The sequence below is a fragment of the Miniopterus natalensis genome, chromosome 12 (assembly GCF_054644295.1).
Source record: "Miniopterus natalensis isolate mMinNat1 chromosome 12, mMinNat1.hap1, whole genome shotgun sequence".
Taxonomy (NCBI): domain Eukaryota; kingdom Metazoa; phylum Chordata; class Mammalia; order Chiroptera; family Miniopteridae; genus Miniopterus; species Miniopterus natalensis.
This window is the reverse complement of record NC_142092.1, coordinates 23,640,461-24,793,893: the sequence shown is the minus strand read 5'-3', so window position 1 is coordinate 24,793,893 and position 1,153,433 is coordinate 23,640,461. Positions and strand designations below refer to the sequence as shown.

The following is a 1,153,433-nucleotide window of genomic DNA, read 5'->3' as shown; positions in this document are numbered from 1 at the left end:
TATCATTAGAGTATATGTGAACAAACCTTTTTTTAAAATATGTTTTAACATGTTTTTATTGGTTTCAGAGAGAGGAAGGGAGAGGGGAGAGAGACAGAAACATCAATGATAAGAGAGTTTCACTGATTGGCTGCCTCTGCACACCCCCTACTGGGGATCAAGTCAGCAACCTGGGCATGTGCCCTGACCAGGAATCGAACCGGGATCTCCTGGATCATAGGTCAATGCTCAACCACTGAGCCATGCCAGCCAAGTGAGCAAATCTTTTAAAGTAAAATAATCATTCTAATTCAAACCAGGGTCACAGGCATTATTGTGTGGTTATGATGATACAATGAACCAATGTATAATTTCAGATCCAACACTCTCCATTTACAATTAATACCTTTTCTTTCCTAGGTGAACAGCATCAACAAATTTTGCTCTCTTGGCCTCAGACTTTAGTGAATCTTTAGTTACTACCTATCATTCAAGAAGTCTTCAAGAGAAATTGTTTCCACTTTGGACGTTGGACATGTTGGAATACACTTGAAGGCTACAAAAAACCAAACAAAACCTCTCCCCCGTTTCCTTCCCCCCACCACCACCACCAAAGGACAAGTCCTATGAGGCCAACTGAGTAAAATGTAGGTCTCAGTTTAACAGTCTCTCTAAGTCTCTTATCTTTGATGTTTAAAATCTAGGTATGATTTGGACTTATTTAAATGCCATATTACAAATCTTTTGTTTGGAATCTTGTATGTATTTAAAGTGGTTGATGATGCATTATTGCACTACAGGTGATATTTTTCCAAATAATGCATTTGATACACCATATGGCAATAGGAATCCTGTAGAAGCCACAAAACATGCAGTGACTTCCTCTAAGTTAATTCATTTCCCTGCTTTATTTTTCTAGAAAATGCTCTTTCTTCTCCATCCTTGCTTTCCAAAGCCTTACCAGTTTACCACATAATCACATGGTTAATAACTTCAGATAGTAATTCATTTGATAATAATGTGGCAAATGCTTTAAAAAAGGGTTAGTTTATGTCAACTTTTGTACATGTTTCTACAGCATGTTCGCAAAATATAGTAGAGAACATTTAATGTCTTTGGTATCTATTACTTGATCATGACCAGGCCTTCCCTAAAGAATAAATATAGCCCTGGCCGGTGTGCCCTCGGTAGGAGCGTCATCCTGCTCCCGGGTTTGGTTCCCAGTCAGGTCACATGCCTAGAATGGGGGTTCGATCCCTGACCCTGGTCAGGTACATATAGGAGGCAACCAATAGATGTTTCCCTCTCTTTCTCTCCTTTTCCCTCTCTCTAAAAATCAGTGAAAATGTCCTTGGGTGAGATTTAAAATATATATAAATCTTAGGAGGCAGCATATATGAAATACTTGAGGAAACTGTGGTACACAGGTATTTTCTTTAGTCTATTTCAGCCATTCAGGGTCTCTTTTGTTTTCTGAAAGCTATGTTCAATGTTCCAAGAGAAGACATCCTTTTATGTGTCAATTTTTATTCTGGGGCACAGACATACTTGCATATAAAAACAAACCATCAAACCTAATTTTTTTTTAAAAGGAAAAAAAGCTCCTCGAATGGTACAGTAATAAAATTATGAAAGTCAGCATTTGTCACTGTCGTCATTTAATGTTCCCATTGTTTACTTGTTTTCATTTTTTATTTCCTGACATTACTTAAAAACTTTGTTATACAAAACCCTTAAAAGGCCTAAATAGGGAAAGGAGGATACAACCTCAACATACTTTACCCAGTTACCCACAGTTACTGCTAAGGAAGACTTTTTTTAGCCTGTTGTCCCGAATAATTCCTAAAGCTTTCATTTCTACATTAATTGCCATCTATCTATCTATCTATCTATCTATCTATCTATCTATCTATCTATCATCATCTATCTATCTATCTCTGGTTCACTCTTGCTCTCTCACTCTGCCTTCCTCTCTCTCTCTTTCATTACCAAAGGTACTTGGAAATAAGTTAAAATTCTCGGGGAATAGGAACCATTATTAAATTGACATGACCAAATATGTCCTAAATTTATACTTTCTATGCTCATATCTAAGTTCAGATCTAAGTTCAAAGCTCTAAACTAGCAGATGCAGCATCTTTACAGATTCTAAGGGCACAGCTATGAAATTTTTACATTTAGATGTATTTTTTTACTGTTTGAAAAAGTCGGATCTCATAAATCTGCTAGTTTCAAAAATCTGCAGCTTTTTGAATAGTGGTCCTTGTATTTCTGTTTAAACCAAATGGGACCAAACTTATTACTTCTGTTCTGAAAGGTCATTTTTCATCAAGATTGTATTAGAAAATAAATCATTCAAAGCCATCTTTTGGATGGTTCCTTGCATGAATGTCTTAAGAACACGTATTAAGAGTCTCTCTACAAAGCAAAGCTGATTTGTTAATGCAAAGTGGTCTGAAGCTGCCACCTTCTGGCACTTGGGTGATATTCCTCTAAATTCAGTATTCTGCTGAGGTAACACAACTTAATTAGAACAACCTGCATAGTACCTCCATCAATATTAGAGAAGTCTGTTAAGCACAACAAAGACAAAATGTCAACATCGTGTATTCATTAGTGAGTGGGTGTGAGTGTGGGTATGTGTGAGAGTGAAATATTAAAACACTATTAATAGAAACAGACTGCAGTGGTAGAGTTCTAGGCACCAAGGAATTACTACTAAAATCAGAAAAACTCTAGTACTTGAGACTGGGGCATTCATATAAGCCTTAGAAAACTGAACACTTATTTGGGATGAAGGTTCTGATTATAGTTTTTTCAGCGTTCTCTCACTTTGCCAGAATAAAGCATAACTTGGTACTTTATCAGTACCTGCTTTAAGAGTAGTTAAATCAATTCCTTCCTAAAGAAGACTTCAAACTTGGAAACTACTTAAAAATATAAAACAAAATATATTTCTACTTGCTAAATATTCAAATATGAAAATTCATATTGTTAAAAGATTTTAAGTGTTATTATTATTTTTCTATCAAAGAGAAAATGAAGTTCGTCTGATTATATAGATAACTTGTGACAAATGATACATTTTTCTCTTTGGAACCAACTCTTGAGATCATTCAGGGGCAAATCCTACAGCCTAAGTGAGGGGTCAGCTGGGAAAACTCACTGAGCTCCATGAATGACCACTTTCTTGTTTTTCCGAGAAGGCCATTTTCTTTTTGTAATAGTCAAAAGAATAAATTGAAAGTTTTACTATTTTTTTTCCACTTTCCTATTATTTCATATAATGCTCTCCTTCAAGTGAAGGGCATCAGGGTTAGATATTTAGAATGAATAAAATAGTTCCGAGAAAAGAAACTGGCAACTTCTTCGGTGGTGCTGAGTAATTAAACAGACCTACAGAGCTGCTGGAATTACAGAACACAAGCGAAGATTAATGAGGCCGGAAAATGTAGGGTCCCACGGTCTCCAGACCACGTGCGAGGTGTCTCACCTCAGCCCTCTCCACGTTGAACAGCTGCCCATTTTCAAGGCAAGCAAAACTGGATTGGTTCCTGCTTTGACTCAGAAACAGTTTAGTAAAATCTAGAACAAAAGAGTTAGTTTTTTAAAATAACTTTTTTGTTCCTGCACAATAGTAGTTGGCCTTGCCTTCTGTCCTAGATTACACGGTGCCCATGAGTTGGTATGTGTGCTCTGAAGCCCTTCCCTAGTTTCCTTCCTAATCTGGGTGATCGAGGACCAGTCCTTATTCGGAGCTCCATTTATTAGGGTACAACAGTCAAAACAGGAAAGATGGAATAGCTTCATTTCCCTTCCCTCATTGCTCTGTCCTGCCAGAGGCAGAGTGCTTCTGGTGGTAAGGGAGCTTTGAAAGTTTGTAATATCTTTGATGAAGGAGACAGAGACTGCAATAAAAAATCATTTTCTCAGATTGATTCCAGATCCCTGATTGTTGCTAGTGCCACACAGTTATCCCAAGTAGACATGGAAAAATAACGGTTTGTTCTTAAATTTAAATGGTTATAGGGACACACAACTGACTACACTGTGATACGGACTTCATGTATTTCATGTATCTTTTCTTATTAGAAATGGGGACCTAATACAGGTGCTTCTAAAATGTTCTTAGCATATATATACACATATACATATATGTATATATAAAGATTCTTTATATATATAAAGAGTACATATATATAAATTATTGTAGGTTCAAATTCAACGTAGAATTCTTGGATTACCTGTCTCCTCCCCATAAACAGTTATTAAAATCAAACCACTCAAAAGTTGAATTTTACAGAGATTTTTAGTGCTAGACCAACATGGTCCAATACATCCACATACAGAAGAAACCATGAATTCCAATTAATAGCAGACACCACTCTGTGAATCATACAGTACAAGCAGTAAGATACATGAAAGCTGACTGCTTCCTCAGATCATTTCATATGATTTTAGTGTGTGTTTAGCTCTCCTCTCAAGAGGACTTCACTTCTACCCCCTTGACATTTTCTATAAGCTCTAGGCCATTCCTTGGCCACATCTTCCCATCCCTCCCCCTCTCTTCCTTTTTCCCTTTCCTCCCCTTCCCCTCCCCTCTCCTTTCCTTCCCTTCTCCTCCCCTCTTCTTTCTCTCCTTCTTTCTCTCTCTCTCCTAGGTATCTAATGAAGATGAAATCAGCCAACAAGATTGCATATTTCATGAAACTTTTAACCCTCGCCTTGTCTGTTGATTTAGTGTAGATGACATACTGTGTACATTTAATGATATTCATTATAAGCACTGTTGATCATTACATTTCTAAAGGCTTATATAATGGCAAGAATATTGCTTTAGAAATAAAATGATTCCATTACCAAATGTGAGAGGATATATTTTTGAAAGTAAATGTCCTCCAAATAAGAAACCCTTTGAATAATTGTTGGCAAGAAACATTGAGAGACTCTTAGAGATTCTGGTACCATTCCTTCTCCTATAAGTATAACAATATTTCCTCTATTTTCAAGAAAGTCCTTTACATTATTTGAGTTTGTATAAATCTATAAAAATAAAAAGGCTGACAATTCTGTATGGTATTCTAAATCACTCTCTTTAGGGATATATTTGTTTCATTAGGAGAGCAAGAAAAATTGTACGTGTGTTTATAATTCTATTTCGTTTAGATAGTTCAAAAAATTTATTTGACTAGACACATGATAAATTTACATAAGATAGGTAATTAAAATAAAGGTAGTTTTAGTCCTTACAGTCTTTGTTTTATTTTCCAAATGCCATTTAGCATGCCATACATTCCTACACCTCACTTGTTAAACACGCTTCTTCAATTTACACATTTAGGATCTGAGTCTAAGAAGAGTTCACTTTCATACATGGTTTGATAACCCTCAGAGCTAGAAAAAGTTATGCAAACCCAAACAGAAAAAAGTCATCATTGGATGTTCTTACTTAAGATACTCATTTTTCAATTTCAGCCACAAACTGTTCAAAGAAATTTGCTCGAATTTGGCTAGTAAGTAGACACACTTCTTGATATCTTTTATATTTTTTGAGCTGGGTGAATTCAGCTGTGCTATATGACCACATACTGGCCGATGAAAGAAACAATGTCAATCCATAAAATAATGTTAAATTACTCTCATTTAATCAAAAGTATATTTCCTTAAATATCCCAAAGGAACATTTTTACCCCCTGATGGGAAATCAGACCCTCATAAACAACAAATTTTTATGGCCTATATTCTAAAAGTTTGAAAACTCAACCAATAAAGAAATTGTTTAAGTGTGATACCCGTTTGGACAAGTCCTGCGTCTTTAGAGAGCTTCAGTGATTTACTCCCCAGGACAAACACTTGCTCCCTTTATAGATTCTAAATCTTTATAACAAACACTGCGATTTATTTTAAATGCATGATGTCAGGTCCCTTTCAAATAGCCATTTTGGATTTTGCTAATTTAGAAGTCTAAACAAAGTATGCTTTTTTCTCCTTTACTGGTGGAAGTAGATGCCATAATCTCACACACCCTCTCCCCCACTACTAATCACAGGCACATCTTAAATCAAGGGCATTTTAGGTGAAATTTTAAAACAGCCTGAAATTGTTATTTGATAAGGAACTGGGGTATACAAGTTCCAGCTCAGACTGATCGGTACCCTCCTGCCATCCTGGAGCACAGTTTCATAAACAGGCTAGTGTGGCATTTAAATAATGAGCCTGTGCCTGTGATATTTTCTCTGGTGACAACACTATTGTGGGGGAGGGGTGGAGAACAGCTGGGAAAGGGGTTTCCTCCTTTACTTTGGGCTTTGCTTGTCTAAAAATGGTTTAAAATACAAGTTTAAAAATTGTATGTCCATTTGTGTTCATAGAATAGGTAAACTATGCATTCTCATTAGCTAGGTCACAAGAAAGCTCGTTTAAATAAAGAAAAATAAGAATTTAAATGTTAATGCATGGTTCTGAAATCCTAGCCCTGTTTAGTAATTTTGCTGTGTGCCTTTTTCCATCACAAATGGTGAAAAGGTCACATCTGATTGAAAAGCCCATCAGGGCAAATATGAGATTCAACAATACAATAACAAGAAGATAAAGATGTGTAATTCAGCTGACAGCCATGTTGGGTTATTTGATGCTTGTCAGCTCCTAGAAACCTTATCTTTATTTGGAAGCACCTGCTAAAAGATTCTTCAATGACTCCCTATCACAACACAAGCATGATTGTGCACTTAATGCCATTTCCTGCTGTCCCTGGAAAAAATAAAAACGATTTCAAATCAAGATATGAAATGATGTGAAAGGCATCTCGAAAGGCAATGGCCAAGTTTTAAAAGCTGTTTCATTACACTACTAAAATGATGAGAAAGTTTAAAGCACAATCTACAAAACAGACACAACAGACTTCTATAAAATAATTACATATTTCAAAAAAGGGCAAATAGAACTTCCTAGATTTTTTTTACATTGGTAGAAAAAAATGAAAATCTCGGCTGAATGAGTTCCACATGCTCAGCAGACCTGTTCTCCATCACCCAGAATGTGAATAACGATTGCACAATAAATCACTGCTTATTCCATCTTCCTCATGCAAGCATAAACAGGAGCACGACAAACAGCTAAGAAACTACTGCCAGACCATATCTCCAGGCCTCTTGAAAATTATTTTACATAGTACCCTATACATACCAAATCCCACAGGGAATAGGAATTGAAGAAATGAGGTAAGTGTCCAGATAACTTAGTTTCAAATCTTATAAAAATTCAGAAGGGTTAATAAATGAGGAGCTTGGTTCTCAGAAAAGCACTACCTATAGAGACATAGTCTGATCACGTTATATTTCCTGATGCCACTGTGTACCTCTCTTGTTGAGAGATTGCCAGGCTGTGGTCAGATATAACCTGAAAGAGCCTCTGATGATTTGCTAGGACTCACTGGCCCAAGCCTCAAGAACACCATGGATGGGAATGTTTCCTTATATCCAGGCCTTCAAAGATATATTCTTGGAACAATATATAAAGTTTAGGTTAAAAGTGACAGAGAATAGTTAGTAAGGCATGTTTGTTTGCTTGTTTTTGTTGTTTTGATATATACTCATTTGTCCATTGTCTTATAGTAACAAATGAATAGATTCTTATTCTGAAAATACTAAAAATTCTCAAAGAAAACCTGTTTTCATATATATATAATCATACTGTCCACTGTGGGACAGGATTGTGTAGATACTGAAATCCCAGTAAGCAACAACTACTTCCTGACCCTGGGAGTTCTTATTCTATTCGAGTAGGCACGATATTAAGTGCCATAATATGTGTAATAAAGGACAACAGGGGAGGGTTTTTTTTAACTATTTAGTTCAGCTTAGATTGTGGATGAGACGAGTAAGGACAGACCTTCTAGTTTAAGCGCCACTCAGAAGACTTTACTGAAGGGAGCAGGAAGGAGGGTGAGAGAAAGACAGGGTTCCAGAGGCTGTGAGCTGCTCATCATGCATCAAGCCCAGAGCACTGCACAGATGGGAAAGCTGAAAGCATTTCAGTGTGGCTAGAGCACAGAGACCGAGAGGGGAGCTGGCAGAAGATAAAACTGAAGAAGCAAGCGCAGACCTTGAACTGATGTTGTCAAGTTTGAATTCTATCTTGAGAACAGAGATGAGTCTTCTCAACAATGTTCAGTGAAGGGCATTATTATGTGCACTGTAAAAGAAAAATTTGAAATTCAAAGATAAAATATGATTCTTCCAGATAATTCAGTGTATCAGTCTTAGTTCTGGCTGAAAACAGATGATACACTCAAACAAGGCAACCGAGAAGAGTTGACTAAAGGTGCTATTTATGAAGGTGAATCCAGGGTGTAGAATCAGTAAGGTACAGGTCTAAGTAAGAACTGCTTACTACCTCTGGGCTTGAAGGACCATGAGGACAGAGTATTACCAGGATCAAGAGAGTAAAGAGTGTGGAGAGGGCCATCTGACATTCCATAAAGACAAGTCCCTTTCCCACTGTGACCAGCGGGAAGGGAGCAGGGCAAATTAAAACCCTGATCCACCTTGCATTGGCTGCACCCAACTGGAACCCAGAGAGTACAGGAGCCTTTCGGTGCAGTCACAGTACAGAAAGACAGAAAGAGGCTACAAAGAGACAAACACAACAAGGAGGAAATTAGTAGCAGAGCTCAACTTAAGCCCAGTCCTGTCTTCAATTCCAAAACCATTTGACTGTGTAAAAAAAAAAAAAAGATCATTAAATTATCAAGAACAAAAGTTGCCTTTACAGGCCACTATTTCTTTTCCATTTCTATATAAATAATAAACTCTATTGACAAAATATTCAATGAGTAGAATCATTATTTTTAAATACTTGAAACTCCTGGATAATAACTGAAACTTATGTGCCATAGAATTTGGGCAGTAGGGTGTGCCTTTATGTTCCCACAAAGGGTGCAGTGTTCTTGATATTGTAGTGATAATAGAAAAGAATAAATTTATATTTATTTTAAATGTGACTATTAAAATATCTTTAATTTCATGATAAAATTTCTAAAATAATCAGAATTCATGCCATTTCAAATTTATTTACTTTACTGATAAACTAATTTACCAATGTAAAGTGCCTTAAGGAATGAAGAAAATTTGTTTTATTTCTTTTTTCTTTAAGAACTAACTATGCTTTTCTATTTTCAATAAACTAGACAAGTTTAATTTCATCATATTGATTTTTAGATAAACTTAACTAAAGTAATAATTGCATATTTCATTTTCAAAAGACAATACTTAGCCCAATGCCATGTTCCGTAATGTACTGTAATAAAACTGAAAAAAACCTATGGATATTAATAAATTCTTTTAATAATAAAAATTATTCTTTGTGAAGCATACTCTGTAATAGCTTCTAGGAGGAATATCAAAATCCAGGTACAGAATAGAGCCCAGCAGTATTTTACTAGAGACCAGAGATGGCTATTTTATCTCTACTAAGGCATAACCTGGCTTGTTAACATGCTCAGTTCACCCAACTTCCCTAGGTCTCAGTCTCTTCCTTTGGAAACTGAGGTAGTTAAATGACCACTGAGATTCGCTCCAGTGATACCTGATAATTAAGACAGCCGTACTTGAGATGAGATATGCTACCCCAGCAACACAGATTCAAAGGGCCCTGGGTTTTGAATCCTCCACTTAAACGTTAACAAAACTTAAAACTTTAAGTATCAGTCTACTGGCATGTAAAACAGCAACAATGATAATCAATTCCTCACAGAACTGTTGGGAGAATTAAATTTTTTAAATGCATGTGAAGTGAATCTAAAAGACAGCTAGTATTTCTATACAAGAGAACTAATAGATATCACTGCCACTCCATGAATTTGAAAGACTGAAATAAGCATTCCCTACCCTATTTTTAAAGCTCCTTGATGATAACAGGTTTTTATCTCACTGAATGTTGCTCCCAGTACCTCAGGGACTACGACTGCTTAAGAAATTACATGTGTTTTATTGTTTCCCTATATTTGATCAGAGCCATCCTGTTCACCAGAGCAAGAATGAAAAGTGTAAACACAGAAATGCTACTGAGGATAAAATGGTGACTAACAGGAGCTGGATTCCTCTTTAATTCCCCAACCCCAACCTCATTCCAGTGATGTCTCCAAAATGTGATGAACATTTACAGATTGGAAAAGCTAGTGGAAACCTGCAGGAATCTTCCATGGAGACAAAATGTATGTGGGTCCCTTTCTGTTCTAGGGAGGAGCCCGCCCAGAGAGCACAAGAGGAAGCCAACACTGGGAAACTGCCCCGGGGAAGATATGTTTGGTTGTACTTTGTTCTTTCATACATTTTCCCTGGGAGGATCATCACCTGCCATAGAAAAGGCTGAAAACAAAGGCTGTAGACATTCTCGGTGGTGCATCAGGTGATACTAATTCCTGCTTGGTGATGGGTAAATAAGAGGTAAAGGGATTTCTGACAGCCCTCAAGAGCTCCCTCCACCAGCTCTACTCCAACCCAAACCCAGGTTCTCAGTAAGCTTCACAAATGGGCATGATCTGAGGACCAGGGTCTTTGAAGAGGAAGCACATGGAGAAAGACAATCTTAGATTATACCTGCAGAGACACCGCACTCTGAAGCTCGCCTCTTTCCCACTCTTAACTCTCCAGATTTCCCGCAATGCTAGGACCTAGGCTTTAGTCCTTTGGGATGAAATACTATGTAACTGACACCACAGAGAAATATGAGCTCTCAGGGAAAACGAACAAGACTTCTGACATCCATCGAGCACAAATATTACCAAAAAATATATATAAATTAAATTAATTTTGTTTATCATGGTGGCATATATCTGGTTTCTAGTTTTATTAGTCACAAATTTTTTCCCCAATTAAAAGAAATTTTCCTATTTGGCTGTGAATGGTTAGGAGAATTGAGTTGAGTCTTATTATCCCTAGCAATTCCTTAAAAATAGTCATGTTTCACATTATAAAGAGTATGCATCTTACTCTTTTAATTTAATTTCAAGAGATTTAGATTTCAAAATCAGAATTATTAAATATGTCTTAACAAGAATTCATGCTCCAAGATGATAAGAAAGAATCATTGAAAAAAGTGTTAAGCCACTTATCTGAATTAACTGGTTTTTCTTTGTCATTCCCACTGAGTTTGAAATTTTACAGCCTAGAAAGGAGGGTAGGTGTGAACTACTACCACCGGAGGCAAAACATACAGTAAGCTACCACTACCTTGAAAAATTGATATGACATTTTAAATTAAGAGCAGAGAAAATATTTTCCCTCAATCACATGTAATATTGATTTTAAATGATTTCATGTTTTCTTTTTAAAATTATCCATTTACCACTAGCTTTTTGTTTTTAAAGTGTATGGCCTTATCTGAAACAGTCCATAGATGATCGAGAAGATCTATTCTTAGGACTTTAAATCCCATGTGTTCTTATTAAAAATAAATAAATAAAACCTTTAATTTAGAAATACTTTTAAACTTTTAGGGAAATTTCAAGAACAGTATAAAGAGCACCCATATACTCTATCCCCAGTCACTCGGTGTTAACATTTGACTCCATTTACTTTATAATTTGCTCTCCTTCTGTCAAATCAAGGAGATAAGTCAAACAAGCATCTGGATGTTCACTCACAAGAGTATTGTTTTCTGTTGTATTCTCATTATACAATAAGGTATGAGAAACACATCTTTCAGCTTTGGGCTGGGCTAGACGCTCTGCTCCAATACCATTATAGGATCTATTCCATTTTTTTAAACTGATCTTAATAATCTCCTTTATAGCAGCTTTCCTCCAGTACAGGATGAGGCTTAAAATCTGGTATCATATCTATTCAGTTCCCTTAATCAGAATAGTTGCTCAGTTTTTCTTCATCTTACATCACTATGAAATTTTCTGCTGAATAATCTCTAACCACCTCCTATTTCAATAGAATGTTCCTCATTTTGTTTGCTGATGTTTCTTCATGATTAAATTTAGGTTATACCTTCCCCGCCGGAATACAATGTAAGTGATGTGTGTGTTCTTCTCAAATATCACATTCTATGGTACATTAAGTCAAACAGAAACAAACAGTGTGTTCCTACTTCTGAAATTAATTTTAATTACCTACTCAAGGTGCTGTCCTAGTCTCCAACTGTACAGTCTTTCCCTGGCCTCTAATAAGGATCTGCAGGGAGATTCTTTAAGATAAAACAAATATCCTGCTCTGCATCAAAATGTTCATCTCAGGTTAAGCATTTGACTATGATTCTTGCCTGACACAATCTTTACTGTGATGTTTACAAAAGGGATTTTCCACCTCCAGCACTTGCCCCTTATTTGATCATCATTATGAGGCATTTTCCTGTAAACAAGATCCCCATGTTCTCTTTTCCCACATTTATGTTTATTCTATTTATTAGTGATATGAATTCATGGGATTCCTAAATTATCCAATAGTTTATAATTCATTACTCTCCTTAGTTTGTGGATGCTCAAATTGTTCTTGATTCGGCAGGAAGGAGCCTCTTTAAGTTGACTCCTATATCTGTGTGACAGGTCTCATTGTTTTTATGGCTTTCTTATTTGTGAGCATAACAAGATGTTCCAGGTTTATCTCCTCTGCCTCAGTTCCGTGCTCAACATCTCCTCAAGGGTCTCTGATCCCTTTTATTAGAGTTTGGTATTGGAAACTGAGATCTGGGTGCTATGTGTGCTATTTAATACCCAGGTGTATGTTTCTAGGCCTTTTCAGTAGACAGAGTTAGGAGCATATGCATGTTTATAACGCCATACACACACCAACATACACAAATATATAACCACATACAAATATTTAGATACTTAAATCTGTAAACATATACCTAATACACACATAGACAATTTAGAAATCAAGAGTCCATTCCAATCCCTCAATTGCTATCCATTCTCACATATTTCATACTTCTCTCATTTCACATCTTTATCCCCTTCCTTCCTCAGTGAGAGCTTTGTCTCCCAACAATGGTAACACACTTACCTATTTGCTCAATCAGGACTGCTTCATACATACTACTACAAAAACAACCCACTTTTAAAAGGCTGCTATTTGTGTGCCACTCAAGACTATGGGTACATATTTGAATGTTGTGCTCACAAATTTCTCAGTCCCAGATATCCGCATCCTTTGTTACTCTCTGCTACTATTCATAATCACATACCTTAGACAAGGTTCTTCACTTCTCAGAGTTTTGGTCTCCTCATTTGTGAAGTAGGCATGAAGATAACTCTTACTTCATAGGGTTGGTGTGAGGAGTAAATGAGACAAAGAACTTAACACACTGCTCGATGCTGGAAGAACTCAGTAATTGATCTGTAGTCTGAAAAGGAAGGAAAGATGCTGTAGACTTGATTGTCTTAGTGGTAATAGTAACAGTAGTAATAACAGAATTAAAACTTTGATTTATAAAAAATTCAGTCTATTCTACAGATTATTATTGAAATATGTATACACTTAAGCCTGATTCTAAAGAATGAAAATTCATTCCAAATGTATCAAATTATACCTTTATTCAAAAAACACTGTGTCCACTATTTTCTAGGTGTTGGGTTTAAAAATAGAAATAAGACATGTTCCTTGACTTTAAGTATTTATAACAGAATATGAAGATGTAGATAGGTAAAATCATTGTGAACACAAGTTACTATAAAAGGCAGATGCTGCTAAAAGGGGGTGAGATTCAGGAGAAGGTATTAAAACTAGAAATAAAGTTTAATTACATATACAGCCCAGATTCTCTTTATAATACTTACAGTATCTACCCAAATATTGACATGGGAAATTTTAGGGTGATTTCTATAATAAAATAGTATTTTTCTCTAATTGTAGAATTCCACTGAAACTGTTTATAGTAATTGTTCTATATTAAAAATGAGGTTTCTGAGACAATTTCTATAATATTTAATTAAAATGCAACCCCAGAGTTGGCTATAACTTACAATTCAATTTATTTTATTTTATTTTATTATTTATTTTATTATTTTATTTTATTTATTTTATTATTTTATTTTATTTTCCTCTCTACCAAATTATAGAGAAGTATAAAAATATGAAAGTTTTGTTGCTTCATGATGTATATGCCTATTTCTAAACTCTAAAACGAAAGAAAGTGAGCACGTCAAAGCTGAAATATATACAGGGTGTCCCCCCAAAAACTGTAATACACTATGAATAATTATAAGGGCAGTGCTTATTAAAATACATTTCATTTTCAAAATGTAATAGAAATCAGCTGTTAAAGTGTGTATACATTTTTTTGGGACACCCTGTATTACTGTATTAGAAAAAAAAGAGAGAGGCATCTTTAGTATAGAACAAAAATGAAATTAAAAACAGAAGTACTACAAATAAACATACCTGTTCTAATAAAACAGGGGCTCAACTAAGAAACAAAATGTCACTTCCATCACCAAGGGGAAAAGATCTGCTGGAGGAGGGGAAAGTCTGCCCCTTATCCCTTACAAAGGTCTATATAGACTAGCGGGTGCCCAGAACAGTGCCAGACACTTAATAAATATTTGCCAAATAAGTGAATAATATCAAGCAAGAAACTCAATTTATGGGAATAAATGGTCAAATTGAAGACTGAAGAACAAAGGAGACAAGCTGGAAGACCAAGAGAAGAAATGTTTTTAGAAGGTATTGGGGTAGAAAACCAGAATGAAAAATAAAATTACTCAGTAACATTAAAAATCAACAAATCCAGAACGTCAGATAAAGTAGGAAGAGTGCAGCCCAGGGAGGCCTACTATCAATACACCAGTGAGTTACAAAATTTTTCTGAAACAGACAATCCATGCCTAAGAACACTTCCAGAAAAGAGAAGAGGGACAGCCGCCAAACTCATTTTATGATTCAACTACTTTTATGCCAAAACCAGATACAGTTTCAGAAAAGAAAATTACAAGCTCATTTCAGTTACACTCACAGTCATAAAGTCCAGAATAAATTATTAGTTAGCCAGACTCAACAGTGCATTAGAATAATAAAACATCACGATCAAGTAGGGTTTACTCTAGGAATGCAAAAATGTTCAAGGAAGGTCAAATTACAAGTCTAGAGGCAGAAAGACTATGGTTATCACTTTTCTCTGCCAGAAAAGTTAGTTTCCATCAGAAAAAGAAACCTTTGCTTCCACATGTCCAGAAGACTCCAGTCAGCACAATTAACCAGCAACCTCCCTAGGGTTGGAGAGGAGGCCTCCCTCATTACAGACCCCACACACCATGGTACATGAGCAACCGCCTGCGGACCACTACCTGCTACGCTGACACCCTGAACACAGGAGTGTATTCCTAGGTCTTGATCGCCGAGGGGAAAAGGTTTGCTATTTCAGAAAGCAGAGTCCTGGTCCCCACAAAGGGAACAAGATTAGCCATGAGCAACATGAAAGGCCTTTATAACATTACTGTTATTACCCCAAAGTTTTAGCATTATGCTAAAAAAACGAATGTCCCTAAATACCAGGTATTTGTGTTTCTCATGGTTTTTAAAGGTGTTCCAATGAGGCTTATATCTTTTAACTAGAATGTGTGTAACATTAAAAAAAGTATACATGAGAATAGCCCAGTTTTGAATATGGAACTAACCAAAATTTACTCATAAAAACTAACTAAGCAACTCGTCACAGGAAATGACTGTTGTCTGAATTCTGATTTTCCCTACAGATACCAAACAGCATGGACAAACAGTGCCAATAAGCATTTGTTAAAACTGACTTGAGGTGGAGGTAAAGTTGAATGCTGCCATGAGGACAGTGGCCACTTTATTAGGATATTTAAATGTATAAGTCCTCCTACTAACAACAGTGAAGTCAAAGTCTTCCACCCCAAGTGAATATTTGAAGATTTAAGGTCCATCTAATAGATGTTGTAGTGTAATTTTTTTATTCATATGGAAAAGTACCAGATCATTGAGAATGGAGCCTGTAATCATTTGTTTCTTTGCTTCCAGAATCAATCTTTCCATGGCCATTCATCTAATCTATAATGGGTTGGTAGGGAGCACTACATATAAACTGAAAGAAAGGCAAAGAAGGATCTTCACAGGCTGTTTACATTTAAAATTGAGGTAGGGGAAAGAAAGAAAAAAAGGCTGGGAGGTAGAAGCTGGCAGGGGAGGAGCAGGCTAGGAAATACAGGAGCAGGGGAGGAGCAGGCAGGCAGGGGAGGAGCAGGCAGAGCAGGAGCAGGCAGGGCAGGGGCAGGCAGGGGCAGGCAGAGGCAGGAGAGGGCAGGAGAGGGCAGGAGAGGGCAGGCAGGGGAGGAGCAGGCAGAGCAGGAGCAGGCAGGGCAGGGGCAGGCAGGGGCAGGCAGAGGCAGGAGAGGGCAGGAGAGGGCAGGAAGGGGAGGAGCAGGCAGGCAGGGGAGGAGCAGGCAGGGAGGGGGGAGGAGCAGGAACAAGCAGGGAGGGGAGGAGCAGGCAGGGAGGGGAGGAGTAGGCAGGAAGGGGAGGAGCAGGCAGGAAGGGAGGGGCCCATTTATAAATTATGCAGTATTTTAAGAAATGCTCTGTTTATCTATGATTTAAATTATCCAACAAGTCTTGAGGGACTGAAATATCTTGATCCACATTCCTTCTCTCATTGGTTGGCTCAGAGATTTCAGCAGCTCCGCAAATCCTAAGTACAAAGAAAACAACACATAGGCCCATTATAAGGAAACTGCTGCGAACCAAAGTCCTAAAGAAAAGTCTTGGCCCTGGCTGGGTAGCTCAGTTGATTTGAGCATCATCCCAATACACCAAGGCTGCAGGTTTGGTCTCTATTCAGGACACATTCAAGAAGCAACTAATGAATGTATAAATATGTAGAACAACATATCTATGTCTGTTTGTCTGTCTCTTTCTCCCATCCTCTCTTTCTCTAAAAAATAAAATCCAAAGAAAAGAAAAAACTTAATAGATAGCCATAGAAAATAAAGGGGGGTATGGTGGAGGGAGAACATAATACCTTGAAAATCTAATTTGAAAAAAAAGAACATGCACCCTGTGTTCATTGCAGCATTATTTACAACAGCCAAGACTTGGAAGCAGCCCAAGTGCTCATGAGTAGACAAGTGGATGAAACAGCTACGGTATATTTACGCAATGGAATACTACTGAGCCATAAAAAGGGAGAAAAGTTTACCCTTTGTGACAGCATGGATGGACCTGGAGAACATTAAGCTAAGTGAAATAAACCAGTCAAAGAAAAACAAGTACCATATGATTTCACTCATATGTGGAATTTAATAAACTAACAAGCAAAATAGAGACAGGCTTATAGACAGAGAGACAGCTCTGTGGGGAGAGGGGTTAAGGGGGGAGAGATTGAGCAAAAAGGAAAAATAAGAGAGAACTCATGGACACACACCACAGTGTGAGGACTGCAGGAGGCAGGGAGGTGGAGGTGAGAGAGGGTATGGAGGGATAAATGGTGATACAAAAAGATAAAGGAAAAATATTACTCCGTTAAGCTAATATATGAATGAAAGCAATATAATCACGAGTGTGAATGACAGAAATACAACTGAGGTTTTGGAAAAAAGTGGAACAATAAACATACAACTAATTTTCCATAGAAACTGTAGAAGCCAAAGCATAATGGAATTACACATGTAAAATGATGGAAGAAAATAACTGAAAACCTAGAATTTTGTATTATATGCAATGAAATACTATTCAAAAATGAAGTTTATAATAGGCATAGAAGTTAAATATAAGACAATAAAAGAAAAATATGTAGGAAGTTAAAAAGAAATTATTGTTTCTAGCATAGTATGAAAGTGGTAAAATAAAAAAGTCACAAAGGTATATAAGATTTGAACATTATTTGCCAACTTTACTTAATTGGCCTTTATTGGACATTCCACTGAAAAAAAGTACAAAATATAAATTCTTTTCAAGTGCATATGGAAATTAACTGAAATCAAACATATTCTGGGTCATAAGTCAGGCCCAAACAAATTATATAGGACTAAAATCAACAGAGTGTCTTATGACCACAAGAACAGTGGAAAATATTTGGATTTAGGTGAACTGGAGAAAATGAGAAACACAACTTTAAAAAGTGACAAAGAATAAATAGAAATCTGAATAATACTATATTTTTTCAAGAAAATTTAAAATGTTCCCACAAGAAAAGTCAAAGCTCCAGTTTGTTTCACCAGTGAATTTTAAATAGCATTTAATAAAAGATGTTAATTAATTAACATCCCAGAAACTCCTCCAGACAACAGGAAGAAAGAGGAAACTTTGCAGCCCATTTTATGATGCCAGTATATTAACACAAACTTCTGATATTAAAAGAAAATGACTGGTAAACATTATTTGAGAACACAGATGCAAAAAAAAAAATAGTAAAACAAAATATTAACAGAAGAAATCCAGTGATATATAAAAATAAGTATAATACATAATGAGCTTATCCCATAAATGCAAAGTTGGCTTAACATTACAAAAATAAATCAATACAATTCACCACATTAAGTGAATGAAGGTGAAAATTGTATGATAATCTTAAGAGATGCAAAAAGATTCAATCTCCATTTATGATCGTTAAAAAGTGTCAGCAAATTAGTAATAGAAGACAATACTCTTAATCTGATTTAGAATATCTCCTAAAAATCTACAGGTAACATTACAATCATCAGTGAAATGTTGAATGTCTCCTTCTGCATTCAAGAACAAGACAAAGATGCCTTGTACCACCACTTCTAGTCAAACATTGTGTTGGAGGACCTTATTTATGCAGTAAAGCTGGAAAAATAAATAAAAGGAAAGGAGATTAAAAGGAAGAACTAAAATTGACTTTATTGTTTGCAGAGAAAATTTGAAAAGAATTTACAAAAAACACTATTAGAATTAAGGGAATTTAGTAAGGTCATATATATAAAAATATATATATATATAACATATATATATAACATATATATATAAACATATATAAAAATAAATTGCATTTTTATATACTAGACAGAAAAAATATGAAAGAGAAATTTTTAAATACTATTTAAAATCCCATAATTAAATATAAAATATCAATAAATAAAAGTAATGAAAGATATATAAGGCCACTAAACTAATAGTCACATATATAGCTGAGAAAAATTAAAGACCGAATAAATGGAAAGTGTATAGCAAATGATAAATCCCCTCCATTGCTGGTATGAATCCAAATTTGTACAATCTCCTAGGGAAACAGTTTGGCAAGAACTACTCACACTGTATATGCACATAATCTATGACCAAGCAGTTCCACTTTGAAGTATAGTCCCAAGAGAAACGCATACTTTTGTGCATTAAATAATACACAGAATGTTCATTCATAGTAGTATATTTGTAATAGCCCCAAACTGAAAGCAGTATAAAGACCCATTAAAAGTTGAATAACAAATAAGTTGTGATATATGCATACAATTATTTATTACATAGAAATACCAAAGAATACAACATCTGCGTCATAAAGCAGCATGCATGAATCTCAAAGACATGCTGAGTGGATGAGTTTAGAACAGTCTTTGGAGAGGCACATTAACTGGAAGGAGGCATGTGGGACCTTCAGCATCTACTAGAAATGTTCTATATATGGCTTCAGGTAGCTATTACATAGGCGGAATACATATGAAAAAAATGTATCAAGATGTGCTCTTAAGATTTAGGCACTTTACTATATTTAAATTATATTTAAATTTTTTAAAAGCCAAGGGGATAGGGCAACAGAAAAGAACAATTCATCTTCTGAACCACAACTGTCTCTTACACAAACTGTCCTGACTTCATGGTCACTCAGTATTGCTAATATTAATGTACATGCATGTTTTCAATTAATTATTCACCAAAGCACCAGATCCTAAGATCCTTATTGTTCTTTCCTCAGTGTTTAACTCCTTGGCTCACATGTAATATACATACAACAATAAACATAGAAGCCGATTGTGAGGAATAAATGGTATGGCATTTATTATGATCATATAACCCAGCACAGTGCCAAGAAAGAACATGCTTTAAAAAATACTTACTAGTTTCCTTCCCTTCCTAGCAATATATACAAACTAATTTTATGCTTAATATGCAGAATTTACAGCAAACTGCTTCTTTCCTTCTACAGTTCTTTCTGAAATGCGTATTTCCTTTTAATAATATGGATTCCTTGTAAAGTATGATTCGTAGGGTATCACAGAATTGCTGTTAGTGGTCAAATAGCAAAGGTTTGAACAATGTTGAGTTTCCATTTAAAAGTGAATTGGTGATCTTCTAATTATTGCAATGCAATGATATCTGGGGTATAAACTTGATTTTTCACCTTGTTTTTAAATTAATTTGGTTAAACAACAATAGCTAAAATATATAATAGAAAATATTTCCAAACAGGAGTGATGAAAGTCTAATTTGATTAGATATTTCAATCATTTTAAATGAAACGTAAGAGACTAATAAATGTTCTGAAGTCATTACTAAAATTCTATCTGTTTCTATTATAATTACTTCTAGGTTATGTGGCATAAATAATGTTTTCTTTGCATAGATCTGAGGCAAAGGAAGGTTGCTTAAAAGAGATAGACAATTAGCATTCAAAGTAGCTGAAACTGAGGAATAGGAGAAGCCCTTGTATTTCCTAATCAGAAGTAAATGGCATGATTCCAATATGAGCCTTAAATTGTAATTCACAGGGACAGACACAAAATTACTAGCACTGATTTGTGATTAAACTGCTGTTCACATGAGCAACTCTATGAAGTGTATTTCTCGGGTGAGTAGCATCAGGAATATATTCATTTTATGATGAGAAATTATTTTCTCTGGAATGACCAGAGAGGTCAGCTAATCAAACATAAATTCATATGGCTGATAAAAGAGGTGAGGGGTTTGTAACTGTGCCATGAGATAAAGAGCTATTCCCAAGGATGTAGTCATCTAGAACATGATACTGTGTTATTGGGTCACTTTTTCATACTATACAATAATTGCTCTTTAAAAAGATTTTCAAAGTTGACTGGATTATCCACATAATTTTACTGACTCTATAGTTTACATTTAGCAAGTTGTCTGGTGCATGGGGGGGAGGGGGGGAGAGAGAGAAAGAGAGAGAGAGAGAGAATATCTTCCAAAGACACCTTATCTATGTCATATGAGAATGCAGAGGTGATTGATCCCTCTGTTTTGACACATCTCCACATACTTTTCTTTTACTGAGATTTTATACAGTACATATTTTATTTGTATTACAAATAAACCAAAGATAAATTTGGCCAAAAAATAATCTGGACAAGTTTACTGCTGCTGCCCAAAGAAAGAAAATAGTAGCATATTTCCATAAGATAACAGCTAATTTCTATTTTTTTTAAAGAAAAAAGTTTACACATTTATATATATCTAGGTGTTTTCTCACTTGCAATGGTCAGAACATTCTACCTGTAGTGGACTCTATGGAGAAAGTAAATACCTTAAAAGCATTTTCAAAAGGTATATAGCCTCTCTAGCCAGCTACAAAGGCGGATGGAGTGGGAACCTTCTCAGCAGATGGGATGGTGTAATGTGTCTGGGGCTGGGGATTTGCATGAATATGAATTACAAATAGCACAGATAACATGGTGCTCAAAAGCTGTTAGGAATCTTGAATGTCAAAGTCATTTAGCTGACATTTGGAGGGACATAATTACCTTAAGAACATGGAAATGGGTTGGTCTAAATTGCATGGGCAGAGAATCACAGAACAAACAATGGCATTGCTTTGGCAATAATTGTGACAAGTGGGCATGGCCAAGGAAGCCAAGAATGGCACACATTAATGCAGTGACATTTTTTCAATGTGTGCTGCCCTTTCAGAAATATGCATATGAGGCCTAAATAACCTCTGACCCATTATAAAATAACAAGAGACAAAAAAATAAAATCTACCATAAGCCCTATTACTGACAGTCTAAAGAAAAGAGTTCATTCACATTTCATACACACAGCTTTACATGTTTCAAAGATTTAAAATGCACTTAACATTACCAGACTTCAAAGTTTCATCCTTTGTAGTAGGTTTACTTACAAGTCACTAATGGTACCTAGAGTATTTGCATTGAAAAGACTGACATTTCCTGAGTGTAGAATATGATGCTGTTAACAAAAATAATTTCCTATGTTAACATAAATTATCAATCAAAAATTAAACATGAAGTTATAAAGAAAAAAAACTTTTTCCACCAGGTTCTCATTTATTCAGGTATATAAAAAATGATATTTGAAATGTTAGACACTGTGAGATCCTACGGAAGTATACCAGGCATGGTCTACACAATAATAGATAAATTCATGGATCCCTGGAGGAGGTAATTTACAACATGTGGTAGAGAAATACAAGACAGCATATTTTACTCCCTAATTTTTGTCATGGGTACTAGACCTTCAGTATAAACTACGATATGAAAGGAGACTGCAAGAAAGTAATGCTTCATTAATATTTCATCAGATAATTCACATGTAGTTTCTGAAATATTAAAATTCAACACTAGTGATGCAATGAACACTTTAATATCTATCCACTAAAAGGGAATTTGTGAAGCCTAATTAATATTTAATTTTCAAAAGTGAACGAGATACTTAATTTTTTTAACAGATCAATATTCGGAGCCCAGCACGTAGAATTCAATTTACACTTCTGTTTACCTCCATTCTTATGCCAGCCCAGGTGAACCCCAAACTCATTGATCGCCATTTTCCCCTAACTTCAATGGTGCTTGCTGTCTACCCCACAGCATTTAACACTTATTCACTCCTGTATTGTTTGCTAATCGTTCATATGCATCAGTATTTCCTCCTTACAGGAACTATATAGATTACTTATAAAATTATTAATATTATATTAAGGACGTAACCGTTACTAATAGTATTTGTTGATAGATTGGCAAAACACTAGTTGTGTGTGGTGATAAAAACAACAAACGTATATGATTTTACTTATAGGTGGAATCTAAAGAACAAAATAAACAAATAAACAAAATAGAAAAAGACTCATAGATACAGAAAACAGATTGATGGTTGCCAGAGGAGAGGAGGGTTGTGGGCTGGGTGAAAAGGTGAAGGGACCAAGGAGCACAGATTGGTAGTTACAAAACAGTCACAGGGATGTAAATACAGCATAGGGAATATAGCCTACCTAGGTACGGGGCCAGGTGGGGACCTGAAAAATTAGAGAGGACACTTCATAAAATAAATTATTGTCTAATCACTATGCAGTTCATCTGATACTAATACAGAATAGTATTGAATGTAAACTGTAATTGAAAAATAAAAAATAAAATTATAAAACAACAAACATGAATTGCCTATTGTATGCTAAGAATTGTGCGTTAAAACATAGAATAAGAAGACAAATACCATGCAGTCCCTCTAAGGGGAAGTCACAGGCTGTGGAAAAGTCAGAAAGTAGACAGAGGGATACACAGAAGTCCATGACTGACAGACAGATATGATAATTACTACAACAGAAAAACACTGTTATACCCAGCAATGGGGAAGAGTTGAGGAGTTTCTGCTAATGAAAGCAATAAAACCATTCTCCATAGAGAAGCCTATGCCTTAATCATAAACCATTTCAAGGTCAAATTTCAAGAATAATTCAAGATTAGGACAAATTCAATTGACATAACATTTGACAGAATGGTGGAAATAAAATCAATATTAGATTATCTTTAATTTAATCTGAGTTGAACAAGTACTGAAGCCATTATAAGATATGTTCAAGGTATCCTGGTCTAAAGAACTGATTCTGAAATACAGTCATCAGAATCAAAACCAGTTTATTCATTCACTGTATGAACACTAGAATAAAGAAGTGCAATAAAAGACACCCGTCATCACAGATTTGATCATTACTTAATGATAGAGTCCTTGAAATGTCGTAAGCATGTGCAGTTTAATACTTTTGATACATACTATAAACTCTCTTTAAAGAAGAATTTTGTAAATATACACATGCCCACGTGCTGTGTATGAATGTGGACAGCATTACTCACTAAAGGCTATAAAGGATGTTTTTTAAAGTCTTCACCAATTTGACAGTCAAAAACAACATTTGAAATTGTCTCAGCTGATTATAAAATTGCACAGGTTTTCGTAAATTAATTGATAATATGTATTTCAATTAGTAAACTGCCTGAGCAAAACATCTGCCTATTAGTCAATTGCTGGTACCTGTGGGATTTAGCCTGTAAGTTTTATAAATATTGTCCCGTTAACAAAATGGACTTTGTGCTGGAACCAAGCGCTTCTGTTCATTTCAATTATTTACCTCTTTTTATAGAGATTTATATTTTACATTATCAACTTCAATCCATTTAACCTATTTTTCTTATTGATATAATGTATAAGATAAATACCTAACTTGATTGTCTCTCCTATCCTTACCATCAGCATAGCAGAAGCACCAAAACTTATCTTTTTATTTCCAATAGGTATATCTATTTTTTTCAATTTCATGTCTCACTGAATTAGGAAGAAATTCTAAAACAATATTCATAATTGAAATCATCTTCATTTCAATAAAAATTGCTAAAATGTTTCCCTTTTAACTGCAATGTTAGCTAGCTAATAACTTACGTGTGCATTTTTAATGAAGTTAAGAAAATATTCGTATTAGGTCACCAAGATTTTATTTTTATCAGATTGTACTTATTTTAGAAAACGTATTTTAAGCATTTACTAAAATTGCCATTGTATTTCTTAGTTTTATATATTGATAGAATATAGTATTCATTTTCATAAAATTAAGTTCCCATTTGTATATAATAAATAAATTATTGATTCAAATTTATATATTTGAATAGCTACTGGAATTGATTTACTGGTATTTTATTATACAGTTTTGTATGTACATTCCTATGTGAGATTTATCTGTTGTTTTGTTTTTATGTGCTGTCTTTATGAGGTTTTGGGATTAAGGTTTTTAAAGCTTCATGCAATAAATTTGAAAAAATTTAACACTTTTCTATGTTCTAGTGCAATTTTAGAATGCTAATGGTTTTCTTTGGACTTAAATCACTGCCTGAACTTAAGTACATTTTGCCATTTATAGATGGAACATTTTATTAAAAGTAGGGAAATGTCTGAAAATATCTGGAGGATTAGTGAAAATCTATTTGTATGACAGATAGAAAACAACTGGGACTAGGATTATCCTAACTTTTCTTAAAAATTTCTAATGATCATAAAGATTCTCAGGGTGTCCAAATTTCTCATCAAATATTGAGGAATATATATGGACTCCAAAGAAACTTTCCATGCCTAGTAAACCAAGAAATGTCATTATTTAAAAATATGTAAAATATTATTATGTATGGCCCAGAGTTCAGTCTCAGGAAACCAACAACCATAATTACAATCATATATTTATATGAATTTTTTTGTTTGCACTGACTCAGGTTTCTCTTTAATGTAGACCCAGACAGCAAATAAGGCCCCACACAGATTTTATACCTGCCTTTCCATGCTAACATAATACTTGTTTTTTGTTCATGTGCTTTTTTTTTAAAATCACTATACTCAACAGTGTAACACTTTCAGTCTGGAGCTACATGGAATGGGTTTATTTTTCAGTTTAAAAATTAATACTTTTACCATATTCATTTTAAATAACTAATGTGATTTGTACATCTGATAGTAGTTCTTTGGTATTAATTATTCCCCAGAAGGTAATTTCTGTTCATGTATAATTAACAAACTAGTATGTACATGAGGTGTCGCTTGAGTATCTGGCAGCTTGTCTTTAAACAAATAATGTTTTCTAACTACTGCACTTATTTCAAGGTGCTATTTTCCTTTTTAATGCCTTTAAATCTCAGATAACTACATAGAATAGGCTCACACTGGGCGCCTAACTGTGGCATGACAAACTTAATTAAAAAAGAAGAGATATGGTGCTGTTGAACTTGTGGGAAAACATTTTCAAATTTTAAACTGGTGACTTTCAAGCTTGTGAGGGAAACACAATATTGCATTCTTTGTCTTGCAGACCATGGCTTATGCTTGTACTTATGCGTGCGTACACGACTGACGTCACTTGGCTCAAAGAACAATGCCAACTTATCAAGACATCCATGAGAACTGCATTTATGGAATTCATTTAGCTATTTCCTTTTGTATATATTCCCTTGAAATTTCCTTCTATTTTAAAAAAGTAGAATTATTTTAACTTTCTTACTTTGGAATTTCTCCAATTTGACTTGGTCAATATAATTAACTCTTTTGTGTCTTTTGAGTTTTACTTTCTTCATTTAAATAAGTTCCACTGGATTTGATGATTTCCAAGATCTGATGTCTGTGTAACAAGATCTAATTTGTAGTTAATAAAAGATATTGGCATTTTAAATCACATCGATGATCTAAAGTGAATTCAGGTTTTTTTGTTTACTTGCACTTATTCATAGCTAATTTATATAAATCCCCTATCTCTGAATATCTGCATATGGAAAATAATGATAGTAATAAACCCTAACTTACATGATTGTGGGGAAATTTAAAAAGATATGTCTATAAATGCTTTTATAGTAACCAGCATAGTGGGTGCTCAATAACTATTATTATGATGATGATGTTATTCTTCCTTCATCTTGATGGGGATGATTTTATTCAAGTACTAATATCAATGGAGGCATGATATCCTATAAAACATTTTTTTTAAAAAAAGAAGGTACAATCACCTGTATCATTTTAGTTAAATTTTATTCAACTGTCATAAAATTTCTCATGTGTGTAATTTTCAGATAGATTTAACAATTTCTTATTTTAATCTCTACATCTTTATTGTAAGATTGCTAGACCGTTATAGGCATAGTGTGGCCAATTTTGAATAAGTCATTTTGATGGTCTTATGATTTTTGTCTTACAAAAGCTAAAATAATGAGTGCTGAATTAATGTTAAGTGGCTTCTCAGTGGGCTGGATGATTATTCAATGAGTCATTACTAACAAAGCAGAGTCCACAGAGAAGAACAACTCAGTGTATAAGTTAAGCTGTTACAATTGTGCCAACTTTTTGAATAAAGAGATAGGAGGCATGAATCAAATTCACAAGTGACACAGAAGAGGGTGTAAAAATCAGAAAAATAATAGGTTAGAATTACAAGGGATCTTATTAGTCTATAAAAATTGGCAACACTGAGCAAGTGAAATATAACAAGGACAATCAAATACCAAAAGCAGAAATACAAAAAAAGAAATTTGAGGGAAATTATTTCTCTATCAGCTACATGTGAAAAGAATTAAGGTTTGGATTGACTACAACCTCAATGGATGAGTGAGGCTTCCTGGTACATAGATGATCGATAATTTGTGGAATGAAATAATGATCCCACATCACTAACCAACATTAATCACTTCATGTTCTATATTCCCATGTCTTTGGTTGCTTACCGTCATTTTAGAAATTACCATTGTGTACCTTCTTTAATGACTTAAGCTCTGTGAGAATAGGGGGCACATCTGATTTGTCTTGGTGTGCTGTTCCATTACCCAGTGCCAAGTCCACTGATAGTTATTAAATGGTAGCTTAAAGAGAATGGAAAACAGAGAAAGCTGTTCTATTACCTTCTTGCAACAAAGATATGCTTATTTGGCTAGAGACTTTGAGATGCTTAATCACTCAAAGGCTGGATTTCAATCTCAAATCACTGGGTTTCTTCCAGGATCATATAAGTTACACCAAAAAAAAATAAATAAATAAATAAAAGAATTGCAACTATTTCTGCCTGAAAGCATGTTCTTACCCTAAAAGTCATATGAAAAACCCAGAGGCATGTTACTGACAAATCACAAACATTGCTGTAGAAGTTTCTCGAATTATACATTTCAAATATTTTGTATTAGGAAACAAAGAAATAATAACATGACCTAATTCTGATGTCTTCTCACTTCTGGAAAGCCGGGTAATCCATTTGTCTGAGAATATTACAAATAGCTTCTTAAATCTGTGTTCCTCTCAGAGAAACAAAAAAAAGGTAACTTTACTTTCTCTTTTAAGGCTGTACATTTGGGGCGTATAGGAGGATTGTGTTAATTTTTTTAAACAATTTGACACAATGCAGCGTCCACAAGAATGAATGTGATGAATTGGTGAAAGGCCTGCACTGAGGTGATGCTGGCAGGCAAAGGGCCCCGTGGTTTGCCTACTGCTGTCATCACCTGCTGGCTTAGACCAAGCAGCAGCAGCTGGTTCTTTGCACTTCAGTTGAGGAGCAAAGAGTTTATCAGTTTTATTCATATCAAATTATCCACATTCTTTGAGAATAATCCAGAAGGATAATAAACAACGCCTTCTTCACCTTTCAATGTTAAAAATATTACATTGCTCTTTAGAATACAGAATATACTGTGATTATGGAATCATAGACACATTGTAGGCTTTGAAGACTAACTTAAGGTTGCCAGATATAGCAAATAAAATTATAAGATTTCCAGGTAAATTTGTGTATCAATAAACAAGTTTATTTTTGTTAGTAAAATTATGTTCCATTCAACATATTTACACTAAAAAAAAGTTATTTGTTGTTTATCTGAAATTCAAATTTATCTGGGAGTCCTTTATTTTATCTGGCAACCATACTCTAAATTCACATTCCAATTTTTCCACCAACCGCTTCTTGCTAGTGATTTAACCTCTCTGAGCCTGGAAAATTAAAATGAACATAGCTATCTTGCACGATTTTTGAGATAATCAAGTGAGACATTTTTGTGTTTCCTGATATGAATGCCAAGTCAGAAATAAGCATACCTTTTAGTCTAAAGGATATTAATAGTCAAGATAAGGTTAAGCATATGTTGTGCTAACAATGTCCAAATCTCAATCTCCTAACATAAGAAGTGTATTTCTCGTGTGTGCAGGATTCCATGTAGCCTCTCAGTAATCCAGACTGCCTAGATGTGGTAGCCCCGCCATTTCAGCATGGCTTCATAATTGTAGGGCACGAGTGACAAAGATATAAAACCTGTGCCAGCAGTTACACGCTGCAGTCTTGAAGTGATATACTTCACTTTTGCACACAGTTCATAAACAAAACTCATCACATAGGCCCACCTAGCTATAAAGGGGCAGCAACATATAATCCACATATGCCTGGAAGGAGAACGGAACCCGTGTAGGTGAACACTACAAGTCTTTACCACAATATTTACCATAATATTAGAAGCAGTGATAGAATCTAAAAGTTAGATAAGCACTCAGTGATCCAAACTTGTTCCTAATGTGAAAATCTCTTCCAGAATGTCATTAGTACTCCATTTCTTGAATGTTCCCAATGACATGGGACTCACGGCTCACTATTAAAGATTTCCTTCTTTGTTGAACTTATTAAACTAAAGTCTACTTCCTTACAATTCCTAAAATTTGCTCCATTCTGTGGCTGTCACTGACAATGTCTGTACTTTATATTAACAAAAAAAAAAAACAGGAAATAAAGTAAAAATTGAGATGGTATAATTGTGTTAAGAATGAGGAACAAACACTTGAATCAAGAATAGGTTACTTTTAAAAGCTAAGAACGCTCAGTGAAAATTACAGTATATAATCAGTCAATTAGAGTTTCCTTTTAATTTCTTAGAAGTTACTCTTCAGAAGGTGAGGATAGAGGTGCAGTGCAGGGGAGTTTATTGCCTTGCTTTTTGCTTTTTGTTCTGGTTGTTGTGTGTATGTACTACTTTTATTTTGAAAGAATAATTTTATATGGAAAATTTATAATTGCAAAAAAAGAAAGCTTAATTGTTTGGGCCTATTTTAGGCTAAACTTCTAAATCTATTAGCCAGGTAAAAGTATTTAGTGCACCACATATGGTAAAAAAAATAAATAAGTAACTAAACTGCAATGATGGCAGTGCCTAATGTTTTAAGGGCCCGACTTTTTTTTAATTCATGGATGAAAATAAAGATAGCAATACATATTTTTTTTTGCTTCCCATTTGATTTTTCCTACTGATTAGTATCTGGGCTTAATTTTCTTTCTCATCAGTTTCCTATTTTGTTTGTTTAAACCTTTCATGCATGTTGGAGGAAAATCATTGAGCACTTCAGAAAAAATAGAGAGCTCTATCTCTACTGGACCTACTTTTAATTCTTCATAAGAAAATAACCTACTGGTAGAGCTCATTTCAAATTATAAGAAAAGATTCAATAATGACACTGACTAAAAGGGGACTCGAATACACCTTGAACATTATACCAGGGTGAAACAAGAAGTTCAATAATAAAAGGTTATAGTCTGTAATTGTTAAGACACGATATTAACACAGCTCATAAATGAAACATGCCTTCTATCAACCAATTTATCAGTCCCTTAGACATCAGTTGACTGCTTATTATAATTCCCTCTCTGTTCCTTCCATCTCTATACCCTGCTTACAGTTGTCCCATTTATTTCAAATTGTATTATAACAGAACCACAGTCAGCTATAGTGTTGTGGAAATACTGCTCGAAATGGGACTAAGAAAACAATTGCTTATTTACTGATACACAGACTAGAGTAAATCATGTTAAGTTTATGAACCTCTGCAAGTAAGGAAATCTACCCTATAGAGTTAGTGTGAGGGTTAAATGAAAAATGCATTGCAAATTTATAACTTAAGTTATTGCCCCTAATATTGTAAGTACTCCCAGAGTAAGAGTTCGCTACACTTTTTGATGTCCACAGAGACAAAATGTTTCAGAATGAATGATTAAACCAGGCACATCTTTACTATCAACAGCCTAGACAAAAAGTTAAGTTATGGAACATGCAAAAAGCAAATATAAAAATTGAAGAATGGAAATTAATGAGCCCTTGAAAGATATAAAATATAAAATAAGCAGTGCTAAAGTTCATTCCTTAATAAAAGCAAAAGACTTTTTCCCTATAGAGTCTATGTAAGCACTATTCCTAGAATCATGCTTAAGAATTTCATAAATATCTCACACAAAGGTAAGAAGTCACTGTTGACGTCAACAAAGCCTTTTTCGGGAGATTTCAAGAGGCTGAGAGAAACAGATGTGAATAAATAGGCACGACCACATCTGTGATGAGCAGTGTTGCAGACACTATGAATGGCCTCACTTTCTCAGCGTGACCCATAGACAGCCTACACATCTTTATCTGCCACTTTTCTCTATGCACTCCTGCCCGAGGACTACCACTTCCTACCACTCCTTCACAGTGGACATTCCAGGAAAACAAGCGGGTGCAGAAATTCCTTTCCATTACTGCTAGCTCCTGTAACCCTCTGCTGTGACTTTAATGTGAAAGCGCCGGGTCGTAGAGCACTACCTGATAAAAGCCTTAGCTGATGACTCAAAGACACAACTTCTGCTAGTCACCACCTCAATTTACATTTAAGTGATGTTTCTCCACCACGCAGACCTCCCGAGGATCACAGTGGAGAGACTGAGCGCCTTCTCTGGCCTGCACGTGTGCTGGAGCACCCGCTGGAGGGGGCCGTCACTCTCCCGACACAGCCCTCCTCGGGCACCTGTCAGCAAGCCCTCCGCTCCCTTCCCCTGCTGCCCTCTCTCCTCCAGCACTGCAGTGCTGCCGACTTGTTCATCCCCTTGCTCCAGAACTTACGATGGCCAGTCCTCGTGGTGGATTATCAGAGAGAGAAGGGAGAAAGGAGAGGGTGAAGTCTGGTTCTGGTGAAGAAGTAGAGAAGGCAGGGGTCCCCTTCACTGTCTACCTTCTGAAAGGTTGTCTCCAAAATATGAAGATGTGCTTAATGTATTACCAAATGTTAGCTGTCTCCCCAAACTTCTTATGGATAAAAAAAAAAAAAAAAGAAGAAAAGAAAATGGAAAAAAAAATCTCTGTCTTTTTACCTAAATTGGATTTACATTGCCAAAGTCCCCTCAGGTCTATGGATTTCATAGTAAGGTGGGGTGTGTGTGTGTGTGTGTGAGTATGTGTAGAAAGGGAGAAAAGGGAGGGATGATAACCCTTCTAAACATATCAAAACTACTTGTAAGAATCTCTACTCAGTGACACAAAAGCACATGTCTAACATTCTTCCCCTTTGCTTTCACTGAATTTAAGCTTCTCCATGAGGTATAAACACATGACTGGCCTAACAGATGACTCTGAGTTGCCTTAATGCCTTTGGAATTCTAACCATTAATCTAAGCTTAGAACAACTAAGCATATAATTGAATAACATGTACTCCAAATGTACAATGAATATATTCAGTATCATTTGCCACAAATATCACTACAGATATTAATATGTATTAATAATTTTTCTAGAAAAAGGATGCTCCTGAAACTTTTTCTCCTCAACTTAACCTAAATTCCTGGTCTTTTATCATTAGATTTTTTTCTTGCTTCTTTCATAAATAAAAATCACAAGACTTCAAAGGAAAATACAGGGAGGGAGGATCAGTCCCTCTTCCTGAGATATAATCTTCATTCATATCAGTTATAAATATATGACACAAACTAATGGTGTTTACTAATAAGTCTTTGTATGCTGCTGTGTGTTTTTCTGAACAGCACAATTCTTAACTCTGTTAAGTACTCTTTCTGCGCATAGCTCCCTATGTCTTCAAAGCTATTTCTTTGGTTTAATAATGCTTTAACACTAAGATAATTTATGCAATTCAGCTGTATTATTCATTGAGCATTTGCTATTGTTAACTAGTAATAATTAATTATTCAGATGAGGAGCTGAGACTCAAGAAACAAAGGCAGTTGCTCACTGAGTCAAAGCTGGTGTATTTCGTGACTTAAAATACAGTCGTCTCTCCATTCCCCAGCCTTCTTCTTTTAGAATGTGAGCAGTACTTGCAAACCACAAACATTCTGGAACAAAGTAAGTTGGCTTCAAAACCTGAAATTTCTAATTATAAACTGCATGATTTTAAAAAGGTTTTAAACTCCATAAACCTCTGTTTTCTCATCTGAAAAATAGGAATAAAACTAATGTTTTAATAATATTTGGAAAGAATGATAGTTAATGTATGTATAGTATTTAGAGAAATAATAGATGCTCATTAATAGTAGCTAATGAAAATACTGGAGGTAGTTTACATCTATTCCCTTCCCTGAGAGTACTGATTACCATTAGACTGGGAATAAATTATAAATCAGGTGTCTACACCTAGCTAAATTTAAAAAATAGCTATGTGGCTCTCTAGAGATAGCTTAGGTCAGTTCTGAAAAAAAATGACAAAAGTTTTTCTTCTGATAAGTGAGACAAACAATAAGGAAGTGAAAAATGAATAAGTAATAAAAATTTCAGGCAGTGTTTAGTATTATGAAAAAGACTGAGTCTTAAAAAAGAAAGTAATGAACTGATGATATTAGGGATGGAGAGGTCTATTTTGGGTGGGGCAATTAGGCAAGGCCTCTCTGAAGAGGTAACATTGGAACAGAGACCTGAATGAAGTGACAGAATAAGTCATAAAACAGTAAATATAAGGGTACAGTAAATATAAGTAAGGCACAGAGGCTGTGATACGCTTGCTATTAAACCAAGGAGTAGCGGGGAGGACAGTGGGAGGATGGTAGGAGGCTGTCAGAGATGGGAGGGGCCGGGTTATGTAGGCTTCTATGAGCACTTGGATTTATTCTAGGTGTGTTCAGAAACAATTGGAGGGTCTTGCTGAGAGCAGTGATACCCAGGTATCAGTGATCAAAATCTCTCTCAGGCTGCTGAATGGAGAATAGCATCTTCTTTTGGGGATAAACCCCTGTGTGGTCAAGCAAGGGAAGTGAGGGGATGAACCAGGTTGTCACAGGCCAGGTGAGAGACAGCGATGCTCAAAGCTAGACTGTCAGACCAACTGATGAATGCAGTCTGTGTGAGACAAAGAGGAATATGTGGCTTTTGCAGGAGGGTGTATCTTTTCCCTAAGCAATGGGATAAACAGTAATTTCATTCACTGAGATGGAAAAGACTGAGGAACATGTTTTATAACTGACCAACTAGATATCAAAGTGGACTTAGTAATAGGAAGTAAGATACATAAGTCAGATCCTTAGGGAAAGACTGTTACTAGCGTTATTAATGGGATTCGCCAGCTCACAAAGAATTCCATGTGACTGAGTAAGATCATTCTTAGGAATGACATCCAACGTGGTCTTTCCACAGTCCCCTAGAGGGCACACAAATCCATTTGGGTCCAGAAAGAAAATATCAGACCATAATTTCATATTTATTCTTATACTTAGTTAATATGATGTGATTTGATATTGATTCATGCCCCATCAGTCATTTATGCATCACACTGTCCTGGGGTAGCTGTGGGAAACAAAGAGGTGTGATGGGCAAAGGCTCACTTTTCTTTTTGTTTATGTTCTGGTTTCATCATAATATGACGCATTGTAGTTTACTTATGTCTACACACATAAATGTATATAGATAGTTTACCTAATTTTGAAAACAGCTTTTTACTATAAACATTTAATTTGGGGATAATTTTAGATATACAGGAAAGTTACACAGATAATACAGTTTCCACACACTCTTCACCCACTTCCCAATGTTAACGTACATGATTTTAGTACCTTTGTCAAAACTAAGAAACCAACCTTAGTACATTGCTGCTAAAATTATTCAAGAGAGAAAAATGATGATCTACTTCGATCCAGCAAGAAATCAGACTAAAAAAAAAAAAAAAAATCAAAACAACCAAAAAGACTATGTAAATGTCATTTTATAAGAATTATTTTTTACAATTAATTTTACCCTGAGTAGATATGAAACTTTAAGATATTGGTTAATGATTCTATAAGGCCATTAAAATTATCAAGGCATTTTAAATAATTTAAAATTAGTGCCACTGGCTTGAGACTGCTTGAAGAAAATGTAGGCAAGAAGCCATTAGCAGTCATCTTCTAAACCACAGAAACAGCCGTGAGCCTGTGGTGCTTTGACACAGAGACGGACACCACCACAGTGCAGGTAAAGGGAGCTGGGGTATCCAACTGTCAACACCAGTAGGCACCAGGAGAGCCAAAGTCATGTGACTTGGTGTCATTGCATCTGATGCCTTTTCTACAACAATTATTCTCTCCAGAAATTGTAAGAATGGCAGCATCTTTTTTCAAGACGAAACACTCAAAAGCTACCATAAAGTACAGGCACGAGCCCTCACCTAACCTTGTAACACTGAGAAAGGGTAAGTATTCTGATTTTACCCTCCAAATACCTACCCGTCAGAATTACAGTCTCTGCGATGGAAACAAGAGCTCTCTAGTTTCTCTGACTTACAGTTTTCCAAATTAGTGCCTGTGGCCTTTCAAGCATCACAAGGCAATCAGTGGGGAGTGAATCATGTGCTAACCAAGCACTTAAAGGGCAGAAAAACTCACTGAAGTGAAAGAGGATTAGTAAGGGGTGGAGGAGAGCACCTGCCCCGCCCCCTTTGGGTGAGCAGATCTGTGATTAGTTATCAGGCAGAAACCCACAAGCAATTAACAGCTCTGACATCAGGGGACTAGCAAATATAAAACACTCAGCTCTAAGAGACGCTCAGCAGAGAATCCCCTCAGGAGTTTAAGGTACTGGAGAGAAGCTCCATGGGAAGTGGGTGGACTCCTGCCAAAACTCCATTAGGATGGGGGATTTTAAATAATGAAAATTAACTTGCTGGAAATCTGCTCCCAATTCTTATTTCAGCCCCATGGTTAAATGTAATTAATGGTGGTGACCTGCTAATGACTGCTTTTGATAAATGACATCCAGGATAACTATTTTTTATAAATAGAAATTTAAAGTGAAGAAAACTAAATGATTAAGATAGGGGGGTTAATTATGTAGGTATTATAAATGTCAAATTTGTAAAGGTAAATTACTATTTTTATTATTTGAATTGTCATTTTACAGATTTGGAAAGCATTTTGAAGGTGGGTTGGAAAGGGCTCATGCCATTTATAACAGTACAAAAAACCCCCAACCTTGCATAATTCCATTTTGCCTTCTCCTTTTCAGCTTGATTTTTATCTATGCGCCTCAGTCTCTACACAAAGGGCTGCAGAACCAGAGGCTTGCTTCAAGCAGAATGGAAGTTCATAAACTCCTCTCTTTAGGATACATCTTGCCCCTGCTTTTTATTCAGCAGGCTTGGGCTCAGTTTCCAAGAGTGTGTGCCACCACTGAGGCTTTGAGAAATGGTGTGTGCTGCCCAGACCTGTCCCCTGTGTCGGGGCCTGGGACTGACCCCTGCGGCTCCTCATCAGGGAGGGGCAGGTGTGAGGCAGTGACTGCAGACTCCCGACCCCACAGCCCCCAGTACCCGCATGATGGCCGGGATGATCGAGAGGCCTGGCCCACACGGTTCTTCAACAGGACGTGTCGCTGCAATGGCAACTTCTCAGGACACAACTGTGGGACTTGCCGTCCTGGATGGAGAGGAACTGCCTGTGACCAGAGGGTTCTCATAGGTAAGTGGGGATATGAATGGATAGATAGTCGTGCAAGAGACCCAAATCATTGGAGCTGGAAGAACACCTGGAAATCATATAGCTCAATCCTCTCTTCACTGTTGAGGGAAGAGGCTTACAGAGATTAAGAAACGTATTTAATTTAAAGGAATGAGCTTGAAGCTCAGATCATCTAATATTTCCTTCCAAAACATTTGTTGAACCACTGTATGCCTGGAACTGTGCTAGATGTTTATGACTATGCTTTCTATAACTCTTCAAGGTAGTGATGTTCATTATTGTAAGTGTGGTCCAGAAAGGACAAACCCACATAGCTGGTACTTGGGAAATCTGGAATTCATGCTGAGATCTGTCTAATTCTAGTACATGAGCCTCTTCTACTCCACTTGCTAACCAAGGAAGAAATTTTCCACTGTGATGATCAAATATAGCCATTTTAGATGATGAGCCCAGCCTGCAGCCTAAATAGCAATAAATAGCAAAGCATTAAATAGTAACAGCCAGCAAAACTTGATTGTTTTCTATGTGCAGGCCAATGGTTGAAGAGAATGTTTACTGAGTTTTTATTATGAGCCAGGCTCTGGTCTAGTTGCTTTTGATGTGCATTCCCTTTAAGTTTTACAACTCTGCAAAAAGATATTTTTACATACACTTTACAGATGCAAAACTGAGGCTTAGAGAAATATGTCATAGAATGAGTCTCTCGTGTTAGCCGCTATGCTACACCACATACCTTGTTTTTGCAAGATTTATGATATTAAAAACGTAGAAAATTTGAAGAAACATGACAATAGGGAGCAGAAATAAATTGAACACAATCATAAAGTCCACAAGTAAGATTACAGAAAGCTAATGGAAATCCTCTATTAAGTTGGAGAGGGAAGGAGAGGGGGACTGAGGGAGGGGAGGAGGGAAGGAACGAGGGAAAGAAGGAGGGGGTGAGGGGATGACGAGGCAGGGGAGGGAAGCAGGGATATTTTAAAGGTATAAAATTATTTAAGCAGATATGCAAATTATCATCACGGGTAAATGGAACATGGTGTGTCACAAGATTATTATGCTCATTCTCTACCCATCTCCACAAGGCAGAGGTTTTCATGTTTGAATTTTGTATCCCTAAAGTCAGGAGAAACATTCTGGACTTAAGTACAGAAGAAAAGAACTACTTTGTCCAGGCCCTGGATATGGCAAAGCGTACAACTCACCCTCTGTTTGTCATTGCCACCAGAAGATCAGAAGAAATACTGGGGCCAGATGGCAACACACCACAATTTGAGAACATTTCAATTTATAACTACTTTGTTTGGACACACTATTATTCAGTCAAAAAGACTTTCCTTGGCACAGGACAGGAAAGCTTTGGTGAAGTGGATTTCTCCCATGAAGGACCAGCTTTTCTCACCTGGCACAGGTATCACCTACTGCAGTTGGAGGAGGACATGCAGGTATGCAAGAAACATTTCAATTTACAGACCCTTTACCCACAAAGTGCCTTGTTTGTAAGTCGTCTAATTCGCTATGTTCCAAACATGGGAAAACAAAGCAATGCCTTAGACATTCTAAGTTTCTCCCTGTGCTAATTCTTTATTTATTTATTAATGAAGCTTGGTCTTTTGTGAAGTGAAAAGAAGGTAATTTCAATGCTGAGGAAGCCAGATGAGACATTTGTGGGTGCAAACTATGTTCTTTAGCTCTGTAATTAAAACAACTCTATAGTTTGCAATGAAAGAATCTCATTTGATATGTCTCTTCCCCAGTGTAAACCAATGCCCTGAACTGGTTTGGATGAAGCAAGAGTATATGAACTCATCAGTCTTCCAAGTTCCAAATATATAACTCAACATACCAGTGGACAATACTAATTGGTACAGGGTTTAAATGATGTAAACAGTTCCTTTCCACTTATATTGTCATATTTCCATTGAACACCATTTTTTTCCATGCCCCTTACTACTTTGAGGCTTACAGAAGACATCTATTAAAAACATCCCATCAGTTAGATACCATTTTTACTTAAGAGGCACGGGCATAAAGTGAAGCTCAACCCAAACACAGTCATTTCCTGCTTATTTTTAAGCAGATAAGCTCAAAACATTATCTGTTAACAAAGAAACTTTTGTGTTGTATCTTTTACTAATTGCTATTTCTTAAGAAAAGTATTGTAATTTTAAAATGAAATTTTAAAATTATTAAATCTTAATTAAATTATTAGATCTAGGACACCCACAAATTAAACCAGTTTTTCATGTGAAATAACAGCAAAGAATCCCTCCCCCCAAATTAAAATCTAAAAATTAACCGAAAAACATCTGAAGGCAGGAGAGGTGTTCATGTATCAATTTGTAGTATGTTTGTACCCAGCATTATTCTATTCCAAGAAAATAAATGGTTAAAAGAGAGAAAATGAATGCACTAAAGTACAGAATAAGATATTTGTATGAAAGTAGTCTATTCATATGCAGTTTGAGGATGATTAAATGAATTCACTTGGTACTCTGCACTTCATATGTTATAGCTCTGATTACAAGTAAGACACTTAGTAGATTATGTGTAGATAAATCTGTCATGTGTAATCGACTCCAGATCTTCATGCCTTCAAGTCATTTTCCCATGAGCACACCAAAATGAAAGGGCAGATTTTGCCTGTGTAAACTTCAACCTCTAGGACTACCTACATTTTTAAAACCCAATAGCACAAGGGATCCAACAAATTACAGTCTATATATAACGCACAGTTGAAATGCCACATGAATATGCTCTGGCTCCCAAATGTCAGTTGCTGAACCACGAACTGACTTTTAATAATCCCTCAGAAGCTGTCACTAATATTTGTGAACCAGAACAATGGCTTCTAAATGAGGACTGCAAATCCCTGGAGGTCAATAACTGGAGATGCCTTGGAAAGCTCTTGGCCTCTGTAACACCCCAAAGACAAGAGAATGCTTCCTAGAAAGGGTTTGGAGTGAAAAAGCAGTAATGTGCCAAATGCACGCAAGGTGGAATAAAACAATGGCAATTCTTGCACTTAAATCCGAGACTAAATATAACTCCCCAAAGACCAAAAGGAATGAGAAAAAACAAGTACCATAAATATATGTTTCAAGGAACCCAATAAAAATACTCATGTGATCTTAAGTCCAGCATTTTAAAACTTGTTGAGATCCGCTCTAAATGGAAACTAGGTCTCTGTTCTAAAGAGCAGTATGCACAAAGAAATATTCTGCTTCCCTTCAGCATTTCCTATAGGTATGAGTTTCAGGCAGGAGGTTGTCTTCATAATTTAGACTCTGAAGCAGAGGTCTCTAAGTAAAGCATCCTGAGTGCCCAGCAGATAAAGTAAGTGTGAAAGAGCCTATGTAGCCTGTGGCCAAAGCAGAATCTAAATGCCTCAAGTCATTCAAGTTAAACTAAACAACAGAAATAAAACAAAAGATACTGCTCCACGTAGCATGTTTCAAGGCTGAACCTGGCTCCAGACCAAGAGTTAGCAGTGCTTGAATTAGAGACAGGAAAATGGAAGGAGGTGGAAATGTGAAGGAGTAGAAGTTATTGATAATGTTTGGTATAATCAATAGAAATATAATTACCTGTCTAAAAAAGAAAAGGAAGACCTTTCCCCTGCCCCCTAATAAAAACTCATTTGCAGGAACTTCTGTATAATGAGTTGAGTTTAAATGCCTCTAGTGCCTAAAGTGACTCCTTGTAGTAAGTTAGAAGCTTTGTTAATAAGGTAGTTAAGTCCTCCAGCCCCTCAGACACCACTGACACACTTACTGGTTCTTAAGTAGCTGAAAAGAACTAACAGAAATGGACTGCCAGGGAGTAAACCAGGCAAAGAGGGAGTTTTAAACAAAAGCAGGAATGCTAACAGAGTTTCTGTGATCTAGGAGATGCTACAGAATCCCTCGTTCTCCCTTCCTTACTGGAATTTTGCGACTGGGAAGAATGTTTGTGATATCTGCACTGATGACTTGATGGGATCAAGAAGCAACTTTGATCCCAATCTTATAAGCCCGAACTCTGTCTTTTCCCAATGGCGAGTAGTCTGCGAATCCTTGGAAGATTATGACACCCTAGGAACCCTTTGTAACAGTAAGTTCCAAATGACCTCTGGGATTCAGAATTTCCTAGTAGAGAGAATAAATGTGCCGTCTGAAGGCCCTTCATTCTACTAAGGACTTCAGACTAAAATCTACCTTTATTACAGAGAATCAATGTATACATATTCATGAAACAACTAAGATATTCAAAGCCATCTATAAGGTGTGCCAAGGGAAACAGAGTGCCTGTATATTTTTACATTGCTTTTCTTGAGCAATGTGGTAAGTGGATGCTCACATTCTTATTTTGGAAAGGTCTTATTGTATAAATTAATCCTATCTGTACACTCAGCACTGCTTAGTGATCATGTATCTTGTGTTGGAATTTCACAGAAAATGTGTCCCTAGAAAATATGAAGTATGCAGAAAGATTTGGAAGTGCCCAAGGAATAAAGTAATAATAATATATTTATAATAATTATATTATTATGTTATTATGATGTTAATCCGGTCAGAGAGTTAAAAATCAAAAGATGATGTAGAGACTGCTTAGACAGGTGTGCTAGCACCCTTCTTCCAGGGGTCTAAATGCCACCTCTGCCATAGGTCGTTTCTGGTATATGTAGATCTGCCCCTGAGCTTCCTATGCTCTTCCCTGGATTATCTTATCTGTCCCTGTGCTAACACAACTTCTTAGCTATTCGAGTCTCCCTGTCCCATCTTGCTTTTCCTCTTTAGGCATGTCTGGCTATTTTGAAATTTTGTTCTTCCATGTAAAAACTAGAATTATGAGAATGTATTCTATTATTATATTCATAACATTTATTCTGCATATATTCTATAAAGCATCAATTATTAAATTATTTTCTAAATTTAAAGAGAGACTATTCTAAAACGGAACACAGGAATTAGATGGGTTTTCACCATTAGATTATTTAGCTGTGTTTGGGAATAAGAGAAGTGATATGTATGAAATTTTCTTCCATAAAAGTTTAACATTAGAATAAATGTTTGTTTGTTTGGCATGCTTAATAAGTGGTTGCACCTTGTGTTAGGGAAATGAAATTGAGGATTAAGAACTCTTTAGATGCCAAAACATTCATCTCTTTCTGACCAGGCTATTATATTCTGGCCTAGGAGCTTTCCAGACATTTTCTGATCACCCTGTTGACTGAATAACAAAATAGAGCACTACTTAAATGAGTAAATCAAATTATAGCATAGGGGGAGATTTTTTACCACAGTTTTTCTTGCCCTTTAATATAACACAACTCTAACACAGTTTCATGAAAAACTGAATTTTAAGATTGAAACAAATTTTAAGATTACCTGTCGCCTTAGTTCAAGATATAAATACTAAACATTTTATTTATTAGGCCAGTGGGGGGTGGGACACTAACATTTTATTAAACATGTTGTATCTGGTATGGTGTCAAATGCTTTAATATGATACTGCATCTTATTTATTCCTTGCAGTAATTCTTTTCTCCTTCTACTTTTTTTCTGAATGAAATTTCCATTCCTGTGGTTTCCCTCATCTCTTACAGGACACCCATACATGTACATCTTCACATCGAGTAGTCCTTAGACTTTCCACACCTGTTTTCATATGCTTGGTGCATAGTATCTCTGCAACATTCCATTAATGCCCCAAACTTGGCATGTAAATTAAAAGAGTGAATTACTGACCCCTAACATTCTTCCAGCCACTAAAGTACAGTCTTTGATTTATCAGATGAAAAACATGGTTCTTTCTTCACAATACTTCTCAAATCTATTTTCTTCTTCAGAACTCAGAAGTTTTCATTCATTCTTGCATGGAAATTCTACAAGACTCCAATCCATAGGATGTTAATCGTTGTGATGGAAAGGGGATGTAAAGTACAGTATAGGAAATATAGTCATTAATTTTGTAATTATGTATGGGGCCAGGTGGTACTAGACTTAATGGGACATCACCTAGTAAGTTATATAAATGTCTAACCACTTCGCTGTACACCTGAAAGTAGTGTAATATTGTCAACTCTAATTAATTTTTTAATTTTAAAATAAAAAATAGGTGCAATGGTAAAAGTTGTCCATGTACAAACAGATTTTAAAATCACTAGGTTAAAATTAAATTGGTTTAACTAGTTTCTTTATTATTAAAATTCTGCACTATGAAACTCCATGAGGGCAAATTCAGATATAATATTTTTGAAACCCATGTTGTTAATACTTTTTTCTTAGGATGTATCACTAGCTCTCTGAACAGTAAACTCCAAAATATCGGCTTGAATTGATGTTTAGCTAGGACAATCTGAACGTTTTAATGATAATGTATACCTAAAAAATGCACATGCACTTTCCAGTCTCACTATAGCATGTGTTTTATTTTTATATTATACAAAGTTAGTTATGCTAATTCACCAGGTACTAATCATTATGTTAATTATAAAGCATACAAATAGGATTTTATGAATGAGGTAAAGTGAAAATGAGTATATGTTGAAATATTATCTCTCTCACCCAGTGAATTATTCTGTGTGTCCCCTCTAAGGCACAAACACTCCTCTTTGGAGACCACTGAGACTAATGCAAAATGCTCCTAACCAAACTCCTCTCTTCCCACCTACCTAAGGCTTCTCCCCACTTCCTGAATTAAATATAACTTTCTCATCTTGCTTTTCAATTTCTTCACATTATGGTTCTGGTCTAGCTTCCCATACTTCCCATCATCCAATGCTTTCTTACATTGCCACATACCCCAGGCAAGCTATCCCCAAAAAGGCCCTCTTTTACAGCCAACATGATCTATCCCATATAGCAACAGGTACCAAAAATTATTTAGCAATTATTATATGCCAGGTACTGCATCAAAACGGGAGATATACTGGGGAGCAAGAACAGACAGTTCTTGCTCTAATGGAAGAAACATAGAAGAAAGCTTATCATCTCGTTATTATCTCTGCCTAAAAGATCTCCTATTTCACATATGGAAATTTTCAGTCCTTCAGGGCCCTTTCTGGATCCACCCAACTGGGAAAGACATCTCCCTCCCTCCCTTAAGAGGCATCTATAATATGATCCCTAGTATCACAGTTCTGTTCACCTGTTAGTCTTACTGCCCTTCAAAAACTTTATTTCTGACATAACTCACTGAAAAACGTGTTGACTGAAATTGAAGATTGTTTTTTCTTTAATTCTCTGATGGCTTGAAACAGAGAGCATTCAAGTACAAAACTCCATATATAAACAAAATACATATTTCAGTATGGAATTTAGGTTTATGAGATTTTGGCAAAATTCAACTTTCCATGGAATGTTCATTTTAATACCTTCTCATGAAACAAGCATATATTGATTTAACAAATATGAGGATCTCTCTCTGTTATTGTGATCAATTCTTCTTTCAGATGATTTTATGTATCACTTATTTACTCTTCTCAGAGAAGTTAACATAATAACTTAGATTTTTCTCACTTTAATGCCACTAAAAAGCATTTTTTTTTAATTTTCTCTTCTACCAAGAAGAACCTATTATTCGGTGTCCATGTTATATATAACATTTTAAAGAGCAATGATAAGATCTCTAAACATTCTATACATGTTTGCATGCCCTGTCTTCCCCCAGGCACTGAAGGCGGGCCAATTAGGAGGAATCCAGCAGGAAATGTGGCTAGACCAATGGTGCAACGTCTTCCTAAGCCACAGGATATCACTCAGTGCTTGGAAGTCGGTTTATTTGACACACCTCCTTTTTATTCCAATTCTACAAACAGTTTCCGAAACACAGTGGAAGGCAAGTAAACTAAATTGGTGCATTGACTTGTTCAGTTGCCACAGTAAACTGAGGTACTCAAACTCAGGTCTCTCTGAAAAATCTTTAAATGCCATATGGACCCAGTGAGTTTACCTGAACTGTGCTGCCTATTATGAGCAGTCACAATTCTCTGCTCAGAAAAGCATTTGTTTGCCCTGACCAGTATTCAAACCTACAGCCTTTGGTGTACAAGACAATGCTCCAACCAACTGAGCCACCTGGCCAGGGCCCATGAAACTCTCTCAATCATAAGAGAAGCTCTTGGAAATTATTCACCAATCTCCTAAATACTTTAAAAGTATTTAAACTCAAATTTCTGGTAGGTGACTGGCCAATATGTGAATAACTATATCAAATTCTAGTATAGGCAAATAATACTGAACACTTTCAAAGCTCATTAAATTTTTTTCTTAATTAAAAACTCTGAGCAATTCATTGACATTCAATAAAGCCCGGTTTGGGCACATGTTTATTTAGGTCTATGTTATCCTGTAACTCTCTTTAAGGTCTATAAGAATTCATTCTAGCATCTAGTGGTATTTAGTTTTGTTTTCCTTATTTAATTCAAAGTATTTTAAAGCTGAGCAAACTGAAGTCCAAATAAGTGAAATTAATTTCCCAACATATTCAGCTAGTTAGTAACAGCACAGATTCAAATCCAAATGTTCCTTTATGCAATAAATTTTGAAATCTCTAAATCATGCTAGATACACACAGGGTGGAGCAAAAGTAGGTTTACAGTTGTGAGTAGGTGAAACAGAGTTTATTTTTATATTATTCTTTATTGTATTATGTTCCATGTGAAAAACTATAGACCTACTTTTGCCAAACTCTGTATTTAAAGTTTTAAAAGAACAGAAAAACTTTTAACTTTATCATAAACTTGTAAATTGTCAAATTTTACTTTAAATATAGCATCGCACTTGTTAGACCCCCCCACACACACACAAATGGGAATTGATCTCTGTCCCCATAATTTAAGATATTTGATGTATAAATCTGATCATTATTTTCAATTCTCTTCCCTTTTATTATTAAAATTATATTCCATTCTGTTCTCTTTATGCTAATTTTAATAGCTATATACGAATCAGTAATTTTGAGATAATTTGATAAATAATCACTATATTTTGACTACACTTGTACATATAAACCAAGGTTATAAGTACCGATTTCTAAAACAATGTGCAGATTACATCTTATTGATGCCAAATTGAATACAAAATACACTGATTTCTTGACAGAATGCATAAAAAGACTAGCACCTAGCCACATGCCATATACAGTACAGGCAATCTTCAAACTTTTTAAAATAAGGCAATAATGGAACAGATGTATGAAAGTGAATAAATAAATGCATGTAATTACACAAGTAAGTCAATGTATCTGAAATTCTAATTTTGTTTTATAATATAGGGTGCCCCCCAAAAACATATATACACACTTTAAGAGCTGATAACTCAATTTTGAAAATGAACTGTATATTAACACTGAATTTATAATCATTCAAAGTGTGTATACATTTTTTTAAAATATGTCTTTATTGATTTCAGAGAGAGGGGGAGAGAGAGAGAGAGAAGGAGAGAGATAGAAACAGCAATGATGAGAGAGTCGTCATTGATCGGCCACCTCCTGCACACCCCCGACCCAGGATCGAGCCCGCCTGAAATCCAGGCCTGTGCCCGGACCAGGAATCAAACCACCATTTCCTGGATCCTAGGTCAACATTCAACTGCTGAGCCACGCCCAGCCGGGCAGTGTGTATACATTTTGGGCAGATGCCCTGTATATAACCTTTCGCTGCTCTCCTAACTCTGATCCTTCAAGCCAAGCAAACACACATATAACTCCATCCCACATCACAGGCACTCTATTTTTGTGTGTGATCTATTCTCATCTTCTCTCTAATATATATACATATACATGATACATATAATATAGGAATATATATGGGAAATAAATATATAATATGAACTATATATGTATATTATATAAAATATGGAACTATATATGTATATTGCATATAATATGGATATATAGGTGAAATATATATGATATGGAAATATGTATATGGAATAAAGATCATTATCAAAAGTTCTCTAAATGTTTTGACAGCAGACTTTTCAGATGTTTAAAACTAGTACAGAGGTGTTAAGAAAGCTCTGAGAAATTGTAACTTCTCCACAAAAATAACTTTCCCAAAATAAATATGCTGACAGTCATTCAAAGGGAAAATAGAGGAAACTAAAGTAACATCTGGCAATTTAAGTTCCAGGACAATCAGATTAGTCTCCCAATCATGTCAGCACTTTTTAGCAGAAGCTGGAGATTTCCACTCTCCTATAGAACAATGTTTGCCTTGTTGAAATAGAGCATTCTATACATTTCGACTAGTGTCCTTTGCAGGTCATTATTTTTAACCTGGGGGCTACATATAGAATGCCATGCTAGAAGCTTAAAGCTAACCTAGCTCTGGGTATAGCAAACCACGGTTGCTAACCATAGGTAGAGAGAAACAATGCTATTATACGGATATGGGATAAAGGTAAAAATTGTCCAGACAAGCTTAGGAAAAATTGTTCTTCAGTATAATCACTGCTGTTGACTGGACAAGTAAAATGTGTAGTGATTTTTACTGTTCTGGTTCTATTTTGCTATCTAGGTTACAGCGATCCCACAGGAAGGTATGACCCTGCTGTTCGAAGCCTTCACAATTTGGCTCATCTGTTCCTGAATGGAACAGGGGGACAAACCCATCTGTCTCCAAATGACCCTGTATTCATCCTCCTGCATACTTACACCGATGCCATCTTTGACGAATGGCTGAGGAGATACAATGCTGGTGAGACACTTTTACATGCTCTTTGCAGGCTCAGCAGAAAAAGATTGTTCGGATGGCATAGTTATCACTCCAGGCTAAGCACCTGACACACATAAGCTACATTTCAAAATACGGATGAAATAGCTGTGATATCTAGCCATTTGCAAATACTCCAACCACTTGGAAAATGCAGATAAGAAGTCTCTCTGAATTGTTATTTTAAGATGATATTTATTAGCATTCAATAGGACTAAGCAGGTAATCCCTTCTCATTTTTACTGGTTCCCAAAGTTTTCATCCTCATATCTTCCAATGAACGTTCTCATTGCTTTTTAATATAAATGGGAAGTCCTTACAGAGCTCTTCTTTGATACCTCAAAAGATAAAAAATATAATACTCATAATCTGCAGTTTCGATTTTATTACTGTATGAACTGCCACAAATGGAAATTTTGCTCAACTTGAAAAGTTAATGTTGGTTTTTATATCACACCATAGGAAAAAAATCTCTTATAAGTTCATTTTAATGTATTTTTTAAAATATCATTTGCTTCTACTCAGCTGAGAGGCTTGCATTGCTTTTCTTTTTAAAATTCTTCACATTACTTTTAAAAAACAAAGAATATTTTCCTCTTGTTAAAACATCATAAATTTTTATATTTTAAAAATGTTCTAAATTTTGGCTTCTGTGCCTTTATTTCATCATGCACATCACAAACAGACTATTTGAGATTAAATATTCATTTACCTATCCAATTTAGCCAGTCTCTTATTTTCCTGTGTGTGTGTGTGTATTTGTGTGTGTACACTAGAAGCCCTAATTCAACCTGATTAAGACCATTAATTGATGAGTTGGTCAAAATAGTTTGTTCCATCAGAAAATCATTTAATAAACAAATAACTTACATATACATATTTGTTCACTTGTCAATCTGCTATGAATTCACTGACTGGTATTCCACCTCATTTTTCATGTGTATTTACATACATACATATAACCATAAAGTATTATGTATTATTTATAAGTTATAGTGTTTGTTTCCTTAAAGCAAAACATGAAATTAACAACCCTTCAGATGCAGTCTCAGTGTAGTATTATTCTAGATTTTCACAATGCTCCCCTAACCATTTATGATCATATTGCCCACTCCTAATTCTCTAGCAATATTTCAGCCACTCATCTTTAACAATTTTTCAAAAGTATATATTTATTATAAAAACAACATCCCTCTCTTTTTCATTCATAATGATCACTTTACATATATTTAGCTAGATTACTTTTATTCTAATAATAACAAGTAAACCGGAATACATTTAGGAATGAACTAAACAAAGTTTGTTAAACATATACTTTGGGATCTAAACAGCAATGTACAAGCTGCAGCTATGCAGCAATACACAATGCCATGGAGGCCAGCCTCCAGGAGAAATGGAGAATCCTGAATGAACTGGCAAGTCTCTTACGTGGAGCCTTCTCTCAACTCTGAAAACATGCATTCCTTTGCCTTACATATCTTAATTAAAAACATAATATTTCACATACAATTCAATTTGTTAAAAGTTATCCAGATCTACCTAAGGGTCATTGATGAACCAAAAAAAAAAAATACCTCTGTTTCTTAGTTATTTTACTTTTTGCTCCCTCGGTTTGTACAAAGCTGCCATCACATGTGAAGGGAGAAGTATCATATATTAAAAATAGAGAACTGACTTGCAGCATATTTCCAATAAAATGTGGACATAACCTCAGAGGACAAGGCAATGTAAACACTCACAAATTGCACTGAAGCTAAACTCAAAAAAAAAAGTCATAGAACTACTATGTTAGAAAGAAAAGAAAAAAGATCGGAGGAATTTTTAAAACACCCATATAGCCGAAGTCTTTTTTGAAAATAAGTCTACGAGTGAAAAATGGAATTATTTTTCAAAATGTATCCAAAGGTTTTTACAGACATAGAATATGCTTCAGAAATCATAGAATTGGAGCATTAGGCTCAGAATAGAATAAGAATTACATTTTACAGGCGGAGGAAATTACAGTCATTCGCCTTGTAATGCATGTTACAGAATCCTCTGATTAGACAAAAGAGTTTGGATAGAGTATCTAAACTCTATTTAACATAATGTTAATTTATAAACACTGCATTACGTGTCCATGTACACATTTAATCCAGTTCCATTTCTGTTCAATTGAGAGTCATGTGAATTAAGTTTTAAATATAGTAGCCTGGAAGTTCAGTGCATTTTTCAGAAGAAGTTTGTTCACTTCCCAGATCAATCACTACTTTACTTATTAAACCCCAAGAGAAATGAAGTAATCACGTACACACACTTAATTTTTTTTTTTAATTTAAGCAGTTGTGATTTTATTTTTTTATTATATTATATATTTTTAATTTATCTTCATTGTTGAAAGTATTACAGATGACCCCCTTTCCCTCCCCCTTGATCCCCTCCACCTGGCATAAATTTTTTAACAAATATTTTATTCCCTATCTTGGCTATTGTGAATAGTGCTTCAGTGAGCATGGGGGTGCAGTGTCTCTCTGAGATACTGATTTCATTTCCTTTGGCTATACATCTAGAAGTGGAATTGCTGGGTCATATGGCAGCTCTATTTTTAATTTTTTGAGGAAACTCCATAGTGTTTTCCATAATGACTGTACCAGTTTACATTCCCATCAAGAGTGTACAATGCTTCCCTTTTCTCAGTACCCTCACCAACAATTATCTTTCATCTTTTTGATAATAGCCTTCCTAATAGTTTTGAGGTGATAACTCATTGTGGTTCTGATCAGCATTTTCTAATAATTAGTGGTGTTGAGCATCTTTTCATATGCCAGTTGGCAAATCATAAAGCATCATGATATACATGTTAAATATATAGAATTTTATTTGATAGTTATGCCTCAGTAAATTTATTTTTAAAATGTTGAGTGCCTACTATTTCCTAGCCAGTATTCTAGATATTGGAAACACAGTAGCATACAAAACACACAGAAATATTTTGTCCTGGAACTTTACTATGTTGGCAGAAATGACAATAAATATATGTAAAGAAATAAATAGCATGTTAGGTGATGTAAAGGCTTTGCAGACAAATAAAATCAGGAAAGAGGATAGGGAGTACTCTGTGAATATATGGAAAGCCCTCCCAAGACAAAGGAACAAAGGAACCCACTAAGGCTGAAGCAGTGTGAAGAGGGGAGAGAATGGAGGGAGGTAATAGGTCAGAGGGTAACACATTGCATTTAACACTAAGAGAGATGGGGAGCCATCCAAGGGTCTTGCATAGAAAGGTTTCATTATAATCCAATTGCTATTGTTTGTTATTTTTCCTATTATTCCTCCATTCATTTTAATGGATATAACTTCATCACATAGCTGATGCTAAACTGGGTTGAGGCGGATGAAGTCAGGATTTAGTAAAGGTGAAATGGGAAGTTTAAAAAACCAAGTTATTATCTTTAACATCTAACTTCAATAAATAATGAACAGTAATACACCAAAATGTGAGATCCTTGAGGACAGGAATTTTGTCTGTTTTTTTCAATGCCATAGCCCCATGACTAGATCAGGAGCTCAACAGATGTTAATAGATAAATACTTAATTAGCATTAATACATAGTAAATTTAAAGTGACAAAAACTATAAACACTACCTGCCATTTCTATAATCAAATGATCTTCAAACTAGATTCTAAAATATTCGCCTGTGCTTCATGGGAACAAACTGACTGGCCAGGTAATACACTTCTTACAAACGAAATCTAATACTTCATTAGCTCTTCTAAATATATTTCCACTATTGTAATGCCCAAGCCCACTTCCAACTCTGGTTTTGTAACGTTCCACTTGTTATTTAACTGTACCAACATATAAAACAACAACAACAAAGAACAATTTTTGCCACAAAGGTTATTTCAGTACTTTTATCCCTAATGACAAAAACTCACTAATGACTAATAATACAAATACCTGTGAGTTGTATTTAAATAGAATACCCCCCTTATCTACAGGGTATATGTTCCAAGACCCCCAGTAGATGCCTGAAACCATGGATAGTATTGCACCCTATAACTGCATGTACCGTATTTTTTTCCTATAGGTACATACCTATGATAAAGTTTAACTTATAAATTACACACAGTAAGATTCACAATAATCACTAAAAGTAATATAGAACAATTATAACAATATACTTTAATAAAAGTTATATGAATGCCTTGGGAGCATTTACTAAGTAAAATACGGTTTACCTGAACACAACTACTGCAATACCACAACGTGGATCTGACAACTGAGAGGCTGCTAAGTGACCAGTGACAGGTAGCATATACCAAGTGGACACGCTAGACAAAGAGAGGATTCACTTCGTGGGCAGGACAGAGCAGGAGGGTAAAAGATTTCATCATGCTACTCAGACCTGAGCACAATTGAAAACTTATAAATTTTTATTTCTGGAATTTTCCATTTAATATTTTAAACCACAGTTGACTGTGGGTAACTGAAACCATGGATGGCAAAACCATGGATCAGGAGAGACTGCTCTAGAAAGAAGAGAGGTAGCAGGAAGCAAACAGGATTCCAGAATCCTGACTCAATATTTTGAGTGTTTTTTGCTAACAGAGTAAAACCTGAGGAACAAGTTAATATTTATTTCTCTAAAAGTAAACAGGCAAATTGAAAAATACTAAAGAGAAATATTCACAGTCAAGAAAAAACCTCCATTAGAAATTATCTCTCAGATTTAAATTACAGATGATGCTACAGCAAACTAAAGGTCCATCTTTTCTTTAGCTTTGAAAAATAAGTTTAATGCATTTTATTCAAATTAGCTTGTTTATTTAAAAATAAAACAATTAATGATCATCAAAGATTTCAAAATACTAAAACATTCCTGCTTTTGAACCTTCTTTTTCTCTTGGATAATATGTTAGTGCTGTACTCAAAGCATTTGAAATCTTTCTTATGCAATTCCCTGTCCTGCTGTAGTAAAACTTATGTCTTTATTCAGTGTAGAATATGAAAGAATGTCTTTAGTGTGTTTAATGTTATCCTTGAATATTTCAGGATACCTTCAGAACATAACAATATATTAATATTAACAAGGTGTTTTGGCATATTTTAGATATATCCACATTTCCATTGGAAAACGCCCCTATTGGACATAATAGACAATATAATATGGTGCCATTCTGGCCTCCAGTTACCAATACAGAAATGTTTGTTACTGCTCCAGACAACCTGGGATATACTTATGAAGTTCAATGGCCAAGTGAGTATTGAAAACATATTTTCACTGTGGAAATTTCCAAAAGCACATTTGTTACCTTTAAAGTAAAGTAATCACAGTATTTCTGAGGCTTACCTTTTCCACTTGCACTTAGAAACTTTGATTCAGATTTTTATTTAGGGATAAAGAGAGTGAATTTAACATCTGTTGCCAGCCCACTCTGACCTGGTATTGAGCTGATTATACAGCACATTATCTCATTTAATCCTTACATCCCTCTGTGATAAGAATTATAATCCTGATTTTACAAATAAGGAAGACAAGGTTTAGGGAAGGTAGCTGTCAAAGATCACATTTTTATTAAGTAGAAAAACTTAGTTTCGAGGTTAGGTCCCTAATTTTTTTACAATATAATGTGCCTCTGTTTACCTATCCTAAAAAAAAATTAATTAAAAATGGCATGAGATACTCTGAGCTGTTTTTTTCTGAGATTTTGAAATTCAAAACTTTCTTGTCTAATTTTAAATTTCTTTCTCAAGAAAGGCAGTAGGGTATAGTGAGTGGAAGAACACAGGATTTAGATTCTGAAAGACCCGGGCTCCAAAACCAGTTCTACTACCTACTAACCAAATGACCTTGGGCAAGTGGATTAGACTCTGAGCCATCATTTCTTCACATTTAGAATGAAAATAATAACTATCCCAATAGAGTCTACTCATTATGACAAATTAGGAAGTACCGTCAAGATGACCAGCTCTATGATAGGCAATGTGGCCAATAAAAATTCAGTATGAGGTTTTCTGTAACGTGCCTAATTTTAGGGTATCCAATTTTTGATGGCAACTATTATAAGATTTATTTTTTGCTCTGGTTTTATTTTTCATATAGGTCGGAGTTTTCGTATTTCTGAGATTATTACCATAGCAGTGATTGCAGCTTTATTACTGGTTGCAGTCATTTTTGTGGGTGCTTCTTGTCTGATTCGAGCCAGAAACAATGTGGATGAAGCCAATCAGCCTCTCCTCACTGACCAGTATCGACACTATGCCGAAGAATATGAAAAACTCCCGAATCCGAATCAATCTGTGGTCTAACTATAAAAGGCATATTCTCTTATACGTATTACAAAACCCATGGTTGAAAAATAATAGATTAAGTTACTAACTGTATTTTCTTTCACTCTGTTATTTTAGATGTTACTTTCCAGAGCAGAGAAGAGTCAGCACCTTTTAAGTAGGCTCTATTTTCCAGCTTTATTTTAAATGGTAGGCTGCACCAACTCCATGGTATTTAAGCAGAAAGTGTCAAGATTTTTGGCATGTTTTAAAGGTCAACTATATGACAATGTAAATAAGCTGCTTTTGTTTTGTTTATGTGTAAAGAAAAATCATGATTGATAGAAAATCCTTGATTAAAATACACGAGTAGACATTTCTACAATGTTAAAATGTAAATACATTTCCATTCATTGACATTGACCAACAGATATAAAGAAAGTCACATTTATTAGTTAAAATAATTTATGTGGGCCCTGGCTGGTGTGGCTCAGTTAGTTGAGCATTGTCCCATGCACCAAAAGTTCGCCGGTTAGATTCCCAGTCGTGGCACATGCCCAGGTTGCGTGTTCAGTCACAGTCAAGATGCATGTGGGAGGCAAGCAAGCGATGTTTCTCTCTCACATCGATGTTTCTCTCTCTCTCACTCTTCCTTCCTCTCTCTCTAAAATCAATAAAAGCATAATTAAAAATAATAATTTGTATGGAATTATAAATGGGATCCCAATTAACTTCTTCAAACTGGTCTTCCTCTTCGGGCATTAGCATATATTATTTAGTCTAAGGTTCAAGGTCACAACAAAATCACAATCTTTGTCACACTTTAGAGAAAGAAAAGCTTCACTTTGTTTAAGAGATAACTGATACTGCCTGTCTGCCTCTGTGTTCTCCTACCTCTTAATGTGCTGAAAAAGAAACTACCCATCCATACATTTCACCGCTCAGTCCCTCTTCTATCATCTCAGAGAGCCACAGGAAGGCATACAAGTGAAGAACGTGCATCACAGTGCTCTTCCAATGGCATTCAGTTAACTGTGTCTGATTCAAATAGCATTCTCTTATCACTTATCAGACTTTTATGTCTTTTCAAATAAAATATTAAAATATTATTTCACTGGTCCTCTTTTTTATGCAATTCTGCAAGAACGTCATTCTTTTTCTTTCTATCTTCCATCATAAAATATTTTTTCTCTTTGACCTTCTGCTACTGAAACAATATTCCCAATGAAGAACTCTATAGGCTGGTCACAATGAACAAATATGTTAATTAAAATTGGTAAAATAATAATAATAATAGTAATACACTATAGAAAATGCCTACCCTGATATTCCCAATTCAATAAGCAAAGTAAGGTTAAAGTTACGTATACCTGATTGGTTACTCATTTTCCCTACAGTAAGCAATCAAAAGTTATGCATACAACATAGACAAAATATGTTAATAAAATAGGATGCATAAAGGAATAGCATATTTTTAACTTTCAAATAGCATTACTAAATTTATCTTCTTGGAATACATTTTGATTTACATACTCATAGTTTTTCAGATAAATTATTGTATAATGTTAAGATTTTTTTATATAAACATCAATGAAACTAAGTCCCCCATTTTATATTTTTGGAGTGATTTGTAGTAATTTGCTGATTACCCATTTCATAAACATTCATTAAGCACAGACTAGGTTTCAAATATAGTTCAAGGTCATGTTGATTTGGGGAAAGGAAAGTCATAAACATAAAATTGAGAAGGTCACATTTGACTTGGACCTCAATGAATGCCAATGGATTTACCAAATACAAGATTAGAGAAGGATATTCCAAGTAAGAGTTACAGCATCAGCAAAGTCACAGAAGTATAAAAGAGCATAGATCACTGAAAAATATAAACTAGGTCAGTGTGTTTAGAGCACAGTTTTCATGGAGGAGAGTAGAAAGATAAATTAGGAATAAAATGTGTGCCTTATATGCAATTCTAAGAAATTTAGAATTTATTTTATAGATAAGAGGGAATAAGGGCGAGTCACAATTAAAGTGTGTTTTATAAAGAAAATGGTGGTGGTGGTATCTGTAAATAATGTTGATTAATTGTTAGAGTAGAGGTTAAAAGACTACTTAATATTGAATGGCTCCTGAGAGGAGGACCTGTCTCAAACATAAACATTAATTCTAAGAAATCCTAACCAAAGAGAGAGCTACACCCATTATCTTATAAATACAGTTTTGATAATTTTTCCCTAAGTGTGCTGCTTTATTTTTCTTTCATTCAAGGCCTTCTTTCTGTTTATTTTACAGTTCTGTAAGATCTTGATCAGGTGCCCATTACTTTTTACCCATAATTTGCTAAATTATTCATTGCAAATAATACTCATGTGCAATCTTGGATATTTCCCACTGTTCTCAGCCCTCCAGTTCTCTTTTAAAACACTGTAAGTGAAGTTATTAAGTACTAATTGGAAAGCATATTCCGTACCACTTAAATCCATTCTTTCCTATTGCATAAGCACCCACTGCATGGCAATGCCTAAAACTGAGCTAAGCTTAATAATCTAAACAGTGAGTAAAAATGTCTGACTACACCGTCCTGTGCAATCAAGTATTAAAAGCTATTACTTTTGTGTCCCTCTGAAGTTATACTCTGTCCTCATTCCTAGAAGCAGATTTCAGAGATAGTGCTCATTTACAGTTCCATGTAATCTTTAACACTGAATGCAGGAAAAGAAGATCTGGGTTATCAAAATAGCTGTTCTAAGGTTTGGTTATGAGACATATGTTCTGAACTCCATGAGTATCCAATAATATCAAATATGTTGTCCTTTGCCATTTCTGAGTCCAATTTTTTATCAAGCAACCAAACAATGGAATATCAAATTGGATAGAGCAAACGAATATGAAATAGGAAAAAAACCCATACCCCAAAATTTAAAAAAAAATTTTAAGAGCCTGATATGAAAGAGATGAAGTTTAAAAGGAAAAAGGCAAAAACTGGCCCTTCCAAATTACAACTGCAAAATTAAAGGGTAGAGGAAAACAGGAATTAGCAGGATTCTTTACAAAATAACCAGGAGATTTCAGTAGATTTCAAGTTCAATATAAGCCAATAGTGCAATGAGACCAATAATGGGGGGAAATGCTATGCAGTTGATAAAGGGGGGATACACTATGCAAATGCTAATATATTGTGTTTCATTAATACAGAAACAGAAATCTGCAGTGTTCAAGTCACATGTGAAATATTCACTCAACTTTAAGGCCACCATTTAAGGGGAATGTTGATAAATTAGAATGTGCTCTTCATCTTTCAAGTGATACAATGATACCATTACTAGACCAAGAGAGAAACCTGGAAGTCACCTTTGACTTCTACCATCTCTTTCAATCCTCACTTCCAACTAATTTTTGTTAATATAGTCAATATCTATTGATGACCGTATCTTGAGCGCTGAACCCTATCATCTAACACAGTGGTTCTCAATTGGAGGACAATTTTACCCCAGGAGAATTTTGAAGGTGGAGCTGCTACTGGCATCTAGCAGGTACAGGCCAGGGATTCTACTAAAGATCTTACAATGCACTAAACAGTCCACCCCTACCCCGCATAAAAAATCATCCAACCCAAATGTCAATAAGGCTGAGGTTAAGAAGACCTGATACAATGCTACAAGGATAAACAAGTTTCACAGTGCTCCTGGCTTTACAGAGCTTCGGATCAAATGAAAATGAATGACAAAACCAATGCACTCTATTGGAGATTTATTATTTTCTCACAAGCCAGAAAGTTTGAAAAGGAAGTGTCCAAGGAAGGTGAGGCAGTGCACTGATGCCTTCAAGGACTCAGTCTCTTTCTACCTTGTCTCCACCACCACTAAAGTGTGTGGTTTTTACCCTTTTTATTCACACTGCCAGGGCTGTAAAAATGGCTGCTGCATCTCCAGATTTATATCTGTGCCACGCAGAAATTTTCCTTTTATTCAGAAATAAATATCCTCCCAAGAATTCTGCCTGTATCTCATTAGAAGTTTATCACATGGCAAAGGAATATAAAAAACTGAAGGGATTTTTCTTTTTGTTAGTTGGTTACTATCCTGAATAGAATAAAAATCCAATAGTAAGGAATAGAAGAGAATGAATTTGGGATTGTGGCAACTTGGAGATTGCCACAGCAAATAAACAAGCAATCAAGATACTTAATAATTATAGCAGTATGAAAGAAACACAGTGTGATCCCCTTAAATATGATGCAAAGTATCTAATTTAGATAGGTGACTAGAGAAGAGTAGCTGAAAAAGTGAAAATCAAGTTGAACCCTAGAGGATGAGTAAATTGCTGGAAAAGTTAACTAGAAAGGGTACGATAAAGCCAAGTCCTCACTGTCCAGAACTGAATGTTCAAGAATGCTACCTCTAATTTCTTAAGATAAGAAATAAAAGCTTAAATATACGATTTAGAAATACAGAGGCAAAATTAGAAGAATCAACTTTAAGAGCTGAAATTATTGTGCCTGGAAGTGTGATCTGTGTGTGGAGAGAACTGGGTCAGAGGACCTCTGTAGTTCATGAACCTTGGCTTTTTGAAAGGAAATTTTAAAGAAAAGGGTAACTCTTCTGAAAATCTCAGTAAAAGATGATTGATTTCAAAATTTAGGTCATCAAGCAGAAGTTTATTCTTCATTTTTTCTCCTGTAAAATAGGAATCTTTGGATGTTTAATCTTGGAAGAGGGAAAGAAAGGACAATAAATAAAATCTGTCATGGCTTTCAAACAAACTGTGAGCAAAATGCGCAAGACCAATACTTAATCAATTAGATTAAGTAAATTATACATGGAAATACATTCTTGCATTACTTTTATGTAGGCTTCAAAACACAGGCTTCTGACAGGTCCTAAAATGTATTTCTGCAATGTTCTTTCCTTCCAGTTTCAGATTTAGCCAGACTTGTATCAATATATCTGCTAAAAATTGAATAGAATATGACCACAAGATGGCAGCTTTGAACATATTTCAAATGTTGATTATGAACATCAAATGCTTCCTGAAATGAACAGTGAAGACATCTGTTATTCCTCATCTGGTTTAAAAGCGTTCATGTGATCTCTGAAAGCAGAGAAATGTACATTTTTTTTGGTCGAAAAAAACCTTGTGACATTAGTAATCTTCACATGTCTTAAATTCCCAACCAAATAATAATAACAAACAAAAAACATGTATCTCCTTATTGACTAGAACCCTCTTGCAGACATTATCCTCCTTCATCATGATCACTTATCATCAGGCCCTTCTGGGCCCCAAAATGAAGAATGAATGGCCTATCACCCACATGGTTTCACATACAATAGACGATGGTGCCAGAACCAAAGACACTGATAATTTGTGACATCGGTGAAAGGGTTAGCCAGCTATGGAAATCAGCTCCTTTCAGCCACTGAGACAACAAATAATGAAAGCCATAGTTAACTTTGTAAACGCACACCTAACACCTTCAAAGAAAAACTGGACTAACAGAAGGCTAAAAAAGTAACAATTCATATTTAATTTACTTTGAAATCCAATTTATAGAATAGTTGCAAGAATATAATGAACTCCCACATATAATGCACCTAAATTTACCAATTGTCAATATGGTGCACATTTGCTTTGTCATTCTATTTCCCACATACCTATGTACATATTAAGAGTTTTCTTTCACAAGATTGAAAGTAAGTAGCAGATGTCAGGTCCCTTTGTCCCTATTTCCCTGGGTCTCCTGAGGGGAATGGCATTCTCTTACATAACCACAATACAATTGTCAAATTCAAGAAATTTAACATGGATACAATATAATTTCCTAATATACAGCCATATTAAATTGTTCTAATTGTTCCAGTAGTCTTTTAGAGTAATTTTTTTAAATAACCAATTTGATACTTTTAAGAAGAAATAAAAATAGTATGAAAGAAAAATATCAAAATATAAGAAAAATTTATTTAACTCAAGTTGAGTTAAATATACCCAAAAAGTAGAAAGGGGGTGGGGGGGGTGGATATTGTCTATCAAATTTCCTTACCAAAAAAAAGTCAACCTCAGTTTATGATAGACAGCATTATAGGATCAACTTTGCAAACAGCCCTAGGCTTGCTTCATGTCTCCCCATTATTGGCAATGTCTCACTGAGAGAGTTGCATTACTGCTTAAACTTCAGTTTTCTTATCTGTGAAATAAAGGTAGTTCTTACAATGTAGGGAATTTTAGAACATTAAAAATAACAGTTTGTGGCAAGTATATTCCCCAATGCCTGGAATACAGTAAGTGGTTAATTAATTTTTCATTCCTAGAATCATATAAAAACTCTAACAACCTTCTTAAAAAATGGTATGGTAAAAAGGAATTTATGCTCCGAAGTTACATCTTATGGTTCATGATGCCATGTTGCACACTGGTTTCCAACTGAACGCTCTCATCCCACTGCCATCGAGGGGCATGTCACAGCTAATTATCTGTCATCGCGCCCTGTTGCCTGGGCAGCACCTCGCCTGCTGCTGCTGGGACCTCGGCGCTGTCTGCTGATGCATTTGCATTGCCTCCCGAGCGGCTCTGCTGTGTATGGATCACACAGAGTGACGCCCAGGGGCCAACTGGCAGGCCCATCTGAATCGTGGAACAGATCTAAGGCCCCTCCTCATTACTTAGTGAGTAATGTGAGGGATGTTCGCTGGTTCACACACCCTGGCAATGTAAACGGTCATCTGCTGCCTCATCTGCTTTTTCGCGTCTGGGGTGCAGGACCAGATCGGCTGAGGAACTTTGCTAGCACTTATGCAAATAGCTAAGGGAGCTCCTGGGTTTGGCAACATTTCCTTTCAGAAGCCTCATTTGTGGCTGCACCGTCTGCCTCTTTTGTGCTTTCACAGCTCTGTGAGGCAATCTCAAAATAGATCTCTCCCATAATCATGCTATATTTATGTCCCTTTACCATGGAAAGGCTAAAACTCTTCTCAATATGCTTAATAGGCCCTGTTCAGTGACTCTGATGTTTCGGTTTCAATTCTAAAGGAACATATATTTAAGATAGAATCAGACTTACATACCTAGTTTTCCAAATTAAGAGAAAATACACTGCCTAGCCAGTTTTGCTCAGTGGTTAGAGCGCCGGCCCACAGACTGAAGGGTCCCGAGTTTGATTCCGGCCAAGGGCATGTATCTTGGATGCAGGATCGATCACCGGTCCCAGATGGGGCATGTGTGGAAGGCAACCAATCGATGTCTCTCTCACATTGATGTTTCTTTCTCTCTCTCATTCTCTCCCTTCCACTCTCTCTGAAAAGCAATGGAAAAAATATCCTCTGGTAAGGATTTAAAAAAAAAGAAAGAGAAAATACATTTCCTTAATTAATTTCCCAATTTTTATTTAAGAAATTCTTAAAGCATGGGTAGACATAGAACAATGAGTCCTAAACTGTTAGGCACACATGTGTAATATTATAATTTTGTTCCATTACAAACTTTATTCTTCCAAATATACTGCATAATACATGCTTTAAAAAAATTTGATTCAAATGGATGAAATTTCTTAATGCTTTCTTCTCTTTTCTCTGTATTATGTTATACCATTTACTGTGAGATGCCTCTATAGAAACTAAATTCAAAGTTTGTTTAGAAATGAAGAAAAAAAAAGCATTATAAATAAGCCCCAACTATAGGAAATTTATCTACCCCAGACTGTGAAAACCACTGGAAATAAGTGATGCTTAAATGATTTCCTCTAGATGTCAGTATAGTCCCAGGACTTATAAACCTTAGCGTTAATGAAAGAAATAAGAGCACAGTAAATATGTTTACTGCTAGTCTATACTATTAATACATTTGAATAATTTTTCTCTTGAAAATTGAGCTAAATTTGCAACTGTGAATGTTCATCTGCAGATGACAGAATGGATTTTGTACTAGAAAGGATAGGAGGTGGCTATGATATATTTCTGCAAACACACATTATTTTCCATATCTCTGACATTGTAAAGGCTCTATCATTCATTGTTGGATATCATCATTTATGTTTTCCTTGATAGAGACATTAATATTTTAATTCTTTTTCTCTTATATAATTATTGTTATCCATTACAATCACTGGCCTCAATCCAACATGCCCATTGGTATGGAGTCTTGACTTCTATCTTTATCATCCACAGTGTAGATTTGCCTACTTAGACTAACATAGAATTTAAAAAGTAATAAAACAGCATACAAAGATTTGAATGAGTGTGTAAGTGGATATGTATCACAACATATACTCTATTAAAATACTAGCATCCCCATTCCTTCAGCAATAGAGAATTTTTCTCTTCTCTTCAAACTAAGTTTCCTAAGCAGTCTTGGTATCATCTAGATGCCTCTCGATAATCAGGCAGGAGAAGTAATAGTGACAATTCTACACCTGTAGATTTAGTGCATTTCAGAAATTCATTTACACCCTCTCCTCTTAATTTTTCTCCATACTTTATTTTGAAAAATGTCAAACCCTCAGAAAATTGAAAAAGCAAAACAATGAATACTTACATACACCCATTTATTTCATTAATCATGTTTTATCCCTCTAAGCAAAAACCCTGACACTTACTTTTAAGTAGAAAATACTTCTGAGGCATAGAAAATTGTTGTTAATCTAGAACTTCAGTAGTACTAAAAACCCTGACTTTTTTCATGAAATCTTTAGTCCAATTTTTACACTGTATGACATACAAAGAGTTCATGTGTATATGTATGATATGTATGTGTCTTTCTCACTACTGGTATGATTGTTAGTCCCCCAGAAAGGCTGGAGTTCTGGATCAGGAAGATAATCACACAGAGCACTCAGGAAAGAGTAAGATGGGAAGACCTTTGTAATCCCTGCCAGAGCTCACGCTATAGAGTCAGCACCACCTCTATTCCTCTGAGCACCCAGGGCACTTCGGGTCTTACTTCACTGACTTTTCCATCTGAAGGAGAAGTTATGGAGGGGGCTTGATAACCTGGGTTACCCATCTGATCCGTAAGGGTCTGGAAGACATCGCTGGAAAATTCAGAAATATGGTTCTAATGACCTCACAGACAACTCCTTCCATTTATGGCAAAATGTAAAGTGGTCCCTCTCTGATCAAAAGAGACAGAAACTTAAAAAAAATAAAATAAAATAAAACTAAACTTCATGATGGAAGTGATCCTGCCTACTAAGTAAATGAATATATTCTTATTCATTTATCACTTCGAATGGCTGAAAAATTATTGGCCTATCCTGAGCACCAAATTTCAGTCTACTGAATTTGCTACCATAGTCTATGGCCAACCCTACTGGTCTATGTCACTCTCATAGTAGAAGGTTAAAGTTCATTTATCAAATTTCTCCAGAAAAAAAAGAAAATAAATTGGAACGGTGCATACTTTTTGACGCTTTATTTTGCACTTTGTCAAATCATTAAAAATTTTTTTTTTCAATCTTTGCTTAAGTAAAGGTTTTTTCTTCTTCTTTAAGAACATTTTGGGAGATCTCTAGAGCAATTATTTTATAAATTTAAAATACTGGTTTAGTTTCCTACTTGCCACTGTAACAAACTACCACAAACTTGAGGGCTTAAAACAACACAAATTTATTCTCCTACAGCTCTGGAGGCAGATATCCAAAATCAGCTTCACTGGGCTGGAATCACAGTGTACGCAGACTATGCTTCCTCAGGAGGCTCTAGGGGAGATTCCTTTTCCTGGCCTTCTCGAGCTTCTGCAGAGCCTTGTCCCTCGCATTCTTTGTCTCACGGGCCCCTTCTCTATCTCCAGAGCCAGTGGGGTTGTGTGTCTCTGATTTTGCTCTGTCACATGGCCTTTTTCTCTTCTGTTCCTCAAATCTCACTATGCGTTCTTTTCAAGATACTTGCAATTGCATTCAGGACCCATCCAGATAACCTAGGATAATCTCTCCATCTCAAGATCCTTAACTTAAGCAGGACTGCAAAGTCCATGTTGTCATATAAGGTAACATTACCAAGTTCCAAAGATCAGGACCTGGATATCTCTAGGGGCCATTTTTCAGCCCATCACAAATACTTTCTTTGTGTGCCTATTTTGAGAAACGGGCTCAGTTATTACCAATAAGGAAAAATAAAGCCAGTTCCAAATTCTTCATTTTTCTTCATTAAACTGTCAGGAAAAGTTTATGTTTAGCCTCTCTTCTGGCAATGATAGAAGATACTAAATCAAGGCTGTAAAACTGACAGAGGAATTCTGCTACGTCTTCATAAATCTTCCATGAGATATCCTGCTCTCCAATTATCTTCCCTCCTCTCCACAAAGAACCCTTGTTTTCCCTGTTCAGACTCAAACTACTATGATAAACATTTTGGTGTAACCATTTAGCATACATTTTCAAATTCTTCCCCCTTAATCCTAGTTTTAGTTTTCCTTTTCTTTAAACGCTCATGTAATCACCATAGCTTTATGTGCCACGTCACAGCTTTCACAAGAAAGGTAAGTAGCCCAACAGCCCTTGTGAAAGTATCTTTCAAACATAGGAAAAGTCACAAGGGGGCACTCTTAGTCCATTGTTCTTTGTAGACTAAGGACTCCCCTTAGGTTTTCGCAACTATTCTAGTAGTTTTCATTACACTTCTCTATGCTGATAATCCCCAAGTCTCTCTGTTTAGCCTCATCCACTGCCATCAGCTTTGGTTTCACATATTTAACTGTGGGCTAGACAAATTCGTTTGACTTGCTCTCAAGAACTTCAACTTCTACATATCCAAAATGGAACTATTCATTTTTCCTACATAAAAATGCCTCCATCTCCTTTACGCTGGGCCTCCATCCGTGAGTCACTGAGGCAGGAACCTGGGAGCTAGTTGGATTCCCCCTTTCTCCTTCATCTGCCAATTGGCTTCCCCATCTTTACCATTAGTCCATCCCATCTCTATTCATTTGTCCTCCAAAATATTTTTCAATTATCTTCTCTTTTTTACTAACTACTGCCTAGCTACATTTTTCCAGAACTTAAGAAGGGCCTTCGGTATTTTAATTTGGGGAGACTTTTATATATTAACAAGTGGAAAAAAAGATAAGTCAGTTATAAACTATAAATTATATACTAAATACTTAGGTTGAATAATGCTTCAATATAAGTAAAACTGTACTATTCATGAGGAAATTATAAGACATAATTTCAGACTGTATTACAAGAAATACTAATGTAGGAGCACACGTTTAAAATTGTATGATACTGTATTCTTTCAAACTTGTCAATGTTCACCTGAGTCTGGATGCATGATCTCACTTGGAGAGAATATCAAAACTCTAGACGTGAGGCCCTTTGTGGATCAGTCCAATACCATGTGGCTTTCTGGTAAATGCCCTCAGCCTTCCCTCTTCCTCACTGAGAGAACCTCGAGCTCGAGGAGCCACACTCTCCTTCCCCTCTCTAATCTAGCCTCCTTTCTGCCAAGAGCCTGATCTACTAAATCCTAACCATGCCCCTGCCCCACTTAAAAGTTAGTAAAGCGCAGTCTCTTTAGCATGGCACCTGTGCCTTCTATGACCAGTCCGGGGTAGCTCTGCCAACTCCTCTTCTGTCTCTTCCTCTTCCCAAATTTTAAATTGTAGGACTACAAATTGCTTGCTTTTCTGAAAAAACAATGCTTTTCCTTACTCCTGTGCTATTGTTCATGTTACCTCTGGCCCACCATTTCTGCACCTGACTTCTCAGAGGTCTCCTCAGGCAGGAGTCGTCCACTCCCCATAGCCTCCCTGCGAAGTGCAGCTAACTGTACCCCTCCTCCAGGGCGCAAGCCTTCCTCTGCACAGCAACTGGCGGAAGGCGTATCCTTGGCCATTCCACATTGGCAGCCTCATGACGCTGCTGTTGAGAACAGAAACTATTTCTTACTTATTTTTGTAATAGAACCTGAAGATTATCTAGCACAGGGTTGAAGCAAAAAGATATTTATCAAATTGAACCAAACTGAGTCAACCTGAAGGAGCCGCTTGCACATCTAACTTCCACCAGGTGGCACTATTTTTTTGGTTTGTTTGTTTTGTTAAAAAGGCACCATAATAGATACCACACAAAAATGAGGCAGATGTGTAAGGACTGTGTTGGGTGTATTCAGATACACAAGTGCACGTGTATGTGCGGGTACAGAGTGGACCTCTTCTCACTGCTACCCATTTATACCAATTTAAAATATGGATGGTCAACTCTGGTATTTCCTTTTTGATCTTTACAAAAGCTGAGTAGGAAAAGAATATTAAATTACTGGGCACTTATTGTAGTCAATATTTCCAAAGAGAAGGGACCTGGTGTCTTTTTTCATTTATAGTATTATCACTTAAAAGTTTTCAGGAGTAGAGATGACAGTGAATTTCCCCTGTCGAGATCATCCAAGTCATTCTGACCTAGAGAGACAGGATGGAAAGCTGGTGACCTTATAAGCACAGAGCCCCTTGCTGGGTACGGATGTAACCCTCTGACATTCATGGTTTCAAGTACAATAACCAGTTAATAACGTTTATCTTTAAATTCTGATGGAAAGATTCAACATTTTGTAACCTATAATACATTTAAAGTACTAGGCACAGTGAAGAAACTGAGGAAGTAATAATGATTATTAGAGAACGATGGACCAGGAAACACAGATTTCATCTGGTCTTAAAGTGTGTTAAAAGATAAACTGAAGCATTTTAAAAATTTTACAAGTTTATTTAAGCCAAAATCAATTGGAATCAGGGAGCGCTAAACCAGATATGGTTAGGAGCACTATGCCAGCAGGAACCAGGGGAAAGACTTAAAGAAAGTGCGGAAGCAAAGAATGGAAATTAGTTGTTTGTTTGTGATTGGTGGTCCTTAGTGTTTTGATTTCGTAACCTTGAGGCATTTACAGGCTTAGATTTTAGTTTGTTTACACTACAGACTGCCAAAGCAGTAGAGTGACATCAAGCCTCCTTGTTTAATTAATTTAACAAGTGCAAAGAATTCAAAGTGCTTTTTTCCCCCAACAGACTGCCTGGGCTGGAATCTATTTCAACCACTTTTTTATGTGTGGTCAGTCACATAAGCCTCTTTTTTTCTCAGCTATAAATTGGGCCTTGTAGCAATCCCTGCCTCATTGACTGTTTGGAGGATTTGACTTTAAAATGAGCTATTAGTTTATTGGTAATAGTGGAGCAAGAGTGGTAGAAGTCTAGATGTGGCAAATTATTTGTCCAAATCTATACCCATTAGTCCCAAAACATGGTCCAAACCTCAAATTTTAGTTTAGAATGTTGATCCCACTAATGGCTCTGGGTTGAAAGGAATCGTATTTAGATCTTTCAATGGAGTTTAAAAATTGAACTTAATGTATATTTTGTGACTACTCTCATCTGTAAGGTGTTCCTTCCATTTAAGGAAGCAGATCTGCTTTTCTTGACCTGTATATTTACATGACCAATGCAACCTGAATTCTTATGATGCTGCTCCCTCCATTTGGGTAAAAAATATTTGATAACAATGTCATTGGAAGTAATAATATTTTATTTGGGAGCTCTGCCCCTCTTAAATAGAGACTAGGTACTTATTTCTTAAATATTGAGCAGCCACAGAAGAAACAGAAGAAACCTGGTGTCTTTCAAATAAAGCATAATTACCTAGAAAATTTTCCTTTTTTAATCTTACCTATTAGTCAGCAGTGTGTGCTTGGGGTTGGAACACAAAAGCATGGGGAAGTGAATAGCTGAGCAAAGAATTTCTCCCTCAGTAAGTAGTTAATTCCTAAAATTCCATAAATAAAGATTCATTCTTTGGCCTTAAAACCTTTGACCCCTGATAAACAAATAGAAGAGCAGGAGACTCTTGAAGTCTTATCAGTTATTTGCATCTAAATATGAGTGACCTTATCTCCCCTCTCCCCTAAAGCAGGTTTGAAGGGTAAAGGTGGACGGAGCACGAGGTCTCTAAAACGTGGAGGGGGAGGGAGAGGCTGCTTGGAGTACACTAATTCCATGGCTTTTCCATACCACCAACCATGTTGGGAAGTTCATATTTTTAAGATGTTTACTCACATTTTATAGGTAAGATGAAGCTCAGAGAGGCCATGTAACATCATGGGTTAGAGCTTGAAAATCAGTATCTCCAAATCATACATATCCAAAGTTCAGATTATGAGACCAAGAGGAGACTGGCTTTACCAATGCCCCAGTCCTGTGTTGGGGGCTCTGCCTTTCCTGTTTCCTTCTGCCACAGGCTGCCAGGTTACGGACGGTTAAAGAGAAAGGTACTCTCTAAATCAGGAACTCTTGATAAAATGGCAACCCTAACTCTACAGCTCTTGTCCATACTTCTACATCTTCCTTGTCAGTCCACACATGTTAATAAGTCCAACTTAGTTTTTAGAAACTGGAAGATTGTGTTTTAAACTCCAGACTACCTTCCAGAAGCTACGAGCACTCACAGAATATAGGATCCCTAGGAGTTCATTATTTCATGAACATTTCCCCACATTCAAGAATCATTCACTCACTATATAGCTTTTCCTCCCCACCACTCAAAGCAACTACAGTGATAAGAGAGGTGATGCTGCCTTTCTCCACAAAATTGAACACAGAAGTTAAAACTGACTGCTGTTAAGATTCTTTCACCATCACAGCTTGGCATGACTAAGAGTGTTTTGGAAAAGTGGTGGCTCTATCCTGAAGTTTTCAGCATTCCTATCACTGTCTTGTTTGACAGGTAGTAAAACACATTTCTGCCAGTAAAAGGACAAAAATGAATTAATCAAAATTTTTTGTAAGCAAGTCATGTTTGTTAGTGCAATGTGAGGCCAGATCTCATATAGCACCTTTAAAAACCAACTACTTCGTTGAAACGCAACAATGATGCGGGGCCTGTTCAGTAATTGTCATTCACGGGCAATTTTCTTATTTGCCCACAAATGTGGTTTTCTAATGTGCTTTCTGCAGCTGACTAATCGAAGCAATTATATTTTTAAAAAAAAACCACAAAAAAACAAAACCACAACCCTCTTTCAAGTAAAGAATTTATAGGATGTGTCAACAGTTTCATTTACTTGTTCACTGGTTCAAATTCATTCAATAAGTAATATATTACGAGCCTACTATGCATAAGGCACTATGAGTTTACAAATATGTGTAAAGCACGGGCCTTGGCCCAAGGAGACTTACACGATAAAAACAACCAACATATGAAGAACAACCATGCAAAGTAGTATGTAATAAGCAAGCACCAAAATATCCTTGCTGTGCTGAGTCCCACCAAGCTATGGTAGGAGTCAATGACATAACACACATGAAAGAAATGCTTCAGGAAACAGAAACACTTTCAAGGGCAGCTGCCATCTAACCTCAGCTAATTGTTATCATGCAAGCATAGGGGTTCAGAACCAGCCACCCCAACGTGTGCTTCAGTGGTATGTGTATTGTTTTGATCAAAAATCATCTGCGACCCTACAGGCTGAAGACAAAGGTCTGTTCCACTCTCTCCTTACCTCTCTAGAAGAATTTAAATTCGGGGTCTGCCCATGATAACAGTAACACTAGAAATAAACTAATCTTTACGGAACATGTGCTCTCTCTACAATTACCTCTTGAAGCCCCAAGGTTCCTTAACACATCCCTAGCTCAGAATGTCATATATATTTCCCTTTCCCTTTCTGTCTTAGAACCTTTCATTCATGTGGGGTCTCTGACTCCCTCATGTAAGTGAGGTTCCCATACACACGTACGTAATTAAATTTGGTCATTTTCTCTTGTTAATCTGTCTCATGTCTATTTGATTATTAGAGGAAGCAAAAGAACCTTGTAGTAGAAGAGAGTTTCTTCCTCCCCACAGTGGGTGCATGCCAACAAAGGTAAGAATTTTTGCCAAGTCAAACACCCAGAGACTTCTACCTACAAAGTTTGGGGAAAGCAAAGTGGCAAGAGTCTTTTTTCTTTTCTAAATTTAGTTTAGCAGGAGAAAATATTTGTGAAATTAGTTTCTTGGGCATTTAGTATGAATACACGTGAGTTTTGTTAATTCTGTTTTATTCTCTGCTCTCTCTGTCTGGTGTCTCTCCTTTTACCTAATTACATGTCCTAAGAGCTTCACCTTTATGACCAGTGAGAATATTTTCTCTGGTTTCCACCATCTGGAAGGTGTACGTAGCAGAGTGCATCTGGTGGCCAGTCACGTAGACTGGGGTTTCAAGCCTCGATTAAGTCATGAAAGGCTTATCGTTCCTCCTTTGTCCAGTCATGCAACACTCAGAAGAATTTGTCATAAGGAGCACTAGCCCATAATGAGCCTTTGTTATCTCAACATTCGTTGCTTGTTAATACTGGAAAAATCTCATTCCAGTAGTGCTTGCCTGGTATCACAAGTCAGCAGGTTTGTGGCTGGAGGCATCTCACAATTTTGTAGGAGATAGGAGCTATACCACCTTCACGTCTGTGTAACAAAGGTCTTTGCTTTCTCTATTTTCTTGCTGCCTGTTTAAGCCATAAGAGGCTTATAAGTTTGTGCCCCTATTAAGTTCCTACTCATCAAGGCCAGATGATATATCCCTTGAACTGGAAAAACTTATAAATTGAAAATAAAGAAAACAATTTTTTTTAGATATCTCTTACATTGTTATAATGGCTAGTCATTAGGATTCCCTTAACAAGATGGAAGGACAGAAATCAGAGTCCACTCAAACCAATTTCTATTTGCCTTCAGTCATTTGCAGATATTGTAAAAATGAGGCCATTGGAAATACAACTGTCCTGCACTTAAGATGAAAAAGTATTAAAAAAATAGTAAACTCTTACTAAAAAAAAACCCAAAAAAACTAAACTAGAAATTGTATGCCCTAAGGACTCAGCTGGTTGGAAGCTCTAAAATGTAGCCAGACAGAAACGTGGGCTAAACCCCCCTTACATATAGCGAGGGTCCCTTCAAACTGCTGCCAGCAAACAAGGAAATTATAAGCTAAAATCACAAGGTGATTATGAGAAATGGCCCAATTAGATTAGATCATTTAAAAACTTATAAAACAAATACTTTCAAATCAAATAAACAGAATGAGATAGCTATTTTTAAATAGTGATGAGGGTGAAACAAAGAAAAAAATAGAGAGGAGAGTTATAGGACTTGTCCCGGCAGGGTGAAAATCTTTAGATGGTTACTTTAAAAAATTGATACAAATAAAATGAACATTGATGCAGTCAAAACAGAGGTTTGAAAATAGCACTACCATGTTCCCCTGGCTTGACCCCTCAAGGGGACCCAAAGCCTTTTTACTCAAGAGTGGGATAGAAAAGAGAAATTTCCAGGACTCCCTGATATGAGAATTCATGAACTCTGGTATCAAAAACCATTTGTGAAGCCCTGGCTAAGGCTAAAATGAGATTAAAAGAATAGAAATATAAGGATTATGAAAATTGGAATTTTAAAATGAAGGTTAAGAGGTCTATGTCTGTGACTGTCTGTATGTTCCCGTGTGTTGTGTGGTATTTTCTACCTTTAGAAGACATTGTTAATTTATAAAAGAGTTCTATCAAATTGGCTTAAACAAACAAGTGCTTATATGGGAATTCCCAAAAATATAATAGAAACTAACCCAAGTGCTTTTGAGAATCACATGACCTGGGAAAATATTTGATACTAAAACTTGTTTGAGTTTGGTTTGGTTAAATAGGCATGTCTTTAGAGTCATCAGCATTAAGTATAATACTTTTATTCTAGCTAGGCTTATTAGCCAAATAAGTTCATGTTGTCTCTGTTGCAAAACTGTCAGCAAGAAAAATAACTCAGTATGATGAAATTCCAAGAGTAATGTAAACATAATGGGCAAGTAAATTAAATAAAGGTAAATAGGATAAAAAGTTTCTTTTTTAGGTAAACTCTTTAGCAATAATTATATCGTACATGTACTTGAAGATGGTTTCCGAAATCTCTTTGGTAACTTGAAACTTTAAAGTTCATTGACTGTTTAGATCATTTCCAAATAAGATAGAATAATGAAAGATTAATTACTGAACATAGGTTTATCTATTTTTTGCTTCTTATTATAGAGGAACTAAATATATTTGGGTCTATTAGTGAACATGTCTTGTGCCACATTGAAAAAAATATTGTGCTGTGAAGAAATATACATTTCTAGAAATTATGAAATGTGTTCATAAACTTGGCAATGTAAAGAATACTGGTGTAACAGACAGTTCACAATTGCTTACTTCTTAGTTGTAACTAGAAATTAAGGATTTTAAAGCATTCTACTACATATAATTGAAGCTATAAAAATTAACAGCAATAGGGAAAGAACTGTATATACAAGAAAATAGAATATGTTTTGGCTTAAGAAATAGGTATGAGACATAGAGATGTGTTTTCGTTAAGGGAAATTAAGTAATTTGGTCCTGATTATTTGTGAATGGGTAAGAGAACAAAAAACAAGCTAAAAGGGGCACTGAAAGCTGAAGAAAATTTATGAAAAATAAATCTTGAGAAAGGAAATTTTATGTGTGATCAAGCTGAATTCAAAGATTGAAATAAATTTAATCAAGTAGGTGAATTTAAGTATCAAAGGTAAGCTGATGCAAAATTAGAGTTTGGTTCTCCCTCTCTGCTAAAAGGACAAAGTTTTCTTGGACTATTGGTCTGCAACTGATAAGAATTGTTACTCGGCCAACTTGGCTCAGTAGCTGAGCATCAACCCATGAACCAGGAGGTGGCAGTTGGATTCCCAGTGAGGGCACATGCCCAGGTTGTGGGCTCAACCCCTAGTAGGGGGTGTGCAGGAGGCAGCCGATCAATGACTCATCATTAATGTTTCTCTCTCACTCTCCCTTTCCCTTACTCTCTCTTAAATCAATAAAACATATTTTTTAAAAAAAGAAAAAGAATTGTCTTAATCACATCCTTGATTACTAAGAAAGCTAAATCCCAACAGTAAGAACTAAGTTTTGCTAAGAACTATGTAAACTTCTGTATTGTTTAAATCATTTATTCTCACTTTGGTTAAATTGATAATTAGTGTTGGTTCATAATGACTTATGATCTTATTTAGTCAAATGTCTAAAGCTTTTGATATATTTTGACAAACTTCCCAAAATACAGATTACAAATAGGCTCTTGAACAAAGAGTCACGGTATTCCAGAAGGGTCCTTGGAATACCACAGAAGATTTGCTTTCTCTCCTTATGGAAAAAAAAAAATTAAGTTAATTAGGCTATGTGGTATGTTAAATTACATGGGAAGAATGTACAATTAGTGATAATAAATTTCTAGGGTATATTGTATGGGTAAATAATGGATATAAATCAAATAAATAGAGCTATGAGAAACCCAAGACAGCCATTTGGTTGTTCCAGCTCCCCAGCAAACTCCATCCTTTTGTTTTTTGCATTCGTTCATCTACTACAGTACATTTAAGCTGGACTTCACTCAACCTCCATTTAGAAAGGGTTTTCAAGACATTTGTGTTCTGGATGTGTTGGCGCTTCCCCTCCCACAAGGCTAACGACCTTACAATGACAAAAAAAAAAAAATGTGTTCCCCACCTGGGGTATAACTTCCACAACATCTAGTGATCAAACCACCCACTTCACTGAGCGAACCATACAAGTCTTGACAAAGATCCTTATAAACTTCTTGAAATGATCACTGTCCCTATCACCTTGAATCATCAGGCAAGATCCAGAGAACAGATAGAAAAACTGGATTCAAGCAGAACAAGTTTTGATTACACAGGACTGAATGTTCTGATGGAATGATTAAAAATTTTATGACTTTTTGTTTGAAACATTGTTTGTTCTTTTTTGTTTGCTTGCTTTCCTGATATAAGAAATTATTTTTCTTAGCTAGCTAGCACTTAGGATAATTTGGTGAATTATGCTTTTGTAAGCAGAAGTGAAAATGTTTATCTTTTTCTCCCTACTCGATCCCCTCAGAATTTGGAAATTTGAGTATTCTTGTTTTCATGACATTATTGTTATTTGCATAGTTGCAATAAAAATATGTTTTCCTTCTAACAGGACACAATTGGAAACTGGTTATTTATCAAGGTTTTGGCTGGAATGGCAGACTCACATGTGACCAGATAGCTTTATGGAATTAAGACTGATTTATGGAAGTCAATAAAACCCTTGGAAATATCCACCTCCGAACTTGCTTACAGGTTCCCCAGCAGTCTTACCAGTTAAATAAAGAAAGTCACTTCCTGGCAGGTGCAGGAACCTCAGGATATTTGGGGCGGGGGGGGCTCGTGCAGAGAGGAACTTACCCAAATGAGGAACTTACCCAAATCTGTAGGTATTGTAGGCAATTTCTGATATCAAGTCCTTGAAGAGGCCTTTTAAGTTCAATCTGAAGATTTCTAATGAAAAATTCCAGCAAAGCAAATTTAAAAGAGCGTATATGGTTAACTACTATTCTTGCTGAACTTATACAAAGAAACAGGCCAAGTTTATTGAAACCAGACTTGTTTTGCAAATAAATCAAGTCTTAATTTGGCTATCTTCAATAAAAATGAGGGTTATTTTGGAAAGAAAAATTGAGTTTCAATAGAACTATAATACACCTTTGTGGATATTAGATTCTAGTGCTGTCATTGTCCACTGAGCTTTGTTTTTTTTCTACTTGTAAACTGGACTGGATCCTGAATTCTTTTAGTTTCCTCCAACATCTGCCTATGACTCTAAAAGTAGTATTTCTAATTTTTCTCCCATCCTTTGACTTGGAATCAACTGCACTATTCCCAAGGCCATTCAAGGTAAAGGTGGACCACTTGATATAAACTTCAGAGAAATCACCACAACAGCTCATATATGGACAATCTCCAATCCCCATGCCTATTGCAGAAAAATCACAGGAGACTTGAGGTAGTGAACGCACAATACTATATACAGATGGTGTATTACAGAACTGTACACCTGAAACCTATATAATTTTATTAACTAATGTCACGCCATTAAACTCAATTTTAAAATAAACAAAAAGAAAGATCACCAGAGACATCAAGTTGCAGATTGCAGACCAGAGCAGTCTATCAGGCTGTCACTGCCTACACTCCATCTGAAGATGCTTCAAGACTGACATCTAGAAATCTTAACTGCTTGCCTTCAGAAAACTCAGAAACCAAGATTATAGTCTGCTCCAACCTTTTTCTTTTGTTTCCATAGTGATGATTAACTTTGGGAGCCCACCAGCATCACTGCCTCCTAAAATGAGACACAACTGTTTAACTGAGCTAACTTTTCTCAAAACTGATATAAAACAATCTATCAACTCAACTTCTGGAATGTGAAACTTCCAGACATGTTTCAGATGAGGTGTTCAGAAAAGCCATCCCAAGATGAACCTCAGTGGTATGTGGATAATTTTAAGCTAAAGGCCACATAGACCCTGGGGCTCAAGAGAAACTTTTGTTCCTCTTACCTATCCAGAGGAATTTTAATTAGGGGGCTTACCCATAATAGGAGATTATCAGAGATAACCTATCTATATGGCAGGAAAAAACTACTGATTACTGAGCTTGTACTCTCCCTGCAATTACCTCTGAAGCCCCAGGGTGCCTTGCCTCATCCTCAGCTCAGAATGTCACAGAGACCTCACTACTCACCCTTTCTGTATTGGGACCTCTCATGTATGTGGGGTATCTCACTCTCTCATGTATGTGAGCTTCCCATACATATGTATGTAATTAACTTTGGTTATTTTCTCTTGTTAATCTGTCTCCTGTCTATTTGATTATTAGACTAGCAGAAAGGACCCCGAGGATAGAGGAAAGTTTCTTCCTCCATACAAAGCCAAAAATTAATTACCATATATGTACTGCTTTTTAAGATCATTTAAACACAAAAATTATTATGAATACCATTCTAGGCCATTATATCTTCTTCTAGTATCAGCTTTAATTCCTATTTACTATTCCATTGTATTTGCAATTTTGATTTAACCAGTTCTATTTGGTGGATATTTAGGATGTTTGCAGTGTTTCCTTCTATAAAGTACAAATTTTGATGGATTCAACCAAAAGACAAGATCCAATATAAATTGCTGAAACAACATTAAGTGGATTATTAAGAATCATATAACTGATTGAAATTCAGAGGTGGGGCACACAGGTCAGCTATGGTTCAATCAGAGATAAGGCTCTATTCCTCTGAGATCCTTTAGGCCCGAATTTTTCAAAAGGTCTGCTTAGTCCTTTGGCTGGTGAAAAGATATTTTAGCAGCAGTTCTGGGCACCGCGCACAAACACAGAAACATCCAGAAGAACAGAAACTACCTCTTCCTCTTATCTTTCATATACCCATTTATGAATGATTTTCTGTGATGGCAGGAAAGCCATCAATAGGTTGGAATAGGCCAGTGTTTCTGAAATAATCACTGAAAACAAGAAAGTAGATTTACTCTAAGACCAAGGAGGCTCAAGTCCAGGAGTACAATAGGAAAATGTTAGCCCTGAAGAAATAGAGGTGAGATGGATAATTAAATGTAAATAAAAAGTTGTTGGGAAGGGAAAAATAGGTTAGATAAGCAACCAATGATGTTCACTACAATAAATAACAATACAACAAACACCACTGGAAAAGGAACAGTAGAAAGACCATGTATCTGCAATTATTTCCTTACTAATCATTCCAAGATGAATTATTAAAGCAAAGGAGATTTGTATAAATGTGGGATTTTTTAGATTTGTTTTGTTTTTTTTTTATGTAATGTAGTGTAAGCAGATGACACCTGATAAGACTAGAAACATAGGTGAGGATGAACATTGGGCATCTTTAAATGTCATAATGAGGAACCTGGCCTTCAGTAAGAATTTAAATATTTTAACTATTTTTTTATTTGACATGCTACTTTTTAAAGAGTTTTTGAAAGGGCTTAGGGTAAAATAATCAAAATAGTATTAATTAAATATAAACGTGGAAGAAGGAAATGACAAGCCACAGACTGAGAGAAAATATATTCAAAAGACACATCTGATAAAGGACTGTTATATATTATACAAAGAACTCTTAAAACAACAATAAGAAAACAAGCAACCCTATTTAAAAGTAAACAAAAAACTCTTAACAGACACTTCACAAAGAAGATACACAGATGGCAAGTAAGTATATGAAAACATGTCTACACCATTTGTGATTAGGAGATTGAAAATTAAAATAAGGAGATACCTATTACAATGGCCAAATTCAAAACACTGACAACACCAAATGCTGGCGAGGATGTGAACAACTGGAATTCACATTTATTGTTGATGGGAATGCAAAATGGCGCAGCCACTTTGGAAGACAGTCTGGCAGTTTCTTAAAAGACTAAACATACCCTTATCATACAATCCACACATCATGTTCCTTGGTATTTACCCAAATGAACCTGCACACAGATGTTTATAGCATCTTTATTCATAAATGAAAAATATGGAAGCAACGAAGATGTCCTTCAGTAGGTGAATATATAAATAAACTATGGCACATCCAGACGATGGAATATTATGCAGTTCTAAAAAGAAATGAGCTAGAAAGGCATAAAAAGACATGTAGGAAACTTAAATGCATATTACTAAGTGAAAAAAGCTAATCTAAAAAGGCTGTATACCCTTCGATTCCAACTATATGGCACGCTGGAAAAGAAAAAATATATGGAGACAGTAAAAAACGTAGTGGTTGCCAAGGATCTGCGGGTTGAGAGGAATGACTAGGCAGAGCATGGGGGAGTTTTAGAGCAGTGAAAATACTCCATGGTGGATACGTGTCATTATATGTTTGTCAAAACCCACAGACAGTACAATACTTAGAGTGAACCCTAATGTCAACTATTACTTTGGATGCCGAGGATGTGTCAATCTAGGTTCATCGGCTGTGACAATGTACCACTCTAGTGGGTTGATAATGATGTGTGCATGTGTGGAGTACATGGGAACTCTGTACTCTGTTCAATTTTGGTATGAATTTAAAACTGCTCCAAAAAATAGTGTGGACCTACAGGGTGAGGCAAAAGTAGGTTGACAGTTGTTCGTATGGAAAATACAATAATAAAAAAATGACACAAGAGTAAACTGTTTTGCGCACTCACAACTGTAAACCTCCTTTTGCCCCAGCCTGTAGAAACAGCTTTTGGCAAAAGGGAGTGGCACGTGCTTTAGAACATTAACCCAGCAGCATTATTGAGGAAGAACTGAAAATAAATGAAGCTAGTGAAAGAGACAGGTAGAAAGCTGTTCTAATTACCCAGACAAGAAGTCATACAATTTCAGAGTAGGATGGTACCAATAGACTATAGCAGGCGACACCGGGGAAGCCAAGAAACAATGAGATTTACCATCTGACTGCATGCTGACTGTTTGGGGCACGCTTCCACTGAATAGTCCTGGAATTTGAGGGAAAGTGCTTAATTTTCCATTATTTTTAGTTGGTGAAAATTCACTTGGCGCTAACCCAAGTCTAACTTTCCTTCCTCATCTCCTGTAACTTTTCATTTATATTTTTGGTTAAGCATACTGAATTATTTAGTGTATTCTAAACAATACCACTTTTTTCAGGCCTCTGTACCCTGCACCATCTGTTCCCCAAGACTGAACTACCTTGCCCTGGCAGAGCAAGGTAAAAATATCAGATGCTTGACTGTGTGACCTCAGGCAAGTTAATTCCCTTTCTGAGTACTGTATCACTTTTTTAACCCATAAAATTGAGGTAATAAATAAAAATATACACCTCACAGTACTTTTGAGGTAATTAATTAAGATACTATACCAAGCAGTGTGCCAGGAACACATTTGATGTACAGTATTTTTTTCTCCCTTTCCAGTGACCCTTAAACAACACATACACGTACACGCAGGTTGATGCCAGCACTCCCATTTACTCTCTCCCCAGCTCCTTTGAAAAACTCGCTCTCATGTGACAGACACCTACAATTTTATGTTCAGAAAATTACAAGCAGACTGAGGGAAGAATGATCTAACCACCATCAAGAGCACAGTGACTTTACATTTCCTTTCCCTTACTATGGTGAAAGCCAAATGGAAATTTTGTAGCCTCATGCTATCATAATGAAGCTCATTTTCCTAGACCTTTGGGTAAAAATTTTGCATGTGTTCACTACAGTTTTGCCATTAAAATAACATTGCTTTGCTAATCTATTCTGAGCATTTTTGAGCATCCTTTAAAAAAAAATGGACATGTCTGGTTAGTTTACAAATAGTGTGTATACATGAAAAGCTCAAGGTTATTGTGAAAATAAAAAGGCTGAAAACCTATTACTAGCTACATGTTTAGTCACAGCTTTACATTATGATGTTTTCATGAGGTCATTTTATTAGACAACAAGCAGCAAACCTATCTGGGTCGTGACAGGATAAGAGGTACTAAGGACACTTCCTTTCTCAAGATTTCCTAAGTAAAATTGCACTCAGGATGCAGGAAGTTTCAAAAATACTTTTGGGGGATTTCCTGAAGGTGGTTATTGAGAACTAATTTTAATTTGAAAAGCAGCAGCATTTGGCATAGGAAGACAGGAGCAACAGGAAATAATGCTATATGCCAAAGCACATGCACATTCAATAGCACTAAACATGGGCAATGGGACAAAGACCATTGTTCCACCTTCCCTATTCCATCTGCTCAAAAGGTAATTTGAAATACTTTATGTATGATTGCCTGAAGGCATCAAAGACAATGAAACAAGGATGGAAAATAGAAGATTATTCAAAATGTAACTGCTCCAATATGTTCCCAAACATGTACATTTAATCACCGCTTTTTAAAATATTTAATCATATCTTTCCCTGTGCCATTTCATTTATTGCTATTTAACTTTTTAATAAATAATGTTTCAGAAAAACTATAAGCACCATGGCGAATCATTTTTAATCCATCAATTTAAGAATGATCAGAAATTATGGATAGATGGTTTTGATGAAATATTAATGGAATACCTTTGAAAAACGTTAACTTTCCCTTCTGTATTTATTCTGCTATATTAAAATGAGATCATGCAAACTGCTTTATGTATGTGGGGGGGGGGATTAGGAAACTGGATATGTGGTGACCTCCCAGTAGGTGGTCTAATTCTGAGGTCCAACTTTGACTTGATGTAGGTACATCTGTAGCTCCAAGTTTAGAGACTAGCTCTGTGCAGCCCTAGAGTTTAGCATCACAGCAGCTGATCTGACCTCCCAGACTTCTCATTAAGGGAATGAAATTAGATGCCTCCTAAGGAGTGCCCATCAAGACATCATGCCACCTCCAAGGTTAAGACTGAGAATAGAAGGTTCCCCTATTAACACCCACTAGAGCTCCCCATCTCACATCTATTTTCCCATCTGAATAAATCATTCCTACCAGGTAACTGGCCCAAAAGTGACCTTAGCCCCCAACACTTCCATGTAAAGGCACTGTATTAGGGCTCAGGCACATTCTTACAATTACAGTTTAAATCAGCACACCAGTAGTGTCACTCATTCAGGTGGCAGAGTGCCTGGAAGTCATGGTTACTTTAGCAATACTCCACAGAACATTTATAGATGCTTAAGATAAATGAATACATTGTTTTATTCTAAATGACTTGTGTGGGTGGGGGCACAAAAAATAACTTCCTCCCACCTTCTAAATTCTTCTGGCTGGGTAATAATCAAATAACATGAACCAGAATAACAGAAGAAAATGCCCAAAATTTATTACGATGTATATGTGGGAGTGCCATAAGAATATGAGTCCCAAAGACACGTTGGGCAGTTGAGAATTAGATGCCATTATGGACAAAAGAGATGGGGGGGTATTCAGGGGGAGAGGGCTAGGATCTCAAAGGGAAAATAGGCGATTTACAGGTAAATGAGAAAGAACAAACAGAACAAATGTGGTAAATAAACTCTTGCTGGGCTGCCCAGAGACTATGGGACACAGAAGGAAATTCAACAAAGAGGCTCTGAAAGATTTCCCCTGGTTTTCCGAATTTAGTTTACATAATGATGCTAAAGTAATATTCGCTTCCTTTAAGGTTTTTCTATCTGAATTCCTTGAGACAGGTAAGGGGGGGGGGGGGGCAGCACTGAATGGTTTTTTCTGAGTCTTTTGTTTCTTAATAACCAATTGGAAATTAATACCCCAAAAAGTATATTTTTTAGTGCAAAAGTTGGTCCCCCTCAGTTGAAACCTCACACTGGACATGTGGTGGCAGACATGAAAGGTTTCCAAAAAAACTTATGGGAGAAAGATTAAAGTTAAGAGAAATCTATACATTAATTTACTATATTATTTCCCTAAGTATAAGGAAAGATCCCTATTGCAGAATTTTATTTTGTCATGAAACGCAAGTATCGCATCCGAACATAATTTGCAAATGACTATAACCCAATAATCATAGTGTAACACAAGCAGTAATATGGGCAGAAACTATGGCATCTGTAAGATTAACTGAGAATTACAAAAGTGAGAGTTGTCCTCTGTCCATCAGGATACTGACATAGGGATGTGAACTATCTTACAAAAAATTTGTTTTTCAGCCTCAAAGTCATACCAAAAATTCACTACCCAATAGAGTCTAGTTCTTCTGTTTAGCATTAGTAAAATAAGGCTCTATCATCCTATTTCTAGCCATTGCACAATGGTACTAATACAGAAAATGGGTCGTAATTTAGGATAACAGAAACTTCTAAGTCTGAAGACACAAGGCTTCTTCAGTGGAGTTCATTTCATGCCACAGAGTTTGACTGGGTTTTGAAGGAAACTTGTGGCCAGGGTAAATCAGTTTAATGATTCTGATCATGTATTTCTAGAACTGATACTGTTGTTATTGTTATTATTGGGGTGAAGTGCATTCCTCTCTATTAATGAGTCCATTTTTAAGTGAATCCAGCTTCTCTGTCTCTCAGAGATCTTTCAGAAATATTAACCATGTGATTAAGCATGATTAAGCAGCAACATCTGCGCTGATTTTCAGATCTCCTTAACGGGGTGTTTTTCAGCTCTTACCAATAGAGTAAGATCATTTCATATGAAGCCTCTGTCTTCAATAAGGCTCTTTAAAAAGAATGTTTAAAAGTACTCTTGAACTGTTTATTTCATTGAAAAAAGGGCTGTAGCTGTGCCTCATTTTCAGGTATGGGCTGAATGAGGAGTGAGACGGCGGGACTTTAGAGAGATTAGATGAGTGCTGTAAGGCAGATTCTTATGGTTTATCACAGAGTGTGGACTAAGGCTAAGCACAAGACAATTCAGCAAATAAATTGTAGAGAATTAGAGCCAGGATTCTCAATGTCAGAGACAGAAGTTACAAATCAGCAGAGGTCAGGTGTTAAAATGAACCTTGTGACACTGCTGGATTGCAGAGACATCAGTGTGACCTCATGTTTGTTCTACTGTGTGTGTTTATGGTAGAATCTGGACAGCTAACTCTATTTATGTACATACAGAGAGTAGATACAGAAATAAATATAGGTTACATGTGTACATTGGGTTAGTGGAAATACATATATTTCCTAGATGTTAACATAAGGAGTAGTTGGGTGTAGGATTTATAAGAACGCTCTATAACATTTTGCCTCTTCTCTATAAGTCTAAATTATTTAAAAATAAAAATGTAAAAGAGTAAATTATGTAAACTTACAATTACATACATTATACTGAAAATAAGAAATGAATAATAATGAACTACTAACAGATGCAAAAACATGGATGAATCTCCAAAAAGTTATGCTAAGCAAAAGAAGCTAGAGTACATACTGTGTGATTCTACTTATGTGAAGTTTGAGGACAGGCAAAAAGTAATGATGATAGAAGTCCTGTCAGCAAGTGGTCCTGGACAGGGAGAGAATGACTACAAAAGCATATGAAGGAACTTTCTGGGCAACTGGAAATATCCCTGATCTTAACTGGGGTGACAGTCACGTGGATGTTTACATTTGTAAAATCTCATCAAAATGCACTTTAAAAGGTGTATTTATTGTATTTAAGTTATAGCTCAATAAAATTCCTTTTAAAAGGGAAAAAAAGACTAAGCATAGGAGAAATGAAAGGTTTTAAGCAAAGGTGACATAATGCAGCTACATTGTGAGAAAAATCGCTTCTGCTATATGGGTAATGGATGGGAATGGGGGGAGAGAGAGAAAATGAAGAGACACCTGAAGAGACTCATGCAGAAGTCCAAATAAAAGAGGATAATGGTGTGGAATAAAGGTGAAGACAGCAAAGACAGAAAGAAATGGAAGAAGGTGAGAACATTTGGAATTAACAAGGCTGAATACTTGGGGAAAAGAAACTGGGCAACCGGAAATTACTCTGGCCTCTATTACTGGGTGGCTGATAATCTTTCTGAGATGTGGAAGATTGTGAATGAGGAAATTAGTGGAGTGGGGGAAAACACGTGAATTATACTAGACGGTTTTCTAAGAAACCGTTCACTATAACTTACTACGTGGGAAATAAGAGAATGAACAGGAAACACTAGGAGAATTTAACTGAGTGTAATATATATATATATTTTTTTCAGGTTAAAAGCATTCTAATAGATCTGTAAGATTTCTATTAACTTGGATATGTCAGTCTTTTAGTGAAAACCCTGTTCCCACAATTTTTTAGCAGAACCTTCAACCTTAACTGTCAATACTGGCAGTTATCTGATTCTTGTCCTTTCACTTATAGCCCATGTTCCAGCGGGGACTTGTGGTTGGTTACTGTTACCCTGAGCTCTGAAACAGTGTGCTGCAATAGGGAGTGGCAACAGACTGCTTATTAAGTAGTCATGACAATATCTACCCACCCTGTGACTTCACTTCTGCTTTAATGAAAGGAAGGGTAAGTGGGTGGATATTGTCTGCCAAAAAAAATGTAAGACTAAATTATTATTCTACACCTAGCATATGCTGGAAAAATGAGAGGTATTAACAATTTCCATATTATTATGATGAAAATGTTCAATATACAACAACATTGAAAAAAATTATAGTGAACACCTATATACCCACCACCTAGATTCTATCAGTAATAGTTTAGAAAAAGTGCTTTATATTGTATCTTCCCATTTATCCATCTTTCTATCCATCCATTCATTCATCTTAATTTTTGATGCATATCAAAGTAAATTGTGAACAGTACACTTCACACCATGAGTACTTCAGCATGCATATCATTAAAGTCAATATCTGTTTAGCTTTTTTTAATAAAAGATTATATATGTAATGCACAATTCTTAAGTGTACATTCACCAAATTTTGACAAATCTATACATCTGTGTAACCCAAACCCATCAAAATAAAGATTACCATCATCTCAGAAATATTGTCCATTCAGTCTTTACTTCCCATTCAATCTTTACTTCCACCTCATAACAAGCAACCACTGTTCTGATATTTTTGTTCATTCTAGGACTTAAAAGAATGAGTACTCTTTTGTGTCTGTTTTTTTTAAATTCAACATGTTTTTGAAATTCATCCATGTTTTGTGTATATTGGTATTTCATTCCTTTTCACTGATGAGTATTCCGGTGTATAGCTATACCATGGGTTGTTTATCCGCTCTCTTGTTGATGGATATCTGAACTATTCCAGTTTTTGCTATTATGAATAAACCTTCTATAAATTTTCTTAAAGAAGTATTGTTGTGGAAATACACTTTTCTTCTCTTGGGAAATACTTGAGATTAAAATGGCAGGGTCACAATGGAAGTACCTGTTTAGATTTATACGCAACTTCCAGAACTTTTCCGAAATTAGTTGAACCATTTTGCATTCCAACCAGTACAGCTCTGGTGGCTCCACAATCTTAAAACATTTGGTTTATCCATTTTTAAAACTCTAGATATTTCAGTGACTGTATAATGGTATTTTGTTGTAGTTTTAGTTGGAATTTAACCTGATGACTAATGATGCTGATCATTTTTTGTTGTGTTTATTACTGTTCCTGTTATTTCTTTTTATGAAGTATCTGTCCAAATATTTTGCCTATTTCTTAACTGGGTGGTTTGTGTGTTTTTATTACTGAGCTGTAAGATTCATTTATACATCTTTGAGTCAGTCCTTTGTCAGATATATGTCCTACAAATATTTTTCCTAGCCTATGACTATTTTCCTAATGGCGTCTGCTAATAATCAGAAGTTTTACATTTCAATTAAGTCTATTTTTTCCTTTTCATTTCTTTTATGGTTATTACCTTTTTTGATACAAGTAACCTTTGTTTACCACTGAATCAAAAAGATTCCTCCGTGTTTTCCTCCAAAAGCTCTCCAGTTTTAGCTATAGGATCACAGGTATGTAATTCATTTTTTATTTATTTTGGGTTATAGAGTAAGACAAAGATCAAGGTTCTTTCCTTTTAATATAAATATCCAGTTATTTGGTAACATTTGTTGAAAAGACTTTTCCTTTCCCAAGCAAGCAATTACCTTCCCATTATACATTGATTACTTTGAATTGTACTACTTTAAAACACTATTTTCTTGTAAATTTTATATGCTTTTTTTTTTTTTTTTAATGTAAAACAAGCACTTTTTATGTTGCGCCAATAATATAAAACCTGCCTCATCCTTTCCAGCAAAAGCCAGTCATAACAGACCAGCTGAGTCTGGCTCATGCTGTCATTTCCCTCTAAGAGACAAAGGCTTCTGTTACACAGAATAAGGCAACAAGTCTCCACAGTGTGATGATTCAGAGATCCAGGGTAATGCTGAGCTAGCCTTGATTCACATGGCACTTCCTTTAGTGCTGCTTACTAGCTGTGGTTTGTGGCTCATCTCCTACCACTCCCTGGCAGACACCCTGCCCTCACAATTCTGAAATACTTGTTCTCAGGAAAGTCTAGGCTTTTCTCACGTCCAGAGATCTACATGTGATATTCTCTTTGCCCATGATGCCCTCATCCTGATGTCTGAGGAACTCTATCCATATCAGCAGGAGCTCTTCTCGACCTCCTCATAGATGTAAAATAGTCCCTCCTAGATGCTCCCATGGTACATCGGTCATAAACGTATTACATCACTTACCCATATTCCTCTAATTACTCATGCTATATTTGCCTCCCTCCCCACACACAGCATTCTTAACATGAGCCTCAGGAAAGCATGAATCTAGTCTACCTATCTTTGCACCCCAGCAAGTTAAAACAACAAACACAAAAATAGATTTGTTAGACAAAATAATTTGAATTTTCTGATACAATTTAAATTTCAAATCTCTTTTATCTAACTCATAAGTATATTTATATTTACAAGATCTAACATCCTGATCATTCTGAAACTTTAACCATCTTCCTGTATCATGGAATGGAGGAAAACAGCTCTCATGAAAGAAAAGAAACAACATTTGTAATTTCATGCAGTATATATTCTGAAATTTTCTTATATATGGAGATTGAAATAATGATTGTAGCAAGACATTTGAGGTACAGCTTCTCAAAGAAGTATATTATGTGCAGCCTACTGTTTTTCAAATGAAGTTTCTACTTAGCATGCTACTGCAGATTCTGAAAAGAAAGCCTACTAATAAATAGATGAAGTCCCAACTCTGCTATTTACTAGCTGCGTGAAAGTATCAGTGAAGATGGGCTGGGCTTTGCTGCAGTAATAGTGATCTCGAAAATCACAGTGGTCTCACTCACATTGCAAGACTCCTCATAAATCAGCGGCAACCCTATTTCACATTGCCATCACTCTGGAGTCAGGGTAGGGGAGCAGTCTGTGTTTGGAATACTGCCAGTCACTGAGATGAAGGGCAAAGACCCATGGCAAACCATACCGACTCTTGCAGTTTCTTCCTGGGAATGGCATCCACGTTACTAATGGCCACTCCTGAGTTCATCACAGCAGCATGCATAACCTTCAACTAGGGAGGGAGTTTGGAATATGGTGTTTGGCAAAAGTTATTACTCTACCAAATAAATAATCTTGGGAAAGACATCTATTCTATCTGTATCACAGTTGCCTCACTTATAAAATGATAATAATGCAATGATAACAGTAACTACTTTATACTGTTACAGGGATTAATGAAGACGATGACACGAAACAGCACAATATCTGGTTTGTAATTATTGCTCAGTAAATGTAAATGTTTACTTAAATATTAAAAGAAGCTCAGTTTCTCTGTCAAACAAGTAATAAACTAGTAGAGCTACATAATATCTGGGGTTTTAGGTGGGTGGGTGGTTAGAATAGCTAGAGGTGACCGGGACAGCCCAACTGTGAACAAAGGCCTAGGATCTTGGTTCTTTTCTATGTGGAGTCCATTTGGCTGATACATGTAAAATGACTCCTTCGCTCACGTGTCTAATATCTGGGCTAGGATAGCTTTAACTTCTGAGTGCTGGTCAACATTGCTCTCTAGCCACACGTGGTGGACTCAAGGTACCCTTACAACTTACATGGCAGCTGGCTTCTCCCAGAACAAATATGACAAGAGTAAGTCTTGCAAGAAGTGCAAAAAGAAGATGTAAAGTTTTCTGACGTAGCCTCAGAGATCCAAAATATCACTGTAAAATTCAGCGTATTTTACTAGTCAAGCATATCACTAATACCAGCAATATTCTTATCTCTATATTAAAATAAGTTAGCTAAAAACTAGAGTAGGTACTGCTACGGAAAAAATATTATAATAGGTGTGCAGTGGTTCATTTATTTTGCATTTCCCTAATGGCTAGTAAGATTGAGCATCTTTTCATGTGCTTATTTGCCATCATATATCTTTTCTTTTAATATCTTTACTGACTTCAGAGAGAGGGCAGGAGAAGGAGAGAGAGAGATAGAAACATCAATGAGAGAGTCACTGATCAGCTGCCTAGCCCGCAACCTGGGCATGTGCCCTGACCAGGAATCGAACCCCGATCGCCTGGATCCTAGGTTGACGCTCAACCTCTGAGCCACGCCCGGCCGGGCTCATATATCTTCCTTAGTGAAGTGTCTGCTTATATTGTTGACCGATTTTTAACTTGTGTTGTTCGTTTTCTTATTAAGTTTGGGGAGGTTTTGAAGTATATATCCTAAATATAAGATTTTTGACAAATATATGATTTATAATTATTTCTCCCAGTCTGTACTTATCCTTTATCCTCTTCAAAGGACTTTTATAGAACAAAGGACTTAAAAAACTTTTTTTTAAGATGCAGTTTTCCAAGATTTTTTTTTTTCATTTTATGGATCATGCTTTTGATGTCATTGCAACAACAAGTTTAATTAACTCAAGGTCACAAAGATTTTTCTCCTATGTTTTCTTTTAAAAGTTTTTAAGTTATACATTTCAAAGACACATCTACAAGTTATTTTGAGTTAATTTTGTATGGTGTGAGGCAAAGATCATAGGGTTTTTTTTCTTTTTTGTTTTTTTTTTCTTTTGTAGATTGATTCCCAATTGTTCCAACACCATTTACTGAAAAGACTATCCTTTTTCCACTGAATTGCCTTTGCACCTTTGTAAAAAAAAAAAAAATTGACCATGTTAGGTAAATTTTTTGACTCTATTTTGTTAATCTATATGTCTACCCTTGTATCTTCATTTTTGATTAATATGACATTATCTTGATAGCTTTATAATACATTTTAAAATAAGATAGTTTGAATCCTCTTTATTCTTCTTTTACAAAATTGTTTTTGCTCAATCTAGTTCTTTTTGCCTTTTCATATAAATTTTAAATTCAGCTTGCCTTAATATGCAAAAAATCATGTTGATATTTTGATTTGCATTGCATTAAATCTATAAATCATTATGGTAAGAATTGGTATCTTAACTTTGTTGAGTATTTCAATCATGGTATCTGTATGTCTCTCCAGTTACTTAGGTGTTAATTTTTTTTCTTTTTTTAAAATCAGGGTTCTGTATATTTTGGCATACTAATCCTGTACATTTTATTGAATTTATACCTAGGTATTTCCCTATTTGGAGCTACTACAAAATATATTTTTAAATAAAATTGTTAATTATTCATTGATAGTATATAAAAATATGACGCGCATGTTGAACTTGTATAATGAGAACTTGTTAAACTAAATTATTAGCTCCAGGAGCTTTACTGTGGATTCTTTGGGATTTTCCATATAGACCATGTCATCTGAAAATGGATGACGTAGATGATATGTGTATGTATGTTTAATTTATTTATTTCTATAATGCACTTCTGATACAATGCTAAAAAGGCATAGAGAGAGTGTCCATCTGCCTTGTGTAAAATCTTAGGTATAAACAATTTAACCTTCCATCATTAAACATTATGTTAACTAAAGGTGTTTTTTTAAATATGTGTCCTTTATTAATTTAAGGAAGTTCCCTTCTTTTCCTTGTTTCCCCAGAGCTTTTTTTCATAAATACATGTTAAATTCTGTAAAATACTGTTTTTGCAAAAGAGTTATAAACATGTGGTTTATCTTTTTAGCCTATTAATCTGATGGATTACATTAACTACTTTTCAAGTGTTGAACTAGCCTTGCATTCCAGGGGAAAAGTCACTTGTTTATTATATATTACTTATTTTACATATGGCTAGATTTGAATTGCTAACAGTTTGGTTTTTGTGGCTATATTCATGAGGTAAATTGGTCTCCCATTTTCTTTTCTTGTATGGTCTTCTAGCATTAAAGTAATTTTGCCCTCATAAAATATGTTTGAATGTATTCTCTCTTACTTAAATTTCTTGGAAGATATTGTGTAAAATTGGTGCTATTCCTTCTTCAAAAGTTTTGTAGAATTCAACATTGAAACCATCTAAGACTGGAGATCCCTTTTATGGAAAACTTGAACTATAAACTCAATTTCTCTCATAGTCATAGGCCTATTCATGTTATCTACTTTTTCTTTGGTGGCTTTCAAAGAATTGATCTACTTCATCTACACTGCTGAATATATGTGCATAGAGTTGTTCTTGGTATTTCCTTATTAGCATTTTAATGTCTGTAATGATAAACCCTCTTTCACTTCTGACAATGATAATTTTCATCTTTTCTCTTTTTCACTTGTTCATTCTAGCTAGAGGTTTATCAATTTTATTGTTCTTTTCTAAGAAATGAGTTTTTTATTTCATTGACTTTTCCCTCTATTTTGTTGAGTTTTATATTTATTTCTGACCTTTATTATTTCATTTTTTCTGATTCTTTTTGATTAATACTGCTCTTGAATTTCTAATTTCTTAAGGTAGAAACTTAAATTGTTGATTTCAGACTTTCTTCTTTTCTAATGTAAGCATTTAATGATATAAACTTCCTTCAGAGCACTGATAAAGCATCATTCCATACATTTTCAGATACTGCATTTACAATTTAGTTCAAGTCAAAATATTTTCTAATTTCCCTGAGGCTGCATCTTTTATCTCATGATTATTTTTAAGAATTTTATTTGGGAATTTCCCAAATATCTTTCTGTTATTAATTTCTAGTTTAATTACATTATTGTCAGAGAATATATTTTGTATGAATTCAATTATTTTATATTTGTTAAGGTTTGTTTTATGATGCAGGATCTGCTCTATCTTGATAATTGATAAATATACCAAAAACATGGATATTCTACTGTTGTTACATGGAGTGTCCTATATACATCAAGTAGACCCAGCTGGTTGATGGTGTTATTTAGTTCTTTATACTTGCTAACTTACTGTTAACTTGTTTCTTCAAATACTAAGAGAGTACTGAAGTCTTCACAGCCATATTATGAATTTGTCTATTTCTTGTTTCAGTTCTATCAGTTTTTGCTTCATGTATTTTAAAGTTTTTTTAAGACCATAAACATTCAGTATCATTAGGCCTTCTTGGTGAACTGACCCTTTTGTCATTATATAATACCCCTCTTAATTCTTGGCAGTTTTCCGTGCTTTGAAGCCTATTTTGTCTAATTTGAATATCGCCCTTCTAGCTTTCTTTCATTTGGCTTTTGAATTGCATCTTTCTTCATCCTTTTACTTTTAACCTATATAACCTGTTAAAATCCAATGGAGAATGTTGATTTGTTGTGACTCTTTTTGCTATTGCTGTTTCAGTAGGATTGTTAGGTTCTCCACTTATTTTGACTCACATTCTGTGGATTGTGGTTCATATCAGTTCATTACCCAAAATCTTCACCCTGGCACTTACATCTTTTCTGTGTGCCCACCACCCAGTGGCCAGTCAGGGGCCTTGGGCTGTAGTCTACCCCATAGTTCAGTTCTCAAAGCATCTGATAAGCTATTTAGCATCAGTTCAACCCCTGCTCAGGGGGGAGCTCAAGAGCTCACATGCATTTTATGGGATCATTTTCTCAGGCTGTCTCCTCCATTCAATCTCTCTAGCACTCTTCAACTCTCAGACGTCCTCTTTTCCGGTCTTCCGCCTATAGGGTCAAGGCTTGAGTTTCCCTGCTCCACTACACACTTCTCATGACTGAGCTGGCCTCTGGAGTCTGGTTCTTTGAAGGACTACCAGAGTTACTGATAACTTCAGAGGCTATGAATCTGTTGAAAATTTAGGCTAATTTTTGTAAAAATGTTCAAAGATACCAATTTTTCTTTCTTTTCCTTCTTCTCTCTGGACGAGTGTTCTCTTAGAATCATCAACTTCATGTCACCAGTGAACCAAAAAGTATTAAGAACCTTCTACTACAGGCAACATAGTATAGAAGCAGGAGCACAGACAAAGAGACTTTATTTTCTGTAGTTCTGGAACTTCATCAACTTTCAGTCTTGTCTTTCCAAACTAGGATCAAACTATAGCCCATCCTTTCAAATTTACTTTTGCCAATTCTACCAAGTTCTTTGCTTATTTTAAAAATAATTTACTTCTATCACACAAGCAAAATATTAAACTAACCATTCTTGTTCTTCCATCAACTTCATTTCTGCTGAGGCTATTAGATAAAGTTACTCAGACTTTTATATCCATGCCTTACGGTCTCCCACTCAACTCCACCCTCACTGACACTTAGGTATTTATTAACTGTTACCCTAGTTAGCTCCCTTTTCTCATTATAAACATGTCCAACAGAACAGACTGACATTTCTCTCCTGGCCCAGAGACTATTATCTATTATCTATCTCCTGAGACTATTGTCTGAATATGTTTTAATACTGGTTTCTCAAATCAAGTTCATCAGAGGAAAAGTACCTGAACACCCAACTGGATAGCCTCTCACCTTTTCCCAAACAGTAAACTGTTATTCATTCTTTGTGCACCCTATAACTGAAGGATGCACTCTCTGAATACCAGAATTGGTCCTAAATCAAAGGGTGTGAGTGGGAGATTTGTCTTCAGTTACCTGCTGCACTCTGCCTCAACTTGCAGTTCCTTTTTCTGTCCTCTCAGCACTTAGCTCAAGCTATTTAACTGGCCAAAATCCCCAGGCTTGCCTGTTCTCTTGTATAAAAGGAGAAAGTGTTAGGATAAACGAAATCATATGGAATTGTTAAAGTCATACTCCTTCAGGGAATATTCACATTTTAAATAACTTTGTCAAAACAAGTTATTCCTTTATCTTAATTCTAGATTTTTCTAGCATGCTGATACTTGAAAAGAGGAGCTAGTATGAGGCACAGGCACCCTTAAAATTAAATTTTAAAAAAAGCACACCTTCTGGTAATGTAAAGGACTGAAAGTGAGAAGAATATTTGTCTTATTGGACTGCAGGGTGTGGGAGTGTCCTGCATTACTGTGTGAGAAAGACAATTTGTATATTTTGCTGTCCACAATAGTCTAAGCTTCAAAATACTTACAGTGTGGTGATTACGGGGGAGGGGAGTGGGGGTGTAAGAGGGCATAGAGGGGATAAATGGTGATGGAAAACAATAAAATATAAAATAAAAAATAAGAAAATGTGTGACATTTTTATTTAAAAATCCTTATAAAATTAGATGGATAAAGTAGCGAAAGAATCTATTACATTTCCTTAAAATGCATCTCTGATTTACCTAATCAAATAGCATGCATAAAAAATCTTCACAAGCTATGTGTAGTGATTATAAATATAATGATCTGCAAGTATTTGTAAAACACTTCCTGTTCTTCAGTCATATTAATAGTCTTAAGAGTATATAGAAAAGACCCATTTCACTCACAAAATAGCTATTATAACTGATTATGTGTGAGTGTTATATATTTTTATTTAAACTGTGGAAAATATATCACAAAGTGTTTGTGTAGAACAACAGTCTCATAGATGTTTCTGAGAAAAAGGGAACACATGGCTATATAAGTTTAAGAAAAGCTATAAATTATTTTCCCCTCTTGGAAATTTAAAATGTATTTCACCATATAAAAGGCTCTGAGTGGCTCTGCAGAAAAGAAATCTAACTTTTTTTGGTAATTTCTCCAAAGTGATTAGACGGCTAAACTCTTCATCTCACAGAACGCCCACTAACATTGTGATCCAATATACTGTTTGGCATATTTTGGGAAGCATTCAAGAAGACTCCTGTCAGTTGGGAGGGACGTATTCTGTACTTTTACAAACCCTCCAATTCATGAATACCATTGTAGCACACCATTACTATCATAAAATACACAAATGTTGACGCTTATTGAAACAAGCACTGAGCCCAGCCAGCGTGGCTCAGCGGTTGAGCATCAACCTATGATCCAGGAGATCATGGTTCGATTCCCGGTCAGGGCACATGCCCAGATTGCGGGCTCCATCCCAGGTGGGGGGCGTGCAAGAGGCAGCCGATCAGTGACAGCTCTCTCATCATTGATGTTTCTATTTCTCTCTTCCCCCTCTCCCTTCTTCTCTCTGAAATCAATAAAGATATATTAAAAAAATAATAAATATATATATATATTTTTTTTTAAAAAGAGGAAGACACAAGCACTGAAACAGTTTGTTGAATTGTTTTTTTCTGTTCCTGAGAGGAGTACATGGTAGATTCATTCATGATTTCAATTCTAACTCCTTTCCACAGAGTAGGTGTTAAATGGCATTTACCCCAAGCTTCTTTGGTTCAAAACACTAGTTTTTAAAACATCATTGTTTTTTCTTTATTTCTATCACAAGGATTAGCAGAGGGTAATTTTGGGGACAATTTCTATCTCTGACTTCCTCTCTCCCCCTCCCCCTTCAATATGCACACATACACATGTACAATTTTTGTGGGTTTGTTTTGTATTCTGTGGAGTAATAAAGCTTAGAGTAATGCACATAAAGAGAAAAAACATGTATATAACATGCAGCAAATATATATAATCAGCCTTATCCTTTAAACCATAAAGACCTACCCATAAAGCAGAAAGTTGGGAGAAATGTTGGTGTCATATTTGAGGTGGTTTTGGAGTAAAACAGAACTGTGTAGATTCTAGGTGACCTTGAGCTAATTACTTTATCTCTCTTGGATATGATGTCCGTGTTTGTTAAATGGGAACATAATAGTTATTTGAAGACTATTTGAGATAAAGTAGGTAAACTGGTGGCACCTAGAAAGTAATCACAAGGAAGTAGTAATTGTGTAGGGAACAGCCTCATGGCAGAAATGTTATTAAAATCTAATTCTTTAAAAATTACATGAGTGCCATCTATACAGAAATCAAGGCTAAGAGTATGTTTGATTTTATCAATGCCTTTTGCAAGCTAGTTCAGATTTATGCCACATTAAAGATTCAATAAACATCTACTGGGACACTCTTTTCCAGCCCTAAACAGAGAGAACAATATTCTTTGACCCAAATTCTGGAAGCTAATAACCTCCAGGCACAAGTCTTCTCTTCTGAGTAGAGGCAAACAGGATACTCAATTTATACACTTTTCCTTTATCTTATATTTCTTTGGGAATTACCCAATCATTTTCTATGCAAAGATACTTCTAGACCAGTGTTCTACCTATTCCTATTTAGGTCAGCACTCAGTAAGTATTTTGGTAAATAAATGAATCTTCGATAAAATTACCAATAGTATGAGGAGCAGGGACTTATAGCAATGACTAATATGAAAAGAAAAAAGAAATCATATCCATATGTCCATTTTTCTAAATACTTTTTTTTTTAATATCCTCTATTTGACCTCCCAAATGCTCTATATATGACCTGAAACAAAACGTGTGAATAAAACATAATGGTAGAACATCTTCAGGTTTAATCTTCCTTTGTTCAACTTCCTGTCCTACGGAGGTGAAATGGGACAGAACCTCTCTGATGCAATGTCTCACAAATGGCTGAAATACAGCACTTACTGCACTGTCATCTCTCTTTGTCTTACACACACACACACAGATGGGAACCTGTAGTACAGTAGATGGTGTTTTCCCTCACTGAAATCAAACAGAACAAACAATGGCTGCATTACTACGACAACAGAGTCAATGCCAGGCTCTCTGGGAAGCTCTGGCAGTTGACTTTTTAAAGTGTTTGCTCTGCTACCTTATATCATGTTAGCAGCTCTGTGGGCCTCAAAATGTGTGCCCTGGCCATTTAAATAAGTTTCCTCATTCTGTGTGCTTCTAAGCACACAGAAATAAGGCCACAGCCAATGAGTCAAGGTCAGGGCTGAGCCATTTCACAAACCTCACTCACAGAGAACCTAGGTGGTCTTCTCACTGTCCTATAAGCCAAGGAAAATCTGCAGTAGTGGGATGGCACTGGTCCTCTTTTAAATTAATTACTGCAGAATTCCTAATTTCAGAGGAAGACAATGTGGGTTTTATGTGCTATCATTTTTTTCCTGAAAGCTAAAAGATGCATTTAAAAGGCAAACAACAATCTTCTCTGACAGACATCGCCACAGAATCATAACGGGAAATGTAAAGATGTGAGTGTTTTGATCCCAGGTCATCTGGAAGAATCTTTAAACATTACTGAAAAATACTTGATAGATTATTTAATCCATTTATATAATAGTTTTTCCCAAGTATAAAGTCAAATTGTACAACTTGAGCGAGTTGTAAAAAGAGTAAGTTGATGGTGATAAACTTAAGTTTACAGTATTACTGCCTACATAATTTAATGCTTATACACAACCAACTGACAATCCTCTATTGACCAAGTCAGTTCTAGACGCTCTAGGAGGTAAAACACAGATGACAAATGAGTCATCCTGGAAGAGCCTCCCAGGAAGCTGGTGAGACAGATTCAGACACAGAAGAATCAGAATGCTCTATAGAGTACAGAATCAAATACTATGAAATATCTTGTCCCCACCTAGGCACTATCGTTAGTCACATTTTTCCCCAAAACCAGCTAAACCCTCATTTACTCTGTGAAGCCTTCCCTGAATTTTCTAGCTCATAGTTTCCTCCTTGACCCTTTATATTTTAAAATGTGTTACTATATAACCTGTTTTCCCAACTAGGTTGTAAGTCTGTTGGTCAGGAACTATGTAGGATTTTTCTTCCATCTTCAAATTCAGATGCTTTATTTTGCACAAAAGATATATCACTGATTTTATATCTGATTATCATAAAAATGATGGCAATTGTTAGTGAAATACAAATTCACAGAATGGGGCAACACTTATATGAGGTCGTTATGTTGCAGGAACACAGGTTACTTTGTGAATTCCTTAAGCACAAGCATTGTGTCTTTTTCATGTTTATTCCTTGTTTCTGTCCTAGCATGATGCGTGACACATAGTAGAAATGGCAATGTTTGACTAAGGAAGGAAAGTAGGAAGGGAAGAATTGAAAGGAGGGAGGAATGAGTAATGGGTAATGAAGAATGGACTCAAATATGAGAAAAAGTCGGGAATTCTAGACCAGAAGGACATTATCAGCAAAGGCAGATGGTTGAAATTGGCAGTGTGGGAGCGTGTGTGTCTGTGAAACTATGTGGAAGCTGTTCTCACTGAAACAAGAAATTTACTTTATGATGGCACAGCAACTATGTAGAATAGGTAAGATGTTTTTCATGCTGTGGAGCTCATACTGTGAAAATCAGAATAAATTATTTAGAATTGGGGCTAGAGACAAGGGAGCCATTACAGGTTCTTAAGAGGATGAAAAGGATTTTTTGGAAAACTACTTGGAAACAGCATTATACATGGTAGATGAGAAAGGAAACATTAGAGAAGGGAAGATCATTTAGATCCAATTGTGATAATGCAGTCATGAGGTAATGAGCCTGCTCACCAAATAGAAAATCTTTTTATTAAAAAAAATCAGTGGGGTTTAATAATTAACTAAATGTAAGAGTAAAAGAGACAGGGACAGTAAATATTCCCAAACTTCTAAATGTGTGAGAGAGATTGAGCTCACAAATTATGTTGCCATAAATTAAAATAAGAAAGTACAGAAAATAAGTGGTTTGAGGAAAATGACAAATTTAATTTTGGCCATGATTTTATATAGCCGAGGTAGTAGAAAGAACATATTGTTAAAGACAGAAAAAGCAAAGTCTCTAGTCCTCTGCAGAACATGAAGAAGGTACTTAATTAAATGTTGACTTTTTTATTGATATTAAATCACTTACTACATCTAGGTATTAACGTTCCCTAAAATATTAAAAGGACGCATAAATTCCTGCTAGAATTACCATACTGTGAGGATAAGATGGTGATTGTTAGAACTGTTGTTGTCAAAGAACGAGTGTCAAATATATTTTTTTTAATCCTTACCTGAGGATATCTGTTTTTCCATTACTTTTCAGAGCAAGTTGGGGGAGAGAGAGAGAGAGGGGGAGAGAGAGAGAGAGAGAGAGGGAAACATCCATGTGTGAGAGACACATCGACTGGCTGCCTCCTGCACATGCCCCGACCAGGGCCGGGGAACAAGCCTATAGCTGTGAAATCCTCACCTAAATTACAAATCAGGGGCAAAGGTATATATTTTTGCCTGATCCATATAAAAGTGGTCTTTCTGTTCTTTTTAGGCTCTTACAGAATGTTACTCTCCCATATTCACTTTCAAAGGAACGGAGGATAAAAAAACTAGAGAGAACACAGAACTTATTCTGGGGGGTCCTAGGATTGGCTGAGCTTTCTTCTGTCAACCCAGTACCACTATCTTCCTAACTACACAGTAAGAACAAGACATCCCGTAACCATTTAACCAATCTGTTCTACAAGCTCCAGCAAACACAAGAACAGGGATGCTGAACCGGCAGAAGAGGGGAAAGGTGATGGTGAGTGACAAGGATGAATGGCTTTCTAGATTATAGCAGATCTACAAGGAGCTAGAACCAAGCAGAAGGAAGGGAGCTGATTACAGGGAATTCTGCTTAAAAGGGGAGAAAGCACTCAATGATTAAGCGCACGGGCTCTGGAATCAGACAGAAGAGTGTTCATCTCGAGATAAAACACAGCTCCTGGCTGTGTGGCCACAGGAAAATTGCTGAACGTAGCTAAGCCACAAATTGTAACATGGGTACGATAAGAGAACCTACCTTCTGGAAAATAAGTACTCAATAAATGCTAGCTAACATTATTAAAAGGAAAGAGTGTGAAATCTACTTTAATTAGCATGAGGATACCACTAATTTCTAGCCTTTAAATATGAGAACAGGGGGGAAGAGAGAGAGAGAGAGAGAGAGAGAAAGAGAGAGAGAGAGAAGAAAAAGGAGGAGAGGGAGAGGAGGGGGAGGGGAGGAGAAAAGAGAAGAGACAAGAGGCAAGACAGCAGCAAGGATAGGTAATGGCAAAATGGGATAAAAATGACAGAATGAAGAGAAAAGTGGCAGAAAACGTTGAAAAGAACAGTAGTAAAAGGGAACAGGGAAAGGGTTCTTAAAATTAATACTTATAATTTGAAATTTTCATATATTATTCCTTTGTTATTTAAACAGAAGCAGAACAAAAGAAAATGTAATTCTGAATGAAACTGGAAACAAATGTTAATGGAGAACGGGTTGGAAAGATTAATTGGGGGGCAGGATAAGGGAGGAAAGAGCCCGGGCACTGGCCATACGAGAATTCATTAAAATAGTGAAATGTGACTTCATCTAATTCTTTCCTATGTCTTGTTTTTTCATATTTCTATAGCTATATAAAAATGCTTGTTTAAATAATGTACATTGCAAGCCTTCTTAGTCAAATACGGTTTGGCCTTTATACACTATTTTAAACGAAGTACACTTACATAATTAGGAATGGTATATAATACAAAGCAAAGATATTATATTACACCGTGAAACTTAAGTTCTATAAAACAGAGGCTACATTCCAGCACACTAGCAAATCTTTCTTTATAATCCCTATTCATACACAATTTGGAATGAGGTAATGCCAGGTTATATATCAACTAAACCATTCTTTCAATGAATCTCTGACCCAAATGCCTGAAGAATCTGTCTGAAGTTGATGGCATGTTGAAGAAATGAATACACTCTGTGGTCTGACTATTTATTATAGATTACTACAGTTCTCACACAGGATCCAAAAGTAATTCAATTTAAGTTACTCACATTATGCTTAGAAAATAAATAATAAATGATGACAGTTCATTGATTTAGAACTTAATGCAATTTTCTTGTGAGCTGGGAAATTCTTCATACAGACTGAGAGTTACGTGTTTAGTGACCAGAGACTTTTGCAGACTCATAATGTATAAGACATTTACATTCAGGGTTGGCCAGAGGGAAAACTGTGTAGTGCCTGAGCTATATTTAATGACTCATCACCTCTCAACTCTCTCTACCTCCCACATACCCAGTTATACCTACCCAGGGACTCATCCATCTCTTCCAACACAGGACTTCCAATCAAGTCCCTGCCCTCTAGTTCTGGCTTTCATTCTTTTCTTTAATATTATCTTGTATCTCAATCCCTCCTACCCAATTATGTGCTGCCCAACATGGCATAGCACAAACCTGAACATTCATGGACTGAATTCCTTTCTAGTTAATATATTTAAAATTAAAAGGTATTGTTAAAAAAAAAAAAAAAGCTCAATGGTAGTGCTGTGGGAAGATAATTTTGCTAGATCACTTATTAAAAACATAGAGAACTCATTATTTTATGTCACATATTGTGTGCTTTTAGCTATTTTATTCCATGTTGCATCAGGCAATAATCCTGCCCAGTTTCTAGAGTTATCCTTTGCTCCCTACTTAAGGGAGTTATTTCAAAGCCCGATACTGTGCCAGAGTAGGCAGCCTACTTCATTACGAGAGAGGCAGAACACAAATTTGCCATGAGGTAGTCAGAGAACAATAATATTACTGGCACTGTATAGTATTAGGGTTTTAATAGTTATATTAGCAAAGGCTATTTAGAAAACTAAGATATAAAGTTATTAGGTAAATGACATTAGTTATAAAAATAACCAGAATTCCCCTTCAAAAATATTCCACTTAATTTCTTTCTTTAGGGTTAAAAAAAACCACCTGTTATAAAAGGTATGCATAAACAGTTAAGAATAAAATGGAAAGCACTAAAAAGAAACTTTAAAGAAGAATGTTCTGAATTCTTTTTATAATTAAAGTTAATAAAAATAGAAAAGCACAAAGATTAAATTAAACCCTCCCATAATCTCACCACAAAGTGATAGCTTCTTCATTATTTGTAACTATGCTTATATTTGTAACTATGCTAAACTATATTTGATATGAATTTAGGTGACTATTATATACCTCCATGTATATGCATATGAATATGTATATACATACATATGTATATGTGTGTGTGTATATTTCAAGATGTTGCTGAGACCAGCATTTTTTTAGCTTTTTAAAAATTTAACAACATATTGGCAATATTTTCTAGGCTATTAAGTATTTTTCTATCACTTCCCTTTCATTGGTTGCAGAGCTGCCCAAGCTAGAGCTATACATAATTTATTTAACTAATTGCTTACGGCCAGACATTTATATAGCTGCTTTTGCTTGCTTGGTTTTTTCTTTGGTATTTCTATTGAACACATTTATAAATAAATCATCCTACATATTGCTGATTACCTTTTTAGAGATAAATTTCTAGAAAAGAAATTGCTGAGTCTAATGGTATGCTTAATTTTAAAATGTGATCATTGGTCCTCTAAAAATGTTAGCAGTTTATATGCACACCAACAATGTATTTATTCACCCCAGATATAGTCACAACTCAGGCATTTTTAAATTTTAGATAAGTGAGTAAGTAAATAAAGAAATAAATAAATGCTTTGCTTTCTGTTTTTCTTGCAAAGGAGTTGTAACAACCTACTTACAAGTAACCAAAATTTGTCTTTTCAGAATCCTACTATTCACCCTAAATCATCTCTAGCATAAAACCAAAGCTGAGAGAGAAAATGAGAATGAGAGGTGGTTCTGCTCCAAATTTCTATACAGCTGTCAAGTGAGATTGGTTGCTATTGTAGCAAGAGCGGCCATACCTGTCTCGTGAAACTGTCAGGTTTTTTACATGTCAGGAGAGCTTTTGCACTCTCTCTCCCGCATTTGCTCTCTTTCCCCTCACCCTTTTCTGTCTTCTTTTCCTCCCCTCCCTCTCTGTTTCTTCTGAGACCATATCTCACCTGATATTTACAATCACATCTTTCCAAATGACCCCTAAGAACCAGCACTGACTCACATACTCAGTCCAAATGTGAAGTGGTTCTGGTAGAGCATAATGAAGTTTAAATGACTTTAGCCACCTTCTAAAAACAAAAGTTGACGTGTTTGAACGACCAAAGTATAGCCTAAGCTTGTAAGCTGAAGGTTACTATGGAATTGAAGGTCAGCTACCACAAAATCAGCTACAGCACACAGGTTCGGTAAAGGAAGTGACACACACACACAAAAGAGGTTAAGCAACTGCACTCTCACTGCCTTTTATCTTTTGGAACCGCAGGGTGCCTCTGGCTTTTTCCCCCTGTGACTTTGCCATGCCCTTGGCATCTGCCACAGCAGACTGACAAGGGAATTTTCAAAAGGTCATAAACCTTTCTGCCCAGCCCTGATCATTGCACAACCTTTCATACAGCACCCTTTCATGACTGCTTTGCTCCCCCAACTCTTTCATTTCTTTTAGGGCCATCACCCTGTAAGCTGAAGACTTAAGACCCTCATCTATTCAGATGCGGGTCCACAAAGTGTGACATTCGGTCTCAAAATATCTCATTAGCCACGTGCTAGAGGAGAAAGTGGTGATTCACAGGAAATCAGAGGTGAAGCACAGAACAGCCAATATCTTAATGTCCTTTAATGATGCATTATAAATAAATCTTCAATGAATGCACTTATTTTTTAATCTATTTTAATTTTTATCTCTACCTCACTTAGAATATGAATTCCCCCCAAACATCAGAAGCAGTAACTTGATATTGGCTTCTTAAAAATATATGTTCAGCACTGGAACACTTTAACAGTTCTGAAGGAGAGCTAAAGCCCATCTGTAAGTAATGGAAACAACATGAGTTTGGGAGTAAAATATAACTTGGGGCAAATCCCAGCTTCCCCACTTGAAGTCAATGAACATTGGGCGAGTAGAGTAGTTTCACCTCCTGGGGCTTCAAATTAATCTTATGAGAGCAGGGCTAATATCACTTGTTTCTCTGGGTTGTTGTGAGAATTAAACAATACAAAACATGTGAAGAGTCTATCATAAAACAATGTTTGATCTATAAGAACTCCCCTTGTAGCCAGTACTTTTTCAGTTTCCTCACTTTATTTTCTCACTGTGATTTGTGCTTCTCTGATCTAAGTGTTTTTCTACTTCAAAAAATGTTCTTGCTGATTCATCAAATGAATATAATAACCAGTAACTATCTGCCTTAATATTTTGAAGACATAATTACAGTATTTATCTTTTATATAAGGTGCATATACTCAAAATATCTCATTATGGTCACAAAAGTATTCACATTGAGTCATACCTACCTCTCAAAGAAAATAACATTCATATTCTCTCTTACCCTCCTCTCTCTCTTCTCTTTTCTCCCACTCTCTCTCCCTCTCCCCCCTTTCCCCCCCCCCCCCATGCATGCAGCAAGGCTAGTTAATAGCTTAAGAAGGCTAACTTTCAACTGCAGAGTAATGCTCTTAACTCATAAGACTAAGATCTGAAATTCTAGTATGGGGAGTTCTCTATTTTTAAGTTCCAAATAATGTTAATTTTTTCATGAGTGTCTTTACATAGAATCTTTGTGATGTTTTTTTAAAATTAAAAAAAAAGCATACAAACTTTTATTCTTTATTCTCTTCTTTTCAAGACTACTGAAGGGCACATCCACTACATGTAACACTAAGGATAATGAGAATCGAGAAGCCTGAACTATAGAGAACTGAACCATTCATAAGACACTGCCAGAAACAGGTGCTGCTCATGAAGCCAGGACCTCCAAGTGGGAATTCTGTAGCACGTGACACATCTACACGTCAAGACCTTTGTGGAAAATCACAGGTTTCTCTAAGCCTCTTAGACACCATCCCCTCTGTGCGTGCTCACCACTGCTTCCCTCTGCCCTCACTGGGGTTCTAGTTCAACATGCTTAGCTTCCATGTTATATAAAATCAACACTTCAAATAAAACCTGTCAAGTCTTCTTCAAATCAAATTCCTAAGGATGTCTCTAAGCTAAGACATAGAAATAGAATAATTCTTTAGGTCTTTTAGGTTTATTTTCATGTTTACACTATTGGTTGTTAGACTCCCACCTCATATTCAATTTTAGAAATCATCAAGGTGTTTGGTAAGAGATATCAAAGGTGGCTGATATGAATTATGTCCATGACTATGCCACTGGATTGCAGGATAAGAATGTTTCTGTGATCAAAGTTTTTTAGCCTATAAAAAGCATACTTAAAAAAAAAAAAAGCTTACAGCTGTTATTATCTAACCATAGGTGATTATGAGTAAAGGGGCAAACTAGCCTGTCATTTTTCATACATGTTTCCTGATTAAGAAAAAGCCTGTTATCTATTTCTTCCCTGTGGCTTCAAGCCCTCAAGGCTACCTCCATAGCTTGAAATCAGCCACAGTGGAATAGTTACACCATGAAAATTTTCAAAAGCTACAAACCTGTTATTTATATATTTTCAGAGCAATATTTGTAAACATTATCAGCATGCCATTGAAATACAATCTATAAGTCTATTCTATAAGCCAAACTGGGAAGTCTACAGAGGAGCACACCCAGGTTAGCTTCACTGAAGAGATCTCTTTTCTGGGCCCTACTCTGCACATTTCAGTAGGAATTCAGAGCTCAGTTAAATAAGTAAAAGCAAATAAAGGACTCTATTACAAATAATGAAGGCAGAGAGATTTGACAGGGATTGTGAAGAGGGGATAAGACTGACTTATATGCTGGTGACCTACTTTTAGTATTGTCTACTAAATCTCCCAGGGAAGTGTTCAGCTCTGATTATAAATATTAATTAGATTACAATCAGAGTACTATTTAAAGGATCTGTGCTCCTTATGGAGAGACATTTCTGATAGATACATAGATACACAGATTATAGACAGATAGATGATACATGCAGTGATAGATATGACATACACATGCATAAGTTGCTCAAGTTGGTAATAAACCAGGTGATTTTATGCTATAAAACAGACCCAGCTACAAAATTATAGGTGAATGATATTACCCCATATATAGGCAGGATAAAATCTTTGCAGTTTTAGCAGATATATCATTCTACTATGTATGGATAGGATCAACATTCTTCAGTTTTGCTATGACATCTTCCTTGTTAAGCACATCATCAGCTAAACAAAAATATTTATAGAAACAACACCTCTACACATTTAAAACAAAGATGCAAAGGAGCTGATACCCATTAAATAGTTACTTCTTAAAATTCTTAAGAGTAATTTGAGGCTGTAAGCTGCTTGATATTATTCTGCACTGTGGGGAATGAAGTCTCAGGTTAGGGAGTCTGCCCTAGTCCTTTAACTTGGTGCCAGCAAGAGGTGGGAATGCTGAACACTTTCAATCAGTGCCTGAGAGAAGGTGAAAGGTCTTTTTTCTTTTAACCACAATGCCAGCAGAAGATTAGGAGTGGCCTTACTCACAAGGTCTTGCTGAGCCTACTTTTGCTGTAAGTCTCATACCAGAAAACATTCTAAGGGTGGAATGTGTAAAGCATACACCACGACACTGTTTTTTGGGGAATGGCACATTGTTTTAAAACCTATCATATTAGTCCAATAATGTTCCTATTAAATTAGCCACTAGGTTTGCCTTTTGTTTTTTGGTGTTTTTTTTTTGTTTGTTTTTAAGTGATAAATGAGAGGCTCCCTTTCCTTCTCTGTAAACACAAGTCAACTGGGGAAGAAACCCAATTTCTTAAAGTTCTCCATTGTTTAATGCCCATTCTTAGGTTCCTTAGTGTAAATAGAAAAAAAAAAGGCAAATCTAGTTCATACATAAGGCAGTGAGAAAAGAAAGCATATGTAAGGTAGTCTAGTTCTAAAAAAATATATCACAAACACAATATAACCACTTTCACAATTTTATTTTTCAATATATCAGCCTTGGAGAAACACCCTAAGTTTAGGTTGTTGCCTGCAGGTGCTATTAATGAAAGAAATAAGAAGTGGTTAGAGATGAACAAGAAAGATTGAAGCAAGAAGGGAGTGCTTCTAAGACTGAGGACTCAGTGAAATAGAAAATCACTGCTCTGGAGAGTTTTTCTTTATTTTTTTCTCAGTTCTCCCTATGTGCCTTCTCCATCTCATTGATAACCTCAATCACCCCTGTCCCAATTCCCCATCCTGGACCAAGTTCTTGCAACTAATTCCTCACATCAAGATGTGTAATTAATATACCAGGCTAACAGCGATGGGTTAAACATCTCACACTTTTTTTTTTCCTTAATCATAGAAGAATCTTAAAAGGAAGCAAAAAATATTCTCAAGACCCAAAGGTAAAAAGACTCTTATTTTTTAACATTTTGGATAAGGAATGTCCTGAGATCAGACCACATAAAGCAGTAATGACAGGGTTAACACAATCTATTAGAGGCCTAATAGTTCTGTAATTTGAGTATGTTTTGAAAATTAGCATATCAGCATTGAAAATGTCTCTATTTTAAACTAAAATGTCATAAAGCATTAACTTGAGAAATGTTTTAAGTCTTAACATTTGTTTATATTGCACTGGCACAAAGTATTACTTTCAATATAGGTCATATTTTTAATTTCAAAGGACTTTTGTCTGCAGACATTTAAAAGGCAAAAAAAAGCTTTCTATTTTCGAGTTATCGTCAGTATCAAATACTAATTTCACTGTCTGTGACTCACAGCAAAAGAAGTGTTCCTTTTCTATAGAGTATATTGATGATAATTTGACAGTAAACTTTTTTATTGACCAAGTTCAGGGAAGATATTGCATTTGTAAGCTACTCTTCTCAGCCAGCTCTATGCTGAACTTTGTAAGGGTTTTGTAATTAAAAACATAACCAAAAAAACAAAACAAAAAACTACTCTTCTTGACTGAGATGCAAGCCTTCCATAATTACATGTCACAGTGCAATTCTTACCCAATGAGCCTGTGGTTTTCCAAATTTAGTACAAAGCATGTAGTTTCATCAGTGAGTTGAGATTTAGTCTTGTTCTCCTTTGATTCCATAAATGGTTGTTCCAATTTTAAAATGGGCCACTTAATTTACAAGTATTTTCTTTATTTTGTTTAAGAGTGAGAAATAACATACAAATATTTGACATGTTGAGAAGAGAAATTCAGCAACTTTCTTCCTGACATGAAATATATCATTCAGAAGGCCCGTTTCCTATGCCTAGACTTGCTAGATGAGGTTATGCTAAAAACAAACTCTGAGATGTGTCTGCCTATGAATTTACAAGTGTTTACAAATCCCGAGTGATGTCTCTGGGAATGGAGGACCAAAGGACCACAAATACTTATTTGTCCCTGCAATAGAGGGGCCGTATTTCACAATATTCCAATGCAACCTCCAAATTAGAGTTCATTGTACTGAAAATAGCATCCTCCCTCCGAGCGGCCCACTGAAATGACCCGGCTCTGCAGTGCCCGCGTTCAGCCCCTCGCAGCGCTGCGGTGGGAAGGACCTGCAGAGCCTCGAGGCTGCGGGGATGCGGCACATTTTTGGTCCAGAAATTGAAAGAAAGCGGAAGTGACGTCACGGTTAAAACAAGCCGGTGGCTTGAGGGCCTGCAGTGAATCTGCCGCTGCAAATGGAAAGGCCCAACTTGCTTGCTGCTGGCTGTCGATGGTGGTCGTGAGGCCCCGCTCTCCCACCGGGTGGGCTTCGGGCCCGTCCCCAGAACCCACCCGATGCAGGTGAGCCAGAGCGTCCCCCGACGGTACCTGAGCTGAGACTCTTCGGGACTCCTCGGGACTCCTCGGGACTCCTCGGTACTCTTCGGGACTCCTCCGGACTCTTCGGGACTCTTCGGGACTCCTCGGGACTCTTCGGGACTCTTCGGGACACATAGGGCAGAGCTGGAGCCGAACAGATGTCCCTCCCCACAACAGTTTCACCTCTAGCGGGCTCCTGTCCTGGGATGGCGGGACACCTGTTGCCTTTTATTTAATATCCAAATTTCAAGAATAGGCTGGATACTACTCTTAAAAAAACAAGAAAAAATTATGAAAAAAATGTTTTAATTTTCGAAACGACAGTTGAAATCATGGCTACATCAGCAAATCTGGATCCTGGAGCCCAGCTGAGAGGGGGCAGCGCCCCAGCAGGTGCCCGTCTCAGCGGCCCGCCAGACATTAAACTAGAACATCAGCCAGGCTCGCATGCAGAAGCAGCGTCCGCGCACGGTGTTGCCATGGGGATGAGATTCACATCGCCTAACCGACTTGATGTGAATGCGTGCCCCGATTTGTGAGTCCTTAAATGAAGAGGATACTAAAAATATTCAAGATCAGGTTAACTCTGACCTAGCGGTGGCATCGTCCTATTTAAAGGATGAAAGTTATGATATAAATATCTGCATTTGTTTTGTGTTTATTTGGTATGGGGTTTTTTTCTTTACTTTTTGATCATGAGATTTTGAGTTTGGCAAGAAAGTTGGAAGTCATCTTTTATTAAGATTTTCTAGAGTCTCACAGAAACCCAAATGAAATGACTTCGTGTTACATAATGCCCACAAATACATGATGACTGTTTAAAAATTTCTTGCTTAACCTTTATTTAGAAATTCTCAAATAAAGTTCCTTCTTGTACTTTTTTAAATCATAGGAGAAAAATATTATTGGTGCTTTTTACAAATGAATTAGCTTAACATTTCCTATCCTATGAGTATTTCATTAACATTAGCTTCCCATGCTTTAACTGAGCGGAATCCGTCGTCATATTGTAGATTTACTTTTATAACAACCTATTGAATAAAAATACTAATTCCAGAATAAAATTGCTCAACATTAATATAATTTTTTTCTGGAACATTCACTATGGTAGTACAGACTTTTTATGGCAAAAAATAAGATCACTTGAGAAACAGTTGAAGATATACCTCATGTATTTCTTTTTTAATGTAAACATTGATATAGAATTTTGAGACGCTTTGTCATTCTTTAAAAAAGGAAAAAAGAAAATAGTATCCTCTACTTGAAGATTATTAGCACAAATTCAATGTTGAATCCATACACTTCATTACTTGGTAGAAGAATCTCAGATGGACAAGTTGAATGCTTTTAACAAGTTGAAAAACACAAATCATCAAAGACAACTTTTGACTAGTTGTGCTCAATATTTTTCCTCCATAATTAAAAGTATCTCAGCCACTTCCCCTTTTAAAATCCACCGCTGTCTTTAGTAATCATAAAAATTATTCTGGCTGTTTAATTCTTCACTTCTGCTTGTAGTGGCATATTGTTACATTTGGTAAGGCCACTGACTTTGGTTGTAAATCCTCACTAGTTACTTTTTATTCGTATAAAATTAATTAGGAAAGACTTCTAAAGCTAGGTTTTTGCCTTAGGAAGATGGGGAGTGGGGTGGGGAAGGACACTTCATTTAGAGTCGTTTTCTGCTTCTAATGCTTGTCGACTGTTGTAAGGTTGTCGATGCCAGGCGATTCCGCCAGGAAAACGGAAAATCTAATACTCCTATTCGAAACGCGCAGCTAAAACCGGGCGCTGAAAACTACTGCTGGCGGCAGGGCGGGGAAACCGACTGCTCTTCTTGCCTATGATATACGGTACAGGGGTTGGCCCTGGTTTGGTCCACCTGCCAGCGGAGTTTAAAGTTTCCGAGGCTTGCGAGAACACAATGACTTGGATCAAACAGCCTAAATAGCAAGAAGGGTATTTCTGCTGCATCGAGGAAGCCATTAAACTCCTGCGAACTATTTCCTTTTATGTGTCCCTGCACACGACTGCCCTCCCCTATCACTGACCAGAGATTACTTCTGAGGATACTTCGAAAGCTTGGCGATTTATGGCTGGAAAGTGAAACGACGCTGGAGTGTGGCCACATCATTATTTTGGGTTGCGCGGTACCAGATGGGCAGTCGGTGAATGGCGCAGGGATGTGACGGACAGTTTTATAATGTGATTTTCCCCCATAAAGCTAAAACAGGCTTCATTCCCCTCTATTTTCTTTCGGCCTATAGTACTTGTATTTCTCCCCTCTCTGCAATATCAATTAACTCAACTTTGCCGAGGAGCGGCCAAAAAGGAAGGCGATCAATTGGTCTCTATAACCTCGGTAAGTCAGAGGAGCTGCTGTGACGGGCGCTGCGGGACCCGCGGTGCCCTGAGCGGACTGCGGGCTGAGACCGCGCAGGCGGTTATGGAGTCATCCGCGGGGGCTAGAGACCTGGCGGCAGGCGGGGTCCCCTGATCTCAGGAGGGGTTCCCTGATCTCGCGACTGACTTGGAGGCCGCTGCTACCTCTCATCCGCAGCATTTTACTACCATTATCATCGTTCTTGAAAAGTCATGGAAGACGAGACACTGCCAGACCTCAGAGACATCGAGCTGAAGCTGGGGCGCAAAGTACCGGAGAGCCTAGTGCGCTCGCTCCGTGGGGAGGAGCCGGTTCCCCTGGAAAGGGACAGGGACCCCTGCGGGGGGAGCAGCGGCGGAGGCGGAGGCGGCAGCTGCAGTAGCCGAAGCAGCTTCCCTCCCTCGTTGTCATCCTCCTCTTCGTCTTCCCCAACCTCTGGCTCCCCAGGAAGACGCAGCCACTCCAGCACCCTGGAGAGGCTGGAAACCAAGCTTCACCTCCTCAGGCAAGAGATGGTGAGTGCGGTGCGCCAGCTGTGGGAATGGGGGCCGGGCCAAAAAATGCGAAGATCGGCGGATGGGGCCTGGGAGAAGGGTGGCCAGGCGCTGTAGGACTGAGTGCCGGGTGCGTGGGAAATGGACAGAGTAGGGCACGGGGTGCAGGTCTGGAGGCAGCCGTTGCAAGGCTTGTTTAACTCGGACTTTGCTCCGTTCACGGTTCGATAAGATAGCAGAGCCTACTCTGTTCTGTGTACTTTCTAATGGCGCGGACTCGGTATCCCGGGCTCTGAGCATTTAGAGGACAGCGGCAGCCTCCGGGGCACCAGTCCCCCCGAGGGTCTGCAGTTACTACACAGGCATCTGGGGCCTCTTATGAGCCGTTCACACTTTCAGTTCAAAAGGTGGCTCGGGCCATTGCACTTAGTACAAAAACGCTTCCCCGTTTGCCGAGAGGTGGCGCGGCGGGGTCCCTGCAGCCTGCCTGCCCTGCTCCCTCCTCACCCACCTCCACGGTCTCCACCCCTTTGGTGCAGCTGCTGTTCCAAGGCCACTGTTGAGCTGATTCTCCACAGCTGGTTCTGAAAACAATGGCCCACTCGTCCTTGATGTTCTTATATGTAGCTTGTTACACTGTTTTGATTCAAGACAGCAAGTGATCCCCAGGCCCAGGGATTTGCTAATGACCACTACCCCCCCCCCCCAATCTGCAGTTGTTTTCTGTGCTGTTTGCAAATGTTAGCCTTAGAATGGGAAAGTGGGACTAGTACAGTGTCAGAGAATACTCCTTATCCTGGGTGTGCTTAGATGTAGACACTAAATTCTACATCTCACTTGGCATAAACTCTCGTGAAGACAGTTCTCTGCGGGCCTCAGTTTATTTGTACAATGAATTGGTTAGAGGAAATGAGTTCTTCCCAAATCTTTTGACGAAAATGACGACAAATGAAAAGCATTTTCTACCAGGTCGAGGAGGGGGAAAGTTGAAACGGGGCTGAGAAGGGTGGTGAGAAGGATTTTCTACATAAATGATGCTGTTTGTTGGAGCTTTGCATTAGAAAGTAACCAGAGGTGTTTCCCTCCTCTCTTTCTGCAGTTGGAACACTCACTCCAAAGGGGGGAATAAATCCCACAGCATAAAATAAACTTCGCAAACATTAGGGCCAAAAGCCAGTCTTCAAGATATATCCCATACTCAGAATTGTCACCAAACTATCCAAACAAAGGCTCTAGGAATCACTCTAAAAACCTCTCTTAAGATCTTAAAGCTAATCTATAGTTTTTATGCCTCAAATATTCATTTTCTCCCTACTTGGAATGCCCAAATATTTAAAAAATATATAACTATAGCCCTGGCCAGGTAGCTCAGTTGGTTGGAACATTGTCCTGTACACCAAAAGGTTGCAAGTTCCAGTCCCGATCAGGGCATGTACCTGGTCAAGGCGTGTATGGGAGGCAACCCATCAATGCTTCCCCCTCTCTCTCTCTCTTCGTCTCCCTCAAAAATCAATAAAAACATATCCTTGGGTAAGGATTAAAATATATTTGTGTGTGTGTGCGCTCGCGCGCACACATGCGTATTTGTATATGTTCATATATCGTGTAATGCAAATGATTGTATACTGTATGTTTCACTATCCAGATACACAGGTCATACATATTAGTTATTCAGCAAATTAACTGGCTGCTGAAAATACAAAATGAAAAAGTCAAGGAGCCTCTCTATTTAGGGCTCTCAAATGTCTTGCACTCATTTGCCATTTATGATTTGTAGTATATCAAGCCAAGTGTGTTCTAGAACTCTGTAGAGTAATAAAACCAATCTGGTTATTCTCAGCTAAAGACACTACTGAGGAGGAAACTTTCCTCCTACTCTTCTAGGTTCTTTGGCTGGTCTAACAAGTAAATTGACATAAGACAGATCAACAGGAGAAAAACAAATTTAATTTCATACGTACGGTAGCCCTATTAAAATGTGAGACACAAGGTCAAGTTAGGCAGTTGAAGCTTATTTGCCTTCCTGAGAAAAGTAATGGGATAGGGGCCCTGGCTTCAAAGGGGAGAAAGGTAATTCACAAGACAAAGAAGAGCAGATGTTTGGAAATTAGATGTTTGCCTGCCTTATAAATAGATCATTCCGATAAAAGTTATCTCTGGTAATAGCTCTCTCTCTCCCTCTCTGAATCAGGCCCCCTATCTAAATTCTTTTGGGTAGTTAAGGGAGAGGTAAAAATTTCTCTTGAGCCTTTTGGGTCTTGATTGTCTCTGGCTCAAAATAATCCAAATTCCAGAGTGGCATATATAGGGGTCATGTATTCTGTCTCTCTTCAGCACTTTCTAGATATATCTATTTTTCTTAATGAAAATGTCATAGAGTTAATAAAAACCTATTTCCCAAAACCAGATCTTGCTATGTGTAATTATTATGGTATATTAATAAATACATTTTAAAAAGCAAATAGAAACAGTAACAGCAGAGGCACACTGCTAAATTGACTATTCATTATATTTTCTATGTGAAACATCAGTATCTATGCACTAAGGAGAATTCATGCCAGAACAAATGTTCTGTGTTCAACTTTGTACTCTAATAAAGGTCTCCACTTAGCAAATGATAACACTGGCTATGAGAGGTTAGAGAAAAGGGACTGAAAACTGGTATATTCCCTGGCCAGTGAGGGTTTTTACCCCATTTTACAATAAATCTGCGGGTACTGAAAACCCAGCTTCAATATAGTTGCAAAGCAACAGATTTGTTTTCATGTAGACTTGGCAGTTTTGTTACAAACACCGAACAAATGCAGTCCTTCCTTTCTCCCCCTGGCATCTCCATGCAGAGAAGTTCAGCTATGACCTCTTAATCATGATGCTTATGTCCTCATGTACCCTCCACCACGGGCACTGAGTTAACCTCCTTGTTACTGCTCATGACCCCATATTTCATGCTCATTAGTTTGCACTGTTCACAGATTTTTCTTCTGGATAGTCTAGGATGATCAGGCTTTGGTCTTGTCCTCAGAACTCCTTCCTAAGAAACATCTTAGCCATGCACCTGCCTTTCTAGAGACTTCCAGGAATGGCCTTCCTCCTTTTCCTATCAGAATGGATGTGTATACCATTGACACAATACAGCATAGACTTGCAGGGAAGTAGTCTCAGTGCTTAAGGTTCTTTACGTACACATGACTTTATCATCCTGTCTCTCATCTCCTTTTATGCTTTTATAAATAATTTCCTTAACTCTTATCGGTTAATGTTATAATCCATGCTCTTAGAGGTCTGTGAAATGCAACTGTAATGGAAGTTGAAAGAGATTGAAGAAGGGGAGAAACGGTTCCTGTGGTCAAATTTCTTAATGTTGAAACTCTCATAAATACCATAAGTAGCACCATACATAATAAAGGATGTAGGGAGGAAAACAGGAAAACTGGAAAAGAAAATTTTCAGGAATATATTTGGTATGACAGGCCAATTCAAGGTAACCATCAGGAGGTTTGGGGGTGGGAACAAATTTTCCCAATTTGTATTTTTATTTTGAATTTAGAGATAAGGAAACTTGATAATACAATAAGCAAATGAGGAGATACACATAGGAAATTTATAATGAAGTTGGAAATAGATTTCAGATCTCTTGTACAAAGTCTGCCCATTAATATCTGTTCACTACTTTTCAGTTCACAGAGTGTTTTAATATCTGTCATCATTTGAGCCTAAGGTTCATACTAGGAAAAAGGAATTATTTTCTTGCACATTTTACAAATGTGATCATTGTGGCTTAGAGAAGATTGAGAAAGCCGGCCAAGGTCACAGCTAATTAGCAGGCAGCATCACAACTTGAACTTTTATCATCTGAGTCCACGTACTATGCTTTTTTGCCCATTCTAGTCTGCATCCCAGTAATTTCCCTTCAAAGTAAAGTATGGCTTTTATAAATCTGTGATATCTCCTCACCCCTAAAGTACTAAGGGACCAACAAAAAGAATCACCCAGGGTGCATATCAGGGTTGTTTCAGATAGGGGCTCATTCAATACTTAACAAATATTTATTGAGTGCCTGCAATGTACCAGGCCTGCCTCAGGACCTTGGGAATACAGAACAAAATGCCTACTTTAAAATGCCCATCATCCAAGGTTCTGTCCTGTTGGAGGTTTTCATCCCACTGTCTGTTCAAAGACTCCTGTTGCAAAATCTTCTTAATAGCAGGACTTTAAGCATTACTTATCAAATAGTATTACTCTTAAGTTTTAGAATACCTCATACTCTCCAAAATATTTCCCCAATAACTATAATCTCTGCCAAAACCTGCATTTTACTTCTTAGTGATGAACTTTATATTGCACTCTTACAATATGTTCAAAGGATTTTAGCGCTACCTGAATATGTCCCTATAACATCTCTAGTTTGAGAGTGGAGATTATCTTTATCATCTTACTCTGGAAGAAATTTGAAATATGTGAGGTTATAAAAGCAATTACTAAAGAACTGGAACCTGGAATTAGAAAGAGTCTAATGCACCTCCCACATTTGCCTTCCTACATAATTACTATTTATAAAATTAAAGTATAGTTTGTAATGAAGTACACATTACCTGTTGATGCCATATTCTGGATTTTAGTCAATTATTTTTTATGTTGGGATGGTTAATGCAGCACCATTATAAAAAATAATTTGAAAATATTGTGTCCTGATTTCCATATTTTTGGCAATTATCAGCATAGTAGCTATGTAATAGTGAGGTATAAACAACCTCAAGCTGGGTACTTATCTTTTCCTACTATTGAAGCATTCAAATACCTCACCCAACTCATCAGCTCTTGCTTTAATTACATTTTCTAGGCAATACCCAGTACTAGACATAAATACACACACATACATGCAGACACATCAAGTGACACTGGAACATAAATCAAAATGTTATCGATACATTCTCTTACTGATCTTTTTCATGTGTTTACTTATTTTGTAATAAAAAGAAAAATTATGTTATATACCCTCAAAATAATTTTATTAAATGAACTCCATAGTTGCTTCAGACATACTTGAAAGTAGGCAACAAGATTTCTATCATTTGTTCTAAAATTTAGTTATTTTTAAGTTGGACAAAAACTTAGGGAAAACCCTTACATAATTGAGAAGCTATAAAGTAGAAGGCAACTTCTTTGCTGCATTCACAAGAAAGCTAAAAAGATAACATGGGAATATAATTTGGCCAAAGAAATATTTCAAACAAATACGTCAGCAGGTGCATGATGCCACAGTGGAGATTAGACATAAATGTTGAGACTGACAGATAAAGCTGAGATTTCTCACAGCAAATGTGCTCGTACAAGGCATTAAAAGTGCTAATAACTATGCAAATTAAAGGCTTAATTAATATTAGGGATAAAGACATAAAGGAGATGAGGAAATCTGATTCCTAACAGTAGTTTCTCCTGTCATTTTGTGCATAGAGTATCATTATGCTCCCTTACTCTAGTAAACAAATCTTGTTGAAACATGTTCCCTTACACAGTGGCTCAAAATTGACAGCAGTGCAGACAAAGATAGTAATGTTGCACAGGCAGAATGCAGAGGATTTATACTTAACTTGAAAACAGTGACATTTCCAAACACTGAGGAGCCCTGCCCTGTCCCTAGGAATATACGTTGAATGATTGGTACACACGTGAGAAACATATTCTGACAAAAAAGAATTACCTTCCTTTTTTTTTTTAAGTTACACAACTATACCACCCCGACCTTGGGAGACCACATTTTACACCAATTTTAAAACTGGTATGTTCACTTTGGTGATAGCATAAAAACACGTATTTTACCTTCCACTTCATAGTGGTGAGTCACGATTAAAAAACTTTTTCACATACTAAGACTTTAGTTTCTAAGATACTACCTTCTGAAACTGGAATTTTACGTCTAGAGTCTCTGGGGTCCCCGAGAATTTGTTACTTTTTTGTTTTTTTGAAGGACATTTGTTGTTGTTCTTTAAAGGTTGTTTATTTACTACTCAAACTGCGGGCATCTGGTTTGGTGGAACCTTCACAGGATTTGGAGTCAGACAAGCTAGGATTCCAGTCATGTCTAGAGTAAGTCAATATACAAACCAACAGGGCCCAGCAGGCTAAAGCCCAACACCCTATCCCAGCCAAGACTTTTAGCCCATCTTCCCTAGGGGGAGGCCAGCTCTCAGTGTCCCTCATTCTAGTCTTGGCTCTTTCGCTCACTATTATGTAGCAGTGAGCAAGTTATATAACCACTCAGACTCAGCTTTCTTGTTCACATACGGATAAAGGCAGCTCTATTAAAGTGCTGTAAGAATTCAGTGAAATAATCTAAGAAAGTCAGCTATTATATAGGCATTCAAAAACAGTGAGGATGGTAACAAATAGGTATTATGTCAATTACATGACTGCTCTGATGATCTTACACAAGTTGCCCTACATGGGCAATGTGGCTTTGTAACTAAAGAAAGCACAAGCACCTCTTCTACCAAACTGACTATCATAGCACCTACCATGTCATCAGATCTTCCATAGAGACAAGATTTCTATACAAAAGGTTATGTTTGTATAGCCTTTCCCTAGCTCCAGTACGAGTATAGTAGCATATACTAAAGAATCCAATTTTCAGTATCCTAGGTAGTCTGAGGAACTGGAGACTGGTATTCAGTTACTTATAATGACAGCTTTCGTTTATTTATTTATTTATTAATAGTGAATTTATTGGGGTGTCACTGGTTAATAAAATTATACAGGTTTCAGGTATACAATTCTATAGTACATCGTCTGTATATTGTATTTTGTTCACCACCCAAGTTAAGTCTACTTCCATCACCATATAATGAGACCTTTCTGTGTGCAAGGCGCTGTGTTAAACATTTGATATGTATTATCTCACTGACACCTTAACTAACCATAATTTTCACAACTATCTTATAGATAAAGTATTGAGGTTTATTGTTAATGCTCAAGATTAGCAAGATAGTAAGGAGATAAGCTAGGTTGAGGTCAGAATCTGAGCTTTTAACTCTGACTGTGGGATTACATGTCATGCTCATGTTGTTACTCATGTTACATTTCATGAGTACCTCAGTGCTCATGTTGACACCAGGATTAAATGTATATAATATCTGTTCTTCTAGAATTTCAAAATATTAAACCATTTAAACAGTATGCTTATTTACCATAAGCTCTCCCAGGAGGAATAAGAACTAATACGTCTCTGTCTTAGGAACACTCAAGATTTGGATGAACATATTCAAAAGTAACCTGGTTCTCAACAATCGTACCCTTTCTTTTTTTGCCACTATCACCAAGACTATAAAAACTTCTTTCCACTTCACAAGAGCTGTTAGTGATGAATTCCCCGCCCTGACCAGTTCAAGGCTCAGAGTTCAGTAGTAGAGGTAAACTGTGTTCGTGACTTAAAATTTTAAAGCTTACCTCTGGTAGCATTTTATTCCCCGAGAGCTTCTGTTCAGGATAAAGCTTGGATCTTAGATAATTCACTAGAAAGAACTAGAAACTGGGAATCCTAATGCCTGGCATGACTTCCCAGATACGTGCTGGAAACACATTGGTCCAGATTGTGCCCAGTGTAAACTGTGTTTATAGAATTCACAAGATAAAAAGGTTGTACTTCAAACATATAGGTCAAAAGTCTCAGAGTCTGAGACTTCAAAATAAAACCTAATAATTTATCTTTCTAAAAAATGGGCTAGATATTGTATTGGGTATTTACATATAGCTATTTTTATTTTGTCTATTTTTTACCAATTTTCTAAGAATGTTAAAAATGGCTATACCAACATGTACTTCTTTCACCAAAGCTAAACATACTTTATCTGTCATAGAAACAAACTGCTGCCACCATCCCACCCACTCTTTTTAAAAATATTTATCTTTATTGTTGAAAGTATTATAGATGTCCCCTTTATTTTCCTCCACTGACTCCCTCCACTCCACTCCCGCTACGCCCCCTCAGGCCTTCACCACACTACTATCTGTGTCCATGGATTATGCATACATGCATATGTTCATTTTATAGATAAGGAAACTGGCTTACAGGGGTTAAGTAACTTGACTAAAGTCACTGGAAGTGGTTTCTCAACCATTTATTCAAACAAGAACCACTGTGAGCCTGGCTATATGGTACATCCATATTACTCCCAAATTATACTATAAGTACCATGAAGTGTGCTCATTTATTATGAATGAACATTTTTCCAGTAATTTCATCATGAATCTACCAATGGATCTTTTGGTATTTCTTCAAAAACATTATTGTTTCCTTTCTTAAAATTAAAGATATGCTTTTTCATTTTAAAAAACTTCCAGAGATATAGACATACGATAAAAGAAAAACAAACAAAAGTCCCCCTTCACCTATCCCCAATACCATCTCTGCCCCATGTTACCCTGTATCTCAAAGGAAACCACTGCTGACAGTTTGGTGTGAATCCTCTCAGGTCTTTTTCTGTAAGTGTGTGTGTACACACACACATATTTACATAATTTTGGTGTTTTATATTTCATTTTCCTTACTTTACACAATACATTTTATGTTACCTGAAATTTACTGGATGATTACCATATGCCAATTAGTACTGTAAACAGTTTTCATGTAGTGTGTCATTTCATTCTCACCCCTCACCCACTTTTGAGGTTGGCACTGTGGGGTGTTAAGTAACATGAACAGATCCCTGATAGAGCTTAAGAAATGTTAATTTTTATCCTATTTTGTCACTTCTCTTAATAAACCTCAACAAGTTACTAATTAAAATAAAAAGTAATTACTTCACTTTTTATTACAGGGAATTATACAAATATTTAATAGCTTTTAGAAAGTAAATTCCATGTATGGATTGCTGACTTAGAACATTTCATTCTTCCACTGAAGAAATAATAACAAAGTCTTCAAATTAGGATGTACCTTCCTCAATTACATACCATTTTAACATAACCTTCTTGTTGAGTTTTCCCAGGTGATAACAACATTAATATACCCTCTAAAAGTTGGACCAAAAGGCTAACATGGCACAAGGTGACCCACGCCACATGGAGAAGGCAGAATGGCCACTCAAGAATTTAGTGTGTCTCAGTCCTCATGGCACACAAAAGATTTGTTCAGACTTTGGAATGCTCATTATGAAAAAACAGATTCTGTTCCAAGAGATCAGACATAATCAGAACTTTTGATTCTTCAGTTGAAGAAATAATTAACATCCTTCAAAGTGGCTCTTACAAAAAAGTGATATATAAAATTAGAACACTATGACTGACTAATAAGCCCTCTCTCTGAAGGCCCATGTCACAGAAAGCCAGAAGATGGGCAAAGCAAGAAATCAGGGCAAGAGTGAGTTAGGAATTGGATTGTATCCTGGCACCACTGAACCCAGCTCTTCACTTGGCAGTTTCAGGAAACCTGCCAATACAACTGTCTTGGTTGGGTCTGCCAGTATGTCCATTGCAGTTAAGCCTATATTCTAACTAGAACATCTTTTCCTTCAAAATGTTAATCCCATCAGTCAGGAGTCGGGCATACTGGACTGTCCTCAGAGGTGAGTTTTCGATCCTGACCTCTGATGTCTTAGGATTGATTTCAGATTTTCAGAGGATGATCATTCCCTCATTTCTAAGTTCTAGGAGGCACATCACATTCACATGCATGTCCCCCTCTACTATCAGCATCACATTGCTTTTTTTTTGCTTTTTTTTTAAATATATCTTTATTGATTTCAGAGAGGAAAAGAGAGGGAGAGAGAGAGATAGAAACATCAATGATAAGAGAGTCACTGATAGAGCCCACAACCTGGGAATGTGCCCTTACCTGACCGGGAATCGAACACCGACCTCCTGGATCCTAGGTCAACGCTCAACCGCTGAGCCACGCCCGGCCGGGCACATTGCTTTTCTTGAATAACTTTTAAGTTTTAAAAAAGATTTGATGGATATTATGGCTTCCTTTTATGTGAACTATACAAATGACTGGGATTATCTCTTTGTAATTAAAATTATGGAATTTTCTTTTTTCTCTGTATTTTAAGTTAGGATTTAAGTCTTCAACTTTCCATATATTTGATGAGCAGAATAAAATTGTTGCTATATTAATACCTACCTCAGTATACTCATAAAAAGGTTTTTAACACCACATCCCAAATGGTGAGATATATCTGTTACAGTCAGTGATTGCTAACTCAGGATATTATTCTAAGATTCCCTGAATTTTTTGCTTTTTTTTGCAAAAGACATTAAAATTTGTCTACATTGATTTGTTGGCTTTGATGCCAACGGGACAAAGCTTGAGACCAATATTGAGAAGAAAAGTCCCTTCTCATGGTGATACAGTATGACTTTTCAGGCTGCTCAATTCAGATACCTGTAGTTCCTAATTTAATTATAAATAGCTACCACTGACTTTTTATTGGTGTGAAAGTTAACTTTCTTTCCAAATTGTCTCTTAATTTCATAAAATCTTAAAATTATTATTAAAATGATGCATGCAGTTATTGAAACATGGAAACAGTATAAAAGGATCTAAAGTGGAAAATAAAAGTTCCCCACATCCTTCTACCCAATTTCCAATCTTAGAGACAACTACTAAGAATAATAATTTCTGTATCCTCCTAGAAATTTTCTGAACATATGAAAGCATACCTAGGTTTATTACATACCTTTAGCTATAATTAATTATATATATATTTGTGAATGAACAAGAATGCATAATTTTCAGATTGAGACTCTTAGGAGCTCATGTTGGAGCTAATTTTCTAGCTTAAGCAAACACTCTGGTATTGATTATACATATTGCTTCAAAGCACAACTTACAGTGCTGCCACACTGGATAGATGATTAGCAAAGTACAGCAGTCAGAAAGAATCACATTATCTGAATAAAAATATTGCAACTGATGAGACAAAAATACGGAGTCAATAATCTCCAGAAATAGAAAAGAGCATCATAGGGCCCTCTCCTCCAGGGATCACGCATGTGCCTTTCCCTTCCCCCTCTCCTCCCACAGGCATGCATCTCCTAAACCCCAACAGACTCCATGAGTCTTGCAACCAGGGCAGCAATGGGTAGTGGGAGCTCAGTCCCAGGGCACTCTCCCTCCAGGGAGCACACCCATGCCATTCCCTTCCCCCTCACCTTCCCCCACTGGCAGGTATCTCCTAACTTCTAAGGGACCCCATGAGTCTTGCAATCAGGGGAACAATGGGCAGTAGCAACGTGGTCCCAGGGCACTCTCCCTCCAGGGAGCACACTCATGCCATGCCGTTCCCTTCCCTCTCTCCTTCCCACACAAGAAGGTATCCCCTAAACCCCAAGGGACCCCATGAGACTTGCAACCAGGGGAGCAATGGGCAGCAGTAGCTCAGTCCCAGGGTGCTCTCCCTCCAGGGAGCATACCTATGCCATTCCCTTCCCCCTGTTCTTCCCCCACAGGCAGGTATCCTCTAAACCCCAAGGGACCCTATGAGACTTGCAACCAGGGGAGCAATGGGCAGTGGCAGCTCAGTCCCAGAGGACTCTCCCTCCAGGGAGCACACCCATGCCATTCCCTTCCCCTCTCCCTCCCCCACAGACAAGTATTCCCTAAATCCCAAAGGACATGAGACTTGCAAACGGGAGCAACAGGCTGTGGCAGCTCAGTCCAAGGGTGCTCTCCCTCTAGGGAGCACACCCATGCCATTCCCTTCTCGCTCTCCTTCCCACACAGGCAGGTATCCCCTAATCTCTAAAGGACCCCATGAGACTTGCAACCAGGGGAGCAATGAGCAGCAGTAGCTTAGTCCCAGGGCACTCCCCCTCCTGCGAGCACGCTCATGCCATTCCCTTCCCCTCTCCTCCCCCATAGGCAAGTATCCCCTAAACCCCAAGGGACATGAGACTTGCAACCAGGGGAGCAACAGGCTGTGGCAGCTCAGTCCCAGGGTGCTCTCCCTTAAGAGAACACACCCATACATTCCCTTCTCCCCTACCCCACAGACAAGTATCCCCTAAACCCCAAGGGACATGAGCCTTGCAACCAGGGGAGCAATAGGCTGTGGCAGCTCAGTCCCAGGGTGCTCTCCCTCCAGGGAGCATACCCATGCCATTCCCTCTCCCCTCTCCCTCGACCACTGACAAGTATCCCCCAAATCCCAAGGGACATGAGACTTGCAACCAGGGGAGCAATAGCTGTGGCAGCTCAGTCCCAGGGTGCTCTCCCTCCAAGGAGCACACCCACGCCATTCCCTTCCCCCTCTCCTTCCCACACAGGAAGGTATCCCCTAATCTCTAAAGGATCCCATGAGACTTGCAACCAGGGGAGCAATGGGCAGCAGAAGCTTAGTCCCAGGGCAGTCTCCCTCCTGGGAGCACACCCATACCATTCCCTTCCCCTCTCCCTCTCCCACAGGCAAATATCCCCTAAGTCCCAAGGGACATGAGACTACAACCCGAACCAGGGGAGCAATAGGCTGTGGCAGCTCAGTCCCAGGATGCTCTCCCTTCAGGGAGCACACCCATGCCATCCCTTCCCCTCTCCCTCCCCCACAGACAAGTATCCCCTAAATCCCATGGGACAGGAGACTTGCAACCAGGGAAGCAATAGGCTGTGGCAGCTCAGTCCCAGGGTGCTCTCCCTCCAGGGAGCACACCCATGCCATTCCCTTTCCCCTCTCCTTCCCACACAGGCAGGTATCCCCTTATTTCTAAAGGATCCCATGAGACTTGCAGCCAGGGGAGCAATGGGCAGCAGAAGCTTAGTCCCAGGGCAGTCTCCCTCCTGGGAGCACACTCATGCCATTCCCTTTCCCTTCTCCCTCCCCCACAGACAAGTATCCCCTAAATCCCAAGGGACATGAGACTTGCAACCAGGACCAGGGGAGCAATAGGCTGTGGCAGCTCAATCTAGGGTGCTCTCCCTCCAGGGAGCACACCCATGCCATCCCTTCCCCTCTCCATCCCCCACAGAAAAGTATCCCCTAAATCCCAAGGAACATGAGACTTGCAACCAGGGAAGCAATAGACTGTGGCAGCTCAGTCCCAGGGTGCTCTCCCTCCAGGGAGCACACCTATGCCATTCCCTTCCTCCTCTCCTTCCCACACAGGCAGGTATCCCCTAATTTCTAAAGAACCCCATGAGATTTGCAACCAGGGGAACTATGGGCAGCAGTAGCTTAGTCCCAGGGCACTCTTCCTTCTGGGAGCACACCCATGACATTCCCTTTCCCCTCCCCCACAGACAAGTATCCCCTAAACCCCAAGGGACATGAGACTTGCAACCAGGGGAGCAATAGGCTGTGGCAGCTCAGTCCCAGGGTGCTCTCCCTCCAGGGAGCATACCCATGCTATTCCCTTCCCCCTCTCCCTCCCCTACAGGCAATTATCTCCTAAACCCCAAGAGACTCCATGCATGAGACTTGCAATGGGGAACAATGGGTAGGGGCAGCTTGCCCTTGGCTAACCCCCTGAACCTGTCTCCAAGGCCCCCCTTCTCTGACTTCCCAGTGAGCCAAGGTAGGCCAGCTTAGGTTCTCCTGTTGCTTCTTCTATGCCCATCCTAGTTTCACTGTCCTAAGTATATTTTTCCTGTGGCCAGTAAATTCTTACTTGCTTTTCTAAAAAAAAAAAAAAAAGAAAAAGAAAAGAGCACCATGGAACCTTAAGGTAGAGAGAAACTATAGAGGCCACCTAGGCTGATTCCCCACTGGCCACCCAGGCAGCTGGTTATCCATTGTTTGCTTCACCTTCTTCAGTGATGGGTACTTCCCTGGCTCACAAAACAGAACATTCCATGTTCAGGCACCTCTATTCATTATATTTGCTAACAGGCAATTCCAGTTGTTCATCCAAAGGCAAACTCTACAATCATTCACTATGGGGGAAAAAATGCTCTAGCATGTGTGTCCAAAAGCCATGGATTTATTTATAACTTCAGATGGAAGCTCTTGGGTGTAAATAAAAGCTCAATGAGTTCCTCCTGGGTTTCTATGTAGATGTGTAAAATAGAAGACTTGCTTGCCTTTCAAAATAAGAAAAGAATGGCAATGCCATGTACTGCCAAGCGTGGAGAAAAATGATCACTCTCCTGCACTGCTGATAGAAGTGTGCATGTTCAAGGCACATTTAGAGGTAAACTTGACACTGTTTCAAAAAGGGAAAAAAATATTCTTTGACATAGCAATTCTGGTGCCAGGCATACTTAGGATAAATATAGAAATTTACTTACCCTAAGATAATAATGAATTTGTACAAAAAAAACTATATAGTCAGTGTAATTTTGGTATTATTCATGATTGAAAAATGAAAATAATCTAAATGACCAATAATGGTAGATAGGTTACTTATGTGCATATGAGATAAATTTGTTTAGCTATTAAAATTATGTTGTAAAGTTATTTATGGAAAAGAGAAAATAGTTTTGGATATAATATGCTTAGAACAAAAGGCTGGAAATAAAATATCCTATAATATTCACAGTGGTATCACTAGGTGGTGGGGTTACCGGTGATTTTGTTTGTTTGTTTTTCTGTGGAGCTCTTTTGTTTCATCTATTTCCTCTACACTGAGTATATTTTGTATTTTGATGAGAAAAAAGTATAGATGGAATTGAATAAAAAAATTAAAGACTGTGTGCTTTAGAATAAGGTAGAGCTAAATTCAAGAAATTACAGCCCTGCCTTTTACCAGCTAAGTGCCTCTAAGCACACAATGAGTTTAATGTATGTAAATAGCTGGGATTCTGCCTGCTAAATAGTAAGAGCTTATTAAGCATTAGTTTTTTTTGCCCTTCCCATTTGATTAATGGCTTAACTCTTTGATGCTTATAAGAAGAGATTAGAACCGTTCCTACTACTCATTTTTCTCTTTCTTCCTTTTATTCCATTTCACAAAAGAGGGGGGGCATGGCTACATGTAAAATAACTTCTTGCCCTGCACATACTGAGCTGCTAAATTTGGCATCGAGCATCCCTGCATAGAAGTAACGCCCGGAATGCTTAGTGCGCAAGGAAGAATAGGCCACTTCAACTTGGGAACGTCCTCTCTGTAGAATAAGGTGAATTTAAAGCCAACTGACCTTTCAGGATTTTAGTCACAGTGGCTGATGCTAAACATGGACAAGTTCACCACAGGAAGGTAATGGAGGTGACAACTAGTCTCAGAAATATTTACAGAGCATCCTACAGTCTCTGCATACTGCTTTTTACCAGAAATGAGAGAGGAGAAAATACCAGGACTCAGATAGATGGTCATACACATTTTTAGAGAGAAAATGAGTCACTGCTCAGAATGCAGAAAAGGATAAGAAATACGATTTCATGGGCGAGAACCTGAAGCCATTTTCTAGTGTTCTACCATTTTAAAAGGTGATGATAAAACTGTATTGCACAGAAATAACACATAAGGAACTACCAAGTATAACTTAATCACTGAGATCAGAGATTTTACTCCCACTATAAAACTTAATGATTTAATGATAGACTAAATGTTCATTGAAAAAAATCTTTCCATAGTAAGAGCACATTATTATTATATCTCCATTGAAAGTATTACAGATGTCCCCTTTTCCCCCCACTGACCCCTCCACCCAGCTCCCACCCCCTCCCCAGGCCTTCACCACACTATTATCTGTGTCCATGGGTTATGAATATATCAGAAACACATTATTATTTAAAATACATTTATAAGTTTCTGTGGCTAAATATTTCCACAGGGTAAAAGTCTGACAAAACTCTATGTACATGACTTCATTTGCCACTTTCCTATTGTGCCAAGTGTTAGGGTATATATTTCAGCTTGGTTAATAATATTACTCATTGTCTGTTTCTCCCTCACTGTAATCACCTTGAGGACAGAGGCTATGACTAATCAATGCTTATATTTCCATTATGTCCAGGCAATTACCTAGGGACTGAACACTGAATGTCTAAATTAAAGTACACCTCAGTTCTGCTTCTGATTTTTATGTCTGGAACACATTAGCAACATTTCCTTTTGGACTGGAACAGAGAATGCTAATCCCTCCTCTGCCTCCCACCAGCCAAACCCAGTGACCTGGAACTTAGGTTCTAGGTTGAAGAAAGACTAAAACATCTTTGGAGTATCTGTTACTGTGCAACTTTGCTAGGGAGGGAGGGAGGGAAGGCAGAAAAATTTTCTGCTTTTTTTGAAGGCATATGGCAGAATTTCTTCCTGGATGCAGAGCCTACTCTACCCTCAGATATTGTCCATCTCAAGAATCACTGTTCTAAGGAGTACTGGCAGGTCATAGAAATAGAGGAGTTTTTTCTTCTCTGATAAGTCACCAAGAATGTTCGCATTTTAGCTTTTGTCATCCTTTACTCCTACTCTCGAGTGAGGTTTTGATGTTTCAGAGTGAAAAGAACTTAAAAGAAAAAAAAAGACATTATTTATAGTATTGTATAGCATGCATACTGATATATATGGTGCAGTCTATGTGGCTTTGGCTGAATATAAATAATCATTGACTCCAGCAGCCTAATTTAGTACCTGAGTAGCATTAATCATCAGGGCATCAATTCTCTGGCTGTTCTTGGCACAGCCCTCAGTACAGACTTGGGGCTCAGGAGTACAGTGTGACTTGGGCACACTGCAGCATAGATGTTTGGGGCAGTTAAGCAAACTTCAGTGAGCATCACATTATCAATGTCCAGATGGGTAAGCTGGATGGACAGAATGCAAACAGTTCTGTTTCCTGAGTGTTCATTGTAAGATTCTAAACCAGCAACAGCACAGGCTCCCTTCTGGACTGTTTTGTCCCTATGTGAACTTTTTAAATGCTCATTTTCCCAGAGGCATTAGTTTTACCACTTTCCAAAAGCTACACTAATGGGTTTTTGCTGCTTTCCATCTTCCTCTTTCTAAGTTATACCCTCCACATCCACAGGAGAGGTTCCAAATATGTGGCAGGCATTTTTAAAAACCTTTTATTTTATAATAATGTTAGACTTTACATAAAATCTACAAAAATAGTAACAAAAATCACTATATACCCCTCATCCACATTCTCCCATCTGTTAACAATTTACATTGACCGTCTTATCCTCTCTCCTCCTCCCCCCTCTGTCTCTGTCTGTCTGTCTCTGTCTCTGTCTCTCTCTCTCTCATACACACACACACACGCACACACACACACACACACACACACATACATACATACATACACACACCATTAAACATTCTTCAAATTAAGAAGTTTCAAAGTGGCAAACTGGCAGGCTCTCCCTGGAGCATGCACACACCTTTCTCCCCTCCCCTCTCAGGCTTGCATCTTTTCTCTCCTAAACTCTGAAGCGTCCCCATGAGACTTGCAACCAGGGAGCAACAGGCAGCAGCAGCTCATCCCAGACTAACCCCTGAACCTGCCTCCAAGGCCCCATCTTCTCTGGCTTTTCAGTGAGTAACAGCAGCCCCACTTTGGCTCACTTCTTTCCTATAACATTTTTAGGGAGCCAAAGTAGATCACCTCCTAGGCTGTCCTGTTGTTTCTTCTACCCTAAGCCCTTCCTTTGTTTCACTGTCCCCAGCTTTAATAAACATACTCTCAAAATAAAAATAAAAAAGTGGCAGACATGATATTACTTTACCTCTAAATACTTCCATGCACATTTCTCATAAACAAGAACAGTTACGGGGCATGAATGTCCTTCGTCCCTCTTGCAGAACCACAGTCCTAATTAACGACCTGCATCTCTTTCCTGCTGAGTTCAGGCGTTTCCTAAAAATACCTTTGGAAGAGCACTACAAGTGGCCACCTCACATCAATCAGACCAGCACTCAGTCAGATTATATAACAGGGTCCACCTGAAGCATACTAGTGGTAATCAGAAAATGCCCTCAGTTTCTCACCTTCCTGTTGACTTAACACCAGAAATTCTGTTCTCACAAAATCATCTTTTCAGCCAGAGCTTATGATACATATGAAAACAGGAAATAGGAGCTGGAATATTTTGGACCATAGGTGGTATTCAGTCTATACATTTTGAATGCTGAATAGAGTAACAACACTATTGCCTTCTACTATTTAACCTGTATGGGAAGAAGGATTTGAAGAGTGAGTTTTGTTAAGTGAGAGAAAAGAGAGAAAAGGTCACACGAAAAGGAAATAATGTTTTACCATTTTTTTCTAAGAAAATATGTCTCCTGTGAGTCATTATTTTGCACTATACCATAGTTTACAAAGCATTTTCACATACGCTATCTTCTTTACTCAGACCTAGAGTTAATGATGTTATAAATGCTTAGACAATGAATATAACATGTGCTACATATGTTTCGATGCAATGTCTATAGCATATATTTGCTACAATATAGTATATGCCCAATAAATATGACTATTAATAATAGCCTTCTGACTAATACTATAGTTACTTGTCTAGAGAAGTAATGAATTAACCTATACTATCACTACTGCCATGTGCTGAACTCCTTTTAAGGATTACTTTTAATAGTAATATCCTTATGTTGAATTAACTCTTGAAAAACATCCACTTGGTTTTCCTTTAATCTGGCTATGTTCAGAGGTTGCCAGGAAACATGGCCCTGACAACTCTGATGAAATGAAACAGAACTTTTATATTCTATTTCTTAACTTTTAATTTATTCACTTTTTTAATTTGTTTTTGTGTTTGCTTTGTAAATCAACATTTGTTCCAATAATCCCTTATTTGGGAGTTATTAAAAATTAGTTTTGGAATGCCAGAATACGTATGTGAGAAGAAAGTCAGGATAACTAAGAGGTTTAAGGTCTTTTATATGTGGTTTTTTTCAGTGGGGGAAAAATGAACTAGAACATGACAAAGATTATTTTGGTAGATTTTGGACTCATGATGATGAACCCAGATTATGTATTATTTTAAAGGGACCAAATTTAAATAAGGACTTAAAAAATGGATCTTAAAATTCCCCCCACTCTTGCCAGTTCCTCTCCCTCCAACTGCCATCCTTCAGTAGCCTGAGAAATTATATAAATTACTACCATGTCTACAAATATGTGTCCTGCTTCAAGGTAATCTTGTACCATAGGGAAATGAAATCTGTATCCTCTACACCAGTTAACATAAAATAAAACTATTTTCTTAGATGTTAGCATTGGTATGATATATTTGGGCTATCACTTAAGTTGATTTTTATTAGTATACATATTTGTCCATGATCTTGATCTATACTTTGGAGTACACTTAAACTGATAAAAATTGTTTATGTGATAGTAAGCATTTTTTGGATGTATTCAGTGGCACTAATTTTTTTTTTACTATATCTTTATTGATTTCATAGAGAGGAAAGGAGAGGGATAGAGACATAGAAACATCAATGATGAGAGAGTCATTGATCGGCTGTCTCCTGCACACCCCCAACCGGGGATCAAGCCCAAAACCTGGGCATGTGCCCTGACCAGGAATCGAACCCAGATCGCCTGGATCCTGGGTCGACACTCAACTGCTGAGCCACGCCCGGCCAGGCCAGTGGCACTAGTTTTTAATTGCTCTCCTTCCCAACCATGTTACAATTTACATTTATAAGTGGTATTAAAAGACTGACTTCATAGAAGATGGAAAAGTTATTTAGTGAAGCGACTGACTACTTTCTCTCAAAGTAGAAATCTTATGTGGACTCATACATGATAAATTCAGGAAATTTGAGACGATCTTAATGGTTGTCATGCATTATATTGATATATACTATAATATAACTTTACTATCATTATTACATTATTATAGTGATGTATACTGTGACTTTAAAGGGCAGCTAAAAAGAGTGAAAAGTCGTCTTCAAACATTGCTTCTTTCAGTCATGATAGAAAGTAATCTTTTTAGTGAACCACAACTTTACTTGGCATCAGACATGGAAAATCAACATGCTTTGAAGCTCAGTGCCAGCACAAAATGGAACTGCTCTAACATTTTGATTTAATTAATACATCAAATGAGTTCTGATATGATCATTAGCAGTCAAAAAGTAAATAAATAACAAGGCTGAACTCATAAATGGATGCTACTTTCTGTGTTGGAGCCTTTTAAATAATCATAGCACAACCATCTTACCTTATTGGCACTGATAAGCAAGTGGGTTGAAATGATTATCATTAGACTCTGTAACACTGTTTTATTCAAAACTACTAACCATTAAGTCTCACAGGAGCACTATCAAATGCTCACATTGCTGAGTTGGAAATGGAGATAGGGAGTGATTTACAGTAGATAAAGACAAGGCCAGGATTTTCCACTTTCCAAATTGGTTGTTTTGTGTGTCATGGAGTGGCCAATATAAACAGAGGAAAAGAATTTGCGTTTACACTTTAATTCCAAAAGTCCAGACATCATTGCTGGGGATGCTCAACAATTTCATAACATTAAGTGTTGGGTTATTTTTGTGTGCTGTCAGTCTTAAAACAAATTGATTCTATCTGGATTTCCGCCAAAATTCTTTAAGGAGAAATGCACTTTTACTTTTTTTTTTTTTTTTTTTTAAGTATTATTGAGTTAATTTTGTGACAAGAGTATGAAATAACTTAAAAAATTATCCTTTACATGAAAATAGCCCAGTGCCTTTTTGTAAGCAGATTTTGGGTGCTACTCATACTCGCTAACTCTTCTGAGAACAAATAAAATAAGTATATACTATGTGATTCACACACTTGGAAATGAGTCCAACAAGAATCTATTTGCCATCTCTTGACTTTACACATGCAATTAATTTTGGCCCAGTCAAAAATATTGGTTGTTCTAATTAAACACTGATGATGCATATCCATAGGAAATATACATATTTCCAAATCTTCACTCCCCCTTGATGGGCCTCAAAGACAGATGGAAACTCTCAGTTGCACATCATTTAACTATGTAAATATCCACCTTGGGCATTGTTCCCCACCTCTGCTTCTAGAAATGTTACTGTAATAGTAATCGAGTGAATACAACTCCTATTTTTAAGCATGAACCATATCCCACTCCTGCATAGGCCCCAGAAGAAAAACAAGTATAATTGAAGACATGGATTTCAGGTTACTTGCAAACCAATGAGGTTATTACTAAAACAACACCAATATTTACCCCCATGATATTAAAAATTCTGGTCTAATTCCAAAGGCCCATGATCTATAACAAAATATAATTTTTATATAAAACAAGTTATATGTATCAAAACCATTTAAAACTTACCTAAGACCTGGTCGTTTACATCTTCATGTACAACTCCAGCCCCACCTCAGTTCCTCAGATGTGCCATGTATACTATTATTTCTTGACGTTTGTACAGGTTGCTCCTTTTGCTGGATACTTCCTTTCCCAGCCCTGCACCTCATACCTCACCTGGTTAACTCTAACTTTTTATCCTTCAAGTCATACCACTGATAACACTGTACTATATTTTGTTTTTATTTTTTACTTTTTATATCTCTAGACTATATGTTCTTTCATAGCTATAACCATGTACAATATATTTCATCCCTATAAATTTAGCAGAGTGTAAGAGGTCAGTATTGGAGGAATAAATAAAGCTATCTAGAAAGTGACCTTCAAAGAAGTGATTGGAGAGGTAGAGGTCAAATTAGCATGGGCAAATTTGGAGGTAGAATAAGTACTGATTACTTAGGAATCTGTAATGAGAATGACCGAGGTAGGTGAGGAGGTTATGTTGGAATTAATGTAAATAAGATAGGAAAGATAAAACAATCACAATTAATTGAGAATTCTGAGCTAAAATGCTTGAATATGGCTGGATAGGCAATAAGGACCAACTGTAGTTGTCAGTTTAGGGAAGCTAGTGTAATGAAAGCTGTGTTATATTTTTGCATACTTACTCTATTTTTTCTTAAAATTTTCTTCTTGATAACTAAGCAGTTCCATGTGTTTTTTATTATGGGATCCTTAAAATATGCTGTACTTTTGAAATACTCATAAACAAGAAAATGCACTGTTGATTACTAAGGAATGAAAGTATGCAATAAAATAAGAAAATGACAAAAATATTTTTGGAACAAGGAAAAAGAGGTTATACTTGTACAAGATATAAATATTTCCAAAATGTTTTTTTTTTGCTATCAGATATAATTCCATAATTACATAGATTTTATAATTATACAATATGCCCTCAATAAATTAATCTAAGTTGCCTGTATTAGTATGTTGATGCTTTCTAAACAACAAAAAAATTAATGTTATAATCATTCAACTGCCATTGAATGATCAGCTATTTATATAAATTTCCATGTTTACGATTATGTGATTTATCTTGTAATTGAGCTTTTTTTCTGGTTAAAACGTAATATACACTCCTGATTAATATTTTAGAAAAAACATAAGTATAAGTGGGAGACAAAAATAATGATTATATTACCCAAGGCCATCATTATATAATTTTTTCTTATTCTATACAATTATTTTTCTTCTATAATTTTTCCTTAACAGTGTTGAAATTATATACCATATATATTACTTTTTTTGTAGAGCCTACATTTTTGCCTGACATTGTATCATAAACCTTTTCCTTATGTGATTTTCCTAAACCTAAAAATCACATAAGTGCCTGAGTGATATTCTATCTTATATGAATTTCTCTAATATTGGATGTTTAACTTGTTTCTTATATTTGTGTTGTGATGATGCAACATTTTAGGTTCTTTCCTTAACAATTCCTAGGCTGAGGGAATAAATTCATTCTTTTTGCAACATGATTTTCTAATACAGGATTTTTTTTTTTTGGTCAGACTGAATATTCTACTAGGTTTTTTAAAGGGGTTCATGAATGCTGTGTTTTCTGAGCTCTTGCAGAGGGGAAAGGAAGCATATAAGTGATGAGATTCAGAGCCAGATAGATCTAGATCTGAATCCCAGCTCCATTGCTTCACAGTTGTATGACACTGGCAAATTACAGATCTGCTCTGGGTTGCAATTTAGGTATCTACAATTAGAGTTTTTATGAAGATCAGGTGAAAATATATACACAGAGTACTTGTCATAGTGCCTGGAACTTGTGCTTTATTAAAGGCTAGCTATTACTGTCTATGCTATTATTAATGCTGTTGGAATTCTTTGCTCTCACTATGGAAGTTAGCCTGAGTTAAACATTTCTATGTGGGATTACAAAAACAATAAGAAATTTAAACAGCAAATACCTCTACTATCACTTAAATGCATTGCTATCAGGACTCTTCCTATCAACCCAGGAGGCTTTACTTATAAGAACTATGCTTATTTCCTAGAATTCAATACACCACCTCCAGGTTTTCTTTACCCTACTTCCTGAGCAGTGAATTCTGATAATAGCAAAACCATCCTGGAAAGATGTTATTGCTATTATTCAAGACTGACAATGGCAATCACACTGATTGATTTATAAAAGCAGCACATACAGAGTTTTAGGAGAGACCAATGCCAAGTTTTAGGTCATTGCAGAAATCACATTTCTGAATCAGGAAACAAATAGTGGGAAAGAAAATTGGCTATTTTACTTCTTTTAGAGAAGCCTAAATACAATACTTTTTACAGTTTTTAAGCTGCATCCACGAAGATTTTAATTAGCAGGAAATAACCTCAAATTCTAGTGAAGGTTTGCGCTTTTACTGAGATAACTTTGTCTTTTTCTATATTATAATTTAGTATAAATTTTTGAGTTTAACTTCAGAAAATTCTTTAAGAATTCTGAGTAGGAATCATATATATTTTCTTTAATAGAGAGAGATTAAATCAACCTGAATAGTCTTTTTTAGATAATTCACACCCAAGGGAAAACATGATTTGGCATTATCTTTGCTAATTATATGGCAAGCAGTTTTATCCAATAAAACCCAGCTATTATTTAGTATGATATGTATGACTATAAATACTTTGTGTGTTTTTTATTATCTGAGTTTATGAACTATATTTATGGAATCAATTCCAAATAGATAATAGAGTATTCCTTAAAAATGAATAGTAATTTAGTTGCTAGTTCACTGGGCAAGCATCCCATCTTAGGGTATCTCTGCAATATTTTATGGGTATTGAGTCAAAGTTTTATCATAAGCATCATTCTTATTTTTAATTTATAATAAAAGGCATGTGTAATTATAACATAAATTTTTAAAGGCTTCATAGATGAAATTTTCAGTGTAATGTTAGGATAAGGCATCATCTGAGCAAAAAGAGTAAAACACTTGGTATTGTTGTGAAACTGGGTGTCTGGACATGTCCTGATGAATTCATCATGTACCATCTGCTCCAATAATTCTTGCCACCAGCAGCCATAGTTTGCCAGTGAGTACTGTAGATTCTTACCTATATTCCTACCTTGACTCTTTCTAGTATGGATTTTTCTACATGGTGTGACATGGAACATACTAGCAACCTACAAGTCCTATATTTTAGTAGGACACTTAAAAGATATAGGAAAATTAGGACCAAGTTAAGTCTGCATTGCCTTCATTGTTTTCTTCTCCATACTTTTCACCTTATGTGATAAGAACTGAGAAAAGTGAACCATCCTATTCCCACTAGTTCTTTTTAAATGTGGTGACCCATCTGTTGCCATATGCCAGGCATCTGCTTTTATCATCCTCACTTGTGATCTTCAAAGACAGAAGTGATAAATTAACATTGAATTTATGCTAATCATTACTGCAAGAGAACAGCTACTTGCAAACCATTTAATCTGGCAGCAGCGACTTTCAGATATAAGGAAATACAAGAGGATAAGAATAGAAATAACAATGTATTTTTATTCCCAGCTACCTTTTTGAATAGGTGTAGAACTTTCAGATAATTGTAATACCTCCATAGCTCCATTTCTTTAACTTTTTTATTTAATTTATTGGGGTGGCATCGGTTAATAAAATTATATAGGTTTCAGGTATACAATTCTATGATCCATCATCTGTATATTGCACTGTGTGTTCACCACCCCAAGTCAAGTCTCCTTCCCTCACCAGTTATCCTTCGTATTTTACCTCCCTCCATAACCCCTTTCCCTCTGGGAATACCCATGTTGTTGTCGGTGTCTAGGAGGTTTTCTTTCTTTGCTTACTCCTTCACCTTTGTCACCCAGCCCCCCACCCCCTCCCTCCCCTCTGACAACTGTCTGTTTTCTGAGCCTGTTTCTATTTTGTTAGTTAATTTTGTTCATTAAATTCCACATGAATGAAATCATGTCGTGCTTGTCTTTCTCTGACTGGCTTATTTCACTTTTTTTATGGCTGAGAAGTATTCCATTGTGTAAATGTACCACAGCTTTTTTATCTACTCATCTACCGATGGACACTTGGGCATAGCTCCATTTCTTTAACAGCAAAATATGAGGAGTGATCCTTGATTATAAAATGTGTTGACTTTACAGCAAAGTAAATGTAACATCATAGAGGGTAGGCAAAAGTAGGTTTACAGTTGTGACTGCAAAACAGTTTATTATTGTTTTATTATTTATTGTATTATTTTCCATACAAATGACTGTAAACCTACTCTTGCCCCTAGAGTTATTAATGAATACTTATGCAGGTCAGTGTTTGTTTAATCCAAGTTATGCAATTGTTTCTTTTTCAAAAGATGAATAATTTTTAACCAATCCTAAACTGTCATCAGAAAGTTCATAGAATATTAAAGGTTAATACCACACTGATCAGACTACAATGTAATATTTTTCAGTTAATTATATCAATGAATTGGAATCAGAACATCAAAGTGTCAGTCCTATTTCTACCACTAACTGGTAATAAAATTTTGGCAAGTCATTCCATCTTGAGTCTACATATGTCTCATAGACTGTGGTAGCCTGACAATTAACTATGGTGTCTTTTAGGACTAGAGGTCTGCTCCTGCTGTTTGCTCAGATTCCTTCAGCTTAAAATATTTAATATGCCAAGGTGCCATTGCACGGCTGGGGGAGGGGGGAGGTAGCCTGTCCTAAAGGCCATCATAGGTCTGTTTAAATTTTTTATTCTTTACGACTGTCTTGGTAGGTTTTATGATTCCATAAATGGTACCCACTTCATCTAGATTATCCAATTTGTTAGCATATAATTTGTTCACTGTAGTCTCTTACAATTCTTTTTATTTCTGTGACATAAGTTGTAATGTCTTCTCTTTCATTTCTGATTTGCATTATTTAAGTTTTCTCTCTTTTTCTTAGTCTAGTTTAGGGTTTGTCAAATTTTGTTGATATTTTCAAAAAAATCAACTGTTTCATTAACTTTTTTCAAGTCTCTATTATGTTTATTTCTATTGAAATACACATTTTTTAATTTCCTTCTTTGTGCTCACCTTTGATTTATTTTGTTTTCCTTTTCTATTTCCTTGAGGTATAAATTTAAGTTGTTGACTTGAGATCTTTTTTTTCTTTCCTAACGGAGGTGCTCATCACGATAAACTTCAGGAGGCAACTAGATTTTACTGAGCACTAGATTTTACTGAGCAACTAGATTTTACCGGGCAAGGCTTTATGCTACATTTATATATTATCTCATACAGTTCTCCCAAACATACTAATTGAATAATCCATTTTGCAGATTAGAAAATTGATGTAGAGAAAATATTAAATAACATTAAAATCCAAGAAGATAATTAGGGGAAGAATTGCATTTTATTCCTGGTCTTTAAATATCCAAACCCATATTTTTTCCTTGGGTACCAATCTGTCTGGGATACCATTTTCCTACACTATTTTTATTTTGAAGCTCAAAATAAAGAACATAACAAAGAAATGCCCAAACATACTGAGTCAAAAAGGAAAAAACAAAACAAAAATATATATATTGTTCCTTAGTTGGTTTTAGGGAAAGCACTTAGGTAAACTCTCTATATATGATTATATTAAATTATATTATGATATAAAATATAATGTTAAACTAGAGTGGCATAATCAATGTGTAAGAAAGAATCTGTTAAGACCATCTGACTGATATCTTTGTAATTTTCACAATGGAAAAGAAATAGTGTTTGGATGGTAGTCTTTCTTGACAAGCTCAAACAGAAAATGAAATTTTAATTTTGACTAGGCATAAAGTTAATTGTGATATCTAAGGTATAAAAGCAACTGAAAATATTTAGGGCTTTTGCATAATGATAATTACATGATTCTTATCCTTGGTGTAAAAATATTTTCCTAATGTAAACTGAGAATGTGATCTCCTAATTATTATAATAATCATACTGCAGTTCCACATAGCACCTTTCATTCAAGACCATCTGTAACTATAATTGTTAAAACTATAAATCATCATCACAAGCTATGGCTAATTGGATCTAGGTGCATCTCTCTGAAGTAGCATCAGGATATTATTTTAATGGTGGTTAAGTATATTAAAGATGGTGAAAGCTGTTCAGAAACTTGCTCATAGTGAAGTAAATTAGGAGTACCTAGAAGAATTTCTTAGGAATATATATATTGTCCCTTATCATGGAGCACCAGACCTTTTTTTCCCTCCCTAAAGGGGAACATGGGATTCTCCAATCATTCATCATTTTAAGAAATTTTTACTACACTATCTTCATTAAACTGCTATTAGAATAGAACTTAAAGAGGAAATCTTGCTTTAAGAACATTTTTAAATGAACTCAATTAAGACAAAGCATGTTTAGCAATTAGTTTAGGAACAACTAATGTTACATTTGAAAGGCAAGTAACAAACTTCTTTTATGTCCATTAAAAAAAAAACACCAAAAAAAAAAAAAAAAAAAAAAAAACAGGAAAAATGCACAGACTTCAGAGAAACTTAAGTATGTCTCCAAATTGGGAGAACAAGTCAGAACCCAAGAGGAAAAACATATTTGTCATGAGAATTTTAAGGACAATAAGACTGGGTTTACGGACAGGAAATGGGAGAGCAGAATAAGAATTTGGAGTCAAGACCTCTGCCTTTCTTGTCAGATACTTGAAAAGCACTTCACCCCATCTTTGCTTCTGATTGAAAAATGGAAAACAGTCTTGCTTCACATATACAAATGGACTCTATGAATTCTCAGCAGATTCACCCTCAGAGTGACTCTTTCACTTTGGATTCTGGAGAATGAAATAGTAACTTAGTCACAGTTTGGCAAAATTATTCCTGGAAGAAGAGTTAGCATCTGTTCCAGAAAGCGATAGACATGATAAGGATGGCCTAATGTCAATCTAAGCTGTAGTCCTTATCTAACTTCCCTCTACAAATTATTTTTTTTCTTTAATATCATTTGTTGTTGCAAGTAGTAAAATTTCGCCCAAACTAAAAAACAGGTCTGAGATACTAATGGAACCTCCTTATGCTCTTTTGAGGTCTGCTTAAAGTCAGTAACCCAGATCACAGCAGTGAGGTAGTACTCTGATCAAGGGCTTCTGTTTAAGACAGTGTCGTCTGCTCCATGGAATGCATTGTCACATCATTTCTGAGTAATCTTGCTCAACACTTCAGACACGATATACCTCCAAATTACCTTCCCACCACCTTCCAGATCCTCAGCCCCTCTGACTGGGTTGCCCCTTTCTGAGCATGAAATGAACTTTTACCTCTCTAGGCCTTTGCTTATTTTCCTCATTGCAGGCTCAAATTATTACATCTTTCTGAGCACAGGCCACCCATACCCACCTCTCTCGATCCAAATCCATTTTTTTATTATTTAACTGACATATGATCTTTTCCCAAAGAAAACTGACCCACACTTCTTCTCTGCTGCAATACCACATACATAGGTTCCTGTTTTTTCCCTCTCTTATCCATTTCTTCACTCAACATATGTTTACTGATTTGCCATGTACTAATAATCCTAGTTAGAAACTAAGGTTAATGGACAGGATGGACCCACTGCACTAGCAGAGTTCATGCTTACCACTTCTTTGTCATTTGTCTTTATAGTCAATTGTTACCTATGTGCCTGTTTCTCACATAGCTTCAAAAATTCTCTACCTTGAAAATTCCTTTGTTCATATGTAAACTCTTTCCACCAATGTAGTCATCTCTCAGAATCAAACTCTAAGATCATTTCAACTAGACTATTAGATACATAGATAAACCTTTTTTTTTTTTTTTTTTCAGATTGTACACTGATCATACACTGTTAATGTGCTATACCCAGGAATCAAGATATTTTAGGGCTGGGAGAAATTTTAAGAATGATCTCCAATATTCTCATCTAACAAACAGAAACAGAGGCATGGGAAGACTAAGTTGAGTAACTTGTTACAAGTCACAGGTTGTTAGTAATGGAACCAAGACTAGATAGACCCAAAATTTTATTTTCCTTGCTAGTCTCTCTAAACTGCATCATCAATTGGTAATTGGGTCACAGGCATCACTGGTATAAATAAATAACAAATCAGCCATCACCTCTGTTTTAAATTTCTTTGCATATTATTGCTGCTGTAAATGGGTCAATATAGGTATAAACATGAAAAATTACATCACATTCAAAGGAGAGCAAACCCTCACATATCCAGGTAAAATCAATTACGTTAATTAGAGTAAAATTCTAGGAGAATACCAAATTGGAAAAAATGAATGTAATAGTTTAGGCAATGTTATTTTAATGACTATAATTTTATTTAAAATAAATCAAACAATAATTTTTCAAATTGTATCATGCAAAGGGATAGTTTAAACACTTTAAGTTCTAAAAGACTAAAGATAGTAGCACATAAATTCAGACCTTGATAATCTGCAAGTGCCAGAAAATATCATTAAGCTATTTGTAGAAAATAAAATGTGAACAGCTCAGTAAGATTTTGAACAATGAATCATCACAATACTTGGTATGTGCTGAATCACAGATAATCAGAGAGATAAATCCATTGGAAATAACAAATCCATTCCTTCCACATAGCTCACCTTGGTTCACACTGAAAAGACAATTTATTCTTATTTGAAATATTTAAGGTATTAAATGTTCTCTTATGGAATGAGAACTTTCCCCCCCTAATAAATAGAAGAAGTGATTAAAGGTAAAAAGAAGTCAGACTTAGGGACAGATACTTAACAGACACTTTTGTTACCACATTTCTAAGTTCTTTACATCATCTGCGTTATCTATACCGTTCTGGGCCCAAATGCATTTGTGCCAAGTCTAACAGATTTCTGTCTGTGGCTCTGTTATTTGATTCTCTCAAACTAAATTTAAAAAGTCCAAAACATGATTCATACAAATAGCCAAGTGTATGCTAAAGATTTAATTCTTTAATGAGGTGAACCATCAGGATGGAAAAGGTGGATAAAGGATGAAAGAGAAAAGATGACAAAGAGTCCACTGGAAAGATAAAACTGAATTACATTCACCAGGAAGTGCGCTTTTTAAATTTGAATCCTGAAAGACTGGGACGCCACACCAACAGAGTGCCTAAATCCAGCTTGCCTGTTTTTGTAAAAACTTAGGCCCAATCATTACCAAGACTGCCATGGCTGCTGTCTAGCAGTCTTCATCTAAGGCACTTGCCCAGGAGCCTCTGAGTATAGTGTGGGGGTAAAAGACATCTTAAATTTTTTCAACTTTGAATTTAGGGTTTTATCTTGGGAAGGCAAAATGAAAAGGATGTATGTATTACTACAGTAGATTTAACTATTTGATTACAACACTCTCATATGTGTCTAGAAACAATGCATTGCTATAGTTTGGAGTAAGATTGCAACATAATTTTAACTAATCGCCCTCCCTTTTTTTCTGTCTTCTTTTTCTTTTTTTTCTTTTTTTTTAAGCCAGGACAAGCCAGATTCAGCACAAAGCACCAAACTTTCAGGTTAGATAAGGAATCTCTGCTATCTGAGCAGATAACACAAAATACTGACCTTTTGCTATCTCTCCTTAAGAGCAAACTAAATTCTTCTAAACCAATTTTTCATTCCAACAAAGGGCAAAGAAAAAAAAATAGTTCTAGCTTTGCATTAATATTTTTACTGACAAGCTCCTTTGAAAACTTATATCCCAATAAATCCATCTAAACTGAGCAAATTTTATCAACACTTTTATTCGTTTCATTATTTTCAGCATTATTCTTTGTAGATATAATTCAAGGCAAATAAAGGGCTTTTTTGTCTATTCAGTTTTCTATATCAAGTCAAGTTCTGTTCTTCACTATCTTCTTTCACGTTCTGAACAAATTTTGTTCTTATTTAATTAAGAACAAAAACACTCTCCTCTTTGATATATAAAACCGTATTTAAGTTATATCTTTGCCATGATTATTCCCAGTGTAGTCTCAACTACACAGATAAGCCATAATTTTTAATCAAACTTAGTAATCTTTCAGAGATAAACTGTAGAGTAATCACAGTCTGTATTATACAAGTATTTTAGCTGTCCAACAAAACTTACATACTACATTATAAGACCTCCACAGCCAAAACCGTATTTTTCACACCTCTATAGATGGCAAAATTAATATGGTCATTAAAGTGATCCAAAGATAGAGTCACTTTTTTACTATAAAATAAAAAGCAAAGGTATCGATAACAATTGGTGACCAGTGTTTCAATATTCTAGCCTACTTAGAATTTATACAGATATCGTAAATTTTTATTAACTTGGTATTAGTCTAAGTTCTAAATAAATAAATATCTTGCAAATTATGTTTATGCTGATACAGTACAGAAAATAATTACAGTAGAATTAAAAAGACTAAGAATTATAATTTAGTATAGAGAATACATAATTGCCCATTTTCTTAATTTTATATAATATATGGAAGGCCCATTAGCTTATCAGTAAACCAGTATAATAAATTTAAGAAGTTAATATTCATTAGTCTCTTTATTAGATAATAAATCCAAATCTTAAAAAATAAAATAAAATTATGTTTATTCCCCATATTGAAGAAATCAAGAAAGACATTTAGCTATTTATAACCTAAAATTACTAAACCAATTCATCTCTAAAGACTCATTTTGATTCTTCTACAAAAATGCTTCTGAGCTAGCATTGTCCATAAGGAAGTTTTTTTGTTGTTGTTTTTCCTTAAAAAGGTCAGTAATTCAGTATATTAGAGCTCAGTTTTATTTTCTTGAAATTCTAGGAATATTACATTTTTGCAAGCATTTATAGCCTCTATAATTAGAAAACTCTCCTTTTTCTTAAAGAGACTTTATAATTTAATTTATTAATGTACTCTAGAAGTAGAAAAATATTTCATTTTCTTATCATGAGCAGTAAAAGTTTTTTCTCAATTAAATGCTCAACCATCAACAGGGCTTGAAACTTTAATTCTACCTCCTCAGGGACAGGGCACTAGAAAACAGAACATACATTCTCAAAGAGTTATTCTCCTAAACTGTGGAAACAGAGTATTTTCTACATGGACTTGAGCATTCCCATAGACAAACAATATAAACCAACAACATATTTGTTGTTGGCCAAGAATCTGAAACAATAGCAACTAAACAAACCAGAACAAAAAAACGAATCAGAAGGAAAATGGGAGTCAGAAAAGGTAAAGTTCTATTACTATTGGTGATTCACCCCAAAAGCCTCTTTTTGGGCAACTCTGTTTTAACTAGATCTAGCAGGTGAGCAAAGTATACTTTTCAAAAAAATGAAAACATGACCCTCATACAAACATAGAGGGAGCTCATGTCCCAGATTCATTTAGCCCATTTAATGAGATAACCAGCAAGACAGCGTGGACGTGAGAAATGTCCAAACCTGTAAAGAATTTTTATTAAGAGTTTATCTCAGTGAAAAATGACTGACAACAACTGCTGTTAAGCAAGATCTCAAATGCTCCGGGGAATGACAGTTTTGAAATTAAGGAGGGAACATAAGGAAGAAAATTTTCTCCAAGCAAGGTGGGGATTAGATTACAGGATAGTTAACAAGATTATGTGCTCTCTTGAGGGTGCTATGCTTATTTCAAAAGTGTGGTTAAGGTACACGCTCGCTAAAAATGTACAGGGCTTGCTTAAGGCGGAAGATAAACCTTTTACTAAAGAAGTTATATGCCTGGGGCATGACTTACCCATCGGGACCTGCCCAGTTAGGAATTTATGATCAGATCACCCTGTGAGATTACTTTCCGGTAACGTTACAGTTCAAAAGAGAATTAGAGGAAAGGTGGATATATTTTCTCAAAAAAGACAAATGAAATCCTAAGTTAGAGACACAAAGTGTTTAGTGTCCATCAGGACAGTAAAACCCTAACTTTTGAGATTATATTTTAGCTAGACAGAAGTCATTTTGCATCTCTTCCAGACATACATCTATAAGCCAACTTAAAACTTCATAGGTATGGGCCAAATTAATGGTAAAAGGCAGGTAATCTCATAGATAATTAAAATAATGCTTTGCTGGGCCTCTAAGACCCTCTTAAGCATACCATTAAAGAGGCATTCACAATATTTACATATCTTTAAGCTCACTGATTCTCTCTTTGGTTGTGTCCAGTCTACTGATATATTCATTTACATTACAGTGTTTTTGATTTATAGCATTTCCATTTTACTCTTTGAATTTTCATCTTTGCTTTCTTTATATTCTGTTCTTGCATATTGTCCATTTTTTTTCACTAGATCCCTCAGCATATTAACCATAGTTGTCTTAAATTTCCAGTCTAATAATTACAAAATCTGTGCCATATCTGAGTCTGTCATTTCTCCTTCAGGATATTAAACCACCTTTTCTTAGGAAAATGAAAGGTTATCCCTTGGGAAATGAAGATGACGCCCTCAATGAAGGCCTTGACTTCCCATGAACATTTTTTGGTCTTCATCAATAAATACTTACCTATTTATTCTATGCTTTACTTTTTTCAAACTATAAAACAATGTGTCAGTAAATTAACCATTCTGTCAACAAAGTGGTCCATCATCCATTACCCAAAAATTATCCACAAGCAAAAACATCTGTAGGCCCTTGCTACCCAAAGTGTGGTCCATTTACCAAAAGCATTGGTGTATTCCTTATTCATGCTGCATAACAAACACTCTAATAAAACTTGGCAAGGTAAACAACTAACATGTTATCTCACAGCTTCTGTGAGTCAGAGTTTGGGCACAGATTAACTGAGTGCCTCTGACTCAGACCGTTTTAGCAAAAGTCTGCAGTCGCCTCAAGGCTGGATTCAGGGAGGATCTGCTTCCAAGCTCACTCAGTGCAGCCTGTAGCAGTTGGCAGGCCTAGTTCTCACTAGCTGTAGTCCAGAGATCTTAGTTCCTTATCATGTAAATCTCACAATAGAACAGTTCACAGCCTGGCAGATGGCTCTCATCAGAGCAAGTAATGTGCCCCAGACAGAAACCACCTTCTTTTTGTTACCTTTTCTCAAGAGTGACATCCCATCATCTCACCATACTGTTCCTTAGAAAAAAGTCAACAGGTCAGTTCACAACAAGGGCAGGGATCTGCACAGAGGTGTAGATACCAGGAGAAAGGGGGTTCTTGGGAGATACTTTAGAGGTTGCCTACCTCTATTGGCATCAGCTAGGAACTTGTTAGAAATGCAGGGTGACAGAACCAGTGAGGAGAATCTGAATTTGAACAAAATTCCACAGTGATATGTATGTGTATTAGAGGTTGAGAAGCACTGTTCTAGGGAGCAAGGCCCATGCACTTGATCCTGTTGCAGAGAATGCTTCCTCACCTAATTTTACTCAGTTAATATTTCTAAGAAGTGCAAAGATCAGTTTTCCTTGCAACTCAGTTCTCCCTTACTCAACAAAGGAAAAAACCATGGCTCAACTGATGTACTACTGGGCTGCAGACAGCCGATCAGAAATAGAATTAAGAGAGTGAGGAAGAAAAATGGGACATAAGGACTGACAAACAGATCTAATCTGAAAAGAAAGAAATTAATGAAAGGAAAAAAAATTACAGAAAGACAAGATTACTACGCATTTGGTGTGGAGAGATGGCCAGAACCACTTAAAAAAAGGACTAGGATCCTATTTCCTCAACAACACTTAAGTGCATTGCTGAATAACTGCATTAGGAATGCTCTGTTTATACCTGATTCTGCTTGGTTCTGTTTATCTAGAGGAGTGGCATATTTTAGAAATATGTCCATCAAAAATTATAATATCAAAGCACAAATGCTTACATGAGTTTCAGATCTAGATTATTCCTTTTCCAAGTACATTTCATATCTCAATAATGCTTAAAGAATAATCTATATTCAATATGTGAAATCTTTCCATAAAAAGCACTAATAACTTGATAAAAATATTTTACATTTTCCTCACATTCTAGTCAGTGGAAAAGATACAATTACATTGAGCTTTTAATCCTTTGTAGGCAAATAAATGCCCTAAGGGGGAAATGAAAGTCTCTAATCTACTTATCAAAAAGTGCACTGGATTAGGTAAACCTTTACTCTGCACCTTCAGTGATACACTAGAGTTAACTCCTCCTGGCGGTGTGAGCCGATTGTTAACTTCTCAGTTTTATGAACTAGTATTAAATCACAGTCACTTTTACAACTTTAAGTATATATTTATATAAACCTACAAATAAATAAGTTATATGAAAGAAAACTAAGGTAATAAATACTCAAAACTCATCACTTGGTAATTATTTTACTGTATTTTATTATTATTTTCTTGAGGTTATTTCAAACATTTATTGTTTCTATAGGGTGAAAATACTGTCTAATGCTGTAGTAAGAGAACCTCTTACCAACCCTATGTTTAGTGACATCACATTGGTAGCTTGAAATTGACCATAATGGGAGTATTTACAGCACAGAAATTAGAAAACACTATAAATCATTACTTGACTTTTATTTTATTGTCATAAAACAGTGATGGGGGAAATGTTAATACTGCAAAATACACTTAAAATGGGGTCGTGTCTTTAGCTATGATACTATCAACAACACACAGAAAAAGGGAAATATTCTTCACATATTCAAAAGCTATTATCTGATTTAGCAAAGTTGCCCACACCACTGACTAGTCAAATTTGGACATAACTAGTGCTAAGGCACATAAGTAGTGCTGCAGCTGAAACAGGTTTCAGTTCAACACATATAATTTGTGGTGAATAGTTTAACAGTAGATCACATATCATATTGAATGACAGAAAACTGAGAAAATAATGGATTAGGATCAATTCTATTTGTTGACTTGTGACTGAACTGCAACCATAGGTTCAGTTTAGCAAAAATGAACAAAAGCATTCTCTGAGGATCAGTGTGTTACATGAAATTCACAATAAAAGGCACTGTATATTTCAGTGTTATTTGTAAAGTGTGTACTATACATCTTTTATGTCAGTTCGGTCTCTATTGTATGTGTGTAGCTTCCCAGGGAGACAGTTGTTAAGCATTTACCAGCACAGACCCTGCACCCTCGTCTTCCTCCCAGTGTAAGCACAGCTACTACATATTAAGAGGAGTGCATTATATGTCCTAGTCTTCCATGTAAAAATACTATCTTAATTTTAAATCAGAAATATACACATGCAGAAATAACACATACTTTTATTATAAATTAGTGGAAACACTTGTCTGATCTCTGTGTATGAGCTTCTCTGGTACAAATGTGGGGAGCCTGTGTTCATGTTGCATCACTCCAAAGAATTTCAGCCCAGGTGATTCCACGTTGCACATACATATTGAAAGCACTTGGGAAAACAGTTTCACTATATTAGGATATGGAAAAGGAATTGACTTCACACGCATCTAAGTATCAGCTGTACCTAAAACCTGATGCAACAAAACTGAAAAGCTCTCTGTCTAACCAGCAGAAACAGTACTGATCTCATGAGTAGGCCTGGTGGCAGGAATTTATGTTTAAGATTCAGGGGAATCACATGTGCCCCTTTCAAATAAACCAGATGCAGCTTTCTAATTTATCAAAACAACATCAATTACTCAGCTGTGCTGATGGTAGTGTTTTTATGTATGTAATTTAGTCTTTGGGGAAATTACTCTTCTATAAGGTCTTGAGAAAAGAGTGAACTGTTTTAGTTATTGTTCAATTCTCCAAATAAACAACACAAATTGAGGAAGACAAAGCAGACTGATATAAAAATGGAATCCTCTGTTGCCCAATTAGAAACAAATTTTGTTGTAAATTTTGAACTGGCTGAGAAAGCAGAGGAAAACAGTGGTGGGGTAGCACTGACTTGTAGGTGGCTTCTATCCTAAAGCATTCCAATCCAAAGGCAGTGGGTGGAAATGTACAATATCTTCTGAGTCTGCACAGGACAATAATATCCTTATAGATCCTCTGAGAAAAGAGAAGAGTGCTTTATAAATACAGCTATTAATAAAACTGCCAGAAATTTTAAGGATGGGTAGGCAGAAAATTTCCTGTGATCATCAAGTTGAGAATGTGGTGAATTTAGAGAGAGAGCGAGTTTGGACACAAGGAGGTTATGCAAAGTGAACATGCAGATAAACTGGGATAAACTGCTGGAAAAACAATATTCCAAGCATATTTAAAACAGCTCTTTAATTTGTCAGACAGATGCTTTTGATTATTTTTTGTATATTTAGAAATAAATATGGCTAGAAAAGAGAGCTTCCACCAATTACAAATCTGAAAAAAATGTTGATTGCTTTCCTCTGATTTGAAACTAGAATTAGAGAATCATATTAAAAGACAAATCTAATATGTTTTCCTTTCCGCTTGTACATTGTTATGGACTTGCTTGCAAATTAGTCTTTCTCCCTTCTAATTCACATTACAGCTTGCTGGACATTTGGGATTTAGGTCATGGATATTGTGGATTTTACAGTAGGAATGTGTAACTAAGAGATGGCTTGCTTTTCTCTGATTAGTCCATTCTCATAAATAAAAGGATAAAAACAGTTGAAGGAAAGCTTTGAGAGAGATGAGAACATGGTGCTATTCAAGCCTGCAGTATGACAAGATAGAGTGAGTAATGTCCTTATTTGGAAGGTACAATTCTGCAGTTTAGGCATATTGAAGAGAATATGTATGTTTATCTTGGAGCAGAACACAATATGATTTTTATTAAAACCCAAATGGTAAGAGCTAAAATTACTATTACCACAGGTGATTAAAATTCACATAGAGCTCAAACTTCTGGCTTTAACCATGAGTTTTTACCAGCTAAACATTTTGCTGGAGATAATGAGCAGCAAAATTGATAAAACTTCTCTATAACTTGCAGAATTTCTCATAGCAGAAAATATTTAGTAATCAAATGGCCATGGGAATGACAAAGAATCAGAGCCAACGTCAGAATGGAGGGAAAAACTGAGATGATCTGATCTACAGAATCTTATCAAATAACATCTTAATACCAAAAGCAGAAAAATGTGGTAGCTGGGTTTCTCAGCCGAATTAAATCTTCATTATTGGGTACAAATTAACAGACTGTTTTACTATGTCCACTGAGTCCAGTGGTTCCCTGTAGCTCAAATAAAACCCTTGATTTTGTTTTCAGGTCCTATGTGCCAGGCCACATTGCCCAAAGGTCACATAGGTAGACAGGAGCAGTGGCAGGTCAGAACCCTGTACTAAGTTCCTCATATACCACCACAAAAGAAGATGACTTGTCAACTCCCTTAATAATTGAAAATTTGACCGCATTGTCTCTTTCTTGGATTCCACTGAGCCAATTCATAACCCTGTATTCTTTCAGTATTAAAATGATAGTCTGAAAGAAAACATAGATCTGGGAAAGTTTATTATTAAGAATATTTGCTCTTTCAAGAGCCCTTATTTCAAGTTCTACCATGGAACCATTTCACCACCTGTTTAAAAATGACATGAAATTTCAGCATTCATTCAGTCTAGAGTACAAGACCTATAAGGGCTAAAGTGGGAGAGAGTGAACGGGGAAAGAGGAAAGACACCCACTTCTCTTTGGATCAATTACTGCAAACCTTTTTTTTTTTTTTTTTTTGGTAAATGTCCTGTTTGTTTGTTTGTTCCCTTTGTTTAACACACTTCACCAAGTGTTTGCAGAACACTGTACTATGCTAGTACCAGTTATTACCTCCGAACAAACACAGTAATGTTTGGAGTGTGATTCACACCTTGAAGTCCACTTCCTTTCAGAGATACTAGTTTGTAATCTGTACATAAAGACAGGAATAATCTTGCATCAGTTTCTCAGTGTTGAAGCCTGTGAATGAACAGGGGTGGGACCGCATACTGGGAATGCTTCAATACTGAAATGCTCCTCCTAGAAGCTGCCTCTCTCTTTCCTCTTAAGTTACATATAACTGGCCCACAGCAAAGCCCAAGGCAGCTAGTCCAATATGAAGCAATCATTCAGCCCTTGAATGAATACTAATCGAGCACCTACTATGCACCAAGCACTCCTGTAGGTCTTGGGCACAGAGCTGTGAAGAGGACACATCGAGTCCTGTGCAGTCTGTGGTACTTTCATGCTAATGGGGGGAAACAGAAAATAAGTAAACAGGCAAGAAGCAGAATGATTTCAACTAGTGATAAATGTTGTGAAGAGAACAAAGAGCCAGAACTATGGTGTGGGGATTGGGTATCATGTGCCCCACTCCAAAGAGGGGACACAGACTCACACCATAAGGAGGGCCTCCCAACTCTTGCCATGCTCAGAGCAGAGTCGCGGGGCCTTGTAAGATCTGAAGTGAAAGAATTGCAGTTTCCTGCCAACAGGGCCAGTCTACTCTCCGAGCTCTCTCTTGTTAATCAACGGCCAGACTTCCTAAGGACTGACATGAATAATAGGAAAGGTGGGGCAGCGACTGGAGACAGGAATGACACTGTGATTTAGTTCTGTGGTGGATTGCTCATACTTTCAAGGTTCATCAGCATTGGCATAACCACACCTTAGCTCTAGGAGAAAGCAGTGAGTGTGAAACCAGCAGCCTGCAGCTCCAGGAGTCGGATGGGCAGCCGTGTGAACCGGCCAGCCCGGTGCTCCCACAGTGGCAAGCTGTTTACACTCTCACCCCGAGGACAGGGAGTTAGACACAGTACATCTGTAATCATTATCAGCCAGATCAACACGTTCTAACTGACCTGCTTTCGTCATTTTTTTCCCCCAACAGTGGTTCAATGGCCTGTGAATGTTTGCTTTCAGAAGAAAAGAATTTCTTTATTTAAATAAATCATGTCATGGTCAAAGGAAGCTTTTGTTACTTCACAGCCTACTCCCCTTTTATTCATATTGTGCAATGAAATTTTTAAAAATTGTATTTGGTGCAGCCACTGTGTGGCTCAGACAAATATTGCTGAAAAATGATCCTAAGCATGTTTTAACCCCTGAGTGACAAAGTTGCTGGGAATGTGTATTATTATTATCTTGAGAGCTGAACTTCTACAGATCCTAAATTTATGACTGTTTCTTAAAAAAAAAAATAAATGAATAACCAATGCTTAGCACACAGTGAAGAGATGAAAGAAATGAAAGACATGGCTTCTCTCTTAAATAGAACTTTAAATTTAGTTGAAGAAACAGCTAAAAGGCACAATAATAGGTAGCAATGGAAGACAGCACCAAGTTAAGTTATACTGTGAGATACAAACTAAACGGACTGCAGAGGAGGCTGGAATCAGCATGTAGTGCTTGACAGGCGAAGTAGGACTTTAAGAATGGAGAGGAATTAGAGAGGGAGGAAGTAAAGTATTTCAAGTGAGGGGGACAACAGGAACACACCCAGAGCTGAGCATGGGCCGGAACACGTCATGGGACAGGGTGGGAATGTGAACAAACGCAGCTGTGGTTCATCTGGGGAGCTCTCGGGAAATGGTCACATTTACATTGCACCACGCCTGCAGTGGACACAGTGAGTTTCGTGAGCTACAGATGCCTAACTGAAGAAGTCTGTAAGACTTTGGCTCATACTGATTTTCTAGGCTCCTCAGTGGACTTAGGCAAATTGTTGCCGATTTGTAAATATTTGTTGTCTTACAGTATCTTGATGGCTCATGGGGTATATGGGTGAGTCGCAACATAAAAACTACCAGAAAGCCTCCTTCCCCAACAGGTTACTGCAAGGTCACTGAGATGACACCACAAACAGAAGAGCATCTCAGGACCTACTAGGTTTACATCCTTCTTTTCGTGAGCACCTTACCAAGAAATGATTTTCCCTGTATACCTTCCAAAGAATTTGTTTTCAGTGATTTCTCAGAGAAGATCAGGAAATCACCAAGTCACTTTATTGAATATCCTAGCAAACTTAAGGGTTTTAAAATTGTACTTTGTGCTTTTTATATTTATACGTATACATTTTATCCTGGAACCTTACATCTTTGAAGTCCCTGGTAGATATCCCATCTCTCCTAATGTTTGTTCACATTCACTAAATCCAAAGTTTGCCTTCAGTTATGGATTAACTCCTAACCAGGAAATATTTTAACAAAAATGAATGCATATATTTCAAGACAATAGGATCCTTTCTCCCTTATGGCTTGAGTCACTTGTGACTGAGTGCCTTTGACAATTCTTGAAACCCACAAATTTGAATTAGCCATGGATCTTAAAGAGAATTAGCAAAGCCCAGCCTCTTGGGTTAGGCTCCAACTCAAAGAACAGGAATCCATTTCAAACTGTAAGGAATGTGACTAGGGCCTCTAGTGGCCACATGTGTCCCTGCCTCCCAGTCCAGGCACTGGAGTCTTTTTTTATAGGAGCCATATTTCTCCAAGAACAAAGGAAATTATCAGACTTCTTGCAGCCTCCCTTTCCCCACCTTCCCCAGAACCACCACACACTTGATGTTAGTGTTCCATTGAAGTGTAAGACCCACAAAGAAATTCTGCTTTGTGGCTTTGAGGACAGATATCTTCAAGGTAACTTAGAACTATCAGAAGAAATACACACCTAGAAGGCACTTAGGGGGAGTTTTAGAACCTTCTCGGAGTCTAATATCCCAATTTTGATTGGGGCTATCCCTGACATATCTGAAGCAAATAATCGGACCTACAGAAAATATCTGTATGCTTCATCTTATAAAGTAGGTCAGCCTACTATATCAGTACCCTTTTGGATTCAGGGAATATTATAGCAATTTGGGTCCTCTTAAAAATAAAAGCATTATTCAGTACTATATATGTGGATATAGTCATAAAGAAACCTTTTCTGTACTGTCAAATCTATTATTATAAAAAAAATAATAGCTGTGGTACAGAGTTGTTATAATGAAGGCTGAGCTTTTATAATGATGCCTGGCACATTATGACACACAAAAAAAACCCTGCTACAATGATGATATGATTCCTTGATTTTTACACATTCCTCCTCTCTCCACCTCTTAGCATCCACACACATATTCCCAAGTGAATTTGCGTATACTATTAATCTGGCCAGAGAGAGAATATGTTTTTTAGCTGAGAACCTAACATTCAATATGGCATTTCCAGACATCTTGGTCAGGGTCAGGGATGCAGTGGGAGTTTTATTTCCCCTTCTGGAGCCTGATGTGTCTGGGAGGAAATGAGTTCTTTGATTATGACTCCCACCACTGGCCAGCAGTTTCCAAAACCATCCTGAGATCCAGTGAATTCATTCTATGAATTTAAAATTAAGGACTGAAGAAGACAGAATCCAACTGGATTTTCGGTCTTTCAAGAATGTAGACTAACTGGAATGTCTTTCCTCTCTCCCTCTTCTCCATAGGTTAATCTCAGAGCCACAGACGCCAGGCTCATGCGCCAGTTGCTCGTTATCAATGAGAGCATTGAGTCCATCAAGTGGATGATTGAAGAGAAAGCCACCATTACTAGCCGAGGCAGCAGTCTCAGTGGCAGCCTGTGCAGTTTACTGGAGAGTCAGAGCACCTCCTTACATGGCAGCTACAATAGCCTACATGAAGGCAGCGATGGGCTGGATGGTATCTCCGTAGGGAGCTATCTGGACACTTTGGTAGATGATGTCCCAGGCCATCAGACCCCGTCAGACTTGGACCAGTTCAGTGACAGCTCCATAATAGGGGACTCCCAGGCACTGCACAAGCATCCCAAATTAGATTCTGAATACTACTGCTTTGGCTAATGACCCAGTTTTTTGCATGGGATTGGTGTGCAATTAACTTGTATTTATCTTTCTTCTCTGCTGCTATATTTTTGGTGTGATTTCTTTTTTACATGACACCCTTTAAAAAAGAAGCATATTTTGAAACTGCTTGATGGTATTTCTGTTGCTCCTAATACTTCTAATCTGGAATCATTTATCTTTCTCTCTTACATCTCTATTTTTATTTATTACAATGATTTTTTTTTCCCTCCCTTCTTTTATAGTGGCACAAATAAAGTAGGAGGGAAAGAATAAGCAATAATTATGTTTTTGCTTTTGTTTTCAGAGCAAGGGGTCAGGGATTACATTAAAAACTTTGCTAAATTTTACAATAAACCAAAGTCTGATAATAGCTCATTTTGTTGCTTGTATTCTTAAGTGATTCAAAGTTTCATTGTGTAGAAGCCACTGAGGTTTATTACTGTTTATACAGTATACTGATCAAAATGCTTGGGACAAAGTCAGGCATTATTTCTAGTCCACAACTTCCTAGTGTGAAAATCAACAATACTGTTAGTCATGTACTTTTATGGCCATCATTTAGAAGCCCCAACTATATGCAATCTGTTCAGTTCAACTTCGTGTTCATCCTGTAGATTAGCATTTCCTAATCAATGATTCTAACTGAAACTGTAGACTGTGCTGTATGACAATATTTGTTTCTCCCAAATTTCAAAGATAGTTGAGATCAGGTATGATGATGATTAGAGGTTAAGGGGTCTTAAATTTAATTGTATTTTGAGATTTTGTTGACATTTGCTCATATGCATTTTGCAATTCCGATAGGATATATAAAAACTTAGATAAGACATATGGATGGATAGATAGATATATTACATGCAAAGTGGAATCGCTACTCACTTATATGATACCATTTCATCCTGGGATGGATAAATAATCTCTTTCTTATCTGAAATTACATATGAAAATATAACTTACATGGTAAACATTTAGTTTTGATGTGATATTATTAATCCTCCACATTTCTTTTACCTTAATGATTCCTAGTGAGTGAATCTATTGAGATATCAAACTGTATTTTGTAATGATACATGTTTCTGAAAAATATTTTACAATACAAATCAAAAAGTCTTCCTATTTATAACTAAAAAATGTCCATATTCAATACATGGTTTCCCCAAAATTTCCTTTGTTATTATGTACCTATTACACACTTATCAAAAGTACTGTTTGTTTCTGGGACATATACTATTCAATTTTCAATTAAAATGTATAGGGTCTATATTTTACACTGGTCCTTTTTCACAAACTTCTTGACATAACGTTCCTTACAACAATTTAATAATGTAGGGGTTGTCTCTATGTTTGAGCAAAGAGGCACACAGAAGGGAGGCAACTGGGTCAAATCACCTAGTAAGTGTCAGAGCTGGGATTTGAACTTGGGTATGTCTTATTACTAACAGGAACACTCAGTAGACCTTTTGGTACTACTGAAGTTAAAGTATGAATAAGAAAGCAAATATAAGCCCATGATGAAAAGAAAAAAGTGGCCACCATTTTCCTTCCAGTAAGGGAGACCTGCATTTTCCAATACTGAGCTTCCAAACCCTTCCTTGAGATCACATGTCCAGCGTCAGTGTTATGCCTATAGGTGAATCAGGGAGTTGGCCATATGCCAATTGTTCCTCATATATTTCACTCTTTCTGCTTTCTTTTATATTCAACTTAATAAAGACTGGTTGGTTGCTGTTTTGTTTGGTTTTAATCACATATGACCTAGCCAAGAAAACATTCTTAGAACTAAGACTGATAAATTTCAAACAGAGGGTAATGAAATATGTAACCCTATGTCTGCACCATTGCAAGAACATCCCCAGTAAGAGGGAAGTGGGCAGAGAGCAAGAGTGTAGGAAGTATCAAGGGCAAATTCCAACACCTTCAAACTCAAGCATTTGCCTAGATCAGGCCAGGCACGTGCAAGATGATTTGTGTTCTCGGATCACAGTTTCAGATTGTAAATTCAATCTGGCAAATTTCTTTTACACCCTCCTTTTTCCAATCAGCTTCCCCTGCTATTTGTCTATCCCACACCCCCTATAAATTTCCCTTCTGTAGAAAGGAAATGAAAAAGCACAGGAGGATACTATGAGAGAAGTGTGTGGAATAGTTTTCATTTTACACATTATATTTTAAATAACCTTTAATGAACTTTGGCAGAGTAGTTAAGGAGAATTTTTCTTGGCTCTATGAGTTTCAATATTTTATGAGCATTACAGTTATGCCCGTTTTTCCAAAAGATACCAAATATAGAGTCTGTGGTTTAGATATATGGAGTCATATATAAGCCAACAATGTTTTGATAGTTGATTTTACTAAGAGGAAGAGAATATGCAGTTAAACAACACTAATTAATTACTAACATATTCACTGGTCTCAAGAGAACAAATGCATTTTCAACTAAAGAATCCCCATAACTAATGTCTGACCTGCAGCATCTGATGTTTGATCTCTGTCAGCACCATAAGGAAATGGGGTAAAAATGTTAAAGCAGAAAAGCTTTCAAACTATTCTGTGTGGACTGAGTTGTGTTCTCCCAGGAAAATGGAATTTTCCTCAGTTACATTAATCTATTTTTCTAGAAAAATGAGAGGGAGATAATTGAAGGTAAGGAATTCAGACAACTAAAGCTAGTACATTTTGAGTTTTGCAAAGAAATGAGCTCTAAATGACTAACTTAGAAGTCTTGACTAAACTTCAAAGGAGCTCCAATATTTATACTACCAGTCAGCCCCAAATTCCATAGCATAGTTTTAAGTATTTGTCAATGTTTAGAAATGCAGTAAGAATTCTTTGCTGTTTGGCGGATTATAAAGGTCCTTGGAGTTCCATGAATAACTTCGATCAGGCATTTGTATCCCCAGCTCCCATCAAAACACAATCACGTCCATGATGTCAAAATAGGTGATTATTTTGAGGTACTCAGCTTACTGACATCTCAGCAGCAGCAAACACATTTTGTCACTCTTATTTTAAAAAATGTATTGATTTTAGAAAGAGAGAGGAAATTGGAGGGAGGGAGGTAGAGAAGGGGGGAGGGAGGAAGGGAGAGAGAGAGACATCGATTTATTGTTCCACTTATTTATGCATGCACTGGTTGATTCTTGTATGTGCCCTGACCAAGGATCAAACCTGCAGCCATGGCATTATTGGGATGACGCTCTAACCAAATGAGCTGCTGGGTCAAGGGTGATCGCTCCTTTCTTAAAAGACTGACTTCATTTGGCCTCCTGGACCTCACTGTCTCTTGGGTCCCCTCATTCCCCACTGCCTGCTTGTTAGCATACTCTCTTGCTAGTTTCTCCTCAGATTCCTGACCTTCAAAAAGGAGTGGGTCTGCTCAATGCTGGCACCACTCCTATTCTTAAATGGCTCCCCAGGGATTTCATCCAGCTCTACAGCCTTCAGTGTCACCTCGGTGCTGAGATTCCTAAGTGTATCTCTAGCCCCAGCTTCTCCCTTGAACTCAAGTCTCCCATGTCCATCAGACCCTACAGTATCTTTACTTACTGTCTGATAAGCATCTCAATGTAAACATATCCAAAACTGAAATTTTGTTCATGTTCTGTAGTCTTCCCCAGTTCAGCAAACGGTGCCTCCACTCAAATGCTCAGCCCAAATCCTTGCAGTCATTTGTAACTGCTCTCTCTCACACCACAACCCATCCATCATGCAAATCAAATGAGCTCTACTTTAGGGGGAAAAAAACAACACAGAATAAGCTACAAATTCTCATATTACCACTGCTACCACTCTAACCCAAGTCAGCATTTCTCCCCAGCACCACTGCAACAGCCCTGTCTTGTCTCCTTGCTTCCACCTTTACCTTCCTGCAGGTAGTAATCAACACAGCAACCAGAATAATCTTTTAAAATACAAGTCAGATTTTTGCCAGCCTGTTTCAACCCCGTAATGTACTTCCATCTCCGAGTATAATCCAACTCTTTACCACAGACTACAAAATACTATACAACCTGTCACCTTTCTACCTAACCTCATCTTGTTCCACCCTCTCCCCTCATTGTGAACTTCATCTGCATTCTTACTATTCCTTAAAAGTCTCAAAACCCCTGCATGCCCCTACCTCATCACCATTTTTCTTTCTGAAATGCTCTCCCCAAATTTCTAAGTATTGATTCCCCAGTTCTTTTTGGTCTCCAATCAAATGGCACCTTGTTTGACAGGGTTTCTTACATAGCACACCTGGCATATTCTACACTTACCCTGGATGATTTTTCTTCATATCACCACCTAATACTATTTAGCATATGTACTCTGTAAGTCCCCATACCAGAATGCAAGGTCCATGAGAATAAGAACTTTGTTTTGTTCACTGCTGTATCTCTTAGAAGAGTGTCTGCCACATAGCAAATGCCAAATACATGTTATTTTTACTAAAACAATTACTAAGCATTTACTGAGTGCCTTCTAGGTAGCAGGCAATAACTGTGCTAGGTTCAGGTAATGCAAAAAGAAGGAAGGTATAAACTCTCCTTTTAAAAACCTCATTTATATAGTATCGTTCTCTGGTACAGAAAGTAATGCTCCACCTTCTCAAAGATGGCCATGTCCTAATTCCTGAAATCTGTGAATGCCTTACATGGCAAAAGGAACTTTGCAGATGTGATTAAGGATCTTGAGATGGGACGATTACCCTAGATTATCCAAGTGGGTCCAATGTATATATAAGATACCCTGTAAGAGAGAGAGGCAGCAGTGTGAATATGTTACACTTCCGGCTGTGACAGTAGAAGAGCCATGAGTCAAGAAACTTCTGGAAGCTGAAAAAGGCAAAGATAGATATCCCCTAGAGCCCTACTGACACCTGATTTTAGCTGAGTGAGACCCATTTTGGACTTCTGACCCCCAGAAATATAAGATAATGAATTAGTGTTGTTTTCAGCCACTAAGTTTGTAATAGTTTGTTAATGTTGCAATAGGAAACTAACGCAGATTTTGGGAACTGAAGTAGGATGCTGCTTTAACAGATGTCTAAATATGTAGAAGTGGCTTTGGAATTGAGTAAAGGGTAAATACTGAATGAATTTTGAGGAGCATGATAGAAAAAACCTAGATTGCTCTGAATAGACTATTAGCAGAAATATGGATTTGAATGCCTCTGCTAATTAAGAGCCAGAGGAAGTGAGAAGCACAGAAGAGAAAATCTATGCTGTCTTAGAGAATACTTAAATCATCACAAGATGATGACTGGTAGGAAGGGCAGTAAAAGCACTGCTGGTAAGGGCTCAGAAGCAAATGAAAAACATATTACTGGAAACTGGAAGAAAAAGAAGTCTTGTTACATAGTAGCAGGAAGTTTAGCAGAACTGTGTCCTACAGTTACATGAAAGGCATAACTTGTAATTGATGAACTTGGCTATTTTTCTGAGGAGATTCCCAAGCAAAGTGGTTAAAGATGTGGCTTGCTTTCTTCCTGCTTCTTATAGTCAAATGTAAGAGCAAAGATATAAGGAAGAGGGAAGAACTTAATCAAAAAAGAAGCAGGACTTGAAATGAAATGTTCTTGGCTATACAGATTTTTAAAAGACACTAAAATGAGGAACATCACTGTCAAGAAAAAATGTTCTGGATAGAAAGCCAAGAGTGTGCCTGGACAACCTTTTTCTAATGTCTCCAAAGGCTGAGAAGGGCCAAGTATTCAGTCACAGAGAAGTCGCTTTAAAGGTATTAGGCATGTGATTCAGGAACCCCCTCAACCATGTCAGCAAAACATGAGAATAAAGATATGACTGTCTAAGAAATGCCTGTGAAGGAGCTTCTTGTCTAATGGGGAGAATTCCTGTGACATACACAGGAGACTCATATGGGCCTTGAAAATTTTATACTAGTAGAAACATTGCCAGCTTGGACTGGAAGGGATTGAGAGGTCAAAATGAAAAGAGGCTATAGAACCTCCCCAAATCCCAAAGTTAGGAGACAGGCTAGTAAAACTACTCAGCTGCAAATACATACGACTCCTGATGAAAAATGGAACATGACTAAAAGGGCAGATCCTCAACCTCAGAGGCAAGAGTCATAAATCCAGAGGACAGAGCTGAAAACCACAGAGGATTATTCCCAGGTCTTAAAGCCTAATGTTGATGTCTCAATTGCATTTTAAAGTTGCTTGACTTATGACCCTTTTTTTTTCCCCCTTTCTCCCTTTTTGAATAGAAATATCTCTAACTGGTATCTGATGCCTGTCCCACCATTGTATTTTGGGAGCAGATAACTTGTTTCTTGAGTTTCATAGGTTTGCACATGCAGAGGGATTCTGCCTCGGAGTGTATTATACCCAGAGCCTGACCCATACTTGATTTAGATGAAGTGTAGGACTTTGAGATGATGAGCTTTAAATGAAATTTTAGATTAAATAAAGTTGATACTTAATACATTGAGTTGGGACATTTGGAAATCTTGGAATAGGGTGAATGTAATTTTCATATGAGATGGATATGCACTGTGGTGGTCCAGACAGTGAACTTTGATCTGCAAAGATTTCTCCATTCTAATCCTCAAAACCTGTGAATGTTACCTTGTATTACCTTACAAATACAATGCCTCTACCTATGTCTTTCTCTGCTTTATTCTATGTTTTTTTTTTTACTGCCAAAGAAGAAAATACATACCTGAACAAGGAGAGGTTCTGGGCTAAATTATAAGAGAGAGGCTATATTAAGATTTGGCCAACTGCCCACAATTTTCACAATGTTTTAAGATAACTGCTGTGGGATCAAACTCCTATCCCTTCTGACTTCATGAATAAACATGATGAATTCTGTAAATATTCCTGGGCTCCTAACAGCTAAAGTGACACCACTATCAGCCTCTGCTCTGGGAGGAAGCCCTGAAAGTGTATCTTCCTGAGAAGCACACACTTAGGAGGGTGACCTGAACCATTTCACACGGGCGGATCAGCTGTGTGCCCTGTGATCTTCCAGCACACTGGTTAAGTGAGCAAGTGGCCATTTTTTAAAACTGGGCATTTTAATTTCCATAAGATAATATTCATTTGCTTATTTCTTCAGTGATTCATAACTCAGAGTTACTGTACCTTGAAGTGTTTGTTATTTGGTGGCCGTTTGTTTGAGGAGCTGTTAAGTTTCAAGTACATTTTCTGTACTGTCAAAAAAGGATATTATAAAAGTACTTATAATTATTAGTTTCAATAAAATGAATTTGTAGCCAGTAACACTGCCTCCTCTTCTCTTTATTTTCAATGCCACCCGAACCACAGCCAAAAAAAAAATTGTTCTAAATATTTTTAGTTATTTATGTCAAAAAGAGATGTTTCTTGCCCACATGGACCTTATAATCTAAAGAAAAATAAAGAAAGCAGTTATGAAATAGTATGATAGATGCTAAATAAGCAGCATGGTCCAATGTGGAAAGAGGTATGGTTGAACTAATGCAAAAATCACTAAATTATATCCTTGGGAGTATATCAAAAGTATATCTTAAGGAGGTTTATCTTATGCATCACTTCATTAGTAAGAGAGACATAGTATAATACAATTATTTCTGCATAAATCTTATTTACCACCATTAAACTGTGTTTTAATCCTGAACAATTTTCCAAGAGAACTATTTAAGATAATTCCAATAAACTGATGGTTTAGAGTTTGTCAATAGATTTCTTGCTAACATAGTACTCACTTGTTACCTGTTCCAAAAAAAATGGGTTTACTGAACAGAATCAGTTTAAATTCACAAGTGAGCAAAAATATATTTCTTAGATTAATTCCAGACACTGAATACCAGAAACTGCATCACATGAAATACTGTTCTGCTGGAGGAGTCTGATGACCTCAGGTATGGTAGCAAACCCATGCTATCTCTATCCTTGGTTAATCTCTAAATAAATTACTCAAGTTTGTTCAAATAGTAATGGTCAGATCTAAGATTTTAACTTAAGCTTTACAGACTCCAAAACTTCTCACAGTTTGCAGATTATAGCACAAAAATATTATACTTAACTCAAAGCGTCGTTTCTTAGCTTGCGATGTCAAAAGAGTATTTGTCGGCAGGCAGTTATATTTATAGCCAGTATGCCTTTGGTATGGTCCAATATCATTTAAGTCTGGAAGATTTAAATCCAGTTTTGCAAAGCAGAAGAATTTCTCAGGCTAAGTACAGAAAAATATGATAGAGGTATGATAGAAGGAGAGAAAAGGAAGTAGACCCAATTGGATTTTCACAGGGTTCTAATGCCTTGCACAACAGTATATAGTTTCTATTTGGATTTTATTGACTGGTGCATCAATCCTTACACTATTTCTATGTAATCACAGTCATCATTGATTAAATGTTTAGTAGAACACTCCCAATAAACACACACTCTTTCAAATCTTCTCCCCTATCATTCTGGATCATTGTGTAGCATGCTTACTCTACGGTTTGGTCAAGCTAAGCCAGAGCCAGTGCTGGGATCCTATCACATCCACCTGTATTTAGAGTGCTGGATTCCAAACACTGCCCAAAGCTGGCATCTTTCAAGCTGTTAGCACCGTGCTCAGAACCTGTGTGTCTCTCGTGGGAGGAAGAATTGTCAGAGCCTGCATTATTTCATACTTAACTAATGAGGAATTGTGTGCCAGTAGGGAAATGCTGCCTTCTTCATGTTTTTAGGTTATTCTCAGAGTAACTTACTACAATTATTTTTACATCAGCCAAATCCACCTACAAATCAAATATAGTTTTAGCTATCAACTTCACATTTTTTCCTTCTCATGCAAAGGAATATATGTGAGAAGTCATAAAATCTCTTACTCCTTTATCACCGATGCCTTCCAGCTTCCTGTCCCTTTGTGTTCCTCTCAAAGCATTATCTTTGTGTTTTTTATTGAAAATTCTTTGCAAACAGATTAGTGATGCCTCTCAATCTGAAAATTTTATCAGTCATAAAAAGTGGGCTGGGGTAACTATTCTGTTAGACCCTCAAAGATTAGAGTTTTGTGGGGTTTTTTTTAATTCAGAGATTATATGTGTTAGGTCTTGAAGAACTGCAAGAGAACATAATCTATCACTTTGCATAAGAAAAATGAGGGATTTTGAGCAACTTGTATCATATGATAGTGCAGCCAAGTTGTCTTTTTAAATGTTTCAGAAAATTATCCCATCCATACATGCCCCAATAAACAAAAATAACAAACTCCATTTAAAATATAAAGAGTTTTGGAAAAGTAAGACATTTAAGGACTGATATTGGATAGTCATTAAGCTGCAATTAAGAGGTGGTAGAAAGTGTGTAAAAGGCACTGGTTTCAGATTGTTTCTCTTCTGCCAATTCCTGAGATGCATGAACAGAGAAGTGCCTTGGTTTTCTCATTTGTAAAATGGGCATAATGAAGCCTGTCTCATAGACTTGTTGGAGAATCAGTATTTAGAAAGTACTTGGAATACTACCTTATACATGGCAACACTTAATAAATTACGTTACTGACATTATAATAATTAAGTAAAGGAATCTGTTTATATCTAAGGAGGAAGAAAGTAAGACTGGCCCATCATAGGGAATATAATTTAGGTACATACACTGCTATATGACCAATCCAATAATCATTTCCAAACAACTTCTCTATAGATGCTGACAACCTCCTTTATAGAGGCTGCAGAAGTAAAACTGTTGCATTTGTAGCCACCCTTGTAGCTAGCCATGGCTAGGAGACAAAATTTTGGCGAATAAGCTGTATGCAGAAACCTGACAAGGGTTTCTGGAAAACCTTTTGTTGACTTTGAGTTGTTTATATAAACCACTCCTGAATTTGAGCTTCTGACATCCTATTTCCTATGGCAGTTGTAAAACTCTTGCAAGAAAAGGCATTAAAAGTGCAACTTGCATTTTTTTAGGACTGTTAATAGTGCCAGCAGTGAATTACACAAACTAAAAACAGTTGTTTTTCTTCTGTCCTCAGAGTCATCATTATACAGCTAATAAATCTGGGGATTTTTTTTTTAAGCAAAATAAGTTTTTGCCTTTATAGTACATGTTTTACAGTAATGGTCAAGTCTCTAAAATGATGAGAAGATGCTAAATTCAGATTGTTTTCTCAATCTTAGTTTCTGGAAACCAACCAAAGTGCACAGAAAATTCTTGTCATCCAGACTTTCTAAAACATTGTTAATCTGCCGTCTCAAATTTCACTTGGAGCTACATTTCAAAAATGGAAAAGAAATATTTATATATAATGTGTCACTTTCTTATTTCAGGTCCCTTACAGATATAAGACTTGCTTTGGTAGATTACAGAAAGAAAAACAAAGCCAATATAAGTAAGAGTGCAGTTAAAAATGTACCATATCTGACCTACTTTTCCTTCTAGGTTTGTCAAATCAATCAGTGAAAAGATAACAGGTAACAAAATGAATGGTAGTGATACCAGTTACAGTCACATATACCATTAATCAGAGAAATCATTTTAATTCAGTAGAAGTTCACCAAATGATTTACCAAAAATATATTGTGACTCTGCCTTCTTCAAAATTCTTACTACCCACAGAACTTTAGAACATTAAAATTCTTGTGGATTTTCATTGGCATGGTTCCAGGATTAAATATTTGCCAGAAAGTTCTATTAAATTGATGACTAGGGGCTCCCACTTGAGTTAATGAGAGGCACAATGCAAATAACTTCAAATTCTGAAAGACTGGCAGATCTATGAAATCTCAGCACTCCAAGATGACCAACTAATTAGAAATGTCAAAGAACTTGAGAAGTTAGACAAGTTGGGTCCATCGAATGCTGTTTTGGAAAAATAAAAATAATCACTGTAAAATAACAGTTCTTTTTCCACTTCAGGTTCTTATGTTTGATGAGTAACACATTTGAACTTACAGACTTTGAAGGCCTTAAGAATTCAATTTCAAGGCTTTTACTCAGGAATTGAGAACTGAAATACAAAAAAATTTATAGTTTTCACCACAAGACTGGATCTTAAGAGTTCTCCAGGGAAATCCGAATAACTAATTGCTGGGATCACTGTGATTTGGTAACTGGGAATTACTAGGTTTTGTTTTAAGTTAAACAATTCACTTTTAAATAAATACTGTGATCCATTCTTTCTTTTACTCATGCAAATACTTACACATTTTTGCAGAGGCTTCTGTTTCTAATTATGGAAGTCTACCCTATTTCATATTTCACATAAGATTAATTTTGAAGAAATAACTATAAAACATATTTTCTTATGTAAAATGTCCTTTTAGTCAGTTATTTTTCTAAAATGTCCTTTTAGTCATAGTTATAGTTCTACACTATAGCACACTCCCTTTAAGAGCCTTCTACTTCAGAGTAATTTCCTCCCTAAGCATTCAAAAGCTTCATTTGCCCAATATCAGCTCTGCAAAGTCAGAGCAGACTTCCTTCCCAATGGACAGAGCAAAAAGATTAGGAATGTCATATAGATTTAAGGGATAAACCAGATAATAAAATTCTTACTAAAGATTTTCTTAATAATAAAGGTCAACAGTAAACCCCATGATAAGTTACAAAGCTACAAATCATGCTAAACAACCAAGGTCCAAAGGGCAGGGAGATAATCAGAAAGAGACCACATTAGAAAGTAAATCAGAATACAAAGCTAAAACTGCAACCTTGACAAAGGAAACCAGGGGAAAGAGGTTTGGAATCAAACTGGGAAGAGGGGAAACAATCCACTATGCAAAACATTAGGCAGTTCTTTTTTTTTTAAACAAACACGTTATTAAATTTATTGGGGTGGCAATGGTTAATATATAGGCTTCAGGTGTGGGTTTCTATGTTACAAGATCTGCACATTGCTCTATGTGCCCACCACCCAAATTCGTATTTTCTCCCTTCACCATATATTAAGACCCCCTTCACCCCCACCCCCTTCCCTCTGTCAACCACCACACTGCTGTTTGTGTCCATGAGTTTCATTTTATACCCCACATATGAGTGAAATCATGTGGTTCTTAGCTTTTTCTGGCTGACTTATTTCACTTAGCATAGTATTTTCAAGATCCATCCATGTTGTAGCAAATGGCAGTATTTCCTTCTTTCTAATGGATGAGTAGTATTCCACTGTGTACATGTCCCACACCTTCTTTATCCAGTCCTCTATCGAGGGACACTTTGGTTGTTTCCATGACTTGGCCACTGTGAATAATGCTGCAGTGAAATAGGGCTGCGTATATCTTTGTGAATACGTGTTTTCAAGTTTCTCAGGTATATACCCATGAGAAGGATTGCTGGGTAGTGTGGTAGCTCTATTCTTAATTTTTTAAAGAATCACCAGACTGCTTTCCATAGTGGTTGTACTAGTCTACATTCCTACCAGCAATGAATGAGGGTGCCCTTTTCTCCACAACCTCTCCAACATTTGTTATTGCTTGTCTTGGAAGTAAAGGCAAAAATAAATGAGTGGGACTGTATCAAACTAAAAGGCTTCTGCACAGCAAAAGAAACTGACAAAAAACAAAGAGGCCAACCAAGTGGGAGATGATATTTACAAACAGTAGCTACAGTAGCTCCAACAAAGGTTTAATTTCCTAAATAAATACTCATAAAACTCAACACCAAATAAACAAACAACAAAATAAAAAAGTGGGCATAGGACCTGAACAGACACCTCTCCCAAGAAGACTTACGAACAGCCAATAGACATATGAAAAGATGGTCAACCTCACCAGCAATTAGGGAAATGCAAATCAAAACTACAATGAGATACCAGCTCACACCTGTTAGAGTGGCTGTTATCAACAAGATAGGCAGTTCTAAAGACCAGCAAAGGCATGGCTCATGAGCAGAGAAGTGAGAAATATGATCCAGGGAAAGGAAAGCACCCACTGTTTTCACCTTGAAGACTGATCTGCCTATTCTCTGAATATGCCTTGAAAATAAAATAGCCATGCCTTTGCTTTTTTTCCTCCATGAAGAATGCCTTTCTTTCTGCTCTCTATACATCCAAATCCATTCATCTTTGAAGATCTATCTTCTCCAGGTAGCAGTCAACTTTTCTGTTAACCTGTAGTAGTCACTGACCATACCACATGCTTTGGTACTTAAAAATTTGCAAATTTGCTATAGCCGTGGCCGGGTGGCTCTGTTGGTTGGGAGTGTCATCCCATACACCAAAAGGCTATGGGTTCAATTACCAGTCAGGTCACATACCTAGGGCAAAGGTTCGATCCCTGGTCAGGCAGGGTGTGTACAGGGGGGAACTAATCAATGTTTCTTTCTCACAGCGATGTTTCTCTCTCTCTCTTCCTACCATATAATAAACCTTTTAGGGCTTTAATAATGAAAACAATGTGTTGCTGGTAGAAAAACCAAGATTTCCTGGAATGGATGAAATTATAGATTAAAATTTAATATTTATAAAAGAAGTATCAGAAAACAATAGGAAAATTAGTTTATTTAATCAATGACACTGAAATAAATCATGTTAGGAATCTGAAGACAAAAATCTGTTTTAGACCAACAACTCACACTACAAAGCAAAATAAATCTCATGTGTATTAGTGTTACTTTAAAAATAACTACAAGAGAGCTAGAGAAGGAAACATTTAAACTTAAATATATTAGCATAAAAATCAGATATTAAAATAATGAAACACTTTATATGTAAAAGTTAGAACTGAAATTAGGAAAAAGATTAGTAAATTTGAGGAGAATAACTACATCAAATGGCCTAATAAAAGAACATAATTAGCCCAACCGGGCGTGGCTCAGCAGCTGAGCATCATCCTAGGATCCAGGAGATCACAGTTCGATTCCAGGTCAGGGCACATGCCCCACCTGCAGGCTTGATCCTCAGTCGGGGGTGTGCAAGAGACAGCCAATCAGTGACTCTCATCACTGATGTTTTTCTCTCTCTCTCCCTCTCCCTTCCTCTCTCTGAAGTCAATAAAAGATATATATTTTTTTAAAAAGAATATAATCAGAAAAAGTCATCAACATCCCAGTAAGTAAATGACATGAAAATTTCAAAAAGGGGTGCTCAATTAATAAAACATATGAGAAAGTAACCTTAGTGGTAATTAAATAGTGACCAAAAATAAGGTCAATTTTGTTTATTCTCCAAATCTTCAAAAATATATTGGTACACATAATTGCTTATGTCCAAGTAAATGTGTATTATTCTTTACAATTTGAAAGTAACTAAATTTAAAAGATTTGAGAACAAGAACTACAGAAAATAATCCCAAGGGAAGAGAAAGCCGTTAAGTACCAAGATGTTTACCAAGACATTAAACTAGTGACATAGAAATAACCTAAATATCTACCAGTAGGGACATGTTAATTAAATAGTACTACATGCACTGGAACTGATATTGTTAATACAACTATTAATAATTATTATTATCATCATGAAGTTTACAGTAAAATAAAAACATTTTTATTAAATATAAAGTTACAATTATTCATACTGTTTATTAAGAATGACTGCAACTTTGTCAAGAAATACGTGCCCATGAGAAATTTATTGTGTGCATTATTGTGGTGTTTTTCCTATTTGTATTATGAAGTACGTTAACACTGCAGTTACATTTTTAAAGATAACTTTCAAAGGCTTGCCAAATTACCCTTTTACTAGGTTGTACCAATTAATCAGTCCATTAAAGAGTCCATTTTCCAACACATTTACCTACTCTGGATATTACATCACATTTTAACTTTTTGGTTTAGTTTAAAAATTATTTTTCACTGTTATTTTTTCATTCTATTTCCTTAATATTTAGTGAAGTTGAACATCTGTTCATCCTAATGGGCCATTCATTTTTCTTCTATGACTACACTGTTTATCTTTTCCCATTTTTATTGATACTTTTCTTATGGTTAAGTAGATTATTGTCTATATTAAAGGTAAAAAAAGTAAAAAACAACAACAGGTGTATTATATTTTTTAAAAGGTTATTTTAAGTGTGAAGACTTAGATTTTATAGCACATGTTGAAACCTTGATTACTGGTCCACGTATCTCTACTGTTTTATAGTTTATAATTTATTATCATATACATTGTTTGATTTGATTTTTACAGATTAGATTTCATGAATTAAATTTTAGGTTGTTTATTATGGGAAACATCAAATTTACATTATTGTGTGAGGTTCCTATATTCTGGTGAGACGTTCTTTAGACTTATAGTCAGCTGTTCTAAGTTTCAATCTGAAGGTTCCTCTTGCAAGCTGTATCATCAGTCTGCAAAACTGTTTTCTCATGCATTAAGTTGAAACTTATCTTTGAATGCTGTATTAGGAGTAAATCAGACAGCATTATTTAACTGTTAGAAACATACTTCCTACTTTATTTATGACATGGTTCCGCAGTATTCCACAGAAAGCAGCGCTATAGGGAAGCTCTTTTATTGATTGATTTATTTTTACTGACTTTAGAGAGATATCACTGCTTCATCTTACAGATGAAGAAATTATCAGAGGGCAGGGAAAGTATCTCAATGTGTAACCAAGATCATAAAGCCAACAGACAACAGAGCTACTAATGGTATCAGCTCAATTTAGCACGGAAGACTTCTGTGTCCTTTACATTACATCATGCTGCCACCCAAGACATACGACTGTAACATCGCCTGCACCAGTATCTAGACATTGCCATCACTAACACAAATTCAGCATCTGCATACCAGGTTCATCACTGTCATCCAAAGCAGCACGTTGCCTTAAACCATCCATCCTGCTACAATGCTAGCTCTATGAGTAGCTGAGAAACTAAAATTATGTGTGATTCACCTTCCCACTAGTGGACTGCCACAGCCAGGCAGATAAAATTGACTCTTAGTTTAGGAATTAAAAAGAGATAGATGTTTAAATAACCACAGTATCTGCAGAGAAACGTATATTCTGTAATGTCAGTTTCTGAAAAGAGAAGCATCACCCCTTAATTTAATTGTTTTGTAAATTAGGAATTTGGAGTTATAGCCTTCCTTAAAGCTAGACATCTTTAGAGCCAACACGGATTCTCAATAATATTGTGGCTTAAATAAAGTTGGTTTTACTGCAGGCCTCATGTACCTTCAGCAGCACCGGCTGGTTTTTTATATTTAGTGATCTGGCATCCTAATTGCAGATTTTCCACAGCAGGGTTTCAAGGAAATCTGTTTTCCCAATCCTAGGGACTTATACACTAGACCTAAGATTATTTTTATTCATTAAAGAAAAATATATATACTGATTTTTTTGATATAATTTACAGTTTCAGATTTCTAAGGGTATACTCTCTTCCAGCTTCTGTATGATGTTAGGCTCTTTCCAATGCCTTTAAATAGCTGTATTTAATATTTTGACCAGATTTTATAATGATTATATGTGGAAGGATTTGTGCAACCACATCACTCCAACCCCATTACCAGAAGCTGTCTAGGCCAAAGTCTTACTATGAGATTCAAAGAGGGTTCATGTATTGGCATGGAAGGGAGTAAATTCATGAGTATTTTTAACTGATGCAAAACTGTGTGTGAATACATTATTGTGAGGAGAGAGACCACTACTTTCTTCAAATTCTCAGAGGTTTATGACAGAGAGAAAGGTTAAAAACCACTGCCTTACCAAAACTTAGATGTGCTTTTAAATTTCACTACAATTATGCTACAAAAGTGGCTTTCATCTTAGTTATTCCTTTATAGATTAATTCAAGTGGATTTAAAACTATAGGTAACTGACAAAGGAGGAGAAAAGCATATCTCTCCTTATTTCTGATGATCTGAAGGCCAGATGTTTATGTTTTTACTCATCTCTGTTCCCAGTAAGGGTTCCAGAGAAAAAACATAGAATTGTGGATTCTGCATCCCTGTGCTCCAGGAAATGGATGGGGTTTTGCATAAAAAGCTGTGAGAACCTCCTTTATATACATCATGACATAGTGGTAATAAAATCTAAGCTTTGCTTGCTGACTTCTGGCATTGAATGCATTATGCATAATCTGATTCATCAGAATGGAATGGAACATACTTAGTGTTTCCTTCAAAGATTATGTCTGAAGATTCACTTTAATCTCTCTAAACAACACTACGCCATTCCATTTTAAAACCTGATGGAACCAGCCCAGGTTTAGAACTAGCTACAAGGAGAGCTCAGATTGAATCCACATTATGAAGTTATTGGATTTTAAAGAGTTTGCTTAATTAAAAACAGGCAAACAAATGTGTTGGTTCTTTATTTTTAAACTATCTGGACCTATATTATGAATTGTGGGGTTAGAGCTGTAATTCTATTATACTGTGGTGAGTGACTTTTATTCACTCATTTATTTCACAATTTTCAACACCTACTCTAAAATGCCAGACACTCTTTAATACAGTGTAGTGTTTGAGCAATAGGAGAAAAGGCAGATGGTCAAACATACTGTGACAATTGTATCAGATGGACTATATATCAGCAAGCAAAGGGACTGGTAGGATGACATTAGCAAGGTATTTAAAAATATTGGGGATAACATCTAGGGGGAAGATGACCCCAGGAATGATTCTTACAAGATTACAGCAGTGACGAGGTATTTATCATCATGTGATTAGGAATGGGTGATAGGGTTTAGTGATATGGGAGGCATTCAATATGCTTAGGTGCCATACTGAGGTACAAGTGGTAGGAAATGAGGCTGAAGTGTTTGGGACAAGATTATGAAAAGCCTTATAGCCTAAAGGGAGTCCATGACCATTAAGAATTTGAGATATGGAAATAAAATAGTAAAACAACTTTAAAGTCTCATTGCCCATGTAATTTCACGATTGGCTTAGGTAATGAAGAGAAGAGGATCATGCAATTCTTAGCCAAAAACGCTACTACTAACAACTTATGGGCAATATTAAATACTTGAGTAACCAAAGCGCTAATCCATATTTAACATATGACTCTGGTGTGTTTTCTTACCCACCAAGTGGCTTTAAATGTACAGTGCTAGGCAAAAGTAGGTTTACAGTTTTAATACAAAGAAATAATACAATAATTAATAAATAATAATACAACAATAAACTCTGTTTTGCAGGACTCACACTGTAAACCTACTTCTGGCCACCCCTGTATGTAGTATCCTTACTTTCTTCCCCCACCCCCAATTCCTTTAATTCTTGTTCTCAGGTGAACTTTATTTTATGGAAGAGAACTGTTAAGAGCTAGAAAAGAATCTAGATGTTGCCTGGAGAAGGAGAGAAGAGAAAATTAAATCGTTCATAGTCTCTACCGGGATGATACTAGTGTCAAGAGAGTAACTCCTGCTTTTACAACCTAGAAACCGTATCTGCAGCTGTATGAGCCCTTTACCTTTCAGGAACTCCAGTAGGCCCCTATCAAAGTAGGCAAGCTGCATGCTTCCCAGGCAAGAGCTAGGCCAGTTGTCTGAGAAGTGAAGACCTCCAGATACAAGATTCAATGTCTCATTTGTCATAAAGAATCCCTTTCAAGAAGGCTAAAGCTAAAAATGTGGAGCTTGTGTTTTTGATATGAACTTATGAGTCTGAGAAGGTAGTATGCATAATATTATGGTCAAAATATACAAAAAGCACTGATTCCAATTTTTAAAAAGATACAGTCTAAACTCATATTACTATACAGTGCTGAGATACACATACACACACACACACTTTTGTCCCTTTGTTATAACAAAAAGACAGAGTTACAGACTGATACAGAAAGTAGGGCGTGTTTTAATTGGGAGGCACAAACAAAAGATAAATGGACTCTTCCCGTGTGAATCCTATAGAACACTTGGAGGCAAACTGGTGAACTCACCCAGTTTGCCTTATTAGGAGTAAACTTGGCACTTTGTTTTATAATCATTGTCTCACTGCTCCTTTCCACAAATATCACAATTGCATAGACTCATGATACCTGCAATTGTTTGATTTTTGGGAACAAGCAGTGCCATCCATCATCTTGTATTTCCACATATTTCTAACCACTGGTTTCAATCACTGAGGGAAGTAAATAAGCAGCACAGTCACCGCCAGCCTGAGAAGCCTGGTGTATGATACTGGAAACAGGCAAATGGATTGGAAAGAATGTAATCAGTTGGTAAAAAGGCCAAAGATGCTACCTTAATATTAATTTTAAAACATTTGTCCTCTTTATGTGTAAGTGTGTGTGTGTACACCAGTCTCTAGCAAAAATTTTGGCTTGGAAATATTAGTGAAATAAAAGATATTTAATTGTTTGAAGGACAGTTGCCATGCATATTCACTCGTATGTACTTCTTGCTCTCCCAGGTGATTAAATTATTAATGGCTACCCTTTATAATCAATCTAATGTTCTTACCTTCTATCAAGAAGCTGATTGTGATAAAATACTGAGTACAGACTGCCAAAATGATGGTCAGAGATAGAGAATTAGGTAGTCCCTAACAACCAAAAAAAGAAGCAAGGATTTATCTTTCCTGACTTATAAAAGAGAGAACACATGGATATATGGTTATAATGTAAAGATCATTCAATCCTAAAGTCAACCGGTATGTCAGGTTGCCCTTCCAAAAACAATTTTCTACTAAAAACAAGTGCCAATATACATGTATAAACGACCTTTGCAAGTCACCTGTCTCTTTTTAAGTCAAGAATCTTTAAATATTCATAGAATTTTCCGTGAGAATTCCAATAAATGAATGGTGTCTTAGAAATAACCTAGTTTGGGGAGAAAATATATTCCTAGAGGTATTAATTATAGTGTTACTTGTAATAGAAAGGAAGTTGAATAACCAAAAGCCCTAAAACAGAGTAACAATTAGGTACATTAACTACAATATAAGCTAGAATATTACATAACAATTGAAATTATTTTTAAGTATGAAACAAAATATAAGCTCATAAATTTAAATAAAAATTTATAGCTCAATAGTTAAAGAAATCACCCATATGTGCACCAGGATACCTACATCAGAACATTCCTAATAGCCCTAAACTGAGAAAAGCTCAAATGTCCATAAACAGTACAATGAAAAGAAACTGTGGAATATTTAGACAAGGTAATACTATGTAAAATGTAAGTGAACTGTAACTACAAGCAATAAAGTAGATGAAACTAATATAATGTGGACCAAAGGTACAAAATACATATAGTGAGATGCAATTATATAAAGCTAAACAACAATGTTACTTAGAGAGGTATGCATAGGCAGTAAAAGTCCAAATAAGTAGGTACAGTAAAGGAAGGACATAACTGTTACAAAGTCAAGACAGTGATTATCCCCAAAGAACAACAAAAAGGATACACTCAAGGAGTTAAATCACACACAGGGCTTCTAGGATGTTAACACGGTCCTGTTTCTTTAGCTGGGGGATGGTTATATAGATAATTCTTTTTATATTAACTGTTTTCTGTATTTTCATATCTGAAATGATATATTTCACAATAGTAAGTGTTTTTAAAATTAAGTCAGAATACTTAATTTTTTCCCAATTCTGGAGGATTCGCAGATAATAGAAATTGAACTAAGACTTGAAGAATAGATAAAATTAATAAAAGGTAGGATGGAAGGAATTTCCAAAGATATAAAATTGCATGCCCAAAAGGAAATATTTAGGATGACAGAAGAGACAATTTTGGTTGTGCTGATGTGTATATGAAAGAGAAAAAAGGGAAGTTAAGCTGAAACACTGCAGGCAAAAGGAGCCCCTGAACACTAAGCAAATTCATGACGGCACTAGGAGTAAGGTAATGGTATTCCACCTGACCTGGATAATAATGCTAATACAGACCTGGCTTATTCTTTTGCTTTCCCTATATCCCACCTGAAAAATCAGTATCATCCCAACACCTTGAACCATGGGATGTAGAACAGGCAGGGCTGGGACAGTGCTGGCAATTTCCTCCTCCCAGGTCTGACAATAGTTTAATATCACCACTTTCAAACACCATGGAGTTACAAATCCACCAATTCCTATGTATCCTGGTCTCCAAAATGAAAGTTCTGCTTTAGTTCCTGTGGACTGTTATTTCATTAGTTCCTATTCCAGAGAAAGCCCTGAAGTGACTGAGATTTCCAGGTTTTAACTACATAATTTAGATTCCCTTCCTCCATGGTCCTTTGCTAGTGGGGAGACCTTCACCACACTGGGGATTCAGTGCTCAATATACTTTGCCTTTTGTCAGTCGGTGCTCCTCTCTCTGACTGCCCTTGGTATGTAGGTCTGCTCTACAGTTAATTTGTGCCTAGTGCCGCCTCCTCAAAGAGCGTGGTTTTAAGAGGTGTAGACAAATTCAATGATTTGTTTGCATCTCCATTTCCAACTTTTTCAACAAGTAACAGCAGGGATAAAAATCAACTGCTACATATGTAAAGAATTAATGTTATCATATTTTTGCTATTTTTATGCTAAAAATGTTAAGTAATGGAAAAAACTGAATAAATATATGTTGCAGTTATCAAATGTTGAATAATTTTTTAAATGAAAAATAATTCTATTTTCATTTTTCAGGAAAATGCAATCATACTTGCCTAAACTTATTTTTGAAATATACCATTGCAGTTTAACTCATTGATAAGAAATGAGAAAACCTAAGAGTAATTTCTAATGGCCTATAATGTTCTAATCATTAGTTCTAATGACTCAGACAACATTTTCCTCTCCCATAAGAATAAAGAGCCTCCATAATCCACACCACCACTACAGGAAAAAAAGAAAAAGACATTTTTTAGTCTTGGGTGTTTATATTTTAGCTAAATAAATTATTTCTTGATTTTAAAAAGAATGAAGTGTTTTGTTTCCAAATATTCTGTTTACATAATATTTTCCCAAAAAAAATCATAAAAGAGGGTGGTACAAAGCAATTAAAATAGCTTTGATTATAAATTATCCCTCTAGAGACTGTGATTTGTAGTGATACAAATGTGAAATGTTCTTACAAATAATGATTGTAATAACATTGCATTACTGAATTTTCTTCTATGTAAATATTTGTTCTAACCCAACTTATCCTGAGTTACTCCCAATGAAGCTGCCATTGATGTGTGCTCCTTAGAAACTTCAGGATTTTGATATGTCTGTTCTCTAGTTCCTTGACTGCTGCATGAGCCAGGGTGCAATCCAAGAGATTTGTCAGCTGTAAATTATTGATTCATGGGCTGCATATTATTAAAGTACAATGTTTTCCCTCTGGTTGTTTTCTGTGCAAAATTATATATCAATTTCACTTTCTAAATGGGAATATAAAAGAATATCTACCTGTATCTGCTTATATATTTGTCAAGACTTTTTGACTGCTGGTAACTGGTAGTTATTCAAGCTAGCTCAAGCAGAGAAGAAGAAAAAAAAAGTTCAGGCAGCCCTCAGAGGACAGGAAAGACACCAGGACCTTAGTGGAATTCTCTCAACTTTCTTTATGTATCTCTCGGTGAAAACTGGCTTTCTCTGCTTCAGAGTGCACATGGGAGATTATGGATGACCTGTGCTCCTGAGTTTTTCAGTTGAAGTTCCAAACACTTGTAGAATGCAATGTACTATTTCTTGGTTTCTATTCTCAACTTGCAAGAGGGGAAAGAGGTTGCCTCAAGTCCACCATGTGTTAAATGCTGGTCATTCCAGGGAGTCAAAACAAATCTAGCTGCTGGAAAGCAACCCCTTTAGATAGGAGTGAAAAATGCTTTAAAAACCATCTACTGTAGGCTGTCTAGTCCAAAACTGGCCTTTTTTCCCCTTCAAATATAGATCTTCACTGTTAGTACTACCTTTGGCCTAAATTTGAATTCATGCCTAGAGCTTGAGAAGAGCCCTATGAGCCTAAACAGATGCATTTTGTAGTAATTATCCTTTAAGAGAAAACACAAAAGGCTTTCTGATCTACTCTGTGGTTCAGTTCCCCCAGGTAACAGACATCTACAATGAGGCTGCTGCTTCAATTCTCACACACAGGTTCACTAAGCAGGTAGACGATTTGAAGCAAATACTAGGAGTGTATGTTACAAGGAAGACACTGTGTGAGGATTAGGCAAAAACAATGTGCAATTCATTCCTCTTATTAATGCGCCATTTCCCTTTCAGGCAAATTATTTCACTAACGTATGATAGTGAAGGGCTTCCGTCAGGCCTTCTTGACAAGTTGGACATGTTGCTGGACAGGTGCCAAAATTTGAGAAAGAAACACAAGGCTCTTTCAGCAGAGCTTTCTCACAAAGCAACCTGGAGCGAGAACACACAGTTCCATCAGTACCAGATTATCTGATGTGAGACTTCAGAGATTTCCTTATGGGACCAAAAAGAGAAGAAGTTATTTGGTCAGTAAAGGAAAATTGAGACTTACAGAGAAGAAAGTCAGAGATGAACTTAATTAGTGGTAAGAGATACTGACAAGGCACATGCTACAGAAAATGGAAATTAAAAAGATTATCCCCTTACCCTTTTTCCCCCTGTTTTTTAATAAAACCAATATATGGCTCAGAGGCAGAAGATTCAGAAAGATGAAGTCATGTCATCAGTACAGCAAAGTACTTTTAATGAAAAAGCTTGGTTTTGTATGTGTTACTTAAAAATATTGGGGCATATTTAACAAAACTAACATTTTGATGGGATTAAAATTCTTATAGCATATGCGTAACAATAAATTTAAGAAAATTATCTTCTTTGCTATGATTCCAAAATTACAAAGTACTCTCTTTCTTGTAACACCATTTAGGAGATAGGAAATGAATGGCAATAGAGCAAAACTGAAACTCAGAAATATCTACAATGTTACCAGTGGTGGGGGGGAATCACCTTGCTATAAAACTTTAAAAAGTGAAAAAAGGAAAGAGGGAAGGAGGGAAGGGGGAGGGAAAAAAGAAGGGATGAATGGAAGGAGCAGAAGAAGGGACAGAGGGAGGGAAGAAGAGAGAGGGAAAGAGATAGGAAGGGAGGAAGGGAGGAAGGTAGGGAGGGGAGAAGAGCAAAGAAAGAAGTGAGAATCTTGCATTATTGCTTTGAGAAGTCCCATAACCAATGTCAGTTTGGCTCCTTCTCCCTTTACTCTGTTCATTTTACAAAATGTTATGGTTTTAATCACATCAGGGAAGGAAGTACAATACAAGTGTGTGATTTTCTAAATATACAGACTCTAGTAATTCCTATGAGACCCCTGTCAGGATTTTGTAATTGAGATCATGAGTACTCTGTGAAAAGTATCCACTAAAGAGAACTCATTTGTTACTTTGGTTATGATAACTAGTATTTACATTGTGCCAGGAAACATCAAGGTGCTAAACCATAAAATGAACAGTGTTTTAATATGAGCTTTGGCAGTCCTGCAAACTCGAATTGGGATACCTGATTCAGGTTACATTTTACCTATGTCTTTCATCCTAAAATTCTATCACTGTAACCACTGAGTATACAACACTGATTTTTCAGTTCATAATATTTTCAGCTTCACATCAAGGACAATGTTTAAATATTTTAATGTCCAGCATAAGGAAGCTAATTTCCCCCCACCCCAACAACTCCTCCACTCCACGACAACATAGAAGACCAACTCAGCTCCATCCTGGCATGGAGCATTAATTCCCAGTGAAATGATGGTAAAATGAGACATTTGGATGATAACATTTTATCTTCCTTCTATGAGGTTATTATTACTGCAGGGAGATCACACTGAATCCGATCTTCCCAAACTCTGAAAAACATTCTGCCACAAAACTGTATTACCTTCCTACCTGACCTGAATTTTTCAGAACAAGAATCCCTGTTATGGGCTATACTACTACTTCAGTTGCAAATAAACAGTTTTATTTTTCTCCTATGCAAATTATTATACAAATGGGAAATGTTGAGAAATGGTTTTTCAAAGACTACTGGTATTTGTAACAACTGGTTTCTGGATTAGGAGTTCTTGGTGATGGAGGGTCATGCCTCATTTATTTTTGTATCTCTAGCTTCTAAACAACACTTGATACACAGTTAGAGCTCAACAAATATTGAAAGAACAAATGGCCTCTAAATGAAGCATCATATGGAACAATGAGACCCTCCATTGCCCTCCTATTAGACAGTGACACCATTTAGGAAGATAAAATCCGGTGTAAACTGAGTTTGAATTTTTCTATTTTAGCCATTGGCCAAGATCAAGTAGAAAACAGCACATTTACAAGGGTACCAGATGCTAAAATCCCGAGAGTTAAGCCAGGGTTAAGTAATCAAACTAAACTTGATTACTGTGGCCTGTTTCAATAGAAGATAAATAACTTGTCTAACAATTGGGAAATGTTTCAATAGGTCAGGGTGTACCAATGAAACAATGAAATGAAAAATTATATAAGTCATAAAACGTTAATTCTAAAGAGTCTTTAATAGCACGATGTATCAAATTACTTCATGTCATACTTCAGACCTTATGCACCTATAAGCCTTGCTCTTTTCAATTCTAGATCTGCTACAGTGACCAGTTTTGCCTAAGTTCTGACTTACAGGAGCTCAAACTGACACAGTTTGTTTCACCTCAAACAGCCTCTTGCCTTCCTCCCCAAGGCCTCCCTGTTGACAGAGGCATGACTCACCACAAGACTTGCTCACGTCCACACACATGTGAGGGAGCTGATACCTTGCAGGGCAAAAGGCCTGGGAGAAAGAGTGGCTAGTAGATAAATCTGTCCCCCATGACTGACAATTCTATGATACAGTTCATAAGCCTGTTGGAGGATGTTTTGCATTGGTTATACCTGCTTCACCTCTCTTTTCCTTATGCCTGCTCTGGAATTGCATTCCCTAGTGTAGCAGTGGCATGTAAGCTTTTGTCTCAAGCTCTGTTTTCTGGAGAAACCAGGTAAGACATTTAAAATGGTCCTATAAAGAATACTTTCAGGTTGAGATTTTGTGCTGGAATATCCAGTTGTAGATGTAAGAAATCATTTTGGCTTCATAGGGTAGGAATAGCAGTGTACTTTTAAGGTTCCTCCCCAGAGATGTATTACTCCCCCGTTCCCTATGATAGTATAACCTGCAGGGTTCTTTCATCATTGTTGGCATGCGAGTGAACATCAAAACTGGTCTACTGATTTGATGATTGCCTGCTAATTTCACATGGTGAGCAGAAAGTGGCAAATATGCTAACGATCTAGTAAAATACACGCATGTCAGATGACTAGAAGTAAGACCACGAGGCCTCAGAGTCTGCCATTTTAGCAGGGTTCTTCTGGATCTAGTGGGCGGGGCCCTGTAAGGTTAAGTCTGCAATTGTACCTGCACCTTACCAAGAAGAAAGACACAAAGCACTTGGCACTCTTTGGCTTTGGAAGGAAGCATATATTATACCTGTGTTCAAATCCATGTATTTTGAGACTCAGAAGACTACCAGTTTCGAATGGCACTCAAAGTAAGAGAAATCTGTAGTAGACACAGGCTGTGGTGTGTGCTCCCTGGCAACCTGGACCATGAAACCAGCTATTCCAATGGTGCTTAAGGCTTCCACATGGATCAGAGTGCTATGTGGAGTTCCTGGCAAGCCCCAATAGGAGATACATAGTGCAAACTCCCAGAGTTATATAGGGAGCAAAACTACACCTTCAAGGACAAAACTACTCTCTGTGTGATAAACAGTTCCCAGGGTGCCTGGGCTGTTAAGAGACTTAATAATGGTGGTTTAGGAACTGGCAAAGTGATTTAGGATGACCCATTGTGAATGGAGTGTTTCCACATCTGAGTTATGATGCAGGATAGCAGAGCACCGTTTTATTATACAAATTATATTTTGGGGAGGAAGCCTCAGTAGTTCCCAGAAGAGCAGCAGGTTATCAGACTTCCATGTCAGTTACCTCTGTTACACTGACATCCTGACTTCAACGCACACCTATGGCCATATAGAGATTTTTTTTTTTAATAATCAACAGAGAAGAAATGAACTTGGGCCTGATTCACGGAGGGGTTGGTACAATATGAAAATGGATTGCTGCCATGGTAAAGCCCCACAGACAGAGGCCTTCAAAAGAGTGGGGAGTTGTGAGGTGTATTAGATTATCCGCTTTGTATAGAGGGAGCAGTGGTTTGAAGTCCAAACATATAAGGACTCCTGAGCAGTTTGGGGTGATTGGTAAAGGGCTAGGAAGGGGAAAAGACTAGGAAATTAGGTACAAAAAATATGGGGGAATCCTAGGAGATTCAGGGTAGTACAAGGGGTTTACTGTATCAGACACAAGAATTGCTTCAGATTCTCTCAGCCACACTGTCTCTTGCTGCAGCTGCCACGGTGGTGACGAAGTGTGTGTGTGTTCTCACCAACTCTACATAGATGCAGACTGACATATTCATGCCTGTACTGAGCCCCTCGCCTCCTGCCTGGACTGTTCCTCTTAACACCAAGCTTTCAGACTCAATCAGACCCCACTGAACCCCACTTTTATGTAAGCACACACCATGCAGAAGTTAAGGGGAATTCATATCCTGTGGGGAATTAGCTGGTAGGGAATGGAGCCAATGGACAGGGGTGCGCAAAAGTAGGCTTACAGTTGTTCATATGGAAAATAATACAAAAATTAATAAATAATAATACAAGAATAAACTCTATGTTTTTAAAAAAATATATCTTTATTGATTTCAGAGAGAGGAAAGGAGAGGGAGAGAGAGAGATAGAAACATCAGTGATGAGAGAGTCATTGATTGGCTGCCTCCTGCACACCCCCTACTAGGGATTAAGCCTGCAACCCGGGCATGCGCCCTGACCAGGACTCAAACCCCAATCGCCTGGATCCTAGGTCGACGCTCAACCACTGAGCCACACCCGGCCAGGCTAAACTCCATGTTTCACATACTCACAACCGTAAGCCTACCTTTGCCCACCTCTGTATAAATTTACTCCTTTCCTCCCTGGGATGAATGGCCCTTATACATAGTTTGTGAAGTTTCTCACATGATCAGTTTCTTGGACTCCAAGACCGAGTAATCAGTGCACTTAATACCAGTGCACTTGCCATCACATCTCTGTATCAGCTTTCCCTCTCCCTGCATTACTCCTTTCTCGCTCTCTACCCTGCTCCCTAAATGACACTCCAAAATAAAGCTCCCGGTTCTGATGTCTGGAAAACTAGCTTAAGACACATGGGAAAATCATAATGCTATAAAGTTATGTGACAAAAACAGGATTCAAGATTGTATATGAGAATGACTTTGTAAAATTGATGTCCTGAAAAAAATATTAAAAATAATAAACAGAATGTTAACAAGTGTTATTTCTGGGGAGCAAGATTAGAAATGGCTATTCATTTATTTTATATTTCATAGTTTCTAAATTTATTGCAATGAACATATGTTACCTTCAAAGCCTGAAAAGAAAATTTCTATGGGGAAAACTGTCAATAGGTTTCTGCAACAGAACACGGTCTAAGAACATAGTCACTGTGATGTCCCCAATTTCACGGAGACAAGCACGCAAGTCAAAACCAAGCAAACACAAAGTAAAAAGTCAGAAGCTATCACAGAGAAGCAGTCTGTTTCTGAAGAGCTGAAAGTGGCCATTTTATTTGGGGGGTGGAGCCTTTTTTGATATATTACCTCTTATAGAAAACCTACCACCAAAACCTAACGGAGGTATGGTGCCATGAATTTTTGCCCAGCTAAAAATTAGACAATATTTGGGAGTATAAGAGGGTGAAATCTGAAAAAATCCAGAATTCCTGGTCACTGAAGTCATGGAACACAGGAGAAGCAAATTTCATTAAGAAGCAATTATGCCATAAGTATAAATAAAAAATATTATATTAGCATTTGTCAAAGACATTCATTTAGGAAGTAAACCGTACTTAGTCAAGCTGATGAAGACTTGAGAATACAATTTAAGACTCCAAGGGACTAGTAGGTCGGGGAACTGGCTCTTGTTTGGCATGAAAAGAGGAGGGGTTTTCTCCTGGCTTAGAGGAGGAGTATGTGAAGGGATAGGTGGCAGAGACAAGATGAGCAGGCATGAGGGGAAAGATGGGTGAAGGCTGGGGGTACAATGTGACCCTTCCCTTTAAACCTGCAAGTCCTGCTCTGGGACCCTGGAATGCTGCATGGTAGTGGACTTCTTGCACAATAATGAAGAGGCGCTGAGTTTTGGAACCAGTCCAGTTTGTTGCAAAAAAGAGATGGCACTCAAAGAAGCAGGGGTGCAGAAGCAGAGAGAAAGGAGAGACGGTCGGAGACGGAGCAGGAGCTGCGGGAAGATGGGGGAGGATGGTGCTGGTGCAGGACTCACGACAGTGAGATATCAGGAAGCCAGTGTAAATCTGGGGTACGCAGGGGTCAGGATGCACCAGTCAGCTGGAGCTGAGGGCCAGAGAGTAATGTGAGGAAGCTGCGCTTCAGGAAGGATGGTGCTCCCTCGGTTACTTCATCATCATCCTGCTGCCAGTCACCTTCTGCCAGATTTATAAAGTAGAACCAGAAATGAGCCGTAGCCACCCTGGAAGGATTTCCTACACTTGCTTATTAAAAAAAATAAATAAGTGAGACCACTGTAAATGGGTTTAGGCAAGTCATTATAACTTGGAAGTACATTCAAATAATTCAATTTTAAAATCAAATAATAAGCACTTGGTAAAATTAGTGTCGATCAGTCCCACAGACACGGCGACAAAGCTTCATATTTCCTCTGTTACCTTTCAGGGAATGATCCCAATGTGCCTAATTCAGGAGATGGAAACACTCATGTGGGAAGAAAAGAGACGTGGTGGTGTTTGTCAGAGACAGAAGGAAATAGGGGACAGACAGAGGATACTAAGGAAAAGAAAGGGCGCGGTGACATTAGAGGGGGACAAGGCCAGCTTTCTGATGTGTGACTTGTGCCGCTGCTCAGGGCCCTATGCCCAGAAAGATTCCAAGTGGGGCTGATGCCCTGCTATCAGGGAATTGAAATTCTTACTTTTTTAAAAAAGGGGCCCCATTTTCACTTTGTTTTAGGCCCTACACTTACATAGCTGATCCTGAGGCAGAGAGGAAAAGGAAATGGGAAGACACATAAAAATGTTTTGTTCTGGTTAAGATGAAAGAAACTGGAAGAGAAATGGCCTTTACACAGTAGGTGCTTGGTGAGTTGGCACAATACTGAGCTGAGTGGGATGGGGAGAGACTGAGGAGTACAGGATATCTGATGCTATTTCTTTGGTATTAACAAAGTGTTCAATGAAGTGTTCGATGTGGCATGCTCTTAGTTTCTCTAGATCCATGGCATAGCAAAAAAGTAAAACCAATATGCAAGTGTGATATGGGGAATAAGTGTGAACACTAAAGCTGGACACGTACATGTGCCTGTGTGAGGGCTGGCGGGGGGGCGGATTCAGCGCTTCCTCTTTCAAAGGATGAGACCAGGGGCATCTGTAGGACATTGGAATCGTGACCTGGAAGGGTATGGGGGAGGGGGTGAAACAGATAGTGAATTTATACCATAAAATGATGATACATAAAAATGTCAAAAATCTAACCTGAAATGAATCTACCTCATGTGAATTTTCCTTAGAGGATTATACAATAGTATTTCGTTTTGTCTCAGGAACTGTTCTAGACTCTGGGAGTTTGTTGGTAAACAAGAAAAACCATGGTGCCAGTCCTGAGAGCTTAGAGCCTACTGAGCCTACTTGTTATACAAGCAACACCTTATGAAAACTGTAGTGCTTTAAAGGCTATATAATGAGTTATGAAAATTCATATACTGGAAACCTTATCTAGTATGCGGGGGGTGGGGGGTTGAGAGCCTTCCAAAACGAGTAGCACTTAGGTTGAGATTTGCATGAATTAGGGTTTAGCCAGGACTGAGGTGAAGAAATTAAGGGAGGATTTCAGGCCCATAGCTACTGCAGCACTGTGGAAAATTAGGTGAGGCCAAAGGCCCCAGAGCAGACAGTTTTGCTTTTCTTCTGTTCCCTGCTACATCCTACCCCCCTGGGACAGTGCCTGGAACATAGTAGATGCTCAATAAATTCTTACTGATGAAAGGATGATTGAATGATATATTCTAGGATACAACTAAAGTTTGAAAAGCCCTGAGCCAAAGGGATCATGAAAAATGCAAACCTTCGAAGAGGAAGCAGATTGTAGCCACGAAGTAGACATGAAAATAAATTCAAGAAGTAGGGAGAAGGACACCACTACTCAAGCTCCTAGATCTGAAACAGCTTGAATCACGCCTATTCAGAATCACAGTCCTCAGAGCCCAGCAGTTTTTCACAGGCCCTACATTAAGGAAGTCCACAGTTTAAAAGTTGTATCTCCTATGCATATGTAACGCAGCTCTAAGTAATGGAACACCCTTTATAGAAACCAGCTCAACCCTAGTAATTCCAGGTACCTTTGAGTAAACTGTATCATGCATTGCTTGCGAGTAGTTAAGACTTGGGTAGAAATGCTCTTTTATCTTCTTTCAGTCTAAGACAGGCTGACCACTAACCAAGACAGAGAGTTTTTATTACATAATCCTTAAGTCACTGCTGGATTGTTTGGCTTGGCCAGAAATTTAAGGCTTAACACAAGCTCACTGTGGTGAGTGATTCAAGACTTGCCCCCCTTTCTTTCCTGTGATTCCACTGTCTGCACTAAAGGACTGCCCCACCCACAGAGTCAATTTTCTGAAAGACTGACTTCTGTCCTCACAATAAAAACAAAATTGGAACTCTACTTAAATTATTGTTTGCTCTCTCAGACTATATAATCAACTCAATGGTAATTTCCTGTTTTAACCATCTAATCTTGCTACCTCTAGGTGAACATGGTATAATTTAGAATATTTTGTTAATAGGCATTCTTTGCCTTCACATGAAATAAACTGCAAATACCAGTAGGATCTATATAGAAATTACATCTGTTCTTATTTCTTTGATGAAGCCCAGTACACATAATATCAGGAGCTACTAAAGGCAAGAACTATGTCTTATCCATTTTTAAACTATTTAAAATCCATTTTTAAATTGCCTAATACACATACATTTCCTATTCACAGCCTATTTTCTCATTGAGCAATTATTAAAATTTATTTTTATGTACCATTTACTTGGTGCCAGACACTGAGCCAGGCACCGTATCACATGATCTCATTGATTGAGTCCATCTATATAGAGAGAGTTCTAAAAACAATAAAGGTACAAAGCAAGCACTCGATGAACACTGGCTATTAACTTCTCATTTAATCTGCATGTATCTAATAACACCTGACCTGGGAGGCATATTATCCCACAGCGTGAATGCGGACACAGTGCTCAGTCAGGTGAAGGGTGAGGCACCTTTGCCCCAAGTGACCCAGCCGGTATGTGTCTGAAGTCAGGGTTCTCTCCTCTCATGCAACCACCTTTCACCACACATGACTTCAGAATATGCTTAAAAGGACTTTTGTGGCTCATCAAGAAATATATGCACTGAAAATACAGTAACCTAAGCCCAGGTCAGAATCTGGGGAAGTGAAGTGAGCAGGATGAGGAACACAGGAGGCAGAGGCTGCTGTAAAACCACAGGGGCACCCAACCTGCTGTGGACGTGGCACAGCGAATAGCTGGAGGGATTAGGGCTCACTCCTCCAGCGCTGTTATGTACTGAGCGCTAGCTGTGTATATGGCACTGTGTTGACACTGGACCATCAGGCAAAGGTGGGAATGTCAGAAGCACTACTGCTCTTGCGAAGCAAAATAACTAATAGCAAAACAGACCCAAGACAAAGAAACAAAATAACTCCAAACTGGGATATATCCTATGAAGACAGCAAACAGGATGCTGAAACAGAAACTTGGTTATAACTTTAGAGGCTCAAGAAGCAGTCCTTGTAGTTTTCCAATTTGCATATTAACTTTTAAAATATAATGAATGCTATTCACAACCACGAAAGTACATCATGAGTAAGTAGAGAATGTCCAGTAAGTACAACGATATTTTTTAAAAATCCATTAATATAATCCATCATATTGAGGAGTTAAAAACAAAACACCATATGGTCTTACTAGATTCAGAAAAAATATTCATAAAATGTATCATGTATACATGAGGAAAACTTAGTTACATTTCAACATGGGGCATCTCGTAGCCTAACGGAAAGTACAGAAATAGCTAGAGCAGTGGTTCTCAAACTTTAGTTTGCATGAGAATCACCTGAAAGGTGTGTATGTGTGTATGTATGTGTATGTGTGTGTGTGTGTGTACACATACATACACATGCATACATATATTTCTATATACAGCAAAAACGAATCAAAAAATTAAATGTTTTATATAAAATTGCCTAAAAATTATAAATTACTTAGGAATATAGCTAATAACAGCTGTAGATTCTATATGTAGAAATATTCTTTAATTTACTAAAGCAGGCAAAAGAAAACATAGGAAAATTATGGAAAGATATACAATATTAATGATGCCATGCCATTAATCTATCAATTTACTTAATCTATAAATTTAAAGCAATACCAAACAACAACATCACAGAAGAGTTTTTTATAGGATGTAACAAGATAAACTTAAATTCATTTGGAAGATTATAGGAACCAGGAATGTAAGGAAATTTGGAGGGGTGGGAGGAAATATATAAATTAGAACTGCAGGTATAATCAGATACACTAATGATGAGAACAGAGCCGAGACATAAACACACAGATGGGAAAAGTCAAACTCCAAAATTAGAACATTGGTGGATGTTTTGAAAACCTACAAGTTAATACAATGTATAACTTAATAAAAATATTTCTATCACAACTAATGGGTTACCTACCAACTTCAGATCAGTACCACTTGGGAGATGGGAGGGTTAGCTCAGGGCATCCACCTGTATTCCCAACATAGTTAGCCTCATAAAGTTTGCTTTCATCAGCCAGCTCACATGAATGCATGTTACTACAGACTGTAGTGACTCAAATAATTCCTTTCTTCTTTACTGATGAGGGAGACTCGACACACTTTTAAAAGGATCCCATCTCTTTTTTCTAAAAGTTACTTTGGGAAAATTCAATGAAGCAAAACACTTCTATAATCACTAAAGTTGGCAAGTTGCCTTGATTAAAATTGTTACCATACTGGGATGAACTTTTGGAAGATGTGTTAATCAAACTGCAAGAAAATGTCATCCCCTTAAAGGAAATATTTGGTTTCAGCAGCCTGTAAATCTGTATCGGCTATTCTAAGTCACTGGTTCAAACTGAAATCCAGTACCTGGTTCATAATAATCAACTGCAGATAAATCAGTTTGAGTCCCAGTCATTTGGCTATCCTCTCTGAGACACTGTTAATATTACAACACTCAATGGCACCTGCTTAGCATGTTTGCCTTCATAGGCTATTTCCAGTTTCTCTGTAAGTTTGCCAAGTGTTTTCAAATGAGTCCCCTGGGAAAATGACCTATCAGTAATTTTTTCCTGCATTTTCTCAGGCTGATAGGAGAGCAGTTCTTTGATCATGCTAAGTGAAGGCTGCACTTCTTAAGTGTTCCAAGCACAGAGAAACCTTATGCTTGTGCAGCTAGGCAGAGTGTTGTGCCAGCGCTGGATAGTTTTATGTCTTCCATAAAGCATAAAAGCTGAAATCACAATCCACACATCGGAGCAAGAGAGACTATCTCAATGTTTAACGAAAATTATGCTAGGCTCTTTTCCAGTTTATTCCTGAGAATGCCAGCAGTTTGCTCTTTTCCGTTACCTTTCTCAACAAAATCCTCTTTCCCTTCCATCCAATTCCTCCTCCCATCCCCTACCTCAAACACACTGAAAGCAATCAGACTTCTTTCAGAGAAATGCTTTGTTTCCATTACCTGAGGTAAAAATCTAACAGTAATAAAGTCATCATTTTCAAGGAACTAAGAAAAAAACTTCTTTGTTTCTTGGAGTAGTGAGGAGAACACGTGTTGTTTAGAACTGTCACACCCTATGACGGCAGAAAACATTAGAGGAATGGATTTCACATCAGGAAACCTAGGGAGGAAAAATCTCTCCCTCTGGGATGGTGTTAAGTTTCTTTTTCCAAAGAGGGCAAAGCATCCACTAATTAAGATGAAAGCAAAACCAGGATGCCTGTGACAGCAGTGAAGCTCATTTAGTTTCTACTAGGCAGAGAAAGAAATCTGACAGATTAATTCTAATGGGGGGAGGGCGTCAGATTTCATTTTCGGATTGAATTTCCCTATATTTTGAGTACCTTTGCATTTAGAAATAAAGCAGTTTCAACACTCTGGTCAATCATGGGTTTTCCCACCTGTGAAATGTGGCTTTTGTTTTTAAACCTACCTTGGAGAATAAGTATAAAGATAGGCTGTTGAGAGAAACAGAGCTGGCAAAGGAGAGGAAAATCCAAACATTTGCAGGACTTTAGGAGGTCACTGAAATGTGATAACCAAGGTGAGAGGAGGAGGGGATCTGTTGGATTTGGGATGAGCAAGAGGACTCACAAAAGCATTTCATTTCTTTAAAAAATGTTAACACTATGCCAAAGAAAAGCCCCAACAAATCTTTGACAGCTCCCAAATAATAGATGGCAGCCCTCTGTAGTAATTTAAAAAGGGGGTGGGGGGGGGGCCTCTGGTTTGAGTTTGAAATTACCTCAAGTACAGGTTCTACCTCGTTCTTAAGTAACACCTTAGGAAAGTTACTTTTCTTTTTCTCCCAGCTTTACTGAGATAAAATTGACACCTAACATTGTGTAAGTTTAAGGTATACAATGTGTTGGTTTCAAATGTGTTAATCTTTAAGCTGGATTTTACCCTTTAGCCAATATCTCCTATTTCCTCCAGCCTCTGGTAACCACCACTATACTGTTTCTGAGTTTGTCTTTTTTAGATCCCACATATAAATGTAAGTGATATCATACAGTATTTGTCATTCTCTGTCTGAGTTAGGAAGTTACTTAATTTCTTTAAGTCTTGATTTTTCCCCCAAATGATAATACTGTAACATAATGTTTCCACACTGAAACATAATAATAGTATATCCCTCCTATGGTGCTTCTGAGACTTAAACAATATCTTGTATGCTCCTCAATAAATGTTACTTGTTACCACCTCATGAGAGTGCTTTTTATACAATAATGTTGTATACAGATGTAAGGTGTATTTGGCTTATTTTACTATCATTCATTATATATTTAAATAATAAATTTACAAATATCAAATCAAGTAAAAAGTTCAGTTACATTAATCACTTCTGGGTAGAAGTGGACAGACATTATTTTAACTGCTATAATTATTTAATGTGCAGATAAATGTTTGTTTAATTATTAGATCCTTGTGGAATACATTCTTGTGAATAATATCAAAAGAAAAGTATTCTATTCTGGCACAACTAACCTAAAAACTATAACAGAAATATTTGTATTGATTACTTTGTAAATAATATAAATAACTCCCAACTCAGATATTGGCCATTTCTACATGTTTCATTGTATATTTTATGATTTTTAAATTTTCAATGAGAATAACACTAGATCTTAATAACAGAATCTTTTTCTTTAAATTTCAGACAATAAGAAAGAGAATATTGGACATAATCCATCAAAAAATTAGATCTACAGAAGCCCTTTTTTCTTATAAAATATATCATACACACAGAAGCATATAAAAGAATGTATAATTTCAAGAATAAAAATAAAGCAATCAGCCTTAGATCCATCATCCAGGTTAAGTAATAGAACACTGTTAGTATCTTAGAAGCCTCCAGCACCCCCTTCCCAATGAAATTTCCTTCCTTCCCCACAGAAGTAATCATATTGTCATTACTATTTCTGTTCTTTCCTTCTATGTATGCATATTTAAACAATACATTGTTTAGCTTTACCTGTTTTAGAACTTTGTTAAAATGAAATCATATTGTATATATTCTGTATCTACTTCTTTCATTCAACATTATGTTGACAGAAAAGTTGTTCCACTTTGGTGTGTGTTGTAATTTGTTCATTTTCCTTATAGTACATTATTATAATACATTTATATACCATGATTTATTTATAGAAGATAAACATTTGGGTTGTTTCCATTTAGGATTATATCAGAATTGCTCTGAAAATGCTTTTGTAAGTTTTCAGGTAAAAGTAAGAATTTCTCTATGGTATAAATCAAAAATGGAATTCCAAGCTCATAAGAAATATACATCTTCAAATATGCTGGAAAATTCTGTTCCAAACTGGTTCTATCAACTGACCACTGCAAAGGATAAGAATTCTCCTCGCTCCGCATCCTCACCAATATTTGACAGTCCACCGTTTTCCTTCCCAGGCTCCACACAGCACTTAGAGGAATCTTTTCAGAACTTGAATCTGATTACATTCTTGCTTTCAATTCTTCAGTGCATCCCCTCATTGTCAGAATACTCAAATCCTTGGTCTAAACCACAGGCTGTGCCTTATCAGATCCTGGTTGTTAGATATTTAAATTTTGCTAGTTCCGTGGGTGAACAGCTGTATGCTATGGCAGTCTTAATTTGCATTTCCCTGAATGTCAATAGAATTGAGCACCTGCTCTTAGTTTATTGGCTATTAGTGCTTTCCCTTTTGCAAAGTACCTGACTCTATCTTTTGCCTGGTTTTCTCTTATCCCTTTATATGTGTTCTTTCTTATGTTTCAATAATTCACTCTGTCAATTATATGTGGTTGCAACAATCTCTCACTCTCTGACTTCTATTTTCAATTTCTTTATGGTATTTTTTGGTGAAGAGAAGTTCTTAATTTTAATATAATTGAACTTATCTGTCTTTCCTTTATAGTTTATAGACTCTGTTTTAAGAAATCCTAAGTATATAAAAATATGCCCCTATATTAACATCTACTAAAGGGGTGGGCAAAAGTAGGTTTATAGTTGTGAGTACACGAAACAGTTTATTCTTGTATTATTATTTATTAATTATTGTATTATTTATTATTATTATTAACCTACTTTGGCCCACCCCTGTATTTTTATAATTTGCTTTTCAAATTTATAATTGAAAGTGAACTAAAATTAATTTTTTTGATGTATTTTTTTTTTAATTGATTTTAGAGAGAGAGGAAAGGAGAAAGAGAAAAAAATGGATGGGAGAGAATCAACATAAATTGACTTCCTCCTGCATGCCCCCTACTGGAGATTGAGCCCCAACCCGGGCATGTGCTCTGACATCAAACCAGTGACCTCTTGGTGCATAAGTTGACACTCAACCACTGAGCAACACCGGCTGGGCATGGAATGAATTTTTTAGAAAGTGGTTATCCAATTTCTTTTTTTCCTATATGCATTAACCAATAGTTCCTGTTCCATTTATTGAAAAGTCCCAGTTTCTCCACTGATCTAAAATACCTCCTCAGTGAAACTCCAAATGTCTTTTAAGCATTTAATTTTTACTGGTCAATTTTTTGTTCATTTGACAATTTTTATATCTCTGCCCCATTACACACTGTACTAATTACTACACCTTTTAAATCTTCCTGTGTGGTAGGTCCAGTTCACCCAACTTGTTCTTCAAGAGTATTTTGGTGGTTTGGGCCCTTTGTAAATTTTTCATTCGTTTTTCCAGATTCCCATTAAAAGGATACAAATTTTAAACGCACTGGCTCTACAGAGCAATCACAGGAAAAATGAAACATTCACAAATTGAGTCATGTCATAAATATGATATATATCTGTTTCTCCTTTAAAAATGATTTCAGTAAAGTTTTGCAGGTCTTTCTATACAGAATTTGGACATATTTTGTTAGATTTATCTCTAGTGACCTGAAGTTTTTATACTAAGTTAAATGGTATATTTTTTAAATAATCATTTTTAACTGTTGCTACTATATTAGATATGCAACAGATTACTGTACATTGATTTTATATCTACACACTTGCTAAACTCTTATTTCTAATTTATTCTTTCGGTATATTATTATTTTAGATATTTTATGTGCCATCTGCATTTAAGGACAGTTTTGTTTCTTCTTTCATAATTTTCATATCTTTTATTTCCTTTCCTTGCCTTACAGAACTGGCTCAGACCTCTAGTACAATACTGAACATAAACAGTGATAAAAGGCATCTTTGTCTTTTTCAGAACCTAAAAGGAAGGGCTTTGGTTACTTACTATTACATGTCATGACTGTGTATGAATGAATGTTGAATTGTATAGGAAAGGCTTTGAGGGGCTTATATTAAGATGCTATTTTATATATATTTTACATTCAATCTGTTCATATTTATTCCCTAATTTTAAACAAGCTTTGTATTCTTAGGAAAACTACAACTTGGTCATGATGTATTATTACCTGTGCTTTACATTGCTGGGATTCAGCCTGTTAATATTTCATTTAAGCATTTTGCATTTATGTTAATTAATGAGTTTAACTTGAACTTTTCTTACTCATAAGCTCCTTGTTAGTTTTGGTATGCTAGCTTTAAAAAATGAATAAGGAAAAGAGAGTATTTTTGTCTTTTTCTATATTTTCAAATATTGAAATTTATTTCTTTAGCATTTAAAACAGTACTGTGGCAGTTGCAATGACATGTCATCCCCCAATCTCATTTCCTTTCCTGCATGACACACAGACTACATACATTTCCATCTCCTCAGAGTTCTGTGGGGCCATGGGACTAAGTTCTGGTCAATGGAATGTGGTCTACGTTATGAGAGTAAATGGGATACTGTATGCGTAAGTGCCCTGTCATAATGAGTATAGACAGTTTTCAAGAAAACGTTCCTCATTTTTCTAATGGTGAATAATAATGTAAACAAACAAATAATAGTTGTGTTGCTCAATATCTGTATGTAAAGGACCTAAAACAATAAAAGCAAAATTTAGCCCTGGCCAGTGTGGTTCAGTGGTTGGAGCATCAGCCTGGGCACCGAAGGATAGCAGGTTCGATTCTTGGTCAGGGGCACACACCTGGGTTGCAGGTTAGATCCCGACCCCAGTTGGAGCACATGCGGGAGGCAACCAATTGATGTGTCTCTCTCATATCAATTGTTCTCTCTCTCTCCCTCCCACCCTCTCCTTTCCACTCTATCTAAAAGCAATGGAAAAATACCCTCAAGTGAGGATTAACAAAAAAAAAAGGAAGAAAAAAGCCAAATTTATGTTTAACAAATGTAAATTATTACTATCATTTGATACAATAATGGTCTATTTATAACAATACTACTACAAGTTTCAGAAATTTAACTCTGAATCTACATCCCACATTAAAAATAAGTCCATAACTTCAGTTTCCAAAAAATGTATTATAAATATAATTATGAAAGATTAAGTCTTTGGGATTAAAAGTTACTCTACTGCTATCATACAAATATTCCAAATATTTTATTTTAAATTGGGTGAAATGGACAAAAATGTGTTTAGGGAGCATTCTTAGAACTTCAGAGCTTTTTGTTCCATTTTTTGTGAGGCATCAAAAAGAGCAACAGCAGGGATAGCTAGGTGGTCAGCCTTTGAACCCTTCTGCACAAGGTCCCTTTCTATGTTAACAGATACGAGATCTGGGAGCCTTCTAGATCTTTTACTGACTGGAGGGCTTCCCATTTCCTGGAGTGTCACCACCTCTGTTCCATTGGGAGCAATAACAGGTTGAATTTAGGCATGAAAAATAATACTCTCTCTACGAGGCCTGCTCTTCTGACAGGTGAAAATTATAGACAGCTGAATCCAGTCTAATTTGAACAGCAAAAGTAGACTTTGAAAAAAAGGTGTACAAATGAAGTAATATAGTGATTATTTTTATACAAATCCAGGTATTGTTAAAATAAGCTTTCTTTACTTCTTCCCACTGCCACTGCCCAGCTGGCAGTGTCTTTGGATTACAGGTAAAACAGAATCTGCACTAGACCACACAGTTTAAGGGCTAGGTATATGAACAGGTAGGACACGGGCAGGGCCTTTACGATTTGGTCAGCCAGACAGGTTTGGTGAAGGTGATAATTATTAACATGGTAGTTACAGGCATGGTAAATGGTCAAGGAAGCAGTATGGACACTAGTAACACTAGGATCTGTGGAAATAACTAGATTCCATTCCTACTACTTTTCATTATGAATTATTGTGAAATCATATTTCTTCACTTCTAAAATGGGGTCATTAGGAGGACTGAGTATCTTACTGGTTCACGGCAAGGAGCAAGGAGATAAACGGAAGCTTTGGAAACTAGGAAGGCCCAGACACATTAGGGGACAAAGAACAATTGTATGAGAGCTAAACCCACCTGGACAAAGATCCTGCCTAGCAGAAAACTGGCTTTGTAGAACAATTAGCTTATGAGGATTTTATGAATATAAAAATACGTATAACAGATCGTATATAGTATCAGGGAGAGAAAAGTAAATTGGATTAATTCTTTTGTGGCAGTCAGTTGTATAGTTCCAATATGTTCTAAGTTCTGGGGCTAAAATCAATGTTCTTTCCAATGTGACCTGTTCCAAATTGCCTCTGATATGATCACTCAGTAAAATGCTGATATTGATGTGCCTTGGTAATCTACTTACTGCTAAAAATAAAACTGCCTATTGTCTTCATCAATGATTAGAGTGAGACCTTTTGTCCAAAACAAAAAGCCACAAGCCCTTTACTTTAGAGGTAAGGTGAGTTTACCTCTTGGTTATAAAAAGACCTCTTTTTATATTAGAACAGGATTGAACAAGTTTTCATTAAAAATAAATAAATAAAGTATATGCCAAGTAATTGTGGGGAATCGGTGCATGGGTTGTATAAGGCCAGAGCAGAAGTTTCAAATCAAAGAGGAGCCTAAATACCACAGAAGAACTTAAAAATTTATAGTCATTGGAGGAAAATTTAAATATACAAAAATAAATATAAAACCATATGTAAAAATCACACTTTGACTACCCTCAGAGTTAGTTATTCATTAATGTTTTGACCTTTATCCTTCTAGACATTTATTTGGGGAGGAAGGTAAAAAAAGCCAGTTTTCTGCCAGGGACTTTCCTCTCAACAGTTTTAGCAGTGACTCCACATTATCTCCATTTTACAAAGCAGGCACTGAAACTCAGAGAAGTCAGTCACTTGTTTATAGACCAATAAAGAGCAAAGTAGGATTCAGATACAGACAAAATGATTTCAAAGTCCAAGGTTTTCTCTGAACCCAAAGACGCTGAAAAGAATGGTGCTCAGAATGACGTCAGTAAGATGGAAGAATAGGAAGCCAGACTCTCCTCCTCCCGTGCAGATAGCGATTTAGCAACAATGCATGGATCAATCTCTTTGTGAAAAATCAAGAAGCCAGTTAAAAGGCTCTTTCTATCCCAGGCAAGTGCAAAACAAGACACATTAAAGCCTGTAGGATAATTTGGGACACTTTCTCATATAATTCCCCCAGCTCCCTCAACCCCCAGCACAGTGTCATGTAATTGAGAGGGAACTCCCAGCTCCCAGCTTCTTCTTGGGGAAGGAAAGAGAAGACTGGATGATATTTCGAATATTCTGACTCTTCAGAATGGGCTGCCTGAGGGATTGGCTTCTGTCTCGCCTAACTCAGGGTACTAATGTAAACAGCATACTCCCTATGCCAGTGGGCTGCTAAGAACAGTAAGATCTGGGAGGCATGCTGCTGCTCCAAATAAGACAGGGACATTACTATAGACACAGGCAATACCATAGACAGAGGCTTTTCAGGACACTGCCCAGGGGCTGGTTTCTGTTTCACCAGTATTGATTGGCATGCTGATGGGACCTAGCATACTCTAGCTGCCTGGGGCCACTGAGAACAAAAAGAGCTGGGTAGTGTGCTGCTGCTCCAGAGGACCCTTGGTACAACAGACAGATACCAGACAGTGCAAAAGATTACAAGCTTGCGGGGGGGGGGGGGGGGGGGGGGGGGGGGGGGGGGGACAGGAAATTCTTCTAATTGGTAATCTACATGCCCGAATGCAGAAACATACCTCCACAGAAAAGGTTTGAAAGGGGCCCAGAATCAATAGCTGGGCTAATTAGTGAAGTTCTTTCTGTGTATGAAGCCAGTCATTGAAGACAACAGGTGGCTGGGTTTCCCCCCCCCCCCCCAAAATGTGGATACCAACACCAAATTACAAGGAACACAAAGTAACGGGAAAATTTCAACGAACATAAAGAAAATATTGCCTGGCCGGGCATGGTTCAGCGGTTCAGAGTCAACCTAGGATCCAGGCGATCAGGGTTCGATTCCCAGTGAGGGCACATGCTCCGGTTGCAGGCTCCATCCCCAGTCAGGGGCATGCAGGAGGCAGCCGATCAATGACTCTCTCATCATTGATGTTTCTATTTCTCTCTCCCTCTCCTTTCCTCTCTCTGAAATCAATAAAGATATATTTAATAAATAAGTAAATAAAAAAGATTTTTAAAAAAAAGAAAAAAAAAGAAATGCTAAGAAGAGTCCAAGTTGAAATAAAAAGACACTAAACAGCAACACAAAAGTATGTGGAAGTACAAAGTTTGCTGGTATAGGTAAATATATAGACAAAGTCAGAATACTATAGTACTCTAATTATGATGCTTCAATCACATTTAATTCACTTAAAGAGGTTAAAAGACAAAAATATAAAAAATCTTAACTATAAAAATATGTTAATGGACAACCAATGTATAAAAAGATGTAATTTGTAACTTCAATAACATAAAGTGAGTGGAAAAGTAAAAGTGTTGAGTTTTTATATGTAGTTGAAATGAAGTTGTTACTGCCTTAAAATAAATTATTATAACTACAAAATATTTTATGTAAGCCTCATGAGTATCACAAAAATACCTATAGAAGATACATTTAAAAAATGAGGAAGGACAAAGCATACCACTAGAAGAAAAAATCAGTGAAACTCACAGGAAGACAGGAAAAGAAAAAAAAGAGGAAGAAAAGAGCTATAAGACAGACAAAACAATTAACAAAATGGCAATAAGTCCTTCCCAGTTAATAATTACTTTAAATTTAAATGAATGAAACTCCCCGATCAAAACACACAGAGTGACTGAATAAATTTTTTTAAATCCCCTAAACCCAAGATACAACTATATGCTACCTAAAAAAAAAACTCACTTTAGCTTTAAGGACACATATAAAGTGAAAGTGAAAGGACAGAAAAAAATATTGAATGTGAACACTAAAAGGGGCATAGGTAGTCATTCACAGCTACATCAGACAAAACAGACTTTACGTCAAAAATTGTCACAAGGGACAAAGCAGAGCATTATGTAGTACTAAAAGGGCCAATTCATCAGGAGGATGTAACAATTATAAATATATATGCATCCCACATCAAATCACCTAAATATATGAAACAAATGTTGACAGAACTGAAGTGAGAAGTATAGAGCAAGCAACTCAATAATAGTAGATTTCAATACCCCACTTTAAATAATGGATAGAACATCCAGACAGAAGATCAATTAGAAAATAGCACAGATTAAATCAAACTAACAGACATACACAGAGCATTCAACCCAACATCAACAGAATACACAATCTACTCAAGGCACACAAAACATTCCCCAGGACAGATTACATGTCAGGTCACACAACAAATTGTACCAGATATAAGAAGACTGAAATCATACCACGTATCTTTCCTGATCACAATGGAATAAAACTAGAAATCAAAGCAGAAAAATAATACTAGAAAATTCACAAATATGTAGAAATTAAAAACATATTCTTGAGTAACCAATGGGTCAAAGAGGAAATCAAAACAAAAATTAGAAAGTGTCTTAAGAAAAATAAAAAATACATTATACCAAAACTTATAGGGTGCAGCCAAAGCAGTACTAAAAGGGAAGTTTATAGCATTGCACACCTATATTAATATCGAAAAAAGATCTCATTTCAACAACCTAACTTTACATCTCAAAGAACTAAAAGAGAAAATAAACTAAGCCCACAGTTAGCAGAATTAAGAAATAATAAAGATTACAACAGAAATAAAATAGGAAATGGAAAAACTAAATAACACTAAGAGTTTTCTTTTAATCAACAAACTTGACAGACCTTTTTTTAGTCTAAGAAAAAAAGAGACTCAAAATCAGAAATGAAAGAGTAGAAATTCCAACTGATACCTCAGAAATAAAAAGGATTATATAGACCACTATGAACAATTATACATCAACAAATTGGATAACCAAGAAAAAATAGATAACCTACTAGACATATACAGCCTACTAAGAGTGAACCATGAAGAAATAAAAATTAGTAAGGAGATTAAATCAGTAACCAGAAACATTTTAACAAAATCCCAATCCCACTTCATTGGTGAATTCTACCAAATATTTAAATAATTAACACTGATTGTTCTATTTCAAAAGTTGAAGAGGGAACACTTTCAAACTCATTATATGAGCCAGCATTACCCTGATACCAAAGCCGGGGAGTAGAGGGGACCTACAAGAAAACTACAGGCCAATATCTCTGAAAAATATAGATGCAAAATTTTCAACAAAATACTAGTAAGTTGAATCAAACAGCATATTAAAAGGATCAAACGCCATGACCAATTAGGATTTATGCCTGGGATACAAGGATGGTTCAACAAGAAAATCAATCAATATGATACACCACATTAACCAAACAAAGGATAAAAGTCATAGAAGCATCTCAATAGATGCAGAAAAAGCGTTTTACAAAACTTAACACCCTTCCCTGAAAAAATGAACAAAGAAAAAATACTAGACTGGTAGAGCCACTGTGGAAAACAGTATGGAGTTTCCTCAAAATTATAAAAATGGAACTGCCTTTTGACCCAGTGATCCCACATCTGGGAATATATCTAAGAATCTCAAAACACCAATCAGAAAGAATATATGCATCCCTATGTTTATAGCAGCATTATTTACAATAGCCAAGATCTGGAAACAGCCCAAGTGCCCATCAGCAGATGAGTCGATAAAAAAGCTATAGTACGTTTACACAATGGAATACTAACTTACACAGCTGTAAAAAAAGAAGGAACTTCTGCCATTGATGAACCTGGAGAGTATTATGCTAAGTGAAATAAGCCAGTCAGAAAAAGACAAATACCACATAATCTCACTGATATGTGGAATTTAATGAACAAAATAAACTGACAAAATGTAACTGGAAGCATGGATACATGGAACAGACTGGCTGGTGCCTGAGGGGAGAGGGGTGGGGGTGTGACTGGATAAAGAAGGTGAAGGGATTAGCTAAAGAACATATATGCATACCCCATAGACATGGACAATAGTTTGGTGAAGGCCAAGGGAGGGGGAGGGAAGGGGGTGAAGGTGGGCAAAGAGGCGAATAAGTGGGACATGAGCAATTATGTCAACATTAAAAAAATTTTAATTAAGAAAAAAACAAAAAATTAAAAAATAAAACACTCAAGCTAGAAATAGAAGGAAATTACCTCAACATAATAAAGGACATAAATGTAAAGCCCACAGCAAGTATCACACTCAATGGTAAAAAACTGAAAACCTTCCCTCTAAAATAAGGAACAAGGATGATCACTTTTGCCATTTTTATTCAAAATACTGGAAGTCCTAGTCAGAGAAAACAGGCAAGAAAAAGAAATAAAGGGCATGCAAACTAGAAAGGAAAAAGTAAAATTATCTCTAGATGCAGATGGTCCAATCTTCCATGTAGAAAATGATAAAGATTCACCACACAGGCACAGTGAAAACAAATAAATAAACTTAGTAAGGTTGCAGGATAAAAAAAATCAACATGCAAAAATCTGCTGTGTTTCTATATGTTAACAACAAACTAAAAAGCAAATTAAGAAAGCAATCTCCTTTACAAGCGCATCAAAAAGGATAAAAGTTTATTCCTAAATAAATTCAGCCAAAGAGGTGAAAGACTTATACACTGAAGACTATAAAAACACTGCTGAAAGAAATTAGAAAGGACACAAACAATGGGAAAAATATCTTATGTTCATGTATCAGAAGTCTTAATATTGTTAAAGTGTTCATACTACCCCAAAACAAACTACAGATCCAATGCAATCCCAAGCAAAAACCAAATGACATTTTTACAGAAACAGAAAAAACTCTTAAAATTCATATGGAACCACAAAGGATCCTGAATACATAACACAATCTTGAAAAAAAAGAACAAAGTTGGAAGCCTTACATTTTCAAGTTTCAAAGCATTACAAAGCTATACATCAGAATGGTAAGGTACAGGCTCAGAAACAGACACGCAGATCAATGAAACACAATAGAGAGCCCTGAAATAAAGCTACCCATATATCAGCTGGTCTTTGATAAGGGTGTCAGGAATACACAATGAAGAAAGCGTAGTGTCTTCAACAAATGGTACTGGAAAAACTGGATATCCAAAAGTAAAAGTGAAATTGGACCACTATCTTACACTATACACCAACACATTCAAAATGGATTAAAGACTTTAACATAACATCTGAAAGAGAAAGCTTCATGACATTGGTTTTGGCAATGATTTCTTATATACAACACCAAAAGCACAGGAAACAAAAGCAAAAATAGACAAATGGGACCACATCAAACTAAAATGTTTCTTTTTTATTGAATTTATTGGTGTGACATTAGTTAATAATATTATATAGGTTTCAAGTGTACAATTCTATAAGTCATCTGTATATTGTATTGTGTGTTCACCACCCAAAGTCAAGTCTCCTTCCCTCACCATTTATCGCCCTTTATCTTCTGCCTCCCCCCTCCCCCTCCTCTCTCTCAGGTAATCACCATACTGTAGGCTTTGCCTATGAGGTTTTTTTGTGGGTTTTTTGGGGTTTTTTTGCTTAATATTTCGCCTTTTTAACCCAGCTCCCCAACCTCCCTCCCCTCTGACAGCTGTCAGTCTTGTATCTGTATCTGTATTGATGAGTCTCTTTCTATTTTGTTAGTTTATTTTGCTCATTAGATTCCACATATAAGTAAAATTACATGGTATTTGTCTTTCTCTGACTGGCTTATTTCATTTAGCATAATACTCTCCAGGTTCATCCATGCTGTTGCAAAAGGTATGATTTCCTTCCTTAATTTACAGCAGAGTAGCATTCCATTGTGTAACTATACCACAGCTTTTTATCCACTCATCTACTAATGGGCACTTGGGCTGTTTCCAGATCTCAGCTATTGTAAATAATGCTCAGTGAACATAGGGGTGCATATATTCTTTCAAATTAGTGTTTCAAGTTTCTTCAGATATATTCCCAGAAGTGGAATCACTGGGTCATAAGGCAGGTCCATTTTTAATTTTTTGAGGTAACTGCATATTGTTTTCCATAGTGGCAGCACCAGTCTGCTTTCCCACCAACAGTGCATGAGGACTCCCTTTTCTCCACATCCTTGCCAACACTTGTTTGTTGATTTATTGGTGATAGCCATTTTGGCAGGTGTGAGGTGATACCTCATTGTGATTTTAAATTGTATCTCTCTCAAGAGATACATGGAGTATCTTTTCATGTCTATTGGCCATCTGTATGTCCTCTTTGGAGAAGTGTCTATTCAGGTCCTTTTCCATTTTTCAATTGGATTGTTTGTTTTTTTGGTGTTGAGTTGTATAAGTTCTTTATAAATTAAGCACTTATCAGATGTATCTTAGGAGAATACGTTCTCCCATTCAGTGGGTTGTCTTTCCATTTTGTTGATGGTTTCCTTTGCTGTGCAAGTCTTTTAATTTTGATGTTGTGCCATTTGTTTATTTTTTCTTTTGTTTCCCTTACCAGAGGAGATATATCAGCAAAAATATTGCTATGAGAAATGTCCTGGCAGTATGGCAATTATCAAAAAAATAAATAAAAATAACACACTTCTATGGACACAGGCATTAGTACGGGGAAGGCCTGGGGGATGGGGTGGACGCGGGGTAGAGGGGATCAATGGGGGGAAAAAGGGGACATCGGTAATACTGTCAACAATAATGATAAATTTTAAAAATAAACTATAATGCATTTTAAGCAAAATAAATAAATAAATATTAAACCATAAAAAATAACAACAACAACAACATGCTTCAGCAAGATGTAGAGAAATTGAAACTCATGTGCACTATTCATAGGAATATAAAATGATGCAGTACTATGGGAAAACAACACAGAGGTTCCTCAAAAAATTAAAAATAGAACAGTCATATGATCCAACAATCCTACCTATGGATATTTATCCAAAAGAGTTGAAATCAGGATCTCAAAGAGATATGCATTTCCATGTTCACTTCAGCACTATTCACAATAAGCAAGAGGTGGAAGCAATGTAAATGTCCACAGGCAGATAAATGGATAAAGAATTTATGGTAAACACATACAATAAATATTATTCAGACATACAAAAGAAAAAAACCCCGTCATGTGCCACAGCATAGATAAACCTTGCAGACACTACACTAAGTAAAATAGGCCATTCACAGGGAAAATACTGCATAGGTATCTAAAGTAGACAAACTCATCAAAGCAGAAGGCAGAGTTGTGGTTGTCAGGGACTTGAAGGAGTTAAAATGGGGAATTATTGTTCAAGGAATATAAAGTTTCAGTCATACAAGATGAAAATATGTTAGAGATCTACTGTACAATATTGTTCCTACAGTAAACAATCCTACAGTGTAGACCTAAATATTTTGGTAAGAGTATAAATTTCATGTTGTGTTTTTTATCAATATAATAATTTTAAAACCTTTTTAAAAAAGAATGACAGTGCTCTTCTCTTCACTCTGAATTCCTAAGACAATGTCTATTCCATTCCTCCTGGTGTCCTATTTCTGTTTTATTATACCTTCATTTTACAAATATTGATTGAGCATTCTGTGTGTATGTTATCTATATCTCTCATATTACCTAGGGCAGGGTTTTGAACATGGAAGACACTCAACAAATACTTGTTGCATAAATGCAATTCTATTAAAATTTTCCAAATGTTAAAGGCTAGCCAATATTTAGAATTCACTTGAAAGTTCACAGAACTTTAAAAGCTACAAGGTCACCAGGAATTCATAGCAGGTAACACCATTACTGAGAGAAATAACTGGGAAAGAGTTAATGGAAGATGTTGGTCTTCATTCATTAATTCATGCATCAGATATATTTAGGAACTACTGGACACGAGGATGAACGTAAGTTCACAATCTAATAAGTAGCCACACCATATAATAACACAAATAGATGTCAATGTAAGTAGTTTTCAGTACAGCAAGATTAGAGCAACTGGCAACTATCAATGCCTTATGGGGTCACTGAAGGCTTTACATATATATTGAGTTTTGAGGGTTTTTAAAAAATATTCACCTAAGGATATGTTTATTGATTTTAGAGAGAGAGGAAGGGAAAGAGGGAGGGAGGGAAGGAGTGAGGTAGGGGGGAACATCGATCGGTTGCCTCCCATATTCACCCCAACCAGGATGGAAACCACAGCCTAGGTATGTGATCTGACCGTAATGGAACCAGCAACCTTTTGGTATACGGAATGACACTCCAACAACTGAGCCACCCAGCCAGAGGTACATTGAATTTTAAAGAAACACTATACGCTGATAAGAGAAGGGCATTCTAGGCAGAAGGAGCAGTGGGTACAAAGGAGAGAAAACTTGAAAAAGCCTGGCTATTTAGGGAATTTGTAAAAAAGTTCAGAAGGTCTGAGGTATAAGACATCGTAAAGAGTAATAAAGAACATGTGGCAGATAGTCAAATTGTGAAAGACTTTAAGGTCCAAATTAAAGAATTTAGTGGAAACACACAGACTTATGTCAGAATTAGTCTCATCTTCTCTCCAATCTCAATTAAATGGGAGAATTAAAAACAACAAAAAAAGATGTTTCTAATAGTGTACCTGTTGTCAAGATGAATGCATGTGAAAACTGTACCCATTTGTTAAATAAGTTCTAGGCAATGTATTTCATCCCCTCAAGCAGAATTAATCTTGGCCACTTTTTGTGTAGTCATAGTACTTTTTACTATCTTACAATATTTGTCACATTTCAACTTATATTCTGTAAGTGAATTGTGCCATTTCCCCCAACTACATTTTTATCCCCTTGCTTATTTCTATATCTACCACAGAGGTTGGGTTAATTGAATGGCAACAAATGGGCTAAAGTATTATTTCTTTTTCATAAATTTTGCAATTGTGATCTTTATTGAATGAATGCAGTACCAGAAAAGGTCTGTCACAATATGGTTAATTTACATTAAACACACACACACACACACACGCACACACGCATGCACGCATATGCACACACACAAAAGAACACCGAGTTTGGTTACTGACACCAAACCCTTTGTTTTTCTTAGACTTGAGTCAGTAGAAATATGAAGCCTATTAAGACTGCCTGTATTTCCAGCTTTTCTGACCCTGTTTATTTATCCAACTATTGTGAACTTTAGCTCAGTTATTCTTTTGCAGCCTGTATATTTATATACCATTCACCTGCATAAAAGAGAAACTCCCTGTTCTAAAGAATCCGTTTACAGAAATTTTTGAGGCATGGAAAGAAAAGGATGGTCAACATACATATTTTGTGTTTCTGTACAGAATGACCAATTGGTTTGTTTCAAGGTAATCTCAGCTCTAACTGTTAATCCAGATAGGAAGTGTCTAATCTTTACAGACCTACTGAAGAAAGGGGTATGTTTTTCTTTGCTTATCACAAGTTCAATTTTAGGATAAACCTCAAAGAAGTATGTGCCAAGCCATCCAAAGGGCTCAGTGTAAAAAAGAAATTTCTGAAATTTTAAATGCTAAGAAAATGCCATAGTTATACAAACTGAACCACACATCAGGCTTTAAAAGGAATGTGGAAATCAGAAGTAGATGAGGGCAAAGACTTTTCACTTTGCTTCCTAGAATTTTCATTTCATTTTTTTGTAACTAATACATCACACATTTCTGATTAGAGATACTTATGTGAATTTACCCGGCCATAGTTAAAAGTCATTTTAGGATTTTTTTTTTTATCGTGAATTCAAAAGGTATAAATCCTACATAGCTAAAGATCTTTAATTTCATAATCAGATACTTATGCTAAACTCTTGATAATCATATCTAGCACTTTTATTCCATAATCTTATTATCTAGTATACAAATACATTAAATTAGTTAATGATGATCTAGGTTCCTAAGGGAATTAATATGATTTCTAAAAGTGTGCATAGCTAGAAATGCTTCTTAAGCTCTGGAAAAATTCAGTCAACAACTAAAACCAGTGTCATAGTTCTTAATGAATTTTGGAAGGAATCAACAGTTCCTTAAGTATGTGATTCAGGGAAGGGGCAGTACCATGGGAGAGAGGTTGTCTCCGATAAAGGGTTTCAGATTCCACTACTGCAAAGAATTTAGAAAGAGAGTCCTTCTTAATTCTCTGAGGCTTGTCCATTCTGATAAATTATATAAAAAGATCTAGGTGGATAGCTTTCAAAAAATGATATGTTTCTTTCTCTCCTCCTTTTGGTACCAGAAAACGCAATGTAATTTATTTTTTAATTGTGTGCATTCTTTTACATCAGAATAAAGGTAAAACTAAGTACCTTCTCTGCTTTCTGTGTTTTGTAAAAATATATATATATATTATTTCTGATCTCTTTTGAATCTTCCTATCAGTGCTGTCATTATAATTGGCAAAAATTATTCTCAGAAAGGAGAAAAGGATGCACTGTAAACCAAAGGACAGGAAATACACCAAATTACAATTCATTATTTTAAAATATTCTCTTTTCATCACCTTGGAAAAGATGCAATTTCTGTAATACTTTATTAGCTAAATGTTTGGAAAGATTTAAGGTTCCTTTCCCTTTCATTTTACTTTTTTCCTACTGTCAAAGAAGACTTAATTCTCTTCTAATGAATTTCTATTAAACAAGACAATGGAAACAAATTATGGGGACTGAGTCAGATGGAAAGTGAAACTAGGAGTTGAAACTCCCAGTGAATGGGGAGAATCAATGACTCCCAGTATAGCAGTTTGCAAAGCTAATGCGCATACAGACTACAGACGGGATGACAAGTTTGAAGAGGAAGACAGTGAGCTCCACAGTAGTGCTACCATGCATTAAAGCAAGTGGGGGGAAAACAAAAACAAGAGAGACAGAGGGAAGATGTAAGCATCTAAGGTAACCCATGGAACCCTACCACAAACACCTCCTCCAAATACTACACGGAAGACCCATTTCAAAGGTGAGGTTTCCAAATGCTGATCTGAAAAATGGACCTCAGTTCAGGGAAGCACATAACGCCTTATAACTTAGATCATCCCCTGGGGTTGAAAGGTAAAGTATACTGTAACATACCCCATAGCCAAAGGATAAACCGGCTTGGGTTACCAGGGCATTATTTGGCTGCCCTCATCAGAAACATAAACCGTCTCCACAAGTTTAAGATAAAACAGGAGAGGCCTGATCATTTGACTCAAACAAAACCATCTTAAGTGCAACTGCTATCTTCCCTCCTGGTGTGGCACAAGACTCCTTGTCAAGCCCAGCTGGAGACTGTATCTACAAAGATTACAGTTGAGTTTTTTGAATCTGCCCTTTTCTCTTCCACACACTCGCTAATATGATCATCTTGTTTTTTCATTGAACCAACAAGATAAAAGTTGCATAAAATCTGCAAACGGTAACTACACATGGAGAAATTCCTCCAGGAGCAGTACCACCCTGAGACAAGTCTTGAAAGGTAATAGCTTTGTGGGATTTGGCTGCCTGTTGATAATATTTCACATCAGTTTCCACAGCCAAAAAGAAACACATCAATCCAACGGATTTTTGCAGTTTTTTCCCCCATGTGTGAAAATACAAAGGAAAAAAGGGCATAATACAGTCTTCTAATAAAACTTTGGGGACCATTTTTACTGAGATGGCCATACATCTGTGAATATTAAAAATAAACCCTGGCACTTTTATTCCTTATTGTAATATTACCATCACTTATTTCCTTCCCTATAAATATTTTATACCCCACCCATTCTATGACCCAACCCAAAATAAATCTACACCAGGCAAACTGTGTGTGCTTATCTAAACAATGCAAGCAAGTATAAAAGATTAAGATAAGCTCCCACTAAAAACTGAGAATGTTAAAAAAACACACACAACTGAAGCTTTTTTTAGCAATATGTTTGCTTTAAATATTATTCTCCCAGAGACACTGTATAAAGTGTTCAATATTTCAAGAAAGAAGCATTCCCTTTTGTCAAGTTTAATAAGCACAGAAATATATCTTTTTCAGAAATATATGTGTAGATCAGCCACATTGAAAAGATTAAGTAAATTATTTTTAAGATTCAAAGAAAGTAGGTGATTTAGTTTTTGTTATAGTGATACCTGCTTCAAACTTTTCTGTTAATTAATCAATTAATTAATGTTGAGCATCTATTATATGCAGAATCATAAATGTAAATATATACTCACATGTACACACCATGTATATAAATGTATATAAGTGTAGATACATTATTTTAAATGTGAAAATGTAAAAAATGGGACCAAGGATTAAAAACAAATGTTCTAAAAACCCTGATTCACTTAAGACTTGATATTTAAGATTCACAGGATAAATACACACTTCAGAGGAAGATATCCTTTGTGCAGTGAAGCTGAGAGAGAAAGATGGATGATTCTACTAAAAGTGACTCAGATAATTAGATTGTGCATCCTCTGTGGTCTTTCCAAATATTTGGTTAACAAGAACTCCTCAAAACAAAACCAAGTACTACTGATTTGGCCTCTTTCTCTCGGTTTAGGCTAAGTCTGGTGCGACTTTGACTCTTTATTGAGGTGTAATTGACAATGAAAAATTGTATATATTAAAGGTGTACAACTTGATTTGAAATATGTATACACTGTGAAATATTCACTGCAATTAAGCCTTTTTTGTCTTTTGTGCTGTGTTTACAGTTTGGATTATTTTTACCATGTATATGCATTAGCTATAGTTTAAAATAAATACAGAACATTGTTAAATAGAAATGATTTTATCAAAGATAAAATAATAATAATAGATCAACTTTAATTAGTCTTATGAACTGAAGTGGAACACTGCTTATACTGAGTTGACTGACTCCATTTATGCAAATCCACACTCTGGTCCTTTAATTTGAAGTTTTTGCAAAGCCTCTTGCGGTATCACCAGCTGCAGGCAGGAAGGGGCTATTTGGAGTTCAATATGGAAATGAGACCAGAGCTGGAGTGGGAGCTTGCGGAGTTTTACACAATGTCAGTCCACCCTTTCCCTGTGGAATAGGAATTGTTGGCAAAGTAGACATCCTCTCACAGTCTGAACAGTCTCAGCTTTCTCTTTGGAAGCCATAAAAAAAGAAAAAGAACATTCTAACATGCAACCATGAGGAATGTGCATTAGAATCCTGTTTAGAGGGATCAAAATCTGTATCTTGAATCAGGATTACTGACTGCCTTCCATATGTCTGTCTGAACTAGTAGTTAGATGATCCTTTTCTTCATTTTTATACAGTGATATCTGAAAGCCTATGGCATTCACTGCACTATATTAAGTCGCCAGTGAAAAGCAAAGTTGAATGGAATGTTCCAAAGTTATCCAGTAAATTCATCCTAAGAAAATAAACAACCAGAAAAATTCAAGTAAAAAAAAATTCCATTACCATTCTTTTTATCTAATTATCAAGTTTATTTTGGCTACATTATCCTAACATCTATTGTATCAAGATCAGAATATACCAAAATAACTACTGAGTTATACTTTTACTATGAATAGTAAGATGTAATAGTCTGTACTGGCAAACATATTTTGGAATTTTTTTTTTTTTTATCCTCATCTGAGGATATTTTTTTCCCCATTGCTTTTCGAGAGAGAGGGAGGGAGGGAGAGAGGGAGAAACATCGATGTGAAAGAGACACAATGATTGGCTGCCTCCCTGCGTGCCTTGACCAGGACATGGGATCAAGCCTGCAACCAAGGCATGTGCCCTTGGGTGGAATCGAACCCAGGACCCTTCAGTCCATAAGCTGATGCTCTAACCACTGAGCAAACCCGGCTAGGGCTGGAGCTATTTTAATGAATGTCCTAACCTTACATCTCCCTGATTTGCAAACCAAACAATTACTTTAAAAGTTGTGCCAAATAAGGTAAGAAATAATGCTGAGGCAATCTGAGGTGTCACAAACCCTTCAAGGATTTGCTAAGGACTTTTTATCAGCATTTGCCTATTATAGCTATTTTTATCCCTCTAAAATGCTACCATTCATGCTTACCATTAAGCAAGTCTAAAAGGGAATTTTTAAAAAATTTTCCTGGGATGGTCTTATAATATTTGTATATTATCAATTGCAGACTATGACAAGATTTTGGCATTGACATCTATGTGGTATTGCTGAGTTTTCTATTCTGTGATCATAAATTCTACTGCATACAAAAGAAAATAAATTGTGCACTTTGCACTAGTTGCACTGGAAGCTCATTCTTTTCAATAATGTAGGGGTACTGACTGTAACTTTCTTCAGGAATGGGAATATTGTGATGAAAAAGGGATCTGATACCCTAAGCCCATCACTGAAAAATTTCTGGTTTACTCGGGAGTGCATCGCCCAGCAGTCAAGAGAAAAAGAGATTTTTTAGAAGCCCCCGTCTCTCTAGCTTGCTTGCTCTCTCTTCTCCAACAATATTTTTTTTCACCATCTTGCCTAATGCAATATAGCACTGGAAGATGATTCCAGGATCTAGGCTATACATACAAGGGAAAGTGGCACAAACTCTATTAAATTAAGAAATATTATATAGTAGTATGTTTTACATTATTCAGTTCTTTATCTTCTTTCTCATACTCACCCTCCACCCAGCCGAATGTATAATCCTCCTAAATGCAAGTCTATGCTCCACTGCTTAAAATCTTCCAATGGCAGCACATTGCCTCTGAGACCTGCACAAATGCACTGCAGGCCACACAAGCCCAACTATTATCTCGTTGCTACTTGTCTTCTCCATCCTTCACTTGATAATCTACAAATACCAGATTATTATAGTTCCTCAATGCACATTATTATGAATCATGCATGCTGCTGTCCATGTTTCCTCTGCCTGCAATCTTACAAACCTTGACCTTGCGGACCCAAAGTTAACACCTGGCTCACAGATATCTGCTCCAGAAAACTACTTTTCAACCCATGAACCCTCCATGAACTCCGCAGACTAAACAATGGGTCTTCTTGTTGATTCCACCAACCTCCACTGTCTTCTGTTACAGAATGTATCATAGTAGGTTTTCTCCCTCTTTCCTTCTTAGGAAACTGTAAACACCTCAAGGTCAAGGACAAACGTATTCACCAATATTTTATTCAACTCTATACTGCCACCCACCTTCCAGGATGGGAATGGGTGGAGAGAAAGAGAGAGAAAAGCAAAGACAAAGATAATAAAACTGTCTAGAGAGAGACCACGCTACCAGGGGAATTCTAGAGCCGAGCAACTTGCTTAAAAGAAAACAAACTCCGTTACAGGAGACTGCCTGATATGTCTGTGTTGCTTTTGATCTGAAAGAGTAAAATGAACACAAGACTCAGTTAATGTTCATGGGGTAGCTTCCTGGTGAATGATGAATATTATCTTTGCTTCTACAACATGCTGTTTCCTCCTCCAATCATTTTTCTCACATAAAATGCCTGTTCCAACTCTCTAGACTCATTTAGACCTAACTCTTTAACCTGGGCAAAGTCCTATTGTCTCCATGATACCTTCTCCAGTTACTCCAGGAAACATTATTTTTATCATCTCTGAAACTCTAGAACACTGACCCTTTACTCTCATTACTTATAAATATTTTAGGGCTTTCTTTCCTTCATGCTTATTTAATCTCAAAAAATATGTGATATACATTGATAATTTATTGTAGTTAAACCACTGATGCTCATATTTGGTACTGACAATAAATAAAATTAATGTTCAATTAAATATTTTTATTTTTTTATTTTTCTTTCAGTTAGCATATTAATAAATCTATGGAAAACAATTGTTTAGATTTGAATGTATTTTAGAATTCTTTTACCCATCTGTATGTTCTTATAAAAAACTGGAATTTCAAGTGTCTGAGGGTAGATAAAAGAGCTGTTTGTAGACCAGGGAAAGCTTGCTTCCCCTAAAGTAACTGAAAAATATCTTATGTTCGAATTTGCCAGAAGTTGTCTATGTGACCTTGGGAAAGTATATTTCCTCTTTCAATTTTAGATCCCTCCTTGTAAAATAATACACTGATGATAAGAGAAATCTTCCCAAATATAAATGTCGAATGTGTATAAACCCATAATTTCTTGATTTGACTGCTGTTAAAGAGTAGTTTTAAATCGTTGAATTATTAACCTACAGATTGTTGAACACATGTAGCAGATAGGAGTCTTAGTTCACAACTCAAATGCACAAGAAATATACATAAACGAACAATTTCTATTTTGCACCTCATTCTATCTGGATGGCAAAAACTCTCAATTTGTGGTCCCCCCCCCCCCAGCTTTCCCTGAGAGGTGCCTAAGTTTGGGGGTTTAGAGAGTGTCAAAGAAAGGGGAATACAGTAGGGATCAAGCGCTCAATGGCTGTCCACAGCAGTATTCACTGAGGTACCCAGTATTTGCTGCATCATTCTCCACAGGTTATGCCAAGGCACCCATCCCTCAGTCCTGTCTACAAGCCCCCCTGAAGCCCAGGACTTCTCTCCATGTGGCAGAATGGAAACCATTCTGCTGTACCTGTGATACTCTGGGTGTCAAACTCTACAAATACATCACACGCACTCCATACTTCATCAGGTTTTTTTACCTCTTCCCTGAAGCCCTCTCACTGCAGTTTTTCTACCCCCTTCCCTAGCACCCACACTTCTTTTTCTTGAGGACTCGTTTCCATAATCTCATCACTCCCCCTCCCCCACAGATATAGATATATAATTAAATATAAACAGATTCATGTAAAGTGCCTAGTTTTGTGTATGGTGCTCAATAAATGCTAAGCACTACTACTATTATTATTACTTTGAATAGGTAACGCAGTGACATTGTTCAAAAATCAAAGATATATATTAAGTAGCCAGTTAAAAGCAAAGTTGAATGGAACGTTCCAAAGTTATGATATGATATCCATAAAATGGGACTGTTAGGAATTAATTTTCATATATTCATATACATTTGTAAGGCTGTCATCAAAACACTGCATACCACTTTGTGAAATATTTATGGGGCACTTCCAAAGACAGTCTTTTACTTGCTTTTAAAATAATACTAAGCTATTTCTCATGCACCACTCTGACGGATGTGCGTAGCAGCCTTCAACATATAAGAAACTGAGGCTCAGCCCGGCCGGGCGTAGCTCAGCGGTTGAGCAGGATCCAGGGTTCGATTCCCAGTTAGGGCACATGTCCGGGTTGTGGGCTCGATCAATGACTCTCTCATCACTGATGTTTCTCTCTCTCCCTCTCCTTTCCTCTCTCTGAAATCAATAAAGATATATTAAAAAACAAACAAAAAAAAAACAAAACCCTGAGGCTCAGAGAGTAACACCTAGAAAGTAGAGGTGAGATTTAAATTTTAGCCCTTTGCCCCTAACACAACTACTATAATTTATATCTCTACCCAGTTAGCCTTTGCATGTACATATATTTCAGTATTTTTTGTTGTTATGATTTCTTCATGAACTGTTGAAAGTTAGAACTGCCATTATTCACAGGAATACTTTGAGTAGCCTAAGAAATAACTTATGGAGAATAGGACCGAATAGGGGAGTAATCACAGACTCTTGTGTGCCAGTGATAATCAAACATACATTTAATCTTTACCTTTAAAAACATTATTTAAAAAGCATTGATAGTTGAATAAAATCAAGAATACTAACCTCTAATAATAATGACTTACATTAAAAAAGACACATCCAGTACCTCTCTAGTCTCACAACAACTCTACTGGGGTATCTTTCTTTTTATTGCCTTTGTTGCTTATTTTCCTTTTAATCCATCTTTTGCAATGTCAGTATATCTTTCAAAAATGCAAAATTTATAATGGAATGCATCTCTTTTAGAAAGTTTAAATATTTCCTAAACATTGTAACTTTTATTATTTTAAATTTACTAACTCATTGACTCATATGTTATATAAGTATATATGTGTGTAAGGAATATATAATACTTATATTACACTACAGGGTGGGGCAAAAGGAGGTTTACAGTTGTGCGTACATGAAGTCCTTTATTCTTATATTATTTATTAATTATTGTATCATTTTCCATATGAACTGTAAATCTACTTTTGCCCCACCCTGTGTATATAATACAACCATCACAATTCTAAGGCATTCAATTTTTAACCAACATTTATAGCATAATCTTTTACTCCCTGTCTTTGTCTCACCTTACCTCAGTATCCAATTATACTAATTATTTACTGTCACCTGAATGTGATATCTGCTTTCCATGCCTTTGTTTACACTGACCCCTTCTCCACTGATGGCATCCTATCTCTCCTTTAAGGCTCAACTCAAATAACCACCTACTCAACTTTCAAGATTTAAATAAAATGTAAACATGGAAGTCTCCCAATCATAGCAATATGCTTGCATAGCATTGTGCATTTGTGGCATATGTCACATTTTATTATCTTATTTCTTCATGTGCCTACTGGATTTATCATTGAGCCCTAACACAGTCCTGGAATACAGTAAGTGGACACCAAAGGGTTATAAATCCCTAAATTATAGTAAAATGGCACACCAGGAACTATGACTTGTATTTAACAGGTGAAGCACATTACAAAAATGGAAGTGACTTGCTCAGGGCTACAGACTAACTCCTTCAGAGTATTTCACACCTATATGAGCACATGAGAAAGCTGGCTTCCTAGACGTTACTACCTTTCTCATGGCGTGTGATAGGAACTGCAGGATGACAACGCTGGGGAAAAACCTGAGTACTTGCGAAGAATACTAGGGCAAAGTTAGAGGGAATGAGTTATGAATACTTCAATTTTATGACCACAAATCTCAATCGTCTCTGAGAATTCCTTTTTCTATTTTCTTGGTCAAATGAGACAGCTATTTCACATCTCTTCTTAATCCCCCATCACTCTCATGCATCTCCTCACTCTCCAAAGATGACCCTTCTTACTTCAATAAAAAAGTAGAAGTAGCTGTATCACAGCCTTATTGCAAGTAAGATAGATGAACAAATAGATATATGACAAGGGTGATCTTATTTTGACATGTGAGGCTTCAGTAATTACAAGGGCTTAACATCTTGACTTGGCTAACAAGGGGTCAGTCTCACTTTCTGTCCTTACCTTCTATCCCTCCCAATGATGTTCTCAGGGAGAGAATGAGACCTCAGATATACTGCTGTCTTGGAACATCTCAACTAGTTTGCTGAATCGATGTTTATTAAAAAAAGAATAATGATAGGAAAGAGACGTGAAAGAAGGAATGAGACTTAGTGAGTAAAAGAAGATGGAACATATCATTTTTTTGTAATGGTAAGATAAAAGTCTTGGGACATATTTTATAACTAATTGGATCTTCTGTCGCCACGTGATGGAAAGAAGGCGCTCTTTATTTCCTAGGTTTCTTTTAGGTAAGGCATACTTAATCGTTAGATTTCCTTTCAGTGCCTGTAAGAAGTGATAAGGGCTTTGGAAGCTAAGGGGAGATTCTAGGTGACAGTTAAGCTCACTTAGATGTACACGTTATACAGTTTAGAACACACCTCATCAATTGTACTTGCTTATGTGACTGTCTACTCCCTCAAACTGAGTTTATGTGTATTCCCAATACCTAGTATATTGCTAAAATACAATAGATACTCAATAAATGCTTATAGAGTGAACATATACTTGTGTGATTTTGCTTGTTCTAGAAGTTGGATGAAACTTCAATTCAGAATGAAATGCAATGCACCACATTTTAAGAAAATTATCAATTTGAAATCATAATGTTACTGATATGATTTGCATAGTACCTCATAAGACAAATACAACTTGAGGCAGTGCTGAAAACCAAGTACTGATTTTTTTCTAATTCATTTTTTAATGTGGGATCTAATAAAGAATTAAGATTTCAGAATGAACTCCTATGTTACTGGCTTGACCTTTTCACGTTTTAAAAAAACCTCAGGAAAAACACACATTTTAATAACTACTTTCACCCTAGATGCCACTACTAAGTAGATTTAATTCTTATCTGTAAGATTTACTATATGGTTCATCAGAAATTTGTTCAGAAAAATGGATTATTATTTCTTCAGTGTGTTTCAACATTAATAGGTTTGTAGTCATGATCTGGAATATTTGTAGTGTAGGAAGAAGAAACAAATTGAGAGTTTCCTGTATAATTTTTTTCCTCTTTGATCCTGGTTCATTTATAACTTTTTGATGTAGTTTTAAGGTGACATTGCCAGATCTAAGCATTTTCACATAAAATGAGAATTTACTTTAATCAAGGTGAAAGCACAAGGAAATGACTTTCCCTTAAGTCATTGCTTTTTACTTCAGTGGGTGCATGTTTTCCACTTCCTGTGGGATTGGCAATACAGTGTATGATGTTTACCCTTAGCTTCTTACAGTTCAGAGAGCCCTATAAGGTTCTGCATGCAAATATACTTGGTTGGTTTATTATAAAGAGGACATACTCCAAAGGAAAAAGGCTTATTTATCATTTTCTATCTGATCTTGAGAGGATCAAACTAGCCCCTGCTATTTAGAGCAAGTTCAAATATTTAGCCTTGCCAAACACAGGGTTTCTAATATTTTAACTGAAAGTTTAATGTTGCCTAACTTTGTTTTGATATTGCTTAAGGATCCAGTCAACGGAAATCCATAATTCTTTTAGACTCAAGACATAAGGCTTAGGGAAAAAGACTTTTGCAATTATTTCTATCTTGCAGGAAATTCTAATTTTGCATCAACCTCCAATATGCAGGGCAATTCACTGTTTTATTAGGCATTGTTCTCTCACCCATTAGGACTGTGCTTACCTAGAGAACACAACAATGGCCAGTTTTATTGAGATCAAGTGATTATTGGCTGTGAGGACATTCCTGGGACTCTACTCTTACTCAGAGTTTGTTCACTGACCTGTGGATTCAGCTGGACTCTTTACCTAGATTCAATAGACTTCTGCATGTCAGTAGAGCTTTGGCTTTTTAGTAGAGAGAAGCCTGAGTATGAAGCAGAAAAAAATGCGGAAGTTGGCAATGGGACCACTGTTTCCATTCCCTTCGTTACAGCGAGATATTTTTGTGCTTTCCAACCATGTCAAACCCCTGATCTGGCAGAGACCTGCCACTCTAGATTGATTTTGCATCAGTTTATTTGGCACATCAACAGTCATTCATACGGGTTCTACTTTTCCCACTCTTCAGTATTACCCTTTAATTACTTACAGGAATCTGCCATGGCCTCGCCAGGCTTTGGCTCTGATTGTACTGTTTCATCACCTTTGTCTTCTTGGTCCTCTCTCTTCCAAACTCTCTCTGCTCTGTGGGCATCCCAGCTCCCTCCGTAAGCTCTCTATTTGCAGACGAAGAACTGCAGGTTATCCCAGAGTGTGCATGGGGGAGGGTATGAGGAAGCCAGAAGAGTTTTCGTGTTGAGTTGACAGAATCCAAAAGGTAAGGGAGGGAGGATTTTCCCCCAGTCATGACTCACTTTCTCCATGTGCAAATATTTCAGTTGCAGGTGGTATTTTCAGAATTAACAACCAAAGGCAGACCTCCACAAGCAGATTTCCTGAAGTTTACTGGTTTAGGAGTGCATGCTTGCCTAGTTAATTAGTTAGCTAGCTACATGCAAAACTAATATCTTGCCTACCAAAAGTTAGGGAGTAAACATATCTCAGAGGAAATAAGCACACAGTGATGTCAGGAAGACCTGGGCGATCCCAGGTTTGTCGGTAATAAATTTTTTTAATATGAGCAAGCTTAGTTTAGCTCTTTATCATTCTGGGTTTTATTTTTCTCTTCTTTAAAATGGGAAATAATTTTGGACTCTTAGATGTGAGAGAAACCTAGAAATGACATCTATGAACACACTGATAGGGTTTACTTCACTGGTCAGGTTACCAAGGTAGGCATCTCTTCGGCCTCTGTGACTCTATATGGATCCAGAAACTTGGTTGATGAAAACAACATTCCAGTTTAGAAGACCACTCTTTGAAGATTACAGTACTACTTTTAAAAGTTGCTATGAAGTACAATTAAGAAAATAGACAAAATATAATGCGGTGTCCCTCAAATAGTGGGCCCTTAGTTAATGTTACCCTTTCATGTCTATAATGTTAATAACTACAATCATGATAATAAGCTGTGATGCAAAAATAGAGGTCATAATCAAAATGTGATGAAGCTAATAGACTGGACACCTGGAAGCAGGACTGGTCAGACCATCATAGTCTGAAGTTTGGCCCTAGCATGTTGGTCACGACTAAGGGATGATTCACAACCACCAAACTCACAATAAACTTAACAGGTTACAATGAGAAATGTGGTTATTACACAGAATAATCCTAGTATTCACAATTTAATTCAGCAAAAGAAATCGGTATACTAGCGTTCATAGGGGAGTGGAAACAGGACCAATGTAGGAAGCTGGCTGAACTTAAAGGTGCAGGTGACCACACTTTATTAAGCTGATGAATCCACAGCCACTATAGGAATTAATTTACCATATGGACAGAACAAGATACTACATAGAGGAGCCAGAACTTTCTATCACCCAGACATTGTTGGTGACACACAACCTGTTGGTCTTACTATTTCTTCTCCCCTTTTCTATTTCCCAAGTTGGCTAGTTTCCTTCCATTGTCACTCATTCTTTCTTCCTTTGTATTATCCTTCCTTTCCTTTGGCTTTATGTGTTTTTCTTTCTTTAATCTTTCTTTTTTCCTCTCCACTTTTTAGGCAGGGTAAAATACATTTCAGCAGCTTACAACTTGTTTATGTTAATAAAGCCATTCTTTTTTAATCCTGTTCAATGATCTTCCTTGGCTAATCAGGATTCATATATTGATACTGTGAGGCATATTTACAGCTAATTGATCTCATTAAATAAATGTACAACGATTTTGTCTCATTTGTTTCTTACAGATAAGGTTAGCTTAATATTCTGGCAGTAACATGCTTTACTCCCACCATGTATATTAGGAAAGTACTCCTTAATAAGTCAATTAAACACATAATCATCTGAAGTGTACCATTCCCACAGAAATGAGTGACTGACATGTAATAATTTTCTATGGGAAAAGGCTTCAGTGCTGCACCTAAGATACTAGAAACCTAGGTCATCTGCACTTACAAATGCTCCTATGATCCCCAGCATTCATGGCCCAGCTAGCCAGTCATGGTGGCTCCCAGTTCTGAGGGTGACTAGATTCCACACTATAAAAAAGAACAGGACCAATCTGTAGGCTTCCAACCAGGAACTGGTCTACCTGCCTCCCTTTTCACTACACTTTATGACACCCAGTCAGAATTTTTTATTTTCCTTTCCCACTGTGGCCTAGTCTAGAGATTTCTATACAGAGTGCTTTAATGTCTTGTAAAGTAGTTTTATTTGAGTAACAATGGCATCTACCTCCACATGACTGTTGGGGCTGGGGGCAGGTTAAAACAGCATAATACATGGAAATTATTTGAGTGCCCGAAAAATATTCAGTACCCAATAATCCTCTCCCTTCCCTCATACACTAAACAATGAGCACCATGAAAGTAATATTACATTCCCAGCATTTAGTGCAGTGCCCAGAAGATGGGCAGTGGTCAAAAATAGTGGTTGAATGAATAAATGTATAATGAAAGGGAAAGAGGAATCCAAACACTCTTTTATGTGGCTCCCTCCTCCTTTTAAAAACTGAGCCCCAGTGCCTTTTGTCCTTTGCCACCACAGAGCCCCAAGGGAGGAGAGTGAGCACTGCCTGGGAAAACATACCCTAGCCCAACACTGTTAGCTCCAGCACAAAAGGAGTCGTTTTTCTCTTCTTTTTTAAAAATCTTAAATTCTTATAGAATTTTTTAATACAAAAACTATGCTTTCAACTACACCATAACCCCTTCTTATGGATTTCTTTGTTCATCTTTATTCATAAGCTCTGGCATCAAACCCTTATCCCAAGAGTTTAGAACATTTGTGACAGTGGCAGGCATTTAGAATCCAGGTCATTTGAAGCCTTCTATCACTGAATTGGGATCTTCTGGCAATTTTACCTGGATAGGTATATAGACTGTTAAAACTCATAAGAACGAATACTGTGTGTGTAAATTGGAACTCAATGAAAATTACACACAAAAAAAGTACATATGTTGTATTTAATCCTCAGAATCTTCCTATGGGAAAACCAGACATCATGTTTAAGAAATCTGCCACCTTATTCAGTGTACAGTGCTTACAATAACTTACATTTTTAAAAATGGTAATTTTATATTACATCCATTCTCCCTCTTACAGGACATGAGCATAGATACCTCCAGGTAATTACTGTGTTAGAAAAATTAGCAAACTATATAGGTCATGTATGCAGAATAGTGGTATCTAGACTGACCGAGGGAATAAGGTATTGAGTCAGAAAACTGTGATTTATTTTTAAGAACAGTGACCTAGCAGGCATTTGGAATCCAGGTTCTCTGAAGTCTCAAGCATCAACCATCTTAGTTTGTAAGGTATCAGTATTACCAGCATTTCTACCATTCAGCCCTCAACTGGATCCTCAGTCACAACTGTCTGAAATAGGGAAAGTAATAAAGCCAAAGCTAAATTAAAGACACCACTGTGGAGAGTCACAGCCCCTTATTTGAGGATGAAACAAAATATTAGAGAGCCACCGGGGGGTGATCCGGACTTCCGAACTTAGCAAGTGAAAATCTGAAAAGTCCAGTGACTGTTCTCTATCATCTGTCAACAAAAGCCACTTTCTTTTCTGTTTTTTCATGTCTTCAATTTTCAAAGATTAGTTTAAGATTACAGGAGGCAGTGAGTTTTAATTAAAAGTAGATTGAGGAAATTAGTGGACTGGAAAATGGAGCAGAGCACTGATGCTTAATAAAGTTGATTATTCCTAATATTTTCTTGTAGTTCTATGAATTTATACTGTTCTACGGCTAAGCCCTATTTTTATTATCTTGTATTTTTAATGTAGTATACGTATTTACAAATACATTCCATGGATCCCTCCTATAATTACAACTGTTTAAATGATCCTGTTAAAAGTCTCTATTAAACAAATTATTATATATATCTAATCCTTGATAGCACATTGGCACTAATAAGAGTTAAAAATACTGTAGAAGGTTTACTATCTAATTAAGAAAAGATCGTGCTTCAAGAAGGAAAGGCAATTACAAATTCAGATTATTTCACAGCAACAGTAGGAGAGGAAGCTGCTTAGGAAAGGAGGGTTGTTCTTATGAAAGAAAGAAAGAAAAGATTACATTGGTTATCCCAAAGGGGAGCTATTTTGTAAAGATGAGAAAAGAGCCTAAGTACATTAAGAGACAAGATCCAGGAAGTCACTTAATGATTAAACATGTAATGACATTATGAACATCATATTTAAATACTGAAGCTCTAAAAATAGATGCATATTTGAAGAACAGATAAGGTTATAACTGTTACTGAAAATTTAGTTAGACACATACAATTTATTATTTTTCTTCCTTTTTTTTTATCATGTATTTTCCCCTTATTTCCTGTACAAATTAACCAAATCACCAATTTTTTATTGAATGCTTATCCTAGGTAAGGCATTCTGGTAGGCTCTGTGATATCCTTGCCATCAAAGAGCTAAGAAATTCTGCAGGGTTGGGAAGTGGGAGAAAATAAAGACATTAAAAAACAAGTGGCTAGACAAGATATAGAAGTTTAAAACAGTAGGTGAAATGTCACAACGCAGCTCCTGCTTCACTCTCTGAGGAATCCTTCACATGCTGTTACCTAGGAATTCAGAGGTGCCAGTAATCACTTCAACCTTGGATCATGACCAAGGAATTCATTTAATTTTCAGTTTAATTTATTCGTATTAAAATATGTTATAGACATAGAAACATGCACATGTTAAGTATTCCTTTCTAAGAGTTTTCACAATTACATACATCCAGGAAACCCTGAGCAAAGCAAGACATCAAATATTTCCATCACCCCAGAAGGATCTCTCAGGGCCCTTTCTAGACAATCCCGTCTCTCCCATACTGTCCTCAGGGGCAGCATTTTCTGATTTCTATTACCGTAAGTTAGTTTTGCCTGTCTGAAGTTTATATAAATGGGATCACATAATATGACTTCTTTTAATTTTGGCTTCTCTGGATCAACAAAAAGTTTCTGAGATTCATCTATGTTGTATATATAGAAGGTGGGGTAAAAGTAGGTTGACAGTTGTTTGTGTGGAAAATAATACAATAATTAATAATAATACAAGAAAAAACTGTTTCACATACAACTGTCAACCTACCTTTACCACACCCTGTATTAGTACTTTATAATGCTAATGAGAATGAATAAGTTCTAGTAAGCTCCTTTCTACTGCTAAGTAGTTATGCTATTATTAGTTTTTTGGTTATCTGTCCAGTGAAATATTTAAAACAATATTAGTTTTGTACTATAACATAACAAATCGCCATAAACTATTATTTCTCAGTTCTTTAAGTCAGGCTTAAGCTCAGGTAGGCTCAACTGAGTTCTCAGTTCAGGGTCCTAAAGGCCTAAAGCCAAGGAGTTGACTTGCTGGGCTTTCATCTGGAGGCCCAGAGAAGAACCCACTCTCTTGGGTTACTGGAAGAATTTTCTGTGTGGCTGTGGGTCTGAGGTTCCCATTTCCTGGCTGGCAGTTAGCTGGGGTCCCCTTTTGGCTCCTAGACAACAACTGCATTCCTCATAATTTAACTCCCCCTCCCCATCTTTAAGCCAACAAAAGCACATCAAATCCTTCCTGTGTTTAGAATCTGATTTTCCCTCTGCCTTCCTCTTCTGACACCAACTGGAGAAAGTTCTCTGCTTTTAAAGTCTCACATAACAACCTCTCTTTCTTAAGGTCAACTCTGCCATATACACAATCATGGGAGTAATATCACAATCACATGTTCTGGGTATTCAGGGATGTGAATTCTTGGGGGTTCTTCCTAGGAATTCTGCCTACTACATTAACGGAAATTATAATTTCAGTTTATTTATTTAAATAATTGAAAAGTGGCTGGAGGAGTGAGTGGGAGTCAGGCCAAAGAGCAGCCATCCTGGTTTGGACAGGACTGAGAACTATAGACCAAAAAAACAACAACCAGGAAACAACTGATACATGATCATTTGTAAAATCCCAGGCAGAAGGATTCACAATTCTGTTGGAGGCTTTTGCAATGCTTAATTATAAAGTGATAAGAGCACAGCAAACTAAGTAAGCCAAGAGGAAGGACAATACCTGCAGTTAGAACAAATAAGTTTTACAGGAAATGAAATAAATGTAATCAGAGTACAATATCTGGCTAAGCAAGAAACTTCACTTATGTAATCACATTAGGCAGACATGGAGTATTGATTTAACCAAATTATGGTCTGTTTTTATTGGAAAAATGGAAGACAGAAAAAGGCATGCATGATATAAACTGCTAAAATTTCATCTGCCATAATGTAAGGTAAACAAAAACTGGTAAATAAAGAAATACGTGTAATTTTAAAATATGAACATAAATAACAGAATAAATTAAAAGAATTTGAGTAGGTGGTGAGGAGATAGGGTGGAGGGCTTTTCTTTTTCATTACAAAATTTGTAATTATTTGAATCTTAAAGCTACATAGATTTAAAAATACAAATTATAAAAAAAAATAGTATTTATACAAATATTTCATGTTTTTAACAATTAGCCAAATATATTTAACTTATCATCTAAACAAAGAGATGAGCTTTTGTACACTAAGATTTTTAAAGAATTTCATTAGTTTTAGCAACTTTATCTCATTTTAATTTTTTTGCTGTTTTAATGATTAAAATAAATTTAAGTCACCTCTACAGAATATCTTTTTTATGTCTCTCACTTCTCTGCAATCATGTCAGCTTGCAGGGGACTGGATATAGGAGGTGAGATTAAAAACTGCAGTGAAATTGTGGAGGAAGCAGGCTATAAAGAGGGCCAGTCAGGTAGAATTATTACCAAACCTTCAGAACAAAGAAAGAAGCCTTTTTAAGGCTCAGTATTTTAAGAGGACTGCTTTAGGAGTTACACACACTTTGAGCACTGAATTCTAGACTTTAGCCACCCCCTGGGCCAGGTTGTACATATAACAAGTACAGGGGTTCTGTAAGATGGGACTTCACGAAGGCAACACAAGGATGTGTCTGGAATGAACAAACGCCCACTCATTAAAAGAGAACCATACACACAGCTTACTTATACCTGTATATATGCAAAGAATGAGAATTGATTCGGTGTGAGATATATCAGGCTCAAGTTTCGCCTCACCAAGTAACCGATGACAGCCCTCAACACATTTCTGTTGAGAAAATAATTCTACTCCCGTCTGGATCCTCCTTGCTGTGTCCTAGGTTCTTCTCACACACATTCCAGGTCTGCACTGGTATGACTGCAACTTGCTCCAAAACCCTTCTGCTCATCCAAGTCACTGTCTCTGAAAACAACCTCTTTATGATACGGATCCCTGTTTCTCTAACCTCAGTGCTTCCTGCAACCTTTTCAAAGCTCTGCCTATTTTTTGGAATCATTTTCTTGGGGGACTGTGACATTTCTTATGCATCACCATTAAACATTTCCTAAGCAAAGTGATTAGGACATTACCATTTAATCTCTTCTTATAAGGGATCTTACTGGCAGCCTAAAGTTTCCTGATTATGTGAGGTCTCCAAAGAGGTAAAATGGTAATGTCCCAAGTCACTTTGCTTATAATTATATGCAGCTAGTTTATATTATACATTTAATTTAATAAACATATGCCCAGAAGCTATTTTATATCAGGCTCTGAAATGCTGGGTCTCTGACCTCAACAAGCACACTGCTGAGAGAACCACCACCGAGGAGTCAGGGTTTTTTGTGTTTTTTCATCCTCACTCAAGGAGGGTATTTTTTTTCCATTGCTTTTCTCAGAGAGAGGGGAAGGGAGAGAGAGAGAAACATGGGCGTGAGAGAGACACATCAACTGGTCACCTCCTGCACTCGGGGATCGATCCTGCAAATGAAGTCTGTGTCCTCAGCCAAAATCAAACCCAGAACCCTTCAGTCTGCGGGCCGACGCACTAACCATTGGGCCACACCGGCCAGGGCTCAAGGAGGCGCATTTAATATGGCTTCTCGTGCCCTGTGACACAGATGTGCCAGTGAGCTCGGGTGGCACCTTAGAGAAATACCGAACCCAGACGTAAGACAGTATGGGAGGTGGCTCTCTGAAGAGGTCAAACTGAAGGATCGTTTCAAACAATAGGTGTTCCTTGATCCACTTTATTTCTCTCTAGCTTCTGACCCCTCTCACAGAGCTTCCACTGAACTCCCAATTCACAAACTTCTCACCTGCCTTCCTGGCATGACATCTCATTAGAACCTAGATTCTCAGAGGATTTGCAAAGAGATTGTTCACTGTACAGAACACCCTCGTTCTCAGTATTGTGTGTAAAGATTCATGTCACTGAATTCAGCATTTGTTCGACATTCCAAACCATCACTTATAGCATACAAACAAACAAAAACCATGTCTTACTTACCCCTGTGGGCAATGCTACAGACTTGCTTTCTTATATTTGCTCTGCTGTTCTCAGGGGTAGGGAAGTGACACAACTGGAGCAGGAAACCTCATTTTCACTCCCTTTCTTTAGTCCCTATAAAAAAAGAATGGCCTCTTTAAAATTTTTATCGCAAAACCTCTAGGTCCACATTAGCAAATTGAATTTTTACAGTGCCTACATATTTTAGAGGTATGTGGAAACAGAAAATACGTACACTATAAACTATAAAATACCAGAAACTCCATTGGAGCAGTACATTGTGCGTGTGAATACTTGTTTTCCCAAGGCTGAATATTCTGCCAACTGGTGCCTGTCAAAAGAATTTGGCGTAGCTCACTGGAAGACAAAAGGCAGAACTAACTTATCTAGCTCCAATCCAGCACAAGAAATAGCAGGGAAACTTATGTATGAATCAAAAAGTAAGGCAGGAAAAAGTAGGCAGCTGACTGCGTTACCTATGTTTTGCTGTTAAATGTAATGATGCTGGAAAGTACTAAAAATTGTCCTAAAGAAACTTGGCCTCAAAAAACCTGGGCTGGCATAGGTTGAGGGGCGGTACATGGGGACATTGGGCCCGGCAGTACATGCAAGCTGTAAGGCCAGAGGGATGGCTTTGGGAATGAGGAGGGGGTAAGTATGGCCTCTTTGCTTCATTAGATTGCCCAGACATTGCACAGGCGGCTGGCACCAGATCTGAACTTCAGAGCAAGTCTTTGACCACCCATAGGAAACTGTTACAACAGCTGCAATGCAGAAATACCCAAGCCCCATGAACCCAAGTATGGTTGGAGCTGATGCATTGGACAGACACATAGATGCCTCTGGAAAGGGGCACAAGCCATAAACTTCTCAGCACAGAATGGGGCCTGCCTTCCATTGTGAGATCTCATTGGTACAGCAAGAAACAAACATGTACAACATTCTGTAGGTGACCCTGTAGAGAAAACAATTGGTATATATCAAAGGTCTTAAATTCTTAATGGCATGGACGCTAAGAGGAGCTCCTTTGGATATGCATATGTACCCACCAAGGTGACTTGGATGCAAAGGATCGTATCTTAGTGGTAATACTGAGGAACTAAGAGCAACGAGGGCAGCATTCCGGAGCAGGGTGAACAGGGCAACGGCAATTCTCCAGAAAGGAGAGAAAAAGGAAAAGAGCAGAAGTAAGGCGCAGATTTTTTGAAGAGTCTGAGGCTGCCTTTGACTGAGGGTAAAAGCAAACAGCCTCTCTGGGATGTTTACACAGTATAAAAGGAAAAGGTCCATGGCCAGGGAAAGAAGAGCCTGTGATAGATACCAGATGACTATATACGTACCGTACTTCATTTACAGAAAGTTCTAAAACAGGTGAAACTAAAATAAGGTGGTTTAGGCTACTCTAGAGCTATTCTACTATGGAATATAAATGGAAAAGTTAAGAACCTATAAGCAGGTGAACTGTAATAGCCTATGGCAAAGCAGGAGTACAAAAACCATAACAGAAAGAATAGTTATTTTGCAAATTTATCTAAGACAAATTGGTTATAGACGATTCAGGAGTATTTTGCTAGATATAGGTACCCTCCAGTAATGAGAATGTTCTGAGTCAGTGGCGCCAGACTCCAGGGGTGCTGGTGAGAATGATTTTCTGTTGGTTCTAAGGGGCAGATGAGATGGGAGGTTCCTACCATTGGTGCTTTGAAAGGACTCTGAATTCCTAGATAGGTCCCTTCCTCCACCACAGTGTTCTGGAAAACGCTTCTCTCACTGCCTCCCCCAGTTAGCCACTTTTAAAGGAATACTTCATCTGAACCTCTCTTGATATCATCTTGAATAATCTAATAGCATGTGTTTCTCCTTCATTGTGCTTATTAAAGCTGAAATTTTGCATTTGTGTGATTTTTAAAAAAAATTAATATCTTCCTCTCCCAAAAACTCTGATCTTCTGAGAGTAGGGAAATGCCTATTTTGGCTAGTTAGTATATTTCAGAATGCTCTCGCATTTATTATTTGTTGGAAAAATGTGAATAAATGAATAATGAAGTATGCCCGCCCGGGCATGGCTCAGCAGTTGACCGTCGACCTAGGATTAAGGCGATCAGGATTCGATTCCCAGTCAGGGCACATGCCCCGGTTGTGGGCTTGATCTATGACTCTCTCATCATTGATGTTTCTATCTCTCTCTCTCCCTCTCCTTTCCTCTCTCTGAAATCAATTAGGATATATTTAAATAAATAAATAAATAAATAAATAAAGAAAGAAAGAAAGAAAGAAAGAAAGAAAGAAAGAAAGAAAGAAAGAAAGAAAGAAAGAAAGAAAGAAAGAAAGAAAGAAAAGAGAAAATACATAAATGAATGAATAATAATGAATGAACAAATGAGTAAGTGAATGAATAAATGGTCTTTTCAGGTCATATGCACTTGAGGAGATTAAAACTCTGTATCTTCTGCCTGAAGTAAAGGATGAGGTCACCCTTGGTTTTGACGAGACATTAAAAGGCACACAAGTCACAACAAAGAACCTAGGCTCCTAGAGAACAGGTAGGATGCACCCAAGTTGATGCACCCAAGTTGATGATGGTGACTGACAGGGATGCCAATGCACAGCAACAACACCAAAGTGGTGTCTGTACCTAGGAGAGAAGATGCCTGACATTTATAGACATTTGTGTTGCTCAGGTGGAAGAGGTGTTTGCCTCAGTTGGTGAGTCCCCACAGTGCTGGATTCCAAGAATTATCCTAGTAGAGGCTCAGCCAAAGATACTGACATTGCTTCATCACTATAGTGAGCACAGTATGCACAGTTATACACTGTTTCATTTACTGAACTGCACTTCAGAGAACGAACTGCCAAATTAGAGTTAAGGGGAGTGAAACTGAATAGTACTGACTGAAGGAGCAAAGGTGGTAAGACCCTTTACTTCAAACAAAGTAACTGCAGCTTCGTCAGTTTTATATTTTGAAAATTGTATCATTTCCAACAGAATGTAAGCTCTGTGAGAGTAGAAATTTTTGTCTGTTTTGTTCAGTGCTGTTTTCCCCAACACATAAAGCAATGTCTGGTGCACTGAGGATACTCAATAAATTTTTATTGAACACATGGTCAAGGTTTTATTTAAGAAAAGATTTCACTGTTTCTTAATATAAAGTGTTGTTAATAAAATATTTTCCAGAGAACATAGCTTATCATTTTTTGAAGGATTGCTATACAGGTCAAATTATATTCATCATTCTGACCACCAGTTTTTAAGGAGCCATATATAGTCACTTATTCAGTGCAGCTGAAGACAGCAACAAAATCTATCTTCACAGTGTTTAGAATACCAATGTCATTTGCCTTTAAGTGTCATCTTTCTGAATTACTAAAGAAGGTCATCATCTCCTGTATGGTCTAAATTATTGCCTTTTGCTAGAAACAATTTTTAAATGTGAACTCTGACATTTCCTACTAATCTGTAGAGTTAAATAACTTGGTGGTTCATTTTTTTATATTTATTTGAATACCTGCATGAAAGAATCTCATTTGAATATAGTATGTTGCATGTGCTATCATTAATAGGGAGGGGATAAAGAAGGTATCTACAGAATAAAATATATATGGAACATTTGTTTCATTTAGTCTGCACTGCAATTGTATCACCTATACAGAATGTAGCTAGATCTACTACATATTCACATCAAAGCAAAATATAACTTCTAAGATTGGCTCAGTGGATTTTTTGGATACTTCTGTGTCAGAAGAGAAAGGTGGCAGAGGGGCTGCTCAATTTTTATTATACAGCTAGAGGTAATAATATTTGCCACTTAACAGAGTTAAAGTTACAGTGATTAGTGAGTTTCTTATTTCTAAATACTTATGTTCCATTTTTATTTTTCTCTTAATATAAAGTTTCTAACCATACAAAATATTAAATAGTGCATATTACACTATTTGCTGAAGAGTCTTTCAATGACAAATCTCCATTGCTAGGGTGTCTAAAAACCAAGATGTGTAACAGCCTTGGTGTGATAGTTAATAAGTGCAATCAAGCCAATAAATGGGTATACAAAATTCAGTTAAAAACCACCAGGAAATTTAAATTAATGAAATAGTTCTATATAAGTAAAAAAAAATTTAAAGGTCTGTAGGAGGATGGTAGCAAAAGTGGCATAATTTGCTGTTGTTTCTTTCATTTGTCTTCCCTAAATAAAAACAAAATGAGTATGATAGAAAAAAATTCTACAGTCAACACCTAAACAAATCTAGGTGACAAACCCAAAATACAAATAGAAGGGAACAAACCAGCAACAGGTATAAGATAGAGTATCAGTGACTATGCAAAAGGAAGCAAAGAGACGGCAAGGAACCTCTGAAAGGTCTCAGAGTCAAACTGTCAAAATGCCATCAGGTACTACTGGAATCTCCTGGGTCATTTTGAGCAAAGAAATAGTAACTGGGAGAGGATACTGAAGCTCCAATTTTCAGGCTGGAGCAAGGGGACTTTGAGAAATTCTGATGGTAGTCTGACTCTGGACCCCAAAACTTCCTAAAACTAATTAACTGGCATACCCTCCCAGGATAATGCCCCTTACTCTAAAGAACTGTTAGAAACAAAATTCAAGCTAAGTGCTACAGAGAGGATAATGCCAAAAAAGTAAAATTAAAATGAAACAAAACAAATAAAAGGGGCAGAGTATAGAGAAGGAAGATTTCAGAAAATATAAAGTCATATGTTTTATTACTTTGTGAAATAGGAACTCGAGCTGCTCTGTTGATTATGCAATATGAACTTTGGGCTACCCCAAATTGTAATATGCTATAGTTGTAAACTAAAAATTTGTTTTGAAGACTTGGTATGGAAAAAAAAAAAAGACTATAAAATATTTAATTAATAATTTTATATCAATTTGCACTGATATTATTATATTAATGTATTGATAATACATTGGTTTTAATACTCTTATTTATATTAAAACCATATTGGCCATGAGCTCATCATATTGAAGTGAGTGGTAGGTACACTGAGATTGGCTATACTCTTCTAATTTGAATGACGTTTGAAATTTTCCATAATCACAATGTAAAAAAACCAAGAACAAGAAACCAGTCTACTTCTATAGATTGAAAAGCACTAACAAGAAATAAAGGTGGCTCTCCAAGGTGCAAAATAAAGGGAAAAAATGTCAGAATAAAGGCTCCCTTTCTGTAATTTCAGTACTAATATGAGAATTGAAGGAGGCTTCACTAAAGCTGGTCAGTTTTTCCACTTATGAAATGTTCCAAATCTTTACGAACCATCTGGAGAACAAGGATTTGGCTAGATTTCCATTCCACAGTAATAATGAGACATTTATTGAGAAAGAATGTCAAAAGAAACAGCTTTTAATGTGGCTATATGCACACACCAGGAACTTAAAGCAATCTTCATCCCAATTTACAAAAAATAACATATAACATAATGTCAACAACAACATTCAATTATTCTGGTTATATAACACATTGTAAAACCAAACATCTAACTTTGGCAGCACCTTCGTTTTAAGATTATGTTATAATTTTGCCAACTATTTTCTTTTTAATGATGAGATAACCTAAAGAATATTACTAATATAAAGCACTTTTAATGTTCAGCGATTTTATATATATATATGTATATATATGAGGAAACAAAAATGAAACAATCTAGAAAACAGTATTTTTAAATGGTGCATTTTATAAAAGACTAAAAAACAGAGTGGATTTCAAAGTTTTTGCCTTTCCTCGTTTGGTCCCAGTCTTTCTGGATTTTCATGTTTTTCTACAAATGTATAAAGATCACTCCACATCATTTTTAACATAAATGCTGGTGGTGGTATAAACTTTGGAACAAATATTGCTCTGGCCTCTCTTTTTATTACACTCCACCTCCGGTCTGAAAATAAACTCTGGCCACTATATACTCAGGAATGGTACAAGAGAATGGGGGAGGAGAGGGTACAAAAGCTATACTTAGAGCCTATCTGGTCAGACAATGTGTTACGTCCCTCATGTATGTTATAGAAGTGAGTCTTGGTTGAACAACCTTGTGAGGTAAATATTTACATTTTACTGGCAAGGAAATTGTCAAATAATGTTCTCTTGGTCCTTCAACTGAACTTAACAAACCTTCTTCAAGTGCTTACTTTGTGGGCACTGCTGATGGTGCTGAGAATTCAGAGAATATGACATTGTACCCGCCTTGAATTCACTCACAGTTTACTAGGGATGGCAAACCAAAGAGAAACTGAGTAGGAAATAATATTGTGTGAAAAGTCTTGGGAAAGCACAGATGATTCCTATCCCTCTCATGTACCAGGAGGACTTCTGAGGTGAGATGTCCAGCTGGGCTACAGAGAGTGGGCTGAGGGTCTCTTGGTAGAGAAAGGGAAATGACTCAGTGTAAGCAAAGAACAATGTCTTCCCCAGGAAGGAAAAAAATGTGGATGGAAATAAACTACAATGGTCAGGGCTAAGACCCAAGAGAAAAAGTGGAAAGGAGAAAGGGATATAGAACACGAAAATATAGATGAGGGAATAAAGATTAAAGAAAGCTCAGAAAAGGAGCCCCTTATAGTCATCTCACCTGCATTTGGCAGGGCTTGATTTTTGAATCAAAGGGAAATTTAAAGATTTGTTTGCGCCAACCCCTGGCTTTCTTAAGTGTTCTTGATCACTAAATAATAAGCTCTCTTCATCATAAGCAATATCTCTCCATCCTTCCAAACATTATGGGCATAGCTAGGGTGTTACGTGCTCAGGAAAGATGAAAGAACTGCTTCCTTGGTGCTGAACTTCGCCATGGTGAACTCCCACCAAAGTGTTTCACAGCATCAGGGTGCATTTTCACAGCATAAGCTCCACATACAGCAGATGAAACTGCTGCCTATCTGCTGCCTATCTGCTAACAGTTCTTTCTTCCAACCCATTAGACGTAAGTGCGTCCTACAAAATGCTAGGGGAATCATGCGGTAGTGGAAAGAATGATTTCAATATTAGAGCAAGTGCAGTTGTCACTGCCAACTTGATTCCCTTAATAATAATAATAATGAGGAAAAAAGCAGTTGGCTGAGAGGCAGGTGAGAACACTTTAGGGAAGGCGGAGTCCCGCTGGAGCCTCCTGTGAGTCCAGCACAGAGAGCAGTTCTGCCAGGACCCACATGTGCAGCTCTGGCTCTCAGAAAGCCACACATGCTCTTAGTAAGAGCCAACGGAAAAAGAGCAAGGCAAGTTTGACAGCATGCACATTCCTGTTCGCTCTTAAAAACACACTGGGCTTCACAGGCTTAGTTTCATCATTTTGGAGTTAGAACCTGGGGTTGTCTGGGTCGTTGTGATTTTTAAGCAAACTCACTGAGAACTGATCAGAGATCATCAAGTGAAATGTATTTCTGCATAATGAGATATTAATGGAGAAGAATCGGAATGGTGAATATGCCAAGCTCTAAGGCATAATGTTGTTCTGTCAGTTTTTTTCAATTTGGTTATAAAGCATTCATCAACATTTTGGCATTAGGTAGAGCAGAGACTCAGTGAAAGTGACATTAGGGTAGTTTGGTTTCCTTCCTTTTCTCAGACAGAAGGTAGACTACCTAAAGCCCTGATCACACAGCACAGTGTTCCCGAGGCCTGGTCAGGCAATGGAGATGGGACTACTGCCTGCAAGTGTCAGAACAGTGCCATGGTGTGCATTCCCAGGCTTGTCATTTTCTCCAGGGTGTGCTGATCAGAGTCAGGAAAATAGTCTGCATTCCAGTTAAGGGTGGATGGCAGTGGTGGCTAAGGGGTATGGTGGTAACAAGCCAAAGAAAACAGAAAACCAGGACAGCTAAAAAAGATGAAGTTTTGAAGCTCACAATGGTGAACAGGATTTGGACACAGTTCTGAGATGGAAAACAAATGTCTGATTGTATGCAGTTTCTAAGGTTATGACCCTGGATGCACTGAGAGCTTAACGCCTACAAATAGCAAAAACAATTCAGCTAACCACGATTTATACTAACGTTCTCACATGACAAGGATTCTGAAAGTAGGCAGAATTCTGGCTTTGGTTTAGCTGCTCAACCATGGCAGAGCTCCAGGCCCACGCCTCCTATGGTCCTCTTGACATTCTTCTCATGGTTGCAGATTACTGCAGCAGCAACAGTCATCATCACACGACCATGTTTAGAGCCAGACAATGGAATGGCCCATGAAAGAGCATTTACCCTCAAACCAACCCAACTTGGGAAGGAATAAAACCTTTCTCAGAAATGATAACTCATCTACAAGATTAGGGTCATGACTAACTTGATCTTGTTTGCCTGGGACTTTCAGTTTGAGCACTGAAAATCCACATCTGAGGGACCCTCTCAGTCATGGACAACTGAGGAAAGTTGGTCACTATATTGGTCTCACATGGCCATCTCTGATCAATTTTCCTGGGAAGAATAATTCTCCACCCATTACCTGAATTAGAGTCTCTTAACCACAAAGAGTGGAGGATGGTTTTTGTGATGACAGATTCTCTCAACCTTGGATGCACTTTAGAATAATCTGGGGAACTTTTTTAAAAGTGACAATGCATGGGTCCTTCATAGAGTGATTCTAAATTAATCTGGAGTATTTCTTGAGGGTTGATACATTAAAAAGCTAACCAGTGATTCTAATGCACAGTCATGGTTGAGAAGTAAATTACTAGAGAAGTCTAACAATGGGATCAACCATTGAATACTTAATAAAACAGCCCTGGTACAAAGAATATAACTTATCATGACCAGCAACATAATAAATCCTTAAATCAATGTGTTTAGTTTTCTAATAGAAATTTATATACATGTCTTTACTGATACTCAAAGGTAAGCGAGGAAAATGTTATTTCCATTTATAAAGTTGAAGCTCAAAAATGTTGTTACCCTCAAGAGATCCCCCCCATCTACATTGCATTTAATGTGGCCTGCACTGTCAAATTTCCATTTTGCAGGACAAGTATACTAATATTGAGGTATCTGCTTGAAAACACTCTAATGTATACAATAGTAATTTACAAACTTCTATTTAACTATCATGCCTATAATGATGATAGAATGGATTTAACTCAGTATATCCTAACCAAAATTTTTCACACAAGTGAACCCTAAAAATCATCTACCATGAGTTCCAAGAATGAGATAAAAGCAAATGGGTATAAAAAAATGAAAATCACACTAAAATGACCTTTTTTTATGTTGGTGAGGAACGGGGTGAATAGAAAGGAAGGATGTTATGTGCATTAGAAGTTTGCTACCTCAGTCTCTGAGTTGTCAGTTGGACTGGTAGATCAGCTCTGAAATTCTTTCCATTGGTAACAATTAGATATTTTTTTTGTTTACTTTGCTTTAACCTTCTTACCCACCCCTCTCGCCACTTGCTCATCAGATTTCTCTGTTAGCAATAACTCTACCCTCGTCTGGGGCTGAATGAAAAGCTGGCCTTGGACATGAAAATGTGGGGTGTTAGAGGTAAAGAAACATATGCTGAGATGCTGAGACCTATATATTCTGTGGTAGGATTGTGGTCTCAAGTCTCTCCTTTCTTTAATCTTCTGGGTAATAGGAATGTGTTAATCCTTGCAGACTGAGCCGAAGGGAATTATATGAGTCTGTGTCTCACATGGAGAGTTGGAACCCATGTGGTGAAAGTATGCCCCACCACAGACGGTGAAGTAAGAGTAATTAACAGAGATTTACCCAGAACTCTAAGTAACATAGCAAGAATGAGAATCAATAGTGTTGTTTGGCAAAAGGCTATTGCTGGAAAAGTGTTCCAAGCGTCAGATCTGGGAAGTGAGACTAGACCACAAATGGAAATATCAACTACAATTTGAGATGTAAAATGCGTGGTGGGTCAGAGTAAGCGGTCAATAACAATGATATGATGAACTTTTATCAATGACTATGAGCCAAGCACTATGCTAATCACCTTAAAAACATTATTTCACTTCATTCTCACAATACTCTCAGGAAACCGATAGCATAAATGTCCCATATAACAGAAAAACAGACTCAGAGTAGAGTGAGTTGCTCAATAGCACATGACCAGTAAATGGTGAAGCTACGCTACACACACAGGCAGTTCACTCCATAACATTTAAGAAGCCAAGGAGCATTTCAGGATCATGTGGCAGCTTCATTCTCATCAGACTCCTTCTCAAAACTTGGGTCTGTTCCTTCTTTCTATTGGGTGCCCCAGAGGGGACCAATAATCATGCAAGTTTAGGTGGTTGGCCATGCTTTGGTGTGAGGGTTTGTAATGACAAGACAGGAGAATTAATTTCTCTGAAGATATTCCTCCTCTACCTACTTATTCTCTGCTGGATAACAGTCACTTGTAGCAGAACAATTTATTAGGCAATTAAATGCTCTTCCTACCTCCTGTTAGAAGAGATGAGCAGAAAGATGAAAAGATAACTCTGCCTCTACCAATCTAAGAAGTTCTGAGTTTCTGATTTCTCTCAGGTGTTGCTAATACCTTTTGTGCTGCCCAGCCCAATATAAAAGCTGCTAGGCACCTGCTGTCCAATCTTATCAAGGCTTTTTTGTGGGAGGGGAATCTAGCTGTGTTCCTCACAGGGAGAAGAAGGGGACTGGGTTGAAAGAAGGGAGCTGCCCAATCTAGCAGCGATTCCTGGAACTGGAGGAAAGGGATGTGGATGGGTTCCATCAAGGGTGTGTCCTATGTGGAAGTCCCCAAGGAGGCAGCAGGACCTCTCTGATGGGGACAGCTGCTGTGTTTCCAAAGGTGGGGTGCTGCTAACTATCCAGCACCACAGTCTTAGAAGCTGTAACTAAAGATGCTGGGGCCACACTGGCAGAGAGGCTGTGGCATTACCGCCTCTGAATGGACCATAATGTCTTGTATAATGAGCATCCTGGTGTCACCCTTGAAGGACCAAGATCAGAAGCTGTTTCCTAAGTTGCTGTTTTTGTGTGTTTTTTATGCTTACCCGAGGATCATTTTTCCATTGCTTTTCAGAGACCATGGAAGGGAAGGAGAGGGGGGGAGGGGGAGAGACAGAGAGGGCCATTTGACAGAGACGCGTCAATTGGCTGCCCCCTGCACTCGTCCCAGGGGGGCGGGGATCAAGGCCGCAGCCAGGGCTGAAGGTCACGCCCTTGACCAGCGTCCAGCCGAGGCCCTTCCGTCCGCGCGGACGCTCCCACCACTGCCCGCTAAGGCTCCTAAGCTGTTGTTTTGTGGGTGCGTGTTTCACCTCGGAGAGCATACATCACGCTAAAGAGAAAACAGAGCCCCCCGCAGTAAAGTATATCAGTTATCTGCCTACCCTTGTAAATGAGTGCTTAGCGCCAGATTCAATTTAATTTATAAAAATTAAATATCAACTTCCTTGTACCTCACGTTTGCGGAACAAATTCATGCTTTCACAGGGATTATCCTACTTAACAGGTGCAAACATCTTAAGTACGGAATATGGTTCAGGAGATATCGCCCTGCACAGAAGAGGAAGCTGAGACATCTCAGTATTTAGTTACTATCTATTTAGTGCGCCGACACAGAGGCAAGAGCCCTGAACCGCAGACTCCCGTTTTGTGAGGAACCGTTTGGTTACAGAGAACAAAAGTCACAATTCAACAACTGACCTGAGGACGTACAACGGACGAGGGGACCGTCCCCGCTGGGCCTTACACCCTGGCCGACGGGAACCGGCCACAGGGCCTGGGCCCGACCCCGGCGCCTCCCGCCTCCCGCCTCCCCCGCGGGTGACTTTCAGCCTGCACATGCGCAGTTCAATCCCCCTCTCCCCCCCTGGGGGCGGTCCCACCTTCGCGCTTGCGCAGACCAGGCCCAGCGCCCATCCCCCACCCCTGCGCCTGGCTGGGGCCCTGAGGCAGGCGCCGCCCCTGCCCCTGCCCCTGCCCCTGCCCCTGCCCCTGCCCCTGCCCCGTGACCCTGGGTTGGGGGGGGGGTTGTTGATGGGTGACATGGGCCACGCTCCTCAGAGCAGATTCTGAGGTGAGAGACGAGGGGCCTCTGACACTGGGACACCCGGGTTCTCCCATCTCAGAGGTGCCCCGCCGGTCTCCACAGAGCTCCGGAGATCCTGGGAGCCCCGCTTCCCCTGGGAAGAGGGGGGCAGAGCGCCCCAGGCCTGCTCCTCCATTCTCTGAGCTGCCCCACTCTCCACCTGGACCCACACGCACCCCTCCCCAGCCACACACAACACCCTGCGGGGCGGCGACTGCACCGCTTGCCTCCCTGGTGTTAAAATTAAGTACAAAGGCTAGAGACAGCTTGAAAATTCCCGAAGCAGACAAAACCCCTTAAACCGCATAGGGGACACTTAACTTAGCGTATTCTGCCAAACCGGCGAAACTTGTGCCGCTTGTAAATGCCTCCGATAATCCTAAAGGAGCTTAAGTCATCTTCCTAAAACTGGCGTGAGATAATCGCTCCTCTCCCATGCCCAGTCCTCTGGAACCCCCGCTGTAATAATAACCGATCCTTACGAAGTTCACCTCCTCCTTTGTACTTTATAAGCCTGGCTGCGAAGTCGTGCCCCAAGCTCCCTATCTGCCTTTCCGTTTAAAAGCTCCCAGTTCACTAGGTATTCTCACACACACAATAAACTTACTGATTACTAAAGACAAAGGGGAGCTTAAACCAAAAAGGGAATTAACTGACCAACGTAACTGTAAAGTCTGGGAGCAAAGCTGGCTTCTAGCAGCGGAACTTGGCTGCTGTTGTCAGGACTGAGTTTCTTCCTAGGCTGTCTGCTCCGACTTGATGCTCAGGTTTGGGTGTTGGCAGAATGACTGCTAACAAGTTCAGGGCTGTATTTCCGTAGGTTCAAGTGCAATGAAAGACGTGCACTTCTTTCACCGCACTTCCTGCAAAAGTCTCTTTGGCTCCAGTTGGGTCACTGAACCAGTTACTCTGACTAAGGTTACAGAAGGCCCCTTTGGGCCAGACCTGAGTCACCTGGGCACCTTGAGTGTAAGGATGTTTAGGGATTACAACTCTACCCCCACATGGCTGAGGCTGAAGAGGAAAACACAGGTACCCTTCCATAAGGGTGAATAAATCCTGTCCAAATAAAAACAAAGATGTCCACTTTAGCCCCCTCTCACTGTCTATTCCTTGCCCTCAGGCCTAGAGCCACATGATTGGCCCTTGAGGCTCTGAAATTTAAATTGAAAGATGAATGTAAATGGTGTATACAGTAGGCTGGATAACGACTCCCCAAAATATATCCAGGTCCTAATCCCTGGAATCTGTGAATGTTTCCTTCTATAGCAAAAAAAAAAAAAAAAAAAAAAAAGTGCTTTGCTGATGTGATTAAGTGAAGGGTTTTGAGATGAGGAGGTGATTATACTGGATTATCTTGGTCAACCCTAAATTCAATCACAAGGATGCTCATAAAAGGGACTTGAATCCATAAACTGTTTGGGTGAGGGAGGCCCAATCCGAGCTCCTTCCCTAGTCCTCTGTTCTCTCTTCAGTCACCATCTGTCAAGGGTTGTCTGCACAGCTGAGTCACCAAGCTACTTAGAACAAACCCTCAAGCAGATTGGGAAGACGTGATCACAAAAAATTGAGTCCCCTCCCTGGATAGTCCTCCATCTGCCCCCTCACCTGCGGGAGAGGAAGAACAGAGAGCCCTGAAATGGTGGCTCTCTGATATTGGCCATAGATTCACAGACCTCTCAGACAGGGAGGGAGAGCAAACTTTTCATGTCCTTATACCCATCACTGTTGCCAAAACACAACTCAGTGGGACTATGCTGCTGTGGGGGCAATGGAGGCAGTTCAGAGCTGCCTACAAGTCCAACAGTAGCAGAGAATACCAACAAATAAGAGTAAGAATGATGTCCCAGGAGACTCTGGTAATAGAATAGCAATGTTCCCAGAGGGTAAAGATGTGAGAAATGAAACTAAGAATTATTTCAAGGGTCAAAAGTCAAGGGAGATAGTCAAGGCTGAGTTCCCAGATCCTCAACAATAATCAAAAGACATCCTGAGAGCCAGTGAACCAGGAAACTCCCAAAATCTAAATGGAAATCTGAATAGTCTAGTGGCTCAGGAGATCAAAGAATGCTTCCTTATACCAAGGAAATCCAGCAAAGCCATCTCTTACAGAACATCTTGCTGAGAAATTAAAGCTGCCATACTAGGTAGAGCTGAATAGCCAGCCACCGGCTGTACCTCTGAAGAGCCCTCTTTCTTCAGACAGCTTTGCTTCCACTGTCTCAGAGTCCCATCCTCAGAATCGCCCACTGGGACTTGGCTCTTTCCCAGATGGCATATGACCACATGGAGGACAGCAGAAGCACTGATGAAGGCCAAGAGTCCTGGATTCCTAAGTTTCAGGCCCGAGGGAAGAGCCAGGACAATAATTTAGATCCAGCTGAAGAATGAGCCGCTCCTGGGAGACCCAAATCAGGAGAGCATCGAGGAACAGAGGCAGGACTGAGACCCTCCTGTGCCACAGTGAGGAGCTACCCTGCTCAGTGAATGGGTCAGCAGAGGTGCCTGTGAACAAGCATATCCCAATACCTGACACAGAAGGAACAGGCTCCTTCAAAAAGTAAATTCTGAAAGAGAATCAAGGATGTGTTTCAGTGACTTTGTGGCAGGAATAAAGTGAAGAGGTAGGAAGGTTCTCTGCATGAAGCAGGCCCAGCTGAAAGTGGAGCTGTCTTGATGGATAGAGGGTTATCTGAAGTGAGGGAGCCCAAGAGAGTCAAGGCCCTTACTGTGGAAAAGAAACTGGGATTAGATGTGGGCTTCATGCATGGGAGGAAAGTTAGTTCAAGGAGAAACTCCAGGCCCAAGCAGAGCTATAATTGGTCATTCCTCCAATAATTCAGGGGTGGGGAACCTTTTTTCTGCCAAGGGCCATTTGGATATTTATAACAACATTAGAGGGCCATACAAAAATAACTTAAAAAATAGCTATGAAAAAAGCTACTAGATTTACTGTATTTTGAGTGCAGCCTGCAGTTGCCTTGGCAGGGCCAGACCAAATGATTTTGCAGGCCATACAGGGCCTGCGGACCAGACATTCCCCACCCCTGCCTAATTAGAGGGCTCCTGCCCACCTAAGCAAAGGTGGAAATCCTGCTTGCCCCTTTGCTCTGGAGAGCGATGTTGTCTCTACCTTCCAAGGCTAGTTGCCATACAAGCAACCTTGAAAAGATGGTCTGGAATAAAGGTAGTCAGTGTCTCTGCTATAGGAGATACAGAAACATGACAGACACATGGAAAGTTGTCTTCCAACAACAGTTGGAAACCAACCTTTGTTTGTCTTATTTTCCCTTTAACTTATTTCTATCCAAGGTACTGTCACTTTATTCATCCATACAATGGAATTAGAAGCACTTAATGTTTGGGACTGATTCAATTTATACAGATTTATGATTATTATTGAATTTAACACCTTTCTTTTATTCATTAAATAGTTATATTTCAATTTGGGTAAATTCTGTCCGTGTCCTTTGTTATTTATTTCTTCCTCTCTTAGGCTACAATGTGCTGCTTGCTTTTAAAACTATAGTCTTGTCTCGACCTAGGATCCAGGCAATCGGGGTTCAATTCCCAGTCAGGGCACATGCCCGGATTGCAGGCTCAATCCCCAGTCAGGGGAGTGCAGGAGGCAGCCGATCAATGACTCTCTCATCATTGATGTTTCTATCTCTCTCTCTCCCTCTCCTTTCCTCTCTCTGAAATCAATAAAGAAATATTTAAAAACAACAACAACAACAACAACAACAAATATAGTCTTAAACCTCAAAAAAAAGGTCTGGTCAAAGTTGCCCAGGATGGGCTGAGCAACTGCTGTTGGCAGGATTTCTGGGATAAGGGCTCTGCTCTCCCCATTCTCAATCCCTTCACTTATCTGGAATTCAAGAACTCACCTTCTTTCTTTGCCTAACTTTTGACAAGGACAGAATGATTATAAAAGTATACACAGATCCAAATGCCAATAAAGTTGATATTGTAAGTATTTCAAAACTATGTAAGTTAGTTTTTTCAAAAATTGTCAAAGACCAAAGAAAGTGAAATATCTTTGTGGTTTAGAAAAGTTTACATACCCTAACCAAGAGTATGCAGTGACATTTTTGAAAAGAATAGTTAAGCATATAGAATACACTTTTCCTTCACAATGATAGAGATTGGATATATTTTTCAAATAAATTTATAAAATCCTCATAAAACCTATGACCTATACATTATACTGTTTGGGTACTGGAATTAGGATTTAGATAAGGAATTTTTCCTTTCTTTTATTTACATGGTCCAAAAATCCAAACACACAAAAAGGTCTAGAGTAAAACACATTCCCTCTCAACTCTTATCTACTCCATAAATATTTTTATTGGTTCTTTGTGCATCTTTCCCAAACAAATCATATTTTCTCATTCATTGCTTTTCCTTACATAAAAGTTATATGTATTGTTCTGCCCCTTGCTCTTTTCACTTAAAATTATACCTTGAGATTGATTGTTCCATATAACATAATGCTTTCTCATCATTTTTTGTAGTTTTTAATAATTATTTAACCTGTACCCTTTCGATGGACATTTGTGTCATTTCCAATTTCAAATAGTGTGGTGACAAATAATCTTGTATATTTGTTCTGTAATATATGTGCAATATAAATTCCCAGACATGGGATAGATGAAGCAAAAGGTTTACAACTTGGGTAGTTCCTGCTGAATTGCTGCCTATAGGACTTGTAACACTGCACAACACCCAGCTATATCTGGTGCAAATGGTGTCTGTCTGAGTGGTGCAAATTTCAGTGTGTGTTCATCAAAGCTAGTGAGATGTCCTCTGATAACAGTATTCATCAGGTTGACTAACAGTTTTAAAGTAACAGCCATCCCCATTTACATAGAATTATGACTTTGATTTCAAGCATCCGAATATACTACTGAGCAGTTTACATCTTTGAGAATGTAATTGTGGATTTCTGGAAAGTTGCAGAAAAGAGAACATTTATACACTACAGAAAATCATCAGATATCTGTAGATGATTAAAAAGGATTTTACTACCATAGTTACAGATGATAATCTTCTCTATGTCATAACTATAATTACATGATATTTTATTAAATTTGTATCAATTATTGAGAAAAATGGGTTTAGCAAATTTATCCTTACCTGGAAGCTTTCTTCAGAAAATACTAGTCATAAACCCAAATGAAGATAAATTAGGTTCTTATTTATTTAGAATGGGATAGTAGTTAAAATAACAGGGTTCAAATTTAGACAGTTCTGAGTGTAAATCCCAGGGCTGTTGCCTAGTGTAGTCAATTCTTTCCTCTCCATCTTTGCTATGCCCCACTGTGGACAGGGAATATTTCCCTAATTGACTGACTCTGGACTTGCTGTGACCCTGGAATGGGTAAGCGCAAGTAATAATTTGTCAGTTCCCATCATGCAATTCTCCTTTGCCCTTGAGCTCCTTCCTTTCTGCATGAGAAGAGCATGACTCAGACTGCATGTCTTTATTTGAGAAGGAAGAAGTACTCAGAGAAGACTTGAATCCAACCAGCAGTCTGGAGCCAAGCCCAGCTGAACCCAGACAAGCACAGCTAACCATAGAAGCCAGTCAAACCAGCTCATCCAAAGTTTATCCACAGATTTGTAAGCAAGAAATAAATAATGGTGATGCAATTCCCTGAGATTTTTCATGTTGTTTTTGCTGCAGTAAAAGCTGACCAATACAACTACTAACTGTGTAACTTTTAGAAAAGTTCCTCAAACTCTATGTACCACCACTTTCTTATATGTCAAGTGAAAATAAGAGTTTTAAGGATTAAAAGCAATAAGGAAGGCAAAGTGCTTAGCATGGGACCTTGCATGTAGTAAATGATCAATAAATGATCAAAATATGATCAACAGAAACAATTAAACAAAACATAGTGACTACAGTTAATAACACTGTACTGTATATTTGAAAGTTGCTAAGAGAGTAAATCTTAAAAGCTCTTATCACAAGAAAATAAAATTTTGTAATTAGGTATGGTGATGGATGTTAACTAGACTTACCATGGTTATCATTTTATAATATATACAAATATTGAATCATTTTGCTGCACAACTGAAACTAATACAATGTTATATATCAATTATACCTCAAATTAAAAAAAAAAAAAAAAAGTAACAATCTCTACTTAGACCATAACTTCTGTGGGGGTTTTTCCTTTTACAGTTCCTGGAACAGGACAGTGCTTAATTCTTTTGAATGAGGAAATGAATGTATCAGCGAAGTAATCTTGCTCCGTTATAAAGAAACACCTTCTCCAATAGGGACATACATTCAGTCCTCATGGTTTAATTTACATCACACTTTGTGAAAAATGGGAAGCAGGTAACTAGCAAACAATAGAGTGATCTGAGAACAGCATTGATAAAGCTACTCATGGGCTACTCGGCATATAGGAAAGAGCACAAATTTTAGAGTCTTAGACCTTGTGTTGAACAAGAGGTTGCCATTTAGCACTTATGTCACTTAGATGAATTACTAGCACTTGTAGTTGCCATCTTTTAAAAGAAGAATACTTGCCTTACACAGTTATTAAAAGAATTAAAAAGAAATAGTATAGACAAGTTTCCAGGAACATATTAAGGGTATAACAAATCTTAGATTGTTCCTTCTCTGGAAATATTCTTTCTGAGACAGAGAAAATAATGGGAATACTTTGGGACACAATGATACATGTTTTATATTATCGTACTTTAAATCCTAATGCTCAGATACTTATGCCAGATACACTATTTTAGAATCTTCCTAATCTACTGATTTAAAATGAAGTTCTTATTTAAAATTCACTTTAATGTTGCCTCTTAGGCTTCATTTAGTAGTTCTATACATAATGTACTTAAACTGAAAAATGCACTTTTAATTATAGGGAGTTTTAAGGAAAAAGTAATTATAAAGAAAAATTTAATTTAGGCCCTGGATCTTCAAAACTCCCCAGAGAATAAAATATGGCTAAATATACTTATACTCTATTTTCTTACCAACTTATATGAGCTCTTCTGTGAAATAAAGGTAATTGCTTTTTCTGAATTTGCCTCTCAGGATGCTATTGGCCTACATTAAGCAACCTTATAAGAAACAGGCCTATGAGACTCATAGCTGTGTCAGTTGAAAGGAAATTATTGAGGACATTGTTCAAGAATATTACAAGGTGCCCTCTTAGGGTAAACCCTCAGAGAAATTCCTTTCTGGTCTTGGCAGGAGTATGTGTACTTCACTTTAGTAGTCAATATGCTTTTAAAGTACAAAAACTAGAAATTGGGTAACTGTCCAGGTTTTCCTTGTTACATTGATTGCTAGGCATCTAAAACTCAATTTGTGACCTGCCCCCCAAAACAAGTATGCAACCAGTACTCAATGATAAATGTAAAGGACTCTGCTATATTCTGAATGTTTGTGCCCCTTCCCTCAATTCCTACATTAAAATCCTAACTCCAAGGTGATGGTATTAGGAGGTAGGGGCTTTGAGAGGTTATTAATTATCCTGAATGGGATTAGTGCCCTTAAAAAAGAAGACAAGAAAGCTCAATTGCTCTTTCAACTTGTGAGGTTACAGTGAAAAGATAAATGTCAAAGAGGAAGTGGGGCCCTCACCTCACCAGACGCTGAATTTGCTGGTGCCATTATCTCGGACTTCCAAGTTTGCAGAACTGAGGGAAATACATGTTTACGGGTTATAAGCCACCCAGTTTATGGTATTTTTGTTAGAGTAGCCTTAAAGGATTAAAAGAGACCATGGTATATATATTTTTATGTTAGCCTTGGATTTTGGTTAAATACACACCCTCTCCTGGTTTTATTTTATATACCATGGTGTGTGTGTGAGTATGTGTGTTTTACCTATTTTAAAATATAGAGGGAGGACTCTTTTTCCTAAGTTTTTTCAGAAGTTAGACTATATTATCTAAACGCATTAGCCTGAATTTTTTTTCACTTGAATGTATTTCAAGTACATATTTCCAAGTCAATACCTAAAGATCTAACATATTGTTGTTAGAAATTTCTAAATATATCTTTAACAGTTACTTCATAGATTATTAATAAGATAAAGAATAAGTTCACTTATTAATTATATTTAAGTATGTGATCTACGTCATTAAATTTTTCCATCTTTTTTCTGATTTCTTTTAAGTTTATTTTGTTACACCTCCGAAGACTTGATATTCAAATACACTTACTCACTTTAACAATAATTACTTTTTAAAATGTTTATGTTTGTTTTTTTTTAAATATATCTTTATTGATTTCAGAGCGAGGAAGGGAGAGAGAGAGAGAGATAGAAACATCAATGATGAGAGTCATTGATCAGCTGCAGCCCGAAACCTGGGCCTGTGCCCTGACCAGGAATCAAACCCCAATCTCCTGGATCCTAGGTTGATGCTCAACTGCTGAGCCACACCCAGCTGGGCTAAAATGTTTCTCTTTTTGACTTACATGTTATTTATGGAAAATGAGATGGCAAATGACGAATGTCCTGTTGATGAACTATGAAGCTAATCACAGGAGGTCAGAGTGATGTTAACAAAACACTTGAGCTATGTGATGCAGCAGAAGCCAGGTGAGAGGTTTCTTAATAGTTTCTTCTAGATCTTGGCATATGTTTGGTAGTAAGTCTCTAAACAAAGAACTACTAAACAGATCACACTGTAAAGTAATGACCATACAGAAATCGATTATGAAAATAAACCTGACATATTTGGCCCCCATTATTAAAAAGAGCTTATTTTACTAGTTAAAATAATTCTATTGAAAGTTAAAAGATTAACATAATTAATGGCGTACGTATAAGAAAATGATAAGTTTAAACAAATAGTAATATCAGTAAAGTAATAAAAACATATGTAATACCACAATAATTAGGTCTAGATGATAAATGCCAGTACTGGCTAAATATCCTATCAAAATGAGACTTTATCTTATATTTGTCATAATATCAAAGGCACAGATCTGTACAGTTATCATATAAACAAAACACTCCTATTGAAATAATAAACTTTAAAGAATCTATGATCTTTTATGGCAAGGTTTATCTGAGAAATAGTTGTAATTCTTTTCCAAGGATTCCTGTGAATCCCAAAATAAATTACCGTGTCAGACAGAACATGGCTTACATTATCCAATACAAAGAGCTGTCACAGTACATCTGTTGTTCTGTCTGACTTTTCTAGGACCTTAGAGTTCCAAAGTTGACCAATAAGGGAATATCTATCCTAAATTCATTTTATTTTCACAGAATAGATGATGTTAAATTAAAAGAATGAAATCTTCTAATTGTCTTGTTTTCTTCCCTCCCTGTTAAGAATTGAAGCGATTAACGCTAATAAACCTTGAATCTTAAGTTCTATTTCCCAAGGAAAACATCATCTAAATTGTAATTTCCTGAAGAAATTCTAGCAGTAATTCATTTCTGTCCCATGGTCAACCAAAATGCAGTTATGAACTCAAGTTTGAATGAGATTTATGAGTAATTCAATTAAGCTTGTAAATAAACCTCAATCACTAATTTTCGAGCAGTTCTGAGTTGACAGAATTATAGCCGTCTCTTCATATTGTCTAACTTTGATGTTCTCCTTTATTTTTCCTTGACAGGATTATTCATTGCCCAGGTGTTCTGAAGTTATTAGTAACTACAGATTTACAGTTATGGCAGATGGCTGAAAAGAAATGATAAATTCAACAATTCTATAAATTTGATATCTTACAGCACTTTTTAAAACTATTAATTGAGACTACTCTATCAGCATCTACCTTTAGTCACGTATTATCTATCTAGAAGTAGCTATACCCATAATGAATCCATTATGAACGAATTTGGCTGGCATTTAAGACCGTACAGAAGGTCAAGCTAACCTCTCAAGTCTGATCTCACTGCTCCTGTGTGTACATTGGCCTGGAATAACAGCAACTCATTATTCTCTGACCCTGCTCCACCATTTCCTTACATGGCCCTTTGTTCATTCAGCCAGCAATCATGTATTAAGTACCGAGTATTGTGTTCACTGCTGGAGCTGCAGTAAGGAGCATGGTATTCAAAATTCCTGTTGTAATATTTTAGTGGAACTTTCAAACAAGGAAGCAGCTATTACAACAGAGTGTGATGTTTTTTTCTCCCTTCCCATATGCCCTTCCCTGTTCCATTTCAACAGCAAAAATATTAAGCATTTCTCAAAAGTAACCTCAAATAGAACTTACACACAAAGCCTTGTCATATAATGCCTTCTTCATTGCTAATTGGTGGAACCACTGAACTACTGTCAGGGGGCATTCAGTGCCAGATTTTGCATCCTAAGCAGTGTCCCAACATAATTATTTTACACTTGAAAATGTTCAAGTATTTGTGCGGCTTTTATTTGTAATGTTATAGCGAGGCACATATTTCAGAATCTTTTTCTTTAGTGCAGTTTCTATTCGATTTTAGGGAAAAGCATGATATTTTAAACTTTGACGTAAAGTGTGTAAAATATATTTGCAGGTAAATTCAAAAGTTCACCTGTCTCCTAAAATTTGTATTAATCCAGAATATTTGTGTTAGTCTTCCTTTTCTCCCAACCCCAACAGAAGTTACTGTATTTCTTATGTTTTACTGCTGCCCTTTTCTCCATTTACAGTATTTGTGCTGCTGGAGGCTTCTTAGTGAGTCCTTCTCAGCACAGGCAACATGTACTTCACATCTTGGAATTCTTTGACTTGTACAAGAGACTCGTACTTTCAGAGGGTAACACAAGTCACTACGTAAATACCTTACATAAGTACAACATAGGGAATATCATGAATAATTTTAGAGTAACTATGCATGGTGTCAGGTGGGCACTAGACTTTTGGGATGATCACATCATAAGGTATATAAATGTTTAATCACTGTGCTATACACATGAAACTAATAGTACGTGTCAATTGTAATTGAAAAATTAAAAATCATATTGACACTTTCAAGTTGCTGAAAAAAAAATACTTGTTGGGCTTGTGGCCACCGCTTATATGCTGATGACTTCGGTTCCTCCTTTGTGAAATGAGTAGAAAACCTTGTAGGATTATTGAAAATATTAAATTACATTAAATATACAAGCCATCTGCAAAATCTCTAATGCAGAGTTAGCTATGATTCTTCAGAAAATGATATATTTTGAAATTGATTTTTTTCTATTTTCTGGCACCTAGGAAGAGTAAAGCCAACTATGGTGCCTTTCTGACACTTTGTGAATGGAGATAAAATCTTCGACTTCATCGTCTACATTTATCATCACAATCTCTAATTCTTTAATTTCGTTCTCTATTTGCTGTATTGCATATTACTGCATGTAATTGCACACCCCCTGTACAGGGTGCAGCAAAAGCAGATTTACAGCTGTGAGCACATGAAACAAGAATTTATCCTTGTACAATTATCTATTAATTATTGTCTTATTTCCCATATGAACAACTGTAAGCCTACTTTTGCCCCACCCTGAATTACTGGTGGAGCTAGGGAGCATAAAGCTGTGTGTACACATAGTATATTTTCATTTGACTCTTTTGCTACTTCAAGGGAAAATCTTTGGAATTAGTGATTGGGAGAGGGAGTAAGATTTCTCGGATTGTTCTTCTTGACTCCCATTTTCACTGTGTGATAGTTAATTAAAATATCATTTTCATTTACTTTTTGTATTCTTTTTGTTGATCATATTGCACATTAAAAAGGTTTGTATTTTCTATACTCTTTAACACCGACTCTTAACTCTTTTTCAAATCTAATAAAAGAAAATAGTACATTTTCTCACTTCATGTTCAGGTCAGGTACCTCATTTTTCTCCAGGTCAGGCTTAAGGGCCCATTCTATCATTTAAAATGTTTTCAGTTGCAAGTAATAAAAAAGCAACTCAAATGACTTAAACAATAAAGACAATTTTTCTGATTGCATAACTTCAAAATTTAGAGGGAGATCATTTTTTCTACAAGGTTTTGATCAGGGCTTCTGTTTTCTTCAGACATTTTATCAGTCAGCTTCTGTGGTTCAAGCTTATCTGCTACCTGACTTCCCTTAGGACCCCAAAGTGGCTCCCAGCAGCTACTATCCACATGCCCTCTCCAGTGCACCCCTGAGCTTTACAGAAGAGCAGCATTCCTGAGTTTCTCTCTGATTGGAACTACTTAGATAATGCAACCCCTAAAGTAATCACAGTCAAGGGAGATAATTTCATTCTGATTGAATCAACAAACCAATGCCATCTCAGAAACCGAGCATAGCAGCAGCCCCACTCAAAGCATATGAGGGTTTATAAAAGAGAAAGATAAAATGATTTTGGAATAGCAGATTAATTTATACGTCACTGTTGTTGTTTTTTTTTACATTTTGAGCTTATGACATAAACCATTTATATAAATAGATGAGGTCACCACAAACTATTAGAACCAAGGGCAAATTACTTGATTATCTGACTGAGTCATTCATTCCTTTATACAATAGAATTTTGCTGAAACCTCTATACAGACAGCCATTAGTATCTAAGCTTTTGGGACACTAAGAGTCCAATAACTGGCAATGCTACAGTGGTGGCAATGGTGAGAGTGTGGGAAAAACCCCCCACACTTGAATGAGCATCGGTGTTTGCCCAGTGTATCAAAATTTCCAGAACTCCCTCTGTGGGACGCATCAGAACTTAATTTTACTCTCCTTTACAAATTTGCCCTTGAATCTTCTTTGAAACGTGTGGTTTCTGTTATAATTCAAGCATAGGGATGATGATTTTACTCAGAACAAATTCTTTACTTATTTTATGTACTTTCTGTGGATTGAAATAAAGAGATCCTAAGGTATGTTACAAACCAACCAATCCCTAATAGCACTTTTTAATTACAAAACAAGTGACTATGGATTAGAAATGAAACTTATTTTAATACCAAGGTGATGGGTGGCATTTCAATAAATGACGTTTCTATTTTCACACATTAATTTCTGGACAAAATAAAATATAATATCTACTGAAATATGTACTTGCCTCAAGGGGAAATGGCAATTTATTTCCTAGCCTGCACACAATTTTCTATAGGTCTAAGCTTCATCATATGAAGGCAATACATTAATGTTGAATTAATCAGCACTGTTAAAAGGTCTGAATTTACTTTTCTAAACATATCATTTTCTAAGGTCTTAGGGATAATGATCCATGGATCTCAGAGATCTGCATATTAATTAAAACAAAGTAAAATGGAATCATTAGTCATTAGTACTTAATAAGAGGGAAATACAATTTTTAAAAATACTCATATTAAATTGGTCAATTTTTTAGAAGTCATTTCCCTTCTCTCTAAATTAATGAGTTATTTTTCAAGAAAGAGTCATCTCTACAGGCTACTACAGTACACAATACTATATTCTGGGCACTTTTTCAGTTTCTCTTATTAACCACCAATGAACACAATGAACTCTGGCAGATACTATCATACTTTTTTTTTTTTTTTTTACTAATTTTGTATTCCTTTTACTCAATTCAGTGTTCCAGATCAAAGTCTACTGCTGATTAAACACCTAGGTGTCAGTATCCCTACAGGCACATGAATTTATAATCTTCACCTTTAAGTTCCAGTGTTGGCTTTCTGTTTTCTGTCCCACATGTGAGTGAAACCATATGGTTCTTCTCCTCTCCAGCCTGACGTACTTCACTTAGCATGGCACTGTCAAGCTCTATCCATGTTGTCACAAATGGCAGTATTTCATTATATTTTATGGCAGAGTACTAGTTCGGTGTATATATGATTTCACTCATATGTGGGATAGAAAACAGAAAGAAACAAATTCATAAACACAGACAATAATGTGATGGCCTTCAGAGGGGAGGAGGGTCAGGGGCGGATGAAACAGGTAAAAGGGGCCAAGTACGTGGTGATGGAAGGAGACTAGACTGGATGGTGCACACACAATGCAATCAATATACAGATGACTTATTACAAATCTGTACCCCTGAAAGACATATATTATTAACCAGTGTTACCTCGATACATTTAACTTAAAAAATTCCATTCTTGGAATAAAGATATTAACTGTGGGATTCTTTTTTGTTCACATCACTGATTAAATGACATATACGATGAAAGTTTACATTCCTTTTTCTCTTTACAGCAGCTAACTTACGTAATGGCAGCATATTGCAGATATGCAGAATATTCTGATAAATGCCCTGCTATTTTATAGAATTGTGTAATACAGAAAGAGCGTTGGTGGTTAATGATCATTTTAATTCTTCTTTTCTATTTAGTAGATAGTGTTATTGCTTTATAAGTATTAAGTGGATCATTATGGCAAATGGTGCTAATAAGAAGCTTTACTTGGTTGTAGTCAATTTTGTACAATATTTGTTAGCACACATTTTGGCCAAAGAATGAAGTATGTTATTCATCCACTATAATAAGTATGATATGACTTGAACTTTTACTGCATTTTGTTACTTGAGATTTTCTTTAACTAAACATGATTAACATGGAATTTTTTTTTTTAATGTATCTTTACTGATTTCAGAGAGAGTAAAGGAAAGGGAGGGAGAGAGAGAGATAGAAACATCAGTGATGAGAGAGTCATTGATCGGCTGCCTCCTGCACGCCCCCGACTGGGGATCGAGCCCACAACCCGGGCATGTGCCCTGACCGGGAATCGAACCCTGATCACCTGGATCCTAGGTTGATGCTCAACCACTGAGCCATGCCCAGCTGGGCTACATGGGATTTTAAAACATGGGACATCATAGGGATACACTATTAAATTGATCAAAAATCAAAGAGTCAATACACATGGAGTGGGGTGGAGGGAGTCAATGGAGGGAAAGGGAGACAGCTATAATACTTTCAACAATAAAGAAATTTTAAAAAATAATAAAAGCATGTAATATAGAAATGCTAACTAAAACATGATACATCAGCCCTGGCTGGTGTGGCTCAATTGACTGGATCACTGTCCTGTACACCAAAAGGTGGTGGGTTCGATTACTGGTCAGGGCACACACCCAGGTTGGGGGTTCCATCCCTGGTCGTGACCTGGGCAGGAGTCAACCAATCAAATGTGTCTCTCACACTGACATCTCTCCCTCTCTCTCTCTCTCTCTCTCTCTGTTTCTCTCTCTCCTCCCCCTTCTCTCTCTCAAATCAATACAAATATATATATTTTTAAAAATGATACATCATTTTTAATCCATCAAATTGCAAAAAGGATGATAGTGTGCATTTTTTGTCATTTTTGTTGTTAATCTTTATCCAAAGATATTTTTTCCATTGATTTTTAGAGAGAGTGGAATGGAGGGAGGGGGGAGAAAGAGAGAGTAGGAAAGAAACACTGATGTGAGATGGGTTGCCTCCCACGAGTACCCTGACAGGGACCCTGAGCTGCAGCAGCCAGGGCCATGGCGTGCATTTTTATAAGGGTTAAAAAGGCATCTATATGCCATCTATAGGCTGAATAAGAGCTAAAAAAAAATTTCAACAGTGTACTGATCATATTCTCAGAGCCTTTTCCTTAATCAGAGTGAGTTATTTTTATTCTATTTCTTTAAAAAAAAAAAAAAAATTCCCTTTTGGCTTATAACTTTTTCTCTAGCTCATGAAATGACCTGATTTTGTAAAAGATTACTCTCATAGTAAAAGTATTTTATAGGAGTAAACAATATGATATATAAGAATCTCTTTTTTTAGGAACTTAAGCAACCAGGCACAAGCATATCAGCTTGTGCAATTTATTCATGCCTGCATAATGTAAAGTTGAGGGGGAAAATTGTGCAATTTTTCTGGTTCTTAGTTTTTAAAAGAGCAATCTTCTGATTATACTTAATCTTTTTGTGAGTTACGGTTAATTTAAAATTATTTTCCAAAAATAATTGGATCTGGCCTGCAGGCACTTCTGCTCAGTCTCATCCAGTTTTATTTACATATGTATCCTTAAGATAGTCACCAATTTTTACAAGTGGTTGTCCGTTTACTCTCAGTTTTGTTTATTTTCAACACATGTGGATCTAAGGTTACCTGGCAATAGGAGACCTACACATGAAATCACTTCCACTCAGTAATTTCCAAACCACAGCTGGAAGAACCAATGTTTATGGAGGATTGCCAGTAGCTGTCCTTTACTTAACACTTTACAATCTTTTGGATGGAGCCCCACTTGAGAGCTTAGTGCCTGGTTCAATGTTAGTGACCACTCCCACCTCAATACAATCACTTTCACTTGGTCCTGCGCTGATGTCATTGATCAATACCTGAAGGAACCTGGTAAGAAATAATTTTGTGGAACTCTGTTTCATCTCTTAGAGCATTGCTGAAGATCTTTGTTACATGTTATAGTCTTCTTTGTGGTCCCATAGGAGAAATTTCTTTCTATCTCACTATAGAGCATGATGATTCATTTCCACAAAGGTGATTTGTTTTTATTAAACAAAAGTTAATCTGATAACTAAATATTTTCTAACCATTCATTCAGAAATATTTACTGAGCATCTACTATGCGCTATGCGCTGTTCTGGTGCTAGGAATAGAGCAGTGAACAAAATAGATGAAAACATTCCCTGTCATCAGCCAGTTTTTGTCCTTGTGAATGTTCATTTGTATTTGTCATGGTTTTCCAGAGAAAGAGAGTACACACACACACACACACACACACACACACACTCATAGAGAGAGAGAGTGAAACACACATGATATATTTTTATTTATTTTTTTGAAACCTCACCAAGGATATGTTTATTGATTTTAGAGAGGGAGAAGGGAGAGAGAGAAGGACAGAGGAAGGGAGAGAGAGGGAGGAAAAGAGAGAGGGAGGGAGAGAAAAATATTGATGTGAGAGAGAAACATTGATCGGTTGCCTCCCATATACACCCTGACTGGGGATTAAACATGCAATCTAGGTATGTGCCCTCACTGGGAATTGAACCCTCAACCTTTTAGTGTACAAGACAATGCTCCAATCAACTAAGCCACCCAGCCAGGGCTATAAGATAGATTTTTAAATATAAAAATACACATAAGTATATATTCTTTCACATACCTATGGAATTGGCTTATGTGATCATGGAGGCTGACAAGTCCCAAGATTTGAAGGGTGAGTTGGCCAGCTGGAGACTCAGGAGAGCTGATGGTTTAGTTCTATTCTGAAGGCCAGCAGGCTTAAGATCCAGGAAGAACCTGTGTTTTAATTTAAGTCTGAAGGCTGGAAAAAAGCCAGTATCCCAGTTGAAAGGCTGTCAGGCAGCAAAGATTCTCTCTTACTCAGGGAGAAGAGAAGGCCTGTTCTATTAATGCCTTTAACCTACTGGGTAAGTCCCTCTCATATTACAGAAGGCAATCTGCTTTGCTTGGTCCACTGAATTAAATTTTAATCTTATACAAAAACACCCTTATAGAAACACCCAATTCAGTTGACACATAAAATTAACCATCACAGCACTCATGAATTAAAGTCTATAACTTCTCAGACTTCTCCTTCAAGTTTCAGACTCACATACCGATCTGCCTCCTAAACATATTGTCTTGGATGTTAGTTAATAGGCATCGAAAATATAATAGAGTGGCCCAGAAATGGAAACAACCAAAATGTCCTTCAATAGGTGATTGGATAAAGAAGATGTAGTACATATATACAATGGAATACTACTCAGCCATAAGAAAGGATGAGATACTGCCATTTGTGACAACATTGATGGATCTTGAGACTATCCAGCTGAGCAAAATAAGTCAGATGAAAAAAGTCAAGAACCATATGATTTCACTTGTATGTGGGATACAAAATTGAAAGCAACAAATGGGCAAATAAGAAAAGCAAACAAACAAAAACTCAGAGACACAAACAACATGTTGGTTACCAGAGAGAAAGGGCGTAGGAGGGGCAGGTAGTAAAGAGTAAAAGGGGTCAAATATATGGTGACAGAAGGGGATTTGACACTGGGTGGTAAACACACAATGCAATATATAGATAATGGATGTATCAAAGAATTGTATACTTGAAACCTATGTGATTTTATTAATCAATGTCAACCCAATAAATTTAATCAAAAAATTAAAAAACAAACAGAGTCAAAAGAAAACACTTGATTCCAAATTCTTGACTTCTAAGAAAGGTCCTGCCCCTCTCAGTGTTCCCCTTCTCTGTAAATGGCACCATCACTTGCCCAGTGGCTCAGGCCAACAGCTTTGGAATCATTCCTATTGCATCTCTTGTTCAAAGTCCTTAGTAAATGTGACCGTTATTATGGCAAAGCCCATCTTTCTCCAGTATTGCTTCCTTCAATGCATTATTTATTGAAAACAGAGCAGACTTATTAAAGAAACAAATCAGATGATGTTAAATTAACTCCACCTCCTTCCTTAACCAAATAGTCTTTAATAGCTCCCTATAACCTACCGAATAAAGTCCATTATTCTTAGTGTAATACAAAGGGCCTTTCATGAAGACTATCTCCCCTATCTCATCTCTCATCATGATGCACTCAAGCTATTTGTATCAGCCATCCAGCTGTCCTGGGCTCTTTGTATTTCTCTGAATGGTCCAAGCTCTTCTGCTTCCAGGACTTTACATTTGAATTTTCTTCTTAGCTTGTCCTCCCCCAACCTTCTCTACTGCATTCATTTTTGTCTTTCAGAACCCATCCAAATACCACTTCTTCTGGGAATTCTTCCTGACTTCCCAAGTCTAAACTAGATGCATAGCACTCAGTGGTACTTCCATTAGCACTTTTTACACTCTGATAATTATCTGTTTACTTGTCCATTTTCACTCTGAATTTTAAGTTTCTTATAAGAAGAAACTGATAGAAATTCACACAGAAATCACCAAGCATAGAACCTGATACAGATTAGGCACCCAAGTATTCTGGAAGGAAGAAAGAAAGGAAATGAGAGGGAGAAAAACAGATTGTATAAAGCTCATGGGTTGTTAAATTTCTGGAGTTGCAGTCCTATGTTGCAACTGGGAAACCTATGATTACCTAGGTGTATGACAGAAAGGATTCAAAGGAAAGAGATGTGATATAAAGAGTGGAAGGAAGTTCTCTTCCTCCAACCAGGCTGTAAGATTTCCTGCAATTCCCCTATCCAATGAGAAGATTGCTACCATTCCATGCATGGTGTTAATAATTTCTCTGTTCCGATGGGACAAGTTCTAACAACATACCAAAATTCCAGAAGGAGGGCACTAAGCGACACAATCCATGGATAGCCATGGACTTGCTTTATGCCTCAGCTGTACCCCTACCAACCATAAGTCTAGAGCAGTGATTTTCAACCCATGTGCTGCAAGAAATTTTAAAACACACAATACCTGACTATTGCATCAGAAGCACTGACCTCTTTTTCCTTATATTGTAAAAAAAAAAAAAAGAGAGACAACAGCCAACACAATAGCCATACAGTGTGAATGCCCCGTCTTGAATCATGAATATATGGGTCATATAATAGCGTTGCATTTTATTGGTCATATCACATAATAAGACTGCATCTGGTTCATTAATTCTTGGTACCAGGAGTCTTTATATACAAGTATAGACACCTGTTCTTATTAAAAAGTCACTTTGGAGAAAAAAGGATAGGTAATTACTATTTTATATATATATATATATATATATATATATATATATATATAAAAATATGGTAATTACTATTTTATATATATATATATAAATATGTAGTAAAAATATGGTTTTTACTACATATATAGTAAACCAATAAAAATTATACCTATTTTATGTTAGATATGCAAAAAATATAATACATTTTTTGATGTGCTGCAGAATTTTAGTAATTAGTTTATGTGTGCCATGAGATGAAAAGGTTGAGGGGACATGATACTACCAGAGAAACAACAGTCAGTATCCCAAAGTGTGCCTCACTCCCCAGAATAACAAGGAAATCAATGAATTAATTGATAGAAATATACACAATTTCCCAAAATGATTACAAATAATTTTTTCCAGGAAAAAAAAGTTCCACCTAATTATAAATGCCCTGATGGTGCCCAGATACACCATCTACTTCTTTAATGATTAAACACATCTACTTTCTGATTAAATGTATTTTTTCTTAAGTACCAGCCTTAATGATAAAATGTGAAAAAATGATCATCATTAAGTAATTATATTATAGTGTACTAGGTATCTATCGATGTAAAAAAAAAATTTACTCCAAACTTACAGCTTAAAACAATGAACATTTCTGTCTTACAGTGTAAGTGCATTAGAAAATTGGAAGTGGCTCACCTGAGTGGTTCTGGCTCAGCATCTCTCATGATGCTGTGTGTCAACACGTCAGCTTGGGCTGCAGTTACTGAAGGCCTGGCTGAGGCTTGAAAATCCACTCCCTAGAGATGGTTCACCCACAAGGAACTCACAGCCAGGTCCTTGTTGGCCATTTGCAAGAGGCCGCTGTTCCTCGCCACACGAACATCTTCACTGGGCTGCTTAAGTGTCCGTATGACAGCACATTCATGACCTACTATAGAAAATGGCATAGAATCATTTCTTCTATATTCTATCCATTACAGGCAAGTCACTAAGTCCATTCTGCATGCAAGGGGAGCGGAATTAAGCTCCACATTTTGAAAGGAGGAGTATCAAAGAATTTTAGACATATTTTGAGCACATATGGATAATATTAAAACAATATTGTTTTTTTACTTAACATAAATGCATAGTATTTCAGCTTCATTAAGTCTGCTTTTGGAAGGAAACCATGAGATGATAATATATATTCTATGGAAACACTTAGACTCCCAAGTGACATTTCAGAATAAACTTCTTTATAATGTGTATCGGCCTCTAGTTGCAATGAGTGATAAGGCGGGAAAGTGCACAGCTGTTTCCTCTCTATCCTCAGACTAAAAAGGAAGCATCGAATCCGTTCGATCCTCTATGCCTCTCTTTTCCTTCACAGAGTTTAAATTCCTCGATGAGAAGAGTGAGTACGCAGCAAATAAACAGTAACCTGAATGAGACTTTCCATTGGGGCTCCTGGTTGTATGTTGGTGAAGATTTTTGCCTCTCGCTTCTTCCTTCCTCCTTCCAATTCCCCCTGCCCCATTGCCTTCCCCTTCTCCTGTCTTTCCCTCCCCTCTCCCCTTCACTGGGAACCAAGGTTTCAGCTGACACACCCAACAGACCGGTAGGAAGCTAGCATTTCTGAGGCTGAACTTTTAGCAGCCCTCAGACTCCTTCATTTATTTTGTTCATACAAATTAAGCAATTTGCTTACTGTCCCCTCCATTTATCTTACCCCAGGGAGCACTTTTCTCAACTACTGGTAAGCTCTCTGCAGGTCAGGATCCTGGCTGAAACTCTGAGCCTTGCCACCCATAACAGCCATTGCACATATTTTGCTTTCCACCTGTGCTATTGTCTCCAGTCCTCTTATCCCCAATAGTATCGAGGAGCTTAATTCTTTTTTTTTTTTTTCAATCCTCACCTGAGGATATTTTTTCCATTGCTTTTCAGGGAGAGTTGAAAGGAGAGAGAGAGAAACATAGACTTGAGAGACACATCAGATTGATTGTCTCCCCAAGCACCCAGATCAGAGCCGAGGATCGAGCCTGCAACCGAAGTATGTGCCATTGGCCGGAATCGAACCTGGGACCCTTCAGTCCAGGGGCCGACGCTCTAACCACTGAGAAAAACTGGCCAGGGCAAGGAGCTTAATTTTTAACAGCATCTCCTCCCAACCTCTGCAGAACATCACTGGCCGGTGGGTTTTTTAGCTTTAGTATATCCGCTCTAACATAGAGTCTCTAAGCAGTTGAGCCCTTCCTCCTCTGTTTGCTCCCATGTTTCTGACTTTTCTACCTTAGTTAGTGTAGGCCTTCACTTGTTCCAAGCATCCAAAAAATTAGAATCCTCTACGTCCACCCCAGCAGCATATTAGTTGTATCTGCCAGAATGCTTGCCAGGGTATTAAAAGTGCTCTCACAGGAAATTGCTCCCATATTGATAAACTCCCTCTAGTCTAAGTTTGTCTTTCTTGACCCAGCACTCTCCAGATCCAGACTCATCCATATTCTGCACTGTGGCTTCACGTTAGGTCTCAGTCTCCTATAGTATGAGATCCCTGGCATGCCCATAATGTCCCTGGCCAAACATATTTTGTAAGTTTACCTTAGTTATTGGTCCGGCGGCCGGGAGTGGAGAGGACAGCAGAGCAGATCCTGCCGCATTAGGTGTTGTCTTGCAAGGCAGAGCCTCGCACCCTCTGCATCCGCTTCAGGTGAGGGAGGAGCATTAGTCTTAATTTGGAAACAATGGGCTACTTTTGCAGGCCCACAGGGTTAAGGGGCAGGTGGCGACTTAAAAATTTGAATATATCAACCCAGATGTCTCTATCTCAAGTCTTAGGGGCCCCACTCAAGCCCCAAAATGGACCTGACCTTGAAGGAGCAGACTTGAATTCTCAACCAGCTGCAGATCTCCACCTCCTTCCATGTCAGCTAAATCCCAGGCCAGGTGTGCAACTTTCGCCGGGTTGCAGAGGACGGACAACTATTTGTGCATCCAAGAGGTCCTCGGGTTTTCACACTTGCCTTGAATTGGTGGCTAATCAGCCTCATACATTCGTTAACTTTTTCCAATGCTTGACTGCCTTCCGCATTAGCCACCCGCTTTCATAGTCCTTATAAATACTTCTTACCCAGATCTCTCCAAAGTAAGGCATTTCACCTGCCATTGCATTCTCTTACACTTGTGTCTCATCGCCCCTCAGCACTGATGAACATTAAGCATCGCTCAAGTGTAGCACAGGTGATATGGTTCTCACTTCCAGCCAAAGTGTGATTTCTGGATGTGCTTCCTCCAACAACTTCTGGTGCCGAATGCCTTAAGTTCCCCAGGAAACCAACTCTGGAACAGAGATTTGCCTGCACGTAGTTTCTTGGGCGTTCTCTCAGAAACACCCTCTGCAAGGACAGAGGGAAGCAGGACAGAGTAGAGAGAAAGGTTGGGCTACAGCGCAGCTGCAGCAGAGACCTCATCCACTTCCGCAGGGAGCTCGGGAGCTAGACTAGACAGTTTAAATTGTTGTGGCCCGGCCAGGTGTGCTCAGCGGTTGAGCATCAACCTAGGATCCAGGCGATCGGGGTTCGATTCCCGGTCAGGGCACATGCTCGGGGTTGCGGGCTCGATCCCCAGTGGGGGGCATGCAGGGGGCCGCCAATTAATGACTCTCTCATCATTGATGTTTCTCTCTCCCTCCTTCCCTCTCCCTTCCTCTCTCTGAAATCAATAAAGATATATTAAAAAAAAAAATAGTTCTAAATGGAAGTAAGGAAGCCCCATCTGTACCCCTATTTCAACCAGTCATTTAGAGTGGGGTGACCGCTCCCTGCAAGGGGCCGAGCCTTTAAAGGGAACGGGGTTACTTAAGTAGAGGAGGGTGCTGGAGGGGCTCACCTGTGAGCTGTTTTTAGCCAATACATCCAGCAGCTGTGCAAGTGAGAGCTCCTTGGGAGCAGGGGAGGAGACAGAGCTAGATCCTGGTAGTAAGTCACCTCATCTGCCATACGAAGCTCCCTATAGTAGGTACAATTAAAGTACCATGGAAGCTGAGGAAGGAATAAGAAAACTAAATAAGCGTAACGTGATGTAGATGGTGAAAAACATGGTTTTTGTGAATAACGGCAAATAGTGTGTTTGGACTGAAATAAAAAAATGCAATGAAAGGGTATAAGAAGTGAAAGATGCCAAAACTGTAGTGAGTATAGTGGGAAAGTCAATTGGACCAAAGTGTGAAGGGCTATGGTTAATAGAGGAAGAACTTAAAGCTCTGTTTAGTAGTTGACAGGAAAATTTTTTTGATTTGATGGCATAAACATTTTTATTTGAATATGACATGAAATATTTTCCTGATATTGTCAAATTTAGTCTATTCATTACTCAATTTCAGTTTATAACACATTTTTATATATTTTAAAAGGTATTTCCCATATTTTTACTTCCTCTACTTTTTTTGGTATATTACATACATACATTGCACACTTGCTTTAGTAGCAAAAAAAAAGAACTGTGTTCCTGGTTGGCTTGTAAAAAAGGGATTTGCATAGAAACAGCCTACTAGGAACAATATATTTGACAGTTTTGAATAAGCAATAACATGTGATGATTTTCATATTGTTCTTCAATTATCTGAGAAGTATAAAAACCATTACTCGACTCATTAAAGTTAGAATGAACATTAGGGAATTCACTCTAGGCAGAGAATGTTTCCGTTAGCAGTTGATCTCATAATTATGTAACTCCTCATTTCTATTTAGCTAAAGTTTATTTAAATTAATATGGCTTTTGCCTGTTCCCTTGCGGTACCAGCCTCTAAAGGCATTTGGTAGCTCCACAGAGGAATCTAACATCTTCTGATTCTGCTTTTAGTTCAGGATGTGCTGACATAACTTCCATCTCATCTCTGCTATACTTTGGAACAACTGATAATCAGCAGTTTCTGAAAACTGCTTTCTAAACAGTAAGAGAAGTGGTATTTTAACATTAAGTGCGAGAAAAGTAACTGCCAGCAAGTTTACTTTCTCATCCTGTTTCTCACAACTGGAACCAAAGCATCACTCTAGTTGGAATACCTTGACAAATTACCTGCTTACTTTACCTTGATTAGTAATATTAATAATACCCATGATGGAGCAAGGTTCTCAGGTTTGTTCCTCCCCACACTTGCCGCTGGGGGGGAGACCATTTGTCTACCCCACTAACATACTAACATCTCAAAGTTGTGCTAGGAGAAGCTGTCTGTGCTGACATTAGCAAGAGAATCATCTGTATCACAGCATTTCGCTCTGAAGAATACAGACATAACTTGCTGATGAAATAGAACTCGCTGATACAACTTTAGAGAATGAAAACCCACACGAAGGGTGGTGGGAGTGGGGAGTCTGCCAAGTACGTAAGCAAGTCTTTGATCGCAAAGCAGCCGGAAAGAAATAATAAGCAATGTGCACGTGGCCCTCTGGACAGTAAGGGCGCTCCTGACCAACTACCAGGACATCAGAGGCTCTTCCTCGACATGTTTTTTGTCATATGGGCATAAAGACAGAGTCACACTTAAACTCTACCATGCTTCAGAGTCCATGAAGCACTTTCACATATTTATCTCCTTTGACCATTATGATAATCCCACAGGGTAGGAAGAGTAGGGACGATCCCACTGCATACAGATGAGGAAACTGAACGGAAACAAGCTATCCAAGAGGAAAGTATTACTAAGTGGCAGCAGAATCAACATGGAGCCTACGTCGCCTCTTACAAATTGTGCTAATTTCACTCTCCCATACTCTCTCGGATCTTGAGGGTTTCGTGATTTGATTGCCCTAAATTGTAAGTTAGCATAAAGGACATATCTCATAGTCTTTCTTGCTTTACGTTGAGAAATAATTCTTTAAGGAGTGATTTGGTGCTTTTGGTTGTATCTCTCATTTCAATATTGGAGACACAAAAGCTGAATCAAAAACTCCAACTTAAAAGAAAACTTCCACAGAACACCACATCACCTATGTTCTGTTCTTACCAAATCGTGACTCTAATCATAATATGAATATGGAACATTTTTCAAAACAGCTGGCCCTGGACTCATGAAACTTTTCATTGTCATTAAAGGCTAGAGAAGGAGGTGACTGTTTTGGATTCATGGAGAAAGAGAGATATGGCAGCTAAATGCAATGTGTGACTGGAGCAAGTAGGGGGTAAAAAGTAGGGGGGAAAACCACATTGCTGGGATTATAGGGAGGGACCTTACATTTGATATTATGGTAGTGATATAAAATTGCTTGAGAGTGATAGCAGTATGTGGGAGAACACCCTTAGAAGATATACGCAGAATATATAGAGGTGAAGCATCGAGAGGTCTGCAAGTTACTTATAAGTGATTCAGACATATTATATATATTCATATATAGAGACACATACATGTGTGTGCATGTGTATTTATGTGTGTGTTTGGATAGAGAGAAAGAAATGTGCCTAAAGGTAGCAAGCGAGTCTAGGCAAAGGATTCTCTATGGATATTCTTTACATTACTCTTTCAACTTTTCTGTTGGCTTGAAATTTTTCAACATAGAGTATGGAAAAAGCAGAAACAATACCACAATAAGATTTTTGGTACTGTTGATTTGAGTTGATGTAAAGCAATCTTGTATAAATTATTCACAATACTTGGAATTTTGATGAAGATGCTACACAGTGTTGGGTTTCTGTACAAAAAGGCAAGACTTACTTTGTGTCTTGGGATAGTATTATTTTGTATTATTATTTCTAGCATGAGTATTAAGCTTTTACTTTAGTAGTAAAAAAATAAATTAAATGATGGAAAGAAGGAGGAATGAGAGAAGAAAAAGGAAAAAAAGAAGGAAAAGCATATTTCTGTGTTTTCATTTATTAGTCCCATAGCTAAATTTCAGTCATTTTTCAAGAATCATAGCCAATGCTGTTTACTACAGAAGGTCATAAATAAAGACCCTATCTTCCTGTCTTCCCCTCGTTTGTTCTACCCTTGCGATCCTCTGTCATCTTGTGACATAGTCCATATGATAATGGGCATGCAGTGAAGTGGTTAAAAACTATATTTCCAGCTACTGTTTCTGGGGAAACCTTGAATGATAGACCCAGAAATTTATGGCTAGATGCTGGTCGGATTAGATTACATCTCCTCTTCCAGCAGCCCCACAGCATCTTTTTACCTCTGTTCACATGCCCATGAAGTCTGTGTTTTGTAACTGAGGAATGAAAGAAAAGGCAAGGCCCAGAAAAAGAAGAGAGGACAGGTAGAGGCTCTGTTATCTGGTCAGAGCTTGACGAGCATTATCAAGTGCTGAAATGCGTAAGTTTTTAAAGCTCTTCCATAAAAAATATTTTGGGTCTCTAGGCACAAGGAGGGTACAGGTGGGATGAGTGGTACAAAGGGAGAAGACAGCCTTCCTCTTACCTCTAAATAGAACCCAGCACTCTGCTGGCATCGTGAAGAGGGAAAAGTCATGGAACACGTTGAGGCAGCACTGTGACCCGAGCACGGGCATTTTCAGATGGATGAGGGCTTTCTAAGCAGCTTCACAGGTAAAGAACAGAGACTAACGGAAACTGGAGCGCAGGAGAGAGGAGAGGGAAGACGCGACTACATGACCACGGCTGAGAGAATGATCTGTGGGTACATATAAGGGGTTCCTCGTGGTCATCTCTGCAGAAGTCCTGCTTTCATGCTGGGTAGGTTAGCTATAGAAGAAACCTTGTGGTACAGTGATGTCAAAGCACAAGAACCAGATCCTGTATAATGGCTGGGGTATATTTTTAACTCAAGTTCCCAGCAGGAATTTTCTCTTCCCACCACAATAAGCTTCCAATGCCCTCCTATCACCAGAGAATACAGAGAATGGGCCCTGCTGGGAAAATGTCTCCATCAGAGAGCTGAAACATACCCACAGAACTCTAATCAGGTTGGGAGGTCAGAGAGCAGCTGTCCCCACAGATACTGCTATTAACAAATTTAGCAAGCATTCATTATTTGGCAGAATATATTAAAAGGAAGAAAACTCTCCCCCAGACATCACTGATAAAGGCTCCATAAAGACAGTGCTTAGAGCAGTTGAAAAGTCAAAAAGGAAGGACCTCCTAGGGTTACAAAGAAGGGTCTCAAAGCAAGAAGCCAACATCCCAGAAGAGGCAGAGAGACATAGAACACGCCCGAACATAAACCAGAAAGTGAACTTGAAAAGCGGTTCCCCATACGACCTAGGGCTTACGGAAAGAGTCTCCACAACCAGATTCCTGGTTTTGAATCCTGTATAGACCTCAGAGAAGCTATTTAAGCTACTAGTGCCTCAGTTTCCCCATTTGAACTATGGAAGTCACAAACAGTCACTTTCATTTCATTTTACAAAGGCCAACCTCTTTTCAAAGAAAACAGATTCCATGAAAGCCACTGCCATACAAAGAGAGCATTTAAACTTTTCAACAGATAGGATTTTAACTGAACAACAAAACAAGGAAAAATAAAGAACTACCATGACTTCTAAGAAAATGGGAAGTTTGGAATCTTTAGAAAACGTAAGGGCCTATACAATATGTGTGTGTGTGTGTGTAAACTATAAACAGAATTGTGTATAAACTCAGGCTGATTATTGTTATCACAACACAGCCTCATGAAAGAACACATTTTGGACAGACTGTCCTTCCTTCACTGTGTATTAAGTGAAAAAGATGAATTAAACCAAGGCAAATAATTTTTGTGTGAAATATATCATTTCTATAAATGGAAAAATGTATGATCCCAGGACTTCTGGAAGAGAGTGAAACGAGAAGCATCAAGAAACCCTTGTAAAGTTTTAATAAAATTGAGCCAATTTTCTAAGCAATCATAGGGAGGAAAAATAGAAAAATACCAAATTTTGATAAGAATATACATATATATATATATATATTTTCCATATATGTGTGTGTATGTGTATATATATATATGTTCCTGCTTATTTATGGATAAGATTTATAATCAGTTGTTTTCTAAGGCCTTCTCCATCATTTTCATTTGGCATATCCCTTTGGGAATTCAGACCCTGGCAAAGCATTTGGAATTTGGAATTTTAGTTCTGGGGACTGCTTTGTGAACTGATTCACATTTTATGTACCAAATGTTAAAAAAAAAAAATTTTTCATAACTAGCACACAGGCACAGCAGCACTGCCTTTGTGAGACTCCACAGGCAATGGTGCTACGAGGTCTCACAGTTGACAATGTGAAGACAGGAGAAGGGACGATTCTGTAGCCTGCCCACACTGGGACATTCTGCACAAATTGCGAGGCTCCTGGAAGAAATCCTCTCACGTTCCATCTACAGAACCAGGCACAGACATTTCTAAATGGGGAACCTCAGGAAGATGAGCCTCCAGGACTGGCAGAATCACCCCTCAGTTGGAAAAGCTTCTAGGCTCTACTGGACATGCCATAAAGTTGCAGGGACCAGAGCTTTAGGAGGAGAAAGGCATCATTCATTCCATCCCAAAACAGGCCTTTTTGCTTAGGATGCAGATCCATAGTGACAGAAATGGATTAGGACCCTGGAATACTCATCAGGTGTCAGAGCAAGGCCAAGGAAGAAAGACGCAGACATCACGTGAAACCCAAAATAAGTTTTCCATCCCTGTCCTGTGTGTGGCACTTTATTGCTTCAATGATCGTTGCCAAGCCCCACAGGGCCTCTGGAAGCACTGGAAGCACCAAACAGTCGATGTCCTCCCCAAGGTCTGAATGACAACTACAAAAAGAACTGTCTCGACAAACAGGACTCCTTCACTGCTCTCCCCACCCACGGTGCTGTCGGGCAGCTCCAGAACTGGAAACAAAGCAAGGCAAGGAGAAGAGCTTAAGGAATGCTCCCCAAGTTTCTCTGGTTGTTCTGGAGTTCAGGAGAGAAGCCTGAGCTTAGGTCGGTGTGCGTAACAGGAGCAGGTGCTATATAGGTCTTGAACATGTCAGTCCCGAACCATGAGCTGTTATCCTAGCTCTCGATGCTGGAACAGACAATTAAATATAACTTTAAACTCTGCCTGTGAATAAATGATTTAAAGGTGATGTCTACAATTCCTTGAAATTTTTGCATCAGATTTCCCGTTGGAGAGTTTGAAACAAAGAATATGGAAGATAAAGGAAACTCTGAGCCAACAGTCAGGAAATTGTTTGAATTTTGCTCTTTTCATTATTCTAGCATTTTTGTATGTATGACATGCTTGTTATCCATAATTTTTAAAAGTGTTTTAAGAAATTGTAAGTTATTTTTGAGCATCCTGGTGGTCTTTTTTGATCTGTTTCTCTTTACTTCCGTTTGTAGCTTGAAAAAATGCCTCTGGATCTTTAGCAGAATGTGACCCTTCATTTGTAAAATAAAAACATTTTAAAACTAAAAAAAAAATAAAAATTCTCCCAGGTATCCTTGTTTTTCACTGTCGATAGCCTTAGAGCCCAGTAACCACTGAAATAAGTCATTGGACTACTGAAGGTGTGGGATGATCTTTGTATGGTTTGGAGAAGTGAATCAGTGCACACCTAGAAGCAGGCCCCAGAATTTGCTGAAAACTTGCTGTGCAGGAACTCTGTGAAGATTAGCACATAACAGCCCAGCTCCAGCTCCAGCTCCAGGTCAGGACAATTATGAGGACATTGTCATAAATCCTTAAAACCTGTCTTCCTCAAACAGTTAGAGTAGAATGCTTTGTATTAGAAAACCAACATGCAAAAGAAACAGATACTTCCCCCTAAATATGCTGATTTTCAGGAAAGGTAGAAAGTATTTACTTTAGATACAAACAAGGTTATAAATTGTTATTGTATTAAATAAGAGACCAAAGTAATAAGAGGATAATAAAACTAAATTACAGGAACTGAAATAAAATCAGTGTTGAAAGCATAAATAACCTGAGACAGTGAAACAACAAATGAAGATTTGAAGGGGATGAGAGGAAAGAACACATTCAGTGGAGATGATATTAATACAGATTGATAAAGGGGAGCGCCAATCTACAAATAACAGGTATTCTGCTTAGAAAGGAAGCAGTAATAAAACTCTAATAAAGAAAACTCCCAATTTGAGAAAAATACCTCAGATTGAAAATTCATAGAGATCACAATATCTAAGAAGAGTAAATGAATACAGATGAATTCCAACACACAATTTAATGAAAATTTACATTTGTAAGATAAAGAATACTTACTGAGCCTTGGCTGAGTAGCTCAGGGTTAAAGCATCGTCCCGATGTGACAAGGTTGTGGGTTAGATCCCTGGTCAGGGCACATACAAGAATAAACCAATGAATGCATGAATAAATGGAACAACAAACCGATGTTTCTCTCTCTTCCCCTCTCTCTCTAAACATCAATAAATAAATAAAATGTAAAAAAAATAAATATTAAAGTCATTCATTCAGAATAGATGACACCATATTTTCACTTCAATAATAAAATTATACCAAAGAAATGCTCCTACCAGGACTTGAGACAAAATGACCATGCCACAAGTATATACCCAGCCAAGATTAAAAAGATAATTTCAGATATGCTATCTAAGCATTTATTCTATTTAAAATGACTTACGTATTTTTATCCAAGTACGAAGAACTGAATTAAGCACTGAAGACTGGGAAATTGTGGTAGCAAAGAGCTGGTGGTAAGAACTGAATATAAATATAGATAAATTATACCAAAAAAAAAATTAGTGCCCTTGGTCATCACAAAGGGAAGAGAGAAAAACTGAGGCAGTCCCTGCCCTCAGGTTTGGCTGAAATGAACCAAACATGCTGATCTGAACTGTAAAAAATTTAAAAAATTAAAATTACACACAAAAGCCTAAAGCTCATAGATATTATTCCTATAAAAAATACATAAAAATAAAACCTATTGAAATTATTGTAAAAATTGATGTGATTTATAACCCAAGATTAAAAAGTAATCAGAAATTAAAATAATGAAAGCACTACATTCTTAATTTTTTATTAAAGAGTGTAAAACCTAATATTTTAATTATTAGATTACTACAGATTTATGATAATTTAGACCAAATATTTATCTTTCAAACTACTGTAATAAAAGCAAATAAAGCATTTCCTAGCAAGATAGTATTCAGCAATTTTTAAATGACTGCAATAAAATAAATCATAACTAGGTTTAGAAAATTCAGACACTGTCTGGGTAAGTAAAATTGGCTTTAAAACAACATCAATAGCCCGGCTGGCGTGGCTCAGTGGTTGAGCATTGACCTATGATCCAGGAGATCGGGGTTCGATTCCTGGTCAGGGCACATGCCCGGGTTGCGGGCTGCAGCTGATCAATGACTCTCTCATCATTGATGTTTCTATCTCTCTCTCTCCCTCTCCTTTCCTCTCTCTGAAATCAATAAAGATATATTTTTTAAAAAAAAAACATCAATAATCGGTTGCATCCAGAGGGACTCTCGAAATAGTACAGGGCCATTTTCACTAACAGATGAAAAACCATATTCAAGGGAACACAGATATATCGCTATCAAGGTAAAATTAAAGCAAAGCAAACAAGGTGAAGCCAGGGTAAAAGTGCTGTTTTATATTGATAAAGTCAGAATTAATAGTGTAAATGTTGCAGTATTGAAACTTTAAGTAAAGGGAAATAAATAGAAACACAAGTGGAAGAGTAAAATTTTAAAATAATACCAGCTCATGGTAAGTCATATAGGTAAAATATATGGAATATCAGGATATTTGAATAACGTACTATATAAAATTGTTTACTTGCAGAGAATATCCCTTTTATTGAAATATAAGATACCACAAAATATATTTAAAGATTTATCCCCAAATAGTTTATACCTATTCTCATATCACAACCAATAAAGGTCTAGGTTAGTTTTTGTTGTTGTTTTTGTTAATCCTTACCCAAGGATATTTTTTCCACTGATTTTTTAGAGACAGTGGGAGGGAGGGAGGGGGGAGAGAGCCAGAAGGAGAGAGGAAGGGGGGGAGGGAGAGAGAGAAAGAGAGAGAAACATCAATGTGAGAGAGACACGTTGATTGGTTACCTCTTGCACACTGAGGGTAGATCCTATAACCCAGGTAAATGTCCTTGACTAGAAATCAAACCCAAGACCCTTTGGTGTTTGGGCTGGTGCTCTAACCATGAGCCACACTGGCCAGGGCTAGGTTACTGTGTGAGTGTGTGTCTATGTGTGTATGTAAAAAATATACAAAATATATACATAATAAACATAATAGAAAAAAATTGTTTTAAAGCACTGAACATTCTCCTAAGTAATCTCTAGGCAATAATGCAGGAAAATTACTTAGAAAATAATTTTTAAAATTACATTGCAAATCAAGGTTATCGTTGACTATTGTCAGGAGCAAATTTATGTCCTCAAATACCTTTATAAAAAAATGAAAAAAGAAATCACTTTATTTTCCAACTCAGACAAAAGACCTAGTAAAAGGACAAAAGGTCACCTGAGAAAGTATGAAAAAGAAAGTAATACAAGATAAAAAGAAAAATTATAAAACAGAAGTAGAACATATAAATTAACCCAGAAACTAGGGAGAACATCAACATGATAAATGAAGTTCTAGAAAATCTAATATAAAAGAAAGAAAAACATGAAGGTATTAATTTAAAAATAGTACTATAAAAAGAGAAGAAATTAAGAGTATAAAGGAAATTTTTAAAATTACAAGCAAATAAATAAAATCATACAAACCCATTCTGAAAACCAAAGAAGTCCTGGAATAGAGAAAAGTCTTCCTCCTTCACTATTTCACAGGAAGCAGTGTAGGCTATTTGCTTAAATTCCTGGGATTGATTCTAATATAAAAATCTGTCAAACCCTGGCCAGTGCTGCTCAGTGGTTCCAGTGTTCGCCTGTGGACCAAAGGGTCATGGGTTTGATTTTTGGTCAAGGGCATGTACCTGGGTTGCAGGTTCAATCCCTGGCCCAGTTGGGGCGCATGTGGGAGGCAACCAATAAATATCCTTGGGAAAAGATTACAACAACAACAAAAATCTCCGAAAAAAGAGATGAAAGAATCTTATATGGGATGATTATACATGGAAAAATAAAATAAAATTGATATTCTACAGCATTCAGAGCATATATCAATTAATATTAGAAAATTTGTATAAAGTAAAATAGAAAAATAATTTATATGTTAATAAGAGAAACAATAGTTATACTTAAGTAAATGCAAAAACCCATTCCTAATAATAATACTACTAAAAATGTGGGATAGAAGGGTATTTTCTCAACATTAAAAATCTTTATTCAAAACAAATAATTAACATTACATATATATAATGTAACACTAAGGTTACTCCTAATATAATAAATAGACGTGCTTTCTATATGTTATATTGGTAATATTGCTTTGATGATCTTATTAACAAGGCAAGGTACAAAATTAAACAGTATAAATTATTGAAAGAAATAAAATGATATGTAAATCTCTGTTTATGGTTGACTATATCTCAATAAAACTCAAAGGATTTAACTAAAATTTATTAAAATTAAATAAAAAATTTCAACAAGGTAAAAGATAAAGCAGGTCTACTTTTTAAAAAAAAATCAATATATAAGATATGGCAAAGGTAGGTTTACAGTTGTTTTTATGGAAAATAATACAATTAAAAAATAATATTACAAGACTAAACTCTTTGTGTTTCACTTACAACTGTAATCCTACTTTTACCCCATGTATTTCTTTATGAGTTCAGTCAACAAATATTTATTGAATACCTGTTGTGTGCCAAGCACTGCTCTAAGGAGCTGGGAATTCAGTAGTAAATAAACCAGAGTCCCTTCCCTTGTGGAGATTATAATCCAATGGGACAGTCAGACTAAACAAGTAAATAAGTGCATAATATAAATTCAGGTAGTAGAAATGCTCTGAAGGAAAATAATATAGGAAAGAGGAACGGAGAATGCTGGTAGAGAGTGTATTTTAGACATTTATTAGTTTTCTATTGCTGCATAACAGACCACCACAAACTTAGTGGCTTAAAGCAGCACAAATGTATCATCTCACGTTATCCAAGGTCCAGAATTAAGGCCTACGGTTCGCTGGGTTCTCTGCTTGAATCACGAGGTTGTAGTCAAAGAGTCAGCCAGGGCTGGGTCGAACGCGAGGCTTGGGGTCCTCTTCCAAACTCATGACTGTCAGCAGAATCCAGTCCCTGCAGCTGTAGAACTCACGGGGGCAGAAGGACAACGACTGTAACTGCTTCTTCCTCTTCTAAGGGCTACTCTGATTAGGTCAGGCCCACCCAGGGTAATCTCCACTCAGAGTCAAGGATTAGTAACCTAATCATGGGAGTTGGATCCCATTGGATCACAGGTTCCACCTGCACAAGGACAGTACACTTGGGGGGGGGGGAGATTATGGGAGCCACATAGAATTTTCCCTACGAGGGACAGGATGGTCAGGGAAGGGCTTTCTAAATTGGTTACTTTTGAGTGAAGACCTGGAAAAAAATCAGACTGAGCTCTATAAAGGTGACTAGTAGAAAACTGAAAAGTACATATGGGCCTGGCATTCTTGACTCACATATTTCTATTGTCCTGCACTATGAGAGACACTGAATGAATGCTTTGCACCAATACTGAAAAGAAGCACTATGCACATTCCTATTTTACCAGTGAGAAAACTGAGGTTCCGAGAGGTTGACTAACACCCTCAAGTTCACAGTCAAATGTGGAAAGTCCAGGATGTGAACCTAGGCGAGGAACAAAGCTGCAGAGCAGGTCTCAGGAATGCACCCTGTGCTGTCACTCAGGGGACACACTCAGGAGCACTCAGCTGGGTTTAATGCTCCACCATCACCATTTTGAGGTTCTTAATCATTTTATCTTAGAACTTGGGTTTGTAAGTGATGTCTGGGGAGACAAAGGAGCATGCTCATGAGCAGGGGGGATGCGCGCAATGTGAGTACCTGCCTTTTCCTTCACATGCAGCATTTGGGAAGCCCCATGGCACAGGATTTCAGTGGGCCATGGTGGTGAGCGTTCAGTGAGACTCAACATGAGTACAAGGTAAGCATGTTATGCCTACGACTAAGTAAATGGGCATGCTGACGGCCACCCATTTCAGCCAGGTGCCTTTTGGGGACCCTGAAAACAGCTGCACCCATGTGGCTCAGCCCAGGGACAGGGATCAGGAAGGGAGTGAGAGAGAGGGAGCACCGAGGACTGTCCCTAGAAAGCTGAAAACCTGTAGAGTCCTAAAGTAATGACTTATCTCCAATGAGCTGCCTCAAATAGCAGCACATTATTCCAGTAGAGCTTTTGGAAAACACTCCTCCTTAGAGACAATATAACCAAGTGCAGTCTGAAATCTGGGACCGGACTTCTGTGTGGTGATATACCTCAACTGGGAAGATGTCATGGGGAAGTACGGGGCTCTCACTCTACCAAACACCACCTTGGCCACATCTATGGCTGCCTGACGTGTCCTGGGAGAGCTTTATTACTAAACTTAGGGGTTGGTTAGATGTGAAATATGTGAGATGTATTCCTGAGAGAGTAATATTTCAAATTTTTATTATTCACTTACAACTTACTGAAAAAACTAAAATTTGCTATTTAACATTCACAAAACTAAGGAAGTCTAAAAGAACTTTAAGTCCTATACCTGCATTTGTGGAAGTTGGATTTGAGGACACACAAGATCCTCAGTGTAAGTGTCTGGGTACAAGCAAAATCCCCAGGCAGTATTTCAGACTTGCAAGGTAGTGGGCATGGTGAGACCGAAGTCAAGGTCTCTAAACATTAAAGGGGGACCCAGGTAAGATCTGGGTTACAGATGAAACAAGCAGAGCATTCAATAAGGTGAATATATGATATGCTAAAAGGCGGATTGGAAAATAGGATAGCACAGTAGGGCAGAAGGGCCTAGAGGCCCAAGAGGGGTGGAGGGAATCTGTGGGCTGGTTTGGGGGGACGGACTGTGGACACACCCTCTTGGAGGGGCACCCTCCCCCACCCTCAGGAACCCTTTGTGACTGCACAGTGCCCTGTGATGCAGGCCTGGCAATAAAGGCAAGTGCACTCTCAGAGCCCAGTTGCCTCAAGCAGCTTTGCCACTGGGAAAATGGGACTCAGCCTGCTTGTGAACAGCCTCCCAGAGCTTCACCTGAGCTTCAGCTTAGCGTCTTTATATAGTAACCTCAACCTCATTTACCTCGGTCTGCTGTGGTTGCTGCTTCTCTTCTTCATCTTCCTCCTGGGGATTCCCTCCACCCCAACCTTCCGGCGCCATGAGCACACGCACAGGGTAAGGAGCCCCGAGCGAGCCCCACCAGAGTTCTTCACTGTCCTTCCCGCTTCCATCCCCGCATTCCTACATGAGTTTGGTTGAGTCGGAGAGACACGGAAGATGGGACGTCTGAGGAGAGAAAGGAACATCACTCTCCAGGGGGAAGAGACCGGCAGGGCTAGGGGTTCAGGGAGCACCCGGTTTCCATGTGAAGCTCACAGACCATCTGGGCCTGGTGGCAGGCTCCTGGCTCCACACACAGTGATTCCCTAGTTCTGGATCGAGTTATTTAGAGACTTTGGGGCCTCTGTAGGACATCGGCGTTAACCAGCACTTCATCATGGGGCATACTCCCCTGTCGGGCATCACTGGACCAAGCCTCTGTGTCGGGCTGGTCAGGAGAGCAGTGCTGAGCCTCGGGGAGCCTCCGAGCGCCTCTGAGCAGAGGCTGAAGCCTGGGCACCGCGCCAGGTTACAGGGCCATCAGAGGGACCCGAGATGTGGCTGCAGGTCTGACTCTGCGCCCTCGCCGAGCAGAGGGCCTCTGAGAGTGCCAAGTGTGGACCTCCCAGACAAAACCCTCCTTGAGCATTTCAAAAAGGAAAAATTAAAACATTTCAAAGGTTTAAAATTTGGTAAAAGGAAGGAACACAAAGTTCTACTAATTGAAATGAGTTTGGTTGGCTCAGAGAGACATTACTCTTAGATACTGAATGTCTGAGTTTCCCAGGGAGAGGAGAGAAATGAGTCCCAATCCCTCATTATTTTTGTTCTCAGCGTCGGAGCAGAGACAAGAGGAGAAGGAAAGGTGGGACACAGGAAGGTAAGGTTCTGCCTGTACCACCCGAGCTCCCCAAGGGTGACCCTCTCTCTCCTTCCATGAGGAACCAGGTCCATGATCTCTGTCAGTTGGTAGATAAGCCCCTCTCAGGAAACAGAGTCCTCAGAGGAGAGGCTCATGGAGACAGTCAGAACCTGAGACACTTCTCAGTTTCTCTGCTCTGCTGTCCCTGGGAACAAAGCAGTGACGGACCTGGACCATGGGCATTGCCCAGTAGATGTCCAGAGTCCAGACTTCTGTCTCCTGACTTTGGGAAAGTTCTCTGGCTGCAGGTGATCCGATTCCTCTTTGTTGTAACCACTGACGTCCCTGCTGCACAGAGTGGTTTTGAGCATCAAAGGGGGTAATGTGTATAAAAGCACTTTACTAATGAAGCCACACACATGGGACCTTACTAATATTATCATTGACCACTTGACCTCATCCACCAATTCCTGGGGCTTTCAGAGTCTAGCACCCCAAGGGTCTCCCACATGGGGACTCCTGGGTAATGCCCGTGTCTGCCTTCATTACATGTAACACTCTCCTGGTTTCCCAGGTTTGAGATATTACCACAGGGAAGAGCAGGAGAAAAGGAGGCTGATTTCTGTCCTGAAAAGGTGACTGGTCTTCCCCCCTTTTTCCCAATCTCTCTCTAGCATGCTCTATGCAATTCCAGGGATTCCGTGGAGCCTTCCACAGTCATGGGCGGGGGTTGCCATAGGAACGGGAATGTGAGTGAATGCCTTGGGGTGAGTGCCACTGAGGGCATTGTGAAGTCATGGATGTGGAGCAGTGTGAAGGGGCAGCAGGCCAGTAGGTCCTTTCCTTGTTCTGGTCCTGGCTGCAGCTGTGTACCTCCTGTCTCCTGCAGCTCCCTGGGCCAGCATCATGATACCATCTACTTTCGTCAACTTTTGTGTCCAAAACCCTCCTGTGAGGTGTATAATAATGCAACCACTGAAACCAATCGGCTGCTGTCCTCAGAGGCCCTCAAAGTTTCTGTTCCCTCTGTGTCCCCTGTGGCTTCCACAGCTCCTGTGACTGAGCCACCATTCACGCAGTCCTCTGCCTTCTCAGCAGTCACTCCAGGAGACCTAATACCACCTCCTCTGCCTGAGCCTTCCCCACCTCCCCCCTCCGTTCTCTCCCCTAACCCAATGACCCCCTTGGGTAATTTTCTGTCACCCTCACAGCAAGGTCAAACTCTGCCTTCAGAGCCTTCTCCTCCCTCGGAATCCAAATTCCCAGTGAGCCATTCCCCACCCCAACCCAAAGACTTGTTGTCTTCAACCTTGACACAATGTGATTTCCATCAAGAGTTGCCTGCCCTCCATTCTACAAAGACCTCTTTTGGAGGAGACCCTGCAGCCAAACTTATAGATCCTCGACACCTCTTATTTCTCAGCCCTGATGAGCATGACTCAGTACAGCAGTACTCAAATCCTAAGATCTTGGAGGACCTTTTAAAGCAAAAACTTATCCAGCTTTTCTGGGGTCTTCCATCTCTGCACAGCGAGTCCTTGCCCTCTGCTGTCCATGTCTCAAGTGACTATTCCTCAATCTTTATTTTCAATAGCATGTCAAATGCGTTCACAGACCAAGAATCCCGAATACTTCCTTATCATCTGTCTCCATCTTTGCCTGAGGTCTACCCTCAGCCCTTGCCTCAAACCCTGCCCCAATCCCAGCCCCTACCTCTCACTCGGATCCAACCCCAGGCCCACCTTCAATCCCCACACCCAATCCTTCCATCCAGTCCCATTGCCCAGATTAGGGCCTGTGGAGTATATTTCCATAGACCTAAGAGTGAAACAGAACGTCTTACCTCATCTGAAATACAACACCTGGAATGTAATGTGTTGCAGAAGAAACAAGAACGTTTGTGGGGTTTACCCTCTGTGGTTCAAAGTTCTAAGAAAGACTCCTGTCCATCAGTTCCCACCTCTCCTTACCGTCGGCCCTCTCAGGCCCATCTTGCAATCTCCATCAGTCCTGTAGGGTTTCCTCTCAGCAGTGAACTTCGAGAGAAATTTGAGCATTACCTTAGAAAGAGGCTCATCCAACACCGGTGGGGCCTGCCCCACAGGGTCCGTGAGAGTCTGTCACTGATGAAGCCTCTGAGAGAATTTTCAGACATACCTGAGTCAAAGAGCAGTTGTGGCTTCTCATGGATCTCTGTGGATAAGGGCCAGAGTAGCAAAAATCCAAATGTTGGACTGAGCCAACCAGGAAACTTCTACGAGAGGGGCTCAGAAATGTTTCAGCTAGACCAGGATGAGGGGAAGGGTGCGGGACACAGCCAAGAGAATGATCCAAAAGTTCATCTGTCGAGTGACTCAGAGAGATCTTCAGATAAGGATGTGGGAAATGACTCTGACATGATGAGTCTGTCAGGAGAAAACTCAATAGTGTCAGGGCAGCCTGGAAGTCAGAGACAACTGGAAAAAGGCCTGAAAGCACATCTGAGCAAGAAGTTTGAGGAAATCAATGAAGACCAACTATCTAGAACTGTACATAGTTCACAGCACACTACCAAGCAGACACTTCCTGTAAAATCCAACACCGAAATAAAACAGAGAAGCTTGCCACCATCAGTGGGTGGGGACAACTGTCTGGACACATCCCAGGAGCTTTTTTTCCTTAAGTCTGGTACACAGCAGATGCTGGAAGCCCACATCACCAAGTTTCGTGTAAGGATGTTGAGGGGTCTTCCCACCAAAGTCCTTGAATCCCAAGAAGTCCTCAAATTGAAACATGCTTCATCCCATTCCTTGATGGATCCCAACTCTTCCTCCTCAACCAAACTGACTTCTGAGGTGAACGCCAAATCTGGGGGCTTCATGCCCCTGAGAGGAAGCTCTAAATCCCTTCATAGGGATGAGGTGGGAACAGAAAATTCAGCCACCGTCCTGGATCTTCCTCTACCTGCCGCCTCACTTGTGGGCAAGGAAGGACAGGGGACCCTGAGACAATCACCTGCTGATATCAAACACGGACTTTCAGAGGCAATTAGGAAAATTTGGAATTCCAAACCGACTCTTCTGCCTGTCACAAACAGCATCAGTGGCAAAACAAATCAGAGACATTCTCTAATAGCCAACATTCAACCCCCAAAGCTGTCTGCAAGGCAAGCAGGGACTGGACATGAGCCAGAAACTAAGAGGGTGAATGCTAGCGACAGAGCAGAAATACAACAGGGCACAAATAGAGAGAAATCAGAACCTGCTTCCATGTCCAAAGTGTCCAGGGCAATAGTCAGGGCTGAGGAGCTCGATGCTCTTCAACCCAAAACTGGTGACGTTTTGACAACCAGCAAGCTGGGAATCTCCCAAAGGATAAATGTGAATGAGAGTGATGGAGACACTGCTGTGACCACTGAAAAACCATCAAAAATATCAGCTCCCCAAGATCTTAACTTTTCGAATCTTAAAAAGCAAGTAATTGCTGAGTTAAAGCTGAAGTTGGAGGAGAGGAAGCACAGACAGGCCCAAGGCCAACCCATTGACATGTCCCATGACTCAGACAGCTTGACTTACAAAGCCTCCCTGACCCATGCTCAGGGTGTCTCCAGTGTGGACAAGGCAACTCCCCAGGTGCTCCATGTGCACTTGGAGGACAGAGGAGTCAGTGTGGACCCGCGGCAGGAACCTTGGCTTCCTAAGAGCTTGTTAAGGTCGTGCCGGTATAAGATTTTCCCACCATCTGAAAAGAAAATGAGTCCCAAAGGCTCCAAATCAGAAGAGCATGGTGCAGGAGATGCGGGGTTGAGAATTTTCCAACCTAGAAGGAAGAGATTTCCTTCTCAGGACACAGCTTCAGAGAAGGGACAGTCTCCTCCTGATAGCCTTTTCCTAAGTAAAATGAAGAGCTTTTTTCAATGGCTTCATCCTGAAATAAAATGCGAAAAGCAAGAAAACCCTGAGGAAAAGGGCAGCCCCATATCCTCTGTGCAGAGCAGAGGCCCAGTTAAAAGCAGAGCTGCCTTTCCTGGAATGATGCAAGTTAACAGAGTCATGTCAGACTTTGGGAAGTTCCGAAAAGAGAAACTGGGGCTCTGGCCTACAACAGATTCCACCTGCCCTAAAGAGCCCCTTCCCTTTGCAGAGAAGTTTGGGAAAGCTCTGCAGAAGGCACCAGTGCAGGCCCAAGCAGAGCTTGTCCAGGGGCATCCTTTCAGCTCCAGGGCTCCCTCCTGCAAAGTGACAAATACCGAGCTTCACCGCCAAGCACCTGTCTTTGCTGCCCAGAGCTCTACAAGTAGTAGACATACCAGAAACGAGGGCAGACACCCCCAGAAAGTTGTGGCATTAAAGGACCAGCAATTATGTCAGAAGCACCCCCAATCTATGCCCTGCAAGGGGGCTATGCCTCATCCAAGCCCCATCTGCAGGCCTCAAGCTGCCCAGGGGCCTCCTGCCATTCTCACCACTGATGAAGGCACTGTGTTTAGAGGTCAGTCTGCACGATTTAGACATGCGATGCTTCTCCAGAAGTTCTAGGGGCAAAAATCCCCCCCCCCCAAATGTCTTCCTTGTGAAGAATATTGACTTGCCTAATAAATGTTTCTCTAATAATAGTGATGTCTTTTCAGTGTCCAGTGTTGGGGGCATGGGTCTGGGGAATCTCAGGGCTTGTGCTTAGGGAAAGAAAGGAGTTCGTTCAGCTCCTGATTGCTTCCTTTGGCTTCCAAAAGTGAGCAGCCCCCTGGAGCTCTTGGTGAGAAATAGATATCCTGTGCCCCCCCCAAAGCCCACTTCCTCTCTGACAAAGTTTGAGGAGATGGGCTCTGCCTCCTACTGCATAGCTTAGCCTTGATGAACACGGATAGCAGCCCACACCTTCCCCCTCAGGGATGCCTCATACCCTTTAGGGCATAGGGAAGACAGACCTTCTACATCTGAAGACCAGGGTGGGTATATTTTTGAGAAAATATCAGTGAAGACAAGACAGTGGCTTAGTCATTATTAGAAGTCAGTGATCAGAGGGCCCCACAGGTGGGTGAACCCTGAGTGGGAGTGTTTGGGGGGATATTGCTGCAGTGGATCTTGGGCTGGCTGGGGTAAGGTCTAGGAATGGCATAGACGCTGCTCAAAAATCTTCCTTGCGGGTCACATTAATGTGTTGGGGAAGCATCCTTAACCTTGACACTGAAGTATGCCTACTGGAAAGTCACCTTTGGGGGGTGGTTCCTGACCCTGGGCATTTTTCCAGGGTGAGGGATTAATGATATTTTTTTTGCTGAGCAAAAGCATCACTCAGCTACCAGTGGTAGGAATGTTAACCAGGCAGCCCCTTACCGCTCAGATAAAATAAAGCTGAAAGGAAAAGATGCCTTAGAGTGAGCAAGAAAGTAAGAACAAATGAGGAGGAGAGTGACCGTGCTGGTGGAACAAAGGTTTATGCCTCAGCAGCCCCACATTGGGACACTGTCTTGCTTCCAGCTTCTCAAACTGACCTAAGCTCCACCTGCTGAGGATCAGAGCACTGCACAGCATGCTGACGCCTTACACCAAAAAGGCATGGGGCTGTTCCTTGAGCACTAAATATTGGCAGGAATGTCATCAAGCACAGCATCCCTGTCTTTGGGAAAGATGATCTTGGTGCCTTCCTTCCATCCATGCTTGATGGAAATACGTAGGATCTTGCCCTTAGTGTGTACAGTTCACCTACCAGGATGGAGATAGCAAAACCACCTTTGATACAGTTTTGGTGGAGCTGTAATAAATCTCCCAGAACACCTGCAGCTCATGAAGCACAGGTGAGTTCTAGACTATGCACCAGGGTTACAGACACTTCAGGGCTCACCAAGGACCTCCATGGAATGCTTTTTCTTTTCTTTTTTTTCTTTTTGGCCAAACCTGCACACATGCCCACACTTACTGTACTCTGGAGGGAAGGCAAATCCACTTGTACAGACTGAAACACAAAAATGGAATGTGTCCTTGTGAGCACTTCAGGTAGCTTTTCTAGTAAGCCTTATGAATCCTGAGTGTAAAGAGAAAAAAGCACAGATGTCTACCACAGCCCCCTCTCACTGCCACACTTGTGTCATCTTGTCCAGAGTTATGCCATTGGCCTTACGATGTCTGAAGCTTGGGATCAGAGGAAAAATGCAGACTTTGTGAAAGTCCTAGTAGGGACAAAAAAGTGGAATGGGGCCCAAGGCAGGGAACTTGAAGGGGTGAGCAGGCAGTGGGGGGCTCTAACACCCCTATGGACAAGCAGCCAAGAACCCAGCCAGCCAGTTCCTACATCATCTCCCTCAGGGTCCCTTACTTCCACTCCAGTGCAGTTACTGCCACAGCGTAGAGCTTACTACCAGGAACGCCTCTGCCATCGGGAATAATACAGTGTGACCACCTGCCCTTTGGCCCTGTCCCCTATCCTGCCAGCACAGATGCCCACTAATTTTCCAGCTCCAGGTCATTCATTTTTCCACTCACTCCCTGTCAATCCACCAAGCTCTTGTCTTCCTCCCTTACTAAGGTAGACTTGATGGTCCATCAGGCAAGTTGACATTTAAAAATCTCCACTACAATGGGCCCCTTCCAGTCCCCTTTAATCTTTCCTTTCTGGCAAAATTTCAACTTTGTCTTTTTCCAGAAATGTCTTCCTGTAAGTAACAGATCACTATGGGATTAAATCTCACAGTTCTCCTGGTGCCCTGGAACTACCTGGAAATCACTCATTCATCCCACCAATAAAAGCCCCCTGCTTACTAACAGGTGAACAAAACAAATGGAGCTTAGGTCCCTGTTTCCTGAGTCTGTTCTCTCCCCAAAGCTACTCAACTCTATTTCAAATCTCACTTTCCTCAAAGTGAGGCCATATCCACTTGCTCAACAGATGTGCTGGACCACTGTTCACAGAGGCACTAGAAGTCATGACATGGGAACTTTTCAACAAAACACTTTAAAAAAAACCCAGAACACTTTCACATTCTTCATTCTTCCTTTCCTTTTTTCTTTCTGTTAAAATGAAAGAGGTTTCCTTCCCAACCTCAAAGGAATGACACTCCCTGAAGTCACCTTACTGAGAGAGAGCTAAATTCCCGACTTGATGGACTGATGCATCCTTGCCAGGCATCCCTTCGCCCCCTCCCTCTCCTTATGAGGAACCCGACACCTTTTGTTTTTTTAAAGTTATTCACACAGAAATGTTTAAACATGCATAAGAGCAGACAGAACAACATATCTTCCCATGTACCCTCACCCTGCTTTCACAGTTACCCTTTGGCATGTGTAATACGGCCCAGGTTCACAGGGACGTGGACCAGCCCCCGAAACATCTTGTCATCCATCTCTCAGAAATATCCTGTGTGCCCATGTCCGAGCTCTCGTTTTTCTTTGATACTCGTCATGTGTGGAACACACTTATGCACCACAGATGTGAAGAGCATTGAGCTTTAAAGGCTTTGACAATCAGTTCTGCTCTGCCTTTTAGACAACCCCGAGGAGTCATTTGATGATTTCTTCTCTCAACTCCATAGAAGAGGGAATCTTACAGAGTAAACCCAGTGCTGCTCCTAATCACGCAGTAACTACGCTAACATGCTGAATGCATAGAACACGACAGAACTGGCATTGGTAAATGTTTTCAAGTATTTAGAAGAAATTTTTTTCCTGTTACCCATGAAAATGACTTCAACACAGTAGATCAAGCTCACTTGTTTTTCTTCCCAAAATGCCATTAAAAGTAAAAGATCAGATGAAAAGATGAAAAGCATCATTAGTCATTAGAAATAATGCAAATATAAAACACTACCAGATAGCAACAGGCAAACAAACAAAAAACAGCTAGAATAAAAAAAGTGTCACTGAGAATGTGGGGAAAGTGGAACCTTCATACATAGCTGGTGGGAATGAAAAATGGTGCAGCCACTTTGAAAAAGTCTGGCCCTTCCTCAAAATGTCAAACACAGAGTTACCATGTGACCCAGCAAGTCCACCTCTGAGTGAACACCCATGAGAACTGAAAACGCCCGCACCAAAACCTGTAAGCAAATGTTCACAGCAGCAGAATCCAGTATTCATCACAGTCAAAAGGTGGGAACAACCCTAACGTCCATCCACTGATGAACGGAAAATAAAATATGGTATATCCGTGCCATGTAATATGTTTCGGCAATAAAATATTAATACCTGCCGCAGCACGGAGGAACCTCGAAAGCACTGAGCTAAGTGAATGAAGCCAGTCACAAATGATCACATGTGACCCCATTCATATGAAATGCACAAAACAGAGAAAATTAGAAAAACAAAATATATTAGTGGTTGCTTAGGGCAGGGAGTGGGGGTGGGGAGGAGATAGATGTTAACAAAATGTTACCAGGTTTCTTTCTGAAGCCATGAAAATGTTTTAAAATTGGCTGGGGACACACATATCTGGGAATATACTAAAATTATAAAGTTATACAGTTTGAATATGAATTATACGGTATGTGAACTATATTTAAATAAGGTAAAACAAGTAAAGGATGTAAAAAGAATAAGTACTTGAGAAGGACAGTAGGGGAGAGGGAAGGTGAACGGTGTCAGCACGTTTCTGGAGCTGGGCCGGGGGAGCGGCTGGCGGGGGGCGCTGGCCAACCGCGCGCAGCGCCAACCCCAGGGCACGGGACTGGCGCCGGGCAAGGACCAAGGGGCTCCCTGCGGTAAGCATCTTGAACTTCTCGTTCTTTCATTGCTTTTGTTTCATATTATGTATAATTTTAAAACATGTTTTTATTCTTGGCGGGGTCATGACCTCCAGTAATTTGTAAAATCCTTCTGAAAAGTTCTGCGCTTCCGACGTGCAGGGGGCGCCGGCTTCGTGCCCGGGACGGGCCGCCGGTGCCGTCAGGCTGGCATCGGCTTCTGGGCCTGGGCACGGCGGGGGTGGCAGCCGTGGAAATCAAAGCTAGAAATCTCAAAGGCCACGCACAATTCAGGAAAACCACCAACGGTCCATTTAAAAATGTATTTATTTGAAAATAAACTTGTAGAAGAGTTGCATGCACGGTAAAACCAGAACCCCCTTAACCGGGTTTACCTACTAACATTTTGACTCATTTGCAGTTTCTCTCCTCTCTGTCTCTGTCTCTGTCTCTGTTTCTGTCTCCTTACCTCCCTTCCCTTTCTGCCTACATATGTGAACACATACACACACCTATGAAAACTATGCATGCATTCCCGCAGACTTGAGTTCATGCATCACGCACTTTTTCCATCAATGTTTCATTGTATATTTCTTTAAGAGATTCTCTTATGTACAGTACAGTTATCCCCTTCAGTAATCTAACATTTGGCATAAAAATGTTAATCTCCCATTCATAGTCTATTTATCTTTTTGTCAATTTATCAAGTAATGTCCTTTGTGACTTTTTTTCAAAACCTCCATTATGGGATTCAGTCTAGGAGCACACGCTGCACTGAGCTGTCATGGCCTTTAGTCTCCTTGGATCTGTATCAGGTTCTCAGCCTTCCCTTTTTATGTATGACAAGGTTATTTTTTGAAGAACGCATTCAATGTGCCATTTTTAAAATGCCTTCTCACTTGGAAAATTTTTGGTGTAGCTTTTCTTGTTCAGATCATGAAGGATGATTTTCCATCTGTAGTCCTAGGGACCTTAGGGACAGACGGGACCAGTCTTGCTAGAAGTAAACGATACCAGAAGTACAAAGGTAAGTGGAGGGGTTTTTCTAAACAGAGACACCTCTGGCAGTCAAGGGAGGCTAAGAGGGGGAGGCTAACACTGTACCTCGCTTTTGGATGGAGACAATGGGGAAGCTGTGCATGCAGGAGAAGACACACACAGCACGGAGCTGTCATTACTGGTAAAACATCCTCATATGGGAGGGAGAGGATGGGGGCCTGGGGCCAAGACTGTTTCATCAGCCTCAGAGGGAACACAGGCAAGAAAAGTAAGGAAATGACACAGGGCTTCATCTCAGCAGTTTATAATCTAAATAATGAAGCTGTAGTGGTTATAACTATTAAAGAATTAGCTGGCATGGGGAGAGGAAGTAAACACATACACAATATTAATAAAAACTACAATATTTCTTACCTGGATTCTTGCAGAAGCCTTCTTACTGGTTTTGCTGATTTTATCAGTCTCCTCCACAGTCTAGTCTTAACAACAGGCAGATGTCATTTAAAAAGATACGTCAGATCATGTCACACTTCTACTCAAAGCTGTACTCAACTAAAAGAAAAAGATTTTACTATGGCCTACAAGGCCCTGTTAGCTCTAGCTTTTCATGAATCCCTGACCTCATTCCCTCTGCTTTCAATGTCATTTGCTCAACCCTGGCCACTGAGCTTTCTGTTTGTGGTACCAAGCACACACACCATAGAGCATGTGGTATGTTCTTACTGCTCCTTGGGGCATTCTTCCAGCAGATATGCATGCACTCAGTTTATTTAGTTCCTCGCCTCATTTAGGTTTTTGCTCAGGTATCTGTCACCTTCTCAATAAGGTCTTTCCTAGCCACTCTTGCCATAATTGCAATTTCCCCTTCTCTGTTTTACTTTTTCTCCATGTTATTTATCACAATCTCCACTAAGTATTTTATTAATTGTTGTATTGCATTTCACCCCATTAGAATGTAAATTTCATGAGGCCAGGGATTCCTGCCTGTGGTGTTGTCTATAGTAGCCTCAGCATCTAGGAGCTCAACAAATAATTGTTGATTAAAAGAATAAAGGAAAAAACCAACTGAATTTTGAATAGGTAAAAATTATGGATTAAAATATTGCTGCATATGTATCCCAAACTTGTCAAAACCACAATTGTGGCAACCGTGTTTGGTGATGGATTATTGCAGATCAATTAGTTTTGTTCGTTGTTGCAGAGGATATTTAAGAACATAAAGAAATCAGATGATAGTACCTTTAAAGACCTTTCCAATGTTAAAATTTACCCCATCTATAAACACACATCCCCAAGCAAACACATTTTAGCAGAATACTAATTACCACCTCCCACCCTACATCTATACCACCTGTTATTTTCCCCTTCTATAGCAGCAGATGTGTTAGTTGAACGCGTGAGCTCTTAGCTGAAGACCCCACTGTGAGGTTCCCACCTCCTTTCCATTTTGATATTACACATGGCCCAAGGTCCTGAAAATGAGAGAGACAGAGAGAGAGAGAGAGAGAGAGAGAGAGAGAGAGAGAGAGAGGCAGCGAAGGGAGATTTAAATTAATATGATAGTCCTCAAAAGAAATGGACATTTCTCTTTCCCATGTTTCACTGGCTGTAATAAAGATGTGCAGTAAGCCACTGAGTTCTCCACTATAGGCTGAAGATAATACCTTAGGAGAGCACGGCTGCAAGAGGGAAGGACCTCGCCTCGCCAACTTTATTGCCACCAAATATGTTAACTATGACAGGAGAGAAAAATGAAATAAAACTCTCTCTTGTTTAAACCAATTTTTTATTAGAGCAGTCTAGACTGAATTCTAAATAATATATTTAAAATAATCCTTAAAACTCTAAAAGAAATAAAAATTCCAATATTTAAGTTAGGAAAGTTGTGGCAGTGATCTATTTAGAGGTGAAAAGTAGAAATCAATGTCAACTGGAATTAGAAACTTAAAAAAATATAATGTATATTAACTATTTACTAAGAACAAACCATTTAATCATTACAGTTACTTCCAATGGTAGATATTATATGTGCTTAACAGGTGAAGCTCATAGGGTTCAGGGTATCATGATTTTTTAAAGGAAGCACTGCAATTAAGTGCTAGAGCTAAGAGCCCAATCCTGTGAGCCTTTCTCCAAGTGTACGCTCCCACTCTCTGGTCTTTAGATTGATACATGCTCTCCCTCCAGAGGTCTTTGAGAATTTCAAGTGGAAGTCCAGTTGATTAATTATTTGAAAAACATATCTTTCCTCTTCCTGCTCCACAACGGAGTTCTGCAGAAGCCATGTCATTCAAAACCCTGAGCAGGAGGTGGAATAACTATTATGTTGAAGTCTAATCCCCAAATTGGACTTGGATTTCCACATTAAGATATTCAACCAGAGCCTAAACCTGTTGGTATAGTTCCTGCTATAAGATAATTCCAATAACAGGCTGCCTAAATGAGCTACAAAAGCATTGGCAATAAGTAGAATTTGGTTACCCCAGACATAATCCCCATTCATCTGAGCAGTCTGGAGTAAAAAGCAAAATTCAAATCCAAAAAACACAAACACAGTTCAGATTCAATAATTCCACAGATATGGTTACACAGTGGATTCAAAATTCTAATGTCTCTTTTTTCGTGGCTAGGGAGAAGGGAAGTTATTCAAGGAGTTTAACAAAAACAACAAAGAAAACTAAACTTACAGTCCCAAGGCATTTACATGTATGTATGTATATATGTGTGTGTGTGTGTACATACATATAACCTGCGGAATTCCTAGCTTCCAAGTAAACTACAATTGCGCAGGCTGAAATCCACTCTAATAATCAGTGCACAGTGTGCTCAGCTGCCTATAGACCTCAGATATAATTTGAATACTCAGGACATTTATCTCTTTTGTAAATTGAATTTATTGAGGTGACATTGGGTAATAAAATTATACAGGTTTCAGGTGTACAGTTCTATAATACATTATATGTATATTGTGTGGTGTGTTCACCACCCAAAGTCAAGGCTCCTTCCATCCCCATTTATCCCCCTTTCCCTCTTCCACCTCCCCCATCTCCCTTTCCCTCTGGGAATCGCCACACTGTTGTCTGTGTCTATGACTTTATTTTTTATTTATTTAATCCCTTCACTTTTTTCACCCAGTCTCCCCCCAACTAGCTCCCCTCTAACAGCTGTCAGTCTGTTCTCTGTTATCTATGAGTCTGTTTCTATTTTGTTTATTTTGTTCATTAGATTCCACATATAAGTGAAATCATATAGTACTAGTCTTTCTCTGACTGGCTTATTTCACTGAGTATAATACTCTCCAGGTCCATCCATGCTGTCACAAAAGGTAAGCCCTTCCTCCTTTTTCATGGCTGAGTAGTATTCCATTGTGTAAATATACCGAAGCTTTTTTATCCATTCATTTACTGATGGGCACTTGGGCTGCTTCCAGATCTTGGCTATTGTAAATAATGCTGCAATGAACACAGGATATTTATCTTGAGTCAGGACACTTTCCACATTGGTAAGAGCTCAATCTGAGCCTGCGGAGATTACTGATAAAACACAGAAATCTTGACTTTTTATATAGATGTACCAGCCAACACCATGCTTTGACAGCCAACTTAGAGTGGAGTCCGTGGCCTTAACATTGGGCTGTATAAAGAGAAAAAATACTTTCTCTTTGAACTCTAATTCATCATTATGGCTGCTTGCTGCATCAGGGCAGGCATTTCCCTTCCAGGCCATTTAAAAAAAAAGCGTTGCACCTGGTTTCTCCTCCCATCTCCTCCCTTCTCTCTCTCCACTTTTCCCTCCAAACTCTGGTCACATTCTCAGCAGTTCTAGGTCTCCTCTAGATGACACTAAAACAAGGAAGCATTTGGGGGGCAAGCTAGGAGGATACTGTGCAAGGATAACAGACACTTACAATTTTCTTCCCCTTCTGAAATGACCCGATTATTTGCAGTGTCTTCCAAAACCACTTTTAGTATTCACCCAAAGAGCCTGGAAAATGTTACTATTTTTTTATCCAATGCTGTGTCTCTATTCACTCTATATTGGGTGTCTCCTGGGTGCTCATGATCATCTGTTTGATGTATATTAGACAAAACTGTAGTAAATTATTTCCTGCTTAATTCATTATGTGAGCTAGTATATGTGTTTAGAGCAACTACAATTTGTTATTTGTTAGGGGAATTACCAAAATTCTCTGAGGATTAGTAAAGTATGTAAAAGGTTTCCAGCGTCATTGTGTCATTGGGAAATTGTTTTATCTTGCTTTTGATATGCATGTGTGTAGGAAGTGAGAAGCAATTTCATGTGCACAGTCTCCAAGGTGGGGAAAAAAGGTGGTAGAGCATGGACAAAATGGGTCATTTCATAAGCATTTCCCTCACATCTTTCAATATATTACAATTTCTTGATAAATTTAAATGTAGAATTCTTTCTTCAAAAAAAAATCATTTGGGGGAAATGTCCAGATAGAGTTTAAGAATTCAGGTATGTTACCACAGAGATGCAGTGTAGTACATGGGAAAGAATATCCTGTGTAAGACTTAAAAATATCGGGTGTCCCAAAAAATGTATACACACTTTTACAGCTGATAGCTCAATTTCGAAAATGAAATGCATTTTAATAAGCACTACCTTTAATTATTCAAAGTGTGCGTATACATTTTTTGGGACACCCTGTATATACAAAGTGCCTTGTATATGCTACATCTTACATGGCAACTATTATTATTACTAGGTCTCGTTTTTAAAAGTAGTTACACTCTATTTAGACCTCTGTTTCATTTAGCTATAGCCAAGTAACAAATCACAGCCCAGATTAGTGTCTTAAAACACCAATTATTTATTATTTCCTATAAGTTTATGGGCCAACTATGCAGTTCTGATCTCAGCGGGACTTTTTCATGCATCTGCATTCAGCAGATAAGTTAGCTGAGGCTTAATGCTCTAAGATGGTGTAGGCTGCAGGAATGGACTCTGTTCCACCACGGTGGTCTCTCTCTCATGGCAAAAGCAAGGGTCCAAGAGAGTGAGTAGAAACATGCACGGTCTTCAGTGGCCTCAGTTCAGAAGTGGCATGCCCTCATTTTCACCATATGCTTTAGCCTAAGGAAGTCATAAGGCTGGCCTAGATTCAAGGGTATGGAAATGGCTCTCACCTATGTATGGAAAGAGTTGCAAAGTTAAAATGCAAATAGCATGGATACAGGGAGCAGTGGGTTATTGTGCTCATTGTTGCAATCAATCTACTAATGTATCTCTAACATCAGGCACCAAAAATTTTTTGAAAGTTGGTGAAATTTCCATATGCTATTTTTTATACAACTATTTTTCACCATATATCAAGATTCTTCAAGCTTGAGAACTCTGGATAGAAAAAGTGGCTTTGCAGTTCAAGTACATTCAGTTCCTTTTCTTAAGGCTGGTCCCTTCTTTAGGGGGAAAAAGATGTTTCTGAAAACATATCACCATAATTCAGCCTTCATATATAATTTACAATACTTTTTTTTTTAACCAAAATCCTCTGAAGTGTTCCATTTGTTGGATTCTTGGGTAGTTTTTAGCTATGGTGTTGCCTGAATGTATCTGGCAAACCAAAAATGTGTAGGCTGGAGGAAAAAATTTTAGAACTTGAAGTATAAAGTATACATGGCCTTTTACATGGAAATATGTGTTATCTTCAGAATGTATTTTAAGTTGATGCCCGTGAGCCCTCAATGTCTGGACCCACAAAAGGACATAAGAGCATAGAGAAGTGGATCTCCTACAGTTAGTTCACTCTGTCATGCAAGGGAGGCTGAGTCAAGGGACTCCAGGATTCTTCAAGAGTGTTTGACCCAAGTTGATTTCCTTTGGCTTCAACTTACTGAGGGAAGGCCACTGCACTTGGCTGTGCATAGTGACCTTGCAGTGGAGTCTTTAATGACATCTGTCTCCAGTGTTTACCAAACCAAGTCTGGGAAGAAGTGAAAAATCCCTATTTTGAAAAAGAGGTCTGTCTTCTCAGCAGAAGTAAATCTCAAGTGTGCTGCCTGTTTCCAGATGTCTGCAGATTTCTATAGGCAAAGAAACTGAGAGGCCTGGTGACCCTCTGAACCAGCCAAGAAAGCATGTTCACAACACCAGAAATCTCACGCAACAGTTTCCTAATCTCTTTCACTAAGTGTCAGTTCTGCAAAAGAGATCTGAATGTTTCAGTAACATCCATCTCACTGATTGTCAGACCCTCAAACAATAGATTTATCTCTTTATTCATAAAATATATTGAATGAATATACTCATAAGGCTGAATCTGTACATATGCCATGTTATGAATGAAATAATTCTTGTCAAATTATTCAGAGGCGTTTTGTGAGATTCAAAAAGTGAAACTTCTGCATCGAGATCAGTGAAACACATCAAGACATGACCCATAAGAAGTCAGTGAACTTCTGTGAATGAGATAAGAGCTGCTTTTTTAAAAATCCCATTTATTGATAAGATGATGATTTATGGCCCTACTTCTCACACTGTCAGGAACTTCCATGGAAGGAGACGAGACTTATTTCAGGATTGCTGGCAGTATTGTTTTTATTGCAATGTATATCAATGTAAAAAAGTCTAAAATCATTATGGTGAGTGAGACTTTTTCTTCACATAATTCTTGAATAATAAAGGCTGCCAAGCTCTTAAGGAGCTACGTCACACAGAAAATACCTAGAGTTTCATCCAGACAAAATTTTGCTTGGAAAAGAAACTTTATACCATTTGAAAACCTTTGAATATTCCCAACGAGATGCACAGAAACAGGAATTCTTCCTTAATGACATTAGTCTGCACATAGCAGATGAACATTAGAATCTGGCTTCACTCAGAAACAAGAGCAATCTCTTTCAATTATTGCCAATTCTTCTATGACCTTCTTCTAATTTATAAAAGAAATGTCAATAATTCTGGAGTTGATGAGACCGATTGATCAAGACACTGCTTCATATTTTTCTCTTGCTCCTAGTTAGAAATCATCCTCTACTTCACCAAGTCCTTTCAGATTGTGGCTTCCTCCATTAAGGGATGTTATGAGCACCATTCAAGACAAAGTTTTTTGAATGCTGCAACAAATCTGAGATTTTCTTCAAGTTTCATGTACTTCAAATGGAAAATTTTTACCAAGACAATATGTACAAGTCAATGCATTTTAAGGGTGGAAAAGCATATCATATACAAGCAGTTTCATTGGCTTCCTTTTTCCATTGTCAAGAACCATATCTTATATGCTTTTCAATGTTTTCAGTGATAGACTTTCTTATTTTTCTTTTTAACACTTCCTAATTAAGTTTATCAAATGCAAATTAAAACAGATGTCCACAAGCAAAATGTCAGGATATGTTTTACTTAACTCCTATAAACAAAAATCTATTGTACATATTGTAGCATCATAACATGATGATTACAATTATCCAAACATAGAGTAGTTTCTCCTAGCACTCAATGATCATTTGGGTAAAAAGTTGCTTCCATGGCATGATTTGACATAAAAATAATTTATTTCAAAAATAACTTTCACTGAAACAAGAAAAATATCAAAAGAAAAAATACTTATAATTGCCCAACCAGTGTTTCTCAGTGGTTGATCATGGACGCATGCACCAAGAGGTCACTGGTTCGATTCCTGGTCAGGGCACATGCCCAGGTTGCAGGCTCAACCCCCAGTTGGGGGCGTGCAGGAGGAAGCCGATTGATGACACTGTCTCATCATTGATGTTTCTACCTCTCTCTCCCTCTCCCTTCCTCTGTCTCTAAAATCAATAAAAATATATTTTAAAACACACACGTATAATTAAATGTGGCTCATGAACCCCCAATTAAGGACCTCTGGCCCAGGAAGGGCCTTCTATTCTTCCATTATCTAATATTTTCAAATTTTTTGAAGCAAAATGGGCTGAAATACTCATTTTAACTAATTCCTCCCTCCGTATTCAGGGTCATAGGACACACACTCTATAAACTTTGGGGAGAAGAATACTCCTTTGGCTTATACTCCTTTGGCTCCCATCTGTCACAGGACACTCTCAAGTCCTATTAACTAAAGCACACTATCAGCCAGATCTTCCCAGAAAACTGCTGTACACTAATCATTGATAATTATGATAGTGACTACGTGGTTCACAAAGTTTATACAAGGTCAGTGAATCATCAAAAAAATACCAAAACTGAATCGTGCACAATGTATTTTTAGCTGGGAAACTCAGGATTTCAAATACTGCTGGCATTCCCTATGAGCTAATGTCAACCAGCCACTGCTGCTGAACCCATTCTCCGATGGTCACTTCTGGCAGAGAGCACCTAGGTAAGTACTTCTTTTTGAGATCCTGCAGAAAAGTGTTCTGCAAACATTCTGACCATTATATTTACCCAAAACACACATGAATATGTATATAATTTAACTATATTACCCATAAAACCACTTACCATTAAGTGAAATGCACTACAGTATTTTCTATTAAATGCTAATCTATTACATAATGTTAATGCCCACTAAATTTATTTCACCAACCAATAATGGGCTGCAACTTATAGTTCAGATGATACCAGCCAAATCCCAAAAAACATGTTTTACTCTCCCTGCAAGATTAATGGATTTACTTATTCAAATGTATTTCTAGAGTTTATCATTTGAAAATAGGAGTATTTATTCTTTTTTTTTAAATTTACAATTTTTAATTAACAGAAATATTCTACTATCCAGAGCACATTATTGTTTAGATAATCAATCTTAATATAATCATTATCATTGCTAGGAATTTTGTATGTTTATTTCTAATATTCACAATAAGCCTAACATGAAGGCTTTATGATCCCCATTTTGTCTTTGAGAAAACCAAGGTTCAAACAGGTAAAGTTTCTTTCTGGATCTTATTGCCAGTAAGTGACAGTGCCAGGTTCACTAACCCAACGCCTGAAGTGCCCACTGCTTTCTCTGCCCTGCCTCTGACATTGCCCTATAAGATAGGCAGCTACCATTTTCATGGGCCGTCATGAAATAGGTCTCTAGACCATGGGTTAAATAATTTAGAATGATGTCTCATGTGTTTCTCTATTTATTTGTTCAAGACACTTTTAGTAAAAACAGGCACATGGATGATAGATAAAGAACATAAGGACCCTTCCACCAGCAGCTAAAATCTTTTAATTAAATCCCATGATGAAAGGACCAGGCACGTGACCTGCGAGCACAGAAAAGAACTGACTTGTGGATCAATTAGAATTTGCAAAAAATATTTACCATGACCCATACTGGAAGGAGTGACATTTGGTCTTAAGCCATGAAGCAGGGATGGGGAACCTTTTATCTGCCAAGGGCCATTTGGGTACTTAAAACATCATTTGCGGGCCATACAAAATTATCAACTTAAAAATTAGCCTGCTATATTTGGTCAAACATTTAATTAGCTCATCTCTGATGTGATGGCTGGAACTGCTTCTCTTGGGTGAGCCTTGGCAGGGCCAGACCAAATGATTTCTTGGGCTGTATATAGTCCACAGGCCAGACAGTCCCCACCCCTGCTAAAGGACATGAAGGATTTCAAAGGGTAAAAAGGAGAGGCAAGGTTATTTTAGGCCCATTAAAAGAGCTTGAGGCAAATCATGGGAAGAAGGGGAGCACACTGAGGGTTAGGGTTAGGGCTCTGAGTGGGCCGCCCGGTAAGGCCTGTGGAAAAGATAAATGGGGAGTCAAGTGGGAGATGAGCGTGGAAATTCAGGGACCAGCCCCCTTCTTGAAAGGACTGAATACTGTGATACAAAACTTGTGCTACAGTCCCTATTCTTTCTTTTGGAAAATAGATATGCTTTTGGATTTTATAAACTTCCCTTAGAAAAGGAGATTTTGCCTCTGCTTCCCAGTCTTCAGCCCGTAGGAAAAGCACAGTGAAACACACGCAGACGGTTGCCTTCACAGCACTCTACGGAGACCACAGGCCGCCTAGAAACGGCTGAAGATCTGTAACGGTATGCGCGCCTGTGCGGCTGCTTGATATTACAATGCGTGCCGAGTAACATTACATTAACGTGTTTTCCAGGCTTCACGGCCATTCGGTGTTGGTGGGTGAACGCCACAGGTTCCCATGGCCTGGCAGCAAAACACAGGTGCCCCGCCGGCACCACACACTTGTTCACAGTGGGGAGGATGCGTGCTTGCGTCCGGGGTTTGAAATCGAAACCAAACAGCCTTTTAAGTTCACATAAGCTCCCACAAGTAAGGCTCAAAAGAAACTAGGTCACATCTCAAGAGTATCAACCTTGCTAAGGGTTGGGAACCAAGTTAAAATTCAGCCTCTCTCAGCCAAGTTTTCAATTCAGTCTGTTATTTACCATAACCAATCTGTTGTCTAATGACACTGATACAAAGTTAAGTCTTTTAGAAAACCTCATTTTTTAACTTTTTAGTGTTTTTACCATTAAAAAAATGGTCCCCACGCCATTTTTCCCATGGGTATATTCAGTTAAATCCAAGTTCTGGTTGGCCAGCCACAGCTTCATCCCATACGCACATCAGAGGTCACATGGCCGAAGATGATGCCGTCATGAGTGCAACGATCAGTCTCCTTCAATTTACAGATGAAGTAAATCACTCGCTCTCCAGGCATAAACTTTATGAAACCGGGCATTACTTTTTCAATGAAATTGTGCGTCATATACCTACCACCTAACACAACAGGGCACATGGTATAAACACTCCATAAATATCTATCAAATAAAGAACTAACTGAAACTGTAACTTTCAGGTGGGATAATTCTATTGTAATATGCTTTAGAAGTATTAACAAGTACAGGACTTTCAAAGGGATGAAAGGAACAGACCAAGAAAGAGAGACAGATTAATGTGTGTGCTTTCATTTTATCTTATTTTAGGGAACAATTAATAATTTAAAGCTAATAAGTGCTCCGTCATAGTGATGCTTAATAGTGTGAACAATTTGGACTTTGTAAAATAAGAACGTGCTCTTTCCACCTGGAGTTTTTTTTAATTATTATTATTTTTTTTATCTTTGCTGCCCTCCTCTGGAATTTTTATATCACCAGGTTCTCTTTTCCGAGGATATGTGTGTGCTTCATATTTGCCTTTAGAATAGAACTACAGGAGCAAATTCAAACTTTTTAGTTTCTATTTGAGAGAGCATTTTGTCCTATTTATAGCACTGCCTGAGGGAACTAGCAATGTCAATGACTGCAGATCACCCTGTGTTTCACCCCCTGGCACATTTGTGATACTTTGTAGAGCTTCCAATGCCACCTTCCAAACAACCTGGGAAATGGTTTGTTATTTTGAAATGTCTTCTGTAAGAATACTATTTGACTGTTTATTCTGCTATTAAGAAATACTTTTTTTCTGGCCATCTTTTATTTAATAGTCACGTTCCTTTCCCTTAATCATTAGGGCACCTGCATTGCATTACATCTTATGTATCATTTAATGTTTTAATCATGACCAACAGCTTTAAAAATAATTTTAAACATTTATAGTAGTTACTCTCTAAATGTGAATTTTCATGTAAATTTTTCTGTACGCTTTCCAGTTTGTGCTAATTGATTTAGCACCTAAAGGACTCAGAATAGTGCTAAACCAACAGTAACAATACCACTCAATTAATTCCCTGAGAGTAGATTATATTCCACTCTCCCATCTCCCTTGTAACATTACCATCATGATCTTTTATGCCCCTTAGATCACTGCTTCTTAAATCTTAATTTGCATATAAGGATCTCGGGGATCCTATTACAATGTGGATTTGGATCTGAGAAGCCCTGACTTTATTTCTAACAAGCTCCGAGGGGCTGCTAAATAAGCTGCTGGTCCAAAAGAACACGGTGAGCAGCAAGCCCTAAATTAGTGCTGTTTCATAGAAATGTAATGCGAGCCATGTATGTAATGAACACTTTTCTAGTAGCCACATTTGTAAAAAGTAAAACAAAATGGTGAAATTGATTTAAATTATATATTTTATCATAGTAACCTACTATCATGTCATGTAATATATTATCCCACATATTACATAAAATATTATATTAACCCAATATATTATGACTTCATTATGTAATCAATATAAGACGTTATAGAGATATTTTACATTTCCTATTTTACATTCTCTGCCACTCAGAATGCAGGCACCCACCCCCCAGAGGCAGAGCCACCTTGTCAAATGACAGTTCACCACCACGCAGGGGTGAGATCAGTAACGAGCAGAACTGACCGACTCCACCCACCCTGAACTGCCAACCTACAGAACTGGGAGCTAAAACACAGCTGTTGTTTTGAGCCTCTGAATTTTTGGTGTACAGTGAAACCAAACCGATAAAGGGCCTTTTGTCATTGTTTATTGTTGTTTGCTTTAAAAGGAAGATAATGTCCTATATTTGTGAATGGGGATGATGCAGAAAAAAATAAAATAATTATGATGAGAGATGGGAAAAATTTTAAGAGCAATATTCTGAGTGAGAAAGTGGAGGTGGAGTTCAGAGCCCGTGTGGTATTGGCCTTACACAGAGCATGGACAAACCACGGGTGTGAAAAGGAGCTGCAAGAAGGCCCTGGACACAGTCAGTGCTCAGCATGTTTTCAATGGTATCGCTATCCTGGGGGACATTTGTTTCAGGCCTAGCATTTGAAATAAGTCTTTCTGGTTCCAAAGCCATTTCTAAAACTGCCACAGACCTGTTCTTGGTTTTGTTTGGAATTCCGTTCTTTATCTCCACACATCTGATTCCATCTGATCCTTGAAGACAAGTGTCACCTACCCACAAAGTTTTCCCTCACTTTCCCATCTGGAATTAATCTGTCATTCCTCCAAGGCCTGTAACAAGCAATTTCATATTCAACTTACAATTTTTCTAACTTGTCTTGTAATTATTTGGGTTTACTGCATCTCTTCCTTAATGAATTATAAACTGATGAATATAGAGTTTATATCTGATTTATGTTTGAGTTACTGCAAGACCTGCCTGAACACAGTATATAATGTACAAATAAGAGGGAATGAAAGGTTAATGTAATTAAGCATTACATTTAATGAGGCATACAGAGCCAGTGGGGATACATTTAAAGGCAGACTCAGTTTAACAAATTATTTTAGGCAATTACTGATTGTCTACCTTTAGACACTTGAAAAATATGCTAATTGGTTTATGCACCTGAATGGATAGATGAGATAGTGTGGAATAGTTTTTCAGTAATTTTCTGCAAATGACAAGTGCATCTTAATTTCTAAAGTGGGGAATATTCAGCAATATTTCTTTTGCAATCTTTGTCCTTCTAAAGAGAGACTGTTGATCCACCGATTCCTAACAGTTCATTTAAATTATCCGAACACTGCCACAGCTGAGTGCAGAAAGCTCTCTCTGTGGACTTCAGCCAGTTGCAACATACAAAGGGACACACAAAAATGCTTAAAATAAACCTGCAAAAGAGTATGTCTCCCATGTATAAAACTCCTCTTCTTTTCTCAATTTTGCAGTAAAATGTATTCTAAAGCATTACATTATTATAGAAATAAACCCCAAATAATTCTTCTCAAGGCCACTGATATGTGCTTAATCCTGAAAACTCCTCGAAAAAGAGAAACTAGTATTAAGGAAGAATGATCCAATTCCGGTCTCTAGGGAACAACAGTCCTGTCCATCTGTCATCTGTCGGATGGACTCCCCGGGGCCCCACTTGAGGGATGACAGAGGCGGCACCTGAAGCTATAAGCTAGGGCAACCACTGCTGGTCACACCTGCGTTGCACAGGCCCCTCTTCCAGCAGAGGCATCTCACACACATGAAACAGTAACACGAGTTCCCCCCCACAGGTGTGTCTGTATGTCCCTGAAAACTTGAAAACCAGCTCCCTTAGATTATTCTCTGGTCCATTTTTTGACTATCTAAATATGGCTACTACAAGTCTTTCAGACACCAAGCATACCGTGTGGTGGGGGGACAGTATCTATACTTCACGCAAGGTAAAACCAAAACTAGATGATCTGAGCAGCCAACTGTGGAGTCAAAGGAACATTAGAAATTCAATGAGATGAGAACAGGTCATCTGCAGGTGGGGGAGAACAGCCTCAGAGCAGGAGAAGCGCATGAGAGAGAAGCTGCCCAGAGATGTGAACCTTTTATCTCTTGCAACTGTGATGAATTCTTAAAGACCAACTGAGGGCGAGGTGGACAGTTCAGCATCTATCTCTGGGAACCCCAATTATGTGGCGTCTATATCCACTGAAACCTTTCCCAAGGGTTCTCCACGAAGCACTCACGGGGAACATCAGAGGCAGGGCAATGGCCTTGTGCCTCCGTCAGTAGCACAAGTGTGCAAGGTTTGCCCAGGATTGAGAGGGAGCAGCTGCATCTTCAGAAGCCCATTCGCTCTCCAGAAACTCTGTGAATATAAAGAGAAGATTGGCAGCCGCTACAAACAGGCGCAAAACGTCCTGTGTCCTGAACCCCTTTTAAATATGAAGCAAAAGCCACCTGCCACTGGAGACTGGGAAAGAAACAAGCCCATGCCCCAGAGCTGACCTTTCCTTGCCATGAAGCAAAGCTGATTTCCTCTGGGCTAGGACAGGAAGCCTTCCATCCCTTATCCCTGGCAAAGATCAGCTGCAGCTGGGAAAGTAGCAAAAATCCTATTTGTGCCTAGAATTCTGCCTTTTTCGAGGCAGCAAACAGGAGGGAGAGAACCCTATTCACACTCCAGGTTTCCTGCTGAGAAATGACAGAGTTTAGTTGACACTAGTGGGGAGAAGTGGGACACCTGCTTGCACTCTCCAAGTGCCCGACAAGCAAGCAGGGCTGCTGAGAAAACGCTACTCCTGAGGCTCAGGTGCACAGGATCTGCTAAGATTGAGGGTGGAGGAGGAGGAACAAGAAACCACCCCTGTTGCCCCCAGAAGCCTTGCACCAAGTGACAAGGAACATGGTTGTGCATGAGGGGCGGGGCAAGGACATGGAGAGAGCAGCCTTGTATGATGCAGGCGTGCAGGGCCTGCTGAGGGATGGGGGTGATACAAGAATACTGCTGAACACCCAACCCCCGGACCCCAAGCCCCACACTAGCCCGAGGGAGTGGTAGCACAGAACCCGAGAATATCCATTTGCAAAAAGACTGAACCTTAACTCTTTCCATGAACAAAATTTGAACGGATCATACACCTACATGGGAGAGCTAAAACTATAAAACTTCTAGGAAAAAAACCCCTAATTTTTAAAATGCAGTACGAAGGCAAACAACCCAAAGAAGATACAAGAATGACAAATAAGCACGTAAAAGACGCCTCTCATCTGTAATCATGACAAAAATGCCATTTTAAAAACCATTATGAAATACTACTATCCAAACACTAGAATTACTAATCTAAAAAGATCAATCACACTGAATTTTGGTAAAGATGTAGAAAACAAATTCCCATTCATTGCTAGGGTGAATGCAAAATGATACAGTCACTTTGAAAAACGGTTTGGCATTTTTTAATATAAAGGTAAACATACATTTACTATATAAGCCAGATGTATAGCCAAGAGAATTGAAAACGTGTCATACAACAACCTGTATGTAAATCATTGTAGCAGTTTAAGTCGTAAATGCCCCAAACTGTAAACAACCCAAATGTCCTTCAGCTGGTGAATCACCAGTTGTGATTTACCCACAAATGGAATACTACTCAGCAATGAAAAGGAACAAACTACTGATATATGCGACAAAATGGATGATTCTTGAAAGCATTACACTAAGTTAAAAGGCTAGACCCAAAAGACTGCATAATTCCATTATATGATATTCTAGAAACATCAAAACCATGGAAACAGATCAGTGTTTTCTAGTGGCTGGGGATGGAAGGAGAGGACTGACTGAAAAGAGGCCTGAGGAAACCTTGTGGACTGATGAAAATTCCGTATCTTGATTGCGGTGGGCATTACACAGCTGTATACATTTGTAAAACTTGCAGATGGGCTTTTTGTATGTAAAAACAGAGACAAAATTAAAGCCTACAGTATTCAACCGTTTCCCCAGGGTATGAACCACTGCAACAGTCTACCAAATGGTGTTGCATCTGTATGAGTAGAAGTTACTGTTTGTATCTGAAATTTTTTGGCCACAATTTAGCACTGGAGATGGACCAGGTGCGTCCTGATTTAACTCAAGGAAGCAGGTGTGACTTATCTTACATTAGTTTTCCCCAAAAGGATTAACGAAGGAAACCGTCCCTACAGGATGTGTAATTGCTTAGAAAAACTATAAGAATAAAGGTTAGCAGGGAAACACTGGAGGTTGGTAGATGAGGTTCTCGGAGAGAAATAAACAAAGTTCAGGATAGAAGGAAACGTCCTTAGCTTTGCTCTTTCATAGCATCCTGGGTCATGATAAATTCTACCGAGCCTAATTGGTGCTGTGTACATTTCCTTGAAGGTTTTAGCAAAACAAAATTTTAAAAGTCTGTGCTTTCAATTCCTGTAAAATCTCTGAAAATGGAAAGACTAGTTGCCCCTAAAGAACAGGTCTTTGATTTTTTTTCATTTATAAAAAAGGCATAACGTAGGTATGTAAGAGAAACTCTTACCCTCTGTTGGCCGCAGCGTGCGGCAGGGTCCGAGGTAGAGCGTGGGGGGGGCTCTGAGTTGCTCTTGTTCGGTTTCCTAAGGAGGGAGGCGCTTCAGCTTCTTGGTTACAAAGCGCACGCAGGTGGCTGTCGGCCCCTCGGAGGGGGTTCAGGCGGAGCACATCGATCTGGGGATTGATGTGGCGGAGCGTGACTGCCAACAAATGCTGAGGTGGCAGAATTTATTAAGCACATCCTTATCGTGAACTCCTTTCTAGTAACACCCCATAAACTATATATACATCACTTTATATTAAATGCTTTGTGCTTATAGATGTTTTACCATATCCCAGAATTAATCTCCAGTTCTCCTTTAACACACCTCCCAGCATTCTGCATCCCTGATGTATTGTTTTTCACTTGGAAATACCTTATTATGTGTATTTCTTGTTGATTTTAATATAAATTAAAACTCTGAAATCAAAGAGGCTCCTTCCAGCTCTAAGATCCATGAACCTAGAAAATAAACTCTATTAAAATAAATGTATTCACTAAGCAGGTATGTAAACCAGACAAAGTATTAAGAGCACATTTTTCTGAACTAAATAAAAATGAGCTTTCAAAAGGTTTAAAATAATTCTGGAAAGAAAAGCCCTGGCTGGCGTGAGCATTGTCTGGTGTACCAAAAGGTTATGGGTTTGATTCCTAGTCAGGGCACACGCCCTGGTTGTGGGTCCCATCAGGATGCACACAGGAAGCAAAAGATGGAGCTCTCACACCGATGCTTCTCTCTCTCTCCTCCCTTCCTCTCTCGCGCAAATCAATATTCAAAAAAAAATTCTGAATGTATATGAAATACAGTTTTATATCATGTTGAAAAAAATGAACACCTGAGAGATATTTATAAACATTCGGTGTTTTATTCAGATCGCACAAGTTATTTTTTGTGATTGTCAAAACCAGTAAGTATATATCTGATTACATTTTGTAAAGTAATGTTTAATCACTAGTTGTCTATGTGTGTGTTTTTTCTTTCCTTTGGCAGTCTCTAATTTTAGCACAGAATAAATTGTAATCAGGAAAGGAATTACCATATCAGAATTTATGTCTTGCCCGGCCGGGCGTGGCTCAGCAGTTGAGCATCGGCCTAGGATCCAGGCGATCAGGGTTCGATTCCCGGTCAGGGCACATGCCCGGGTTGGGGCTGCAGCCGATCAATGACTCTCTCATCATTGATGTTTCTATCTCTCTCTCTCCCTCTCCCTTCCTCTCCCTGAAATCAATAAAGATATATTTAAAAAAAAAAAAGGAATTTATGTCTAGTAGTCACAACTAATAATAAAAAAATAATAATAAACACAGCCATTCTTTCTCAGTATCATCAAATGTTCTAACATGACTTAAAGTTTCTGAGAACCTCATTTTTAACAAACAGTGTATTGAACGGGGACATTAACTCATCTACATTTGAAAAATACTTCAGTTATGTAATAATCCAGTCTCTGAAATTACACACCATAGGGGTGAGGTTATTCATTAAATATTCTACTTTTTTTCTCTTTGGATGTTTGTCACAACTTTATTATGTGAAACATTAAAAACAGATTAAGTGCCTGACATAAGAGAGTAGTTTAGAAAGATTATGGTATATCCATAAAATAGAATACTACAAAAGGATTCTAAGTCTATAAGGATATAGATATACGTTCATGATGTATTGCAAAGTGAGACATTAAGGTTACATAATACTATGTATACTAAAATACAATTTTAGGAGGGAAAAACCAATGCATTGTTTGCACACAAAGGTGGATGACTTCAGAGGAAGTACATTTAAAAGAATAAACACTAAGTTTTAACAGTGGCCATCATTTGGTTGCATTCTGGGCAACAGTTTTTTCATTTGTTTATATTTTCTCATTTGTATCATGAACATGAAATACTTGTGTACTCAAATATCTAAAACTCATTAAAAATTTCAAGTCAGATTCTTGGGCAACAGAAAACAAGAACCAAGATATATTTAAAATAAATACAGAAAGCCATATTTTTAATTTGTAAGTGCTACGTGTATGCTGAATGATTTATCGAGATGATGTTTTGCATAACTAAATGTAAAGTCAAGAATTTGGCACCACAAATATGTTGGTTGGAATAGCAAAGATAGTTTAATGCCTATATTAGCATAAGGGCAATCCTCTGTAAGTTTTCTGTGTAGTTTCACAGTAGTAGTCACAGAATATTACCTCTGGGTCGCCTCTTCTCTCCCAATAACCCTGGAGCTATCTGTTCATTAAAAATAATGTAGCCCGGCCGGGCGTGGCTCAGCGGTTGAGCCTCGACCTAGGATCCAGGAGATCGATGCCCGGGTTGCGGGCTCAATCAGTGACTCTCCCATCATTGATGTTTCTATCTCTCTCTGCCTCTCCTTTCCTCTCTCTGAAGTCAATAAAGATATATTTAAAAAAATAATAATAATGTACAACTCCTACCATGAAATGCGAACTTATAAAGAAGTATGTAATTGTAATAATAAAAGCTCTTGTACAGTGATTTGCTATGTGCCAGGCAATGTTTTCCATGTAAAATCCATTTAATCCTCAAGACATTCTGATGTCGTATTATTATTACCCCGTTCTCCAGATGAAGAAACCAGGGCACATAGGGGTTAAGTAATTGATCCAAATACAGATCATCAGTGGCAGAGAAGGATCCAAATGTCAGCAGCCAGAGTGCTTTTAACCACCATAATATACTGCTTTTTAACAAAAAAATTAATAGGATATTGTCAGAAAATAATACACATATGAATACATAAGATGTATTTATGGTAGAAACTATTTCAGTGAACTGTCTATAATTTCAGACCTTATCAGGGAATCTCATGCTCTATTCTCAGATGTTTTCTCTCCACCCAGAGTCACCTAAGGCCATCAGGGGACTTGCATGCTCCAAGGCTAGATAATCTCCTGCAAGGTTTCCAGATTGCGTACAACACCCCTGGGTATTTTCCATTTTCCATACTGTCTGAGAAATGTCCAAACACTATGGCTTAATGAAATGATACTGACAAACAGAATAACTGGAGGAAAGAAGAAAGTAGTCCCTCCCATGTCTCTTCTCGAGAAGCCACCATGAATTCCCTCACTGACCTTCCTCCCATGCTTTCTGGTCTTTTCACAGAACCCAGGAAACGAGAGAGAAAAAAGGTCCCACCATGTTCCCTCTCCCCCCGGTAAGAGAAAGTCCCGAACTTGACTAACACTCTAGTAACAGTCTAATTAATCCTACCCATTTTTACTGGATTTCATGTTACAGCTCTAGACCAAGTCTGACTAAGGAATGAAACTGTTAGCATGGTCAAGTCTGGCCCTTATGAAATCCAAGCAACAACAGCAACACTGACTGACATAACTGGGCTACTTAAAAGGTTAAACAAAGACACAATTTATAAATATACGAATCCTCTGCTCATTAATTATCTTAATGTTTTTTAGTCTTTGGGCAAAAAGTACACATTTAATAACATAACCTGTAGAATTTCAAAATAAATGGTTAAAAGGCAATACCAAAAGTTAACGATTTGCAATGTCCCAAGCAAAAAAAAATTATAGTATTATTTAGCTAATGGATTCTGACAAATATTCTGTGACTGTTCTGGATACAACAGTTGAGATAACAAACATCTGAGTTTCCATTTCCCTTGTCAATCTTAAATTTTCTGGAGATGTATGAGTAAAATCTGTAGCTGGTACAAACAGATGACAGACTTGGGAGAATGGAGCAGCTCCACCAATTTCTCCCTGTTTCTATTTAACTCTGAACTTGCTATAACCAATTACTGATTCTGAAAGTGCTTCAATCACTAATTTCAACTAATCTAGATCTGGACAAGAGTCTTAGAATCAGAATTACCAGTTCCCTATAGGTAAAAAACAAAATCAGGGAGTAGCAGGTACAGCCTAATTGTTTTTGTCTGGGCCTCTGGCCTCTCTTATGCCTTCAATTCCACCCCATTTCTCAAGGTCAGTATTCAAGGGACTACTTTAGGATTAGAGATTTCATAAGAACTCTTTGCCCCAACACACAGATGACTTGGACTTTTCTTCTTCTTTTCTGCCTAAGAGCATTTAAAGTCCGTGAATTCTTTTGATAGCCTTTCCCCTAGGTAATTGAGAAAATGTGTTGATAAAATGGAATGCTTACATTTGAAAATCTTGTGGAATAAATATAGAACAGATCAGCTCTTGAAAAAGGAATGTGTTTTTTAAAGAATGTTTGAAATTTTTTCAGTGACAAATACTCTCTGATCTTTGGGGTAGGAGGAGTAGTCATTAAAAAGTGGAAGTAGGTTAATGCACTTTGCTCCAGTTCTCACTTGCTGACTCTCCCCGAGTCTGAGTAATGACTACAACTACACAATACATAACCCAAATTTTCCACCTCCAGTGGGGCGTTTGTCCTAAGGCTGTTGCTAAACAACAAAATTGCCTCAAGTGACTGTGCTCCTGTGCAAGAAATTATTTTCAACAGCCTGAAGCGTAACAGAATGTTTTATGTGACAAGTTTAAGAAATGTTGCTTATCAGATGGCACAGGAGTCAGTATCTACCTCTGCTTCCAATCTGATCTGTCTGGTTTGAATATTTGTAAAAAAAAAAACAACAAAAAACACCACCAACAGAAAAAGTTCATCATATTTTCTCTGCCTCTTCCAGATACAGTGTCAAACTAATACATAAATAAAGTTGCCTTTCAAAGCGTGGATACCTTAATGTTGACACTCTGCAGTTCTGCCTTAGACATCTACCAGCTCCCCTGGATTAGTACAAACGTTTAAAGAAATGCAGAGTCAAACCCTGTCCAAGAAGAAGAACTGAACAATTACAATGGCAGGTAACTAATTAAAAATGACTTTTTAGCTCCTGAAAGACGCTAGCTTGATGCTTGAAATATGCAGATATGTAGGAGTGCAACTGGACGGATCACTTAAGCACTGACTCTGCCCTAAAATTACATAACACCTTCTGTCAGAGGCCCAGAGCATTTCCAAGTGTAAGCCTGTCTAGAGCAGAATAACAATGGGACTAACAATCCAGAATTAACAGAGGCCCATGGGCATGTCTGCTATTCTCTTCATTACACCGTGCAGGTGGTTTACCTCGGGGACTTTTCGACCACGGGAGCTGGAGAAGGCACTAGGCAAGTGTCATTTGAAAGAACTTAGCCGAGCTTCTTATGCTCCCGTTATGCTTTGTGTCAACTGGGCCGTTTTAATCTTATCAATTTATCATGCATTTATTCAACTGATTACTAAGAAAAGATCTATGAAGGGAGAAATCTGGGATCCTGCTAGTTTCATTAGTCACAATTTTCCATAGTAGTTGGCATGTCAGCTCGTGATCGTTAATAGCATATTTCCACGAGTTATTTTAGAGGAAGGGAAGGGAAGAGAGAAAATAACGAAAGGAAGAAGAAACAACTGTGGGTGAAAATGGGGCAACGTAACAAACCTGACAGGCTCGGGGGCTGCAGGGCAGTGACCGAAAGTAACCACACAGGAGGATCTGACCCTGAATTCCTGACGGGGCAGGTCGCGGCCGGTAGTCACGTCCCTCCCCTATAGCATCCTTAGCAAAGACCGGCTTTGACCTTAAGCGAGCCCTGCCGTGGCTCTATCGCATCTAGGGCAGCATACTTTTGAAATGTCAGAGGCATGACCCCCGGCACCACAGCACAAGAACATTCCCAAGGCCGCGAAACCCCCCTGCTACCTTGCGGCCCGCATACCATCTCTATGAGCTGTAAATGCCAAGGGTTAACTGTGTTTCTCCATTTTTCTTTTTATCCAATTCTACAGATTTCCCCGCTTTGCTTTCTCCTGCTCCCCACAATCTACCACCCATGGATTTCATTTTCTCAATCCGTGGAGATTTTGCTTCCAGGTATGTCCTAACATTTTGGCTCAAGTAAACTCTTATAAAATTTTTCCATAGGCTGGAAGTTCTTTCATCAACACAACAATACAAAAATAAAAAGAAGATGACTGTGGGCAAAGGAACAGGAACAGGGGTGTAACCGCAGATACTCTACCCGGTGAGCAAGGAGCAAAAACACCTATCGATTCAGGCAGGGAAACGGTGGAAAATTACCTCAGGTAGATATGAGAAAACGTTTAGAGTATCTGACCTGTGTGTGGGGATTTAAACCTCATGCTAAGTATTAGTTTTCCATTGCTGTGGTGATCAATGACCACACATCTAGTGGCCTAGAACAACAGCCTTTTATTATCTCCTGCTTTTGTAGGTCAGAAGCCCACAAACAGTGTGGCTCTGCTCTGTTCCTGGCTTAGAGTCTCAAAGGCCGAAATTAAGGTGTTTGAAGGCTGGGCTCTTTTTTGGAGACTCTGGGGATAAATCTGTTTACAAGCTTATTCAGGTCATTGGCTGAATTAGTTCCTTGCAATTATAGAACCGAGGTCTCTGCTCCTTGCTGTCTACCAGACAGGAGGCTGCCTTTGCCCCTAGAGTATGTCCCCCTTTCTTCTCAGGCCTTCCACGTGGCTCCTCCAACAACAGCAGCCGGGCTTCTCACACTTCCAATCTCTCTGACTCCCCCTTCGGCCAACATTCCTTTACTTTTAAAAACTCATGTGATTCTATTGGGTGGACCCAGATAACCCAGGATAATTTCCTGATTTTAAGGTTCATAACCTTAATTCCATATGGAAGGACCCTTTGCCATGTAATGCAACACAGTCACAGGTTTCAGAGAATTGGCCATGGACATCTTTGGAATGCCCTTATTCTATCATAAGCACCTTTTCAGATTCTCTTGGCAGCCTCCGCCCTTCTCTCTCTCTGTGAGTGTCCTGCGCATTCGGGCTGCCCTTTTATATTAGGATTGAATTGGAACACCACACTGCGGCCATTGACGTCAGGTTTCCTGAGTGACTACTGAAATGTGAGGAAGTATGCCTCCCATAGGGTGAGTATTTCTAGCGAAGTCACCAGTGCAGGCTGGTCCACCTGCTAAGTGACCCCTTGGTCTCTGTCTGGCCCTCTGTGGAGTGGTAACAGCATGGCAAGGCATCACAGCACACTGCTTCGCATCTTTATTGGCTTCATAGCCTGTTTTCCCCGGTGTCTTTTATACCCTGCACACTGGGCTTACATCTCCTAAATAAAATATTAGCCCTTCAATCCTTGCCTCAGGCCCTACTTTCCAAAGGAGATCGACCAAAAACATGCCTTTTGCAACTGTCCCCTTCATAGAGGTGGGCTGTTTATAAGGCAACATTGGATCTGTTGGCCAACACTGACTGGAGGGGCCTTCAGAGAATACTGCTGTCCGAGAAACAGAAAATTGGGCTAATAAACACTAATCTCTGTCTTCTTGCAACCAAAACTAAGGCAATGTAGATAACCCTGTACATTGAAAAGCAAAGAAAGGTGGGCTGCTAAGAAAAATAGATGTGAGACCATGAGGTATCAGACAGGCTGACCCACAGACAAACGGAATTACTGCTTACCTTTGCTCCGGATGGGTTTTCAGTTTGTTTCCAGGCCCTTATGATGAGACACACTTGTATCTTTGCAAGAATTTCCTCCTCTTGAATTCAGCTAGTTTGAAATGTCATTAAAGATTCCAGTTATTGTTGCTATATACCATCCCCAAACCCAGTGGCAAAGAAGCACCACCCCGTGATACAGATTCTGTGGGTCAGGAATTTAGACAGGGCTCGGTGGGGACCGCTTCTCTCTTATTCACAATACCTGGGGTCTCAGCTGGGAAGGCTTGAAAGCTAGAAGTGACTCAACAGCTAGAGGCTCGAAGCATTTTGAGATGCTACCACTCATTTGTCTGGGGAAAGATGTTGACTCTTGGCTGCCTGCTAAACACAGCCCTTCTAGGTGGCCTCTCCACATGGGCCAGTTGGGTTTCCTCACAGTGTGGCTAGAACCTCACAAAAGAACAAGGGCATGCGTGGCATTTTGGGATCAAACCATCACTTCTGCTATGCTCTGATAGCCCAAGTAGTCACAAAGGTCCACCCAGTTTCCAGAAAAGGGGACACAGACCCCACCCTTCCACGCGGGAAATGTCAAGGTCATGCGGTAAAAAGAACATGTGCGATGTAAGATCTCGTTACAGTTTTGGAAAATACAATCTGACACAGGCACTGGCCCTAAGACAACAGGTAAATCGGGGCTCATTCTGGAGGGTTCAGTGACAAGGGAGGAGGTTAGAAGTCCATCCTGGAGTCAGTGAAAAGCGAGATTTTTGAGCAGAGAAGTGTGACAGCTAAAGAGGGCTAGAAGCAGGTGGCTAGATAAAAATGATGAGAATTGTAGTCTTCTGAGTTTGTCCCATTTGATAGGGGCCAGGGTTTTTATTGTGTTTTGGGGGCAAGGCAGACAGGCCCTATCATTATATGTATCAAATGCATGTCCGGTGATTTTGTGTTACTCTACCAGTGTCGCTTCACAATTGAGCTAAAAACTAATTTAAGCCTCTATTTCACAATAGGAGTTGCAGAGTAAATCAGTCGATTTAAAACTTACACTGTTTTATTCTATTGGAAAGGTGATTTTCACTGTTGATCACAGCACTGACTACACACACAGAAAGTACTCCTCCCTCACCCCCTTCAAGCTCTACATGAAAGGGTTTCTGACACAGAAGTTTTGGCTTAAGTGGAAAATGTCTGAGTGACACATGACATTCTCTCTCACATACACAGTCTGAGGGTGATTTGAGATTTGGAATGAAAGCTCAAAAGCCAGCAAGGAAAGGCAGTGGAGTAGATTATTAGTACAATCTTCATCTAAGAAAATAGTCCAAAACCCTTCACCAGAAGCATTACCTTTTCATTTTTTCTTTTTCCCCAAAAAGCTTTTTGTTTTTTATGCTACAGAAACACACATTTTTACAGATTACCAACCTATCACATAGTGTCTAAAGACTTTTAAGAATCTAAAAGAACAACATGAATTAAAGATACCATGAAGAATGTTTTTGTATCCCGAATTTTTCCTAATACATTTGTTTTATTCATTTCAAAAGCTGTTTCCCCGGCTTTCAATTTACTAGAAACTTCTCTGCTTGAGTCTCTCCATTACAACTTGTCCATATTTTGCTTAATAAGAAGGTATAGCAATAAATTTGGCCTATTTTTTTTCAAGTATCTTTCTTAAAATATCACAGGGAATAATTCTAGAATAAAAGAAAGGTTAAATCTACCTTGGATTTTCCTAGTCAGTACTTTTATGCAAAGAGATCTATTGTTTTATAAAAAGATACTGGCTCAATGGGCTTCATGGAAGTAATATTTCATTTCCTAAAATAACTCCTCAGTTTTCATAAGGGGTTGAGTTTTGTATCATAATTCTTTACACTGGGGAAATGTGTCATCTCCATAGGACAGGTCTGCACAGTCTTTACTTGCTAAGCCAGAGCAGTGAACATTTCTCAGAGCACGTACACAGCAGAATACTACACCCTGTTTGTTTCACATGTTCAAATATTATCTTTATCTTCCAAGTGTTTTACATTTTTAAAAGTGAGACAGCATCTCTTCTCCATGAAGGTATTAGATAAGAACTTACTGGTGCTTTCATACAGCAATAAATACCTGAGCTTACTGCAACCTGGCTATTAAATGGCCATCTGCCATGCCTCTACCATCTGATTACTAAACTATTTGAAAACTTGGACAACAACTACAAATGTATGTCAGGTGACTCTCAGCATGATCTTTAATAGCCACATTAGAAGATGTATGTGTTACACTTAGTTATGTTATTGAGTCAAAATAATTGATTCATCTTGAGCTGACTGTGACCGAGACATTAAATTTCATTAAATCAATCAGCAGCAAATTAAATTGTGAATAAGAATATTAGTATTTTCTTCTTTTGTCATTATTGTTAAGAATCTATCTAGCATGCAATATATGACCCCAAAATCTATGCCACTGCTGGAGTTTTCCATTTGTAATTCCTTACAACTGCTGGACTTCTCGGGATTTTTTTAATGGGAAAAATAAATAAACAAGCCATTGTTTGCAATAAGAAAGTAGCATGATCTGTGGGAAAAGTATAGCTGGGCTCACCCAACTATTGCTCTTCCTTGCTGAGTAATCTGTGGCAAATTACTTATTCCTGCCAAGCCCCACTTTCCTCAGCTAAAGCAGGAGTATAATACACCTCCCACACTCCATGGAAGAGTGAGTGTGAATGAAGACCCTCCCTACATGCAAAGTGGCTAGCTTAGTGTCTGGATGCTAACAGGTTTTCAATCATGATATCTGTGATTAGGATTATGTTTACCAGGAAGAGATTTTATTAATTCATTGGCAAAAACCTATGGATACCTATTTTTTGGTGATGATGGAATACCCTTATGAAGCTTACATTCCAGAGAGCAAGACAGAAAATTAATAATAACCCACAGGATGTCTTTTTCCTGTCCTAGAAATGAGGTCTGAGGCTGCAATAAAACAACAAGGTCAGCTTTCTGCTGTTGCTGACTTTCTGGTCTCAGCCACAGAATCACAGATCTCCTCAACCTCAGGCCAGATTATCCAAGTTTTCAACTTGTAATGAGGCACCATGTGTGAGGCTGTGGAAATCACACAGCACTGGTTCCTGGGGCAGAAACAACAGAGACCTGGGCCCTCAGGCACGCTCAAGGGCTCATGCATGAAACACACGACAGGATTAGTCCTTGGGATGAGAGGCAAAGCGGAAACAGAGAAGCCACATCCATCAGCCAGCCCGAAACGTGAGACCCATGCTTACCTAAGGACAGCTGGAAGTGAGGACGGTCCACTCCTGTGTCCCATAGTCTGTTCCTCCACGTGCTTGCGCGCAGTCTCATACAAATGGGTAACTAGAAGATACAGGTGGGGGTGAACAGCTGGCATTATTTTCTGTTCCAATGAGTGCAAATAGTGAAAACAATGGGGTGTAGTCACCATTTAATTTCTGAGGTCAAAATGTGAGCTCACAGTTTTTCAGCCTGTGTAATTTTGCTGTGATCTCAGTGGCCACAAATGAACAGTGACAATATTTGGCCCTGATTGGGGTGTACACAGGAGACAACTTGGTTTTTCTCCCATCGCTGCCTTCGGAACGCTCTTGGATGCCCCTTTTCCACAAGTTACTAATATCCCTTCACTTTCTGGCCAAATTCAGGTACTAAAATGTCCAGTCTGGTCCAATTTTATTCAAAGTGGGGTCTGTTCATACATTCATTTTCCATCACTTTCATGAAGGCAGAGGGCAGGGGATGGTGGGAGGGGACAAGGGGATATGAGGCACCTGGGGGGCCCTCTATAGTCCCTGATGTGGACAGTGCACTCCTCAGCCGACCTCTCCAAATCCTCGTTTAGTTTGGGTACACCTTCAGCCAGGAACCCACAGGCAGGACCTACTCCATGGCTCAAACACCCTCAGCATCTTTGCCACACCAAACGTGGACCTGCAGTTTCCTCTGTGAGCCCCGAGCTCTCCACACGTCTATTCCAGCCATCAGCGCCTCTCTAGCTAAAAGCAGGCCCTGACGGGAATCATGCCCCCAAAGTCCTGTAGACATGTCAGGCTCTCAGGCAAGGACTCGTCACCAAGCTCCATCCCTGTGGCCTCACAGAGACTGGACCGAGTGGCTAAGGCTCGCTCCTCCCATCTGGGAGAGGTCAGGCTCTAGTTTTCACACGCAGCTCCACCTTCTGCATTTGATTCCCTTAGACTGTCCCAGGCTTTGGCCTGAGTGGGAGCGGGAATCAGATGGACAACTTCTCCCATTCTCTACCCTGGAAGGGGAGAGAAAAATCAAAGCTCTCTCTACTCCTAAAAAATGCCTTCTAAGGGTCCTCCTCTTGGATTTCCAGAGGTGGGGAGCAGTCACTGGACCAGTTCCTCTCTTGTTTATAAGTCCTGCGTGTATATATCTAGTAGCTTGCTTTCTGGAATATGACTTACTACCATATATTATCCCACATTTGAGGCTGAGCTGAAATTCCAAGACAGCAGGATAATCTCATTCCAGATTCTGTTACCTCCTAGTAAGATTATTTGAATAATGATCTAAATTGAGATTCTGTTACAGAACAGAAAGCGTTCGTCCACACGGTGCTAGCAGAGTGTTTAGTGTTTAGAGACAAACACTAAACACTGAGAAAGGCAGGGGTGTTTACTGGCTATTTTATGAGGAATGGTGCCCCCCAGGAGAGCAGGAAGCTAATGCATAAAAGCCCAAACTCCCCAGTGGTGTGAAGGTTACAGGTTTCATAGGGCAAAGTCACAAAGCGTTGTGGGTTAAAGGTTCAGGGTCGTGCTGGGAGCTGATGGGTCAGAGGTAAGGTAAGTCACCCCTTCAGGTCTTGAGGACAGTTCTGAAGTCAGTTCCAGTAACCTTCTGTCCAGTTTCATGGGAAAGGAGCCAGGGGATCATTCCACCTTAGGGCTCAGGAGCTGAAACAGAACTGAGGTCAAGATGTTATCTTTAGCCTGCCAGAGGCCCCAACCATGTGACTATCAGGCCCAGGCTACCATCCCCTGCAGCTTCAGGAACTGCTGAATATCCGTGCGAAAGGCTAGGTCTCTGCAGGGGCAGAGAGAGGGAAAGCGAGAGGGATGTGATTTATAGAGCTAGGATTTAAAGCTAAATTTAATCAAAGTCATAAGGAACCTTGGTTTCTATACCAATCAAGAAACTGAAACGTGGAACTCTAACACAGGAATCCAGACTTACCTGGTATTTTCTTTAACAGGAATTTGAATAAAAAGCTGCTTGCACTCTACCTCTTTTCTCAGCAATGGTTCCCATTTTCTTCTGTCATTTCTTTGTTTGAAATATAAGACTTGTATCTTCAGGAAAGAGAAACAGAGGAGCAAAGGCTCACAGGGAAAAAGTGCGGAAAGAGAAAGAGAATTTATGTGAATGAGAAGTTCAGAATTTTTAGATGGTAATGTTAGCCCATTATTCTGAATTCTTCATGCCACTTTTCCCCCAAAGAAAATAAAATTGCAGCTGATATGTGATGCTTCCTACTTTTCATGACATGACATGACCTACATCTTCCAATGGCCGTGTGCTTGTGGAGTATTTGGAGAAAAATATATGTGAATTTATCCTAAATAAAAGCAGAAATAATCTTCTCAGAAGCAGTATCATTCCATTCTGAGTCTGGCAGGCTTTTCCCAGCTGACCTTCAATTGGCATTGACGTGCAGAACCTGGTGACTGCTGACTGCTTGGGATGACACCCTCAGGCACTGATCTGCAGAAGTTGATAACCTGGGGACAAGGGAAGCTTCAAAGATTTGTCCTAGTTGCCTGGAGAATTTCAGAATTCAGAAAGTTGAGTAATAAAAAACATCAACGTCCCAGCCTCCCGGCTAGGGTCAGATCCCCATCAGAGAGGTCTGAAATTCTTAGAGGATTTTTCCTAACCAGTTTGTAGTTTGCTTAATCCTCCGAACTTTTCATTGGACAACGCGCTTGCTTTATTAATGGTCTTCTTACACATTTACGCTCTGCATTTGAGCTGGAAAGTCCATCAATGTTTTCTTATCTTGAAGCAGCTATCTTGCTTTCTACAGCGTATTGAAAACAACAACAAAAAGGAATGTTTACGCATTTGATTATGAGAAGTGGAAGCTGGGGCCTTAAAACTTTCATTCTGTTAACGCCCTGTTGTTCGCGCCTGTTTATGAACAAGGAGTGTGCCGGAGCTGTAGTGCTTGTTTTCATCAACAAGGAGTAATCCTAAGTACAGGACTAATTCCATGTCTGAGAACAAAAAGACTCTGTGCTGGGACAAAGCTCAAATAACACAATTGTCCTCAGACCCCCACCAAATAGGAAGTAAAGGAGTGACATAATACAAATCACTGCTTAAATATCATTCCTCCTCGTAGCCTTCCCTTGCCTAACTGCGCGCCCTTGGCTGCCGGCCTCATGCTCACCTACCAGGCTCCTTTCACTGCTTTTACCTTGTAATAGCTTTTTTTTTCCCCCCAGTGCAGGCTTTTTTTCTTTTTTTGCCCCCAATGTAACAAAAAATAAAGTCACTAAGATTAGACCAGCTATCTCTTGAGCCAAGTGTAAACTCTAAAGGCACAAACTGCCCGGCCGGGCGTGGCTCAGCGGTTGAGCGTCCACCTAGGATCCAGGCGATGGGGTTCCATTCCCGGTCAGGGCACATGCCCGGGTTGAGGGCTCGATCAATGACTCTCTCATCATTGATGTTTCTGTCTCTCTCCCTCTCCTTTCCTCTCTCTGGAATCAATAAAGGTATATTTAAAAAAATAAAAAAGGCACAAACTTACTGGGCCCGTTAGGGTAGGAACCAATCCGAGCCAATTAACTGTAGTCAGGGAGCCAGCCACCATGGACAAAGGCTGCTTCTGTCTGGGTGGGAGCTTGAGAATTATGAGCTGGACACGATTTCACTGAAAGTAGGAGTTTCCGAACAAGCAAATAATGATTTAAGTTTTCCTTCCTCCATTCATTCACCTATTATCTGCCAGACATCTTACTAGAGTTTGGGGATAACAACCATTAATAAGAGGGATAATTCCTGTCTAACAGAACTTATGTGTTAAGGTGGGGAATGATAATTAAACAAGAAAAAAAAATTTGTAAAAAAGTAGCTACCCTGAATACTGTTTAAAAAAGGTGTTGGCAGGGCCAGGCTCCAGACATTGCTTGTGGTAGCATGAGTCCAAGCTCTGCCTCCACTTTTACATGACCTTCTTTCTTCATTTCACATGACCTTTTTCCTGTGTCTTCACGTGGCCATATTCTTGTAAGGACATTAGTCATGTTGGATGAGGGGCCCACCCACCTGACTCTAGCATGACATCATCTTAAATTCACTAATTACATCTGCAATAACCCTACTTCCAAATGAGGTCCATTCTGAGGTATTGGGAGCAAAGACTTCAACATATCTTTTGGGGGGTGGATACAATTCAACCCATAACACTAAATAATTTCAAATTGTGCTTTAAGTTGGTTGTGCTGATGTTCACTTCCAGTAACAATGTATTAGAATTCGGTTTTTCCACACGCTAAACATTAGATGTTATAAATATGTTTAAATTTATGGCTACAAAGTGGTACTTCTCTGTTGCATTCTCTTGATTCCTAATGAAACTGAACATCATTTTATATGTATATGAGCATTCTAGTTTCCTTTTGTGTGAATTGCTTGTTCATGTCCTTTGTTTATTTTTCTATGGGGTTGTTTGTCACTTTTTATCGATTTGTAAGAGGTATTTATAGTTTTTGTATACTAATGGTGGCAACCTAAATGTCTGTTGCATTTTACATATTTAACAATTTAAACTTTATCTTTAGTGCAACTGACTTACTCTATTAACATAAAATAGGCAGAAATAAAAAGTTGCAGATGGAGGAGTAGTACATAGCATTGGCAACTATGGTGTGAGCATGTGAATAGGATTGGTTCTCTCTCTCTCACACACACACACACACACAATCTCTACACTGGTTAATTATTCTTATCCCCAAGGTGACACTGCCACTTCCAGGCAAGTAGGAAAGCTTCCCATGATGCCAGGTCCCTCAGTGAGTGGAGGACTCAGAGGGATTTTCCATGATTAAGGGGAAGACCAAGACCAGCCTCAATAACTGTTTTCAACCATTTCTTCTATTTTTTATATAAACCATTACTATAGAGCTAATGAAACAACCTGAGTGTCAACATGCTGAGACATATCATTTATGTTTTTATAAAAGCCTGGAACCATTTAAAGAAGCACATGGAGGAAGCCACCAATAAGAAATCCGAATTTGGCAGCAGATAAAAGGCAGCTCACCGCCAGAGTCCGACCTGCTTGCAAACTCTTAGGAACATGACCAGAAGGGAGAAGCTGAAGATCTCTCAGAGGAAAAGGTGGTTGTCTTCACTTTGTGCTCGTGAGGACTTTGGAGATCATGACTCTTTAAAGTATGATTTGTCTATTGATAAAAGAAGTGTGTGATATATAGATAGATATTCAAATTTTAAAAAAAACTGAGAAAGTATATGCAAAGTCACACTACTTAAAGTGAAGTCCATTTCTTTCCAGTTTTTTTTTAAACAAAGTTTTGCTTGTCTATTTATATACTTGCTTGACTGGTACATTAGTCAGGGTCAGTTGCAGGTTATGCTCAAGTTAAAAATTATTCTGATATCTAAGTGTCTTAATATAAGAGGCTTATTTTTTGTTAACTCTGTTCAACACAAGAATACTTCATTTAACTTCACATAATGGAAGCTCACTATAAAAAATGTGGTTTCAGAACTCCTTTCGGTGGGAGAGCAGAAACAGAAAATTGCACGGTGGCTGTTCTGCTCACATTTCATAGATGAGATCTAGTTAACGGCCCCGCCTCATTGCGAGGGGTCTGGGAAGGGTCGTCCTTCATATGCCAGGAAGAGAAGAGAACTGACTATTGGTAAGCATTACAACGTCCGTCAGAACCAGCATGCTTTATTTTCATTTTTATTTTGGAGTGGTGGTGTTTTTCCTTGATAATAGTTTCTGAGGAATTTCGCCTTATGTCTTTTGATCTTACGCAACCCCAACTGGTCTCAGAATCGTTGGGAATTTCCATGTGTAATGTTTTGTTGGCGCTTTTGAATCTAAGCACAATACTTACTAACTCCTTTCTGGAAAGGATCAGCTTAATATACTAGCAACATAACTGACAGACATGAGCAGACGGCAGCCCTGGAAGGTAGCAAGCAGGGGGTGTTCCACGGCCACGACTGCCGTGAGCTTACCTAAGGAATTCCAGTCCCAACACCCCAACAACGCAGGGGTGCCTCAGCCTTTAAATTAGAAAGTACCACATTTGAATTTATTATGCATTTTAACTCCATTCCTCCTCCAGTACTGCGGTCCTTTGCATTTGATTTTACTTTCAAATGTATAGGCCTTTCTCCTTTCCTGTAAAGCAGCAGCAATAAATCAGCCACAAGAAAAACTGAGATAATCCAAAAGATACCTGGAGCAGGAAAAGTCATTTTCAGGTTTAACGACGTCAAGTGTGCATTTTCACACCTTGGGGAGGGAGAAAAAGGCTACAGCCAAATTTTAAGAGAATCTTAAATTCTGTTCTATATTCATTTTGAGAACTGTAGCTTTGCCTTTTATAAATGGGCAGCTTCACAGAAATGTGTATCTGTATCAAAGAACACAGCGATCACTGCCCACAGCCTGCCTGGCATCTTGTGATATTTCAGCTTAATTTCAATCTCTGTTTTTTATGCATTATTTTTATTTGAGGAGGGGGGGAGATATAATGTATTAATCATGTACTTATGGGCTTTGTCACCAAAATTTTTTATATATTCTTAGTTCAGACTGAATGTGTTTGACTTCATGGTTCAGTTCTAATGCCAATTTTTATCACGTCTTAGAACTCACTAGAAGAAGTCATTTGTTCATTTGCCTGTCGGTTTGTAGCACTTTGTTAACCAACCCTTTTAATAAGGAATTTTTTACTTCTTTTTGGTTAATGGGGTGTTTGATGTTCTCACCTAAATGATTTTGAACTACTTGGGAGCAGAAAGTATGTTTTACTTCATGTTTAAAATCAAACAGACAGACAAAACACCTGTATGAGTTTCCTACGCTGCTATAACGATTACCGCAAACCTGGTGGCTTAACCATCAGAAATCCATTATCTTGAAGTTCCGGAGGCCAGGAGTCTGAAGCCAGCTTCCCTGAGACACACAGGCCACAGCCTCGAGGACGGGCTTGTTCCCTGACGCTTCCCACTCTGGCAGCTGCCAGCGCTCCCTGGTTCACGGCCACACGCTCCACCTCTGCCCCGTGGCACCTCTGCCTCATTCTCTTCTCTGTGGGTCTGATCCCCTCTGCCTCTCTCTTACGGTGCTTATGATGACATTTAGGACCCACCCAAGTAACCCAAGGTGATCTCTCCATCCCTAGATTCTCGTGACACCTGTCAAGGCCCTTTTCCCAAATAAGGTAGCATTTGCCGGTTCCAGGGACTAAGATGTGGACATATAGTTGGGGCTTCAGCAGCAGCCTACTGAAGACGGCAGCCTTGGCCCGGCCTGGAGCACAGACCTCTGAACGTAACCAGAACTCGGGAACGTCTTGAGAGGAGCATCTTTCTGCTTCTCTGTCTCTCTGGCTGCAATGTCTCTCATCTCTATTTCTCCTGTTATTCCCACTTCTGAGGACTGATGGCCATGCTCACCACCCATGCCAACCCCAAACGGCAGCCTTCATCCTTGGGACTACATCATTTTCCACCTCACTCCTCCACAAACGGCTAATTCATTCCTTCTAAGGTCTTATTTCAAAATTCATTAGAGAGACTGCCTAACCCATCCTTTGTATCTGGTATTTACTACTGATGCACACAGCTTAGGCCAGAAGGGAGATCTCAGGATTACAGACAGTTCAGATTCTCTCCTAAGGACGTGGGGCTGGGAGGAAAGAGAACTGGAACTTGCATGGCGGAGACATGCGATAGACACTGCGCTAACCTTTGAGACCCATACTGACTTCAGTCTATAGGTATGCTAGCCAGTGTTTTAGGCCCTCGATTAGAGGAAACTCCCTGAATCACACCCTTTCCTTTGTTTTCTACACACCATCTCCAGAAATCTGGGAACCCTTTCTTTTGTGGGCATCACAAGAATTGAACCTTGGCGTTTCTATAGGCCCAGGGCAAGATATCTGATTCCTAACCCCAGTTTCATCTCTATATATGTCATCTTCAAGCAAAATACATTCCTTCTACTTCTGATTTTCTAGCTTCAGTAGGGGAGCACTGTGTCTTAATGTATCATTCTCCTCTGACTTGAGCAACTCTAAACTAATGGGAAAATACGCTTTTAATGGGTAATTAAGAAGTAATGTAAATTTCTACATGAATGCATTTTATTGTCACTCCAAAGTAAATCATATGATGCATTATAAAATCCAATAATAGAAACAGAAACAAGGATTTAAAAAGACAGAGAAATTCTATTCTGTTGCTGCCAACAAGCTGGAAATCCCCTTTAAGAAATACTTTAAAATTAAGATAGCAGCTGGAAGCATTTAGATATTCCAAAATACTTCAACATTCCTCATAGACTGTCATTTACAGAGATTTTTAATAACGTATTTTAAAAAGAAACAAAGACTGGGCCTATCAGCAAAGCGATTTTTGGAAAAACTGCTTTCTTATTTGAAGTAAAGCAAAGATTACAAATATTTGGCTCCAGACAAGCCTTTTTCTTTGGAATCTGGAAGAAAATACCCCTCATTTGTGCCTGCTGCTCCCCCTGCCTCCATCCCTATTTTCAAAGGGGTCTAGGCAAGAGATGGAAGGGCATGAATCTCACATCTATTGAGCCAGTAATTAAGTAAAAAAATTTATGGAGTTTCCTCTTAACATTTTATACATATTTTTGTCGGCTATTTTACAGTTTGGGCTTTTTAAAACTTTGTTTTCCCAAGAGACTCCTAAGCTTCTTCCTTAAAATACTTCCATCCTTTTTGTTTAATCCCTTTAGAAATTTCCCAGGACATTCTTATGCTCCCTGAAAGCAGGGGCATTAATTTTAGGGAAGCTGGTTAGATTTGTGTGGGTGAGAGTTGTCCTGGGCACACAGCACAGAGTATCTGCCTCCTGATGGAGATGGTGCCCAGTCTGAGGTCTGTCCCTTTAATCTCTGTTTGCCCCCCTCTAAACTGAGCATAAAATATGTCACATCAAGCTTAATTATGGTTAATTTAGCATACTCCCTTCCTCATAGGAAAGATCGTACTCATGATTAAACTATGACATTTATATGTTACTTATAAATATACTTTATGAAGAATGCACCATAAATTCTTTGAGAAAACAATTCTTTCCTGACAATATTTTCACTTTTCTCTCCAATTTGGAAACTTCCCCAACAAAGACTGATGCAAGAACAAGACAAAGAAAGATGGTAGTTTAAGAATTCTGACTAAGGGGAAGAAAGTCTGCATTAGGGAACAGATATATTTTATTTCTGATTTGAAAATTCCAAGTTCCCAACTTTGCTTGCTTTTCAAAGCTGGGTATAGGGTTGCTGTTAGGAAATCATATATTTAATGAATAATAATCCATGGCATTCAAAGTGTGCTTTTGGGCAAGTGTGATTTCGGATGCTTTGCTGTTAGTCACATCAGGCTGGGACACATGCCCAGCAATTCCGACAGCGCAGTTCACAGCCACATACCCATTCGGTCCCACTAGAATACGCCCTCTCCCCAGGAACGCCAAGCGCATCTGACTAGGCAAAGTAACCAAATGGCTCTTAAGTTGCCCATGTCTGCCCTGTGGTATTAGTGAAAAGTGAAAAGGAGTCTGCAAAAGCATGAAGTCCAATATATAATATGTAAATCTTCTTTCTGCAGGATGCAGATGTTCCTATCAAATTAAATAGAGCATATTTTCCTTTAATTTCCTTCAATGGTTTATGCCAGAAACTTGGAACCAAGAGCACACAGCAGGCATCTTTTAGAGTTCCTTGAGGAGCTCCTTGACATTTGGCAAGATAAAACAATACAGAAAATAAATGTCTTCATGCATCTAAATCTTGTACTATAGAGTAAATATATATAAATGTCTACATTGGTCTTTAATGACTAAATACCTCCTATTTTCAACATTTAAGGACGAGAGAGGAAAGAACTGAGTTGTACTTCTCCATTCTGTCCTGAAAATCTCAGACTGAATGTTTGAGAGTAAGTTTGCAGAAATTAATGAAAATAAAATATGGTATATATCAAACAGAGCCCCCAAAATTATCTGTATTCTTATTATGCAGCTTTCCCCAGCCCCCCCAATACGCACAACACCCCTAGAAGCCACTGATGGTCATGCCGTCTCCATAGCCACGATGGAAGTCCCACGTGCGCGGACTTTTCAGATTGGCCTCTTTCCCGTAGTAATGCGCGTATCAGGCTCCTTCGCGTCTTCTCAGCCTGAGAGCTATTTCTTTTTAGCACCGAATAACAGCTGACTGCCTAAATGGATCACAGTCCATTTATCCATTCACTCACTGAAGGACATTTTGGTCGCTTCCAAGTTTTGGCAACTGTGAATAAAGCTGCTGTAAACATCAGCACGCAGGTTTTGTAGACACAAGTTTTCAGCTCCTTTGAGTACATACCAAGGAGCATGATTACTGTATCACATGGCGAGGGTCTGATTAGTTTTGTACGAAACTGCCAAAATGTCTTTACAACGTGGCTCTACCATTTTGCATTCCCACCACGTCCCACCAGCGTTTGACACCAGTGTTCTGGGTTTTCGCCAAATAGGTGTGTCGCGGTATCTCACGGTCCCTTCAGTCTGCGTTTTCCCGGTGATATATGACGTGAGCTTCTTTGGATATGCTGATCTGCCATCTAGTTATCTTCTTTGGTGGTGTGTCTGCTAAGGTCTTTGGCCCATTTTTTAATTGGGTTGTTTTCTTACTGGTGAGTTTTAAGAGGTCTTTGTATATTTTGTATAATTGTCCTTTATCAGATATGCCTTTTTCAAAAATGTTTTCCCAGTCTGTAGCTCATCTTCTCACTCTCTTGGCATCGTTTTTCATGAATCCTAAGTTCTAAATCTTAATGAAGTCCAGTTTGCCAATTAGTCCTTTCATGTATCATGTCTTTGGTCTTGTATCTAAAAAGTTATGAACTTACCCAAAGTCATCTAGGTTTTCTCCTATGTCTTACCTTCCAGTTTTATAGTTTTGTGTTTTACATTTATATTCAGAGGTCCACAAACAATTTTAATTTTATGAAGCACATAAGGTTTGCGTAGACGTTCATTTTTCACATGTGGATGTCCAGTTGTTCTAGGACCATTTGTTGAAAAGACTGTCTTTGCTCCATTGCATTGCTTTGCTCCTTTGTTATAGATCATATTTATATGGGCCTAATTCTAGGCTCTCTATTGGTTTCTATTGATCGATTTGTCTCTTCTTTCACCAATACCATGCTGTCTTGATTAGAGTATAGTACTTATAGTAAATCTTGAAATCAGGAATGTCAATCCTCCAACTTTGTTCTTCCCCCTCAATATCACGTAGGCTATATGACGTCTTTTACCTTTCCATATGAATTTTAGGATCAGTTTGTCAATATCCACAAAATAACTTGGAGAGATTTTGATTGGGATTGGTTTGAATCTATTTATCATGTTTGGGAGGAAGTGACACCTTGACAATATTGAGTTTGCACATGAACTACTTTTCCATTACTTAGTTCTTTGATTTCCCTCATCAGAGTTCTATAGCTTTCATCATATAGATCATGTATATATTTTGTTAGATTTCTAACCCAAGTATTTCACTTTTGGGGGGTGCTAATGTAAATGGTATTGTGCTTTTAATTTCAAATCCACTTTTTCATCACTAGTATATAGGAAAATGATTGACTTCTGTACATTAACCTTGTATTCTACAACCTTGCTATACTTGCTCATTAGTTCCAGGAGTTATTTTGTTAACTCTCTGGATTTTCTACATAGATGATCATTTCACCTGTGAACAATAATTGTATATATTTCTTCGCAATCTATACGCCTTTTGTTTCCTTTTCTTGTTCTACTGCATTAGCCAGGACTGGGCTGATCTGAATGCAATCGAGTAATTCAATCTTTTTCCTTATAATATCTACATACAGGGTAAAGGAAAGGAAAATGTGAGCATGAAAGAAGTTCAAGTTTAATAGAATATGGCCAGATTAATATCTTTTTAAATTATATGTGTTCTAGCATATGTGCGTGTTGGCTTACATTTATAGCTGACACCAGCTCTCGAGGTAAAGAAATAAATTTAGGTCTGAACTCTGACCTTTGTGGGATCACTCTGAGTCCAGCAGCGGTTTCCTCAGCCATGCAGGTGGGAGACATCCATAGTCAGCTCATTCTAAAAAGAATGAAAGATGAACGATTCATAATATGCAAATGCCAGTGAGACTCCCAACCAAATATATTCACTTGAACTGGAAAATAAGTTCATAAGCAATCATTTAATCTGTCAGCTGTACACAGCACTCCCTCCCTAGTATGTGATTGCCATGAATGAGCGTAAGAAGTTCCTTAGAGAATGCGGAATTAGATAGAAAGATAAAAAGGAGTTTGGAATGTTCTATAACTTAATGCCTGCCAGAGATGTATTGAGTGAGATGCAGTCCTTAATAGGATCTGAATAGATGATTATGTATTAATTACTATGACTATGAGTAAACAATTTCCCTTCTCTTATCACTGCTATGACTTTTAGCATAGTTTTTTTTTCTTCTTCAGTAAATACCCTGAATGTTTGATGAATTGCTTTCTGCCTTTTTCAAAGGCATCCAAATCAAATGTAAGATTCAAATTCTTCTAAATGAAATGACTTGTTAGTTTTGTGGTTTATTTGGGGGTTTCCCACACATCAAGCACCATGTTAAGCAGCATTTACCCCTAAAGGGAAATTTTATGGGGCTGATGAATAGGTAATGCAGGTGTGGAAATTTCAAAACGAATTGGAAGATAAATGCTCCACTGCTATGCCTTGGAGCCACAGAACGTCAGGTAACTCATCTTTCCCTTTCTTTATTTCTTTTTTTTTTTTGTCATTTTCTTTGCCAATAGAGAAATCTCTTTATTTCCTGTGCATTTACAGTTTGGCATTTTAAAATTTCCTCTTGCTCATTTCCAGACTCTATTAACATTGCCAGTTTAGTTTTAGCCTGTTAAAAATATTGGTTGGTGATTACAGCTTTACACAGTCACTAGTTTTCAACATAGGTAAGGAAGGTACATAAACTCCAGTACTAAGTAGAAATACTTCTATGCCATTGGCCACTAGCCCACATGTGGGTCACTGGACCTCACCATAACCTGGTGATGAGCAGTGGTAAAAACTTTCAGTTTTCAGTATAGCCTTTTAATTTATGATCTGAGTACCTATTATGGTGAGCATTCTATTTATTAATTCCAAAAAAGAAACAAAATATCTGCACTCAAGATGGTTATGAACCCTTCGGAAAGACAGGGGAGTTAAATAACCTATTAATGAAAACACCAGTAGAATAGATGTTTCCAGGAATTACACATTAATATGATAGAGACAATAAATACTATGACATTCAGATAAATTTAGAGAAAACTATATGCAAATTGGGTCAGAAAATGTTCCATTGTTGGTCAGATTTAAAGGACAGGTAGGATTCAGAAAGAGCAGAAGATATGTGAACGGATGAAGAGACTAAATGGTGTGAACAGGAATGCTGGAAATAAGAGTGAATGAGAAGATCAACTTTATCAGTCTAAACAGTTACAGAGGTGAAAGTTAGAATGCTCTACTTGAACATTTCTTCCTTTGTGTACTTGGGAACTATTTCAACAATGTTATAATGGAGCATGTCATATTGCTCAATATTGTTTTATATATTTGTTCTTCAACTCAAGAGTTCCCAGAGGCTGGGGCTGTATTCTTTCTCTCCATCACCACTAGCATCTAGTACATAACCTGGTACATAAATGTCTCTTACTAAACCTTAGTTGAATGAAAGGAGGCAAAATAAATACTTTAGATTTTTTTCTATTAGTAAAACTCATAATTTAGCATTAATTACTGGAGTTTACATTCTCAGTAAGAAAGGCATAAGATATTTGAAGAGTTTGTGTGTTTTTTTCCAAGTGAGATTCTATATGTCTTTCTACTAAAAATAGGATGTATTGAAAAACACATTTGAAAATGTTACATTAAAAAAAGTTAGATGGGTTTACTTTTAGGTAATCATTCATTCATTCAACAAATACTTATTGAGTACATACAACATGCTGGGCACAGATCTAGGTAAGTAGAATAAGATAGTTAACAAAATAGGTTAAAAACATCTCTGCTTTCATGGAGCATATATTCTAGTACAGGGAAACAAAAAAAATTCAGTGAAAGTTCACCCTGGACAATGTGGCTCAGTTGGCTGGGTGTTGTCCTGAGCACCAAAAGGTTGCTGGTTCCATTCCCGGTCAGGGCACATGCCCAGGTTGCAGGCTCCATGCCCAGTAAGGAGCGTGCAGGAGGCAGCCGATCGATGTTTTGCTCTCACCTTAATGTTTCTCTCTCTCCCTCCCCCTTCCTGTATTTCTAGAAATCAATAAAAATATGAAAAAAAATTAAGTGAAACTTCCAATATGTATGGTAGTTTGCAAAAATGACTCCAACTGCTCGCTTTTCCTCTCTCCACATCCTTAGCTGTGTAACACTGTAGTGCACACTCACTCTGATTCTGTGCTTGGCCATGGGACTTGCTTTGGCCAACAGGACATTAGCAAATTGACTTACACACATTGAAAGGCTTGCTAGCTCTTGCTTCTCTAGGACCATCGAGAGACTATGCCTCTGCTCAGTTGCTGAAAGATGAGAGATGCAGGCTGCAGAGCCAAGATGGGCCAGTCATTTCCTGGGGCCTCCTACATTAGCCAACATCCAGGAGATGTGTGAACAAGCCCAGCCCACATCACTAATGCTGCCCAGATGACCCACAGTGGGTCACAGACACAGGCGTGAACCCAGGACAGACCAGATAAATGCTATCCACTGGAGTGATTGCATACCATGAGAATTCGAGGTTGTCTGTTAAAGCAGCACTATTGTGGTCACGCAATTAGTGTGACAGAGAAACATAAAGCTGACAAGGTCAGCAGGGAGTGCCAGCAGGGAACAGTATGCAAAGTTAAACAAAGTAATGGAGGAAGGCTTTACTAAGAAGATGATCTTTCACAAAAGACAGAGATGGTAAGAGAGGGACCCAAGCAGGTATCTAGGAGGGAAGGGGGAGCATTTCAGGCTGGGCAAAAAATGTGCCCGAAGACAGCCGGGTGTGGCCTGTCTGAGGAATCATAGGCCAGTGTGGTCAGAGACTAGAGCGCGAAAGAGAGATGTGGGAGATGAGGCCCGGGGAGCAAAGGGAGCAGGGCAGACCCAATTTTATAGAGCTCTAGAAAATTTTCAAAGTCTTCACATACTAATAATCTTTGTGAGTTTCCAAAAGGTTTCGAATTCTCCAATTCCCCAAGTGATCTGATGACCCAACACTTTTTTCATAGAGTATCTCGAAGCTCTAGAGCTCTGCAGAATCCACCTGTGGGCAGTTTCAGTCTTAGGGTCCCAGGAAAGGCTGAGCAAGAAAGGTCTGAGCCAGGCTGAAACGAGCCCCCCAACTACAGCATTCCTGAAGACCCAGGCACTGAGGCGGAGTCGGCTCCAGATCGCGCTCCTGCCAGCGATGTGATCTGACACGCAGCAGATATACTGGCTTTTTTCATTAGAAAGGTCTCATACGCGGCATATTACGTCACCACATAATGTTCCAAACGAAATAAAATTCAACCAAAAGAATTGGACAGTGTGTAAAAAGGTACAGAAGTTATAAATCACTGAGCCTTCCAAGCTTTCCATTAATAAAAAACAAGGGTAGATGCTCCAGATGTTCCTAATCCACATCATTTGGACGAAGGGCCAGTACGTTAACCTGTCTCAACAAAGAACATCTCATTTCTAAATAAAAGGAAAAAATAAAATTGCTGCGATGATTTTAAAGATGGATTAGCATGTAAGTAACTTACATAAAAATGCACATGGCTATTGATTCGTTACAGGAAGTATCGTCTCAGTCCCAGGCCCCTGATGTCAGAGCAGTTGTGCTGTTTGTGTTGAATGTAGGACCCCGTACACGCGAGATGAGAGTTTTCAATCACACTGTATTATTTGATCCCAAACTCCCCTTCCCCCTTCCTCATTCTACCTTCCCAGCCCCACTCCTTCCAATTGCAGCCGCTTCTTCTGAAGGTGAGACAGCATTGTAAAGGTGAGCACGTTTAGCATCGCCACGCAAACAGGCTCTGCTGTTTTATATTTAATTTGGAAGATCTCTTGGCCATCAGAGGTACTGGAGCAGTTCCATCTTCCATGTTCCCCCTGTTATATTGTATATGAAACAGTGTGTTTAGAAACATCTTGAAATATTGTAAATTAATCATTTGCTAAGGAAACATGTTCCCTGAACAGCACATCCCATACATTAAACAAAATTGCTACGTAACTGCAAACAAATTACCTACCTGCAGACCGGAAAGAGGCATCTCTTCCTTTGCTCCCCTTAAAGATCCACAGCCCCTCCTCCACGGCAGATCACACTCCTTCAGTTCCTTTCCTGGGGGACACAATGAAGACTTCGTCCCCCTGCTTCTGTTCCATGTAGCTGCTGGCAGGGAAGACTTACCGAACACCTGTAAACATCAAAAGCAGGATGCAGGCACTGTTTCCCGCCAGGCTGGAGCCCCCGCCACTCCCCACACGAGCATGGCACTCACTCAGGTGGCAGAATGGGAAGATCCCTTTCGTCAAGTAAATAGCTATTTATTGCTTACCTGAGAAGCCCCGTTTGCTAGGTCCTCAGAGAGATCCAAAGTACAGCACCAATCCCGGCTACAGGTAAACGCGTGATACCTAGGGGAGTAAGATAGTATTCCCATCTAAAGAAACAATCAGGAACTCTTCAAAATAAATTGTTGTTCAGATACTAACATCACAGAAGTTCCGTTGAATAAGATCTATTACTTCGGGATGAGCCAGCCACGAGGAAACTTCTTTCAGCTTTGTAACAGGAGCCTAAATTCAGTTAGGTGGGCTGCGAGGCCCCGAGATGGGTACAAGCAAGGCTCCTGGGGGGCACACAGATTCCTTCAAAACAGGTGCTGTCCTGGGTGGGGGGGGAGTGACAAACAAGATCGCGTGCCAGCGCCCTTGGATCTTACATCTTAGAGGAAGAAACAAGCAAGCAACAAACAACAGGCATCGCATCGAATTGTGATACGTACTATGAAGAAAGGAACACCGGCACAGCCCAGGGTGGCCGCTTTAACCGAGGTGGTCAGGGAGGCCTTTCTGAGGAGGTGGCATGAGACCTGCCACAAGGACTGGAGCAGAGAATGAATGCGGCAGGATTTCTTCATCTCTAGGTTGCAGAACCGTGATGTCCTGGGAAATACTGAAGAGTGACTGAGAGGGAAATAAAAATACAAAGCCCTTTTCCATAGAGATTGTCTTGGGGGATTCATCACACACACGAGCATACTTAAGACCCTTGAACGTCCCACAGTGGGGAGAGCCCGTTTATGTAAATGCAGTGCTTCCCCAATGGGCCTGGACAGGAGGGCCATTTTTTGGGGGGGCTGGATGTGTGGGGGGACCGGGGGAGTGGAAGAGCAGGCTGGGATACAATAACATTTCTACTGCGGGTTCTCAAAACAGTGCTTAATGCCAAACGGAGGAGTTGGAAGACTCCCGTAGACTGAAACTTGAATGGGGCTCCCCGTAGCTGTGCCATATGGCAGCCGGTTTGGAGTTTGATCTATAGTCAACGGAAAACCATTTTAATTGTTGAACAGGAAGTTCACAAGGTAGAAGTGCGCCTTTTGAAACTGTTACCCTCACAGCGATAACACTGAGTGGGTTTAATGAAGGAGAATACAGAACTAGGAAGACTAGTCAGGAAATTTTATTCTAGCTTAAGCAAGAATTTTCTGGACCAAGAAACAGCAAAGGGGGTGAAGATAAAAGGGGAGATATAAAAAGTTAGGAGAGCAGACCTTGCCAAATAGGTGGGTACCATCTGGAACATGAGAGAGACGCTAATTAGTGATCTGGAAGCGGTGGGTTGGTATTGAGGTGGTGGATCAGAAATAACAAATGAAAATTAAGTAACATTTCACAAGCAGACAAAGGAGAGGCAAGGATGGAAAGATGAAATGGCAGTGAGGGTCGAAAGCAGGCCGAGGTGAGGATATGAGTGGCCAGGACCGGAAACCTTAGGAGTTTCCTATTCATTTTACAAGCAAGCTACTAGGGTCTTCTTAGTGGGAACGATCTGAAGTACGTTTGAAGAAGTTCCGCTGGGTGGTGGTGTGCAGGGGGGCTGGGGGTCGGAGGTAGGGAAGCCATTCAAGGTCAATTTCCAAAGTCCAGGAGAAAGGCTGCGGTGCCTAAGAGAGAATGGGCCTGGGCCTGGGCCTGGGCAAGAGGAAAGAGAGGCCAGGCTAAGGCTCAGGTGGAATAAGGGGAGGGCTGGGACAAAGCTGAAGCGAACGCTGGCAGGGAAAGAGGAGTGAGGTGTGAGGGCGCCTCTATCAGAGCTGGGAAGGTGGGTTAGGCAAGTGATGGATTTGAAGTTAAGGGCGGAGGCAGCAGGTGCCTGGGAGCAGACTCTCCATTCAACCCGGGTCGTGCCGAGTTCGACCATCTCGTGGGTTCTTCAGGAGACGTGCTGTGCGGCCCGATCTGAAGTGGAAGGGAGGTTTCGGGCCTCCAGGTAAGCGTGGTAGAGAGGACGAGCTAGCGCAGAGGTCAAGGGTGCCTGAGAAAGCTCCGTCCTGCCTCCACACTCTGACTCTGGAAGTCACTTCTGTCACTTGTCTTCGTCTTCTATAAAATGGGGATAACACCAACCTCATAACACTGTTGCAAGGGTTAAATAAATTAGTATATGTGAGGTGTCTGAAACAGTATCTGGCATACAGTATCTTCTGGGACTACAGTTATGTTGCTTTTATTGTTGTAATTATTGTTATTAAATGACAGAGATGAGGGAATTTTAAAGCAATGAACTGAAGTAATAATCTGCAGATAACCCTACTCTCCGTATTTAATTATAAAAGAATGAATAAATAATGCATATTGCCATGGAGTATAGATTTTGATTTCAAAATCCAAGCTCAGAAAAAATAGCACATTAAAGGCACGATACACTATACCGTTGCCTTGTGAACAAAAGTGTTATTTTCTTTGTAACAGTTGATTAACTAGACCATTATTGTAACATACAGACTAGGCCTAGATTTTGAAGTCACCTTTAGGAACAGTTAGTGTTGCAATAAAACCGCAAAGCTGGTTGTGAGCTGCTACTTTAAAAATGCATGCCCAGTTCATGCAGCCTGTTTCTCACAGTGGCCCTCACAAAGGGAAGGATTATCTCCTCCGCACATCCCGTGCTGCTGAGCAGCGAGGATGCTTCATGGGTTCGACTGATGGTTTTCTGGAAGCAGTTAATGCCCTGCAGAGGCAAATGCTCAGAGGAGAGCAGCACAGTTCTCTTTTAAAAGGGAAAAAGGTTGGTTCATGTGTCTTAAATGAAAAAACCTCAAAATAAAATTGCATGGCATGCTTTCGGGGGACATTTTAGTGTCTGAAAAATATTTTTAATCTGTATTTTAAATGAACATTCAGGTCTTTAATTGAACTTGTCCTAATAGTGACTAATAACATCTGTTTAAATTCTGATGAAACATAACTCTTCTAGCTTATGTACGAGAACTTACAGATTAGATTTATATCTTCAAGTGTTTAAACTGGAGCTACATGGAAGAATTTTTAATATCTTAATTTTGTTATCAAATGTGTGTAGGATATACATTTTTTTAGCAGCTACAACCAGCTCATATAAACATAGAAATATTTAGGCAGATGATATTTTCCATTGTGAATCACAAGTTTTCAGTTTGTGGCTTTTTTTCAAAGATAGGGTTTTTTCGTTCCCTCTTAAGTGGTAGCATAAATCGAAAGACCTTTTTACCTTTAAATTCATAAAGAGCATAGAGACTGTTTGGCGTTTAATGTTTGAAAGGCCTGGAGCCAAAAGAACACTGCCACAGCATGAAATTTATAATTAGATTTTATATGAACTAACACATACTCTCTACCTTCAGTTTTATGAAAATCTCCCTGCAAATCTGAACGGATGATTCTTTTCAGAATCTTCCAAGAAGCTGCACAGGAAGCTGCTCTGCTTGAGCACAGGGCCCGGCTGGCTAACTCCGTGGGGGAGTAGTGGAGTCTGAAGGGGAGAGTCGGGGCCTCCTTGGCCCCTCTTCCTTGACATGAAGTCCGCAGCGATTTAGCACAAGCAGGGCTGCACGAGTGCTTTCCAAGTATTTTTAGTTGCGAAGTTGACCTCGTTATAAACACCAATGATAAAGGCTGAGCACATAAGAACAAGACCTAGTGAAATAAACCGAACACGAGATGCAGTCAGTTTCCTAAAGAGCCTCAGGTTCTTGATAGTATTCCATCACATAGGCTTCTTTTCCCAATAACTTTAACAAATACACATGCTCTTTTCACTCAGACCACATCTTTTTCTAGCTTGGTTGTGAGTTCAGTCTGATTATTCAGATTTTATCTCAATTTCAGGTCATGAGAAGAGTCCCTCTTTCCTGCTCTGACTCCCCAACTTGGATCAGAGAGAAAGAGAGCCCCCTGTCCATGGGCTGAGGCTCCAGTCCTCTCCCGATGGCTGTGGCTGCTGAGGCCAGAGGTGGCGTGGACACAGCATGCTGCCAACTTCCTAGAATCTGCTCAATGGATTATAAAATTCTCAGATTGTTCATGTTTATCATATGTGTGACCCTAAAACAGCCAGGAGAAATTGAGATTGGGAGGTAAGCCTGACAAACGAAACATTAATAGAGCCAAGGTTAGACGTCGCATCCCAAATTCCCACTTTATGGCTTAACTAGTAAATAAAACCCAAGTACCCTTCTGAGCAATAGGAAGTTAATTTCCCAAAACCCCTGAGGAAGCCAGGTTGATGTAAAATTCTCAAACTATCTTGAAATAGTTTGAAATAATTGTTTATACTCTAATAAGTGGGGAATGGACAACATGAGTGGGAAATACAAAATTAAAAGATAAACAAACAGGCAAAAAAAAAAAGTAGGAAAATAGCTTGAACCACATATGTGTGTGTGTACCTATCACACACAACATTTCTTGATGGTTCACTTCCCACACATAAGCTTAATAAACGAAGAAACATGGTCTGTCTTTGGCCCCTGCATCTGTCTCCCCCAGCACTTACAATAGTGCCTGACACATAGTAGGCTCTCAATAAATAACTGCTGAATCAATTATAATTCATAATTATAGCAGATTTTAGAAAGCGTGTCGGCCAGTGACACAAGTAACAGGACCCACACGGGCTTTCAAGGCAACAGAGCGATCATAGCCCCAAGGGACAAAGGGAGCATGATTGGCAGCTTGACAAACGTCCAATGCTCCCACGTGGCTGCTCCGCGGTGTCCCCATCCTTCCTGCGCTAGCGCATCTGCAGCACGGCTCTAACATTTTGTTTGCAGGCTTTTCTTTCCCACTAGAGCACGAGGCTTGCTTCTCTCCTGCTTCGCACAGGGCCTGGCCCAGAGCTCTATGTGGTGGATAAAGGAACAAATACTAGGTCCCCGGAGAGCAAACGCGCTTCCAGATGCGTCACTAACTGAGATGTCAGAAATCCCTTCTGCTTTTAGGTGGAAAAGAGTTACAGGGAGATACCCGTCTTGAGGTTTTTCAGGCCCTTTATAGGACTTGGGTTTGCAACGCAGGGGGAAGAGCTGGTTTCCCCCCTGGAGTTCCAGGGAGGGCCACATGGTGGCGCTGGCGCTGCACCGTAAACACCAGCGGCTGGGCCCGGAGGATTCCTCAGGTCCCTCCAGGCGCCTCCCTGGCTCTTTCCCGCCCCGCTCTGCTGGTTCCCTTCAGGCCTCCTCATACATGTAATAATTGCCAAGAAGCTGTCACACCGGAGCTGGGTGCTGACCACCTGAAGTTGGTATTTTCTTTGTTCTCCGACAGGCCAAATTCTGTGTATCCCTCCCCTCTGAAAAAGCAGCTGAGAACATTCTGCGTGCTGTTTAAAGCTGGGCATTCTGAGTTTGAGATACAGGTCTTTTTATTTTGCACTTGATTGGCTCTTGCAAGTGACCTATTCTTTCCTAAACCAAACAGCCAACAGAGCAAATTATGTCCTGGTGAGTTATTAAAATTCTCCCAGCTAAGGAAACAGAGACCTAAAGCTTCGCCAACATATAAAAAGTGTACTCTTACAGAGTATAAGGCATGTGGATGCCTACAGGAAAGGTAGATTGGAAAACTGAGAGAACAAAAATAAATTACGTGAAAATCACCTACTTAGTAAGAATTAAAAGTGAGTTCAGAAAGCAGAGAGCTAATGTAATTTTCAAAAACAGAAAAGGGATAAAGATTTTCATTAAATTAAACTAGAATTTTCGTTTCATTTTTAATTGAGGCAAACATTATATATGGTAAAATGCCCCAAGTTTGTTTTTATTAATAATTTTACTGAAATATAATGTACATTTTATAAATGCATCCACTTAATAGTCCAGTGAGTTCTGACAAATGCACACACTAATATGAACCCCGCCACAATCAAGATGCACCACTTTGCAACGGCCACCCCGGTTCCTTTAGGCTCCTCAGGTCCATCCCGCCCCTCACTGGTCCGACTTTTATTACCTGAGCATAACTTTGTCTGGCCTTGACTTTTCCATACATGAACTCGTACAATATAAATACTTTTTGTGTCTCTCTTCTTTTGTCTTCTGCTTTTTGTGTGTTTTTTTAACACTTATCCATGCTATGGAGTGTATCAGCAGTTTATTCTTCTTTTATGGCTAAATAGCATTTGACCATAGAAATATAACACAATTTTTTTCACCCATCTTGGGCATTTGATTTGTTACCAATCTTGGCCATTGTAAATATAGCTATGAACATCCTTACACAAGTATTTCTGTGACATGTGCCTTCATTTCTTTTGGTTAATACCAAGGAGGGGATCTGCTGGGTCATAAAGCAGGCATATACGTTCAAAGTTATAGGAAATTGCCTAAGTTTTCTAAAGTAGTCGTCTTAGCTCCCTTGGGCTGCCAAAGCAGAGTACGACAACGACAACCCGGGTGGGTTCAAACAACGCGAATGTATCCTCTCAGGGTTCAGGCTTGACGGCAAGATGCTGTCATGGCCAGGCTCCCTCTGGAGGCCTTGGAGGCCGCAGGGAGGGTCCCTCCCTCGCTTGCCTCCCCCGGGCTCTGCTGGCTGCTGGCAATCCTCGGCTTACGGCAACATATTCCAATCTCTGCCTCCATGTCCACATGGCTTCTCCCCCAAATGTCCTCTAAATCTGTGTTTCGATTTCCCTCTTCTTATAAGGATGTAGGTCATTGGATTTAGGGCCCATCCTAACCCGCGAGGCCCTCATTTTAATTTGAATACACCTGCAGAGACACTAATTCCAAACAAGGTCCCATTCTGAGGTTCCAGGTGGACATGAACGCGGGCGGTTGAGCCATTTCACACCTCCCACCGATGTTTAGGGGATTAGCTGCTCTGTATCCTTGACAGTCCGGGGCATGGTCACTTCTTAAAAAGTTTTAGCCACTCTCATATGTGTGCTGTAGAATCTCATTTTGGTGTTAACCTGTAATTTCATGAGTATCTTTCACATAATTACTGGATATGAAGCACTTGTCAGGTATTTGTCAAATATTTCCTCCCAGTCTGTGCTTTACTTTTCATTTTCATGTCTGTTGATGAATGGAAGTTTAATTCTCATAATATCCAACTTTTTAAAAATATTTTTTTTCTGTAGAGGAGTTATCGTACTTTCCTAGGAGAGCAGAGATATTACAGATATTTATTATTTATTCATTCACATATACATATTCTTATTGACTTCAGAGAGGGGAAGGGAGAGACAGAAACATCAATGATGAGAGAGGCACGCTGGCTGCTGGGGATCGAGCCCACAACTCGGGCATGTGCCCTGACCGGAAATCGAACCGAGATCTCCTGGATCATAGGTCGATGCTCAACCGCTGAGCCACACTGGCCAGGCCATAATATCCAACTTTTAACTTTTATTTTATGTTTCATGCCTTTTGTGCTCTTCTCTCCCTAAGAAATCTACCCAAACCCAAGCTTGTGAGGATGTTACATTTTCTTGCAGAAGCTTCATGTTTAGGTCTATGGTCCATCTTGAATGAATTTCTGTGCATAGTGTGAGGTAAGAGTCAACGTTCATTGTTTCTCCCCCATTCGTCAGTTCATACTGGCCCTGTTGTTGTTAAGACACTTATTCCATTAAGCAGCTTTGCCAGAAAAGTGACTGACGGTACATGTTCTGTTCCAAGGATAGCTGCCTGTTCTTGCCACACTGTTTTAATTACTGTAGTTTTCTAGTAAGTCTTGAAATCAGGTAGTGTGAGTCTTCTAACTTTGTTCCTTCTCAGGATAATTTTGGCTTTTCCAGGTACATCTCTTTTCCATATAAATTTCACGATTAGCTTTTTAATTTCCATAAAAGAAACCAACCTGTTTGTATTTTTATTGGGATTGAATGAAATATATAGTAACTAGGCTTAATAGTTAATTTGTAAAATCTATCTCTCGCTAACCTTTTAAATGTTCTCCAAATTGCCTTAACTTTGAAAAATATGTGTAACAGTCTTAAGCCAGATCAGATTTTATTTTGAAAATCTTGGAAATTATCCAATCCATTTTAAGCTCCTTTTCATTGGGAGAAAAACAACAACTTTTCAATAATTCAAGTCTGGGAAAGAATTTTTCTGACATTAGAAAAAAATGTACATACTTATGATAACTAAAAGCATAACTTCAAAAAATGTTTTAGAAGCTTTACCTTTAAATAACACACACTAATTCCCATATTCATTTAACTGTTAGCTACTAAATACTTTCCCTTAGACTAGATTGGATAAAAATATACTATCTAGTTATTTTAATGCAGTATATTCAAAATATTGAAAATTAAAAACAAATTTATTTTTAATCACATCACTCTCATTCCACTCTCCACTCTATTATACCTTCGCAATATATAGGCACAGAATGTTTGAAAAATCAACTACACAGGAGAAGGCATCAGGCATCTTTTATTTTTCAAATGCTTTCATTTTTAGGTGATTTTCAGTCATGTTGTGCTTCTTTCCACATGAATTATTTCAATGCTCAGGAAGTAAAACCTTGAAAACAAAGCACTGATTGTTGTCCTGGCCCCGCTTTTCTTTCACACGTCTTGTTCCATGGCACTGACACATTGTGAAGAAAGCAATTCAACCAACAGCCACACCTTCCCAGATATTACCATTCACTTTATCCCAACCTCTCCTAAATTTTCAGTGAATGCAATACCTGGATTGTAACACACCGTTTTTAATCTTTTCAAATCCAAAGTGATGAGAGTTGCAAAATTCAGGAATTATTGTTTATAGCATGACAGCAATTCAAAGACCCCGCAGCTCTCACCCAGGAGTTTGCAACTTAATGGACCCGTAGAAGGTGTCATCTTCTGGGATTTTCAGGGAGCAGAGAACTACTTGCATCTCCCTCACTAACGAAACCATTTGTGATTTCTACATTCCTTCTATCATAAGATGTGTATTTCCCCTCAGTGTAATATTTCCTAAAGTGAGGATGCAGTAGAAAATCAATGTTAAAATTTGACATAGCAACTAGTGTTTCTTCCCCCAACCAGAAAATATATAATTTACTATAATTAAGTATATCAGCTTATTATAATTGAATCAACGGAACAAAGCTTGCGAGGCTAGATCTGTTTGGAGGATGGCATAAAAAATACAAAGAAATTAATGTAATGAATTATAAAAACCTCCATATAATAACTTCAGTTATTAAGGATTATATTTATGAAAATGTTAGTGACAAATAGAATTGTTTGTATCATTAAAACATCAATGGGAAAATTAAAGAAAACAAAACATATGTACCATTTAAGCTCAGACTAAGATACTACTGTATCCTGGCTAAGAACACAGGATGTAACTGCCTTGGGTTCAAGTCCTTCCTCTGCCCTTTATTTCCTGTGTGACACTGGGAAAGTTAATTAACACTCTGAGCCTCAGTTTCCTCATTAAAATAAAAAGCTGAAAATTACAAAATTCATAGGGTTGTGAAAATTAAATGACCATGAAGCCCTTAGAACAACCCCTGGCACAGACTACACGCACTGGAAGTAATTCTGAGTTTATAGGAAAATAAAATAATTCAGGACAAAAATCAAAAGTTAATTTATAAGAAACATTTTTACTTCTTCATTAAGAATTTTTGCATTTCTTAATTTTCTAGAGTGAATATGTCTTATTTCAATAATCAGAGAAATAAAACAAAAATCAAAACAACATATGCTAATATGCTGCTTACAGGCCAATTGCAAATAACAAGAAGACTATACCTGCTGTCAGGTCCTGATGCAGATCTGAAGGGTGGCAGGCCAGCTAGCAGAAATGCAGCTGCTCCCAGGCCCTCTGACATCTGTCCTAATTTACCAGAATTATCTATGAGAAATGCAGTGGGCACCATTGGAAACATTTGGGCGTCTGAGAACATCAAGATGGAGAGGCTTTGCTGTCAGAAGCTTCTATACAGAGTTTTGAGAAAGTATTCACAAAATAAAGAATACAAGAAAGTGATGGGCCTGTACTTTCTGCACTGAGAGATGACATTCTCGAATTTTACAAGTACTGAGAATCACACAAGCCTAGCGTTTCCTAACACATGCATACCAATCAGAGAGGTGGGGATCAATCTAGTTTTCGTGCTGGTAGTTCATATTTTCCTTTAAGATCCCCCCAAACAAATCATTCTTCATTATACAACGATGAAAGGGAAAATTACAATAAAAATTCTCAGAAAGGATTATAATGCTAAACTCTATGCTGTTAGGAAATGCAAAATGTACCACTCTTAGTCATATGTAACTATTCACATGTATTATGGCTATACAACTCCTAAGGATGTAAAGGTCTGTTACACTTATATATAAAGAATGAATATGAAGCTGTACTTTTATATACTTAAGGCTACTATCATACGCAAATAAGTTTCTTGAGATTAACACTGTCTTAATATTTCTGTTTTCTTAGTGCCAAACAGTGGTTTATGCATATGCAGCAGGTATGAATTCGCAACCTCATATTTAGGCAGCAGAAATAGCACACTTTGTTTAAAAATTAACTTAAATTGGACTCCAAGCACTCATCCCAAAAGGCTCTCAGGAAATCCAACTGCAAGTGGGACTGGGGCTTTCTCTCTTCTGCTGCAAGGTCAAATGCTGCCAGAAAGCCTGGGAGTCCTGCCTGGCGTGGGGCAGGGGAGAGCCGAGCACCGGTCATCTGGAGACACTGGCAGCTGCTCTCACGGTCATCACTGCCTCTGTGTCACCCACGGGGCATGTGAAGTCAGCCCAGCATGGGAACCTCGCCGCCAGGAGGCCCTTTCCCCTGCAGTCCCTCCTGACATCTTCCTGCCACGATTCTTCAGGCTAAAGGGAAACGGCTTTGGGCTTCCCATATCCTTTATGTAATTTTACCCCTATTTGGGGTATAAAATAAAATTTTATGTCCTAATCAGGGAAAGATAAAAAGAACATTGCCCCAGCTGGTTTGGCTCGGTGGTTAGAGTGTCGGTCAGTGGACTGAAGGGTCGGGGTTCGATTCTGGTCAAGGGCATGTACCTGGGTTGCAGGTTCCAGTGCTGGAGGCAACCAACTGATGTCTCTCTCTCTCTCTCTCCCCCCCTCCCCCTTCCATTCTCTCTGAAAAGCAATGGAAAAAATATCCTCGTGTGAGGATTAAAAAAAAAAAAAAAAAATAGATAATTTTTTCCACTCTCAATAAATCCTGACTTTCCATTGCCCAGATGAAACCTCAAAACTTCCTTATCAAAGGACCAAGGCTAAATACTAATTTTTTTATGTTACATTGCTAGGTGCTCAGCCAGAAAGATGAATAAAAAAATAAATATATATAACCTCTTTTTTACAAGGAGGTGATAGTTTAAAGGAGAGGAGGAAGACAATCCGGTTAACAAAGCAACTACAATGTAACACTGCGGCCGGCAGTCCCCGAGCCCCTCACGCGTCCAGGACAGCTGGGTATTCCGTACGTGTTACTGCTAATCTGCAGAAAATGAGGGCGATTCCTATTCCAACCTGACAAATGGAGAAACGGGGCTCCGAGAATGTAAATACGCTAGCGCTTAAATCCGGGTTGGTTTGATTCCAAGGCTCTGTTCTTTCCACTGTGTCGCAAGGCTGTGCCTCACGTATGTGGAGAGCGGTGCTCCAAGGCTGACACGTGGCAAGGGACGTGCTCCGCCACCGCGGTGGCTAATAAGCGGGACAGAAGGAGATGCGAAGTGACGGGCCCGGTGCACAGGAGCGAAACAGGACACACTCCAGACTCCACAGAAAGTCATTTTCTAGGAACTGCATGTAGTGTGGAAGGAACGGACCACGTAGGGACATAGGGAGCCAGAAAGTGAGGCAAAGAGCCACGTGGCGTAAGGGCTTCGCGGGCCCATCAAGAGCTTGGCCTTTTTTCGGCTGGTGACGAGGGATCGGGTGGTTGGGAGGGTTGACGTGGGAAATGACACATCAGGTGAATTTTAGAAAGACATCTGCTCCCAATTTGGAGAGAAGAGATTAAGAGAAAGAGCCTACAGGTAGATCACTCAGCAGGCCCCTCAGTCCAGGCAAAAAATGAAGCCCGCCCCAAGTTGGTCCGTGAAGAATATAAAGAGATTATATGACACAGCAAGGAGAGAGGGGCGGCTTCCAGTTACATCAGGATTCGGTGATGTGTGGACAAGGAATCCAAGTAGACTCTAAGGGTTTCTAAGGCAAATAGCTGAGTGGATGGTTTTTAACCCGATTGCTCCCTCGGATTCACAACCCCAAGCGAGGGAACTTTGGAAACTTTACCTTCTGTTACATAGTCTTCCACTTGAGAAATGGTAACTGCCCTCTTGTTTTGTTTTTTTCACAATTGAAGCAAACCTTCATCTTCTCTTTCCCGAATCACATTATTTTGTGGTTTCTTTTTTAACGGAAGGCCTGCTTGAGTTCAATACTAACTTAATAGGCCTGTCTTTCTTTCTTTCCAATTATTCTCTAAGAAACCAGGTGCTATTCCAGGATCGAAGGCTCCACGTTCACACTGTTAATACGTCTCTAAAGCGCCCACAGCATTTCCATGAACATTTTCAGTTGGTTCCCCTGAGACAGCTAGAGAAAAATGATGACAGTGAAACTTCCAGAGAGTTTGTGCCATTCCTGTTCAAACAGGGACAGCACCCCGGTCGCAGGTTTTCTGAAAACATGCCCATTGGTCTCTAGGACTCCTCTTTCTCCCAGACAGATCTTTATCGACCAGTAATAAAGTCACTGGAACTAAGCATGAGAACTTCTTTTTTTAAAACTTTTTTAAAAAATTGATTTCAGAGAGAGAAAAGGGGAGACAGAGACAGAAACATCAACACAGAGATACAAACATCAGCCATGAGAGAGAGTCATCTATGGGCTGCCTGCATGGCCCTGACTGGGGATCAAGCCCACAACCCGGGCACGTGCTCTGACCAGAATCAAACCATCATCTCCTGCTTCCTAGGTCAATTCTCAACCATTGAACCACGCCGGCCAGGCAGGTAATTTCTTTTTTAAAAAAAATAAGGGACCAACAACTTTCAGGATCTGGGGAAGCTCAGGCCCAAGCCAGTTTCTGTTAAATAAGGATTCATCCGGTCACTGGAGTTTCCTTCTTGCCCTCCAGAGACATGAAGTGTGACTGGATTCAGGCCGTTTGCACAAGCAGTGGATCCCGTACTCGCTCCTCTGCTCACTCTGCGCACCACTGGCTCCACGGTCAGAAAACCAACCCAGGGAATAGACTGGAATTGGTGCTGGAGCTCTGGCAGCAGGCTGACTGTTCGGGATCCTGAATGAAAAGGGAAAACACAAAGCACAGCTTGTTCTGTTTTGTTAGGTTTCTTTTTTTAACAGTAATTTCCAGCGGCGGAGACAGATGTTTCTTCAAGTGGCAAGAGACTTGCCAAGCAGAATGTTACAGCACTTACTGCAATTGCTTTATTAATATTGTATGTGTTTACGGCCTCTATCTTTTGGCTTGTGGCACCTCTTACTTTAAACGCCTTTGGGTTTCCTGATGACTAGCAGTTAATCTTTACTTCAGGGATCCTTCGAGCCACATCCCCAGCTTCACTCTGCACAGTCAAATATTTCACACGAAGCCGCGTTTTATTGACCCGAGAAGCCCTCAGGGGCCACTGGACCACCACTGGAGAGAGCAGTCCCTCATGTGCAGAACTTCTCCTTTGCTGAGAAAGGAGCGCCCGGTCACATGCCCATCCCTTAGCCTAGTCTCAGGACTTGAAGTCAGCTACAGCATCACAAGAGGAACCTAAGAGACTGTAAACCAGGCCCCTGTAAAGGCTGGATCCATCTGGAGGACTCAAGTTTGCAATGGACATATCCTAATAACCTCCTTTAAAAAAAGAAGTAAAAATGTTTATACTGACTTCAGAGAGAGGAAGGGAGAGGGAGAGAGAAACATCAATGATGAAAGTCACTGATCAGCTGCCTCCTGCACGCCCCCTACTGGGGATGGAGCCCACAGCCTGGGCCTGTGTCCTGACCAGGAATCGAACCCCGATCTCCCGGATCATAGGTCGACGCTCAACCGCTGAGCCAGGCCAGCCAGCCATAACCTCCGTTTTGGTGCTGTGAAGAGTAAAGACCATATTTTAATTCTCTCCCAATGTGTTACTAAAAAGAGGAAAGCAGAAACAAATAAGGAAATAAAGCAACAAACGAATGTTAAATTTGGAGCTGGTAATTTCTGAGCCTTGCTAGCTGCCCATCTGAGTGGCTCCTAGCTGTTCCTGCATATTCTCTCCCAGGCTCTTGCCCTCCTGCATGTCCATTCACTGGGCTTTCCCGGGGGAGGCGAGGAAGGGGGTTCTTCCTGGGAGCTTTAGTCTGAGTTTCACGGCTGACATCATTATTGTTGTCCTTTGCTTGAGAACTGCCCCTAATGACAGCAAGCACAGGCCCCACTCAGCCAAAGGCCCTAAGAGGTGAGTGAAAAAGCGGCACAGCCACTGGAGGATCCTGATCAGGGAGTCATTCCTGAGAACCATGGGGACTCCCTTCTGCAACCAGCCAGCAGGGGAGGGTTGAGCCGGGATCACGTATTCGGCGTTTTGCACTATGTTGTGACAGTCAAATTCCTTTGTGCAAATACAACTGAAGGCCTCCATACTTCACTCTTGAAAGGCAAGCATCTTTCTTTAATTCATGTCTCTAGGAGAAGGCCTATTCAATATTTAATTTTAATCAACCGTTGCACATTTTTTCTCATGCCAAGAAATCGCCCTCCGGTTATGCATAATTCATTGCAGTGGACAAGACCTCCATCAGTCTTAGAGGAAATGGTGTTGAGAGGGGCAGGGCAGTGCCAGCACAGTCGCTTCCAGTGACGCTGGGATGAAGGCTTTTTAAAATCAAGCAACATAGACTGTTCATACATAGACCAACCAGTTGATGGTAAAAAGGAAGAACACTAAATGGCATAAAAATACATAGAGTTTTGACGACACCATGGTCAAGAAGCGTACGTGCAGCTTAGAGCTGAGCACAGACACCTTCTGTACTTCGGAGTCTTGACTGGTGCCAATGTCCTTCTTTAGAGCGTGCGTGAAATGGCTTCTGGAACAATCAAAGACAAAAACAGGACCACATATAGCGCATATATTTCCCAGATGCTCCATTATTGTTGCCTTCAGTTTGCAAATATTAAGATACTGAGTCAACATTTTTGTTGCTGTTAATCCTTACTAGAGGGTATTTTTTCCATTTTGTTTTTGTTTTTAAAGGGAGAGGTGGAGGGGAGAGAGAGAGACATTGATTGGTTGCCTCTCTGCATGTTGCAGGCTGGGAATGAAACCTGCAGCCCAGGCACATGCCCTTGACCAGGAATTGAACCCGAGACCCTTCGGTGCCTGGGCCAACACTCTAATCACTGAGCATCACCAGCCAGGGCAAGTCAACATTTGTTTTTAATTCTCATTGTCATAAAGTATCAAATGATAAAGAATTACTGGATCCTATATTCGACCAGGACAACTCTACAGTCATCAACATCCCCTCCCCCAAATCCACTCTAATTCATCTCCTTAAAAAAGACAAATGCTAATACAAATAATAAACAATGGGGGATAAATCTCTATAGAAGCTGCATTTCAGGTACTTAAGCTAACATCTTGCAGGTAAACAGCTTATTTATAAAGGCCAGGTTAACATATAATATTATTAAAATACTGCCATTCCCTCAAGCTGTTCAACTGCACAACCAATCTGACACATTAACATACTGCAGAGGGAAAAGGCGGCACTTGCTACATTTTCCCCAGATTTTGTTTCATTTAAAATATTGTGTACAAAAAAAAGTCATAGTCAAGATACTGCTTATCCACAACATCCCTGAAGTGCTTTGACAGCCAGGAGACTTTTTTTTTTAGTAACTGAGCCATGTATACATGCATTTGCTCCCCCATAATGCCTTTTTTTTTTTTCCTTTTTGTATCGCTTACCAGCATTTAATTTCACTTTTCCTTATGGATATGGTTAGTTCTTGCATTGGACATTTTTTTCCCTGTGTGGTAACCAATTTTGCAAGTGGTTACTGCTGACCGAAGCTACCATATCTTACCTGTATCCTCTATCTGAGGCCTTCCTGGTCTGCAGTGAAATATTTTCCATCAAGGAAGGAAGGAGAGAGAAAGAAAGAAACTCACGGATATTTTCCTTCCAATTTCTCATTTTTTTCAATTCCAAGATGTGCATGTCTCAAGAATATTATGTCCCCTGGGCTGATCAGTATTCTCTTTCAATAAAACCACAGGACACAGCTGTTGGGCACAGAAACTAAATGTCATGAATTCAGTGCCCTGCTACTTGGCAGGAAACTCCGGCTGCAAGCTTTTTATGTAATGTTTTTTTCACCTTCACTCCCTTATTGTGCTTTTTCTCAACAAAAGTTAGACAGTAATAACTAGTACATTTACACACCACGGTTAATGATTGTAATAGTATAAGGTAAGAGGATAAATACTTATTAACACAAAAAAGTACAGTATAACCCTACAATGAATAGAAAAAATTATTTCAGCAGTTAATGAAAACGGGGATACATTTGACAGAATTACTTCAGGGAAGATAATCGCTTGCATGCCTCCTGGGGGCAAATCAACTGGGTGTGTATGTGTTTAATCCTTTCAAGACTGTAAAGTATAATTGTTATAAACTGCCACCCTCCCCGCCTCCTACCCAAGTCGGACCCGGCACCCCCCAGCTCTACCTTACCTTTCGGTGGCTAATTTGAGTTTCTCTTCCCAAGATGCACCACAGTGTCTGCGGGAAAGGAGGCTAATGACGCCTTCCGAGGAAATTCTAGATTCTGTTCCCTGGGGCTAATTGTTGATCGAATAGTGGACAATCAGAGCAGCAGCCATTTAGATGAAGCAGGAGGCGGGGCCTGCGGATAGAGCAAAGAAACAAAGGACACGCGCAGACACCAGCTACAGATCATGTCAGCTCATTTCTCAGGATCCGTACTTTTGCGCCGGCACTCTTTCGATGCTGCGCTCTGTAGTAACTCGCGGGCCTAGTCTCCTTAAGTAACGTATGTATCAACCAGTTTTCCGTTAACATCCTGTTCCTTGCTAATCTAGCTACGGGCCGAGAGCTTTCCCTGGAATATATGGAATATATACCCCGGAGGCCAAGGCACTCATCACAGACAGCGAGCTAATCTATCCAACCTCAGTGAGTAAAATAATCTTAAACATATTAGAAAGTAATTTAATAAGATGAGTAAATGAGCGGCTTAGCGCTAGAAGCTGACACCTCCTGATTAGAAACGTCGTGAGAGTGAAGAAATTCTCTCGAGACAATTAACTTATAAAGGAAATTCATTTTATAGTTCTAGCAATTTGAGATGAATCACTTAACTGCTCTGGCTCTCAGCTAAATCAGAGCATCTGTGAAAGACGGGGGCCGGGCAAGGTGGCTGCAGCTCTAGAATTACTTGATTTAGGTTACATTTAAAATGTGTGATGATTACCAACAAAGGAAAAAAAACAGACTTGAGGAGATGGGAATGTAGACAGATCATCTTAGAGTTCTCGATAATACAGACTTTAACAAAGTAGATTTCAGTATGTTATGTGTAAAAATATGTGGGATTCTAGTGCCAGAAAAATCTAAAAATGTCCCCAAGAAAGGACTGGAGACGCTAAGATTCTCAAGCAATCGCAGAGAGCAAAAGAAATAATTTAAGGAACTGTGTCACTTGGAAGCAGATATGGAAATGGAACTTGGACAGCACGAGGTTTATCGGGGGAGAAGGGCTGGTGATGCCGGAGAAAGACAGGAGGAGGGGGAAGCAGGTTTGGGGAAGCCCTAAGATGACAGTAGGGATCTGACCCTTGTGACAGAAAAGCGGGGAGGGAGCAGGACTGGGCAGAGCGTGGGACAAATTCACAGCAAAGCCAGCGGGAACTGCGAGTAGAAAACTGTTGATTAGACAAAGCCTGCCGAAATGGCCAGGCCCTACAGCTCCCTCCGCGTGCTCTGACATTGGGGACCTCCCAGAAACTCTGTGGCCTTGGCCCAGAGCTGAGGCGGCGATATCTCACTGTGGTTTGGATTTTCATTTCCCTGATGGCTAGTGATGCCGAGCACCTTTCCACTACCTGTTGGAATCTGTATGTCTTCTACAGAGCAGGACAGTTATTATTAAAAAAGCCCAAAGACAGCATGTTTTAGCGAGAATGTGGAGAAAAGAGAACTGTTGCCCTGGCCGGTGTGGTTCAGTTGGGTGGAGCATCGTCTCGTACACCAAAGGGTGGTGGGTTCAATTCCTGGGCAGGGCACAGAGCCTGGCTACAGGTTCCATCCCCAGTCAGGGCGCATGCGGGAGGCAGCTGATCAGTGTTTCTCTCTCCCTCTCTCTCCCTTCCTCTCTCTCAAATCAATTTAAAAATGCTTAAAAAAGAAAAGAGAACTGTTGTACACTTTTGATGGGAATATAAAGTGGTGTAGTCACTATAAAAAACAGTATGGAGGATCCTCAAAAAATTAAAAACAGAAGTACAATATGACCCAGCAATCCCACGTCTGGGAATATATATCCAAGGGAACTGAAATTGGGATCTGGGAGAGAAATCTGCTCTCCTGTGTTCATTGCAGTACTGTTCACAATAGCCCTGGAAGCACCCTAAATGTCCATCAATAGACAGTGTAAACTACTGTTTAACTTAATACAATGTTAGTCCTACATTTTGCTCTAACTGTTGCATCTTGTAGCATATCGTGCTATGTGTGCGGGGCTGGTGCATCTTTTCTAGTATCATATATAACTGCTGACTTAGTCAGCGCCGGTGTATTCAGTTCAAATGCCTTGTTTTTTTTCTATGCACCAATGCAACACTGCAATGTGTTTATCTGAATATCTTAAGATAACACTACAGGTTTTATTACTATTATTATTTTTTTTTTATCCTCGCTGGAGGATATTGTTTCCATTGCTTTTCAGAGAGAGTGGAAGGGACAGAAAGAGAGAAAGAAACAATTATGTGAGAGACACATCAACTGATTGCCTCCTGCATGCACCCCGACAGGGCCAGGGATCGAGCCTGCAACTGAGGTACATGCCCTTGGCTGGAATCGAACCCGGGACCCTTCAGTCTGTGGGCTGATGCTCTAACTGCTGAGCCAAACCAGCTAAAATCATAACAGATTTTAGTATGAGATCTATGTAAGTTTAATTGATAATTAAATGAAAAGGAATGCTTTTTAGAATATTATTCTTAACTTATTTTTCTAGTTCAGCAACATAAGCATGTAAAAATTTTATAATTTCAAATAAAGACATGAGCAGAGATAATAAACTTAGTAATATGACTGGAGCAATAAAGAGAAAAAGAAAGATTTGTCACAAATATCATATTAAGTGGAAATTGAAATTTGTTGGGGCAAAACAAAATAGTTCTAGAAAATAAAAAAATTAAGATATAGGACTGTGCAGTTGTCAACACCTACACAGAGTAGATATTTTAGTGAAGGTCCTTTTGAATAAGATTAACATTTAAATCAGTGCATCTGAGTAGAGAATATGGCATCCACCATGCTGGTGACCTTCATTCAATGCCTCAAAAGACTTGAACAGAACAAAAGACGGACCTCCCCCACGCAAGAAGAAATTTTCCAGCAGATGGCCTTCAGCCTTGAACCGCTTCATGGGCTCCTTCTCGGGTCTCTAGCCTGCTCGCCCACCCTGCAGGCCCTGCACTTGCAGTCTTCATAATCACGTGAGCCAATTCCTTAAATAAATCTCTCCATGTGTACACGTGCTATCGGTTCTGTTTGTCTGGATAATCCTGACTAATGCTCACTGCATCTCACACCATCGCCCAGTAGGCGGCCCATTGCCCAGCCGCTTCATTCTTTCACTCCTAGGCCAGAGCAGGGAATCTGAGGAGGTTCTGACATCCTTCCTTGGACCTCCCTCCTGAAGGCTCATTTCCTGAGAACGATGCCCTCCAGGAACTGACACCTCAGAGACTGAGGACCTGGGTCCTCGTGGAAAGGAGAGTCTAAGGCTAACCCCTGGAAAGCACAGAGTTGAGTGGGCAAAACCATACCTGTTAATGTTCCACCTTTGATCCTGTTCTTGGCTCTACGTTGATGCTGAAAGACAAGAAAAGAATGAGAGTCTGTAACTTAATTCTCACTCCTCTCTCTCTAGGCAAGTTGCATTCATTCATTATTCATGAATAATGTGCTTTTCTGGATTAAATTAATGAAGATCAGTTTTCCATCCCTGTCATTCATTTTTAAAGTAGATAAAAAATAATGTCCCATTGTTTCTTCTCTGAAAACTCAAGTAGCAAAGCTTTCCTGCACGAGGTGTTTAGTTGATATTTCCACCAGCAGTCCTTTGCTGAAGGGCACAGATCCTCCAATCTCTGGAAACATCTATGCTCCATGGAATAGGACTTTGCTCCTTGAGCGTGGATGGGATAGAGTCTCATCAGAGGTTTTTGGAGACTCAGCAGTGCCCTCCAGGTGATGAATGTGTTTATTACCTTTGATTGTGGTTATGGTTTCACAAGTGTGTGTATATGTTCAAACCTATCAAATTGTATACATTAAATATGTGATGTGTTTGGATATAAGTTATACATCCATAATGCTGTTAAAAAAAAAATAGCTGATCGGGTCATTAAATCATGGTGTATCTGTTTTTTCTACCCATGTTAGCCAGATGTTTAAGTGATACATACTATTTATGGTTTAATTCTTAAGATTTTAAGTGGAAAACTCAAGTACTTTATCATTTCCTTACTTTGACTTTTTTCAATTCCTTTGTTAATGTTAATGGGTCACCTTGCCCAGGATTCCCTAACCTTTCCCATCCACGGGGTGAAGCTTCAGCAGAGCTGGCAGCTCCTCTCTTAAAGTCTCCTTCTGTATCAATAGCATCTCCAGAGTCGCCTTCCCACAAAGGACGCCCCACCCCGACAGGCTCTCGCTTCAGTGTAAAACACAGTTCTGTTCAGAGTATTCCCTCTACTCATCCTACTATCTCTGACACGATCACTTACGGTCTAACTATATCCCTGATCAACCTTAAAGGCCAAAGGAATCCCATACCTCAAAACATCCTTCAAAGTTTAAGCAAAACTGAGCTCCAAGGAAACTATTTCCAGGTGAGAAGAAGAGGCTCTAACAACAGCCCACTGACTGCATTTTTCAAAAATGTCAACGTCATAAAAGACAGAGAAATCTGAGAAGACTAAAGGACACACTAAGTAGTCACCAGGTAATCCTCGACTGGATCCCATACTGGAAGAAAAAAGCTGCAGAGGACATTCCTGGTGGGTTCACAGACAAAACTGAAATAGAGATGGCAGATCCGTTAAAAGTAAGAGTGTTCATGTTAAATTTACGCAAGTCGATAACTGTGCTGCGGAATATTCTTCTTCTTAGGAAATACACACTGAAGTATTTAGAAGCAAAAGGTCATGAGGGATAACACTGAATTTGAAAAGTTTAGAACAAAGAGTAATGTTCATATAGATAGAAAAAGAGCATATGGGACAAATGGTAGACACTGAGCAAATCTGGGTGAAGGGTAGTGGGGCACCCACCCTTTACTATTCTTGCAACTTTTCTGTAAATTTCAAATTGTTTACTAATAAATGATTTTAAGGAATGGCCCATCTGTCTGTCTCATTGAGTTCCAAATCCCCTGGAGATGAACAGGTTTTGATGCCCACAGCTGTCACCATCACACCCAGCTCCTCAAAGTGGGAAATTTCAACTTTTAACGAGTTTTATTAGGTTCTGTCTCAGACAAAACCACTGGGATTCTCTTATTACAACTATGGTTCTAACATTGCCAACATGGCTTTTAAATAATATTGGGGGGGAAATCCAAGGAAATAAAAATGCACACTACATATAAAACTACAAAAATTACAAGAATCAGCCCTGGCCGGTGGCTCAGTTGGTTGGAGCATTGTCCAGCACACCAAAAGGTTGCGGGTTTGATCCCCGGTCCAGGCGTGTACGAGAGGCTCTACCATAAAGCCCCATGCTACATATTATGGAATGATTTTCACTAAAAAGGAAAGACTACAAAGGTTCTGGCACTTGACATGCATAGTTGCAAATACATACCAAAATATACACACGTTTTTAGAGAAGTTTCTTTTTAAGCAGTTTTTCTCTCAAATCCATTTTGTCCAGGTGTTACTTTTAAGAAATCCTACAGAGACTTGGCATGTTAAGGGTGGCATATGATAAAGTCACACTGAGAAGCAAAACCTTTTCAAATCACAACACGGCTGGAAAATAATATAATGACCAGGGAGTTGGACAAGGGATTTCAAGAATGGTACATAGGGACTGAAAAATACACATCAGACCTCGGAAAGGATCTAAGGGGTCCATTAGTTTCACCCCATTTTATATAATCAAGGACTGGGGCCCACGGGTTTGCTGTGCACTCCACTGCCCTGCACACTCCACCCCTCCGGGGCCTCGTCCCCCACGTGCCTTCCCTCCATCAGGGCCTCCTCAGGGCTTTCTACAGGAACATCTGAAAGTACTTGTTTCTAATCGAGCTGTTTCCCTTCTGCCATAGGAAGATTCTTTTCAACTCTAGTGGGAAAATCCCATTATTGCCACGCACAAGGACTTTGGTAGCATGGACACTGCAGAGTTCTCCCTTTCCTTTCCCTCTATTTCCCCACCGTTGCTGAACTGCTCCCACTGGCCGAGAGGAGCCGCGGGAGTGGCTGAGGACATGAAGGGGAGACAAAGCTCCTGCCCGAAAGGGCTCCGAGTGCTGCTTGGCTTACTTCTGCCGCCGTTCGTGAGGGCACAACCCATCTACCATTTCGCAACGCGCCCGGTACTTCTTGCTCTTTCCTGCTGGACACGGGCACGCTGTAGTTAACACCAGGTTGCGCTTGTTTACCTGAGAACTAATACTGTCTGTCCAGCTTTTTGTCCTTAAGTCTGTCCGTCCTGCTGTGTATGGCATCATTCTGGTGCCTGGGGCAGCAAGTCGCCTGATTTATTACTCGGCCTAGCATAGGCATGTTTAATTTTATCACCTGTTCCTCCTAACGAGCGGTCTTTGTCCATAGGGTACATAGCTCTGAGTCACGTAAAGTGAAAACCTGGCACACGGTGGTTTTCACTCCTGTCCCCTCGGGGATGACCATGTTGTTCAGGCACTTCCTCTGTCATTTTGTTAAAGCTATAAAATGAGATTTAAAAATAGTGCCGTACAATCAAATCTCAAAATACCAGAAAACTGGTAAACCTCTAGAAACTTGAGTCTTCATGTTCTTCATGGTTAGTCTCTTAATTAACAGCCTAGAGATCCCACCTGCTGTCAAAATAATTGTACCATCTTTTCACTTAATTTTTACGTGACCTCAGGGGACTCCCCATTTTTGTGTGTTTTTCCCCCCTTCCTGGAGATTCACTTTACTCCCCAGATGACTGTTCTCATAAAGTGTTTCAACACACATGTGAACTCAAGGGACAGCTGAAAAGGAGGACCGTTTGCTTTGTTAAAATGCAAGAACCTTCTCAACAGGGAGGGGCCAGGAGAGAAAGGGAGCAGCCTCGTTAAAACTTTGAGCTGTGCTCGAACACATCCTAAAATGATTAAATTGTCTGTTCCGGTTATAAATTATGAGCTGGGTAGTTTAAAGCCAACTCCCATTGACTAATAAAATGAAAAATACTGGGGTAGGCCAGAGACTCGTTTTCTATGAACTGCTTCTTTATGAATTGCAGGGCAAAATGTTCTTTACAAGTGACAGTAAACAAAAGTTAGATTAAAAAAATGCCTGGAGGGTCTGTGATTCATAAGAATTATGGAATCTGTTTCTGCCTCCAGATGAAGACTGCTAATAAATTATACACACATCAAATGTAGCTGCTGATACGGTAATAAATATTGATGTAAAACAAAACTCAGAATATCTCCTTTTGCAGCCTGCAACTTGCAGGCCAGCCTGGCAGCTTGGTGTCACTCAGACTTAATCAAGGGAGAAGTCTCTTATCTTTTTCAATGAAACAGCAACAAGAGGAAGCTCTGTGTCTATCTAACGAGAAGGCATTACAGTTGACATGAGAAATGGATTCTTTTGGAGACAAGATTTTGTATAACGCTGTTCCTTCAAAGGTCAAATAAGTGGTACTGCTAAAGAAACATAATATCAGCAATAAAAGAGCTCAGATGCGTGCACTCATGGTGCTTTATGTAAACCACAAGATCTGTCTACTTCCACTGTCCTTCACAAAATACCTGATATCTTATTTTCACCTGATCATTTGGACGCTCGCTCTTTGCTTTCATCCCCAAAGTACTCACTTTGAAAACTCTGATGAAAAAGCAAACCTTTTCACTCTATGCTGAAAATCTGGGAGGCGATATGTAATCACAGGACCCCCATTTGGAAACTGGAAAGCTGATTCCCTATCTGCCTTGAGTTAGCTGTGAGGCCCTGGGGATTCACTTACTATCTCTGCACCTCTCTGCTTTCATTTATGACATCAGAATCCTGGCCTGGGTGACCTGCACAATCCCTCCTAACTGTAAATTATGACTTCATAAGCTCTAGCCTTGCACTTCTAAGGCTCATTAATATTATGTCAGGAATGTAAAAATAAGATGGACATGTCCGAGTCCCATGCCTAGATTTTCTAATCTAACTTATTGAGGGTGGGACCTGACCATGTATATTTTTAAGATTCCCCCATGGCTCTCATGTGCAGCCAGGGTTGGTGACCACTGCTCCACGAGCCCACTCAGGCCTCCCATTTCTCAGCACATAGTCAGTATCTCTAAGACCCTGCACAACAGCCTGAATCACCTGATTTAGCATTTCTTTTTTCTGCTGGCTTCAGTTTTGGTTACCAGATTGTAAATGTCTTTTTCTGTGCTGATCACTGAATCTACTGCTGTTCATGGCAGGTTCTTGAAAAATCTCTGAAGGCAGAACCTTTTTACTGTACATATTCTTGAATTGCAAAGAATGTGTAGCCGTTGATTTTATAAACCCTGAATGAGGCTAGGTTTGCTTGGGCTTCCATCCTTTCTTAAAACCACCAGCATTTATTGTAGCTAGTCCATTAATGGGTTTCCGTGCTAGACTGTGAGCTCCATGAGAGCTGGGACCATCAGTCTTCACCTTTGCATCCCTACCACCTCGTGCGTAGTCAGAGTGATAGAGGCACTGAATAAATCACTACTGAACTGATCATTTAATGGAGTAAGTACTTAAATAAATGCATTTAAAGTCATACCAGTGTATTGACTCGTTCATGGAAAGTGAGCATACGGTCATCTCTCTCCCGAGGCATGTGTGTGCATATATGTGCATGTGTGTGTAGGCATGTACATGGGAGTACGTGCATGCATGCGTGTCTATACACATGTTGTGGTTCTGTGTGTGTGTTTTTCAGATGCACAATCACTGTGAACATTCTTAAGAGGATCGGAAACTTGCTGAGTATTTGAAAGGATCCCTCAGCACCTCTTGGTTCTGCACAGCTGGTAGCTCCACTCTCTGTAGCTGTAGTCCTGGGAAATATGGTATTAATACTGAGTGAACAGATGGTGCAGGGTGTGTTACTTAAGACAGTTTTGCCAGGAGGTAAATTTATGCTTTATAAATGTACTTCAAAACTATGCTATTTGATTTAATCACTTAATGCAAAGACAGCTGCAGACTATATTTGCCTTAACTGCAGTTCTGTGGGTTATCTGCCAATCTGTTAATTATAGTATTCTGAAAGGCTTCAGGAAAACAACCGTAATTATACAGATTGGGGCGGAGGCAAGGAACATTTTTGAATCCTAAATCCAGACATTCATTCCCAGCTAACACAAACGTATTGAAGATTTCGAAAACCTGTTAGGAAAGTGGGAGGAGACGTGACGGCTTTCCTCTCAAAGGGCCTTCCGTGTGCTCTCACCCCGCATCGCTGACCGTGGCTGACGGCCGGGGACACGCGGACGGAGGGGCGCTCCAGCTGCACAGCGGACTCGGAGCAACTGGTCAACTCTTTACAATTAAAAAGAGGAGGGAGACGAGAAGGGGTGAGGAGGAGGAGGGGCTTCTACTCTAATTATAAACACGAGTCTGCCCTTGACTTCTCCTACTTTTCCGTAATCGGCTGGCTCCCCAAGCTGGGCTCTCTCTCCCTGTTTTCTCGGTGCAACAGTTGCAGCGGTGATTACGCAGATTTAATTGATACTTGATCGAGGAAGAGAAGTATTTTCAGCTTAGTCTGACAGCTTCTGTTTCTTGCCAAGGACTGTATGCCACATATTTGTAGCAGTCTGGCCCATTTCCCCTATCTTCTGGGAATTCATGTTAAATGAATTTCATTGCCATTTTGAGAACAAGATTTTCTCTCTATGGGCAACCTGTATGGGGCGGGATAAAATGATTAAATGGGACCCAGGCTGTAAGAGAATTCTGGAAAGAGCATTACAGATGATCTGGTCTAACTCTCTCATTTGACTGCTGAGGAAACTAGGGACTCAAATCCTTAACTGATTTGCATTCCCAAATTAGTTAAGAAAAAATGGGGGCTTTAATCAGGGAACCTCTTCTATCAGTTTAGGCTCTTTTTTGCTTGTTTTGTTTTTTAATAATATGTTTATTGATTTCAGAGAGAGGAAGGGAGAGGGAGAGGGAGGGAGAGAGAAACATCAATGATGAGAGAGTCATTGATCGGCTGCCTCCTGCACGCCCCCCACTGGGGATCAGGCCCACAACCCGGGCATGTGCCCTGACCGGGAATCCAACCGTGATCTCCTGGATCCTAGGTCGATGCTCAACCACTGAATCACACCCGGCCAGGCAACTTAAACCTTTTTAAATGCATCAGGCTGCCTATGGAGGCCATAAAGTGACAAAAACTAAGCAGAAAGAGCAAAGAGTGTATTCCTATCCTAGCCCAAAGGAGAAGCCAGTAATAGTAGCAATAGTTGTCCTAACTGGCTTCCTAGAGCCTCCACATTCCACAGCCCCCGGTGCTGTCCACACTGGGAAAGTGCCCCGTGGAACTCAGCATCCCAGCCTGAGTGCTGCCTACTAGGTGCGAGGCACTATATCTAAGTACTTTCCAAACATCAGGACAATGAAAATTGCTAATGACTGGCAGTGCAAACACCATTTCATACACTTCACAGAGAAGGAAACGAGCTCTCAGAGGAGAACTGCCTACATCACCCAGTTGATTTCTGGTGGAGTCTCATCTTCAGACTGGGACGTACTGGATCAAAAGGTATTGCCTTCCCAAGAAAATGGTGCCTTTCTTGACATCCTCCCTCCAAAATGGACTAAAAATACTTATTCCAATTCTCTGAGGCCCTGTTACTGTATGTGCTCTCCCTAGGCTAGTGCTGATTTATAACTTGCTGCCCGTAGGCACGGCAGTTCATCTGACCCACGTCTCATCTTCACAGCCAGGCTTTATGCAACGTTCAGCAAACCTCAGCTGATGAACTGCCAGGAGCTTGGCCAGGTCACCAAGCAGCCATTTCCATGTGGTCCTGGTCATGCTGACACACAGGTGCCCATCTGACCTAGAGGAGCATCATTACTTCTAACTTCTTGTGTTAGGCCTAAGGAAAGGGTAATGGTTGTCAGATGGAGGAGGAATTGGACGAGATGCCTTGGATTTTGACTCTTCTTAAATCATATTTACATCATGATTATTGTACCTCATCTGCAAAGGAGGTGGGAGGTACTTACATCTTCATTGGCTCCTAGTATTTCCATTTCCTTGAGGCTATTTAGATCAAAGTTATGAAAATGAAAAGCTATCTGAGCCTTCACATCTCCGCTTTGATCCATTTTTGATATAAAAAGGCAAGTGTTTTATTAAATTTTTAAAACACATGTCTATGTTTGATTACAATTTTCATGTGTTTGAGGCAATATTTTTATTATTCTTTGGCTACTGCTTTCTCTGTTCCTTTTCTGACTTTTTGCCATACCTCAAATTAAGAAAAATTTAGTCATCTTTGAACAAAGCAGTTGTACCCTCTATCAATTCATTTAAAAAGTTCATATATGAGAGGCCAGCATTCCAAAACAGGAGAAATTCTTTCTGGTTTATACTGGTTATGGCACAGGCGTGTGTGTGTGTGTGTGTCTGTGTGTGTGTGCGCGCATGTGCATGTGTGTACTTTGTGGTATAAAACAGCCTGCAGAAAAGTTTCTGCCATTAGCCTAATTACTCATTTCTCTTATTCCAAAGAATGCACTGTTCCTAGGAGGTTGTGTAAACTCTGGGGAATTCCAGCTGTTTATAGAGATTCAAAGCCCCACATAAAAAACCTAGGTGTCTCCTGGCATCCTCATTTAACCAGCACTACATCTGGCAATCGTTTTCTTAGATACTGTGATTTAAAGTAAAAAGAAAAATCTCCTACTGTCATCAAAGGTATGGCCTCTGTCTGCGTCTGCCATTATCATTGTTGCTCTTGAGTGATTTCTGAAACAGAGCAAAACCAAGCTTATTCAATTGTCTACCAAGTGGAAGCCTTCTCCTTATAAATCAACTGTTTTTCTTATTTATATTTCATTCTATTTTTATTTTTATTTTTTACATATCTTTATTGATTTCAGAGAGAGGACAGGAGAGGGAGAGAGAGAGAGAGAAACATCAATGATGAGAGAGTCATTGATCGAGCCCACAACCCGGGCATGTGCCCTGACAGGGAATTGACCCCCAATCGCCTGGATCCCAGGTCATCGCTCAACTGCTGAGTCACGCCCGGCCGGGCTCATTTTATTTTTAAAAATCTAATAAGTGTTATTTTTTAAATACAGAAAAACGCCAGACCTACTCAAATATAGTCAACTGATCTTTATCAAGAACACACACATGCACACACACACAAAAACAATTCAATATAAATAGGATAGTCTTTTCAACAAATGGAGCTGGAACAACTGGACATTCATATGCAAAGATATGAATCTAAACATAGACCTTACATCTTTCACAAGAAATAACTCAAAATGGGTCATAATCCAAAATGTAAAAAGCAAAACTATAAAATTCCTAGAAGGTAACATAGGAGAACTTTCAGATGACCTTGAGTATAGGAATAAGATTTTAGATGCAACACTAAAAATGAGAAAATATAAGAAAAAAGTTGGTAAGGTGGATTTTACTAAAATTAAAAACTTCTGCTCTCTGAAAGATACTGTCAAGTGAATGAAAGACAAGGCACAGACTGGGCAAAAATATTTACAAAACACTTAACTGATAAGTGACTTATATCTAAAAAAGACAAAAAACCCTTAAAATTCTACAATAAGGAAACAAACCAATTTAAAAGTGGGCGAAAGATCTGAATAGACATCTCACCAAAGAAAATATACATATGGGAAATAAGCATATAAAAATACTCTCAATAGCATATCTCATAAGAGAAACTGCAAATTAAATTAACAATGGGATACTACTCCACACTGACTAGAACGGCTAAAATCCAGCAGACTGACACCACCAAATGCTGGTGAGGGTGCAGAGCGTGAAGAACTCTCATTCATTCCTGGCGGGACTGCAAAATGGTACAGCACTGTGGAAAAAACTGTTGCAGTTTCTTACAAAACTAAACATACTCTTAAAACATGACCCAGTGCCCAGCCGGAGCGGCTCAGTGGTTGAGCACTGACCTAGGATCCAGGAGATCACGGCTTGATTCCCGGTCAGGGCACATGCCCAGGTTGTGGCTTGATCCCCAGTAGGGGGCGTGCAGGAGGCAGCCGATCAATGACTCTCTCATCATTGATGTTTCCATCTCTCTCTCTCCCTCACTTCCTCTCTTCGAAATCAATAAAGACATACTTAAAAAAAATGACCCAGCATTCGTACTTCTAGGTATTTACTCATTCGAGTTAAAAACTTAAAGCCCACATAAAAACTTGCACATGTGTGTCAGGCAGCTTTGCTCATAATCATCAAAAACTGGAAGAAATCAAGAAGCCCCTCAATATGCGAATGGATAAACGAACTGATGCATTCATATAATGGACTGTTATTCTGTGATAAAAGAAGTAAGCTATTAAGACACCGAACCCATGAAACAAACTATTCTTTAGACAGATAGGAAACTAGATGACATTCTAGAAAAGGCAGAACCATCAAAACAGTAAAATGATAAACGGTTGCCAGGGGAGCGGGGGGATGAAGTTCGCACAGCACAGGGGATTTTTAGGGTGACGAAACTGTTTTTATGAAGCCATAATGGCAGACAAATGGCTTTATGCCTTTGTCAAAACCCATAAGCTGTCCAACATAAAGAGTGAACCTTAATGTAAACTAGGACTTCAGTTACTGATAATATATCAATATTGGTTCATTAATTATAGCAAATGCAAAACACCACTGTCAGATGTTAATAAGGATAACTGTTAGATTGGGAGGAAGGATATATGGGAACTCTGTACTGGGCATTCAAATTAAAAAAATTTAAACATCACATTTATTTAAAGAGGCCAGAATTCTGGGGTGTGATGACATCATTCATAAAATGCCGTGGAAAATTCTTTTTCAGATTACCTTAAGAAGCTGTGGTCATCTCTTTGAATGTCTTCGGTGCTAGCAAACGTTTTCTTTGAGCTTCTGAAATAATCAAGTCATTAGAAAGTAAGATAAGTGAAACATTTGTTTATAAACCTTTCTAAGTTTTTGTTTATAAATATAATTCCAGTTTTAAAAACCAAAATTAAATTTTTATGGCATAACCTACTTGTGAAAGATGGATTCTAAAAAGGTTATGAGCAATGACAATGTTATTAGCATACTGCACAGTTTCCCAAGATATTTACGTAGAAGACTGCCTTCATTCAGATGTCTAAATACTGATTTTAACACAATCTTTCAGAAATATTAACCCATTCCCTCATGCACACATAAGGAAAGAATGGTTAACAGAGACAAGGGGCTGGGAAACAGGAACCTGACGGGAGAGAGGATGAAAAGAGAACTGCATGGGAGTAAGGAAAAGGGAAGGGACACCTGCTGATTTGCATGGCATTTTATTCCTGATGAAACAGTGTTAGAACTAGGTTAAAATTAAATGTGCAATATCCCTGCTAACATTATTTTCTTATAGAACACAAATGATACCCTGCCATAAATTACATGTGTAAAACAATTTGGGGGTGATCACCCTATTGCGCAGCATGGCCCGAAGTCCAAGCTTACAGGGCTTTGTTCACAAAACTCCTCTCTCATTGATCCTGCTCACACAGAGCCGCACCTGCTGTACTTTAAGTCACCCTAAAGTCCTTTTTTCACACAGAAAAACTTCAGGTAAGTGATTTAGAAATGGATTAATGAAACAAGAGTTTCTAGTGCATGCTGTGGCTGTCAGAAGCCCAAGCCGGAACAGAGTTTCGAATGCAGCTCTGCCTGAGCAACTTAGTCTCTCCTCACTCCGGAACAGTGGGAAGGATGCCGCGGAGACCACCACTCCTTTTGAGGAACGAAAATGCCATTTGGCCTTGCAGGTCTTAGGGAACAATGCCTTGTGTTGCTGAAGGCCCCAACAGAGTGCCTTCTCATAGCTGAATCCCATTGGGTTCTTGCGGATATAATGTATATTAGTAATTCTGAATTCTCTACAAAGTAGAGATCTAACTATACTACTAACACACTCATTTGGCTCTACCTGACTTTTTTTCCTGTCTTATTTCCCCAGCTAAAGAGTAAATTTCTTAAAGTCAGGAAATACGTGTCTTGTATTTTTGGCTCATAATACCACATTTATTTAAACATAGGATGTGCTGGAGAAATGTTTAATTACATTTTTAAAAAGTTTCCCAAAGACTCCACTTATACCTCAGTAAATATATTCCAAAGCTCATGTGGTGCAGGAAGTACAATGTTTGTGCTTCTCTTCCTTCTCGAAAGTACTATCCTTGCCCCAAAATCAATTTCAAAGCTACATCTTAAAATAAACACAACTGCCCTTCTCTTTTTATTTTCTCCAATGTTATGGGAAATCCTCTCACATTAATGTCATGTGCTATTCACTGTGCACTTACTTATATGCTCAGGGATGTGTGAAGATAATTATTATAATATATGAGCATGTGAATTTTTAGAACTTTTCTAGACTGTGTCAAAGGAATACTTAGGTGTACTTTTGTATTTTAGCACTGGTTTATATTTTGACATATGTGTGAATGTATCTAGAAATAATATTGCACATGCACAGGATAAAACTCCACAAGGGAACCACTGGAGTCCTGTAAAATGAAGAGTTCTCAGAGCTCCCGCAGGGCTGGATGGCAACTTACCGTCTTCCAGAGCAGAGTCCTTATTGAAAATCCATGGTATTCAATATTCAGAGTACAAAACGTATGCCTTAGTAATAGAGTTAAATGTGCTACAGAGTGAAAGCTATCCCAGACCTGCCCTAATAGTGCTTAAAGCAAGGCTCTAGCCCCGGCTGTGTGGCTCAGCTGGTTGAGCATAGTCCCATGAGTCAGAATGTGGCAGGTGTGGTCCCTGATCAGGAGGCAACTGATCAATGAGTCTCTCTCATATTGATGTTTCTCTCTCTTTCTCTCCCTTCCTCTCCCTCAAATTAATAAAAACATGTCCTACAGTGAGTATTAAAAATAAAAGCAAGATTCTAAGGTATCCAGCTGATGTGTAAGCTACTTAAATACCTGTCAAAACCAACTTCACTAGTGTTTAAAAAAAGACAACAAAATCATACATCCAATTATGTGTAAAAATAATCTATATCAAACATCTAGAAATGAAAACAACAATGTTGAGAAGGCTAGCATGCAATAAAAATTTACTGAACATGCAAAAAAGCAAAACAATATATACATTATTCAGGAGAACACAAATACGGAAACAAAAATAATGGTAAAATCAGTTAAGACATTAAATTATAAATCTACTCAAGATTTAAAAGAAGACTTAACCTCATAAAGGGAGACATAAAAATATTGCTTTTAGAATTGAAAAACATATCTGAAATTTAATTGAACTTTATCAAAGTTAAAACTTCTACACTTGGAAAAACACTGGGAAGAAAATAAAGAGAAAAACCGCAAAATAGGAGGAAGAACACACACACACACGTCTGTTCTTTCTCAAGACTGCTGCAGCTATTCAGGGTCTTTTTTGGTTTCGTATAAATTTTTGGAGTGTTTGTTCTAGATCTGTGAATTATGCTGTTGGTATTTTAATAGGATTGCATTGAATTTAGGTTGCTTTGGATAGTATGGACATTTTAATGACATTAATTCTACCAGTCCATGAATATGGTATATTCTTCCACTTGTTTATATCTTTTTCTATTTCTTTTTTCATCGTCCTGTAGATTTCTGAGTATAGGTCTTTTGTCTCCTTGGTTAAGTTTATTCCTAAATATCTTCATTTTTTTCTTGCAGTAGTAAATGGGAATTTTATTTATTTTTTTAGTTTCTCTGAGAGATCATTGTTGGTGTATAAAAATGCCATCAATTTCTGGGTGTTTATTTTGTATCCTGCTACCTTGCTGAATTCATTCATAAAAACTAATAGTTTTTTCATGGAGTCCTTAGGGTTTTCTATGTACAATATCATGTCATCTGCAAATAATGACAGTTTTACCTCCTCCTTTCCAACTTGGATGCCTTTTTTCTTCTTGTCTGTTTGCTGTGGCTAGGACTTCCACTACTATGCTGAACAAGAATGGTGAAAGTGGACATCCTTGTCTTGTTCCTGTACTTAGGGGAAATAGTTTGTTTTTTCCCATAGAGTATGATGTTGGCTGTAGGTCTGTCATATATGGCCTTTATTATGTTGAGGTATGATCCTTCTATTTCCACTCTGCTGAGAGTTTTTATCAAAAATGGTGTTGGATTTTGTCGAATACTTTTTCTGAATCTATTGATATGATCATGTGATTTTTACCTTTGAATTTGTTTATGTGATGTATCATATTAATTGATCTGCCATTATTGTACCATTCCTGAATCCCTGGAATCAATCCCACTTGGTCATGATGTATGATATTTTTAATATATTCCTGGATCCAACTGCTAATATTTTGTTGAGGATTTTAGTATCTATGTTCATCAGGGACAGTGGTAATTCTCTTTCTTTGTTGTGTCTTTATCTGGTTTAGGAATTAGGGTAATGCTGGACTCATAAAAAGAGCATGAAAGGGTTCCTTCCTCTTTTTTAGAATAGTTTGAGGAGGATAGGTGTTAGTTCTTCTTTAAATGCTTGGTAAAAGTCCCCTGTGAAGCTGTCTGGACCAGGGCTTTTGTTTGCTTGAAGTTTTTCTATTACTGCTTCAATTTCATCAGCTGTTATTGGCCCATTCAGGTTCTCAGTTTTGGAAAATTGTATTTTTCTAGGAATTTGTCCATTTCATCCACACTGTCTAGCTTGTTCGCATATAGTTGTTCATAGTATTTTCCTACAATCCTTCATATTTCTCTGGTCAATTGGTACTTCACTGCTTATGTTTCTGATTTTATTTGGGTCATCTCTCCTTGTTTCTTGATGAGTCTGGCTAAAGGTTCATCAATCTTGTTTGTCTTTACAAAGAATCAGCTCTTGATTTCATTGATCCTTTGTATTGTTTTTTAGTCTCTATGTCATTTACTTTAGCTCTGATCTTTATTAACTTCCTTTCTTCTACTTTGGGCTTTTCTTGTTCTCTTTCTAAGTCTTTAAGTTGTAGGTTTAGATAATTAAAAGTTTTACTTGTTTTTTGAGGTAGGCATGTAGTGCTATGAATTTCCGTCTCAGGTAGGCCTGTAGTGCTATGAATTTCCGTTTCTGTTTTTGCTGTGTCTTAGACATTTTGGGTTGTTGTGTGTTCATTTTCCTGTATTTCCAGGAACTTTTTGATTATTTTCCTTGATTTCATTGGTAACCAATTCATTGTTTAATAACATGCTATTTAGCCTCCATGTCTTCAAATGTTTTTGAGTGTTTTTATTGTTTTTTAATTTCATGCCATTGTAATCCAAGAAGATGCTTGATTTTTCAGTCTTCTTGAACTGGTAGACACTTGTTTTGTGTCCTAAAATGTAGTCTCTCTTTGAGAATGTCCCATGTGCACCTGAGAGGAATGTATATTCTATAGCTTTGGGGTGAAATGTTCTATAAATGTCAATTAAATCCATCTGATCTAGTGTGTCATATAGGGTCACTGTTTCCTTGCTGATTTTTGGTCTGGAAGATCTATCCAGTGAAGTCAGTGGGATGTTCAAGACCCCTGCTATAACTGTATTACTACTGATCTCTCCCTTAAAGTCCTCTGGGAGTTTTTTTTTGTTTTTTGTTTTTTATATATTTAGGTGTTCCTATATTGGGCACATATATATTTACTAGGGTAACATCCTCTTTTAGGATCAATACCTTTAGTATTACGCAGTAAACTTTCTTGTCTCTTGTTATGGTCTTCATTTTGAAGTCTATATTGTCAGAACTGAGTATTGCTACCCCAGCTTTTTTTCATTTCCATTTGCATAAATTTTTCCCCACCCTTTCACTCTCATCCTGTGTGTCTTTTGTTCTAAGGTGGGTCTCTTGTACACAGCATATATTTGAGTCATGTCTTCTTATCCATTCAGATATTCTATGTCTTTTGATTGGTGCATTTAGTCCATTTATATTTAAGGTTATCATTGATAGGTACTCATCTATTGTCATTTTAATTCTTTATGCCTATGTTTCTCTATTTCTACTTCTTATTACAGCAGTCCCTTTAACATTTCTTGCATTGCTGGTTTGATGGTGATAAACATTTTTAGCCTTTTGTTTGTCTGGAGGCTCTTTATTTCCCCATCTATTTTGAATGATAGCCTTGTTGGATAGAGTAGTCTTGGATTCAGATCCTTGCTTTTTCATTACCTTGAATATTTCATGCCATTCCCCTCTGGCCTATAGAGTTTCTGATGAGAAATCAGCTGACAGCCTTAGGGGAGCTCCTTTGTAGGTAACAGATTGCTTTTCTCTTGTTGCCTTTAAGGTCCTTTCTTTGTCTTGAATTCTTGGCATTTTAATTATGATGTGTCCGGGTGTGGCCCTCTTTGGGTTCTTCTTGCTTGGGACTCTCTGTGCCTCTTGAACTTTCAGTGTGACTTTTTCCTTCACCAGGTTAGGAAAGTTTTCTGCATTATTTTTTCAAACATGTTGTCTATCCCTTGCATACTTTCTTCACCTTCTGTTTCTCCCATGATGTGAATATTGTTATATTTTATATTGTCCCATGGCTCCCTTAAATTGTCTTCTTGATTTTAATTTTTTTTGTTTTTGGTTCTCTGAGTGATTTTTTTCTACCCTGTTTTCTAATTCACTGATCTGATCCTCAGCTTCCACTAATCTGCTGTTTATTCCTTTTAACGTATTTTTTATTTCTACCATGTCATTATTAATTTTCTTCATAGTTTCTGTATCTTTTCTCATGCTGTTGAGCATCCTTAAAATCAGTATTCTGAACTCTGTATCTGATAGATTGCATATCTCCATTTAATTTATCTCTTCTTCTGGAGAATTCTCTTGTTCTTTCATTTGAGGCTAGTTTTTTTTTGTCTTCCCATTTTGGCTGCCTGTTTGGGTTTGTTTCTGTGCATTAGGTAAATCTGCTAGGACTCCCAGTCTTTTGGGTGTGTCTCTGGTGCACACCAATATTAGATACTGTTTGTCACTGGCCTTGAGTACCCTGTTTGGAGCTATCAACAATCCAAAGCTTGAGGTCCCCTCTATTGGGGCCGGATACCTTTGGAAAGGACCAAGATGTGTACCAAGGTCTGCTTTTTCAAGCCCAGGATCCAGAAGCAAATCAGGCAAAGACTCAGAGCAACCAGTGATCCACCTTTGCCTGCAGGCTGATTGTTATTTTGAGTATCTTAATGAGCCTCATGCTCTAGACCATAGCAAGGCATAAATTCCACAGGGTGGGGTGAGAGGTGTTCCAATGAGTTGGAAAATTGCCCCCCCGCCCCAGGCAAAAGTTACTGGATGGTAAAGGTCTGCCTGAGAAATATGTCCTCGGCAACATGGGGGAATGATTCAGCACAGGAATCCAGATGGCTGCCCTCTGAGCTCTATCCTCAGAGCTGGCAACTCTGGATTCTCCTCAGACAGCTCTAGTCTATTCTGCTGTCCTTCCTCCAGAGTCCAAGGTGAGTGGCTACACTCACAATTTTGTGTGTTTGCCCTTTAAGAGGGTGCCTGCATTTCCAGCTGTCTTCTCTGGCAGATAGAAACGCTGTTGCTTTTCACAGTCAGATGTTATGTGGGCACCTTTCTCAGGTCTGGTGCTCTGGGCTCGGGAGCCCAGCTTGAATTCTCAGTGGGAACTCCCCACAGCCGAGATATTCCTCAGGAAATTCAGCTGCTGCCTGCGGGAACCCAGCCAACCTTTTTGTGTCTCCACACTTCCAACTAGTCTCTATGCAATCTCCACGTTATGCCCTTGGTTATGAGGGCACTCTCCAGCTAGTTTTCAGTTGATTATTCAAGATGTTTTTTCTATATTTTAGTTGTAATTCCAGTTTGGTCTTGGGAGTGTGTCAGTGTAGCTTCCACTTAATCCACAGCCCTATATATATAACCTTTATCAGAAACTTCCAACTACTGAAACTACAATTCTACTTGGTAGGTTTTAACCAAGAGAAATAAAAATGTTATATGTACACAAAGACTTTTTCATGAATTTTCTTAGGATCTTTATTCATAATAGTTGAAAATGAAGCAAATGTCTGTCATAATGGTATAAGTAAATAAACTGTCGCTATCTCAAGGATGGACTACTACTCAGAAATAAACTTTTGCTCTATTTAATATATATGACCTCACTATCAGGATGAGCAAAAGATGCCAATACAAAGAAATACATACTTTACGTGACTTTATTCATATGAAATTTTAATAAAGAAGACTAATCTGCAGTGACAGAAAACAGGTCAGTGGTTGCCTGTGATGAGGTATGGTGACTGAGGGGAGGGCAACTCAAAAAGGACATAATCGAACTATTGGAGATTTTGAAAGTAAGTAATGCACGGATTTGTTAGAATATATTAAGATCTGACAGTTAAATCTGGTACATTTTATTTATAAACTATGCTTTATTAGAGATGATTTTGGTTATAGTCTAACTCCTGACCAGAGCACCCATTCAATAATAAGATCTACATCATTTTCTATACTTAATGTAACTCAATTTGTCCTTTACTTAGAAAAAAAAGAATGGGCATCAAAGAAAGAATAAAAAATCTTTTTAGAGATGTGCGAGCTTGCTTTCAATACAATCATTTACATAACTGAGATTAAAATGTAACTGGCCTTTTCAGCTGAGGCAGATAAAGATCTGGGTTGCTGAAACTTGTTCTGCTGCTCTATTAAAATAGCTGCAATATCATTGGCACTTATTAGGCGTAAATCTTGTTAAACTCTCCTGTTAAAAGACTTTAGCAGAACAGTTGCATTCCAAGCTTTAATGATCTGGTTGAGGGCATGGCAGAGTCTGTAGGTGCAAGAAGGCTGTGAAATTTTCCTCATTAGTAACAATGATCCTTTAATTTGGCTTTGTGCTTTCAATCCCCTATTTAGTCCAGGTTATACCATCCCCTTCCCCAGCCCCCTTGGGATGCAACCACTCCAACAGCTTTGGCCAAAACAAGAGTGGATATGAAGTCAAAGATGTGGCTTTGATTCTCACTCAGATCCTATTTAACCTGTGAGACCTTAAATCAATTATTTACCTATGTAATCTTTATTTTCTTCATCTGTAAAGTGGACATCATTGTTCTGATCACACAAGTGTTTTACGTATTCTGTTTTATAACCTGTATGAGTGAATCAAGTCATCATTAGCCCTGAATAGGTAATGGCTGAATAGGAAATCAGAGTCCTGTGCAAAATGCTAACAAGTTGGAGGCCACCCAGAAATAATGCTTTAGTTAACAGAGTATGACTGGAGTGCAACACTATGCCACACCAGAAGAGAACTGACTGTTAGTCTCCAGGGCAGGCCTGCCCTCAAGTTCAACAGAGGGAATCTTGGTGAAGTAGTATAAATTAGAATGTTAAATTGGATTAAACCCTGGGTTAACTAAGGTTATCCTCTTTCTAGCTTAATGTAATCAAGTATCTCATTAAGCAAAATCTTATCAGTAGAAAGGAAAAGACACCCCCCCCCCGAAAAAAAAACCTTCCTCAGTAAAACTTGCCAAATAAATATATCTTTTATCACATTTGGCAATATTCATGAGATAAACAGGAGTTCTGACAGGTTTCCATTTCTGGAAAAATCACTTTACCTAAAATACCAATGCTCTCTTTAAGGTCTAAGGATTTCTCTTCTGCTCTAAGGAGAGAAAGGTGACATATTTGAGGTTTACTTGGATTTTTTAAGGAAGAAGTGTTAGAATATCCTCTGTGGCTGCCTCTCAAGGAGTCTCTTTTAAAAATATCATTACTGGATTGTTTTGATACGAGCATACTTTTTTAAGATCATGTCCTTGTAGTTCCCTAAGAAGGGCCAATGCAGATTGAACCATCGAATGAATAATACTAGACTTACACGCGAGGCAGAAGGTTAAACTGAGCCAGGATGATTTTTGTCTAAAAAGCTCTTATTGCAGAATCTTTCCGGGAAGTTGCTTGTCAAGCCCGAGGCGACCTCCAGAATTAAATCCCTTGCAAATCTCCAAACTGAATTTGTGCAGGAGGGGCAGCGTGCGGAAACTATATGTACAAGCTATGAAAGGAAATTTTGGTGACAGCATATAGGGAATTCAGAGCAAATTCATCACCCACACCAGTAACTGACAACACTGTCTTTAGACACTCAGTTTGCTTGCAATGACCTCAAACTTTATTTAAAAATTCTCCACCAAAATAATTCGGTTCACTTTAACTGAAAAAGTATCACGGAGCGCCTTTGTGAGGAGAGTGAAAACTTTAACAAAAATTAGCAAATACTGGTGTTAAAATTAATTTACCTTAAAATTAGCAATAGCAGACATTTATTAATCTAGAAATTTTAGCTCCTATAAGGAACGGATAAAAGTTCCCAGCATAGTGTTTGGAATTTAGGTACATCTAATAGATGCTAATTTTTGTTGAACAACTTAAGTATCTGCTCTATGCCCAGTGCTGTTTGGGGGAATAAATATTCAAAAGTATAGGTGAAGGTCTAACCATGTCTAATTGAGTTTTCTAAGGAAAGCTTGTATTTCTTCAAATGTTTTATAGGATCCTATTCTTTAGCAAGTAAAATGACCACTTGTTTAAGTACGTTTATAAAAAAATTTAATTCTAAGTAATTTCAAGGCCAAAGATCCCAGCTAAGTTTATTATTATTATTATTATTATTTTTTCCTGCAGAGGAAATTTTAGGCACAAAATGCTGAAGACTGAGAGCTGGAAGCAGAAACTTAAAAAATAATTTTACTTTTATCAGTGATGTATTACAACATAATTGTTCTTTATTGGATAAGCCACAAAATAAGCACTCACAAAATCTATTTTCAACTTTAGTGAAAGAAAAATTTCAGCCACATCTTTCATTTCACCAGAAATAAAAAAGTCATTTTTTTTCCTTCTAAATTCTAACAATTATGTGCAACAATAACATCAGTGGAAAGCCAGGCTTCTAAGTATCAAGAATTTCCTGAGGCTATTATTTTATGTTCTTCATATAAAATTTATTCTTCCGAATACAAACAGCTTGGCTTTATCACTCACTTCTGTATTTTCTTACTTAAGTTAGATTTTCAGGAAAGGCAGGTTTTCTTAAGAAAACTGATATAGTGCTTGGTGGTATTATTTTTTTCAATAACCAGACGAAAGCTTGTGGATATAGATATATATACCCTTCTTTATGCCCCAAGCATTTACTTCAAAAAATAGCTAATTAGTTAAAAGAAATATAATGACACCTTCAAATCTGGGAAAGGGTGTATCTCACATTCTACTGCTTTGTATCTCAGATTTGTTTCTGAAAAAATATAATGCATTTTAGAAATAAAAAACAGTCACTTTTCTGAAGAGTCCACTTAGCCACACAGAATGAGAAGAATGGGCTGGGGTAGGGGAGCTTAGGGGTGGGTAACATAGAATAAAATCTAAGTAGCATGGACTCTACTGCCCTCTAGTGGTTGTACTCCAGAAAAATACTGTTTCCTCGATTTCCTTTAGTTTGAACTGGGTTTATTTTCCCTTTGAGAATTTAAACTAAATGGAAAGCTCTTTAACCAATTGACACTTCCTAAAGTTTCAGGAACAGCCATATTTTACTTCATCATTCATAATTATCATTTGGTTCTTTATTGTTTCAGATCATTGAGGAAGCAAACAAAGAGCAGAATCAGCTCTATAAAGGCATTGCTGGAAATTTTCCTCCTAGCTCCCCAGATTCAACAGCCTACTTTCATAACCATATACATATTTTCCCCAATTGCTAACCTTCTTTTTAGACCTTGAAGCTAAAGCAGTAGATAAATCTAGCCGAGGGGTGTCACTGTTCCCCTATATTGGTTGTTAACAAAGTAAATGGCTGGTGCTCCTGGAGGGAGTGACACTTATTTTATTTTTAAAGATTTATATTTAATGTTGAAAGTATTACAGATGTCCCCCTTTCCCTCCCATTGGTCCCCTCTACCCCACATCCACCATACTCCCAGGCCTTCCCCATACCAATATCTGTGTCCACAGGTTATTCATATAAACATGTAAAGTCTTTGATTAATCTCTCCCCACCCCCACCTTCCCTCTGAGGTTCCTCAGTCTGTTCCACGCTTCTATGTCTCTGGATCTATTTTGTTCATCAAGTTTTTTTTTTCATCAGATTCCACATATCAGTGAGATCATGTGATACCTTTCTTTCTCTGACTGGCTTATTTCACTTAACATAATACTCTCCAGGTCCTTCCATGCTGTCTCAAAGGGTAAGAGATCCTTCTTTTTCTTACAGCTACATAGTATTCCATGGTGTAAATATCCAAGAAGATGCTTGCTAAGAACTCAATCTCCTTGAACTTGCAGAGACTTGTTTTGTGTCCTAACATGTGGTCTCTCTTTAAGAATGTCCCAAGTGCACTTGAGAAGAATGTCTTTCTGCAGCTTTGGGGTGAAATGTTCTGTATGTCAGTTAAATTCATCTGATCTAATGTCATTTAGAGTCACTGTTTTCTTGTTGATTTTTTTTTTGCCTGGAAGATCTTTCCAGTGAAGTCAGTGGGTGTTCAAGTCCCCTACTATGACTATGTTGCTATTGATCTCTCCCTTAAAGTCCTCCAAAAGTTTTTAAAATATATGTATTTAGGTACTCCTATATTATGTGCATATATGTTTACCAGGATTATTTCCTCTTGTTGGATTGATCCCTTTAGGATTATGTAGTGACCTTTATTGTCTTTCGTTATGGTCTTCATTTTGAAGTCTATTTTGTCAGAACTACTGCTACCCCAGCTTTTTTTTTCATTTCCATTTGCATAAATTTTTCCCCACCCCTTCACTCTCATCCTGTGTGTCTTTTGTTCTAAGGTGGGTCTCTTGTACACAGCATATATTTGAGTCATGTCTTCTTATCCATTCAGATATTCTATGTCTTTTGATTGGTGCATTTAGTCCATTTATATTTAAGGTTATCATTGATAGGTACTCATCTATTGTCATTTTAATTCTTTATGCCTATGTTTCTCTATTTCTACTTCTTATTACAGCAGTCCCTTTAACATTTCTTGCATTGCTGGTTTGATGGTGATAAACATTTTTAGCCTTTTGTTTGTCTGGAGGCTCTTTATTTCCCCATCTACTTTGAATGATAGCCTTGTTGGATAGAGTAGTCTTGGCTTCAGATCCTTGCTTTTTCATTACCTTGAATATTTCATGCCATTCCCCTCTGGCCTATAGAGTTTCTGATGAGAAATCAGCTGACAGCCTTAGGGGAGCTCCTTTGTAGGTAACAGATTGCTTTTCTCTTGTTGCCTTTAAGGTCCTTTCTTTGTCTTGAATTCTTGGCATTTTAATTATGATGTGTCCGGGTGTGGCCCTCTTTGGGTTCTTCTTGCTTGGGACTCTCTGTGCCTCTTGAACTTTCAGTGTGACTTTTTCCTTCACCAGGTTAGGGAAGCTTTCTGCATTATTTTTTCAAACAGGGTGTCTATTCCTTGCACACTTTCTTCACCTTCTGTGACTCCTCTATGATGCAAATGTTGTTACATTTCATATTGTCCCACAGCTCCCTTAAAATGTCCTGTTTTTTCTTTTGGTTCTCTGATTAAGTGAATTTTTGTTTTTACGTAACTGTCCCAAGACAGTACTAGGGCTGGTAATAAGCTTATAGGGAGATTTGTCTCATAATGCCATGAGAAGGGCAGATAAAACTTAAATCAGCTCCAACTCACAGATACTATTTAAGACAGTAGGCTTTAATACTTGCTGGGCAAGTGCTCACCTGCAGCTTCCTCCTTGTCAAATAAAGAGTTGAATTTAACAGATCTTTCAGGTATCTTCCTGCTGGAAATTTGTATATATTGATGACTATAAACTCTAATAGTTTTATGCCTGAAGTTTTGAAAGTACAGCTCAATAAGTTAATAATTAGCTATTATTCAAGCATTTCTTTTACCCCAATTTCAAATGTAAAAGATTAATGCTTGGCTAAATTTCTTCAATTAAGATAATACGATATTATAATTATAAATTACTTAAATATTAAATTCTTTTAAAAATACGTAACTTTCAAATTGTGCTAAATTAAAGGACTCACTTATTGACAGAAAATCTGAATTTCAGTCCCAGTTTTACCATAGATTATTGGTAACTTTGAAGATGGCTCAATATATTAGTGGCTTGGATTAGATTCTTTCCAAATTTAAAAATTTTAATCTTATTTAAAATCAAGCCTTTTCAGACTTCCTATTTAGTATTGACTTTGGAGTGAAAGCATGCCAGACCCACAGTAGATGATCAGGGTTTAATCAAATTTAACAAGCTAGAGAGATGGTAGGTCATTGGGATACTAAACTATATCCATGTACAAGAACTTTCCAAGTGAGAACAGCCAACTTGGAAACATACTTGACCATTAAAGTACTGGCTTCTACTCTACACCCTAACCACTAACTAATTTTGCTGCAACTCAGTGGGTATGCCAAAAGCTGACCCAATCTTTCCCTACGTCCATGCTTCCCGCAGAGAGGGTTTCTTTCTCACCACTCACAACTCAGTTAATTCCTCAAAAATAATAAACACACCCTCATTACCTTCCTTGCTTTTAACTCCTCTCTAAAAAAACACAACAAAACTTTCTCAAAAACAAAGTAAAACATATTATGGTCTTCTACACGATATATCTTTTACATTCAATGGGGGTAAATAGTTGAAGGAGGCCCAATCCTTCTGTCCATAAGCTCAAACTCTGCTGGGAAGGAAATATATACCTAAGTAACTCTTTCAGATCAAAATCTGGTGTGGTAGAGGTACGCTTCCTAAAAATGTATTCCTTGCAACCTGAGTCTCACTAGATATTTTTGGTCAATTGTGATTGGAAAATAGTATTCTATACTCAGTGAAGAGTTACAATATATTGCTATATTCTACCATTCTGAGAAGTCTGACATATAATGAATTGCTTTAAGTGTGTTTAACCAATCAATGTTCAAACAACTTATTTTTGGACCACAGAAGACTTTTGTTTTTTAGTGATATATAAGATTTGAAAAATGCTGTGCCAGAGATAAAAATTTTATAAGCATTAGAAGAAAGATGAGTTCTGATTAAGAATAGTTAATATTTTCTGAATGTTCTAGGCATTTTCCATGAGAAGCACTTTAACAAATAGCTCATTAAATACAAAACTTTGCGAAGAATAAAGGATTTGAGGGCCCGCCCAGTGTGGCTCAGTGGTTGAGCATTGACCTAGGATCCAGGAGATCGCGGTTCAATTCCCAGTCAGGGCACGTGTCCCGGTTGGGGGCTCGATCTCCAGTGAGGGCCATGCAGGAGGCAGCCAGTCAATGACTCTCATCACTGACGTTTCTATCTCTCTCTCCCTTTCCTTTCCTCTCTCTGAAATCAATAAAGACATATTAAAAAAAAAAAAAAAATCAAGGATTTGAGCAGGTCTTGAAGGATGAAAAGCCCAGGGACATGTTGAGGTAAAGTCATTCCAGAAAAAGTTAAGTATAAATAGAAACACGGAGGGTGGTATATGCCAATCACATTTGGAAAAGTGTAAAAAGAATGACAGGACTAGGGCTTCACTGGAATAAAACTGGGGAATTAGGCTGGAAAACCCGGGACCAAGTTGAGGATGCCTCAAAAACCACGGCTGCCTTTTTCTACGCAGTGAGAAGCCGAAGAGACATCTGAGCGGAGAAAAGAACAGTCACGGAGACACACAGGCCAAGGAAAAGAGAAGGCACCGCCAGGACTCATAGAGACGAGCATCGTTCACGTCAGAGCTCTTGGAAACATCGAATGGTGTCCCTCAAAATCTCCACGAAAGTATCACACTCCTCCTCCAAGGACGCCGAGTTTCCCTCAAGCACTGCCATCCAACACGTCTCAAACACCACAGGCTCTGCCCGCCCACTCCCACGCTTCCTCCGAGCCCCTGCCTGCTGGCGGGATGCTGCGTCACTCGCCAGCTGCTCAGCACAGCCAGGTATGTCATCAAGCTGACTCGACCGCACTGTCCCATTTTAACACCCGTTACCCTTCATTTACGTGCTGAAACCAGGTAATGGGATGCTTTTGCCAGGAAAGGTGGTCAGAGTTAGAGGGTAAATCTGTTCACTGGGGGCTTCTGAGAGCTTCCCTCCGTGCCAGCCAAGGGGCGTGGGAGCTGCTGCGCTGTCCAGCGGTCCAGGCGACACGCCTGCCGTTAGGAGTGGCTCCCCGCCCTTGACTCCTCAGAGATTTTTTTTAATTAAAAAAGTTTAATCACTAGTAGTACGTACAATATCTACCTTATATTTCCCCACCTTATTGTGTATGAATTGCTTGAGAAATAATATGTAATATGGAAGAAAAAAGGTCTGTCTGTCTAATCTCACCAACTTCCTTCTAGCAGACTGTTTCATCTACCAAACTAACTTCTCCGTTCCCTCCCTTCTGAAACGAGATTATACTTAGAAAGGGATGAAAGTAAAATTTATCCTAATTTAACGCAAGGACTGGGGAGGAGAGATTATATGAGTGACGGATATTGTACAATTTCCCTTTTGCTTTTAAAACTAGATACTTGGTTTATTATAGAAGCAACGGGGCTTTTAGATGGACTAACAACCCTCTTACTAGGTTTAATAACCCCCATTCCAAATGCACCTTATTTGAAAAATTAATGTGTGACAAATTCGCTTCACCAACCAATGAGGCTCTGCGGTTCTCAGTTCTCCTGGGGTTGTTTTTGCTTTCCGTTCTAGAAGAAATTATGAGGAAGTTTCTAGAATGAGAAAGAAAGGGCACGTTACACATTTATTCTTAGCTGGGATGTGAACACTAAGGATAGCACGCCCCAGATGACCTCAATTCCCCCATATGGACCACACAGCCCTCAAGGTACCGACTTTACTGTATTAACACTATTTCTGCCATTTATCAAGAGCCACCATGTGCAGGGACTTCATCTCACTGGATACTAATAGAGCTGTGAGAGAGAGGTTCTCAATCCCATTTCACAGGCCAGGAGGCAGAGGCTCAGGGAGGTCAGGGGCCGTCTAGTCAGGAGCCACGCCACAGTATGAACCCAGGGCCCAGGGATTCGGAAGCCCGAGCTGTTTACACTACAGCTCAGGAAAGCTCGAGTTCCTTCAGCTAAGACATTCATCAGCTAAGGCTTACATTCATGCAAGGCCGTCAGAATAAGTCGAGGCATTCATGAGTTCATTACATAGACACCTGTAATGAACAGAAAGGAGAAGCTTTAGGAAAAAACCCACTACTGAACAGAAGGAATAATTATAAATAAATGTAAATGGATGGGATGAAAATGTTGCCCATAGCTTTAGTTCTCCAAATGACAATAAAAACCACAAATAAAAATTTTAAACACATCCTTCCTTCATTAACTCTGAGACAAAAGCATAAAAGATGAAGAAATCATATGACCCTTACCCTTTAAAACAAATTATGTTAAAAAACGAGTGCCAACGTCTTCTATCATGAAATGAACACTGCACCAGATCATCTTTCTGGTGGAAACTGTCTGCAAAAGAATATTTTACTTGTTCTTTTGTTTTAAAAATGTAAGCAATAAATATAAACCTAAGAAAAGTAAAAGTTGTATGGAACAAATATTATAAAAGCATTTAAAATCATTCTCAAGCTAAAACAAGAGGTTGCTGGTTGTGCTTTTACCAGCGTAGGTATCCAACAGCAACAAAATTAAGTTGATAGAAATTCACATTCCTTAAGCGAAGAGAACTCATAGGAAGTTTTAGAAAGATCAGTGACATCTCTGAAATATCTGTGGCAAAAACATATCTATATGCTTAATTATAGCAACATATTTTCTAGAGTAGCTACTTCTTAAAGAATTGAACAATTTTATAAATACCTGAGTGATAATCGGCCCATCCTGTTGGTACCTAGAGTAAGAAATCAAATTAACTTACGATTCTACACATAAACTTATCTTTTAAACTAATGTGTAAAAGTAAAAAAGGAAAAATGTAAACGTAAGTGCTTCCTTACTGGTTTGATAAAAAACTTTTTCTAATGGGGCCGACATATATTTTAATATTCACAGAAAAGAAAAAGACCATGATTATTGTAATGACTTATTTTAAAATTAGGTAAATATTTACTTTATTTAACTTATAGAATCGTGGTTTCTTCCTTTAAAAAATGTATGCTTGGCTGTGTTTTGTGTATTTGTTGCCTCACGCCAGCAATTTCAACCAGTGTGCCGCAAGAAATTTTAAAACATGCAATACGTGACTGTTTAGTCCGGGGCACTGCCCTCTTTTCCCTTAGATTGTCAAATAAAAAAATGAGAACAGCCAACACAACGACAGCTGTCCAGTATGAATGAATCAAAATTATACCTATTTTTTTGGTCAGACTGGCAAAAATTATATTTTTGGTTGTGCCGCAGAATTTCAGTCACTAGTTTGTGTGTTATGAGATGAAAAAAGGTTGAAAATCGCTGCCTTACACGAACTTGTCTGGAGCCAGTGAATGAACATATTTTATACTCAGCTGAGAGATTTTTATCAGTACACTTAGAGGCAGCAGGGAGCGTAATTAGGTATGCCTGCCATCTGCATAGCCCTCCAGGTGCAGGAGGCATTAGCTTTATTTAATATTACCACAACATTAATTTTACTCCATTAATTTATGTCATGTGTCCTTTCTTTCAAACTCAGATTGCCAAAGCTAAAGCACTGAAGGTAGTGACCCAATTCTGGTTCGAGGAGAGGCCTGATAAACAAAGTCTTAACCTCATTATCTAAGAACACTTTTAAGAATAGAAATTGACTGGCTTGGATTCACACTTTTAAACAGTCTATAAACAAAACCTTTCTGATTTGGGTATAACAGAGTATTTTCAAAGAGAGTATATCATGAGGTGATCATTTTAGGTGGCGCTGACAAAGCACTAGAAATACTGCATCACATGACGAAGGAGGTATTTCCTTTCAGTGCCTGTAAGTCCAGGGAAGATGTCCCCTGGGTCATTAACACCATGCTCACAGTGGCCATTCTCCCTCCCTGACAAAGCTCTGACCCTTGTTAGCAACAGTATCGTCACAGAATTTAAGAACAGGGCTTTGACTCAGTTATTTTATGTTTATGCAGATGTATTGATATTTGCAAATGTATTTCTTTTTCACTTAGAGTAGTGAGATACAATTCCTCTTTTAAGCACATTTAAGTTAAAAACTAATCTACTATAAAGAAAAATATTTAATAATTAAAAGTAGACTTATATGAGGATACGGGAAACACCATGAAGGTTGCAAACAAAAAAACAACTGAAATTCTGGTATAAGTTGATTTGCATCCAACTTCAGAAGAAAAAGTCATGCTCATGCAGAAGTGAAAACTGAAGGCTATGAAATAAAGCTACTGAATTTATATTATCCGATGTCTTCAAGGATATATAATACGCACAGCTACTTCCCTTTCTTGATAGCTTATCCTGTACATGGTATTAATGCTTTCCACACAGTTGTCTGATTTTCTAGAGCAAGGCAGGCCTGTAAGCTTTACTGAATGGAATAAGGTACCTTTAAGTTAATAAAATTTAGGGGAGTGGAATTTTGCCAAGTATTTCACGGCACACGCAAGTGAAACATCTTAATTTCTAGTACACTGATAACAAAAAAAAGAGAGAGAAAGTATGTTTACCAAGGGTAACCGGTTTATTTCTGAAAATACGCACACAGGGTGAGGAGAAAGGGGGAGCCAAGAGAGGATCGTAAGTATTCCCAACGACGCAACCTTCTGAAAAACGTCCAGTGTTAGAGGAACAGGTCGAAGCCCCTCCCTCGAGGCTGCCTAAAGCTCTCCGGATGGTGGTGCTTTTGGACACTGCCAGAAACATTTTGAGTGAGAAAATTCTGAGATCACCATCATAGATTTTCCTCTTTCTTGACAGAACTCTTTTTAAGGGCCTACCGCTGAACTCTCTCTTTGCTGGACTGATAAGTAGAATTCTTAGACAATAGTTATTTTGTGACTCGCATCACCATGGACAATATAGGAACACGTGTACTTTGAAGGGAAAAAGCAGCTGCCATGTCAGCATATAAAAATCACCGAGAAGATTCGCGGCGCTTAGCTTCCGTCTCTTCATTTAGAAATGCCTTGCGGCCGGCACGCTTCCCTCGCGGGGTTAGGGGCCCATCCGCCTCCCGGGGAGCCCCTCGCGCTCATCGCCGGCACAGAGCTGGGGGACACCCGTGCGCAACTCAGGTGCACCCCAGGACCCTCGCTGCTGACAGAGACCCGCCCGGGCCGCTGAAAGGGCGATGACAGCTCTGCCGTCCCCGCACCTAGGCCCAGGGAGTAAAGAGCAGCGCCCGCTTTACTCCCGCCGCCCCGCCATCCTCCCAGCGGCTTTCCCTCCCACGCATCTAAGAAAGGCTCCGAGTCCCGGGGAGCATGCACCCCCAGCCGGCCACCGGCCACCGGCCACCGGCCACCGGCCACCGGCGCGCTGACCAGGCCGCGGCCTGGTGCACGCAGGACATCGCCGAGCAGGGCCAGCTTCCCCGCTTCTCCAAGTCCATCCAACTCTGCGCTACCAAGATTCTTAAAAGACCAAACAGGCAAGCGAGCGGACAGAGAAGCCCTCTCCTGTAGCTTGTTTTGTCTTCCATGAATTTTCACTTTTTTACGCTTCCAACCCAATCTTTGTTCTGACGCATGAACTCCACTGGCGGGCTGCCCCTCGCTGCTGCTCCTGCTGCTGCGGGTCCGTCAGCGCCGAAGCTCAACAACTCTGCGCCTTCCTCCCCCTCGGGGAGGGTCACACAGAGCCCCGGGAACGGGGGTGCTGTCCGCCGTGATTTCATCCCGCGAGAAGGTACACGGAGCCGCCGAGGGCCAGGCCACCGTCGCGAGCTGCACGCGGCGTTAACGCTGTAACGGTCACGTCTTCAGCCTCTTCCCTAAACCACTTTCTTCCTTCACCCCACACAACTCTCCTGCTTCCAGGAAACCTAACACAGAGAGCGTAAGCTTCGGCCACTTCTTCCCAACGTGATGAATCTCCCTTCTCTTCCTCTCAGTCTTTTTCTCTCTCCCTTCTTCCTTTCCTCCTTCCCTTTCTTTCGGGTGCTTTGTTTTTGTTAATTAGCAGAAATTCAGGAGGGGGCTTTCCCCAAGTGTTCTTATATCCCTACAGTAGCAGTCCCACTGTTCCTCTTTATTTGCGTTTAGTATGTAGGCTGCAGCTAGCGAACGAAAGCAAGGGAACACCATGAAATAACTCATGATCTGTAGTTTAACCATTCAAATGGTCATCAAAAATCTATAGAGTCTCTCCTATTAGCCAGACACAATAATAGTATCTAAGGGTTTAAAAATATTTAAGATACTGTATGATACTGTATGAGCTTCCCAGGGCTTCCATAACCCAATACCACAAACTAGACAACTTATAACAACAGAAATGTACTCCTTCACAATTCTGGAGTCCAGAAGCCTGAAACCCAGGTGGAAACAGAGCCAAGCTTGGTCTGAAGACCTTAGAGGAAAATCATTCGTTGGTTCTCCCAGCTCTGGTTGCCCTGTTCTCTTTTCCCCTCACCTTCACATGGTCTCCTATAAAGGATTGAGGCCCCCTGTAATCCAGTATGACCTCACCTAAACTTAACTATTATATCTGCAAAGACCTACTTGCAAATAAGATAATGGTCTGAGGTTCTTGCTGGACATGAATTTGGGGGGCAAGTTATTCAGGGTAATACTCCTGGGGATACTCCCACATATTGACTCAAACTTTAACTTGGATGCTTAACTTGTCTCCCTAGAATCTACCACAGTATCCTTCATAAAAATCTTTGCTAGCTAAAAGTTACGAAGGAGGATAGCTCGGCTTTCAGCGGCCTACCTGACACACCTTCATGACAGAAAGCCATTGAGTGATGACTAAGAAACTAGATGTGTCCCTGGATGCTAACATGAAGTTTGTTACATCAAGTACCTCGGTTTACAATGATTGGTTAGTAAGGAGAATATCTCCCGAATCCCTGCTTGTGTAGTTTTGTCCATTTCATTTTATATAACCAAGAATCACAGAATTCTTATATTTTACAACTAGATACAAGTTTTGAGACAAAATAACCTATTTTACAGATGAGACGAATCAGAAGAAATGTACATGTTCATCAGCTAATTAGGGGCAGAATCAATAGAATGAAGGTTCCCCATCCTTGCTCAGTGTTCAAATCAAACATTTCATGCTTATTAGTATAAATAATTTTCATTATGACTTTTCCATCTGAACACACTTCAGCTCTGACTACCCTATAGAACAACTTATAACACTACTGCATTAACAGCATCTCTGAAAAACACGTACAGGCAGGCACTTGTCTTTCTACAATGTTGTATACCTTCCTCTGCTCCATGAGGAATCCGTCTTTAACATCAGTAACAATTCTGGATGTAAAGAACATCGAGCTTTTCATAATAGTACTGTCCGAAGTTCCTCTAATTGTAACTATGGACACCACATGTTCAGTTAGACACCATAAAACACAATTTTAAATTATAAACCTTGAACAATATAATAAAGCTCTTCCCCAAACCAAAAAAAAAAGTGCCTACTTCTTTATTCGTGCACCATGAAACTTCTTTATTCACTCCAGTTCTGCGTTTAATCAAAAGTGCTGCAATAAAATATCTGTACACTACTTCTGTTACAAATATAGATAATATTTAAAGTGACTTTATATATTCAAATGTAGGAGTTTCACGCTCTAAAATGGGAATGAACACATGATAATTCCTCACCAGTTGTCTCAATAAACAGCTCCATCTGTTTCCCTGAGTCTTAAACTATTGTATTATAAGATGTTAATATAAAGCAATGGGATGAAGTTATGTTAATCCCCTTAATTTTTCTATCAATTTTCTAATGGCATACACCCAAAATAATTACTAACACATTGCTTTTTTCTCTGTCATTAGGATTAATACTAACTGAAAACCAACTGCACAGCGTGCTAACACGTTTTTAGTGTTGCATCAGTTAAAACCAGCGCTAAAGATCCTGAGAGCCTTCTATGTGCCTCCACAGTTAGCACAGCTGCTTTCGAGAGAAACGACAGTCAATGCAGGGTGGCATCATTTTACTTGCAGAATCACGGAAATATTTTATAATAGGTCAAAAATGAAAATGAACATGGAGATGTGCACTAAGTGTTTACTTTACATATGTAGGGACATCGCTTTAGATATCTGCTCTGTACTCCATCTTAGAAACTCATTTTTGGAGGGGAAAAAATGCATATATTAAAGGTGGGAGACGCAATTTTTTATAATATTAAAATTTTTAAATACTATTTTTAAAGATTTTCAATAGAAAAACTGCATTTTTAAAAAGTTAGTAATAAGCAGAGGGATGGATGGACAAAATGAGGCGTTTTACAAAACTTGACATTTTCTTCTTTATTTAATATTTTCATTTTCACCGTCACTCACTGAAGCCATTTCTTAGGTTAGCTTTAGAATTTGTTTTTTTTCTTCCTCTATTAATCAGTTTAGCACATAATCATTTTTGCCCACGTCATTATAAAATACCAGGCATTTTCATGAAGAAAGAATGATTTCACTATGCAAAGAGACTACCTTTGAGTTTACGCAAGGAGGAAGGAAAAAGTGATACTAGCGTCTAAGAAAATTATTTCCAAGTGAGAGTAACAAACTTAAATGGTATTTTTCCCTACAGTTTTGAAGAGCACGAAGAACACAGCACAGGAAAAGCCCCCCACAGGACCAGTTCGGTTCCCTCTACAGTGAGCAACGGGAGCGACGGGGGGCGCTGGCTCAGCTCTGACAGCTGCTTCAGGACAGGACCATCAGAGTGACAGTGCCTTTTGTCCGCTTCAGGATGGCCACGGCTTCTTCGTGGGTCACCCCTTCCAGACTCTGCCCGTTGACAGCAATGATCTGATCGCCCCTTTTCAGGCGCCCATCTTCGGAGGCTGCTCCCTGCAATGACAGAGCGGGCTTGCTTCAGAATCCTCACCAAATGCCGCCTCACAGCCCACAGCGGGAGGTCTGCACAAGAACGTGCGTGGCTCTGCATGTCGCACACTGCTCCCCACGCTCCATGGGTGCGCCGTGGCCATTAGGCAATGATGCACACACACAAAGGAGGTCTTTCTCCTAAATGGTTTGAGCAATGAAATTCCTATTTGAGAGAGAATTTAGCAGTCGGTAGATTAGCTGAATGGGTTTTTTGGCTCTTCGGCATAGCAGGTGGGAACCCAAATTAATAAAGAATATTTGGGAATTTGCCTAGTAGAAATGATTTCATAGAATTGAGGATTTTTTTTTTTATCCTACAGAAAGAAAACAAAGGATTCGGTGGGAACAAAAGCAGTTTTACAGGATGAGGGCATGAGGGCCGTGAAACCCAAAGGTCAGCGGGAGCATAAAGCCCATGTGTATGTTAACAAGGGCAGGACAGGGCACAAATTCTGCTAAATGTACACGGATTCTTTCTGTAGCTTTAGAAAGGCAGCTCATGCTTGTTGGATCCTTACTTCCCAAGGGGAGAGGGAGTGTTCATACTCTCCGTGGGCCCTAATGATTAAGATTAAACACAGACACTGCTGTTTAAAAAAGAACCCCGTCTTAAGGCATGCTTATGGTAGGCAATTGTGCAATTAAATATGAGATTAAAATACGGAAAAGTTAATGAGGAATCCATAATGATGGAATTCTTAAAATACATTCTAACTAGCATGCCTTAAATAAATTGTTCCCAGGCTGAGGAGAATGACTGCATGACTCTTCTATTCATTGGCAAAAGCTGTTTGTATTTTTGGACCTACCAGTGGCTTTTAAAAAATTCATAAATTAAGCCTGTAGCTTGATTGCTGCACTTTAAATTGCTTAAAAATAATATTTTTTCAAAATAACAGAATGAAACCTCCATTGGTGGGCACTTTATAGAATCACAGCACTAATCTCAAGCCCCTGTGTATTGAATCTTTTCACAGGTTTGATAACAGCATTGCTCCTTTGCATTGTAAAACTTTGAGATTCTGGATTTTCTCCTGTAGGAAATTTTGTCTGACTTTGTAGCTCCTCAAAAAAATGCCTTAACAACATAGTAATAATAATTATATGGGTTTAAGTTATTATAATAATCTACCAGTGTTGCAATAACTTCATTCTTATTCTAAACCTTTTTAACATATACCAGGTTTCTATATTGTTACAACTATATACTATTGGTTTTCCTTTTTTTAAAAAAAATTAAATCTATTGATTGTAAATGCTGGTTTATTACAGGTGACAGAGCTTCTGGATACTCTTCAAAATGTTTTAGTTATTATTTTTCTATTTTATTCAATGACATTAAACTACAAAATAAATGCCCCATTAGTTAATCTGCATATCAATTTTATGCACTTTTCTGTTCCTGTTTTATATTTCACAACAAAAAAATGCAAAGATAAAGAAATGCCAGCACTTTACAGCATACATATTTAAAACGTCCTACTTTCAAAAGACAATCTTATGCCACTTGTTTTCAAAAGAAAAAAGTCACGTGTTACTGTCTAAAGTTCATTAATATTTTTATGTATATTGTCAAAAATTCCAAATTTCAATTTCAGCCTATATTCCTTAAAACATAACTAAACCTCAAATTGGATAAAAATATTTAATGACCTGTTCCTATAGGGAGTTCCAAAAGAAAATGATCCACTGTTAACCATTTGGCGTTACCTCAGGCCATAAACTAATAAGCCAGCTGCTGACCACTATTAATGAACATTTAGGGGGAGAGGGTGGTTAAAATTTGCAATCTTACCTTTGCAAACACTGTTTTAACGTAAATAGGTAAGTCTCCGTGAGGGCTGCCGTAGCCTCCTACTATACTGAAGCCCAAGCCATCTGGTCCTCGGTCCAGTGTAATTGACTTACATTGAGGAGGTCTATAGTAAGAAGAAAAAGTTTTATATATTTTAGTATATATATAAAATATATATATATATAATTGTGCACCTGCAAGTTAAGGATTATCCAGCACTAGTACCGTTCGCTGTTACTGGCGGTGAGTATTTCATGGGTGTTTTTGGCTTAAATTGTTAGTCAGTGTATGCGGGGCTCAGTATTTTAAATTTACATAATCCAATGAAATTCCCTAATTCTATCCAATTTAATGCCCTAATTCTATTACTCATTTACGGTTCTCTTCAACTAACCTATTCACAGCACGTGCTCATTGCATGAAAAGCTCATTCTCCTTCCAGTTTATTTAAAGTGAGAGGGCTGAAGCGCAGAGGACCATCACGGAGTAAGTCATAAACATCAGTATTCCCAAGCTCCGGGAGAAAAATCAATTGCCAATCATGTAAAAGCTGCATCAAGTTATTTAAAAATTCTAATATGCTCCTCTCTTCTCCTCTATGTTCTAATGCTTTTGAGCTCAAGTGTTGGATAACTGTGAATTTTTTTAATCAAAAAGATGATTAAATGAGTAGGCAATGTTGGAAATTTTAAAAGGATAGATCTGACATGTTCCATGTCACATGAGGTAGTGACATCAAGACTAAAAATGTACTCCCAAAAAACTCACAGCTGACACTGTGGGATGGGTAGTGACATGTCTGTCTATCTTTGATAAAATTAATCCACGCCATAATTATTTAATCATTTAGAAATACATGATTATCATATTTCATCCCTCATCTCCTACTAGTTTACTTGTGAGTGGAAGGGACATACAAACCATAATGTCTGAGCTCACCCCAGATCATCCTGAAATATACTGCCTGACGTCAACCCAGGGAAAGGAAGACCGGCATTGGTGGGCTCCTGCTGGTGACCTGTGACCACACTCACATCACCTCCAGCAACCACCTGTGCAGAGGAGAAACAGAAAGAGAAAAACACAGGTTCATGTGGGCAGGGATGAGTAGTAACCTTTCTTCAAAAAGAGCATTTGGACTAAACCATGTATTTTATTGTCTATTCAATCATTTCTGTTAACATAACATACAGCCAGAGAGAAAGAAATTTCACAAGGTCCAGAGGCCTCTTCAACTGACAGTAAAAATATTCTACTTCAATTCTATCAAGTTCTCTGATGGTTTCAAACATGATCTCACATGAAATTAATTTTTAAAAATCATTAAAATACAAGTCACTCACTCACACCACCTAAAATTCTAGCAATTGATCATTTACTGCTAAGACCTTGTGTTTTTTCCCCTTAAAGTGTGAAACAATAAATGCATCAGGATAAATGTGACAGAATGTGTTTCTTACATACTCTCTTGGAGCTCTCAACGTAATCATCTATGTTCAAGGGAAACAGTAAAAGAAATAATAGCAGGAGATTTCAGGATTTTTACTGGTTTAACATGAACACTCGTGTGTCCTCAAGCTACCCATATTCTGAGTAGTGCTTGGGAGAAAAATCTTACCTGTATTTCGATGGAGCCAGAGGCATTTTTCAGTAAGTTAACTGCTTGGCTGTGAGTCATCCCCTCAGTGGATGTGCCACCAATAGTGACAATCCTGTCCCCAACCTGCAAGGGAGAGAAAGAAACAGCCGTCTACGAACACAACCGTGGAGAGAGGGATGCTGAGACCTGAACAATTTCCTTCCCTACCCTGCAAATCACATACATACTGCTACCAGCAATGGAAACCTACCCAAGGAAACCGCTAATTCCAAGCAGCAGCAACCATAAAAGAAGTTATACGCAATGACTGAGTTCTACAGTCTTTGGGGGGAGGGGGAAGTCACTCTTCTCTTTGTTTCTCTTGGGTAAGACATTGTTTCCCATTAAAAGAATAAGCTGTCTGATGGTGTTTGGAAGCCAGAATCTCTCTGGGAATCATTATTATATACATTATATGTGACTCTAAGTCAGGGGTTGGCAACCTGTGGCCCAAAGGCCAAGTATGGCCCACTGCTTATTCTGGTGAACAAAGTTTGCTATGCTCAGTTGGTTGTAACAGAGACCCACACGACCCACAAGGCCTACAGAGTCACTGGTCCATCACAGAAGTTTTCTGACCCCTGTGCTATGTGTAACAATCAATTTTTAAGTGTCAGTCATATATTTAGATTTCAAAGGAGACTGGACATTCCCCAATTTAGAGACTATTTAAACTAAGAAGTGGCTAAGTTTCAAGGACCATTTTGATATGAGGCCACACAGATTTTACTTTATGGGCTTTAATAGAATATTCCTAGGATTTCACAACTGAACAGTGAGCACAGAATCCATTGTAGTGCTCTACATTTGGATAAGATAATCCCTAAACTTTGGAGCAAGTTTTGTATAGTTTTATGATTTATGGCATATTTACAAGAGGTTTACAGTTGTGAGTTTGGGAAACACAGAGATTATTCTTATATTATTTATGGACTGTATTATTTATTTGTATTACAACTGTAAACCTACTTTTGCCCATGCTTATATACTGAGCTTTTGCAAAACTGATAACCCAATGCAACATAAACTGATAATTTTCGACTTCATAAAGTTAAATCAGCATTTAAACCAATGAAATGTGTAATGAATAAATGTTCACCTCATACAGGTGTTCTGAAACACTGTTTTAACTTCTACAGTTTCAAACAAGTAAAAAAAATTAAGAAACAATAGCAAATCTTCCCATTTCATCTGCCTGCAAATCTGCAAACAGCAGCAAATTCTCCTCTCTCTCAATTTTCTGCATCTTTTACTCAAAGCAAGCTCTGCTACGGTTGGATTAGCTGACTTAAAAGCAGATACAGACATTTAAAACTGCCTGACACAGGTGGCCAGATTCAAATAGTTTATCAAAACTTCTGCCAAACTCGCTAGGGCTACCAGGGCCATTATTGAAACTTACTCTGAGTTTCTGGGTCTGAGCTGCCACCCCATTCGGGTGCATCATTGCAATAAATATCGGAACGTCACCAAGTGGGCTGCCCACTCCTCCAGCAATGCTGATGCCCAGTGAATCAGTAGGCCCCTGAATGGAAAGGAGAGCACGTTTCCATCAATGCGATATTTTTAACTGACTTTTGGTTTCTCTGGCACAATATTCTATAGTTGACTCTGATCCTCTAGGTGTGAGGGTGGAAAATGAAGCTCAAAAAAAATTTGCACTACTTTATTTGACACAGGTCCTTAGTGCAATTTAGGAAAATAAGCACCTGCAAAAGGAATCATGCACCTTAAGTGAAAACCATGTTGTGGGACTGACAAATAGCAGGAAAACTGATGAAGTGAAAAGGGCAGAGTTTCTGAAATCAGAGAGACCTGTGTCCAAACCCACGAACCCCCACTTCCAGACACTGGGCCCTGGAACAAATCCACTTTTCTCAATGAATCACCAGGTCTTCACTGACAGAGTGGAGATACAGTGCCTCTCACCAAGGTCTACGTGAGCATCAAAAGAGAGGGTGACGGCACAGTGTGTTTACATGAGTCTTCAGCACAGAGAAAAGGCTCCATAAATCGCAGCTGGTTTTATTTTCTCTCTGTGCATGGCTATCAGGGGATTCTTTTTAAGGAAAATAGAAGGTATCTGCTGAAGGCAAAGGCTTACTCATCAGTGTGAGGTCGGGCACATTTTGCGCGGGGCTGAGCTGAGGCCGTTTTTGCCGATACAGAAGACGCCAACAATGATTTTTCAAATAAGGTGCTATAATCAGAAAGTTCAGGAAAGACTGCACTGAGTAGTTTCTGCTGTGTATCAGACATAACGTTTCAGAGAGTACAATAGAAAAGGCGGCTTCTAGGAAAACAGCCCTGCGTATGCCTCTGAGGTCAGCAGGGTTTGCACTATGTCCTTCCCCCAAGTCCCCGAGTTACCTTTTTTATTTCAACTGTTCTTAATCCCTGTATTTCAGATGCCACTATGAAGGTGAAAGAGACAAAATATGGTTATTAAGGCATTTTTATGTTCATTTAAATTTCAGTCACCGTCTGGGGCTGGATGGGGCTAAGTGACATTCCCCTATTTCTCTGAAAGGGTTCTCCAAGTTGCTAGCACACATGACTAAGTCTGTCTCACACAAGAACTCGTTATTTCTCCAGTTGGAAAAATGCATACACAGTCCCCTTTCTCCCTTCTCATTTTAAGCACTGCTTATATAACTGTACAATCCCCTTTAAGTGAGACAAGGACAGACTGTGTTTTGGATGGAAAGACACATGTGCACAGCTGAGAGGAATAAAGTCATGGGTGCATTAAAAAGAATTCACGGACATAAGTGCCTAAATTTCTAGAATATTAGTCATATTGCAAACAGAGAATGCCATATGGTTAGTTTCTTCAATTTGAACAACTTTCAACCGATGCTCCAAGCCAAAAATCCCCTCTGCATCATGATTTCATGTAATTAAAACACAGGAGGATCATATTAATTTTCTCACTCAAAATTTTTGCAACCCTCATGGGAAAAAAAAGGCTTCACTTCATGGCATCTTCTGATTTATTGGTGTTCCACTAAACAGGGAACGGAAATAAAAATAAAATATACCAATAGGTTTAGTAAGAAAAAAAATACAGAATCGACTCGTATGTTTGGTATGTCCTGTAGGGTAAACATCAAACGGGAAAAGCTGCCGTGGGCACAGCTTCGCACTGTTCAGAATTTCTGCCAACATCCGTCTTTCTACCTGTATGAGTATATGGAATGATTTGGGGGAAAGAGAGCTCAGAGGTAAATTAAAACTGGGATGAAAATCTGTCAGTGGCCAGAATTCAAACCAGTCAACCATGCTTAAGTACCAACCCAAACTTACAGGCATTCTTCTTCAAGCTACTTTCCAGTGACTCAGAGGTACTGGACCCAGACAGCGGGAAAGTGAATGAAGACAGGCTGCATTCACTCATCTATGAATATAAAACAATTATTTTAGAAAGTTTGGGAAGTAATGATAGCCTCTAAATACCACTTATTTCAGAATTCGGTTCTTTTAAAAATGCACCTAGAGAGAAATACCTGGTAAGTAATGCTGGCATCTGATACTTTCATGGGCATTTAAACAGTTTCTACTGATTTTTTTTTTTCTTTGTAAGGAAGAATTTGCAGAGTGACCTAAATAAATTACAGCTAAAAGGATGGATGAAACTGATTCCAAACTACCTAAAGTTTTAGTGAATTTTCATAATCTCATTCAAGCTAATCCTCTCTAAATTTAAAATGATGCTACATATAGGTGGGAACTTAAAAACAGAACTGGGAGCTGTTAATAGGAAGCTGATGGTCCTCAGTAAGGGGTGAGTAGGGGGGTTTTAAGGACAGGCTGATGAAAATGGGCTTCTATCATCAGAAGACAAGACTGAGGAGAGGGGCTTGTCAAGATACTTCAACTGTGTAACACTCTTTATATGTGTGAGGAGCATCTGCAGTTCACCTACACGGGATTCTTTTCAGCTGAATACTGATGGATGTTCATTATAAAATACTTCAAAAATATATTATCTCAGCAGGCTTTCATACATTCATTGGTTAACTTTTGATATTATGGAAAAAAGAATCACGTCAGAAAAGAAATTACATTCCTTAGAATATTTACAAACTACTCAAGAGCTACACCTTCCTTACCTGTCCACTTTCAGCTCTGCTCTTCCCTATCTCAAACTCTGCGCCCCACTCTGCCTACTGCCAGAGAGCCAGGCCTGTGTCCACGACCCTGGACAGACCCACAGTCGAGACCACCTTTGAGTTCCTTTTGGTCTGTGGCCTGCGTTACCCTGATGGATCCCATAGCTACCTACCTGGCTGCTCTGAGAGGGCCTCCTCTCCGAATGGAATGGTCCAGCTTTGATTCTTCCGACTTCCAAGGTCACTGTACCTAGGGAACACTGGGGGAGCAGTTGTTTTATGAAAATGTTTAAATAAAACGCTAGTCATCTTTAGGATCACGTTTATTTCTTCAGGACTGAGTTTTTAAAAGGGATATTCCTTTTGGAACTTTTATAGGCAAGGATGCCTCCAATGCTTTGTAGAAAGAGGCTTTTTAAAAAACAAAATTAGTCAAAATAGTAACAACAAGCAGCAACAGCAATACCAAGTGTCTGTCTTATGACCTCATAATTTACATGGAGACTCTTTCCAACAGGTAACAAGAAATTGAGACTTGGGCAGTTATCTCAGGAAACACACTGATTTAGAGAGGCTAAATGAACTAAATAACTCAGGTTCTAAAAACAAAAGAGAAACACTAAAGCAACCTGTTTTGCTCTTAATAGCAGAGGTAATCAGATAAACAGCTAAACTCTGTTGTTATACTGTACCTGAATGAACAATACTTAAATGAGCCATATTACTACAAACACAAAACAGGGATTGAAGACAATTTTCCTGTGCCTCTTTTGAGGGAGAGACATGACATTACAGGCTGCAAGAAATGCTCTCCAGTCTCCTGAGAAAGCAGCCCAAGGAGGTGTCTGAGGTGCTAGGCTCCTGCAGTTGGAAACGCTGCTCTAAATCAGACTATGTGACTTACTAGCTGTGTGACCTTAACAGATGTCTAGCTTGGTAAGTCATTACTCTGCATTTTTAAAATGGAAACCATTACAGGTTGTGATAAAATAATCCATGTATAACGTTCATTCCAGTGTCTAGTGTAAGGAGAACCTTCCATAAGTACTGGGCACTGGTATTAGCATGCTGCTTATGAAAGGGGCTATAAGAAACGTTTCACTCCTAAACATACTAATCATGAATCAAGTTTTGAAGGTCAAAACCTGACCTGCAACATCTGTAAGTTTTTTTTGGTTTTTGTTGGGGGGGGCAGGGAACTTGTCAAACCTTTCTTGAACCTATTTATATTTCCAGCTTACATAACTGCAGAGGTTAACAAATTCTGTACATTAATTATTCAATGTATAAAGTTATAACTCTTTCATCTACTTATAGCATATCTCTTTTAAATTTCAAGGGTATCTGTTATAAAAAAATTTTAAGTCAATATTTCTGTTATAAAATCAATTCACTGTCAATAGAAAATTTTGAAAATAAAATAAGGAAAACCAAAGATGCCATAGTTCCAATAATCACCTCATAATTATTGTTAAAAGACCTACTATAAGATTTTATTTTACATAGATGTTCTTACACTGTAAATACAATTTTTGTCTCACATTCTCTGCTATGATTTTTCCTGTTAATTGATATCATTATCCTGAACGTGATCTTAAACAGAATCACCTGCCGTGCACCTTTGCTATATTTACCAAAGTCTGTATAGCTATGTCAACTGTTTTGCTTCCAAATGTTCTATTATTACAAATACTACTACAATAAACCTCAGGTGCACGAAGTTTTTGTGTATTGAGGATTATTTATCATGAAAATATGGCTTCTTACTTCTATCTTATTTGAGAGAATGTTTTAAATAAAGAGGAGTCAGTACTTGTTGCACTGAGCTAGCTCAATGTTAAATTCCCCTTCTTCTATATTATGGCACATGATTATTTCTGGCATTTGATTTTTACCTTTAGCAAAGCGGCAACGGCTTCCTGGGTGGCATTACGGACATCCTCTCCATTCACCATTAATATCTGGTCTCCCTGCATCAGTCTCCCATCGGCATCTGCAATTCCTCCTTTGACAATGTCTGACACAAATACTCCAGTGTCATTTCTGCAAACATAATTTTGATTTTCAACATTACTTTATCTTAACTGTAATGCAATACATATTTAATAATAGATGACATTTTTTAAGTGAACATTTTACTCTATTTTTATCAGTTTTTTACTCTATTTTTACAAGTTTTATTGGTTTCAAAGCAACACTGGGGCAATATTATAATTAATGCTACCAAATGGCAAAAAAGAGATGTAAGAGTCAGGCCTTGTGTGCTAAATCTATTGTTCTTTCTACACCATAATGAAGCCTTATATGGATATTGACCTGTGCCTATAAAATTATGTGGCTATTATCATCAACATCATTAACATTCTTAAAAATAAATAACAAATATGTACCTCAAACTAAAACCATTTTTTGCCCCAAATTTAAGTACCCCTGCTATGCTGTCTTTTATTTTAAATCAGATCTCACTTCCAATCAAGAGAGATTTATACAAAATGAACAAATATTAACCTTATTCCAATCTCATTCAAAACTATAACTAAACCAGCAACTTCTTATTCAGATACAAAGGTAACTGAATTAGAAACATTTACTGAAAGTTGAATTACATCACTTGCTCTTGCCAAGGTTGTGACTTCAAGCCATTTCACCACCTGAAAGCCTTTAGAATAAAGGTATTGGAACTTACTATACTGTATTTGTTAATATTTCTTATATATAAATATTTAAATAAATTTGGAACTGAATTGATGTATATTCACCAATCTACCACCGTAGTCTCTAACGTTTGTTCCCTTTCAATGGCATGCTCTTGTTCATGCTGATCCTTCGCCCTGGAATATTCCCCAACCCCTTTCATAACCAACTAGCATTTATCACTTGTAGCTTCAGCTCAGGCACCTCTTTTTAAGAAGCTTTCCTAATCTACTTTCCTTAAATAGGGTCATTTGGTTTATTTTTCTTTTGCTTCCATGGATCCCCACAATGCATTTCTGTCACTCATCAACAGAGACCTTCACTGCAAGAATATGTTTAATTCTCACCTACCAAACTATGAGTTTCCTGAGGTCAGGGACCATGTTTTACTTAACTCTGTTCCCCAGAACTAATATATTTCCTGGCACACAGCAGGTGCTCAAAAGTAACGAATGGCTTTTTGGTTGGTACTTTCAAAAGTCCCCAACATACTGACTGCAAAGGTTGGAAACGGATGTCTTTGAAGTTCCACGCCGAGAGGGCTGCCAACAGCGGCTTCCAGAACACGCGCTGCTGATAAAGGCTCTCCTACTGCTAGTGCTCTTTAAACGACCGCAAATCCAATCATTTCCAGGAGGTCACTGGGTGGGCCCCGCTCGGTCTTACCTTTTACCAACAATACTCAATCCCAGGCCTTTCCCGGGCTTCTTCTGCAGCTCGACGGTGAGGGTGTCATACACGTCCTCCTCTTTGTACGGGGCCTCGTCTCTGTAGAGCGTCAGGCGCACTCTCTGCGGCGTCTGTCTCAGGACATTGATGGCTTCATCGTGTGTGGCCTTCCTCAAGTCAATCCCATTCACCTGGGCGGGAATGGGACACAGCCTGAGAACCAGGTGCCTTAAGGAAAGTGAAGGGAGGGGGGAAGGGGAGGGGAGGAAAGGGAGTTGGGGGAAGTGAGGGGGGGGAAGTGAGGGAGGAAAAGAGAAAGACACACAAAGACCACCCTCCCCAGAGTCGCCTTTTCTTTGTTAACTGCAGAGGTCAGTACACAGCAGCTGTACCTCTAGAATCTGATCTCCAGCCCAGAGTCTTCCGTCTTTACACGCTGCTCCCTCCTCATAAACTTCATGGATAATAATGGCACCCTAAGGACCCAGACAAGACACACCCATGTTTTATCCCATTTCCCTAGGAACGGTGAGCAGAAATGGAGTCAAAACACACTGCATTTTTATAGGCAGAGATAAGGGTTGTACACGCACTGCGTCCATATGTGAGTCGCATATCAAAATTCAAAGAAAAGTATAACATCATTTTTGCTAAAAAGGCTCAATGAAGCTTATAGTTCTTTCTAATGATAGGGAGGTTTGAAGAAAAAAATTATAAAATATATAAATCACACATACATATATAATAGATATACATCATCTTTCCTATCCACATACGAAATGATTAGATTTCAAAAGCATTTTTGACATTTAGAAAATTTTGCCTACAAACTGGCCATATACTCCTCTCAATATGGATCTAACCCAATCATATCCAGTCAGTAAAAAGGAAATTAAAATACAGCAAGGACTGGTGAACTGATAGAAATATTTTGAACCTAAAGGTCACAGTCACAACAGAATCTTACTGAGTCAGAATTGGCTTACTCAAAATAAAAACCTCAGACCCGCCGAGTTAAATATTTTCCACACAAACTAAAATAACAAGGAATGATACATTTTTTGAAGCTTTTATATGTCATTTCATAAAACCGATAGAAAGCTCCCTGATAATGCTCTCTCGGGGCTGGCTGAAGGCCGCCTGTGTCTGAAGCATCTCTGGGCGCGTCCTCACCAGCAGCGTGTCCGACCCTCCGACAATGCTCAGGCCCAGCCCCGTGCGCCCTTTGGAAATCTCAATTGTGGTTTCGCAGCCTGGGATAATGGGGCAGGTGGCAGGATCAGAAGCAAAGATTGCTGGTGTTGACGACCTGCTTGTACCTAAAAACAAGTTAAAATGAAACGAAATACAAACTGGTTAGAAGGCATGTGCAGTAAACTCACCACACTGGGCGTCTCTGGGAGATGGGGCGGGAAATGGGCCCAAGGCAGGACAAAGGGACTTCAAATTCACCTTAATCTTTTAGCGGTATCTCAAACTACCAAACAAATACAATTAAATCTTCATTATTAATTCAGAGTGGGCACAAAATTACCTGTTAAGTTATTTTCTGAATTATTCTGTGTGTTCTAAGTTGCTAGAGATAATATGTATAAAGGACGGAGAACAGAGAGCGGAACTGAAACTCTAGTTTTGCTCCAATATTCTACATTTCACTGGAGCCAAACAAACTTCCTATGAAATCATATCTGCACAGCTCAGAACTGAGATGTGTGGCAGGATCTAAAACAGTCAGGGAAGACCACAAAGCACAAAAAACATGAACACTTTTGGTCACAGAGCCTGCCTTTCGGGGCTTCTACATCTTTGTTTCTTCTCTTCTTATCCGAGAGCCTCTCTTATGTAATCAATCTGAGCCTTATATAGCTGGACTTAATGTCTGAGTTTATAAAATGTCAAGTGAGACTCGCTCACAGTATCTTTCCTGGGTCTTGATGTTTTATAAACTCATATATTACACACTGGTACATACATGCTCAGGATTGGATAGACAAGGAGAGATAGTGGAAAACCAAGGTGAATGGAAGTTCACACCTCACTTCATTCTAGCCTTTGTAGCCTATGTTTTATGACACAGCGATTTGGGCAAGCTGGGACATTTGGCAAAGCAGCTTTAGACAAGATGCTTTTTAGGAAATCAGAGACAGGCTATTTTCTAGCTCCTGAACTGGTAAGAGCAGGTGTAAGATATTTTCTTTTCTGCTATATTTTCATTTAACGTTCCATAATTTTATAGACAATGCTATTTAGCGATCAAGATAAAATAAAAAAATGAGATTTCCATTAAAATTTTTAACAACTCATTGAACTACCTGGTCTTTCTAAATAATCACTTTCATCCCATATTTATCACTTTAAGACTTTTTGTACAACTATATTACAAATGTTTTAAACTGCTGTTTCCTTAAAAATCTGTCAACAGAACTGAATGCTGCAATTTAGGAGCCAAAAGAGATCTTCCCCCTCCGAATTGCAGAAAAAGTCAATGTGCTTAAGTACTTTTGTTTTAATGCTGCAAAGTTTGAAATTTATTGATTTATTAAACGCTAGCATAATTTTTCTTAAAAAGATAACTGGAAGGAATAGCTTGTCTCAATATACTAGACTGGCATTTTAATGATAGAAAAGTGTTGTCCCATGGTCCACATACCACCATTTCATTTGACAGGATCCACTATTACATCCAAACGACAGAACTCAAATGGACTTGAACACCTGTGGCAGGGACTAGCATTTTTAAGGGTTTCTTGCTGTGCCAGGTGCCATTTATTCCACTGGTGAATTTCACAGTGTGTCCATTCAGAACACTGAAGCTTAGAGAAGTTAAATTACTTGCTCGGTATAAAAAAGAAATGTACAAAATGGCGTTTTTAATTCATTAGATACCTGGAATTAAGGTGCCCTTAACAAAAGATCCTTGAGAGCAGAGAGTACCTCTCCTTTGTTTTAGAGATGAAGAAGCTGGGGCTCAGGGGGGTGGATAGGTTTCCTGAGGCCCTGGCCGAAGGCTGGTTAATGTAGAGCACACACATCGCCCGCCTAATGGTCAGCACCCCTTCTTCCCTTTATACCATCCTTTCGCCAAAGGATGCCCTGACTATGGCCTTCCAAACACTGAGCTCGAGGCAGGCAGCGGGCTCCCAAGAGGAGACGCGCGGCTGGGTCTGAGTGTGCCAGACGTGCGGGACTCACTGGAACAGCCCTTACTTCGGACAGGCTCCGGTTCCGGGGAGCCAGGTAGTGGGACCATCGGAGGCTGGGAACTGTTCTTTCTTTCTCCATTGGTTGTACCAGCTGCTGAAGCAAAAGCCTGGGAATCTCGATTCGCGGCACGAATGGTAAGTTTCACTGTCGTCTTTGTTGTTTTCAAAAGGCTAATAAACTGGCAGGGGGTTGGTGTGGAGGGGAAACAAAATTCAAAGGCAAATTAGTAGATTGACACAAATAAGTCATTATTCTAGTTGGAATCTAAGACTATATCTATGATTGAGAGAAAAGTCAGAGGCAAATTCTTTCCTTGTCAAGGCCTGAGGGGTCAAGAAAGAATTTTTACATTTTCTTTAACTGCCTAATACTGATCCAGGCCACAGTTAACTTCTACTGTACATCCAGTTCTGACTCTACTCTTATATAAGTACAGGGCTTTCAACTCTTTATAATTCCAATTAGTTTCATCCGTTTCTTTGGATCACTACAACCTTAGAACGCAGGTGGGGTATTTTACCCACTCCCTGATTCTACAGACAATCTGAAGCAGCTTTCACAGACACTTCTAACAAAACGGAAGCACTTATGTTGCAATCGGGATTAGGAACACTATGCAGCAGAAGAGTCAAGCCAACTGGAAAGTTAGAACATATGGAGAGGAGTTAAAGGATCACGCTATACAATTATTAAAACTGAATAGAAAAATGATTTAGGCTTCTTGTAGAAATGGAAACATTTGCACACCAACTCTCCAGAGAACCACAGTGTTGTTCCTGGCACTTCTACGTGAAAGGCCTCAGGTGAGATTCCTAAGGGTCACGAACACTTCTGAAGGGGAAGAAACTCAGGTACAAATAACTGTTAACCCCAACAGAAGTTACACATGCTGTAAACTAACTTATTTGGCTTTATCTCACTTAATGGCTGAGTCCTACAATCTGTTATAAAACAATATACATAGTGGCTGGTTATGGGAGCAAACATTCATGAAAAATATTCCTTTGGTCTTAACACTACATTGACCTTTGTTTAGAAGTTTAAACTTTTGCTAAGGGAAAATGGAAATGATATTTATCAAAAATGTCCACTAAATACTGAATTTACCAGGCAACAGAAAATAGCTTAGCATTGCCACGACTGGAAAATAGAAAATAAAAATTGAAGAACTTCCAAATAATATCTTCTCTTCTTTAAGGGTATTTGTCTAATATAGCCACATAGCTGTAATTCTCTATGACCAGCCACAGAGACAAACACAAAGACACACACACACACACGTGCTTGCACATACACATACTGTGGCCACACCCAAAGATGGGTTCACAGCACCATTTTCTTTCTTTTTTTTTTTTTCAGAAAAAGTACCTTTTCAACAGGATAGCCAACAACAACTTCATCATCGATGGCCAAGATCTGATCTCCAACTTTGAGCCGTCCATCCTAAATGGAAACATGGGAGGTTTGAGGGATTCTGCAGAAGTAACTTTCTCCTCCAGCGCTTTCTGACGCGGGAAGGGGACGCCTCACCTTGGCTGCGACCCCGTGCTCTGTGAGACTCTTTATGATGACTCCACTCAGTGTATCTTCCTCACTGATCGCAATGCCCAAGCCCCCTTGATCCTAGAGAAATAAAAACAAGACCACTCAGAAAACCTGAAACATTGTATTTATCCAAGTGGAAAGGTATATGAGCATAATTTCTGAATGTCATCATCTACCCAGAGGCTAAAATAGACATTTAAACTGTTCTAACATCCGCTATTAGAAATCTCTTCTTTCCTTAAGCAGACTTTCAATTTTTTTTTTAATGGAAATAAATTATCCCCCATCAAATGTTCATAATACAGGGTGGGGTAAAAGGAGGTTCACAGTTGTGAGTATGCAAACCACAGAGCTTATTCTTGTACTATTACTTATTAATTATTGTATTATTTTCCGTATGAACAACTGTAAACCTACTTTTGCCCCATCCTGTATTTTCTCTCCTCCCACATGTCCACTATCTCTAGTATTTTTAGCATATATATCCAGCAACATAGCTCTAGTAACTTTAGCTAGCAAAATATCCTGAAAACAAAAAAATGCATTCAATAATCTAATGAACATACAATGTTTGAGAATTTACTTTTATGTAACTGGATGACAGGGGGATTCAAAACCAATCAAAGTATCCCCCTGCTTCTTCTTTCTGGCCTAAGCTTACAAATAACAACCAAAACTGGCAACTTCACCCTCTCTGTGCCTCTCTTTCTTTAGCAGATGGGCCCCAATGACTGCTGTATGCTCTGCCCTTTTTGGGGCCCACCCAGTACCCAGGGCTATTTCTCCAGGGACTTGTGTTTTGATCCGGCGCAGAATAAAAATGCTCTCGGCACCAGGGCCTGCCCTGAACACCTGGCAAGGCTAGACAGCCACACCTACTTTGTATTTTCCACATTTGCGTTTATCATAACCAAATGTTCAATAATACTGGCTTTTACCTTTCTTTAATATTTATGTTCATAAAATTAAAATCGGGTTTAACATTTTCATTCTGATTTGAGTTGGGACCCTCTTCGACTACAGTCTCCATCCAGGGAGATGTAAAGCAAAATCGAGGAAAGGGAGTGTCGTCATGTTTCCTCTGAAATGTATAGAAAAGCCAGAGCTCACCGCCAGCCCTTCAGGATCATGGCTGCAACACCCAGACAAGGCTTCCCCAACACTTTAAAAATTACCAGCATCATGGCGTTTCTGAGGGAAACTGTCAATGCCTGACAGCCTTTATCTCTCTACCACCAATCAGTCATGTGTAGGACACAAAACTGCACTTTTAGGGTAAACAGAGCTCGGTTCTAATTTACTTCCTGCCTAGCTGCAGAAATTTGGATATGACACTTCACATCTCTAAACCTCAATGCTCTTATCTAAAAACAAAACAAAAAAAGGAGCAATAGTACTCGCCCAACAACAAGGTGGGGAAAGTGTAATAAGAAAGGGTTTGAAAGCTTGATGCATTATACAAGTATCGTTATTACACATACATTCCTTCAGCTTATAGCTCTATAGGATATAATCAAATTTACTTCAGATAAATTCTTTAGATGTGCCAGTATTTTGAAACCCAAACCCTGATCTAGTAGTCACAGTATCAGGCTTAATGAATAGGAGGGTCAGTGTGCTACCAAATAACAAAATCCCAATGCCAATGCTAAAGGTAAATAATTTAAGTTACCCTCTATTTGGGATTTTCCACACTAACAGTCTTTCCTATTATTACAAAGAAACATTTGTTTGAATAAGTAATACCCTATATCTACAATGACTGTATGTACTAAATTCTGAGATGTGTTCTATTATTGTCTATTCACTTAACTGTCGTCAGGAAAGTACTTTGCTAGTCAAGTGGGCATTTGCTGGGTGTTTACCTAATACCCATTCTCATCTCACTCCTTTGTACAAACTCTCCTGCACTCTCTCTGCCTGTGTTTTCAGTGGTGGTGTTCAAATATGTGCACAAACCCCTTGATATTTTCCCGTCAAGAAGGGATTCTTGACTGTGGGCTGGACTGGTGATCTGATTGTAATAAATAGAATAAAGCAGAAGTGATGGTGAGCAATTTCACAACTAGGTCAAAACGGGCACCTGAGCTTCCTCCTCTCTCTTTCTCTTGGATCCCTTGCTCTGAGGCAAGCCGGCTGCCAGCTGTGAGGACACTCAAGCAGCCCCACAGAGAAGAAATAGGCCTCTTGCCAACAGCCATGTGAGTAAACCATCTTGGTTGGATGTGGATCCTCCAGCCCCACTCAAGCCTTCAGATGAGCTGCAGCCCTAGCTGGCAGTTTGTTGGCAAGTGTACCAAGTGAGTCTGAAACAGACCACCCAGGGAAACTGCTCCCATATTCTTTACCCACAGAAACTGTGAGAATAATAAATGTCTATTGTTTTAATTGCTAATTTTTGAGGTAATTTGTTATGTAGCAATAGAAAAGTAGCTCCAAGGATGGAGTTGGAACGACTTAAGTCAATGGCACAATTCTATTCCGTGGCCATAGTCCTCGGCTCAGGAGTAGGTATATGATCTGAACTGGTTCAATTAGGATGAACCTCAGGACTTTTGCTCAGAATTTTGGGATAGTCTCTCTTTCCCCCGACTCCCAACTACATGTGAAAGAAGTAGTTCATGACCCCAACTATGGTTCGCTGCCACTCTAAAGCTATGAGGACAACCAGTCTTGGGGTCAATCTGACACCGTGGACAGCTGTGCAGGGGGAGGAAAGAACTGGCTCTGATGACACTGCTGAGCCACAAGATCAACCATCCTGAGCCCACAAATCCCTTTTTTAAGACTGATCGCGTCAGGTTTTTTTTGTTGTTATTTCCAATAGGTAGAGTCCTAACAGGAACAATTAGCTACACATCTGCAGGTATCCCACTTAGAATACTATGAAAACATATACACATCTACAGACAATTTACTGATACCAAAAAAGCAGGGTGACAGGTAAGTACGGGTCAGGGTGTGAGTGTGCAATGCCTTTTCTAACTGCTCAGCCTTCCACCTCACCTCTGCCACAGTAGAGTCCCTAACAGAAAGGACCTACAGAACACTGTTTCGAGCTAGTTATTAAAATGCCACCATACAGGGAATGTGGAACAAATTAAGGAAATATATTTATGGAAGAACAGTTGCATAATTAAAGAGCTAAAAAAGAGTAAACAGGAACTAAATGTAGAACTAAACAAACTGCTCTTATTATAAGAACTATTTTGAAGTTGGAAAATAAAATTCAGAAGAAGGAAAACTGTTAATTATATTTGAAGACTTTCACAATATAAAACTGAGTGGATATGAAAGATATCTCTGGCCATCATGTACGGCTGTTATCTGCTTTGATATATATGTACTTTCCTACAGCAAAATGTGCTAAAAATAAAACTTTAATAAAAAATATTTGTCTGTTGAACTGAATTAGCTTTTCAGTCAGCCACTGAGTGTTCACTTATGAACACTTCTATACATTATAAACTTTTTGTTTATACTTCTATTTTCCCACTTAAAAAAGAATTAAAAAGAAAACAGATAAATGACCTGTCAAGAGAGTTTTTAAGGAGTCAAAACAGAACTCAAAATGACCTGTTACATTAGTTCCAGTTTTGAGACAGTATAAAAATGATTCTCTCCTGCCTGACTCTCCTGATCTTGACATCTTTCCCCTTGTGCACATAATATATGTAAGCAGTCATTCATTCTTCCCTCCCTGATGCTCAGTATGAACTATGGTCATTGGTACACAATACTACATAAGATAATGGGAGAGAAAATAGAAGAGTTACTTCTCTCAACATGCAACTTAGATGTTTAGAAAATATACTCACATGAAAGTTTAGCATAAGAAATATGCTCTTGGGCCATGCATGGTAAATGACAAATAAATGAAGACATTAATAGTAAGCATTATATAGACCAGAATATTGAAGAAATATTTCAAAATAAACAGAGGTGAGATTATGCTAGGTCTTGAGTTACAAAGGATTTAGATAAGCTTAAGGAGAGAAAAAAAGCAGAAGGATGTCTGATATAAACAAAGCAAGGAGAAAGATGAATTCTTAAAATAATCTCCATGGGCTCTTGTTCAAGTCAGTCTGAATGAAGTAGAGGATTTTTATAAGGGACATATTAGGGATTTGGGAAAGGTAACGCAAGCCTGAAGTCAGAAAGAGGAAGGAAGGTATTAGCTCTCTTAAGTGGCAATAGAAGAGGGATTCTTGAAGGGTACCGACTTCTTGGTAGAAAATGAAAAGACTTTCATGACTTATGTTCCTTTCCCACTCTCTACAACACAAACTGCCCATTGAAAAGGACTTCTCTTAAATGTATATGCAGAGTTCTCTATTGTAAAAAATAAACCAATGAAGTCACAGTCTTTTTTTCTCTTAAATGCTTATCAAGGTGTGACCATGTGCCAGGCATTATGCCAACCACATTATAAACTAATTTAATCTTTACAATTACCTACATCAAAGATCATATTATCATCTCCAATTCACAGGTGGGGAAACTGAGGCAAATGAAAGTCACACAATGTGTCAAGTATATATATAATATACCTGAGGAAGCAGGGATTCAACCCTGAGGGACTGGCTCAGCCCTCCAGCATCCTGCTGCACTGCCTCCGGGCTGGGGAGTGGCAGCATTTAAGTTTCCTCCTCCCCCCTCCCCCCTCCCCCCTCCCCCCTCGGTACTCTGTCGCTCTTCCCACCTATGCTCTCATTCACCCACTGTCCACCTGCAGTCCAGCAGGAGCCTGCAGCACCTGAGTGCACTGGCAGGTTTCTAGTCAGCAAACCACTTCTTTAAAGTGGTCATTGGAACCTAAGGTTCAGATCTTCTCAAAAGCAGATACCTCACTGACGTCTATCAGTGAAACTTCCATCACTGGAGCTTTCAGTTTTACGAAGGAAAAACCTGTGACTTCTGTTTCTTTATTCTTTAATTTCCCCCATGGCAGATCCCTGGTCCACAGATCAAAGGAGAGGCAATGAAATCTCATACCTTGGGTCCCTGCTAAAACATCAATTAGCATAGTGGTTCTCGCACCTCAGCGTTCACTGAAATCACAGAGGCGGCTTATTGAATCACAGAATGTGGGCCACCCCCAGAGTTCCTCATTCAGTAGGTCTGAGTGGCGCCAAGCATCTGCATTTCTCACAAGATCCCACATAATGATGCTGCTGCTGGTCTGGAGACCACGCTTTTGAGAACCAGTGCATTGGAACAATGGTGTGAAGGTCCTCATGTCATCTCATTCCAAATCAAAGCAGATTTACCTTGGGAAGCTCCAGATGCTGCACGTTTTTAAATGAACTGAGGTCCACAGCTGCACTGGAAGTGGTAACACTTGGTTCGGTCTGACACAGAGAAAGAAATGGCAAAATTGGCAATGGAGCATTACGTATTTTTGTTTGTTTAAATATAAGGGCCACTTAAAAGTATTTCACATATTGCAATTCATTATTACTATTTTAACACTTTATGACATTTATGGACAATATATTCTCTTCAAAATACTAATGAGGGGTGATCACACAGCAGTTATTTCAGAGCACAGAGACAGAATGTGGTTTTCAAGTTGCCTGGATTTGTGCTATGATGAAATCTAGTGGCAGCCCAGCTACCAAACAAGGAAACTCGCTGAAATACAGAACACCAACAGAGGTACCACTCACTGTTCTTGACTGTGTCAGTCATCAAGTGAATTTAGGAGCTAATGAATGTTTCACCTGAAAAGTATTAAAATACTCCATTTTCTTACGGGACATATTTGGTACAACCCACAGGAAAAGAAAATTTTCTCCTTTATAATCATGAAGAGCCACCTGATTCAGTTCACCAGGAGACAATCGTTCGTTCATACACCTACCTTGAGTAGAGATAAAATGTTTATTTAGGGAAGAGTGTTTCTTTTCCTACACCTTCTCTCACTGATAACCATCAAAACTTTTCTCTTTCTATTACCTCTTTCTACTCATCAGAAACAGGTACCCAAAGCTTTTCCAGATAAAAACAGAATTTCCACCAAAAAACTCTCAATTTTTTGTCACCCTCTGGCCTCTGCCTTCTTTTTCCCAACTTCTTACCCATTATTTGCATTCTCAAAAACCACTAATAATCTCCTAATTGCCGTCCGATGGACGTTCTTTTAGCATCTCTTTACTTGACCTCTTTGCAGCACTCAAGGTTGTCGAATATACCCTTCTTGAAATGTGGTCTCCTGAGCTGCTCTGCAGCACGTCCGCCTGGCCCGTCATCATCTCTGAGCACTCGGTGTCATGTCAGCCTTCTTCCCGATTGTTACTACATAACCCTGACCTTGGCTTTCGTCTAAATGTTCTCTGCAGGCAAGAACTTAAGCTTTCATGCCAAATCTGCATCTAAGGGAATTCATCTCTAAATTCGAGAGCAAACGTCCCAGTGTATATAGTATTTCATTCTTAGGCTGCTTCAAATGCATGTCTTCTATTTTCACAAATATGTGTTCCTCTTTTTATTTATTTTCTATTTTGGTAAAAGCCAGCCACCTGGAAGCCTTGTACATCTTATCTGTTTCATTTGCTAGTCTATTCCCTGCCCCGAGAACAGAACCTAATACAAGGCAGGTACCCAATAAATACTTGTTGGATAAATAAATTCTCGACCATTCATTTTTCCTCAGTGAATACATTTAGTTGGGGATGAAGTAATGTCCATTTGGGTCGTAAACATCTGAGGTAATCATTTCCTTCTTTTTTTCATTAGCTTGGGACCTTATCTTTCTCCTGAACTACTCTGATAATTTTTTTACTCCCTTTAACTTCCTTCTCTTCCCTGAAACCTCTGATTTTTCTCTGCACCATTTCCAGAGAAGTCTTTAGAAACACAATTCTCAGTTCTCTGAGTTCCCAACAACATGCCTCCAAGACAAGTCTTCATCATGTTCCCATGATCTGACCCTTCCGCCTCCCGTCTCAGTGATGCTTCCTCACCAGCTCCCCACCCTGCCTCCCACTGTTCGGTGTGCTCTGCAGTTTCAACTGTCTGCACTGCCAGGGTTTCCACGCCGCTCCTCAACCCATGCGCTCTGCTTGCAAGGTTTGTGCCCCCAAGTCTTCTACTTCTCTCCAGAGATAGAACTAACGCCTCCTCTTCAACCTTTACTATTCCCCATGTAAACTCTACTACTAACCCTCATGTAAGTGGTGAGCTTACTTACTCGAGTGCTTCCTGCACTAGGCTATAACCTACATGGGGGCCAAGGCTTTGACTTACTTATCTTTTGATGGCCTTGTGGCATATCAATCACATTTTCCCAGAGAAACAAACACGAGCTACGCACCTCCTTATTTTGAAGATTCTCTGAGGTAGAAGGCAAAGGTTCTACTGTATTTCCAGGACATACGGCCATCTGACTCACTGCGTCTTTATTCCTAAAAGGAAATGCATTGATCTGTCATATCATATTATTTTCAATCTTTAAGAATCAGAAGGATTCCTAGAAAAAATTATGCAACTCCAAAGACCTGGAACTGCAACACTAACACATTTATAAATGTTTTATTTTCATTCAAAAGAACTCAGAATTGAAAGGCTAACGACCACTATTTAGTAAACCAGAAAAAGAAAATGCTCACCTGATGAAGATTATTTTCACTTTAGAAGGGGCACATTTAATGATTGATGAAGCATTCTGATGACTTCTTCCATATAAAATTTGACCATTGATCTATGGGAAATAAATATCATGAGTTGAGCCTGGAATTTTAATTTTACAAATTTTTATCATCCTATCCAGCTAATGAAATACACATGATTTCTTCCTTTAAAATATTATATATATGCATGTATACTTATACACACACACAACCTCCTTCCCAGAACATGAACATGACTTTGATGGTGATTAAAGAAAAGCTCGTGTTAGAAGCCAACATTAAAATAGTGTCGTATGGTCTGATCTCCATGGACTAAGGAGGCAGCCCTTGGACTGCCTGGAGGAGAGCAGACAGTCAGTTTCCTGGCAGGCACTGGGCTTCAGCGTGCTTTGTACACAGCAAGGGCTCTGCGGAAGCATGTGTAACCTGCACCGAGCATCCTGAGGAGTCCCCTGCTGTCATATTTTCTAGTTTGTCTCAGAACTCAAGTCCTGGGCATAGGCCACCGGGAGAAACAATGCTGGTAGATTCGGGATTTGGCAGCACATTGTGTCTATGCAGCACAGTACCTGATGCAAAGTGCCTGTCTTCTAGTCATTTATCCATTACCAACTGAGCCTTTCTAACCAAAAGGAAAATACACAAGGTCCAGGGAAAAGTATTACGGCAATATAAAAACATGTAGTCCCAGCCCACAGGAGGCAAGGGCAAACAAAAACAAGCAAATACAATTTTAAACACTATAAAATATGCTCCAGAAGTTTATTTTGTTTGGCAGGCAGAGTTACTGTTTTCATTATTTAGCTTTAACCTTGACCCCAATGCACCCAACATCCATCACTTGTACCATTAGGGATTCAATTTCCAGTATGTCCAGTGGGTCAGTCTCATTACTGGGGAGTGATGGGGTCATTTGGCTTTTCAAAAATCCTAATAAAAAAGCAGCACACAAAAAAATGTTTTTGAAGTGTACTCTTTATTACTGTCTTAGGGCAAAAATTGTTTCTGGTGCTACACAGTCATGACCTTTAAATGGAAGTTAGTGGGAACATGGGCTCTACTTAGTAGAGATTCACTTTAGTGCCAATTTTGCTGTAATGCGTCTATTTTATTAGTCAAGCGATAGTTTTCTCCATCACCATATGAGGCTCAGGTGAATTTTCTAGAAACTGATGATTCCACTGCACCAATTTTGCAAAAGTAAATTCAGCATTTTCTATAAGAAATTACCTCTAGAAGCTCATCTGCAATCTGCAACCGACCATCTTTCCCAGCTGCTCCATTTGGATCAATCCCCACTATAAAGACACTCATCCGGGATCGGTCTTTGTTCCCAGCAAGACTTAGACCCAAACCACTCCGGCCTTTCTCCAGTTCAATCATATGCAGCTCGCCTGTCAGAGTTCCATAACGCTCTCTGATATTTTCTACACACAACGACAAGAGCATAGGTATTGAGAGTTAATTCAGTCAAATGCTTTACTATAGAGGGCTACTTAGAAGAATCTCAAAAGGGCATTATTTGTACCAAAATAATGCCTGGCAGTTAAGAAAAGCTAAATAGACAGGCCACCTAGGTATCCTGGAATACCCAAACTTTGAGGCATTTCTTTGCATCCAGGGCACAGAGAGTACAGTGTCTGATTAATTGGTTTACCTGGGTGATCAGGTCCAAGAGGAAACTCTTACTGTGATTAAAACAGAAATTTAATTTATCATTTGTAGAGAGAAACAAAACATCCAGAGTATTCATCTTTCTTTTTCACTTTATATTTTTTTAATTTTTAGAGAGGAAGAGGGGTGGGGGGAGAGACTTGCTGTTCCTCTTATTTATGCATTTATTGGTTGCTTCTTTTTTTTTTTTTAATATGTTTTTATTGATTTCATTGGTTGCTTTTTGTATGTGCCCTGACTGGATATCAAATCTGCAGCCTTGGCATATCGGACGATGCTCTAACCAACTGAGCTACCCAGCCAGGGCCAGAGTATCCATCTTGACTGGTCCGTGGAAGCTTTTCTCCCATAGGGAAATCTACACTGCCTGTCACATGATGTTGGGCAACTGCTTGGTCCATATATCCAGAATAAAGGGACCGAGTTTTGTTACTGCACAGAGCCATCCAATCTGGACATACCAATGAACCTGTCCCAGCTTTTAGATGTGTGTTCTAAGTAGATGAGACTCTCCATTTGTCCCATCCCACATGGTCAAGAGTTAGAATTTATTCTTTACTCTGAGGAGGCAAGGCCAAACGTGGGGGCCCCAGCCACAGGCCCTAAGGAGGAATCAGCCGGGAGCAGCACTAACTGCCAGGCTGTGAGAGAGCCATCCTAGAGGCCCCGTTCAGGTGAAGCCAGTCAACCACAGCACCCTGACAGATTAATAAGAAACTGCTTTCTTAAGCCATGAAGTTTTGGGGTAGCTTGTGATATGACAAGAGGTAACTGAAATATTCCATTTAATGTTTTCCTCAGAGTATATTCTGGTCACCTTGGTAGATTAGCAATATTCTCTAATTTCACTGAAAACAGACTGAGAACTGTAAACTTTAGAAAATGTTACTATATGGCTGATGCCATGTATTCGGCATTGATTCTTAACATGTATTCTGTCATTTCTAGAATCCTTCTAGAATCTAGCAACAGAGCTTTTACGTTCTTTCCTTCTGAAAAGCATGCCATAGCTTTCTCAAAGGAGATAATTATATTTTTAAAATGAAACTTTTTAAAGTCCTGACAAAGGACTTTATATAACTTTTGGCTAAACTTTTTAATATTTCCCTGTAAAATGGCTTCTCTCCTTAGAAAACATAGACACTCCAATGATCCTAGTAACAGCTGCCTTTGAATGCTTCCTGGGCATCAGGAATTGTGCTTAGCACTCCTCAGACAATATCTAACTTAACGTTAGCAACTGGAGGTAAAAACTGCATTTTAAAAAGAGGGAGAAACCATTAAGCTAAAACTTAGAGGTGGTTAAACAACTTGCAAATGCTCAAAGTTTTTATCTCAACAATTATACGATATTACCATCCTAGTAGAGAAAATCCCAAAATTCAAGGCATAATATCAACAACAATCAGAGGAATCAGGCCTGAAGAAGGGGGATAACTTGTTCAAGACCACAGGTGGGTCAGAGGCAGTTCCATTTTTAATTGCTGCCACAATTAAAACATGGGGGGGAAAACCCCCAACAAAGTGGTTGATCCAGAACTAGCTTCTGAGAGTGCCCGCTCTCTTTAGTTCCCATGTAAATGGCCAAGTGGGCTTTAAGAGGAATGTAGACTTGAAGGAAAGGAGGAAAATGACTTCATGCCTTGGGAATGCATGCTGTATTCAAGCAAAAACAAACAGTATTTTTTTCTCCACACAAAACAGCAGTATTTATAACTAAAGCTGAAACACCCTTATTCATCCAGGGCATAGGCCTCGAGAAACACAAGCTATTTTAATGCCTTTATAATTAAATGCATTACAAAAACATAACTTACTCCAGCTGTACCCAAACTCATCCTCCTGGTCCACTTCGGCTGAGATTTTGCTGGCAGATGACTGGGCGTGATCTCCACTCATTTCTGCAAATGCTGAAGGAGGGGGCATGGGCACATTGCACAATGCGGCCTTTTCTGGCTCTGCTTCCGACTGACTCGGTGCCTGTGGGAACAGGAGGAATGCAGTGGGTACGTGCAGATCAAGCGGAAAAAGTTAAGGAAAAAAGAAAATAATGTCAAAAACAAAAAAACCTGACTTTAAAATATCGAACACATAAATAATGGGGAAAAATATATTTATAAAATGGTAGACAGGATTCAGGTAAAGTTTACAAAAACAAAGTGGTATGTTCAGAAAACAATTCACTAAATTGTTATTTGGTATTTTAAGGTGATGAAATATTCAATTTTCAGGCTTAAATAACTGAAGATGAAAAATTATACCAACTTCCCCTTTTGGAAAAAATTTTCATTCAAAAGTTATCAGAAATGTCCAGGGACCTGGGGAAGATTTAGGGGGCTCTAAAAAAGTCTCCCAAGAAACTGGAAAAAAAATAGCAAATTATTAATCAAACAACCAAAGAAGTTCAAAGCTTGTTAGTGAGACTATATATAAATAATTTTTTATTGCTACCCGAATCCTCTCTCCAAATGACCCTCTCAACAAATTCACCAATGAGCATTACACATGCAGGTTCATCTCCCAGGGAGCCAGCTGGTTAGCACAGAGCACACAGGCTTGGATCTGAGGGCTGGTTTTGAGGGAAACACCATCATTCCCTTGCCACGGGAGCTCTCAGAGCAGATGAGAAACATGGGAAAACACTGCATATAAACCCAAAGTTTGGTATACTTGCTGCCACACAGGTCGTAATTCAAAAAAAGGACTTGGCATCATCAAGTTACAAGTTATCAAACAGAATATTAAGAGTTTAAAAGGACCATAAGTCACTGAGGTCATTTTGCAGATTAATAACCTGAGGCCATGGAAAATGAAAATGGTACTCAAGTTCTTTTTGCTTAATTCTTAACCCATTCAAATGCACTTTGCATCATACCGGGTCGTCTCCTCCAGTTTCCAGAGTAAGAAAGTAAGTGCCTAATTCAAGGGTCAGAGATGCTGAGCTGAAGTTCTAACCCTGATATGACACTATCCCTGATGCCTTGAGCCTACATTTTCCTAACCTTCTTTATTTTACCTTTCCTTCTACACAAAAATCCCTCTGATACGCCTCATTTTATTTTACATGTGCATATTTGGAAAAAAGACTGTGATTTAAAAAAGTAAAAGCTTCTTACAGAACACACTAAAATGATGGGCACAAATACTTCGGGGTTATTAAATGGTGTCAAGAATCAGAACACCACAAATTATACCTAATACTAAAGCTATATGGCACCGAATGTGATCTTTCTTTGATGATTCAGAAAGCACTCAGGATTCTAAGCTACCCACACCATGATCATAATAAACATGAAATACTATTTTTCTGGCAAAGCACAGGAAAAATGATTGATAGAGACTTACGGAGCAATAGATTCTGAGTTACATAATGTCCTGAATTAACACATTCTGTTTACACACCATTGGCCAAACAGACAAGAATTACTAGTGCAAACAATACCCTTGTTATCTTCCCAAATCCTGGGGCATAAAACTCTCAAATTAACAATGTACAAATAAAAAATGAACAAACACAAAAACCTCACTTGATCCAATCAAGGTCCATTAAACATACTAAGTTAGGGGGAATATATAATTTAAAATTTTTCTGATTAAAATTTTCAAGAATTTATTTCTCTGCAACGATGGAAAATGTTAGCCAGCATGAGGTAAGCCCATTTCATTTTTAAACAGTAAAAAGAAATCTAATTTAAACTTCCCAAATTTTAATAAACTGATGGGAACACATTTTATAGATATTACTTGCTGCATAACTATTCTGAGCTGTTAATTTTCCTTAAAACAAACAAACAAACAAACCCTGCTTGTCTACAAACTGTTCAGGATCTTAGGAACATCTTTATACTGTGAGTAAATGAAACCGGTGCCCTAACATAGCCGATGAACCACGAAACAATCCAAGCCTGTATTTACTAAAGGCAATTAGGTGTTCTCTGTTACTACCCCTAAAACCCTCCTTCTCTCTGAGATCACATAATTAGCTTGTTGCTGACACTTCTTAAAATTTGTTAATAAAATGTAACTGTTTAACAAAGATCATTTAGTTTTCATTGGCAAAGATGCAAGGTGCACTTGAAATCACTCCATGCCATGTACACACACAGCACACTGTAGCACACTACGTACTCATGAAAACGTCACACTACGACACACCTTAAACGGCGTGGGGGCGAAAGGGTTAGTTGGGGAACAGTGGAAGGTAACGCTACTTGAATTCTGTAACTCCTACAGTAACAGAAAACACACTCCTTCAGATACATGGGCTTTGGTTTTCCTCGTTACAATAACATGAAATTCCAATGAATATTCATAAAATGCTTCTTGAAAAAAATTGTTTACGGCTTTCTTCCTTTTTGAGATCAAATAATAGTAGATTAGTTCTTGTAAGTTTTTGTTTCAAGTTTGGATTTATAATTTAGTCAGAATACCAAGTACAGATTTATAAGCTTTGAAACAGCTACATGTTTCCCGATTCAGGCATTTACATGGACGCACTGGATGAATATTCAACAGACTCCTGTACACACACAATTTTCTGTGGAGGGATAACTCATAGGAGAGCTTCTAGGACCACCTTGTATAAGTCTATTAAAGATTTAAACCAATGTGAGGTTTTAAAGAAACTGTGTGTGACACGAGTCCATATATTTGGCAACTAACAAAAACTGAAATATCAGAAAATTTAACTCACACCAAAATACAGAAAAGGCATTGAACTCACGATTCTCCCTTACTCTTCACAAGGACCATCTAATTTCAGCTATAAAAACGCTCTGGCAAGAAAATGTGCTTAAGAAAGGATTTACATGCCCACTCCAAACACACAGTTGTTTTTTTCCCTGCCCAAAAGCAGTAAACAGTGAACTGGGACAAAGGCACAGCAGGAACACAGAACAAAACACTTGCAAAAGGCAGTGGCAAGACAATGGGCATTCTCCAACCTTGTCGGCGAGGAGCTGCAGAGAACCAGCGAATGGGTTAGTGCGGCTGAAGCTGTACTTAGGGTAAAGGCTGTGCGGCGAGGAAGGCAAGGGGCATTTCTAAAAGGAAACATAAGAGGCGCTGAGCGCAAAGGAATACATCCCGGGCACGCGGTTTCAAGAACACAGGACTTACTGATGTGAGTAACTGTGGAAAGCTAGATCCTGTCACCTCTAGTATTAACAACCACATCTTCTTAAACAGTCAGTCTAGTGACCTGAATCTACACCTAACTCAATCTGGCCACAAACCACATAGGAAATGAGTCTGTCAAATGATCCCAAATTTCTTTTATTTTCACTGACTGTCTTCACTACCAGACAGATGCACACATATTTGCCTACTTTATACAGTAATATCTGTTCCATACACATGAGTAACTATGTTTCAAAATTAAAATCATAAATTTAAAAAATATATACACTTAAAAGCAAGTTGTGCTTTTTAAAACAAAATATCTGTCCCAGAACGCTAGCTCACTGAAACCTTAATTATTCATTAGTCTTTTATCTTGTTCCCCAGTAAGGAAACGTCCCATACTTTGAATAGATATTAAGTCTGCTTAAGAATAATAGCACTTCTTAATTTAAAAAAATATTTTTTTTAAAAAATGAACCACTGTACAGTGGTGTTCCTTATTTCTGTCTACTTTTTTGTGGAGGCAGAAACACTGATGTATATCTTTTAAATTCCCTATAAAAGTTCCCTCATTATGAGGGAATTTATGAGGCTCTGAATAACATCTGAAGTCCTGCCTGCCAGTGTTTCTCAGAGGTTTTGTGGCTTGCCTGCGATACTCCGAGCTAGGACGACTGCCTTTGAATATACATATTAACGGCAGGATGACTGCCAGATAGAATTTAGCATTTTCATAGTCTTTTAAAAAAAAGAAAAGTAATTTCCTTAGCACAATAAATTCTTCTCTGCATACTCGCTATCTTTTTCTTTTATTGACTACATCTTTCAGGGGAAACTGCAGACATTTAAAACCCATTTTGGCTCCAATGAAATGTTTGTGTTACTTCTCTCTATAAAAAAGCTCTCCTGGCAAGCATCAAGAGCTGCGAGGTTGTCACGTGACACCACCCTGCCCGGGAGAACACTCTGGAAAGACTGTCCCTGCTCAGCGCGCCCGCACTGAGGCTTATGCCACATCGCCCTTCAGTCTGCTCTTCCGCAGTGTTTCTCCTGCAGAGAGAAGACGGGAAAGAAATGGGCGTGATGACATTTCTGCTCATCTCCACTTGCGCTCTGCTTCTCAGTTGAAAATGTCAACTCCTGCTTCACGAGAGAGAGGACCACAAATGCCAAGGAACGGGACCCTGGCTTACGATGGGAGAAGTGACTGGGCAGGGCCGGAAGACATCTCCTAGGGCGGGAGGTGGAGATTATTTCTAATCCTCAAACCATGAATTTCTCCATTTTGTATTTCCTTTTTAATTCTGTAGAATAACATAAAATAAAGCCATAATGGCAAGAAATGGAATATGTAACGAGAGCTCTAGTTTTTGGTTTATGTTTTGTGTTCTTTCTCCCTCTTCTAAATTTGCAGCTCTTATAGGATTAGAATTTGGCCCCGAGAACAGAGTATAAAGTTCAGAATGAGCGCAGCAAGTGAAGTGGCAGATCACTCTATTAAGGAAAGATTTCTAGAAACAGACTTGACTTCTTATTAAAAAAATCAATGACGGAACTTCTGTTCATAGTTCCAAGGGCTGATAAAAATAGAAATGTTATAACTAAAAAAGCAGCACAGGGAAGACAAAAACGTTCTCTGGCCCATATGACGGGGCCCACCCTTTCCCAGGATGGGCGGTGGGCCTGGACGCTGTGAGGCGTCCCGCTGGCGGATTTTCAGGGCTTGTTCTGCGAAGTTCTGGTTCTTGAACAGTCTGAGAGCCAAAGACCGGCTTTTCCCCTTACGTATAAGATTCCCTTAAAACTTTACTCCATCCACAAATAAAACATTTACCATTAAGAGACTCTTAGGGATTTGCGATTTTTTTCCCTTTAGATTATGGGAGACGCAGTTTATTTCCATAGGGAGGTAAATCATTGACTACAAAGTATATCTCATTTCAAATGCAAAGTTGCTTCTAATTTCCCAAAGCAAAATGCGTATGCAGAGAGGGGGAAAAAAGTTTCTTGTACCCAGCTTAGCTTCCCAGCTGGATCTCTGTAATAAGAAACAGATTAACAAGAGAAAAGCATACGTACTGGTTTAATATAAATCTTAGGTGACAGGGAGGCTTCCTAAGGAAATAAAGACCCGAATAAATGGTTAAACCTGAGTGTTTTTATCCTAGGATGGAGTAAGAGTGGGTACATGGAGAGCATCACAGGACAGAGGAATGTGAGCGAAGTGGAGTGAACCGCGGGGAATTTAGCAGAGTCTGTTCATTTCAGGTTCCTCTCAGCATCCCTCCACCTTTGGGGACAAGGATGTTCTTTTCCTCCAGGGACAGGAAGGGCACCTCTCACTGAGGATCTCACAAGCTGCTTCAGGGGATAAGGGCGAGGTCAGAGGCACTCCAGCAACTGCCTTTTCTCAAATTCTTTTTGCTTAAAATATGCAATATCCATCGTGCCATATTTGGGGGAAGCATGTCCTGAACCCTTACTTGAGTAAACATATCATTCTAAGCAAGATTTATCCTAGAATAATTGCTCTAAAATCAGCCATCATTATACCTCGGATAATAAAATAGGAATAGTTTTCAGGTGCATGAAAAAAGTATCTTCCCAGCTCTTTAGAAAATGTGATGGGCACTGAAAGAAATGTTTGTAGTTTAAGTTTTTAAAAAGTAATATTGAGCAACCTATTCCACAGTTTATAGTCTTGTCCTAAATGATATAAAAGTTTGAAATTAAAAATAAAACAAAAAAAAGGAATAAAATCCACCCCCACGAAAAATAGTTTTAACTTAAACAGCCATTTACCAACATTATCATGCTGTGTCTATGTTTAACACAACAAATGGAAACAAATGTACAAAGATTTATAGTTATTTAAACAAACTGAATAGCATGTGAGAAGAATGCAGGATGATGCAGGCCTGCACTTGGCAGATTTTCTCCTCTGAATGAATAATTATTACCTAACAATAAACAACTGAATGGTTAAAAACTGCAGATGTGGAGATAAAGGCTCACATTAAGAACTTCTCAATTCATTTCTTACAGTAAACCCCGAGCAAGCTACACCTGTCTGGACAACAAAGGGAAGGACCAACGGGATCGATCTAGTCACTTTTATTCCATGGCACAGAATACTGACAAATTACTTTGATCTCTTCTACAGAGCCGTTCGCTACTTTCCTACCATCACTTGGGCATGGATATCTTAAATTCTTAATTTTAAAAGTTAAATGTATTTTATATAAAAATTACATATTTTAAGTTTTAGATCATTCTTTTAACTCCCCTCACATATGTCGGAATTTTCCTTTTAAAGACAACCAACCCTAAAAGCTAATAAGCAGGATTTCTCAAACAGAATCAGCATGCTAGGGATTCTTAACTTACATAGGGAAGCGAACCTCTCTATAAGCTTTAGGACACCAAGGAGACTCCTGCAATGGTCTGCAAACCCTTCAGTGAACACGTGTGCCTCTGAAGAATTTTCTAAGGGGTTTGCAGCCCAAATATATTTAAAATAATTTTTTTTACTGAGGCATAAAGAAGAAATAGAAAATTAGTCTTAAACTCTTGGCATGATTTTCCTCTTCGGCAACATTAGGGCGTATCAAATACACAAAGCCTCACTTAGTATCTTCTCATCAACAACATTCGCTAAATGCACTTTTACTTTTAAAAATATTTTTGAAGCCATTTTACTTGTGATGAGCTAAAAGGGGTTGGTAGGTTTCTGTCCACCAGGGACTACACAGTGATGAAGAGCTACACAGTGACTGGGGCTGGGAAACGGCTGTTATAGAAACACACAGCTTGAACAAAATCTACCATGTGGAAATTTAACGGTCAGTGGGATAGACAAATACATTAAAGAACATTCACAGGTGACCATGGGATTGCATAAACTGAAATTTCTGTCTAAGGGAATAAATTTATAAAGAAAACGTAATCTCGCTGGCTTCTAAGGACTCTACAGAGGTTCCAGACCATTAACCTGAAAGACTCCATCACCTTCCTCTTAACTTGTAAACTCTGTGACTATAATATTAATACCTGTCCATCTAGACATCACTGGCCACCAGTGGATTCTACTTCTGTGTGTTTCTAACAGACTTCAAGTGTTTATTAAACATGGTAGAAGGGATTTCCAGGACAACTCAATTAAAAAGACAAGCAAAACAAACTTGTAACAAGGGTCCTGAGATTCCAAGACTCGGTATCTTTGCTCCTATAGAGACAACTTGGCCCCTGATACATTAGATTCCAAGCTGAACGCTGTTTGGATATGCTTCCCTTGCCCTCTGTGTTTGCTTACCCTTGGTCTGTTTATAATGCTCTGTACCATAAAGACTACAGGGTTGCCTGCTTTCCGAATGGCTTCCACAGCTTGCTCATGGCTTGCATCTCTGAGGTCCATTCCATCCACCTGCAATGGAAGGCCTCAGCTTAACATTTCAAGAAGCTAGAGAACAACAGAACAATTTGTGGATCTGGAGTTCTGAGAAACCTAGGGGAGGCTCCTGGAAAATCATTTTCATCATCAAAAATCATTGAGACTGTTTGTGGGGATTCAGAACTTTTAATCTGTTCAGCAGACGTGTGGGTCCCTTGTTTTGGACACAGATTTCTGTCTCTCATAATCAACTGAAATAATAAAGAGTTAAAATGAAGGCTCTGCTTGTGCTTGCTTTCCTTACACTGCTCAGTTGCTCCTTTAATAAATCAGCATAATTAAAGAAGTAATATAAGGGAATTGCCTAGTAGCACTGTCTTCACCATGAAAGTCACTGTACCAATATTTTTCCAATTCATTACAGAGTGGTTTGGGAAGTGGGTGGGAGATGCATTGTGTATTTTTCTCCGTACAGGGAAGCTTAAAGTTAAAAACAAAATTCTGATGTTCAGAAATAACAGGTTATGGTGAGGTTAGTTTGGCGAAAGAATCTTTGCAGTAGGTGTGACAGGAGCTGGAAGCCAAGGAACTGTGTTTACTTGTTAGTAAAGAGCTTGGAAATGAAAGTTATTTCGTAACCTTTAACTGACCATGGCTTGCCTGGGTGATGAGCTCAGCTGACGCACTATATGAAAAGGAAGAATAGTCTGAAAGGCCAAATGCTAATCCTGTCAGAAATCTATAGGACACTAGGTTGTTTTATCATTTCCAATCACCACAGTATGGTATATACAACACAACAGCAAACTAAGAGTGGACGAAATTCTGGAAAAGAAAATGATTAGATCTGTGCACAGAACATTATCAACTTTAAAAAAATACATACATTTAATTGAAAACCTCCCTCAGACTGATACTTAGATGGTACTTAACATCATCTCATTCAGTGCATGTTGAAAATGACTTCTAACTTTTTGTAGAATAAAAGTTAGTATTCATGTGTACTATATATTCCATTAGTGGGAAAATATAACAGGACATTAAATATCTTTGCTCACATCCAAAGAACTCAATACCCAGAATGAAATCATTTGCAGGTCTCTACTCATCTAGTCTATACAGAATTTCAGAAACTCTTAGCAGAAACATATTACAGAATCCCCAGGATTTCAGAGGCCTACAGCTTTCTTATTTATGAGAAAAGTCCCCACACATAAAAGCTCTCAAAAGACCATTGCTAAACAGCACACGGCATTTTACCACACACAAAAATCCTTTTCAATTTGAAAGACGTGCTTTAACATTCTTTATACATTTAAACAATACTTTGATGTAAACTATGATCAATTCTTTATATTTACATTATTATTATATAATAATAATAAATATTTCTTACTTTTTCTCCCTAGGTCAAAGGTATTTAAGAGTGAAGTATCCATAAAGTAAACTACTTTGTGATAATCTAAAAATGGAAATTTTAGATAGCACTCCCCCTAAAAAACAGTTCTTCAAAATAGGGCTAAGACGTCAGCTAATGAAAGGCAAGTACGCAGGAAGAGAGAAAAACCCCCCAATTCTTCCTTGTAAGTGGTCGGGGAAGAATGGCCCTTGCTTTCTCTCAAGTCTCCATCTTCTTCCTTCTTCAGCTCTCAGTAATAATCAGGCAATCGTTCAATCAACAAATCCCCCAAATGCTAATTTTAAAATAAAGGTTAAGTTATAACCTTCTTCTAAACGATTAAGGCACTTTAATGTGTAAGTTATATGGATTTAGAAAAGGAGAGGCAATCATTTGCATAAACATAGTGATCATTATAGTAACAGCAATCTCTTTCCTTCGGAATGTTGTCTCTTTTATGCTCTATAAATCCTGACAACTCAGCAAATCTGGGTCAGGTATCTCTTCCTCTACACTCTTAACTAAAACTACGCTTAACGTGATCAAATAACTTATCACACCGCTCAGAAGTGACCTGGTTACTTGTCCAGCCTGTCCCACTTGGCAGGCAGGCAGGCAAAGTGCTCTGTGTACTGTGGGATGCCCAGAGCCTGGTACAGCACCTGGAATGCAACAGCTATTCCAAGAATATTTGTTAAGTAAATGAGTGACTCCTGAGGGAAAGTCTATTTAAAATATTAAACTTTGATTTGAATTAAGGAATTAGGTACAATTTGACCAAATGCTTCTCTTTCATACATAACAAAATACACATGTATGTGTACACACATGTGTGGGCATGCACACACACAGCCCTGAGTGATAAATGGGCATAGCATGTAGAAGGAAGAAAATCTGAGCTTGGGCTGGGGGTGGGAGCATTTATATTAAAAGCTATCAAGGTCTTAGCATAAAAGACTCACTTAGAAAAAAATCTCATCCAACACAGTTTACAATAAAATGATAACTATAAAGTATTTTTTGAAATAACATCTCATTGGAGAACTTAATTGTGATAAACATATCTTGTGTGTGTATATATACTGAAAAATTATTTCCCCAAGAAATTTGCTCTTTTAACCAGGACTTAATTACTTTATCTCAGGGCCTATGTTTTAAAAAATGGCTGGTTATACCTTCAAACATCAGTCTCTACATCAAGATATATAATCTGTTGCCATATATTGAAAAGAGCAATCACAGATGAAAAGAAACAACTAAGAAATGTTTTAACCACGGACACATTTTACTCTAATGTTTGGACCAGTAACCGCTGTAAAGGTGCTGATTCCCTTGGTAAAGAGCATGGAACAGGTGAGGAATTTTAACACAGAAAGCTCGCTGGAGGGTACCTCTACTATCCTATCTCCAGGTTTCAAGGTTCTGTTTTTTCCAGCTGGACTATCTTCAAGAACATGTTTGATGAAAATGCCCCTCATCACTTCGCCGTTGCTTAGACGACTCCCCATCCCCCGTCCACCAACAATGCTGATGCCCAAGGACTTGCTTGGTTCTCTCCAAAGTTCGACGCTGTAAAAAAATAAATAAAATGTTAAACTCATATGAAAACAGAGGGGAAAAGTTCATGACACTGGACTTGGCAATTTTTTTATTTTTTTTAAGAAATGACACCAAAAGCAATGATCACAAAAAAGAACAGACAAATTGGACTTCAACAAAATTAAAAACGTTTGACATCAGCGGATACTATCATTAGAGTCAAACGGCAACCCACAGAATAGGAGAAAATATTTGCAAATCTCATATCTGATAAAGGTTTATATCCAGACTATACAGAGAACCCCTAAAACTCAACAACAACAATAACCAGATTAAAAAATGCCAAAGGATTTGAATAGACATTTCTCTAAAGAAGATATACAACTGGCCCATAAATACATAAATACATGAAAAGATGCTTAACACCACTAATCATTAGGGAAATGCAAATCAAAACTACAATGAGATACCATCTCACACCCATTAGTATGGCTACTATTAAAACAACAACAGAAAAATAAGTGCTGGCAAGGAGAAATGAGAGAAACTGAAGAAATCTGAACCCTTGTCCACTGTTGGGAGCAATGTAACATCTTGTAGCTGCTATGGAAAACAGTATGGAAGGTCCTCAAAAAATTAAAAATAAAATTGCCATATGATCCAGCAATTCCACTCCTGGGTAGAGACTCAAAAGAATTCAAAGCATGGTCCTGAAGAAATGTACAACCACGTTCATAGAAATATCATTCACAATGATGATCAGGGAGAAGCAACCCAAATGTCCATGTACAGATGAAGAGATAAGCTACAAAATAATTTCATCTGACTTACTTTTGCTTCCATCCTCAAATAAGAAACTTAACATCTTATAATAAATATATATATATATTTGCCACAGAACTAGCACTTACATTCTGTTCTCAATATGGGTAATGTAGGGACACTGTGACTTCCTTAAGCAGGCTAAACAGCTTTTAAAGAATTCAAATCAAGAGGTCATTTTGGATGGCTGGAAATGCTTACAGTTTTTTGTGAAAGCAACATAAGTTTTTTAAACTTTGAATGTGACTCAACCTAGAAAATGTTTAAATGTGATGGCTGCTGCTTCGAACTCATTTGTGAGCAAGGAAAATCATGAAACTGTACTAAATCTCGGAAGAGCAGAAATTATTCTCTCAAGCCTTTTATTTACTCACTGTAGAATAAATATTAAGTATTTACTAAGTGCAAGACACTAACATGATGGTCACCCTTAGATCTGCTTAGAGGGAGTGTCCACTGATTACTTTTATTTTACACTGAATGCAAAATACCTTTTGCTTTTCTTTAATTACTTTGTGCATCTCTATATTTGCCTACCCAAGTACATTATAGCTTCTTTGAAGGCAGGAGTTATGTCTTATACTTCCCTCTTATTGACAAAATCGTTTCTTGTCTGGGTCCATAATTAGAACTCCACGAATTTCTATTAAACTGAATTTTATTTTATTTTATTTAGCATCAACACAAAATCTTGGCTTAGTGATGCACAGTGATATATCTGAGCATATTTAGGAAAGTCATCTTTTCTATTATATGTCAAATTGGTTATAGACAAAACATGGGTTTGAATAACAGCAGCCTGTGATAACAAGATGCTTACGAACACACGATCGTACATATACATACATTTTGAATATTTAGCTAGCACAAATGCTAGAGAAATTTAACATCTGATGTTATATTTAAGATTAAACTCTACAGAAAATATTCCCTCCAACTACCTATGTGTAATTTCCTCTAGTTAATTTTATTTAGTTCCTATTATATGCAAAACGCTTACATACATGTTAGTTTTACCCCTGTGTGATACATACTATCTTCTCCACTGTACACAGGAAGAAATACATGGATATTAAACAGCTCGCCCAGTGTCACAGTATCAAGTGGTAAAACAGCTCCTGAAACTACAGCTCCCTATTTTTAAACACTGAGTAGGCTGAAGACAGAAACAGTCCTTACCGCCTGGGCTGACTCCAATTGCTGTACGCCGCATTCTGAAGTTCGCTTTCCTCTCCCTCTCCTTCTTCTCGCTCTGGTAATTCTGGAATGTCTCTGTTAAAGAGTGATACGATGAGCACCCCAAATCCTAGGAACCCCACGCAAGGCTGTCTTACCTGTCCTTTATTGATTTGGCTAAAAAAGGCAGAACTGCTTTATATTTTAACCATACTTAGCCAATAAGTATACAACATTTCACATTAAGGAGAAAATAAAACCCAGTCGAACAAAATAAAAACCTTACATTAGAATCAGTCTATAAATGGTGACGGAAGGAGACTTACGTGGGGTGATAAACACGCAATACAATATACACGTGATGTACTGTAGAATTGTATACCTGGAACCTATATAATTTTATTAATCAATGTCACCCCAATAAATTCAATAAAAAGTAACTTTATTGCTTCTGTTAAAAAAAAAAAAATCAATCTACTATAACTCAGTCTGAAGATACAGCTGAACACTGAGTGTCTTGTCTAGCCTCTTTCCTGATGAAACACGGGAGAATGAAGGAATAAAATGAGAAGGGGATAAATACAGAATTTTAAAGGAAAACTATGCAACAGGTATTTCTTAAATACCTGCTGTGTGCAAGAAGACAGCAGGACCACACGGGCTCTGAGCCTGCACAGCCCCGGCTGACAATCCCTGCCCCCAAGGAGCTGACTGTTCAGGACGCCAGGAGTTCGGCGTCTCTGCTTCCTAGGAATGGACCGACTCGTTCCCTTCACCTTCTGAGGATGGGAATGCTTAGGGCCCCGCTTCAGCCCGGCCGGAGGGGCCAGACACAGAACTCTCCACACAGCAAGCAGTTTACAATACACCTATGCTCAAGGTCGCCTGTCAGCTTCTGTAGGGTTCAGATAGTGCCAAATGCCAGCCATATGACAAAATGTGTCCAGTGTCAAGTAACATGTGAGGGCAACAGAGGATGGGTAAAGCAACTGTGGTGTGCCCTATGCTGTTCGTAAAAATTGGATTGCTAGAGAAACATGTTCACATATTTATTTGAAAGCGGAGGCGGCTATAAAAATTCCGATTCAAAAGTGATTTTCAGTTGACCTTTACAAAAATTGAAAAATCTAAAGCAAGCATATGCTCATATTGTATCCATTCTCCAATGACAGGGCGACTGAACTCGGCCAAATGCTCGAATCTTTAGACTTTGAGATCAGAAGTCATGAATCCAATCACCCCTGTGTTTGAATGTTTCACAACATGTTTGGCAAGTAAATGTCCAGGCTCTACTTGAATTTCGAATTTTTTTCTTTGACCTGAAGGCTGGTTTTTTGTTTTCAACTGCTAAAAGGAAGTTTGCCTGCCTACAGGTCCCGCCCACTGGCTGTGTTTGAATCCCCTCCTGTGGAAACTGAGGAACAAAGCTGTGCCCAAGGCTGGGGCTCTGAGAGCCACGGCAGACACTGGGGTAGGGCTGTTAGGAATGGGGGGGTGTTAAAATGATGCTAAGAAGCTGACTGAAAACGGGACAGTCTGAGTGAAGCTGTTGTCCAGATGAAACCAGGCAGAGAGATGAAAACTAACCCTCTGGAAACATAACTGGAGGGAATATGACGGAAAAAGCATGTATGGCAGACAGACAAGAACAAGAACTTAGAAAGAGCCCCTAAAATATTCAGTACAGCCGTGGGGTAGGGAGGGGTTCTCACCCTGGACTCTCTGCTCTGGGGGCTGCTCAGACCACCCTCAGGCTCATGCCTCATGAGTATCCTGAATCCTGATACAAAAGCCTCCTGCTCTTCAAAGGATTCCACAGCCCTGAACCCTTGCACTGCCCCAGACGTGCCGATTTCTTCGCCCGTCCCAGGCTGTGGTTTACTGACTCGTGCCCTGGCTCCCAAGAGCAGAAGGACCGATTCTCTTCCTCCTGCACTCCCTCAGCCAAGACGGGTGCTGAACACCAGTGCAACTTTTGTCAACCATAACGGCTCTCTTCACACCTGCCTTTAGGCGCTGCCAGAAACTGGCACAAGGTCACACAGTAAAGGGAGAGAAGTGAGCTTTTAATTGAGGCCGTTCTACTACAAAACCTGAGCTCTTAACCTCCATGCTACGCTGCCCATATTTTTACCCTGGCCTTGGGCGATTCTTTCTTTGGATCCAATGGTTCCAAACAGGACGCCTGACTGCTTACATTCTAATCTTGGCTCTGCCACTTTCTACCTACGAAACTTGGGCAAGTTACTTAACCTCTCTCTCGTGTAGATTCCTACTCTATAAAATGCAGATTGTTTTGTTTGAGCACCTTTATGTTAATAGCAAATATACTTTGTCTGCAATGAAGCAGCCAGTCGCAGCACTGCACGATCCAGGCCCTTCTCCTTCCTGTGCCGGGGGAAGCAGTGCTGAACATGGCTCTTTCTCTCTAATGCATTTTGAGTGCATTTAAGGCCTCCGAGCTTAAAAGGAATACAGTGCTACTTTGGCACATTGTTTAAGCCATTTGAAATGATATTTCAGAGGGATATCGGAATGACTGCTTTTAGCATTCTGGCAGAAAGCATCAGGAAGATCGCTGTAATCCTGAGCTGGACATTCTAGAGTGGAGTGTGGCTGAGCTTTGTATAGATGGGGTCGAGTGAATACTCATTTTCCCATAAAATTCATGAGGCCCCAAGGGCCACGGGATTCCTTCCCTTTATTAAACACGTATCTTCCCTTTCCTAACCCTTTCCGTATTAGGTGCAATCTGCAGAGGAAACAGTGATGTCATATCACGATGCCTGCAGAGTCACTGGACGCCAAAGTGCCTGGGATGTTCTGACATTGCGGAGAAACGGCAGAGCTCTTCTGAGAAGGCCTCAGAATGTTTACAAAGCCACTTCTGCTCTGCAGTAAGCTTAAAGGGAAATCTGGTGCTCAGCTGCTGATGCAACTGAAAAAGAAACAACTGCTCCACAGCTGAGAGTGTAAGATGGGACATTCTTCTTGGGAAGCACTTTAACATTATTTTTCTCCCTGTGCTGAACTCAGCAGCAGCATCAAAACTCAGTTCCTGCCTTTCTGAAGGGGAAAAAACCACCCACTTTTTTATTGTATTATTTAGGGGTTATTAACACATTGTGTATCAAGAGCATTTAAAAGGCATATGCTCGCCCTGGCTGGGCAGCTCAGTTGGTTGGAGCATGGTCCCATCCACTGAGAGGTCACAGGTCTGATTCCTGTCAGGACACATGCCCAGGCTGTGGGCTCGATCCCCAGTCAGGGTGCCTACGGGAGGCAACCGACAGATGTTTCTCACACTGATGTTTCGCTCCCTCCCCCCCACTTCTCCTTTCCTTCCTCTCTAAAATCAATAAAAATATATCCTTCAGTGTGGATTAAAAAAATAAAAGGCACGCACTCTGCTTCTCAACACACACATACCAAGATGTTCAGCTCAACATTCTCCAAGAGAGTAAAAACCATTAAAATGCTCCTCAATCTGTATGTTAAAAAAGGAATAAATAAAATTTCTGAAGATGTTTAAAAATACTTACAAATATATGAAAGAATATTTACAAGAGAGGAAAAAGCATGATAAAAGACTACACAAATTGTAGCTTCCCAGAAATTGATGAAATAACACTCATAGCTAGAGTGAACTCTCCAAGCTCAGTATGTTGAAAGTGCTATATTCAGTGGTATAATTAGAGATGATTTTAGTTTCTTGATTTGAATTTTCCTAATTTTCCACACTATGTCATAATTACTTAAGTAGAGGGGCGTAAAGGCAAAAAAAAAATTTTTAATGCTGAAAGAAGGAATCTCTTTCATTGCTAGTCCTCCCTGACCCTGGATTCGAGATTCTTCTTCATAATCTACTGTATCAGTCATCACGTAGATTTACTGTTTAATTTACCTGCCAGTGTACGAAGAAAAAATATCCAGAGCCATTATTCCTCCAGACTGCTGTCCCAGGCTGATTCTAAACTCTTCCAAATGTTCTGCAGGCACGTAAGTAATCCTGGAACAGAACATAATCCATGAATGCAAAGGGGAGCAAAGTTTTGGCTAACTGTTAGGAAAAGACTCCAAAACAGGGAAATAAATTATATTGTCCCTTCATCCCTCCTTTTTCTCACAACTCATTTAATCAGCTTACTCGGCAGAGAATCCAAACATCAAAAAGATAAAGTATCCTACATGTAAGAATAACAGAAATTAACATTTTAAATGCTGATAAACTACGTGCTTGCCAATAATCATATGGGGGAGGAAAACAACATTATTAATATTTCCAAATGAAAAGGCGAAAACTACTTTTTGAAATTAGAAAGATCTATAAATTCTTAGGAAAATAACTGTCAGTAATAACCATGATTTCATCCAAAGAGTCTTGGTTTCCTTAGCAGAAAAATTAGGTAGACGCTATTAAAATACTGAGTTTTTTACATTATTTTACGTAAATAACTTTATGGTCTTCCATGATACATAATTAATTATGAGTATTAACAAGCATTATCAATCAATAAGTACATGTTAGCTTTACTAAGTTAAGAACTCTCCAAGTCTGAAGTTAAGCCATTATAACTTTATGGAAAGACGCTCTTACTAGTTTGTAGCAACTTCTAAGTTCATTTTGGTTTCAGGGAAAAGCCTGTTTACACTTGACTGGTCACTTCCCAATTCAACAAGTACTGGCTGAATGTCTACAATGCCAAAGGCGCTGAGTTAGATGCTGACCACAATTATAATGTTTAGAAAATGACATTTGAAAATTCAAGTTTACTGCTGTTCTATAAGGCTTTATAGTTGATACGCTTGTTTAAGTGAGCTGCCCAAGATCCTCAAATTAATGAAAAGGCAAGAGAAATACTGCCTTTGAAGCAAGTTGGGCATGTTTGTGCAACTATATATAAAAACCATAAAGACTACTGAACCAGCTATCCATAACCTACCCCAAAAGACAATAACCTTAAACCCTTAGCACTGGAGTGCAAGGATGAAAGGGTTGTCTTTCATGTTATAATAAAATACGAATTACACCAATGTCATAATTATTGAGTGAGGAAGGCATATAATTTCAGATACAGTGGTTATTCTATAAAAAGCATTCACTCTGTGAGGTCCCTTAGATCTAGAGGCACAGACGCAGTTCAGTTGCTCATCGGGAGCGTGATGGGAAAGTGAATCGCAACCACTCAATCCCGCATTCTCGAGTGCGAAAAGGACACCGCTTTTTATGAGGCTACTGTAAACAGAAGCGTAATACGAACGCAAGGCAGTGTGCAACAGGGCATCAGCAACCTCGTCACAGCTGATCACCCGGCCCAATCCGTGGGCCCTTTGGGATCTTTGCACGACACTTTTACCTGGAGGATTAAAAACTGAAGCAGAAAGCATAGCTCAGTGGATTCAGGACTAGGCTGGATGAGAGAAATGCACCCTAATTCTGACCCTATTTAATCTATTCATCTATAAAAACACCTCCTCTATGGTATTAAAATATAATGAATAGTAAATTTACATTACTCCTTCAAAAATAGTAAGTTAGAAACACGTAACAGATTATACTGGAAAAGAACACTGATTGTATTTTACACACACACACACACACATGCACACACACAAAGATAAATATAAAACCCCAAACCTGAAAAACCTATTCAAGAAAACTGGTATTATTTCTGAAGATTCAATATGCTCAAACACATACAAGTAAAACCTTAAGGGAAAAAGCCAGGAAGAGGTGAGGGGGGGAAAGCAAGAACACAATAGTGAAAATAATGATAATCAGCTCAAAATATTTAAATTTTTAACCGGTTTGAGAAGGAAAATTTCTATACCAAATAATAAAATGAATTTTCCTCTATATTTGTTCAAAATAATTTTCCTTTTACCAAAGAGGGAGGGATGGGGAGCTTTACAAATGTTTTTATGCTATTTTAGAATAGTGAAAAGGTTATAGAAGGCAGTTTTCATAACTATTTAGCCCAATACCCTCAGCATGGCCACCAGAACACATCCCACAATGCAACAGCACGCACAGAGCAAGTCCACACCCCACCTCCAAATCACCAAAAGACATCACCTAACTAAATTATGTAAATTATGAACTACAGAAACACACGGAAACTGCTTATTTGAGAGTTGTGTTAAAAATTCTTAAATGTAAACTAATCTACGCTTAAGCATGGAGCAGAAGAAATAAAAGTAACATTAGTGATGCTGAAATGTGATACAGCTCTTAATCCAGAGCCTGCGCCTGCACATGCAGAAGGATCACTCCCTGACAAAGGAGCTTAAAAGCTCAGTAGCTGGAAAATATGATTTTCAAATACATTGACAGTCATCAGCGCAAAAGGAAAATGGAACAATCCCATAGCTCTGTTGCAATTTGTTATTATATAAATGAAGGGGGAAAAAAGCCAAAATGTATACCCTGAATCTATGCCTGGATCTATCCCTGCATCCAGACTTTACAAAAGCATGAAATGGTTTTCACAGACAAGTTGTAACACACAGCCATAATGAGCTTTTTGAATCACCGATACTCACACATAAAAGGGGGCTCGATCGTCAGCAGGTGCTGCAGAAAATCTAGAATGTGAAGCATACGCCGCGGCATCTTTTTACAATGGTGTTAACAAATGTCAATGTCTTGTGCTGAATATGAGATGCATACATATGTAGTTAAAAGTGGGTGCTCCTGGTTGTTTTTTTTCCCCTTTCCACCTCCCTCCCATCTACACCTCCCCCAGAAAAGCATCTGCTCCTTACTGGTGTCTATAGCAATGATTATTAACAAGCATGGAAAAATGTAACTGCAATCAATCTTTTATTCCTTGATCAGGAATTCATCCCACACTTTAGGTTAAGGCAGGTGAATTCTTATTCAGCTTGGTAATTATCTGGCAGATGTTACAAGCAGCTGCTGCTAAGCGCAAAACCCTGGCTATTATTACAGAACTGTAAGAGCTCCTGGCAAGGTGGAGTGAGAAGTGAAACAGAATGCATTCTGGTGAGGCTTCACATCTGGTTTTCCACAGAAAATAATGAAACCTGGAACTTAAACTGGCTGTTCTTGAACTCTTGAAACTCAAATTAGCTACCCAGGCATGCATGAAAGCCCTCTCACCAAGTTCCTAGCTATCTGTCGTAAAAGGCAAAAAAGAAATCCAGTGCATTGTCTGAACAAGCAATGCTTTTCCTAAAACGAGTCAGTCATGTAACTGAGCCATTAAGTCTTTTTTTTAAGTCCCTCCAATACACTTCTCTACCACCACCCCAGATTAAGCTGGGTTCATAACAAGAAATAAACAGGAAGAAACTGGGATGGAGCCTAAATCCAGGCAATGACTACAAAGCTTAATTAGCCAGAGGCAATGCCTGGTTCCATTCAGAGTAATGGAGGCCCAGGCTTTCCTTTGGGGAGGATTACTCCCTTAGCTTTCAAGGTAATTCTAAACCTTTAGCTTCAGGAAAGCAGGAGATCTGGAAGGCACAGGGCCAAAAACACTTCATGCAAAATGCATGGAACATGCTGCTCAGCCCTGGCCAACCTAAATGGTGATTTGTTCTATCATTTAGCACTTCCCCTCCCCCCCGCCAGAAAAAGGATTATATGATTCTAATTTCTTTCTACCACTTACCCAGTGGTCAAACCATAATCATCTGAATCACAGCTACAGTAGGACACTCGAGAAGAAATCAAAGTGTTACGCTGACATGTTTGTACGTGTGCACACACCAGCATGTGAGACACAGATCAATTACCTGATTGATTTACTGACTGATGTCCAGAGAGGGAAGGCTGTGGGATTTTTCTTCTTTTCTTTTTTTTTTCTTTTTTTACTGTAAGATACCACAGTACATTTCTGCCTTCAGGGATCTTAAAGCAATTATGTATGAAGTTAGCTCTCTAGCCCTCAAGGTCATCATTAAGCTGCTATCCACATGAAAGGGTAAATTCTGACCCGGAGTCAGAGGGTAGGAAAACAAACAAACAAACAAACCAAACCAGAAGACAGCAACAAAAACGAGAAAAAGAGAGAGACGACTTTCAGAGCTTGAAAACATACCTGACGAATTTTCTGGAGCAGGCTAGATGCATGACTTATGTCAAATCAGTGTCACAATGGTCTTATTTGTTTGGCTACCTTTTAAGATCTTCAGTAAATCAGAACAGAGGCAGAGGCTAGAACCAAGCACCAATGATGGTGCTCAGAGACCTGCATCAGTGCCCACAGCTCAGCAGGGACATCATCACACAATAAATCAAATGATCGGTTACCAGGCCGTCTGCATTTTATACTGCATGTAAACCATGCAAGCCAAACCCCTGCCACAAAGAGTCTCCGTGTGGCTGGATATACCATTCATCTTTAAGCAAAAGAAATGGACACTGGACCATGAGTTTTTTTTAGTAGAGAGGCTCCGGTGTTTTTAATGATGCTCACTTGCACTCACATTATTAATAAGATAATTACGGAGCTGTCGCAGGATCTGATGATGTGTTCCATTACAGAATAAAAGTCAAAGGGCATACAAAACTATGAAAGCCCATTAGTGAAGTTCTGCCTTTAAAGAATGCATTTTTATACGAGAGAAGAATCCATTCCACACAGTATATATTTTTCTACTTTTTATTGAAGGCAGAATGAAAACCAGATTGTAAATACTGTTTTTCTTACCTAAGCTCTAGCAAGATATACTTTGCAAAAGAGTACTACAGAACACAGTCCATAAAATAGCATTAATACTAAAATGTGTCCCATACGAGTAACCATTACATTAATTTAAGGTCAACAATCTTTCCCTGAGCTGTTGTTTTACTATTTTATCCCCTTATACACTAAATACAGATATTCAACGGTGAATGCTACAGGAAAAAGCCAAACTATTACATTGAAGAGGTGTGACAATAAAGTCATGAACTGATTTTTATGTTGGCTCAAGAAACATTGAGTGACTTTAAAAACCAAGCCACATATATAATGTGCTTTGGGCACATTATGGGATTACGGGACAGTTTAGACACTTCCTCACAAAATACCCTACACGACTATGTTAACCATTGTTGAATTCTCTTGGATCATGAGGTTCAGCAAAGGTAAGTTACTGCTTAGACTGGCTCTGTTCTATATGATCTTTTCCCATTACTGGCCCTCTAACACCTGGCTTCGCTCTAGGATCCATACAGATTAAACATGTGGTGCATAACTCCTTATACTGAAGGCCAATCAAAACTTCATAAATAAGATCCTAGAGTGGACCCTCCTGTTCTGTGAGACATATCTCATCTATCTCACATCTAAGGCTTTTGCAAAAATCATTGGGAAAAAAAAATTAAACGGAGAAAAGCAAAATTGTTTTAAAATACTTTTTTTTTTTTTAATAGCAGGCATTTATTTGTTTCAAGACAGGAAATTGACCTACTTAAGAAAAGTGGTTTCTCCATCTTGAAAGAGGTGGGTGGATCCTAACCCTGGAGATCCATTCTAGTCGATGTGCACACATTCCAGGAACAACTAGAGGGTTTCCTCCTAGACTCACAGAGCTGCAGAATGGGGGAGGGACAAGGGAACGGATCTCCTGATTATGCTCCGCCCCCCAAATCTTTTAGATCAGCTCCTCCTTGATTTCTGACATAACCTAGAACCCTTTTGGGTGACGCTGAGGCTGCTGTGTTCCTGGGAGGGGGAGCCATGTCCTTGGCCCCTGGGCTGCTCCGGTCCTTCTCCTTAGATCTCCCTGGGTGGTTCCATGGGATCTTGGGGTTGACTTGTCCTCACACTTCCTACCAGAATGGGAAGGCCTTTTGGTGGGAGTTTTCTCTGTTTCCTTTCTCTTGCGAGGGGGTTCAGCCTGGTGCTGGGAGACCCTCTGGTCTCCATTCTGTTCACTCACATTGTCTTTGCTCTGCCAGGCTGAGACGAGGGGCCCGGCGCCTGGACCTCCCAAGGTCTCTGGAGCGGGTCTGGCCGTCACCTCCCTGCAACCACGCTTACGCTGCCCTCAGGTGTTAGCGCTGCTGCCCCTGAAGCTGCGCTCTGGTCAGGCCCTGCCCGGGCCGGGTTAGGAAAAACTAACAGAGTATTTCCGTATTTGCATGAAGCATGTTGTTGGACTCTTTCCCCACCAGCATAAGCAAGAGAGGTGGCCCCAGACACCTCAGCGACCAGGGGAAGGCTCCTGGCGCTGACCTGGTCCTGGTCACTGGGCTCTTTCCATTCTCTGCCTCCAACAAGGTATGTCTATCACGTCACGGTACAGCATGGGTGCCGCTGTAAGCCTCCACTGGGGGTCTCAGGAAGAACACCAGGTCTTCCCAGTGAGCAAACGGGTTTTCCTTTGCATCTGAAGGGCGGCATAATTGCAGGTAAAAAGAGCAGCCAGTGGCAAGCATCAAGTGGAGCTGTTTTCTCTCATGATTCTAGATCAGGGGTGGGGAACATCCAGCCCCGTGGTCCGGCCCTGCCAAGGCAACTGCAAGTGGGACTCAAAATTCAATAAATCTAGGAGCTTTTTTCATAGCTAATTTTTAAGTTGATAATTCTGTATGGCCCACAAATGATGCTATAAATATCCAAATGGCCTTTGGCAGAAAAAAGGTTCCCCATTCTTGCTCTAGATGGACAACATTACAAACTTCAAAGGAAGCAACCTGGTCAGCTCTAAGCTCTTGGCTGCCTTGAGTGACCTGGGTGTAGTCACATGTTTGGCACCAAATGCATGGCTGCCGGCAGCATGACATCAGGTATGGTGAGGTCGGGCTGGTGCACACGACGCCCACTGTGACTATTTGCAAACTGATGTGCACGTTGATCACTCCTCCCCTTTTGCTGATCGGGATGACGCCGCTCTCAAACACGGGGATGTGCCTGAACATGGCAACTCGCCCGGGCACAGCTGCCCTGCAGCTTCCCCGGGAGCCGGGGAACATGTGCAGCATGTGGCTGCTCCGGCACCACCTTGCTATAGCGTCCTGCGGCTACCCATGTCTGTCCTTCATTAGGACCACTGCACGTCCTCTCTGGAACCCGCCCCTCGCGGGCCGCCTTCGAGCTTCTGCTGTCCACCGTGACCTGCAGCCCTCCCCCACAGCGCCGTGTCCCCACCCCACAGCTGCCCCGCAGGAGGGGCGGCACCTCCCTGCAGACAGCCGCCCCTCCAGGCGCGGAGAGTAACAGGCACACGCGCCTTGTTATCTTAAAAGACGAGCTAAGATCAAGAACTATTCAGGAATAGTCAAATTCTTACGTGACTTATATGAAAGGGATATGTAATTTTTGTATATCAAACAGAAATATATTCTCAAAAAAAACCCATACCAACACTGATTGATGATTTGAATTTCACAAGCCAAACTGGGGTCCACATGATACTTACTTTATGTCAGGCCCAATGAGGGAATGTCTTCTCAACATGGCTCGTGCCTGGGCGCTGGTCAAACTGAGAGTGGATTCTTCATTGATAGACAAGATGCAGTCCCCCACGGCAATCCGCCCATCTCGACTAATGGCACCTCCGTGAATAATGCTCCGAACAATCACCCCCAAGCCATCTTTATTAGCACTTACTGTCATCCCTAGGGTAATGGAGGAACACAGAAAGGGGTTAAATTTGTGAATTTCAAATTCATTGTAATTTGAAAGTCACATAATACCTATGAATTAGAACTCTTTTTTTTTTTTTTTAAATATATCTTTATTGATTTCAGAGAGAGGAAAGGAGAGGGAGAGAGAGAGATGGAAACATCAATGAGAGAGTCATTGATCGAGCCCACAACCCGGGCATGTGCCCTGACCGGGAATCGAACCCCGATCGCCTGGATCATAGGTCGACACTCAACTGCTGAGCCACACCTGGCCGGGCAGAACTCACTTTTCAAGCCAATAAAAAACAATCAAAATGAAAGGAATTGAAGTTTCTAACAAAAAATATTTTAAAGTAAATTTTGAAATGTTTGTGAAATTTATCTAGACAAAGGCACTCCATGTTGAATACATTAGAGACTAAATGGGTCCACACAGGAGTGAATGTAACTTAGGCTATTTGATGTGTTACCCCTTACTCTCCCAGGGAGAGCATTTTGACAACATCAAATCAATTTTATAATAGGAGTCCATCCTATATGTGTAAGAGAATAAAGAGCAGAACCATGAATGGAAAATTAGTTCAATAAATTAAGAAACTCAGTGCTACAACTTTATTCCAAATCATTTGTTCATTTAGTATATACTTACTAGATGCTTACTGTGTGCCAAGTACTATGCTGGTGGCTTGAGATGAAAAAGCCTCACACAGAATTCCTAACATCGAGAAGCTTGTATTCATCTTATCCTTAAGCCTGCTACAGTGCCTGAATGTACAGTAGTCTGTTGAACTAAACCGATATGAACTTAATCCTAATCTACTCCCATTTTATCTACAAACTTGAACTTCTAGAAGCTCCAGATTTGGATATTTAATCGCCCTCCTGACTTGTTCCCTGGATGACTAACAAGAAACGCAACCTTGGCATGTATAAAACTGAATTTCCAAGTTTCTACCTCCCCTTATATCTCCATCTATCTTTCCCTTTTCGGTGCTGACACCACAATACTAATCTCCATTGCTCAAGGCAGATATGCTGAAGTTCATTCTCGATCCCTACCTCTTTCTCACCTCTACTATTTAATCCATCACCAAGTCCTGTTATTCCTACCTCCAAAACTTGTCTTGAATCCATGCATCTTTCTCCACTTCCTTATTAACCCTAGACTAGGCTAGCACCTTCTCTTGCCTCACTTTTCAAAACAGCCTACTACTTGGTCTCCTGGCTTCCAGGACATTCTTCTTACAGGAGACAGAGGGATCATTAAAAAAAGACAAATCACCTCACATTACTCCCTGCCAACAGCCCTTTAACAACTTCCTGTTACGCTAACATACAACACGCCTATGTGGCGCAGTTGCACCCCTTGTTCAAGGTTCCCTATGGCTCCCCGTGTTCCAGCAACCGTGTTCCAGAAATTCACCGAGTCTCCCCCCATTTCAGACAGCTGGCCCCTCTCAGCAGCCCCTGCACAGCTAACTCCTCCATCTTCAAATATCACCTCCTCAAAAAGGTGTCCACAACAAACCTCACCCCAATTTACATTCCCTTTTCCTCCTCTCACTCGATTCCTTCAAAAATATAAAACCTTTTAGATTATGTTAACACTTTACATAAAACAACATTAATTCACTTTAAATCGAGTGATAAAAGTTCCTTCCAAAACAAGATTATATAACTAAACCAGGTAAAGAGATGTAAAGCTATAAAGAGATGTAAAGCTTATAAAAACTTTTTCTGAGGGTAGGGGATCAGCTAGTCTCTCTTTTAAGCCTTCGATGTTCTATGTATGAGTGTCTATCACAGTATGTAATGCAATCAGGACTTTATTGTCAGTTAGCTAGTTTTCTTAAACTCGTGTTCCTTGAGAAAAGTGATTACATCACGGTGTCTCTACATAGTGGCTAGAATACAGAAAAAAATGAAAGTTTGATAGCTGGGTGAATACACTAGAATAGGGTTTCTTGTAAGGGCCTTACAAAATCTGTTTTATGAGTTGGTCAAAAAAATGGGTTCTATGGCCAATTAAATGTGAGAAACGCTGCATTCTATAACCTCTTCTTAAACAGCCGCACGCATATCTGAGTATGAAAGATACTGCGATGCAGTGCAAACAGAAACCTGTCTCCTTAAATTCATCACTTTTCAAACTTTTAAACTTGGAACCCATTTATAACTCCTACTTACATCCTATAGAACTAGTATTCTAAGTTGCATGCTTTCAGAAACACTGCATTAGCAGGTGAAATATTCCTGGCATGCTCTGATATCTATAATACGTCTCATAATTAGTGAATTATAGAAAGTTCTGTAGCTCATGTTTTACACCATTCTATTAAGTGTAATATATATAAGAAATATTACATCTATGTAAAAATTCTCTGCTATAAGTCCCCACTCAGCTGCCGTTGGCAGTGCCCAGCCACCACCAAATGGAACAAAATCTAGAATGAGACAGAGACTAGAATCCCACTCACCACGTGAGCCCTGTTGGACTTCTCTGCAAAGTCTCAAATTTAACAAGGAAACAAGGCCCTGCCATAAAATATGAGTGTAAAGGGTACTGGTTGGTCTCACAGAAGGAACAAGATCTCGGATGCAGAGCTACCCAGAGGCCTGGACAACACTCCGCATTCAGAGCACCTGTTCTAACATCCTACTTTTATCATCAGACAGCACTAGGGACAGAGCTGAGTCACATGGCTGTTTAACTCAAAAAAAAGAAAAAAAAGAACAAACGTGCTCTGCCTCAATATAGCTTTAGTTATTGAAATTAGGATTTCATTTTTACAGGAAGTCTTCTTTGCCCAACTCTGAAGGCTTTATGATTATTAACTAGCCGCAACCCTTTATGGGTAAGAAAGGACACAAAAATCCTGCCACCTGGGAAGGACTATTATAACTCGCATTTATATTTTGGTGGTGGCACACCTGGCTGTCTTTTTAGTCTTTCTTTCAGTGAATGAAAGAAATTAAGTACAAACTGACTTTATGCATAACTGGTAACATTCAAAAAAAGCTAATAATTTGCCTTTCCAAAGAATTTAGAACTCCAAATTGCTGACTTTTCATTTTCTAAGAATTCCTTTTCTGATTTGCTGTTTCATACACAAACGATTCGTATATCTTTTACTTGAACGTGAATGAGGCTACTGAATACTTTTAAGTAATTAAGAGAGTGAGGAATCTAAGCTGGTCTGAACTAAACAAACCAGTTAACCATTTCAGGAAAAATAGTGAGTACATAAAACGAGAAACCATTAAAAGTACAGAAAAATTTACAACACCTATTTTCTTATCTACAGCCAAAAATACCAAAACCAGGTTTAATTTTTCCTCTTGGCAAGGGAGTTGGTTGGGAAGGTATGTGTGGAAAATAAGGCACTTACCTAGGCTAGAATTGCCTTTTGCTATAGTAATAGTCCTCTCAAGAGTTTCTCTGGATACATTCTGAAGCATGACACACTCGGCAGTAGAGGCCAGAGAGCTCTGTTGATTTAAGAACTCAGAGCCCTGACAGAAAGAAAAATAAGTCACGTGAAAAGGAAAACTAGACTTTGGAGTATGGTTTCAACATCACACATGTTCTCTAATAGATCGTGCCTTATTCGACAAGAACCTCTGACCAAAACAAGTCCATAGATTGGCTTCTGAAAAAACCTCAGCATCAGGAGAACACTAATTCCAAATGAGATTGGCCAGAATGCTTCAGTCCCCGACCTCACTGTAATACATACACCACATCTTTAAACTATTACCTTTCCAGTTGAATCCGACAGCAGAAGAGAAGAACATTCTGCACTTGATACAACTTCATTTGGTAGGTGAGATTCGGTCCATGCTCTTGTGTTTTCACATTCATATTTTTGTTCAATAGCATTTGCAGGTGTATAATCATTTTCCATGAAGCCAGAAGCAGGTCCTATGCTCAAGTCCACTGAAGGTGGACTGTCATCCTGTCTGTGCAGGAGATTCTGGGTGTACAGCTCCTCCAAGGACATGTGCAGATCAAGTACTGGATCTGAAGAATTTTCGGTAACATCCTGATGATTAAAGAATAAAAAATTAAAAATTGTGGCCAGAATTACATCAGTGTATTTTATAAGATCCTTTCTTAATGAATGATTATTTAGTGAAAAAACAAAACACAACATAACTATATCTTACTTAAAAAGCATTAGCAAACATACAATTTCTTCACTTAGCTGTTGCTCCGTCTACCTTTATCTTTATAAACGCTTTTCAATACATTTCCTGCAATCAAACATCTCATGTCTACTGAGTTATCTTCATACAATATACTGTACATGAGATCATTTAGATACAACAGTATGTTCTACTCACAAATAAAATCATTCAGAGTTCAATCTACATGGGAAAGCAAGTAACTATATTTCCAAATCTTATTTCAAGCACAGCCTGAGTTCCTATATATTACAAGATCAAAAGCATGAAGAGAATGATATCAACTGATTCAGATCACAAGAACCTTCAAGGGAAAATTATTTTGACAGACATTTATAGGTACTTATGGAGAAGACAGAAAGCCACACAATTCATACGATTGTAGGGAACGTTTTCACAAATATTCTGCAAGATACGACAGAAGAAATACTAAGAAGGGGCATTAGAAGATGTGTCATAATCCAGGATCTCTCATTAACAATCTGTACATCACAGAACCTCTCTTGGCTTGATATTAATTTCTGAAATTCCCTAAACTCTAAAATCCTATAGTTTTACATAAACACATGCATCTCCTTACAACAGATATACTGTATTGCTTACGTGCTTTGGGGAAGCAGCGGCCCTATGAACTGCTGCTGTTGAATAAACTTACCAATTTTCTCTTCAATTCTTTGATATTTTTAAAGTATAATAGTGTATGAATACATTATCATTGGAAAAGACTCAGGCCATACTGATTTATAGTGTGTATGGACACTGAATTAAAGTCTTCCTTTATGGCTCCTACTTCTGGACCTTTCCCCAGTAAAACTAGCTGGCTATACCTGTGTTTATTATCAGATTTTAAAATTCATTTGCACCATATATATATATATAATATGTATGTATGTATGTATGTACGTATGTGTATGGCCAAATGCGCACACTTACACATCCAAGCTCATACACATACATTTTTTTAAAACCTAAACTGAACCATACACTACATAGTAGGTTTTTCCTTGCTTTTCTGAAGTATCTTTAAACCTTGTCATGAGAGATTCCCATGTCAACAAATACAAGTCAACTTCAATCTTCTTATGGCTACAAAACACTCCTAAGCATGAGAGGACTGGAGTACAGGCTCTAGAGTCACTCTGCCTGGGTTCAGATGCTGGCTCCACCAGCTCTTGGTGCTTTGACAAGTTACTTAAATGTACTCTGTGCCTTGGTTCCCTGGTCTATTAATTAAGGAAAATAATAGGACCTAGTACAGGTTGGGAGGACAGGGAGAGTTAAAACTAGAAAGTACTAAAAACATGCCTGACTTAATAGACAATGCCTAATAACTGTTAGCCACTGCTGTTATTTTTAGTGCACATCTTTGCAGACCTGTGGAAATTTATTTAGTATGAACTCCGACAATCAGAGCTGTTGTTCCAATGATATGCACACTTAAAATGCTGGTATATACTGTCAAATGGTCTTCCAGTTAGTGTGTTAGTGTTTTACTACATGTGTCCCTGACAATTAGTGAGGACATGCCATTTGTATGTGTTCTGTGAACAACCACATACTTTATCAAAGTTTCTCTCAGGTGATATTCATTTAATTGTCATCATTGCCTTATTCTGAATATAAAGTCTTTGTGACATGTACTGGAAATATTTTCCCAGCTTGTTACTTGTAAGTTTGTATATGATCTATACATGCAAAAGTTAAATTCTATATGTAATCAAGAATTCTTTATATAATTTTTAAATGACATTCTTTACGTAATCAAATTTTTTTGTGCTCCTAGGTCTTATATGTTGCTTAGTAAGTCCCTCCTCTGCACGAAGTAAAGGGAATGCTTTCTAGTATTTTCTCCTATTTTATAACCGCTTTGTTTTTAGATGCAGTTTTAAACCACCTAGAATTTATTTCCGGGTGTGGTGTGAGCATGGGGGTCTCTTCAGTCTTCCTAAGTGGATAATCAATTGCTCCAACACAATCACACTCTTTTCCCTTAATAAAGTTTTCATCTCCCTGGAATTAACATACTCCTGGTACAAAGAATTGAGAAAAGGGGGAATATCAAACAAGCAAATAACATCTTAAGAATCCTCAGGAATATGTGAGAGGAAAGCATCCTCCACGGTCCTAGAACCTAAAAGATAACCTGTTAGCTCATCCACCCAACTCCGATGATTTTAGTCTTATTAATAATAACAGCGTACTTACTAAAGAAATCGGTTAGTTTCTGTATTCTAAATTAATTATGATAACTAGCAGTGAATCATCTCCCCCACTCCCTAAATAAAGATAACAATGAAAACTACTTTTCATCAGAAAAAGAGGTCAAGCTGCCCTCCTGAGCTGGGGTTTACTGTAAATCGAGAAACAAATTTCCATGCATTATTCATGAAGGAGTTAACACAGACACACAGAGAAGAAAGAGCTAATCAACACAGCAGACAACATAAGCCTACTTAAGAAACGTTTCTGGTTGCTGAACAACCAACTGAGTTTTATTTTTAAAAGTCTTATGGATCTAAAAGAAAAGCAGTTCTTCCCCCATATACATCCAAAAATAACTACAATTTCCCAGTGCAACCTGGTATCTAAATGAAGTTGAGATACCAAAATCCACCCTAACATGTGCCTCCACTTGATATAGTCTTGTTCTCCGGAAAAAAAACACACCAAAAAACGGAGACAATGTGAAACAAGGATGTTAAATTTACTGGAAAATAGGCCTATTTCTTAAGTGTAATGAATAAGTTAAGGTTATACTTGGGCACATTATTTACCCAGATAATAGATTTACATAGATGAGCTAAATACTTAATATTCACTGGACACAACCTGTTTTTCTTCAATAAGCAGTCTAAATACTTTGAAAAACGTACTCATAGCATAGCTACTCCAGCTTCCATTGTCCCCCACTCTTGCTGAGAGAGGGTACATGTCCTTTGTTGTGTATACATTGACTACTGAGCGAAAAGGCAACATCTTTTATATCTTTGAGAACTTGCAGTTTTGTCCCTAGGATTTCCACAATCTCTCTGATCATCTTGACTGGAGTGATCTAATCAGTTTTTGATACTAATGCTCTCCTCCAAAAAAATGCACATGTTTTAAACATGTCTGTAAAAGCAGCAATACTTTATGCTATAGGACAGTAAGTGAAGATTTAGGAATTTTTTTAATTTGTATCATAGAATCCCTTAGCTGTGATTGTTGTACACGGTACAAAAAGGAGTTTCTATCTTGACAAACACCAAGTTCAACTTGCACTAGAATCAACAGCATTTCCTGGGGGTACTGATGTTCAGAAATGAAGGATATGCACCCACTGGTAAACTTTTCATCCTCGGAGAAGTGAGTATACTGGGGAGGGTGGGGCCTGCAGGTGATGATTAGGAGAAGGGGAGACTCATTACACAGCTACTAAATCTGTATTGGGTGTATTTTTAAAGCCAAAATAGTAAAAAATAAATGAAAGCATTCTCTCCTCCAAAATATGTTGAACTTTTAAAAAAAGTCTATAAGCATTTAAGTTTGGAAACAATTATTTCTGCATTTGTTATGTCTTTGGAGGAGATAAGAAAAAGGGGATAAAAAGATTAATCCAAAAATTAAAACCTAGAACAAGAAGAGAGGAAAGATCCCACTGGCTTTCTGCCTTTAAAATCCACATTTCAATGGCCTGCCTCTATTAATCCAAATGCCCTGGAAGCAGCCATATTTTTCAGATTTTTAAGTAATGGTTATTTCCCTTAAATCCTGGCATGATAATCAAATTAAGCAAACACTGCCCCTTTAAAAAGAAAAAAAAAAAAAAATAGCAGTATGGGCTCCCTGATGGGAGAATTTTGTACAGAGGAGCTCCGCCTGGGGCTGCAGTCCTCTGGAGTCTGAGCTGCTGCAAGGCCCAGGCTCTGCCATGAGATAGTCCTCCCCCCATGAGTTCCTGCTCTGGGTGACCAGGTCTTACAACTTCTAGCACGCCTGACTCCAGTGAAGAGAACTCTCTCGTCAATTAAGGAGACAGGCAAAATTACTTGTGTACTTCCAGACATGACTTAGGGCTACAAGATTATTACATATTTAGCACAGTCAAAAACTTGAGGAATCACTAAGATCCTCACACTCTATTTCATCTTTCTTCACATCAGTATCACATGTGATACAATCTTATTTTATCAATTAAAAAGTCCTAATGAGAGCTCACTTTTCTTTAAGGAAATTGGTCAATTCTAAATTCCATAACAAATTGCCTTTCTGTCTTTTAAAAGTAAATTTAGTGCAAAGACAAAAAGATGAATGCATCATCTAATTTTTTTATTATTTACACACTATTTTCTAGTAAATAGATGCTGAAAAGACGCCACAGAAAACAAAAACAAAACAAAACAAAACTGTTGCAGAGATTTACCACGTCTAGGAAGTCCTACTTTCAAAGAAAACTACAAGCACACAGGAGTTTCACAATTTGTTTTAAAATACCCTCATTAATGTCTTCTTTGTTGTTTTGTAGTTTAAATATTTCAGTTGATAAGCCAGCCTGCCAAAATTTCCTTCAACAAAAGAGTAAACTGCTTGGGAAAAGAAAAAAAAAAAAGGCAAACAGACTTCAGTAAGCCAATATGTTGTGCTGCATACAGCCAGCATTTGCCCTGTAAAATGTATGCTTCTCAGTATGCAGATTGTGTAATCCCTTTAAGTAACAATTACAAAGTTAAACAATGCAATCTGTCCCACTGGCAAGAATTGTGCTATGCTGTGGATTAGGAGACTCCATTAGGGGATGAACTCAGCTCCCAGCCCAGGGGCCAGGAAAGACTGAACAGGGTCCAGACAGGACGCAGGCAGAGTGAGGCAGTCTCAGGTGTGGTGAGAGAGGAGCAGCTGCTCCATTCAAGATTATACTTTGCAAACCAATTCAAAGAGGCTGTCCAGCATTATTTGCAAGGATAACAGGTGTACCTTGAACATGAAAGAAAAAGCTTTGATTGCTCTGGCCAAAAAAATACTTAATTCAGGAAAAGAGGAAAACTGCTAGCTCTATGAAAATTCTACTTTCCAGCGTATTCAAATTCCCTTCCCACCGAAGTTAGGTGGAAAACATATATTTCATATATCTAAGAAAGAATTATTGTCCAGTCTTTTTATCTTAATTGTTACTGATGGTATATTTCCAACATAGAAAAATGAAGAAAATATATCCCCATATGAATTCTTTGCCCAGATTTAATAGACAGTAACATTTTGCCATATGTTCTTCCATGTCTTTTTCTACTGACAATGATACAATGTATTGAACTAAATTCCCATGCTTCCTATTTTCTCCAAGAATAACTTCTTTCCTAAAGTTGAAAAGGAACATCCCCACACATTTTTAGGTTTTTTAATGAACACCACATACACATACTCATAAAAATACATTGAATTGCTTTGTATATCAATGTCTAGAAAATATAAACAATGCTAACAAATCAACAGAAAGATAAGTAACCCATTATAAAAATAGTCAAAAGATATGAAGATGTCACTGATGGAAGTAAAACCCAAATGGCTAATATATGAAAAATGTTCAACCTCACTAGTAATCAGGAACCTCAAATTAAAATAATAAGATACTATTTAACACCCAAAAGATTGGATAGGTTTTAAAATGTTACTTATTAAACGTTATAGAGCACGTCACTAAGAAAATAGAGTTAGAGCATTTATGCCAATAATCTATTTCTAAAATATAAATGGCTCAGTATGTCAAATAGCAAATGAATTCTTCATTCATACTCAGTGACAAACACATTTGCCATTCACAATGATTTCAACATATTCTTTGGCATCATTTTATATAAAAACATAGGATAGCATTAAATTTAACTTAGCTAGTAAATATTAAATTAATGCAAGAAATATTTTACTATCCAACTTGGCGTGAAAGTCAGTAATAAAATGGTTAAAATATCTATATTTTTTCCAAAGTAGACACAGCTAAAAACAGAATTTGAGAAATGTTTTATTATTTTTTTTCTTTTTAACATGAAAATCCTAACAGAAGCTTGGAACCTTAGTGTCTATCACTCTGCATCACAGACCCTAGAATTAAATAGTCCCTGGGAGTCTAAGTTACCCAATCAACACTACCTAAATGAATCTGAACTTTAATTTGATAATGAACCCATGACTTGAGGAACAGAGTGTCTGACTTGCTACTCCTACAACTCAACTCCCCATAAAAAATGACCTCTGGAAAACTGCATACAAGGTTCTCCCATAAGTGAGATACCATTTCCTTCGTACCTTGGGAGGAGAAGATGGGAGGGAGGGGCCATAGTTCACGCCATCACTACAAGCACTGCCATGAAGAGATAAAACAGACGCTGGAGTAGAGTAGATGCTGTCGTTATCAGGAGAGTACTGAGACTCAAATGCAGATTCATCTGCTGGGTCAGCATCATTTGTGTCCACCTGGGAATCAAAACAATAGTATCGGTTGGAAATTCTGTTCTATTACCTATATGCATCTCCCCTTGAGACGGAAACGTACACTGGTTATCACTCCTTTGCCTACGCTATTGTCTACACGACTCCTTCACCCTCAACACATCAGAGGCTCGCTAATTCAACAGACCCAGGATGAACTGCCACCTGCCACAAAGGGTGCTGCCGTAAAAGGTTATTTTATTCCGTCAATGAAGGGCTGAGGGTAACAGTTAATAAAGGACCGCATCAATTCTAAGTTTAAAAGTTTCATAAATTAGGGAAAATATTTGCTTTTTTTTCCAGTTCGCATTATTTTTAAATAATACCTGCCCAACTCCCAGAATTTTATAATAAAATGAATGAGGTCAGCTCTCTTCCTATTCAACTAAAATAAACTTCAATAGGACAGCTAGGCGATCATCTATGTGCCAATCTTTTATTTAAATTGTATTTCACTAGATTTAAAAACCATATGAGTTATAGACCCAGAGAAAAACCTGCCATTTCATGCTGACATTACACTAACAAGGAGCCTAATTATGATTTAGTTATGGTAAAATTATAAGTTATAAACAGCTGTTGTTGGCAAACTCACATAGGGTGAAGAAGAGAATTTCACTCCGTATTATCTAAAAATCCTGTCACTATCTTCTATGGCAGAACCAAGTGAAAGAATCAGGACATGATAAGCTTGAAGCTCTTCTTACAAGTCACTCACTGTTACACCTCAGAATAGGCAGAACTGACAAATATTACCCTTATCCAGTACTACCAGTATTTTCTGTTTTAATGGCAAAATCCCACATTCTTCCATTTATCTGTGATTTCAACTTACACATTCCGCCAGAAGTTATAAGCGTTATAGTATTACACCGGGTCACATTCTTGCAAAAACAGAAGAATACAGATGGGCCATTTCAAAATGAACTTCTCTGATAATATATAAATAATGTATTCTCAATACCTGTTCAAATTCACTAGTGAGAAGCTATGTGGAGGTTTACCCTTTACAAATGTACATTATGTACAGCAATCTAAATGGTAAATATTTAACATCTGTTACCTACATCGATAGTATTAACTAAGCCTTGGGTCATGGGTTACGACAGAAAAGTATTTGTTTTAAGTAACATTAAAGAAAAATTTCTCAAAACAATTCATATACCTTTCTTTGATGCCTCAGAATCTTAAAAGAGATCCTAACACTCAATCTAATTATTGTAGCTTTATAAAAACACCAGGGTACAGAAAAATTGAGTGACCAGTATGAGATTGTATAGATAATTAGGGAGAAGACCCAGGACGGCTACTACTCTAAGATGTTGAGCTCACAGAAAAGTGGGACTAATGTCTGTGACTGGTACTCATTTAAGACGACGGAAGGAAGCCATGTCAACTGCAGAAAAAAAGCTCAGCGGGCACTTTTAGAGACAATGATGTATTTGTGACCTGCAACACTTCAAAAAGAATTTTCTATGGCTGGATGCTGTTTAACACATTTATACCATAGCACTTCATGCAGTTCATAGAATTCTAAACTATCTAGTTTTGGAGTGTTAACACAATATTCGCATAATGCCCATGGAGACCTACCAACTTATTAAAAGGTAGACGAAATGCTGATTTCTGGCTCAATACTGAAACACTTAAAGAATGCCTAGAGATACTCAAGTATGAAAGCAGAGCAAACAAGTGCTGCAACAAACTTTTGGTATGATGTAAAGATCAATTCTGGCCTATTGACATAATGCCTTGCTAAATAAATTTTCCACGAATCCAACGAAGAGTTTTCATATATGTTTGTTTTTCCTCCCATTTGGAATTATTAGAAGTATTGAAGTTGACAAGAGAATGTTTAGTTTTCCAAAATATAATGAACAAAGAATACAGTAAGACTTAAGAATATTTTAAAAGGCAAAAATAGACATAAGATTTTTGAAAGAAAGCTTGATAAGCGGAGGCCACTAACCAGAGCCAAGTCAGCCCTGAAGAGGGCCCTGCCAGCCAGCCCTTCCTCCTCGCAGGAGTGCGGGGCGTAGAGAAAGGACTCCTCCTTAGCAGAAACGTAACCTTCTTCTGGCGAAAGCTGCAGGGAGAATGAAGCCCAGTGTTCGAGGGTGAGGTCATGAAAAAGAAAGAATGGAAAGAGAGGGGAGGGAAGTCAAAGGAGGAGAGAAAAAAACGGGAAAGTTTTCAGATGATACCACATGACTTTAACACAGAATGATCATAAAATATGATAAATATTCATGTGTAACATTTTTATTTGTTAAGCCACAATGAGGATATTTATTCCAATACCACTATCATCAGTTAGATGAGAATCTCTTTTAACTATTTTTTCATTCTTCTCATAAAAGATTATGAAAATCAACAACACTTTATAATAAAATAATATTTTATCTTACAGTAATCTTTTGGTCATTTTTATCTGTCAAATATTCTGGCTAAGCAAGTTCTTAACATAGAAATAAGGCAACTTTTAGGTATTAACATGTAATAGAATTGCTGAAAAAACAAAATATTAAAAGGAAAAATCAACTTCTGTTACCCCCTTACAAGAACATTATTTTAAAGACTGTAATTTACTTGACAAGGAATGTTAGTGAACCCTACAATGAAGTCTCTTAATTTAACATGGCTTAAAAAAATGTACGTGTGTGCAATCCACTTAAACTGCACCCTGAGTCATTACACTGTAACCTTGATCACACTGACAGGAAACCTAACATCCATATTCCAACCTCAGATAAAACAGGCTAAAATATTTAGATAACTGCCATGCCTAATCACCTGGTATCATCAATATATGCCCAAGTATTTTAGGTAAAAAACGTTTCTCATTTTTCCCACACATATGAATTAATATATAGTAAACCTCACTTTATATAAAATATATTTATCATATTATTGCAATGTGCATGGAATTTGAAATAGCAAATATTCTCATGAAAGAAATTTATTTTGGAACTAGTTAGGAAAAAAGTATGCTTCTGAATAACTGGCATGGGTTCTCCTAAGGGCCGTAAAAAACAGATATTGAGTCATATTTGCCATTTTTCTTTGTCTAACAAAAAGACCAGAACCAAATGCATGGTCAACCTTAACATACAGTGTGGGGCAAACACAGGTTTACAGTCGTGAGTACGAGAAACAGACTTTATTCTTGTAATGTTATTTATTATTTATTGTATTATTTCCCATACAAAGAACTAGAAACCCACTTTTGCCCCACCCTGTATTTAGAGAGTCTCATAATGGCCTATCTCCATTCTTACATTCCCCTTTGTATACATCTTTTGTTCTGATTTCTACAATCCTGATTTGATTTCAGGTTAAATGAACATATACTTCCTTCTTCCCTTTCTCTCGTCCTCTTTCTGTTTTTATAAATATAGTTTCATAGTTACCATTTCTTTGTGGAGTGAAAAGTGAAGCACAAAAACTTTAACATTTAAAATATGTTAGCAAAGCTTACTATCTGGACAAATCCTTTCGCGAAGTCAACACATTTTTATTTGATGTTTATGCAAATACATCCACGGGCTTGTGTTTTTTTAAGAGCAGGTATATTTGCCCTTTCACTTACAAATATATTTATACACTGAAAATCTCACGAAGAGAATGTCTCTAATATTTCACTGCAATTCAGTCGTAAGCGCTATGTTACAACCACTACACCTAGTAAACATACTGACACTACGTAGCATGCCATTACTTATTTTTAATATAATCAGTAATTAATGACATGAGGGCTATTCCTTCCTGGGGGAGAGCCACAAGCTGATAATCCACTTTGGAAAGTTCAGTGTCTTGCTTTGCAGTAATTAGACAACAAATATGTTGAAACTGACAATGCAGGACCTTGTGACTCTACAGATTTCACTTTATCCCAACCTAATTAAAGACTCCACTGTTAGTTGCTAATGCTACTGATTTCTCTAATACTCCACTATACGTGTATAGATATTTTAAGGCATATTTCTTTGAAAATATTTTATTCTGTATCATATTATTATTGAATAAAAAAGGTCAAAAGTGAAGCACAGTGTTACAAATTTATTTCCAAACTTCCCTTCATTTCCTTTACTCTTTTAAAAATATTATTCAAGATTAAATCTTTACTCTCACAGAGCCAATAATCATGCTGATAAAAAGTACCAAGTCACGATTCAATCATAAGAGCACGTGAAGCTAAAAGCAAGCCCACAAGCCATGTTGTTTGTAAATGTATAAGAGAGTCAGTAAAATACAAATTCTTACAGGTAAAGGCTTGGCAACTCCTATTTTCACAGTTCCTGACGGGGCGCCCTTCAGAGCCTGAACAGCTTCCTCGAGGCTGCTGTTCTCCAAGTTGACATCATTGACAAACATGAGTCGATCTCCAGGGAGAAGCCGTCCATCATTTTCAGCAACACCGCCGGGCACCAAGGAACGAATTACGATCACAGTGCTTGCTGGGTCGATTGGGTCCTGACAGCACGGAGAAAGACAGGGAAAGCAGCTCCGCTTTACATGGGAAGTGTCTTTACGGGTTGTCGCCCTGAATTTTAATGGGTGGGTAACTGTTTCAAGTGTCTTCAAAAGAATGTCACTAAGACTTCTGATGAGTCATCTGGGCAAAGGTTCCCTCGTTCTAGAGTTTAGGACGAGTTCACCCTAAACAAGGCTCCCTCACTTGCCATCATTCCCCAGGTGAACCTTTCAAATTATACAGATAACTTTCAAGTAATTTTAACTTTTGATAAACTCTCAAATTTCATAACCATCATCTGAGGCTAGACAGATGTCAGATATAGGGCTTATTAACGTCGGCATTTGTTAAATAGGATATAATTGTTCGGAAACATCAGTAGATGTGAGTACACTGTCTTTTGAAATAAGGAAATATAAAGAGAGGCCGTAGAGAACTTGGTGACGCAGTGTAAGATATACAGCAACCTTGATATCAGCACAAGGCCCAGAATCAGGCCCTGTGAACAACACATCCCGGGGCCACCGGAGATGGCGCCTGACTCAGTATTAATTAATGAGCAGCACAGCGGCGTCTGCCAGAGGCCGCAGCGTTCCCACAGCTCCTCACTGCACAGAACACAATGCAGGGGAGCAGCGGGTCACATGGGCCAGCTCAGGCTTATTCATAAATTTAGTCAAATGACAGGAATGCGGGAATTTATAATATATCCAATTATAAATCTGTTATTTGCTTCAGACAAAATAAGTATCTAATGCTTTCTGTCTTACCATAGAAATATGAACTATCAATTAAGTGCATGGAAATTAAAAATAGTTTGGACATGAAGACCCAAATGTCCAAAAAAACTGTATTTCAACAATATTCCTAAATATTATTCTGCATATTCTTCAAATCCTCAAGAGCTGAAATAAAGAAGAACTCAATGAATTCAATGTTAAAAAAAATCCTTTATGATAATGAATGAATCATTTAAATTACTATTTTGAAAGATTTATCAGGAACATGAAAATGTCTTTGAAGACTAAAACGTTACCTGCTTTTTCTCTATCAACAGTGTGCCCTTAGTATATACCATCTTTTATTAAAAAATTGTTAAAGGTAGGATATATTTACCTGATAATCTAAAATGCTGAAACCAAGTCCTTTGCTCCCCTTCTCCAGTTCGATATGCTGAACGTCTGCCTCCCACATGGCCAAAGGTCCTTGAACCTTCCCTGCATCCTGGCCCACGCTGGGCATCTCCAGCACAGGATCCTCTGTCTCCGAAGACCCGATGAACTCGCCTAGATCTACGTGAGGCTGGTAACAGACCAGACAGCTCTTATTTCAGAGGCACCAGATTAGAAGATACACATAACAACACCCCAAGAAAAGGGAAGATTCTCAGTCTCTCTTCAGAACAAAATACCCTCACATAAGAGTAGCAACAGCTTATTAGGAAACCTTTAGGAATTAAGGTCATAATTACTGGAAGTTATTATACAAGAAGAAATACCTAACTTACAACAGGCATTAAAAATATATGGTTCAAAGATTTCATATAAAAATACAGAACAATTATATCTCAGCAGCATGACTGTGGGTGATTTTCACTTTTTTTCATCAGTTTCGGAATCACCTCTGTAGTCAGAAGAAAAAGATAAAGCTATTTTAATATTAAAAAATCATCCTTATGATAAATAACAATTCAAGAAGAAATGGCCATATGTAAAAGTTCCATGCTTTATGCAAACAAGGGTTCTAAGTTTCCGTGTCTTGTGCACGAGATCCTTTCATTAATCAATTAACACACATAGGGGCCAGACAAGATTAGAAATTAGAAGGCCTAGGCTTGAAGATTATCTCCAGGATTTCTTATGTGTTGCCTTGAGAAACACTCTTAACCTGGGCTTCGTAGCTATCATCTCACAGAGTTTTGAAGATTAAATTAGGTAACATTTATAAAGTATATGGCACAGAAACAGAGGTTCAAAATGTTAGCTTCTTTAGTAAAAATAAAGTGAATTTAATTTTTAAATTAAAATCTAGGTGAATTAGCTCTGTTAATCCAGATGAACACATCAAATTTAGGAAAGATGTATTTTTGATGAAAATCTAATTTTTAGAAAAGTACACTATCTTTGCTTTTAATCAATTATTGCACAGCCTAGGACCACAGACACAAATCTGTCCACCTGCTTTATTGTAATAATCCCATTTACACCACATAAAAATGTGCATGGCTATGTATGGGACTATACAATTTGAAATTATGTTTCTTATTCTACCCTGTTCTAATCACCCATGTGAATATTAAACTATACACTTTATTCTTCAAAATTTTCAAAATTATTCCTCTTTACTGATTCCTTCAGTATAACGTAAGTCAAATCCTAACGTCTTCATTTAGGTTGCAAATTATGCAAAGTTCAAATCATAACTTTAGATATCTACTGTGAGTCTTCAGAAAAGCCAATGGGCTCCATTTCTTGACATTTTGATCTGAATGGAAATGAACAGAAAAATGGGAGTTTCTGGATGTCACAGAGTATTATCTGACATGTAGTATTACGAGCTCAAATTTCTCCTATTTTAAAAGTATCGAGAGTGTGCAAATACGACCTATATAAGCAGAAATGATGAGTCCACCCATATTTTAGAGATTCACTGAGCAGTAACTGTGTGCCAGGCCCTGAGCTCAGTAGGTTACAAAAAATTATATTTTATCACATAGATACTATATACTCACTATTTACATATTTCAACTGTCTGCTCTGTAAATGTGGACGATGTGAGTACTGACCTCATAGGAATAGTATGAATAAACTATATAAGCGTGCAGTGGGCAATAATAATATCTAATATCACTCCATTACCTTATTTTATGTACACAGTAATGCTCCAAGACAGGCAACATGACTTACATTGTCCAGAAGACAAAACTGATGTTCAGAAAAATGAAGTGCCCAAGGTCACCGACCCGGGAAGTGCCAAGCCGGATTCAAGCCCAGGTCTGTCTGACTCCAAGGCTCTCTTACGAGCCAGGGGCAATGTGAGGAAATCAAACAGCAAATAATAAAAGAGGCTTAAAATTTTTCAAATGCCATTTAGCTTTTCCATTATACATTCAGATTAGTCTCACACCTGCATCTATCTGATACCTTTTCTGTTAGTTCAATATCACGTAAGTCCAGGCCGTCCAATTCTGACGGGGTGGCGGGTGGCACAGTGCGGCGGCAACACACCATGGTCACGTCTATGGGCAGTTCTTTTAAAATATTCACCACATCTTGGTGATTTTCCCCCAGCAAAGGTATGCCGTTCACCTGTGGAAAAAGAAAGTTGTCCAAGGAAGCACATCTCATACCATAAATATTCTTATGAAAACATTTTTTTCATTAAAGAAATATAAATTTTACTATTACCATAGTTCTGTTGCAGTCAGAACTATAGTTAGACACGTAACACAACTATGGAAAACAATTTACATGCAAGTTTCGAGTCTTGTCGGGATTGGACCTTCTAAAGCACTCTCAGAAAAAAATCACTAGCTTTCATCATTGTTTGATTTGACGGTGTAGTTGGAAAAGAGTTCATAAAAACCCAAAAGATGAAAGGGAAAAAATTATTTTAAAAACTGACATATTATTAAATGAAAAAAATAAAATAGAAAAATGGCCCGTGTCGTGTGCTAGCATATTTTTGATAAAAGTGGGGCAAAAGAATATATTCAAACTTTCTCATTGACACGTTAAAAATATCCAGAAGGTTGCATGGAAACAAATGTAACATTAGTTACCTAATGAAGGGTGATGGAAACTGGGTGGATTGGAATAGAAAAGAAGCTTTATACCGTAAAGCTTTGCACTCTTTGTGATTTTGAAATATGTAAGTGTATTACCTATTCTAATAGCTGGATACATGTTTAAAAAAATTAAAGAAGTTTTTATAGTTCTCTGGAACTAAAACAAGCAAACAAACTCAGCATGGAATTAGGTCTGAAAATCAATGCAAATACAGATTTGAAATTTCTGCTTTGGATGGAATTTTATTTGTAGATCTCTCTCAGGTATCCTTTAGAGGGGAAATTTAAAATAGGAACTTACTTATTCACCACATGAAGCCTCCTGCAGCCTTTTAAGAATTTAATTTGGGGGAGGGAGGGTAAAAGGGCATAGCTCCTTACTTCCAGTAGCTCATCTCCGCTGAAAAGCTTCCCGCTGTGTCCAACAGGACCTTCTGGTAGAACAGAGCGGATAAAATGATGTCCCACTGTTGCTTCCAGGCTTATCCCCAAGCCACTGTTCTCACTGAACTTGCTCACATGGGCCACCTGAAAAAAGGAAAATCATCACAATTCTAATATTCTTTCATTTTTTTCAATTCTCATGTATGTATCTTACGTTTACTCAAAACAGGTCAACTTTCTTACGAAAGCTTCAAATATCTTATTATAAAGTTGCAAAGCTTTGGAGCCTTGCCCCTGAAAGAAGACTGATATCAGTTTCATGAACCAACTGAAAGCAAAAGAAAGTAGTGAGATGCAAGAACCCAAAACTCTTTGCTGTGCTTACAGACACTGGTAACAGATGGAAGGTAGTCTACGCAGATACTATCAAACGCCTGAGCTCAAACAACAGAATAGAAAAGATGCACACTTAGCACTTACTATGTGCCAGGGACTGTACTAACCCCACTACACAGAGTATCTCATTTGCTTCTCATAAATAGATACAGTTTATATCCTTGGTTCCCAAGTTAGGAAAATGAGGTTCAGAGAGGTCACCTTAACCACAGTCACCCAGCTGGTAAAGATCATTGAACAGAAGCAGTCTGAACCTAGAGCCCACACCCCTCATTTATGCTGTTTTGAGAGACAACACTGGTCTTTAAAAGTGAATCAAAGGTTAAAACAAGAAAATGACCTTCCTATTTCCTACTGTTACACAAAGTAACAAAGAATGGTAGAAAATCGCCCATTTTCATAAAGAATCCATTGATTATATTAAAATTGGAGGGTATACTAAAGATTACCGACTTCACCCCGGGGGAATTTTACAGTTAAGGAAACTGAGGGATAGAGGGACTGAGAAAAATACTGTTTAATTAAAAAAGCTCTCTCTCACATCTTAATATGCGCAGGGTTCGTATCAGAAGCTACATCATCTGACTCTGAAATATAATGCTGGATGAAATCCTTCTCACTCCTTAAAACTCATTTTAGATATCACTTCCTCCAAGCAGTCCTCCAGGTCCCCACTGATAATGCCCATCAATCCTTCTCTCTTCTACACCACCACTCCTATGATTATATATATACGCTGTGTAACTGCATAGAAAACAATTTAAAGACAAATATATGTCTTACTTGTACTGAAGGCCAATAAACAACTTAGTTCTTTCTTATTTACAGCACACTTCTACCCTTGACAGAACTAGGAGTGCCAAGTGCACAAAGGCCATTCAAAGTTCCCAGTCTCAGGCCTGTGACGAAGTGGCTCTTCAATTACCACCAGAAGAAGGGCAGTCTCAGTTATGCATGCCAGCCTGCCTCACAGAAGGACCATCTCAACTTCCTTTCCATGTTAAATTAACCACAGTGAAGCTGGACTTGATTGTGTTTTTGCTCAACTCGATTTAAAATGGTCATAACAGCTGTACTTACTCATTTCTTAATTGGCTGTTAACCATCTTGAATGTTTAAAAGATCGATCACTGTCATGAGTGTTAAATGAAACATGAAGAACACTGCTTGGCACAAAGTGCTCAATAAATGCTAGTTGTGAATATTGTATGAAATCTGTTGTCTTTTCTCTCTTCTTATCGAGAGTTACTTAGATATTATAAACAATAAGAGAAATCTGACCTAACTTGGCATTACATTTTTCTTTTTGAAATCCCTGAAATTTGCTGGTGTGCATCTAAAGATTGATAACTTGCATCACCTTTGTTAAATCTCTTTTTAGGAAGCAGATGACAACTGCTATACTAGTTATGCAAACTGTTAATAAACATAAAACAATCAGTATGACAGAAGTTATATGAAAAAGCATATAAAAGTAAATGTCTTAAGTAAGTACATGAGAGTGGTAACCCAGAGGGTAGGCAAAAGTCTGTTTACAATTCTGTATATAGTCGTGACTTACTTTTATTTTAAAGTAAATGCTGTCATTCTTTTCTGATTCTTTCTATAAATCCCAAGTTTAAGAATCAGGAAAAAACCTTCCTAGTATCTATACAAGATATAGTACCACCAGAAATATTAAAACATTGATGAATTAGGAGTTCTAAAACTTCCATCCCATTTATTTCCATTCCTTGGTTACTACCCAACTTTCTCCAACCTGAATTTTTTTAAAACCTGAATCATCACATTTAGGTCTCTGGAAAAAAAAAGCCTTGGGCATTTGCAACTTCTCAAAGACTCTTTATGATGATCGTTTTTATTGCTCTCGTGAATTTCTTACTCAAACACAGTTATAAGTGAGGAAGTTAGGGAGGGAGGGTAAGGTAACCTACCACTATTTCATAATTAATTCCCATAATCTTTTGCCACTTTTTCATCAAGGCAGCTTCCTGTTGTTGTGCATCTTCTATTTCTTCTATCTCAGCTAACAGCAAGGGATACCCTGAAACAGTAAACACAATTAAGTTAGTGAGAAACTTCAAATATTATCCTTATTTTAACATTCTGTATCAGGGGAATGTGATCAAAACTGTCTATCACACAAAGACTTACTCACCACCCAGTGTATGAGTTGCTCTATTTCTCTACACTTTTAATAATTTAATTTAGAGCCCTATCATCTACATGTTCAAACACTATTCTTTTATGAGACCTCTTTTAAGTCTTGATGTTATTTCTACTGCCTTTTACGTTAGTTTATCTATTTCATTTTCATTTGGTTCTACAGAGTAAAGAAGGACCATGCTACATCTTAGCAAACACAGACAAAAGAAATTAACAAATAATATATGCAACTCCATGTTTAATAAGTAAATTTATAAAAAATGAGAAAAAAATGAAAAACTGAGAATGTACATTAAAATAAAACCCCATAATTGAAATTGCAATAATTGGAAAAAGGAAAATGAAAAAGTCTGAAAGAAAATCACTAAGCAAATTATGTAAACAATATTGAATTAAAACATTAGCTAAAATAAAAAACTGGTTGAAATAAATTTACAAGTCATATTCAAAGATTTCCGTATTTCATCATAGATTTCACTCATAAAGGTTGTCTTTTAAAAAAATCTCCACAAGGAACGCTCCAAGTTAAATTTTTAATATCCCTTTTAGCATTCAAATTTCAAATTTAAAGTGTTCCAAAATTCAGATGTCTTAACTGCCTTCTATTTAATGGGATTAATGAGCTTTCACTTTAGGCCTATTTTGCACATTCGTTATGCCTTAAATTAAGAAAATGATCTGGTTTCTCCTTGAGAAAATGAAAACAATAAACTATATATAATTTTTTAAATTTGGAGACTAGCCACACCCAAATGAGTATTTTCTTTTCAAAATTAAATTCAGTCCAGGGAGGGATAACTACACAGGGGTGAACACAAAGTACATGGACCCTCCCTTTCAATCTGATAAGGGTTAGAAAGAGGGTCAGCTCAGGCAAACCTCCTCCCATCCCCCCTTTCTCTGGTTCTGCTGTCCTCACAAAGCTGCACAGTGATTCAAGCAGGGTGGGATTCCGAACGCAGAAAGTGGGGAATCTGTATGGGGCTGTCAACAAATCTGAGATCTGTCTTCATACAACCAAACCTACAGTTGCACAGCCCTCCATTCCCCCCTCTCCCAACTGCTCCAAGACAAGATTTCAGGCATATTTAAAAAAATCATCAAGGCCAGTCTTTTGATCTTCCTGGGAAGTCAAATGACTTGTCCAGGCTCACACAATGGGTCAAATTTCTGTGGAAGCGGCAATGAGATCTTATCCCCTTGTGTGACGGCCAAGCACTAGGGTAGATGCATTAGAACACAAGCTTTTCCTTAGTTTATTTGTTTGAAAAGGAATAAACAAATGGGGCCCTTGAGCAGCTCCCATCTATGCTCTCACATATACACATTCACCAAGGCAAACTAGATGGTCTGAGCTTTCAAGAAAATCCCCCATCCCCATCCCCACTTACTATCTTAAGTTTCATGCTTTGAAACATTTTTATACTTTCTCCCTACTCCTGATAGTCACTTTAGCCTAAGTAATTTCGTCACCTATTAGTGTAAAACTGGCAGAATGCAATTAACCCGTGAATCTTACACATCTCACTCCAGGGATACCATTGCAAACACAAATATTGCTTTAAAATAATAAAAGTAAATAAAAATTCTCAGCAAAAGATAAATAATTTAAAAATGAAGTAGTAGGTATTTTAAAGAACTACAAAGCTTCAATAAAACTGTTTCGTGAAGGGCGGGATTCAAATGAACGGAGATCAGACTTGGAGTTTGTTCAGTGGATTTAAGCTACCAAAGTACCTAGGACCACGTGACACGTAAGAGAAGCACACAGCACCTGGCCTCAAACGATCACAATAACATTCAGGCATAATTACATATTAAAACTTTCCAATATTAAAGTTTAGAATTTTTTTTAAATGGAGAAGAAAAAGCCTCCCCAGATTGGACAGTTTCATTCCTAAGAGCTTATGCTTTAAAGATCCCCTTGTGTTTACTTTAAAAATACTTTATAATTTTATGTTTGCTTGTTCAATAAGACAGAGATATGTTAGCTGTACATAAATAAGGGGACTGAAATACAACCACGTATGTAACTGATTCCTACAGGGTTCTGGTTTAAAAAAAAAAAAATGTAGAAGAAAGAAAAGATTCACTCAGCAAGAAAATATGCCAGCTATAAATGAACTATTTTAATCTACTAGAGCAATTAATCACATCTATAAATAAGGATTACAAATATCTCCCTTTTTGAAAGTTTTTCCCCCCTGAAATTTATAATATGTCCATAGAGGCTTAATCACATTTATAGAAATCAGTTCTCTAAAAATCACATTAGCAACAAGTAAGTGTTTACCTTCTTCAATTGGTAATATGCTGGTTTTTCTCCTCAAACATAAAGAATCCTCATCTTTTTCATAATTTTCTTAAAGAAAAAGAATACCTAGTAGTTATAACTATAATATTACCAAGCATCTGAATTTTTCAAAGCCTACTATATATATTTGAACCCCTACATGAGAAATTATTTTTTTGTGAGTTAACTCTTCAAGAACCACATGTTCTTGGAGGAAATGTCTCCTGTTAACGGGACAAAGAAGTAATACATTTCTCCTGTGATTTGATTTCCTGTCTCCTAGGACTGTCGTAAGTCTACGGCATAAACACCAGAATAGTTAGCAGTTTGAGAAATGAAGTAGCACTTTCAAACCAACAGCCTGACTGCTACCAATTAACCCTCACACCAGTGAGCTACCTGGGGATGTCAGTACTTTCCAGAGATACTCATGTATGAGCAGGTTATGAATGACATTTCTAAACAGGAAATTAAAGCCGATTCCTTCAAGGAAAGGCTCAGGAGCCGGAAACGTCACGGGGCTCAAATGCATAATCCAGGAAGACAGGTTCCCCTTAAAGAGAAGATATGACGATGACATTCAAAAGTAAGGCAAGGACTGAACGGTGAATGACAGAAACGGTGACTGAGTCAACACGACAGGCAGTGCCCTGCTTTACTCTGGATCCCGTTCTACAGTCAGTGAACACATCCCAGCTTCGTTAAATTTCCCTTTCACTTGATTCATGCTAAATAGTGAAGACGAAAAACGATTTTTTAAATAACTTCAGAATTAGGGAAAAAATGGCAATGACGTCAGGGTGTAAGGGAAGAGCAGACGAGCGGCATTACCTTTGCTTATGCCGGCGCTGACAGGCGCCAGGGCCGCATCTTTCGGGACACCCTCCCTTGCCGCGGGCTCAGCTTCGGCCTTCGTTCCTCTCCTCATTAGGGTCAGGTGCACAGTCTGTCCCGTGTGTCGCAACACCTCTACCGCTTGCTGATTGGTAAACCCCTGAAGGTTTGTGCCATCCACCTGGTAAAAACAAGGTATTAAAAAATAAATGGATATTTGTACCACCAATCTAGGAAATCAACATAATTGTGAAAAGTATTCACAGAAGAGAGGAAAAATAACCACATTAGGATGTAGGAAAATTTATCTGCACTTACAAATCAAAGAGGTCCATGAAAAAACAGAAAACAAATTTAAAAAAACCCAAACTAACACCTGTGCACATCCTGGTAAAATTTTTGGATTTTAAGGATCAAAAGGAAAAAAATCTACCAGCACCTAGGGAACAGAGTAAACAGGCTATCCACGGAATTTGTGGTTAAAAAAATTATGAACCAAGAGTTTTATACTCAGCATAATGTATGTGAAAATGAAATTATGGTTGAGATGCTATGATTATTTACATCCTGCACTAAAGTAAGTTGTGAGAAGGTATTTTTAAAAGCCATGCTCAAATTTTATATTCTTTAAACCTCAAAGACAAAAATTAATCTAAATTAAATAAACATATTATTTACTCTCAGGGTCGTGAAAGAGAATAAAACTTGCAAAAATCTCAACTTTGAGGTTCCATAACAGTTCTTAAAAGGCATAGAACTTAGGCTGAAAGCATTTATTTACAAAAGGTTCTTACTGTTCAACTCTTACAAAAAGAGTTTTGTTAAGAAAAATCAAACGTATATGATTTTGTTTACTTAATAGCAATAAAATTCAAATATGTAAAGGAAAAAACATGTTTTTCCTTTATTTTCAAAACTTGATGACCTAAATTTAAAAACATATTTCTTACTCAACTGTCAGTGATGATAGCAGCACAGGAGAAATTGCTATAATGGAATAATCACGGACTTTTAAACCCAGACTACAGTTCAATTTCTCAGTATCTGCATCTGTAATATGGGAATGACGGCACTTCCCAAAATTACAATGCGTGGCTCTTTGTACTGGGAAGATACTCAGCAGCTGATATTATTAGTAGAGTGAAGAGGTGATTAATAAACATGAAAATCCCAAGCTTTCATGGGAGCAGCTTCTGTTCCATGTAATTAGACCCATTATACCTATGAGACAAGGTCACCAAAGCCTAAACCAAGGCCCAGGCCAGCTCTGGTCCCTCACTATCGGGGGAAGAGAGTTAAGATGCGGTTTTCGACCCAATGGTGCCACAGACAGGACTGCAGGGGAACTAGGCACAGTGGCAGCAAATTGCCTATGTGCTATCTTAAGAAGAGATCTAACTTCCTTATAATGCACACTAGAGATACATCAATTAACAGGAACAATTATAGGGAGAAATACTAGTTGGAGCAATTCAAATATCCCAGCTTCTTTGCACACTCAATTAGCAGGCCAACCCCTACCCCAAACACAGTCTATACCTAATGTGCATAAAAAGTCACAGAACATCACAGGCAACACTGGACACTTTTCCATATTTACATGCTTGTTTAATAATATTTTAATCACAACTCCATATTGCTTTTAGCCAGAATCTCTTTATATCAATCTAAAAAGAATCAGTATATATGTTTTTATCTACTGACTAGTCAACTTTAAAAATAGAGTCCTTTTATCAAATGATTCTTATATACTGATATATAAAATGGGGGAACAATGTGTTCATTCACTTTATTATCTTCCCCTGTAAGATCTATAGTGAAACCCTAGTGGTCCACAGAGCACAATGTATAAAACAGGAATCCTATAATAAAAATGTTTTAATGTTTTAAAAATAGTAAGGAATAATTTCTTAATCTTGCCACCTCAACCATTACAAAGTGAAAACAATGTATAGCTCCAAATAGCTGTTACCAAAACAAAGACTGAGAAAAACAAACACTGCAGTTGTGAAAATACAACTGGTGTGAAGAACTTTACCAATATCTCGAAAGTCCACAAGATGGTGATATTTTGCACTAAATTAAGTCATAATCAAAGCCATTCCATGATGTTCCCCAAAAGTTTAAGGTGCTTCTAAAAATGTTGCTAAAAAATTAAAAATCAGAACACTGATGATGATGAAGACAAATGATTTTATTGAAACCGAAAAATATTTCACAAGAAGGGTGCTTCCACTTTTGGGTCAACAATTTCCTTCATCACTGACCTTGCCTAAGCAAAATTACATTTAAGGTTCCACTTATATAAGAATGAAAATAATAACAAGGTGGAGGGAAGCTACTGGGAGACTCTTTCAAATGTATAATCACTTTAGGCCCTTATTAAATATCTGCTTAATTAATTAAATTGCATTTATGTGCAAAGTATTATATCAGTTAAAATAAATGATTCATTTGGTTTTCCTAAAAACTGTAAAAGGAACATTTCCTTGTCCCAATTTTGTAGGTGAAAGGAGCTTGCTAAACACTTAAGCATAAAGTTATCATATGATGCAGCAATTCCACTCCTAAGTATATACCGGAGAAATGAAAATATATATCTATACAAAAACTTGTACATGAAAGCTCATAGAGGGATTATCCACCAAAAAGTGGAAACACCCCAAATGTTCATCAACTGATGAATGGATTAATGAAGTGTAATATACCCACGCGATGGAATATCATTCAGCAATAAAATGAAATGAACAATTTCTTTTACATGCTACAACACAGCTGTACAGTGAAAACATTATGCTAAGCAAGAGAAGCATCACAAATGACCACTTATTGTATGATTCCATTTACGTGCAATGTCCAGAATAAGCAAATCTATACAGAAACTAGATCTGTGGTTGTCTAGGGTTGGGAGGAAGGGGGAGTTAGGGAGTAACTGCTAATGTATGTGGGGTTTCTTTTCAGGTTAGTGAAAATGTTCTAGAATTGATGGCGATAATTGATGCACAACTGTGAATATACAAAAACTACTGAGTTATACACTTTAAATGGATAAATTGAAGATTATGTGAATTATATCTGGATACAGTGAATTTTAAAAAGCTTTCTAATGAATTGAAGTATACAGCTTAGGGAAAAAAGTAACGTAGCTATGTTTCCAATTTTTAATTCAGTATCAAATATAGATTTGGAGTCTGTATCTATTCATTCTCCCTTTCCTCCAAAATAAAAAACTTAAAGTAGTTAATTTTCATTGTATGTTAAAATGGAGATACCATGGGAAAGCTCATTTCCAGGAGACAGCCAGTGCAGGTGGCAAGCACAATTTGATCTTGACAGTAGATTTAGACATGAACAAGTATAGTTAGGAGCTTTATAGAACTAAGTCCAAGAACTCAGGGAGTTGCAATGCAGAAGCAAATGGCAGAGATAAAGGATACCTCTACCTTTTCTGTTAAATTGTGGTAGAAAACACATAACATAAAATTTACCATCTTAACCATTTCTAACTGTACAGTTGAGGAGTGTTAAGTATATTCACACTGTCATACAATAGATCTTCAGGTGTTTTCACCTTTTAAGGTGAAACTCTGCACCCGTTAAGCAACAGCTCCAGCCAGCCCCTCACAATAACCACCCTCCTTTCTGCCTCTGTGGGTTTGACTGCTCTAGGCACTTCATGAAAGTGGAATCATACAGTACTTGTCCTTCTATGACTGGCTTATTTTACTTAGCATAATGTCCTCAAGGTTCATCGATGTTGTAGGATGTGACAGAATTTCCTTCTTTATATCACTAAATAATTTTCCATTGTATGTATATCGCATTGTGTTTATCCATTCATCTGTCGATGGACACCCGAGTCGCTTCCTCATCTTAGCTACTGTGGATAATGCTGCTACGAACAAGGGCTCTTCTACCTTAACGTTCTACTTTCTTACTATTATTAATACATCAATGAAACCACAGAAAATTAATCCTAAGCAAACACATATTAAGATAAACTGACATTCTGCACACTGTCTTCCAAAGACTGTTAATACGTGTTTGAAGATAGACAGACCCCATGATTACAAAAGTTTAGGAAACACTTAAGCAGAAGAGTTAAACAAGTTTCTCCACTGCAGAACTTCTCAGTCTTTGATTTTTCAATGTGCACGGTGGATCCCTAAGAGAATATATCACCTATAGTTTTTTCTGAAGTTATTTAACCAGGAAGCCCGTGGTCCAGGATCTTTTGGATTTGTGTTCTAAGAAGGAGTTAGATAGTCCCAATTCCACTGAACACTGAACTGAAAGTCAGATTCTTTTGTACACTGTCTTGAACAGCCACATGTTTAAAACATACTGATGTTATGACAATAACAACATTGGCCTGATGTAATTAGAGAGGCTGGATCTTTATGCTTGTATAGTCTTAGAGCTAAAAGTAGCCCTGGTCATAGAGTATGCTAACATAAGAAAGAAAATAGACACATTCCAAATTCAGATTCAAGTAAACTAGAGGTTATGGCATCTGGTCTTTACCTGTGGTGTCTACATCTAAAGTGTAACTATGCTATTAATGTCACTATAAAGCATAATATTAAAGCTACAACCAGAAATCAGATATATCAGAAATTATCCAAGAATGAAAACCTACCTTTAGAACTGAAATTAGTAAAGATTCTATTGAATGCTCTTAATTCCACAAAATAATAAAATTGGTAATTGCAATGACAGCCTCAAATTAACAAAGCAAGCTTAGATTAGTACTGAGCTTAAATTAGTATTGAATTCAAAACTGAGTAGACTAGGAGAATGCATTTCTCAACCACGAAAATTAACAAAGTAAAATGAAACGTGTTACTTACTGCTATAATCTGGTCTCCAATTTGGATTCTTCCATCATGATCCACAGCACTGCTCTTTGTAATACTTTTTACAAAGATTCCTGAAGGTTCTAAGATTGGAAATAGTTTTATTTTTACTATTTACAAAAATCACTCAAATGAATAATATCCTCTAGTATCCAAATACAAAGTCCTACTTTTGAACAAATATAAATCAATAAGCCACACAAACAAAACCAGGAGTAGAAACACAGGCTAGAGAATAGGACAATGGTTTTGTCTCTTAAATACAAAAATCAGAATCATATCCATTAAATTGTTCCTAGAAAAGTTTTGACTTTATCCAATAATATAAAAATATATAAATCAGATTCAGCATCTCATAAGATAATTATATTAGAGGCAACTGTCAAGTTAAAAAATAAAATATTAATATTGAACACTACCTAGTTTTTTATCTCCAATGTAACCGGCAATGGTAATTCCTAATCCTTGGACATTTTTAGTGAGCTCTACATCAAAGGTCTCACTTTCTTCACTTTTCTGAGTAGAGGCATCAATCTAAAATAAAATGGATACATAAATATACAGAAAAATAAACATGTAAACAAACAAGATGAGCTGAAAAAGCCAAAACCTTTATTTAGGCACAAGATGTAATTGGGTGCCAGAGAACTCTGCTCAAGGGCTATAGTAGAGAATACTTCTTCAATCTTGATAACATGCACTGAGCACCAAATCTGTACTAAAAGGGAATGTCAGCAGTAAAGCTGAACACATACCCTTATCAGAGAAATAATTATTGTTTGTGTACACAAAACTTTAAAAATCAAATAATTTCTTATTAACAAGTCTATTTTCCAAGATGCTCATCTGCATTTCTGAAGCAGTTTGGAGGTTGAAAGAACTCACGTTTTGAATTCAGATCAAGTTCCAATTCTAGATTTGCCACTAATTTTTCTAAGCATTGTGCTGTTCAACTGTCTATCGGGAATAAAGATGACAAGTCCAGCTAACACTTACTGAGCAGTTTCTGTGTAACAGGCAGTTGACATGTCTTAATTCACTTACTCCTTAGAACAGGCCTACGAGGTAGGCACAATTACTGTCAATTTTTCTTTGGGGAAACTGAGGAACAAACTTTTTTTCAAGGACAACAATAAGAATTCTAGTAGAGGCAGAATTCAAATGCTAAGCAGCATGTAAGGTCCCTAGTGGAATGCAGGGGTCATGGTGCCCACTCAGGACATGTTGCTGGTATTACTATCGTAAGTTGATCGTCGACTGTAACACCCAGGATATGACTTCATCTATCTTTCAGACATATTATTAATACACTGATGACTATTTTAAAAAACCAGTGAAATGCACCAATGAGCTATTTAAAATGGCCCTTGTATGTGTTTTGTAAATACTTTAATTTAAAAAGCTACTTATAAGTATGCCTTTCACTATGATTTCCTTTATTCCTGCAATGATAGCTGAAAGTAGGTTTCTCTAACATGCAGCATTGTTATTAATTATATATTGGCCTGAAGGGCAAGGGTCTCTGAATTAAGCATTAGTGGACTAGTACAGTAAATTCTCAGTAAGCTACTGGCATTATATACTAACGTGGTGTCAGTAGAATCCATAGAGAACCCTAAGAAGATCACAATAGAATGAAGGCTATGGGTTGGAAAGGACATGTTGGTTGGGGCTAGCAGGTGATGTTTTCTGATTTTAGGTAAACTGGACTCTATTTCACTGACAGTCCACCTAAATGAGATATAATTTTATTGTAAAGTTTCATTTAGTTTTTCTCACTGCACATAATTATCTGTGCAAACTTAGCAAAAAGTTTAAAGTTTAGATAATTACAAGAAAATGACAGGATGAAATCTGCTTCAATTGAAACAAATGTGTTTTCTATTTTTAATAAGACTTATGCGAGTGCTATTTTAGAGGGTGGCAATTTGACTATCGAATGGTTTTAAAAGGGGCACAGGCTTCAGAAATGATGATATGCACAGAATAGATATTTTTCCAAGCTTTCAATTACATCAAGTGGTTTTCGGTATTGCATTCATTTATATATGCTGAATAAAATGTTTTTGTTTACCACAAAAGAATGCCACTTAAATACTTTCATAAACAAGCTTTCTTTCTTTACTTCGTTCTCTGCAAAAAATAGCAACCAAACTCAATCCTGAAAACAACAGAATCATGGAAATTTCAAGTGTTCTAATAGTTTCAAAGGGCTTGTGGAGGGGGTTAGGATACTAAAAAAAGAATTTGAATTAACTAGTTAGAAAAAACTTCAATAGAAAAAAATCATAAAGATGTTTTTAGACTTATGGGAAAGAAATGCAGGACTTACATTTGCTAAAAGCTAATCTAAAAATTGAGTGTGATTCTCTTCTTAAATACCTAAGAGATTTCTAGATAAATTATTTTGTTGATATTTTATCCACTATAGTCATCTTGTGACCCAAAATATTTGAGATAACCACTACATTCTAATAATTCTGAAATTTCCTAGGTTTTTTCATATCAAGTTACAAACATAGATGGAAGGCCATGCACATGCATAAAGCTTTTGTTACAACCTCAAAAGCATAACTTTTAAGAATGTGTAATAACTGGTGACATCTCATTACAGATCTTATAACAGTTGTATGACATATCTTAAAATAATAATATTAAAAGGTTTTAGTAAGTTTTATTCACCACCATGCCTCCACTCCCTAAAAGAGATACTAAAATGAAAGTTGTAAGGGAAAGATAAGCATTTATAGCCCACCTTACCAAGGGGCTTCTAAGAGAAAGAATTAAACATTTTAGGCGTTAGTAGCAAGTAATTCTTTAAGACGTTTCCATACTGCAAAATATTATCCTCATAAATGTGCTGTTTAGAGAAAAACATAAAGTAGTCATCTAGAATTTTTTAAGCAATCCATTTTTCATGTTACACTTAATGTAACAGATGTAACATATTACTTGTGCCAACACATCTCTACTTTTGAATTTTGTTTCATTTTTTATCACTACTGTATAAACATTACTAAATCTACTTTCAAAATAAACAACCTGTCATGTAAGTGCTACTGCCCATGACTTGCCCCAGTTTTACCTACTTACCCGCATCTCTGGCGTAGAGGATGGCGATGAGGCCACAGTGACGCCCAGCGAGGTGGGTGCTGCAGGTTCTTCCAGGGCGCCTCTAGCAATCATCAGTTTAACTCTATTTCCACATTGCCTGAGGACTTGTGCTACTTGCTCACTGCTCATTCCTGCCAGATCTGTGTCACCAATCTTTAGAATGTGGTCTCCACTGCACAATCGCCCGTGCTGAATAAAAAAAGATTGATTTATCAGGCTTTATTATGATTACCTTCATCAGAGGAATCCTAAATGAGGGCAAGGGAATAATAAAAAAAAAGCAATGATATAAAATATCAATCATGGGACATTACACATGTGCTTGTAATTTTAACTGACTTTTAAAGAAGCCGAGCATCACTTAATGTGGTATAGGTAACAACTTCACAAATATTCCTTAAATTGATATGAGCTTATCAATTTGATTTCTACCCACTAGATGCAAGAAAATATTAGGCCTTTTTGTGAATTTTTTGGAGGACAGAAGGAGAAAATGCTACTATGCAAAGATATAGAATAAGTCACTATAAAAATACATATTACTCAAAATATGGTATGAACCACAAGAAAGTAATGAATTAATACAATTTTCTGCCTTGCCATTTAAATTATAAATCTCTCTAAAGAAGTCATATGCAGATGGTATCATGGTCAGAAAAGAATTCAGACAGATGAGGGGAGTGAAAAGCAGTCTTACAAGCCTCTATACAAACAGTGGTCACTAGAGTTTTTCCCAATGATGAAAATGTTCTGTATTGTCTAATACGGCAGCTACAAGCAACGTGTGGCTACAGAGCATGTGAAATGGGAATAGTCCAACTGAGAAACTGAATTTGTAATTTTATTTTAATTTAAATCTGAATTAAAAGGTGATATGTGGCAAGTACCCACGGTATTTAGATAGTACAGTTCTGTACTGAAAATAAATCTTATTTATCATAAGCCTGTCAACTAGGGGAATCTCACTGGATACTGCTAGATACTGGCTAATATTTAAAAGAAAGAAAATTTGCAAACTATTGTTACTGTCAATACCCCCATTGATAAGGCTGCCAATCAATCTTCCACTTATGAGCATGACAAGTATTTGACGAGCCTGACTCCTAAGTAAGTTCAAATACACAAGCAAAAGCAAACACCTTTATAAACAAAATGTTATAATCAAGGCAAAAGATACCTACATTAGCAGAACTTATTTAATTAAAATCTAAATCATAACAAGTACAGTTTTCTTACATATAGTCCAACATGTCTCACAGCATAAATGGCTTTTTTTTTTTTTTTTTTACTGATTTCAGAAAGAGAAAAGGAGAGGGAGGGAGAGAGAAAGACAGAAACATCGATGATGAGAGAGAATCATTCATCGCTGCCTCCTACATGCCCCACTTTGGGGATGTGGGGATTGAGGCCACAACTGGGGCATGTGCCCTGAGCGGGAATCGAGCAATGATCTCCTGTATCGTAAGTCGATGAGCCATGCCAGCTGAGCTAAATGGCAATTCTTTAATTCTGTGCTTCATATACAAAGATGATACCAATGACCCATCACTAAAGGGACAAGATGAATCTTCTTTTTTTCCTAGTATAATAAAATATTCTATTGTTTGTAATATCCTTCGGCCATAAAACATTTGACTAGGTTGATAAATTGATTTATGATCATAAAATATATGATTTAGCAGTCCCTAAAATAAAGGACTGCTATCTCTACAATGACCAAAACCATAACCTAGGCTTTAGTCTGTAGTCTACTACTTTAACTTAAGATCAATGTTCCTCTTTCAAAGGTATTTCTCCCCAGGTCCAAGAAAACGCTTTAGGGACAGTCCAGCAAAACAGAAGATTCTACCTCAGTTTCTTTGATATTATCTAAGGCCAAAGTTTCTTCTTTCTGGCAGATAATGTAAAAGATGAAGCAATGGTATTTGATAAAACAGCCTGAAAGACCTGTTGGTAGTCGCTTACCTGATCAGCGACTCCTCCAGGCAGAATAGTTTTCACTATCACACCGGTTGCTTTTCCTCCTACAATGCCAAACCCCAGACCAGATCCATCATTCACCAATTCAATAGTTTCCACATGCTGCCAGTGAACCTGAAAACAAAGCTCCTATAAGCATTTGAAAATGTTTAGGGAAAACGAAAGTGTCAGTTGAGATTACAGTTGAGATATCTGTGAAAATTATTTTGTGAGTAGTACGAAATAATTGAGTTCAAACATAAAAATGAGCCTTAAGTAATGTTACTTTTATTTAGTATACTCCCCCTTCAACAGATTGTTACTGCATAATCATTCTTGAAATTATCAATACATCATCATAGTGACCACATTTAACCAGGATTTGAGAGATACGTTGTAGAACTTTCCAAAAAAGAAAAAGATGAAGGAAAAAACTTTTGCCTACTAAAAATGTTTTCTGCATAATCCTGCCTTTCAGGATTCCAAATCAGATGACTTCTTAAGTCATCAGCAGCTAATAGTAACAGTATAATCTATAATTTACAAAGCAACATCAAGATTTTATCTGTCTACAGACAGAGTCAATTTTGTTATAGGACTAATTTTTTTTTTCCTTTTTCATTTTAGGGATGTTGTGAAATAAAAAAGAAACTACACACAAATGGTAAAAAATATTTTGGAAGCCAGAAACGTAATCATAATTAAATAACAAATATTCCTGGCTAGGGAGAGATAAAGGAACAAAAAGGCAAAAGTCCAAGGAATACAAAGAACCTAAGGAAAATGTACAAGAGTCGTCTAGAAACCTGTAAAAGAAATAAAAAAGAAATAGAAAAATATGTTCTGTTCCCTGTGGCAATCCTACATACTCACCGGATTAGAGTGAGCTGAGATGGTGCTGGCTGCAGATGGGGAGCGGGAAACTATGGGGCTGGCGAGCTGAGGCAACGAGCCTCTGGCAATAACTAGCTGGACGTTATCTTTGGCTTTCTGCAGGATGCTGATGGCCTGCTGATGTGTAATCGTCTGATCAAGTGCCTGTCCATTGATGGCAAGGATCTGATCAGTTTCTTTCAATCTTCCATCCCTATGAAGAATGAAAAAGGGGGTCACAGACATCTGACAGCTCCCAAGACAATGACAGCTGTTCTAGCATTTATTTTCAGGTTATCTTAATTCTGTTTTCTAATGTCCACAATTAAGTAGGGTTTTCTGGCACTTCTACTTTTAAAAGCATATACTCTGACTCCAGTTGACCTACCCCTGAGGACCTCCTCCCTCGTAAGAGCCCTCTCCTTTCAGCGGCCCGCAACGGATACGTTACATCTAGGATGTTGCTATCTTCTACAAATAAACGCAAAAGCGCATTTATTTACTTGCTGCTTTGAGTACATGAATAAAATGTAGCTCAAATTATCATAGGCCACATGTATAGTTTTCTAAGTAGTCATTTTAAAAATCTAATCAAGAGATTGGGAAACAAGCTGGCGGGCATAGGTCACAGCTGCACCCGCCGCCTCCCGCAGCCACATCAAAATCACAACTAAAACACAGAACCACCGTCACTCAGGGCCTCCTGAGAGCTGGCTGCACAGAAGCCCCACAGCCAGGGAGCTGAGGAAGCACCGAGAGCGAGACCGGCAGGAGGGGCGGAGACGCGGCGGGTCGGGGCTGAATCCCAGAGACGCGGCCGCAGACCCACCCCCGCTGCCGCAGTTAAACCCGGGAGGGAATCTCGGGGTGGAGGTTTCCAGGAGCAGCGAGGGGTCCCAGCCCACAGCAGGCCCGCAGCCCAGGGTCCAAGGGCTGAGGAGAGACGTCCCCACAACTCCGGGCTGTGAAAACCAGCGGGGACTGTGGCTGAGGGTCCAGGGGACTGCGGGAGCCCCAGCAGCTCCTCTAAAGGGCCGCGCACGGACTCGCTCGGACGCTCCCTCTGAGCCCAGCGCCCGGCAGCAGCTGGAAAGGACGAGAGACATTTGGGGAGGAACTAACCTGCCTAAAATCAGGACCAGAGTTAGAGGAGCAGCTTTCTCCGGGGCAGAAGAGCTGGAGGAGGCCATGGCTCCTTAGGCGAGTCCTCCCCACACACAGCCGGCAGGCAGGCTCCTTCTCTGAATATCTAGCACCTGACTCACACCTTTGGCCCCGCCCCGTCATTACCGGAGGCCCCACCCCTCCCCACCTGCAGGCTCATCCAAGCCATTTCCAGGGGCTTTTCTGTGCAAGTGGCTTCTCAAGCCTCATGCTTAGGATTTTACTAAAATCTCTCAAACAAGCAGCAGCTTGCCCCACATGGCCTGATAAGCAGCCCCAGGCCTGGCACTAGTGGCAACCTGCATTGTTTCATAGCTTGGCCTCTCCTGGACACCTCCAAGCCCAACACAAGTAGCAGCCAACTACGGTTTGCTGTGTAGCTAATGCTGGGTGGCCCTGAGCAAGGCACTGGCACAGGCTGACTTGGCATCTCCAGGGAGGCCCCAGAGACAGTGCGCCTGGTGGTCAGACTCGACCAGGCGGGATTACAACCCTACCACATCCACGAGTGACACTCAAGGGGTGCACTTGGTGAACACCAAAGCTCCACTGAAGTAAATCCTGATCCATAGGGGTGTCTCCAGCACAGCAGGTCTTTGGCTATAGTTGTAGCTGGTCCTCACAGCCGACTGGCCTGGGGATCAGTTCCTCCCAGTGACGCCAACAGCAACAAAGACTCAACTACAACAGGACAGTGCACACAGCCCACACAGGGGAGCACCTGGAAGGCCCAGCTCAGGTGACTGGGGAGGCTGAGCCACTGGACCTCCAGGACACCTACTACACAAAGCCACTCTACATATTCCAGGAGACATAGCAGCTCTACCTAATACATAGAAACAAACACCTGGAAGCAGCCAAAATGTGGAAGCAAAGAAACATGTCACAAAGGAAAGAACAGAAGAAATTTCTAGAGGAGGAACTAAATGAAATAGAACCAAGCAAGCTAAGAGATACAGAGTTCAAAATTTTGTTTATAAGGATGCTCAAGCATATTAGTACGAGTATTACAAAGACAACTGAGACCATCAATGACATAATAAAGTACCAATTTGAAATGAAGGCTACAAGAACTGAACTGAAGAATAATTTACAGGGACTCAACAGTAGAGGACGCTGAGAATCAAATCAGCAATTTGGAACATGAGGAAACAAAAAACACCCAACCAGAAGAGCAAAAAGAAAAAAGAATCCAGCCCGGCTGGGCGTGGCTCAGCAGTTGAGCTTCAACCTGGGAGCCAGGCGATCGGGTTTCTATTCCCGGTCAGGGCACATGCCCTGGTTGCAGGCTCTATCAATGACTCTCTCATCATTGATGTTTCTATCTCTCTCTCTCTCCCTCTCCTTTCCTCTCTCTGAAATCAATAAAGATATATTATAAAAAAAAGAAAGAAAAAAAAAAAAAAGAATCCAGAAATATGAAGATAGTATAAGGAGCCTCTGGGACAACTTCAAGTGGTTCAATACTCGTATTATTGAGGTATCAGAAGGGGAAGAAAGAGAGCAAGAAATTGAAAACCTATTTGAAAAAATAATTACAGAAAACTTCCCTTACCTGGGGAAAGAAATAGACTTACAAGTCCAGGAAGCATAGAGGGTCCTGAACAAGAGGAACCCAAAGAGGCCCACAGCAAGACACATCATAATTAAAATGCCAAAGGTTAAGGACAAAGAGAAAATCTTAAAAGCAGCAAGAGAAAAGCACTTAGTTACCTACAAGGGAGCACCCATACGACTGTCAGCTGATTTCTCAACAGAAACCTTGCAGGCCAGAAGGGGGTGGCAAGAAATATTCAAAGTGATGAAAAACGTGGAACTACAACCAAGATTGCTCTACCCAGCAAAGCTATCATTTAGAACTGAAGGTCAGATAAAGAGCTTCACAGACAAGAAAAAGCTAAAGGAGTTCATCACCACCAGACCAGCACTACAGGAAGAGTTGAAGGGTCTTCTTTAAGAAGAAACTAATGAACAAAAAAATCTGACAAACTAAATAGATCCAGAGACACTGACACACATAACAGACAATCATATTTCAGAGGGAAGAGCAAAGGGGGGTGGAGGGTGGGAAGAGATTAACCAAAGAAGTTATATGCATATATGCATAACCCATGGACACAGTCAATAATGGGGTGAAGGCCTGGGGAGGGGGAGGGAGTCAAGTGGAGGGGGTTAATGGGGGGGGAAAAATGGGACACCTGCAATACTTTCAACAATAAAGATAAATTTAAAAAAATCTAATCAAGTCCATTTACTAACACTGACAACAGTGTCCTAATCAAATTTTTCTTTCCTTACTAAAAAGTGACTAAGTTATGACTATATTTAAAAGTTACTCTCCTTTCCAAAGGCCTTTTTATCACAGCAATGTTAATGATGTCTAAAAAGAACCGGTTAACATAATCACATTTGGATTTTTGTTTTTATTCGTTTTTGCTTCTCTACATTCTCCCAAGGTGATTAGCACCTTGTGGCTGTGGCCTGAAATGCAGAGTCGCAGCCTGTCTGTCTCACCTGTGAGCCACGCTGCCCTCTTGGATTTCCTGCACAAATATTCCCAGCTCTCCCCGGTTGTCGCTCCTCAGTCCCACAACACTAAACCCGAGGCCTCCACAGGGAGGTTTGAGGAGCTCAAAAACTTCCACATGGCGACCCTGTCCAGGAAACAAAGAAATAAAATTAAAGCCAATCATCTTATTAGTGGCATCACTTTGTTAAAAAAAAAAAAAGTTTTCTAAGAAAACCTTTATCCCTTATCACCTAGAATGAGACACCTTATTTATCCTAGAGAATATTTCTGGAACATAAAATATAATACTCAGTTAAAAATGTGATAATTTAAAGAAATGGAATACAAAAATCTAGGAACCACCCAAACACACAAAATCTACTTCATTTTCATTCCAATTTTTTTCAGATGTTACAAATGTCTTCATAAGTAAGAATATATTTAATACTACATTTAATAAATATATATTTAAGGTATATTTAACATGTTATACAACATAAATACATAAATATTCTTCAAATTATCCAGGACTTGATTACAATCTTAAGATATTATACGTTCTATCATAACTAACAGGAAAAAAATGTTCTTACCTGGGCCATATTTTTGATCAGCTGATCAAATTCCTCACAGGCAGGTTTCCCATTGATGTGTGTAGTACCTGAAGCTGTAAGTGCCTCCAGATTCCCACTGCTTTGGGATGATAAAAACGATTCATTTTGCAGCGCAGTAGTTACAGCTGCGCTGAGATGTGGAATATGGGTAGAATCCACATTTGAAATTGCCGAAGTTGCAACGTTTACCTAAGAGTAATATGGAGATTATTAACAATTTTCACATTCCATAAACTGTTTCATAGAAAACATCCCAAGAGGGGTAATAATGAAGTAGACACCAAATTTCAAATTGTCCAAGCCTTTCAATTAAGCAACTCTATTTCAAAAAATGTATTTCAAGGAGAAAAATTAGAAGCACACACAAAGACCTATAAGGAAGCTCAATGCAGCACTATTTATTAGATAAAAAATATTTTAAACTAATTACTTCCAGCGTTCAACTTCAGGGTACTCATTAAAACACACGCAAAAACATTCACATCCATACACACACTTTAAAGTAAAAAAAGGCTAGTTATAGAATATGTATAATATAATTCAATGTACTTACAAAAAAATGTTTACATATGTATTAATCATTGGAACAATATATACGAAACAACCAGTATAACACTAGTTATTCCAGAGAGATGGACTACAGGGGTCCATTTACTTTCCATATTGCTTGAATTTTTATAACAATGTACGTAGTAAAGAATTTGGTGTTCCTCAAAGAGTGGTCTGGCTTTTGTCCCCAGCTCCTAGGAAGTAACTTCTAAACCCTTGAAATTTCCCAGGTAACAGGAGTGTCTTTGTTATCCATGGTGGGCCCCGAGGTCACATGGTATCAGCTCAAATTCTGAAATTATGTTAAACCACATGGGCAATCAATCAATCATACCTATGAAATGATGGTGGAATGAAAACTCTGAACACGGAGCTCAGGTGAGCTTGCTGGGTTGGCAATATTCCATTGCTTACTGTTATGCATAGATTTTGGGGAGGGGGACACTTCCTAGGGAAAATAAAAGCTTTGATTTGAAATCCTGCTAGATTGTCTCTTCCTTTGGCTAATTTTTGACCTGTATCCTTTCTGTAAAATAGAACATAATGGTGATTTAATAGCTTTCAGTAAGTTCTATAGATCCTTCTAGTAAAATGTTGAACCTGAGAATAGTTTTGGGAACTTCCTGAACTTGCAATTGCCTCTATCTTATGTAGATTCTTCCCTCTTACTTTATATTTGGAGCTTAAATCCTTTGTTGTTGGTCTCAAAAGTCTTAGGCAGAGTTGCCAGTCTGGAGGACTGACTCTTCGAACTTCATAGTTTGGTAAATTCCAGGTACAATGATATAAATAAACAACAACTATTATATATTGTTATATAAGCACACAAAAAAGAGAATTCCATTTTGGAAAAATATTCTATAATTAGAGTACTTTTCTGTACCTGTTATAAGGAGCTGCAAGTAAAGCTAAATAATTGAAAAAACAGTACAAGCAGTCAAACCTGATTTCATATTTCTATAGGGTGTCTAGAATCTAACTTTTTATCTGTAACTATCAGAAAGGTTACACCAATCATGCTTTGGGATTACTGTCTGAATTCATCTCCTAGCATTCTGTCCTCCAGCTGCACTCACAACTTCACTTTTCCTAAAACTGCCAAGGTACCCCCTCTCTACCAGTCAGGACATCCTTCCCCCAAGTATCTACGTGCTTTCTTCTTTCATCCAGGTGTGCTCAATGTCACCGCAGAGAAGCCCTCCCTGACAACTCCAAGACAGCATCCCACCATTATACTCCATCAGCTTACCCGGCCCTGTTTTCCTTCATGGCGCTTATTACCACCTGGCATGTGCCCTGTTGTCACGGAGCTTTCAGCCCAATCTGTCCAACACAGACAAGAACACAGGATTCTCCAGTGGGGGAACCTACTTCATTTCTGATTAAATTCTCATTCTCTAGAAGTGCCTAGCACAGAGTTGGCGTTCAACATACCTTTGCAGAATAAATGTTTATTCACTTTATAAGGACCTACTCTGATATAATGTCCCCAACAACCTTCCAAATATCTTTATTTTCATTTACAGATGATAAGATTAGCAAAGTCACACACAGGATATAGTAGACACAGTATGCATGAACTAGATTTTTTCATCATGGCGCTCTTATCATCTTATATTATACATTTAGCAAACAGTCATCTGAGATATTTCTGCAAATAAGATATTAGGTAAAGAGTTTTCATTGACAGAAGTAATCAAAATATTTCACAATACACCACCAATCTGTTCCTAAGAGTTTGTTACCTATCCTTAAAAATAAAACAGAGAACTCAACAAGTTACCACAGTTATCAATAACTCAACCATTACAATGGCTACCTACAACCTCAAATGAAAAAGAGATCCATGTGCTTAGCAGAGGCTTTTGGGAATCCTTTCAAATGCTTATTTTAAAATCTACAGCACGCCTGATCAATTATTATTTTTTCGAAAGCAAGCTTCTTATGCCAAACCTGATTTTTTTATCCTGAGCCATGGCGCTTCAACAGAGTCTGCCAGCAGACGATACACTGCTCAAGTTGAAGCAGATGGCAGAATAAAACGTGTGACAGGCTGAGGATCCCACACCAGGACCTAATGCCTATGGTATATTTCATAGGAAAAAATATTTGGACTTCTACTGTGGTAACCCAGAGTGAACAAATCACAGTCCAAGAACAGAGAGTCTATCCGTATGAAGTTAACTGATATCGCATAAGACAAGGTGCAAGGGCATGCCCAGGGTACAGTTATAGAGCCAGGGCATTCCAAGGGCAACGTTACAGGACCAGAGCAAGTACATCATTACAATATGAGAATGTATAAAAGTGCTAAATATCACTGTTATCTCCAAATGTTAGATCTTTAACCAATGTCAATGACTCCTCCTGTCTTCTCCTGGCCGTTGAGGTTCACATAAATGGACAAAAATTAAAGAGATCACACATGTAAAAACTGTAATTTAATTATATGATCATACAAAAAATCATTTTTAAATTTTTATAGGCATCAAATTTATGCCCATAAAAAAAAAAAAAAAAAAAGCACAGAGTCCCCTTTTGATTCTGCTGTCACCTTATTACAACAGCTTTCTGAACTAATCTCGTTGAGAAATGAGAATGAATCTCATTTTCCTTGACAGGTTTGTTCATAACAGATACAGTATAAATGCTTAATAAAAAGAACCTAACTCCCATCTTGGTTTTTAGAATATTAAGTAAACAGAAGAAAACACAACTATCTGGCAATTTTTACATGCAGATAAACAATCTGTATAATTTATGGAAGTTGCTAGTAAATGAACAAGAGTCACCAAATAATTATGTGATCTCTATTTAACTTCTGGCTGAGTATCTCAGTCTAAAAAGGCCTTTTATGTTCTTAGTAAATAAACATATAAATTAATTAATGGGTTTTAATTAGTTCTAATACCCAAAACATAACTCACATGAAGATTATGTAAAGTATTTGATTAAAAATTTGTCAAATTCTCTGTGAAAGAGTAGAATGAAACACCCTCTCAGTATTTAGAAGTCTAGGATAAGCCCTCTTATAAGACACAGTCAAAGCCAGTACTTGGTTCAGTTACTCTAAGGGGTCAAAGTAGAAATAATAACAAATGACAAATATATAACTTAAGCACTTTATTTGAACTTAAAACATATGTATAGTCATTCACAAATATCTTAATTATGGGAGGGCTCCACCTTCTTTCTTGCATAAACCAATTTCATATAATATGGAATTATTTGCAAATTCAGCCTCTAAACATGGAGCAAGAATCTGAACACTTAAACAATTTCATTAAAGAAACTTGCTAGATTTTTATGAGCTCTTTCTGCAGTGTTTTACAGTTTGGTCAAACAAAACCAATTCACCAAGAATAGTTTTATCAATGCATCTAGGTAGAATTTCAAAATAATTTAAATAAGTTTTCATAAATTTTTTATCGTAAGTTTTTATATTCTATAATAAAGTCATACAGTTATAAAAATATTTATAACTAACATAATTAGTTTTAAAATAACTTTTTGATAAATGTACACTTACTTGGCAAGCACTGCAGAAACACAAACAAGAAAATGTCTGAATAAACTAGTGTTTAATGCTCTGGGCAAAAGTCAATATGCAACACAGAAGAAGTGGACAGTATCCTCTCATCTAGAAAGTCACTTATTTAGAGGTGTGCTAAGAGAGTTCCTTTTTCTATGGTATCAGCCCAAGAAAACAAAAATTTTTAGTTCTATATACAATTAAGCTCACCCTGTGGGAACAACTGTATCACAGTAACTCTTCCACTGTGACGAATGAAAACATTTGTATAAATAACTGTTTTTTAAAATACACTTTAAGTTTATCAAAAAGAATACATCACTTCTGCCATATTCTATCCATTAGAAGCAAATCAGTAAGCCTAGCCCACACTCAAGAGATCACACAAGAGTATTAATACCAGAAGGCAGAGGTTATTGGTGTAGATCTCAGAAGCTAACACAGCAAATCACAGTAGAGCAGCTGAAAGCCAAGACAGAGAGAAAAACTCTTAAGAGCCACAAGAGCAAAAAGCACTTCACCTTCCAAGAAAAATAAAACTGACACCTGACTTAGGTGAGTCAATGAAAGAAAACAACAGGAATTAAAAATTAAGAATAAGAACAAATAAACTGACAGCCTAGCACTTTCAGAAAACCTCCCCCCCACACATGCTCACACACAAAGTATTGTGTTATCTCAGGTTTGGAGAAAAAACAAACCAAAAAACACAAAAATAAATTTTTAGGCAAGACAAAAATGATCCCCGATGGAATTTTCTTAATTCAGAGAAGATTGAAGAGCACAAAAAAGAAATTAAAAAATGAGTAAATTAATAGCAATTGCTTAACTCAATAAATAACCTAAAACTTAATGGAGTTTTGAATATACGTAGACTTAAAGTACTATATGATAATTACAAAAACATCCAGAGTAGAGTAAATGGGGTTGAAGTGCATCATGTTCCTTGCATTTGCCAGGAAGTAGTGAAAGTACTACTTAAAGTCAAATAAATTAAAGGCACAAATATCTGACAAAGGGCTCACATCTGGCTGTATAAAGAAAACCCAAAACTCAATAGTTAAAAAAATATATATATCCAATTAGAAACTGAACAGCAACGTTTCGGCAAAGAGAATATATAGATAGCAAATAAGAATATAAAAGATGTTCAGCATCATTACTCATTAGATAAATGCAAATTAAAAGCACAAAGAAAGTCATTTTATACCTATCAAAATGATTAAATAAAAAATAGTGGCAACACCAAATGCTGGTGAAGATGTGGAGAAAATGGATTGCTCATAGACTGCTGGTAGAAAGCTAAAGTGGTAGAGCCCCTCTGAAAAAGTTTGTCAGTTCCTAAAAAATACTAAACATGTATTTACCATACGACACAGCAATTATACTCCTGGACATTTATTAAAGAGAGATTAAAACTTTATGTTCATGCAAAAATATGCTTTATCTAGAAGAGTAAAAATCTGGAAACAAACAAAATGTCCCTCAATAGGTACATCCAAACCATGAAATACTATGGAATACTACTCAGCAAAAAACAAACAGAAACTATTAACATACACAACAACTTGTATGAGTCACAAGAGCATTATGCTGCATGAAAAACAATCTCAAAAGGTTGCACACAATATGGTTATATTTTAATAACATTCTTGAAATTATTACATTACAGAGGTTTTTTACAGTTGCTAGGTAGTGGGGATGGTGTGGGGAGGGGCTGGGTGTGACTATCAAAGGGAAGCATAAGGAAAATCTTTGTGGCGACAGAATAGATATGTACCTAGATTGTGGTGGTGGCCACACAAACCTATACAAGTGATAAAAATAACACAAATGGAAAACATTAATGCACATTATATCAATATCAGTTTCCTGGTTTTGATATTTTACTGTAATTATTAAGATGTAACCCCTGGAGGAAACTTGGGAAAGCACATATAGAACCCTTCTATACTATATTAAAAACTTCCTAGAATTACATCTCGAATTATTTCAAAATAAAAACTTTTTAAAAAGCTGACTTAAGTAGGTCAAGGATATTTACTGTAATCTGTAGAGTAACAACTAAGAGAATAATAAAATTAAGAAAAATAACATACTAATAGAGGAAGAAGATGAAATAAAAAGGTAACACAACAGAAAACAAAATCAAATAAATAAAACAAAAAATAATCAATAACTACATTAAATATAAAGGGGTTAAGTACACAAAATGAAAACAAACTGTCAGACTGTATAACACAATAAAAGCCAAATACATGCTGTTTACCAAAGATACAAGTTACTAATAAAGAAAAAAGATAAAAGAAAAGATGAAAATAGGAAGATAGAAAAAAGATACACTATACATACATTAATCAGAAGAAGCCTGGTAAACGTAAACTAATATCTGACAATCGAACTTTAAGGCAATAAGCACTGCACTCAACAACTGCTAAGCACACATTATTTCAAATGCAAAAGAAATATTTATCTAAGTAGACTATAGGTATTCCTACAGTATATATCATTAAATTTCATACAGAAGATGTTTTCTGATTACAGAAGAATTAAGCAAGAAATCAACAATGGATAACAAGAAAACAAAACAATCATAGTCAATTAAGTAATACATTTCTAAGTAAACCATGGTTTAATAAAAGTTAAAACATTTAAAATTGAGTAATAATCAAGATACAACATACAAAAATTGTGGGATTCAGCTAAAGCTATGCTTAGAAAGAAATTTATGGACTTACATAAATAGATTATTAGAAAAAAATGAAATGGGCTGAGCATGTATATAAAAAAGTTAAAATAACACAGCACACCAAACCTGAAAAAAAAAAAAAAATATTAGACCCAAACTCAAGAAAATAGAAAAAAATACAATAAAGAAATTCGACAAAGCCAAAAGTTGCTCTCTAGAAAGAAGAAAACATTAATGAAATTGATAATCCCCAGCAACACTGATCCAAAAAAATGCAAAAGGCATAAATTTCCAATATCAGGAATAAAAAGAGGGACCTAATTAGATTAACCTATACCAAAATTTTTTTTTGGGAAAAATGTTATATGAAATAAATTAATACCTTAAAAAATAAATTTACCAAAATGTCAATAATTGTACATCTATTACTGAAATTGAGTCAATTATTAAAAATCTTCACACACATTAATAAAAAACAGGTCTAGATGATTTCACTGGTAAATTCCTCCAAACAGTTAAAAAAGAAAATTAACAATAATTTTATAAACTTTCATTGGCAAGGAAAAGTAGTAACTGCTCTCAACTTTTGAGACCAACATACCTTGACACAAAAATCTAACAAGGACATTACTAGAAAGGAAAAATTATAGATACAAAAATACTGAACACACTAAATCCAAAGATATATAAAGAAGATAATGATTACAACTAAGTTGGACACTCCAGAAATGCAAGGTTAAATTAGTATTTAAAAATTAAGTTTAATTTACCGTGTTAATAAAGGAGAAAAACGTAGGATTAGCTCAATAGATGATAGAATAAAGTGGTGGATAAAATGCATACTTAACAGGAAAATACTGAAAGCTCTTAACCCTGAAATTGGGAGACTATGACATCCACAATCACCACTTTTATTAGAGTCTAGGTTTCACGCAGTACAATATGACAAGAAAAAGAAATAAAAGGTATAAGGCCTATAATTGGAGAAATAAAAACTGTAATTATTTGCAGACACATAATTCTGTACACTGAAAACCCAATTAAATCTACAAATAAACTATTAGCTTTAATAGGTGAATTTAATAAAGTTAGTTGAAAAATAAAGTATAGTTAGTCAATATAAAATAACTATTTCCTAGCAAAAATAAACTAGGAATTAAAACTTTTTTTAGAAAGATTCCAATTAAAAATATGTTAAAAATTTTTTGAGAAAATTGGAATACAACATAAGTGTTTAGAAACACACCCACACACATATGACCACTTGATTTACAACAACGGTGCCAATGTTAAGGGAGAAAAGGAGAATGGTCTTTTCAATAAATGGTTCTGTGTCAAATAGATATTCAAATAGAAAATTAGAAACACATACATGAGCATACATACTGTATCTCTACTTCACACTACAGCCAAATTTTAGAAGGTAATTCAAGCTTCTGAGAGAAAATCTCTACATCCTTGGCACAGTCAATGGACTTACATAAATAATAAGTCGGACCAAAAAGGCAATGCCCATAGAGGAAAAGTCTGAGAAATGGGACTTTATTAAAATTTAAGAAAAACTTCTGATCCTCAAAGGATACAATTAAGGAAGTGAAAAGGAAAAATACAAAGCAGAAAAAGAGAGTTGTGACACAAACGTCCCACAAAGAAGTTGTGTTTAGAATATATATAAACTCTTGTAGATTAGCACAAAAAAGGCTGACAAACCAATAGAAAAGTGGGCAAAAGACTTAAACAGAACTCCACAAAGGGTATCTGAATGACCAATAAGCATATGAAAAGGTACTCAACATAATTAGTTTTCAGGAAAATGTAAATTAAAACAATAGGATATTATAACATAAGCCCACAGTGGCTTAAATTTGGAAAAAAGAAATTTAAAACTGGTGTCTCAAGTGTAAGCAATGATGTGCGGCAATGAGAATTTTCATAACTACGGTGAGAGTGTAGACCTACAGTTCGAAAGAATCTACAAATGCTGAATGTATACTGTAAGACACAGAAATTTCACTCGAGTAAATATCCACGAGAAATGAAACTGGCATGCACATCAAACAACATATATGCATGCCAGTTTCATTTACAATAGCCCAAAACTGGAGAAAACAACATTACAATCAACAGAAGAAAGGGCAAACATATACTAGTATATTCATACAATGAAAAATGGAAAAGAACTTCAGCCACATACAATATAAATGAATGTCAGAGACACAAAATGAGAAAAATAAGCCAAGCACAAAGCATATATATACTCAGATTGCATGTATATGGAATTCAAATACTTACCTATGGGATAAAAGTAAAAACAGTCTATGATCTGACTTATATGTGAAATATAAAAAAGCAAGAGTCATAGAAAGAGAGATTGGTGGTTGCCAGAGGTTTGGTTAAGGGGGCAATGGAGAGATGGTGGTCAAAGGGTACAAACTCCCAGCTGTAGGATGAATACGTTACAGGGATGTAAGGTACATCCTGGTGACCACAGTTAACAACACAGTACTGTACTGTACACTTGAAAACTGCTGAGAATAGACCTTAAATGTTTTCACCACATACACACAAAAAGGTAATTATGTTAAGTTCATGAATGTGTTAATTAACCCAACTGTAGTATGTATTCATTTCACAATACATACGTGTGTCAAATATCATGTTATATATCTTAAACTCACCCAATGTTATATGTCAAGTATATCTCAAATAGGCCAGGGGAAAAAAAGTGATTTTTCTGGCGTAGGTTAGGACTGACTGAGGGGATACTGAGAGCATTATGGAGTAATGGTAACTGTCTATACTTTGATTTAGAGAAAGGGTTACATGTATATATTCCATTTGTAAAAAAAAAAAATCCCTGAGCTATATCATTTAGCCCATTACTGTATGTTATTTTTCATTTTAAAAAAATTGTGCAAAATAAGAGATACAATTAGAACACAGAACCTGGGTACTCCAATAATGGATGATACACAAATACTTCTCTTTAAAAAAGTAGGAGCAGCCTCTATATATCAAGCTAAACCTTTTATGACAGACACTCTGAATTTACGGTTCAATTACCAGGCATTCACCTTGAATAAAGCAGCATATAGAAACTAGATGTCTATCTGAAGATGAAGCTCACTCTATTACTGTGATGGATGACCCTCAACGGACTTCACATGGATTCAACTGGCTAATTTCCATTCCCAGAATAAATCCTTTAGCAAGTACTCAAGGTGAGTCTTCAGCAAATGTGTTTTACCCCCAAAGAGTATAAACTTTTAAACTTGTAATCATTTAATTGCAGTCCAAATTACAAGAAGGAAAAATAATCATTATATTTTTACACACTGGTAGTAGGCTGACATAATTGAAAGATTTCAAACTTATAAATTGCTTTTTATGTTTTTAAATAATAATACCTACTTGGTAAAATTAATATCATTCCAAAAATATACCAAAAAAAATCTTAAATATTTTGTTCATATAAATATGTAGATCCACTTAACTAAAGCTGCTAAAAAATATTGAAATACTGTCTTTTTAAGTTTCATCTATCCCTTCTGGGTTGTTAATTGAAAATGAAGTCAATATTATTAGCTCTATTTCAGTGGCTAACATCAATCTTTCCAAAGTACTTATGTAACTGTCTACAAAGATGACTGCTTAGGATCAAACTGAATTTCCTTGTGGTTCCTTTATTGTGACTTACTCTGAATGCTCAGTATAGTAATGAGAATAAAAATAGAATATAAATGGATGGCTATTACATTTCTAACATTTTAAAGCCAAGATGTATATTATTTTGAATTAAGCAATAAAAATGACCACTGCTTTTGCTACCCTAGTTTCATAGATTTTAAACAAATTTATAAACATATATTGCTAGTTCAATTTCCCATTTTTTGTTTGTTACTCCTTAATATAATGAGAAATAAGGCATTCTCTAGGGAATCTGACAAAACAGGTGTACTTCATAGCAATGCAGACTGTTTTTTAAATCTGCACCTTGTCTTCTTTTCTTGCAAAAAAAAAAAGGTGAATTTACAAAAATGCTGTAAAACACTCTCTGGAACTGATCCCAAATGTGAAATGCAAAGATGGATAGGATGCTGAGAGTATTCAATGTGATCACAGGAAAATATTTTTATACATAATAGAACTGCAGTTCAAGTTTGGAACCAAGGGAGGCCTCCTTTTCCATAAATCTTTCAGTGAAATACTGATTAGGGCACAACTCTGATGCATTATTGAACAGGCAAACCCTTGCACAATAATTGATGGTGGCACTTTGATTTAATGATCCTTATTTTTAAAGCTAATTAAAGGAATTGAGTTGCATGTTCAAAGGGGATTAGCTTAATGTGATGAGACTATTTCAGACATAAAGTAGCTCACAGCTCCTGAACTAAACAAGATTCAAAATGTAGCAGCAAGTTATAAAGGGGTGGGGGAGATTTTCAAATGAAATAAGCATAATTTTACATTTTCTATGAGACTTTCCCTTCATTCATTCAAATACTTATTGAGCACCTGAAATGACTAAGACATTGGGCTCTAGATAATGGGACAGTAATTAAAGAGACAAATGCTTCCCATAATCACTAATATGTTAGATATCCTATAAAACTACTCCACCAGGATTAGTTCGCCCACCTTTCTTTTACTAGATATGATTACTGAATAGCAAAGCAGATAGTGGCCTAGTACCCACTTTATAATTTTCAGAGATTTTAAAGTAGCTCTTGACTATCACTGGCTGATAAACTTAAAAGGTAAGAATATTTAATTTAGAAAATAATTCCTTAACCCAGGAATGTTTAGCTAAATAAACTGTTTTAGAAATTTAAAAAAAGGTTTAAAGAGTCATTCTGAGTAATCAAAATGCAACTTTTCTGCTCCTGTCTCTATGTATACACAAGTACATAGTTTCAGTGCCGTATTTGTCTTAAAATTTCCCTGTGCAAAAAGCATAACCTATCAACCATGAAACTCAAGATGGAAAGCCAAGAACACTTAAACCTCAAGAGGAAAATAAGTTAAAGAGTATGTGAGATTCCTGTCTTCTCCCCTTCGGTATTTAGACAAGTATATACGGATGATCAACAGTCTACCAAAGCAATGCTGATTGGTACAGCTTATTAAGCGACAAAATCAAATACAACACTGTAGACTGTGTGCTTTTATACAATGTCATCAACTTAAATGAAAGACCAAGGAGCAGGTTCTGCTATTTTATAATGTCCTCATTGTTACACAAAGCTGCATCTATGAAGGTTTCATTCATTCTTGAAATTACAACACAAAATACAAAGATTAAAATGTATACTCACTAAAATGCTGGGTTCAGGGAGCATAATGGACAGTAGTCCATGTATATTTTTTATTAAATTTATTGGGGTGTAGGTTTCTGTTACAAGAGCTATACATTGCACTGTATGCCCATCACCCAAAGTCGTATCTTCTCCCATCACCATATATTAGGACCCCTTTCACCCCCACCCCCTTCCCTCTGGCAACCACCACACTGCTGTTTGTGTCCACGAGTTCCAGTTTTATATCCTACATATGAGTGAAATCATATGGTTCTTAGCTGAGTCCATGTATATTTTACAAAACTAATTTTTTAAAGGTCTAAATTCAACAATATTTAGAAATACTCTACATGAAAAGATTCAGATACCACCAATTTCCTAAAACATGTGTGAACGCTTGGATAAAGACTAAAAATAACTTGAACCTGAAACAGTCACAGTTTTGTTTTAAACTATTTTCATTATGTATTGTTATAAAAATTTTTAAGTGTACCATTTTTAAAAAGGTCCTATAATGAAGTAAAACATAACAGGATTCTTTAACCCTGACTTTCTACTAAGATTCCAATTAGATTCTGCTGATTGCAAAAACACTGGTTTCTTTGTCATACTGTTTGATCTTTTTTTGATAATACCTTTATTTTTTATTAGCATCTTTGAGGAAAAGGTGTCTATAATAGGCTGAAAAAAGAAAAAACAAAATTCTTTTCAGCTCCTCTCATCAGGAGCAACAGTCTATTTCCCACCCACTGAATCACCTTAAAGTTCGTGATGAACTTTAAAGTAGTAAAATGATTGTTTTAAAATCTTAACTCTTGAGTGTACAGCATATCTTTTTAAAGCACTTATTCAGCATAAAAAATAAAATTCTTGTCTAGCGGAAAAGCACTATGGTTTGAGCTGCAACCTGAACCAGCTAATTTTTTCATGAGCACCATATTACTTGAAAAAAATTACTGAATATCAAAAAGTGATTATATAAACTTAGGTATATGGCAGATAATTTCTTGAAAATGAAGAAAGTAAGCCTGTCACCTCAAGGAAAACACTGATAGTAACTGTTGCCAATATTAAAATTTGAGCTTTCATGTGACAATTACAATTTTGGAAAACCTGTATTGCCACCATAAGCCTGACAACTTTCCATAATTTAAAGACTCTGTGGATAAAATGAGAAGCTACACTACCAAGTGTAATTTTTTTATATTATACAGTGCAACGTAATTGTTAAATTTTTCAAAATTTCCGGATGACCAATGATACAAAATTATGCACAGGTTTAAAAAATTCAAAGAGCAAGAGACAGATTTTACTGCAATAAAATACAAAACTTTCATTGATTTGTTTTCAGATTCTACGTTGTAAGTAGTCTTTGAGAAACTACCAAGAGGCCTGACCGGGCGTGGTTCAGCGGTTGAGCATAGACCTAGGATCCAGGCGATGGCGGTTCGATTCCCGGTCAGGGCACATGCCCGGGTTGTGGGCTCGATCAGTGACTCTCTCATCATTGATGTTTCTCTCTCTCTCTCCCTCTCCTTTCCTCTCTCTGAAATCAATAAAGATATAAAAAGAAAAGAAACTACCAAGAGCTTTGGTGCCCTATCAAAGAAGGGTATCCACAAGTATTCAAAAAGGCTATAGGTCAACCTTTCCCAGCTAAGTATCTGTGTGAGGTCAGATATTCTCCAAATACGTCAACAAAGATGACAAATCCAAACAGATGAAATGCAGAAGCAGATATGAGAATCCAGTTGTCTTCTATTCAGCTACATTAAAGAGATGTGCAAAAATGAAAAGGAATGCCACTCCTCACTAATTTTTAAATATCATGGGTTTATTACTGCTACTTTAAAAGGTATTAACAAATGAAAATTTAAAATATTTCTCAATTTTAATTTCTAACCTGATAAATACTTATGTATAAAACCACATAAACAAAAGCACATTGTGGTCCTTAGTAATTTTTAAGAATAAAATGAGGTCATGAGTCCAAAATGTTTGAGAACTGCTGCCTTAGAACAATAGTAAATTTCTAATAGGAGGGGAAGTAATAAGAGAACTAATATTTATTAAGTGCTCGGTAAGCATCAGGCTTATGCCTTAGAGTTGCTAGATCCATGTTACTTAATTCCCATTTTACGACTGGAGGAAAAGAAGAGGGTCAATGAAGATACACACACACACGTACACTTTCATTTTAAGAAATAAACCCGTGCTTAGGATCATCCAGTAATAAGTATGAATGTCAGAATACAGATCTGGATTGTGTCTGTCTCTACACTACACACAATGGCTGCATCTGAGATCAGATCATCAAAATGACGCCTCAAAGCACCAGGAAATCCTTCAAGTAAGTTCATCACACGGTTTATAAGGACAGCAAAACAGAAAACGACAGCTTCGTGACTGAGACCTGGGATCAAGAGTCAGCCTGCCTGCCTTCAAATACTAGCTCTACCACTTAACTTATTTGTGCCTCTGTTTCCCCATCTGTAAAATGAGGAAAATAATATTATCTACTTTATACTATTAGTGTAATAATGAAACAGGTAACTATACAGAATAGTTCCTGACACAGTAAGAATTTAATACCTGTTAACTGTTACTATGAGATGATGAGGGGGAGGGGGAGGAACATCTTATCAATATGGTTACTAAGAGAAAAACTCGGTGTTTTCAATGTAACTTCCTTTATTTGGCTCATTTATTTATGTAAAAAATTAGTTCTCTAATGAAAGATAAGTTATTAATGTACAACAGTTCTGGATATTTAAAAATATTCATGTATTCATTAATTAAGCACTCATTTATTGAGTCTGAGTAAAGTATTGTGTTAGGTATAAGATATTCAAAGATGAATATGGCATGGTTTTTATCCCTAAAGTAGTAAATCGACTGCAAACAGATCTGAACTACAATTAATTCCTACTCTGCTTTGCAGGCTTGTTAAGAACAAATGGCAATTGGAGCCCAGATATACACCCCGGTCTAGGCATGTGTGTTGACGTGTATTTGCAGAATGTCTTTTCTTTATTTAAATCTCAACACTTCTGTGCTTTCTCAGTAAAACTTCCAAGGGAAAAAATTTTAAAGAACGTAGCTTAACCAAAAAGAATATTCTTATAAAAAAAATGCTGAGATTTTCTACATCCAAGGAGAGAAGATATCAAAATGAAGCTAATCTAATTTAAATGTCAAGACAAACAGTAATTCAAAAAATGAAACTTCAGACAAACGACATGTTAGAATTTTCACAGTGTTTTTCCTATCAGTCCCACATTTTCAGAAGACAAATAAAACGGATTCACTGTTCACAACCTGCTTAGAGTAACAAAACCTTACAGGTGAGTATAAGGACAGGGGTGGGCAAAAGTAGGTTTACATTTCATATGGAAAATGTCATGCAGGTCATGATTATTACAATAGTTCATTAATTCTGTTTTCTGTGCTCACCACTGTAAACCCCTGTACATAAAAGTGAACACGAGGGCTAATATTACTCTGCCATAATATTGCCTCTCCATTCCACTATCTTCATTTACTTCAAAATCGAGCATAATTATAAATAAAACCAGAACAAAAGTTCTAGTTTATATTTTAAAGGCCCTCTGGTTAAAATTTGGGGGCAGAACTTAAGACAAATGACAATCTTAATAAATCTGAAGTTACAAAATGTTTCGTTCAAGTGTGATTCTCTTTAGGAATGCTATTAACTGTCCCCCACCCCCAACTTATTTGTTCCTTTATATTAGTGAACTAAGGGTTTAGAAATAGTGTAAATTTAAGGAAAAAGCATTGGCTTCAAGGTCAAACAGACTCAGAATCTTCTTGTAAATTCACCAATGAATAACTGTGTCGTCCAGATTAAGTTACATAACATGTCTAAACCCCATTTTCCTCACTGGACAAAACAGGGATAACCCCCACCAACTCTGAGCTGATAGACTGGCTAAATGAGACAAAGTCCATAGTACATGAAGGCTTCTTAAAGGTAACTGTTGTTACTATAGCTTCAAAGGTAAATCGACTGTTCTTAAATCCTTGGGTTGAAAAACTCATTTAGGTTATACCCAGTAAAATTCACATTTTTTCCCCCTCCAAAGAGCATTTAACTTTGTCACAAAAACACCACACAATTAGCACCATTTGCTGCTTCCGACACACATGCATCCCCAATGGCAAGATGGTGCTGCATTTTAATCCAGCACTGTATAAAAAGCTCGAGCAGTGCCTTCTCGCCCAGGATAAAACAAGAATTTCAGTCCTTTCAAAGGCTCCATATTTACAAACTTTTAGTTAAAGGAACAAACATTTAAAAGCTGTTATTGTACCAAAAATAAAGTATTTGAAATTCCTACAGTAAATAAACTTTATGGTAAATGTAAAAACATAAGAATCATTCCTTTTCTTTAAACTTCTCCTAGACAATGTACATTAGAGTCTCAAGACACAGACACTTTTCGGGTCCGTGGCTGCAATATTCTACCATAAAAGTAAAACCATTTCAGGGATAAGAAAAAACATCTTTTTTTCATTTCCACAAGCAATATGAACTGGGAAGAATCCCGTTCCATTTTCTAGATAATTCTTGTTAATGGGGTCAAGGCCTACTTTCTTTCTTTCCATGCCCCTCCCCTTACCTACACCAAGTCATAATTTAACGTAGGCATTCTTTAGAGTCAGGAGTCATTCCCCTTTACTAATTGCAAATCTACAGATGAATCATCTTTATTTCAGCCTCAGATTAGAAACCATAGTGAGAGGGGTCATGTTTCTGTCATTTATACAGGTAGTCAAATAAAGCTGAGGAAACTCATTTCTGCTCTTGGAGACATGAATTACACAAAACGGTATCTGTCTGATTACCAAAGTCAAAACAGAGCAACAAAATGCCCAGTTATCAAAATTCTCAGCTTTCCACCAATCTTAAAAATGTAAATGTAAGAAATTACATTTAAGAGTCACTGATTACATGTAGAGTCACTGCTGCTACTGCTTAAAAGTAGCATACACCTCACACTTTGGCCATGAACTTGATTTAGCAGTCTTACAATTATATACCTACAGAGCAGCGGCCCTGCAGGCGTGCCCCAGAACAGTGGTTTCCATCTGACAGCCTCAGCTGATATGAGATATTTGAAAGTGACTCTCTGAAATATACATTGACCGGGTATGTCTCTAGGTTCTCTAAAATTTGCTCCTGTTTAAGACAAAACATCAGAAAAAAAGTACAGGGTATACATGCTCTCATGTACCCTCTGGCAGAAAAGCCATCACTTGTATAAATTAGAGTGTGATGTATTCTTAGTGTACTTCATTCCTAGAAACATGAAAAAAACATTTATTAGGAGAACAATTTATGTATTTTACAATAATAACTGAAGCTCTTATCTATCAAACTGTTACTTAAACTCTTACCTTAATTTTATGTTGTGTCTTATACTACAATTTTTTAAATTTGGAGAAATAAAAAACTACTTATTATTAAAATATTGTATTTAGTGGAATGGTTAGAAGATAATACAATTTCAACGTGATACAATAAAGTTTGATACAAAAAGCTGAATGCAAAAGAGCCAAGATGATTTTAAATAAAAACCTTAAATTACTAAAGCCTTCACAATCTGGCTTGAAAGTTCCATCTCTTGCCAACAGTCTGCATATATTCTATTTCTCTGCTAATATAGGTCTGTAGGCAACTGTTTCACAGTTTCTTAACCTCAGCACTGCACACTTTATAAGTCCAATAATTCTGTCTTGGGGGGCTGTTCTGTGCACTGAGGATGTTTAGCAGCATCCCTGGACTCTACCCATTATATACCAGTAGCATGCTATTCCCCAACCCCAAATCAGGACAATCAAAAATGTCTCCAGACATTGCCAAATGTCCCTAGGAAGGGAGAACGTAAAATCACACCCAGCTGAGAACTGCTCTATACCTACGTAAACATTATCACCACCTGAAATAATTTCCTCCCACATCTCTGCAGAAAATTCCTCCTCATTTTGCAAGACCCATCTTACATGTCATCTCCAGTGTGAACTTTTCTTCAGGTGAAAGTTAGTAATTCCTTCCTCTCATGCCACCCACCTTCTTGTTTTTCTTTTTAATTACATGAGATATATATGTTCTGTTTTCCCCTCTAGATAGTGAGAACCTCGATCTTATTTATTCACTGTATTTTTATTGATTTTTAGGGCTTCAGTAAAGGTCTATTAATAAAGAATTATGAGTCTTCTTTTATAAAAGCATCCACGAGATAACCCTCCCATTGTCAAGAGAAAGTTTGGCTCACTAAACAACTTCTCAAACTGAGCAATATGTAATCCTTCAGTTTTTCCTGTTGTTGTTTTATTTTTTGTTTTGCCTTTGCTTCTGGGAAATGCATATTAAATTATATACTCAATTTTAGTAACCCAAGGTCCTAGAAATATCTAGTTCTGTTCTTTTTATTTGATCTTTGTTTAGATTTATCTTTGAATCACCTATTAGTCAATGTGTTTTGCCATCAGAAGCTGTGTCAAATAGTTTTTGGAATGTGAATAGTAAAACTCAGAAACATAGAAATATCCCGGCCGGGCGTGGCTCAGCGGTTGAGCGTCTGCCTTGGATCCAGGTGCTCGGGGTTCGATTCCCGGTCAGGGCACATGCCCGGGTTGCAGGCTCGACCCCCAGTCGGGGGCTTGCAGGAGGCAGCCGATCAATGACTCTCTCATCATTGATGTTTCTCTCTCTCTCTCTCTCTCCCTCTCCTCTCTCTGAAATCAACAGATATATTTAAAAATAAATAAATTAAAAAGAAATATAAACCAAGCTAATGTAAAACTTAGAAACATAGAAATATAAACCCAAATTTTATACCATGAAGACCATTTTTCAAGAATAAAAATGAAAAAGAATATAACAACATTCATCAACACTGAAGAGTAATTTCCGATGTGATTTTATGTTAGGTTAGTATCTCTCCAGTTATTTCGAGAGATGTCAAAATTTCCAAGGAAAAACTTAGAAAAATCTGGCTTAATTTTGTGTGAATATACATTATGCATCTAGATGATATATATATGAGCCAAGACATTTCTGGGAGAGAGCTGAATGAAGTAGTAGCCTGGAAATATCAAACAACAAGAACAATAACAAAATAAGAGAAATAATCTGGAAATACTGCAAAGAGAGCACTCTAGAATATTCAAAGCCTGGGGGCTGGTTTCCTGTATCAGCAGCTCTTGTAACCTGAGCTACCCACATCATTTCTTCAACCTTACAATTGGTCTCTGTTGCCATAGCTTAAAAACAGCAACAACTCAATAATATAAATTTTTAAATATTAGTCCCAAATTTCTATTGAAATTAATAATTTTAATCCAGTTTTCCTACAGTGACTCAAGGTAAAAAGATGTTTGATTTAATGCCTGTGGTCAATTCATAAGGTAAGGCAATTAATTCATCAGGAAAGTCGCACACACCTATACTGGACTGGAGAAACCATAGAATAAATATGCAAATCCAATTTCCTCATGGCTGACAAGTTTCCATTATCAAACTGCTAACGTGTTTATTTGCCCCTCAATGGTTGGATTTTTGTCATGCATAGGCACTGAGCCCTGCAGTTATTAGCTGTGATGGCTAGGTGACAGGGAGGACACTACTGGAGAATTTGCACTTGACAGATCATTGACACACAGTCCCATTTCTCTTTTTGCCTTCTCTTCACTTAACAGGAATCATGCGGTAGGAAATAAACTGGAACCATTAGAGATTATTCAGGTTTAATAGCACACATCCTTTTAGCTGGCGGTTAGAACAATACACAATGTGGCAGAGTTAAACAGAGGCATCAATTATACTCTCAGACCTGTTAATATTTCTGACAATATTTAAATAGCACATCCCTTCAGGGCATGGCTTTTTTTGCACTCCCAGTTACACACCTGTCAAGTGTTTAATTTGCCAAAGGGAAACAGTTTGATATCTAAGGGCAGCCTTAATACTGAAGAAGCAAATTAGAAAAATTAAACATTATTGAATAGAAGTAATGAGGAGGATCTGAGGGGGAAAAATAGTAGGCTTAATTCAACGTGGCATGTCGGCATCTGTCATTAAAGCAACAACATGATCATGTCTCCAACAGGCTGCATATACCCTGAGTTTTTCAATTATTCACTCCCTTTGCTTTTTAAAAGACAGGAGAATTATGCTGGAGAAAAATCAAAGGGGTCAAATATATTAATAGTACTAAAAACGATGGTGACAGAAACTTGCCGCTATTGTGCATATACAATTATACACCTGAAAAAATAATTTAGGTATATAAGGTAATAAACAAAAGCTAGCCATTGAGCAGATTTGCGTAGCTACTGGTTTCAACTCACAAAAAATTTCATTCCTTACGTGTACTAATATTAAACTATAAATATTAATAAATTACCAGTTGGTAAACTATATGGAAAATTTAACTCTAACATAAAGTTTAGATTATTTTTGTTTAAATTTTAAAACAAAATAATACAAGTTTTTGAAATTTTACTCTAGTCATACAAGAAGAAAAATCTGGTTCAATAAACAAATGAAATTAAATTAGTAAAATGGAGACTAAAGTGAAGATTCAGAACAACTGAGAAGTTAGCAGTGGTTTTAACAGAAATTGAAGTTTTATTAGTTAAGTACCAAGTTTCTGCCTTCAGGGGGAAAATAATGAGACAGGCTGCACAGTCAAAAAAGGGAAAGGGTTGTGCCTTGCGAGGTCAAGAAAATCATGTTTTAGTTCTAGTAACTCAACCTCTCTAAGCTGTTGTGATAAGCCGAGTGAGGGCCACATGGTTTCCTTGGTCCCTTTCAATACTTGAACAGGTGACCAAAGACCCAGAAGTCCAAAGGCATATAAGACATGCCTATAGAATCCATCAACCTCACAGCTTACTTAGTCCTGAAATATATCAGCATCTGTCATTAACACAACATCACACTGTACTTAGTCACAGACAATGACACTTGATGATATTATGCTCCACACATTTCCAAGGAGGTTGCAGCTGAATCACGTGGGGCCCAAACAATTTTGGAGTCCATAGCCTACTTCTACTTGGAAATGGTAAAACAATCTCAACAACAAGTAGGCCTATTTCTCCCCTCCCTTCAGCAGACCTGGTAAGTGGACATGCTATTCCACTTACATAAGGCTGACTAGAAGGGGTGTTTTGACAGTTATCTCATTGAACTAGTGGTATTTCCTCACTTACTTACTAGTACTTTTTGTTTCAACTGGTCCTCTCATTCTAATCATATTTTCATATACAATAAGGGGAGAAGACATCTGCTCAACTCCACAATCTCCGAAAAACCAGTTTTCCATATCATAATCACACTTACATTCCGGATACCGGTTTCTCCAAAACCTTGCCCAACCATTCTGAAGATGAGTATTTAAAACCAATCTTTTCAATAACTTGCAAAGAGGACAAATATAACTACATGTAACAAATGCATCTCTTCTTCTTCCTTTTTTAAAAATATTTTTATTGATTTCAGAGAGAGAGGAAGGGAAAGGGAGGGAGGGAGAGATAGAAACATCAATGATGAGAGAGAGTCATTGACTCGATGCCTCCTGCAAGCCCCCTGCTGGGGATCAATCAGAAAACCCGGGCATGTGCCCTGACCGGGAATCGAACTGTGACCTCCTGGATCATAGGAATATGCTCAACTGCTGAGCCACGCTGGCCGGGGGCACATCTACTTAATTCATGATAATGACTTTAGAAATCATTAAGTAGAAAATTCACTAGAGAAAAATATTTTTAAACATTCTTCTTGATTTAATTTTTTGGCTACCAAAATATCTACAATTATGAAGTTTTGTGACATTAAACAAATTCCTTCTCTATTGCTACTATTTGTTCTTTTTGCATTTGGCACATTTTTGAGGTTTTTTAATTGGAGCTGTTCTTTCACTAAATTATAGAACTAGTCTTCGAGGTTCATTTTTAACCTTTTAAGGCAGAATATATGCTAGCAAGTCATCCATTACCACTAAAGTGATGCTAAAAATATTAGAATGGGAATTAGCCTGGATTGGAGGCAAAGACTGACTTCAAACCTTGTCATGATAACAACCATTTAAAAAATATACTTTTTAAAAACCTGAGAAATAGTGATTAAATTAAGTAAGTTCAAAGAACATCTGACTTTGATTTTCATTCTGTCATTGTGATATGCTTCGGTTTTAATATAAATGCTAGGACTTCTTAATGCTCATAATTTTTACAGAAAAAACACTGTGTTACATTTAGAAGTTGTAATGTTTATCACCATCTGATGCTGTCATGGAAAGAATTGCTACTTACACTCCGTTAAGAAGTGAGAATTGCAATCCTTCTAACTGATGACAATGTAATTATTCCTTTTACTGTCAAAATAGAGGTGATTTCCCTTCCTCACACATGATTACACATGCAAATCCAGGCTTATCTGAAATCTTGTGAGTGTACTGAATGTCTGAATCTGAAAGAGCAAGACCACACGAACAATGAGCTGTGGTGATGATGGAAACCAAGTCTACAGCCATCCACCCTAAACATATTTTATTATCCCCTTCTCCTGTAGGGGCTCATTCTTTAGCATTCACACAGCTTTCAACACAATGTCATATCATCTACAGTATACAGCAACAGCCATTACAAAAATAACTAGGGGGGGAAAGGCACAGTGAATCTGAATGTCTCATTTGGAAGCTTAAATGACTTTATTAACTATTCATTAACATATACAACAATCAGCCTTTCAGAACAACACAAACCTTTTCCAAGATCGATGCAATGCCCTGAACACCTGCTTTGAGTGAACCATGTCCTACCTGGTCTTTCAGCTGCTGCATGGAAGTCTGAAGGCTCAGAATCTGACTGAAGAGTGGGCTCTGCAAGACTGACTTCAGGAGGTTCAGCTTGTCTTCATTGGCCACATCCCCACGCTCTCGCAGCTTGGCTTGCAAGCGCTCGGCTGCCTGCAAGGCCCGGTTTTTGTCTATACCAAAGAGCAGCATTGGTCAGTAACAGGATTCAAACACATACACACACACACACACATTAACCCATGCTTATAGAAATCCTAAAACTATTCCTTTTGAGAACATAATATTGACTCAGGAAAAAAAAGAGAGACTAAAACATGTCACTATAAATATGTCCCTCAAACCTTAAAGTCTCTTGTAAGAGTTTGTTTGGAAGCAAGGAACTGGTTATAGTGTATGCTACACACAACGAATTGTACAGTACAGAAACTAATTCAGATAAAGTGCATTTGAGTTCTAATGCCAGCTATTTAAACTTTTTAATAAAAACTATTGAAGACTAAATGCTCCGTGATCTTGAAAATGCTGATATTTTCATCTTTTAAAAATTTTATTTACATGTAACATCAGAAATATAACTAACTCACAAACAAGTGAATGTGGATGTCATAACAACCAAATATGACAATTTCATATATTAAGAGCAAAGCGTTCTATACTTGAGAATGTACTTGAAAGTACATTGCCATAATGCATATTCCTTCAAAAACAGGACTTTTAATACTTCAAATGTTTTTCTCAAAATTTAAATAGCAAATCTACAAATGCATAATTAATTTACAATTAATATAATTCAAATATTAATTGATCACGTAATGTATCAGGCACAAAGCTGCAAAACAGATATTTTGAATAATCCTAATACTAATAAATAATAATACAATAATAATACAGTAATAATAATGATAATCCTAGCACCTTACATGCATGTTCCAGATAATGAGTTTCTACCAAAAATATTAAAAACATCTCCCTAAAAGACATACACACAGTCTCTCTCACCCCTTTGCTCTCTTTTATCTCATATGTGAAGCCAAATTTACTTTTTATAAATGGAGAGACATATAACCATTCAGATATATGTCTTAGCAGATTCATGACGACAACAAATTTATCTATTAAAATACATTTGCCATACCATAGTAATCAAAAAGAGTGGGAGTTATCACCAGAGACACTTTCTATAACATTAAATGTGGAATTACACAGAAACTGGGGAATTAAAACATGAATTAATGTTGACCATGAGTTCACAAACATAAATTTAAACAATATTTACTCATATCCAGAATTTTAAAAGCAAATAATAATATACACATGAGGGCTTTATTCTGGGTCATATTTCCCATGGTATCTCAGAATAAAAATCTAGTATTAATTCCCCTGTGACTTCTTGGGAGGTTTGCAGCTCAGTGTTACCTTACAGAATAAAGATTAAAAATAAACAATTTAAATGATTTTACATTTCCCCTTTGCCTTACACTTTCTTCTGAGGAAGTTTCCTATGTAGACTAGCAGTCTTTATGGTGTGGGACATTGGTATAAAATCAGTGATGACGACAGTGTACACCCATGCATTTTCTTTTCTTTTTTTTTTATAATAAGAGGCCTGTATATTGCACTGCGTTCCATGCATTTTCATTACAGGCGTAATACCAGGAACAAAAGTCACACTAATGATCCTCATGAGCACAGAAACAGCTCCTTTTCCTGCCACCTACTCTCACCCTACCCCTCAAAACACACAGCTCTCAAGACACCACCTGCACTCATCAAGGTGCTAGACAGAAATCCAGGTACCTTCCAATAATCATACCTAAGGGGTTCCCTGCAATAGGTGAGGACTGTGGTGTCAGATGAGGGACAATAAGGACTGAGTGTATCATACATGACACTCCTAATAGTTCCACAAACAAGTTTCTCTAAAGCTAAAGAGCAGTGTGGGGAAAAAAATAACACATGATCTGGGGAAATCTGAATATCTCAACTTAATTATCTCATGTAGAATTTAAACTGCCTTAAATCATCACTGAAGTTTGTCAGCCTAAGTTTATGTTATTGTTATCTTTTAGCAACTTAAAAGAAAGAGCTCAGTAGTATTTCACCTGCTATAAAGTAAAAGTATGACATAAGCAATGATCTTTTTCAGTATTAAAAACACTGTTAAACTTTCTGGTGCTATTCAGAAACAAACATTAGCCAGCTTTAGGTTTGCACATGAGAACTGGATTTACATTAAGCATAAAACTCATAATTAGTAAAACATCTCATATGCTTTTAACTTTTGCTTATAAATGATGTTTTTTACAGCACTTCAGATGAAACTGTCCAAATATAGAAACACATTACCCTGGTATAATGCTAGTAGATAAAAACTTTTAAAAACTAAGTTACAGTAGAAAGAATCCTGCTACTTAGAACATACTATATTTCAAACATCCCACTATTTTGATTCTTATAAAAATAGTCAGGAAGGAATGGGTCTTACCTATAGTGTCTAACATTTTTTTCAAAGTTCAGTGTTCTTCTCTAAAAACAATCACCAAAATGAAACTCTGAGGAGAAAAGAAATAAAATGAAATGGTTATTTTTTTATTAGAATTTTAAGATTATATTCTGAAACTATATACTACGAAAAGCACTTGATGTTACTTTCATCCTTTGACCATTAAAATCTTGTTGACTTAAAAGATAGTTTTCTTTATAGGCAAAAAAAAAGTAATCATTTTAGGACTAACTCAAAATTATCTTATATTTGCAGGTTCTACTTGCATAGTAAGGTAAAAGGCATGAAATCTCTCTTAAATAAAATGACCAACGTATCCAAAATCTTTCCTTAAGAGTTCCTTAACAGAGCAGCGCACTAAAATCTTGGATTTCTTTAAAGGTCCTCACCCACAGAGTAAGCAGCTTACTTGACCCTGCATGAGGGGCAAAAAAAATGAAAAAATAAAAAGTAGAAGATGTGGCCCTGGCCTTGAATGCTCACAGTCTCAACTGGGGAGACCATGCATACACACCAATTAGAAATGAATGGTGTCATTCACGCAGTACATGAGCCACTGGAATATAATGCATTAAATCATGGATGAAACACTGAGTACAAGAGTGTTAAAGAAGAGTCTTCAAAGGTTTTCAGAATACCCTCCTGACTTCTTTCCCATTAAAAAAAGAAAAATTCTCAACTCCTTCAGTTCACACAGATCTCATCTTTCTCTGACAACACTTATCTAGACAGTTTACAGTACTGAATTCAGATCTTCACTGACAATGTCCACATCACTAATGTGGACACATCTTTCTTTAATCTTGGCTGTCCAACAATTTTGCACAATGTCTCCATAGTTACATGTGCCCTGTCTTGCAAAAAATAAAGTCATTAGGAACCAGTCAGTAATTCCTTCAATGGAGAAAAGGAATCTACAACCACACCCTTACTTTCATCTGAAGATGAGAAAGGGTATTTCTCTAAGACAAAGCATTTGCCCCATTATTTCGTTAAGAGAAAATGCATTTGGAAGAAATAGAAGTGTGTAATGTATATGAACACATGCACAGACCATCAATGTCTGCAATTAACTCTGTGCAACAACAGAGAACAGTACTTATTGACTTTCCTTATCTCAACTTAGAATATACTATTTAAAATATCACTACAGCCTGGCCAGGCGTGGCTCAGCGGTTGAGCATCGACCTAGGATCCAGGCGATCAGGGTTCGATTCCCGGTCAGGGCACATGCCCAGGCTGTGGGCTCGATGATGTTTCTACCTGTCTCTCCCTCTCCTTTCCTCTCTCTGAAATCAATAAAGATATATTTAAAATAAATAAATAAAATAAAATAAAATATCACTCCATTTCAAACAAATAGCCCCACTGGCACTTGTTTTTAAAAGTGCCCTGGTGTCACAATGGGAAGGCATTGGCTCTAACCTAGAATTGAAACCTAAATAGCAGTGTGGCCTTGAGCAAGGGGCCTAGCATCTGAACCTTAGTTTCCTAGAAAACATATTTACTCATTGGGTATATTATGATAAATGAGATAAATAAAATATACCAATTTTCAGATCACTACATAAATCACAACTCTAAAATATATACTCAGAATTAATGGTGAGCCCATATAGATAAGCATTTCAATACCAGGTATTGCATGGTTTCATGAGGAAAAATACAGGGAGATCTTAAAAATAAAACAGTCATATTTTTTATTCGTACTGACAAGGAGACTATAATATTCTTTCATAAAATAGCATACAATCCGGTCTTTCCCCCTCAAAAAAATTATTAACTTCTGACAATTAAAAAGCAAAAGTAAAGATACCCCAACATAAGGAAGGCCAGGCCTACATAGGTGTATTTAATTAAATTGCCCAAGCAGAAGAATGGTAGCAATGAAAGAACATGGTTCAGGAAGTCTGATGATTTCAGCTTGACCACTTACTCACTATAAGTTTCAATCACTTACCTATCCTCTCTGAACTTGAAAATCTCTAATTACACATGAATGATCTTCAAAAAGTTTGGAAAAGGTAAAATTATATACATGAGTGCTTGGTATACACAATAAAATTTGCTTCTACCCTCTTTCCCTTATAAAATATTAACTCAGAAAGACAGGCAGTATGGGCATGTGGTGGAGGGGGAGGCACCCTATGAATTTAGAGGCCCACTGATTTAGGAGTCCTCAGAGAAAGCATAGAGCAGGCAGTTCCCAACTGAGAAAACCACTGCCATCCAAGAGTTCACCTATGAGTCAGTTATGTGAAAAAAGAATTCCCGTTTTTTAAATATAAATTCTTATTATCATAAAGGTTTTTTTTAAAGGCTCAAGCTACAAGTCACTGACATTAGTGCCCAGATAAGATCTGGATTTCACGGATAGAAAATTAGTTTCAGTTTGTCTTCTCTGCTCTGATGTCCCTCAAATAAATACATGGCTTTTTTTGTGGGTTTTCCAGATTTCACCATTAGTAACCATGACAGAGACAAGCAATTTAAAAAATGTATCCCATTCTATGTCCTATACCCCTATCCCAAGAACCCGGTTCTAAGTATAAAGAAACTCATTTGTAACTACAGGATTTTTGAGATGCAGAGATGGAGTCCACTCCCATCAAACTGCAGACATGAATTCTCCTTCTCACCCCTCCCCTCATTACCCATCTCAACACTATGTGGAAGCAGACGGGTATCTGAGTGGTAACAGTAGGTCATAGCCAATGGGTAAGACTTAAAAAAGATGCAATACATGTCAGAAGAATGCCAAGTTCTGAGGATTTTTCTGAGCATTCATGTGACCAGTGAGGATGATAAATCAGGGGCAGTAAAGAGAAGCAATGAGATGCGGATACACCAACAAAGTAACCAATACCAATGCTGGAGCAGAAGGAATAACAACAGTAAACAGCACCTACCACGTAGTGTGCACTCTTCAAAGCATGCTATACAATTAAGTCCTTTAATCCTCAATCTACTCCGGTGAGGAAACTGGGGCCCAAGGTCATACTACTAGTAAGTGATGGAGCCGGGATTTGAATCCAGGAAGTCTGGCTCCAGAGCTAATAATTTAACTTCTCCAATATCCTGCCCCTTGTCAGAAAGAAGGTTCACCTTACCATTCTCATTCCTCGTCCCAAGTTCAAAACTGTGTACACCTTGCCCCGCACAAGGAGAAACTAAAGGGAGAAATAGGGAGACAACATATATAAACTCTAGGGAACCAAAGTGAATGAAATCTGAATGGAGTGGTGTCAACAACGCAACACTGCCACAACAATCCATAGAAGATACAAAGTCAGAATTAAATATTTTAGAAACTATGGTAGATAGATCAAAGAGCAGTAATCTGTTTAGACAAATCACTTAAAATTAATATAGCAAGGCTGGGCATGGCTCAGAGGTTGAGCGTCAACCTAGGATCCAGGTGATCAGGGTTCGATTCCCAGTCAGGGCACATGCCCGGGTTGTGGGCTTGATCAATGACTCTCTCATCATTGATGTTTCTATCTCTCTCCCTCTCCTTTCCTCTCTCTGAAATCAATAGATATAAAAAAAATTAAATTAATATAAACCTTTTATTAATATTTAAAGTACATTAAAAAACATGGCTGTTACATTTCAAGGTAAAACTCCCTCAATGCAATGAAAATAAGCATATTCAAATAGTATAGAAAATGCCAGTTCTCTTCCAGCTGCTGTTGATGTATTGTGCTTGTAGCCATATCACTACTTGGTGATAACTGAACCTGTTTCAGTAGCCATGGCGCTCAGGACTACAAGACATATCAATGATGACTCAATTAATTCAGTACCTATTAGGAACTACAGAGCCAGCGCTCTACATATACATGTGACACCACGGGAGCAAGAACCCCAACCATCTTGCTCTCCACAGTATCCTCCACTGCCTGGCACATTCTCTCCATTTTCCAGATAAGACAGCAGAGGAAAGGGAGGCTGAGGTATTACTCAAGGCCACACATCTAGCCAGCAAGCTGGAGAACTTACATATGAATCCAACTCTGCCTGACTTCTTCTCATGCTTCTATCACATTACCCCACATTTTCCATATTGTCTTGAAAAAATCGTATGGTGGAAATATATTGTTAAATGAAAAAAAGAAAGTGCAGGGCAATGTATTAAATCTCTACAGGGAGGGAAGAAATGTGTAAGTAAAATTAATATATGCATGTTTATTAAAAGCATGGCCTATTTTTGCAAGCTTTCCAAGACTAATAGTGGGATGTGAGGGGCTGAAGGACATAAAGAGAAACTTATTTTGCACTTCATTTTTTGGGGGGTTTCTTAAATTCTGTATCAATATAAGACTGCCAGAATTAGCAAATAAAAATATAGGCTACCTAGTAAAATCTGAATTTCAGATAAATGAAAAATTTTGTAGTATAAGTATAACCCATGCAATACTTGAGATATATTTATACTAAATACTAATCTGTTATCTAAAATGCAAATTTAAATGGGCATCTCTCTTATTTTATCTAGCAACTCTACTTATATATATATATTAGCTTAGAAAAAAACTCAAATTTTCAAAATCATTTTTAAGGCCTTTATGATTCCTGCAAACCTTTAACATAATGATAGAGTTGTTAAATCCTTTAGAAATATCTAAAGGTTTTAGCTGTGACATGATTCTCCAACAACAGGTCAATAACACTAGTTTCAGCAGATGATAAAAATCAAATAGAATATCTGGTTTTATGGAGAAACAGGAACTTAATAACTGACTAATCATTTCACTTTTCAACAAGTTGTACGAGTACTGTGTAGGCACAGCTTTTATGTAGTAGACAATCAGCGCTTGAAACATAAAACAAACCATTCTGCCCAATGCAGATTATATGGCAACTAACAAGTGAAAATATGTTTTATGCTAAAAATAATTCTGCTAAGAGAAACTGTCCCAAATGCATACAATTTTCTAGTTATCCTCAACAATTCTGACTGCAAAAGGAATACAACATTCAAAGAGCTTGCTGCAATGGTTTGTGGCTTGTCAAAGTCGCTCAGCATCTGTTACTGCATTTAAATTTAGCATTTGTCTCTCTCATAGCTGCATCAGCACTACCTGACTTTAGCAGGCAAATGCAAGGTTGTAGTCATTTGCAGGTAGTCTGTCATAAAGTCAACTGGCCATAACAGCAAAACCTACACTTTCCGTCAGAATTCATATTCTAGGATAATGTCACTGAACTATTGCTCCAGAAGCACAGAAATGACCACTACCCAGCAGCATCATGAAGTCACCCAACAGAAAACACTCAGCCTCCTTTAGCATGTTCTGCTGAACTTCTCCCTCATTCTTATAGGCTTGATCAAAAAAGCATTTGTGAACAATATTTTTATTCTCAAGTTGACATTTATGAATCTTTTTGAATTCTTAAATAATAGAATTTATTAACTCTACTCCACCCAATCAAAGACATGTAGGTATGAAGGAACATTGCTTTTGGATACTGATGAATATGCACTCCTTTATAAAATGGAAAGATAAATTACCTTCCCAAAGTGAAAATGCCGAGGGGGTCACAGGGTTAAAAATGAACTCAAATTCTGTTATTTACGGATTCAACAACACATGGTCTGCCTACAGAAATGACGTGTTGCTGGGTGGCAGAATTAGAGAAATGAAGACACAGGCTGGGAACTCACAGGCCAAGTGACTAAAAGAAAAAACTAGTACACACACACTAAAATATAAGAAGACATAAGGAGGGCACAAACCCAAACTGAAGAGAAAGAAAAAGCTTCCAAGACCCCTGCAGAGAGTCCTAAAGAACAGGGGGGACTTGGGACGGGAGTAATGAAAGAGCTCCCCTCGTAGAGGCCAGGGTGCGTCGCACCTTCTGAGAACTGCAAGAGCTTCTCACGCCTGGACTGGGGCTGGGGGAGCAGGAACGAAAAAGGCAGGGGTGTTGAGGCTCGAGGGGTGGGCACAGGCTAAATGACTGAGGGCCCTGCACACCATTCTTAAAGAGTTTAAACATTTAATTTTGAAGTCTATTTTGGTACAATGAATAACATGGTTGTTTTAGAAAGGCCACTCTCCTAACGGTGTGGAAGACCTGTAAGCAGCAAGAGAAACTGATAAAAAAGAAAGTCGGGTAAGAGGCAGTTTCTAAAAACAGAGATGAAAGTGAAAAGTAAATAAAAATGGGAGACGGATTCAAGATTCAAGACACAGTGCAATGTCTGGGATCTGCTTCTTTGAAATGGAAGGGGAGAGAAGAAACAGGATTAGCCATGAGCCAATGGCTGTTAGAACTGAAAGACGTAATGTCAGGAGTCACGACAATAATGATTCACTGTAATATATATACTGTAAAATCTACATCGGAAACTGCATAATAAAAATTAGGAAAGTAAGTGATTGGCAATAAATGTGAAAATGTTAATATCTAATTTCAGAAGGTAGCACTAGGGATGGTTATTTCCTTCTTTATACTTCACAATATTTTTCAAATCCTATCATCCTCCCTCAGCAAAAAAAAAAAAAAAAAAAAGATTTCACCTCAAACTACTAAATTACTTAGAAAAATAATTTATCATTAGTAAATGCTTCCGGAAAAATAATTTCTTCAGGCTAGATTATACTTAACTTAAGCAAAATGAAAGGAGATATTCTGAAAAGATTTCTTCCAAAATTAATCTCTCATAAGGAATTTTCTCTTTTACCATTAAAAACAAAGCTTTATATTCTGATTTGCTGGCGGCTACTCGGCTTCTAGCTTCACCAAGCTGTTTTCCGTAAGAGCCTTAGAAGCAGAGCTTAGTCCTGGATTAGCCAGCTCCACAAGAGAGTGAGCAGGGCAGGGAGTGAGGAACAGCAGTTGCTGTTCTGCTTTGACTTATCCACAGTGCAAACCCAAACCCCGTCTTTGGAAATGATGACTGAACCCAAGATGCACATCAGTATAAATCCGTTCCAACTAAAAGAAAACTTACCTTTAATGTATATTCAAATGATGATTCAATACAATGAATGGCCACATAATATATCTAAGCTAATACTCTAATATAGCAATTTTCAACCTTATCTCATGACACACATAAACTCATTACTAAAATTCTGCGGTACACACAAAAATACTGTATTTTTTGCCATTCTGACAAAAACAATAGGTATAATTTTGATTCACTCACACCAGACAGCTATTATGTTGGCTGTTGTCATTTTTATTTGACAAACTAAGGGAAAAGAGATCAGTGCCCCTCACTAAAATAGTCAGGCGTCGCATGTTTTAAAAATTCTTGTGGCATACCACTTGAAAGACACTGCTCGAATATGAAGCAGCAGAAGCATATTATTCCACACTATGTAGACATACATAAACCAAAATCATTCCTTTGACCAAGAATCCACATACTCCAACCAGATTTTGGTAAAAATAATAACATCTCATTCCTTTCCTAGGAATTTCCTAATAGGGAGGGGAAAAACTGCTGCAAAGAAAAAATATATAACATACATAATAAAGTATTTTATTATAGATATACTTACACAACAAATGTATTTATACTAACAAACATGCTCATTAAATTAACTTTGGTTTTGAAAGTTACTTCCTTTCATTTTTAAAATTGTTGGCCCGAGGTGAAAGATTCGTTGCCTTTTCAAAACGTATACATGTTCTTACCTTAATTGCAGATTCCTTAAAGCACAAACTAGCTTTATAAAGACATTTTACCAGATTCATAGCCACTTCAAGGATAATAAATTATATTTTGTGATACTTCTGAGTTATGCTCCCTTACTTACTGCTCACCCAACTATGAAGTCAACTTTAGAATTAGCTCCCCCAAAACATGTAGCTGAGGTTTGGTTAGGTAAGAAATCAGTTGTATGCCTGGGATTAAAACCTCAGTTGCTATTATTAATCAACTATTTGAAAGGCTGAACCTTATTTTTTCAATATATATTATACAAATCAATTCTGTTTATAGTCCATTGCATTATATTTATTTCCTCCCTCTTCCACCCTCATCCAGATCTTTTTTAAAAATTAGAAAAATACATACCCACACACGTTAGAGAACTATGGATTCCAATATTTTCTCTCTGGACACGCATTTCCACATATTTTCCATCTATAATGGTCTCTTAGTACATCTCTATAGGACAGAGACTCTCAACTGCTAATTCACCCCATACATGGTGACTCAGAGAAAAAATTTAGATGCTTCTAAGAACGAAGATTTAGCTTTTTGTTCTCTCTCACTCCCTAAACTCAGAGGAATTTAGTTTTGTTGGGCAGTTTGGCCCTGTTTGCTACCATATTTTCAATGCTAAGGACCAAGATGCAATAGACAGGCCTATTTCTTGGGCAGAACCATGCAGGGGGATTCCTTCAATGACTGTCCTTGCAGGCAAACAATGGGCAGATGTCAGACTCCAGGGGCCGGTACGGGCTCCTAAAGCACTTACTCCAGCCATAGTATTTTCCTGGGGAAACCAAAATTGTGCAGAGGGATTAACTTTGTGCCACAGAATTCCCAGGTGCAATTCCTACACTGCCAACAAATTCTCCAAAGAAATTACTTGGGGCTCCTGCCCTTTTGCTGCCTGGAATGAGGCAATTCTCCAGTGAGCCCAGGGAAGACGGGATACTCAAAGTGTCCCCACAAGACCCACAAGGCCGGCAGCAGCCAAGTGTCAGGACTTACCAATTGTTGAAGGAGGTAATAGTGCAGAAGACATCTGCATTTCTCAGCTCCCCTCTCAGGGGCAAGATTTTCACTGAGTTTGTGAGGTCTCAATGTCGATACTGGGGCGGAATAATAAGTGGTCTTGTCAGCTGTGACTGGACGATTCCTCAGGGTAAAGTCCTAAAGTAGTGACTTTAAACCATTTTCATCTCATGGCACACATAAACTAATTACTTAAACTCTGCAGCACACCAAAATATGTATTTTTTGCCCATCTGACAAAAAAATTGGTATAATTTTGATTCGTTCACACTGAACAGCTATTGCTGTGTTGGCCGTTACCATTTCTTTATTTGACCATCTAAGGGAAAAGAGGTCAGTGCCCCTGACTCAGTAGTCAGTTACTGCATGTTTTAAAAACCTTGCAGCACAGCAGTTGAAAATCATTCTTTCTAAAGTACAGTGAATAGGAACAACTTTTCTAATACAGACAAATCTGTGGAACTGGGAGTTGGGAAGGTAGAAAAGAATATTATAACCTTGCTGCTTCAACTTATTTCCCCACTCAACTATTTCAAGCTCACGCCATTCACCAAAGGTCACTTCCTAGGGCTTTTTCCCATAACTTTTTAAAAAAATTATCTTTATTGTTGAAAGTATTTCAGATGTCTCCTTTTTTCTCCCACTGATCCCCTCAACCCTGCACCCACCCCTCCCTTCAGGCCTTCCCCACACTATTGTGTGTGTCCATGGGTTATGCATATATGCATATAAATTCTTAGGCCAATCTCTCCTCCCATAACTTTTAAAATAACGCTAATCCCACCATAACCCTTTTATTGTTCCAAATTGTTTCTCCTGTTGTGGAATCTTGTCTACCGAAATTACGAAGAGTGCCGTCTGTCCTATCGCCCGCTTAGCTGTCGCCGAGCTGTAAGCACTATACATAATTAGCTGTTTTTATGCTTCCCATCCATCAGTGCCTCCTAAACTCAGCTGTGCCTTTCATAATTTCCCTTTGCTGAACTTGGACAGGAATAAAGATAAAGTTTCAAACCTTACTCAGAGAAGGACAGGCTCAAATTTCTGATAGGAAATCCTCTGGGAAGAAAACAGCATAGCGGAGTGACATTTAACGTGGCTGTCTTTCTTTGATGCACTATGACTGTGGGGACTAGCGGTCTGCGTCCCCAGTAGGTTTAGTGTCAGCTCCTCGCCCAGAGAAGCACCACTGAGAAGGGCTCATGAATGAGCACATCCCCTCGCTCCCTCTGAGCCCACTATTCGCAATACTTTTTCACAGAGCAATTTTGAAGTCTTAAATTCAGCCAGAAGAAATCACTACAAATTTATTTGAAATTATTAACTTAATAAATTATTGATGCTTAATAATTTCAGACATCTTATCTGAAGATATAAGAAAATTTTGTGAGCTTTTTACTTTTTCTGAAACATAACTTGCTAACATGACATTTCACATAGGCGGAAATAGAGATCACAGTCATCACAGAGATGACTAACTTTTTCAAGGTCACATAACTCAGACATTTTATGAAGCAATTATATTTCTGCAGTAATTATTTTGTGGGAGTACTGAAAAGTCTGTGTAATAAAACATCAACAATTATCTGAAAGTTTTAGCCAAAAATAATCTAATTCGGCTATAAGATTTGCAGGCAGACAAGAAAGAAAAAATTATAGGCTTAAAAGGCTTATTCAATCAGATTGGGTGTGTATCCTGAGAAGATTTCCTAAGCAACGAAATGTTTAAATTTCCATGCCACTTTGTTTATTAAAAAAAAAAAAAAAAAGCAACTATATTCCTCAAGTACAAATTTATCACCAAATATTCCCTTCAAGAGGTAAAAGTTTCCAAATATATATATGTCTAAAATGTAGGCTTGGTTATGACCCACAAATTAAAGCAATAACTTATTTGACACTTTTAAAAACAGCTATTCAATTGCAATTAATAATAGCACTGCATTTAAGGATGGCTATTACATCTACTATAATAATGACTTCCCCAGAGTAAAAAGTAGTCTCCATAAGTGAGCTTTTTAGGCAATCAACTACCATTAACTTTACTGTTTGAAATAGCTTTCATATATCCGTCTCCTTAAACACAGCATGTGGTTTGCACACATGCACTTCCCTTAAACCTACCAATAGCTCTGTATTAGATACACCCAATTTCAAGTAAGAAAACTGAGGCTCAGAGAGATAAAGTGTTTTCCCTTACATGCATGAAGTTTGTTAGTAACAGAGCAAACATTTAAAGCCAACCCAAGTCTGAGTGACATCAAAGCCAAGTCCTTTCCACCAAACCATAGCTCTAGGCTCTAATAATAATATTAAAGAAAAGCAAAGAGCTATTTATCTTCAGATTAACTAGTCCCAGGCAACTATGTTTTCAGTGTTCCCGAAGATCTTTTAAAAGACCACACTACCAGGTCTCAGCCGGCACCAAACCCTACTGGGGCAAATTCCGCTTAGTGGGGTCAGCCCCACAGACCAGCTGGGGCAGTGTGTTCGGGTCAATCCTCATAGTTCATCTTTTCCCTCCATCCTGTTTCCCTTACTCCCTCATAGGTGCTGTTCCAAGAACACCCCAATAAAATTCTTGAAAGCGTATCTCCTTCAAAGAACCTGTTTCCAAAGATTCAATTTACTATCCCATGGTAGGTTACTATTTGCAAATGCATGGCTTCCCCACTCTGTGGGAGTATTACATCTCCATACTTGCTGATGTCAGGCTGGGCCATGTCACTTTAGCACGGAAAAGTGAGAAGTGACAAATGCCACTTAAAAGCAGCAGCTTTACGAGCCCTCAAGTGGCGGGTCTACCATCTTTGTTTTCTTTCTGCAGTCATAGGAGCATTTAGGACTGGTCCTTCAGCCTGAGCTCAGCAATGAAGAGTATATAAGCTGAGTCGGAGGTGGCCCACAATTAACATATGTGAATGAAAATTAATGTCGCTATAAGCCACTAAGACTTGGAGATTATTTGACAATGCAGTACAACAGTCCAAGTGGGGTGATATACAAATTATAACCTCAAATGATACTTTTAAAAATTCCCTTTCCACCCTGGCTGGTGTGGCTCAGTTGGTTGAGAATCACCATGTGCACCAAAAGGTTGCGGGTTCGATTCCTAGGCAGGGCTCATGCCCAGGTTGTGGATTTGATACCGTCTGGGTGAGCATGGGAGGCTGCGGATTGATGTTTCTCTCTCACATCAATGTTTCTCTCTCTCTCCCTCTCCCTTCGTCTCTCTCTAAAATCAATAAAAATGTATCCTTGGTGAGGATTCAAAATTTTTTTAAATATTCCAGTTCCCCATTTTCTTTACTCTCAGTATCTCTAACATTTAGCACCTGTCCTTGAAACTCCTCTTTCCACCAATGAAATTCAACTGGCTACCAAAATGTAACTTCAATTTTCTAGACCCACCTGAGCAAAAAAACATTAAGAAATGAGGCCACTGCCAGAGAGTAGCAGGATACAAAATTAATATTCAGAAACTGGTGGAATTTTTATAAACCAACAATGAACTACTAAAAGATCACACTACAGGAAAGAGAATTTAAGAAAACAATCCAATTTACTTCTGCAACAACAAAAATAAGGTACCTAGAAATAAATTTAATCAAGAAAGTAAAAAGTCTGTACTCGAAATATTAAAGGACACTGAAGAAAGAAATTGAGGAAGACACAAATAAGTGAAAGCATATACCGTATTCATGGATTAGAAGAATAAACATCATTTAAAAATTTGGTAATTTCTGGACTGGGACCTGAAAATTGCACCATGTTTTACCTATGCAGTAAATAAAGTGCGCGGCTTTAGGACATCTCCTTTCCCACTGCTGAAAAATATAAATACTTCTTGTACCGCTGAGGAACCTCAAACCCACCCCCTACAATACTTCAAAGAGTTAGAAATGAAGTCAATAACTGCAAACTCCAAAATTCAGTTTGCCAAAGAACTGGCACTTAAAAGTGTTATCTACCAGAAAAGACAGATGGGGAGGGAAGAGGTTTGATATATGGCAAGACCCAGATAAATAAATAGGGGAGGAAAGGAAGAAGAAATAATGAGGTGAGGCTAAAAGAGGGACGAGATAGAAAGATGGAGTGGCAGCAAGGTAATTTACAAAGCACTCAGAAAATTCCTTAGCATTCACCAGGCCTACAGGAGCTGAAGCAGGGTGTTAACGGAGGTTACAGATGCACAGGAAGCGGGGAATCATTTCCCCGCCAAAGTGAAACCTGATCTTGCTCAGGAAATGAGAAATGCTGGTGAAGCATTGGGCATTACGATCAACAACAGTGTTAGCCACAGAATGGCTAACTATTGTTTCCTAACTTTAAGAACATCAACAGCAAAAAATTATATAATTATACTTCTATAACATATTCAGAGAAACCACTGCATTATTTCAGCAAGTTTTAACTAAGCACTTACATTTCCCTCAGCATGGCACATAGGCAGACTTAGCATAAAGATACTTGCACAGGACCTTTCCACTCTCATTTAAATAAATATGCACTTTCGATCTAATTTTGAATTCATAATTTTGTTACTTTTTATGTAAGAGGACCATCCCAGAGTTTATAACCCCCGCCCCGAATCTGTATCTCTCTATATCTGAAGCATATGGCAAAGTAGGAAACAAGGACAAGCATCTAACTTCTGAACTCTCCATTTAGTGGACAACAGTAATTACACTTCAACACGGTGCACTAAATTCTGGGCGAGTACAGAGGAATCTGATGCTGTTCACCATGAGGCAGAAAGAATTTGGAGGGCGACATGTGAATCACCCTGCAGGATAAACCAGCTAGGAGAGTGGAGGGAAGAGCCAGAAGAGGTAAAGGTATCTCTTGCTAAGGGAAAGATGTCTGCTAAGGTAATGAAACAATAAAGAACACAGATAATTTAATGACCATGGTTCTACAGTACTAGGCTACCAAACTAGACAGGAGCTAGAAAAGCAATGTTTCTGTGGCCTCACTGGGACTTTGTCCTGCAGGCAGGCAGAGTCTGCAGAGACAGTGGGCAGTGGAGGGGGGATTACTAAAATTTATTTTCTGGAAACACAATTCTAGCAAAAGGGCAAATAATTCACCTAAGAGAGAAAATAACTAATGATAGTACAACCAGATGCCAGGCTGTTAAAACAGCCCAATCAAAAAAAAATAATGTAAGCTTAGCTTAAAGCAATAGCAAGGAAAAAGAAAAGAGATACACTCATTAGAGGGAATCAGAAAGATATAATGACCACTAGAACTGTGTTGGGGGAAGGCAGAATGAAGGAGGGACAGCAACAGAGGTCAACTCTCAATGTTTCTAATCCAGGAAACTAGAAACATTGGCACATCCTTAGCTTAAAGAACAAAGGCAGAAATAGAAATGTCATCTGTTTTGAGAGGAAAGAGTGGAAATGCATTACTTTCCGACATACTGAGCTTGAAATGCCTTTGGAAAATAGGAATTATAAGAATTTAAGTTCCATGAGGGTAGTAATTTTTGTTGTTTTGTTGGTGGTAGTTCTTTTTTTCTCTCACAGGGCTATATCCTCGGCATCAGTAAAATGTGGCTGGCCCAGAGGAGGCACTCAATAAATATTTGTTAAAAAGGGAATCACTCACATCTGTGGAGCTAAGGAGACAATAATCTGGAAATATAAAAGAAGGGAATCACTGGTGCCCAGGCACTGCCGAAGTTAAAGCGGATTTGATTTACCGGGAAGAAGGCGGATGTGAACAGGAGGGGAGAACTGGGGTTAGAATGCGGGCCAACATGAACATTCAAAACGATGTGTTACATTTTAGAATTATTTCAGTGGCAGAATCAATATGAAATAAAGACATTTCATGCCTGATCACACTAAGGATCACATTCATAAAGCACTCAATACACTAAGCCAGGAACAGTGTTACTATTTATTTAGCTGATGCTAAATAAGCCTCACTTGACATCACTTTGGTTCTTATACCAACATGAAAACAAATTACTTATGGATGATAACCTTAATAAGGTCAAATTAAATATAGGAGAAGATAAAATATCTTAAATAGACTTCACACAATTACCTGTAAGATAAATTAAAAATCCTAGTGGAATCAAAAACACACCAGCAAGTTCCAAGATGAAATAAAGTATGTGTGTGTGTATATGTGTACACACACACACACACACACACATATATATATATGGAGGAGATTACTTTATCTAAAAAATACAAAATCGGCCATAATCCTCTCTTATCCACCTCCATACCAAATCAAAACATTCACCTTTGGACCTTCTGTTGAATAAATATGCACATACTCAAGAAGAAAATAAAATCTGTCCACAATAATGAAAGCAGAATTTTTCATAATCTGTACTTAAGAATTACCAGAGAAAACCCTGCATACCTCTGTCTGCAATGAGGCAGTCACTATCTAAATCAGCTGATAATCTTGTCAGTTGGGTAGTCTACATTGCTGAGAATACACTGAGGCAAAGGAGGGGGAAACGGGGACATCTGTAATAGTGTCCACAATAAAAATAAAAAATAAATAAAATGTGAACTACACATGAGAAATTACAGACCAGGCACAGCCATGTGGAAACTGATGAATCCAGAGTTTAGGCCAACTTCTAAGTTGTTATTTTTAGAAAGAACTTAAATGTTTACTATACCTGCAGTTATAGTATCTGTCCGTTAATTTTTATGCCATAGTTCAGCATTACATACTTAACAGGTAACTTTGCATTTCTGTAGTTGATTTTTGGTGTAACTGAAGAGAAAATAGAAGGGGAGGAGAGGAGAAGACAATGCTGATGTATAGCTATTTTGCTGCCATAACATGAGGGATCCATTGAAATCCAAATCTTTGTTTTTGCCTGATATTCCATACAACTTTGTTTCTCTGACAAGAATGAATTCAGTAGAAAGACTTGAACAAAGTGTAGACATTCACAGACAAGAAATGATATAATGAAATCTGGACCACCTTTGATGCAAAACCAAAAAAAAATCAGCAAAAAGGGATGACAGTTTAGAGCATGCTCGCAAGATTCCAAGGAGTTCAGATACAAAAAAAATTATATAAGGAAACCAAATTAATATGAGCCTACCTGAACATGAACCTTAGCCATAAATAAGCATGACCAATTCAATCCCCTGATTACTGATTCATGGATAAATATAACAGGCTACACTATTTAGTTACCATATGCAATTCCATAGGACTCACTAGAGCCATCTGGGCAGCATTTTCTCTCTGAAAACATTTTAAAAGGTCTTACTCTCTTTCAATAAACATGACTATTTGCTTCTTAATTAACTCATCTACTATTTAACTGCATTCATTAACTGTATTTTACTATGCTACTCAAAGGACTAAGTGTTAATAAGATTATAAACCAACTTTTACTTTTTTAATAATCCAGACAGCACATCTGCCTGAAATTGTGTTCTTTTTCATTTTTGCCACAATTTCAATTAAGTGATCAGAGAGTAGAGAGACATATAAATGTTCAAAATGACCCAAAAAGTCTGGATATTGTGTTTTCATAATATAATGATTATCTCTGCTTCGATTCTTGGTATGTTTGATGCTCTTAGTTGTAACATATGCTGCATGACAATTATTTGGAAAATTCAGGCACCAAATTACTCCTTTGTTAATCAATTCACTATATGACTGTCACATAAATTTGTTACAAGCATTGACAGATAAGTCAATCAAAAATAAAGAAATGCAAAAAAACAAGAGAGTCAGGAGCATTAGTCAAGCAGTCTGGTAAAAAGCTTAAGGCTCACTAATGAAACTGACCATGCTATACTCATGCTCTTCACAAGATAGGATACAAGAGCGTGTGGAAAGCTTCAGTACTCACATGGCTTTTTTAACTTAATCACCTGATATCGTTAAAGATTAGAAAATTTTAAATCTCTTCATTTTACAATTACCAGTAGGATTGTTAAAAAATATGACTTACACAGTCTGAAACATCAGGTAACATTAAATAGGGCACTTAAATTTTATGTTTAGAATTACTGTCGAACACAAAAGTCCGACACACACCCCTGAAACCAAGAACAAATACTCTATAAGACAATGGGCAAAAAAGCGCAAGAGAATCCTAAACTATTTCAAAAACTCCTGAAGGATATGGTCATACAATGGTCTAGTACTCATCAATAAATAGTAAGTTATGAATACGGGCAACATGGAAAGATCTCAAAATACAGAGTGAAAGAAGCTGAACAAAAAGAGAGAACACCCTGCATTATTCCCTTCACCTAAAGCTCTACAGAATGTGAACTAACCTATTGGGACAGAAAGCAAACCAGTGATTACTTGGAGATGGGAGACAGGTAGGAGGGGAGGCTGGAGAGCATTACACAGGGCATAAGGAAACTTTATGTTCACTGTCTTGAGTGTGGAGATGGTTTCCCAAAGGCCAAAAGTCAACACATTGTACACTTTCAGTATGTACAGCTTATTGCACGTCAATTATAAAGTATACCTCAATAGCATAATTAAACAATCCCTTCCCTTGACTTGAGAAAAGGGTGGAGCCTGAATGGCCTGAGTTCAGCACCCAACCGATGTCCACTAAACTTAATAGAGCTGGCTCGGGACCAATAATCCAGGCCCAGGGGCTGTTTCTTCTTTTGTTTTCCTACCTCAAAACAGATCTAAAAATATTTTGTGACTTAGCCTGTTCCAACATATATATTCAGCAGATTATATCAGAATAAAGAGGCATTCTGTGCTGTACTTCTCTAAATGGGAATAGAATAACTACTACTACCAGGAAAACCGCATACGTGGTAGGAAAGGGGTGGGGTGGGAGGACAGGCAAAGTTCCAGCTCCACTGAATCCTAGAGCTGAGGTCTTCCAAGGTCCTCCAGTAGGAAATAAATGTCTCCCAGAAGCAGATTTCACACTTGACTAATTAAAATAATACCCATGGAAGGGTAGCAGGGGGACACTGGGGGGGCACCTAACCTAAAGCTATAGGAACTTTATCCAGTGATACTTTAGGCAAACAGGACCCCTTAAGGGGGCCCAGCAACATTCAAGAAAAGCTGGGTGTATCTTGTAGAGATCAGATAGTACCTTTTAAACTGTAGAATAATTTTTTAACTTTATGATTCTATCGTCCTGGTTTTGTTAGGTTAGTGATGTCACATGAGTGCAGAATGACAAATGTCCATGACCATTTTCTACATTCATTTCCCTGAAACAAGGCATGCCAGGGGCCACCCAATTACATAAGGTAGTTATTCCAAAATTAACTAGCTGTAGGTCTATGTAACAAATAATTTTGAGGAGAGATCAAGACTTACACATGCACTTTCCACTGGTGTCCTGAGTGCCACATGGTACTTAACCTCCTCAGAGTCCAGAGACATTGGTTCAAACAGATGCTACCAAAGATATGGATGTTTAATAATCTCAGATCCCCATTTCCTCACTGAGAAAAAGAGCAGTCAGTGAAATCTATTGATCAACATCTCTACTTATGTGCCTGTTATATCAAAATAATTTTTTGCTGCTTTGAGCTAGTCTGTGTCTTCCGTATACGTATTTTTAAACATGTTTTTATCATCAAAAAAAATCACTAAAAGAAATAATTACCTTACATATTTTACTATAACTAGTTTTAAAATACCAGCACTAAAGTAAATGGTACAGTATCTCAAACCATCAAACTGTCAACATTAAATCATCAGCACAGCCTAAGTAGGTTTTTCCTTAAGATTTTGTTTTTCTTTCGTGTGTGTGTGTGTGTGTGTGTGTGTGTGTGTGTGGCTGATGTTTCTGTTTTTTCCTTTCTTACAAGTGTTTCCTTTTTCACTTTCTCATACATTTATTTATATCAACTTAGATCTGGAGGTAGAATGATTTACAAGAAAACAACAATGTTGTCTTCACAGATATAAATAGAACTAAGAAGAGGGTAAAGATATGAATTCCCTACACCAAACAAATTTAACTACAACATGCAAGAAAAGGGCCAGAGCTTAAGTCTCCTTTTACTTTTCTCCCCTTTTAACTCGGCTGGTCAAATTTGGAAGAATTACTTTAATGCTATAAACAATTAAAATGTCAACATTTTAAAAAGTTTTCATTATTTTATGACACAGCATGTACATTACTTTTTAAATATTTTATTTTTCCCAAAATGGGAAGGTTTCTGGGGGAAAAAGATTATGCCAAATATTTGTGCACAAAATATGTACAGGACAGACATATAGCTTTCAGATAAAGAATAAAGAATGCTGCTTTAATCAGACTCCAAAACTGTCCTGAGATGTTTACAACACTAACATTTCATCTTGCTGAATTTCACATTTTATGCACTTGGGGGAGACAGAAGAAATATCTTAAGAAAATTAATGCTTTTATGACTCACTTAAAAATAAAACTAAGGCTCTATCTACAAAAGGGAAGGGCCAGTTTCTCAGTAAACACCAGGATAAAGAAAACAAGTGGCTCTGGGCCAAAGCTAAAATACCTTGTCCTCAAATAGCAGTTTCCCTTTATTCACAAACATCAAATTACACGATAATGCTTAGTTATACCACCACAACTGCCTCCTACGTGACCTCCCTCTCTTACCCTAAACCAGTCTAGTCCTCAAGGTCTCGCCAGTTTACAGCCTACAGTCTCTTTAAGAACTCTGTTATGGGCTGATGTATGTCCTCTACCCCCAAATCTGTATGTTAAAGTCCTAACCCCCCATTCCCCAAAAAATGACTTTATTTGGAGATAGGATCTTTAAAGAGATAATTAAGGTTAAATGAGGTCATTGGGATGGTCCCTAACCCAATATGACTAGTGTACTCATAAGAGATTAGGACAGACATAGGCAGATGGAATCCCACTGAAGACACTGGGAGAAGATGGCCATTGACAGGATGCCATCTACAAGCAAGCAATCCTACGTTGATGTCTAATTTTTCTGAATCCCTGTAACTTTGACTACATGTAAAACCTCTTTATTCTTTTCTCTGTGTGTCTATTTTTCCAACTAAGACAGTAAGCTTCTAGAGCAGTATATTTATCTTGTGTTCTCCCAAGTGTCTAGACCAATACATGCTTCCTGATCCATCTATTACTATCTACTAAATGAGGAACTACCTCAGATCTTCATGGAAAATATTTCCCAGGAAGGCAATGGATTACTTAACATCAGATTCCTTTATCTAGAAGTCGTTCCTCATCTCATTCTTATTTGCCCATGTGGAACCCCACTATAATTATTTCATCGCAGCAGTATATTAACATGCTAAATATAATTTCCCAACTCTATTTATATGGATGCTCTCCTATGAATGACACTAATTTACAAGAGAAAAATAGTATCTTTCTTGTTGCAAGTATGGGGTTAACAATGTATGTAACAACTATATCAAATGAATTCCTACTTAAGGCCAAAGGTGTTTTTAAAGCAGATGTAACTGTTTGGGGAATACAGTGGTGATATAAGACTGTTGTTCTCACACACCATCAAGCAGTCCTGAATTCTACGGGAAGTTTTCTGCTTCCTTACTTCGAAGTACAGGGTCTTTCACTGACAGACGTGTTGCTTGCTCCAGCATAAATGGGGACATTTCCAGTCCAACACATCAGCGTTGCCTCAAGGTATTTTATGAAAGTCACAGAGTCTTTTGTGGGCCAAAGAGAGCAATCAATGGCTACATAACAGGAATTTGGAGCACAGTGAAAACTGACTGACATCTCTCTCTTCCCAAGTCGTAGTCAGGCCTAGGAAACGAAAGGAAGAAGTGTGCTAAAGAGAGAAGAAAACCAGAAACAAAAGAGGGGAGAAGAAATACTGAAGGAGCCAAGGAAAGAAAAGGAACACATGTAAGAGGTATGGGACACATATGATTGATTTACTAGTAATATGAAATAAACATGTTTTTTGTTTGTTTTAGCAAAAGAGGTAGAAATACAGAGTGGGGAAGAGTCAAGGGGACCCCCCAAACTAGCTTTGTCTAAATGACAACTTGCCTGTGGAAAAGAACCCGTGACATGCTCTAACACCCCCCTCTCTTTACCTAAATAAACAAAACTATAGTCCTCAAACCAGCTCAAGTAACAGAACAGCTAGAAGTCACTAGAAAGATGGCTATCTATATTAAACTTAAAATAACTAAATACATAATTTTTGCTAATCAGAATCTCCAGTTTACCCCAGATTCTAACAGAGAAAGATACCAAAAAGTTAAGAAAAAATTTTGTGAAACTTGGAAATGAAAAAATTCAACACATTGATTTAGTCTATTTTGGGGGGGGTGGGGAAGTCTGCCAGTTCAGGGGGCACCAGAAACAGGGCCTGAAAGGCAATGAAATTAAACAACGCACCCATCACAAAAGGGAGTATTTAAGCAATACTTTTAAAGCTTGGCCTTGGTTGGCAACTTTTGCTGTACAGAGTTACACAGTAAATATTTCAGACTCTGAAAGCTATACACCTGTCTCAACTCTGCAACTACTCAACCCTGTCACTAGCTGTGGAAGCAGCCATGCACAGTAAGAATGCGACGGGGACAACAGGAATAAGTGTGGCTGTGCTCCAATAAAACTTTAATATGGCCGCTGAAATTTGATTTTCATATAATTTTCACATGTGAAATATTCTTTTGATTTTGTTTTCCAACCATTTGAAAATGTACAAACCATTCCTAGCTCCTAAACTTTAGGAGGAGAAAAACACTGCAGCAGGCAGATTTGGCCTGTAGCCCTTACACTTACCGACCTCTGCTTACAAGGACCCTAAGGTGAACTCTGAGCAGGGACAGAGCCCAATTTAGACAGACCCGCCCACTTGTAAACGACTTCATTACCAAGCAGCGTATCTGCGCATCCCAGGCAAGATGATCCCCAGCACACCTAAGGCTTCTAAGCCCTCTCCCCCTCCCCCTCAGGCAAGGCACAGGTGCTCTGCATTGCAAGAGAAGTTCAAGCCAAGGAACTGAAAAGTTTCCTTGGGTTTTTAAATACAATTATTTACTTAAATTCTACCAGGCACTAAACACATATATTGCAAATGTAGATGATTCAACCATTAAAAAAAAAAAAAAAAAAGTTCATTGCAAACACCTACACCAAAGTTCTACATGTAACAACTCCCAAGCCTCGAACCATCGCCTCGCTGGTGGCTCAGGTGCTATTTATTCTGTAAAGTGTAACCTAAATGAGTAATGTCTACGGAAACACCGGAGGGACGGTTACACCACAGCTGTCCACCAAAGCAGGATGATGGGCCACTTTTCAGATTCCTCCCCTCTCAACATCAAAGGAACACGGAGGGGTTTCCTTCTAGGCTGGCAAAATCCTGGTCATCTTATCTCATGATACCCATGAAACCCTAGTCGCCACCCGCCCCCTCCCCGCCCAGGGCACACGGCGCCCCCGCCCGGGTCCTCCCCGCGCGGAGCACCGCGAGCAGCCCACCTGCGGAGGCGGCTGGCGGCGGCCCAGGGGTCCCCAACTCGCCCCGGCGGCTGCACAGCCTCGGCCACCCCCCTGCCTCCCTCGCCGGCCCCTTCTCTTCTCCGCAGCCCCAGCTTCAATTTCCAAGGGCTCTGCAGGAAAGGAAAGCCCAGCCTTTGTGCCTCTGCGAAGAACGCTAGCAAATATTTACACCATCACCGCCGCCCCCCCACACGCAACTCCACACGCCTCCCCGACAGGGCTTTTCAGGGAACAGTCGGCGCCCCGGGTCTGCGAAATCGAGGACCAAAGCGGCCCGGCGGCGCGCGGGGGGGACGAAGGCGGAGGAAAGAGCGAAACGCGGGTACCTACGTGGGCAGCAGATACAAAGGGACAGGCGCCAAGGGGAGGGGGGACCACTGAGCGGCGCGACCCGGGTCCTCCCGCCGGCGCGGCGCGAGGCGCCAGTGCGGGGACGTTTCACCCCACGCTTGACCCACCCGCTCGGCCCGGCCCGGGCACCGGGGGGCGGGCGTCCAGCCCGGGCGCGTCCACGGCAGCGGCGAGCAACAGGCTCCTGCCCCCGGAGCCACCCCGGGCCCGGGGTCCCGCTTCCCGGCACTGAGCCCTCCGGGCGCAGGGAGAGAAGAAACTTCCAAAGCCCTGCAAGTACGCAAACACCAGGGGCCGGCGGCGGGAGCGAGGAAGGCTCGGCACTGTCGTTCCAGGGCCGGGCGAGCAGCCGAGCAAAGAAACTTCCAGACCTCATCCTTTTAAAGGGCCACTGGAGCAGCGGCTTCCCGGGCCCCGCGGGGTGGGGCTGGCGCGGCAGCCGGCCGCCCGCCCCGCGCGCCGAGCCCCGGCACCCGCGCGCCCCGCCGGCGCGCGCACAGGGCGCGGGGGCGCGCTCCAGCCTCGCGGCCCGACCCCGGCGCCGCTTACCCGGCTCGCGGCGGCCGCCCCCGGCGGGGACGGGACGGGAAGGGAAGGCGGGCTGGGCGCGCGGGTCGCGGAGGACGCGGAGCGCTCGCCTCGCCCACGGTCTCGCTCTTCTCCGCCGAAGTAACGGCCCGGGGCGGAGCTTCGGGAGCACCGCGCGGACACGGGCACTCGCGACCGAGGAACTTCCTCCAGCCGGCCGCCCGGCCCGCCGCCAGCAGCCCCGCGCCGCGCCCCTGCCCCGCGCGCGCGCGCCGCACTTGCGCCGACGGAGGCTGCGGAGGCGGCGGCCGGGGGCCGGGGCTCGGCTGCGTGACGCCCGCGGGCGGCGGGGCGGGCGCGCGGCGGCCAATCAGGGGGCGCGGCCCAGCCAGCGGTCCCGGGTTCAAACTGGCTCCCGGGCCGCGGGGCCTGGAACGCGGGGAGGGGACTCCCGGAGGCTTCCGGCGCAAACACGGGGCGCTCGGCGAAGTGGGGGTGTCGGAGAGGGAGGGACAGCTATTTTACACGCGCACGTCCCGTGCAGCGTTCGGGGCACACTTACACACAACAGAGATTTTTTGTTGTGTGTCTGAAAGTCGAATTTAACCGGCGCCCTGTATTTTAATTTGCTAAACCTGGCGCCCCGTGGGCACCGGCAGCCTCCCTTTCTGGTTCTGGGGACTTGAGGTTTTTGGTATGTGGACCGCCCTGCGGATGCTTCTGCCTGGGGAGCTCAGTAAAGTGGCGGAGGGGTGCTGCAAAGGAGAGCTGATAATCTCACTTTCTAAGTGACTTTTCACAAATCAAGTGTGTCCTTAGACATATGGTCCAATTAAAAAATAAAAGCAATAAATACGGAGGAAGGGTTCAAAATTGCATGGTGCGAGGAAAAACATTTATTTCTATTTGTGCCATTTAAGATTGTCTTTCCTTAAAGGGGAATAAATGGTGATGGAAGGAAACTTGACTTGGGTTGGTGAACACACAACACAATATACAGATGATGTATTACAGAATTGTACACCTGAAACCTATATAATTTTATTAACCAGTGTCACCCCAATAAATTAAAATTTTTAAAGGCATAAAAAAAGGTTTTCTTACACCCTTAATTCCTGAATCCCAGTCATCTTTTCTGTGGGAGAAAATTGCTCCCTTTCTCAACACATAAACCTGATATTAGTGTATACATCAGAGAATACTCAGAAGTCCAATTTAAAATATTTAAAAGTATTTCTTTTAATATCCTGAATAAAAGTTCTATTTTCTTTGGCAGAGTTGTAATTATTTTTGTTTTGTCTACCAGAAAAACACAACTTGCATTTCTCCAATATTCACCAAATTTTGTAAAGGAAACACAGTTTATAAAATATAGAAGGCTTTAGAGGGAAACTGATTTGAGCTTTTAACTGGGTATTTTCTGAAAGCTGCAAAATAGATTGTTTGCCTGCAAATGATTGAGAGTTGAGTGAAGTGAACTCAGCGCCCTGGGTGGAAGCTGTGCCTTCAACCCAAGGCCTCTTGTGCTTTCATAAACATGATCGTCATTTATTTGCCCACCGGGCAAGTAAAAACGCTGACAATCTTTCAGAATCTATGGATAGTCATCTCCTCTGGGTCCTTTGCAAATGAAAGTAAAGTCAGGATGAAGGGAAAACTCATCTGAGCTTATCTTTTCCCTTGTATCTGCCACACATCTCTTGTGAAACCTTTCCATCAACATTCAAGTCCCCTCATGCTAAAAACATTTTCTTTCCATGACTTTTGTGAGCTTGCCATAGAGTTATCTCAAAGCATCACATTCGGAGAGGACTCTGTTCTTGCTCAGAAATTCCAAACGATTCCTCTTCTTTGAATAGCAAAGCACCTAAAATCAAGTTTTTCTTGAGAGAGAGAAAACTTTCCAGTCCATTTCTCTCCTGCTAACACCCTTTCTCCCCTCGCCTTTACAGTTCAGTTTCTTGAAATCAACCAACTCCATCTGGCTTCCTACCCAAATCACTGCACTGAAAGGGCTCTTACCAGTGACACGGATGAACACCCACTACCTAAACCCAATGGATATGTCTCTCTGCTCACCTTTCTTACCCTCTCACATGCACCCATAATGGTTAGTTGAACACACTCTTCCCCCAGTTCCATGCAATCACATTTTCACTTTTGCTCCTTCCTTTTACTTAGGGGCAGATATGTGGGACCTGATGCTTCTACAATTTGGGGCTCTGTTTTAAGGGGAAAAAAAGAAATCTTTCTTTTGAAAATTTTACAAATGTGTCTAGGGCTCCTCCCAGGCAAGAGAAGGACCCAGAATCTTAAGCTTCGTTAGTTTCAAGGTAGATCTGCCTCTGCCATCAGTCATTCACTCTTTAATCTTCTTTGTCAACTAACCTCCTCTCCCTAACCTTTTTAAAAAATTTTAAAAATCCTCACCCAAGAATAGGTTTATTTTAATTGATTTTTGAAAGAGAGAGAGAGACAGAGAGAGAGAAACTGATGTGAGAAACATCTATCGGTTGCCTTCCATATGTGCCCGACCAGGGACTGAATCCAAAACTTAGGTCTGCCCTGACTGGAAATCAAACCCACAACCTTTTGGTGGATGGGAAGACTCTCCAAGCAACTGAACCACACCGGCCGGGGCTCCCTAAACTTTAAATTCCGGAATTCCTTATGTGATAGACCTTCTTTTCTTAGTTCATTTTCATTTCTAGCTTATCTATTGGTCAAGGATTCTAAAATTTTTATCCTCAATCCAGAACTTCACCATATATCTGAGTGTTTATTTGATGTCCCTGTTTGCCTATCTCAAACCTAGATTATCCAAAGTAGAGAACCATGATGTTTCTACTCAGGCCTGGTCATCTTTCACAGGTCATTGTCTCAGTGAAAGGCACTACCATGGACAATACTCCATGACTCCCATAAATTAGGTTAAACCCATTGTGATGCATTCTCACTGTACCCTATACTTTTCCTTCACGATATTCATCCTACTTTGTAATTGTATATTTAGTTTTGTAATTACTTATATAATGTCTCAGTTCCCCCTGAGAGCATAAACTCCACGATTTCATTCTAGCAAAATGTTTCACACCCAGGTAGTGTTTACATGGCATAAGATGAATATATGATTGCAAGAACAAACAATTTGACTTTACTGTATAACTTTTTTTTTTTTAATATATCTTTATTGATTTCAGAGAGAGAAAAGGAGAAGGAGAGAGAGACAGAAACATCAATGATGAGAGTCATTGATTGGCTGCAGCCCGCAACCCAGGCATGTGCCCTGACCGGGAATCGAACCCCGATTGCCTGGATCCTAGGTCGATGCTCAACCGCTGAGCCACGCCCGGCTGGGCTATACTGTATAACTTTTATTGTTCTTGCCATACAGTCATCTCAAGGCATCCCATTGGAGAGGATTCTCTTATTGCTTAGAAGTTCCAATGGATCCCTATACTTTGAATAGCAAAGCACTTCCATTTGTCATTTTCCAAATCTGTTCATTCTCAAATGCAAAGGAAATGGGTACATGAAGTGCTAGCTGCTAGGAGAAATATAGGAGAAAAATTGCATAACTAGCTACTAAAGGTAATCTCAGGGTCTTAAAAAGTAAAATCACATTTGTTCTACTGAACATAGAGAAAGAGCTCCTAACATTGAATTAGAGGTAAGTTTAAGGAATTCAGTTCCCTGGTTTAGTGCAAGTATATAAATGAGATTATTGTTCTGGTCTCATTTAGCTCAGGGAATTCTACTTTAAAGAGTAGGACTGAAAAACAAAACACATCTTGGTTACATTAGTTCCTCCATAAAATTTTCCTGCGCTTGAGGATGAATCCACCCAGCAGCACCCCTTTTGAAGTTATCCACATAGTCAGTGCTCTGTCCTCTGCTTGTTCTAACACAGAGGGCCCGAGATTTTCTAGAAGTAAAATGTTACAGAGAAAGCCAAAGTATAAAGCACCTAAAGTGGAGCTGCTATTCCCTGTTGAAACTCACCCCATGTACTCTGATGAACAATTCTTTCTATTAAGTGTCCATTGCAGCCTCCAGGATTTGAAGATGAAGGAATTAGGAGCGGGTCTGAATTCCATCTCTGTCCCCAGTGAGGCACTCTCCACAGAATTTTGTTTTTCCAAATTGAAGTAATGCTCAGACAATTTTTGTAAGAAAAAAAAATTGGAGGAGTTCCAGGATTGGCTTAACTTTTTAAAAATTATAGTTTAGCAAGTACAAACTAGTACATAATATTATTTTACATCTGTAACTCCTCGACACCTCTGAAACTGGTGAAAGGCCCAAGATGTCTGCTCAAACCTCTGTCTGCTTGAAAGGTAGAGCCTGGGAATTTCATTTTGATCCATCACGGTACAGAGAACTCTTCTAGTTGCACCCCCAAGGACACCGTCTTTGTTCTGCTCTAACAACAGCTCACCTAGGTGTGGGAAGCAGGCAGTCCCTCCCTGGTATGTGCTACTGAAGGGCTCCAGGGTCAGCACTGTAGGAACCAAAGCCTTTCCCAAGAACTAAGTGACTTTGGGGGATTCTAACTGTGGGACAATGGACTATTGCCATACATTTCACCAGCCGTGACTCTTATTATTAATGCTTCACTTAAGTGCAAGCTAGATGGCATGTTTGCATCTCTCTCTGCCTAATTTATAAGAAATATACAGTTCTAATTTATTATAGTTTGCAAAAAGATTTTTTATATTCTGTCTGCTGGTTCCAGTTGGCCTCTAGTTTCTCAAATTAAACAAAGGGGTTTGGATGTGTTTTTTTTCCTTCAGCTTGTTCAATGTTAGAACAAAATAGACCATTTAAGACAATCTTTAACCTTTTTTCTCCACTGAAAACAGACAAGATCTAAAAAAAAGATGAAAAAGAAACAGTAGAATGTTAAAATAATGGATATATATGTGTCTAGGAGAAAGCTATTAGGAGGAGGGAATGGCTAGGAAAGAATCTCAGGCATGAGAAAAATGTAAAATTATATCTCATTTGAGAACATGTAGAGTTATCTGTCTCTGTCCCTATCACAAACTGTTTATAGAAGAATAGAGGCACTGAAACCCACGTTGTCCGAGTGGGTCTCATCTCTCTAAGGGAGAAAGAAAAGGCACTGGGGGGTCATGACCACCTGACCTTAAATTCCTTTGCTTTTGTACACACAGAATTCTTGTGCAGTGAGGAAATTGTGGGAGAAAGCATTGGGACCAGGTTACTTTTTGGCTGGAACACGTCCAAACACTGTTCCAGACTCCCTGACTCAAGTTAACACAAGCTAGCTAGAACGACATTCTGTAATCTATCTCCTACAAAATTCTTCTTTTGGGTCATTGATGCTATGAGGATATAAGTCAGTTGTCCAAACGAAAGTCAAGAAAAATCAGCAGTGATGATAATGGAAAGAACTTGTTCCAGTTGTACAGCGTCTTTTTGGTAATACCCCTACTTTGTGATGGCAAAAATAACAGAGAAAACAAACAGTGTTTGAGACCACCACTGCGTCACTGGATCACATATTACCTGAAGTCCACCCCATCTCTTGAATTTCCATTTATATGAGCCCTTAGATCTCCTTTCGTTCTTAAACTAGTTTGAATTGAGTTTTCTGTTATTTGCAACGAAAATAATTCAGATGCATACAATATACATATTAAGCCACCAACAATGAGCTAAACAGGTACTTTTAAGTTTCAAGGAACACGCTGAAATGACCTCAGTTGGTGGGAGTTTGTTAAGGAATAGTTAGGAATATGAAGAAGACAAGAGTTTCCATAGGTAGAACACACTGAGAAGTGTGGCATCTTTCTGGTTCTACAACAAGCACATGGAAAGAACTGGAAGGTCATTCCAGAGAATGCACCTCTAGACACCAGGTTTTCTTAGAGTCTTTGCAATTCTACCGTTCTTATGACTCAGTGTAGCCCTGTGTCTATTTATCTTGCTTTTCTTCTCCCTCTAACAGTGTTTGTTTAAATTGGTTCCTTGAAAGTCTGGTGATCCTTAATGTTTTACTCTATTTAATAACGAGGCAATAAACAGCTCGAGACTCTGTTGACACTGGAGGGCTCATTGACTCATGTGCTTTCCATTGGAGGGAGCAGTATGACACTCAGGAGCCTGCAAAGTTCACAGTGAGGAAACCCTTGCTCAGTTCTATTTGATGTGTTTAGAGAGGACATATTTGGGTGTTTATCTAAAAACCGATGCCTGGTTTCCAGTTCTGCATGCAATCGCTCCCCCAGCCCCGTGTGTGTGTGTCTGTATGCATGCATGTGATAGTGGTTACAATGGTAATGTTTATTGTTCCAATCCCCATGTTTTGCCCCTGACATTTATTTCCACTCCAGTGTAACCTGATATTTCAATGTTCCCAGTTTCTCTGCAGTTTTAGTAGGTAGATTAGCTCCCTCCAGCTGTAGTACTAGGATAGTGCTTCTCAAACTGTGAAGGGTCAGGTTTTTTGTTTTTAATTTCCGATGTCTCACTGACTGATGAACTTAAGATGAATTACTAGAAAGATGATTACATGTTTGGATGCTCTATCAATGTTAAACGCCTATAAAGATCTTCAAGAAAACTTTTAATTTCTCTGTGGGCCAGGCTGTAGACAGCACTCTGGGGGGCAGTTCTCTAGGGCCTTGTTCCCAAGTATGGTCCATAAACCAGACACATGCATTGCCTGGGAGTTTGTTAGACGTGAAGAATTTTAGACCTCACCCCAGACTCCTGAATCAGAATCTTTAATTTTAACCAGATCTCCAGATGATTTATATGCATATTAAAGTTCTTACGAAGTTTCCACTCTTTCCTCAGTTTTTTTTGTTTTGTTAAATCTTTCAGGACTGTGCTGCTGTATCTCTACCTAGAAAGCTTTTTCTTCAGAGCCTCAGGTGGCTGGCATCTCCTCATTCGGGCCACTGATCAAATCTCACCTTTGTAGAGAAGGCTTCTCTGGCTCTTCAGCAAAAGTATCAGTCTCTTCCATGTCACCTTACCCTGTATTATTTTCTTTATAGCATTTACCACTTTCTAAAATTATTACTGGCTCCCTTCCTGTCCCCCACGCCTAGCCAGAATGTCGGCTCCATGAGAGCAGAGATCTTGCCTTGCCTCATTTCTGGCCCTTCACCCTGCCTGGTGGGGGAGGCACTGCCTCCAACACTGTCTGCGCTCCACTTCTGTCTGTCTCATGACTTCTGCTCACTCCCAGCTTCTACTGCCTCGCTGCTTCTGTTTATTGCCTCCTCTGTGTGTCTCTCTGAACTTGTAATAAAAAGCCAACCCAAACTGACTGACACAATAAAAAGGATGCTGGCTTATGTAACTACAAAGGCCCAGAGTCGAACAGTCGTCATGCACAGTTCAGACAGGGCTCCGGGCCCATCTCTCTCAGCTTTTCCAGCTCTGCCCATCTCTGTGCATCAGCTTCCTGCTCAGCGCAGCAAACAGATACCCACAGGAGTTCCAGCTCTTGCTTTCACACAAGATACCATCCAGGGCCCATCCTTTACAGCTGCTCTTCTTTGCAGAATAAGTAAGTTTTGTCCCCCAAACCTCCTGCGCTGTCCTCCAATATTCCTTAGACGGAACTGGATCACATGCCTGGTATCAAAGCATACGCACGTGTAGAAATCTATATAATGACAAACAATAAAGTTCAATAACTTTTGGCAACTATATACGTTCAGGTAGACAGCAAACAAACCAAGATGTAGGATATTTCCCATCAGCCCAGAAAGTTGTCTTGTGTCCCGTCCAGTCGGTCAGATGGGTCACAGTGCCTTGCCGGGCCATATTGGAGTTAGAAGCCAAAGGAGCAACCAGGAACGCCGATCCTGTCTTTATTTACAGAGCTAATGCTTCATACATCATTTACATTTGTTTTGACCTTTTTAAAAATATTGTACTAGAATATTATTTATCATGATTGTTGGGTGTTTTTTGTGTCCCCGTGCCTTAAATTTGGGAGCCAAGGGGAATGCCACACTCCCCTCACTAGCCTCTCCCTGGTTGCAGCCTTGCAGCCGATGAGCCCCTCTCTCTGTCTCTTTGTCTCTCTCTCAGTATGACCTCTGCCTGTGGTCTCTGAACATACAGCCTCAGAACAGCTGAACTTCTTATGTGGAAGCGGAAGGCTCCCAGAGCAAGTGCCCACGAGAAGCCAGCAGGCCAGCAGCATTCCTTATCTGCCTTAGCCTTGGAAATCACCTAGAGCCCCTTCTGCTGTACTTCATTTATCACGACCATCACCACGCTCACCAGGTACACAGAGAGCCCACTTACACTTTACCTCTTGATTGAAGGAGCGTCAAAGCATTTGCAGATGTATTTTAAAACCACTATGGCCCCCAGAGCTTTTACAGCCAATCTGGAGTATGAATAGCCCTTAGTTTTTAGTATGAAAAATTCCTATCCAAATGCATTTTTACACATTTGATTTTACATTCAATTTAAATGATCTCCTCTTTGCTCCCAGGGTTAGTTGGACATTGCAGGTCTCACTGTCTGCCTCCTCTCCATTCACTCGCTGCTCTCTCTGGATCATCCAAGTTGAGGGTAAGAAGTTGGGAATGAGATGAAAAGGAACGAAATTATCTCTTCACTTGGCTGGATGTTGAAAACTGTCTTCCATGGCAGATAACGAGAGGCTAACTCCTTCTCTTAGGGGTGATTCAGTGAGTGATTTGGAGACCTCCTCCACTCTGGCTCCCTGGGCATCTGCCCATCACAGGGATGAGATACCTGCCTGCTGACCCTGTTAAATTCCTCTTCAACTCTTGCTTTCCTGGTATACTCCACAACATTCTCTTCCAACTCAGGTCCACTCATCCAGACAGGCATTTCTTTTGGGAATTCCTTTCGAAATGGTGCCAGTCTAGACTCACCAGGCTCCAAGTTGCCTATATGGCACCACAGAGAAACTCAGCAACTCAGCCCCACCCACATCTGCAGACTGGTCTGGGGCCTGTGGTCACAGGCAATTCTAACAGCCTCTCACATTCACACTTCTCAAGGGGAGAGCCAGACGGTGATCTCTGTGCTCCCCAAACTCCAGAAGACTCACATCAAGTTTTCATAAAGATTTTCTCACCCCACTCTTCCTTCAGTAGCTGTGCCAGGCAAGGGCTAAGTTTTCCATCCAGTTCAGCAAGCACACAGCCTGGGAAATGAAATGCTGCTCCTCTATCAGACAAGTTAGACTTAAAGCTAATTTGGTAAGTGATTCTCTCTCTCTCTTTTTTTTTTTTAATATATCTTTATTGATTTCAGAGAGAGGAAAGGAGGGGGAGAGAGAGATAGAAACATCAATGATGAGAGAGCCACTGATCGGCTGCCTAGCCTGCAACCTGGGCATGTGCCCTGACCGGGAACCGAACCCCGATCACCTGAATCCTAGGTCGACGCTCAACCGCCGAGCCACGGCGGGCCAGGCGGTAAATGATTCTTAAAGCTCCCCCTCACTTGTCTGAGGAGATGGTAAAAAAGCAAGACTCTACCCACTCCAAGTACTGAAGGAGAAACAATCTCTACCAAGTGTGCAGTTTTCTTTAAAGAAAGCCTCACTCTGAAAACCATTCTTTGAATTCCTACTCTTTCGTATTGTAGCCTGAAAGTCAATGATAGGTGATGGGTGTCAGGATCAATGTTACATTTCTTAGTAAATGCCATGGGGATGTGGCTACTACTATTTAAAATAAGTTGATCAAATACCCCTGGGTCCTGAGATGTAGGATTTCATCAAAGCTTCAAGACAACAAATGTCCCAACTGACATTAATAATGCTTCTGTTATATTAAAGTCACATATTATAGTGCCTATTGCTGGATAGTGTCCCATCTGTCTCATCTCTTACATCTATATCATGTTTTAATTATAGCTTTATAACTAAAAGCATTTTCCTTAGATCTGGATGCTAAAATCCTTAACAAAATATCAGCAAACCAAATCCAGCAATACATTAAAAGGATCACACATTATGATAGGTGGGATTTATTCCGGGATGCAAGGTTGGTACAATATCTGCAAAGCAATAAATGTGACACACCACATAAACAAAAAGAAGCATAAAAACCGCATGATCATATCAATAGATGCAGAAAAAGCATTTCATAAAATCCAGCACCCATTAATGATAAAAACTCTCAGCAAAGTGGGAATAGAGGGAACATACCTCAACATAATAAAGGCCATATGTGACAAATCCACAGCCAACATCATACTCAATGGGCAAAAACTACAAGCGTTCCCCTTATGATCAGGTACAAGACAGGGATGTCTGCTTTCACCACTCTTATTCAACATAGCACTGGAAGTCCTAGCCACAGCAATCAGGCAAGAAGACATAAAAGGCATCCAAATTGGAAAGAAAGAAGTAAAACTGTCATTATTTGCAGATGACATGATACTGTATATAAAGAACCCTGAAGATTCCACCAAAAACAAAAAAAATACCAGAACTGATAAATGAGTTCAGTAAAGTAGCAGAATACAAAATAAAGATTCAGAAATAAGTTGCATTTTTTACACCAATAATAAATTATCAAAAAGAGAAATTAAGAAAACCATCTCATTTACAATTGTATAAAAAAAATAGGTAAGCATAAATTTAACCAATGAGGTAAATGACCTACACTTAAAAAATTATGACATTGACAAAAGAAATTCGAGAATAAACAAATAAATAAAAGCATATATGTACTCGTAGATAGGAATAATTAACATTATTAAAATGTCCATACTACCCAAAGCAATCTATGGATTCAACAAAATTCCTATCAAAACACCAACGGTGAGCCTGGCCAGTGTTGCTCAATGGTTGAGCATCGACCCATGGACCTGGAGGTCACGGTTCAATTCCTGGTCAGGGCACATGCCCAGGCTTCAGGCTCGATCCCCAGTAGGAGGCGTGAGGAACGCAGCCAATGACTCTCATCATTGATGTTTCTCTCTCTCTCTCCCTCTCCCTTCCTCTCTCTGAAATCAATAAAAATATATTTAAAAAATACCAGAACTAGAACAAATAATCCAAAATTTATATGGAACCACAAAAGACCTGAGTAGCCACAGCAATCTTGAGAAAGAATAGCAAAGTTTGAGGTATCACACAACCTGATATGAAACTATAAGTCTAGACTAATCAAAGTAGCATGGTACTGGCATAAAACAGACATATAGATCAATGGAACAGAATGAAGAGCCCAGAAATAAACCCATGTCTATATGGTCAATTAACTTTTGACAAAGGAGGCAAGAACGTACATTGGGGGAAATGAGACAGATACATGCAAAAAGAATGAAACTAACCACCTTTTTACACTATATACATATGAGTAAACTCAAAATGGATTAAAGGCTTAACTGTAAGCCTAGAAATCATAAAACTCCTAGAAGAAATCATAGGTAGTAAACTCATTGGCATTTCTCTCAGCAATATCTTTTCTGATATGTATCTCCTCAGGCAAGGGAAACAAAAGAAAAAAATAAACAAATGGGACTGCATCAAACTAAAAAGTTTTTGCACAGCAAAGGAAACCACCAACAAAATGAATGGAAAAAGGTATTCACCATACATACATATAATAAGGGTCAATATACAAAATTTATAAAAAACTTATACAACTCAATACAAAAATCAAACAACCCAATTAAAAAGTGGCAGAGGACTGACTAGACACTCCTCAAAAGAAGACATACAGGTGGCCAATAGACATATGAAAATTTGCTCAATGTCACTAATAATCAGAAAAATGAAAATTAAAACCACAGTGAGGTATCACCACGCCTCTCAGAACGGGTATCATCAATAAATCCACAAGCAACACATGTTGTCAAGGACGCAGAAAAAAGGGAACCCTCGTGCGCTGTTGGCGGGAATGCAGACTGCTGTAGCCACTGTGGAAAACAGTATAGAGTTTCCTCAAAAAATTAAAAATGGAACTGCCTTATGATCCAGTGATTCCACTTCTGGGTATATATCCAAAGAAATCCAAAGCACTGATTTGAAATAATATACGCACCACTATGTTCACTGTAGCATTATTTACAATAGCCAAAATATGGAAGCAGCTCAAGTGCCCATCAGTGGATGAGTGGGTTAAAAAGTGGTGGTACATCTATACAACCGACGGACCTACAGAGTATTGTGCTAAGTGAAATAAGTGAGACTGAGAAAGACAAATAGTACCTGATTTCGCTTATATATGGAATTTAAAGAACAAAATAAGTGAACAAACAAAATAGAAACAGACTCCCAGTTGCAGAATGATGGTTGCCAGATGGGAATGGGTTTGGGATCTGAGTGAAAACAGTGACAGTATTAACAAACTGACTGGTAGCTATTTGAAATATCAGAGGAAACACTTTAGACAATGTTTGATTGTCTAACAACTATGCTGTACACCTGAAACTAATACAAAATAACATTGAATGTAAACTGTAATAAAAATAAAATTAAAAAAATAACTTGTGCCCTCGCTCCACTACTTTTTTTCTCACTCAATGGATGAATTATTTAATTATATACTTTAACTTATGGAAATAAAGAATATTAGACAATCCAGAACATAATCCAAAGGGAATTTTTAGTTTGCTTTTCTTTTAATATAATTTGAACTTAATTGCATATTTTCATACACATAGTAACAACTGCAGATTTTCTGGAACCTATCTTTTCAAAGTGAATACTTAAGAGCAGCAACAGTGGTGATTTTGAGATGTGGTTTTTCCCCAAACTTCTCTTTAAGAATCAATCAGTCACCTATCAAATTCAGTCATGATAAGGTGTTAAGTGAATTATTTGCTCTGCTTTATCATTTATAGTCTTAAAATGCTGGTTACTTAGAGGACGTTGGAAACTGTATGAAAGAGAGTAGTGAAGAGAATAGGCAAGTAAAACACTTTAAAACTATATGCTGCATTATATTATTACCTACACCTTTTAAAGTCTTTGCCTTCCTACTCTTAGTTATTAATTTCCCCATTGTGATAATGAGTACTGATAATGGGTAATCCTATATGTGTGTGTGTATAAGATTCAAATTATCCAGACTGAATAATTACTCTCTGAAGGGTCTTATCTTTGCTGCAAGAGGATGAGCTGTTCCATGAACACAGGCATTATATTTTATTTTAAAAGTATATAAAATGAATGAACATGGTGCATTATTAGTAATCTTAGTTCAGGAATGAGGTTGCAATTGAAAAGGACAGTGAAAAATCTCACAGGAGCAAACTCACACAATCAGTAACATTATTTCAGGGGAATATTTGAGTTTCTATTTCTATTTGCCTCAGTAATATTCTCTGAATTTTGGCTCTTTACCTCTGTGATACATGCCGTGGTCTTTATGAAATAGTTCAATAATTTAAAAAGCATGCTATGGTTTACTCAACAACTGTGTTTGTTTATATTTAATATCAATTAAATTTTGAGTTTTTCTTTTATCTTATGCTGTAATTAGATTACATATAAATGACAACATGTGAAGACTGAGCTTACACGAATAATATTTAGTATAACATTTAGTATATTTAGTACAAGATAAAATTTAAAAAGAGGTTTATTTTATATATATAGTAATATATAAAATATTATACTATATGATAATTATATATTTATAACATGCAGATTGACTACTTAATATTTAATATTAAATAGTCTACCTAATATTTAATATTAGATATTTAATATTAGATATTGACTATCTAATATTTAATGCTAAATATTTTTTCACATAGACACATCAGGTAAACCTGGGAGGGGAGAAGGAGGAAGACTGAGAACTTTTCTGTATTCATTCAAAAGACCAGCGGAATTTAGAGCCTAGGAAAACCTGCTACTAGGTGACTAAGGTCAGAAAGGAGTGACTTATGCCTTATTTTATTTAAGGCACATTTGCACCCTGTACTCTGTTGTTTCACTTTTATTACATAATTAATAACCCTGAACACAGCAGGGATGGGTGATAAGAGAATGACTACTACTCATTCTTTAATAAATGATATTTAACTACCCAGTATGAGCCAGACACCGAGATCCTCACAGAAACAAGACTAAGCAGCTCCTGCTCCCAGGGCACTCACAATCCAAAGAGAGGGGCAGATGGTGAATGATGATAGCCTTGTAGATCTGCTGCTACAATCCATGAATGCAGGACCCATGGTAACATTTTTCTAAGGGCATTAGGGAGCTACGGAGGAATTTTAAGGTGGGGAAGACCATGACCAACTTTACAAATCTTAAAGACCAAAAAGGCAGATTGAAGTTATCTTTTCCAAAACAGGCCTTCATTCCCCCCTTCTTTTTTAGGTCAAGTTCTATGTGTTTTAAGCCTTTAGCCAGGCCCAAACTTAGAGTTTTGGAGCAAAGAAGAGAAGCACTGAGCCCACTACAGAGAGCTGATTACAAACATGGGGGTGATATATACATCAAAATGTTCAGGAATATTATTCCCTTTCTACGGCCATGTTCATAACAGTTTTTAACACAAAGTCTGGCTTTCTCTTATCATGTGTCCAAACTTTATCCGTAGTTTGTAAAACGGATCCAGTTCCAATTCCCTGTTATCTCTAATTTCAGGGCTTCTTAGGGTCCCCACTGACGTATTTATCAATACTTATAAGTGCTACTTACAACGAGGGCTGAACTATCAAGACTTTCCCATGACTACCTCCTCTACTACCACCACCACAACTACCATTTCCACAATCACCGCCACTACTCCGCGACCCACATCAATACCACCTCAACAACCACCAGCATCCTACATGCCTTCCTGGTTCAGTGACTGCAGGTCTGGACAATACTGAAATATCCCACTCTGAGCCCCAGATGGACCATTCTGTGCATACACACATTTTGGTGTGAACTGGGCATACACACTCCCAAAACTGAATTCTTGGGCAATCTTTTCCTCTCAGTGAAAACAGAGAGAGCTAGTAAAGTTGGCTGTAGTTTCTTTTTTGCTTAACTCCTCCAACTTGATGTAGTATTGATTTATTTCTATAGATGTATTTTTCTTCCATGTCCAACATCTCTGCAGAAAAAGATGTGATCATAGAAAAACCCTACCCTGACCCACCCATCAAAATTACATTTTTTAAATTGCCCTGTGGCCATTTTACTCTCACCAGCTTTTGTAATTAGGTTGTCTGAATAGTTCAGACCCAATGAACAGTTCAGGTAATGTCTTCTTCCTGAAGTTTTATTTTCTCTTAAAGTTATTCTTCCCTGATTATTTCTTTCCCACCTTCTTTCTATAAAAAAATTCCTTTGTAAATTTTTTTTATTATTCTCTGCCTTGGTATTAATTTTTTTAAAGAGGTAGTTTTCTTCAAAGCCTTCATACAAAAACAAGCTATTTCTTTATCAAAACAATTGTATCTTCATATCTTGACTTTTGGGTTGTACCTACTTTATCAAAGTTAAATTTAAATTTACACATCTGTAATCACTCTAATTCCCTGGGAAGTCTGAGGTTTGTTGGGGAAGGCTTTTGGGATCAACACCTGGGAGAAGGGGTTGTGAAAGAAGAACTGGGCAAAGGAAGGTGTTGAATGTAACAGTACTGCGACAAAGCCCTCAACAGATCCTACAGGGTGCTCTGGAACTAGGGTGACCCTTTAGAGTTGTCGCAGAAGAAAAGGGTTCTGGCCTTTTATAGGTCCATTAAAATTGCCTAACTTCCTACACATTATTTCCAAAGACTGTTCCAGTATCATTACCTCTGCCTATCTCTTTGTGGGCTTTGATTAAACAAAATGATTTTCCAGATATTTTCTTAATTCTGTAGTCCTTTTACAAATAAAATCTAATTATTTTGAGTGGGTTTTGCCCACTTATCCTTCTCTCACATAAAATAGTGCAGTGCAAAAAATTCAGTGCTGAGTAGAGGACAGTGAGATTAGGAACAGTCAGCTCATCAAAGTATTCTCAGGTAGAAGGAAACAAAGGCGTGACTGAGTTAAGCTTGGAAAAGCAAGCCCAAAGGCAGAAGCAGAGTAACAGACAGGAAAGGCATTTGGGTATCAGGATCAGTACAGAAATTGGAGTGGGGAAGAAAATAGAGCAGAGCATGAGCAGGTCAGAAACAAAGCAATTGCTACAAATAGCACCCAGTAACCACAATTTGCATGTATTTGTCAGTTAGTCCTGAATGTGTGCTGAATGGAATTGCTACTATGGCTTAAAATGACACAAAGAGAGGAGACATTTTTATATTTGGGTTTATTTCAAGAGAGATGGGCCAAGACTGAGTCACAAATAAATAGAAATTCTGAACAGATCGACTACCAATAAGAAGATTAAATTAGTAATCAAAAACCTCCCAATGGTTCCTGAGTTGTATCCTTTTATAATAAACCAGTAATCCAGTAAGAAAAACAAAACAAAACAAAACAAAAACAAAAACAAAAACAAAAGACTTCTCAACAAGCAAAAGTCCAGGAGCAGATGGCTTCTCTGGTGAATTCTACTGAACATTTAAAGGAGAATTAATACCAATCCTTCTCAAAGTCTTCCAAAAAATAGAAGAAGAGGGAACACTTCCAAACTCATTTTATAAGGCCAGCATTGCCCTGATACCAAAACCAGAAAAGGGCACAAGAAAATTGCAGACCAATATCCCTGATGAACACAGATGCAAAAATCCTCAACAAAACACTAGCAAACAAAATTCAACAATATATTAAAAGGATCAAACACTTTGATCAAGTGAGATTTATTCTAGGGATTCAAAGATGCTTTTACATCCATAAATCAATTAATGTGATACACCATATTAACAAAATGAAGCATAAAATTTATATGATCATCTTGATACATGCAGAAAAAGCATATAACAAAATTCAATTTTGCCCGGCTGGGTGTGGCTCAGAGGTTGATCCTCGACCTATGATCCAGGGGATCAAGGTTTGATTCCTGGTCAGGGCACATGCCCAGGTTGTGGGCTCGATCCCCAGTAGGGGCCGAACAGGAGGCAGCCGGTCAATGACTCTCTCATCATTGATGTTTCTGTCTCTCTCTCTCCCTCTCCCTTCCTCTCTCTGAGGTCAATAAACACATATTTTTAAAAAATCAATCTCTATTTATGATAAAACTCTCAACGAAGTGAGTATAGATGGAATGTACCTCAACATAACAAAGGCCATATATGACAAGCCCACAGTTAACATAATACTCAATGTTGAAAATCTGAAAGTTTTTCCTCTGAGATTGGAAACAAGGCAAGGATGCCTGTTCGCATCACTTTTTTTTAACATAGTATTGGAAGTCTTATCCAGAGCAATTAGGTAAGAATAAGAAATAGAAGACACCCAAATCAGAAAGGAAAAAGTAAAACTCGCTATTTGCAGATGACAAGGTATTATATTTAGAAAACCCTAAAGACTTCACACACACAAAAATCTGTTAGAACTAATAAATTAATTCAGTAAAGTTTCAAGATACAAAATCTGCATACAAAAATCTGTTGTGTTTCTATGCACAAATAATGAACTATCAGAAAGCACAATTAAGATGTACAAATCCCATTTACAATTGCATCCAAAAGAATAAAATGCCTAGGAATAAATTTAACCAAGGAGGTGAAAGACCTGAACACAGAACACTATAGGAAACTGATGAAATGAGTTGAAGAAGACAAAAATGAATGGGAAGATATTCCTTGGTTATGGATTAGAAGAATTAATATTGTTAAAATATCTGACTACCCAGAACAACCTACATATTCAATGCAATTACACCCTACCAAAATCGCAATGGAATTTTTCATGAAAATAGAACACACAATCCTAACATTTTTGTGGAACCACACTGGCCTATCTTTGCAAACAATATTTTTCAGGATCCTTGGTCAACTGCCTTCCAGCTCAGTTCTACAATGGAAGGACAGGAAGAGAGGAAGAAACCAGCAGTGCCCTCTTTCTCTTTGCTCTGGGCAGCCTCTGGCAGTGCCTGTCTCCTTGGAGATTCCCGCTCCCTCTGGGTGAACAGAGGCCTCCATTCATACCGCTCTTGGGCTCTGGTTAACCTGCCTTATCCCTTTGTCCCTTCATCCTACGGGCACTGGAGGCTTCCTGATGTAGTTAACATGAGAAGTCTCACCATTCCCTCTTTGGTTTTTCTGTTTTTCTAATACCTTTGTAGCTCATTTCTTGTATTAAACTCCTTTTAATAAACTAGCTGGCATAGGTTCCGATTTCCTGCCAGGACCCTGATACACCCACTAACTTGTGTCTCCTTGTACAAAATGAGGATTGCAGTGGCTTCTTAGGGCTTTTCAGCTCTTTTATTGGAGATTACTTCCCACCACACGTTTCCTGTGATCTTGTACACATATTCATTCATTCATTCATTCATTCATTCATTCATTCATTCATTCATTCATTCATTCAGCAAATATTTATTTTGCTACTCCCAAGTGCTAGGCACTGTTCTAATTGCTGAGGATACATTCAACAGTGAAAAAAAATCAGCCTTGCTCTCCCAGAGCTTGCATCCTGCTATGAGGTAGGATAAGCAACTGTCCCTGTTTGACAGGAATGGAGGGGTTTCTCCAGATACAGGACTTTCAGTTCTAACACTGGGGGAATCCCAGGCAAATTGAGATGGTTGGGATGCTTGTGTGAAGAAATAAAGAAAAATAGTCTTTTAAAAAGTCAGATGGTAGTAAGTGCAATGAAGAAAAGCAAGAAGAAAGGAAGAGTAGGGATGCGTGAGGTTTCTATTTTGAACGTATGGTCTGGCAGACACTTTGGATGAAGTGACACTGAACAGAGGCCTGGATAACACGAGGAAACAAATACCGCAGATATTCAGGTTGAGGGACCAGCCAAAGGAAAGGCCTGAAGCTGAAATGTGTTCAACGTATGTATCAGTCATGGTTCCAGCAGGAAACAGGTGGCAGAGATAAATAAGCAGTGGGCAAAGGGTAGGGATACCTTGAGGGAGAGTGTAGTGCTCAAGGGTTAGTAACTATGGTGCTGTCCTGACTCCAAGATCTGAAGAGGAAAGAGAAGGGAGAAGATTCAGGAATTTGGACACAGAGAGAGGCCTGTGTGGAATGGGGATGCCTGGTAGCAATTGAGGATTTCAAGAGGACACAAAGATCTTTCTTAGATCTTCCCATTACTTCAGGGAGGGAGGTGAAGGGAAGAGATGAGAATAAAGAAGGAAAAAAGAACCAATCAGGTGGTATTAATTGGGAGGAAAACATAGGGTAGCAAAGAGCAGAAATTTCCCAGTTGTAGGTATTCCAAGGATGGCTAGTGTTCCTTTTGAATTTCTTGCCTTAGAATGATAAAATCTTCTTCTCCATCCTCACCTAACTACAGAACTTCAGTGCATCTATAGCCACAATTGTGTGATTTTTTTGTGCATAAGTGCAGGCTCTGAAAGGGGACAGTTTTCACAGATGGACTGTTGTGATGTGGAAGTCACAGGGACACACAGAATAAGCAGGAATTGGAAGACAGGAGTGACCACAGATGAAATGCCACCCAGGAACTTGCAGAAAACCTCAAGAAAGCTTTGGAATTTATATACGGTGAAGTTGGGGATTTGAGCCAATCTGATAGAAATAATAAGGAGCCAGAAGGTCATAGGTGACATCTATAATCCTTCAACAACTCTAACATGTAGTCGTTATTACCTACGTTCACGGATTTAAAAAAATGATTTGAAGAAATGGAATTGTTCATCTTAGTCCACATACAATTAAACTGAGTAATGGATTTCTTACTATGCTAAGAAACTGATTTAAAATAATGGGAACAATCTAGATAGTTTTCTTTATGAAAATGTATAATTGCAATGTGCAAAAGTGGAACTTTATGGTTTCTCAGAGGACTTTGTATAATTTCTGATCTCCAATGTGATTTCTTGGGCTTACTATGTTGTCATGTATGGGCAACTTAATAATGTGGAAGTTAGAGTTTTTTAATTTGCAGCACAGTTACTTTGTTGAATAGAATAATTATATTTGGTTCTTAATGAGCAACTTAATACTATAAACCCTAAAGTGACATTTATTAAGCTCATATTCTTTATTTTGTAACACCTTAAATCTGTTTTATAGTGAATGTTTCTATAGAAATTTCAAGTGAAAGGCAAATTGAATTGAATCTCTGCTTCTTCCAAGCTCTTGCAAGTTACGGGAGGTTATCAAGGTTCTGTAGTTCTCATTAGAAAGTCTTACTGAGATATGTAAATAAGTAGGTTTGAAGCCTAAAATGCATCCTCCTAGAACAGGGGCGGGGAACATCCAGCCCACAGGCCATGCATGGCCCTCGAAATCATTTGCTCTGGCCCTGACAAGGCAACCACAGGTGGGACTCGAAATTCAATAAATCTAGGAGCTTCTTTCATAGCTAATTTTTAAGTTGATAATTTTGTATGGCCCTCAAATGATGTTATAAATATCCAAATGGCCCTTGGAAGAAGAAAGTTTCCCCACCCCTACTCTAGAACTTACATACATATATGTGTCTATTAGTGTCAGTAAATAGAACTGGCACAGACATACGAAAACCTAAGCCCATGTAAATTCCAACATATAATGTAAAATAGTATTGATCCAGTCCTTGTGGTGACACTGTTGACACAGAATAATGGATCTGTGATAGGTTTCTGATACTTCATTAGTCTTCAAGTACATGTTACCATACAATCAGCAATTCCAACTTTATAATGCCCCTTATAATCCATCTACCTATGCAGGACCATAGCCTCTCATATTTCGGGTTGTCCCCAGCCTGGTGGTGAGTCATCTATGCATGGAAACATAACCATTACAATATTTTCTTAGCACTTCTTGTCAATGCTCTGGGGCACTCCTTATGCTGATGGTGCTGTTTGTGGGAATGCTGCTCTGCTGGGCATAGATAGTCTCTGCTGTGACCACCTGAACCCTCAGGGTGCCTTGCATGGCTGCACTGTGTGGGAGGGAAGGATGGCCTTCATCCAAGGTCCGAATCTCAGCACTGTTAATGCACCTGGTCTGAGAGGGAACTTCCCACCTGAAGATATACCAATACATGATGAGAGATTTATCCCCTCAACACTCTGGGTGGCTGGGCAGGGTTGGGGGCAAATGAGCCCTTGGGCTGGTTTCCTTAGTCATGAACAGTTTCATACACTTTTCCAAGAGTGTAAGAATATTATTCCTTTCTGTGTAGCAATGCTGTAAAGTAAGGTGGTTACCACTGGCTAAGGAAACTTTTGAGGAACACAAATCCTTGAGGTTATTCTCTTCTCTCTTATAGTGACATTAAACCAAATAGTGAGGCTGGCTGGGCACATGAAGAAATACCATCCCAATTCTAAAGGATGCTTATCTATTCTCTGCTCACCTCAAGCACCTTATAAAACCAATCCTTTCCCACAAAATAAAAAAATAAGCAAACAAAATTGTCTTCTTCTTGCTCCAAATCAAAGACCTCATGAATCAAATGCTCTTTGGGGAAGGAATGTCTTCTGCATACTTTCTCTAAGCATCCAAGTTCCAGTTGCAACCTAGCCAGGTTGCTAGATTACAATAATATACCTATTTCAATACTTCAGAGTATACTGACTTATTTAAAGCTTTGTTAAAATTAAAATTATTATATAAAATAGAAACCTCAGAAAATACAGTAGCCTCACGTGACAGGTACTACTATTTTATATACAATTTTCTTCCCCCTTCTTTACTGACAGAACCCTGAGTTTCTCAGGGTGGCTCCACATGTTGGGAAAGGCAATCCACCACTGGCCCTAAGCATGCCTGTGTGTTCTTGCTGGGTATGCCAAGAATGCTTCTGACTCAGGTCGTTTTTAAGGGTTGTTTTTGCAGCAAGCAGGACCAAGAACAGGGTTGCTAATTGCTTGCTATGAAATGTCGGGTTTCTTCAAACTCAGTGCTCCTCTCCTGTAATGCAACACATTGCATGCACAGGCTTTCATCCAGGTCCATGGCATCATTCCCATGGGACTTAAGGGGCATGGAAATCTACAGGAATATGCTGTACCATGATCAATAAAGACCCAGGAGTCTCTTGTCTCTGTCAGCATCCATGACACAGTAGCAGCAGGACTTAATACCTTGAAAGTCAGGTAAAATCAGACTCTAGACTTGACATGTGGAAAAGTATGTTGCAGCTAACTGTGACCAGTCTAAGTTCCGGCCAAGGATCTCTAATTATTGGGAAGAATTTGTGGGAAGGCTTCTTAGAGGGAGATAGGTGGCTAGGGTGAATATTTCCCCCCTTCCTTCTTTCCACTGTTGGAATTAAGGTAAGACAGGTAAGTATCTAGCAGCCGTCTTGGACCATGTAGTGACCTTGAGGATGGTAGCCTATATGTACCAAGGATGACAAAGAAGAAAGAAGAGCCTTAGGTCCCTACAGTTTTCAGGGTTCTCATACTTTCAGAATTATTAAATAATTTTTATACAGGGGTGGGCAAAAATATGTTAATGATAATAAATAATACAACAATAAATAATAATACAAAAATAAAGTCTGTGTGTTGTGTACTCACAATGTAAACCTAATTTTGCCCACCCCTATATATTATAAACACCTAATAAATGAGTTGTTAGTGGTATTAAGCATCTCAACAGTGTTAGTAATTTCTCAGAAATGCTTCATAGACCTCTGAAAAAAACTGATTAGTAGAACAAGGGGTCAGAGGATGTGTTGGGCAGGACTCTGAGCCCTTCCCTCATCACTTTACCTAGAGAAAGGTTATTTTTTTTTATTGTTTTGTTTTGTTTTGTTTTTTATCAGTTAGTGTTCTGGCTAAGATTTATTTTGAAGACAGGCTCCACCTCTATCAGAAAGTTTGAAAACTACTGTGTTAAAGAAATGGCTTATGAAGCACCGTCCATGATATCATGTGAATGTGAAATTAGGAAACTTTATCTTAAGTTTACTACTTGGAATTCATTTGACATTTTTGTAATTATATTTGTGAAAAGAGAAAATTAGTTTTAGTTGTGATGAAATGTGTTTTGGCAGTCCTAGTGCATGGATTTCCATTTGTAAGTAATTTTAAAAGGTTATACTCGTCCCTGAGTACACATTTTCAAGTACCTATTATTACTACTCTACTTTATGCATTAGTATCTTGGGAAGAATATGGCCCTTAATGTAGAACCAGGGATTATAATGTTATCATTTTTGAGATTTTTTTTTTTAACAATTACTAAGAGAACTCTGCAATTAGGACACATTAAAATACTTTCACTATCACACTAAAATAATCTTATAACAACTGCTTCAGTTTTAACCATAGTAAACACAGCAAAACTTCTGATAAAATAGATTGGGGGCTAAACAAATGAAGAAGATTTTTTAAATGATAAATATCTGATGTGGAATTTGATTTGGTTCTATTTTATTTTTAGTCATGTATCTATATCCTTTGAATTCAGATTTAATATGCAATAATCAAAGGTGAGAAGCAGTTACACAATATACTAGCTAATCTTGAGTTGAAAGCACTAAGGTATCTTTTGGTTAATAGCTGTTTTTCAAAATGACAGTGGTGTTTCTAAAATCTGGTCTAGTAAAATCCTTCAGTAGCAATAGTGAATGCCATTTCTTATCTAGACAGCCACCAAAAGGATGCTTTTGTGAACCATTCCAAATGGCTCCATTTCCTTCCAGTAAAGGAAGATTATGTAGTATAATGATCCCAAATCAGCATGTGCCAATGTTAACAACTGGTAGGTGCTGGTGTAGAGTGGCAGTCAAATGACATACGATCAGATGATATGGGAAGGGATGTTTGTGACCGTTTTTGGAAGTCATAAATACACAGGGAGAGGAGATGTTGAGAGAGGAGATGTTGGGAGAGGAGACCACAGTAAGAAACCTGGAAGTTGAAAAGAGAAGGAAAGCTGCAAAACTACTTGACTTGCACTGTAGACTTAGGAAAGTGGCACTAGGTACTTCTGGAAATGAAAGTAAAACTAGTGCAAAAATTGTAGTGACTAAAAGCACCTTTAAGTAGAAATAGGCTCCCAGATCCTCTAAGTCATCCCACACAACTGGATTGTTGCCTCTTTCCCATCACAGCAGAAGGCAGGGAGTTTATTCATTGTGGAAAGTAAAATCAAAGGGCTTTGGCCTGGAGAATATTGGGCACAGTTGAAGGCCAGGCACTGTACTGAAAATATTAAAGGGAAGGCTGAGAAAAGAATTGTCAATATCCTACAGTCTTCTCAATTCTGCTCCCAGAGCACTAACAGCCTGACCTATACTCTTGAGCATGACATTAGAAAATTCTTCATTGAGGAATTCAACCAATCCAAGATAAATTCCTAGGTCCTCCCTAATTTTTTTTTAATAGTAAAAATTTAAACAACAACTGTAGGTTACGTTCCCCAGAAAATAGATTCTGAAATGGAGATTACCTTGCAGGAAGTTAATTAGGGAGTGCTCATGGGAAACACACCTGGGGAAAGAAGAAAAGGGAAAAAACTCTATTAGGAAGAGCTGGTTGGGCTGTGATCATGCCTCAAGCTGACAACATGGAAGATTTGAAGCATGAATGGCCCGTCAAAGTTGTCCTCCATCATGACCAGGAGTTGGGTTTTTATGCCTTTATGCTGACTAATCATTGGATACAGGTTGTCCCTGAGAAGGGGACATGACTTTGGCAAAGGTTTTCTCCAAGTGAGGGCAATTTGCAGAGAGAGATGACATTTGAGCATTCTCAGCTAGCAACACTCCTAGCAGCTGGTGAAATAAGAGCTTCACTTCTGAAGGAGCTAGAGAGCACCTGGTGGGTTACCCTGCAGTGAATCCCACATTTTCCTGCCTGTCTACATCAGGCAGGAAAGGCAAAGTTTTGCTGGAATAACAAACGATCTGCCAGTCTCAGTGGCTTATAGAAATGCAGTGCTCTTCTCAAAGTCAGCTTCAATTTGAGATGTAGGCTTCTGGGGAACAGCCTCTATCCGGAATATTGTGATTTTTTGCAGAGAGAAAAGAGCATGGCAAACCATGCGCTGACTTTTAAAGCTCACTTCTGCTAACATTTCATTGGCTAGAGCATGGCGTATGGCTAAGCCTAGTGTCATAAAGTACGAATATATAATATCTCCTACATTAGTTATCTATTACCCATAAGCTTAGCGACCTAACACAATATGTATTATTTTTCATTTTCTAAAGGTGGGCTAGGCTCAATATGGTGACTCTTCTCTCTTTGGGGTCAGCCAGAATCATTGAGGTGGCTGCATCCAACCAAGAACTCAGCAGAGACTGAAACAGCCAAGATATTGCCTCTTTCCCATAAAAGGCAGTTGATGTTGGTTGTTGATTGGAGCACCTTGTTTCTCCTTGATCGGCTAATCCATTATTCAGTAGTCCTGGTGGGCTTCCTTAGATGGTATTAAGAACACTGCAAGAGAATTAAAATGAAAGTTGTGAGGCCTCCTAAGGCCTATACCTGAGACTGGCATCGCTTCTGCCACATTCTGTTATTCAGTCATATTCAGGGGAGGGGAAGTAGGCAGGGATGGGGGGCTGTTGGCAGCTGTCACTGGAGGCCATCTAGAGGGAGGGGAAAATGGATTTTGATGATTGGTGATAATATATACCACTGTAGACTCACTGAACATCAGGAGTTTGGAGAAAGCTTCAAATATGAAACTGAGAAACCTAAATATATAGGATAACATTGTTGAAAACATGTAAAGAGAGAAAAATGTAAAATAAAAAACAAAACAAAACAAAATAAAAAAAGGCCCACTTAAAGTTCAGGTGAAAAAATAAAAGATTTCATTTATAAAAAATGACATTATTTTTAAAAAGAGAAAACAGTTCTGTAATTTAAAAACAATGGTAGAAGTGAAAAACTGCATTAGAAAATTTAGATTATTAATTTGAAATCTGCCAGGAGAAAAGGCGCAAGACAAAGAGTGGGAAATGGAGAAACGATTAAAACATAGAGGATCAGCATGGGAAGTCCAAATTTTTATTAATCAGAGGTGCAAAGATAGAGAATAAAAGAAACAGAGGGAGGCCAGTCACCAAACAAATAATTCAAGAAAATTTCCCAGAACTAAAGGTCATGAGCTTTTAGACTATAAAGTCCCCTGACAGCAAAATGGATCAAAACAGATCTAACCCAAGGCACACAATTGGGAAATTTCATCTCTTTGGGAGAAAAGATAAGACCCTACAAGATTCTAAAGAGAAAAGCATGTTTCATATAAAAGATCAAGAATCACAATGGCATTGAACTTGAGCAATAGTGATGCCGGGAGCTAGAAGACAAAGGCAATTTGCTTTCAAATTCCAAGAGAAGAAGATTTCCAATGTATAATTCTAAATTCAGTTAGCTACCTATCACAACTAAGGGACTCTAACAACACTTTTCAGCTGCACTGAGTCCCAAAATACTATCTTCCACTTACCAAAATAGAGTAGTAATTCAAGGAAGAGCAGGGTATGGGAGCCAGGAAGCAAGAAATTGATTAGAAGAGTTAGGCAAAGGAAGATCCCAGAATGTTAGCTGCCTTAGAAGACAAACAGCCCAGAGGAAAAAAGATGAAATTCACTGAAGACAATGTATTTGAACAAACTGAGAGGAGATGAACACTTCTAAGGGAGAGTGAGAGTTTACATATGAATTTACACGGCTCATATGTAGACAGCAGCCCCATACCTGTAGAAATACAACCCTGAATATCGGACAATATTTGAAAGTATGGGAGGGGTGTTGGGAGGCATGCAAGGGACAGAGATTGGCAAGAAAGTCATCTTCCCCTGTGGGAAGTCAATAGATAAGTCCTACAACTGAAAAACAAAGCACTGAAACTACTCATGTTATTTAGAAATAGCAAGTATACCCCACTAGAAACATCTAAAAGAGTAGACTATTCAGTGCTGTAATTAAGAAAATTCTCCTCTTTTTTACTTAAGCCAGCTTGAATTACTTTTTAAGTAATTTTTCTCTTCTTTTTACACTGAAAGAGTCTTGTCCAATACAGACATACATATTCGCAGATCCCACATCAGAATTTTTGGAGAAAAGTATTTTGAAAAACTTTCTAGGTGACTCTGAGGCGTAGCCTGGCTTGGGAATCACTGCTTTGGGGAACAATGATCTCTGTGAGCCGTGTTCTTTGATAAGGATTCTCATCTTTCAAATTCAGATAGAAGTGATAGCTCACTTTCTAGTATACCTCTTCACATTTCTTATTATCTTCAGTTTAGGAGGCAAGATTGCATCTTCCATAGGCAAGTATGAAATAGTGATGATGGCAGTGGCGAGAAACGCATTGCTTACTTAGGGAAAAACGCACAGAAAACAAAGGACTTGAAGAAAGCAGGAATTTCGTTATCTGATAAACTCATAAATTGCCTAATGTACTTTGAACTTTTCTGCCCCCCGAATGTTCCTTCACCTCCCCTGCCCTAACCCTGAAGAAAAGTTTCAGTGTTTTACTCTTTCTAAATAAAGCTGAGCAAGGGTACCACCTTCCTCCGTCAGGCTAGGAAGGATCCATTTCTTCTGCCAGGGAATGTTTTTCTAGTTGAACTGAATCTGTAAATGCCCTTAATAAAGTAGCCCGCTGGACATTTTCAATCCTATTTCACCTGACGAACAAATGTTTCTGCATCCTAATTCATTCTGTAGGAAGAATTTTTTATAATCGCTACCATATTAGTGTTGCTGACATTAAAATGGGTATGAAACGTTTAAAGAATAAAAGCACCAAATGCTACAGTCAGGGAAGAAAGTTCTAGTTACCAATTGCTGTCTACAAACTACCCAGGAATTTACATGCTTAAAGGACAACCATTTTCTAATATCTTGTGATTAATTCAGGCTGGTCCAGGGGATTATTCTGTTACTCATGGCAGGAATAGAAGTCACTCGGTGTAGTTCAGCTAATGAGTAAGCTGGTCTGGAGGGTCCAAGGTGGCTTCAAATAAAGCCCTGTCATCTTGGCAGGGAACACTGAAGGAGGCTGAGCAGCTGGGACTGTTGACCACAGCATCTGCCTGTGGAATCACCAGCCAGGATGGAGATCTCAGGGTAGCTGGGCTTTTTACCTGACGGTCAAGGAATTCCAGAGGGAATGTTCCTAGAGACCTGGCTGAAGATACAACTTGTGGCCACCTTTAATCTGCCCCAGAAAGTATCATGACACTCATGAGCACTGAGAAATCCCTTACTACTGAGGGTCAATCTGAAGGTGATTCTTCTAACAAAAAAGAGGAATATTACACTCAGATCCTTAGAAGAAGGAACAGTCAAAAAGACATAGCAAGATATAGACACCTATTAACAAGTAAAAACAAAGCCTTTGTTGGTAACAAGAATCTCTCGTATAGTCATTTAGCAAAACATATCACAGGAAGCAAAACTTCTGTATCAATGTAATTAAAAAACACTCACATTTAAAATAAGCAATTGCATTGATGTCAACAAACCTAGCTGTGAAGTTGACGACCTTAAGGGGATGTAGCTGGTGGTAGTAATCTCTAAAAGGAGTGCTGAAGGTGGGCCAGGAGATAGGAGTCAGCCCTGGTACTGTTTCCAAAGATAGTGAAGGAAAACTCATGTGTAAATCAATCTTTTCCCAAATTGTATCACTGTTTCCTGAGCATAAAGATCCTCACTATGCTGCTCTCACAGGTCTTATGGGAGTTGGAAAAAAAATTGACCCCACTTTGTGCCAGGCTGAGAGAATAATGGGAGAGGTAATTGGTGCAGCTGGAGATTTACCTGAGCTCTTCACAGAATTGGAAATCTGATTCCTGCTTGGAGGGCTTCTAGGGGCACACACTGAAGGAAACAAGAAAGCAGCAAAGTGCAAAAGTTGTCTAAGAATGAAGTGCTCATGGTGAACATAGGATCCCTGTTGAGTGGAGGGAGAGTTAGTACAGTCAGGGCTGATTTGGGCAAGATCATTTTGACTAATCCTGTGTGCACAAAAGTAGGAGATGAAATTTCCCTTAGCAGAAGAGTTGAGAAACACTGGTGTTTAATTGGTTGGGGTCCAATAAGTAGAAGAGAGGGAATCAAGGCAACAATAGGATGCTGACTAAAGAATTCCAGTTAGACAATACATTTAGATAAAGTAGACTTTCTCTTAAGAACCTGCACGTATATTTTCAAAGCAATTCTGGGGAATGAATTTACAGCTCATTGCCTTAGTAGTTGCTGTGATTCTCATTTTTTGGTGATGAAAATTTAACCTCTAGTAATAAAATAGGGTCTATAATAAAGGCAAAAATTGGCATAATGTTGGATTGAACCTACCAGAAATGAGTCGTTCCCCAATAATGCCTAATTTATATATTCATGCAGGTTTGAAATGAAATTATTTGCTACAACCAGCTTTTGCTGTAGCACGCTTACCACTGAACCTGTTGGAAATAATTGTTTTCTTCTAAAACATAAAATAAGTAATTGCAAATGTAGTGAATAAGAGTTTCCTGCAAATAGTGGTGAGGTCTTTACATGTGAAATCCTTTCTAGTTTAGGTTGTGAAAGACAAGAGCAACGAGGAAGACACAAGAAGCAGAACCTGGACAATGAAGAAAGGAAGGAAATACAGACAGAGCCAGAAATAAGTCAGTCCTTTCAGCCACAGGTGACTAAGGGACTTGAGCAGGTTTTCAGTGTGGTGGATAAAGATATTACTATAAAAATTCTACTATGTTGTCTTCATATTTGTTATATACAAACTGTGCTTGTATCAGCTGTTTAGTAACTGAACATATATTTCTCTTTTCCAGGTGTTATTTCTGACTCAATAAACACTTGATTGAATAACTGAATGTATGCTGATGAAAGTACAAATAAAAGATTCATAAAGAATGAATTATCAAGGCCCCCTACGATCATAAGAGATTCTCATAAGCTTCATAATCTGTGGGACAGTTGAAAATAGTATTCTAAATATGAGTAGAAAAAGCTAAAATCTCAATTTTTACATACCTAATATACAACGTTAGTAACAATCACTGTTTTAAGATGATGAGCTTTGACCTGAAGTTCTCTTAAGTGATTGCAAATTTCTTTAAAATGTCTGCTTCTATTTTGTTTTTAACTTACAGATAATGATTCCAACTATGTTGCCAGAATGTATGTAGAAGCATACAAGGAAAGTATAGATTCCATCTTCTTTTCTTATAAATAAAAAATAATCGCTTTGCTGTTGACACTGAACCATCTGTGGGTAAGAATCTCAGGCATATGAGGAGACTGGTTCTCCCAGACTGGCAGGTGCCCCAATTTCAGGAATAAGAAGGGAAAATGTCACAGATTGTAATATAGTCAATGGAAAAGTAGAGAGTAAGTTATCACATGCAATATAAAGAATTCAGGACAATTTTTTAAAAAGAGGTTTCCTTGAGAAATGATGGAAAACTGTACATAACTTGAAATTAGGAAATAATGTTCATAGTTTACTTTCCTGAAAACTTACTATAAATTTGCTCTGCACTGCTAATAATATAGCTACTGCTAATTAGCTATAGTCTAGGGAATGATACATACTGGAGCCAGGCCAGGCATAATAACCATAATGAATGCTTTTTATTTGTGTGGGATTGTACTTATACAAATTAAAATTTAGCTACAGTTACTCTTGCCTTGGTGCTGAATGCATTGTAAGCACAGATCTTATGGAAGTTTGGAATTGGGTTTTAACGATACTGATTGCTCCTGTACATCAGGAAAGGGCTTGAAGTAAAGGCTGTAGAAATGGGTGCTTTTGGTTATCAGAATCGTTTCAGAGTTTGTATTTTTTTTTTTTTTTTGTATTGGTGGTTTGGCTTCACGTAAAGACTAAAATATCTTTGGTCCAGAGAGTGTTCCTCAGAAGGTCATTCTTAACCTAAATATGTGTAACTGATTATAATACAACACTTGTGTATTGAAGGAAATTTGGAAATTGCACAGAGTAAAATAAGACACTAGTAATAGTGACCACTTTGAGAGAGTCACTGTACACGTGTATCTCCTTTTCCTTCCAATGTCTTTTTTGTATCTGTGTGAATACTCAGTATTTCAGACATCAGTATAGCTTAGTAGTTGTAAGTACATGCTTTGGAACCAAAATGCTTGGGTTAAATTCCGCTTTCATCAACTTTTATCTGTATGATCTTATAAGATGCCTCAGTTTTCTCATTTATAACAGAGATAATAATCTATTACCTAGAGTTATTATAGGCATTAAATGACATAATTCTCATTAGAGCTCCCATGGAAGAGTTCCTTCCTTTCTCTTCATCCAAACTTGATTAAAAAGAGCCAGGTTGTGGTTCACTGAATGCAAGAGAATTTGCTGTGGCGACGCATGGACACACTGACAGAACTTGCCAGAAAACTTCTCTCTAGGCTACCAGGAAAAAATTAATAAGAAACATCCTCTATGATCATATGGGATTTTCGTAGGGAAGAGTTTCATAGGGGCCTTTGCTTCCAATCTGCCTGTGGGGGAAGGACAGGTGCCGAGGGAAGCCACTGGGCACCATGTATTGCAGGAACCAGTGCTGGAGAAACCTGGGGAGTAAAACACTTTCTTCCTGCAGTGTCTCCAGGTGGTAAAAGAAAAATGCTTAAAAGGCCTAGTTCCATTTTCTTAGAGCAGAAAAAAAGAGTAAATTTGGAGCTGAGAGGCAATAAATTAATAATCGGCAGATCTTGTAAAACACTTAGAACAGTGCCTGGAATAAACAGAGTAAGTGCTCAAGGATTATTAGCTTGAATTTCTTCAGTCACATGAGCATATATATGTGCAAAAATGGGATCACCTCCACTGGACCCTGAATTTTAATGTATCATATTAACACTGTTCTCATTAAACTTTCTTGGAAGACTAATTTTCTGTCTATTTAAATATCCTTCATGTGGAAATATCAAAATTTATTTAGCCATTACACTATTGTGCATATTATGCATTGTTTTGAATTTTCAATCTGATAAGTAAAGCTGGGTAAATATTATGCTTTTCAATGCATTTCAAGTAATTTCCTATGGTTAATACCCAAGGAAGAATTCTACTGAACATCCTTAAAAGTTTTGTATATGTTGCTAAGTTTCTTTGCAGAAATATAGTTCTAATTTATACTTTCTCTTGAAATTAGTCTGCTACAATAGATTTAATATTATGTAACTTTTAACTTCGACTGTTTGATAAGAACAAAATAGTGTCCTATGTTTGCCTAAGTTTGCATTCTGACTATTAATAAGGTTTGTCATTTTATACTATTTGCCCATATTTCTATTGGATTACTAGAGTTCTCATAATTTTGAAGAATTCTTCATGTATAAAGGATAGTAGATCATTATCTATTAGATTTGTTATAAATGGATTTCTTTTTCAAATTTAAATTTGAGATTTGATCTATGGTTTAAAAAAAGACCAAGTTTTAAATATTATAATTTAATTATAGTTTCCCTCATGACTTTCCATTTCTTTTATGATAAGAAAGAAGATACTTCCATTTTCTCAAGATTATTTATAGGTCTACAGCATTTCTTCTGGTTTATGATTTTATTTGTTAGCTATATCATTCTAATGCATCTGAAATCAAGTTTGGTGATTATCTAACATTGTATTTTAACAAGTAGATTATTCATCATTATCTGTTTAATGACCTATCATTTTCTAATTGGTTTGTAATATTTCCTTATATTTAAATATTTTGCTTCATTGTTCCATTTGTGAAATTCAATGTACATGTTTTAAAGTATATGCTTTATGGAAATATATTTCTAAACTTATACCGGTGACCATATATCAGAAGAGTGGTGCTTGCTCATTACAAAACTCCCTTTTTAGTCAGTTAATATTAATAATCCTTTGTTAATTACTGGAAAAAGAATCAGAGGGACTTGTAACCCTACTTTTCCAAAAGTTTGTTTTGTAAAATAACTGCTCTGCGATTATCTAGGTGATAGTCAACAGAACTGACTTAATTTAGAAAAATGCTGAAATCCTGTCATCTGCATAATTTTCCTCCCACTAACAAGCTCTTTCTTCCCGTTAGAATCTACTTTATTTCCCTGCTTCTATAAAAACATATGCATCGGACATCAGCAGTGGGCAATTACACTATGCTTTAAACTGAGTGAGCTTTAATTATAGCAATTTAGCTTAATCTTTAAAAAATAAATATTTTTAAAATCACACACACACATATCCTTCACATTATATAAGTAATTCTTGACTGTAGAAAATCTGAGAAATATAGAGACATATAAAGAAGAAAATGTAACATCATTCAAAACCAATCACCAGGGAAAACTATATGTTAACATTCTAGTACATCCTCCCCTTCATTTCCCTGGGTATGCTTAAGAAAAGGGACAATTTTAGAAGAAAGTCATATAGTTTTTATATGTATATATGTATATATATGTATATATGTATGTATATGTATGTATATATGTATATATATGTATATGTATTCCTTATATACAATTTAATATTAATATATTATTAACATGATTCTATTATTATATAATATGTTAATATTATTAGATTACTAAAATATTTTACATCAATATTTCAAAACTCCATATATTTTTTAATTCTATTTTAGTAATTTTATTCTATTGAATATTTTTAAACAAATGCCCTTAGAGTCTACATGGCATCCTAGTACCTGACTTTTCCATAATTTAACAAATTCCATATTATTAAATGTTTATGTTGTTTACTTTAGAAAGCTCTTAGAACAACATGAATAATTGTCTAGATAGATCATTGTGCAGTCTAATTACATTCTAAGGATAAAATACTAAAAATTGAGTTACTGGGTCAAAAGGTATGAACATATTTAAGGTTTCTATCCCTATTACCAGGCTGCACCTCATGAAATTTGCACCAATTTATGAGTATGATCTTTTCAGCACATCCTATGCTGCACTGGATGTTTAAAACAAAACGGGAGGGGGGAGGACCCTGCTTACTTGATTGATAAAAATATATTTAACAGTTGAAATATTTTATTTTATTTTTCCCCAATTGAACATTCAAGTACCTTCTTCAATAATTTGTAGAAAAAAATGTTAGCCTTTGTTTTTGCCAGTTTTCTTTTTAAAGCAGCTTTAAATGCAATTTAAATTTAAGAAATCTTATGAAGAACTTGAGATTAGGTTAATTCTAGAATTGAATGGAAGAAATGACATATTTAACTATTCCAATTTAGGAGCATGTTTTCCCTGACAACTTATTCAAGCAGTATTTTGTATTCCTTCAGGTAATGTTTCCTTTGCATAGCGCCTATACGTTTCCAAGGCCTGTTCCTGTGGATTTATGATTTTGGTGGTGTATGTAGGTAGGCATTTTATAATATTTGCTGCCACTGAGCTTGCAATCCCTTTTCCCTTTGGGTCATCTAAAATGTGATTCTGAGATTAGGAAGCAGCAGTAAATGTGGTGATTAATCCTCAGGCTCTGCATCCAGGCTGCTTACCTGTGTCCGGATGCAGCCCTTGCTGCGATGGGCAAGCTGGGGGTGCTGTCTCTCCCTCCCCTCGGCTCCTCCAGAGCCCCTGCCCCCTTGCCCCCCGCGCTGTGCCCAGGGAGACGGGCCTGCCTTCTGGCCCCCGGGGGGGTTCACCCTGAGGCGGGAAATCGGCGTGGGAGGGCAGCGGGGGGAGCGCGTGCGTTTCCACAGCCCCTTCCCTGCTTGGCTGCACCCTGTCAAGGGCGCTCTCCCCGTGGCCACCTAGTCCCGCCTCCGGTGACGGGCCCTGCACTTGCCCCTCAGCCTTGAGAGCGGTCGCATTTCCCTGCTGTTGCTCATCTGGGGTGCTGCAGAATCCTTTGGTGTTTCTCTAACCCTGACACCCAGCTTGAGTGTGTCGTCCGTTTCCCACCAGGATCTTAACTGAGAGCAAACGTCACTCCGGGATAGCACATATCCCTGTCATTTTCCTCATGTTATTGAGAATGCCTCCTGGCTTGCACCACGATTTTGGCAACGGATGTCAAACAGGCGTTCTACGTCATGTTCAGGAAGTATACTTCTCTTGGTAATTTTCTGAGTTCTAGCAGGAAGGGTTGTTGAATTTTATTTTCTGTATTTTGACATATATATATGTATGTATGTATGTATGTATGTATGTGTATATATATATATATATATATATATATATCTCGAGAGAGTGTTTTCAAATTGGACTTATTAATGTAGTCTTCTATATTGTAATGACTTCTATCAATAAAACATCCTTTCATTCCTGAAATAATCTAAATTAAATTGACTTTGCTAATATATATTTTTAAAAATCTCTCTCACCTCGCTACCTTGAGGTCATCTAAAACAATAGACTTAGATGAAAAAGTAACACCACTAAACTGATGTTTTGCTTACACATAAATTGCTTTGAACAACTAGAAATCTTAGTAGCCCTTTGTCACCTAAAGTCCTCTTTTTGTGTGTTTTGCCTCCTATGGTCTGGAGTTCAGAAGCAAGTGGCTTATCCGACATTTCAAGGTGGTATTTTTTTGCTAGGCAGAGCTGGGGTTCGGGGAGTGAAAAAGCAAAAGAAAGGAATAAAGCAGACCACAGATTAATGTCTTGAAATTATGTCTGAGCCAGAGTGAAGAAAGTATAAAATAATTGGAGTGTCTTCCTACCTTTTTTCTTTTATCCTGAAAAAAATTCTTCTGTTCCTTCAATTGTGTTTCTTACTCTAACTCTATCCATTTTGGATTTTATACCTGATAATAGCTTGAAAGCCTACATGATAAAAAAATCTTACGTAAGTGAATATAATGTATATGAGATCACAAAACCTAAAACATCAACTTATAGCAATCAGTAACACCAGTATTTTACACCTGTTACACATGCTGTATCACATTATACCAAGCATGAATTTTCATTTTGGTTCCCACAAATCAATTCCATCACCGCAGAATCCTCAGGACAATATCCTCTAGGATAAGAAGAATTTCATTTAAAATTTTTATGACTGATCATGTGTTTGGTGCCAAGCACTTGGAACATTAGAATAACCGACATAATTGCTGAGTCATTGACATATGGAAACAAACTATTTATTCTATCCCTGAACAGCCTAGAACTGGAAACAGAAGACTACAAATATTGCATATAAACTTTTAAATTAGATTCTATTTGGTTTCATCTGACTTAGTCTAAGAATAGAATCTGCAAATATTAAACCTTATATTTTCATTTAAAATTTTGTCAGGCAAATACCTGGTAAAGACAAAATATCATTATTTATAATAAAAGAGAGTTATAAATAGCAAAGAAGACTTAGCATTTGTTTGAAAAGAGGCAAGTTGCTAAATTTCCTAGTGGAGGGTTTCCTTTTTCAGGTGTTTTCTTATTTATCATTCCACCTCACTTCCCACGCCTCAGCTACGGCTGTTCCTGCATCTGCACCCACAGGCGTGAGAGTTCCCTTCCCACAGTGAACTGGCCTCACTGCCTCTCCTCTCTCATTCTCCTTGGTGGTTTAGAGCTGAAAAACCACGCGTGAGAACATAGAAGTATCTAGTAAAAGCCAGTATTGCTGAACGAACTCATTAAAGCCGAGTGGGAATTGCAAACTCTGGAAATTAAAGTCTCTGAACATCTGTTAAAACTCTATCTGTGTTTCGTTGAGAAAAAGAATAAACCTGATCGACTCTCATTATAGCATCTTAAAAGAATAAACAAAGGAGCTTGATAAGTGAAATTAATTTGGCAGGTGGTTCAATAAGTTAGGATCTGGGAGAGTTTTTGGAAAGTTTACATCATTTGAGACATAATATAAAACAACAAAATTCCCAAGAACAATAAAGTGAAACTGAGGAGTTGCATTTACCAGAAGTGTAAGAAGAGATGGGAAATGACTAAGAACAACTACTTTATTTGTAAAGGAAAGAAAGAAAAGTCAACTGACATGTGTTTCATCAGCAAATATTTTGTTGTCAGGAAAGTTAAAGATTTCTTTTTAGCTTAAAGTTGTTTATTTACTTAAGCTTAATTTTTTTTAAAGAATAGACATTATTCAGTTGCTTTTCATTTCTCCCTCCCCTCCCCCCTTATGCTTTTGCAGTTTTGCAATTGGCTTTTTCTCCCAGTGGCTAAATGAAATGTTTGTAGGATTTATCAAAAAGTCAGGTTTCTGACTTGCCTGGTGTGGTTCAGTGGTTGAGCATCGACCCATGCACCAGGAGGGGTCACCTGTTCGATTCCCGGTCAGGGCACAAGCTGGGGTTGTGGGCACAATTCCCCCTGGGGGCCGTGCAGGAGGCGGCTGATCGATGTTTCTCTCTCATTGATGTTTCTCTCTCTCTCCCTCTCCCTTCCTCTCTCTGAAATCAATAAAAACATATATTAAAAAAGCCATGTTTCTTTGGAATCTATATCATGCACGTGCAAAAAGCACTGCGTAGTCCAGTGTTGCTGAAAACAGCACATTTAGCCCGTACTATCTGGGAACAGCCAAATTCCTAACTCTCCTATCGTAATTCCTCAGCACCGTTGTCCCTATCATTCCAAATTACGGTGGGATTTCTTTGCCCTCTACTCAAGAAATTCTTAAATTTTTCATGTCATGGCAAACTGAAAAGCAGTAAGAAAAAAAGTCACGATCGGTTCTGCACGTTCAGGTTAGGGAACACGGCTTCATTGCCGAAACCAGGGCTCCCCCGAGCCCTGCAGCACAGGTGTCGGGGGTGCCAAGGACCCCTGCCCGACTGGCCCGCGCCCCTGGGCTCCCGAAACCCCAGCCCCCGGCCCGCACCCCCACCACTGAGCTTCACTTCGAGAGGAACACTCAAGGGCGGAGGGCTGGTCACAAAATTCCCTCACCGTTTACTTTGTTCCCCAGGACACCTGGTGCTGCAAATACGGCCGCTGGGCGCCCGCTGGGAGGCCCTCCGGTCCGGGAGCTCCCAGCTGGAGAGGCACCGGGAGGCCTGGGATCTCCGTCCAGCCGTCTGCAACCCTAGAGGCAGGGGCCTGCTTCACGCTGGAGAGGGGGCTCTGCTCCAGGGCAGCTCCGCGCCACCCGCTTATCCGGATGCCACCTGCACGCTGCGCCTCTCGGGGTGCACGGCCCAGTGCTGCCGGAGGTTCTGCCAGGGCCCGGGCACCTCGACTCCGGCCCGGGCTGAGCTGAACTTCGGGAGAGCTCCTGCCTCCCCATCCACATCTTCCCCTGCACAGGCAAAGCTGCGTCCCCTTTTGCTCTTCTGTCCTCTGTCACCCCAGCTTCGGCTTCCCCCGAACTCCTTCTAGACAGACCGGTTTCCTTGCCAAGGCTCTCCCAGCCTGTACCTTACTTTGGGAAAGGAAATAATAGAGTAATGCTGACTTTAAATACAGGGCATTTCTATGCAGCATTCAAACAGGCGCTGCTATGTATAAGCACCTTTTGTGAGGTTTCTTGTGTTTTAGTTTTAAAATATTTTACAAAACTGATGCACGGACATGGTAAAAATTGGAAGTGGTCGAAACAGTAGAATTAAATGTACATTTTCCTCCAGCCCCAGATTCCTGTGCATGCGGTTATATTCCCCTCACAGCCAACCCCTGTCTCTGGCTTCCTAGGTATATTTCTAGGGACAGGTGAAGGCGTATCTAAGCATAGGTATTTATGACTGTTTTTATAACAAATGCGACCATGCTACAGATTCTGCTTTTTAAAGTTAGTGAAATAGCCCAGCAGGGCGTAGCTCAGTGGTTGAGCGTCGACCTCGGATCCAGGAGGTCAGGGCTTGATGGCCGGTCAGGGCCCGTGCCCGGCTCGCGGGCTCCATCCCCAGCAGGGGGCGTGCAGGAGGCAGCCGGTCAATGCCTCTCATCATTGATGTTTCTCTCTCTCTCCCTCTTCCTTCCTCTCTCTGAAATCAATAAAGATCTATTTAAAATAAAGTTAGGGAAATATAATACAGATCATTTTTAATACCAGCACCACAGGTCTGCCTTATTCTCTGTAACGGTTACAGAGTATGTTGTTGTATGAATGGCATCATATTTCAAAGACAGTCTTCCACTGACGATCTCCGATGCCGTTTGCAGTCTTTTTGCTGCTGCAGCGATGCAGGGAGCTTCCTTGTGCTTCTGTCTGTATAGTAACAGCAGAGACGTAGAAGGGAAGCCAGTGGGTCAGAAGATAGGTGGCTTATAAATTTGGATAGAGGTTGTTAAACTTCCCACCCAAGAAATCATACCAATTTATGTATACTCCTTACAACCAGTGCCTAGCTTCTCTCAATCTCACCAACACTGTGTACTTTTTAATAAAATATTTGGATCGTTGTGAAACAAATACAGGAAAACTGCTACTGTGATCTTCCTAACAGCAGCTAAGCATAGGAACTGCGCACTCCCCATGCCCGTGACAGCAATCCTCCCTGGCTCTATGCCTGCAGGCCAGCTATTTTACCTCTCTGAGCTCTACTTTCCCTGTTTTCAAATCAATAATATTAGCTTATTCTGTGTAAGTACATTATATACATCAATTCAATCTACAACCAATCTATAAAGTAGCTATTAGCACTTTCATTTCACAGATGTGACAAATAGTTTCCTCATCTCTTAGATTGAGATGAAAACACCTCTTTATAAAATGTTATGAGAATTAAATGATGAACTGCATGTAAAAGAATTAGTACAATGTTTAGTCATAACTCAGTGTATATTATTATTGTTTTATTAACAAGGACACAGGAAAAACTTTATCACTATATAGGGTGTCCCAAAAAATGTATACACACACTTTGAATAATTATAAAGGCAGCCCTTATTAAAATACATTTCATTTTCAAAATTGAGCTATCAGCTGTTAAAGTGTGTATACATTTTTGGGGGACATCCTGTATATATAAAAGAATAGAACCTAAAAATATGTTTAGAATATTTCATTTTCCTATTGTATTAAACTTCCAAAAGCTATAATAAAAAGTTTAATATTAATTTCTAATTTTCACCTGTATCTCTCCAACTCTCTTTAGGTTTAGGTACTAAGTCTCAACAAAATTAACATAAATTTATTGATTTTTTAAAAAATGCTAAAATCAGTCATCAGGAGTAGCAGTCTATTGCAAAATAAAACAAAAACTTTAAATATGAAATTTACAGGAAGATAATTTTCTCCTTTTTAAAGGGCATTTTCAAGTTCTTCTGTATCCAGAATTAACAAACGATGATATTTTTGTTATTTTTGCTTTGGCTACTTTTTATATGCCTAAGTCATTCAACATTATAAAGATGAAATCATTTTTCATCCATCTGTGGAGAAAACTCTTGTCCTGCCCCAAAGGTAACCCCTGTCATGAATTTAGAGCGTCCAGGCTCTGTTTGCATATATTTCACATATATTTTATCCTGCTGGGTTTTTAAAAAAATTAAACATATGTATTTCAAGATCTATGTTAAATTTTTTATTCCTTTCAATTGAGATTACATTTCTATATCCTGGCTTATAATACTAGAGATTTGAATTGTTTCCAAATTTGTCTATTATAAGAAATGCTATGCGTTTCTTAGACACAGACAAATGGTAGTTAACAGAAGGAAAGGGGGGTGAAGGCACAGTAAAGTGCAGAGGAGATCAAGTGTATAGCAATGGAAGATTTGACTTTGGGTGGTGGGCACACAATGCAATATACAGATGATGTATCATAGAATTATACACTTGAAACCTATATAATTTTATTAACCAATGTCAACTCAATAATTTTAATAAAAAAAGAAATGCTGCAATAAAAATTCTTGCACATGCTTTATTGTTTTTGGATCATATCTGAAGCCAAATTGCTGGGTCATGGGGAATTTGTTTTTCACCTTTACTACATTGATAAATATAAAATGGTCGAATCATAGTTTATGCCGCTACTGAACTATAAGACAGTTCAAAGAGATTCCCTGTTTTGCCACTTTCTAATTGTGTCATCTTGAACAAGTAACTTTAATCTCTCGAATCCTCGGATTTACCATCTGTGAAATGGGCATCATCATAACTTCCCTAGTAGGACTTTGACAATGAAATCTTAAAAATACAGAGTATGTGGATTGTATTGCTTGAAAGAAAAGAAACACTTATTATTATTATTATATTGTTATTACCTTAATGGTAGTAATGAATGATAATTACAATTTTCAAATAATAGTGTTTATTTGGAGGATCAGTAATCGATCCAGTTTAGCCTGGTAAAATAAATTGGATTAGATTAGGAAATTTAAAGATTAACAGGTGTATGGCTCTCCAAGCCTCAGGGCATATGAATAATTGTGCTCAATTACTTTTTGGGTGTAATATTAAGGTATAAAATATGAATTTTAAAATTTAAATATAAAATACAAGTGTGTCCATTTTACAGAGAATGAAAACAGAGTTACCCAAATGGCAGATGGTCAATCTGTGCATTCCTGTGGGACCTGGGAAATCATGGGCATCACAACCATGTTCATACATAACTGCCTTATTCAACTTTTCATTTCTCCCCAACACCAGCTTCAGGCAAGACTACAGCCATAAGTTATGCATATTTGGGGTGGGAGAAAGCAAGGGGTAGGTGGGGAAGACTGATCTGGGTAGGAGGTAGGCTGGTTGCCAGATTCCCCAGGGTGATAGAGAAAGCTTCTTGTTATAATTTAATAGAAAGTCTTATGCCAAAAATGTTTCCATAAATAAATACAAATGTTGGTTCTTGTTGAAAAATGCAAATCAGGTGGTTTCAATGTTTTAAAGCTTACTTGAAATACCTAAATAACAAGCACAAACATTTATGTGTGTACATGTATACATTTGAATGTATACCAAATTAGGCACACAAAAAATGTTTTATAAAATGGCATAATGGGACCCCACCAGCATCCTGACATCGGTCTGAAATTCAAATGAAATAATGCAACCTTGGAAGCGCTGCAGGAACTTTCATCACCACAGCAAGTATTCATTAGACCTTTTCTTATTGTATTTAAACAATTGCAGCCCCAAATAGACAGAAACAAACATCTGGTCTGTCTGGCTGCGTCAGTCCTATTCCAACATATTAATCTTCTACTTACAGGGCATCAAAACAACCCTGGACAGATTAAATATGCCAGTATCTGATCCAATGTCTAACTCTTGTATATCAAGTAGACTGACTTGATCTTTCTTTTCTACTGTTGAGGCAAAATACTCTGAGAATTAGGATGTCGGAGTAAATTATAGAGACCTGGTAGTTAAGCTAGCCTAAGATTGTCCATTCCTCATAAAACATCTGTAGAACATAATGGTGCTCTTTGGATATTAGTCAATTGACATGGATGATAAATATACACAATTTGCTTTATTAAAGCTTTCCTTATATCACCAAAATATTTTCTGAGCCATGGTGACCAATTTACTTTTAAACAATGTATTCTTGGGAATGAAAAACAATATTTTAAGACTATTGGCTAATTTAGCAAATTGCAAACCTTTCCAAATACAATGTAGATTGATGACATTTCATATATGAATTGTAAGAAAAATCATGATTTAAAAATTTTTTATGGAGAAGAAAATGTCGGTGATAATAATGACCATAATAATTGCCATTATTGTTATGTGACCTGTAAGTGGCATATAAATCTTATTGAAGAAATACATAATAATAAACCCTACAAGGTAGTTGACATCATTAAGTAACTTGGAGGTGGTCAGATAGCTAAGTAATGGTAGAGTTGTGCCTTAATTGCAGATGCCATGTTCTGCCTTAAGAATCTCTTTTCCTATCGGGGAGTAGTTTATCCTTTATTCAAAAAGTAAATGAAGTACTTAATATAATGACATATTATGGCCCTCAGGTGCACCTTTTGATTGCTTAGACAACACCAAATAATTTATGCAACTAAATAGTTTGTAGACCTATCTCATAATTTGACATTGGCCAAAATAGTGTTTGAGTGAAACAGTGGAATAACTCAGTAGGAACTCATATTGTCACAATTTTAAAAAGCAGTTCGAGCCCATTGTATAGATGGCAGTAGGTAGTGTTAATTTTCTAAACGTATTTCAGAATCTCAGAAAGGAAAGTCTAATTTATTCATTTACAATATTTAAATATCTAGTGAGGTTTATCGGGGATGGCACCAGGTGGTAGAGATGAATAGGTGTGTCTTCTGCTTTCCGATGGCTTGCAGTCTAGTAAAATGAAGTGGGGCTTAAATATGCTCACTCATGCCTAGGAGCTGGTGTATATGGATGGAGAATGTGCTTAGAGGTCATGGGATGCCTTTAGGACCGAGTTCCATGGACATTTTCATGGAAGCTAAAGCTGGAATTAACATTTACCAGTTTAACAGCAGAGGAAGCAGCCTACCCAGGCCTCCCTGGTCGGGGAAGAAACACTGGAGGAAGTTCTTGATCTCTATAAACATATGTGGATGTAGACTTGAAGAAAGATGATGGCAAGCATGAAGAGAGGAGCCATGGGCATTCAGGGCCAAACTTGGGGCCAGAAATCAAACCCACAGTGGAGGGGCCAGCAACTCTAATCTAAGTCTTAGAAGGCACACAAAAAAGTCCTTATGTTAGGGGCTCTGGGGCAAAGACTCAGAAGTGAGATGGGTGGTTATATGCTATGTGAGTTGCACATATGGCCACTTACCAGGGACATGGATTTATTATTACATATGTTATGTATAACGCCATAAAGTAAGTATCATCATAATTCAAGGGAGACTGAAGTGGTGAAATCACCATGGTGATGACTGCAGAGTGTTGGTGAGTAAGACAACCTGTGGGCCAGAGGCACACAGGAGACACAGCACAGCAGTCTTCAGACCTGACTGCACACTGCAGTCACCTGGGGAACTGTAAGGTCTGACTCCCAGAGATTCTGAGTTAATTGTCTGGGCTGTGGGGCCAGGCATTGGCCGTTTTTTTCCTTCTAATTAATAAACTTTCTTTTTTTGGAGCAGTTTTGGGTTCACAGCAAAATTGAGCAGGAAGTACAGAGATTTCTCATATACCTCCTGACCTCACACAGGCACAATCTCCCCCTTCAGCAAGATCTCACTCCACACAGGTACATTTGTTACAATTGATGACTCTTTGCTGACACGTCATTATCACCCAAGTCCATAGGCTGCATTAGGGCTCACTCTTGGTGTTACACACTGTGGGATTTGACAGACATATGATGACATGTGTCTATCACTGGAGGATCTTCCAGATTGACAGTTTTCTAAAAGCTCTCTTGAGCTTTAACCTTTAGGCAAGAGGCAGAACAGTATTTCTGAAACTCTGCTGACAAGTAGAAGGAGCATCACTTGCTAGAAAGGTGTCGTTGTTTATGGAAGGGATGGGGGCAGCCTACAGAGGCCGGAATGTTCCCCAAAGCCACTGAGGCCACAGTTCGCATGGAAAGAAATTTCTGGTAACAAATGTATGAGCCATAATGGAAGAAGATGTTTGGACTGAAGACAGATTGAAATGAGAATTCTAACATTGTCAAGATGCATTACCTTGAACAAAGTATCTGACTTTTCTGAGCATCAGCGGCTTTATCTGAGAAATGGAGATAACAGCACCCAATCTGAAGGGTCATCATGAGGATTCAAGTTATCACATCCAGTTTACCATATTCGCGGTCTCTTGAGGATGACCCCCAGATGGGCTCTATTGTATTTAGTGTTAGCAATGTCTAAAGAAGGGCATGTGAACAATTTCTAATGGTGTAACACAGACCAGAGGATGAAGATAACTCAAAGGCAGGGAAGGCACTGGTCAGGCCATCCTGCAAATCTGTAATTCATGCAGAAGCCTTCTTTGCCCTTCATTTTCTTCTCAGTTTGTAAGAAACACCATCTCTCTTGAACATCTTGGCTAAGAACAGACATCTGGTTTTGCATAAGCATAAATGAAATGATTTGTGACAATCTGTTATCCACAAAAAGGGTATTTCTTCGTCATACTCAAGGAAAATAACAAAAACTGCTGCGTGCCAAACCCTTAATCTCAAAAAGAAAAGGTTATTTGTATATATTTTATGTTACCAAAAAAGCTACTGGAATGAGTTAGCTGATGAAAAGAAAGAATTCAAGGCCGGAGGGTGATATATCAAGACCTATGATATTATTTTCAAATATCTTCAAGAATTTGGTGTACTTCATAACCAGTAGGTGTCACTGCAGGCATTAAACACAGTCTTTGTTTCTAAGAACTTTGTCCCATAAATGTTGGTGTAATTTAATTGGTAGGACATAGTTGTGATAGGCATAGGGGATATTTATTCATTCTAAAAAGCAATATATTTTATCATGGTCATGAACTTGCAAAATCACTGGCTTAAGGAAGCTAAAGTGTATACTTTAAATGGGCTTACTTAGTACAATATACAGCATAAGCAATAGAATCTTATGAGGTTTTAAATGTATACTGTGGGTTTTCCTGGATAAGATAAGGTTTGCTTTTTACATTTTTTCTATAGAGTCTGATTTATAGAACTAATTTAATGAGAATTCATAGACCAATTGCTGCCTTCTAAATCTCTGTGCAATTGACATTTTCCCCTTACAACGTTCTTGTAAGTTTTGTTAGAGAAGGAGAGGAAATTAAGAATTTTAACTTGAATTATATTAGTTACCCTCTTTTGGGTTTCTTTGGCCTTTTAAACATATAGTTTCTAATATTAGAAAGTTAAATTCACAAAGCTCTTTTAGACAAACATACTTTAGTGGATTTCAGGCATCTGACACAGAAATATTGGCCATAACAAAACACTGATCTCTTCCATTTTTATCTTAGTTTTAGAGTTGATTCATTAGTACAGCCCTGCTGGTATTGCTGAGTTGAACTTTTGAACACAGTATTCTCAATAGAAATCCTCACACTTGAAATTAATTTGCCTGCTGGAGGTGTTGGTGGTTCTTATTTATGCATAATTTAAGGGCTAGGTGTGTGAATGTGCCCCTAGCGACTATTTCATTGGCTCCATTTTACAAATTGAAACTGATGGTGGTGGTTGTGGTGCTTTTCAAGTGTGACTTGGGGGCAATCTAATTTACCTAAACTGTTCAAAGGTGAATTCAATCTTTTCAATCATAAATTAAAAATCTATTCCAGGTTCCAAATTAGAAACAGCACAAATTACATATCTGCAGGCCATACGGATTCTCCTATCCTGGCCTACCTCTGTTGATTTCATCAGGATAAATGAGACATTCCCAGACACCCTATGTTTTAACACGTCCTTGTAACATCTAAAGTGTTTTAGGAACATCACACTGCCTTTCTTTCTGTGTATACTAACAGGAACTCTGTGAGCCTCTTGCCTTTTCCTGTCTAATGATAATATTTTTGACCTATTAGATTACTAGACTATTGTAGTGTGAACAGGGATGCTCTGAAAGACATATTATAAACTAGATAAAGACCTATTATAATTAGATAGCTAGACCTTTGGAAAACACTTAACAATGTTAACTATGTGTCTATGTTAGCTATAAGATGTAGACACTGCTCTCTATGAAGCCTATATTCTAAACCCACATTATAGATCTCATAATGGGGACAAAACATAGAGACAATAAACATATGTCAATCAACTGCAGAACACACAGATCATTGAATCTCTAGTGTTTGTAGGACCACTCCTATGTGAAGTCTGTTGCATCTGAAGGCCAATCTTCCTTATAAAGTATAAAAATTACACCTGTATTAAATTGGACTTTGGAGATCAATATACTTCAATCATAACAGTGTGGCACCAGTGCCATTCTTTTTGCTTTAATTCATGCTCTTGGGATGCCTTTGGCTTTTATTGAGGGCCAGCAGAGGAAATAGATTTTTTTGGAAACTTGATGTGTTAGGAGTCAGGATGTTGTTGAGAACGATTGTTATGTGTCACAGGGTTCCCACTTTCAATCTGTGTGTCAGGTGTGGCTTGCTTCTTCTGAGCACTTTATAATGATTTTTATCTAATTTTATAACACAATAAATTTTTTAATAACCAGATCCCTCTCTCTCCTCCACGCTTGGCTCATAAGAAAGCAGAGAGCCAAAATTATGGTCCTGGAACAAGTGTAATGGTCATGATGGGTTACATTTTTATCATAACTTCACTCCTAAGTACTCTTGGTTTGTTTTCATCTTTCTTGCTTACTTTTACTCTCAGATTGCTATATGATATACATCCTTGTAGGACCTGGGATTCTGGGGACAAAGTAAGGTAGAGTATAAATAAAATGCATCAAAAATAAATAGAACATGTCTTCAGGATGGACCTACATTACACTTAAAATCCACATAGGTAATCACACCCTACCCACTAGAGTTCACAATAAAAGGTTGAGGGAAGACCACCTGCAGTTAGAAGGAAATGGGAACAGCACTAAGATCCTACCACAATACTTAAATTTTTATGCTGCATAACATTGTACGAATTGAATTTGTGGGTCTGTTTTAGGGTAGAACTCTCGTAGTAAATATTTTTCCAGGTATTTTGAAAAATATAGTGTTAGGACTTCCTCAATTCAAAGCAAGAGTACCTGTTAAACTAGAAAGGGAGCTCTTGAGATTAGAAATAGTAATCCATTGTTGGAGTTTTAGATGTAGGCATAGATATCTTACATTATTACAAGACCAAGGAGCAGGAAGAATGAGTGTAAGACTGAAATTTGAGGCATCTTTGAATTTAAAAAGCAAACAACTGTATTGAACCAGAAAGGAATTACCTTTTTAGGCTCAGAATATGGCTTGCTGGAGGAGTGGGACAACCAGCTGAATAAAGGAGATGAAGGCTGGTCTGGGTGGAGGAAAATGACTAGATATAGGGCTAAGGTAAGGGAAAGTGACTAATTACGGTCCCCTTTGGCATTATGGTTTTGTTATTTGATTTTAGACTCAGGATATTTTGGCAAAATTTGCTAAAGCTGAGACAGGAAATTAGTCTTCATTTACAAAGCATTTGAATGATTTTAGAAATGGGAAAGATATTGTCAAAATAGAAGTAAAAGGTTTCTTTCATTTTGATAATAGAATGAGTACTAAGAATGAAGGCTTGATAAGTGGTCTTGATAATGAAATCCTAGTAAATATTTATTGTTTACTGACACATTGAACAATTGATTGATAAGAGCCTTCATCCCAGGGAAGGATTTCTACATCTGAAGGTCCTTTTCCTCAAATCTCAATTTTATATGATCAGTTTTTATTCTTCTTGTCTTTATTTTATGAATCCCTTGCTTTTTTTAACCCAACTGACACAGATTTCTTTAAAATTAAAGAACTAAAACTGTTTTTTAAAAATGGCACCTTAAAAATTTTAATTCTAAAATAGTGAGAAAAAGAGTGTCATGTGTGAAGATTTGAGAATTTCTTCTGAGATAGTATGTCCCTACTTCTCTAACTTTGTAAATGTAGTACAGTCAAGAAGGGACCAAAAGCACATATTTGTTATTTAGACTTCCATATGATCAAATGGATATACAGGAGAAATATATTATTTTGAATTTGGGTTTTGGCTTGAAATATGTTTATTCTTTCGGCATATGGACAGGTTTAGTCATTATAATTTGTCATCTCAGAAGAGAGGGGAGCAATCATTTGATTTGGAAGCTATGCACTTTCCAAATGACCAACCTAAATTTTCTGCTTAGCCATTTTTATAAATGACAAGGCAGTGGCCACTCTATTTAAGTGACTGAGGGACAATTATTCACTGAATCAATGGCAAAGTTAAGCTTGTGTTCATCTTATCTTTTTTGGTTCCTCAATATCATTTAACTATGAGATAATTATATTTTTAAATGCTCACGTGTATGCAGTATGATGCATGAAAATTTACCACGAGTTAGCTGTAATAGAATACTGAGACTGGAATTGGATCTGGATTTGAATTTTTACCCTCCGATTACTAGATATGTAATCCTGAGAAAATTTTACTTTATTTCTATGAATTTCAGTAATTTCTTCATAAGTATTATGAGAACCAAATGAGAAAACTTATGGGAAATGCTAGCAATTGTAAATGCTAAACAAATGATAATCCCTTTCTTGTTCCTTTCCCAATTATGGTTGCCACAGTAAATCTTACCATTTTTAATTGAGACTCATCATTAAAGTAAAATTATATTGATGCAGGTAGAAGTGTTGGCAGTCTAGCTTAGATAGCTATGTTTCGATTCTTCATACTGTGTGTAAACAGCACTCTATGTTGAGAGAAGCACACATAAACTTGGAATCTAAAAATTTGTCAATGTAATTGTAATTTACTTCAAAATCTAAATATTTCGAAGTTAAAAAGGTACAATTTAGAACTTAATTATTAAGCTTTTTATTGCTTTCTAACATTTATATATGGATCTAGTGTCTCTATCTAAACTGTAAAGTCAGAGAAACAGAAAAACAACATGCTTCAAAGAGGTCTGCATTCCTAGACTTAGTTTTATCCTCAATAAATACCTGATGATGGACTGTATAAGCAAATTTAATAATTCAAGCTCTTACTCTTGAAAGAATAGCATTGAAGCCAGTAGTATTTTCAGAAAAGTAGACTATATTTTCCTTGATTATTTGATTCAGTCTTGAAATTTAAAGAACATCACTATATTTAACTTCCATATACTTTGTATTACTAATCTCTAAGAGTATTTACATGAACAACATTAGATATCATTTGATTTGTGCGGCACAGAGAAAAAGAATCATCCCTTAGTTTTTGCCATCTTAAGAATTTGCAAAATCATTTGAAGGGATGAGATGCAGTAGAATCTTAGCAACATATTATATTTTAAGAATATGAAGATGCTGTGAAGATCATGCCAAGGGAAGTAATGATATTTCTAGTCCCATTAATCTTAAAGTTCTCCTATTAATTCAGGTCCAAGGAACTGAGCTAATGCATTTTCCATGGCTAGGCACTCTAAATCGTTTTCATATGTACACTACAAGAATGAATGTTTGTCCTTGGAAAGTGGTACAGTTTTAGTGGTAAACGAAAAAGGTTTTTCTTTCTTTCTTTTGAGGCAAACTAAGGGCTCTGAGAACTTAAATCAGTGTCTCATTTTTTTGCCCCCAAAGACCTAGCCAATAAATTACTAAAAATTAAAAATGTCATGCCTATATCTACTTAACAACAAACATAACTAAAATAAACAAACTTACTTCAATGAAAATTACTTTACCTCTAGGGACCCTAATCACTCTCCCCCCAATTTATCTTTCTACCCACCACTGGACAGTGATATGTTCACTCTACTGTCAGCTCTAAAATGTAACAACTAGATGATGCCTAGGCCTCCTTCCAGATCTGATATTCTCAATGTATTAGTTCACCTATACATAGGTTTCCAAAAATTTCAATAAAAGCTTGCTGAATCCATGTAGAATGAATATGCAGATGTTTGACACCATATGGTCAAACATCTGGATATGTGACTCAATTTTTCAGTTGTTAAACATATTTAATTTTTAGAAGATGCTGTCTGCATCTGAGCTTCTGATTTAATTCCAGAATGGTAGAATGGTAGTGTTAAACTACTCTCTAAGGAAAACAGTTTACCTGAGCCACAAAGAATTAACACATCAGAAAAGATTTCAGCCTCTTTTCATTATCTTTTAATAGCAAACATTTAAAACTATTACGGAAGGATACGTGTCATTTATTCGATGTTGGAGTTCTGCACATCTGTTCTCTCTGCCTCTTACTCATCACTGCCATACAGTAACTATAGAAATGGGAGTCTGGATTTTATTAACAAAATGAGGGAAACCTGTGCAGTAATAAAGAGGTAGTCCACCTCACACTTAACAGTAGTTGTAAGGCTCAAATACCTTCAAGGCTTTTTCCTTTATGTAGAAGTTCTTTCTCTGGTACACATAAACAAGACTGCATACCAAAAACATATAGTCATCGACTGCATTCACTAGATGAGAATTGGGCCTACAGCCATACCACCAACAGACTACAAACTTGCCAAGGCTCACAAAGAGGACTCAGGCCAACTTTACTTTGGATAAGTTAACTCTGAAATATCAGGTCAGGAAAGAAACAGGATGTCAGAATAAATCGATTCCAGAGAGGCGAAGTCTCTAAAATATAATCACATTCTACGGTCCCAGTCTGAAGGGGTGCCGAAATGGCCTCCATCTTTGTTAAACTAAATTTTTGCAAACTAAATCTAATTCATGTAACCCTTTTCAGCAGAAATGTTTTAAATCTGGGCTTTGTTACTCTATGGGCAGATTGCTTTCAAGAGGAATCTTGAAATTTAGTAAGTATCTCTTAAATTTTTGAAATTGGCATTGTGCTTGCTTAATCAGTTTACCAATACTTCATCTTCTTTTATTTATATAATATATACTTTACCCTGTATCCTATACTGCCTTCCTAGCCCCCAAAGCTCTCCTGATACTCCTTCCAATAAAATCTTGACATTGCTATACCTTACAGCTCTCTCTAAGGCTTCATTTCTTACTTATACTTAGGTGGTACTCAATTCTCCAGTCATTTAGCACAGGAAACTCAAACTAAAATTATTCAGGAGATGATAAACATAATACATAAGAAAAAAAAATTCTAGATTTCCTATGGAATATTACATTAAAAATGTTACATTTAAGGGCTGGGTCTAAGATGGCAGTATAGGAAATACCTGAACTAACCTCCTCCCATGGACACACCAAAAATACACTTATATAGAGAGCAATTCCTCCTGAATAAGAACTGAGGGCCAACTGAACACATCTTCACAACAAACAATAGAGGGACCACATAGAGTAGGGTTAAAGAGACAAAGATATCATATCGTGGGAACCCCACCTCTAATGTGGTGACCTACAGAATGGAGGGATAGCACTAAGAGCCCACGCGCAGACCTGCCTGCCTTAGGGCACAGCAAAATGGAAGGAAATACAAAAAAACATCAGTTTAAAGGGCACAGAGGCTATGTATAAAGAAAATCTACTTGCTAACGCTAACACATCTGCCAAGAGGGTGGGGAACTGCTGGAACTCTCTTGGTTCAGAGGCACCTTTGCATGCCATTTTTAACATTTCCTCTCAACCTAGATAGTAAGAGGGAACTCAATCCAAGCACTCTAGCCAGTTTTCAAGGCCACCCCAGAGTACCTGGGCTCACACTAGCTCCAGCTCCAGCTCTAGCCACTCTGCCAGGGAGGCCTCAGTGCTGCATGCCACGAGATACCTCAGATGTGCCGCTCCACCTCCAACTGGCCTGGCAAAGCTGATGGAACACTCAGTGAACACAGGAGTTGCTCTGACAAAAGGCTTCTCTTTAAACACCAGGAGAGGTGGCTGCTTTGCCTACTTCATAGAAACAAATCCATAAAGTCAAATAAAATGAAAGACAAAGAAACATGTTCCAAATGAAAGAACAAGATAAAACTCCAGAACAAAACCCCAAGGGCATGGAAATAAGTAATTTACCTGATAAAGAATTCAAAATAGTGGTCACAAAGTGCTCATCAAACTCTGGAGATTAGAGAAATACAACAAGAACCACAAAAAAGAGTTAGAAAGTGTAAGAACCAATCAACGGTTAAAAATATAATAATGAAAATTAAAAATAAAACCAGAGGAAATCAACAACAGAAGAGGAAATCAACAACAGATTAGGTGATACAAAAGAACAAATTAGTAATCTGGAAGATAAAATAGTGTAAATCATATAATCAGGACAGTAAAAAGCAAAAATAATTAAAAATAGTGACCATAGTTGAAGGCACCTTTGGAAAACAAAGTTTACTAACACTTGCAGTATAAGGGTCCCAGAAGGAGAAGAAAGAGAAAGGGAGAAAACTTATTTGAAGAAAGAATGGTTGAAGTGTCTCCTAACCTGGGAAAGGAAAAGACATCTAGTTACTAGAAACACAGAGTCTCAATCAAGAGGAACCCAGAGCGTCCCACACAAAGACATCATAGAACTGAAGTGGCAAAAGTTAAAGAGAGGATCTTGAAGCAGCAAGAGAAAGACAGCTAGTCACATACGAGGGAAACCCCGTAAGGCTATCAGCTGACTCCTCAGCAGAAACTTTGCCGCCAGAAGGGAGTGGCAGGATATACTTCGTCCAAAAGGAGAGACTTAAGACCTAGAATATTCTCCCAGGCAAGGTTTACACTCAGAACGGAAGGAGAGAGAGTTTCCCTGACAAGCAAAAACGAAAGGAGTTTATCGCTACTAAACCAAATTTACAAGAAATGTTAATGTTAAAGGCTTTTTTCTTTTCTTTTCTTTTTTTTTAGAGAAAAAGAAAAGGCCATAACTGGAAATAAGAAAATATATGAAAGAAAAATGATTACTGGTAAAGACAAATACATAGTAAAGGCAATGGATCAGCCATGTAAAAAGCTAGTATGAAGGTAAAAAGACAAAAGTAAGAAAATCAACTATAACAAAAACGTAGATAGAGAATACACAAAAAACCCAGATCTAACACATGAGATAAAAAACTAAAACATGGTAGAGTCAGTAAAAATGTAGCACTGTCAGAATACGTTCAAAATTAAATACCTATCCATATATATATATATTCACACACATCAAGCCAAAACCCTACAATGGGTACACAAAAAATAAAGAGAAAGGAACCAAAAAAACATAACATTAAAGAAAACCAGCAAACCACAAGAGAATAGATTAAGAAAAAAGGAACAAAAACCTACCAAAAAAACCCTCACAGAAAACAATAAGCAAAATGGTAATGAGAACATACCTATCAATAATTACTTTAAACGTAAATGGACTAAATGCTCCAATATAGGGGGTGGCTGAACTGATAATATAACAAGACACATACACACTGCCTACAGGAGGCTCACATCATATTGAAAGATACATACAGACTATAAGTAAAGGTACAGAAAAGATACCCCTATTCAAATAGAAATGAAAAGAAAGCTTGGGTGGCGACATTCATATCAGACAAACTAGACTTTAAAACAAAGACTGTGACAAAGGACAAAAAAGGTCTAGCCCAAGAGGATGATATAATTTTCATAAATATTTATGCAGCCAACATAGGACCACCTGAATATACAGGGGTGGGCAAAAGTAGTTTACACTTATATGGAAAATAATACAATAATTAATAAATAATAATACATAAAGAAACTCTGTTTCACATACAACTATAAACCTACTTTTTCCCACCCCTGTATATATAAAGCAAATATTAACAGACATAAAGGGAGAAATTGACAGCATTACAATAATAGTAGGGGACTTAAGACCTCACTTACTTTAATGGATAGGTTATCCAGATAGAAAATCAGTAAGGAAACATTGGCTTTAAATAATACATTAGAACACTGAACATAATACAGAATATTTCATACAAAACTACAGAATTCACATTCTTTTTAAATGTACATGGAACATTCTCCAGGATAAATCAAATGTTAGGCCATAAAACATGCAACCTTCCAAGACTGAATCGGAAAGAAAGAGAAAATCTAAACAGACTGATTACTCATAAGGCAATTGAATCAGTAAACAAAAAAATCCTAACAAACAAAAGTTCAGGACCACAAGGCTTCATAGATAAATTCTATCAAACACTCAAAGAATTAATACCTATCCTTCTCTTATTTTTTTTTTATTGAGTTTATTGGGGTGAGACTGGTTACCAAAATTATACAGGTTTCAGGAGCACAATTCTACAACACATCATCTGTACACTGTATACACTGTATTGTGTGTTCATCACCCCAGGTCAAGTCTCCGTCCATCACCATTTATCCCTCCTATAAGCTCCTCCACCACCCCCTACTCCCTGCCTTCCCCTGGCAATCACCACACTGCTGTCCATGTCCATGAGTTCTTTCTCTTTTTTATTTTTCCCCATCCTTCTCAAAATATTGCCCCCCCCCCCAAAAAAAAATAGAAGAGAAAGGGACTCTTTCAAACTCTATGAGGCTAGCATCACCTCAATACCAAAACCACAAAGACACCACAGAAAAAGAAAATTATAGGCCATTATCCCTGATGAACATAGATGCAAAAATTCTCAATTAAATATTAGCAAAAATCATTCAACAAAACAGTCATGTGCTGCTTAATGACCAGGATATTTTCCAAGCAATGTGCTGTTAGGCAATTTTATCATTGCGCAAACATCATAGAATGCACTTACACAAACCTAGATGGTGTAGTCTACTGTGCACCTAAGCGATATGATATAGCCTATTGTTCCTATGCCACAAGTCTATACAGCATGTTACTGTACAAAACAAGATAAAATTAAATCAAGCACAAGAGAAAATGAAGCAATTAAGAGGTGCAGTAAACATGAGATATATGAAACTACTGCTGGTGTAACCAGGCATACTGTTTTACAGTAAATATTTTTTATAAGTAGAAATAGCACACTCTAAAATAACAATAAAAAGTATAGTATAGTGAATACATAAACCAGTAACATAGTCATTTATTATCATGAGAAAGTATTGTGTACTACACATAATTGTATGTGCTACAATTTTATATGACTGGCAGTAGATTTGTTTAGACCGGCATTACTACAAACGTGAGTAATGTATTGAGCTATGATGTTATGACGGCTATGATGTCGGTGGGTAATAGGGATTTTTCAGCTCCATTATAATCTTATGGGATCCCCATCATATATGTCCTCCGTCGTTAACTGAAACATCATTATGTGGCATAGGACTGTACATGTAAAGGATCCTATATTATGATCAAGTGAGATTTATCCCAGAGATGCAATATCCACATCAACATCCACAATTAATCAACATGATATACCACATTAACTAAACCAAGCATAAAAATCATAATGATTATCTTAATAGATGCGTACTTATGCTAGAATTATTAGCAAGTATATCTTGGCTTTTTGTCTAGACTGCTCCTTGATGCCAGGAATGCTGTCAATTTTATTGCCCTGTCCCTCACGGGGCCTGGATTCAAATCCTTGATCCACTACTCAAGACTAGGGTAACCTTGGGCATGTTACTTGATCCCCTTTTTCTCATTGGTCTAGGAAGGCTTATGATAACAACTGCCTTGAGGGTTGTACGTATGTGCGCATACAAATAAAATGTGGAAATTTGTGCGGGGAATTTAGTGCAGTGTTATTCAAAGAAAGTGTCCAATAACTGGTAGTTATTATTTAAGAACCAAATTAACAATGTTAGCTATTATTAAGAACTTAATTGGAAATTAAGGCCTTCTTTCTTTCCACTAGCCAGCTGTGTGTTTTGGGCTACAGCACTAAATTTTAATTTTCCACATCTGTTAAAGGAGGGAGGTGTGCTACAATCGGTAAGCTCACTTACAGCATTAAAGATCAGTGATATCACTCACCAGTGGGCACACTTCCGTGCTCTGGGGAAAAAAAATAAAGATCCCATAAGCCACCAAAGAAGAAACCTAGTGTAGTAAGGGAATGCGGAAACTTCGTTACGTAGCTTCATAACCAGATTTGTCTATTAGTCATTACTACTCTTTTATGATGGAGAGAAGACAAAATGTTGATATTAATGGGTAGAATGTCCAGTAAGTGGAAGGATTCTTTTAAGAGAGATAACCTTTCTCCTTTGTGTCACATGGAGAAAAGCATCCTTCTAAGGCACTTTGTACATGAGCTCTTGGCTATTGCTGGGTAGTAAGTTCCCAAGTTTAAGTTTTACCATTTATTGGCATCCAATAGAGAAACAGAGCACTTTTATTTGGAAATACATTTGGAAAGGTTTGCAGAAGGCTCAGGCAGCATTAATTGTACTTTAGTTTGGGGGATTTTCACCTTTTCTGTGCTCTGTAACTAGCTGGCACTCTTCCAAACGTAATTTAGACTTACCATGAACTATAGTGTTGGTTTAATGTGTGCAGTAATTTCTTTTTAAACCAATAACTTCTACTCCTTGTCTAAATTTTAATTTTGCATCTGCTTTTTTTTAAATTTTCAAGCACTCTCCAGTCCCTATATGTTTATTCTCTCAAAAAGGTACATTTTATCAGTGGTTTTAGAGATATTTAAAAACTTTGGAAATTTAGTCAATTTGGGTTCACTCATGAAACCTTTCTAATCCCATTATAAGCTCTCCTCAGTAATGTCTTCATTTAAATCACAATAGGAAATGCCTCTGAAACTTCAAACATACCAATTTATGCTCTTTTAATCAAACAACTGCAAGCCAGAGTGACTATCATAGTGAGATCATTAAGGGAACCAGGGTTCATTGAAGCAGGCAGGGATTTTATTTTCTAGCAGATTAAAAAGGTAGAAAAATCTTATGTGCACCCTCAACCTATAGCTGTTCACATGTTATTACCAAATAATTTATGTTGTCATCAACTAGAGAGTTGCACAAATATTATTTGCATAAACAAGTGGATAACCAGATGCAATTTGTGGTCTTCTGATTCAATTTATTAAGACAGACAGTTATTTTGGTGTCGTGAGGAGGTGATTTTCCTCTGGAAACAAAGAGGAGTAAGATTGATATTGACATGGAAAATAAGATCAGTATTTGAATTCATTTTGTTTATATGTATTAATGAGGGTGATGATGAATGTTAGGTTACATTTATTTTCTAAAATCTAAGGAAGGACGCTTCCTTGGTAGAGTGGAAGAAGGAATATACAAGGTTATCAAACACAACAAAGTTAAAAGAATGCTAAGTTATGGTAGACATAGGGGCATCAATATTTACCCCAAATATAGACAGAACAGAAGACTGAGTCAGAGACAGGCATTTAAAATATTTTTTAAATCCTCACCCGAGGATATGTTTTTATTGATTTTAGAGAGAGAAGAAGGGAAGAGAGAAAGAGAAATATAGATGTGAGAGAGAAGCATCTATCAGTTGCCTCCCGTATACACCCTGACTGGAGATGGAAACTGTTACCTGGTTCTGTGCCCTGACCAGGAACTGAACCCACAGTCCTTCAGTGCATGGGATGACTGCTCCAACCAACTGAGCCACACTGGCCAGGGCAAGGACGGGCATTTTAAACATGCCTTCTGCCTTAGTCAGGATTGGTTCAAGAACTGGGAAGGTTGTGACGGAATTGAAAGGCTTCAGGGTCTACAATACCTGCAATGGAAGGCCTCTGGCTCATTGGTAGGGGTGAGGCTGGGAGTGCACAGAGGGATAATCTCTTCCTTTCTCACAAATCTTCAAGAGGCTGCTATACTTCATATCTATACTAAGTTTCTTAGTGATTTCTTCATTGCTTTTCCCCTATCTTTAATGATTTATCTTTTCACAGTTAAATCTATGATTTATTAGAAATTTACACATGGTTAATGTGGGTTCAACTTAGGTTTTTCATTTGACTACCCATTTGTCTCAATATCATCTATTGAATAATATATATTTTCTAAATTGGATGTAGATGCCCTACTTTTATCGTCTAAATTCTTTTATGTATTTAAATTTATTTCTGGATTCTTTATTGTATGTCATTGCCTTTTCTATTGAGCCATAAACTAGTACCACACTGTTTTAATCGCTAAGAATTTTTTTTTTTTTTTAATCTGGTATTGCTATTCCCTCACCCATTCTCATAGACCATACTCTTAGAAGACAAATTCTTCATTACTTTTTAATCTTTTCCCATAGGGCCAATCAGATGATGATACAATATCATCATTAACTTTTTTTAAAAATTGGGAATTTCCACAGTGTGCTTTTCTAAATGACAGATACAGCAAGAGGCAAAGCTATTGTGGGAAAAAAGGAAACAAAACAATTCTAGCATATGAGAGAAATATACCCAGAAATGTAAGCTCTGGGTTCTAGAAAGTTCCCTCTATCAGAAGTACCACATTCTTTAGCAAAGGCATCAGAAAGAGAAACAACCTTCATGCTTGGACATGGCTTGATAATTCAGTTTAAATATGAAATATTTGAAGCTACTTCTGGAAGCAAAACTATTCTTCCACTACAGAATATATAATTCTTTTCATTCACTCATCTTTTCTATATAATTCTTACAGGATAAGTTTATCTGCAAACTAGTGCATATAAAGAATTTTTCTACTGCTCCCATTTTCCACCCATTTTTTTAAACATCTTAATTGAAGTATATTTAACATTGTAATAAATAAATAAAATTCCCCTTTATGAGTCAAAGATTTTTAGTAAATTACACAATTGTGCAACTATAACCATTATCCAAATTTAGAATATTTCCATCACCTCAGAAAGATTCCTCATGTCAATTTGCAGGCAATGTCCAATTTTACCCTCGGCCCTAGGCAACTACTAATGTACTTTCTGTCTCTATAGATTTGCCTTTTCTGCTTCCAATTTTTAACTCAATTGTTACACTTTTTTAAAAGGTTGTTTTTAATTACAAAATTTCAATGAAAAAATTAAAAACACCAGGGGAGCTTACTATTTAAAAAAAGAGCTTGGTAAAGCTCTTGGTTAAACGAACTACCACTTATTTTATATTTGATAAATCTAGATTTTTATTTTGCTAACAACAAGGTATAGTTATAAGTTCACAGCTGTAGCAAATGCTGTTTTCTAGCTATTGAAGATTTTTTGGCACCTCTAGAAAGAAAACAAACAAAAGGATCAAGTAATAATGCAAGACAGATCAAAGCAATTCCTTCTGTCAATAGTAGCAATTCATGCAAATCTCTAAGCACTAGAGGCTTTCTCTAGCTCAAGAAAATTCTGCAAGAGAGGATCATTGTGAAAAACACATCATAGAAAGTGGCACCAATTTCTAAATTTTATCAGTAGATTCTGCTTAAGGGCAATCAACCTTGGTGTAGGAGAAGGGAGGGAAGGAAGCAAAGTGGAACTCCGATTTGTTGAGCACTAACTATGGTATTTCACGTTCATGATGGTAAGATTTCTGCACTGTGCTCCTCTACGCTGTAGTTGCAATGAGTGGGCCCCTCAGGTAAGCTGCCTAGGATCTGAATTCACTCTTGGCTACTTACTAGTCACCTGGCTTTGGTGAAAGTTATTTAAGCTTTCTTTGTTAACACTTTCAACATCATTAATAGTAAAATAAGATTGTTGTAAATATAAAATGAATTAATTTATATAATGCATTTACAACCAGTGCCTGGCATATAGTACTAATTAAATATTACTATGATTTCCACTATACTGATAAGGAAACAGAAGCTCAGGGGTGAAGACGCTGGCCTTAATTCATATGCTTATTAACTGGTGGAGCTTGGTTTCCAGAACTGGTCTGTCTGAAGCCCTGGCTAACGATTTCCTCTACACCCTTGCTGCTCAAACTGTGGTCCCTGGATCAGCAGCATTAGTATCACCTGGGAGCTTGTTAGAAATGCAGAATATGAGGTCCTGCTCCAGATTTACAGAGGCAGAATCGACAGTTGAACAAGATCCCTAAGTGATTCTTACAAACACTGTTGAGAAATGCTAAGGAACACACCACTGACCAATCAAACTTCTGCTAAATGGAAGGACAGCAGAGAGCCATCTGCCTGCCATCTATTGCTTTAGAGACCTCAGGTATTCCAGGGAGGATCTTGACTTCAATACTTTAGGCTCTGCCTTTCTTCTTCGTCAGATGTACTGCCCAAAGGCTCTCAGGGCAGGCTGTTAGTTTGTCTCTAGAATGAACCAATCACTACTATTAATTCTCTCTTTCTCTGTCTCCATCTGTCTCTCTCTCTCTCTCTCTCTGTCCCTTTCTGTCTCCCACTCTTGCATCCTCTCCCTCTTTATTTTTCTCTGTGTGCCTCTCTCTCACTCATTTCTTATTCCTAAATTTGTATATTGAAAGATTTACTTGGGACTGCCCAGGGATAATTATGGTTCTGAACAAAATTCCATGAAAGCATGCCTTGATAATGAAAATAGAATGGATTATGAAATTGGACAAAAACTAGGTCCAAATGCTAATTCTTTCACTTAATTTTCTCTAAACCATTTTTAAAATTTTTCAGTTATTGTTGACATTATTACAGATGTCCGCCACCCCTTTACTCACCTCCACCCAGCCCTCCACACCCTTCCCTCTGGGTATCACCACACTGTCCTCTGCGACCATGAGTTATGCATATCTGTTCTTTGGCTAATCTCTTCACCTCTTTCATCCAGTCCCCCCTATACTCCTCCCCTCTGACCTCTGTCAGTCTGTTTCATGTATCCATGCCTCTGGTTTTATTTTGTTCATCAGTTTAATTTTTCATTAGATTACCAGTGATTCCACTTCTGGAAATATATCCTAAGAATCTTAAAACACCAATCAGAAAGAATATATTGAACCCCTAAGTTCATAGCAGCATTATTTAAAATAGCTAAGATCTGGAAACAGCCCAAGTGCTCATCAGTAGAGGAGTGGATAAAAAAGCTGTGGTACATTTACACAATGGAATACTACATGGCTGTTAAAAAGAAGGATCTCTTACCTTTTGCAACAGCATGGATGGACCTGGAGAGCATTATGCTAAGCAAAATAAGCCGGACAGAGAAAGACAAATATCATATGATCTCACTTATATGTGGAGTCTCTAAACAATTTAACCCATCTGAAACTGTGTTTTCTTGCCTTTATTTATTTTTCCTTGTCTTTAAAAATGGTGATATTAATAGATATGTCTCTGGGTTAAGAGGATCAAATAAAATCAAGGTATAAAAAAGTACCTGGCACATAACAGGTGCTCAATAAATTTAAGACAAATAAACAAACACATAAACCCTGAAGTAAGACAGGAGATTTCCTGTCAAAGTTAAGAAAATTTGCCCAGAAGACCCATCATATTTAAAGGTGGAGAGACAGTGGCTGCCCGCCCCCCCCAAATGCAATGAAGTCAAACTCTTTAAAGGAATATTGTCTATACTGAAAAACTAAGGCAATTGCTTTTATGCGGAACGAGCCCCAGGGGGGCTCTGATTCTTAGAATCATCAGTTCCATTTTAGTCTGTACAAATGTTTTTTAGGAGGATTACCATTAGTGAATTGTAAGAAATCTTGTCCCTTTCATCATGTGATTAAAAAAAAAAAAGAGTTGCTCCAATCTTAAGAGGGATTTTTATATCAGAGCTAAAATTTTTATATGGATCCATAGCACTAATTTCATGGACAGAAAATTGAAGGCCATGAGCAGGAATTTGCTTTCTGTTATTGTTTATAGAGTACTTGCCCTCCCTAAAGGAAGGTGCACCCGCACAGCATAAAGGCAGAGAAGGGCGTTGGTGACCCTCCCTCAGTTCCGGTTCTCAGGACCACAGTGAGCCCTGCACAATAGAAATGCCTTTCAAGCTATTGCAGCTGTTCTGCTCTATGGAGCACCCACTGAGCTAAAGGACAGACACTCCACTTCCATGAGAAATCCTCGGGCTCCAAAGCCTAATTAATTTCCTGACATCTATCAAAAATAGCAGAATCATGTATATAAAGTATATATATATATATATTCTGGAATACAAATAGCTTAAAGGTATATTGAAAAATATAAGTGAATTGCATGCAACTTTATTCTGGCCTTTTCCTCTACTCACACACTCCTTAAAGATTAACCTTACAAGCAACCTAAGTCTTTTTTGCCTCACAGTTTGGCTTCAGTTATTTCACAGTTTGGTGTAGTTTGGCACACTTTGCAGTTGGGTTTCATTATAACTTGCTGTTATGTGCATGACATGTAGGCTCACCATTTCTGCACCTTTTCTTATTGATTCCCTTTTTTGAAAGAGAACAATCTTTAATAAAAAGAAAAATAAATAGCAAAGAAGTCAGCACAGTTTGGGGCAACTTTTTGATTTCCTGCTAAAATAGGTTCATGGGGGCTTGGCAGACCATGTAAATATAACATTAGATTATATTTTTTAGTCTTTTTCTTCTTAATTGAAGTATTCAGATATGAAAGTGTCTAGGCATAAACAGCACATCTCAAATGCCTATAAAGTTTAAAATAATTTTTTTCTTCGGAGAGAATGCCCCTAGGATTTCCTTCCCCTGGGAAACCACATTTCTCAGCGGGAGTTAAGAACGTGGTCAAGGGCGGCGATCATGGGCACTGCTTCCTGTCTCACCCTGGAGAAGGACAGAGCTAATCCTGGCCAAGTGCACCAGAAGCACGCACGGGGAGCTCAGATTCACGGGTTGCATCTTTAAGATACATTCAAATAAACTCAATTTGCTTCCTTTATCACTCCTTGTTAACTTGCCTGTTTCTACGATATATATCTATCGTGTGTGTGTGTGTGTGTGTATAGACTTTTTGCTGTTGTCAATCTAGCCCTGGAATATTGGGACTCACTGTCCTGATTTAACCTCAGTAACCCCCTTGGAACACGGCTTCTGGTATTTTTCCTCCACCTCCTTGTCCCTAATAATACACTATATTTGTCATAATGTGGCTTAATGAATAAAAACGGGGCGCTGGTGTGCAGAGGGGAGAGGTGAAGTTGCCTTGGAGGAATAACCCTCTCCTACTGTCCCACAATATGTGAGCCTAAGGGTCGTGGATCATTCTTACTGTTCAGCAATTTTTCCCAGGGCTCCCATTGCAATACCTTTATTAGTAATTAACTTTAAATGAGGATTAGAATTCTATGTTGAACCTCGTCCTGTGTGCATTCAAATAGCTACCTTGCAAGCTGTGGAATTTCTCTGCTCTGGAATTTGCACTGGCAGGTTAGGGGAGGATGGGTAGTGAAGATTCCTTGAATTTCTCGAGTACGGAATTAAGGATCTATTCCACTGAGTAATTCCAAAGCATCCAGAGTCATACAGGAGCTCCAGTATGCCTCCTAAGTTATCAAGTTCCCTGGTTTTCTTTGTAGTATAATATGTGGTCTTCTTTGAATAGCTCCTGAGATGACATAGCTATATTTTATCATGGAAACTACCATATTTTATCATTTCTAAGTCATCTATATTTTCACATTTTAAGTCTTCTGAAATTGGAATGTGTCTTAAAGTTAACGGTACATTATAGTTTGATTGCCAGTATTTTGTTGTTGTTGTTCTTAATGGTACATAAAATCAATATTGTACTTTACAAAGTCAGCTTAGATTCAGTGAGTTACAGTACACCTTTCTAAGTGCACTTTTATAGAGCTCCTGATTTTCAAATCTGAAATTGCAATAAGAATCACAGTCCTGGCCACTCTATTCTATTCGCCAAAGCAAGAACATTTGAAAGTAACATTCAAAATACAGCAAATAAAAGGCAAAAATATTTGGAAAACATTTAACGTTGCAATACATTGCCATTTACTATGAGTTGTCGGTCTAAGAGCTCTATTCCTTTTAAGCCCACTTCAAGTGCCCATAATAAAGGAGCTCTCCACTTACAAATGGTAAGCCATAGTAGTCAAATAACTGCTGATGTATCATTAATCTCCACTTCGAACAAAATAGCACATCCTGAATTGGATCAATGTATTCGATCTGATCAATGACTGCAAGAGCGAAAGTGTCTGAAATTCTGAATCAACCATCAGGACTGATTTAGTTATTCTGGAGCCATGATATTCTTCAACCTTAAAGTCATTGTTCCAAAGATAGCTTATGCATTGGACTATCCCCAAATATACACAGAGATTGGCATAGCTCTCCAGCGATTTGCTAGGTTCTCTAGATATTTAATCTTTGTTAAGATTTGTGCTTGGTTTTGAATAAAGGTGGGAGAGAAGACTTAAGATATGTATTGAGCAAAAACACTGTGAATCCTTCATGGCTATTGGCCAAGCAGTAATGGAAAATGGGAACCGGGAAATAAAAATCTCATCAACATAGTGAAATCTCTTCAGTCTACCTATATAAACCTCATGTGTTGGCTTTGGCAGCAGTTTGAACTTTGTCATTCCAATCAAGTTCCTAAAATTCACTGGATATCACTTCTTTTCACAGAAAAACATCTGCAAGTGTATTTATCTGGTTATGAACAAAAAATATGCTTTACTTTTTCAGATGATATATCAGAAGTATTTATTTGTATTTGCTATATATGTGTGTGTGTGTGTGTATAGCAGTAGCCCATCTCAAAAATCTGTGAACACATACTCATTATTAAAAAGTAATTCATAAGTTTAAAAATATGGCAACTAGAGAAGCACAGATAGTTCTTTCTACCTCAGGATATTTTCATTGTTCTGACGAAATAATTTTTCTTGATTGAGCAGAGAGCTGGTTTTAAACTTTCTTTGGGGAAATTTAGCTAAAACTTTCTACTCTTAAACTTGATTCAGACTGCAATTTAAATCTTTGAACACTTACATGCATACATGCACACTCTATTTTATATAACTAAGATGTGATGCATCTTATAAACAATGGCAAAAAATACTTGACTTTGCAGTGTTTTTCTTTCTTTAAGGTAAAAAACAATGTAGAGCCTTACAACCAATGCTCTTAGAGAAAATATTGAATTATGATAACACAATAACTATCATTTACACTTCTCAGGTACTTTTTGAAGTATGTTATGTACTTTATTTAACAGTCACAAATACCACAAACCAGATATTATTAGATAATATTTACAGATGAGGAAGCTAAGACCTAGTGAATTTGGTTATACCTTGCCCATGCCACTGACTGTAAATGTGGAATTTAGGATTTGGATTAAGGTGAGCCTGATGACAAAGCTTGTTCTTTTAAGAGTGACACAATAAACCAACTTAAAAAACAGCAACCCATGTCCACTTTTGTGCAAAAGCCTGCATTTGGAAAGTATTGTAATTTCTAAATGGCACTCTCACAATAATAAAGTTAGATTAATGATGGCATCATTAGGTGGTAAACTCATCTATGATTCTGCAAAGCATCAGCATATTCGTGCAGAACAGCTTGTGTTCCTTCAATTTACATTTGCTGCTGACCTTCTTTGGGTCAGGCACAGAGCTAAGTAAATACTGGCATGTAATGAAGAAAGAAATTCAATTAAATGAAACTGAGGAGCAAGCTTTGGCTCAAGATTAAGAATCAGCAGATCTGGGTTCTACTGCAGGAACCTGCTGCCACTTTCTTGCTGTGAGATATGAACTGTGAGATAGAAGATATGAGTCCCTTCCTGTGACTAGGTGTCTGAATAATAATCTTTGTCCTACATCTCATGTTTGTGAGTATTAAATAAGGTAAAGTAGTTTGCAAAGCACAAATGACGATATAGTTGGCATTATACATTTCTAGTGGGCTTGTTATAAGCATAATCATTGACCAAAGATCCTTTCATGCAGACCCTGAGCCTCACAAGAGAAGGTGCATGTCATTTGCATCATTTAAATTAGCACTGCTTCTGCATATAAGCTCACAGTTTCTATTGCTCTAGCTTGGTGTATAATATACTACCTTCAGTTCTAGAGGCAATCAGGTCGAGTTTGAATCCCAGCTTCACCACTTACTTGTGTCACCACAAGCCTATTACATAATTTCCCTGAGTCTCAATTTCCTTATTTCCTAATAGAAATAGCACCTTCCATTCAATATATTTTTAAGGATGAATGGCATAAAGCTCTTATAATAGAGCCAAACACACAGTGAGGATGGAATAAATACTGGATATTTATTATTGTCCTAATAGAGTGCAACCATCCATCACTACTTTAATCCCACTATAAATTCCATATGAACGCAGAATTCTGGTATGGAAAATGTGAAAATGCTTCTCTCAGCACCATGGATGATATGGAAATAATTAAGTACTGTCTACATTCTTAAAGAAATTACATGTGGTTCCATTTCAGCCAAATCAATTATTTTGCTCATTCAATTCAATGAAATATTATAGAAAGCAATGAACTAGCATTTTTATTTTTAAAAATATACAGGCTGTCATTACATAATCTATAAAAACCAACTTGGTGTAAGTAATTGTTCTGGACTAACCCCAAACATTGCCTCTTTCTTCAGCTGAGTCCTCATGTTTATCAGCAATTTGTCCTTGCAACACTGGCTCAATGCTCCATTTCATTTCTTCCCTTCTTTACATGAAGACAGCTATTTCTGAGCCCCTTGGAATCTTCTCCATTTTACCCACCTGTCATTTCCTTCCAGATGGCTTTGCCACATTAAATTCCCACGTGTACTATGTTGTTGTCCATCCTGAAAGTCTTTCCAAATTTTTCCTAAAAATTTATCTCAAATGCCCTAAGTTGGCATCTTTTCACTTTTGCCTACATTCTGAATCAACACCATCTTCATCTTTGGGAGACCATTAAGATCAATGACTCTGTAGCCAGGTCCCCTGAATTCAAATTCAAACCAGCTGTATGACCTTAGGTGAGTTATTTATTTTTCAGTTTCCTCATCTATAAAACAGGGTTCTTAATGACAGTACCAACTGTAGAGTCATTAGGGCAGTTAAATTAGTAAAATGCTTTGAATCATGCTATATAAATGTTTACCATTGTTATGTTTGTTCCTGGTCACTCACCCTGGGTTGTTGATGCTGTCATATTATTCATAATTTTACCATTTCAATAAATTAGATGGTGTGAAGTAGGAACCAAACAGCAGAGGAAACAGATATAGGAAACAGATCCAGAGGAAAAAATAATACAGCTACAATAAAATGAGAAAGTTATGGAAGTTTAGATAGAACAATATTTCTGGTAGATGGAAATCAAGTCTCAGAAATCTGAGAGCCAGTAACAAAGAAGATAGACTGAAAACAATAGCTGGAAAAGAGTCAGTGGTCAGCCTGGTGACAGCAATTTTCATAGCATCATGCGTCGGAAAAGAGATTTCCAGCTACCAAGGAGTAGATAAATGTAGGGTGAAAGGTACCACTGGAAATTTGGAACAGGAACTACTGACAACTTTGTAAGGATGTTGATGAGTAGGGTATGCAAGAGGAGAGAAATAGCCCATAGAGGCCGTCATTCAATGCTGGAGAAGTGAGAGAGAGTTTAAGCCACATTCCTCAAGACATTACCAATAAGAAAGATGAGTTTTCCTGTTGTTTCTCAAAAAAAAAGGGGGGAGGTGGAGTGGTGGTGGGGTTCAAGGTGGGGGAGTGAATGAGAGAACATAAATAAACAGACAAGGAGCGTGAGGTAATGGAGAGGCCAACAGACAGGGAGTTAAGACTCTGAGCTCCTCTTTTTCTAGCTCTCTCAACAACCGGGGGCACAACCTCAGGCCAATCTCTTAGTATTACTGGGCTAGATAAATTTAAAGTCCTACAGGCCTTTTCACCTCTAAATCCTGATGATGATGATACATGCTGAGATGAAGGTGGGTAGGAGAAGGGAATATACCTATGTCAAATAACTTCTAACCTTAGGAAAACAAGAGTCAAGGTCACCTCCAGGAGCCAATCTCACAGACAGGCACATGGATGAGTCTCACTTGTTGAGTGAAAGAAGCCAGACACAAAACTCCATACGATATGATATTGGTTACATAAGGCTCAAACACAGGCAAACTCATCTTCCATGTTACAGGTCAAAATAATTGTTACCTTCTGGAGAATGTAATGACTTGAAGGAAACATTTTGGGGTGCTAAAATGTTCTCTATGTTGCTCTAGGTGGGAATCACACAGGTGTGTCCATAGGTCAAAGTATTGGGTCAATGGATTGGATTGTCTCATAGCAGGTACATAGACATGTTAACTGCTTTACATAGCAAATAGTTACTATCATTGAACTACCCATCATTTGTAATGATTTTACAAATATATTCCATATGTACTCATGATATATAACAGATAAACATTAGAACAATGATTTTCAAAGTGCTCTGCTAAGTTCCAGTGCCTCATGAAGGGTGCTCAGGTCACTGTGTGGGGTGAAGGGAGGGTGACCCAGCAGCCTGAGCTGCCTGCCCTGTATTGGCCACTGAAGTTCTACTTTAATCTGTTTTATAAATTGTGGTTTGGTCACAAGAGTTAATATGTAAACACATTCCACTGCTAAAAATGTTTGAAAGTATTGTAGGAAGTTATACACAGCTGATGTGTGACCTGAAACGTCATTTTTAAAAAACACAGAGTCATTGGGAATTTCTACTGAAGAATTAACAGCACAGTCCAGGTATGTTTACTTTCCTCTTCAAACTAAAGGTCCTATGCTTGTTATGGGATGTTGGGAACACGGATATGGGATGTTGGGAGTGAAGTGCCTGTCCTTATATAGTTTAAAAGTCGTGAAAAGAGCCCCTAAAATCGAGTCACAGTGTTTCTGCTCTTCCAATATTAAAGATTCAAGATGAAACAAGTGTTGCACTTTTTCTGTTTGTTTGTTAGTGTTGACACCCCATTCCCCCAAAATGAAAGTCTTGCTTGAACTCTCCTCTTGGCCAGGAGAATTACTTCCCCCCTTTTTTGAGTTTCTAGACCGGGGTTTCACATAAAGGGAGCTGGAAGGACAATGTGATTTTATGAGTGTTTTATGGAGTGTTTGTCATACTCTAGTTCCTTGTTTATACAATTGCGGGGGAGGAGGAAGGAGGTGCCTATGATGATCACTGTTATGATTATAATTCTACCATGCATCCCACCAACTGGAGCTTCCTGTTTTTGCCACCTTTGACAGCCACCTCTGCCTCCCCACCCTGCAAGTCCATTCTTCTCTCCATCTGTTCAATTGACACCTGTGACACTCATCAGGCATTTGTTTTCATACCTCTCCAGATTTAAATATTGTTCATTGTTTTCGTGCTTACTCAGAACTCATGTCCATCATCAGCACAGTCACTGTGTGTAACATGCTAGGCTCTTTCTTTAGTTAGGTTTCCTTTTCCAGGGACCTAGTGGATATTTGAAAGTCCCTAAGCACGAATGTTGGCAAAGTCTTTCATTGGTTGTGTGTGTGTGTGCGTGTGTGTGTGTGTGTGTGAGAGAGAGAGAGGGAGAGAGAGAGACTAATTGTCTTCTAAAATATCTATCTACCTTGATCAGTGAAGCTATTCACTTCTTATGTTTATTTCTTCTTACATACTTTGGCATCTTTATATACAAAAATTGCCTCAATTAAAATAAATATACTTAAAATAGGTTTTTAAAAATAGTTTTAATTGTAGCATTTTATTTGCCATCAACAAATGCCAATGTCAGCTATTTGCCTATGTAGCCCCTCTTTGGCCATGTTCTTATTTTGAACATCTCTGTATTTTGTATTTCATTTCTTGCTCATAAATTAAAAAAATGATTTTAGAGAGAGAGGAAAAGGAGGGAGAGAGAGAGAGAAACATTGATGTGAGAGAAAAATATCAATCGGTTGCCTGCCATACACACCCCAACCAGGATCGAATCCACAACCTGGGTATGTCCCCTGATCAGAAATCAAACACACCACCTTTTGGTGTACTGGACAGTGCTCCAACCAACTGAGCCACATTGACCAGGGCAATTTTTTGCTCATAGATTTGATGCTGGCTGACTAAAATCAGGAGGAAAAACATCTCTACTTTGTGTCATACCATGAATTATTTTTCAAAAGGTGAACATGTTTTTAATCTGTAATAGCATAATTTATGTTCTAATGAGCAAGGAGTTTCAGAGGATCAGATTAGAGAAGCACTGAGCAGTTGGAACAGCACACCACATTCCTGAACTTCCCACACAAATGTTTCCATGCACTTTAGCCCGCTCCAAAACCTCAGATTTCCTATAACCTCCCGAGGAGCCTCCTGCCGCTATTCTTCTCTGATAAGCTCCACATATATTTATTTTACTGTCCCACCTTCTCCATCAAATGGAATTAGAAGGAAATAAGGGGCTCTTGGCTTTTACAATTTATTATCCTTTAGAGAATTAATGTTTGTACTTTTTAGCCGCAGAAACCTTTGTTCAAACAAAACATTACACTGAAGCCAAGAGTGGAAGGCAGATAAATGTTCAGTTGCTCCAGGTGAATTAGGGTGGGGACTCAGAGCCCTGGCAGCTGGGCCCATTCCCACCTGACAGCAGCCCCAGAAGAGCTCCTCAGAGCAGGGTCGAGTCTTGATTTAGAGCAATGGTTCTCAATTCCGGTCATTCACTGAAATCATCTGAGGAACTTCTTAAAAATACCCTGCTTGGAACCCACCTCACCTCTTGTGATCTAACTGCTATGGGTTAGAGCCCAAACAATTGTTTTTTGTGTGCGTGTGTTTTTTCAGGGCCCCAGATGTCCGAATGTGCAGCCATGGATAAGAACTCCTGCTTCGGAGCAGTGCATCTCAAACTTGAGTGTGCATCAGAATCACCTGGGAGCCTCTTAGAGCACAGCTGGCTGGGCCCCGCTCCCAGAGTTTCTGATTCTGTAGGTCTGGAGTGGGGCCTAGAATTTGCACTTCTTATAATTTCCCAGGTGATCCAGGGAATACATTTTGAGAACCACTGCTTTGGAGAAGTGGTGAAATTGGCCAGGATTATATAGCTTCTGCTAGGATCTGAGAAAAAAAACAACTTCCATTGGGTTTGTTCTTATCTACCCTTTTTGGAGTTAAAAAATGTAACTCTTATACCAAGCCACGCCTATCCCTGAAGATATCAATTTTATGCAGGCATATGAGGTGTGGGGTTTTGATTCTCTCTCTCAAGCCTCTGCCCGCAAACCTGCCACAGTGTTTTGATGGACAACTAATATACTCAAACCAATTTTCCAAATGATAAGACCACTGGGACAATATATTGAAAAGAAGACTTATTTTAAATTAAGAAATGAATAAACATGATAGGGCCTTCACAGAGTGAATCATAGAAATGCATGTGTAATGTCTGGCAACTCAGAGCTGACAAAGACCTGCATTTGCCTTTGAGGAAATTAACTAGAGCATCACTGAGCTACCCGGTTGCGTTCACATCTCTTCCCATGCATTTCTACCTTTCAGTTAGACAAGCTCTAGGAAGAGGGGCAGTAAAATATCTACTTCATAAAATCATTTTGGAGCAGCCAGATTTGAAAAAGGTGTTAATAATTATGAAAAGTTAAAGTTTTGGGGCTCCAGTAGACTTCCTGAGAAATATCTGCTTGAGGCCTGACAGGCTCAGTCACTTAGAATCATAAAGCAGGTAAGCTCAAGCTGGGTGTCTATAAGGCACCTCCTTGAACTGGATGCATGGGGGTATAGAATGCAGGTACTGAATTACTGTCATAAACACAGGTGTAACAAGGCATGAGTCAGTAGGAAGGGCCCATCCCATGCCCCTCTAATTTCCTGAATCATAACAGAGGCAAGAGTTTGGTAGGTGCTGGTTGGCATGGGAATGGTTGGTGTTGACTGTTATGCATTAAATTATGTCTTCCCAAAATTCACGTTGAAGTCCTAACCACCAGTACTTCAGAACACAACTTTATTTGGAAATAGGGTCTTGCAGATGTAATTAAGGTGATGTTAGAGTGGGCTCAAATCCAGTATGACTAGTGTCCTTATAAAAAAAGGGGAAATTTGGACAAACACATACATACAGGGAGGCTGCCATGTTAAGATGAAGGCAAAGATTGGGGTGATACTTTCACAGGCCAAGGAACCAACCCTACTGATGCCTTGATTCAGACTCCTAGCCTGCAAAACTAAGAGACTGTAATTTCTGTTGTTTCAGCCACTCAGTCTGTGGTAATTTGTGACGGCAGCACTAGCAAACTAACATGCTGACACCGAAGAACATGTCAGATAACTAACTGTGCTGTGGGGGAAGCCCCACGTGGAAGCCCCTCTCAGAGAACTCAAACCAGCATCTTTGGATGAGGCGCAGAAGGCCAGCCATGACCACCCAGAAAAGGGGCAATGACCAACAGGAATAGGTCCACAGGAGCAGCCAGTAAAGACACGAGACAGCAATCAACACTTGCCCCTTCCCCGCTGCCTGCTTGTCCGAGCCATGGTCACTGGGTCTGGAAGAGGGAGCAGGAAAGGTTGTTGAAGCCACGCTCATCACTTGCCATTGGGCAGTCAGAGCCCCAGTTCAGGGCTGCTGGGGGCGAGGATGGTGGGAAAGGAAAAGAAGAGATCTAGATTAACTGAGATGGAAGTTTGAAGCAAGATTGAATTTTTGTATCCAAAGGGATAGGAAAGTCATAGCTTTTACTCAAGATATTGCTAAGGGGTGGAAAAGGGAGACCAAGAATAGCAGTGAGAAGTTGTAACCAGAGAAAATTAAGTGTTTCCTGATTATACCCCACTGCGACTTACTGGAACATGTGAAACATGGCTGGTAACAACAGCAACAGCAACAACAACAATAAATGGCTAATATTTATTTCATACTTAAAATTATATTCTGGGCTAAGGGACTTATATGAATTATACCAATTAATTCCTACAGAGTCCCAGTGAGATAGGAGATAAACTTATTACATATTCCTAATCCTAATTTTAAGTCGTAATCCTAATTTTAAGAACTAAGTCATCAACCCACCCTAATTCTGGTTCCTATGACCTTAGCCATGACTCAACACCTCCTAAAACAATGTTAGACTGATTGGAAAGATATAATTGCCAATCATGTTAAGAAAAATAAGTCAGAGTATAACATTGGTTCCAATCAGTTCCAATAGAAAGAAATAAAAACATTAACAATGGTTATTCCTGGCTGATAATATAGAGTTATTTCCATTTTATTTTCTTATCCCTCTGAATGTTCCAATGTCCTTACAATGAGCGTGTATTTCTTTTTTAACCAGAAAAGTACATTGCTACAAGGTGCTATGCACACTGCCAAATGCTTCAGCATAACAAAACAATTACCTCCCTGAATTTCAGTGGCTAGATAGGAAAATATTTCCTGGTCTCATCAATATTATTATAACACATTTTATCCTACCAGTTATACTTCTGCACTTTTCCATCATTTTCAAAACATTGCACCTCCTCTGCCTCTGTTTTTACTAGTGGTCATGGAGTGCACGGTGATTGCAAGTGCTGAAGGAGATGTGGCTTTTGTTTCATTTCTGGTGAACCAGCAAAAACAAAATTGATGATTCTTCTTTATGCATAAAGTCTCTTTCATTGTGCAATTGGTTATGAAATATTCTCAAGATCCATTCCAAACCCTACCCCTGTGTGCCGAAATTTATAAGAAAAGGAATTATCTGAAAGCCCTGAATAGAATAAAATTACTGAGCAAAAATGGATTTGCTGACCATCGAGTCCAGGTTTCTTACTTTACAAATGAGGGAATAAATGGCAGAATAACTTGTCCACAGTGATTCGCCCAGCAAACCTCCGAGTCCAGGCTAGAAATACAGCCCAACTGCGTAAAAATGAGGGGCCCTCCAGGTGAAAATTTATTTTCTCAGCTGGTGTCAGGGGCCTTCCTAAAGGAGAAATGGTTTTGCCTGAAGACAACATCCTGGCACCTGCCTGGGGCTAAGGCTGCAGCCTTGAGGTGACAGCAGTCAGGAGAGAGCTATGCCGCTACGGGGAACAGATGGGTGCGCTTCCAGGGTGGGAGCTAGAGCCCATTTGGCTGAAGTGACCAAAGAGGTTTTAAGAACAGAGATGTTTAATATTGATTTTTATGCTGTACCAACAATGGAGCAACTATAAGCTACAGAGTAAACAATAAGTTTACTAGAAACAGGAAATCACAGAAGGGAAATATCAACCACTGGGTAATTACAGAAATATCGGGGAAGGCCTTGAGTTTCCTGTGGGGCAAATAGTGGAGTTCTGATAGTCATCTCTACATTTTTAGTACAAGGTATTCCTTGTTAATATGTTAGATATAGAGTATAATAGCTCTCAGCTATCATACAGCCTTTTATGTGTCAGGCACTGCCACAGCAGCTTTTCAGGTATTATTTGTAATACTTAGAACATTCCTATAAAATAGTTACTATTCCTTATTTATAGATTAGGACACACAAGCTTAGAGGAATAAATAATTAGATGCAAACATTGCCTCCTCCATTTTCTAGCAGAGCGATCCTGAGCAGGTCATTTAATCTCTAGTATCTGTTCCCTCATGTATGTAATGCTGATATTAACTATGTTAAGACAAGTACCATATGATTTCAGTCATATGTGGAATTTAATGATCAGGCTGAACTACCAAGCAAAATAGGGAGACAGACTCATAGAGAGCAGGCAGACAGCTCTGGCGGTGGGGAGGTTGTTGGGGGGGATGTGTAGATGGATTAAAACAAAAAAGCAAAAAAAGAGGAACTCATGGACTTGGACAACGGTGTTGTGACTGTGGGGGGTGGGAGGTGGAGATGGAAAAGATCATAAAGGGGATAAATGGTGATGAAAAACCCCCACACAATTTAACACTTAAACTGACTACCATGCAAATCACCTAGCACAGCGTCTTAAATACAGGAGCTGCTCAATACCTGGATTAATAAAAGAAAATTAGGACAAAGCCAACAGAAGTTTGGAAATTTTTCTTAAGAGTTGAAATAGCCATAGTTAAGGGAACTAAAATATAATACATCCCCCATTCATTCTTATTCACAATCTACAGACATAACTGACGAAGCAGTAAACCGAAGGAGACTGTTGTGACATGCAGTCAATGTATTTCTTTTATTCCTAATTTGCAGAAGATTGGAGTTACTAAAAGCTTGACTATGTATAATATTATTTACCTCTCTCTCCTGTGTCTCTTCATTCTCCTTCGTTCCCTTTCCTTTTTGAATTATTTTGACATTAGCCAGTGGTTTTAAATAAAATGAATATTGTGTCTTAACTCAAAGCAGGTCCCCTGGGCTGTAGCCCTCGAAGAGGGATGTAAGGTTCAGACTGTTTGCAGCTAAAAGGAAACTCCCTGAAAGTAGGGGTTCTTGTCGAGGTTGTTCGCTGGCATCTTTCAAGTGCCTAGGACAGGGCTTGACACATAGGAGAACATCGGAAAGTATTCATGGAACTAGAAAAAGTTTTCTTAAAAAGCCAACTTAATAATTCCTTCTTCATTATTATGCCCTTCCTTCCTCCCTCCCTCCCTCCCTTCCTTCCTTCCTTCCTTCCTTCCTTCCTTCCTTCCTTCCTTCCTTCCTTCCTTCCTTCCTTCCTTCCCTGCCTACCCTACCCTACCCTACCCTACCCTACCCTACCCTACCCTACCCTACCCTACCCTTACCCTACTGTCTTCCAATGTTTTCTTGAGTTTTTGTTTTCTTTAGTGAACTGGTAATTCTCCCCAGACTAATTTAACTACATAGCTTTCTAAATTAGAAGGGTTTGCTGAAGAATTTCTCTAAAACTTCTGCACTGGTTAGCTGTAGCACTGTGCCAACAGAATTTGAATATGGTGTCATTCACAGAGAATATCTAAGAACCTGGCATTCCCAACAGCTCTGCTGCCTGCTGTGTTAAAACTTAAAGACCCCTCACTGCTGCTTTTGCAGCCCCTCTCAGCTAGAAACACAGCCCTTGACCTCTGACTTTACTACTCCCTTTGCTCACTTAGGAGAAAGGAATGCTGTCCCCAGAATGGCTTTCTCGGAGAAGGCAGTCATCCTGATAACTAAAAAGCCCAGCATGACTTGATTATTTCCATGTGTGTGTTTTTTTTTTCTTGTTCAAAATATTACAGATGTCCCTTTTTCTCCCTATTGACCCATTCCACCCCACCTCACCCACTTCCCCAGTCCCTCACCACAGCACTGTCTGTGTCCTTGGGTTATGCATATATGCATATAAATTCTTTGGTTATTCTCTCCCCCTCCAACCCTCTGAGAGTCATCAGTCTGATCCACGCTTCCATGTCATTGAATCTGTTCTGTTCATCAGTTTATTAAGTTCTTTAGATTCCACATATAAGTGAGATCATGTGATGTTTGTCTTTCTCTGCCTGGCTTAATTCACTTAGCATAATATTCTCCAGGTCCACCCATACAGGAACAAGACAGGGATTTCCGCTTTGGCCACTCTTATTCAACATAGTACTGGAAGTCCTTGCCATAGCCATCAGACAGGAAAACATAAAAGGTATCCAAAATGGAAAGGAAGAAGTAAAACTGTCATTATTTGCAGATGACATGATATTGTACATAGAAAACCCTAAAGACTTCATCTAAGTACTACTAGATTTGGTAAATGAATTTGGCAAGGTAGCTGGATACAAAATCAACATCTGGAAATCAATGGCATTTTTATATACCAACAATGTACTCTCAGAAACAGAAACTTAAAAAAAAATACCATTTACCACTGCAACTAAAAAGATACCCAGGAATAAACTTAACCAAGGATGTGAAAGACCTGTACTCAGAAAACTACAGGACACTGAAAAAAGAAATAGAGGATGATATAAACAAGTAGAAGAATATGCCATGTTCATGGATTGGAAGAATTAATATCATTAAAACTGCCCAAAGCAATTTATAGGTTCAGTGCAATTCCTATTAAAATACCAACAGCATATTTCACAGATCTAGAATAAATATTCCAAAAATTTATATGGAACCAAAAAAGACCCCAAATAGCTGCAGCCACCTTGAGAAAGAACAGAGTGGGAGGGATGACTACTAGATATCAAACTGTACTACAAAGCCATTGTAATCAGAACAGCCTGGTATCAGTACAACAACAGGCATATAGATCAATGGAACAGAACAGAGACCCCAGAAATAGACCCACGCCATTATGGTCAGTTAATATTTGACAAAGGAGGCAAGAGCATACAATGGAGTAAAGACAGTCTCTTCAATAAATGGTGCTGGGAAAATTGGACAGATACATGCAAAAAAATGAAACTAGACCACTAACTCACACCATACACAAAAATAAACACAAAATGGACAAAAGACTTAAATGTAAGTCACGAAACCATAAAAATCCTGGAAGAAAACATAGGCAGTCAAGTCACAGACATCTCATGCAGTGGAATTTTCACTGATACATCTCCTATGGCAAGAGAAACAAAAGAAAAAACAAATGGGAGTACATCAAACTAAAAAGCTTCTGCACAGCAAAAGAAATCATCCCCAAAATACAAAGGAACCCCACGGTCTGGGAGAACATATTTGCCAAGGATGAATCTGATAAGGGGCTAATTTCCAAAGTGTACAAAGAACTCATACAACTCAACAAGAGGAAGACAATCCAATGAAAAAATGGTCAAAGGGCCTGAGTAGACACTTCTCCAAAGAGGACATACAGATGACCAAAAGACATATGAAAAAATGTTCAACGTCACTAATCATCGGAGAGATGCAAATTAAAACCACAATGAGGTATCACTTCATACCTGTCAGAATGGCTCCATCAACAAATCGACAAATGACTGACTCGTGCTGGCGAGGGTGTGGAGAAAAGGGAACCCTGGTACCCTGCTGGTGGGAATGCAGACTGGGGCAGCCACTACAGAAAGCAGTATGGAGGGTCCTCAAAAAATTAAAAACGGAACTGCCTTTTGACCCAGTAATTCTACCTCTAGGAATATATTATAAGAATCCTGAAACACTAATCAGAAAGAATATATGCACCCCTATGTTCATAGCAGCACAGTTTACAATAGCTAAGATCTGGAAACAGCCCAAGTGCCCATCAGTAAATGAGTGGATAAAAAAGCTGTGGGACATTTACACCGTGGAATACTACGCAGCTATAAAGAAGAAGAATCTCGTACTGTTTGGGACAGCATGGAAGGACCTGGAGAATATTATCCATGTAGGTTTTAAAGAAGGTAACTTGGGAGAGTCAAAGAACCTTGAATCTCTGTACAAGCAAGGAGGAGTCCTTGGATAAAGATAACTGATGCTATTGTTAAGAGGTACAACAGAAAACTGGGGTTTTTAGTGACTCAGTCAGGTAGCTGCCAGTATTTTCCTATAGCCCCAATCATAATATCATTAGATTATTGCTAGTCAACCAGTCTGCTTAAAGATGATCTACAGGGACTAGAAAGCTAAAAATATACCTCTAAGAAACTGATATTTTGTAGAGAATAAACAAGAATATTGGCAATGTTTGCCATATAAACATCTGTGAGATTAATCATGAATTTTAGAAGCTATACACATACAGATGGGATTACAGAAGGATTTGTAGGTAAGAAATAAAGCATACCAATTTCCAAGTCAAATCTCCTCCATACCTTTTCCTCTTTTCTCTCCTCTGTGTTTCACCAATGGATTGAGGTCACACAGCTATGAACCAGGTACTGGTGACACAGATGAGTCAAAGGTGACATCAGGGTCCACAATTCTTGGCCAGCCTTGCAAAGGACTGTTCATCTATCAACCAGAAGTGATGCAGTGTTCAGATTCAGCTATTGTGGCCCAAAATAAAGTTGGGCTCAGGAAAATATTAATCCTCTGTATCATCAATTTTGATGGTAGGCTATTTTGGAATCATTCTTATTACTCAGGCAGAGCCTCCTATCTTTCTGCTTCTTTACTTAAAGCTTAATGGGAAAAAATCGGTGACAGAAGAAGTGCCCTTAATTCTCTAAGTCTCCCCCAAATGCCTGGGTGCTACCATGTCATTTTCCATTATTGAGCCTCCCATATGAAATACTTCTCTCAGTTCAGGTTGGGGAAAAAATAAGATCTCTTATAAAAATACAAAATTGATGGTATGGATTATTGATGTTTTCTCAGCCCCAACTTTAGACATAGGTTTCCTGGCTAGTCATGTACTAGGTCCCTCAAAGGATATCTATCAAGCAGGACTCCAGTCAATTAATTTTATTTCACTTTCACTAAAAAACCCACCATGATTAGTTAAGAGCTTAGAATTGAGTGTCTAACTGGTCTAGATTCCATTAGTAATAGCTGAACCATTTATTTGTTATGTGTTTTAGAAAGTTGTTTATGTACCTTAGAACACTGAGTCTTAACTTCAAAGACCTGTAAAAAGAGGAGATAGCATTTCAATGATTGGTTATGAGAAATAAATGAAATAATGTGTATCAAATGCTTAGTATAGTGTCCAAGATAAGTTGGAACAGTGTGATGTTAGGGGCCTAGGGCTTGATCTAACATCTGAGGCTCACAGATGAGAATAAAGAAAACACTGCCCAGCCAGAGTGGCCCAGTGGGTTGATTGTGGTCCCTTGCACCGAAAGTTCGCTGATTCGATTCCAGGTCAGGGCACATACCTAGGTTGCCGGTGTTTGATCCCCAGACGGGGAGCATATGGAAGGCAACCAATTGATATTTCTCTCTCACATCAGTATTTCTCTCTCTCTCTCTTCCTCTCTCTAAGCATGCCCTCGGGTGAGGATTACCAAAAAAAATGATTAAGGAAAGCACTGAGGGTCTAGTATGAGCATCACATCCAATGTTTAGAGAAGCATCATTTGTAGAGGACTGCCACGTCTCACAGGGTAGTGAGGAGAAGCCATCGCTCACACTTCAGACTGGGACAAAGGGAGGGTGGCGGGGGATGACAGAGGAAGGACTGGGGGGGCAATTCTGCTTTACAGGGGTGCAACACTAATGAGGAAAAGCTACTTCATAGTCTTACTTGTGGGAGAGAGGACAAGAGTGCTTTTCTGCATTGAAGCCAAATTAGGAGGGGCCTCAAGATTTGGGGAAGCTGAAATATCACACACACCACCCCCCGGCCTTCTGTCTAGACACTAACTTGTCTACCTGCACTTGGCTTCTAATGTAGGAGTAACAACAGCAGAGATTTCCAAGGATGTGGAAAGGGCATTCCATAAGGGACTCATGACCCCAGTTGGAGGGAGGAGCTTGTAAGTCAGGTGAAAATAGAGGGCTGGTGATGTTGGGAGATCACCAGGAGAACTGGGGTCCTCTGGAGGAAGAGGGGGCGTTTCCCATGGAACCGGCAATGAATGCTCGGAGAAAGGATGGCTTTGAATAGAATATGAGAGTGAAGCAGTAAAATGAATGAATCATAAGAATAAAATAAGCCCATTTTAATAACTGTCCATGACATTAGATGGATCTATTACTGGAACTCTTTATGCAAGAGGGAAAGGGGAGCTTGATGCATTATATTTACACCATCTTGGAGCAAGTAAACAGAATGTGAAACATTAAAAACACCTTTGAGGCCCACATAGGATCAATCTGAAAAAGTTCTCTCTTTTTTCTGATTTTTTTGACATTTATTTTCTTCACTTTATGGAATTTCTACAAGCTTAGACCAGTGTTTCTCAATCCTTTAGTCTTCTGTTTTATTTTTGTCCCCATAGAAGCCTTTTTAGTTTCTTTTTTTTTTTTTGTAATTGTCCTTCCCTCACGAAATCATAATACCCTGGGTACAATGGGTATCCCTTTATGTACTCCATGTATATCTGTGTTTTATACATGACAAGAGTAAGAATTTCTTTACCCCTTAAGAACCAATCTTCACCCCTTTACGGTCAATACTGCCCCTGTTGAGAATGGGTTAGATTGACAGAAAGACAAGCTCCTAGCCAGGCTGGACACGAGTTTCCTCATCTCTAAAATTAAGAATTCAATTAAAAAATGTTTCTTTTGCTCTAGGCATCATTCCAGGGCCCAGTGATACAGAGATGAGAGAGACATGGATGCTATCTTTAAAGAGATGGTTGCCGTGTGTTCTACAGAGAGCATTTCCAGTAGGTAATGTCTTCTATAGTAAGTTCTATGATGGACATAGAAGTTTTCCTTGGGTGGGTTTATGGGACTTCAAACATTTTTTCTTTTCTGCTTTTACATTTTTTATTCTTAAAAAGTAAAAAGTTTATTTTTGATTGAAAAAGAATTCTCCAAATATTAGAGTTGGAAGGACCACAGAGATGATCTCATACATATTTCTTGTGTCCTCAGACACATATGGAAGAGCTGCTGCTGTTGGCTACTTTATTAGCTGTATTTATTCATCCGGTGTCATGGTTTACTCCCAACTCTGTCACCAACAACCTGGGTGACTTTGGTTGTTACTGACCATTTCTGGGTCTCAGCATCCTCGCCTATGAAATTTAGAGAATGAGCTGGAGAACTTCCCAAAGCTTCTTTCAATAAGAAAATTTTAAGATTCTGAGGTGGGCTTATTGTATTTTTTATGTGCACAATGAAGTTGTGCCAGTATTCAAAGACAATTTTTAAAAATTAATTATTATTTCATAAGATACATCTTCACGTTGGAAATGAAAACTGCAGATAAACCAGACTGTATGTTAGCCAACAATACTGATTCTTTATTTCAGTTTTCACGTATTTTCCTAGATCGGCTGAAATCATTATCTTAGTTCTGTCAGGCTTTCTGGCTGCTTTCTTTTTCTGCCTTCAAAAAGGACAACGGAAGTCCTATCTGAATCAACTCATCCTGTCTGAACTTTGGTTTTGGATATACTACCTACCATTTTAATTCTTAACTTAATGATCAACAATTTACACTACTACCACTAAATTGATCTGCCATTATTAGCAAGTCACTGGCAATCATCCGTTCTGTTCCCTTCTGGATTCCATTTAACTCCATGCTATTCTTTAACATCTTCTCTTGCCTATAGGGCGGGCTAATTCTTTGTCATGATTTAGCACTGAATCAGTTTGATTACTTTCTGATGTGTTCTCAGACTTAGAATGCCCTCCTGTAGCATTCACGCAGAACTGCGCATAGCAGCATTCCCCAGTGAAATTTCATCAGTGCTTCATGTGATGCCAAAATAACATCACCACCATAAAACACGCTTTATAACAATCCTACTTGCTCTTCTCTCTCAACTGTCAGAGATCATACAGATGATTTGGTGAAAAGTCTGCACTGACTCCCACAGAGTACCCTTCACATTTCTACTTGATGATAATGTAAAACTTTCATTCCTAATCATTTTTTTTTTATCATTACAACAGCTTCACTTTGAGAAATGGCATAGGAACAGTTTTCTCAAGATGAGAGATGGTAGCCCTTTCCTGGGGAGGTTGGGAAGAAAAGATTCATCACAGCCCACATATTCTCTGTGGATTTAATTTTGGTTTAGAATATTGTGGGGAAGGGAAGGGAAAGTCAGCGTCATCAAAGGAAAACCGGTTTCCTAAGATAGTGCTGACCCATAGAACTTCCTGTGAGGACAGAAATATTCCATCTGCGCTATGAAGTACAGTAGCTATTGGGTGCTTGAAATGTGGCTCTTGTGACTGAGGAAAGGAATTGTTAAGCTTATTAATTTACATTAATTTAAATCAAAAGACCACATGTGGCTAGTGGTCACCAGTATTCACAGCACAGCCCCAGGAAGTAATGAGACTAACACCGGAGGCCCAGACACCAGTTGAAAGCACAGCATTTATCTGTGATCCACTCTAATAACTGTCCCTGGGGGATATTTTACCTCACCTTACTACATAGAGACAATCATTGTACCTGCTTTGAGGCTGCTGTGAGTGAGATAATTCATGCACAACACCTGACATGGTGCCTTTTACGTCACATCTATTATACATGATAGGCATTATTTTAATTATTTCTTTTAAGAGAGATGATTTTGTCACTTGAGTCAGGAAGCTGAAATAATGTATTTTTCTCTTACAAGAACACCATCAGCTCTACAATATGTGAGGAGGCAGAAATTCCTTCCCAAGTGGACATTGGGAATCAGGCACCTAAGTTTCCTAAAGTTAGTATCATTCTCTCTGAACCCTTTTTGCTCTTTCTCAACATTTTCCTCTCTCCCTGTTTCATTTTGTGTCATTGTTAAAAATGTAAGAATGCGGAAGTTCTTCATAGATCACTTAGTTGGCAGTGATCAAATTACTTCTAGTTTCAACTTCATGTCCCCTGTACGGCATTTGTGGAAATGAATAGACTTCTGTAGAGAAATCTTCACATGTCGGTTTGATGAACAATAACCACCTTTGTGGATATATTTTGGAAAGAGCTTGTGCTTGTATCCCTTCATTCATGCCGTCAGTCCTTCCTATACTCAACCGGGGATGAGAGCAAATCACTGAGTGTTCAATTGCACTGATTGGGATGGTCTTAGAATGGTGTGGCCAATTGAGAAAGAAAAATTTACTTTCTTATTGACCAACATGAGTCAGCTATCTTTCATCTGATGCTTTAAAATATGCACTATAAAATTAAATTACACAAACCTGGCCTTGGGAAGCAGCAGCAGAATTTAAAGTGCATTTAGGTAACTGGATTGTTACTGAATGTCAATGGAAGCACTTCTAGCATCTACGATAACCGAAATTAAACTAATAATAAGTGATATGACAACTATACTGACCTGACATACATTATTTTTCCTCTTAAGAAGCAAGATAAATAAGAAACAGCTTTTGACTTATCTTACGCTTGCTTTTTGCATCTCATTTCTGCATTCTGTCAACAAAAGTGAAAAAGGATGTTTGGGCTTCTCTCTACCTTTCTTCCAGAATGAAAGTTGACTTCTTTATTCTGCACCCAGCTCCAAATTTATGGGGTCTGAAGGCTATTACAATTGTGCCAATTTCCTTTCAGGAGCACATGACTGTATGTGTCCTAGGCCTTCATTTGGAGCTGAGTGACCCCAAAGCCCATGCATTCACTAAATCTAAACTCATAAGCAAGGGTGCTGGAGTACCATGAACAGTAAAAGTATAAAACCTGTACTGTCTGGCTGAACACGCTGTCCTTCTGCAGAAGATAATTTACAGTTTGTTTTCTTTTTCTTGCTGAACTGCCATGCTCTACCTTTTGACCTCCCTTCTTTTGTTTTTTTTTTTTAATGGGAATGTGGGCAGTTCATACCATTCTCTATTTTCCTAATGATTCTCACTGATAATGATAAAATGTGATCCCAATAAAAATTAATTAAAGAGCTTCATTAAATTTCAATCCAGGAACATTTTAATAGACTGACTGCCTCCATTGTTTTTGTTGTAATTTGTGAAACACAAGGCTTCTTAAGTCAGGATTCCTACTATTTTTCCTAGGAATAAGACCGCATTAAAATCTTAATTAGTCCCTTGAGCTTTACAGACATTATTTTATTTTTATGTCTGATGCCAGTTTAGCACAAAATACCTTTGCAGTAATTTTCCTTTGGAATTTTATTTTTTATCTTTGAGGTTAGGCTTTGAGGTTTATGGAGAATGTGCACAGGGGAGGGCAACTGTTATATCAATCATATTTAATCAGCCCTTTTTTTCAGAGTTATTCACTCCTGAAAATGAAAAGAATAGCTAAACTAAAATAACAATTATTATCTAAAATTTAAGAAAAAACCACAAAAATTTGACTGTGAATTGCATGACAAAGAATTTATTTATTATTATAAGACTGTTGTTCACTTTGCTACTATTAGATTTTTAGTTTTCAATCAGAAGTGGTATGTTATCATTAAGCAATATAGACTAACTTATTTTCATCTCCAAATTGTTCAGGCACAAGGGGAAAAAGGAGGCCTTTGTCCAGTTTGATTTTTTTTTTTGTTCTTTTCAAGACACTTGAGACTAGTGGACTAGTGCTATCTCCCTGTGGCTGTCCCAATGGGATATTTATATAAATCAGTTTGACTTTATTAATATACCGTATTGATCTACAATTCATCTAATTGTTGAGAGGATATTAATGGATTCCATTAGTCCATTTTCTAATTTCCACATGTTCTGAGGGCAATAAATCTTTAGTTTGCCTACTTGTAAGAAAGAGCCAATTCCAACAGAACCAGCTGAAAATAGGACAAAGGATGTTCTTAGTAAATTTCATTTGTGCAAGTAAGATCTATTCAAATATTCCTAAGTCTCTCTCTTACAGATATCAGTTTCTTTAAAAACAAACTATTGACATAGTATATTTACAAATACAAACTTGTCAATGCAAATTTGCACAGCATCTTTCCTGTGACTCAGAGTTACCGCCTTTATCCTAACTGACCTCCAGCACTCTGACTTGTGATGGTTATACTGATTTCAAGCTGTGTTCCCTAGAAGAGATTGTTTTACCTGTGCAACTAAGACAATGAGACCTACTTATCAGGATTATTCTAAGCAAAAGAGACAATGGTTGTCAAATGACTAGCATAGTGCTGGAATGCACAATGTGTACTGAATATACAGGTATTATTATTACTGGGGCTTCTTTATCCTGTCTAATAACTTAGACAATGGTGGCACCTTGTAAACAAGTGCCTTGTCACCCTTCTTTCAGAGAATGCTCTCAGCTGTTCATCTTAAAACAACAAACAGTGGGAAGTAAGATATAATCTTAACTCCAGAGCAGAGCTGATGGAATTTTTGGCTAAACAATGCTTAATCCATGCATGCCAAATAACACTACCTGGAAGAAAGTCATAAGGTTAAAGTGTTGGACTTAGAATGTTGGAAGGGCAGTGAGGGATGAGCCAGAGAATGCCTTTACGATCCAGGGCAGGAACCTGATACCACAGAATAGAAAGAATTTGCTGAAGGTTTCCAGGACACTGAGTTTAATAAGCCAGGAGGATGGCTGAGATTTTTCATGTCACCAGTCCCATACTCTTTCCAACATGTCACAATGCTTCCATCTTAGTCAACACTAGTTTGGGAACCATACTTCCTTGTGTGGCTTTGGCAAATATTTATTGAGTGCCTGACACGGGTAAAATGCTTATGTTTGGTATTGTAGAAGATGTGAAGATAAATAGGGTTTGGCCATCAAAAACCATATTATATATAACTTTTTACATATAAATTTACATCACATATAACACCTGAGGCTTCCTGTGGTCCAGTCTCTATGTGGTGTAACGTATAAAGAAACAGCAGTATCTAGTGGCTCTTTAAAGAAAACTTAAATTTTGAAAATTCATTAAAAGGGTTTTAGACAACACAGGTACATATTAGGAAACTTTTCCCATTTCAAATTTCTCATTCATAGTAGGCACTAAATCTCTTTACCCCTCTCTCATCCACATAGCCCCGTTGCCACCACTATCTCTCCCCTTTATCACCACCTTCCCAACTGTACATGGTTTTTCCAAAGGGAGGGAGGGAAGGAGGGAGGGAGGGTAATCTTCATACCAACTGCTTTTGAGAGTATAAAAATTCACCTTTCTGTCCTATCTTCCTAAACTCTCCTTGGAATACTTATAAAAAAATTTTTCTACCTTGTAACAAACAAGTAAAACTGTAAAAAATAAATAAATAAATTTCTGGCAACAAAAGAGATTTTTGAAAAGGCTGGATAATTGATTATTTATGGTTATTAAGGATGCTGTTACTAAATATTCTGATCATGACCTTAATTAACAAGTTGGTTATAGACGGTCACCTGATTTATGGCTGAGCTGCAATGGCTCCTCATACTCCCCTCCTTAAAGCTTTATGATAAAGCAAGCAGAGAAAGGAAAACCTGTAAATTACTAGAATTTCTAGTGCACTCTGGGGCACTGAAATAGAGAACTTGGGATTCTTGTAACAGTTTGCACAAGAATTTATCTTACATGAAGGAAAACTGCCTTTTAGAAAAGTTACTGATATGCCTGTTTGGGTTAGAAGCTATAATCCCAAAGGAACTAGATGTGAAGGATCATCTGTCCTGTATGAGATGAGAGGAAGACCTGGTGCTCCTGGAGGGCAGAGAGGGTGGAGAATGGAGAAGGGGTGCAGGGCCACTGAAAGAGCATCATCAGAAGCTCCTTATGACCCACACATTCTTGGGACATTTTATGTCTCCTTCAAAGCCATCCCACATTTTTTAATCAATAAAATAAATCACTCCATATCTCATAGACCTAAGTCTTCTAGCAAGAAATAATAGTTTGTTATCCTAAAACACCATTGACCCTGATACGTGAACTGAGCTAAAATTAGGCATCTGATTAGCTGTCTGCTACAGTCAAGATAACAGGGATTTAGGTTAACTGTTAACCTACCAAACGATTTTCCACCAGACATATATGCTGAGTCTTCTTGCCTCCAAGCTATCTGAAAAGTTATCTGGGTGTTGATATGGCTCTTCATAGTTTTCTCCCCATCTTTTTATGGGTGCTGTTTCCTGTGGTTTAGGCAGTGTTCTCAAGCTTCCCTTTCTTCATGTTTCTCATCAGCAGTTTCATAATACCTGCAATCACTCTGTTCCACATCACAGTTTTGTCACAAGAAGTCCCACACTGCTTGCTAAGACTGCAACATAAGGGTGCAGGGTTCTTCCACTGTGAATGTTTATTGACATGTCAACCTGCTCTATGAGCACTTCTTTGGGAGTCATTTTAAAATTTCCATCCTCTCTAGAATGATCATAGCATTCAAGAAATATGTATTGAGTTGAATTACTGAATGCTTATGGAACTTATAAAAAAATTAAGAGGAAAATCATCAAGTAGATTCTACTCACATAGAATTAAAAGATAATCTAGTACTACTCTCCGGTTACTATGGGGCTTATTTTTAAGCAACCAATGATTGAACATGCCAGGTGCTTTACATACAGGAACTCATTTAATCTTACCAATAGCTATAAAAGTAAATATTATTTTATGGATGTGGAAACAGAGAATCAAGGAATAATACAATTTGCCAAATGTAAAACAGGTAATACATAGCCAATGAGTTCAAAATGTCATGTTTTTCCAACTTAGTAGCCTTTGCTGCCTGCCACCAGATCCTGGCCATACTCACAACATACAAACAAATGCATATAGTCAATAGAAGTAAATCCTAAGAAAAATTACATTATTTCCCGTAATTTCCAATAAACTTTGGACTTTCTTATGTGTTGTCTCTATAATTATAAAGATTATAAAAATTAGATACTCTGAAGAGTAATTTCAGGGAAATGCATAATTTGTAGATGTTTACATATTATTAAAGTTCTCAGAGCTTGAATATATGTTGGACATTCAAAAGATTCAACTGCAGTATGAAGTTGTTCTGTGCTGTTGACCAGAACAATGCAGAAGGCCTCAGAACCTTTCGCTGTTTAATGGATACCCTACCTTAGTAGCAGTGGGAAGACTCATCAAAAATTTTTATTGTATATTAGTTTGTGATTTTTTTGAACTCCAGAGCTTAAATTCAAATGGTATCCAGCTATATATATCCCATTTGAAAATTTAATTATGACTTAGCTACTTGTTTAAATTGGAATCAAATCTCTCCTGAAAAGCACCCCATCCAGGGAGCTTCAAGTTGAGTACTAATGAAATTACGTTTGGGAATTTTGAACTTGTGTAAACGAGAAGTGGAATTCCCAGTTGTACGCCGGAACCTGCGGAGCACACAGCAAGGAATCTCTAACAGGCCTCACATTTTACTGAGAGAACAAAGCACATTTGTCCCATTTATTATTATTTGTTCATGAAAATGCGTAGAGTAGTTAGGTAACTATCTTCTTAGCATTCAGGATAACAGCAAGGCCAGGAATTCTAGGTCTTGATTAATTGTAAAATTTGCTCCCCTTCCTTCCTTCTCCCCTCCCCTTCCTCCTCTTCCCCCTCTCCCTCCCTCCCATCCCTTTTCCTCTCCCCCTCTCTCTCCCCCTCTCTTTCCCCCCCTTCCATTTGATTTCCATGCTCTAGCACTCTCTCCTCTCCACTGCCACTGACATGTGAACTTGGTGTTCTATCCAAAGAAGTTCATAGTAAAAGCAACTGAGACAGTTTGAGTGGAGTTATTCTGGAAAGAACATTCCCTTACAGGTCTCCGATGACAAAAGGAACCATATCAGTTGTAAACATAACTGTTATTGGCCGAGTGCTTCTCCCCAAAGCCCTGTTTCACTGGCGAGTCACTAATTCTCCAGCCATTATTTGGAGAGTAGTGAGAATAAGCTTTAATTATCATTTAAACTAATATTTCCACTGTTCAATTATGGCATATATATATATATATATATATATATATATATATATATATATATCTCCTAAAAATTTTACTCAAGTTTTATTTCCATATAATTGTCAGTTTCTGCCCCCATTTAAATATTTTCAAAATTGGTTAGTGGTGATAAACTCATCTTCAGAGGGACAGTATGACTGAAATGGATACGAAAACATTACCAGCTTCTGTCCTTCTTAATGGCAATATTTTCATGTTCTTGAACTATTTTCAGCCAAGTCTTTATCTTCAAAATTTAAAAATAAATTGTCCTGCTATATTTCAAAAACCTAATATGCCATCAGTTGTAAGAGGTACCATCATTTTATGACAATAAGAGATAAATGCTAACAAAGTTAGGCATACTATCGATTATAAGACATATCAAAATTTTAGAGACATTAAAATATAAAAATCTTTGCATCTTAGAATTAATGAATACTGTATTTCTTTTACTTAGTAATTCTAGCCTCCAAATGAAAGCAAAATCCAAAGCATATCACTTTTACTTGATGTGGTGGATCAAGCTTAATTTTATGCATTTTAGTAAAGAAATGACTTTAGTAGGTATTAAAACTTAACCACCAATTAATTTAATATGGATGAGGCTCTGCTGTGAATGAAAGGAAGAAGCAGAACATAAACTACTGTCAGAACTTTCAGTATATTCAGCAGAATATTATTCTAAATTTGGATGTGTTTTGTACTATGGAAAAATGCAATGATGTGGATCTGGAAATCTTCATAGCTATAAAGCATTACTAATTACAATAAAATGTAAGGCATTATTATAAAAAAAATGAAATCCAAAGAAATAATTGTTTTATGAGCTATACATCTATTCCATGGATAAGACAGATAAGACTTTTGTGAAACATGTGATATTTGCATCAGCAAGATAATGTTATCTTATTTATTCTGTTCAATAGCTGTCACCTGTCTGAAAAATATTTATAAGCATACCCAACCTCCTAGTGCATAAATTATTTTGTGGAAGAAATTTAAGAACTTTCAAAACAACATAAACTTTTTGAGGTCACCAAGGTACCATTAAGTAAATTATTGCCCCACAGCCCTAAATGGTACCTAGTAGCCAGGAAGAGTTTAATGCACCTTTCAAAGTGCCTAATTTACTCCCAGGGAGTAACGAACTAGTGGACAGGTCCTGGATGATAAATTACACATTGAGATGCATTTTCCCAAGTGAATTGGGCTCAGCAATGTCTGACTACAATTAATGTCTCACATTTATTTCAAACATGTGAAGGCAAAGGTCTACAAATAGTTTCAGAAGTCAAAAACAAGACCATTTCATCTACCTAAATGCAGTAAAGGGCAAGACAAATTCAGTCACATAAACGATGATTACTTAAGATAAAATTGGCCAAGCCAACTGAACAAAAAGTATCCTATGTGTAGTGAGGAAGGGTCACTGAACAAGAAAAACTCAGAATAAAATCTCATCTGAAATACAGCTGCACTTTTATAATCCTTGGGTGGTCCAAAAGGTCTTCCCTACAAGAATTTAACCTGTCCAACCTTGCAGAATCTATGCTACCTGCCAGGATCAAACCCAAGGTGGTATATGTCTCCAGGCCATGAATGCTGTTGTGTGTATTTACTGAATAGTGTCTATTGCAAAGAAATCATAAAGTACTTTTGCCTTGTGCAAACTTTCCTTTTGTTAGCCTCTATGATCTCAGAGAGATTGCATGAATGTCTGGTATCCTACTTATTATTGCTTTTCCTTAGGTGAATGATGAAAGAATCTGGAGTAATTGCTGAATCCTAGGGCCCTGAATTTATATGATCCACAATTCCAAACAGCCTCAAGCAATTAAAACTTAAAATCACACTGACTTTGTATGATCACATTTTTGCTTTCAGTAATATCCAAATATTTATTCCATTTAATATTATAATTAAGGGCAATGTGACCAAATGAAATGCTGTTAGACTGTGAGACCATTGAGGACAGATTCCATGGCAAAGCAGATTGTGTTCCTGTTGGTCGAATACTCACATTTTCCCCCCTGGTGTCCGCTATGAAAGAGACCCCCATCCTGTTAAATTCAAGAATGATCATGGCAAGAACTTACATGTACTTTAGCACAGAGGTGTTAAGATTCAGTGTGTGCTTCACTTTCTCTTTCCTCTCTTTTCTATCACAAGACCATCAGGATACCACACATAGGATCCTCAATCGCTTGGGTCTAAGTGAAGACGATGATGTAGGAGAGCCACTGTTGATCATGAAAGACCTGTAGCACAAATGAGGAATGATATTTGTTGTTGTAAGTCAGTGAGATTTTGAGGTACTTTGTTACTACAATATAACCTATCTGATCCTCACTAGTACGGTGAACATGCCTGGCACATTATAGCTATTCAAGATATGTTTGTTGAATGAATCAATTTCTGGATTTCTGTAGCAAATCATTGTTCACATCACCTAAAATCTGGGTTTGATATATCATAACTGCCTGTGGGTGAATTAAGGACCACAGGTCATTTTTTCTCTCTAGTCTTACCGTCACCTTCAAGAAGAGTCTTCCACATTTCTCCTTTGAGACTTTTGGGAACATTTCTTCTGTGCTTTATCTTACATTTTCTTTCTCTCTCGAGCTTTGATGGGATCGGGCCTCCTTTGCTATCAGTGGCAAAGAGGCATATATCACACCTTGTCACCTCAAGGCACTGTTGATTTTAGACAATGACAACATCAAAGATCAACCTGTTGGCTAATATTGAGGACACCAATGTCATCGTCTATCACACAGGACCTTTCATCCTTGTTACCTTCTCTTCTCATGAGCTAAAACTGTTCTTGAAATGATTCTTTTGGTTTTCATTTTTTGTTAATTTTAGTAGATTCCCATCCTGGGAGTCTGCCATGAATTCCTAGGAGGTGAGCTAGACAAAAATCAGAATGACAAGTAACATGCCTTACTCAGAATCTTATGCGCTCTAATATCTTTGAACTGAATTTGTACAATAATAGCTAAAATCTATTGAGGGATTATATGTCAGTGCCTGTTCAAAGAGCATATTGTGAGGAAAAAGAGAAACAGACATTAAATGACTTTGCCATGGTCACATAGCCAGGTCACCTAAGCTGTCTTACTTAGAAACCAGCCTATTAATACTTCTCCACTATACTTCAACTCTTTTTAAAAGTTTTTCACTTAGGAGTTCTCTGTACACTTATAGAAGCAGAGCCCTGGTGGTCTCATTCCACTTATTTTCCATGAATACTTAGTGAGGCCCATCTCCTTAGAAGTATGACCTAGTCATGGCGGTCACGTTGTTGACAAAATTTAAGTTAATCATGAGCATTTTAGATATCACCATGTCACTTTCAATGGTACAATGTTTAAGTGAAAATCATTAAATTTATTATATTATCCAAACTCCATGACATATTTTGAAACAATAAAACTACATTTATTTAAAAATATGATATACTTAAAATATTTCAGCAAGTGCTTATTCTCACTCCTTTTTTAAAACAACTAATGATGGGCTGCGGAATTTATTTTTACATAGAATAGTTTTCTCCACTAGAATGAAAGGAAATCTTTGTCGGTCTGTGTAGTATAACATGTTGAAAAGTGTAAAACAAATCTAAGTTCAAATCATAATATGGCTTTGACAATATAAAAATGCTACAAAAAGCAAATGGCTTATCAATTATGGTCCAAACATTAGTGACATATTACACTCAAAATGACCTCATTGGTTTATAATAAAGGTGGAAAATAATGGAAAATATTTGTAATGTAATTTTATATAAGTGATTAGAATTTATAATTTTGGTGCATTTTACTTACAACCACTAAAAGTACCTGTACATATGAAAATGCACAAAAGCTAGAGTGGGATAAACCTCAATCATAATAGCTGTTAGGACTGTAAGATTTGGGGGCAATTAAAATTTATTTTTCAAAATATTTTTTTCATAAAAGTGAAAAAAGCATGAAATAGAACTTAATGTTTTGAAATTGGACATAACAAATTTATTAATTGTACATTTAATGTAGTTATACAGGATGTCCCAAAATAATGTATACACACTTTAACAGCTGATAGCTCAATTTTGAATATGAAATGTATTTTAATAAACTCTGCTTTTATAATTATTCTGTGTGTATACATTTTTGGGACACTCTTTATTTATTAACAATCAAATTACTGACTACATCTCCTTTCTTCCAACCACATTATTCCCTGTTCTCTTATGAAATTCAGAAGAGTAAAGTAAGGTTAGTAGAATGGTTTAAAGAAATAAGAACATATATACATAGCCCATGGACACAAACAACAGAGTGGTGAAGGCCAGGGGAGGGGTGGCAGGGGCCGGGAGGATGTGGGCAAAGGGGGAAAATGGGGGACATCTGTAATAGTGTCAACAATAAAAAAATAAGGTAATAAAACTCCACATAGTTATTTTTATTGGCAAATATTTAAATACTAGCCTTTGACTTAGAGCTTCGCTGGTCAAAAGTTGGCAAGGCAAGCTTGTGTTGCATGGTCTATGAATAAAAGTCTCTAAGCTAAGTAGGGGAAAATTGCCAGTCTGTGCCTGAATTTTATTCGGCCCATTTCAAAGACCTAGTAATGAAGGTCCTAAGTAGGTTCCTTTAATTCTACCTAAGGTAGTTCATAAACACAAAGGCCAAGTTCAAAATCAGAGACTTTGTCTCTGGGAGGGCTGAGAAGTAGGCACGTCTTGTGTAGCCACCTTCATTCTTTTTCCAAGGCAGACATGAATAATCTATCTGGCATTTTCATTATCTACCCATACTGGGTTTCAAATCCTTTTCAAGATACACTCTAATAATTGATTGGAGTTCATGTGAAATGAAACTATTTGACATTCCATGCTTAACCCACTGGTTTTCCAGATGAGAGAACTGAAACCCCCTATAGGGAGGCAGGAAACTGATTTTAAACATTTTCTATTTTCAAAGCACACTGATAGGTATATGGCATGTGGTAATAGGAAATAGGTTGTGACATTCCCATCTGACAGATGAGAAAACTGAGTCTCAGAGAGGACTGGTAAATGCACAAGCTTATAATCTTCACTAGCTACAGATACACAACTGCAATGCAATTCTCTTGACCTCTGGTCTAGTATATTACTGTATTTTACGCTACCACCAAGATGCAAGGTAATGCTATTTTTCTCTGAAGAAATTAATGAGTGATGTTAAAAGAATCCTTCTCAGGTCAATGGCAGCCACTCATCTCCCTGTGAACCAGAAGAAACAGACTCATAAATAATAAACCACTAGGCATAGTGGCCACCTGGCACCTAAATATTAATAGCGTGCATGTGAAGTACTTTTACATAACCATATTAAAGACATTAAATAAATGTCAGGGCCTGAAAAATTACCACTTTGGGTCACTGCTGGCCACTAAATTCTATGGTCTGGCTATTAGAGCACCAACGTTTAGACATTCCACTGTCCTGGGCTTTTCTTTTCCAGAAAAAATAGTATCTTTCTGGACAATAAAGAGAGCAGTTTGAAACCTAACATTTGAAAACTTCATTACTATTTACAAAGTTTGAGCCATAGTGACTCTTCACAATTTCCACTCCCTTTCCCCAACCCCAAATTTGCAATTCCTCAGTATCCTGGGTAACTCAATCTGGAGTATTCTGCACAGTATATTAGCATCATGGTCCTCTGCTTGGATGGAGGACTAGGCTTTACCATCAATGATTCAAATATTTATTCTGTTCTCCAGCTCCTTCTGGGAAAACTGACTTACCAAGAGAGAAGTTTTTATGATTAGGAAAGTTTTTCAGCTTCTGTCCTAGATAAATCATATCGTGAATTACTTTCTTTGAATTCCTTTCCATTTGTTTTCTATTTAGTTCTTGTTGCATTCCCTCTAGGACTCACACATCCCTTCGGTATAATAAATTCTAATCTGTTTTCAAAATAAATACACAATTGACAAAAGAAATACTAGGAGGGGCAGAATGAAAAATCTAGCTAATCTTGATTGCATATTTAAGGCTCATTACAAGCTAAATCTTTCCTCACATCAATATATTATCTGACTTCTGTAAAAACAAAGGTAACAGACCCAACTTTTAAAAAATTTCTTGATACAATCTTCAGCAAGATGCAGAAAATAGCATTTCCATACCCGTGGACCTCACCCAATTTCCAAAACCCTAGATCTGTCATCAGAACCTTCTGCTGCTTTGCTGATACAATTCCTGCTAGTCTGACATTATAGTCTCTAGCATCATTTTCTATTCTTTCTTTTCTAAGCAGAGCCATGAAGGAGGGAAGGAAAAACTCTGGAATGTGGCAGTGCCAGCATAATGGAATCTTAAAAGGTTTGTGCTGGCAGTGAAGCAGAATTCGCACTGGCTATGAGAGGGAGCCATACCACATATGGTTTTGTGGTATGTACCTCTCACTAACTGGTGTCCACGGTGTAACCAAAAGTATTCTCATGATTGGCCATGTTCTAATAGGAGATACATTATTTTTATTAAATATCTTGTACATAATAGCCTTACTTCCTAGGAGATTTCATTTTAGCTATTCCACATTTCAGGACCAGAAAAATAATGTCAGCTCCTGACAAATATGAAAAATCACATTTATAATTGTAGTATAGTTTATTCCCTTTAAGTAACATTTGCCCTTTGATAATTTATTAGAGTAATACATATTTTCTGTGGAAGAAGAAAATAAAAATAACCCCTAATCTGATTGCTAAAATAAAACCACTGAGAACAGTTTGGTTATTTCCTTCTAGTATTTTCCTGGACATTTAGTTTCATATCAATAATCACATAATTGGGAGAATATTGTACATACAATTTATTCTGTCTTTTCTCTCTTACACTATTTTAGGTGTTTCCCCATATCCAATTTGAAATAAAAAAAATAATGGCTATCACCCAACCAGCATGGCTCAGTGGTTGAGTGTCGACCTATGAACCAAGAGGTCACAGTTTGATTCCTGGTCAGGGCACATGCCTGGGTTGTGGGCTCGATCCCCAGCAGGGGGTGTGCAGGAGGCAGCCGATCAATGACTCTCTCATCATTGATGTTTCTATCTCCCTCTCCCTTCCTCTCTCTGAAATCAATAAAAAAATATTTTTTAAAAATTGGCAGTGAAAAAAGGAACCATGTGAAAGTTGGAAATGGGACATGGGGCCTAGTCATATAAATATAGTAAATAAAAAATCAATAAACCCCAAACTTGATATTCTGAGAGCAAATTTCAAATTTCTGAGTACCAAGAAACTGTTTCAGAATTGTACCTAATTTGTTAATGTCAAAGTATGGAACATTTCACAAACACTGAACAATAACTACAACTATAAAAAATGCTCATTAATTACTATGATTGTTAGGTGATTATGGCCAAGCAAAATATAGCATATTTCCACAAGAGCAAGTTGGAAATATGTTAACATTTGCTCTTCATTATGGGAAGATAAATATGCTCCATTACAGGGATGACCCATTGGAGCTGATCTAAGCTCATGTCACCTTTGAGTTCCTTTAAGAATTATCTGTCTTGCTGCCATCTGAAGAATTTCCGTTTGGATACATAGATAACGTGTAGTCAGGAATGAGAATATCAAGAAGTGATATTATTGCAATCAGGAATAAAAGTTTTCTGTAAGTTCATTTCAAAGAACGACACTCAAATGCCCAGGGCATCATATGGCTTGTATTGCAGCCAACATATTGCTCTTCCTCTGATAAGTGCTTAATACCCATTGCAGGAGCAAATAAGGGAAGAATAAATGTTTCTTGGATGGAGGTAATGTGAAATCTTTGGAAAAATATGTATTTTGTTATCTGAAGGATTTAGGTTGAAGATCTGACTCCATCCATTATTAGCTACATGACCTTGGGCTGGTCATGTAAAGTCTTAGATCCTCAGATTCCTTATCTGTAAAAATGAGAAAAATAACACATTTGGAGAATGGCTATAAAATTTAGAAGTAATGCATATATAGTGACACACAGAGTAGAACCATATAAGTAATAATAACAAATATAAGTAATAATATATAAATAAGTATACTTATTGATGTTATAAATAAATAATATAAAAGTCTGGGAATCATGAAAATGGGGGAAACACTTAAAAAAATCTTCCTCTTGTGGATATATCCTGAACATAAACGTCAGTGAGAAAAGTCACCAATTGTGACTTAACAGAGATAAATTTAGAAAAATACTCCCAAATATATATTTTTGTAATGGAGGCTTCATACTTCTCCCGACGCTTTTGTCAGGTAAAGCTGATTTCCATAATAACCCAATTTTAAAGCATAAACAGTGATGCTTTGATCTTGGTAGGAGGCGTCCTCTGAGTTCTTGGACAATAGGCAGGTAAATACCTAAACAACAGCTGCCCCAGGAATCCAAATATTTCACATTTCATTCATCTTCTCATTAAGCCTCTCTGGATCAAACACTGTAGGCAAGCTTTTTTTTTTTTTCGCTTTTTTTTTTCTTTAACCCTGATCCAGTTAAATTACCTAGAGGCAAAAGCAAGCTTTAGTTTGTCACTATAAAGTCTAGTGCTGGGAGTGAGATGGAGTAGAAAGATAATCACATTCTCTTTAGGAGGGCTTGAATTTTATCCATTTATTTTCTTTCATGGTGGGATGAAAATTATTCAAGAATGCCCTCCACAATTTTTCTGTTTTTGCCCTTCAGTCTCCAGACCCAGCACCCTCCCTGCACTGGCTCTGCTTTGCTCCAAGTTCTCCTGACTGTCTTTGTACCCAGAGCCACGGGTGGGCCAGCTTCTTCTCCGCCTTCTCTTCCCAGCAGAGTCAGGGCCCAAACTGGGACCTCTGTGAGTGGAAGAAAAGCGAGGCTCTAACTGAACGTAGAATATGGTACCTTCAGAAAGGGGGCAGCGAGCACAGTTGCAGTAATGGGATATGAGAGTTACATGACCACTGCACATTTACACATAGGGATGGGTGTATGTAGGAGCATGTACACGCATGCTTGAATACATACACACACCCACACAATGTCAAACACAGCCTCAGATGACCTCAATTTCTGTAAAGTTATATAATTACTTGTTGTGGTCTGGTCAAACCGTTTATATCATACTTTCTTGGGCCATCAACATCAGTAAAATACTACCAATAGCCAACTTGTTCATCATGTGCCTTGGATATGTGCTAAGCACTTTACATTTATTCTTACAATTACTCCTCTCACTTAGCCTTTAAGGGAGGTACTATTACTATCAACATCTTACAGAAAAGAGAGGCTTACGGAGCTTCAGTAACCTATACAGTGTGAGTGGAGGCAAAGCAGGAGAGCCCAGACTTCAACCCAGATAGTCTGACTGGGTTACATGCCGTTGTATCCCCCTGTAGCTATGTCCCCACCAGCCCTAGTAAAAGGAAAGAGGAATGGTGACCGATGAGATGCGCAAACCACGCTGACGGCAGGCCTGCACTGCCCTCAGCTAAATTTCTTTTGCACAGCAACGGAAGCACAGGAAGACAATTAGATTTGGCTGGCTATTCTTTCTGCTTCTGTTCTCCCTGCCCCCTCCTAGTTCATCCTGAACATGGTCACTGATTGATCATTTTACATCTTGTTTAAAAACCTCTTTGGAAAAAATGCAAAACAAGTTAATAATTTCTTCCATCATTAAATTCTTCTGTAACATACCTTCGTGGTATTACTGGAAATTCAGTGAGATTACGTTTGTTCTTCCAGAAAGCAGGAATATGACAGTAAGGCTTAGATATTAAGATTTTGTATCCTAATACCATTTATTTTTATTTTTATTGTTAAAAACTGAATCAATAGAAAGTATATCAGTAATATGAACTTTTGGTCCTCTTGGGTATTCCTTTTCATCTGAAATTTGTAATTTTGCATGATTTTATCCACATAAAATTATCCTTGAACCCTCAATGTATCAGCTTTCCCCCACTGATAGAATGGAAACAAACATTTTAAATGATGGTCCAGGATTTAAAAAAAGGGACAGTGTACTTGTAAGGTTATGCTTACTTACCAGTGAAGAATTCCTGAAATGCTGTAGACCTCATTTTATTAGTTCCATGAAATGTATTTCCCTACATGAAATGTATTTAACTATTCTTTAGTTTTTTATTTCACTTTGTTTTCTAAGATGTTTAACTTATTTGTTGTTAAAGCTGCTTTTATCCTTTCAGGTGCTACTTCTCACTGAGAAGGCCCTTCAAAAGTCCAGCTAAAATGTTCTACTCTAGTCTTCCCAGAGGACTGCCTTCTTTTTTGAAAGTTGACTGTCTTGTGCTTCTATAGGGCCTATGTTATAACTAGGTGCTTGTCAGCTTAAAGTTAAGGGGACTGAAGGCATATCACCACACGTACACTCTGTAGAAAGAACACCTTGCTATAATATAGTTACCAGTTCTGGAGAGCTAAGAATGAAACCGAATTTTTCATTTTATAGAAAAGTAGGCCACCAATATATTAAATTTCCTTGTCCACTCCAGCTGACAAGCTGAGCTAATGGTATCACTCAGATTCAATTCCTTGAATATTTGTTCTTGTAAATTTACAATCTACATGCAACATTAACTGAATCTGGGTAGCTACTGTGATTGTTTCAAATGTACACATATGTTATTTACTCCAAAACAATATTACAGATAATCAATTTTTTATAAAATGATAATGAAATATTACATTTTTGTGCCATGTTTTAAGCTTTTATGGTACAACTTACTGTATTGTTAATATTTTCTGAAGTAACCATATGTAAATTTCTCATGTTCTTGATAACTGATGTAGCAGCATTTGAGAAAGGATCTTTTATACATATCTAATATAATAAAGACAACATAATTTTTGGTTTAATTTGCATAGAGCAAGGTAAATGAATTGCCTTATACTACCAATTAAGTATATACAACAAGCATATTTATCAAAAATAAACTTTTAAAAATAAACACTAAATCTCCTTCTTCAGCTTTTTCCCTCTCCCCCAAATCTGCATCAGTTCAGAATAAAAGTTCAATACGTCATTTAGGGTTATTGGTAAACAGGCGGCCACCTATCCTTCCAGTCCCTTTCCCTCTACTTCTATCTATAAATCCTACTCTACAACCCAGCTGGATTCCTTCCTTTTCTCCGGGATGGTCACTGTGTTTCTTCTCATTAGGCATCTGTTATGTTTCTTCCTTTTCTCTCACCCAGATCAACCCTTTCCATCTTTTGAGATTCCGTTAAAATCCCATCCCCCTCCCTGAAGTGATGAAGACTTTTTCCCCAAAAGTCAACTCATACTACCAGACAGTAGAATGGTAGTGACCAGGGGCTGAGGGCTGGGGGAAAGGAGGAGACACTGATTAAAGGGTACAACCTTTCAGTGACAAGGTGCATAAGTTCTGGAGGCCTAATGTACAGCATGGTGACTACAGTTAATAATAATGTAATGAATATCTGAAATCTGCCAAGAGATTAGATCTCAAGTGTTCTCACCACACACACACACACACACACACACACACACACACACACTGGTAACTATGGAAGGTGACTGATATGTTAATTTGTGGTAATCATTTCTCAATGTATACATATATCAAAACATTACTTTGTATACCTTAAGTATACATAATTTTTATTTGTCAAAAATAAATAAAAATTTGATAAGTAATTTTTCCCTCTATCTGATATAGACAACATCAAATATATTCACAACGCAGTTGAGACTTATTGGACATGTCGTTGACCAGGCAATGAAATATATGTAGTCTCACGGAAGGCATAAAGGAGTAAGCCAAAAAGTCATAGTAGGAAATCAGGCCATCTTTGCCCTCCTTTAACCCCTAAAGCCATCAATAACCATCATCTCTCATACTCTCTGCTGAGCCAGGACACCTCTTAGAGTTATTAAGACAGGACTCCACTAACAGTCAGAGCGGGTCCAGGGAATGCAGCAGTAAAATCAGTATCTGGAAACTTCGGTTCTGCTTCTGGCTGCATCCCCAAAAGTTGCATTAACAGAAGAGTCTATGTGAAATGAGATCATGTAGATAATGAAAATAGTTTTTGAACTTAGATATTATAAATATGCTATATAATACTGTCTCAAACTATTGTTTCAGCCTTCTAGTGAGCTAGAGCCAGTGGTGTGCTGGTTTAACAACTAGTCCTCCAGGAGAAAAAAAGCAAACAACTACTTTTGATCCCCAGCATTTGTGAATTTCCTTGGTGCAAAAACTCCCACCCAGCAGACTGCAAGCTACTAATGGGACATCACTAAGCACAGACTCGGGAAGAGATGCTCAGTAACACACTGGCTTATAGTGTTATTGCCATAGAGATACAACAGATGTAAAGAACCCCGAGAGCGTAGATAACAGTAGTATAAGTTACTGAAATAACTAGGAAGTGATGAATTTGGAATAGCTATTATTTTCATTTTAAATACATATTTCTTATTTAATAATGGCTATCTTTAACAACTGGCCTACAAAATTCCTGAGGCTGAGACTTTAACAACTGGCTTTCATGAGCAGGTGCCAGCCAGCTGTGGCACACCACTGTAGCTTCCATACTTTCTTCTCCAAATATTTTAGTACAAGAGCCACATTTGACTGAGTCGCATGTTCCCGTGTTCGCACGATAAAATGTAATTACTACTTTTTAAATGAACTGTGGTGTACTTAAAAAGAAAAGACTGATTGCTTGAGAAATTTAAAACATATATTTATTCAAAATTCATGTACTGAGTACTCACAATTTGCCAGATACTCTGCTAAGCTAAGAGGAAGAAAAACATCAGATGGAATAATACTAATCATCAAATCTTCCGAGGCAAATGATAAACAAATCGGGCCATTTCTCTGTGAGCTCCTTTTAGGTTGTCTGCCCTTGCTTGTAACTAATCCGAGGAATGGCCGGCCGAGAAGCTCTCATCTGTGTTCACTCACTCACCTTGCTTAGCTTTAAGAGAAGTTACTGTTTCCATTTACAGTCCCATTCTGTTCAACTCCCGCCTGGTCTTCACTGTGGGATTCCCTTGCTCCTGCCACTGCTCAGTACAGGGGACCTTAACACAACCAGCCCCTCCCCCCGGGCAAACTTCACTGGCACTGCCAGGCCTTGGGTGCCAAGCACCCCGCTGCTAAAACAGCCCGCGGCCAGGAGGCCACACACTCACTCGGTCCTGTAACTTCCACAGCCTCCCTGGGAGGCAGGAACTGTTCTTACCCCCATTTTATGAGTGAAGAAACAGAGGGTTTGAGATGTTCGTTATCTTGCCCAGGGTAAGAAACGGAGCTGGCAAAGCTCTCATTTTTCCCCATTACTCTCCTTTCCTGCTTCTTCCTTCCTATAACACACGGCTATCTCAGTACAACTTCTTAAGCACGGCAGGCTGGAGGATCTTTTTAAAACAAGGGAGAAGAGGTAGATGGCATATTATATTTAAACCTGTTTTTCCAATAAATGTTGCCTTAACAGTTTTTATTTGTCTTCTCATTTAAACATAACAGAAGGCTGAATAGTAGTGATGCCTTAGAGTTTGAGGGCAAGTAACCACAGGACTTGAAATTCCCTTAAAGAGGTGGGTTACAACCCACAGTTGGGCATGTTAACTGTGAACTCAATGGAAAGTCAACCCTAACAAGATCATCTTCTTTTCACTCTTTATTTTATGTAAATATTCATATTACAGAAGCAAACCATAATTACTATTTACTCCTTGATGCAGGAATCATACTACCTACCACACATCCAGCACAGAGTATAGGAAGGATGTTTCTCTGGGATTTCAGGCTCAAGTTAAAAGATTACAGGTCCACTGTTATAGAGCCGGGCAGATGCTGCTAAGAGTTTTGACGTGAGAAAGCAGATTCCCTTTCCAAGGGCCTGCTTAAAACAAAAGATGAGATGTTTAAGAATAAAAGAGAGGGGAAAGAACATAAGGTCTTTTCAGTAGCCCATCGTTTGGAAATATATGCCTAGCAGAATCATATCCACCATGAAACAAACTCTTTTGAAATAATACACGGGAAAGTTTCATAAAGAAAGCCATAAAACCCAAATCACACCATCTTGGCCCACAATGGCATTCTGATAATACTAAAAGGATTTTCAGCTTCTTAAGGGATGCACCGCAAAGAATCGCCGAGACAGCAAAAATAATGTGACAAGGAAATTTTCAGAAAAAAATAAGAAAATAAGAACTACAGCTAACATACCAGTTGTGGTATAATTCTCTGACTGAAGCTTTTTATGAGAGAATCCTAGAAACTTACTAAAGAGAAGGTTTGCCCTTCACCAGATTTTTATGCAACGTGGCTATTTACATGGTAGGCCAACATCCAGGTATTGAGAGAAATGTAATGTGACCACAAAAGTAAGTATGAATGAAGAGTCAGGCCCCAACCCATCCACGCCAAGAGTGTGCTGAAGGTCATCAGCCTTCTAGGCAAGGCGTTATGCTCAAGCCACAAAAAACCCTGTATAAGCCACAACTGGAGACATGTTCGAAGGAGGAACTTTGGTTAATTTCTGTCCATTCTGTATTCTAAAGGGCAGGAGGCTTTATATTATGGACTCAAGCAAAGATAAAGTAGGTATGGTTAGAAATGTAGAAGTGGTTTTATGTTTCCAATAGAAATCAATGATAGAGAAAAAAATGTCAAGTATATTTAGAAATGTATAATAAAAATAAAATCAATTTTCATCCTCGAAATATTCTTCCCTTTCATGGGACAAAATGGTCCTTTTCATTTTTTCCCCAAAATAAATAGAGCCTCTGTGAATTTTGCAGACATTTCCATGCAATTTTCTGTGATTTTTTTTTCTGAGTAAGGATATGGTTGTTTAGGCCAGTAAAGTTAATAATAATAATAATAATAATAATAATAATAATAATAATAATAAATGTAGCTGGTGGAGAATATTCTAGCATTTAATTCTCATCACCTCTCTACAAAACAGTAGAGAAAATATTGCTATTATAATTTACATTAAGGAAACTAAGTCTTACAAAGATCAATTTCCTTACTTAAAATATAGTTATGGTAATTAGTAGTGACTATGATTAGAAACTCAGACCTTTCATCTCCAGCTATTCTCTGCCATTGAAATAATACATGAGAGTTCATTGTTTTTACTTGAATTTTTGAGAGAGAGAGAGGGATCAACTTGTTGACCCACTTATTCCCGTGTTCATTGGTTGATTCTTGTACGTGCCCTGACCGGGGATTGAACCCGCAACCTAGGCATATCGGGATGACGCTCTAACCAACTGAGCCACCCGGCCAGGGCAGGAGGGTTTATTCTTGACCTGTAGGCACTTTGGTAATGCATTTTGGTAAAGTAGGCAGAATTACATTAACTGGGATGTCTATTTTTCCACATTATTCAAAAATAGGGTGGCAAGATGAGATGGACTGGAGGAGGATTACCAAAGCCTTTTCTTTCAGGGTCTGAATCAAAAATGACACATCTGGGATTTTATGTAATTATCTCCTTCCCATGATAAGTAATTTGCATATTGAAGATTATAATGTGCATAATCCTAATTTGTGATAAATTTAACCTGGGGGAAAATTATATACTAAGGATTGGGAATCACTTAAAAGCCCGACAAGAGAATAATGCTTCAATGAGCGTAAAAATGCTGTGTAGTCACTGTTACCAGCATATATGCAAGGAATTTCTATGCCATTACAGTGCCAAAAATACAATGTAAATAACAAAAAACTACATATACATTATGATCCCAATTTTGATTAAAAAATACTGCATAGCTGTGTATGTATGTGAGCATATAATTGGAAGAAAATATAATTGAATCCACAATATATTAGTAGCATGGATTTTTTTTCTCTATCATGGGACATGGTTGATTTTTAGATCATTAAGGAAACTACCCTATCATGGTGGCTATTCTATGAATTGAACAACTGAATTTGATTCCCAAACCCATCGCTTATGTGCTCCCACAGGCACCCTTTGTCTTTGCTGTTGCACAGGTAAAATGGGAATAATATTAGTATCTACCTCTTGGGTTGCTGCCCAAATTAAAACGGATAAATATAAGTAAACAACCAACAACACAGTCACTGTACACAGTAATCCCTCAAATATGGCAGCTGCTAATTGCATTTTCTTCTCTTATACTTTTCTGAATTAAATTTTCTAAAAGAATTTGTTTCCTAATCAGAAAATAAAAACAAAAATATAAAGCTCTCTAGCCCTGGCTGGTGTGGCTCAGTGGTGAGAGTGTTGGCCCTTGCACCCAAGGGTTGCAGGGTGGATTCCCAGCCAAGGGCCTGGACCTAGGTTGTAGGTTCTACCCAGGGCCCTGGCTGGAATGTGTGCGGGAGGCAACCAATCCATGTGTCTCTCTCACATTTAAGCTTCTGTCTCTTTCTCTCTCCCTCCCCTTCCATTCTCTTTAAAAATCAATGGAAAAAATATCCTCTGGTGAGGCTTAACAACAATGAAAAACAAAAGCTTTATAAAAATATACTGAAACTAACTATGATAAATTTGCAACCAGTGACTTGGTGGGGGAGTGGGAAGGGTGAAAAGACAAATGGCTGCTAGTTATCTCATTTTAATCTATTTTAATACTAACAATAATTTGGTAAGATAAGGTATTCGTTCCCCCTGGTCTAGATCCTGGCTGAGCTTTTCATCGTTAGTAAGGGTCAAGAAATGGGATTCCAACCAAGTCTTGCATTTCCAAAACCCAGGTGTGTTCCAAAGTCACTATTTTTCTTACCTCACCCCCCTGAAAGGAGTGTTCCCTGTCTCAGTATCTGTACCTTCCAACGTAACTGAGAGAGAAAAATAAACATCAGAAACAATTACTGAAAGAGTAAAGCCTGCATAATGGGAATTCAGAAAAGGTCAAAGTGCAGTGGGGTAGTCAGAACAGGGAGGAGATGGAAATTGTGTTAGACCCCGAGGGATCAATATTAATAATATAGGTTAAAGGGATAGGCCCGTAAAGGCATTTGACTAAAAAGGCAATAAAGTGGCAGCATTTCCTGCCCTTCAGGTCTTCATGGGTTATTTTTTTTTTTTTAATGAGTGGAAAAAAATTTTAAATGTTTCTACAGTTTTACCACTACATTTTCTTTCTTGTGTAGCCACACTTCTAGAGACTTTTATTATGGCATTAAAATATTTCCCAGGCATTATCGCCATTTCTACCCAATGACAAAATTTTAAAGGGGGTGGGTAGTGGAGTCAATATCCAGATAGAGGAGTAAGGAACATCTGAAAACGCAGCTCAGGGACTTCCCAGCCCCACAAATATGAACAGCACCTCACAGTGTATAAAGCTTGCACAGAAATCCCAACAGGATTCTCCTCCCAAAGTAAATAAATAATTTTCTGTCCCATCATTGCATAAAATCCCTTATTGGAGTACGTGGCTCAGAGTTACTGCCATTGCACTGACAGCTCTTTGCAGCTGAGGCATTGTTTAATTATAATAGGGAATGCAATTTAGTACAACCGAGGGAAATGTCAATGGATAATAAATGTAGATTTTAATAGGCATCCATTGTAGATTTTGAAGTCTTGATTCTTTGCTCACTGATCTTAACAGGGTGTGAACCTGCTGGAGACATATTTGAAGGAAAAGTGGTCTGGACTAACCTTTAGAGGACCTCTAAGGTCTCTTTGATACTAATATTTTATAGTAATAACTACCATTTCCCAAGTATCTTTTAGGTTTGAGTTTCTGTTTATTTGTTCAACAGCCGATTGTCAGGGACCTATTCTTTGCGAGGCAAGGGGGATATAATGGTGAATAAAACAAACACTCCCTGCCCCTGGGTGGCTCGCAGTCTGGTAGGGGAACAATCAAATGATATCTGCGCTAAGCGCCAGAAGGAAGGAGGCCTCTAAGACAGTTGAAGAACACATAGAAAGAATTTGGCCCCCTCAGCAAGATCAAGGATGGTTTTCACAAGGAAGTGATGATGGAGCTAAAATGTCATGAAGGAATAGGCATTAAATAGGTAACATAGTGTAAGGGAACATGGCAAGAACAAGGGTTCCAGGCTTCCAAGAAGGCCAGCCTAGCTGATGCAGAGGAAGGAAGGAGCCAGATCATGCCAGATATTTTATAATAATCCATGACCACAAATTCTCACTCAGATTGGAAGAAGATTAATCCACTTCTGGAGCCTAGATTCTCAACCAGTTCTCCCAATGATTCACAGTCTTGCACTGACACATTGGCCCGTAGATGTTCTCTCCAGATGACGCATTAAGGACAACTTTATTTTCTGGTTCTAGGTTCTAACTTGCTGCCCCACAGCAAAGAATACCTCTCCCTCCACAGGGAAGAACTCTGCTGTTCTCTACCAGGCAAGAAGTATGACTACTTCACCTACCAAATTTGGATCTTTGTTTCAGATAACATTTGCTTACCAGTTTTCTAAGCAAAGTTCATCAGTATTCAGGGTTCCCTTGGAAGACTATGATGACATGACATTTTTTTCAGGAAATAAAATAAAGTTATATTGTCTCACTCACATAAAAATTCTTGTTTATTAAACAACAGTAGCAACATTGGTTTTTAGTTATATACCAGGCATTCTGCTATAGCATGTTACAAATATTATCTCATGGCAACCCAAGAAAGCAGCCCAGTGAAGTAGAAATGTATTATTATTCCCTTTTTACAAATGAGGAAATTGAGGTTTACTGAGTTTAAGGGACTTGCCTTAGGTCCCACAGTTCAAAAATGACAGAGTTGAAGTTTGAGTCTAAGAGACTTGTCTGACTCAAGCCATTTTTTAAGCTTAATGTTTCAAAAATTTGACTTCTAAAAAGAAATTAGTGTTTTAAGAGAATTAGTGAAATAATGAAAATCCCTTAAAAAGTTGCATGCCAGTATGCACTGTAATTCAACAATTCTGTTAAATGAGTAAGAATTTGTCCTAAAAAGATTTCTGTATCTTTGACCCCAATTATGGATGCTTTAGGAGATAAGTGTGACTTCCTAAATTAAGATGTCAACCTTAAGATGTAGGATGGTTCATTGCCCAAAGATGAAGGATACATATATGTTGTGGCAGTGTGTGGGGGGTGAGGGGTGGAAGGAGACAGAGTGAGAAAGGGTTAAAGAAATATTCTACCTTGGTCATCTTTCAAAAACTACATGTTGGTTTTCAAAGTTCATATGGTAAGCCGGCGGGAGTGTGGGGGAGACCACACTGCTAAGACATGTCCAGAGAATGAGATGCTGACGTCTCTGCAGTCCTGTATTTCGTCTTTTCTAAAGAAGAAAGGTTTCCCTTCACAGTGCATTTATGTCTAAATTCTAAAATCTCTCACATGAGCCTCTCATATCAACCTTGTCAAGTCTCACTTGTTGAAATGAGTGGGATTTGAAAACTTCTGAGTGTGCTATTACATTTTCCATTTATGTTCAGGGAATATGGCTGCATGAAAGTGAGGCCAAGAGTTGTGGAGAGCGGGGGGAGTCTGAGGCAGAGACAGCCCTAAATGAGTGGAACCAAAGAGATTGAGTGTTTCAGATGGCGGAGGATGGCAGTCTCCACAGAGGATAAGGCAAGGAGTTGGGGAGAAAATTTTTTATTACACATTTTTCTTTTATTGCCCTAATTAATTAAACGACTTGTTACATCAAATGTTAGAATTTAAATAAAAGAAGCCAACACTCTTTGCTTCCAAACTTGTATCATACAAGTTAAAAGTGATCTATTTATACCTCATTGAAATAATAAAAAAATATATATTTTTTAAATTTTTTTTAAGATAGAAAGATTTTCTTTATTAATGACCCCAACTGTATTTCTTTAGACCCAGGAGTTTTGAACTCAAACACTTAGGAGAAAACAAGTTTCAGATTGCATTATCCTGCAACTCATTACCAGAGACGCAATGCAAAGCAAAACTGCTCAGGAGGAAGGTGGAAGGGAAGGGGAGGGAGGGAAGATAAAGAACAAAAAGCAGGTGGACCAAGTGGATTTCTCTTTTTTTCACCCCCTTTTTTTTTTTGATTCTTGGAAACTATGAAGTCCTTGCAAGTACAGCTCATTTCTGCAGATTATTTTCCAAACTTGTACAAAATGGGACCAAAGTGGAGAATCCCTCAGGAACATGAAGAGGTGCAACGTAAAGAGTTGCGATTATCCAGCAGCCAGCGTTCGGCCTCCAGGCGCCAGCGCTTGTCTCCCGCTGCCCAAGAGCAGCTGGACGAGCCGCCTTCCCGGGGCCCGTTCGCCTTTCTCTCTGCCCGTCACCTGGGAGTGCACCTTGGGGACGCGGGGCGTTGCTGCCCGCATCCGTCTGCGAGCAAGGCCTTCGCCCCCCTGATGTGGGAGCAGGTGGTCCAGGAACGCGTGGGCCGGGCGGCCTTGTCTTCAGCACTGGCGCTGGTGTGGCAAGGGCACAGAACGAAGGCGATACAGCCGGTGCTGTCCCCCACCACAGCCCCGGTGTCTTTCGGCCTCAGAGGAGGCTCCCTGCGGCTAAAGGGGACGCATGGGGCTGTGGGGCTGGCTCTGCGTCCTTCTGTGAACCCCTGCACGAACACCTTTCCAACGACCCCATTGTCCTCATGCTTAAACACTGTGCTGAAGGCTACTGTGACTCTGTCCCTTGTAGACTCAACGGTCTCAGCATCCGAACAATGGTTAACTGTCCCGTTTTCTCCTGCCTTGCCCTCTTCTCGGAACTGAAAGCATTTCTCAAAGACAGAGGCAAAACGCTTTCACTTCAGCATGGCAGCCTAAGGCACGATGGGACCCTGAGATGCAGGCAGATTTTCAAGCCAGAGAGCAAAGAGACGTTGGATCCTGATTCTGGATTTACCAAGAAACTCCCATGCACTCTCCGTAGGAACTCAGCAGCACCGTGTGTGCGAAATTCCTTGTAGAATTTTAAAGAAACACTGACCATCACTTTTGCTTTGTCTCCATCAGGATTTGAAATATGATAGGGGATCCCATCAAAATCTGCAAATGCTACTTCTACTGCTTCTAGTTTGTTTACTGTGGCTGTGTTCTTGAACTTGAGCCCAAATGTCTCCTCATGAGCAGCTGGCCCCAGAAGCCAGAACCCGCCTGCAGTGGCCTCTGCAGACAGGCCTAGTCCCAGCCCAACCCTGGCTCCAGCCCTCTTTTTTTCTTTTTCAGAACTTAGCAAGAGACAAAGAGGTATCATGAAAAATTTAATACTTTTATTGATTTCTTTACTTCAGAATATAAATTTACTATTTGTGTCAGATTTGAGAAAGCATAACTCTAAACCTAACCTTGATTATATTTTTATTTTAACCAAAACTCTATATAATAGAGAGTGCTGGGCAAGAGAATGACCAGATGTTTTTTAGTGGAGGCAGGAATCATTTATTGATGGTAGAATATTCACATGACTGCTGAATTCTACTTCTAGAATTCTTAGTATTTTTCTTCCTATCACTACGAGTAAACATCTTTTAAGTTTCCCAACAAGTTTAGATGATTTTCAAAACTTTTAATTTGGTGAAGATGCTTCTTAAATAAACAGCAAATTTCTTTTTCATTGATCGAGACCAAATATTTTCGTTTAGTAGCCAGTAGAAGGAGCTGTTGGCATTTGATTTGACATAACTCGACCTGGAAGTTCCCTTCTTAATTAATTCAATGTTTGAAATCAAACCACCGTTTAAATGTAATGATATTAATATGCAAAGATAGACGCGTAAACGTGGAGATTTTCCATTCCCATTAAACTTTCTACACAACCACAGATTTCTGGTTCTTCTGTGGGCCTCTTTTAGAGAGCTTATGTTATAGAAATGTTGGCTGCTATAAATTAAAGCTGCTCAAAACTGAGTTCATGCACCTAGGCAGTGATTCAACATTTCTAAGACGGGCTGTAAGTCAAGAAAGAAAGCAGTTTCTTCCTCCTGTTTTTAAAGAAAGAAAGAAAGAAAAGAAAGAAAGAAAAGCCAAAAAAAAAAAGGATATTTGACTTAGAATAATACTTGAAGTTTTCAAAGAAAAATTATATATGCTAGGTTTATAATAGATTGAAGTATCTTTAATCTGGAGGAAAGAAATATCTGTAGTTAAGATTTTGGGTATATTTGATGCTACCCTTGTGATAAAACATAGTATGTTGATTTTTCTTATATTCCCCCCACCCCAAATTCATTATTATAGCTGTGGGTTTTTAAGAACTTGTTTCACAATCTAGTATTTAAAAGGTATTTTTCCTCTTTGTACTTTACTTTTAGTCAAAAGGGATTACTATGGAATGATTTCCAAAAGCCTCACTAAGTATTATCTTTATCTCAACAGACACCAATGTGCAATGCGCACTCGAACAGCAGTTGCAATAAGCTGCAAATACCAGGACAGAGAGTGGGGGGAAGTGACGACTGGGACAGAACCACTTCTCCAACAGTCCCTGCAAACCCATTTATCTACTCTCTAGGTCAGAGAGGTGGGAGGAGATTGAGGAGTTACAAATAATCATTCTGATCATCTGAAATTTTTCTCCTAAGATGCATATAAAAATAAACTATTACACAGTTAAGCCAATGATATTAAAGACATGAAATCTCACCAAACTTGAAGTGGAAAGTTACTTGACAAGATAAAGCAGAAAGCAGTGTTCTCTCTCGCTGGGCATTGACAAACGGTCATCAGACACCCTGACCCGATCACTGCCATGGATTTCAGATGTCTTCCTTCAGGGACACGGAAAGCATTATAGAAGTAGAGAGATACAGGGTTGTGTTCCTGCGTACATAAAGAAAGGCTGCTTTCTTAAGACAGTGTGCCACATTGCAATTTGCAAACAACTTCCCATGTTCACAAAACATCAAATGGAACTTTTGGTAAAGAAAATAAAAAAGTGCTTTTTATCTGAATGTGGACAGCTTCGTGTGTTACTTCCAAGTAGTGTGTATCTCCTCAAATGACTACGCTCTTCCGTGTGTCCGTTTTGGTCTATGTTTTGTATTGATTTCTGGGCCTTCCAATCCACATTAAGGTTGCTGCTCTTTCTGAAAGGAGTTGTTAGAGGGAAAAATAAACCATTCACGCAGGTGGAGCTGGAAGACATGGAACAAAGGTGCTGCATTGCTTCTTGAGTGGTTTAAGTAGCTGGAACAAAAAAACCCCAGCACTAGTAAACATATTTTAGGCGAAATTTTGTTCCATGTGAAGCATTAATTTTAATAGAGACTTTATATATAAGCTCTTGTTTGAATAATAATGTAAAATTAAATTTAAATTGTAAATAACGTCCAGATACTAGTTGTTTCCTGGCTCAAATACTTTAGCACATATGGTGCTAGCATAAGCTTGTGCCTGTCTGCCTACTCTGGGTAATTTTGCATGCAAATAGTTTTAGTGCCTATGTTGAGGTGCTAAAACGTGTTTAGTACACTTGAAAATATTTGCATTGCAAAAGGAGAGCGAATCTCCTGAGGAAAATCAAATTGATATTTTGTATTAAGGAGACCACTCTGGGCACTGCCTGGTATTCTTCTATGCAGAATTCTGTTTACAGTGCAACTAGAATTTTTAATTGACCTTTGGAAAAGAAGGTCTGGCCACAACCTTGCCAGGTTTATTAACCATTGGACCATCTTCTGGCAGCATCCACCACATTAATCAGCAGGAGAGAGAAAGCTAAGGGAAGAATCTACTTGCTTTGGCTGGACCGTAGCTTTTCATGCCTTAATTTGGTGGATTGGTAGGATAAATATGTTAATTATAATTAAAAGTTTCAGCTGGAATGTGCCTAACTAATTAGCTAACTAACTAACCAACTAACTCAGGAAAGGCTTCAGCACAGGCAAGCAGGAGTGGATGCTGGGTGTGAGGCCGCACACACGCTCCCATTTGCCTCGCTCCCATCTGCTGCATTTACGGGAACCAGTTCGTTAAGAGTCTGAACTGAATCCAAATAAAATGCATTTCTGATGCAAGACCGATGACTGGTGCCATTCTACGCTGCATTATGTCAAATTAGAGTTCACTTGGGAAAGAGGTTACAGAGACCTTACGTAAATGTCGCACGCATAGAACACAGAGTGCATAAGAGTTCTGCACAGATTCAGCATCCGATTTCTATAAACAAATCAACCTCCCTGATTTGGGCCCTATTTACCAAGGTCAATGAAAATGTTAGATTGCCTAATAAAGTAATAAATACAATCCAAGAGGTGTGCTAGTAAGAGGTTGGTGGAACTTGTAACCAACCTTTCATGTTTGTAGAGAATTTTCTTTTATTACATTGATTAATGCAGGTGTAGTATGTTCTTACAAAATGAAAGTGAGTTCAGTGCCTGTAAGATAAACAGATGATTCGAGGTCTACAAGAGGAGTTCAAATTGTGGGACTTCTCTGGGCAGCCCCCCCTTCAGGGAACTGCTGCCAGATGGAATTCTAATACCGCCCATTGTTGTGCGGTGGCTCCATTGCTTCCAGCCCGAGCGCCACGCATGGCATTGCCTACTATAGATGCTTATATTGCTGAAGCTCTGGGGTTTGATCCAGATTTTCTCCCCATCTTTTACCCTTCCACACCTAATATTTTATTCTTTCATCCCCACCACTTCTCGCTGTGTGCAAGGTGCAGTATTTTGTGTCAACAAATAGCCATAGACAGGTAGTAGGCAAGAGCCAAAAGGAACTCATTAAGCATACAAACCAGTGAGGAGGGGTTGACTTACTGTGTTAGTGAAACTCCTGTTTGCAATCTATTTCCTTTAAAACAATCTTTAAAAAAAAATAGCCTCTGTTGTCTGTGGGATCCTGGCACATCAATCAATTCATTAAGTAAATAAATAAGGCAATCACTAAACAATAAATCATTTTTAATTTCACACATGCCCAAACCTTTCGATACAAGTTACAAGAAAGGTTTAGATCTGGAGGATACAGCCTCTGTTCCAATAATCTTGCGCACAAGATAAAGAGCTATTCTAAACTGTGGTGCATCGCTCATTCGACCCCAGTATCGTGGCGCTTCTTTGCACCACTTTGATGGTGGTGCATGTATGAAGCATGGCATGGGAGCTGTTTGTGTGTGTGCGGGTGGGGGTGGGGAGGGTCATGCTGTTAGGGGGAAGCCTACCACACATTTCTGCCATCACAGACGGTGGGCAAACAGCTGTCTCCACAGCTGAGGCCACTGGAACTGCTTGAGCTGCTCCAGTAACTCGAGAGCACACGGCTGGTCCCTGGATGGCACAGAGCACTATGCCTGCAGCAAAGTGCCCAGGCTTTCCTGGGGCTGAGCAGGCGGAGACTTTGCCACCAGACACAATATGCATCTGAAATAGGGTCTCATGAATAATTCATCATTGGTGTTCTACGAAACAAAGAAATGATATGTTTGCTGGTAGATAACTGTGTTGTGGCATTTGTAAATCTTTCTGAATTTGGAGATGTTCATGTTTCATGTTGGTAGAGGAATATGTTTGTTTTTTATTTCCCTAAAACAAAAAGGTGGGAGTTCAGTGCAATAATCTTACAGCGAAAGTCTTCCATGAAACACTGGATGGGTTATACTCATTTGGCTCATGATTTAAGAATTTTTAAAAATCTCATTCAGTGAAGGGGAATGTTAGAATGGTTTTATGGCAATCAAATACAGCAGGATACCCAGTTCTCAAGGAGATTATTTTATCCCTTGGTAGGCAACGAGCCCACTTTTGCTAATGCAAGTTTCATTAGCGTGGACTAGAAAACAGTGGTGCCTCCAGCGTCACAGTAGAGCATCAGGAGGGACAATTCTTCACTTTCACTAAAATATTAGTAAAAATGATACTTTGGTGCTTTTGAGCCCCAAATTGTTTTAGTGACAGTTAAATACCCACTAATTTAACACTAGTTAAATTGGCAATAAAATGACCCCCAACCGAGTTGAGCCACCATCTTGCATCTGCACAATAGTTCTGGACCTAATGCCAGTGATCTGTAAAGCCACTGGGCAGAGTTTATGCATTTGCATAATGAATATTTCTAGTGTTGCATAAACTAGCTAGCTACTCAAACTTATCATAATTAGTATTTATAATTAGGATCTGTGTATTCATTTCATTTATTCTTTAATATCTGTGTACTCATTTCCCTGGAAAAAAAAAAAAAGAAATCGATTTAATAGTTCTTCATTATCTTTGAAATGACAACCTGGCAAAACAAATCATGGTGATGTTCTCTGTCATCTCTCCAATAATTATCTCAAATCTGTCTTCTGTTATTCACTCATGCTTTCTCCATAACATTGTTGGGTTTTGTTGTTTTTTCCCCCAGTATCTCCTTGTAGTCTCCCTGGCTTTCAGGTTGCTCAGGAATTATTGTGTATCCACAAACCTCACACAATCTGATATGTTTGGCAGGGAAAGTCAGAAAGAAGGCACGTTGATTTTGCTGGAAGAAAAAAACAAGCAAAAACAAAATATGGATCTGCCAGTTACATTCTGGAGTGAAAATAAAGTTCCCTCTTGCTTTCAGGTAAGCAATTTGGCAGTTGGGGTGTGAATTGGTAGGTAGTGGGACTTCCAATAAAGAGAAGAGTAGTGAATGCTGTGAGAGGTGTGTTTCTTGGTCCTGTTTTTGTTTCCTTAAGCTCCAGTAATGTAGCAGACAGTAGATTATATATATATATGCTCCTTTTCTTTACCTTGGCTGTGTAGGATTAAGATTATAAATAAAATTAAGGCGTTACTTAAATTGCTGCATATCTTTTGAAAAGATAATTAGATTTCCAGTGGAGATAAGAATACCCCGGGGGCAGTGAGATAATCATTGGGAATAGAGGTGATGGCCTGAAGATGGAAAAACACAAACAAAGCCTAACAGGCCTGAGGCAGAGGTGACAGGAAGGGAAATTTCCCGCACTTTCCGTCCCTGCTTCTGTCCTCTCCGCCACTTCCTGCGTAATCTGCCTGAACGCTCCTTCAGGCCCAGGCAGCTACTGACAGAGCCGGATTGCTGTGACTTTCTGGAACATCACCACTTGGACTTCCAACATTTTGTTCCCAACAGGCAAAAGAATTTTTCATGGGAATAGCAAGTAAATTGATAGCTCTAATTTTGCATATTATTCCACTTAAAAATCCAACAACTATCAGAAGAGGTAAATAAAAGGCATTTAAGTATGTGTCCTCGGTAATGAAAATATAATTAAAAGGAAGAAATACCAGAAAGTCAAGCAACAACTTATGAAACAGATTTAAGGTTTAAAAAAACCCAGGTTCTTTGGGTCAGAGACATTTGGATTTTAATCCTGTCTCTGATACGTTTGTGCTGTAAAAGGCATTTCCACTACCTGAATGTATTTCCTCATTTATAAAATGAGGGTAAAGACACATGCCTCGTAGAATTTTTTTAAAAATCACAATTAGTGATCTAATGTAAGTAAAGCATGTACAGTAGTTTGTAAGCCTCTAAGCACCTCTGAATCACCAGGAGAGCATGGGAAGCTACTGATGCCCCATTCCACCTCCGTCCAATTAAATCCCAACCTCCGGAGGCCCGGCCTTGCCGGTGCAGCCTGAAAGCTCCCCAGGGATTCCAGTGTGCAGCCAAGGACTGGAACAACTGGTGGAAAAGCCTGAAACTGAAGAAACTCTCAGTAAATATTATCGAACTCTTCTTGTCTGTGTTAGGAGTATGCCTAATCTAGACACAGGTTTTTATTACGGAACAGAATCCTCAAGGCCAGTGAATCCGCATTCATGCTTTGGAAATAACGCAGCTGAAGCCAGGAGCATGAGTGAAGGGCCCACAATCGCACAGTGGATGGCAGGGCTGGGAGCCCAGTATTCACTTTATAATTCTGAAGCTGTCCTCCCAACATGGCTTTGAAGTGGGGAAGTGCGGTCTCTGGTAAGTCTAAGTCTTATCTTCTCTTTTCTTCTTTCTTCTCTCAACAGTATTTTGTGGCAGTGAGGATATAAATAGTGGTAGAAACAAGGGATTATGCCCTCAACTATTGTCCTCATTGGCTTGGCCTGGCAGAATTCATTTACAGGAATTCCTGAGCAGAAAGACTGAACCCTTGAAATGCTTCCACGTGAAGGACACACGCACGTGTCATTTGGCTTCTGATACGCGGTGTCATAACGCTGCTCCACCTCACTGAGCACTTCCTGCGTGATTGATATGGAAACTCTGAGCAATTTACACAACACAGTTATGAGCCATCCTACAGGTGTATTTAATTTTTAATTACTCTTAAAAATGTTTTTAATAATTAGTAGCAATAACCACTAATTGGCATGTAAGCCATTCTTGCACCAGCAGGCAAGTAAACTGTAGGTTTACTTCTGCACACCCACACCCAATCAACTGAAAATTGCTTCAAAGCTTATCTTATAATTACTGTGCTTAATGCTGTTTGCATTGTTTGGAAGCTTTTGTAATTAATTGATTTTTTTTACCTCTGAACCTGTACATGGAACAGTAAAGATCAGTCCTTTGCTCGGTAACATCTTACTTACATTGAATTGTTTAGACACACATAAGGGGAAAAATAATGGATTTTGTTTTTACCTGCCAAATGTATTTCCTTTGTTTACACATTGGATAGATCCCACTAAGCATTTGAAACTGCTCTAGCTACTCACTTGTCTTCTTGTTTTCTCAATGCTGTTACACTATGTTACAACTGCAGTTTCCTTCAGCCTTTCAGCCTCTATGTACCTTTGCACCTTCCACATTATTGATTTTGCAAATATTTCTTGGTAAAGGGCATTTAATTTGAGAATGTCTCTATTAAAGTATAGGCCTACACGATTAAAGGTGCATAGTTTGTACCTTGAGGGTCAATAACTGATACAGATTTGTGCCAGTAATTGTGCTGATGATCTGAATGTGGCAGCCACAGTTAACTGCTTAAAAAACAATGACACAAACTGAGAGTACTGGTATGCTAAACCAACTTCAGAAATAAGTGACGAATCTGCCAATGTTTTCACAGCAGTAAATGGCAAATAAAATTTTATGATGAGCGAGACCAAAGATAAAAAGTTGACTTTATAATTCTAGGCCATTACATATTGGTCATGAACTGATACTGGATGAACATGTGGATATGGATATTCCTTCTTTTATTTATTCACTCACACATTGAATTGTTATTGGGAATATGTTGTGCCTGGCACTATGCTAGACAATGGAGATACAAAAAGAATAAAACATTGTGGGAAAGTATTCTTGAGAGTCAGAAAAAAAAACTCAGCTTGAAAATCTTGGTTCCATAACGAAATAACAGGAAGACTTTCAGAAATTTATTTGATCTCTCAAAACCTTATTTTTGTCACCTGAAAGTAGGGTCAGTGAAACTTGCCTTGAAGGCTCATTGGGAAGATTAATAAAATATAATATGTGAAGCACTGTGCACTTTTCTGTTTTGCAGCCTTCACTTGATGCGTGTATACTATAATTCTAATTAGACCAAAGAACTTAAGTCCAGTGAAGGAATGATATCTCCATTACCTATGGGATCCTTTGATTGCAGGCAACAGAAGCAAATTCTGGCTCCCTAGGCAGGAGTGACATTTATTGGAAAGCTATTGGGATACTCACAGGATCAACTAGAATGCTAGAGAATTAGGCTTGAAAATAAAGAACTGGTGTACCTAAGGTGTGCTGAACATCTCGTCTCGTTGGGCACTGCCAGTGAACAAATGCATCCCAAATCTTTCCTGCTTTCTTTTGTTTTTGTTCTCAAGATTCAAAGTTTTAAGAGAAGGGAAGAGAGGGAGAGGGAGAATGAAGCTAACAGAGATTAAGTTTAGTCATGTGCCTATGCCTTAGGAGAAGAAGTGGGGCAACTTGATTTATAGGTGCACTGAGACTATGTACCACTGGGGAGAAGTGACCCACCAGTGGAAGTCGGAACACTACTACAAAAAAAAAAAAATCAACACAAAATATGTAACAAAATCTGATCACTATTATAAGTAGGATTGGCTTCATGGAGATGTGATTTGTTCAATTACAAAGGGCCCACACTTAGCAGCCCCCACACTTAGTTTAATGCTCTGTGCCACCATTTTTATATAGATAATGAAATAGAATGGGAGCCCAGAAATAAATCTTTGCTTATATGATCAAGTAATCTATGACAAAGGAGGCAAGGATATATGACAAGACAAAGACAGTTTCTTCAATAAGTGGTGTTAAGAAAACTGGACAGAGATCTATGCAAAAAAATGAAATTGGATCACTTTCTTACACCATATAAAAAAATAAACTCAAAATGGATTAAAGTCTTAAATGTAAGACCTGAAACCATAGAACTAGAAGAAATCCCAGGCAATAAACTCTTTGGCATCCACTGGTCTTAGCATTATCTTTTTGGATATGTCTCCCCAGGCAAGGGCAACAAAAGCAAAAATAAACAAATAGAACTACAGCAACCTAAGAAGTTTTTGCACAGGGAAGGAAACCATCAACAAACAAAAAAACCTACTAAATGGTAGAAGATATTTGCAAATGATACATCTGATAAGTGGTTAATATCCAAAGTAAATAAGGAACTCCTACAACTTAAGACACACACAAAATCCAATTAAAAAATGGGCAGAGGATCTGAATAGAAAATTCACCTAAGATGACATACAGATAACCAATAGACATGCAAAGAAGCTTAACACTACTAACCATGAGGGAAATGTAGACCAAAACCAAACTGAGATATCACCTCATACCTGTCAGAATGGCTATCATACAGACATCAACAAATAACAAAGGCTGGTGAGTAAGTGGAGGAAAGGGAATACTACTGCACTGCCGGTGGGATTGTAAAATGGAAATCCTCAAGAAATTAAAAATAGAGCTGCCATGTGACCCAGCAATTCCACTTCCAGGTATTTATCCAAATAAAATAAAAACACTAATTCAAAAATATATATGTACCCCTATGTTCATTACAATGATTATGTACAATAGCCAAGATATGGAAGCAACCTAAGTATCCATCAATATAGATGAATGGATAAAATATATATATATATTCTTTATATGTATATTTATAAACACATACACACACACAGAGAATGAAATTTTACTCAGAAGAACAACAACAACAAAAAGAAAATAATAAATCTTGCCATTAGCAACAACATGGTTGGACCTAGGGGGTATTACGTTAACTGAAATAAGCCAGTCAGAGAAAGACAAATATTTCATGATTTCACTTATTGGTGGAACCTAAAAAATACAAATGAATAAACAAAACAAAACAAATGAATAAACAAAACAAAACCGGAACAGATTCATAGATGTAGAGAACGAGCTCATGGTTGCCAAAGGGGAAGGAGGTGAAGGAACGCTGGGTGGGTAAAATTTAAAAAAAGAAAAAGAAGTGAATGTGAAAGATAAAAAAGTAAAATGGTAAACCTTGAAGATAAACTTGGAGACTATATTCATGGCCTTAAAATACACAAGCATTCTTAAAGAGGTTACAAAAGAGACTAACCATGAAGAAAAACTGGGTTGCATTAAAGCTAAGAACTCCCATTCATCGGACGATACCATTAAGAGTAAAACAAAAACAAAAACACACGGAGTGGGAGGAGATATTTGTACGACATATATCTGACAAAGAACTCATATCCAATATATGGAAATCAGTAAGAAAAGGCCCAATACCAAAATAGGCAAGAAATTTTAATAGGGCCTTCAAAAAACAGGATATCCAAATAGACAATAACCATATGACAAGTTGTTTAACCTCATTTAGCAATCAGTGAAATTAAAAAACAAGAGTGGTAAAGCAAAGAAATTATGATTACGGATTAGAGAAAAGAACTCCCTGGCACCCTGTGTGTGTGGCAGGACAGAGCAGCGGAGACCTGCGAGAGCTATGGGGAGAACCCCACCGTAGTCAAATACGTCAGGGTGCCTCCAGGCCGCTGGAAACCTGCCGCTTAACCAGCATCGAGGACTTCCTTCAACGAGCCTCCTCCTGAAGTCGCTGGACGCAAGAGCTGTCCCAGTACAGCCCCTATCTTCTTGGCACCAAGCTCGAATGTGAATGGCAGGGCTTTGAGGGCGATGGTGGCGAGAATAAGCAGAGCAGTTTAGCTTTGCTTTCCATGTGTTATTTAAGAATTGGTGCAACTCCACTTTTCAGTGTTCCCTGATACCAAGACTTTTTCCATTCTCTTATCAAGTATTTTTTATAGCATCTCGGGCTTCTAGCCCAACGCTTTTCCAAGGCACGAATTTCCCGAACGTGACTGACAAATGCCCCTTCAGCCTTTGCTGGAGTACCTCCAGCCCATTTCAGCTTTGGAAAGATTTAATTGTCAGAAAGTTCTTCCTTTTATGGAGCTGAACTTGGACTCTCTGTAACATTCAGCAACAGGTGTTTTGGAACCACTCCCATTAAGCCTGACTCCTCTTCCCCATGCAAATGCAAAATATATTCTCTAATTACAGTGAACATTTTCCTTCCCCTTGGGGCCCATTCCAGTGGGAAAAAAGCTATGATTTCCTTTAAAGAAGCTCCTCTTAGCTCCTTGAGAAGTATGTACATGCATAGGGTGGAGCCTGAGAGGACCTGCATATTAGCCGAAAGGAAATCTGCTGTATTTCCACGACAGTGCGGGCCTGACAGTTTCTCCTGCATGTTCCTTTTCCCTCTTGAGCTTCATATTCTCCATGAGTAACAAATTCCTCTGTTCCCTCCATCGTTTGAAATGCATAAGGCTCACATTCAGCTGAATCCATCACGTGAGACACAGAGCCCGTCGCAAACACACTTGTGCCAGGAAGGACAGCCCAGACATTTGCCATCTGTGTCTCAGCTTTCTCCAGTTCTGTTCTTGGGTTGCTTGTCTAGGGACACAGCCACAACACGCTATTTCCCACTCCTCCGGCAACTGGGAAGAGTAGCACATTGCACAACACTAGGTTTTCAAGGAAGGCCTTATTTTACAAGATTTTCCCTAAATTTTAGCTAGATTTTTTTCAACGTGCTAGATAGAGTAGCATGCATTCAGATGGGTGTGCTGCAATCAACCTATTCCATAATAATAACAAGATCATCTTCATGATGGCAATTTGTTTTGTTTCATAGGGAAATCAACTCGATGCCTAAAGGCTCTTTTCATAAACATAAGCATTCATTGAATTAAAGAGGCTTAGAATTGTATATACTTGCTTATTTTCAGAGTTATATTAATGAAGGGCCTCTTCCACAACCAAGAACGGAGTCTTGTACATCACTTCTCCTCTTTAATTGTGTGGCAATATGCTGCCTCTTAATACTATAAATGCAACCATCACATTATGCTCCCTTATCCCTTAATACCGGTTCCAGCAATACAGTAAGAGAGCTCGAATACTATCCTCTTGATCTTCTCTGTCTCACACCCTACACCCTAATTGCCATTGTATAATTTTTTTTCCACTTGATTATCTGCTCCCTGGCTAAAATAGAACTATACAATCTAATCCTGAAGAGCTTGACTGGAATTGGGATGACATCGGCAAAGACACAGAAAATCAGAGAACATAAAGTAGAAATTACAAAACAGCAGCTAGACTACAGAGCACCTACTATGAGCCAGACCTTCTAAAGGTAATGATACATAGGTTTTCTTTAATCTTCACAGTCCTGTGAGGCAGAAGTAGTTATTCACATTTTAAAGATAAAGAAACTGGGGCTGAAAACTTTTCAATAGCTCTCCCCTATCCATGCTGCTCTTCAGTGATGGAGCTAAGATTCAAAGCTATTTGACCTAACTTCCAAAGTTCATGTTGCAAGTGAACAGAAAATCCTGGGCTTGAAACATCTGGCAATAAGCAATCCAGACTCGGCCAAAAGACTCTTCAATATACTATCTTAATGATATCACGAGATACAGTGTGCATGTATACCTCACAGTATCTCCAATACTCTGGAACTCCTTGTGTTAAATATTGAGCTTCTAAGAAATTGTCATAGTAACAATATTTTGGTAACAAGGATCCTGCTTCAAGACATTCCAGATTGGATGTCAAGGGCATTTAAATATAAAGCTATAGTTGATAGCAACAGAGAACCATAATTTTTGTTAATGCTGCTTAATACCATTGGCATTTGTTTTTGTTGTGTTTTTTGCAGCAAAGATTAAAAAAGCATGAAAATATATTAAGATATATTTTAGACACATACATTTATAGCTCTACTTTTCTCATAGAAGAAATATGGAGCTGTACATATTCAGTGTCAATCCCCCTTCAACTCCATTTACTATTTCAAAATTCAGCCACGGTATCAAATCACATTAGGCTTCCCTTTCCTTTCTGCTGAATGGATATGTACTTGTCTGTCTGGTTTAATTAATGAAATGTTAGTCCTCGAAAGTTGGCAATGCAGAGAAAACAAAAGCCTAGACAGGATGAGTAGACCAGGCAGCTGCCACTCAGGTCTAGAAAGACTGTCCCCTCCCTAAAGGAATCACTTGCTCCTTGGCCAACTGTGATGGGCTAGACTTGGTTTGAGTAATTAGACTAGCAGGTTCTAACCCACTCAGTGGCAGTGGTAAAATAATATAGGCCTCCCTAATAAAAATTGAGTGTGTGTGTGTGGGGGGGGGGGGGGGGTGTCTCTGAGATCCATACCAGCCAGACCTTCTCTCACTATTACAAAACTTAGAAGATCTGGGCCTGGAATCCTGAGAGGCGCTAGTGGGGTTCCTTACACAGCTTGGTAGTACATAGCTCTTGGAGAGTAAATTTCCTTAGTAACGATCTAAAGTAGCATTGGCCAGTTAGCTCAGTTGATTAGAGTGTTGTCCTGATACTCCAAGGTTGCAGGTTTGATCTCAGGTAAGGGCACATACAAGAATCAAACAATGAATTCATAAATAAGTGTAACAAAAAATTGATGTCTCTCTGTTTCTCCCTCCCTTCATCTGTCTCTAAAATCAATAAAAACAAAAAAATTCCAAAAACAATCTAAAATAGAAACTATGGGCAAGAGAAGGAAGTGCTAACTCATACTTTTCAAAAACCTGTGTTTTCTTCACTTCTCAAGGTCACTGGGACGTTCAAATCAGAACAAGATGTGAAATCACAATTCAAATAGTAAAGCATCGTATTGAAAACTAGCAGGTGGCAAATAGATGAATCTTAGTCTGATTTACTAATCATAACTCCTAATATCTGGTAGGGAAGCTTTTTTTGACTTTGCTTTTAAAATGTATTGTTTTGTGTCTATTGCTGGAGTTGGGTCATGGCCTGGCTGCCAAGGACCTGGGCGCTCTTTTCAGAGAAAGCTTAGATTCCAGCATCAGCTGAGCCATCTCCTCAGCAGTGTGACCTTCACCTGTCTGTCCTGTTTTCTCTCTGAAACATGGGACAAAAATGCCTTCCCAGGTTTGATGAAGGATACACAAGTTAACATGGAAAGCACTTAGAAAGTAGCTTGGCTCTAAGTGCTTGGGACCTGTAAGGTGTTATTGTCATTAAGCAGATAGAATATTAAAAATTTCAACACTCGCTAATAGAGGTCATTGGTGCTGGTGTCGAGGGAAACTTTGCAGTGCCCGGGCACTTTATTTCCCACACAGATTTCAGTTGAGAAGCACTTTGATCTGAATGGCGTCCTTGACAGTGGTCAGGGGTGACTCCACCAAAACAGGAAATACAACTTCAGCTCCTAAGACGAAACTCCATGCATCTCTCTGCTCGTTGGTTTTAAAATATATATACATATTCATTTAATTTTATGGAAGGGATTAAAATACTCTAGAGGGCCAAGAAAGCTAATTGTCCAGGGAGAGGAAGCCGTATATCCTTGAAGACAAGTTTGTGGTCTGTTGAGTACCCACCTGGTTTGGAACTGCAGAATTCTAAGTAACAATCTGGAGAGAGCTAGGAGTTGAGACCATGGACTCTAAATGAAGCCTTAGACCACAGTGACCCTCCGCTGCACACGGTGGCTCCAATATGTCATGCTGTGGCACCTTGTTTGGACAGAAGGCAGTGACACTGTAATGTGTCAGCACAGCCTTGATGCTTTTCAATTCCCTTTCTGTGACTTTTTTCTATGTAACATCGTAAGACATCCTTGGTGAAATTTTACATTATTTTTAAAAGTTTATGTTCTAACACATAACTAGACTCATAAATTATCTCCCAACTTCCCTAACTTCACAGCTAAAGAAAACGGAAAAATGAGACAGGCTAAATAAAGATCACAAAACCAGTGCATGTTGGAGCTGAATCTGAGACCCAGGACTCCTAATTCCTGGTTCATCTGGCAAGTCGAGAGTTTTAATAGTACATACTGGATTCATTAAGTAACAATAATGCCATTATGATGATGATGATAGCAAATGATTTTTATAATACTTACTAGGTGCCAGGCACTGTTTTAAGGACTTAACTTTATTAATTCATATTGTCCTTATGAGGAGACAAAGAGGAAGGTGTCACTATCATCCCCATTTTATAGATGGGAAAACTGAATCGGGGTGAGATTAATTCACTTGCTCAAGGTCACAGCTATTCCATGTAACCCAGCTACCAGGTCCCTGCTTTTAGGCTATACTACATCTTATTTACTTAACTATTTTAATGGCTATTTCATCAAAAACCAGACATGCTCATTTTATATCTTTTATATAAACTTTATCTATATACACAGAAAATTCTTTTTAAAAATCAATGTATATATTTATATAGAAAGATGTACCACTGCAGGGCATTTATCCAGGATAGCAGTGATATTCAGATCATTAACACATTCTGGCTGATTAAGTTAACAAAACTGTCATGCATAGAGTATCCACTTCTAAAAAAACTGGAAGTTAAAATAAACTTGCCATCATAATTCAATTTCAGTTATATAAATTCTGATTTCAAGAGTCTCCAGTTTAGTGCCTCCAGTCTTCCTTTTTAATTTACATTCTCAAGAAGAAGAGATATAGGAAGGGTTGACAATAAGCTGTCTTGAAATATTTCAGGAACTTTTCTGAAAGTTATTTCATAGGAACATCTTCTTGGGGTCTACTACTTTTGTTTGTCATTTCCTAATTTCAAAATGCACAAAATGAAAACAAATTTGGCTTATGGAAGCCTAATCGTCTAATGGACCCCCTGAAAAGAACTGACCTCCGTGGTTAATCTGTGCAGCCACAGTGGGATTTACAAAAAGAGGAAGGGGTTTGGGTATATTCTGTCAGTAATAAAAACATCAAATTGAGTAAATGATAGGATTTTAACATGAGAAATGGAGAATCTGAGTAATAATCAATGGTCTTTAACCCACACATTAGGAGGACAATATCTGTGCTCCCTACCTGAATACACAATATTTTATATGTGAAAATTTTGTTTTCCTTCCCCAGATAGCATCCAGAGGTAATTATATTCATTATTGCTATTATAATTTTACTACTACAAGTTCACATACTGAACTCTCTATTTCAGCTCATCCTAAAACAAAAAAAGTCTTGTGCAAAGAACTCATATAAAGGGTTACATCTCAAAATAAGAAACACAGTCTAATTTCGCTGTAGAGTTCTCTCTCTCTCTCTCTTTCTCTCGCTCACTCTCTCTTTTCTCCACGAAATACTAAACACGGCCCAAAGTAATTCTTTTCCGTGCAGGGGTAGCAATGTTAAAAATTGGCTGTCTTATTGCAGATATCAAACTTCGGCTCTTTCCTGGAATTTACCCTATAGCAAAATCTTAAAGAACCATGGGGAACACACACCCACAAGCGCACGCAAAGGGAAAACCTTTAAGGGCTCAGCCACCCATCCCCGAAGAGATGTAATCTGTGCGGAACAATGCTTAAATCAGCCCGACATTTACAACACACATTAAGTGGTTTGTTATTTATTTCAAGACTTTAATTGGCACAATATATTAACAGCCCTGTTGCAACAGTTCCACTGAAGGATTTTTCCCCCCTAAAAAGAGAAAGAGAGAGAGGGGTAGGAAAAGGGAGAGAGAGAAACAATCCACCCGAATTACGCTATAACCCGCTTTGCTATTCCTTTAGCCTGAGTGAACTGTAAAAGTTGGAGAAGAAAAAAAAAGGAAACTATCTTCAGAAACCATATTTTAGACTCAATTCGATTTTATTAAACCCAGACCAGTGTTTTTCCTGCCATTCTAACATAACCTATTATAAGAATTTTTTAATTGTTTTTCCTCTCCCAGGGACCAAAACACCAACTTTCCCTTCCTAAGAGCTTCTTACTGTTCACGTTCGTTGCTGTTTGGAGAAAAAGCCCATTCAAATAGGATGAAGCGCGCAGCACAACGGCGCGCCCGCCCCGGTGCACGAGGCCCATCTGCGGCTCAGCGCCCGCCGAGCCCGGCCCGCGCCCGCCCCGCCGGCTCCGGCCTTTGTGCCGACCGGCGGCCGGCGGCCGGGACGCGGGAAGCGCGCGGGCCGAGCGCGCGCCCCGCCAGCCGGCCGCTCCCAGCGCCAAAGGCTATTATCCCCGCCCGCGCCGGCGCGCGCCAGGGAACCTGGGCTCCGCGAGCCGCCTCCAGCCCTGCTCCCTCTCTTTACTCCCCCAGTTATTTTTAAGATGTATCTTTTCCCTTGTTCCCTCCCTGGCACCGGAGGCTCTGCAAGTGTATCCAACACACGCCCAGTTCCCAAATCCGTGCTTCTCTTTCTTCTTTACGTTATTCCACTTGCTTTTCAAACCAAAGAACCTTGGGCATAATAAAAACATTGAGAGCTTGCCTATACCACAAATATTTGTGGAAAGCACATGGTGCCATTTTGCCAGACTACTCTTTATTTGTTAAACTGAGTTAAGTGTAACGCGATTCCAAAAACTGCCTTTAGAATGAAAGGAAAGGCTTGTAAAGCCAGAGAGATAATTACCACAATCTGGGTTGCAGAAAACGCAAAACAAAGGAACACAGTCCCATGTTGGGTTGTGTGTGTTGTGTGTGCATCTTTTTTGCTCTGTTCTGTTTCTTTTCGGTCTCTTGGTCGATGTACCCAAACATGTAAATATTCCATGGTGTGTATTGTACCCGATAAAAATCAGCCTGAATCCTGCGCAGGCAGAACACACGCGGTCTGTAGTGGACAGTGGCGTGTCTGTGGTGGGAATAGCTCTGCAGAGGGGAGGGCTTTCTTTCTGTCTTCTCCCCCCTCCATCTAGCAAACGCTCACCCAAGAGTTACAGTCATCACCAGTTGCCAAGACTGACACCCACCTCCCCTTCATCTGAAGCTGTCAATCTATTTTTGCACACATAAATAAAAATTGATTTGAAAAGAATTTAGGTGCTAAAACCTTTCATATGGATCCATAAAAATACTAAGGAATCCTCCACTCCCTCCTCCCCCATGTTATTTTTATGGGGATTATTATGCTATCAGTCTTCCATTGTGGGGAATGTCCTTTGGGATGGTTTTGTAGACTGGACCATTCTCAGTTTTCCTTTTTTTGTCTGCCAATTGTTTCTAGATCTAAACCAGTTTCGGAGACAATGATTTCCATACGTGTATGTGCATGTAAATATTAATAATCATTGCATGTGTGTATATTTATGTGTGCATAAATAAACACCATCCCCACGCGTAATTCCTGTTTTTAAAGAGCTAGTTCTTACTCCATAAAAAGATTCGTGTTCCCCAAAGCAGGTTGTTAATGTACTTTATTAAAGAGAAAGAACAAACCTTCCACATTTCCCGGCTTTATGTTTAGAAAAAGTTAACCTTGCAGGTCTGAGCTAAGCTTTTTGGTATGTTTTAGCCGAGTCCAGATTATGGGCTGTAGGTTTTGAAACTCACATCACCCAGTTTTCTCAAAAAACCGTCACCGCAATTCCCTCTTTAAATTTCATCTGGACTGTCTCTGAGAGCCCCAGCTGACCCCATCATTTCCTTCTCTTATTACTAACATGCTTCTCTCCACATGCACAACAGGATGACATTTTTCAGAGGAAAGGGCAAAAATATATGAGGTTTTATTTTCCCTCCAGATGTAGACATTCGGTCCCCTGAAAAAGCAACAAGAGGACATAGAAAATGAACCTGCGCTCGGACGAGACAAAATACAGGACGTCACTAAGGTGCATGTAAGGATAAATCCATGAAGCCCTCGAAGCAGGATTTGGCAACAGAACTGTTCCAGTGAGCCAAAAAGCCAGCCAGGGCCTCGAAGCTTGTTATTATGGCTTGCTCTGAGGAAGGCCCGCAGGGAGGAGTGTGAAGGCGGCCTAGCATGGAGCCTGTTTAGAATAGTGGGGGCATATGAAACGAGGCGGGTCTTAAAGGACTCTGCCTCTTATAGGGCTGTGGCTATTCCCAACCTTCTTAAAAATCTAAAAAACAAGGCAAAATAACATTAAAAAATTTCCAGTGTAAGACAGATGGATCCCATTTTGAATCCTATTATGTTAAAGACAGGTAGCTCCCAGTGTGGAAAATTTTAAACTACCTGTTTAAAACTGGGCGAGAAAAAGTACATTTGAAAGAAATAGCAAATGCTCATGATTAGATATTAGGAGCAGGCCAGTCATAGAGGGAGCGAAGATGAAGTACTTTGAAAGTTTTGGTTAAGAAAGCCTAAAACGCTCATTCTTACTATCTAAATTATATGATGCACTATTGGGTCTTTTCCTCTACCACTTTCATTTTTATTTCTAAACAAGATTGTGTTGTTTGTTCCCTTAAGATTAGATCGAGTCATGCAAAATTTAGACTGTATGACAATTTTTTACTTACAAAAATGTAATTTTATGTAGTTCAGCCGAACTATTCCTTCCTGAAGACAATGTGTCTATTTTCCCGACTGACTCATCTCAGAGCCAGTATTATTTTTGTGTTTTGTTTCTTCTCCTGTGTTTTTAAATTTAGTCATCCTTCATATTTTAATGCCTGTTGAAATTCTGGAGAAGTGACTATTTGGTTACATGAAAAGCAACCATGTAAAGCCTGTGTTTAATGTGGGGTCTAAATGAGATCGTTTTCAACTCAATTCTATTCTGAGGCCCTCTGACTAAGGTTCAGCTTTCCAGACCATTTGCCTATTGCAAATATTAGGGCTGGGATGTCATGTTTGATGCCTTCAAGGCCCTTACTTCACTTCAAGTCTTAAAAATGGAAACTTGATTTTAAAAATAATTCGTGTAGAAGAAACAGGGTCAGAGAGACAAATATGTTTCTAAGCTCTATTACAGACTTACAGTGATCCTTTCATAAACCCAGTTGTCCCAAGGGCGGGAAAGGGAGTTTCCATAAGGAGTGTTGTCCACATGTTTCCTAATGTGTGGGAAAGGGACAGCGTGGTTCTTTCCTCCCTTGCTCCCTAGGAAGGGCCATGCATTCTGGGAAAAGATGCAGACTGGTAAACCCTGAAAGCAGAGTGGAAAGGAAACATTTCTTAGATTCCTGCAAAGGCCCCCTCATTATTGCGGAAGCTAGACTGAGTAAAAGGGTGAAGACCACCTGAACGAGGGTCTGGAGTAGCCAATGCTATGCAAAGCTAATCTATTGCGAGATTTTTCAGCATCTACTCCAGATTTTAAGGGAAGACAAAACGCTAAGCATGTTTTAACCCCTCTGTTCCAGTTGGCCAATAGAGAAAATGCAGCCCGACACAGTTCTCCTGTATAGAAATAACACTCAAAGGGTGATTTAAAAAACTTAACACAACTAGGCACAAGCCATACCTAAATAAAAATCTCAATTCTATTTTACTTCCCTGGTATATAGAAGCCTTAATCTATATTAGCCCTGAATGTGAGTTTTGTTTAAAAAATTTCCATAGCATCATTGGGAAGTAAAAAACTTTAATCTTCATGACTCAAAATAAGAATAATATCTTTTTATGCTATTCTTCATAATTAGTGAATGTAGAAAAACTTCAATATTTATTTTGAAACCAATAGGTGGTGCTATAAATTTTTATATTTTCAATATGCTTTTTTATTTTCCCATTTCTCAGTGCATTAGAAATTTCCCTAATTATCACAGTAGGATTTTTCATGGCAAAAAGAAAAAAAAAGCCTGCATTGACTTTCCTATTCAGTTAGCCACTGTGATATGTCTCTTTTATGCTGGAAAATCAACTGTAACTCAGAGTATAGACTCAAGTAAAGGGAATCTATATAATTTTTGGCAGAAAATTATATTTATGGAAACAGATCCATATATAATTCTCTTTGGTCTCTCCTTTTATTTTCCTAGTCCTTCCACTAATGGCAATGCATGGAGAATCATTATTTTAATATTTAATATTTCACTGAATAAACTATCTAAAGGTGTCAGATTTGTGTAAAAAGCAATAAGCACAGTGTCCTGAGACCACAATCCTCTTATCACGGTAACATAGGCTCCCAGAATCATGGAGAACAAGAGAATATTAGAGATCAGGCAGCTGCAGATGAGATAACTGACAAGTAAAAAGTTGGCTACAAAACAGGCACTTGATGTTTGTCATCATGGGAACCAACATGTTTCTGGCATTAAACAAAAAATAGTTCTGAAGGATCAAAAACACTTAAAAACTAAAATCCAGATTCCATTGCAACTTTCCAGTGTAAAGAGCAATCTCAAACTGATGAATATTGTTGCTGCAGACCTTGAAGATAAAAATCTAAATCCCTTTTCTTCCCTTAGAAGAGCTATAGAAATCCTTCACAATTTTCCAGGTGTGTGCGTGCGTGCGTGTGCTTGTGTGTGCACGTGTGTGAGTAAAGCTGATATCCTGGAGGAACAGAAGTTCAACGAGTTCTTGTAAAAGTGCCAAAAAAAAAAAAAGAACCATGGCAGCTGCAACAAGTTGTCATCTCAACCCTACCATTCCTCAAACATCTGGGTGATTTTTACCTCTCTTCATCCAGATGTTTTGGTATCTCGTAGAAATAGCCTTAAAACACTTGCCAGTATTGAATGAGCAGCCTCGTTCCTAATTGGAAGATGTGTTTGTAGAAGACACCATCGTTTGCATGAGATTCCACTCTGTGCCGTGGCCAAGGCCCCCCCTTCCCACCGGGACCCCTTCCTGGGCTGGCTCCTCCTTTCCTGCTGCCCCTAGGCCTGCTCTTCTCTGCCCTTTAGGGGCAAGGCTGCTTCCTCTTGGCTTAAATGGCAGGGATTGGACTGAACCAACTATTAAGTGGTCATTTGTATCTTCCCACTAAAAATTTCATAAAACTTAGGAGATAAGGAAGAAGAAGATACGACTTGAGAGTAGAGGGCAGTGTCTCTCAGGAGGCACTGGTGGACACCTGGCATCCAGAAAAGGGAGCCGAGAGCGCTGTTCTACACCGCGCTGCACAAAACGCCCCTGGAGCACTACAACCAAGGCGGGGCATCACATTTTAAAGTGAATTCTGACAAATTAAGGTACAACTGGGGGTGGGTAACAAGAATAATGAAGAGACATGATAAGCCACGTGAGCAATAGTTGAAGGGACTGTAGACTTGTAGGCTGAATAAGAGACTATCGGCGAGGACGCGGGAAGGTTGGATATGATAGCGCTCTCCCCGTAACTGACGGGTTTGCTACACGAAAAAGGCATTGAAGCTATTTGATGTGATTCCAGAACGCTCATCAAGGACTGATTGAAAGAAGTTGTCATTTAGTCTCTCATTTTACTGTCAAGATATTAGCATTAGATGTAGATAGCTGTCTTTCACCAGGGGAGGGTGAAAAACAAGAAAAAAAAAAATGAATCCAGACATAAATTGAAGTGGAATAGACTTAAGTAACCATGGTATGTTTTGGCTCAATAGCAAAAAGAGCCTTCATAAAATGGATGTGTTCGATAAATATTTATTGAGATACTATTATGTGCCAGGTACTCTCCTAGGCGCTAGAAAACAAGCCGTGGACAAAATAAGAGGTCCTGCTCTCACGGCGCTTTCATTCTGCCGTGAGGGGTGCAGTCACTAAACAGACAAAGAGGTGCAGTAGGTCAGGGGGTGGGACGCGCTGTGAAGGCGGCCCTGCAGCGCTGGGATGCTCTTTTACAGAGAGAAGTCAGTTCACATAGAAGGGGACATGCTCGAGGGAGGGAATGATGAGAGCCCATCGTAGAAAATGCCCCAGTGCAGACTGGATAATTAACTTGGGGAAGATATAAGGTATTGGCGTGTTGGCACTTTTTGTGCTTGTTCACCTTAGTTTATACATGATTTTTGAGCACGGGCAATGTCTTACCTCTCTACATGGCTAACACTTACTACCTATTACAGTGTACCCATGAACTGTACATTTTACGTGGAATTGCATACAGTGTACAATTGCCCCAAATCTTATGCCAACTCACGTGATATATACGATTTATTCCTTTTGTGAGTATTTACCTTCTTTCCTCTCTGTCAATTTTATCTTTGCCTTTCTTCTCTAAGCCCTGGACAAGTGAGTTCCTTTGGCTTTTTAAAGCTGCAAAGGTGTAAGATCTGCAGTGACAGGGTGGATGGGAGGAAGTGTGGGAGAGGTAAGGTTGCACAGGGAGCCACTGCGTCCCTCTGGCCCCAGGACCTTCACTGCAGGGCTCCTCCCTGAGCCCATCGTCTTACGCAAAACGGGAAGAGTCATTCGACTGTTTTGTTTCTGGAGGGGAAACACAACTTGCTTGGTTAGGATTAGATTCAGCTGCATGGAAAGAAAATCTAAATTAACTATGATTAAACACTAAAGGTTTCATTTGATCATAAAAATCCCAGGGGTTGTACTCATAAAGCAGTTGCATACAATCTTCAGGGAATCGGCATCCTTTGAAATTTCCAACACACCTAGAGTGAGGTGCTCTCATCTATACGGTCTCAGGGGTGACTGGGAGTTCAATCAACATATTATGAATTTGAATTTACAAAAATGAACGCTGATATCTGAATTACTTTCATCTGTTTTATATATTGGAGTTTTTGTTTAGTAAATGAATTTTGGTGCTAAAGAAACTGGAAAACTGCTAATCTCTTTTACAGACGAGGGTCCTGAAGCCCAGAGAAATTAAGAGCTAGCTATTGACAAGGCCAAACAAGAACTCAAATTGCCTAATGACATCTGTGCCAGTTCCACTGTTAGGACAGCTGGTATCTTATCCAAATCGCCTGAACTCTGAACACAGAAACAGAAGAGCTGAGGCAGTCCACCCCGCTGAATCTCTCCATCAGACTAGACACTTCAGCGCTGGGTAAATGTTACCATCCACTTGAATGGTGAAGAATTTTAGAACATTACGACAGAAAATGTCTTTAGTGACATTGCACTGTTTGGGGGCAACAAATTTACACTCTGGATAAGAGAAAGTATAGAAGAAACTGTTCCTGGGAACATAAGAAGAATACCGACGTTCCTTTAAGAAAGTGAGATTCAGTTACTATACCAGTCTGTTCTGAAACATCGCTATTTTGTTCTTTTATTTTCTTGTTTCCAAGAATTTTTGAAGTGTTTTGGAGTAAATTTTGCCCATTAGCATCAGCAACCAGGAAAGATGCAGGACAATCGATTTGGTAAGACTGGATGGCAACTGCTTCCTCTTTGTATCAAGACTACTATAGGAAATCAGTGCTTTGTCTTTATATCTAAGTAATGCTTGCCATTAATATGAAGCCTCTTTGAAAACCGGGCAAAATTGTCTCAAATAGGAGTTGAATATATTTGAAACTGAGCAATCTGCCAGAATCAGTTCCTATTTAGTGTGCAGTTGAACTGATTGAATTACCATTTCTGCCTAGAACCACAGAAGCCCAGGAGACTCCGGGGCCAAAACCACAAACAATGGTTCTTTGTCTGAGGTGAGCCCATGGCTGAGTTTTTACATGCAAACATGTGTGACTTCAATGTAGAGCAGAATGATTAAGAATTCAGCTCTGTTCCAGAGCAGGTCATGCATCTGTCTATTGTTGCTCAGCCCAGCCCCTCATTTATGAACAGAACATTCTACTACACATGAAAGCATGGAAAACTTTTTTCATTTTCTTGATCATTTAAAAGTAAAAATTCATCGCACTTGTGATTTGTCTCCTCTCAGTTTAGAAACATTTAAGGTGAACCAGTCTCTGCCATGGGTGAGAGAATGGTGTGAAAGCCGATGAAGCTGGCATGAGACACAGCATCGCCACCTTGGGATGTGCTGGAGAAGCCAGGCAGGATTGGTGACAACCAGATGAGGCTGTTGGAGTGATTCCTTCCAGGGGCTGCACATCTGGGTTGTGCTGCTGCCAAGGAGAAGGCATGTGCTTTGATGAGCAGCAGCTCAGATTTAAAATGTGGAGAAGCAGAACATGTCCCGCAACATACTAATAATGTAAAATGTCCAGGGTGAAGCGCCGACTCTCATGTATGCGTGTGTGTGCACCAGCACAGTTTGCAACGTCCTGTGTTCGTGCTTCTGACAAATAGCATAGAGTCCTCTGAGCACAAGTTGCACCGTGGGCCCGGGAGGTTTAGGCATGCTTCATGGGAAAAGCTCACTTTATGTGTATCCAGAGAATATTGAAACAGCAGTTGGTCAGAAGGTCTTTGCTTGGAATTAAGATAGACCCATGTCTGGCTGATTCAATAATATTAAAAGATGTTTCTTTTCTCCCTACATTCATCACCACTTGGAGTTTGTACAGGTGAAGAAAAATATTGTAACATTTAATAGATTCAGGTATTCTATGAATAGAGTAGGCACTTAATATTTTCTCAGTTAATGAATACAGCCCATATCTGCACATTTAAATGTACAACAATCACATTGCTCAAAAATAATGCTGTACATTTAGCAGGAGGACTAGTTAAATGACATAATAGAGCCTATAGTTGATCAAGATAAGCAACTAATAAGGCCCGTGGATCTGACTTATTTTACTTATAACTATTGCTGTTTAGATGCCTTCTATTCAAATTCAAAGACCAGGTTTCCGATGACTACATAAAGCATAGGACTGCCTGAAGATGCAGTCAGTTTGGGAGATCATACACCAATAGCCTGGATGGCCAGACCACCCTAGGCCTTATTTATTTTTATAACAAATATTTGGCCTGAATGAGGCAAAGAGCCCTTTCATCTTGTCACTGCATTTTGTCTTATGACGGGATTCTGCCATAATATTTCACAGCTACAGCGACTCAGTGCAGCAATACAAACACCATGGTAGAGCCTATAAGACTCACTTTGGCCTATTGGCCCTGCATGTAAACAGCAGATCCCCTGGGTATTCTTAGAGCTTTGGCCCTACCATGATGTTAAGGAGTAAAGAAAAATGAGGTAGAACACATGTTTTCTATTCTCTTGTTTATGGTTCTCACAGATATCAGTGTAGGTGCCCTGAAATAGTAGCAATGGGATTGTAGGTTATCTGACTTATTGCCATTATCAGATCTGAGAGCTGGGAAGAAACCTGGAGGCTTCCAGTCAACCTCCCGTGTTCTAGATGAGACACTCGGGATCTAGAAATTTACCCATTGTCATCTCCAGAAACTAGAGCCCGAAATCCAAGCTGCAGTTCCATGGCTCTGTCCCCCTTTTCTGCCCCATTGACTTGTTATGGCCAACTATGTGTTATTAAATAAAAATAAGGTTTAATACGTCCTTGCTCTTCAGATCATCTTTTGGTTAAACCTCCAAACTTAGCTTCCATCTGGTTTCCGCTTCCAAAATCCCTGATGTCACCCAATTCTCTCAGGCTACAAGGGATTTTCATTTTTTTCCCCATATTTGAAAAGTCTCTCATCTATAAACACTACAGAAGTTTTGATCTAGCTTGGAAATTCTCTAAGAATAAGGGGAACCCCAAAGAAAGGGTCATTTTTATGGTCATTCTCAAGATTTTGATTGGCTCCATTAAGATTCTGTGGCATCTAGACAAATGCCACTTCTGAATTTTTATCCCTTTGTTCTTCATTAGACCTGCTCCTTCAGAATTCTTTATGTTTGATGATGTGAATCAGATCACCAGAGGGTCTTCCCCACACTGGGGGCACTGAAGGGAGCGTCTCTGCAGTCCTCTGGCCCAGACCCTCACGGAGGTACAGCCGGATATAGATGAGGGCTCTGTCGTGCACAGCCACAAAGGGGACTGGCGAAGTATTACAGTGCATGGTGATCTAGCATGGTCATATGGCTTCTAAATGTGCAATGAAAATCCATCAACCATTTATGCATCTAATGAGTAAATTACACACGCGCGCACACACTCTTAGATTCTTATTTGCTGTAAACCAGTCAGGTTCTTTAAGCACATAGGAAAAAAGGAGAGTCTTAGTAGAAGTATTCAATCTGCAATTTGCTTCATATTTACTGCCAAAATGAGCACAAAACCAACACCAATGAAACAGTAAAGCCCTGCTACTCTGCTCTCAGAGTTGCTTTTTTGCACAAGAAGCATTTTCTGGAGTTGCTTTGAATGGGCCCTTAGACACCACTTCAGTGTTAATGCTGCCGAGATGTGGGGGTTTCGAGTAAAGCAGACTAACTGTCCACGCATTTGCTTAATATTGAAAAGGATCTTGTGTGTGTTTAACTAGAGAGTTGCGTTGGTGTTCAGAGTCCATATTTTTATTTTCTTCACAGCCCAATTGAGATTCTACGGCTTATTGGGCTGTCCCTTTCACCCTGGCTCATCTGAAAGGGGCTGCCCGGGGAGACCGTCACATTGCAGAATTGTGGGAATACCTCTGGGGAGGCCACCTTGCGGCTCCAAACCTGCTTTCAAAATTTTTCAAAATCTTTCCAATTTTAAAAATGTTCAATTGGACACAGTGACTGCTGAGTGGTTAACTAAAGCAGTTTGCATTTCACCATTCGCTGCTTAAAACAACATCAACAGCTCAGTTTCAGGTGTGCAATAGAACTTCTGCACCTAGGACCGAAGGTGGGTCGGAACCCACACATGCACATTCTATTAAGGCAGGCCGGTGAGCACATGAAATAAAGCAATATAGTTAAGGTTCTCATTCTTTGGCAGGAAATGTAAATGGTAGAGATACACTTAATATTTTTATAAGTCACAGAATGTTAAGTTATATTTCCTATAATTTTGCGATTTGATAAAGCCTAAGAAAGAATTCTAGATATTACTCTAAAAGGATCATTACAGAATTTTATTTGCTCTTCTCACTTATGTGAAGGGATTATGATATTGACAAGACTTTGAGAATGAGACATGCTTTCAGGAATTAGCAAATTGGGCCCAAAGGTCATTGGTTTTATCTTTGTACTGTGAACATGTTTGTTTATATAGTATCTAGATCTGTATGTTTGATATATCTTATATATATCTCCATATATAGGGTGTCCCAAAAAATGGATATACACACTTTGAATAATTATAAAGGCAGTGTTTATTAAAATACATTAATTTTTAAAATTGAGCTATCAGCTATTAAAGTGTGCATATATTTTTTGGAACACCCTGTATGTATCTTATACTACAAACATGTTTATACTTAAAAAGGTTTCAACCTTTAGTATATAACAGGATGCATAATTCCACCAGAGTTTCAGTGTGCGAAAGGCTCAGCAGTCCTTTCTGGAATTAGGATAAGCTTTGAATAAAATTCCCAAGTTTGTCGTAACCAATAGGAATAAAAGCTTCCCCAGCTAGAGAGAGATTCAGCTCTCTGGTAGATTAGCTAGTCGATTAAATTCAGCTAGTAAATTAATTTTATATTCTCTAATAATTAGCTTTGTTAATCTTGTGCCATAAGAGACTTTCTATTAATGGAATCACAAATGGCATTTATTGTTGAAAAACACTCACCCCAGTGAAATCTAACCCAGAAATAGACTCCATATTAAAATATGGCCAAATATGTTTAAGGGAGTTGAATGGCATGGGGGGGAGGGGGCAAAGCATGAGAGGTTTAATTTTCTGGAATAGCATCCTGTACCTCCACCAGCTCCTAAATGGCACCGTGGGAAGCAAAGGAAAAAGCCCACTACAGGCTCACTAGATCTCTCACATCTGATTCGGTCCCCAAACCACCCATTCAACTCAGTGCCGCTAACAGCTGGTTTTGATTGAGAACAATGGCATTAAAAGCAATAGTAGCAGCCGGCCATTGCTGATACTGAACTACCTTTTCCTGTGGAATGGAGAGCTAATTACCTGTCTTGAGATTCCTTCCCCTCTTCAAAAGAAATCATTTTGATTCCTCCAAAGTTGTCAAGCATAAAAGAACTCTGTCCCCAAATAGGGATTGCCCTTTCTCATTTCCCTCATGATTTCTGAGATATTCACTGTTGTTACTCTGGTCTTCATATCCTGTTTTCCTGCTTCCACTTAGACATGCCAATTAAAGAAAGATATGGTTTATTTTAAAAATATGGCCCTTTAGCTGACTGTAAAGAGGGCTCTTAAACAGGCCTGAGCTCTTCATCAGGATTAGCTGAACGTAGTAAGTAAATCCCATGTTGAATGGCGACCTTGTAAAGTCTCCAAGAAGCAGGGCTGTATTGGGCTTTGTAGCAGCTTAAATGAAGTAAACCTCTTCCCTTGGGTCTCATCAATCCAGGGCCTGGCTATGGAATGGCAGGTTGCCCACTTCAAGGGGCTACAAGAACAGTCCAGTTCAGCGGTTCCCAAAATGTGGTCCCCAGACCAGAAGTAGCAGTGACACCTTGTTAGAAATGCACATTCTCGGGCCCCAGCCAGCCCTGCTGTGGGCCCAGCACTCTGTGTTTTAGCAAGCTCTTCAGGTAATTCTGATGTGTGCTACCTTTTAAGATCTGCTGATCTACTGCATTAACTGGCCTCTGTTTACACCTTCTGCCTTATACCTGGCTTAATTCACTTAGGGGAAACGCAGAATCCCAGGTGGAAAGAAAAGGTGGATGGACAGATAAATCGACGGCCAAAAAGCGCCAACACATCTTGACTATCTAAGGATAGTCTGATATTTAGACACCTCTCTTCCTCTCGGTCTCTCTCTAATACAGATGTATCAGTTTATGTATAAGTCATTCATTCATTCATTCAATGAATATTTGTTACTATATATTAGACACCATCCAAGAAATTGGAAATACTGTAGTAAACGAAATACACTAGACCCCTCATCCCATGCTGCTTCCAGTCTAGCCGGGAAGAACTTGGAGTCCATAGCAAGTGAATACCTGAGGTGACAGTAAGGGGGTAGAGAGCGACAGGGTAGGAGTGGGGGGTGCTATTTTGGATAAAGTGGTTAGGGAAGTGGAGATCACTCCTGAGCCTGCCTCATACGTCCTCTGCCATCTTTCCTATTTTGTCCTTCGATGCAGCAGCCAGATTCACACAGGCATCACCCAGCAGCACCTCTGTTTATTTGTACCTCGTATCTCTGGTCTTTGTCCAGGGGCTTCTCCACCTCACTGACGTTTATTTCTCTCTCATGTAACAGTGAAACAGAAGGATCCCATAGATCACATACAGTTTCAGGGTATCAGGCCTAGACTCTGTCTGTCTCGTTGCTCTGGTAGTTTCTTTGTAACCTCTTTCCTTCTACCTCTTCTGCAACAGAACATTGGCCAGATCTTTTAGGTAGGTTCAGCATCATGTACAAACCTATTCTCTTAAGTACCCCAGCACAATTCATTATGCCAAACTGGTCTTCTTTGATCATTTTCATTCATCCCTTCATCACGTATCTTTATACTCTTCTAAGATGTTTTTTTCTTGCCCCATTTCAATGCATTTTCTCTTAATTTTATAAATATTAAAGATTAAATTATTTTCAAGATGAATATAAATGTATCTACAATGAAATAACAGGTACCAGCTGACATGTTGTATAGATCATGTTTTTGACTCCACTTTCCCTTCAACTAAAAAAAAATATTTGCAGCTTAGGCCAGTTTCCCTCAACTAGTGGTTCAAGGTGACCCCTTGTATTTGTGTTTCATTCAGAAGGCTGGGTGAAGTTAAGTAAGAGCTCTAACCAAGAGTTCTCAGGGCAGACTGACAACTAAGAGGCACCTACTCATAGTTAACTGTGAGCACAAAAAGAGAATTCAAGTTATAATCAAGAAGGAGATCCCTGGCCATAGCAAGAAAAGAGCAAGTTCAGGCCTAAAGGATGTGGTGAGCTCCCAAACAGGATTGTGTAGTAAGGTCACAGGCTACAAGGATCAGAAATACATTGAGTGAGGGCAGTGTGGGGGGTAGGTTAAGACAAGCGGTTTCAGGACTAAACTTGTGACTGCTCAGAGGGGATTGGGAACCTGTTTTTATGTGATGCCACTTGGTTGGTACAAGTACAGAATAGATTAAAAGCCTGAAAACTGGATCTTGCTCCTAAGTAGAGGTGTTGTAGGAACTATAGGCTAATAGCTTAAATGTTCACCATTCGATTAGCCGTGGTCAGCTCTGACGGCTATTTTTATGCACACGTCTTTGCCTCATTGATTCATTCATTCTTGCACTGTCATTAGCATTGGCAGACACACATCAAGCCTGTGCTTTGGATCGAGTACTCTATTTGGGAGTGGAATTGGAAATAGGAAGGAGAATCGGCACAGTCCTTGTTCCCGAGGAGTTTTTAGTTTTGTTTGCAAACAGACTGAAAACAAATAGTGAACAGAAATGACGCTTTAATGCTCTGATGGGGACAGAAATGGGGCTCAATGGAGGCTCAGGGCACCAGGCTGCCAAGTCAGAGATGGCTTCCCAGGAAAGGCTGTGCTTGCGCAGACTTCGAAACATTAGTCGCAGTTTGCTGGGTGGACATGAGGAAGGGGAGGGGTGGCACAGGAACAGATTTCCAGGCAGGTACACCTGCTGGTTCTGAGGAATGATCATGTATGGTGTGCCCAGGGAACTTCAAAGAAGCTGGTATTACTACACAATCAGGACCTGTGGTAGTGGTTGGGTTGGGAGGATTAGCCAAAGATGAAGCTGGAAGAGGCGGGAAGTGTGAGATCCTGAAGGAGCTTGCACTCCATACTGTGTAGTCCTTCAGAGCATGTAAACAAACCATTACCAGGTGGAGCACAGTAGTGGCCAGAGACCCTTAAAGAGGCATCACAAGTAAAAACAGAGGATCCCCTTTATCCCAGCAACTTAGAACATCACAGGACAAAAATTTCAGAACCTCAACAATAGTGCTTCCTCTCCTAGGCTTTCCTTGATCCATCCGTGTTTGAAAAGTATAATTTTTTGATATGTTTTCCCTTTTTTAAAAGAAGTTATTTTCAAATGATTTAAATAAAGTAATTTCTTTTCTGCAAGGCCCTAGCATTTTGGATGAAAAGGGCTGTCTTCAAGAAAACCCATGTATTTTTTCAGTACAAATTTTTGACTAGTCAGAAGAAGTACCTCTTTGTCTGAAGGAGACGTTCTCTAAGGAAATATTTTTTTTTCTTCTGGACATGGGTCACAAAGTCTCTTGCCCCAAGTACCAAGGGTATACTGTAATTCCTGGCTCTATTAGTTAAGTGTTTTTCTTAAGGTGAAAGTGTTAGCTGTGTTTACCCCCATTTTCCTTAGGGGAGTGTAAATATCACTTCCAATTCTTTCTATACTGGCTTTAATTAAAGAAGAAAGTAAAGCAATATTTACCGGGGAGGAGGTTGAGTGACTGTGTTTCTATAAATAATATGTACTTAAGGGTATGGGCCTTCAAATGCTCTAAGGGAAAGTTCTGCCCGTAGCTCTGTGCCTTGGGTTAGAGACCCTGTAGGCCAGAGACGGCATCTTCTACCTCCTGTTGCCTCACAATGCACCATAGTCATGGCAGGATCCCAATAATGCTGGCCACTCCGGAGAGTGATGGAAGATTGCGGGAAGTGAGGAATGACTTGGTGATGGTGAACCCAATGCTTCCAAACCAGCTTGATCATAACAATCACCTGGGCTTTTAGAGCACAGACTCTGGAGCCCCTCCAAGATTCCTAGATGCATTAGGTTCTCCAGGGAGAGGAGCCTGAGATCTCTACAGACAGCGAGAGTCCCAAGTGAGTTAAAATCTGCCAAGTTTTTTGAAAATTAAAAAAAAACAAAAAAACATTTATAGTTTAAAATCTGATATAATCCCCCTGTGACTCAGTATGGTCCAAGGACCAGGGGTGTCGGCATTGCCCAGGAGCTGGTGAATCAGATTCCTCATTTCAACAAATCCCCAGTGATTTCTGCACATGAGAATTTGAGGAGCATTGATTTAGAGCAGGGTCAGCAAACTGTGGCCAGTGGGCCAAATCTTGTTTTTGTAAGTAAGATTTTATTAGAACAGAGTCACATCCATTTATTGATACATTGTATAGCTGATTTCATGCTGCAGCAGAAGAGATGAGTAACTGCAACAGACACCACATGGCCTACAAAGCCTAAAACCCTCCCTCTTTGAACCTTTACAGAATAAGTGTGTCAACCTCAAATCTAGAGTACATGGAGTGCTTCAGAATTTACTATTATTAGTGTAGAATATATAAAAATAATTGCAATAGCAATTCACTTCAAAAAACTTTTTTTAAACCTTTTAAATCCCATTTTCCCTCTAGTTCATTGTAAATGTGAGATGTGAATGCTCACTGGGATATTTATTTTATAATATATGACGATGTCCCATCTATTTTAAACACTTTAATCAGTTCCCAACTGACAATGAAATCTAATTAGTAGAATGGCATTTGAAGTGTTCCAGTGTCTAGACCCACTTCCAAACTCCTTTTTAAACTCTTTGGCACACAGTGCCTTTTGTCAAACCATATTTCTGGGTGTTTCTAGCATCTAAACATTACTGTATTTTTGTTCTTCAAAATCCAGACAATTTTTCATGCATAAAGCTTTCCCATTTCTCCTCCATGACATTAACGTATACCACTAACACTGAACTTTCTTATGCAGTGGATACTTTGTATCTACTTTATCTCCTCCAGTAAAGTAGACATGTCTTAAGAACTGGGATTATATTTTGATTAATTTTATAATTTTGAATGGATATGTATACTTATATATAGTAATACAAATACACTGCGGATATTATGAATTGAGTAAAATTCTTTGTATGTTCAAAGTGACTGGATCTCAACCAGCCTCATTTGAGTATGGAGGCAAAGTCCCAGGAGCCAAGTCAAATAGACAGGGGGAGTCCCTAAGGTCATTACAGAGGTGCTGCTGGTGCTTGCCACATCCTTGCAGACAATTCCAGGTAACCCTGAAGCAAGGTGAGACAGGAGATGATGAATGAGTACCCCAGCTTCCTTACTCCTTGGCGCGACAATTCTGAGCAGTGTTCCACAGAGTGTCTTAGAGGGATCCCAGTGGGTTGAGCCCAATGGCACAGAGCTATAATCTACTCATTAAAGACCATTATCTTAGTCCATTTGGGCAGCTATAGCAAAACGCCACAGACCAGGATACTTATAAACAATAAATATGAAATTCTCACAGTTCCAGACGCTGGAAAGCCCACGATCAAGGAGCTGGTAGACTCAGTGTCCGGTGAAGGCCTGCTTCCTGGTTCATAGAGAGGAAGCCTTCTTAACACGGCTTCCTCACATGGTGGAAGAGGCAAGGGATCTCTCTAGAGCCTCTTTTATAAGGGCACTAATCCCATTCACGAGGAAAGAGCCCTCATGACCTAATCAGCTCTTAAAGGCCCCACCATCACATTAGGGATTTGTTTCAACATATGAATTTTTTTCAATGACAACCATGTACTGGTTGTTTTCCCTTTCTTGTTCTATTTCTCTGCATCCTTGCAATACTTACTGGGATCAATTTCTTAATAAACTGCTTCAACCTAAATCCTTGTTCGGGATCTGCTTTTAGGAGAACCTAAACTGTTGTAGGCAACCTCTAAGATGTCCCCCAACGATCCCTGCTTCCTTATCCTCATGCTCTTGTGTAATCCCTTCCCCTTGAGTGTAAACATCACTTAGAGGCTTGCTTCCAATGAACAGACTATGACAGAAGTGAAGACGTGTCACTTCTGAGCTTAGGTTATATAAAGACTGTAGGTTCTATCTTGGGAGCTCGCTCATTCTTTCTCGGATTGCTCATCTAGGGGAAACCAACTGTTATGTTGTAAGGCAGCTCTGTGGAGAAGTTTAGGTAAGTCAGCTTGGAAGTGAATCTTCTAAAGCTGCTTGCAGGCAAACCCTTCCCCCGGTTGAGCCTTAAGATGACTGCACTTGAGCTACACCTTGATTACAGCCCCATGAAAGAACCTGTGCCAGGGCCATGCAGCTAAACTACTCGTGGATTCTCAACCCTTAGTAACTATGAGATAAAAAGAATATCTGTAGCTTTCAGCTGCCAGGTTTTAGGAGAATTTGTTATATAGCAACTGACAGCCAGTACACAATCTAAGACAATAGTGTAAGTCATTGTCATTGGGGTTTTAGTTGAGAGACTCTTTCCCTGGCCCTTTTAACCAGATCAAGTCCTCATGCTTTAAACACCCAGGACACCTTGTACATCTCCCTCCCTTAGCACTTACCACTCCTGTGTTCTCTTGTTTAAAATTTGCCTTCCTAACTAGACTGTGAGCTCCATGAGGACTGGTTTCATTCTTTTTACCCTCTATTCCCAGGGCCTCTAAAAATTATTGGTCAAATAAGTAAAGACATTAGTCTGGTTGGTTTTGTATTAAATTAGCAGTAACTCACTACTTGTGTAGTAATAAAGAGTTTGGAGATGAATTTTCAGGTCCAGCTGGATCCTGGTGCTCAAATGATGTTATAACAATTCTGCATTCTTTCCCTCTATGATTCTGTGTTTGTATTTTCCTCTTTCGCCATCACTTCCCCTCATTCCCTCCTTCCCTCTCTCTTCCCTCCATCCTGTGGATCTGTTCTCCTTTGCCAGCCTCATTTCCAAGATGACTCTTCTCAGAAAAATGTTTGCTGAAATACTCAGACTGAAGTCCTCACAACTGGACAAGTCCAGCAGAAAGAAAACATCTCAGAAGTTCAAGAAATGCCCTGGGATTGAATCTCTCTGGGATAATCTGGGTAACAAGATCATCCATGGACTGCTAACTATGACCACAGAAATATAATACACAAACTGGCTAGACCTCAGTCTAAGATCCACCTCCAGAGTTTGGAGAATGGGCTTCCCCACCCAAACCATATGGAATGAGTAGATGATTCCCCAAAAGAAAATCAAGGTAGTACTACCGGAAACAGGGGTATTGGATACTGGTCATAAAACAAAACAAACCACCCAACCAACCAACCAAATAAAAACAACACAAATAAAGAAAAACAATTAGATACCCAGTACAGTGGGGAATCAGAAATACGGTTGAGAATATTCAAAATCACACTTGGAACACAGACACTAGTATGAATCAAATATGGAGGGCAAGATGCTAACGAGCTAGTTGGAGAAACTGTAGAGAAGACAGGAGGGGTGAAATGAGTATAAGGTATGATCATGACTAAGAATATGTACCGAAAGGAAGTCTCAGCATTCACTCCCCATCTCCCCAACCCTCTCTCTCTCCTATCTAATGCATGCATTCTTGGGCAGTGCTTAATGCAGACAACTTAGGTTTCAAGAAACTAACCAGGGATAGACAAAAGAAATATTTGACATAGGGTGTGTTTTTGTGTGTGTGTGTGAGAGTGTATTTATCTTTCCCCAGAAATTACTCTTTCACAAAAGTCACATGAAGAGTCATCGCTATTGTCTGTGCAAATTAGCAGTGATTATTTTTTAGTTTCTCCTTAACTAAACAACTAATATAAACCATAAGTATCATGGAATGATACCAATCCAGACACACCCTAACACTAAATGGAAAACAAAAGTTTCTGAATAGACATTTGGGACTCTATATGTCAGCAACTCTTCCAGGGCCCATGAAAAGGCATTAACTTGAAGAGTTATTCAATTTGGGATTAGCAGATGTTGAGCATCTGTATGCTATTCACACTCTTATTATCCTGAACATAATTAAGTTGCATTACTTCATCTGAGAATCATCACCCTGGGAAAGCAGTTGCAGAGAAGGAAGATGGTGGGTACCACTGACAGGACAGTATGATGGCCTTTTGGGGGTGACCTAAAACATGGGAATAATAAGAGGCATTTCCTACTTTCTGTATTTCTGTGTAGTCCCTTCCAAATGCATTCTAACCCTCTCTGCCTGAAGGAACGCCAGCTGTCCTCAGACCTTTTTCCACAATGTTTTCTTCAGTCTCCTTGGTTCAACTCTTTGGTCTTCACCCAATACAGGGATTTTCATCCTTCACAGTATTGACATTTTGGGGCAAAAGGAGAGTTTTGTTTACTGTAGGGTGCTTCACAACATCTCTGGACTCTGCCCACTAGATGCCAGTAGCATCCCCAGGCATGTGGGGGGCAAAATTGCCTTGAGAACTACTGATCTAATGCTACTTACTTTCCTAAGGTGCTAGAATCCATAACTGTGGCTTTAACTATCATCCTTGCTAATGGTTCCCATATTTATATCTTTGTCCCAGCATCCTTCCAATAACACATCTCTGACTATTCCTCTCACACCCATAACTGGGCATATCTAAAACTGAACTTTTTTCTTTCTCCAAATCTTCCCATACCGATTCCTCCTCCTTTTTTTCGGTCATCTAAGTTATAGGTGACATGCTATCTTTACTTTCCAAATTTGAAACCTCTGGGTTATCCTCTAATTATCTGGATAATATGTATTCAGGAGAAGATACAGTTTTGTGGAATTTAAACCTTATACAATTTGAGGGAACTTCTTTAAAAAAGATTACAAGTTTACGAATCAGGTGCAGGGACTTGGGAGGGGCTGGTGCAAGTGAAGGAAACTGAAGCCTAAATTTTGATGATTTTATTATTAATCCACCTCTGTATTTATTATCTTAATACCAATAAGAAACAATTTATTCATGTAGATCATTTTTATTCAATGAAAAGATCAACAGATTTCCATCGTTAATTGGGGAATGTCTTATCTAATAAAGAACTTTTATACAATGTCAACCATGTATCAGGGGCATTATGCACTTTTTTTTCATTTAATTTTCTTTGCTACCAATGAGGAAGGAATTAACATACTATTGCGGTTAAGAGCATGGTCTCAGAGGCCAAATTTGTCATAGTCTGCTTTGTGGTTCCACTATGTACCATGTGACTACATAAATCACTTCGCCAATTGGAGCAAAGGGCAGATAAATTTGAGTACTCACTTTATTGAATTGGTGTGAGGAATTAAATTAGTAACTTGTGTAAAACACCCAGAAAAGTACCCAGAATATAAAAAGGACATCATAAATGTTAGCTATTTTTATTTTGCTGATGAGAAAACCGAGGCTCAGAAATTAAATAACTAACCCAAGGTAACACAGTTAAGAATGGGAGAAAAATGGAAAACTGAACGTAAAAACTCAGGCTTTGTTTTTACAACACAAGTTCCTCAGTGCGGCCTTCATGGGTTTGGGGGAGGATTAACTATGTTACTACTGGTTCAGTTTCTCTGCATATTTCTGTTTCAACATGCAGAGATTAGACTGTGAGGGGGGAAAAACTAGAAGCTAGATGTTAGAAGGTTTGTTTATAATAATAGTTTGGAATTAGGAATAAATTTAACAAGAGAAGTGAAAAACTTATACTCTAAAAATGACAAAATCTTTAAAAAAATTATGACATAAGTAAATGGAAAAGCATCCCATGTTCATGGATTGGAAGACTTAAATTGTTAAGATGACAATACTCCCCAACTTGCTTTATAAATTCAATGTAACCTCTATCAAAATCCTTGCTTTTTTCCTTGCAGAAAATTCCTTCCCTCCCTTCCTCCCTTCCTCCCTTCCTCCCTTCCTCCCTTCCAGATGATTTTTAAAATCAGATAAATATGGCAGGGATTCAGAATAGTCAAAACAATGTTTAAAAACAAGAATAAAGTTGGAGGACTCACACTTCTCAATTTCAAAACTTACTGCAAATCTACAGTAATATCTGCTGTGTGATACTGGCATAAGGAAAAACTCTAAGATCAATGGGATAAAATTTGGAGTCAAGAAATTATCTCAAACATTTATGATCATTTGATTTTGACAAGGGTGCTTATACCATTTAATAGGAAAGAACAGTCTTTTAAACTAATGGTTCTGAGAAAACTGGATATCTGCATGGAAAAGAAAAAGCTAGACCCCTATCTCAAATTATATATAAAAATTAACTCAAAATGTGTCAAAGACCTAAATGTAAGAGCTAAAACTATAAAATTCTTGGAAGAAAGCAAGGGTATAAATCTTGGATTAGGCAACAGTTTCTTAAATTTGACAGCAAAAGCATAAGTAACAAAAGAAAAAATATAAATTTGACTCTTTCAAAATTTAAAATCTTTTGTGTTTCAAAGGGCACCATTAAGAATGTGAAAATACAACTCACAGAATGGGAGAAAATAATTGCAAATCATATATCTGATAAGAGAATTGTACCTAGAATACAAAAGGAACTCTTACCCAAGTAAAAAATGGGCAAAGGACCTGAATAGATATGTCTCAAAAAATACATACATAGCCAATACACACATAAAAATTACTTAACATGTTTAACAATCAGGGAAGTGTGTATCAAAATTATGATGAGATTTCACTTTATGAAACTCACTAGATTGGCTATAATAAAAAAGATAGATAATAAGTGGTGTTGAGGATATGGAGAATTTGACACACTTAACACATTGCTATTGAGATGTAAAATGGTGCAGGGGCTTTGCAAAACAGCCTGGTAGTTCCTCAAAAAGGTTAATTTCCCATATGAACAAGCAACTTCACTTCTAAATATATACATATGCAAATGTATGTTCACTCAAAAACTTGTACTTGAACGTTCATAGCAGCATTATTAAAAATAGCCAGAAAGTGGAAACAACTCAATATCAAGAAACTGATGAGTAGATAAATAAAATGTGGTATATTGATACAATGGAATATTATTCACCAATAAAGAGAAATAAGCTACTAACATATGCTTCAACATGGGTCAACCTTGAAAACAGTATGCACAATAAAATACAGCATTCATCAAAGACCACATATTGTACGATTCCATTTATATGAAAGGTCCAGAATAGGCAAGTCTATAGAAATAGAAAGTTAATGGTTCCCAGGTCTGGGAGAAGGGTTGGAGAAATTTATAGAAGTTGATTGTAAATTGCAGTACCATCCCCAACTCAGCCTTGACTGACTCAGCAGAGAGATTGCTGTTGCTCTCATTACCACCGGAAATTTGGGAAATTTCTGACTATTAGACAATTTCTTCACACTTGGATCTCTCACTTACTTTCTATAGGGCAGAGGGAATTGGTCCTCTGATTGGAAATTCTGAGGATATCTTGGAGCCACATGTTGCTAACAAGCAGCATCGTAATATTTTAAATATGAGCTTACCTTACCACTTGTAGACTCAAATGAAGAACCATGACTCCATAGGGTATGGAGTCTTTTGTTTCTCTAAAAACAGCTTAAAAGCAATATTCCCCAAAGTAGCTTCAGGGTGGCAAAACTTTGGTTCCCTTCACAATAAAGCATTAGTGCTTACATCTTTCTTCAGCTTCTGTTTTCTAGAGAAACTGGGCTAAGACAGAATATCGGTGCTTATGCAGCTGTTGATAAGGAAGTATTCTAGCACCAGTTCTATTGCAGTTGTTTGTAGGTAAGGTTTCCTCAAGAAATGAGAATGGCAGGATTTAGAAACCAAACTTCATCCTAAACTTCTATCACATATACTTTCTCCCTCCTTTGGTGACTGAATTATCTCACAGAAATTTCTGTTCTACTATTTGTTTCAAAAGGACAATTCTGAATCCTATGATCTTTGAGTCCATTTCTACTTTGGGTGACGGATTTAGTTATTTTATGGAGGCAAAAATAGCACTGCACATTTTATGCAACCTGTATGCATCCAGGTACTGTACCTATGAAAGTGAGATAAAATATGGATTCTGTTTCCCTGGAAATCTCAGTGCAGTGGTGAAGCTGGATAGGTACACTTTCATTAAAATGCCAACAGTGTTGAGGTTTGAAAAACCCTCATTTAGAGGCTTGATCAGACTCAGGTTTCCATTTTTGAGCAAGACTACTATTGGTAATCAGCTTCTAAAAGCACGAATTCATTAGGGTTTGCAAATGGTAATATTCTAATTACATCATTCCTTCTTCATTTATTACCTGGAAAAATCCCATAAAGGGAAATTTCCCCTTACTCACTATTTGGTTACCCAGAGAGGTGAGTTAGTTTAAGACATTAAAGTCTGTTGAATTTCTAGCAAACGAGTAGAACTCAGTGAATGTGCAGTCTGTTTCAATGAAGATTCAAACAAAGTCTAGACGTTTTAAAGTACTTAGTGTCAGATCCAAAGTCAGGGCAATGTAGACAACATCAAGATTAATTGGTTGACAACATACAAACCTTTCCTTTTTGGTCCTACTAGACAATTGATTAGAGTACTTCTACTGAGATATTTTCCCTCCATAAATTTAGCTCTATTTAAAGTTAATGAGCTTTTTCAATTAAAGCCACAGATATTTAGCCTTTGGATAGTATTTGGATGAATCAGGGTGTATCTAATTACACTGGATAAATTCTTAAGAGGCGGAGGAGATTCTTCATGTAGAACAAGCATATCTTAAGCCAGAGTCACACAGACATCCTTCCAACGGGAGTTCGAACTACCTTTGTGAGAGGAGTCTTCAGATGTGGCTGAGAGTTAGAGAAATGCATGCAATAGAAAATATAGAATTATTCTTTTTGAGAGTGATATGCCAATTCTAGAAGGCAAAAGAGGCAACATTTATGACATGAGTGCCCACAAAGCAAATGTTGTATAATCATCAGAGGACCCCGTTTCCTGACTTATTCTTGGTCTAACGTCAGGCATGTTAGACTCAGATGTCCAAAGAAAGTCAGGAATCTGTTTCCAAATAAGTTTCCAATGTTGCTAGGGGTAAGCGCCCATCCTTGAGCCTGTCTCTACCGCCAGGATGAGTGAATGCCCCACTGAGGTGCTTTGGGCAGTTAGATTAAAATAGATGTCTACTATGCTTCAGTGGGATGGTTTTTGAAATCTTACACTCTACTTTTTTCTTACCCAGCATCTTACTGCAATTTTATTGTCTTTAGCATCTCCTTTACATAGAGAACTACAAAAACAAAGGTACTCAAAGTTATTGGTTGTTTCCTGAAGATTTTAGTATTTGTTTTCCAACTTTCCAATTATTTCTTACACATAAATCAGTAAGTTAGCCTTCATGTAGCGACAATTGTTGCAATTATAATTTTGCGACTGTATTCTGAGATTCAAGTTCATGATTGGCTCTCTCTTTCAAGACAGCTGATATATTTTAGTAATTACAGCATAACATTAAGGACACTAGGGGGAAATATTTATGTGTGTGTGTGTGTGTGTGTGTGTGCGTTTGCACAAGCACATGTGTTTCATTAAATATTGGAGGAGAAATTTAAACTTCCTCTCTACTTAAAGATAACCACAGGAAATTCTTGAATTTTATACTTTATTAATGTTATTATTTTAATTATTTTCATTAGTAGAGCTATTAGAGAAGGTATTCGTAGCAGCAAAAATGAAAATAGGAAGCAAGGGAAGTTCAAAGCATTTACTAAAGAGGGGGAAAAAGGAAATTTTAAGATGATAAAGTGTTTTGCAGAATACCAATAGGCATTTACTAAACATTTACTGGAGGTAGAAATCAGGTTTCATGTGATAAGAAAAGCTTACATGAAGATATGTTTTTCTAAAATTACAGGTTAATTAATAATAGCTGATTATGTATGATGCTGCTTATGAAAACTCATCCTACTCTTAGTAGCATCTCTTCCTTCTAAAAGGTCTTGCTGAATTTGAAAATGACATTTAGGGCAGAGTTCTTAGATCATCACTCCTTCATGCCCTTCTTCAAGCTGTGCGTACACAGTGTAGAACTTTTAAATACTGCAGGATATTATCATTTCAAGACACAATTAGCTGGTAGGAATGGTAATCAATATGATGCACATTCAAAGATTTTTATTTTTAATTAATTCTGTAATATGTTCCTATATCCAACAGAGGAAGTGTTAGAATATATATCCTAGAGTGTGTGTAAATTAGACAGAGTCCATGAACAAAATGCAGGAAGATCATATAAAGTAAAATAGTTTATTTAAATGTCTAGGATAATACTTCACTCAATTAGTAGTCACTCAATAGAAGGTAGCTATTATGTAATATCAGAAACATGAAAAAAAATTTATTTTTCAAAATCACCAAATATATTCCATAATAAATTTCTAGGATACCAATCTTTATTTTACAAATTTTCCCATATCTTCGGGTGAAATCCCTGATTCTTTCATTTCTTTTGATTCCTTAGGGTAATGATGAGCAGCTGGTTACTAATTTTAGTGGCAGAACCCTTCATAAATGTGTTGACCATTAACTGATCATTTTCTAAGTGTTCTGGAATCAGCATTCTTCATAAATATGATTTTTGAATCTTATTTTCTGAAATTTCTCTTTCTTTGTGTGCCTCTGATTGACCTGTCATAGCAAAATTCAGGAAGACTGAACTGGATGGGTTTTTTTTAGTGCTCCTTGCTAGATTGCCATGCCATCTCTCTATCTTTTTAACTAGAGAAGGCCACCAGTGACTTAAATCACTCATGATATACCCTTGTAGAAAAACCAAAGCGTGAGATGGGTACTGTAGCAGATGCTGTTATGTATCACCTGGATCCCCTCATTAAGAATAGAGTCACTCATTCCCCCAACTGCTGGGAGCAATGGCTGCTGATGTCCCACAGCTGAGCAATTCCCTAAGCTTTGCTCTCTGCTAAACGGGACTGTTCAAGGTTAGGCTCCCTACATGCACAACCCAAGGACATGGACAATGGTGCGGAGAGGGACTGGGGGGGGGGGTGTGGAGTTGGTCATTGGGGAGAAAAAGGGACATCTGTAATATTTTAAACAAAACAAAACAAAAAAGTTAAGCTCCCTCTTTGGGGGCAGCCTACAGCCAATGATTGGTCATGTGGGGCTAAAGTTCCCTCAATCTGAGACGTCTCTGAAGGACCACCTGCAAATAAGCTGCTCCTATGGGATCGGCTCAAGTCTCTGCTGGACTTGCATCATGGTTCAGCTTGTCCCTATCCCCGCCCTACTTTCCTGACTTCCTTACAGTTGTTGTTCCAAGGGCATTCCTCAATAAACTTTTTTTGCATAGAAATATTCATCTTACAGTTTGTCTCCTAGAGCTTCTACCTCCACAGTTGGTGCCAGGAGTGGTTCTTAAAACAGGATGCTAAATTTGAGTTTGGAGTTGGGCCTGTGTCTGTCTGGATGACATTGGGGACCCCATCACTGACAGTGGGTGAAATATTAATAGCCCCTGGCATATAGGAGAATTATTAAAACTTTCACCAGCGCTGAACTGGGTCGGCTACTGAGGAAGAAATTGCATTGGCTGGTGCAGCATTACTGGCATTTAACAAGTTAGGTATGTGTGGGAGGGGAGAGGGAGTTCTTATAAGAACTAAGAAATTAGATGGCTATTGCTCGGGGCAATCAGTGCACTGGAAAAAACATGATAAATGCCTGTGGTTAATCACTAACTTAAGGCTAAATGGGAAAGCCAGAGGGCACTGGCAGCTTATAAGGAGGCTCTCATCTCCTGTAAGCTGAGGACAGAAAAAGCAGAGATCGGGCCCTGTTAATTCACTGGCCTTTTTTTGGTAAGTTTCCCCAGGAAAAGAGACCGACCAGAATTTTGAAAGAGCTGACCCCAGATGGACTGAATTTATTGTATGAAAAAAGGGACTTGAGAGATGCAAGGGTGAACTGTACAGTCCCTGCTGTGCTGCACGGCCCCCTCGGGGTTAAGATGACCATCCTCCGGCCACCAGGACCATTCCCGTGCCGGTTTACGGCGGAGGCCCTGCTGTAAATGGAAAGGAGCCGCTTCACCCAAGCCTGTCCCTCTTCCCAAGGGCACTTTAATCCAATCGCTGGTCCATACCGGGAGGGATAGGAGGACAAGTTTCCTGGCTGCCAAACAAACAAGCTAACTAAGCAGAAGAAAAAACAAACAAAACACAAAACCCCCGACCCTGTGCTAAGTATTGAAGGGTATTCTCCACGGGGCCACTATTCTCTAAGAATGGGTCGCAGTGTTAGTCTGTTCTGTTCTGTTCTGGATGCCGTGATTTAATGTGGGCATAAACAAGCAACGACGATGTTGAAGCATAATACAGACCAGAGGTTTTCAAAACTGTTTTAAAGTAATGGAACTTTTTTGTTCCAGGCATTTTCTTTTTTGGCAGAGCTCTTATATATAATAAAGCTGAAAATGGAGTTGCTCTCGTTGGAGAATTTCCTCTCCCCCGCCTTGTAGTTTAGAATTTGTGCGGCAGGGCCCCCCTTCGCCTCATTCCCTTCTTACACTGCTCCTTCCCTTCTGCTCCCTTGAAGCGGCTTCTGGAGCACGTTGGAGGGGCCCTTGTTCCCCTCAGAACAATGTTGGTAAGTCACTGTTCAGAATAACCGCATGATAAGGATCCTATGGAGATGATTTAAGCACTGGATGGGTGTTCAAACTGGTGACTGCTTGGCTTGTCTCACCTTTAACTCTGCACTGCTCCTTATAGAGTCTTGGTCTTTTACTCTCCGCGTACCAAATCCTTACTTAGCATTTATTTAGCAATATCTTTACTCTTTCAGTATCTTGGAATAACTAAGTTTTTGTTTATATCTTCATTTCAACAAATCAAATGATATACAAAACCAAGTTTGCCGCCTACTTTCCTGTTTACCATTTTGAACACTATAGAAAACGTATTCAAATTTATTTCACCAAGCATTGCTTCCCTACCCACCTACACAAATAAAAACAAAGTAAAAGAAATATTAAAAAGTAAAATAAGAGCCATTCCAAAGGTCCAACACCTATACTAGCCCCCTCCTTTTTTTTTATTTTATTAAATATGTTTTCATTGATTCTATAGAGAGGAAGAGAGAGAGAAACACTGACCCCAGCCGGGGACCGAACCTGCAACCTGAGCATGTGCCCCGACTGAGAATCAAACCGGGACCTTTCAGTGCGAGGAGCAGTGCTCAACCCACTGAGCCACACAGGCCAGGGCAACCTTCCTATTTTTATATCCTGTTTCATACACATAGTACTTTTATAGCTACTTTTTTTGCAGTAGGAATCTCACCCTCTTTCTGCCGTTTCCTTTTCCTTCACCCCTTCCTCCTTTCCACATTCCTCCTCCTGGCAAGACACAGTCGATAGACAGCCTGTCTTGCAGGCAGAGATACGCTGAATTAAAACTTTCAAGTCTCTCTTTTCTTGACGTAATAAGAGGATCTTTTCAACTAATCCAAAACCAGCCTCTTCTCCTGTATGAAAATTCTGAGAAGTGGGACGAGGGATTTGAGGTGATAAAAGAAACATAAAATTCAAGTCTGCCTCCTGAGATCTGGGACATTGGTTCTATATCAGGGAAAAACTGGTTCTATCTAGTCTTGTTCCTTTGAAGAGACTGGGTATACGTGTGAAAAAAAGAGCTAGGTGTACAATGAACTTGGGTACTTGGGGCTCCGGCTACTTACGAATGGATTCTCTTAAGTGAGCATGACATCAGGGATCAGTCTTCCACTGAAGAGCTTTCAATGATTGCAAGAGGGCTCCGGCGAAGCCTTTATGGTCAAAACCAGAGCAGGGGGAATGCAGCTGTATCTTGACAACAATATTTACCTCTCTGCCACCTAGATGTTCCATCAGAGGTCTCCTTGCTATTTGGCAATTCCCAGTCATCTTTGTCCCAGAAGCAACACTCGTTCCCAAAGTCTGCATTTTCTACTGGAGACAGTTTGGCTACATATTTTTCAATGGGCTTTCCTCCAAGGTGCCACAATTCCACTAGAGCCCCTTTCTCCACCGACACTGGCGCCTGAGGAATCGACACTGGAAACCATCAGGAATCCACTACTCTGGGTCAACGTCACGTCCTGTGGGGACAGGTGGGTGAGGTAATGAACAGAACGTGGAGACTAGGGGCTCTCTCCATTTTGCTGAGGAGTCCCTACTGTCAAGTGTAATTGGTGAGAAAACATCATCTTGGCCCCTCTGACACCTACTAGAGCAGATTTCCCCTCAGCTACTTTCCTTTGGACTTGGCCAGAAAAGGCCATATTACGTTCAGTGACCAGCAAACTTCAGATGCAGGCAGCACATGGGGAGGTGGCTGAAGTAGACTAGACTTCTCCCATTCTCTCAGTCACTGGAAAGCTTTTGGGAATCTCTAGTCATATCATGGGGAGGGGGTTGAGGCCTTGCCGGACTAGCCTGGACTTTACGATACTACTGGCTAGAGAGACCTGACAAGAGTATGTGAAGTACATCCCAAATCATAAAATGGGACACCTTAGCTGGGCTTGCATTCTACTTCGCTTACTTGTACATCATAAACATTTCCTGAATTGCTACATGGTTTTGTATATTTGTTTACTGAATGGCCTTCCTAATTATGATTTGATTGCCGCATAATGATTCCCCTAAGAGGATGTGCCATCATTTGTTAGGCATTCATTGATTGCTGGGCATTTAGGTTTTTTCCAATGTTTCATGATTACAAATAATGTTGCAAAAATATGCCTATTGCTTCTTTTCTTCTGTTAAATCATTTCCTAGTGTACATTCCCAGGAGTGAGATTACTGAGTCAAAGTGTAAACATTTCAGTTAAATAAGTCCAAAGGGAAGAACAGAATCTATATGCTTGAAAAGTAAACTAGGAATCTGGAAAATACCCATTGGCTGGGTCTGAGTCTTTGTCCCATTTTATTTAATTTAAATGAAGGTAAATCTTCCTTTTCTATAACTAAATCCTATGAATCAGCATCAGTGACATCGGCTCTTCCAACAGGCTGACCAAACAGGCTCTAACGGCAGTCCTGCGACACAGCACAACAGAAATTATCTCGCCCTTGGGTTCAGTACAACATCCAATTGCATTATCATTTTCCCACTAAATAGCTCTTGCCATTGCTAACTACAGCTCTGTGAAACCAACGGCTTCCACTTGGCAGTGAATCACATACCAAAGTGTTACTCAATTATTATCCAGAAATAAAACTTAAATCATTTTTCCTGGCTAACAGAGTGTAAGGTACTTTTTATACACCAAAGGGTAAAATCATGCCTCTTAAGCCAGCTCTGGCTTCCAGTGTCGGATTTCTGATAGGAGAGGGTATTTTGATGGCCTCAAAACATAAGGTAGGCTTACAAAACGTTCCTTCCCTTCTCCTCCTTCCCACGGGTTTGGCATTCAGAATGCAATCCCGGAGCTTCACCTCAAGGCAAATTCCACACTTACCTTACCATTTCCCTAAAGGAAATGTTATTTCACAATGGTAACACTGCAGTGATATTTGTTTTACTCCAACACAAATTTATTGCGTGTGTATGCAGCAGGGCATATGGAAAGAATATGGGCTTGAGAATCATGCCGACCTGCTGTTCCTCCACAAAAAATTTCCATAATCTTTCCAAAGGCCAATGCCCTTATTAAATAAAAATAGTAATATCTCTTTCACAAAGTAATTGCAAGGTGCATATAATAAAAAAGAAAAAGTGCTTAGGATACAATAGGCACTCAATAAATGCTAGTTGTTTTTCCTGGGGTCTAAATGGAATAGAAAACAGAAAGGCCCGGTTCCTGCTCTCAGTGCCTACAGGATGACAGATACGAGCGCACCAGTGAGAACAGCTATGATGCCAAACAGCCTGGGACAAATACCGTTAAAGAGGAACAAAGTCTGAAGGCAAAGATCAAGGAGGGAGAGCTGTCTGAGAGAGGATCCAGAGATCAGAACTAGGAAGGTGATAGAACGTAGTGAAAATAAAGATGGATCTGGATTCAGAAATCCTGAGTCTCCCCAAGTAACCTAACTTCTTTGAGACTAAGTGTCTTCATCTGGAAATGAAGTAAACGAGCCTTAATAGTGTTTGAAAACAAATGACATCATGTATAGGAAATGTCTTTGTAACTGTAGCAACCTTTGCATTTGTTATTTTAAAAAGATGATAATACCACATTAATCTCTCTGGAAACTTTCTGGAGGTGGTGGGGTATGAAACAGTTCTTAGGGAATGGGTGGGATGTTGATCACGTATTAGAATTGGCTGAGGGAATAGCTTAAGTGAGGATTCACGGGGAAGAAAACACACCACAGGGTGAATGAGTGATTTACATGGAAATACTAGTTCAAAGTGAGTTGGGACCATATGGGGAAAACTTTGAATGGATGGTTTGCTAAGCATGTATTTGCATTTTATTTTACATCATGGGAAGTTCTTACAGTTTTTTTTGAACTGGAAGCAAAATCAATCTCATCTCTCTTAAAGCTGAGTTTTAAAAGAGAAGCCTCACAGCGGTATTGAGACGGCACATTCCCCAATCCTTGTTGGAAAGGAATTTACGTCGCAGATCCCAGAACCAGCAATTGACTTCGGTTAGCTTAAAACATCCTGTGTAACCTGAATGATGGCTTCCAAAGATGTCCCAATTCTAATCCCAGAACCTGTGACTATGCTCCTACATCATATGGAAATAAGGGACTTTGTAGGTGTGTCTAAGGGTGTTGACATGGCAATCCTGACCTTGATTGCCCAGGTGGGCCCATTGCAATCACAAGAGTTCATATAAGAAAAAGGCAGGAGTGTTCAGATTCAGAGAAAGGGGGGAAATGTGCAGCAGAAATGGGCGTGACATGCTTTAAAGACGGAGGAAGAGACCATGAGTCAGGAACGCAGCCCGGAGAAGCTGGAAAAGGAAGGACATGATTCACCCCACAGCCTCCAGAAGACATACAACCCTGCCAACGCCTTGGCTTTAGGACTTGTGACCTCCAGAGCTGTCAGAAAATAAATTCGCATTGTTGTAAGCCAACAACAGAAATGTGGGGTCATTTGTTATATCAACAGTAGGAAACTGATACCTATCCACAGCCCTTGGCTCTGTTGTTCTTACCTTAAAGTTCAATTTGTCCCTAACCACTACCCACACGCATTATCAATAAATTAAAAGACCAACACTTTTCTCCTGGGATTTCTTTAGGAATATAAATGCACATCGTCAAACCAGACATTTTAGTATATGTAAGAATGGGTGAGACTTGATCTTAGGAAAAAAAAAAACACATTAAAATCTGTTTGCAAGTGGTACTTTTGCCTATTTGGTTTCCCTCATCAACTTGACACTATCTGGAGTCACAAGTTCCCTAAATTGTTCATTACAACGTAGCCTCGGCTTAGGACCAGAGGGGCTCCACAGCCCGGAGTGAAATTCCAAACGCCGCTCTCTCCACAAGGCCCCAACCCTTCGTATATACAGCCGCTCAGAAGGCTCCTTTTTCCCCCTGCTCTTTTTCTTTTGCTATTCATTGTTCGACTTGGCCCTTTTACAGCCTGGAATGTGGAGGGGGGGAAAAAATCACTAAGTTTTAAGCACAGTTAAAGTAACAAGGAACTGAAAAAGAGAAAAACATCTCCCAAACTAGGCACTTTCAGAACTTACCAGGATTCCTTTGTGGCCAGTCTTTTGTATTCCTATCCCCTATGACTTCAGCCAAAAAACATTAAAATGAGTTCCTTATACTGTACATGGTTTGCAGGTGAGGGTTGTCTGAGCTTTAATTTGCTGTTTGATTTGCCCCAGGATTTTCAGGTGTTGCATGGGGGAGTAAAGCAGAGAGTGTACCTTAGTTCTTGGTTGTCAGCCATTGGACGATGGCCATCGTATTATTAAACCATCCAAGCACGCTGGGTCTCGACCACAAAATTTAATTTTCCCTACTGCAGGGACTAATCAACTACCATAGACTTAAAGACCGAAAGAGACTGTTTTTATCTGCAAAAAATTTCCCCCTTCAGACTGAAGTGGAGCTAATTTTAGTTTTGTCTGTCCTCGGGGTTACAAACATTGATAGAAATTCCGCTTGATGAGAAACAGATAAGAGATGGAATTTATATGAATCCAATCTGTGATATAAATTAAAGAAAGATGAAAGCTCTGAGGTTCTTGGTAACACCTCAGTAAATAATGTTTGAGCAGTCCACTCGAGGCAGAACCCACCATCTACGCAGTGTGTTTTTACATCTTCCAGCTACCTGAGAAGGTCCCCTATTCCTTCCCGCAGTCCCCACGAGGATTTCTCTGTTCTCTGACCCCTTTCCTTTCTGTTGGAAACTCCTCTACCTCTACTCTCATTATATTCCAGCTGTGTACCGAAGTGCAAAATTGGTGATATTAAAGCAGAGAAGAAATTCGCGTGCATTGAATGCCGGGGATATTAATCCCGGGCTGTCTACAGACCTCTTTCATTGACAGAGAACCACCACCCCTAAGATGTTGAAGCTACTGGTTTTCTAGTGCCTGTTCCTGGTAGACAAACACTTCTGATTCTCAAAGCGTCTCATTATACAACCAAAATATTTTAACGATAAATGGAACACGTAAATATCCTTGAACCTTCCAACTCGTATCTTTAAAACTACATCGAATAGATAAGGCCCCCAAAGGAACAGAATTCGTATTTCTGACCACCTAACGACTGCTACCGAAGCAAGGCATCCATTGTTCCTGGGCTGATGCAATCAACGTGGAATAATAAAATGGAACGGGCTGACTCCTTGAGGTGGAAAAACTTTTGATTGTGTGGATTACACGATCAGAAGGGGCAAATCCACGTGGATCTGAGCCAAGTGAGAATTGCAGGAAGGGCACTGCGTCTCTTTCAAATACTGAAGGATGAGCTCATTGTGACATCAAAGAAGTAAGTTTTAACTGTAGCACAGGATTGATTTGATTGCTTTAGGACACAAATTGTTTGGCATGACACCAGAGTTTAGGGGTAAATTCCAAGTCCTTGTATAGGTGACCCGAGACTTACAGCTGCTTAACTTGTAACTATCGTTCAGGAAACAATTAAGATGTAAGTGCAGGGGTGCAGTTAGCGTAAGTATACTCCAGGGATCTCTTGGGAGGTATAGGGTCTGCGGGGGTTGGCTAGAAGACCAACCATAATTTTTGATAATTTCTATTGAACATGTAATCAACGTTTTGTACAACCAACTTAAAAACTAGCTTTTCAAAGCAATTTATGTTTTGTAACGCCAAACTTGTCCAGAGTAAACAAACTAGTGCCTTACCTAATACAAGTATTTCATCGGTGTATTTTTTCCCCCTGATGGAGCAGAAAGTTGATTCTGACTGAAGATTGAAATGCCCGTTAAGCAGACTGCAACCTCAGAGTTTTGTGTGTGTTTTTCCCCCAATCTGATTAAGAGTCTTTGTGTTTACCTGAGAGGGCAGAACCTATTTCATTCTTAATAGTAAGAATCAACATGGCTAACCGGAGGAAGACGCAGCATGTTGCTCCCTTTTACCTGAAAGGGACAAACATTACAGGGTTTCTGCCCACCATCCCCCCTTTCTTCCTTACTTAAGAAAAGCCCAGTTTTGTTGTGTAGCAATATGCTCAGTCCCAGGAGATGCCTCCTGCTGCCATGAGTAAATCAGAGGTAACCCTTTCCCTGTGCCAGTTATTGGAATAAGGGTAGGTAGAGAGTTCGGGCCACTGAGATATCAGGAAAAGTAGAAAAAAAAAAAGACATTATTCTTTCATCACTCCTTATCCAAGATGTGGCTCCAAAAAGCTTTGGTGGTTGGTACATTGGCAGCCACTCTGAGATGACAAATGGAAATCTCACCATCCCGTCGGGGAGATGCAGAGCAGAAGCTAGGAAAGAAGGGCCCTTAGCAATATCATTAAGTCCCAAGCACAACCCAGGAATCACCTCCTCTGGCCTTCTTTGTTCTGGAAACAGTAAATGTTTTCTACGTTGAGCAACTTTTGGTTATTTTGTTGCATGCAGCAAAAAGCATCCTAAATTACAAACTCAATAGACCCTTTCTTATGGGGGGCGACACAACGCTTCATCTTGCAACTCATGGACTCCAAGAGTATTACTAAACACATTTGAGAGCTTGGACCAGAGAACCGCAATGATTATCCAAAGGTGATTTTCTGTAGGAAATTGTGCGGAAGAACTGGGGGCACAGCAACCTTCCCCTTGTAAAAATTAATCCAAATCACACGTACAGGAACAGATGGGTCCAAGAACTTTTTAAGATTAAAGAATCACACCCGGCCGGGCGTGGCTCAGCAGTTGAGCGTCGATGTAGGATCCAGGCAATTGGGGTTCGATTCCCGGTCAGGGCACGTGCCCGGGTTGCGGGCTCGATCAATGACTCTCTCATCATTGATGTTTCTCCCTCTCTCTCTCTCCCTCTCCCTCTCTCTGAAATCAATAAAGATATATTTTTTTTTAAAAAAAGATTAAAGAATCCTATTTCGCACTGATATTTTGAAAGTGAAAAGGAATCAAGAAGTCAGAATCCCTACAGATGTATAAGATGCACTGAATCATATTCTAGTTAGTTTTTTAAAATGGTATCACTTGCCATTTTTTGAAAACTTTGGTAAACTTTCACACCTGCATTCCAGAAAGTTGACATCTTACTTTTACTTATTAAAATTAGACACGGTCTCAATTACCTTCTAAAGAGAGAAAAAGATTAGGAAGATCACTATGAGTCTTTGAGCTGTAAAATTAATTTGTTATCTTTCACCACAAGAAGTTTTTCTTAGACAATTCCTGAGAAAAGTAGAGTGTGGGGAGTAGGTGGAAAGGCTAGAGGAAGAGTGTCAGAATGGCAATCGAACGAAATAATGGTCCCTTTAAATCCACCCATTTGGCGATAAGGGTGTAGTACACACATGTTAAATTTATCAAGAAAAGGCAGGAAAGCTCCCATGACTAAGTGAGAAAGCCATTTTAAAGGGCTCTTTCAAAAATGATAGCTGTGGAGACTCTACAGGAAACATTAGTTTTAAATGAAAATTGGAAACCGAAGGAAGTTCCTACCAAAGAAAACAATTATAAGTGTTCTTAATTGCCTGAAAATAATCTGTCATGCAAAATGGGACCATGCATGCTACATTTATACAAACGGTTTAGAGACACCAATGTAATGTTGCATATTTTCTTTGTACACAGTGTTCTGATAACACATTCGAGACCAGGGATCTGACTTTAACTTTATCTCTGCTTCCCTGCCTTCTCCACAACCTCTTCTTGTCTTTTGGAGGCCGGGGAGGAAGAGCGGGCCTAAAATAACTGCAAGAGTCAGTGACTGCCACTCCACATATTTTATTATTTCAGGAATTCATTCAAAGCTGGGCTGCAATTACATTTAAAACAGGGGAATAATGGGCTATTGACATGTATATGGTTTTAGAAATACAAGGCCTCATTTTCTCAGCTGGAATTTCCCCTACCATGTGCATTTGCATTACATTAGAGATGCTCTTTTGGAGAAAGGGGATCACATGCATTCAGACATTTTGACATTATCTGGGTCAGAGGCAAGGTTTGAAAGCAATAGCCCTAGGAGTGCCCCAGCTCTCTCGCAGGCGAGCATCACCGTGCGCTAGAGGCGGCGGCGAGCCCAGAGCGTCTCCCCGCATTGGCCGTGTTTTATGACATACCTGCCTAACCCAGACATTAATCTACCGAAGATGAATTGGCCCGGTCATGGTCCTCTGCTAACCTTCAACGGCGTGTACATTACCTAAATTGAAATCTGCACTTTTTCATGCCATGTGTGGTTTGATGTGATGGTTCAAGGAATGTGGGGTGCATTAGAATTGGTTTTTCCGTGGAGAGAATCTCCTCTCCTATTTACCTTTCAGCAGAGCAGCTGCAGGCTTTCCTTCTCACTTGACAATGGGAGCATTCTTCTCACGCTGCCCCCGAGAGCGGCTGCCCCGGCCGGCTCAGGATTGCATGGCACTGGTCAGGTACGTAAGCAACTCGGTGCCTTTCCCATTCCCAGAAGTGACAAAGACGTAATGAAAAAGGAATGCAGAAGTTTTCACCTGCTGTAATTGTCTAATAAAGCCCCATACAATGAATTCTTTGTCATTTCCCATGGAGAGGTCAGTAGTTAGTGTCAGTGATTACAGGAGGGCTTATGCGAATAGAAAGACCTGCGTAATTGGTGTGATACTACCAGTAAAATCTCATCAAAGTTGTACAAGATGTCTATAATTTTCTAATCCCTCACGTCCTAGTTCCCCAGACATGACATTCTTTATTTACCCTGCACTTATGTTTCTTTCCTCAATGCGCAGGGGAACTAGACTTGTACTGGCCCCTCCGTAATTAGTGGAATAAGGGGGCAGGGGGAAGCTAGGAAAACAGTAAATCCTTGTGCAAGTGCTTCCCTGAATTTTCTACGTTCTTCTGCAGGTTAAAATTGAATGAATAAATGGATACTGTAGGGGTCAAGAGCATAGGCTTTCTGGATGGAAAACCTGAGTCCAAATCCCACTATTACAGAGGTGTGACCTTTGAGCTTAATTTTCTCATTGGCAAATTGGCAACAGGATGAAGATTGAAAGGGATTCTGTAATCATTCATTCATTCAACAAGTACTTCTGAAACACTCCCAAGTACCAAACATGTGTGCATGCCTCTACCTATCCAGGATGCAGTGCTATATTTTGCTTTCCTGGAGCCTATAGTGGTTAATCCAGGAAAGCATTTAACATACAGTGCTTGTCACATAGTAAACACACCATAAATTGGCAATTATCATAATTACTGTAATAAAAGTATGCAGAGTCACATTTCCACACTTCCTATTGAAGATATTCCATGCTGTCATCTAGAAGAGCCACAGAAGGGTTATTTTAAACAATAGTGTGCCACCCTCCAGAAAAGCATAGTTTAGAGCTTTGACTACTCACTTTCTCAGTGCAGAGACCTTTGTAAGACCATCATGTCTCTGTTTTGAGAATAAAAAATGAAGGGGCACCCTTGGTGGTTTCACTTCAGATTATTGAAAGCCAACTACATGCCAAGCACTCTCGAATTGAGGAAGTCTGGAAAGAGCTGCTTGTCTCTTAATCAAGATTAAAATAATTTTTTATTGTCCACAATATTCACAAACAACTTCAAAGAAATTTCCTTGTGGCTGGGTTAAAATGCTTCCAAAGTTCTGACCCATGAAAAACCAACTCAATGTTAGTGATCAAAAGTCCTGATGCTGACATTCAAGCAACTGAAATTTTAGTACCATTAAGTCTCCCACCATAGAACTAAGTTCATTTGTTTACTGAAGCCACTTAAAGTAAGAATGACATTGCCTGTCAGGGTCCCAAGGAACTGGGTTGCAAACGATTGTGACACAAATACAGAGTCTCTGGCAAATGGGTGCCAAAGAATGAAAGGAAAATGGGTTGATGGAGCTGGGCAGAACAGCCGTACACCTGCTGGAGTTATACCTGGCATAATCCAGTGACATTTGCTTCCACTTTCTTAGGCAATAAATTCGCTTGGTGAGTAATGGTGCACACCTACCAATTTAGAAAATTAGAGAGACAGTTTCCATTCCAGAAAATTGGCTCCAAAGGGTGTGTGGAGAGCTGGAGGCTCTCTGAATAATCCAAACTCTCCACAGAGTAATTCCTGAGAATTTGTCTCACTGGCACTGGGAACAATTTGCAAAGAGTATAGAACATTTAAATAAAGACACTCTATTATGCAAAACTTTGATTAGTACATGAAGGAAGGGCTCCGCAGAGAACACAGCGAAGTACTGTGAAACCTCTGATGAGGGCATTGTACTGCTTTGTTGAATGCAATTTATTCCCTCCACTTTGAGAATACGGCCAGTAAGCAAGGCCTCAGATGTGATAAATCTAATTGCTAAGTCACAAAATGTTTTTAGAAATACTAATAAAAGCAAGTACTGGTAAAAGCAATCCCTGGTTCTGCAAGCCCAAGTCAATGCAATTCTGCCCTCTCCGTAACAGGAAGAAAGGAGAACATGGAAAAGTGAACATTGGTTGTTAGGTACTTTTGCTTAGTGGGGACACATACCATGTCTGTTCCTACTTCAGTGGCCAAATAAGACATATATCCAAGCCTAATTTCAAGAAGGTAGGGATGTGCAATTCTCCCATGTGCCCAGAATTATTATGCCCAAGAATACCATAATCTACAGCAGGGTTCCAAACAGTCTTGTTCATCACATTAGGCCAGTGGTTCTCAAATGGTGGCAGATTTGTCCCCTAGGAAACACTTGGCAACATCTGGAGACTGGCTTGGTTTTTGAATTTGGGAGAAAGTGATAACTGGCATCTAGTGGGTAGAGGCCAGGAATCCTGCTAATCGTTTACAATGCACAGGGCAGCCCCCGTGACAAAGAATTATCTGGTCCAAAGTGTCAATAGTGCTGAAGCTGCAGAAACCCTGCATTAGATTACTGGGTTTCTCAAACCTACTATACGTAAGAAAGTCCATGCCCGAACAGAAATCAAGGCATGTTACAAAGATATAATAATTGAAACTGTGTGGTATTGGTGGTAAAGGAGTAGGAAACTAGATCGAGGGAGCAGAAAAGGGAGCTGGAAACAGACTCACTATATGTGAGTATGATAAACAGTAGAAGTGAAAATCCTAAACAATTAAGAATGATGTTAAGGTAACAGTCTATCTATGTGTGTGTGTAGGGAAGGGAGGGGAGAATAGAGCTGTATCTTTTCCTAATGTCATATGCAAAAATAAATTCCAGATGGATTAAAAATGTAAAAGTAAAAACAAGGCTGTCAATTTGTTAGAAAGAAAAAAAATGAGCATGTTTTTCTGACCAAAGTGGTAAAGAAGGTCTTTTTAAACAACCAAAGAACTTAAAGAAAAATATGCGTTATTACAATGATACTGAAATTATGTGAAAAGCAAGAGACTGGGAAAAACACTTGTGAATATTCATACAACACACATCTAAAATATATAAAGAAAAATCATCTGAGATATATGAAATACATCAAATATAAAGGCAAAAGAGGAAAATACAAAATGTAGTGTCTTGTAGTGACCCCAAATAAGGAAGTGTTGGAAACACAAATGATAACATCGCAAGGACAGAGGGACCAACCTCAAAGAGCTCCCAGGGGCAAAGCTGAAACAATCTGAGCAACGAAATACATAAGGCAGTATTGGGTACAACCCAATGATAAAATAAACCTCCAGGAGTCCACCCAGAGATAGATAAATGACTGAATAAACAAGTAGGAGAGACGGAACAAGCCTTTTCAGAAGAATTCCAAACAGTTTATGTACATAGTGCCACCCCGTGCCCCGCCCCCGCCTGCCAGGAGGCGGACCTTACCCTCCCTGGCACAGCGGCTTGTTTCAGATGACCAGACCCTGGGAAGGGGAAAATGATGTCACTTTACAGTGGACAAACCTGGCAAATACTATCTTTGTCATACACTCATGTTATGTAAAAATAAAAGAAAAAGGTCTGCAAGGATCCAAGTTCAAGGGAAAATGGTGATTACCCTGGTAGGCAGACATGGTGGAAAATGTGATTTGTAGATATCTTGGAATAGGAAAAGTACTGAGCCCCTAACAAAATAGGGTGATATGAGAAAAGCCTATGGCATCATTCAAAGAAGCCGCACCTTTAGAGGCAGTTCTTTCAAAGCGATGCTTCAATTTTTAATTCCATTTTTCCATGTTTTATTGAAGTTGAACTCACATTTTCATATGTGTTCGGTTAATGAAATAACGGTCCTCATCTTTTCACTTGTTTTTATATCCATGATCTTGTGTGGTCCCCGCACACACCGATTTGGGGCTCAGCTAGGACTTTTTTGGTCAGTGGAATTTGAAAACAGGACTTCAAGTGCGTTTTCTTCATGGGATTGGGAGCCCCTGCCGTGCTGCCCCATGAACAGGCCTGGGCTAGCCCACTGGGTGATCGGAAGCAGGCAGCCAAGATACCCACGTTGCTCCACCTCACACATTGCAATGCAGCCACCAGACCTGTGAGTGAGGTCCTCCGGCACCAGCCAGCCCCGGGTGACCTGCCAAATGACTGCAGACACGTGAGCAAACCCAGATGAAACCCAGAGTCTGGCCTGAACCAGAAAAAGACCCACCCAGTAGTACCGTCAACTAATAAAATGGTGAAGCCACTAGGTTTGGGGCTGCTCTGCCACCAAGGCTCTAGGATACTCTATGTAGCATGAAGTACATAACTAAATGACAGCCTGTAATTTTCCTTTCACCTGTTGTGTGGAAATTCTGAAACTCCCTAATGCTGAAAATTTAAGTACTGTTTCACGAAACATATGAAATAAAAGCAGATAAAACGTAAACTCAATCATTTTGAATCTGCAGGGCTTGTTTTTTGTATTATCCCCCAACACGCATACCCACACTCTATCTGAACATTCTCTAGTTTAATACAAATTTGACATGTGACTAGGTTAATGGCTGTGCAGTCAACTTGTATAGTAACTACATTCAAATATTAGCATCTTCATTACTTTAGGCATTTTGTTCTCAGGACTATGCCCTTGGATAATCCTGAGAAATATGCTAAGTTCCAATATGCTTCTAAGAAGAAAGTGTGTAACTCTTCCCTGAGTGATGGGCTAAGGAGTTCATTAGCAGCTTTGATAGTTGCAAACATCTTTTTATCAGTAGTGCTGGTCTGAACTATGTATTGGTGGGAACTGTTTGAATATTCAAATACAACAAATTTAATTGTTCACGTGAGTTTGAATTTGAAAGAGGTAAATGTGATTTGTTTCCTTTGTGGATTTGGTACAACCTTGCCTATAAATAATAGGATTCTATTTAAGTCCCAGAAGTCCCCATGAAAAACATCATCAAACTGGAAATCACCTGAAACAAATCTGTAAGGAGTTCAGATACAGGCTTACCTTCTATTGTGCTTCCCTTTACTGTGCTTCACAGCTGTTGCGTTTTTTTACAAATGGAAGGCAAGACCCTCCACCAGCAAAAACATTACGACTCTCTTTATTGTGACTGTCTGGAACCAAATGAACCCGCAACATCTCCGAGGTATGCCTGTCCTATCTGCGAGGAATAATCACCTGGTAGCTGGAGACAAACTCCTTCCCAGTTCCCCCCAACTGCAAGCTCAGTGACTTCCCAAACAGGATACTTATACTGGGGCACCAAGAATTCAGTACCAACACCGCCAGTCCTGTCTTCCCCTCTTCTTGGGTCTTCTCCCCAACCTGGCCAAGCTACTTTGGAGATCTTTGGATAAATGCTATAAAGATTGGCTAATGCATTCCCTTGGCTGCAAGCAAAGTTATTTTAAGATGATTTGCTATGTGGTAAAACATCCAAAGGGATAAGCTTGAAGCATTCGAAATCTCACTTAGTTCTAAGTTGTAACCCACCTCATAAAAAAAAGAAAAAACAAAAACCAGAATCACCGACAAGAACTACAATAGCAAACCCTTTAAACATCATCACCTATTGAAAATCATAGTTTTTTGCACTGGCATGAGTGTAATTCACTCTAAAGTTATTTATTGCTCAAAATTAAGAGTGGCAGCAACATGATTGTCATTGAAGGAGTATATTTGATTCTTTTACATTTACAATCCTGCGAGCAAAGAAAACTCAAACCAGAAAATCCTTATAAAGCACACAGGGAAACATACAGGCTCACACCAGGGAAGGAAACCCAAATCTTCTGTAACCATTGCAAAATGCTAACTATGACCATTATACCACCTTATGTGAAGGACTGGCTTGAGGGGTGATAGAGGTTTAACAAAGTGTTCCTTGTGGAAGGAACTGATTCTGAATATCGGTAAGTTGTCCTCCCTGCCTACCTTCTGAGAGAGGTCAATCACCTAGTTGGTAACTAGAAATATTAGGCATTCTTAATCAGATCTGTTGTTTTATATTGTTGCAAACTTTTAAAATAGTAATGCAGTGGTTACCTCTGCAACAGGGGTGAGAGATGGGTGGGAAGACAGGTCACTGCCAAAGTACACAAGAGAGCCTTCTGCAGTGGAAGAAATATTTTATATTTTAATTGGGGGTAGTTACATGGGTGTATGCATTTGTCAAAACTCATCCACTGTACACTTAAAATCTCTACATTGTACTTAAAAGAAAAAATAAAAAAAGGAGAGGCTGAATCAAGTAGGGCCTTAAAGACTGTGGCAAAGGATTTGGATTTGACTGTGTGTGAGATGCAAACTCACTGGAAGTTTACTAGCGAGGGAGTGACATGATCTCACTTACGTTTTAAGGGGTGGACTCCATCTGTGGCTCATGTGTTGAAGCAGGACAAAGCTTGAGGCAGGGAGACCATCTGGGGGCTGTTGCAATAGATGAGAAATGGCCCAATGTTGGCTTGGTGGCGGTGGTCTCGGTGGAGGTGGTCACAGGCGGTGGTACTCCCCCCCCAGAGCTTGTGCTGTGCTGCCCAGGTATCCTCGCTGCTTCAGGAAGGGTATTTATACCCCGGCTGCTGGGACGGCTTGGTTACCCGCACTCAGCTGTTAGCCACGTTTGGGAACTGCATCTTCTGATGGGAGCCACCTGCTCCTCTCTGGGGCGGCCCAAACACAATAATGGGTCGATGCGGGGCTGTAAAGGCTTGGTGCTCTTGTGACCGCACTGCAACTTTTCCACTGATCGATCCTGCTTCTGTTCCTCTCCCCACACAGGTGTTGATCCTGAAAGCACTGTCTAACAAACGCTAGTCTCTGTCTCAGAGTCTGCTTCCTGGGGAACCCAACCTGTGATGCTTGCAACAGAACTTGATTTCCTTTTTCATCTCTCTAAAATTGGAAGTGGCATTTCAGGAATCTCATCCTTTCATCCCGTGACAGATGGTGGATCGTGGTGACCTGGAAATAAAAGACAATGAAGGATCTCTCCCAGCCATTGGTCAGCCAGTCACTTAACTTCTCTGGTTCTCAGTACCACCTTCTGGAAAATAAGGAGACATTTAATTAAATGAGATATTCCAGAAGAAAAAATTTACAACTCTATACTAAAGTTTATTAGAAATATTAAAAGTAACTGAAAACCAGCATATCATTTTGATGATGGTATTCAAGATCTTGTCTTCTCTTAACCCAAATCCTGGTTATTAGCTGTTTCTCAATGTTCATGTATATCTCTAAAAGGAACACAGTAGATAGAGAGAAGATGAGACTAAACCTGCAAATTCTCCAAATTATTTGTAAATCTGATAAGACTTAGAGAAGACTGTAGTGATTAATTACTAAACTCAATTTCTTGGGGGTTTTCTGGGGGGTTGAAGACTCAGTCCCCCATCCTACAAGCCTGTTTCAGCCCCTAGACCTTTACACATGTTGCCTCTGCCTGAAACACACTTAACTCGGCACAGTCCACTGCCACTCATCTTTTGGATCTCAGCTGAAAAGTTGCATCTTCAAGAATTTTTTTTTCCTTACCACCAGTAATGCCTGGTGATATCTAACTACCTGGAACATTCCCACAGGCTTACCCCATACTGGAGGAGATTTCTAGGAACTATATATATGTAACTCGACATGTGAGTGAAAGTGAATTTTAACTTTTAAAAAATAAATAAATTATTTGAAAAATCTTTTTAGTTACTTATTAGCATCATAATACTTGTAATATACTTCAAAGCAAATTAACATGTACCAGTTGGTCACTGTACCAAACACAGTTTTGTATTTTTGCTTTAGAGAACTCCATAGAGTATTAGTGAGGAAAGAGAATGAATTATATGCATACTGACTTATTAAATTTAACTATCACTTGAAGGCTTTTCACCTTCAGGAGGTTGGAGGGGAAGGAAGGTAATAATTGCTCGTTCAGCCCTTGATGTGCTAGAAAAGAAAGAAACATTTACCTACATTTCTAAAACATTTTTCTGTGATAGATTTAAGATCTGGGTGCAAATTCCTTGACATTTCTCAAGAAGTGGGGGGTCTATATCCTTCCCATTTGAATCTGGGCAGGCTTTGTGACTGATTTGACCCATAGATTATGAAAGAAGGGGCACTGTGCCAGTTTTCCATCTTAGGCCTTAAGAAACAGGCAGTTTCTTCTGAAACAGGCACTCTGGGGGCTCTGAGCTACCATGGGGGAAGTTCAAATACCCTGAGCCTGCCATACTGGAGAAGGTACATTTAGATGCTCCAGCTGACGGTGCTAGCTGAGCCCAGCATCCGGTCCTCTCCTCCAAGGAGGCAGAGATGAGAATGAAGCCATCCTGGAGTCACTGGGCCAGCCTATTCTCCATCTGACAGCCACCACCGATAGCAGGTGAGAAACAAGAGTTCTCTAGCTGAACCAGCCTAAACTCCTGACCCACACCACTGTGAAATATCATAAAGTGGTTGTGGCTTTGAGTCACCAGGGTCGAACAAATAGTAACTAGAACATCCTATATCTCTTTTGTATTTTGCTTTCTCTTTTCTCACAGTGTCAACGTATCTTCTTGCAATGCTCCCATATCACTAAAGAAAACAAATGTCTTTTCTTTGTGCCCCAAATCATCATCGATTCAGAGTTAAAGAGGAGTTTAATTGACAGTGAGACCATCCATCGCTTGTTGGTAAGGTATAAAGTATTAAAGAACAAACAAGCGACTGAAGGAACATGAGACCTACCATAAGTACCCTGTTTTAGAGACGCATTCACTTGGAATGTAACTTCCTCCACCTCTCTCTTTTTTTCTTGCATACTGAACTCAATTTAACCTCCTTAAAGTTGTATGGCATTCATTACATACAACTACAGTGCTTTTTGGTGCCACATATCTGCAATAGTCTATGTGGAGCATGGGGTAGAATGCTTAGCTGGTCCCTTGCAGATTCACAAACCGTTCCTGCTCCTCCACCCCTCCCTCTCTGCCCTCACCTTTTGCTAGGATAATCAAGGGCTTCTCAAAATGTGGCTTACAACCTACTTGCACCCAAATCACCTACACAGCTGGCCAAAAATGCACATTCCCTGGCTCCATAAACTCATGAGCATTCTGGGGAGGAGGGGCTCAGTAATCTACATTTAAAACAGGCACCCAGGTGGTCTTACGCTTGAACTACTAACTTCAGGGACATTTTGCTGTCTTTTGCTTTAAGCCTCTCCCCTTTATGGTATTTCAATGTGACCCTTTTAAAATTGTTTAACAGTTCAAATTTGTTGTGGTTTCTAATATATCATCTCTCCCCTCATTTCCTGGGTTCTTTGCTGTTTTCAGTCATTTTAGGTCCCTTTTGTTTCCCTTATTGTTTGACTAACTCTCAATAATCCTTAAACTTGTAGGTTTCTTTTTAGAGATTATTACTGCAGCCATTTAAAAAACACAAAGGGGACAAGCCTCCTGATCTCCAGGTAACTAATAGTAGAAACATTTTCATTATACTTAGATTACCACATTATTTTTTTATTCCAGTTGTTTCAATGAGCTAGAAAAGGAGCCGCGAGACACTCTTTTTGCCCTTCCTTTGAATATGTTGATATTATTTCTATTATCCATATTTCAGAACACACCTGTGTCGTTTTCACACAGTCTGGTAAATATTATAATATTTAAGCATCACAAGGGCATCGATGCGTAACTGAACCCTGGACTGGCCAATCAAGACTCGCAAGGAGTGGGTTTCAGGAAACCAAGATGATGTGTCCTCAGCCACCTGAAAAAACATGCAGAGACTCAGGTTACATCTGGAATTCATTCGGGGTTTTCTCCGTCCATTCCTGATCCGTTTTCTCACCCCCCTCCCCATGAAAATTAGGTGATGTGGGTGAGTTCATTCTCATGCCCTTGTTCAGTTTCTCAAGGAGAATGTATTGATCACTCTGCCATGGTTCAAAGCAGGGCCTTGAGTGGTGAGGGGGGGATGGGGGTCTTTCAAAGCAGAAGAAGAAGGGAGGAACCCACGTGGCAGCTGGGATTCTTGAACTTGCAGGTAATGCAGAGAATGCGGTGATTTATGAAGTGCACGGCACTAAGCTATAGTAAAACTGTACAGCACAATTTAGAGCGTACTGTATTTCTCCAAACACGGTGATTTCATTTCAACCTCAACGGTTATTCTGCAGTCTATAAAATATTTACGTTGCCTTTCTAAATGTATACATTATTTACTGTACAGTCTGTAAAATATTTATGTGATTTTTTTTCCCTAAAGATACTGTATATATAGTGTATTACTTTTATTCACTCTTTCCCCCTTCCCAGAAATAAGCATGCAGTGAACTGGAGTAGCTTTTTGAAATCAAGAAACAGTGGCAGTGAAGGAGACGCGATGGAAAAGAAAGAAGGGAGGCATGTTTGTTCTCGATGGTCTCGCTCTCACCTGCCCGTAGGCTGTGGACCTGCGGTGGCTGAGAGAACAAGTGACCAAGAAGAGCAGTCGACAAACAGCTGTCAGGTGCTTTGGGTTCAATATGAAGGGCTGAAACAGAAAGTCATTATACACACATCCAAATTTCAAAGAAGAAAAGGAAGGGCAACATGTACACACACCACACACACACCGCACACACGCACATGCACGACATAAAACATAAATCATTCATCTGGTTCAACTACGTAGAACAGTGATTTTCAACCTTTCTCATCTCACGGCATGTGTAAACTAATTACTGCTGTTCTGCTGCACACCAAAATATATATTTTTTGCCAATCTGACAAAAATATATATATATAATTTTGATTCATTCACACCAGACAGCTATGGTTGCATTGGCTGTTGTCATTTTTTATTTGACAATCTAAGGGAAAAGAGGTCAGTACCCCTGACTAGTCAGGTATGCATGTTTTAATAATTCTTGTCACACACTGGTTGAAAATCGCTAGCGTACAGTAGGAACTTTATACTTTAGAACCTGACTAAACCATTGCTGCTCTCTCACCTCACTTGGTTTAATTCCAGAGGCATTTTCCCTAAGGTGAAGCTTAAAATGGGAAGGGGAAAACTGAGGCATTTGTTGAGAAAATTTGGGCTGATAAATACCACTACCATCCCCAATTTATGAGTAAATTGTCCCAAAGATCAAATTTCTCAAACAGTTGTTAAACTCTTCACGTCACTTGGAATACTTTGACACAAAGGCTCTGTCTATGCGTTGCTAAATATTTGGCTGAAAAGTAAAATAATGTAGTCAGCCACTAGAATGTTTTGTCTCACGATAGTAATTTGGTTTGAAGTTATCCAATTAGAATACAGACTTGGTTCACATTTATTGGAATGCGCAATACCATTAGTTCTCCATGTTATAGGGAAAATGGACTTCCTTTGCAGAAACTCAGGCTGGAGGAGGTCGGTGTAGAGCTCATTAAAAACATTTAACACTGAGCTAAATGTCAGCATACTTTGAAAGAGGCCTATTAGTTAATGTATACAAGAAGTTATCAGCACTTGTGATAAGCCAAAGAAACCAAACAGTGAGACCCATTAGAAGGTATTTGTAAGACAGTTGAACTCTAAGAAATGTTTTAGATAAATCAGATTGGGATTGACAGACAAAAAAAATAGCTCTTACAGGGAAGGATTTTTATTTAGAGCCTTTACCAGGAGCCAAAAATCCTGAGTTTTGTCTGACCTAAATGATTAAGTTGTCTACAATGAATTGGCAACTTCATTGGGGACAGGCAGGACATAAGTACATTGCTAGAAAAGGTTTTTATTTTTGTCTATTTGTAGATATGGTGGACATAATAGACAAGATCCCCACAGACACACATATAGTATTACGGCCTCCAAAGACTGTAATTTAAAACCTCCCTTGCTCAGTGCAGTCTGCTGGCATTACAGTGAAAAGCAGTTCTGGTACATAGTTCTGATCATCTGGCCAGATCTAAGAATAACATTTAGAACCTTTAGAGAAATATTTCTCTCGAATGGGCCTACAGAAAATACAAGGCTGTAATCTCTGTCAAGAATATTCTATACTGACAACTGAGAGGAGAACCATATAATTTGATAGTCGGTTGTGGGAGGGACACAGATAAGGAAAACTAATGAGTTACCCCCAAAACAGGCTAGCGTGGATTATCACTTGGTATCAAAAAAATATTTATAGGAAGGCGCAACATGTTGACAAAAGGATAGCAATTGAGACTATAGTACATGCCATACTATTTTATCATAATATATTTTAGATGCAAAATTTCAAAATAGGTATGATTGCCAGCTACCACCAATGGGAAAAAAAAATCAGTGATGCATACTACCATATCAAATTTTAATCAATTTAGATAATTGTGAGGCCTCTATGATTAACTAATTAAAAACCATGCCTTTGGGTGACTGAATGATTTGACCCTCACATAAAAATTTTGAATAAAAGCCAATTAAATGCCAGAGAATATTTTTAAAGCTGATAATTTTGGTTTACTTATACTTAATCTTAAATTATCCTTTCTCCGAATAATTAGATAGTAGAATCTGTTTTGTCTAGTAAGGCTACTTCTAGAGCATAACAACAAAAACATGTCATTAGCATAGGGAGGAATCCTCATCATTTTGGTTCTCAATAGCAGAAAGTATTCGCTTAGGTCACCCAAAAGTCAAATAAAATGATTAGGATAAAAATTAAAGGAAGGGGAGCCAAACTAAAACTATTAAATTTGTACCTCTTTTTCTTTGTTTTAATTTAGACAACTTTTAATTAAGTTTTAGTAGCATAATACTAGCTAAACATTTTATGGATTCCTACTATTTGCCAAATACTATTGTACATTATTTACATTTATTTAATCTTCCCAATAATCCTATGAGGCTGGTATACCACTGTGATCCCCATTTTACAGATATGATAACTGAGGCTTAAAGTCGATACCTTCCCCAATGGCATATATCAAATAAATAGGAGAGTTGAGATTTGAATGTAGGCACAATATACTGCATCTTGGTTTAACACAAGTGTCCTGATGACATAGCTCTCAGACAGCCCTATATCAAACTTTTTGTTTATCAAAAGTAAATAACTTTATCTATCTTACTTATTTCTGAATAATTACTTATTTCAAAAATATAATGTTGATGTTTTAATAGATTATAAAGGGAAATAATTATAATACGATATGAATATTGAAAAATTTAGAAGAGAAAGAAGGATCTAAAAGAAGTGTGTGTATGGCTGGAGTGGGGGGTGTATTTGGACATGGAGTTAAGAAAGACATACAAAAAATATTAAGAAACTTTCTCCTTCTAGTCAGTGAGGATTATACACAAAACATATTATTTTCCTAAGATAGCTCAAAGAAAAGGGAAAAGACACAAACTAAGGGGACAGGGTGAATTATAGCCTATTTGTTCTGAGTCTTGATGACTGGCATATTGCCTTTTCTCTCCAGGTTAGGAACCCACTGAAACATCCACAGTGACATTGCTTTGATCTCTATGGATCAACCTTTGGCCTCCTGGCATTTGATATTAGATACCTGTCTGTTTGGAGAACAGTTTGTGAGTGGCTATAATAAATACCACATTATAAAGTAGATAAGACAACAATAGAATCAAGTTTGTCCTGGTTCAAAGATTGTTTTGTGGACTGTTGGAGACAATGCTAGATTTATGATAAAGATAGCTGAGTTTACATTTTGGCATTTCCACTGATTATATGTTTGATATTTTGGAAGAGCTCCAAACATTTCTGTAGATTTCTTTCCAGAGTATTTTTAATTATTACAATGAATGCTTAGTTTCATTATTGTCCCATAGTTTTAGTGTGAGAATGGAAAATCCATGAAATTATCATTTTCCTCCATTTTTAAACCTTAAATGTTAAAAAGGTAGGTCATGATTTTTTCTCTCTCATTCAAGAATGCTATAATTATCACACGATGATGGCACAGTTCAAGTTCACAAACATCCATAACCACATCATCTGCCTTACAGACACTAAAAGTTGGTAGGATATCAGAAAGAAAAAGCAAGTACCACACAACAAAGGTATGGTTCATGATATACATCATATTACTTTAAAATCTAATACTTTAAGTGATAGCATGTTTAGACAAAATGTATACATAGTTAAAAATCAGCAAAAGTCCAAAATTACTCTATTCAAACGTCAAATCACAGATTTTAGATCAGTTGCTGTAATAATTTGAAGGTCAGACCATATATTATTGATACCTTCCATTCAGCCTGGTTTGACTTCAAGGAGCCATTGAGTTCTGCACCAAGTAGGAAGGAGAGTGTATGGTAAGGCAGGCTTCCAAACACAAAAATGAAAGTATAGCTGGCTCTTCAGTAAACTGGAACTGGGTGAAGGTCAGAAACAGAATCAGTTCTGGGTCTCACAGGGTCACAGATGTCTTACTCCGTCTTTCAGGTTCCACGTGCTTTATTTCAGCTCTAGTTGTCCTGACACTGTCTGTCTAATCGTTCACTAGATTGGCTTCCATGGCTAATACCTGGTCCAGCACGGTGGTGACCCCAGGTTTATTTCATCGTATCCATCCAATATTCTCACTCGCCAACTGCAGCCCTGATTCTCAAATGAGGAAGCTTGTCTACTCCAGATGAAGTGTGTGTATCTAAATCTTTAGTTAGAAAGAGGAGGGTCATGAACAGTTTCAATATCCTTCTTTCATATTTTAATATAAATTCTATATTTGGAAAAGTTAATAATTAACCAATGTTTCATCATACAAATATGGAAACTAAAGCTCCACAAAATTTTCCTGGGGAATGAGAGAAAAAAAATGTTAAAATTTAGAAGCACACTTGGCTGAAATCTCTGTTTCTGTGTCTTTTAGTTCTAACTCAAAAGAGAGTGTGAGTTGGCCTCACTGACTAGCCAGCCAGTGAAGCAGGTTTTCCACCTCTGGTCTAGCCCATTGTTATAGGAAAGAAAACCACAGAGGAACAAACTTGACCTATCCCTTCAATAAGGGCTATGGGTAATGTAGTTTCCAGAGAAGAGCACTGTGGGTGGTTAGTTCCCCCCCCCCCCAAATCTGTTAACTGTGCAGCTGCAATAGTCAAGCTTCATGAAGAGACAAATCTTGGATTCAAACTTGCAGAAAGGGGTATAATTTAAATAAATATAATTTAAATAAATCAAGAATCAAGAAGAGAGCATTCTGGGAAGGATATGTCAAAAGCAAAAGTATCCAAAATGGAGTTTATGCAATGTTTTGAGAATAATTGATATAGTAATGGGTTTGTAGCAGATTAACCTGTGAGATAGGGCCCAAAGCAGTTTTGAAACCCAAATCACAAATGTAATTGCTCTCAGGGAACACACTCTCTACTGCCAATGAATATTTCTGTTGGGAAAAGATTCTTGGTTAAAAGCAGCCAAGTTTGCAAAATATATTTACCATCAGTAAGGAGTAGCTGGAGCCTGCTACCAAGGAAGAAGCCAGTGGTCCAGCCATGCTCTCACCAGACTTTCTTCCAATGTGGTTTTCCAACTGGACGTGGAGAACAGATAAGCACCTATCTCTAAAGGGTTGGGGTTCATATCTTTAAAGTAAAAAAAAAAACCCACACCTTTCCTTATATAGTTCTTTTCTTCCTTCCTTATTTTCAAGGAAGTAACTTTTCCTTGGAAGCAAGGAAGGGAAATGGAGCCAAAAAGAGGAGGGTGTGTGTGTGTGTGTGTGTGTGTGTGTGTGTGTGTGTGTGTGTGTGTGTGTGTGTGTGTGTGTGACTGGAGCGAGCGAGGACAGGTGGGGAAGAAGGAAGGCGGTTATTGGGGCACGGAAGGCTGGCTTTCCTTTATAGTTTTACCTCCCAGGGCCATTCCACGTGACCTCTTTCTAACATATCTCAGATAAGAGGTAAAGCAAGGTGGTGAGAGGGACTTGCAGATTCTATGAAAATACAGAAGTTATTAATTTTAGTAAAGCTGGATGCTTCAGAAAAATCATGGAGTTTCGTCCCCTCCTCCCTCCCTTCCTCCCTCCCCCCCCTTTTCCCCTTCCTTCCTTCCTCCCTCCCTCCCTCCCTCCCTCTCTCTCTCTTCCTTTCTTCTTTCCTCTTTCTCCCTTTCTTTCGCCTGACACCCTCATGCAGTATTTACATGCTGTATTACAATAAGTGACCCAGATAGGATTCTGTGCAGCACTTCCATGGCTCTTGTCCGTTTCTCCTGTTAGGTGGAGAAATGGACAGCCTTTGTCACATGCATTTGAGGGGAGGCTCCATTTCTCTCAGCCTAGGCCTGCTGAGACAGCTCCTGGTATGCCTATTTTGACTTCTCTCTCTGTTCTGTCTTCCTGGCCCAGTTGTCAGTTTATTTTGCCTTCAGGCTGAACAGGGCCTCTCCCTTCCTGCTAGGGCTTTGCGGCTGCTCCATCAGCAAGTTACTGGCCCTCTTCTCTCTGCAGCAACTTTTCCTCCTCCCACCTGGCTTCCAAACACATACCCAGGGTTGCCCAGGACGGCCCTATCTGCCCTAGGGCATCATCTGTTCCTTATTCTGTAGGCTGGAGGGCGAGTTCTTTAACTTTCCTTTACCTCGTGGGGAGCCAGGCCCTCCCAGGCCTCTGTGAGGGAGAGAGCTGATTCCCAGGGTTCCTGCAGGCCAGAAGTTACTGGCTTCTCCAAAGCTGTGACTTTGTTTTAAGAACCTACATGAGTCTGTTATTACTGAGTACCCCAGAGGCTAATCACTCTGAGGGAGTGTGATCCTGTCCTGTCTAGGAGAGAACACTGCGCAGCCTTTGTCTCCTTGCTGTGTGCCGCCTGACACAGCTCGACCTCCTGCCAGGGCCTTCCCAGCATTCCCCCGCTCACCCTCCCTGGGGTGCTCACCCTCCCTGGGGCCCAGCGAGACCTTCACACCAGCAATTCACAGAGGTGGGAGGGCAAGGGGACTTGCGATGTTGAAGCAAATTTGACAGACTGTCTCAAAGCACAATAGTATTATGGCTCTACCTCAGTTTGTGTTCTCTCTCTGTGTTCATGAAAGTTTTGCTATCTATGATTTCAAAACATTTTTTTCATTCCTCTATTGTGAAATACAATATGCAGTTAGAAAAAGTGCATAAAACAGATTGGTTTAGGTTAATGAAATATTATAAAGCAAATAGCTATGTTCCTACCACTTTTATTATTTAAAATGCTACTTTTTTTTCAGGCCAAAAAAAAAAAACAGTCCACTAAAATTTGGTCCCTTTTGACTTATGGAAAATAATTAGGAATACATTAGTGAAAATACTGATTTGGTTTTTACTATCTCAATGGTACAATAGTTATGTTATACACATATATTTTGCTAAGCAATCAGCTCAACTATTGGCCTTCATGGTTATCTGAGACAAAAACTTTATTTTAGTTTACTTCCCCTTATTAAACTGCTGAATTTAAGGACTTTCTCCTACTTCTGCAAAGCTTAACTCAAGAAAAGCAAATTGATCTGCATATTAGGGTAAGCAAAGCACATTCTTGGTACTTATAAAGTAAAACAACTATCAAATGTCTCAGTGAGTCTAGATATCTTAGATGAGTTACTTTTTGAGCATTCAGAGTTTAAGATCATTTTCCCCATTCCCATAAATGACTCTGCAGGGCTGACTAAAGTTAGGAGTCTTTTCATGTCAATATTTAATGTGTGCCTACTATGTGTTAGGCATTGTTCTAGATGCTTGAGCCATAGTAGCGAAGAAACAAAGATCCTCACTCTTCTGGAGCTTACCTGATAGCAGTCAAGAAAGAGGCTATAACAATAAACATAATATCTATATAACTTATACAGTATGACAGAAGGTGATGAGTGCTATTGAAAAAAGAAAACAGCAGAGGCAGAGCCTTGGGAGAGCAAGGTGGGGTGGGTAGGCAGAGTGCTGCATTAAATAGGGTTGTCACGATACATCTTCTTGGAAAGGTAAGACGTGATCAAAGGCTTGGATAGGGCGGGGGAGTTAGCTGTACAGATATCTGGGGGAAGGACATTCCAGTGGGGTGCAGGGAGCAGCCTGAGCAAAGGCCTTCGGAAGGTAGCATGCCAAGTGTGTCTGGGGAGCAAGCAGCCGGGGCTGAGCAGCTGGAGCAGAGAGAGGGAGGAATGAAGGAGTTGGAGGCAAGGTTGGAGATCTGGGGACCTTTCATATAGAGCCCTGTGGGTCACAGGGAGGACTCTGGCCTCTATTCTAGTAAAATGGTGAGCCGTGATGTTGGACCAGGACTCTTGAGAGCCATGTTTCTGCTTTGCCAGCTGCCCCCTGTTTGACTCTACCAACAGAGGGGCTGCCACAGTAGAAGGGGGAGAAAGGACTCGATCCTTCCTGTTTGGCTCCTATTTGCTTCCTGACCCAGCAATGCTTGCTCAATCCAGCCGTAGTAGTAATCCCTTCCCTTAGCAACTTTTCTAGCACTCACAGAACTAGCCTCATCACACTCTCTCAGAAGCACCCGCACCTTCCAGTTAGTGCCCCTCTGTAGAGGCCTAAGCTACCAAGTGTAATATTTCCAACCCTGTTCCTTGATTCTGCAGCCATGGTCACTGTTTCCTGTGCTTTCTACCTTCTTTACACCACTTTTTGCCTTTTCACACAGTTAACAAGTGTTTATATTCTATTCTCTGTTAGCATAATTGATATGAGTACAGTTTTTTGTTTGTTTTTTTGTTTGTTTGTTTTTTAGCCTGGGCAAGTAGAAGAATGAATTTGCCATCAACCAAGGTGAGGAAAGCTGTAGGTAGAGCGGATTTGGAAGAAAATATTTAAAAATACAGCTTTGGCCATGTTATTTAGACAAACAGAGATGTGAAGTTGACAGTTGGATATTAGTACAGAACTAATTTTCATTCTTTTCCATATGGCCCTTGGGCCATGATCACAACTTTTGCTATACCCGAAATATTCATTGAATGCTTTATGTTCTTGAATTTAATTTAATTTCAAGGGTTTGAATCACTCGGTTAAGAACACTGGTGTGGGAATTAGAACTAGGTTTGAATCCTAGCTCTGGTTGATCAGTAACATTGAATAAGATATAAGATATAAAACCTTTATAAGCTTCAATTTCATCAGCTATAAAAGTAGGAGGGATGATACCAAAGTTTGATAGTGATTGAAAAGTGGAAATTAAAAAATATACAGTGGTGAGTACCCAGTAACCTTCAAGAATAAAATGTCTTCCTGAGTTATCTGTAAAATAGGGTAATATCTATTTTATAGCCTTTTTATTATTACATCAGAACAAGACTTGTAAATCACTGAACACAGAGCCCTCTACACAAGAGGCACTTGATAAATCTGAGTTTCCCTCTTAGCATACTATTGCATCGAATTCCTATAACAGCTCTCCTATTTACAAACTCAACAGCATTTTTCAAAATATGTTCCACACAGTATTAATTCCAGGGGATGTTAGTAGAAGGTTAACTCAATAAAATAGTCATAAATGTAAAGTTAAATAAGAGTAACCAGCATGTTCAAATATATAGATTTTGATCAACATAAAATAGTAGTTTTATCCCTCACTCACCCTCTACACTTAATTGAGTGCGGGTAACCCTCTTCTGTCTCTGGACTGGCTACTTTGACAGGCAATCACTTGTCTGCTCATTCTTAGTAACAGGCCGTATCACAGTCATTGGAAATCCTAAGTATATCTCAATTCAGATCTAGTAGATCCTCAAATAACATTATTTTGTTCAACATCATTTCATTATAATACTGATGAGGGGGAAAAATCAGTTCTTGGCCAGGGCCACTGTGTGTGTAGCACTGGCAGGTTCTCCCATGCTTGCATGGTACTTCAAGTACTTCAGTTCCTTCTCACATCCCAAAGATATGCATGTGAGGTGAACTGGCATGTTTCATTGCCCCCGTCTGCTTGAGTGTAGATGCGATATGCCCTGTGATGGAAGGGAGTCCTGTCCAGGGCGGGTCTCGCCTGGTGCCCTGAGCTGCTGGGTTAGACTTCAGCCGCATGACACCCTGAACTAGAATAAGCGAGCTGGAAACAATTATTTGTTTTTATGCATCCTCCTTAAATCTATGTATAGCTCATATTTATTTCAATGTTGAATATTAGAAGTGTTTTGGATCTTTATTTAGAAGTTTGGTAATATTTTGTAACCTGAAATATGCTGTAGGAAATAAACTCTTGTTTATATCAATTAACTTAGGTAAAACAGGTTGCATTATACGATGTTTATTAAACTGCAGTTTCCAAGAACCTAATGATGACATTAAGTGAGAACTTACTGTAATAGCTTGTTCAGGCCTCGAGAGTAGCAGGTGACTAGCTACCATGTTTGGTTTGTAGCTGTAGGTATCTTTGCCCTCTGTGGCCCTCCGCCCTTATTACTCAGTATGCTCACCCTCATTTGGCTGGACCAAGCCCTTTTTAGACCATCTGAAGGGTCCCAGAGAATGACAACATATTTTCCAAGGGACTACACTGCCTTCCAAAGTTAAGTTGGAGAAACAAATTTATTCTATCTATGACCAATCCCAAAGAGTCACCTCCTCTTTACCAGGCTATAGATACCTGGAACCCAGATATGTTAGTTCGCTGCTACCCAGGAGGTATCAGGAAAGAGGTAAGTTGCTTCTAAGAGGTATGGAAGTTTCTGAGAGAGCATAGCATTCAGATTAAGAAAATAGACTCTGTACCCAAATCGAGCTCTACTTCTTGCCAGCTGTGACTTTGAACAAGTTACTTAACCTCTCTGAGCCTGTTTTTCATCTCTAAAATGGGATACTAACAGAGTCATGTGAGGATGAAAGGAGTTGACACATCAACTAGGCACTGATACATTACAGACACTTGGTGTTAGCTGTTGATATTAGAGAATTTACAATTCAGTTAGAAGAACTAAAACAATCCAACAGTTAGTGCTAAACTGCTGTGAAAATGTGAAACAAGAGCTAAAAAAACAACAGTGTGGGTCACAGAAGTCAAGAGTGATATTACAAAAGAGGACAGAAGGGATCTGAGCCTTAGAAAATGGAGAGGAAATCTGTGCTACTTCTGCTTTCATTCTTTTGTTGTTGTTTTTGGAATGAGGACAAGAGAGCCAGAGATTATGGCACTATATGAAGGGGAAATGTTGAGAAAGAGACAGTGAATTTCTGTTTCTCCTTTTCTGGAGGTCCATGTCATTACGTTGTGATTGGAAAACTGGCTTCGGTCTACTGCTGGGGGGATGGGATGTTATCTTCTCATTACGGCACTTTAACTATAGATCCTCTGTTCATAATCCTAATTTAATTTTTTGGTTTTTTACAAAGCAGGTAGGCATGACTCCCTTTCTTTACTTGGCATTTATATCCCTAGCATTATTATATAATGTAGCTTTTGAAATAATTTCAATTTGGATCAAGTTCATATTTTCTATGAGCTATTAGTCTCCAAAGCTGTAGCTGCAGTACCAATTGGCATATAATTTTAGAGGCTGTCATAAAATGCAAAAGAATGGATCGGATATTTAATATTCAATACCCCCAAAAGATTGCTGAAATTATTTTTCTTAAAAAAAAAGATAACTAAGAACTTGGATGAGACATTTTTTAGTACAAATACCAATGAGATCAACAAAAATCACTCACTGAAGGGGAACATTGCTTATCACTCATACTTTGAGAAAAGGGAAAGCATTCCAGTTCTACAGATTTACTTCTCCTGCAATTCACTGTGCTTTTAAAAAGAGCAGCTTGGCAACATAGAAACTTAGACTCACATTTCTATCTATAAATCACCAGTTGGTCCCTTATGTTGACAGTTTCTGTACAAAATCAGAGGACTTCAAAGTGTTCCAGCAACAAAATGTAAGAAATTGTAGAACACATAAATTTCAAGGGTTTTCTACCTACATCAGCAACATCGCTTTAGCAAAATACTGACAGGATATTCAAGTGCCAAGATGGAAAATAAAATAAAATAAGGTAAATATCAAAACAGAATTCAAATGAAGGGGCGTTCTTGTATAACCAAATGAATTACTGGGAGATGTCATTCTGGCTTAATAAGCTGCTTGTTACTTTCCTAAGTGAAGACAAGTTAAGTTGGAAATATAAAGGGAAAAGTGCCAAGTTCAAAATCAAGGACCAGACAAAAAAAGTACTATTCTGAACAAATGTTGTATCTTTCATCTGTCAATTATTAAGCAGTTATAATTATATGGGCCGAACACTGGGAAGAAACACAAGATAAATACACTTAGTTCCTGCCTTCAAGGAGCATATAACTTATAGTTTTATGATTAGAAATGTAACATCAACTTTTTTAAGTGCAAGATTCAATGAAGGCATAATTATGTGATAGGAGACTATGGGATCACCAGCCTAACCATCTCTAGGATCTAAGAAGAAATACTCTTGCCAGAGTTTTCCTTACAAATTGTTAAGCACTTGGTGATCCTAAAAGGAGCAAGCCAACTTTTTCATGAATAGCCTATTCACACACAGGGATCTGGACCTTTATATTGACTTTTACCATTTCTAATTATTTTTTACAAGTGATACAAAGGGGGGAGTGAGAAAGAAAGAAAAAAAACACTTTTAAAATCAACTCCTTAAAAATGTCATAGTTTCACTTTTCTCTTTCATTTAATTTAAGTGCCTTGGCTATTGCCTTTATATTGTACTTATTTGTAACGATCAGTTAAATTGATGAATGGCAGAAATAGTAAGTTTAATAGGTTGTGCTTAATATTTTGCTTTTGAGCTAATGTTCTTCTAAATTAGTTAGGTTTAAATGATCATGTCTTCCATTACAACTGCCTCAAATTCTAAAAATCTTATCCCTAGATTAAGGACATTGAAAGGAAATGTACCAGGAGGAAGGCCTTGAGTGTTATAGAGCTAATATCTTAATGCATTGCTATTGCTTTATTGATTGGAATCGATCTGGCCTTTTGTTCATTTTCATAGGTGCTCCATTTTGACAGTGATTGTGAAAACTGAGAAATATGCCTACTCACAGATTTCTTTATTTTAACAGAAATCTCAAATCTTACTACAAAATGTCTTAGCCCAAATATGCACTGTTTTTGAGAGAGTTGATAATAATTCATTTGCCTCCCCTGTGTTCTTCCTAGCTTTTTGAATTTAAATGCTTATGGTTGAAAATGTATACAGTAAGTCCCTACTTAATGTTATCAATAGGTTCTTGGAAACTGTGACTTTAAGCAAAACATGGTAAAATGAAACCAACTTACCACAGGATAATTGATATAAACAAATTGATTTGCCATGGCTGGTGTGGCTCAGTTGGTTGGAGTGTCCTCCTGTACACCTAAGGGTGGCGGGTTTGATTCCCAGTCAGGGCACAGGCGCGAGTTGCAGGCCCAATCCCCAGTGTGGGGGGTGCAGCAGGCAGCCAATCAATGACTCTCACCATTGATGTTTCTATCTCTCTCGCTCCCTTCCTCTCTCTGAAATCAATAAAAACATATTTTAAAAAATCACCTAACTTCTAAGTAAAGACCCCAAACCCTTCTAATATTTAACACTGAAATAAATGTGGGCTATACAATCATTTATGAAAGATTAATAAAAGCAAGTAAGACAATTATTTTCTAACCCATTTATTCCAGTTCAGGATCGCAGGTGGCCAAAGCCTGCCCTGGAAGTACAGGGTGCCAGGTGGGAACCCATCCTGGACAGGACACCCATCCATCGCAGGGCGCATCACACCCAGGCTCACTCAGACTGGGACAGGTAGACACTCTACTTCACCTCAAGTGTGCACACCTTTGGGATGTGAGAGGAAACGACTGCCTGAAGAAAACCCACGCAAGTGTGGAGAGAGTGTGCCAACTCCACAGACAGTGGCCTCAGGTGGGAATCAATTTTTTTTCTCATCAATGTTATAATAAAATGATGTTGAACAAAATGAAATTACTCGTGAACCTGCTATATACACACATACATTTTATATATGTAGACTTGGTTCGTATCACTAGGGATTCCTGTTGAGAATAATTTAACAAATCTTTCCTTTAAAAGGTCACAGTAATGACAATGGATATTTAAAACCACATAGTGGTGCCCGGCCTGGCATGGCTCAGCGGTTGAGCATCGACCTAGGATCTACCTAGGATCCAGGAGATTGTGGTTTGATTCCTAGTCAGGGAAGGTGCCCGGGTTGCGGGCTCAATCCCCGGTCGGGGGCTTGCAGGAGGCTGCTGATCAATGACTCTCTCATCATTGATGTTTCTAGCTTTCTCTCTCCCACTCCCTTCCTCTCTCTGAAATCAATAAAGATAAATTTTTAAAAAAATTTAAAAACCACATAGTGGACTTCAAAGCATAGGCAAGAGGGCACCTGATTCCAAAAAGATCATTTCTAGGCATCACACTCAGTCGAAACAGACGAGCAAGAGGAGGGAGGTGGAAATTGTGGTTTGTGGGTAAAATTAACAGTAGTATTTCCACAATCATTGTTCTCCTTTTGCATCAATGCTTTTTTTTTTTTTTTTTTTTCTTTTCTGAAAAACACCAGGGCTTTATTCATCGGTTGGCTGTGTTTGTGGTTTGCAGAGGTGTCATTGTTCTTAGCCACATCCTGTTTTCCCTTAGATGGCCTTTTAGGTTCAGTGTGAGTAACCAGAGGGTCAACTGTGTCATCTTTCACGATGGAGAAAAACATTGTGTTGTTCAGGAAAACAAGAGCCCAACTTTAAACTGTTGCTTTTAGTTCTCAATTTTGAAAATAAACTTTATTTCCCACTAACATTTATTGCTGTAAAAACTCATGGGCACCGGATTGGTGGATAATCATTTCTCAACTCTAGGAGGAGGCAGAATTAATTTTTCGTGGTCAGTACTAGTCTGTTTATTTTTCACTTATTTATTTTTTATTTAAGTATAGATCAATTCTCAATTTACCCTTACCCTGTAATAGTGACCTGCTTCTAAAAATATTTGGGCAAAGGAGAATTGGTCTTATTTCTGCTAGACTGTTGGACTTTCTCCCTGCATCCTAACTCAGTTGAGGGGTACTGTGCCAGGCACCCCCATGGAAAATTGCTGCTAGCAATAGGGGACCTCAGAAAAAGTGTGTAGACATGGGCAGAGTCTCTTCACTCTACAGCACATCCCTGCCTTTTCTCACCACTCCACACAATTGTGTTAGACATTACAGTGTGAGTGATGGTATAAGAAATATGATTATCCTCATAGTTAAAGAGCCAGACCCACACCCACATGATTAAAGCTTTTACACTTTGTGGGCATCCTCTCCTGGTGCACCTAAGTCCTGCAGTGCTGCCCTCAGGTCAATGACTTCCTCATCTGCCCTAAGGAAACTGTCACCCAGTGCCGTCTTGGCCTAGCCCCCCGTCTGTCTTGCTCCTACCATACAGAGCACATTTCCCCAAGTCAGAGTTAAGTACTCAGTGGGCTCTGCCTCTCCTAAGTCCTATAGAACAGGCTAAAGTGGTCGCTGATCCCTCCAAGACCAGCCCCCTGGTTATCTCTCCACCAGTGATGAATTTAGATATGTCTTTTATTCTTCTAAATGTCTAACAGGCACTTTTGGGTCAACTCACATTTCTCCCAAAGAACGACTAAGTTTACAGATTTTTCAATCTAAATCCTTAAAGAGAAAAAACAATGTTGGACTCATCCTAGAATCTGCAAGTTATCATATTATTATAACCAAATCTTTCTTTTTATTTTTTGATCCCTCACAACTCAAGTCTCCTGTGAACACAAAACAGAAAACACACTAAAAATTCCAAACACCTCTTCATGGCTCCTCCTCTGGCTATCCAGAGACTCAGCCAAAGCTTCGAAATTACTTCCCTAGTTTCTGATTTCTGACTGGGTGGGAAGGCTTGTATGTTTTCTTTTTTTTTCTTTTTCTCAGTTATATTTGCAAGGAAACCTGGTTGTGAATTTGGACAGTTTACAAAAGATTAATTCCGGTTTGCTTCACAGATTATGGACAAAGTATCAAGCTTAACATGAGAAAGCTTAAGCAAAAATTCAGCTTAACTATTGACGTGCTGTTGGATTTCATAGAGTTTTCTTAAATCCTTAGTAATTCTGTTTCCTTTTATATAAAATGTGACTAATAGTGCTCATCTCAGGGATATATTAATGTTAAATGAGTAAAATTAAATGAGAATAGTTAGCATAACTCCCAGGGTGTGATTAGAGATCAGAAAGTGTTGAACAGTAAATCCATATCTGGCATTGCTGCATAATGATGGAAGGTCATTACCAATTTTATGAACAAGCAAACTTTAGATGAGATTGCTAATGACTTGTAATATTGACTATATTTTCATTTTCACCCTAATTTGGTAATGCTATGTTGCATTAGAGCTTTTAGTTTTACATGCAATTTTTCTTTTTGTCTTTAGAATTTCACGAACAATATTAATTGATGGGATACTAATCAATTATAGCTCATAGGCAGATATTAGGTTACGATCATTTTTCTTGAATTTTTATGTAGGAACTATTCTGGGAACACATTATTAATTTTCTTCACTTGCTATTTATAATGACAGGAATAGTCCCCATTTATTGAGCCAATAAATAATTGTGGCTATGTGGCTGGAAGATTAAGTACCTAATATACATTATCTCATTTAATCTCCACTTCAACTATGATGTTGAGAAGGCTAACATCATTTCACAGACTGGGAATCCGATACTTAGAGACATTAAATAGCTGGCACAAGGGTTAGCAGCTAGAAAGCGGGAGGGCTCTGTTAAGGCCAGTCCTGATACCAATGCTTGAACATTCGTTATCTACACACACCATTCACATGTTGTGCTATCTTTTTTTTTTTTAGTTTTAATTTTTTAAAAAAATTATCTTTATTGTTGAAAGTATTATAGATGTCCCCTTTTTTCCTCCATTGATCCCTCACCCCAAATCCACTCCACTCCCAGTCCTTCGCCATGCCAATGCCTGTGTCCATAGGTTAGGCATATAAATGTGTAAGTTCTTTGATTAATTTTGATTAATCTCTCCCCAGCCACTCCCCTACCCCCACCTTCCCTCTGAGATCCCTCAGTCTGTTCCATGCTTCTATGGCTCTGGATCTGTTTTGTTCATCAGTTTATTTTGTTCATTCTATTCTACATATGAGTGAGATCATGTGGTACTTCTTTCTCTGACTGGCTTATTTCGCTTAGCATAGTACTCTCCAGTTCCATCCATGCTGTCCCAAAGGGTAAGAGATCCTTCTTTTTTATAGCTGCATAGTATTCCATGGTGTAAATGTCCCACAGCTTTTTTATCCACTCATCTACTGATAGGCACTTGGGCTGTTTCCAGATCTTAGCTATTGTAAACTGTGCTGCTATGAACATAGGGGTGCATAAGTTCTTTGTGACTGGTGTTTTGGTTTTCTTAGGATATATTCCTAGAAGTGGGATCACTGAGTCAAATGGCAGTTCCATTTTTAATTTTTTGAGGAAACCTCATATTGCTTTCCATAGTGGCTGCACCAGTCTGCATTCCCACCTGCAGTGCACTAGGGTTCCCTTTTCTCCACACCCTCGCCAGCACTTGTTAATGTTGATTTGTTGATGGCAGCGATTCTGACAGGTATGAGGTGATCTCTCATTGTATCCTGATAATTATCTCTGACAATATGATCTTCACAGAACAAGTGATTCTGCTTTATCACAACCCAGCCCATTTACTGTCACTTCACTCATTTACTGTCATTTACTGTCAGTTACCTCCTCCATTTACTGTCACCAATGTGGGCATTCCCAGATAGCGATTAGCTCTGCCTCCCTACTTTCCTGTAGGAGATTGCTGTACCTACTGATTCCAGTCTCTTTACCTTAATCTAGAGCACAGTCATCACACAAGACCATGCAGGTTAGATGCCTACCTTTAACAATATTTGGGAGAGTTCTTTAAACTGGAGTTATTGTAAAACAGAAAAAACATATTTGAAGATGAACCTGTGCTATGGTATAAAGTTTAAGCTTGAGCAATATTTCAACCAACTATGCTGAAATGGCAGCCCAACTACAGCCCACTGGGAGTTGGTAAAATTGCTGCCAAATGTGCCTGAAAAAAATATCTCTCTTCCTTCATCCTATATAAAAAAACCTTCTCCCTGTGTTTGTGTCCTATGTCTTCTGTTATCTTGTTTCTGTGACTCTACTCTGATCCAAATGCCATGTTCTTCCACAGGATTTCTGCAGCGAGTGAGGCACATCCTCTGCCTTCGTCCCAGGAAGTACTCAAAGTTCAGCCTTTAAATGGAGTTGCTTCACCACCTTTATACATAGCTCTAATTGTTTCTATTTGCTTTGCACATATATATAAGATTCATTTTTTGTAATGCTTGTTGCAGTTTACTGCTTGCTAACAGTCTAATGGTTTCTGTTTCTCAGATCTGACAGGCTTGCTATGGTAACAGTCATAAAGATCACTCGGACTTCCAGCTGAAAGGGACAGTTCCTCTCATTGTTCATAAATCTTTTACTCTATTCCACATCCATTATTACAGTATCAGAAATCCCCTCTGTTTACAGAAGCCTGGGACATCTTGGTTATTTCCCTTCATCATATCCCCAGTGGGTGGACTATGTTGTACCATGAAGAGCCCTAAACCAGTCTATGTGTCATGATTCCTTCAGCTATAATGTAATTTAAACTCGAAAGACACAACTGAAAAACCGAACATGGGCCTGTGTAAACGTTTAGGCAAGTTAATGAAAAGACTAATAGATTCAACGATGTAAAAACTTAAGCTTTCTGTATAACAACAGTTGGCAACAACAAAATAATCATAAACAAAATAATCTGGTAAATGAAAAACGGGCAAAAATATTTGCCAGTTTGGCCGTGGCTGGTGTGGCTCAGTGGTTGGAGCATCCACCAATGCACTGAAGGGTCTCGGATTCAATTCCTGGTCAAGGGGACATACCTGGGTTGCAGGTTCAATCCCTGGCCTTGGTCAGGGTGCGAGCGGGATGCAACCAATAGATGTGTCTCTCTTTACATTGATGTCTCACTCTCTCTCCTTCCCTCCCTCAAACCCTCCCTTTCACTATCTCTAGAAGTCAATGGAAAAAATATGCTCAGGTAAGGATTAACAAAAAAAAAATATTTGCCACTTTGACTATATGAGTTCTAACAAGTTAATGAGAAAAATACAAGTGGGAGATGGGAAAGTACTTAAAAAACATAAAGAGGCAATGGACTTAAAAATAGATACTAAATATATGAAAAATGTTTAACTCTATTAGAAATTAGGGAAATAAAAATATTTCACTTATTAAAAGAGAAATATACAGAAATTTATATATCTACATGTATATTTGTGAGGGCAGAGCCATATGGGCTCTCACTCAGCTGGTGGGAATGATATTGGTTCTCCTTTGCTGAATGCCATTTTGGAATTAGATTTCCAAATCCCTAAATATGTTCTTGTCACTTGGTCTAGTAATTCCACTTCTTAAAAAAAAATCCTAAGAAATGAAACTGCACAAAGATTTATGTAGAAAAATACAAACGGCAGACCTAATTATGACAGCAAAATTTTGAAAATTGTGCTCAGATAAAAATGAAAGAGTTGTGAAAGAAATTATGTATGTGCACAAGAAGGAATGAACTGCAGCAATTTAAAAACCATTTAGTAATATAGGATGATGCTACTTTGACTTGCTAAGTGAGAAAAGGTATTACAGACTTGTATGTGCAATATGATGCTAATTGGAGGAAATTATAAATATATGTATGAAGATGCACAGAAAAGAAACATAAAGAAATACTTCAAAATATTAATAGCAAGGGACATTTAGTGGGTATTGGGATTTAGTAGTGTGTTTTTTTTTTAATTTTTTGGTCATAGTTTTTAAAAAAATCAATGGCCATATATAACTTGGAAAAATATGAATATATTTTAAATATATACCCTGTGGGAATGGCTAGGCTGTAAGCACTTTAGATGAAGTATTTTCCTTAGCTGCTGTCCAGATATTTCCATTACATTTCTAGTCATAAGTCTATTCTTTTGTTTCCAGAATGTGTTCACAAATCTGCATTTCTCATTCAGAACTCAGAAAAAATTAAAGGCAGTCATTACCTTTTTTTCTTTTTACGCAGGCAGCAGAATCTATTTTTAGTGGTTCTGTTTTAAATCCCTGTTGTTAGAAACATTTATTTAACCTTTAACTCTGCTCTCCTGAGACGTTTTTGTTTACATCAGGTTAGACCTTGACCTTCACAACCTCACACTCGGGAAATTTGTTGTTGTTGTTGTTGTTCTTGTGCTTTTAAAAACATTGGCTTGGAATTGGTTTGGCTGATTCTTTTAGGTTTGGAAATAGCCAAAAGCAATTCTACTTTGGACTCTTTGGGGAGGCTTTCTTTTTCCCTCCTCTGGCTTAAAAAGATTTCATTATGAAAGTAAAATTATACAAATGGTGAATAAAGAACATGTCAAAACTTTTTTTTCCCAAGCTTGAGTGGTAAAAATTATCTACTGCCATTGCATGCGACTTGCCAACCCTCTCCTGTCCTTGGAGGCACAGTGGCACCCAGAGGGGGCTTCAGACAGGGTGTTCATTGTTTTCCAGATAATTTGATAGGACCAGGCATAGTATCTAACTGCAGGCAACCAGCATCTGGTCGTCTCCCATAAAGACACCCTTAAAAATTTCTAGAGGATTCTGGAGGCAATGGAAAAACCTTTATTCCACTTTCTAGAGAATGCCAGGAGTACATACAGATCTGCATTGCTCATTCCATGGAAAGTGAGACTGTTGTACATATGAGAAGAGTGTTTAGCTATGAGCAGGGAAAGGGAAAGAAGGAAGAAAGAGTCCAAATAATTTCCACCTGTTTCTACACCCCTCCTTCAACCCCCAGGCTCTGGGTAAATATTCTGAAGGTTCTCACTACATCTACAGATTTCTCATGTATCACAAACCACTCCCTGGGAATTTACATGGAATACCAGAGGCCGCAGCAGCCACATGAATCCAACCCAAACTCTCTATGGTGGGATCTCCTGACCAATTATTACTGAGAATGTTTCATATATACTCAGGTATACAGTCCTCTCAGTTACCACATTACCATATGCACACATATATCCATATCCTAATTCAGGTTCAGTTGCCACATGATATATACAAATATATATACATACATATATATATGTATGTATGTATATATTCTCTAATTCTGGATTCTGTGGCAATCTTGGGCTAAGGCTTTTGATAACATTGAAGCCATGCTGAGTGCTGATGTCAGTTCGGCAATTACTGCTGGCCATGCAGAGACAGATGCTAGCAATGCCTGCACTAAGGGAGCTAGCTCCTATGGGATTGAGCAAGTTACATCATGTTAAATGCTCAAGCTTTGGACTTAGACAACCGAGGCTCCTAAGTTTACTAGCTGGGTGACCTTAGATCCATATTCTCTGGTAGATTCCTAGCTGAGTCCCTCTATCAATAGAGTTCATCACTAACAATTCAGAGCAATGTGCCCAGCAAAAACATGGCCTTCACCAAATTCCTAGGCAATCCACTGTGGCCAGGTACCAATTTGGGGCATGACAGAAATGTTTGAGACCTTGGGTGGGGAAGGCTAACTTTGAAAGAGAAAGAGATGAGTGCCCTTAATTTCTACTTTATGCCCTTACTGGTGCTTGAAAATGAAAATGAAAATGTGCGGGTGAGTTCCCGCAGCCACCTTGAATCATGTGCTAATTTTAGGAATGGAAATCTCCTATTAAATATTGCAGAGCAGCTTGGCCAGCATGGCTCAGCGGTTGAGCATCGACCTATGATCCTGGAGATCACAGTTAGATTCCCAGTCAAGCACATGCCCAGGTTTCGGGTCATTCTGATCCCCAGCGGGGGTCCTGCAGGAGGCAGTCGATCAGTGACTCTCTCTCATCATTGATGTTTCTCTCTCTTCCTCTCTCTGAAATCAATAAAAATATATTAAAAAAAAAAAAAAAGATTGCAGAGCAAATTTAAATCAGGGAGCCCTATGACGTGTCCTGGCCTGCACTCTGTCAGACATCTTTTAGAAGGGAGAAAAATATAGTCCAATTATTATAAGCTACTGTCATGTTGGTCTTTCCAGTAATATGCAGCCAAACTGAACCCTAACTAATGTATGTCAGTTTATCTAGGAAAGCAGGAGAACAGCAGCACCCAACCTAGAGTGTTATTGTAAGGATATAAGAAAATAATATGGTTAAAGTATTTTTTATGTGCTCAATAAAAGTTAGATACTGTCACTAAATGAAACCTTAGTTTGCACATAATAAAAATTAGATATTATAACCTGATGCTGTAAAAGCTTGAATCCTATGAGTCCAATCTCAGAATGGAACTGCATATGAAAGACATGATCAGGCCACAAAAATAATTTTAAAAATAACCCCAAAAAAGCAATTAAATTTTTTTCTAGTTATCCTTTTTTAAAAAAAATAAAAGCAATTTAGATTTTCATTGGAGTTACTAACAACATCAAAGGGGATCCTATTTGAAATCTGGAGGCACTTTATTTTAAATGGAGAAGATTCTTTTCCTTGTTACTTTGAAAAAATTTCAAACTTACAAAAATTTGCCAAAATAGTACAGAAAACTTCTGTATTCTCTTTAGCCCAATCCTCAAAATGTTACCATGCTCTCTCACATTTCCTCACTCACTTATGCACCCATTATTATTAGTGACTTTCTTGAACCTGTTGAACGCAAAGTGTAAAATGATACCCTCTCGCCCTGGAACCTCTGGAGCACGTTTCCTAAACAAGGAAGCGCTGCTAACTAACTAGCGTGCAACTCTCCAGATCAGGAAATCTACGCTGAACAGCACGACCAGCGATTCACTGGCTCATTCAGATGGTAGCAACTGACCCAATAGTATCTCATATTCCTTTCTGTCCCAGGATCCTACCCAGAAATATCTGCACATTTAGTTATCATGCATCTTCAGATAACTTCAGTCTAAAAAAAAATTCCTGTCTTTCCCTATTTTTCATGTCCCTGACAGTTTTAAAGAGTAGAGATCTTTGATTTTCTATCTTGACTTTCAACCTGGGCTTATCTGAAACTTTCTCAAGCCCAAACCCAGACTCTGCCTTCATGATACGAAGTCAGGGACGTGATGCCATGCTCTTGGTAATGCATCGAAACAGGGGACGTAGGATACCACATGTCCATCACTGGGGATGTTAATTACGATCCCCTGATTACACTGGTGTCTCAACTTTCTCTAACTTAAAGTAACAATGCTCCCCTTTAAAAGCGGATTATTAATATATCATGGGAGGGTATCCTGAGATTACATCCATGTTCTGCACCTCATTAAATCTCCACTCATCTGCTTTAGCACACTCTACAGACTCCTGTCTGAATCAGCCACCTCTGCTATGTTTGCCAGGAGGTGATTCTCTATTTACATTGTTCCTTTTACTTTTGTTCATTGTCATTTTATGTAAGGAAGAGCTATCCCTTCTCCTAGATTGACTGATTCATGTTTTTACATCCTTTAGTTCCTTACTTGGCACCTATGTCCTTTTGATATGTCCCTGTCATTCACTGATTGTGTCCTTACTTTCTGGAAAAACAACATGTTCTAGGCTCATTTCCCCCCCTCTTTTTTTGAGTCCATAGGTCGTGATTTTTCTTCTTTTCCATATACATTTTATACTTTTCCCATCCCAGTCCTAGAAATTATAATTTCTTAAAGAAGTGCAAGTTTGTTTTAGTGGAGGAAGGTTTTTAGAAACTAGAATCTAGGTATTAGTGCTCCCGTTGTTACTGGGGTACCATTTCCTAGCAAACAGAGCTAGGAAATAAACATGTAAATATGTATATATTAATTAAAAAATATATACATATATTATGTAAATATTCCCTCATATTCACACTTCACTATTGTCACAAATACCCAAATGTATGTGTGTGTATGTGTATGTATATGTGTGTTATGCATTTGTGTATACCATGAATTTATACCGATACCTCTAATTTCAAGTCAAACCTCAGGCTTCTTTCTATTTTTTCGTCTTACCCTGTTTGTAAATATGTTCTCCAGCAGTGAAGAAATTGGCTCCCATTAGCCTCAATATATTGAATGATTTGCTTAATTAGCTTATTTACTGAATGTAACCAGTTCTCCAACCACAACGATCACTTTCTCAACCTTCCATCTCTGCTTCTCCCTGCCACAACTTGTATCCTTGACTGGCTTACTGGCCTGTGTCTCAGAGAAGGACAGGGAAGGAAAAATGGAGAGAGAAGGATAGGAGCACTTTTTAATTTCATTTCTTCATTTTACAGTACTTCTCACACTCTGCACCTGCCCTAAAAAAGTGACATCCCAATCGGAAGCACACTAGCATTCATTAATAGGGATTTTCTTGAACACTTGGCAAAGTTACCATCATTCAGGATGTACTTTTCAAAAACAAACAATCAAACAAAAAACAACAAAAGCTCAATCCTTCTATGCACCCATCCCCAATCTCCACAATCCCCAAAACTTTTGCATTTAAAATCAAATACCATAGTAATAAACAACAAGATTTCAATTTACATTAAAATATACAGAAAGTAATGTGGTGCTAGAAAAACTTGACCTTGCCTGCAAAGCTCGTCAACATCCATGGCGAGTTCAATGTATGAAAGTAAACACAGACTTTTGTGTTCACACCTCAGGCAAAGTCACAGGGCGTGTGTGTGTGTGTGTGTGTGTGTGCGTGTGTGCTCGAGCGCGCACGTGTGTATGATTGCTCAGTTTTGCATCTATTTGCATCTTCTACTGTTTGAAAATTTTCAGAAAGTTCTGAAAAAGCATATTGTCAGAAAAGGGCTGTACACTGTGTTTTCTAAACTAGGACAAATCCTTTTCTTGAGAATGAAAAAGTCTCTCATTCCTCAAATTCTCATTCAAAACTTTCAACCCACAGCACACTTTTTTTTCTGTAGCAATTGTTAACCTCTATATCTTTTTCTTTACTGGGCATAGAATTGACTACATTTCCCATCCTCCCCTGTAGTTACACAAAGCCAAAGGAGTATGGGTGAGGGTGATGTATACCAACCACCTCCAAGTCAGGCCCATGAGTCTCGGTGCAGTGCTCCCTGTTCTCTGTCTTCCCGCATATGCTGGCCAGATGCACAGCACTGCACCCAGCAGAGGACTCAAAAGCCTAACGGCAGAGCCACTAGATTAAAGAACCTGGTTGCTATTGGGGCAGAGGCCCTCCGCCCCTACACGCCCAACCTGCACAGGACTGGGAAGTGTGTGAGCGATGAACCTTGGTGGCTGAGATCTGGTATTGTTTGTTACAATATTTCATCGATGCTGACGAACAAAACCCCCAAAACAAAATGCCGTATGGGCTCCTACTATGAAAAATCACAAACGATATTCACTGATGTAGTGATTCCTGAGTGGCAGTGTACAGCAAAACTTGGCTGACTGAGCAAAATGTTTTATTTTATTTCTCCATGGAAGTTTCCTTCAAATTAAGCAACCAATGTGGCAATACTTTGTAAGGCTCTCAAGTTTTGCAACCACAGTTCCAAACAAGGCACTCAGGTAGGCCCAACTTCAGCAACTCATCTGAAGATTGTGACATGTGACTGGTGGAAAGTGACAAATGAAAACAGTGGTGCTGCCTTACATGGGCTAGTGTACAGAGTCATAGAGTTATTAAAAGTCTGATCAAATCTAAATACTAATTTATGTTACTGTAACACATCTTTGACTTGCATAAGGGTTAATATTCTTTCCTGTGTGTCTAGTTGACTGGCAAAAATGACTAAATAAGAGGGAAGAATAAACTCAGTATCATGATGGCATTTCCTTTCCTCAGGAAGAGCTTCATACCATGAAAGGTGGACTTATTTGCATTTGTACTACTGTCCAAGAAATGAGGGGAATGACCAAGACATCACCTCCCTAGATGCATGAGTCCTTTGTACGGCTCTGCCCAGTTGGGTTGTGCCTAGTTGTGTTTTAATCCTTGGTCCCTTTACTTCTTGGAGTAGGCCCTGGGGCATTCTCTGTGGAGGGCCCTTGACACTGGAAATTCCTCCTTTTGGTTGATCAAAGCTGGTGCTGCCTGACCCCACCCCAGGAAGTGGTGGCAGACACATCTGTTCAGTCTGGCTTCTTGCCAATAGGGGATTTACTCTCGGGGGAGTAGGGGAGAGGGACTTTTATGTCGGGAGGGGATTTATTGCTGGCTGATGGGGTGTGGCGAGTGTGAAGGGTGGGAACCACTTCAGCTCCCTGGCTGGATTGTCTGACTTTTTGTGCAGCAGGGCTTAATCTTTGTATGTGGGTCCCAAGACTTTTGTGAAGGGTAACTGCTAAATTGGTGAACTTTAACGATAAACTGAAAAAACTCTGGGGGGAGTGAAGTATAGATTTGCAAAAGCAAGAAGATGAAAGTGAATGTTTGCTGACTATACATAGTAAGATACTGTTTAGAATCAAACAACCAAAGACACAATGTTGACGCTCCTCACTGGTTAGCTGGCATAACCCCACAGACCCAGGGGAACAAGGGAAATAGAAGCTGGGCCACAGAGTGTCCTGAAATTCTTGCTTTCACTTAGGGAAAGTCACTGGACCTCTTTAGACCTTAGTGTCTCCATAGCAACAATGGCAATAACATGAAAATTACAACTGAATTCTGTAAAACAGTCCCAATTTTGTGAGGTTAGTATATGTTAAGAAAGGAGGAGTATGGCATTGTAGGACAGTCTTAGTTGTCTGCTAAAACAATAGCAGAGTATGGCCTGAGCACAACACTGTATTAAAGATTCAGTATATGAATGGGAAAGACATGTCGTAGCATTTAATTGAGTTTGATTCTAGAAGTTGAGAGAACACCAGCATTTTGCACTTTGGAAGATCCTTTACCTTTCTTACCATCATATTATTTTCTAAGAACATTGGAACCAGAGATTTTGCCTAGGCATCAACCATGTGCCCCTCATAGATTTTATCTAGCAAATGTTTGTAGAGTAGCTCTCATACCACTTCTGGGCCATATGATGAAGTCTATACAAAATAAACATAGTCCCTCTTGTTCATGTAGCAGGAGCTCCTGTTTAAAGCTTCAACTTAAGAACCCGGGCAGGCTACAGAATATCGGTAAATTAGAAAAAGATCCTCTCTTAGGCAGACATAGTCACAGTTGTGTATTTGGTGAGTGGCACGTGGGCTGTATTTCAGCCCTCACTGGTCCTTTAGTCTTTGGCCTGCATGCCTTTGTGGGCTTTGGATTTCATCGTATCTTATGGATGTGGAGCATCATATCTTATGAAGCCATGGCATACATGTGTCAGGAATCTTAGTTGCATGAAGGACCAAAAAACAAAACCCCTAGTAAATAAATCATCCTAAAAAAAAAGCAATGAAAAGCACACAACTTTAATGCAAGAACAACACATCACAGAATAATATGGGAGATTCCAGAAGCAGCAGGGTGTCTGTCCCTACACTGCTGGCTTCCCTTGAGTACCACACCGAAAGAGCTGTTTCCACTAGGACAAAAAATTTTCAGTTAGGAGAATATTGGGAGAACAAAGAAGCCGTTTTGGGGTCTTCCAATCAGAATATGGAACAGAGCTAGGTGACAGGCGGAGCCTGTGGTGGCTTCAGCGCTGTGGTGGCTTCAGGAAGTTCGATGTGGCTGCCCAAGAAGTTCAAGTACAGATCAGCTACAGAAGATGGAGGCTTTGAGGTGGCCTCAGAGTGGCTGAGCGACAACTGTGTGGCATGAGGTCAGTGAGGGAGAGTGGGAACGGCAACTCTATACATCAGCATGTGTGCACTCCTTGTGGAACTCCAGAAATATCTGGGAGAGAAGAAGATGTGTGAAAAAGAACTAAAGTCCTGAAATTGTGAGTTGAGGAAGAATCATAAGAATATTATTTGTTATTGTGACATTATTTTTATTCCAATGAAGAGGTGAACTGCGAAACCAGAATAGCACATATGCATATAAAAATGTGAAAGAATAACACATACCACTCTAGGATAACTTCTCCTGACCACAGGGTGTGAAGTACGAGATGGTAGGTAAATCACAAAACTAAGCAACATTATATTTATATATTCCACTTGAGTTGGGTCTCCCTTGTTGGGGATGATCGAGTATACAGGTTGGTGAGTAACGTCCAATAATGAACAATTGGAGGTTCCTAGGCAATGCTCTTAAACTTCTGTTTTAGTGAAGAGAGAAAGTGGGGGGGAGTGAGGGGAGGGGAGGGGAGAAGTGACTGGTGGGTTCACTGTAAGCGAAGGTGCGCCAAGGGGAATATGTTCTAAATCGAGAGCCAGGCCTCCTGGGTTCTCCACCTGGTTCTGCTTCAGCTAGCAGAGCGGGACTGGGGAAAATCATTTCCTTTCTCTGAGCTTTGATTTCCTCATATGTAAAATGAATGGGCTGAACCGACTGACTTTCAGATTTTCTCCTTCAGTCGATGCTCACATTTGTGTTTGACTCGAATAATTGTTGAGAATGGAACTTTGCTTAGAAACCCGGGGAACTTTGTGGCTTATTCTAGTAAGGTAAAACTCCAGCCAAACTGCAATGCAGGAGTTAGCTTTCTGACAACAGCTTTTCGGTCAGTGATTGACTGAAGCTGAGACTCCACAAGTCCATATAAAGCAATGCTTCTGCACCACTATGTTTTGTTCCTTTCCCACCTTTTCTTTCCTCTCTTGCTTCCTACATGTCAGGGTTATATTTCCTTTTTGGTCACTGTATAAATGTGGAGGACTTCTCCTAACCCTATCAGATTGGCTGGACATTCAGTCTGTGTTTTTGCACATCCTGCCAAAATAAGCTTGGTCATTTACCTCTGTTTATTTTCCCTTTCCAGACATCAGGTATTGTCTATGTTCCAGCGCCCACACAAAAGTAATACTGCCACACTTAAGGCTACAGTTTCTCTCTGATTGTTGCTTAGTTTTCTGGACTTAGAGTCAAACCAAGCAGAGGAACCCATCAAACAGCAGCTAATGGCATTTGATTTCTCCAAGAGTTTTCAAATTCTCTGAACAGTAATGCTTATGATGTTAAAAAAAATTTTATTAAATTTATTGGGGTGACATTGGTTAATAAAATTATATAGGTTTCAGGTGTACAATTGTATAATATCATCTGTATATTGTATTGTGTGTTTATCACCTGAAATCAAGTCTCTTTCTGCCACCATTTATCCCCCCTCACCCTTTTCCACCTCCCCACACCCCCGTTCCCTCTAGTCATCACCAGACTGTTGTATGTATCTATGAGTTGTTTTTTTTGCTTCATCCCTTCACCATTTTCACCCAGCTCTCCAACTCCCCTACCCCCTCACAGCTGTCAGTCTGTTCTTGGTATCCATGAGTCTGTTTCTATTTTGTTTGTTAGTTTATTTTGTTAATTAGATTCCATATATAAGTGAAATCATATGGTATTTGTCTTTCTCTGACTAGCTTATTTCATTTAGCATAATATTCTCCAGGTCCATCCAAGCTGTCGCAAAAGATAAGATTTCCTTCTTTTTTATGGCAGAGTAGTATTCCATTGTGTAAATGTGCCACAGCTTCTTTATAGACTCATCTACTGATGGACACTTGGGCTGCTTCCAAATCTTGGCTACTATAAATAAGGCTGCCATGCACATAGGGATGCATATATTCTTTTGAATTAAGGTTTTGGGTTTCTTCTGATACAGAAGTGGAATCACCAGGTCATAAGGCAGTTCCATTTTTAATTTTTTGAGGAAGATCTATACTGCTTTCCACAGTGGCTGCACCAATCTGCATTCCCACCAACAATGCACGAAGGTTCCCTTTTCTCCACACTTGTTTGTTGATTTGTTGATGGAGCCATTCTGACAGGTGTGAGGTGATATCTCACTGCAGTTTTAATTTGCATTTCTCTGATGATTAGTGACGTCGAGCATTTTTTCATATGTGTATTGGCCATCCTTATGTCCTCTTTGGAGAAGTGTCTACTCAGGTCCTTTGCCCATTTTTTAATTGAATAGTTTTTTGGGGGGTGAATTTTATAAGTTCTTTATAAATTTTGGATATTAACCCCTTATCCAATGTATCATTGGCAAATATGTTTTCCCATTCAGTGGGTTGTCTTTTCATTTTTGCGGACAGTTTCCTTTGCTGTGGCAAAAACATTCTGGTTTGATGCAGTTCCATTTGTTTATTTTTAATTTGTTTCCCTTGCCCGAGGAGATATATCAGAAAATATATTGCTAAGAGAAATGTCCGAGATGTTTTTATAGTTTCAAATCTAACATTTAAGTCTTTAACCCATTTTAGTTTATTCTTGTGTATGGTGTAAGAAGGTGGTCTAGTTTCATTCTTTTGCATGTATCTGTCAATGACATTTTTAATAAACAATCTTATAATACAGAGGAGAGGTAAGGAGAGGGGAGAGGAGGAAGGTGAAAAAGAGGGCAGAGGAGGTCAAACTATAAGGGAAGGAACCCAAAGAAGAACTGATGCCTTACCATACTTCTTTCCACTGCATATACTAGAATTTTGCCTTTTTAGGATATATCAATCCCCTTTTTGATCAAACTCCCATTTCAACATTAAAGAAGTTAAATTTAGGTTGACTTTAGTCTCTGATATTTTGGCTATAGTTCACAAATCATCAGGTTCTGCCTGACCTAAGGAATTTTAGGGTCTTTTTTCAGAATCGCCTTCTGAAAACAAGGTGCTAGTAATTTATCCCCGAAGTAAAGAATATTCATTTGTTCCTTGACCCCAGTATACCTTTGTAATTTTGAATCAAGCCCATTTTTTTGACTGTTTCCAATGCTTTTCCACAGTAGCTAACCTCTTACACATAGTGAGGAGTAGTAGTATACATTGCTGTTTGTGGAAATACTAAAACTACTATTCCTATAGCTATAATTTCACTTGAATTCCTTCTGGAAACCGTGTTGAATTCTGACTCCTCATGTCTCTTAAACTAGGTACCTTTCAAGTAAGCACTTGAAATATGCTACACATACTCTTGCTCTCTGTAGGAATGAGCGAGCTAACTTCTATTACTCTCATCTGAAAGTTGTTGCAGAAAAAAATAGAGAAAGATTATGTGGTTTGAGGATCAATTGACTGACATTCATACTGATGACAGAAGGGAGGAAAAATGTGATTCAGTGAAGGCAAAAGAACTTCTGTCTTACAATATTAAAAATATTCCTGATGGAGAGGTAATACAATATGTGTCTAGCTGATAATTGTGGAATTTGCTGTCCCAGACATCGTTTGTGTTATGATAATAAAAAATACACACAAAATTAATAGGATGATTTAGGAATGATTTGGCTCTCAATAAGACCAGAGGGAGACATTTAATTGAGTTACCATTGTATAAAACTATAAGCAATATAGGCCAGAAACAAGTGGATGCTGCTGATGGTTTTCTGTTTCCATGGAAAATTAGTAAAGAGAAAGGAAAGGAGGAAACAAAACATTGTAAGTCTCTACTATATTCCACTCTTGTGCTTGGCAATGACCTTACTGAATCCTCACACAAACCTCCCTGAGGGAGTTTCCATTATCCCCATTCCACAGATGAGGAAACAAGCTGGGAGACATAAAGTAACTGGTCCAAAAATCACAAAGCCAGCTAGCAAATGGCACAGCGGGGATTTTAGCTGGTCTCAGTCTGATCTCGGAGGCTTTGTTCTTTCCACATTGATCTCTTTTGATTGTTTTTGTATTTAATCATTCAGTTCATTCATTCTTGTTCTAGAGAAATTTTACAGGCTCTGATCACCACAACCTGTGCGATTCCGTATTACAGGGTGGTTACCATTTTGAAATCATTTTTAGCATTGAGCATTGAACAATTCACCAGTTTCGACATGGCATCGCCATTCTGCATGAACACATATTATTTAAAAGAAAGAATGAATGTTCTTTTTCATTTTGATCAAGGCATGCCTCGTGGCTCAGTTCCCTGCCACTGAGTTCTGACAACCTGGCTATTCCTGCTCTGCTCTCCTGAGACGATGACAGCCGCAACTTGACTAAAATGCTTTCTGGAGAGCCAATGAGCCATCTCCTCTGGCCCATAAATGTCATGCTAGCCACTTTTCAAGGTTGATGACTGCCAAATGTGTCTGTGGAAACTCATTCCCTAGATATTATACAATGTTTCATAATCTAATTTTTGAAAGTTGAGGAATTAGGAAATTCTCAAAGCAGTATTGTTGAATCGATTGAAAATATAAAACAGGTTATGCTGTCCCATGCTTTGGAAGATGAGAAGTGGTTACAACAAACCCACAAGAATACAATATTAGCTTCCAAAGGATGAGCAAGCACTGATGAAAACATCACACACCCTTGTAAGATGCCAAATGCAAACATAAGACAAGGGCGTTCTTGAGAACTATGGGAAGTTAAGGCCAAGTGCTAGGCAGGCAGGTCTATTTCTCAGATGCCTTTCAGGAACGGAGCCTCAAAATCAAAAGTCAGAGACAAAACAAACACGACAAGTAATTATTACCACCATGGTATTCCATCCAGAACCCCTTCAGAAGGGTAACATTTCTTGTGACCTCCGGATTTCTGAGTCAGAGGTGGTCGAAACAATAAAATATACATATAATATATAATATATAATATATAATATTATGTAATAAAAAATATAAAGCCATCACACACACACACACACACACACACACACACACCATTACCACGTATTTCTTTAACATTTTAGAAAATGTTGGGACAAAGTTTGGGAAAAATACATACAAATTATCGATCTGTATTCCTCTTAAGTAATCAGGTTAACCCTACTGGGAGAATGAGGTTGAAATAACTAATAGATGGATGTGCCCAAATGAGTACATGAACCCATTGTAATATATTATGACACAAACCTATCTCTGCCACCATCATTTTAAAATAAAAATAACATTTGCCAAGTTCTGGGCCACAAAGTTGAAAATAGAATGTTACAGAGTTGTCATTATTTTTTCTCTGGGAAGGATTGTGACTGATAAGATAACTATTGCCTAAACTATTTTAGTATGTGGAATTGGCACAGATAATTCTCTGCTCTATGTACTAATTACTGTAATTTGATCATTGTAATGATTATAATTTCATATTCACTTTATATGAGATAGTCTCTTAACACTGCCTGTCACAGCTTAGTAAATTTGCTTGTAAGATTCTTTTGGAGAGAAACTATTATATCTTATCAACAATGTCTTTAGTAGCTTAATTATGATATGCCTTCAGGATTTTTATAACACCTCTTGCAAAGCCTGTTTTCTGAATAAGAATGTTACATTTCTAAGAACTGTGCCAAGATATTGTTTTAAATAGTCAGTTGCATTTCTAATATTTTATGAGAGAAATTTATGAAAACAACCTAAACTTCCATCAAAAGGGTACTTATTAGATTAATAATGGCATATCCATATAATAGACTATCAGGTACTTATAAAAAGAATACGGAAACTCTCTGTATACTGATTCAGAAAGATTTCCAATGTATATTATGGAATGAAAACAGCAAGGTGCTATAAAATAACTTACATAAAATATTTTCATTATATAAAATAGGGGGTATAGAAGAATATATCTGTGTATATTCTTGCATTTTTACAAAGGAAAACTCTGGTAGGATAAATAAGAAAGTAATATGAGTGGTTTCCTGAGGGTGAGGAGAGGGATATATATGATTCCTGAATGAGTGGAAAATGGGTTTAGAGGCGGACTTTCACTGTATTTCTTGCCTTGCAATCTCTGTTGATGGTCCCTACTGCCATGAAATGCTTTTGATGCTTACATAGCCCACTACATCAAGCTTTCTTTTATTTCTTTTGGATTTTGAGTCATACATATAAAAACCTTTACCTTTGGTCATTTTATCACCTAGGTAACTTTTTACAGTTAAATATTTCATCCTCTTGTAATTATTATGGAACATATTATGAGAAATGATGGTCACCCCATTGTCTCAACACTATTCATTAGACTATCATTTCCCTATTGATTGGAGATGCTACCTTGTTCACATATTATATTCTTTCGATATTTCTGAACTTTCTATTCCATTACATTGGTTTGTCTATGTATATGCCACGTTTTATTCTTTAATTTTTATTTATCTATCTATCTATCTATCTATCTATCTATCTATCTATCTATCATCTATCTATCTAATTTTTTTTAGAGAAAGAAAGAGCGGGAGAGAGAGAAAAACATTGATATGTTTTTCTACTAGCTTATGCATTCATTGGTCTCTTCTTGAATGTGCCCTGACTGTAGACCAAACTGAAATCTTGGTGTATTGAGATGATGCTCTAACCAACTTAGCTACCCAGCCAGGGCCTATGCCCTCATGTTTTAATTACTAAGAATGTATGCTTTAAAACAGATAGTTCTGTTCTGCTGATTTTTCTTATTATTTATTGAATTTTCCAGTTGGTTCTCTTAGATTTTTCAGGTGTATAACCATATTACCTGCAAATAGAGATAATTCTACCTTCTCCTTTCCATTTTTTATATCTATAATTTCTTTTTCTCATCTAATTACAATGGTTGGTTAAATATCCTCTTAAAAATTCTGCAAAGAGACTCACTGATGAAATGAGGTTACAGCAACAGAGTCTACGTGAAAATTTTGACCTGCTTATACATATGGTGCATTATGTTGAATAACTCTTTTGGCTATATCAACATAACATGTTAGAAGTTTTTCTTGATGTATTATTTCTAAGAAATAAAAAAGTGATTTCACTTGTTATTAAAACCATCTTCAGTATATTAAACTTAAACTTTCCTTGAGGGTCAGTTTACAAATAGTTTTCATTCACCTTACATACTGTAAGGAAATACTTAAGACAAAATAGAGATTTTAGCAATCGAGTGGTTAATCTCTCTCAAGCCAGGTCTATCGGAAATGACTGAAGCAAATGTGTGGTTTATATTCCACTCCCCACCCCCATATATTGAAGTTCAAATCTCTGATTTGATTTGAACATATCCATGGTGAGTTTAAGAATGATCTTCTTCATCATGGTATCAAAGTTGCCTGGTGTCTTATGTGATGTTATCTATATTTATATCCATATCTAAAACTTTAGTAGCCAATTCAGGGCTGTATTTGGTCCCTGAATGAAGCAAAGAAAATATTTGACAACTCGATGGAATGAATATCAACCAAACTAACCATTGCTAAGTTTAGAAATTCTTTTTTCAAGAGGGGAAAAGTTAGTTAATACTTTTGAAAATCCGAGGCTGGAATTACCAGTTGAAGGAATAGATTTTCACATTCAAAATTTGTTGTAAGACTGGATTTCTACAATCAAAGTTTGCAAATGTTCTTACTGACATGAATCTTTAGCATATTTGATAGATGATGGAGTTCATTACTGAAGAAAAGGCACATTCAAGCAAAACATGCCAAAGTTAAACAGAGCACTGAATAACATTGATACAGACAAGTTAAACCACACACACACACACACACACACACCCACCCCTCAAGAGAACCTCCTTACTAATCAGCAGTCACTTGATTTACTAAGCCAGTGTCCTCTCAGCTTCCAGGGGTCACAAACGCCCATGCTCTGGTTCAAGGAGCCCTTACATTCAAAAAAAAAAAGTTGATTTGCTTTGAATGTTTTAAAGATCATATTTGGACAAAAAATAAAGGTAAGTAAATCTTCCAGAAAACAAGAGAGCAAGCTCAGGATAAAGATGCCCAGTTGTGAATTCTAACAAGCTAGTGCAATCCTCTGTCTATTGTAGCTTCAGGAAAGAGCAGTTATTTAGGAGACATATGGAAGTTGGCTCCTTTTTCTAACTCCCACATTTAGTCAAACTGCCACTAACTTACAGATCTACAGGAAACAGGCAGGACAGTACATCCATTCACTCATGGAAACCCACCAGCGTGTGTCATTGCAGCTTATTAGGATAAGTGTCCTTACTCATTATATCTACCAATTTAGGAACTCTAAGGCCACCTCTCAATAACAGAGAGTTTACATTTTGACCTAGACTTCCAATGATAAACAGAGGATGATTTTACCAGGTGAAAAATCTTATTTATCTACTCTAGGCTCAGGGTAAAAAATCCTGAGTGAGAGTCCAAAGGCACATGAACTAGATTATATGTACTCAGAAGAATTTGTAAATCAAGTGTCTGCTGATGTGTAAGGAGGTTCTCTTGGTGTGTGTGTTTGTGTGTGTGTTTTCTATTTAACTTGTCTGTATCAATGTTATACAGTTCCAGGTTATGGAAATGATCAAATATATAGTCAGTACCCAGTGAAAAGACTAAATATTGGCTTGGAGGCATTGGCTGAACTTTAGCATAGTTCTCTTCATAATTAGATTTTTTTAAACTTAGCCCCACATGCTGCTACTTTTAGCATGATGCAGCAGGGTCTAGTTAAGTTATGCTATATGCTTTTCAATTAAACCATAACATTCACATGTGCATTTTGTTGTGCTCACCCAACATTAAATAAATGGATAACACCTGAATAAATTCAGAATCACAGTGTACACCCATTCTTGGAACTAATTTACCAGTTGGAGGGTTTTCATTTTAGTTTAATCATGAGTTTTACTGAATTGAGGTAAAGCAGTAGTTACTTAAATCCAAGCTCTAAAAACAGGTAAAGTAAAATACATAATAGTATTTATGACTGTTTGACCCATTTCTCAACCCATTTAAATTTGGAAAGATATGTAATAAATTTGAGTCTAGTTTATACACTTGGACTATTCATATATACAGTAAAGCTCTTTCATAAAGCTTCTTATCAGGGGAAATGTCTTAGAAAGGAAATGGTAAATTATGGGCATGGAGATAGTACATAAGATTTTCAGTCTCCTATTTTACATTTATATCTCCTTATTTGTATTAAAATACACAGCTACTGACAATGACACTGTGCATGTGTATAAAGTGTCAAGGATACATATATCCTCAGCAGTTCTTGGAACAGTAAGAACTCTGGGGCCTCTCCCTACTGTTGATGTAATTTTTCTAGAAGATTTTTCTGGGTAAACCTGAGTGAAGATGACAATAATTGATGAAGTTCCCCATTTTTGAAAGCTTCCACACTTAATTTTAATCAAGTATTGCCCTGGTCTGTGTGGCTCAGTTGGTGAGCATCGACTCATGCACGGAGAGGCCACCAGTTCGATTCCCAGTCAGAGCACATCCCTGTGTGCAAGAAGCAGCCTACTGATGTGTCTCTCTCTCATCAATGTTTCTCTCCCTCTCCCTCTCCCTTTCTCTCTCTGTCTAAAATAAATAAATATAACATATTTTTAAAATAATAAAGTATCCACTGTAGGGCCTGTGCACAGAAGGCATTTAGTGAATAGTGGTTCATGATGACTATTCCCTGCCTAATAAATATTATGCATGATGTAGATGCTGATAAATTGGATAAAATTTTTAACCATTAAATCTTGGATTCTTAAAAGAATACTTCTAATTACATAGATGTTTGTTTTCATTTAAACCACTGTAAAGAAAGTCTACAGAGAATATAATTTTCCAAAATAAATTCTGATTTTTTTTATCCAAATGGTCAAAATAATACTAACCTAGTATATGAAGCCTTAAGTTATACCTGTAGAATTCTTAAAAACACAACAAAAACTGAAATATTCCCGATGGCAAATATCTGGGTTTTAAGGAAGATCTTAAATTTTTGACCTTTAAAAAAACCTTATCAGTGAGTTTGGTGATAAATTAAGAAAAAAGTTTTTAATTCAATTCACTAACGGAGAGGTCAGGAAGAAAAAGACGGCAGTATACAGTAAAACTCTGAATGCCTCATCACGAGCAGCAGGAGGGTGTGGGGAAGGCCTAGTTGGAGGACTTCTAGAATTAAGTGCAATATAACATTGTCACAACACTACTCCTCAAATATAAAAAGCAAAGTCAAGGCCCCAAGAATAAGGTCTGAGATGGAAAAAATACTCCCAGCATGAAGGAGGCAATTGACCACACCTAGAGCTCGATTTGCGACTAGAAGAAATTGATGCACTGCAACGCATCCAGGAGAGAAAGCATGGCTTATAAAAAATTAGAAGAGATTTGGATGCTCTTTGACTTGAGGACAGGTGAGGGTTGAGGACAGAGGCAGGGGATAAGAATGGTCATGTCATATGTAAACTGATAGCTGTGCTCAAATGTTAAAGAGATATCAAAAAGAAGGGTTAACCATATACATGGTTTGAAAATAAAATATGGAGACCTAAAGGTAAAAGTAATAGGAAAACTGAAATACGGAGAATTTTTCTTTAAAAAAATCACTAAAAGCCATCCTATAAAGAAATAGGATGGCTGTGGGTTGTTGAGTTCCCCATCTGGGAAGCAAGAGGCTATTTAAACAATTATCTGGGGTGCTGTAGGACAACACTTCTCAAACTCTAACATACATGGGATCATGTGAGTGTCACGGTAAAATGCAGATTCTGGTTTAGGAGGTCTGCATGTCTACACGCCTAACAAAGCTCCCAGGTGAAGCCAATGCTGCTGGCCCATGTACAACACTTTAAGTAGCAATAGTCTAAGGTATTTTCCAAATCAAAGAATCCAAAATAGATTTAACTTGTGGCTCTATCACTCTCTGTGTGGTCATGAAACTAGTTCTGTATCATGTTCTTATCTCATATTTCCTCACTGCAAGTTGGAAATAGTAAGAATATTGCCTTGTAGAAACGTTTGGAGGACTCAGTGAATTAATGCATGTAAAGAACGCAGGAGAGAGCATGCCACGTGGTAAATACTCAATAAATGTCAGCTTTTATTATTGCCATCATTATTATAAAACTAAAAAGTTATGAAATACAGAGTGGTTGGCTTTTTCTGATTTCCATCTTAGCTGATGTAATCAGATTGTGTTTACTGTCTCAACTGAGCAGTGACGCCATAGAGTTTATCCAGCTCACTGCCAGACAGAACTCCCATTGCAGCCTAAAGTTATTTCTAGGTTTTGCTAAATTCCAAAGGAAATGAAATCTATAATGACTCTATTATGCAAATAATAGTGAAGTTGAAGGAGCATGGGAATGAATTTCTAGAGACCTAGTTTTCAGTCCTGCCTCTACTTAGCCATGCAAATGGATAGTTTTCTCCCAAGCCTGACAGTCCCACAGTGCAGGAGAACACGTGGCCCTTTTACAGCTGACCCAAATCTTTCATAGACTGATGGCTGAGCCATACACATCCAAGAAACAGAGAGTGCCATCATTCTTTGGGCTCCATGTGCTTTTCTGGACTCTAAGTTATCTGCTATACTGCCCATTTCCTCTGCCTGATGTCCTGCTTCTTGTTATAAAGAATTTTTGGCACTGATGCTGATATAAGAGTAAGGGACTAGGAACTCTATGTAATGAGTGACTATGGGTTATTGGAAATGCCTGACATTTTAATTTTTGGCACACAATAAAGGTGGCCAAACCTTACTCGTCAAATGCTTTAACTAATTAAGAAAAAACCAAACTTTTCAATCAACATTTTAAGTTTATTTTACACCAGTCTGCATTCCCACCGACAGTGTATGAGGGTTCCCTGTTCTCCACACCCTCACCAACACTTGTTGTTTGTTGATTTATTGATGACATTCTGACTGTATAAAGCAGTAATGGAGTTACCTCAAAAAATTAAAAATGGACCTGCCTTATGACCCAGTGATTCCTCCTCCGGGAAGTTATCCAAGGAAACCTAAAACACTATTTGGAAAGAATATATGTAGCCCTGTGTTAATTGCAGTGTAATTTACAATAGTCGAGATTTGGAAGCAGCCAAGTACCTAGCAGTAGATGAACGGATAAAAAGCTGCGGGACATTCACACCATGGAGTACTACGCAGCTGTAAAAAAGACAAAAATTCTACCCTTTGCTACAGCATAGATGGGCCTGGAGAACATTAGTCTAAGTGAAAGAAGCCAGGCAGAGAAAGCAAGTACCATATGATTTCACTCATACGTGAAATCACAAACTGAATGAACAAACTGAACTACCAATAGAGACTACCAATAGAGACAGACTCATAGATAGACAGCTGGGGGGAGGAGTTGGGAAGGGTTGAGCAAAAAAGAAATAAAAAAGATAGAACTCATGGACATGAACAACAGTGTGGGGATTGCAGGGGGGGAAGGGGATGGGTGGAGGTAGAAGAGGGCATAGAGGGGATAAGTGGTAATGGAAAAAATTAAATTAAATTAAATTTCAAAAAAAGAAATACCAAAAAAAAGTCAAGTTCATTTTATATGTCATTTCCAAAGGCCAATTTTATTCTAAAAATAGTTTTAATGCTAAGCGAAATAAACCAGGCAGAGAAAGACAAACATCACATGACCTCACTTATATGTGGAATCTAAAGAACTTAATAAACTGATGAACAAAATAGGTCCAGTGACACGAAAGCATGGATCAGACTGACAAATCTCAGAGGGAAGGTCAGGGGTGGGGATGGGAGTGGAGATTAACCAAAGGATTTATATGCATATATGCATAATCCAAGGACACGGACACTGGTGTGGCGAGGGACTGGGGAGAAGGGTGGGTGCAGGGAGGAAAGGGTCAATGGGGAGAAAAGGGAACATCTGAAACATTTTGAACAATAAAAACAATAATAATAAAAATAAAAATAGTTCTAAATGAAGGCTACTTATTAAATAGAGTAAACATATAGTAAATCATCAAATATTTATTGATTTCCTACCTTGAGGTCAGCTCTTTGCTAAGAATTATGGAGACTATAATAAGAAGTTTAAGGCAAAGAAGTTGAACATATAGCTACAAGGATGATACAGGCATGGAAAAGTTAGAGATAATTCAATACTGAGATGAGAAGAATTAGCTCTGGGTACCTCCGCCTGCCTGTCCTTCTCTCTCAAACTCCAATTCACCTTTCTCTACTCAGCTCTTTCTTTTCTTCATTTCTAGCATACTATAAAATTTATTTACATACTACATTTATTGTCTATTAGTGTTTTCCCTTACGAGAATGTAAACTCCACAAGGATGGATTTTGTCTCCTTTGTTTATTGATATATCTCATGACCTAGAAGAGTGCTTGGAAGCACAGAAATGCTCAAGAACCCAGTCTTAAGTAAGGAAATGATTCATTAAAGAGACTAATGCCAAGTTTAAAATGGCATTTCGCAGTTCATAGGCCTTCTGTGTTCCTAATACACAGAAAGAGGTGAGCGGAAAATATTTTATAACTGTCTGGTTTACACGAACTATATTTCTTTTCCATGCTCAACAGTACTCAGAGTTTTGTCTTTTATTTCTTTGACATCTAAAATTAGGCTGACCTAAAGATGTAAATAATGAGAATAAATTATAGATCATCATTGCATAGCCATTCCAAAAGGAAATGAAATCTGCGTTGACTCCATTATGCAAATAATAGTAACACTAAGGGAACATGGGAATGAATTTTTAGAGGTTTAGTTCTGAGTTGTGCCTCCAATTAGTCGTGTAAACTAAGAGTATCTCTTGACCTCAGAGTTCCAGTGTGCTCAATTGAAATATGAAACTATATCTAAATGATAGCAAATTGTATTTAAGTTTGACATCTAACATTTTTTTAGCACCAAGTCCATTTTGCCCACCCCATCCCAGGACCCTCATTTTATTAATAGTTCCCCATCTCAGTACCCCCATTCTATTAATAGATCAAGTTTAAGGAATTAGAAAAGACAGAGATGAACAAAAAGAAGGGGGATAATGCCTAATAGAAAACATTTGCTGTTATCATTATAAACAGGATGATAAATATAAATCAGGTAAAGAAACATTCCAATTATCCAGAATCAGATTTTTGGCAATTTTAACCTGGCTCCACTTTTCCTCTGCAAACAAGCAAAGAAACAAACAAAAAACTTGAAAGTAAATTTAAAAGGCCCTAGGATAGTGAAAATAGTGCCATTACATTTATCCTCTAGATCTATTTGGTAATGTCAAGTCTATTTACTTTACATATGATTATTTTGGGCCTGAGTCTGTTTTTTCCCAATCCAACAAAATTAGAGGCAGAAAATTTAAACATGTTACTGCTGAAGCACAAATCTTGTCAGAATAAATGAGTTAAAGCTGTTAGTTAAGAGTTAAAGATTTTCATTCAGAGATGAGCTATTGTAAACACATTTTATTAGTAACCTTCTATTAGAGTAAATGTAAAAATGATTTTTTGACAATGATCCTGACTTCTCAAGTAGATTAAATTACATTGATCACCTTGTGTAAAAAGGGAGGACAGAGTTCTCCATAGAAGGGGTTCCATTAAAAATAGTTGACATGTAAATACTTCTGCTTGTGGAATCTGGAAAGATGCACTCATATCAAACTTTTATTTCCCAGTAATGTTAGATGATGAAATACCATTGCATTCTCTCTCCTTGGATTTCTCTGGTAATTATTAATAAAAATATTTTTGACACTCCTCTTACATCAACATACTGTCCCTTCATATTCAGCATGTGTTGGGTATCATGAGAGCATAGGTCCAGATCTTGATAATTTAGAAAACAATGGACAAGTCAGATTAAAAATAAATGGTTTAGAGCGTGGGCTTTGGAGAAGGTCCGACCTGAATTATAAACTCACGCTTACTAGTATGTGACTTTAGGCAAGTTACTTAATATCTGTTATTCAGATTCCTCATCTATAAAATAACAATAATAATAACTACATATTTTCAGAGATTTTGTGAGGGTTAAATAAAACATATATGCCAATCACCTAAAGTTATAGCCTGAAATATAGTTAGATGTTAGACAAATATTTGCTGGTGAATGAGTAACTGGGTTATTTTGGGCAAATCATTCATGAACTTCTGTTGCATCATCTGTGAAATGGGAAAAATAGTGCTCAACTTCCTAGAGTTGTTGTTAAAAGTAAATGATACTACACACACAATGTAGTACATGGGACATAATGTATCCCTGGGATCTAGTAAAAACCTAATAAATTGTATTCATTAGAACTTTGGTTTTAATAATTAGAAAATTAATGCCAAGGTACATGGTACAAGATGAGTTCAGAAAAAGGGCAGACCAGTGTGGGTGGGAGTTGAAAGGCAAGGATGCACCTAGAAGGTGCAGCACTGAATTACAGTTATAGAACTCTGCTTCACTTCCCTAGAGGAGTCAATATAATCTATCTAAAATACAAGTCTAGGCACACCATTCCCCTGTTTAAACTTTTTTTTTTTTTTTAACTTAATGTATTCCATGGGCTATCCATGGTTACCAGGTGCCTTGTAGCAAACTGAAATACATACAAGGTGCTGGGAATCAGTTCCCTGTAAAATCTAAAAGGAGACACACAGACGTAGGAAGGGCTGATGTGAGCTCCACCAGCGGCCTCTGCGTCCCTTGGTTAAAGGCAGCAAAGCATGAAAGATTATCTTGCTTTTGTGAACCCTGCTGCTGCAAAGGCATTCTTTTGTTTCTTCAGTATTCATCTGCTTCAGTTTTTAGTTCACACTCGGTTCCTTGGGGTTATGTGTGTGTGTGTGTGTGTTTTCCCCAACTAAATATATAATTATATTTTAAGTAAGAGCCAGGGATCTTAGATCCCCCCCCAAGTTGAAGATAGCTTTATATATTTTTTCCTGGTGATATAAGTAGTACATGCTCATGGAGATTAAATAAAACAACAGGTAAAATTTGAGGAACACTTAAAAATATTTAGAAATTTATTCAAGGAATCACAACTTCTTAGAAGTAGCAGAGGCCCTGGCTTCATGTAAAAATCAATAACTAACTTCACTCCCCTAGAGGAGTCAATATAATCTATCTAAAATATAAGTCGAGTCACACCATTCCCCTGTTTAAACTCTTTTTTTTTTTTTTTTTTTAACTTAATGCATTCCATTGCTTTTGCAGGTTGAGCACAGTGTCTGAGGCTCTTCATTATCTGATTCTTCTCCAACTGGTTATTTCCCACCATCTCCCTCTATCATGAGCTTAGCTCTATGTTCTGGCCAAATGTACATATCAGCTTCAAAACCTTTTTACCTCTTAATTTTGCATAATGGAGAATTAAACTAACAAGAGCCCCTCCTACTACAAAAATATAGAAACACTGCATAAAATACTACTGGAAGCATTTTTAATGCATGCTGGGCTTTCAAAAGCAAGACAAAATTCCCAGATCCCAGAACCTAAGAAGAATTTGAAATCAGATTTCAAACTTGCTGAAGCTTTGGTGGCTCAAAGGGATAGTGAGCATGGATATAGGCCCCAGGAATCACAGAATGAGGGGGAATTATCCACAAAGGAGCAGGAGGTGCGGCCTTGAAGAATGAAGAAAAGTGGAATAAAAATGGAAAATGGAGAAAAATTAAGTAAAATACTTGATTAATCTAAAGAAACATAAGAAAGAAGAAATGAAAAAAAATACATTAGGCCATGTGGAAGACAAATAACTAGAAGGTAAATCTAAACCAAACTAGATCAGTAATTCCATTAAATGTAAAGGAGATAAACAGACCAATTAAATGATAAAGATTATAAGATTATTAAAGATTCTTAAAAAGAAAAAAATCCTTTTTAAAATAAGGGCTCTTTTATGCTCTGACCAGTGTTGTTCAGTGGTTGGCCCTAGCACCAAAGGCTTGTGGGTTCAATTCCCAGTCAAGGGCATGTACCCGGGTTGTAGGTTTGATCTCTGGCCCTGGTTGGGGTGAGTGCAGGAGGCAGCCAATCGATGTGTCTCTCTCACAGCAATGTTTCTCCCCACCCCCACCCCTTCCTTCCCTTTCACACTCTCTAAAAATCAATAGAAAAAATATCCTTGGGCGATGATTAACAAAAATAATAATAATAAAAATTTATGAAATAATAGTAAGTGCTTTTTTAAATAAAAGTTCCCAGAAAATAGATAAAAAGATAAATTCTACCAGTATTAAACAAAATAAAGTTGATGTGATTAAAGTCAGATGAAATTACCTTTTTATTATTCTTTTAAGCTATAAAACACATATAGTAAAATTCTCTTCTTTTTTTTACTCTACTAGTCTGTGGGTTTCAACCAATACATACAGATCTCTAACCACCACCACAATCAAGAGGGCTGACAGTTCCATCACCCCCTCTCCTCCCAAATACGCCACCGAACTAGCCCTGTGCAGTCAACTCTTTTCCAGTTGCCCATGGAAATCACTGATCTGATCTTTCTATGTCCATATAATTTTGCTTTTTCCACAATGTAATATAAATGGAATACAGGATGCAGACTTTGAGTCTGACTTGTTTCTGTTACCATAAAGCATTTAGGACCCATCCACACTCTTGTGTGTATTACTTGTTCGTGTCTTTTCATTTTGGTAGTATTCCATTATATAGATGTGCCAGAGTTTGTGTAACCAGTCCCTAGTCCAAACATTTGAATTGTTTCCAGTTCTGTACCACTACAAATAAAGCCATTATAAACATTCACATGTAAGTTTTTTTGTGAACAGAAGGTTTCATTTCAGCAAACTAAATAGCTAGGAGTGGGGCTGCAGGCTTGTATGATAAGTGTATTTTTAACTTTATAAGAAACTGCCAAATTGTTTTCTAAAGTGTCTGGACCATGTCGCATTCCCACCAGCAATGCATGAAAGTTCCAGCGGCTCTGCATCCATGTCAGCAGCTGTTATGGTAAGTACTTTACAAAATTTTATCTGTGCGAGTAGATGTGTAGTGGTTATCTCACTGCAGTTCTAATCTGCATTTTCCTAGTGACTAACTTCCTTAATCTTTTCATGTGCTTATTTTCCACCCATATATATCTTTTGGTCAAGTATTTTGCCGATTATTTGATTGTAGGCTTTTTCCTTGTTATTGAGTGTTAAAGGTTTTTTATATACCCTAGATACAAGTCCTTTATCAGATATGTGATTTGCAAATATTTTCTCCCAGCCTGAGGCTTCAATTTTCCATTCTCTTTACACATTATATTTATTCATTTTTTTCTCTTACAGACCATGCTTTTGCTGTTATATCAAAGAAATCCTTGTCAGCCCTAAATAGCAAGGATTATTTTCTTGTTTTTTTCTCCTAGATGTTATATAGTTTGATATTAAACAAATTCCTATGATTTATTTTTAGTTAATTTTTGTATAGTGTGAGGTATGATCCAAGATTTATATATATTTTTTGCATAGGAGTACTCAATTGTTTCAGTAATAGTTTTTTGGAAAAGACTTTGCTTTCTTAATTAAATTATTTTTGCCTCTTTGGTGAATATCAACTGATTTTCCATATCTTCATGGGTCTACTTCTGGAGTTCACTGATCTCTATAACTCTCTTCCTTTAATGCAACACTGTCTTGATTTCTGTAATTTTATAGTAAGTGTTGAACTCCTGTAGAGTGACATTAAATATGATATAAAATAAAGGGAGTCCTGTACCTGATTTATGAATTGAAATAATTCATACTGTAAAAACTCATTTTTTTCCACATTGGCTTTATGGATATTAAAGTATCTATAATATTTTCTTTCTATTGATCTTTTTTTGGGGAATCATAATAAATTGTTTCTGAAATGTTTATATGAAATTAAAAGGGCAAGCACAGTCTAGACAACTGAGGAAAAGAAAATGTTAGGGACTTGCCCTCCCATTTATCAAAATTATTACAAAACTACAGTAATTAAAACACTATATCACTCACACAGGGATAGACAAATAAACAAATGAAACAGAGTAGACAGAAATCCCCAGAAATAGATCTAATCATAAGCAGAAACTTAACAACAGATGATATTGCAGATAACCAAGGAAAAGATGGAGTTTTCATACAAAAGTTAGGACAATTGGCCATTATATGGAAAAATAAAACTGGACTCCTCTTCACACCACATATAAAAATCAACTGGAGGTTAATTTAAGATTTTAATGCAAACATAAAATATTAAATTTATTATTATGCAGAATATTTTTGCACACTTGGGGTGGGAAAATTTTTCTTGAACAAGTCTGAAAAATGCATAAGCCAAAGAAAAGGATAATTTTGATGACACCAGGATTAAGAACTGTTCACCAAATGACAATATAGGGAGACTTAAAATACAAGCCACGAACTTCAATAAGATATTTGCATCACATATAACTGACAAAACACAATGCATAGAATAGTTAAATAAATCCTAGCCCTCAGGAGAAAAGTGGGCAAACCACTTGAACATGCCTTTCACAGAAAACATGAATGTCCAATAAACATATGAAAAGTTATTCAACCTCAGGGAAGGATAAATTAAACCACAATGTGTTATCTTTACACGCTCACTAGTAGGGTGACACTTCAGAACACTGGTGTGGCTAATCATTGGCAAAGCTGGGGCTCAACAGGAATCCTCACGTATCACTGCCTGAGCGCTGGTACGATCATTTTGGAAAACAGTGCGGCATTTTCTAGTACAGTTGAAGATCTATATACCCGAGACCCAACAAGTCAGTCCTAGGTATATGCATATTCTTGCAAATGTGTACCAGAATACATCATTCATAGGAGTATTATTTGTGAGAGCAGAAAGCTGGCAATAACTTGAATATCCATCCACAGTAGATTGTATAAATAAATTATATTCACTCAATAAAATATTGTACAAAAGTAAAAATGAACGTACGATAGTCCTACATAGCAATATGCCTGAATCTCAAAATGATAATACTGAGAAAGAAATGTTACTGAAGGATACTGTTAGTATGATTCCATTTATATAAAGTTTTGGAACAAGCAGAACTAAACAATATATTGCATAGGCTACATACATATAATACATACAAAATAAGTTAAGTCAGTGATTACCACAAATGTCATTACAGTACTTATTTTATTGGGTAGTGAGGATAATATTATTGGAGGGTTCGGGGCTTTAAAAATAATATCATTGTTTTATTATTAAACTAGGTAATATTTACATGGGTGTTTATTATTATTTCTTTAAAAACTATATGTTTGTGTACATCTGTATATCTTTAGCTATGTTTACTTAACAATAAAACAATTAGAAAGAAAAAGGGTACAACTAAAATTTGACATTCATTCATGACGTAGCAAAAATATCTACTGAAGATACACTTCATGGAGAAAAGTCTATGCCATTCCCTTTTAGGAAAATCAGGCAACTGTGCCCATCAGAACTACTTGTATTCAGCATTGTTTCAGAAAGTCCTAGCCAATCAGTAAAAGAGAAATCAAAACTAATAAATAGTTGCAGGATTAAAAAGAAATCGTAAAAACAATGTATCATTATCTGAAGGTGATATTTTCACAGAAAATTCAAAATAATCCACTGACAAACTATTAGACCTAATAAAAAATTCTGTATAGCTCCTGGATATAACATCGATGTAAAAGATAAATAATATTTAATATACCATTACTAACTTAAAATAAATCATTTCAAATGTAGTTAAATATTCCATTCAAAAGAACAATGAATGTAATAAAACATACAAGTCCTTCTATATGGAAGACTTAATATTTTGTGAGAGGACCTAAAATAAGACTAAAATAAATACACTATTTTCATGAACAGAAAGACATGCATGTTAAAGATCAATTCAGTTTTCTTATTCTGATGGTGCTTTCTCAGGGCAGTGATGTTGATGTTAAAATTCAAATAAAAAAACTAAAAGACTTCAAAGAAGATTGAGAAGGGTACATTTTCTCCAATAGACTTAAAGATTTAGTATAAACTGCCCCTTATCTAGTGTCACCTACATTAAGATTCTAGTGATATGCTTTCTATTGTGTGGATGCAGCAGTTTCTTCCCATGTAATTCCACTGCATTCTGTACTTGCATCTCGGTCATAGTATTTACCATAGTGTTTATCAGGGCCACACTGAGATTTGTGTCGACTCCTTTATCTCCTTTACTGAGCTGAGATCGGACTACGTGGTGCATCTTTGCAGACCCAGAGTAAGGGATGTCGGTTCCATGCTCCCTTGAATTGCCACTATTATTCCTTGGTAAGATGAGCTTATTGTTTCCATGAAGGTCCCACCTAGTCCCAGGCTTTGGCTGAGGACTTTAAGGTTTAGTCACTGTCCATCCTCCACTACCCGGGGCTCGATTTCAAAGTCATTTCTGAAAGAGAGCAACTTGTTACTCTCTGAAATTAAGCATAGTCATGCAGAAGCATGAATTATAGAATTTCTTCACCTGAAAGGGGCCTTAGGTTATATTCTTTCACCCCTCCTTTTATAGATGAAGAAAAAGGGACCCAAGGTGCTCAGACAGATATTTCATTTAAAAATGCTTCCAATTATATTTTATCTATCACACAATATTTCGACTCCCTGACATATATGAAATTAAATGAATCGAAATCTTATAGGATGATGTATAATTCAGACAATAAAAAGAGCCAGGAAATTGATAGTGCTGAAGAGTATGCAGAAGCTCAAGGGATAATCAAGCACAATACATGGTTTAAATATTTATAGCAAGTTATTTTTACCAACTATATTCTCTTCATTCTGCTTTACAATGTACACTTACCTCATTAAAAGTTATTAGGAAATCTATGAATATACTTCGGGGACAGTTCAAGAATTTTCTGCTCATACTCTCAAAGCCTAAATAAAAATATTCTAAATTTGTGTGCAAGAAACTCTAAGGCAAGTTGTTTGTGTTCAGCAAAGAGTTATGTAACCTTTTAACTTTAATTTTAGTTGCCTCTTTCATTAAAGAAATAATTCTGAATACCACTATTTATTTCCTTTTGGAATCTTACCAGGTGAAAAGAGAATTCAAATTCTATGTGCCTTGGCTAGCCGAAAACTTTGGCATGGGCTTTGCAATTTATACGTCCTGTTTGTATTCACTCATATTGTGAGCAGATTTCCTATTTGCTTATACAATAGCTCCTTCCACACCTATGCCCCACCTTGTTTTTCTTACGTAATTACAGCTTGCCTATTAAAAAATTCAATTAATGCCACAGCCAATACATTTTCTATTTCAACAGCAATACAATCAACTACGAATTTGAACAGAAAAAGGAATAGCTAAACTTTTTCAGACTCGTTTAACAAATGAAAGTGTTGCAGGCGTACGGTAGTTTTGGCATCTTTATAGCTGATGAATCAACTTCAATGAAAAGAGAAAGTATACAAGTTTTAACAAAAACAGCCCCAATGAAATGAAGAGAACCTTGCTTTTGGAAATTAAGGTATAGATCTTCAAAGCGTGTGGTCAAAGGAGCCTGCGGAGTGAAAATGCAATACCGAATACCATCACACTTGATCAAACTAAGTGAGGACTAGTTTTGTGTTGATATGAGTAGTTACAATTTGGGGAAAATGTGAATGAAACAACATGAACTGATTTTCTCCCCCTAACAAACAGGAGACATGAATGCTTCCCACTTTAGCAGGGTTCACAGGCAGATCATCATTGGAGAAATGTCCAGTCATTTTGTCCTGGGGGAAGACTCATGCTTCTGCTTGTTAGTCCTTAATAGGAGAAAGAAAGAATCTGGGTTACATCAAAAAGACTATCTCTATCTGCCATATAAATTATATTAACTAGCTGAAGGTGATAGGAAAATAAAAATACAAGAACTAGAAAACCTAGGTACGCTTCCTCATATAAACTCTGGTTCCATTTCCCTTCAGGTTTTCTAAGAGTCTGCACAGGGTATATAATAAATATGAATGCACAAATAATTAACTTTAACCTATTTTCCTAGCCTCTCCTCAGTAGGCAAACATTCTTCCTGTAACTTATCGAGATAACACTAAACACATAAATGAGCCCTTTAAAAAAGCCAAATCTTGGAGTTCCAAATTGAATATACACTTGAATTTTTCCATTTCCATCTTCACGTTTGGTATGGTTCATGTGAAGTCAGGGAGTAAAGTGTCAAAAAGAACTGTTAGAAACATGCTCTTGTCAAACATTAAAGTTCTGTAAAATAAAAGGATTTAACAGCAGAACCAAAACAAAAGAGGGGGCATGTTCAACAAAGAATGTGATCCAGCCCTGATGCATTTACAGCAGGATGTGAATGCCTTTGGTGAGATGACTGCATTAGGGAGGCGATTTCTCCTCTCTCTCCCTTTCACAGAATTTCAACAGCGGATTAATATTTTTGGATGATATTCAAAATGCACAAAATTAAAAGACTGATGATATAAGTCCCATCATCTACAATTTCATTTCATAAGCCTTGCCTAAATCAATGATTTTAAAAATGTTCCTTTGCTGACCTATTAGTTTTTGCTCATCAGTTCAGTTTATAGCAAATGTACCAATAGTGTATTTTTATTAGTAGTAAATTTTACATTTATTTCAGAGGTTAATTTTATTCATGTTTTAGACTTGCTTAAGGGTTTTAAATCATACTCTAAATCCCAGGAAATATACCTAATTTCATGTCTTTTTTATGTTCTGAATAAAGGGACATATTATTTCCTGCCAGCTTGTCCCAAAGGCGTGGCATTCCTCTTGGCACACAGATCAACAACCAGGAGGGAGAGCACACAGATCTGCCCCATGCAGCCGACAGTTGGCTCCACTGTTTACTGTCGATTTTCACCATCCTCACTGCCACTTCCTTCAGGGCTCCTTAGAACTTCTTCCAATTTTCTTATATGTTACGCTATCGACATCAGTCTGAAGAATCACCGTGCAACTGGTTTTTATTTTAAACTACTCTTTCCTGTTCATTTGGCTTTTAAAAGTGTTTTTGACTCACTTGAAAAATGAAATTTGATCTAATTCAAATTGTATAGAGCAGTCTGGCTTAGGCTGCTGAACGAATCATTTCAGTGTAAATGGAGCGCTGATCATGGGTGTGCACGGGGCGGATGGCGGCTCCTTGTATGGTCCTTATTTTTCTGTTCTCACCACAGAAGAAACGCACAGTCTTGAAGAGAAGGTTCTCTCTAAGGGTGTGCGACAAGGACTTTGAGGCCTTTGGTCTAGGAGGACACATGAACAGATACGTTTCTATTTAGAGGAATTAGAATAAGCAGCTAATTAAAGGCTTCTTGGCACCTAAGTACAGAGAACAGGCTGAAATGGCTCTGCTGTCGTCAAGCCTGAAGTACTGCCAACGTGAACAGGCCAGAACGTTTCGGATGCTAGGAAGGTGGTCATCTTGTGTTCTATTTAGGTCTAGGAAATGAAACTACCTTGCTTAATAGATTACGTAAGAATAAATAGCAATGCTTCCTTTATCTTGAGTGAATGTAGTGTGTATGTAGGTATTTGAATTTCTTTCAATCTTGTTCTAAATTGTTTTTTCTTAATTAATATTAAACATGTTGGTAATTCAAAAGTAAGTTTTATTTATACATGATACTTTATACCCCAGATGGATAAGACCAATCTCATTAAATGGTTTTAAATTCTTCAAGACCCTTGACCTTTGATTGGCCTTCTAGGGACACCAGGCAGACTTTTCTGGAAACTAGTCATTGTACTATTTAGGGCGGCTGATGATCTACACAAGGTCTGATGAAGCTAGAAGGGCCACAGAACTGTTCCAAACAGAAGTCTTAATGGGGAATTTGTGATTTCACTCTGATTCTGAAGGACAGCACTACCGGCAAAGGGAAAAAGTCAAACCACAAGTAGCAGGACCTTCCTCTCTTTGGTTGATGTCCCTTTAGTGATTTTGTGATTATTTGCTGATTATTTGCACTCACTTGTGCAGATCCTGTGGCTGCCTGGTGTCATGCCCATTTACTCTGTCCCTTGCTCCAGTGCCAGTTCATGTCTGGCCCAGACCTAGTTCTGCAGAGGTGGGTTGGATAGAGAGCAAGGAAAAGAAGGAGAAAAGAAACTTCCTTCTGTGTCTACCATTGTAGTTGACTCAACTTTACTATTTTCAATTACCAGGGAAAGTCAATGGCAAGTCTCCTGGCTGAATATGCTCTTCCTAGGAGAAACCCAGTACTGAAAGGGAAAGACCTAGCTCCCGCACCCTGGGGAAACAGACCTCTTTAGCTCCTGGAAAAAAAGAAGAAATGCTGAATCTTCCCTGGTCCAAATTGGCACACAGTACCGAAGGAAAACCCATCCCTGAGCAGGAATCCATAATTGTGGTGTGAAGCAGGCTTGTCCCATTTATTAAAGGAGGTATATACCTCTATCAGGCACCGTGGCCAGAGAGGGTTCAGATGGTAGCGTGCCTAGTGTTGACTGTATTCATTGCATGGATGTAAAGTTAGTGATGGCACCACTTAAAAAGCCAGACCAGAAGCTGGCAGCCATATCACGTATCAGCAGCAATATGGCAGGAGGGACTATTACGGCTTGGGACCAAAGACGTGATGTGAGCAGCACCAACTGTAGTGACTGGCGGGGTTGCCAAGGCAACAGCACAGCAATAACACAAATTATTTTGATGAGGAGAGACTGACTGTTAATCAGGTTAATGGATGCAGTAATGGGAGTTTGTGAGCACCTCCAGCTCCATTCCAGCCTGGACTGTTGTTGCCTTTTTCAACCTTCCACCAAATTAGATGCCAGAGAACAGAAGGTAGGAAGAAGAACTGGGGTGTCCGTATTTATCTTAAAGGGAATTTATCTGCAGAAATGCTTTGCTTTGTTACCCACACCTATTCCATTGCCCTGCTCCGTGCTGGTGGCTTCAATATACCAGTTACCTAATTTTCCTAGAGTGAAGCCACTTATTGTTGTGGACATGTGGGAGGGAGCTCAAGTCGGAAAGTCTGAGCTCAAATAAAAAAAATTCTTGCTAGCCCTCTCAAGCCTGGGTTTTGTCATTCATTAAATTACAATAATAAATGATCATCATAACAGTACCAACCTCACCAAAATATTGTTAAAATCAAATGTAATAATATACACAGGATGCTCAACATAGCAGATGTCCGCTAGCAAAACTGATTAGATCTCTTATGTGTTATCAAACTCATGTTATTTCATGGGTGTCTTTCCTCCTTACCTACTGGTTGCAAGTGGACAAAAACAAGAGGGAGATTGTGCCGAGGTGGTGCAGGAGTGATGATTTATTGATTACTTACTCCATGCTAGGCACCACTGGAGGTGCAGGGGTATAGCAGGAAATAAAACCAAGTCCCTTCGGCGTTTTAATTTAAAGAAGGCCACCACTGAGAACATGACTACTCACATAATTCTTACAAACCAATGATCAGCAAAAGTATAATAGAATGGAAATATATTTGGCATAAATAGAAAATGAATTCCATAAAACCAAATTAAAATTTATATTTACCAAGTAAAAAAATTAATTAATTTACATTTTGGAAAAGTACAATGCAGTGATTCCAACTATTATGTTAAGCATTTAAAAAAAATAAAAGGAAATGTGGAAACGGCAATGGTAGAAGCTGTGGCCAAAAATCTCTTTTTTTCTATCAAGTACGAACCAGGTATTAAAAATCTACTGACAACTAGAGAGCAGTTTCAATTTGAGTGAAGACACATTTGATGATATTAATCAAGACACAGAGAAACAGATGAATCTTCTGCTAATGCATACACGCTAACATTCTTTCTTTATACATAATAATACAAATGAAAGAGTGTGGGCTTTGGAGCCAAGGCATACCCTGTTTGTATCCTGTATGGCTTCGAGGGAATTTACTTAAAGTCTCTGAAACCCAGTTACATAATCTGAAAAATGGGAGAATAATAAGTAACAGGCAAACTACCAAGAGTTGTAAACATGTATAGCCTGGTACAGTGCAAAAAACCTGGCAGAGTCAATGAATAGCAGCGCACTTTCTTTACCTGCTCCCCTACTCAATCACCCTACTTCTGCGTAAATGCCCCAGAGGAGATGGGACAGCTGCCTCCTTACCAAACAGGAACTAATGCCAAATCCCACTGGGAACTGATCAAAGTAACACTTCCACTCAGGTATGCTGATACTCATACTTTAGGATAATTGTTACAAGCCACTCGCTGAGAAATAACCATTTGCGCATGGGCTGATCAGACTTGCTCACGCTCAGAAAAAAATTCTTCTTTGTATTTAGCATGCTAGTCTTAATTGACAAGTATGTAGACTGAAGTGTGGAGTATTTACCACTGGGACACAGTTACTTCATTAAGGGTGCAGATAGAATTATCAGGAAAAGTGGTAGGGGTGTGTGTGTGTGTGTGTGTGTGTGTGTGTGTGTGTGTGTGTGTGTGAATTCTTCAGATTTTCATGCAGATGGAATGGAGGGGGTAGGGGGCAGGCAGGCTGAGCTGGAAACGGAAGGTATTAAGCACCTACCTCAAAGGGAAAATTTCTTCATCTCTGACACGTTTGAAAATTGCTTCCACACACATGAAAACGAGAAATAGAACTGTTTATATTAATTTAAGGAACAACATGTGTATGTGTATGTGAGTGTGTGTGTGAGTGTGTGTGTGTGTAAAGAGAGAAACAAACAGACTGAAATAGTCTCCCCTTCCTCTTCCCCTTCCTGCCAGGTGTGGCAGAGCTGTTCATTTTTTTTCTTTCTCCGTATTTGATGGATAATCACATCCATTTCTATATTTGTACTATAATGCTAACCAATTCCTAGCTGTAACACAAACCGAGTTCCATCACCTTTAACTATTTGCCGGCCACATTTTCACCTCAAACTCAGCATGCTCGAAGTAGAACTCCTTGTGTTTTCCCTCAAACAACTCTTTCTGACATTAAAAATTCAGAGCCAGGATTGAAAGGAAAGTTCAATTAATGTAGCCCAACCTCTCACAAACCGCAATGTAATGCCACCCCCAGCAATCTTAGAATTGGTCAGTTATTTACATTTTCAAAGCTGAAGAGCCCATTCCATTAAAAAAAAAAAAAAGGCAAGTCATTACCTCACAAGACAACCTGGCCTCAAATCTCAGTTCAGCTCCTTACTAGATGTGACCTTAGACTTCTCACTTAACTTTTTTGTGCTGTGATTTGCTCATTTGTAAAATTAGGTTAATAACAGTATCCATCTGATAGGGCTTTTGTGAGGAAGAAACAAATTAATAGTAATATAAAATCCTTAGCATAGTGTCTGGCCTACAGAAAGTACTAGGTAAGCTGCTACTATTACTGACATTATTATAATTATTACTATGAAATATTTCACACATAAAGGTATAAGAAATTATGGGATTAGCAGTGATATACACACAATTTAGCACAAGAAACAAAGCATAATTAATATAATTCAAGCCCTTAATCCTACTTTTCTTTTCTCTTGAAAGCTAACTTCTATCCTAAATTTGGTATTCAATATTCCTATACATTTCTTAATAATTGTATTATACAAATACATATCCATAAACAATGCAGAGCACTGGGTAACATGTTTCTTAACTTCATATAAATGGCATCATATAGTATGTATTCTTTTGAAACTTGCTCATTTATTCAATTTTCTATTGCATGGCACTTAGGCTGATTTCAGTTTTGTTTTGTTTTTTGTGTGTGTGTGTGTGTTTGTTTATTCTTTTTTGTGTTTTGCTTGTTTGTTTGCCAATATAAGCAATGCTGCTAGGCTATTTAATCATTGGATGGCAAAGAACTTATCTCTTATACTGATCCAAAATTGGCCTCCACACAATGTCCACACCGTTTCTAGCCCTTCCCTGTACATCCATCCACATAGGACTCTCATATATCTTGTATAGTGAGGTCTTACAACTGTGATTTTAAAATGAGTACATATATAATTATTATATTATATAAAAACTGTCACTTATTGACCCAACTTTTAGTTATTACCTTTTGAAATTGTGTAAGTAATGTATGCTTGTCATAAAAAATACATCCTAACAATATAAAAGGGAATAAATGTAGGAAGTGGACATCACCATCCTCCACTTGTTAGTGGTTATTGCCTCTTAGAGTCTGTTGAGCATTTTCTCAGTCTTTTCCTATGCCTATACCATACATTAAAGCATATGGGTTCACGTGGTCTTCCTTCTGTCTGTCTGTGTCCTAATTTCCTTTATGAGGACACCAGTCCTATTGGATTAGGACTCACACTGATAATCTCATTTAAATTTAATTTAGTTACCTCTTTAAAGACCTAATACAGTCATATTCTAAGATAACAGGGGTCAGAGCTCCAATATAGGATCTGGGGGATTATTGTTCAGTTTTAATACTATGTATACAAGTTTTAAATTAACACATGCTCATCAGTTATTCCTTTGTAGGCACTGTATTCTACATGGAAATTAATTCAAGATTCCCAGTTACACAGTGGGCCATGGCCCAGGCTGACTCAATTTAGAAATGGTTGGGTATCTTTAGAGCTCACTTTCCCAGAATTCACTCCTCCAACTCCTCTGATACTATTTTTTTCTGCATTTAAAAAGCAGATGTGATACAAAATAATATTGAATGTAAATGATAAGTTAAACATTTTTTAAATTAAAAAAAAAACTTAGATTGGAAAAAAAAAAGCAGATGTAAAACAAAGAATGAAAGCTCAGTGATTCTAAGCATAAAGTTACAGAACTTAAGTTACTTCAATATTAGTACTTAGGAAAATTCTTACAAGGATAAGAATATGTATTTAAAATTATTTGACTTGAGATATTTGAAAACTGCTTGAATCAGTCCCAAAGACATGAACAGAATTGTAATATCTGAAATTTTGTGTTACCTCATGATACTTTATGTGAAATAAACCCTTTGAAATTAAAATTTAAGCAAATGTGTCCTTTGACTTATTCACAAAAGTAGATGGACAAAAATGCCTGTTCTGTATATTGAACATGAACACGTGCAGATCAATTTTGATAAAGCCATCGATGCATTTATGCAATTTAAAGCATAATGAAAATGTAATATTATTATTCATTCCTACAACAGACCAATACATAGGTATACATTTTTATCTCTTTTTCTCAAAAAACTGTTTGTTATAAAAAAGATTCAAGTCATTACTTTTTCTTATTTTGCATTCATATATTTATTTTATTTTATATTTTATTTTTCTTTCTACAGGCATGTTCTGACCATTATTTTAATTCATTTCATAATTATTACACAAAATAATTATGTCCTATGAAGGAGAATGATGTTTAAAAGACGATTCACTCTTTATGTTGACTATACTGGATATACTGCTGCTCCCGGCTCACCTCACTCACTTTTCTACTTAGATTTTTGGCCATGACAGTTATTAAACCCATGTTCTCAATACGATGATTAGAATCAGAATTCCAGATTCCGATAGTAGACACTATAGGACACTATGATACAGGTTCATCAAAGCAAAAGATTTATAAAGAGTGCTGTGGTACTAGAATCAAATTAAAAAGCATCATACTTATGCTTAGTAACCAAACACTTACAGTGCTTATTACATGCCAAGTACTGTGCTAGGAGGAGAAATCAAAGAAAAGTGAATACATGCTTTTTAATTCTCCAGGACCTTCTAATCCAGTGAGGAGATAAAGATGGGCAAATAAGAGAATGGGGTACAGTGGAGAGACCATCTGATAAAGCGTGCAAGGACGTGGGTAGGGACTGGGGTTCTAACACCTTCTAGCTTTATGACCAAGGAGAAATCACTATATTCTCTGTAAAATGGGGATAATGTCTCTTACAAGCATAGTTTATCTGGCACATGGAAGGCATCCAATGACTGGTAGTTAAATATGAACAAGACATGACAAATTAATCGTGCAGGAGATTAAGTTTCATGCCACAGTAAATAATACAGTGTTGATTAACTTCCTAATGGAAGATACACATGGTATAAGAGTTCAGAGAAGGAAAGCATATTTGCAACTGAGAGATCAGTTTTAGGCAATACTGGATTCAGAGCACAGAAGGGGAGTTGGACAGGAATGGGGCCTGGAGGCATCAAAAGAAGCCCTGATACAACAAACTGCCCTACATGAATGGTCTTAATTTCCTATTAGTTCCTACTGGCTAAAAATGATACATTTTCAAAGTCAAATGAAAGAAACTGAGCAGAAGAGATCCTATATGCATACTGCTTTATTTAAAATGTACAAAAAGCAATGCAGGTACTGTTACAATACAACTGAAGTGTTTTATTGTGCTCCCTGCTTAAAGCAATTGATGCTTAACTATCTCTGTCTAGCATGACTCCATAGTGAGACAGACATGCTTGGTCTCAAACATGTGTTTTTTTAGAAAAAATAAAGTACACAAAAAGTAAAACTCATGTACTATGGTGTTACAGGTGGGGCTATCCCTTGTGGGGAGGGAGAGAACAGGGAGGGGCAGAAGGGAGGTTCCAGGAGGTAGTAATGTTCTCTTTCTTGATGAGGATGCTGGTTACATGGAGGTCTTCAGTTTCTTAAAATTCATTAAGTTGTATTCTTATTTGTACTTTATATATACATTTATGGAATACTATTCAATAAAAACTTGACATTTCACTTTATTTAATTTTCACTTTGAAAATTTTGAAAAAATAATGAAAAAATATAGGGAAAAAATTTTTAAAAAATCACCTATAATTGGAATTTTGCAGTAGAAGCTTCACACATAATTAAGATCATCCTGTATTTACTACTTACAATTTTTTTTTCAATAAGAAATAATAGGGCAAGAAGTTTCCCATCAGAGAATATTTTTCTAAAACATAATTTATGTATATACCATCATTTTCTTAGGCAATCTCTTTATATTTTGATAATTAGCATAATTCTATTTAAAAAATATTTAAATGTCACAATGAACTCTTTTGTAATAAATATATTACATCTCTCAATATTTTACCAATATAAATTCCTCTAAAAGAAAAAATTTAAAGTTTTTGATGCACATTTAAAAAAAATTTCCCTTCAAGGTTTAAAGTCATTTTACTCAAATTCTCAACAAATTGAGAATATATATATATATATGTATTTTTAATATGTACATTTTATAGTTGAACATGCATTTTCTTTCAAAAGTTGTTTTTTTAGTCCTGGGCTTGAACCTTATTTTATGTTATTAGCTATCTGTTTCTGTTTTTGGAATGCCTCTTCCTAGCCTTGGCCAATTTTTTTGTTTTCTTTTTCCTATTAGAGCATTTTGCTTCTCTCAGATGTCTCAGCTTTGCAGCCTCCTATTACCCCAACTCAGTATTTCATTCAGACTAAAATCCAGGCTCTATTGCTTTATGAACTAAGTTTATTTTCATCTATGGACTTTTTTGGCATGTGACCCCATGTATGTTTCTGGTTTGTAAACTTTCTTCTCGATTTTAAAAGCTTGTAATAACCAAACCTACTGTGGACAAGACAGTAGCACTTGGTGGCATGAAACAATGGAGACTATATATAAAGTCATGGAACCAACCTAACTCCAGGCATTGTTCCCCAAGAGCCACTATACTTACCCATCTTAAATTATAATTAAAATGACTGACCCCAGTGTAGAGACATCATAGTTTTAATAGATGAGCTCTTTCTAGTTTTTACAGAGCATCTGGCTTTGTAGATGAGCTTTGCTATTTCTTGTTTTTGTTTTTCTAAAAGCCTGTTAAAACAAATAAACATACTTTAGATTTCCTTCATTGCACTAATGTCCATTAGAAAAAAAACAAAGTGTATTTTCAACCAAGCACAGTCGCCTGCACTTTCCTCTTGTCGGGATTTGCTCTCCCTAGACCGCAGTGCTGAGCAGTCTGCCTGTGACCGTATTTCTGTGGCCCTGAAAGGTGACTTCCACATTCTGCAGTGGGGAGGAAGCTCACTGACAAGTCCATGCTGGGAATGGCTCAGCCGGGCAGGGCAGCCCCGGGGGCAGATGTCCTTCTGTTTTATTTTCCATCTTTAGTGTGCCCTGTGGCAAGCTTTAGTTCCTTTTTTTCCTCTGTTGGTCCTGAACATTTACCTTTATTCCTTTGGCTGACGCCTATTGTTTTTTCCCTGCTGTCACTTGTGGTGGGCTTGGGGAACAATGTTGCGGGAACATAGAGCTTTTGAGGGAAATGTAAATTGCAGGCGGCACTGAGTCCCGTCTGTTTTCTCATCGGAAAGCAGCATTTCAGAGAGCTGAACTGGCGACAGGGCTCTGCGAAGACGTGCCGAGTTCAGGAACATTCCCTGTTCCCAGGCCCTGGCTGTGCAGAAGTGGGACTTTCTGAAGAGGGGGCACTCCCGGAGGGCGGGGAGGAAGGGGGCGCTTTCAGGAGCAGATGCTCCGGTCTTCCTGTCGTCGGAAGAAAGCTGCTCTAATCAGAGTTCAGCAGGCTCCCAGGCAATCCACAGCTTTGGGGAGAGACGAACAAAACACAGAGTCCCTCAGTCCAACGCCGAAATGTAGGAGGCTCGCCTTAAGTGTGTGTGCAGGACTCTAGCGGGCTAAAAATGCGATGGAGAGTTAAAGTGAGGCATTGTTTAGGTTTTAATGAAGGCAACCGATTTTCAACAACAGAAGTTCTGTTGCTGAATGTCGCCTTCCCCACTCCCCCCACCCCTGCTCCAACATTCAGTTCCTCTGCCCCTGCACCTGCTTTCATTTTTGGCTTCTTGGCACTGATGTTCACAGAGACATCAGCTGGCAGTGGCAAACTGCTAAAAGCTCCCCTGCAATGCAGCTCTGCAAATGCCAGCCATTTATCCACTGGTGCATGCCAGCTTAGCGTAAGGTCTCCCTTTCTCCCTCCAACCCCAAACCCCTCAGCCCCCCAGTTTTACTTCCAAATGACAGTAACTGATCCAAGCCAAGCAGTGGTCTGGCCCTGTGAGCATCCATTAAGTGTGGCCGCATCTATTTGCTGCATCTATTTGCTGTGATTATAATATTTTGATCCAAAGAGTGTTGCAGAAAATGTAGACGACAATACCATTTCTTCTATTCAATAAAGAGCTATTGGCCCACAGGCTCATTTCTCTCTCCTCAGCAGATGGTGGGATAGTTTCTTGAGATCTCTTTGACTTGAAACAGCCTTTTTGTTTTTGTTGCTTATTGAGAGCCAGTTCCCCCAAATTCATTGAATAAAGACATCCACTTCTCAGTGTAAGCTAGTCTCCAAGAGATAAATACTGACTTAGAGTTGGAGGCTGATGGACAAGCTGGAAAGGCAATGGGGCTCCTGAAAGTTAAGTATTCAGTACAAGGCTTTGCAGTTTCAAAAACGATGGCTTTAAGTTCTCCATTCAGCACAGCGATTCAGGCTGTATACTGAGAAAGTGTGAGAAATCTGTGAGAAATTCGACATATATTTATTTTTCTTGGAAATTAGAGAATATCTTCACAGTGTACACTCTGAGGGCTTTTGTTTTGTTTTGTTGTGTTTTTAATGATCTAAACCATCTGGGGAGTTGATAAAGAATGTGATTTTCACAAGCTGAGCTAGAAGCCTATTGCTAAATCCCAAACCTTTATCCAGCCTACAGATAAACCCAGGGTGGGAGAGCTTCCCTTCCAGCTCTAAAATACTAGGATCCCACGTATGCCAAATGCTTCAGTCTCTGGGTGGTAAGAAAAATAGAAAATTGACTAAGGGAGTCTGGCCCAAGCATTCAGAAATGTATGCGACTTCTTTTTGAAAGAGTGGTTGGAGGTCACAGATTTCTAGAAAATCTGTCTGAAAACCAAGTCATCATATTTTATCTGATGCTTCCATGGTCATTGTCATTCAGGGATAAGAATGAGCACTTGCAAATTTTTCTTAATCATATATTTCTCAAATCTGGAGTCCAAAACCCATCTTACTAGACAGAGCACATAGAAAGCATTGCGGTCGCACTCTGATTGAGGTGGCCATCTTGCAATAATCATAATCTTATATCAGGAGCTGTGTGACAAATGGCCAGTTAGGCTTCTTCGGGTTTGCATTCAGCATTTGGCCCAGCAATGTTGGATAAGACAGAGAAATCAGGAAATGCCCTTCCCAGGAATACGTTATACACTAAAGGTATAGTCATGTCATGGCATTCGACTCAACCCTCTCTTTTCCCTGAATTCAATTTCTTCTTTTCTGATTATCCACTGTAGAGCAGCACAAGATCAGCCTGGGAAGTTTCCCATTATTCTCAAACTCATGCATGCTATAAGTTGTAATTTGCTCATGGTCTAACCACAAATCTGACAATATTGCCAAGGTATGGTCATCAATTAGTATTCTCTTTGAAACCTACATGTTAACCAACCAATCAGTATTTAATACCTTCCACATGCTACTCATACTTTATTCAAAAATAGGCAAATTATGTCAGAAAAGTCATTTTGACACTTCTAACATGCTTTCAGAATTACGGATCCAGTTAAACGTACAGAAGAGTCACACTTCTACCTAATGGCACTCTTTCCCAGAAGATAAACAGTGACACAGAACGAACCCAGACAGCAGAAGTTGCAGGTCACTGTTGCAAGCACTTCACAAGAAATAAGCATTGGATAATAAAATTTGAAGTTTTAGTAATAATGCTTACTTCAGCAGTTGTTTTCTTCTTTCATGAAATCAGAGAGCTATATTACCCCTACACTCCTCACTCTAGCTATGATGTGCTTTCAGTCCTAGAAAAAACAGTGTAATGGGGATAGGGGGCTGGGAGGGGGGACATAGGATAAGAAATGAAAACCCCCACACCTAAGACCTCCCTCCAACAATTTTTTCTAAGTCCTTTAGCCCCTCTGCAAAAGCTAAATCTACAGTATACAAATCTACAGTATATAAATCAGTTCATTTACTCAGATAAATTCAGTAAGAGGATGAGGGTGCATGGTGTAGTGAGGACAGAGGAGGAAGTAATCAGTCCTACTGAGCAGACCAAGGAAGGCTTCTTGGAAGAGACAGCATCTGATCTCCTGTGTTTATTCGACAAGTACTCATCAATAGACAACTAAGTGGTGTGCTAAACGATAGGTGCTAAGATTACAATGCTGAGAAGAACCCTGTCTTTGTCTTTACAAGTGGACAAGCCTTGAACAGCATTTCAGTGAGAAAAACTCTCACTTGATCCTGAGTCATTGCTCCCCAACCCCCATAACTGTGAACCTTTCATGACAGACAGATCCCTTGCTTTCTCTGCCTTTTGAAAAGGAACATGGAACAATATCAGGAACTGCATGAAAAGCTCTAGCCACTGTGCAAAGCTGCCAGAGACCTTGGGAAAGGAAGCAGATAAGAAATACACTTCTAGGAATGCATGGGGAAGCCTCAACTTTGGACAGAGGGAGCAGTGACCTAACTAGGACAAAACAAAGACCTAGGTGTTTGGCATCTAGGAAGGCCAGTAAATATCACTGGACTCCAATTAAAATAACATGCTGGAAACTAGACCTGAAAAAAATTGTTTTACAGGAAAAAAAATATACAACTTGGTTCTTTTACGTCTGAATAACTGAGATGAGCTCAGTTAATCCTAATGTCAAAGGTAGATATTTGATTTTTTCAGTGATCAAGCTTGTGAGGTCCTTCCTACAGGCAGCAGAATGTTAGGCCAAGAGGCTCAATATTAGCAGAAAGGAACCCTTTGTTCCTGCCCAAATAAATGATGCTCTGAGCTAAATCTACAGTATACAATCTTCTATTACCACGCATGATTGTTTACTATATGTAAGAGCAATACTCCTCAAACAGCATTCTTCAAAGGCTAATAGCTCATGCTATTTTCAAGGCACTGCTTGGCACTGAGGAGGAAGCACAGAAATATTCCATAGAAACACCATTAATGTGATACTTAAAAGAATTAGGGAGACAAGATACACTCCTAAAATAATGCAACAACATATTAAAGTATGACACAGCAAATAAGTGTTAAATGCACATCACAGACATTAACTCATAGACAAAATGAACAGGAAGAATCAGGGGAGATCTTATAAAATTGGGACCTGAAGAATGGGAAGAATTTAGATAGAAAAAAAATCAGGTAGGCACACTCTAGGTCAGAAGAAGAAAGCTTCTAAAGGTATGGAAAAATGTTTAAAACTATTATATTCAAATCAGGAAACCTGATAGTTTACTACTAACACAATTGCCAGAAGATCTCTCTCTCCACACCCCCCACACCCTGAACACACACAGAGAAAAGAGAGTTCTTAGGAAGTGTGAAACATTTGAGAAAGTAACTAAGTAAATGCAAGTGGATCCAGGGGAAGAAAAAACTTATTGCCAAAATGCCAGTGTTAATGTCAGGGTTAATCTTAGGTAAACAATGTAAAACAGTGATTATCAGGGACTTGAACCTGGACAAACCACATTACTTTGTTAAAAATCAAAATTTTGGTTATAAAAATCTTGTTGTATGTCAACTATAGATTAATCAAATTGAACATCTAGCACTTGTTCTCAGATGTTTGCTTTAAACATAGACTGGAGTATATTCTCTGAAACAAACTGGTATTTCCATCTATTATAATCTCAGATGAAAATTCTACCATAATTTTCATAAATATAAAATTATATATGTATATATATTTATATATAACCTTCAGAGAATTTAAATAACTTGCCCAAGGTCACACTCAGGTCTGGGGCTCCAGAGCCCTGTCCTTTAAGTACCAGGACTAGCCCTGATCTATTGAATCAGCATGACTACCATGGGGCCCAGGTATGAAGATTTTACAAACCTATTTGGTGATTTTGATGCAAATCCCTGCTTAAGATGTTCCAGTGGAAACTACAAAATTAATAATAACAATAACAACAACAACAGACTAAAGTCCAAGTTTGTCACTGAAATGTAGCAAGATAAGATGAAGAAATATTAATCTTTGTACTTTTCTTACTTTCATTCATTTCCCAACCTTTCTTTGATTAGATCTGTTTACATTGCCTGAAAGAGAACTTGTATTGTAACAGCAGGGATGTAGAAAGACACAATTCAGGTTCATTTTTTGGTTTCCCAAAGAGGCTCTAAAGAATCATAAGGAAAGGCCTGGAGGGGAGCAAAGCACTGACCAGAAAAAATCAGAAAGGGAAGAAAGGGACTGCTGCCCTCCTCCAGGTGTTCACACAGGTTGCAGGCAAGGGGTGGGAGAGAGAGAGAGCTCCAAACAGCTCCCACTAATGTGGAGCAGAATGAAATAAAACACAGAGAAATGGTGGTAACATGCTGTCAGCATGTGGAGGAAAAGAAAGTTAACTCTGCCTGGTGACATCTGAGAGAAGGCTTGACGTTAGCCTTGGATTTGCACTTGATGGATATGGTTTTCTGTCGATGGAGAGTGTGGGGAAAAAGGATTTGGGGCATTTTAGTTAGGCAGCATTAGATTAGATGTGGACAGATTTATTAGGCTGAGCAAAGCAGATTCAAGAGGAAATTACTATATATCTAGCACTTTTTAATTCCATTCTCTACCACACTGAAAGATAATAAGACATGTATAACATTATTTCAGGGGTTATTGATTATCTCAGTCCTCATTAACTCGGCATCCTCACAGCTTGTCAATGGCTAGCAGGCCACTTTCACCAGGAAGATCTCTAGCCAAGATGTCTTTGGTGGCTCCTCATTTGTCCTCTGACACTCTTCTCTTCCCTCGCCCACCATCCCTGATTTGACACACTCAAGCTGCCAGGTTCACAGACCTATTCTGCTTCCAGAGACTCAAGTCGCTAAGTTGAAAACACACTGCCTTTTTGAAGTGTTTAGTGCATCATGACTGTGGAAGTATAAAGGTAATGCTCCAAAAAAGGTTGCTAGTCCAACCCAGCAGTGACTCATTAGTAACTAACAGGGAAAATTTCAGACCTGGCATAACAATTGAGGAATAGATTATAAAAGTTAAAAGGGGCCTTAAACATAATCTGATGTTCTATTTTTATAAGCTATCGATATCGAGGCCCAAAGATGTTAGATCATTTGTCCAAATCTGGAAGCTTCAAAGAGTCAGGAATGAAATTTTGACCTAAGTTTAAGCACAGTAATCTTCCAATACCTGCTAAGGAAGGGAAGGGAGTGTTCAGCAGCCACTTAGGAAAGACTTGTAGGCTGCCATACTATCATCCACTTACTTTAAGGTCAACCTTCAATCTAAAATTGGTGCCTTATTTCGCCTAATTTACTTTTCCAAAGCAAGTATAGTTCCAAACCCCATATACTCCATACATACTAACTGTTGAAAACAATAACTTTATCTTCCTTGAGTTCATAATACTACACCAGGGAGTAGCTTCAGAATTAGATAGGCTCAAATTTAAAGAGCTAGATTATATTTATCAGTAAGGGTCTTTCTTATCCACTGTCACATTGAAAATTGTTGACAACACTCAGAATGTCCCCTTCCCATTTTAATGCACTTCATAAGGAGCATAAATATGCTAAACAAAGAATTAATGAAATTTTCAGAAGAGCTGTTTTTAGAAAGCACAGGTACAAAGTTGGGATTCAAAAATAACAAATGGCTTAAAAGAATTAGTTTAAAAATTTGAATAACACATCCCAAATTATAGATGAATATATTTATAGGTAGAGAACCTTAAATACCATTAATACAAAAAGTTTTATCTGAAAAATAAAGGAGTAATGTAAAGATAATCTTTTCTTGATATACCATGCAATTTGGAACTGAGGTAAGAAAAGTCAGTATTGGGAGTTAAGGCTAGATTTTCAGAAAAATGTAGAGAAATAAGAGGTAATTCAAAACAAGGGCAACAGAGTGATTGTATTATTTAAGGACAAATGTACCTGAGAGACAACAAGAACACTATGATCAAAGGTTTGATTAGATAAAGGCTGAAGTAATAAATGATTAACAGCCATGAGAAACAGGAAGAAGCCCTGAATAGATGGGGCCATGGTCTCACTCTGAAGGCCACTATGTTCCTTGCAGAACTCTAAGGAATCTAAGACCTTCAAATGTGAACCAGGCCTTCCAGATTATTATAAAGATTTTTTTCAAGGTTGAACGATAGAACATATTTAATTTACTAACTCAAGTTTCATAACTGAAATATTTAGACATACAGTTGGTGGTTTTGCCCTGGGCCTGCAAATTTCTAGGGGCAGACCTGTTGCTTACTCCCTCCCAGGCTATTGGAGATCCCTGAGAGCAGAGGTTATATCTTGTTTCTCTAGTGCATTTATTCTTTTATTTTATTTATCTTTATTGTTGAAAGTATTACAGATGTCCCCCTTTCCCCCCCACTGACCCCCTCCACCCTGCCCCCACCCCCACCCCCACCTTCACCACACTATTATTGTCTGTGTCCCTGGGTTAGGCATATATGCATATAAGTTCTCTGGTTAATCTCTCCCCTGCTCCTCCCTCCCCCAACAGAATGCTTCATACATGTCTGAGGATTCAAATTGGCTTGAAGAAGGAAAATGTGGGGACAATCTGAAGGGAGGCAAGGGAAACAACTATTTCCAGCAGTTAGACTTTTCACTAAACTGACCCATTTCCTTGACTTTCCCAGCACAGAAAGGAATTTTTAGGAACTGTACTCCAGACTTGGAACCTGTAGCCTCTGAAGAGGCTGTCCTGTGTTTAACAATCTTGCAGTCTGTTTCGTACACAGCCCGGGTTCCTGTGAAACTTCCCTTAGCACGAAGTTAGATTCTCAAGGTAAAGGCAAGTTCCCCTTAGCTGTTGTATTTTTCCCTCTCAAGGAAATCAACAGAGGCTCCAGAATTTTTAACTTCCTATTTTTGGACATTGCATATTTCCGAAAAAATTTATGTGCTCCTTATTATTGAGGTTTTAAAGGACCGTTGATAATATCCTTTCAATGCACAGTTTTTACACTTTATTAAGAAAAACTGACTTTTTTCCAGTGGCACCTGTATGACCCATTGAGTCATGTTTTTCTTAAGAGAAATTACAATCACTTAAATTTAGTTGTCATTATTTTTAATAGAGCCACACTTAATTCTCATCACCTCATAGGGCATCTGTAACATGAATATCAGGTTATTTTGTTTACATTTTACAGTTCCAAAAATGTGTGCTCCTTCCTCCTGAATTCACCTTGGGAAACAATGGTACTGTTTCTGTTACTAGTTATGTATGTCACCATATCTCAGCACATGGTGAACTTGGGCTAGGGTCATCACTGCAGTAACAATTATTGGCGAATTAATGAACCAGGCAATTATTTACATGTTCTGGTTTTCAGTTAAAATCCCACATTTATGAAACTGAGACTTCTTTGTCTCTTATTGGTGGTAGTTCGGCTGATTGTCAGCGATGCTGTTTTAAAAATTCCTTTGCAAATAGTTATATTACTACAAGATTTGCTTAAGATAAGCAATCATTCCTCTAAAGACTTGCAATTCACAAATTTTCCATTAATTCCTGTTTGCCAACTATAGATTTGGGCAAATTTTGTAAGCTCTGTGAGCCTCCGTTTCCATGCCTATAAACGGAGTAGCCTCACCTACTTTATAGGGTTTATGCAAGAATAAGTGTTGTTATTAAATGTGCCTGGCATGCAGTTGATAAAGAGTAAGCATGTTCTCCTTCACCTTCTGCTCTCTACTTCCCCAGCAAGATATTCTCCAGCACGAGAGACATTACTCAGAGTTGGATTTCAGCCCTAAAGTTAAAGAATCAAACTTCAGTTACTCACAGCCATCGCTTAGGTCTGAATTGACCCCTTGCAACTGGCTTGACTATTCAGTATGAGGACTGACAGAGAAGTGGTTTTTCTTTTGGCAGGTCACTGTTTATCATTTTTTCTGCATTTGTAAAAAGAAGAAACATTTCTTTTCTTTACAACAGATGGGAACAGTAGAGGCAGCTATAATCCTGACCCTCACTCAGTAGCCATCAAATTCCACTGTGGGCAGAACTGGAAGGAAGGTGATCTGGATACTGCAACCAGTCTGCACTTACCCAAAGCAGTCTCTCCTATCAGACAATGATTCACCAGGTGTCTTCCCCAAGGTTAACCAGGCAGAACACAGGGAAAGAAACACGGACACTGCAATGCTGTATTTTCTCTTATAATCCATCTCTATAAATTACAACATTTAGAGGGATTCCCCCTCCCTCCCCTCACACACTATTTAAAATGGCCCCAAAAAGAACTAAACTTGAACCATGATAGTCACTTCCCAAATTGGTCTTAACAATTAAAAGGCAATGCCAAGTCTTTTGAAGGCCCATAATATTTCCATGAGTAAGACTGTACTGTCATCTGACTTCATCAATGACATCGCAGTTTTCTGCCAACAGACTTTGCATTCTAAGTTCACCTGGAAAATGGCTTCTTGGAATGGATCCTGTTTCTTTTGTGAAAATTCCTCATCAGATTAACATGAAATTATAGTCATTGTCTAGGTCTAATCTTAATCTTAATTCCAAATTATTTAATTTTGTATTGACTGCAAAGAAAAGATAAGAGCAATACTCTCAACAACAAAACAAATTTTTTAAAAAGATGAGAGCATAATGTTGTTTCTGGTTTTTGTCTAGTATTCCTGTTAATTTACCTTAACCTTATATTTAATATTGATTGAAGAGTAAGACTGCTCTTTTGTATCTTTCCACTTCTATAAAAAATGTTTGGAGAAGGGAGGACAAGCTTCTTTCCTCTACCTTTTTGTGCATTATTATTTTTAGGAAACTGAACCCCATCTTTTCTCCTACCTAACCCTAATCTTGAATGCCTCAATTGTCTACTTGTGCCCAAATAATGTAGTCCTTGGTCTTCTGCCAGCATCAAGGGAATATATTTTAGTTGGTCCACCTTAATGAAGGACCATAATAAGTAATATAACTCAATATCCCTAAGCTTTACTAGGTTGAGAAGGTAAACATCATGATTGACTTTTGTTTTTTAAATTCTTACCCAAGGATATGTTTATTGATTTGGGGGGGGGGGAGAGAAACATCAATGTGAGAGAGAAACATCAATCCGTTGCCTCCCCAATGTGCCCTCACCAAGAATCGAGCCCACAACCTAGGTATATGCCCTGACCAGGAATCGAACCCACAACCTTTTGGTGTACAGGACAATGCTCCAACCAACTGAGTCACCCGGCCAGGGCTACAGTTGACTCTTGAACAATGTGGGGGTTGGAGACATCACTCCCTTCCCCATGCATGATATGGCCTTTAATGATACAGGAGCAGAGCAGAGCAGGGATCCCACAGCACATGCCCCAGTAGTGAGGTAGTGAGCAGGGGCTGTCTTGCTGGGATGAGAGGCTTCCCTGCTATCCCAGGGAGGGATAAGGAGACCTGCCCCTCTGGGCCATGGGAAGTTCAAGTTTGGTGGGATCCCCTCTACAGTCAGGAAGTGGACAGTAACATCTGTGTGGGTGTTGACTGCAAAAATAAAGTGTTGATTGGCTAGAATTGCTGCTGTCTGCCACACTCAGTGCTGTCCCCCCTTACCCCTTACCTCCTTGTCTCCAGTCTTGCTCTCTTGACTGTTTATTTACTGGTGCAAAACAAGGCCAGAAGTCAGGATTATCTTGACAGCCCTAACTTGACCCTAGCCATCCTCCCGGACAGTGTGATATGTTCGGTGAAATTTAACATGTGTGAATAAAGTGTATGTAGGAGGAAAGAAAAGTTATATACAGTTGAAGATCTGTGTATAACTTTGGACTCCCCAAAAACTTAACTACTAATAGCCTACTACTGACTGAAAGCCTTACCAATACATAGTCAGTTAACACATATTTTGTATAAGTATTATATACTGCACTCTTACAATAATGTCAGCTAGAGAAAAGATGGTGTTATTGAGAAAATCATAAGGAAGAGAAAATACACTTACAGTACTTACTGGGGGGAAAAAAAAGGTCCATGTATAAGTGGACCCAGCGGTTCAAACTGGTGTTGTTCAAGGGTCAACTATTATCTGAATCTCTAACTGGCTAGATCTAAACAAGTCTAGGTTTTCCTCAAATTTCCTACCCCAGGAACTTCTGGGATGCTCCTTCAGAAATTCAAATCCATTCTTCCAATCCATTCTTATTGCTTCTTTGGGAATATCCTGGAACACGACTACTCTGCTTGGGATCAGCCTTCCTAATCCTCGTGTATTACCCAATCACAGACAATGGGAATGTTTTTCTGAACAAACCCTACCCATTATGGACAAGGATAACCTTCCTTCTGGTTTCTACCAGGGCAAATTTTCAGAACTCCATAGACAGGTGTTAGTGTAATTCTCAAGGAATGAGCTCTTCATTCTCGAGTAAGACCACACACAGGGCCTCAACATTATAATCCACATTGGAATCCACACACTGGCATAAGGTAAACATGTGTCCCCATTTCATTCTGCTGTCTTGTACACAATGCTATAGCAAGAATAACATATACAACTCCTAAAAATAAATAAATTTCAGAAGTGGTAATAATAAAAATACATATTTAGGAAAAATCATTTTCAGAATGAAACTTAGAATCGTACAGTTAACCCCTTACTTGCTCAGTTCTCCAGCATGAGTCACACTGTGAGATGTTAGAACTATTGGGAAACCCCTCTTCCCCTTTGAAGGAGAACTGCCAGTGAGTTCTGACTGTCATGTCTACATACAGTGCCCAGTTGACAAAATATGTTTAAATGCACTGCTTGTCTCCTTGTGATAAAAGGCATTTTGGCACAAGCCTCTATAGAAAATTGGGCACCAAAAAGGCCTTTGAATTTCATGACCATCAAGAAGCACAAATTCTACTCATTCTAAACATAATCTGCTCGACCATTTGTTTGTTAATGGATCAGACTTTACAAGACTAGACAAACACATACTGCAAAAGTTCATAAAGTACGATCCTTTTACATCCAGGGTTCTAATTTGATTTTTTTTTAACAGAATCAAGAAGTTCTAGTCATATGTACAGGTTAGATACTTTCTTCAGATGAACTAGTTTAGTGCTAATTTATTCTGAGTTACTAGATGTCATTGTAAGATTAAGAACTGAAAACTGAAAAGAATGGCACTGGAATAATGAAATATTCTGAGAGCGTTAGGGAGGATTTTAACCTGTTCGGTAAGTTACACCTAGAAGAGGAGAGATCTACTTCTCTTCTGTGGCACGCGGGCCAAATGGGTCTGCCAGTTGTTTTTATAAATAAAGTTTTATTGGAATGTAGCTATGCCATTCATGTACATGTTACCTGTGGCTGTTTTCATGCCACAATAAAAGAATTAAGTCGCTGCTACAGAGACTGTACAGACCACAAAGATTAAAATATTCAGCCCTTTACAGAGAAAGTTGGCCAACCCAACTTTTCTTATAAAAGATTTTTATAAACTCTCTAGTAAAGGAGACAAATATGTACTCCTGTGAAAAGAAGCTAATCTCAGAAACTTGGTCATCTTACTAAATTCATGCAGCTGGAGTTAATGTGAGGCTAGGTAAAGACTGTAGGAATGGCAGCACAGTGGTTGTGTGTATGTGCTAACGGGACAGTCACATGTCTCGTCTCAGTCTCTTGTGACACTGGTCACCCTAAGGAAATGCTCTCGGTTTGGGCCACACCGAAAGTGGAAGACATAAGGCCCGCTGCCCGCTGATCACACTGCCAGGAAAACAGAGAAAAAAAAATTTTTTTAAAAAGAATGTTTTTCTCTAATCATCTTCCCCTTGAAGTGGACTGTTTGAAAGATATTAAAATAGCTGGAGCGGCCGGCAGAACCCAGCTTAAAAATCAAACAAACCCAGCATGCTCTCAGTTCAAAAGGCCTAGTGCATATTCACTATCAATCTCTCGATACATATTTTATCGCACCCTCTGTAAATATTGTCATTGAAAAGTGCTTTGGACAGGCTAATGCACGGCGATGCTCTGTTAATGGAAACCGAGGCAGTGCTGCGGAAGGCGTCCCGCGCCAGGAGGGAGAGGAGGCCGGGCCCCGCGGGCACCGCGGCCGGGCTGACTGCTTCATTAGGGCCCTGGAGCCCTGCCAGGGAAGTCGGGCGGCTCCACGCCAGGAGCTCGTCGCCCCCCCCCCCCCCAAGCTGAAACAGAAAGCACACAATGTTATTTTTCCCACATTATCCTGCATTTCTTTCCCTTGGAAGGTCGGCTGCAGCAAGGGCAGGTCTCGCGCAGTTCTGGGCGGCCCCGGGGTCACTCTCCCTTTAGCCACCTATTCTGTCCCTCTCGGAGGCGCTGCGGCCCTGACGCTCTCCCTGAGTCTCTGACTTTGACCTTCCAGGGTGTGGGCACCCTGTGGCGCTAGGATGTGGGTGCCCGCCTCCGTACTCCCCGTCGTGCCTCGACAGCCCCCAAGCCTCCCGCTTGGCTCTGGGGGTACCGCCCGGGGCCCCTATTCAGGTAAAGGGCAGCAGCGCATTGCTTGAGCAGAGGCTACTGTATTTTTCTTCCTTTGCGCCCTCCCTTGTTTCCTTCCCCTGCTCCACCCTCCCCTCCCCTCCCCTCCCCTCCCCTCACTCTTGTTGTTGTTGTTGTTGTTGTGTGTTTCCCACAGCAAACACTGCGCCCCCTCCCCCCCACGTCGGCGGGCTCTGTTTGGGGTGCAGGTGTGCGGGAGCCCGCCTCCGTGTCCGTGTCGTCGCCACAGCAACCCGCCGCTCTAATCTGCTGCATATGAAAGGAAGACCAGAAAGAGAAAAGCCATCCACCCCCTTCTGCTTCATCCAGGAGTCCAAAAGAAGGGCAGGGGCTCCAGGCATTCCTGCTCACCCCCAGCCATCGCCCCGGCAACAGTCCCGGGAGCTGGCGCGGGGCCTGTGGCGAGCGCGCAGCCCCCGGCTCCTGCCTGCCCCCTCCGCCCGGGCTCCTGGGGGCCCTCGCAGGCCGTCCCGCTCCGGCCTCCCGTCCCACACCGTCCAGCCAGGGGGCCGCTGCCTCGCAGGCAGGAACACAATGTATTTCGCCACATTCTCCCTCTAATTGCACCGAGCCACCCTTGTGTGCGTGTGCGCGCATGTATGTACACGTGCGCGCATGTATGTACACGTGCGCGCACGTGTGTGTATCCGTGCGGGCCTATTTAGGAGGTTTTCCTCTCCGGTCATCTTTCAAACGAGCTGTGTTTATGTGCTCGACAGATCAAAATGGACAGAGCATTTTTCTTCTCAAAGCTAGTTTGAAACAGCGGCCCCTTGCAACGTGCATTAATTCAGCTGTTCCTGGGCTTGCAGCGGGCTTTCGGCCGGCTGCTCTCTAGCTCCATATCCAGCAGTGAAAGCTCTCATTTGTCTTACCACCATCATGTTGATGCAGCTGGGTCTGACACTGCTTACCTCAGCAATTTTTTTTTTTTTTTTGGTTGAAAGACAGAAGGCTTCCTTGTGATCCCAGCCCTTTCCTATCAAATGACACTCAGCCATGGTTTGGGTGACTTATTTACTGGCACCAGACCAGGAAAAACAAAAATGAACGTTCACAACTAATAAATCCTCGAGCTTAGATAGCTACAGCAACAGTGGTGGAATTACATCAAAATGTTCGACCTGATACCACAGAGCTCCCTGGCAGCGCGGAACCTAATAAGTCAGGGGTAGGAAAGGGGGTAAAACAAGACGGGAACAGAGAAATGCTGTGGACTCTGGGTCTTAGACACACTCGGAAACTTGGAGCTTCAATCACTGATGTACTCTCCCGGTTGAGGATTCTATATGAGGGTAGGATACACTGCATTGGAGTCCACTGGACTAGGAGAGGCGTCAACTTGCCACCTTTCTCTTTTATTCTTGAAAACTGAGTCAGACCCATCCTCACCACGAGGAAGGCGACCAGCCTAGACTGCCTGGACAGCAAAGTCACAGCTTTCTCAGCTGTACTGAGAGAAACTATTTTTATAGAGGACATAAGGTCAAGAATGTTTAGCAAACAAAATTGTGTGTCATCCACGCCTAGATAATTCTCCAAGGACCTTCCTCCTCCCAGGCCCTTATTGAAAGTGGAGGCATCTCTTTAAGCTACTGTGACAATGTTTCTATTTGTTTTGGACTTGATCTTCTGGACAGAAGCACACTTTTTTCATTAGTATAAATCCAGAAAAATCCAACCACAAAGCCATTGACTTTGGCTAAGGTTTCCTCATTTTCTCCCTGTATGACCACCTCTAATTCAATAAGTAACTATACTTTCTGTGATGATTAACTCTGTTGATTCAGCTTTTGTAGGCTAATGGTGGAGCTTTTCCATCCAGGGTTCAATCTTTGGGTAAAAATGTGAATAAAAACTGGGGGGGGGGGGGAATTTAACCATCACCCATTTGTTTAGTCTACATATTACTAAATATTTGACTATCTGGAAAGATAACTATGATTGATTTTTGCCCTTCCTTTTTAATTTTCATTTTATTTTCATGACCCTCAGAGAAACAGTGTTGGAGGACACTTACTTGATGACAAATTAAACCACACCCACCCAGCAGTTCTGTTTGCTATAATGCAGAAACAGAGATACTACTTTTTGTTTTATTTCTGTTTTGCTTTGTATTGTGATACAACTGAGCTCTGATGCCATCTGAGTACCTAGAAAATACCTATGGAAGTAGGTAACATGATCTACTTGCTTTCCAAAGCACCTGATAAAAAAAAAAAAAAAAGCATCTTATAAAATCCTGCTCTGTGCAATTATTATCTTTGAAGGTTGTTCCATTGCCACTCTCTAAAAAAAAATGTCTGCGCTAAAACCAGATAACGGAAATTTACAAAGGCTAATTCTGCTATCTTAAAGTATTGAGAGTTCTCACTGTCTACCAACGAAGTAGCTGTTTTAAATTCTTCCCTTAGTTCCGGGGAAAGTAACTGAATCTCTCTGTGATTGAATCTAGCTATACTACTCCCTCTTTCATGGAGACACGTCTATAGTCATTGTCTCCTAGGAGAATCGAGGCTTGTCTCAATGCTATTTTGAAATCCTTAAGAAAAAAAGGCATTATGTGTTCAACTTCAAATTCTGTTCAATTCTTATAATCTTTACTTTGATGCCCTTTTCCCCATTATTATACTAATATTTTGGAGGCAACTGATATGAGCCAAACACTAGAGACAGGAGCATAATAAATAATGGCCAACTTTTATTGAGTGCTTATTATGTGCCAAGTGCTGCTTTAGACATTTTATACTTATTAATTAACCCAACCAAGCTTTAAAACAACTCTAAGACGTAGGTAGCATTATTTGTCCCATTGTTGAAAAAGCCAAGGCATAGAGAGATTAAATTACTTGCCCCAAATCACACGATACCTTATTTTTAAAGCAGTTTGGAAAACATATGACTGCTTCATGTATATAAGCCACTGAGTTCAGCATCCTCAATAAGCCTAGTTAATAAGCCTACCAGATGGAAAAAGGGAAGGAGAGCATATTAGTAGGTGGGATTTAGTAAGTAAAGATTACATCCTGACATCATCCCAGCCTCTCAGGGTTTCTAAGAACACTTGCTCAGGTGTTGGAAAATAACTTGTGGTAAAATGTTTCTGAGGGTGTCTCTCAGTAGTGCCACTCATACATATATTAGTTTCAGGAAAACATTTTAGATTGTTTGAAACTTAAATGTGTTAATATTTCTAAAGTGCTTAGGAAAGGACATGGTATATGGTAGATTTATGTTAAATAAATAAAATAAACTTAGTTGGAGGCTATATAACAATTGAAAAAGAATGTTTAAAAGAGCTATTATGTAGAAAGTATTGAGAGAGAAAAACCACTCTGTGTGAATCAGGAAATAAAAAATGTGGTACTGGTGACAAGAGTTTTCCCTTAAGTCAGTAAGAGCTTCATCAACAATACAGGATGACAAGGGCTAGATTGGGGGTCAAGGAACAATGAAATATTAAAGCAGGGATGTGACACAATCAGATCTCTGTTTCATTTAGTAAGGTAATTTCTGTAACAATGCAAAGGGTGCAAAGTAAGTTAGACAGTTGTGGTAGAAAGATCAACTTAGATACCATTGCAAAATCTAGGTGAGGGCTGCTGCTGCCACTGAGGTAGCAGTGGCATTAGTGATGGGGAAATCTGAGAGGATATTTGGGAGAGAGAAATCCACAGAACATTGTCCCTGACTGGATGTTGCAATAGGGTCCCTGACAATGTGAGGAAACAGGGCTCTTGATTGTGTGAGTAAAGGAGGCTGAGTCCTTGGTTTGGGGCATGGATGATTGTGACATTCACTAAGAGGAAGATACAGGCATTTAGAAGGCAAGGTGTTGAGTTGGTTTTAGGTATGTTGAGTTTTAAGTACTTAACATCCAAGGGAGCAGTCAAGAGGCAATTAAAGATACAGTCTGGTTCCCAAAGAGATAGACTGTGGAGTGATGCATACAGGGTTAATTATTTTAAGAGATGGAAATAAATGGGAACAGTGACGGAAAACAGAGATGGAGAGAAAAGATGTGGAGCCATGAAAAGAACTTGGGAAACTCAGGGAAACACTAATGGGGCCACTTTAAAGAAGACTGCAGACAATGCAAGAAGCTTGGTCAATTTTCTAAAAAAATAAAAATCTTTTCTTCACTCAGAGATATTATTTCTTCATAACTTCTTCCTGTAGCTTCCAATCCATCATCCGAGCAAATCTACATTGTGCAACCATCAACCAATTCATGATAATGTTGGTCCTGAAACTGCACAAGCTTAAAGACATCTTGGCACTGTCAAAGCTTTTGAAACATAACTCAGTACCTCAGCTCTGCAGAGGTCACTAGGAACATTCTCCTGCCTGGAAGCTGTGGGTGCTATCAATCACTGATTTAAAACGCCATCGCTTGCAAAGGCTTGCTCAGCAGAGGGGCTGAGCACAGTCTTGATGAGGAGAGAAAATGAATCCTAATTACTACCTTTGTTCTCCTTGAGTTAGTTTCAAGAAACACAGAAAGACTACCTTGCATTTACTTATGTCCCCTTACTCAATATATACAGGAAGGCATTTAGGCAATCTATTTACAGAATACTGCACGGTGCAGTATACTTCCCTCACCAGTGATTATCATTGAAAAGTATATCCTACCTCCCTAGGCACAATGTTTAAAAATTAAAATGTAACCTCTATGTGACATAGTTATAATAGGACACATTGGAGAAAAAAAGTGCTTACAGAATGATACCCAATAAAATTGTAATGAAATGACCTAAAGTATTTTTTTTTTTCTTTTATCCTCATAGAAGCAACAATGTTCACTGGGTTAAGGTCATCGTTTAGGGCATATATTTAAGTGACCCATCTTAGCTTTGTAACTATAAGGCAAGAGGCTGTTGGCCCTGGAAGAAAGATGTTTATGACCATTTGTTTGATTTATTAAATAAGCCCTTCTTTCTGCTTTACAGACTGCTTGGAAGTAAACAGGCAAATCTGAGTAAGGACGGGAGGCCCAGTAAACTCCCAGTCTCAGCTCCTTGTGATTGAGATTACAAAGGTTTGTGGAACAGACTAGGGTGGCCCTTATTCAGGACACTGAAATAAAGTTACCTAAAGGTAGTGCTTCTCAACTGAGGCTGATTTTTTTTTTCCCTAGGAGATATGTGGCAGTGTCTAGAGACATTATGATTGTCGCTCTAGGGGTGATATACTGGGATTGAGAGGGTAGAGGCCAGGGATCCTGCTAAACACTCTACAATGCACAGGTCAGTCACCAAAACAGAACTATCTGGCCCAAAAGGTCGGGGTACTGAGGTTGGAAATCCTGCCTCACTAGTAGGAAGACACAAAACCAATGGCCTACTCTTTATATTGTCTGGAGAAAGAAAGGAGAATGCTGGCTTTGGTCCCCGCATGTCATTCTCTGAAGCCCATTTTGTCCCAGTGCTTTGTGGCTGACAAGTACCCTAAGCAGCAGCGGCAGCACTTTGGGGAATGTAAACAAATGGGGACTGAGGGCTGTCACAGTTGTGTGTAAGGATGTAGATAAGTATAAACCAGAGGGATCATACTTCCTCTGTGCTCTGCACACAACCTTTGAAGACAACTCTGAAACTGCACCATGAGACCCAAACCTTCTACATCGTAATTACCTTGTCCCCTATGAAACTTGCTGGGTGGCAGAACTGGTAATTATGAATTTTACCCAGTTGCTGGAGAGTCCCCTTCCCTGAAGGTAATGCTAGAAAGTAGGGCTCATCCATATCAAAGAGGAATCAAAACTCTGCACAAGAACCTTCAAGGAGCCACTTGCATCAGGCGCTGCCCATGAAGACACTTCCGTGCAGCAGCCAGTTCTCCTCTCTTGCACCGAGCTCGCTGGAGACGCTTGAATCCGCCTGGAATCTCTTGCCCCCTCTCTCCTACTCCCTCACGGCCTGCACCCACCACCCATCTCTATGAAAATATAGACGGGAAGAGGTGAGGTCTCCCATCTGCATGCCCCTGTGCACCCATATGTTATACAGGACAGGGGACTTGTTGCTTTTTGCCAGCATTATAAAGAAGTCTAGGACAACTGCAGTGGGCATTACTTACCCTCCACCTTCACATGGACAAACCACAGAACACAAGCTTTAAAGAAATCAGAGTCAAATGTGACTCCAGAGAACATTTAGCCATTGTTTCCCAGGGTGGTATGTTTATCTCCGGAGGCATAAAATATTTTAGGTGGTACATGGATATGCCTGGAAATAACATTAAATCCATAGGAAGAGAGTTAATACATTTCAATTCTGTTTCAGTCCTTCTGATTATAATTGTGTCTCATCATACGGAGTCGCAATAGAGAAGTTAAAAGTAAAATCTCTGGGGTCTAATTTGAATTCTGGCTCTATAATTTGATTCAGTGACTTAATTTTGACCAAAGCAAGGTGGAAGACTTATGGGGAATTCTTGAAAGATTTTTCAACTTTGAAGCCAGCCCTTTAAGCCTCTCTGTTACATTGCTATCTTGGCCAAATAAACTCTGTGAGGACAGAGGTACACCATCTGGTCCTCCGCTGTGTGTCTCGGTCTAGGCACACCCAGCAGTGCTGACATCCAGGCACTTAATATATATTTGCTGAGTGAACAAATAAAAGAATCATATGAATAATTGACCAATAACTTTTTTTTCCTTCTCCATTTTAATGATGGTTTTACAGTGAATAGAGATTTGCCCCAGGCTTAAAGTTAAATCACAGGGTATCCTCAGATATCTTCCCACTACACTTTCGTTTTTTAATAGATTTGTTGAGGTATGATTGACATAATATAAACTGCATGTTTAAAGTGTACAATTTGATCAGGTTTGACATGTGTGTACACCTGTGACACCATCACCACAATCAAGATAATGAATGTATCTACAATTCCAAAAGTTTTCTGGTTTCCCTTTGTAATCTCTATCTCTTGACCTCTGCACTCATGTGCTCTGTCACTAAAGATGCATTTTCATTTTACAGAGTTTTATAGAAATGGAATCAAAGAGTATGAACTCTTTATCTGGCTTCATTCACTCATCATAATTATTTAAAGATGTATCTATTTGTGTTGTTGTATATATCAGTAGTTCATTCTTTTTTGTTACTGAGCAACATTTCATTGTACAGATATAGTATAATTTGTTTATCCATATTTACTTTTGAGTTTTACCTGTTTAGGGATGATACAAATAAAAGTGTAGAAATATTCATGTACATGTCTTTGTATGTATGTATGCTTTCTTTTCTCTTGGGTGAGCAACAGCTGGATAATATGGTGGATGTATGTTTAGCTTCTTAGAAATTACCAAAATATTACTGTGGCTCTCCCATTTTCTTTCCCACCAGCAGTGTTTGAGAGTTCCAGTTGCTCCACAGCCTTGATAGCACTTGTCATGGTCACACATTTTAATTTAAGATGTCCCAATAAGCATGTAATGGTATCTCATTTTGGTTTTAATTTGAATTTTCATAATGACTAATGATATTGAGCATTTTTTCATCTGCATATCCTCTCTGGTGAAGTATCTCTTTGAATCTTTTTGCTGTCCCCTTATTGGGTTGTTTGTTTTTATGATTGAATTTAGATTTCTTTATATATTTTGTATAGAGGTCCTTCACCAGGTACATGCTTTGCAAATATGTTCTCCCAGTCTGTGGCTTTTTAAAAGTATTTTAATGTGTTTTTGAAAAGAAGATTTAACCTTCATGAAGTAAAGTCTATTACATTTTCCTTTTATGGATCACACCTTTGGTGTCATATCTAAGATATCTTTGCCAAACTTTTGGTCATAGAGTTTTTTTCCTGTGTTTTCTCCTAGAAGTGTTATAGTTTTATGTTTAAAATATAGGTGTATGATTCATTTAATTAATTTTTATGTGGTGTGATATCTGAATCAAAGTCTTTTTCTTTTGGCTTATGAATCACCAACTGTTCCAGCATCATTTGTTGAAAAGACTATCCTTTCCCCACTATGTAGTCTTTGCACATTTATAAATAAACAAACAATTCTCTCTCTCTATATATATATATTTATATTATTTATATTTATATTTATATTTATATTGTTTCATTTTAGAATTCTATTCATTCTTGATTCAAATATCACACTATCTTTAGTAGTATAGCTTCACAATAAGTCTAAAATTAAGTAGCGTAAACCCTCCCACTTTGTTCTTCTTTTGAAAAGCCTGAGCCTTTGCATTTGTATATGAATTTAGAATCAGGTTGTCAATTTCCAAAAAACCCAAAACACCTGCTGTGGTTTTGAGTGGGATTGTGTAGAACCTATAGATCAATTTGAAAATATGAGGAAACTGGCTTTCCCAGGGTCACATGCAAAGTGGAAGTCACTACAATCCTTCCCTCACATGGTTATAGCATGGATTATGTGAGTAAAATGATCTAGAGCACTTAGAACAATGGGTGACATATGGTAAGTGCTTAATAAAGAGTCCTAGTACTCCCCTTCTTTAAACTTTTGAAGGCAAATGCCGCTGTCTAAAGAACCAAGCCCCTAAACCTTAACATTTAATCTAATATGCATTATCACCTGGTTAATACTCTCCTTTCCAGACTCATTCAGCATCACATTGAGCCCTGCCTCCTGTTCATGCCAACATACCACTTGTTCCCCCCATATACCATGCTACTTTCCATCTCCGGTCCTTTTCTACATACTCTCTAGAGTGTTTTTCTCCTTCTTGAAATTCAATGCACCTTTCCAGATGCACATCAAATATCGCCTCCCCTATGAAACTGTTGTAAGGCACACTGGTCAGAGTTTACTGTTTCTCTGAGCTACAATAGCATATACATTGCATTATAATCAGATATTTGCAATTCTGTCACCTTCCTGTACACATTTTCCAGAAGACAGTGTGAATATTTTTATAGTAGGACCCAGCGTTATTTATCTTCACAGTCTTTGTGCCTAACACACAGGACCTAGTACACAATATGTATGTAATGAACATATACTGAATAATATATAAAATTTCATCCCATATATGGAACCATCAAGAGCTATCTTTGATAAGCATTCATACTTCCTCTGAATTTTTAAAATTAAATGAATAGTATTTCTATTTTCATAATGTGCATGAGTTTTGTTTCTGTTTTTGCCATTAAAGTTTGTGCTTGAGGGGTAGTGCTTTGAGACATTAAAAAGTCCTATTTTTTGCCCAGCAGGAAAACAAAAAGACAGAACTGTGAAAGCGCCTGGCACAAAGCTAAAAGGGAATCCCCCTCTTCTGCTCTCTTGGCTCCAGCAAACGCAGGGGTATGGACAGGAGGCAGTTCAGCACTAACTCGCCCTACGCCATTGCCAAAGAAGTCCTTAGCAAGAGAATGGGCTCCTTGTTAGAGCAACGCTTAGGGATGTGAGTGAAACTGAAAGGAGGCACTCAAATAATTCCCTGTGCAACCTCAAAGGGCCACCACAATTCCCCTGTGTTTAAGAGGACCTCCACGTCCAGGAAAAAAGATTCCAGCTTGTGGAAACAACCCCTAGCCAAAGACCTGAGTCTCCCCATGGGAGGGCCGAGCAGGAAATGCCTCTTTGCCTCGCAGTGGAGTTCAACACTTCAAGTTCCCAGAGATACGTGTTTGTGGTTTACATAAAGGTGGGGAAATTCTACTTTAGACGCACACCTAAATAGTTAGCTTTCCCATTGGCAATTTTTGCAATTAGACCATATGTTTACAGTCAAGTATACGGCTTATATACTTGACAAGAGAAATTTTCCATAATTCGGGTCTAGAAAAATTATCCTTAATCCAGATGTGAGAGAAAATAAATTGAGAACATAAAATATTTTAAGGCTAGTCCCATGATAGGCCAAACCCAATATTATGGTGAGCCAGGGCCCCTCTTTGGAGCAAAGTACTTTCCTGCACGAAGTAAATAACTTCTTCCTAAGCATGAAATGTTACTCTCCAGGGGGTATTTTAGTTGCCTGGTGTTTCTGTACGATTGAGATTGTTTAGTAAGTTTGAGCTGAGTTTTGTTTCTTTTTCCATCTCTCAGGCTTTAGTCTAATACTTGGCCAATGCTTTTTTTTTTTTTTTTAATAACAAATCCTATTCAATTGGATTCTTCACAAATTATTCAAATTAGCTCATTGAAACAAACAAACAGACAAACAAAAGGTAATGTTTTAAAAGACAGTCAAAAGTTGGGAGAAAAACACCCAAGCTTTGAAGGAGATATTAAAACCAGAAATCATTCCAAGTATTTTAACACTTAGGGAGTTTGGGTTTATTTCCACCTGCTGTGTTTCACTGGGAGACAGAATTAGGGAATAGATGCCTGCAGGGTGAAAAAAAGCTGTGCTAGAAATTGCCCTCTGGAGGGGACATTCATCAGCCTCCAAAGAAAGCATTATCCACTCATTGGCTTGTGCTGTTTTGGTAAGGGATATACAGAGTGAGTTGAGAGTTTGCAACTAGAAACTTCATATGTATGTGATAAATCATGAAGCTAATGATTTATGTCAAATGAAAATACAGATTTTTTACATATTTAGTGTGTGAATGGAATGGAAGAAAATTAAAAAGTTGAGCATGCAGATGTTTCATTAGGATCCTCAAGTATAAGTAACATGGTAAACCTAAGAAAATAGCATTCTTTTTTTCACAGTAATAAAAATTATTCAAATGAATATGTTTTCATATTTATAAAAGTTTTCAGGAAGCTCAGATTCAAATTTGAAGATCACCCAAATTTGAGGTTTATTCCAGGCACATGTTTCACATTAGTTTATTGGAATTAACTAATTTAACTAGTTTTTTGTCTGCTCCATCTGTCAGTTATTGGAAAATGTGTCAGACTTGAACAAGGATTGCAGATCTATCAACCACTCTGTATAATTTTGTCAATTTGGCTTTATATATTTGGAGTTTGCATTATCAGATGCATACAAGTTCAGAATTATAGTATTTTCCTAATGGGTTAATAACAACTGACACATACAAAGAACTTACTACGTGATATATAATCTAGGTATGTTATGTAATTAACTAGTTTTAATTCTTAGATTATTGAGCATTTGAAATGTGTCCAGTCTGAACTGAGTGTAAAATATGCACCAGAATTTGAAGACTTCATACCAAAAAAAGTACATAAATTATCTCATTAATAATTTGCTCTATTGATTTTGTATTGAAACGATAATATTTTGGATATACTGGGTTAAATAATGTATATTATTAAAAGTAATTTACCTGTATCTTCTTACTTTTTAAATGGAGTTAACTAGAAAATTTAAATCATGTATCTGACTCCCATTTTGGCTTTTCTTCTATTTCTATTGAATGCAATGACTTAAAGAGTTCTGTTGGGATTCCTCACCAACAATTCTGCTTATATTTTACTGACAAGAATGTGGCCCGTGGATAACCAGTAAGGGAGACTGCAGAATACAGTCTTCTGCCTAAGCTGATCGCCACTTGCACTTATTACTAAGGGGGCACTGAAGAATGGAGGCTTGGAGAAACAACTGGCAGCCTCTCCTCCCTTTTAAGAAACTGCCTGCTTTTTGAGAAACCACAGTTTCCAGAGTAGCCCGTACCATTGTGCACTCCCACCTACCCACAGAACTTAACTTGCTGCTGCCCGTGATTGATTTCAGGCATTCTAACAGGTTCGTAGTGGTATCTCATCATGGTTTTAAGTTTGGTTTCTCCAGTGACTAATTATGTCAGGCATCTTTTTATATGCTTAGTTGACATCTGTATCATTTCTTTGGTAAAGTGACTTTTCAAATCTTTGCTCATTTAAAAAATTTTTTTTCTAATTATGTAGTTGTAATAATTCTTTATATAATCTGGATATAGGTCTTTTAAAGATAAGAGCTTCGCATATTTTATCTCCCTGTCTGTGACGCCTCTATTTATTTTCTTAACAGCATCTTTTGTGGAGGTTTGTATTTCTGATAAAGTTTAACATGTCAATATTTTTATTTAATAGTTTGTACTTTTTATTCTTTCTGAGAAATCTTTGCCTAACCCCAAATCACAAAGCTTCTTCACTTGTTTTTAAATAGATTTTTTTTTTTAGTTTTAGTACTTATATTTAGGTCTATATATTTTTTAATTTTTTTATATGATGTGAGGTAAGAAATCACAGACCAGTGCTTTATCTCATCTCCTTGAGCCTAAGATCTTATGGAAGATTTCTTCCATGCCCGGATGCTGTCCAGAAAGAAAGGAAAAGATAGGGAGGAAAAGCTAAACAACTGAATATTTACCTCAATTGGCTGATTTAAATTGGAAAAGTCTTAATCAAAACTTAAAATCAAAAGTGACTAATCACTTGATTGGGAAAATTTAAACTTCTTTCCAAACTAGGTAGGTATATGAGCTTATAAACAAGTTATAGTTATAGAAAATGAAATTATCTATCTGTTATGGGGCATAGATTTTAAACCTGCTACAATTGAATCAATATGTGAACAACAATATCTGTAAGATCAGTATTGTACATATTTTAATTAAATTTAAAAAGGAACTGCTATGTTTCTTATTCAAAATAAAAATAATATCAAACCTCAGACTCTTTCTTTTGATTTCTGCTAGTGAGGAGAAAAGACAAACAACACACATCTAGGATTGATCTGCCTCGTCTCTCCAGCCACTGTTACTACTATCATATTGGCCACCCGTGGGGAAAACTCTCCCTTTAACACTGGACAGATGACCATTCCTTTAATTTTGCAGAGATTATCTAACACAAGGCTGTATCATCGAGTGTAACTATATGAAAGGCTTGATGATAGCACATGGAAATTAACACCAGAATCTAGGCGATCTAAGCCACAGAATCGGGCTAATTTGTGAAGCCAGCTTTCCACCAACAGGCTCTTTCCTCGTTGGATTCTTTATGTGGTGGATATCCTTTTAAAAGCCCCAAAGGAAGAACTCCTTCTTGGATATACAGACCCTTTAGAGTGGAGGACGGCTAAGCTATCTTCTCCCATTTCCACAGATTTTGCCCCTCACATCTTGCTCTGTAGGAGAGCCCATCCCCTCTCCTGAGATGGCCCTCTCTTTGGGAAACTGAAACTGAAACAAAGTAATGTTTCTCTTGATAACCATATAATAATAAAGCAGATCACATGTTCCTAAAGAAAGAATTGTGTCTTCACACTAATTATGGACTAAACATTGATTGGGAATAAAAAGGCGTGCCAGCCCCAGTTCTTGTCCTAAAGGAATTTACAGCCTAGTTAAGGTTATAAGCCAAATAAACCAGCAATCCAAAGGAAGTGGGATAGTATTTCCCAGCACTTCAGAAAAAGTAGAGATCATTGCGGGGTAAGCTGGGCTTAAATCAGACCTTGAGATATGAAACTGAAGGAGGGACATTCCAGGAGGGACATCACGTAAATAAAGGTGAAGGCAGTGGAACAGGAACGATTTTAAAGGGCAGCTCATAACACAGAGTTTGGCTAGAGAAGTGAGTAGATATAAAGTTAGAAGAGCAAAGGAAAGTTAGAGCTTGAACTAACTCCTTTAGGAAGGGGGATGCCAACACAGATTCCAATAACTGTGAATTCATGATGTGAAGCATGATTTTAAGGTAATTAATCCAGAGGTAGAGATTGGGATATAGTGGTGGGGAGAGTTTGAAGCCAGTGAAGCCAGTTCTGAGGCTTTTCTTTGTAATAATACATTTCTGAAATAAGAATTTGACTTAAGATAATAATTAGGGTCATAACTTAAGAAAAGGAGATTGAAACCAAAGATATTAGGAGGAAAATTGACTAAGATTCATGAGAATTGAAGTACTTGACTGTTAAAAATCTAGGAGGTTGTTAATATAAAAATTATGCCTACTAATTGACCTCAGGAGGGTGTGTCTTTGAAATTCATGCTGTCTTTACAAAACCTCTGAACTTGGCTGAGTATGCATATATGTATTAGTCACCCAATATATATATATATATATATCAGGTCACTTTTTGAGTTGCTAAAAGTGAAACTGAGCTAAGTGGCAATGTTCAAGGTGAAGACAATCTGTAGCACAGATCCATTGCTCTTCCCCACCACCCTTTTCCTTTGCTTGAACTCATCTCACTAAAATACAGGAACTGAAGTTCCAAAGAATGTTTTAAAATAGTAAATTTCCTCCAGATAATTAAAACAAAACAAAACAACTCCAGCCATCTCACAGTACAGATGATGGGTCAGTTATAGCTTGGCCACATATTAAGTCTGGAAGCAGGTCTCATCACTGACCACAGTGGATTTGCCACTAGGCGTCAGATACTGCAAGCGCTTTTAACTGTCGCCTGCAGGGTCTAGACCTCAGGCAGGGGCTATGAATATTAGTACTTACCAAGGAATTCCCCCCAGGTCCTTTTCCTCTTCTCACCACTTTTTATTCAGCAGAATGTCAGGTAAATGGTTTTATTCTGGCATTTCAAAGGGCAACAGTTAATTTCCTTTCAGGTGGAACTTTTTTTTTTTAACTTGGTTATTTTGTTTCAACTGTATGTTTTGCTGAAAGTGCTTTTATGCCGGTGAAATCTAGACAAAGAAAACTTTTATGCAAAATAAACCAAATAGAATGTACTGAGCCAGGATTTCTTTGCGGGACGTGTTCCTTAGGCTACTTCTGAGCGGTTATTTATGGACGGATGTTTATCCCCTGGAGCCTGACTTCATCTCTCAGTGAAGTGAAATGACTCTGTGTTTAGTACATTGGTCTGCCACCCCTGGGAATGGCTGGATGTCAAATATTCACCCCTGTGGGATTGAACAGAAATCAGAGATGTACAGACAAAGTAGAAATCGAATCCAGTGTCCTTGGGAATTAGTACAATTTCAAAGTAAACGCATTTTTAAAGAAAAACATTTATAATAAGATGATAGCACAGTGTAACTTTTCTTTATTAGAATGGGGGGGGGGACCCTCTGAAATATAAAGTTACTTCAAGCAGAAGAGTATTTTCATCTTACAACTTTCTCAGTGACCACACCCATCCCATTCCCTCACCTGGCTCTGCACCAGGCCCAGAGGGAGAGGATTTAAATTTTTATTTTTTTAATTGAAAACGGATGCGGCACCTTGTTTTTCATGCCTGCATTTTTCATTAGAAAAAAAAACAAAACACCTAGCCAAGTATTAGTTTCGTACCTCTGCAACCTCGTAAAACCCAGGAATCACAACTTTGTGCTCAGCTTTATAGAGTCACATTGGAAACACTGAGAAACTCCCAAATAAGTTTACTGTCTTCTCAAGGCTTCTTTCAAATCACATGCCTGCCTCCCGCCTCAACCCCCATGCAGAGTTTCCCTTTGGCATTATACTTCCTGTATTGTCAGAAACAAAGCGACATTTAAAAGGTTAAGTCAAATAAACCCAGCTACAAAAGGGCTTATAAAATAATCATAGTCGTGAACAGCAAGGGAAGAAGACAGCCCCTAAAACCATAAAGGGAATACTTCATGGATGGCCGCGCTTTAAATAAAGTTCACATGAGCTATGTAACCTTAGATGCTTTTAAAATCCAGAGGACAAAGTACAGACATGTTTGTGGATTTCTCTTTCATTTGACAAGTCTTTTTTTGAATTGGGTCTGGACTACATACTCTCTGCTACTTCCATGCATGGAGCTGGGAAGCTTGCTTGGGTGTTTTCCATTTTCAAACTTGTGCACTGTCAAGAGGCAAGCACAAATCTATCTCCCTTCCAAAGACCAAAGTGACACCAAATTCCGGCTTGATCTGCTCAGTCTCGGAACCAGCATCCATTTGAAACACAGCCCAAGCACCTCACTAGAATCTTGGGAAGCAGTCATCACAGACTGCCTGGCCCTCTCTGAGAATGACAGCATTTGGAAGGCGGCTGGGCACATGAGATTGAAAAGTAAATGTTTGGCAGCTTTGGAGGTCCTCAAGCTTGGCAAGGCAAGTATAATCAACAAAGGGGCATTACTTGCAATTGTATTTAAAAATATAAGTCCTTGCAGATTCAAGAGCTGTGTGCTCCGAGAGGCCCTTGTGGTGTTTGCCCCTTTGCAGCAAGAAGGCACACAGCTCACACAAGCGGGCTTTGTTTTAATTAGTGCGGGGGGCAGCCCTCCCCATCACCCTCTCCTCTCCTTTCAGTGCTCCTCAGTTTACAAGTGTCCGTAACCCCCTCAGCTAAAAACTGTTACTAAGAAAAATTCCACGGAAACCAAAAGAAAAGGGCCAGGCAGAGAATGTGCTTTTAAAGAGCTTTTCCAGACTGACTCTGCAGAGCTGTCTGCAGGGAATGGGATGCTGAGCTATTATTACTTGAATGGGTTTCAGCTCCAGGGATGTCCCCCAAGGTTAACAAGATAGTTCGGTTAAAAATAACATTAAATTCTTCACCCCACTCCTTACTCCAAGTTCGGGGAGGGGAGGGGGGAGGACCCACATTTAAATAACTTGAGGGATCTGGTTTAAAGTGACAAAAGCCAGAAAATTCAAAATTAAGGGAGGTTAGAGGCTCTATCTCCAAGCCCTGTCTTGGAGGGTGAAAATACAAAGGCTCAATGGAGCGAGGTAAGGATGCCGTGCCAACTGGATCCCAGCACTACGGAACTTTTGTGCCTTCGGGGTGCTGAAGGGGTGGATACGGAGGAATGGTGTTTAAAGGGAAAAACAAGTTAAGGTGGGGGTGAGAAGTACAATGTATGAAATGATAGCCTCCGACAAACCGTGATTTAGATTCAGCAAAGAAAAGCATTTGGTTCTCACGCACTTGGCAAAAACTCTGTGGTCTGATTAATTGTGCTCAGGGTTTTCTGTGTTCCATCATTTTCAACACTGCAAACACTCACAAATTCCATTCTTCATTTTCATGGAAACCTCTTTCTTTTAATTAAAAAAAGAGATGCTCAAATGGAATGTCAATTTTGGTAAAGTATTTGAATTTCGTACTTCTGGACCACTAGATGACAGCAGCTGTGAAGATGTCATTAGAGGCTGGGCATGACCAATGTCTGGGTGTAAATCAGTTTTGAGAAGGAAAGGGACTGGCTCTGGACCTACGTCCATAGTTTCCTCCAAGGTGTACAATGATTTCAACTAAGTACTTTTCAAAATGGGATTTTAAGTTAAAGCATTTTCAAGCTAAAACTAGCAAAATGTTTACAAGATCAAGCTACTGTGATTCCATTATATTTGTGCATATTTTTACAATCAAACATAGAATTTAAATCAAATATAAAAGGTGTTATATGCTATATTATTAGTGTCATCTACATTTTTGTGCAGTAGCAGATAAGCTTGATTTTTTTTTTTTTTTTGAAAACTAGTATAATTTTCAGGAAATTACCAATTTACTTTATCTCCATAAAAAAAGGAAGTATTTTTTATTGATTTTAGAGAGAGAGAAAAAGAGAGAGAGAGAGAGAGAGAGAAACATCAATTTGTTGTTCCACTGATTTATGCATTCATTGGTTACTCCTTGTGTGTGCCCTGACCGGGGATCGAACCTACAACCTTAGTGTTTCAGGACAATGCTCTATCAACTCAGCTACCCAGCCAGGGCCAAAACTTACATTTCTGGTTTGCCTCCTTCTGGCTCTAATTTGTTATAAATACTTCAAGCTGAACTTTTAAACTCTCTAATCTCATTCTGAAACTAGTATGTTCTTATTCCCAACACTGATTTAATTTCATGGAACTAAAGAAAAAAAACCCATTTCCTACACATTTGTTCGTGGAAATTAAGAAATTGTCCTATTTCCATTAATGGGCAAGCCAGTATCTCCTCATAGCATGCTTGGTGCCTGCAACCACATTTGGTAAAATGCAATAAGCACAGTTTCCAAAACTGGATGGGTATCCGCAAGAAACAAGCTGTTCCACTAGGGCCAGGTCATAAAGAGACAGGGCTCTGTGCTTTAACTCTCTGGGTTCCTTAGTGATGGGACTTCACTTTGAAATGTTATATAACCCTGTCCTTCCCTTGCAAAAATGATGGCATTGACCAATAACAACAGTACTTTCACCTTATGGTGTGTGTGTGTGTGCGTGTGCGTGCATGTGTGTGTGTGTGTGTGTGTGTGTGTGTGTGTAATTTTGATGGATTTCACAAAGCCATCTACAGTGTTTTACTATCCAGTCTCTTAACAGCACATTTTAACGGTGACCAGTGGGTAAGATCAGAGAGTCTGTGGCCAGAGGAGAACAATCAGCAGGCGCACACATGAACTAGACCTCTGATCTCTCCGGCTTCACTGAAGCCTTCAGTTTAAGAACTAACTGCCTGGCCAGGCGTGGCTCAGCAGTTGAGCGTAGGCCTAGGATCCAGCAGATTGCAGTTCGATTCCCGGTCAGGGCACATGCCCGGGTTGTAGGCTTGATCCCCAGTCGGGGGCGTGCAGGAGGCGGCCGATCAATGACTCTCTCATCAATGATGTCTCTCCCTCTCCCTTCCTCTCTCTGAAATCAATAAAGATATATTTTTTAAAAAAATAACTAACCAACTTTATTGATGCAAAATGTGGTGCCATCTTGCCTTTCGAGGAGAGGGTCCCGCTCTGAAGTTCTGGAAGTTAGCAACGTAGATACTGAGTGCGCGGGCTCAGGAGCGAGGAAGTAGGTGGACTTGACCTCTGGCACTGCCACTCTACTCGCTCTCTGGCCTAAGGAGGGCTACGTACTTACGATTCCTTTAAGCCTCATTTTGTCATCAATAAATTGGGGTAAGATTTACCTCATGTGGCAGATTACATAAAATAGTGAAAAAGTATTATTGGGGTGACTGACAAAAGCACTCAGTAGATGGCAGACTGAACGATCATTGCTATTGTTATTATTTTGTTTTGTGGATACTCTCTATTCGTTTTCCCCAATTTTAAGCAGTACTCGGCCTTTTAAATTCCCTACCATAGGAATTTTGGGAGATTTGGAGGCAGAAGCCGCCTGAAAACACTAGTTCTCCCTGCTTTTCATCAAGTCTAAAGCAGTGGAAGAAATCACTGAGGGGTCCTGATGAGGAAGGCAGGAAGGAGATTTCTGCTGGGAAACTAAATTGCCAGAGGAGAGTCTGAGAAGCCCTGCGGGCTTCCTGTCCTGCTCCTGAGAGTCTCTGACCCAGGAAAGGGGGAGGGTTGAATGCTCCAAACTGGGAGGGGAGATGCTGGCTGTGGCTCACTGCACACTCAGACTGGGCCTTTTCTTTTTTTTTTTTGCTTCATTTATGACAGAATAATAAATCTTAATTAAAAAACCCAATCACTGTTTAAATACCGATTCCAAGGACAGCAGAGCAGAAGGGGATGCTCAGAATGGGGTCTGAATTCTGCATCTTCAGTGGCTGACTTGGTGACTTTGGGCTCCCGCAGGAGGACCCAGAGTCAGGGTGACTGAAAATGAGCTGTTCTCCAGGGGCTGCGGGCTGGCCATTCTCCTAGTCCTGTCACCTCAGATAGCCACCTCCCTCTCTTCCTCTCCAGGAGCAGAAAGCCAAGAAATCTTGGCTGAAGACTAAGCAGAGCTGTGTGACCCTGAACGTGTCACTTAACCTCCTTGCTTTTTACTTGAAAAAGAGGTTAACAACACTCAGCTTTCTGAAGACTAAGGGTTGAAGTAGAAAACCACTTTAAGGTTTTCTTTTTCCGTGATAAAATCATTATAAAAATGAAATGAGGTTTGTGCCCTTCCTGTATTCAAAGTGATGGATAGGAATGCCTTATAGTTTTCAATTCACTCCCTCGGTGGGCATCAGTTAAATGATTACTAGATGATTCTATCACTGTATTTAGGCACATAGAAAAAGTGGGGCTATAACTAAACTGTGAGTTTCCTTCCTCCAAGACATAATGCAATCGAATTCACTGAAATAAACTGAATCATTCCCAGTTATAGGTCAGGTCTAAGAGTAAACAGGCTCCATGATTTGATCCCGCTGAGAATTAGGTTTCTAATAGAAGAAGTACAGTGGAAACGCTGAGTTAAGTCATGGTTGTACTTTTTACAATCAACTTGAAAGGCTTTTTTGTCTTAACAATTCTGAAAACATTTCCCCCAAGTACTCCATTTTCTAAAACAGTCCTTCATCCATTTATCCGTCTCAAATTATCTAATCCTTTACTTCATAAAGAGTTTTCCAAGGAACTCTAGTTTTGTAAAATGTTAAAAGAAAGTATGTGAAGGAAAACAAACCAAGAAAGCTTTTTCTCATCAAGTATATGCTGGGTAAACAAATCAGTCCGTTCTCTATATTACAGTACATCTTGGAAACTTTAACATCTTAATATGCACCGTGTCTTTTAAGAAGAGGCTATGCTACATAGCGTTTCCCAAATTTATTTTACCAAGGAAATATTTGTTTCAAAGAACATCTCCTAGAAACACAATGGGGCAAACTGTGGAAAAATCTGGCTGGAAACTGAGCATTAAAAAAAAAAAAATCTAAATTCTTACCCTCAAGACAAATACAGCTCCTGGACCCAAACATCAGCTAACCAAATGTAACTGGATGATATCCTCTATAGACAACTAGAACACTTCAACAAAATAGTCAATTTTCCCCCATCAAAGGGGAGCTGTCAAAGGATACCCAAATCTTCACAGTTTTTAAAAACATTTTTTTCATATATAAAAATGATAGATTCTCATTGTGGAAAATCTGAAGAAAAATAAAGAAAATATAGTTATCCATCCCCTGTTGCTCAACTCTTTGGTGTATATCCTTTCAGTTTTTTTCTCCATGATATATAGAGACACATACATCTTTGTATATTTTGTTCATATAACTTTCCAACTGCTCTCCCATTTTATTTCAGCTCATTAGAATTCTCCCTTCTTATTAAAAATCTTTAAAATCGCAGTTTACAACGGTTACAAAATATTTCATCATATGGATGTACAGTTAATTTCTGTTGACCTCTATGCTGCTTCTAATTTTTCCCTATTACAAATAGAGCTATTGTGAATATCTCTGCACATAAATCTTTGTCTGTATTTGTTTATTTCCTTAGGATGGATTCCTAGAAATGGAATTATTGTGTCTAATGGCATGGATTTTTCAAGGCTCTTTATATACTAAAGCCTAATAGCTTGCCAGAATATGTATATCAATCTGCACTCCAACAGTGTACGAAAGTAGACAGTGGAATAATGACTGATAGTTTAGGTATATCTAAATAAAAATATCTAAAGAAATTCTTTACCCTAAATTTTGTGAAGATAATGCAATAATTTACTTAGAATTATTATACTCACACTCCATGTTAAAACTCTGTACATTCTTATCACACACACATATGTATATGATATCAACTTACAATTCTGGCACATAAAGAAACTATTGATAATTTTCAGGTAAGAAAGAAAACTAGTTTAAGTTCTGACATTATCTTATCTTTGCTCCATGAAACTCATTTTTCCATAATGTGCTCTAAAGTACAGTTTCATGTTCTGAGGCTATAATGACTAACTTTAGGTTTTTATTTATACATTTGCTGAAAATACAGTCTGTCTTACCCTTAACTATCAGCTTCAATGGGTTGGTACCCTCTCCTTTGCTCATTTCTCTTACCTTCCTGCTGTTACAAATACCCTTGTACTTACTGTTTTCTCTTCCTAGAAATTCTTTCTCCGTTTATTTGTTCATTGACTATTATGTTGTTTATATCTCTATTTAAATATTACCACAAAAAAGCATACTTCCTGCCTTTCTCTTTCTTTACATTATTTTTTCCTAACAATTATTATTATTTGACTTCATATTATTTTCTAATTTGTGTATTGTTCTTTTCCCCTCCCAAAAAGTGCCCAATCCATAAGGAGAAATGTTTCTATGCTACAAATTCATTCAGTTATTTATTTTAGTGGCCTGGGAGCTGTGAGCGCTTGCATGGGCAACTCATGCTTTAAAACTTGCACAGACGACCTGGTTTCAAATCTCTGTGCTCTTCTCTCTTCTGAATGAGGTTTACAGCCTCTAAATCTTTACTTTAAATGTATCCTGTAATTGAACACAGTGTTCTCGAGGTTCTCTAGCCAAAGTGTAGCAGAACAAGTATAGTCAAAGATTATTTACATGACATTAAGTTAAATATGGAATAGAATAATAAGTCTGCTGAAAAAGCTAAATTATTTGCTAACATGCTGCTCTTAAGCCAGGCTTCCCTCATCCAATACTTGTATTCTTGGGTTTTACCCTGAGAACAGTACCTTATGCTATTACAAGCCACCTGCGGATGTTCGTTGTTTCAGCAGTGAGGAGAGGACCGGACACACATTAAGAACTGGAATGTGATCTGAGTGCTTCCACTTATCAGCGATGTGCTCTTGGTTATATCTGTGTCTTCTGGGCCTCAATCCACATCTTTTTTTAAAAAAGTGATTGCTTTGTATTCCTGAATTACTATGACCCAAAATAGTTTTCACCTACATAGCTTGTTCCAACTCTGAAAATAATTTCACTGGTTTAAAAGAATTATTCTATTTCTCCCCGCTAATTCCTCAGTGCTTTAGCATGTTCCAGAATATAGCCTATCTGACGCCCTTACAGGCTTATACCATTTCTAAGGTCTTCCTGGCTAGAAGCCTTTCTGCTCACCCTTTGTACACATTCTTCTAGTCTGAACTTATCCGGGAAATTGTCCTGCTTTATATTCCTCTACTTTTCTTTCTTATTGTCATCAGGTGGGAAAAAATAATTAGGAGTTAAATTTTGACATATTTCTAATATTATCTCCAGCTGTATTTCTGAAATATTTTCAGGCCGTGGAAGTAACCTTTTTCTCTGTGTGTGTGTGTGTGTGTGTGTGTGTGTTCATTTTGACTTTCACATTCCTGTTCTCCTAATTTCTAGCATGCCCATTTAATTACGTGTGGCCCTTCCCTCCCTAATTATCAAGGTGCTCAAGATTATATGCTACATTATCCCATTCTACCAAAAAGAGGACCTAAACAGTCAGGTCATTATAATTTCTGTAGCTTTGGGGGTCTAGAAATTTTAAGCAAAAGAAGTCAGGAACTTGCCAGGTGCTTTGTGTTAGGCAAGTTAGATTTCCAGATAATACTTCAGATCTTTCCTAGGTACTCCCATTTTAGTGAAATGCTATTACACACTCAATGGCTCATTGATACAAGCTTCAAAAATAGTTAAGAGAAAGGGTACTTAGAGTCAGAAATTGTAAGCCACAAGTCTCTGTTTAAAGCAGAGAGGCAGGAGAAGAAAAACGGAATGTTAGCTTTCCTTTCCCATTCACCTTAAGCCCTTGTCTGAATAATAGCAATCTGAATTCTGCCTGACTGCGGATGCAGGAGTTGGTTCCATGGAGCCCCGAGATGACCACTAACCCAATGTTCTGACAGTTTCTTCTTGGGTTCCTTCCTATCCTTGCCTACCCTATGCTCCTTCTATGACAACTGAGAAATCAAGAGCGGGAGAGTGGGAGCTCCTGCAAGGTGAATGCTACTCCCGTCTGCACCTGGGCACTAGAACTCACAGAATCAGAAATCCATCTCTTTTGCTACTCACTGTTTCATGACGTTTTCTTCCCATAACTAATCCAGCTCCCCTCATCATTCCTCTCAGAGTTTCCAAGCGTGGCACTAGTCTGTGTTGCACGGCCCAAGTGCCTGCTGCTGGTCAATGGGAGGACATTAGGCTGCAGGTCTCCTTGTCCTTTCCCCAGGGCACCTATGTTTAACATTGCTGATGAGGGCAGACTTCTCCGTGACCAGTAGACAAGAGCAGTTTATGTTGCAAAGCTGCCTCACATAAGCGCCGCCTAGTAGACAAAGCAAATGTCTCTTTTCTCTAAAAAGAACAGGAGTGGCCACATGGCCTTGACCTAGTTTCAGGTTAAAATCACTAACAAGACAAAGTAGTAAAAGTCACATTATGGTTAGTCACACCATCTTAGGGACCACAAGAGTAAAAGCAAAAGGCTCCATAATTCCCACCTTGACTATAAAAGACACAAGCAGCCACATCGCACAGCATATTAAAATGTTAATTATTTGCTCTTCTTAGTCTTAGCATATGAAACAAATTGCCTAGATTAATTGAAATAAACTTTATATGCTGAATATAAAGAAATTAACATTTTATTGCTTGTCAGCATTGCTCTATTAAACTTCAAAGCAAGCTTTTCTTTCCTGTAACCACATGCATGAAAGATGTTACAAGTGTGACTATCAAAAAAAATGTGTTTATATTACCTTGAAAATAATGCTATTCAAAGTTGAAATTAATCACTTATCTTACATCAATTATCTCTTCAAGCATAATATTTTATTTTTGTCATGAACTAATAGAAATTAGCATATTTGTAATTTTTAAATTAAATCTGCCAAATCTTACAGTTTTCTACAATCTAAGTTTTTATAAGTTTGTTTAGAAAAAAGTCGAATTTGAAAACCATTTTTTTATCATATGCACAGATTAAAACATGATTAATATGATGACTTCTTAGGTATTTTTTTCATTAGGTTTTAAGGCAAAAACCCCCTTAGAATACAGATTTCATAGTTTGTGCCTTTAACTCAAAATAAGACTAAATTTAATATTGGATTAACAAGTCATTGGTTGTTTAATGATGTAAAGTTCCAGTAAAAATCATGGCTCATGGAACCTTAAAATATACTTAACACAACATTTTGAAAGGTAGAAATTTTATTTTCCTTCATAGGCACTTAGAAATTATAGTTGAATGAGTTTGGGAGTATAAATAGAACTTTTTCTCCTGACTAGAGGTGTTACCCTCCATCTGGCTATCTTCCCACTCAGGTAATTACACTAGGCCTTTTGAAATTACCCCTGAAGTTCTAATTAGACACAATCTTCTTTGCTTCCTGTTGTAAACTGCTGCCTTGAGTCTTGTTCTGAAGTGTGTTTCAAGTCCGTGCCACTCCCCATCTTCCTGACTATTCCCGTTAACACTGTGATCTGGAGGGGGCTGGGCAAGTGCAACGTCAGCTTCATCACTGGCATTTCACAAGGGCAAAGCGAAGCTGACATGGAACAACAAACATCCCACAGCAACTGTGGAGCAGACCATTAGCAATGTTGCTTCCTTCCCCCTGAATGATTCTCTAGCACCTAGCAGGCCTCTAGGAGGGGGAGCTTTGAACCTGATGCTGAATCACTTTGCAAGTGTGAATGACTGTTACTAACAGTTTGCTGTATAAAGTTCTAATCAGCTTAATAGAGTATCTTTAAAATTGCCCCAATAAAGCACTAAGACCAAGAGAGAATTTCCCTTGAAATGTGAAAAAGAGGAACAAAATCATAAAATATACATATTCTTAAATTTAAAATGATTTTACTGCAATATTTTTGTGCCCATGAGGGCTATTCAGCTATAGGCTATGCTATCCTGGAAGCTTACAGGAAAATCTCTGGAAATGTATAAAATCAGTATGGCACCCCTTTGATGAAACCGTTTTATAGTCATTATCTAAGATATCTAAGGAGTCCCAATGAGGGATTATATATATCCATATATAGAGGGTGGGCTAAAAGTAGGTTTATAGTTGTTTGTATGGGGAACAATATAATAGTTAATAAATGATAATACAAAAATAAACTCTGTGTTTTATGCAGTAACAATTGTAAACTTACATTTGTCACACTCCTTATATTGAAAAATTTCATCTTTTCTAATTAAAATTTAAAATTATGTGAATGGCACAGCACCTCTCTGTTTGACAGTCTAAAAATTATGTTATTCTATAAAATTCTGTGTGTCAGAAAAAAAAAAATTGAGGCAAACTGTACTAGAATATGCTCCTATTGGAGTTATATCTCTTTGAGATTTTTTAGAAATGGTTTAAATTATAGGGTTGAGATAGGTCAGAACAAGAATTTTTTTTTTTAATCTCTATTTTTGGTAACTGGCTAGGGTTTGCATTGTTTTCAACTATTTTATAATAAATTCCAAGTTCTGGACACTGAGCATTTTTATATAACATTACTGACAGAATTAAACACACACCACAGAAGGAGGTAATTTAGCAATTTAAACTCTTTTACAGGGATAATGAAGTGAGAGTTTCTGGGGGGAAAATGTGTGGTGGATTATTTCCTTTCCAGAAATCTCCTCTTGCTTGGAGAAAGAGCTAAACTGTTAGAGGTTTTGTTTTTTCATTCAAGTATGTAATTATTTTTCTCATTTTTTGCTGGGGAAAAACTGATGGGCCATTCCTGAGTCTCCAGAGGTGGCCAGTGAAGGATTAAAGCATGACAAGACCAAAGCCAGTCATCTGACAGGAAGAAAGTTGTAAATTACAGATGCAGGTTCTGCGAGGCTGGTGTTGAGTCTCACAATGTGATTACCAACTGGATTCTGGTCAAGAAGGTAAATCCATGGAAAGGAAAAGGGTCCAAAACTTCTGAGCCATGTTATGCAGTCATCAAACATGGGAAGTTTGTCCTGCTTTCTCCCTCTGTCCTCAGAGCCTAAGATTCCAAAGCCTGGACAAGAACTGGATGGTTACTCTGGTGATCTGGCACACATTTTGTAAATATTTACATCATAAAACTTAGAGCCTCGCATTTAGCTCTGATATTGACACTCCAGTAGGACACTTCCAAAACTTCCTTCACATGGGATCAAGGCAAATAATAAAAATTTTAAAAAAGGAAAAGAAAAATATTTGAAAAAAATAGACATGATTATAATGAATTAAATGCTTCCCAGTACCTACATCAAGCTGGCTTTTAATTCTCAACATTAAACTATCTGGGCAGTTCAGGATCCCATATTTCCATGGAGAAGCACTTGTCTACTTGGGAGGCAGCGTGATGTAGTGGAAAGAACATGATTTAGAGGCTCATGGACCTGGATTCACATCCCAGCTCATATGCTTAATAGTTCCATAAACTTGGGCAATTACTTCTCTCAGTTTTCTCATTTTTGAAACACCTACTTTGCTCTGTCTTTTGAGGACATGATGATGGAAGCTACATAGCAAAGTGACTACCGTGCTGTGGCCATCGACAATAACACCAATCTGGGTGTTTTCTCTTAATTAAATTGAACTAGGCTACCTCCTTGCTTGAATTAGCTTTATTTAGTTATTCCAGCAAGATATTAATACTTCTAAATAACACATATTAGCGAGAGTACCTCATGTGGTATTTAAAACAAAATAGTCTTTCAATTAATATTCTCTTTCAATTGTTATTTGTGCTTCCCTGACCTTCTGCCTCTCATTCCAGCTTTCTTCCTATTCTTGGTATATAAACTGCAATGATGATAATCTAATGGCCTTACTAGATAAGCTTTACAAAGGTAGGGACTATATTGGTATTGTTCGTACTTAGCATGGTATAGCTCTTGAGTACTTATTGAATGAACAAATAAATGAACAAAGGCAGAAAAAGTTATTACCATACAGTATATTAGCCTAAGAATGTAACTCATTGCTATGTATAGTAGTTTTTGTATATCTATCTGTTTATCTATCTATCTATCTATCTATCTATCTATCTATCTATCTATCTAATCTATCTATCATCTATCTATCTATCATCATCTATTGAGAGAGAGAGAGATATCAAAGTTAATTTCCATGCCTGTAGAAGAAGTAAACTAATTGACTAAATTATTTTACCTTAATATTACTTATTTAAAATTTTAAGTATACATAAAAGTAGAGGGAATAGTATAATAACCTCTAAGTACCCACTATCTAGCTTCAGGAACCAGTATCTTAGAACTGATTTTGTTTTATCTTTTCTTACTTTAAAACATAAACACAAAACCTCTCTAGAGGGACACTCTCTCAGGCAGGTTGTCCAGGTATTGTGAGGATTAAATAAATTAATACATAACTCCACTCTTAAATTATAAGATACATGAAGGACCAATCAACTTGAACATAAATTTACAGATTCAAAGAAATCAAGTTCAGACTCCCAAGAAATTAATAGAAATTGCTTTTAAAGATCACAATCACAATCTAACTATATTAAAATTATTACAGAAATAAATTAAGAAGTTGAGAAGCAAGAATCAGCCATTCTAAGATACAGAGTAAAACCAAGAAACATAAGAAATGGCTTTGAGAGAAAAGGGGCCCATGAGTGGAACAACGGTGATTGTGAGTAACAATTTTTAAGAATTAATAAAAAGCAAGAATCCTTATATTTAAGAAGCACAGCAAGTTATACAGAATAAGTAAAAATTAATCCACACAAGACCCAGTTTATTAAAGCTTCTGAACAGAAATGACAAAGAGAAAATCCTAAATGCAGTGTGAGTAAAAAGATAATTCTCAAAGGAATGTAAACTATAGAAACAGATTTCTCAGCAACAACAATAGATGCCAAATAACAATGAAATCATTTCTTTATTGAGCTGAGAAGAAATAATTGCCAGCTTGGAATGCCCAGCTAAACGATCATTTAAGAGCGAGAGTAAAACATATTCTCATATAAAGCCTGGGAGGAATGCACTTAAACCCTTGAAAGAACCACTCCACCATCTAATTCACAAAGATGAACTGCAACCTCAGCAAGGTGTGTCAGACAAGAAAAAAGTGGTAATATAACAAAAATAATAAACATAGGGGTAAACCTGAATATTCAGCAACTCTACATCATAATAATTATTACAGTAATAACTAATTGGGGGGAATAAAGATGAAACTAAATTAATTTAAAAATCCATAAACTAGAGATTAGTAGGGAGGTAACTGGAAGACAGCTATCTAACCACCATACCACCAATGCTGGGGCAAAAGGTGGGTAGTTGACATTAAAGCATTTAAGACCCCATTGTACTGGGAAGAAGTTGTGCTGTATTATCTCCTGTTTGCCCCCCTTGATACAATTACCACTCTTCTCTACCTACCCTCTGCCCTGGAAGGCTGGCCTGAACGCATTACATCACCATGATCCTGAGCCCTGTGGCTTCTGATTAAGTTCAGCCAGTTGGCAGCAGACCCGAGGGAGGGAGGTAAAGTGTACGTGTTCTTCTGGCTCTCTTCCTGTGGGTTCACCTAGGACTGACTGGATCCTTCAATAAGGCCATTGCTGGAATCCATAAAAGAGAGACATAACTCTTCCAGGATCCTATAATGTTTCCCTCTCTTCTCTGTTTTGAGACTAGAAAAAAGTGAAATTCCCACTGCGGCTTGATCTAGATTCCTGCACTCTCCGGTACCCCCTGAGCCACTCATCCTCGAAAACAGCCCCTCCCGAATCAACGCTCTTATCATGACCTTATTTGGAGAGTGTCATTGCTTTCTTTTTGGCTCTTGACTCAGACAAGGCAAATGTATTGATTAGATTTATACCCTTTAAAGTTAAAAATTAAAAATTTAAGAGCAGTAACAAAAAGAACAGAAAGCAAATAATCAAATATCCAACAAGCACAGGAAAGTGAAGGAGATTTTAAAATAAAGCTCAATCCAATAAAACAGAGGAAAAGAGAGGAAAGAACATGCATAGTTAACTGAAAACACAAAATCACATTGTAGAAAATAATAAGCATGAGTTCCAGTGTTGCTCATGGTGGAATAGCATATATTAGCCTTAGTCTTTATAGATAAAAATTATAAGAGTTGGACCACAACCCAAAACCAAAACAAAAGAAGCAGCCACAATACAATACAACAAAAACCTAACTTCTTTGAAGGCATTAGAGAACACCCAAAGTAGTAAGAAAATGTAGGATGTATTATTCTTTTTAAAAATGTTTATTGACTTCATTGGGGTGACACTGGTTAATCAAATTATGTAGGTTTCAAGTGTACAATCCTATAATACACCATCTGTATATTGTGTTGTTCACCTTCCAAAGTCAAGTCTCTTTCTGTCACCACTTATCTTCCCTTTACCCTCCTCTACCTCCACCCATCTTTCCCTTCCGTAATCACCACACTGCTATCTGTGTCTATGAGCTGTTGTTCTACTCCCTCCACCCAGCCCCACAATGCCCCCACCCCTCTGACGGCTGTCCCTGTGTTCTCTGTATCTATGAGTCTGTGTCTCTTTTGTTTGTTTTGTTCATTAGATTCCACATATAAGTGAAATCATATTGTATTTGTCTTTCTTTGCCCGGCTTATTTCACTTAGGATACATAGTTCTTAAAAGAAGGGAGTTTACTAGGTGAGCTTCACATTTACCTGGTCTTTCCTCTGAGTGTACTTTCCGGTTCTCAGATGGCCAGGGAGGCATCTTACTGCCCTGGAAAGACCAGGAATTTGGGGCAGCCAGAGAAACTTGAAATAAGTGGGAAGAGAACCCCTGAAAGGAGAAAGTCAAAGCCCTAAAATCTACATACAAACATCCTCAAATCCTTGGCTGAGGCCTAGACAGTCTCAAGGCTAAACTTTGAGAAACTGAGTAGAAAGCATTACTGGGAGGCCAAAGGGCTGGAGAAAGATCAGCAGCTGGGGTGACAGAGTTTAGCTTTCAAGTCCCAATAAACTTAAAGAGCATGGCAACCATTTTTAGCATTTTCCTGGGATTCCAGAGGGCCATGCACTAGAAGAAAGGGCAAAATTAGAATACGCAAGCCATTCTAAATCCTCTGTATCAAAGTCTGCAAACTATGCCCATTTTTGTAAATAAAGTTTTATCAGATCAATGCTTCACACATCCATTGCTTTATATATGGTTGTTTTCATGCTACAACAGATTTAAGTACTGGCAGCCCCTCCTCCCCCAATAAAAAAAGCTTAATAGATTTGATATCTGACCTTCTATTGACCACTTTTCTGTACAGGAGCTAGGAGATACACTGGTGCTGCATTTGCCTGCAAGAAAAATGAACTTTCATTGAAAGAAAGTAACGTCTTTATGAGTCTTTATTTTGCATCACATTGACATTACATCAAAAATCATGAGGCATGCTAAAATAGTTCAAATTGACTAGAAACCAAGAAAAATAATTAACAAGAGAAACAGATATTGTTGCTGTTGGACGTAGATATTTTAAGTAGAAGTACTTTATTTTTTAATCATTTTTATTTTGCAATATTATAGACTTAGAAAAAGTTGCAAAATAGTCCACCAAGTAGTTCATCAGAGTTCTCTCCTACCCTTCATTTCTCTTTCCTCTATGTTCCCATATCGTCTTATATAACAATAGTATAATTTTCTAAATCAGAAAGTTAACACTGAAAAAATATTACTGACCTCAAACCTTATTTGAATTTCACCAATTTTCCCCCTAATTCTCCTTTTCTGATTCAGGATCCAATCCAGGATCCCACATTGTATTTACTCCTTAGTTTCCTCTAATCAGGGACAGTTTCTCAGTATTTCTCTGTCTTTCATGACCTTAATGCGTTTGAAGTGTATGGCCAGATATTTTTTAGAACGTTCCTCAATTTGTGTTTGTCTGATGCTTTCTCATGATTGGATTGAGGTTATTCATTTTTGCCAAAAATATCACAGAAGTAATGTTGGATCCTTTGCAGTGCTTCATCATATCATTCGGTATATGAGGCCTTATTACTGGTGATGTTAACTTTGATTGCTTGATTAAAGGAGTGTCTGGCAGGTTTCTCCACTGCTAAGTTATTATTTTTCCCTTTGTAATTAATAACTACCATGTGGGGAAATACTTTGGAACCATGCAAATATCCTGATTCTCATGATACTTTTCACCTGCTAATTTCTGCAGCCATTGATGATTTTTATCTGCAACAATTATTACGGCGTTGTTTGTCAACTGGGGATTTTTCTATTGCTAGCATTCCTTCTGCATTAATTAAATGGAATTGTATTACACGGAATAGTTATCCATCTCACCATTTATTTATTAATTCAACTATATATATCCCTATGAACTCACGGCTACATATTTTCTTTTATGGATTATATAATCTATCACTATGATTATGTGATTCTGTTGCTCAAATTATTTTATATTTGGCCATTGGCAGCTACTGATATCCTTTTGAAATATCCCCAACTTTTTTGAGCATTTCCTTACTTTCTGGCACATAGATGTGCCAAGCTCATTTGAATACAAGTATCCATTTGAGAGACAAAAGGATTAAAAAACAGAACAGGGACTAAGAGACATATAGATTATGGACAAATGATTTAAGACTTAGGTAGCTGGAATCTCAGACAGAGATATATAAAAATGTAGCAGAAGCAATATTTCAAACAATAGGATCGAGGATTTTCCAAAACAGATGACAGAAACCCATCCCCAGATTCAAAACAAGTCTGGGAAAACTAACAAGGATAAACAGAAAGAAAAATCGCACTTAGAAATACAGACAAATGGCTGAAAACAAAATGAACCAAAAAAATGCAAAGCATACAAAGAAAAAAATATACTATCTTCAAATTAAAAACAATAATTTAATGGCCACCTTCACAACAGAAATTATAGAAGCCATAACTCAGTGAAATGACATTTTTAAGGAGCTGAAAGAAAATATAAAAACTACCAACTGGTAATTGTGTTCCTAGCCAAAAAAAAAAAAAATCCTTAAACTGAAACCAAATTAAAATGCTTCCCGGCAAATAAAATCTATTAGCATTTACTGCCAGTAGGTGCACACAGCAAGGGTAAACAAGTTTTTCAGGCTGAAGGAAAATGCCCACGATGGAAACAAAACTGCAGGAAGCAGCGAAGAGCAACAGAAGCGGCAACTATGTGGGGAAGTGTAAAAATGGGAAAGGATGTTAAATGTTTAAAAAACAACCAGAAATATGTCAAGGGGTGTTTACAACATACAGAGATGTTAAATATATGACAAAAAAGCCCAGATGGTTGTAGTAATATTCTTGTATTATTTCAGAAATGTTAAAAATTATTAATTCAACTTTAAAGGAGCAAGAATGAAGGAAGTAACAGATATAAGAGCAGAGGTAATTGACTTTAGAGAAGAGTTATAAGAGAAAATCAACAAAGTCAAAGTCAAAAATTGGTTTGTTGAAAAGTGTGATATAAACTACACTGACATAAATCATGTAATAATAAACGTTTAGTAAGATATATCTTACTTCAAAGAATAGGGAAAATATAAAATTATAGTAAGAGAAATGAAACAGAAGACATAGCTACAAATCCTTTAGATATTAAAAAGGATAATAAGGTGCTATTATCAACTAATGAGAGCCAATAAATTCAATAATTCAAATGGGATAAACAAATTATTTGCAAAGTACAGATTTCTAAACTAACACAAGTGCCTGGTGGGCATGGCTCAGTGGCTGACCATCGGCCTACGATCCGGAGATCCCAGTTCAATTCCTGGCCAGGGAACATGTGGGGTTGTGGACTAGATCCCTCCAGTAGGGGGCGTGCAGGAGGCAGATCAATGACTTGTCATTGATGTTTCTGTCTCTCTCTCCCTCTTCCTCTCCCTTCCTCTCTCTGAAATCAATGAGAATATATTTTTAAAAATAAATAAACACAAGTAAAAAAAGTTGAATAATTCTGTATCTCTTAAAGAAATTAAACCGATAATTAAAAACCTTCCCATACAGTAAACTCCGGGCCAAGGTGTTTCTATGAATAAATTCTTCTAATCTTTTAAGCAAGAAATAATATTAACATTACCTAAACTCTTTCAGAAAAGAAAAAAGGAAGGAACACTTCCCAATTCATTTTACGAAGGCTTGGCAGTGATGACTGACATGGACATTAATAAAAAAGAAAATTATAGATCAATATTTCTTATGAAGATATATGTAAAATCTTCTTAATTAAATATTAGAAAATTGACCACAGTGATATATTAAAAGCATAATATATCATGATCAAGTGGGATTTATCCCATACATGAAAGGTTGATTTAACCTTTAAAAATCAATCATTAACTTATTACAATGAGCTAATATACAAGAAAAAACTTTATATAGGGAAATTTTAATTTCTATAGATGCAGAAAAATGTTTTATAAAATTTAGTAACTACTCATAACAAATTTAGCAACAAATTAAGAATAGAAGAGACTTTCTTTAATCTGATAAAGGATTTCTACTTGAAAAAGTTCAGTTAATGGTGAAATTTGAATGTTTCCCCCCTAAATTTAGGAAAAAGGCAAAGATTTCCACGTTTTATTACTTCTATTCAATACTGCAATAGAGATCTTAGTATAACATGGCATAAAAAAAGTAAAGACTGAAAAGGAAGGCTATTTTTTCCTTTTAACAGATAATACAAAACCATCTAAGCTATTAGAATAAAGGAACTTAGCAATGTTGCCAGATACAATGTTATAAAAATGAAATTATATTTCTATTGCTAGTAACAAAAAACAAATAGGCCACTTATTATAGCATTGAAAAATGTATATACTTAGAAATAAGTTTAATATTCTATTTAAATTGCAAAAATTAAAATAAGATTCTACAATGAAAACAACAAATCATAACTGGAAAAAATAATAAAAGACCTAAATAAATAGAGCAATATGCCATGTCCATGGATTGAATGGACTCAATATTATTAAGATGTCAATGTCCTACAAATTGAATTATAGATTTAATACAATCAAATCAGAATGCCAGGAGATTTTAGTGTGTATATAAATTGCTGAAAATTCTAAAATTTATATGGAGATGCAGAGAATTTAGAATGATTGCCAAGACAATCTTGGCATAAAAATGTGAAGTTTTTTATCTTATGCTACACCATTTCAAGATTTACTACAAAATTTACTATATTAATATGACAAAATGGTAGAGTCACAAAGTAGATAAATATTTCAACGGAATAGAACAGAGAGTTCAGAAATAGGCCTACACTTAAATGGCCACTTGATTTATGGGAAAGGCACTAATGGATTTATTGAGGAAAAAATGGTCTTTTAAATAAATGATTCTGAAGTATAGGAACCTATATGGAGATACATCAGAAAAAATATGGCTAAGAGGAATGTCCAAGATTTTACCGCCTATGTTTTCTTCTAGAATTTTTATGGTTTCAAATCTAACATTTAAGTAGTGATCCATTTTGAGTTTATTCTTGTGTGTGATATAAGAAGGAGGTCTAGTTTCATTTTTTACACATATCTGTCCAATATTCCCAGCATTATTTATTGAATAGACTATCTTTACCCCATCATATGTTTAAACCTCCTTTGTCAAATATTAATATACTATAAAGGTGTGGGTTTATTTCTGGACTCTGTATTCTGTTCCAATGATATATATGTCTGGTTTTATGCCAGGACCATGCTGTTTTGATTATTACGGTTTTGTATTATAGTTTAATATCAGGTAGCATGATTCTTCCAACTTTGTTCTTCTTTCTCAAGATTGCTTTTGCTATTTGGGATCTTCTGTGGGTCCATGTAAGTTTTTGTCTTTTTTTCTCTTTTAATTTTTGTTAACCAGAGTCATCCCAATAAATTCAATAAAAAGGAAAAAAATAAAAGAACCCACATGGAAAAAATAAATCTTTACTCCTTCACACCAGTCACAAAAGTAAATTTGAGGGAGACCAGAGACATATATGTAAAAATAATAACTATAAAGTTTCTAGAAGAAAACACAGAAGAAAAGTTTCATAAGCTGGAGTAAGCAAATATTTTTTAAATACCACATAGGAAGGCACTAATTATAAAATCTAAAGTGATAAATTTTATAAATATTAAAAACTGTGTCATCAAAAGACTCCAATGAGAAAGGAAAAAGGCAAACCAGACTAGTATTAGCAAAGGACTAGTCTTCAGAATATACTTCTATAAATCAATTTTTAAAAAGACAAATGACTAAACTTTAAAAAGAAAAGGGTTTGAACAGGTATGTCACAAAAGTGGATGTCCAAGTGGACAAGAAGCATACAAAGCTTTTCTCTATATCATTACTTCTCAGAGAAAGGCAAAATAGTATCGCAATAAGATAATACTACTATTCGCAAGAAAAAAAGCTAAAATGTGAAAACACTGGCAAGAAGAGAATCCACTGGAGCTCTCCTGGGTTCCTGTTGAAAGTGTAAAATGGTACCAACACTTTGGAAAACTGGCAGCTCCTACCTAACGTAATTATACACTTTCCATATGACTCAGCAACTTCACTCTTAGTTATGTTCCCAACAGAAATAAGATATAAGTAATGTCCACCAAAAAACAGAGTTAAATGTCTACAGCAGTCTGATTCAAAATGACCCCCAAATTGGGAACAGTCCAATTTCCCATCAAAAGGAGAAGAGATTAACTGTGATGTCATCATACAATGAAATGCTACAAAGCAAAAGAAACAAAAACAACTATTACATGCCACAATAGGGATAAATCTGACAGACATTATATTGAACAAAAGTAGCCATGCACTTAAGAATATCTATTGTAAAATTCTATTTACATGAAATCAAGAGCAGGTAAAACTAATTAATGATCATAGAAATCAGATGAGTGGTGAGCACTAGAAGCAAGAGAGGCTTAGATAACGTAAGAGTGAGTCTCCTGGGATCCTGAAAACATCCCATATCTTATGAGTAATAATTACACACATATTTAGAATCATTAAACTTTATATTTAACATTATATGCTACATCTTAATTTTTTTTTTAATATATCTTTACTGATTTCAGAGAGAGGAAGGGAGAGGGAGAGAAAGAGACAGAAACATTAATGACGAGAGAGTCATTGATCCAGCCCACAACCGGGGCATGTGCCCTGAGCAGGAATCGAACCCCGATCGCCTGGATCCTAGGTCAACACTCAACCGCTGAGCCACACCCAGCTGGGCTATATCTTAATTTTTTAAAATGAAAAGAATCAATCACAATAGCTGTACATGGACAAATTCATCAGTAAAAAATATGAGAACTTGCTCTATGACCCAGAGGGAAAGTATCCTGTCTGTAAATTGTCCATTTTGAAGAAAAATGCTATTTCTAGTTCATATCATATAAAATTATTTCTAGGTAGGTAAAACACCATATTGCATGGGAAGTGAGCCCAATAATGTGGAAGTAAGGAGAGGAAGTGGCAGGTAGGATGGAAGTGGTTGAGTTTATGAGATGAAGGCCATCATGAGGTAAAATTTTGCAGTGAAAAGATGCAAGGATAGCACATTGGCATGTTGGAATGATTCTCTTCAGGTGAGCAGTTTTCAGGTGGTGACAATGCCCAAAATATAACCATCAAAGTAGGTGGGTTTTCAGAATTGGAGGAAAAGCCCATGGGAAATGAGAAAGCAAGGGAACGTGTAAGAATACAGCTTTGATTAGGTCATCGGCATGGGCATTTAGTTGATTCTGACAATATCAGGAGCTTGAGTATTATTCATGTGTTAAAATCTTCAATAAGCCCTGGCTAGTGTGGTTCCGTGGTGAGAGTGTCGGCCCACATACTGAAGGGTCACAGGTTCAATCCTGGTCAAGGGCATGTACCTTGGGTTGCAGGTTTGATTCCCGGCCCCGGCTGGGGCGAGTGCAGGAGGCAACCAATCGATGTGTCTCTCTCACATTAATGTCTCTCTCTTTCTATATTTCTCTCCCACTCCCTCCATTCCTTCTACTCTCTTTAAAAATCAATGGAAAAAATATCCTTTGGTGAAGATCAACAACAACAAAAAATCTTCAATAAATCAGGCTAATAGGACAAAACTTTGAGCAATTAAATAGTGGTTCCATTCCTTGATAAAGGGAACTGAAGGCCAAAAGGCAAGGGGGTAGCTTTGGAGGGTAGGACTGTTCTCCCAGTTTTAGATACACTGAGTTTCAGTTTGCTATGTGGTAGCAAAATAGATCTGTCCAGTAGGCTGCTGGTCATGTAGACTGGAAGGTTAGAAGAATAAAGTAGACATTATGAATTTATAGATAATAATTTAATTAATAAAACCTGAGTGAAATAAAGTATATTGTACAGATTATTTAAATTTTGTCAGAAAATTCATGTTATGTAGCAGAAATTATACTTTTATAATACCTGAAATGACTGCTTAAAATTTTATGTGGACTTGATTTATGTTATATTTTACACACACACATACACACACACAGATCTGTCAACTGATCATTAGCTTTTTTATTTCCAGGTCATGTTTTATAACTTATTTTGTTTCTTCAGTGCTTAATAGAGGACTGTGGACATAGCAGATGATATATGTTTCCCTTTCATTTATTACATATGCAAATATTCTATTTATTTTTTGAATCATGCTTCTGAGGTTTTCTTAAATGCAGATGACACAGTTGGCTATGCTACAGTTTGATGATATATGTTTTTTATTTTTTATTTTTAAATTAAATTTATTGAGGTGGCATTGGTTATTATGATCATATAGGTCTTTCTTCTCTGTTCACTCACTTAAGGAAGTAGACTCTGATGCAGTTAATGTTTAATTCTTTCCTAGAAGTATCCTGTCTTTTCATCTTTTGCTAGGGTAACAAGTATACTCTGTTAGTGACTGATTACATCCTGGTAGAAAAATAGAGTTCAGAAGTCAGGCAGTGTCAATAATAAGGAAGTACAACGAATTGATTAAGTTTCTGTTTAAAAATTTATTCTCAAACTAATTGCTTCTCTATGTATGAGACTGAGCCCTGACCATATCTGAGTAAATAAGAACAAGTTTGAAATTCTACAAGCATGATGGAATTAATATAATCAATTTCCACACAATACCCTAAAGCCATGTACACGGAAAGAGCAATGGGCTTAAAATCAGAAAAACCTGCTTTTAAGTTTTGCTGTTTTTTAGTTATATGGTTTTTAGCAAAACCCTCTTCTCTGACCTTAATTGTTTTTAACTTGGAAAACGGAGATAACGAAGTGAAAGATATTAAACTTTGTTGTTTATGAAGGCTTTCTACAAGAGTGTAAATATAGTGAGAACTAACTCAGTAATTGTAACTTCACTCAATGTAATTATATCTGCGTGGAAATCTCTACTAAATTACCAATGCAATCTAATGCAGATCTGAATTCCTTCCAGGGGTACTATAAACTTGGCACAAATGGGTTAATTCACTCAAAAGTTTTGTCAATTTATTTAAAAGCAAACTAAGAGAAAAATAAATTAAATGTAAAAACTCATGTGGTCAAATAATAAGGAAAATTATGATTCATGGTATTCTTTGCAGGGATGGTAATTAGCTTGTATTTGGTCGTTTGTTACCGAATCCTTCACAGGTCTCAGAGACTTTCACAAGCTTCAATGAATACCCTCAAAATTTTAATAAGAAAGTTCAGGTGCAAGAAAAATTTGCAGCTCACTCAAGAAGAGGAAGAGAGATGGGTGGGTGCCTCTCCCGGATTAGTGCTTAAAATAAGCCCTGCTCCTCCCATGAGTAGGTGCTCAGCGGTTACTGCTAGAGACAGAGGTAATTGCTGACCCGGCCGTCCTAACAAAACATTGCTCTTCCATCTCCCTAATTATTAGTCCTATTCTTCTCAGCACTGTTTGGCCAAGACTTGGTCTGTTCTTAATTTGGGGTCTGCTGCATGTGAGTGCTTAGCATTGCTAATTTTGGAACGAGTTCCTTGAGTGGAATCTTTCAGAGAAACTGAATATCAAACCCTGAATTTCTAGGTCAGTTGTCTGAAGTTTGCTCCATTAGATTTTTCAAAACCAAGACATACTTACGGGCGTGTTGGGATACTGGGATGTGTGTCCCGAAGAACAGATGTTAACATGCGCAACTGTGTTTCACACAATTCCACCAGCAATGGGTGTGTGTGTATATATATATATATATATAATCATCTTTAATATGACATGAAGACTCAGCAAAAGAATATGAAAGCCCGGGTAAAACTGAAATTCAAGGAACTCGGCCTTCCGAGTATGAATTTGCAATATAAAACCTGTGATTTTATGAAGAGTTTTTGACGTATTAGGCCTCCCAGAGGGGCCGAGGGTTTTATTCTTCCTGTGAGAATGACGGGAAGTAGGTCTGTTTTTCCCTGGCTGATGTACTCCGAATACAGTGCATGCTCTGTGTTCCAGGGGTGGGTTTCGGCGGGGTGGAGGGAGCCCAGCTCTGAGTCTTTTGCCTGTGGATTTAATTAGGCTATATATTATATAGAGGTTGCAGCAGTACAAATAGTTTATTTGCTTACTTTTAACTACAGGATGTCATTGTCCAAACAGAGGGAGAAAAAAAAAATCCCTTTCTTCCATTTAAAACCGAGTATTATTCATTAAATTGGGGGGGGGGGAGGGGAAATGTACAGGTTTCTATAGATCAGCCACTGCCTAAAAGATTACTCAGGTGAAGCATGCCTGATTCACTTTAAGAATCGTCTCTACATTATAGTTTATAACTAACAGTTTCTGGGTTACTAAAAGATTTATGAGATGAGATTTAAGGCTCCAGAAATTTCACCTTTTGCATCCAGATTCCGGTAGGGACCGTTTCCTTCTTAGGCTGCAGCGTGGATAGGACAGGTGTGAAATATTAGACGGAGCACTGGGCAGAAACTCAAAGGGTCAGGATGCTATTCTCAGATCTGCTAACTAATCCCCTGCGCAGAGGCCACAGGTAATCCTGTGGAATTGAACTTCTTGCTTGTGGAATAACAGCAGTGGCAGCTCTGCCAATGACGAGCTGTGGGGCTCATGTGACCTTCCTGAGCTTACACTCACTTTTATAAAATGAAAATCATAATAACCCACCTCCTAGAGTTGTGAGAGGACTAAATGAGAAACTATATATAAAGGATCTCTCAGACAAACCTGAAACAGTGTAGCTACCATTATGAAAGCATTTAATTGTAAGGATAAATAGTGCCATTAAGGTCCAAGCGTTTATAGCTTTTTTATATTTGCATTAAAGTATCTGTAGGTCACAGAAATATTGATATTAAAATGCTACTTCAGGATGGGTCTGCCTAATTTAACCCTCTGCTGTATCAGACTTTTCCTTCTCAAATTGAAGTTGTCAGGGTGAGTTGGGGGTGGGGACAGAAAACAATGCAAAGTGATTATGGCATCTCTGTTATTGCACAAGTTCTAGGCAAGGCACAGAATCAGGGAATTTGTTACAGGCAGGATTTAATTAAATGATTCACTGCGCATCTGTGGACAGTTTTTTTTTGTTGGTGTTTTTTTTTTCCTTTTTACTTTTCCTGTTGTAAATCCAGTATTAGAGAGAACATGCTCTTCAGGCGATCTACTAAAAATGTGCACACTCTTTTTTTAAAATTAAATGTATGTGACACCTTTGAACGTAAGTGGAAGAGATAATTTTGAACCCTCTCCTTTACCCCTCCCATTTCTTGGCTTTAAGCCCTTTATTTTTGAGGTACTTCATTTTTTTCTTTCTCTTTTATCAGTTGTGTTTTGGCACATGAAAGGAAGGATGCAGATAGAAAAGCATTTAATTTTCCTAAAGCTGAGAAGCTACATGTCTTTAGGGTAATTAAATTATGATTTTGTGACTCTTTAAATATGGATTATCCAATTTGATGCCTTTAGAGCCTGCACTAGCTCCTTTGAAAACCACAGCTCACGTTTCACTATTTTCTCACCTGGAGACCTACCTATCTCCCAAGAGAAAAATATGCTTTGCAGCATCAACTACTAAAGAGTATGTTCATATGTTATGTCTGTAAAACAAAACATACACATTGTGCAAAGAAGAAAACATGCGCAGTGTGAAAAGAAACCATGTAGCTTACACAGGCCCATATTTTTACATATTTGTTTCTAAATGTACAAACAGGATCTGCTCCACAAAATGCTCCAGGAGAGTATTTGTTTCAAATTTATGTAACCAGCTTCCTTGCAAGATGGTCTTCCAAAAGAAACTTCAAGATGTGTTATCCTTGCCTCATATCTAATGTCCTCCCTCTCTCCCTGTGGACCAATAAACAACAGAGATGAAAAAACACTTAACGTCAAGCAATACAGTAAAATGCGGAAATGTTTTTATGTTTCCAAAAGCATAATCATAACTAAAAGATAAGCGTCAGCCAGGAGAGGACCTTTTGTGTGAGGGTAGAGCTCAGTTCAAGTTCAGGGGTTTCCGGCTGTTTTGTAGATCTTCAAGTTTATAAGCAGATTTCCAGATGTTAAACTTATATCAAACTAGAACTTAAGTTCAGTTCATTAAAATTTAGCTATTGATCAGGACCCTCAATAGAATTCCCAAGATTATCTGTCCCATATATTCATTTTAATGGTCCTTCTGCAAGCTGGATCTTGTACTGGTAGTAATGACAGGCATCACCCTTCAACACATGATTGTCTGAATCCTGAACCAGAGCATGCAAAACAAGACATGCGTGTTTCTGGCAAACCAGGCCTAGCCAGAAGAGTGGCTGGCATAGCCTCCCACCAGCAATCAAACCCAAGGATCTTTAATTATGAGATAGAGCTGGAAAAAGAGACACAGAGAGAGAGACAGAGAGGGCGGGGAGGGATGGGGGAAGGAAGAGAGAAGGGGAGGGAGGGGGAAAGGGAGAGAGAGGGGAGGAGAGGAGAAAAACTTCTCTGGAAAACTAGATAATTACTGTACTCTGATTATACTGGTGTATTGCAAAGGATTCTAACAATGCTTACTTTAAACATACACGTGTCTCTTAAATATGATTTGGAGTTTTTGAAAAATAGAGAGTATTACAAAATAGACCCCCTTGGTCTGACGAAGGAAGGCGGAATCATCTTTTATTAGGAAACTTTATTTTTTCCTGGGTTACTGAAGTTGTTATATAAGGTCACAATTAGCACACTGGCTGGCCCTATTCTCAGAGAGATAAGATCACGCAGGATCGATGGTATGTCCCGATAGAGCAGATTATTCCCCAGTGAATTTAGAGCTACGGTGGGAATGCTCTGTCTTGCTACCTGTGCCGGCCAAAGTGTTTGGCAGACTCAGCTCCAGTTTAAATAGGCTTCTTGCTCAAGTTTTGGAAAAGCCCTCTAGCCAGTATGACTACTGAAGAAATTGGAGAGATTTCTTCCAATCAGAGGCCCCAGCAATATGGAGGATCTTCCAAAGAGACTCATAAAATAAAATAAGAAGGGGAGGGACTAGTTGACAGAATAAATATATTAACCACCCTAATTCATTTAAATTAATTTCAACAAACGTATAGGAACTGGGATTTATTCTTGTCTGTTTTCTGACATCCTTTCCCACAAATCCTATCAGAAAGTACGGTGATCTTTCAGCAGTTAGGCACCTTGCGAATGCTGGATTAGCTTATAAAATTTTCTATGAGTTAAATCTGTGAGGGAATACACATTTTCTTTGCTCTTCATAAACTTGATCTGGGAAGAAAATAAAGCACATTTTAATTGGATTAAAGAAAGAGAAAGTAGATAATCATAATAGCAGCACTTTATTGGCAAAATAAAGGCACAACCTATTGCATAAAGCCTTTGAGCTGGGAGTAGTATTTACATGTCTATTTATTTATTATTTATTTAATTTACATTTCTTAAATGGTGGGAGGGAGAGAGAGGGAGAGAATGAAACAGATTGTGTGCCCACAAAGCCTAAAATATTATCTGTCCTTTACAGACAAAACTTGTTATAAATCACAGTCACCTATATTTCTACATTACTTCTCACCTGTATTAACTGTTTGTAAATCACAACACTGAAAATAAATAAAGGAATAGTTGTTCACAAGTTAACAATAGTATCTTACTATATGATTCCATTTGTACATTTTGAACTTAAGTTCAAAAACAGGTAAAACTAAGCTATGATGATGGAAATCAGATTACTTGTGAACTCTGAATGATACTGTCAAGGAAGCTGCATGAGTATACCTCTTGGGTTGATGGAAATGTTCTAAATCTTAATTGGTAGTGGTAGAAACACACTGTAGGTTCCTCAAGAAATTAAAAATAGACCTATCTTATGACCCAGCAATTCTTCTTATGGGTATATATCCAAAGAAATTAAAAAAAACACTAATTCTAAAAGATACTTGCACCCCTATGTTCATGGAAGCATTATTTACAATAGCCAAGATATGGAAGCAACCCATGTTCCCATCAATAGATGAGTAGATAAAGAAGATGGAATATTACTCAGTCATAAAGAATGAAGTCTTCCCATTTGTGGAAGCATGGATGGACCTAGAGGGTATCATGCTAAGTGAAATAAGTCAAACAGAGAAAAACAAATACCATATGATCTCACTTATATGTGGAATCTAAAGAACAAAAATAAATGAACAAACAAAACAGAAACAGACTCAGCAATACAGAGAACTGAGGGTTGTCAGAGGCAAGGGGAGTTAGAGGCTAGTGATAAAGGTGAACAGATTAAGAAGTATAAATTAGTATTTACAAAATAGTCATGGAGATACAGAATACAGCATAGGTAATATAGCCAATAATATTTTAATAACTATGTATAGTGCCAGGTGGGTACTAGAATTACTGTGGGGATCATTCTGTAAACTATTTAATGGCCTAACCACTATGCTGTACATCTGAAAGTAATATACAATAATATTTAATGTCAACTATAATTGAAAAAAACAAACAAACAGGAAAATCTTTTCTTTATTTTCTAGGCTATGCATAAATATAAAAAGGTAAACAATTACTTTTTTTCTGTAAGATTTTTCATTTTCATTTTGATCTAATATTATATAGTGATTAATATTATACATAAGATCACATTTATATGAAACATAATTATATTGTAAAATGTGTATTCTCATTTTCTTAATAAATAAGAAAATGTGAACTAAAAAAAAGGTTTATACAGACTTACAATTAGATTGAACTTCCAATTGAAATGTATAATTTACTGAATAAATAAAAATATTTATTTATTTTTATAGCTCAATAAAAATAAATCAATATAATGCAGACTGGTACAGTCACTATGGAAAACAGTATGGAGTTTCCTCAAAAAATTAAAAATTGAACAACCATTTGACCCAGTGATCCCACTTCTAGGAACATATCCTAAAAAACCCAAAATGCCAATCACAAAAAACTTATGCACCCCTATGTTCGTAGCAGCGCAATTTACAATAACTAAGATCTGAAAACAGCCCAAGTGCCTATCAGTAGATGAGTGAATAAAAAAGCTGTGGGACATTTACACCATGGAATACTATGCAGCTGTGAAGAAAGAAGGATCCCTTACCCTTTGGGACAGCATGGAGGGAACTGGAGAGTATTATGCCAAGTGAAATAAGCCAGTCAGAGAAAGACAAGTACCACATGATCTCACTCATATGTGGAATCTAATGAATAAAAAACACTGATGAACAAAATAGATCCAGAGACATAGAAGCATGGAAAATACTGAGGGATCTCAGAGGGAAAGTGGAGGTGGGGGAGTGGGTGGGGAGAGATTAATCAAAGAACTTACATGCTTATATGCATAACCTATGGACACAGACAGTGGTCTGGGGAAGGTCTGGGGGTGGGATGGATGCCAGGTGGAGGGGATCAATGGAGGAAAAAAAGGGGACATCTGTAATACATTCAACAATAAAGATAAATGAAAACAAACAAAAACAAAAATAAAATAAATCAATAAATAAAAACACATATACAGTCATACTATTTACACACCTGAACATTTTATAGTATAATATAGGCCCCTAAAGAAAGAACTACATTCAGAGTATGCTTCAGGAAGAAGACAAAATAATCCAAAATGAAGACATGAAATTAAAGAAACAGTATAAAACTGAGAGAACCCAGCCGGAGTAACTCAGCAGTTGAGCATCGACTATAATCCAGGAGATGGTGGTTCGATTTCCAGTCAGGGCACATGCCCAGCAGGGGGCATGCAGGAGGCAGCCAATGACTCACTCATCACTGATGTTTCTATCTCTCTCTCCGAGCTCTCCCTTCCTCTCTCTGAAATCAATAAAAATAAATAAATAAAAGTAGGAGATACATATGATAATAGATATAAATAAGCATTTACTGTAAAAGAAAAGGTAACCATAATAAAAATTAATAATTTAGAAGTGGTGGAAGAACAAGTTAAAATACCATACAGTATATAAAAATTCACTGAGCTGTGGACTGAATATTTGTACACTTTACTGTGTTTACTACATCCAACTTTTAAAATGCTCCTAGAATAACAACCCTCCTATTCGACCATCATTAATACAAATGTAAGGGTCATCATTGTTTTAATGGCCTACTATTCACCCATTGTTGAGGGATGGATCCTTGCCCTAGACCCATGCAGATGACTGAAAATACATCTGACATTGGACAAGTGAAATCAACAGCAGCTTATCAGTCATGCATCCCTACAGTCCAGGGACAGAGGACACCACACACCTTGCAGGGCCACACAGCACACAGAGAGCTCGCTCTGGAATAGAATGAACACGGAGGGGTGATTGGAGGAAGTCTTTGTAGTATCGTGAGATTGGGGTGTTCCTGGTTCCCACAGGAGGTCATGAATGACTTGTCTGAATAATTCTGTGGCTGGCAAGGAACTAAAATTCACTTATCAGGGGAAAGCAGGAATTGTGCCTGGTCCTTCTGATAAAAGGGGTTGCTTAGCTAGGGGACCTCAGCTATGGGAGCGGATGGGGGAAGGGAATGTGCAGTTAGGCTAGTCAAGGTGGTCCCAGTTTCTCCAGATGTGGAGGCAGCACTTAATATTGGGCCTTGATTTTTAGCCTTATACCACCATCACTGCCTTGCCTACGGACTCAACTACAGCATGAAAGCTATAATACCCAAGCTTTAGCAGTCTTTGAGTAGTTATGAGAGCAGTATATCACTCAGTAATATGTATAATTCTTATTTCTAGTAGGTCTGAGTAAAATATGAATGAAAGGAGTTGGAAATGAAAGGTATAATCAGAGTGGTAGTTATATTGTTGATAATAAGGGTGGTTAAAGAAAGGATGTAATGTACAGAAATAGACACTTGAAACCTGTATGATCTTATTCACCAATGTCACCCCAGGAATTTTAATAAAAAAAGAAAAAAAGAATAAAAATCTCAATGAATGCTATAGCTAAATATTGAAAAAAATCAACAACAGCAGTATAGTTTCTAAGAGCTGATCTTTGTTCTTCAAGGAGAGTGTGTGTGTGTAAACTCAGTGGGTAATCTACTTCCACACTAATGCGAGGTCTCATGAGAAACTGCACTGCTTATAGCAAAACTCCAAATGGGTTCCCCTTCTGTGGACCTGGAGTCTTACTGTCAATGACTCCGGCTTAAAATGCATTTCGATGAAAAGAGAAGGGGTAATCCTGGAGCGACATTAAATCCTGTAATTGGAGATGTCCAAAAAAGGTGAGTAGAACAAGCACATGATGGGAGTCTAAAAATAATATGCTCACACAGGGGAAGATGGAGATCTGTGCATGAGAAAGGAAGTTTAGGCATTATATGTTCTTAGAAGCACGCTTCCAGCAAAGGGATGCAATCCTATATATTCATATTTTACCCCTATTTCTTCCCTATCTCCTACATACATTCATTTCTTAAAAGCTGATTAGTGTGAAAAAGAATCCTTTCAAACATTAGAAAATAATGTTTTTAGAAGCAGAATCTGTTTTATGGTGTTATTAACAGATCCTTCTGGAAAGTACTTAGCATTTCTAATAGATTTTGATGAGTTTGTTTTCTGGGAAGTTAGATTTTACTCACCCAGCTAACCATCAGTCTTTTAATGAGCCAATTACTTTTCACTTGACATTTCTTTCTTACACCTAGCTAACAATATTTTCCATCCACCTTTAGTTTCACTTTCCTGTGAAATCCACCCAAAGAGGAATCTAAGCCTTCTCCCTTGCAGGCAAGTTTGAAATAAAACTTTGACATGTGCTCACAATCAATTCCTCTGAAAAGCTGCTTTGAAAACAGACAAGTATCTATTTTTCATTATAAAAAAAAAAAAGTGATAGAATTTATTTCATGACTGCAACACCTTTCCTGTAGTCAAATAGAACTCTCCAAGTAGAAATGCAGCAGAGAGCCCTGGAGAAGCAGGAGGTGATAAACTGTTCAGCCTACAATTGCTGAAGACTACGTTTTAACTTGGGGAGTGGGTCCTTGCAGAGAGGTGTAATAGCTTTAAAATATCAACCTGTCCTTTTTGTAGATATACGTAGGGAAATCCTGTATCCACTTGGTGATTGGAAGCTTCGTAAGTTCCTCAGAAAACAAGAAAACCCAATTACGGATTTGAAAATCCTCTTGCAGACAATCCATAGCTAACTAAAACATTTTCTTTACGTGTATCAAATAGGGTTCATCAGCTACAGTGGTTTTCAACTGGGACTAAGTAACGTTTCCCCCTTCCCCATTAGCCACGTCTAGAGACATTTGTGATTGCCAAGGGTCACGAGTGGGAGAGGGGAGCTGTCACTGACATCTAGTTGGTAGAAGGCAAGGATGTTGCTAAATATCCTACAAAGCACAGGACAGTCCCTTACAACAAAGAATTATCCAGCCCCCAATGTCAGAAGTATGAAGGCTGAGAATCCTGAGCTAAAAAAAATAAATAAATTGTAATGGTTAATGTTGACAGTGTCAAAGCTGGCCCAGGTAAGTGGATGAGAGTGGCCAGGAGACGTGAATAAAAGAAGTAACTGGTATTTTTCAAAACTTATAAAAATGATGTTATCCAAACTCAGACTAAACTTTAAAAGAATAATAATAGTAGGTGGAGTGGTAAAGCCTCCTATTTTAAGGGATAACACGTTTCAAAGGATTAATTTCAATAGGGATGTAGGAGTGAATATTATAGCTGAGGGAAAGGGAGAAGCGGGGGGGGGGGGGGGAGAGGGAGAGGGGAAGGGAGAGAGAATGGAGGAAAGAGAGTGAGTCTCAGCAATTAATAAAATCCAGCAGAAAGGAGTTAGCTGGTTTAAGATGCTGGCTGCTGATGCCAGGGAAAAAGGGCTTTTCTCTCAGGGAGGAAACCAGTGACCAAATTCAGGATAGTGTCAAATTAAGGCTGTATTCCAGTAGAGGGGTCATGAGTGGGAGCCAGGGAATCAGATCATTGGGGAAGTTGAGGGCAAGGGTGCCAAGATAACCAGCTGACTGCAAAACAACTAAAAGGAAAGCCAGGATAAGCAGAAAGTCACATGGAACACAGCACAGGAACTGAGTGGTAAATTTGGCAGCTGGTTTGAAAATCCCTGGAGAATGTTCTGCGGATAAGTCTGTGGGCATAGTCATATTATAAAGCTTGTGCCCAGGGCCCTCAATCGCACTCCTCTGGCTCATCAAACCCAGTCTAATTTTATCCCAATGAAACTAAAAGATCTCATCTGACCTTTCCTTGGATGTCCTTGTGCAATGTGCAATGAGCCCAGATAGGAATGAACCTCATTAAGGCTCAATTCTCAATGGAGGCAGCTACCTGCTCTATTCATTTTGGACCCCAGGATCTTGTCAAAAGCTGATGCATCCATATAGTGAAGACATTTTTCGAAAATAAAATCTTGAGTTATTTTATTCAGATATTTATTAGGCCACAAGAGAACTGATTGAAAATGACTGAACATAGGATTTTATTCTTTAATGATTTTATTCCCAGAATCATCTGGCTTCGCCTTGCCACAAATAGGAAAAGAGTCCAAGAAAGTTGAGTAAAATAAACTTGCCAGTAGTTAACAGGAGAAATAAACAAGATTATTGAAATTGTGAGAGTAATCAACCTTGAAAATTAAATAATAATAATGAATTGAACCAGCGAGATGGACATAGTGTCATGAACATTACAGACCTTTGTTATTTTATTCAATCTCCCCAACCTACAAGGTCAGCATTGCTCTATTTTGTATATGAGAAAACTAACCTACAAATCAAGTCGGTGGGCATGAGAGCAGTAAAACACCTGGGAGCAAGCATTTCCTGTACAGTGGGGTTCTCATTTGCTTGTGTTTGGTCGATAAAAGAACTACAGATGGATTTCAGATTTTAAAATGCATAAGTCTTTCACTGGTATAATGAGAAAATTGTGCAGTAGAAATAAATGTCCACTTTATTACAGAAGGACAACTTCACTAAATAGTTGCTTACTTAAGAAGGACACATGTCCTGATCTCAAGGTGAGAGATTGATTCCAATCACACAGGTACCAGGGGCAATCCATACACAATGTGTGAGGGCCGAAAGATCTATACAGGTTTTTATTCAATGAAAAGAATAAGAAAAAACAAAAACTGCAGGGCATGGGAAATCTGAACCACACATGGAAAAGAGACCTATAAAGATACAGAAAGTGAAAATATCTCTGAAAACTGTTAGCTACAAATATCAGGACACAGGAAAAAGGATTATCAGTCAATATAAGCTAGATTATGTGAGGCAGAAGACAATCGCCAAATATTAGTGACTTACAACAAATAAGTATAGTTCCTGCTCACACTACACAGCTATCGTAGGTCTGCTAGAGGCTCTGCTTATCTCAGGGACCCAGGCTAATAAGCCTTTCTTTTCTGCATCTGCTTCCTTTACTGAAAAATCTGGAAAAGGGAGTACAGAAAACTAAACATTGACTCAAAGCTGTTACCCGAAGTGATGTGCATCACTTTATCTCAAATTGCAGTTGCTAATACAAGTCACAGAGCCTGGTCTGAGATCAACTGAGTGTAGAACAATCCTACTTTGTGCTCAAAATGAGAAAAGTGATATTTGTTTAATATTTCTCTCATAGCTATCACAATCAACTTTTCTGGGTACAAATATATGGTTGATTTTTTCCTATCAGGAAATAATATGTGCCCCTTTTCTAAATCCTGTCCAACCACTACATTATACTTGCCTCCTTCCCAAGACACATCCAATTACTACATTTGGCTAAAATTTTATATGTAGTTCCTCTAGGTCTGGAAGCTTATGAACCAAAATATCAAGTTATCTGACCCCCATAATCATGACATAAAACTGCAGAAAGGATCAGGTTATCCAAATAAACATATCAATTTAGAAAGGAAAGGGAGAGGTTCTGTAGTCCCTGGTCCAAAGCAATTCTGAAATTCCATTCGGTTGTTATTGAAAGGGTACTCTACTTTGGAGCTGGGGTACATTCATTAGCACTTGATTCCATTCTATTCCCTAAAATAGTTCCCATGCCCTTGACTCTCAAAGCCCCTCAGTGGTGTCCTTCTCTCACACTATCATCCTTGGCCACATGTGTAGAGAGTTTGAAAGCTCCATCTTTGAGACTAATTAGTTTCTCATCCTGTTTCGTGGATATAGAATTTTGGGGGACCAAAGGATCTTATTTACCATCTAGAAGTTGGGAATACTAATAAATGTACAGGATCAATCTACCTATTTATTTATCTAGACATACCCATAGATAAATGCATCTATCTCTATAAATAGAGATACACAGATCCTGTACTTTTCCTGTATCTATCTATAAAGATAGGGATATATACCTCTAATCTTTATAGATATATATGAATGAATGAATATGTCATTATAGATATATGGAAAGGCATACGATAGTTAAAGGGAGAAATAAAACTTTATGGAAAAATCTAAATAAATAAAAGTGACCATGACTTCATTTTAAATTCAGATTTCTGCATGTCATTGTAAATACATCAGTTCTTTTCATTGTCTTCTATGAATACACAAATGTTTACTTTGATCTTTTATGGAACTGAAAAGCTTAGTATAATGTTCAGGTAGAAAAAATGATCATAATATCCATGAGATTTTTGAAAACCAAATGACACTGAAAGAGATATCTATCTATCTATCTATCTATCTATCTATCTATCTATCTATCTATCTATCTATCTATCATCTATCATCATCTATCTATTATCTATCTATCACCTATCTAATTACATAGTTATCTCAGGAATCAATAATTAGACTTAAAGAATAACCCAGGAAAAGAATGATGCATATATCAAATTTTAATTTGTATTAAAAAGTGTTTTTTATGAAAAATTATCAACTATCCCAGCAATGTTATTGTGAATATTGCGTACTCGTTCAGAAAAAAACAAAAAACTTGGATTCCCTGCTGCACAACACATGCAAAGATAACTATTGTTAGATTAAAGAGGTTAAAGAAAAGAAAATCATAGAACTATTAGCAGAAAATATAAGTAACTATTTTTGTTATGTTAAAATGCTGAAGGCCTTCCAGGGGAATGTGCCCAATCAGGAAAATATAAAGACTATTGACAGGTTTTACATACCATATCACACTGTTCAAAGCCAGTGGTAAAGAGAAAATAATAATAGCACCAGAAGAAAAGAAAACAACTTGTATCTCAGGGAACAAAAACAAAGATGAGATCACGTTTCCTTAGAAACACCATAAATGAGATGACAGTGGAGCAACATCTACTAAGTAATGGGAAAAAAAAGTTAACCTAGAACTTGACATTTAGCAAAAAATCTTCCCAAAATAAAGGTCAGAAAAAGACTTTTTCCCCAACTTGATAACCAGAAGATTCACACTACAAACAAATATTGAAGGAAACCCTTTAGGTGGAAGGAATGTGGCATCCATGGATATTTGGGTCCACAAAAAAGAATTAAGAGTATTGGAAATGTCAACTACATGGATAAATCTATACTTTTTTCTTGTTATTTCAATCTTTTAAAAATGTAATTCATTAAACAAAAATAAAAATTTTTTGAGGAGCTTAGAATATGTAATAATATGTAAAACTAGATACATGACAATAATATAGAAAGGTCAGGAGAAGAGGAATGGAAGTTACTAATTTAAGTCTCTTATACAACATGGGAAGTAGTACAGTATGACTTGAAGGATAGTGTAATGAACTAAAGATGCATATTGTAAACCACTAAAATGACAAAGAGTATAGCTAATAAGCTGCAAAGAAGATAGAAAGGAATCACAAAAATATATATAAATTTTAAAAAGACAGAATTAGGAAAACTGGAACAAAGAACAAATGGGACAAATAGAAAACAAATAGCAAGATGGCATACGTAACTCTAAACATGTTAATAGTCACATTAAATGTAAATAATAATACGGAAGAAGTCACCAAATCGGACAAAAAAAGCAAGACCTATTGTTTCCTGCCTATTTAAATGGAGAGACAAAAATAGGTTACAAATAAAAGGATGAATAAATGTATACCACGCTATTACACTATCCCACTCCCCATAATTGAGAGAACAAGCTGATAGAAACTTAGTAAAAACACTGAAATTTTGACTCGTGACATTTATAGAACACTCCACCCAATAAGAGCAGAATATTCATTCTTTTAAAGTGCACATAAAATGTTTATGTTTACCAACATGATAAACCATAGTTTGTGCCATAAAACAAGTGTCAATAAATTTGAAATAATTCAAGTCATCCAAAATAAATTTTAAAAAGACAGTTCACTAAACATAATGGAATTAAATTAGAAATCAAAACATAAAGATATCTTAAAAATCCCCAAATATTTGTAAACTAAGAATAAATTGATATACTACTTATGTAATTAAAAATCATTCAAGAGCCCAGCTGGGCATGGCTCAGCGGTTAAGCATCAACCTAGGATCCAGGAAATTGTGGTTCGATTCCTGGTCAGGGCACATGCCCGGGTTTCAGGCTCTCGATTGCCAGTCGGGGCCGTGCAGGAGGCAGCCGATCAATGATGACTCTCTCATCACTGATGTTTCTATCCCTCCCTACCTCTCCCTTCCTCTCTCTGAAATCAATAAAGATATAAATAAATAAAAATCATTCAAGATACTCCAGAGAGATAAAAATACCAGATCATCATTAACATTGCTCAAACAAAGAAGGTATAAAGAATATAATGAATGTAACAGAAAACAGGTGATAAAGACAAACAGTTTTCTAGTTTTCCAAGAATAGAGAAAGAAAAAAAAGGGAAAAAAATTCTAGCAGAAATAATGATAGATAACATAGCATATGAATGATTAAGAACTAAGTTCCAATTTTAAAATAATAAGCACATTGCAGTCTGTGGCTTTTAACTGCATCTCACTTCCACAAAGGGGTCTTTTTCATTTCATCTCTATTTTAACTACTGTTAAAAGAGACTAAACAAAATTAATTGGCACCGTAATACTGCAATAAGGAAATTACAGACAATCAAATATTTCTATGCTACTGAAATCATCTCATCACTCAGAGGATTCATGCTTGCTCTTTAAGAAGTATTCCTTCTTCTGTTGGGGAGCTAGTCATAATCAAACCCGTGTTTCTCAAACGTCAGATGCTCACTGATCACCTGGGGATCTGGTTCAAAGGCAGGTTTTGATTCGGTAGATCTGGGGAGGGGCCCAAGATTCTGCATGTCGAACAGGCTCCCAGGTGCTTGATACAGTGCTGCTGGCCCTTGGATTACACTTTGAGTAGCATCACTTTAGGGTATTATGTATACCTAAGTGAAACTTGCTATTAACAGTACGCACACATGGATACATAAACTTCACCCCGATCTCCGCTATTATCATTACTTTTCACCCTCAAACCTGGAAATTAATTGCTACTGTCAAAGAACTTCAGACAAACAAAAATAGCATTCAACCTATGAGAGTCTGCCAAGTAAGCAGAAGGCAATTTAACGTTGAAGTCAAGTCAGAGAAGGCTTCCGAAGAACGTGACGTTCGAGCTACATTCTGAAGTTTGATTAAAAGTTTGCCGGATGGAGCGTATGTGAGAAACTAAAGATCAAAACCACATTCCTGGAATTCAGGGATAATATTATGGATATATCCATCTTTATTTTAATCTTTTTTCTTTTTTTATTGATTTCAGAGAGAGAAAGGGAGAAGGAGAGAGAGAAACATCAATTATGATAGAGACATCGATTGGCTGCCTCCGGTACTGGTCTAGAAATATTAAATGAAAATAATTTCTTGAGTGGAAAAATTTCAGGGGTAGCAAAATTAGAAGAAATCTTTGTCCAAAAATGTTGCCAGCCTGCCACAATGATGCCATCACAAGCCATGAAGTCTATCTATTAAAATCCCCTCAAAAGAAGTAATGTAGGTGTGAAATGACAGATCATAGCAAATGGCAGGTCCAGTCACCTCCCCCAGGTACGGCAGGAACCTCGCTATTGGGAAACCTATGCCACTACCTCTCAAAGTGGAGTATGTCTTGATAAGCTCAGACCCTTGAAACATAATTTCCTAAACTGCGTACTAAAACCCATGTAATAAAATCTGAATGTTGTCATGTATAATGTTTTGAGTAGGGAATAAAAGGGCAGTAGGAAAACCACATTTGACTAGTCATTGGCTTTTTTGGAGGATTTCAATATTGGCCTCACTTTTAAATTAGAAAAAGTTAAATGTTAATCTGACCTAGAGAAGATAGTCACCTCCAAGATTTTGGAAATTACACAGTAGAACTGGCGAGGTGATGTACAAAGTGCAGTGTATATTAACTAGATCAATGGTTTTCAATCAAGGGCAATGTTGTCCCCTAGGGGACATTTGGCAATGTCTGGAGACATTTTTGGTTGTCGCAGCTAAAGTGGGTGTTAGTATTGGCATCTAGCAGGTAGAAGCCAAGGATGCTGCAAAACATTCAACAATACAGAGTTACTCCTCATAAAAAAAAAAATTATACTGCCCAGATTGTTCCTGCTGAGAAACACTTTCTAGGTATTTTATTTGAAATAAGCATGGTTGAGATAATCATGTTTGGAACTTGTTAATTGTAGAAAAATAATTTCAACTAAATATGTTTTATAATCTGATATATATATTTATTACACATTTACTTATTTATTATATTTTGCTGTTCTTCATTTGTTTGTTTAAATAGGGTTTGTGCACTTAGGAATAACAGAGCATCACACATAGTCCAGGGAGCTAAGGGCAGAGGCCATAAGTAAAGTATAAATATAGAAAGCAAAAAGTGATAAAGAAAAAGTAAGAACAAACACATTAGTTAAGAAAACACAACAAATATAAAACAAGTAAATTTGTTAAATAAACAAGAAGCTATTTGAAGAGAGCTGTGAAATACATAAAATACTAGCAGACTAATACTAGTTTTTAAATAAAGGAAAGAAAATAGAAAGAAAGAAAAAAACAAACAACATTAGGCATGAAGACTAGATCTACAGATATAAAAGAAATGAAAAATTGTCAGTGAACACTACATAAAAATTTATAAAAATAATACCAGTCAGGTAAAAATTCTATAACACACAAAATAATACATTTTATGGATGGATGCATATATAATCAAGTAGAAAACAATGATATACACAAGTTCAGAACAGTGGTTACCTCTCTGGCAAACGAGAGGGGAGAGACGGACTTGAGACTTTAGCTCCATGTAAAATACTTTATTTTTATTTTTAAATATGTGATCTGAAGTGAATTCAATAAAATACTAACATCTGTTAAGTCTGGGTGGTCAGTATTTGGGTGTCTGTTATCTCATGTTCTGACCTTTTCAGAATATACAAAATGTTTCATAATTCAAAATAGAGAGAAATTTTTTAAAAGTTTTTGTCACAGAATTCTGGCAAAGGTCTTTCAAGCAGCTAAATAAATAAAATTTGTTGATTTTTCTCAGGCCTATTTCCCAGGCAAATAATTCAAATGGATCAGTAATGATTTCTATTTTTTAAAAAATATTCCCCCCTGATTTCACTTTGATAAGTTGTAGGAGTAAGTTAAGCACTTTTGTGGGAATACTTATCACAGCAAGTGTCACACGTCTACATTCTGAATCCCACTCAGGATCATTAAGACTTTCCATCTTAATGATCATCAGAGGATGGAAAAAGGAAGGCGTGAGTGTAGGCCGTGGCGATTACCATTAGTAGGATCACTCCTCTGATTAGCAGGGATTTCTGCCTCGCCTGGCCTTGCCATGGCTCAGGCATGTCACAAGGTGTGGGCTCAGAGTTGCCTGCGCCAAAGATCCTGTTTGCCAAGCCCAGGTCACAGCACTCAAATACTCAGGACTGTTCTCCACACCTCACAGCTCAACAGCGAACCTACATCTGCACCCCGCAGCGTGGCCCCTCTGCTCCCCCCACCAAAGGTCCTTTCTGCTCTTTGTGGGACCCGCCCAAGCCCTCTTGCTCCTCTCAGTCTTGAGGAATTTCACCAACCTCAGGAAGACCACCTCTTGCACCCTCTTTTACCTTCAGATTTCATCTTCTTCCTGGGAACCGCTCAGTTTCACACACACCAAATGAGCCCAGGCGCCCCTCAAATAAAAGTTTAAGTCAGGATCATGGTTTGAGTTCAACCTTCATTTTTATTTCTGACTTGAAAAAGCTGTTAATAAGTCCTTGGGGCCAAAGTCTCAGAATTCAGAGCACAAAACTTAGGTCCTCTATTGTGACATCTCGGAGAAAGACACAATGCCCCTTCTGCCAGCTTCTACAGCAGCTTGAACAACAAACTCAATCGATAATTCTACTATATTTTGCATAAACACCATGTGATCCCACTTTTACATTGTTTATGCCAACTGTCCAGATATAAAACCATATGCCCTTTGAGGAGGGTCTCCATCACACTTCCACATTTTGGTTGACGAGAGCTCTTCTTACCCTGCAGTTTCTTCAAAACACTGCATTGGATCCCAGGATGCCACTTTATGAACAATCTGCTTTTAGTTTGCCAATTCTTCTAGCACACCTTGTGCTTTTAGAATTAGATATTCTCTTACCTCTGACCTGTCTCAGTCAAAAGACAATTTCAAAGTGGGGAACTCCCAAGGTCTTCCTCAGGAATGACTGAAGCCAAGAATTAACTGTCTCTCTGCTGTCTCCTTTCTCATTTTCTCGATGGACCTTTTGCACTGTATCCATCTCACTGTTTTTGCCTGGCTGCCTTTCTCTAACTTATTTAATGAACTGCATATGATAGTCATTGCTGTTGCTTGTAGAAAGCTTTTAAAAAATTTTTGGAGGAGATTTGTTTACTTTTCAGTTTGCCTCTGACTCTGCCCATGTTTCCCCAGCTCCCTTACTGCTTCTCTGGGGCAGTCCTTTTGCTTTGTTAAAAATATGCTTTTATTGATTTTAGAGACAGAGGAAGGGAGAGGGAGAGAGAGAAAGACATCGATGTGAGAAATTCTCCCAGAATAGCCTCTTAGATAATATTGCCAGTAAAGCAAGTAGCATTTTGCTTGAATGTCTGAGCTTTGGATACATGTTACCTATATTTCCTGGCCTTCTCACTTCTAAAAGGTATTTGGTATTTTTAGAGGTCACTAGGCTTTCTATAGTCACTTGGAAAAAATATTTTTTATTTTTCCCAAATTAATGCCTAAAGTTTTGTTATAGTTCCTGTTACTCTTTTCTAAAATTGAGTTATCTAGGGATTTTTTTCCTTTTTGTTCTCTCTGCAATATTGAACTCATTTCCTTTGTGATCACCATTGAAAACATACCACAGTACTTCCTGAACTAGCTCCTATTCATTGCTCAGAAGCTAATCTAGAGATATACCAGTTACTTATTGCTGTTACAAGCTAACCCCAAACTCAGTGGCTTCAAACAACAAGCATTTATTACTGTGCAAGAGTCTAAGGACCCAGTGAGCAGTTATTCTGGTCTTGGCTAGGCTTACCCATGTGTCTGTGGTCAGCTATAGGTTGAGCAGGCAGCTCTAACCTGGGCTCTTTCGCATATATGTAGGTCAGGTGGCTGTAAACTAGTCTGGGTTGACCTCGTCTGGAACAACTGGACTTTCCTTACATGGTTTGTCATTCACCATCAGATTATCCCTAGCTTATTTAAATAGCAGTGGCAGAGTTTTCAGAAAGTATGGAAGCAGGAAAGGCCTCTTAAAGTCTAGACTCAGAACTTACCATCACTTAGCATGTTCTATTGGTTGAAACAAATCATAAGGCCAACCCAGATTCCATGGGTAGGGGAACAGACTAGTCCTTGAAAGAAGAACTGCCAAGTCATGTTATAAGAGGTACAGATACAGGGAGGGGACAAATTAGGACAATTTTTATACTTAACCTGCCTGTCATAGTTGATTTCCTTTATTTCTTAATTCTAAACATCAAAGTAAACTAAAAAATATTTACTAAGAACCTACTATGACCAAAACACCTTACTAATCACTGAGAGGACGCTATTCTAGAGAAATATAAAGTCTTAGGTAGGATACAAGAAGGTGAAAGTTAAGCACTATTTATAGGCTGATTTATGAGTAGGCTATGATACAAAATTTCTTTTTCCCAGTTGATCATTTAAAATCTGGAATGCATTTTCCCATAGAAATATAAATGGTAATTTGGAATGCAGACAAAAACATTTTTAAGCTATAATTTATGGTATAGAATACACTGTTCGATTACACCAAATATTATAGAAAATAATCACCTTTTTGAGAGGTTTATATTGAAACATTTGTTCCATAATTAGTGCTGAGGAAACACCAGTTAAGTCACTCACTAGCACCCTCCCCACTCCCTAATTTGAGGATAGAGTCAGGAAATGACTCAGTCTGAAGATAGAAATACTCCATTGCACACCTTTATATGCTAAGAACTTTTAGATATATTATCTTGAGTATATGATGCTAGGAAAATTGGAAAGTGACATGTAAAAGAATGAAACTAGACCGCTGTTTGTCACCATACACAAAAATTAACTCAAAAAGATTTTGAGCTCAAAATCTTATATATGATCAAATACTTAAATCTTATATAGGATCAAATACAAAATCTTATATAGGATCAAATACTTAAATATAAGACCTTAAACAATAAAATACATAAAAGAAAACATAGGTACCAAACTTATGAACCTAGGTCTTAGACATGATTTTATGAATTTGATCTCAAAGGCAAGGGAAGTAAAAGAAAAAATAAATGAATAGGACTATATCAAACTAAAAAGCTCTGCACAGCAAAAGAAACCATCATCAAAACAAATGTGAGCAACCAAATGGGAGAAGATCTTTGCAAACAATACCCCCAATAAGGGGGTAGTATCCAAAAATATAAAGAGCTCATACAACTCAACAACAAAAATAGTCTAATTAAAAAATGAGCAGAAGAACCGAACAGACACTTCTCACAAGAAGACATACCACTGGCCAACAGATACAGGAAAAGGTGCTCAGCTTCAATGGCTATTAGAAAAATGCAAGTCAAATCCACAATGAGATACCACCTCACACCTGCTAGAATGGCTGTTATCAAAACAAGCAAATAACACGTGCTGGAGAGGCTGTTGGGGAAAAAGTAATCCACATACACTGCTGCTGGGAATGTAAATTGGTACAACCACTATGGAAAACAGTAAGTTCCTAAAAAAATTAAAAATAGAGTTACCGTATGACCCAGCAATCCCTCTTCTGGGTATCTGCCCCAAAACTTTGAAAATATTTATTTGTAAAGATATATGTCCCTTATGTTCATTGCAACATTATTCACCATGGCCAAGACGTTGCAACAACCAAAGTGACCTTTGATAGATGATTGAATAAAAAATATGTGGTACATATTACTCAGCCATCAGAAAAGATGAAATGCTGCCATTTGTGACAACATGGATGGATTTTAAAATGTCATGCTAAGTGAAATAAGTCAAATAGAAAACGTAAAGCAACGTGTGATTTCACTCATATGTATGTTATAAAACTGAAAGGAACAGCAAACAAACCAGGCAAACAAACAAAAACTCATAGACAAGCAACAGTATGGCAGTTATCAGAGGGAAAGGGGGTCAGGGGAGGTAGGAAAGAGTAAAGGGAGTCAAATACATCGTGATGGAAGAAGACTTCACTTTGGGTGGCAAATGCACAATGAAATATACAGATGATGTATTATAGAATCATATACCTGAAACCTATGTAATCTTATTAACTAATGTCACACCAATAAATTGAATAAAAAATTAAAAATAGGTGTATTGCCTACTTAATTTTTATAATAGTGTGTTGAGTACAGCATTACACTATACCCCTTTTTGTAGTTAGGAATATTAAGAACCAATGAATACATATGACTTGCCCAAGACTACAATATAGGAAACGATTATTATGAGAACCCATTAAACTGCAAATATCCTCCATTTCTCACTGTTCCACTCTGCCCTGCAAAAACAACTGAGGTCGCATATAGTCTGAAATGAAATGAAACTCATGAGCTAAAACTGAAAATGTCCACCATATACAAATATAAAAGTTTCAGAGATGGCTTGTAAAGATGCCATTAATACAGTATAATAATAATAAGTGGAATTAAGGGATCCAAGTCATCTTTCATTCGAATCAACATAAACAATGTATAGCTTTATCCACTGTGCATCAACTAAACTACCATAGCAATTGATGTGACCATACCAGGAGTCTTATTAGCATGAGGCTTTACCAAAAAAAAAAAAAAAAAAAAAAAAGAAGTTGAAGAATAAGAATCTATGTGCCAAGGGTGAAGCAGTTTGAAAAACACGAGACTACTGAGTGTGAGTTTTCTGGTTACTGGTGTGGCACACAGTGTTGCAGAATGGGAATAACTGATTGAGATTTTTCATGGAAAAAGTAAACATTTGTTAAATTCATAAATTCCTTTTACAACCCAATATTCTATCTTAGAATAATTGCTCAGCTTCTCTAAGAAAATTTATTAAGGCCATTTTAGTCTTGAAGTTACCTTGGGAAGGAGCAGCCCTAGCTAGCTAGTACACCAAATCCTAACCCCTTCTCTCCTGGACCTAAATACCCAGTTTCCTGTGTGTTTTATTGGCATGTCTTAAAAATCCCTTTCTAATCAACTTAAGGGCTGTAAAAGTTTGTTTCTAAGGTCATTTATTTGAACTTGGAATTGATTTGTTTTTGTTGCAACAATATTATAAGTCAAGAGTCACAAATTTTAGTATGTACAGGAGAACAGGCAGGGCCAAGTGTCAGACAATCAAGGGTAATAGGGACAGTGGTGAATAAGAGAGTACAGGTCTCCATGGAAAGCACTCTAATTCTCATTAACAACAACAACATTGCTGGCCAAACAAAATAAGCCTGCAGATCAGATTTCTTGACAACATGCCATCTCGATTATTAATGTCATATGATTTGTAGAGTAGTCCCAAAAGGCTTCCCACTCTTCAGCCATTGTAAAAGAGAACAGTCCTTTACTATATCTTTAATACCCTAGAATTAAAAGTTCTGGTCTTGCAAAGCTGAGCTTCATACTCAAACTAAAATGATCTCAGCAAAGTATTGTTCCTTTGAAGTCTATGCTTGAGCAGCTCACCAGCCTCCTACTCTTAGACACATTAGGTCAGGTACATGCATCAATCTGGGGAAAATTCACATCTTTACTAATGTCAATTATTATAATTCATGAAAACATTATTATGTCTCTTCATTTATTTAGATCTTTGAATTCTTTCACCAGAATCTTGCATATTTTAACATATAAGTCTGGAATATGTTTTGTTGAATAAGAATGGTAAGAGCAAACATTCTTGCCTACCAGTTCCTGATCTCATGGGGAAAGCATTCAGTCTTTCACTATTAAGTATAATGTTAGCAGTAGGATGCTTATAGATGTACTTTATCAAGTTAAGTAAGTTCTCATCTATTTCTATTTTTTTCAGAGGGTTTTTGTCATGAATAGATGTTAAATTTTGTCAAATGCTTTTCCTGCATCAATTAATATGATCATATGATATTTGTTCTTTAATCTGTTAATATAGTAGATGACACTGAATGATTTCTAATTTGAACCAATATTTAACCTGCATCCCTGGGATAAACATCATTGGTCATGGTGCATAATTCTTTTCATATGTTGCTTAATTTTCTTTGCTAATATTTTGTTAAAGATTTTTGCATCCATAGTCATGATAGATAATGGCCTGTAATTGTTTTGTCGTTGTTTGGGTATCAGGGTAATACTAGCTTCATGAACTAAATGGGGAAGTAGATCCTTTTCATCTACTTTCTGGAGGAGTATCTTCATCCATTTGGTCTTCTATAACAAAATACACAGACTGGGTAGCTTATAAACAACAGAAATGTATGTCTCACAGTTATGGACACTACAAGAAAAAATACATACTATAGGCCAATACTGCTATTGAATATAGATGCAGAAATCCTCAACAAAATACTAGCAAACTCAATTCAAAACCACATTAGAAGGATTATGCACCATGACCGAATGGGAATACCCCTGCAATGCAAAGACATTTCAACATATGAAAACAAATCAGTGTGATACATTACATCAATAAAATAAAGTAAAATCACAAATAAAGTAAAACAATCAAATGACATGATCATCTCAAAGATGCAGAAAAACATTTGACAACATTCAATACCTTGCATGATAAAAAAAGCAAATACACTCAACAAACTAGGAATAGAGCAACAATTACTTCAACATAATAAAGACCATCCATATGAAAAGCCTACAGCTAAAATCATTCTCAATGGTGAAAACAATGAACTCTTTTCCTTTAAGATCAGGAAGAAGGTAAGGATGTTCACTCTACTCTCACCACTTCTATTTAACAAAGTATTGGAAGTCCCAGCCAGAGCGATTGGGCAAGAAAGAGAAATAAAGGCACTTAAATCAGAAAAGAAGAGGTAAAATTATCTCTGTTTGTAGAAGATATGATTTTACATGTCGAAAACTCTAAAGATCACACACACACACACACACACACACACACACACACACACACACACACAGCCCATGCGAACTATAAAGGAATCCAGTAAAGTTGCAGAATAAAAAATCAACATGCAAAATCTGTTGCATTTTCACACAGTAACAATAAACAATCCAAAATAAAATTAATGAAATTTAAAAACCTACCTTATTTATAATAACATCAAAAAATAAAACATGTAGGAATAAACTTAACCAAGAAGGCAAAGATTTGCATACTGAGAACTACAAAACATTGTTGAAGCAAAAGAAGATACAGATAAATGGAAATGTGTCCTGTGTTCATGGTTTGGAAGACTTAATATTGTTAGAATGTTTACCCAAAGTGATCTACAGATTCAATGCAATCCCTATAAAAGCCCCAAAGCCTTTTTTTCTTCAAATGGAATCACAAATTCCAACTAGCCAAAAAACAACTTTGAGAAAGAGGAACAGAGGTAGATGCCTCACACTTCTGATTTTAAAACACATTACAAAGCTACAGTAATCAAAATAATATAGTACTAGCATAAAGAGAGACATACACCAATGGAACTATATATAGAGCCCCAAATAAGTCCACACTTTCACTTAAGTGTGCCAAGTGGCATTTATACAAAGGTGCCAAAAAAACACAATGGAAAAAGGACAGTCTCTTTAACAAGTGATGCTGGGAATACTGAATATTCACATGCAAAATAATGAAACTGGACTTGTAACGCCACGTAGAAAACCACCTCAAAATGAATCAAATGCTTTTAACATAAGACCTGAATCTGTAAACCTCTTAGAAGAAAACATAATGGAAAAGCTTCATGACATTGGTCTTGGAAATGATTTCTTAGATACGACACCAAAAGCGGAAGTCATCCAAGCAAAAATAAAGTGTTACACTAAAAATAATGTCAAACTAAAAAAAATCATAAGCACAGAAGCAAAGCAATCAGAGAAACGCAGCAGACTGAAAGGCAATAGGGAGAAAATATTTACAAACCAGATATCCGACAAAGGGTTAACATCTAAAATATAAAAGGAATTCCTACAACTCAATAGCAAAAAAAAAAAAAAACAAAAAAAAAACCCACCCACAAACATCCTAATTTAAAAGAAGACAGAAGAGAGGGAAGATGGCGGCCCTGTGAAAAGCAGCAGAGGCCCCCTCTCCCAGCCACGGACTCGATCTACTCCTAAAATCCTACGGAGCCAGCTGGGAAAAACCAGAGAAACATACCTGAGTGGACGGAGTGCGAGTGGGGAGCACTGAAGACACATCACGGAGTCCGGTAAGGGGGGGGGTGTAGGAAGGGGGAGCCCCCCTGAAGCCTGTGCTGGGCGCCGAGCCCCGAGGCTTGGAGGCTGCAAAGCTCCCTCCCCTCGGGAATGCAGACGGCCTCCAAAAGCGGGGATCCCACACCCGGAGCAACGAGGGGAAGGAGCACCCCGCGCACGCGGCAGAGGGACCCTGTGGAGCAGTGAGTCTTGGAGGGATCGGGGCCCTCCTAGGAAACGAAGCTCCTAGTAGCAGACGCCACTGGAGTCTAGTGCTCGGAGCGCTGACCATAGGGAAGTCTGTCCCAAGGCCTGTGGTAGAGGGTCCCAGGGGAGCAGTGAGTCCCGGTGGGGTCGGCGCCCTCCTAGGAAACGAAGCTCCTAGTAGCAGACGCCACTGGAGTCTAGTGCTCGGAGCGCTGACCATAGGAAAGTCTGTCCCAAGGCCTGTGGTAGAGGGTCCCAGGGGAGCAGTGAGTCCCGGTGGGGTCGGCGCCCTCCTAGGAAACGAAGCTCCTAGTAGCAGACGCCACTGGAGTCTAGTGCTCGGAGCGCTGACCATAGGGAAGTCTGTCCCAAGGCCTGTGGCACCCGAGTGGTAAGGGACCTGAGGACTGCGCTGAGCACCCGCACATGGGGACCCTCGGCCTCCCCGCAGGGCACTGTGTTGAGCCCCAGAAAGCGCTGAATCTGCGTGGCGCGGGGGAGGGGAGGAGCCCTCCCGCCCTGAGCTCCCGGTGCCTAGAGGCTGGGATCTGTGACCAGCCCTGAGGGGGCCCGTGGTGGCGCATGAAGCCGCCCCAGCTTTGCTGAGACCAGAGGTGCGGGGAGCTGCCTGGAGCTGACTTTGGGTCCCCTCCCGCTGGGAGCCTTGGCGCGCGGGTGGCAGGACCTTGCAGGGCAGACTTTCTGCCGTGTGTTGTTTTGTGCCTTTGTGAGTTGATCCCGGAACTGGCTCCCACCTTCCCCGCGTGCACTGCGCAGACCGGCGGAGGCTGGGATTGGGGTCTGCACAGTAGATGGTCTGAGGGGTGGGCCTGGTGCGACCAGACAACCAGAGCTGAGCAGGGAGGGGCGGAGCCCGCCGGCCTCTCCTGCAGCCGGGAGCCCAGCCCCCCACAGGAAAGGGGTGGTCCCTCTCACTGAGGCCCCAGACACCCCCCAGGGCACAGTCCTGAGGGGGAAGGGAGAGCAGCACAGGAGGACTTTACAAGAGTAAGACTCTCGGGGACTGTTGTTTGGGAGCTGGAGGAAACGCTGAAAACCCTGCTGGGGGCGGGGCAGGCAAAGGGCCCACCACAATGTTCTTTAATTGAACCCACTGAGCCCAGGCTGCTGAAAGGGCCCGTACAGAAAAGGCAACGGGCTGAAATAAATCTGAAGCTGCAGCAGGTCAGAGCCCGGGGAACTAGAATCAGAGGACAAGGTAGGGAAGGAGGAGAGGGCTGTGGAGCAGAGACTAACTCCCGCAGAGTGAGCGCCTGACAGCGACACCTCTAACGGGAGTGATACCCTGGGCTACACTAGCCACCCTGCACCCTAAAGACTCCATAGAAGACTCTGGAGCAAGACCAGGCAACTACAAGGTTGCAAAATAGCTGACAAGAGGAGGTGGTCCACGGAGAGCCTCAGATCAACCATCTACCTAAGGACACCACAGCCAAACCTAGATGGCTCCTCACATTGGGTGATACACAAGTACCTCCCAGGAGAACTGAAATCACAAAAAACAGTGACCCTCAGACAACATAAGCTGCCCAGAAGAAATGCACCTGATTGACTACCTTTTCTTTCTGTCTTTTTGTTTTGTTTGGTTTGTGTTTTGGTTTTTTCGGTTTTTGGGTTTTTTTGTTTTTTGTTTGTGTGTTTGTTTATTTTTTCTCTTTTTTCTTAGGAAGAAGAGGAAGGGGAGAAAATTTTTTTCTTCTTTTTTAAATTTTATAATCTAAAAAAATTTTTTTTTAAACATTTTTTAACTAAACTTTTTTCTCTTTCTTATAAAAGAATTTTGTCTTGCTTAGCTTGTTTTTAGTTTTGTTTAGGTTATTAGCTTTGTTTTGTTTTATTCTTGCTTCTACTATCAAGACTTTCTTGATATCCCTGCTTAACGACTGGGACGTGATCATTATAACCAAGTTTACAGCTTTCTTCTATAGTCTCCACCAAATCTCTTACCGGACTCCCTCCCTGCCTGGACTATATCTCTCTCTCTCTGCTCAATCCACTGGCATAACTTTTTTTCCTTTTTCTTTTTTCTTTATCTATTTTTCTTTCATTCTTTGGTTATCTTCCCTTCTGTCTTCCGGTCTTTTTGTTCGATTGTTAGTTTCTCTTATTCTCTTCATTGTATTTTTGCTTTCTCATTTTCAACTATTATCCTATTCCTATTCTCTCCCTTAATTTTTTGCTGGCCCTTCTTTCAGAATCTTTTCTCTGCTTCTGTTATCTCCCAGTAGCTTCTCTATTTTTTACATTTTAGTTTATTATTATTTTCTAAATTTTCACCAGTATTAACAATACACATTTCTCTCTCTAAGCATTACTTTTCTTTCTCTCTTTCCTTTTTTTAAGCATTTTGTGTGTGTGTGTGTGTGTTCCCCCTTCACTTTCTCAGGTCTATTTTCACGTGGGTTGTTTTCATTGTGACTGTCAAGATATTTCGTAAGATACCTCTTGTTTCATGGAAGTTTAGTTGTGTATTGTCCTGCTTTGCCAGCACCTGTACAACAGCTTACACGACGAGGTTGGGGCTGAGACACAATTAGCCAATGTGAGAGGAGGGTCCTTCCAAGGACTGATCAATGACACTCTAGACCTAACCACAACAGGAGAACATAAAGAAACCACAAAAGGGACACCCACAAGAGGGACACGCCTAGAGCAAAGAGCTCGGAAGTATAAGGAACCTCTGGGCTCCACGGACCCACAAGACAAAATCCCATCCCACAAGACTGGGAGACAGCAAATATATCTAATATATAGATACAAACACTAAGACCTACCAAAATGGGGAGACAAAGAACCCCCAAATTAAAGAAAAGAAAAAATCACCAGAAAAAGACTTTGATGAGATGGAGTTAAGCAAGTTATCAGAAACAGAGTTCAGAGTATTGATGATGAAGATGTTCAAGGAACTTAAGAAGACACTAGATAAGATCGAGGACCTTAGTGAAAACATGAAAAAAGAGATACATACCATAAACAAAACAGACAGAGATAAAGAATGCTGTATCTGATATGAAGAATGCACTGGAAGGAATTAAAAGTAGGCTCAATGAAGCAGAGGATAGAATAAGTGACTGAGAAGAGAAAGTAGAAAAAAATCACAGAATTAGAGCAGCAAAAAGAAAAAACACTTAAAAAGCATGAGGACAGTCTAAGGGAGCTTTGGGACAACATGAAGCAAAACAACATTCGCATTATAGGAAAGCTAGAGGGGGAGCAAGGGATAGAGAACTTGGTGGAGGAAATAATTATAGAAAACTTCCCTAGGCTGGCAGAGAAAGCCACACAAGTTCAGGAAGCACAGAGGGTTACAAATAAGAGGGACCAAAGAGACCTGCTCCAAGACACATCATAAATAAAATGGCAAATGTCAAGGACAAAGAGAAAATATTAAGGGCTGCAAGAGAGAGACAAGCAGTGACCTATAAGGGAACCCCCATAAGGCTGACAGCTGATTTCTCAACAGAAACTGTTCAGGCCAGAAGGGAGTGGCATGAAGTTCTCCAAGTAATGAAAAGCAAGAACATGCAACCAAGATTGCTTTATCCAGCAAGGCTATCATTTAAAATTGAAGGTGAAATAAAGAGCTTCCCAGACAAAAAAAGGCTAAAGGAGTTCAGTACCACCAAACCAGCATTGCAAGAAATGCTAAAAGGACTGCTTTAAGAAAAAGAGGAAATAGTGAGAGAAAGGTACATTAGCATAAAGGGGGAAAATGGCATTAAATAAGTTGATATCAATAGTAACCTTAAATGTAAACGAAATAAATGGTCCAGTCAAAAGACATAGGGTAGCTGAATGGATATGCTGTCTACAAGAGACCCACCTGAGAGCAAAAGACTCACACAGGCTAAAAGTGAAGGGGTGGAGTAAAATATTCCATGCAAATGGAAAGGAAAAGAAAGCTGGAGTAGCAATTCTTATTTCTGACAAAACAGACTTCAAAATAAAGACCATAATGAGAGACAAAGATGATCACTACATATTACTAAAGGGATCAATCCAACAGGAGGAAATAACCGTTATAAACATTTATGCACCCAATATAGGAGCACCTAAATATATAAAAAATTTCTTGAGGGACTTTAAAGGGGACATTGACAGCAACACAATCATAGTGGGGGACTTTAACACCCCACTGTCAGCAATGGACAGATCATCAAGACAAAAAATCAACAGGGAAACACAGACCTTAAATGACTCATTAGACCTAATGGATTTAATTGACATTTATAGAACATTTCACCCCAAAGCAGCAGAATACACATTCTTCTCAAGTGCACATGGAACATTCCCAAAAATAGACCACATGTTAGGGCACAAGGCAAGTCTCTACAAATATAAGGAGATTGAAATCATATCAAACATCTTCTCAGATCACAATGCCATGAAACTAGAAATCAACCACTATAAAAAAACTCAATCCCACTTCTGGGCGTTCATCCGAAAGGGCAGAAATTAAGATCTCAAAAAGATATCTGCACTTCCATGTTCACTGAAGCACTGTACACCACAGCCAAAAGGTGGCAAGAACTTAAATGTCCATCAGTGGATGAATGGATAAAGAAAATGTATGTACATATAATGAAATATTACTCAACCACAAAAAGAAAAGGCATCATGTCATATGGCTTAAAATGAATGGACCCTGAAAATATTGTGCTAAGTGAAATAAGCCAGTCACAGAAGAACAAGTACCACATAATTTTACTTAAATATTTAAAGGAATCAGTTTCTATTGAAGCAGAAATTGGAGTGTTTTTTTCCTAGGAGCTGGAGGGGAATGGGGAGCTGTTGCTCAAAATGTATATAGTTTCAGTCATGTAAGATGAAAAAGTTCTAGAGATCTATTAAGAGGGAAGGTGTCATGGTATGTGTTTTTAACAAAGTAATAATAAAACAGGAATGTGTAAGGAAGTCTATGCTAATGACAGTGCCTATGTTAATAGGAAAAGAACTGTACTGAGACGAAGCTTGATATCATTCAGATGAACATATTTTTCCCCCTCAGGGATCTAGGTTATATGTTCACATAGAACTCTATAAATAATTTCATTATTAAATTTTTGTAGGAAACAAGATATTATTACTGTATGAAATTACTGGTCTCCCAGCTTTTCCTCTTCCCCTGGAAATACAGCTTTTTGTTGTTGATTTTTAACTTCTTAAATTGAATTTTAAAACACGGTGTTTGAATTCACAAATGTCTTTGGGACTTAGAACTTCCTGCTCCGTCGCCTACCAATTGTATGGCTGAAGGGAAGTTTCTTAATCTCCCTACGCTTCAGTTTTCTCATGGGAAAAATAAAGCTAATTATCCATATTTTATGGAAGACTTTGGGCAAATTTAATGAGATTAATACACATAAATGTATTAGAGAAGTGTATGGCCCATAGTAAGCACTTAATAGATGATACTAATAGTTAAAGTTTTCAAAAGATACAGTATGATTAAATTGGCTTGTTTTGACCTAGTATAAGGTGCAGAGTACATGGGAAGCCAGCATCAGAGCAGGGGTTGTCCCTTGTGTCAATTTATCAGCTAAGTATTTGAAGTTTCATAGACTTCTGGAGCTACAGCTCATATATTTTATAAAGATTTTTAAAAGTTTCTTCCCCCAAATTATATGCTAAATATGTAGATATTCAATATATCCATCAATGCGGTCAAAATAGTTCAATTTATTAATTAATTTACTCCTTTCTTGTTTATTTGCTTTTTCTTAGAGCTCGCAATATGTCTAGAATCGAGATATTGGCAGGAAGTTTATAAACTGGGTTTCTAGATAATTGTGTTGTAAAAATTATTAGCAGATTTGAAACTGTACTGATAATTTAAATTTTACAAATAATTTTCTGCATTTCACAAAATATTAAAAGTAAATTTAGAACTAGCTCCATAGCCATTTGGAAGAAAGTGTCAAGGAACAAGAGCGGAGGTGGTTAGCGATTATCTTTTAGTACATAATTGGACTCTGAGTATATTTTAATATGCTGTGGGTGTACCAGTTAAAAGACTAATTGTTAGAATGGAAGAAGAAATGGAGGCAAGTTTAAAAACAAAATGATGAGAATCATTGATTGGTTTTGTTTTTTTTTTTGTAGAAGAAAGTATGATTTAGGTATTTAAATCTTGAAGAAGTTTTCAGAGCATGCACTTATTAAGATTTCTCAGTAGCTATTCTTTTACCTATATTTAGCATAAAAGCAGTCGCTGTTCGTAGCATAATTATGCCATGCTGTGCCATATAATTTCAGTGCTTCTGGTCGGAACAGTGACAAATTCATTCTTTTGGCCCAGACTTTCAAGGATCTACACTTAGCTGATGACATTTTCCCAAAGGCTGCACGCACCTCAGTACCCATTGTTGAGAAAACAGACTCTGGGGGGTTGAGGTAAAAGCAAGTTTTAGATTTAAAAAAAATCTCCTGTCTTCAGCTTCTGGGTAAAAAAAATCAGTCAAATTAACCTCTAGATCCCCAGAGCTGAACATCTCAGGCTTATTTATAATCCTAGAACCCCAACCCCCCTCTGAAGGGTGCTCTACTAGTTTCCTTGTGTTGCTATAACAAAGTGCCACACACTGGGGTGCTTAGAAAATTTATTGTCTCATAGTTCTGGAGGGAAGAACAAAATCAGCAGGGCCATGCTCCTGAAGGCACTAGGGAAGGGATGTAGCAGAGATCTCTCTAGCTTCTGGTAGCCTCAGGCATTCCTTGGTTTACACAAATCACAGTCTTCTTGTTTTACTTCATGTCGTCTTTCTTCCAAGTCTGTCTCTGTCTAACTTTCTCCCCTTCTAATAAGGATATCAGTCAAACTGGATAAAAGCCCACACTAGATGTCATTTTAATTTGGGTACTTTTGTCAAAATTATATTTTCAAATAAGGTCACATTCTGAGGTATAGGGGATTAAGACTTCAATATGTAATTTTTTGTGGAACACAACTCAACTCATAACATGTGCTTTCTTATTTAGCATTAGTGGGAATTCCTGGGCTGCATCTGACATGAGCTACCTAGGATTATTACCCAGCTGCTATTCTGCACCTACTCTGGGCCATAGAGTTCAATACACTACTTAGGTGGCAGCTTTATTCAAATATAATTCATTTAATGCCTGCTGTGTGAAGAATATATTAGAAAACAAAAAAGAAATGGTTTTGCTAACAAATAACCAAGTAATAGTATATTTAGAAATGATGTTACCTATTTTGAAGGCTATGGGCAGGGTGGAGGGAAAGAGAATAATAAAAGGGAAGGGAGATTCACCTAGCTAGGGTAGTCATAGAAAGCCACTTTGAAGAGGTGACCTTTTAATCTAGAACATGAAAGACAAATGAAAGTCAGCAGAAGATGAAAAACATATAATTTCTTACTACAGGCAGAGGGAATAGTATGTGCAAAGGCCCTGAGGCAGGAAAAAGCTTGGCCTATTTTAAGGTCTGAGAGGCAATAAAATGTCTAGACTTTTCTGTACTCATTTTATAAAGTGATAGAATAATATTCCCTAATTTACACAGCAAAGAAAGGCAGGATTGGTAGTGTGCCCTCTTCCGCTGCACTGATTAATTACTAATTCCTTATGTTCATATCTGCCTGCCTCTCCTTCCCTACTCCTACTTATGTTGTTCAGATTCTGGTCACCTTGCGGGGATTCCTGGAGCAGCCTTCCCATCTCCAGTTCTATCCTACTAAAATGCATTCTTCATACTCCAGCTAGAGAGGACAGACAACTGAGTCTGTGCTCAGTTTAATGCCTTCTGCTGAATCCACACTTCTTTCTACTGCATGACCGCAGGAAGGCTCCTTACTGTGATCTATAAGGAGTGCCATTCTGTGGTCTCTCTTCCCAGTTCAGCCAATTGTCTGCAGCCCCTGCCATCAACCTTGAGCATCACTGACACCACTTTTCACGGTCCTTTCCCTTATTATGTAGTTTCCTACCTCTAGTCTGCGTTCATGTTGTTGCTTGATTTCTGTACATTCTGGTGAAGTCATAAATTCTTTAACATCTAGCTAATGGGTTTCCTCCTCCATGATGCTTCTCTAGAACTTCTTGACTAGGCTACATGGCCCTCCTGACACTCTCACATGGAAATCCCTACCATGGACCTTAGCACACTGCTCTATAACTGTTTGTTTGTGGGTTGCCTCACTGAGAACAACTTCAGGGCAAAGACTGTGCTTTCTTCATCTTTGTACATATCCAATACAGTTTCCACAACATAGGGGATGTTTGACAGTCTTCTGCTTAGGATATGGATGAATGATACTTCCCAAGATATAGTTAAATAATAAACTTCATAAGTTTGAAGCTATCCCACAACTTTTAGTGACTCCAGTAACCATTTTCCTCTAGCTCATTCATTTCCACCTTGCTCAAACACTCCTTCCTATACCAATAACTTCTGTGACTCAGAGGCCTCACCATAACAACTTACCACAACTCTGCAAGTTTTGAATCACAATTCTCTAGTTATAGGATCTTGTTCCCATCACTCAAACTCAACCTGAACTCAAGCACAGTTTCCCACAGGAAACCAGAACTACTCTCTACATAACGGTCTCTAAGGTTTTCCCAAAGATGTCTCAGTGTATCTTCATGAATTGTGACAGTAACCTCCAGGTGCCTCCAGTTAGAAAGTTCTAAGATTATAGTTCCTAATTCCATCTCCAATATTTAACACAGGTGTTTTCTATACATTGCACATCTCTGCATCATTCAGAGCAGGAGATAACATGGTGGATATATAAATAGATTCAGTCAAAGTTAAAGGCTCTTCTTGGTCAAGCCTTGTACCAGTTCCCAGGTAAGAAGAACTGGAGTTAACAAGAGAATAATTTTCTAGTCAGTAGAGTTTATGCTTAATTACTTAATAAAGAGCTCAGAAATTGTTCCAGAGCATGAGCCGAGTCATTGACAAGTAATCTTTCCATTTTATAAGATCCAAAAAGATGGTCATGCCAGGTGACCCCAGGTAAATATTCAGCACTATCAACTGCCATCAGGATTCTAGTAACCAGAATAGAGAAGCCAAGTGAGCCATTCCCTTACCGAGAGAAGCCTGGACAAAGTTTCTTCCTCTACACACCCTGTATGCGTCATAGGCTTTTCTGAGGGAGACCCTTGATTTACCTGCTAGAAAAGGCTGACCTACCATTAGAAATACTTATTCTTGTGATAGTGAAGCACACTGAGGCCGCAGCTATCAAGTCATCCAGGAAGCCGACAAGGCTTAAGGTTTCTAAAAGTTCTTATTAGTCAACTGTGCTGTGTCCAACCCATGGCTAAGCCTCCAAAAATCTAGTGAGATCTGTAAAGAAGTGAATTACCAATTTAAAGATTAAAATGTTAAAATATCAAAATAAATAACAAAAAGGAAGAGTTTAAACTAATTTCCATGTATTTTTAGCAGGTGAGAGAGTACTATGGGATCAGCCAGGTGACTTCCATTCTTAGCTCTACCACTTGATAGCTGGGTGACCACGGAGATTTTATTTGACTTCTCTGAGCCTTAGTTCCCTCTCCAGTGCTACCGATTTCCTTCTCACTATGTTCTTGCCAAGCAGGGGTTTCAGTGACTTAAACCCATATGTTCTTTTCCACCTTGTGGTCTTCACATGTGCTGTTCCTTCTACCAGGAATGCTCTTTGTAGCTAGTCACGTGGCTGACCACCTCTCACATTTCAGGCCTTCGCTCTTCAAAGAGGCCTCTGACCACCAATCCTGGGTTGTCTCCCCTTATAGTTCTCTGTCATGGAACCCTTTTAGATTTTCTTTATAGGACTTATCACAATTTATAGTAGTATATTTATTTTGCTGATTGGCTCCTTTATACTTTATCTTCCCCATTACCCATTTAGTGTCCAGGAAGGCAGGATCATGTTGTTCACCATCACATACCTGCTGCCTTGCATAGTACCTGGCACACATGGCTGTTTAATAAGGATTTGCTGAGAATAACTTACTTTGGGAGTAAATTGAATGAAAAATATGTAAAGGATCTAACTCAGTTCTTGACCCATAGTAGGCATCGATAAATGTTGATACCTTCCTTTACTATCCCCAAGTGCAACACTCATAAAATTAAAGCTTAGGTGATACTGAATTTATAGGAATAAAATTTAAACATAGTGGCCAAAAGATTATCATTGATCTCTGAAGATTTCTAAAAGAACAGGAATGTTGTTTGTACATATATAATGATATCCAAAGTTGATATTATCACCTTTTCCTGTCTGCCCTTTTATTTTTTAAAGAATATTGGTAACAGAAAGCTAGAAATACAAGATATAGTGTGCTAAGAAATATTAACCATGCTATTTGACAGGAAGAAATATTAACCATGCTATTTGACAAGCTATGAATTGAAGCCAGACTTCTGAATCTTGGGCCTGAGTAAATTATTGTTTATTACAATAAAAATATACAATTCACTTTACAAAGATTGAGCTATATTTCACCAGGGCTAAAACATACAAATTCCACCTCCCTTGCCTCCTTTCATTAAACTTGCTACAAAAGGTACTTCTTTGCTCTTTCTACCAACAAAAGTTCTGTCTTTAGAGAAAAGAAGTCCTGATTAAGACAAATGAGACACAAACCTATTGTTAACTCTGTCAGATACAAGAATTGCAGGATGAGCTATTTAACAGTACTTGCTCCCTTGGTCACTTTCCACAAATAAAGGAACGTCATTTTATTTTAAGGACAAAGAAATTAGTGAAAATAAACTATAATATTTGTTAATCATGTGCTCTTGATATCCTTAGAGAAATAAATATGGAACATAGAATCAGAGATTTGTCTCTTTTGCAAGTGAAAGGGGACTGGGGATTATGGTACAATTCCTCAATTTACAGTTGAGGAAACTGAAGCTTCAAGAAACTAGGTGAATTTCTAGGTAGAAGTGCACAACACTGATCTCTTTTACTTCGATAATTTCTTTTCTTCCCTTTGGCCTAGTTTTCCATTAGAATAACTGCTCCCAATCTTCTTGCCATTCAGCTTTTGCTCTGGACAAAATTCTTTACCAGATGGCCCAGAGATTGGAGACTAAAATAAATTGAAATCATTCTTGAAAAATTTGTATTGTTTATTTCCATTATTACTAATAATATGTTCTTGTTTTGTTTCCTCTCTCACATGCTATGGAAATAGTCACTCCAAAATAAATTCTCAATCAAGACTATTCTCCTCTCAGTGTCCAGGAATAAGCAGACTTTAGGAACAAAAAGAGCTCTCTCATCCCGCTCCACAGATTTCTTCTTGCCAAGGCATTAAAGTTAGAAAAGAATGATCTGGTGAGGTCTGGGGCTGTCAGCTGAACACTCTATACCACTGCACATGTTTTCCACCATATAGAAAGAGATTCTTCCACACAAGGTCAAGAAGCATAGAGTAAACCACAAAAAATTCTGGGGCAAGAGGTTATATAATTGTGACAGAGTTATTAACCCTAGTCGGCAGGTTCTCTGTAGGGTACCCTGCTCTTTCCACTTATTTAGGAAGCAGAAGAGGGAGCAGCAGTAATATGCCATTCAAGTAAATTATGCCCAGTGAGATCATGAGAAATTCTGTAGCCTGATTTCCACAATTAGGAAACTAATGCTCCCTCAAATTGAGACAGTAATCGATATGAAAAGGCCTCAGTTAATCAGTTCATAGATATGTATTTAGGGTCTACAGTGTGGCAGCTCCTGTGCCAGAGACCAAAAAAATCTGGGATCAAACAGGACAAATGGCTTTTGATCTCTATGTAGAAGCAGTGCACAGTGTTTTTCACTGTTACTGGGCCTTAGAGCCTATCCTCACTAGAAATAAGTACCATCCTTACATCAATAACTGCCTCTTAATTATCTACTATGCCCAGGAAACCAAGTTAGGCTTTGTATGGGATATAAATACAAAGAGCCCTTATCCTCAAACAATATTCGGTATGAGTTGGGAGCCAAGATATACAGAGAGACATAAAAAGGTAATAATAAAAATAAGTGGTGCCTTCTGGGGTTCTGGAATGTTCTATATCTTGATCTAGATTGGGTTACATGGGTGTATACACATGTAAAAATCCATCAACCTACATACTTAAGATTTTTGTACTATTTAAAGATCTAAAAAATAACGCAAGGCATTACATGTTTTACATTTATATATATCATCATCAAATTCTAAAAATGATTTGAACCTTTATATAAAGATATATACACAATCACCAGATTACAAAATAAATAAGGGGGGAAGCAGAAGGAAAGAAAAATAAGGACAGGAAATAAAAATAAGAAGCCAGGGTTAATGCTATTACCCCCAAAATACATGCCATTAAGTCTGACTTGTTGCTTGTGGTGGGCTGCGATTCTGGCTCTGAGCCTATGAAAAGAGGGAGGCATGACTCACGATGACCACAAGATAAAAACAAAACAGCAACTCAGGAGAAGCACAGCTATTCTTGGTTTTGAGGGCTGAGAAACATTTTTCCCATGGGTCCGTGTGGAAAGGACACTGTGAAATGTAGGAAACCATGTCCCCGACAACATACATGCAGTAAATTTGATAGTGCTTTTTGGTTGGGTGGTTTCTTATAAAAATTTTTATGTGGGCCAAATGGTATAATGACAGAGCACAGTTCAGAAAAAGCAATTACACAGGGCCTAGAATGACACAGACCAGGCTTGGGAGTGTCATACAAGTAGAATAGATATTCTCATGGTTTCGAAGCAGGGGAGCAGTGCTGTGGTCTGGATAAATTCAGGAAGGCTCCATAGAGAAGGGGATGTTCATCTGGGCCTTGAATAAAGATCAGAAGACATCAGTTCAGTTGACAGGAATGAGGTCATTCTTCATAGTAAGGGACTAATGCAAACCAAGGGGTGAAGGAAGCATGTGACAGGAGAATTTAAGAAAAAAAGTAGGCCAGGCTGGTTTATGATGAAAGAATGGGCAAGAAGGCTGAAAAGGTAAGTTATGGCCAAACATTGGAGGCAAAGGGTAAGATGCTAAGATATTTCTGGTTTATGGAAAGTGGAATGTTTTGATAAAAGCTATTGTTTAGGAAGATTAATCTGGCTCTCTTTAGTCAGATATATCAGAAAAGCAAGAAGGAAATTAAGTTAGAAGTCTCTTCCCCAAGGCTGCTAGACAATGCCTCTATGATGAAACATAGACATCTCCTCAATCTACCTGTGCACAAGGCTAAAGAACTAGCTGAAGGCAATTGTTCCCAAGGCAACAATGAAGCCACACCTATAACCACAAGTTAGTTCCCTCTCCTGGGCCATGGTTTAAATTTAGGCTGTGGTTTGAAACAACAACAGAAAGCAGCTAAGGAAACCAGGGAGGAAGTTTTGGATCTTTCTCAAAGCAACATGGAAAAGAAGGGAGAGATGGAAAACAAAATATTTTGGAAGGGAGTGGAAAAGATGACCCACTCATGGTGCTGAATGCATACTAGGAAGGAATGTTTATGCTGAAAACAAGAGAGCAGGGCTGCCTCCGTGGCCTCCCCACTGGAAAGGAAAGATGTTATGCAGACCTGTAAAAAGAGGGCATCTCCCTCGCATGGCTCAGGTTGCTCTTTACCAGGGGAACACTCAGGGGCTCTGACTGTCTTTTCTTTAAAGAGAAAGCCTGTCTCCTGCTGTTTCTGGACCCAACGCCTGCTGGCTGCAGTTTGGAGACACACACCACTGCAGTGTGGCTCCGTCATTCCTTTGCTGTGTTTGCAAAGCTGGCATGTCTCACTGAGCATACTCACTGTTCTATACCTCACACAAACCCCCAGATTCCTTTTTGAAATACTTTTGTGTCTCTGTGTGTGTGTGAATCTCCAGGCCAATGATTGGGAGCCTCCCACTCAGCACCTGAGAGAAGTTTAACAAATGCAAGGGCATAGGAACCTTGCTTCTGCTCCGAGCTTGTTGAAATAATAATGTATATATTGCTGTTGTTTAAAAAAGAGAGAGAGAGAAAAATCTCCCTGTCTTTGTAAATGAGCATGACAAGAGGCTCCACCTACTGGCCTGGGAGGTTTCTGAAAAACTGAGACCCATCCTCTCAGGCTGAAAATTACATCAATTTCTAGTCTTCCTGGGCCCAAGTTCTCTCATTGGTGGCTTTGAAAGACGATGCCAAGCCATAACGCCCAGCAGCATAGCTTGGTTTGTGTAGTTCTCCATCTATTAAAGCAGTGTGTGTGTCAACTACTTCTGGGACCATGGAAAGAGCACTTGACTGAGAGCCAAACAGTCTAAATTCTAGTTCTAACTCGACCACTCACTATTCCAGTGACATTGAGCAAACAGTTTTCTTTGATTTTTCAGTTTTTTCAACTGTACCATGGAAATTACAGTCCTTTTCCCCTCCATCTTACAGGTGGTGTTGAGAGTTGAGTGGACATGGTTAAGGACATGAAGGCCTTTGTAACCATAAAGCCCTGTCCACACAAACGGAAGAGATTTTAGCCTAGTGGAGCTTTGCTGGGGAGAGAGCTTTCAGAAAATCTCTTGTTAGAGGGAAGCTTTTATATTAGGGTAATTTCTAAGGATGTTGAATCTTTGTTGACAACAGGAGATCCTTTGAATTATAGCCTCAGTGTGACACTGCTCCCAGCTCACCCTCTGATTAGTGTGCTGCTCTGCCTCTGCAGGTGTGGGAGCTGGAGGGGTGAAGGGGCTGAGAACTTTGCTGAGAAAGCCATCTCTAGGTTAGTCATCCCTCCAAACTTTGCATTCTGTGTAAGGTAAGTGATGAAAAGGTGCCCTTTCTCCTACATTTATATATTTTTTCTGGTTTACATCCTACCAGCCACATAGGCAAGAGGACTGGAAGGGAGCTTGGAGATTACATAGGTAACCGTCGCATCTGAAAAATGAGCAATGGGCAATTCTGATTCTAAGGGACTCACTCAGTTACGCGGTTAGCCAATTGGGCTAATACATTTCTCGAGTTCATAGATGGCAAGGTCTAAACTTAGCTGAACTAATGACATGCAGGATAGCTCTGAGATAGCTATTCACCTTCCCATGACTTTGTTTACTCATTCAAAAATAGAAATGGAAAATGATCCTACCTTAAAGCACTCTAGGCTGATGCTGGCAAGAAGGGAACACACTTTGTCAATTGACATCTCTTTTAAATGCTTTTAATTATTATTCTAATTATCAATTAGTTAGAATAAAAAGCCTGAATTAAAGCTGAAGTTGTAGGATAGTTTAACATGAATAAAATTAGCTTATTTATTTGCATTATATTATATATACTATAATTTTGCAACATAAAATATATTACATATATTATACACTCATAATAACATAAAATATAATAATATAGCTATATATATTGACTTTTCAGTAATACCGTTATATGATAATAAAATATATTCAACAGATACTTTATATATACATACATACATATTATATAAATTTCCAATATCTGCAATATACCCAAAACACTGAAAACTATTATTAATATTCTGTTAAAAAATTCAAAATATGCTGAGAGTAAATTACTGAATTTTTAAAATTAATAAATTGGGGTTCTTTTTAGCACACCTATAGGTTCAGAGCAAATCGATCAGGAAATACAGAGAGTTCCCATATAGCCACTGTCCCCAGACACCTACGACCTCCTTGGAAGGAAATCCTAAATTACAGTAATACACTGATTAAAACTGATGAACCTATGTTGACCCATCATTATCACCCACAGTCTACACTGGCGTTCACTGTTGGTTTTGTACAGCCTATGAATATGGACAAATTTATACTGACATATATCCACCATTGTAGTATCATAAAGAATAGTTTTATTGCCCTAAAAATCCTCTGGGCTCTACTTACTCAACCCCATCTCCTCCTAACCCCTGGCAATCACTGATCTCTTTGCTGTCTCTTGGTTTTGCCTTTTCTGGAATGCCATAGAGTTGGAAGCATACAGTATGCATCCTTCTGAGATTGGCTTTTTTAACTTAGCAATATGCATTTACGTTTCCTCCACTTCTGATGATGGCTTGATAGCTCATTTCTTTCAGTGCTAAGTAATATTTCATTGTCTGCATGTACCACCGTTTATTTATCCACTAACATACTGAAGGACATCTTAGTTACTTACAAATTTTGACAATTATGAGTAAAGCTGCTATAAGCATTATGTGCAGGTTTTAGTATGGATAAAAGTTTTCAGTTCACCTGGGTAAATACCAACTGGCATGACTGCTGGATTATGTAGTAAATATACATTTCGTTTTGTAAGAAACTGCCAAACTGTCTTTCTGAGTGGCTGTACCATTTTGCATTTTCATCAGCAACAAGTGAACATTTCTGTTACTCCACATACTCATCAGCATTTGGTGCTATCAGTGTCCTGGAATTTTGCTATCTAATAGGTGTGTAGTGGTATCTTGTTTTTAATTTGTGATTCCCTAATGACATATAATGTTGGACATTTTTTCCACATGCTACTTGTCACTTGTATATCTTGTCACTTGTATATTGGTGAGATATCTGTTCAGGTCTTTTGCCATTTTTAAGACTTTATTTTTTAGAGCAGTTTTAAGTTCACAGCAAAATTAAGAGAAAACTATGTAGATCCCCCCACAATCCCTGACCACACATAGGAATAGCTTCTCCCATTATCAACATCCTCTACCAGTGGTACATATGTTAAAAGTGATGAGCTTACAATGACACATAATAATCACCCAAAGTCCAGAGTCCATTATGGCTCACTCCTTGTGTTGTAAATGCTATGGATTTAGACAAATGTATAAGGACATGTGTCTATCATTATAGTATCATACAGAGTATTTTCACTGCTCTAAAAACCTTCTGTGCTCTACCTGTTCTTCCCACCCACTCTCCCCCAAACCTGTGACAACCACTGATCTAAGTAAATTTCTGAGCTCTCTTTTCTGTTCCAGTGACTATTTTTTCTCCAACACCACACTGTCTTGATTACTGCAGGTCTAAAGTACAATCATGTGCCGTATAACGATGTTTCAGTTAATGATGGACCATATACACAACAATAGTACACTATATAGACTTGGCATATAGTAGGCTATACCATCTAGGTTTGTGTGAGTAGATTCTATGATATTCACACAAGGATGAAATTGCCTAATGATGCATTTTTCAGAATATATCCCCATTGTTCAGTCGCACATTGACTGTATCTTGAAGTCAGGTAGTGTCAATCCTGTGACTGTTTTTTCCTCCTTCATTAATGAGTTGGCTACTCTGGGTCTTTTGCTTCTCCATATAAATTTTAGAATCAGTTTGTTAATATCCACAACACAGCTTGCTGGGATTTTTATTTGAGATTGCATTAAATATAGATCAAGTGGGAGATAACTGAAAACTTGACAATATTGAGTCTTCACATCTATGAACATGCAATATCTCTCCATATGTTTAAATCTCTTTTGATTTTGTTCATCAGAGTTTTGTTGTTTTCCTCATACAGATTATGTACATATTTTGTTAGGGGTATAGCTATTTCATTTTTTGAGTACTAATGTAAATGGTTACATGTTTTTAATTTCAAATTCTACTTGTTCATTGTTGGTATATAAGAAAGTGAATGTCTTTTGCATATTAACCTTGTATTCTAGAACCTTGCTAAAATTGCTTATTAGTTCCAGGAGAATTTTTTTCTTCTTCTGTTGATTCTTTCAGATTTTCTACATAGATGATCATGTCATCTGCAAACAAAGACAGTTTTATTTCTTCCTCACAATTCTGTATATCTTTTCTTCTCTTGTCATATTGCATTGTCTAGGACTTCAATACAATGTTTAAAAGCAGTGGAAAAGTGGTATTAGTGGGAAAACTTTGAGTTTCTCACCAAGTGTGTTAGCTATAGGTTATCAAGTTGATGAAATTCCCATTTAGTAGTGGTTTTTTCAGAGATTTTATTATGAATGTATGTTGAATTTTGCCAAATGCTTTTTCTCTATCTATAGATATGATCATGTGGTTTTGAGCCTACTACTATAATGAATTATTTTAATTGATCTTTCACTATAAAATGACCTTCCATATCTGGGAAAAATCCCACTAGGTAGTGACATATAATTCATTTTACACATTGTTGGATTTGAGGATTTTTGCTAATATTTTGTTGAGGATTTTTTGCATCTATGTTCATGAGATCTTGATCCATAGTTTTCTTGTAATGCCTTTGTCTGGTTTTGGTATTAGGGTCATGCTGACCTCATACGAGTCAGACTGTAGTCTCTCTGCTTCTATCTTCTAGAAGAGATTGTAGATAATTGGTATAATTTCTTCCTTAAATATTTCATAGCATTCACCAGTGAAACCTTCTGGACATGAAGTTTCTGTTTTGAGAGGTTATTAACTATTGATTCTACTGCTTTAGTAGATATAGTGCTATTCATAAAGTTGATATCTTCTTGTATGAGTTTTGGCAGACTGTATTTTTCAAGGAATTGGTCCATACGACCTAAGTTATCAAATTTTTGTACATAGATTTGTTCACAGTATTCCTTTATCTTTTATTGTCCATGGGATCTGTAGTGCTGTCCTCTCTTTCATTTCTGGTACTAGTAATTTGTGTGTGTCTTCTTTTTTTCTTAGTCAGTCTGGCTAGGGTCTTATCAATTTTATTGATCTTTTCAAAGAACTAGCTTTTCATTTCACTGATTTCCTGTTTTCAATTTCATTACTTTTTGCTCTAGTTTCTTTAAATTTTCTTCTGCTTACGTTGGATTTAATTTGCTTTCTTTTTCTAGTTTCTTAAAATGGAAGCTTAAGGTTATTCACTTTAAAACTTCTTTCTTTTCTAAAATATGCAATAAATGCTGTAAATTTCCCTTTATGCATTACTTTTGTATATTCCACAAATTTTAATGTGTGTTTTCATTTTCATTTAGTTAAAAATATATTTAAATTTCTCTTGAGATTTCTTCTTTGTCCCATATGTTATTTAGAAGTGTGTTGTTTAATCTCCAAGTATTTTGGTATTTTCTAGACTATCTTTTTGCTATTTATTTCTAATTTAATTCCATGGTTATCTAGAGCAGACATTGTGTTTTATGGCCCAGAATGTGGTCTATCTTGGTGAACATTTCATGGAGCTTGAAAAGAATATGTAATCTGCTGTTTTTGGATGAAGCAGTCTGTAGATGTTCATTATATTTATTTGACTAGTGGTCCTGTTGAGTTCAACTCTGTCCTTACTGATTTTCTGCCTGCTGAGTCTATCAGCTTCTGATAGAGGCAAGTTAAAGTTTCTAACTATAATAGTGGATTCATCTATTTTTCCTTGAAGTTCTATCAGTTTTAGCCTCATGTATTTTGACATTATTTTTTTAGGTACATACACATTAAAGGTTGTTACATCTTCTTAGAGAATTGACCCTTTATCATGATGTAATGTCTCTCTTTATCTGTAGCAACTTCCTTGCTCTGAAGTCTGCTGTGTATGAAATTAATATAGTGACTATTGCCTTCTTTTGATTAGTGTTAGCATGGTATATGTCTCTCTATGCCTTTATGGCTAATCTATATGTGTCATTATTTAAAGTGGGTTCCTTGTAGCCTGGCTGGCATGGCTCAGCAATTTAGCATCGACCTATGATCCAGGAGATCTCGGTTCGATTCCTGGTCAAGGGCACATGCCCAGGTTGCAGGCTCGATCCCGTGGGCGGAGTGCAGGAGGCAGCCAGTCAATGACTCTCTCATCATTGATGTTTCTATCTCTCTCTCCCTCCCTCTCCTTTCCTCTCTCTGAAATCAATGAAGACATACCAAAAAAAAAAAAAAAAAGTGGGTTCCTTGTAGACAACATATAGTTCAGTATTTTTTTTTTATCTACTCTGGCAATCTTTGCCTTTTAGTTGGTGTATTTAGACATTGAAATTTAAAGTAATTATTGATATATTATTAATATCGACTCTATTTGTTGCTGTTTTCTATTTGTTGCCCTTGTTTTTTATTCATATTTTTTCTACACTTTCTCTGCTTTTTGTGGTTTTCACTGAGTATTTTTTGTGATTCCATTTTCTCTTAGCATATCATTTATATTTCTTGTTTTTTTTTAACTTTTTTAAAGCAGTTGCTACAGAGTTTACAATATGTATTCAGAACAAATTCAAGAGTACTTTCAAACAATACAATAGCATTTCACAGGTAGTACAATTTTTGAATTTTTACTATATTTTACAATGAATCTCTATCTCTTCTCCTTTATATTTTTAAGTTTTCCATCTTATCCCTCAAATGATTTAAGGTAGCTTATAAGTTTTCAGATAATGCTTTGTGTAGAAACTGCGCAAAAATTATTCTTTTCAAAAGCCCCATAAAACATATGGATTATACCAATGCACACTCAAAGCCAATCTGCACTCTTATCTATCATTGTAGGTGATTCTCCCCTATTGAAGGTCCTACAAGAAACAGCTGTCATCCAGATGTTCTCATCTCTCTTTGGGTCTCAAGTGACTGTGGATTTGTAGAGAAAATGACAAGTATTTCCCTGTGGTCATCATCCCTCAACAAATATTGGGACAGAACTAAGCTGCCTTTGATGTTTTCCTGTCCCCAATGTCCCTTTCCTCTCTCCAGGTCCCCATCCTAATCCCTCTCTGTTGAGGAGTCCATCCTATGGAAGGGTCATTCTTGTGCTCATTAGATTGTTCACTGATCCCTGCTAAAGTGGTAACTAAAGTAGGAAGTTAATCAGAAAGAGCATGGAGTTGAGCTCAACTCTGCTACTTATTAGTTGGCAAATCACTAAATTTATCTTCTCCCCAATTTTCTCATTTATAAAATAAAGTTCACGATAGGACCTCGTAAGATTATTAAAATGCTTAAATGTTAAGATCAAGTTAATATTCATGATTCAGCTTACCCAAGTTTTGACTTCAGTTCCACCTCGAGCTCATAACTCAGGATATCTGAACATCGATGTCTTCTTCAACAGAGAAGAGAGAATAATAATTATTTCATGGTAGGGTTTCTATGATAAAATAAGATAGCTACATAAAATGCCTCACTCATAGCTAATCCTGAAGGAATAGGTAGCTTCTGTCCCCTTTCCTAAAAGTTACAGATTTTCAATAATAATGCAGCAAGGTGTTAGTCTCATAGAAATCATTGTCTTTTAAAGGGCAATCTCAGTGGACCACAACTTTTAGACTCAAAGGAATCAACTGTATAGATAGAATGGCAGTCAATAAAGACTGCATTTTGAAGTAGAGAACTATGTTCCTGTAATCGCAACCTACAAATCAATTCTTCATCAACTCTAAAGTGCTGCCCTCCTTTCCACATATTCCCAGGAGTCTTGATCCTCTACATTTCCAAATATGAAACTATCCATGACTTAGCATGTTTAGAAATGACTGGACAAATATTCTTCACCCATCATGAACTACTAGTACCTCTTTTAAAGGCATATTAACAATGACAGCTCCTTTGTCTCTTTTCCAACCTTGACCATTCGTATCTCATATTATAGTACTCCCCAAAGTATATTGTAGTTAGTATTTAATCTGTGTTCTGTATCCACTCAGGTCTTTGCCAATCTGTCTATTTATTCTTGTGTATCTAGCACTAATCACAGTTTCTAGCATAAAATATGTGCACTATTAATATTTAATGAATGAATAATACATCTGATAAGCACTAAATCTGGTTAGGTACAATGTCTGATTTAATCCTTACAACATTATGAAATGTGTATTGCTATTTCTAATTTGTGTATCAGGACACCAAGGCTCAGGGGGTTGTTGACTCTTAAAATTCCTATGTTGTAGGTGGCAGAGGTAGGAATTGAAGTTAGGTTTGTTTTATTCCATGACAGTGATATGGAGATAAAGGTTTAACAATCAGCTCTCTAGGAAAGGAAAGCTCTGATTTGTAGCATACGCCAATTTCCAAGGTGTAAATACTCCCACCATGGTGAATTTTAAGCTACCAAAGTAACACCAACTTGTTCACAAAATTTAACAATTGGCTCTTGCAAGCCGCTACAAGCTGGCTTCAGCCCACCATTAGTTTCACTGCAAGTTTAGAGTGTTTTCAACTAAGCTAAGGCTGCTGTTTAGGCAACTAGTCCTGTCTTGGTGGCTGAGGATCCCACCAATAGCTAGAACACAATCACTCCCATAACCTTTGACTGTTGGAGACCTCTGTATTTCAGACTATTTTGCAGCTGATCATATTACTTACAAACTACTAATTAGGAATGTTCTTTCTTCCCCAAAGACCAGCCACCCACTTCTGCTTTTAGATATGAATTAAGCAGAACAAAAGACTTTAAAGTAACAGCTCCCAAATATGCCAGTCTTCTGACTACCCTACTTAAAAAGAAAAGAAATATCCTATTGGAAATTTATCAGGAAGGACGTCTTTGAGCTGTACAGTTGTTTTGTGACAGGAATGGCAGTTGATAAGTTGTGTTCATGTCCAAAGAACAATGTTATTATGTGAAGCTGCTTATTGTTAGTGTACTCAAGCAGAAAAACATGTTTAGAAAAACTCTCCGTGAGTTTTTCTAAAAAGAAAACTTGCGGAAAAGTTTTCTCGGAATTGTCTGGGATGACTTGGAATGCTAGCAGAATCCACACTGGATGATTCAAAGGGAAGCTTTGGGCACTCTTAAAAACTCTCACGTTATTTTCTCTCTTGGGAAGCTGCTCAAGAACATGCTGTATTGGGAGTGCAAAGCCGCCAGGTCACTGGAATCATTTTTTTGTGACTTAGGGATTTCTCAGAGCCAGAAATGTTATCCAGCCTTCATCCCTGTGACTGAGGAAAATTGTATCAGCTGCTCACAGGATACCAGATCTCACTATGACATCTATTTAAGCAATGCCCTGGATGGCAGATGTTGGAGCCTGGGTACTCGATACATGTGCAAATGAGTGCACTAAAGCCTGGTTTATTCTCTCTGGCTTACTAGCAAAAGTTTGAAAAATATTTGGGAAGAGATCATGTCAGAGTAACATGACTGTGAGGAAGAAAAGTGGTGTTATTAATGAGTGCTTGTGTGTATAAGTTGGGTGTATATGGATCTGTGTGCATATGGATAAAAGCACACATGACTTGGATGAAAGAAGACAGATAATAGGTAAAGTAGAGTCTTCAGTTTAAGGTCAAGAGACTTTATTTGTGCCCCAGTTCTGTTATTATCTAACTCGATACCCTGCAATCCTTACTTAGCTTTTTTGGTCCTTAATTCTGTTGAGCAGAAACATGTGGGTTTAAAATCTGTAGAGTAACTTCCTTCTTTATTTAAATTCCTACATTCCAGGAGAAGTAAGTAAATAATGCTTTTATTTGCAACAGTGACTTAAGTAAGATATATTTCAAAGGAAACAAAAAAATATATACCTAAATAATAGCATATTTGAAGAAATATTATTAATTTAGGATTTAAGAAAAACCCCTACGATTTTTTTCCCTTTGACCATGGGCTGTATCCACATACATCTGGATAGTGAAAAAAACTTCGCCAATCACCCAGATGGCTCTAAGTGTTTGATATCTGTCATCATACAGGCCAAACACCTGGATGATTGCATTCATTTTCACTCCTTAGCCAGATGTTCTGAAATCATAGAGGTAAGGCTTAGAGGAAAAGTAGATACTTTCAATCCACAAGGCAGAACAGGGTGCAGTAAAAGGTAGAAAAAAGGCTGAGCAATTTTTGAGTGCCTACCTGTCAGACACTTTCCCTCATATTCTGTTTGTATTTAATATTCATAAAAACACTATGAGGAGTTATTACCAACTTACAGGTAAGGAAACTGAAACTCAGGAACTTAAATATAAGGAATAGTAAAGTTGGGAACTGAATTTGTTTATTATGGGGAGAATTATTAGAAATGAATGTATTAATTTGTAGATAATACAATCAAGATCTGAGAAAGATAGAGTTGCTACATAAATAATACAAGCTTACATGTATATATGGAAACAGACATACCTATTGCTACTATTTTTCATCTTATGGACTTTTTAATCCAGGCTTGTAATAGGTGTCCATGGAAGGAGTAAGAAAAACCATCCCAGCAGAACTGGTCCAATGTACAGATCTCTTGGTTGGGCCATGCTTTCTTTGGCTCTGACCAGACTGTAAAATTGAACACAGTTGCCTCATTAATTCTTTTACCTCACTGAAGTTAGGAATTTTGGAAGATTTTGTAGAAATAATGTAGCTCATTATACAAATATATGCAAAATAGCATGTAAATATATGAGGGATGATTTTCTAGAAGGAAGATTCTCAAGATTGGCTTTTATAACTCCCTGTAAATAACCTGGGGGATAAACTCACCTCTGTACACACAGCAAGGAAAAGTTGGCCCATCACAAGTTTCTCAACAATGGCTTGATCTTGGGGAAACAATGAATCAGATTCTTTCCCCTTTAAATGCCAAAGAACATAAATTCCTGAGCCCACACGGAAAATAAATCCAATGCACTACCCAGAAGACTCTGATCTCCTGTAAGGTAGAATTGATGAGTCACAGGCAGAGAACAGTGTCTGATCAGGAAGACACTGCAAAGAGCAGAGCTGTTTAACCTTTTAGAGAATTGTTGAAGGCAAAGACACTCCACATTTTCCCAGAGAGTAAGCACAGGAGAGGAGAATATTCCTTGTGTGATTACTCTGCTTGGCTCTCACAATGAAGAAAAAATAATTTCTTGGGTCTTAAAGATAATCATGCAAATCCATAAAGGAAGATCTGGTCACAAGTTTATAATACCCCAGTTGCTGACCTGCAGGTTAGAACACTGGGAAGAACATTCATTTTCTAAATAAATATAGGGATGAGAATTTACATGGTAAGGAAATGGGGGTGAAAGAGGGCAGACGAGTGTACAAATGTTAGTTCCAGAATATGAGTGAATGGGTTGGAGATAATGAACCCTCTGGAAATAGCAAATGTTGTTGAAAGTTTTCAGAGAAGTAAATAAATCATAAAAGAATTTGGAATGCATTTTTATGGCTGAAATAGAAGAAAATTAAACATCTTCAACAAGATTCTGGAGAGAAATTCTGTGTAACTGTATTATTTAAATATTAGGGGGGAAATGATCACATCGGACAAAATTCAACAGGAAATAATTTCTTTGGAAAACAACACATACATATCTACAAATATGTAGGAGATAATCAAAGACTAGAGAGACAAATTATGTGTCTATACAGTGAGACCCTTTCTGACCTATCCCCACCCAGAGGCAGATGCTGAAAATGTTCAGCGCTTACACTCAGCCCTGCCCTGAGCCAATTTAATCCAAAGCTGAGCATTATTTTAGAGGTCTCATCTTTAATTGGTAGAGTCTGGAATTTCTCTTGCTGCCCTAATATGGGTGTCTGATATGCCTGTCTGGGGTTGTCCAAAGCTCATAAGAAAAGTAGCTGAAATGTACTGAGCATTCTGCTTGTGCTGGTTATCCTTCCTAATGCTTTATATACATTATTTTATTTAAATCTCAAGCAACCCTCTAAGGTAGGTATTACTATGTCTCTTAAGGATGAGTAGGGGAAGGTTCTAAGAGGTTAAATAACTTGCTCCAGGACACTCAACTAGTAAGCAAGATAGAGGGAACAAAAGCTCATGCTTGTCACCACTATCTAGGATGGCCATTCAGTCCCACATGCCATCCCACCAACATGCACTCACATTTTCTCAATTATAAACTCTACTAATTTCCCCAAAGGTTTTGAAACTCAGCCTTGACCTGGGTTTTATCTCAACAGGGCCTGTACATTTGTCATTGTATCTACTAAGAATGAAGGAGTTACAAACATCAGCCCAAACCATGGACCTATCATCTACCTGAACAAACATATACTGTTCCAGCCTCAAGATGGGTCTCCTGAGATGGAGAGCCAATAGGATCATGCCAGAGTACCCTATAACTCAATGTAATTTAGATGTAATTGTCATCTTGCACCAAGTCTAACCATATAAGGGTATTTCTCCTTCCTCCTATAAGCCCTATCACTTCTTCATAATTGATTCCGCATTCCCCAATGAACACAATGTATGACTAAATAGGTCTCAGGCTGAGAACACGAAGTTTCTGTCATGTATAAACCCACTGTTCATTTGACAGCTAAAATAGCAAAGGGCTTATTTAATTTCTCAAATCCGACAACACACACAACAGCTTAGCCATTAGGGTGGCCTTGTTTCTTTCTAGATCAAGACCCTTAAACCCCATGCTTCTCTCTATGTGAAGTCTCCAGGTTTCAGTGAAAAATCATTAGAAGTAAACAATATATTTTTAAAAATGGTAACATAGGCGCTAAAGTAAAGTAGATCAACCCCTACTTCCAAAAACCTAAAGCTTAACACAGAAAATTCAACTGACATTAAGGGAGACTGACCAGCAGAGTGAACAGAGGTCCTAAGAGAGCTGAACCTTTGCAATTTGAACTCCTCTAATCCTTTGTTTATACATGAGCCCCATCAGCCTTGCTGATTAGGTCTCTATAACTTTTTTCAAAAACTATATTAAAAATAATATTTATACAGAAAAGCACACAAGCAAATATATCGGTGCCACTTTTACAACAAGCTCAGATGATGATTAGCATTTTAAACAATAAAGTATTTTTAAATTAAGGTATGTACATTATCTTGTTTGACATAATGCTATTGCACACTTCATAGACTACACCATAGTGTCAACATGACTTTTATATGCACTGAAAAACCAAAAAATTCATGCGACTCACTTTACTGCAATATTTTCTTTATTGTGGTGGTCTGGAACTGAACACACAATATCTGGTATGGCTGTAACGCAGCAATTAACATGGAGTACATATACGTATCTCCTTGAGTTAGTGTTTTCATTTTTTTTGAATGCCCAATTTCCTTGAATTGCTTGATCATGCGGTAGTTTTATGTTTAATATTTTTAGAAATCTCTATACTGTTTTCCATAGTGGCTGAACCAATTAACAGCCCCACCAAAATTGCACAAGGGTTCCTTGGTCTCCACATCCTCAACACTTTCTTTCTTGTCTTTGTTGTAATAGCCATTCTGACAGGTGCGAGGTGATATCTCATTGTAGTTTTGATATGCATTTCCCTGATGATTCGTGATGTTGAGCATCTTTTCATGTATCTATTGGCCATCTGTATGTCTTTGTATTTCTATTCAAGACCTCTGCCAAATTATTAATCAGATTGTTTATTTTTATTTTTTTTAAAATATATCTTTATTGATTTCAGAGAGGAAGGGGGGGAGAGAGAGAGAGAAACATCAATGATGAGAGAGTCATTGATCAGCTGCCTCCTGCATGCCCTTGACTGGGGATGAGCCCGCAAAGGGGGCCTGTGCCCTGACCAGGCATCGAACCGGGATCTCCTGGATCCTAGGTCGATGCTCAACCGCTGAGCCACGCCCTGCTGGGCAGATTGTTTATTTTTTATGCTGATTTGTGTGAGCTCTTTACACATTTTGACTATTAACCCTTTGTCAGATATATCATTTGCAATATCTTCTCCAGGTGAATGTGTTACCTTTTCATTTTGTTGGGTTCCTTCACTGTGTGAAATACTTTTAGTATGATGGAGTCCCATGTGTTTATTTTTGCTTTTGTTGCCTTTGCCCAGAGACATATCCAAAAAAATATCGCTAAGGACAATTTAAAAGATTTTACTGCCTGTTTTTGTGTAGGAATTTTATACTTTCAGGTCTTACAGTGAAGTATTTAATCCATTTAGAGTTTATTTTTGTATATGGTATAGCAAGTGACTTAGTTTTGGGGGGTTTTTTTGCATGTATCCATCCAGTTTTCCCAACACCATTTATTGAAAAACCTGTCTTTTCCCCATCATATATTCTTGCACCCTTTGTCATAGGTTAACTGTCTATATGAGCTTGGGGTTATTTGGGGCTTCTATTCTGTTTTTGTGTCAATACCATACTACTTTATTTACTCTGCAGTGTAGTTTGAAATCGGGGAGTGTGATACCTCTCACTTTATTCTTCCTTCTTAAGATTGCTTTGGTTATTTTGGGGTCTTCTAAAGTTCCATATAATTTTTTGGATTATTTGTTCGAGTTGTGCAAAAAATATCATTGGTATTTCTATAGGGATTGCACTGAATTTGTACATTGTTTTGAACAGTATGGACATTTTAATGACACTAATTCTTCCAATCTATTAGAATGTTCTCTTCTTCCATTTATTTGTGTTATCTTCAATTTCTTTCATCGATGTTCTATATTTTTCAGAGTACAGGCCTTTAACCTCATTGATTAAATTTATTACTAGTTATTTTATTCTTTTTGGTGCAGTTAGAAATGGGACTGTCTTCCTAATTTCTCTTTCTGATACTTTGTTATAGGTTTATGACAATGAAAACTATTTCTGTATATTGATTTTATATCCTGCAACTTTACTGAATTCATGTATTAGTTCCAATAGTTTTTTGGTGAAATATTTAGGGTTTTCTATGTATAGTATCATGTCATCTGCAAATAGTGACGGTTTTACTTCTTTCTTTCGAATTTGGATGCCTTTTATTTCTTTTCCTGTTTGATTGCTGTGGCTAGGACTTCTAATAATATGTTGAATAAAAGTGGTGAGGGTGGAGTGTATCTTCTTTCTGACCTTGGAGAAAAAGCTTTTAGCTCTTCACTACTGAGTATGTTAGCTGTGGTTTTGTCATGTATGGCTTTTATTATGTTAAAGTATGTTCCCTCTGCACTCACTTTGTTGAAAAAGTTAACATAAATTGATATTGAATGTTGTCAGTTTTTTTAATGCTTCTAGTGAGATACGCATATGATGTTTATCCTTCGTTTTTTTATAAAAAAAATATATGGTGTATCACATTAATTGACTTGCAGATATTAAACTATCCTTACGTCCCCGGAATAAATCCCACCTGATCACGGTGTATGAGACTTTTAATGTATTGCTGAATTATTTAAACTTTATGATAAATCATTTTAAAATTTAAAGTTTTCACTAGCACTTTTAGCCAGGGCTGGATGGCACCAGTGGCTGAGAAGCAACAGAAGAAACACTTTTTGACCCTGTGCCCCTGTGCCACTCTGAGGGCTGACGCCTTGCCCAGAACACTGGATCCTCCTCGACCATGTTCCCACTCCACATTTTCATTTGGATGGAAAGAAATAACACAAGACTACAGCTTCACTCTGACAGGTAAGTTTTTATGTCTTTTTCAATTACTGTCCTCTAGTATGTAATGATGATTGGCTCAGGTTCTTTTCCATAGGAAAATATGTTGCTAAGCTGTACAAATCGAAAGAGTTACTAGATGTTTTTCCTGTTAGATAAGTTGATAAAGGGATCAAGTCAACCAAAGAAGTCTTTAAAAAACTGGTTTAGCTTATAACTTATTTAATAAGGTCATAATGCCTGATGGTTTAAGATTCTCATCCAGAGGGGGCTTTCCACGTTTTTCTCTCCACATGCCCATAGCTTATCAATCGTGGAACTATTCTCCTATGAGCCCAGTTTCTTGGAATCCTTTTCAATACAGCTCTTTAGGTAGGGCCTAATAATTAGTAAAATTAGGTACATGAAACGGAAATTCTTTGCCATTCTTAACTCAGGAACACTAAACCTAAGGGATAAAAGAGTCCTAGCATCCAAAATGACTCAGGCTGGATATAAAATGACTCAGGTTACAGATAAGTTAACATGTGCATTTTTTTTACGTTTTTAGGTCTACTTGAGAATAGGAAATAATAGAAAACACTGGTACAAATGTGGAGCTATAGAAAACAAGGGAGATGTAGGTGGAAGAAGGCAGCAGTAGCTGGGGACCTGTTGGAAATCCCAGTGAGTAAACAGCTGTGATGTGTTAAAGAGCTATTAACATCTGCATTCTAAGCAGCAGCTGAGTATACATTGGAACAGATAAGATTAGATACCTTGGAAATGACCTAGGACAATCCTAGATAAGAGAAGAGAATTAAAGATAGTATTTAGAAAACTAGAATTAAAATAGTTAAATTGGTGTAGAGGATTGTACTTAGAGATTAACCTTTTCTTCCTTTATGAACTTTTTAAATCACAGTATTTCAAAATTATAAGTGGAAAGTATCTAATTAGGTCTAATTTTTAAATTAAAAACTGTATTTTCAAGAAATAAGACATGTAGACCAGTTCAATGAATTTAGGTAACAAGATAGAACATTAGAGGAGAAATTTCCCAGAAGAATTGTCTTAAAAAATAGCATTCAAAATAATTTATGTATATACTCTATGTCAAGGAGGTGTAGCATAGCTTTCCACCCCTCAAGTGCGGGCTGTGCTCAGTGGCTTTCTTCCAAAGAGGACAGTATACGAAACAGAATGGGGACGGGAGCATCTTTATAGTGTAGAAACCTGGCAAACCCGACCCCCTCAGGTGATGAAGGTCAACGTCAGCAGTGATAAGTCATATTGACAGTTTATACTCTTGACAGGGTGCGATAAGAATAGCGCTTTACCTCAGTGGTCTTCCTTTCCAAAACCCTTGACCCAATTCTAATCATGAGAAAAACATCATCCCGTTCGGGGGTCATGACCAGAACTCTTTAAAACTGTCAACTTAAGGTCATCAAAAACAAAGAAAGCCTGAGAAACTGTCATAGACAAGAAGCGCCTAAGGTGACATGACAACTAAATACAATGTAATCTCCTGGATGGAATCCTGGGGCTGAGAAAGGACATCAGGAAATTAAGGAAATCTGAGTAAAGACTTTACTTAGAAATAATATATCAATATTGGCTTATTAATTGAAAATGTACCATACTTCTGTGAGATGTTAATAATATATGAAACTGGGTACAGTGTATACGGAAATTTCTATGCTATCTTCACAATGTGTATGTAAATCTAAAATTATTTTAAAATGAATGTTTACTTGAAAAATAAACAAATAACAGGCCCTGTTTTTGGTGCTGTAACATCTCAGCAGTATATGGGGACTGGAGGTATGAATCCCTGAAACAACTTAACACAGAATCTGCTAGGCCTTCTTCTCTGGAAGTCCTGAAAGATAAGTTGAGCCATCTTCTCTCCGAGGTTGTTTAGGTCTACTGCTCTCTTAAGACAGGTACATTAGAATCAGCAAGATCTCTTCCCCTCTGCCTCTATTGTTTTACAATTCTATACTTTATTTAATAACATTGGGTATTAGTTTCCTATGGGTAAACATAATTTCCACTCTTATTAACATTCTCACAGAGGCCTAATTTCTTTCAGACTTGCGTTGAATCCTACGTTTGCATGATAGTTGTTTAAAAAAACTATCCATTTAGGTATACCAAATGCTTTACTTCCTCTAGCAATACAAAGGAGAAAGGCTCTTTTGGCATTGTTTCTTTCCAGTAATTTATATAATGACTGTTTCTTATCACTTAGTTATTTTCCAGGTGTGGCAAATTAGTACTAAAACTTACACAAAGTTCTTGTGACTCATCTGTTAAATACACAAATACAGCAATATGATGGAAGAATCCTAAAAGTTGACTTTTATATAAATATAATCTCCCCCCTAATTATATGAGGCCTGGTGCTCATCGACACTTAGCTCTAGTGTAACGTTTTTTTATTTAAATCTCTAAACAAGATTAGAAAAGTAGTAGGCAAATAACCTATCTCTTTTAAAGCCATAAATGAAAGACTAAAACTAGTCTAAAAACACATCACAATGGACTTTTTTTCTTTTTAGTATCTGAGAGTTAATACATTTTCTTCTTCATTGTAATCCTCTACCCTTATTTCTCCCCACACTTCCCATCAATCAAAAATTATGTATGTGACTGTATATTTTTAAAAACAAAATTGTAAGTAGCTGCATCTTCTATGAGTCATTCAAGCTACAGCCCTCACAGTACTTCAAGGCAAGCTGCTCTCAGGGAAGGTCATGTTTCATAGCTTAGTTATAGTGTAGAGCACGCCTTGCATGCTTAATAAACTTCAAATAATAAGATCAGTATACTCTGCAGAAGGAGCAAGTAGATGAACCATGTAAAGATTTGGCTAAATGAGGTAGACTGGAGGTCCCCACAGTCCCCATATTTCTTCCTGACCATTGTTAAATTTCCTTTCTGAGTGGACTGGCCAGGCTATGTTGCAAGACTGTTAATGAATCCCTTCCTTGCCCTTGAACTTGTTAAGCTCTCCAGTTTCTACTACTTTGTCTGGCAGGCGGCTCCACATCCTAATGACTTTCTGCAAGAAACAGAACCTCCCGATATCCAACATGCTGCCCTGTCATCTACGATTAGGCAGGCTTACTTCTGAAGCTAATGACTGCAGGCTTCTTTCACGATTTCTCTTTTGACAAAGTTTTCAGCCTACAATAAGTGAAAAAGGAAAGAACAAGGGGAAGGGAAAGAGGAAACAGAGGGGAAGAGACAGAGAAAGAGAGAGGTGGAATGCTATAAATATGGGCCAGCACCTAATTATAATTCAGGACACCAGCAATTTAATAAAAACAACTCCTCCAGAATGGAGCCATAAGGAAAGAGTTTCCACAATCTGTTCATGTGCATAATTAGTGATTGAGGACCTGGGAACAGTTGGAACATTGCTGGGGAAGGCCCAGGTCACATTATTGATAACATAAATAACAAAGATACAGATTTCCCCAAACTACAAACATCAGAATGTAACTAACAACAACCTAATAGGAGCACAGAAAACAAACAGAAAGCAGATAAACTCTGGAGCCGGGCAGGCAGAAGCCTGGAGTCAAGCACATCATTCATCAATCTAAATACCCTCCGGATTCCTAGAGTCACCTAAAAATAAGAAAATTGGAAATCCTGATTGGTGGTGCTGTCTGCAAGAATGTGTGACTGCAGCTGTGAGTATGCACGTTCCATGAATCAGACATATAGTCTTTACACTTTTACACAAGGGAACATAATTCATTTGGAAAAAAATTTGCATTGCTAAACTTAGTTATTTAATGGCAGTAAAGACCTGGCAAGTGAGCGCTTGGAGACACAGTCTGCACTTCAGAACTCAGTTGAATTCTATATGGGAGACTGATAAGTATACATAATACCTTTAAAAATGAGTTAATTACTCATGTCTATTATAAAGCAATGTGCATTCTTATTGCCGATTTGAGAAGGGCTGTAAGAACTGTAAGAGAAGGAACCATATCTGTTGTTTCACCCTCTGCATATCCATCTTCCACCAGAGGGCTGAGAAGATGATACAATGAGAAGACCTTTTTGTCAGACTAACTAGAGACAAAGCAAAAATGAGAGGAAGTTAGGGAATCAGTTAAAGTTCTCCTACCTAAATACTGTCATTGTCTTGCAAGACTGGGGCATGAACTTTTATGCAGATGGAGACACGATCTCTAAATAATTATTTTTAAGCCAAGTATCAGCTACATGGAAGTTGTAGATACATAGACTGTGCTGGATCTGGGTTCCAGGTAAAGCAGTCTAAGGTGTGTGCACATATCAACTACCAACTCTGGCCCATCGGAACCCTTTGTGTCTTCAGACAGCCAGAGACCTTTTTTCCTGTGTGAACAAAGAACTGTATTAGAGCCCAAACAATATGGGTGACAGCCCAATGGAGAAGGAAGGAATTTTCATTACACACACCTCTGTCACGCACGACCGTCTCTAGGGTAAATACGCGAAGAGTTTCAACTTCTAACAATAGAAAAGAAAACAGTAATACTTTTTAGAAGTGTATGTGGCTTTGTGCTTTAAGGCTTTAAAAACCATGCACATACCTGTGGTTTCGAAATATTCTTAGGATACCAGTGGGGACAATCCTGTCTGACTGTGAATGAAATAAAAAGAAAGCCTGTCCTTTTAATCAGACATTAACCTGTTCATTTAGAGTTCTAGTAACCTGTTCATTTAGAGTTCTATGATCTAGTACACTTGATCATAGCATCGAAGACCTCTAAAGCCGATACCTACCAATACTCGAAAGTTGGAAAGCACGAGAACTTGTACTTCTTAAATTAAGTATCACAGCAGTAGCACAATATGTATTATAAAATATATAGATTTCATTAGTTTATGCAGCAAATATTTACTGAGTTATTATTATATACCAAATACTCCTCTAAGCCCTTAAGTTATTAGTAAACAAGGCAGACAAAAGTTTCCCTACTTTCATCAAATTAAAATTCCAGTGAGTGAGTGAGACAGTTGTCCCCTATATCCTGCATTCCTAAGGAATCTTCTTGTATCTCCAGTATGGCTCCCATGATTTGAAAAATCATGTTGTTCCTGGGCAGGCACATTCAACTGTCAACTGGTTCAGTGCGATCAGCAGAAACCACTGAATGAATTCTTGCAGGTGGTGGGAAGTGAAATGTAGGAAGGCTCCAAGGACTAGGCCATCAAAAGGTAAGCCTTTGCATAACCATAGAGAGCGGGCTAAGGTTAAATGTCATGGATACCCACAAATTATATCTGTTACAGAAGAATTTGAATCTAATGGGCTACGGTCAGTGTACCTTAGAAAACTCTGGACTGTGTTTGTACTATTTTGCTGCATCATAGAAGATGACTTAAAGTAGTGGTTTCAAGACTTTTGGAATTCATGGATAGATAAAACTAAAATACAACAACAACAACAAAGAAAGGGAACAGCCATGAGGTACCAACTTTTAATTTCCAAGGAGGACATTAAAAATAGAAAAAATACCACAATAAATTAGAATCATTTCTAAGAAAGTACAGCTGGCATTTGTACCAACATACATTAATTATTGTATTGGGATAGGCTGAATTATGCTGTAGTAACAAATACTCCTCCCTCCCCCCAATCTCAGCAGCTTTAACAACAACATGCTACATGCTTCTCCTGGGTAGCCAGGAGCAGTCATCCCCTAGAGATCAAGACTGAGGAAGGAGCCGTCTCAAATATGACTACCTACTGTGTCAGAGGGAAAGGAGATCTCTATACACTCTTACACCAGCAATTAATGCTGTGGAATATCACACGTCTCTTCTCTCGTAATTCATTGGCCTGAAGTCACCACATGGCCCTATTCATCCACAAGGGAGCCAGGAAGTGCGGACTGACCACGTGCCAGGTGAAATGGCAATATCTGACAGGTAGCACACACGGGACAAGCAACCCTGATGAGTGCCATAGCTCTATATGACATTATTTTTGTTTTCTCATTTCAGTGTGGACTAGTGAAACCTTGGTCACATTCTTAGGTGGATCTAAGTCAGCATTTGGGGGGGGGGCAGGAAAAGAGTGGGGGAAGAAAGATAAGCATTTACAGGCCAAATACATCTCCCTCTGGAAACTGAGACTTTCTTAGGGGTAGGTGCAAATTATCACTAGATGCCAACAACAAAGAGGTAGCTAGGAAGTGTGGCCCCCGCGACCAAAGGTGAACACCCCTGAGAAGCCAGATGCCAGAAGCAAAAAAAGGAAAAGCAGTGGAAATCAAAAGCCTGACTCAGTAGCATAGGCTCTTGCTCTCGAACTGAAAGACAATTTGCTTTAGCTGTCAACAACATCATGCTTTATAATTCATATTTAATCCACCCTCAAGGATGATTATTTCAACGTCAGTTCTGCACCCAAACATCTGAACAGGTGTGAGTTGGCCCAGCAAAATCCAGCAACATCATATTGACCCTAAAGGTTGCATAAGAAATAAAAAGAAGCTTAGTTTCCTGTGCAGTGTGCTCATTTGGTCACGGTTGTTTTGCTCTGGGTTGTTGCTTTTATCGTTGTTAATACATGTGGGCAAAACCAACCCTCAAACTTAAGTTAAACCTCTTTGCTCAGCCATTCTATTGAGCTACTAGGCAGGGAAGTCTTACGCTGTTTTATGAAAATTCTGATTTTCTAAGTAATAAACAAATCTCAAAGGAACCAGAAAGGAACTATTGGACCCATGCCACACACTCTGTGTGGGCCAGAGAAACTGTATTTGATGATGGCAAATTTCCTTTTCAAAAACACCCTCAAACAAAGCTTAAGTTCCAAAAATGTCTTCTGGGCCAGACTTGTAGTAAATTTTCATTGGAGGGCCTAATGCAAGATGAAGAAGAAATGGAACTAAGATAGACATGGTACCCAAGTGAGGGAATGAGGGGGTTCAATACATGTGGACTGTGACTAGATTTAAGCTTTTGACTCGGTAATTCAAATAATGTAAATGATATAAATATAAATAATACTCAGTTCAGTGGTGGGAAAAGGCCAGTATTGCCACATAATGAAACATATATTAAGATAAATTAATTTTTTAAGATTCATGATAAAAATGTCAGAATAATATAAAATGAAATATAAATCTTTGCTTCCTCACTTATCTATCCCCATGAAGCCTAAGTTCTTCTTCCAGATGTAAAGTTAACAATCTGTAATGTTTCATCAGAAAAACTGCAATACATCTACTAGTGTGTATATTTATATACATTTTTCATCAGCCCAGATGGGACCTACTTTATATGGTCTCTTTCATTTGAATTGTTCAGGCACTTACCTTAGCTTCATATAGACACACCCTGGGTGGATTTCTCTTCCCTGTTGGGATTTCAAAATATCAACCACCCTTTACTTTGAATTCATTGAGAAACTGCTCATGTAGACACACCCAAGCAATTTGTATAATACTTTGCACTGGGCGGGGGAGAACCCCCAAAACCTCTTGCATTGAAATATTTCAGGATTAAATATTAGCTATGAATGAATGGGGCTACCATCTACATCTGAAATAAATTACTAAAACACTAAATAAATGCTTTTGAACAATAAACTTGGCTTTGGATTGGACCAAAGGTCTGTCAGATGACCAGCTCTTACAGAGCAGAAATCCTAAAGCACGTTTATGCTATTCAAAGCTGCCTTGGATGCCTGAAAAAAAACAACAAAACAAAACAAAAAACTGAATTGAAAGCTTGGAAACAAGAAGATGCCTCCTTATCCAATTTTTTTGAACTGTGAAAAAAATTAGGAAAGGTAATATCATTAAAAGACCACCTCTGCAGCTGTCATTCCAGCAGACCCTACAGTCTCAGCATGACAACTACTGAGTCCACCTTAGTGCACAGGGACATTATAGGGAGCTTAGTAAGTTTAACCCAGCTGATTACAGATAAATTTGTTTATTGCTGAGGTAGATTATGAGAATGCATACAGTCAGAAAGGAATGATTATAATGAGAATTACTTAAAGAAACGAGGAATAGCTATTTATCGAGCACCTACTTATCAGGAACTACTCAGCTCCTTAATTCAATTTCTCATGTAATAAAAGTTCCTGGGAAGTACTCTTTCCTCCAAGGTGATAGCTAGGTATATAGCTAGGTAGGTAGGTAGGCAGGTAGGTAGATGATAGATAGATGATGATAGATAGATAGATGATTGATAGATGATAGATAGATAGATAGATAGATAGATAGATAGATAGATAGATAGATAGATAGATAGATAGATAGACAGATCACTATTGCACAGAAAAGAAAATAAGTCATTCATCCAAGGCACACAATCAGCAAAGGGTTGGGCAGGGATTCAAATATGTCTCTGATTACAAAGACAGTTCTTTTCCCACTGTACCACAAACCCTCTTCAAAAATTATCTATTCACTAAAGTATGTTCCAGGTCCAGATGGTTTTACAGCTGAAATCTATCTAACCTTCAGTGAACAGATAATCCTTATGTTATTCAAAAAATTTCTGACCATAGCAAAAGATGGAAAGCTTCCCAATTCAATTTACTAAGCTAGCATAACCTTACTTCCCAGACATGATGAAGATAGAAAAAAAGAAAACTAAAAAATTTCACTCATGAATATGAAAGCAATACAGTAACTAAATTATATGTAAAAATCATCAAATTGAATCCAGGTGCATCCTATGACCAAGCAGAGTATATTGCAGGAATGCAGGGATAGTTTGACATTAGAAAATGTAGCAATATAACTCTTCAAATTGATAAGATAAATAAAAAACATAACATAAATACATTAATTAACATTAGGAAACACCTCTTAAAAAGAGCTGCTATTTCTAATTTAGAAATAAAAACTCCAAGTTAAAAATAAAAAGAATATGATAGAAATGAAAAGACTGTGTATTTAACATCAATAACAAACATCATATTAAAAGGGAAACTAGTGATCACAGTTTAAGCAATGTCATTTCATCAGGCATTCTAAGACAATAAAATTATAAAATAAGTGGTATTAACAGTGGAAAGAGACAAAAGTATTACATGCATATGATATGATTGCATACCTGGTAACCAAAAGGCTGAAAAAAGCTAATAATGTTAAGAAGAGATTTGATAATGTGAATGGATACGAAATGAACAAATTGAAGGACATATTGTGTCTTAGTAACCCAAAATATACTTTATAATAAAGTTATTTCCTTTTATATTAATATAAAAGTTTTAATAAATTCCAAATCAAAAGTAGATTCAAACTTTTTCTCAGCACTAGATAAAACAATCTAAAGGTTCATTTGGAAAATAAATGTATGATAATTGCCAAGAAAATTATGAAAAATAAGAATAATGAGAGTAGTTAATGTTTCTAGACCAAAAACTAAAATTCTTTAGAATGTAAGATTCCAGAGCAAAGGCTTCTGTCTGTGCGGCTTCCCTGGGCCCACACAATGCCAGGTGCATGGTGGGCACTCCATAATGATCACTTTAATAGATAAGTGAAGTAAGCCAATGTGATTGAAGAAACAGAACTCGCCCATAAATAAGCAGGTAAATCAATGAGAGGGAAGAAAGAGGCAAGGAGCTGATTTAAATGTGTGTTGTATTACACAATAAAGTGGCTTTTCAACTTGCTGAGGGAAAGTCCCAGGATTTTATCAATGGCTTTAAGAATATGGACTGTCCTAGAAAAAAATAAAGTTGCATCTCCTGGTCACTGATAAACAAAAAATAAATGTCCTGTAAATTAAGGATTTTAAATTTAAATATAAACATATTAGACATGCATTACAGACAATTTTACTTATATTAGACATCCCTGCCTCTCATCTGTCTGGATCTCCCAGTCTCCAGCCTTCACTGGCCCAGAGGGGCTTTCTTGTCCCAATAAAGTTTGGCTCCTTTCACCCTCTACTCACCACCCAACGCCTGCTCTTTCTGGTGCATGGGACTATTCTCCAGATCCCCACTCCAATGGGATGAAATATTCTTAGAAGGAATTTGCTTTCCAGATGTGTCTTCATGGCCATATTATTTGTGTCCTACCTTGGTAAGTAGAATTTGACAGAATAATAAATGGAAACAAATTAGTGAGATTGTAATACTAAGCTTCCATTTTAATTGTTTTCTGAACTCATCTGTGCCAGGCGAGTGATTACTAAAGGAGGCAAAACAGTGAACTTCCCACTTATGAGATACTGCAAACAATGCCGTTTGGTAAGCTTAAGAGCAGGGATATAGTTGGTTAATCATGAAGAAGGAAGAGAAAACAGGGATAAATGGAACTGTCATCCAATGCTGAAGACAAAAATCAAAACATCAGTGTCAAAAATCCCTGTGGCCTCGCACAAGTATTCTGGTGATTTTAGACACAACTGAGAACCATTCCCTTCTTTGTACCTTCTCTGGTACTAGGAACTGTGAAACTAATCTAGAGCCTGAAGGGCTATTTTCTGGGCGTGTGTGTGTGTGTGTGTGTGTGTGTGTGTGTGTGTGTGTGTGTGTGTGTGTGTGTGTGTGTGTGTGTGTTATCCATTTCTGGGCGTGTGTGTGTGTGTGTGTGTGTGTGTGTGTGTGTGTGTGTGTGTGTGTGTGTGTGTGTGTGTGTGTGTTATCCATTCATTGCTTCCTGGAAGAAAGGAACTCACAAAGCTGTGAGAAATATCTTAACTATGAGACCAAGGGAATTCTTGACAACGCTCCACTCCCTCTCCCTACAGTGAAATGGCTCGCGTTTTAAGAACCTCATGTAAACAGACTAAGGAAATTAGATATGGAAGTGACTTAACCAGACCGCAGGCTAAGCTCACCTTTCCTGACAGGTAACTTAATATGGTAGATGGAGTGTGGACTTGGATGTCATACAGTCCTGAGTTCAAATACTTGCTTCACCTGTAGGGGAACTCCCTGAACTACCCAGAGCTTCAGTTTTCTCATCTCTAAAACAAGCATACTAAATAACCATCTCACTGGTAAGGAAAATGCCCAGGACAGAACTGCTTATTCCTGCTCCTATCATAGCCCGTGCCAACAGAATTTGTGAAGGGGAAAAACATGGACCTTTTCAACAATTCCATCTCTAATAGATAAAAAATGCATATCCAATTTGCTATTAGATAAGGCTCATTCAAAATAAATGTCCAAGACATTTTAAGGCAACAGTTTCATCAAAAGATATGTATTCCAACAACGGCATATTGATTTTATTCTACATAGGCTCTCTGCAAATTCAAACATTTGTTTTAGTGTGGGACAAGATTTTTGGCATCACTTTAGTAAAATGTTGGGTTCTTAGTTTGCATAACTGTTGCGCCTGTAATGAGCAGACACAAAGCTTTGGCTCATTTGCTGCCCTCCTCTCATTTCAGAGCCCCCATCTGCAGCCTAGGGGAGGCTTCGTAAGGCCCTATCAACACCCAGAGAGCTAGGCTGCAAGCTGCAAAAGAATCCACAGTGAAGTTGTCTGATTTTCAGCATCCTGAGAATTAAAAAGTGTTCAATGTCATCATCCTGAAAAAAAAAAATTTCACCATTTCAGTTATTGCAACTCTTCCCAGATGAAGTCAGCATAGAAATTCTGGTGAGCCACAGGGAGGTCAGCAGAAATGACTTCTCTGTGTGGTATTAATGACGACTACACACCTAGATCTATTTTTGAAAACCAGCATCTACTTTGTTTGGTACAGTAAATAGTTTTTTAGATGAAACTGTCTATTTAGTGAAGCCCTGGTGTGAGATGATGTCATTCGGCCTTTTACTTAGCAAAGGGTTAAATAGCTTTTTCTCTGTTAGTAGTTTTAGAAAGGAGGAGTTACTGGGAATAGTTGTGTGTCACAGTCATCACTGCATTTTACAATAATACCCAAGGAGGGTAACAACATTCCTAATAACTTATTTTCACATATATCACCTCATCAATTTTAATTCATTCTCCCAGTAGATATGTGTTGTGTAGACTCTGTGTTTCAAGCACTGTGGCAGGTGCTGGGGAGAAAGGTATAAAGTTAAGCTCCTGCCCACAAGGGAACAAGAGATGAGCAAACAGGCCTTTTCAGGGCAGCAAGGCAAGTCCTACAAACTGCAGTCAGGGCAAGGGGCTCTGACTAAACCAGACCTGAGAGGGAAAGGGCCATTTCTTTCCTGTTCACTCCTCAGTGACGCAGTGAATGAAGAGGTCAATTCTTTCTTGAAGGTAACTTTTAAGCTGAACCGCATGATGATGACATTGAACACTTTTTAATTCTCAGGATGGAATGTCTCATGTATCTTCCACAGCAAACCTATGGGGTAAGGTCTGTTGTTACTATTTATATACAAGGGAACCGAGACTTCGATTTTATGACTTGCCCCCACCAACAGCACACAGCCAGACTGGCGAGGCTGGGAGTCCAGCTCAGCCTGTGCTTGGATCTGGTAAGCTGTGTTCAAACGCTGCTTCCAAATAGCTATTTAGCCTCAGTAGGCTTTGCTTTTGGAGTCTCCATCGAAAACTTTCATTCTGTGACAACTATTTTACTTTTCTTTAATTTTACCTCATCTATTTGCAAAAGAATCAAAGGCATCTTTTAAAAAGACAAGCTATGTAACACACACACACACACACACACACACACACAACTAAAATGAATAATTTTTCATTGTTGTCAAAGACAGAAAAGAAAATGTCTTATCAGAACCCAAAGCCAGAGGTAGAAAACGGCTTTCTGAAGTTTATGCCCAGGCTTCATCTATTCCCCCGCCCCACCGCATGGAGAGGGCACGGAACGAGGGAGCAGTTTGGGGGGGTATCTCCTCATGCTATATACATGCTCATTCAGTCCTCTCCTTGCAGCCCTTGTTATTCATTATATGACAAAAACATTATTTTTATAGCAAATCTGGTATAATCAGCCACAGTAATTGACACCTCTCTGAATCCCGGTTCTCGTGCCCTCCGAGTGGGGCTAAAAAGCCTCACCCAGAGATTCTGAAGTGCGATAGATGAGACCATCCTGGCACATTGCAAGCACTGGATCAGATAAGAATTATAATTCTTAGGCATACATTTTTAACCTTTGGTGAAAGGTAACAGTTAAGGCATTTTTCAACCATACTTTTAAAAACACTAATAGCTCCATGGCCTCTCTGTAATATTCTTGTTTTTACCGGTTATTTTCAAATGGAAAATGTTAAGGTCTTTTCTTAGCTTCATTCTTTGAATTGAGTCAAAGACCATGTGCTAGTCACAAAGGATTCTCAGTATGTGATGTTAATATCAGGATCTCGAAACAGACTCCTAGAATTTATCGCTAAATGAGTTAAGGGCACAAGGAAAGCTCGAAAAACGGTTATGTAACGAAGGAACAGCTATCCCTTCCCATTTGCCTCATTCAGGGGATGAATTGCTCCTTCCCTCCTCTTCATCCCCCACATCCTAAACAGATTTCCTGAAAGACCTTCTGGTTAAGTTCGCATCCCCTTGGCAAGGCAACTTGTCTGCTGAGCCAGTCAGCTGTCTCATTGAGATTCACTGCCAGGTGGACAGCTTTGATGGCAAGGAGGTGGCGTTCCGCCCAGTTAAGCAGCTTTCAAGCCTCAAGCCATAAAGATGAGCTCCTGGCCCTCCTTCCTCCAGGAGGATGCTGCAGACATATTGCCTGCCCTTGGAAGTATGGCTTTCCTGCGGTGCAAATTATTGAGCTGTGCAGAGCACCTTAGTTACTGCTCGCTCCTCAGAGCACTTGAGACACAGACTTTGTCCAGCTTCTGTGTCAGCTTTTCTCTGTTCAAGGTGCTGTTTGGGTAATTAGCTGAAGTTTGAAACAAGCAGTAAGTAAGTTGGAGAGGGACATGTGGTTTTCTGAGTCAAGGCCCATCTTTCTATTCACCAGGAGAAAAAAAAATCCTGGGCTGTAAGAAATGTAGGAAATAAGAGATCCTATGTTTCTAAGTGAAACCTCTGTTCAAGAGATCTTGTACAACTTTTTTTTTTTTTTCAATCCTCACTCGAGGATATTTTTTCCATTGCTTTTCAGAGAGAGTGAAAGGGAGGGAGGGAGGGAAGGAGGGAGGGAGGAAGGGAAAGAGGGAGGGAGAGAGAGAGAGAGAGAGAGAGAGAGAGAGAGAGAGACATTTGATTGGTTGCCTCCTGCACAGGCCCTGACCACGGCTGGGGATCAAGCCTGCAACCAAGGTAGGTGCCCTTGGCTGGAATTGAACCCGGGACCCTTCAGTCCACAGGCCAATGCTCTAACCACTGAGTAAAACTGTCTAGAGCTTGTACAACTTTTAAGCTAAATAAACCAAACAGTTATTACAGAGGAGTCATGGTGCTGTGCTTTTTAGTCTATTTTATAGATGTGAACACTGAGAACAAGAAATGGTCAAAGACTCAAGAAACAGAATCTTTTAAGTATTTTTCTTATCATATGTGTAATGTATGTTCATTAAAAATACAGACAAGAGGAAACAAAAATCACCCATTAAATCACCAATCAGAGAGAACCAAAAAGGAGGGGACAGGCTTGGATGACCTGTTCACTCACAAAGGCCCGGCAGCTGGAGAGTTTTCGGTGAGGACTTGTTTGCAGTGGGCCATGCTGTCTTTCCCACCATCTAACTGTCTTTCACAAAGGACAGGAGAAGCTGCCTCCCAACGTAACGTAAGTGAGGACCTTCAGGTCTTGCTGTGCTTATGCAGGAGTTTGGTGAGTGAAGTGTACCAATATGTGACATCTGCATGGAAAATCTAAAAGGCACAGATGAGTCATCCAGCTGTTCAGTTAGTGAAGCAAAAAGAGTTGTTGCCACAATGGGGTCGGCTGCAGGGCCAGAGTGTGTCAAGCTGAAATATGCATGAATATTTACTTTGGGACACTCCAGGGATTAAGTCAAACTGAAAACATTTTAAATCCTGCCCAAGAGGACAACCTAGAAAAGGCATGGGACCCTGAGAGAGACCGTTTCTGCAGAGGACCAAGGGAAAAGCCAGGGTAGCAGCTGGAGGGAATTGGGCTGGCCATGCCATGGATGTACAATTCAGCATGGGCTCTGGGAAGAAACAAAATACACAAGTGCCCAGCAATGAGTGAGTCTACCCTCCCAGAGATGGTGAGGCCCTCTTACAAAAGCACCAGTCAAGTGAGAATATTTCAGTCCTTCTTTTCTGTCTGTACCTTTTCCACTCTCCTCGGGGTTAGCGAGATAGAGAAGAAAGGGTGGACGCCAAAAGTGGGGAAAGAGGAAAGAACGGCTACACTTCCCGATGCTGGCTGTAGGCAGCTTGACCATAGCTGTTTCTGGTTGTCTAGTGAAATGAGGGGTGGATAATTCTTATGTTTAAGATTGAAGTACTGACTAATATATTTGATGGGATCCTCTTGTTCTTGAGTAAACACTGTATATTGCAACCTAAAGTCACTGTAAGATTTTGTCCTAATAGTGACCAAAAATATCATGGCATTCCAGGAGCAAGGAAAGAACTTGAAAAAATATTAAATGGACAGTTTAGAGACACAAAAAAGAGTCATATAGTCTCTGTCACAACTACTCAACTCTGCCACAGCAGCAAAAAAGCAGCAATTGACAATATGTGTGTAAATGAATGGGTGTGGCTGTGCTCCCATCCAGCTTTATTTACAAACATAGTCAGCAGGCTAATTTGGTCCAAGAGCTCTAGTTTGCCAACCCCTGTTATGCATCATCATTTTTAATGGCCACATTGTGTTCCATTCTGCAGTTTTAACCAAATCTTATTTAAGCATTCAAGGGTAGTTGGACATTGAGGTTGTTTCTCAATTCTGCTATTAAAGAGGATGCTTGGATGCACATCTTTGTACATAAACTTTATTCCCATCTTAATTACTTATATAGCCTGTTCCTAAAGTGCAATTCTGGGGTCGGATTTCATTCTAAAGGCTTGTGAAGGGTACTGCCAAATTGCTCTCAAGAAACATATCTGTTTTCACATTCGCTAGTGGGGTGCAAGAGCACCTGCTTCCCTAGCAACCTTCCCTAGGCAATTAGGCAACCTTTTGCACACTCACGCCACAGATTTAAAAATGAGGAAAAGGCAGACGGGAGATTCTTTGCTTAAAGTGGTTCATGAGTTGCGGTCCTTGATCCAAAAGACAGCGAGGCCCACCTCTCTGTATTACATGCTGCTGCCGAGGACAGGTTATTACTCACCTCTGAATTCTCTGGCTACTGTTTGGCCTCATATTTCCCTGATTTTGTTTCCGTGGGTTGCCACGGTCACAAGCAGAGTGAACCAGTGAACCAAACCGAGAGTGGGCACACGCAGTAAATGCTAACCCTACTCTAACCTTGTCGCACAGTGTGACCCTGGGCAAGGCCCTCAGCCTCAGCTGCGTGAAGGCTTCTCTGCAGAAAAATGTGACAGTGCCCTCCAGGAAGGAGGCCGAGGCTAACCAGCTACACTCCTCCCCGCACACATCAGTGTTAGGAAGAAGCGTTTCCTGACCCCGTAGCGGGATCAATAGCTGCTGCCTTATCCAAAGGCGTCAATACAATGGAATCCAGGACGCGGAGTGTCAACACAGTTGCATTATCTGGCTGGGAATTCAGAACACCTCCCCACACCTCGCCAGCCAATGTATCAGGGTCCATCATTCTCGCCCCCTTAAGGCCCTAGGGAAACACACACTGGGGCATATGAAAGAGCTGCCACAGGCATTCACACGCTGTCCCCAGAATTATCCAAACCCTCTGCCCTCATGTGCTTGCTGCTTCCTTTGTTCTCTGACAGCCACTGGCTCCTAGCCCAGCTTCTCAAGGGCCCCTCTGGCCCCTCTTGTCCTAATATCATTTCAACACAGCTTTACGCCCTAACTCCTCTTTCCTAACTTTGACAGTCTCCCTTAGGTCCCACCCACTGTGACTGTTCAGCCAACTCCGAGGGCACTGGGGTGAGGTCATCTCAACTTCACCTCCCCACTAAGGGGCCATGACTATGTGTGAACAGACAATCACCTCCAAATAGGAAAGCACGGCTCAGGAGCTATTGCCTTGAAAACCTGTTTTAGAAATGTCTATAATGTCTGGAACAAACTCGAGCAGGGTAACTAATCTATGGCTGCCCCATATAGTTATTTCTCTATTTTTGTGGGGCTTCTTCACAGTCACACCTTTAGTTCATGTCCAAATTCTTTCTGATGTGGACTATTTTAATATCTTCTTACCTGACTTGATTTCACCCAACTTCTCCATGTCCCAATCATTCATATATATATGAACACACACACACACACACACACACAGATATACAAATTTATACATTTATATATTTGATATATCATATTTATCTTCCTACAGCATGTGCTAGTTATTATCTTTTTCCCTCCCTCTAAAACCCTCAGTGGCTCCCCAGCACTTACACTTACAAAGCACATTCCATCTCATGGAGCATAATGTTCAAAACCCTCCAAACATACAGCCCCCCAAATATGACCCCAACACTCACACATACGCAAACACACACACACACACACACAGGGGAAAAAATTCAGAAATGGCCAATAAGCACATGAAAACATGTTCAGCAAAATTAGTCCTCAGGGAAATGCAAATTAAAACCACAAGATACAACTACACAGCTAAGAGAATGGCAAAAATGAAAAAGGTTGACAGTAATGTGACCTCAGGCTGCTGCTCTATCTCGGTTGCCTAATACTTCATACATTCTAAACTCCAACCAAACTAGGCCACTTGCACTTCTCTGAAGAGCCCTCAGCCTCCTGCTTTTCTACCTGCCCATCTGAAATTCCCTGGTAAGTGTGAGTCCCCTGTCAGCCCTGTGATGTCCACACCCTAACCCCCAGAACCTGTGGATGTGTTACATTCTATGACAAAGGGGAGTTAAGGGAGCAGAGTTAGGGTTGCTAACCGGCTGCCCCTGAAACAAGGATCTTATACCAGATTATCCAGGCAGACTCAGTGTCACCACAGGGACAGAAAGAGGCCGGAGAGGAGGTCAGAGTGATGTGATGTGGGGAGGACTCCGTCCACTGCCACTGTGTTGAAGGTGGAGGGAATGGCCCACAAGTGGAGCCAGGGACAGCCTCTGGAAGCTGAAACGGGCAAGGAACCTGATTCTCCCCCAGAGATTCCAGAATGAAATGCAGTCCTGCCGACACCTTGGTTGTAGCCTGTGAGGCTCTGTGGAACTCCAGACATTCGAAACTATTAGCAACTTTACTTCTGAGGCTGTAAGCTCCTAAGTTTGCGGTCATTTATTACAGCAGCAGAAAAAGAACACAGCCCTCCTCCTAAGTTGCTCCTGATAGAATCGCTTTGAAGGAAGGTTAATCCCAACCAGAATCAACCCCTCCATTCTCTGAGCCTCCATGGTGATTATTTATCTCTCCTGGCACTTAACATATTTGCCTTTTAGTACTTTTCCCTCCCATTTAATCAATCACTTTGTAGTGTCCACTTTTACTAGACATGTTGACGGTACTTGCTCTCCCACAGTCCTCTGTCCTCTGTCAAAGCGTTCATGCTCTGCACCATCTGACCACTTCCCTTCCCCAGTCAGCGAGGTGAGTGGACTAGGGGAGGACACCTCCCTCCCCCATGCACAGCCGATCCACAGGCTGGGCCGGGGCTGGGGCTGGCCTCGTGGGAAAGGATGACATGAGCTAGTCTGTTCGCTCCCCTTTGGAAATGCAACAGTCAGCATCTACTGGGCAGGGTCACCAGAGCAGACAGGTCCTGCAGAATTAGGGCTGGGACAACAGTGCTGTATAATGAGGCTGAGTTAAGGAGGGTGCTTGCCAAGGAAGCAAGAAGAATGAAGTAGAAATGAAGGGAGGCATGAGATGGAGGGAGAAGCACAGGGAAAGGGAGAGAATGTAAGTCTTCCCAGTCTCCCAGTTCCATGAGGAACAAAGCATTCTCTCCATACAATCTTGTGGGTGAGAGAGATGCAGATTAAAACCACAACTGAGGTATTGCTTCACACCTGTCAGACTGGGTACCATCAACAAATCAACAAATGACATGTGCTGGCGAGGGTGTGGAGAAAGGGGAACCCTGGTACACTGCTGGTGGGAATGCAGACTGGGGCAGCCACTATGGAAAACAGTATGGAGCTTCCTCAAAAAATTAAAAATGGAGCTGCCTTATGACCCAGTGATTCCACTTCTAGGAATATATCCCAAGAAACCTGAAACACCAATCACAAAGAACTTATGCACCCCTATGTTCATAACAGCACAATTTACAATAGTTGAGATCTGGAAACAGCCCAAGTGCCCATCAGGTGAGTGGATAAAAAAGCGGTGGGACATTTACACCATGGAATACTCCGCAGCTGTAAAGAAGAAGGATCACTTATCCTTTGGGACAGTATGGATGGACCTGGAGAATATTATGCTAAGCGAAATAAGCCAGGCAGAGAAAGAAAAACATTAACATGATCTCACTTATATGTGGAATCTAAAGAACTTAATGAACTGATGAACAGAACAAATTCAATAACATGGAAGCATGGATCAGACTGAGAATCTCAGAGGGATGGAGGGGGGGCGGCTGGGAAGAGGGGGGGAGAGTAACCAAAGAATGTATATGCAGATATGCACAACCCAAGGACACTGACAATGGTGTGGTGAGGGACGGGGGAGGGGGTGGGGCGGGGTGGAATGGATCAACGGGGAGAAAAAGGGACATCTGTAATATTTTGAACAATAAATAAATAAATTAAAATTAAAGTTAAAAAATAAATAGTTCCTGCCCTCTCTCAGCAGCCCCTCCCATTCTGTATAGGGGCCAAACATGGCCCCAGCAGCTCCAACTTTTTATCCTAATCATTTCTTGCCTGAGCTTTTTCAACATTCTCCCAATTCATTTTTATGGCCTTGCCCTTTTCCAATTAATTTATAGCCCTTCTCCACACTTCTACCAGTCCGTTTTTCTAAAATATAAATCAGAATATTGCACGTTCCTGCCTGAAACCTTCCAGTGGCTGCCGACTGTCTCCAGCCCAATCTCCTAGCAGGGCCTACTGGGCTCATTGCTATCCGGCCTCAACCTTGCCAGTCTCCCCGTTCATGCTGCTCATTCTTTTCCTTCCATGCTCTGCACTCTTCACCCCCAAACGTATTGCTGCCACATTCTCGATTTCAGCCAAGAATATTGAATCCAGACTGTGTATCAAAATTGCCTGGGGAGTATTTTTTAAACATACAATGTTTGGGAGGAAGAAGTATATAGGAACTCTCTGTACTACCTGCTCAATTTTTTTGCAAAGTTAAAATTATTCTGTAAAATAAAGTGTAGGCCCTGGCTGGGCAGCTGAGCTGGTTAGAGGGTCGTCCCGATACACCAAGGTTGCGAGTTTGATCTCGGGTCAGGGCACATACAAAAAGCAACCAATGAATCCATAAATAAGTGGAACAATAAATCGATCTCTCTCTCTCCTCTCTCTAAAATAATTCAATAAATTAAATTTTAAAAATAAAGTGTATCAAATGTAGCAGCCAGGTGAGTCTGGTGCACGTTCAGACATAAGACCATTGCTTGGTCCATACTGACCATGGCTGACTCCAAGACACAGTGCACTTCCCCATGTCTACTCTGTAGCTTGGACTGCTGTTTCTGGAGAGCAATTTATTCAGTCCTCAAGGTCTAGTTTAGATATCACTCCATTGTGAAGCCCTCTACAACTTTCCAGATGGAACAGATCATTCTTTCCACACTGTTTCCATATTTCTTTGGACATAACTCCACCACGCATTTATCACGAAGTGAAGTGGTTTCCCCTATGCATCTGCTCCTTCTGCTAGAATACATATGCCCTGTGCCTTCCTCATGTTTGCACCCTCCACTTTAATTCCAAGTTTAATTCCAGACATATTGTGGACCTTGTAACGTGCAGTAGAGGAACATACATGATTTAGTTTATGACTGAACATGTGATTGAATGGCTAATAGCTAATATTTATTAAGCATTTACTATGTGTTGGTCACATTTTGAAGGCTATATAGGTACTCTGTAGGTCAACACTTACAAGATGAAATAGGTACTTTTATTTGTTATTTTGCACAAGGCTCACGTAACTTGTTTGCCACAAAGATGGTTTCAAACCAGAACAGCCTGGGCCAAGCGACCACTATTTTTGCAGCCTCCCATATACTAGCAGTGCACTAAAGCTTCAGAGTCTCCGGCATGAGGATGTCTTTGTTCACTCCTGAGCATTTTGTCAATTTTAAATTTATATAATATTCAAAACTTCCACCCTTCATCATGTCTGTATGAGAGGTTTGTTTCCATCAAATAATGTAATAACTAGCATACTAAACTATACCCCTAAGTACAGAATGGCTCTGGAAACCAGACAACTCAAATTCAAACCCTGGTTCTATTATTTACTATGTAACCTTGAGCAGATCATTTCACCTCTCTTTGTCTCAGTTCTCTCTCTTAAAGCTGGGATATTAGTAGCACCTACTTTCTATGGTATAGATGTTTGTGTCCCCCCCAAATTCACATGTTGGAGTCCTAAGACCCAGTATGATAGTATTTGGAGGTGAGGCATTTGGGAGGTGACAAGGTCATGAGAGTGGAGCCCTCATGAATGGAAGTAGTGCTTTTATAAAATGATCCCACAGAGTTCGCTATGCTCTCCACCAAAAACAGCAAGAAGGAAGAGGGGCTCCACCTGAACCTGACCATGGTGGCACCATGATTTTAGACTTCCAGCTTCCAGAAAGGTAAAAAATGAATTCCTGTTGTTCACAAGCTTCCCAGTCTGTGGTAGTGATTATTACGAAGATTAAATATGTAAAGCAGACTATATGCCTAGCACATCAAAAGTGCAGCGTAAGTCATAGCTGTGGGTCTGTTTGTATTAGGCAACCAAATCTAATTGGAGCTGGTTTCAACCGTATCAAGGAAAGCCCAAATCACCCAGAAAGGTATCTTGGAACCTTTACTCCCATGAGTTGTTTAGGTTATATAACTTGCATAAATAGTATATTACATGTATTGCATAATCTCTGATAACTGTTGACCGTTTGTGTTTAATTGAAAAATTCACAGGACAAATCATATAACTTTCTGGTCTGTCTCCAGGGAGTCAACTCTGTAGGTGTCTTTGGTCGCATCAGGAAGATTTATGGCATGTTTATATAATTGCTGTTATTTATGGCTCTTCTGCAGTCAGCATGGGAGCCAGCAGGAGACAGACCCTATCACAAACGCAGCTGCACCCAACCCTCTCCGGAGGACAGGCCAGGCGGCGGCCACGGCCACCCGAGGGGCCCCATGCTTCTGCCTGGCAAGGATCGCGGCAGAGCTTCACCAGAAAGCGCTTACTTGTCACCTGAGTTCATACCAAAGTGCAGGACCAAGGATCCACCACAAAGACTGGAGACGAAAGGAGCCCTGAGAGGTCAGTCAGGAAGCACAGGATCCTCATTTAAGCGCCGAGGAAGATGACTTAGCTCAACACAGAACAAGAACAAAAAGTTTCCAGGTATCTCAGAAGGCTCATACAATACTAGTCAACATGCTTCTTGAACACCTGCACTGACACCTGAGCTCGCTGCAAGCTCTGCCCCGCCATCATCAACACCACTGCCTACTAACGCTATTTAAGTAGCTGGACACCCCCAGAAACATTTTGTTTGGTCTCTAGAGTGTTTCTTTTTAAAAAAATAATAATTAGTTTACAAAAGTTAAAAATGAAGAGATGCCAAATGAAACCTGTATTTCTGGTTTCTCTTAAAAAATCACGAGATCTGGCCACCTTTGGCCTACCCTTTGGCATAGCAACAACTGGCATCTGCTAGGTAGCAGCTGCCCCTTTACACAGGGCAGCCGTGAGCAAGTTCACGCTGGGCCCCTCCCCACCCCATCTTCTCTCCTGTATTTGAGGTTGCAACCTCTGAGATTTCATGCAAAACCATTTATATAGCACCAAGTGCCCAGTGATTGTTTAATTTGTATCTGAGGTCTTAAGGAAGGAGCTTACCATCAGGTCAGGTTAAATAAGGAATCCTACTGATCCAAGAGGTTCAGATCTTGAACAACAGCAGTTTTATACACCTATAATATATATATGGGTTTACTTCTGTCCTCATTTATGAACAGGGACGCAGCTTAATACGGCGGAGAAAGAATATGCTTTGGGGTCAGCCAACGTGGATTAAAAAGCTGGCACTTCCTCCCTTAGCAGTATAACTGGAGAACTCTCTCTGAGTCTGTTTCCTCATTTATACAATGGAGATAATTTAATCGCCTCACAGGGACATTGCAAGGTTTAAATTAATACTTTTGTGCTTTGCTCATGCTGCTGCTGCAGCCTGGGAATTTCCCAGCAGTCCACCCGTAGTTAAGCTGACAAACATCTCTGTGGATCAAGAGATAAACAACATTTACTCGCCAGAGTCTTCCAACCTCACTGCCCCTTGTCCTCCACTGTCCCAGGGAAAAAAGGAATGCTTATCCTCTGGTTTCCCATATTTATCTCCGTAAAAGCATGTTTAGTATGTGTAGTTTTTGCACATGTATCTTTCACACAACGGGTCACATGCATGCTTTGTGTTAACAGAATCTAGTAAACTGCCTGTTCTATATGTGTTTAGATAATAGTGACCCAGTAATAAGGGGGTTTAAGTCCTTATTTTCTCTCTTACTGTTTGGATCACACTCAGTGTTAATAATAGTAACAAATTGTATTAGCTCAAGTGCTTTGAATAGATGCATACACACTTGTACTTATCTAAGCTATCAGAGCATCATAAAATAAAAATTGCTTTGTACACCTTAATACATAGGCTGATATATCCACTCCTTTTCCAATTCCTACTGTGAACATATTTCCATATGAAAAATATACACATTAGCAGCACCACCTCAGTCAGTCTTGGTGTGGGAGCATGCCCAGCTTAATATGTTTTAAAAGGCATTAAAGAGCAATTTAACTTTATACCCCAAATATCCATGCAGATTATAAAATAATAACACATGTAATAATTAAAACATGAAAGAATTTGAAAATATGTGATATATAACATTGTTAATTTCTGAATAGGGAAGTTCTTTATAAATACAAAAGATCTATATCATGAAAGAATAATGTCTGACTACATGAAATTAAAACATTTCTCTATGGAAAAAAACAAACCACAAAACAAAAGCCAAAAATCAAATGATAATCAGGAGGAAATATTTGCAAATCCTATCACAGAAAAGGGCTTTTTTAAAATGTAAAAGCTCCTGCAAATAAATAAAAAGACAAGCAACCCAACAGATAAACAAAGGGCATAAACAGATACCTTAAACAAAAGACAATGCAAATAGCTATTAAACATATAAAAATACACAGGCCTATTCATAACTTTAAAATGAAAATTGAAGGCATAATAAAATATTTTTTTCTCTTTTCAGATTGGTGGAAATTAAAACATTTGATAACATAGGTTGCTGAAGGAGGTGTAGGCAGTCAGGCACTATTATATGTTGCAGGTGAGAATGTAATATAGTGCAAACTTTATGGAGAACATGTGCAATGTTTACTAAATTTTAAAACCCATATGCTTTTGGATGTGGGTGTTATACTATACATATATATAATCTTATGAGTAATTAGTAATTACATATACAGCAAATAGTCATTGCAGCATGGTTTATAACAATAAAAGAATGGAAATAGCCTACATGCTAGTTAATAAACACCTGGTTAAACATTTTAGAGAACAATCATACAATGCAATTATTTAAATAAGTAAGGCACCTCCATATGAACAGATACTGGGTGATTCCAGAGATGTATCTGTAAGTGAAATAACACAAAGTAAAACTGTGCATGTGATGGGTAATTATTATGTACAACAGCAGCAGCAGATATGCAATATATTCCTGTATGTGCCCAGGGTATCTATCTCTTGAAGGGAACACAAGAAAAAAAATAACAAGTAGCTGCCTGCTGAGGGTAAATGAGTGGCTTAGGAACACTGGTGGAAGAGAGACTTTTTTCCCATTATATTAGTTTTTGGGTCTTTTGAATTTTATACCAAAAGCATGTATTCCTTCTTTAAAAATAAAAAGGAGAGAGAAAAAAGAAAGAAGAAGAAAGGTGAAATAAAGAAAATGAGGAGAGAAACACAATATAAATACAAAGAGATAATTCTTTGCATGGCACACAGCACTACCCCACACTGTCTGGAACCAGATGTCTCACTAAGGTTCTCTCTGTAGTGCCCAGAAAAATCTCAGCTCTTGCTTCTAAAACCACACCCTGCTTTGACTATTTCACTGTCTCTGCCTTTATAAGTTGAACTGTGCCTTCCTCCTCTCCACCCCCAAAATGAAATATTTTAGAACTCTAATTCCCAATAACTTGGAATGTGACTTTAATTGGAAATAGGGTCTTACAAAGGTAGTCAAGTTAAAATGAGGTCACTGGGATGGACCCTAATCCTATATGACTGGTGTCCCTATGGGAGGAGAAATCTGGACACAGAGGGAATACAATGTGGATAGACACTGGGAGAAGACGGCCATCTCCAAGCCAAGGAGGTACCTGGAACAGACCCTTCTTAGTGCCTTTTGAGGGAGCATGGCCTTTGGACTTCTGGCCTTCAGACCCGTGAGAGAAAAAAATTCTGTTCTTCTAAGCCACCTAGTTTGTGGTACTTTGTTATAAAAGCCCTAGGAAATTAATACCATGCTCTCTCCCACTCTTCCACTCCCCCACTTTCCAACTCCATTCCCTTTCCATTTGCTTTGACCAAGAGCAGTATCTCAATGCCCATAAACTGTAAATCGATTTAGCCTTTCTTGGTACCATGTAATTCCACAGCTTTTCCCAATCAGCATAAGGAAAGCCCAGAAACAAAGGGTTGCCAGAATCTCCCCCAGAAAAAAAGAATTCATCCGCCTAAGGTGATGATAGAGCCCATAGGCTGAGAATATTTCCAATCAGTTTATGTGTGGCCTGGTTACATATATCTAATCATCTTCCTAATGGCTACAGGGTATGTAATTGTTTAACTATACATAACTTATTTAACGATTTTCTGTATTATTGGTTATCTGTGTTATTTCCCAGTTTCCACTGTTGGATAAATTCCTTGGAAGCGGACTTTATGAATCAAAAGGCAAGCATACTTTATGTTACTTCACAGAATTCCTCTAAAATATTATGATTTTGCAAGATTCTATAAGGCTACATTGAGAATCAAGAAACTCCCATCATTTATTAATCTGTTACTCAATGAATATTTTTTAGGATAGTATTGATTATGTCACAATACATCCTTTGTATGAGGAAGACCCTTGTCTCAGCCAGGAAAATAATTAGGCTTCTCTTATTTTTAGCACCTTTTTTATGCTCTAAACTTGCCAAGTCTCTCTTACCTTCCTAGTCTTTCCCTTTGGTTAACTTTCTTTATAGGTATTTAACTTCTTTTATCCTGCTATATTTTATGTAGTTTATAAGCTGTATCTTCTCTCCTCCTCCTTCTTCTTCATATTTTAAAAGAGGCATTTTCATTTTTAAAGTATGAAAAATGGGGGTTGCAGGCAGGGGTGTGGCAAGTCCACATTTGGCAAGGAGTTGAAATGAGGCTGGTCTTAACCCCCACTGGTGCCCTTTCCTTTCTCTCCTACGATTATTTTTGAGTCTCTTTTCTCAGTATCATACAGCAGAACCAAAATAAAAGCCTGACTCTATTTTGCTCTGCTTTTTTCTTTCACCTCACGGCTCCCCTTATGAAGCCCAGTGCCCTGGGAACCCAGCCGTGGATCCGTCAGTGGTGTCCCCACCCTCAGCCCGAAAGTCGTCTGTGCCCAGAGGTCAGCGCGGGGAAGGGGGAAGGAACCGGGCCGAGCCTGCCCTGGGGGTGATCGCCAGGTTGTCAGGGCTGACAGCAAAGAGCCGGCTGCCTGATGGATCCAACGAGCAGAAAAATCTGTCAAAACACCCAGAACGTTCATTGCAGGGATCGTGGCAACATTGCCTATTTGTTTGGAGCACGTTTAATTATTTTTAAACATATGCAGTCTGTAGTTCAGTGAACATGTCAGGGATAATAGAGGAAGGAAAGCAAATGAGGCGAGCAGCCCCGATCCTGGAGCGCCCACTCCTCTCCGCAGCTGGCTGGCGGGAGAAGCAGTTGATTCCCTCCAAAGTGTGGCTCCCTGTCTGTCACCTAATGAAACGCAGTAGGGGGATTAATGCCATTAGGGGGAGGCCGGCGTGCTGTGCAGGAAACAGATACACATCCTCACTCCTTTGGGGGAGCGTTTCTCAGCTCCTGCCCACTGGCCTGCAAAGGTCACTCCCGGCCTTGTCTCAGTTAAATGGGAAGAAATTAGGTTGGTTGAGAGAATCTTGGGGTCTGTTTACTGAGACAGCCGCTGGGGATCCAGGCACCTAACTCTGTCCCCCACCCCCACCCTCATCGGGGCTTAGATTTCTTCTTTGGGGGAAAGCGGAGGTAACCAGAGAAGATAAAAGCCCTACAAGTAAATGCTTTACAGAAGAAAAAAAAGTTTTATTTTGATAACCAAATTGATGAAGGAGTGTGGGGGGAAAACGGGGCATTGCTGTTTGGGTATCGTGATCCTCTCTCTACGCTCAGGAACCCAGAGCTTTCCACATATTAGTGCCCACAAAGCTGAGCAGAGAGACGCAAGTGTCCCCTTTTCCCTGCTCCACAGGAGCGTGCAGGGCCAACAGCTGCAAGTGAACACAACTCACATATTCTGTATGCGTAGAAAACTCAGAAATCCTGACTTTAAACTAATGGTGGGAAATATTGGGGGAAGGGGAAAAACCAGGAGAAGCAAGGTAGGAAGAATAAATGCTCCCTGAGGATGGCTATGACCAGCATTCAGACACAAGCAGAAACCTCCAATTAAATGGAAGAATCCCGGCACTGCCCAGGCATAACCAGGGGAGAAGCAGGGAAGGAATGGGAGCAAATTAAAGACGTAAATAAATAACAGCGGAGGAAGAGAAGGTTTGAAGGAAATGCGGCAAGGGAAATCTGAGGCTGACTCAGTATCACACAAATGTTAGATAAAGATGAACGTAAATGCTGCCTTGTCAGAGTTTACCTTCGTTATTTTCTTATCGAAACGAACACTCTACTTTATACTAAAAGCTTTGAATGGTACTCTGATATTTGCAGGCAGTGCAGTGCTTCGTAGCTACAGAGACTGCTATCAAAGAAACATGACAAATGAAAAATAAAGGAAAAGGGAATTCAGGATCGCTCATATTTGTTATGTTACAAACTCAATTCTGGACATGCCCTGTGTGTTGCCACCACTTCCTGAGGGTCACTGGGGGTTGCGTTTCTTAAAAGACATCATGGCAGAGTTCATTTTCTCTCCTATTAGCAGGCCAACAATGGAGAAAAGAAGGGAAAGGCAGGAAGAGCATGCCATCACATATATGTGTTTATGTGTGTGTGTATGTGTACATATATATACATATATACACACACACACATATATATACCTGAAGAGCATGCCATGACATATATATGTGTATATATACACTTGAAAGAAACATGGTCGAATTTAGAGGGGTCCCCCCCACCTTTTCTTTTTTCTAAATCCGCAGGCCTCACCAGTTTCCAGGAAGGAATGGAACGTAGGAGCTCAATACCAGGGTTCAGATGGTCGCTCTCGTTGATGGACACAGGGCCTCAGGCCCCTCTTCTAGGTCCTGTGCCTCAGGTACTCAAGGCGTCTGCTCCGCTGCCTCCGGCTGCTCTGGAGAGCCAGGCACCTGCGAAGGGCCCTCCCTCCCCTGCAGGCCCCACAGCGTCCGCAGGCTCACGGCGGCCCCAGTGCAGAGGGGCTGCTGCCCTGCTCGGCCAGCTGCCTCCTGGCTCTACCAAAGCCACTGAGCCCTGCACTCCTTACCAGGCCAGAGCTGACTCTGTCGGCCACACAGAGGGGATTCCTACTGTCTCTGATGGCAGATTCAGGCCCGGGGTCAGGCTGGGGTGCCAGTCCCGGCTGATCTCTCCTTTGCTTGGCTCCCCTGAGTCCAGCTGTCAGTGCTCCACACTCTTTTCTCTTGGCTCCTTTCTGCTTTAGCGGAGTCCTCCAGCTCGTGGACCCCCGGGCAGGGAAGGGGCTGAGAGAGACGAGGTGGGTTTTTACTGTTGGAGGGGTCTTTTCCCTCTGGACTTTGATTGCCAAAACTTATAAGAAAATATTTACATCTTCAATGATATAATATATTGAAGTAAAAGTCATATGTGACAAGAAGGGAGACAAATGAAAGTAGGTGTTACCCATGCTTTTGGTAAATGCAATGGCATCCAATAGAGAAGGGATACCCTCCATGAATAATCACAGAGAAAGCCCGAATCTCTGCTTCAATGTAACTTGAGTGGCTACTGAGCTTTTTGGTGTGTTTTTTTGGTTGTTTGGTTGTTTGTGTGTGTGTGTGTTTGTGTGTGTGTGTGTGTTTTGTAAAATATATCCTAAGAGACTCCCTCTTGCCTGGCCAAATCTAGCAATTCTCATGTATGATAAAATAAAGTCTTAGAGCTGCAAAATGCCAGGGCTAATTTTTTTACCTGTAGTGTCTGATGACTATATAAACTATTAGAACAAGGCTAGAATGATTTATATGTGTCATTAGAAATTTAAGGTTTTTTAAGGGCTCATAACCATGTACAGTATGAGACGTATTAGATCTACCACTAACAAAAAACACTCATAGGAAACTCTCCGAGTTACAAATTTAATCCAGCAAGTAAGGGGGGGGATTTTCCCATCCCACTCAGAAGACACCTTGGGTCATAATCCTTCCCCTGACCCCAGTGTCACACAGCCTTGAGTCTGAGGGAAAAGAAAAGTAGGGGTCTGTGGGGCTCTGGCAGGGTTTCAGACTAGGCAGTGAGAACCTGTGGTCAACTTGGACCTTAAATTTTAGTGTGCATCATATTCACATGGAAAATGTAAAAAAAAAACTTGAAAAAATGGTAAATGTTCAGATTCTACCTCCATAGATTCCCATCTCCTAAGTCTGTGTTGAAGTAATTATGGTAACATTCAAAATACCATTGCACTTTGGGCAGTAGTTTACTGGAAAGGTGTGAAGCAACAGGAGGCCAGGCTCCATTTGCTAAATGCATATGGCATTACTTTAGGACAACTACTGTTATCTTGGTGATATTGTTTAATATACATTGCAGATGGATTATTTACTCTATCCCCTCTAGCAGTCTGTCTATAGCTGGAACCAAGTGACCACAACATGTTGCAGAGAATTTGGAAGTTATGCTATTTAACTTGTCATATTGGGGCCCCGGGACTAGAGTGAAATGTGTGGGGCTCATGTGGCCATATGCGTGTGATTTCCTTCATGCATGCAACTCGCAGACATGGGGCCTTGAGCAAGAAAGGTCATCTTTCTTTTAGAAAGTGACTTAGTGGGTGGTATTTGTAACACAAAACATACAACCCAGTCTCTATATAGTATATATATATATATATATATATATATATATATATATATATATATACACATATACATACACGCAAACACACATAAAATGTGAGTTCTACTGTTTGATATATAATGGTTTGAATTCATCCCAAAGGCCAACCGCGGGGGGGGGAAAACAAAATCTCGCCATTTCAAGACCTGCAGAAGGTGACAGACCCTCCTCCCTGAATGTAAACTTCGCATTCTCTGCGCAGCTGGCCCCCGTTTCAATCCCATAAATCGCAGATTCGGCAAACACATTTAGGAAAGAGGAGGAGATAAGTAACAGCAAGCTGTGCTGATAAGAAGCCCGGGACTAAGTCTTTGAATTTGTGCACAATGGAATAAATGCCTTTTATCCATTCACCCCACTAAGCCAGCAACACCAGGAAAATCATTTTCCAATTAGTCAGCAGGTTTCAGCGTAATTACCTCTGAGATCAGATTTGCTACCATTCAAAAATGCATCAGAGACAGTGTAAGGAGGAGTTAAGCATCGAGCCTGGCATCTGAGGTCTGGGAGGAGGGGAAATTAGATTAGCTGCAGCAAAACGGGAGGGTTTACATTACCAGAGGGGCTCTACCTGGCTCCAGGCTTAACAGTGAACAACGCTTTCAGCATATGGCATTACAATGGATTAGTGATCGAGTCCGATTAATCCTAATAGATCGTCTTTTGAACCTCAGTGGCTTGTTAGGTGAGAAAAAAATTGTCTGTCCCCAAAGTGTCAGGTGAAACTCTCATTTGAGGTAAGACTACCATGTGGAGATGGGTCTCCATCTGGTGGCTTCCTTTTGTGAAACTCCACCAGAAGGTGTTTTAATGAGGCTTTTATAGCAGGAGCCACCTGCCACTAATCTCCCCCTCTAAAAAGGTGTAATTGAGGGTTGGTTTTACAGTATGGCTCGTATCCTAACCTTGGGAATTCATCAAGAAATGCAAATCTGGGTGGGATGGTGTAATCATGAAATGCCATTTTGGCTTTTGGTTTAGACTGAAGTGGTTATAGAAATTTGTGGCTCGCTAATTACAACCAGCTATATAGTAGCTTCCCCTTTCAGTTAGATTAAAACGTGTGTCATCTCGGAATTAAATAACCAAGTTGATGGTGACCATATGTCTTCATTCAATTCTTTGCACATGTAAAGAGTTGCGAGGCTGCTAGTGGTTCACACAATTTAAAGGTTTCATTCCCACTATTAAGATTTAACTGGTTCAGATTTACTACACACTCGTCCTCGTAGTAGATGCCTCAGCTCTAAGATGCATTGTTTGAATGGGACATGAACAAATGGTAAAATCACCAAGATGTTTTCTACCTGTGGGACTGTGGGAATACAGTTATTTTTCTTTATTGCTTAATTTAACACAGATTTGGGTCATACTGCTCTCCCTGAAGATTGGCTATGGATTACACTGGCATTTCTACCCAGGACCTCATTTGAAATAAAAGATGCTGCAGAAGGTGGAGTACAATAAAGTAATTTTGATTTTTTTAAGTCAATAACCATAAACTGAGGCCCTACAATGTACCAGGTATATTAAATTAGGATATTTTAATGATAGTAACAACAATAATAATATTACACAGAACCTGCCTCCCAATGCTGTGGGATCATTTGTTTTTCACTCCTATTGTTCTAAAGAATATTTTGAGCCCAGCTGGGCGTGGCTCAGTGGTTCAGCATCAACCTAGGACCCAGGAGATCCCGGTTTGATTCCTGGTCAGGGCACATGCCTGGGTTGCGGGCTCAATCCCCAGTAGGGGGCTTGCAGGAGGCAGCCAATCAATGAATCTCTCATCATTGATGTTTCTCTCTCTCTCTCCCTCTCCCTTCTTCTGAAATCAATAATGATATATATATATTTTAATAAATAATATTTTTAAAGTTCTTTTCCTTTGCTAGTGTCACTTCAGAATGTTATGTTGTGAAACATCTTACCTAAATATAAATCAAGTCAACTAAATAGTATATATTACTTAGATAAATTTCAATATTTGGGTATTTTCTATCCTCTATTTTAGAAGTCAAATAATGCATGGCCCCCAATTATTTGCCTTTCAACTACTAGTTTAATTATTGAATACAGAATGAAAGGTACATGATCCTAAATATCCCATAATTCAAAACTGGATTGCAGTTTGAGTTTGGAATGGTCTTTATAAATATAAAACATGATTTTAAAGCAGGAATCATAAACTAGAGTTCCAGAAGCTGAATCTGACCTGTACTTTTATATTTGGGATTTTTTCTTGCTATTGTTGCTTTCATTTGTTGGCCTACGCAAGGTTTTGTGGGGGGGTTTGGTTTTTAATGTTTTATTGTGTGTGTTTTAGAGAAAGAAAAAGGGAGAGGAAGAGAGAGAAAGAAACATCGATGTGAGAGAGAAACATCAGTTGGTTGGCTCCTATATGTACCCCTACCAGGGGTCGAACCCACAATGTGGGCATGTGCCCTAACTGGGAATCGAACCAGTGACTTTTTGGTCCATGGGACAATTCTCAATCAACTGAGACACACCAGTCAGGGCAAGGTTTGTGTTTTTTAATTCAAATTTTAATCTATATGGACATGTTATGCTCTATCTTGTTTACCAAAGGCCCCCGATACCACCTAATTTCACGCCCAATCACACTGACAAACCTCAATCCCAACTCTAAATTAATGATGCTGACTTTCACATGAGTTGGTGAACATTGGTCTCATTATATTAGAATCAATCCCTGAACATGTCTCCATGCCTGTGTAAAGCCCTGGCAGATGGACGAGCGGGAGAAGGCAGGTACCCACCCAACTGGCATGATCTCAGGAGCCAATTCCGCCCCTCAGTAGAGCTAAATATTTTGCTTCCACATCCCTAATATACTTGGTGCACAGTCATGAATCGGAAACTCAAGGAATAGCGTAAGTGAGAGAAAAGAGACAAGAAAACATTATGTAACCTATTTTCCATGTAGGGAAAGGTTCGGAGTTTAAAACCCTGTAACTGTAACTTCAATTTTCACAATGCTTTTCTCCAGGAAATGCAATTCCCGCAGACGTGAATCATTAGAACTAATCCTGCCAGGGAAAGGATTGCTTAAACTGTGTTCCCTGTTCACAGTTAGGAGAAAAAAGTCAATTATTTTTTTCCCTTTAGCCTTAGACCAATTAGAGAAACTGGCCCATCCTTTCTCTAAACTAATCCATCAGTGTTGGTTTAATACAGAGAAAGCAACAGTTGGCTGACCAGCCAGTTGACACACGCTAGGCCTCCTGTTAGAGGTTATGACCATGCATTGCATTAAAATGGACCCAACTTCTCCCTGCCTCAGCTTCTGGACCTATTTTTTCATCCCACTAAACTCATAATCAAGTCCAGCCCAGGAGATTATCATGAAGCAAGAAAATGTCTTTGGTGTGTTCTCCCTCAGTATTGCCTATTCATTTCCTTTATGGCCTCCTGCTGTCCCCATGCGCCCACTGTGTGACACGCTGGCAGGCCTGCCCTCCTCAGCCAGCCACTCCTTCCCCACTCCTCTCCACCCCTCTCTCTCCAATCCAAACTCTCTGGGCCATAGCGCTTTCTGGCTGACAGCTACCTACTTTCATTAAGTAGCTTGTTGTGAAATTGGTTTTGGGGCTCTGTGATTTGGGGCTTTTAAGCATAATGTCTAATCTAAAGGAATAATTCTTTGAATAAAAATCAACAGAAGCACTGTTGACTGGATGGGAAATAATAGAGGACTGGGAAAGGCCTATGGTACCCCCAAATCGTATCATGCTTTACCACTAAGGCAAGTTCAGAGTAAAACATTTGCTTCCTTGTAGACACATTTACTCATGTTTAAATGAATTTTTAAAAATTAACTTACTTTTGTCATGTCCTATATTATGAATCTTTGTGAGAACCAGACAGTTACGCAGATGTGTGTCCTGTGACTTTTAGGATTCGGAGGTGGTCAGGATGGAGGCGTGTTGGCTGAAATTTGATGTGATACCATGTCCCTAAATATAAGCAGGTAAATAATCACTCTTTAGTCTCAGCTAGAAGTCAAAGAAATTTATTTAAACCGCAGACTTCTCACACAACACTCTCCGCACAGTTACCGAGGAATTTGCATACTTAGATATTTTCAGTTCACAAATGATTATGTCTTTGTTTCACTCCTCAACAGCCAGCCTCCCCCTCCCACCTGCTCTCCCCGAGAGCCTTGCAGTGAGCCATCCTCCCCTTGGAGAAACCACACGAACACAGAAACGAGGTTGGCTCACCTTGACATTTCATTGTTGTCTGGCATTTTCCCCTATACCTTCCTCAGTATGTCACATATGTTTGTAACGGAGGCCAAGAAAGTTTTAAGAAAAGAAGAGAGAGGAAAGGAGGGGAGGATGGTGGGAGAGAAAGAAAGGATCAGAAAGGGGATTAAAAAAATCCTTACTTGTGTTTTAGGTAAATCATTTAGACAATAATCCATCTATCTGGAAAGAGACAAGAGGTAGGAAGCCCAAATCAGGTGAATTTCTACATGTGCATGAGAAATACTCACCAAAGACTGGAACAGGTCTAGCGTGTGTCCCTAAAACAAGCTGGCGGCACCTGACACTGGTCTGCAAAAGTGCTTATCAGACTTGCGTGAACAGAGGGGTCCTGAATGGGCATTAGGAATTTGATTCCATAGACCTGGGTTGAATTCCAGGAATCTCGATTTTTAACAACCACCCATAGTGATGCTGACAGAGTTCTAGAGGAGGAATATTTAAAACTTGTAGGCCATTTCATCAAAATCTCCATTACTCTCCCTGGCCCTTTGAGAATCCAGAGTGAAGAATTTCAGAGATGGATGTGTCTACAGAAAGAGTACTGCATGGAGAAACAGTAAATTTTATTGAAGATTTTTTTTTAATTTAAAGAAGAGCTATCTTGGACCAGTTATGCTCCATCAATAAAGCAGACTTAAATATTAAACCCAAAGGGAAAGATTCCAACCTCTGAGACAGTTGTTGTCCACCAAAGGAACTGAAATGATTATAGGCAGCTCAGGCCAGATATGTAATGTGGGTGTTAAGATTCTGTTTACAAAACCAATGTGGGAAGGCATGGAATTTCTAGGCTGAGAGCCACTTGTGTATATAGTCCCTCATTTTGCATTCTAGAGAAACCCAAAGTTTGTTTGCTGTAGGTGCAAATCTCACACTGCAGCAAAACTTGCACATTCCATGGCATCCAAGCTGGTGCGTTGCCCTGCCCGCCCTGCACCGCCCCTTGTCCACTCCAGCCATCTCCTTGAATCCCTGATTCAGATAAACTGTAATTATTTAAAGCATTATCACTTAAAGGTCCCATGCCACCTGACAATCCTGCAAAGTCTGAAACTATCAATCAGCAGTTAATATCCTCAAATATTCATAATACAAGAAACTTGTGGCAAAGCCAGCTTTTATTTCTATGACAACCTCTTTCAGTCTTTTAGGGTAGGAATGATGTTTATGGCCATTTGATGGTTTCATGCACAAAGAAATTCAAATTGGCCAGAGCAAAAGTATTCAAACATGGAAAACAGTAGCATCTCATCCTTTGGCCAACAGAATAACCTGGCTCAGTCATTTGGGGCTGAGTCAACCGTACTCTCAATGTAACTTTTTCACCCAACATTTATTTCTATCATGTGAGAGAAGGTTGGAGATGGACATGAACTACTAGTACATAATATATACTACTATTCCTTTTATCTTTGAATCTGCATATGCATTTGTTCTAGAGCTGATCTTTCATTCTTAAAGCTTGCAAACTTGATGCAATCTTAACTTTTATAACAACCCAGCCTGGTGCTTACTTAGGAAGTTTTCCCCCTTACTTTCACCCACAGGACTTTCTATTCTAACAGTGTTTGGTTTCATCCCTGATTGATCTTGAGCTGGCAGGAATTAAAAGGCTCTCCCAAAATGAGAAGTTCCATGAAAATAGGCACCTTTCATCTTTGGAAGCAAAGGAGCCCTGTGCCACATGGTGGGGTGGCAGTTCCTTTGATCAACATTTCTTTGTTCCAGCCTAGAAACTGAGTCAGCCTACCGGGCACAGCAATACAATAGAGGAGCCAGTATCCCAATGGAACCAACGATCAGCAATGATTGGGAATTTCCATCACAGCATCTTAATCCACTAGCATGAGTTGTCACCATGAGCTCCACTAGGCCCATTAAAATGACTTTAGGTCACCTCCACTGAGCCTGCCCATTCACTCCAAAACAATTATCCTAATCCCCTTAGCAGACCCAATCCCTTAGCACTTATGAAGTGCCCTCCTATGCAGGGTGCTGACATTTTCCAACAACACTTGCCTCTTTGAAATGCCAATCAAAAGTCCCTCTTGTTAAAATACAAGGCCCTCTCTGCAAGTATAAACAGACCTTCATACATCATCACCACCGCCATCATTAAAAAGCACTTACAGAACACCCACCTGTGTGTGACGCTGTGCTGCTGGGCCCAGAACATACCAGTGCTCGAAGTGCTGACCTCAGGAAGGAGTGGCTGAAAACCTGCCACTTCAAGGTTCTCATGCTGCTTATTTAGTGCAGACTGTGCCCAGGGGCATGGGCCTGCTGCAGAGCATTTCTGGTGTCTGGGTAATTGCCCCAAGAGGATTAATTAGCTGCTCCACAGAACAGATCTTGGAACAGCAGTGTGTGACAAAACTCACCATTAAAGTTTTACCAAAAGGCTACTTCCCAAACTTTAGTTCCCACTCCCTAGTACTTGACAACTTGGTTCTGCAGGGGCGGATTCCCGAGAACCTTTCATAATCTTTGTCTTCCTTTGACATGGTAGCATCTTTTTGACTATTCCCCGCTGAGAGAAGGGGGAGTGGAGTCAACAATAGCCCCCCATCGTGCTGCTAGCGAGCAAGCCCAGGTTAGAGGATGCAGGTCTATCTATCTGTCCCCCACTTCTCAGTGGGGTAACTTGGACAAATCATTAGGTGTGCCGGGCTTCGTGTTCCTCCTGTACAAAGTGGGAACCACCCATCTTATCAAAGCGTGTTTTGGAGGTTAAGTGAAACAATATGTGGTGAAAATACAATGCTTGGGGCTTAGTGGCTGGAGGCTCCTCTTGCTTAAGCCTTAGACAAGACTATTGACTAACACTGGGTAGGCTTCCGAGAGGTGGTGTTTTGAAAAGGTCTTTACAGAAATAATTCAGAGAATAAGTGAGAGAGCTCCAGCCAGAGGAAATGACATGAGAAAAGAGCAGACATTTAAAGCTAGCAACTATCACGCACGAGAGGACAAATACAGTGCCTGGAGCAGAGAAGCGTCATTGAAAAGCAATAAGAAGGGGAGGGGGGGGTGCGAAAGTGTGAGAGTGAGAGAGAACCAGCTGACCCTGTGCCTGATAAGCTTACCCAAGTCTTCATGCAAAAAGCAGTATGACCATGAATCCTGACTCTCACCTATGATTCTAGGTCTCTCTTTAGCACCATTTTAACACCTCTGTTGCTGTGTTCCTCCTGAGGGCTGAGGGAGACATATGTTTCGCATCATTTTTAAACTGGGCATAATGTAAGGAGACACTGAGATGCTTCAAATCAAGCTCAAAACAAATATGTTTTGACGAAGATTTATATGACCTCATTTCCTTCTCCCATTGCAATATTATTTTGCCACAATGCAAGTTTAATTACTACCCTCTACCTAAACCATGTATATACCATGACAAGTAATAAAGGCATTAACAGGAAATATGAAAAGACTATATCTGAATGTGCCATCTTCTTTTCCAGTTCAAAGATGTTTGATGTTGAGTTCCACTCAACCATGTTAACTTCTTTGTATGAGTCTTGGTTTCTTGTGAAGTAGATGCCCCGCCTAAGAGTGCTAGAAATGTCTTCAGGTGGAACCAGGTGCAGATGTCTGTAACAGAGCACTGTGGCTATCTTAGGGCCACTTGTACCCTCCCCAGTGCTCGGTGATAGAGAACACAAATGCCAAAATTGCAAGCCAGTGTAGTTTACCACCTTATGGCTCCACTCATAGATTATAATTCATGCAGGGTCTCACAAACAATATTTTTCCTAGAGAAGGTACATGAAGAAACTGTGGATCATTGTGGGCTGGAAACACCCACTGATTTCAGACATCCCCTTACTGAAGAGGATGAGTGTTCAGCATAGCTCAGCCAATTCTGATTGAATCCCCCCATTGCTAAGAGTGCCCCATCAGAGCTAACCTACAGAACTTCAGTTTCTCTCTTGGGAAATGGGAAGAGTGGTGTCTACCTCAGAAGGGGGTCAGAAAAACTGAATGAGAAGAAGTACCTAAATATCCTGGACCTATTCTACCTGAAGCAGCCTTGTCAGTTCCCCATCCTTTCACCCTTTTTAATTTTTATCATAGGTCTCACTACAACCTGAAAATGTCTTACTCATTTACATGCCCAGTTTCCTGTTGTTTTCTTTACTCACTAGAATATAAGCTCCAAGAGAGAGGAAATCTTACTTGTCATGTTTAATACCATATATCAAATCTTGCCTACTGATAGGAGGTACTCAAAGAATATCTGTTGATTGCATTGTAGTTATTAATAAGTGACAGCTATACCAATGAATGCACATATGTATATTAATATATTTATAGCTTATTTACTCCATGTCTATATATATTAATAAAAACATTTTATATGATATCATAATTCTCATTGTATGTATATAAAGAAATGAGCGTAGAAAGGTTAACTAATTTGCCAAACTGCCATAGCACAGAGAGGACAGTCTTGGGAACTGAAACCACAAATCCACACCCAGTCTGTGTTTCTCTCATTAGGGCACAGCTACCTACCCACTAATTTTCCCTTCTTCTTGGGAGATGGTTGCCATTTCTTCCTTACCATTTTAGACCTGTTTTAGAGTCTTTACTCAATAGCTTGTAATTTCACCCATTCTTCTTGATGTTTTCGCAGCCCCCTTTCCAGCCTACAATAGCCAATCCGCATGCTCAGGCCTGAGGTGACCATGTGTGGTTCTCTAGTTCTGATTTTGTTATCTAGCCTTCTGGATGCTATCATTTCTAGCAACCGGTTACTCAGCATTCTTAGAGTTCTCATTTAATTAGCATTTTAAAATTTAGATACCATTAGCCCTAATCCCCACAGGGTTAAAGCCCTGCAAAAAAAAAACACCCAGGTTTTCGTATACTGAATGACAAAGAGTTTGAGCCCACACGTGCGCCAGCCGCTGATGGACTGCACACCGCAGCTGTGCCGCTGAAGGGTGACTGTGCATGGGCGAACACTTCCAAATGGAGCTGCTGAAATGGGGCCTCACAAGTCTTTGACAGTGTTAATTACTGAATCCTCCTGGCCCGCCAGCCGGGCTTCTCCGTGGAAGGCCTCGCCATGTGGAACTTGCTCCCGGTGGCACTCCCTCTGAGCCCACACTTGGCAGCAAGCAGGCAACATTTTAAAAGATGTTTTTATTTGCTTTAGCATTTGGTTCAGTCCCCCCCACCCCCTTCACTCTGACACTTTGAGTCAGAAATACGTTTTCTTGCAGTTGGGGCAGAGTTCTACCAGGTTCCCTAATCCCTTGTTTAATGAGATGGTTGCCGGAAGGGAGCCCGCAACCAGAAGTGTTTTCTATTCAGGGTCCTGTGTACACAGACCTACCATACGAGATGGTACAGGGAAGGACATAGGGCAGCTGCTTTACATCCGAAGCCTCTTACTTTAGTTCTAGAGTCCTAGGACGTGGTATATGCTCCACAGTCATATAGAATATTTAACTTTTCCTTTATCAGTTCATCAGGAGGGAGCCTTGGTCGGGAAAAGAGTGTTTTTGTGAAAGGCTTCCTAAAAGAAAAGATTCCACATTAATTGTATGCTTGATTTAACTCGATCCTTCAGTAACAGAAGTTTAGCCAGCTATGCTATGAAACATTGCAAATCACAATCACAAGGCCTATAATATGCCATTCATCAAGATGACTCTCTTGGCTTCCACTGTGGGTGTCCTCTTGCTCCACCATAAGACCTCAGGGAATAAAAAAGAGCCAAGCCACGAAAATAGCTGCAATAGAAAGCTCTGTGGTCACAGGGCCAAGGCCAACACCAAAGGCATGTACCAACCAAAATGCAGATGTGCGATTTGGCAGTGACATGGCATGCGGGCCTTTCAGAGCCAGTGAACCACGCAGGATGACGAGGGTTTTCATCTTCTAGAACTGTGCCCATAATTCTAATTGCTATTTTGAATTCCCTTCCTCCAGAAGATTAGCTGTAACCAGTTACTATGGACTCATGCAGAGAAGGCACTTTATTCTTTCCTTTCCTGTGAATGGCATAATGTTTTCAGATGAAGCAAAGAGACAGGTACATGTCAGGGCACAAATGGAGCCCAGTGTTTTCTGCTGCTTCATCTGAAATGCAACTGCTGGGGGAAATCCCCCAACCAGCAAGTGGAAAGAAAGTCATTTTTCTTGACAATAGTGATTTAAAGTTTTCATTAAAAAGAATCCCAGTAAGCCTATTACTTCTACACTTTGTATTTTCTGCCACTTAACTCACCTGCAAAGTTCATTATCATGGGTTGAATTGTGTCGACCCAAAATTCCTATGTTGAAGTCCTAACCTCCAGTACCTCAGAATGTGACCTTATCTGAAAGCAGAATTGTTGCAAATATAATTAGTTGAATTAAGATGAAGTCATACTGCAGTAGAATGGGTCCCTAATCCAGTATGATTGGTGTCCTTACAAAAAGGGGAAATTTGGACATAGCGACACTCACACTAGGAGAATACTATGTGAAGATGAAGGCAGAGGTCAAGGTGATACACTACAAGCCAAGGACCACCCAAGATCACCAGCAAACCAGCAGAAGCCAGGGAAGAGGCCTGGAACAGGTTCTCCCTCCCAGCCCTCAGAAGGATCCAACCCAGCCAACATCTTGCTTAACCTTGGACTTCTAGCCTCCAGACATGTGAGACAGTACATTTCTATTGTCTCAGCTATTCCACTTGAGTGTTTTGTGATGGGAGCTCTGTATTTTTCATTTTGCTGTTGTTTTCATTGTTAGGTGTATTCCTTAAAACTAAAATTCGTAGGCAGAATTCTCTTCTCCAATTTTCCAGGTAAATTTTAGACAAAGATATCTGCCTTAAAAGTTGAAAATGAATGTCAGAAATTAGGAAACTATATTACCTTTTTTCATGTCAGTATACTTTTTATAAGTTTATCTCTAAGCCCTGTATTTACCTCACATTTTTATTTCCCTTGAGGAACAGGGACCTCAAAGGAGATGTTGTAGAACAGATTCCCTGGGACTATGGCGGAGACATGCATGTGCACCAGGGCTTGCTCTCCGCAATAATACCTGCAGGGAGATGAAGGAAGTAGGACCTAGCATAGGAGAAACTGAATTCTGGTGAGGTTGCAATAGAAGAATTAGATGATGAATGTCAATTGTAGCCTAAAATCTGCTGCAGTGGTGGGAACTATACTTTGTTTCATTAATTTCCTATAAATTTTCTTAGGAAAAAAAAAACACCAGAATTTACGGGGGTCTGTTCCCAGGTGAGGTAAAATTTCCATACAAGGAATGTGCACCCAAGCATGCAAGGAATGGACTGTAGTGGCTGTTGTGGTTGTCACTCAATCCCCTCTTCAGGACCAAGCCACTCAATCCCTCAGATGCCAAGAATGATGGTTGCTGAAAGCTCACAGTGAGTCCTTTCCTTATTATTGCCCTCAGTAGAAGACAGTTACCTCACCTTAGGACACACCCCATTTAGGTGGACAGCCCACACTCAAGGAGCAAAATGTAATGAAGTGGCAGACGTAATTCAACATTTAATGGTACTCTTGCTGTGCCCTTTGGTGGAAATACTCTCTTTTGGGGTTCAGGACCTCTAGACCCACAATGCCCAGAGTTGCAAAGACAGAAAGCATAAATTCTCCCTGGGGCTTCTCATGAAACAATCAGATGGAACACTGGCCTTAAGCAATATTTCACTTAGCCTGCCTACTCCTGTCAGCCACTTGACCACTTCCTCCACTGTATACCATGGGAAATCTGGTTCCTTACTTTATTTAGTGTAGCTTTCCTTTCTCTAAGCCTACAGCAGGATCACTGCCAGGATATTCTAAACTGTATCACTGAAAACTGCTCTCATATTGACAGCCTCTCCATTATCCAACTTGGCATCTTCATCCCTTAATCCCAGCACCCCGAGGATCCAGTTACCACCTCAGCTACATTTTGACTTGGTCCTGCATTATTTTGTGGTATGGTCTCTTTTCTCCATCAGGCTCAGCACTTTTGTGCTTGAGTTATATTGTGACATAAAAGTAATTACCGTTTTGGTGGCCAGTGGGAGAGTAGGGCTATATCCTGAGAGGAGTAAATATTGTCTTCAAAAGTGAGACCTATGCATCATTTTCAAGCAAGGGGGAAAGGTAGCTGTTACACGGGAGAATGTACTACTCTTTCAGAGTGTTTAGAGTCACCTAAGAATTCAAGATTTTTAAGTTCATTGGCCCAGATTCCCCTCTTGAACCTCAGGATCTCACTATGCTTGCTGGAGTTGAGAATTCAGCCTTTTCTGGACCTCTAATATCCTTTTAATAAATTCCCATGCCTGATTCTTAGCTTTTTCTACTTCTAGCTGTATGAATGTCTCTATATATGTTGTCAAAGAGGTCCTCTAACTTTCATAATTTACCTTAAATTGGTGATTATCATTATATTTTCTTGTTTTTCTCCAATGTATCTGATTCCATAGCCCTTATGATTACTATATCCCCAAACTATTCAAATACTTGAAAAACTGCAATGACCAAAGCATCTACTTTTACCAGTATCCCATCTCAATTTAGCGTTGATAAATGTTTTAACAACTGCACAGCTATTGCATACTGAGGTTATCAATAAGTCATTGTTTTAATCTGCTCATGCTGCCATAACAAAATACCTTGGAGGGCTTCCTGTCAAGATGGAGAAGTTGAGCCCGGCCGGCATGGCTGAGTGGTTGAGCACTGACTTGTGATCCAGGAGATCATGGTTCCATTCCCAGTCAGGGGCATATGCCCGGGTTTCCAGCTCAATCCCCAGCAGGGGGCTTGCAGGAGGCAGTCAATCAATGACTCTCCCATCATTGATGTTTCTATCTCTCTCTCCCTCTCCTTTCCTCTCTCTAAAATCATTAAAAATATAATAAAATAAAAAAAGATGGAGGAGTTGAGAAATGCTGGGCTCACCTCTTCTCATGACCACATCAAAATTACAATAAATTCCAGATCAACCACCTTTGAGAATCACTTGAAGACTAACTGAAAAGAACTCCTATAACAAAGGCTATAAAGAATAAGCCACCTCAAGACTGGTAGGTGAGGTGGTAATGCAAAACAGACTGGTCCCACACCTACACGTGCTGGTTAAGAATCAGAAGGGATATCTTGGCCGAGGAGGTTCCCCTGAGGAGCGAGGTGTCCCAGCCCCACACTAGGCTCCCCAGCCTGGAGCACCAGTGCAGAGAAGAAGAGTCTCCACATCTCTCTGTGAAAACCAGCACGATTCCGTCCATGTGAAATAGAGGGCTTCTGTAGACCCAGACATCTTCTTAAAGGGCCCAAGCACAGACTCATTCACTCACAAAGCTCCAGCAAATAGAGAGCTGCTTGAGAAGCACCAGGGACATACAGGGAGAAACTGAATTGAATGGTTCAGGGTGGGGGCTGGAGGGGCAGCTCTCTCTAGGGCAGAATTGCTAGCAGGTACCATTGATCCTTTGTTGGTATTTTTTCCCCAGCCAGCCAGCAGGTTCAGGCCAGTGCCAAATCTGAGTCTCTATTAACTTGGCTAACGCCGTTTACCCCACCCTTAGACTCCACCCTACCCAATTCACACACCTACCTCAACCTCTTTCAGTGACTGTTCTTCATGAGCAGCTGACCACAGCCCATGCTAGGGACTTACCTAAAATCTCTTGAAGGTCCACAAACCCCAAACAAGCACTACCGGCTTTAGCGTGCTCTGTACCTCTTGCTAAGCAGACCCAAATCTGGAACCACTGGCAGCCAGGCCCAGTTTACAGTACAGCCTCTCCCAGGCACCTACAAGCCCATCACAGGCAGCTACAAATCACAGATCACTTTGTAGCTCCCACGAGCTGGCCCCAGGCCAGGCACAGGCAGCATCTGACCTTGGCATACACCAGAGCTTCCCACCCCCCAAGAAGCTCCAGAACCAACATACCTGGTGGCTGGCTTTAGGCCACACCAGAGTACTATCCAACTAGCTCCACCAACAACAAACCCAAAGGGTGGACTCAGCAGGCACCAGAGAGCTGCTAAAGCAAATCTCGCTCTGTGAGGTAAACCTTCTACAACAGCTTGTTCTCTTTTGTCACGGCCAGTCCTCACAGCCAGTAAGCCGGAGGGTCAGTCCCACCTACTGATGTGGCAACAGCAATAAAGGCTCAACTACAACAGGAGGGCACACACAGCCCACATAAGGGACATCCCAGGAGAGCCAAGCTGAGGTGACCAGGAATACTATGCCACTGGTCCCCACAGGAAACCTAACACATAAGGCCACCCTGCCAAGACTAAGAGATATAGCAGATCTACTTAATACACAGAAATAAACACAGGGAGGCAGCCAAAATGAGAAGACAAAGAAACTTGTCCAAAGTAAAAGAACAGGACAAAACTCCAGAAAAATAACTAAACAAAATGAAGGCAAACAATCTACCAGATACAGAGTTCAAAACACTGGTTATAAGGATGCTTCTTAATAAAGTCAGGAGAAGAAAAGATAAACTCAGTGAGAACTTACACAAAGAGATAGACACATTTAAAAAAAAGTCAGAAATGAAGAATACAATAACTGAAATGAAAAATATATTAGATGGAATCAACAGATTAGATGAAGCAGACAAATGAATCAGCAATTTGGAAGACAAAGTAGTGGAAGGCACCCAATCAGAACAGCAAAAAGAAAAAAAGAATTTAAAAAATTAGGAGAGCTCTTGCCAGGTGACTCAGCTGGTTGGAGTGTCATCCCATACACCAAAAGGTTGCTGTTCAATTCTCGGTCAGGGTACATATCTATGTTGCAGGTTTGATTCCCAGTTGGGGCACATCCAGGAGGCAACCGATCAATCTTTCTCTCTCAGATGGATGGTTACCTCTCTCTCTCTTTCCCTTCCTCTCTCTCTAAAACCAATAAAAACATATGGTAGAGTGAGGATTGAGTGAAAAAATGAGGGTAGTTTAAGGGGCCTCTGGGACAACATCAAGTGTAACAATATTTCCATCATAGTAGTCCCAGAAGGAAAAGAGCAAAGGATTGAACACATATTTGAAAAAAAAATGACGGAAAACTTCCCTAACCTGGTGAAGGAAATAGACATACAAGCCCAGGATCCCTGGATAGACCCAAATGAGATGGGCCCAAAGAGGCCCACACCAAGACACATTATCATTAAAATGCCAAAGGTTAAAGACAAAGGGTCAATCTTCAAAGTGGCAAGAGAAAAACAGATATTTATGTATAAGGGAGCTCCCAGAAGACTGTCAGCTGATTTCTTGACAGAAACTTTGCAGGACAGAAGGGATTGGAGAGAAATATGTAAAGTGACGAAAAGCAAGGACCTACAACCAAGACTACCAGCGAGGCTACCATTTAGAAATGAAGGGGAGATATAGAGCTTCCTGGAAAGAAAAAGCTAAAGGGGTTTATCCCCATCAAACAAGTACTATAAAAAAAAAAAGTTAAAGGTACTTCTTGAAGAAGAAGAAGAAGAAGCAGCAGCAGCAGCAGAAGAAGAAGAAGAAGGAAGAGGAGGGGAAATATCAAACTATGAATAATAAAATGACAATAACTAAATATCTGTGAATAATTACTTTAAACGAAAATAGATTAAATGCTCCAATAAAAAAATATAAGGTGGTTGAATGGATAAGAAAACAAGACCCATATATATGCTGAGAACAAGAGACTCACTTCAGATCAAAAGACATATGCAGACTGAACGTAAAAGGAAAAAAAAGATATTTCATGCAAATGGAAATGAAAAATAGCAGGGGCAGCAATAGTTATATCAGATAAAGTAGATTTTAAAACAAAGGCTATAATAAGAGACAAGGGAGGGCATTTCATAATGATAAATGGATCAATCCAACAACAGGATATAACCCTTGTAAGCAATTACACACCGATGCAGGAGCACCTGAATATATAAAGCATACACTGATGGACATAAAGGAAGAGATCAACAGTAATACGGTCATAGTCGGAGACTTTTACACACCATTCACATTAATGGAAAGATCTAGACAGAAAATCACAAGGAAATAGCAGCCTTAAATGACACATGAGACCAGATGGATTTAATTGATATTTTTAAAAAATTTCACCCCAAAGCACCAGAATATACATTCTTTTCAAGGCCACAATGGAACTTTTTCCAGGACAGACCACATAGTGGGCCCCAAAGCAAGTCTCAATAAATTTAAGAAGATTGAAATCATACCAATCACCTCTCCGATCACAATGGTATGAAACTAAAAACCAATCACAGGAAGAAAACTGAAAAAACACACAAACACATGGGGGCTAAATAACATGCTACTAAACATTGAATGGGTTAACAAAGAGATCAAGGAAGAAATCAAAAGATACCTTGAGACAAATGAAATTGAAAACACAATGACCCCAAATCTAAGGGACACAGCATGGTACTGGCATAAAAACAGACATGTAGATCAATGCAACAGGATAAAGAGCCCAGAAATAAACCCACACCTATATGATCAATTAATCTATGGCAAAGGAGACAAGAATATACAATGGGATAAAGAAAACCTACTCAGTAAATGATGTTGGGAAAACAACAGAAACATGCAAAAGAAAAAAAGAAACTACTTTCTTATATCATATACAAAAATAACTCACAATGAACTTACATGTAAGACTCAAAACCATAAAACTCCTAGAAGAAAGCATAGATTGTAAACTCTATGACATTGCTCTTCGTAGTATTTTTTTTATGTCTCCTTGGGCAAGGGAAACAAAGAAACAAGAAGCAAATGGGACTACCTCAAACCAAAGAGTTTTTGCACAGCAAAGGAAACCATCAAGAAAACAGACAACCTACTAAATGGAAAAAAGTATTTGCCAATGATACATCCAATAAGGAATTAATATCCAAAATATATAAGGAAATCATACAACTTAACACCAAAACAACAAAAAATCTGATTAAAAAATGACAAAGGACATGAATAGACATTTGCCCAAAGGGGACATGCAGATGGCTAATAAAGATGCTCAATGTCACTAATCACCAGAAAAAGGCAAATTAAAACCACAATGAGATATCACCTCATACCTGTCAGAATAGCTACCATCAACACATCAATTAACAAGTGCTGGCGAGGGTGTGGAGACAAGGGGACCCTTGTGCACTGTTGGTGGGAATGCAGACTGGTGCAGCCACTGCGGAAAACAGTAGGGAGGTTCTTAAAAAAATTAAAAATGGAACTGCCTTATGACCCAGCAATCCCACTTCTGGGTATTTATCCAAAGAAATCAAAAACCTAATTTGAAAAATTATATACATCCCTATGTACATTGCAGCATTATTTACAATAGACAAGATATGGAAGCAACCTAAGTGTCTATCAAGAGGCAAATGTGTAAAAAAGAAGTGGTACATATATACGATGGAATATTACTTGGCCATGAAAAGAATGAAATCCTATCATTTGCAACAACATGGATGGACCTAGGGTATATGCTAAGTAAAATAAGTCAGACAGAGAAGGACAAGTACTATATGATTTCACTTACATGTGGAAGATTCTTAAGAAACAAAACAAACAAGACAGAAACAAACTCAGAGATCAAACTGACGGTTTGCCAGATGGGAGGGAGGTTGGTGGGGGCTGGGTGAAAAGGGTGAAGGGATTAAGAAGTACAGATTGGTAATCACAGCAGTCATGGGAAATCTAAAGTACAACATAGGGAATAGTCAATAATATTGTAAGAACTATGTATGGTGTTAGGTGGATACTAGACTTATCTGGGGCGTCAGTTTGTAAGTTACATAAATGTCTAACCATTATTCTGTATACCTGAAACTAATATAATATCGAATGTCAACTGTAATTGAAAAAAAAGTCATGGACTGGGTGACTTAACAATAAAGACATTTATTTTCTTACAATTCTGCTGTCTGGAAGTCCAAGATCAGAGTGCCAATATGATTCTCTTCCTGGCTGCAGATAGCCGCTTTTTTGATGTCCTCACATGGTGAAGATAAAAGAGATCTCTCTCTCTTCTTTTGAGGCCACCAATCCTACCCTTCGGACTTCATTTAACATTACTTATCTTCTAGAAGCCCTATCTCCAAATACAGTCACATTAGGGTTGGTTATAGTTTCAACAACTGTGTTTTCGGGGGACACAAACTCCACAGCATCGACCTAACCACCTGGGATGGCATCCTGTTCCAAAATCCTATTTTGGGACTTGCTTCCTCAGACTATTATTGGCACTAACTCTCAGTTTCCCCAGGAAACAGACTCTGAGATGCTGAGATTTTCATTCAGGTGATTTATTAGGGAATATTCTTGGGAGCAACACCTGCAGGAGGTTAAAGGAAAAAGGGCTGAAACAGTTATGCAGCCGCAATGGAGTCGTCCCTCGATCCCACAGAGAGCTTTGGAGCTGAGATGGTCATTCAGAGATGTCCCAGATTGAGGCAAGGGAATGAATGTTGGTACCTTTCATAACCAGTCTCTGGACGTGGGCTGTATGCTGAGAAGAGGGGGTAACCTTGTGTGAGGCAGTTTTTAGCCAAAGGCAGTTCCCACAGAGGGACCCAGCTGTCATTACTCCTAGAAACTGGGGTAGTAGGTACGCTAACTCTGGAAGACATTTGGGGGGCACACAGTAGCATCCGCTACCAGAGACAAACAAAAGCTATTAGTCAAAGATGACGTGATATGTTAAGATTTACTTAACTGTGAAAAATAGAGTCAGAAGGAGGGAGTTAATTTTGCTAAATTAAATTGCTGAATTTTAGATTGCTTTTTTTTCAGTTTTAAACCACTTTATGAAAATATTTTTGCTTGGTGTGTTTATATTACACTCTAAGATATATATGGATACCACTAAATAAATGTGAAACACTTACAAAATATTATAAATCACATGTATTTTATATAACATATAATAAATAGAGAGCTGTTCTTAACAAAACTAATTTCTAAAAACAGAAGCTAAAAGCATTTGGAACATTTTGTTATTACTTAATCCTTTGATTTTATTTTAAGAAGAAACTATTAATTTTACTGCTTTAAATCAGTTCTGTCTTCTTGTGAACACAACCTTGATAATTAAACAGCAGGGCAACAGTTTTAAAGTTCCATTATGTATCTATTTATTTATAAATAATGTGTGAATTAGTGCCTGTTCCGAATTTGTATCATTCAAAATAGCGACATGTACTAAGATGTAAATTATTGATAAGGAAGAGAACTTTGCCAATAACTTAAAACAGTATCTTGAATATTCCAATAATGCTTTAGAAATTATTCTCAGCAACTATAAAACATTTCTGATTTGGATGTGACACCTTGAAAGTACTGTAATTCCAACATGTTTAGAAAAACACCAGCCTCAAGTATGACTTTCTCCTTGTGTGTGAATGTTACACTTGAGAAATGTTGCTACCTCACTATTCAAGCACCTTTCGTTACATACACGTCTAGAGAATGGACTTCGGATTTGGACTGAAGGATCTTCAAGCCCTTTTTATTCCAAGTATTAGCTGCGTGATGCTGTAAAATTGCTTAAAATCTTCACGTCTCAGTTTCTTCTTTGGCAAAATTACTGCTCACCACACGCTGTTGAGGATTAAATGGAAGAATGTATAGTAAGCCTTTGCTAAATGTCATCTTAGAGGTGGGTTCATTTATAAAAATTTTTTTTCCTATTAGCAAAGTAATACTTTCTTGTAACAAAAATTCAAAGAATACAGAAATATACAAAAAATGCAATAGCTGCCTCGCTTCCCTCCAACTCTAATTATAGAGTCAAGCAGTAATCAAGATTAACAGCTTGGCTTGTATTTGACCTTGTAAATGTTTCATTTCTTATTCTTCGGGTTCAAGATGCCTATGTCAGTAGGTGTTTTTTATTCAATTGACACTTCCTTTCCATATATAACAATAAAAAAGTGTTCTCTTAAAAACAAACAAACAAAAATCTATCCAGAATATTTACTTATAGCTCAGTGGAAGACACAGAAAAATACACAATTATAATACAGAAAACGGATATAAGAAATAACAAATAACTGTATCAATCTTTTCTCTTTTGGGGATATTTTTAATCTTACTTTTAAATGGGCCAAATTTAGAAATGTTACTTTAGAAGATTCACCAGAAGTTCCTGAAAGAATTTATACTATTTAAAACTTTATTTCTAGAGATCTACACCTGTCAATTGACAGAAGCACTTCAACTATTCTTTAATTGTGGCGAGTGCAAGATGCTCTTTGAATAGGGGACTCTACTTCTGTGCAAATACAAGGAGTGTGAGAATTATACACTATCATAAATATAGCTTACTGCTGACTCATATTATATGACTGGGACCTTTACCAACAGCTTTAATTATGCATATTAATCACTTCAAAATGGATCTTGGGGGAAGTACACTTTTGTTCTGCCTATAAGAAATCCCTATTATGTAACAGTAGTTCAGAGATAACACATTCAAAAAGAATAACATTCAATAAACAACAAAAATTGTGCTGGCAATTCAAGCTCTAGTGCCAACATTTATCATAATCATTTAACCAAAACTAATTTTTCATGTAAGTCTTGCATTTTTTTTTCCTAAATCTTTTTTCATTTGTTATCCCATAGTCTCACATTGTCCAAATATTGGACACTGGATTCTTCCTTTTTTCATTTCAGATTTTTCTTTTTCACTTATACTCACGTATCCATACTTGTAGCCCATACTTCTTTTCGGAGCTCCTGATCTACATATCCAGCTACTCACTGAGTATGCTCTAGGCTCTTCCTTTACTCTTATCTCCAAATCAGGTGAAGCTTTAACAGCTATACTCCTTTAGCTTTAAAATATTTTCTCTATTCTCTGCCCTCACTGCTTCTGCCTTAGCTTAGTCCCGTAACATCTTTTGTTTGGATTATTACAATGGTTTACCAATTATTCCATCGGCCTAAAGTTTTATTCCCTACTCATCTATTTTGCACATGATTTCTAAAAATGCAAACCTAATCATGGCATTATTTTGGTTAAAAACTTTAATGTGACTCCACTATCTTCAAGAAAAAGTACAGCGTCCTTGACCTGGCAGAGAAGGCTCACCTTTGCGGGCCTCTGGTTACTGCTCCAGGCCACAGCATCCACCCCTCTCCCACGTGGCAGTCATATGAACACACTCTCCACATTCACACATTGCTCAGGCCACTGGGCCTACTTCCTTTGCCAGGAATTTCCATTTCCATCTCACCAAATTGGCAAAGTTCTCATAAATTTGATCTTATTTCTTACATCTTCTTGTCAAGTTTGCTTAACCATCCACTATAAGCAGAGTCACCATATAACTTTTTTTGTCTTAACTGGGACACCTTGGAGAATGAAAGAGAGTGAGACTAATACTAAACTCTAATGGATATTGGGGCAAGGGTCGTAAACTGAGTCTCTCCTGGGAAAACTAGAATGTATGATCCCTCACCTCTCAGTACAGTTGATTATTCCATTTTCTTGTGCTTTTTACCTTATGTCAACAACTATCCTAGTGTTTATTATTTTGTATTCAAAGTAGTTATAGGTCTCTCTCACCTACCAAGCCCTTGCCAATAAACACTATGCTTTATTCATTTTTGTACTAACACAGCAAACCTGACCAGGTCATCAATATATGATATGTGATAGAAACTCTATAATGGGATTACACAAATAAAGGAACCAAGTTTACTAAAGCTGGTCTGCCAAAGCCCTACACCTTACTAAATTTTAGATCCCAGTTAAACCAGGTTGATGGTAGTAAATTCCATGTGCTCGTGTCAGGTAATTCTTAGAATCAGATTTTGGAGACAGTGTGAGCAGCCAGGATAGGGAAGTTATAGATATGTTTGACAAACAACATAAAGGACTAGGGAGTGCCCAGAACCACAGATCAAAGGAAAGTAAGATGCAGGTGAATGAAGGGTTGAGGACTTCCCAGTAGGAAAGTAAGGTTTAGGTAAAATACACGGTCAACAATCAGAAGAGGAAATCAAAACCACCATTATCTGGTCACTTTGTTTTGACTCAGATATCAGCCCAAGTATCAGAACCCTGAAAATCCTGATAGTTGGGCTGACTTAACCTTGGCCAGATTTGCTGGTGGAATTTGGGGTATGGGGCCCGTGATGACAAAGCACGTGAAGTAAGTAAACTTAGTTAACTCAAACTATACCAATTGATTTTAACTCCTCTCTCTCTCCCCTCCCCCAGGTTTATTATTTAATAAGGTACATACATATACATACAAGCATGAGTGCAAATTTTAGTATGCACACATCTGTCTGTGCGTTCATCAAATTACATGCTACACAGATGCAACAAATAATTTTATTTTATCCATTCGTTTAACTCTATAGAATTTAGGTTTTTTTAAATATGCAATTTTAAAATTACTAGAAATGAGCTAAGCCAAACACATTGCATGTTCTTTCCAGTGAAATAAAAATTTCTTAATAAGGGACAGAATATTATTTTGATTACTCAAAGTTTTATTGCTTAACTTGAATATCCACTCCTCAGAGAGACCTTCTCAAACCTTCACTTAAATTATTCCAGTATGGGTGCAAAACATGCCCAATACAAAAATACATTCTAGTCTGCAACACATTTTATTTGGAATTAGACTTATTTTAACTCTATTTCCTCATCAATCTGCAGGGAGGCAGAAAGTCTGAAAAGAACTATGGCCCTTATGCACTTGATAACACACTCTCTTCAATAAATAATTTCCATTGTATCATTTCCATTTAAAGATTTTTTTTTTTTCATTGATTCACTCTCCAAGAAACATTAGTAATGTTTCCCTTGGTGTTTTGCCTCTTTGAAGCTTGGTCTGGCCATTTTTCTCCACCACTGTTGTGTTCTTTGTTATCAGTAAAGCCACCATCTGCTTAAAAAGGAGGGTCCTTTAATGGGACTTGAAATCTAACAGTGTTGCCTGAGGCAAAAGTCTGAAGTTAGAATTTGGCTCACAACCATCTTTGCTTTCAGCACCAATGCAACAACCTCCCCACGGGCACCTAGCGTTCTCTTGGGTTCTCTTGTTTGTAGACCTCCCTTGTAGCTCTGCCTTTCCAGACAGCATCTATTCTCTTCTGTCAAAATCTCTCCCATGTCCCATTCCATCTTGGGTAACTGTCTTCTATAAATCAACATGGTGAACAAATCCATGCTAAAGTGTTATTAACTTATGTCCTGAATTGACAAAATTTTTCAACCAAGGAAAAAGGGTAAATCTCCATGGTGCAATTTTTGGCCAGAAAATAATACATTTGGTAGCACAGCAATTCTGTTGCCCTCTTCCCCAAAAACGTATCACCTTGGTTACTGCCAGTCCTGCCTGTATATGACTTGGGCTAGGATGATGTCAGTATTTGATTTTAATTTTCATGAGTTGTTGCTGTGTAAAACTATTCTAAAAAATCCTGCCTGCTCTTTGTTAATAAAACGCACCTAAATAGGCATCAGGTGGCTAAAAACCTAACTTCAGAGAGGCAATTTGGGAATGTGTGACAGTTGAAAATAGGAAACAACCACAGAGAAAAGCCTTTAGAGTTATAGAGGAGAGCTTGCTCTGCACAGAAGATGTATTGCTTTCCCCCTAACCCAGGTTGGCCTATAAGAGCCCTCCCCTGGCAGCTGCAGCGGGCATCCTGTGAATGGCATTACAGAGGAAGCGTTCTGTGGAGGGCTTTGTGCAGTGCACATTAACACAACGTACTTCCGTGAACTTGTGAATTGGCAGATTGCACCAATGGCAGCCATAGCAATAGGGCCAAGCTAAAGAGAAACTCTCAATGAGGCAAAAGAGTCTTGTGCTTTTTAAAAACAATGCAAGCACAAATACTGCAAACTTTCTTGAAAGTAAATCAACATAAATGAATACAGGGCAAAGCAGATAATGAATCAGATCGACAAACACTGCTAGATTAGTTGAACAGAAGAAAAGTAGTATTAAAATATATTATAATTTCCTATAGGGGAGAGAGTGGTGGTTACAAGTCAACCCACACTCTATATTTGACATGTATTTGTGTGTGTATATCATTTATGCTTAAGTCACAGTATCTGTTAAAAAATGTACTTCCATATATTTATTTCCATAATCCTTTTTGTTCTTTTATTATTAGAGTTACAGGTAAAAATTTGTATTAAAATAAATAAAGGAGAATCCTGAATTGGAATTGGAATTAAGATTCCGCTGGGTTCTAGTGTACCATCTCTGCTTAAAGCACGTTGGTGCCTTCCAGCGACACTAGGAATAAAATCCAAACTTATTTAACAGCCTCAGGCTCTTGCATCCTCCCCAGCCTGATGTCAGTCAGGTCTCAACTTAATCACGACAATCCAACCACCCTTATTTTTCTTGAGTGCCCCTAACACTCAAAGCTCGTCCTAGCTGCAGGGCCCTGCCTCATGCTATCCGCTCTGGCAGCTGAGCATTCTGTCTGCTCTTATTGTGGCTGACTCCTAATTCATGTCTCAACTCTCTATATTTAAACTGATTTTATCTTCATTCTCTACCGCCACTGTTACCTATCAGAAGTCAATTTTTTTCCTTATAGCACTTATCACAGGTGTGCTTTTTTCTCTCTATTTTTGTTCACTAGTGTGTTTCCTGCTCCTCCCATTGTACTGAAAAGCTGCATAAAGGTGAGGACCATATCTGCCTTGTTCATTTTATGACCTGTATCTAGCATGGTATCTGGTTTTCATTCGCTGCTCCTCTTAGCTGGGGTGAGTTCCATAGAGATAGTCTCAAGGCAAACCCTAAGTGCTAATTCTTTATTGGGAGGGCCCATCCCAGGACAGCAAGACTGAGATAAAAAGAAAGTGAAATCTAGAAGAAGGAAAAACAAAATAAAAGGTCCCAGTCAGGGCTCTCCATTATCAAGCTGGCTGTAGCTTTGCAAGACGCATAGCCAACTGGTCAGATATGGAGGATGTTTCCAGATGGGCTAAACACAAGCGCGATGATTTGGACTGGTGGAATGAGGGAAGAAGGGAAAGAAATTTACATCCTGTCTCTTTTCTCTCATTGATCAAGGTTCCCCAATATGTAGTTAACTACCCAACCTCGCATCTTGCCAGCCCTGCACAGTTACCAGGGAAACTGGACTATATGCCCCGTGTTGTGTTGCTTCATTGGCATTACAGTGGGGCAGGAGGAAGAAGACTCTATCCAGATCTGGCCAGGTCAAGCCTGGGTTTCAGGTCTATATGGCTGCCACCACGAATGGCAGAACAGAGTTAGTGCCAGAGCTCAGCACTCACTAGGGCAGACTGAGAGACTGGGCGTTGCCTGGGGATGAGTAACTTCAGCTGCAGCCATGGAGTTACCAGTGGCAACAAGAACTCTCCGTGACCAGAAGCCCAAGGGCCCAGGAGACAGGTAAGGCCAAAGAAACTGGAGGAGGTACATATCCCTCATCTGATTTGATGCCGAACCTGTGTTTTTTGAGTAAATCTTGAAAGAATGTGTAAGTTTCATGATGGCAGTAGGCCACCTTAGTAGGCAGATTCAGAGCCTGAATATCCTTTGTTTGGATACTTCCTTTCTTAGCATGCTAAATTACTTACTGCTGCCAGGCTTACAATAGAACAGAATCTATTCAATATATCCCAGTTCTGCCCTGTGTCTCTAGCTCAATGCACCAACGCTCTCCTCCCCTCAGGATACCTGTAGTCCTCTACCCACTTTCAGTCAGGCACAGCATCATCTGCTTTGGTCTCGTTCATTATTCTATATCTCAACAAATCAATCAGCATTGTTTATTCGGTGGTTAGTGTGGACAGGCAGCATAGAGGGAGCTATTGACCAGGAGGGAAGGGAGCTGAATTCCAATGTTATCTCAGCTCCAGTTTCACGCACAATGGTCTTAGGGCAGACTTGACCATTGGGAAGCGTAGCGTGGGATCGATGGAAAGAGTAGAAATCTGAAAATGGGTGGCACTGAGGACAAAGGTACTAATCTGATTGATGCCTAAAGAGGACAGCCAGCAGCTCAAATCATAAGGTCTAAAAGGCATGAAAATTTGGGGTTTAAATTAAGTTGCCATTGACATTTAAATGGGGTTGACAGAGTGAGTGGAGACCTACATAACTGAAGCTCAAGACAGGGGAGGGAAGTTTTGCAGTTGATATGTTTTATCATTTCATGTTTGGTTTGGGAAAAGATTTAAGCCCTGAAGCATAGAGTATATGAAGCTGATATGAAGCTTAGAGCATTAGGCAGCTGATGCTGCCTAATAAAAGAGCCCAGCAGAGAAAATGGTGATGAAGTTTACTGAGCATCTGCTATGTCCTTGGCTAAGTACACACAGATATTCCCGTTGAATGAATCCTCACCAAAACTTTATGTTCAAGTTTTATCATTTCTGTTTGGAGATGAGTAAACTGAGGCTCTGTAAGATTATGCAACTTCCCTAATTGAAGGCAGATTTGTCTTACTCCAAAGTTTATGGTCTCTCACCATATTAAACCAAGTTATAGAGAGGCAAGTCCCGGGGAGTCAAGTTTTTAGACTTCTAACCCAGCAGTCTTGAGACCAGGGGAGGGCTCCAGTCCCAAGAGGATTTAGGAGCTGGACTCACTCCAGGACCCTCACTATACATCCTTGGACAAAGTGTTCCACCCTGAGTGCCTCCACTTCCTGTGTATAAATGAGATAAAGTCTCTTTTCAGTTATGCTTAGAATTTATCTCTTTGTGTCATTTACTGATATTGTTGGGTGATCTAAAGAACAAACAAAATGAAAAACATAAGGTCCCTATCCTCAGGAAGCTACGCTCTTCTTGGAAAAAAGAATATTCATAAAGTTGTTATTAGCGATACTGGATAGGATACGACGACTCTTGAGGTGTGTGTCTGTCTGTGAGATGGATATGATAGAAAAAGTTTCCAGAGGGGTCATCGTTTTGGAAGGGGGAGGGGAAAGCAAGAATGGGGTGCTGGTGTAGAATGAGACATGTGGAGAAAGTTGGCATAAGTGGAGGAGCAGGTGGGATCTGAGAAAGTTGCTGTGTGAGCTCAGAGCCACTGGGACAGCCTCTATAGTCCTGCTAGCACAGATCAAATGTTTGGTTATAAAAATTCCCTCCCTCTGCCCACCTCCCCCAAATACACACTCAACAATATAAACTATAACTTCCCCCAAAATCTCTACAATCATTTTCCATTTGGCTTCCTGTCCTAGTCGCTGGATTAAAAGAAATGTTACCTACCCTCCCTCATCTCATAATTGTGTGCCCCATTTCTTAATACATATATATGTATTCTACTTGCTTTCCAACCCCTAAGATGTTCAAGGGGGAGCGAAGGGAAAAAGAACACTAGAATACTAAAAATAAAAAAAATTTAAAACTTTGGATTTTCTTTGAACTTAAGGAATCATTTATTTAGGATTCCATTTTCTGTTCTATTTAATTGAAATAAAGCAATGGAAATCAAAAACTTGTGTCAAGGAGATGGCACACATGTGCAGAGACAAATAGCTTAGTCTGAAGTGGAGTAATAGATAATAGCGCTCATGGTTGGGCAGGCTATACTTAAAATTACATGCAGACTTCCTGCGTGAGCTGGTTTCCCATTCAATCACAGCTTTCCTATGCATTATCATTTTTGGATTCTGAACAGTTTATGCTTAATCTTATCCAAACGGTAAAGTTTTTAGAAGTTGAACATAATGCCCTTAGTTGCTTTTGAGCTATGCATGGAGAATGAAAAAAATCACATTTCTACTTTCACAACAATTAAAGATAGCTTTTTGTGTATGGATAACTCATACCCGGCCAAATTATAAAACTGAAACTTTCCATGTGTCTAATCCTCAAGGCAAGTAGATCCCTGGGATAATTTTAACCTTTTTCCATAAAGATAACAAAGTTATATATGCACCCCAAAGGCCTCAGGCCTCACTAGCCTATATGTACAAATGTCTCAACACTAACATCTAAGCCTGATTTTTTTCCATTTTAAGAATATTTAACTACAAAACCTTCTAAATGTGTTATAAAGAATAGGAAAAGGAACCTAACTATGACAAGTATTCAAATTGTGCCAGATTTGCTTCAGAAATGTTTCGGGGGGAAGATGCAGTGGATGCAGAGTATAGCCCTTGCCCGGTGCCCCTCTCTCAGAGCCATCCGCACTGAGGTAACTGGCATCCTGAAGCAATCTGCGTTTCTCTCCATCCATGCTTTTGAAAGATGTTTCGCATATATATACATATATGCATCATTACAAATATGTATTTAAACATATATGTAACGGGCGGCATATTGTCCTTATCCTTTTGCAATCTGCTTTTTCCACTCAGCATTTTGTTTTTGAGAATTATCCATGTTGACGCAGATCGAAAGTTAAACAGTATTTCAGACAGTGAAAACATCCCAGCTCACTGAGGAAATCTTGCAGAGCCCACACAGCACGCTGTGGCCAGCCCCAGAGACGGCTTCGCTTTCGGGTGCCTGGCCACCCTTCCGCCAGCTGCTGACTCAAGATTCTTCTGACGACCAGGCTGGTAAGCCTGGGACTCGTGGATCCCATCGTCTCCACTGCCGCCACTCTCAGGGCTGGCAGAGCAGCCACCCCATCCTCACCCTCCGCTCCTCAGGCACAGGCCTCACCCATGTCTTCAGGCACCAGTGTCCCTGATACTTACAGCACCCGATGAACCAATAGTTTGCTGTAGAATTAGAAAGGGCTCCCGCCTTTTGTTTACCTATTAAGCGTCCTAGACTTGGGTGTTTCTTTTAGGTGTTTCACAGCCTGAGTGAGCTCCTTTCCTGGACACATAATGCTGCAGGCATTTGCACCCCCACCTCAGCGGGCACATCACCTCCTGAGTCGCACTGGGTTGCAGGCTCATTCCCCTCAGCCCTCCAGCTGGGCTTCTGAGTGAGTCTTCTTTCTCTCAAGTGCCCACCATTTTTTCTTAAAATAAATGCTTTGCAGCTTCCCATTCTAAATGTTTCAGATATTTTATTTTTATTCTCATATTTAATTTCCATATAAATTTGTGAATGAAGATAGATGCTTAGGGAGGTGAGACGGAGAGGAAAAGCATAACGCGCTCGATTCCGTTCATCAGAAAAAATCCGAATCTCATCTTTGGCACAGCTCCGACTGTTAATACATGAGAACATACTTGAGATTAGAAAGCCCATCATGTCTGGGACAGATAAGCAAGGGGAGGCATTACAAAAACGTGGTCCATGGTCCATGATGACCTCATCCTTTGCAACGCAACTTTCCATCCTGGGAGAGGCATATAAGAGGGTGGTGAGCAGAAACACTGAGAGCCAGTATCTCTAAACTGCTATGGGAAAGGTTCCTCTGAAGACAGCAGATTAAATTCACTCAAGCCCCACACCATGCTTGTCACAGACCGTCCTGTTCCTTGGCTGATTATGTATTTGTTGACAGTTGAGCGCTATTTCTTAAGTCGTACTCAAAGGTGTTGTTACATTCATCAGCCACATTTTTCATGCATATTCTCTATTCATTAATAGCATAAACATTTATAGAATGATTACTGTGTGCAAAGCTCTAAATTAGGCACTCATTACAGCATTAATCTTGTTCTATCTTGGATTGCAATCATCTATAAATATATGACTCTCCTAGAAGTATGAAGCTGCATCTTACTCATCTGTATACGAATCTTTGATTCAAATCACAGTTCTGTCACTCACTTTGTTGGCTTTGGTGAATTATTTAATGTCTTAAAAACCTTAGTTATGTGAAATTAATATTGCTATACTGTAGAAATTCAGAGTGAGGATTTAATTTATATAGGAAAACAAAGCCAGTACCTAATGAAGATCAGTTTCTTTTTTAAGGTCCAGAGCATGTTAATTAAGGCTTTCAAGGACAACAGAGGTATCATCAATCTTTTTGGGATGAGATGATGCAATAAAAAGCAAAAACAAAACTGGTAATAACCACATGGAAATATATACAAAGCTTAGAAAATGCTTTTAAAGCTTCATGGCAGCTCCCAGTCAATTTCCTCACTATTGCAACTCTGCCTCCTTATTTCTGAAAGACAAAGGATACAGGGAGATCCTCAACCTTTGTATTTGCTAATCTGTACATTGTAAGTACTTAGCGCAGAATTGACTCAATGTCTGCGTGGGGCAGCGCAAGCCAGCATGGGGCTGAGGCTGCCTTTAATTTGGAATCCTAAGCGAGCCCCCTCAGCAGGACACCTGAGCTCACGTCACCTGCCCTTGTCAATCATTTTGCCTTTCCCTCCAATTCTGTTTCAGATGAGGCCCCCCAAGGAACGACGGGAAACCAGGCCATCCTCGGTGGCTGGCAAAGTTCAGCCTCATCTGAAATCCAAATTGGCTTAACAGCTTCTTGTTTTAAAAATAATTTTTAGGGCTTTGATAATTTGTCTCTAAAGATGCACTTTACAATGGGATGGCTGTATACAGACAATTAGCTTGCCATGGAAGGATCTTATTTTTAACAGAGTAGATTTAATTTATCCTGCAATCAGCAAAGCCCAGACAAGCAAAAGGCCTAAAGCAACAGAGAAAATGGAGCATTGACAATGTGCAGAGTCGGCATTTCTCTAGTTGAACTCAGGCTGTGACAATCATCTGTCCAGTCCATTTGTTCGTGACCTTTTAAGACTCTTCTGAGCGGTATGACTTTTCACAGCACACATACCAATAACTATCAAAAGTAATGAACCAATAAAGGAACATGGCCAGGTAGGCGAGTGACATTGGGTGCAGAATCGTCCACTTTGCTCAGTCCCTCCTTTCACAAGGTCACCAGCGGCCACACTGTTTGCTTTCTCCTCCATCATTTTTCCTATACCTCATGTCTTTTCCTCTTTTACTTGTTCATTTCCCCTCAGACCACTTTATTTCACTTAAAAACAAAAAGCCACCATTTATTAAATACTCCCGATTTGCCAGGCACTCTGTATGTGCTTTAGGTATATTATTGTAGTTTCCTCCACATCAACCCTTTAAACTAGGTGTCATGATCCCGATTTTACAAACATGGTAACTAAGAAATTAGGAAATGAGTTGGCCAGTTGTACAGCAACTTAGGGGTAGAAGATTTCATACCTGATATGTCTGACTCCAGAAACTATATTCTTAATTAGTACTCTCTATAGCTCCCCACTCCTGATCTTTTGTCTTTGAACTTTCAAAAGCTAAAAATGGCATTCCTTGCCAATTTTGGTATTATGACTGCCTACATTTTAATTTTTTCAGGAATTTTGTAATGTGAGATTGATAGAGGGAAGTCTGCCAGACACACGTTTCCTTAAAAACTATGTTATCAACTCATTTTGCATATGATGAATCATATTTAAAGGCACTGAGTCCCAGAATCAACAAAATATTGTCTTTAGATTTTTGAAACACAGGAGTACACACTGTGCCCAGGAATTGCTCTTTAAGCCCAGCTCCCACTGAGCTGATTGATGAAGCATAAACAGGTATACTCAGCCCTCCAAGTGCCCAACATGTGCCAAAAGTTCAGTCTTGAGAAATAATATTCAGAAAAAATTTCCTGACAGGTGCACGATCCATCATTTTATCCCTGGACTAAGCCAGGACACTGGAGAATTGAATAATGTTGATCCCCTTTAAAATCACTTTTCCTGAATTTAATTTTAGGACCTTAGTCTGATGAGCAAACTCTATGAGCAGGGCCACCATGTGTGGCCACGGGGTACAACTCCAGGGGCTCCTTCACATAGACAGTGATGTGAGCGGTGTCTCCTGGAGTTGCTCAGGTGACCTTTAGAACAGCCTATGAATGTCACCCTGGAATTTCCTAGAAAGTAGTTTTCAACCCCCTACTCACTCCTTCGCTCTGTACCTGGGCTAAAAGAATTCAAAAAACCTCTCTGACTTCACTGCCTGGAGCAATGTATTTTTCCTGATGAACTGGCAGGCTTCTAATTCGCAATGAGCCATTTCTTTGCTATTTTTGTATAGTTTTCCATAATTTCAGAGAAAGATTTATGCCCACCTTTAATAATTTCAGGACTTCATGGCACACTTTTTAAAAACTATTACTCTGTTTCTTTATCTCTTAATCCTAGTAACTTCATTTTCATTTTTTAAAACAGTTGCAGAATTGCATACATTTTTAGCCTGCTCAAATCCTCTACGAATAGGACAAAAATATAATAATTAATAAATATATAAGGTATTCAATATTTTTTAAATTTAAAAGCTGTATATGCTAAGAGTAGATTTTAAAAGTTCTCATCACAAGAAAAAAAAATCTGTAACAATATGTGATGATGGATGTTAGTGAGACTTACCGTAGTGATCATTTCACAGTATATACAGGGTGTCCTAAAAAATGTATACACGCGGAATAATTATAAAGGCAGTGTTTATTAAAATACATTTCATTTTCAAGGTGTAATAGAATCTACAGACATAGTGTGTATGCATTTTTTGGGGCTCCCTGTACAAATATCAAATTATTATGAGGTATGCCTGAAACTAATATAATGTTATATGTTAATTATATCTCAATTAAAAAGTTTAAATAATAAAAATATCATATATTGCAAAAGCAATACATGATCATAATGGAGGTATTAGGTAATGCAGATCATTTAAAGAACATCAAAAGAGAAAATAGACTATCAAAGATTATCAAAACAAGCAAATAGGAAATACCCATAGCCCCAAAGCCAGGTATATACTATTTTGTAGCCTATTTTTTTCAATGTATCAATGTATGAAACACATATGCCATAGCTGCCAATGAGTTCTAGCCATAGTCTCTGAACAGTGGTGTCCATCTCTTCACAGTTCCCAGGGCAAATAAATGCTCTGTCGAGTGTGGTATGACTTATAAAGAAAGATAGCAGCCCATTCAGGACAGTGCTGAGTTCTCATACAAGGCTACTAGCTTTTGTAGCTTTCTTTAAAATGAATTATTAATAAAAAAAAACCAAACATTTAATTGACTGCCTCCTAGAGCTTTGCTTCCATTGAGATTACCTGGGGCTTGATGCCCCCCGATTCTCCCGTGAACTGAGCTGAGCGCTGTGTTTCCAAAATGCCCATCCAAAGCTGGAATCCCTTTCTCAACTAAAGAAATATACTGGACATCAGAAGTTCAAAGAACACCTCTGGTTTTCAAGAGGCTGTCGGTGCTGTTCAGTCACAACAAAAGGCGACCTGGTGTTCTGTGCACAAGTTAAGCAGCCCTGGGGGCAATGTTCTGAGGCCTGTTGCTGCCCTGTTGTGGCGAGTAACGACGTTGGAGTTTGTCGGTGCCGGGCTGCTTTGTGGGGGGGTTGCATGGATTTAACCCCTTTCTCATGGGTAAATATGAAGCCTCAAGTCTACATCTGTTGTACTGTAATTCAGGCAGAAAGGAACCGAAGTTTTCTACACGAGAAAAACACCGGCCTGGCCCCTCTTTTGCCTCCCAGCGCCCTTCCTCACCTACCCCCGCCCAAGCGCGGTGGGGCCCCCGAGAAAGGGGAGCTTCCTCCGGGAGTCTGTCTTGTATATTGTCTCCATATGCCACTGGGAAACCTCTTCTTGAAGTCAAGTGATAAAGTTGCACTTCTGTTTCCAATGGCACGGGGCCAGCCGGAGTGAGACTGGCAGCTCCGCGAGCGGCTCCTCCGCCACACCGCCAAGTGCAGTAGTGCAGCTGGAAAGCGTTTTCTCACTGTTGTGCCCCAAGACTGCGGTTAGTCTCAGATTCCTGCGAATGTGACTAAAAAATGTTTGTGTTTTAGCCACAATCACTAACAAATTATGCTCAGCTATTCAACGCACAGACCAAAAGAGAGCCTGACCCCATTATCAAAACTCAAACCCAGATGGCGAGGAGTCCCAGCCTAATGAGGGCCTCTCAGTCGTTTCAAACAAATTTCTTGTCAATCATGCCACGTCGCATATGGGGTCTCCTTTCACAGGCCCTGGAGTTGAGGATTCAGAGGCCTTCCAGAGCAAAGCAGCGCCTTCTTCCTAAAATTAGTTACTCATTTGCAAAGCGTCCTAAGAACATGTCCTCCATCTCTCCTACTTTTCCTCCCTCCCCTCGTCAAGAAAAATTACTCTAGTCCTTCTGTTTAAGCGCGATGACTGTATCAGGCCCAGATCTCCCCTGGAGCAGCCAGACAGTCTGAACTATATCCTTGGCCCGTAACTCAGTGCAACTCAGTGCGGGGGAGAAAGGAACTCGGGGAAGGTGCCTATCAAAACTTTATCCAATGGTGTGTGCTCTGAGCTCCAAATAATCTTATCAGCAACTGTAGTTCCAGGACTCTATTTGCACTTTGTCTACGATGAAGCGTTAGAAAGAGAACCACACCATTGCCTGGAACTTGACACAGGGTCAGGTAGCAGCCTTTGCATTTCCATCTCTCCAGGTGAGAGGCAGAAGACTCTGCCCTCTGCCCTCTGCCCTCTGCCCTCTGCCCTCTGCCCTCTGCCCCAAAGGGTTTGCCCACATAGATCCGTCTTCACTCTGTCTGCTGCTACTAGATTCTGTCCCTTCTTCACGTCCACAGAGTCTAAGCAGGCCCTCTGCTCCTTTGCCTCCCCTCTCTCCGTACGCCCTGCACGCTGCTTTGGCCATGGTGACACCCCCAGTGTTCTCTCTGGCATCCCGCGCAGGCTGTCACGCTGGGCAGTGGACTCCCTCCCCCGGAGAAGCAGCCACAGCTGTGTGTCCTGGGAAAGGCCCGAACCGCTCGCTGCGCACGAAGCAGGAGAGAACCAGCATAGATCGCAGCCCTGATTGCCCATATGGGAGACTCGCAAGAAGGGAGCGAGTGAAATGCAAGAGCCGGTGGACTGTGAGCAGAAGGCCGAGACCAGAGGGCCGAGGGAAAGCCAGCCACCATCCCAGGACGTTCTGCAAACGGCTCTTTCTGTTACTGCTGCCGGGGATCCGAAAAACAAAAGTCTGAGGGTGTGAGGACTGAACTCCATTTTCTGTGTGAGTTTGAGTAGAGAGAAAGATAAACAGAACCTTTCACCGATAGGCATATTTTAGAGTTCAAGTATGACACGACGCGTCCAAAATAGATTCCACATGATTGGAGCAGGTCCAGAATCCCAGTCCCTGAATAGCAATCAGGGCTGGAAGCTAAGAGCCGGCATCCACGATCATCGCATAAAACATGGGAGAAACAGCAAATCCTGCACAGCTGCTAGTGAGCAAGGACAGTCCATACGTGGAGTTTTATGCTAAGGGCACATTTTCTTAAATTACCAGCTTAGTTTAAATGGAGGGTCTCTTTGACTTTTTACATGTCTTTAATGGACACCCAGAACCTTACAGCAAGTTTCTTTTCGTGAATTTTCCTTTCAAAGACAGAAAGTTGTGTTCTTTGCAATACTCAATCCGGGCAGAACTAATGACCCAAGGGCTTCATGCTGGTTTACTTTCATGGAGGGCTCCTCATAATTTGAAACCACCCAGGGTTACCATCTCAGAAGGTACAGGCTAAAGAGTCCAGGATCTTCTGACTTCATCATAAAGGGGTTGGTGGGTGGCGGGGGCCTCTTGTGCAGCACCAGGGCACACTGTTCTACGGTGACAGCGACAGCTTAACTGGCCCTCTCCGGCAATCTGCACAGAAGGGAAGCAGCAGGAGGTAGAAGGGACGCGGGGGGGGGGGGGGGGGGGGGGGAGTGGGGCTACAGGAAAAGTGGGGCCTACAGGAGAGGAGCCCATGGGACACACCCATTCCCTCTTCCCTTTATAAATAACTATTTTCCTTTAAAACAGTCACCAGAAGGTCATCATGATCACTGCCCCCCCCCCAAAAAAAAAACAAAATCTGGCTAATGTTTATCACATTTAAGAAAGCTTTAATTTTTTTTATTATTGGCTCCATTCTCCAGCTCAAAACCAAATCTAAAGGGTTCCTGTTCTAAATGTGTCTGTGAGAGAGCAGCAGTCCACGAACGTTTCGTTCCCTCTGCCATGCTGGGGGCCATACGTGGTGAAAGTAAGTACAGTAGTAATAAACTAATAAACACAGGACCGAGCACTAGGGAGGGGCAGCCGGGACAGCGTGCGTTACAGCCGCCTCGAGCTGAGCGGGGAGCCAGCATCCTGCCTCACACCAGAAAGGCAGAAACGAGAAGCATAGATTTTCCCCCTGCATTGATATCCCTTGCGTTATTTGGATGCCCCCATACATATTTGAAATTCTGTGACTTTTGCTTTGGCACATCATGGACTGCTTGAGTTTCCAGATATTTCTCTTTGGTTATATTAACAGGAATTGTCCTTCAGTAACAGGAATGATGAAACCAAAGACCAGCCGTTCAGAATCCCTGCAGGTTTCCTTCCAATGGGGTGAACCATGAATGTATAGGGGAAAATGACAAATTTCTGTCTCTCCTCATGGCACGCGATGACCAACGCAAACCTTAACAACACAAAGAAATACTACTTCCAGAAAATTTCTGGTCACTTTATAGAGTTTTGTTGTTGTTTTCTCTGTTATTTGGAGTGAACGTAGCCCTATAACATATTTGTTTAAGGGAAGGCCTGTGATGGATGGCTTACTAGAGTTATATTACTAAGGTTACAAACAAATAAAACCTTAGTGTATTACAAAGCTTTGATTCAGCGTTTTCACAAATACCATGAAATTACATAATCTTAATGCTTCCAGCTTCCAGCGACCTTTAAGGATCATCTGGTCTGCTCCCAGGTCATCAGGGAAATAGCTATTATTATTTATAATTGATCAAGCATCTGAACTTTAAAAAGGCAACCTGTCTTGCCCAATTTCATCCAGCTAATAAAAAGTATTCTAGGAATTGGAAGTCTTATCTTCTGTTCCTAGTACAGTTCTTTGTTTAGAATGGAAATCCAACCAGCCTTAGATCCACAGAGATACAAAGTTGACTGGTGGTTTCCAGGGACTGGGGGCAGGGGGAATGGGGAATGACTGCTTACTTGGGACATGGTTCGCTTTTGGGATGACACAAAGTTCTGGAACTGTATTGTGGTGATAGTTGTACAATATTGTAAATGCTGCTGAATTGTGTACTTTAAAATGGTGAATTTTATGTTATATAAATTTTACCTAAAAAAAAAATCAAGAATAATGTACTGCAAAAAATCAAGCATAAGGTATTGCTATTAACTATTCACCTTTCTGTCTCCTTAGTTCCTGTGAAGCTCTTTGAGGTCAGGTGATATATCTTTCATCTATTTAGTCCTAAAATTCCCAGCATCATGAGCAGTAATTCTATTGACACCTTCCCCCAAGCAGCCTTTGAATCATCTCAAATAGCAAAAGTCTTTTTGATGAATGAGTTTATAACATTACCTCATTTTTTTGTCTAACCTGCCTTACTCCACTATTGAGTCAGATAAGATTAACTAAGACCTGAATGAAGCTAGTTAACCTCCCTAGAGGGTAGAAATATTTTAGTCAATGGTGTGCCCAGTGGCACCTAGCACAGTGCTGTGTCCTAGTAGATCCTCATTAAATATTTGTCAAGGGGGTGAGAAATGAAGGTCCTGGGATTCCCCAGGAACTGGGAAGGGCTGTTCCGACACAAGAACAGGATGTTTAACCTGTCTGTAAGGCTAGTGACACATCACGATTGAAGACCCCACCCCTGTTATTTCATCAAGACCCTGCTCAAGCACAGCTCCCAGGCATCGCACCAACGCGAAGGCCGCTTAACAACTATTCCTCAACCAGAGAACCGGAATGAGGAAAGTCAGCCCTGTATATTAATGACCTCTTAGACCGGAGAACACGAAATGAGTCTGTTGTTTTATTTATAGATCTACCTTTCACTGTCGATCTTAATCTTCTCTTGAAAACCCTCTCTCTAAAAGAAAAGCAACTAATTGAAAAGGGAACATGTACTAATTTCAATTGAAAAAGATATAAATTCAATCCCAATCCAAGACATCCAGTTGCACAGAGAGAAGAATATATTCTTAAATAATGAAAGCAAGTTTATATAAGTAATAAAAATTTTAAAGTTGTGTATAAAATATAATGAAGCGCATTATACTCATTTTTTTCTTTACTACTGTCTTCAATTATTCAAACTTTTAAAGGTTTGTGATTATGTTTAACTCAAATGCTTAAAAATAAAAGAAATAAATGTTACGGACAAAAATAGCTTCAGCACAAAATAAAATCTAAACGTAAGAGCTTCAAAACGTGTGGAAATGATGCACTCACATAACGGTCCTACAAGACACTGCCTCTCCCTCCCTCCCACTTGATCTCTATATGCAGTGATGTGCTGGTCAATGGTTAACAACCGGCTCTTCAGAAAAAGTCATATGATATATAAGTTGATTATAATCTTTACAGATATAAAGGCTGATAGTACACGATTTATACACAATAAAATATACAACACTCTTAATTGTAATTTCCACGGAGCCAGTTGATTCTCAAAGAATGGTTTAGTTGAATTTTGCTTAACTCTCCTATCTGTAGCTAACCTATGGCTGCAATTGATAAATGAGTGTAGCACCAACATGAACATAGGTTGATTTTTTTACTTATGTTTGTATTAATGAGTAAGACAAACGTGAAACAAAGAAGATGCATCCCCAAAGTTTTCATGCTGGTCAATGACAAACTTTCTTGCTGAATTGAAAAATAGATTTTGAGTACTGGAGGAAGATTTCCTCAATTATTCTCTACCATTCAGCATGTAATAGTAATTGTGTATAGTATAATGTTTCCGTTTTATAGATACAATTGATGTAAATAACCCTCAGAGCATAAGTAATAAAATGTTGTTTTATCTATGCTCTGACTCATCAGAGCATAGATAAAAAGACAATTAGGAAGTAATAACTTTGGGATATTATTACTTTATTTTGGTATAACTTTTAAATTGTAAGTTTATACAATTTAATTTTTAACAATGGCTGTATTTAATAAGTGGCTAGCAAAACTCTCGAAAATTAAGCAAATCAGTGCTTGAAAGCTGTTCCTAGCCGGCCATGGCACACCACTGTGCATACATATAGAAGGCAAAATGTTTTAGATTTATTTAAACACGGCACACAATTACATTTTCCGTAGGATAGTTTTTGATTAGAAATGATCAGGAGTAATTGGTTTTCCTTTTCCTATGGAAATTATGCTACAACCCATTTATTTAGTATGTTTTGGGCTGGGAATAAAGTCATTACAACAACAACAGAAGACTGATTTATTCAAAAAGCAGTATAACTTTTCAAAAGTCAATGTGGCTAAAGTCATGAGAGTCACTTTGTAAGGTACCGCATTAGGTACGACATAGCAATTGAACCCACTTAGCTATCAGAAGATGCCATACAATTAAACAAAGAGTTTTCATCTTTTAAATTCATTTTCTTACTTGTACTTGGACTGTCTCTGCTTCATAAGAACCAATCCTGAACCAGGTAAGAGTTAGCAGATGCTCATATCACCGAACTTACACAAAAGCAGTCTAAAGTGTCCCCTGAAACCTGGGGTGCGTGAGGAGAAAAATATCACCGCTGCATTCTTACCTGGTCTACTTAGCTGAACAGTTGCAATCCAAGGTTTTAAGCTCTTAAGGTTTTTCTTTACTCTCATTGCTCAGAACTTATAACTGTGTTATCTTGACCCCTGAGGCCAGGGAGTAACAATGCTATGTCAACAGGACACTGGACATGTTGGCCATCAAACCGATAGTGGGGACAAGTCTTTTAACAAAAGGGTGGGAACCACACTGGTATGCATAGTCTTATTTTTATCAAGAATGTTGATATGACTAAATTCAAAGGAAAGCAAGTATACATAGTAAAACTGTTTTAGAGAACTCTGTTGTTTCTATCAGGGATGATTCTTATAGCTTCTTTCTGGTTAAAATAGAACCATGAAAAAGAAAAAAAAACATACAATGAATCTTCCTTCTCAATGTATATTACAATTCTGTGTCTGTGGGTGTTGCAAAGAGATAGGTATTGCATCCCATCTTAGCACAGCTTTTCCCAAAAGGCAAAACTGAGAAAAGGACTTTGGTGCAGGTAACAGACATACGTAATGAGCAAGGGAATTAGGGGTGAGAGTGGGAAGAGTCAGAGGGGAAGGGAGAAAGAAAGGCCCAGTAAAGGGTGTGTTATCGTCTGGTTACCACGAGGACAGGTTAGCCCTATAGTAGGTTAGCCCTATAGTAACCTATCCCTTAGCACTCAACCAGAGAAACTGGCTGGCAGAAAGCCTGAAGAGGGATGGAGTGGATCAGCGGGTGAGACACTATCAGTGTGCACAAAATTTCTAGCAAGCTACACCCAAAATCCAAGTTGGCCTGAGATAATTTAGCACAAGACAAAAAAAAAACTGCCACGAGGACAACTGGCACTCAATCCTATTGGGGAATCTTTCGAGGAACATATAGAGTGCACTTCAGATTTATCCTTCAAAGGCCATGAAGCTGAGAGTTATCCCCGTCTCCATTTCCCATTGGTGGAAGGAACATTAACCTCGCCACACTTCCAGGCTGTGCCACTCTTGGGTTGAGTAGCTCTAGCAGTTTGGGAGCTTTGTTCCTGTCATATCACCAGGATCACTGCTCACAGAACAACCCCCACTAGCCCTATAGTAACCTATCCCTTAGCACTCAACCGGAGAAACTGGCTGGCAGAAAGCCTGAAGAGGGATGGAGTGGATCAGTGGGTGAGACTATCAGTGTGCACAAAATTTCTACCAAGCTACACCCAAAATCCAAGTTGGCCTGATATAATTTAGCACAAGACAAAAAAAACAAAACAAAAAACTGCCACGAAGCCCAAGATTTTTCCCATTTATTTACAGTTACTGTCATGTTCCCATCAGGAACAACAGTACTACTTGGGACATGAATATAAGCACCAGCCACCACCCAGTCTCTGAGTTTTGGGCACATACCTGAGCTTCGAGCTGGTATATCAGAGCAGTCACAGAAGCCTGTGCCCTTGCCTCTGCTCAGTCTCTGTGGCCTAGAAAGGGCTTCCAGGGCCTCCACCACTGGGTGTGATACTGACTAGTAAGTCTCTTCCTTTCTTAGAGGGACAAAGGCATCATAACCAGCAGATTCTCCACCTTGGCATTCATTCAACAATTACTGTGCTTCTTATCTATGCTAGGCATGATGCTAAGAATTTGAATTATGAAAATAAATGAGTTGCATATCCTGCTCCAGGAGAGATCGGAACATTTAACGTGTTGAGTGTCTACTAAGTGCGGCATACTATTCTTGGAGTTTTGTATATTAATTGGTATATTTTCTACCACAACAAAGGTAGATGAACTGTTCGCCTTTTCATAGATTAGAAAAGTTCTTGAAACTAGCAAATAATAAAGATGTTACTCTCTGATTGGATGGCTCAAAAAACTGTACTTTATATACAATACTATTCTATTTCATGGGTTGCATAACTTTATTAAAATTTAATTGAGATTAAACCAATGAAATTTGTTAATTTTATCAACCCTATAGAAACCTAATAAACATATAAAATATACAAATTTCCATTTTTTAACCCAATGCTACAGATAAGACTCATATAAAAATAACAGAAAAAGTTAAGGTAGCTTGTGCAAACATTTGTTAAGCAGAAAATATTAGGGGAGACAAAAGTAGTACTATTTATTGAAGTTTTAGATCAAAATGATAATATATATACCACAAATAAACCATTATGATCAGAGAAAATCAGTAATAAAATATTAAACAAAACTATTACACATATAAATACAACAAGAAATGGACAGAATAAACTGTTGTGAAGAATTTTGACAATTTTTCAATCTTTTGCTTGATCAGATAAATACAAACAATGTAACTGGAGAGAAGTTGGATAATATAATTAACCCGATTTAAGAAGGATATTAAATATAGCATCTTACAAACTTATACATTTCTAGTATTCAGTTTTGAAGATCAAAGTTATTAGGTCACTCAGAAAGTCTCAAGGAATATCAGCCTAATTTAACAAATCTACATAACAAAAACCAGGATGTCAACTAGCCCAAAGCTCTGTTATTCCTTCACTCCCCTGACAATCCTCTCTCTGTTCACATACACAATTCTAACCACTAGGACACTATAAAACATTTCTAGACACGATTAGAATATAAAAAAATAAAATTTTTAGATAACAAGAAAAGAACAAAAATGGGGGTATAATATATAAAATAAATGAAAACAAACTGTGTTCAGGGGTCAATTCAGAGCTATCTGCTTTTCAATTTTAAAGAACAAAATAACCAAAATTAAATTAAGCTTTCCATCCAAAAGGTTAAAAATATACCAAAACATAAGACTAAGAAAATCAAAAGGAAATGTAAGGAGAAAAATAAAATTAGAAAATAGAAAATAGTAGAATAGATTAGTTTTCTTGTGTGTTTTGTTTTTGTCTTGTAACAAAAAAAAATCTGCAAAGTACCAAATCTATTTTGCAAAAAAAAGAGAAAGAGCTTGGGGACTGTTGTTTGGGAACTGGAGGAAATACTGAAAACCCCTGCTGGGGGCTGGGCAGGCAAAGGGCCCACCAGAATGTGTTCTGAACCGAACCCACTGGGACCTGGCTGCTGAAATGGCCCAGACAGAAGAGGCAACAGGCTGAAATCAATCTGAAGCTGCAGCAGGCCAGAGCCTGGGGGACTAGAATCAGAGGACAGGGTAGGGACTGAGGAGCTGGCGGTGGGGCAGAGACTAACTCCCGCAGAGTGAGCGCCTGACAGCGACACCTCTAAGGGGAGTGATACCCTGGACTACACTAGCCACCCTGCACCCTAAAGACTCTACAGAAGACTCTGGAGCAAGACCAGGCAACTACGAGGTTGCAAAATAGCTGACAAGAGGAGGTGGCCCACGGAGAACCTCAGGTCAGCCATCTACCTAAGGACACCACAGCCAAACCTAGACGCCTCCTCACATTGGGTGATACACAAGTACCTCCCAGGAGAACTGAAATCACAAAAAACAATGACCCTCAGACAACATAAGTTCCCCAGAAGAAATGCACCTGATTGACTACCTTTTTCTCTGCTGTATTTTTGTTTGGTTTGGTTTCGGTTTTCTTTTTGGTTTTGGGGTTTTTTTGTTTTGTTTGTTTTTGTTTTTTGTTTGTGGGTTTATTTTTTCTCTTTTTTCCTTAGGAAGAAGAGAAAGGGGAGAAAATTTGTTTTTTCTTCTTTTTTAAATTTTATAAAAATCTTTTTTTTTCTTTTTTCTTTTTTTTTTAAAAACACTTTTTTAACTAATTTTTTTTTTTTTAATAAAATAATTTTGTCTTGCTTAGCTTGTTTTTGGTTTTGTTTTCGTTATTTGCTTGGTTTTGTTTTATCCTTGCTTCTACTATCTAGACTTTCTTGATATCCCTGCTTAACGACTGGGACTTTATCATTATAACCAAGTTTACTGCTTTCCTCTATAGTTTCCCCCAAATCTCTTACCAGACTCCCTGCCTGCCTGGGCTTTATCTCTCTCTCCTCTCAATCCATTGGCATAACTTTTTTCCTCTTTTTCTTGTTTCTTTTTCTGCTTTTCTTTCATTCTTTCATTTTGCCCCCTTCAGTTTTCCTGTCCAATTGTTAGTTTCTCTTATTCTCTTTATTGTATTTTTGTTTTCTCATTTTCAACTATTATCCTATTCCTATTCTCTCCCTTAATTTTGTGCTGGCCCTTCTTTCAGAATCTTTTCTCTGCTTCTGTTATCTCCCAGTAGCTTCTCTATTTTTTATATTTTAGTTTATTATTATTTTCTAAATTTTCACCAGTATTAACAACAACATACACCTCTGGGCTCCACTGGACCCACAAGACAAAATCCCACACCACAAGACTGGGACACAGCAAATACATCTTATATATAGATATAAGCACTAAGACCTACCAAAATGGGGAGACAAAGAAACAACCCCCAAATTAAAGAAAAGGAAACATCGCCAGAAAAAGACGTTGATGAGATGGAGTTGAGCAAGTTATCAGAAACGGAGTTCAGAGTATTGATGATGAAGATGTTCAAGGAACTTAAGAAGACTATAGATGATAAGATCGAGAACCTTAGTGAAAACATGAAAAAAGAGATACATACCATAAATACAACTCAGACAGAGATAAAGAATGCTGTATCTGATATCAAGAATGCAATGGAAGGAATTAAAAGCAGGCTCAATGAAGCAGAGGATAGAATAAGTGACTTAGAAGACAAAGTAGAGAAAATCACACAATCAGAACAGCAAAAAGAAAAAAACACTTAAAAAGCATGAGGACAGTCTAAGGGAGCTTTGGGACAACATGAAGCAAAACAACATTCGCATTATAGGAGTGCCAGAGGGGGAGGAAAGAGAGCAAGGGATAGAGAACTTGGTGGAAGAAATAATTATAGAAAACTTCCCTAGGCTGGCAAAGGAGAAAGCCACACAAGTTCAGGAAGCACAGAGGGTTCCAAACAAGAGGGACCAAAAGAGACCCACTCCGAGACACATAATTAAAATGGCAAATGTCAAGGACAAAGAGAAAATATTAAGGGCTGCAAGAGAGAGACAAGCAGTGACCTACAAGGGAACCCCCATAAAGCTGACAGTGGATTTCTCAACAGAGACTCTTCAGGCCAGAAGGGAGTGGCATGAAGTTCTCCAAGTAATGAAGAGCAAGAACATGCAACCAAGATTGCTTTATCCAGCAAGGCTATCATTTAAATTTGAAGGTGGAATAAAGAGCTTCCCAGACAAAAAAAGACTAAAAGGGTTCGGTACCACCAAACTAGCATTGCAAGAAATGCTAAAAGGACTGCTTTAAGAAAAAGAAGGAATAGTGAGAGAAAGGTACATCAGCATAAAGGGGAAAAATGGCATTAAATAAGTTGATATCAATAGTAACTTTAAATGTAAATGGAATAAATGGGCCAATCAAAAGACAAAGGGTCGCTGAATGGATAAGAAAACAGGACCCAAATATATGCTGTCTACAAGAGACCCACCTGAGAGCAAAAGACTCACACAGGCTAAAAGTAAAGGGGTGGAGTAAAATATTCTATGCAAATGGAAAGGAAAAGAAAGCTGGAGTAGCAATTCTTATTTCTGACAAAACAGACTTCAAAATAAAGACCATAATGAGAGACAAAGATGATCACTACATATTACTAAAGGGATCAATCCAACAGGAGGAAATAACCCTTATGAACATTTATGCACCCAATACAGGAGCACCTAAATATATAAAAAATCTCTTGGGGGACTTCAAAGGGGAGATTGACAGCAACACAATCATAGTGGGGGACTTTAACACCCCACTGTCAGCACTGGACAGATCATCAAGACAAAAAATCAACAGGGAAACACAGACTTTAAATGAATCACTAGACCTAATGGATTTAATTGACATTTATAGAACATTTCACCCCAAAGCAGCAGAATACACATTCTTCTCAAGTGCACATGGAACATTCTCAAAAACAGACCACATGTTAGGGCACAAGGCAAGTCTCTACAAATATAAGAAGACTGAAATCATATCAAACATCTTCTCGGATCACAATGCCATGAAACTAGAAATCAACCACTATAAAAAAACTCAAAAATATTCAAACACATGGACGCTAAATAGCATGTTATTAAACAATGAATGGGTTACCAAGGAGATCAAGGAAGAAATCAAACACTTCATGGAAAGTAACGAAAATGAACAGACAACAACTCAAAACCTATGGGACACGGCGAAAGCAGTCTTGAGAGGAAAATTCATATTGTTACAGGCCTATCTCAAGAAACAAGAAAAAGATCTAATGAACCATCTAACACAACAACTAAAAGAACTAGAACGAGAACAGCAAGAAAAGCCCCGAGGAAGTAGAAGGAAGGAAATAATAAAAATTAGAGCAGAGGTTAATGACATAGAGACTAAAGAAACAATATAAAAAATCAATGAAACCAAGAGCTGGTTCTTTGAAAAGGTAAATAAGATTGAAGCACCTTTAGCCAGACTCACTAAGAAACAAAGAGAGAGGACCCAAATAAATAAAATCAGAAATGAAAGAGGCGATATAACAACTGATCCAACAGAAATACAAAGGATTGTAAGAAAATATTATGAGCAACTGTATGCCAACAAATTGGACAACATAGGGGAAATGGACAAATTTCTAGAAGCATACAACCTTCCAAAGCTGAATCAAGAAGAGGCAGAAAACCTGAATAGGCCAATAACAACTAATGAAATTGAAGCAGTAATCAAAAAACTCCCAGCAAACAAAAGTCCTGGACCAGATGGATTTACAGGCGAGTTTTACCAAACATTCAAAGAAGAATTAACACCTATTCTATTCAAACTATTCCAGAAAATTCAAGAGGAGGGAAAACTCCCAAAATCTTTTTATGAGGCCAGCATCACCCTAATCCCAAAACCAGATAAAGATATTACAAAGAAAGAAAATTACAGGCCAATATCCCTGATGAACATAGATGCTAAAGTCCTCACTAAAATACTAGCAAACCGGATCCAGCAATACATTAAAAAGATCATACATCATGACCAAGTGGGATTTATTCCGGGGATGCAAGGCTGGTACAACATCCGCAAATCAATAAATGTGATACATCACATAAACAAAATGAAGGACAAAAATCATATGATCATATCAATAGACGCAGAAAAAGCATTCGACAAAATCCAGCACCCATTTCTGATAAAAACTCTCAGCAAAGTGGGAATAGAGGGATCATACTTCAATATAATAAAGGCCGTATATGATAGACCTACAGCCAACATCATACTCAATGGGCAAAAACTAAAACCATTCCCATTAAAAACCGGAACAAGACAGGGATGCCCACTTTCACCACTCTTATTCAACATAGTTCTGGAAGTCCTCGCCATAGCCATCAGACAGGAGGAAAACATAAAAGGTATCCAAATTGGAAAGGAGGAACTAAAACTGTCATTATTTGCAGATGACATGATACTGTACATAGAAAACCCTAAAGACTCCATCAAAGTACTACTAGATTTGATAAATGAATTTGGCAAGGTAGCTGGATACAAAATCAACATCCGGAAATCAGTGGCATTCTTATACACCAACAATGAACTTTCAGAGAGAGAAACTAAAAAAGCAATACCATTTACATTGCAACTAGAAAAATAAGATACCTAGGAATAAACTTAACCAAGGATGTAAAAGACCTGTACTCAGAAAACTACGTGACACTGAAAAAAGAAATAGAGGAAGATTTAAACAGGTGGAAGAAGATACCATGCTCATGGATTGCGAGAATTAATATCATTAAAATGTCCATACTACCCAAAGCAATTTATAAATTTAATGCAATTCCTATGAAAATACCAACAGCATATTTCACAGACCTAGAACAAACATTTCAAAAATTTATATGGAACCAAAAAAGACCCCAAATAGCTACAGCCATTTTGAGAAAAAAGGACAGAGTGGGAGGGATCACATTACCAGACTTCAAACTATATTACAAGGCCACTGTAATCAAAACCGCCTGGTATTGGTACAACAACAGGCTTATAGATCAATGGAACAGAACAGAGACCCCAGAAATAGACCCACGCCACTATGGTCAGTTAATATTTGACAAAGGAGGAAAGAGTATCCAATGGAGTGAGGACAGTCTTTTCAATAAGTAGTGCTGGGAAAATTGGACAGATACATGCAAAAGAATGAAACTAGACCACCAACTTTCACCATACACAAAAATAAACTCAAAATGGATAAAAGGCTTAAATGTAAGTCACGAAACCATAAAAATCCTGGAAGAAAACATAGGCAGTAAAATCACAGACATCTCACGTAGTGGACTTTTCACTGATACATCTCCTAGGGCAAGAGAAACAAAGGAAAAAATAAACATATGGGACTACATCAAACTAAAAAGCTTCTGCACAGCAAAAGAAAACAGCCTCAAAATACAAAGGAACCCCACGGTCTGGGAAAACATATTTGTCAAGGATGAATCTGATAAGGGGCTAATTTCCAAAGTGTACAAAGAACTCATAGCACTCAGCAAGAGGAAGACAAACAACCCAATTAAGAAATGGGCAAAGGACTTAAATAAACAGTTCTCCAAAGAGGACATACGGATGGCCAAGAGACACATGAGAAAATGCTCGACGTCGCTAATCATCAGAGAGATGCAAATTAAACCCACAATGAGATATCACTTCACATCTGTCAGAATGGCTCCATCAACAAATCAACAAACATGTGCTGGCGAGGGTGTGGAGAAAGGGGAACCCTAGTGCACTGCTGGTGGGAATGCAGACTGGTGCAACCACCATGGAAAACAGTATGGAGGGTCCTCAAAAAATTAAAAATGGAGCTGCTGTTCGACCCAGTGATTCCACTCCTAGGAATGTATCCTAAGAATCCTGAAACATTCATCAGAAAGGATATATGTACCCCGATGTTCATAGCAGCACAGTTTACAATAGCTAAGATCTGGAAACAGCCCAAGTGCCCAGCAGTAGATGAGTGGATAAAAAGCTGTGGGACATTTTCACCATGGAATACTACGCAGCTGTAAAGAAGAAGAATCTCGTACCCTTTGGGACAGTATGGATGGACCTGGAGAATATTATGCTAAGTGAAATAAGCCAGGCAGCGAAAGACAAACATCACATGATCTCGCTTATACGTGGAACCTAAGGAACTTAATAAACTGATGAACAGAATAGATTCAATGACATGGAAGCATGGATGAGACTGATGAATGTCAGAAGGATGGAGGAGGGTGGGTGGGTGGAGGGGGAGAGAGTAACCAAAGAATTTATATGCATATATACACAACCCAAGGACATGGACAATGGTGGGGAGAGGGACTGGGGAGGGGGAAGGAACGGGGTGGAATGGGTCATTGGGGAGAAAAAGGGATATCTGTAATATTTTAAACAATAATAAAACTTAAAAAAAAAAAAAAAGTTCAAATATCTAGCAGAAAGGGTAGGACCAAATCAGCGGGTTGAAGACTGAACCTCCTGTTCCCTTTGCTCACCACAAAGCCCCCCACTATTCTCCCCACAGAAAAAAAAAAAGAGAGAGAGAAAGAAGTTAATTTATAAAATTAGGAGGATGAATGAAAAATAAGAGCAGATTGAGAGGTGTTTAAAAATACTGAAAATCTTGATGACATGATGGAGTGATCAATTATATGGGAAAGTAAGATTTATTCAAACTAAGTCCAAATAGATATAGTGTGAACAGAAAAACCACCTAGAATTAAATGAAAATGTTACAAAGAATTACCTCTAAAATGTTTCTAAACCAGATGTGTCTTCCAATGAGACTTTTCACTTTTTCAAGGAACAGGTAATTTCCATAGTGCATAAACTCCACCTCAGCTCAAAGAAACAGATGGGAAGTGTTAAAATTAATTTTGAAAAGCTAGTATAATATTGCCGTACCATCAGCATCACCTGGGGACTTGCTAGAAATGCAAATTCTCAGGCCTCGCTCCAGACCTACTGAATCAGAAATCCTGAGATTGGGGGTCTTCAATCTGAAGCCAATTGTTAAAAATGTCAGAAAGTTTGTGAGCCAAGTTATTAAATACAGCTATTAGAAAAATAAATAAATATGTAAGCTTACAGTGAAAGTACATTAAAATGAAAGATAGTAAATACTCAAATTAATAGCTTTCTACATATTTGCTACAGGTCACCACCAGCTACGCCTGAGGGTTGTGCAGCTATTGTGTCCACACGGTGCAAATGCACGGCGGTGGTGTGCCGTTGCCTCCTCTCTTCCCCATCCCACCTTCAGCGGCTTCACGTTCGAAGCTTGACGTTGGTCATAATGAGAATATTTACAACCCTGAAGTTGGCAAATGCTAAAATCAGGGTTCAGTTTGCTGTCTTATTGATTGTCTGTATCAGTGGGTGGCATATTTTTTGCTGAAATAGATGAAATAGTAAGTATTTTGGGTTTTGTGGGCTATATGGTCACTGTTGTTTAAGCTACTGTGGTGCGAAAGGCATCACAAACAATACATTAAAAAATGGGTGTGACTGTATTCCAAGAAAACTTTATTCACAAAAACAAAAATTAGGTTGGGTTTTGCTTGTCTGTCACAGTTTGCTGACTCCTGATCTAGACTTTAAAAAGTGATGGAGAGAAGCCAAGAACTCCTCATGGGGAAAGGGAGTCTCTTCTACAAATGGTGCTGGGAAAGCAATGAAATTGGACCCCTATCTTATAACAATCAAAAAATTAACTCAAAATGGGTAAAAAACTTAAACATAAGACATGATACCATAAAACTCCTAGAAGAAAATGTAGGGAAGAAGCGCCTCAATATTTGTTTTGGCAATAATATTTCGGACATGACACCACAAACACAAGCAACAAAAGCAGACGACACCAAATTCAAAAGCTTCTGCAGAGCAAAAGAAACATGTCACCAAATAAAGACAAACTATAGTATAGAAGGACGTTTTTGCAAACCAAATATCAAATAAGGGGTTAATGTCTAAAATATATAAAGAACTCATACAATTAACAACAACAAAACAATCTTTTAAAAAAATGAGCAGAAAAACTAAATAGACATTGTTCCATACTTCTACTGAAATGGCCAACAGGCACATGTAAAGATCCTCAACATGACTAATCAGGGAAATACATACAAATCAAATCACAATGAAATATCACCTGACACCTGTTAGAACGGCTACAAGAGGACATGAGACAACAGATACTGGTGAAGATGTGGTGAAAAGGGAACCCTTATACTATACTCACTGTTGGTGGGAATGTAAATTTGTCCAATCACTATGGAAAACAATATAGAGATTCCTCAAAAAATTACAAGTAGATCTACCAAATGACCCAGCAATTCCACTTCTGGATATATACTCAAAAGAAATAAAATGATTTCTAAGAGATATATGCACACCTGTATTTATTGCAGCATTTTTCACAATAGCCAAGATATGCAAACAACCTACATGCCCAGCAACACTTGAATGGATAAAAAAGATGTAGTATATGTACACAATGGAATATTATTCAGCCGTTAAACAGAAAGATATCATGCTATTTGCAACAATATAGATGGGCCGTGAACACATTATGCTAAGTGAAATAAGTTAGAGAAAGACAAATACTGTATATCACTTACGTGTGAAATGTAAAAAAGTCAAACTACCAGGAGATGGCAGATAAGATTATTTAAGTGTATAAACTTGCAACAAGTAGTAAATGAGCCATAGAGATCTAATGCACAGTATAATGAATTCAGACAACAATATAGTACTATATGTAATGTGATAAATATTGCTAGAATAACAATCATATTGCATAATATATAAATGTATCAAAATTACACATTGCAAACCTTAAATTTACACAATGTAATATGTCAAAATTATTTAATAAGAAAAAATGATGGAGAAAATGTTAATAATGCAGATTAAACTTAAAGGTATGCTGTGAAAGCACTCATTACATGATATTATGAAAAGCACAAAAAATTGAGGAAAATTCTTCCAGAATTAGAAAACTTAGATTCAGCAAGGAAGGCAGTCCCTTGGGTTGTTGACAATCAAGTGAAGTTTCAATATACACCTTTACTTTAAACTTTTGTCTTTCTCATTCATGTATGTAAACAAAAATGTCAACTGACATTCACATTAGGACATTCATCAGTTGCAACCACAGGTTGACTATAGATACAAGAGTTTTGTAAAAGTCAACAAAAGCATTCTGTAAGAATTAATTGTTTCTGTGGAATTTGCAAGAAAGAATTTTGAGAACCACTGTTTAATTAATTAATTAATTAATTAATTTTTTTTAACCACTGTTTTAGATAACATAAGAAAAGACAGGGAAATGAGAGAGAGGGCTGTTGGTAAGACGAGTAAAAATATCATTATTTGTCAATGCCTGTATTGACTGCATAGAAAATCCAAGAGAGTCACCCTGGTGAGGTGGCTCGGTTGGAGCATCGCCCCATACGCCCCAAGGTTGAAGATTTGATTCCGGTCAGAGCACGTACCGAGGTTTCAGGTTCAGTCCCTGGTCGGCATACTGGAGGCAACTGATTGATGTTTCTCACATCAGTGTCTCTCTCTCCCCTCTTCCTCTTTCTCTACAAATAAATAATATCCTCTGGTAAGGATTAAAAAAAAGAAAAGAAAAAGAAAACCCAAGAGAGTCAAGTGAGGACTGTAAGAGCTAACAAGGAAAGCTCAACAAAGTAGTCAGATTAAAATAAATAATGACAAAAGCATTAGATTCCCTGCCTATCATTAAAAAAAAAAGGTAGAAAAATACAATGGAAAAAAGTTAATATTTATAAAACAATATAAAATACTTACAAATAAGATTGAAAAATGTGTAAGACATTAAAACTTCACTGCCAATCATGAAAGATTAATTAATATTTTAGAGACAATTCTTTCTAAATTTTATTTTTCTTTGATTCAATATATCTAAAGATATTTGGAAAATTTCTTTTAAAGTTCTCTAAAAAGACAAAATAGTAAAAATGTAAGAGATATTAATGAGAATGGGTGGAGGTTATAAAAATTACCCTAATATATTTTTAAATGAACTGAAAAATAATTTAAATAGAAACAGAACTGTGACAGGAGCAACTGAATGTGAAATCGAATGTAAATTCTAACAGGAGGTTATCACTTTTTGCTACTCAGTTAGCAAAGAATTATTTTAAGTTTTTATAGTGAGAATTTTTTTTTGAGAAGTTTTTTCTTTGAAGAAAAAGCAAACCATACAGAGTTCTAGAAAGTGAAAAGAAAACATTTCCTTCCACACACCTCATCTCCCACCCCACCTGCCTGCTACTATACACACTCCCACACCCCAGGTGTAGTCACTAGCAAGTGCTCAAAATCAGATGTTCTCCACACATTTTATGCATACATAATATTATATATCAATATGTATATTAATGAAATCCTAGTATGTGTGTATATATAGTGTGTGTGTGTACATATATATTTTTCTCACTTGTTCTTTTAAATTCATAAAATAGTGGACATTTTTCCATACGGATACAAATATTTACAACATTCCTTTTAATGCCTTTTAATGATATTTCAGTTTTCAACTATATGTTTATATCACAGTTCATTTATTTAATCACCATTTAATAAATATTTAGGCAGTTTCCAGAGTACTTCTACTACAATTTATGCTGCAACCAGCAACATGTATTTGGAAAAAAAAAAAAAATTGTATAGCATAGTTTCAGAGTTAATACCTACAAGTAAAATTACTGGTCCAAATTATGGTGCATTTAAAATTTTCATAGATATTGTTCAATAGTATCAAAGAAACTTTACACCAGTTTATATTTCCACTACTAATGAATGATAATTCATTTTTCTCATAGGAATACCTCACCAATATGTTTTGTCATTGCTAACCTGATCAGTGAAAATTGATGTCATTTTAATTTCTAATTATTTAAAGTTAGGTCAAATATCTTATGTTTTTAACATCCATGTTGCCACAAGTAAAGAATTTATTAACTATTTTTTATGTGAATTACTATACATATTCCTAATTTTCTCTTGGACTTTTTTATTGATTTGTAATTTTTTTCTGTATTAACAAAATTAGCCGCTTATGCAGCATGTATTGTAAATGTTTCTTTATGCCTTTATTATGGTGATGTTATTGTCAAATTAGATGTCTTAATTTTGGATAATAAAAAATAATTGTTCAGAGGCCTTCCCCAATCAAAAATTATGTTTTACAGATTGCCCAAAATTTATTTTTACAATTTCATTCATATATATAGCTCTTTAATCCATTTGGATTTACTTTTATATAAAATGTTAGGGAGAGATTCAAATTCTGCCTAACCAGCATTTGTTCCTTATGCTGGGAGCTGTTAAAAGATTTAATGGTGACCAAAAATAAACATAGCTCGGCCGGGCGTGGCTCAGCGGTTGAGCGTCGACCTAGGATCCAGAAGGTCCCGGTTCGATTCCCTGTCAGGGCACATGCCCGGGTGGCGGGCTTGACCCCTAGTCGGGGGCACGCAGGAGGCAGCCTATCAATGACTCTCTCATCATTGATGTTTCTATCTCTCTCTCTCCCTTCCTCTCTCTGAAACCAGTAAAGATATATATTTAAATATATATATGTACATACACACGCACACACATTACCGCTTCAATGCATTTACAGTCTAGCTGGGTGAGAATTCCAATAATCACATACTCTCATCAAAACTGTGATCCATGCTGGAAATTAAAACTATATAGTACTAAATAAAAACTTATAACTTGGAGTAAAAGAAGATTTAAATTGTAAATAATGCTGCAATGAAATGGAGGTGCAGATATATCTTTGGGATAGTGCCTTCATTTCCTTCAGACATACACCCAGAAGTAAATTTGCTCGATCATATGGTAGTTCTATTTTTAATTTTTGGAGGAACCTCAATATTGTTTTTCATACTGGTGGTACCAATTTATATTCCCACCAACAGTATGCAAGGATTCCCTTTTCTCTACATCTTCATCAGCATTTGTTATATTTTGTCTTTTTCATGCTAGCCATCCTAACAGGCATGAGGTGATATCTCACTGGCTTTCATATGCATTTCCCTGATGATTGCTGATGAAGCACCATTTCATGTCCCTGTTGGCCATTTGAGTATCTTCATTGAAAAAATGTCAATTCAGGTTACCTGCTCACTTTTAAAACTGGATTATTCGGTGGGAGGGAGGGTTGCTTTGGTTTTGCTACTGGATTACCTGAGTTCTTTCTATGTTTTGGATACTAATCTCTTATCAGATATGTCTGCAAATATCTTTCCCATTCTGTGGGTTGCCTTTTTATTTTATTGGCCATTCCATTTGCTGTACAGAAGGGTTTTTTAGTTTGATGTAGTCCCACTGTTTATTTTTTAATTTTGTTGCTCATGCTTTAGGCATCACAACCAAAAAATAATTGCCACGACCAAAATCAAGAAATTTTTCCCTATGTTTTCCTCTGGGAGTTTTATGGTTTTTGATCTTATGTAAAGTTCTTAAGTCTTTAATCCATTTCACATTAATTTTTTTGAGTAGTACAACACAGAGGACCAGTTTTATCCTCGTGCATGCGACTATCCAATTGTCCTTTAACCATTTACTGAGACTGTCTTTGTGCCACTGAGTACTCTAAGCTCTCCTGTCAAATATCAATTGACCATATATGCATGGATTTATTCCTGGAATCTTGATTCTGTTTCATTGGTCTATGTGTCTGTTTTTATGCCATACTATTTTATTAGATGAATAAGTTCTGGGGATGTAGTATACAACATGATGACTATAGTTAACAATACTCTATTGTATACTTAAAAGTTGGTAAGAGAATAAGATCTTAGAAGTTCTCATCACAAGGAAAAAATTGGAACTATGCAAGGTGGTGGATGTTAACTAAACTTACTGAGGTAATCATTTGGCAACACACACATATATCAAATCGTTGTGTTATATACCTTAAACTTATAAGATGCTATATGTCAATTATATCTCAATAGAACTGGGAAAATAAATGAAAAGTCCTTTGAAAAATGAGCTTTTGAGATAAAGTTGAGTGGGACAGGAAACCTTCCAGACAGAAAGCATTAGGAAGGTTCATTGGGGGAGATTATAGCATAATCTAGATAATTTCAAGAAGAACAGGTGAGCTAGGGTGAAGGATCTAAGGAAATAGAGAATGTAGGTAAAAATGTCAGCAAGGACCATATCAGGAAGGGTCTTGAAGACTATGGCACCAATGTGGGTTTTTATCACAAGAACAAGAAGTGGCCTTAAAGGATTATAAACTGGAGGGTGACATCATCAGCTCCATATTTTGCAAAGATGATTTTTACAACAGACAGAATAATGATGGTTAGTTATTAGGTTATTATACAATTCTATGACATGCATTTATATATCATAATCTTAATACTAAAGAAAATTAGAAACAACCTTAGGAGTATAGCTCCATAAATTATGATATATTCATTATACAGCCACTGAGAAAATGTTCTAAAAGAATTTGTAATCCCATGGGAAAGGATTGTATTAAATTCTGGAAAACAAACTATATATACCGTATGACCATTTTATATCTATGACTGTAATAAACATCAACATATTTACTCTGGGTTTACTCTGGGTAAGAAGTTATGTTTTCATTCTCATTTCTATTTTTAAAATTTTATTAACTCTTAGTTTTAATGTATTAATTATATAGTAAATTTTTTCATAAAGATTATACACCATAATCAAACCTTCATCGCCAAAGAAAATACATTCCAGAGAAAATCTTTATTGAAAGAAGATTTTCATAAGAAGAAATTAAGAGGTATAAAAAAACATTTCCAGGGAATATCCTGTCTTCTAAACACACAAAAATAAACATCAGTCCTTTGTGTGCACACACATGTGCAGTAACCTCAGTGGGAACTTCCTCAATCACTTTCCCTGCCATCCAGATTAAAGGTCTGATATTCTCCTTCACTATTGCCCACCTGGCACAATCTCCTACCTCCCCAGACATGCCTGCACTCAGTGTTAGAAATGGTGGGATCTCAGGCTAGACGGCAGCCATCTCCTGCCAAACTATCAGATCACCCCTTGCCAAAGGGCTGAACCTTCATCTCAACCAATTTTATCATTGCCTACCTAATAATAAAACAGGTAAAAGCTATCCTTTATTGAAGGCCCACTAAATGCCAAGCACTTTGCATGAATTATTTTATATCTTCATAGTAATCTTGCAAGTTAGATACTGCATTGTGTACTTACGCTAAGATGCTGAGAGAAAACAAGAAAATGAGCAACTTCAAGAACAATGCTAATTTATTTTTACAAATCAGTCTAATGAGTGTTTCAGCTCATCAGGCAGCACTACTCCGAGCAGCTTTTCAGCAACCAGGCTCCTTCCCTCTTGTTGCTCCAAATACTATACTGAATTGTTTTTGTGTATGTGCTGAAGGCTGTACCACCATGTCCAGGATGCAGTCAGCAGAATGAAGAGTGTGGATGAAGCAGGACTAGACCAGACCTAGCAAGTGCTCTCTGCACATTCTGTTCATGAGATTTCACAAGGAAGCTCCTCCCTGCAAGGGAGGCTGGGCAGTGTAGTTTAGCTGTGAGCCCAGGAAGATGCCTCTGTCTTCCAGAGGAGTATGGAAAGCTAACAGCCTCTGCCATGGAGAGTACAATTGCCCTTTTAAGGGTGAGGAAAGTACAAGGAAAACTTTCCCGAAGTCATACAGGAGAAAGTGGTGGGACCAAAACTCATTCACTCACCAATCCAACTCTAAATTCCTTACCTTTTCACTACACCACTTGCCATATGCTAATATTCCTGCCTTCACAGCCCCTCAGCTCTTGAGAATCCATGATTCAAGCTGAAGGAACAGAATTGGCAAATTGGCGCACTTCCCTTGGACTCTCCACACCATGGGCTGTCAAGCTAAGGCTTCCCAGCCCAGTTCAGCCCACTACCTACTTTGTAAGTAAAGTTTCATTGGAATGCAGGCAGACTCACTCTTTTATATATTGTCTACAGCTGCTTTTATACTATGATGGGGGAGTTGCATAGTTGCCATAGGAGTGCAAAGCTAAAATTATTTATTTGGGCCCTTACAGAAAAAGTTTGCTGATCCCTGCTCTAACCATCTTTGTACATCAAGAGCACTTTTTCTACATAAAGAATTTGCTAACCAAATACACTGAAAATTTTTATATGGTGAAAAAATTATGAGACCTCTACCTGCTCAATTAAGGGCCTGAATTTCACCTTACCAAATAAAGTAACAATTCCATAATTAAGCCTTTTAAGAGTAGAAATAAATGTCAAAATCAGCATTTCAAACAGGATTGAAGAGAGGCAATATCAGTGCCATGCTGAAAGGCAGCAGAGTAACTGTAAGAATAACAGAAACCCATTCTGGAGCTGTTCCCTTTATACAGTGTTGATAAAATTTGTTAATACCATATGTTAGTCGTATGCAGGGAGGCATGGTCTGACTACGGAGTTTGGAATTTTACCAGAAAACTTGTAAGATCTGAAGTTGCAGATCCGCAGAACTGCTCATCTCCATGCAGGCTGTGGCTAGAGGGTAGAGGGCAAAGAGGAAAGAAGCGAAGCTGGCTGCCGTGGCACTTGAGCTGGGTGAGGCCGGACAGGGCACCTTGTCAGTCTCAATCAGTTCTACCTGAGAATGTTCACGTGGAGGAAAATGCTGCTGCTTCCTTCGTAGATATTTTTTATTAAATCGGGCTTTAATAGAACAATCTGATTGGCTGTCAAGATATCCAGCTGTGAGATTAAAAGGACCATGCCACTAATAGGAACTCATTGGGTGTATGATCATTCATTAAATCAATATACCCATGAAAGGGGAAAACATCAGTAGGAAAATCTCTCGGTGCCCACTTTTCATATATGGCACTGAGTGAGTTCATTTATTTAAGTCTTAATGCTGTGGCTTTTACGTGGTTTGTCTTTAGTTCTTCAGGTCAAACCAAAGCCTAGAGAATGAAATCTTCTTCAGTGCCTTGGTTCTAACCCAAAAACCCAATTCCAATTTAATACCGGATATAGCAAGGGAAAGGGTGTTTTAAGGATGCAGAAGCCTTGGGTAACTGGATTCCTGTCTCTCAGGACCCATGGCTTCTGATTCTCAGGACATTTACTTCCCCCAAAATCAGAGGGCAGAAGATGACATTCCAAAAGTTATGAAGAGATGAGTTATTTCCCCCTTCGAGTCAAAAAAAAATCCATTGCACTTGCTGAATTTTCAAGTGGCCATACTTCTGGGGAAGCATTTTCCTCAGCATGCTGTGTACCAAGTTCTGAGTGTGAAGTTCGTGGTGTCTTCTCAAAGCTGTGAGAAATGGTAAGAAGAATCGCAGTGAACTCCGTCCTCAAATTCTGGGCGCAACGCACTGCTGAATGGAAGACCGTGCCGTTCCAAACAATGACCCCGTTTCATCGCCTCCTGCTTGTGGGAGATCAGTTTTTGTCCTTGGTTTTTTCCCCATCTCTTGCTTTGTTGGCAAACTCCAGGGCATGAGTTATTGTAGCATAACTCAAGCCTAGATACTGTAGGGGTATTTGGCCTTCAGGTTTGTGCCTAGCTATGCCGAACCCATGAGTTATTACACAATAATTCATGTCATGTCATGTCGTATTGCTTAATTAACTTTCCTATCAGACTAACGCATTTTTGCATCAGCAAATGTGGTGCCCTCATATGACTTAAAAGCATTCCTTCATTTTATACCGGTGAATCAAGAACACTGTGGACAATTTATTAAAGGTGAGTCGAATCTCGGGGCTGGAATAAAACCCATCATCTTTTATGTAAATAAAGTGTCAAAACTGCCCTCTAGATTAGGGGAAATAGAAAAAGTCAGGACTGCTAGTTAGTATCCTGTGTCACAGTAAAAAGAGGAGTTACTTTCTGGCATTTGTGCAGATAAAGGAATAAGTGAAATAGTTTTTTTCCCTGTCCAATCACATAACTGTTCCAATTTCAAAACATCTGCTCTCCCGTTGATTTTTTTTTTAACTGGTTTTAGGTCTGCAGGTGTGATCTCGAGGGATAAAACATCTGTGTTTTGCCTTAGAAAATGAACAAGAATATATGCAAAAGTGGCAGATGATATCAGCTGCCGCTAAGTAACAACCGTCACAGTCCTGATTATAAAGCCTCACAAATTCACAAACTGGGAATCTGTAGCTCAGGGACTAGCACGTTTTCCCAGCTACACATCCTAAGCTTATGTTCTGTCCATGGGCCAGGAGCAAACTTTTCTCAACCTCAACTCATTCTGTCCATCAGATAAACAATTAGCCCCTTGCATACACACAAAAAAGAGAGAAGTCCATCTTTAATTCTGTGGAAAATTCAGGTCTGTTCCAATTATTGGTGACTAGAGGAATGAACTGAGGGCTGAGGTGAGCCAGCTGGTCAACCACATGAGGTCATGTCAGTCCCAAGTGTCCTTACTTTGGAATCTGTGAGAAATGTGAATGAGAAACCAAGTTCCCATCGGTCACTAAGATGGCCTTCAACTTGGAAAACAGAAAAATATCAGGATGTAGTCATCATAATACATCATTCTGGTTTAGTGGAAGGAGCACAGAATTTGGAATTAGACTTTGATCCAATCCCTGAAACAACCTTTTGCTGGTTACATGACTTCAGGCAAATTATTTAATGCATTTAGCCCTCAGTTTCTTCAACCATTATATAGGGCAAGTAATTACCATCTTAGGGGTGTAAAGATGACAATTAAATAAGATGTGTAGGAAATATATAGTCAGGTAGATATAATAACCATGATTACCTCAGATCTCCAATAAAGAAGGGGAAACAATGGTTCCTTACAAACTGTATTTATGGGTTTACACAGAAAGGAAGAGTGGCCTCTGACAAATGTTTCCTTGGAACACTGATAATTTTGAGCAAATGGCCTTGCTCTATGTATAGACACTGAGTGTAGGAACCAGGAAGAAAGTATTGGAAAAAAGGAAAGTTCACCTCATCACATTTCCCAGCAAGCTACTACATTGATAACTCAGGGATACTAGGAGGCAGCTAGTGAAGGAGATCACATTCCTAGGTTGGGTCCTAAGAAGAGATGCAGGTCTCACCGTGAAGCAACAGCCAAGGAGCACTGTAATACTCTACACAGTTACACTCGGTTAAAACTATACAGAAGGTTCCAATAGTAGTTCTTGGAAGAACAGATGTCCTGTGGAAGACGCAAAGGAATAAAAATGCTGATATGCACAGACCAAAGATGTCAGGACACACTCCTTAGACACTGGGAACCTGGAAAGGGGCCTTCTTATTTCTCGGGCAACTCACAAAGAAGTCTCCTACTTCTGAAATACTTCTTTCAGAAAGTCATAAATTTGATTAACCACTTCGTAATCAAAATGAATTCTTACTCTTAAATGGTGTCCTCCAAACGCGACATTGAAAGAAGATTTTTCATAGGAGCCATTGAAGAAAAGGAGTGATTTTTCCAATGAAACATTAATTTTTAAGCTCTGCCACTCACTCCCCGCCCAAGGAGGGAATTACACGGTGGGAGACTAGGATTTCCAGCTGCGGGGGGCAGGTGCGTTCAGTTTATGGATTTACCCATAGTGAATACGGAGACTGAAGGCAAGCTGAGAAGGCAGCTGCTGCGGAGGAGATGGCCAAGGAGTGAAATCACAGACGTGTCCAATTCTGGTAGCTAAATCAAAGAAAGGCAGCGAGTCAGCTGGGGTACAGGGCAGGAGGTAGGAAAGGCCATGATGGATCTCAAAATTTAGGAGATGTATGCTAAAGACAAAGTCACCCCGCAGTTAGTTTGTGATTACTTACTAAGCCTGGGTCTTTCTGCAGCCCCAGGCCTTTCGGCATTCCCAGCACAGCAATTGGTGATCACTGGCATCAGGGACACTGCAAGGGGAAGACTGTTGTGTATAGAGCAGCTTAGTGGAGGCCTGTCTGACGGAGAAGCTACAGAAGGACTTTGGTCATATATAAAAGGCAGGAAGTAAGACACTGAAAAGCTAGGATGGGGGTGTGAAAGTACAAGACCCAGCACCTAATTTAGTCTTTTAAAAATAATTTCTGTGAACCTTTTCTTTGAAGACAGAGCTTGGCAGTTGGGACTGCAGTTGCTACTTCAATAGCATACTGGATTTTGCTGTAGCCTTATGCAGTGACTCCTAAACATCAAATGCTTCCAAGAAGTCTGGGGGTCCATGGTCCCACTGCCTGCTTTGGCCTAGAATAAATAATCTTGAGCAAAAAATCTTGATATTTTCCTCTCCTCAAAATAAAATGTAGAATGGAGGAGGATCTCCCACTAACACAGAGATCTTGCTTCTCAATGACAGTGAGAGTGTTAGCTTCACAGGCAAGGTGAGCCTGCATGCGAGGGCATCGGAGGCACTCAGCTGATCCTGCTCTCAGCTTTTTCCACTGGTCAGAAATCTTTAAAATTATTCCCAAAGGCAGTTGTCTCTATCTGCAGAAGTAAACATGTGTGGGAATGAAGAAGTGTGCACTCTCACACGTTGGCCCTCAAATACAAAAAGACCTCAACAAACAGCCAAAGCTGTCTGACCAAAGAAAGTCCCTACCAAGGAGAAGAGAGGCAACCACCTCCTACCATTACAAATGGGCACTGGAGCAAGGGCCACCCTCTGGGGATGACCTGATGGCACCCTCCAGACCACAGCAGCTGCTGCTCCTGAAGCTAAGCTCAGCCATTTCATTTTCCTTGCATCAGCAGCACACAGCTGCCTTCCGTCATCTCATGGGAAGGCAGTCGAGCTTCCCACCTTCTTGAAGTGGCATCAGCTGTGCCCCTTCTTCTCTGGCTCCACCCACATTCCACAGCTCTGCTCAATAGCTGCTCACTCAGCTACCTCTAACCCTGTCTTGGCAGAGTCCTGGCCAAGTTTCTGACCACAGCTGTTCCACCTAGAGTGTAGCTGGTGGGTCAGAGAATGACCTAAAACAGCTGCATGATTCAGGATAGGCCAGAAGGAGAAGGGAAGTGTGTATAATCCCTAGATTTGATGAAGATGTATTTGCACATGCATGTGCTTCTGTTTGCAGGTATGGGTGGGGTTAGCAGGGTGTGGTCATGTGAGGGCAGGTGTGTGCATATCTGATGGAAAGGGTATGGGTGTGGGAGGTGGCTGAAAGTATATGTAAATTGGTATTTATGGACAGAGTAATGCATGTACATTATTAGGTATGGCGCTTGTGGCAAGCCAAATTAAATTTAGGTGTGTCAAAATGATCTCCAAAATGTATTTAGAACACCATATACCTATACTAGTCTGTTTAGAGGGTTCAAACATGTGAAGTGAGTTGTTTAAAGAACATCTAAGCTTTTATTCATATAAATCAAGGCTTTTTGGTTTAGCTAAAGTCCACAAGTATTGCTCAGAGATTCCTGAGTCCTCTTTGAAGGCCTGTCTAAGGCCACCCTTGAAGATGAAGTTTATCCAGACAGAAGCTCTGCTCTGTCAGAGTCCAGATGCTCAGCTACCTGATGGCACCAACCACATGGCTGTACAACATAGGGTGTGAAACCTGCCAATTGACATCCACATGGACTTTGTTCCCCTACGAGCATTAGGCCCTGATCACCTCATTTTCTCCTCTCTAACCACTGCACAGCTGAAACTGGTGATCCCCTGGCCTAATACATGCCCTGGAATGCAGCATGGTGCTGATTTTTGGTGGACACCCACACACGATCTTCTTTTAGACTTCATATCCCCACTTATTGATTGGGTTTTAGATCCAAGAACATGGTTTTAGTTTTTCTTCCAGATACTGACAAGCAGGAAGTGCCCTATCTTGTACACCATCATAATTTGTGAGGCGGGGTTCTTGTTTTTGTACTTTGTTTTGGTGGATGGATGTTTTACTAAGCTATTGCAACGGGAGCATTTTATATAACTTGAAAAAATAAACAACCCTGAGAAATGTATGCCTCTTCTCCCAAGACATTAATGGATACCAACTGACCTAGTATTTAAGGCCATTTAAGGCTCCTTCCATAATCTGACTCTACCTATCATTTAGTCTAACTGAACTGTTGGACATTTGCTATGTTCAAAGGCACTTGGTTAGGCTTCTGGTGATAAAGTGATGAATAAGGTGTAGACACACCTCACAATTTCTTACAGTCTCTCAGTATAATAAGGAACAACCAGACAAGTAAAAGCATGCTGTGAGTGGCATAGAGGGGATTAATCCCCATGGAAAGAATGGGTAGGATATTATGGAGATGGCATGTGAGGTTGACCTAAACAATGAACAGAAGTTATTTCAATCAAAATTAAAGAAAACATATTACAAGAAGAAGGCATGACATAAGTAACACCATGTAGATGTGATAATTCAAGATACCAGGACAAGACCGATTTGATTAATGCCCACATTATTTAGTGAGCTCATGGTAGGAGTTGAGACTACAAAGGTAGATGGGGTCATATTTTTAAGAGACCTTAGAAACCAGTTGATGAGATGTGCCTTGACTCATGGAGTCACTGAAGTTAAAAAATATTAGGGAGGATGTATGGGAGAAACAAGACATTGCATTATGGGTACCAATGAAGAGGTTAGTAACATGAGGTTTTGATATACAATGAGACCCCCTTCCTACTGGACTTACCAACTAGAGACAGGTGAAAAACAATCATGCTAGATATCTCTGACTTAGGACTTACTGACAAGGGGACCTTTCAGAACAATCAGTACAGCAACCTCATGAAGTGAGTAGACAGAGAAAGAGGAGTGAGTCATTTTGAGGGGAGAGTCAAGTTCGTGAATCGGTATTTACCCTCTTCATCTTCCCATGTTGGGAGGATAGGGAGGCATTTTGGCTTATTTCTCTCTGTCCAACCAAGCCAGGTGTTCCCTAGAGAATCACTCATAAAATCTGAAAGCATTACCAGGAAGGGAAGACTGTTAGGAACCTCTGCTGCACCAGGATGCCACTGAACACCTTGGATTTAGATCCTAGAACACAGTAAGGCTGTAGTCAGAAGACATTAAGGTTGCTCCTCAGTCTCTCTCAGTTACACATAGATTTAGATAGATGTAGCAAGCATTCCAAGTTGGCTGTAGACCTAGCTGAAGTCACCAAATGAGGCGTAGGCAGCAACCAGCTGGCCATACTGACAAATGCTGGGCTGGCAGGAGGACGATACAGAGACCAACCCAAAAGGATGAAGGGGAGGCAGCGGCACTGGCCCAGTAAGACAGCTGGGTGGGCATCCAAGACCACCAAAGATGCCACATTATATAACTGGAGGCTAGTTACCAACACCCAGAGATTAGACCAAATAAGGCATCAGCTGACAAAAAGGCAAGGACTGCCAGCTTGCCACCCCCAATATCCGGCAATCACATGAGCGAATTTCTTTCCCTCATCCTTACCTTCCTGACACCCCCATCAGCAAAATAGCTGCCTGAAATGGGAAGGAAAGAGATAAAGGGCCTATCATCACACCCCACTCCTCTGCATTCATCTTCCAGTTGCTTTGGAACGTCTAACTTAGTTCAAGATAAGGTGCTTTGACTTGAAGTTGGTCTGAGAGTTTAATAACTGGATTGCAAAAATCAACAAACTGAGCTGATGATTCTTAGAAGGGATTGATTTGGATAAGGTTTTCTGCTACCCATAGGAATGGGGGTTCAACTTAGTGTAGCTGGTAGTAATTTAGAAAAAAATACCTAGTTATATGTGTTGAGGCATTGAGGGATCCCAGTTAAAAAATAGTTAAAATTGCAAGTGGTAAGGATTTCAACCAGGAAACTAGCAATGAGAAAAGGTAAGGGACATAAATATTACTTCACAGGACTTGAATAACTGACAAACTTGATTCATGATTAAATATAAAGAAAAGAGACAAAGATTATATAACTCTCTAATTTTTAATCTATTTTTGCGTGTATGTTGGGATGGGGCGTGGTCAAGACACCTTTTGACAAAGCCATAAAAATGTATGGCTCGCAGCCCCAAGCTAATGAACACATTCACTCATACACAAAATGTTGCGTACAATTCCATACAAGTTCAGGAACCCCAAGAAGTCTACACACGGGCCCCTTAGGGAAATAAGAGTTTCTAGCCTGGGCAATTGGGAAGGTGAGTGATACCATCAAACACAGTAGGATGACAGTAAGGTGAACAGTTTGTAAAAACCCTAAATCTGTATCATCACCTCCAAAACACTCCCTGCTAACATCCGGCCTCAATTGTTCAACATTTCCATTTGCATATCCCCAGGATTCTGAAGTCCAGTATGTCCAAAACACAATAATAGTCATTTCACCAATCTTGCCCTTCTCATATTCCCTAACGTGATTGAAACCCTATCACTCTGATCACATGCTTAAGCTATCTTCAGCATCGTCCTTGACCATTCTTTGTTGTTTCAAAACCAATAAAACACCAATTTGTGTTCTTCTCAACTAAACTTCTCTCCATTCCCACCATTATTTAACCATGAGCATAACTCAGCTTCTTAATGTGTCCACCCAGCTTCCTGTGGGTGTCTTCCCATTGACCTAAACTACTCCAGCCAAAGCGATGTTTCAGAAATAATAATCATGTCATTTCTAATACTTAAGTCGGTCAATGACCATCATGACCCACAAGATGAAGTCCATGCTCCTTTGCTCAGTCCTGGATCCGGCCTCTGTTTTTTGACCATCCTCTGTCTTTATCCTTACACTCATCAGCCACACTGTAACGCTAATCTTTCCTCAAAAAGCTCCATCGCTTCTTTCAACTTTAGAATTTTTCCCTCACATCCTCCTTCACCTGGCTAACTTCTAACCATGCTTTAGGTGTCAAATTAGATGTCACTTCCTCATGAAGCCTATGTTTTCACCTTCTCCCAAGACCAGATCAGGCATCTCTCTTCTGTTCTTTCATAGCACCCTATGTGTACTTATACTTACAGCTCTGTAACAACCCTGTATTATAACTGCCTGTTCACTAATCTATATCTATCTGGAAACTCTCAGTTTTGAGAGAAACGATGGGAATTGTCCTCATTATCATATCCCTAAGACATACTGCAGTTTCTGGAACAGAGTAGGTGCTCAAAAAGTATTTTGTGGATGAATAAAGGAAAGAGCAGTAGGTGGAAAATGGAAAGTGAGATGAGACTATGAAGAGGAAGCAACTCAGGGGAAACTTATCTTCTGATTTTCTTCACCCTGGCAAACTCTGGGATCCTCCCTCCTACTCCACACCTTTTGTTTGTACCACTTCTTCCACTTGGAATGGCCTCTTCCACCTGCCCTTCCCACACACACACATTCCTCCAAGAAGACTTGCCTAACTCAAACGCCCACATTGGTTCCTTACTGCTCCAGACTCCATTGGGACTTATTACCTATAAAATGTACTTTAGCATGGGATTACATACTGTCTTGGAATTTCTCTAATTGTTTAATTCAAATAAATGTTGTCTCCACACTGAGATAAGAAGATTTATAATGGGTACTTTTTTTCATCAAACCTACCACAGACGTGAGGACTTAGTGACATACTGAGAAAAGTTGGTGCTTAACAGTCCAGGTTAATGAATTAACATCATCAACAGTCACCAATCTCTTCCTATTCAGCAACAAGCCTTATGAAATTTTCCTAGTCATTTCGTTTTGAATCCAGGAGCGAATCAGGAAGTCTGGCCCAGCTTGAGAATCAGATCTTTTGGTTATAGCTGGGCTACTTTAATCCAAGCCTGGAAAATCCATTCATTTAGCAAACACTTATTAGGGTAAATTATGTGCTAGGCCCTCTCCTATCCCACCGTCACCCCAGGACTCCACCTACCTGCCATACTTGTTTACAATGATGGTGAGCATTAGCTTCCCTTGACGCAGAGACTGAGACAGGGGGTCTCGTGTTCGTGTTTTCAGGGAAGCGGAGTGAAGGCAGCAGGATTAGGCAGCAGAAGACAGCTACACATGCATGTGGCCCCAGCTGGATTCGGACCTCAGCCTAGTCCCGGGGGGCTCTCTGGAGCAGGAATTTTACTTCAGAATTAGCTCTAACTTGAGACAAAGGCTGACTTTCCTGCTCTCTTGGTCAATGGCTGTAGTCTGGTGGAGTGTATCCTCCAAGTTGCAGAGGCTCCCATTCAGCCAAGGGCGAGTCTACAGAGAAGGGACAGCTGTAAGCTAACAGTGAGCAGTCTTGGAGGCTGGAGCATGCAGGTCGTGGTCTGGTAAAGAGGGTCTGGATGAAGCACAAAAAGCATCCATAATAGGTGAGAACAAAACTGTTATTAAGATTATGCTCCATTTGATAAATATGGAAAAGAGCAAGGACAATCTTTAACAAAAAATCTTAGTGATGGCCCAGTTTTAACAAAAGATACGTGGGGGTTGCATGGGAAGCCAAGAGATAGAATTAGAAAGGTGACACATTGCTAGGAAACTAGTCCTCCTAAACAGTTCTCTGTTTAGAGGACAATTCTAGAACTGTATATCAAACAATTTTTTTAAGACATCTATTCTGTTTTTAATCAAAAAGAAAAGTATGTAGAGATTTGGGAAGATGATTTAAGATGCGATCAATGCCAAGCTAACTAAAACTATTCCAGATTCACAAAGGACCTAATTTTATTCTTTATTTTCACTAATGCTAGCCCAGGTACCTTCAGCCTTCCATGAGAATCTATATGGAGCAGCGGGAACATATAAAGCAAGAGTTCATTTTGGTTTAATGCTTGGTAATTTTCATATGCTCTGTCCACCACTGAGTTCCAGTTATTAGGCCAACACAATCTATAGTCATTTTTTAAACCACCTTTAAACTTTTGTATTAGAGTTCCTTGAGAATAAGTTCTCTCTGGTACAAAAAAAATCTTGAACTCAAAACAGATACTCCATTAGGCAGAGAAGAATTTACTGGCTGCCAGTCTACTTTGCCCAGTCTCTGCTCTCAATGCTCAGAACAAACTTTGACAGAAGGAAAACATGATTTTCATGGCCATTCATGTGCTTGCCCTTGGCAGGTGGCTTTCTCCTTTGGCGGAACTGACTTGCTGTGCAGTAGCACCTTTCACAATTCTGGCTGACAAGTCTTCCACTTGCCAGTCCCTGTGTGCACACTGGCATGACATAGCCATCTACCCATTTCAGGGTGTGGCAGGATTATATTTCACGGGGCCAGGTTTCTGCTAAGCTTCCTCAGGCCCTTGCATGCCAGCCAAACACTTTGTAGGCTCAGAAAGAAACGTTCCAAAGTACAAAGAGATAGAAGGCAGTCACTGCCCCTAAATTACAACAAAGAGTGTGCAATTAAAAATGTTTGTAGCGGCTTATGGATAATGCAGAGCAATTAGCAATCAATTGGCATCTTAATGACACAGGATACAGAGGGAACTGTACAAGTAAACACCACCATTTGCTGGTTCAAAAAAGTTTTCTTAAGCAGCTTGCTAAAGCTGAAGTCTTTAATTGTCTCAAGGCTCTATATGAAACATCTAACAATTAACCACATGCATTTCCATCCACCTACCTGGCAATGCAAAAGGAAAATGCAGGGATTAAGTAAATGCCAGGGTCCCTTGATAAGCAGAGACATGTCTTACTTATCTCTGTAAATCCAATTCCTGTGTAGCCCAAAGCCTGGTGTAAAGTACGCACTCAATAAATGCTTGTTAAATGAAACAATTAATTCTTTTGACAGGTCCATTTCCCTAATTTTACAGGGACATAATGAATTATCTCGGCCCCATTCTGGATTGTTAGACCTATAAAAACCAGGGGAAATGCCCAGTTTAATTAAACCTTATAAATGTCCGTACGATTATTTATATCAACCTTTCTAATCACTGATGTTTTCTTCAAATATTAGAAACAAGAATCTCTCTTGAGGGTTACAGGCAAGGGCCAAATATTAGTCTCCTAGTCAGACCATCATTTAGGATATGGTTTGGTCAGAGACGCTGGATGCTGCCAAGTTTCTGAGCCTTGCCAGCACTGATATGCTTTAATCAAGGAAGTAAGTGGTAGTTTGTCCAATACATTGCTCCCCGATCTGTCTTTATCTATGCCAAGACTTCCTCTTATATACAGGATGTAAAGAAAATAGTTATGCAAAAGCCCCTGAAAAGAAAGAAGATATTATTCAGATGACTTCCATAACAACATTCAGGTAATCTTAAAGAAGAAGGTTGTCACTTCAATGGGATAGGATGACCTCACCATTCTGAAGCTGGAAATATTTTTACTCTTGCTTTGCAAATGAAGGTGACTATTAGTACCTACAAGAGGGGAAAGGCTCACAATATCCTCATGGATTAATCAAGAAGTAAATTTTAAAAGACTTTTAGCTACATTCAAAATTAATAATAACCAACACAACACACAAATGACAATGGCCAAAACTGCCCTAGGTAAAATTTGTCGGAGATTTGAAATCAACAAATCCTGACCTGAAAGAAAAAAATTAGACTTCATAGGAAAAGAAAAAATAAAATGTAAAACTGAAACTGTACATCATAAATGTGTATGACTAAAAATGAAACAGAAGAATCATTTTTTGTAATTTTATTTTGAATTGGTATTGCATGAATATGTATGTGTATAAAACTGAGAAGACAAAATGCATACAGAAGAAAAAATTAATCTCATTCACTCCCTTACCCCCAGCAACCCACTTTTTCTTACTGAAAATAGCAAGTATAAGCAGGTTCTTGTGTACCTTCCAAAGACACAATTCTAATATGAACCCAGAAATAGAACTGCTATGTCAAAGGGTATATTCAAATTAAATTTGGTCAATTTGGATAAACTGTCCATAGAAATTAGACCCATTTACATTTCCACCACTGTATGAGAATGTGGATTCTCAATACCCTTGCCAATGTTTTCACCTCTACTAGGTTTATAGATGAAAAAAATGTTATTGGTTTATTTTTATTTTTTGTTGACACTATTACAGATGTCATTTTCCCACCTCCATGCAGCCCCAGCGCCCCTCTCTGGCCATCACCCCACTGTTGTGTGTGTCCGTGTGTTATGCATATCTGTTCTTTGGTTAATCTCTTCACTTTCTTTCATCCAGTCTGCCCATGCCCCTCCCTTCTGACAGCTGTCAGTCTGTTCCATGTATCCATGCCTCTGTTTCTAGTTTGTTCATCTGTTTATTTTGTTCTTTATATTCCACATAAGAGATCATATGGTATTTTTCTCTCTCTGACTGGCTTATTTCACTTAGCATTGTACTCTCCAGGTCCATCCATGCTGTCGCAAAGGGTAAGATTTCCTTCTTTTTTACAGCCATGTAGCATTCCATGGTGTAAACGTCCCACAGCTTTTTTAATCCACTCATCTGCTGATGGGCCTTTGGGCTGTTTCCACATCTTGGCTATTGTAAATAGTGCTGCTATGAACATAGGGCTGCATATATTCTTTCGAATTAGTGTTTCCAGTTTCTTCAGATAAATTCCCAGAAGTAGAATCACTGGGTCATAAGGCAGTTCCAGTTTTAAATTGTTGAGGAAAGTCCATATTGCTTTCCAGTGGCTGCACCAATCAGCATTCGCACCAACAGTGCATGGTGGCTCCCTTTTCTCCACACCCTCGCCAGCACGTTTGTTCATTTCTGATCGCCAACAGTGATTTTCAAGTGTAAAGGGCACAAATGGTTTTCGACATTCAAATACTCAGGAAATATTGTTCCTGTGAATACTTCCTAAGAAATGTGCTATGAGTTTCAGACAACGGAAAAAGATAAAAATATTAAAAGATTTGATGATGAGCATTCTATATACTTATTATATATATAAGTATGTGTATATTATAAAACTAAGTTTAAATATGAGCTAAAATAATTATCAGTGCTTTGATAGGTAGTCTTGAAAATACATCTTTGAACAATTGTGCAAGAATTTCTGTGGGGTAGCCTCCTGGGTGAGCACTGCCAGGTGTAGGGGGCACCGGTGGACCTTTGACGGGTCCTGCTCACTGTCCTCCCAGAGGAGGGGCCTCTCCCACTTCTCTCCAGGACCTGCTGGGGCCTCTGCCACCTCATGTTGTCCCCAGGGCTAGTCACCACCAGCCTAGAAGCCTGCCAGTCTGGTGGTGATAGAGTGCTCTCCCCACAGTGTTGACAGTGCGTGTGTCCCCATCGGGGAGGTTGGGCATCTCTGACATGTAGAGGCGTGTGCACTGCCTCTGGTTGGAAATGCCTGTGTTTGCCCTCTGTCCCTTTAGAAAACACTGACTTTTTAGTTTTTCTCACAGGAAAATCTTTCCCTGGCCTTGGGTTGTGAGAAATGCTTTCCAGTTTGTGGTTTGTCTTCCAGATTTCTGCATTTTTCTTGTTTTTGTTTTGGACAAAGGAAGAGCCAGCTGTTGCCTGACTGGCTTCTGGCCCTGGGGTCACCCTTAGCACATTGGTCTCTACCCTGAGATTATGCTCACACTTACTAAAGGGGCTTCTTTCTTCTACATCTGACCTCTAATCCACCTGGGATTTCCCTTTCAAGTAACAAAAATGCTATTTCAGAAAAAGACAAACAAATATGTGAACACACAAAAAGGCACCTATTATAAGATCCCATGTATAGGAAACGTCCCGAACAGGTAAAGGAGCAGAGACAGAAAGCAGATCAGGGGTTGCCAGGGGCAGGAGGCGTGGGGAGTGAGCACTGTTGGGGCAGGGTTTCCTTTTGGGTGACGGGACATCCTGCAACCAGGTAGTGGTGATGCTTGCATAGTACTGCGGATGTGCTTCACTCTCTGAAATGGCACAATTTAAAGTATGAGTAACTGTATTACATAGGGATGGGTTACACAATGGAAAAATGAGGCTAAAAGCAGAAAAAAAGAAAATAATTAAATAAAAACACACACAAAAAGACCCCAAATAACAAAAAAACAACAAAAAAACTGAATCACACCGTGGTGAAAAGAAAAACATAACAATGAAAGAAAATAAAAGAGGTCAAAGAAGGGGGTAAGAGAAATTCTTCTGATGGGAGAGGGCACGCGGGCTCAACGTGTGGCTCTCGAGCTGGCCCTGATGCGTCTTCCAGGGGCAGCTCCTCCTCTGTGGCAGGAACCAGGGCCGGTTCGAGGGAGGGCTCTTCAGGCCGGGCTGGAGGGGCCTCGGTTACATCAGCAGGTGCTGCCCAGGCCGGCCAGGGCTCCAGAGCTGCAGCCGGAGGTGGAACCACTGCTGGAGGTGGACACCCCTCCAGGTCTGGAGAGACCCCCATGTCTGCCCCTGCATCGGGGTCCTCGGGATGTACGACAGTTGTTGAAACAGGAGCCGGCTCTGCCTCCTGGGCTGGTGCTGGAGTTGTGAGAGGAGAAAAGGCCACCCACGTGCCTGTATGTCCATGTGCCCCCCAAAGGTATTTGCCCATGGCCAGCCTCTGGGAATTCTCCTTGTGTGTCTGCCACCGACCGCTCCCCATAAGCCTGCATGCACTTCTATCCCCCATCCCTCCCCCACCTCCCCCACCTTCTCACCCTTGGCTCTAGGTCACCTCGCCCCATTTGTTTAACACGGGCATGGGCCTCCAGGCTGGAGTCAGAAATTGTGAGCTGCCTGTGGAGTCTGGATGGTTTCAGAGAAGGAGCCCCACTCTGGCCCTCCACGGGCCCTGGTTCCCCCGACCTCCAGGTGGCCACACTCACTCCAGGCCTGCTCTGGCCCTCAGTGGTGTGGCTCACTGCCCCTCACAGGTGGACATGGGGCGGGGGTCCTCATCAAGCAGCTGCTGTTTCTCCAAGTCCTGGGTTGAGCTCTGCAGTGACAGTGACTGGCAGCCAGTCAGGAGGCCTCAAGCCCTGCCTGGCCCTTGCCACTAATGCTTCTGCTACTGCCCTCTGGTCCGGGATCAGGCCCAGCCCTGTGTCTGCATAAACCTCCACCCAGGGGAAATGAGATTCGCCTCCAAGGCTTGGGATTAACCTCAGGCAGAGGGCGCCACTCTCAGTCCATGCCCACCCAGCCAGCCTTGACCTGGGGTATGAACATGACAGGCCCACCAGGCTTCTGACTCTCCTACCCCCAACCTGTTCCTGTTCTGGGCAGGCCCTCCCCATGTGAACCCCCATTCTACACACACACAAATACATGGGAAAGGTACATAGGGCTGCTCAGGTGGGGTCAGAGTGGTGGCCTGGCCTGAACAAAACCACCCTGGGCCTCCCTGTGTTACCTCTGGGTCCTGCCGTGAAAAGGGCCACAGGTGTCTGGGCTGAGTTCGGAACCTGCAGCAGCCACGTAGGAACATACTCTCCACTGCCTCTTTTGAGGTCACAGCCGTGGGACACTGACAGACAACATGAAAACATGTCCTCTCCAGTGTCTCTATCCAAGTGAGCTGGGGAGGGGCTGTTCTAGAATGTGGCTGCCTGGTTACCAGGGTTCCAAGTTCTGTTGGGCTCCATCATCGGGAAGTGAGGTCACTGCTCTTGTCAGGAAGTGAGGTCGCTGCTATTGTCTGGCTCGAGGCAGGGGACCCAGGCAGTCCTCTCATTCCTTTTTTTTCTTAATTGAATTTATTGGGGTGACATTGGTTTGCAAAACCATTCATGTTTCAATGAATGGTACAATTCAATAAAATATAATCTGCATACTGCATAATGTGCTCATCACCCCAAGCAAAGTCTCTTTCCATGCCCATCTCCCTCCCCTTTGCCCACCTCCACCTAGCCCCCACCCCCTTTCCCTCTGGCTGTCACCACTGTCGTCTGTCTATATGTAATGCATGTATGTTCTTTGGCCAATCTCTTCACCTTCTTTCATCCAGTCCCCTCCAGTGCCCTCCCCTCTGACAGCCGTCAGTCTGTTCCATGTATCTGTGCCTCTGTTTCCAGTTTATTCATCAGTTTCTATTTTGTTCATTAGATTCCACATATAAGTGATAGTATATAGTTTTTGTCTTTCTCTGCCTGGCTTATCTCACTGAGCATAATACTCTCCAGGTCCATCCATGCTGCCGAAAAGGGTAAGAGCTCCTTCTTTTTTATGGCCAAGTAGCATTCCATGGTGTAAATAGCCGCAGGGTTTTCACCCACTCATCTGCTGATGGACAGTTAGGCTGCTTCCAGACCTTGGCTACTAGAAATAACACCGCTATGAACATAGGGGTGCATATTCTTTCTGATTGGTGTTTTGGGTTTCTTCGGATAAATTCCCAGAAGTGGGACCTCTGGGTCATAAGGCAAGTCTGTTTTAATTTTTTGAGGATACTCCATACTGCTTTCCACAGCGGCTGCACCAGTCTGCATTCCCACCGACAGTGCACGAGGGTTCCCTCGTCCCCACACCCTCACCAACGTTTGCTGTTTGTTGATTTATTGATAGACATTCTGACAGGCATGAGGTGATCTCATTGTGGCTTTAATTTGCCATCTCTCTGATGATTAGTGACATTGAGTGTCTTTTCATATGTCTCTTGGCCACCTGTATGTCCTCTTTGTAGAAATGTCTATTCAGGTCCTTTGCCCTTTTAATTGGATTATTTGTCTTCCTGGTGTTGAGTTGTATAAGTTCTTTATATATTTTGGAAATAATATATGTATTTCTCTTAATATAAGTGAGGTTGGTCATTTTTTCATATGTTTAACAACTGTCTAAATTGCTTTTTATGTCCACTGGCTACCTATCTAATTGTTTCAGCATCACTTATTTAGTTACTCCTCAATTTTAAGTGCTACCTTTTTTTGCGTGTTTTTTTTTAATTCTCAGCTGAGAATATGTTTATTGAGGGGGGAGAGAGAGAGAGTGAGCGAGAGAGAGAGAGATTGATGAATTGCCTCATCTTATGTGGCTGGACCAGGGATCAACCCCACATCTTAGGTACATGTGCCATGACTGCAAATTGAACCCGCAACCTTCTGCTGTACAGGACCAATGCTTCAACCAACTGCACTACCCGGCCTGTGCTTAAGTGGGACCTTTATTATATACTAAATTATTTTATGAGTTTGGGTTTATGAATTTTGTGCTTCCTTATTTATTAATCTATATTCATATTCCAGGACTATGCTGTTTTAATTGCTATAGATTTATAATAGATTTCAATATCAGATAGAGTCGGTACCCTCTCATTACGTGTCAATTTTCTGGCTATTACTGTTTATTTTTTACAGTAACTTTAGAATCAGATTGTTTAGTTTTTAAAAATATTTTTAGTATTTTTATGTGGATGAAAATTCTTGATGAAATTTAAATCTACAATATTAAATTAGGTATAGATAACTGCAAAAAACAAAAACAAAATTCATAATGACAGAAGCTATACCTCAATAAGGAGATTGACGTGAGAACTAAAAAATATAATATACTGACATGACACATGACTAAATAACAAAAAAGCTAGTTAATATGTTTATTGAAGAAATAATTGAATGAATAAAGAAAGAAATGAATAAAACCTTTGATTTACCATCAGCAAGTCATGAATGAATTTTGTACACTGGCCCTCACCCATTAGCCCCTTTTCCCCTTGCCACAGAGGGTGTATAACTAAAATTCCCAGCCAGGCTCGCCACTTTCAGAAGTTATATCGAAGATCTTGGGTGCAAAAAAATTAATTGACTTATACAGTTATCAAACTCCTGACTTTTCCTCCATGAATATAATTTTCTACTCGGCTAGGTTAATCTTTTTTTTTTTTTTTTAATGTATTTATTGATTTGAGAGAGAGTGGAAGGGGGAGAGAGAGAGAATCATCGATGAGAGAGAAACATCCATTGGCTGCCTCCTGCACACCCCCTACTGGGGATTGAGCATGAAACCCAGGCATGTGCCCTGACCTAGAATCCAACCTAAGACCTCTCGGTGCATGGGAAGACATTCAACCAACTCAGCCACATCAGCCAGGGCTCAGCTAGGTAAATCTTGCCTGAGAAACTTTACTAAAGTTTAAATAATTCTCAGTGGTAAACCCACATCGTTCACCTCTGATGCTGAACTCAACTGCTTTCTGGCTGACACCATTTCACAACGGCGGACTGGACCTATAAAGTTTATGAAATATTAATAAGGTGTTTTTGAAAGAAATTAATACACAGTTTTCATTTTATAGGTTTTGAGGATAAGGTTGACTTTAACTGATTTTAGGGGTCTTTTTGGATTTTGCCTTCCAATGCACTGAGCACATATTGATGCCCCTCTCCTGTGGCAATAAAGGAGCTCTGACTAGGAAATCGCTGCAAATTCTTTGGTGAAATTCAGGCCCAAATAGAAGATAACTTTCAATTGCAGCCAAGTGCAGAAGCTCAGCTTTGGGCCAGAGGGGAAGACAGACCAACTGAGAGTAGGTCCACCTCAGGCAGCGGTTGCTTTCTAAGAACAGCCAGCAGCTGAAGGTGTACTACCCATCAGCAAATTGAGGTCTTGGTAAAGGCTGTCACAACTGTTGTGGGGCAAGGTGTCTGAGTTAGCAGATGCCACCCAGAGTGGACTTCTCTAAGCAATGTAGTCAAAGCCTTTGGAGTGAGAGATACCTAATTCAAAATCTTCGCTCTCCACCTTCTATACAGTCATGAGCATCTTCCACACCCCTCTGAGCCTCCATTTCCCCACCTACAAATTATAATATCTATCTCTGGCACTGGTGTAAAGGATGAGAAACCATGTGCATAAAGGGCCTGGGGTAGTATCTGCCCACACTTGGCACTGCAGAAATGGCCAGTGTGGCTGTGCCGATGTCATCAGAGTTTGGTAGGTCCCAACATCTTGATTCCAGGGATAGCTACTTAAATGAAAGCCAGCTAGAGCTGATGGGAGAGGAGACAGGAGACAGGCTGCTAAAGGGGACAATTAGCCAGGTTGCCAAGGCGCCTAACCAGGTGTTTAAGGCAAGCTTCTTCTCAGAGAAACAGAGCTCAAACCGTGATCCACAGAGCAGGTACATAGGACTGGATCTCTTGGAATTAACTGTACGAAGAAGGATACACCTCTGTCAGCACAGATGGGCCTGGGGTCTCATCCCACACACAGCTCCACCCATAACACGTGTAGGGCCCAGAGTAAAAATACAAACTGAGGTGCACATACAAGTAGAATTATAACTTAAAACTCAAGCTAAGAAACAACAATTTCATAAGATACATTCTCTCCTTCTACCTTGAAAATACATATTCAGAAGGCTTTACAAGTTCAGGGTTGAATGAGAAGTTGTCAGACTCCTTAGAATTCCTCACTGGGACATGTGGAATATTCCTTGACCCCTGGTCCCTAGCCCACCTTCCTTCTCTTCTCACCTCAGCCTCAACTCTGTCTGGTATAGTAAAGGGCCTCATGCTATTACCTGTTGACACTTAGACCAGATGTTCAAGTGCTAGTCACACCCCCTGCTGACACCGGTCCCTTGTTCACCTCTCCATTCATACCCAACAATAGGGTATATCCTCAAATGGGGAAGAGAACCACACAATCCCAGGACATAGGCTTGGGGCCACCTGGGCTGGAAATTCTGCAATATTGGGATTCTAGGGTATGTTCTGAGATGAAGGTGACACAGGCTTCAGCTAGGCATGGAGACATGGCCTTGACCCTACAGACATGTCCAAAAAGGGCCACTGTGGAGACTGAAGTTAGGGAACTCTCTTGCTAGAATCTAAGGTTGCAATGCCCACATATATGAGGTTTGAAATAACCCAACTTATTTTAGACCTTACCGCCCAAAGATAAGGAAACACAGGCAGCACTTCCAGGACCGGCCAGGTGTTGACCGGGACTCATGGGGCTGCACAGTCTACCACTGAGCACTATCTGAGAAGGCAGTAACATGCATTGGGGATTTCGCTGGAGCTTTACTAATCCAGTGGTTCCCTTCTCACGCATTATTACCTATAAGACACAAAGATTTTTAAAGGAAGACTAAAAACCAATTATTATAATTCAATACTAGATATCTGAGAAGCTTGCGTGTTAAGATGGAAAGCTGAGATATACATCTCAGTTTGCTTCATCTGAAGCCCCACGAAAACTTCACCCAAGATATTTTTAAAAAGACAGACCTTCAGCAACAGGGAAAATAAGAAAGAAAACATAGCGACCAAGTGTGGAAATCAGGTGGTCCAGTAGCCCTAGACTTGGCTAAAACAGAGCCAGATCCTGAGCTGTCAGCGCAGAAAGCTGAGCGCCAACGTGAACTATGCCAAACCTTCTTCAAAGGGCACGAGGACTCATAGCACTAAGCGGTCTCTGAATACAAAAGTTAACAGTGAAAGGGTTTAAAATAAGAACTACTTTCCAGAAACTGTTTGGGAACCAATGAGATTCTAATAGAACTAGATCAGCAAGAACTTGGCCTTCGTGGAAATTCTTTAAGAGGCACCTCCTTCAGGCAGATAAACTGCAAAAGATGAGCCCCTTCCAGGTAGGAAAATTAGAAAAGCAAACACATTTACTGGGTGAAGGAATTACTGAGAGAGAAGCATCCCTTTCAGGATTCACTTCTTGGGGAAAAGTGCATGGGCTAAATTTCAGGGCCACCCCCTAACCTCCATCCTTACCACAAAGGAGCGTGCAGTCGTACAAAACTGCATGGCTTTATGCAAGAACCTTGAGTACTTGCAACCTCTCCCCAACCTACCCCCACTTAGGCACTGTCCCTCCACCATCCTGGCAAATATACCTTTATTATTTCATCAGCTTCCCCAGAAGAGGGTCTTATAAACTCTCAGAGAGGAGATGTCAGTGAATTACTCTGTTCAACTCATCCTTTCTTGGGCAGCTTTGTCTTATGGAGGCAATTAGGTTTGTGCTTTGTACTTCGTTTATTTATTTTACTTTTGTTATCTATAAATACTTCAGTGTGTATGTCCTAAAATCAAGGACTTTCTATTACTTAATCGCAGTGCATTTCACAAAATCAGAAAACTCAACATTGTGGATACAATACTATTATCTAATATCCACTCCAAATTACAAATTTACTTGTTGTCACAAAAAATGTTCTTCAGAAACTTCATTTTTTTCTAGGTAAGGCTCTAATCCAAGATTAGGCATTTCATATGAATCTAAAAATAAATAGTGTCTAGCTTAGGGTATCTTCACAAGAGGTAAAGCTATGAAGAAATTAAAAAAACTGTTTAGCACAAAAGCCTGTAGAGTGATAACTCTTGGGAGGTGTTGGAGGAATTGAGAGGATGGGTATTCCAGCATCTTCTCAGGTACCAAGAATAATTTATTTCATAACCTGGGTGGTGGTTTCACAAATTTCCAATTTAATATTATTCTTTAAGCAGTACATATTTACTTTACACACTTTTTGAATAAACAGTACATTTAACATTTTGTTTTCTTTTTAAGAAAAACAATTGGAGAATCTGCTTAAGGTACAGAATAATTTCTTTGTTACCTCTCTCGGACAGCAGGGATTTTTAAGCCTACCCTTACCCGAGTGAGCTCTTCAAAGATCCCCTCATTACATGGGAGGGTCTTGATCTAACTCTTGATCCAACTCTACATCCATGGGAGGGTCTTGATTCCAACTCTTTCATTGCTCAGCCTAAGGCCTACTCTCTTTCCCTAAATGGCTCTTAAAAGATAAGTCTCTTGTTTACCAAGATCTGGAATGACTTTGGGCAGCCATAGATTCGGTGCCTACTTGCTAGTCTAGTTTAAAAATATTTTTTAATATGTTTGGCCCTCAGAAACACCGTTGTGTTTTTTACTTTCCTGTGAGTTTAACGATATACTTGAGGAAATGTTTCTTATAGCTGGTCATTTATTTCTAGGTACTTCCAGACGACCTCATTTCCCCTACTGCAGAAAATAGAAACCTTTACCAATTTTCTTAACTCTCCATTCTAGACCCATTCTTTGGTTGTCTTTTCCCTTTTTCTGCCTCACAAACCCATCCCAGCTATAGTGAGTAGTAGCCACTGCAACAGTAGTCTTCTCATCAAAGACCACCAAATTCTTTTTAGGGTAGGCTCCTCTAGGCCCTTATTTAAAAGGTTTTCTTTACTCAGACAACAAAAGTCTTGACAATAGCACTGCTAAAACTCATCTGCATTTCATTTATTGCCCATGATTCTTGTCAGCTTAAGAATGTTCTCAAATTCACAGATGAATATGGGAGTGAAAGGGGGAGGTGGTGGTGTCAACAAGTGTTAGAACGGAATCTAATAACAAGTTTGCTTTTTTTCAGTCCTGCTTAAAGTCAGCTAAGTTACATGTGGCTGAAAAAATGTAATAATGCCTAAAATTTGGCTGAAATAGGATGCAAGATGTAACCAAACATGTAGTTCAAAAAGAAGTGCTTGAGTTATGATAAACAGATAACAAAATAGGATTTTTAAATAAACAGATATGCATTCTAAAACCTTGTCTCAGACCCCCTAAGAGCTCTTGAGGAAAATAACCTAATCAAGGAGAGAGAAACTAAACATTAACATATCATTTTTCTGACAGCTTGTCTCAAAATCCACATTCTAGTAGTCAATCCATATCCTCTCAAAGTTTTGATTTTGAAAAGTTTGGGGAAATCTGATGAATTTCCAATGTATCATTAGTTTTAAAATTTGCACAGCCATACATGGAAGTATCCCTCCTGATGCACACAAACACATATGAAGTCGCCCCTAGAGGTACTTAGACGCTCAATGAATAAAATTAATATGCATTCTTTCATACATACCACAGGCACATCTGGACTCTTTCAAGCAAGTTTACTCCAAATCATTAAATCTATGCCATAAATTAACAATGACTGAGAGGCTGATTAATTTTCAACAAAAGGACTAAAAGTATTCATATCAATTATTTCAAACATGTGAACCAGTAAACCTTCACACCTGTCAAGAATCACAGGTCTTGCCAAAGAAAAAGCAGCAAGATACTTAATTCTGCAACTCCCCCTAAAAATGTCCTGTTTCCTACTCAAGTAAAAGAGTATTGTATCCTCGAAGCTGCTAGAAAGAGTTGTCTGTATTTGTTCTGTTTCCTTACCTCCCACTCAGTCCTCAGCCCAAATCGATAGTCTCTGCTTTGAATGTTCCAGATACTGCCCTGGCTAAGGCCAATTATATCTGTTTTACCAAGTCTGATGAGCATATTTCCATCCCCATTTGTGCCTATTTCACCACCTTCTTCCAGCTGATGTCCGTAATACTCACTCCCTCTTCTCCTTCCACCGGGCCTCCTCCTGTCCCTTAAATGCTGTGCTCTCCTGGGCTCTGACTTCTTTCGTTCTCAAACTACATGATCTATTTAATGCAGACCTACAGCTTTAAGTAACACTCCCATATGGCACTTTCTAAATCTCTATCACTGGCTAAGATTTTTCTCTTGAGCTTGAGACCTGACCTTTGGACACTTCTCTATCTCCTGTAAACACCTCAGGTTCCACAAGACCCCAAGTGAGCTCATTATTTATCTTGAACTTTCTGTCTGAGGGTGAACACAACACTACCCATCAAGGCAGACATTTAAAGGAGATCCTCCTCCTCTCGCTCTCTAGAGGCAATCATTCACTGGAGCCTACCAATGCCAGCTTCTTAACATTCTTCCCCCCGGTCACCGATGCTGCCGTCATGGTGGAGGAACTCACTATGGTTCTGATGGGTTCCTGCCGTGGCATCGGATTCATCTAGCTCACCAGCTTTGCGCACCTACGTTGTGCTCATCTAACCTGTACACTGCGGCCAGTGTGGTCTTTCTAACATCACTCCTCTGCTTATACTTCTTCGGTAGCTCCCATAATCATGTTTCCCAAACTTGCTTACCGCTAGAGATTCTGAGTCATCAGATCAGAACTAGGACTTAAGTTTCTGTATTTTAATGAGAGCCGTAGCTGATTCTTTTAAGTAGGCAGGTAACACTGATACACAGAATTAAATCTCAGCTTTTTACATAACATGTAACTCCAGCCTCATCTCTCCTGCCTTCTCTTGCCAGAACACTTCAATATACACATGCTATAGTTACCTTTTAACTACACTGAGTCACATATAATTCCCCCCCAGTGCCACAATGCTGTGTTCTCTTACACCTCAACACCTTTCCACACGCTGCTCCCACTGCCCATGATCCAGGCTCTGGCTTGTACTAGTTCTGCAAGACTCAGTCCAAACCTTACCTCATCTATGAAAAGCCTTCTCTGATTTCCTCAATCAGATGTAGGGATATCCTCTCCTATATCCCACAAGTCTGTGTATACCCCCATTTAGCATTTTAGCACCCCCACTGTGGCATTCTAACAGTTTAAAAGTACATTGACCCATTAGACTGGGGGATCTGAGAGAAGAGAGACCTTTTTCTTTTTATCCATAACACCTTACATGGAGGCTAATATTAAATAAATATCTAAGGAATTACCAAATAAATGACTGAATGCCACTTTAAGTGAAAAGGAGTGACTTGGATTCTAGCTCCATTCTGCAAATTGCGACTTGTCTTACCACCAAACAAGTAACACGCCCTCTCAGAACCTCAGTTTCTACATAGGGACAAGTTTAACACAGGACTTCTTTGGTACTATTTTTCAACATTGTATTAGGGGAATGGTCAACTGTATACAAACGTAGAAGAGTGGTAAAAGGAACACCCTGGTGCCCGCACCTAGCTTCAATTATTATCAATTTGCAGCCATCATTTTTTCCTCTATATCGCCACCCACTTCTAAGCAAAAATGATATTTGGATTTTGCTTATAATCTGAAGACTCTGAATTATATTCAAATGCTAATGGCATAGTTTTAGAATTAAAATTATTTTGAGGTAATGTTTTTTCCAAATTGTAACCTCTTGAAATCTGTTGTACAAAATTATAACCAGGATATTGACATTCATACAGTCAAAAAGCCAATTAAATAATAAATTCTAATAATTAAATAATCCCACCTCTTAAAAAAACTGGAAAGTAATAGAAGAACAAAACAGAAAGGGAACTAATAGAAAATTAGTAAGAAAAAGGCAGACAAATATCCAACCATATCAATAATTACATTTTAATGGACTAAACACTCCAAAAGTTTCTTGAAAAAAATTGAGAAGCTGGTTCTAAACTATATATGGAAAGGCAAGAGACCTAGAACAGGCAAAATAACTTTTAAAAGAAGAATGAAGTTAGAGTCCTTATTCTATCTGATTTTGAGATTTATTATAAAGCTACACTAATGAAGACAATATTGTATTGGCTTAAGAACAGATCTACAAATCAATAGGACAGAATTCAGAAGTAGACTCAGACCTATACCATCAAATGATTTTTAACAAAGGCACCAAAGTAAATTGATGGAGAAGGGATTTTTTTTTTTCCAAACATGTTTTTTCCATGAGGAAAAATAAAAATGAAACTGAAGCTCTCCCCAACTTTTCCTTTTTTTTTGCAACATATACAAAAAATAACTTGAAATGGATCGCAGACCTACACATAAAAGCTAAAACCATAAAGTTTCTAAAGGAAAAATCTGTTAGTTTGGGTGAGATAAGTATTTCTTAAATAGGTAAAATAGAGCATTAAATATAAAAGAAAAAATGGTTAAATGAAGTATATCCAAATTAAAAACATGTGCTCTTCGAAAAACAAGGTTAAGAAAGCAAAAGTCAAGACAAAAATTGGGAGAAAATATTTGCAAAACATATATATGACAAAAGTTTGTACCCAGAATATAAAGAGAATACTACTTACAATTTAATAATAAGACAGTCCTAAGAATTTGTTTAAATGGCCAAAGATTTGAACAGACATTTCACAAAAAAAGATAAACAAATAGCCATTAAACACATGAAAAGATACTTGGCCCACCAGACATTAGAGAAACACAAATTTAAACCACAGTGAAATACCATTACACACCCACTAGAAATACAAAAACTAAAAAGACAGACAATTTCAAGTGCTGGTGAAGATATAGAGCAACTGGTACTCCCACACCCTGCTGATTCAGATGCACAGTACACAGTCACTTCGGAAAACAGTTTGGCAATATCTTATAAAGTTAAATATATACTTAGCTTACAACCCAGTGCCCCCATCATAGATATTTATCCAAGAAAAATAAACACACATGTCAAAATAATTCATGCACAGGAATATTCATAGCAACATTATTAATAACCAAAAAATAGAAACACCACAAATGTCACTCGACTGGTACATAAAAAAGAAAATTGTGGCATGTCCATACTATGCAATATATTCATCAATAAAAAGAAACAAACTGCAGGTACATGCACAACATGGATGAATCATGAAAACATTGCAACTAAGTGAAAGAAGCCAGACATGAAGGTGATAGAGTGCAGATCAACGGTGGCCTATAGCCAGGGATCGAGGAAGGTAACTGACCACAATGGGGGCAAGAGAGAGACATTTTGAGGTAATAGAGGTTACTTGATTGTGATATTGGTTACACAACCATATACAACTGCCAAAATCATCAAACTGGACATTTAAAATGGGGCAATTCATTATGCATAAATTAGACCTCAAAGAAGCTAAGAAAACACACATGTGAAAAGTGCATTAAATCAGACAACATCAACGCTACAATCCTCTAATTCTGAAACGATTCTGTTTTTGTATATAAGAGAAATAATAATGAATGCGTGAATAAGCATGAGCCCCACCCATGCCTCTTTACAAGAAATAAGTGAATCATTCTAGATGAGGTATTCACCAAAAATGATGCCATGCTAAAATGGAGCACAAGTGGAGTACAAATTAAAGTTATTTATGTCGGAAAGTTCCTCCAAGCATATGATTCAGAGAGAAAGAGAAGCCAGAACAATCGTGTGACGCTCAATACCTTTCTCGCCCCGGTTTCTCCATTTCGGTTCCTCTGTGAAGTGGTGGATCCAATTCGCCACCCTCCCAGTGCACACTCCTTTCCCCCAAGTACCACCTGGACCTGTATCAGAAAGGAAAGTCGTCAGTGACAAATGTCATTACAGCTCTTCCATCATTATTGTCTTTCCGTCATTCATCTGAGAACCATTCGCTCAGTGCTTGAGTATCAGGGGCAATGTGAGGAGGGATGAGGCTGCTCGAGATTTACTACCCATGGAAGCAAACAAATGCACATGGACATGGGGGATGCATGTATACTTATTGCAGAAAACATTAACCATATATGCCAGTCTTTATTGAACACTGAATATCTGTCGGATGCCATTCTGACTGCTTTTTAGGAGTTATCTCATTTAATGCTCTCATGAACTCTGTGACATAGATGTACATGATCCCCATTTTACAGATGAGGAAATGGAGGCTTGAAACAAGTAAAAAATTTGTCAAGCCATCTAGAAATTCCATGCTCTTTCTGCTACGCCACGTGCTGTGCGTCCTGCATATTATGGGAATACGAAAAAGAAATAAATGAAAACATAATTAAATTAAATAAGAGGTGCTGTTGCTGCCTTTAAGCAGCTCACAATCTCACAGTCAAGAACACAAACAGTCACTGTGACAGGTTTAGAGAATAAGCACACTGGGTGTATGTGTATGAGCATATGTAACATATGTGTAAAAATTGGGTATACTGACAATTGTGTCTAAAGAGACAGGTAAAGGCACAATTTGAAATAAGATGGACACAATTAAAAACTGGATATTCAAATTAGAGCTGTTTCTCCTCTCTAGGAACCCGAGTTGTCCACTTTATAGCAAAAATCTGATTAGAAATAGATTAAAGGTAAATGCAGTGCCATCTAAGTACTTTCAAGTCCCCACAAGGTCTTACTGAAGCTAACATAGAAATGTTGTTTAAGTGCTATTCGAGCATGTGGGCACTGGGTTCTGATTTTTAGGAAGTCTTATTGATTTTCATCTAACTTTGGTATCCCCTTATCCCTAACACCTATATTCTAATTAAATTAACACTAAAGTTTCACATTTATGACACAGTACAGAAACCATACAGTGTACGTATCACACAGGGGCCTCTGAGAGAATCATTTCAACTTAAACACCAAGAGATTGGTCTGAGTCCAAAGAAAAGAAAACAAGGGAAGAAAGGGAAGAAAGGGAAGAAAGGGAAGAAGGAAGGAAGGAAGGAAGGAAGGAAGGAAGGAAGGAAGGAAGGAAGGAAGGGAGGAAGGGAGGAAGGGAGGGAGGGAGGGAGGGAGGGAGGGAGGGAGGGGGAGGGAGGGAGGGGAGGGGGGGGGGAGGGGGGCGGGGAGGGGGGCGGGGAGGGGGGCGGGGAGGGGGGAGGGGAGGGGGGAGGGGAGGGGGGAGGGGAGGGGGGAGGGGAGGGGGGAGGGGGGAGGGGGGAGGGGAGGGGGGAGGGGAGGGGGGAGGGGAGGGGGGAGGGGAGGAGGGAAGGATTTCACTTCTCCCACGGCTGTGTTTGGGGCGGTACCTCCAACCAGAGGTCTCTCTTATCCGCGCATCCCTTCTGTACTTCATCGTGACTGAACTCTTAGTGAACTCGGTAACCTCTCTGAGTCCTAATTTTCTCATCTGAAAAATGTATGTAATCACCAGAAGCCTAAATGTCCCTGGCTGTTGCAGTGTTTAACTGTGGCTGTGTGTGTCAAATAGCCCCTGCTGTGAGGGTGTGTGCCTACACGCCGCTGCAGGCAAGGCCACGGGGAGAGGAGGAGAGCTTGGCCCAGGGAAAGCCAACTTCCCTGCGGAGAGGCCAGGAGCCGCGCCGAGGCCAGCGCGGAGCAGACGCGAAGGGGGAGGAGTGGCACGGGGGGCGGGCGAGGGGCCGGCTAGTGTTGGCCACCCGCGCCAAGGCCCATCAGAAACCTGAGCGTGCGTCCCGCAGCTTACCTCATCGCATATAACCTGAACCCTGAGGCCCCTCGCAGAGCAGTGAGAATGGCAGGCCCTTGGGCAGCAGCGCTGCTGGGGGGATGAAGGGGCCCCCAGAGGCGAGCGCCCACTCCCCCGCCCCGGCGATGGCCGGGAACGCACCCCGCAGAGGGGGCATCAGGGGCATAAGGAGATAATCTGGATGGAGGAAGACGTGGGGCCCTAGGGTGGTCTGTTCTTGTCACTGTCGCTATGACAGTTCCTACAGGTGAGGTGCCCTGGAAGCTCCGAGCCTGCCTGCTCCTGCCAGGATCAGGGCGAGGGAGCCGGTCTATGCGGGCGAGTGCTCCCCAGGTGCGGAGCAGAGGAGGCCGGCTCCTGGCAGGGTGCAAGCGCTTCCCCTCACTGAGTGCGTGAGCCTGGGCACCCCAGGACAGAGCACGCCCCTCCTCCAGGGTGGGGTCTAGGCCCTCTCACATCAACTCCACGCAATGACTTTGCATCGATCTTGCAAGCGATTGAGGAAGGCTCTGCTAGCTCCTACAAGGTGGAAAAAGAGATCCAGTAGAGACAGGATGAAGCTGATTAATTAGTCACATCAAAAATTAGAAACCTGGAATGCCTTTCTGCATCCCGAATTCTTTGGGGTGATCATTTATTGAATGCTATTAATATAAGGAACATAATTTTGAGAATTCCTAATTTTGAATCAACACTGTGTTTGTTAAATAAATCTTACTTGCATTTTTAAAAAAGTATCCGGGAAGGTGTTAAGTCTCAGGATGGCCCAGAATTTCAAATCCTCTAGGAAAAAGAGGAGAGAGAGGAGGAGAGAGAGGAGGGGAGGGGAGGGGAGGGGAGGGGAGGGGAGGGGAGGGGAGGGGAGGGGAGGGGAGGGGAGGGGAGGGGAGGGGAACCAAAATATCAAAATATTAAACTAAATAACCTGGGCCCTTTGATATGTTTTAGGCTTACTTCGTAGAATTCCCTTTGTTCATGCAAATGAGCTTTGCTCATTCACTTAGCAAGAACTCAAAAATATCCTTTCTGTTGCCATTTGAAGAGAAGGTAGCACTTTTGTTTCAATCTGCCTCTTGTTCATAAATATGGCCATCTAAGCTTTATTTTCTATAAAGAATCAAGAGAGTAGGCCTGCGAGCTCTCCCTAGCTTCCCTAGAAGAAATAACAGGGAACAGACTGACAGAGTGGAAAGAGGAGAGACGGAGCCATACAGACCTGGGCTGGAGTCCTGGCTCTGCCTGACAGGCTCGGTAACCCCTGAGCGATTCAGATAATGTTCTAATCTTCATTCAACTGCCTTTCCTATGAAAATGGGAAGAGTAGTGCCTACCTCATTGGGTTATTTTAATGGTTTAGTAAAATGGTGCATGTAAAAGCCCCTAGAGCCTCACTGTTCAACAGAAATATAATGCAAGTCACCTATGTAATTTTAAACTTTGTAGTAGCCTCAATTTTTTTTTAAAAGGGAAACTGTTCATTACAATTACATTTTATTTAACCCAATGTATTCAAATCATTGTTTTGACACCTAAGCAGTAGTAAAACTTATTTCAATGAGATATTTTAATTCATTTTTCCTATTAAGTTTTCAAAAGCCAGTGTGTATTTTACACTTATAATGTGTCTCAATTCAGACACTAAGTTTTCACAGAAAATGCTTGACCTATATTTAGATTTGTTAAAACTTACATTGGAAAAAAAAGGCTCCCTGACCCAAGTTGTTCCAAAATTTTTTGAAAAACTGAATCAAGTGTCAAAGTTTTAAATTTAAAAGAATTAAAATGAAATAAAATTATAAAACTAATTCCTCAGTCATACTATTCCCTTTTCAAGTGCTCAGTAGACACATGCGACTAGTGGCTACTGCATTGGACCATGCAGCCTTGGGGAAATGCCTAGCATATAACGGGCACTCGATTAGTGAAATATTTTCTTCTGTCCACTAATATCTTATCTGAATGTCAAGTTGGTTTTTTAAGTACTGAAGTTTCAACTTTGAGAGCAGTATAAATTACATCTATAAGACTTGTTCCAGGTTGAGAGCCAAGTATAGAGAGCATGATTGTTATTTGCCATCCCATATATTTTCCCAAATCCTGCTCTTCTAGAACTGCGGCCATCAAGCTGCTCTAGTTTTTTACTGCATCTCAGTTAGCCTGACCACTCATATCTCACCCTTCTGGCTTCCCCTATCTCAGGAGGCAAGTAATGATACCAATGTCCCCACTGCATGTAAAAGATGAATATAGGCCAGAATCAGCTTCACCAATCAAACACCCTTGCTGTGGAAATGCATGAGCTATTGACTAAACAAAAATATCTGGGTGCCTATGTGCCACTTAAAGAAATCCATAACTCAATTTTAAAAAACACTGTACATTAGAATTTTACAAAGAGCTTTCTGAATGCCACAGCTGTTAGTGTGAATCTGTCCATCACATGAATATGTTACCTGCTTTCAAAATGGCAGGCGGCTAACAGGACTTAAGTCCATATGCTTTTTGATTCCTCAAGAATGCAGAAATCTGAGAAATTGAAGATTCAGCAGTTTGGACCAGGTCATTAGCTCATTCGGTAGTAACAGTTTGTGGTCCTTGCACCTCAAGTTTTGAGGACCCTGATAGTTTCCCTTGACCTCCTGAAAAGAAAAGGTCAGAGCTGCTAGATGGTCCATGATGCGTGGCACGATGGTGATTATTTTTCCAGATATAAAGACTATCGGCTGTTTCTGGCAGCCCAGTGTCTCTTCCCCATACCTCTGGTAGCGTCTTCCTGATAGTCCTGTGGAGGAATGAACCTTTCATTGGGTGTGGCCGTGTGGGATTCTCAATTAAATTGTTCTCTCCTCCCAGCCAAACAAGTATGTGTTTGCTCCCAACTAAACTAACCAGGCTCTCCCGCTCCCTGAAATCTGAATCTTGAGCAAAGTGTTACAAGAATTTAAAATGGCTAGAGTGCTAACATCTTGAAATTCTGACCTTGAAGAAATTGTCTGTATGTTCTGCTGCTAGATTTAAACTTCCTCGCTGCTCTCCTTTTCAAGGACTAATCTTAGTCTTGGGCTTTTTTCTTTAATATCATAGTTGCATAGCCTTCAATAAAATCCTTTTTTATTATTTTCATATTTTTAATTTTATTTTGCAATTACAGTTGACATTTAATATTATTTTATATTAGTTTCAGGTGTATAGCATTATGGTTAGAGAATTTACTAAGTGATCCCCCTGAAATTTCAAGTCGCCACCTGGCACCATACATAGTTATTACAATATTATTCACTATATTCCCTATGCTGCACTTTATATCCCTATGACTATTTTGTAACTACCAACGTGTACTTCTTAATCCTTCACCTTTTTCACCCAGCCCCCAACCTCACTCTCAACTATGAGTTTGTTCTCTGTTTCTATGAGTTGTTTCTGTTTTATTTGTTCATTTATTTTGTTTTTCTTAGTTTGCACATATAAGTGAAATCATATGGTATTTGTCTTCCTCTGTCTGACTTATTTCACTTAACATAATACCCTCTAGGTCCACCCACGTTGTTGCAAAAGATAAGATTTCATTCTTTTTTATGGCCAAATAATATTCCATTGGGTATATTTACTAAGACTTTTTTCATCCACTCATTTTTAATGAGCACTTGGGTTGCTTCCATATCTTGGCTATTATAAATAACACTGCAATGAACATAGGGGTGCATATAGCTTTTCAAATTAGTATTTTTGGTTTCTTTGTATACCCAGAAGTGAAATAAATTCCTTTTTCCCCCCTGAAGTTTCCTGGAGTCTGTTTGTTGCTTGAACTAAGTTACTCCTAACTGAAAGAATAGGTACTATTCTGTTATCAAATATGAAGTCTCTCAGGTCCAGGCCTGCTTGGCCAAAGTGAACTTGCTGCTCTTTCTCTATCATGCAGAAAGAGAGATGCCCATTAATGAGCTCATGAAGTTGAGTAATAGTTTCAGACAATTGCTTTTCAGTCTCCCAAGAGCCCTAATTAAAATCCTTTATTTGTCTCCAACTCAGGCAACCTTTCCAGTGGAGGTGAGGATCCTTGAAGGATGTGGAGTAAAATCAGTCTCCAGATTTATTTGGAAAATCCCTTCCGAGTGATTCAAACTGATAACATTGTAAAATACAACCAAATAACAAGTTAAGTAAACTGAGCTTGATCCCAAGCAAATATTTTTTCATTTTCCGGGCAAATAATCCTCATATGAAACTCCTCACTCATGTTTCACCTCCTTGCTAATCTTCATTTTTCACCATCAACTTATATTGCCTCTTATATTTCTACCTCAATAGCTGCTTTGGAAAGTCATAGATGCCTTAAGCTGTCTATACTATATGAAACAAACAAAAATGTACAATGAAATGGAAATCTTTTCAACAGGCAATATTTACAAGTACTGACTTCTATGTAGTGTGACTATTTATTATGGATATATATTTGTGTACTCAGAGAAATATAGGTCTAATTGTTCTACACAGCATGGTGGACGACTTCCCAAAGTTATACACAGTGCAGGGTGCAAGCTAAATTTCTGGCAGTCTGCATTACCAAAGATAGTTTTATTATTAAATCTCATAAATTTAAAACTATACCCCGCTCCCATTCATATTTCTTCAGGATTTTTTCCCTCTGCAATATTATTTCCAGCTCCCATATTTCAAGCACCTTTGTTGATCCTGAGATCAAGCCACACATCCTTCTCATTTCTCATTAGCAAAAAAAGTTGCTTGGAATGAACTGTTTTGCCACATTCTCCCAATATATTATCAATGCCTTGATAATAAAAAATATACATTTGGAACTTGCACAAGTTCTTACAGGCCATTCAGGTTCCCATTGAAATAGCTGAAGCCCAGTGGCCTATAAAAGTACAAACTTGAATAGTTTTCCTTGGATCATAACAGCTCCAGAGACCTGACTTAGGTAGGCAATGGAAGAGTCCTGCCCATTAAGTCTCCTGTTACTTTAAAGCATCTCAAGCATTAGTCCCATTCTTGGGGACAGAATGACATTTTTATATTGAGAAATACATTATGAAAGTCTACCTAAAGCACCTTGTATAAAGAATAAAGTACTTAGGTGTTCACCTCAGGAAAAGGAGGAGTTGCTTCATTATTATTTGCCAAACACTATAAAGGGTCTTACATTTTGCTCTATTTGAAAGCTACAAAATTAGCCTGCCACATTTTCATGGATGCTGGCACCAGAAACAAGACTCTGAGTCAGAGTCAAATAGTTTTATTATTCATAGTACACATCAAACAGCAAGAACAATACATTTGCAACATGGGTTCCCCTTGTTCGCAAGTATCACAGAAGTGACACATATGGGCCCAGTGGGCTGTATTACAGACGAGGAACCCTGAACTTAGGTAACCCACATCTTTTATAGTGGGAAATAGGCATGCTTGCCCTCTAGATATGCTCTAGAGAGAGCATCTTTATTACACTGAACTATAAGGAAACACGTCCTTCATTCAGGAGAAAGATACTGTATCTTCCAAGCCTGTCCACTATAGAAACATCTTTGAAAAGAGAGTTTAGAATAAAGGCAATCAGTTCCTCTGTGCAAAGACATATAGAAACTTAAGGGACCCAATAAAGAACTGTGTCTCTTCACATTACTGACCTATGTACAATTTTCTATAACATTTTATAGACTATTTTTAGATAAAGTATAATCCAGAGCAGGCAATAACTATTTAAGCTTATTTCTCACAAAGAAGCCCATAAGTTAGTCTTCCCACTCTAGGCATCATGATCTGAGATTTAATTGTCAATAGGGTCCACCTGGCTCAGGAATCTCTCCTTAAGGATAACTTAAAAGCTTTTTACTTTTCTAAATTCAAGACATTAAGTATATTCTTATGAATGACTGAACATACCCCCTATTGAATGAAAAATATGCAAAACACACGATTCACTAAAATGTAGATGTCTTTTTTTGTGTGTGTGGGTATAGCATGACATTCACTGTGCTGAGCACTTTGTACACATATTTTATTATATGTTTATAAAATTTATAGATTTTATTATTTCCATAATTGATATGAAAAAAAACAAGGCTCAATGAATACATTATGCAGTGTACCTTATAAATGCCAAGATTGGGATTTGAACAGAGGTCTTGCTAACCCCCAATTCAGGTGCTTATCTAGTATGCTATACTGCCCCTCCAAATAGCTACTTAGTGCTTAAATGTATGTGGACACATAGAAAAAATCATAAAGATATCAATATAATGCAAGTCTATTCTTCACTATCAATCCCATCCTTCCAAGGTATTAGTAAAACCCCTATTGGGATCAAAGGATGTTATACCATAGTTCTGCAGCTCAGGACTAAGCTGCAGTTAAAGATCCTAATTTTAATATTATTCCTATATCCTGAGGGCTATTATGAGATTCCACCATAAATATCTGACCAATCAACCATGCTACCATATCTTATACTCCAGAAAATAAGAGTAAGTTACCTTTAAATCATTAGCCAAAATTTACTTGTTGATTTTTCTTGAATAGCACAGGCATTATTAAAGTCCCGTGATAGAATTAAATTGCCTAAGTTATATCCTAATCACCTACATCCCTTTCTGATCTACACTGGCCCCTTGGAACTCATCAATTTTTTTTGTCTAAGAGGTTATGTATCAAATGCAAATGTTAACATTATACTGAAAATTCAGGGTGGGATAGGAACCAATATCACAGTGGGACAATTCCTTATCAAATAATTTCACAGAAGCTGGTTCCATACCTTGATTAACAGGGAGACTGGCCATTAAATGAATTCATTACTGTACCATCAGACCACTCAAGGTCAGCAAGGACAAGCAAACACTCCTCTAGGTAAAAAAATAAAGACTCGCTTCATAAATCAAGATCTGTGTCTTAGTAAGAGAAAAAAATATTCTTCCATCACCATGGTTAGAGATGTTCTTGTTTTCAAGAAAAAAATCATTTACATTTGAGAAAAATATTTCATAGATCAACTAGTAAAGAAACCAGCATGTCACTGTTGGAAAGTTTGAAAAGAAACTTGAACTTGCACCCTTGCTTACCCTTACTCATGGGACTGAAGTCCATCCTCTGTCTTGCTCCCACTTCGATGAACAGCGAGAATGCCCTCCTAGCTAAAGCCCAGGGTATGCAGAAAGGGGCCAGACTGTGTGATGGAAAATGTGGCAATTTCCCCAGGGAATCATTAGAGTTGTCAGAGTGAGAGATTTGAAAAGGGGGCACGTGGAATGTGAGTGGAACTCTCAAGGCAGGAGAACCTGTTTGGGATGTATGAAACTACCAGAAAGGGCCAACTTTGTGCTAAGACCTTAGGCTTAAGGCTCAAGCAAGGCTCAAACTCCAGTTTTAAAAGTGCATTGTTACTGCTATTGCTGTAATCCCTTCTGTCTGTTTGCCATTGCACTCATTTGTGCCAAGATTGGATTTGCAAGGTGGTAGAAACCAGAAATGATGGGCAACAAATGCCCTGTCTTCCAATAGAAGATACTTTACAGACCCATTTGCCCCTTGCCAGGAAGAAAATGGCTTTCAGAAGAGTTTTTGATTCTCTGAGATATTTTGTTTAATATTTTGTTCAATGTTAACTTGTGTATGTGTTTTGCAAAACTAGGATGAATCAATGAAGGAAACAGGAAAAGAAGACAAGAGGTTAATATTTAATGTCTCTTGTTAGCTGCCTTATTTATTATTTACTAATTTAATAGTCAGTTCAAACATGCATCAGTACACCAATCTGAAACAAAACAAAAACAAAAACATCAAGGCTCAGATATTAGACAATGTGCTCAAAGACCTAAGATTTAAACTGAGCCTAGTCCAAACTCCATACTAGTTCCACAATTACATGGATGGATTTTGTAAAGCACAGACATAAAATATCCCATGAAGGTGGGTTGTCATAAATATACCTTTGGAGAATTTTTCAGAAAACAGAGAAGAGCTATTTGAAACTGGCTTGGGGAATAAAATGATTTCTGATAGACACACAGCTACGGAGCTTCCCTACAGCTAACGGTATGCTTAAATCCCATAGCAAATACCTTTAACAAAAACATTCCAGATCACGGCCAGCCTTTTCCTCAAGCAAACCAACGTTTACTCAAAGAACTCTAGGGGCTTGTCAGGTAACCTGAAATATCTTAGGACAGACACAGAGTTAGCAAAGTCTAGGGGCCAGCGACAGGTATGAAAGTGTCTGGAGCAGTATTGTTCCCAGATCTTTTCACCGGGCACAGAAGGTGTCACACAGCCCTACAGTTAACAATATTTAATTACTACCTACCGGTGTTGTGGGGATCATTAACATACAAATAATTGTTTAGATGTTGTCGTCAACAGCCAAGTGGTGAAAACCAGAAATGATGGGAAATGAGAAGACAAAGAACAAAGTCTCGAAATAAAGCACCCGGGAAGGGTGGGAGTGGGGTGGGCAACCGGCAGTCAAGGGTGAAGCCAGGGATGCACAATTGCCTTCTCTTTATCCCAGTGTACAACTTAAGATGTCAACGGAACACCATTGTCCTCAGGATGTTTGCTTTAACCACTGAGGACTTTCCAGGGGGCTATTAAGGAAAAGCAGTGGTTACCAACCAAGGCTCTACTCCGGTCTGAAAAACATGTCAGGAGAATTTTTTCTCCAGTGTTTCCACAGAAAAATTATAGATCCCTAGCGAATAATGTTCTCAAAAACATTGCTGAGGAGATTATGAAATGTTCATACCATGAAACGGTTCACCAGATCTTCAGACTCTAGTTTATTATGATATTTATTGAGTGGTTACTGTGAGCCAGGCATTCTGCTAAGTGCTTCTTGTGCTACATAAAAATATCTCATTTTCACCAAAAATGCCTCAAGGAGGTCACATCCTCATTTTACAGATAAGGAAACTGAGTCTCTGAGAGGTTAAGAACTGGGAAAAGAACCAATTCATGGCGTGACTGGGTTTCAAACCCAGGTTAGTTTGATGCCAAGGCCAGTGCATGTTCCATTCAACCAACAGCTTTTTGCCAGTTGGGTGGTGGTGATTGGGGGCCCTGGGATTATCTTTAACTTTTGTATTAAAACTCTTTAAACCACAGATGTTAATAAATGCTTCTATAATTGTGCAGTTTCAAGAGTCAATGGCGGGATCAGAATGTATTTTCCAGAATAGCAAGGAATCTTCTAAATAGCCTTGGGTGTGAAGCCTGCCAGGTCTGGGGCTGAAGCTCTTGGTATGTATTAACTGCACCTAGAAAGTAAAGAGCTATGGGCCAAGTATATGCACACAGAGCAAAATATATCTTTTCCCTCAAAAGTCTCTGTCCCAACACTGATCAGGAAACTCATGCCAGCGCTCTCCTCAAGGGCGGTGGCAGGACTCACTCAAGGGATCTTTCAGACCCTTCCACCGAGTTGCTTGGGGCTTCCCTTGATTGAGCAGCCCTCCTCCCCCACCTGATTCCTCTCAGGTGCCAATGGAGTTCCTGGTTTATGGGCTCACGGTTATGGTTGAGAGGTTCCAGAATAAGTATACTGAGAAGGATGAACTTGCCTTATCTTCCATGTGTTCCACTGAATAACAGGCAAGCTCATTCATTTTCTTTTTAAGCATCAAACCATCAATCTTATTACTGCAAACACTGGACTGGAGAATTTGGCTTGGTCCTGTGACCCAAGCCTCGCCCTTGGGATCCATCCAAAGAGAAACTCAGATAAAAGTCTAGAAGACTGCAATTGAAGTGGGTGAAAAATGCAGAAAATGACTTTCTATCTATTATTGTACTCTTTGGTGGGGAAAAATAAAATGATTTCATTTTAGAACTGAATTTTCCCTGATAACCAGGGACTGGGGATCATTTGCAAGCTGGCTTCATGGATGTATATCAAACCTAGAAATGTGGCAGCTTTCGGTCTGCTCATTAATTTATATATAAGTTTTTACTAGGAAATTTATTACTTTGACCTATTGCTTTACAGCCTTAACATTTTTAGGAATAATATCTGGAAAAAATGTATAAGTGTTACATTATGGGTGAATATTACACAGAATGCCTTGCTCAAAGTTTAAAATAACAACAGGTAACATTTATTTAGCACTTACTACATGCCAGACACTGTTCCACACTTCAAATAGAGTAACTCATTTGTTTATCCCAACAAACTATGAGGTCGATACTGTAATTATCCCCATTTTATATAGCTTAGGAAACTGAGGCACAGAGAGGTCAAATGCATTGCCCAAGGACATGCCCAGTTGGAATCCTGAGCCTGGCATCCAAGCCTTAGAGTTCTTATTCTCAAAATTACATAACTCAGGTCTTCACTTTTCAGATCCTCCAACATCAAACTACAATTAATTTCACCTCAGCTAGCATGCCACAACCTCTCATCCATGCCCAAGTAAGTATTAGTAACTAGAAGTACAGATTAAATAAGCTTATTTCTTTATTCATTTGTTCTGTGAGTCCACTAACATTCTCCCATTCTATACTAAGGGTGGGCAGCTCTGTGCCAAATATATGAGACAAAAATGAGTAAAACACAGTTGTGGTTTCAAGAACCTCAGCCAAGTGGCGGAGCTATAAGGCGTCTGAAGTTTATAACCAACTGTTTCATTCCTCTTGCCCTCTTCTTTCACCTTCCTGCCTCTGCCTTCGAGAGCCTTCTGACATTAACATCACTCAAGTAATTTAATACTGTTATCAAAGCTGGGGAAATATAACTTAATAAAAAAGAATCCAATTACTATTATACTAATCACTTTAATGCAAATTCTCATCTGAACAAATACATTTACACGCCAGGCTCATTGGTGCTGGATTATGTATTGACTATTCTAGTCACAACAACTTGTGAGAGAGGCACCATTAGTCACCTTTTTTTCAGAGAAGGAAACTCAGTGAAGCTCAGGTAAGTTAGGTGGCTTTCCCAGGCCACAATAGGACGCTGAGCCAGGAGTCATCTGACTATAAAATCCAGACTCCTTCCACCAGGCTGTCATGCCCGTTCTTTATACGGTCTATATGTATTCCACCTTTTTTCCTGGATATCGTTTTGGCTTTGAATTTCTGCTCCCTTTCCTTCCTTGGTAAGACTGAGCAAACTCCTGTGGTATAGTACATAACTTTAGACTCAATTGACCTGGAAGGAAACTGGAAAGTTTCCTTTGCCGGCCTCCTTATTGAGGCTGGAGCCAGCCTGAAGCAGCCAGATCCCTTCTCCTCTCATCTGAGGCCCACCCTGGCCCCTTAGAGATTTCCAGAGCCAAACACATTTCCCAAGCAGCAGGCGGCCTCAGCCAAAACCAGAGTCTGTGTTAGGAGCGTGTGTGTCTGTGTGTAGAAGAAGGGGGGACAATCCTTCTGCTCCCCAGCCTGAGGTTTGGTCCCATATCTTACCAACTCCTGGGCTCAGGACCGCTGCGCAGCCCAGGCTGGCTCCCGGGCCTCCTCTCCTCCCTGTTCACAGACTATCCTTAGGACCATCAGCCTTTTCCTTGAGGAGGCCGGGGCGGGAGGGTGGTGTGGGGCCAACCACCACACCCACTTCCCCTCAGATACAGTAATGGAGTCTGGTTTTCCTTTTTTGGCTGCTAACTACATAGTTCCATGTCATTTCCTATTTCGACAGCTTTTATCCAATCCTGGAATGCACTCAGAACATTTAACTTCCCACTTAAATATGAAAGGATTGGGCTGTAATCCTTTTTGGACTGAAATTCTGTCTTTCAGTCACAGTCTTAAGAGCATTCAGCCTAATAATAAAGTTGAAAGCATCAGAGTCCAGCTCTGGACACCCGAAATGAATGAGTGCCTCTGTGAAGGAAAACAGGAGAGGCTGCTCATTGCAAGAAGAGTGAGCAATAAACTTTTTTTTTTTAACACCGTATCTTGAGCTTGAATCCTGAACACTAAATTCTGCTTTTCACCATGACCCGAGTCTCCCTCTGCAGGAGTCTCAGAGATGTACTAATGTGCATTTGCTTTTGTGAGTTTGTGCTTTAACACACACACACCCCTAATTTCTGCCACTGAGTGGAGGAATATATTTAAAAATGAGTCGTGAGAATTCTTAAGTGCCTGGTGTTAGGTACTTTAAATACATTATCTCACTAAATCCTCAGAATGACAAACGGATGCCCAGATTAAAAAATAAATAATCCTGAGAAAGGTCAAATAGCCTGCCAATGTAACGGACACTTGTGCCCAAAACAACAGTCAGTCGGGACTGGGGATCTATACATAAACCTATGCTTCGGACCACTTCAGAGTGCTTCCCAGTCAAGCGGGAAACAGAATCATTACCTTGAAGTGGAATGAATATATAGTGGGAAATACAAGGAAATGGACCTTTACTGAGAGCCTACTATGCACCTGGCTCTGTATTCAACATTTTATAAACTTCAAATAATTTAAACCTGCAGGATAAGGCATTACTATATTCAGGGAGATGCCCTTAAGGTTTTGTAACTTGCTAAGAATGGAAAGATTTAGGGCTCAAACCAGGTCTGTCTGATTCTCGATTCAGTGCCTCATGATGAAAGATGCTGTGACTAATTTTAAAACTGACTTCAGGGTGAGAGAGTTTATTAGGTGGAAGGCTCTCTCCACTCCCGCGTTTCTTCCACAGTGACCTCTGGGATTCTGGGTTATGGTGATTCAGTGATATGAGACAGGCCTTGCCTTGTTATTTCTATGACAAATGACTAAATTATGAATTTCCTGAGATATGCATCATCTCCTTAACTCCTAGCTTACTGTCTGAAACGAAAATGAGCTCAAATAAATGTGGGAGGGATGAATGAATGAGTACATATTTTTGGAAGTATTAATATTTTCAATCCCAACACCTTTATGCAGGTTTTCATCCAGTATGTCCCTTGATGATCTGGATCAAATTCACCTCACACAGTTGTTCAGATCAACTCATCAGAACATCCCAGACCTCTTGAATCCGAATCTCTGAACTGAATTTCACGGATCTGCGTTTTACGGTAGTGGGGACTCCAAAGCACAGCAAGTCTATGACCTACACTGTGGAGCGAAGCAGCTTAGCAAAGAAATTTCCTCTGGGAGCAAGCCCGGGGCCACCACACCTCGGAAGGGTCTTGGAAAACGGTAAAGGACAGCAACAGAGGGTGGGCCCAGCCAGCGGCTAACCCAGGCAGATCGTCAGGCGGGAAATCGAATTGCGCGACAACTTTTAAAAATCTTTTTCAAGCCTAATGGTATTTGATTTTTAATTTAAATGCAATTTTATGAAAAGAATATCAAGATATCATTTAAAAAGTCAAATTGTGTCAACAGGCTTGTTAAAAGCACTCAGTCCCGTCTGCTTCTTCTCTTTCATTTTCTTCTCCCCAGAGGGAACCCCCTTTTAACTTTGTAACATTATTTCTTTAAAAAGTTGTCTTCATTTTTCCAGAACCGAATGTACTTAAAACTTTATTAGTCCTATTTTAATAAATGAGAACTTCAGCTCTTTTGTACCCTCCTTTCCCTCCCCCAAAGGGCTATATTACGGTATTTTCATTAAAGATAATATGAATTCTGCTCAATGCTCAACCAAATTGTAGACTCTGGTTATACAGCTTTTCTTTCATAGTTCTTTGTTTCTCCCATGACAATTCCCTCATTAAAGAAAATATTTGTTTTACAAATCTCCAGTTAAATCTCCTCTTCCCTATCAAAATCCTTCAAATATGTCCCTTAATCAATTTTGCACATGATCAAGCCCATCAGATAATTTATTATTTCCTTTTTTAAATGTAGATAATCCTACTTGGATCACCCATCCACCTGTTCCAATCTGCATAACATCGCCCTTTAGACTTTTAACTTCTGTTTCCTTAGAACTTCCCTTTGCAAATTTCCTTTCCTTCTGACCCGTGCTGAATCTTAGTTCTGCTATCTTTTTCTTTCTTGATTTAATCTTTCTTTATTGGAAAACATCCTCCAGTAACTTACTGAGGAAAAGTATATTGGAGTGGAAATGTTTGAGACTGCATATCTGGAAAACCTTTATTCTACCGTCAGATTTGATAGTCTTTATGAGCAGAAAATTGTAGCTTGAAGACCACTTCAAACTTTTGAAGGCACACTGTCCTGTACCTTCCAACAAAGCTGCTGGGAAGTCGCAGCATTCTGATATCCCATTAATTTTAAGTGTGAATTTGTTTTTATTTTCCATTCTTTGGAAATTTTTAGACACTTGTTTTTGTTTCACATAGTCTTGGGACAGGTACCCAGAATGCCCGTTCAATTTCCAGATGTTCACCCTTTGCCTTTGTTTTCCTTCTTTGGTCATTTTTCTCTTTCATATATTTTGTCCTTTTTAAAAAATAAATTTTATTAGACTTACCCTCTTATTTCATTACTCTTTTTTTCTTATTGTCCATCTATTTATTTTATTTTATTTCTGGATAAGATTATTATCCAAATACTTCAGTGGGTTTTTTTGGTTTTTTTTCCATTTAAGCTATTATAGTTTTTAACTCCCAGGAGCTCCATATTATTCTCAGATTTTTTTTGAAACGCTCTGTTCCAGCTTGCAGGTGTCAACTTTCTAGTTTGCGTGAAGATAAGACTATTTGTCTTTTCCTTATTTTTCTTGTTGCGTTGGGAGATTTTGAAGAGAAAGAGGAGTTAGAAATATCTTTACTCCAAAATTTTGAAGAACAATCTCTTTTATTTCTATAGGTGCATAAGGAGTTAAAAAAAAGAAGTTACATTTTCACATGACTGTGTTTCACATCTGTGATTACATGGAGCTTTACGAAGGGCCCTATGAGGAACAGAAGGACACGTTTCGTTACTACCGGGGAAAGCTGAAGTGATCCTATTGGGGGGAGCTGACTGCACACACCAGGTGTCCTCAATCCAAATTTAAGACAGTGTATCTTAATTAGAAAAGTGGTTCCCCCAAATTATTCATTACCACCCTCACCTAAGGAGCCTAACAAAATCATGGGCCTCATATCAGATCCACCAAATCAGGAATCCCTTAGTGTGAAACCCAAAAAAATCTGTATTTTTTTTTTTAGAAGTTTCCCAGATGGTGACTACAAGGCCAAGTTGGCAAACTACTGCAAGAATAGACTGTTGTGCCCTTAACCCTACTCAGGTGATGGTGACTAAACCTTTTTATCTGTTTCTCACAGTAGTATTCCCTCAAGACTAGCTCGCTTGCAATTTGGAACAGAGGGAAGGATTGCAGCCGTGTCCAAGCTCGATTGCATCATTCTGTTGTTGGATGTGCCCATAACACTGCACCAGTCTCCTTTGCCTTATATTCTGTTTGTCATAGGCCAAGAATAAAGGGCTTAATGTGATACAACCACATTTTATTTTCTCTTGTCAACTTCACCCGATGCCACTATTTTCCATTTTTTCCCATGCACTTCCTCGCAACACAAATGAAACATATATCCTGTGCCCCAACACAGCGGTCTTCCCGCCTTCACCCCACCGTAACACATGCTATCGGACTGCCTTGTCTTTCCACATGGAGCAACAAGAAATGGTATTACCACGGCCCTACTGCCTGGCTTTATCTTTCAAAAAACATCCCCCCCAAAAAAAACACACAGAGTAATATGTGGGATAGGTAGATCAGGGTAAGAAGCTCCAATGTGATACACAGTTTTATCTCTAGTACCCCCATTTTCTGCTTGTTATATCCCTTCACCCCACACACAGAGATCCCCAGCTATTTTTACACAGTTCTAGTATGACACTCACCAAGAATGTCCCTGCCTCCTTTATTTTTATCACAGTCACTTGGAGTCTCAGCCTTAGACCAAACACACTCCAATTTCATATTTGTTAAGGAAGGCTAACATTAATACAATTGCAGAACACCCATTTTACTCCCTCAGCCTTGTATCTGCTGGAAAAATGAAGACATTATAGTTATTAGTCTGATCCTGAACTTCCATTATAAATAAAAAGTGACAGCAGATTTAATTGCTGAGAATCAGATCCTTAGTTACATAGAACAATATACTCTACCAGGAATTTGCTGGGGGGGAAAAGTGCTTTTATGGGACAGATCTGTTCTGCTTTTCTTCTCATTACAGAAAGAGACGAGTGTGCACGTAACCTAATGTTAGCCCCTCATTTACTCACAGGCAAAATTCCAAGGATGTGGAGTTAAAGTTGTCATCATATGATGCACAACTGAATTACATGTTCCTTTGCCACACATAAAAGGGGGCAAAGGTAAAAAAAAAAAAATAGGTTGGGCTTAGAAATAAAAAGGGACACTGTCCTATAGTGGGGAGTTTGAATTAGAATAGTGTCGTCATGAAATATACTTTCAATGATCAAGTTGGAGTCAAAGAAAATGCCAGATAGTATTTGTAAAGCCATGGCCTCTCGGAAAGCATTCTCGGGAAACTGCCTAGAGTGCCTACATGTGAATAATTGTTTATTCTCAGAAATGCAGGCCAATCCTTTATCCACACACTCAGATAGCACTGCACACAGGCCTGGGGGCAGCCAGAAACAAAACATGCAGTTCTCTTTGTAGGTCAAAATCCAAGGCTAAGAAGCTTCTGGAACATGTATAAATGTTCTTGCCCTGAGAAGAGAGGCCTTAGGAGGACATGGACATATAACATAGAAGTCATAGACAGAAATGCCCTAGGAGCCTGGAGGAGTAACAGAGACTGCCTAAAAATGCCTTAAAGTTCGAGGTCCCTATGAATGGAGAATTACTTTAGAAGGTATTAGATTGCCAAGAGATGAGTCAACCTTTGAACCACAAGCTTGAGTAAAGGGGTAAAGAATTCTTAGGAAGTGAGCACTAGACTCAGCTTGTCCTCTCAGTTTCACCATATCTGATACACACATAATTAATAAAACCTAGTTCACTTGTGTATAATTATTAAAACCTAGTTCAGCACAGGGCAGGTGTGAATTCCAGACAATGTGCAGAATTGATACCCACCAAGAACCAGAGGTGACACAGGACTTCATGTGAGAGCTAATATTGAGGACCCCAGCAAGGGTTTATGGGATCCAACCACTATTAAGCATCAGTATATCCAAACCCCAAAATAATAATAGCTTATATTTGCATAGCATTTTATAACTATCCCATAGGATCCTAACTTCCATGTAGTCTGGGCAGGGATTATTCCATTTTTCAGATGGGAATGTCAAGGCCCAGGAAAGCTAAAGTTTTCTGATTTCAAAACCAAACTGTTTTTTTTCTGTCAACAAAGAAGCCTTGATTTGAACCAATTCTAATTTTTTTCATGCCTTCTCTCACCTCTCTACCCCACATCCCTTCACATGATAATGCTTCCCACGATAATTTAACTATTTAACAATTTAAATATTTAAAGTTAGGGGAAACCATCCATTCACATGAATACCAGCACCACTAGCATTGCATTAGAGTGACCTGCAAAAATGGCCAATGTGGTGACCTGGCCCAGGCCTTCCTTCTTACCATACGTCAGTGTTAAATCCTGTGAGAGGCGCCATCCTACAAATGCAGAGCTTTTCAACGTTCCCCACACTCTGATCACATTATACAAAAAGCAAACACAGGGGCTGACATCCTTGAGTGTGAAACCCCCACTCTGAACATCTCCCACAGAAAGTGGCCTTTGGGTGCCCTGCCTGAAACACACGGGGTTGGACACATGCTCTGGCCTTTCCTGGCACCCCAGAAGCCAGAGACATTCCTGCCCCAGTGATCTCGTGTGCAGCACCGGGAGCGTGAATCTTGGATGCCGTTTCAGAAGGAACCACGAGCCATTTCTTCTTAGTCTGAAATTGGCAGCCTGCACGTCTTGGGGAATTTTTAATAGGACTAGCAGAGGAACCCACATTAGGGATTATTTTCTCAGTGTGGGGTTAGATGTGTAATGCATATGTTTGCCCTGAGGACCCTAAACCACATACTATAAAACTTTGTTAAAATGCCTTTCTCCTCAACTATTAACATTTTCCTGTGCATATTGTTCATTTGGAATAGTCCCAGCCAAAAGTTTATAAAACTATGTTCCCCCACAGACCATTATTTTTGTGCTAATTAATTAGCAAAACCAATAGCTCAGATATGAAATTCCAAGCTCCAGTTACTCAGTTTGGCTGCAAATCTGTTTTCCTAATTATTGACTACTTTCTGCTACTTTAAGTCCACCACCGAAGTTCTTGGACAGAGCCAGTTGCTGGGAGCTGGGGGCGTCTCCAATGGCAACGCAGCTCCGCCGAGCGGGAGAGGGAGCGGGAGGCAGGCACTGCAGCTGCCGGGCCACCGGGTTTGGGAGGAAGTGAGAGGAAGAAAGAGAGATCTGCAGGACAGATCGAAAAGGGAAAAGGCTAAGGCCTTCTGACAAAACTTCAGCGAGGTGTAATCTCGGAGACTACTGAGCACATGCACTTTTAAGGGCGAAGCGGTCTTCAAAAGGCGTATGCCAAGAGCATAAAGACTTAGACTCCTCTGGAAAAAATCTGTATTTTTATTGTTGTGTTCTTCTGCACTTGATCATTTGGTTTGGTTTTAGTTCTGAATTTCTAGAGCAGACTAAATTTTTGTTTCTAATTTGATAGGAATTTAGGAAGACTGTTTTCTCATTATTTCCAGTATTTAGAATTTACATTGAATATTTGAGTGTTTACATTTGGGGACACACACACACACACACACACACAAGGGAGAGATTTTGAAATCTGCCCAGGATGTGATTCAGTAATGTACCCACAAGATTGGGAGATCTGACATAGCACAAGGAGCCATGATGTATAAAAAATAAAACTGAAGCATGTTTTTAACCCATCACGCTGAGACAGTTCAATAAACCACTGAGCTATCACCTAAAAATCAAACAAATAAATACATACAGATATATGTCAAAAAACAGGGGGGTCACTATAAAAAAATAAAAATAAACATGGGAAATATATGTATATCTCCCATATTTATTACATGTATATATCATAAATATATTTATTAAAGTTATAGCCATGTTTTACATATATAAAACTATATAACTATATATACATACATGCATGCGTGTATATATATACATACATATGTATGTGTGTGTGTGTGTATATATATATATATATATATATACCCCATATTTCTCTTCTGATCGTAATGGTTTTTATAAGGGTAAGAGGGAACAGGGAAGGCCACTAATGTTCCTTGAGCATAAGCCATGCAGGCACTGGGCAGTGTGTTCTGCACATGCTGTCTCTCTGTAACATTTATTTATTTATTTATTTACTTACTTATTTACTTATTTATTATTTATTTATTTATTTTCATTGTACCTTCATAATAACCAAAGAAGAAAGAATCATTATCCCCTGGTGACAGATGAGGTTACTTAGGGTCAAGCTCCTAAGACATGCTTTGCAACCTTTTTCATCAAATGGCACACATAAACTAATTACTAAATTCTGCAGCACACCAAAAAAAAATATTTTTGCTGACCTCACAAAAAAATGTATAATTTTATAATTTTGGTTCATTCACACTGAATGGCAATTGCTGTGTTGGTTGTTGTCATTTTTTATTTTACTATGTAAGGGAAAAGAGGTCAGTGCCGCTGACTAAATAGTCAAGCATTTTATGTTTTAAAAATTCTTGCGGCACAGCAATTGAAAATCGCTAGTATAAAGGAAAACCCAGGCTCTCTGCACACCTATGCATGCAATTTGACTTTAAAATTAAAATTCTACTTTTAATTTTTATTATGAATGTTGATCACTAACTCCCAAAACCAGACTCTGAGTGTACACACAGGTATCCTTGCCACAGGTGTTTTTACAGTGGTCAGTGGGGGAGGCCGTTCCTCAGCAGCAGCCAGCTATAAGCCAGGGCTGAAAATTAAACAGGACTCCCTGGGGCTGGGAGGGGCAATAAAGAAGAGAAGAGAGGACAGAAAGGACGCAGTCTGAACCAGAACAGTCAGGGACCACTGTTCCGCTCAGGGCCTCTTTCCTCTGGGATCCGTCTCACCTGTCAATGCTCGGTGCCCTCCCTGGCACACAGTAACTCATCACGGCTCAGGCAGGGCCATGAGCTCTGGAGATTTCCTAAGTTCCCAACAGAACTCAACAACAACCAGTTCTCCAATATTCTAGTAGCTGAATTATTAGTGATAATAACTAGCCATGAGTTAAAGGTAAACTCCTCCTCTCTCTCTCTCTGATGATTTGCCCAGCTTTCAAGAGAATTATGAATGCGTTAGTCAAAAAAACAAACTCAAGTAGCAGCCATTTTAGGCATCATGTTAGAAATTCTCTCATTTATGTGCATTTTAAGTAGTTCCCAAATTTTAATCATCCTTGCAGCACTAGTATAATTTTGCCATATTGTAGGACAGGCTTAGTATTATTATTTAATTTTTTTCACATTAATTGACCCTGATTTTATTTACCGATATTTGCTTGTGTTTGTTTTTTAGGTGACAGCTAAGGGGTTTATCGAATTGTCTCATCTTAGTTGGGTAAAAACGTGCCACTTTTTTTATTTTTCACAAATCAATGCCCATTGCGCTATGTCTAACGTCCTGACAGATGGATGGGGAACAGAATCCTGTGGACAGATGACTGAATCACATCTTGGGAAAATTTTAAAATCTCTCAGGCACTTCTGATTATTAAAGTTGTAATTTTCGATTTTCAGTTATTAGTTATTATCCAGTTCAAAACTTATTTTTCTATCCCATTGAAACACTGATGTATCCACTGCAACCCAACTTAGTGGCTTCAGGGCCTTGAGGAAGGGGGGACAGTGTGGCTCTAACACTTTTAACTCATCTTGTTGGCCCAGGGGTGAGTTTGGGGTTCATGATCTACTCTGGAATATATCCTCGACTCCCCATATTCATGGCCCAATTCTGCAAATGTCCTTTCAGAGTTGACTGTCTCTGTTCTCTGGCTATTTTGAATCTCTGTGTACAGGGCCCAAGCAGCTTCAACTCAATCTCTTCCAGACCCAACCAGCTCAGGCCCCCATCAAACCACCACACAGATTCTTCCCCCTGCTCCTTTTAAAAACATTTCAGTGGTTTTTCTATATCAACCATATTTTTCAACCATCATCAGTCTATAGATTTGTTTTAAAAGAAAGTCTACATCACAATCATACATTTTTTAAAAAGCATATAACTTGTCATAATTAGAAAGTAACAGAAAAATATAATGATAAGAAAACCACGTTATTCAGTCCTTGATAAATAGTGCTGCCCACTGAAGGCTTTAGGCTCAAGGTCTGTTCTGTTTGTTAAAGACAGAAGTCCGTTCAGGGTTACACTGATGCCGAGGATATACCAGTAGCAAAACAGAGATTTTCCCCTTTCTCAGGAATCATCAAAACAATTGAAGGTAAAATTTTTACTTTTCAAACATGTGACTTGATAATAGTCCCATTCAATGTCAAGTCCACTTTAAGGTCACTGACGGCATGTGTTGTACACTCTGGGAGACTCTGTGTCAGGTATTTCCTTCCGTTTATAAGCCAGGTCTTCCTTGGGGCAGGATACCTGCAGCTTTGTAACTGTTTTTAGCTCTCATCTTGTGATTCTTTACAATTACACCATTCCAGCCATGGCAATGCCACATGGAGAATAACTGAGAGACCCAGCTGGCAATCAGAACCAGGGCCCCTGACATATGGTCCCGGTTGAGTTATCCCAGCACCTCCAGCCACCCCAGCCACCGTCCCAGTCATTATGGAACAGTGACAGCTGGCCAGCTATGCTATCTCCAAATTACTGACCCACAAAACAAACTGTAAGTCTAATAAAATGGATATTGGATTTTGGCACTATATTTGGAGGTGATTTCTAACACAAAGGTAGATAACAGAAAGACAATGTCATAGGGTGGTCATTTGTCCTGGTTTGCCCAAACAGCTCCAGGACACACCTGTTGTCAAAGCCTCATTATGAATAGTGCTGGTTTCACCCTCTAACGTGTCCCTGTTGGATGATAACTATATGCTCACCCTCCTAATATGCCATGTTCTGTATTTGAACTATGATCTTGCCAAGTTCTTTTGTTTCATATTATCTTAAACTCTGCATACTGGGAGGAAGCGACAGGGGCTGAATGTCGTCTGTGGCTGAGCATACTAGTCATTCTCCGGAAGCATTCAGAGTTCTGTAAGCACACGTGCAAGACGAGAGATATTTAAAGGTAGATTTAAAGACAATTTTCAACTGGTGACACCGAAAAGGCAACGTACCAGAATTTTGTTTACATTCTGATATCTGGTAATAACAGAGCCTGGCATGAGTAGAAGTTAGACAGCAATGTTTCTATATTTTCAAGACTAAAGGACAAATTAAATGTTCAGAGATGATGAACAGTGTTGTATTTAATAATAGCTATTACTTCTTCAATGCATCTGCATAGCCAGCACAACTACATACATTATTTCATTTAATCTACCCAGCAACCCGATGGCGTAGGTACTGTCGTCATTCCCATTTTACAGATGAGGAAACTGAGGCTTGGAGAGGTGAAGTACTCTGCACTACCACTGAAGGCTGATAGAAGAGCCAGCATGCATACACAGGCGCTCCAATTCCAGAGCCTGTTCTCTTAGCCTTTAGCACGTAATGCATCCCTATTAAAATGTAACGCAGAAAAAAATGAATTTGTAAGCACCTAAGAGATCATAGGACACTGGATGACATATTTATTATTTTGTGAAGAAAATTAATCTGTATTTTCTGATTATTCCCTTTGGATGAATCATTTTCTCTTTCATTCTGTCAGGACAAGTTTTGCAGGCGTAGCAAAATCAAAGCTTATTGGGTAGCTTGTTGATGGTAACGTCAATTTTGAGATGCATGATACTTTAACAATAAGTTAGCAACACTTTACTTAGCTTATATACGAATGATAGCGGCATATTATACTGCTAAGGATGTATTTTATCCCTAAGAGGCCATTTCAGTGTCACATACATTTCTGCAGGGGCTGGCTCTCAGCCTGATACCTTTCCCAATTGTTTCAATAGGCACTTAAATAACAGAACACTCTCCTCATCTTTCCTGTGATACTAAAAACGATACAGAAATCATATCTGAATCTTAAAATGACAAAGACAGAAGAATGAATGATTATATGACAAAGGCTCGGGAATTTAATTTTTGAAATAACTTTATTTGCATATATATGAATTACTTTTGAAGTATAGCCCCACCTCAGAGGAAAGGGGTATGTCTTCAATTGCTGGAAAAATATTTAGTAGTAATTCACAAAAAGAAACTAAACCTCAACATCTTTTTTCTCATTAGGGAGAAGAAGCCCACCTTGAACTCAAATCTGGACATGACTTCCCCAAAAGAAGCCAAGTGCACATCTCCTGTCATTGCTATAACATGGGGCAGCACTCTCCTTTGGCCAAAGCAAAAGGCAGACAAACCAAAAGAACAAAACTAAAAAGGAGAACACAGAGCACGTGCATTCGAGAGAGACAAATAACTCCCGGCCTTACAGACAGAAAAGGAAGCCAGGTATTTTGCAGAGTGATACAGATGAGTAATAGCCAACATCAAAATAGACTTCTACGGCCACACGCAGTTCCAAGTGCTTGAAATCTACTAATTCACTGAATCCTCTGAACAACACTAGGTGTTACAGATGATGTCTACCTCCATTTTGCAGAAAAGTTAACTAAATTGCCCCAAAATCAGAGAGCCAAGATTTAGGCCTAGACGGTCTGTGCTTATAATCACATTATGCTGCTTGTCAGAAAAAGTATCTATTTTAAGTGAAATTTGGACAAAATCTGAAAGCCCAGTGTGTACAAGCAGAGAACATGAACCACATGAAGCACGTAGAAGACAGCAGATCCTAAACGAAGGACAGAGGCAGGAATAGATGACAATGAATAGAGCTGCCCTCTTCCTTCATGGTAAGAGTTTTGAAAAATATTCCCAGTTCAGAGGTGATAGGTGGAAGAAGGGGAGAAGGGAGGGAGGGAGGAAGGCAGGGAGGGAGAGAGACATTAGCAATAAATATCAGGACCTCACAGAACAGAATTTACAATGCACCGTGCAGAATTATGTTCCGGTAAGCCATATTTTGTGTCATCCATAATTCTGTTATTCTCAACACATCCTTTTGTTTTCTGAATAAAATGCTGATTTATAATGCCATTATTTCAGGAGATGGATATTTAGATTGGGCAGACCCATATGGCGATTGGCAGTCAAAATTGGAGAGCTTATGTGTTCAGGGGCACCCATTAGGGAATGTGGCCTTCACAGGGACTATTTCTCTCTCTCTCTCTCTCTCTCTCTCTCTGCTTCTGCTGTATTTTAGAAAGTGACTCAGAAAAGATCTCTATGTCACCAAAGCTGAAGCTTAATACAAGCCGACAACCAAAGAATGGGGGGTGGCAGAAAGGATGATCATTTTATTCATTGTAGGAACAGACTTGATAATTAAATTGTAAGGAACTCGGAGGTGCCAGGAGAGAACTATCAAAATCATAAACAATGACTAAACAGAGCCTAAAAAGAAGCAAAAAGAATCGGGCTTTCTAAACAGAACAGAAGGCTACAGAGAAACAGTCTTCAAATGTGAGAGCAAACATTACGCATAAGCTGGTGACATTCAACTTCGGTGAATTCCTGATCCAGGTTTTCAAAGCATCGAAACGCAGTCCAAAAATGGGGAACAGAATCTCCAAGTCAGTGACTTTTTACTTCTAATCTTTTGAAGTAAAGAACACACTGGCCCGGGGTGACGTTGGCGCAGCCTTCCTCTGAGGCTGGGACGCGATTCGCTGGCGTCCTGGGGCCCTGTGACAGCTGGGATCAGACCTAGCTGCTCAAGAATCGCAGCAACTGCTGGCAGGCGCTCCGGCTGCCGGCGCTGCGGCTCCCTCGCCCCCCGGGCCCTTATCAGACCCCGCAACGGAGCCAAGCGCAGTTTGGGGGTTTTTCCTGTTGTTGTCGGTGGCATGGAGTCCTGTATTCTATAAATGTAAACGAGGTTTAATTAGGACTTTTATTTAGCAGAGAAAAAGTGGTTCTTAAGGGAAACGATTTCTGAGGGCCTCCTTCAGTACTGTAGAGCAAAAACGCAGAACATGCCATATGAACCCCGCTTGGGAAATTTAAATAAGGAGCTTTAGAAACATAACGTGATTTGGCAAGAGCGTGATCTGAATGTGGTTGTGAGGTCCCACTAGCAACATATGCTTTTACTAAGCTGCACTGTGCCTTTCTCTCGCAGTCTGAGCTTTTAAAACGTTACATTTTCTACGATTATCATTCCGAGCCCAAACCAAAGTAGTTAACTCTGAATAAAACTATCCTATTTTGAAATTAGAGCTCATCCTGAGGAAGGGGGGGGGGGGGAGTTGTTTAAATTTGACCCCTTCCTCTTCTCTCCACCCCCTCCAAATACACTCACAAAAACGAAGGCAGTGGGGTGGGGAGAGGACGGGGGAGAAGTCTGCTTATGATTACGAACTGAACTTTGGACCATTCCTATTGTTCCTGCCAAGGCTTTCTGAATGCTAGTGTAAAAAGATCTATACGAAGTTAGATCTGCTAAGGTATTTTAAGAGTCTACTGTAACGCACCAACCTTTTTTTCCCCTCGCTTCATTGTTAAAGATAATACGCCTTTCTAACAAAAATGCTTTCAAGATGTAACCATATTTTGAAATGAGTATCATAATACATCCTTTGCAAGCCTGGAATTTGGAAACAAAGAACTTGCTTTAATCTGTTTTTCTTCCTACCTGATGAGCAGGGCAACGATGCTGCTGGAGATGGTTTAGACACGTCCCTGGTCTCATTTGCTTTTTTCCCTCCTTCTTCATCGTGTGGGCCCTGACAACCTTTGTTTCTGAAGCTACATAAATTAAACAGGGTTAAGACTATCCGCTCTCGTCCCAGCTCCAAAACAAGCCAAGACAGGAAAGGATCCTTCAGCTGACAGACAGACTTCCAGCATTTCTGCTAAACCGGTAGGGTGGTAAACTCTCCATGGTTCCCTCCCCACTGAAACAACATGGGAGGTTAGATCCTAGGCTTTCTTTCATTTTCCTCCCTTTTTCATAGCTGAAGGGGTATCGCAAATTAAGTAAAAAGGAAAAAGTAAGCCAAATGTATAGTCTTCTTCATCGTTGATTCCCGCTGCGTTTCACAAATGCTTCTGGTCCTGAAGTATCACCTCCCATGAAAGCCTTACCTAAGTCATCTCCATGCCAAGCCTTGACTGCAACAAAATGCTTTTGCTGGTTGACATGGTTTTCAAACATGGATGAACTGATCTTTGCCCAGTGAGGTCCGGGTCAGCAAAATTAATTTGTGATTTTTCACAGGAGTGACAACCAAAGGAGAAGGGTGGTATGCCTAAGTTTGCAAAGTAAAATGACCCATCAGTATAGCTATCTGATTAGTTAGGGTCATCAGTGATGGTCCGATGACATGAGGGATGTGAAAGCTCCTAGCAAAGGAATCAGCAAATAGAAGGTGGCTACTCTGTTTTAATTGAATCTGGATCTCGGATCCAACTTTAAGGCCTCCATGTGGGCCTTAAGGAAAACTTACATTAATTTTCCTAAAAGAGGTTATGGTTACGGTTTCGGGCCTTCAGAGGACAACTTAAGGATCTAGTTTATTCATAGGGAGCATTAGTCAGTCTGAAAAACTTTCCATTGTCAACACCCTTCAGGCCTCTAGAAAGAGCACTGTTATGAATTGCAAAGCCTACCAGTCTTCTCCAACAGGGTACACCATCGCATTAGGGGAAACCTGATCTCAATCAGAATAAATCTCTATTATTTACAACACGTTTAGAGACATATGAAAAATTTCTAAATAAAATGATGTTGGGGTCTTAGTGTTTTTCTCCTACATTCTGCTTAACAAATGCTGGTATTTAGGTTCCAACAAAAGTCCCCTCCATGGGACGCCTAGGAGCCCCTTTTCTTCCAGCCAGATTCAAAATACTGGCAATATTATTCCAACATTTTGGAATTTAGCAAAACCGCTACATTACCAGACAGTTATGTATGCATATTGTCTAATTGGCTAACGGCAGGAATAATAGATGGGTAATTGTTATAGTTACATTCTGATGAAATCTAGATAAATGTGGCTTGAATCAAACATATGGTAATCCTAAAATTAAAATTTAAAAACAAATAAGCAAAAAAAAACCCCAAAAAGCAAAAGCAATAGTTAAATGTTTCCTTCTTTCTCCTCTTATATGTGGACATTAAAAACAAAACACAACCACGGTGCTTTTCGCTAGTCTAAAATAATGCAGGTTAAAGGAGTTTTGGACATTTTGAATTTAAGACAAATTAATACAATTAAAATGTATTATTTAAGCAATTTACATACAGTACCAAACTTCACTATCAAAATAACTACAAAATACGTACAAATGATATCCCTATTTTACATGCGAGGACACTGAAACTTAAAAAGGTTGAGTGCTTAAGTCAAAAACATACGAGTCAATGACAGAGCTATATCTGAGTCAAGGCGCTCTTTACGTCTGCTTAGACTCTTAAGCACACTGACCTGGAAATTGTGCATGTGTGTGCAGGGTAGGGGTGCGGGTGTGTAAAAGAGATTGAGCAAAGAGGGTGAGCAAAGAGACTCATTGAGATGCTCTTGCTCCTCTTATCTATAAAACATTAAGTCATCTTTAAGGGATTAGAAGACCCTGGGCTTGCAAACTACTCTCCACATTCCTCACTTAATCCCAACCCGCTAAGTGGTGTAGTGTTACAAGTCATGGGAGCATTTTTTCATAGCACCTTCGTGGCAGAATGGACCCCAGAAGCGGCAGAAAGTTCTAAGAGAGCAGAAGGAACCATCACCGGAGGGAGCCAGCAGAATCCAGGACACTGTTGCTGCCTTGCCGTTCCCGCCTGAGCACTCCCCGTGGTCCCACTGTTCATGTCACATTCCGCAGGGCAGAAGAGATAGGAGCTTTCTGTCCTTCCAATCAAAAGAACATTTTCTCCACAGTGATGGGCCTTTAGTAGACACTTGCTCAGCATTCCAGCCAACATAATGAGGAAAAATCAGCCGTAACAAAATAAAAATAGAATGTGTCAAGAGAGAAGCAAGTATCTTGTTTGAAATTCTGACCCGTGCTGTTGCTGTAACAGAATGCCCTATGTGTCTGAAGCACCTGAGAGCATCGTGTTGAAGGTCTAACGCAAGTCACTTTTCACATATCGCTGCACGTGAAAATGGCAGGGGACACAGAAAGAGGGAGGTTAAAGAAGTAAGAAAAGGAGTGAATGACATGGGCATAATATCACCCTGATGCACTTTTTGAGATCCTACTATGTGCAGGACACAGCAGTATGGAAGAAGAAAAGTGGGTTTGGGAGCTAGCAGGACTAGGTGCAAATACCAGTGTTAAGATCAGGGCACACACTTCACCTTTGAATATCAGTTTCTAATGTCAAAAATAGGGAATGACAATGTCTAATTTGAAGAACTATCAGAATGGAATAAAATGTCCCCTTCCCCTGTGTGGGAAAGACTGATAGTTTTCACCAATATCCATTATCCACTTTCTTACATTGTAACTGAGTTGGGCTATTGCTTCCCAGCTAAAAAATAGCTTTCCCAATGGCCCTTGCAGAGAAGTGTGGCCATGTCTTTGAGCTACGGCCAGTGGAATGTGAGTGAAAATGATGTGTGTGCTTCTCCCTGGCTTGATCCATAAAATTTGCTTGCACACTCCATCACAGTTTCATCTTTCTGCTGGTTGGCATTCCAATGCTCAAAGGAAACCTGAGAATGAAAAAGTTGCTGTTAGCCTAGGTCCCTGAATTAGAGCCTAAGGAGGAGGGCTACTGCTGAACTGTTACACTTTCCAAGGACTATTTAAGTCAAAAACAAGCAAACAAAAACAAAAAACACCTCTATATTCCTTAGGGTATGAAATGATCATTGAGTCTTTTTTTACGGTAGCTTATCCAAACTAATATACTCACAATATTCAGGCAGTAGCTTATAAAGCATAACTCTTATCTTTATGAGCCTGCAGTTTAGCCAAGGATTTAAGATAGACACACAGGTATCTGTAACCCAAGGCAGTATGTGAACAAGGTGAGCCAGTGGTACAAAAAAGATAACGCTGTGTATTCAACAAATGATTGCATTTTCCTTTTGGCACATGTATCTACATGTCCTAGCTCTCTTTGTATCTACATGGGACAATGTGACTAGTTTTGGCTTACATAATGTGGGAGGATGTCATGTATGCCAGTTCCAAGCCTGGTAACTCAAATGCGCACTGAAGTCCCCACTGTCACTTCTTACTCTGCTGACTGCAGAGAGTCCATCAGGGCCTCTGAGTTAGCCTAGGGGACACCATGGTCGAAGGATCCCACCTTACCTCCTCACAGAGGAGCATAACCAACTGAGCCAAATGAGCAAGACTGCTGGTGCTGGGCCTTGCCTAAAGGAGAAACAATCTTTACAATGTGATAAGCCACTGAGACTCGGGGATGTTTGTTACAGCCATCAGCCTATGCTGACCAATACAATGATGTAAACAAGTGATCAAAAAGAGAAAATCCTTTGTATTTAGGAATGATTGTAGAATATTTCTTCAGGAGTTAGTATGTAAGCTCATTTAGTTAAGCAAAATGGAGTGAGGAAGATGGATGGTGAATGCAGTTGTCAGGTTCCGATTTTATTATGGTAATTTTTCCAGCTTCTTCAAACCAACTGCTCACTGGGTAAAGCACTTTCCATTGAACTTCTCAGATGTTTTTAAGCCAAGATACCCTTCTTTTCAAATGAAATCTCACATAAAATACTGATATTTAAACATATAACAGTAGAGTTACTCTTGTTGAAATAGGAACAGGACATTGGTAGTTCTGCCTTATTGGACACTTTCTTGGACACCTTGTTGGAATCTTTTTACTAAACACATGCCTCTGAATCACTTCTGTGGCGCCTTCAAATGCTGAGGAAGTTTGAATACCACTGTATCAGACCATTCTCAGATGTAATCTAACAGGTTTGCTCCAACTCTCCATGGGGGCTTACGATATGCAATGGATTATCAAGGGTGCAGTGGCAAACTCTGGGGTTGAGCAGAAAGCCAATGTGATTACCCAGGAGAGACCACCTTAAAACAGTCTTATCAACAGAAGGAATCTATTTGGGTTACCCAATCTTTCAATTTCTCTACCATGTGCCTTTTGCTTTTCAGAGATAAAATTCTGCATGCTTCTCTTCTATAAGGATGATCATTTCAAAACCAAGTTGAAGTCCTCTCAAAACCAGCTTGACTGTTCTAAAATAACTAAGCCATGAGGGTGTCATATACAACAGGGTGGCTACAGCTAATAACACTGCGTCGCGTATTTGAAAGTTGCTAAGAGACTAGATCTTAAAAGTTCTCATCACAAGAAAAAAGACCTGTAATTATGTATGATAACATTTGTTAACTAGACTTATTGTCGAGGTTATTTTGCAGTATATACAAATATCAAATCATCATGTTGTACACCTGAAACTAATATATGTTGCATGTCAATTATAACTCAGTTTCAAAAAGCAGTTTGTACATGGTGTATCTGAACACAGTAAGGAGAAGAGCTGTTAGGTTTGTGCTTGCTTCTTGCCCTTTATTCTGAATCCTCTGAAAGTGCGTTTGCCGTAGTCCCCTCCATTTGTATAGACCATTTCAGTTACCCAAGTGGATTTTCATCTACTTGGTTAAACTGATCCCAGGAGGTATGTCAAACAGAGGAGGAAATCAAAGTGAAGTCAGTAAATGCTGCAAGTAGAACTTTAACCCAGGGCTCTCCGTGTTTACACAATGTAGAGGTTCTGCATTCACGAGAGAGAGAAAAAAAGTATTGTTCTATTGGCCCTTGCCCATCTCCACATGACGCTCGGCTCACCCGTTTGCGACCTGAGTGATCTGGAGGCAAGAATTTCTATGACAGTCGGATACAGCAGTACATCACTGATGGTTTCAAAAATGACACTGGATCGTGAGAAAAAATAGGTCACTTCTGTATTCTCAAAGAAGGAGAAGTTGCAGGATGGATATTTTAGAAAGTAGCTAAAAATTTAGGATTTCAGGAGTAAAGCTCCTGTTCCTGGGAATTACTTATATAAACCTCTTTATTGCCTAATGGCATGTAAATGAATTATAACCTTTCTAATATTAACAATAATAATAGTTGCCATTCATGAAGCTAGATATTAACCACCAAGCCTTACAACAACTCCAGAATTAAGTATCCCTGATTTACAGGTAGAGTAATTGAGGTTTGGCGAGAATTCCTCTCTTCCAGCTCCACCCAGCTGCTGAGGAGTGAAGTTTGTATTCAAACCTAACTTCTTATTGCAAAAATCAAACACCTTCCACTGAACCACAGCTGCCATATTTTTTTCCACTCAGAGAGAAATTGGTTTTTCAGATGCTCATGGAGCTCATTTACAGAACATAGAGTAATATTTTCTGTAAAACAAGAGTGACGTAGACCTGTGCTATAGCTGCGAAAATTGAGTGAAACGTGGGTTCTCTCATCTGTCAATGTCAGTGTGATGACCAGAGGCTCAAATGTGAAAGCTGAAAAACATGAAAGTTATTCCTATTGTCACTGCCTGATGTGCCACTGCCATAAGTCCCTTCACCCCATCTCTAATAGTTTTTAATATCCTGAAGTTTCTGAACAGTGTATCACAATTTTAAAGAGTTCTTGGCTGTGCTTCTAGAAGGGACTCCATGGAGGGAGTGACCCACAAATGTCTTCAAGTTGATACGACTGTTTGTCTCCTCATTCCAGGAGACACATTTAGTTTGTCCCAAAATTTCCTTTTCTCCAAAATTTGGTTCCTTTCTCCTAGAGACCTCAGTCAACCCCCACCCCATGTTATATCTAATTCACACCAAACTTTCTCAATGGATTCTAGGATTTAATATTTACCTATAGGCCGTATTTCAAAAAATACATATGTTGATAGAATAATAATATTGACATTTTAACCTGAGCAGTTAAGATACACTGGCATTGACAGGGGGTCTTTGTATGGCACTGGAAGCAGGGGCTTCTATTTTCACGTGCCCACAAGTGAATGGTTTGTAAATTTTAAAGGTAAGCTTTAAAAGGTAGTTAGACCCCCCTCTCCCAAATCTCTAAAAAAAACTATCGTTCCCTTTCCCAGAAAAATTCACATGCACCCACAATTTTGCCTATAAAGGGAGTCACAAAACCACTGTTTCTAATTGCAGGTTAAGATATCCTGCTTTCAAAGGGAAGCTAAGACAAAACAACTCCCATTCTCTTTACAGTAACATCAATCCGGGGAGTTAGAATTTTTAAAATGAGCACCTACAAATGAGATGCTTCTGTGATGTGATGCTACAGAGCAGAGAGAAACGAGAATGACTCTACTATCAACCATCATGGCAGCCACATACAGGACCTGGGTATGTACCCTTCTAGGCTGGAGGCCTGACAAACCGCTTCAGAGGGTAACGGCTTCTGCCCCTCGGAAGGGTACCTGGCCTGTCTGGAAGAGCATTAACTCCCTCACTCACTTCCCTTAGGCAACAGACTGAAGATTAAAACACGACTAAGACGGCGCCTTTCCTCCTCCGCCATCTCCTCGGCCTTACCTCCCTCTTCTCCAACTTTCAAAACAAGAAACGTGTCAAATTCCAGTCAAGTGGAACAAGGGCAATCTTGAAGGTTAAAATTCTTTTGCACTTGTGGATAAAGTCAAAGATGAGTTATTCTTTTCCCTTAATCCATTGCATTTAGCAAGATGCCATGAAGAGAGTTCAAAAAAATTGATTGCCTTGGACCTGTGAAGTCAGAAGTGGGCATGGGAGTCAAGGAGGACAATCGCTTCTGCAAGCTTGGAGGCTTTGATGAGATAGAGGCAACTGACCTAACCGCACACCTACAGACAGACCTGATTATATCAGACAATTACACGGGGCAACTTCTTCTTTTCGGTAATAGCAGCAACAACTGTTCTACAATTTATGGGACATTTACTATACGCATGGCACTGTGCTAAGTAAGTGCTTTATGTGAATCATCTAATTTATTGTCTACAACAACCCTGAATAGTAGACATAAATTTCTTTTAATTTTTCTGAATTTGCAGAGAAAGAAAGCGTGGCTTAGAGAATTTAAACAGGTTTGCCAAGGTAGTAAGAAACAAGTATTATAATAGAGACTCAAACCCACACTCAACCACACCACTATAATATTTTTCTACCCTTAGCAGAGCCCGAAGGGACTGCAACATCAAACAGATAACGCTTTTAAATTATGAATTGAGCATGGAGGAAGAAAGTCTAGGCATAATTAAGAGTTACCTATTCAGTGTATGAATACGTGTGTGCACACCTGCGTGTGTGTAAGAAGGACGAAGGGAGGGGAAGGTCACAACGGTCTGAATGCTAATAGCACAAAAGCTGTTAACATCTAGAGGTGAGCAAAGCCACAGAGATGAAATAGCAGAAAGGAGCACAGGGCTACTGCACACACACGCACACACACACACACACGCACTCACACACTTCATCAATCTCATAATTGTGCCAAAAGATACCCACTTCAAAGAATAAAAGTTGTGGGCATCTTTATATCCAGGAGAAAGGCCATTTTGGGACTCTTCGGAAATATTGGATCAATCGTAAGCTTAAGGCTACTCCATCCATATGGTCAAACTCTAGCAGAGATATGCTGACTATCTGCATCTTAAAGACATAACCTCTAAATGAAGGTGTTCTCCAGATGTCCCCTAGAAACACAAGTGCACCCAATAACACCAGCACAGCTTCCCCTCAGCACTGAGTTACCAAGATCAATACATGATATTTAAGAACAGGTAAACGTCCTCTGTTAGGAAATGCTCCAGAAGCCCCAGGATGTGGGAAACGTGTTCACAACTAGATTTGAGAGAACAAAGCAAGCATTTTCCTTAAGGAAGCAAACGGCCGTGACTTGAAAAACACTTATTGATAGTAGGTTGTGATACACCAACTAGAAGAGCGAACTGTTTTCAGCACATTTTGTTCTTTCTCACTCCAACTGCCCCCGTCTTTGGGCCCCTGCAAGCCCGCAGAAAGGCTTAATTCCACATACTCTATTCTAACTTCATAACATATTCCTATTTCCATAGCCTAAAACTGAGATCATAATTTACTGATTGTGTCTTTAGGGCTCTCCCACTTCACAATACCACTGTGCATATCAAATTACTGTGGAAACTAAGGAACTGCAGAGAAGTTGGGGGGAAATATTCATTTTACTGCCAGAGTTAAAATAAAGCTACTAACCCCTGGTAAACCCCCTCAGGAGCGGCAATGGTAATGAAACGATTTCTTAGGGAATTCCTTAGGAAAGAGCAAGTCACACAAATTCTAATGGCAGTTATGTCCTCTCCACGCAAACTGAGGCGCCTCTGTCAGGTACAAGGATCTCATTTGTCAGGGAGCTGGCAAAAGGTTCCAATCAGGGTGTGTTTTTTTTACCATTTCCTAAAATAAAATGCAATCAGTAACAATTAACATTCTTCGTCAATGTCTTTCTTCAATCCTAAGGGTAAGCTTCCCAACTCCCCGAAGCACTGTCAAAGCCACGTACCAAGTTGAAAAGTAACTCTTTGTTTGGATGTAATAAATGAGTTATTGCACTTTAAATAATGATCACAATGCTTATTAAAGCCTACTTAAAGAATAACAAGTCGTATCAATTGCATAGCTTTTAACCCTCAGTAATTATGTCATTTGTAATCAATTGCCTTTTTCATTAGACATATTATATTCTGTAGCTGGTTTCTATTACATAATTGTTTATGCTCAATAAATGTTTTAATAAGCAGTTGTATTTATACTCCATGAAATAACAGTCTTAATTAATCTAAGTTGAATACTCATTTGGGAACTTAAATTCGAAGTCCTGCCAAACATTCTATAAGCATGATTCATGTCAAGTTGAATAACAAAAGGTGTGCAATGTGCTAAAAAGTATGTATTGCAATAACTCCATTTCACAGGAAGGCTGAGAGTAGTTATTTTCCATTTTTAAATCTTGTGACATTTCAGAGAAAGAAGATACATTTCTTAAGACTTCATGAGAACATCCCTATTGGTTCCCTATATGCTGCTTAGCAGGGATGTATCACTAAAATAAGAACCCTTTTGCTTATTATTTTTGGTTTTTATACAACCTAACTAGACAGCACTACTTTATAATAGCACGAAAAGAGAATGGCTTTTACCACATGATAGTTTTGGACAGCATCGTTTTAATAGAGTTAGAGGTAAAATATCAAATTTCAAAGGCAAAAGTACATGGTTCATTTTTCATTTCCCAAAACTATTAGACTGACTTATATGACTGGCAAAACAAATTAATCAGAAAGCAGTTTTTGTGGTAACTAGACTGACTTTTCCCAGACAATTCCAGAAAATTAAAAATTAATTCTAGAAAAGTAAAATATATTTTTAGAAAAGGAAGAAAGAACACAGCATCTAATTTTCGTTTTTCAGCAGATAATCAATCCCCCCTTTTTGCTACACTGAAGGAGTTCAGAACATTATGAGAAATGTTCTAGAATTACTGAACAACAACAAAAAAAATGTGAGAGATATTCCCATGGGGAACATACTTTAAGTTCATTTGATACGTATCATACATACATTGACTTAAGCCAATTACATGCAATTGATGGCAAAATCTGCCTGGAGAGGACCTTTGAAATAGTGGACCAAATAACCAAGGAGCACCAGCTGACTAGAGAATGGCCTGCCCAGGAGCCAAGCATGTCATGTCTTGGAGACACTATGGTCTGGGCAGAGCAGCAGCGCTTGGGCACATCCTTCAGCTCTTGGACACTCACTTTTAATAGATCGCATTTCTGAAATCTCTTAGTGCATGTTACAATTGCCTTTCAACACATTTTTAAAATCTCTAGAACCATCAAATAACTTTCAGTGATTTTTTTGTGAGGTCACGGTAAGGTTAGCCTAGAAAGAGGACCACCCACATAGCCAAACTGGTATGTCTCCTTTCAATTTTCATTGTCAAAAGGACAAAGGAACTGTTTTAATGAAGTGTTTTTTGGTTGTCTTTTGTTTCATATTTTACACAGGAAAAAGGGAAATGTTTCTTCAGTTCAGGGCATCTGAATCATATTTCCAAGGGGACAAGCATTTTCAGGACAATGAGTACTAGATTATAAATAACTTTCAATAAATTAAACTGTAGGCTTGCTTTTTGTTTTCTTCCTTGGAAACATTTAGCCTTCAGAAGACTTAATTGTTCTTCAAGATAAAACGACAGTTGCTTCTAAATTATATAAGGCAATTGGGCATATGTCAGTTACAAAGCAGTGACGAGATAATGTGGCACAACACACTTCAGCAAGAAACTCCACCGAACCAATGAATGTAAATGTATTCTAGCTTTCTGCCTTGTGCCAACTAATCCAACTTGCAAAACTGGACAAGCTCTCTGTTAGTGGCTTGACGACCATAACAATCCTCCTCATAATCCAATCTCCCCACCTGGAGACTGAAGGATACAAATGAGGCGGGAATCCTGATAATCAGAGGCCATAAAATGACTGGTACTGCGATTGTCTAGATATTTTAGGGGAACAGGATTATTGAAGTGTTCCTTTTTCTATTTAGTTTTTATCACAGATATGCCCAGCATTCCACAAAAAGCAGCAAAATAAATTCAACAGTCTGTACTTTCCTAGTTATGCACAGTCAAATGAACGGCGTTAGATCATATTTATAAACAACAGAACTCTGATCTGCTCATCTTTCTCAATCCTGAAAGAAGATGATTTTAAGAGCACTTTCTCAAGAATTGGGGATTTCTCTTATAATCCTTCCCAAAGGAGGATCATTTAAAAAAAAAAAATAGGACCAATCAAGGCAGTAATTAAGACAGAATTAAATTGCTTATATTGAGATATCAGGAATCAAAGGAAGAAATATTTTGGACTGGGGCATTTCTCTTACTCTTCAAATCCTCTCAAAATATACCATGTAAATAGAGGTCCACTTATAAAATTAGCCATGATTAGGAGCCTCTAAGGAAGACAACAGAGGGAAACACTGAACTCACTCTTCCTTTCTGCAAGCCAACCACATTTTACCTCTGTTATTGTTTCAGAATATGTTTACAACCAGTTTTTCCCAATCCAGCCCTCATTTCCCTTTCATGCCCATAACTCAGTGCAATCAGAGAAGACTCCTTTTTTTTTTTTTTTTTTTTATGCTGAAATTTAAAAATGCTTTCCAATATAAGCAAATCTGCTTACTTAGGTAAAAGGCTAGAAGCATCGAGCAGTGGCATGCAAGAATCAAAGGGGTGAGGAAAACCTGGCTCCTAGCAATAGGTAGAAGCACCCAGAGAGCTAGAAAGAGGGGAGACACAGAAGTCAGCCTTCTCACGCATTTCACGTGGGGACCCCGCTCCCTGCCTTCTGTGGGAAAGCTACTCCTGAGCACTTTCTTACTGGGGTAGCTAGAACAGGCAATCCTGCTTCTTCCATCCTCTCGCCTCCAGCGGCACAGAAGTCCCGTGACAACACACTCAATGAACGTTTGAGAAGTGAATGGACAAAAGAATGGAGAGACTGGCTGATAACATGAGCGAAGGGGAGAGAGTGAGGACGGGAGAGAGGAGAGCGCGACAGAGGGTCCCACTGTTCCCAAGAGCAGGACAACACTCCCTGAGAACTAGGGCAAGTTTCCTTGCAACCCGGCCCTGCTGCAGTTTCTAAAGACAAAAGGCCAGCGTTGCTTCTCTCTCCTTTCTTCTCTTACTTCCCTGCCCTTCTGTCCAAACTAAGGAAGTTTATAAAAGTATGTTACTGCACAGACCACCCGGGCAAATAGCCAACTGTCCTCCGGGGAAAACCAAACCTGATTCTCATTTCAAATGGATATTGATTTTATGGCCCTAGGTTACTGTAATCAGAGAGTACTCATTGAACTTGAACTCTCTCAGATATGTCCAAGGTTTCTGCGCTCTAGAATGTGGATCTTTTCAACCTGCAATTTTCAGGTCCGTATAATTATATGATTCCTATTGTGAAAATATTAGTATTACAGAGACATGTACACAGGGCTTTCATCTGTGTTCTCTCACTTCCCTCAGCCATATTTTAGTCTCTCATGCCTCTGATTTCCAGTAGTACTCTATCTACATTCTCTTATTGCCTTGCACTTTCTATTTGGTATTCTTGTTATTTAGGGGTATGTCAAAGCTCAACTAAGGCCAGGCTACTTGAGGGCAGTACCCCCCACAAATTCTTCATAGTGCCTCACTCCCTTGCTCCTTGCCATTAGAAGGCCCTCATGACATCTTGTGTGTATATATATACAAAAGAGTACACCCCTTCTTATCGCAGTTCAGTTAAAGTAATGGTTAAAAGAGCCCCTACAAAAACTTGACATCCCAAGATGTTTAGAATTCACAGCAGTTACCTCTCCTTTGAGTGCTCATTTTATGCTCTGCAATATGCTATACACTTTATTTGCATTTTTTTATTATAATCCCCACTGAAACCCTATCAGGTACTATTACTCTCTTTACAACTGAGAAAGCTCAGTCTTAAAGAATGAAGTAATTTTCCCAAGTTCACCCTGTTAGGGAATTTTCAAAAATGGGTTTGAACCCAGGCTATCTGGTTCCAAATTCCTCACTCACAGACCTTATAGAATCCTACCTCCTGGTCAGCAGGGGGACACCTTCCAGGCTCTTATTCTAAAAATCATCTCTTAGGAAGAACATAGGCCCAGCTTAGACACACATTGGCCAGCTGCTATGGTCTGAAAAACCAAGATACTTCCCCAGAAGAGGAAGCAAGTCCTTTAAAGCCTCTAAAAGCTCCTCCTTAACACTATTTTGCCAGGACATTTGAAGGGAGAGTGACAGTAAGTCATGTTTAAACCCAGGATGACCTGGAAGCCCAGATTGACTGCAGGCTCCTGTGATACCCGAAAGCCTATTGTGCTGTAAATTTATCCTCTGGGAAGCTGAGTTTTGTTTTTGAACAGGAAAAGAACTTCAAAGCTTCTGCTCCTACTGGAATAGATCTTTCATAACTCAATTTACCCAGATTTATTTTTCATGAGGTACAAACTTTTTCTTCTAGGGAGATTATTTTTCAACATTGCCTTATAAGTAATTTTCTTAAAAAAAGAAAATGCAATTATATATTCAAGGCCTTGAGCTATCATGTAAAAGGAATTCATGCTTAAGTGAGGGTAATCTACATTTAGGCGCGCTGTTAACGTTGAAGCACAACAGGTATGAATTATTACCCAACCTTTCATGCTCTAACGTGTCTTCCTGCTTAATTGGAGCAATAAGTCCTAGGATTTGCTGGAGGTTTTTTCCTGACTGACGTCACCCTCCATTCTTGAAGCGAGATACTTACAAAGAAATCCTCAAAACAACAATGGAATACTCATTCATGTGCATCAACTTATCCCCAGGTGTGACTTAGGAAATTTGCAGCCCTGGGAATCTTCCCTGTTCTGAAAATGCCCTGTGGGCTGTCATTACTTTCATGTCCTTGATTCACTTTCCTGGGATTTGTGTGAATGAATTAGCCCAGGTGCAGAGATGTTGGTAAAATTCTGAGAGGGGTTGGATTTGTTTTGGTTCCATGGGATGCAGTCTTTTCTGCTGTCTCCCTCTCCCCCGTCTTTGCTCTCATGCCCAGGAAACACCTAGATCCTCTGGCTTTTTCAACGTCAGAAATGGCTCTTGTCTGAAGTCTACTTTGGACTTAGAAGAGAGTCTGAAGGGTTGCCTGTTTGGACATTGTAAGAGTTAGAGGTTCTGTTCCCTCTTAAAGGCCTTCTGGGCACTTGTGAGCACATGGAGTAAGCATTTGGAGTTGGGGTTCCTTGGGAGAATCTCTGAAAGAACGTTACCCAGGCAGCAACAGTCGTCTTGGGTGTAAGACAAGATTATTAGGAACTGTGTGAACGCCATCAAAGGAAAAATGGTCTCATAATAAATTATGTCATTTAAAAAATTTTTTTCAATTACAGTTTACATTCAGTATTATTCTGTATTAGTTTCAGATGTACAGCCATCCTGGTCAGACAATCATGTACTTTAGAGAGTGGGCCCCCTGTCATAATTTTTTAATGTTTACTATACACCAGTCATTATTCCAGGGTCTTACTTGTATCACCTTATTTAATTCCAGTAACAACACCTTGAGAGGAGGACTCTTGTTATTTCATCTTGCAAAGGTTTAAGTAATCTGCCAAGGTCACACAAGAGGAAGTGGTCGAGCTAGAGTTGAAAACCAAGGTAGAGCCCTAGCCAGTCTGGCTCAGCGGTTAGAGCGTCAGCCCAGGGACTGAGGGTCCTGGGTTCCATTGGGCAAGGGCACCTACCTCGGCTGTAGGTTCAGCCCTGGTCGGGGCGCGTGCGGGAGGCGGCCAATCGATGTGTCTCTCTCACATTGATGTTTCTCTCTCTCTCTCTCTCTCTCTGAAAAATCAATGGAAAAAATACCCTCGGGGAGAGGTTTAAAAAAAAAAGGAAAGCCAAGGTAGAGTAGATGCTTATGAGAAGTATTATCTGTTTGATCCCCTCACTCACTGTTCAGCTGACTCACTGAAGAGGGAGATAGATGGAGTGTGAGATGAAGCTTTCCCAGTTACTTATTTCCCATTTCTCCTTCATTCCTTTTTTAAATTTAAAGACCGTCTCTTCCCTTTCCCTCTCAATGGGTTAGAATGTCTAAAATAACTTTTGGTGAAGTGATTTACATTTTGTTTTCATGAAGACTAGAAATTGTCCGATAGCCAAGAAATAATAGGTTAGATGTGCTTAGGATCGCCCTTAATGAGGTGCAAAGTAATTGCCAGACAACACTAAATGGCTCTTCATAACATCAGTGTGAAGCCAGAAGTGCTAAACAATGTCCTGCTGCCCATCTGGCTGGGAAGGGGGATACAAATGTGAGGGTTAGGAGGGCAGTTTTGCAAAGGTTGGTCAACTAGTCACTTAAAACAAAACAAAAAAACACGAATCAATCAGCAAGTATTACTAGACTCTAGACTCCTAGTAGGTGCAATGTACATTTACAGATTTTAGGATACAAAGGGAAAGGGTGTCAAGAAAAGAAAGAAGGAGAGAGAAAGGAAGGAAAGGAGGAGAAATGAATGGTAAGGAAGGGAAGAAGGAGGGGGGAGAGGGAAAGAGGGGCGGTCTAGCAAGCAGCACCCATTGGCAGTTAATATCCCTTTTCAGCTCATCACTCCTTCCCTCGCTGAAAGTAATTATAAAGAAATCCTTTATTATCCTTATATATTCTGTTGGGATATTACAGATTTTATATATTTCTTTGGTTATTAACGAAGATAGGTAGAAAACAGAAGACAACAGATACAGTTTGCCTTTAATCTTTAAAGATTACTGTAGGTTCTCGGAAACCTTGTGTGTTGGCTCAACAACTCCGAGCTGCCTTGAGAATCCTGTTTACTAAATTTTTATGAAGTCTTTCAGTACATTTGTAATCATCTCCTTCTGTGTGCACTTGCAGTATTGGCCGAAATTATATCCCAGGCAATCTGACAGAGGAAGAATAAATGACAAAGTATGTCCTATACAGGAAGACAGAATGCAATTTGAAATTCAACCATTATTTTGTACTCTCTTGCCCTATGACAAAAAAGTCAATATTCTTCTTTCTGTTTACATTTCTTTCCTGGAAACCTTTTCTCGAAGGTTTAAAAATACTATTTTTTCACTGTTGAGGGTAGTCTAAAAATGAATCTGATTGGAAGATCATTCAGTTTCATGAAACTTGGGTTTTATCAAGAAGGACCCATGTTCCTGTTTGCTCAAGACAGTTCTAGTTTATCTCTGGTGTTGTTATTAATGCCGCATCCTTTTGCTCCCAAATATGTCCCAATTTGGATTAAGTTTCATAGTCACCTAGAACTTATATCTGAATATATACGTAGAAGAAACACATTTTATATTGTGGTAGAAAATACAAGTGTCTTGGACTCAGTACTTGTTATATGATCTTACACAAGTTATTACTTCGCTGAGCCTCGGTATCCACGTTATAAACTAGGGAATATAAGTATTCCCTTAAAGTGTTGCATGAAGATTCAAAAAGACAAGGTCTATAAAAGTGCTTTATAGATTGTAAAGCTCTCACAGTTGTTGGCAATCATTATTGTTCTAATTTAACTTACCATAAATTATGTGAAGGAAAATATCAAGAAACTACAAAAACTGCAGACCTGGGGAAATATGACTTCATAATAGCTGAGTGTGTCCTCAGACCAAAAAGAACAAAAACATTTTTGTTCAATTTCTAGGTCACCAATCTGGTCACTCAGAGACTATAAGCATTAACACACACACACACACACACACACACACACACAGAAATATGTCGAATACTGTACATGCTATATATTTTATATAATGTATAATAATCTTTATTCCTAAAAGAGGGCTTTAGTTCCATATAGGAAACTAAGGCTAAGTCATTATTTATCAAGATCACATCTCAAAAAAAAAAAGAGTTGTGTCTTGATCCCTTCAGAATGCATACCTGGAGGAAGCCCATTTATCTAGCCCTTCTGTGATGTGGTAACATTTAATTTCCTGATTGCCCTTGTATTCAGAGATTTAAATTATTGGTACATGAAATTAATCTGAAAGATAAAGTGAAGGGGATCCCATGACTACACGCTAGGTATGTGCCCTGCTTCATATTTTGATAGTAGATTTAATTAGTAGTGTTGTTTAGGTACTTTACAAAAGGATGTAATAACAGATATTTATTTCTTCTCAACTGCTATGAAGATTTCAATGATATGGGATGTTTTTGCCATTGGCCCTAGGAGTTGATTTCACTAAAGCCAAAGAAATAAGCCCCTCTACTTAAGTTAGCATTAGGAAAGCTTAGTGTGTTTGTGTTTCTTCTCCTGTTCAAACAGGTTAGCAGATAGGTGACCTTTCAGTTTTCTGAAGGGGTTGCTTATTTATTGTAATCCAACAATGCAAGTCATGTGATCCTCTTTCAGTCAATCGGTGCTGCTAGGAACCTCTGAGCAACAAGTGAGCCAAAACAAGAAGGGCCCAACTTGCTTTATTTTGGTCAGTGGGCCAAACTTAGACCACTGTTAAACTTGCTTTAAAAATAAAGGCTAATCAAACAAAATGAAAAGATTTGAAGACCATGAAAATAGTCTCTTTTTCAAGCTTTTAAAATTGCTTATTTTTAACTCTAAGATTTTTTGTTACTTTATTTTGATTATGAATTCTTTCTGCTCAAGAACAGAGCAGTAAATTTGACTCCCTGTCCCAGAAAAGAGCAGAATTTTTTGGCACTGAATCATTAGAATAACATAATTTTCCAGTTCATGCCTACCCATTCTCTAGATTAAAGAGGCATTTATTTTAAAGCAAATCTAGGTTCCTTATAATGAGAGGTGGCAATATTGTGTAATAAAGAATTAGTTGGAGGATTAACCACTGAGCAAGTGGCTTATGGTGAGTACACTGGCAACTTGAAATGTATGAGAATCTTAGTTCATACTTAGTGATGCTCTTCTATCATTGTTGAGTTGAGAGGAATCAAAAAGTAGCAAAGATACACAGATATAGGTCCTAGGGACTGAAGCCAGCAATGCTACTGGGGGTAAACCTGGACCCCTTTGCTTCTTCATTCTCTACAGCCCTTCTACAAGTTCTGTTATTTGATCTTAGGAGTGATGTTTGAATCCATCCCTGTCTTCTCCGTTCCCTCTTGGCACTCATCACAGGCACTTAAAGACATCCTGGCTGCAACTTCCAAATGATTTACAAAACACCCCTTTCTCCAATCTCAGGTCCAACGGTTTTCAAGCTCTGATTAGCTCTAGAAACCCTCTGTCAGTTTAAAATTGTATGTAAATGTTTAATATGGAAAACAAAGAGGAGATGCTTTGCTCCAAGGAGGTTCAGGAGAACCTGGATCAGAGACTAGTTTGAAAACCAAAGCTCTCCAATTGCTTTCCAAATCTCAGTGTGCACCAGCAATCATCTGAGAGACATAAAATGCACATGCCCTGGCCTGCTCCCAATAATGCCTTTTAGTGGGGCTGGGATTGGGCTCAGAAATCTGAATTGTTAATAAACATTCCCAGGTGATTCCAATGCATCTGATTCCAAAGCCATATTTGAGAAATACTGCCAGTTCTATATAATCTCTGCATCTTGGTTGTGCCACTTCTCTACTTAAGAAACCCCACTGGCTTCCCAAATATTATCTAGCAGGAATGTAAGGCTAGATTCTTCAAGATCTGACCTCAACCTACCTAGTCAACTCTCTTTCCCTGAGCACACCTCCACTGGTCCAGACTTGTTGTTCTTCCTTGAGCACAGCTTACCCTTTCATACTTCGGTTCTTTTAAACATTCACTTTAGACTTCCTAGAAGCATTATCTACATGAGATATTGCCACAGTTCCTTTAAAGCCCTGTGTAAATATTACCCTCTCTATAAACCCTTTTATGATCTCTCCACTTCCAGAGTTCATCAATCACTTCCTCTTCTGGGATGTTCAATTTATGGTAGCCCTTATCACTTTGTATCCAAAAATAATAATAAAATAAATTATTTATAAGTTCACCTCCACCAGACTATGGGATAGTTGAAGTTAACAATATCACCTTGATCGTCTACATTTCTATGGCATAGCAAAACTTCTAGTACATGGAAGGAGATCAACAAATATTTGCCAAATTAATTAAGTCATTATTTGTATCATATGGTATGAAAACAGATAAAGCACCAGAAATGAGTTTGGGAGATTTGCGTTGTTTTGCTCTTCTACTACTTACTAGCTTTGAAAGCACAAGAAAGGGACTTTATGCCAATAAATTTTATAACTTAGATGAAAGAAAAGTGATTTTATTGAAAATGACAACATTCCAAAACCAACAATAAAGAAAAAGGAAAAATGTGTATATATAAATAGCCTTATATCTACCTACCCATCTAAGAACAGACTTACCTAGCAAGGAAATTGAATTAATAATAATTTTTAAAAACATTCCCACAAAGAAAATTCCAAGTCATGAGTTTTGCCAGTGAATTATATCAAAGATCTGAGGAAGAAATAATATCAATCTTAAACAAGTTCTTTAAGAAAATTGAGTTTTGGGCAACTCATTTGATTACCTACCTAAAACATTATAGGAAGACAAAACTAAAGACCAATGGGATGGGATATACACAGCAGCTTTAACCAAGTATTTGGACATCAGTCCAGGAATATATAAAAAGGGTAACACATTATGGCCATGATAGGGTTTGTCCCAAGAATGCAAAAAAAAAATAAATAAAATGCACAATATTAACAAACTTAAGAAAAACGAACTCTATGATCACTCAATAGATGTACAAAAAGCATTTCACAAAATTCAACACCCATTCAAGATTAAAAGCTCTCAGAAAACTAGAAATAGAATCTCAGTCTGACAAATGGCATCAACAAGAACCTACACCTACTATAACTAATGGTAAAATATTAAACAATTCCCTTATAAGTCTGAGAAAAAGGCAAGAACGCTCACCTCTGACCGCTTCTTTTCAACACCGTACCAGTATGGTGAGGGAGAGAGTGATGGTAGAGGCAAACGAATGAAAGGAGAGCTACAAGTGTTCACCAGTGCTGACCCCGGGTGACAATTGTTGATGAAGGTTAATTATGTGATTCAACCTTCCGCATGTATGAAATTTTCCATAATTGAAAAGAGTGCCACTGTAAAAGGACCAGTTTTCTTAGCTTTGTCCTCTTACTCCATCCATTTGCCTTCACAGAGGCTTGAGCTGGGTTTTGAATGAAAGCGGCTGCTCCACAGAAAGAAGGGGAGGAGAGGAAAGGGCCAGGAACAGAATAGAAATGAGAAGAGATTTTCTAGAAGGCAAAGGTAGATGCCTTTTTGTAGAAGAGGGTATCAGGTGTGAAAGAGAAGGAATATGTAAATAAAGCATGTTTGGAAAAGTTGGGTGGAATTCAATCATTAAAAACCTTGAGAGGCAAACAAAGCATAATACCACTTCTTTTAACTTATTCTCAGTTGCACCTTAATCTACCATTGAAGTATTTATTGGGAACCTTCAAAGGCCTAGAGAACAATTTAGATCAAATACCGTAACAGCAAATATCATTAGAACAGAAACAAACACACAAACCTCTTCCCAAAAAGAAACTTCAGTGTGAAAAAACTGGATTAACAGTGCATCTGTTACAAGTAATTCAACAGTATTTCACTATAACTAAAATCTGGCTCTCCTTTGGAGTTAACTCTTTTTGTGATTTGTGGAAGATATAATCATGTCAAATCCTTGTAGATTCTGAATTTACCAGGGTTCAGGAAAACCAGAAAAAAGTTGGTGTATGCTGACGTTTCAGGCCAGACAGATGAGACTGAATCCCATGACTTCCTTGCCATAAACTTGAGTTAACCTCTGCTCATGTGTAAAGTGGAAATGATAATGACTCCCTCAAAGTGTGGCATACTTAAATGAAGTAAAATAGCACATGTGACATTAACATAAGGGACTCAGCACAGTGCCTGGTCCATAGAAATGCCTCCTTTCACTTTGACCCAGTGTAAAATATTACGATCATAGTCACATCTGAGATACTGCCTGCCACACAGCTGTTTCCCATAAGAAACAGCATGACAGCTTGATGGGAAAGCACCCCACTGACCCCCCTTGGTTTTCCTCTTTTGCAATGTCCCCACACTGCCCCTTGTAGCCAATGAAGAAAGGCCAATGGGAAAGTCTTCCCCACTTTCAAACTCCCACCCTAATGGAATGCTTGCCGATCAAGGACCATCTCAGCATCTCTTCTTTTTAATCTATAAAATATACCCTCCTCTCTAACACCTTTGTACACCCTCTGAAATACAAGTGACCTCAGATGGGTTCTCTTGGCAGCCTTTGTTAATCTGGTCCCAGGTGTACTTTTATCTTTGACACCTTTCCTCCTGGCCCTGAAAAGGAGGCTATCACAGTGATCACCTCGTCATGAAGAGAGCTCTCCAGGACACTGTTCATTCCACCTGGAGAGATTCTGAAGTCAAACAAGTTTCTGAGGTTTGACACTGAACACTGCATATGTACCCACATCTCAAAGTATCACAGTGCTATTGGTATACTAAAGGCCTTGGGTAAAAATCTGTGTGTTTAAAACAAAATGTTCCAGTTTCTTCCACACCAGGGACTCTCTTCTCCCCATCCTGCGATAGTAAGCTAATCACCAACCTCTTCATTCTGGAATCACCGTCATAGGGCTGAGTAACACACCAGAGGCTACTATCTAGCTAGGGCATAGGTGAGAAGAAATTGCAGAAGTCTTTTCATTCAAAATCCTATTAGGTTCAGGGATACTGCATTGAAATCATTGAAATGTCAGGTACTTTAGGGCAGAAGTTAAGCCTCCTGCCCTAATCTTTCTTTTGCACTAGTTTTTGGTGATCCTTCAGACCTATGGGATAAATTTCAAATTAGGGCTTTAACGTTGTCTGGCTTTGAAGAGCACTTAAGCCCACAAAAGAAATAAATTGGTACACTGCAGTGTCAAGCTAAACAGATGATTTATTGACACTTTTTCAGTACTCCAGGTTATTTTTGTGGCATGTGTCCAAATGGAACAGCACCAAGATATTTATATAGGCTCCAATTTCCACACTACTCCGATATCTGGCATGGAGTATTTTCATGGCATATAACCTTTCCCTCGAAAGGAGTGTTTGGCCTGATAGTTGATCTGAATATTTGAGGAGTTATACTTGCACCAAGCAACTTGCATGGCTGAAGGCAACCAGCCTGACAATTACTTTGCACAGTTCTACTTTGGACCAATTTAGGAGGCCAGACAGCTGCCATGTGTACAGTTGAATATAAGCAAGAATTTTGCTAAGTTACATGTGTACTTAAGCTCTTGCCCAACAGAAATGTGTGTTACTCTATTTAGGGTCACTGTGTCCCTCTGTGCAAGTACCTCCCTGCACAAGGGTGGTACACTGGAAGACACAAGGTGGGCCACAGGGGACTTATTGCCAAGGCACTTGCCCCTAGGGCTGCATATGCCCAAATTCGTCAATTTTTCCAAATTTGCACAAAGTATCATACAAATGAGCAGCAGCCCATATGCCTTTCATTCATTCCTTCATTCATTTACTTGCTCTCAATATTTTCTGAGCACCCATTGAGTACCAGACAGACACTGTTGTAGATATTGCATAAGAGATGTAGAGTCTGCAGAGATGAAGCATGCATGCAAATATCACACACACAAAAAATAAATAAAATAAGCACAAAGGAAATATTAGGACTGGGCTCCAGATTCTGGGTCTTCTGAATTCCTCCTGGCAGTTTCCTTAATTTTCACTATTTCTTGATCTCTTTTCCTTTCCTCCCGTGGACATAACACAAGTCTCTTCTTCTAGCTTTGATAATCTGACCTTTTTTGTCTATTTATTATTGATATCGGGGATCAATAGTCTGGTCTCAACTTACCTTTTTTGTCTCTTCTACCATATTTATAGCAAGCTTCAGCTTGTTGCCTATAGTCTTTGTCCCTCAACAGAGGCTCTCTGTCTTGTGGCCTAGACCAGTGGTCTGTAAACTTGTTCAGTAAATGGCCAGACAGTAAATATTTTCAGGTTTATGGGCCAGTCTCTGTTGCAACCACTTAACTCTGTGGTTACAGGCAGAAGCAGCCATAGACAATACGTAAATAAAAGAGCACAGCTGTGTTCCTATAAAACTTTATTTATAGACACTAAAGTTTGAATTTCATATAATTTTTAATACATTATGAAATATTATTCCTCTTTGGATGTTTTTTCAACCACTTAAAAATGGAAAAGCCATTCTTGGCTCACTGGTCATTCTCCTAGAAGCAGCAGGCTGTATCTGGTCTATGGGCCCCCATTTTTCTGACTCCTAGACTGGAAGATATGTAGAGTAGAAAGTAGCCCTGAGCCATAGGGAGGCAAACAAGGTGGGCAGAGGAAGGGAGAATGAAAGAGTGAGAGAAAGAAAGGAATAATATGTAAATCCACTAAAAAGTTAAATCTCATAATGCCTTGCACAGGGCTTAGGGGATTTTTATGTTTGCAGAACTGGCATGGTAGGACAGGAAAACTTCATGTGACCACTGGTAATTCTTTTCATAAATGTAGTTTGTTTATGTAGCAGAGAATGCTAGCTGTTCATGAAAACTCCGCTGTTTTCTTCATGGTTGAGCAAGCAGGATGCATTTCCCAGCCACACCTGTTGTTACTGCGGCCACACAACTTGTTGTCACAATGGAATGTGAACCCGAATGAGTTGAGTCACTTTTAAGAAAAGGGATGTCCTCACTGCCTCCTTCTACCAGCTGAATGTCATTGAAGATGGGGCCCCAGATGGCGAAGACACGAGTTTGAAGCAGACTTGGTCCCTCAAGGACCACATATGCAAGAGCTGCTCACTGACCGGGAGCATCCACCGGGACCACTACAAGAGCAGAAAGTATACTTTCGCATTTGAAAAATTACATATATAAAGTTAGTCCCTTTGTTGCAGCAGCCAATGCTGCCCTGATTAATACAGTTGTCAAGTGTGGACCCGTGTCTTATTAACCTCTGTGCTTCCAGCATCTGCTCAGTGCTTGGTACACAACTGCTGTTGATTAAATGACTGATAAACTAATAAAGCAGCGTCACTGCCCTCCTCCCATCCTCCACTGAGCTCCTCTTACCTTCTCCCTGGAGCGGTATCATTGCCCTTCTGATGCGGTTTAGCTGCCCGAGTTTTCTGTATTACACTAACCCCTCAGTCTTACGTAAGTAATAGTTTTGGAACAATGCTTTTATTTCATTTTCTCAGAAACCTATGCTCATTCAGCTGAAGAGAGCTGTTAAACTAATTGACTCTCAGGTATAAGTGGCTAAAATGGCCTACAGTGTGACCATTACTCACAGATTTCAAAATATATATTCGTTTTTTTTTTGATGTATGCCTTAATATAAAAATCGGAATTTTTTGCATAAATGAAGGATTCAAAGAGCTATATTTGGGGACACACAACCTAGGTGACTGTTTCCCACCGAAATAGACTGGATGCAACCACAGGAAGAAGGAAAGACCTATAATAGACCTAAAGTACCCAAAGAGCAGGAAAACTTCATATCAGGTTTTTAGCGTCCTCAAGTCCTCATGGTTCTGCACCTTCTGTTCTAATCTTCACTCTCCTTTCCTCATTTTCATAGACATGTGAAATTTTAGATTTTGAAAGGACTTGGATGTCATCATGTCCAACCTCTCACCTTTAAAGAAATACATATTGCCATTATCAATAACATGATCCTTTACATAGTCAAAGAATTATATCCCCCCTTCTTCTCTTTGCTGGGCTAAGTAGCCCCAATTCCTAGAGGAATTTTTTGCAAATATATTTTAATCCATTAATCTTTTTCATTTTTCCTCCAGTTGTTCACTCTTTCTCGGGTTACAAGGTTCAAAAGGGGACACGGGCTTCTAAATAAAGACATAGCCCACCAAGCCAGCCAGCCAGCCAGCCAGGCCTATGTATAGACAGAGCTGAAAGCTGCCAGCCTGGTTTGATTTGAGATGAAGAAAAGCTCCTGGTTCCTCTCTTCTCCAGCTCCACTCACCCAGCCAAAAATAGCTCCCCTATCTTGCCTGCCAAGGCTGACTTTCCCATCACTGGAGGGCCTTGGGAAAGCAGGCAGGGGAAAGGCAACTGATATTTCTTAAGAAAACATACTTGGCTCTATGCTAGATACACTATATGCATTATTTCATTTGAATTTCATAAGTTATCTTAAGAAGTTATTAGTGCATATAACATAAAGAGGGCAATAAGTAGTTAGTAAGGGATAAGAGCTCCAGTCAGACAGACCTAGCTTGGAATTCCAGCTCCAACATTTACTGGCTGTCAGACCTTGGCTATTATGTTTAGCCTTTCAAAGGCCCAGGCCTGACCGATACAGCTTATTAGACCTACAGCATAGGATGTCATGATGAAAACATGATCATCTATATGCAGAGCCCAGTTCCTACTTCCCGACAAATAGTATATTTGGGCCACTATTATTATTATCCCCATTTTGCACATAAGGAAATTGAGAGTCAGAGAAGTCGAATAATTTGTCTCAGGACCCAGAGCTAGGAAGTGGTAGACACAGGATCTGAAGCTGACTCTACCTCCAAACCTTGTGTTCGTTCCACTACTGTTTCTAAAAGACTTCTCAAAAGCTCTCTTGAGTTGAGTTGTCCAGGGGAAGTACCAAAGTTCTGCCACCACATTTTTAGACTGTCTGACTTAGGCACCAAAGTATGTAGCCTTGGAATGATGTAAGCAAGCAAGTAGGTAGGCTCTCAGAGTTGGAGAAAATGAGTCAGAAGACAAGTTTCCAAGAAAATGTGGCCTAAAAGGGTGGAGGGAGTGTAAGGAGCCTGAAGGAGCAAGCCTGTCCAGGGCCGCTGGTCAGGGACACAGGGAACACTTGAGAACTGAGCACCAAAGGCAGGCCAGGGCAGTGGGGAAAGGAGACTTCACCTGAGCCGTCACAGCTACGGCAGGAACTTGAGAGTCAGACAGCAGTTCGCACGCTTACCTGGGCCTACTTCTGAAAGCATCACAATTTTTCAAACTGATACAGAAGATTCTTAAAGAACATCAGGTAGTTTAGTTTGTCAACGAAAAAGACTAAGGGAAGCCTGAACGTGATCTTACTTTGTCTAGTTTCTCAGTGTTAGCAGTCGAACTAGAGTCCATACCTTGAGTTGATATGCCTTATAGTATAAACTCTACATTCATTCAAAATATAGTGAGGAAATTCTTGACTCCAGAGCTAGGCATGCGGGAGTCAAGTCCAGGTTCCTTCACTTCTAGCCGTGTGATTCTGGGCAAGCTACTCCACCCTCTGTGCCCGTTTCCTTACCCATCAAATGGGGGAATAGAGTACCCACCCCACCCGGTAGAGAGAAGGATCCAGTGAGTGAATTAGATGAGCAGGGGATGCCCACCAGATTTTAACTGTTGTTGTTCTCTCATTTAATCCTTAAAAATCAGTCAAGAAACTGAGACTGATGATGGTTCCGTGGCTTGCCCAAGCTTTCCCCAGCTAGTGATCAGAAGGGTCAGAGCCCGAAGAGAGAACTTAGGACCCCAGCCCTCTCCTGCCTCACCGGCTGCTTCTGACACATGACAAGATGTGATGCAGAGGGAAAAGCTCAGTGACCTGTCAAATGGTGTTTTCCAAATAATCCGAAACTTCCCTATTTTACTATACAGTCAAGGCTGGGACTTAGGGACTTGTCTTCACCCAAAAGCTCAAGGACCATCTGCTTGCACCAAATGCTCTCATTAGTGACAAAAAGTCAAAACATCAGCCTACTGGCTCATAGTGCAGAAAAGAACAGATGAAATGAATGGGGAGGGCGAATGTATTAACACGCACCGGGCAAATGATTTGTTGAATGGTAGCTACTCACACTGAATTAATGAAGGCATTGCTGTGATCTGTTTTCATCCTTACACCACCCAGGACCTGGAGTGGTAGATGGGCCATGGCTAAAATAATAAATGCTCTTTTCGGATGCATCAGTTTCAAGTTTTTGGCTGGGTCATTGTGTAGACAAGGGAATAGCTAGGAAAGCAAGGAGGTGAATTAAAACAACTACAAAACAAAACAAACATGCAAAGCTAGCCCAGCTCTACATAAAAAGGTTGGTACTAACTTATTTGTGAAAGAAGCTGCCTTTCAAATTTGGGCAGCCCAGCCGGGCATGGCTCAGCGGTTGAGTATCAACCTAGGATCCAAGCGATCAGGGTTCAATTCCCGGTCAGGGCACATGCCCAGGTTGCGGGCTCGATCAATGACTCGCTCATCATTGATGTTTCTCTCTCTCCCTCTCCTTTCCTCTCTGAAATCAATAAAGATATATTTTTTAAAAACCCCACAAATTATGGGGCAGTTTTTTTTGCACCCTACTACTGAATTAATATTTGCTCTCAAAGTCATGTGTGTGTGTGTGAGAGAGAGAAAGAGAGAGAGAGAAAGGAAGAGAGTGAGGGGGGAAGGGGCATGAGGGGGAGAAAGGAGACAGGGAGAGGCAAGGAGAGGAGGAGAGAGACATCCAAGAGCTGCGGCAGGACAGAAAGCAGCGTGCGAGAAGTCTGCAGCTCACACTGGAGACAGCTTGCAAAGGTGCCTGCTTGGAGAGGCCCCAATCATCTCAACCCTCCAGGAGAACATGGGGTGTCAGTGGCCACAGTGAACTACCTGTGTGACATCTGGAGCACTACTCTGGACAGACTAGACCAGAGTCCAGGAGATGACCAGTAGAGCCAGAGGTGGAGTTAGAACTTTCTTAAAGGGTCGTCGTCACACAACTGGAAGACAAGCTCAAACCTGATCATTCTTATCACTCAGCAAGTGAAATAAATGCAGTCAAAACTCAGTCTCTCAGATGAAGGAGCCAGAAATGATGGCTCCACCTACATGCTGTTAGACAGCTCAGCTTCTGAGACGTCCCGGAGACATTTACCTCAGAAAAAGTTCTTTTTCTTTGGTGCTGCTTTTCTCTGGAACACAAAAGGTTAACCCAACCTGTGGGTCTGCACATCTATAAAATCTCAACCCGCTTCCTAGAAGACCCTCAATACAAGTTCTTGCTCAGTGCCAGCCAGTGCCAGGAGAGCAAGGGTGCAGGGGCAGAGATCGCCTTACCTAACTGGTGGCAAGAGAAATGAAAATTCTACGCTTGGTCGTGAGAAAAGCAGGCCTTTCCAGCTACCGTAAGGGCCTTTGCAGTGGCAGATCATCACCTTTGTGAAATTCTCAAGTCCTGGAAATAAGACTAACCAATCTGGGGTTTGCCTAAGGGCCACAGGCCCAGAACTCCAGCCAATGTCAACAGGAGGCTGGTAACTGTGATGGCCACAGGCATGAGCAGGAATAAGGGCGTCCCCTGTCTGCCCAGCACCCAATACCGCAGACCCAACGTCCAAACCCCCACATCTGTCTGGGCTTTAGCTGAGCTTTGAAATAAAGGATTTGAAAAATCATAAATCCTCCTCACACTGGAGGTTGCACAGGGCGATTCCTAGATGAATCTGCGAGTTGAGAACACTCGAGCATTTCAGAAAAATATGTGGACGGAAATATGGTCCCATGACAACTTGCATACACTTTTTTGCTTTGTTTTGCTTTGTTTTGTTTTGGCACACTGCATTGTCCTTATACATGCTCATCTTTCCAATTGTCAAGAAGATTCTTAAGAACAAGAATGGTATCTTAAAGACCTCTACATCACCAGGCACATATCAGGAACCCAGTGCATGTTTACTGAATGGATGGATGAATAAATGTTCACCTTTAGAGTGGTGTTGAAAAGATGTCCTATCTTGATGGTAAATACTACAGGTCACTTTTCTTTCCGTTTAAAGATATGGAGAGCTCTGACCCCAAATAAGACACATGATATGCACTGATTGTATTCCAGCCTAAGATCCACATTTGGTAGTAAGTATATTGACAGTGAAGAAAAATGCAAAAAATGCAAAATAAAATAAAAGACTTCTTGCCAAGACACACCATCCATGGATAAAGACTATCATCGCGTCTTGCTACAATAAACACTTCAGCCACTCCTACGATGCTCCTATAAGGTTTCCCCACTTGGGGAAGAGTGTAATAAATGATATGAGGTTAATGGAAGGTCCTCAAAGAATCTAAAACAGCTCTGAGTAATATAAGCCCCAGAGTTTTCAGGAGTTTTATAAAGAGAGAAACAGTAGAGTCTCTCCTACTTTCCAAACAACTCATTTTTAGACAGTAATTTCTGAATACAGTGAGCAATGATATGTGATCAGGGGAAACACAAAAATGTGACAAGAATCATATAGAATGAGGCATAAGGGACACCAGGGGTGTGACCCCAAAGAAAATTATACAATAAGGGAAATGTATTGCTTTCAGTTCAGAGTGGGTGAAATAAATTCATGGTAAAATAAAAGAGCAACATTGAAAACAAATAATCCAGGGGAATGAATAAGCATTTTGGAGATTCAGATTCTGCAGTTAAGAAAGTTCAGGAATGCTAGCCAAGTACAGATAAGAGAGTGCCAAGAAAAGTAATATCCAATGAAAGCAAAAATTTAAAAAACTAGGTATTTTACTTTGCCTCCCCATATTGAACTTTTTGTAGAACTTTAAAAAGTATACTAGAGGGAAATTATTTTCTTTTTTTAAATTTTTACGGAATTTATTGGGGTGACATGGGTTAATACAATTATATAGGTTTCAGGTACATAATTTTAGAAGGCTACAGTTACTGTCATCAATACCTGGAGGCATCACATTGGAAAAGCCCATAATAGAAATTTTGAAAGAAAGTTTTAAAATAGCCAGTGAGCTTGGCTGTACATACAGAAAGAAAATATTATTTTGGCTTAAAGCTGCAATATTTATCAAACTATAATGATATCAACTCTGGATATGAGAGATAATATGAAACAAATATGTTAAGTGACAGGCTCACATTTCTATGGTGCTAACCACTTCTCAGAATTTTGGAAAAAAATATTGTAAGGATAATTTTGGATTGTTTTAATTTCTCCCTTAATATCGAATAGAGTTAACCAAATAGTTCATGGTTCCTACTTCCCCAAGCATGCAATTATTTACTTCTACATGAACTTGACTTGGTAGAGATCGACTGCTTTATCATTCATGTGAACAATGCTAACCAGATGTGTTTCAAATGGTGGCCCTAAACTAGACACAAATTTTAACACAGCTATACTAACCAAGCCTGACTATGTGAATTACACAAAATATAAAACTGAAACTTTAAGTTACAAGGTGAATAAATTCTGGGGACTTAATCTACAACATGGTGATTATAGTTACTAATATTAAATTGTATAACTGAAATTTGCTGAGAGTAGATTGTACGTGTTCACACTACACACAAAAAAGACGAAACTGTGTGAGGCGATGGATGTGCTAATTACCTTGATTGTGGTAATAATTTCACAATGTATATGTATATTAAATCATCCCGTTGTGCACCTTTAAAAAAACATGTTGTATAAATACAATTTTTATTTGTCAATCATAACTCAGTAAAGCTGGAAGAAACCCAAAATATAAAACTGAAATATGCTTTTATATTAAATAACTAAAATTCACACTCTGACTATTATCAATAGTATCAATAAAGTAATCTAAAAATGATCAGAGATATTTAGTATGGATTAAATCTTGGGAGATCAAAAGAAATTTGCAACATGGCCGGGTTGCGGGCTGTAGCCGATCAATGACTCTCTCATCATTGATGTTTCTATCTCTCTCTCTCCCTCTCCTCTCCTCTCTCTGAAATCAATAAAGATATATAACACAGAAAATAAGAGTAGAAAAGTATAATAATAAAAATAAGAGCAAACCAAGAAAATCCCTGCAGAGAATGTGACTGAGAAGGCTGACACTGGATAGCAAATTAAGTTACAATCTTGACTATCTGTTTTGTTGTGTTTTTTAGCATCTTTTATTAGAACAATCAAGAGAATTTAAGTTTATTCACTCATACATTATTCTCATGAGAAAACTATTTATTGAATATTGTCATTCCTCTCTCATAATTGAAAAAAATTTACATATAGAGATTGTTCTCACAATCACCTAGGTCTGAAAAAACAATAACAAAAAAAGTGGTCTCAGTCTTTTATTAAATTATATAACTTGTTTGGTTTACCTTTTTTAAATGGGTAGTATCAGGCAAATTCCCTGCACATCTTTTTATTTTAAATATTCTCCAGCTAAGAACAAGTATTGATAGTATTTGACACTAGCATTATTAGAGCTCTCAGGCATTCTTTCTGGGTTTTCATGATTCCTTTTAGCATGGCTGAACAAACACTAGTGATGTCTATGTCTTGGGGTGGCTGAATTTGAATGGAAAATTACTAGCTTTATTATAATCACTTACAGACCTTTAAATTGAGCTGCCAATATTTTCAATAACATATTTTACTCTGATTTTAAATTTTTACTTACATAAGCACTTCTTTCTTCACTTGCTCCAACTACTGCTAATTCAATGCAGTCATTGAATAGGGTATCATGCTTCTCCCCAATAAGCAAGAATTAAACACAAAATCCATAGGCAAAAGCTCATTATTTACTGGCTTGTTCAACCCTTGGAATGGATCACACTTAAAGCAGCAATTTGACCTGATAACCCTCATCAACTTAATTAACCCAATCGCTCATTCTAAAACTATTCTTATCCTCATACCACTGCAATTTCCCCAAAATCTAAAAATCTGACCCTATGGGCCAGCTTGTGTCTGGAGGCTAGCACCCATGCCAAGTCCCATGCAAAGAAAAGTCTAGAGTCATCAGTACATTTGTACCTAAGGTGTTCCAGGAGAAATGTTCCCATGATCCAGCTTCACCAGCATAATACATCTTATACAGATTAATACTAGTATAATTTTCAAGGAAATTTCATGTAGTTTTGCATGTGTTGGTACTAACTATAGTTTTCCACTTTGCTTTCTCCACTTACACCTTTATAAAACGGACACTGGAGTTTCCATTGAGCTGTATATTTCAGGTGTTGTGTATTGATATTAGTAAAAGAAGGATAACTGAGGCCAGAATTCTTAATAATTCAACTTACATATTTTGCCAGAAAAACAACAACACTGGACTTAGTGTATAGTCTTACGTTTGAGCTCTTGGCAGTAGACCATTCTGGTTCTCAACTTCTATGTCTTAAAATGAGTGGGTTGAACTAGATGTCTCTGAAATCCCTGTTAAGTCCAAAATCCTGAGATCATTTAAGAATTCTGATGAGATGGAATGATTGTTTTCTTTTTTTAAAGAAGTCAGTGATCATGAGACCCTCCCATGAGCCCCTGCTTTCAGAGATCTTACTTTTCTTAAATAGTTAACTCCCATCATTTGTTGAGAGAACAAAGAGAGAGTGCCTGCAGAGCAACTGATATTCCAAAATTCATTGATACCTGATTTTGAAAGGCTTTTGGGACATAACTCTCACTTAAAGACTCAGGCTGTAAAACAAACTATTTAATAAACCCTTATGGACTGTTCTCCCTCTCCCTGTGTCTGCACTTCTGATGCAGTCTGAGATCTAGTTAAGTGCCTGGGCACATGAAAATAATAGTAATAATAATAATCTAATGGGCTTAGATTGACTCTACTATTTTCTCAAAATCTGGGGTTTACCTTCCCTTCCTGGTCAGCTTCATAAATAATTTATCATTACGCTCCACCAAAATATAACCCAGTTTCCTAAGTCACTGGTAAGCAATTATAAGCTTTGACTGAGAGAGGGGGAGTGGGGAAGAAAAGGCGGAAGGGGAGGAAGAAGAAGGGAAGGGGGAAAGAAGGAAGAACAATTAAACTAACCACACCCTGTGCACTGCTGGTGGGAATGTAAAATGCTACAGCCCTTGTGGAAAGTAGCATGGCGGTTCATCAGAAATTTAACTCACAGAATTACCAAAATGCTCCAGCGATTGCACTGCTTGGGTACACACCCAAATGAACTGAAACTAGCAACTCAAACAGATACCTGTATACCAATGTTCACAGCAGCATTATTGACAATAGTTATTGTCAATAATGTGGAAACAACCCAGACGTCCATGAACAAATGAACATGCAGACAAAATGTGGCACACAATAGAATAGTATTCACTCTAAAAAAGAAAATTCTGACACACATTAAAACATAGATTATACTTAGTCAAAGACATTATACTAAGTGAAATAAGGGCAAATACTATATGATTCCACTTACATAAGGGACCTGGAGTAATCAAATTCACAGAGACAGAAAATAGAATGGTGGTGTCCAGGGGTGTCCAGGGGTTCCCAGGGGGGAGAAGTGGAAAGTTACCGTTTAAAGGGCACAGAGTTTACTTAGGGAAGATGAAAAAGTCCAGAAAATGGATGGCAGTAACGGTTACACAATATAAACATACTTCAGGCCACAGAATTATACACCAAAAAAATGGTTAAAAATGGTCAATTTTATGTTATGTATATTTTACCACAATAAAAAGTTATTCAAAGCAGTATCGAAGTTTTCTTATTACTCCTTCCCATTCCCCTCGTCTGGGAAAGTGGAACACACGCTCCACTTCAGTGCTGCCCCATGCCAGGAACTGCCGGGAAATAAATTTCATGTTCCAAACAATTCCCCCACGGTTTTAAAAAGAGATGAAGGAAAGCAACAGCTGGTTTAAAAGCAGTCACAGAATCCTCCACATGAGTCCCGTGAATGGACTCGGCGCACACATTTAACATGCAATAAAAACAGGCCCCAGGACCAAGCCAACCCTCACAACGGGACGGGCACACTCACTGTTAAGGTCGTCGCCGGTCCCACACGAGTTTGTGGCTTCGGAACACTGTTAGATTCACAAAGAAAAACGACGTCAGACCAGGATTAACAGTCAACAGAGTCGGATGACAACGCGATGCTAACACGGAAACTGAAATTTGAAATTCTGCTGCAAAATGGTCCTGGAGAGAATTCAAGCCATTATCCAGCTGAACCTAAAAGAAAGAGGATTTCTACCGTGCTATTAAGAAAAAGGGCAATATGGAGATAAATTATCTAGACTGCCTTTCATATTGATTAAACTGTCTTGAGTATGAAACTCTGCTCAGTTTACTCATAGCCAAAGGCTAATAAAATCATAGGATGTCAGAGAAGAAACCACACAAACCATCTTATTCCATCACATCATTTTGGAGATAAGAAAACTGACAGAGTTTAAATGACTTGCTTAAAGGTACAGAGCACAGTCCAAATAGAACCCAAGTCTTTGACTCTCCTAGCTAGTTCATTGTACGTTGCACAATATTATTTAAATAATTATGCAGTAGGGAGAAAGATCATTGGGAAAATAAAAATTATGTTAAAACAAAAAAGAAGGATGTGGTTTGTTTTTTAGTTATAATTTTGAAACCACAATCCTAAATATATTTAATATAAAATAGATAGTTCTAAAAAGTATTATGCTGCAAAGAAGAAATGACCTAAAGCTTGAGTATCAGTAATGCTCATCTCTAACATAGACTTTTTGAGGATTCACTGTTTTTCAGTGTTGAAATTTTATAACCTTTTAAAAAAAATCAATGGGAAAGGAAGACATAATGAAATCATGAATTTCTGGGATAATGATTTTTACATTTAGTAGCATATTTATTGTAAATATACAATCAAAACAAAGAACCTGCTTTAAAGCCATACTTACATAAATGAATGAATATGTGAAGGAGAAGGAAAACTCTCTTCCTTATAGTATGTCATCACTCAATAAAGCATTGAGAATGATAAGGTTAGGAAATCATCAATGGATGGTTGAAAGTTTGATGAGAACCAAGATATTTACATGATCTCAAAGAGTCTCTACAAATTCCAGGTTAATTTTAAAGGGTAAAATGGTAACTCTAGAGTGGAGAAACCCTGAAGTGGAGAAGCCCCACGTTCACCAATGATAAAAGCTAACGTGACACTAGGACAAGCCAACATAATCTGCCTACTAATAGGTTGCAATATGGACAAAATATCACTTGTGGCATTTCTTACAAAAAGCATAACCTGAATCTAATTGTAAGGAAATATCAAACACACCCAAATTGAAAATCATTCTACAAAACAACTGTCCTGAACTCAAAAAGTGACAATGTCAATCCCTTCGCCACCTTTTGGCTGAGTCCAAATGAAGTGTCTGTTTTTATAAGGTTAGTATCTGATTAGCCCTCTATCCAAGGACACTGCTTTGACCCATGGTGTTGGGGGGAAAAAAAAAAAAAATAAGAAAGAAAAGTGACAATGTCACATTAAGACCAAGAAAAGGCTTACTGACCATGCCAAGCTGAAGTAGACAACAGAGATATATAGAGCATGACTCTGGGTTGGATCCTAGACAAGGAGGAAAAGCTGTTATAAAGAATATTATGGGGACAATTGACAACATATAAATTTGGACTGTGAGTTAAATAATAGCATTGTATCAATATTAAATTTTCTGATTTTATAATGGCACTATGGTTATATAAGAGAATGCCCTGGCTCCTAAGGAAAAAAACACACAACTATATTATTTAGAGGTAAGAAGGCACAATGTCCCCAACTTACTCTTAAGTAACTCAGAAAATACATAAATATATGTATGTAAATGTATAGAGAAAAATGATAAAGCAAATGGGTCAGAATATAATACATGATTATATGTCAAAATAAGTTACAAAGAAGTTTTTAGAAGTTTAACTACCCACAATATCATATGACTCAGTCCTATGTACACATTTATCAACATAATTAGAAACCACGAGTTATGAACTAGAAAGAGTGTATTAAAGTAATATAATTAAAAGTATCAAGATCTCAGAATGTGAACCTGGATGAAATTCAAATCAACATATAAGCATGCTGAATATTTTGTCAATAGCTGACATTCTCACAAAAGATATTGCATTCTTGAAATCATATCCTTCCAATAGCTTTTTGGCCCAAGACACAACACAGGAAATTATCTGAGTCGGTGGAGTGGGACATCCCCAAACGAGCAGCCGCGTCATTACTGATATTGCATCTCACTTTTTACTTAAGTTCACAGCATGGAAAAGTAATTCATCTCCCTGAATATGTTTCATAAGAAAAACAGAACTCCTGAAATTCTTTTCCAAGTAATTCTGGAGCAACAGTGAGTTCTGTATCCAAAATTTGAAAGGAGCTTTTTACAACTTGAAATCCCACTGTCCAAGTGTACACTGTAAATTATTTTTATAAAACTAAAAGTAGAATAATGTACCTCCCAAAAAAATGCAATTTGAGGCACATTCCTGCACTAGTCAGATGACTCTATCAGCACTGTACCTATTGGTCTTCCTAGTAACCAGGATCCCACCCACTGCACCACATGGCACTAAAGGCTCAGGGTAGATCCAAAGCATCATTATAAAATAATTCCTGAAATAATAATTCATTTAAGGACGAGTTTAACACTATATACACCCATTAAAAAATGAGATTTTAATCTAGCCATGAGAGTAATGCATTCTTTTTCTACAAATCTCAAAAATTAAAAAATAGTAACAAGGACAGACATAAAAATCACCCATAGTCTCAGCCTGCAAATATAAAGTCACTGTCAAAATTGTGGTATGTTTCATACCAGCATAAACCCATCCATCTCTCCAGCCATCTCTCCATGTGAGGAAACATGTTTGCAGACATCAAGACACCTTTTTGCTGACAGGTGTAGATACCTTTCTGATATTCTTCATTCCCACCCCCACCCTCTACTGGGTGTCCTGCCTCCTACAGCTCCCTTCTTACTCAAAGCTCCCCATCATCTATTCCACTATTCCCCAAAATTTGATCATTTGCGTACCACCCTTCATGAGTTTTGACATTTCCAGTGACCATACAAAATCAGAGCGTTGTATATACAGTCTTTACTTTGCTGTTTTTCCAACTATAAGTGTGTTCTTATGCTTTTTTGCATATTTCTGTCATGACCGCTCAAATGAAAAACACTTGACCAATGGTGGAGACATTTAAGAGCATTTCTCAAGTTTTGCTCACCCATGGGAAAGTCCTAGATAGAACATCAATATTAAGACTACAAAGCAACCATGAGGTGGTTCTTCCCTCTCCTCCCAGTGAGGCCACAGTGAGGAGTGATTGCTATTATTAGGGAATGTACCATAACTCAATCAGGACTTCCCCTTTTTCTGCTTGGTCTTTCTTGGCTCACAATCTCAATTATCCAATAAGGTAGAGTTATGGTTTCTATGATACTTTTTTTTTCTCCATACAAAGCTAGCTGACCTCTATGAGCATTCCTTCTATTCCATCAGCCCTTGCCACTACACAATCTGCCCCCACACAATGGCCTTCAGCCTTCTTTCCAGTCTGTGTCTTCAACACCAATCACTTTGCTCTAGACATTGCTGCTTGAACATGCCAATTATTATCCTGTCCCCATGTCATTCCTTCCTCCCAGAATAGCCTTTGGATTTTTCCTCTGTAAGTTGAAATTAGATGAAGCATTTGAGATCTTGCTCCTCGCATATTTTGTCAGTTTGGCTTAAATAGACTCATTAAAACTCTCAAAAAAAAAGAAAGCTAGGCAGACAGATCTTCCTTGCCTTCCCTCATCCTCACAGTCAATATTATTATTCCTTCCTCTGCTCTCCTAAAACACTTTGTTATATCTCAGTTAATGCATTTTTCCCTCAAGCTATTGTTATAATGTTTTTGTTTCATTTTTTAAAAATTTGTCTTTATTGTTGAAAGTATTACAGATATCCCCCTTTTTCCTCCCATCAACCCCCTCCCATTGACTTCCCTCTATTCCCCCAAGACCTTCACTGCACTACTGTCTGGGTCCATGGGTTATGCACATATGCATATAAGTTCTATGGTTAATCTCTTCCCTGCTCCCTCCCTCTTCCCTCTGAGATCCCTCAGTCTGTTTCATGCTTCCATGTCTCTGGATCTATTTTTGTTCATCAGTTTATTTTGTTCATTACATTCCACATATAAGTGAGATGATGTGATTTGTTTCATATTTCAATGTTCCATTCTCCAAAGGGAGAAACCTTCCTGAAAATGTAGCTATGTTTTAGTCTTCACTATTTCCATGGAATTTTAAAATAGCATCCTGATTATATTAACTGTCTATGTAATGAATTAACTGATAAAGTGAAATAGAAAAATATTAACAGGCTTTGGAACAAGTAAACAAAGCAAAAGGCAAACTATGGACAGCCAGGTGCACTGTGGGCTAAGTTAATTATTCAGATTACCAAAAACCACTTGAGATGATGCACAACTTTAGGTTTGCAGGGAAGACAAACCTCAGTATATGTCTTTCCTTATTCAAGGTTACAACTATTTCGAGAAATAACACTGGCCCGGGAGACATCAACCTCTTCAAAGGTTTGTATTGGCTCCATCTACCATTCATATTCTTTACTTGTTACTGCCCCTACCTAGGAATAGCCGTACAATGTGTGAAAGGAACGTGTGAAGCCCTATGTTTAAAACTGGGCCTCAGGATAGTGACAGTGGAGCACTGAACCAAGTGCAAGGCTCTTCTAAGCACGGGGCCCTGGGTGATGGGACATGTCCATGCCTCGGAAGCCAGCCCTGTTTGTATAAATTGTCCTTTTTCATTCTCTCCATTGAGTTAAAAACAAAAGATGGTCGGTGACACAAAGTGGATACTAATTTCCTAATAAACTCTCACAAGAAATGGAATAGAAAAGAAGGGCCCAGAATTTTTAAATTCTTTTCAGACCTATTACCCAAGTTTCTTTCTTGTTCTATGCACAGAATGCTCTGGATTGTATATTTTTTTCAAGTCTACTTTTAAATTATTTTTTTCTAGGTTCCCAATCATGCAACGATATATGCTTGCACACTTTTTCCAAAAGGCGAATGAGAGGTGCTTTATTACATTCCATCTCAGTTGATGAATATTTTACTTTTCTTTTGCTCTGGATCCTCTTTGTCTAAATTTTTGCTAAACTAAAAAGAAAAGAAGGAAGGAAGGATTGGGCCTTCTCAGACCATCTCAGGCTCCAACATAAGTAAATCTCTTTGCAAGAAATTTAAATGCACAGAATGGACTCTGGCTTTCTAAGACCCATTATTTTAAAAAAGCATTTCACCTCCTAGTGCAGCCGGCAACCTGAGCCTTTCAGTGGGGTGGGAAATGAGGAGGGAAGTGGTAGGGAGGGAGGAAGAGGAAGACCAAGGCCAACAGGAGAGCCCGCCAGAGGTATGTTATAATTAAAGGCATGAGGTTACAACTTGCAGCTGACATCAGTTACAGTAAAAGGTCAGCCTCCCACCACACTTCGCATTTACTGATTTGAAAGGGAGTCCTCTGCTGGCTGCAGTCTCCCCTTCCCCCACTCCCCCTGGTTGGCTGGCTGACTGATCCCTGTTGCATTCCTTTCTCTATTCCAGCAAAGATTCCTTTTCACCCTTTACACAAACAGGCACCCACAACCATGCCCACACCCTCACACACTCGCTCCCAGACGCACGTGGGCTCAGACACAGAGGACACGCCTTGTACAGTCAGGGGAACCACAGCTTTGGGGTGCTGCTGCCAAAACCAAACGCACGCTTCTGCCAAGTGCCCTCCCTCTTCCAGTGACATTTGAAAGGACAAAGGGGGCAAGTTACATGAAGCCTCACAGGACGTTCACTGCAGAGCAAAGAGCAATTTTGGTGTCAGAATCATTTTATCTGAAGTACTCGGGCCTTGAGGAATCTCTACCTCTGGTGGGAATGGAAGGCGGGGACTGAGGCTGGATGGAGGGTGGGAAACAGCCAGCTGGGAAAATCCGGGGGCCCTAGGCACTCGGGGCTAGTGCAGACACATTCTCTGTTGAGCAGGGTAACTTGGGATGCCGGGGATTTCTCTCCTCACACCAGGCTCCTCTCCCCTCTGAAACCAATGCCCCACAGGAGGGAAAAAGCTTCCTAGATACCCTCTGCCAAGTGTAGACACCTTCCTATGTTCTTCATTCCCACCCCACAACCTCCACCGGGTGTCCTACCACCTACAGCTCCCCAGGGCTCCCTTCCTCAAAGCTCCCCATCGTCCATCCGACTACGTCCCCAAATTTGACCATTTATGTACCACCCTTCATGACTTTTGACATTTCCAGTTACCGCTGATGCCATTAAACACTGAACATTTTTGTGCTGACTATTTTAACTCAAATACATGTATTTTTAATGGAAACTTTTCGTCACTGCTAAATGGAAAAGAGTACCCTTGCAAACAAAAGAGAATGTTTAATAGTAGATAAGAAGAAAAACATTCTTTCAGAGACCTCTAAAAGCCATCTTGCTTAACATCTAGGATACTGTACCATCCTTGGAAGCACTATTCTTACTGGGCCTACTTGAGCCAACTGGCTAATTTGGTGTTTATCTGTGCTGAGATATATCCATCCCTGTGTCTTTACCTAGTACCCTTCCCAGGTAACTGCTGCATATTCCTGGATGCCTTCACGGTTAACCAGAGGAGAAAAGTCAAACTTTGCAGAATTAAGCCATTTACTTCCTGTGACTGGTAACCCTCCACCTCTTTTTCAAACTTTATTCTTAAAGACTGGGAAGTAATTGAATTAATTAATCAATATATCTCAGATGCTGAGCAGGGCCAGTGGGAAATACATTTTGGATCTTACAGGTTTCTGCCAAATCCACTTTGAAGTAAGGACCCTCACTGTGCAACCTGCCCATAAATATCAGGCTTTTCATTTATTCCGCAAGTATTTAGAGTTCAAATGAGAACACAGGCCCAATGCCTAAGGTCTCGGTAGAACTTCAGAACAAGAATTCACAGCATAGTAGAAGAATAAATGAGCTTAGGAAATCCAAAACCCCTTTATTTTTGTCAAGTCTGATGACATTCACAGGTGGGGGTTGGGGGGAGACCGTTTCAAAGTTCAATTCACATACAATCTTGATATTTGAAAATCAAGTCTCCAACCCACTGCCCAGTTTTCTGGCACAAAGGTAGTCAACACGCTGATACAAGAACAGTCTGTCCTGCTCTGAGCATCCAGGTCCTGTCAGGGGCGGGGGTATCTGCCTGATGGATTGCTCATGGTCAGGAAAGGTGGCTGCACACATGGGTGGGATGCACGAGGTGGCTCGTAAAACTTATGAGCCGTGTTCTGTGCTATGACCAGGGTGAGGCACGGTTCAGCTTCAGTGGAGGGATAATTAAAAACAATTAAGTGTTGCTGGAGAGACGACAGAATCCAGCTCAGACTACAGGGATGTGCAAACTTGATCCAGGCCAGGGCCAGGAGCCTAAATCCCACACCTTATTTGCATAAGGAAACAAAAACAAGGCTGAGCCGCGGGCAACCCTGCATACTGACCAGTTGGTGCCACCCTCAGGGTCTCATCTAATGGAGTCGGCAAAACACTGTTGCCCTCCTGAGATGCTAGACTGCCTGTTAAAGGCACACTTGTGTTCCTTCACTGTCTTCACACCTATTACTGAATCCCTTTACCTGATTTCTCAGCCATCACCTTAAGGAAAAGAGCAGCAGAAAGGGCAGCAGAAAGCGGTCTGCAGGAGAAAAAGTGAAGACAGTATTTAAAGACAAACAGTTCCAGGTAAAAACACAAGAGGCTCTGGAATCTGGGAGAACGGAGGCGGGAGAACCCTGCAAAGGCAAGGGGTGGCTGCTGCTTTAAAATCAGAGCCAATGAAAACAATATATTGCCTTGGTTTCTTAGGAAACTGGGAAGAAGAAGCGTACTCAGAAGGTGGTTTCAGACACCAAGTAGGTGGTCAATAAATGGTAGGCTCTCTAATAATCACTTATTTGTACCATTTCGTTACTCTTAAAATTACAACCTCCTTGATAAGTTTGAGTCCCTCTAGTAACTGAAACTAGAGCCTTTTTCTTTGAGGGGGAAATAACTGTTCTCACACCATCCCCTCCAGAATGAGATAAAGAGGAAGACCTGGATTAAGATTATATGTACCAAACCTTTGTACAGAGCAAGCAACTGTGGGTACTGGGCATGGGGACTCTTCACTGCTTGCATCTCCGAAGAAAACAAGAGTAAAGATTCTACACACATGGTGCTGGTGATCCTCCGTCAGCCCCTGCTTAAGTTTAAGGAGTTGGGGGGGCTAGGAGGGGACCAAGAAGTTTGTAGATCACAACCGTCAAAATATATGGCATATTATATTCCTTCTGACTAAGGAAGGCAAAGGTAAGAACTTATCCCACCCCACCCCGGACACCTCAAAGAACTTCAAAAGCTTTTGTAAAACTGTCAACAGAGAAGAACAGAATCTTTGTCTTATAACCATAAGTGAATTTTCTTCTGTAATAAACAGGAGTAGCCTTATAAGGGGAAAGTACAACAGTGTGAATTGCATACGGACCTATATATACATATAGGGTCATATAAAGCAAAAGAAAGCCTGAGAGTTGATGGGTCTCTGTCTATGGATTGAAGGGAAAATCTAGAAATAAAGTTACTTCTGAATTACTGTTATTATCTTGAGGGGAAAAAAGGAAGAACACAACACAATTCAATCAGGGATCCATCGGCCAACAAGCCCTCCTAACTTTTCCCTAAATATTTCTCCAATTCACCCACCTCTCTTTATCTTTTGCTGCCAACATCCTACATAAAGTTACAATTAATTCTTTCATGTCCTTCCATAAATGCTTCCTAACTGGCCTCTCAACACTCTTATTTCCCTTTCAACCCATTCTCCACAGGCCTGTTGGAGTGACACATTAAAAACTGAAACCCCCTCATCTCACGCCCTTGGGTAAGGTTCTTGACTGAAGGCCAAAAGCCTTCACTGGGCACCGCATGACCGAGGTCCCGTCTACATCATCGGCTTCATCTCATGCCCTTCACCTGTCCTTCTGGGCTGGATCTGGACGCCGGACCTGCTCCCCTCCATCTTCCTGGTCCCCATCACCTAAATTCACCCCCACAGGGAGCCCTTCATGACCCTGGTCAGGTCCTCTGACATGGAAATGCACCTTGTACTTCTCTATTCATAATATGTATCCCAATGTAGAGTAACTAATTGTAAAATTAATCATTAAATGTCTATTTTTACCTGATGTGATAAAAGACATTAGGGCTGGGATGGTGTTTATCTTATAACCATTTCCTCAGTGCCTAGAAAAGTGCTGGGTACACAGTAATACTCTTTATCGAGTGCTTATTATGTGCTAGGCATTATTTTAACAATTTATATGCATCAGTTAAAATGACCTGCTTAACAGCCCTATGGGTTAGGTGCCATTGTATCCATATTTTTATATTTGAAAAATACCTAGACATATGAAAAATAAGAAATTTACCAAAAGTCATACAGCTTTAAGGGGTAGAGCTGGAATTAGAACCCAGACAGAATAACTTAAGACTTCAACTCTTTTCTTAATTACAATTTCCCATTACCACATAGTTGGCATTCAGTAAGTATTTAAGCTGATTTGTCTGTTTGGCAAAAATGTTTACCAAGCATCACTATCCAGGCACTACAGTGATGTTGGGCAAAGAGTAGCAAAAAAGGTGTAGAGAACCCAAGCCTCCTTATGTCTATAGTTTAGTTCTTGTTTCTCTGGGTTACATACCTCCTTTTACTTTTCCATCTCTGATTGTCCTCCTTATTCTTTAAGCACTGTTCAATTGTTACCACCTCAGGGCAGTATTCAATAACTACGTCACAGATCTGTGAGAGAAATTTTGGAGAGTTTTTTAAGTGAGTGCCATATTTAGTTCTGAGCTTCCTCCCAACTTACAACATAAAAAAAAAATCTTTAAAGGAGGGGCAGGGGTGGGACAGTGAATTGTACAGCACTCGTTATCTGACAAAAGGAAGTATTATATTTAATCAAGAATGTTTTTTATTGCCCTAAATTCTAATAAGTGATATTGAACCACACTTTGGCAAACAGCAGCTTGCAAAAGATGCAAAAATGATTTCATTTTATATACACACAACAAATGCTGAGAAAATTCAATTCAATTATAATTTTATGATGGCATTTCTAAGCCTGGAGTTCCCACCCAGCATAGAAGTAGTACTTGCCATCTAAAAAATTATTATTTGTATAGTTTGCAATATGTTTAAATGTTGAAAAATTATAAACCCTCTTCATCAAAAAGTGAGCCTATAGTTGCAAACACAAACACATACACCCTCACAGAGATTCAATTTTGCTTTCAATTGCAGGGAGTTAATAAATTAGGCAGATATGTCAATCAAAAAAGGATCCCAAATTAACATTTTCTGATCCAGATTAATACAGGGTCTCCTAGGCCGATGCTGGTCAAAATTTATTACACAAATGAGTCTATGGTTTCGCTCAACAACAGATGTATTTGTTAAAAATGCATATTCTGATTCAGGAGGTCTGAATTGGGGCCTGAGAGTTGATATTTCTAACAAGCTCCCAAATTAGTTTGCTGCTACTGGTCCATGGAGCCCACACTGAGTAGCAAAGCCTGAGACAATCTCACAAACATCAGTTGTTTCAACTGGACTTTCAATAAGATTGGGAAGCATTAAATTGAGCTCTCTGGTGAGTACCTATACTCCAAACTCTCAGTAGCATTAATTGAAACGATTCATGTTCTTTAGCCACTAAGTTTGCCAAACACCAAAAGCATTACTTCATTTTTTGGTCTGTGGGCAGGTCTCAGCACCTTTGCACAGAGTTGGCCTTTAAGAGAATCTGCACACACGGCCAACATTTCCCACAAGAAGTATTTGAATTTGCTCAAATCCTGAATACTCAGTAGAGGCCCAAGGGCTTTCTGCCTTAAGACAGGATTTTCAAACTATTCTTTGGCAGCTATAACCATTCTTCATATTAAATCACTGAGAGATACCAAATCAATAAACTAAATTGAAAAGAACAAGGTAAAGATGTCCTCTGTCACCATTCCTTTTAAACATTGTGCTGTAAGTCTTAGTTAATGCAATAAGACAAGAAAAGGAAATCAGCTGACAATACCAAATGTTGGTAAGGATTTAAAACAACAGGAATTCTCATTTACTGCTGGTGAAACGTAAAATAATACAGCCACTTTTTTTTTTTTTTTTTTTTTTTACCATCTTCACCCATTCCCTCTGGGCTCTGCACACTTATACAACCACCCCTGTCTCTGGCAACCACCAATCTGTTCTCTGTATCTTAAGTTTGAGGTGTTGTGAGGTTTTTTTTAAAAAAAAACAATATTAACTTTTTAACATAACTTCTGTAAATTTCAGGGAGCAGACAACTACAGTTAGAAGTGGTGAAACAGAGGAAAGGAGAAAAAAGAGGAGGGAAAACCTTTGGAAGACAGCTTAGGAGTTTCTTACAAAACTAAGCATACTCTTACATAAGATCCAGCAATTGTCCTCTCTGGTATTTATTTACCCAAAGGAGTTGAAACTTATGTCCAAACAAAAATCTGTACGCGTATCCTTATAGCAGCTTTATTCATAATTGCCCAAACTTAAAAGCAACGAAGATGTCTTTCTGTAGGTGAGTGGATAAACTGTGGTATATTCAGTGCTAAAAAGAAATGACCTATCAACTCATGAAAAGACCGGAGAAACTTTAAATTCACATTACTAAGTGAAAGAAGCCAATCTGAAAAGGCTACATATTGGTTTACACTACATGACATTCTTGAATAAGCAAAACTATGGATTCAGTAAAATAAAATTTAAAAATCAGTGGCTTCCAGGAGTTGGGGGTGGAGGGATGAATAGGCAGAGCACAGAAGATTTTCAAGACAGAGAAGCGACTCTGCATGATGCTGTAATTGTGGATACATGACATTATATATTTGTCCAAACCTGCAGAATGCACAGCACCAAGAGTGAGCCACCATGTAAACTATGGACTTCAGGTGATGGTGAAGTGCCAGCGTAGGCTCATCAGCTGTAACAGATGCACCGCTCCGGTGGGGGTGTTGATAATGGGGAAGGCTAGGCATGCACGGGGACAGCAAGTACATGGCAAATCTCTATACCCACTCCTCGACTTTGATGTGGACCTAAAATTGCTCTTAAAATCTTACAAAGAAGTAAACTGAAAAAGAAAATTGCTTTCATTGTGGGTAGGAGAATGTGACAAGGAAAGCCAAAGTCCTACCTTTCTGGAAAGCCCTCCCCACCCAACCATCTTGGTACCTCTGGGCTGCCTTTTAAAAAAGCTCTCAAGCTCACTACGACTGTATGTTGAAAAGCCTTTCAAAGTCACATGAAAGAAGTGATTTGGCTCTATCTTACCGGCAGGTCCCTTCAACAGCAGGTTTCTGAAGGTTACGTTGGGGGCCAGTGCATTCACTCCAGGAACGTAAGAGTTAAGGGGCTCTAGACTGGAGAGGTCCTTCCCACTCCAAGATTTACATCTGCTATTCTAAAAGTCAGTCGGTGATTTTTTTTCTTTTCTAATTTAATTAGGGCTGGGACTTCGACTACAGCGTCAAGCATTCTGATATTTGTCCATCCCTCCATCTCCCAGGGTGAAGAGGCTGGCTGTTTTGTTAGGGGCTCCCATGTGCCAGAAGTCACTGGTAATGAGTCCGATAATTATACTCCCGCTGCTGAGAGCTAGACCGGCCCATTCTTCGCCCCACTTTCAATTCCGGTGTGTGGTTTTTTGTTTTTCCTTTTTCTTCTTCTTCTTTTTTGAAACAATATTAACTTTTCATTTAACTGTTGGAAATTGCACGGAGCAGACAACTGCAGCTCAAAGCAGTGAAACAAAGGAAAAGGGGAAAAGGCAGTTAAAGCTCCACTGCTGAGGGGTTTTTTTTCTTTTTAAGGGAGGGAGGAAAAGATTTTGTATTTCATAACGGAGACCATTACAACGATGTAGCCCCACACAATGAAAACCTTGTGTTTTATTAAAATGAAAAAGCTTGCTCAAGGCCTCCATTACTCATTTCCGGATAGAATGGCAAAGCTTCAAGTTTGCAAAGACTCAAGTAGCTACAATCAAACTTTCCCTGGTAGCAGCTGATAACACGGCACTTTCCAGAAATCCATTTTGCAGGTTGTGCAGCTCAGCTCCCCTCGGGCCTCTGGGAGGCTGAACACTACACAAAAGGGGTGGCAGCGCAGAAAGCCTGGGGTTCCTTTGTGCGAGGGGAGCTTCCCCCATTTCAGGGCGAGGCCTGCGTGCGCTCGGGGGGTGGGCAGAGAGGTAAGTACCATGTGCAAAGGCCGGCGTTTCGGTGCCTCCCTTCTCCCACTGGAAGGGACCGGCGGCAAGGCCACCCCGAAGCCTACTCACCCCAGCGGCTTCCTCGTCGGCCCGAAGGCCGCGGCTCAGAGACGCGGAGGAAGACGCCAGGTAGCAAACAGCACCCCTCGTGCCAGCTCCTCGTTTACGTGGGAGAACAGGCACCTGGTCTTCATTAACGTTGCTGCTGCAGTTAATGCGTTGCAGGTGTGAAAGTGTGTGGCTGAAATCTGACAAAACACCTGTCTTTTGTGGCACCATTAGATCTGTCTCGTGTGGGACACGACCCCCTCGGGTGTGCTTTCTCCTGCCTTGAAAGCCACAGTAAGCATTGTCCTGTAATTACAAAATCAGAGTCATCATCGCGGGGAAGGATTCCTTAACAAATTATACCTAATTAGTCTGAAATTACCTTTAATTCGTGGTGAAACCATAGGCTTAACTGTGTTCTATAACACCTTCCTTTTTATCTTTATGCAAATATGATTATACACTATCAAACTGGCACCACCAGGCATAAAAAACAGCTGCAGCTAGTTCTTTGGTTACTAAATGGGAACTGGACGGGTGCCACTGATTATGTTTTCTGGAATGCTGCATCAAAAAATAATAATATCAGCCAGTTCCTTCCCTGCGAACTCTAGTCTTCCTCCCCGCCCACAGGATCCTAACTGAAAGCTGTGAGGCTGATCTCCTTTGCCCAACCCCCCACCTCCTCACCACATTTTCAGCAGACACATGTGTACATCTTGCTGCTGTGCAATCTTTTAGAATGACAATAAGTGTCAAAACATGTCTCATTTTATTTCTGATCACAGCATCTTATTATATAGGTTTGGTTCCCATTCTCCTCTTAGATCTTCACATATCTTTGGATTCAATGCTATTTGGTTCATGCACTTTGACTTCAAAGGTTACTCACATAGGCGTCATTAATCTAAGAGCTTTACATATTCTCCTTTATTTAATCCTGGCTACAAGCTTGGGCATTGGGACTACTATTATCATCTCCATTTTGTAGATGAAGAAACTGAGGCAGAGAGAGGTGAGACAGCCAGAAGAGACAGACCTCTGATTCTCACCCAAGCCATTGTCTCCAGTTTGCTCTTGTTCTCTGTAATATGCATTCCCAGTGGTGCCTATGGTCTCTCTAGTTGACACTGATCACTTTCAGTTTTCCTATAAGACCTCTCAACATACCACTGTAGGAAATTTTTTCCAGTTGGCATGCAAAGAACTGTTTTTATTCCATCAAAACCAATCAATGCTAAGTGTTATCACTGGTATTCGTGTGTGTGTGTGTGTGTGTGTGTGTGTGTGTGTGTGTAATCTTTTAATTGAATCATTCTTGGGTACCTTTCCCTCTAGTGTGAAGAATTTTTGAGATGCTTTCTCAAATTAATCCAGAATTTAATTCTCCATAAAGCAATTAAAAATATGAAATGCTCCTTTTGATTTTAAAGCCTACTTCTCCCTCTACCATCCTCTGGATAGATTCCTTATAAATTCAGCCTTGGATTTGAAACAGTCATTCCCATCCTACAAACAATGGCAGCCCATATTATTTCTGACTTCAACCCCACCCCAGGTTCTCTGAAAATTGTTAACTTTAAAAAGAAACCCAGACCAAATCGAGGTTGCTCTCCAACAAGCTATGCTTTTGCAAGTAAAAAAAGAGATTAATTTCGTGAACAATTTCAGGCATGGTATGCAAAGCCAAACACATATCAGGTGCAGACTTTGTAGCAGGAGCCTCTGTAGGAGGTCTTGACACTCCCCTGGAATGCAGTGGTGAACTGGTTAAAAAAATAATTATAACAGGACCAGCAATAAGATCTTGGCTGAATACTACTTTTGTTCAGTATCAATTAATTAAAATAAAAACATTTTCTTGATGGTTGTTCATAACAGATATCCAGATCCATCTGTGCCTATTTTATTTATGGCACTGCTGTTCCTCGCCAACAACAAGTTGGCTAAAAATCAGATTTTAGAATCTTAATCAGAATCAAAACATTGTCTTCTCATTTAACGCCTCCATTCAAGTTCATGTTACTGCCATGTCAAAAATGGAATCTGCTTTTTGGAGGCCGACCCTCGCTCCTGCACCATGGTAATCTACACAGCCGGCCCACAGCTGCGGGATGAGCTGTATTCCTTTACAGTATTTTTATTAGACTGATTCCCACAAGTTTAAGAACATTGTAATAGGAGACGCTTCAGGGTCACATTAGATGAGCCCAATAAAATAAGAGGAGGAAAATGAACTCTCCTAACCCCTTTTCATGAAGTTTAGAATTTTTGACTCATTTCAAAGCAGAGGATGTCCCTTTCCACATCTTTCAAGTTTTGTAAACATGGCAAGTGCTACTGGCTTCCTTTTCACCAGCGAGGGCCACCAGCTTATGTTTATTATTCCTAATTATTGACCCTCTGCAAGGGAACATTACTGCTGACAATTCCTATACACAACGACTCAAGCTGATTGGTCAGTGGTGTCATCCCCTCCTTTTTTCCCCACTCTTGAGGTTGATGATCATCTATAAACTTCACACTTTGGTGTGCCATGTTTTTCCCCAAATAATCTTCTGGGACACTAGTTAACAATTTGGAATTGCTATAACCACGGTTGGGTCTACTTGCTGCTGAAACACCCATTTGGAAAGGGGGAAATTTGGTCCAACATCTGGATGTTTGAGCTGCAGAAGGCCAAACATCTGGATGTTCCCAAATATTTTTTTCAAATATTTGGAAACATCACAGATTTTCCCTCATGTAGACAAAACATCCAGATGATTAACTAGATGCTTCTCTTTTCTTCGGGATATTTGGCCACTGCATTTTCCTTGAGTCCTCTAGGTAAAAATACCTGTCTAGCTGTTATACAGCCATTACTACAACAAAATAAGGCGGGAACACATCCTATAGGTCCAAGGCAAACCGTTAGAGTTTTTCAATAATTTTCAATATTCTTTCAATTATTTTACCACTCTGAAACACACAAATTATCTCCAGGAGGAAAATATTGCATTAGAAACAAAAACTTCACAAGGTAGTACATTCTAAAACCTAGGCAGTGAGGAGTTCAAGTGTTGATCTGAGAAGGAAGTTGCTTACCCAGTTTTCACACCTTACAAAAGTCCCCTCCCTGCTAAAAGTCAATTTTGAGGCTCCTGTCTCTGTATTTCTTTCCTGGGAATGCTCTTTTTGCCTCCCTCCAATTGTCTTACATTCAGAGACTGACAAAGCTAGTCTAGAAGGTGGATATATTAAACATTAACACTCTCATCTGATGAAGTTAACTCAAAACTGTAGCAACATATAAAAGAAAATGCAATTATTTTTTTAAAACAGCAGCCTCTACCCCAGAAAGTTGGTAGCCACATTAAAATATGTGAAGGCTACCTGAAATTGTTTATACACATTTACATAAATGTGCATTTTGTAGAAACCCAAAACACTAATTCAAAAGAATATATGCAGCACTATGTTCATTGCAGTGTTATTTACAATAGCCAAGATATGGAAGCAACGCAAGTGCCCATCAATGGACAAAAAAGCTATAGTACATATATACAATGGAATATTACTTGGCCATAAAAAATGAAATCTTACCAATTGTGACAACACGAATGGACCTGGAGATTATTATGCTAAGTGCAGTAAGTCAGACAGAGAAAGACAAATACCATATGATTTCACTTATTTGTGCAGTCTGAAGAGCAACATAAATGAACAAAAAAATAGAAATAGACTCATAGAGACTGAGATCAGTCTGATGGTTGCCAGAGGGGAAGGAGGTTGGGGGACTGGGTGAAAAAGTTGTGGTATTAAGAAGGACAAATTAGTAGTCACAAAATAGTACCTGGGGATATAAATTACAGCACAGTGAATATAGTCAATAATATTGTAATAACTATGTGTGGTGCCAGATGGGTGCTAGAAATGTGGGGGGGGGGGGGCACTTTGTAAAATATATGATTTTCTAACCACAGTGCCATACACCTGAAACTAATACAAAATAATATTGAATGTAAACTGTAATTGAATAATAAATAAAATAGATAAATAGATAAATAGATAAATAGATAGATAGATAGATAAATAAATAAATAAATAAATAAATAAATAATAAATGTGTTTTATGGGGAGGAGGAAGAATGTCTAGAGATTTCCTAACTACTCAAGGACTGTTTTTTAAGGAGCACCCTCTTAATGGTCATATTTTTAATACTTTCTAAAATTACCTGTGATTTGGTAGAATAGGTGATACTTATTGTAAGGAGCTGTATATGATGAATTCCAGCAGTATCTTATTCCCCCCATTGGACTGGATTCCAAGATAACATGAGACGACTTCAAGATATCTAAGACACTTTATACGCAGTCACCCACAGCATTTATTCCCTCTTAGCCACGGGTTAGTAGATTGCAAGGAGCTGTTATCCCTCAAGCTTGTGAAGGGCAAGGAGTTTAAGGAGTCAGAGTAATCTCTTGGAAACAGATGGCAGGAAATACAACTGGGTCCCACAAAGGACTAGAACTAGGACCTGCAAGGCTCTGAGGCCCAAGGAAGCCACTCTTCTGTTCTCCGTCTCTCTGAGAACACAAGGTTATTCACCTCTCTGCCCTCTGCACTGTCCTTCAGTTCATCTCAACTCTCTGGGCCTTGCTTTCTTCACACACAAAACGGGGACATTTAGTATTCACCTTAAAGGTTCAATGTGCCTTCATATAGAAAGCTTAGAAGGCCTGCCACATAAGGAGCACACAATAAATGGCATACATTGTCACTGTTATTGACTATTCTCTTCGAAAGCCAACTCTCCTGCTTGCTCAAGGCAAGTGACTTCGGATCTGAATGACCACGACTCAAACGACAGCTCCCAGCTCCCCAGGTTTGTCTGCTCTTATGATTCTTGTTCTCACAGTTAACTGTCTGGTGATTCTGAATCCCAATTTGAAGTTCTCAGAAGAGAGGACCTAACGAGCTTGGGGCAGGTGTGCACCTCTGGCCTGATCAGCGGCTGTCTACCCAGGGGTGCCACGGTGGTCTCTCTCTCATTCACCAGCCACCTGGGCAAACCCCTCCGGAAAGGAGAGTGGGGCAGGAAGAAAACAGAGGACATTCCTAATGCAGGTATCAAAATTTTTACCTTTTCATCACATGTCTTGATAATTTAAAGTTAGAACATATAACTGAGCATTAAAACACTTTTTTAATCTCTGTTCTCTACTCAGAAAAAAATGGATTTTAATATTATGGTATATATTTTTCATACATTTTTATACATATATTTACACATCTTACAAACATAAAATTATATTGCATTTTCTCTGCAGTCATTTTTTTCCACTTAACATACTGTGAATATTTTCCACATTACTAAATATTTCTCTACAATATTTTTTCTTAATGGCAGGATAGGATCTGATTAAAGATGAAATGTAATATCATACAACAGCCTGTTCATGAACTTTAGATTTCAACTTTATAATTTATAATCTGTCCTCTAACATAGCTTCTTTTGCATAAATCTTTGTACACGCCATTTTTCTTTATTTTTAATTAACCAAAAAATAAATCTATGCATGGTCATTTTATTTTGTTTTTACTTTTAGTGGATTATCTAGGGGTCTATTTTCTTTTTTAATTTTTTTCAAAGTAACATCTCTTAGACTTATCAACCTATCAATCATGTAGGCGGGCTTCCATGGAGTCAAGCTGAGTGCTGTGTTAAAGGTACAAGTCAAGGACACAGCCAGATTGAAGGATACGATGAGGATGTCTGTTGAGTATATTCTTCTTCTTTTTAAAAAAATGAAAGTAATGATCTGTTCTTCTGGCCACATCAAACTTCCTGACACTATAAACCTACCCTGCAAGAGGAAAACCTACATGGCTGTGTCATCTACCCACTTACAGCACGCAAAGTTCAACATGTGACTGATAAATTAATATTGCCAATCATATTACTTGGACCCTCATTTATGCACATTTATTTTGCCTGCTCCATGTGTCAAGTGGAGAGGAGAGGCCTAACAGAGATTCTTACTACTAATGATCTAACATTGTCTCCTCATTTTCTAACATTTTTTGCATTATCTACTTCAATGATATATTTAAGAGCCTATGCCAATTCATTCTAAATTGAAATTTCAAATGCATTGAATGAACTTGTCCAAAATATTGTTGCCCAAATTTTTACTTTTTTACATTTCTGAGTTCCTTTAATACAGCAAAAACTATTATGTTACTTTAATTCTCTCTGATATCTTTGTTTTTCTTCTACTTAGGATTTAACCCATTTACACTGATCTGAACTGATCAGTTTTGCTAAAAAAAAAAAAAATTCCCAAAAACTTCAACTATTCCTCTCATACAAACATGTAAATCAGCACATATTAAAGATGTTATATAACTCAGGAGGGAATCAGACAGATGTTCAAGGAGAATCTGAGGAACAGACACATTTATAGACCAAGAATATTGGGATAGGTGTGTAAATGAAGGCAAACTTTTTGGAGGGGACAGGGGAGGTTGACTGACTAGGTCAGGACAGAATTTGAAAGTTTACAGACAAGAATTAACTTGCATTGCTATCAATTACCTACGACTTACAATCACAAAATGAATCAAGGAAATGAGAAGTTAGTTAGACTCAGGTAACCTGGAAGGGTGTGCTGTGCAGAGAGAGACAAGGCAGAGTTTTCCATTAAAGCACGTTTTCCTACAGCTTTATTCCTGTCACTTTAATGCTTTCTGCTTTTTCAGTCCTTCCTTGATGTTTTCTATTTTATTTGTTATATATCTCCCTCTCTCTCCTCTCGTTACTTATAAGAAATTAACCTCCCACTTGTTGTTATATTTTTCAACTGTGTTTAAAAACTTATTTTTCTTTAATTATTAACTTTAGTTAGAAACAGATTTCTTAGCTGAGAAAATGACAACTTTTACATTTTCCTACCAGTTTTTGTAATATAGCCCAGAATTTAAGGTCTACTTTCTTGCTTTCAAATAATCATTTTTATTTTAAAACATACATATTTTTAGAATCATTAACATTTTAGTTTCCTTAACTTACCATATTAATATTACTATTTCTATGGTAGTAGCCCTCATCTTTCTGCATTTCATTAGTTCCCTATTCTAGACACTGTGTGTGTGTGTGTGTGTGTGTGTGTGTGTGTGTGTGTGTGTGTGTGTGTCTCAATTGCTAGGAAACTTTGTGTATATTTTTAAAAGACAGTATATATGTAATTTATTCTTTGTGAGTCCTCATATGCTCAATAAAGTGTTTGTTACTTTTGTATGTGAATAAAACCTAGCTATAGTATAGAAATCTTCAGTTGAAATCTTTTTTCCCCTTTAAAACTCTTAGAAAAACTCTTCGTAATCTTCTGGTGTTTCTTTTTCTTTTTTTCTTCAGGAGTTTCCTATTGCAGAGGGAAAACCTGATGCGAGATGCTTTGGGTTTTTTTCTCTTTTGGAAATGACCAGTCTTTTCTGCTTGTAGCAGGTCAGATTGTTTTTTTTTTTCCCTCTTGAAGTTTAAGACATTCATCAGAATACATCTATTTGTCAAGTTATTCTCATTGATATTTTCTGAGATCTACTGAGTTCATTCAGTTTACAAAACCAGAACTTTATTCACCAGCCCAGCCAAGCGTTATTTAATTTTTTCAAACATTGCTTCCCATCTATTCAGTCTGGTGTCCCCTTCAGTGACACTCCTGCTCCATCGGAGGATCTCAGTAACATATCCTCCAAATCACTTCCCTCACCTCTGCTCGTCCTGATTTCTTTGTCATTTCTGTCTGCATCCCGGGAGATTTCCATCAAGCATATATTCCACACCCCTGATTTGATTTTCTATGATGTTATTTCTACTTCTGTTGCACTTTAAGACTCTGTTCTTAAATGTTTACTTTAAAATAGTTCTTTTTTTCTTGTAACTCATTTTAAATTTCTGCTTGTCTGTCAAACCAGTTCCAATTTCAAATATGTTTATTGTATTATCATCTCATCTTACATGTTTTATTTTATATAACCCATGTTTTTCCAATATTTGCAAGACCACAAAATAGCTTGTAAAATATATTTGTTTCCTTCAATATTTTTTAAATATGCTTTTCTGTATAAATAGTATGATCCTAGTTATGTGTGTGTATGTGTAGGAGTGTGTCTGTGTGTGAGTGCATGTGTAGGAGTGTGTCTGTGTGTGAGTGCGTGTGTAGGAGTGTGTCTATGTGTGAGTGTGTGTGTAGGAGTGTGTCTGTGTGTGAGTGTGTAGGAGTGTGTCTGTGTGTGAGTGTGTGTGTGTGTGTGTGTCTGTAGGTATGTATTCAAAACGCTGAAACCTAAGACGAGAGGTAAAGAACAAAGTGAACCAGCAAGATCATTTGTTTCAACCCTAGAAAGTATCAGAAATTGATTCCTCCGGGTGCTTCTAGAAACAGTGCTGAAAGACAAGGCAAACACCAAGAGAAACGTCTGAAACCCTCTGGCGAGGATTTCTTCTGACGCTCCATTCATTTAGCCGAGAGCCTTACCCACCCGAGAGGCCCCTCCCCGGGGGACCACCTCCCTGGAGAGCAAGCCCAGACCCCAGGGCCAGGGGGCAGGCCTAACCGCGGGTGAGGTGAGGTCTCCTTCGCAACATGGGAAGGGGGGCCCAGCAGACAGTTCACACTGCGCGATCCCAGCCCCCGGCCAGAGACTGGGGACTCCCTTCAGCAACGGCTCCCCCAAAGGCCTTCAGAGGACGACGCTGGGCGGCCACAGCTGACAGGCCCTGCCCGGCCCTGCTGCACACAGGAATCCCACTCTCCACTTTGAATATGAACATAAAGCCGCTCTTCACCACGCTCGAGAAAAGCCTCGCACAGAAAGACAAGGCAAAATAAACAAAATACGCTTGGAGGAAACGAGGGCAAGCAACAGGCAGGGCGGAAAAGGCAAACATTTTTCAAAAGTATTCATTCCCTCAGAGTAACTCAAGAAGAGTTTTGCATCGTAAAATAATAATGTTGGCATTTTTTTAAAAGAAACCTTCAAAAAACAATTTTTAAATGTTGTAAAAAGAAGGGAAGATAAATGAAGAAATCACAAGAAAGTAAAATAAACAAGAAAAGATGGAAATCAGAAGAAAAATGTTATTAAAATCAGAGAAGGGGTCTCAGAGGTCCATCATCAAAGTAATAGGGATTCCAGAGAGAGGAGGATTTAAAATTAATGAAGAACAAGAAACTATCGAAGAAACAATGCAATAGAATGTGCCACATCTGAAGAAAATCGGGTTCCGGGTTCCAGAGGTCCACGCGCCCAGCATAATGAATAGACTCTCCACAGAGGAGACGGCTGTGAAGTCAGAACCCCCTTTCCAGTCACACTGTGAATCAAATGTCAAAGCAGAATCAAGACAGTTTCAGGCGACATTTTCACCATGGAATACTACGCAGCTGTAAAGAGGAAGGATCTCATACCCTTTGGGACAGTATGGATGGACCTGGAGAATATTATGCTGAGTGAAATAAGCCAGGCAGGGAAAGACACACATCACATGATCTCGCTCATAAGTGGAATCTAAAGAACAAAATAAACTGATGAACAGAATAGATTCAATGACATGGAAGCATAGATGAGACTGACAAATGTCAGAGGGATGGAGGAGGGCGGGAGGGTGGAGGGGGAGAGAGTAACCAAAGAATGTATGTACATATATGCACAACCCAAGGACAGGGACAATGGTGGGGAAGGGGACTGGGGAGAGGGGTGGGATGGGGTGGAATGGGTCATTGGGGAGAAAAAGGGACATCTGTAATATTTTAAACAAAAATAAAATAAATTAAAAAAAGGACAGTTTCAGGCGGTGAAGCCTCAAAAAAGTTCCTCTAATGCTCCTTTTTGCACTTGTGGATGGGCTCCATTGAAACAAAGGAGTAAACCACAAAAGAGGAAAACCTGGAAGTCGGGTAACTGGAAGTCCTCTACAGTTAAAGACTCAGGGAAACCCTGGAAAATGGTAAAGGGACATTCCAAGATGACAAGGTGCAGCAATCCTAGATGGGGCCAGGAGACTGCAGCGCCCAGGAGCTCTATGCCAAAGCCATGTGACTGTAATAAGGAGATTCGGTTTTAAAATGGAGAATTTAGCAATAAGTTAATTATAGGTACTGAGAAACCAAGCAAACAAAAAGGAAGCAATTATTAACTCCAGCCAAAACAAAAAGTTGTGTAAGAAAGGAAATGCTACAAAAGTGGCTCTCAAGTGTGACCATTATTTACATAAACATAATAATGTAAATAGTGATTAATAAAATGTTGATCCCATTTTAATGAGTGATGTGGGTGAAAGACCGATTTCCTCTAATAGGAAATAACCCCTAAACCTAAAAATTTAAAAGCATAATGTGCTAAATTTGGGGGTAGCTACTAAGAGTTATAAGTGACTGCCATAGAGGAGTGAGAATTGCTGATGAGGAAAAGCTGACTGGCAGTCTACGTCTTTCAGGTGACTTTTTAAACTACTACAAAATATATTTGATAACAATGTAAATTTACAGTCAAGGAAAGCTGAAAGGAACACACTCGGAACGTGTTCTTCCTTTTGATTATTTAACTTGTATGCTCATTTCTTCGTGATTCAGAATTACTCACAGGATCCTTTCTTTCCTAGTTTCTCACAATGAAATAGTAAGAAGCCTATTAAAGACCAGTATTTCCTTCAGAAATAGGGTGAGAGATTCTTCCTGGCTTTCAGTTAGAGGATACCTTTTAGATTTCCAGGTGATGAGCTTGAAGGACATAGAAACAGAAATGAGGTTTGGAAATGCTGGCAGGGAAGGGTAAAGCGTTGCAACACAGAGGACTTCTTCCCCATCCCCAGGAAAGCTGCTCTTTGAAGGTTATACTAGTGGTCCGGCAGCTGCCTTCCAGGAGCAGGAATGACCTGCCCGACTACTCAAGGACAGTGCCTTTACCGTCTTTGTCAGCCTTCTGCCTCCAGTGCCAGGAAGTTCCCAGGCCCAGCTTACAGCTCCCACCACACCGGGGAAGAAATGTGCCCTTAATTTAGGAAGCTGCTCCTCTAACTACTGCCATTTTGATGTGACTGCCCACATGCATGAATATGCAGGTCAGATTTCTCCATGCAGCTCCCTGCTGCATCAATTAAGGTCATTTTGGCCTCAGGAAATTATTTTTCCAGAGTCCCTGCCTCCAGTGCTTCTGGAGGCTTCTGTGCAGTTCATCCAGCCACCCCAAACTCTCACCCCAATTCTGCTGACTGCTGGTGGGAAAGGAGCTTTAAATGCTCCTTTCTCCATCATTCGACATCCTTCTCCATCTCCAGTCCAGCCTCTCCAAATTCTAAAGCTGTCCGTGAGTTCCAAGATTTCTTCCATAAGTTCCAAGATTCCTTCCTCTTGCTTCTCTCAAAGTCACAAAGCTCCCTTGCAGATGGTATTCCACGTTGGTTGGTGGGGTGGGGGGGTGTCCTTTCTTTTGGCTTCCACTGAATCCAGTAGAAATTCTAACCTTTGAATAGCTATATTTCCCTGTTTTCAGTGCTTAAGAACATTTTTTTTCATGAATTTTTAAAATTTTCTAGGTCTTTTCCACAGAGGGCTATCTAAATATTAATGTGAGCAAAAAAATCAGGAGATGCTAAGGATCTATTAGGGTTCATTTGAGCTTCATGTTACAGAAAAACAAACAAGGTTGCTTAAACAAGATAACAGTTTATTCTTCCCTCAGATGAAGAAATCAGGAGGTAGGCATCCAAGCTGACATGTTGGCTCCTTTCATCTTATATTCTCCTACCCCTAGAAAGCGGTGCTTGTCCTCATGATCCAAAACGGCTGCCAGGACTCCACACATCAAATCTGTCTTCCCTGAAGGAGAATGGGGGAAGGAGTGAGGAACTGTGTGAATATTCCCTTTAAAGGATGCTCTTTAGCACCCAATTCTGATTACATCTTATTGGTCTGAGTTTAGCCATATGGCTTCAATGAGATACCAGGGATTTATCAAAATTCCTTAGAGATGAAATGAAAAATAGTACTTCTAAGAGAGCTAAATGTAGTCTATAAAAAATTATTTTTAAAAGAAAAAAAATTTATATGATCCTCTGGGATTTTCAGGCTTTGATGTGTCTGTGATGAGATTAAACCATGAAATAAAATCAGATAATATAAAGAGAAGCAGAGAGAAGGAAGGATGGAAAACATGTTTCCATAAGATAATTAAGCTTCTATTCTCAGTGCCTTTCCATAATTGAGTTTGGATGTACTCATGCAAGAACAAAATGGTAAATTCTAAATAAGTGTTAATATCTGAGTAAGCAATCACAGTGTGGTCAAAATATATTTACATTAGTATATTACAAAAGTTCTGTCAATCCCGATTCCTAATATTGGAATAATTTCTTATAACTTAAAATCTCTGAGGCCTGAGCAAAAATCCTGGCACAAGGAGAAGCCTAAGAAATTTCTACTAAATGAATAGTTGACTAAATGGAAATCATATATATGTATGTGTGTGTATATATATATATATATATATATATATATATATATAATTTATATATAATTATATATAATTTATATGTAATATTATATATAATATCTGTTGACATAATGACTTTAATCAAACATATTTCCATGCACTAGTTATCAAGTGTTTATGAAGTTTCTATTGTATGCATAATATCATAATGGACAGTAACAAAATATAAGAAAATAGAAAACATGGTTTATGCTATTCTGGGTCTTCACACTGGGTCATCTGTGGAGTACTTTCAAACAATGTCATAAGGCAAATATTAGTCTCATCTTCTACCACCAAATCTCTGAGTGCCAACAGCCAGCCATGAACCAATATATTACATAGTGCAATGAAAATGGAGAAAATGCAAGAAATGTAAACTCTGTTTACTAACTTTTGGTCAGTTTTGACCAGAGTCTACAGATTCTGATAAACTTTAATCTCATAGCATAACCTATCTGCAGGGCCTTTTAATGCTGCACATAGCTGTAGGGACTTTTCTTATTACAGTCATGCTCTTAGCAGAAGATGTTTACAATGGTTCCCAATAATAACAAGTGAGAAAGCTTCACAACGTAGGCTAAATTTATTTCTAAATATTCTCTATTCCTTGCTTTATACTTCCATTCACTCTTTTCACAATATCTACTTTTTCACTGATCCCGACAACATCCCAGAGAGCTCGGGGCTTGAGTTTGAACAACATAGGTGAGCACCTGCCCCTCAGCTCTGTGACAGACCTTAGAGATTCAGTCTCCTTCCTGACAATTTAAAGAGCTAGAGGACAATGTTAGAAACTGAGACATCAGAGCAAGTGAGCAAGGGAGCCTGTGGCCCCGATGTGCAACACCCTCTTCTGACCCACATGGCAGCCCAAGTGCACCATATGGGTGAACCACACTCTAGAAATGGTTTCTGCCACTCCTGCAGCCTGATACTTTGATTGCATTGTGGTTGCTCTAAAAGCCCTAATGCAGAGCTCTGTGGATTCTTCTCTTTACTATGTGGTTGGAAGCTGGGCAGAGGGGAGGAGCCATTGGAAAGAAAAATTGCCCGGTGCACCATGACAACTGTATAATTAGGCAGGGCAGGCCAGCATTTAGGGCATTTGTCATTCAGCAATTGTTCACGCTCCAGGCCCTATGGCCAGGTGCTTTGAACAATGAAGTGATGATAATGTCTTCATGTGACCTGCACCAGAGAACACTGAAGCTCCAAGAGGCCAGGCAGAACCCCTGGTGGACTAAAATGAGGACTACATTATTTACTTTGTGTTCACCAGTCTACTGGCAGTAAAAATTAAATGTGCTTTAATAAATTTTAAACATTACTAAAAAAAAAAAAAAAAAAAACATATTCCAGAAAAGGAGTGCTCTAGAAGAGATCTGTGAATTTCTGTCTCTAAAATTTGGGGTTCGAGATGTGTGACTCTAATTAATGAAAAGAGGGATTTAATGCAAACTAATAGGCGGTGGGCTGGAGGGATGGACTCTGTAGAAGTTCACGAAGCAGTCTTAGCCTCTTCTGGCTTCATTTACTCAAAAAAAGGAGAATCTCTCCTGTTTTTAAACAGATAAAATACCCATAACTTCTGGCTGTTTTGCTAAATTGTTAGATACTCAAACATTTTTTTTTCCCCCAACTAATGCTTCTTTCCTCTTCTGGCTGTACACAGAGGTGATAGAAAAAAGCTAAAGATCATCTTGAGGCTTTCTTAAGCTTCTGCCTCCACCTAGTCCCTCCCCCAATGATTTCTCAAGCTTTTGACACTGTGCTATTTCCCCTTGAACTGTGACCTCCAAGTACACTTGGTACCAGGAGGAAGCGTTAAGATACACCCTCAGTTTCTCACAGCTGAAATTCAATTAATTCACGTTTGCATCCCAATTCCTCTTTGTCCTAAACCACGTTGCCTTTGGGGCTTGGTTTCAATTTGTTTTCCTCGATGACCCTCCACCTTTGCACGGCCTGCTCTCGGAATCAGGGTTATTTTGCCTTCTTTTACTGTCAGGGCCTCTCTCAGGCATTCATGTTCCAGACTTGACTGAATAGTACCTTGTAGCTATGCCATATTTTAATTATATCTGCAGCCTAAATACATTATAATTATTTAGGTTTAAATATTTGCTTGACTCCTATTTTTGAGAATAAACCCAGCTCACCCTCCTACCTAAAGAATTGTCCTTTCTCCACCCTCAGAGGTAGGCTCACAGCAGCCTTTGTCTTCACTATGGGACCCCGCCCCCCTCATCTCTCTCTCGCCCCCGAACCCCCATGGCTAATGGGCATCAGACCCCAGGCTGACACCACATTCTCTCACCAGGACGGTGTCTGGAACTGGCTGATGTGAACTTGGGCTACGGGGCAGCCATGTGCATAAAGAAGCAGAAATCACCTGTCTGCAGAAAGAAATGAGGAAGTGTGAACAGAGAATTTGACACAAGTGGCCTTGAGGAGAGCAAGACAAGACAGGACAGCGGACTTGGTCTTCACTGCACTCCGGCTCTCACTCCCGTCCCGAGGGCCAGACACTCTCCCTATGTTCACGTTCTGGGAGATTCTCCCCTGATCCAATAATCATTCCTGAGGCTTATTAAGTTAATTTAAGTTAATTTCAGGAGGATACTGTTGCTTCTTTTGACATGGAAGTGAGAGTTTTATTATTTGAAATTCTTCCAAAAAGGAAATTTTGTTTTGGAAAATACCTTGTTAAACTCCTTGGGTCAGGAGGTGAGATCAGAGGACATGGCAGGTGTTGAGGCAGCAAAAGAGAATCCTTAACTCCTCTGCACGAGCAGAGCGGCATTTTTGTTTGTGTGTGTGTGTTTTTGAAGAGGGGATAAAGAGAAGAAACAAGCAGAGGAAAGAATAAATACAGCTTTTAAGAGGGCTGAAGGCTGAAGGACTTCACAAAGTACCTTGAAAATTCTCTGGAGGTGGAACTGTTAAGCCATAATAAGCATGGTGATGTCTCATGTTCAATTTAAAATTCTTTTGGCTACAAAGCAAACACTCTTTTGTCTACATCCCCCTGCCCTATCTTCTGCACCTATGTATGCTTTGTTTGCACATGAATTTTTGTCAAAATCAAGCAACGAGCTTAGTTTCATATCTGTTTATTAGGGCACAGAATTAAGATAACATAGGAGGGAGCAGGAGCCCAGGGGCAGAGATAAGTATGACCCCTTGGTCTAACTACTCGATTTCTACATTGTGTGAAATGGGAACTAAAGGCCATCTCACTGAACTTATTAAACTCAAGGGACCATAAAACCCACTTTTTACCTGGAGCCCAGCATCACCTGTGCAACTCTGAGAACCTTGCCTTGGGTGTAACCACTCTTCTGCCTGTAAATTTATTTGATGTGCAAACATTTTATGCATTTCTAGATTTTATTCAAGTCTTTGTGGACATGGAAAGCGATGCTGAATCTAAGAGCACCGCTCTGAACACATTACTTGTGAAGATTTTGGAGGCCTGGTAATGTGTAGAGAAATAAACAGATGAGGGCTGCCATTGAAACAAATTCACTCAATGGCTCCACGAACTTGGAGCAGAGATATACGAGAACCGAGATTTCATTTTTTAAAAATAATCATTTTTCTTTCTAAAAAGATTCACACTAGCTTTCCTTTAAATGGCATGCTCATCTAATGCATTTAAAATATGATTTTGTTTTGCAAAATTGATTTACAAATAACTTTTCAGGAATCCATCTACTGACTAAAGAGAGGCATATCTGTTATGCAAAGCACTGTGCTTAAGTATGTCAAGGAATAATCCCGGCCCATTACTTCTTAGCCTATCTAGTGGGCATTTGTGTTTGTTTTATAGCTTTTTCCCCTCTTTGATTTACATTTACGAGACAGTAGAGGAGAGATGATGTGAGATGGGTTTTATTTTTATGAGCAAAAGGAACCGCACCAACCACAAAGAGCAGAGCACTGCCACGACTGAATTATGTAGGTTTCCCCAGCGGAGGGAAAATTAAAAGGGAATTTTGTCCCTATGTTCAGTTCTTATGGTGAAGTCATGCCCTGAGGATGTCTACTGGACAATTCAATTACAAATACAAAGTTGTGGTTGCACCTACAGTTGCTCATGTTACCAGCATGACTTGAAACCAATTTAAATATATTAAACTTCAGTTAAGCTTTAGGGGAGACATTTGTGGTTATATGCTGGCAACAGATATGACCCTAATTAGTCAGCCAAAATAATGAAGAATGGCCTAATTCACCTCTTCCATGACTCCATGAGAATATATCATGTGAGTGTTGAGTTGGAATTCAGATGTGCCCTGCTTCCTAAAATAATGATGGTGCTGAAGGCCATGTCATATTTGCTTCCAGTTTCCTAAACAACCACATTTAATCAATGCAATAAACATAAGCTCATCACTACTGCTACCCTATTTTGCCTACACATGCACACCTCTATTTCTCAGATACAAATGGCAGCCCATGAGCCAAACCCAGCCCACAGATGAGTTTTGTTTGTTTTTTGTGTTATAAATCACACTGTTGTAACAGCTTCTGAATTAACATTTGAAAATTAAGAGATTTTAAATAGAAATTCACATTTCCAGCTCCTCTTGAAAAAATAATTGTCTGGCAATGCTTGTCTGGAATTCCACAAGGCAGCAATGAGCTGGAGCAGAGATGTAAAGTTCCCTTGTTTGGGGTGTAAGTTCTCTTGGCTTTGCCACAATCCCCGCTGAACTCTATTTCCTTTCACACAGCCCAGGTTGCCCATTCAGTTCCTAGCCTCTATAGGCATTTGGGTGTGTAGCTCCTGTCCTAGATGTTTCCCTCCTCTGTGCCTTCTGAAAGCACCTTCTATTTGAACTTACTTAGAGCTAAGCTGCTATAATCAGAAAACTTCAGGAAATCTAAGTCCCCATTTTCCCTCTCTATACTTCTGAAAACCCCAAAAGTTGTCTTTACATATAATAGTAAGCCTTAAAACAAAGGTGTGTGGCATTTTAACAACAGATTCTAATCATAAACATTTGAATTTTTTGCCTACAATACAAGTTTCCATCTACCTAACTGATTTTAATCCAATTGATTTAAAAGGTAACAAACTGAAATTACTTTCTTTTGGGAATTAACAGGAGGGTAGGAAAAAATCGCACATACACCTTAGCATTTAGTTTGAAGAACTTTGTAGCTTTTGTAACAAAAGGTTAAAAAATAAAGTTGATTTAAAATATAAGAGGAAGTCTGTATTAACAATAGTACTAGTTATGTTGAAAAATGAAGGCTATTAATTTTAAGAAAAACTCAATGTAATCAAATGTTGAATCAGTGATGCTAAGTTGTTACAGCTATACACTTGTAACTATAAAACACCTTTACTCTTAATATTCGTGGACCAAAACTAATAATAACTTTGTTATTGTGCCTCTGAAATGTATAATCCCCCATCCCATCTTTTCCCACCGAAGCAACAGTTCTATAACACATGATTCCCAGAGAGTTCTCCTATTGCTCCTTGGCAAACATACTGTACTGGGGGGTATGGTTTGCATCACAAATATGTTATTTTTACTCCAATTTGGGGTTGTAATATTTTATATTAACATTTCTCTGGTATATTCAAAGTATGGCTCATTGAAAAAATTTTATTTTCATAGAACTTCTCAGGTTGTTATGTGCTTAGTAAAACACAACTAAATAATATAGTACTATTTGAGGGGTTCCAAGTGCCCTGGAAACCATCTCCTTGGTTCTCACCAGATATGCGATGAAATGCGCATTATCCTATTTCAAATGAGAGAAGTAAGACTCTTAAGTCGTTTGCTGAGTTCACAAGGCAAATTAATGAAAGAAACACATTATCTGGGTTGAAGGCAAATAGTGTATTTAATTCTTGATCTTGATTACCTCCAGATCTGAAACACTTTGGAAACTAATTTAAAATAAACTTGTCTGCATAGAAGGGCTGCAGCTGTTGTTCCCATAGGTTGGTGGAAAAAAACATAGGCTTTGAAGACAGATTGGCTTGGAATGGAATCCCAACTTTGTGAATTTAATCTCTTTTAAGCCGTAGTATTTTCAGCTGTGAAATGGGTGTGACGATTCTTCCTCATTAGTTTTGGCAAGGTTTAGTTTGTTAAATCTCTGTTGTAGCAGACTGACCTTACTCAAGTCAGTAAATAGAGTAGTTATCTACTACTCAGTAGTTGGTTACCATAACTAACTGCCTAGGTCTCACACTTCAACATGTAACAAAATTACCTGGAGGGCACACTGACATGCAGATTAAGATTACTAAATCACATCCCAGAGTTTTTGATTCAGGATCCGGAATGAGGCCTGAGAATCTGAGTTTCTAACAAGTTCACAGGTGATGCTGACGCATTCCAGGCCCCCGTTTTGAGTACTGCTTTAATATTGTAGCTAAATCACTAAGTATAATGCCTGGCATAGTAGGGCCTCAAAAAAGCCTTCAGTATTTCATTACTTACTGGAATTCTATGGGCAGACACAAAGTTATTTACAGGTCTTCAAAAGGAATTCCAGTAAAAGTAAGGATAAAAGAGTAATATCAGATATTTTAATCCCTATTATATTCAATAAAACATAGATTTGGCAGAATAAATTATTACCTGTCCAAAGCAGTATACTCACTTCACCATTGTTTTCTATTTGTTTCTATAAGTAATTTTGTGATTTCCCAATTCTAGCAATTCAGTGGAACTCATAAAAGGTAGGTCTACCTATCTCACTAAATATAGTTCGTTGACATAGATGATACTTTATTGCTTTTATATTGTATGAGGATGTGAGTAACTCTGGCATTTAGAAATGATAATATTCTTCTTTTCTAGATCAAACCAGAAATCTGTGTAAATTAAAATGAGTTAAAAAGAAAGAAAACCTGCATGTCTAAAGTTAAAGCATGACTAATGTATTGGAGAAATTGTTCCACAGTTCATTCTGGTAAAAATATTACTTCTGTAGCTATGCCAAGGTTAGTGTTGGGTTAGGTTATCTACAATTCAAGTGCCAGATGTGTGTGTGCATGAGTGTGCGCGCATGTGGGCGAGTGTGCCTGTACATGAACTCCCTGTTAGAGAGTTCTAGACACTTCCAGGCATGACTTTACAGAAAGTATTCCTTGCAGGGAGTTGTATATTCACGACTCTGGGTAATTCTGTGCCCTCCTCGCTCTTTTCCTATCGTCTCCTGGCACTCTTTGTTGAGCTAGCTACTGTTTTTCTCCAACCCGTTAGGTTTTCAATAAGTTTCCTGTTGTGCTTTGGGATAGCAGCGTTCATGGAAAATGGCTTTGCCTGGGTGATCTAAGCCAGCTCCCTCCCACCTTTCTTTTTTTCAGTAATTTAGAGACAAGTAACGAAGCGCTTACATTGCAAGAATTTGCTCCAGAAGACTCCAAACCATTCTCTGATATTTTATAGTTTAATCTCAGCTTCAATTTCATAACTGGTGCTCAAAACAGAAGAGGTGTACACTTGAAAAGACATTTGGAGCCTTTCATTTTAAGGTTTCAAAAAGCATTAACCAACATACTCAAATTCCCCTAAAATTCATATGGAGAACCAGTCCACTATGCTCTAAAAAGGCCTGTGGGTAGTCGGAGCCGAGGATGGTTCAGTAACTGGTTGTGAAGGCAGCGACGAGTAAACTCAGAAATTTCACAGGAGCCTATTATTTGTAAGAAAACCTTACAGTTCAACTAGCTCATTCACCAGGCTCCAGGCAGGGCTCTCTCTTTGAAAAGTATCTATTTTGGCCCCCGGGTCAAATCATCTGATCGATGGTGCTCAAGCAAAATGACAACAATCTTAGCTAGCATGTTAGCCAGCCCTGCAGGCCTCCTAACACACCTGTGATTTAAGTACTCTTTTCATCCCTGCTTTCCATTTGACGAAGCTGGGACTCGGAGAGGTTAAGTAACTTGCCCAAGATCACTTAGCATGTGCGTGGCAGAGGCAGGACTTGAACTCAAGCGTTGTAGGTCAAGAGACTCTCACGCAGGAAGCCTCTTGGGGCAGTAGGAAAAGGATCCCCCCAAATCCTCCCCAAATTGCATCACGGGGAAAATAATGAAATATATTTAAATTAAGCCTAAATCTCTAGTCACTTCTCTTTTTACTTGCTTGGTGATCAAATTCTTTTCACTTACCTGGAGAGGTTCCTGAGAAGCTATGAGGAAAATAAAGCCAACTACCCAGAAGCAGCTGTGGGTCTCTAGGTGACTAGTCAGCCTTTTTCTATTACAGGCTTCTGTCCTGAGTTAGGGCAAGGACTACAGGGCACCATGTCTCCTGACCACTGCCCTGAGATTCTCACTTTCTGGATCTCACAGCTCTGTGGTCCAGGAGCACAGGGAAAATGCCACAAAGAAAAACAACTTAGCTCTATGTTTCTCCAAGTTTATCTCCCTAGTATCACAGCTCCAATGAATGACCTAACTCAATTTAGACCTCTGCAAATACCAGAAAATTCCTTCCTGAGCTTAGAATAATGAGGAAAGTCTTATGTCAGCAACTCCACCAAAGAAAACCGGTGCTCAGTTCCATTCTTCCTGTCCCGCGGGATCATCTGCACAGCTCAGGGGAACCAATGAGACCGAAGGATGAGCTCAGGTCCTGCCTTTGAGGCACAAATCATTACAGAAATAACTTGCACCCATTCCCTTATTCCATACACATTCATGGAAGGCCTAGGCCTAGGCCAGGGGGGTGCTAAGCTGGTTAAGATACAATTATCCTTTCTGAGGAGTTCTGAGTCTAGGCCTCTGGGCCTTGTTTACTTCCAGGAGAGAACAATCACTACCCGCACTTCTTCCCAAGGGTGCCACGCAGATTTCTGAGATATGAAAAATGTGGGAAGGAAAGTTTCTGCAAAGCCGCATCCTTAGAAAAGCAAACTTTGCCGCCACAGCACACACACCGCTCCAGCACTGCTCCCTGCCAAGTAGCCGGCCAAGACACAGACTCAGCAGGAGCGCCGGTGTCTCCAGCTAATGGCCCGCTTTAATTCCTCTCTTCCCTGAACACTTTTAAACTCTTTTTCTGGAGTCAACCCAAGCTCGGCAGAATTTCCAGATCCGTGGAAGTGCACCGTGCAAGCAGCCCATTTCCTGACAATGCTGCAAAGCTTCAGGGAACACATTTTGTTATTTCCACATTTATGAGTTGAGCTGAGGCCCTGAGCCTGACTCCTGACCAGGCGGCACCCCACCTGGGAGCGCTGCAGGGCTGGGGGGAGGGCGGCCGCGAGAGGGGCCCCAGAAGCTGCTAAACAAAGAAAGGAGCATGCGCAGGAAGGTTAATAAAAATAAATGTTCCGATGGCTGCCTAGACAGAAACACTGGCATCCGAGGGGTCTTTAAAAGGGACTGAGGTGTGAAGATCGTTTTCTGAGCCCTATGCAGGACTCTTCCCATGATAATGTTCTGGCATTAGTGCAAAGAAAGCAAAGTTTTGAGAAATGTGGTTCAAACTAAATGGCACATTCTCTAAATGAACCCTTTCTTTAGGCAACCTGAAAAATGAGGCACAGGGACTATACAGTATTTCAACAATAATAAAACTGTTCAGCGCTTATATATACAACATCATGCTAGGCACTGTGAACAGGACCAAAAAAAAAAATGTAACCAAGGAACAGATTATTTTTGAACAACTCCAAGGTGTCAGACATTGTGTTAGCTACCAGAAATGCACAGAAAGATAAGACACGGCTCCGGCTCTTAGAGAAATTTTTAATCTACTTTTAGAGAAATCATAGGAAAAGGAAAGCTAGCCTTGTTGACTGGTGGTATTTAAGAATAAAAAAGATCATAGGCTTACTATCTGTTTTCTATTTCCTTGAGAAATATTGTCGATTGGTGGATGTGGCTTGTCAAGAATAGAATATGTCTTTTTGTTGACAATACAGTTAAGAAGGAAGGAGCTTACATCATTTCTAAATTGTAACTCAAATCTTCAAATGGAGGAAAACAAAATTTTTAAAGCTGAGTCAAAAATAAAACTGGAAGAATACCAGTTCCTATTGGTTGGTTTTTTTTAAATTGAATTTATTGGGGTGACATTGGTTCACAAACCATACAGGTTTCAAGATACAGGTTTCAAGTATACAACTCAACAAAACATCGTCTGCACACTGCATTGTGCACCCATCGCCCCAAGCAAAGTCTCTTTCTGTCCCCATTTATCCCCACTTTGCCCACCTCTACAAACCTTCACCCTGCTTTCCCTCTGGCTATCATCACACTATTATCTGTGTCTGTGTTAAATATATACGTTTTCTTAATCCCGTCACCTTACTTCATCCAACCCCCCAACCATCTTCCACTCTGACAGCTGTCAGTCTGTTCCATGCATCCGTGCCCCTGTTTCTAGTTTGTTCATCAGTTTATTTTGTTCATTGCATTTCACACATAACTGAGATCATATGGTATTTGTCTTTCTCTAACTGGCTTATTTCACTTAGCATAATAACCTCCAGGTCCATCCATGCTGTGGTAAAAGGTAAGATTTTCTTCTGTTTTACAGCCAAGAAGTATTCCATTGTGTAATTATACCACAGCTTTTTTATCCACTCATCTACTGATGGGCACTTGGACTGCTTCCAGATCTTGGCTATTGTAAATAATGCTGCTATGAACATAGGGGTGCATATATTCTTTTGAATTAGTATTTCGGGTTTCTTCTGATATATTCCCAGAAGTGGGATCGCTGAGTCAAAAGGCAGTTCTACTTTAATTTTTTGAAGAAATTCTATAGTTTTCCACAGTGGCTGCACCAGTCTGCTTTCCCACCAACAGTGCATGAGGGCTCCCTTGTCTCCACACCCTCTCCAGCACTTGTTTACTGATTTCTTGACGATGGCCATTCTGATAGCTGTGAGGTGATATCTCACTGTGGTTTTAATTTGCATCTCTCTGATGATTAGTGACTTTGAGCATTTTTTTCATGTCTATTGGCCATCTGTATGTCCTCTTTTGATAAGTGTTTATTCATATCGTTTGCCTATTTTTAAATTGGGCTGTTTGTCTTCTTGGTCGTGAGTAGTATAAGTTCTTTATATATTATGGAAATCAACCCCTTATCAGATATATCATTAGCAAATATATTCTCCCATTCAATGGGTCCCCTTTTCATTTTGTTGATGGTTTCCTTTACTGTGCAAAAACTTTTAGTTTCATGTAGACTCATTGTTTATTTTTTCCTTTGTTTCCTTTTCCTGAGGAAATATATCGGCAAAAATATTGCTCTGAAAGATGCTGAAATTTTACTGCCTATGTTTTCTTCAAGGATTTTTATGGTTTCATGACTTAAACATTTAAGTTTTTAATCCATTTTGAGTTTACTCTTGTGTATGGTATAAATTGGTAGTTTCATTTTTATTGCATGTATCTGTCCAATTTTCCCAGCACCATTTACTGAAATCTGTCTTTACCCCATTGTATGTTCTTGCCTCCTTTGTCAAATACTAATTGACCATAAAGGTGTGGGTTTATTTCTGGGCTCTCTATTCTCTTCCATTGACCTGTATGCCTGTTCCTGAGCCAGTACCATGCTGTTTTTATTACTATGGCTATGTAGTATCATTTGATATCAGGTAGTATGATATCTCCCACTTTGTTCCTTTTTTAGAAAGACTATAGTGGGCCCAAGCTGGTCATGACCTACAGACTCCTCCACAGATTGCAAGTTCAGTAAGGCAGAGCAACTTGGGTCAGGAGAGCAGGGATATTGTGTCCCCTACTTGGAGTCTGTGCCATCAGGTACTGAATGAGGGGAAAATGGTTTCTTTCTAGTGGGAGAGGGACCCCTTCGTATTGACCCAGATGCTGAGCTATTGTGCAGCTGCTCTTGTGACAGTGCCCAAACTCTGGGCCATTTCATGTCTATTGTGTGTCCCTATGTGGTCTAAGACCTTTGAATCAAACTCATGAATGTGTGTGTGGACTCTGGACTCTGGAAAGTTGAAAGTCCTCAGAAAGTAATCTTCCTCAATGCTCACACCCTGTCCTCAAGCCAGAAAAGGAAACAGGTAAAAAGGATTTAGTCTCAGGAATGGAAAGGATCAGCTCTTACAGGGTTCAAGAAATAGTAAATCAATACATGCTTGCTTCTTCCAACAAAGTCCCAGACATATGCAAAACTAGTTCCAAGTGGAATCAGTCTGAGTATTTCAAGGGAAAATAAGGTCAAACAAACAAGCAAAGATACAACATTCAACCAAAGAACTATGTGGAGAAGAGGTAAATCTCCCTTCTTGTTATTGGAGTTGAGTGTGGGGATTTATGGATGAATGGCATGTAAATGAGTCTATACTCTTCTCTTGCCTCCCCTTGGGTATCCTTTGGACATTCCCCAGTAGAATGTATTTGATATTGACCAGTGACCATCTAATTTTCCAATAACATGTACTTGGCAACTACTGTGCACCAGACACTGGACCAGGTATTTCACATACTTTGGCAATATTCCAGTACATATATGGTTCTGTAGGGCAGAAGAGAGAAAATGGTTGATTCTAGCAAGGTAGTACTCGAAGCAAAAGCAATTCCTAAAAGAAAGACCAGTAAGTAGTTATAACATTAAAAAGTGACATAGCTTGGATTCATTTTTATACTTTTTTTGAGAAAAATGACACTGCCTGATTCACATGTACATTCTTATTTTAAGGGTGTCATGGGTAGCACCTGGTTAAGGTTCAGACTATAGTGAACATTTTATGACCCAAAGTAAGCAATATCATTTGCCTCCACATGTGTTTGTGTATACCTGTGGTGGGAGTGGGAAAGAGGGATAGGTCATTATCAGATGCTCTAAGGAGTCCCACCTGGCCTTCAGTAATTTTTATTAGAGGATCATATCACCCCACTGGAAAAGTTCATAAAAGTATGGGTTCTTTTTGTCATCAAAACAAAAACTGGGTATTTCTACTGGCATTTAGTAGGCCAGGGTAAAAAGTCATGCACTTCACATGCCTGTGCCAAAGAAGAGAGGGTTAATAGAGAAAGTATTGCTTAAATAATGACAACACACCAGATACTGCAGTAGTAACTTTACATATATGATCTAATTTAATCATTAAAACAACCTATGAACACTTCCATCAGATATATCAAGTGTTCCTCCCCTGAGATATTTTTCTGACTCTTAATCAGAATCCATCACTAGACTCTTTCCAACGGACTAGGCATGTCTCTCAAATTGGTATCTGAAATTGACTGGGGAAGGATTTCACAGATCATTTAGATTTTTTTAAGTATTGGAGGGGAATCATCTACTCTTATCATTATTTAATAAAACAAGAAACACTGAAACAACAAACAAGCAAAAAGAATATAATCTCAGAATGAAAGACAGTTGGTACTGAATGCATTTAGTGTTATGAAAAGCTCAGTAGGTTATTCCGGTTTTTCTCACCCCACCACAGAGCACTGACAACCTCATCACAGTCATGCCTGATCTGGGGATCAGCAGTTGGTGAGCACTCACCTAAACACCTTGGATATCTTGATCTTGGCAAGACTACCTCTTAAAGAATGGGTCAACGTCAAAGACTGATTCCTGGTTCAGGGAAAGCAGAACAGTCCCAAACCAGTGACCCTGAGCAAAATAAAGGGAGTTGGGAGGAAATTTAAAAAGGCAAAAAGCAAATAACTACTTAAAAAAAAAAAAAAGGCTACCTAGGGCTTCCTGGAGCTTTCCTCTGCTTTTTAATGGGAATATTAGAATCAGAAACTTACCCCTCTGGAAAATTCCTACCCAAGGAGCACTGTTTCTTAAAGTTTGTTATTTTTTTTTAAGAGAAAGAGAGAGGAACATTGATTTGCTGTTCCACTTATTTATGGACTCACTGGTTGACTCTCATTATGTGCCCTGACCAGGGATGGAACCCAAACCTTGGCATACGAGGAAGACACTCTAACCAACTGAGCCACCCAGCCAGGGCCTGACTCATAGTCTTTTGTGAATTTCTATTCTGTTTCCTCCTTTCTTTCAACCCCTTTGTTCCCCTCTCTTCCCCACAACCAAACATAAAAGAAACTTGCTTGGCCATTTTGTAAGTCTCCTGGCTCGCCAGCAGCTCCTTACAACTAATTGCATTTCAGCAGAAACAGCCAGTCAAGGCTACCACCCTAGAAGTAGAATATATTAGCAGCAGAGTGGAAAGTCCACAAGCACTGCAGTAAGCAGGGAAAGCCTGTTTTGTGCTTCTAGGTGACCATTACTTAACCTCTTTGAGCCTTACCTTCCTTATCTGCAAGATGTTTTCAGCATTACCCCACTCACTAGGGTGAAGATGAAATAAGATTGTATATACCCAGCACAAGCTGCATTCAAGGAATGCTAGTTTCTTCTTTACCTCCCTTTTCCTGCTCTGGATTTTTCAGAAATGTTCTGCCCTTTGCCTGCTTTGTAGGTCTTTGCCAGTCTTTTAATTTATTCATATACTATCATTATCTGCTCACTGTGACAGAAGATAAACAGGCTACAGTCCAGAGATTCAACCAAGACCCACTGGTTTGCACAGCTAATTTCAAGCACAGCTAACAACCCGCGGCCTGCCTCTGCTTGCCTTGCAGATATTCCCCCAGATGGGGAGCCCTCAGCTTCATCTCTGAGCCCTACATGGCCAACTGTCCAGGCGTCATCCAACTGGAGGAAAGCGTGAGGAGGATTCAATGTGATTTCACCTGGGAATGAATGTGTTTATTGATGATGACAAAAGAAAACACCACCGATAAAAGAGACAAGATTCATGCGGGGTTTTTTTGCCTTTTTTTTTTTTTTTTTTTTTTTTGGTATTTCCAACAAATACTTTTACCATTATAACTACCACAGTATCTAGCACAGTGCTTGGCACATAGTAGGTGCTCAATAAAAAGTTGTTGGATGAATGAATGACTGTATTCTATACAAATTGCTGAAATGTCTTTTTTAAACTCTGTACACATTTTTAAATATTATTTTTCAATTACAGTTTACATTCAATATTATTTTGTATTTGTTTCAGGTGTATAGCACAGTGATTAGACAATCATATACTTTACAAAGTGGAACCCCCAATACTTCCAGTACCCACCTGGAACCATAAATAGTTATTGTAATATTATTGACTATATTCCCTATGCTGTGCTTTACATCCCCGTGACTGCTTTGTAACTACCAATTTTGTACACATCTTTATTTTTTTATTTTTATTGAATTTATTGGAGTGACATTGGTTAATAAAATTATATAGGTTTCAGGTGTACAATTCTATAACACATCCATCTGTATACTGTGCTGTGTGTTTGCCACCCCCAGCCAGGTCTCCTTCCCTCACCATTTGTTCCCCTTTACTCTCTTCTACCTCCTCTCCCCCTCTCCCCCTGTAACCACCCTACTTTGTCTGTGTCTATGAGTTTCTTTTTATTTGCTTAATCCCTTCACCTTTTTCACCCATCCCCTCAAAACCCCTCCCCTCTGACAGCTGTCAGTCTATTCTCTGTATCCATGAATCTATCTCCACTTTGTTTGTTAGTTTATTTTGTTCATTAGATTCCACATATGAGTGAGATCATGTGGTACTTGTCTTCCTCTGACTGGCTTATTTCACTTGGCATAATACTCTCCAGGGCTTTAAAAGTCAGTTTGGGACATTTATTAAAATGAGAAACATGGTAAGCTTTTAAGAATATTTTGTAGAATTGCACTGGTTAATCCCAAATTTCTTTCCTTCCTTTCTTTAACTTTGAAGAGAGAAGTAGCATGGCACAGCTGAAAGAGCACTGGACTAGGTGTTGGCTAGCTGGGATTCAGTCCCGGCTTTGTCACTGGGTATTTGGTGACATGGAACACATTAAGATATCCTCTCCAGGTCCTGGTTTTCTATTTTGTCAAGTGCAAGAGCTGGATGATGTTAGGTCAGCTCTCATTGCTTGTGCATTCAAATATAACTTTTATATTTGTATAACCTGAAAAATTAGGATGAAAAATGTACAATGAAAGTGACAGACAAACACTGTCCTGTGTACACCTCTACCTCTTTACAGGCAACTTTCTTTCCAGAGCTTGCCCTGCCCTGCTGAGGTCCTTGCCCATTAAAACCTGCCCTCAAAATAGGTTTCGATTCTATAGTAGTTACCAATTGCTGAATAACAAACTACCCCAAGATGTAGAGGCTTAAGACAACAAACAAGAGTGTCACAGTTATGGGGGTCAGGAATCCAGTCACAACTGAGCTGAGTGCCTCTGGCCCAGAGTCCCTCGCGAGGCTGCAGTCAAGCAGTTGGCTAGGGCTGCAGTCCTGTCAGGCTCAACTGAGGCTGAAGAATCTGCTTCCAAGTCTACTCACTTGGCTTTGCCAGGCCTCAGTTTCTTGCTCCCTGAGTGTCCTCATGACATAGCAGTTGGTGGTCCAAGAGAGGACAGCTAGACACTGCCCAAGATAGAAGGCACGGTCATTTGATAACTGTTCTTTATAATGGTATTCCATCACTTCTGCCACGTTTATGTGTTAGAATCAGGTCAGCAAATCCACCTCACACTCAAAGAGAGGAGATTACACAAGGGTGTGAATATGAAAAGGCAGGCACCAGTGTGGGCCATCTTAAAGACTGCCTATCACAGCTACCATTTACCCACTAGTAAGAACTTTAGATGTTGGCATTAATCCAATGTCTTAGTCTGTTTGGGCTACTATGTCAAAATACCAGACTGGGTAGCTTACAAACAGATTTATTTTTCACAGTTCTGGAGACTGGAAGTTCAAGATCAGGGTGCCAGTACGGTTGGGTGAGGAGCTTCTTTGGTTTGAAGACTTCTCTTTGGATCCTTACATGGCAGAAGGTGGGGGGGGTGGGGCTCTCAAGCCTCCTTTCTAAGGGTATTAATCTCTTTCATCAACCCCCTCTCAAAAGCCCCCATCTCCTATCACATTCGGCATTCAGATTTCAATATATGAGTTTTTCTTGGGGGAGGGGCACAAACATTCAAACAATAGCACAGGAAGTATTAATTTTAATTGTGGGATACCAGTGTCTGTCTATTCTATAAGTAATTTCATGCATTTTTTATTGGGGGCAGAAGTTAGGTGGTAAGATAGGAAATAATGTAGGAATGGGGAAGGGAAGGTATGGCTCTCATTAAGAGCGAAACCACAGCCGTATTTATTGAGTCCTGCCAAATACTAAGCAATATAGTGAGCACGCAGCAGATAGGGTTATATAAAATTCAATCACCTTCCCTTTAAAACAAAGTCACCTTTACTTTAGTCTATCTCCCCCAAACCTGCACCACCCCACAAAAGAATTAACTGAGATGCTTTCTCAACCTGTTTGAAGAGCAGGGAAAGAATATTCTAGTGAAGGGAGCACAGATCTCTTGCACCTTCCCAGTCATAAGTGTATCATTTATACTCTCTAAATCTAAATTTATTCATCTGGAGGGAAAAATGGTGTAGCACTCAACCTATGTATCTCACAGGTGTGTGATAAAGTTATCTCTGCGAAAGGATTTTAAAAATTAAAGCACCATCCCAAATGGAAGAAAAAATTTTGATTATGCAATTTTTCTTGGGCACAGTGAGAGAACCAATTCTTGACCTCTGCCATTCTTTCAACAGACATGTGGAAACTTCCATTAGTCATTGGACATTTACTGAAAACATGTCATTTTATTGAAAAGTATGAGCCTATCAACAATGCACAGTAGTCGGGATTGCCTAAATTGTGCTGTGGTAACAAACCATCCCCAAATCTGTGTGATTTAAAAACACAAAGCATTATTTTCCTCTCATACTTTATGTCCATCCCAGGTTGACGGATGCTCTACTCTGTGTCATATCAATTTGATGGTCCTGGGCTAATGAAGCAGCCATTGGTCCCTGCAGTGGGGAGGCAGAAGGCTGGGTCTTAAGTGACCCAGAAGTGTCACATACCATTTCTTCTTTCACTTCATTGTCCACACTGAGTCTTATGATGGCCACGGCTAACTTCAGAGGGTAGAGAGTCAACCCTCAAATGTGCCCAGGAAAGGAGGAGCACTGAGATCTGAAAGAGCACTAATGTCTCCCACACTGTCTTCTGAGTAAATAGAGGGTTTGTTATTTCCAAGCTACAGGAGACAATTCAATTAACCTGTGACAGTTCTAATTGGTAGGCAAAGCCCTCTTATTTATGCATCATTTAAGATTATTTTTTTCTGCAAAATGAATTATTACACCAAATTATTTTTTATTTAAAAAAAAAAAAGGCTTATTAGGAAATCTTATCATCAACACTTCCTGCAGTGTGTCTCTAACTCATGTTTTCTCAGGGAAGTCTGAAGCGGCGTTTTGTGTGATGCATATGTGAGCATGTTCTTGGCACTCTGGGAAATGGAAAGACGTGACTGGCTTAAGGTCAAGTTTAGTCAATGCTTATAAATTTCTATTTGCAAGGTTGATGACTTAGCTCCTTTTAATTTAGCGACACTTGAAACTTGTTATAAACTTGTTAGTTCAGTTGCATCTGTTTCAGACTGGCCTTCAAATCACAGGCTACCCGCGTTCCCTCCCCAAGCTTTCTCAACCTCGGCTCCCTACCACCACGCTGATCCAAATGAACACTGAGAGGAGCCTCCATTAGTTCTGGCTTCTAGTCTCCGCTCCTCCATTAACTAGCTGTATTGCTTTGGGAAAGTTGCCTTCCCTCCCCAAGCCTTATCTCTAAAGGAGGGAGTTGGCTGGGAAATTCCAGCTATAACTGCTTAGGGTTCGAAGTCAGGCTGTGAAACCAGAGAGTATGTATGTTTCTTCCTCTTTCCTGGGTTTATCAGCAACTGGAGGAGCTATCTCAGCAAATGCATGGCCTCCTAACACACAACAGAATGCCTTTGAAGATAACTCACATTTCAGCACCTCTCAATCTATTATTTCCTCAGATCCCTCCTTGTCGGCTTTGGGCTACAAAACCTCAGCGGTCAAGTACAATTTACATGTATTGTACTTTAAATACCTTGTTCCTTACTTAAAACAAACAAACAAAAAATGTGCAGGAAGGCTGAAGACTTTTCCTCTGATTATACCAACTACAGTTCGCAGAGGTTTTCTTGTGGTAGTGATATTGCTGATTTTAACCACAAGTTAAGAAAATAACTGTTATCTCTTTTAATTGTTTATTCTTCTAAATATTTTTACAGCCACCTTTGTAATAACTGATGGACGCCAAAGATTTCAGAGGACTAGTCTAGCAGAGTAAGGTCATATTCATTTATATGGTTTTCTTGACATGAGGCCACTGAAGAAATAATTTTAGAGAAGAAAAATGTTTCTTGGGTGCCCAACTATAAACAGCTTCCTAAAAAGTAGGTTCAGAGACAAGTTCATGTTGTGCTTGGAAATGTCTTTCAACACCTTGAAAATGGTTGATATCAGATTCACAGTCTTTGCTGAATTTTCTGAGCTTGGCTGAATAACTTGGAAAGTCTAAATATTTTGGAGTTACGCACATTTCCAGTCAAACCCTAGTGACTGAGTAACCTTGAACAAGTTACTTTAACTCTCTGAGCCTCAGTTTCTTCAACAAATGACAAGGGTACTTATCCAACAAAGTATGGTGAATAGCACAGCTCCCACGATAGAGACTAAACGTGACAGACCATCAACATCTTCACTCACACAAACCTGTCAGGGTGAGATCCGCATGGGGCGAGGCTCGCGATGTCACATGTCGGCCCATTCCAAGCTTAGATTAAAACACTGGGGGGCCGATACACTGATTGAGGAAAATCTGCCTTATAAGTAATGGCAGCTATGTATGTGGGCCCCATTTCCTCACGTGCCCTGGCCTTACTGGCCCGCACGGACAATAATGCATACGCAACTCTTTTCATAGGTTTCATAAACAACTTGAGCAATTTATTCTCCAGTATCAAACATGTCATAGTTATTCAGAGGATAACTCCAAGAAACACCCTGTCAGTCACCTATTACATCTAAATTAGGCCATGTATCATCTTGTACTTTCACTGTTTTTAAATAGAAATCCTGAGAAGACATGGGACAAAATAAAATTTTACCTTAGCAATGTTCTCTCTATACTCCAACTTAGGATCTAAAAAATATTTTCTTAATCTCCATTGGTCAGGTGTATAATTCAATTTTCTTTTTATTCCATGTCTTCAGCTCTTTCCTTAAATATCTTGATCATGTCCCCCAAGCTTTTCTAAGGAAAAAGAACTAAACCTTCTTCTCCTGGGTTTCATGTCCTTTTAAAAGCTCAACTCAGGGCTTTATTTCCAGGTCTCTATTCATTTTTCTCCCATTCAGATGTCTGACTTCAATACAGCTATCCCTCCTGCTTGCATTTTTTTCCCTCCTCTTCCCAAATTCAGTTTACTTTTCTCAGGCCCCAACCAAAAAAACCACAGAAACTTAGTGCTATAAGAACTCTCACATATTTTCTAGGTTCTTGCTACATGTGACAAAACCAACACCCTGAGAAATTGTATGAACCATACTTTCTAGCTCTCAATACTTTTTAAAAAATAAAAGCAAAAACTACTTGCTTTAATTTGAGCAGATAATTTTGATTCTTTGAATAATTTCCTCACCCATAAAATTTGGGTGTTTTGGTTAATGAGCACTATGAAGAGGAATCAGGAGAAATAAAATACATGCATATAAATTCTCTTGCAAATTTGAAATCTATGGTTAATATAGAATATAGTGTTTAATCTAACAGGAAGGGGAAATATTGACAGACTGACTTCTTTTTGTCCAAGTGCCACCTTCCAGCTGTGGTCTTGTGGTAATTTGGCTGGTACAATTAGAAACCAAAATTAGAAACCAAGCAACCACAAAAGGAAAAGGCCCTGACCCAGAATTTCCAGCCAAGGACACTGCACGAGCTCGCTCTTTACTACACATATGGTCTCCAGTCTGCGCCTCTCTGAACAGTGGGCAATCTCCACATACCTCACATGCATACCTGGAAACCTTCATGCTCATTTAACTGAGACTTTTCAACAAATCTCAGAGAAAAAGAAAACTAGATAACCAGTTACTTAACTAAGGGCCATAACTCAACTCATCTTAGGGTATCATCAACAGTTCTGCCATGATACGCCAGAGGAGAAATACCCAAGTGTTTTTCATCAGAACCACTGCTATGAGCTTCTCTGACATTGAGCTATGGACTTTATTGTTATTTTAAAGAAAAATTATTGTCAAACACATGAATTTTAAAACATCTGTTTTCATTCTGAATTCCTGTTCCCAAAGATATTTCATCAGTAAGAACTGCCATTGCAGACCCAGGAATTTGGAAATATTCACAAACTCATACACAAAAACCAAACAAGTTGTCAGAGTCATGGATTTGGGGGTGAAGGAGAGGAAGGAAGCTGCAAACCAGTCATACTGGTGATCTGGCCTTAGTAACACCAAATGTAGAAAGAACCCATTGAACTTTCTCTTTCTATTCAGTTGTATAGTGACATGAGGATAAATTCCAAGATTCACCACCAGTTTCAAATTATTTCATTATGACTCCTGGGTTGTCTGACTTATACATCATTATGTTCTTCCTCCAGAGAGCTATATGAATTAGAGAAACACTGCAGAACCCTGAAGTCCAGAACTCCAGCCCCTTACCCACCAATGACGCTCAGCTGGGTCAATAATGCTTGCTTTCTAAAAAAATACAGGCATGTGATACTACTCCTTTATTAAAACAGCCTTTTGAGCTGATCTGTCCATGTGAGTTTTTTAAAGAAAATATTGTATTGGTGAATTATGTTACAATTAGTGAAATTTCAGGAAGGAAAGCATTCAGGACTCATACTTTATGGTCATGTCACCTGAAATATTATCACTGGTGTCTGATTTATCAACAATCTGCCAGAAGGATGATATCTTCTTCTGTATTTTTAGGAGAGCAAGAGGAAGACTTGAGCAATTATTATGGCCAGAGACTGATTTATGTTTTTATTATATTGCTTCCCATCACAATCAAATAATCTTGAGCAAAAAGTAGGGGAAGGGTAATTATAACAGTACAACCTCATTGTAAAACATAGTGTTCTCTTTATACAGCTTCTCAGTGTGAAGTTCTCTGTGACATTTAATACTGTGACTGGACTTTCAAGTCAGCTAAAATCACAATTCTCACATAGTTACAAAAGGTACATCCTGTGGATTTCAAACTACAAAATGATGAAATAGAACAGAGGGGATAAGATATCTGTGGAATGTAAGCATGTGAAATCCTTGTGCTTTTTTCATCATAGCTAATAAGCAAAATAAACGCCACCTCGATGCTCAGGGTTTTGACTCATACGCTGGTAACCTGTGACTTCAAAGGATTCCACTGAAATTCACCTTGGGCCTGTTGTTGATCATGCGTCTCTGATGATGTGTTTTAGGCATTGAGTTCCACGACCAGGGACAAGCTTAACTCAAACTACGCTGTAGTTTGGAAGAGCATGCCTGCCAGGATCCTAATGCACTTATACAAGCCAGGGCTGGATCGAGAGAGTGTCATTTGGTATCACTGCAAGGATAGGAGGCAAAGACTATTTTAAGAACAATATGGTTTTTGGTGATCTCTGTGAAGTTTATGAGTACTCAGAGAAGAGAACATAAAACTTGCTCTACACATGTAATTAAAATACAGGGTAACTAAATTCATGTGTAAGTAATAGGAGAGCAGAGTGGAGCCAGGGGATCATAATAAGCATCCTGGTTGAAGTGAAAAGCAATTTGTGGTAGGGCTTTCAAATTCCTACTTTAGTGGATAGATTTGGAAAGCTCACGGACAGTCTTCCTGGCTGGGTAGGTTTACTTTCAGAGCCCTTTCATTTAAAAAAAAGATGTCTCTAAAAATAGCAGTTGGGTTTGGTTTTATTTTTTTTCTGCAGGAGAAATCACACAGTTTTATAAATGAATCACTGTTTCTTGGGAGCAAACAGCTAAGTTTAACAGTAATCAGCATTCCTCTCCTCCATCTATGGTGGGGTGGAGGAGGTAACTAGGCCCTAAACTCTATCGTCTCCCACACTTCCACTGGGCCTATCAAATTCCAAAGTGCATTCTAAATGTGGATTTATGAAATGGAGACAATGGAATGGAAGGAGGGGACTTTACATAAAAACAGATGTTACTAACTATCCTGGAGTTTGCCATTCTGTGGGCCAAACATCTGTATGATAGACTGAATTATCCACTTTGTTCTAGGATAGTGCTGTGTCAGGAACAGTCCATCCCTCCTGTTCAGATAGGGCAGCTGAGATGGATCCATTATTAACAACATGGTACTATAATTGACAGGCCTCCTACATGAGCAAGACTCGGCACCTCATTGAAGTGTTTGTTATTTCTAATAAGCCCTATAAAACAGACCTCAAATAGCCACAGACCAACTTTGTAAAGTGGTTAGGCATGGAGGAAATACGAACAGATAAAAACAAAAGATCCTCTCTATAGTTTTATATTATAAGTGATCTGTAAAAAGAAGAATCATGTAAAAGTGCCTAGTCATGGCCCATGGTCTGAAGGATCTCAATATCTAAATGGAAATGAATACAAAATGATCCAAAATATATGCCACACTGCAAAAGCAGTCCTATGAGGGAAATTCATAGCAATACAGACCTATGTTCAGAAACAAAAATTTCAAATTTTACCTAAAGGAACTAGAAAATGAACAACAAACAAAGCCCAAAGTGAATAGAAGTAAGGAAATAATAGAGATTAGAGTGGAAATAAACAGGATAGAATATAAAAAACAGTATAAAAGATCAATAAAACCAAGAGCTGCTTCTCTGAAAAGATAAACAAGACTGATAAACCTTTAACCAGACTCATCAAGAAAAAGAGAAGACCCAAATAAATAAAATCACAAATGAAAGAGGAGACACAAAAACTGACAGCACAGAAATACAAAGGATTACAAGAAAATATTTCAAATAACTATAGCCAACAAATTAGAATATCTGTAAGAAAGGGATAAATTTCTAAAAACATACAACCTTCCAAAACTGAATCAGGAAGAATCAGAAACTCTGAAAAGACTGTTTACAACCAACAAAATTGAAGCAGTAATTAAAAAACTCCCAACAAACAAAAAAGTCATAGGCCAATGGGTTCCCAGGTAAATTTTCCCTAACATTCAAAGAAGAACTAACACCTATTCTTCTAAACTATTCCAAAAATTCAAAAGGAGGAAAGACTTCCAAGCTCATTTTACAAGGCCAGCATTATCTGAATTTCAAAGCCAAATAAAGGCACTACAAAGAAAGAAAATAATAGGCCAATATCCCCGATGAGCATAGATGCAAAAATCCTAAACAAGATATTAGCAAACCTAATCCAGAAATACATTTTTTTAAAAGGTACACCATGATCAATTGATATTTATTTCTGGGATGCGAGGCTGGGTCAACATCTGCAAATAAATTAATGTGATATACCACATAAACAACATGAAGGATAAAAGCATTTGATCATATCAAGAGATGCAGAAAAAGCATTTGATAAAATCTAGCAAGTGGGTATAGAGGAACATACCTCAATATAATAAAAGCCATCTATGACAAACCCACAGCTAACATCATACTCAATGGGGAAAAACTGAAAGTGTTTCCCTTAAGATCAGGAATAAGACAGGGATGTCTACTTTCACTACTCTTATTCAAAAGAGTACTGGAAGTCCTAGCCACAGCAATCAGACAAGAAAAAGAAATAGAAGGCATCCAAATTGGAAAAGAAGAAGTAAAACTGTCATTATTTGCAGATGACACAATACTGTATATAGAAAACCCTAAAGATTATAACAAAAAATGACTGGAACTGATAAATGAATTCAGTAAAGTAGCAGTATACAAAATAAATATTCAGAAATTGGTTTTGTTTTTATACAGCAATAATGATCTATAAGAACAGAAAACTAAGAAAACAATCGTATTTACTATTGCATAAAATAATTATGTAGGAATAAATTTAACCAAAGAGATAAAAGACCTGTATTTGGAAAATTAAAAGATAGTAAAGAAAGAAAGTGAAGAAAATACAAATAAATAGAAGCACATACTGTGTTTATGGATAGGAAGAATTAACATCATTAAAGTGTCCATACTATACAAAGAAATCTATAGATTCAACACAATTCCTATCAAAACACCAATGACATTTTTTACAGAATTAGAACAAATAATACAAAAATGTATACGGAACCACAAAAGACCCTGAATAGCCATAGCGATCTTGAAAAAGAAAATCAAAGTTGGAGGTCATACTACCTTGATATCAAACTATACTGCAAGGCTATAGTTATCAAAACAACATGGTACTGGCATAAAAACAGACACATAGATCAATGTAACAGGGACCCCAGAAATAAAACCCTGCCTATATGGTAAATTAATATATGACAAAGGAGGCAAGAACATAGTATCTATGGGGTAAAGATAGTCTATTCAATAAATGGAATTGGGGAAACTGGACATATATATGCAAAAAATAAGACTAGACCACCTTCTTATACCATATACAAAAATAAACTAAAAAGAATTAAAGATTAAATGTAAGACTCAAAAGCATAAAACTTCTAGAAGAAAACATAGGCAGTAAAAGTCTCAGACATTTCTTTTAGCAGTGTGTTTTCTGATATATCTCCTCAGGCAAGGGAAACAAGAAAAAATAAACAAATGGGACTATATCTGAAGAAATCCAAAATACAAATTCAAAAGAATATATGCACCCCTGTGTTCACTGCAGTATTATTTACATTAGCCCAGATATGGAAGCAACCCAAGTGCCCATCAATAAACAACAGAATAAAAAAAGCTGTGGTACATATATACAATGGAATATTACTTAGCCATAGAAAAGAATAAAATCTTACCATTTGCAACAGCATGGATGGACCTGGAGGGTATTATGTTAAGTGAAATATGTCAGACAGAGAAAGACAAATGATTTCACTTATATGTGGAATCTAAAGAGCAAAATAAACAGAGAATAGAAACAGACTCATAGATACAGCATAAGAATGAATGCCACAGGAAAGGAAGTTTGGGGACATGGGTAAAAAAGGTGAAGGGATTAAGAAGTACAAATTGGTAGTAACAAAGTAATCCCAGGAGTATGAAGTACAGCATAGGGACTATAGTCAATACTATTGTAATAACTATGTATGGTGCCAGGAGGGTACTTGAAATACCAGGGGGATCACTTTGTAAAAGATATGACTTTCTAACCACTATGCTATACACCTGAAACTAATACAAAATAACATTGAATGTAAACTGTAATTGAAAAATAAAATTTAAAAAAAGAATCTCAATGTCTAAACTATACATATATATTTTGGGGAAAAAAGTTCCCTTCTTTTTAAGTGAACTATTAACTTAAACTATACACTCTACTCAACTCTAGAACCTTAGAATGGAAGACGCCTTAGACCTCCTCTTGACCAATTTCATCATTTCCCCTCCCAAGGGAAAATATCCAAAGAAAGGACAACTTCCAAAACTGCAGACCAACCATCTGTTCTAGAAGCAGAGTATTATCTTTAAGAGAACAACATGGGTTCTGGATCTGACAGATCAGGTGTCAGATCCCAGCTCCATCACATCCTAGCTATCACTTTACCTCCCGAAGTCTCCGTTTCTGTACCTGTCAGATCAAGATAAAAGATCAAGGTCAGCCAAGGCTGCTCAGCCTCAAGTGTGGCTCCAGACCCTGCAAAGGCAGCATTAATAACAAGTGTTTGAATTGGGTGAGAGGAGAAGACTTGGGGACGGGAATGACTTTTATTGGATTGGCAAAAACAGAAAGAGCACATCAAATATTCTGGTGCTGAAGTTTTCACCAGAGCCCGGAGGTTTCTAAGGCCTGTCTTCTAAGACCTCAGGTGGGGGTGGGGGAGGAGAGGCTGGAAGCTGGGGATTCCAGGACCTCCTGCCCCACACTCCCTCCTTCAGCCAGGGAAGCTTTGCAGCTTTCACATTACATGTGAAGCTTTGACTTCTCTCAGGATAACAAGCCTCTCTGACCGAAGTGCCTTCAAAAATCTTTTTCTATCCCTCCCTCTCCAGGCAAGGCTGAGGCTTCCCTGCCTGCCTGTCCTTCCCCGAGGGCTGTGAAGAAGGGGAGGGGAGGGAAGTTAGAAAGGAGCCAGGCGTTCCTCTCTTCTCTTCCTACTCACGCCAGGCCCAAAGTCGGCCTGGCAAGGACAAAAAGAACTGGGCTCGCTCGGCATGCGGGGGCGGCGAAGTGGCTCTGGGCGACCGTGAGGATGCTTGGCATAAACTGCAGGCTGCCCATGTTTGTTGAGCTCGGAGACTTGAATGATATTGTGCACTTTATCTTTATAGCCTCTTTTATGCTAACAGGCCTAGGGGTAGCAGGAAAGGGCAATGCACTGTAGCCTGCTAAAAGCTTTGCCGTTTGATTGCTTCATAATTTCACCATTCATCTAATTTGGAGTACACGATCATGCAACAAACCTGCCTGTCACCCTTAACAAGCTCTTGGGTACAGGCCGGAAACTCTCCCATTCTGTAAACAGCCTCCCCCTTCCTTCGGCAGAGAAAGCAAGCAAGCACAGGACACGCTTCTAACACTCGCAGAGGTAATTGCTTTGGACTTTCTCACCCACGGTATTGGATTTCTCGATTCCCAGGATGCCTCATCAATGGATTTCTTTGAAAACATTTCCCCCTATTTTTTCTTCAAAGCTCTTTCATGCACATTTTCTCAGCACCTTCCATGCACCAGCCACCACTCTAGAGAACGCAAGAGATGGGAGCCTCTGTAAGGCTGGCTTTGCTCTCTGGAGAAGGGGCCTGCTGGAGTCAAGAGAACACGAGCTGAGGAGGAGCTGAGACAAGTGTGGTTTTGACCTTGGTTCTTCCACTCAGTAGCTGTGTGGCCTTGGCAAGTTAACCATCCTCTTTCACCTAAGTTTTCTCATTTGCAAAGTGGAGTCCAGAAATCATCTGCTATAAACTGGTGGGGATCAAACACAGCAATATATGTGCATAGACAGGATTAACACTCTACATAAAGTGAGTTAAATACACTTACTCAACTATCCTCTGGACACGTATCCCACCACTCACTCGCCACTCTTCATAAACATGGTAACACAGACAGATACACCCAATAAAAACAGCAAGTGAGACAGAAGAGTTTACCATCGAGTAAACGTGGATTTCATTTTAGTTCTTCAGCTGCTTCCCTAAGGATCAAGACCCTTCCTCCATTAACAGAATCTCCTCATTTGTACAATATGATAGCTGATCTAACTGAATGGAAGGAAGGCTAGAGTGTAGGCCATGCTGCATTTCTGCCCATCTATGCAAGTTTTCAAATGTCCGTAAGAACAGAAATGGTTTAATGTGAAGAAAAGTATCAAAAGAGATCAACCAGGTCACAGGGGGGTAGCCTGGGGGATGTCAAATCGAGGATAACAGTACACATTATGTCTTTTTATATATATATATATATATATATATATATATCTTTATTGATTTCAGAGAGAGGAAAGGAGAGAGGGAGAGAGAATAGAAACATCAATGATGATAGAGCCATTGATCAAGCCCGCAACCCAGGCATGTGCCCTGACCAGGAATCGAACCCGGATCACCTGGGTCTTAGGTCAATGCTCAGCCACTGAGCCACACCCGGCCGGGCCCATTATGTCTTAAAGTTGATAACCAGCCTGATTAATTTTTTTCACTGCTTTGACAAGTCTCACTATTTGTTCTGATGTCATAAAAAACACACCAAATGCTAGATTGCAAATGCCATGAGAGTCATAGACCATTTCTTAATTACAGCCACCAGAAGTGGGTAAACCAAGGAAGAGCCTCGTCCTTGAGGGAGTGAAGGTGATGACAGGTGACATTAAAAACACAGGGCCCTGAACAGATTCTTTACTTTTTGTAAATGTTTGATGGTCATGAAATGGTGAATGAGATAATGAAGCATGAAGTAGATAAATTATTGAAGGAGGGCAGAGAATGACCAAAGGGTAGTTAAAAAAAAAACATGATGTGTTCTACTTAGCTGGGGCTGGCGCCAGGTCTTTTAGGGAAGCTAAGAAGCTGGTAGAGGTATAGGTTTGTTTGTCTGGGGTTTTTTGTTGTTGTTGTTCAGTTTTAGATCTACTAGAGACTATATTTACAAAATGACATGTCTGTCACTGCTATCAGACCACCAGGTCATGGAGCGCAGAGATCTACTATAGTGTCTCAGGGTCTAGAGCCAGGCCCAGCTTCACAGGAAGCAGTTAATGATGATGATGACAGAGACTTATGATGACAGCTATAAGAAGAAGAATAGCTATTAGACATAAAATAATAATAGCTAATATTAATTCAGCTCTTACTATACTCCGGACACACTCCTAACAATTATATAAAATATATTTTTTCATTTAATATTTATGAGCTCTCTCAGCAGAAAAAATATTCATTTTCCAAGATTTGCAGAATTTGGTTTAATATCTGTTTTTTCTTACTAATGTTCAATTTCTTGGTAAGTCTACTTTTCTACTACCAAGGTCCATGGCTGTCTAACTTAGATCACAGCTAGTCCCCTCTGGGATAGAGAGAGGACCCTGGCAGAATGAGGGCAACCCTGCCACAAAGGAATGAGAAGAGCAACCTTTTCTGCCCTGAGGACTCTGAAGCCAAAATCTTAATGGGGGCTATCCTTGAATGGAGGGATTGTGTGTAATGTATACTTTTTCTTGGGTGCTTATGTATATATGCCAAATATCAAACAATAATTGTGGATTGCTGTTAAATAAAAAAGTAAAGAAAAATATTGAAGAATCATTTTTTAAAGAAAGAAATACGCGATAGTACATGACACGAATTTGAATCAACAATAAGATATATGATGCCAGGACATATTACAATCAGTGTCACAAAGGAACAACAAGAAGTAATGTCATTACCAACACCGCCCAGGAGTTACTTTCTGTCCAGTTTGAGGCCTGAATCTCTGAGCCCTGAAAATGGTAATAAAAATGATTTTTGGAAAGAAAAACAGGACCCCTCTAGGAAGGTTAAGAAAGCTGGGATGAAGGAAAATAAGAGAGACAACTTAGCAGCTAAATTCTAGTGAAGGAAAATTGTCATAAAAATGACACTGATCAGCTGTTCATCATCCCCATTTAGGACAAAGAAAAGTCTCACGTTTCAGTGAGAATTTGGTGTTCAACAGCAAGATAACCTTCTTGAAGATACATGTGATGGACGCAGAAATTCCATTGCTCTAAATCCCTGGAAATACTTGATTTAGGGTGGTGAACACACAATACAATGTACAAATGATGTGTTGTAGAATTGTGCACCTGGAACCTGTATCATTTTGTTAACCAGTGTCACCCCAATAAATTCAATAGAAAAGAAAATAAATAAATATAAATAAAACTAATAACTCAAGCGATTCTTTGGGGGTCTGGATTAACAGTTTTGCATGGAGCCTGCCAAGTTACTATCGTTCAATTCTAACCCCACTCTGGTTGACTTAATCCACCTGTCTTATAGCAGGATGGGAGACCTTCATGTAGTAAGAAATCAACTTTCTTCTGCTGTATTTAAAAGTTCACTCAATTGTAACCACATTAACATCTCACTTATGCAAAATTTAGGCTCCTCCAAAATGTTCCCTCTGAAAGAAACTTTGTGACAGAAACTATTTTAGGATAATATTCAATCTCTGCTCATGCCTTCTCATGATGAACTATATAAAAAATGGAATTATAATTGTACATGGTGGAGTCATTCAACTGGAACCCGTCAAATTGATGTTGCCAAAATCAATAGTATTCTGGTTTCCTTTGGGGGCATAAATTAAAAGAATATCCATGTCCTTGCACAAATAAACTCAATAAATCCAGTTTCCTATATTTCATATATATTTAGTATTTATTCAACAAGTATTCATTAAACTTATCACATCAGGTCAAGTATTTATGTTATGGTTTACAATGCTTAAAGAACAATCCTGTGTAGGATCTTACCAGATCCTTATAACATGGCTAACAGACCTAGAATATTATCATTTTAATGATTCTGAAACTAAGGTTCAGAAAAGTTAAGTGACTTGCTCCTGTCTGCTCAGCTAGTAAGCACTGAAGGCTAAAACAGGGGCCATGTGACTAATCTTTCTAGTCTTTTTCCATTTCACCATTCTCTCCTATAGTGTTCATCCTATAAGTGTTTATAATATAGTTGGTGACATGCAGTTTAAAAAGGTGAAGAGTGTTAATATAAAATAACTCTATAAGGCAATGCAATAGCCACTGAAAGCCATGCAATAAAATGGCAAAATAGTGGCAGAGTCACCGGGATTGCTAGAATTTAAATAGCCAAGGAATCAAGATGGCCAGAGGAGTTAAACCTTGATTAAGGAACTCAGACTCAATATCCTGATATATGGATGAAGTTTTGTAGACTAGGAAGTGAAGGAAAAAAAATGTTTCAGGTAAAGAAAATTGCAGAAACACTGAGTGGGAACATTAGGGGAAAGTTCAGAGGGCCATGAAGAGAGAAGCTGAAGAGCAGTTTTCACATCAATGGGGTGCATGATAGGATTTGGCAGAACTCTGAATAAGGGATCTGTGTAGAATTAACATTGATTAGATGTATTTTTTCTCTAGGTACTGTATCAGCCTGATATCATGTGTTTCTCAAAATACCCTACATGTGATTATTATCTTGATTTTCCAGATGACAAAACTGAGGCTTCAGCCATGTTAAGTCTAAGATCATATAGCTGCTGTGATGAATTGCAAAAAATAACCTCAAATTCCATGTGTCCGGGAAAGAATTCCTCTTTTCAATGCCTTTACCTGTCCTTCCAAAAAGTAGATTCTGTTTCTCTATCTCTTGAATCAGAAAGGGACTTGTGACAGCAATGTGTCAGAAATGACATTATATGACTCCCAAGGCTAGGTCCTAAGAGACCTTGAAGCTTTGGTCTTTGTCAGTTGAAAGATGACCCTAAAACCACAATACAAGGCAGCTAGCCTAGCCTCCTGGAGGATGAGAGGCCACATGATAGAGGACTGAGACACCCCCGCCAATAGCCAGCGTATACTGCCAAATATGAGTGAGGACATCTGGGGCTTTCTAGTCCAGCCATCCCTCCAACTAAATGCAGCTGCATGGGTGAGCCCATGAGAGATCAGCAGAGGAACCCCTCAGCCAACACACAGGACCATGAGAAGTAATAATTCTTGTTTGGGGGGAAAGGTGTCTAAGCCTAATTCTTTCTAGAACACAATGCCACTTCCTGAAATTGCAGGCTAGTGATATTATACTTTATCCACATATACATTTTTAAAATATGTTTTTATTGATTTTTTTTTAGAGAGAGAGAGAGAAAAAGGGAGAGAGGGATAGAACATTGAAGAGAGAAAAACATCGATCGGCTGCCTCCTGCACGCCCCCTACTGGGGACTGACTCACAACCCAGGCATGTGCTCTAACGAGGAATCGAACTTGCCACCTCTCAGTGCCTGGGCCAGCGTGCAACCACTGAGCAACACTGGCCGGCTATCCACTTATTAACTGGGAACTATTTATACTATTTGGGCAATGGAATGAAATAAAGAGAATATGCTTTAAAACAATTAACATGGCTTCTAAACATCTAGAAAAGAAGGTAGGGGCTCCTATTAAGTTCATAATAACCCAAGCTCTAGTTAGTATTATAAAGGGGCTTTGGGCCAAGAATGCTAATAACTGCCTACCTCCATATCCATTCTTTCCTTCTTTCTTAGTAAAAGAAACCCCCAAATTTTCTGATCACATGGCCATCCAGAATAAAAGCTGTATTTCCAGACCTCCCTGATAGGTAATTATGGTCATGGGAGTAACTTCTGGCCATTACATTACAGCAAAGTGTTACATGGGAACTTCTTTTACTCTCTTTGCCCTTGTCCTTCCGATACTGCCCCCAGCCCAGAGCACAGATATACACACTCACACTCAGCCACCAGCTCGGATCATGCCAGTGAGGACCACACAGATGTAGTAGAGCTGACAGAGGCCCGCATCCCTGATGACCCACGGTGCCACCATTCCAACCCTCCACCTTTGTGTTATTTTTATGTCAGGAAAAGGAAACTATTATCTGATTAAGCTGCCATTCTTTTGGAGTTTTGTCATATGCAAGTCAGCTGCTACACTGATGAACTGGTGCAGGGGAGATGCAGGGAAGGAAGCATCTGAGGGCCTTGGGGTTGCCCAGGAAGAGGAGGGGAAGATGATGTCCACAGATGAAAGGAGTTTTAAGTCTGGGTAATTAAAGACAAGATAGTACTTTTCCTACTCAGTTCCCACTGTACAGCCAGCACACCAGGGAGTTTTTAAGCCACAGGAATTTGTGCCATCAGTCTTCTCATTCTGTAGCCTAAAGCCCACAAGGCCCAGGTCAGAAGAGTTGCCCATTCTCAAATGCGGCGAGGTAGGAGAAGGTTCACGGGATGCACGGATGCCATAAGGGAGGGTTGGCCAATGTCAACATTTCATTCCCTCTTTTACTTGAAAATGCCTTCCTCTTATCCCAGAAATACTAAAAGTCTGTACCATTTCATTAAAAAAAAAAAAAAAAAAAGTCATTGGGAATAGAAAGACATGGTATCCAAGGTGCCTGGGATACATCACTCAACAAAAGAGACAAAGACTCCTGTCTTCATGGAGCTTACATTCTGGCAGGGGGAGGCCAGCAAAGAACCATCAACATGATGAGTAAAGAACAAATGATACGTGTGTTAGTGACATACCCTCTGTAAAAGAGGGACTAAAGAGCAGGTAGGAATGACCAACAGTGTTCTCAGGAAGGCTGGGGACAGAGCAATATCCATCCAGTGAGATCCATGCTGCACTTGAAGGCACAGCAGCTGGAATATATGGAACTTCCAGGGAAAAGTTTTCAAACATCCACAGAAGACCTGACTTTATCCTAGACTAATAAATTCATTCACTGTCTTTGGGTCAACGACATAGCCTGAGTGGTTGATCTAAACATGGGTGAGACCCTCATATTTCCCAGTGTAGGAAAAAAAGCCCAATGAAATTAACATTACCAATGATACTGTCTGATCATTAAAATCATAGATTATAATCATTTAAATATAACTCACATTTTTTAACTCCTTACTATGTAACAAGCACTGTGCTAATTGTTTTATGTAATGGTACTTGAGGTAGAGAAACAACTACTGAAGCACTTTTTAAAGAATAGAATCAGAAATGTATTTCTAACAGCCACAAAAGTGTGTGTGTGACTTCCATGTACATGTGTGTGTGTGTGTCAGCCTTGGAAATATTGGGTTATGCTTCATGCCCTGGGCACCTAAAGCATTTGTTAAATATTTAGATGTCAGCTAGTTAAAATGGCATGAACCAAAACCGTTCTGAATATGCTTTGGGGATGAGGGTGGGTTGTGGTATAAATTTATTGGCTCCTATTAAAATTAAAAGAATTACAATGCACCGTAATGTTCATTCTAATCAAGTGGTGCTTGAAGATTGAATTTCAGACTGTAAATGTGGTGCACACATTTGTCTCTGAATGAGACTTTGCATCCCAGCTGTTGAAACATTTGTGGGAAGGTGAAAGTTTTGTGGACTAATAGATTCCTGTGGCAGGGAATAAGCTTAATACAGCAAAAGATGTTTTCATTGAAAAGACAAATCATCTCATTCTTAATATGTACACAGTCATTCTGGGTACACTTAAGCAAAACTCATACTCCCCAAAAGTATCTTTGACAATGGAGAACATGTATCTGGGAAGAAAAAGCAGTTTCTTTAGAAACACAGGGGGTAACTTTAATTTTGGACAACTCTCTAGATCCTAGCTGATAGTGCATCAAATATTTTTAGGCAATTATTAAATTGTCATGAAATATTGTTTTTATTTATGGCAGGAGCAAATGAGAATAGACAAATGAGGCTGTTAATAAAGTACTTATTTATTTCTTTAAAAATTACACTGAGTTGACCCAACTACAAATCTTCGTAGCATAAATCTAAAGCAATCCAAAATGTTAAGTAACTCCTCAAAAAGCCAAAGGATTAGATACTACTAGAATTAGGATTTGAGCCCAGGACACCTGATTCCAAAGTTAGTGTGTTTGACCAGCAAACTTACCAACACACACACACACACACACACACACACACCCCCCATACATCTATATTTACTTTATGTAGTTAACTGACCAAATTACCATTTTTTTATTTAAACATCTAAGTCCCTCACAATTGATCATTTTTTACTATTGTATGGACAGGCGGCCTCTGCTCCCTCTTCCTTTGAAAATAGTACCTAGATTTTTCTCTTAGAAACAACCTTCTCCCAAATGAACTTCCAGCTCACTTCTACTCCAGCTTCAACAACACGATAACTTCAGTCTTGGCCATAGAACTGCCTTCCCCTGGCCAGAGGGTTGGTTCATGGTTGTACATGTGAGCTAATCTAAGCCAGACCCAGTGAGACATTTTCTGGGGCTACCAGGAGATAGACAGGTTCTCTCTCTACCCAGACGTGCAATTGGAAGGAACTAATGCAGTCATCATGCCAACATATGGAGTCTGAGAAAAAAGCCAGACTTAGAAAAAGCAGAGATGAGTCAAAGATGGAAATGGACCAGCTCCTGGGGACTTCTGAGTCCCCCAATTCAGCCATGACCGAGGCCTGTCCTCCCCTTGTCCCACACTTTCATGTGAACTTTTAGAACACCTTTCATGGAAGCTAACTTGGACTGTGTTTTCTATTTTTGCCTCTGACAGCAAAAGTTCCAAGGGATAGTGTTCTCTCCCTCTCCAGAAGACAGGCTAGGAGAGGGGCAGGCCTGCTTAAATCTGCAGAGCAGGGCTCAGAATCTTAACAAGGGGCCTGGGGCAGAAAACGACATTTCAGGGGCCGACAAGAAAGCAGTCCTAAGTCATTCCTGAACATCAGCGAGCCGTGCAGTGAGAGGAGGGCTCATTCCTCTCTCCTAGGTCTCCATCTTTAGTGCCTGGAGTTTCAGGAAGCAGCAGAGAGCTCACATGTCCTTATTGAGAAGATAAAGAGCGTGACCAAGGAGAAAGAGCTTTGTTTGGCTGAGCGGCACTTTCTCTCTTCTCTCTCCCTCTCTCCCTCACTCACACGCACCCCCCCCCATGCGACCTCCAGTCCCCATGATAAAAACTTTAAGAGGAGACGCCACGCCTTTCCTGTTTCTCTTCTATCTCCAAGTTGCACATAGAAAAATATCCCAGAATCATGATGGCTGTAACATAATCCAGGCTAAATGCGGAAATTGCAAAGTTGGGGCTGAAATAGACACCACATCCTTAACTCAATCTCATTGAATCTCTTTAAAACAAAGTAAGAAAGGGATGGACAAAGACAAATCATGCTGGGGAGAGCGGTCGCCTAAGTAAACCGTCGAGTTCGGCTGGTCTGTCTTTTGTCAGTTTAGGCCCAGGCTCTGCCAGCGCTGTCAATGTACTTTTGTTGGAAATTATCATTGTCTACATAAGCAAGGCATATCTTTTCACGGCAGCAATCACACACGCACGCGCGCACACACACCATTAAAGCTTTCTGGCTTTTCTATGGCTCTATCCCAAACAGAAACTGAAAGATTTTGAGTACTAAGTGACTTAAAGGGGAAATGCTATATTTCCTAAGCTGAGGGTATTAATGTACTGCCTTTTCTCCCACCTTTAGCGCCTGTCACATCAGACCAAAAAAAAAAAAAAAAGAGGCAAAGAAAAGCCAAGGAGCTGGGGCAATGCCTTGCAAGGGTTAAAACTAGATCAAAATCAAATGGCACGCTTCCCCATGTCTTCTGCATGACTGATACTGCAATCGATCTGCAGCGGCTCATTTTCTCTCTGGAATCTCTGCCTACTGAGAACAAATACAAACACATGTGGAACCAATAGGAAGCAGACTAAGGGCTTTAAGAGTTCTGCACCAACCTGTGTCAGAGAGCTCTCACTTAGCAGATGGGGCAATTAATAAAAGAGTCAAGCGGTACGACTCTGTCGAGGTGCCTTTAAGTGCTAACAATCCTCTTTTGTCTTCCTACTGTAGAGTGCAGATGGATTCCGATTCAGAATAAGAACTGTATTGTGCCCCGGTGGACTCTCGTACAGTGTCCCAGTCTTAACAGAAGGCCAGGTGTCCCGGTCTCCCGTTTTAAAGACAAACGTGATACTGACTCTTTCCCCCCCACTAGCATTTTAAGTGCTGACGTGACCACTAATCTGGGGATCACACAACTTTATAAGTAACTCAGCCTTTCAAAAATATCTCAGAAGGAAGGATTTGCCATCAAAGCATTGCCTGTTTGTGCACACACCTTGCTACCCATTGATTCCAATCACAAATATATAATTCCTGCCCTTCAACCCACAGCGAGGGTTTATTAAAGTCACTTAAGACTAAACCTCTAGCAGGTGCTACTTTATTTTTTGAGATGTAGAAATCGAGGTGTCAGGGTCACGAGTGGCCATAGAATGTCAAGCGGCTCCTTTTGCAAATGTGAGTCCTGGGGTTCTGGCGGATTTCCAGCTTGGTTTATTGCATTCGCCCCAGCCCCCCACCCCTACCCTCGCTGGCTCGCTGAGCCACCGCCATCACCGACGGTAACCACTTTCCTTCCTCCCTGAACCAGGCCCAGAAGAGTGGAAATGTGTCTGTCCCTCCCAAGGCAGCCGCATGGAACAGAACGTGCTCTGCTGCCCGACTGGCTGCCAACCCAGAACTATCTGGTTTGCTCCCAGTTTCCACGCCAATCTCCCATGATTCCTTTTCCACAGACATCAGGATACCATGAGGAAAAGAGTACGTTAGAGGTTCCATTTTGTACTCGTCTCAAAACCTCTGCGATGTATGAGCTAGACTCCAGGTGCCCTTGGCTGTCCAGGGGCCTTCTCCTGGACTGTTCCCTTTGCTCATATTCAGCAGAACTGGCATCTGGAGGAGGCAGATAAAACTAAAACTCATCTCCTTGGACAGTTTATTAGAACTCATAGAACACACGCTAGGCTGTTGTTTGTCGTTGCTGCTGCTGTGATGTTAGGGGCTGGGCTTCCGCTGCGGGCTGAAGGTCAAGCATTGATTTACTTTGCTAAAATTAAAATTAAAAATTTAATTAAATTCAACAAACATGGCTTGAGCTCCAACTCTACGGGGTTCCAAACTTCAGTTTTAAGGCCAATTCAAATTAAAGTAAGTTTTTAAGCTGAAGGGGAATTTCTAGCTTATTTTGTCAAACAACCTAATTTAGAGGTGAATGCCAGAGGAACCAAGTGATTTGGAAAAGCCATAAATCCAGAGCCACAGCCAGGTGTGATGCCAAGCTCAGATCTCTTGACTAGACCCAAAGATTCTTCTACATCACATTACCCCAGTTCCATCTCATAGTAGATGACATTCTTCTTTTTTTTAATGCACTAAGTCTCACCCTCAGGCCTGTCCTTTGTGCTTTTGGGAAATAAAAAGGAGGAATCTGTTCGTTCTTTAAAAAACACACACACCAAAAAACGTTGAGAACAATTCATCCACAGTTGTTTGGACAGAACAATATCCATTTTTTTCCTTAGGTGAGAAGGTAGGGAACAGAAACATCAACTATGTTCATTCAAGAAATCACATCTATTTATGAAAGATGCAATGACAAAGCAGTATTTCCAGATTAATACAGTTGTTTAATTTACCTGGCAATAAAATTCTCTGTTACAAATTATTCACTCTCCAATCCTTGCCCTAATCAATGGCTCCCTGAATTTTCAGAAAAAAACTCTAGCACCTTAGTTTAGCACTCCATTTATGCATGAAATGATTTCTGCTTCCCGCCCTAGTCCCCTCACCTGAACTAGATGCACTGTACACCAAAACTTGGTCTTTCCTTCTTCTATATAAACGTTCAGACTAGGCACATAAGTTAGAAACTACATTTCCCAGCACCCTCAGTAGCTAGTTATGACATGTGACTAAGTCCTCCTGATATGAGCAGAAAAAGTGTGCCACGTCCAGATCTGAGCTTTAAATTAATAGACACTTGCTCTCCCATGCTCTTTTCCCCCTTCCCTGGAACATAGTGGAAAAACAGCTTCAACCAATCAAATGAGGCAACATGATGGGAGTAGTGAATCAGTGAGATAGAAGGAAACTGGGTCCTTGAATAATCAAGGAGCAGAGTTGCTTGCCAGCCTCGACCATCCAGATTATCACATCAGAGAGAAATGGCATTCTCTATTCCTGAAGCCATTTTATGTTTAGGTCTCCTTGTACAATAGTCTAGCCTTTGCCCTAACTACTACATACCCTTTGTCACAGGTTGGCTTCCCTAGGAATTGGACTCTGAGACTCTGATATATGCATGTAGGAGGTTTATTGGAAAGGGCTCTCAATATTATGATGGATATGGGCTGCAGGATTTGGCAAAGAAAGAATCTGAACCACACATAGTGGTAACAGAAGCCACAGAGTATTCTAGGGGAAGCTCTGAATCTGAAATGCCTACTTCTTGAGGCAAGACTAGACATTTATTCCACCAAATTGACCAATATTACATGCAGGTTGTCCCTGAGGAAGAAATGGGAATATGAGTAAGGATGCTGTCTTCAACTAAGGAAAACACCTGGCTAGGGTTTCAGGTGAGAGCCTAGAGCCACCAACATGTCCAGCAGTTGGGGATTCACACCTAACTCTGAGGGTGAATCTGAGTAATGCACCACAACAGTACTCACTTCAGTCCACTCCTGGCATCTCTCAGACCCACTTGCTTCATATAATAAGTTCTTAGAACAGTAAATCCTGGATTCTGGTTTCTCTCTTCCCTTAAGGAAGCTTAACAAGAAGTGAACAAACTTCAGCCCCAACCATGGCAGCTGGTCTCAACACTGCAACTGATGCTCATGATGCCCTCCTCTATCATGGTTTCTAAATTCTCCTCAATCTCAGCTTACACCTCTAATGGTCTAGATGGCTTACATGATAAGGTGACTTAGAACCTTATCCCTAAAAGGTCTGAGTCGCTGGTTGTCAGGTTTGTCTCAGACTTTTGCTGTAGCACTTGTCCCTTGGGCAAAGGAATACCAAGAGACGCTCCATGGATCACTTGGGAACAAAGCATACAGTTCTCAGCATTCCTACATCCCTACTCTACCTGATGATCAGGGTTAATTATTCCTGGAAGGATGGTGACTACTTTTTTTGCCCATCACTTAGCACAAGAAGCCCTAGTGACTAGATGACAACTATAATCTAAAATTTAATGGGACTTTTGCTGTGTCCTTTGGTGGAAGTGTTCCCCCTTAAAAATTCAGAATTGTAAACATACAGATCCCAGTGTTGTGCAGATAAAAAGTGTCAATTTCCCCAGGGGAGACTGGGAGTGACAATAAGAGAATACACTTCTGCCTTCACTCATATATCCCTGGACTCATGTATTCTTTCTGTTGTAAACCAAACAGCATTTAATCATCTTCAATGTAGAGTAGATGGGGCACCCTAGAGGAAGTTGCTCTATTCTTACTGGGTATCATCTCTGAACCAGCTAGCTTCATTTGTACTAGTTCAGCTTCTGAGTGTGGTAAATGATAGAACCAATGTTCTCCATGGTCACATCACACCACATCACTTCCTTTGTTGAAAAGTGTCCCTTGGTCTGACATGGCATTCTATGGGATCCTTTGTTGGTGCACCACATACTGTAATGATTACTAAGTCAAATTCATACCTATATAAGTGGCATTTCTACTCAAGATAAACAGTGTCCCTTCCAGGGTAGTAGGGCTCCAATGTAATCAACTTGCCACCGATCTCCTCAAAAAATGGTGGTATGTCAGGAGCTGAGTGCTGATCTATGTTGCTGGCAGTAGCTAGTTCAGCCTTGGTGGATGGAAGTCCATGAAGAGTCTCTTCTATGCCAATAGTCATGAATCCATTTATGTATCCATTGTGTTGATGAGAGAGCTGGCTGATGTCAACTATTAAAGTCTTTCTGTCTGTTTAATTATTTATTGCTTCTTCCTTGGTGACTATTTTAACATATGGTACAGGATGTTTCCTCTTTGTACTCCATGTCTTAGGTCCACATACACGCCTCTCCACCAGATCATTTTGTACCACATCTTCTAATATTTTTTTCTTTCTAGTACCCTGATCAACCAATCAACCCATTCACCACTAGTGTGTGTGTGTGTGTGTGTGTGTGTGTGTGTGTGTAAAAGCTTAGGCCACTTCTGTTCCCTAACAAAATTGATGGGCAGGTACACCATTAGAAGCTCTGCTCATAGGAAGGATTTCTTCTCACTATGGCCCCAGTAAGGTCTTCCTTGAATGCAGCCACCATCCATTTTTAACTTGCACTCACATTTTGAGATGACCCATACATGAACCAAGATGCATCTTTTCCTCCTCTTTCAGCTTCTGCTGTTACACCTGCCATTTTTTTCAGGGCTCTGGGTACAAAATCTTCCTCAGGTCTGGAGGCTGGGCAAGGGAGTCGGCTATGCTCAGCCTTCTGATCATCCATTCTTGATTTCTTTGGACTGTGTAGATTGAAAAATACTCTTGTGCCTAGCCGGGCATGGCTCAGCGGTTGAGGGTCGACCTAGGATCCAGGCGATCGGGGTTCGATTCCCAGTCAGGGAACATGCCCAGGTTGCGGGCTTGATCAATGACTCTCTCATCATTGATGTTTCTCTCTCTCTCTCCCTCTCCTTTCCTCTCTCTGAAATCAATAAAGATACATTTTTTTAAAAAGAAAGAAAAAAGAAAAAAAAAGAAAAATACTCTTGTTGGCCCACCATCTATTTTGCCCCTAGGACCACTGTATTCTATTAACCATCTCTCTAACTTCCCCACCAAGTGGGCACTTAATCTTGCCACTCATTATAGAAATATCATTGCTTATTCAAGTGTCACCACTTGGCCTGCCTTTCTTGAAATTCTATCATCCTCACCGCTATCAGTAAATCCAGTTACTAAGAGTATCCCCTACAATCAGCCACCACTGAGTTTCTCAGTGATGCCAGAGCCTATCTCACCAGCATACTCCTCCTGATCATTTAAATACATGGTGTGTCCACCAGGCCCTCCTGATGAACACAGTCAGCTGACAGGTAGGTGTTCCAGACCTATAGAGTACTTCCACTTGAGCATACCCACCTCTCTGAGCTTTTTGATCCTTTCTTATATCATCTACCAGTGAACCCCAGCTGTGAGAGGTGTGGTAAGCAAGATTACAAAGAGGGAGAAGTTGAACTGTGGTATAGTTGCAGCAGAGACTTCAGAAGGTGTTACTGAGAGCTCTTGAAATGGGATGGATATTCAGAATTGTCTACCTAAAAGTAAAGGGAACTGACCTTTATACCTCTGTGCCTTAGATGTATACCATGCCAGGGGAAGGGGCATGAACTTGGGCATGGTAGCTCCCTTTGGTTGAAGACAATTCCCAAAAGGGGTTCAGCTGAGATCTCATAGACATCAACACTCCCAGCAGCTGGGAAAATGTGTTTCAATCCTGAAAGGGGGTATGGGCTGTATCCCACAGCACCAATTACACCAACATCCACTACACTGTGATCCACGTTGGTCTCTAACATCATGCCAAAACCACTGTCTCCTAACTGCCCATGTCGCTTTCCCATCTCAGGTCTTCTCCATGTAGCTAACTCAAACCTCTTCAAAATAGCTAAGTACCTTCTCTTCTGTCTTTCCTAACCTCCCTGAGTCTACTCTGCTTTACTGCTTCTACTTTTTTGGCTCTCCGAATAATATTTACTATCGTTTTATCACATTATATTGGAATTATTTAAACCCACATTAAATAGGAAACTCCTCGAGGGCAAGGTCTATGTCTTATTCTCCTGATGTTGACATGTTGGCTGGCTTGTAACAGGCACTCATCCAATGTGACTTATTAAAAGTGCGAGTAAATGAATGAGTTAATAACCTAGTGAATGTTCACATACACTCTCATTTTATTTCCAAAATGAATTTGAGGCAGCCAAGTTCCAAAAACCCAACATACTGTAGCGTATGGAACAGTAGCTCAAAATATGCAAAACCTGGCAGAAATGCATGTCTCACTCGTAGAATGGCACACTATTGGGGTACAAGTGTGAGTCCTGGAAAAACCCTCATTTCAATGCTGCAGATACCCAGATTGGTGACAGCAGGGTATCTTTTCACAAGGACAAGAGATCCAGCCAATAGCACTTTCAAGAATGTGTAAGCAAAGAGTTAACAGTCTCACAGCTGCCTTTCATTGGAGGTGTTAATGAGGTGACAGGGGGAAAGATTTCAAAATAAAATTGCCTTCACTCATTCCAGTTAAATTCCAGTACAATGGAAAGACATGAACCTCTCCCCACTTATCCTCTCTCCCTACCCCCATTCTGAGGAGGTCTGACCTTAGCTCTGTGGTTACATGCCTTAAAACGGTCCACTAAGAATTTAGAACTGCCCACTTGGTTCCCAAACCTCAGGCTGCCTTGGGGAGGTTACTAAAATTTGGTTACCAGAGATACGTGGGTTAATGAGTGGTAAGACAGAGCTGGGATGCCATCTGTGCAAGCAATCAGAGACCCGAGCATGAAATTATTCCAACGTCCTTTCTGCTTGTTTATTTAGAAATTCTCTGTTTCTGTGGCATGAATCAGAAGTAAAGAACAACATCTTAGAAGGAAAAGATCCCTAAGATATGGTCCAGAGAGTCTTTGAAAAAGGTCTCAAGAGTGGCCAAAAGACAAGATCGTCGTTCCAGCTGCAAGTTTTCAACATCTCACAGTTCCCCCATCATAGAAAAGTTAGAGATAAAAGGATGCTGCAGTAGGTACATATTGCTTGAGGTACCAGTGATTTAAATTTCTGAGGAGACTACGCCTTTGAGGAAGAGGTGGGTGAACCTCACTAGGATACAGAGAGAAGGCCCAGTCTAAGGCGTCACAGAGACAAGTTTATTTGAATTGAGCAAGCAAGACACCTCACTAAGTCTCAAACTTCTCATATACAATGTGGGGCTAATGTTCCTATTTCAGTGGATTATTGCAAGGCTTCAATGTGATAAGATGCAGGAAGTATTTAGCACAAGGCATAAGAATATTATTATTATAATTACTGATGAAGAGGAACATTTGTCTAGGAATTCTCTATTCATGATAGAACGCATATGCCATTTGTGTGTATAATGCTAAAATATCTCACTGTACTGTGAGTAAAAGAGGCCACGTACTTACTTGATTTTGTCAGGACTAGTTAAAAACAAATATGAGGAGAAATACTAGCTGCTCAACTAGAATGCTTCACTCTGTTGAGAAATTATTTACTCTCGGCCTTAGTTTCCTTATTAATTAAATGGGGCTCATAAGACCTACCTCACAGGGTTTCTGTTATGTTTAAACAAGTTAACAAATACAAACCAACTAGTACAGTCCCTGACTCAGAGTAAAGAGTTTAATTGTACCTTTTCTTGGCTTTTTAATGCACTCTCTAATTATCTCAGTGGTCTTTATATCAGAGTGCTACTGAAGAAGTCCCTGTTTAGGAGAAAGGAAAAAAGGAAAGAATACTCCAGCCACTTAGTGATTATTTGCTCCAATGACAAATAGCCTTCAATACGACCCTACTTTCAAGTGAACAGGTTCACATTTCTTAAACAATGTCTATACCAGCTCCTCACTAACATATGATAAATAATATTTTCCCATGATCATCAAAAATGTTTTAGGGATTAAAACGTTTAGGCCAGGGCAGCGCTAAGCAAATAACATGTAAACAGCCTTGAATAGTGGGCCTAGGGTGCTGAGAGGAAAGTGTGAGAGGCCTCTAGGCCAGCTATTTCCTTTTCCGCTTACACAAAGCCAACAGACCAAAAAAGTCATAATAATAATAAAAGCTCAGGCTAGCAAAGGAAGAACATAATTTTTTAAAGGCTCAATACACCAGAAAAACTTTTGCCATATTTTAGTTTAAAATTAAAAATAGAAGAAGAGGTTGTGTACCTTCTGTTAATTTGTCCTGTAAACCTAAAGCTGTTCTAAAAAATACAGTCTTTAATAAAAAAAAATAAGAGATGGAGAACTGAGTCGGTTGGGGCATATTTCACAAGGAAGATATAATTCCAGATTTGTCTTAAAAATTTGTTTTTATTTTTGCAAGAAGATAAAATAGTATATAAATACATCGAATGATAAGTCATACCCTCCAAAATAGCAAGAGCATTTGAAAACCATTTTTATGCCTAATACTTTATGTGATCCTAACAATCTTGTGAAACAGGTAAGGCGGGCTACTTATCCCCCAATCTATTATCACTGAGACCAAGGCAACAGCAAAGTAAGGGAGTTCGGGATTTTTATCCTAATCTCCTTACTTCTCACTCTAGCATATCACGTGCATTTCAAAGAGAAGGAATATAATACAAGGAACTGGCTACAAACAAGTTGGAAGGGCTGGAGAAGCAAACAGGAGAGAAGCAGCACAAGGAGAGAGTGACGAGTATTATTGTGGCCACAGCTACTGGAAGGAGCAGAGAAGAATGAGCCTGGGAAAGGACGAGATGTTCTTAGCGTCTGGTGAGAGGTCTCGGTGCCAAATCACCATCCAAATATATGGTTTCTCAAGGAAACTCAATACCCACATCTTGTGACATTAAACCCGGCCTCTTTATTGATTTTCGTGTTAGAGTAAAAATACAAAAAAATTTAAAAACAAAATAACATAGCAACAGAGCATATACAAGATTTCAAGGCATTCCTGAGAAATAGAATCATCGGTGGCCTCTCGCCCCAGCCTGGTGCTGCGATTCCATTTGCTCCCCTGAGCGAGCTGTGGCAGGCCTGCTGGGAGGAGGAACTGGGTCTCACCAAAGCACTTTGGGAAAGGGGGGCTCTCTAGATACACCTTGTTTCAGGAGCTCCCTGGCCTAGGAGCAATGCAATGTTGGAGGCCTAAATGTTCTCAGCGAATCATAAGACTGAAACACAAACATTCATGGGTGTTGTTAACTCAAGCACAATACTCAATACTCAAGCACAACCTGAAATATACACAGCAGCCATAATGTCGAATAAGTGGGATTTGAACAATTATAATTAAAATTTATTGAGTTCATTATTTGTCAAATACTTTATTGTTTTTATGTGTATACAAGCATCTCATTTAATTCTCACCCAAACCATATGTGGGGTGACTTTTACTACTCCTATTTTAAAGATGGGGAAATTAAAGCTAAAAGTTAAAGTGCCTTCCCCAATGCCACACAACTAATGAATGGAGCTGTGATGTGAACCGAGGCTGTTTAATTCTAGAAACACAATCATAAGCAGAGCTGTTTTCATCCATGTCACTGGAAGGGTGCCTCCCCCCGCCCCTCCAAATCCTGTTCTAAACCCATCAGTCCTTCTGGACACATGAAAGACCTGCTGTTGCTTGGCCAAGGAAAGTCGTAAAGGTATAAGCCACAATTTGTTTCCTGACTATATTATATTTATGTGCATCCTGTCAGTTGTAATTCTTTACACGAAGCAGTGACTGGCATTTTTTTTTTCTTTTTTGCATACAGTACATTTTCCCAAACGTAACATGGCATATAGCTAGTGCAACTGACTTGTATAGTAGCTATCATTTCATGCATTTTGTTTTGTTTTGTTGTTGGTTTTTATGTCTCCTGGAGGAACCCAATCCTAAAGCATTATTATACTGCTGACCTAGAAATCTGAATTAGGGAATTGAGAATACCATTTACAAATGCACCTGGTGTTAACTCAGAGCTTTGTGAAAAGACACTAATGTAAAACTAGGAAAAGAATATGAGGCTACAAAGCTGAAATTCCAGGGTCTGACTGATTTCAACCAGTTTCATGGAGTTATTTTGGTTTGATTTTTGTTTCACTCTCTCCATGTATGTGTGTTTGTATGGTATATTTAAAAAGATGATCCAATTCCTAACCTTTTGTTATACAAAAGGATCCCTAATTCCAACCAAAGGTCATTTCAGTGGCAATTAATATTGTATGCCACCCATGAAATGACCTTGTTAATTACAAATTATTACCTTCTCCGGGCATAGTGACTGGGCAGACATTTGGAGAAATTCTGTCAGGGAAGAAAGGAGAAATTTAGCAATGGGAACATGCCATCTTCCATTTGATATAGGGCATTTGCCAAAACAAGATAAGTAAGCTAACCAGAATTTCAACACCCTCTAGGTGTTAGGGATTTTCACCTTTATTACTAATGTGCAAGTCCTCCTCTTTCACCTCCTAAACCCTTGCCAGCGCCGAGACCTACCCTGCAGCCATTGGGAAGCTACTCTCCTGTTCCCGAAAGATAATCACCATTTGCAGTTAAGTAATTGGCAGAGCAGTGGATTCAGGAGCACCGAAGGACTCTGAAAATGTAATATTTTAATCACTGCTTCTTTAAACATATGCTTCAATTGCATTTTCCAGCTAAGAAGCGGTCTCAGCTATCATCCATATCTCACTCACAAAGAAAGGTTCTCAGGCCAACTTGGCAGCTTTGAGCGATTTGGTCTATCTGGAAATCTTTCAGCTCCCCAGTTAGCATTCTTCGTGTCCAAATCCAGGTGCCAAAACTTTTACTGAGCGATAGAACTACTGTTTAACTGCCTCTCTCACCTGCCACTGTCACTGAGATATAACCACTACTATGTTTAGAGCTACTTGAGGGAAAGGATTGTCAAGCCATATGCTGCACAGTGACTACTCCATGTCCCTTAGCTGTTTCAGTTAGTGCAACTGTGCAATTTCTCGCCCAGCAGCAGCTCTGAGCCCATTAGACAGACCAGTCAAACCAGGAATTTAGCTCAGGACTAACAGCACGTTAAGGATAATCCATATACCAAGAGTGGCCACACACTCACTTTGCCTGAGACAGTCCTGGTCTGTATTGGTTGTCAAAGTATAATTATCAACAGCGTCCACTTCTACTCACAAAGTTGTACCAGTTTAGGTAACTATATGGTCACCCTGATTATACGTATAAAAGATCAAGGGACCAAGGTGAGCAAATCTTAAGCCAAAGCATTTACACTGGTAAGCTTCATAGCTCAGCTCACCTCCCTCCTGGCATTTGCCAGCAACTGTGCTGCTGAAGCTTCAAACCATAACACATTGTACCTCTAGCATCTATCACAGAGTCTGACACAAAAGGTAGTAACCTTATGATTTTGTGAGACAGATGTCAAATCAGAAGGCATATCATTCATTCATGTGATTAGAACACATTTATTGTATCCGTACTGTTTGCAGGCACCATGCTAAAAACTGGGGATCTCCCACAGAGCAGATAAATCACTACCCTTAAGGAGATTCTAGTGGCATGGAAAAGACTGATTTAAGATATACTTTTTGTATTATAAGTGGTACAAAATCATGTATTATAGGAGTGTACAGAAGGCCAACTAACTCAGCCTTGAGAAATGTAGGGAAACTGCCTAGAAAATGTAACATATAACTAAAGGAGAGGAAATGAGATGGAGAAAGGTTCTCTTCTAGATTTTATGTACAAGGCACACTAGGAGAACTGAAAGTCTCCAGTGTGACCATAGTGAAGACAGAGAGATGAAGGACAAGGCTGGCAGTGGCAGAGAAGACTACCCACATCATTAAGGACATTGCCCAGGGCAATGGAGGACAGGAATCAGGCCTTACATACAAAAGGGACTTGATCGGATTTGACTTCGGAATGATCACTCTGGCTACAATATTATGAGTATATGAAATCATGAAGGATTTTTTGTTAATAGGGAGAGATGCAGATATCACTTTTGTGTTTTATTTGAATGTGTTGAATCATCTGTGGTGAATATTCTCCTTGATAAAGAAAAACCATGACTCAACAGTGAGGCACTCTTGGTTCAGTTACTAGCTCCAGGGTTTAATTTGCTGGTATCCTTGGCCAAACCACAGTAGGCTTACCTGCACCTCAACTTCCTGGTCTATAAAATATGGATTGTTGTGTTCACCTTTCACATAGGGTGATGTGAGGAACCGCTATTGAAAAGCAGCCAACTCAGGGGAAAAAAGTGTTACAGAAATGCTTAATAAGCCCAAATAACAGCCAAGAAAGACGAAATTGCGTGTCAAATGTTCAAGTGCACAGCGGAAGGGTTTTAACTCTAAGATTTAATGATCTGGAGGCTCCCTTTTACTAGTGCTGTTTGTTCCAGCTAAATCTGAGGCTGGGTGGCAGCCCTACTCAATTTAGAGATGACAATCTAAATCCATGTCTGCTCAAAGGTATGTCCCTGCACCTAGACTTGAGATCACTTTCCTAAGAACCCTCCCCTGGAGTCCAGCCCACAACTTATAAGGTCACATTCTGAAACTAATCTCTGGAGGAGAATAATGTGCCATTTAAATGATTAAAAAGTAAAAGAATTGGATGTAAAAAGATGAGACAGAGTCTTACCCAAGTCTCTCCATTACCCTCTTCACCTACTGCAAAAGATCAAACTCTTTAGATTTAAATGAAAGTTATTGATAATAACAACCATCATTCATCAAGAGCTGGTTACGTGCAAAGTGCTATCCTAAGTATCCTGTGAACGTTAGTCCAGAGAGTTATATTATTTCCTAGTATATCTTATTTCTTAATACTTGAGTTTGGAGAAGTTAAGTCCTGCCCATCTGTAAAATGACGGGGCTTGGATTATAACCCAGGCCGGTACAAATCTGAGTTTAGCCTCATTGCCTCTGCACTGCTCTGCTAAAAACTATTAAAAGGCCTATCACACTGCCATCTTCTTGCTGGGATCCTGCTTTCTCACCCTTACCCAACCCTGCTGCTCATATCATCACTGGCATGTGAAGCTGCTTCTTCTAAAAATGAGAGTCAGTCAAGATAGGAAGGTTAATTTATTTTAGTGGATATGTGTCAGTGACACTATTTTTAGAAAGTACATCATGACAACCTGCACATCACACAAAATCCCTTCACTGGGCTACTCCAATATGACCCTAAAAATGAGTGAGTGACCTGTCCCTTTGTGCATGTTCCATCAAGAACACCTGTCAGCAGTCGATGGTTCAACATCAGTATATTCAACAACGTAAGAAAATCCAAGTACTTTTCTGAGAAATAGATCCAACATCAGAGAATACAAATATCACTGAGATAAGCCCCTTTGGGGTAGAGATTGGTAAATCCTATAGTTTCTTCTTATCCTACTACAAGCCAAAAAACTCGTCGTGATTGTTATATCAAGTTGTACTTTTTACATCAACAGTACGCTGAGTTGCAAACCTGAGCTCCACACAAGTTCTACACTTATACTTCAGGGATTCTGCAAATATATGATTCAAATTTACTTTAAAACATATTTCTTAAATTATTCTAAGACAATTTAAAACCATATGCTTATTCAAATTCATACATTCACACATGCACACACATCCATGCTGAACTTATTTATATAACCAGCTGCCTACTTAACATCAGTTTTAACCATAATGTGTGCAAAATTAAACTGATCTTTCCCATCCTGCCCTCCAAACTTAATCAACCTACAGTCCTCCATAATTCAATAGGGGCAATTCACCTATCCATTAGCATCTTTCCTGATTCACCCCTTCGCTCACACCTCACATCCAAATCCCCATCCAATGACCACTTCACATCACCTCCATTGCCCTCGTCCTGTACAAGTTACCAGCCTCTCTCACTTGGAGTATTGCCATAGCTTCCTAATTGGTCTTCTTTCATTTGACCTTTCTCTGTTACACTCTAGTCTCATCCCAGCAGGCAGAGTGATGCTTTTAAATCATGTCTCTAAGATCATTTCTCTCAAAATCTTCCAAAAGTGTCTCATCTTACTTTGAGAAAAGCCAAAGCTCCTTGGATGACCTACAGGAGCTTACTTGCTCCCATCCTCTTTGCCTGGCTGAACCCACCTTCTATGACTCTTGCCTTTTCTCACTCCACTCCAGCCACTCAAGGCTCCTATCTGCTGTTCAAACACCTAAGGCATGCTGCTGCCTCAGGGCCTTTGCTCTTGGGGTTTTTTCTCTCTCTCCCCTTTCCTCTCTCTAAAGTCAATAAAAACATATCCTCAGGTGAGAATATACTAGGCTGGTTCAACATTCAAAAATCAATTAATGTAGTTTATCATATCAACAGGCTAATAAGAAAAATCATGCAATCATATCAATAGATCATTTGACAAAATCCAACAACCGTTTACAATAAAAATTCTCAGTAAAATAGAAATGTATTAAAACCGCCTGAACTTGATAAAAAAAAAAAAAAAATCCACCAAATAAACCTACAGCTGACATCATACTTAATGGTGAGAAACTCAAAGCTTTCCCAGTAAAATCAGGAATAAGGGAAGGGTGTTCCCTCTCACCACTGCTTTCCAACATTGTATTGGAAGCCCTAGATAATGCAATAGAACAGAAAAAATGCAATAAGAGGTATGTAGATTGGGAAGGAAGAAGTAAAATTGTCTTTATTCACAGATATCATGATCATCTTTATAGAAAATCTGATACAATCAACAACAAAACTTCCTGGAACTAAAAGTACTTAAAGCAAGTTTGTAGGATACAAGGTACAAAAGTGTGCTTTCCTATACACCAATAATGAACAAAAGGAATTTGAATTTAAAGCACAATACCATTTACATTAGCATAAAAATATACATATACTTATGTATAAGTCTAACAAAATATGTATGCTATCTATAGGAAGAAAACTACAACACTCTGATCAAATATCTGACCAAAGCTCTGAACTAAATCAAGGAAGAACCAAATATATGGAAAGATATTCCATGTTCATAGGTGGGAAAACTCAATATTGTCAATATGTCAGTTCTCCCAACTTGTTCAACAGATTCATTGCAATCCCAATAGAAATCCCAGCAAGTTATTTTATGGATATTGACAAACTGATTCCAAAGTTTATAAAGAGAGATGAAGGACAGAAAATAACCAGCACAATACTGAAGAAGAACAAAGCTGGAGGACTGAATTGCCCAGCTTCAAGATTTACTTTAAAGCTACAGTGATCAACACAGTTTGGTGTTGGTAAAAGACCAGACAAACAGATTAATGGAACACAATAGAGAGCCAAGAAATAGACTGACGTAAAAACAGTCAAATGACCTTTAATAAAGCAGCAAAGGCAATCAGTGGAGAAAAGACAGTCTTTTCAGCAATGGTAATGGAACAGCTGGACATCCACATGTAAAAAAAAAAAAAAGAATGTAGACACAGGCCTTATACCTTCACACAAATTAACTCAAAATGGACCATAGGCCTAAATGTAAAACACAAAACTCCTAGAAAATAACACAGGTAAAAATCTATATGACCTTGGGTTTGGTGAAATCTTTTTAAATACAACACCAAAGGCACAATCCACAAAGCAAAGAATTGATAAGAGACTTCGTTTAAATTAAATTTTCTGCTCTGGGAAAGACACTGAAGAGAATGAGAAGACAAGCCACAGACTGGGAGAAAAATCTTTGCAAAAGACACATCTGATAAAGACTGTCATCCAAAGCATACAAAGAATTCTTAAAACTCAACAATTCTTAAAACTCAACAATAAGAAAATGAACAACCAGATTAAAAACTGGGCCAAAGACCTTAACAGACAGGTCACCAAAGAAGATATACAGATGGCAAATTAGCATACGAAAAGATGCTCCACAGCATATGCCCTCAGGGAAATGCAAATTAAAGCAATAATGAGATATCACTATACATCTATTAGAATGTCCAAAATCCAGAACACTAACAATCCCAAATGCTGGCAAGAATGTGGAGCCACGGGAACTCTCACTCATTGCTGGTGGAAATGCAAAATGGTGCAGCCACTTTGGAAACACTTGGAAGATTCTTATAAAATTAAGAATAATCTTATACAGTCTGGCAATTGTGCTATTTGGTATTTATCCAAAGGAGTTGAAACTTATATTCATGCAAAAACCTGCACACAAATGTCTACAGTAGCTTTATTCATAATTGCCAAAACTTGGAAACAACCAAGACGTCCCTCAGTTGGTGAGCTGATAACTAAACTGTGGTATATCCAGACAATGGAATATTATTCAGCACTAAAAGAAATGATCTATTAAGCCATGAAAAGACATGCAAAAACACTGAATGCATATCACTACGTAGAAAAGCCAGTCTGAAAGGGCTACACACTGTAATGATTCCAACTATATGACATTCTACAAAAACTAAAACTATGGAGACAAAAAAAGATCAGTATTTGCCAGGGGTCAGTGAGGAGGGAGGGATGCATAGGCAGGGCACAGAGGGTTTTTAGGGCAATGAGCAGACGCTGCATGACTTTAGAATGGCAGATAAATGTCATCATAAAGTTGTCAAAACCCACAGAATGTGCAAAATTCTATGAACTCTAATAGAAACTATGGATTCTGGTTGATAATGATATATCCATGTAGGTTGATCAGTTATAACAAATGTACTGTTCTGATGGGGGATGTTGATAATGGGGGAGAAAGGGAGCATACAGGAAATGCCTGCACTTTCTGCTCAATTTTGCTGTGAACCAGAAACTGTGCAAAATAAAAAAAATTTTAAAAAGTCTATTTTTTTAATGAGGGACAGAGAAAGTGTAAAAAAAACCTAGATTTTTGGCCTGAGAAACTGGTGGTGACAATATTATGCTGGGGACACTGGAGGACAGGCAGGTATTTGGGAGTGGAGCAAGAGGTCCATTTTGTAAATTACTTTGCAAATGTTAACCCTTTGAAGACCAAGAACACATGTCATAATTACGTGATGACAAATTTACTTTTTTTGGTCTGGACTTTGAAATAACGTACCTCCTTCTATCTTTGTGCTTGAATTGTTCTAAATTCTTCTGCATACCTGCTCATACAGATAAGTACACTCTGAGAGAGATTACTTAACTGCCCAAGGCATGAGGACACTAAGAAGGAAACCCAGACAAGGGAAAGGAGAGGAATGTCAGAGGTGAGGTCGAGAGTTCCCTGCTGGTGTAGGTGGCTACAATTCCCCTACCAAACTCTAGATTAAATCTTGTTAAAGGAGATAAGCATGGAAGTCCCCAGGTAGGTTTAAGGGTCTGAGAGCTAATGGACTTGCTGTCCCTCTCCTGATTGGGACCCAGATTATTGAAGAACTCAGCTGGCCCTAGCACCCAGCAGGGATGGGACCAGGAAGATAAACTACAAATAATCTAGAAGGGCACAGGAGTGCCCCACACGTTCATCATCATCATGCCAAAGTGGTTAGTTGAAAAATGTTTCCCATGTGCCACAAAAAGACACAATGCCAGTAGAGAAGTGGTAGGGAGAAGGGAGAAGTCATAAGATACTTGCTATGGAATATTCTGCAGTCAGTAAAGAGAACACAGCAGACCTATATGTACAGATATGGATTAATATGTGGTGAAAAAACAAAGCACAAAGCACTATGCATCACAAGCTAACTTCTGTAGATAAAAAGATAGGTGCAAATGGAATGTCTCTGGAGGAATAAATAAAAACATTGGTGATGACTGTTACCTCAGGGGAGGGAAATTATGTTCCCTGGAGAAGAATATTGTAATGGAGACCCTGCTCTGTGCACCCTCCTGCACTGTTTGAATCTTTTACCAAAAGGCAATGCTACTTCTTTGAATCAATAACTTTAAAAACTCACCTCTCCAATGAATACTAATTACTTTGGAGAGTCACTAATTCCCGGAAGGTTCTGTAGGTCAGTATTTACTTTTTCAGACTTTTCCTGTCAGTTTCTATAGAACTAGTCCTATTGTGGTTTATTTCTATTACCATGAACTGCATGTTACTGGAATGGAAGTGATTTATTCTTTCCACCTTCCCTATTTTTAGTTTGCAAATGTGATGTTGACCCTGATGTTCCTGCTACTAATAATAACCTTGGTGATCAGGACCTAGTCTAGAGCTCACTGGACAGGTCAGGAGTCCCTCTGGGATATCAATGCCTTCCAATTCTACTAACTCTGCCTAGTCTTGTCAGGGGGGAGGAATCAAAACACAAGCATGTCAAGACAACATGCTTCAGAAACACAGAAATTGTGTTGGGAGTTGAGATGTCCTGGATTCTGATCACCAGGTCTCTGGTGATCTCACTCAAAACTCTCCTAACTCTGCCTGGGCCTCTGGTTTCCTGTTTGCAAAGAAAAATTTACACCTCCTAAGTTCACACAAACATGCTAAGGTAATGAGCTTAATTACCAAATATGATACACACCACTATTTCTCAATCTCAACAACAAATGTGCCAAAACAGTGGCAGGAAACCACGTCTTAGAAAACAAAGCTAAAAAAAACCTTAAAGGTCAAGAATTACACCATAGACTCCCACTCACTTTAGCCTTGGCTTTTTCAAAGATGATGTCACTAAAAAACTGTAGATCTGGAATCTCACTAATCAGAGTGTAGACCACTAAAGTGAGAGTCCCTTTAAACCAGGGACTGAGTATCATCTGTGTTGGTCGTCAGTACCCCCAACACTACCTGCCAGCATCCCTCAGAAATCCTCCCCAGGCCACCTGACTCATGCGCATGGCTCTCACAGCCACCTCTACATGGATTCTCATAAGTTTGTATCTCCAGGACAGAAGTCTCATTTAAACTCCAGACATATTTATGCAAATTAGCATCTCATCTTAGATGTCTAAAAGATATCTTACAATACATCCAAAGCCAACGTTATAAATGTCCACCTCAAATCTGACCATCTTTCACAGTTCCCTGTACAAATAATGGCCCCACCACCTAGCAAGCTTTGCAGACAAAAATTCTAGCGCCGACTATGTCACCTTCCTCCTCCCCATCCCTATAACGAATCCATCAAGTCCTTTCCGTTGAACCATCTAAATAGCTTTCTAATCCATCCCCTTTTCTCCATCACACTCCCACCTCCGTTCCTGCACTAGGCCAGCTATTTTGTCTATCACTAGGGCTATTCCAATTCTCTCCTGCCTGGTTTACCCTTTACTCTTACACTCTTCTTTCTCCTGTCTGCTCTCTGCGTTGCTACTAGAGTAATCAGCATATCATGCACATGCTAAAATCTTGAATGGATCCACTGTTTTTAGGAAAGACAGAAACAAACAGAAAGGTTTGCATCTCTAGCTTCATACTCACACACACACACACACACACACACACACACACACACTCCAGCCACAGTGGAATCTTTCCATCTTTTCTCACTTGCCATACTCCTCTGTGCCACAAGGCCATTCCACTTGCTGGTCCCTCTCTGACTATGCTTTTCCTTCCCTTTTCACTTGGTTAACTCATACTCATCCCACATATCCTGCCCAGGCATTGCTTCAACAAGAAAATATTTCCTATCTTCATAGAGCAGGTCAAACATCCTATGATATACTCTCTAAGATAGTAGCATGGATCTCTATCCTAGCATTTAACACACTGCAGTTTTACATTTATTTAGGTCATTGTTTGGTTTGCATGTATTTTTCTACTCATCTAAGTATCATAAAAATAAGGGCTTGGTAGACTTTCGCTCATCATTGCATCTCTACTGCTTGAGTCATGAAGGTATTCAAGGAACATTTGTTTCACGAGTATTTCCATGAATACATTTTTGTGGGAGAAATGATAACCAAGCGTTGACACACACTCTGCATGATCCTAAGCAAGCAGCTCAGAACTTCTAAGTGAAATGTCTTTATCTGTAAAATGGATATTAAAAATAACTGATTTACCAGGTTCAGGGAAAGTTAAATAAGGTTGTGTCATAAAACTTTTAGCCCTGTGCCTGCATATACTCTTATCAATAGATATCAGTTTTATCCTCCTTGATCCTTCACTTGGTAGTTTAAGTAATAAAAATGATCTCTTCAATAAATAAACAAGTGATTTATTAAAGACATGTGATTTGTTCAGATAATACAGTGTTTTAAGCAGATGGAGTGACAAAAATATAAAAGACAAGGTCCCAGGCTCTTATGGAGATAAAAAGACTGGAAAATACAAAGTAGGAGAATAAAATAACATGAGTTCCACAGCAATACAAACAAAACAAGCTTTTTCACAAACCCATGCAGAATTAATTGCCAAATAAGTGAAAGATGTTTTGAGTTCAGGGAAGCAGGAAATCATTTAAGCTGGAGGCAGTGGGACTGGGGTAGGGTCTTCTAGGATGGGTACACTAGTGCTGGACAAAGAATTGGGAGCCTGTGTGAGTGAGGGGTTGGTCAGCTCCAGTAAGATATAAGAACAAAAGGGACAGGGTTATTCCAAAAACAATGAGGAGACCAGGTTGCCTGGGGCAGGGGAGTCTGAGTAGATAAGGCTAAAAGGGTGTGAAGAATCAGGCATATGAACTCTTCAATGCCAAGGTATGAAATCTTGACTTTGCTCTCTCAAAAGAAATATTGAGAATATCGCCCTTTACAAATCTAGATGTATCAAGCATTTCAAATCCAAATAAAATATAACATAGCTTCCCCAATTTGGTCCCCAAATTTCTCCAAAATTACACATTAGAGGGAGGAATAAAGGAAAGAGAGAGGGAGGGAGAAGGGGCGGAGGGAGGAGGGAGGGAGGCAGGGAGGGAGGGCTAGGAATTCCCTTCCCAACTGGCTTCTTTAATGTCTCTGCTCACTTTTCCTTCTTAGATTAATTCATGAAATCTCATAGGAGCTACTACTGACTATAAATAGACTACAGTCTATAGGCAATTCTCAGAGATAGACCTGAGAATCTAAAGCTTAATATTTATCTAAATGGGACATCAATAAGCTATCAAAAGACAGGACTTAATTTTAAGGTGGTTTTTGTGTGTTACTCATGGATTAGTAAGAACTAAGTAAATTCAAATTTGAAATAATGTGGTAATGATAACAAAGGTAGACACAAATTGCTGTGAGACTAGTGTTGGGAAGCTACTGATCCCACACGGGTTGTGGCGGTGAGGGAAAGTATGATGTCTGAGCTCTTTAAAGAAGCTGGACTGGACTTTGAAGGGTGAGCAGTAGATTGCGTTAGGGGAAGGGAGAGAAAATCATTGTCGCAGAAGTAACAATATAGTAAAAACCTAGAGACATGAGAGGTTTAGGAAGACTGGAAAGGAAGATACAAATTGGAAGTTGTAGGAGACCAAGCTAGAGAGACAAGTTCTCTTCTACACATCTCCCGCCAGGACTGAAGCAGAGAACGAAGAGGGCAGGACCTGGACAAGCTTAGGGAGGAAATGTAGAGGACAATGCACAAGTCTGAGGGCCCAAAGGATAGAAGCTCAAATACCAGTTGTTCCATGCTCTAACTTTTTAACATTGAGTAACCTTAATCTCCAAGCCTCAGTTTCATCATCTGAAAAAAATAATGTAATACCTGCCTCAAAAACCTGCAATAGAGCCAAATGCAAAAACATGCAAAAATCCGGCACATAGCTGGGCTTTGAAAAATGTTTGTTTTCTTTTCCTTGGGAGTTTCATTTCTTTTCCTTTAACCATTCCTGATCTCTCCTCACCAGCCCCAGACTCCAGCCCAGTTCCACTGAGTGTTGGCTTTAACTGGCCATGAATTGCTTTGGATGGACCCTTTTTGCTATTGTCTGATTCGTCAGCATCATCCCAGATCTCTGCATATCCACATGTCCCTACTCCTCACATAAAAGCATCATCAAAAGGTTTAGATTTTCTGTTTGTAATTGCTGGATTGAGTACCAGGGTTCTTTTCACCTCCTGCCCAGCCCGCATCCTCCCTAACTCCCACCACAAACAGCCATCCAAACTTCCAGCCAGCGCAGGGGAAAAAGAATGGGCGAGACTCCCTGGGAGACTGGCTATTGTTTGGGGAAACTGGAAGCCACAGTGCTCAGAGTGTCCATCCCCTCTCCTCACCACACACCCTGCTTCCTGTCAATCATCCTGGAACACCGAGTGCTGGGCCAACAACTTTGTCCACAGGATGTTTGTTCGCAGGCACGGCCTCCCAAGTTTCAAAGCTCAAGACTTCCGCTAGCAATCCAAACACCAAAATGAGAAAGGGGGGAAAACCCTTGGGCAGTTCTTTTTATGCCTAATAAGGTCTCTTTATATTCAAAAATAGCAACAGGTTATCTCAGCTGGCAGGAGCTGAAGAGGCTAGGAAGCCTGATTTTTAAAATCCTGAGACTCTGGGAAGTTGAAATACAGGTTTCCGAGAATGGACACCAAAAGCCTGTCCTTACAGTACCTCTAGCATATTTCATGATCAACTTTCATAAATGATCAACCCCTGTTCTGATGGGCACACAGCACTGCTCAGAGGAAAAGTGCCTTGCTATGAAGCCACAAAGCAAAGGAATTTGTGAGACATATATACATAGAAATTCAAGGTGCTCATCCAAAATTGGGGGATAAATCCAATAGTCTGAGATCACTGAAAAAATTTCTACAATCCTTTCAGAGTTGGTATATGTTCTAAGAAATGTTTGAGACTCTAATGATTACACATGATGCAATTAAGTTTGAAAAATGACTTTAAAACACTATGATATATGTTCTTCAGGGAACAGGTAAGAGAGTTCTCCTGCACATTATTAATGAAGACATCCCCCAGTGTCTCCCTGAGACACTCAATACTTTACTTGAGAGCCCTGGGCATGTTTATTCCTACAGCTTCTATATAATTGCTCAACAGGAATTCTGAACCTCTGTGCATCAGCAGCTACCACTCACAATCTTTGTTTCTCTGGGGAACTGACCTCATCCTTCTGAGGTTATTTTTGCCTATGACAATGGATCATTATAAAAACTCCATTGGATGGTAGTGGAGGTTAAATGAGGTCAAGTATGAAAGGTGCCTGGCATGCACTAGGTGCTCAATAAATGGTAACTTAGAAAAGAGAAAAATAGGAGGAGTTTGAGAGGCACTCCCAGGACTGGCTTTAAAGTGGCTCCAACTGCCACTTTCACCCTCAGCAAAGTATTAGGAGCAACCCCGCAGCAATCCTGGTATATTAAAGACAGTCACAGAAGCCTTCCCTGGGAACAGTTTGGGGATAAGACAGAGTAAGATGGTCCAAAAATGCATTCTCAAAAGCATCCTAAAGTCATTAATCAGTTGTCAAATGGGTTACAGTTCATGAACAGAATCAAGAACAATAAGTAATATGCCCCAGTTGACCCTGGAACATTAACATGCACCTGTCAAGAAATGTTTCTAGGAAGCAGGACTTCCATAGTCCCACAGAGGAGGTGCTCACACCAGCTACACGTGGGTAGGTCCTGAGTTACAGACTTGGGAGTTTAAGACTCCAAATGTTTTGGAATCAAATATTCAAGTTCTGGCCAGATTTCCATACAATACTCAGCTGCTCTAACAGAAAATCAATTCCCAGGTTATTACAAGGAAATATATAGTCTGAAATTTTTCAAAAGAAATCTCTAATAAATAGAATGTAGGGTTTCAGGGAAAGCTTACTAAACCAAGCCACTAAACGCTCAAAATTAATGAGAAAAATATGCTATGCTGTTTTAATAATTAAAATAATGCTGATTACCATTAATTTTATCATTTTACATGTATTAAATTGGCAAAGGTTTCAAAAAAAACCATCACCCAGCTGGCGTGCCTCAGTGGTTGAGCACTGACCTAGGATCCAGGAGATCAAGGTTTGATTCCCCATCAGGGCACATGCCCGGGTTGCGGGCTCGATCCCCAGTAGGGGGCGTGCAGGAGGCAGCTGATCAATGACTCTCATCATTGATGTTTCTATCTCTCTCTCCCTCTCCCTTCCTCTCTCTGAAATCAATAAAGACATATTTTAAAAATAAATAAATAAAAAATAACCATCAAACACCAGAGTACTAAAGAATATAAGGATGAGACTGACACAAACCCAACTTACAGTAGGTAGTAATATACAGTATAGACGTTCTAAACCAGTATGAAAATATGTAGCAAGATTATTAAAATAGATTTATAAGTTTTGACTTAGTGATGCCAATTATAGAGTATCTGTCCTAAGGAAGTAAACAGAAAGATGGCCAAAGCTCCACATTCAGAGCTGTTTATCACATTATTATTTATAAGAACACTGCCATTAAAAATGGAAATATCGTAAAAGACCCATAATAAGGAAACAGTTAAGTAGATCATATTGTCATAAATTATGGAGCCATTAGAAATCATGTTTTCAAAGAATATGTAAAATGACATTGAAAAATAATGATGATGTGAGGTAATTTGGGAAACGAAGTGAATTATTGTACATTGTCTTGACTGCTCCCTTCTGTATTTTCATATTTCCTGTATGGTTTCTTTAGTGACCATAGCTTTCTTTTATATTTAAAAAACAAACAATTCACAGTAATACCAACAAAAATCCTCAGCAGCATTTACAGACAGACTAGTAAAGCAACCTGTAGCAATATCACTAACAGTATTTTTGAAAGCCAAACAGTCATGCTGTCCTTTAAACTGCAGTTAGTTAGAATACCCAGTTATAGGCGAAAAGGATTTTGACATGAAGGAAAAATGGTTGCTTTTTTTTCCCGTCTATGTTGCTTTACCTAAGCAAACTGCAAAGTGTCCTAAAAGCCGTCCAGGAGATGAACTTCTAGGCAGCTGCAAAGGAAACATTTGCAGAACAGAAAACACCAGAAATCACAATATATTCTTAGTTATAGCAGAATTGAAAGCACATGAAATATTTAAAACCCAGAGTTGCGATTTCATTTTTAAATACTGTAATTGCCCGTACAGAGCTGTTTGATTTTATTTCCGAGCTCAGTAGATTAGCAACAATGGGAGGGGTGGGGGAAGGCCCGAGAGAAAGAACGGAGGAAAAAAGAACAGGCAGTCACTCCGCGTGAAAACAGCCCCTAACGAGCGGCAAGGAGAAATGAAGTTTTTGAACCTAACTGTGCTTTGTTTCTTACATGAGTTTTGGTGCTGGAAAATGGGGCACGTTTTGTACTGTATGTTCTCTCAGAAAAGCCAAACAGAAACCAGTCATCATGGTTTCGAGAGAGCAAGGCCTCCCCTTTCTCATGTTTCAACGGCCCAGTCTCCACTTGGGCTGGGGAGCGTATCATATATCATAAATCACTCCCTGATAGATATTTGGCAGGGAGTCAGCACCCCAGGCTATGCAACAACGTACAGTATGGAAAATTTTTAAGGTGGAATCTTGATTTTGTAACTTAAAGACTTAATAGCACCTCAAAACATTTTACTACTTCCTGGTACACACACACAAAAAGCCCAGAAAGCGGCATTCTCCATATGGTTTTCTGTTTTATAGGATATACACGCAATAAGCCACACAACTGTAAACCTGGAGGCGTTCTCTTGCTGCTGTTAATTCAACTCCGGTGAAAATGCAAAAAAACAAAATTAGAGAGTTCGATTCCCACCTTGCCCCTGAGAGAGCCGAGTCGCCAGGGACCTCGAGAATCTGCGTTTGAACCCTCCATCCCCCCCCCAGTTAAGCGTTCAACACCTTCTTAGAAATTGGGGGAGCAGCAGGACGAGGGGGTTGGGGACAGATTTTATTGTAAGGTAATAACATGCTGTCAAAGGCACTGTCAGGGATTTCAACAGGAAGGCTTATAAGTTGATGAGAGTCCTAGAAACCGCAATAGAGTCTTTTCCCCGATTCCGGGCCCCGATCCGATTTTTCGAGGGCCTCTGAGCGTCCACTCCCACCTTCTCAGATGTTGCAAACCGTTTCAGACTCACATGTTCTTCTTCAGGAGCCTCTTTCAACAAATCAGGCATTTTCTGAAATTGCAAACTGCGTTTAACCCCTAAGTCACAGCCGCTCAGCAGACAGCAGGGGCCTCCTGAACAGGGCAGCTCCCAGCAGAGCCGCCGCCGAAGCCCCAGAGCCCTTCTGTGCCCAGAGGGGTTAACTCCACGGGGCCAGGACGTGTCCGAAAGTTCTCCATGTTCTCGGGAGGAGTAATTCTCAGAAGGGCTGTGCAGAAACGGGGAAATGGGGACTGAGCTCTCCGTGGAAAACAGTGCATGGAAAAACAAAAGCAAGCGACTGCATAAACCTCTCCTCAAGTTTAAAATAGATGATGCTTCTTTTGCGCTGTTGTTGGTGTTCACGAGTTGGCCACAGTTGGGACAGGCTAACTATAATCAATGCAGTTTAGTCAGAGCTTTTCTGTTCAACCTCCATCGACTTGAGAAGATTAAAAAGTGAAATTTAGGAAAAAATGAGCGAGGCTGATTTAGAAATAACTTACACTCTAAATAAATGGTACCATTTCCACTCACACCCTGTTGTCACCAATCGGTTCATTCTTAAGATTCTGCTACTTCCCATCGATGGCCACCTCAGGTTTGGAACTGATAAGTCCATAGGCTCACTACCCTCCTCACTACCTTCCTCGTACCCACCCCAGGTGACGGGGGTCATCAAGTTCAGGACTTGACGTCCTAACCATTCTAGAAGAAAAGTGAGGTTTTTTTGTTGTTGTTTTTCCAGAAAGCTCCAGGGCACCGTCCAGTCCAAGCCTGCACATCTCACAGTCCTTCAGCCACTTCCATTTCTCCACATTTTAATTCAGTGCTCCTCAGCTGGGGCTGCAAATTACAATATCCTGGGAAGCTTTTAAAAATTCCAAAGCCCAGGCTACATCCCAGACCAATTATATCAGAGTCTCTGTGGGTGGCACAGAGGCATCCGTATTTGTTAAAGCCCCACATGCAGCCAGGGTGAGAACCACCATCCTGACCGTTGTTCCTGTGTCCAGTCCTGCTCTCCTCAATCAATGAGTCTGCCGAAGGGAGGAGGGAGGTTTCCAAAGCAACACATGTGTTCATGTTTTCACCCTGTTCAACAGTCCTTAAAATCTCCTTAATGGCTGCAGAAAAATACCCCAATTCCTTCGCCTGAAAATCAAAGTTTGCTGGTCGCCTTTTCTCTCTCTAGTTGCACTTCCTGCCAATTCCTGCCTCCATACTCACCAACCCAGTCACATGGAACTCCCCGACCCCCCCACACACCATTCTCTCTCCCCCACATCCTAGCCCTGGAACAGGCTGCTCCTTCCGTCTGGAAAATCCTCTCTCCCCCGGTCCAGTACCAACTCACATCTAACTTCTCATTCACCGTTGGATTCAAGTCAGGTGTTTCTCCTTGAGAAGTCCTGCCCCGGCCTGGGATGGCTGTTGACCACCGCTCACGCGGCCCCCAAATCTCTGACTTACCTTGAGTACAGGGAGAGAGGCTGCCTACTCACTTGCTTTCTCTCCCATCCAATTGTGAGCTGCTGGGAGCGAGAGATGCCTTGTCCATCACAGTGCCCCAGTTCAGCATCTGGCCCATGGTGGGAGCACAGAGTAAACAGGACTGAGTGGTCCAAACCAGCTCTACTCAAAAAGCCTCATTGTCCAATTCAGTGTTATACTATTCCTGGTAGAGATTAGCCCCCTAAATATCAGAATCATTTACATGAAATCAATCCTATTTTTCCTATGTACATGCAAATGGTCAGTGTTCTATGGCTCTGATGAACTGACACTGAGAGAGAGCTGTGAGAGGCAGCCCTTAGATTCGGTGTCGAGAGTCAAAGGGTCTCACGGCTATTTTACAGAAAGGAAAGACCTCTGCTGAATGTCAAGTCAAATAATGTTTGTGGTTTGCAAGCCTTCCAACCAACCTCCTATTTCATTTATGCTCACTGAGAAGGATAGAAAATGCCACCAGATGTAGTTGTGATAGCCTGGGGTTCAGCAACCATGGTATGAGAGTAAAGATAAATGAAGTCCTATAATTGATTTTGAAAGCCTTGCTAGTCATAGCCACACTCCCTGCCCCAGGAGCAGAGGAAAGGTGGTCGGTTGATAAAACAGAATGTCCCAAGGTGACTTGCTGAAAGCATAACGCTAAGCTGGTGGGAGATGGCTTTGAATGTCAGGAAGACAGGGGAAGGGGGGGGGGGGGGGGGAATGAAAGAAAGAAGGGAAAGGGAACAGGAAAAGGAAACTGAAGGGAAAAAATAAGAGATGTTGAAGGTAAGATGAGGGGAGGGTGGAAAAAGGGAGGAGAGGGGAGGGAACCAACGGGTAAATAATCTCCATCGGCCCTCTAGTGAGTATTTTACTCTCATCTTACATATAGGAAAAATGCAACACAAAGCAGTTAACACACTTACACAAGGCTGTGTATCTACTAAGTAACAGAAATTTAAAAAGGAAAGAACAAGGAAGGAGATTCTGAAGAGCAAAAATGTGTAAGGATGAGGGAAAAGAGGAATGCATGAGAGAAGGGAGGAAGAGGAAAGGCAGGCGGAATAGGCCGAGAATTTAATTTAAAAGCACAAACCGTAGCCCTGACATTGCCCAGACATCCAGCATGAACCCCATGCTGCCCTGGGACCACATGAGTCTGGCCTTTCTCTGAATATATGGACCTTTCTTGGGCCCGAGCCCAGGAGCTCATCTGCCACCTGGACAGGTTGTATTTTTACTCTGTGGAATTTCAGAAACAGCTTTAAAGGAACAAATTCTCCATCGAGTGTTCCTGGCTAACCCTTCAGTAGACGGCCGATTGCGTGAAAAGGCAGAAGATACGCGAGGTCAGAGAACCTTCTCCTTGTGCCCTGGACCTTAACTTACAGAAAGGATGCCAGGCAGTATCTCCAGGCCCATCTCACTGTGACAAGAGGTCTTTGTACCCCCCCCCCCCCCCCCAGTCCAAACACAGGCTAGCTCTCCATTCACTGCAGGCCAACTGAAATGTGCCTTGTCATCGTTACTGCTTTGGATTCTTTGGTGTATGTTTGTCGGTTTTGAAAGCTCATCTTAACTTTGAGGAACCCTATTTCTTGTCTTCTGTTCTCACGTGTTGACATTTAATGGTCACAGCTTCAGAGAGAACCTAACCAGCTGGGTGGGAACGATAAATTGGGGCTGGAGGTGAGCAGCCCACAAATTTCTCACATTCCTCTTTTCACTTATCAGGCATCATTTTTCAACAGGTTCACATAACATGCCAGCCTGAACCCACAGAGCTCCAAAACTACAGCTCTTTGCTATGGGAATGTTACTAAAACAACAAAAACAAGTTGTAACCAAGTACCCAGTTATATCTGGCATTGTGAGGCTAATAATAATATCCACTCTAACAATAATAACAAATTTATGTAGCATTCAACATTTCACAGATGGCTTCCACATATGGTATTTAATTGCATTGTCATTAGCAATCCTAAGTGGTAGGTGGGGCAAATATTTTTCACTGTGCCTGCATAAACAACCTGAGGTCCAGACAGGTTAAGACACTGGCCCAAGCTCCTGTGATTATTAAGAGGAGAACATGAAATTGAAACTTCTATCCCTGAGTTTGGTGCTCCTTCCACCATAAGATAGATTTTGGTACATTAATTTCTCTTTTGAGAAAAAAATTTCTCTAACTATAATCCTGTTATTTGCTTTTCAAATTGAACTTGAACAGCTGCTCAAAAGGCATTTGTCATTCAAGCTAAACACTGCCATTTCCTTCAAGCAGAGAGATCTGAAGAGGTAAAGAAACAGAGATGTGGAGAAAAGAACCCCAGACATTTACTTCCCAAGAGAGCTCAGCAGGGACTGTCTCCTGCTTCCTGGACAGAAAATCCAACCAAAGGCATGTGAGCTAAAGGTCATGCTTTAAAAAAATTAAAACGTATTTAAGCACATTTTCTGAGACATGGTTGCTATTGTACTAAAGGTGTTTCCCAACTTATTAAAATGAACTGACCCTTTCAGACAATTCTAAGATTACTGATTAGTTCCCAATTCACCTCAGCCCCGATCCTTCCCAACCTTGGAGGGAAGTAAATTGCTCTTTTTCTTTTTCTTCTTCTTATCATTGAATATTTGGTGACCACATGCACTTTGTTGATTTTTTTTAAATATTGTTTGTAATTCTTGAAAAAGCTGTCTCCCAGGAATGCATCATCTGCTGCGACATGCAGTTTTTGTCCATGCAGATTTCGTTCATGCACTACATATTTTCATTGTAATCATTTCACCTTAAGTCCTGCTTAAGAGCTGCATTCACTTGTTGTAAGGAACTACCTGGATTTCTTCCTCAAAACTAGGAAGGGGTAAGGAGGCAAGGGACAAAAGTGTGCATGCCAATGAATTCGATTAGGACACAACTTCTTCTCCATGCCACCATCTAGTGAATTCCTTGAGGTAGGGGACTGTGCTTTGTGCTTTATCCACATCAAGGAGGCTTGAAGCCAAGCAGCCCTGAGTTCCAATCTGACTTTGTCACTTACTAGGTTTGATCTTGGTTAAGTTCTGGAATGTCTCTGGAACTTATTTTCCTCATCTGGGATGTTAACTTTGCAGAGACACTGTGAGGACTGAATAAAATAATGAATATAAAAGATCTGGCACAGAGAAAGCACTCAATAAATATTAGATTCCTGCCCCATTATTTATCTTCGTACTATCCCTACACTGTGGACACTGAATTATTTGTTTGCAAATGCTTTGAGTATATCAAACCCCTGCTTTGAAATGTTTACCTTTTAATTTTAAGAGAAAAAAGATATAAAAAAAATAAGGCCAGAGGATACTAGATGCAATAAGAGAATGTAGGACAGGGAACTAGGGACAAGGAGAAGCATGGGTCATAGGTTTGTCCAACTTCAAGTTCATCGGAAGGTTCTATATACAGGGAGTGGATTGCCATCAGCTTGGGTGGTTTTTAATTTTTTGTCATAAAGTGGAAGTTTTAAAGCATAAAGTAAAATAAATGGCATCAGCTAAACTCATGACTCAGAGCTCTTCGTAACATGAAAACATCTCCTTTCACACAGATCCATTATATAATTAGCACCAAATAGTTAAGAAAAAATGCTTCAAACTATTTGTCTCAGCATGTTTAAAGTGTGAAAAATTAGGAACAATGCAAATGTCCAATAATAGGAGTATGACTATATAAATTGTAATGACTCACAGAGTGGAATGCTGTGTGGCTATTCTGAGGCAGGTCTCTATTTACTGACATGGAAAATGTTCATAACAATAAATGAAAGTGCAGGTTACAAATACACACCCATACATATAAAATGAACACTTTTCCCAATGTATTTATTGATAAATCTGCACAAAATTTCTGGCAGATTATACAGCAAGGGATTTTTCCTCTGGGTGGTCAATTTGGGGTGGGTTACCTTATTTTCTTCTTTAATTTTAGTATTTCCTAGTTTGTCAATTTATTGCTTCTGTGATTAACAAAGGAGACATGAGGCAAACAATTATTTTTAAGTAAATAAATATTTGTTCACATCTTATCACTTTTAATGGTCACTGCTCTGAGATATGGCAGCCTAAACTAAGTAATCTGAAGGACTCTATTTTAATCAGAAGCATTACATTCTGTCCTCTAAACAGATATTTGAAATTTTATATTAGTTATTATAAGAGGGGAAAAACAGTTCCTGCCAAATATGAAACATAATCAAACTTTTGAATTTTAATTATAGTTATTTGCAGTGAATCTGCTTTTTGTGGCGTAATTGATGGAGAACTAGTAAGATCATAGTGTGCTATTCACAGAGATACACTAGCTAGGGATGCTATTCAACCACTAAATCTTAAGCAGCGTGTGTATACAAGACACATTTAGAAAGTTCAAAACTATGCAAATATGTTTAAATAGTGGCTAAAATATAATCATAATCACTACAGAAACAAAAAGCTATCTCTAAAATTAGAATTAGCCCAGGCAAAGTAAGAGATAATGTCTATCTAACAGGAAGAGGACAGATAACTTCTATATGTATAAAGGTTTCAAGAGTATAGAAAAAGACGAAGCTTCCCAGCTCAAATGAAAAAGCCAGCATAATCTTTATTTCAAAATTTGTAAAGGCATTTATGAAAATGTACAGAGAAAGTTTTTAATTTATGTTTATAGAGGGGAAAAAAATCGTAAGTGTAGGAATCTAAACCAGCATTATTTGAAAGCAATCACAATGCATTCTCAGAAACGCAAGGATAGTTCAACAGCAGGAAATCTATTAATAACATTCCACAAAGTTGATATATAAAGGAGAAATTTTTAAATTACCTAAATAAGTCAATACAAATTATTTAATTTAGAAAGGAAATATTTTGTCAACATCTCAAGAAAAGATACACAGTTAAAACTGCATTATGCCATACTGCATAATTAGATTAATGAAATAGAATAGAGAATTCTAGAGATAAACCCATGTATCAACGATTATTTAACTACAAAATGCTATCTATATTCCACAAAATGGAGAAAGTTAAATTATTAAATAAAATCATGTCAAAATAATTTGCTATTTATGGACCATGTATTTAGGGAAAAATTAAGTTATACTCCTAATTCCTATGATACCCAAAAAATAAACTCCAGGTGACAAAAAAAAACACAACACCTTAAAACAATGAAAATATTAGGACAGTAGGAAAGCACATTGGAAAACATTCTGTAAAAATCATAAAGAACAAAAATAATAAAAAATTAAAAATTTTAATGACAAATGATATCATTATAAATTAAAAATGTGTAATAGATTGGGAAAATATTTGCAACATATACAGAGAGCAAGGTTTAAAGATCCATAAAATATAAAGAGATAGTATAAATCAATGAGAAAAAACTTTAGAAAATGGATGAAGGATATGAACAGGCAATTCACAGAAGAAATGCAAGGATATATATAAAACATTTATAAAAATATGCTCCACTTCACTATTAACCACTGAGTTTTTCCCTCACCCATCAGATTACAAATGTAAATATTGATAATGTGCAGTGTTGATGCGGGTGTGGGGGAAAAGCCATTTCATGTTTTGTTGCTGGGAGTGCAATCTGGGAAAGCTAAACTCTGCCTTTGGAAGGTAATTAAGCAATATTTACCTGATTACATATTATGATTATTTGCTAGATCAACTGCATTCTTATAAATCTCTTATATAAAAATACTCTCACACAGTTATATAGAACCTAAAAAAACTCAACTATCAATCAGTTGAAGTATCTTTAATAACATTAATTGTATTTCTATTCTATTGAATAATATGCAACAATTAAAAAGAATAAAGTAGGCCCCACTCCACCCTCACCTGGGTGCAGCTCCAGGTGCTGCTAGGCTGCCAAGGTCATGGTCACACAGCTCCCTTCAACAAGAATTTGCTCAAGAAACTTGCCTGGACAACCAAAAAACAGCAATAACAAGAACACAAAAAAACACATTTTGGTACGAAGGTCCTTCCTTGAACTCTCACTTTACTTACAAGCCATCCCAGTTGGAATTACTAACTCAGAGTTCCTCAGAGAAAATCAAGAAGGAAGCCCATGTGTGCCTCAGAGCCCTGAACGGCCTCCTCTGCAAAGCACTGGTGGATTTGCTGTGCACCCCTGAAGTGAGCCAAGCGATCGACAACCCAAATGTGGCGCTCTCCAATGTGTCTCTGACATCAGATTCTCCCCCTGGGGTGTGATCTGGAAGAAACTCTTTGCTGTACAGAATGCAAGCGCCAGGACAGAGGCCCGCCTGCAGAGAAGTGGGAGGCACCTTGCGATGGCCCAGCAGACTCAGAGGAACGTGCCACGTGTTTGTTCAGGACAAAGAGCATGCAGTTGTAGCCGAGGCTGATCGGTTACTGGCAATTGCTTATTTTGGAGCCCCCCCCCGCCCCCTGTGAAAACAAAGACTATACAAAATTATTTCAGGGACCCCAAGGCCTGGGATTCCCCATCGCCACACAACACCCTGGGCCCAGCTGTGCACTTAAGTCTGGGATGGCTCATGAGGCCCCGGCAAGCAGATCGTGGAGTACGAGAGGAGGAAAGAGAAGTATGTCGGGTACAAGCCCAACCAGAGCCAATGGCTGAGCTCACGAAGCGAACGAAAGAGGCGAAGGCCAAGCCCTGGGGGGCTGCGCGTGAAGCCGGCCTGGATGATGGCAGGGCCCTCCGTGAGGAGCTCCGCCCAGAGACACCGTGGGAGCTCCAAGAAGCACAGCAGCAGCCAGAGGCCGACAGAGGCACAGCAGAAAGGACCACGGTGACTGTCAGGGATCATGAATGGATGTGTGTTGTGAGTCTTCAGCTTTGCATGTGATGGAAACTGCGCTTTGAGAAGGAAGCACAGCCACTTGCAGTGTTTCACAGGAAAGCCTTTGTGATTGATGGAGGGGGGTGAGAATAAAGTAGGTTTCTATTTATTGCTCTTTAATGATCTGCAAGACATGCTATGTTTGTGTGTGTGTGTGTGTTTTCAAAAAAAACACACAAGTTTGCAGAGCACAAAGTACAATATAATTATTTCTTTGGGGGGAAAAAGCCCCAAATATTTGTGTAAGTATATGGAGAAAAATGAAGATTGGTAGCCTTCTTTAGAGTTTATTTACAAAACACTCCAGTAATAACACTTCATGTCTGTAAAATGCTTTAGTTTACGAAATACTCTCTTACCCATTTCTGTCTTTGGTTTTGAAACTGAGGCAGTGTGACTACCTGCACTTGCTGGTGAGAAGGCAGGGTAAGTAGACTGTCTGAAACCACAGAGCCAGGAGGGTATTAGATCCATGTTTCCTGACCCTGCTTCCACTGCCTATTATACACCACCAGAGTGAAGGTCACCGAATGAAAAGACTGTAGTTAATAGACTTTTATATACTATAAAATGAGTCAGTCTTAGACCCAGCAGAAGGAATGTGGCTATTGAAGAACACAAAGTCCCCAATGGGCATTTCTACATGCAACTAACAGTGTCCCAAAGTACAGGGATAACGAAAGTGTGCATTCCAGTTTTACAGAACCCAAGAACTTAACTGACTTGCCCAATATTACACAGCTCATTGACAGAAGAGCCAAGTCTAAAGCTACCTCTCCTGAGCCCAATCCACTGTTCCCTCCACCAGTCTGCTCACTTCCTGCCACACTCCTGCCACACGGCTCGGCTCTGCCTTCGCTGATTGAAGCGCTACAGGTGAACGGCACATAATCAAAGATCAATGATACATGAAGTTTCGGTTTCTGGCCCTTCCTCAACAGCACTAAAACTAAATTCATTTAAAGTGTCATAAACTTTATCCCCATGAAATAGATACAGAGCCCATGATTCAAAGGAGCCTGGGACTGAAAAAGAAAATTAATTCCAGCAGAATTTATTTTTCAGATGAAGAAATGGGAGCCTGAAGTGAAGTGCTTTTTTCCATGTTCATTCAGGAAGTTCATAGACAGCTGTAAATACTCCTCTCCTCCCCTTTTCCTTTTCGGCCTCACAGAGTAGAAAATTTCACCAAGAAAATTCCAGAAAGAGCTAAGGGAAGAGAGGATATTCCCTTGAAAATTAGGAAGGAAGGAAAATCCAAGTTTGAAAAACTATGATAAAACGATTTAAAAGGAGGACTAATGAGATGAAAATGGTATTTTACACCTGGTCTCACAATCTGTTTTTTCACTAAAGCTTTGTACATTTATTTAGAGCTTGAATCTCTCATCTAACTCTTCATTTTCTTTTTTCTACTATTGTATATTTTTTTCATTCCTTTTTGCCTTCTTTTGGAATAGTTTATTATTCCACTTTCCTCTTAATTAGATGTTGATTATATATATATATATATTGGGCCCAGTGTGTCCTCATGGATTTTTTTTAAATTTATCTCTATTGTTTAAAGTATTACAAATGTTCCCTCTTTTCCCCATTGACCCCTTCTACCCTGCACCCTCTCCCTGCCCCAGGCCTTCACCACACCATTGTCTGTGGGTTGTGCATATATGCATGCAAATTCTTTGGTTAATCTCTCCCCACCCACCCACCCCCGCCTTCCCAGCAGTAGATGAGTGGATAAAAAAGCTGTGGGACATTTACACCATGGAATACTACGCAGCTATAAAGAAGAAGGATCTCTTACCCTTTGGGACAGCACGGATGGACCTGGAGAGTATTATGCTAAGTGATATAAGCCAGGCAGAGAAAGACAAGTATCACATGATTTCACTTATATGTGGAATCTAAAGAACAAAATAAAATGATGAACAAAACAGATCCAGTGACATAGAAACATGGAACAGACTGATGATTATATATTCGTTCACTCTTTTTCACAGTGGTGTCTTACAGATTACAGTGTGCCCTAGATTTATAGGGAACTAGAGTAAATTAGTATTTTTATTCTATTCCAAACAATGGGTCTTTAAACACTTTAACTAAATTTACTCTCTGCATACTCTTTGTTATTGTTTTCATGTATTTTCACCCTTCACATATATTAAATCCCAAACACAACATTCTTGTTTATTTTAAACAGTATATATATATACACGCATATATTGTTAATCCTCACCAGTGGATACTTTTTCCATTGCTTTTCAGAGAGTGGAAGGGTGTGACGGGGAGAGGACAAAGGAGAGAGAGAGAGAAACATTGATGTTCGAGAGACACATCGACTGGCTGCCTCCTGCACATGCCTCAAACAAGGGTCTGGGAGCGAACTCCCCATCCAGGTACGTGCCCTTGACCAGGAATCAAACCCAAGACACTTCAGTGCACAGGCCCACGCTATAATCACTGAACAACGCTGGCCAGGACTACAGTTAATATATTTTTTAAGTTTACTCAACTATTTACCATTTCTGTTTATTTTCTTTACTTCCTGTATTTCATTTTTTCTTATGAAAAGCTCCCTTTAGTATTTCTTTTGGTAAGGAAATTCTAGCACAAGTTCCTGAAAGTTTTTGTTTGTCAGGAAATTGTATATTTTGCCTTTGCTCTTGAAATAAATTCTTACTAGATGTAGAATTCTAGGTTTCTTTTCTTCCAGCACTTTAAAGATTTATTTTCTTTTGGCTTCCATCTTTTCTATTAAAATGTCAGACTTACTATTGTTGCTTCTTTGTAGATAATGTGCTTTTCTATCAGCTGCCTTCAAGATTTTTATCGTCTTTGGTTTTCATTGATTTTACTAGGAGGTGCCTAGATAGATTTTTCTTTGCATTTATCTTGCTTTAGGTATAAAATGCTTCTTGAAGCTGGGATTTGATAGCTTTCAACAGATTTGGGGAATTCTCAGACATTATATCTTCAGATCTTTCATATGTCTCTATGCTTTTTCTATATTAGTCATTTTTTCTCTTAGTGCTTTAGTCTGGATACCTTTAAATAAGAAGGAGCTATATCCAATCTGCTGTTAGATCTATCTTATGATGTCTTTATTTCAGTTATCATTTTTACTTCTGCAGCTTCTATTTGATTCCCTTATAGACTTTCCTGTTGAAATTACCCATATTGTTATCTTTTTAAAAACATATTAATCATAGTTATTTTAAACTCTGTGTCTGATAACTTGAATATGTGAATCAACTGTGGGTCTATTTTTATTGGCTAGTTTTACTTGTGTTTCATTTGGTCTTGTTTCGTGGCAAATCTTATTTTCGTTTGAATATAAAATATTGCATATTAAAAACTGTACAGGACCTGGATGCATCTTTAGCTTCTTTCAAGCAGGCAGAGAAGGGCACAGCACCTCCGTCCAATCAAACATGAGTCGAGTCTTTAGATGTCCCAGCTGAAAGCAGGCAGTATTCACCCATGACCTCTCTTCCTTGGAAGAACCTGAACTTAAATTTTTAAAATTTTTAGCTCCACATCACCGTGAGACTACTGAGAACTCTGTTTGGTTCCTTGGCACTTCTGTTTTCTGAGAGGCTTGGCACTTCAATTCCTGGCTGTTTTCATAGCCCTGATTTCAGTTTTTGTCTTCCAAGCTCTGAAAGAGGACTGAAAACTCTGATCGACATCTCTGGCTCTTAACAGATGCTCAATGTTTGGCTTCTTTGCCTTTCAGCCCATGCCCCTTATAAATTAAGGAGGAAAAGTTGCCTAAAATATCAACTTCACCTCAATGTGTTTCCCTTTTCTACAGGATTTTGGACTCTCAAATCTTGGCTGCCTTGGTAGTTTTTTGATGCCTTAAAACATTTTTTAAAATTTTTATATAGCTTCTCTAGTTGTTCTCACTTGAAAGTTTAATCTGCTATGAGATATTCTATTAGAATTGAAAACGAAACTCCTATACAAGATAGTGATATGATAGAAACACAATACTAACTTTTGTGCATGCCTCAAATTAAAATTTGGCTATATTTATATTAAAAATAAATTTTCATGAAGCCACACATATGATATAATTACTTCAAACACACACAAATAAGCCCATATATAACTGTTGAAATCGGAATAAGGTCTGTGGATTATACCAATGTCCGTCTCCTGCTCTGGACCCTGCACTACAGTTATACATAAGGTCAGTTTGGGGGAAAGCAAGATTATGTGTCCTTTACCCAAGTCACAAAGTTACAAAGTAGACAAGTTACTATCGAATTCTTCATTAATGGTTTTTCCTTTGAGAACAAGAGTAACGTTTGCTTTTTATAATAAACTTAGAGTATTGCAGAAATGCATAACATAGGAAATTAGACTCACTCGTGTACTATCATCCAGAGGACAGCACTGTTAGCATAGTATATCTTCATCTTTCTTTAGGTGAATAATCACTAGATCTATTGGATAATTTTTAAGTAACAGTTCCTAATTATTTTTCTTATGACTTTTCAATTTTACTTTTTTTTAGTTTCTTTAAAATAGGCTCAGGATGTAGTTTGAATTTAGAATTCGCTGGTCACAAAACTCAGTTTTATATATTTTCTTTCTGACATTTTTTTTACGCCCCAAGTACTCAAATTCTCTCTTATTTATTAGTGAACTTTCCATCAGTCATTTAGTTGTAAGAGGGTTTTCAACTACTAGGTGCAGAGACTTAATGTTATCACTTCTATTTTTCATTTCACATAATTAAATTGATATCATATGTTGCACTTTTTGCTCCTTGCTTCTGTATGTATTTACACCACTCTTTTGTTGTGCCCATTAGAAATATTCTAGACAGTCTATGGAAAAGCCATGCAAGAAGGTTGTGTCTCCCTGGACATTTCTTGGCAACTTCCAGATAATACATACTTATTTGAAAATTAAAATTAAAAAATACATTTTCCAAAAATTATTGAAAGAAACTTTGTGTTTAAGAACTGCTACAGTTTGGGTAAAAATGCATCCTTTGTCGCACTGTAAGATAAACTTTCAAACAATCTACCTAGATGACATTCGTTTTACAACATTTAAGGTTTTCTCCATTTAGACTTAAGAAAGAAGCAACTTTCCTTTGCTGTTGAAACAAGTGAAATCATACCAAAGGGGGAAATAGGCTATGGACTCTCTGAAATATATTTTTTAAGGAAAATAGACCGTGTGAAGTCCATTGACTTTACAGATTGGTTGTTTGTGAGCATGCCAATTCAACTGCAGTCATTTCCTTTAGCCCATTAGACAAATGTTATAGAGAAGCCCAGTGTAATCTTCTGAATTTATGGTATCATCTGAGAAGGGATATTCTGTGACTATGAAAAGTTATAGTAGTTTGAGGCTAAAGGGAGTAGGGGCAAATAGTATGATTATGCTCTCCTTCACGAATCAATTCCAGATGTTGCCATTAGATTCTCTGAGTGTTGAAAGAAAAACAAAAATTGGTGCTAGAGAGACCATAGAAATAATCTAGTTGAATCTTCTCCTTGTACAGAGGAGGAAACTAATTGTCTACAAAAGACTAATTGTCTACAAAAATTATACAGTCAGGTATACAGAGTTGGGTCTAGAACCCAGGTCTCTTATCCAATTTGGGGGTTCTTACAGATAAGAGTAATCAGCAAGTGCATAGCTTTAAGATAAATAAAATTTTATCCCTCACCAAAGCACATAAGATTAATATTTCTTTGTGACATTTCAAATCCTGTATTATATAGATGCCTAAATAACAGAAAATGATGAAATGAGGGTTTGGGAGGAATGCAAGTGAGCTAACTAGAAAAGATTTAGATTATTTGATGAGCATACAACTAGAAATATACTGATTAATTATATCATGACTAATCTCTTTTTAAATGGGATATCATCTAAATTTGACTTTAAAAAAAATTTTTTTAATATATCTTTATTAATTTCAGAGAGAGGAAGGGAGAGGGAGTGAGAGAGAGAGATAGAGACATCAATGATGAGTCATTGATCGGCTGCCTCCTGCACGCCCCCTGCTAGGGATCGAGCCTGCACCCCGGGCGTGTGCCCTGACCCGGAATCAAACAGAGATCTCCTGGATCCTACGTCAATGCTCAACCTCCCAGCCATGCCCGGCTGGGCTAAATTTGATGTTTAATAACTTTGTCTAATAGAAAAAAGAGTATCAAACCTGCTAGGCCTGCTACTCACATAAATTCTTTGAAAACCAAAATAGCACTTATGCTAATGTATCATTCTTTGTGTATCAAATTAAATTCTTTTGGCTCATTTCTTACTGAATGCTCCATCATGATACACTGATTGACTCTTGGTTTGTTTGGGGACTTGGTAATGACTCTTCACTCTGACTCTTCTTATCAGAGGCGACTCTACAAATAGTCGCCCCTCCTTCCCTTCCACAGGGACTGGGCGCGACCAGGCGTCCCCGTGCAGTCTGGAAGCACGGAGTGCAGCTCATGAAAACCAGCGCTGGAGTTCTGCATTCTAGCCTAATGGACAAGGTGAGGGTGGGAATGTGGAAGAGCGGACCACGAGGCAAAATCTCCGTATGCAGGGCTGTAATTCATGTCATTTGCGTCATAAATAGCCAACTGATCCTAACACGGACCTTCTAAAATGTAGATTAGACTTGAAAAAGTCTATCATTACTGCTTATATCTGAAAAAGCAACTTACTAAAGATGTAAAGCAAATATAGGAACAACTTAATCTAAAGGCACATTTTGCAGTTCTGCTTTGCAACACCCAACACCACGCCTCAATTTTCTCATCTGTTAAATGGTGATAGCAATAACCTATTCATTTTTAGTTTGGGTTCGGTCAAAACAATTGCATATAAAAGGGCTATTAGACAATAAGTAGAGTATTTTGGCTTTGTTGTGTTGTTGTTGTTAATAGCAGCCTCACATCTTGTAATCACAAAGTACGTGCTTTAAAACCATGGTGATTATTAACATTTTCCTATGAATGGTCATAGTTAGGCTCCTCATTATTGAACACAGCATGGCTGAGAAAGCTACACAGGGCAATAGCCACACCATTTAATGAAATAGGTAACGTGCATATACAAATCTTCAAGCATTCAGAAGGCCCAAAGAGAAACAACATCTGGATATTAGGCTTTCAAAAGGTGTGGGAGACTAATAGTTCATAAATTAGTATTAATCTAGGATGATGCTATTACACTCAAAAGAAACCAAAGCTTTGTAGTTCACATGACATCAAACATGAAGGGTTTTAATAATATCTAAATTAATCTACCTCTAGGGAATGCTGAGTGGTGTTACACAGAAACTGCCATGGTTATCAGCTAAGAGAAAATCAGTAATTAAAGCAGGATCTCTTAGGAGCCTCTTTTGACCAAGTGTCTTAATCTGGCCCACGCCCAGGTGCCTGAAAAGGAAAGCAAATATGTATGACTGAAAGAAAGCAGTCACTCTAAGGAAAGTCTAAACACAGAGCTCTCGGATCAGAGAGAGGATTTTAGCTAACACGTAAGACGGCTGCGGAGCACACAGTAGGCCTTACAGAATGGTGCACATTTCACACCATCAAGCCCAATCTTTAAAATTTCAAAATGAATTATACTCCCATGGGGAAAATGTGTCAACAGACACTTTTAAGCACTGGCCAAGGAAATTTTTGATAAGTTTTTGGGGTACTATTTTTCCCCTTCAGGACTTCCCCTGAAAAGAGTGGCAACGTCATTTGCATCCTGAATACTCTGGAAACGTCCCCTTCCTGAGTCTTTCTCCTGAGACCTTACTTCAGCGAGGGGCTAAGGAAGCAGGTTCAGGCCTGTGATCTTGCTGTGCTCTCATGAATGAAAAGCCGACAAATGGGTTCTTATCTGTTAGGAAGAAATGGTGACAGAAGGTGCCCAACAGTCCATGGCCACTTAGATGTCATTCCCATTTTTAGCCACTTAGGACCTACTGCCACTGTCATTTATTCTCACTACTCTTCCTGATACTCAAAGGACCTTTTACCCAAGCTAAGTTACTAGGGACCCAAAGAGTGTAGTTTTGGAAACCATGACATCAGGATCTTTAACCTAGAAAAAGGACTCCCAAAGCCCCTTTGAATAAAAGGCCTGCAGAGAGGAAGCTCACTGGGAAAGCATGCCTTTTTCATTTTTTTCTTTTTGCATAGTTCAAATTTACGGGAAAGGCCAAAATTAGTCTCCAGCAAATTAAATCAACTAGGAGTATGTTTTGTGGGGGCAGGGAAGCATGCTTTGTGCAAAAGACTTTAGAAAGAAATAGTGAGCCCAGCATATTTTTAAAAAAGAACGTTGCCTTTACAGCCTAAATCTTAGACTTCTCTAGCAATCTAAAATAAAGTATTTATCCACGCACATGCCCTTTTACATTCAACTTTGTTGCCTCTAAGAAAAAATGTAATATGGACATTACGTTTGGAAAAGACATTAAGAGCCTTTTAGAAGAGTCTCACAGATAGCTAGCTGGCGGGTTTTGTTCAATGACTTAAGTGTAAAAGGATCGGCAGCATAATTTATACATTAAATTCCCCTCGTTTGTATTCTAGGACTACAACTGCAGAGAAAGCAATAGGCAGGATACAGTTGGCCTGTCACTGAATCTTCTGTAACTAAATGTTTGTCTGAGGTAGTTAGCCAGTGTGGAGTAGGGCTGTGTTCATCTCCGACGCGTAACGGTCCTCTCCGTGGACAGGGGCCTCGGGTATGGTTTAATTCCTCACGCACTAGACAGTGGTTCTCGAGAGGAGAGGTGTTAGACCCTCTGTTAACATTATTCCAAACGTAGGAGTAAAATCAAAATCAAAGGAACTGCAGACCTCCAGATGAAATACTTTGCCATGAGACAGTAATTGCTAATACAGTCCTCTAAAATAAACAGAAGAGATCATTAAAACTATTAAGAAATCGGAACCCTTTTTATAAGTACGTATTTCCACGTTAGACAATGTCAGTTGACTCTGCTTTGAAATCTGAAGTGATTTTTATCCCTTCGCACACCCCCTCCCCTCCCCCACTCCTATGCCCAGTACTGGCTCCTCTGTTCTTTTTACCAGGTTAGTGGTTATAACTGTCACATTCCTTTCCGGAATCGGGGTTCTCTTGGTTGTCTCATCGTAGTTTCATATTTAAGTGAACTCGGTGTTTATCACCTGTTTTTACCACAGCCAATATATTCCTAAATTTTTTATTTTGACTCTCTTTTCTTGGAATCATTTTAATATCAATTTTCTTCAAGCAGGGCTTGCGGGTGCCATGTCTGCTGCATGTGTTCATGTTTGAGGATGTCTGGAGCGATCTTTAAATCTGAGCCACAGCATCTGGCTTGAGAAGATTCTTTCTCTCTGAATTTTGTAGACATTTATCCATTGTCTTCATGCTGATTGTTACACTAACATCAGATGTTTCTTGATGAACAGGATGCCCTTTCAAAGAAATTTTCTTTTATTACATTTATGAATACTTTTTCTTTTCCTTCTCTATCTACTGTGCTCTCAACTTTAGAAACAGAGAGAGTCCTTTTGTTCAACAGTCTTAGGTGTCTTCTATAACTTTCATACATCTTTTTTCCTTCTATCTTGTTTTCATCTATCTTTTTTCCCTCTGAATTCCCTGGAAATATCTCATGACTTTTCTACAAGTAGTCAGTTTAATTTTTTGTTCAGGTTCTTCTTAACAACACATGAAGGAATTATTTTAACTTATGACTCCATAAAAGCAATAGAAAGGATAAATTAGTAAGAGCTGATGTCACACTAAAGAAAGAACCATATCCGGTTAACTAAAATATATAGGCAAGTCTCATTATGTGAGAATAATTTGTAGCAGAAAATTCACTTAGAGTGAATACACTTAAAACAAGGACTTGACCAAAATTTAAAATTACAAAGACAAGTTTGTCTTATGTTTAGGTTACAATCTGTTAATTCTTAAAATGAAGAAAGGACCAAGTACTAGAGTTTAGGGGGAATCTTTTTTTTTTTTACAAAAATTGCATGATTGCTTGTTACAGCATTCTTCCCCTCACATTTGACTTTAATGCAATGATCATAAGAAGAGCCATTTATAGAAAAATATTAAACAGCTTCATCAATTTTCCCAAGGGCTTCTCTTAACCCTTTGACATTTAAGTCATTGTCTTGCAACAATAACTGTTATGTCACTCTCCTTATTGGGTTTCTATTCTTCAAATGTTAACTGATCTAAAGCTGCTTGATATTCAAATGTTGTAATTAGAGTGATTTTTCAATATTATTTTCAGAAACCCCACACCACTTGCAAAGTTTTTTATTTAACTTTGCAATCAATTTATATTGTATTTTGCATTTTATTGCTGGATGCAATAAAAGGCTAACCAATCCAGGCATTGATAGGAAATACGCTGGTATTAATGTTTGAATGGAGGCAAATTTCACACATGTTGAGTTCTGCAAACGTTTTTTACTTTTCATTTCAATATATAACTTTTAATTCCAGGGAACTAATTAATAAATTCATTATTCAGACACTTGTTAAAGACAGTAAGGAAGGATTTATTCAAGAGGGACTAGTGCAATAGCAGTTTTGCAGCAAGGGAGAGAGACTGAGCTCAACATACAACAAGGGCAAGTAGAGATTTATGGCCAAGGAGTGAGATGGGGTTAGGATTCAATGGATGGAAAATTATCAAAAGGAAACATCCCAGCTAGGGGCCTTCTCACAAAAGCAGCTCCATAGGATTCTTGTTGAAGGCAGGCCAGGATGATCATTATATACCAAGTGTGGGAGATTTTTGCTGCGTGACTCAGTAGGATTCTTGCTAAATCTGGTCTAAGCAGGTCAAAGATAGCGCCCAAGGTCAAGTTCTAGTCAAAAAGACTCAGAGGAGCCTGACTTAAGTTTGGTCAAGGAGAGTGTTTGTCAGTGGGCAGAAGGTCTTTGTCCCATACTGTTTTAGGCTCTGTTCTTTTTCCATCTTGATAGCTGTGCTTTGCCCTTTGAATGTCCTTGTCTGTGTCAATATCTCATACTGGCCTCATCGTTTCTTGAAATAAGAGCTAGTGACCAATTTCAGAGTTCTCAACCTCTCCAACAGCAACAACTGTGGCTTCCTCTATTTGCTAGTTTATAAATCCACACCCCTGTAGGTTCTCCAAAGATGTCACTTCTCTTAGCTCTCTCTGCAAATTGTCCCTTTCTCCACGTTGCTGTGAAGTTTAGAATTTTACAAACCTCTCTGGATTAGCTGGCAAGGCTACTTTCAGGCTGATGGCTACCAGGAAGTCACCCCCGTTCCTCAAGATGCCTTTCCTGTGGTTGTTTCCTGACTGACTCCCTCTATCAGATATCCCCTGGAAGCAGCTGGAATCAACAATCCTCTGCTTACTGCCTTGCTGAGGATTTCCTTTTTAACTCTTTCATGTCTAGGTATCCAAGGATACCTCTGGGTCAGTTGTGCTAAAATTGTGAGAGAGCATGGGCCTGGCTTATACTAAGTCTACTATCAGCAAAAGGAAGTATAATAGCTCTATTATAAATGACTTCTTCCTGCAAAAAATGAATATATCAGAGCCAGAATGTCATGACATGAGTTGTTCTTGTTGGTTTATTATTACCATTTTCAGAGCATATTCAATTATGTTGTATGCAAAGTAAAAGACTCCCAAAGCACAACAAATTAATGGATAGATGAAGCCTTTGTAGACACTGATACACAGATTCAAATTTGAGTCCTGTCACTTATTAGCTTTGTAAGTAATACAACATTTTTAACCTTTGGAACCTCAATTACTACATCTCTAAATTGGGGTGGCAGTGTCTCCTTTACCAGACTTCCAGGAGGATCAGGAAGTGTATATGTAAAGCACTTAGCACGGACATTGGCAGTTAGTAGATGCTTGAAAATTGGTAACAATTTCTGAATATCAACTTATACCAGGCAAAAACCATTTTCCATAAAGGTAAATACCTTAAAATCCTAACTAGAATTTCCATAATCCAATAGCATGAAGGGCTCAGTCAGCCCCTCACAGTAGTTTTGAAGACAGGCTGGAGAGCAGTTATTTAGTAACATCTCACCCACCCTCTACCCAACAGAGACACAATCCAATGAGCTGAAGCAGCAGTAGCTCCTTGAACCCTGGACCTCTTGGGGTTTCACGTTTCCTACCCAATCAACTCCCTCACTTAGGCCTATGGGCAAATACTTAGAAGAGATTAACATCTCACCTTCAGAGGCCTATGACAACCAGCTAACAAATAACCCAATGAATCTTCAGTCAGCACCCAGCACCCCCACCCACTCGACAAAAATTGAAAACAGAAAACAGAAAAAGGATTTTCCCCGCAAGAATTCCTCTTTGATATACTACCTTGACCTGCACCTAACAGTTCAAATCATGAAAATAAGAATCTTTTATGGTTACTGAGAAAATTCATAGTTTATCATATTTTGTCGGCTGGAGAGGAAGAAAAGACTTGGCCAGGATCCTGGGGGAAAGATAGCCTGTCATATTTGCCTAGATTTATTTATGAAAAAGCACTCAGGATGATACTTTTGTGCAACATGCTCTCCTCCTGCTCAGAGCACCATTAGTGCAAAGCGAAATAGGAGAGGCTTCCAAACAGCCCAGGGCTGAAGGTACAGGAGGGGACCAAAATAAAGGGGGGGGGGGCACTCTCAACTGCCATCATTTCAACCTCTTGATTATTTAAACTTCTGCAGAATAATGATTGCATATCTGAAAGTAATACATCTGTTCCTGTCCCTCCCCACCCCCATGTGGTTTTCTAATCCCGAGGTAATTACGTTTTGACAAAAATTTATTGGGACATCTGTTTTTTCCCTTAGATCTGCAGGTCACTGTGCGACTCTAAGAGCAGCCCAGCAGAGAGCTGCTCTGGGGAAACCGAGTACAATGGCTGGCGAGGCCCAGGGCGCGGGCTGGGCAGGTTTCAGTTAGAGGCAGAAAGGGCAGTCCCCTGATGCCACGGCCACACACCTTCTCACAGGCCGTCCTGCCTGGGGCTGAGCGCAGGTTCTGGCCTAGGAGGGTAAAGGGATCAACAATATGGCAGAGGAGGGAAGGGGGAGGGCTGGCTGGCAACGGCTGGCAGCGTGCACCAAGATTCATGCATTTCCTAGGTTGGCATCCAATATAAAAATAATTCATGGAGGGGTGAGGATGGCGATGCAGTGCACAGGCCATATGTTTGGAACCCCTGCCCACAATGGCTGGCTGTGGTTGCCAGCGTCTGGTGCCACCAACTAGATTAGATTATGGTGCCCTACAGAGACACAGAAATCAGGAAGATGTCTCTAACTCCCAGCATTTGATAAAACATGGAGTAGCAAGGAACCTTACCCACACATAAAACTTCTCTTTTTAATTTTTTGCAAGCATACTTCACTTCAGTCTGCTCTTTGCTGGTGGATAAGCCACCAAAACATGCTAACATCTATTATTTTTTTCCACAAATGCCAGCTCCCACAGGAAAGGCCTGTGTCAGAATTCCACAGGGGATGCCTTCTCTCCATGCTTCTCTACCTTGGAGCTCTCATAAGGAAGTTTATTTTCCTGAGGTGTCCAACCCAATCTATTGACCTAATGTTTGAAAAAGTGTCTGAGTGACTTGCCTCCCTGCCAAGTGAAACTTTGGAACATTCTGAGATGTTTCTGCCATTAAGAACTTAATTAGGAATTTCAATAAGTAAATAAAGTTTCATTTCCCCTTCCTCTGGTTTATTGATTTAAAAAGAATCATGACCAAGATGTTTCACTTTCAAGTAGACACCAAACAACACTTAACTACATTTTTTTCTAAAAACTATCAATCTATCATTAGAGTGATTACATATAAATATCTACTCCCCCAAAGCAAATTAAGAAAATAAGATGCCTCTGGGTAGAACAAAGAATCTCTTTCAGGAGTGGATAAAAGACACACTATCCTAAATTTCCTTATGGAGTATTGAGTAGGAGCAAAGTCCCACTTCTCAGACAGAAACACTGAGAGGGAGAGACAAGGAACTAAAAGTCATTTTAATTGCTCCTGCACCAAGCTGGGCATGGAGCGCCAGGCTCTGGACCTCACTTCCAGGCTCCATCTCCATTCTTTTGATTATCAAACTGTCTAAAGATAGTCATATAATAGATTCCACAGAATCCTGGTGCCCCAAGAGATAACAGGTAGGTATATGGGAAATAAATGAAAAGAAAGATTTTTCTTAGAATAAGTTTGGAAATATTGGGTTAAAGGAGCTGAAACATGCCTCTTTAAGGCTAGATATCTTTAAATGTTTATGTGAATTATAGAGCTCAAAAAGAGTAAAAAGCCATGGGTGTATCTTAGTCAGCTCAGGCTGCCATAATGAAACACCATAAAGCCGGTGGCTTAAACAACTGAAATTTATTTCTCGAAGTTCTAGAGCCTGAAGGCTGAGATCTGGGCTCTGGCATAACCAGGTTCCGGTGCAGACTCTCCTCCTGGCTTGCAGACAGCCACCTCCTCTCTCTGTCCTCACATGGGAGAGAGAGGCCCATGGGAGAAGAAGAGGTATTTCTTCTTCTTATAAGGGCACTAATGCCATCATGGGTCGACATCCTCACGACCTAAAATAAACCTAAGTACCTCCCAAAGGTCCCACATCCTAATATCATGCTATTGAGGGTTAAGGCTTCAACATACGAACTTTGGGTGGGGGGAGGCACAAACATTCAGTCTACAACTGAGCACTGCCCAAACTTTCTGACTATAGAATTATGAGGCTTAAGAAATGCTAAACTATTCAACAATAAAGACAAATCTTAAAAAAGAAGAAATGCTAAGCTAGATTCCTCTTCAGTTATGAACTTTGACATAATATGAATAAGCTAATTGTATCATGGCACAGGACACACAAAAGGTACTCAGTTATTTTTTTGAATGAATTCGTTCACTCTTTTAACACTATCTATTTTTGTGCGAGAATATGGAAAATGAATCATGGTGGCAATACTAACCAAGGTTGGAAAATTAGAGGACAGGATGTGTGTGTGTGTTGGTGGGGTGGGATTTAGGCTTGGGAAGGGGGCCCCAATCTTCTCTTCTCTGTTGCTCTTCTGAGGCTTCATTTGAACAAGAATTATTAAGACTTCAGAATTAATCTTCCTATAAAGTATTGTTCTACTCCTGTATTATTTCACTGCCTCAAACTCACCTAATTTTTTTACTCCTTCTTTCCTCACCCTAATTTCCTAACTTATTTTTTGTTGTTCTGTTGTGCTATCGTATCTGAACCGCAGAGTTTACTCACAGGTGTACACACAAAGCCTATTTTATTGTGCTTTTGTTTGTGCTTTTTTGCTTCACTTCTTGTCCAAAGCAGAGATATATAGAATAAAGAAACTTCCAAGATAACAAATCTCAATTCTTTGGGTTAGATCTTGTAGAAACACTTGGAGAGAAAATGAACTTGGACTTTTCACTTAAAAAAAACAAACCTTTGTTAATGTCAGGTTCCAGAACCCGTATTTCTCATGCTAATTCTCAACATAAAATGCTTCTCCCTTCTAGCCCTTCCCATCAGCATCCTGGCCTTTCTATAAGAAACAACTCAAACCCCTCTCCCATAAGCCTTTCTCGGGTCCCCAGTGGCAGGATGTCACTTCCTCTCTAGTACTCACACAGCCCTTTTATGTATCTCTCTGAGCCTCACTCTGATCTTCCAGCAAATGAGAATAATAGTAGTATCACCACTTCATGATGAATCTTGTAGATGATCATCTCCCATGCTAGATCGGTACCTCGCTGCTCCTCAAGACACAGAATAGTGTCAGGAACGTGGTAAGTATTTAAGAAACGTCTTACTAGAACATGACCAGAGAATTACAAGTGGCCAGAACAGACCCACAGTTGGAAATGGAG

The 1,153,433-nt window shown here is 38.7% G+C and overlaps 4 protein-coding genes, 4 long non-coding RNA genes and 1 pseudogene across 16 annotated transcripts; 4 read left to right on the top strand and 5 right to left on the bottom strand.

The window, feature by feature from the left end:
* Positions 1-35,433: 35,433 nt before the first annotated feature.
* TYRP1 (tyrosinase related protein 1) lies at positions 35,434-53,434 on the top strand. The gene is made up of 8 exons (XM_016223673.2): positions 35,434-35,485; positions 35,916-36,367; positions 37,490-37,812; positions 40,255-40,459; positions 44,021-44,188; positions 46,872-47,051; positions 52,161-52,307; positions 53,154-53,434. The coding sequence occupies exons 2-8, from the start codon at positions 35,986-35,988 to the stop codon at positions 53,357-53,359; spliced, it is 1,611 nt and encodes a 536-aa protein (XP_016079159.2). The 5' UTR covers positions 35,434-35,485; positions 35,916-35,985; the 3' UTR covers positions 53,360-53,434.
* A 54,812-nt stretch (positions 53,435-108,246) lies between these two features.
* LURAP1L (leucine rich adaptor protein 1 like) lies at positions 108,247-273,362 on the top strand. 2 transcript variants are annotated; one of them, XM_087822667.1, is made up of 2 exons: positions 108,247-109,218; positions 272,952-273,362. In XM_087822667.1, exons 1-2 carry the CDS (start codon positions 108,916-108,918, stop codon positions 273,360-273,362), a joined length of 714 nt encoding a protein of 237 aa, XP_087678793.1. In that variant the 5' UTR covers positions 108,247-108,915. The 2 variants fall into 2 exon arrangements, with proteins under 2 accessions (XP_087678793.1, XP_016079004.1); XM_016223518.2 differs by lacking the exon at positions 272,952-273,362 and adding an exon at positions 151,644-153,355.
* On the bottom strand, positions 258,906-270,094 carry LOC148091799 (uncharacterized). Its single transcript, XR_015715436.1, has 3 exons — positions 269,949-270,094; positions 266,124-266,190; positions 258,906-258,974 (listed from the first exon to the last, which is right to left on the bottom strand). It is a non-coding gene; the product is annotated as an uncharacterized LOC148091799 (long non-coding RNA).
* Positions 273,363-273,674: 312 nt separating the features above from the next.
* LOC107545516 (spermatogenesis-associated protein 31D1-like) lies at positions 273,675-277,496 on the top strand. Its single transcript, XM_016223617.2, has one exon. It carries the CDS (start codon positions 273,699-273,701, stop codon positions 277,494-277,496), a length of 3,798 nt encoding a protein of 1,265 aa, XP_016079103.2. The 5' UTR covers positions 273,675-273,698.
* A 26,423-nt stretch (positions 277,497-303,919) lies between these two features.
* Positions 303,920-315,209, top strand: LOC107538071 (uncharacterized). Its single transcript, XR_015715435.1, has 3 exons — positions 303,920-304,070; positions 305,035-305,119; positions 314,945-315,209. It is a non-coding gene; the product is annotated as an uncharacterized LOC107538071 (long non-coding RNA).
* Positions 315,210-379,648: 64,439 nt separating this feature from the next.
* Positions 379,649-519,972, bottom strand: MPDZ (multiple PDZ domain crumbs cell polarity complex component). 8 transcript variants are annotated; one of them, XM_087822666.1, is made up of 48 exons: positions 519,790-519,970; positions 496,712-496,778; positions 494,230-494,396; positions 471,289-471,498; positions 470,701-470,840; positions 467,023-467,236; positions 466,156-466,284; positions 464,170-464,379; positions 461,496-461,610; positions 461,071-461,159; positions 456,218-456,401; positions 455,387-455,455; positions 452,862-452,971; positions 450,529-450,675; positions 449,504-449,668; positions 447,477-447,662; positions 446,150-446,359; positions 443,856-443,972; positions 441,704-441,871; positions 434,998-435,282; positions 434,629-434,752; positions 431,032-431,230; positions 423,560-423,664; positions 419,659-419,751; positions 417,510-417,687; positions 414,642-414,752; positions 410,152-410,250; positions 409,364-409,435; positions 407,026-407,188; positions 404,765-404,961; positions 403,514-403,605; positions 403,219-403,309; positions 401,174-401,254; positions 395,889-395,981; positions 395,727-395,801; positions 394,362-394,536; positions 392,328-392,473; positions 391,547-391,630; positions 391,152-391,345; positions 389,687-389,834; positions 387,965-388,051; positions 386,986-387,076; positions 386,050-386,093; positions 385,082-385,204; positions 383,659-383,763; positions 382,980-383,092; positions 382,041-382,164; positions 379,649-380,206 (listed from the first exon to the last, which is right to left on the bottom strand). In XM_087822666.1, exons 2-48 carry the CDS (start codon positions 496,725-496,727, stop codon positions 380,060-380,062), a joined length of 6,285 nt encoding a protein of 2,094 aa, XP_087678792.1. In that variant the 5' UTR covers positions 496,728-496,778; positions 519,790-519,970; the 3' UTR covers positions 379,649-380,059. The 8 variants fall into 8 exon arrangements, with proteins under 8 accessions (XP_087678792.1, XP_087678785.1, XP_087678786.1 ...); XM_087822659.1 differs by lacking the exons at positions 409,364-409,435; positions 410,152-410,250 and having other exon boundaries at positions 466,156-466,299; XM_087822660.1 differs by lacking the exons at positions 409,364-409,435; positions 410,152-410,250.
* A 25,130-nt stretch (positions 519,973-545,102) lies between these two features.
* Positions 545,103-691,363, bottom strand: LOC148091798 (uncharacterized). The gene is made up of 5 exons (XR_015715401.1): positions 691,281-691,363; positions 611,317-611,478; positions 599,312-599,341; positions 598,588-598,726; positions 545,103-545,167 (listed from the first exon to the last, which is right to left on the bottom strand). It is a non-coding gene; the product is annotated as an uncharacterized LOC148091798 (long non-coding RNA).
* Positions 629,495-636,252, bottom strand: LOC107538358 (actin-related protein 2/3 complex subunit 2 pseudogene; annotated as a pseudogene).
* Positions 691,364-695,266: 3,903 nt separating the features above from the next.
* On the bottom strand, positions 695,267-979,149 carry LOC148091797 (uncharacterized). The gene is made up of 3 exons (XR_015715434.1): positions 979,054-979,149; positions 799,686-799,742; positions 695,267-695,446 (listed from the first exon to the last, which is right to left on the bottom strand). It is a non-coding gene; the product is annotated as an uncharacterized LOC148091797 (long non-coding RNA).
* Between the last annotated feature and the right edge of the window lie 174,284 nt (positions 979,150-1,153,433).

Excerpts from the sequence above, each read along its gene's own strand:
- TYRP1 (XM_016223673.2), top strand. The coding sequence starts at position 35,986 with ATGGAAGTTCATAAACTCCTCTCTTTAGGATACATCTTGCCCCTGCTT. Across the intron at positions 36,368-37,489 it reads TGACCAGAGGGTTCTCATAG|TCAGGAGAAACATTCTGGAC; the intron begins GTAAGTGGGGAT and ends GTATCCCTAAAG. Across the intron at positions 40,460-44,020 it reads CCTAGGAACCCTTTGTAACA|GCACTGAAGGCGGGCCAATT; the intron begins GTAAGTTCCAAA and ends GTCTTCCCCCAG.
- LURAP1L (XM_087822667.1), top strand. The coding sequence starts at position 108,916 with ATGGAAGACGAGACACTGCCAGACCTCAGAGACATCGAGCTGAAGCTG. Across the intron at positions 109,219-272,951 it reads ACCTCCTCAGGCAAGAGATG|CGTCGGAGCAGAGACAAGAG; the intron begins GTGAGTGCGGTG and ends TTTTGTTCTCAG.
- LOC107545516 (XM_016223617.2), top strand. The coding sequence starts at position 273,699 with ATGGGCGGGGGTTGCCATAGGAACGGGAATGTGAGTGAATGCCTTGGG.
- MPDZ (XM_087822666.1), bottom strand. Across the intron at positions 456,402-461,070 it reads TTGGAGACCAGATTATAGCA|GTGGATGGCACAAACCTTCA; the intron begins GTAAGTAACACG and ends TGTTTTTACCAG. Across the intron at positions 435,283-441,703 it reads TCCCATCTTCTCCTCCCAAG|GATGTTACCGAAAATTCTTC; the intron begins GTACGAAGGAAA and ends TTTAATCATCAG.